Source organism: Caretta caretta, chromosome 3, assembly GCF_965140235.1.
Source record: "Caretta caretta isolate rCarCar2 chromosome 3, rCarCar1.hap1, whole genome shotgun sequence".
Lineage (NCBI taxonomy): Eukaryota > Metazoa > Chordata > Testudines > Cheloniidae > Caretta > Caretta caretta.
In genome coordinates this window covers 155,755,808-156,836,027 of record NC_134208.1, presented here as the reverse complement: position 1 = coordinate 156,836,027, position 1,080,220 = coordinate 155,755,808, and the positions used below count along the sequence as shown (strand labels likewise).

Genomic DNA, 1,080,220 nt, shown 5'->3' with positions numbered 1-1,080,220 from the left:
CCTCTCTTACCCCCGTCACCGCCCGAACAATCCCGTCACCCACATCCCTCTTACCCCGTCACCGCCCGAACACCCCCGTCACCCACACCCCTCTCTTACCCCCGTCACCGCCCAAACAATCCCGTCACCCACATCCCTCTTACCCCCGTCCCCGCCCGAACAATCCCGTCACCCACATCCCTCTTACCCCCGTCACCGCCCGAACACCCCCGTCACCCACACCCCTCTCTTACCCCCGTCCCCGCCCGAACAATCCCGTCACCCACACCCCTCTCTTACCCCCGTCACCGCCCGAACAATCCCGTCACCCACATCCCTCTTACCCCCGTCACCGCCCGAACAATCCCGTCACCCACACCCCTCTCTTACCCCCGTCACCGCCCGAACACCCCCATCACCCACACCCCTCTCTTACCCCCGTCACCGCCCGAACACCCCCATCACCCACACCCCTCTCTTACCCCCGTCACCGCCCGAACACCCCCAGCACCCACACCCCTCTCTTACCCCCGTCACCGCCCGAACAATCCCGTCACCCACATCCCTCTCTTACCCCCGTCACCGCCCGAACACCCCCATCACCCACACCCCTCTCTTACCCCCGTCACCGCCCGAACACCCCCATCACCCACATCCCTCTTACCACCATCACCGCCCGAACACCCCCATCACCCACACCCCTCTCTTACCCCCGTCCCCGCCCGAACAATCCCGTCACCCACACCCCTCTCTTACCCCCGTCCCCGCCCGAACAATCCCGTCACCCACACCCCTCTCTTACCCCCATCACCGCCCGAACACCCCCATCACCCACACCCCTCTCTTACCCCCGTCACCGCCCGAACACCCCCATCACCCACACCCCTCTCTTACCCCCGTCACCGCCCGAACACCCCCATCACCCACATCCCTCTTACCCCCGTCACCGCCCGAACACCCCCGTCACCCACACCCCTCTCTTACCCCCGTCCCCGCCCGAACAATCCCGTCACCCACACCCCTCTCTTACCCCCGTCACCGCCCGAACACCCCCGTCACCCACACCCCTCTCTTACCCCCGTCACCGCCCAAACACCCCCATCACCCACACCCCTCTCTTACCCCCGTCACCGCCCGAACAATCCTGTCACCCACACCCCTCTCTTACTCCCGTCACCGCCCGAACAATCCCATCACCCACATCCCTCTTACCCCCGTCACCGCCCGAACAATCCCGTCACCCACACCCCTCTCTTACCCCCGTCACCGCCCAAACACCCCCATCACCCACACCCCTCTCTTACCCCCGTCACCGCCCGAACACCCCCATCACCCACATCCCTCTTACCCCCGTCACCGCCCGAACACCCCCATCACCCACACCCCTCTCTTACCCCCGTCACCGCCCGAACACCCCCATCACCCACATCCCTCTTACCCCCGTCACCGCCCGAACACCCCCGTCACCGACACCCCTCTCTTACCCCCGTCCCCGCCCGAACAATCCCGTCACCCACACCCCTCTCTTACCCCCGTCACCGCCCGAACACCCCCATCACCCACACCCCTCTCTTACCCCCGTCACCGCCCAAACACCCCCATCACCCACACCCCTCTCTTACCCCCGTCACCGCCCAAACAATCCCGTCACCCACACCCCTCTCTTACCCCCGTCACCGCCCGAACAATCCCGTCACCCACATCCCTCTTACCCCGTCACCGCCCGAACACCCCCGTCACCCACACCCCTCTCTTACCCCCGTCACCGCCCAAACAATCCCGTCACCCACATCCCTCTTACCCCCGTCCCCGCCCGAACAATCCCGTCACCCACATCCCTCTTACCCCCGTCACCGCCCAAACAATCCCGTCACCCACATCCCTCTTACCCCCGTCACCGCCCGAACAATCCCGTCACCCACACCCCTCTCTTACCCCCGTCACCGCCCGAACACCCCCATCACCCACATCCCTCTTACCACCATCACCGCCCAAACACCCCCATCACCCACACCCCTCTCTTACCCCCGTCACCGCCCGAACACCCCCGTCACCCACACCCCTCTCTTACCCCCGTCCCCGCCCGAACAATCCCGTCACCCACACCCCTCTTACCCCCGTCACCGCCCGAACACCCCCGTCACCCACACCCCTCTCTTACCCCCGTCCCCGCCCGAACAGTCCCGTCACCCACACCCCTCTTACCCCCGTCACCGCCCGAACACCCCCGTCACCCACACCCCTCTCTTACCCCCGTCCCCGCCCGAACAATCCCGTCACCCACACCCCTCTCTTACCCCCGTCACCGCCCGAACACCCCCATCACCCACACCCCTCTCTTACCCCCGTCACCGCCCAAACACCCCCATCACCCACACCCCTCTCTTACCCCCGTCCCCGCCCGAACAATCCCGTCACCCACATCCCTCTTACCCCCGTCACCGCCCGAACACCCCCGTCACCCACACCCCTCTCTTACCCCCGTCACCGCCCAAACAATCCCGTCACCCACACCCCTCTCTTACCCCCGTCCCCGCCCGAACAATCCCGTCACCCACATCCCTCTTACCCCCGTCACCGCCCAAACAATCCCGTCACCCACATCCCTCTTACCCCCGTCACCGCCCGAACAATCCCGTCACCCACACCCCTCTTACCCCCGTCACCGCCCGAACAATCCCGTCACCCACACCCCTCTTACCCCCGTCACCGCCCGAACACCCCCGTCACCCACACCCCTCTCTTACCCCCGTCACCGCCCAAACAATCCCGTCACCCACACCCCTCTCTTACCCCCGTCACCGCCCGAACATCCCCATCACCCACATCCCTCTTACCACCGTCACCGCCCAAACAATCCCGTCACCCACACCCCTCTCTTACCCCCGTCACCGCCCGAACACCCCCATCACCCACACCCCTCTCTTACCCCCGTCACCGCCCGAACACCCCATCACCCACATCCCTCTTACCACCGTCACCGCCCAAACAATCCCGTCACCCACACCCCTCTCTTACCCCCGTCACCGCCCAAACAATCCCGTCACCGCCCTAACAACCCGTCACCCACACCCCTCTCTTACCCCCGTCACGGCCCGAACACCCCCATCACCCACATCCCTCTTACCCCCGTCACCGCCCAAACAATCCCGTCACCGCCCTAACAACCCGTCACCCACACCCCTCTCTTACCCCCGTCACCGCCCGAACACCCCCGTCACCCACACCCCTCTGTTACCCCCGTCACCGCCCGAACACCCCCATCACCCACATCCCTCTTACCACCGTGACCGCCCAAACAATCCCGTCACCCACACCCCTCTCTTACCCCCGTCCCCGCCCGAACAATCCCGTCACCCACATCCCTCTTACCCCCGTCACCGCCCAAACAATCCCGTCACCCACATCCCTCTTACCCCCGTCACCGCCCGAACACCCCCATCACCCACATCCCTCTTACCCCCGTCACCGCCCAAACAATCCCGTCACCACCCTAACAACCCGTCACCCACAGCCCTCTTGCCCCCGTCACCGCCCGAACACCCCGTCACCCACACCCCTTTTACCCCCATCACCGCCCAAACACCCCCGTTACCGCCCGTACACCCCTTCACCATATCCCTGTTACACCTGTCACTGCCCAAACACCCCCTTGTCACCCACACCCCTCTAACACCCAACCCCCCATCAGCATGTGAACAGCTCCCCGTCACCCGCATCCCTCTTACACCCAACCTCCCATCACCACGTGTACCCCTCCCCATCACCCACACCCCTCTTACTTCCAACACCACCCAAATGCCTCCTTATCACCCACACCTCTCTTATCCCCATCACGGCCTGAACCCCTCCCTGTCACCCACACCTCTGTTACACCAATCTCCTTTCACTGTCTGAACCCTTTTTCATCACCCACACTCCTCTTGCCCCCAACCCTGTCTGAATCCCTCCTCATAACCCACACCCTTCTTACCCCCGTCACCACCCAAACCCCTCCCTGTCACCCACATCCCTTTTACCCCCAAATCCCCCCATATAGCCCAGATCCCTCTCATCCCCAGTCCTCGTCACCCACACCTCTCTTCCCCTAAATCCCACTGCACCGCCTGAAATCCTCTGATCCAAAATCCCCTCTTGGCTGCAATCCCTCATTGGCCAATATCCCCCATCATCTAAACCTTGACATCTGAAATCTCCCATCATCCAAATTACTTGTATCTGAAAACCCTGGACATCTGAAAATAGGGGTGGTCCCTTCTTTCTCCAGTGGTATCAGTCATCCTAAAAATCCTTTGATCGCCCAAATAAATTGCATGCCTCCCCCACCCAATTTGTTCTCTTTAGATACAGGGGTCTCCACTATACTACAAAAGCTATTTCAGAGTTTTTTAGGGTCAAACTCATGTTTTTAAAATTAAAACATTTTGGATCTAAACTTTGGAACAAATAGAAATAATTTGTCCTGATTGGGGTTGTGAGGGCAGCATGGTCCCCTGGCAGCAGTTAAAGTGCTAGGGCCCAGATTCTCTGAGATATTTAGGTGCCTACATACTTTGGAGGCTCTAGAACTAGGAGTAAGGCAATCTGGGTTCAATTCCCAGCTTTGATTTCTCATGTGACCTTCAGGAAGTGACTTAAACTAGCTGTATCTCAGATCCCTATCTGTAAAGTGAGGATAATAATAATTTCCTACCTCATTGTGGGATGGGGGGGGGGTGTTTGACTCTTAATTAATTAATTAATATTTGTAAAGAACTTTGAAATCCTCCAATGGAAAGAAGCGTAGAAAGACAAATGAAAAATTATTAAAATCATTTTGCATTTATTTAGCTATAATGCTGGAACTTGCTGACACAAATCAGCAGTTACATCATCAGTACAAGAGCTTCTTATTTCTGCAAAGTAGTCAAGGAGAAAATGTGGTGAGAACAGCATTTTAAATAAAGGAATCAAAGTTGGTAACATTGTCGAGTGAAAGGTACATCAATTCATTTGGCACAAACATGGCTCATATCAGTGTTATAAAACCACATATTACTTTTAAACTAAACTACCAAAGAGTTCTAATTAGGGTGGAGACATTGATATAATTGTATTAATCTTCCAAATAACTATCGAAATATGAAAGAACTACAAACAACCTATTGTATATTTGTGGGGGAAAGACGGCTCTCTGAATTAAGTAAGTGCAGAGATTTGGCTGAAGACCAGTGTTTCAGTGTGTTATGTACTGCTCAGAAAGGATGTACAGTTTAGGTGTGAAGTGTCAATTATTTTCAAAGATGATGTAATTTGTTTTAAAATGGTAAATTTAGCAGTAGTTGAATTACTGAATTTAAAATAATGAAATTGAGTTTAGTTTCCCAAGGGATAAGAGCATAAGAACATGAATGGCCATACTGGGTCAGACCAAAGGTCCATCTAACCCAGTATCCTGTCTTCTGACAGTGGCCAATGCCAGGTGCTCCAGAGAGAATAAACAGAACAGATAATCATCAAGTGATCCATCCAGTTGCCCATTCCCAGCTTCTGGCAAACAGAGGCTAGGGACACCATCTCTGCCCATCCTGGCTAATAGCTATTGATGGACCTATCCTCCATGAATTTATCTAGTTCTTTTTTGAATCCTGTTATAGTCTTTGCCTTCACAACATCCTCTGGCAAAGAGCTCCACGGACTGACTGTGCATTGTGTGAAAAAATACTTCCTTTTGTTTGTTTTAAACCTGTTGCCTATTAATTTCATTTGGTGACCCCTAGTTCTTGTGTTATGAGGAGTACATAATACTTCCTTATTTACTTTCTCCACACCAGTCATGATTTTATAGACCTCTATCATATCCTCCCTTAGTCGTCTCTTTTCCAAGCTGAAAAGTCCCAATCTTATTAATCTCTCTTCATACGGAAGCTGCTCCATACCTCTAATAATTTTTGTTGCACTTTTCTAAACCTTTTCCAATTCCAATATAACTTTTGAGATGGGGTGTCCACATCTGCATGCAGTATTCAAGATGTGGGCATATCATGGATTTATATAGCGGCAATATGGTATTTTCTGTCTTATTATCTATCCCTTTCTTAATGATTCTCAACATTCTATTAGCTTTTTTGACTGCTGTTGCACATTGAGTGGATGTTTTCAGAGAACTATCCACAAGGACTCCAAGATCTCTTTCTTGAGTGGTAACAGCTAATGTAAACACCATCATTTTATATGTATAGTTGGGATTGTTTTTTCCAATGTGCATTACTTTGCATTTATCATCATTGAATTTAATCTGCCATTTCGTTGCCCAGTCACCCAGTTTTGAGAGATCCTTTTGTTGCTCTTCACAGTCTGCTTGGGACTTAACTATCTTGAGTAGTTTTGTATCATCTGCAAATTTTGCCACCTCACTGTTTTGCCAGATCACTTATGAATATGTTGAATAGGACTGGTCCCAGTACAAACCTCTGGGGGACACCACTATTTACACCTCTCTTCACTCTGAAAACTGACCATTTATTCCTACCATTTGTTTCCTATCTTTTAACTAGTTACCAATCCATGAGAGGACCTTCCCTGTTATCCCATGACAGCTTACTTTGCTTAAGAGCCTTTGGTGAGGGACCTTGTCAAAGGCTTTCTGAAAATCTAAATACACTATATCCACTGGATCCCCCTTGTCCACATGCTTGTTGACCCCCTCAAAGAATTCTAGTAGATTGGTGAGGCATGATTTCCCTTTACAAAAACCATGTTGACTCTTCCCCAACAAATTATGTTCAGCGATGTGTCTGACAATTTTGTTTTTTATTATAGTTTCAACCAGTTTGCCTGGTACTGAAGTCAGGCTTACCAGCCTGTAATTATCAGGGTCACCTCTGGAGCCCTTTTTAAAAATCAGCATCACATTAGCTATCCTCCAGTCATTTGATACAGAAGCTGATTTAAATGCTAGGTTATAAACTACAGTTAGTAGTTCTGCAATTTCACATTTGAATTCCTTCAGAACTCTTGGGTGAATACCATCTAGTCCTGGTAACTTATTACAGTTTAGTTTATCAATTTGTTCCAAAACCTCCTCTAATGACACCTCAGTCTGAGACAGTTTCTCAGATTTGTCACCTATAAAGAATGGCTCAGGTTTGGGAATCTCCCTCACATCCTCAGCCGTGAAGACCGATGCAAAGAATTCATTTAGTTTCTTCGCAATGACCTTATCGTCCTTGAGTGCTCCTTTAGCATCTCGATCATCCAGTGACCCCACTGGTTGTTTAGCAAGCTTCCTGCTTCTGATGTTGTTAAAATTGTTTTAGGTATTACTTTTTGACTCTTTGGCTAGCTGTTCTTCAGATTCTTTTTTGGCTTTCCTACTTATATTTTTACACTTCATTTGCCACAGTTTATGCTCCTGTCTATTTTCCTCACTAGGATTTAGCTTCCACTTTTTAAAGCAAGGGTGGCCAACCTGTGGCTCCAGAGCCACATGCGGCCCTTCAGAAGTTAATATGCGGCTCCTTGTGTAGACCGACTCCGGGGCTGGAGCTACAGGTGCCAACTTTCCAATGTGCCGGGGGGTGCTCACTGCTCAACCCCCGGCTCTGCCACAGGCTCTTCCCCCACTCCACCCCTTCCTGCCCCCTCCCCTGAGCCTGCAGTGCCCTCGCTCCTCCTTCATCCCTCCCAGAGCCTCCTGCACACCATGAAACAGCTGATTGGGAAGTGTGGGGAGGGAGCGGGAGGCACTGATCGGCGGGGCTGCTGGTGGGTGGGAGGCGCTGGGAGCAGGGTGGGGAAGCTGATGTGGGGCTGCTGACATATTACTGTGGCTCCCTGGCAATGTACATTAGTAAATTCTGGCTCCTTCTCAGGCTCAGGTTGGCCACCCTTGTTTTAAAGGATGCCTTTTTGCCTCTCACTGCTTCTTTTACTTTGTTGTTTAGCCACGGTGGTGCTTTTTTGGTTCTTTAACTATGTTTTTTAATTTGGGGTATACATTTAAGTTGAGCTTCTATTATGATGTCTTTAAAAAGTTTCCATGCAGCTTGCAGGAATTTCATACTTTGCACTGTACCTTTTAATTTCTGTTTAACTAACTTCCTTATTTTTGTGTAGTCCTCCTTTCTGAAATTAAATGCTACAGTATTGGGCTGCTGTGATGTTTTCCCCACCACAGGGATGTTAAATTTAATTATATTATGGTCACTATTACCAAGCGGTTCAGCTATATTCTCCTCTTGGACCAGTTCCTGTGCTCCACTTAGGACTAAATCAAGAATTGCCTCTCCTCTTTTGGGTTCTAGGGTTCTAGCTGCTCCAAGAAGCAGTCATTTAAGGTGTCAAGAAACTTTATTTCTGCATCCCATCCTGAGGTGATGTACCCAGTCAATATGGGGACAGTTGAAATCCCCCATTATTATTGAGTTTTTAATTTTAATAGCCTCTCTAATCTCCCTGAGAATTTCACAGTCACTATCACCATCCTGGTCAGGTGGTCGGTAATATATCCCTACTGCTATATTCTTATTATTGGAGCATGGAATTACTATCCATAGAGATTCTATGGTACAGTTTGGTTCATTTAAGATTTTTATGTCATTTGATTCTACGTTTTCTTTCACATATAGAGCCACTCCCCCATCAGCATGACCTGTTCTGTCCTTGTGATATATTTTGTACCCTAGCATTACTGTGTCCCATTTATTATCCTCATTCCCCCACATTTCTGTGATGCCTATTATATCAATATCCTCATTTAATTTGGGACACTCTAGTTCTCCCATCTTATAATAAGGGATATGAATTGTATTGTGAGATGCATTTCCTGTGTGTTTCCCAACAGGATGTACTGTCTGCAAAATGGCTGATCCTCAGAGCACATCGTCCTGCCAGGCACAGATGAAAAGTGTTGCACATAAATTAAACATCTATGCAACACAAGGCATGCATGGCAATCCAGTCCACATTAATGAGAGCATTGATCACCAGGTTACTCCTGCTGAGTAGCAGAAATGAGGCCTAGGAGGACAGCCTATACAGTGCCTCAGTATAGACAAAGATGATGCTTAAGTCTATGTCTACTCTCATTCTCTCCGGACACCCTACCCCCTTTTACCCGGCACGCTTGCAAATATGGGAGTGGGTGAGTGAGGGGCTTGAAATTTACTATAGTTTGCTGTGGAGGAGAAGGCTTAGTGATGTATTTATGCCCTGCCATAGCCTCTGCTCACAATTCTGCTGGAGCACTATAAACTTGCACTTCTGCTGTGCATTGTGCAGGGACTTGCAGATCAACGGGAGAGAGATGGGGACATCAGCCTCATTCACTGCATATGGAGAGACTGAAACAATGACAGATCTTTGTAATAATGTTTTAGAAAATACAGATTGAGGGGTAATCCATGTTGGGAGTGGGGCAAAGAAGGTTTTTAGCCAGGTAGCCATCTTTGCATTCTCAAAATCCTAGGCTGCTTTGAGGAATGATGCGGCTTCTGGCATAAATTAGGGCATCCTCCAGAGAGCTGCTTATGGGCTGTTCCAGATGTAGGGAACAGAATCTCCCATAGTGTTCCATTCTACAGCATCACCAACTCCCATCCCTGGCTCTGCCCATGGTACAGAGAGGAGGTCAGTATAGTACAGCAGCCTACAGGGGCTAGAGAGGGGGCACTATTTTATAATCACTGGAATAAATCTGGATAGAATCAGAATATGGCATAGATCCTATGCTGTTTACAGCTATCAGAGCTTTTCCTTTACCACACATGGTAGGGACCTGCACTTTTGGAGAAGAAGGACCTAAAAGTCCTAAGGAGCCCTGGGATGCAGCATAGCAGCACCTGTGAAGTCCTAGGTGGCCATGGATTTTTACTCTACTATCGAGGCACTAATAGCAGATCCATAGATAACTTTGCCTAAGGCTTTTGCCTTTGACATGTCCTTAAAACCTCTCTGCAGCCAAAATAGTATGCTTGAAATAAAGAAAAGTGGAAAGTTCCGCTGGAGGAGTCTGACTTTTTGAAAGTATTCACCTGTTCTTGGAAAAAGATCCAAATCATTAAAAATCACACTTTTCAGAAACTGTGTTTGGACTGTGTCACCACACTGTGCATCCTTTTTGCACAAAAAACATAGTACTCGCCAACTTCACAATTCTCCTTTGAAGTCCAAGCCCCTTTTTTATTAGATCTTGTAGTTCTTTTCAAAATTGGACAATTTTTACTTGACAAGAAAAATGCCAAAATGAAGCCACCAATTCTCCCCTCTGCACAGCTGACTGCTGCGTGAACATAAAACATAAAATGTATAATATAGCTAAAAACATTTAAAAGTCAAATAGTGTCCCATAATTCAAAGCAATGGCAAAGAGACAGGGGTGGACATCCACTGGGCAAAAGTGCCAGACCACCAGGCAAAGCCTTGGCTATGCATCAGTGGCATGATGATGACTGATGATTTATTTGTATTACCATTGCCCCTAAAAGCCCTGTACAAACACAAAACAAATACAGTTTAACACCTTTAGATTGTAGCTCCAAGGCTTACAATCTAAATAAAAGACGAGACAATAAATGGATACAGACAGATGGGGAAGTACAAGGAATCAGTGAAACCATACTGGTGATACGCAGAGCTCAGAGGCCATAGCACACCAGCAGCCTAACTGTTGTCAAGTTTTTTCTAGGCCTCATAGCACAGGTGAGTTTTGAGGAGGGGTTTGAAGGTAGATTATGAGTAGCCCTGTGGATGTTTATGGGAAGCGCCTCCAAAGGTGATGATGGCACCATAAAGGCCAGGTGGTATCAACGGACAGTTACCCATCAAGATGTAGTGGAAGGAGGTAATCTTTACACCCTCGTCCCCCGCAGTTAAGGACCTTGAGAAGCCAACAGGTTTGAAAACAAACTGCCACTTTGTTGGTAGATTAAAGAATAACACTATGTTTTTATAGCATCTTTTCATTGGAGGCTGAAAAGTGGGTGAGAAACATTAACCCCATTTTAGAGATGGAAAAGCCAAGGCACTGAGGCTTGTCAGGCAAAATGGGTGTGTGTATATAAGGCCAGAGTAGCTAATTACCCTACACCAACTGTCCAGTGAAAGCGGATGAAGGCTTTGAAGTAGTAATTTGAAGAGAGGAAGTTGGTACCAGAGACAGTCAGTGACTGGGAAAGGGAAGCTGCAGGAAGAACCTTGACCACTGTTCCTTTAATTAAGGGGCCCAGGACCAGGAACCTTGTAGAGTTACGGGAGGGAGCGATAAGGCTCCCCTCTCTCCCAGCCAAGCACAGACAGGTATTGGGGAAAGATTAACAGACTGATTAGAGATAACTGAGCAGGGGCGTCAAAGGGAGGCTCCAAGCCAGTTAGAAGAGGAGCTTCTGAAGCCAGTGGCTGCTGGGAAAGGAAAAGAAGAGAAAAGAATGGAATCAGCACATAGCTCTAGGAAGAAGGGTTGTGCAACCCCTAAGTTTGAGGGGTGAGTTATGGGCCAGGGAGGCCAGACCTTAAAGCCACAGTCCTAGCAAGGAGGACTGTGACACCTTAGATTTGAGGGGTGAGCTATAGGCTCGGGAGGCTAAGACTGAACCTGAAACAAACAGACCTCAGGAGGGATGGCTGTGAAACCACAGGAACCTAAGGAGAAATTCTAAAGGACAGGGAGGCGTGGACGGGGCAAAAAAAGGCCCAAGAGGGAGGGCTGTGCAATCTCTGACACTAAAAGAGGATCTGAACACTCTGAACAAATTAAACACACCCCTTCTACCACCACCCTCCTTCAAAAGGAGGAATATTCTTTTAAAGATTCCAGGTGTATGTGAATTATTTGGGGACTTGAGGCAGGGTGCCTACAGGGCCATCTTAGCCCATGAGGGAGTGCCCTGAGGTTGCACCAGCCTACTGTGTTTTGTTTTAATCTTATATGCTCAATCAAGTTAGCTTAACCCAAATGAAAAGCCCTCTTAACACTAATTAAGATGGGAGCCTAGGCTACTATGGTCAGTTCAAGCATTTCTAAAGGTGTTAAACTGTGTGAGCACTGGATGGGTGGGTGTCTTTTAAAAACTGCATTTTTAAAAGTTTTAAAACATAAATAAAATACATCCACATTAAGGCTAGTGGCGAGGAGGGTTCTCAAAGAAGTTAACTTAACTCAACAGAGCTAACTTGACTGAAAAATATCCCTTTTTTACGCCACAGACAAGGCCTTTAGCCTTAGGCTCCCCTCCTGAGATAAAACATGGCCAGCCAACAGGGCTTCAGATCTGCTAGCCTGCACCTTAATAATCATTGTAAAGTATTTGAATAAAGTTAAGCTAACCCAATACAATAGGTGAATTTTCCGAGTGCACAGCGAGAGCTTGCGGTACAGACTGGGAACAGAACACAAGAGTCCTAACTGCAGTACTTTAACCACTAGACCAGTGTTTTTCAAAGCATGGCACCCAGGGACTCTAGCGACTCTGGTCAGCACCACTGACCGGGATATTAAAAGTCCCATCGGCAGTGCTGCTCAGCTAAGGCAGGCTAGTGTCTACCTGTTTTGACACCGTGCTGTGCCCTGGAAGCGGCCAGCAGTGGGTCTGGCGTCTAGGCAGGGGGCCCACAGGGCTCTGCATGCTGCCCCCTCCCTGAGCACCGGCTCCGCACATGAACCGGCCAATGGGAGCTGGGGGCGGTGCCTGTGGGCGAGAGCCACACAGAGGTGCTTGTGTGCCTCCGCCTAGGAGCCGGACCTGCTGCTGGCTGCTTCTGGGGAGCAGCATGGTCCGCGGTGCTGGGACAGGCAGGAAGTCTGCCTCTGCACCCAGCTGTGCCGCTGACCAGGAGCTGCCGGAGGTAAGTCTGCGCCCCAACTCCGCACCCCAGTCCTCAGCTCCACCCCAGAGCCTGCACCCCCAGCCCAGAGCCCTGACACCCTCCCACACCCCAGCCCCATGCTCCAGCCCAGAGCCCCCTCCCACACCCTGAACCCCTCCTTCCCAGCCCCACCCTGCTGCCCTCACTGCAACCCTCTACCCTGAGCCCCTCCCACACGCCAAACCCCTCATCCCCAGCTCCGTTGGGTCACGGACATCAACAATTTTCTTCAGCTGGGTCCCCAGAAAAAAAGTTTCAAAACCACTGCACTAGACCATGCTGCCTCAGTTACAACACTGTATTTATCACAGACATCATACAGAAGTAGTTCCAAGTCCTTTCCCTCCCCAGCTCTGCTATGAATTTAGGCAAACTATTGCAGCATCTATTATTTCTCTGCCAGTTCTAAGGCCTTGTCTACTCAAAGATTTTGTGCAGGTGTAACTATTTTGGCGAGGGGTGTGATTTTTTAAAACTGAAATCATTATATGAGTACAGTCTCTACTGTGGACAATGTTATAGAGGTACCTTATACAGGTATAGCTTATTTCTCTTCCCACATGGGAAGAAGTTTTAGCAATACAAGCACTCTTATATTGGTATAACTGCTTTCATACTAAGGCAATTGTATCACTTTAACTACACTGGTATAAATAAAGCAGTCCAACTTTTTGTGTAGATAAGACCTAAAAGGTCTCCAACATTCCCAAGCTACTCAAGGGGGAAAGATAATTTTAAATCTTGTGATTTACATTCATCCGTGCTGCCTGGCTCCGCGCTGCCCAGGGCTCCAGCAGTAGCAGCAGCGGCGGCTGGAGCCCCAGGCCCTTTTAAGTCGTGGCCCCTGGGCAGGTGTTCCTCTTGTGCCACTTCGCCCCCCCCGGCTGACGGCAATGACATTAAAGCGCTGCTACAGCAGGGCTTTAAGCAGGGTCCTTTGTCGTGGCAGTGCATTAACGTCGCTGCCCCTTTTGCGCCCCCTCGTTGGTGTCCCTGCTGGGCCCCATTGCCGCCAATGGGGGGGGGGTGCAGCGCTTTACGCAGGGTACTTATAGCGCTGCTGCAGCAGGGCTTTAAAGTCAGCTAGGTACAGGCCGGTACTGGCAGCCACTTTTCCCCAGTACGCCGTACCAGCCCGTACTGCCTTACTTTCACCCCGCGTTTGTTCAAACTTTTAGAGTCTGGACAACTTCTCCCAGATGCTGAAGGGTGTTGAGCATATTCATCTCTGTTTACCTGTCTGTTCTTTGCACTATTTCGATTATATAAGCGGGGTGAGGGAGTGGATCAAGCTGTCAAAATCGGCCAGTTAGTGGCATGGGGACAACAAAAGTGCTGATGCAATTCCTCCCTTCTAATATTTTCTCCCTTTCAGTGTCCCTTTATTAAGAGGCTGCAAGGGATCCCATTTACCTCCTGCAGCTGGAGGAAATAAGTGGTCTAAGCTCCTGTGTTAATTAACAGGCTGGTCTGAGCCTCCTCTATTGTGTATCACAAAATGGATGTGAGCTTTGTATCTGGGGTTTTGTTCCAGATTCTCACAGGGATGGAGCCTGGAGCTATATTAAGTCAAATGCCTTAATCGTAAAAAAGTCTCTCCTTTCTCTGAGCCATAGCTGATGCTGCACAGTCTTGGAAAACTTGCCATGGAAATCAATGTAAACAAAGACAAAAGAAGAGCTGGCATGGCAAAGTGAGAGGCTGTGTGATCTCGTGTTTTAGAGCTGATGACTAAGTTTTTATTCCCAAGCCTCCTGGACTCTATTCCCAGCTCTGCTCCTGACTCACTGTATGTCCTTGGGCAAGTCATTTGATATTGCTGTGCCTCATTTACCCATCTGTAAAATGAGGAAACTAAAGCTAACCTGCCTCACACTTCTGTTATAGGGTTCAATTAATTAATCCTCAGTAAAATTCTTTGACACCTGCAGATGAAAAGCATCTCTGAGAACAATGTAATGTTTATAATTATTACATTATTTTATGAAAATCAAAGTATCAATCCACGAATGGTACCGCAAGTAAATTCCTTGTGTTCCGTAACATAAAGGATTGTTGCATCAATCAGAGATGAGCCAAACTGACCATGAGCTGAGCAGAGGACAGATTAGCGTAGCTTGACAGATGGCACCAGGGACTGGGGTTTTTACATTGCTTTGGAAAGGAGCTTAGAAAGAAGGGTGGATATGGGGAGGGCGGAAGAAGGGAGCATTTATTAGAAGGAAGCTGTGTGCTGCAGTGCAGAGGTGCCGACCTTGATAGTTCCCGAGCGCTGCTCGACCACCCTCTGCCCCAGGCCCCATCCCCACCCCACCCCTGTTCCACCCCGCCCCACTCCACTCTTTCCCCCACGCCCTCACCTCCAGGGCTGTCCTTAGGCATACACAGCATACGCGGCTGCGCAGGGCACCCGAAAATGTGGGGCACTCCTGGGTCTTAGTGTCCACCCTTAGGGTTCTGCTTCTTCCTGTCCCTCTTCTGACCCTTCCTGCAGGCTCCCACTACAGCTGGCTGCTGCAGCCTGGTGAGTCTTCCTCCGGAGGGGATCTAGTACTTAAAAGTGAAAAAGCCTTCCAGCCTGCCAGACTATTAGCACAACATTGAATCTGTTAAAGAGCCATTCAAGTGGTAATGAAGCCATTTAACAGGCATTTGCCAACCCCCAGATATATACTGTCTGTTTCTGAATTTACTGACAAGAACAGTTGTGCATTATTGTAATATTTACTCAGAACGTGTAGTCTACAGGACCTTAGTTTAAAGCTTGCTTTAAAAATATTTCATAAGTGTGTTACTGAAGATGATAAAATCACATCTCTAAAAAAAACCTTGCATAGATTTTTAGATGCACAATCTGAGTATTCATCTTTAGCTCTAAATGCTTGGATCTTCAGCCATATAGTTTTTTAAAATAAATCCTTCAAAAGACTACCCTCATCTAAAATACACATTTTAATTTTAATTACTATAGTACAAAAAACTTGCTTCCCAAGTCTTCCTGTCCTTTCTGTCCATCCCTTTCTCCCTTCACCCCCTGTTGAAGAGAGTCCTTAAAGGAACAAGACCCCTTTCCTGCTGGATAGTTGGACAAACGAGTTTCCCTTTCTTTACTTCTGTTTGATGAACTAGTTTTAAGAGAACCCTCTAGCCAAATCAGTACATTAGTAAGATATAAAATCCTTTGTTATGCCTAAAATCTTTGGAAACATATTTTTTAAAGTTGGTGAAATTTCATAAACATGTCTATTGTTATGGAGATCACACAAAGTAAATTAGTGTTCCCTTTTTCTAAAAGCAATGAACATTGTTATGAACACACTAAACCTCTGTGACTGATTAATTTAAAAAAATGTCTTTGTTTCAGTGAGTTAAATATGTAGTAATCTGGAATGATTACTTTATGAAGGCTTAAGGGTACATATAAAATATAAAATTAGCTTAGAAATACTGATGGAGAAAATGTAAAACAGAGAAGAGCTGTGTCATGTATTCTATAATAGTTAATGTTGTATTCAGCAGGGCAGCTGACTTGCCCTTACCACAAAGTTTTTGCAAATAAATCTCTGACAAACTTCAGAGTATATCAAAAAACCTGTGACTAACATTTTTTATTCCCAAATTTAGTGCTTTTAATTAGGTACCTTCTACATGTCCAGTCTTCACCTTCTGGCAGGAAGTGGAAAACATGCTGCATTTTCTTTAGAAAGAAATTGCAGAAGAGTGTTTTATTCAAATGTCATTTGCTTCATTTGGGTTCAGGGATTTGGCTGGAAGGAGGTGATCAGACAGGGGAAGGGAGACAGTGGGGAGAAGGCAGGGCCTGGGCAGAGTGGGGGCAAGGCCCTGGGGCAGAGCAGGGGTGGAGTATGGGTGGGCTGGGGAGCTATCCTCCCAAATCGGCAGCTTCACCCACTGCCCATGACAGCAGGTAAGAGTGGGTCGGCTCCCGCACACCCAGTGTGCACTGCAGCCTCCTTATGCAGGGGCCGTATTCACAGAGCTGAATGTGCCGGTGCCGCGCATTCTGCGTGAGGGAGAGGGTACGGGGGTCTCTGAGGGGAACTGTGACTCGTGAAGCGGGCCGAGTGGCTTGGTATCCTTTGCTGCCTCATCCCCCTCCGCCCTGCGCCCCGCCCCGGGCTGCGAACCTGGGCTGCCATTGGGCGTAGGCACACCAGTTTAATAATACTGCGTAGGGCCCCATAATTCCTAAGGATGTCCCTGCTCACCTCACCTCTTCCCGCCCTACTCTGGCCCTGCCCCACCTCTTCCTGCCCCGTTCTGTCCCCTCCCGCCCGTTCCTTCTCCTCTCTACCATCACCTCCTAAATATCGCTGAACAGCTTATCACTGGCAGGCAGGAAGTGGTGGCATCTGGGATACATTTACACTGCAAGTGAAGTCTGGGATATGTTTATACTGTGGAAGGTGTGATTGTAACTTTAATCTAGCCAGCATGGGCTACAAGAGCTGTAAAGTAGATGTGGTGGCATGGGGTTCAGTATGCATACCCAGGGTGCATGGTGGGCTTGTCCCTTCCTGTCCTACTTTTCTTTGACTGTATGAAACATTTCTTTTGACTCAAAATGTATTTTAGATGAGGTGAAAAAGTGAAGTTCTAACCACCTTGTGATCATTAAAATCCATGGCACTTTTTGCAAAAACAGAGGTGTTGGGTAAAATTTTAAAAAATACCTAATTGATTTGGGAGGCTAGATCCCATTTTCAAAAGTGATTTAGGCACTTAGTAGGAGCATAAGTCTCATTTACTTTTAATGATTCATTACCTTCTAATTTGATTAATTAACCTGTATATTTAAAATTTCCCTTTTTGTTTTGTATATGGAATCCTTCAGTCCCCATCTTATACTGTTGTGTAGCATTGTGTAGCTAAACTGCTGCTATGTTCCACTGCAGAAGAGGCTGCTTCTCAGTGATGTGTGAGGAAATTTCTCTCTCTAGTTTATAAATTGCTTTGGGAGCCTTCTAGATGGACAGGTGCAGTATAAATATATTTTATTATCATTAACAGTGCAGTACTGATCCAGTTAATATGGAAAATATTCCTGGTAGTAATTTAGAATGATGCTATTAATAGATTCCAACGCCAGAAGGGACCATTGTAATAATCTAGTCTCACCTCCTATATAAAATGAGCCATAGAACTTCCCCAAAGTAATTCCTAGAGCAGGTGTGTTAGAAAAACATCCAATCTTGATTTAAAAATGGCCAGTTATAGAAAATCCATCATGACTCTTGGTAAACTGTTCCAATGAGTAATAATTACTCACCATTACAAATGTATGGCTTATTTCCACTCTGAATTTGTCTAGCTTCAGTTTCCAGCCATTGGATTGTGTTATATCTTTCTCTGCTCGACTGAAGGGCCCATTTTTAAATATTTGTTCCTCTTGTAGGTGTTATAGACACCCATTAGCCTTCTCTTTGTTTAAGCTAAATACATTCAGCTCCTTGAATCTATCATGTTTTCTGATCCTTTTATCATTCTTGTGGCTCTTCTTGACTCTGAACTCTCTCCAATTTATCAACATCCTTCTTTTCCAGAGTCACTGCTTCCCAGGATAGAATTCCCCATCACATAAGTATGGCCTGCATTCTTTGTTCCTAGATGTAAAATACATATTGTTTGTTTGCTCCCAATTTACCAAGCAATCCATATCACTCTGTGAGTGACCTGTCCTCTTCATTATTTACCACTCCACTGATTTTTGTTATCTGAAAACATTATCAGTGATTTTGTTTTCTTCCAGGTCATTAATAAAAATGTTAAATAGCATAGGGCCAAAACTAGTCCCTTTGGGACCCCAATGGAAACACACCTGTGTGATGATGATTACCCATTTACAATTACATGTTGAGACTTATCAGTTAGCTAGCTTTTAATTAATCCATTTAATGCATGCCATGTTAACTGTATATCATTCTAGTTTTTTAATCAAAATGTTGTGCGATACCAAGTGAAATGCCTTACAGTCATTTAAGTATATTACATCACAGTATTACCTTTTCCAACCAAACTTTTTAAATGAGATTGCGAAAGATATCAAGTTAGTTTGACAGGATCTGTTTTCCATAAACCAATATTGATTGGCATTAATTAGATTACCCTCCTTTAGTTCTTTATAAATTGAGTCCTGTATCAGCCACGTCATTATCTTATCTGAGATTGATGTCAGACTGTCTGGCCTATAATTGCCTGAGTCACCCCATTTACCCTTCTTAAATAATGGCCCAACGTTATCTGTTCTGGAACTTTCCTGTTGTTTCAAGACATATTGCAAATCTACAATAACAACAGTCCAGCAAGCTCCTCAACAAGCTCTTTTAAAACTTTGGATGCAAGTTCTCCAGAGTTGCTGATTTAAATGTGTCTAACTTTACAAGGGCGGCAGGTTTGTATAATTTTTGGTGGTGCCCAGAACGGGTCCAGGTCTCCCCGCCACACACACACACCTGCCTAAGGCTCTGAGAGGGAGTTTGGGTATGGGAGGGGGCTTGGGGTGCAGGCTTTGGGAGGAAGTTTGGGTGCAGGAGGGGTGCGGGCTTGGGGATGGAGTTTGGGTGCTGGGTGCAGGCTCTGGCTGGAGCAGGGGGTTGGGATGCAGGAGGGGGTCTGGGCTCTGGGAGGGAGTTTGGGTGTGGGAGTGGTGTGGGCTCTGGGAGAGAGTTTGGGTGCAGGCTCTGGGCTGGTGCAGGGGGTTGGGGTACGGGGGGGGGGGGTGGGTTCTGGGAATGAGTTTGAGTGCAGGAGGGGGTGTGGGGTCCAGGCTCTGTGAGGGAGTTTGGGTGCTGGGTGCGGGCTCTGGGCTGGGGCAGAGGTTAGGGCTGCAGGAGGGTGTGTGGGGTATGGAGCTGGGCCGGGGATGAGGAGTTTGGGGTGCAGCAGGCAGGCTGCCCCAAGATTGGGGCAGGGGGCCAGAAAGGAGGACTCCCCCAGCCCTCTCCCTGATGGCAGCAGTGAGCTCCAAGAGGGGGGGGCACTTAGCATGACACTCACCCAAGGCCCCCCAGGCTGCTGCTCAGGAGGTCCAGCCAGGATAAGCCCCCCCTCGGAGTCGACTCTGAGTCACCTGCTGTGGGGGTGGGGGGGGAGATGGCTGCCGTGCACCTCCTCCCTCCGCAGATGCAGCCGCCGCCTCAGCCTGCCCCCCGTGTCGCTCCCTTGTAGCTGGCAGCGGCTGGTGAGGGAGAGCAGTGCGGAGCTGCAAGGGGCAGCTGCCCGCTGCCCACGGCAGGCAGGGATGCTCGGGGGAGGCGTGCGGGGGCAGCAGGTTGGGCTGGGGGATGCTCCGGGGGAGGCACGTGGGGGCGGAAGGCGGGACTGGGGGAGAGACCCGGTCCCAAACATTGGTGGAGATGAGCCCCCCAGGACCCTGAATTTGCTGAAGCCTGGGCACCATGGGCCCATATAACTCGCCGCCCCTGTAAATTTAGTAGCTGCTTTCTAACATCCGCTGAGATAGTAGTGGCATGGTGGTGAGGTGGTGGCTGTTATGATAGAAGTAAAGAAAGATTATGTGATCTCCTATTGGATCAACATTTAAATACAAAAAGTTGTAGGGACAAAAAAGTCCCTTATTCATGGATTGCATTATAACCGAGACAAGAGAAGGAGGAGGGAAGGAATTTCTAAACAATAGTGACAGAGATATACTGTTCAGAAATTGTTTTGAATCAGGAGGTGTATGAAGTGCTGGATAAAAAGGGATGGACAAATTGCTGTATGACACTGTCCGGACAAGAAGATAACAATTCTGATAAGGACGGAAGACAGAAAATAGAGGAGATGTAATGTTTTCCACTGAACAGTGTTTATGGTGTCTATGCTAGAAATACTGTCATTCAGGGGAGGAATACAATGAAAGGAAAGGATTTTGTTTTAGTAAGTACTGATTATGATTATTTCATTAATAATACTTAACATGTCTATAGATCTTATCATCCTCCAATCTCAATGTATTTTATAAAGAAAGGTACGTATATCCCCATTTGACAGATGGGGGAAACCGAGGCAGAGAGCAGCACCGACTAACGTTTCCAAAAGTCTCACCTAATTCTGGGTGCTTCCAATTTGTAGGGTCCCAACTGACAGACTCTGGGCCCAATTTTCAGAGGTGCTAAGTGCCTACATCTCCAGATTAAATTGGTTGCTAACTGCTAAATAGTTAGTACCACTGAAAATCAGGCCCTAGGGGTGTTGAGTTAAAGCTTGTCAGGCAGAGGTGACCCTACCCAGCAAGGTCCGGATTGCTTGGTTCATTCTGTAGCTAGGTGCAGGGTCAGCTGGCCCTTTAAGGGAGTCCTGGGTTTTCAGCCTCACCTGTGGCTAGTTTACCTTTCAGTCCAGAGGTCAGGTAGTGGATACATGTGACTAGGAACCAAGCCTGCAGGGGACTATATGGGGGCCTGAGCTCAGTCAAGGGCTAGATGTGCACAGAGTGGCTCCTGCAGGAGAGCAAAGGTTAGAACCGGGGAAGGAGCTTGCCATGCTAGCCAGATGGAAAGGTCTGAGTGGAGCTACCTGCTGTGAGGGACACAGAGTATAAAGGCAACAGGGGGAGATTCAGTAGTACTCTGTATGAAGTCCTGCACCCGGCAGACAAAATGGCATGCATGCTGGGGAACATGCATCCAATGAAGTGAGCTGTAGCCCACGAAAGCTTATGCTCAAATAAATTGGTTAGTCTCTAAGGTGCCACAAGTACTCCTTTTCTCATTGCATGAAGGTGAATTTACCTTTATCTGATTAATAATGTCCTCACAGTGCTTTTTCAAGCATTATGGAAGGGAAGACATGGGACTGCTAGTGTCTATAATCAGAATCAATCAATAGAATGAAAAAAGCTCCTTGACAGCTGGAGCCCCCATCGCCCCCTTCCATTCTCTAACCAGGCACAATCAAATCCCAGTGGGACCATCATCTTTACATAATAATTAATTTCAAAATGGAGGCTGTAGAAATCCAGTGAGAAGTCTTAAGCTAGTGATAGAAAATGTTTAACACGCACTTGGTTGCTATGATTTTAAACCTTTTTGCAGGAGGCTATCAGGTCAGAGGCTAGCTGTATGACTGTATGAGCAGCACTAATATTTGTCAGCCTACATGACAAAGTAATAGTGATAATAAACTGCAAAAAGCTGATCACCACAGGGGATCTGGAAGGAATTTTTTCTAGGTATGATAAGCTGAAACCGGACAAACTTCCTCCAACTGAAATTAGTTATAATAATGGTACTTTGCACTTACATAGCACTTTTCATCTGAAGATCTCAAAGCACTTTACAAAGCAGGGTCAGGATTATCCCCACTTTCATGAGGAAATTAGGCAAGTCACGGTGACCCTCTCAGAGTTGACCACTGAGCCAGTGGAAGAGTTAAGATCATATGTTGGGTCAGGGGGTTGATACTGGGCCTTTCATTTATGGAGATCTCCAGGCTCAAATTTGGCAGATGTGCCAAGGGAAATGTGTGTGGTGGGTTCAGTTTAACATCCAGCGTATTCAGGTGTCTGTATCACAAAGAATAGGACATAGCATCATTCAGCATGTGTGATTGGCTATGTTCAGGACAGGCCCAGAGCAGGATGAGCAGGGATGTGGCAGTCCAGGTTTGAGTTACATGATAGCTTGGAGCCAGAATAGCAGGGAGCGTTACAGGTTTAAATTGAGGTGTACAGGTGGGGAGCTTGCACAGCATGAGCTCACGTTAACGGTTGGCTCACTTCTCTTATTTCACAGTGGCTCTGTGCATAGGATGCTCATGTAACCCCCCTTTCTTCCCTGGGTTACTTGGGAGCAGGCAACACTCACCTTTGTGCCTGGGTGCCTGATGTTGTTGACATTAAAGGAGATCCTGAGTATCCCAGTGGTGATGTTGGATAAGTGGAAACTCTATATCCAGCCCTCTGCTGCAGTCCCTTTACTCCTCAAGGAAGTTAAAATTGGCAATGCCTCCACCTGCTGGCCCCTGTACACACTCAATGGCGTGCCTTGGGAACCTCCAGAAATAAACCTATTCTAATAATAATAATATGTGGCATGAGTCTAACTCAAACATATCAATTATAAATACTATTCATCCAAGACACTTAAATTAGAGCCAACCCTCATTTACTTAACAATTTAAAGAAACAGGGTAGGTATAACAGACTAAGATTAAATGTCACTGCTAATTTAAATCCACAGGGGCAGTTGAATAAAATCAATTAACAAATATAATATACAGTAATAAATGAAACTTATGTAACTGCCACCATTTACCCCACCCTGGAGTGGGGTAAATTTTTTATCTCTGAGGTGTCGGGATAGGAAGGAAGACATAAACATTAAAAAAAATCAGCACAAGAATTCCTTTGATCAATATTTCCCTTTAGCTAATCCGTCACTACTGATATTACATCAGTGTTAGTCATTTTCCTGGACATCTGTTGTTGTGACACGTGTAAAAAATTGCTAGTTATTTATTAGTAGTACAGTGTTATGCTAGTGCCTATAGGTCCAAGTCACAATCAGGGCCCCATTGTGCCTAGGCACTCTACACACAGACCTTGTCCAGACTAAGATGTAAACATGATGTTAGATGGAGTTACCTAGCTAGATCTATTTAACACCTTCCAAACCTCTAGTCAGAACAAAGCAATTGTACTTTAGCCCATAATAACTGGTCCACTTAAAATCTAGAGTGGTCTGAAGAGAGTTAATTATCATGAGCTGGATTTAAGGTTATGTCTACACCATGAAATTAGGTCAGTTTTATAGAAGTGGATGTTTAGAAATCGATTTTATACACTCGATTGCATATGTCCACACTAAGCGCATTAAGTCGGTGGAGTGCATCCTCACTACCGTGGCTAGCGTCGATTTACAGAGCGGTGCACTGTGGGTAGCTATCCCACAGTTCCCGCAGTCTCCACTGCCCACTGGAATTCTGGGTTAAGCTCCCAATGCCTGATGGGGCAAAAACATTGTCGTGGGTGGTTTTGGGTACATGTCGTCCGTCGCCCCTCCCTCCATGAAAGCAACAGCAGACAATCATTTCGCGCCTTTTTTCTGTGCAGATGCCAGACCACGGCAACCACTGAGCCGGCTCAGCTCAGCTCACTGTCACCGCGGCTGTTGTGTCCTGGGTGCTGCTGTCAGCAGACGTTGCAGTAGGTCTGCTAACTGTCGTCATCCACCACTTCCGCGGCAACTCTGCTCTCCTGCTCTCCTGCAGATGCCATACCATGGCAAGGATGGAGCCTGCTCTGCTCACTGTCATCACAGCTGTTGTCAGCATTGTAAACACCTCACGCATTATCCTGAAGTATATGCAGAACCGGGCTAAGAGATGCCAGCACGAGGAGAATTTTGATGAGGACATGGACACAGACGTTCCTGAAAGCATGGACTGTGGCAATTGGGACATCATGGCAGCAGTGGGGCTGGTTGATACAGTGGAACGCCGATTCTGGGCCAGGCAAACAAGCACAGACTGGTGGGACCGCACAGCGTTGCAAGTATGGGATGATTCACGGTGGCTGCGAAACTTTCGTATGTGTAAGGCCACTTTCCTGGAACTCTGTGAGTTGCTTTCCCCCACCATGAAGCGCAGGAATACCAAGATGAGAGCTGCCCTGACAGTTGAGAAGTGATTGGCAATAGCCCTGTGGAAGCTTGCAATGCCTGACTGCTACCGATCAGTCGGGAATTAATTTGGAGTGGGCAAGTCTACTGTGGGGGCTGCTGTGATCCAAGTAGCCAATGCAATCATTGACATTCTGTTATCAAGGGTAGTGACTCTGGGAAATGTGCAGGTCATAGTGGATGGCTTTGCTGCAATGGGGTACCCTAATTGTGGTGGGGCGATAGACAGAACGCATATCCCCATCTTGGCACCAGACCACCTTGCCAACCAGTACATAAACTGCAAGGGGTACTTCTCAATGGTGCTGCAAGCACTGGTGGATCACAAGGGATGTTTCACCAACATCAGCGTGGGATGGCCAGGAAAGGTGCATGACGCTCACATATTTAGGAACTTCGGGCTGTTCGAGCAGTTGCAAGAAGGGACTTACTTCCCAGACCACAAAATTACTATTGGGGATGTTGAAATGCCAATAGTTATCCTTGGGGACCCACCCTACCCCTTGCTCCCAGGCATGAAGTCATGAAGCCATACACAGGCAGCCTGGACAGTAGGAAGGAGCAGTTCAACTATAGGCTGAGCAAGTGCAGAATGGTGGTAGAATGTGCCTTTGGGCATTTAAAAGCTTGCTGGTGCTGTTTGCTGTCTAGGTCAGACCTCAGCGCAACTAACATTCCCATTGTTATTGCTGCTTGCTGTGTGCTCCATATTATCTGTGAGAGTAAGGGGGAGATGTTTACAGCGGGGTGGGAGGTTGAGGCAAATTGCCTAGCGTCCGATTTTGAGCAGCCAGACACCAGGGTGATTAGAAGAGCACAGCTAGGCGCGCTATACATCAGAGAGGCTTTGAAAACGAGTTTCATGACTGGCCAGGCTACGCTGTGACCATTGTGTGTGTTTCTCCTTGATGCAAACCCACCCCTCTTGGTTGATTTTAATTCCCTGTAACCAAACCACCCTCCCTCCCCCCTTCGAAATAAAGTAACTATTCTTTTGAAACCATGCATTCTTTCTTTATTAATTTAAAAAAAAAAGTGAGATAACTGATAAGGTAGTCCAGGTGGGGTGGGGTGGGGTGGGGTGGGGTGGGGGAGGAGGGAAGGACAAGGCCACATTGCTTTTTGAAGCTATACTACAAATCAAACTGTTTGAAGGACAGCCTTCTGTTGTTTGGGCCATCCTCCGGAGTGCAGTGGCTGGGTGCCCGGAGCCTCCCCTCCACATCTTGGGCGTCTGGGTGAGGAGGATATGGAATTTGGGGAGAAGGTCAGACAGTTGTACAATGGGTGCTGCAGGGGTCTGTGCTCCTGTTGGCTTTCCTGCAGCTGCACCAGACGCTTCATCATGTCCGGTTTCAGAGTAACAGCCGTGTTAGTCTGTATTCGCAAAAAGAAAAGGAGTACTTGTGGAACCTTAGAGACTAACCAATTTATTTGAGCATGAGCTTTCGTGAGCTACAGCTCACTTCATCGGATGCATACCGTGGAAACTGCAGCAGACTTTAATAGATTTCCGCTCCATACGGTATGCATCCGATGAAGTGAGCTGTAGCTCACGAAAGCTCATGCTCAAATAAATTGGTTAGTCTCTAAGGTGCCACAAGTACTCCTTTTCTTTCATCATGTCCGTTTGCTCTCCCATTAGCCTCAGCTTCGCCTCCTGCCTCCACTCGTCACACTCTTGCCTCCGCTCTTTGCACTCCTGCCTCTGCTCTTCGCGCTCACTTAATGCTTTCCTGGCTTCTAACACTGAATTCCCCCACGCATTAAGCTGTGCCCTGTCAGTGCGGGAGGACTGCATGAGCTTGGAAAACATGTCATCGCAAGTGCATTTTATTCGCCTTCTAATCTGCGAGAACCTCAGGGATGGAGATGATAGGGGGAGTGTAGAAACATTTGCACCTGTGGGGGGGATAAAAAGGGAGAGTAAAATTTAAGATGATATATTTCTGAGAACAAAAGGGATACTCTTTCACAGTGAATCAAGCAATTCACAGCAGACAGCACATGTGCTTTAGGTACACAGTTGCATTTTGCCTTTTATATTGAGCGCCTGCCAGTATGGTGACACATCACATGTGGCTGGGCAACAGAATTCAGTTTCCAGGCAGCCATGGTAAGGTACAGGGTACGTGGGGTTGGTTTCTTCTGCATAACATGTGGGAATGGTTTCAAACTGCAGATCCATCCTTTCCTATAGCAAGCAATGGGTTGGGTTTCACATTTAAAAGGAAGGGCTGCGGTTTTCAGGTGGATGTGCAGCATACACCACCTCCCACCCCACTGTGTGGCTATTCTCTGGGATAAGCCCTTCACCCCTTCTCCTGCCACTTGGCTATTCTCCGGGGTGATCCCTTTTAGCCAAGCAGAAAATAGCCCAGCAGCATATGGTGCGCAGGCTTGGCAGAAGCTACTCAAGCCACTTCACTATCCTTGCCCCCAGTCTCTGAATAATTTACCAGTGCATAGCACTGAAAGAACCTGAGTGCACAGCTCTGGTGCTTGAACTGTGCCCTGCATGCACCAACAGGGGCACAGTATATCAGAATGATCAAGCCACCTGTTGATATTAGCTGCCATTGCACATCACATGAAGAGATCGTGCTAATACTGAGCACATCTGAGGTGCTTTCATGTTCAAAGTGCCATTCAAACTTTGGCCAACTAACCAAGCAGCAACTCAAAGCAAACACCATAAGGATAGATCCCGCCTGTATCTGGAAAGGCTCTAAAGAAATCTTAGTCAACAACCGATAAGAAACAAATCTCACTCAAACCTAGCCTTAAAATGAAGAACTGACTCAGCCATTGGAACCATTTCCCAAGGTCAGGGGAAATAACCATACATGGGCAAGCATGACGTGAAATGACATGGGAGCATCTGGCACTTGTGTTGGGTTCTACCCAGAGCTATTTCTGTGGAGGCAGCTCTTCTGGAACGTCAGACTGACATGGCAAAAAACACGCTGAAGTAATTGGGAGTGCGAGGAAAATTGCACAGTACTTCACAGGGGATGAGCAATGGAGCCTAATTCTTTGGAAACTTGCCCACAGCGGGGACTTAGAGCAAAATAAGGCCAGATCCTACTTGTATATAAGTTAATGCTAAAGCTAATGTCCAGGATTGAATCAAATTTTAGGAAGCAATGTTATAAAAATAGCATCACTATACTAACAGATAGATGAGCTTGGATTGAATGTTTCCCAATGAAGTACTCAAAAAATTGAATATGCCTTTAAACTGAGATTCCTCAATAGTCATTTAATTCCATTTTAAGGGGAGTTCTGTAAGGGGAGCAAATGCATTGGCATGTCAGCTGTAGGAAACCTGGATTCATATCTGAGTTGGCTAATAAGTGAATTTTGTTTGACTGATCTCGTTCAAATCCCTTGTCCCCTAAAAGAGGAAGTAAGCAGGTTAAATCCAGATGTGCACAGCAGAACAGGAGAGTAAAGGAACAAACAGAACAGGCCTGATGTGTTGAACCAACAGATGGCCTGGATTAAAAAATGCCTCCAAACCCAAACCCAAACCTGTCTGAAACCATGTCAAAAAGCCGTGCTAGTGTGCACTGCCCAGCACCACGTCAGTCAGTGAAAGTAGAGACTGGCCATATATAAAGCAGGTGAGTTCCACAGCATCCTTAATTAGCTCCCAGTTACTTGAGGGTGCCATTAAAGCCTACTGATCACACATGAGGCATCACATTACTTCCTACATACCTAACTTTTAGGACAGTGATGCATACATAAGTCATGGAAATTTGCCACAGAGTCCTCCACAAGCAACCCACATGCACAGATCCCTGTTACTAATAGTTGTCATCAGCCTCTCTGCCGAGTTATTAGGGTGGATCTCAAGAGGGGGTTGTGTGCAGTGACTCACTGTACATGCCCGTGAACAAACACAGTTGTGTTATTGCCTGTACGTGTTGCTAGATCAATTCAGGTTATAGGGCTTCCTTAATTATGGTCCCTTATTCTTATTTTTCTTTCGGGTAGCATAACTCTTTCCATTTTGATTATCACACTTTTGAATAAACCATCCCTAGCCACCTATTTTGTGGCCCTGGGCTAATCCTACACAACTTCTTAGTACTATCTATTTCTCTGTTCTTTGGCCTAATGTATGATTCTACCTTTGGATGCAAGCAGTTTTGTGTTCCAAGCTTCAGTTAGTTTAACAGAGCAGGTCCAGGTACTGCAGGGATGCATCTTGGAAATACGTATGCCAATAAAATATAGAGAAACTTTTCTTACACAACGGCTTAAGGGATTGACAATAATTGGTTGCTTAATGAAGGTGGCCTCCTACTAAAGATGAAGCAGAACTGTACTTAGTCCATTTGAGGGTAATTTGGGACACTTTTCTAAGATAGGATGTTGCCTAATAAGAAAGATCTCTTGTACAGATTTCACTGTAAAATAGTATCATAGCCCACTGGCATTGTTCCCTCAAACAAGGTGTGGGAGTTTTTATGCAAGATGAACCCTCACTATATATCCTGATTCTCCAGGGCTTTGCACTTTGTGCAATCACGGTGTGAAATGAGTGTAAAATGCTACCTCTCTGATCCAGTAGCATTTCACACTCATTTTGCATGGGGTAAATGACTGTTCAAGATGCAGCGGTTAGGAGTCTCACCCAGGATGTGGGAAACTGCTGGTTCAAGCCCCCCTCTGCTTGATGAGGAGCAGGGGTTCACACAGGTATTGAAAGTGAGTCCAGCTCTCTCTGGTCAACTAATATTTAATTGTTGAAAGTGAAACAGCTTTGATTGGAGAGACCAAGGAGGCCCTACCTCAGAATATTCTATAGCTTAGTGATTAGGGCACTTATCTAAGAGAGGGTAGATCTTAGTTCTCCTGAAGAGGAGAAAGGACTTGAACTGAGGGGATCTTCCACATCCTGGGTAAGTACCCTAGCCAGTAGACTAAAGGCTATGAGGGAAGTGGGCAGTGGTGCTGGAACCGGGGGGGACCAAGGGGCTGTTGCCCTCCCACTTTTATGAAGTGGATGGGCCTGGTCAGGGGCGGCTCTACCAATTTGGCCGCCCCAAGCAGTTGCTGCCGAATTGGCTGCCGCCGCTGCAACAGCAGTGGAGGTGCCACCGAATTCCCGCTGCGGGACACGGACTGCTGCCCCATTCTCAATGTCGCCCCAAGCACGTGCTTGGAAAGCTGATGCCTGGAGCCAGCCCTGGGCCTGGCCTGTCCACTTTTCCCGAGCAGACCTGGCCCCTTTCCCTCCTGTTCCCCCGCAGGGCCCAATGCCCTATCCAGGCCAGCGTGGAGCCTGGCTGGGGAGCTATGCAGACCCTCCACAGTGTTGGGGAGCTGAGAGCAGCCACTGACCAATGTCCCCGCCCCCAGGCTCCCTGCCCAGCTCAGGGCAGGTGGAGGTGGAGGGTCCGCGACTCCATACCAGCTCCCCACAGTTGCCCGCACAGCTCTCACTGACCCAACTCCAGCCAGGGGTGGGGGCCTCTGAGCCACAGCCCGGCAATGGTAAGAACCACAGGGGCAGGGGTGCAGGGGGCAGGGACTTGGGCTGGGGGCTGCTCGGGACCCCTGCATCATGGGCAGGTTGTGGGTTCACCATGGTGCCCCACAGCTGCCTGCACAGCTCTTACCATGGCCGGGCTGCTGCTCCACGCCCCACCCCTGGCTGAAGCTGGGTCGGGGAGAGCCATGCGGGCAGCTGTGGGGGAGCCTGGATCCCTCCACCTGCCCTGGGTGGGAGGCCTGGGGGTGGGGACACAGGCAGCTCTGACTTGCAGCTTGGCTGGGGACAGGGCCTTTGGTGCAGGACAGGCGTGAGGCTTGGGAGAGGGAGCCCCTACCCCTCCCCACCCCCACTTTTGGGAAGGCTCCAGTGCCCTTGGAAGTGGGCCTCCTCCTCTTTCCCACTCCCAGCTATTTTGTGTGGCATTGGCAGTTCGTGATGGGCCCCTGCATGCAACCTAGGAGGCCAAACATCTATCTTCCTTTGGACTGTGACTCATAAGCAGAGATAGGCGCCTCCCTTGCAGCCTGGATTTAGGGGTGGGACATAGCACACCCCTGTCACTAGCATCTCCCATTGGCTAATTTAGGCGGCTCCCATGCTGGATTTGTGGATGGCATTCTAAGGCCCCATCTCTCCCCATTCCTTGTTCAGGGAGCCTAGATGCCTAATGCAGGCTTTGTGGCTAGCAGTATTGTTCCTGTGATTTTTTTTTTTTCTAGGCACCTAAAAGATAGGTGCTGTAATGCTGAGCATCACAACAGCTAAGTCCCTTTGGTGGGTCTGGACCTAACTGAAAATGTATCCAGTCAGGACAGAGTGCCCCCGCTGATAATGCCTTCACGACGGATGCATATGATAACCTGTGGGTAACAGTTAAGAGCTGGGGGTGGAGTATAGAAGCTTCAAGCTCAGTATAATGCCAGACGCCCTCCCTCCCATCTTGCTTGTGACATTGCTGCAGCAGACAGGTATGCAATTAATGTTCATGCTGCTCTTGCTAACTGGAGAGCAGGCTGTTGCCTGCACAAATTGCTCAGCAGGGGCTCGTGAAAAATAAACACAGTGGCAGATCTCCTTAGCTGGCTACCTATTGTAAAAGCGTTTGCTGACACACAGAGTGATACCCTCCATCACATCTGCCCAGCATGTTGGACGACTAGTAAAAATTAAACTATAATATTTTGTAAGCTAGGGAAGAAAGAGAAGCCTGACTAAGATCTGATAGCAGGGAACAACACAAATTGGGAGTGAATTTCATTTAAACAAAGTGCTAGGGGGTGGGGACCTCCAGTCCCAGAAAACTCTAGGTAGTTTTGTTTTTTGATGCTACCCTGCCTTATAGAACAGATAATAAACACTTTTTGTGGTTGTACAGGAGTCTGGTTCTCAAACAGTTGTGCAACCAGATTAGTCTCTGGCCACTAGTCACACCCATTGTGTGAGTTATTTAGCTCTCAAAAGCTATGCAGGGGACCTCCAAAGACTCCAGTCTGAACTGATGTTGGATGTTAAAGGAAGGCAGAATGGAAGAGGGAAACACTTTGAGGAGCTGGCTGATACACTTTGAGGAGCTGATCAGGTGAGAACTTCCTCATCAGTGAAGTAGTCCGTTCCTTGGGGTTATGATGGACTTTGCATTGCTCCAAGATACAAAGAGTGAAACTCCAGTGAATAATGACTTCTTCCATTTTCAGCTGGTCAGGGGACTCCTCCCTTTCATTTTAGAGGAGGACCTTGCTAGTATCAATACATTCATTGCTTCCAATTAGACTCACTCTACCTGGGGCAATTGAGGTGTCTTCAGTCTGAAGGTACATGTGTTACTACTCATATATTTGTTCTGGAAATGTCAGAGATGAATTGTAGTGACTAGTCCAAGTACAGTCAGTTAATAATCCCTCCAGAGCTTAGGTAGGAAACTTTTGGTGAACAGAGTGCACATTGTATAGAGACAGGAAAGCAGCTGCTCTTAAGGGCTTTTCACAAAGAGAAGGTTTCATTGTATAACACCTCTGCAATTGTTTTTGTGTGGTTACAGTAAAGGAACTATGAACAGATTAAGCTTAAATTTGGGCTCAGATCCACCAGAATTTAAGCCAGTCTGCAACCCGACACAAGCCTCCACCCAAAAAAATGTTCCTGTTCCTTGACAGCCTCTTCTCCTAGCCTTTCTACCCCATCAGTAGACCTGTCCTTCTCCCATTCCTCAGTACTTGATCTTGCTGCCCAAGTGAAACCACTCAGCTGATAGCTGATGAGAAGCAATTGCCCTTATCTGCTATGCTGCCTCTGAGTCACTGATCAGTATGGACTGCTCATAGGGCCAGGATCCTACTGATACAAGAATCCTGCTTTAATCTGCAGAGGAGGGCTAACCAAATTCTCTAACAATTCTCCTCAATTTGTGCTAGAGTCTGAGATGGGCCCAAGCCAAAATCCCAGATAGGAACACCCTGTTCTTTGGAGGGGGCTTCAGAATGCAAACCAGGATATGGAGAGCTCTTTATATTAGGTAAACCAATACCAGACAAATTTGGGGTTGTTTGAAATCCTGGTCTGGATCTGAATGTAGTAGCTTGGGATCATCCCCCACATTGTGCACTGTAGAGTAAGAGGGCCATTCATTTAGATTTGTCTTTCTATCAACTGTAGTTCTGCAGGGTTAATGTGCATCACTATAACAGTCATGGTGCTTGGCACATATATAGCAGCAGCCATCACATAATTCACAGTCTTGGCCCTGGTACAATTAATGTATGTTCTCCCAGCATTTATTTGCTCAGTGTGACTCTGAAGCAGAGTAGAGTGACTGGCTATTCATGGAGGAGGGCAGCTCAGTAACCACTGCTGGCACTGGGCACAGTTCCTGCAATGATTCCTTAGGGCCCAGAGCTTTACTCAATGCCTTCACACATGTTGAGACCAAAATATAGAGACAACAGGCTGTAGAGAACCATTGCTATTACACTTGAGTCTGTAGTTGCTACTCTCACAAAACACAGAAATGTATTAAAAATGAAAGACGTTAGAACAGGATAGTTTTTATCAGGAGGGATCCAGGTTGTCTCCCTTTAAAGAGGCAATCAAGTATTTTTCATAGCTTTTGTCCCAGACAGTGACACTTGATTTTAAGGGCGTGTCTACACCTCAATTAAACACCTGTGACTCTGGCTTGCAGAGCTCAGGATAAGGGGCTGTTCAGTTGCAGTATAAACATTTGGGCTCTGTCTGGAGCCCGGGATCTGGGACCCTCCCCTTTCACAGGGTCCTAGAGCCCAGGGCCAGCCTGAGCCCAAACGTCTACACTGCAGTTAAATAGCCCTGTATCCTGAGCCCTGCAAGCCTGAGCCAGCTGGCATGGCCAACTGTGGGTTTTTAATTGCAGTGTAGACATAACCTAAGAGATGCTGTAGCTCAAATAGAAATGATGGGCTTGATGCAGAAAGTACTGTGTGAGAGTCTATGGGTTGTGTTATGCAGGAGGACAGACTATAGGATCATAATGGTCCCTGTGGCCTTAAAATCTATGACCCATTTCATTAGCACAGCTAAGGATACAGCAATATTCTGAGCACTAATCTTTTCCAAAAAAACATGTGCTTCATACTGTAAGAACACAAGATTGACATACTAGGTCAGACCACTGCCCACATGTACTATTGGCACATAAAAAGGAACATTGCTGTCAGGAAGGAAATCAGTTTGCACCTTCAAAAATGAGATGTGATTATCTTTAGAACTCTAAGGAATCTTCTATCTGAAGAGACAGCTATTTTGTTTTGGGTCACCATCAGTGCCTCCATAATGAGATTTATTTAACCTATTTCCCCTTGTTTTTTCCTACCCACCCCCCCAGACATTCTTGTTAAACCCTGGATTTGTGCTGGAAATGGCCCACCTTGATTATCATACACATTGTAAGGAGAGTGATCACTTTAGATAAGCTATTACCAGCAGGAGAGTGGGGTGTGGGGGGAAAGAAAACCTTTTGTAGTGGTAAACACCCATTTTTTCATGATTTGTGAGTATAAAAAGATCTTCTGTACTTTCCACAGTATGCATCCGATGAAGTGAGCTGTAGCTCACGAAAGCTCATGCTCAAATAAATTGGTTAGTCTCTAAGGTGCCACAAGTACTCCTTTTCTTTTATTTAAATCCTTGTTTTTCTCAAAACTTATATTTTGGCCCCAAACTATTTTAAAGAACTGCTTTAAAAGAATTATTTTAACAAACAAAAAGATTGTGATTGCCAAACAAACATCCTTATCACTTCTTGGATTTGGCATCACATCATCTGATAAATGGGCCTGACAGACAAATGGCTGTGGGGCTGCTATACACCAAGCAACAGTGATGCGTTGCACAAAATGATCTTTTGGCAAATGCACATTAGCATTTTGGAAGTCACTGCTAGCTAATATGTGAGCCTGAAAGGGAGTGACTGTCCTAAGACGGGCAGCATGCAGCTTGCCTGTGCTACTGAGCTGTAAATGATTGAGAAGTTGGCTTCTATAGTGGTTTGCCCCAGGTAGATATGTGTCTGCAAAATGTATGTATGAGTCCACCCTTTACTGAGGTCATTTTATATTCCAACGGCTAATCCCAAATCCTTGCAACTGACTGATAAAAATGCTTTGACTTTAGATGTCATAAGCTATTAACAGGTTTCAGAGTAGCAGCCTTGTTGGTCTGTATCCGCAAAAAGAAAAGGAGTACTCCAACGCATCATCAAGCATCTACATCAAGCATCTGAAGGACGACCCATCACTCTCACAGATCTTGGGAGACAGGCCAGTCCTTGCTTACAGACAGCTCCCCAACCTGAAGCAAATACTCACCAGCAACCACACTCCACACAACAAAAACACTAACCCAGGAACTTATCCTTGCAACAAAGCCCGTTGCCAACTGTGTCCACATATCTATTCAGGGGACACCATCGTAGGGCCTAATCACATCAGCCACACTACCAGAGGCTTGTTCACCTGCACATCTACCAATGTGATATATGCCATCAAGTACCAGCAATGCCCCTCTGCCATGTACATTGGCCAGACTGGACAGTCTTTACGTAAAAGAATAAATGGACACAAATCAGATGTCAAGAATTATAACATTCAAAAACCAGTCAGAGAACACTTCAGTCTCTTTGGTCACTCGATTACAGACCTAAAAGTGGCAATTCTTCAACAAAAAAACTTCAAAAACAGACTCCAACGAGAGACTGCTGAATTGGAATTAATTTGCAAACTGGATACAATTAATTTATGCTTGAATAAAGACTGGGAGTGGATGTGTCATTACACAAAGTAAAACTATTTCCCCATGTTTATTTCCCCCCCCCCACGTTCTTGTCAACTGCTGGATATGGCCCACCTTGATTATCACTACAAAAGGTTCCCTCCCCCCCATCCGCCCCCCGCTCTCCTGCTGGTAATAGCTCACCTTACCTGATCACTCTTGTTACAGTTGTGTATGGTAACACCCATTGTTTCATGTTCTCTGTGTATATAAAATCTCCCCACTGTATTTTCCACTGCATGCATCCGATGAAGTGAGCTGCAGCTCACGAAAGCTTATGCTCAAATAAATTTGTTAGTCTCTAAGGTGCCACAAGTACTCCTTTTCTTTATAAGCTATTAAGATACCCTAAAAAAGATCCAGTTCATTTTTTAATTGACCTGATGATGACACAGGAAGTTTTACTTGAATATATCCCTCTTTTTAAGAGTTATGGGACAAATTCTGCTCTCAGATATTCTGAAGTAAATCCGGAATACCTTCTGGAACTGGTCTGATTAGTTTTAGAGCATCAATGAGTAGGGCTCAGTGAATGTAATGTGCTGGCTAGTATGTATGTGTACTACTGACCTCTGCCAGATAATATGTCTGACTTCCTCAATATGTTTGAATATGTCACTGTCCAGTGGGTCAGTTATTTTTGCTTCCAGGTGATGGTAACTTCTTACATGTTATATGGCAATGGAAAGCAGTGTGGCATAGTTGGCAGGATAAAAAGAAAAAGATTTTGTTCCTGGCTGTGTCACCAAGCTGTTGCATGAACATGGCAGGTTGGCTGGTACAGAAAGTGTTATTATTCTCCATCTCTATTCAGTCCTTGTCCTTTGTACTAAAACAGCCAATGATGGTGCCAATGTAAAGATGTAATCTGGACACTGTCCCTAGCAACTGGATTGAGAACCGTCAACTCACTTCACATAAATCCCCAAACAGCCATCAGATGGGAACACCCACCACAAATGCTAGCCATTGTTGCTTTGTTATATCATTGGGATTGGGATGGCCTTAGCAAATCAATTATTGTCCTCTTAGCAGGTTCTGGAGCCCAAGCAACACTGTAGATACAGCACAGTATTTGGGTGGAAGAGCTGGTTTGTCTGAGCCGTAAGTGCCACTGTATGGTTTTGGTTTGAAAAACAAAATGTGCTTTTCCCATTGCCTGAAAGGTTCTGTGGCCATTCTCAGAACCCCAGCCCAAACAAAGCCAGCTGGTGCTGAATGGCAGCGGGGAGACAGCTGCTCCTTTCACGGCCCCTGGTGTCTGGGCAGACACAGTTTCCAGAGAGACTGGCTCTTTTTAATGCAGCTCATTAAATGAAGCATCTCATTGACACCAGAGTGACACTGCTCTCTACTCAGCATTTGAACAGGAATGATCCAGGCACACTGTTCCAGCAGAACAGGGACGGGCACAGAACAACAGGTGCCTTTGAAATGAACCCCTGATGTCGAAGTGGGGTTCCCACTGTCTCAGACCCCTCTGGGACAGAGTGAACCTCTGCCACCTCAGCCCCTGCCTGCACAGTGTTAACAGACTAGTTGAGTTCCCTGATACTGAGGTGCCCCCTACTGGCCCATTCCTTTTTTTCATAATGAGAGCAAACTCTTTCAGGCCCTGGACTCCGATTGGATTGGAGGTTGGCCCATTGCCTCTGCCCCTTCAATGCCCATACATTTTTATGGTCTGTTCTGTCCTTGTCCTTACTGCTGGTGCTAATTAATGCCAATATATATTGATTCTGGTGGCGGTGTGCTTTTTTTTTTTTTTAATGTGGACCCCTGTCCACTATTGACTGGAGAGAGACCACAGATTCTTTTCACATGGACCATCTGTCAAGATGGGAAGTGAAAACTGTTGCTTTGCACTGGCAGACTGAGCCAACTTCAAACAGTGGTAACCTAGAGATGAAAGACTGTATCCCTTCAACTTCCCAGCAGTCTCCCCATAGATCTTTCTCATAGCCTGAGAATGGAGAGAGGGCACAGGAACTGTTAATAGATGGGAAGGGTAAACATCTTGCTTCAGAATGAACTATTCACAGATTCATAGAAACTTGATATGGAGAATACTTCTTAATCTTCTAGTCCATCCCCATTTCTGCCCTTTCAAGGGCACCATTGTTACCTATGGTTTATCTCACAGTGCTTTGACCAGTCAAGTTTTATATAATTAAAGTGGTTTGGCTTCCATCATTTCCCTTTTGAGATTATTCCATGTTGTCATAAATATAAACGGAAGGGTAAACCCCTTTGAAATCCCTCCTGGCCAGGGGAAAGCTCCTCTCACCTGTAAAGGGTTAAGAAGCTAAAGGTAACCTCGCTGGCACCTGACCAAAATGACCAATGAGGAGACAAGATACTTTCAAAAGCTGGGAGGAGGGAGAGAAACAAAGGGTCTGTGTCTGTCTGTATGCTGCTCTTGCCAGGGACAGAACAGGAATGGAGTCTTAGAACTTTTAGTAAGTAATCTAGCTAGGTATGTGTTAGATTATGATTTCTTTAAATGGCTGAGAAAAGCATTGTGCTGAATAGAATAACTATTTCTGTCTGTGTATCTTTTTTTGTAACTTAAGGTTTTGCCTAGAGGGGTTCTCTATGTTTTTGAATCTAATTACCCTGTAAGATATCTACCATCCTGATTTTACAGGGGGATTTCTTTATTTCTATTTACTTCTATTTTTTATTAAAAGTCTTCTTGTAAAAAACTGAATGCTTTTTCATTGTTCTCAGATCCAAGGGTTTGGGTCTGTGGTCACCTATGCAAATTGGTGAGGCTTTTTATCCAACATTTCCCAGGAAAGGGGGGGTGCAAGTGTTGGGAGGATTGTTCTTAAGATCCAAGGGTCTGGGTCTATAGTCACCTAGGCAAATTGGTGAGGCTTTTTACCAAACCTTGTCCAGGAAGTAGGGTGCAAGGTTTTGGGAAGTATTTTGGGGGGAAGGACGCGTCCAAACAGCTCTTCCCCAGTAACCAGTATTAGTTTGGTGGTGGTAGCGGCCAGTCCAAGGACAACGGGGGGAATATTTTGTACCTTGGGGAAGTTTTGACCTAAGCTGGGTAAGATAAGTTTAGGAGGTTTTTCATGCAGGTCCCCACATCTGTACCCTAGAGTTCAGAGTGGGGAGGAACCTTGACACATGTTCTTGGAGATCACACTGGAAAGAAGTTTTCCTTTGCTCAGTTTCATCACATTATTCCCAGCTGTTAATACAAATGTGCCTCGGTCAGAAAATCTGGGCCTGAAATTTGAACAATTCAGCTTGATGGTTTCTGGCTATGAAGTTTTTATTTGAGCCTAATAACCATGACCATTGTTGAATTTCAGATCTGGATCCACGTTTGGATTTCAGATACCCCAAAGCTCAATGACATTCACATCTGGGGACTTCGGTTTGAGTCTGTCTCTAATATGAATGTGCCATTGCTTCTTATTCTGACTCTTTCATGCTAGCACTGAAAACATTAATAGAAGAGCCACAGGCTTCCACTTTCAGTCCCAACGCTGCTGCCTGGCAAGGGATTAATCAGACACTGCAGGGACATCACGTCCCATTTGCTGGACAGGCAGACACTTCAGAATCTTTTCCAAGAAAATCATCTGCACAGACTTCTGTAAAAAATCAAATTCCACCCTATTAGCCAACAGCTCATAAGCAGCTCAGAAAACAATTCAGCTATAATAGCCCCCCAACAAATGCTCCAGTGCTTAGCCCGTTCATTTAGATATCTAACAAATGGATGCTTTAAATCTGAGGGACTGACTCCTTTAACCTTCCTGGTCGATGTTTCCACACCAAATAGATCCATATTATAAAATCATAATACAATTAGAGATGGGAAGGGGGGGAATCTAATAGGTCACCTTGGTCAAAGTAGAATGGTTCCAGACAGAATAATACTAACAAATCTTCAAGAGCTTTTTAACTTCTTTTCCCTCTCCACTCTACCCAAGCCACATGACTCACTGCCCTCCTTCATTATTATTTGTATTACTGTAGTAGCTGGGAGCCCCAGTTATGGACCAGGAGCCCCAGTCACAGTCCAGGACCCCATTGTGCTAGGCACCGTACAAACAGTGAAAGATGGTTTTTCACCCAAAGAGTTTGCAATCTAAGTATAAAACAAGAGACAACAGATGGATACCGACTGACCAACAGGGTGAACTAGGAGACAGTGAGGGAATATTGGTCAGTGTGACAGGCAGTGGTCTCAGCACACCAGCCGCATAACTGATGTTTGTAGGCATGGTGGCAGAGGCATTTTCAGGAGGGATTTGAAGGCGGCCAGTGGGATGGCTTTGCAGATGTTTATGAGATGCTACTTACATGCGTAAGGGGCAGCATGAGAAAAAGTGAAGGTGCTGGTTGGTAAATTTAAATAACGAGCAATGGAGCCTGGCATCATTTGCAGAGCAGAGACAGGATTTCATGTCCTCTCACACAAGGCTGGTGGATGTAGAGCTTAACAAAGCTATGCCTATTGTTACCGGGACTTTATGGGCTACTCCATTGCCATGGCTACCAATACTTCGTGCCATATGCTATTGCCTAAGATCTGAGAGAATAGCGACCTGCTTTTGTATGCAGATCTCTTCAAACCCTCCCCTGTCCTCCCCCGCCAGCAGCTTGCCTGTCTTCTAGACGCCTTTTATGGTCATTTATGCCACCACAGGACATGATGGTGGAATCTGCTTGGCACAATGAGTGCTCAGTGATGACAGTCGTTAATCACTCTCTCGTCACTGACCAACCATCTGTCCACCAGGTTTTGATCTACCAAGGCACCTGTGGTCATCTCTGAACAGTATCAAACAGGACAGGGCAGCTGTGCAGCCACTCTCTTTAAATGGGGTTTTTCTAATGACCCACAGTGCAGCTGCGGTCAATTTCAGACTGTCACATATCCTTGACCAGTGCCCATTGACTTATTTTGATGGTGGGCTACTGGCTTGCTACCTGGCTGATGATGACATCATCAGCTGGCTGGGCTCATTACACATACAGTGATAATAATGTCTTGATAGCATAGGAGAGAGAGGTTTCATGGAGGTAAGTCAGGAAGGGACTTAAAAAAAAAAAGTGATGCTGTGGAAAAGGGGAGCCAGTAGAGGGATGCAAGGAAGGAGATCAAAGTGCGGAGCCAGGAAAATGGATCCCCCCTTTGTCCTTGTCAACACTCTGGTCTTGGCTCTTTCTGCATGGCCCTGCTATGCCTGAACTCCCCTCATCTGACACGCCTCCACTTTCTCTCCTCCTTTGAGTCCCTCCTTAAAGAGGCTTTTCCCACTGGGTTGATAACTCTGTGTATTTCTCTCAGGCATGTCTTCATAAAACAAGATGACAAAGAATGAGAAACAAAATCCTGACAAAAAGGTGGAAGCAAAAAGACCAGGGCTGACTCCACCATTCTGTCGCTCTGCTGTACCCCGATTGCCATGCTTCATTGGAATGTTGACCAGCTAGGCCCTGATCCTGCAAGCTGTTCTGCACAAATGGACCCACAAACCTGTGTACAGCCTGCATGAGGCCATTTGGAGCGATGCATGGACTCAGGGCTCTGCCTCTACAGAACAGCCTGCAGGATGAGGCCCGCAGGCTGTAGTCTTGAGGCAGTGAACTTTCTTCTTCCTGTTTGTCTTGCCTACTACATTGCTGGCACTCCATCAACAGATAGAAATTAGTAATAAATGGGGCTATAAGTATCCATTTGCATGCTTATTTAGCTGTTTTGTGCATGCAATTGCCTGTTGGCAAGCTTCTGATTTACAGATACAATTTAGACACCAACATTTGCAAACTGAGCCCACTGTATCCAAAGGATAAGTTAACACAATTTTTTTTCTGCATTTCTCCAGGCCACAAGGTCAGGAACTGCCAATGGCTCAGGTGCTATCAGGTGTTCCAATTGGATTATTCTATGAATTTCATTAGAATTATGAATAGTTCCCCAGATAGCGTTGCCTGAGAAGAACAACTTAAACTAATAAGAGCGCTTTAATTCTATCTGATGGCTTTGACTCCTTGCTCTGCTGAACAGCGTTTTCTTTTATGAGTACAGCATGCATCCTTACCTAATGTTATTAATGTGTTGTTGACACAAGATATTTGCATGATTTAGGAGTCACTAGTTTCACAGATGATCTGGCATTTAGTAGACATTCTGTAGCATGACCCATAAAGCACAGAACCTAAAGAGAATTGGAGGATTCTGGAGACTGGTCACAGACCATCAGCACACAACCGAATTCTAGCAAAACTTTCACCGATATCAGTGAGGGCTTTGCCAGAGTAAGGAATGTGACAGGTTCCCACCTGGAACTGGAGTACCACTGAGTCCTCTGACCCACAAGCCTGGGCTCCCTCTCACACTGTGCTGCAGTGACAAGTTGCAAAGCCCTCTCAACCTTGCACTTTCACCAGCATTCACACAGATAGGGGCACACCCAGTTGCAGTTACATGCAGGCTCTCTAACCAGCAGCCTCCCAGCTTAGGATCCCAGAGCAGTACCATCCTACCTGGTCAAATCTGGCCAGTATATGGGTTTAACACCCTGACTGCCCCTCCCTCAATGTGAAGAGGACCATGCACACTTGTGGTAACCAAGCTGAGATTTTCCCCAAAGCTCTTAATCAAATGCACACTGCTTTGGATTAAAACGTAACATAATTTTATTAACTACAAAAATAAATATTTTAAGTGATTATAAGTGAGAGCAAACAGATCAAAGCAGATTACCTAGCAAAGAAACAAAACAGGCAAACTAAGCTTAATATACTACATAGATAGGATATGACTAGCAAACCCTCACCCTAAGTGATGATACAAGCGGGCTGCAGATTCTTAAAGGGCAAGCCGCACTGGTTTACAGCTTGGAATCCCTGGGTGTTCCATTCACAGACTAAATATCCCTTTAGCCTGGGTCCAGCACTTCCCCCAGTTCAGCCTTTGTTCCTCAGATGTTTCCAGGAGTCTCTTTGGGTGGGGAGTCAGGGAAGAATATTGATCATGTCACTCCCCTGCCTTAAATAGCTTTTGCATATGGCAGGAACCATTTGTTTCAAAGCTTGGTTCCCACGCCAGTCAGTGGAAAAACACTGATATCCCAAGATGGAGCCCAGCACCAGGTGACCTGGTCACATGTCCCTGTAGTGTTACAGCAGTCTGTGGTTGTCTGCAGTATGGTGAGGAAGGCCCCCAGGTGGGAGATAAGCTTCTTCTAAAGCCTACTGTTTTCTCTAATGGCCGCTCAGAGTAAATGGGCCCTTCCCAGCCAGCCATCTAGACTGTGATCTTTTTGCCTAGTGGGTGTTCCCCAGGTGTAAACACATTTGTAATACAGATGTATAATCAATATTCCTAACTTCAGATACAAAAATGATACATGCATACAAATAGGATAATCATATCCAGTAAATCATAACCTTTCCAATGACACCTCATATGACTTATCTTGCATAAAATACATCATAATTATGCCATAATCATATCATAATAATATCACTCCGAAGAATATGGGGAGCACTGTCACAAGGAGTTCATGACTGGGCCAGTGGAGTGTTATGTTGTGAAGTTAGTTGGTAGCCTCGGTTCTAGAGGGAAAATTAAAACAGAATATAACCTGTGATGTCCAGCCAATATTTGAAGTAGGGGTTCCCACAAAAATCCCCCTCTCCTCTTTGCTCTGTATACATGTGCTTTCAGAAATTGACTTTCCTGCTGCTGGGCAATCAGGCGGCTCAATGTGAAGCTGGGGCTGTCATGGAAAGAGGCGGGGCTTTGCGGCAGAGATGGGCTGTGTGTATGAGTGGCGGGGTGATTCAGATTTGGGGGAGGGGCTAAGCCCCTCTAGCCCTAGCTACCCACCACCTATGCCCCTCAGATCCTGCCCACCCACAGGATCTCCTAGGGCAACTGTGCAACAGATGATTTGGAGAGGAGCGCAAACCTTGAAGGGATATAGTGAGCTCAGGGAGGGGGAAATTCTGAAGTGCTGGAGCACCACTGTCCTGAATTTCAGGTGCCAGAGTGATGCTCCCGATCTCCCCAGCATCACTACACCTCTGCTAGAGAACTGATTCATTTGTTTAACCAAGTCAAAAAGCCGCATCCCCGGCAAACAAATCTTTATTAAGTGCATTTGCTGGAAATGTGTAGATGGACTTAATTCTTGACAAGTGTCCTGAGTCTATTGATAACAGCACAGTGTTCATCTTGCATATGAAGTTGGGGCAGGCAGGAAAGGTATCCTTGACAGAAAAGCATTTTATTAAATCGCTGCCACTTGATGCAATCTAGTCCATTCCAAAGGAAACAAACTAGCTTTTTGGAAGTATTTTATGAAGTCCCAGAGATAAAAGTTGTCTCTGACAAATATAATTTAGCAATATCCTGATGGTGGATGACTCCAGGCTGAGACTGAGCTCTATTAACTGTGGAATCCTACCTGAAGGAAAGTAGTAGAAGACCCATTGCTTGGGACATTCAATAAGGAACAATCTTTCATTGGCTAGGAGACAGGAATACAGTCTTTTCCAACTCTGAGTTTTAAGGTTCTGTGGACTGAATTGCTAGGGGCTGCTGGAGGAGTGACTCCCGGAAGAAGAAAGAAGATGGATTAGTTTTTGTAAGACTAAGGGTATGTCTACACTACGGAATAAGGTCGAATTTATAGAAGTCGGTTTTTTAGAAATCGGTTTTATAAATTCGAGTGTGTGTGTCCCCACAGAAAATGCTCTAAGTGCATTAAGTGCATTAACTCGGCGGAGCGCTTCCACAGTACCGAGGCAAGCGTCGACTTCCGGAGCGTTGCACTGTGGGTAGCTATCCCACAGTTCCCGCAGTCTCCGCTGCCCATTGGAATTCTGGGTTGAGATCCCAATGCCTGATGGGGCTAAAACATTGTCGCGGGTGGTTCTGGGTACATATCGTCAGCCTCCCGTTCCCTCCCTCCCCCCGTGAAAGCAAGGGCAGACAATCATTTCGCGCCTTTTTTCCTGAGTTACCTGTGCAGACGCCATACCACAGCAAGCATGGAGCCCGCTCAGGTAACCGTCACCCTATGTCTCCTGGGTGCTGGCAGACGCGGTACGGCTTTGCTGCACAGTAGCAGCAACCCCTTGCCTTCTGGCAGCAGACGGTGCAATACGATTGGTAGTCGTCCTCATCGTGTCCGAGGTGCTCCTGGCCGCGTCGGCTGGGAGCGCCTGGGCAGACATGGGCGCAGGGACTAAATTTGGAGTGACTTGACCAGGTCATTCTCTTTAGTCCTGCAGTCAGTCCTATTGAACCGTCTTATGGTGAGCAGGCAGGCGATACGGACTGCTAGCAGTCGTACTGTACCATCTTCTGCCAGGCAGGCAAGAGATGAGGATTGCTAGCAGTCGTATTGCACCATCTTCTGCCAGGCAGGCAAGAGATGGGGATGGCTAGCAGTCGTACTGTACCATCTTCTGCCGAGCAGCCATGAGATGTGGATGGCATGCAGTCCTTCTGCACCGTCTGCTGCCAGCCAAAGATGTAAAAGATAGATGGAGTGGGTCAAAACAAGAAATAGACCAGATTTGTTTTGTACTCATTTGCCTCCTCCCCTGTCTAGGGGACTCATTCCTCTAGGTCACACTGCAGTCACTCACAGAGAAGGTGCAGCGAGGTAAATCTAGCCATGTATCAATCAGAGGCCAGGCTAACCTCCTTGTTCCAATAACAACGATAACTTAGGTGCACCATTTCTTATTGGAACCCTCCGTGCAGTCCTGCCTGAAAGACTCCTTGATGTACAGGCACCCCCTTTGTTGATTTTAGCTCCCTGAAGCCAACCCTGTAAGCCGTGTCGTCAGTCGCCCCTCCCTCCGTCAGAGCAACGGCAGACAATCGTTCCGCGCCTTTTTTCTGTGCGGACGCCATACCACGGCAAGCATGGAGCCCGCTCAGCTCACTTTGGCAATTAGGAGCACATTAACCACCACACGCATTATTCAGCAGTATATGCAGCACCAGAACATGGCAACGCGATACCGGGCGAGGAGGCGACGTCAGCGCGGTCCCGTGAGTGATCAGGACATGGACACAGATTTCTCTGAAAGCATGGGCCCTGACAATGCATGCATCATGGTGCTAATGGGGCAGGTTCATGCTGTGGAACGCCGATTCTGGGCTCGGGAAACAAGCACAGACTGGTGGGACCGCATAGTGTTGCAGGTCTGGGACGATTCCCAGTGGCTACGAAACTTTCGCATGCGTAAGGGCACTTTCATGGAACTTTGTGACTTGCTTTCCCCTGTCCTGAAGCGCATGAATACCAAGATGAGAGCAGCCCTCACAGTTGAGAAGCGAGTGGCGATAGCCCTGTGGAAGCTTGCAACGCCAGACAGCTACCGGTCAGTTGGGAATCAATTTGGAGTGGGCAAATCTACTGTGGGGGCTGCTGTGATGCAAGTAGCCCACGCAATCAAAGATCTGCTGATATCAAGGGTAGTGACCCTGGGAAATGTGCAGGTCATAGTGGATGGCTTTGCTGCAATGGGATTCCCTAACTGTGGTGGGGCTATAGATGGAACCCATATCCCTATCTTGGCACCGGAGCACCAAGCCGCCGAGTACATAAACCGCAAGGGGTACTTTTCGATAGTGCTGCAAGCTCTGGTGGATCACAAGGGACGTTTCACCAACATCAACGTGGGATGGCCGGGAAAGGTGCATGATGCTCGCATCTTCAGGAACTCTGGTCTGTTTCAAAAGCTGCAGGAAGGGACTTTATTCCCAGACCAGAAAATAACTGTTGGGGATGTTGAAATGCCTATATGTATCCTTGGGGACCCAGCCTACCCCTTAATGCCATGGCTCATGAAGCCGTACACAGGCAGCCTGGACAGTGGTCAGGAGCTGTTCAACTACAGGCTGAGCAAGTGCAGAATGGTGGTAGAATGTGCATTTGGACGTTTAAAGGCGCGCTGGCGCAGTTTACTGACTCGCTTAGACCTCAGCGAAACCAATATTCCCACTGTTATTACTGCTTGCTGTGTGCTCCACAATATCTGTGAGAGTAAGGGGGAGACGTTTATGGCGGGGTGGGAGGTTGAGGCAAATCGTCTGGCTGCTGGTTACGCGCAGCCAGACACCAGGGCGGTTAGAAGAGCACAGGAGGGCGCGGTACGCATCAGAGAAGCTTTGAAAACCAGTTTCATGACTGGCCAGGCTACGGTGTGAAAGTTCTGTTTGTTTCTCCTTGATGAACCCCCCCACCCCTTGGTTCACTCTATTTCCCTGTAAGCTAACCACCCTCCCCTCCTCCCTTTAATCATTGCTTGCAGAGCCAATAAAGTCATTGCTGCTTCACAGTCATGCATTCGTTATTCATTCATCACACAAATAGGGGGATGACTACCAAGGTAGCCCAGGAGGGGTGGTGGAGGAGGGAAGGAAAATGCCACACAGCACTTTAAGCACAGCACTTTAAAAGTTTACAACTTTAAAATTTATTGAATGACAGCCTTCTTTTTTTTGGGCAATCCTCTGTGGGGGAGTGGCTGGTTGGCCGGAGGCCCCCCCACCGCGTTCTTGGGCGTCTGGGTGTGGAGGCTATGGAACTTGGGGAGGAGGGCGGTTGGTTACAGAGGGGCTGCAGTGGCAGTCTGTGCTCCAGCTGCCTTTGCTGCAGCTCAACCATACACTGGAGCATACTGGTTTGGTCCTGCAGCAGCCTCAGCATTGAATCCTGCCTCCTCTCATCACGCTGCCGCCACCTTTGAGCTTCAGCCCTGTCTTCAGCCCGCCACTTACTCTCTTCAGCCCGCCACTTACTCTCTTCAGCCCTCCACCTCTCCTCCCGGTCATTTTGTGCTTTCCTGCACTCTGACATTATTTGCCTCCACGCATTCGTCTGTGCTCTGTCAGTGTGGGAGGACAGCATGAGCTCAGAGAACATTTCATCGCGAGTGCGTTTTTTTTTCTTTCTAAGCTTCACTAGCCTCTGGGAAGGAGAAGATCCTGTGATCATTGAAACACATGCAGCTGGTGGAGAAAAAAAAAGGGACAGCGGTATTTAAAAAGACACATTTTATAAAACAGTCGCTACACTCTTTCAGGGTAAACCTTGCTGTTAACATTACATACATAGCACATGTGCTTTCGTTACAAGGTCGCATTTTGCCTCCTCCCACCGCGTGAACGGATTTTGGTTGAATGCCAGCAAACATACACTGCAATGCTTTGTTCTACAGTGATTCCCCAGTACGTGTTGCTGGCCTGGAGTGGTAAAGTGTCCTACCATGAAGGACGAAATAAGGCTGCCCTCCCCAGAAACCTTTTGCAAAGGCAGAACCGCAAATGCCAGGGCAAAGTAATCCTTTCACATGCTTGCTTTTAAACCATGTATAGCATTTTAAAAGGTACACTCACCAGAGGTCCCTTCTCCGCCTGCTGAGTCCAGGAGGCAGCCTTGGGTGGGTTCGGGGGGTACTGGCTCCAGGTCTAGGGTGAGAAACAGTTCCTGGCTGTCGGGAAAACCGGTTTCTCCGCTTGCTTGCTGTGAGCTATCTACAACCTCCTCATCATCATCTTCTTCGTCCCCAAAACCTACTTCTGTATTGCCTCCATCTCCATTGAAGGAGTCAAACAACACGGCTGGGGTAGTGGTGGCTGAACCCCCTAAAATGGCATGCAGCTCATCATAGAAGCGGCATGTTTGGGGCTCTGACCCAGAGCGGCCGTTCGCCTGTCTGGTTTTCTGGTAGGCTTGCCTCAGCTCCTTCAGTTTCACGCGGCACTGCTTCGGGTCCCTGTTATGGCCTCTGTCCTTCATGCCCTGGGAGATTTTCAGAAAGGTTTTGGCATTTCGAAAACTGGAACGGAGTTCTGATAGCACGGATTCCTCTCCCCAAACAGCGATCAGATCCCGTACCTCCCGTTCAGTCCATGCTGGAGCTCTTTTGCGATTCTGGGACTCCATCATGGTCACCTCTGCTGATGAGCTCTGCATGGTCACCTGCAGCTTGCCACGCTGGCCAAACAGGAAATGAGATTCAAAAGTTCGCGGTTCTTTTCCTGTCTACCTGGCCAGTGCATCTGAGTTGAGAGCGCTGTCCAGAGCGGTCAGAATGGAGCACTCTGGGATAGCTCCCGGAGGCCAATACCATCGAATTGTGTCCACAGTACCCCAAATTCGAGCCGGCAACGTCGATTTAAGCGCTAATCCACTTGTCAGGGGTGGAGTAAGGAAATCGATTTTAAGAGCCCTTTAAGTCGAAATAAAGGGCTTCATTGTGTGGACGGGTGCAGGTTTAAATCGATTTAACGCTGCTAAATTCGATCTAAAGTCCTAGTGTAGACCAGGGCTGAAAAGCAAGGTTGGATCTGGTTTGCTGACTACCCTCAAGTCCTGTAAGAGCCTCTGCACCTAAATTTTATTACATAGCACCACCTTGTGGATATTTGGAGGGAGTGACAGCTTTCATACATTCTTCTACAAACATTTACCCACATTTGAATAGTGATGCCATTTGTTTGGGGTTTTTTTACAGAGATAAAGTTGGTTCATTGTTTTTCTTAGCCAGGGATAATGTGATAATCAAGACTTGGAAGTCAGCCCTCTGCATATCCCTTCTGTTAAGTGACAGAAACAGATTTCATGGCTTGATGATTGTTGGGTGTTTGTTTATGTATGTTTATAGGAAAACCATTATACAGAGAGATTTAACAAGCAAATAATTCAAGATCATAGATGACATGGGAAAAATAAACCCATCACATATGTGTTAAGGAAAAAGGCAACTTTGCTTTATGAAGCTTTTTTATTCTTTCTAGATTATATCTCCTCGAGGTGAAATTCCCCTTGATGGCCAGTAGGCTGCCTGGGCACCGCTATGTGTCCTTAACTCATCAAAATAAAGTGTAAATATGTCTTAATTGATGCACAGGCCTTGTTCTGCCATCTGCACAGGAATGAATTTCACCCAAAGGGAAACTTTGGATTTTAGAATTTTTAGAAATTTTAGAAATTAAAACTGACCATAAATAGATGATAAAACTAACCCACCCAGTTTCCCTGTCCATGATGAGGGATTTACTGCAAAGTAAACCAATGGGATAAATGGTGAAAAAGCAAATTAAATTTGTAGGGCCTGATTTTCAAACCGGGCCTCCAGCTTTGAGGGCACAGTGTTGCCTGCGTAGGTTTGTTCATGAATTTTTTTTAGTCATAAAATTACAAACACCGTTCACCGGAGGTGCAAAGTTGGGCCGGTTTGAAAATCTGGGCTTCTAAAATTCTTTTAAATAATCCACGATATGATTGGTAACAGTGGCTTCATGCTTTGTCTTTACTGACTGTCCATGGTTACAGAGTAACGGCTGAAGAGAGTAAACGCCAGTCTTGGTCTTAGAAGTAAATATGAATCGACTTGAGCTTTTATGGGACTTTCTCCTTTTTTCGCATCTTCAGAAGTTATCTTTTACATTGAAGACAGTGGGGCCACTGCTGCTTCCAATAGCAGTGGCAGCCTAAGGGGTGGTTTTCGCTGACACAGTTAATTTTAGTTACTCCACTCAAGTGACCCTAGCTCAAGTAAGAGTGACCACAGTGCAAAAGAACACTGGAGCTACACAGGGGGATTGGATTGGATTAGCAGATGAGGAGTTTTGCTAATTGGAACTGTAGCCTATAGCTGCATCCCCACAGCATTACTAACTCAAGTGTCAGCAGCACTTGAGATTCAACCTGAACTACCCCCTGGGGCCTGAGAGCATGTGTACATTGCAGCTCAGAGCAAGCCTCCCAGCCTGGGCAGACAGACTGGCGCTAGTGGGGCTAAGGTTGCCAGGCGTCCTGTTTTTGACTGGAACGCCCAGGTGACCGGGCGGTTAAAAGTCTGGTCAGCAGCGCAGTGAGGCTAAGGCAGGCTCCCTGCAGGCTCTGCCTGGCTCCTGGAAGCAGTGGCGTGTCCACACTCTGGCTCCTAGGCATTGGGGCAGCCAGGGGGCTCTGCGCACTGCCCAAGAGCCACCTCCGCAGCTCCCATTGGCTGGGAACTGCTGCCAGTGGGAGCTGCAGGAGCAGTGCCTGCAGATGGGGCAGCATGCAGAGCAACCTGGCCGCACCTCCGCATAGGAGCCAGAGAGGGGACATGCCGCTGCTTCTGAGAGCCGCCTGCAGTAAGCACTGCCAAGAGCCTGAACCCCTCACTCCCTCCCATGCCCCGACTTTCTGCCACAGCCCTGATCCCCCTCCCGCCCTCTGAACCCCTCATCCCCAGCCCAGAGCACCCTCCTGCACCCCAAATCCGTCATCCCCAGCCCCACACCAGAGCCTGCACCCCCAGCCAGAGCCCTCACCCCCTCCCATATCCCAACCCACTAGCTCAGCCCAGAGCCCCCTCCTGTACCCTGAACTTCTAATTTCCAGCCCCACCCCAGAGCCCACACCCCCATCCGGACCCCTCACCACTTCCTGCACCCCAAACCCCTGAGCCAGCCCGGTAAAAATAAGCGAGCGAGTGAGGGTGGGGGAGAGTGAGCAACAGAGGGAGGGGGGAATGGAGTGAGCGGGAGTGGGGCCTTGGAGGAGAGATGGGGCAGGGGGTTGGGCAAATGTGTTAGGTTTTGTGTGAGTAGAAAGTTGGCAACCCTAAGTGGGGCTCAAGCTAGCCTGCTAATAATAACAGGGTGGATGTTGTGGCTTGGGCAGAGACTTGACTAGTCACCTGAGCTCAAGCTCATCCAATCCCTCCCAGGCTTGAGATAAGGTGACTAGCCCAAGACTCCGCTGAAGCCACAATGTCCATGCTGCTAAATGCCACTGAACTTAAGCTAGAGATTTTTGTGTGTGGACAGAAATTGGATTAGGGACAGCACTTGAGTTATACCTTGAGCTAACACCACAGTGAAGACAAATCCTAAGAAGACTTGCAGTTTGTGAGGCTATTTGTATTGTTTCTTTCAGGTTGTAGCACGAAGCTAGGTAAGAGAGGAACTGGGGAAAGTTACAGACAGAAGCAGTGCAACAAAGCAGAAAGAGAGCGAGTAGTATTAGTAATAATACAGTTTGTTTTAAATTCTAATCGGGTTCCTTGTTCAGAGTTAGAAGAAAGCGACTCTTTCTGTGATTCTTTACCATTGTCGCGCCACACGGGGGAGAAGGCAGGAACTCCTACTCTCAAAGGGATGAAAGCAGGCTGCTGCAAGGGGAAGAAAGATTGTCCCTGGAAGCTCAGGTCTGGCTGGGCTGAAATAAGCTGCCTCTTCTACTCCCACTGAGGAGTGGATGTGATAGTCACCTGCCTGCCTCCACCCCTTTTGGTTTGTTGCCAGGAGGGAGACGGGGAGATATAATTGGGCAGGATATCCTCCCTGGTTCCCTCTCAAAGAGGGTGATGCAGGGTCCCCCATTCTGGGAAGACTCTGGGGACAGAGACATCCTGTTTCCCCTGCAGTGTGTGTATAAACTCTTCTGGGTGCAGGCTGCCAACAGATACCATGCACACCATGTGAAATGCTTAAAAACCTTTCACCTTAACTCTGGAAAACTGTGTTCTTCACCACATCATTTACTAGGTGTTGGGAAAAGTCATGGTGACACTGATATTTTGTTACCAAAAATGCAACAGATGGGAACTAAATGATGCAACTTTGCATTGGCTGGTCTCAGAAAAGTGATTCAAATGAAGAAAAACTAAATCCATAGCAGATACCATGTCATTTGCTTCCTACCCCCATGCAGAGAGCCAGCAAAGAGACCTATATGCCACTTAAGCCCATGGGGTTAATAGAAATGCTGGGGCATTCTGCTAACCATCTGCAGAGGAGTGAATTTCACATCTGTTTAACTTACTTACTGGCATAAGGCAGAAGGAGGTTTTGTAATTAAGCCAGTGGATGGGGACTCAAGAGGTCCTGGCTCTGACATGAACTTTGTCCTTGGCCAGCAAAGCTGCTCAAAACGGATTGGTAACATTTGGCCCCTTAACTTTTTTTTTTATTTAATTGATTATGAATGTTTGGCCACCTCTAATCTTGGGCAACTCAGTCTCTCTGGCCCAGATCCATTAAGGTACTTAGGCACCGAAGTCTTGGCTTTAGATGCCTAAGTCCCAGTTTTGGCTCTGCTGTGATCCACTGAACTCTGCAGGTGTTTATTCACTCAGCTCCTAAGGTTGCAGACTAAAAATTCCCTTGATGCCTATATTTGTGCCTCTCGGCATAAGCACTGCTGGTTCCCTCTACACACCTAGACACCTATCTCCTCCCTCAAAACGGAGAGCAATTCAAAAGCCCGAGGTAAGGCAGGTGCTCGGCCCACCTAAGTTATGTGTGGGGCCCAGTTCAGTAGGTGCACTCAGAGGCTGCCTATTGTACCGAGTTCCATTCAAAATCTGGCTGGAGAAGGAGGTGGGGCCCACCTTATAACCTTAGCCCAGTAGGTAGAGCGCTTACTTAGTATGTGGGAGAACCAGGTTCAGTTTGTTCCCTCCCTGCTACAGAGGGAGAGGGGATTGGAACTGGGGTCTCTCACCTCTAAGGAGGGTGCTCTGACCACTGAGCTGTGGGATATTATCATGTGGGCCTCCTTTAGTCTCTCCTGTTGAAACTGTGCCACTGTGGATTTAAAAGTGAAAGTGACCCGAGCAGGGAATGGGATCCAGGATCTCCTACCTCCCATGTGGGTTCCCTAAGCACTGGGCTACAAAGTCATTCTCATTTTGTGTGTGTGTATGAGAGTGTGTGTGTGTGTGTGTGAGAGAGAGAGAGACTACTACCTACAAAGTGAGAGACACAGGGTCCAGCTCCCCTGCTCCAATCACTCTCTCTTTCATTATTTTTCCACAGTGGAACAACTTCAACAGGAGAAACTGAGCCCCTCCTCTGCCCAATATCCCATGGCTCTGTGGTTAGAGCACTCTCCTCAGAAGTGGGAGATCCCCATTCAAATCCCTTCTCCCCCTCTAGCATAAAGGAGGGAATTGAACTTGAATCACCCACATCCCAGGGGAGTGCTGTAACCACTGGGCACCCCCACATCACCATTTTGTGAGGAGTGAGGCACATGCCTAACCCATTCCCAAAAGAAAGCACTTAGGCATCAAAGCTGCTGGACTCCAGGTGACAGGTTCTTATTTGTGGATTGCTAAACAGAGATAGGCATCTATCTTCCTGAGAGTAGCAGGGTTTAGCACCCCCCCACATTCTCCAGCATTTCTCATTAGCTAGCTTACAGGGCTCCCTACCTAGCATGCTGACTTTTGTGGACCTCATTCTAAGGTGCCTCTCTCCCCTCAGGCATTGTAGAGGGACCCTGATGCCCAACGGGGGTTTTGTGGATCAATGTTGTTCCTGTGATTTTCTAGCGGCTGAAAATTAGCTGCTGTGACACTCAGTGTTGCAATGCTTAAGTGTCTTTGTGAATCCAGGCTGCTGTGCCTCAGCTCCCTGTCTATAAAATGGGGATAATGGTACTGCTCTACCGCAGGATGGTTTTGTGTGCAACGATCCATGAATGTCTCTGAAGTGCTAATATACTATGGGGCCAGGAGGCCAAATAAGTTCCTAAATAGAATTTGGCCTAAAATATTCTTACATCTAATGTTTGTGTCGTCAGTGTGTCCTGTAATAGTACTTACCTAGCTGCTCAGCTGGATTGATGTACCCTAGCAGAGCTGTGTGGGAAGACAACATGGGTACAGGGCATTCAATCTAGCCTTTGGAGGATCACTGAACTTTGGAAAGAAAGCGTATCTTTGTCCCCTATGAAGAGAAACCCTCATTTTACAGATGAGTAAGATAAACATATGGGTCGCATACAATAGTTAACACTGAATTTTGTGAAGCAACAGTGTGTTAAATATTTCTACCTATTTATGTAATGATTTTCAGGCTGTATTTAACAGGCTAGAACATAAATGTGATTGTGTTCTGGCACACAGATGGCACATTTTTGGCATGGCTTTTACAATGTTTTTCCACAGGGCGTGTTGATGGGTGACTCATGTACATTCAGATTTTACTGTTAACAGATGCAATAGCTCTGTCTAAGCCTGAGAACAGATGGAGGTTTGTCAGGTGTTTGATACAACCACCAAGGCCAACAATTTCAAATCTCAGAGTCTAAAATTAAGTATCTAAATTCATGATAAATGGCCTCATTTTCAGTGGGCCTGAACATTATCAATCCCAATAAACTTCTATTGGAGAAGAGTCAGGCCAATATGGAATGCTTTTGAAAATCCCACCCTAAATCTCCAGCAGAGGTAACCTTCAGAACATAAACTGTTTGTAAACCAATGCAGTGATACTTGCCAGAGTCTGCAGACCATCTGAACCAATAGTTTTGAGAGGTGGGAATGATCCCTATTTGTTTCAGTGGTGTTAACTCTGGAGCCCAGTGATTTAGAATTTAAATTTCAACACTGTTAGCCATTCCACTGCTGATCAAAGCAAGGAGGAGGACAATTATCTAATGAAGATCTGCACAATGGACTGGGAGTGGTATATCATTTTGGTGTCATGAGAGGATGGAACATAGGTCATGGATGGAGAGTGGGGAATACCAGTACTTCTTTTTCCAATCTGTTCCCTGTTTGAAAAGGTATATGGGGAAGGAGGAATCATCTGGAACCATTAATGGTAAGAGAATGAGCAGGGAGAGTCTGAATGCACAGCATTCCTCCCCAACCGAATCAATCACACCTTTATTTTTATACATTCAAGCCACAGGGCAGACTCAGAGAGGAATACACTATGTGCTAATGGAAGAAGGGAGTGCTTTTAGCTTTGGGATATTAATGCAGGGCACGTCCCTTCATTTGTCTGCATTACAGCTGGTGTGGAAGAATGACGCCTAATTGGTTTCCTCTGGCAGGGCTGTATCTGTCCCACTGTGGATTCTCTAATGGTCCATTAAGGAACACAGTCCATACTGATGTTTTGGACTGGTTTCAGCCCCTTGCAGTAAGGTACAGTAACTCACTGTGCTTGGAATGTTTATTAGATTCTCTGAGGAAATGAGACACCCTGAGGAAATGCTCAGAAAAGTGACTGTAAAAATGAATTTCTGGGGTTCCACATTTTGGTTTTCTGTATGGTTCCCATTTCTCTCATTTCAGAAGACCAGTTTAAACTTCTAAATGAAGAAGCTCACGCTTAGAAAGGTTTTTCTAATTGCCAGCCCTGTAAACTCTAAGGGCTCGTCTACACTACAGATGCTATAGCTATGCTGCTTCAGTACCATAGTGTGCTTCCTACAGTGACAGAAGAGGTTTTTCCATCAGTGTAAACTCCACCTCCTTGAGCAATGGGAGCTACTTTAGCTGAAGCTGTCTTACATTCACTTAGCTAACTCTACACTGGGGATTGGGTTGGCATAGTTACTAGGGTTGACAACAGGCCCATATTACAAGGGACGGCCCTTATTTAAATAGAAAATTGCCTGTCCCGCACTAAATCAGTATGGGATGGCTTTTATCCCGTATTTCAACATATTAAAAATGTTTAAAAATCATTATGCAAAGCCAGTTTTATTATTACTTTACCTTCCAAGGATATAAGGTTTGTAAAATTAGACGATTGTAATAATGCAGAATTGGTCCCTGAACCAATGTACCTATATCAAAGAGGTTTCCAAACTATGGGGTGCGATAAGGTTATTGGGGGGCACGAAGACTTGATGGGGCCATGCTGAAAGGCTGGAGTCAGGAGAGCACTCTGCCCAGCACGGGAAGCGGACAGGGCTCTGTGCCAGAGGTCTCAGCTACCAGACCAGGGTCCCTGCCTGCCTCGCTCCCCTGCTGCAGCAGTTGCCACCAACCAGCAGTTATGCTCTTCTGCTGGGGCGGTTGGCAGAGACTCTGTGAGTGGGGAATGGAAGGCTACACAACTGGAGTACTGACTGCCCTGCCAGACAGAGCCTCTTCCTGACTTTCGCCCTTCAGCACAGCTCCAGGGCACATAGCCCCATGCACTTGCCCTGACAGACAGAGCTTGCACAGGGAAAACAGATGGGGCCATGCTCAAGGGCTGGAGTCAGCAGGGGGCCAGTACTCATGGGTGCATCTTTCCATTCCCCTCCTGACCCTGGCCCTTCAGTGCTGCCCTGTTCACTTCCGGAGCTGGATCCCTGCAGCCAAGACTGCCTGACTGCTGCAAGGAGCAGAAGGTTTCCTGAACTGCCACATGGTTAGTACGCCTGCCCCCTGTGGCATTGAGGACCCCACCTCTGTCCCCTGTGGGTACAGGGTACTTCTCCCCTATAGGAGTGCTAAGAAAAGAGTCCTGTATTTTTGAAATACAATGTTGGTGACATTAATAGCTACTGTGCACAGGTGTGGATTTTTCACACCCCATGAGAGATGTAGCTATGTCGATCTTAATTTTAAGCATAGATGAAGCCTAAGATCTGACTCAAGGTGGGTTCTTTCTGCCTTTTTCATCATTTGCCTGTAGAGCTGGTTGAAAGTTTTCTGATGAAATGTGTTGTTGCGGAACAGATGTTTTCTTATACAATAGAAAATGCTATTTTATCTAAACCAAAACTTTCCATGGGAACATGTTGCTTTTGAGAAATTTAGAGGAGAAAAAATGAAAAAGGAAAAAGAAAAAGCATGTAAGCAAGGTTGAAACATTCCTTTTTCAGATTTTGGCAATATAATGTTTCATTTTTACGTTTCAAAACAACTTTTCATTTTGAAAAACGTTTTTTATTTTCTATTATAAATTTTTTTAAAAGGTCAAAATCGAAAACTTGAAAAAATGTGAAAAATTAGTTTTGTGGAAAATTTTGAAATTCCTCATTTTCATTCTGATTCAGAACACAATTTCAAAATAATGGAATTTCCCATGAAATGGACATTCTGGTTCCTACTCAGGTCTAATTGCTAGTAATAGAGATTCTACTATCAAAATGTAGGGAAGATTTGTTCATGATATGCAGTGCCATTTAGTGCCCCAAATAGGGATTCAAAGGTGAATTGGATGATATCCACCATGTCACTGAGGAGGCCTTGAATTGGCTTATGGACCTCCAAATGCAGCTATAGACTGTTACTCTGCAGATGCCATACACGAGAGCGAGAGAGGCATTTTAAAAAAAAAAGCACAACAGTCATTGTCGAAAATCGGACTGTTTACAATAGGGATGCTGCACAGTTTGGGTGATTTACTGCAGAATATTTTGGTTTTTTAGAATACAAAAATAGAATTCAGTTCGCTCTCCCATAGTTGCATTGGCACTGCTGTGCTATCTGCAGTAAAAACATACTTTTGCCAGTAAATATGTGACTCTGAATGTACACTCAGGGACCAAATCTCAAATCTTTGTAATTCAACAGGATTTTGATCAGGCCCCAGATTGGTAATGGCCAAATGTTATTAACATCTGATGGCTGTTTTTTGGCCTCCCTTTTAAATTATGTATAGTCCAGTGGTGCCTAGGGACCCCAGGAGATCTGGATCCCATTGTGTTAGGTGCTGATGCTGTACAAAGAAATAGCGAGACTGTCCTGTCCTTCCCTAAAGAGTATATAATCTAAGCAGAGGCACAAAGAAGGGAAGTGACTTGCCCAAGCTGGGTCTTGCCCACATGCTCAGGGTCCAACTGATCACCATATTTGGGGTCGGGAAGGAATTTTCCCTGAGGTCAGACTAGTAGACACCCGGGGTGGGGGGCGGGGGGAAGGGGGTTCGCCTTCCTCTGCAGCATGGGTCACTTGCTGGTTTAAACTGGAATAAATGGTGGATTCTCTGTAACTAAATTCTCTGAAGTCTCTAAATCAAGCTTTGAGGACTTCAGTAACTCAGCCAGAGGTTAGGGGTCTATTAGAGGACTGGGTGGGTGAGGTTCTGTGGCCTGCAATTTGCAGGTCAGACTAGATAATTACAATGGTCCTTTCAGCTTTAAAGTCTGAGTCACCATGGCAGTCAGGACTAGACCCCTGATTTCCTGACTCCTAGGCCACCCCCTAGCCACGAGAATGAGTTGGAAACAACCTGCCAACTCTCGGATACTTAGCATGTCTGAAACTTCTAAAGGCTTCTCCCTAATACATTTATTTTTCAGCTGCATTTTGAATTCCTTGCTCTTACATCAGCTGGTTCTGCCACTAATGCACCTATTGAGTGAGTTTAACTGCCCAGCTGCAGAAGCACACTAAGCCATAGATAAGAAGGAGCTTGAGATGATCAGCTGTCCGCTAGCAGGCTCTGAACCTATTAAATATTAAATCAGCCGCTGGTAGTAGCAGCAGCAGCAGGTTGTCCTTGTCCCTGGCTAAGGAATGACAAGTGTTCTGCTCAGGGAATGAATTATTATCCCGGCACAGTTCTTTTGGCCCAATGCTGGAGATAATAAAGTCAATCACTTCTGGAAGGATCCTGGACAAGCTTAATTTCTAGGCATTTCTGTCGTTCTTATTGCTGTCTGGGATGTACACTGACCATTTTCTGTACTGACAATTGGAATGAAATTTTTTGCCTTGAGGGAGCCACCTATGGGGTCTGAAACACGGCAATGTTCAAAGTGAGGCATAGGAAACTAGGAATTGCTGCACTGGCTCAGTCCAATAGTCCACTCAGCCTTGTATCCTGTCTCTGACAGTGGCCAGCATCTAGTGCTTGAGAGGATGGTGCAAGAAGATTCTTAATGGGCAATTGTAAAATCATAGCCCTATAGGAGGTTGTGTTTTCTAACGCTCAGCATTTGGTAGTTGCCTTATGTTAACATGGAGAGTTGATTTAGTATTTAAATTGTGGTAGCACTAAAAAGTATCAACCAGGTAGGGCCCCATTGTGATAGGAACTGTACAAACCTATAGTTTAATATTATTACTTTATTTATATTGTTGTAGCATTTAAGAGCCCCAGTCCCAGACCAGGGCCGCTAGGTGCTGTACAAAGACGTAACAAAGACAGTTCTTACCCCCAAAGAGCTTAAAAAGAAAAAGTATCTAATCTGTTTTGAATCCTATAAACTTCCGTCCTTGATATCACATGGCAGTGAGTTCCACAGGGTTAATTATGTTTGTGTGAAGACAAAATGAGTTTGTGTCTTGCTGGATTCTCAATCTTCAGCCTTGGAAGTGGCATGCAGATTAGCAGAGCAAGGGATCTATGCTACTAGTCACCCCATGTTTTATCTTGTTAGATGGGGAGGAGCCCACATCAAAGCAGAGCTGCAGCATGGCCCCTTCCCTTCATGATAGAAAGAGCTACTGGGTGATTTAATTTATTTGTAGTCATAAATCATCAAAGTATTGCCACAACTTAACATTCAGGGTTTTATGCTCTTGGGTTGAGCAGGGTATTCTGGACATTTACACATCATTTGTGGGGAAAGTATCCTCCAGATAGGTTAGGTACCAGGACTGTAAGCAAACAGGCCACCGTGAAGTGGGAGGAAAGTCACCTGATCATAACTTCAGTACATCTTGGGCAGACGCTGTGTAAATCAGGTCTCAAAAGCATTTTAAAAGGCTGTAATAAAATCAGGCTTGTTTTTTGTAGCTGACTGAACCAAGCCGGCATCTCATTCTCCAGATATAGACTGTGACTTGTCTAGACTGTATCTGAGGGATACATGACATGCGTTCATTCAATTAGAGTTAGCAGTGCTTTTAACTCTCCCTTTGGAGTTATTTTAGATATTTATTGGGTGCGTGCCCTTAGCACTGGGCCCTCTCACTGGAGCAACAGACAAAACACATTTAACTCATACTCCTGACAAACGGTTAGGAGAGAAGAGCTCTTTGTGAAAGATTCAGCGTCTCCACCTCACTTCTTTGAGGGCTGGATGCTGTAGCTCAGGTGTCAGCCTATTATGATATCATTCTCCCAGTCTCATTCTCTGACCTCCATACAACACAGGGAATTTGAGATTTGATAGGGAAGAATAAGCAGAAGGAAAAACACCCTGAGAGAAGTGTAAGGGGGCCAGCATTCTACACCACAATGCAGCTGGAACTGTGGTTAAAGGCGGTTGAAAAAGGAGGGGGAAGTCTGACCATACCAAGGAGGAGGGAGAGCTGTGTGGGAGCACTGCTTATCTAAGCCAGGGAGAGAAGGGAGACCCCACTTCGCTTTCAGCAGGTGAGGGGGAGCTGTGCCCTGCCTCCCACGCTTTACTTGAATCCTGGGAAATACAACACAGGCAACAACAACAAAAATCCCATTATTGATGAGTTCTGAAGGAATGGTCCTGACCACTTGTGGTCCTTAAAGGCACCATGACCTTTTAATCAGAGTGGGAGTATTGGCCCCTGTGTCCTGGCCAGATTCCAAACTTTGGCAATGGCATTCTCGCTCCTTTAATTGCCTCTACAGTTACAAGTTGTTTGAAGATTCTTCTTCACCTACTGTCTTGAGCTGTTGTGTGTCATTGTTGTTCACTGTTTGATGGCTACTCTCCTTCCCCCTCACCCCCCACCAAAGGTTGCTGCATTTCAGACAGGTTTGGTGGATGAAGTGATCCCTCTGCATAGCAATTAAAAACCCTGATTCTGCATCATTGCAAAGTTAGTGGGACTCTGTGCAGGTGTAAGGGTCTTCCTATATAGATCCCTTTGTGAGATCAGGGATTATGTTTGTATGGGATCCTTTAGAGTGCAATAAGTGTTTAAGATTATTATTAATAATTTACTGCAACAAAGTCAGCATCATGGCCAATTTTGGAAATATTGATATAGCTCCACGGCATTAAATCTTTGAATAAGCCATGGAGGAGAACTGCTGTGATGTGGTCTGTCACACTGCAGCGCTGCTGGCAACTCTGTTGTGCTAATAACACACGCATGCAGATATGCAAACCAGGCTAGCAGAGGACAGTAGAATTGCGGAGTAGCGGCTCCATGTGGCATGCTCTCATAGAAATCCACCATAACTGATGATACTTACTGCATGCAGCAAAATTTAACACTGAGAGCTTCAGCGTTAACTCTCCCGTTGTAAACCCTTACTATGTCTAGTGAAATTTATGGACCTCAACATTCTGCACAATGTCTCCCAGATCCACTACCCTTCAAAAATTCATGATTTCATGAACATATCAGGGCGGCCTTCCGTGGAGGTATACACAGGGAGGAATAGAGTGAGGTACAGATAGTCATATGTACACGTTGATAGTATGCTATTGTTATAGACACACACATAGGTGCTGGAACTAGGGGTGCTACCGCACCCCCTGGCTTGAAGTATTAATAACAACCCAAATACATGGTTTCTGCCTTCAGCATCTCCACAATTAAACATTGTTCCAGCACCTCATATACACAGGTCAAGAAAGGACAGGAATGGTCCGGCAGTCTTTTTTTACTTCCAGCGCAAGCATAGGGATCTGTCCTGCATTTTATATTGATTAGTCCTAAGGCCAGAAAGACAGTCTAGTGGATAGAGCACTTGACTAGGACTCAGGAAACTTTGTTCAGTTCAGCTGTTTTTTGTATTGGGCCAGGGATCATATATATTATTTTTTTAAACTTGCAGCCATTTTATGCTTTGCCAGCTGAATTTCTCAGCCATTCTCTGCCAAATAATGCGGGACACAACACAGAGATTTAGTATGCTGGCCAGTTCCTGTAATAACAACCAAGATAGCAAGAATTTCCCTGTACTGTATATGTTTTTTCCAAGACAGAGGTTTTCTGTAACTTCACCTTTTTACACAGTGTCTGATAATCCTGCTATGAAATTACAGAAACAGCAGACCCTATTTCAAGCTCATTCCTTCCACTTGTGAAGAAATCCAAATAGCATTGTTTGTCGAAACTGAACAGCTGTAGAGATGCTACAACATTCTCAGTGGACTCGATGTTGTCATCTGCAAGCTGATGATTATACAGTCCTCTGCTTTGATCCTTACAAGGTGGTGGTTGTGTTTTTTTCACTGATGTGCACATTTTCCATATGTGTCCCAATATCTGGAAGTTCATAAAGGACTTGTTCTTGAACCAACCATCTGTATTATGAGACTGTTTCCCACAATGAAAGTCCTTGAGTAGTCTCCTGGTAGTGCTTTCTGTGTGACCCACAGAGCACAGTTTGTGTGTTGCACAGATTGCACAATGCTGTTGCAGCTCCCTGACATTGTTAGTAGCTGTTTCCATTGATGCAGCTTCTAGTGCACGATTTAGGCTCAATTGAGCCTTAGGCCAGGTCTACACGTAAAGATTAGATTGACCTAGCTACATCACTCACACTGTGAAAAAAATTGTGCGTGTGCAATGTAGTTAGATCGACCTAAGCCCCTCCGTAGATACGGCTTCATTTAAAAAAGCAGTTGACACACAGTCCTAGTGGCTGCCTCTTCATCCCCAGTTGTTTTACCTTTTGCTCTTTACACAATAACAATACTATAAAAAAACCACAGAGGCGCAGCTGGGTTCTGCATAACCGTGTTTGGTAACTATACATAGGCACACAAGAACTAGCTACCTACATAAGTTCCTTTTCGTGGCTGAAGATTCCTGACTGTTGGCAGTTCTATTGTGAGATCATGAGTCAGGCTTAATTTTTACTTAGAAATCACGGCTCTCACGATTATTTCCTGAGAGTTGGCATGTCTGCATCATGAAACTGTCTCAGCCGAACAGACTAAACAAAAACACAACCAGACAGAAACACCATAATGGCAGGAAGCAATTTATTCCCGTTGACCCTGTGAATCAATATACACGTGAGCAACGCTCCTGGCCAAGTGAGTAGGTTACTTATGGTCCCAGTGCTTATGGCCTGCAGTTACTCTTTCCGTTTCACTTGGCCTCTTCTGCCACTCTCTGTACCACTGCATTCCTGGATTAAGGAATCTTCACCTGCTGTATCTTTTGGCCTTTACCCAACAATAATAGCACAAAGAAACCACAATGGCATGGTGGGGTCTGTACAACCATGTATACTAATTATATACAACATGCCAGGCCTGGGTATGGACACATGCTGCAGCTCTGGCTGGTTTCTAAAACAGACAAGACAATTTAAAGGATTCTGCCAATTCCTGTACACTACAGTATCCACATATCTCGATGACTATCAGCTTTAATTGGAAGACCATTCTCCTATCTGGAGTTCTCAAGGGTGGCTGCCATGTTCTAACTGAAATCTTAGCTGGCCTTTAGGAGGTGAGGATAAAAAATCTTCCCCTGTCCCCTTCGACATACAGAGGTGCATAAAACTCCTTTCTGCTGCTGCGCCCTCTGTGAAATTGAGTCAGAATGGCCTGGCCTTCTGCTAACCCTGTGGAATACAGCTCAGCCAATCAGGAAACCAGAAACAACACCATGTGACACGTCTTGCTTGATCAACCAATCCCAGCTCAAAAGGCAAAAAACAACTCTACTTCATCCCCGCCACCTCCCTTGAATCTTGTGGTTGGTTTGGTTTGCACTCATGGATAGTAGCCCAAGTAGTGCATGTTTTTGTTTTAGAGATTTACTTCTGTTTTGCAAACATTTTTTATTTTGCAACCTCAAAACAGATGCATTATCAAACAGTCCACCCAGCTCTAGCTCGCATAGACTATTGGATGAGATAGGAGCATGCAACATGCAGAGAGCTTGCCTATAGCAGACAGCAGGATGGCGGGGAAAATAGATGAGCAGCTTAAGGAAGCGCGGAGGTGGGCCCAATATATAATCTCTCTGCTACAGAATTGGCCCCATTTCTCCCCAGTGTTCCTTCCCAGGCCTGCCTATGTCCCCTGGGCATCTCTTCCCTCACCCTGATGGCACAACAGTGTCTATTCATAAGCCACAGAGTTCAGAGACTAATTATTCCTTCTCCTGGTATTTTATATGGGAAGGAACAATACTATTTGCAGAATAGTTTTTGTTTAGATGTTTTTCACCCGGTGAACACATTTGAACACCCTATAATAACCCACATAATAGAAGAGACTACAAACATTGTACTTTGTCTTTAGCTCCAGACTTCTGCCTGAGTTTCAGAGAGGGAGGGTTGTCCAGTGGTCAGAGCATGGAGAAAAGACTCAGGAGTTCATGGCTTTACTCCCAGTTCTGCCACTGGCTTACTGTGTAAACCTGAGCAAGTCATAAAACATTTGTGCACATACCTCTGTTTCCTCCTCTATAAAATGCGGCTGGCAATACTTACCTATCTCACTGAGGTGTTGTAGACATAATGAATTAATGATTGCAAAGTCTTTTGAGATCGTTGAATGAAAGATGCTATAAACATGTAATGTATTAACACTTTAACTTTTAACCAGACCAGTTTGTTACACGGGGCTTGTATGCTAATGGCCTGATTTTTCAGACTGTTTGGGTAAACAACTGGACACACAAAATATGTTTGCTCCATCATGCACCTACGTCCAACATACCATACCAACAGACCCTGGTCATCAGCGGGCAGGATTGCTATATGTTTGCTCCATCATGCACCTACGTCCAACATACCATACCAACAGACCCTGGTCATCAGCGGGCAGGATTGAACCTGGGGTCTCTGGAGCTTAAAGCATGAGCCTCTACCACATAAGCTAAAAGCCAACTGGCTGTGAGCTAAGGCTGTAGAGCAGACTCATTTTCTCTCTCTTTCTAAGTGGTCTCGGTGCCACTAAATGGGACAGAACCCCACACCCAGAAGGTGTGTGGGTGACATACTTCCCCTAGCTGAGGAAGTGTGTCCCGAGCTTCAGAGTCTTCCCAGTTGAAATCCCAGATGAGCCCCCACTTGTAACGCCGACAGACCCTGGATGTCGGCGGGCAGGATTGAACTGGGAACCTCTGGAGCTTAGTGCATGAGCCTCTACCGCATGAGCTAAAAGCCAACTCGTTGTTAGCTACGGGTGTAGAGCAGACTCATTTTCTCTCTCTCTCTAAGTGGTCTCGGTGCCACTAAATGGGACAGAACACCACACCTAGAAGGTGTGTGGGTTACACATACAAACTGGATAATGGCGCATGCAAATATCTAATTAGCTGTATTTGCATGCACAGTCACATTAATTGTGAACACAAACTGGGCATGCAATTGCTCACTCAAAATGTGTAAACCTGACCCAAAACATTAAATGTATACACGGTACAGGAGATGGGCTTGAACCAAACCCCAGGATCTAAATGTCCCTGAATTTTGTGGGCTGGGAGGTTGCAGTCTGTACCCAGATCCAGACCCAAACTTTGCAAATGGACCTAATTTTATCCTATGATGATCCAAACCCCTGGACCTGAACACCTTGCAACTTTGGGCTATTCAAAATCCAGATCTGAACGTTGTGTGTTGAGTCTCCCAATATGGACACAGTGTAGATTGTTGCCCCTTTGCCAAGTTATAACAGAATTCAGGACCTTGCAGGTCAGGTCCTGTTTAAAGCAGAAATCAATGAAGCAGAGTCAGGTATTTTCTCAGTATAATTTGTTTATTTCCAATGCATGCAAATCCTGTTTCCTTGAACACAGGTGGTAACAAACAGCACACAGGTCACACCCTCTTGCAGAAACCTCCGGTCAGGCACCTCTGTCTTGTCCCAGAAGCATCTGCCTTGGGCCTCTGTCTCTTCCCAGGACCTCACCCAAGTCTCACACAGCCCCAAACTCCCCTGCATGGACATCTGGGAAACCCCAAGTGCAAGGATCCCCCTCAGATTAGCTGGTCTAGACAGAAAGGTGGCTTGGACATTAATCCTTTCTTCATGCATCTGCTTTGCAACACAAAGGAACCTCAGAGATTTAACTGCCGGACAAAGGGAAGTGCTTTAACTATCCAATATCCTTCATGACTCTGGATGGGGTTACTGCATGGTGTCTTCAACTCATTCTATGTAGAGTTTCAGCCTATGGGCTTATGCATCATAGAATCATAGAATATCAGGGTTGGAAGGGACCTCAGGAGATCATCTAGTCCAACCCCCTGCTCAAAGCAGGACCAATCCCCAATTTTTGCCCCAGATCCCTAAATGGCCCCCTCAAGGATTGATGACCTCTAATAGACAAACCATTATCAGTGTCCCCTAATGCGTCACCCATAACAGTATTTAGTAAATAGAAGTCACTTTATAACCATATAGCTAGCAATCAGTATATGGAAATTATATATGGTACTCAATATTGATTATATAGTATCAATATACATTTATTATATAAGGAATTGTAGAAGTACGAGGGACAAAGACAAATGAATAAATGCATATTGTGCTTACTGCACTATATCAGCTGATCTGGGTAGGCATCAAACACAGACAGAAAATTGCCTCACCTCTAAAGCTAATTTTAGTCTCTCCTATGTAGCTCTGCATCTATAAAAATCACTGCTAGTCTGACAGCGTTCTAACCTGTGCTGTGCACGGAGCAGAGTGCACTGACTAACCATCTATTGCATGGCATGGGTTAACTGAGCCTGTGGGATTGTGCTTACCTAAACAAAACCACTGCAATGAGGGGAAAAAACAATGAATGGGTGGAGATGTTCAAGCCGAGGCATTCCAGCTAGTGCAGTCTGGGCTGCAATGACAGGCTGAAGGTTGCAGCAGCATCGGGATCTGCATTCAAAGTGAGTGAATCTTACATTCTGGAGCGAGCTTGTGTGCAGGTCTTGTTTATTTGCTGAGACATGGCCAGTAACCAGGCCAGCCTGCAGGATGAGCAGAGCAGGCATTGTAAGTTCTTATCCTATATGTTCTACCAGGCTGTGAGAGACCACAAACCGGTGTGGATGCTGGAAGATATGAGAACTATGGAATATTTTTACTGGGAGGAAAATGCAAGCCTGAGAACATATTCACCTTCGGAAGCCCTTCTCTATGCAGTGGTGCATAATCACCTGCCTTATGCCCAGTATCTGCTGTCTCATTTTCCAGAGGACGCTCTCAAGGTGCCTGGAGAGCATTTCTGCTATTGCCCGTCCTCTGCCCCTCATTTGGCCATGGCAGTCACATACGACAGGAGGGACATTTTGGCGCTGATCATCAAGATTGCACACAAGCTACCCAGCCTAAATTCCTACATCAACAGGACTGGCTGCTTTCATCTGGAAGATGGCAAGACCCCGCTGCACCTTGCCTGCGAACTGCTGAGGTCAGAGACCGTCCTCATCCTCCTAGGAAATGGGGCTTCTCCCAGGATCGAGGACAGCAAGGGGCTCACCCCGTTGGATGTCATCCTGGAGCAGATGTGGGACTCCAAAGTCAACGTGGCATCAAAAAAGCTCTGCCTCGACTACCTCTTGCTCTTCATGCCTAACCCACAGTTTAAGATGCGGAAAGTTCTGCAGGATCATCCAGACCACTGGACAGCTTTGCTCGGGGAAGACAAATTCAACAGCCTGGTGGGGAACACACCTGGTTCTTTATACCTGCAAGCTATGCAAACTATTCTCCAGTCTCTCCCACCTTCACACTTTCCTAAAAGCATCCAGGAACTACCTATACCTCAGGCACTAAAGCCCCTACCTTCCTATGGCAAAAAACTACAGACAAAAAATGTGGTAAATGTTTTTCCTTGACTATATTTTTTTGTGTGCGGGGGGTGGAGGGGAATGGATTTTCAAAGGCTCCTAAGGGAGTTAGGCACCTACCTCCCCTAGAATTTCAATGAGATTTTGGTACCTACCTCCCATAGGCCCCATTTGAAAATCCAATATTTTATGAGAAGATTTTCAGTGTTTTTCTAATCGATTGCAGGCACAGCACTTTTGAAAGCAAAATTCTTCTTTTTTTGTTGTGGTGCATGTGAAGGGTTAAGTTTAATTGAAGCAGTTTTTTTAACGGCCAGCTGAAATCAGTGTATCTGAATTCCCAACATATTAACAGTATCCTGTGTAAATTCTGCCAGTGAAAAAGAATGGCCTGTCCATTGTGATTTGCAAACGATGGAACTGTACTCAACCAGCCCTGTAAAAACCACCAACGGGGTTGAGATGTCAGGTTTCCTTTCTGCTCCAGTGAAGATCAGGAATCCTGTGGCTCACAATACTCTTACTGCAGTGGTGTTGAGTCAGTGCTGCAGAATACTATTGCATTTCCTCGATTAGAGTCAGGGAGTCTGTGTTCTTGCTCAGAGGATAAAGACAGGCAGCATACTGATGAGAAGGCAGCCTTTTTTTTATTTGGGAGTGAGAGGGTTAAAGGCTATCCCCGTGCTGAAGCTTCTATAGAATTGTGCAGTGGGGCGGGATCCGTCTTTCATGCTGTTCAGTGAAAAAATGCAAATCTTGGCAATACCAGTGAGTGGAAGTCCATCTTTAATGCGTGACATTAGTTCCCCAGGACTTTTGTTTTCAGGAGTGATGGTGTCCCCAAGAGAGTTACAGCTGTGCCTTGATTTGGAGATTTATATAAAGCCACCTGCATTTGCTAATTACTTGAAGATGGGAGGTGGTATTTTGCTGCTATAAATCACCAGCGTGGCAGATTAGGTCATTCATCCTCCAAGCCGCAGATATAGGGCCCAGTCGTGCCATGGGAGTTGAAGACAGGTGGTGTTCACAGGATTGGGCCCGGAAGCTGATGTCGGCTGCCTTGAATTCCCAAAAGCACAGACGGGACTCCCCTTATTAATCAGTCAGTATCTTGCTGTCGGTGTGGAATGCTACTCCCCACACCCCTAGCCACAATCAAAGCAGACTAGTGAAATCATGGCCTAGCAGCAGGCCACTCCGACGCCCTTCGCAGCATAGTCCTTAATTAGCTATACAATAACGTTATTTTAGTCAAAGTGGTCTCATTTTCAATTTAACCCTTTGCTCGAGTCCCCAGCCCGCAAAAGGAACACATTCCCACATATTTGTAGGGTGTGATAGAGAGTGCATGGTTGAGCTCTTTAAAATATATGCAGTGGTAAGCAAAGGGCATGATTACACATTACCTCATGATTCATGAGGTTGTGAACAAGAAATGGTGTGCAACAGAGTGTTGTGCCACCTAGCACACTGAATAGACCACTTGTTACGTTTATAGATGACCTACATCTCAGACAGTAAAATGCTGAGCCATGTTCTCTGTTGGCGTCAATGGATGCAGCCCCATTGACACTGGCAGTGAATGTCCTGAGGGCACCACTGCTATATTGCTCTGGGTATCTGGGCAGCCTGATACTGAACGTACTGGCTACGCCCAGGTGAGGTGCCCCTGATGGGCTGCTGACTGTACAGGATATGTTCACATGGAGTGTCCCTGTTGTATGTATCAGGCACATCCGGATAGAATGCTCAGGTTCTGCTACTGAACGTACCATTTCCAGCGCATGGCACCTTCTGCGCTGCTGAGTGTGATACGTGCAGCTTAACACCCCTTTATCGTCACTGGTATGCGGAGAAAATGCCAGCACAGCATTTTCAATGGCAGACCAGCAGTGAAAGGGTTAATCTATTTCCCTGCATCTCTCCTCCTGTTACATTGTGCCTCAATGGCATCTCCAAGGACAAACAGTTCCTTTTGGATGTATTCCTTGCTGGGCAGGGTGACTGGTGGGAGTGGAATTCAGTGTAAACCTCAACCCCCCTTTTTTATTTTTGCAGAGACACTGCCCCTGCAGCACATGCTGGCAGAGTTGAAGGCTGTCACAGCTCCGGGGTATTTTTCCCATGAAGCGGGAGCCAAGCTGAAGGCAGATTAGCATAATAAGCACTTGCCCTGCCAATCCTGCCAGTCCATGGAGAGTGTGCAGGCACCTCCAGCCTTAAGGCGTCATCAGCCCCCAGTGTCACAGGGAGGGAGGGGAGGAGACAAAACTGATGTTCCACCTCCAAGGCTGCTGAACTGACAGAACAATAGCACAGCTGTTAAGAGCCGGCTGTGTCCTGCTGCCTCTGGAGTCAGTGGGAGCCAGATCCATCCTGCTCATCCACGCTGGAGCTGCAGCAGCTAATTTGGATGTCAGTGGGGGAGAGGCGGAGGGTGGGAATATTATTAAGATGCTAATTAAGCTCCAGTAGCAGAAATTCCATATTAAGAACAGTGGAAGGGAATTCATTAGGTATGTTCATGCTCTCTGATAGCGATAGACCTTCCGTGCAGAACAGAGTTTCAGAAAATCCACTCCAGCTGGTGTGGGTGGGTGGGTTGTTTCTACACAAAACACAGATTGTAGGGATTGATGGTGTGCGCAATATGATATTTTCTAGTAACACAGAGGGAAAGTTACCCCTTGGCAGAGGGCTAGAACAAATGCTTTGGGCACATGTGAGCTTTAAATGGTGCACAGGCCCTGTGAACAGGCATCAATTTCACACACTGCAGGGTCAGAGCTTAGGTTCCCCACTGCTCCAGTCTATGCAGATATCTTCAGTTCGCCAAACTGGCCGGGGCAGGAGGTTCAAGGGCATTGTGATGCTTGTGTGTGGCCTGCAGCAAGGAGAAGACGCCTCCTTTCAGCAGAGAAAGGAATTCTCCTGTAGCTCATACTATGGTGTTACAGCAGCCTAGGTCAGTACTGGTTGAAAGTCGCTACCATCTGATGTGTGTTCATTGCCCTGTGTGCAATGAGTTTGGTGTTCTCAGCCCAGTTCTTGATGGGCAGCTATCCACATCAAAGAAATCATTACCGTTGCCTCCAATTTGCCCCTTTGTTGGTAGTCTTAGCAGAGTGATCAAGAACTGGGTGGGCCCTGGAGCCTGATTCACCATTTGACCTCTAGAGGGGGTTTCTTTGGGCCAGGGTTAATGGACACTGACGGGCCAAGGGGAGAAGCTTGTAGTGTTGCTAACTAGGCAGGACATGACAAGGGAACAATCCTGGATGGGATTTCTTTTTGATGGAAGGGCGGGGATTTTTTCCCCCTGCTCGTTCGCCTATCCTTTGCATTGATCTATCTGTTTGATCTCCTGTGTGTCTTTGTTCTCTGTAGGATATTACACCTTACACAGCCAAATCTACCTCAACTTCATCACAATTTTCATTGACATAGGACAGAAAATCAGGTTCCCTATTCATTGTTCTCCTTAAGCCTGCTCACGAGCAAAACTAAATTCTAGATCTGTTAAACAATCCCTCCAACCCATCAGCCCGTAGCCTTGAAGCTTTCCAGAGGAAAAAATCCCTGCACTTGCATGACAAGTACATTAGTGATCGTATTTTTTTTTTTTTTAACAAACAACAACAAAAAGGGCACTTGGTGCCATGTAGCAAAGTTTTCATTTGGCATTAAAAATGCATTGAATGAGTGTAGTTTAAGGTCTTTATTTTTAAACTTTGGCAAAAGAATAAAAGAGACAGAGAAGAGGAGGGGGAGGGGGGAGAAATTTGTACCACGCTCTGGATTATCAGTAGGCTCAACAGGATTTTTAATTTATTTCAGTTTCTATGAATATAGTTGGAAAGGCCTAGCTTGTGTTTGTGTGTGTGTATATAGATCACTGCCCTTTCATGGCCTGAGCTGCTCTTGACAGAGGAGTTTCTGGGATAAATTCATCAGTGTTTGTGAGATAGTTGGATCCTACAGAGATCGATACCTTAAGAAAGCCTATAAATTATTTAAATCAAGAAAACAGTGTCTCGTAAGCCCTGCTAAGTTACTGCTTGCAGCTAAGGAAGTTTCTTCATCAGCTAAAGTGGCCTGTGCTCTTGAAGAGGGAGCTCTGTCTCTGAATACCAAGTGGCAATAGGTTACAGCAGGGGTGGACAAACTTTTTAGCCCAAGGGCCACATCTGGCTATGGAAATTGTATGGCAGGCCATGAATGCTCATGAAATTGGAGGTTGGGGTGCAGGAGCGGGTGAGGGCTCCAGCTGGGGGTGCAGGTTCTGGAGTGGGACCAAAAATGAGGAGTTCAGGGTGCAGGAGGGGGCTCCCAGCTGGGGCAGGAGTTGGGGTGTGGGATGCGGGGGCTCCAGCTGGGGGTGTGGGCTCCCGGCTGGGGCTGGGCATGAGGGGTTGGAGGTGCAGGAAGGTGCTCCAGGCTGGGACCAAGGTGTTTGGCGGGCAGGAGGGGGATCAGAGCTGGGGGTTGGGGCGCTGGAGGGGGTCAGGGGTGCAGGTTCCAGGGGGTTCTTACCTCAAGCAGCTCCCGGAAGCAGCGGCATGTCCCCCCTCCAGCACCTACATGGAGCGTGGCCAGGCGGCTCTGCACGCTGCCCCATCCACAGGTGCCGCTCCTGCAGCTCCCATTGGCCGCACTTTGTGTAGGTGCCGAAGGGGGAACATGCCGCTGTTCAGAGCTGTGCAGAGCCATGGCACACATGGAGCAAGGCAAGCCCTGGACCCCGCTCCGCAGCGGGAGCTCGAGGGCCGAATTAAAGTGTCTGAAGGGCCAGATTGGTCCCCGGGCCATAGTTTGCCTACCCCTGGGTTAGAGCACAGTGACAGGTGTAATTGGGCAGCAATGGATTTGTTATTGCATCACCATCTATTTTTGAATCGATTTTTTACCGAAATAAAATCTTTTAAACAGACATCCCCAGCTTTTATTTCTATTGCTATGTAGCCGAACAAGCAGGCTCCTGTTTCTGTGCTGCCAGAGAAATTCAGTGGCCTGAGAACTCCTGCTTCTAGATACCGTTGTACAGCCACTAACAGCAAAGGGCCAGGTCCCCCGAGGACTTCTTATGTTTTTGTCTAAAAAATATTTTTAATGTCTCTAAATGTTCATTAGCATTGATGGCCATTTGTTTTCCTCTGTCCCTTTTTGGGTTCAGTGTGAAACTGACAAATGCTGATGTTTACTGATTGAACTGAATCCAGCCAAGCTTAAATACAAATGAATGTTCATCATATGAAACAACTTTCTTATAGATTAAAGCCACACTTTGTAATTTAGGTTTCTCTCTTTTGTTTAATTTTATTCCATATGATTGTTTGTATATTACTCTCTGCACGGAAAGATGAAATGATTGCCTGTATTGAAACTAAAATATTTATATTCTCTCTGATATAATTATATCAACTACGAAGATTATTTAATCTGACTGTATTACTGTAATAAACTTGCAGTATAAACTGAATGTGTCTTTTATTGCCTATTAGGTGAGGAATATCTGGCAGGAGCTGTTCCTATTGTTTTAGCTACTTTTGGTCTTTGATTATCTTATGCTGAATATTAGATCCCCTTGAATGTAATCTCAGGAACAAAGTCATTTCTACATGGCCTTGTAACACCTGGATGTGTCATGAGATGATGATCCTGTGTGATGTCATGTAACCACCCATCACAGCATCACCACCAGCTGAAGGCGGATCAACACAAAATGAATGCAGAGGGAAGGTAAGTGGATGACTCAGGGAATTGGCAATGGGATGTGAAATCTTTCACCTTTAGGTCACTGGTTTGAGTTCAGCTCAGCTCGGTTATGACAGTTGTTTTCATCTGATGGGAGTATAATGATGCAGACAGGCTGCTTTCCCAATCTGCAGTCCACAAACTTATCCCCTTCCTGGGATTTGGCTTCACTAACCAAGCAATCAACAATAAGACAATAAATTCAGCTCACATCTCCTTCATAGGCTTGGCTGCTCCTGGAGTTCCTCCTTCGGGACTGCTCAGCCCCCAGCCCATGTCTTCTCTCCCCAAAGAGTCACTCCCACCTTCCTTCTATACAGGGGAAGTAACCAGTATGAGTCCCTAAAATCCACTTAACCCTTTCCCAGCAGGATCAGGACCTGCCGACTGGAGCGTTTTAGGCAAACAGTGTCTGACTTCTACAGGATTGCAAACTGTAAGTTTCTGGTTGCCCCAGGTGGCCTTGCAAAAACCTGTGGTCCCTAGTTCCCTGAGTAGGGGGAAACCAAAATGTAAAGGGGAATTTCAGCTTTTTATTTTTAAATTAAGTTCCTGGTCCTATTCCCTCTGAAACCAAAGACAGTCCCCAGGATTGACAGGAACAAGTACCAGAGCTGGACTTCTTCAGCAGGAGGTACCTGGAGATCCCCGGCACACACAATATTTACATTTGAGGTATATTTCAAATAATCAGTTCCTCAGCTGGCCCTGGGCATAGTGAGTGTGACAGGAACTGTTTATCTGTCGGGGAGAGGTGAGCAAAAAAATTGATTTACTGACCCAAAAAGACTAAGATCAGTGCTCCAGGTGTGGCAGGAGCCATTGTAGAGGAAGATGTAGTCTTGCATGATAGTACTCTGAGAATGGGAATGCAAAAGATGCTCCGACATGGGCTGTAGTGATACAGAAGTTGGTTCACTGGCCACTCTGCTGAGATTGCCATTAATTGGCGTAATTAGTGAGACTGATGATGTGGACCTTTGTCCACCAGAAACTGGACTGACACCACCAACTGATTTTCTGTAGGCCACTCAACAGCCATCGAACTGCAACAACTTCTGAGCACTACTGATCAAGACTAGATTTGAACGTGTGACCTAGAACTGAAAAGCTGCATGCTGTTAACTACTGCCCCTTCTTGATTCTGTTACTTGCATGACCTATCTTTCTGCTGGGATAAAGAATTGGCTGCCAAGGGGAACAGAAACTAGAGAAGCAGGAGAAATGAAGTCAGCATTGTATCACCTTCACTCCGGATTGTCAAAGGGCAGCTCCAACTGGAGTAATCTCTGCAACCGACCATGACACAACCGAGATGTCTGCCTCAGTTTCCCCTCTCATGTAACCCAAGGACTCTATGCCAGGCCCAATAATACCCTCCTGAGGGTTCATTTATGTCAAAAATATTGATCAATTAATCCCCAACAAAAAGTCCCAAACATACTACATTTCACCCCCAATCCATGTAGTCCTTAAAACCCTGCTCTACCGAGAGTGACCCACCTACCCTCCCCAGTCTCTCTGTTGAGACTCCTTCCATACCATATTCTGGTGTCTTCCACCACATCCAGGATCCTTATTGGTCCTTTTCTGTCCTGGGACAGCCACTCCAGCCCTTTCAGCTGGCATGCAACCCTGCTCTTCCCAGCTGGGAAGACCATCCTCACCAGGGAGCATCCTTTACTCCCCCTTGTCCTCTCACTAACCCCCTGGGTCCAGCTGTCTGATGTGGAGACATCAGTGGGTAAGCTTCTCCACTGGTTCTCAACTTCAGCCCTCTCTGGCCCTCGGCTTTGGTTCTCTGGCTTAGAGCCAGCAGGCACTTCCCTCTTCTGCTCCTCTTGCCTTCAGCTGTCTGAAGCCCCTCTGGTTTGGGGAGATCAGCCAGCAAACCCCTCTTGCCGCTCTTCTTGCCTTCAGCCTTCCCCCAGGAACCACCTTCTGGCTCTAGCAGCTCTCATCTCCCGCCAAGCTACTACTCCCAGGCAGCCCTGTCTCCTCAGGTCCCAGACACACAAAGTCTCCTTCCCTCTCTCTCTCAGATTCTCCTTGGTCCTTTATAGCCTCAGAAGCTGCCCTCCTCTCTTATTTGGCCAAACTGGGAGCACCTGTTCTGGCACGAGGGTCTGGACCAGCTTCATTCCCAGAGGCCAGCCACCCTATGACAGAGACACTTGTAACATGGTGAAAATTACCACACAGGCCAGGGTGGATTTGAGTCACGCTTATCTCCTTTAGGCAGGGCTAGTAACATTCTTATATTACTAAGTGAACAGTTATGTCTGAGGGCTAGAGACAAAAAAGATGACTCTTCCAGACAGACCATCTTCCAGAAGGGACTCAGGATTGGACTCTCTCGTGCCTTGCACCTTGAGTAGTCATTCAGAATTGTGCAAAGGGGGTGACACTACCATTCTGATTTGGTTTAGTCCAGGTGCAAATGACAAGATATCAGCTAATGCAGAATCATAGAAATGTAGGGCTAGAAGGGACCTCAAGAGGTCATCCACGCCATCCCTCTATGTTGAGGCAGGGCCAAGTATACCTAGTTCATCCATGACAAGTGTTTGTCTAACCTGTTCTTGAAAACCTCCAATGACTGGGATTCCATGACCTCCCTAGGTAACCAGTTCCACTGCTCAACTATCCTTATAGTAAGAATTTTTCCCCCAGTAGCTAACCTAAATCTTCGTGGTGCAAACTAAGCCAGTTTCTTCTTGTCCTTCCCTCATACATGGAGAACAATTGATCACCATTCTCTTTATAACAACCTGTATACCTATATGAAGATTTATTAGGTATCCCATCAGTCTTCTCTTCCCCAAACTAAACATGTCCATTTTTTTTCAACCTTTCCTCATATATCAGGTTTACTACCGTTTCTCATTTTTGTTGTGCTAGACTCTTTCCAATTTGTTCACATCTTTGTTAAAGTGTGGCACCCAGAACTGGACACCAGCAGCTGAGGCTTCACCAGGGCTGAATAGATCAGGATAATTACCTCCCATGGCTTACATACAACATTCCTGTTAATACATCCCAGAATGGCATTTGCCTTTTTTGCAACAACATCACATTGTTGTCTCATATTCAATTTGTGATCCACTATAATCCCCAGATCCTTTTCTGCAATACTACTGTCTAGCAAGTTAGTTCCCATTCTGAAATTTTGCATTTAATGTTTCCTTCCTAATATGAAGTACTTTGTACTTGTCTTTACTGAATTTCATCTTGTTAGCTTCAGACCAATTCTCCAATTTGTCAAGATCATTTTGAATTCTAATGTCCTCCTCTAATTTGCTTGCAACTTCTCCTAGCTTGGTGTCAGCCAACAGATTTTGTAAGCATACTCTCCGTTCCATTATCCAAGTTGTTAATGATCATATTGAACAGTACTGGAAGCAGGACAGATCCTGCAGGACCCCACATGCCCCAGGACATCCTTTCACTTTGTCAATGAATTGTTGATAACTACTCTTTGAGGACAGTTTTTCAAAAGTTGTGCACCCACCTTTCAGTAATTTCACCTAGACTAGAGGTTCCCAAACTTTTTTTGCTGCACTCCCCCCTTCTCCGTTGGAGCCACATAACAGTCCTATTCCCTGCCCTGCATTACCGCCCCCCATTGCCAACTGTCGCCTGTGTGGGGCAGAAAGTGGCTCATGGAGAAAGTGGGCTGCTCACATCTGGGGTAGTGTCAGGACCAGGCTGGCTCAATCCTACGTGAATCCCATGGAAGTGCAGCACAGTGCGGAGCAGGGCTCTTCACCTTCCCTCCCGACTACCCAGAGCTTCTCGCTCCCACGAGCTCTGGAGAGTTTAAAATATGGGGGGCTGCAGGCAGCCTGGTGTCCAGGCCCCAGCAGGCAGCAGGGTGGGACAGCACACACAGAGGTCGGAGGGAAAGCAGCAGGCTGCTACTGGGGCTGGGCTGGGCAGGGCTGGGCTGGGCAGGGACCCCCCATACCGCTGAGGACTCCCTACGCATTCTCCCTATTGCTGCCCTGCCATGGCCTGGGCACCCAGCCAGCTGCAGCTCCTCCATCCCATCTTGCACTCCCCTGATAACCTTGTTGTGCCCTCCAGTTTAAAAACTTATGATCTAGAAAATACGCTCCTAATTTGCTTATGAGAATGTTATGGGGGACCATTCAAAGTCATACAAAAATCAAGATATATTACATCTTCCCCATTATTCACTAGTTTGGTTATCCTGGCAAAGAAGGGAAATAGACTGGTTTGGCATGATTTATGCTTGACAAATCCATGCTGGCTATTACTTATCACTTTATCTCCTAGGAGCTCACAAGTGGATTGTGTAACAATTTGTTCCAGTATCTTTCTGGATATCAAAGTTAGGCTGACTCGTCTATAATTCTTCAGGGCTGCTAATTAAGACCCTGATTCAGCACAGGATTTAAGGCAAAGCTCAGTTTTAAATATCTGCATAGTCCCATCCCTACTCAGCAAAGCATTTAAACACATGCTTATATCCCATTGAAGTCAATGGAAAGTCACTAATTTCAATGGGACTTAAGAACATACTTAACGTTAAATATGTTCATAAATGCTTTGCGGAATCGGGGCCTATAACAAGGCCAGAAAAGGGTTGCACCTCTCTTATGCATTTGCATTGAACAAAGTGGAGAACAAGGACCAGCCAAATAAAATGGAAACAAAATCTTCAGCAAACCAACCCTGTGCATGGAGTTACAGCTTCCCATTGGCAGAGCACATCCAGAGCGGTTAAAAAAATAGAATAAGAATTCCACATTTCAATTAAAAAGGGGAATAATTTTTGATGAAATCTTGTGGTTCCCCTGCCCCTTTTATTTTTGACCAAATGTACAGCTGGTTGCAATTTTTCATTTCAATGAAACAAGTTGTGGGTTTTTTATTTCTTTATTTTTCTTTTCTTTTTTTACGAGCTCCAGTTTTGTTTAGGCCCTAACATACCTCCTTGGAGCTTCTGCTTCATGGTTTTTATACAGCTTAACCCTGCTCCTGACTCAGTGGCTGATTTAGGGTGACCATATTTCCCAAAGAGAAAACTGGACATCGTGCGGGGCTGGCCCATGCCCTGCCTTCGCCTCCCCGCACAAGGCTGGGCCTGGCATTGCTGCTCGCCTGAGCCCTGCCTGCCCCCCGCCTGAGCCCAGCCTCCCCACTGCCCGGGGCTGGCATTGCCACTCCCCACCCTGCACATTCTTCTGCACCCCATCTTTTTGAAAACAGTGGGCATTTGTCCCACTTACTCTAGCCAATTGATCAAGTTGCCAAGAGCAAATGGGACAAATGCCCAGTTTTGTCAAAAAAGTTGGGGCAGCCATGACAGGGCTTAAAAAAGGGACTTTCCCAGCCAAAATTGGGCACCCTAGGCAGACTGCTACTTTAGCTTTGACTTCCTTTAACTAGACTCTTCTAGGCTAGCTGGGACTAATGGCAGCCTATTAGCACAGAGTCACTGAAAGGAAATTTAGTCTCTGGATCCATCTAGTGAAACAGTCCAATCACGAATTGCTGCCTTTATATAGGAGCCTTTTCCACGACTTTAGCTGAGCTGTAGCTACACTATACTACACCTTCAGCAAGAGAACTCTTGAGAAATGATGAATACAAAGGTTAGATGCCTTTGTGCTCTGGGAAAATGTTGGCAAGATCAAGTGCTTCACTGATAGGAACCATGTGTACGCTACAGTTAGCTAAATTGTATTTTACTCAAGTTAGCTAGCTCCAATGGAGTTGACGTGACTCCATCTTGTTCTTCTAGGCACGTATCCCAGAATTCCTAGCACTGCTTCAAACTGCAGTACACTGTAGATGAATAAGCACACACAGAGATCTCCGGCATGTTCCTGGGGATTGTGGGAGAAGAAGTCAAACTCTCAAAACTCCCACAATCCTACTTTGGGAAATTCTCAAGATTCTCTGCGGGCTATTCCATAATTCCTCCAGGATTCAGAAACCTAGTATAATTCCCCAGAATAGGCCCCAGATGCATCCTGCTTCCACAGTGAGTAACTTCTTTTGGTAAAGCCTGCTCTCCTCTTCTGGCATGGGTCCTTCATGGAGTAGAGATCCGTTTCGGGGTGAACCACCTTTGCTGGATTTCATGTTTAGAGAGAGCAGAGCGTTAAAAATTTCACATTCACACACACAGAATGAGAAGGGTACACCCCTAGGGGATCTCAGAGGCAAAAGAGGGGGGCTCCCATCCTGCTTTCCAGAGCTCTGCCCACAAGGGTCCCAAAACAAAATGTGAAAAAAGGAGAGTATGGCAAGAATCCCTGTGTCATGCAGCTTCCCCAGATAAAGAAAAAATAAAAATAAACTTACCTCTTAGAGCTTGTCTACACACAATACTTGTACCACACAGGTACAGTTAAAGCACCCCCCTCGTGTGGACATAGCTGCACTGGTATAAAGGTTATTCCTGTAAATTTAGGGGAATAAACTATACTGGTACATGGCACCTTTACTCCAGTATAACTGTGTCCATACTAAGTGTGGCCTAGATCAGGCCTTGGAGAGTCAGACCAGCTTGCCAGAATCCACCAACGTGACTGGCCACTGGCACTCAAGGTTGAAAGACTGAACTCTTCTGAATAGCACCAAAGCTGCCTGCAGTGGAGCGATGGATGGAGACGAAACTTCCCTGTCGAGTGCCAGGGAACCCAGATTTACAAACTGAAATTTCAGGGGGAGACTCAACATTGTGCGGTCGCCAGTGCTGAGCAAAGTGCAGCCCGGTCAACTGACTGGAGATTTTATTCAAGCGAGAGCTGATGCCTATCACCAGTCTTAGCAGTTTTTTTGCTAGGCCGGCAAAACATTTTGCCACCGATTAACTCCTCTCCACTCCACTGCCCCCAACATTGTTATTTCAGGTTCCAGCCACCACAAGGTGACTCCTGTACCCCATGCTCACACCTCAGTGGGCATTCATGTGAATAGATAACACAATCTCAGATTTTGTAAAGAATTTGGGTAATAACCGTGTGTCCCTGAAAGTCAGAAATGCCTCTGTTTTCAGGGCAAGTCCCTGTAGGGGTTAAAACAGCCTTGGGAGAACCAATAGTAAAAGCAGCCCCGGAGAGGGCTGCGGCTGGGAAAGGGGATTAAGAACAGCTGGGGGAAGCTGACTATGTAGCTGACCACAGGTGTGGCTGGCTTAATCAGGCCCAGCTGGCCCTCATAAGAGGGCTGTGGGCCAGGAGCTGGAGGAGTCTTATTCTAGCACTGGAGTGGGAAGGCCTAGCTGCCTGCCTGGGAGCAAGGTACCTGAGGTGGAGCAGTGCTGGGGAACTCAGGCTGCAGGCCTTGATAAAGGCCTATGAAAAGGTACTGGGGTTGCAAAGGGACAGGCCAGAGTTAGGCAAAAGCAGTAGGGCCTAAACCCTTGCCAATAAGGAGTGGCCATTATAGACTGCAGTCTGCCCCAGTGAGCGGGGGCTAGATGATGACTGGCAGTAGCCACTGAGGCAAGGTGGGTTTAGAGCATGGGGTTCCCCAGGGAGGGGAGACCCAGAGTGATAGGGCAGCACCTGAGGGTAAAGGGCACTGGGGTCTGGGAGGGGACATGGATGCCAGCGGCAGGTGAGCCTCTGGCCTGCAGAGGGCGCTCTGAAGGCTGGAAAGAGCTAATTCCTGAGATGACCAGCAGGAGAGGCAGTGAGTCTTGCATTGCTACATCCTGGTTTATGTAAACCTCTGCAGTGTGGCCACCTGAAGGAGCTGCCAACCAGCTGAGCTGATGAAATTCACAGCAGATTGTAGGAGCCCATATCTGTCAAGTGACAATCATAGAAATGTGGGGCTGGAAGGACCTCATGAGGTCATCTAGTCCAGCCTCCTGCAGTGAGGCAGAACCATGTATAGCTACATCATCCTGGAGAGGTGATTGTCTAACTTGTACTTAAAAATCTCCAATGAGGAGGATTCCACAGCCTCCCTTGGCAGCCTATTTCAGAGCTTAACTATCCTTACAGTTAGAAAGTTTTTTCCTAAATTTAACCTAAAATCTCCCAAGAATTGGGCATGGTACTCCAGCTGAGGCCTCACCAATGCTGAGTAGATCAAGACCATTACCTACCAAATTGTACATGTGCCACACCTGTTAACACACCCCAGCAGGAATCAACTGCATCACAGTATTGGCTCATATTCAATTTGTGATCCACTATAACCTGCAGATCCTTTTCAGCAGTACAACCACCTAGCCAGTTATTCTTCAATTTGTCAAAGTCCTTTGGAATTCTAATCCTATTCTCCAAAATTCTTGCAACCCTTTCCTGTTCGATGTCCTCCATAAACTATGGAAGCATACCCTCTACTCTATTATCCAAGTCATTAATAAAAATATTGACTAGTACCAGACCCAGGACAGACCTCTGAGACCCTACTAGATAGGCTTCCTAGTCTTACAGCAAATCACTGATAACTACTCTCTGAGTACAGTCTTTCAGTAAGTTGTGCACCCACTTTATAGTAATTTCATCTAGAGCACATTTCCTTAGTTTACTTATGTCATGTGGGACTGCATCAAAAGCTTTACTAAAATCAAGCTATAGCATATCTATAGCTTCCCTGCTACCCACTAGGCCAATATGGTTTAGCAAGATTTGTTCTTGACAAATCTATATTGGCTATTACCGATAGGTGCTTATAAATGGATTTGTAGTGGTGTGGCTAGAGCAGCATCCCCTAGGGGACCTTCTGGGAGCCCAGACATGGCTGTGGTCTTCCTGAGAGGAAAGAAGCTTATATCAGTGGTGTCCACTGAGGCAGGCTCTAACCCATCAGCTAATTGTCCCTTCAGTCTCATTCCCCTTCTGGGCAGGGTTGAGGGGCTCAGCCCCAAAATGTTATATAACAAAAATAAGTAAATAAAGATACTGAAATACTCAATACTGGGTCATATCCCCAGTCTTCCAGGAGAAGGGCATCCCTGCTCTTTTCTTTAGGTTGGTTCTCCAACCAGTCTCTGATTTAAGTGTTACTTGATCCTTGGGATCTGGCAGTTCTTCCCCAATGGCTGCTGTGGCTGGCAGATCTGTCTCCACAATTCTGTAAGGGAAGCTTCCTTGTGCAAAGAGGCAGAGCTCCACCGTCCTTCCTGGCCAGTCAGCCCAGAGCTGAGACAGGCTGTCCCCTTTTATCCTTTCTCCAGAGTCGGCATTGGCTGCAGGCATAGTGGGCTGGGGCTAGCTGGGCCCAAAGGCACTCGCTAATCCCTTCTCTGCTGGTATGTTGCCTCTGTGCTTGTTTAAAAATTTGTTCCTATATCTTTCCAGGTATGGAAGTGAGGCTGGCTGGTCTATAATTCCCTGGGTTCTCTTTGTTCCTCCTTTTTCAGGTTAGGTACTATGTTTGCCTTTCTCCAGACCTCACCTGTCCTTCATGAGTTCTCGAAGATATTCACTAACAGTTCTGAGGTTGCTTCATGCCCTACCAACTTAATTACATCTAACTTACCTAAATATTCTTTAACCTGCTCTTCTCTATTTTGGTTTGTGATCCTTCCCTCTGTTACTATTAATTAATTGTGTTAAGTGTCTGGTCACAATTTACCTTTTTTAGTGAACACTGAAGCAAAATAGGCCTTAAGCATCTCAGTCTTCTTGAGAAAAGGAGTACTTGTGGCACCTTAGAGACTAACCAATTTATTTGAGCATGAGCTTTCGTGAGCTACAGCTACCTACCTACCCCCCTCCCCCCGATGTTCTGGTTTAACTTGGATTTAAACTTGGAGAGTGGTCAGTTTGGATGAGCTATTACCAGCAGGAGAGTGAGTTTGTGTGTGTGGTTTTTGGGAGGGGGGTGAGGGGGTGAGAGAACCTGGATTTGTGCAGGAAATGGCCCAACTTGATTATCATGCACATTGTGTAAAGAGTTGTCACTTTGGATGGGCTATCACCAGCAGGAGAGTGAATTTGTGTGGGGGGGTGGAGGGTGAGAAAACCTGGATTTGTGCTGGAAATGGCCCAACCTGATGATCACTTTAGATAAGCTATTACCAGCAGGACAGTGGGGTGGGAGGAGGTATTGTTTCATATTCTCTGTGTGTATATAAAGTCTGCTGCAGTTTCCACGGTATGCATCCGATGAAGTGAGCTGTAGCTCACGAAAGCTCATGCTCAAATAAATTGGTTAGTCTCTAAGGTGCCACAAGTACTCCTTTTTTTTTTTGCGAATACAGACTAACACGGCTGTTACTCTGAAACCAGTCTTCTTGAGGTCATCAGTTATTAGCTCTGTTTCCCTGCTAAGTAGAGGACCAACACTTTCCTTTGTCTTTCTCTTGCTCCTAATGTATTTAGAGAACTCTTCTTACTGCCTTTTCTGTCCCTTGCTAGGTGAAACTCATTTTGTGGATTACCCTTTCTGATTTTATCCCCACATGCTTGTGCTACTCTTTTATATTCATCCATAGCAATTCATCCATGTTTCTGCTTTTTTGTGGGATTCCTTTTTGATTTTCAGGTCATTAAAGAGCTCCTGATGGAGCCATATTGGCTTCTTACGAGTCTTCCTATCTTTCTTCAGCATTGGGATAGTTTGCAGTTGTGCCTTTAGTAGCATCTGCTTGAGAAATTGCCAGCTCTCTTAAACTAGTTTACCCCTTACAATTTACCTCCCAGGGGCCATTACCTACCTGTTCTGAGTTTGTTAAAGTCTACTTTTTTGAAGTCTATTGTCCTTATTCTGCTGCGTTCACTTCTTCCTTTCCTTAGAATCATGAAATCCCTCATGACATGATTATTGTCATCCCAATTCCTTTCCACCTTCAGATTTACCAGCATATGTTATATTCCATAATAACGTTGCCACTTCCCCTTCCGTGCACTCTCCCAGTAAGCACCCCCCCACCCCTCCCAATCCAGCACAATCCTCCACCACACAAATAGATCCATGTAGAGGCTGCTGAGTCTCTGGGTACTGCTGTGACTGACGAGTCTACAGCCAACTTGGGTGCATTGCCCCACACACAAGCAGCTAATGAATCAGGGTGGGGGATGGTGTCAATTTTTCTGCTCAGCTCCCCTGCACCACAGGTGAGCACTGCCTTGTGCATGGTAATGGAAAGGAGGGAAAACAAAAATGAGAACCCAGGAGCTAGTCCCACTTGCATCCAAACATGTGGGTATTTATCAGTACTGAACCCCAACCTTTCATGTTCCACCCACGACCAACAGAAGGTTGCTTTCCACATGCTGATCCTGTCATCTGACTGGATGTTGCTGTAGTATTGCAGTCCTTACACTGCTGTGACTAGCACCAGCCTTTCTGAGTGGAGCTGGGTTGCCCTAACTTCATGTCAGTTTCGATCCTTAAAGATAAGGAGGTGTCTGTCTTACCTGCCTGTCATGCCCTTCCATCTACATCTTTCCCACCTCTGATCGCATTCAATGGTAATTGCTTTCTGTAAAACAGGCGCAGGTGACCAGACTTATTGGTGTCTTTTGTGTCCATATCAGTCAGAGGAAAAATCTATTGAGTTTTATTCAACAATGATGGAGGAAATTAGGGGCCCAGCCAACCTAGAGAGCCAAAGGCAGTGGTGAGCAGTGGAGTCTGTGTGTTACCCATATCCACCCAGTATGGTGCTCTGCCCCCTCTAGAGGTGGCTGGGCAACATACAGGGGCTGATGAGCCTGCTACAGCCTGGGCCAATTGAGTTGGGCCTTTTAGTTCAGGAGGCTCATGGTTTTTCGGTCCAGAGATAACAGGTTTGATTCCCATTGTGAGGACCCATCCTGGAGAGTGAACACTCAGTATGCAAGAGAAACACTGAACACGGGACAGCATACATCTGGTAGGAATACAGGAGGAAGCCTTTTACAATGAATGAACATAAAGGAGGCAGAAGTATAGTGAGACAAGCGCTAAGAACGGAACTGGTCAGAAAATAGAATTTTCGTTCCATGGCAAATTCCAACATTTCATAATTGGAACAAACATTGAAATTTTCATATTTCCCCCAGAATGAAAACTATAAAAAATTAAAAAATCAGATTCAGACCCATCAAAACATTTCAGGTGTTGCATGTTTGAATTTAATAATACAAAATTGTCAAAAACAGGCTCAAATGGAATTATCGAATAAAAGATTATCTGTCAAAGATTAATATAGCAGTATACAGAATTACAGAAAGGAAACATACTATCCCATTCTTTGTAAAAGTGAAAGGATGGCACCCCAATGCTGGCAGGGTTCATCCCTGTCTAATTCCACAAACCTTTCCTTTTATAGAGTGAAAGAGGGGAAAAATTATTATCCCACAATTAATTTCACTATGTGTTCTGTTTTCAGTATCTCATCTTATCTAGTTACTTATGGCATTTCTTTAAAGTTATTGTTGTTTACATGATTGCTAAGCTAAAGGGATTTCTAACCTAATTATTAAGAACACCCGTTGCAACAAGTACTTCCTAGTGAGTTAAACATCTTTCAATGGGTCATTATTTCATTCGTCACAGAAAACATCTGTAACAAATACCAGTTATCAATCACAGAACATAACTGGATCATAAGGCACCCTTATTGATTACCCAGTCTTTTTTATGATAACATACTTCCATAGACACCTTTCATTCATTTTGAGAGGTCCTTTTTCCTGGACATCTGGATTTAGAGGCATGGGCAATAATTAGCTATAGTCAATATATAATTACATAAATTCCTGAGTGTTGCTCAAGTACTAAGTTCGGGTTAAGGGCAGAACTTTCAGCTTCCTAGGTACAGGGGACTAAATGCACAATATAAAAAGGATTTTGGTTAGCCCATAAAAGAATAACTAATTTTAAGATGTAAGCAGAGTCTGGATGAGCTCTCCCCTGACATCCAGTGGTGAGCTGTGGAAAAAGACTTCAGGAGCTGATCTCATTTACATGGACACACCCACCCTGCCTAGGTGCTCAGCATGATGGGACTGGTTGCCCAAATGATCACTTGTTATTGGGGCAGGAGTAATAAAGGGTGCTGACCTTGTTGTGTGAACTAAGGGCAGCAGAACTGTACCTGGCAGACCCCAATGGAGGGACTCACCCTCAATGGAACAGCACTCTGCTAAGCAGGAGACATGGGTTCCAAAGCCCAGTGAGTTGAAAGAGAGTGGGGACAGGTACTTGTACCTGGTGGTGTGGGCCCTGTGTAAGGGTTCTAGACACCATTTGATCTTTTCTCTCTCCATGATATAATAAAAGAGCTAATTTAGACTCAATTGAGAGTCTTGTTACAGACTGCAGAGCTGAAATTTTTCTTTGGGACAGTGTCTCTATTGCAAGAGACTGCCCAGTGTGCATCAGCAGTGAGGCTCCCCCACTCACAGCTGAAATCACTGAGAGCTGTGTTGTGTTTGTGTGTGTGTGTGTAAGGGAGGGGGGGGAGCTGAAGACACCTTGGTGAGCTGTTGGAGAGGTGTGGCTCACAGGGTGGCTGCTGGAGAGGGCCAGAGCAGAGCCCTGCAAAGGCATAGCAATCGGCAATTGGGGTGATGAGTGAGTGCCTGAGCAGTGCAGCGTATAAGGTGCCTCCTTACCCCCCACCCTACCCCACCCCGCCTTCCACACAGGGTGGGAGGTGAAATTTGTGGATGAACCTATGAATGCTGGGGCTGCACTGGCCAATTACAGCAACTGTGAGCGGGGTGCAGAGAAGGGACAGGCATATTAAAGGGACTTTTGAGTTGCTGGACTTAAGACCCTGAGGGGAAAAGGACACTACCCAACTTACTTGGGGGTGGATCTTTTGCTCATGATTTGTGTTTGTGAACCCTACTTGAGGTATTTTCCCAAATTAATGCTGAGTTAATTCCCTCCTTTTATTAAGTTTTTGCTACACTCAGACTCTTTGCTTGCGAGAGGGGAAGTATTGACTCTTAGAGGTGCCCAGGGGGTGGTGTGTAATTGTCCCAGGTCACTGGGTGGGGGCTCAAGCTGGTTTCATATTGTATTGTTGAAAAGGAACCCCTAGATACTGAATCTGGCCCTTGTTGCTTCTGGCTTCACCTGGCAGAAGGGTTGCAAAATATACAAAATCATAAAAAGTTAATATTTACTAACATGGGGCTAGTTAAGTGGGGCTGTACCGGACTCATACTCTCTGTGGATTCAGCACAGAATGGACTTGTAACACACATTCACCAATGGGTTCCATAATCACTAGGAAGATACAAGCAATTCCAATCACCTCTAGTCATTGAGACACACTGCCTAAAGAAGCAGTGTTGAGGAAGCTTGAGCTACAAATACCTGGGCTCTAATCATCCTGAGGATACACAGAGGCCTTAAGGCTCTAGAGTATTTAATCTGGAACATTTCATGGGTCCCCCAATTTACTTAACATTTTAGAAAAAAAACCCCAAACCTTTAAAGATGACGGAAGCAGAAATGCAGATGCATTAGTTCAGCCTAGAGCATGCAGTGGGACCAACCAAGATAAGAAACATCCTCTATCATACACAGACAAATCAGCATTGTTCTTGTGGATTTTCTTTAGCAACATAGGAAGTACCTCCCTACCTACTTTTAAAGATGCCCTGGAGTTGCTGCAGTTAATTCCAGATAAAAATGTTTTAACAGGGCACAATAGAAAGGTAGCTCAGGCCTCTAACCACCAGGTGTCACTCTTTCCTTTCTATAAACATTGGTAAGGCAAGAAATCTAGCAACCTCAGCGGTTTCCTAGAGAAGTGTGTTGCTTTCTATTCTTCGCTTTCACTCTGTGAGCCCTTAGTTGGGGTGTAGGACAGTCTGAGTACAGCCATCATCTGGCCTCCTGTTTAACCCATACCCCAGATAAAAACATGATCCAGGGGATTCATGCAAACAGCACAATTTCCTTTTTATTGAATGCAGAATTATGTTTTGTGGTGCATCCACTATATTTTTGGGCAGCCTATTGCTTTTACTTTGGAGTCCAGGCACTGACCCATCCCAATCAGCCTGTTCTAGTTCCGAGATGAGTAATCACAGGAAGAAAGACTCTATTCTCTCAAAAGCTGGCAATGGATCTCTTGCTCCATGAGGGGGAAGAGCAGAAGGGTTCTCAGCAAGCCAGTATAATCCAGCCTCACTGGGACAGATTCTCAGATGGTGTAAATTGGAGTAGCTCCACTGAAGACAGTGAAGAAGCACCTAGAAATATGGAAGTTTCTTGCACGGTCACAACTCTTGACTCTTCCTTGTGTGATGTACAGTACTTCCCTTCCACTACATCAATACTGGAGAATTGGCCTGTTTCATGGAATCTCTGCATCCCTGCTTATGGCCCCTGTTGTGAGTTGCACAAAGGTGCACAAAACTGAAAAGTAAGGTTTTTACCTAACTTTTTCTGAACTCCATGAATGTTCCCCTTGAGTTTGGATTTTGGATAAAAGTTTAACAGGATATGTGTGCATTAATTTATCTGTACTGGATCACTCCTCTCTAATTCTGTTATGGTTATTTTTGCCCTGTATGACAAATACACAACATTGGCAGCCTGGGACGGTCACACCGTCTCTTTGAATGGTGTCTGTCTATTTTGGTAACTCTGATGGCATTCATCATCCTCATATCTGAGCATCTCAAACAATGAAGTCATCTCCACAACACCGTTGTGAGGAAAAGAAGCATTCTTTCCATTTTATAGATGGGGAATTGAAGACTAGAGCGATTAAAGCATAGGAAAAGATAGGAGGCCAAAAGTAGGCTGCTAGATAAGAGATTAAAGTCCAGAATGTCCATGGTAGCATTCTCTGAAATGCTTCCAGTTCCACATGCAGGGCCACTTACACAGGCCGAACTGCAGGGTCTTATGGAGTGAATGAGACAATGGTGTCTGGAGGCAGGAGTTAGGTTTATTAGGAACTGGGGAATCTTTTGGGAAAGGAGGACCCTGTACTGGAAGTCTGTACATATTCTATCTAAACCAAACTGGAATCAGATTGCTGGCATGTAAAATTAAAAAAGTCATAGGGGAGTTTTAAACTAAGAGCTGGGGGAAAGCTGATGTGCAGAGGACAGACACATCCCTTAGGGGAGGATTTATTAAAGGTGATACTCTAGATCCTAGTAGAGGTGAGGATTGAAGTTAGTAAAGTACAGGTAAGAACTGAAGAGAAACAGTCAAATGAAAGAGTCCCATAAAGGCAGACAACTAAATATTGACAAATGTTAGTCTAACCACTAAAATTGGTGAACTTGAGCGCCTGGTATTAAATGAGGAGATTGATATAGTAGGCAATACAGAAACTTGGTGGAATGATAATCAATTGGACACAGTAAGTCCAGGGTACAAAATATATAGGAATGACAGACAAGGCCATGCTGATGGGGGCGTGCATGGCACTATACGTGAAAGAAAGCATAGAATCAAATATTGTAAAAATATTAAATGATTCAAAGAGTACCATAGAATCTCTGTGGATAGTCAAGGTGCTAAAATGAGCATTCAAGGAAGACAAGGCTGTTGCGGAGAAGCTAAATGAATTCTTTGCATTGGTCTTCACTGCAAAGGATGTGAGGGAGATTCCCCCACCTGAGCCATTTTTTTAGGTGACAAATCTGAGGAACTGTCCCAGATTGAGGGGTAAATAGAGGAGGTTTTGAAACAAACTGATTAAACAAATAGTAGTAAGTCACCAGGACCAGATGGTATTCAACCAAGAGTTCTGAAGGAACTCAAATATGCAATTGCAGAACTACTAACTGTGACATGTAACATATCGCTTAAATCAGCCTCTGTACCAGATGACTGGCAGATAGCTAACTTAATGCAGGTTTTTTAAAAAGGCTCCAGAGAAGATCCTGGCAAGTACAGGCCAGTAAGCCTAACTTCAGTACCAGGCAAAATGGTTGAAACTATAGTAAAGGACAGAATTATAGACACACAGATGAATATGGTATGTTGCGGGAGAGTGAACATGGGTTTTGTAAAGGGCAGTCATGCCTCACCAATCTATTAGAATTTTTTGAGGGGGTCAACAAACATGTGGACTAAGGTGATCCACAGATCGAGGGACGTGATCGTTCCCCTCTATTCGACATTGGTGAGGCCTCATCTGGAGTACTGTGTCCAGTTTTGGGCCCCACACTACAAGAAGGATGTGGATAAATTGGAGAGAGTCCAGCGAAGGGCAACAAAAATGATTAGGGGTCTAGAACACATGACTTATGAGGAGAGGCTGAGGAGCTGGGATTGTTTAGCCTGCAGAAAAGAAGAACGAGGGGGGATTTGATAGCTGCTTTCAACTACCTGAAAGGGGGTTCCAAAGAGGATGGCTCTAGACTGTTCTCAATGGTAGCAGATGACAGAACGAGGAGTAATGGTCTCAAGTTGCAGTGGGGGAGGTTTAGATTGGATATTAGGAAAAACTTTTTCACTAAGAGGGTGGTGAAACACTGGAATGCGTTACCTAGGGAGGTGGTAGAATCTCCTTCCTTAGAGGTTTTTAAGGTCAGGCTTGACAAAGCCCTGGCTGGGATGATTTAACTGGGAATTGGTCCTGCTTCGAGCAGGGGGTTGGACTAGATGACCTTCAGGGGTCCCTTCCAACCCTGATATTCTATGATTCTATGATCCAGTGGATAATGTGTCAAAGGCTTTCTGAGTACAAGTACAAGCAGGGCCAGCTCTAAGATTTTGGCTGCCCCTGCTTTTTTTTTTTTCCTGCCCCCTGGCTCTGCCCTAACTCTGCCCCTTCCCAACCCCTTCCCCAAATCCCTGGTCCCACCTCCTCCCTGGGCATGCTGCATTTCCCCCCCCACCATTTGCTTCCTGCAGCTCCCCCGCCCCAGCTCACCTCTGCTCTGCCTGCTTCCTTGAACATGCCGCTGCTCCGCTTCCCCCCCTTCCCTCTCAGGCGAGGGAGAGGCAGCGCGTTCAGGGGAGCAGGTGGAGCGGAGGTGAGTGAGGGACGCAGGGAGCGCAGGAAGTAACGGGGGGGGGTGGAGGAACCGCTCCCCACCCCAGCTCACCTCCGCTCCACCACCGCCACCTCCCCCGGGGGCGCCGCTGCTCTGCTTCTCCCTCCCTCCCAGACTTGCCGTGCGAAAGAAGCTGTTTCGTGCGCAGCAAGCCTGGGAGGGAGGGGGAGAAGCGGAGCGGCGGGGGTGCACTCAGAGGAGGAGGCGGAGCGGAGGTGAGCTGGGGTGGCGGGGGCACATTTCTAGGGGCGGCATGGCTGGCGCCGGAATGCCGCCCCTAGAAATGTGCCGTCTCAAGCATTTGCTTGTTTTGCTGGGGCCTAGAGCCGGCTGTGACTACAAGGTCCCTCACCAAAGACTCTTATGCAAAGTAAGCAGTCATGGCATAAGAGGGAAATCATCTCGTGGACTGGTAACTGGTTAAAAATAGGAAACAAAGAGTAGGAATAAATGGTCAGTTTTCACATTGGAGGGAAGTAAATAGTGGGGTTCTCCAAGGATCTCTACTGGGACCTGAGTTGTTCAGCATATTCATAAACGGCCTGGAAAAAAGGGGTATACAGTGAGGTGGCAAAGTTTGCAGACAATACAAATTACTCACAATAGTTAAGTCCAAAGTTGACTGCCCCTGGTTACAAAGAGCTCTCATAAAACTGAGTGACTGGATAAGAAAATGGCAGATGAAATTCAATGTTGATAAATGCAAAGTACTGCACATTAGAAAAAAAAAATCCCAACTCTACAGACAAAATGATGGGATCTAAATTAACTGTTACCTCTCAAGAAAGATCTTGGACTCATCGTGGTAGTTCTCCCTAAATACTGCTTAATGTGCAGCGGCAGTCAAAAAAGCTAACAAAATGTTAGGAGCCATTAGGAATCAGACAGATAAGATGACAGAAAATATCATAATGTCACTATATAAATCTATGGAACGCCCACACTTTAAAAATTGCATGCAGCTCAGGTTGCCACATCTCAACAAAGATAGAATGGGAAAAAGCACAGAGAAGGGAGACAAAAATTAGAGGTATGGAACAGCTTCCACATGAGGAGATATTAAAAAGACTGGGACTGTTAATCTTAGAAAAGGGGCGATGTGATAGAGATCTCTAAAATCACGAATGGTGTGGAGAAAGTGAATAAGGAAGTGTTATTGACACCATCATCTAACACAAGAACCAGGGGCCACCCAATGAAATTATTAGGCAACAGGTGTTAAAAACAAACATAAGAAAGGTTTCAGAGTAGCAGCCGTGTTAGTCTGTATCTGCAAAAAGAAAAGGAGGACTTGTGGCACCAAAGTCCTTCATACAAAACACAGTCAACCTGTGGAACTCGTTACCAGTGGATGTTGTGAAGGTCAAAAATATAAATGGGTTCTAAAAAGAATTACATAAGTTCATGGAGGATAGGTCTGTCAATAGCTATTAGCCAAGATGGTCAGGGACACAATCATATGCTCAGGGTGTCCTTAAACCTCTGACTGCCAGAAGCTCAGACTGGATGACAGGGGATGGATCACTCGATAATTGCCTGTTCTGTTCATTCCCTTGGAAGCATCTGTCATCAACCACTGTCAGAAAAGAGGATGCTGGACTAGACAAACCATTGGTCTGAGCCAGTGTAGCCATTCTTCTGTTCTTAAAGCTTAAAGGAACCTAAGGGTATGTCTACACTACGGAATAAGGTCGAATTTATAGAAGTCGGTTTTTTATAAATCGGTTTTATATATTCGAGTGTGTGTGTCCCCACAGAAAATGCTTTAAGTGCATTAACTCGGCGGAGCGCTTCCACAGTACCGAGGCTAGAGTCGACTTCCGGAGTGTTGCACTGTGGGTAGCTATCCCACAGTTCCTGCAGTCTCCGCTGCCCATTGGAATTCTGGGTTGAGATCCCAATGCCTGATGGGGCTAAAACATTGTCGCGGGTGGTTCTGGGTACATATCGTCAGGCCCCCGTTCCCTCCCTCCCTCCGTGAAAGCAAGGGCAGACAATCGTTTCGCGCCTTTTTTCCTGAGTTACCTGTGCAGACGCCATACCATGGCAAGCATGGAGCCTGCTCAGGTAACCGTCACCCTATGTCTCCTGGGTGCTGGCAGACGCGGTATGGCTTTGCTACACAGAAGCAGCAACCCCTTGCCTTGTGGCAGCAGACGGTACAGTATGACTGGTAGCCGTCATCGTCATGTCCGAGGTGCTCCTGGCCACGTCGGCTGGGAGCGCCTGGGCAGACATGGGTGCAGGGACTAAATTTGGAGTGACTTGACGAGGTCATTCTCTTTAGTCCTGCAGTCAGTCCTATTGAACCGTCTTATGGTGAGCGGGCAGGCGATACGGACTGCTAGCAGTCGTACTGTACCATCTTCTGCCGAGCAGCCATGAGATGTGGATGGCATGCAGTCCTTCTGCACTGTCTGCTGCCAGCCAAAGATGTAAAAGATAGATGGAGTGGCTCAGAACAAGAAATAGACCAGATTTGTTTTGTACTCATTTGCTTCCCCCCCCTCCCCTGTCTAGGGGACTCATTCCTCTAGATCACACTGCAGTCACTCACAGAGAAGGTGCAGCGAGGTAAATCTAGCCATGTATCAATCAGAGGCCAGGCTAACCTCCTTGTTCCAATAAGAACGATAACTTAGGTGCACCATTTCTTATTGGAACCCTCCGTGCAGTCCTGCCTGAAATACTCCTTGATGTACAGGCACCCCCTTTGTTGATTTTAGCTCCCTGAAGCCAACCCTGTAAGCCGTGTCGTCAGTCGCCCCTCCCTCCATCAGAGCAACGGCAGACAATCGTTCCGCGCCTTTTTTCTGTGCGGACGCCATACCAAGGCAATCATGGAGGCCGCTCAGCTCACTTTGGCAATTAGGAGCACATTAAACACCACACGCATTATCCAGCAGTATATGCAGCACCAGAACCTGGCAAAGCGATACCGGGCGAGGAGGCGACGTCAGCGCGGTCACGTGAGTGATCAGGACATGGACACAGATTTCTCTGAAAGCATGGGCCCTGCCAATGCATGCATCATGGTGCTAATGGGGCAGGTTCATGCTGTGGAACGCCGATTCTGGGCTCGGGAAACAAGCACAGACTGGTGGGACCGCATAGTGTTGCAGGTCTGGGACGATTCCCAGTGGCTGCGAAACTTTCGCATGCGTAAGGGCACTTTCATGGAACTTTGTGACTTGCTTTCCCCTGCCCTGAGGCGCATGAATACCAAGATGAGCGCAGCCCTCACAGTTGAGAAGTGAGTGGCGATAGCCCTGTGGAAGCTTGCAACGCCAGACAGCTACCGGTCAGTTGGGAATCAATTTGGAGTGGGCAAATCTACTGTGGGGGCTGCTGTGATGCAAGTAGCCCACGCAATCAAAGATCTGCTGATATCAAGGGTAGTGACCCTGGGAAATGTGCAGGTCATAGTGGATGGCTTTGCTGCAATGGGATTCCCTAACGGTGGTGGGGCCATAGACGGAACCCATATCCCTATCTTGGCACCGGAGCACCAAGCCGCCGAGCACATAAACCGCAAGGGGTACTTTTCGATAGTGCTGCAAGCTCTGGTGGATCACAAGGGACGTTTCACCAACATCAACGTGGGATGGCCGGGAAAGGTGCATGATGCTCGCATCTTCAGGAACTCTGGTCTGTTTCAAAAGCTGCAGGAAGGGACTTTATTCCCAGACCAGAAAATAACTGTTGGGGATGTTGAAATGCCTATATGTATCCTTGGGGACCCAGCCTACCCCTTAATGCCATGGCTCATGAAGCCGTACACAGGCAGCCTGGACAGTAGTCAGGAGCTGTTCAACTACAGGCTGAGCAAGTGCAGAATGGTGGTAGAATGTGCATTTGGACGTTTAAAGGCGCGCTGGCGCAGTTTACTGACTCGCTTAGACCTCAGCAAAACCAATATTCCCACTGTTATTACTGCTTGCTGTGTGCTCCACAATATCTGTGAGAGTAAGGGGGAGATGTTTATGGCGGGGTGGGAGGTTGAGGCAAATCGTCTGGCTGCTGGTTACGCGCAGCCAGACACCAGGGCGGTTAGAAGAGCACAGGAGGGCGCGGTACGCATCAGAGAAGCTTTGAAAACCAGTTTCATGACTGGCCAGGCTACGGTGTGAAAGTTCTGTTTGTTTCTCCTTGATGAAACCCCCCGCCGCTTGGTTCACTCTACTTCCCTGTAAGCTAACCACCCGCCCCTCCTCCCTTCAATCACCGCTTGCAGAGGCAATAAAGTCATTGTTGCTTCACATTCATGCATTCTTTATTCATTCATCACACAAATAGGGGGATGACTACCAAGGTAGCCCAGGAGGGGTGGTGGAGGAGGGAAGGAAAATGCCGCACAGCACTTTAAAAGTTTACAACTTTAAAATTTATTGAATGACAGCCTTCTTTTTTGGGGGCAATCCTCTGTGGTGGAGTGGCTGGTTGGCCGGAGGACCCCCACCGCGTTCTTGGGCGTCTGGGTGTGGAGGCTATGGAACTTGGGGAGGAGGGCGGTTGGTTACAGAGGGGCAGCAGTGGCAGTCTGTGCTCCAGCTGCCTTTGCTGCAGCTCAACCATACACTGGAGCATACTGGTTTGGTCCTGCAGCAGCCTCACCATTGAATCCTGCCTCCTCTCATCACGGTGCCACCACATTTGAGCTTCAGCCCTCTCTTCAGCCCGCCACCTCTCCTCCTGGTCATTTTGTGCTTTCCTACACTCTGACATTATTTGCCTCCACGCATTCGTCTGTGCTCTGTCAGTGTGGGAGGACAGCATAAGCTCGGAGAACATTTCATCGCGAGTGCGTTTTTTTTCTTTCTAAGCTTCACTAGCCTCTGGGAAGGAGAAGATCCTGTGATCATTGAAACACATGCAGCTGGTGGAGCAAAAAAAAAAGGGACAGCGGTATTTAAAAAGACACATTTTATAAAACAGTGGCTACACTCTTTCAGGGTAAACCTTGCTGTTAACATTACATACATAGCACATGTGCTTTCGTTACAAGGTCGCATTTTGCCTCCTCCCACCGTGTGACTACCCCCTCAACCTTCCCCCCTCCTTGTCGCTAACAGCGGGGAACATTTCTGTTTAGCCACAGGCAAACAGTCCAGCAGGAATGGGCTCCTCTGAGTGTCCCCTGAAGAAAAGCACTCTATTTCAACCAGGTGACCATGAATTATATCTCGCTCTCCTGAGGATACCACAGAGAGATAAAGAACGGATGTTGTTTGAATGCCAGCAAACATACACTGCAATGCTTTGTTCTACAATGATTCCCGAGTACGTGTTACTGGCCTGGAGTGGTAAAGTGTCCTACCATGAAGGACGCAATAAGGCTGCCCTCCCCAGAAACCTTTTGCAAAGGCTTTAGGACTACATCTAGGAGAACCGCAAATGCCAGGGCAAAGTAATCCTTTCACATGCTTGCTTTTAAACCATGTATAGTATTTTAAAAGGTACACTCACCAGAGGTCCCTTCTCTGCCTGCTGGGTCCAGGAGGCAGCCTTGGGTGGGTTCGGGGGGTACTGGCTCCAGGTCTAGGGTGAGAAACAGTTCCTGGCTGTCGGGAAAACCGGTTTCTCCGCTTGCTTGCTGTGAGCTATCATCTTCTTCGTCCCCAAAACCTGCTTCCGTGTTGCCTCCATCTCCACTGAAGGAGTCAAACAACACGGCTGGGGTAGTGGTGGCTGAACCCCCTAAAATGGCATGCAGCTCATCATAGAAGCGGCATGTTTGGGGCTCTGACCCAGAGCGGCTGTTCGCCTCTCTGGTTTTCTGGTAGGCTTGCCTCAGCTCCTTCAGTTTCACGCGGCACTGCTTCGGGTCCCTGTTATGGCCTCTGTCCTTCATGCCCTGGGAGATTTTGACAAAGGTTTTGGCATTTCGAAAACTGGAACGGAGTTCTGATAGCACGGATTCCTCTCCCCAAACAGCGATCAGATCCCGTACCTCCTGTTCGGTCCATGCTGGAGCTCTTTTGCAATTCTGGGACTCCATCATGGTCACCTGTGCTGATGAGCTCTGCATGGTCACCTGCAGCTTGCCACGCTGGCCAAACAGGAAATGAGATTCAAAAGTTCGCGGTTCTTTTCCTGTCTACCTGGCCAGTGCATCTGAGTTGAGAGTGCTGTCCAGAGCGGTCATAATGGAGCACTCTGGGATAGCTCCCGGAGGCCAATACCATCGAATTGTGTCCACAGTACCCCAAATTCGAGCCGGCAACGTTGATTTAAGCGCTAATCCACTTGTCAGGGGTGGAGTAAGGAAATAGATTTTAAGAGCCCTTTAAGTCGAAATAAAGGGCTTCATTGTGTGGACGGGTGCAGGTTTACATCAATTTAACGCTGCTAAATTCGACCTAAAGTCCTAGTGTAGACCAGGGCTAAGGGAGTTAGGTGTTAAAAACTACTTGTTAAGAGCTGCCGGGGGAGTGATCTACAATGCATAACATGGTTTTGTGTTGCTCCTACAAAACCCAGGCACTATGCTACATATTTCTGAGTGCCATCTACTGACCCCTTATATATTAACTATTTACATATATACATTAGAGAGAAAGAGAGCGCGCACACGCTTCTGTAACAGTAGGCACTCAAATCCCAGTCTAAATTTTCAAAAATGTCCAGCTGCTCAGCTTCTCTGAAAAGTCAGGCCCTGGCCATCTCGGTCTGGGCAACCCAAATCATTGAACACTATAGGCAATTGAAGTATAAATGACTTGCCCAGGGTCCCACAGGAAATCTGTGAGACAGCTGGGAACCTTACCCCTTGTATCCCAGTTCAGTGCCTTGCCCACCAGACCATCTTCCCTCCTTTACCAACTCTTCCCTTTCTTCTCTTTCAAAGCAGGCTGGGGGGCAGAGGGCACCTTAGTATTTGTCTATCATTCTGCTTCATTGCCAGGAATGCACTTCATTCATTTTGTTTCCCTTCTGAAACATATAAACATTCACTCAGCCCAGCTGCTTCCCTTGTGTTATTACAATAATGCTTTTCCTGTATTCCCTGGAACATGTTAAAAAAAAACAACAACCCTATTTTTAAAATAGAAAAAGAAAATAACTCATATTACAATCTCGGTTCTATTTTCCTTGGAGTTTGACTTATGAAATATTCAAGTCTGTGGCTGGGAGCAGGACAGGATGGCGATTTGGGTCTGAAAACAAGTAGCTAGCAAATCACATGATGAACCTAATGGTTCATTTCACTACTCAAGTTCTCATACTGTTTCTCCTGTTAAATACCCTATGATGTTTTCCCATAGTCATCAATATGGCAGAACCCTAACCTAGAAGGAGAGAGTAGTTCAGTCTCCCTGGCCCATTCATTGGCTCCTCTGCTGAAGCTACTGATAAAGGAACATTTTTTGCTTATTGTGACAGTAGATTTAATGTTGTTGTTATCTGGCCACTAGGATCTGGGTTGAAAAAACACAAACACTCATGCCATCGGCCATCAGACAGTTAAGGCAGGAGGAGAACCCAAGGCATATGAACCACAGTGTGGTGGTCCATGGGCATCCTAGTCACTACGGTAACAAATAATAAGTAATAGTAACAATAGCATAGGACACTTGCTATGCTTAAAGCTAAGCTCAGACTTACGGGTTTTACTGATCAGGGCATTGGTGGCCTTCAGGATAAGCTGCAAGAGTCACCTGTTCTCCCAGGCTTTTCCTGGGGAAGATTTTGGTAGAGATTATTTTGGGGTGGAAGTTAGGGAAAGGATGTATACTATGGCTGAAGATCTGCTGAGGGTTAGGATGGATATGTTATAGATGTGTTTATTTCTTAAAGATAGAAGGGGTTCTGGGATGGCTGTTTTATTTTAAGTCTGGAGGGCTTTTGTGATGGAGATCCTTTGAAATGTGCATTCGACACAACTGGTTGAATTTTAAAATAACCCCCGGTAACCGGCCAGGCCAAAACTCTCGGCGCCTTTAATTTGTAATTTCTAAGTACTCTTCAGCAACAAAAGCCAACACACATGAGATATTAACAACAGGCACACTAGACCAGGGCCTCAGCTGGCATTAATGGATATAGCTCTCTGGAGTTCCATTGATTTACACCAGCTGAGGATCTGTCCCTTTGTTTGCCTCTACACTAATCAACAGACCTTGCAAGCCAACAATAAAACAAGTGTAAAAATCAACAGCATATACGCTACATGAAACATGTATATATCCGTATTCCAGCAGCCTTAGCAAAATCCTGTTTTATTTGTGTACATGAAATAACTTTTCTTCCTAGCCCTGCAAAAAGCTGTTTGTTCTTCATGGTCCATAAAAATTCCTTTTGGTGGCACCATGTCTGAAAACACTGTGTGCCCCCTCTGTGTATGCTCTAAGTAATAAACTGCATAGAGGTGGGTTAATAATTTTGTAGCGTGGCAAAGAGCGTAATGGTGGTTGAGTCAACCTGCCAGGGAACAGGGGTTTTGTTGTTACTGTGCATTTTTTTTTTTAACAAAGAGAAATGAAAGTTAGACAAACAGACACTTATTTTCAAACCAATGTATTTTCTAAAGACAGCCCACACAGTCACTGGTCCTTCCGGAGCTGCACTGAATCATGAGGCATGGCTGTACAGAAAATGAAGACAGTCAAGAAGGGAAAGAAATCCTCGCTCACGTCCGACAAATGACTAGAGGCATGAAATTGCTTTGTTTTTTCCAAACAACTGATCACCTTAATTAGATGAGTCATAGACCATTAAGGGTGGAAGATGCAGGCCAAGCTGCCCACTGGCATCTGATTCAGTCTTAACAAGATTATCCATCTCCATGGGGGAGGATGTTTCTCTGACTCGGCTGTACAGCAGAGTGCTATGGTCAGGTGCATTGTGATGTTTTCACCATACAATAAGTATTGGACACTGCTAGAGGCCAATACTGGACATGAGGGACCAGTGGTCTAATCCAGTCCTGCAAACCCTATTTTCCTTTCCAGAATCTAAGTAGCAAGATGGTGCGCGTGGCGATGTTCTCAGTCACAATAAATGGAGGGAGTGACAGGGGAGGAAGGTTCAGAGGAAAGATTAGGAGACATCCTGAAGGCAGTGCCACTTCTGAGGTGAGGCTGAGGTGAGAGAGGTTTGATTGAGGGACACAGGTCAAGAGCTGATAGGTAGACCTGCAACCCATTGGTATAACACCGGTAGTTGGAGCCATGTGAGCAGTCAGGATGACCCAAGGAAAGGCTGTAAAGGGACAATTTTTCCTGATTTTTTTTTCCTGTCTGGATCCTGGAATTTCATCGAAATATGAAAAATGTCAAACACCCCCAGCCATTTAGAGACCTAAGTGAGAGCACTGTCAATGCAGTGGAGAGAGCAGAAGCCAGGCTGGAGGGGATCTGGTATGGAGCTGGAGGAGGGGAACCCAAGGCAGCAGTTGTATATGGCACTTTCTATAAGACTGGAACTCAAGGGAGATGGGGCAGAGGCTGGTGAGAGGCAGGTGGGAGCAAGGGTTGGGGGGCGGCTTTTTGAGAACGGAGGAAAGCAGATTACTGCTAATGTTGTACAGAGTGACAATGAGCTTGAAAGCTTTGCCTGGATCACAGAATTATTCTTGTGTTCCCACGGACACTAACAACATCTGCGGAGGTGGGCACAAGTTATTCCACTTGATGGCCAGGATAACATTTGCTTCCCTAATAAATTATTTAGGCATGATTCTGAAGTCTTCATATGGAGAGATTAGGTTTTGAACATCCCATTCCCTTTTCCCTGGCTATGTTTCTTTCTCTATTACTATGGGAAGGACCCATGGAAAACCCACAGAATCAAAGCCACCCCTTTGATGGCATTTCAGAATGCAGGGGCAGTTCATGTAGGTGCATAGGAGAGATGCCAGTTCAACATGCATCTTGATCTATTTTTTGCTTATATTCTTGTGCACAACTCAAGCCAGAATTTGGGTCCCGGAGCAGACCTCAAAGGCCTGTGCTTTCCCCTTTATTTTAGTCACAGGAAGGGAATATGCCACAGAAGCACTTTTGCAGTGCTTTGTGACTGGCCATTACAAAAGCAGCAAATAGAAAGATGTTTCCTGACCACACAGAGAAGGAAGGGGAAGAGCACATGAAAGCAGGGACCTACGAACAAGCCAATAGGCAGGCCATGGAAGAGGAGGTGGAGGAAAACAAATGGAATGGAGAGCCATGAATATGAGATGCAGGAAAATCCACCAGGAATGCAGATAAGGATATACAAGGGCGAATGGTCCAGATGCTATGCAATCAAGTTTATCCCAGACAGGGTAAAACAACAGAACCTTTTCCTCCCATAGTAAGGTATGATGATTTGCCTTCCTTTGTGGCTCTACAGTACATGATTAAAGTCCTCAGCCAGGAGGAGTAATAAGGACAATATCAGGATGAGTATGCATATATCTTTAAGTGGATATGACTTTTAGTCAAATGCTAGAAGAGAAAGCAAGCAGACCAATTGCTGAGCAAGGACTATCCCTCAGTCGAGGAGAAGCAGGTAGCTATTGCTCTGCTACTCACTCAAGTTTGCTCAAGATATTCAGATGCTTTTGATTCACAGATGTGGAGCCATTAGGAAAACAATGTGAATCCTTTAATTGTAGGAATGTGATTGATTGGAGACAGGTGACAGAGGATGACAGGGTAATAAATAAGGCTGTTTACTAGAACTCTGGGAACTAAGTTTGTTAAGTTGGGGGGGAAAATCCTCTCTTACTCAGGGAAAACTTCCATTGGAGTTAGGAGATGGGTTACTCTAAGGATCCAACTTATTTTCTTCAGTGGAGAATTTTCCATGAGTAAGGACTAAAGAAGGTGTAAAGGTTCCTCCCCCAATCTGAACTCTAGGGTACAGATGTGGGGACCTGCATGAAAACCTCCTAAGCTTACTTTTACCAGCTTAGGTTAAAACTTCCCCAAGGTACAAATTAATTTTATCCTTTGTCCTTGGAATATCCACTGCCACCACCAAACTCTAACTGGGTTTACTGGGAAATGTAGTTTGGACACGTCTTCCCCCCAAAATCCTCCCAACCCTTGCACCCCACTTCCTGGGAAAGGTTTGGTAAAAATCCTCACCAATTTGCATAGGTGACCACAGACCCAAACCCTTGGATCTGAGAACAATGAAAAAGCATTCAGTTTTCTTACAAGAAAACTTTTCTAATAGAAATAGAAGTAAGTAGAAGTAAAGGAATCACCTCTGTAAAATCAGGATGGTAGATACCTTACAGGGTAATTAGATTCAAAACATAGAGAATCCCTCTAGGCAAAACCTTAGGTTACAAAAAAGACATACGGACAGAAATAGTCATTCTATTCAGCACAATTCTTTTCTCAGCCATTTAAAGAAATCATGATCTAATACTTACCTAGCTAGATTACTTACTAAAAGTCCTAAGACTCCATTCCTGGTCTATCCCGGCAAAAGCAGCATACCGACAGACACAGACCCTTTGTTTCTCTCCCTCCTCACAGCTTTTAAAAGATTCTTGTCTCCTCATTGGTCATTTTGGTCAGGTGCCAGCGAGGTTACCTTTAGCTTCTTAACCCTTTACAGGTGAGAGGATTTTTCCTCTGGCCAGGAGGGATTTTAAAGGGGTTTACCCTTCCCTTTATATCCAACTTATTTTCTTCAGTGGAGAATTTTCCATGAGTAAGGACTAAAGAAGGATTTCAGGATGTGGCCCTTCAGTTGTTTGGGGAATTCCCATCACTAGTCAAGCCGTGAAATATTTAGATGAGAAGATCCATTGTTGCATTGATGGCACCTCAGTCCCCCAGTTCCCTGCCTGTGGCTCATAATAGTTTACTCTCTTGAGGGCTGTCCTACTTTGGGCATGGATGCTGGGTGGTGTTGATGGCCTGTCATATACAGGAGGTCAGACTAGATGATCCGGTGGTCCCTTCTGGTGTTAAATTCCATGAATAACATGTAGAGTAGGATGATGCTGGCCTCTGTTCTATTTCTGATCATGATCACACATTAAAAATCACAGCGAAATAATGGTTTTCCTTTGCTTTCTTTCTAGGAACATCTCGGAACCCTTCCGCTATATGCAAATTGGTCCCCTCCTCTTATGTAGCTCCCCATGAAAAGGGAAGCAGGTTATGAGACACCGACTGCTTCTCATGTTCCTGCCTTAGTGGCTATGATGGCAACATGCTCCTGCACTGCTCTGGAAGCTTGATGGCACACATCTTATTTCATCTACTCCTTAATTCTTCTACCGGGGCACTAGATCTGGACTAATCTGAAATCAGAGGACAATAACTCAATGCGCTGTGGAACACTAACCGAGTGTTAAGACAGCGATTTGCTGTACATTAAGAATGTGGCTGTATTTAGTTTCCCCTCTGGAGTTGCTGATTCACGGATGGAGTGATGTTCTTCCACACTGGAATAGATTAATTGGAGACAACAGACTCAGAAGTAATAAATAAGGTTGTACAACAAAAATTGCCTGATATATTATTTATGAAATGGTATGTAATCATATCATTAAAAATGACATCAACACACACCAGGGGCAGAGTTAAGGTTGCACCTGTAACCTTAATTGTGCCAGTTGCTGATTTTCAGAGATTAAATGTGCATAACATCAGAAGCATGTAGGTTTTTTGTGGGAGAGTCATGGGGTTCTCTACTCACCACTAGAGTGCCTCCTTCTGACCATGTCTGGGGATTAGCTCTGTCAGGCCAACACCCCTTCCTGCAGTTGCACTCTGTCACTTTCTGATTCTCTCCGTCTTGGGACTTAAATGCTCCCTTATCGTCGTTTGGCCCTCCGGCCAGGTCACTGTAGTTTCCCCTTCTTGGGGGTGTGAGTTCTCAAAGTCTCTCTGGACCCACTGTCTTAGGCAGTCTTCTCATTCACTGGGACTACCTCAGTGCCTGGTTGGGGGAACCCAGTCCCACCCATTACTCCGGGTTTAGACACAACAAATCCTGCATCTTGGCAGGGGGCTGGACTAGGTGACCCTTGTGGTCCCTTCTAACCCTATGGTTCTAGGATTCCAGCTCAGGGAGCCTATAACACACAGCCAAGGTCTTCTTAGACTTCAGCCTTACTACTCTCTCCCTGGGCTGTGTCCTACTCCACCTCCCATAGGCTTTTTTCCTCCTCCCTTCTTTCAGGACTAGTCTTCCAGCACCCACTCTTTGCCTCGGTTCTCTCCTTCCCCACTTCTTCACTGCAACCCTCTTTCTTTCTTCCTCCCCTTTTTTTGTGGCAAAGCAGACTTGAATGAATAGTCTATAGCCATCACTAACTATAATTCCTCACTACTCAGCGGTTTATATCTTCTCACTCTGCCTGTGTCTTTCAGGTAATGTAACAGCACCTTTTGATAATACTCCATTTCCCTGATGTTTTAAATCACACAATGTAATGTGTTTTTTTACCTTAAGTCATTTAAATCTCTCAGAAAGCTTTTCCCTTTCTTTACCAAAGCCCTTACATACCCATAGAAGGTGATCAATTGTTTCTTCCACATTAGAGTAGAGTGCACATAGTCCATCTTTGTGTCTAGTTATTCCAAACAGATTTTTCTTTAAACTAGTTAGTACCTTAAACAAAAGCCCTTCATTAGTCCTGGCCAAGCCCTGAAGTATGTCGTCGTCCTCAATTCTAGGGCACAATTAAAAAAAATCGTCCTCTCTCTTTTCATTAATCCAAATTTGCCCTTCCTCTTGTAATTTTTTCTGAACTAAACTTATGAATTCCTGTTTCTTAAGGGTATTTCTATGTTAGTCCTTCCATTTCTTAGAGTTTTTAGCTCCTTTGTCCACACATTTCATTCTGTTATCCCCAATATGCACTGGGATCCAAGCTAATGCTACATGTATGCCCATTTGTACTAACTCTGTTAGTAGACATATGATTTCATTAATTAAATCACTTCTACATATGGAGACACCCTTTTTTTATTGCTATCAGGCCTAGGGTGACCAGATAGCAAGAGTGATAAATCAGGACGGGGTGGGGGGGTAATAGGCACCTATATAAGACAAAGCCCAGAATATCGGGACTGTCCCTATAAAATCATGACATCTGATCACCCCAATCAGGGCTGAGATTGAATCTGAAAAAATGACCGCTCCTGCTGAGCACACATTCCAGCTCCAATCCAATGCTAGCATTATTGCTACTAGTCTGGTTATCATGACACCTAAATAGTCAGATATTCTTTTAGATGTACTAATTCCAATTTTTTGTGTACAATATGCCATCCCCACCTCTTCCTGTTTTTTCTTCTTTGGACCCATGTGTATATATTTAACAAAACTGATTCCACTTCTCCTCCATAGACTGGTACACTTCATATTTAATGCCTATTGTCTCTTTTTTAGCCATAAATTTATAAAATAAATCTAAATCCAAGTTGGGACATGTGACTTTCCATCCATAACTAATTTTCACATAACTAAAAGTTTTGACTTTGTTCAATTTTTCCTTGTCTTTCCACTCCTGCACCCACACTTTACCTCTAATGGCATGTGGAGTTCTAACACCATGTGCTACCGTTTGGCTATCCAATTCCCAACAGCCCACATACATTTGTTTGGTACCTTCATCATTGCAGTTCCCATTAACTTTGGCCCAGAAAGTTAGAGCCAGTAGTTCCATTCATAGTGTAACTGGCATGTCACTAGATGCTATATGTAGGGGAGAGGGATAGCTCAGTGGTTTGAGCATTGGCCTGCTAAACCCAGGGTTGTGAGTTCAATCCTTGAGGGGGCCATCTGGGGCAAAAATTGGGGACTGCTTTGAGCAGGGGGTTGGACTAGATGATCTCCTGAGGTCCCTTCAAACCCTGATATTCTATGTAACAAATACACTACATGCAATTCATAGTGCATGGACTTCTATTAGTTCTGCATTTAATGCTGACCCAAAAGCTTGGCAGCCATACTCAATAACTGATCTGATTAAGGCTCTGTGTACCATCAGCAGTGTTTTCTTATTTCCTCTCCCCCCATTACTCCCAGCAAGACTTTTAAGCAGGTTAATTCTTCCTGTACATTTATCTTTAACACAGTTTATATGATCTTTTAAAAGTAATTTAGTATCAAATAGTACCCCTAAGAATACAAACCTTTTAACTACATCTATTTGTTACTTTGTAACTTTCCTTTTTGTAAAGAGCAATCCTTGGGTATTAGCAATGCAGAACATGAAACCCCATGCATTTCTCTAGTCAGAGGTCTCTCGTAATACATGTTGATTCTCCTTTCTGCCACTTCAATATTCCTGGTCCTAACCCACCAAGCACAATCATTTGCTAATAAAATGACTCCAACCTAGAATGACACTTACTTGTTTGGGGGATCATTTATCATAATATTAAATAATGTTGGGTTGATAACACTTCCTCATGATGAACCATTTTTGATATGATGTATTCAACATAACTTTCCCCACTCTGACCTGCATAATACTTTTACTCAAAACTTCTCTAATCTACCTGCACATTCTTCCCCTTATCCCAGTACACCTACTTTGTACAATAAGCCTTCCCTCCAGAGCGTGTCATACATTTTTTCACTATCTAGAAAGGCAGCTATCATGAAACCCTTGTGTCTCATACTACTTTTGTATTTCAGTTTCTCAGTTAGCAATCTGATCAATGGTACATCTTCCTCTCCTAAAACCATTCTGCACCTTATCTATAATGCCATTGTTTTTTGAATAGGCAGCCAATCTTTCATTCCCCCTGTAATTTTATGCAGACAGGATGTAACAGCAATTGGTCTATAGGCATCCACTTTTGTGGATAGTTTGCCTGATTTTCATATTGGAATCACTACTTTGTGTTTTCACCTATCTGTATCACTCCTTTTTCCCCTATAGTGATAAACAATTCCAGGATAACCCTCAAACTGCTTTCAGAGATATTTAAACATTATGTTACATATATTATCTTTACCTGGGGATGTATTATTGCTGATATCAATAGCTTTCTCAAATTCACACACACAAAATCATTCTTTCAATAGAGTATCTTCGTGTTTACCCCAATTACATATTAAATCATGATTCTCTTCAATGCATTGTCTTTTAATCTGGTAGAAATCCTCACTTAGGTTTCATCATTATTCACCGCTCGGAAAGTTTCTGCTAAAACTTCTACTTTCTCATTATCACAACTTCTATCTGTGTTGTCAGTCCCAATATGTGGCTACTTTTAGTCTGAATTCAGTTCTCTCTTATTTGCCTTTATATTTTTGATGTCTTGATATCTTTGTTTATCCGTCCACAGTATTTTCTCCAATTCTTTCTTTGATCCTTTTCCAATTCTTTGTACTATTGCCTTACTTCTTTTATATGTCATTAAGTCTTCACTATTCATTGTATTTTTTGTGTTTTTATAGACTATTTTGCACTCCTCATTCCACCATGGAAGTGAGCTTTTATTTTTGGGGTACTTCAATATCCTAGGGTATGGCTACAGTAACTCCTGCTATTAATCACTTGTTACATTGTCTTTGAGATTCTCTCTTATCACTCACAATGGTTAAGAAAATTCAGTACATTCACTTGTAAATATCTCCCAATTAGCTTTTGGAAAATTCCAAGTGCGTAATTTTCCATTACCTTCAACCTTACCTTGCCCTTGAAAAGCAATAAGCATAGGGAAATGATTGCTTCCCATTCCTTCTTCCTTATTTATTTCCCAGTTGCATTTACTTGCAATATAGGTTGTTATAATTCCCGGGTCTAAGCAGGAAAATGTAGCATCTGTTGTATTAAATCTAGCTGAAGTGCTATTGTTTAAAACCACTAGATTATTTCCATCTATGAACTTTTCTAAGAATGCATCATTTTTATCAGTTGTCTTACTTCCCCACAATTTATTATGATTATTTAGGTCACAGCATATAATATATGGGGTTTTCATTCTTCACTATTTCTTGTAGCTCTGAGCTTTCTAATTTTCCACATGGGTTATATACATTATAAATCTGTAAAGAAATATTACTCTTCTGCATTGGGATCTCAACAGCATTATAGTCTAGGCTTCTTCTTCCTTCTCTGCTATTTAGTTTAATCTTTCCCTGATGAAAGTGCAAATGCCTCCTCCTTTTCCTAGTTTTCAGTCTTGCCTAAAGGCAATATACCCTGGGAATTTAAAAGCAAGCTTTTCAACCAGCCATGTTTCCTGGATACATAAGATGTCTGGTTTAGTTTTCATTTCCAGGATATTTTCTTTTAGTTCTTGACCATGTGCTATCAGACTGTGCACATTCCAGCAAAAGATTGAGATCCCCATACTAGTCATATTTCTTCATTCATTTAATTCAAACTTGCACAAATGCAGTCCATTGACAAGTTGCTAATTCAAAAGTATTTTCCACCACACTTGCTGTTATTCATTTTTTCCAGTTTGTGATGTATGTTGTATCACTTCTACCATAAATGCAATAAACATTTCTTTTTTCATTACTAGTATAGCTTTTATTCCTTCCACAGTGTTCTTTGTAGAATGAGGCTGTGCTGACAGTTCACCTTTTCCTGTGCCGATTGTCTCTTCCCTCTCCATTTGACGCTTCGAGAATCTCCTTACAGCTTCTGCATAAGACAGGTTATTCACAATTTTTGTATCTCTTTAGCTTGCCTTGCTGCAACTCACCCTCTATACGTTGGGCTGTGATTACCACTCCAGTTACTACATTTGATCTTTGTTGCTTCTCTACAGTTTTCATAGGAATACTCTCCCCCACATTTACTGCATCTTATTTTCCCTTTATAAACAGCTGCTAAATGCCCATACCATGGGCAGGAGGATATATGGCTTGATTCTGAATATCTGAAGCCCTAGTGTTACTCTCTCAGGTAGAGTCCCTCCCTTAAATGTAATCAGTACAGCTGCTGCTGGTTTGGTTTCTCCTCCTCCTTTACTAATTAGTCACTTACTAAACACTTCATCTTCTCCTATGCTATTGGTTATCATTGGTTATCAGCTGTAATGGCACACTACATATTACCCCCTATATTCCAGGAAAATACTTTGGGAGCTGACAATTTATTTTAACTTTTGATATTTTAATTTTTAGGAGTTTATCAGTTTGCTCTTTAGTCAAATGAAAAAAGAAAAGATCACCCTTTCACAGCCTCCTAGCTCTTACAATATCCCCTACGCTTTTTAAAAAAAAAAAAATCCAGTCAGCTATTTTCATAGGGTTAACATAATCTAATCTTATTTCTTTGAATAGGAATCTTACAATTATAACATTTTGGTTTATTTCCTTTCTTGGGTTTTCTTTCTTGCTGATATCATCATCATCATCATCATCTCCTCCTACTCCTTTATCTTCTCCCACCGCCTTTGTATCCATTCTCCTTCTCTAATACATGCTTCTTCAGTTTCTAGAGTGACTTCATTTGGGGTCAAAGAATTCTCCACCAGCCCCCTTTCTGTTGCAAAGTAACTTGCCAGCTTCCTGGCTTTATATTAGCCCAGCTCACACCTGCTCAGGTGAGCTTCACCCTAATCAGGGGTTTCTCCTCCAGCCTAGTCCACTCATGTGGGGCCTACTTTAACTGGCCCTTTCTGAGCTTCCTTAACCCTTTCAGGGCTGGTGTGGGGCAAAAACCCCATCACAGAGCGGCATGTATTTATTTAGCTACAGACACAAACTCTCCTTTTGTTCTTTACTTAATCTATAGATCTCTAAGCATGCTGCAAAGATAAATAAGCACTGTTATCCCATTTTACAGATAGGGAAACTGAGCCAAAGAGGGGCTAAATGACCCAGCCAAGAAGAAGAGCTGGTAAAAGAACACTGGTTTTCTAGCTCTATGCTCTGGCCACGCTGCCTCCCTACTTCTAGCCCACTGCAGTCGTTAGGGTTGCATGGGTGGAACTGTGAGGAGACTTTTGGCTCATGTATTACAGCAGGGCTGTCCAAAGTGCAGCCTCCCTCCCCTTCCCCCCCTCCCCCTGCACACACACAAATAACCACCAGATCTCTGTGTTCAATAAGGAAGTACAGCAGCCAATTCTAGCCTGCTGAGAATCCTCATGGTGTTGGGAGCTCTCGGCTTGTTCACTGCCAGCATACCCAGTCGCTGTTCCACCCTCTTCTAGGCCCTCGCCTAGGGGACAAATTGGGGAAGGGGGGGATCAAGATAGGGAGTAGGCAGGGATTGGCTCACTGTCCTCTGCCTATTCACAGCTAGTGTTCAGTCCCTTAGGGAACGTTTCAAACGGACCTTGGCTTTTGGCTGCTCTAACCTACGCAAGGGCCAAACCAGCCAAAATGAATGATAACCATTAGGGAACTGTTACCAGTTTCCTGACTCGCCACACTCTTTCCTCCGCTTAGTGGATCTAGGTACAGGAAAGAATCTGGCCCTCTTTATTCATTGCAAGAAAACACAACTAACAAGCCACATCTGTCAGAAAGGTAATGGCAAAACGCACAGTTATGCTATGATGGAGTGTGTAAATCCTACCTTGGTAGACAAGGGTTAACAAGAGCCTGAAAGCTCATTTAGCCCACTTGTTGTACCTGGAGGGGTGTCCGATTCAATTCCTTATTAAACCCTTCCTGGGGTGCTTCACAAAGGAAAGAGTGGGCATCTAGAAGGGAGGACTACAGTTATAAGCTAGAGTTCCCTCTCTTTGTGGAAAAACCCATGGGGTAGGCACAGATATGCAGCCCGCCCTTAGGGTTGCCAGTTTTGGTTGAATGTATTCCTGGGGGTTTCATCACATGACATAATCTTTAATTAAAGATTAATCTTTACTTCCTGGAGACTCCAGGGCAATCCTGGAGGGTTTGCAACCCTATCAGCCCTATGTCTTGGTGTTCTGGATGTGGAACAGGCATCCGGGGAGAGCTTGATGAACTATAAGCCCAGAATGTGCAGAAGTGCTTTAAGTTGTGTTTGGGCTGGTTAAACTCTTCTGGGAAGTAACCTGGGGACCCCCTGCTGTGATAGAAGAGTGGGATTAAAGAGCATTTTAGCAGGGGTGGGAGATGTAGTATTGATGACCAGTATTGTATTGGACAGTGTTTTAGACACTGAAACCCTGGAAGGGGTGAGGCTGTATGTGATGCTGTCTGGAGAGCCGAGTCACTAAAAGAACCAGACCAACAAAGGACCTGAACCACTGTTGGAAGTAAGTGACTGAGAGAGAAGGTCCTGCAATGCCAATCCTAGCCAGGAGGGGGTATGCTGAGTTGTGGTCCTACTTATACGTATGTCTATTTAATTCTGATCAAACACATGTAGGTAAATGTATATACAAATACCAGGGCTAGGTTTTTGGCAGGTTGCTAATTGATTTGGGCCTCCCTGAATTATCTGTCTACACAGAATTCCAACAGCCCCCTTTCCAAAGGAGTGATTTGTACCCATTCTCCTAAGCACGTAGGCTTAGATGCACTACAGTGTTTAGGTGCCTAACTCCCAGTTTTGGCTCCCCTGAGATCCACTATACTCCTGCTTAACCTAAACTCACTTGTTGCCTATGTTTTCAGAGTAAAATTTCCTTGATGCCTATGTTTCTGCCTCTTGGCATGTGCACTGCTGCCTCCCTCTAAGTGTCTGAGTGCCTATCCCCTGCCTAAGCTCCAGAGCAAGTCACGAACCAGCACAAGACGTGTTCAGCCACCTAAGTTGCATGCAGGTCCCAATCCACTAGGGGTGTTTAGGGGCCACCTAGTGGATCAGGTCCCATTCAAAATCCTGCCAGAGGAGGAAGTGGTGCCCACCTTATAACTTATAGAGCATTCAGCTGAGCTGTGGAAGACAGAGACCTCCCCCTCTCTGCTAGAAAAGGTAGAGACGATTTAAACAGAGGTCTCCCACCACTCAGGATGGTGTGCTAACCACTGGACTAGGGCTATTCCGATGTGGAGATGCCTCAGTCTCTCCTGCTGAAGATGTTCCACTGTGGATTAAATAATGAAAGAGTGTTTGGAGCAGGGGGACTGGAACCTGGGTCTCACCCATGGGTGACCTAACCACTGGGCTACAGAGTCATTCTCTCTCTCTAATCCAGTGACTACTTAAGTATTTATCTACGGTGGAAGAGTTTCAATAGGAGAGATGGAGGGTGCTCCAGCTCAGTGGTTAGAGCAAGTTCCTGAGAGGTGGAAGCCCTCCCTGCTCAAATCCTTTCTTCCAGCAGGGGAAATTGAACCGGAGTCTCCCACATTCCAGGTGAGTGTTCTAGCCACTGGCTTAAAATTGATAAGGTGGGCACCACCTTTTCAGCGAGCTACCTGGTGTGGAGCAAGGCAGGTGCCTAACTCATTCCCACAAGAGGCACCTAAGTCACCTGACTCCTAGTCCCCAATTGTAGACCGCTATCGAGAGAGAAAAGGAGGACTTGTGGCACCTTAGAGACTAACAAATTTATTTGAGCATAAGCTTTCATGAGTTACAGCTCACTTAATCGGATGCATTCAGATGAAGTGAGCTGTAGCTCACGAAAACTTATGCTCCAATAATTTTGTTAGTCTCTAAGGTGCCACATGTCCTCCTTTTCTTTTTGTGAATACAGACTAACACGGCTGCTACTCTGAAACCTGTCATTATGGAGAGAGAGGCACCTTCCTGAAACCCGGATTTAGGCACCAATCTCCATGAGAGGGCCAGGGCTTAAAACAACCCCATCTCGTTGGCATCTCTCATTGGCTAGCTTAGGCAGCTCCGGGCCTAGCATGGGTGTTTTGGGGATCACATTCTAAGGTGCTTTTCTCTCCCCCACATTCATTGTAGAGGGAGCCTAGGCCTAGGCACCTCATTCAGCTTTGTGGATTGCAGGGTTGTTCCTGTGGTTTTCTAGGCACCTAACGGTGAGGTACTGTAAAGCTCAGTGTCCCAGTGCCTAAGTCCCCCTGTGGATCCCAGCCATTGGCCATCCAACCCATGAGAGAACTTGCCTAGGAAAACCTAAAATGGGGCCTAATCATTCTCCCTAGGCCAAAGGCAGGAAGAGACTGAGTTTTGGGAAGGTGGGAGGCCAGAGCCCCTTTTGGTAGTATATTATGTGGCTATGACAATAAGGCATCAATCCTCAAGCACACGCTCAACAAGAATCCACCCCTCCCCTACTTGAACTCTCGTTGGCCTCTGGAATGTGAGTCTTCTTCACCACCACCCTCTGCCTGAGGGAAGGGGCTGGGTAAATCCTTTTATTTGGCTGTGTTGCTGGTGACCTGATGTTGCTGGTAACCTTGCTGCATTCATTGGGGAAATTCACTATTTTTTTCATCAGGGCTGTATGATGTTCTGGGCATGTTTCTCTCATCTTGTCCCCCAGGCATAGCAATTGATATTCTATAAACTGCTGCCTCATGCTTGGTCAGGCTGTTTTTACAATTCGCTTTTAAGTTTCCCCTAAAATTTGCCTACTAAGAGATTTTGTGTAATTGCTTCTCTGGATTTGGATTTCAACAGAGTATCACTTCTTCCTATCCTATCGTGGACTCTCTTCACCTCCAACATGGTCAATCCATGGAGCCATCTTAATTGGATGATCTGAACTGCTTGAATGGGGTTCCCCTTGTAGCTTAGTAATAATTACAAAACTGGATCTTTACCATTTTATTTTAATTTAACTAACTCCTTCCTCTGTTTCTTTGATAATTTTTCTCCAGAGGCTCCCTCTTAATTGAAGCCATACTTGAGCTGTAGATCTAGCAAAGGGGTTTCTTTAGCACCCCTTACCATATTATCTAAGTGCTCATCTGAGCTCACAAACTAAGTGGGGTTGAGGTAGGCCTGCTTGGCTTGTGGATCTTCAAGAAATAGTTAGGGGTTGCATGAAGTGCTGATGGTGATCAATAAGTGTTGCTTTTTCCTTTGAGCCAGTTGTGACATTGCACCCCACAAGGCTTTATGGAAATATGCTTATGAATGTATATATGACATAACTGGAATATGTTTTATGCTACATATGACATGTAACATATCTCTGTAAAGGTTATGATCTATTGAATCTATTCATCATATTTGTATGCATTTATCATTTTTGTATTTGAAGTTATGAATATTGTCTGTGTACTGGTTTGATTTTAAGTAGCCTTAGTAAAACATTTGTTCAGCTTCTTGAGAAAGGAATGTGCAAATTAAGTGCCCAGTCAAGAAACACTTAACAAACAATGGATCTTGGAGGACTCCAATCCACATAAGAAGTCTATTTGAGGAAGTTCAAGGTAGCATGTGAACCATGGCTGCTACCTGTAAGTTCTGAGTCATGCATGGACATGTGACTTGCCCATGTGACTCCAAAACTCCATCTGGTAGCTGGGGGGAGGGAGGGGCGTCCACCCACAAGAGAAAGTCTATTTAAACCCCTGGGAGACCCCTCCATTTTGTCTTCAGCTGGCTCAAGAGATAGGCTCTCCACCCCCAAAGGATACCTGAAAGAAACTGGAACAAAGGACAGTTACCATGGGGGTGCGATTAATTGCTGGACCCAGACTAGAAGGAGGCTAGTCTGTAAAGCTGTAAGCTTATTGGAACATCTCTGATGGTGAGATTTTATCTGTATTCAGTTTCTTACTGTGTTAGGCATGGACTTGCATGTTTTATTTTATTTTGCTTGGTAATTCACTTTGTTCTATCTGTTACTACTTGGAACCACTTAAATCCTACTTTTTGTATTTAATAATATTACTTTTTACTTATTAATTAATCCAGAGTATGTATTAATACCTGGAGGGGGTGGGGAAACAGCTGTGCATATCTCTCTATCAATGTTATAGAGGAGGAACAATTTATGAGTTTATCCTGTATAAGTTTTATACAGGGTAAAACGGATTTATTTGGGATTTGGACCCCATTGAGAGTTGGGCATCTGAGTGTTGGAGACAGGAATACTTCTTAAGCCATTTTCAGTTAAGCCTGCAGCTTTTGGGGGATGTGGTTCAGACCTGGGTCTGTGTTTGCAGCAGGCAGACATGTCTGGCTCAAACAAGACAAGTTTCTGGAGTTCCAAGCTGGCAGGAAAAATGGGTTAGAAGTAGTCTCAGCACATCAGTTCCCACGGGAGTTTCTGTGATCCAATCTGTCACCAGTACTAATCCAAAAACCCCAGTGTAGCGATGTATTGGAGGGCTTTAGCTGAATGAGTTGTCAGACTGAGGTCCTGACCAGTTATGGTCATGATAGTGATGGCTGATGCCCAAAATAAGTAGTGACCCTCTCTCCTCACACACTTTCATTTCGCATCTCCCAAATAAAATCAACCAACCAGCTGAACAATTTGAGGCTCTTCCTGCCTAAGGAAATAAATTCTGTCCTCCACAATAACTCCTGTGTTGTCTTTCCCACTAATCCACTTATTGGAAATGAGCAGGAAGCCCTTTCTGCTCTGCTCCGATCCCTAAGTCTCCCTTTGCAAGGTTATAGGCCCTGACCTCAAACTTCCTCAACTTTTGAAAAATTACAGAATGGCTAATGGAAAAATAGAGAGAAAGGGCAGGGGGGAGGAAAAGCCGGGGAGGAATCCCAAACCCTGGACATCACTGATTTTATTACCCTCATTGGAAAAATTTGGGGAACATAAGGGGAAAGGAAAATTTAAAAATTGGATTTATTTTGCAAAAAGGCTCTGTTTTGCCTTTGCAGGATGAAAACCACATTGACATTTTTCAAACTGTTTTTGACCATATAATATACTTCAGACCTTGGTTTCTAGTGGTGTATCTACTCAGAGTGAACATGCAAATAGGAAGCACAAATGCCTGAAAACGGACTCAGTGACTCCAAAGTGTTAAAATGTTATACTTCACTGTCTGTTTAGTAAAACACCAAAAACTTGTTTGCTCTGACTTTTCCCAAGAGTTGGAGGGCCCCAGTGCAGCCACTTCTTCACTGCCCTTGATATTCTGGAGATCGGGTTGGATGGTGGGGGGAGACCAAAACCTTGGTTCCAAGCACTCCCAAAGTTTGACTCCAGATTTAAGCTTCAGGGTTAAAATTCACTCAGATTGGCCTTTACTAGAAGCATCTTCACACTGCCAATGTAGAGTTGTTCTCTAGTTTCTCTTGTCTTCAGTCTGATTTTTTTTTAATGAATCATGCAATGGGGCTGTCGTGGGGAAATTGTTCGATAGCCTAACAGACCTCGCTGTCTGGAAATCTTTTCTGAAATTCAGCCTAAATTTTCTCTTTGCTTCAGTTCACCCTTGTGCTCTCCGAGTGATAGCCCACTGGACATACAGTATTCCTCCCATTTCTCTTTGGTGTTTAGACTCTAGTAGACAGTTTTAAGAGCTCTTCCCTCACCCGTACGCTGTAAGTAAGTTCTCTTCATATTTCCTCAAGTCAATCTCCAGCTCCAAATTTCTCTTGTCTTGTTAGCTGATAATGCTTGTCAGGTTCAAGCTCTTTGTGCATTGGTGTTCACCATACACAGGCTCATCAACCGGGGAAGGGGGGAGCAAAGGGGTCATTTGCCCAGGGGCCTGGCAATTTAAAAGAGCCCGGGTGGCATCCGGGTGCAATGTTCCCTCTAATTTTTGGCAGGCTGTGTGCGTAAAAAATTTCTTCTGTGCAAATTTTTGACAGACCGTGTGCTCAAAAAATGTCTTCTTTGCAAATTATTGTGCTTCTATGCAAATTTTGACGTGTGCGGTGTTTTGCCGTGAGCACGGCGTTTAGGATCTGAGTGCGCGCACACATGCGCACAGCTTAGAGGGAACAGTGTCTGGGTGTTACTCCCATGATCCATCAATTGGGTACTAGTTCTGGCTCATGACGTCACATCCTGCCCGTCCTCTGGGCAGCAAGTGCAGGCTGGAGAGGAGCCTGGCTTCCTTGAGGTGCGGGGCCAGGACTGCAGCTCCTTCGCTCTGCCAGGCGCCCACACAGGTTCCTCAGTGGCCAGGGGTTCAATATGCTGCCCTCCTGTTTTTCTGCAGCCTGCACTGGGATCTGAGCCCGGAAGGGGCGTGTGGCTCATGGGGGCACCATGAGCCACACCTCACAGCTGTGCAATGGCCAAGTGTCCTCCAACCGGCCATGCGTTCCGGCTGGGAACAGGTCTGCGGCCGGCCAGGAGATAAAGCCTGGGTCAGAGACATTCGTCCCCTTGGCCTCCTGGAGCATTTTAGGACCCCTTCTGCATTCAGATATTATTAGAGTGTTTTTTAAAAAAATCTTTTTAAATATTTGCTTTATTATTGTATACTTTAACTTTGTTGGCGATATTCAGTTACATCTTGAATAGCAGCTTTTTTCCTTGTCTTTAGATTACACATGAATCACGATTAATTTAAAATTTCATTCTATAATGTGTTTAATTTAAATATATAATTCAAAATTAACAAATTCTACTTCTTATATTTAGGCTCACAATGTGTTTAATACTGTAACTGAAAACAAAAATAGTTAACTAGATCAAGCAACACCACAACTTATGCATAGTGGGTTCTAATGTGTTATCAATAGGTTTGTAAGCAGTGTCAGGATGAGCTCCACCCTGACATCTGGTGGTGAGGTGTGGCAAGTTGTGGAAAAGAACTTCAGGGGCCGATCTCATTTGCATAGGCACACCCACCACGCCTCGAATGAGACCATAGCTGCCCAAATGGTCACTTTGGCTGCTGTGGGATCCCTAGTGTCTCTGTTATTGGGTCAGAAAGAATAAATTGTTATTACCCTGATTATGGGAACTGTGCTTGGAACTGTACGTGGCCTTTTGTTATGATGGAGGGACTCACCATCAACTAAGTGGCACTCGCTAGGCAAGGGTCATGGGTTCCAAAACTGTGTGAAGGGAGAGAGGCTGGGGACAAGTATTAATACTTGGTGGCATGGGCCCCTTGGTGAGGGCCTTACATGCTAATTGCACTTCCTCCTCTCTCCACTGTGGAATAGCAGAGCTAATTTTGATTTCATTAGAAGTCTAGTTATAGGCTGCTGAGCTCACTTTGGGCTGACAGTGCACCAGCACTGGGGCTCCCCTACTACAAGCTGAATTCACCTAAGAGCTGAAATCACTGAGTGTTGTGTTAAGTAGTGGGGGAGCCTGAAGATATATTGTGGAGCAGTTCGACGTGGAGCAGTGTGTGGATGGCAGGAGCTGCTTGTGGGCCGTGGAGCTGAGCGAAGGAGTTCGTGGGGCGGCTGGCGGAGCAGAGCGCAGCTGAGCGAAGGAGTTCGTGGGGCGGCTGGCGGAGCGGAGCGAAGGAGTTCGTGGGGCGGCTGGCGGAGCGGAGTGCAGCTGAGCGAAGGAGTTTGTGGGGTGGCTGGCGGAGCGGAGCGCCGCTATGGGGCGGTCAGCTTCAGATCACGTAAGGTGCCTCTTACCCCCGTCCCATTTCCACCCAGGTTGGGAGGTAAAGCTCCGCAGATAAACTTTCGAACTCTGGGGCTGCCCTGACCAGGGACAGAGACTTTTGGGGCATTGGACTTTTGGGACTTTGGGTGATTTGGGGTTGCTGGACTCAAGAACCAAAGGGAAAAGGGCATGCCCCAATTTGCCTGGGGTGGGTTTTTTTTTTGCTCATGGGTTGTGTTATGAATCCTGTTGGTGGTGTTTCCCCAACATAATGCCACATTGTTTCTCTCTGTTATTAAAAGGCTTTTGCTACACTCAGACTATGTGCTTGCGAGAGGGGAAGTATTGCCTCTTGGAGGCGCCCAGCGGGGGTGGTATATATTTGTCCCAGGTCACTGGGTGGGGGCTCGAGCTGGTTTGCATTGTGTTATTGGAATGGATCCCCTAGATATTGAACCCGGCCCTTGTTGCTGCCAACTCTGACGGGCAGAAGGGTTACAGGATAAAAAGTAGTGTTGTAAATCTCAGCCATCCCTTTCTAGGGAGGCCATTGACTGTTCTGCCCTGGGGCCTGGAATTGCTGTCAGCAGGTCTGACTCCACGCTTACCCTGAAAGGCAAGGCAAGGTAAGCTAAGCAGGGGGCCAATTAACCAGATAGGCCACAGCTGAGGGGACTCAGGTGGTTTAAGTAATCCCTAAACTGAGTGAGGATGCCCAGCTGAGGAGGACAGAGCTGGGCTGGGTTTATAAAGACAAGAAGTTGGCCATAAGGGGAGGTTTCGGGGGAAGTAGTCTGCAGTCACTCTCTGGGAGGTATGTTTGGGGCTGCAGAAGTAAGTAGCCTTAACTACTCCTTGGAGGAGTGGGGAGAGCCAGAAGATAAGGTAAGGCTCAGGGAAAATGCAGCAAGATTCAGGAGGGTGCTGACTTTGGTTGCTGTCTTGTGGGTCTCTGAGCTAGAGCCTGGAGTAGAGGGTGGATCTGAGAGCTGGAGCCTGGAGTAGAGTGGGTCTGGGTTCCCCTACTAGCCACTGAGGAAGTGGCAGACTTCCTGGGACAGCCTCCCTGAAAGACTTTGGTACCATGGAAGGGGCAACATGTATAGTGACCAGGCCAGAGGGTCATGTCACAAAGAAGGGGCACCCAGAGACATGGCAGCAGTAGGATATGAAGTGAGAAGTGTAAGGGGGCCCTGGATCTGGAAGAAGCTAATTCCCAGAGTGGCCAGGAGGAGGCACTCCTAGCAGTGAGTGCACCCTGTGACAGTCTTAGTCACTTCTGCCCCACCTCCCAGCATCACAACCTCTGTATTATAAATGCTTCTCCACACCTTGCCAAGATGTCTTGAGAGAATTAAATGAAAACAAGTAAAGATGTTAAAGTCATTTACTCAGTCCTCTGAGTAATCCAGCAAGTTCCTCACGTTTGTTCTTTGGCAAAATATCCCACTTCATGCTTTGTACTTTCTGGTCTCTACAGCAGAAGTCTGTAGAAAGATGACCTCTGTGCCCCTCACCCCCCCCCCTCACCTTTTGGGAATGCTTTTCTAAGCAGGGAAGTTTGACTTTCACAGCTTGTTCTGTTGGTGGAGAACAGTATCACTAGAGCAATGGATCTCAGTCTGTGGGTCACACCCTCCCAAAGGGGTCACAACTAATTTATGTGATGACGCACTGGCTCCTTTTCTAGCTTTGGCCTGAAGTGTACGTTCTTTTGTTTCTTGCCATCCAGTCCTCAGATGCCAGTGGCACTGATTAGATTCCTGAAGAGTAGGACCTGGAAGGTCCTTTGAAGAACCACACTGGAGGTATGTAGTTGCTACATGCACTCAAACTAAAGGGGCATTTTGCTTGACATTCCTGGCACATACAACAGCAACAAAGTTGTCAGCTCATGTGTCCACTGAAGCTCAAAGGAAGAAGGGAGATACAAAGGCCAACTCCATATACGCACAATGAGGTGACCATGGAGAGCTCCAACCAGGGTGACTAAGGAATATTAGATGACTGTTGTTTCTCAGGCATTTTTAGTTGAGTGTGGAAAGAAAAGCTTAAGATGCCACCTATCCACACCACACTCTGGGCCTGATTCATTGCCCATTGAAGTCCATGGGAGTCCTTGCATTAGCTGCAGTGAGGTTTGGCTCAGGCCCTATATGCAAATATTATAGGTAGAGCTAGTAGCAATGCCTATCAGTTAAAGTTGCATAACACTTTTTCTATTTTAAGAACCTTTGTAGGTTGTTTGTAACTTTGCCAGATTTCAACTGTTTGGGCTGAAATTTGCCAAGCTGGATGTCTGCTTCAGGCTGGCTTGTTCTGGAAAGACTCTAACTGCACTAAGCACACCCTGTCCCCTCACAGATTCTATGTGCCAACCAGATTGAACATGTGCCCTCCCCACAGAACGACTGAGCATGCTCCATCCCCACACAGCTCCTACCCACAGTGCTGACTAGACTGTGCAAGCACCATCTGACAGAGCATGCTTATGCAGGGCTGACTGCCTCTCCTGAGCTCTCCAAGTCTCTGCTGTTGGCTACCATACAGCATGGAGGAGGAGTACACAGTATGACTGGAATTTGGTGGGATGAGAACTGGGGGCGGGGGGAAGGGCAGGAACTGTGGGAAGGGGGGCTGAGGTAGTTGTGTTTGCGGGTGCAGGAGCTAGCTGACAGGACAGGAGCTGAGAAGGGTGACGGGCAGGAGCTGTAGAAAAGGGGAGAAATAAGTGAAGGGCAGGGAGGGGATCTGGGAGATGTGTAGTGAATGAAGCAGAGAACTGAACAAAGAGAAAAGGTGGTCTAATGGGTAAAGCAGTTCAGTGCTGCCCTGGAGAACTGGATTCTGTCTCTCTCCCTGCCACAGAGTTCCTATGTGGTGCTGGGGAAAGTCAAAATGTTTAGTTGGCCACTAACTGAGTTCTTCATCCACCGGGTGCCCAACGTGACCTCCGCAGGGTTTGAAATGTAATTGCTCTCAGCTGCAGCTAAAATCAATAGGAGGTGGGAGCTGTGCTTTGAACATACACAGTGCTATGGAAATACTAAGTTCTCTGAAAAATTCGGCCCTAGGCACCTCAAGCTGGGCACCCAAAGTCAGTGGATACTTTTGACAAAGTTAGCCTTAATCTCTCTGTGCCTCAGTTCCCGCATCTGTTTATAAAATGGGTATTTGCGGGGAAGATCATTAATGTTTGTTTGCACACTCTAGTGATGAGCGCCATCTAAAAGCCTCCAGGGAAATCAATAGTTCTGCATTCCGAGCAGGATTTAGATGTGAGGAAAATAGTCCTGGGGCCACACACTGAATAAGGATTAAAAAGTATTGGACAGCTGCCCATTCACTAAGCCCTGTCCCTCCTGTGCACTGACTGAGGGAGGGGAACCTGTGGAAAAAGAAGTGTGATCAATGTAAGTAAACACCATGTGCATATGGATTATGACAAGGGGCTTGAATTCGGGATGCACCGGCAACTTTAGTTCTGATGTTTCCTAACTTTTGAGTGTTCCATTTGCAACCTTAATGTTCTCTTAATATGGTGGTCTGGATGTACTAGTACATGAAATATACTGATTTGTAAGCTATTAGATAGCATCTTTAATGGGCATGTTGCAGAGTGGGAATCTTGAGAGACTATTTATAACTACTCTTCAAGCTTAGCTAGGGCTAAGAGCAATGCGAGGCTGATCTTAGCCACAGATGTCCGTCCTGAAACATATCCGCTCCCTAATTTGGTTTGCATAGGACCCAGGAAAACAACAAAATTGAAAGTAAAGTCTAAAAATTGAGCAAAACATGTAAAAAAGTCAAGTAGGCAGAAACAAGGAGGCTGCAGAGTATCAGAAAATTGATGCAGCATTAGCCTAAACTGCAGGGAAGAAATTAGCTCTGCACAACTCCTACTTGAAAACAGGCTTAACTCTTTTCCCTCATGTTCTCGCTCTGCTAAGCAGCAGGGGTGGATGTTTAAGCCTTAGTAGGCTGGCAGCTGCACAGTACTTTTTAAAATTCAGGGGATGTGTGGGTGTATAGTAATACAATTGGAGAAAAGGGAGGTGGATTTTTAGGTTAGCCAGTCCATGGCTGGGGTGTCCTTGTTGCCTTCTCTGGAGATAGCTACACAGTTTCAGTGCTTGATACTACTCCCATTGAAGTTTTTGGCAAAATTACCACCAATTTCAATGGTGCGGGATCAGCTAGTAGGATTTCTATCTTGCTATTTATCTTGTTCTTCTCCTCCTGTTCTCTGTAGCACTGCCTAAACAGCTCCTCTCTCCTTGGGGCCAGATCATCCCCATGTGGAGTGCCACGGGAGGAGACTTTTTAGTGAGAAATGTCAGTTATGATTGCTTGGTAGCGATTCCCGCTCATTGTCACACCAGGAGGTAGGGTTTGTCCCTCCCTCCCCACTGAAAAGTAGCCTGCAGACACCAGGAGAGCCCACATGGAGGCTCTCTACCCCAACAGTGGCTCTGGTCCACATGTGGCACCTCTGTTCCCTGGTGGCATGACTCTGTTGGAGCCATAATACCAAGGCCTCTCCCTCTTCCCTGGCTGAAATGGCTCCTGATGTTAGCAGGAGGGTGGGTTTCCTGCAGGGCAGATGTGCAGAAATGTTCATCCGGCCTGGGGCCATATTCATTTGTTTTTGAGGGAGGATAAGGGGCTTCCCTTTGGATCCTTCCCCAACTCTATTCCCCTCCTGCTGCATGGAGTCCATGCCACCCAGAGAGCCCTCCAAAGGGCCAGTGAGGTGATGTATCCCCTCCTACACAGAGGGACTGAGATTCACCCATGAATCTCAGAACTGTCTGGCCCTTGGGATTCACATCTGTCCTTATGCAAATGACTATCATATCCCCTCTTACTCATCATCTGACCAAGCTGTACTTGCTGTATTGGTGTGTGTATTTTTTTTACGAGTTGCCTGTTCAAAGCCCTCAAAGAGTTGACAAACAGAAAATGGGATGATCACACCTATTGCATATGGATATGGAAGAGCAACTTAGATGTTACAGATGGTTTCAGACACAGCCTAATCCCCCAAAACTAACGGAGTATTATAGATAAATTAAAGGAGACAAATGGGAAACAGCTACGTGGATTAGTCAACATGTCACTTTGCTTACTTCAGTTCACATTGAAGGTGTAAGCGAAGTTACACCTTGAAGCTAATGTTCTCCTATGTCAAACAGACACACACAAAGGCTAGACTATATTCCAAACAGGAGGATTTGGCATTCTCCTGCTGTGCCACAAAGGCATTGTAATTTTCAAAATATGCCTCCCCCCCCCCCACTGTTTGCATTTATGATGGCATAGACTGCAGGATCCTTGTAGGTAATAACTCTTAAAGCTTTTCATCTGAGGATCTCAAAACCCTTACCAAACATTGAAGAATTAAGCCTTGTAAACTCCCTTCCATCATGTGGCAGAGCAGTATTAGTTTCCCCATTTTACAAAGGGGAAAACTGAGTCATACAGAAGTTAGCAACTGGCCCGAGATCAATTAATGATTTAGTGGCAGACCTGGGACTAGAACCCAGAAGTTCTGAGTTCATACTCGCTGCAGTAGCCTAAGGATTATAATGTATTTAGGGGCTGATGGCCTCCTTGAGATGTTCTCTGAAGCACCATTCAGTAGAAGTTCAGAGGAGGAAACTCTAAAAGCAAATTCTATTTGGAAATTGTATAAAACATGTTGTGATTTATAAAAGCAATATTTTAAAATCACATTATTCTTTTGGACCAATTTACAGATCAATGAACACAGCACTGTGTACACAGATGAAAACAAATATTGGTCTCCAGCCCAGCAAGCGCATTAGTAGAAAATATTGTTACACATAGCAGTCCAGGAAGGAAAAAAGAATATGAACTTTGCTGTCCTGGGACCCCATGCTCCAACAGGAAGAAGCATCCACACACACATGCTATATGTTTAGGGACTTCTCTTCTCACCTAGCAATACAGAAGAGGCAATAAACACATGGGAGGGTGGGGGAACTATGGCCCCCTGAAACCTGTCTGTGATCCCCCTGGGAATTGCTCCTCCCCCACAGCTTGAGAACCTGCAATGGGGTATGATTGGGTGTGTACCCCACACTGGCTCAGCAAGAGCTAACTGGATGTGGAGCTCTCAGTTATGGCACCTAGTTGCCTCACAGGTTTGGCCAGGCCCACTTAAATATAAGTCACAACTTGGGGAGGAGCTGGCTGGTTATTAGGAATTACTAGGGAGGAGTATAAAAATATTGCTAGAGCATGCAGGGGTGTAATCGGGAAGGCCAAGGCACAACTGGAGTTGCAGCAAGCAAGCTATGTGAAGGGTTTCTACAGGTATGTTAGCAACAAGAAGGTGGTCAGGGAAAGTGTGGGACCCTTACTGAATGGGGGAGGCCACATAGTGACAGATGTGGAAAAAGCTGAAGTAGTCAATGTTTTTTTTTGCCTCTGTCTTCACAGACAAGGTCAGCTCCCAGACTACTGCATTGGACAACACAGTATGGAGAGGAGGTGAGCAGCCTTCAGTGGTGAAAGAACAGGTTAAGGACTATTTAGAAAAGCTGGACATGCACAAGTCCATGGGGCCGGATATAATGCATCTAAGGGTGCTGAGGGAGTTGGCTGATGTGATTGCAGAGCCACTGGCCATTATCTTTGAAAATTCATGATGATCGGGGTTGGTCCTGGATGATTGGAAAAAGGCAAATATAGTGCCCATATTTAAAAAAGGGTCATTTCAGTCCCCAGCAAAATCACGTAGCAGGTCCCCAAGGAATCCATTTTGAAGCACTTGGAGGAGAGGAAGGTGATCAGAAACAGTCAACATGGATTCACCAAGGGCAAGTCATGCCTGACCAATCTGATTGCCTTCTATGATGAGATAACTGACTCTGTGGATATGGGGAAAGCAGTGGATGTGATATATCTTGACTTTATCAAACCTTTTGATACAGTCTCCCACAGTGTTCAGCATGCCCCCCTTCTTGCCAGCAAGTTAAAGTATGGATTAGATGAAAGGACTATAAGGTGGATAGAAAGCTGGCTAGTTTGGGCTCAGCAGGTAGTGATCAACAGCTCAATGTCTAGTTAGCAGCTGGTATCAAGCGGAGTACCCCAGGGGTTGGTCCTGGGGCTGGTTTTGTTCAACATCTTTATTTTTATTAATGATCTGGATGATGGAATTAATTGCACCCTCATCAAGGTCACAGATGACACTAAACTGGAGGGAGAGGTAGGATACACTGGAGGGTAGGGATAGAGTCCAGAGTGACCTAGATAAATTGAAGGATTGGGCCAAAAGAAGTCTGAGGTTCAACAAGAACAAGTGCAGAGCCCTGCACTTAGGAAGGAAGAATCCCATGCACCGCTACAGGCTGGGGACCACCTGGCTAAGCAGCAGATCTGCAGAAAAGGACCTGGGGATTACAGTGGACATGAAGCCCCCCGTGGAAGGAAAAGGCCTAGGTAGGGAGCGTCGAATCGTGGAAGTCAACGAATGGCTACGCAGGTGGTGTTGGAGAGAAGGCTTTGGATTCTTCGACCATGGGATGGTGTTCCAAGAAGGAGTGCTAGGCAGAGACGGGCTCCACTTAACGAAGAGAGGGAAGAGCATCTTCGCGAGCAGGCTGGCTAACCTAGTGAGGAGGGCTTTAAACTAGGTTCACCGGGGGAAGGAGACCAAAGCCCTGAGGTAAGTGGGAAAGCGGGATACCGGGAGGAAGCACAGGCAGGAATGTCTGTGAGGGGAGGGCTCCTGCCTCATACTGGGAATGAGGGGCGATCAACAGGTTACCTCAAGTGCTTATATACAAATGCACAAAGCCTTGGAAACAAGCAGGGAGAACTGGAGGTCCTGGTGATGTCAAAGAACTATGACGTGATCGGAATAACAGAGACTTGGTGGGATAACTCACATGACTGGAGTACTGTCATGGATGGATATAAACTGTTCAGGAAGGACAGGCAGGGCAGAAAAGGTGGGGGAGTAGCACTGTATGTAAGGGAGCAGTATGACTGCTCAGAGCTCCGGTACGAAACTGCAGAAAAACCTGAGTGTCTCTGGATTAAGTTTAGAAGTGTGTGCAACAAGAGTGATGTAGTGGTGGGAGTCTGCTATAGACCACCGGACCAGGGGGATGAGGTAGATGAGGCTTTCTTCCAGCAGCTCACGGAAGCTACTGGATCGCATGCCCTGATTCTCATGGGTGACTTTAATTTTCCTGATATCTGCTGGGAGAGCAATACAGCGGTGCATAGAGAATCCGGGAAGTTTTTGGAAAGCGTAGGGGACAATTTCCTGGCGCAAGTGCTAGAGGAGCCAACTAGGGGGGGCGCTTTTCTTGACCTGCTGCTCACAAACCGGGTAGAATTAGTGGGGGAAGCAAAAGTGGATGGGAATCTGGGAGGCAGTGACCATGAGTTGGTTGAGTTCAGGATCCTGACACAGGGAAGAAAGGTAAGCAGCACGATACGGACCCTGGACTTCAGGAAAGCAGACTTCGACTCCTTCAGGGAACGGATGGCCAGGATCCCCTGGGGGACTAACTTGAAGGGGAAAGGAGTCCAGGAGAGCTGGCTGTATTTCAAGGAATCCCTGTTGAGGTTACAGGGACAAACCATCCCGATGAGTCGAAAGAATAGTAAATATGGCAGGCGACCAGCTTGGCTTAATGGTGAAATCTTAGCGGATCTTAAACATAAAAAAGAAGCTTACAAGAAGTGGAAAGTTGGACATATGACCAGGGAAGAGTATAAAAATATTGCTCGGGCATGTAGGAATGTTATCAGGAGGGCCAAATCGCACCTGGAGCTGCAGCTAGCCAGAGATGTCAAGAGTAACAAGAAGGGTTTCTTCAGGTATGTTGGCAACAAGAAGAAAGCCAAGGAATGTGTGGGCCCCTTACTGAATGAGGGAGGCAAACTAGTGACAGAGGATGTGGAAAAAGCTAATGTACTCAATGCTTTTTTTGCCTCTGTTTTCACTAACAAGGTTAGCTCCCAGACTGCTACGCTGGGCATCACAAAATGGGGAAGAGATGGCCAGCCCTCTGTGGAGATAGAGGTGGTTAGGGACTATTTAGAAAAGCTGGACGTGCACAAGTCCATGGGGCCGGACGAGTTGCATCTGAGAGTGCTGAAGGAACTGGCGGCTGTGATTGCAGAGCCATTGGCCATTATCTTTGAAAACTCGTGGCGAACCGGGGAAGTCCCGGATGACTGGAAAAAGGCTAATGTAGTGCCAATCTTTAAAAAAGGGAAGAAGGAGGATCCTGGGAACTACAGGCCAGTCAGCCTCACTTCAGTCCCTGGAAAAATCATGGAGCAGGTCCTCAAAGAATCAATCCTGAAGCACTTGCATGAGAGGAAAGTGATCGGGAACAGCCAGCATGGATTCACCAAGGGAAGGTCATGCCTGACTAATCTAATCACCTTCTATGATGAGATTACTGGTTCTGTGGATGAAGGGAAAGCAGTGGATGTATTGTTTCTTGACTTTAGCAAAGCTTTTGACACGGTCTCCCACAGTATTCTTGTCAGCAAGTTAAGGAAGTATGGGCTGGATGAATGCACTACAAGGTGGGTAGAAAGCTGGCTAGATTGTCGGGCTCAACGGGTAGTTATCAATGGCTCCATGTCTAATTGGCAGCTGGTATCAAGTGGAGTGCCCCAAGGGTCGGTCCTGGGGCCGGTTTTGTTCAATATCTTCATAAATGATCTGGAGGATGGTGTGGATTGCACTCTCAGCAAATTTGCGGATGATACTAAACTGGGAGGAGTGGTAGATACGCTGGAGGGGAGGGATAGGATACAGAAGGACCTAGACAAATTGGAGGATTGGGCCAAAAGAAATCTGATGAGGTTCAACAAGGATAAGTGCAGGGTCCTGCACTTAGGACGGAAGAACCCAATGCACAGCTACAGACTAGGGACCGAATGGCTAGGCAGCAGTTCTGCGGAAAAGGACCTAGGGGTGACAGTGGACGAGAAGCTGGATATGAGTCAGCAGTGTGCCCTTGTTGCCAAGAAGACCAATGGCATTTTGGGATGTATAAATAGGGGCATAGCGAGCAGATCGAGGGACGTGATCGTTCCCCTCTATTCGACATTGGTGAGGCCTCATCTGGAGTACTGTGTCCAGTTTTGGGCCCCACACTTCAAGAAGGATGTGGATAAATTGGAGAGAGTCCAGCGAAGGGCAACAAAAATGATTAGGGGTCTGGAACACATGACTTATGAGGAGAGGCTGAGGGAGCTGGGATTGTTTAGCCTCCAGAAGAGAAGAATGAGGGGGGATTTGATAGCTGCTTTCAGCTACCTGAAAGGGGGTTCCAAAGAGGATGGCTCTAGACTGTTCTCAATGGTAGCAGATGACAGAACGAGGAGTGATGGTCTCAAGCTGCAGTGGGGGAGGTTTAGATTGGATATTAGGAAAAACTTTTTCACTAAGAGGGTGGTGAAACACTGGAATGCGTTACCTAGGGAGGTGGTAGAATCTCCTTCCTTAGAGGTTTTTAAGGTCAGGCTTGACAAAGCCCTGGCTGGGATGATTTAACTGGGAATTGGTCCTGCTTCAAGCAGGGGGTTGGACTAGATGACCTTCTGGGGTCCCTTCCAACCCTTATATTCTATGATTCTATGATTCTAAGCTGGATCTGAGTCAGCAGTGTGCCCTTGTTGCCAAGAAGGCCAATGGCATATTGGGCTGTATTAGTAGGAGCATTGCCAGCAGATCGAGGGAAGTGATTATTCCCCTCTGTTCGGCACTGGTGAAGCCACACCTGGAGTATGGTGTCCAGCTTTGGTCCTCCCACGACAGAAGGGATGTGGACAAATTGGAGAGAGTCCAGCAGAGGGCAATGAAAATGATCAGGTGGCTGGGGCATATGAGTTACGAGGAGAGGCTGAGGGAACTGGGGTTATTTAGTCTGCAGAAGAGAAGAGTGAGGGGGGGATTTGATAGCAGCTTTCAACTACCTGAAGGGGGGTTCCAAAGAGGATGGAGCTCGGCTGTTCTCAGTGGTGGCAGATGACAGAACAAGAAGCAGTGGTCTCAAGCTGCAGAGGGGGAGGTCTAGAATGGATATTAGGAAAAACTATTTCACCAGGAGGATGGTGAAGCACTGGAATGGGTTACCTAGGGAGGTGGTGGAATCTCCATCCTTAGAGGTTTTTAAGGCCCGGCTTGACAAAGCCCTGGCTGGGATGATTTAGTTGGTGTTGGTCCTGCTTTGAGCATGGGATTGGACTAGATGATCTCCTGAGGTCTCTTCCAACCCTAATCTTCTATGATTCTATTACTATGAGGAGATGAAGCCCAGAGTAGAAGGGGGCTGCAGGGAGAGAACTCTGAAGTCCCTATCTTGGCAGTAGAGTGCGGAGAGAGTGACAGGGTCACAGAGGAATCCCTGGGGGAGTTAGTTCTGGGATCCTCACCTGAGTAGAGAATTCTCACAAGAGGGAATGAGTGAGACAGCAAAGTCACTGGAGGAGCGAGCTCTGACAAGGGCAGGTCCTTTACCTCCAGAGAAGAAGCCCAGGGAAGTATTCAACTGAGAAATAGAGCACAGGGGAAACTTGGAGGACAAAAATTCAAGCTTGAGGAGGGTAGAAGTGGCTTAAGTTTATATTTTCAGATATGATTTGTTGGAGGACTCAAGGCAGAACCCTGTAAGATCTTACCCTGAAAGAAGGATAAACCTAGAGAGGCAGAGAGGTTCTGAAACTCTGACCCAAGGGGTGTAGGACTGCTGGGCTAAGGGTCAGTCTGACACAAGCTCTTGCAACTATTTGTTGGACTCTCCATTACCCTTGAAGCAGGGCCAGCCCTAGACCAAATGGCACCCGAGGCAAGGAGCGTCTTCAGCATGCCCCCCTCCATTTTGAGTACTGTTAGAAGGTTCCATGGGATTTTACAAAGGTCCAGAACATTCTAGGAGATTAGTGAAAAATGAATCCACATACAGAATACCTGAAACATTTTACCTTAGATGTCTTATTTTCCCTTTTGTCACTAACAACAAAAACAGCACTCTGAGCTCAGTGCCCCTCCAAGCCTGGCACCCAAGGTGGTCGCCTGCCCCTATATCTGGCCCTGCCTGGAAGGAGGTGAGGGTGGGGATTGTAAATGACCTGGCTGGGGGGGTTGAGTCACAAGAAGCAGCAGAGGAGAAAAGTGACTGTGGGAAGGGGGGTGTTAGATGAGGAAAGCCTGCTGTGCCACACTCAGCCACAAGGGGGAAAACCAGAGGGGAGCCCACTTGTCTACAGAGGGAGTGACTTTGTAGTGGAGGATTTTTAACAAAGTTAATATTAGGATTTATTAAAATATATGTCCATAATGCAACATACCCCTGGCAAACCTTTTGCTCATGTTTATATTCCAGTGGTTGATGTGTGTGGGACCACTCCTCTTGCTTATACTTATAGGTTCTGATCCCAAACCCTTTATCACCAGAAATACTCCTATTCATATCAACGAACTCTGAATTGGGCCCATAACCAATATAGGCAGAAAACACAGCAAATTATTTTGTATTAAGAATGCTGGAGTCTGTGTCTCAGAAGTACAGGGACCAGCACAGCCAGAAGATGGCAGTGTGAGTCAAGTTTACAGCAGCAGATTCTTTGATTTCCACAAATCTAGTCTTTCTCCTGGGCTGCTAAGCTGCCATTCCCTTCTCCCATTCATACCATTTAGCTGCATCTGACTGCAAACTGTTTGTGGCACCTGCAAAGCCATTAGGAAGATCCCATCCAATTTGAAAAGCCCTCTAGGACATACTTCCTGTTCTCTCTTTTCTCTGCTGCTGACTTTAACACTCTGTAGTTCCATTATAAAATATGCACGAGCTGTTTTTTATCTCAAAGGCTAATCTACCCCTTATGAGACATTCATGATTCTGTGTGTGGTATGTCACTGCTGCATATTGGAGTCAGATGACGTAGGCTTTCACGCACAGCCGCAAATAAATGCAAGTGTATCACTGCAACTGTGCATTTAAATCTCTTGCACATTGGGATTTTTCAAATATTGTGTTTTCCATCCAAGAGGCCGTTGCTGCTTGACACTCTTGGAAGGAACACATTCCCTTAGGAAAAATATACACAGGAATAGCTGCTCTGTGTATGATTATGGAGGATTAGTCAATGTTCATCCCTACTAGGGTTGCTGAATGGTATGAAGATTTCCAGTCAACATCCCTTTGCTGAGCCTGTGAAAGCCATACACTCAGCTGAACAGCATTTCTGTTTGTAATCTTATAGATTTTGGACACTGCATCTGATAAACTCCAAAATGTCAGGGAATGTCCTAGTTATCAGTGGCCAGAATTGTATTGATTTTTTTGAGGAAAACTAGAAAAACAAAAGGAAAAAGCAGGAGGCCTGTGGAGCCTCTGCCATCTGATTAGCAAAGCCACAGTTTCAAACACCTCTGCAATTGTTGGTAGACCAAAAAAACATGGTTGATGTCTCCCATTAATGCCTTCTGGCATAAGAATATTCCATCTCATCTCTGCACAGCTTCCTGATAGGACATCTAGTGTGCCAGCATGTTCAACTGTCTCCCAGACAGAAGAATAATAGTGGGAATGGAAGAAAAATGGGATCGTGCACACAGCCCCAGCATGGGGGAGAAAAGGGGCCCCTGGTATGGAGTAAATGCGGGGTGAACAGTAAGCCCCTGGGAATCAATAGGAGTTGGCTGCCCAAATATCTTTGAGGATCTGGGCAGATGGTAATATTACTAAGTTTCTTTGCACAGAAAATATGGTAGTTATGTCTAATCCTGCATTTTTTGCATACTCCAAATGTCTACAGACTTCAAGAGACAAGGTGGGTGAAGTCATGTCTTTTATTGGGCCAACTTCTGCTCGAAGCTTGTCTCTCTCACCAACAGTAAAGGATATTACCTCACCCACCTTGTCTAATATCCAGTGGTGCAAGAGAAACCCATTTCTTACCGGGGGGGGAAGGCCCATGACCTCTTCACCTGACCCTCCACGGGACTCCACCCCCCTTACCAGAGCTGGGGGAGGGCTCTGTCCTCTTCCTGCTGCACTGGAGACTTCGGAACTGCAACGGTGAAAGAAACAGAACATGGGGATGCCACACCCGCAGCATGTCCAGCATGGCTGTGCTGCCACCAGTCCTTCCGGGAAGGGTCTCTTCTAGCTGTACGGGAGCCAGCCCCGCCGGAGAACAGGGATGGGGGCTGTACAGCAGCCATGCCGGAGGAGCTGCTGGGATGGGGCTGTCTGGTGGCCCCACGTTCTGTTCCTTTCACTGTTGCAATTCCCAGGAGAGCCCTGCAGTTCAGGGCTCTCCTGGGAACCGCAGTGGGGAAAGGAGCAGAACGTGGAAAGCATGCTTTGCTGCTCCTCTTTCCGGTACCCCACACCAACTATAAATATCTTGCTGGTATGGTGTACCGTACTGCCCTACTTGCACTGCTGCTAGTGTCCTGGGACCTATACGGCAACACTTACACTGCATAGAAGCTTCAAGGCAGGAATGCAGGTTCAGAATCAACCCTAACTGGGGAAAACACATCAAAGGCAACAATAAGAGTGACTGCTGAAAAGATCTAAAATATCTTTCTAGCAAACTTGTCTCTTATGAAAGGTGGTGTTAGAAAGAAAAAAATGCACTTTTCTCCCAATTTTTCAAATAATGTGACCAACTAGTTAATAGAAAAATTGGCAGGGCTGAAATCTCGCACAAATTTAACAAAACTTTTTTCAGATTTTTTTCTAGCTCAGCATCTCTGAAAGTTGACGTCTTCTGTTTAGCTATGTTCTATAGCACAGATTGCACCAGAGGCAAACACTGCCCTGCTGAGAGACCTAAGCTTTGCTCTGGAGACAGCTGCAACAGCTGCTTGGATGAGAAAGGAGCTCAGTCTCTATGCCCTGTGAAATTCTTAGCCATTCTACCTATTATCAAACACGTATAGTCTTTGGGGATGGCTGTGCCACCAGAATGACCTCAGTTCATGGCATTACACCAAGCATTGTGTAATGAAATTCCCAAATCTGGCTCAGTCCTGGGAATTCACAAATCTCTGGGGTGGCCCCAGGTAGGATCGGGCATGCAACCCTTTGCATGTTGATTGGAGAGCACAGTATGCTGGGGTGTTTTTGTGCAGCCTAGCAACATAGCTGAAGAACACACTGTTTTTTAATGTAATGAACAATTGAAGGATGGCTAGATCTTGGCAAGACTAACGTTTTGCACAAAGTCAAACCACTTTATGCTCAGGATTTGGCACTGACAGGGCATATGGAGTGCCTTATCCCCTCCAAGTCTTCCTGTAAGAGGATCCAGCTTTCTGACCCACATAGAAATTCTATACACATTCTACCAACTAATGCCAATTACAGAGGTGGTTTCTGGACTGGAGATTCCTTTCCTGGAACAAGACTGGCAAATCAACTAGCTTTTAGGACATCACACAGCCTGCAGATACTTTAGCTTCCTAACATTGCTGGTCCAGGTGAGATTTGAACCAGCGACCTATAAGTCAGTAGCAGTGTATCTGGCAGTCAATCTTCTGAGCCATCCAATCGTCTTTTATAAAAGACTTTCTGAAAAGGCTAGACAAATACTTTAGAAAATGCAGTGTGGACTAGAACTGCTAAGAGGTCATGAACTGCTCTGAACATCCTGGTCCAAACCTCTTATCTAAACAATGGAGTTAAGATCAGAAAATAATGAAATCCTGTTTTCAATTCTCCTATTCTTTCAATTGTCACAGCTTCGAGGATGATGGTTTGGAATAAGTGAAATATTTAAAAGCTCAGCCAAGCGCTACTTGCTGACAGAATAGCAATTTGTATGTGCCCAGTGCTTCTGGCAGTCTTGATGCAGAGTTCACATGCTAAATGAATCCTTTTTCTTTCATCATTCAACATATTAACTTGAGGTCATGCTCCATGGACATTTGAAAGCAGCACCAGTCTTGTGTCAGTCACAGCTATGCACAGAAGGAGCATAGAAGGAATTAGTCAGTATAATAGACATAGCCAGCTTGTGTGTATGTCCCCATAGGACTGAAATGATGGCCTTAGGGATTAACATGATCTCAGGGTGTTTTTAGCATAATTGAAATGAAATTTTTGTGTAATTTCAGGACCAATATTTAAAGAGTGATCTGTCAAACCTACTGATCACGCAAATGTCTTTACGAATTTTGAAAAATATTTTATTTTTTAAAATGGCAGTGACAACATTTTGTAGGGCCTGTGACACCAAACCCAATGACATTGTGCCACTCCAATGGGAAGGAAAACTAGCCAAGCTAGTTTGAAGATCAAAGTTGTGTTGAAGTGCAGAAGGCATCAAAGGTGGTAGGAGAACTTGATTCCTTAAAAAATCTTTCAGCAGCAATAACTGAAGATGCTAGTAGCATAAGGAATTTTATATCATTTCACTAAAAATAAATAACCTATGCTAAAAGACAGTTAGTTATTGAAGTTGCAAAGTCAAGCCCTTACAAATTAGGAAATGCCAGCATTCCAGGTTGCCTGTGCAACCTTAAAATTTCCGCCTCCACCTCTTGTCTGTATGTAGACTTTAATTACAAGATTGCATACTATTTTTGCAAAGAACCCTGGCTCATTCAATGCACATGAACGAAACCTGGGGGGGAGGAGGAATCTATCATAAGCCACTGTAGTGATCACCACCACCCAAGTGGTCAGCAGCATTTGAAATTGGGCCCTTCAGAGCTGCAGCACAGACCTTTGCCACTTGAGCTAAAGGACTATCTCCATTGCAGCTGTTCTCCTCTTCGGGGCAGCATATAACCTACTAAACCAGTGGGTTACATCAGTGGCGGATTAATGATTTTGCAGCCCCTAGGCCCTGAAATAATTGCTGCCCCCCCAGCAGCTCCCAGCCCCCCCGCCGCAGCTCAACTCCGCTCCGCCTCCTCCCCTGAGCGCGCCGCCGGGTCCTGCTTCTCCCCGCTCCCTGCCAGTGCTTGTGCGCGAAACAGCTCCGCGAAGGAGGGGGGAAGGGGTGGAATGCAGTGCGCTCAGGAGAGGAGGCAGGGCCAGGGTGGGGATTTGGAGAAGGGGACCAATGGGGGCGGGGAAGGGGTGGAGTTGGGGCGGGGCCGGGGGCGGAGGGGGCGAACCGGCACTGGGGGAAGCAGCCTCTGGCTGCTATTATAAATTTGCCGCCCCTGCAAATTTGCTGTCCTAGGCCTAGACCTAGGCCTTGTCAGCCTAGGCGTTAATACGCCGCTGGGTTACATACTCTTCCTGTTACGAGGGCTCATTCCCAGCAACTGAGCCTACAGACAGCATTTCTGTCTCTTGTAACATCCCCCTGAATGAGTCTTTAGATGTGATTGGATGCAGGACTTTTAGCACTACCGCCTTACTATCACTTGAACTAAAATATGGGTTTGCAAAATGAGTGTACTTCGCATGCATTATGCAGGTCCTTGCAAACAAATGATGATAAAACCTTTATATCACACCACACCACTCCACACCATCTCATCTTTTGTTTATGGCACATAAGTTCCTGAAAAAACTATTTCACAAATGCTTGAGAGACTTTTAAAAGAACCTCTTGCTCCTGCTCTTTTGTGTCCCTCCCTCTGACACTGGGCTCTGTTAGGGTCTGATATAGTGCATCCAGGACTAGAGATGGTTGAGAACTTTTCAACAAACTTTTTTTTTATTGCAAGGTGCTGATTTGTTGAATCCAAAACTTTTCCCAGGAAAGGGTGACAAACTTCTTGTATTGAAAAAATGTGAAACAGTTTCAAAATGTTCAATGTTTTATTTTTTGCAATGTTGTAGCCATATTGATCCCAGGAATATGCTAATCTTTAAGCTTTTTATTAAGCAAAGGGAAGTGTGGCAATTTTTTTCACAGGCCAGTAAACAAATTATTAGCCCCTAGAGAACTATTTTTGTGTCCAAGAAGATAGGAATATTGAATTATTTTAACATAGCTGTTGTGTGCCAGCTATCCAAACCTCACTAGACAATGATTCAAGCACATGTAGCATTTGCCAGAAGCTGGGAATGGGCAACAGGGGATGGATCACTTGATGATTACCTGTTCTGTTCATTCCCTCTGGGGCACCTGGCATTGGCCACTGTCAGAAGACAGGATATTGGGCTAGATGAACCTTTGGTTTTACCCCCTATGGCTGCTCTTATGTTCTTAAGATTTCAGCTGGCATCGCTCTCATGATTACAAGGTATTTTACAAATGTCTATAAAAGGATGGGTCCTATCAGGAGCTCAGTCAGATAACTTGACCCGCCAGATATATGAGGGTAAGAGGTCACTATACTGGTTACAGGGCAGAGGAGTTCTTCCATAATCTTTATGGGAAGGAGTTCCGTCAGTCTCACCTGGTTCAATTTGGAAAGACCTTTGGATAATAAAGGTTGGACTGTGCTCTGCTGCCTTGTGGAGTTGACCTTAGGCTGTGTGGGACCCCATATGAGAAGGGGATTCTAAGCATCCAGTGTGAGGGAGAGGGTGATCTCCCTCTCAGCTTCTGCTGCCAGTAGGAGCAAGTGCTTCCTCATGCAGTCCCACTTTTGTAGGGGAAAATACAGTGTGAGTGGAACTGGAGAAAAAGGGTCAGTTTTCCAGGAGGGACCAAGTGTGGTGTGACACCAGGGGCTCAGAAAAGCAAGCTGCGCCAGTGTGCTACTAGACAAACACGGGCCTCTTAGTATGTAACATGCTCAATGATGTAACATGCTCAATGAAGATCTGTTTCCTACAATTCTGCCTGCCTGCTTTATTGCTTATTGTTAATCATAGAAACATATGGCTAGAAGGGATCTTGAGAGCTCATCTAGTCCATTCCCCCTGCACAGAGGCAGGACCAAATATATCTAGACCATCCCTGACAGATCTTTGTCTAACCTGTTCTTAAAAATCCCCAGTGATGGGGATTCCACCTCCTTTGGAAGCCTATTCCACAATTTAAGTATCCTTACAGTTAGAAGGGTTTCCTAATATCTAACCTAAATCTCCCTTGCTGCAGATTGCTTCTTGTCCTACCTCCAGGGGACATGGAGAACAGTAGATCACCATCCTCTCTGCAACAGCTCTTGACCTATTTGGAGACTTGTTAGGTCCCTCCCCTTAATCATCTTTTCTCAACTTTAATGAAACCAACTGTCCCAGTCTGTGAGTTGAGAGTCTTCTCAGAGCCTTCCCAAGCAAGGAGCTGTATCAGATAGCTATTGCATGAATAATTCTGAAAGCTGGCCCAGTTTCCTTATGATCTTTGCTATAAGGGTCCTGTCTGCACCTCATCTAAATGTACATAATTGTCTTGGCAGCTGTAGAATGGATGATTAGAGGACTTACTGCTTTAATGTAGATACATATATTATCAATAGTTACCTATTTGTCTTTTTATTCGTCTAAAACTTGCCAAAGTGTAATTAAAAACTGCTCAAACAGCTTTTCAGCTGAAAACAGACATTTATTCAGAGAGCTCACAGCTCACTCTTCAACTTTTGCTTAAATACTTACATTTCATATTTTTATGCGGTGCATTAAAAGTATGTCCATGGGAATGTGTGCTGATGGCAAACTCCATGCGTTCCACCAAAACCTGCTCTCTGATTAGGCTAATTTTGGAAGCATGTTGTAATGATAAAAATTTGCCACTAGGAAGGAGCTAGAGGGTGCTTTGTTGCAAAGCAGATTACAGAAAAGAAGGTAGAGTTGCATAATTAAGAGAGTTAGGGAGCCTTCGGAGATCCTCAGCTGATCTAAATTGAAGTTGGTCCATAGAAAGTGACGAAGTAACTTTGATTTACACAGAAGAGGATCTGGCCCTATAAATTCTCCATATAGAAGAATGTTCAAGAATTGTACTATAATAAGCTTTTAACGTGAATAAGTAGAGATGGGCAATAAACAAAACCTTGGATCTGAACACTGAGGTGTTTGAATCTGAACTTTGATCCAGGTCAGATTTGCCTTTATTATAATGGGTGAAACCAAAATCTGGATCTGAACTTTGAGGTGCTCAGAATCCAGATCCAAGCTTTGTAGCTTAGTTCCCTACATAAAATAAAGCTGTCTCCCCTGTGGACTCCAAGCACTGTCCCATCCTGATTTTACAGGGGCACCCTCTCCTTGTATCTTCACTGTGACCACACCAGGCTCAGGTTTAAACATTAAAAGCCACATTATGAATGGGCCTTGTCAAGGTTCCTCCCCCACCCTGAACGCTAGGGTACAGATGTGGGGACCTGCATGAAAACCTCCTAAGCTTATCTTTACCAGCTTAGGTCAAAAAGTTCCCCAAGGTACAAAATATTCCACCCTTTGTCCTTGGATTGGCCGCTACCACCACCAAACAAATACTGGTTACTGGGGAAGAGCTGTTTGGAAACGTCTTTCCCCCCAAATACTTCCCAAAACCTTGCACCCCACTTCCTGGACAAGGTTTGGTAAAAAGCCTCACCAATTTGCCTAGGTGACTACAGACCCAGACCTTTGGATCTTAAGAACAATGAACAATCCTCCCAACACTTGCACCCCCCCCTTTCCTGGGAAATGTTGGATAAAAAGCCTCACTAATTTGCATAGGTGACCACAGACCCAAACCCTTGGATCTGAGAACAATGAAAAAGCATTCAGTTTTCTTACAAGAAGACTTTTAATAGAAATAGAAGTAAATAGAAGTAAAAAAATCCCCTCTGTAAAATCAGGATAGTAGATACCTTACAGGGTAATTAGATTCAAAACATAGAGAATCCCTCTAGGCAAAAACTTAAGTTACAAAAAAGATACACAGACAGAAATAGTTATTCTATTCAGCATAATTCTTTTCTCAGCCATTTAAAGAAATCATAATCTAACACGTACCCAGCTAGATTACTTACTAAAAGTTCTAAGACTCCATTCCTGGTCTATCCCCAGCAAGGCAGCATAAAGACAGACCCTTTGTTTCTCTCCCTCCTCCCAGCTTTTGAAAGTATCTTGTCTCCTCATTGGTCATTTTGGTCAGGTGCCAGCAAGGTTACCTTTAGCTTCTTAACCCTTTACAGGTGAGAGGATTTTTCCTCTGGCCAGGAGGGATTTTAAAGGGGTTTAACCTTCCCTTTACATTTATGACAGGTCTCCAGAAATGTACATGGAAGGAGTGTGCATGTAGCCATTTGTGCGAGTGTCAGTTTGCTTTTCTGGGTACAAAGGGTCACCAGCAGACGTACCCAGATCGCCATTTGTAGGCACAACAGAAGGTTTTTAGGTGTGATCATGGATGAAGGCCCATTGAAAAGTTCTCTAGGTCCCTGCAGAATTTCATTATTTGAAAATTAAGCTTTTTTTTGGCTCTAGACCAACTGCCAAAGAGCAAGGGCCAGATTCTCAGCTAGTCTAAATCAGTGTAGCTCCATTGAAGATGCTGCTACTGTCAGCCTCTCTGGTTGCCTCTTCAGAAATGTGCCACCAAAACTGCTTTACTCCAAGCTTTGTAAGACTGATGTTAGTATGTGCTTGGGTGCTGTGAAGCTACCTACATTAATGAATGTTTATTATGAGCCTTGTTCAAATCCCCCTGAAGTCAGTCAACATTTGGATCAGGCCCTAGGTGCCTTGAGAGGCTTATATTTAAGGTGCTGTACAATTCCAGTGCAGTATTATTATTGGGCTGTGAAACCAACCACAGTGAGGATCTGCAAATAGAGTAAGAACTTTAAATGTCATTAGCTGTGACCCTAATGAGCAACCATCCCATGGCAAACCCAGAGACCCTTAGTGCTGTATGTCCCATGCAGGTAAGTACCAAGAATTCACCTTATGTGCTGAATCTAACAAAGGAAGAGACACCACATCTCTGCTCCTTTGCAAGTCCTGCAGACCCCTGCAGTCATTTTCTCCCCACAGATCACATGCTGTCAGTACAGCTACTTCTTGCTGTGGCTGCTTCTGTCTCAAGATCGCTGCTGAGGTAGCGATAGCTCACGCCAGCTGCCTTGATCCACACGCGGCAGTGTAACACATAGGAACTATGACCTGATGTGCGAGCCATTGTGCCAGTGAGTGTCTGAGCCAACTTTTCCATTTCTGAGCAGGACCTTGCTTAAGAAATGTTTCTTTTGTTGGTAAAAATGATTTTAATTGGTTTAAATTGAATGACGCACAGTGAGGTGAAATTTGACCCATGACGCAGGAACCCAACAATTGCATTAGCCCATTTTGAATGTATTAATGTAATTCCATAATGCGCTGGACTGAAGAGAAGCAGGTTCAGCGAAGTTAAACTGGTTTCCTTCTGTGCTGATCCGGAAGTATTTACGATATACAGCAAAGCCGAGAAGCACTTAGACTTTGGGGGCCCGATTCTGTCTATGCTAATCTGTCACACTAATGTAAAACTGGCATAACAGAGTGGTGAGTCAGGCTGCTGCTATTAATGTGAACTTTGAGTGAAATTCACCCTTTCGCAGAGGGCCAGCATAAGGCATGTGTGGCACTTCATAGAATACTTAGACTATTTTGATGGCTTAAGTAGGACTTAAATAATGTGTAGCATAGACTGGTGGCTCTCAAACTTTTGTACTGGTGACCCCTTTCAGATAGCAAGCCTCTGAGTGTGACACCTCCCCCACCCCATGGCTGGAGGTAAAGCGGGGTTTGGGGTGGAGGCTGACCGCTCATGATCCCCCCCATGTAATAACCTTGTGACCCCCCTCCCCCCTGTGGGGTCCCAACCCCCAGTTTGAGAACCCCTGCCATAGACCCTGTACTGGATTTTTGCCCAGGAGTGAATTTCACTGTTAGCACTGGTGCAACATGTGTCAGTGACAGCCCTGGAGACTGATGTCTTCTCTTTATGCATAGAGCAGGTACAGCATGAACAGAAGTCTTACAAGATTCCCCTAGCGTTTCTCCTGACCCCAGACATGGAGAGATTCCCTCTAATATAGAGAAGAGAGGCTAAGGGGTGATTAGACTATGGAGACTGAACTTTCTCTTGAAACTGCTAGGAAACATCAATGGTGATTTTTTTGTGTTTGTGAGATTTGGACATGGGTCCATTGGGAACTGGAGAGAAACCTACCAATTCAGTTCACACAACAATGAGATAGTAACAGCTATAGGACCCAGACAGAAAATATCTGATTAATATCTGGCTCACACATACATAAGGTCACTATGTTTATCTAGGGAGTGAACTCCTTCAACACCCCCCCCCCCCCGCCAGTTTAAACCTATTTACATAATCATGAATCACCAGTGGTAGGTGTCTGATTCCATTTATCCCTCAAAAACTAAACCATGGGATCTTTAACAACCCCTTATTTGACATCTCAACCCAAAGAGACCTTCAGCAACCCTGGCACATTCCAGGATAGTGAGTGTGGCAGACAGAAGCACCAACTGTCAAGTCACCCACTGAACTTCTTTGGAAAGTCTCCCATCCATATAGCAACCGAACAACTCCAACCCCACTGAGCAGTTAAGATCTGGCAATAGCACCGCATGTAGTGGGTATAGCTTTGGCAAGATAGTCTAGAAACAAATGTAATATGTGCTGCTGGAGAAAATAGCACCATCCAGGCCAGACTGTTGGAATGGAAACATTCAGAAAATATTTCCATACTAATCACAATCTCTAATCCCAGTAAAAGTTTTTCCTCTATAGTACGTGAGCTGAAAACATAGCTGTTGTAATACATCAAACTCTTGTGCTGAATGACTGAGAAGTTTTGCATTATTTTCTACTCATTAAACTATTTATGGAGAGGTAGGATCTGCACTTGAGCCTACTTACCTACATGCTTCCAGCTTTCATCCAGACCACACCACACGATCCATTGTCTACAGCCAAGCTCTACAATACAACCGCATTTTCTCCAACCCCTCAGACAGAGACAAACAGCTACAAGATCTCTATCAAGCATTCTTACAACTACAATACCCACCTGCTGAAGTGGAGAAAGAGATTGACAGAGCCAGAAGAGTACCCAGAAGTTACCTACTACAGGACAGGCCCCACAAAGAAAATAACAGAACGCCACTAGCCGTCACCCTCAGCCCCCAGCTAAAACCTCTCCAGCGCATCATCAAGGATCTACAACCTATCCTGAAGGACGACCCATCACTCTCACAAATCTTGGGAGACAGGCCCGTCCTTGCTTCCAGACAGCTCCCCAACCTGAAACAAATACTCACCAGCAACCACACAACAAAAACACTAACCTAGGAACCTATCCTTGCAACAAAGCCCGTTGCCAACTGTGTCCACATATCTATTCATGGGACACCATCATAGGCCTAATCACATGAGCCACACTATCAGAGGCTCGTTCGCCTGCACATCTACCATTGTGATATGTGCCAGCAATGCCCCTCTGCCATGTACATTGGCCAAACTGGACAGTCTCTACGTAAAAGAATAAATGGACACAAATCAGACATCAAGAATTATAACATTCAAAAACCAGTCGGAGAACACTTCAGTCTCTTTGGTCACTTGATTACAGACCTAAAAGTGGCAATTTTTCAACAAAAAAACTTCAGAAACAGACTCCAACGAGAGACTGCTGAATTGGAATTAATTTGCAAACTGGACACCATTACATTAGGCTTGAATAAAGACTGGAAGTGGATGGGTCATTACACAAAGTAAAACTATTTCCCCATGTTTATTCTCCCCCCCTACTGTTCCTCACACATTCTTGTAAACTTCTGGAAATGGCCCACCTTGATTATCACTACAAAAGGTTTTTTTTTTTCTCTCCTACTGGTAATAGCTCACCTTACCTGATCACTCTCGTTACAGTGTGTATGGTAACACCCATTGTTTCATGTTCTCTGTATATATAAAATCTCCCCACTGTATTTTCCACTGCATGCATCCGATGAAGTGAGCTGTAGCTCACGAAAGCTTATGCTCAAACAAATTTGTTAGTCTCTAAGGTGCCACAAGTCCTTCTTTTCTTTTTGTGGACACAGACTAACACGGCTGCTACTCTGATACCTTGAGGGTGTAACTGTGTGTTCATAATGTATTGGCTGGAGCTGGTGATCCAAACCGCAGCATATGAAAGGTCAGTATGCAAACTACAAGGTTGCATAGCAACATTGGAGAAAATATGGAGCCCAATTTAAAAGCGCCAGGAAGCAAAAGAAGGGGAAGGGCACTTATTGAGAGAGACTCCAGAACAGGACTTTAAAAGTGGGCTTATATGGCAGTGAAAATAGAGAGAAGCTTTTTTTTTTTTTAAAGATCTCTCATCCATTATATGTTGTTAATAACTTAAACATGAAAATGACAGATATAACACAAAAACAAATTACAGATATGGGGCTAGATCATTAATTGCTTTAAATGGATGCCAATTTCAATAGAGCTGTATCCATTCACACCAGCTGAGGATGAGGCCGATAAATCAGGATAGACAAAGAAATATGTAAGAGGACAAAACATGGCACAGAATTCTTAACCTACAGAGTCAAATTCTGCTCTCAGTTCACACCAGTGAAAATCCAGAATGAGACCACCTATGTCAGTTGAGGTACTCTGGATTTACAATTCGTAAATGAGAGCAGAACTTGGCCCATAACCTTAATGTAAGAATTTATTTATTGACATTTTACTCTGGTGTTTCAAGTGACATATGGATGTGACTCTGGATTCTGCTGCCAAGAAAATTAATGCTAAGCCTTGTGGAGCATTGTTACCAGGATTGTAAAACGATATTGTATCTTAACAAAAACAAATCAGCTCAGATTTTGTACTTTGCAATTGTGTCCTTGGATCCTGTTCACACATTTGTATCACAATGTGAGTAGTGCTCCCCTGACTTTCATGGAAGCAGGCACGCAGATCCTATAATGACGAGGGCCTGATCTATCTATTTACTTATGACCCTCATCCCCACAGATTCTGAGCATCTAGATCAGGCCTAATACTACATAAGGTATTTGATACTAAACTGGGAGGAGTGGTAGATACGCTGGAGGGGAGGGATAGGATACAGAAGGACCTAGACAAATTGGAGGATTGGGCCAAAAGAAATCTGATGAGGTTCAATAAGGATAAGTGCAGGGTCCTGCACTTAGGACGGAAGAACCCAATGCACAGCTACAGACTAGGGACCGAATGGCTAGGCAGCAGTTCTGCGGAAAAGGACCTAGGGGTGACAGTGGACGAGAAGCTGGATATGAGTCAGCAGTGTGCCCTTGTTGCCAAGAAGGCCAATGGCATTTTGGGATGTATAAGTAGGGGCATAGCGAGCAGATCGAGGGACGTGATCGTTCCCCTCTATTTGACATTGGTGAGGCCTCATCTGGAGTACTGTGTCCAGTTTTGGGCCCCACACTTCAAGAAGGATGTGGATAAATTGGAGAGAGTCCAGCGAAGGGCAACAAAAATGATTAGGGGTCTGGAACACATGACTTATGAGGAGAGGCTGAGGGAGCTGGGATTGTTTAGCCTCCAGAAGAGAAGAATGAGGGGGGATTTGATAGCTGCTTTCAGCTACCTGAAAGGGGGTTCCAAAGAGGATGGCTCTAGACTGTTCTCAATGGTAGCAGATGACAGAACGAGGAGTGATGGTCTCAAGCTGCAGTGGGGGAGGTTTAGATTGGATATTAGGAAAAACTTTTTCACTAAGAGGGTGGTGAAACACTGGAATGCGTTACCTAGGGAGGTGGTAGAATCTCCTTCCTTAGAGGTTTTTAAGGTCAGGCTTGACAAAGCCCTGGCTGGGATGATTTAACTGGGAATTGGTCCTGCTTCAAGCAGGGGGTTGGACTAGATGACCTTCTGGGGTCCCTTCCAACCCTTATATTCTATGATTCTATGATTCTAAGGTGATAATAAGAATTTGGAATCTTGCTAAAACTGTATTAGCAAAGGAAAATCTGACTTTTTGCCATAGTTGCTGTTGAATTCTCTATCCTTCCCTTTTCCATTCCTGTTAGTTAAAAAAAATGAAGTATTTTAAAAAAGAAAAATCACCATGAAATAGCATTAATTTGTCTAACCTCACTTTGGAGGGGAAATATACAGCCTCAAATCAGTGTACAAAGTGTGTCATACTGACTAAAGTTAGTTATCCTTGTATTGAGACTGAAAGGAGGGCCCTGAATCTATTACAGTGTCATTAACAGCAAGGAGAACAGAAACTTGGCCATTTTTTTGCTCCTCCAAAGGGTTCATAACAATACAAATTTTAAATCACAAAAAGTTAGAAGCCAATGAAGCTACTCTGATTTATATTAGCTGAGGATCTGGCCCAGTACATTACTATTCTGTTAAAAATTGCCATATTCCACCTCAAGGTGGTTGCGTTTTAGCGGTAGGTGTCTTGCACGGAGTTTGTAGAGTACTTTGGGTTCCTTTGGGATGAAAGTCACACTGGCAATGTAAGATATTACTACATGCATCTGTTCATTGGCATGGAGAAGAGTTATTGCTGTGCCTGGCAGTTATTTAGAAATAAGGACGGAGATAAGATTATGGGCTAAATTCTTAGTTTGGCTGATCTACACTTGGCTCAGGACCCAGGAAGAGCAGGGACAAATGGTGTTTACACCACCTTTATGCCCCACCTACCTCTGATCCTAAGGCTGGCTGCTGCCCAGTTTGGCTGAGAAGTAACTGTTCGACCTTGTACTTAGCTACCAACATCCCCAAAGGGGCATTCCAACAACTATGGATTGCAGGAGCATAGGGCATGCTTCTTTTCTCCTGCCCTGCCAGGGGACCACCTTGAGGATCAGTCATACTGGGGGGATCCTCAGTTGGCCAATTAACCTATTTTATAGCCTCCTTATGGAGCACAGACTGGGGCCCTAACAGGGCTGAGAAACAGGCGCAATGTTCAGGGGATCAGATGGCAAATCTTAACTGACCCACTGCTCTCAGCTATGATACTGTCTATTGCATACATTTGGCAAAAGCATACCGGAGCTCTTCCTATCCTCTTCCTGTACTTTCTTCACAAGAGACATGGTGGAATATGCCTTCCTGCATGAAAGCAGGTTCTGTCCTAAAGAGTGTTCTTTCTATAGTGCATTTTAGAGTCACAGGGAAACTAGTTTTCCCTCCCCACCATGAACCCACATCCTGCATATGCCACTACTAGAGCAGTGCATCATGTGGCCTTCACGGCTGCTTACCTCCCCTTAAAGGCGTTTCCTGAGTTGCATCAAGAGTGCCTTGATGAATCAGAGGCAGCACAGAAATTATTTCAAAACAAACAAAAAAGCTGGCAGTTCTTTTTTCCTTTAATTTGAAGGCTTTCCTCTGAAGGGGTCTCTTGGTCTTACATGACAACACAACACAGGAGCAACACTGCTGAGTGATAAACTGCAACGTGGATCTCTTCTTCCCTTCTTTAACTGTGCTTACTCCATATTTTTTGGTAGCTGTTAGGATATGCAATGGCTTTGTTGAACAACAGCCCTTAGTCATCTGTGCAATGTCACAAGGATAGGGGAGGAAGCAGTGATCGTCACAAACTGGTTACAATGGATGGAAGATGCTCAGTCTGTGCTAACCCATACAAGAATTGCCTCAATGTCAAAGGGCCAAGTCCCCACCCCATCCTCAGCAGAACACCAGATCCTATGCGATGGGCCAAATTTTTCCTTTTCCTGAAGCTTAGCTTTTCTGGTAACTTCACACCATAGTCTTCCAAACCTCCAAGCTTGGCTGCTCTGAACATTTGCCTCTAAGGAAGAGGAGGTCCTGGTTCTCTGTGGTCCAAATGAATATTCACACCCTCTTTTGGTCAGAGTTAATTGGACTCATCAGGACTCAATTACCCCAAATCTCATATGATTCAGCATCAGCAGTAGTTATTCCTGAATGTAGAGTGACTGACAACAAGTTTGCCCCATTCCATTAGGTATCCCCTGTATTAATATATAAACAAACACTCAGGTAATGATCTTTAAGACAAAATTGGGAAGTTTTAAATGCAACCACTGTGCTGCTAGCACTCTGCACACAGCAATCTCAGTGCTAGTGTCCTGTATTTGAGAGGCTCCAGATAGCATGGTGGTGCGCGTGGCAGAGAATACCTATGGCTGGAATTTTCAAAGGAGATTGGAAGTTAGATGCCCAATTCCTAATGGATCTCAATGAGATTTGGGCACTTGCTCCCTTAAGGTCCTTTGAAACTCCCAGCCTAAATGGGCAGAGTAGATCCTTCCCTGTGCAGGTTTGCATTGGGCCAGTGTGCAAAACTTCTGTAAACCCAGTAGCTCCACTCTCTTGAAGATTCCCCCCACCCCCTTGTCTGGTGGTGTGGAGCTGCTGAAGTGAATCTTAGGCCCCCTTCTTCCCAGTTGCTGATGGTTGGGGGGTGTCTAAACTAGGTTTTAATCCCCCTGCTGCTTGAAGGGTGCCTGGGGCCATTGCCAGCCAATGTAGTTTAAAGCAGCCATCAGGCTAATGTAATTTATGCTACGGTATAGCCCAACATTTATGGTACCAGGATCAGAGTAACACAGAGATGCCTTAAGGTGGTCACCTTTGTACTGCACCCCTGACACCCCATTCTCAGTTTCACCAAGCATGCCTCAACCCCAGCTCTGGCTGTGAGCCAAGCTATAAAGTCTAATTGTGTCATGTCATACAATGCAGTGGGGGGTGACATCTTACTGACCCCAGGTGGTGTACATCCCAAACCCATTCATGGCAGGAATCATGTTCACAGGAACCACAAATATTGCGAAAAAGTGAATTTTGACTCCTAAACATGAATTTTTGCACCAGAAAGTTGGTTGTAAGAGTTGCAGTCCTCGAATCAGAGAACAGAAACAATGCCATGTGTCTAGTCCAAGATTAGCTTCAAATACAAAATCAGTTTCAAATATTCACCAAGGCTTGTTCAGCAACAAGCTACAGAGCAAGAATAATTCATAGAAAGTTTTCAGAGAATAATTCTGAACAACAGTCTGAGGAAATCATGACTGACTCAGTGATTCACAAACAGAAAAGGAAGCAGTTTGTTGAATAAATTATTCACTGGGATTTATTCGCTTCGCTCTAGTTTCTCTTAAGTAAATGTAGTGCTGGTGAAAATTGCCAGCCTGACAGCCCTAGGGATTGAAGGAAATGACCTCAGAGCACAAGCAGCATCAGCAGAGGCACTGAAACCTGCCCCATGTACTCCACCCCTATATCAGAAAGGGTTCTCTCTCTTGTTCTAGAGGCCAATTAATTCTCCATGGCCCACGTGGTCCTGGGCCTTTCTACTGACCCAATTGACCATGCAACAAAAGAATGCCAATTGTGATGGTGGGTTTTGTGATGTGGATGCCTACGGTCAGACCCTGGCTGCCACTTAGACTGACCAGATGTCCTGATTTTATAGGGACAGTCCCAATATTTGGGGCTTTTTCTTATATAGGAACCTATTACCCCAATCCCTGTCCCGATTTTTTACACTTTCTATCTGGTCACCCTACTGCCACTCCAGCACCTCTGTGCCACTCTGGCAATGTGAAGCAGGTTGTACGTTTCCCTAAGTGGGCAGATGAGCAGTCCCCTCTGACACAGATGGCTCTAAGCCATGATCTCCCAGCCCTCCCAGTGCAGGAGGCATGCTAGAGGGGATCAGAGACATAGCTGGCATGAGCTGCACTTTTCCACTGGCCTAATGGCCCATTGGGGGTTGTTACAAGCTTGCATAGTTTGAAACAGCCCTAAAGGCTGGGATGGGAATAGCAAAAAAGTCACAGATGTCTCTTTTCCAGCTCCTGCTCCTCAGCTGCTCCCAGTGCTTTCTCTGCATGTATTCAGCTCCAGCCTAAGGCCTCACATTCATTCTACAATACTTAGGCCACATAAGAGCCATCCACACTGAACTGCGCTGATTCAAAATGGTGACCTCTTTGGAAGAGGTTCTGGTTCTCCAGGATCAATCTTCTGGCATGTCCTTAGAATAAGATGTGTATTTGCTTCCACTGTAATAGTGTTTTGAACTTATTTAAACTCCATGTCAGTTGAATATAGAATTCTTCATTTCCTGGCTTAACCTATGCTACAGAGTGGCTGTACAGCTGCCATATGCTACCCCAAAAGTGGCTGCATTTCAGTAGCAGGTGAAGCATCTGCCTGTGTCTCTACATTGCAGAGCACTTTGGGATCCTTCAGGATGAAAGGTATTATACAAATGTAGGCTGATATTATAAATATATTATTACCCAGTCACAGAAAAAGTCGTATTGTTTCACAACTTGTTCAACAGGCATCAACATTTCTAAAAATACGAGACAAATGTCTTTTTAGTTGACTTGTTTAAGGCGATGTCATAGATCATTTGCGTGTTTAACAGTTCTCAAAACATCAGTGTGCGTGTGCTCACAAAATAGATATCTTCTCGCGCCTTTTTCCCCCCCTCTTGAATGCCATGAGAAATTATTTAAGGAAGTTTTAATGAAATGCATCTGTCACTTATGAAGATAAATAGGCGGAGTATAGCTTTCCATTACTGGAAATGGCAGAATTAAATTAGAAAATTACAATCCTCAGCATCTTCCCTGACTTGTTTTTGCATAATGTGTTAGAAAATATGCCCACATCGGCAGAATGCTGCAGTACCAATGGAGCATGTCGTAAAACAAGACTTCTTTTTATAGTTGTTTTGTTAGTTTGCATTGGGGAATTTTCTTACATGGCCAATTTTGATCCCATTTCTGGCTTCATGAAGGCCCACTTAGTAGGGGAGGGTGAACCAGTTTGGGTGAAATTGAGAGCCATCTCAAACTCAGATTTCTGGAAACCAGAACTTCACTTGACACCCCTCCCTTTTAACAGAGCTAGCCTTTTAGTCCTATGTAGGGGATTCTTGGCTAACTTTTTTTTTTTTAAATCAAGGGCTAAACACTGTACTAATGTAAATGGGTGCAACTCTATTGATCTCAGAGATTGGCCAATTTACACCAGCAGTGAATTTGACCACAAGACTCTAGCCCTTTTCCTTCAAAAAGTAAACTGATAAGTCATGCAAACTGATTGGAGCTTCATTTCTAGGGCAGCACACTTGGGTGGGGGGAACCTACTGTACAGATTCTGCCCCTGCCCTATACACACACACACAGTGTGTAACATGAGTCAGTACAATTTGGCAAAGAATAACCTCACTGGCCCACCCCACTATCTTTAGGATGGCCTTGTGCTCAGTGTTGTGATCATCATGGTCAGAAGTGGTTACACATGGGGGGAAAGGAGAAAAATATTACTCCACAGCTTGCACCAAAGTGTTCTGGCTGGCTCTGGTTGTTGAAATACCCAGGCCAGTCCCCTCTGAGGCTTGGTCTACACTACCAACTTGTATCGGTAAAACTATGTCACTCAGGGGTATGATCTAAATAGGTGAGAGAGAGAAAAGGCACTTTATTATCCCTATTTTGCAGATGAGGAATTGACGCACAAAGAGAGATTTAGGGCTTGTCTACAGGAACGTTTAATTTGTGGCAAGCGGGGGTGTGAACCTACCCTGCACTAGCTTGCTGTGGTCTAACCATCCCTGTGGACCTTGCTGATACACATTTACAGTTCATTTGTTCACTTCAGTCCTCTTTGAAACGGGACTAGATCAAAGTACATTAATGAACTGTTAACACCGGTCAGCCTGGTCCCCACGGAAAGTCAGTCCAGGCAGTCTAGTGCATGGTAGTTTCACCCTCCCCTATCTTGTTACAAACTAAATGTTCATGTAGACAAGCCCTAAGTGACTTTCCCAAGGCCATGTAGAGAGTCTGTGGCACAGCCAAGAACTGACCCTCTTTCTTGAGCGCTAGTCCAGTGCCTCAGCCATAAGACTATTGTTGCAAATCTGGGTGTTTGTAGACTAGAGCCGGAGAGGTGATCAGCAACTGGAAGTTTCACTGATGAGGATACTATAATCTGAGGAACAAAATAAATCCATGGAGTGGCAGAGAGAGACAATGACTCTCTCTTGTTCCTTCACAGGAAGATTGTTCTTTTTTCTTTTAAATTTTATTTTTATTCAGTTGGCATTTTCAAATTATTCTGCAGGGAGGGGCCTGTGATGGGACCTATTACTCTGCCGTGTGCAAGGCAAATAGAGTTAAACTTTTGGGGGCTGGTCTACACACAGATTTGTACCAGCATAAGTGTACTGGTTACAGTTTATTGCCCTAGACATACAGTAATAAGCTGCACCAGTATCAGCGCCTTTATCCCTATGTAACGTCCTCCACAGTAGGATGTTGTACCACTTTACACCAGTTTCAAACTGATATAATTATAGCAGTACAAAAATTGTGTGCATTGTTGTTATAATTATTTATTATCATAGAGCCTAGCAGCCCGTCATGGACCAGGACCCCACTGTGAGGCTCTGTACAAACACAGAACAAAAAGACGGTCGAAGAAAGCAAAGCAACCACCATAGGGCTCAAGCCCACAACCCTGAGCTTAGTTTGCAGTGTTGCTGTAGCCATGTTGGTCCCAGAATATTAGGGAGACAAAGTGGGTGAGGTAGTATCTTTTACAGGACTAACTTCTGTAACCCTGAGGTTAGGCATCTCAGGGGCTACCCACTGAACTATCCAGGTGTGGGGCAACCAGTCCTTGGAAGGGAAGAAGCGCCATCCTCTTTCGCACCGCCGCACTCCCCCTCCCCCAAGATACTGTATGAGCGGTGAGTCCTGTAGAGAGGGACTGACAACTGGGCTCTCCACCCTCTTAGACTTTGTCGACACTACACACCTTTCCATGCCGCTACAGCCGTGCTGCTAAAAGGTATGCAGTGTAGCTGCTGTTTGTCAGCAGGAGAGAGATCTCCTGCCAACAAAAAACTTCCACCCCAGCCTGTTCACACCGGCGCTTTTCGTCTGCAAAACTTTTGTCATTCAGGGGTGTGTGTTTTTTTAACACCCCTGAACAACAAAAGGTTTACCGATGAAGTTCCAGTGTAGCCAAAGCCTCAAATCCAGGCCCCTTTAAGGAGTCGCAAGTTGGGCCTGAGGCACTCATTATCACTAGTCACTTTTGGAAATGCAGGCCCATGTCATAGCATCACACACTAGGAAAGGATCTTTTTAATATGGTTTTTAGTTTCATATTCTCCCATTTTACATTTTTGTTTTGCTTCCTTGATGTTGAGAACACAACACTCCAGCAGAATGTTGGACAACTAATGAGCTACCTTCCCTACTGTCTCAAGCATGAAGGTCGTGAACTCAGTACTATGCAGCTACATGTTTATACTTGCTAAAAGTAAGATGTACCATTAATATGCACCACAAAGCAGAGTTATCACAGAAAGAGAATACACAGGAACTATTTTAATCTCCAGACAGGTGGGGGAAAAACAGTAGAAACCCTGTTATATTTCATAATATTATCAAGAAAGATTAAAAATATTTGATTAATTAAAAGTCACTAACAGATGGTTGTGTTGATAGAGTCATAGATTCCAACGCCACAAGGGATCATTGTGATAGTCTAATCTCCTATACAGCACAGGCCATAGAACTTCCCCAAAATAATTCCGACAGCAGAGCTTTTAGAAAACATCCCATCTGGATTTAAAAATGGTCAGTGATGGAGAATCCACCATGACCCTTGGCAAATTGTTTCAGGTAGTTACCCTTCCTCTTAAAAATTTATGTCTATTTGTCTCGCTTCAACTTTCAGCCATTGGATCATGTTACACATTTCTCTACTAGACTGAAGAACCCATTATTAAATATTTGTTCCCCATGTGGGTACTTATAGACTAATCAAGACACCCCTTAATGTTCCCTTTGTTAAGATAAGTAGATTGAGCTCCTTGAATCTATCACTATAAGGCATGTTTTCTAATCTGTTAATAATTCTCATGGCTCTTCTCTGAAAGGTCTCCAATTTATCAACATCCTTCTTGAATTATGGACATCAGAACAGGACACAGTATTCCAGCAGCAGTCACACCAGTGCCAAATACAGAGGTAAAATCACCTCTCCACTCCTACTGGAGTTTCCCCTGTTTATGTATCCAAAGAAGATTTTCCCCTCTAGGTGTTATGAGCTTGCAGTATAGGAATAGTGTATGTACAACATTTATTCATCAAAAATTTCCTTCAGTCAATGTTTGGTCAGAGCTAGGGCTGTGTGAAAGAAACACTTGCATTCATCCTTAGTCAGAGTCAAAGACAGGTGCAAAGTCTGACATGAGTAAAGGATGTTTATGTAGCTGTTTTTTTAAAAGAAGGACATTTTATGAACTTTTTAAAATTTTCCCTCCCATTTTTTTCAAAAATTCAAATTTAAAAATAAAAAAAAGCCAACCCGCAATTTCACTTTGTGAAACTTTCATGGGACACCTGCAAGGAAAAAGGAAGAAGTGGGAGCCACCCACCAGGAACCCTTAAGATATTAAAGATAGGGTGGGTTCCAGGGCTGTTTGAGAGAAAAGAGGAGCTCCAGTAAGCACCACTAGGGAAAGAAATTAAAGGTGGCACTTATCAGACTCCAGACTGCAGTAATTGGCTTCGTGCCTGTCCCAGACAAACTGAGCTGCAGGGCTCAACTCACAAAACCCAGCATGAAATGAACCCTGCATGGTTTGCTCAGCTCTTGGCTTTAGCAACCACATCATTGAGGAGTGCAGCTTTTCCAGTAGGGACCCGGTAACTTCCCTTTCTGACTGTGTACAGGAAGAACTGAACAAATTTGAACAGGGAGGGGAACATTTGGCAAAGAGGAATAGCATCCAAATAAAATATAGATAGGATTTGACACTGGATTAGGCCAATGGTCAGTCCATTCTGGGATCCTGCCTCCAGCAGGGGTCAATATTCAGTTCTTCAGAAGAAGGTGACTAACTCCCATAATGGTCCTAGCTAATTATGGAATCCAAGCAGAGGATTTCTACCATGGGGTGGACATTACTTGCTGACCCCAGCAGATGATAGGTTTATGCTCTGAAGCTTTGAGATTCGATTACTCTTACTTTAGGGGGCATAGCACTGCATGTTAGTAGTAGTCATAACATGATCAAAAACACCCTTATAAAACTCCAGCCTCAGTATTTAACTCCATGACCTTCTCTTCAACATATTCCACAGACTGACTTCATGCTGTGCCGAGAAGTATTTCATTTTATTTTTTCTAAATCTATTTCCCTTTAATTTCATCAAGCGACTGCTTGTTCTCTCTGTCCTGCCACACACTCTGGGATGAGAGCCTTCTCCTCTATGGCTCCTGCCACCTGGAACAGCCTTTCCTGTATCTCTCTGCTTCATTAGTTCTCCATCTCATCTGAAAGCTTCTCCTTTCCCCTTACCTCTATCTCTTCCCCTCTTTCTCTGCTCTTATTTATCTCTGCAGCTGCACCACTGAGTTCTGCTGAGCATTTTGGAGATGACGTTTGCCTGACAGTTGGAATACAAAATAAAGGCCAGTTTCTTTAGCCCTTACTCATGCGAGCATCTCTTTTGAAGTCAATGGGACTACTTGTGCGAGCAAGGGTTGCCAGATCAGCTGTGCTTTCTTAAAATGAAGAGTGATCAGTTTCATTATGGCCTTCCTAATGTTAAATACTCACCTCAAGTCCAAAGCACTTGGGAGCTCCACAGACCCTGAGGGGTGAAATTAGTTTCCATCCCCAGTATGGAGAAATGAGTGTTCAGACAACCGCTAAATATGTATGATGGCACTTCTTGCATTAGAGACTTTGCTTCTGTGCCTGTAGGGAAGCATATGTAACCCATCTGGGTGTGGGCTTCTGTCCCATTTAGTGGCACCGAGACCACTTAGAGAGAGAGAGAAAATGAATCTGCTCTACAGCCTTAGCTAACAGCCAGTTGGCTTTTAGCTCATGCAGTCGAGGCTCATGCACCAAGCGCCAGAGGTCCCCGATTCGATCCCGTGCGCCGACGACTGGGGATCTGTCAGCATTGCACATGCACCCACCCACTTGGCCTGGAGAGACACAGCAAGCAGAGTATTGCCTCCACAAAATGTCCCCCCTTTCCCTGACACCCCTGTCCCCCTCTGAAGCCCTTCCTCTGGGATCCAGATATAAGGTTTGGGTGTGAGGGGTGAGGAGTAAGTTGCACTTGGCAGCAGGTGCAAAAGCCCACAAGGCAAAGAGGATTAAATTACTGCTGGACAAGTCTAAGGTTTCCCCCCTTCATGCTGTGGATCTCCATCCTGGAGAGGCATTCATGCAGCAACTGCCGTAGAGGGGATGCACTGGACTCTCAGTCCCTGCTGTCAAGGTGCCACAGGGAGCTGAGGGAACCAGACAGTAGCACAGAGGCACAGGTTCTCTGTGCGTAAGGCCCATGAATCTCCTATGACCTGCAAGAATTTCAGGTGATCTGTGGTCTGAGGGACTGAATGCCTGGCCTCTTCCATGTTAGAGTATGACAGATATGGCAATTTCCTGCAGTATTGTGGGCAAACCTTATTGAATTAAGTTTAGGTATCTTGGGAGTTCATTGTATTAGAAATACAAAGTTTATGGATTACTGAGGGATTGTATTTTACATCGCTGGGGGAAAAGATGTGGCCAATTGAGACCATGGGAAATGTTAGGAGCTCCCAAGGACTATTTTAAATGATGTGTCAGAAAGAACAAAGCTAAGTGGGGTCCCTAGGAAATACCTGGGGCAAACTGAATGCAAATTACACCCTCTGTCTATGCAAAGATGCAACCTTTTGAAGCTTTGCTCTGGGAAGGGAGCCACTGTCTGGCTGATTACCTGTTCATGGTCTCTGCAGATCAGAGGCCCTAACGGCATAAAGGAATGATTCTCAGATTCATGAGCATGCTTGTTCTGAGATAACAGCTGTTATGAACTTGTGAGCACTGAAAATCTCCTTGGAGGGGTCTGAAGAACAGTTTACTGGTTGGAGCCATTGTTGGAGTTGGGAGTGATCTCTGGTAAGCTTATTCATATGCATTTATGTTCTTCTATTGTTTGGCTGCTTTCTCTGTAATGTTTTTACTTTAAGCATAAATGTGCTTGCTCAGAAAGGGCTGTGTGGTACTTTATACTTATAGGCAATTACACTGTTTATAGCCTCTGAGGAGAAAGCAAAGCAGGCCCCTTTAGGCAGTCTGACTTGCTGGAGAACTCACAGTGTAGGCAGGTGTCATGGGGCAAGCACACCCCATCACCCTGGGGCTGGGATAAAGGCGTGGTAGCCCCATATTTAGTCTATATGGCTGTCCTCCGCCTCAGGGCTACATGGTCCAATGGTCAGCACTAAAAGGCAAATGGCCAGGGTCAGCAGGATGCCCCTCAGCTGCAGGGAAGCACGCCCCAACGGCCAGGGTCAGCAGAACACCCCTCAGCTGCAGGGAAGCACGTCCCAATGGCCAGGGTCAGCAGGGCAGGGATGGGAGGGGAACCCAGGCCCTCCCTGCCCCACCAGGTCCCAGCTCAGGGCCCTGGTAGTGGCGAATGGGTTCACCACTAAGTCGGCAGGGAATCTGCCCACAACACTCCAACTGCTGAAGGGACACTGGCTAGTCCCTTCCTGGGCTACTTCCGACTGTGACTCCTGCAGTTGAAGTCAGGGTTCTGGGCTCCTCAGGCAATGATTACAATTTCCCTGGGTCATCCGCAGGTGCCTGTCTGGGCCTCTGCATCTCCTGCTCCCATGGTCTGGGATCCCAGCTGCTCCTTGGCTGGAGCAAGCAAGGTGAGGCTTTCCTCCTCAGTAGTCTACCTAGACTGACTGAGTTGGGCTGCTCCCTTTTATACTGCAGTGGCAGTTGAAGCATGCCCAGCAGGGTTGAGGGGGCTTGGCTACAGCACCCCCTGGCTTGTAGTGGTTTCCATTAAATACAGGGTTTACAGTTTGGTTCAATGGCTCTCAGCACCCCCCTATAAAAATTGTTCCCGCACCCCTGGATATAACCGGCTTTTACATTGGATATTTAACTCCAATGGCTCCCAGTAACTCAAATGCAAAAGGACTCGGGGGGAGGGGGGAGCGGGTTGTTTTGTTTAAATGTGCTGTTGGGGTAGGGGTGTTAATTAATGATTACTAAAGAAAAAGATGAAACAAAAAGATGTGTGTCTGAAGTAAAGGAAAATTGAAGTAATCTAACAGTTAATCTCTAAGGGCCATTCCTGCCTTCCGGGGAGCGGAGTTTACTCAGCATCTCATAGGATCAGGCCCTGAGTAAACTGCACTGACTTTTTGCTGACTAGGTCAGTGTGTGTGGGGGGGTGAGGGGGTGGAAGGGAGGCTATTTCTTGCCAAAGCACTGAAGGCAACAGCAGCTTAAATTGTTTTTAAATTGGTGAATATAAAAAAGTGGTGAGAGCATTACACTGCATATTAACGGAGATAATCATCTAGTGCTGAAGGTCCCCATTTGTCTTTTGTTAAGGTTGTAAAGCCAGGAAACATTGGAGCAATGCTGTTCAACAAGGGTCTGAAACAAAGCTTCCTATATATATATATATATATATATTTTTTTAAACTGTGGCTATCAGTCCAAGAGCAGAACATACAGTGGAATCCTGCTAACTACTGGGTGTGGTGATTAATAAGCCCCCAAAAGAAGCCACAGTACTCTTGATTAATTGTATGAACATCCTGCTCAGTCTCTCTCCACCTGCTCAGGCTTCTGAAAATACTCTTTTTCACCGCGGATTCACTGAGGCTTAACATGGGCACTAGCATAGTTGCTTCCACACTAGGAACTCGATTAACTGTCCCTATAAGTTATTTTGTGTGTTTTGGAAAGGGAGAATAGGCCTATCCATTACTCTATTCAGGCACTTGGGACAGGAATAGAATCATAGAAGATCAGGGTTGGAAGAGACCTCAGGAGGTCATCTAGTCCAACCCCTGCTCAAAGCAGGACCAACCCCAACTAAATCATCCCAGCCAGGGCTTTGTCAAGCCTGACCTTAAAAACCTCTAAGGATGGAGATTCCACCACCTCCCTAGGTAACCCATTCCAGTGCTTTATCACCCTCCTAGTGAAATAGTTTTTCCTAATATCCAACCTAAACCTCCCCCACTGCAACTTGAGCTGATTGCTTCTTGTTCTGTCATCTGCCACCACTGAACAGCCTCTCAGGTAGTTCCTCTCTGGAACCACCTCTCAGGTAGTTGAAAGCAGCTATCAAATCCCCCCTCATTCTTCTCTTCTGCAGACTAAACAATCCCAGTTCCCTCAGCCTCTCCTCATAAGTCATGTGTTCCAGACCCCTAATAATTTTTGTTGCCCTTCGCTGGACTCTCTCCAATTTATCCACATCCTTCTTGTAGTGTGGGGCCCTAAACTGGACACAGTACTCCAGATGAGGCCTCACCAATGTCGAATAGAGGGGGACGATCACGTCCCTCGATCTGCTCGCTATGCCCCTACTTATACATCTCAAAATGCCATTGGCTTTCTTGGCAACAAGGCACACCGCTGACTCATATCCAGCTTCTCGTCCACAGTCACCCATAGGTCCTTTTCCGCAGAACTGCTGCCTAGCCATTCGGTCCCTAGTCTGTAGTTGTGCATTGGGTTCTTCTGTCTTAAGTGCAGGACCTTGCACTTATCCTTATTGAACCTCATCAGATTTCTTTTGGCCCAATCCTCCAATTTGTCTAGGTCCCTCTGTATCCTATCCCTCCCCTCCAGCGTATCTACCACTCCTCCTAGTTTAGTATCATCCGCAAATTTGCTGAGAGTGCAATCCACACCATCCTCCAGATCATTTATGAAGATATTGAACAAAACTGGCCCCAGGACCGAGCCCTGGGGCACTCCACTTGACACCGGCTGCCAACTAGACATGGAGCCATTGATCACTACCCATTGAGCCTGACAATCTAGCCAACTTTCTACCCACCTTATAGTGCATTCATCCAGCCCATACTTCTTTAAATTGCTGACAAGAATACTGTGGGAGACCGTGTCAAAAGCTTTGCTAAAGTCAAGAAACAATACATCCACTGCTTTCCCTTCATCCACAGAACCAGTAATCTCATCATAGAAGGCGATTAGATTAGTCAGGCATGACCTTCCCTTGGTGAATCCATGCTGACTGTTCCTGATCACTTTCCTCTCATGTAAGTCCTTCAGGATTGATTCTTTGAGGACCTGCTCCATGATTTTTCCGGGGACTGAGGTGAGGCTGACTGGCCTGTAGTTCCCAGGATCCTCCTTCTTCCCTTTTTTAAAGATTGGCACTACATTAGCCTTTTTCCAGTCATCTGGGACTTCCCCCGTTCGCCACGAGTTTTCAAAGATAATGGCCAGTGGCTCTGCAATCACAGCCGTCAATTCCTTTTGCACTCTCGGATGCAACCCGTCCAGCCCCATGGACTTGTGCACGTCCAGCTTTTCTAAATAGTCCCTAACCACCTCTTTCTCCACAGAGGGCTGGCCATCTATTCCCCATGTTGCGATGCCCAGCGCAGCAGCCTGGGAGCTGACCTTGTTTGTGAAGACATAGGCAAAAAAAGCATTGAGTACATTAGCTTTTTCCACATCCTCTGTCACTAGGTTAGCTCCCTCATTCATTAAGGGGCCCACACTTTCCTTGGCTTTCTTCTTGTTGCCAACATACCTGAAGAAACCCTTCTTGTTACTCTTGACATCTCTTGCTAGCTGCAGCTCCAGGTGCAATTTGGCCCTCCTGATTTCATTCCTACATGCCCGAGCAATATTTTTATACTTTTCCCTGGTCATATGTCCAACCTTCCACTTCTTGTAAGCTTCTTTTTTATGTTTAAGATCCACTAGGGATTTCACCGTTAAGCCAAGCTGGTCGCCTGCCATATTTACTATTCTTTCGACTCATCAGGATGGTTTGTCCCTGTAACCTCAACAGGGATTCCTTGAAATACAGCCAGCTCTCCTGGACTCCTTTCCCCTTCATGTTAGTCCCCCAGGGGATCCTACCCATCCGTCCCCTGAGGGAGTCGAAGTCTGCTTTCCTGAAGTCCAGGGTCCGTATCCTGCTGCTTACCTTTCTTCCCTGTGTCAGGATCCTGAACTCAACCAACTCATGGTCACTGCCTCCCAGATTCCCATCCACTTTTGCTTCCCCCACTAATTCTTCCCGGTTTGTGAGCAGCAGGTCAAGAAAAGCTCCCCCCCTAGTTGGCTCCTCTAGCACTTGCACCAGGAAATTGTCCCCTACGCTTTCTGAAAACTTCCTGGATTGTCTATGCACCGCTATATTGCTCTCCCAGCAGATATCAGGAAAATTAAAGTCACCCATGAGAACCAGGGCGTGCGATCTAGTAGCTTCTGCGAGCTGCCGGAAGAAAGCCTCATCCACCTCATCCCCCTGGTCCGGTGGTCTATAGCAGACTCCCACAACTACATCACTCTTGTTGCTCACACTTCTAAACTTAATCCAGAGACACTCAGGTTTTTCTGCAGTTTCGTACCGGAGCTCTGAGCAGTCACACTGCTCCCTTACATACAGTGCTACTCCCCCACCTTTTCTGCCCTGCCTGTCCTTCCTGAACAGTTTATAACCATCCATGACAGTACTCCAGTCATGTGAGTTATCCCACCAAGTCTCTGTTATTCCAATCACGTCATAATTCCTTGACATCACCAGGACCTCCAGTTCTCCCTGCTTGTTTCCAAGGCTTTGTGCATTCGTATATAAACACTTGAGATAACCTGCTGATCGCCCCTCATTCTCAGTATGAGGCAGGAGCCCTCCCCTCACAGACGTTCCTGCCTGTGCTTCCTCCCGATATCCCGCTTTCCCACTTACCTCAGGGCTTTGGTCTCCTTCCCCCGGTGAACCTAGTTTAAAGCCCCCCTCACTAGGTTAGCTAGCCTGCTTGCAAAGATGCTCTTCCCTCTCTTCGTAAGATGGAGCCTGACTCTGCCCAGCACTCCTCCTTCATGGAACACCATCCCATGGTCAAAGAATCCAAAGCCTTCTCTCCGACACCACCTGCGTAGCCATTCATTGACTTCCATGATTCGACGGTCCCTACCCTGGCCTTTTCCTTCCACAGGGAGGATGGACGAGAACACCACTTGCGCCTCAAACTCCTTTATCCTTCTTCCCAGAGCCACGTAGTCCGCAGTGATCCGCTCAAGGTCATTCTTGGCAGTATCTTGGCATTCTTGGTGCCCACATGGAGAAGCAGGAAGGGGTAGCGATCCGAGGGCTTGATGAGTCTCAGCAGTCTCTCCGTCACATCGCGAATCTTAGCCCCTGGCAAGCAGCAGACTTCTCGGTTTTCCCGGTCATGGCGGCAGATAGATGACTCAGTCCCCCGGAGGAGAGAGTCCCCGACCACCACCACCCGCCTCCTTCTCTTGGGAGTGGTGGTCGTGGAACCCCCAATCTCAGGACAGTGCATCTCATGCCTTCTAACCAGCGGAGTCTCCTTCTGCTTTCTCCCCCAAGACATATCATCTGGTCCACTCTCCTCAATGGTACCTGTGGAGAGAAGATGAAAGCGGTTAGTTACCTGTGTCTGCGTTGCTGGAACCCGGACATTCCCCCTTCTTCTTTTGGAGGTCACATGTTGCCAAGCTTCTTCACTTATGGCTTAGGGGCCCAGTGATATGATTCAGAGCCTTCCTGCTCTATTTTACTAGTTTAAATTCAACACAGGTTGTCAGTAGCCCAAAAGTTATTACCTAATGACGGCTGTTCCACAGCCCCTGTGAATAAAGTATGTGTGTATAGGTGGCGGGGAGGAGAGGATATGCTCAGTCCAATTCCCAGTGGACTTGCCTCTTCTAATACATTCCTCATGATATTGGAGAACCAGTCAATTAACCTCTCTCATATTTAACCTTACCCCACTGAGAGATTAGCCGAGCCTCTGCCTCCTTGATGTGAGTTCAGGGTATCAGTGCCAGAAAAGAGGATCATCAACTCGCATTTCATCTCACGGATGACTTGAGGAATGTCAAGAGAGGCTGTACTTATTTTAGGTAACATTTCTCACTGCTCTCAAGCTTCCCCATTGTCTTAGCATCAACAGCCATTTAAATGCACTATAAGCTTTCAATATCTTTCCTAACTCAGTGTAAGCAAATATTGATCATGACAGAGATAGTAATTGCATTCATGATAATAGATGGTCCATTGGCTGCACCCATTAAAACTGGTTTAATGACAGAAAAACAGCTGTAATTGCCTATCTGGAGAGACAAGGTTGATGTTGCAGCGGATTGGACCCTATTAATAATAGTAAAGTCAGTGGTTACATTGGCACATTTATATTTGTGTCTATGCCTTCCACAGAGCCTGAAGGATGTTAGTGAAACCTGCATTGCAGGCTATGGCCGAGTGTAGAATCTTCTGCGTGTAAATAAGATTAAAAGGATGAATTGGTGGTCAAAGTACCAGAGGAATGAGGAGGCTTGCTTCTGTGTCTTGCTCTGTCACAGGTTTCCTGTAGGGCTATAGATAAATAATTGAGAGTCAAAAGTGGCCTCTAATTTTGGTGCTTCAATTTTTAGGTGCCCACTTTTTAATTCATGGGGCCTGATTTTCAGAGACGTTGAGCACCTATTGCAGCTCCCTTTGACTTTGACCAGGAAAGCAGAGTGATCCAGTGGATTTGACACTGGCCTGGAAATCAGGAGGTATTACTAGGTATTACTGCATGACCATCCACCCCTCCCACCGCCGCATCCGGCAGAAGAATTGGCTACATTACATACACCAAGCACTCAAGCAGTATATATCTGAGCAATTTTGATTCTTCCCACTTGAAAGCAGTTTTATACAACATATAATGTTACCTCTTATAGACGTTACATACAGCGACATATACATCTATACAGACAGCACATTGTCTCTGTCAATGTTCTCAACGGGGACTCAGGTAAAACTCAGTATTGATGCTGGGCTGAGTCCCTCTGTGTTGTAGCTCAAACAGGTATCAGATATTAGGTTTTCGGGACTGGAGCTTGGACATGTTCTACCCTGGAGCAGGAGGATCTGGACTCTCTGCCTACTGATGCCATGTAATTCTGAATGGCTCAGCTGTACAGCACAGTGACAAAAATGAAGGGCTAAGTGGCCATGCTTTTCTTACAGTACAATTGGTCCCTTTGTTGGGTGCGGGTATGGAGATGGCTATCAGCAGATTCATACAGATTAAAAGGGAAACCTTGAAAAAGCTTGACATGAGCACCATATTCTTAAGGGAGAGTTTTATTACTGTGTTCACTTAATAAATTATGCATTACCAATATTGTTTGCTATTCTGTTATTAAACACTTCTGGGGGGGGGGGGGAAATAACATGGGGAAAACACAATTTTAGGCACCATTTACTTTTAGTAAAAATAAAAAAGAGGAAATACTAGATCTAATAGTCAAGAATATGTCTGTAGTGTTCTCTGTCTGGTAACTGCTGAGCCTCACACCCCATAGCGAGGTATTTGCGAGGACTTGTGTGTGTATGTTCGTTGATATGTACAAACATTACAAAATCTGACCATAGAAGTTGGCCATTCTGTCTGTCTGTCTGAACAAAGCTGTTTGTCATGGGGCAAATATGGAGGTGGTGGTGTAAAGGTGTAAAAATTATAACACTTGCTTTAAAAATATTTTTCATTTACATAAAGTTTATCGTCACTTAGAAAAATCTGAGTAAATGTGTACTGTTTCTTTAAATCTGTTGTAAACATGCAGACTGAAGATGGCTGGGGAAGTTTTCCTAATGAAACTGAGATAAACAGTAGCTTTAGGCATAATGCTGCATTCATTATTTAAATGAAGTTCCTTGTTTAGAGTTTGTGACCCTTTTATGTAATTCTTTATCATCACATGACGAAGTGGTTTTTAAAAAAAATTATTTAATAATTTGAAAGCAGCACATAACACTAAATACAATATTTGTATAAAACATAACAACCAGTGTCTTGCTTGTTATACATTGCCTGATTACATACTTTTAAAGTTCTCCTGTCATCTCTATGGACATCTTTATACAAAGCAAAGGCACGCTCTGCAGAAGCATAGTTTGCTGGTAAAAAGGCATTTTCATTCAACAGATGAAAGATCTGTAAATCTTAAAATTCAGTTCACACCTCGCCAGCACTGGACTAATGTGAGTTAGTTCGGATAAAGTATGCATGTGGGCTGCAAACACTCCCTGTGCAGGTCTGTTATCTTCAAACACTGAGAACAATTCAAATATATCTCTGTTCCCCACCATAAAAGTTTTGGCTTTCTGTGGATCAAAACCTCCATGAGATTTGGAAAAAAAACAGTTGCAGGGCTGATTAAACATTTCTGGCAGATTCATCCACATCATTAGTGAACTTTTGCTTATTTTTTTTTAATAAGTGTGTATGGGGTGTTTTCAGTTTCTGTGGGTGTACAAGCAGCAAGGTCTTGCAGATAATCAAAGCAAGGTGTGATTGACATTTTAAGGACTTTGTTAAGGTGTCCATAACTTTTCTAACATATAGTTATAGAACTTCACGGTTTTCTCTAAGTTCTTGGTCCCATCCCACCAACGCTCTTGGGAATGTAGAACTGCTGAATTTAGTTTTGTGCTTTTTCAGCACCCTATGGGCCTGATTTTCCACTGCTCTGCATCTTGTGCAGGCATTTATCCCTCTCTAAACTGGCTGTAAACACTACCAAGTCAGAATGTAGAAATGTAGTCACACTTTGTACAGATATAAATGACTGCACAAGGTGCAAGAGAGAATCAACCCCTGTGTTGACTTCAAGGTATTGTCTGTAATGGTCAGGAGTATTGCCTGAAATCAACTGTTCCAGCACACATGGCAAGTGTTGGGAGTACATCTGAGGACACTTCCTGTTTCATCTAGAAACACACAGAACCTTCCCTTTTTTTTTTTGCTAGGCATGCAGTGAAGCAACATATAACAAAAAGAACAGGAGTACTTGTGGCACCTTAGAGACTAACAAATTTATTTGAGCATAAGCTTTTGTGAGCTACAGCTCACTTCATCGGATGCATACCTGTATAATATAATACTTATTCTAGATCACTTGCTTTTGAAAAAATTTTTTTCTCCATTGGTCACCAGCAGGAATGAGTAGCTGTACTGTGTACTTGGCATGGACAGGATTTGGGAGCATAGGGTTCTCATTTTCCAAGCTGCTGAGCAATCAAATCTCTATTTGAAGTCAATGGGAGCAGTGACACATGTTCAGCATTTCTGACAGTCAGGCCCTAGGCTAATAAAATTAGGCAGCTAAATAAGAGTGGCCCAATCGACCAAGGTGCTGATCATTCACAGCTTCCACTGAAATCAGAGGAAGTTTGCTGGTGACAAATCTTGGAAAAATCAGACCATTGACATAAGTGTCTAACTTTAGGCACCTAAGTTTGACAGTGTTGATCACGTTTCAAGTATCTTTGGAATGCTTTAAACAGGTATGTAGCACTGTTAGGAATAAAAACCGGATACATTATCTTGATTACCTGAACTTGCCAAGGGCTTCTATTACAGCTTTACTTACAGGATTAAAATTAACAGGTTCAAGCATCACAGAGTTATGTAAGTTAGTTGGACTCCAAGTAGTTAACAGTCATCACTGCAATCAACACTAAGTACCACAAGCACATTCCACATATATCTGTCCACAACTTCAGTTGTTTTATCACATTGGAAAGAAAGTCCTCTGTAGTCAACCAACCTGTTCTTGCTATCTGAGTTGGCGGGTCTCAAAAAGTGCTGGCAAATACAGAATTTTCATTTGACAAGGTATGGGACTAAACCCAGTTTCTTTTACATTGCTTTCCAGCAGGGCCGGATTAACTCTTCTGTGGGCCCTGGGCTATTAGATTTTGTGGGGCTCCTGTATACAAGTCTTTTTCCTAATTTAAAACAAAATGATGACAATTATGGCATGGAGGCTATTAACACTATACTAAACTTGCCTTTTAATTAACATAAAGCCGTTCTGTGGTTACATTTCAGTCTTAAAACATGTAGAATATAGTTAAGTTAATTCAAAATAGCCTACTTCTTACCTTAGAACAGCTATTATATTAGTTTCTTTCTGGGAGGGAGTTTGGGTCCAGGAGGGGGCTCCAGGCTGGGGCAGAATGTTGGGGTGCAGGAGAGGGTGAGGGGTGTGGGCTCTGGGAGGGAGTCTGGGTGCAGGAGGGAATTCTGACCTGCGGCAGGGGGTTGCGTGCAGGAGGAGGTGTGATGTGCAGGCTCCAGCTGGGAGGCGCTTACCACTGGTGGCTCCTGGCCGGCAGTGCAGCAGGGCTCAGGCAGGCTGTCTGCATGCTGTGGCCCCATGATGCTCCCGGAAGCAGCCAGCTGCTGGCCCGTCTCTACCCCTGGCGGGGAAGAGGATAGCGTGTCTCCATGCGCTGCCTACACCTGCAAGCACTGCCTCTGCAGTGTTCCTAGCCAATGGAAAGCTATGGGGATGGTGCTGGAGGTGGGGGCAGCACACGGAGCTGCCTCCCCACCCCTGCCAGGGGCCACAGAGACATACCAACAGCTGGCTGCTTCCAGGAGCAGCGTGGGGCCATGGCATGCAGACAGCCTGCCTGAGCCCTGCTGCACCACTGCACTTTTAGCGGCCCAGAGATCGCGATTGACTGGCAGAGGCTCCAGGATCGACCAGTCGATCACGATGGACAGGTTGGTGACCACTGAATTGTATATAATTATGGATTTATTTTTTCTGGCCCGCCCCTTAGCCCAAGGCCCCGGGCTGCAGCCCCTAAAGCCCCTGCACTAGTCTGGCCCTGCTTTCCAGATGTTTGGTTGATCTATTAAGTGGACAGCCAATGTCACTACTCCTCCCTGTCAAAGTGCTTGGGAGTGACTCACCGCTCCCTAACGATGCAGGGAAGAGCCTGCAGACACCTTCTCCTGTGGAGTCACTGAGCTGTGGGGGGTGGAGCATAGGCAGTCCAACAGAGAGAAACCAGAGACACCCCCTACATTCAGTGTAGTCATGTTCTGTAGCCAACCTGCTGATTATGCTGCATGCCCCTAGAATGCGCCTCATGGAGATAGGTCACAGCATCTCTATAAGGGGAGCCAGGGCACCGAGAAGCTTACAGTGTCAGCCCTAATGGAGGAGGGAGACATGCCTTCTGACTGGCTGTTTTCCCCTATTGCCCCACCTCTTGGGAGAACAGCAGCCACTAAAAAGCTGCTGCAGGAAGCAGGCAGTATTCCCTGGACCCCATCCCTTCAGGAGCCAACACTGGTTGAGTGGGAGTGAAAGGACCCCAGTTGCTCAGGGCCCCTCCACCCTGTGGTGAGAGCAAAGGGGTGGCTCTTGTCCTCCTCCCCTGTGCCTTGCTGCAAAACCTAGCCTGGGAAGGGGAAGAGGGCCTCCGTTCAGCCCTCTCAGGCTGGGGTGGGGGAGGTGCAAAGCCCCAGGAGTTTCAGGAAAAGCAGAAGTGTGGCTACGGGGCAGAACAGGAAGTGGGATGAGGGCTGGGCAAATGGGATAGATGTCTTGCCTTTTTCAGCCCCACTTAAGCACTAATGCCCCAGCTCTGCACCCCACTCACCAACAGTTTCTAAAGTCTCCTCCCTACATTTGTGGGCCTGAACACTTGCGACTCAGCCTTTCACTGCACTGCTTGACGCAGGAGTACATTAGCTCTGTGGACAGCAGGTGAGACCCCATGACTGGTTTTTGGGTGGAAAGTGGGGAAAAATCATGGATGGGTCTGTGATCGTTTGACCAAAAAAATTGCAGCAGGACGGTCAGATGTGCCTACTTGCCTGAGTTGCGGCTTGTAGTACCCAAAGGTGATTTTCACTCAATTTGCTTTAAGAACAGATGTGATCTCTAACACCAGTATAGAAATTGTTTGTGTCGTCTCAGTGTACTTGTTCCACTCTAAGAGCGTGAGAGGTTTGAGTATCACAGCCTGTATGGAATCCAGAAATTGTTTCATCCACTGCTGACTTGCTTCACAGTCCTGGAAAAAAGAACTGACTTGTCTTATTCATTATGCGCTGTGCTGCTTTACTGTAGAGCAGAAGTAGGTCAAGGATGGACTGATTCTTTAAGCCATTGTTCATGTCAGTAAGGGTAGGATCAGACCCTAATGTTGGACCAAATTCATCCCTGGTGTAACTTCTTTGACTTTCTGGTATAACTCAGTCAAATCTGGATCACTGGGTGCTCTTTAAGAAACAATATCCTCTGATGAATACCTCTCTAGTATCTGTGAAACTGGAATGTTCCTAATTTGACCAGTGGTCTTGATATTTTGGCCAGCTCTGAAAATGCCATGAAATGGCTCCCTTTCCTCCCACACAAACATCTCATTCCAGGTCAGAAGAGCAGGGCAAGTAAATGTTTGTGCCCAGATATTGATCTATGCACACTCAGAGAAACTATCCTACTGATGATGATTTTCCTTATTGATGATGAGACCAAGCCTACAAAAACAAAGTCTGCAACACAGACAAGTGCAGTTTCAATGTGTCTTTAGTTGGGTTACAGAACTCTTCATCCACACCAAATCTGTCCCCTAAATTCACTTCCTATCCATATTCTCTCTACCCTCTCTTGGAGCATGCCTACCTCCAAATAGATCCACACACCTGCTCTGGCTTTAAATCCAACCAACTGCACTATGGCCCACTGAAGGGAGGAGATTTAAGGGCAATTCTACACTTAAAATGCCACTGTTGCACTTTAGTGAAGATGCACTAAGCTGACAGGAGAGAGTGCTCCCCCTGGTACAGTTAGCTTCTGCCTCTCAGGGAGGTGAATTATGTTGGTGGAAGACGCTCTCCTGCCAACAAAGTACTCTCTATGTGGGGAGTTAGGTCAGTATAACTACATCACTCAGGGGTATGGATTTTTCACACCCCTGGGTGATGTAGTTATACTGATATAGGTCTGTTGTGTAGATCAGACCTTACAGAAGAGTTAAAATTATCAAATATTCCTACCCTATTTTACATCACACCAAAGATAAAACAATGAAAGGTTTGAAACACAAACAATGGTGGCATTTTTCAATTCTGAATGGGCTAGTCTCTCTTACTCAGTTTTTTTTTTTTTTTTTTGCCCCAGATCCTGCTGCTAGGCCAGTGTGTCTTGTTTAACAGCCTGAGGCATGTTCATCATTTGTTTGTTTTTCCTTAATGAGCAAACTATTGTGCTGATGCACCCTGCTGCTGGGTGATATTAACAATCAGTGGTTTACTGCTGACACTTGAAAATCTGGGCATTAAGTGGGGGATTAAAATTGTCAATCAAAGGCACCTTCTTACATCTCTGACTGGCTCTGTCCTTGGCAAAGATACCAAACATACAACAAAAGAATGCTTGAGTCATTTAGGAAGAGAAGGGATGAGTCTGGATGAAGGTGAAGCAATCTTTTATACAAAGAATGACCAATCTATTCTTATTTTCCTTGCACTATGCCAGGGATGTATAAAAAACAGTGATTAAATGCAACAGCAGATGAAAGAGCAGCAGCTTGGCTGGAACTGAGCACCCAGTTTGCAGTCATGCTCTTAATTGGAACACAAACGTTGTCAAATAGTAACATTATCACCTATAATTGGTCCAACAGAAAGAAACAGTAATTGTGACATTAGCAGCTGGATTGCTTTCAGGCAGGATCTTTGTTCAAAATGGAAACACACTAATTGCCATAATGAGATAGATGAAAGAATGAATGTAGTGAGAGAGGCTATTATACTTTATCCCAGTGCATGGAAATCTACTGTAGATCCAGTGAAAAGGTAGGTGTTTTATGCAGAGCAGTGAAAGAAATAATGTGCATTGTTAATTCACTGCTTCTGTCTCTGGGAGTTAGAATAGCTACAAAAAACATTGGGAAGCCAGATTCTGCTTTCTATTACAACAGTGTAAATTCGGAGTACCTCCACTGAAATCAATGGAGGTGCATCAGTGTAAATTTCACCCCCAAAGTACAAGACCTTGATAAACAGACTTCTCTCACTCTTCTTCAGAAGTCTCACTCTTCTGAACACTGATAGGGTGACTAATAATAAAATGAGCTGGGCCTGTTATAAATCAAATTTTAGTAGACAGCAAATGCTCTTGAAAGGATGAGAGATTTGCCTGAATAAGAAAATGTAGAATTTGGCCCTTAATTTGTTCCTTCTCAGTCCAACGCACCTGAACAGGCATTTCAGCTTCAGCAACCAGTAAGGACTGAATGTATGCAGTGTTTTACATGCCACATACAGAGGGACTGTTAGCTGTCAGCTCCATGAGGTTATATCTTTGCTTCTATAGCCCCTAGAACAATTCATAATGCCATATCCCATTGTAAGCTCTTGTCCAGTTTGTTGGGTGCTGTTGTCTGCCTACTTGCCCCCTATGCTTGGTACTAAAAAAGGTGATCGCTATGCTGCTTTGAAATGAGCACATTCTCTGATTATTCTAGTGTGTGTGTGTGTGTGTCAGAGGCCAGGGAATCCATGAAGCATCCACCTTATCCTCCTTCAGATCCCTCCGTAAGCCTAACTTCTGCTGTGAGGCCTACAGAAAACTGCCCTCCCGAAATGGCTAAGCTACTGCTTATTACATAAAAAGAAGCTCATTTTACTCTTACCTTTGTCTCCTGGGCTCCTCGTCTTTTCATCCACCTGTTGCATCTTGTCATCATTAGGGCTTGTCCATGCTACAGGTTACATCAGTATAACTTATGTCGCTCAGGGGCGTGAATAAGCCTGACGACATAGCTACCGCCTCTCGCGGAAGTGGTTTTATTATGCTAACGGGAGAGCCCTCTATATGGGTGTAGCTGCACCGCTGTAGCACTTCTATTGTAGACGAGCCCCTAGACCAGTGGTTCTCAAACTACTGTACTGGTGACCCCTTTCACATAGCAAGCCTCTGAGTGCAACCCCCCCTTATAAATTAGAAACACTTGTTTATATATTTAACACCATTATAAATGCTGGAGACAAAGCAGGTTTGGAGTGGAGGCTGACAGCTTGCAACCCCCCATGTAATAACGTTGTGACCCCCTGAGGGGTCCTGACTCTCAGTTTGAGAGCCCCTGCCCTAGACTGTGAACTCTCTGTGGCAGGGACTATTTTTGTATTATGTTGACTGGGGCCCTGAGGTATGACTGTGGCACAAATCATCATGACCTGTCCACAATCTGAGTTGTGAATGCCTTGGGGGGGGGGAGGGGGAACCTCTCTCTCCCTCTATTTTGTACAGCACCGTGCACAGTAATGGCACTCAAATAATACCAATTTCTTCCCTAAACCTAGCTCACAATGACCATTCTTCAACTCTCCTCTGGTCTGGGTTATTTCACCTGAACCGTCTTACACTTTCCAAGGCTGATTTTCATTTTATTACTTCCTGCCCATATTATTAGTCTTTGTCACACTGTCTGGAGTGGCTCATGACTGATGGTGCCTACCTCAGGGCAGGGACACCCCAAACTGGTGGTGTGTTCTGTAATTAGATTTCAGCAAGCCAGTAACAAATGTGAACTTCTGGATCACTATACCAGTCTTACCTATGGAGTCAGACAGTCCCCTTAGACTCTCCTCTATCTTGCCACCCAGACAAACTGGTCTCAGTTATAAATGGTCACTTACATCAAAAAAATCACACTATATTCAGTTTGCTTCCAGTCCCAAGAGACCAGTCACTTACCCCAGATCACTTGGTACACTAGATGTTACACCAAAGACAATGGCTGTAGCCAATCCTGTAATAACTATTTAAAGGTTTAGTAACTAAGAAAAAGGGAGTTATTTACAGGTTAAAGCAGGGAAACATATACACACAAATGAGTTCCCGTCTAAATCCTAAATGTGACAGAGTTGTAGTGATCTGTTAATTCAAACTGTCTTTCAGGGCAGCCCTGGGGATCTCTGGTTTCAGTTTGGTGTCTCTAGCTCTGTCAGAGTTCAAACAGCCAAAAAGATGGAAAATTTTCTAGTGTCTTTGTTTTATTTCCTTTCATTCAGCCTCCAAGCCCACAGGAAGCTTCCTTGCATGTAGAGTTTTCAAGGTGCAAGTCATTAACCAATCCTTTGTATTGCGATGTTCCTTGATGGCCCATCTGATTATTTTTCGGGGTTGATTGGGGAAGGGATGATTCCTGTGCATGGGTTCACAAGTTCAGAGCAAACATTTTCAAAGTTGTAAAGCAAAACATACATACTATCTTGTAGCATGGAATACAGACATTGCAAGTGAGATTAATGCATGGAACAATTTACAAGCTTTTCATAGAGTCTAAACACTAAATACATTCTTATAATACTAATACCCATTTTAAGCAAAACTAACACATAGGTGAACTGGTCTGCTCTCCAGGTATGAATCTGTCCATTCTTACCTAATGCTTTTAGTCTTGGCAAGAGCTGGCACCTGGTTTGCCAGCGTCACAGTCTTGGTATTATTTCTCTGTTCTTACTTGTGTATGTAACCTTTCCCAAGTTAGTACCATCTGTGAATTTAACACTGAACATCACAACATAAGAATGGCCGTACTGGGTCAGACCAAAGGTCCATCTAGCCCGGTATCCTGTCATCCGACAGTGACCAATGCCAGGTGCCCCAGAGGGAATGAACAGAACAGGTAATCATCAGGTGATCCATCCCCTGTAGCTCATTCCCAGCTTCTGGCAAACAGAGGCTAGGGACACCATCCCTGCCCATCCTGGCTAATAGCCACTGATGGACCTATTCTCCATGAATTTTTCTAGTTTTTTTTTAACCCTGTTATAGTCTTGGCCTTCACAAAATCCTCTGGCAGAAAGTTCCACAGGTTGACTGTGCGTTGTGTGAAAAAATCCTGCCTTTTTTTTTTTGTAAACCTGCTGCATATTAATTTCATTTGGTGACCCCTAGTTCTTGTGTTATGCGGCGTAAATTACAATTCCTTATTTACTTTCTCTACACAAGTCATGATTTTATAGCCCTCTATCATATCCCCCTTAGTCTTCTCTTTTCCACACTGAAAGTCCCAGTCCTATTAATCCTGGGCTGAAAGTAACTTAAAGGACTTACTGGTACACAGGGCAGCTGGGCTCCTGGGCAAGGTGGGGAGGGGGCGGCTCTGGGCCCCCAGAAGGGGTGGGGTCTTAGGCAGAAAGGGCGGGGCTGGGGTCAGACTCCCCCAGCCAACCCTTCTGCGCTTCCTGGCCTGCACCGCCCAGAGCTCTGGCGGTGATTTAAAGGGCCTGGGGCTCCTTCCCCATCATGGGTCACAAAGCCCAGTCTCCAGCCCAAGCCTACACTGCTATTTTACAGCCCTGCAGCCCAAGTCAGCTGACATGGGCCAGCTGCAGGTGTTTTATTGCAGTGTAGACATAACTCAATCCTCTCCTCAACACATTACAATTTGCTATGGTCCTGTAGTCAATTTTCAGTCTGCATGACAGGACTCAGATCTAGTAATACTTCTTGCTTTGTTGTGACAAATGTTTACTAAAGTCAAGGTATATTAAAAATCTACTGCATCCCCTCCAACCACTGTACAATAGTCATTTGAGCCTAGAAGAGTAATCATGTTTGTCTGGTACAACCTGATAAAGCCTGTGCTCTTTAGCACCTGTGGTTCCTTTATTCTCTGGACTTGCAGCATATTTGTTCTCAGTGGTCCAGACTCTGGTGTTAACTGGGGTGGTTCCACTGAAGTCATCTCAGGCGTTGGCCCACTGTCTCTTCCATTTTATTCCAGTTTATTAGAGCTAGAATGTAGCCTAACCAAGGTGACTTTTTGCCCCTCTTGATAAAGATCAGCACCACATTTAATTTTTTCTCCATCCTCCAAGATCTCCTAGGTTCCCCTTGACTTTTCAGAACCAACTGCCAGTGATACAGTCAATTCATTAGCTAAATTAAAACCCTGGGATGTGTATCATCCAGCCCTGCTGATATAGATCTCTCATATTTTTTCCAAGTATTTCCAAACATAGCTTTTGTTAGCAGCTGTGGGGACAGGGTCTTCATTACTTCCCAATTGTCCATATCACTTTTTGTGTTAAAGATCAATTTAAAAAAAGAGTAAAAAAGCAGCTCAGACATTGTTGAGCCATCATTGATTGTTGGCTCTCCAATCCTTCAGACAGAGACAAACACCTACAAGATCTCTATCAAGCATTCTTACAACTACAATACTCACCTGCTGAAGTGAAAAAACAGATTGACAGAGCCAGAAGAGTACCCAGAAGTCACCTACTACAGGACAGGCCCAACAAAGAAAATAACAGAATGCCACTAGCCGTCACCCTCAGCCCCCAACTAAAACCTCTCCAACTCATCATCATCAAAGATTTACAACCTATCTGAAAAATGATCCCTCACTCTCACAGATCTTGGGAGACAGGCCAGTCCTTGCTTACAGACAGCCCCCCAACCTGAATCAAATACTTTCAAGCAACCACACACCACACAACAAAAACACTAACCCAGGAACCTTTCCTTGCAACAAAGCCCGATGCCAACTCTGTCCACATATTTATTCAAGTGACACCATCATAGGACCTAATCACATTAGCCATGCCATCAGGGGCTCCTTCACCTGCACATCTATCAATGTGATATATGCCATCATGTGCCAGCAATGCCCCTCTGCCATATACATTGGCCAAACCGGACAGCCTCTATGCAAAAGAATAAATGGACGGAAATCTGATATCAGGAATCATAACATTCAAAAACTGGTAGGAGAACACTTCAACCTCTCTGGCCACTCAGTAATAGATTTAAAGGTGGCAATTTTGCAACAGAAAAACTTCAGAAACAGACTCCAACGAGAAACTGCTGAGCTTGAATTAATATGCAAACTAGATACCATTAACTTGGGTTTAAATAGAGATTGGGAATGGCAGGGTCATTACACATATTGAATCTATTTCCCCATGTTAAGTATCCTCACACCTTCTTGTCAACTGTCTAAATGGGCCATCTTGATTATCACTACAAAAATTTTTTTCTCCTGCTGATAATAGCTCATCTTAATTAATTAGCCTCTTCTTCTACCTTTTCATGTTCTCTGTATATATCTTCTTACTATATGTTCTATTCTATGCATCCAATGAAGTGGGCTGTAGCCCACAAAAGCTTATGCTCAAATAAATTTGTTAGTCTCTAAGGTGCCACAAGTACTCCTGTTCTTTTTGCGGATACAGACTAACATGGCTGCTACTCTGAAACCTGATTATGTTAGTGTAAGGCTTCCCTTAAAATCCTATATGCCAAAGATAAAAGAGAGGAACAAAAAGGATTTATTGAGAGCAAAATTCTCAGGTATATCGTGTCAGAATTTTTGGCTACTTGTTGCCAGAATATTGGACTTAGTGTGGGAAATTCTGGCTCTTCAACTGTAGGTGCAGAAGACCCTACGAGCAGCAGAATTGGTGTGGTTTCACTGTGCTGGGAGGAGGTGGAACTGGCAGGCTTGAAGTTCATATGCAGGGGAGTCAATGTTCCCGGGTGTGCCATAGAGCCAAGATTGGCAAGAAACTCCCAGTCACACAAATCCAATCCAACTCCCTGTGAAGCAGGGACATATAAACATCAAGGACTCTTGTGGTTTTAGGCCTGCACAGTGATGGTAATGAAGACACTCCATATTCTGTTTGAATTCTTCCTCCCAGGAGTTATTTCAGGGAAGTTCTATGGCCTGTGTTATGCAGGAGGTCAGACTAGATGATCACAATGGTCCCTTCTTGCCTTAGAACTTATGAACTCTTTCCTCCTTTATCCTATGCAGAAACTGCTCCCTCCAAACACATGCATGCACAGCATGACTGTCTTGATTTCAAATAGATAGAACTCTCTCTTGGTAATTTTCAGTGAATTCTCAAAGTATAAATACCCCCATTGTGGGGAGGAAGTGAAGGCTGGATGGCTCAGTAAGACGTCGAGATAACAAGTTCAAATCTATCCCAGGGTGGTGTTGACCAGAAGTTTAACAGTTGTTGTCAAGGTTCCTCCCCCACTCTGAACTCTAGGGTACAGATGTGGGGACCTGCATGAAAAACCTCCTAAGCTTATCTTTACCAGCTTAGGTCAAAACTTCCCCAAGGTACAAAATATTACATCCGTTATCCTTGGAATGGCCGCTACCACCACCAAACTAATACTGGTTACTGGGGAAGAGCTGTTTGGACGCGTCTTTCCCCCCAAAATACTTCCCAAAACCTTGCACCCCACTTCCTGGACAAGGTTTGGTAAAAAGCCTCACCAATTTGCCTAGGTGACTACAGACCCAGACCCTTGGATCATAAGAACAATGAACAATCCTCCCAACACTTGCACCCCCCCTTTCCTGGGAAATGTTGGATAAAAAGCCTCACCAATTTGCATAGGTGACCACAGACCCAAACCCTTGGATCTGAGAACAATGAAAAAGCATTCAGTTTTTACAAGAAGACTTTTAATAAAAAATAGAAGTAAATAGAAATAAAGAAATCCCCCCTGTAAAATCAGGATGTAGATATCTTACAGGGTAATTAGATTCAAAAACATAGAGAACCCCTCTAGGCAAAACCTTAAGTTACAAAAAAGATGCACAGACAGAAATAGTTATTCTATTCAGCACAATGCTTTTCTCAGCCATTTAAAGGAATCATAATCTAACACATACCTAGCTAGATTACTTACTAAAAGTTCTAAGACTCCATTCCTGTTCTGTCTCTGGCAAGAGCAGCATACAGACAGACCCTTTGTTCCTCTCCCTCCTCCCAGCTTTTGAAAGTATCTTGTCTCCTCATTGGTCATTTTGGTCAGGTGCCAGCAAGGTTACCTTTAGCTTCTTAACCCTTTACAGGTGAGAGGAGCTTTCCCCTGGCCAGGAGGGATTTCAAAGGGGTTTACCCTTCCCTTTATATTTATGACACGCCCCCCAAATCTCAGCTAGGGTGAAACACTGGCTGGGATTTCTTCCTGGAGCTCTAGGAAAAACAGAGTTAATAAGACACATGCATCTCTAAACATACTACCAAGTACATAAAGACTAACAATATTTTCCACATCTCAAGGACGATTTTAACCAGTTGATTCTGGGAAACTTTCACGGGAGAGTGCATCAGCCACTTTGTTAGAAGCTCCTGAGATGTGTTGGACGTCGAACTCAAAATCTTGGAGAGCTAAACTCCACCGAAGAAGTTTTTTGTTAGTTTCCTTGACGGTGTGAAGCCACTTCAGTGCAGCATGGTCGGTTTGCAGGTGGAAACGCCGTCCCCAAACATATGGGCGTAGCTTTTCCAGAGCGTAGACAATGGCATAACATTCTTTTTCAGTGACTGACCAGTTGCTTTCCCTCTCAGACAGTTTTTTGCTGAGAAACACTACAGGGTGGAATTCTTGATCAGGTCCTTTCTGCATTAAAACTGCTCCCACACCACGCTCGGACGCATCTGTGGTTACTAGGAACGGTTTGTCAAAGTCTGGGGCCCTTAGTACAGGGTCAGACACGAGTGTCGCTTTAAGCTTGTTAAAGGCCTTCTGACACTTTCCGGTCCACTGAACAGCATTTGGCTGTTTCTTTTTGGTTAGGTCTGTCAGTGGGGCAGCGATTTGGCTGTAGTGCGGTACAAATCGTCTGTAATAACCAGCCAAGCCTAAGAAGGATTGAACCTGTTTCTTTGACTTTGGGACAGGCCACTTTTGGATAGCATCCACTTTGGCCTGTAGGGGGCTGATAGTTCCTTGACCCACCTGGTGTCCAAGGTAAGTCACTCTGTTTAGGCCTATTTGACACTTCTTGGCCTTAACAGTTAGTCCTGCCTCCCTTATGCGCTCAAGGACTTTTTGTAGATGTTCCAGGTGGTCTGCCCAGGAATCCGAAAATATGGCCACATCGTCAAGGTAGGCGACTGCATATTCTCCTAATCCTGCTAGGAGACCATCTACAAGTCTTTGGAAAGTGGCGGGTGCATTTCGCAGCCCGAAAGGGAGTACATTAAATTCATACAGCCCGAGATGTGTGATGAAGGCTGACCTTTCCTTGGCAGATTCATCTAGCGGTACCTGCCAGTACCCCTTGGTTAAGTCCAAGGTAGAGATGAACTGGGCCCGTCCCAGTTTCTCTAATAGTTCATCTGTGCATGGCATTGGATAGTTGTCTGGGCGAGTTACAGCATTTAGCTTACGGTAGTCCACGCAAAAACGTATTTCCCCATCTGGTTTGGGAACTAGAACCACTGGAGATGCCCATGCACTTTCAGAGGGGCGGATTACCCCCATCTGTAACATATCCTGGATCTCCCGTTCTATAGCAGTTTTAGCTTGAGGAGACACCCGGTAAGGTTGGACCCTAATTGGGTGAGCATTACCTGTGTCAATGGAGTGGTATGCCCGTTCAGTCAGTCCTGGGGTGGCTGAGAACGTTGGCGCGTAGCTAGTGCACAGCTCCTGGATCTGCTGTCGCTGCATACGCCCAAGGGTCATGGAGAGGTTCACCTCTTCCACACCACCAGCACATTTCCCTTCGTAGTAAACACCTTCAGGCCACTCAGCGTCGTCTCCTCCCTGGGCTGTAAACTGACAAACCTTTAATTCTCTGGAATAAAAGGGCTTTAGAGAATTAATATGGTACACCTTAGGCTTTCGGTTGGAGGTGGGGAATGCTATGAGATAATTAACAGCTCCCAGGCGCTCCTGGACCATGAATGGCCCTTCCCACGATGCTTCCATTTTATGGGCCTGGAGCGCCTTTAAGACCATGACCTGGTCTCCTACTTTGAAGGAACGCTCTCTGGCATGCTTATCATACCAGGCTTTTTGCTCTTTTTGAGCATCCTGTAAGTTTTCTCTAGCAAGGGCTAAAGAGGTTCGGAGGGTGTTTTGTAGGTTGGTTACGAAGTCCAGAATGTTAGTTCCTGGAGAAGGTGTAAATCCCTCCCATTGCTGCTTCACCAACTGCAATGGCCCCTTAACCTCACGGCCATATACAAGTTCAAATGGGGAAAACCCTAAACTGGGATGTGGTACAGCTCTGTAGGCAAAGAGCAACTGCTGCAACACTAGGTCCCAATCATTGGAGTGCTCATTTACAAATTTACGTATCATGGCCCCCAAAGTTCCATTAAACTTCTCCACCATGCCATTTGTTTGATGGTGGTAAGGAGTGGCAACCAAGTGATTTACCCCATGAGCTTCCCAAAGGTTTTTCATAGTTCCTGCCAGGAAATTAGTCCCTGCATCTGTGAGGATGTCGGAGGGCCAACCTACCCTGGCAAAAATGTCTGCTAGTGCCTGGCACACACTTTTAGCCCTGGTGTTGCTTAGAGCTACTGCTTCTGGCCATCGGGTGGCAAAATCCATGAAAGTCAGTATGTACTGCTTTCCTCTGGGTGTCTTTTTCGGAAAAGGACCCAGAATATCCACAGCTACTCGCTGAAATGGAACTTCAATGATGGGGAGGGGTTGTAGAGGGGCTTTGACCTGGTCTTGGGGTTTTCCCACTCTTTGGCACACCTCACAAGACTGGACATAGGTAGAAACATCCTTGCCCATTCCCTCCCAGTGGAATGACCCCCCCAAACGGTCTTTGGTCCTGTTCACCCCAGCATGGCCACTAGGGTGATCATGGGCTAAGCTCAAGAGCTTGGCCCGGTATTTAGTTGGAACTACCAACTGTCTCTGAGGATGCCAGTCTTCCTGGTGTCCACCAGAAAGAGTTTCCTTGTATAAAAGTCCTCTTTCTATAACAAACCTGGATCGATTAGAAGAGCTGAGAGGCGGTGGGTTGCTCCGTGCCGCCGTCCAAGCTCTCTGGAGGCTTTCATCTGCTTCCTGTTCGGTCTGGAACTGTTCCCTTGATGCTGGAGACATCAGTTCCTCATGGGATTGTGGACCTAGGCTTGGTCCCTCTGGAAGCGATATAGGGGATGGAGCTGTTTCTGTTGACTGTGAACCGCTCTCCGCTGGTGCACTATGTTGGGATTCAGGCTCCGGCTGAGCCTCTTGGGTCGGGTTATCGGCTGCTGCCAGTTCAGGTTCGGTGGGGCCCTCTGGTGTTGAGGTTGCAAGTACTGGATTCAGTGCTGACACGGGGTCTGGTGTTGGTTGTTCGGCTGGTTCCGGTTCTAGGACTGGTTCCGTCTGGGTCTCTGGGACTGGATCCACTACTGCTGTTGCAGACATTGGCCTGGGGTCCAGGTCCATCACCTCTGACTGGGTCCTGATAGAAGTTTCCGGAACAGAGCTAGGCCTCACGGCTTGTTTAGCCTGGCTGCGGGTGACCGTTCCCACCCTCTTGGCCTGTTTCACATGATTGGCCAAGTCTTCCCCCAACAGCATGGGGATGGGATAATCATCATAGACTGCAAAAGTCCACATTCCTGACTAGCCCTTGTACTGGACAGGCAACTTGGCTGTAGGCAAATTGAAAGAGTTGGACTTGAAGGGTTGAATCGTCACTTGGATCTCTGGGTTGATTAAATTGGGGTCCACTAAGGAAGCATGGATAGCTGACACTTGTGCTCCGGTGTCCCTCCACGCGGTGACCTTCTTCCCGCCCACACTCACAGTTTCCCTCCGCTCCAAGGGTATCTGGGAGGTATCTGGGCCTGTGGACCTCTGGTGTGATTCCGGTGCAATGAACTGTAATCTGTTGGGGTTCTTGGGGCAGTTGGCCTTTACATGCCCCAGCTCGTTACACTTAAAACATCATCCAGCTGACGGGTCACTGGGGCGAGGAGGGTTGCTGGACAACGGGGTGGTGGGACGATAAGGGGTCTGGAGGGTTCTTTGGGAGGTAGGTGGGGCTTTGGGCGGCCCCCGGTAATAGGGTGTGGTCTGGGGTGGTCCCTTCTGGTCTCCACTCCAACTGCGACCAGTTTTCTTCTTCTCTGCCACCTCCACCCATCTGGCTCCAATCTCTCCTGCCTCAATTACAGTTTTGGGCTTCCCGTCTAGGATGTATCTTTCTATTTCCTCAGGAACACCCTCTAAGAATTGTTCCATTTGCATTAGGAAGGGCAAATTTACTGGAGATTCAACACTTGCTCCTGATATCCAGGCATCCCAATGTTTCACAATGTGGTAGGCATGTCGGGTAAATGACATGTCTGGTTTCCACCTTAGGGCTCTGAACCTCCGACGAGACTGCTCGGGTGTTATCCCCATTCTGACTCTCGCCTTGGATTTAAACAGTTCATACTTGTTCATGTGTTCTTTAGGCATTTCAGCTGCCACCTCAGCTAAGGGTCCACTGAGCTGCGGCCTCAGCTCTACCATGTATTGGTCAGTAGAGATGTTGTACCCAAGGCAGGCCCTTTCAAAGTTTTCTAAGAAGGCCTCAGTATCATCACCTGCCTTGTAGGTGGGGAACTTTCTGGGATGGGAAGTGGTACCTGGAGAAGGATTGCTAGGGTTTGTTGGTATATTCTGCTGGGCCTTTATCCTCTCCACCTCCTCCACATGCTTCCTCTCTTTTTCCTTCTCCTCCTCCACATGCTTCCTCTCTTTTTCCTTCTCCTCCTCCACATGCTTCCTTGCCTCCATTTCCCTCTTGTGGGCAGCCTCCTGTACCTCCTTCTCCAGCCGCATGAGTTCTATCTGTCTTTCATGTTCCCTTTGTCTTTCCTCAGCCTGAAATTTGGCTAATTCCAGCTGTAGTTGAGCTGAGGATTTGGTCATTCTAACCTCTCTGTTTTTAACTAACTTTACCTCTGAGGTTTAGAAATAAACAAACAAAACTTGGCTGTAAAATTTTGCTGTGCTGCAATAGAATACCTATTCTCTGATAGTGATTGTCAGCCTACAGAAAAAGACAATTCCCTTGTCTCTGCTCTGGGCCCAAATTAAAGCAAAAAACCTCCAACTGCTTGGAAACCTGCTTACCCAGCCCAAAGAAAAAGCAAATGGGTAGAACACACACCCCCTATTTACTTTTAGGAAGAAAAGAAAAAAAAAAACCTCTGGATTGGAAGATTTCCCTGCAGGAGTTAAGTACCCTGCCTCCAGGCAAAAAAAAACCTGCAGTTCACAAGATAATCCCCTTTTGTCTCTGCTTGGCCACAAAGCAGAGAGAAACCAAGCTGCTTTCAGTTTCAAAGCTGCTTTCTGGACTTTCTTTCCAAAGAAAAAAAAATTTTCCTTTTTAAAATCTGTATTTCTAGTTCAAAAAATCTCAACTGGATCTCATAGATTCATAGATTCATAGATATTTAGGCCAGAAGGGACCATTATGATCATCTAGTCTGACCTCCTGCACAATGCAGGCCACAGAATTTCACCCACCACTCCTAAAAAAGACCTCACATCTATATCTGTGCTATTGAAGTCCCCAAATTGTAGTTTGAAGACCTCAAGGAGCAGAGAATCCTCCAGCAAGTGACCCGTGCCCCATGCTACAGAGGAAGGCGAAAAACCTCCAGGGCCTTCCAATCTGCCCTGGAGGAAAATTCCTTCCCGACCCCAAATATGGCGATCAGCTAAACCCTGAGCATATGGGCAAGATTCATCAGCCAGATACTACAGAAAATTCCTTCCCGGGTAACTTGGATCTTACCCCATCTAAAAACCCATCACAGGCCATTGGGCCTATTTACCATGAATATTTAATTACCAAAACCATGTTATCCCATCATACCATCTCCTCCATAAACTTATCGAGTTTAATCTTAAAGCAAGATAGATCTTTTGCCCCCACTACTTCCCTCGGAAGGCTATTCCAAAACTTCACTCCTCTGATGGTTAGAAACCTTCGTCTAATTTCTAATCTAAATTTCCTAGTGGCCAGTTTATATCCATTTGTTCTTGTGTCCACATTGGTACTGAGTTTAAATAATTCCTCTCCCTCTCTGGTATTTATCCCTCTGATATATTTATAGAGAGCAATCATATCTCCCCTCAACCTTCTTTTAGTTAGGCTAAACAAGCCAAGCTCCCTGAGTCTCCTTTCATAAGACAAGTTTTCCATTCCTCGGATCAGTTTTCCATTCCTCGGATCTCAAATGATTTCAGGTTAATCCCACCACTGTGCCACCATGTCAAGGTTCCTCCCCCACTCTGAACTCTAGGGTACAGATGTGGGGACCTGCATGAAAAACCTCCTAAGCTTATCTTTACCAGCTTAGGTCAAAACTTCCCCAAGGTACAAAATATTACATCCGTTATCCTTGGAATGGCCGCTACCACCACCAAACTAATACTGGTTACTGGGGAAGAGCTGTTTGGACGCGTCTTTCCCCCCAAAATACTTCCCAAAACCTTGCACCCCACTTCCTGGACAAGGTTTGGTAAAAAGCCTCACCAATTTGCCTAGGTGACTACAGACCCAGACCCTTGGATCATAAGAACAATGAACAATCCTCCCAACACTTGCACCCCCCCTTTCCTGGGAAATGTTGGATAAAAAGCCTCACCAATTTGCATAGGTGACCACAGACCCAAACCCTTGGATCTGAGAACAATGAAAAAGCATTCAGTTTTTACAAGAAGACTTTTAATAAAAAATAGAAGTAAATAGAAATAAAGAAATCCCCCCTGTAAAATCAGGATGTAGATATCTTACAGGGTAATTAGATTCAAAAACATAGAGAACCCCTCTAGGCAAAACCTTAAGTTACAAAAAAGATGCACAGACAGAAATAGTTATTCTATTCAGCACAATGCTTTTCTCAGCCATTTAAAGGAATCATAATCTAACACATACCTAGCTAGATTACTTACTAAAAGTTCTAAGACTCCATTCCTGTTCTGTCTCTGGCAAGAGCAGCATACAGACAGACCCTTTGTTCCTCTCCCTCCTCCCAGCTTTTGAAAGTATCTTGTCTCCTCATTGGTCATTTTGGTCAGGTGCCAGCAAGGTTACCTTTAGCTTCTTAACCCTTTACTGGTGAGAGGAGCTTTCCCCTGGCCAGGAGGGATTTCAAAGGGGTTTACCCTTCCCTTATATTTATGACAGTTGTTCATTGGTCTTGTGTGAAATAAGTGGCTGTTGTCAGTCAAGTTCCAAAAGATAATAGATGGCTGCTGTGAGAGGTCAGAGCTGGAATGGGTAAGAGTGGCGAAAGTTTCCTAAATGTAGGGGAGCCACTGGCACCTGAACCATGGCCTTGCCCTGCCCCCACGCTGAGCCTTCCCCTGAGGCCCTGCTCCCATGCCACCTCTTCCCCCAAGAACTCACTTCTCTCCACCTCCTCCCCCATCACTTGCCCTTACGGCCAGTAAAAAGTGGTGGGGCCATGGCCCCCTTGCCCTTCCCCATTCTGGTGCCCCTGGTATGGTGTCTGAGCTAGCCTCTGAATTCTAGATGTGGTGTCCCCAGAATGAGACTGAGGCAGTGTGGGAGGAAGCTTGGACTGCCACATGCTATACAAATTATGTGGATAAATAGACTGCTGTTTCCAGTGAGGTGAAACTGACACCTTTCACACAACCTTGACTTCCCAGCTGTTGTGGAGATCATTGAATAGTTTGAATATTTTTCAGAGAATAACAGTGTGGCTTGCCTTGTGAGCTACAGAGCCTGGGGCTAAGCCAATTTGATCACAGAATGAGCCCCACCTGAGGGAAATCAGAAAATTCCCCTAAGAGGTGGCTGTAGTAAAGACAGGGAGCCAGCCCTAAGTGATGACAAAGCCTGTGTGGAGGGAGAGCCAGGCAGGAAGTTCCAAGCAGGGAGAGAGTAAGAAATCTTTCTAGGCAGAGAGGCCTGGGAGAGACCCTAACTGACCAGGGAAAAGACCCACAGGGTAAGCAAGAGATGAGGTAGGAAGTGGCTCAGGAAAAACTGCAACAGAGATAAAGGAGCAAACCTAGCTGTGTAGTATAGGGCCCTGGGCTGAACCTGAAGTAGAGGGTGGAACTGGGCTCCCCTACCAGCCCCAAGAAAGGGGAGGGTGGGTACAGGCCCATTGTAAGGGTTGTCCTGCCTGGCAAGGAGACAGCAAACTGAGCCAAAGACTGGCCTAGGATGAGCCCCAAAGAGGGCAGAAGGACTTTTGTGTTTGTTAAAGATGTTTTTGGACACTTTATTTGGGACAACTGGAGTTGCAGAAGGAGTGGAGTGAAGATGGTGGTGGTCTGGCTGGAGGGCTGAGTTCCTGACCAAGAAACTGCCACACTGCTGGAGTGGTGTGGCCAGAATCCCAGGAGAGCCAGCTGAGATCACTCAATTAGGGTGAGCTGCAAAGAATGGGGCAGACAATCCCCAAAGCTGATGGATATTCCAATACTTAGATTTACCAAGCCAGCACAAAGCAGCTTCTATTATACCTCACTGGTTACTCAGAAGTCAAAAACACAGTTCCCTTAAAGTAACCCAGCCTCAGGCCTCCACCTAGACACCCAAGTCAGGTGTGATGAGGATTTCTGAAAATCTTATTTCATCATATAAAAAAGGTTCTACCAATCCCAAATGATTGGACACATTACCTCCCAGGTTAATGATATTACAGACCTTTCCCAAATACATGCTTACAGCCAATTCTTATGAACTAAACTAAAATTTATTAAAAAAGAAGATGGAGAGAGAGTTGGTTAAAAGAACAGTATACATACAGACATGACTCAGTGTTAAGATTCATTCATAGCAGAGATGGTGAGCTTTGTGGATGCAAGAGTTCTTTCAGAAATAGTTCAAAGTAGGGCTGTCGATTAATCACAGTTAACTCACATGATTAACTAAAAAAATTAATTGTGATTAATCGCAGTTTTAATTGCACAGTTAAACAAAAGAATACCAATTGAAATGTATTAAATATTTTGGATGTTTTTCGATCTTTTCATATATTTTCTGTGTTGTAATTGAAATCAAAGTGTGTATTATTTTTGATTATAAATATTTGCACTGTAAAAATGATAAAATAAATAGTATTTTTCAATTCATCTCATACAAGTACTGTAGTGCAAACTCTTTGTCATGAAAGTGCAACTTACAAATGTAGATTTTTTTTTTGTTACATAACTTCACTCAAAAACAAAATGATGTAAAACTTCAGAGCCTGCAAGTCAACTCAGTCCTACTTCTTGTTCAGCCAGTTGCTCAGACAAAGAAGTTTGTTTACATTTGCAGGAGATAATGCTGCCCTATTCTTATTTGCAGTGTCACAAGAAAGTGAGAAAAGGCATTTGCATGGCACTTTTCTAGCCGGGATTGCAAGGTATTTACGTGCCAGATATGCTAAACATCTATATGCCCCTTCATGCTTCAGCCACCATTCCAGAAGACATGCTTCCATGCTGATGGCGCTTGTTAAAAAAATAAGGTGTTAATTAAATTTGTGACTGAACTCCTTGGGGGAGACTTGTATGTCCCCTGCTCTATTTTCCCGCATTCTGCCATATATTTTGTGCTATGGCAGTGTTGTCGGTAGCTACCGGTGTGGTGCTCTGCTCTTGTTCGATGATAACAGTCAGCTGCGTGTGTGTTCCCTCTGTGTGCTGCCCCAGCTCTGCGCAGATAGCTAACACAGCAGACCCCGAGAGAACCCCCCAAAACCACAGACTCTAGTAAGGTACGAAGGAACCTGAGCCAGGTTTATTGTCAAACGAAGCACAGCAATAGTTCCCTATAGACTCTACAGGGCATACTACAAATTTTTGCTCCCTGGCAATGGATACAGCTCAGTCAGTGGTGGGACACTCCACTGCCCCATAGGCTGGACAAAGATGTGCACTCCCGGACCTACTTTTATTACTCATCATAGTTTAAACGAATCTATCCATCATGTTGTCCTTTTGACCCTGTCTTTAAGATGCACCTGCCTGTTTCTTGTTATGTCTGTGGAGTATTCTGATGCCGTCTTGGTGCAAGTTACTCTCATTAGCACTTATGTGTGTATGCACGTGCTTCTAACAACCTTTTCTTGCCAACTTCTGTGAGTGGGACCTACCTTTGGCTCACAGCCCAGCTCTGCTTAACACTGCCTGGAAGTACTTTGGTTCAGGCTTCAGGCCTCAGACTGGGCCTCTGATACAAGAGTTTATGTTTCAGGGCTTCCTCTTACTACAGGCAGTCTCTGATGATGACCCAGGACATGCTGTTCATTTTAAGAACACTTTCACTGCAGATTTGACTAAATGAAAAGAAGGTACTAATGTGAAATTTCTAAGGATGGATACAGCATTCAATCCAAGGTTTAAGAATCTGAAGTGCCTTCCAAAATCTGAGAGGGACGAGGTGTGGAGCATGCTTTCAAAGGTCTTAAAAGAGCAACATTGATGCGGAAACTACAGAACCCAAACCACCAAAAAAGAAAATCAACCTTCTGCTGGTGGCATCTGACTCAGATAATGAAAATGAACGTGCATTGGTCTGCACTGCTCTGGATCGTTACTGAGCAGAACCCATCATCAGCATGGACATGTGTCCTTTGAAATGGTGGTTGAAGCATGAAGGGACATATGAATCTTTAGCACCCTGGCACATAAATATTGTGGCAAATTGCCAGCACTACTATGATGGGCCTCGCACTTTCTCTTCTTGTGTGCGTGTGTGTGTGTGTGGGGGGGGGGGGTTCAGGGCACCGTTTCTTGCCCCTGAACTGGGGTATTAACTACCCCACTCATGTCCTAGAGGAGGGGAGTGGAGAGGGAGGGACCCGGACCCCCCTCTACTCCGGATCCCAGCCCAGGGGCCCTAGGGATAGCGGTAAACCACTAGAACTAGCAGTTCCTTCCCCTGGGCTACTTCCCTCTCCTGCCCTTCAGCTTGTGGGGCTTCCTACCCTCCCTCTGCACAAACCAGGTGTCCCTTTACCTAGGGTCTTGGTCTTAGCCCACCACAGCACTTCTCCAAACTCTCCTCTGCTTCCCTCCAAACTGCTCTCTACTCCAACACCAATCCACTCTGCTTCAACTCCTCCTCTTGTCTGACTGAAGCAGGGGGGTTTTATCATGTGACTGGCTTCAGGTGCTTTAATTAATTTATAGCAAACTTTCTTCCCTCTAAGGCTCCCTTCTAACACTCTCCTGCTGCCCTCTGGCCATGCTGTATCACAATATCTTGTGATGCCAGCTACAACAGTGCCATGCTAATGCCAGTTCTCACTTTCAGATGACATTGTAAACAAGAAGCGGGCAGCATTATCTCCTGCAAATGTAAACAAACTTGTTTGTCTGAGTGATTGGCTGAACAAGAAGTAGGACTGAGTGGACTTGCAGGCTCTAAAATTTTACATTGTTTTATTTTTGAATGCAGGTTTTTTGTATGTAATTCTATATTTGTAAGTTCAACTTCCATGATAAAGAGATTGCACTACAGTACTTATATTAGGTGAATTGAAAAATACTATTTCTTTTGGTTTTTTTACAGTGCAAATACTTGTAATCAAAACTAAATATTAAGTGGACACCGTGCACTTTGTATTCATGTTGTAATTGAAATCAATATATTTGAAAATGTAGAAAACTTCCAAAAATACTTAAATAGTTGGTATTCTATTATTAACAGTGCAATTAATCACAATTAATTTTTTTAATTGCTTGACAGCTCGAGTTCAAAGGTTATAGTCCAATGTTTGTATTCAGGGTGGTCCAATCAGAACTGGGATCTCCGTCCTTGTGGCTTAGGCTTCCCCTGCATGAAACCTCAAGCAGATCTGAGATGACAGGATCAGGACCCAAGCCATTTTTTATACAGTTTCAGGCCTTCTTGTGACCACCACTCGGAGATGAACGTAAGGCAATTGTTTGGTTTTCCATCATTCACAGATGATTTGCTATACATTTCAAGGAGAGAGGAATACACCACTGGCCTATGTTTACAGTTAATTTAAATGCTAAGATGTTCTTTTGATCTCTGAATTAACAGAATACAGCATAGACAGGGACTGTTTGATTACATTGACCTCTAACAATATATGTAAATACACAAAAACATAAACATTATTTCCCCATATGTTTTAAGGGTTGAATTTGAGTCATTTATCCCATAGGATGCTTAACCTTTTCTGGCCATGCATCCCAAGTGGCCACTGGCAAGGGGTGCAGTCCAGCAAGAGAGCTTGGACCACCCAGGGCCGGCTCCAGGCACCAGCTTTCCAGGTAGGTGCTTGGAGCAGCATTGAGAATGGGGCAGCAGTCCGGCAGCTCTGCCGCTGTTGCTGCAGCAATTCGGCGGCAATAGCTTGGGGTGGCAAAATTGGTAGAGCCGCCCCTGCCGACACCACACCTGACCACAAGGCGGTGAGTAGTGATGAATGGTCTCTATGTAACAGAGTAAACAATAGACTTTGGGAGACATGATCTTGCTTAATGGGAAGTTAGAATAATCGAATTAATCCATTTTTTTCTGTAAATACTTATTGGCTGTGTTGAAAATCTGCATTACGGCCCAGATCCTGAACTATTATAACCAATGGGAACTTTGCCATTGACTTCAATGAGCATAGGATCAAGTCCTGTGCTTGATGATCAACAACTGGAAACACTGAGGGGTCATAAAAAGAAAAGGAGTACTTGTGGCACCTTAGAGACTAACCAATTTATTTGATGAATGCATCCGATGAAGTGAGCTGTAGCTCGCGAAAGCTTATGCTCAAATAAATTTTAGTCTCTAAGGTGCCACAAATCCTCCTTTTCTTTTTCTGGATACAGACTAAGACGGCTGCTACTCTGAAACCTGAGGTGTCATAGTTCAGGGCAACTGCACCTGTATTCTCGTTCCATCATCCAGTGAGGGTACCCACTTCTAGGCTCCCAGTCTCTCAGCTGTCATTTTTCTTGGGCAGAGAAGCGAATCTCTCTCCCTCCTGACTGGGATTTTTCCAGGCTGCACAATTCTGAACACATAAGTATTGCAGAGAAAACATTAAAACAATAAAAGAAACTACACGTGTGCTAATAAGCTTACAAGCTATCACCCCCAACTGCAACAAGGGATCTGGTAGGAGTCAGTCCTTCAGACCCTACGCAGGATTTTCGTTTGTGGTTATAAATTCGTTACATCTTTTTCAGAACAAGAACCCTCATGAACCTTAGAGTCCCTCCTTTATATGATTTGGGCCTTTGATCTTGTCCTCTCCTAACAGGCAATCAGCAGACAAAGGTCCCCTCCTCAGGATGATGCTTCAAAAGGCAGAGCTCTTGCATAATTGGATGGGGTACATTTGCATATTCATCCCCCCAGATATTTCCTGGGAACCTATTTAAGTATATAAGTTCATTCTTATCTGGCCCATTGTTTCAAATATTCCTTTTGAGCTCATACCGCTTCCCATGGTTTACATGGGCCATGTAACCCCCTTAGAGATGCTAGATGCAATCCCCCAATAATGCATAAATATTTGCATTTTTTAATATAATCAACTCTTAAGATTAACTTAATTCAATAAGGCTTGTGCAAGACATGACAGGAAATTTCCATATCTGTCACATGCGGAATGAAAGCTATAAAAGTCCCCTAGTGGAATCTTTATTTGATGGAAATCTGATTCACGCAAGCAGGCAAACAGCCTATAATAAACTAGTCAACGAGACTTTTAGAACATTTTCTTCCACTGCATTGTATTTCATTTTCTCCAATTGCCATTTTTGTAAGAAACTTGCTAGTGTATAGCACTCGGTGTGACTAAGATGACAGGTGACTAAAATAATTTGGTGGAATGGGACAAGTTTGAGGATCGATTTTTCAAGTCTCACTAATGCAGACATTAAAGTGATTCTAGCAGCTACTTTATAAGAGGATGCTGAATGGGGGGCGGGGGAGGGGGAAACCCAACCAGAATAGTTTTATGTGCTTGCATCTTTTTGAATGTATTAAGGTACACATTTTTAAAAAAAATCTTTTTATGGCAAAAGCCTGATATGAGCTTTGCTAATTACTCTAATGGATGCATCATCAGGCCCTAAAATACTACAAGCCAAATTCAGAAGTGATGGGTAAGCAATCGTAAGTCACATGTTGGGTGAGTCTAATGAAACCTAAAACAGTGAAAGTTACAAGCTGTGGGGATTGTAGGGCCCACTGAGGTCAATGGAAAGACTGCCATTGTCTTTAATAGGCTTTGGTTAAGGGAGTTTAAAAGCTTAAGACTGGAATATGGCACCAGTATGCTTTTTGTATTAAAAATATTATATAACTGAGTGTTACTATGCTGACTGATCCTAGTTCTTCAGCTCATGTGTAGAAAAGATGCTTATTATATTTTTATAATACTGTGGCTGTAAATTACAGCCTCTATTTGCGCTACAATTATATCATGGTTAATCTGTGATTATGCTTTGCAATACCTGTAACTAACACTTTTTTTTTAAATTGCCAAAAGAACTAACTATGTGACAGAATAATTACACTGTAACTACTATGTAATACCTGGATTATAAAATTACATGCATTAAGTATGAAACACAGGGCAATAAGTAATTCATGCAGACAACTTCCAGTAAAATGAGTAATACTTGGTTATCAAAAAACATAATTACGCTATTTACAGTATAACACTTAGAGCTGGCCAAAAAAAGGAAAATAGCTTCATAAATCTTTGAAATTATTTTAATTCCAAACTGATTCCCCCCCAATTTTTTTCAGTGTTTCCTTCTGAATGCAATGGGAAATGTCTTCAACTTTTGAGGAGTTAGAGTAGGAAAAAGGAGAATGGAAGGTGGGGGAGGGATATTTCACTTTTCTTTCAAACAGCCCTGGACATCATTCATTCTATTGCATTTAATAACATGGTGGGGGAGGGGGGAATAGGAGAGGAAGGGGACAAATAGGAGATGAAGTGTGTGGGGGAATAACTGAAAAGAAAAGAAGCCAAACAATGTCAAATTCTGACTTTTCTAGTTTTGAAAAACACATTTAATAAAAAAACAATGAGGAGTCCTTGTGGCACCTTAGAGACTAACAAGTTTATTTGGGTGTGGGCTAAAACCCACTTCATCAGATGCATGGAGTGAAAATTCAGTAGGCAGGTATAAATATACAGCACATGAAAAGATGGGAGTTGCCTTACCAAGGGGGGGGGGGGTTAGTGCTAATGAGGCCAATTCAATTAGGGTGGATGTGAGTAACTTTTTTTAACTCTTACTTTCAATGTAGGGGTCAACCTACAAAACAAGACCAGTAGCCTCTTTTCAACATTTAAATCTTTCCAGGATCTCAAAGTGCATTACAAATAATCCCTCTTGTTTATAAATCTAAATAACTATCACTGTGAAATTCAGCCCATTGAAGAGGCTATTACTCATCACATGATGCATAGAGGGTCTTACAGGGGGCCCCTCTGCTATGGAGGCATGAATGCTACATTTACAGATGTTTTAAAGACTGAAAAGTAAGAGCTTGCACTCTATTGACAGGTGTGGAAATGGGGACACAGAGGTTAGGCTCCTTTGAAAACACCTGCCTTAAAATCTCAACCTGACACTTGCCTAAAGTCACACAGGAAATTAGTCAGTAGCAGTAGTGAGAAGAGAGCCCAGATCTCCTCCCACCCCCAGTCCCATACTCTCTCCAGTAGACCACATGGCACTGCTTTCTTCACTAGAGCAGTGGTTCCCAAACTGGGGTTCATGAAATGTTACAGGGGGTTCTAGGGAAAAAATTCCCTAATGGTGGACAGAGCTGTCCTAGTGTGTAATAAGCATGTCATAAAAAACAAATTTTATATTTCCAAGATTACTGCTTTTATAATTTATACTCAGGTGAAGAAGAAAATCCCTGGAAATATTCATTTTTAGGAGAGGGTTTGCCAGACTTGACATTTTAGCGGAAGGGGTTCACAGCTTGTTAAAGTTTGGGAACCACTGCACTAGAGGAATCTGTTCACCTCCCACCCCAGTACAATTTCTTGTCATTAAAAGTCATTTCCGCAGATGAAATGCAACGGTGCGGATCACAGAGGTGGTGAACTAAACGCCTCTTCTCGCCGATCTCATCCTTTCGAGTCGTGAACTTGCTGTGCTTGTACTTGATCCGCTCAATCTTTTGATGCATAGGCAGGGAAAGTGCATTATTGCCAATTCCCCGCCAAAGGCCCTCGTTTGCCTCCAACAGCCCGCCAGCAGTCACACGGAGCGGGGGTCGTAGTGCTTTTCTCAATGAAGGCGCTCCCCCGCCCTCCTGAGCCTCCTCCCTCTCTCAGATCATTTGAATAATAATGTCCCCTGGACACGCCATTGGCTGGTGGGAGCAGGACTCCGGCGTGACGTCAGCGGTGGCAGGGTAATACCTGGCTTGTGGCGGGTAGTTGGAGCCTGTAAAAAAGCCTCGCAGCAGCCGCGAGCGGGCCAGGCAGCTGTGAACCAGGGACTGCCAGGAGTGGCGGCGGCGGCGGCGGCTGCCACGCTAGACCGCCGGGCGGCTGCAGCTTGCCGGAGGGGCCTGAAGCTGCTGAGCCCCTCACCCAGCCTCCCGCCCCCTCCCTCCACGGGCGCTCGCAGCGGCTCCACCAATGGGATGGTTCAAGGTGCCCAGAGGAGTGAGACGTAGGGAGCTGGCCGAGGGACCCGGCCGAGGGACCCAGTAGCTGAGCTCGTCCGCCCCACCAGCCGCTACAGCTACTCCAGAAAACCAGCAGGAGCTGGCCAAGGGAGCTGAGGGGAGGCACTGGAGAGCCGGGCTGAGCCTGAGAGGGACCCCCGCAAACTGCGGTCCCGTCTCCCCCCCAGCAGCCAGCCACTCCAGAAAGCCACCAGGAGCCGTCCAAGGCCAGGGACAGCTCCGCCGGGCTGGAGCAGGGTGTCTCCGGCCAGTGACAGGGGAGGGGAACGGGGAACAGGAGCTGGGCAGCTCCTGAAGTTCAGCCTGGGGTTTGCTCCTGCAAAGGGTCGGGCAAGAAGAAGTGTCGCAGCGAGCAGCCGAGGCGCGCGAGAGACTCCCTGCAACTAGCCGGGGATAGGAACAGCTCCGGCCCCAGACACAGCCCTGCCTTCCAGGGGAGCAGCCGAGCTGGGGCTGCCCTCTGGGGAAGGTGTGCGCTGCTGAGGGGGTGGGGAGCGGGCCAGCCCACACGCCTGTCGCCCAGCCGCCCTTGTGAATGGCCGTGTAGTGCAGATGTGCGGAGGAGTGTGAGAAGAGACACCCGTCCCTTCGCGACTGCACATCGGGCTCGGACACACGCATCCGGCCAGCGGCGGGCTCCAGTGAGAGAGGACAGCGGCTCGCCTGGATCTGGCTGGTGATCCACTAGGAGGCATTGCTAGGAATCCAGTGGGTCCCGGGGGTGCCCGAGCGGGAGGGAGCAGTCCCAGCACCTCCTGGAAGGGGAGGCGATCCAGGGATTCCCCTGGCTCCCTGCAGCTCCTGCTGGTGACGGAGTAGAGGGATCCAGTGGCTCCCCTGAGCTCTTGCAAGTGAGAAAGTCGGAGGATCACCCGGGAACCCCCGTGAATCCAGCTGGTGACTGAGTCGGGGGGATCCCCTAGAACCCAGTGACTTCTCCCCCATCACATGCTAACATGAAAGCTGCCAGCCTTTCCCCCTTCTTTGTGGCCACCGTCCTCCTCTCCTTCCCCCCAGCCCTGAGCTTGGAAGAGAGGACCCCTCTCGCCGGCTCCCGGCCTGGGCAGCCGTTGCAGCGAGAACCCCCCAGCTTCTCCCGGCTCCAGAGGAAGAGCCTGGCGGTAGATTTCATCGTCCCTTCCCTGTTCCGGACCTACCTGCGGGACCTGCTGCTGGGCGGAGGGGAAGCAGTGGGCTGGCTCCGGGCGCGCTGCAGCCTGGTGCTGGAGTGCTCGCCCCTGCTTCGGGCGGCGAACTCCTGGCTTCCCGGGGCCGGATCCCCGCAGCAGCCAGCCCGGGCTCGAGCCCTGTCCAAGGTGCTGAAAGGGGGCTCGGTGCGGAAGCTCCGCCGAGCCAAGCAGTTGGTGCTGGAGGTGGGAGAAGGGAGCCTGCGGGATGGCTGCGCCTGGGACCCGGCCCAGGCAGCGGGCGAAGAAGCAGAGCCAGCTGCGGGCGAGCTGGAGTTTAACCTCACGGAGCTGTTCAGCTGGTGGATCCGCTCCGGAGAAGGAAGGCTGAGAATCCGGCTGATGCCCGAGAGGAAGGCGGCATTCCTGGGCAGGGAGACCAGCTTATCCGCGGCGATCAGAGCCTCCCAGCCCCGCCTTCTCTTTCAGATCTCCAGGAGAGGTAAGCAGTTGCGTCGCAGACCCTGGCGTTATGACTTGCACCCGTATAAGCTCAATGTTTCCACCTAGCCCTGAGAACTTCCCCTTGAGCTGGGGGCTGATCGGGCCACAGTTATTCTGCCCATTTAGCGTCTCCCTTACACTGAGGCTAGGGAAAGTTTGGAAAACATGACGGGATCCAAGTCCTTGTTATCTCCCCACAGCCCGTGTTTACACCTTCTGAGTTGGCGGGGGGGGGGGGAGGGGGGCTTCCTTGCGCCTCCAGAGTACCATCCCTCTGGGCACGACTAAACTAGCCCTGCAAAGGGGACCTGTCGCTCTGGTTCCTCAAAGACACATCTGAAGAGCGTGTTGTGTTGGGACCGCACTAGATAGCATCAAATGGCCTTGGTCAAAAATAAATACCTGGGGGATCCTCCCCGGAAGTCTCCCACCACACGCTCTGCTGGCCCCAGAACACCCCGGGAGCCCTACGAGAGGTTTCCTGCTGATTCAATAATATAGCCTTGCTTAAACATCTTCGCTCGAGATTTCCCTGCTCTCCTATCTCCCCCAGCTCCAGTGGGACTAGTGGCCAGAGAATGCCGCCTTCTATTAAGTAAGAGGGGAAAGAAACTAGAGACTTGCTGTGGGGTTAATCCTGGTTTTGACGAATGGGCTGTATCCCTCTAAGAAGCAGTAGGGCGCAAAATGCTACATTCCTCACTTTTCCACCCACCTGATTGTTTGTAAAGAAAAATCAATCCGAGTTGGAGCTTTTTCCTCTTGTCTGATTTTTGGGACGCTTAAGTAGAACAGAATGTGTCAGGGGATGATCGCGGTGGGGAAGATTATGTAGAAAGCATCCAGCTGTTTTGTTAAACAGGTTGAGTTTGTTTATTTCATTCAGACACAAGGACTCGAAGTCCAGCTACTCACCCATAGTGTAGTCCTGATCTCCTGGAAGTCAATGGCAATGCTGCCACTGACCTAAACAGTGCAGGATCCGGGTCTATAAAGTGGAGAAATAGGGTATGTATTTGGTAATAACGGAGGCAAAACTCAATGGAGTGAAACAAGTGGTTTCCAGGTTCTCTTCTATCACCAACCACAACGAAGCAAAAACATTGATACACTTGATACCAACACAACGAGGCATGAATATGATGAAGGGACACAGAGCGATAGCAAATGCCCAGAACAAATATAAGGCATGAGCATGCCGTTGATTCTCCTTCAGTTGGATATAAAGTGGGGCTTAATTAACTTCATCCTTTTGAATCCAAGGAGTCTAAGGTGAACTGGCATTGCAAAGGTCAAAGCAGTAGGGAGGACAACAGCTCTGTCAGCACTCATACTGCTCTAATGAAACAGTGTAGCATAAATTCTTGCGCCCACCTCTCAGTTCTCTGAAAGCAAGCTAGGTAAGGACGACTCGACTCCCGCAGATAAAAGGTCTTTGTTCTGCGTCAGTAAAGGAGATTTCTTCTTATTACCCACAATTATTTAAGCTTTCTTTCTAGCTTTCTTTCATTGTCTTCTACAGAAAGAACATAAGCCCCAAGGGACGGCGCGGCCAAAGGCTCTGTCCCAGGGAGAGCAGCTGGGTAGCTTATTTAATGGACCGCAGAATATACTTGTGTAGAGTCTGAAAAGACAAGTCACTACTGGGACTTGAAGCACAACGCTGAAGCAGCCAGCTCTGAGCTCATAACTGAAAAAATGGGCCAGCAGTTTAAATCTGTTGAAACTAACTTTAGGGGACCCTCTTCAGATTTCCACGGGTATAAGTGAAATCAGACTGGGCTTTCAAAGCCTGGTCTGAACGGACCTGCCAAAAAAAGTGAGCTTTTTCTTACAGCGAGATAACTAAAACAGGTCATTGATCTGGCTGTAAAATCCTAATGGAGACCAAACACAGGTAGCTTTTACTATGATGTAGCTAGGTAGGATTCTCTCCCCCTCCCATTGTGGCTGACCTCACATAGCTACATCATAGTAAAACTCTCTGCTGTCTCCCCTGAGACCTAACAGTGTTACAGCTAGCCCAGATTAGTTATCTTGCTGGTTTTGTTAACTTTTTTCCCCTCAGTGAAGAGATTGCTAAAGGAGTTGTCTTCACTGTTTAAGAAGAAAGCCATGGTTGAGCCTGAGTTAACATGCTCCACATTCATGCAACAAAATGACTGTTTCTGTGCTACATGGTGAGGTACCCACCACTGCCTGAGCTAGAGGGCAAGCCCCGAGATATCTGTTAAGGTACATTCACCCCAAGGTAAGTACAGTGAAGACATGTTGCCAAAGGTAGTCTCAACAATTAAGGCTTGTTGGTCCTTCAATCCATTCCAGTAACCCCTGACCCGAAATAAACTATCAATCTCCCTCTGCTCAACTCCCTCCTCCCCTCTGCCCAGCTTCCTGTTTGCAGTTTCTTACACAGCTCAGTGTTGCTGTGGCCAAGATCCTACCTGAAACTGGGGACATGGTTTCTCCACAATTTTGCTCCACTGATTTGAGCAGTGATGGGAGCTGCAGTGTCTGGGCTTGTCTTCAGTAGGAATAAAGTTATTTTTAACCTGTGTTAAGTGAACCCATGTTAGCTAACTGGTGTTACACTCCTAGTGAAGAAAAGGCAGCTGAAGGTTTAGCCCCTGTTAGATGGCAAACCCTAAGAAGTTTTACAATACAAAAGGCCATAGGAAGGTGTGGGGTTTTTTTTTTTGTTTGTTTTTACTGGAGATCAATATGTATTAGTGATCTCAGTGTGAAAGCCTAGCAAAGAAAAGGCTTTTACCGTGATGTGGCTTGGCAAGGTCCCTGCCAGGTGATGGGAAAGTGTTGACCATGGTTAAAAACTACAGAGCCTTGGCTCCACTTGGATTTTATACCAAGATAGCTCATGTGTTTTCATTACCTCACCGTAATATGGAGATGCCCAGGACTGTAGTTCATATAGGGTATATCTATGCTGCAATTAGACACCCAGTTGGCTCAAGCTTGTGGGGCTCGGGCTAAAGGTGGGGGCACTGGAACACAGGGGGCTAAGAGGCCATGGCCCTCCCACTCCTACCACTACAGGGGTAGGAGCAGCCCAAGAAGCCCGGGGAGCTGCATCAGACCCTCCACCTGCCTGGGGTGGGGCACCCAAGAGCAGTCCCCGACCCATGTCCCCATCCCACAGGACAGATGGAGGATCCCTGGATCTCCAGAGTTGCCTGGGTGGCTTTTTCCATGGTCCAGCTGCAGCTGTTCATCTCCCAGGGCCTCAACCCCAGGCCAGACTGGTAAGAGCTGTGCAGGCAGCTGTAGGGAGCCGAGGACCCTCCATCTGCCCTGGGTGAGGGACCCAGGGGCAGGGCCACAGGCTGGAGGCTTCTCTTGGGCCCCCCAACCTGGCTCTGGCTTCCAGTTGCTCTGGGGGGCATGGCCTTGGGGGAAGAGAAGGGGTAGGGGCATGGTCATGGAAGGGGGGTCCTCGCCCCCCCCCACTTTTAGGAAGAATTTGTCACCCCTGGCTAAAGAGCTGTTTAACTGTGGTGCAGACATTTGGCCTTGGGCTGCAGCCTGAACTCTGGGACCCTCCCATTTTGCAGTGTCCTTGAGCCTGAGCTCCAGCCTGAGTCAAATATCTACACTGCAGCTAAACAGCCCCTTAGCCGGAGCTCTGCAAGCTCGAGTCAGCTGCCATGGGCCAACCACAGGTATAATTGCAGTGTAGACACACCTGTACAGACATAATTAAATATTTTTGCCAAATGGTCGGAGATTAAATTTTGATTAGATGGGGAGGGAGCCAGACGTGGCTAAACTGTGTTTGGCTTTGCTTTATTCTTTAACTGTCCCACCCACTCAAGGCTATTTAGTGAGTTAGCCCTCCCCCTTTTTAACAAGTCTTGCCAAGAGATGTTTCCGCACAGAATTGTGGTGGGGGTGGGAGAGAAAAAAATTAATAAAGGATGGTACTAAGAGAACCATTGTTGTTCAGTAGACAAACCATAAAGTTTACAGGAACTTCCACAAAATATGCCTGCAAAAATTCTCAGGGCTAAATTACTGCCCCACTTCCATGGACATGGAAATTTCACCCTTAATAGAAGGTCTATTTATCACCTATGCACCACTAAAGACCTACTTATGCCTTCTGTAGTCATGATAGGGTATGTGGTCTAGAAGTTAGAGTGGATCTGCATAGCTGTGAATGCATTGGCCATGCTACTAACCCTTCCTTGAATCAACCCTAAAACATCTGCTCTGTGGTGCCATAGAGACTGGCCACAGATTACTTATGCAGGTTGTGTGTAAGATCCATCCATGTCAGTTCCACTGCAATTGGGGTGAATACACACCTGGACATAAGTGGGATTTAAGTAGTGTATAGGCCTTGTGCTGGCTCTCTTTGCAGGGAGTGAATGTCCCCCTACATGCAGTGAATAGACATGAAGACACCATGGTGGCAGCATGGAGCAGGGTAGTTTAGAGGAGGTCTAGTAGCATGACTAATGGATCTACAGCTACACAGGTAATCCACTATGCTCTAATTACTAGAGCAGACATTCTCTCACATATTAACATCACAGGTAGTCAGCACACTTACAGTAGGACACCTGGTCTACAAATGTTAAGTGGGTTTCTTGGGAGTCTAGTCAGAAGATTTAATAAGCTGTGATGCCTGTAAAATAACTTCCTGTGATTAATTACTACTTACATATGCTAAGGTGGGAAATGTTCATTAAAAAGGGGGCACAGTGGGATGAAAATGACTCATGCCTTCCTCAAAAGGCCAAAGTACTTCCATTCATAAAATAGATTTAAATTTCCAATTATATTTTTTTAAATAGCAATGCATAACTTATCCCTCCCTGGCCGGGAGACACATTTCTCCTGCTCTGTGGTCTTCACATGGAATTATACTAACTTGCCACATGTCATGTCTGAAACAACAGCTGTCTTCTCAGCATTCACTACATAGCGGTGTCCCTAGCAGAGCTATTGAAATACTGACACTTTCCAAGCAACTAAACTGTACTGCTGCAGGGTGCTGCTGCCATGGGCCTGATTCTCATTTACACTAAGGCCCTTTACATCATTTTGGCAGAGAGAAAGGGATGCAAAAATATTTTTTTAAATTGGCCTTTGTGTGAATGAAAACTGGACTGTGTGGGTATAATACTGTCCCTATTGAAGTTAATAGGAGTTTTGCCAAGGATTTCAGTGGTGTCAGGAGTTCACTCATATTTGTACCTTTGTCTTTACTTTACTATTTGTTGCTATTTGCTTCCCAACAACAAATCTGGGGTTGGGCAATAGTGAATTCAGCTGCCCTAAGGGCAGGGAGGAGGTAGGGGGGGTTCAATCACCTTCTCATTAGTGTCTGTCAGTCATTCTCCTAAATCCCAGCTAGGTACCTGGGACCTGATTTTGTTCCCACTTAAGTCAATGGTAAAACGCCCATTAACTTCAGTGGATCAACCCCTTGCAGCACAGCTTCTGAAGTGCTTCCTTGTAGAGCAAGTGGTTCGTCCCTAGTTCCTGACTCTTTGTCTAGACTTGGGGTTCAGTAGTCAGTGGCTGGCAGGCATTGTAACTGCACCAGTGCAAACCCCAAGGAAAGCCACAATTTGCACCAGTTGGATTTACCAGTGCTTAAAGCCAAAGTAAGCTCAACCAGTGCAAATTGGGGCTTTTCTTGTCTGCACTTGGGGCAGCACTCATTAAAATCAGTTTCTGATGCAAATATATGTGTTTGATTTCAGTTTTGCTTTCTGCAAATTTCCTTTTGCTATTGCTTAAAACTCACAGCTCCTATGACCATTCCTGCCAGTGAACTTATGCACTAAAATTATGGCAAGCAAACACAAAAGGGGCACAAATATAGATAAAGCACATTCGGTTTTTTATTTGCATGAATATTCACAGCATGCTCTTAATACATTTTCCCTGCTCGCCTTGCTGTGGCTCTATTTCTTCCAGCTGTAAAAATGGGGAATAAATATCTCCTTCACCGGGGTGGTGGGAGACTTGAACACTTTATTCTACAAATGCAAAGACATTGCTCAAAAATCAGAGTCAATTGATAAATCTGTTTTGCATAGTGTGTTTGAATTGTATCTGAACTTAGTCAGGTCACTTGGTTCACAGTGCATCTTGTGTGAACATTATTTGAGAAATCATGATCTGCCTGTGAGCCGTACACATGTGAATCAGCTATAGAAAGAAGAGGTGAGAAAAGACTAATGGTATTTTGCACTTATCCACAGAGTTCATAGGAAGATCAGCATCATTATCTCCATGTTATCTATATCTTGTGTGAAAAAGCTCTGTTCTTGCCTCCGTGGGTCCCACGTTTCCTGGCAGATTTCGCTAGCCTCAGAGGCTCATTGTGACCTTCCACGTAACCCTTCTCTCTAGAGACAAGGGTCACAGTCTACTGAGCCATTTTCATCATAAGCCACCGAGGGAGGTGAGGAGAAGTTATCCTTCCTTGCACAGACTCTGTTGTCTCCCAGTCTCAGTGATTAATCAGGGGGCAAAGGTGGGGGGAGCCCGGGACCACTCTCTACTCTGGGCTCCAGCCCAGGGACCCTAATAGTATCAGCTATGGTAGCTGACCTTTTAGAAACATGACATGTACAATTCCCTGGGCTACTTCCCCCACAGCAGCCCTCACTTCCTCAAGCTCCACTTCACCCTTACCTCAGGGCCTCCTTCCTTGTGCCTGATATGGTGTCTACTACTCAGCCTCTCCAACAGCACAACTTCCTTCCACAGCTCCTGACATGCACACCCACCTGACTGGCTGAGAGGCTTTTAACTAGTTTCAGCCAGCCCCTGATTGGCTTCAGGTGTCCCAATCAACCTAGCATTCTCCCTGCCCTCTGGAAAGTTCTTAATTGGCCCCAGGTGTCTTAATTGACCTGGAGCAGCTGCCATTTCACTTATCCTGGTACCAGGGATTTGTTTAGCCTGGAGCTAATATATCTAGCTCCCACTACTTTTCTATAGCCATCTGGCCTTGCCCCGTCACACTTGGTATAGATAACATCTGTTTGCTTCAGTTGCTAAGATCAATATTTTTCAAAGTGTTGGCTAATGTTGGGTGCCTCCATTGTTGCATGCCCAAATTGAGACACCTTGGGCTTGGTTTCTTTCAGAACTGCTGAGTTGCAACAACTCCAACTGAAGCAAAGAGGCTCAGCATCTCTGATTATCAGGGTCCAACTGCCCCAGGCTGGTCACTCAAAATTTAAGGCACCCAAACTTAGACACTTTTTAAAATTTTTTGGCTTCAGTGACCATGGCACAGTGACCAGGCACATGGCAATTCAATGGTGGAGCTGGAACCCAGGTCTCTTGACTTCCAAATCCTTCTCTATCTCCTGGATCACAGTACTGTCCTTCTGAATCATCTTCAGAGATAAGTGCCTCTGTACAGACTGAAGTGCCTAGCTCAGAAAGGTCCTTTCTGAAATGTGCCACATTTGTCTTGTTTCTCTAATTCAGAAAAATTTGGTTGGAGAAAAATGTCATGGAAGCATAAATGCAGATTTGATAAGTCTGACCTTTCTTCTCTTCCAAACAATAAATGTCAGGAAGCTTAAAATGACAAGTTGGAATGGCTGGAGGTTATTTATGTGTTTAAATATTTAGGCAAGAAACACATTTTGAGAATAAAGTCTCATATACATAAGGATTTTGATTTATGACAGTGTCTGTCTAGAAATTTCATGGCTGTCACTATGCTGCACACCATGGTTGCTCAGAAATTCACTGTGACTGCATGGCCAGACCTTAGATCTTCCTGAAGCTATAACCCCTGTCAACTGTACTAAAAGAGAATCCCCTTTAGCTGCTAGCAATATAGGGCTTCTGACACACTAAGTACTTCTGATTGCATCCAGTAGATGGGAGTGGTATACTAAATTAGCCAATTTATTACCATAGAATAGGCACTGTAAAGAAACAAAGTACTGTACAGAGGTGGTGGCAAGCTTGGGAAAGTCTATTTATTGAAGGTGAAAATGATCCTTGATTTTCAAGAACAGATTACTGAATAATACTTTGCATTGACATAGCACATATTTGCCAGAGAATGTCAAGGTGCTGCACAGAGGGGAAACTAAGAATCAAATTCTGTGCTAACTTACTCTGCATGCAACTATATTAACTGGAGGTGTGGGTCGTCATGGAGTGTGTGACACAGACAGATCATGCTGGAGGCAGTATTGTTTAGTGGCTAGAGCAGTCAACTTGAGTCAGGATAGGTGGGTTTTCTGTATGCAGTTGTGCCATTGACTTGCTGTGTGACACTGGGCAAATCTGTAAGTCCGGCATCTATCTGTGTGTTACCTTCCCCATAAGTAAAGTGGGGATAACTTTTAATCACCTTTTGAAATCCTTAAAGGAAAGCTGCCATCATATTGGCACAAAGCCTTATTGTTCATGAGGCTGTTACAGAGAGAGCATGAATCTTACAGTCTGAACTCCAAGGTTTTTGTAAGTTCTAAGTAGAAAAAACCAGTCAGATGTACAGTCTTCCAGTGCTAATCAGAATACATCTTCCCCACACCTAACTTTTGTGTGATAGGAAACCTCAGAAACTTCAGTGTAATCTCAGTTTTTTTGTCTACCATGCCTGCTGTGGCATAACAAATTCATATTTCTTCTTTTGGGGTGGGGGAAGTCAATCCTCTGAAATTTCACCCTGTTTTAGGACCAAACTGAAGCATTCAGTCCTGGCTCCACAGAGGTATTTCGGCACAACACCCCTGTCATGTTTTTAGGTACCACTGCAATCCCTGAAACTCCCACTGGGCTGCTGCCTCACCCTTTACACATCCGGGCAGTGTTCCACTGCGCAGCATCCGCTGGCTCCCTTGACAGCTTTGAGGAGCAGTGGGCGCTGTCCGGGATTCTCTGCTAGGTGTCCCCAGCCGGTACCCTCGTTTTGGACCTATGACCTTCACCTCAGTCCTTGTTTTTCTCATTAGTCGTCCCCTGCATTCATTTGGTCCCTGGGTCCAGTGGTCCTCCTGCTTGGCTGGGGGAGGGGCCTTTGAAAACATCTCCCGGGTTTTCCAATAAGACCCTGTAGGCACACAATTTTGCTCAGTGCCCAAATTTTTGCAGTAACAGTTCCCTAGGCACCTGTATTTCTACCTCACACTGCTGCCTCACTCTCGGCATCTGGATGCCTATCTCCCACCTAAGCCCCAGAGTGATCCATTAACCAGGCGAATATAGGTGTTCCTCTGCCTAACTCATGTGGAGCCTAATCCAGTGGGTATGCTCAGAGGCCACCTTTTAGCTACACAAATCTGCTGAGGTGGTGTTTGGTGTGATTTTTCTAGGCACTTAACTGTTTGGCTTTGCAGTGGTCACCATTGCCACACCTAAGAGCCTTCTGTGGAGCTGGGACTTGGATATATTGTCTGACTTTGGGACTTTGGCAAATGTTTAATCTTCAGCGCCATGGTTAGAGTGCTCACCTGGGGTATGGGAGACAACTAGTTTAAGTTCTCCTCTGTTTGTTGAGGAGAAGGGATTTGACCAGGGATCTGGCACCACTACAGCTCAGTGGTTAGGTCACCTGAATATCATTCTTTCTCTGGGCCAAGTAATATTTAATTACTGATTTAAACTGGAACAATTTAAATAGGAGAGATTGAGATTGAGATTCCATGGCCCATCTGAGAAGTGGTATTTGAAGGCTTCAAACCATCAGAACCACTTGAGGGCAAAACTGAGCTGGCAATCTTCAGAAAATAGACTTTTTACATGAGACTTCTGGTAATTGCTGGAAACACCATGAGAATAGGTTCCCACTGATATTTCCCGTTCTGGTCCCAGCAAAATCAAGCAACCCATAAGCTGTGAGTAAGGCAAAGTGGGCTGCACTTCCATGCTGGTCCAAGAAGGAGAGGTGTGCTAAGTCTGTTTCAGACTTGGATTTCCCATGCCTTAACATATTGTAGTCAAGTGAACAGCTGCAGCCGCCTCCCGCACACATCTTCCCTGTAACAAGCAGCTCTCAGATTTCACACCTGCAACTTTATGCACCTGGAGAAAACTGCAATCTCATTTTTAACTCATGGGCTGGGCCTGCGGGAAGGATGTGATTCTGCAGCAGGTGACCAGGAAGTAGACCATGGATAGAGAGCTTCTAAACACACTGAGTAGGTGAGGATAGTCTCTTGCTACGGTGATGTGTAGGGCCGGCCTTTGGGGTAGGCTGTATGGGCCCCCCACCCAGGGTGGCTTGCCGAAGGGGGCGCTGTGCGCCGCTTTGGGTTCCTATGGGACCTGCTGCAGAGACGCGTCACTATTGGCAGGTGAGCAGCAGCACGGGGGAGGGGGCAGCTGGACGACCAGCCGCCAGAGCCAGGTGCTCCGGAGTCACTGCTCTTCCTGTCCCCTCCCCCGGGCTCGTCCCTGCAGTTGCCCCTGGCCACTCCGGATTGGGAGCGTCCTCCTGTCTGCTCTGAAAGGGGGGGCTGATGGTGAATTGGCCCCCTCCCCGTGTACCCGATCTCCACTAAGCTGGGGTGACGGGACGGGGGGAATGTGGATGTACTCTCCGGGGCCGGAGCTGCTGGCAGCTGTTTGTGTCTTAACGAGCCTGGCTCAGGCTCCTGACCCTGAGTGCTTCCATAAAGAGAGAGGTTTCAGAGTAACAGCCGTGTTAATCTGTATTCGCAAAAAGAAAAGGATCCGATGCATCTGATGAAGTGAGCTGTAGCTCACGAAAGCTCATGCTCAAATAAATTGGTTAGTCTCTAAGGTGCCACAAGGACTCCTTTTCTTTTTGCATAAAGAGACAGCGCACTCTCACTCACTCAGGCACACACACTCCCCCCAACACCACACCAGGGCTCCCTGCATCCAGGTCACTTCCCCACCTGGGCTGTGTGGAGGCATCAGGAGCTGCTGCTCTCCTGCCCTCCCTTTACACAGCCCGCAGGGAAAGTGACCTGGATACAGGGAGCCCCGACATCGCTCGTTGCTCTCTCCCCCCCTCCCCCCACATCCCCTTAGGGCTGCGTGGGACAGAGGAGCAGTAGTCCAGTGGGCGAGTGAGCAGCAATGCCAGCTACTTTGTGTATCCAGGTCAGTTTCTCCACGTGGGTGCAGGAGGGGGATGCAAGGTTCTGGGCAAAGGGGGCACAGTGCAGGGGTTAGGGGCTCGGGGGGGGGGGAGCAGTCAAGGGGGTGTAGGGATTAGGAGTGAAGGAGGGGGAGCAGGCATTAGGGTGAAGGGACCACCGTGCAGGGGTTAGATGGGAAGGGAGGGTGGGGAGCCCAGGGGGGTGCCATACCTACAGGAGTCAGGGGCAAGTTTGCCCAGGGTACCATTTTCCCTAAGGCCTGCCCCCTGTATAGAACAGATGCATAAGTTGTCATTGCTGAGTGCTATAGGGGGGCCCCATGCACTTGTTCCTTTTGTTTTAATTGTAGAGAGGTAAATCTATACTTCATATATATATATATATTGCAAAGTAGAAGGCAAAGTTCCTGTGGAGTTGTCAATGCCATGTGCATTGGCAAATATAGATCCCCCCCCCCTTCTTTTCACACTATTTTTAGTGCTGTTATGTCTTCAAATGTTTTTTGTCACTTTTTTCCAATCTCTTAGCCGTAAGCACTATAAGGTTTATGACACACTTGAGCATATGGAAGTTCTGACTTTTTTAAAGAACTTAGATTAGAATCCATGCACTTGGGTTCTCTCACTTCTACCAACTCCCATTAAATAAAGGCATAATTGCATGGACCAAAATGCCTTGCATTTTAGAATGCCTTTCATCTGAGAATCTCTAAATGCTTTGCAGGTGCTAATTAAGCCTCAGAAGCCCTGTGACAATACTGAGTATTTATACCCATTTTACAGACTGCTCATAAAATTTAGAGATGGAAAAAACTTTGTTAGATAATTAAACCAGCCTGCAAGTGCAGGATAGTCTTCTCATAGAGAATGTCAAATACTGTTACACTCTACTCTCACCAACCAGCCAAGAAGTGAGAATTAAGCCATAGAATGTCTCTGTAATTTGCCCAGGATTATATAGCAAGTCAGGAATAGAACCCCACCATCTTGTTCTCTAAACACCAAACTATGCCTGCCTAGATCCTACACCCCTCCCCTCAAAAAACCTTGTTTCTCAGCTCCTACCTCTTAGACAAATCTTCTTTTGGGTATGTTCCGCATCAGATTTATTTTTTTGTGATTTAAATTGTGTTCTCAAGAGGAACTAAGATAACTTTGCTCTGTTGGGGGCCTCAAATTCTGTCTTCAGAAACTGCCCTATGGCCTTTGTTAGTAGCACTGTGTATTAAACTATGTAGTCATTAGGGAGCATGATGGTATGGTTATTTCTGAGGGAGGTTTCGTTATTGATGCTAATTAAACTTGAAGCTAATGAGAAAGGATTACTTTTCGGGTCTTAAGACGAGGCCAGAATAGTTATTATAGGTTAATTATTCTTCTAAAAGACTCAATTTCAGCAACAAATCATTTTATCAACTCTTTTCTTTCATACTGAAAAAGACGTGTTTGAAGGGGATATGAAATATAATTGCAGCACTGACCTCATCTAGCTCTTGATCAGCAATCTCTTTCCATCAGCAAAAGGTTAATACAATGTTTAAGAAAAGGAATTCCATGTATCCTCTACATATGGACAGTTCAGAATATGTCTCCTGGCAAATATTTCCTGATAATCCTCTGCTTGATTTCCTTAGTGTACCTTTTTAACTTTGAAAAGTATAGAATTCTTCAAAGCCCAAAGATGTAGTGGTTGCTCTCCAAACTGCCACATCATGGAGAGTCTGATAGTTAGTCCATAGATAAGATTGTTTGGAGACTTGCACTTCAAGATGGTCTCAGCTCCCTCTGCTTTACACAGAGACTGAGTTCAGCCTTAACAATTGGCATGGCTCCCTTTCATATTTACTTACTTGTAGGGGAGAGACACACATGCTCCCACCTCTAGTTTCTCACATGAGAGCTGTTACTCTGAGAAACTATAGGTGGCTTATCAGGGGGCAGCTCTTCTCCCCCTTCAGGGCTCTCCTGCCAGAAACCTCACTTCTCCCCTAGGTTGCCACCCACATGGTCCTGCTTGTCCCTCATGCTTCCCAGGTGTATCACCTAATGAGAGACCTTCTTCATCGCAGTAGACTTTCATGCCCTGCACCACAAGCTATGGTGGTGTGCTACAGGAGGAGGAGGAGCAGCAGCAGCCTGCTTGTGGGGGTAGGGGAAGTCTGAGGAGACTCCCTTAGAGCAACTTTAGGCCCCCAATCCTCTCTCACTCCTGTACAAGCAGAAGAGAGGTGGGAGACCACAGTTGGTTTTAAGCAGACGAAGGGGTAGGCAGCTGGTCTGCTCACAAGAGAAGAGGGCTTTTACGGCTGGGAGGTTCCATCCCTTCCTTCTTGTGGAAGATGTACTGGCTCACCCTGCTCCCTCCAACTTTGCCCCTACTGCTGGAAAACTGCTTTTGGCAGCTAGGCTTCCTCTCTGTTCCTTGAAGAGACCAGCAAGGGCCTAGGACAGCAGCAATGGAACTGTGTAGAGAGGTAGGGCTGGGCCTTAATTCTCCGTGTTGGTGTGGGGTGGCTTAATTCTCTGTATTGGGGGTGGAAGGGCTGAATTAAATGTGTGGGGAAGTGGGAAGACTATCAGTCTTAACTGTAAGGGAGGCAGCCTGGATCCCCAAATATCCTCTCTTGGTATCCCATGAGAATCCCTGGCAGGGGACCCTCTTTGCAACCCCACATCTGTGTGGAGCATCTGCTGTTGTCATGTTATAATTCGGGATGTGACTGCAGAGGTCAAAGGCTATTGTCTATTTGGGAAGGTGGTACTCTGGACTGCAGAGAGACAGTCAGATAGTGGCAGGTGGCAGCTTACAGCAGCCTCTCATTATGGTGTTATGTAACATTTAAATAAAAACAATTTAATGATTTTATATAAGCTTAACAGAAACACATAACCCAGGTTCCTGGACAGGAACAGCCCTCCTGCTCAACTCTCCCACCAGTAGCAGGTCTATTTCTTTCAAAACACAAAACAGGTCTATTTCTTTCACACAGTGAAGAAAGACCCTTGAAAATAGGTTTTAGATTTCCAAAAATAATCCCATTATCTGTAGGTTATGATGTGTGTAATAAAACCCAGCTATCCCACATTTCAGCCATTTGTCATACTTTGAAGTCTTGGCTGACAGATTTGAAGGCTGATGGGTATGCTCCCAAAACACAGCATAGCTCCAGCCCCAAAGGCCTCCTAGAAACCCCATGCTACTCTAACCCTCTTCCCTGCTTCATTCACAGACAACCTCTCACTTTGCTCCTCTCCTTCTCTGCCTGGTATTCCCTAATTTTATTGGAGGACTTGTTTTGGGTTTCATATGTGTATTCCAAGTTGTCTCAGCCCTTAACAGAGAGGCAGGAGTATTCATGTCTTGAGAAAATCCAACTGTTCTCCCAGCTGTTTGAATTAAATCGATATCAACAAAGCCAAACAGGCAAATGAGTTTTGAACAGTCTGAAAAAATTCTCTTGCCTTCCCTTTTAATGAAGTTTAATTTCAGGGTACCTCTGAGGTCATTTGAAAACTCCTCCAGCTGTTTGTACAGTCTTTTGGGAGAAGCAAGATAGGCACGATCCTGTTCTTATCTGATATAAAAGGCAAGCAAAGCTTAAACCAAAAAATCAGGTGTTTATTAGAATACACAAAGGAGCGAACAAACAAAAGCCTAAAACTACAAACCAACTTTTTATTTTCCTTTTGAAGGTTACCTTAAAGGGTTTATATATTTAGCATTCTATCCTACCATCAGTGCTTAATTTGTGCTGCGGCTTGCCAGGCCTGAGTCCCAGCACCTCTGGGCTTGCTGCATCAGTTATTAAAATAAAAATATTACTTGAGCCCTGGCACCTCTTAAGCACAGCCTACCATCAGGTTTTCCACTGAGCTCCTTATTGACTGCAGCGTGGAATACTGTGCTTGGATCAGTGGCAAGGGATGACTCCTGCCACGCTTGTAAGGTTGTAACGCTCTTCAGATTTTTCCTCCTGTTTAGGAATGAGAAGGTGTGGCTTCAGTTGCTGATTTAGAGGTGGGGCTATGGGACAATAGAACTAGGCACTGGGATCTGGAGGCAGGGAGAGATGTGGTGATCTATGCATTAAAGCAACAAGAGCTTGTATTGAACAACTTGGTTATTTATACTGAAAGAACACATAACACAAATACAGCAGAAGGCACCGCTCATTGTTGACTACAAACAGCAGCTCCTTCTCTGTCCCTGCAGGCCAGAACCTCACCTTCAATATGGAAGGTGCCCTTTTGACCTCTGCACCCACATCCTGACATCAACAGTGGCTCCACACAGGCGTCAGGCTTTAGAGCACCCTGGAGGTTGCTGTTTTGCCCTCAGGAACAAGAGTTCCCTCTCTACAGTAGTGTGTGTAATGTATATGTAGGTAGATAGTTGTTGTTAATTGATATCAGGCCTCTCTGCTGCCAAACCTACAGAGATTGAAAGGGCTGTACTTGTGAAAAGCCCTGTTCCAGTCTTGAGTGTGAAAGGAAGCAAAGCTTTTTTGTTGCTGTCAAGGACCTGCAATTTTTGCAAGACTTTGTCTCTTATTAGTGCCTAAAGAATATCTAGGGGATCCATCTGAACAAGGCCCTCCTATTTCCTTTTGAAAAGAGGCTTTTTTTGTGAGGCTGAAGCTGGCATCTTTTGTTGTGTGCATTGTACTATGTTCTTGGAAGCCCCCACGCGTGCAGCAAGCATTATGCAAGGTTGAACTGGGGATGAGCCTCATTAATAGAGCTCTGCGAGAGAGCCTGCGATGCTGTACCTGTTATAAGGCTAGACCTCCCATTTCTCGCTCCATCAATAGGACACCATTCACCAGCACTGAATTCACTTGAAAAGTAGCATCCTATGTCTCACGCTCCTCCTAATGGTGTCCTCTCCAAAAATAATAATAATAAAAAAGGTTCTTTTCAGTTTATAACTGCATCCCCATTCATTCCACTCTGCTGAGTTCAGAGTGAAGTGCAAATGATAACATTTGAAGTGCTAACTTTCCAGGAGTAATTAAGGTTTTAAATCATCTGAGCATTTCTGGATCAGCCACAGGGCATGACTTTTCCTCCCCTGCCTTGCCAATCGAAAATCCTTTCTTATTTCCACACACAAAAGCTGCATAAAGTTTTAAGACCTGATTCAATACTACTTTATGGATAATGAGTATGGCTTATATTAAGTCTTCAAAAAACAGCCTATGCATAAGACTTAATGTATTGAAGTTTATCACCAGTGTAACCTATTTGGAGTGGCAGGTTTTTTGTATTGGCTATAAAACAATATAAAATATACTGACTTGAAGAAAAAGCAATTTAAAGGAACTGGTCTTCTCTAGTTCCCTCTACATCGCTAGTGTTTAAGGAGTTTGTCAAGAATGTCAATTTCTCTTGAGAGAGGCAGATCGGTTGATTCATTTAAACTGGATTGGACAAAGCAGTGCATAAATGAATATGCTACAGGGAACAATCCTGTCCTGGCAAAGGGGATATAATAAATTATCTAATGGCCAAGGGATAGTCCCTGAAGCTAATTTGGTCATACATATCTTTTCTAATGATGGGTGGAGTCAGAGTTTTTAGAGATTCTATATAAAGAAAAATTCAACACTTGAATCTAAAGCTTATCCAAATTATCGGAAGTTCTTGAATCTACAAAACTAGTCAGGATATCCCATGTGCACAAACTTTCTCCAGAGCTTTTCAGTATGGCCTGATTCTGGTCCAGATGGACATAAAGGAAGCACATTGTTCATGGGATTTTGTGAAGATGTGCCTGGATCCAAACATCTCCACCCTCCATTTCTTGCAATTTGGCATGTTTGGGCTCATCTGGGACATGGAAGGGCATGAAAATATGTTTGTGTGAGAACGTAAAGGTGACTTTTTCTAACTTCAGAAAAATTCCAGGCAAAGCTTCAGGGAGTTGAGTTCTTATGCTATGGAAGCCCTACAGCTTAAGGGTAAAATGGTCTAATACAAATCGTGGTGGCTGGAGGGAGGAAACATAACTTAGATTCCATGCATGGGCAATGCACAAAGTTCTCTTCTCATCATCATTAAAACCTCAGATGAAGAATCCAGTTCTAAACCCGACTACTTATTCAAATGGAACCTTTTGATATTCACCCAGCTTTAAACTTATCAGGTTTTCTAGTCAGCTTTTTCTTCCTGCCTGTGCTGGCCCTTTCCATAGCTTTCTGTATTAGGCCTGCCTGAGTGGTAACTATCCTAGTAAGATGCTGCCTGCTTGTCTCTCTTTGCCTTTTTTGGTGTTAACACAGAGTTCTAAAATGCATTGGGAGTTGCGTGGTGGCCTTGCTTTGACATCTTTAAATATGTGAGTAATGGGGACACTTAAAACCGATTTTCCACGTGAAGGGTATTCAGGACTGAGGAATCCCAAATCGTGTGTAGTAGAGCTTGGAGAGGAGAGCTGTTCAGCAAGATTAATGAGAAGGGAGATTTCTAGTGAAATACACAATGCTGACTAGGAAATAAACAATGCAACACTGGATTAAGAGTCCCAGGGACTCAGAGTGGAACCATTTGTGGAAGATGGGTACTAAGCAATCCTGGAGCGCCTTCCCTTTGAGGTCCTTAAAGTGCTTGGAAGACTGTAGGTCTCCTGACAGCCTGGTGAGGTAGCTAAATGATTATTCTTCTGTGACATGGAAACAAACTTAGGTACATAGAGGTTAAGTGACCTCTTCAAGGCCACACATTGACTCAGTGATAGGGCTGAGACTAAAACCCTGGAGTCTTGATGACATATAACTGTTAGAGTATGGGAAAGCAAAACATTTGGAAGCAACAGAACTAGAAACACAACTGATTTCAGACAATGGAGGGCATGAGAAAGCTATAGACAAAAAGAACAAATAGAAAAGGAAATAAAGATGGATTTTTCTAGTAGTTTGCATTTTGTTTGAAAGGCTGTGGCTATCAGAGCAATGAATTGTCAGCTATGTGTTACAATTACGGACAGGGTTACTGAGGGAATGGATGAGTAAGGTTGTAAACATGGAAGGAGTCGTAGCTGCACACTTCAGCATAAAGGGCACTAGAAAAATGACGAAATAGAGGTCACTTTTATAGGCCTTTTAATATAATCATAATTGGAGGACATTTGAACTTGGTTGTGGAGAAGTTGAAGCTGTATGATTATGGCTCTTAGTTTTTGAGTTTAAAACCATGTGGCAATGACTTTCCCTTAGAGCACCTTTTAATCCAGAATGATCTCAAAGAACCTTGCCAACTGCTATACAAATGACATACTTGCAGAAATGCATTCTTCCACCGAGCCGCTTCTAGGGTGAAGCCCAGCAACTGTTCGTCATTGCACAGCAATGCTACGAAAGAATTTAGGGCAGCAAGGAAGTGAAGACTACCACATCTCACTGAGCTACAGGGGGATTTTAATGGCCTGGTGTTGCCAGGACTTTGGCTCAACTAAAATATTCTCTGTTCAACATTCAGCCCCAATACGTAGCCTGCTTAATTCATGTTCTATAAAGAAGGCCTGAATGTCTTATTTTATATTAGCAATTAAGGGGTGAAATCCTGGTCCCACTGAAGTCAATATTAAAACTGCAGTTGACTTCAGTGAGGCCAGGATGTCAGTCTAGATCTTGTCTGGTCATTTTTTTCCCCTTGGAAGTCTCTATGAACAACTGGAAAACTATATGTTCATTACATCGGAGAAGTTATGCAAGTGAAACTTGATTAAATAAGTTTTCAGAGTAGCAGCCGTGTTAGTCTGTATTCGCAAAAAGAAAAGGAGTACTTGTGGCACCTTAGAGACTAACCAATTTATTTGATGAATGCATCCGATGAAGTGAGCTGTAGCTCACGAAAGCTTATGCTCAAATAAATTGGTTAGTCTCTAAGGTGCCACAAGTACTCCTTTTCTTTTTGATTAAATAAAAATCAATTCCCCTCTCAATTAGCTTGAAATTGTCTTTTGTTAACACATATGTAACTCCTCTCTACGGTTAAATAAACAACAATAAAAAGCAAAATAACTAATATTTTGGTAGGGAATAAAAAAATCCAGGTCTTTATATATCCTAACAAAGCAAATAAAAGGCACAATCCAATATTTTTTTCCTTTGCAAATAACTTTTAAGGTTACAGGGTGGTGGTAGCTCTGAAGGGTTTCACCAGGGTGATGGTGGGCAACGGTATTGGTGAAATCTAACTAGTGATGGCTCAGGGATCATTGTTAGGATTCTGTGGCTAGGGTAATTGTGTAGTGGAAGTGAAGTCTGCAAGCAGGTAAAATAATTCTGACTTTAGAGGGGAAAACAGCCAGTAATAAGCAGCAGAGCAGTAATCAGATGCAGAAGGGCTTATCCTAAAGTACAATGACTTGAAAGATGGCAATGATGGTAGATAACCATAAAGAGGGATATGAAACTGAGAATAAATAGAGCAATATCCTCTAAACTGTAAAGAGCTGGAGCATAGTACCTGGAAAGAAATTCAGGAGATATTACTTGAGAAAGTTCCCTAAAGCTATCAGGCAGATGTGCAGCTGGTGACTAGACTACTCACTGGGATCGGGACTGAACTGAGAAAGTGAAATCAAAGGGGATGGCATCATTTCCTCTGATAGGCACTATTTCACTATTTCAATATGATGTGTAGAGTCCTGTGAATAAAGTAGTGGTCATGATACTAGAGGAATGATGGAAGGGACAGAATCAGACAGGACCCAAGTCCCAAATTCAAGCTACATTATGTAAATGGAATTTCTGTTCCCTATATCATCCTTAAAGTAAACTTGAGAATCAGGGCTCCTAAGTGTCTTGAGTTTGTTTGAAGGACCACACTAGGGGCCTGGTCTGAAGCCCACTGAAGTCAACAGAAATTTGTCCATTTACTTCAACAGGTCTTAGATGACTAAGGAATTTATAAAGCTTTTTTATCTTCAAATTACCAGTTAGCATGTGAATGCTGTTTCTCTCTCATGGTTGCTGGGAAGCTTGTGTGAAATGAGTTGATGGGTTTCAGCCAAGTTCCCAGGAAACGGGTATCTGCATAAAATAACTGAGTCTCAGCAGAGAGAGGTGGATGCTTCTTGCGGGAGACAGGGCACACAAGCATTGCCTGGTGTGTTTTCTATCAGACAATAATAATGGCCTTCTCCTGTAAACTGGCCCTGCTGATGCCTCTGAGTGTGTTTTCCCCACCCGTTTTCAGATGTCACCAGCCAAAAGATTGAAGGGAACCATCTTCTGAGCCCTACCGCTAGCCCCCCAGTGAATGAGGGTTTGGGCATATTGTGCGTATCTTTTGCGTGGATAAACTGAGTTCAAGGTGTCAAATCCAGCACCTTTCTCCAGCACTTAGCAAACAGAGAAAACACTGGTGCTGGGTTTGTGTTTGACCCTGTAATGTCCTTGCACTTGTCAAATGTGCATCGGGGATAATGAAAGCCCTTGTTCTTAAATGCTTAGTCACTGACTTGGGGGAAGGGCTTGGGCTTAGTCTGGTTTGCTGCAGTCTAGAGGGTTAGCTTTTGCTGTTCTCCTAAGCTGGTCTTCTGTTGGATCTGAGGCCTCTCATGGCAGAGATTTGGGTCATATGTGAGGGGAGCTGCATTCCCATAAAAAGTTCCCTAAAGGAGAAGGGAGATGATCCTGGCACAAACAAAGGGAGAAGTGCCAGAGCCCTAGGGTCTGGTGTTGGGAGGAAGTAGTTTGTCTAGCAGGGGTGTGGGACAGGATTTACAGTACAATAATAGTAATAAAAAGGAAATGTAGGGGCATTGATAGTCACATAATCCTGTTGATAACATTCTAGCCTCCACTTAAGCTTTATACCTCTGAAGACAGAGGTTCAGATTCTGTCTTCTGGTAAAATAAAAAGATGTGGGTTAACTTTATCCTTGCAAAGTTCCTTAGAGCTTGCAGTACAGACAACCAGAAGAATCTATCACATATTGATATTCTGGGGAAAGATCAAAGCTCATGGACCTATTGGTTAAGGCTTGCGATAATTTAGAGGCGATTTGTTCTGGTTGCTAGAATAAGGGAGATCTTTTACTGAGATCTTAAACTTCTTCACTTTCATCCCATTACTCCTTTGGGTCAGCTTCACATGGAGCTTTCCAGTAACTTTATCAATAGCTTCCATTCAATGTACAATACGGAGTCCTGTGTCTCAGCTGAAGCATGATCTTCATATATAAAGATAGGCAGTATTCATCTGTGCACATGCCTTGAACTTTGCAAGTCTGATCCTCTGAGTAAGCCGAGGGACTTTGGGCTTGTGTACACTTACAGTGCTTCAGCAGCACAGCTGTAGCACTTAGTAAAGACATTCCCTACGCTGGTGGGAGAGCTGCTCCCGTGGGTGGAGTTACTCCACCTCCCTGAGAGGTGGTAGCTATATCAATGGGAGAAGCCATCCAGTCAACAGCGCTGTCTATACCGGAAGTTAGGTCAGTTTGTCTCTCTTTGGGTTGGGGATTTTCCACATCCCGGAGCAACATAGTCATACCAACATGTGTTTGTCGTATATAGACCAGGGCTAAATAATGTGATCTCTAAGGTATCTATTTGTTTCCTTAGGCAAGAAACTAAAGCCTAGTTTACATCTGAATTTGCAAGTGAATTTGGTGCTCTGACACATCTTAAGTCCCATTCCTGAGCAAGCCAATATGCAAGCTCACTAAGGGACGTTGCCAACCCTACATAGCTACTGCCAATATCCTGGAACTATTCCAATCTGGCTCTGGGGCAGGATATAGGACAGATGGAACTGGTGACACTGATGAATGATTTCCTCTTGTTTGTGGACAAGTGCCATCCATCCATTGACTCTCTGCAGCATCTAACAAAGTTAATCTTAGAATTTTGCTGTCTCACCTCAGACAAGTTGCAGGGTTCATCCGATCACACTGAGATTGCTTTAAGTGTTTCTCTCAAACTGCCCTCAGAGAGTCATGATCGGAATGGGGCTTGACTGTGGTGCTAAGAACTCACCAAGATTCAGAAATCTTGGAAGATCTTCTGCTACATCATCCTTTTCTGAACTGGATCCAGAAAAACAGCATCTTTCCAGTTTTGGATTTGACCTGGGACAAAAACCCTAAGGACATGTTTGGATTGAGTGATAAGAATCCAAATTGTGATACACTAACTCTTAGTGAATAGGAATTTATCCCAAAAGTAGCTTCATTGAGTACAGGGTGACTTTAATGAGAGCACTTGTAGCGTAAGGTACTCTTCAGCATGAGAAAGTGGCAGATTCTGGCCCTAAGCAGATCTACCTTGGCAGGAGGAATATGTGGCTTAACTAAGGGCTGTTTCTGTAGGCCTTTTGTGAACATATAACCCCTTTTATAGGAGATACTCAAGGAAAAGCTGCCAGGTAATAGGTATTCTGACTAGTTCTATATCTACGGCAAACCTGAAAGATGATCAATAGCAAGGGGACAAACTACTGGATGAGCAGTGTGTTGGCTATACAGGGAAGTGGCTTGTAATTTTAGAGGGAGGGAGATGAATATTTCAGCACTTGGAAAAGTTGACCTCGAAAAACGACAAAACTACAAAGAAGCCTATTTTCTAACTAACATGCAGAGAAAAATGTCACACTAAAAATATGAACCAATAACTCATTTCCTGTTTTGTGTTTGCCAGTTTATGTGGTGCTGTGTTTTTCAGTAAATGGAGACATATACCAAGATATTTAGTTGCCACCATTCCATCCCAATGAATTTAGATTAAAATATATTTTTATTTTACTTAATATTGCGTGCTCTACTGGAGCTGAAAGGAGAAGGACATAAACCCAAAATGAGGGGCCAAAGAAAACTTTGTGCCAGGAGCTGAGTTCTGGAAGGTGACACTCTTTTGGCAGCACTCGCATTTCCATGCTCTCATGAACCTGCATTTTCATGTGCAATAGTCACATTAATCAAAGTTAAGATCACCCTAAATTTGTGTGGGATGGAGGTAAATGTGGGTCTAACCCAGGGATAGTCAATAAGCGGACCATGGGCCAAATCCAGACTACCTGATGCTTTTGAATGGACTCCGAAATCTTTTTATTTGCTTATTATTTTCTCTGGAGTCTGGACCTTGACTATACCTTGACCAAGAAATTTGGACCTTGACAAAAAATAATTGACTACCCCTGGTCTAGCCTGTAGTGCTATGGATGAACTGAATGAGTTATCTTATCTACATAGCTGGGGAATATCTCTGTGTTGATATTTCGGGTTAGGTAACAAGCTCTGACCTCCTATAGATTTTAATCCTTCCAGTCTTTCATCTCTTAACACTTTACACAGTTTAGTTTGTTCCCTCTCCCTCTTTTTGTACGTGCTGCGATGTATTAGATAGTTTGAATGAATGTGCATGCTGCCCTCGACGTGACAGGATCAGCTGTGTGTCATAGGTCTCATCCCACTAAGAGTTTTTCCTTTGAGACTAGTTATTGGGGGGCCTGTTATCTTGAAGCAGATGCTGCTGAGTTCAGTCCTGCTATCATGTGATGTTTCAAATGGCCATGGTTTGCTGCATAATGACAGGTATGAAGTTCTGAGGTATCCATGAAGCCTGACCCATCCCCTCTCAAACTGGAACAAACGTCACGTGTGATTTTACAAAATCACTTCTGCCTATAGTTGTGGGATTTAATTTGAAGAGGCCACAACCCAATTTCCAGCTCCACTGAAGACAGTAATGAACATCGCCTTTCCACTTACAATAAATTCTTTGGGCTGCTCTTCTGGGGCAGACAAAGTTGTGCTCTGTTTCCCTTCATGGTCTACACTTTCTTAATGTCCCCCTTCTTTTTTTTGTATAGTCCATCTATTTGGAAATCTCTGTAGCTTGGAATGTCATGCTCAGATTTATTGTGTTCCCATATACCTGGCTGCTCACCATGTGGGTCAGCAGAATAAAGCAATGTTCAAAGCAAGGGACTCATTAGGATAGTCTCTGAAGACTTTTGACAAGATCATTGAGTCCTGAGTCACACATGAGTTCTCAAAGTACTTTAAAGAAGAGCTCAGGTGTTTGGTTGCTAAACAAGACTAGTTTAGCACTGACAAGGCCAGCATGTTAACCCTTTAACACTTCTTTGCTGTCATCCTCCATTAACAGCCCAGTGAAATTGTTTAATAATTGTATTGCATTAGCATCTAGAGACTCTAGTTAAGGATTGGGGCTGTATGGTACTAGGCACTTTACATAACTATAACCTGAACATGATTCCAGTGCCATAGAACTTACAATATAAGTATAGAATGAGCCAACAGGTGGATCCAACAGAAAGATCAGGGGAATGCAAGGTAAGTGAGATAATTAGGATGAGAGATGGATAGGCTGTTCATGGGACGTGTTGCAGTTGCATCCTTCTCAGACACCTGTGGAATACATAATGGCAGCCCGACAATTAACAAGTATGGTAGCCCTTTAGAAAAGTATTTATTTAGAAAGCTGAGAAATGTAACATCTGTAGAAAAGAGAACAATGATGGTCCTAACTCGTTCTATTTTCTACTCCACTCCTTACAAACAAACTCAGCCACCTTGAGGTTGCATTTCCTGGGTGTATTTTCCAGAAATTCTTCTTCCAGCTAGCATCAGTTGGACCTGCTTCTAGCCAGCTTGAATTGGCTGGTTAAAAATATTGCTCCTCTTGGGAAGGAGGAGGAAATAATTCTGTTATCTTCTTTGGTGCCAGAAAAATTATGGAGTGAGTTTTGAAAAATATAAATTGCAGGAAAATAAGAAAAGAGGGCCTCCTGGGACATATTGATATTTATAAAGTATCTGCTTCTGTTGGGTTTGCGTGTGTGCATGTTAGAGAGAGTGAGATGAAGCAGGCTAGGAAGCAGTTTGGTTGAAGTATCCTTTGTTATGATTAGCCTAAAGAAACAGACAGAGATTTTTTAAGAGATTTAAACCTTGTCTGTGGGGGAGGGAGCCTTGTTGAGGCTCAGCTTAGTAACATTGGGAACCCTAATGTGACTGGCATTCCAGGTATGGTATAGACCTTCTACTCTAAGGCTATGTCTACACTACACTTCCATCGTTAAAACTTTCATTAGTCAGGGGTGTGAAAAAACCACATCCCTGACCGACAACAGTTTTACCAAGGAAAAGCGCTGGTGTGGACAGCGCTTTGTCGGTGGGAGATTCTCTCCTGCCGACAAAGCTACCACCCCTTGTTGGGGGTGGTTTTATTTTGTCGGCAGGAGAGCTCTCTCCTGCCAACAAAGAGTGACTACCCTGCATACCTTACAGTGGCACTGCTGTGCCGCTGTAAGGTGCGCAGTGGAGACATAGCCTCTGTTATGCCAGGGGACTGGACTGGTGCACTGCCTGCTCAGGATGGTGGAGTGCAAAGACCACATTGGTACTTGCCCTTCTGATCTGTGCTGTTGGCTCCTTGGATGCATCCAAGGATCTATGCCATAATGTTTGTTATACAGTGATGGCCGCAACTGGGAAGCTAAAAATCTCCCGCCCTCCCCCCCCAAATTTCAGGGGGAGGAGTTGTTTCTAATCTCTAGAGTCAAACTAGGTCTTTACAGTTGTGATTTTAAATTGGATTTAAAATCTGCAGGATCCTATTTTCTGCTTCAGATATGGCGATAATCTTGTCAATGGCCTTTTATGTAATTTTGCATGTCAGATCTTACGAGACAAATGATCCTTACAAGATGTTCACCATTTTGTATTGATGTCAGGAAAAGAGTTTACATTCCTTCCATGCTGAACAACCTGTCTCCTGATTCTGCCTTGAGACCTGGCCTTACCCTGATGTCTAATCAAACCCCACCTCCTCAGATGATCTCATGGATACATTTAATTTTCATATCAACGCTTATTGTTACTAGAGTAACATCCCAAATCCTGCTTTCCAGACACCATTACTTTATTAGATCTATTTTAATGAAACTGTTATTGAATTCTAAAGTGTCTCTCAACACTTAACATTGAGCAACTTTCAGAGTCCCTTGATGCACGGAGAGATACCTGGAAAGCAGTGAGCAGTTTTTCAGTCTTTCATCCATCATGTAAGATGAGTTGTGTCTAAAAAAAAGACTTTTCCTCCTGTCATAAGTGGAAGCAAATGGCTTTGAATTGTCACTTTAACAAACTTTGAAGTATTAGTGGTGTTATGGGCTAAGGAACCAGCCATATGAGTCTTCCATATGTCAGTGTCATTATGAGATATCAAAAGGACCAGAGGAATATGTCGTGACCATTTAATAAATTTTGTCTCTGCGGGTGAACTGATTTTTGGATGGTTTCATAACCAACTGAACCCTAATGGATATACTCTGTCTCCAACACAACTGCTGAAATGAGACATTTTATAGAGCTGTTTATTGTTTTTCCATAACCTCAAACCAGTTTTTATACCCCCAAACTGGCATGCTATAGTGGATACCACAACATTGGTTGTTCTGTATGGTGCCTGTATGGTTCATTAATGGGTGATGTAAATAAATTTATTCTAGATGGGTGTACTATCAAACTCTTGTTCTAATATTTCACTTTAGGATATGATACAAAATGTGTATATGGCACCTTGCACATAATCATCCCGGAGTCGGGGAAATTCAAAAGTAAATGAAATCTTACTTGGCATGTAACCAAAGAAAAGATTCTTTTTAGGATTGCATACTGTGCCCATTGCTATGGTATCTGAGCATGTGATAGGGCTACAATTTCAGCTCTGATGTAAAAACAAAGAGGCAATAAGCTTTACAAACCTACATCATTAAGATTTTCAAATTCCAGGAACAAATGAAACACAATTTCCAATTATATTTGACCTTAAAATAGGGGGTTGACAGAGCAGAGGACTCAGAAGGGCAATGAGGGAAATAGTAAAATTTATAGTGTCCAAGCATTCAAAATATTATGCAGGCTTTTAGCCGTGCCATTTCCAATTGACTTTAATAGGAGCTCAGGATGCTTTGAAAATTTGCCCCATAAAGTAAGTGCAATGTGACCCATACAGTTTTGCAGCTAATATGAGATTAATATTCAGCCAGTCAAGGTAGAACTGGTGTCTTATTTTTTTATTATTATTATTTTTTAAAAATCATCTTCTGGGATAGTCATTGGGTCTGACTCTTGTTTCACACGTATACTGGATTGCTGCCTATGGATATCAAGGAGTGAACATTTGCCGAGCACACTGATAAGTCCCAGAACGCTAAAAAGGCATCTGTGAGTAGTGTGAGAACTGCGAGTCAGCAGCGTAACTGGGACTAACTGAATTAATTTCATATGTAAGAGAAATATTCATGTTTAGCTTTCCTGAGAGCCTGAACCAAACCAGGATGAGGTCAGCAGATCAAGCAGTATGTAAGTAACAAACTGGCACAGCACACTTAAGTAAGAAGCAGAATTCTCTGAGGCCCTGAAAGGCGCTGTGCAATGCTAAATCAGCTGATGAGTTCAGCAGAGTGTGGGAAAAACACTATTGTCTGTTTGAAGCTAAAGTACGTTACAGATCTTTACAAGGGTAGTGTTGATGACTTGTTCCTATACAGAACAATATATTTCCAGAAGTGGATATATGCTGAAGTCATTCACTACATCATGTCAGCCTATTCCAGTGGCTGAGGTGGGAAACAATATAGGCTTATGAATGCCACTAAATCAGCAGTAGGGGTGGAGAACAGGCCATACAAATGGCCTCATTGCATTACGAGACTTTCTGATCCCAAACTGTTTTAGGGGATGCTTTAGATTAATGGCTGTGAGGCTGTTAATACATTGTCCCAGCATGTGTAGTTTGCATGATCTTCCTACGTTTACCTACTTCCCTGTCTAGCAACCACCTGCTGGCTGCTTACTTTACTTTCTGGTGTCTGAGTACGTGTATCAAAAAAGTAGGTTTCTGCTCTCTGGCAGATACAATTGCAACCTGCACTGCCCTGCTCCAATCTGGCTCTTCCCTTCACAGAGGAGTACTAGATAGCAGTCAGCAATGCCAGTTACTTATAGTTCATTCCTGAAGAGTCCATAGACAAACACCTGAGGCTTACTGCAGGCTCAGAAGGATGAAGAATCTATGGGTGCAGCTAAATACAGATGATGCAAATCATTGAAGATAGTTGTAGGGATTGTGGAGAGGGATTATGGTAGACATGCATTCCCAAAAGAAGCCAGGGATCACTTCCATGAGCAGAGGAAGTACTTGGAGCCAAAAATAGGAAGCCATTTTTTTTGGCTGGTAGTATTTCAAAATTGCTTAAATAAAGCCAAGAACTGTAGCAAGAGCACACAGCCCTCCCGCCCCCCACACCTGCATAACTCCATTGAATTCAATGGTGCTAAGCCCTCTAAACCCTGGTCTACACTAGGACTTTAGGTCGAATTTAGCAGCGTTAAATCGATGTAAACCTGCACCCGTCCACACAATAAAGCCCTTTATTTCGACTTAAAGGGCTCTTAAAATCGATTTCCTTACTCCACCCCTGACAAGTGGATTAGCGCTTAAATCGACGTTGCCGGCTCGAATTTGGGGTACTGTGGACACAATTCAATGGTATTGGCCTCCGGGAGCTATCCCAGAGTGCTCCATTATGACCGCTCTGGACAGCACTCTCAACTCAGATGCACTGGCCAGGTAGACAGGAAAAGAACCGCGAACTTTTGAATCTCATTTCCTGTTTGGCCAGCGTGGCAAGCTGCAGGTGACCATGCAGAGCTCATCAGCACAGGTGACCATGATGGAGTCCCAGAATTGCAAAAGAGCTCCAGCATAGACCGAACGGGAGGTACGGGATCTGATCGCTGTTTGGGGAGAGGAATCCGTGCTATCAGAACTCCGTTCCAGTTTTCGAAATGCCAAAACCTTTGTGAAAATCTCCCAGGGCATGAAGGACAGAGGCCATAACAGGGACCCGAAGCAGTGCCGCGTGAAACTGAAGGAGCTGAGGCAAGCCTACCAGAAAACCAGAGAGGCGAACGGCCGCTCCGGGTCAGAGCCCCAAACATGCCGCTTCTATGATGAGCTGCATGCCATTTTAGGGGGTTCAGCCACCACTACCCCAGCCGTGTTGTTTGACTCCTTCAATGGAGATGGAGGCAACACGGAAGCAGGTTTTGGGGACGAAGAAGATGATGATGATGAGGAGGTTGTAGATAGCTCACAGCAAGCAAGCGGAGAAACCGGTTTTCCCGACAGCCAGGAACTGTTTCTCACCCTAGACCTGGAGCCAGTACCCCCCGAACCCACCCAAGGCTGCCTCCTGGACCCAGCAGGCAGAGAAGGGACCTCTGGTGAGTGTACCTTTTAAAATGCTATACATGGTTTAAAAGCAAGCATGTGAAAGGATTACTTTGCCCTGGCATTTGCGGTTCTCCTAGATGTAGTCCTAAAGCCTTTGCAAAAGGTTTCTGGGGAGGGCAGCCTTATTGCGTCCTTCATGGTAGGACACTTTACCACTCCAGGCCAGTAACACGTACTCGGGAATCATTGTAGAACAAAGCATTGCAGTGTATGTTTGCTGGCATTCAAACAACATCCGTTCTTTATCTCTCTGTGTTATCCTCAGGAGAGTGAGATATAATTCATGGTCACCTGGTTGAAATAGAGTGCTTTTCTTCAGGGGACACTCGGAGGAGCCCATTCCTGCTGGGCTGTTTGCCTGTGGCTAAACAGAAATGTTCCCCGCTGTTAGCCACAGGGAGGGGGGAAGGTTGAGGGGGTAGTCACGCGGTGGGAGGAGGCAAAATGCGACCTTGTAACGAAAGCACATGTGCTATGTATGTAATGTTAACAGCAAGGTTTACCCTGAAAGAGTGTAGCCACTGTTTTATAAAATGTGTCTTTTTAAATACCGCTGTCCCTTTATTTTTCTCCACCAGCTGCATGTGTTTCAATGATCACAGGATCTTCTCCTTCCCAGAGGCTAGTGAAGCTTAGAAAGAAAAAAAAACGCACTCGCGATGAAATGTTCTCCGAGCTCATGCTGTCCTCCCACACTGACAGAGCACAGACGAATGCGTGGAGGCAAATAATGTCAGAGTGCAGGAAAGCATAAAATGACCGGGAGGAGAGGTGGCGGGCTGAAGAGAGTAAGTGGCGGGCTGAAGAGAGTAAGTGGCGGGCTGAAGACAGGGCTGAAGCTCAAATGTGGCGGCAGCGTGATGAGAGGAGGCAGGATTCAATGCTGAGGCTGCTGCAGGACCAAACCAGTATGCTCCAGTGTATGATTGAGCTGCAGCAAAGGCAGCTGGAGCACAGACTGCCACTGCAGCCCCTCTGTAACGCAACCGCCCTCCTCCCCAAGTTCCATAGCCTCCACACCCAGACGCCCAAGAACGCGGTGGGGGGGCCTCCGGCCAACCAGCCACTCCACCACAGAGGATTGCCCAAAAAAAAGAAGGCTGTCATTCAATAAATTTTAAAGTTGTAAACTTTTAAAGTGCTGTGCTTAAAGTGCTGTGTGGCATTTTCCTTCCCTCCTCCACCACCCCTCCTGGGCTACCTTGGTAGTCATCCCCCTATTTGTGTGATGAATGAATAAAGAATGCATGAATGTGAAGCAACAATGACTTTATTGCCTCTGCAAGCGGTGATTGAAGGGAGGAGGGGCGGGTGGTTAGCTTACAGGGAAGTAGAGTGAACCAAGGGCCGGGAGGGTTCATCAAGGAGAAACAAACAGAACTTTCACACCGTAGCCTGGCCAGTCATGAAACTGGTTTTCAAAGCTTCTCTGATGCGTACCGCGCCCTCCTGTGCTCTTCTAACCGCCCTGGTGTCTGGCTGAGCGTAACCAGCAGCCAGGCGATTTGCCTCAACCTCCCACCCCGCCATAAACGTCTCCCCCTTACTCTCACAGATATTGTGGAGCACACAGCAAGCAGTAATAACAGTGGGAATATTGGTTTTGCTGAGGTCTAAGCGAGTCAGTAAACTGCGCCAGCGCGCCTTTAAACGTCCAAATGCACATTCTACCACCATTCTGCACGTGCTCAGCCTGTAGTTGAACAGCTCCTGACTACTGTCCAGGCTGCCTGTGTACGGCTTCATGAGCCATGGCATTAAGGGGTAGGCTGGGTCCCCAAGGATACATATAGGCATTTCAACATCCCCAACAGTTATTTTCTGGTCTGGGAATAAAGTCCCTTCCTGCAGCTTTTGAAACAGACCAGAGTTCCTGAAGATGCGAGCATCATGCACCTTTCCCGGCCATCCCACGTTGATGTTGGTGAAACGTCCCTTGTGATCCACCAGAGCTTGTAGCACTATTGAAAAGTACCCCTTGCGGTTTATGTACTCGGCGGCTTGGTGCTCCGGTGCCAAGATAGGGATATGGGTTCCGTCTATAGCCCCACCACAGTTAGGGAATCCCATTGCAGCAAAGCCATCCACTATGACCTGCACATTTCCCAGGGTCACTACCCTTGATATCAGCAGATCTTTGATTGCGTGGGCTACTTGCATCACAGCAGCCCCCACAGTAGATTTGCCCACTCCAAATTGATTCCCAACTGACCAGTAGCTGTCTGGCGTTGCAAGCTTCCACAGGGCTATTGCCACTCGCTTCTCAACTGTGAGGGCTGCTCTCATCTTGGTATTCATGCGCCTCAGGGCAGGGGAAAGCAAGTCACAAAGTTCCATGAAAGTGCCCTTACGCATGCGAAAGTTTCACAGCCACTGGGAATCGTCCCAGACCTGCAACACTATGCGGTCCCACCAGTCTGTGCTTGTTTCCCGAGCCCAGAATCGGCGTTCCACAGCATGAACCTGCCCCATTAGCACCATGATGCATGCATTGGCAGGGCCCATGCTTTCAGAGAAATCTGTGTCCATGTCCTGATCACTCACGTGACCGCGCTGACGTCGCCTCCTCGCCCGGTATCGCTTTGCCAGGTTCTGGTGCTGCATATACTGCTGGATAATGCGTGTGGTGTTTAATGTGCTCCTAATTGCCAAAGTGAGCTGAGCGGCCTCCATGCTTGCCTTGGTATGGCGTCCGCACAGAAAAAAGGCGCGGAACGATTGTCTGCTGTTGCTCTGATGGAGGGAGTGGCGACTGACGACACGGCTTACAGGGTTGGCTTCAGGGAGCTAAAATCAACAAAGGGGGTGTCTTTACATCAAGGAGTATTTCAGGCAGGACTTCACGGAGGGTTCCAATAAAAAATGGTGCACCTAAGTTATCGTTCTTATTGGAACAAGGAGGTTAGCCTGGCCTCTGATTGATACATGGCTAGATTTACCTCGCTGCACCTTCTCTGTGAGTGACTGCAGTGTGACCTAGAGGAATGAGTCCCCTAGACAGGGAGGGGGGGAAGCAAATGAGTACAAAACAAATTTGGTCTATTTCTTGTTTTGACCCAGTCCATCTATCTTTTACATCTTTGGCTGGCAGCAGACGGTGCAGAAGGACTGCATGCCATCCACATCTCATGGCTGCTCGGCAGAAGATGGTACAGTACGACTGCTAGCCATCCTCATCTCTTGCCTGCCTGGCAGAAGATGGTACAATACGACTACTAGCAATCCTCATCTCTTGCCTGCCTGGCAGAAGATGGTACAGTACGACTGCTAGCAGTCCATATCGCCTGCCCGCTCACCATAAGACGGTTCAATAGGACTGACTGCAGGACTAAAGAGAATGACCTGGTCAAGTCACTCCAAATTTAGTCCCTGTGCCCATGTCTGCCCAGGCGCTCCCAGCCGACGTGACCAGGAGCACCTCGGACACGACGAGGACGACTACCAGTCGTATTGCACCGTCTGCTGCCAGAAGGCAATGGGTTGCTGCTTCTGTGTAGCAAAGCCGTACTGCATCTGCCAGCACCCAGGAGACATAGGGTGACGGTTACCTGAGCGGGCTCCATGCTTGCCATGGTATGGCGTCTGCACAGGTAACTCAGGAAAAAAGGCGCGAAATGATTGTCTGCCCTTGCTTTCACGGAGGGAGGGAGGGAATGGGGGCCTGACGATATGTACCCAGAACCACCCGCGACAATGTTTTAGCCCCATCAGGCATTGGGATCTCAACCCAGAATTCCAATGGGCAGCGGAGACTGCGGGAACTGTGGGATAGCTACCCACAGTGCAACGCTCCGGAAGTCGACTCTAGCCTCGGTACTGTGGAAGCGCTCCGCCGAGTTAATGCACTTAATGCACTTAGAGCATTTTCTGTGGGGACACACACACTCGAATATATAAAACCGATTTCTAAAAAACCGACTTCTACAAATTTGACCTTATTCCGTAGTGTAGACATACCCTAAGAACCTGGCTGCAAGTCTGCATTACATAGCACTTTGTAAATGCTACAAGCCTCATCTCGGCATGTAGAACCTGGAATGGGCTCTTTAGAACATCTAAAAAGGAGGGGACCTCCACCATCCTGGTCAGAATTCTAATCTCTATCTATTGGGAGACAGTTTGGTCTCTCTCTCTCTCTCCTGCCATCCATCTCCACCCTCTGACAAACAGAGGCTAGGGACACCATTCCTTACCCGTCCTGGCTAATAGCCATTAATGGACTTAACCTCCATGAATTTATCCAGTTCTGTTTTAAACCCTGTTATAGTCCTAGCCTTCACAACCTCCTCAGGCAAGGAGTTCCACAGGTTGACTGTGCACTGAGTGAAGAAGAACTTCCTTTTATTTGTTTTAAACCTGATACCCATTAATTTCATTTGGTGGCCCCTTGTTCTTATATTATGGGAACAAGTAAATAACTTTTCCTTATTCACTTTCTCCACACCACTCATGATTTTATAGACCTCTATCATATCCCCCCTTAGTCTCCTCTTGTCCAAGCTGAAAAGTCCTAGCCTCTTTAATCTCTCCTCATGTGGGACCCATTCCAAACCCCTAATCGTTTTAGTTGCCCTTTCCCGAACCTTTTCTAATGCCAGTATATCTTTTTTGAGATGAGGGGACCACATCTGTTCTCAGAATTCAAGATGGGGGTGTACCATGGATTTATATAAGGGCAATAAGATATTCTCCATCTTATTCTCTATCCCTTTTTTAATGATTCCTAACATCCCGTTTGCTTTTTTGACTGCTGCCGAACACTGCGTGGACGTCTTCAGAGAACTATCCACGATGACTCCAAGATCTTTCTCCCGATTAGTTGTAGCTAAATTAGCCCCCATCATATTGTATGTATAGTTGGGGTTATTTTTTCCAATGTACATTACTTTACATTTATCCACATTAAATTTCATTTGCCATTTTGTTGCCCAATCACTTAGTTTTGTGAGATCCTTTTGAAGTTCTTCACAGTCTGCTTTGGTCTTAACTATCTTAAGCAGTTTAGTATCATCTGCAAACTTTGCTACCTCACTGTTTATCCCTTTCTTCAGATCATTTATGAATAAGTTGAATAAGATTGGTCCTAGGACTGATTCCTTTCCATTCTGAAAATTTACCATTTATTTCTACCCTTTGTTCCCTGTCTTTTAACTAGTTCCTGTGAAGGCAGCACTGGATGGGGAGTCAGGAGACCAGTACATTGGAAAACCTCCTTAGCAAGCTCTGCCATTGGCATCCTGTATGATCTTGAGTAAATAACTTTCCCTTTTTGCTTTGTTTCTCCATCTGTAAAATGGGGATAATGATACCCACCTCCTTTGTAAAGCTTTCGAGATCAGTGGCTAGAAAGCATTCTAGAAGAGCTAAGTATTTATTTATTTATTAAGCACGCTATTAAAACAAGAGCAAGACTCTTTCCAGGCACTGGAGGAATCTGAGGAGGGATGTCTTGAGGACATAACATTATGGATATTAAGATGTATATTTGTACAGGGGAGGATAGGGGGAGAATTTGAAAACAGTCTCTTCAGGTATACCAGCCTTAAGCACATTTGTGACAGGGAAGATTTTCTGCCCAGTTTGTATGGGTAAAGAGAGCATGCCTGAACTGCTATAGGGAAAATTCAACAAGATGTTTGGTCACCCTACTCCTGGACAGGTACTCTGTAAACCAGCTTGTTGAAAAGTTGGACTTCTGGTTGTCTTAATAACAAGCTCTTGTCCCCCAAACACTCAGCTCTTTTCTACACCAGTCAACAGAGCACAAACCACTGCATGGACACTATTTCTGTGTGTGTCTTACTTGGGTTTAGCTTAAATCTTTTCCTAATCAATTTAAGACGAACTGAAATAAACCTGGCTTAAACCAAAATAAGCATGCCCACATAGGTTTTTGCACCAGTTTAAGTAAATTAATATCATACCCTAAGTTTAAATTGGTGCAACTCTGCATGTAGACAAGTCCTTACAGACTATGCTACTCAGTATTGTAGTGAATGAGGGATGTTTATGGAGTACCATAATGAATTGTTAATTAACTTGTGATTTTTGAATATAGTGCAAAAAAAGGATTGACATGAGGGGGAGGGGGAGCATGAAGGTAGATAAATGGCAGTTTGAAAAATGCAAGCGATGAAGACCCTGCATATTTTGTCTGGTAAGGTTGCCTCCTCTCCTGCCTCTCAGCTGAACTGATGGGAATGTTACAGGTCTGACACTTAAGTGACAGTGACAGGTACCAGAGCTCTTGCATTTGGAATGCGATGGCATCTTTCAAAACAGTGATGGTTATGTACATAATTAAAAAGGCATAATTGCAGCAGATTTATGTAAACTATCTTGTGTTTTGATATTCCATTCAGTAAAAAATGCAAGTCAAAGAATCACTGCTCAGTGGGAAATATTAACATATTGTGTGTTAAACCAAAAATGTTGTAATCTGTTTGAGAATGAGAGGAACATGACTTAGGATAAAAAGTAACTGTTCAGGATACTGAATCAGTGCTGTCAATCCAGGACCTTTTATGTGAACTAAAACTCATTTTACATTAATGAATATATATTGTCATTATTCTTTGTCCCTACATTAGCTCTAGATGAAAAGTTATGTAAATGAGGGGGCTTCTGCAAGGCGCTGGGCTGTCGTGCTAATAGAAGTCATTTGATTAGAGTTGATTGAATTATTCATTGTGAATTTAGCCCCTATTTCTGTGTGTGAATGGTGTTTGTGAACTGGCCCTCATTTGGGCAATTTCTTTTTTTATGAGAGGAGTACAAGATTATTATTTCACGCATCATTGCTTTTTGTGCCTCCAGGCTATTGTTGTGGACTTGTCTGAAGTATTGTATTAGCCAAGTATTCGGTGGTTTAAAACAGTGGTCACTCTGTAACAAATTCTTCCAGATGTGATGGCGTGTTCACCCACACTTGCTCTGAAAGGGTTAAGGCAGATTGAGAAGTGGGGCTAATTAACCCAAGAAGCCACAGCTGAGGAGAATCAGGTGGCTAAGCAATCCCATGACTGAGGGAGGGAGCCCAGCTGAGGAGGAATGAGCTGGGCTGGACAGGAAATTGGCAGCTGAGGGGGCTTCTGTAAAAGTCCGCAGTCACCCTCTGGGAGAAGTGAGGATAATTTGGAGGCTACAGGAACAGGTAGCTTACAGTTACTCGGTGGGGAGTTAGGTGGCTGGCAAACCCCACAGAGTGGGGAATGGCAGATGGTAGAGAGAGAGAGCTCAGGGAAAGGCAGTAAGGTCTAAAGGGGAACAGATCTTGACTGCTGGCTAGAGGGTCCCTGAGCCGGAACCCAGAGTAGAGGGTGGACCTGGGTTCCCTTGCCAGCCACTGAGGCAGTGGTATTATGTAGTGGTGAACGGGAAGACTGCCTGGGACCACTGAAGGAACCCTTTGGTACCCCAGAAGGGGAAAATATGTGGATACCTGGCTGGAGGGCTCTGTCACAAAGGGGCAGCAGCAGCTCAGGGAGTGAGAGAGGGGCTGCAGGAAGGGGTGTCGACCTGGTGAACTATTCCCAGAACAGGCAGGGGTTGGTGCCAGCATAGCCTAGTGGTGAGTGAAGCAGCCCGTCACACCAGGTCATTGTCATTTGTTGTTGATAGAAGCTTTAATTCATTAATATTAGCCAAAGAGTTGAACAAATTTCAGCTGATGGATTGTTTGGGAACTGTGTGCATTAGCTATTTGTCACTCTTGATGCATGATTGGTCACCTATGTCACATAGGGTACAATTTTCAAAAGCTCCAAAGTGACTTGGGTGCTTTTGGAAACAGCTGGTAGGTTCCTATCTCCCATTGATTTTCAGTGGTGCCAAGGCTCCTAAATCACTTATTGTTTAGGTAATTTTTTTCTATCACAGTGTGCCTGCTCCTTCTGCGAAACGTCTTAAACAGGAGAGTAGCAAATGGATTATTTAGCTAAATAATCCTGTGTCAAAAGTCCTGAAACTTTTATAATGCATGAAAATATTCACAAATACCCAGCAGCTGTCAACATTTCCTGATACACAGGTAGTATGACCCTACTTTGTGAACCTGTGATAGGAGCAAAAGTTACTGCTTGTATTTATGAATCTTTTCCAACCAAAGTTGGGCGCTACAACCCAGGCACTGGCAATGCATGCTTCCTGACTGTTGTGTGCCACTTTTTCTGTGGAGGGACTATCCTTTGGAGTGAGAAGGAAATTCATTCCCCTTAGCTCATGCACTCTTTGTCCTCTGAGTTGCAGTGCTCATGTTACGGTGTAAATGCTTGTCCGTAAAGCATTTGGCTGAACCCACCATTAAACATTACACAGCCCACTGAACAGCCGCCAGAGGTCAATTGCCTGTCGGTGCTATTGACCTCTGTTAGATTCAAGCTTATGCTCTGTATTCCATTTCCTGTCCACTTTTCCTTTAAAGAGAAGAGCCCATACAGTGTCACTTTCCAACAAAAGATTGTCATGCTGCAACTACACCGCCAGCTGTCAGGCTTCCATGCGGTTTTGTCCCAGAATGTCCTAGCACTATGGAAGAAAGGTGGAGGGCAGCGAAGTGGAAGAACTACTATAAAGCACGAGATGCACTGACTGAGCAGATGTGCTGCATTTTATAATCAAAGCCCTGGAAAAAGTAAAACATCTAGTATTATAAAGCATGACCATTGATTTTTATTTAATTTTTCTCCTACCCTTTCTTGCATAGGGGCAATTGAATTCAAAATATTTACAGTTGGCTGAACAGCTCACTATGGTCCCAGACTGCAGAAATATGGTTTTTCTTTCTTGCTTCTTTCATGCTGCAGTATCCTGAAATACAGGGCTCATGAAATTTCAAGGAATATTTGACAGAGATAAAATGGAAGCAATTGTGTGATCGTGTTAAACCCTGAAGTGAAAGAGTTCCTTTCATGCAGAGCTTAGTGAGTAAACCAGTGCAGTGGTTCCTGGACTTAAGTTTGAAGATCTCCAGTTGTGCTCGAGCACGTCTCTCTGTGGACCACCAAGGACCATTTTTGAGTGGTGGGTAACGGTCCATGAGAGAATCTTATTCTTTTGCATAGTGATCCATAAAATGAAAGAATTGAGCCATTAGTTTAGTGCAGCATGTCTTGTATATAAAGTATGTTACAGTCCAAACCTCAAGCATAGCCCAAGTTGCCAAACTTGCCCAATGAGAAGCAACTTTGTTCACTTAAATGCAGTATATGGTAGTAGTGCTTTAATATATATATTTATAGGAGTTGTGGGCAGCATTGCCCACAGCTGAAGTTGCCCAATGCTTCTCATCATAAGACCCTGTTTTTAGTTTCTTATACTTTGCTAAATTTTAACAGTTTGGGCTGAAATTTCCTATGGTGGGTGTCTGCCTAAGGCTGCCTTTTGGAGAGTTTCAGCTAAAATGGCTGACACTTCCAAGAATGAGATTAGAAAAAAATATAGTCTTGCCAAGATATACATGTATTTTTAACTCTGACTGCCATTTAGTTGAGAAGTTCAAGCTCCTATGCGCTATGGAGCAGGAGGTTGAAATTTGGCAGAGGGGTGGCCTTTGCATCAGGGACATGCCTTTGCCATCCTTGTGAAAACCTACCCTAATCTGTCCATGTTATGAGCCTCTGGACAATCTGTTTGCACACAATTGGTAGAGTCTTGTTAAGAGAACAACATACTGTAAGAAGGTCAAGCTTGACGATTTTCAGAGCATTCTGCAAAATTAGCAAAAAGGTGAAAGACTTCCTGTAGTAACTGCAGAGGAGTAAATGTAAGTGTGCAGTGAAAGAGCCTGTGCTTGCATACACATACAGATACATGCCCACGCAGGTATACACCTCCTCACAACCAGCCAGCAAATATGGGAGAATTGAAGAACAGAATGTACTAAGAAATCTGTTGTATTAACATTGCAGTGCAAATCTTACTTGCCTTTTTCAGTACCTGGAGACTCTGGTAACAGACACTTTAGAAGTACAAGAGATTCAGATAGGATTTAATGTTTATATTTCTAGAAGTATTCAAAGGATGATGGATTTTCCATCAAATACTATATTTAAGCTTTATGCCTGCTTTGTAACAGGAAGTCACTCATGATAAAGTGCTTCCTTTTTTCTTTTGGAGAGACTGATTTCTAGAGCAGTTGAATAACCAGTTCTCTGCACTCTTTCCCAAGACAGGATCCGTGCTATAAGACACTGATGGAAGGATTAATGAGCACTGTCAATTATAGCTGAGTACCCCTGTAATAACAAAGAGCTGAAGCCAACTCAGTGAATGTTAAGGGGTGTGTGGCAGTGTTCGCAGAGCCACAATTGGGATTTCTGAAGGGTTGTCACTGATTCTAAATCAAGCCATTGATTGATTCATTGAACAAGCAATTGTTTCCAGAGCTATACCACTGATCTATAAACCATGTGTGTCAGATTTCTTCATCATTCAGTGATTGCTAAATCATTGCATGCTCATGATTTGTATGTATTTATGGAGAAGTGTGATGGAGACAAAGCCAACAAGTTAGACAGCATCAATTTAATCAATCATCGGAACATGCCTGGCTTTTAGAAAGTTGGAATGAAAGGGAATTGAGAAAACATTTTAGTCAAGGGCATATTCAGTTCACTAAACTTATTGAGAATCAAGTATACAAATACCCTTGCTTTTGGAAATGGGCTGGATTTCAATTTGAAATGGTATTCGATTCCTGCCATAAACTGTTTTGTGCTAATGGAGTGCAGCAGTTGTTTATCTGTGTGCGCACACAAGCCAGAGGTGGATGCATTTCTCTGGAAGAACTGATTATTGCGGTGTCTCTCTTTCTGAATAGTGGTGTGTGCGCACCCGCATGCACAGAGTGTATAGTTTTTCTCTCAAGATCTCAAAAGACTAGGCAATTGTATCTCTTGCCACTTCTGCTATTAAGATGCAAAATGTTTTTTATTCCAACTGCTTTGTTTCAGAAAGTTCTGCCTCTGGGCAGAGGCCGTACCTGGAAAGTGATTTTATTTTATTTTTAAGTTTTGGACAAGCATGGTTCAACCATTTTGGAATGTGAAAGGTGTTTGCTCTATAACCAAAACATCTAGAAGTTGATGTCCATGTGAGACATTAACTTAGGGCCTGATTCTTTAACATATTTAGATGCTAGTCAACTAACCCAGTTTCCACTGTTCTTATGTGCTTTTTAATAATTAATTACTCCAAGAGCTATTCAGGCCTCAAAGTATAATTTATACTTTATAAAGTATATAATTTATTAATCAAATGAATAATTTCTGAATTGGCAACAGAAATACAGCAAGTCTCAAGGGATGTGAGTTGATATGCATATGGACATGGTGTTACAAAATTACCATTCAAATATATTGTTTTGGCATGTATATTTTTGTGAAAATGTTGCAGTGTACAAAGGACTATTCCACTCTGTTCTTCTGCTCTCCTTTTTCTTTGTACTTTAAAATGCTTAAACATGTCCTAAAATAGACTAAAGAGAGTGGGGTACAGGAAAAGCATAACTTAACATTTACTGAGCTTCTGTAAAAGAAGGTTAAAATTCCTGATTCTTTCAGTCTGCCTTTAGGTTTCTTTTCTATCTGTTCTACACATCTGTGGTGGCTATTTTCTGAATCTGTAGAAGTTTCCCTCTTGTACAAGAGCTAATAGCATTTCTGAAAAGCAGGACATTTTCTGCTTAAACTTCCTCGCTTGCCGAAAAGGCTGGCCTGGCCTCTATGGCAGTATCCCACTGTCAATCTAGGTCCTAAGAGTACTTCTCTTGGCGTGTGTCTGTCCATTTATTCCCTTCTCTTTCAGGGCTGAAGGGTAAACCCTGCCAATCAAAGTGGTTAGAATCAATGGTTTTTTTATCTTTTTTTTTTTTTTTTTTTAAAAACTGAATTCTTATTTAAATAAATGAAGTACAGGTTTCCTACTTAAAATTAAATTTGAAATTGACAACCTGTTTTTAAGCATAAACTATTAAAATTTAAATTAAATTAAGCAGTACATGGTTTGCAGCAAAGTTTTAAAGAAAGTCATACTACTGAACTTGTGGAAGTCTCTGGCTAAACACCTATAACTAGAGTTCACTGAAATTCTAAACCTGCTTTTGAAAGCCATAGCTTTTTCCATTTATTTAATTCAGTTCAGTGACTGATTCATTCAAAATTAAGAAACCAATTTGGACTTAAACAAGCTTTCCTGCTTTTTCTCCTCTTCTGATATGTGAACAAAAACTAGGCGTGAGAGGATAAGATCTACTAGTTCCAAAATTATGAAGGACATGGTGACCAGAAACAGTCAGATCAATTCATTAACTAACAAAACTTCTTTATTTAATATATCAGTTTATCAAAACATGTTTTACGTTTAAAACTAAAATTTTTATGTAACCAGCACATTTTAAGATATTTTATTTAATAAAAAACCCAAAACATTGTTTTTGTGCATTTTTAAATGAATTTGATTTTTCCATCCAAATAGAGTTTGGCACACATCACAACAAAAATTATGTAATAAATGAGGCATAATTTACCATTTTCTAACATAATGTAAACATTAAGAATCTCAATAAATGTACACTATATAAATATGTATAGATATTGTGTATCCTCCTGATAAGCAAAAAGAAAAACCAAATATAGAATAAAGGGAAAACAACATGTTTATTATGATAGACAGATTCTTCATGGTTGGCATTCTTTAGAAAAATAGGTAAAAAGTACAAACACAGAACATGATTAAAATCAGTAATTTAATTATTTAAAACAAGCCCCAATCCTGGAAAGGGATGTGCACAGGCAGCCCTCTATGCCTGAATGGAGCCCCACTGACTGTGCCCCCCCCCCCTTTTTTTTTTTTTTTTAGGATCGGGCCATTGTAAGAGACTTCTGATTTTGTATATGCTTGTGTATGTTCTCAGGCATAGAATCAAGCTGCCATCTCATTAAGTGGTACACACAGAATGTGTTTTATCCAGCATCTGGCTAGGGAACCATAGAAATTAGAGGTGAAACAGACCTATTGGAACATGTGATACATCTCCCTGCCTGATAGTGGTATGCTTGAGCCACATCTTGAAGTTTCTTTGACTCTGTGGGAGAATTTTTGCCTGGGGTGTAAGAACTGAGTGAACAATTCTGGGATGTGGCCACCTGATGAGGTAATTCAGGGGCTGTGTTGTCTGTATAGAGCAGAGAATTGGGGATCATGACCCTCTGCCTCACTGTGTGACCTTGAGTAAGCCACTTAGTGTCTCTGTGCCTCACTTATGAAATAGATACAATACAATAACTATGTCACTAAGGTGTTGTGATTAATATTTTTAAAGCATGTTCTGAGGAAAGGAACTATACCACAGGAGGAGGAGTAGTATCCACTACAATATATATTCAATACACTACATGATCTGCATTATCCCTTTTATGTAGAGCTGGTCAGAAAATCAGTTTTGTTTTCACAATGGAAAATTCCAGAAAAATGAGAGGAGAAATTTTGTTCACTAGCATTTTCCAGAAATTTCAAGTTATATGGAGGGGGAAAAAATGCCATGCCACTTCCTTAATTTTTAACACTTGCTCATTGTCTTATTTTCAGGTAATAGTTCAGGTTTTTTAAATTACATTTTGGGCCTATTATAGATTTATGCTAAACTCCATGTTTAAGGGTGCAATGCAGTCTCCTCTGTTCATAAACTCCCCTACTTAGCATTTACAAGTTTATTATCCACCAAGCTTTATCAAGCTCTCGTTTCAAGATAATGAGTTATATTTTATTAGTTACTTCCATAGGTGCTGGAACTGGGGGTGCTGCAGTATCCCCTGGCTTGAAGTAGTTTCCATCATATACAGGGTTTGGAGTTTAGTTCAATGGCTCTCAGCACCCCTGGTTACTTCCAGCTGCTTCTCAACAAGAAAACTGGTACTCGCTGATCCACACACTCTTCAATACCATGCCAAAGTATCTTATAACAGGTTAGGAAATGTCACCCAAGAAAAATGCTTCTATTTCTCAGTTTTGGGTGTTTGCACTAGTAACATTGTCCCACAAATATCTTTCCAGATCTTTTTATTTTTAGCATTATTTTCATGGTTAAGGAAAAACTAAGACTTCAGGTCTTCAGGTAAAAATGCATCTGCAGGTCTACGCCTACATTTGTGCCTGAAAATGTTTAAATTAGGGACCTTGCTAGCCATTTGTATGAGTGCATAATTGTGGTGGCAAATGTAAATATGCAATTGCCAGCACACATTTTTGTATGCAGGTCTCATTGTTTGAAAATTAGGCTTAAAAGGCATTTCTTTAGGGAGTTTACTGTTCTAGTCCCACAGAAGCTTTGAGGAACTGGTGCTTTTCCTAAGGGACTAGGTTTCCTTTATTTCTATTTGTTTGGATGCTGTACAAATGTCTACTAGGTGCCTAAGTGAACAAATAAAGACTGCACTTTTGAAAAATGTGTGCTAGATTCCTGCTCTGAAGAACCTATAATCTAAATTAAAAGTGACATGGAAGAAGTGGGGATTTAAGAAGCATTTAAAGAGGCGAGGATGGTGGATTACTAAACAGAGCGTGGACAGTTTTTCCATGCAGCATGGCAAAAGACAATGATAGAAGGAAATGAATAGGGTATCGAGGCACTATGAGGGGAAGCAATTAACATTCTTCACTAGGTCAAATAACTGTGCATTTGCCACAAAATGATGTTGAGGTTTGACTAGACCAACATATAGTCAATGAATGGATACACTGGGCTCCTTGAACCAAGGTCAGACTTTGGCTAAACAGCATTCTTTGAATATGACAGAATCTGGTGCCCCAGGCATGTTGTGAATCTAAAATTAGAAATGAGATAATCCTCAAGAAATAAGCTTCCTATATACTGATTCCTTGGATTTTCATTCAGGTTCCTGTCCTTAAGTATGGCCTTGGTTTGATCAAAATCCTACATTTGCATCAAATGGATCAACAAATGATATGAAGAATTTCATTAAAATCAGTTCAGAGTGAGAGTGGATCTCCATATAGTGGAAGTTACTTACCTTCCCTTTCACACATCAGTTAGTTCATCCACACTAAACCTAATGTAAGCTCTTTTGAGGTTTGAAACTTGTGACCTTTTTATGTCTCTGCCCTTTCTAATTTTGATCCAGACTGGAATTGGAAATGCAAAAATATTGCAGGAAAGTAATACTTCACTCTTTTATCTGAGGATCTCACAATGCTTTTCAAATTCACAAAGCCTCAGAACGCTCCCATGAGCTAGGTAGGTTGCATAGATGTGGAATGCAGGACAAGACAAGCAGTAGAGAAGAGAACCTGGTGATTCTGACTTCCTATTCAGTCCAAGTCCATGAACACACTGGCTGCTGGTCTCATACGATTTCTGGCTAAGCCAAAACTCAGAATAACAGAAAACTTGCAAGACAGATCCTATTGCCAGATTTACAGACTAATTTCCAGATCAAAGAAGTATGGGTAAGAGTCTCTTGGAACTGAAGTGAACTGCCAAATCAACTGAGATTCAAGCATCTCTAATATTTTGGTTAATTAACCAGAAATCTGAAGGTTGATAGAACCACAACTACTTTTACTTTTTCATAGCCTTTTGCATGGAGTAAAGATTTATGCCTTGTTCCCTCTTACTGACACTTTTTTTTTCTTTCACATATTTGTCTGATTTGATATACAGTAATTAATTTCTAGGAGCTCTTACACTAATTCACCTGAAAGTTCAAGGATGTTATACTGGGATATCTGCTAATTAATCAAAGGTTACATGTTGGCTATTAATCAAGGATTTCTTGTGAAATCCAGCGCCTCAAATACTGTAAGCAATAATATACGTCCGTGATAAGTAGTAACAATATTAGCTTGTTTAAAATAGATCTTAGTGCTTGGTAGGTTGTGTTAACAGACAAAGCCTAAACTAATGTGCATACAATTTATTTGGTCTTCACTGTCAATTGGTAGGCAGTAAGTGCCCTCTCAGACCCTTGGGGAAATGTGGACTTAAAATAATCAAGTGCTCTTGTGCTAATTCTCCTTTCCCTCCCAAATTTCCTTCCCTGCTGTGGGATCTGAGACAGAATGGATATTTCTTCAGAGAGCTAGAGAATGACTGAATGCAGAAGTCCCTCACATTATTAAGTCTGCTTTACAACACATCCGGATCCTCTCTAAGAATAAAAGGGTCAAGAATTCTGAGGTCAAATTAACTTCTCCCCCCCTTCAAACAATAAATTATGATCAATGGTTTCACTGACCATGGATAAAACTCACTGATGTTCACCATGCCACAGCTTAGCTTTAGACTGTGCTGAATGCACGGAGATATCCTTATCTTGAGGGTTCATCAGACCATAACTAAACCCATGTGGCATAAAGTAAAGCTAAGCTAAGGCATTGTGAGCCCTGATGATGTAAGGAGATCTCAGTTCACATGGCATAACCCAAGGGTGAGGTCTTGCATTGTCAGTGTTATGCCTCAGGTTATTCCTCAGGTGCTCCTTAAATCAAAGCACTGAGATGCAACAGTGAAGTATATAAGTAGGAGCTGTATCGATTCTGTCTGTTCACACAACTAGGAAATGAGCCCACAGAAAGCAGACATGACTGACTAATGCTGGTATAACATTGGGTGCTGCTCTTTTGGTGTCACTTTCCATTGGCTGCCTGGTGCTGTGATTATGGCTTTGAAGAGCAAGGCAGTGCTGTGTCCTTTTGAAGAGAGTGCTTGGCATAAAGTAAATATTGATGATTAGGAGCTTCTGTGCTGTTTTCAATATTTTTTCCATAAAATACATAGAACTTTTTAGAACACTGAAGTTTCTTGATGTTTTTGCATTTTTGAGCACCCAAAATTTTGCTAGGCACTTCACAGAAACAAGTAAAGACATGGCCCCTACCCCAAAGAGCTTCTAGTTTAAGGCCTGATCTACACTTAAAAAGATTGATCAGCAGAATGTTGTCTGCAAGGGGTATAGGTGTTTCATTTGGGTGGTAGGGTTATTTTTTGTTTAATTCTTTGTATACTTATGCCAGTAAGCCCTAGTGTCATTGCAGGTATATCCATATATGACACTTTATATCAGTATAACTTATTTTGCTTCACTGAAAGCTTCAGTAAAGCTTAATTAGAGAAGGCCTCACACGACATCAAATGCCCAATCCAATGTCACTGAAGTCAATGGAAGTCTTTTCACTGACTTCATTAAGAGCAGAAGCAGCCCTCAAGTGAGGGTAATAAACAGACAAAGAAGGGGCGAGGAGGGACAACGTATACCGTAAGATCCTTTAAGATACTCAGTAAGGACCCTATAAAGCAAAACACCTAAGTATGTGCTTAAAATCAACACATCTGGTAGTTTTGATCTTATATGCCTTGTATGCATCTTTCTTGCTTCTTATCAAACCTTTAATAAAAAAAAAGAGAGAGAGGTGTGTGTGGGGGGTCTAACCAAACCTTTTTAGCTGACCTATTTCTTCCTTTCTATCAAAAAGAGTGAGAACCAAGGGGAATGCGCACATGAACCATTCCTCAACATGCCATTTGGGGGCTTGGCTTTGCCAAAACCCAGACTGCCCCTCCTTTGCTCATCTCTACTTATTTTATTGTGGCCCAAAGCAAAGACTGTGTGTTATAAATTTGGCTTGTGGGCAGTATTCTGTACGTACATTTCTATTTGTGTCTAACTCTGTATGGAATAACACTTGTCTCTGCTCCTTCATAACGGTCAATAAATTATTTAAATAAAAATAAATTAATTCCAAGGGGAATTTCATATCTCAGAAGAAAAAGTTACATTCCAATAGTCTTTCCCTGTTTGCCCAGTCCTGGTCCCTCCTGAGTAGAAGCTGCCAGATGTATAGAAAGTCATATGGTGTATGGCAGAGATCTCAAACTCAAATCACCACGAGGGCCACATGAGGACTAGTGCATTGGCCAGAGGGCGGCATCACTGACACCCCTCCCCACTCTACCCTTTCCCTGCCCCCCATTCCAACCCCTTCCCCAAATCTCCGCCTCCTTCCCTGAGCGTGTGGGTCCCTGCTCCTCCTCCCTGAAAAGCACTAAGAGCCACCAAACAGTTGTTTGGCAGCAGGAAGTGCCTAGAGGTAGGCAGAGGAGCGGGGATGCAGCACGCTGCGGGGGAGGGGAGGCGGCAGGGGAGGGGAGCTTGGTGGCTGCAGGAAATAACTCGGGGCGGGGGGGCAGCTTGGTGGGCCGCAGCAAATAACTCTGCCGGCCACATGTTTGAGACCCCTGGTGTACGGTATGTTAGTGATGTGGGCAGTTTTCCCGCAAGGAGTCTATATTGAAGGCAGGCTGCAAACTCCATTTCCAGAGAATACAGCAGCATTATACTTGTAATCTAAGTGTAATTTGAAGCCAGGTTATGGAAAAACTTCAGTGTGTGGGCACTGAGCCTTTTGTAGGAACAGAGCCTTTGTATGTTCTTTAGATAGTTTCACTGATTTATTTGTAATGGGGATTAGTCTGTCATGATCCCCATTTCATTATTCCTTGGAAACAAAAAGCTCAAGTCTTTTTTTATTTATTTTTTTAAAATGAAAAATGGAAAACATTATCCAGCCTTTAAAATTGCTTGGTCAGTGGTTCTCAATTTTTCATATTTTGCCACACTGTCATCGTTGTGTAATTAGAACATTAAAACATGTACCTAGATCTAATTATAATCTAGGTTTTGCTTTCTAGCAATCTGAATGTGCTGTACCATTGTGGGGTTTTTTTGTGTGTGTGTTCTGTGAGGTTCTCGGCTCTTCATAATGATTCTGTATACCCATATTTGCTAGCCAAGCTGCATACATATAGCAGTGAGGCTAGAACTTGGGTTTATCCCCTATTACATTTTGTTCTGTAGAGCACTCATTGTCTCAATATTATGATTTAATAGCTTCACTTTATAATGCAGAAAAACAGGATCACCTCTCAGAACGAGGTCCCCAAAGTTATGTTCAAAGTAATGCCTCAAAGTGGCCCTCCCATATCTTTGGAAAGCATGAGGGATGACTTTGGTAAAACCTGAAGGAAGAATCCGCAAAATTTGGGATAGATGATATCTAGAGATGATATCCACAATCCTCCGTTCTCCGAACCCAGGCTTCTCCCACTTGAGTCATCTTCTTTTGTGTACAGTCTCAGTAACTGTAGGGTTTATATGTGCTCTATAACTGAGTCACTAGATGGCAAGATGGTCACATTTGAGCTGGTCTGATACCATCTAGTAGGCATAGGCCTAGTTTGACTTCTATATTTGGGGGTGGGGGAAAGCTCCAGTCAAGACAATGGGGCTGTATATGTGGGGGCAAATTCTGCGCCTGACTGAGGCTTCCAGTCTTGGAGGGCGGGGGGCAATGCCTTCTGCCCCAAAACTATGCCCATGCTAGTAGGTAGCAGCAGCCCAGATACAAGTTAGTACTTGAAGCTTCACCAAGAAGAATAACTTTTAACAGTTACAGGTCACAGTGTTGCCAACTCCTCCAATTTTATTGCAAGTCTTGCATTATTTGGTGGGTTTTATTTTTCTTAAAGCCCCAAGTGCTGGAATCAAGAGATGGCATCAGAATCTCAGCTTTTATTTTAAAACACATAAAATAGTCACTGGCCTTCATGGTTTCAGCAAAATACTTGAAAAAGTGTAATGAGTGCACCTGAAAAGCTCAGAAACCAGGTGTTTTAAAAGAACCCAACATTTATAATTTACAAAATCTCATGATTTTGGGGGTCCCTTGCTCATTCATCATTTTTTAACACTTGTGGTTGGCAATACTGGAGAGAGGTCCCAGCAAAAGAATTCAGATCCAAATTTAGATTTGGAATGCATTTGATGTTTGGGTCAGGAAGCCACATCTACGATTAAAGCAAACTTTCCTTCTCTAAACACAGGAAATATGGGACAAGTATCCACTTCAGATTAAGGCCCCAAAGCCAAAATGTTGATTTTTTTGTTCTGGATTTCCTCATAAGTTAAACAACAAACACACCCTGCCCCCTTGTGGTTTAACTTCCAAGAATCTTGGTCTGTAACTTGACATAGGTGTGGATGTCAATGTGTCCAGTATTCCAGAGCACACAAGTTTATTTTTACTGTTGTATCTTATTAATGCTGGATGTGGGTGTTGTAAGGCAACAGTGATGGATGCTATGTTATTACATACTTAAAGAGCCACCATATACCTTGAGTCTGAAGGACTTCTTATTTTAGATTAACAAGAAACCATGAAGTAGCAAGGGGTCGGGAGGAAAGCTCAGTAAGAGGGCACAGTCTCTCTCCTTTGTCTATCAGGCTGTAGCAGCTCTGAGAACAAAATGTCAGCTGTTGCTGCACAGAGGAGGCATTTGTGAGAAACTTAAAGGTGTGGTACACGGAGAACAAAGTTTGATAACTATACACTGCACTGTGAAACCTACTGTACGTAGCTTATGTGGCATCATCTTACGAAAGGCTTAAACCTCCCAAGGTGACTCTTATGGGTTGCTTTAGCTCAGTATAGGGCTGGTCAAAAATTTTCCATTAAAACTGTTTGTTGATGGAATTTTGTTTAAGTAAACACAATTTTTCACAGGGTCGTCTACTTTGTAGAAAACGTTATTATTTTTCACAGAAAAACCAAATGCCCCGAAACTGAAATATTTTTTGATTTGGAAATTCTGCCATGGTGCCTCATGGATTTGCTAGTTAAGTAGCAACATGTTCCCATTCTTCTCTATGGACGGGGCCCCCTGCCAGATTACATCTCCCATGATGTACTGCCTTCCTTGACTAAAGAGGTGTGATGCGTAATGGGAGATGTAGTCAGACCCTGGAGCCCAATTTACAGAGAAGAATGGGAGCATGACTCATCTGAACTACAACTCCCGTGAGGCACCACAGTAGCTTTTTCAAATTGAAATATTTTGGGTTTTGGAGGGAAAAATATTTGAATTTCTGCCAAAAACTCAAAAGATTCAGTGGGGGATGATAACCTTTTTTTTTTTTTTTTTTTTTTTTTTTTTTGCCAGTTGCTGTGAAAGGGGATGGAAAAATGCATGTTGGGTTTGGTCACTGTTTGTTTGCTTAGAAACTTCCTGCAGCATCCAAAGTACATAAATATTTTTTTGATCAAGATACAGAAAATTCACGAAGGGAAAAAATGTGACATGGAGAGACTTTAATTGGATATTCATGTTTGTTTACGTAGAAGAATGGCTGGATATCTTCACAAACTGTGGATGTCTGGTAAATTTCATCATCATCCACACAAGGGAATGTTTATAGTTTTGCATTGCAGTTCTATTTTTGTCAGCTGCCCTAGCAGCTTAGAGCTTAGCTAGCATACCATTAACAAATAGATTTGTTTGTAAGGAAGTAGTATATATTCATTTATATTTAAAAGTGAAAGAGAAAATATTGCTTTCCAAAGCAAATAGGACAAACTTACCAGTTGAAGAGACTTTATTTTCCAGCTTCTAAAAAGGATAACATATTTACTATTATGATATATTTTATGCTGCTTTAAAATAAAAAAAAAGAGCTTGAAAATAAAATATCTTCCACTGCTGAGTTTGTCCTACTTGATTTGCAAACGCTGATTCATAATTTTCTTATGTTTGAAGGTTAGTTTGAAATTCACATGTTCATGTTTCTAACTTCCTTTCTCAAATGCAAGTACCATGGATATCTATAGGACAGCTCTAACAATGTGTGAGGATATGTATGATGTTTAAAAAAATTGTTGTAGGAATGCAAGCTCTGTGTGTGTGTCTGGGGAAGGGTCTGAGCAGACACCCTTTAGAGATGAGAAAGGAAGCAGAGTGGTGTTAGGGATTATACTGTTTTCCTATAGTATGGTCTCATTACTGAGATCATAGTTGCGATTGCCTCAGAACTCAGTTTTACAGGATCTACACCTTAGTGTCGCCTTTTTTCCACCCCCAACTTTTTTTATCTTTGTCAACATGTCAGGGAGGGTTTGAACCAAATTTCAGCTACTATTAATGCATGTGAAATGGTTTCCAATGTGCATTTTTTGTGTTTGTGAGTGGTTGGTGGTTTTTTGGGGGAACTTGAGAAAACCAGAATTCCAGATCACCTCACCCCTTGCTCCCCATGCACACTTGTTGCCCCCTGCTGCTGCCTAACTAGTAACATTGTGACATCACAGATAAGCAGCCACTCATCACTCCCTCCCTCAGTTGATTTGCAGACCTGGGGGGAGTCACTGTTGCCCTGGCTGTTCTAGCAACAGCTGCCTTTGATAACTGATTTCTCTCACTGTCCTAATATTATTACAGAGAAGGGTCCCCAGGGGGAGCTGTAATGAAAGCAGAATGGGTTTGGGTATGCTCCTGCTGTGCTCCTTTGGAATTGTAATGGGGTAAATTACACAGCTTCCTTCCAAAGGATAATTGTTTGTGACTTTCTTCAAAAAAAGGTTACATGAAACTAAGGCCTCCTTTTCCATGGAGATTGTTTATCTGCTTCTTACAATTGGGGGTGGGGAGGGGCTTTGTCTCTCTGAATATTTATCTTTAAAAAACAGTGGGGAAACGATAGTTGATTCCCTGCTCAGTTTTCTGTTATGTTTTACTGCAGCTTCTAAATGACTTTATTTTAAAAGGTGTATCTATTTTTTCCATACTACTGTGAAGTACTTTTCAAGTACTTCTTACTTTCCATGACATGAAAACTTTCTTCTCTCTCCCCCATCCAATACTGAAACATATATATTGAATGAATGATTACTTGTTTATGTGATATAGATGTGTCAACATTCAATGAACTATATTGCTGTAGTTTAAAGATGTTTTATATTACTTTGTTTTATATATAAATCATAAAATATCTTTCTATTAAAGAAAATTCACGAACAAAACCTACACATAACATTAGTTAAGGTTGCTTTTATCAATGACCAAAACAATAAAAAAAATTAGAAAATACAAAATTAAGGATTAAAAGGTTGCAAAGTCAAGCACTTGCACTTTATGAAATGAACATGCAACCTTAATTTGGCCCCCTTGTGTATATGCATAATGGTAGTCACTAACTACTGCTACTCTGGGGACTTGGTATTATCCCTATCTCTGGCACAGAGTTCCTATGTGATGTTATACAAGTCACTTAAACCAAACTTTTTGTGTGTAGTTAAAAGTTTTATCATAATACATACTCACAAGGGAGGTGAATTAGGGTCGCATGGGCCACCTTCATTCTGTCATTTCCTAACTTGAGTGCTTGGCTTTTCAGCCTTTTAATCCTTAATTTTGTATTCTGTATTTTTTTTTTTATGGTTTAGTTTATTGATGAGAGAGAGCCTTAAATAAGGTTCCATACATTCCAACGCCCAGAAGGGACCATTATGATGATCTAGTCCAGGGGTTCCCAGACTTGGTTCACGGCTTGTTCAGAGTAAGCCCCTGGCGGGCCACGAGACGCTTTGTTTACCTGGGCATCCGCAGGTACGACTGCTCGCAGCTCCCAGTGGCTGCGGTTCACTGTTCCTGGCCAATGGGAGCTGCAGGAAGCCTGCGCCACTTTGCCTCCAGACCTTGTCTACGCTACAGGGAAAAGTCAATCTAAGCTACGCAATTTGAGTAGCTTAGATCTACTTACTGCGGGATCCATACTATGTGATCTCGACGGGAGATGCTCTCCTGTTGACTCCACTTACTCTTCTCGATCCAGTAGAGTACAGGAGTTGATTGCCATGTGTCGATCCCCCAGTAAGTGTAGACAAGCCGAGGCAATATAAATGCATGGATGTTTTAGTTACAAGTATTATAGCACTTTCCTAGGGTTGAATTTAGAGAGACATTAAGGCCTTCTGAATGCCATCCTAGTGATACTGTGTCAAATGCCAATGCCTTGAAGCAACTCATGTTCTTGGAGTGTCATGGGTTGCATCTGTCAGCTGGTGACCAAAAGCTATAGAGTAGATTGGGTGGCACTGCTCTAGCTAGGCTGACAAGTGTCATGAATTTATCATGGGTCTTGCAATATTTGCTCTTTTTCTTAAAGTCCCAGGTCCCTGGTGTGGTGTGACCATGTGAGAGTCCTGACTGTGATTAAAAATAAAAATAAGTTTTTAGTCCTCATACATGCAGAGAAAAGGCTGATGAAAATCCTGAGGGATTGGAAGACACCCAAAACAAGCCCTAACTGTATTAGTTTTAAACTGGATGGATTGACTTTTAAATCAAAGCAATTTAAATGACTGATTTTAATCATGATGTAAATCAGCAAACAGGGAAACCTTGATTTAAATCATCACATTTAATCTTGTATATTTGTCCTTTTTTAGTTATTTTTCGTAAAGAGAGGTAAATTCTCCCTGGTTGGTAACCATTAAAACATGTTGATTTGGGGGGAAAAAAAAAAAAAAAGGGTAGCCTTTACACTAAATTTGGTGCTCCTTTTTGCTAAACAGGTGTACACACTATATCTAGACACATTTATTTTAGCTTAACTTGCATTTATTCAGATTCTTAATTTTTACATATTTCATTATATTAGAAAATGGTGAATGATACATTTTCTACTTACAAAATTAACATTTTACTTATGATTTGTGCCAAGCACAATTTGGATGGAAATTGAATTAAAAATCCAAAGAAAAGCATTTTAATTTTTTGTATTTAGTTTCGTTAAATAAAATGATCTTTTAAATATGGTGGGGAAAATAGTTCATCAAAACGTGCTTTTGCATTTAAAACTGATGTATTCAAAAAAGGAAATAGAGCTTATTCTCACACCTAATTTTTATTCATAGATTGGAAGAGGAAAACAAGTTTTCCTGCTTTTTCAACTCCCAATTGGTTTCTTAACTTTTGAATGAACTATAGTAATAGAACTGAAATAGCTAAACAAACTGAAATGAAGAAAATATTCTCTCTGCTCTTGCAGAAGAGGCTACTGCTGTCAAAAAGAGGTTTGGCATCTTGACAAAAATCTAGTTCCAGGTGCTTAGCCAGTGACTTCCACCAGTTCAGTGGCTTGACTTTCTTTAAAACTTGGCAGCAAACCAGTCCTGTTTAATATTTTTAAATTTTATTTAACATTTGTTGTAATAGATTATAGTAAGTTTTCAGTAGATGTATTTAAAAAAAAAACAAGCTGTATTTTATTTAAATTAAAAATAAGATTTAAATAAAGAAACTGATATTTTGGGGTGGGGAGGTCTTTAAGTAATTTTTTTTTATCCAGTTGGATTTTGAATCTCATGATTGTTGTTCTCATGATGATTGGGGATCTGACTCATTATTTTTGAAAGCTTGAGGTTGTCAATGCTGTGAAAAGCCAGATCATCCTCTGCCACAGTAAAATCAGTGTGTGTGGTGGGGGGGAATGCCCACGAGCACTCCCTCGGAGAGATTCTCTACCATAGCCCATCTCTGGGGGTGAGTGAGGGTTTGCTCCCTGCAGAAAAGTGGTTATAGGCTTCCCCAATGCCTGGTGTATCCCCAGGGATTTACATGAGGTCAGGACCATCCACATGAGATATCCTGTGCCCTCCTGTACCAGCTTTTGGGCTAGCTCAGGGGTTGCCAATCTGTGGCTCCAGAGCCACATGCGGCTCTTCAGAAGTTTAATATGTGGCTCCTTGTATCGGCACCGACTCCGGGGCTGGAGCTACAGGCGCCAACTTTCCAACGTGCCAGTGGGTGTTCACTGCTCAACCTCTGGCTCTGCCACAGGCCCTGCCCCCACGCCCCCCCTTCCTGCTCGCTCCTCCCTCTTCCCCCCCCCCCCAGCCTCTTGCACGCCACAAAACTGCTGATTGGGAGGTGTGGGGAGAGAGGGGGAGGCGCTGGGAGGGCGGGGGGAAGGAGCTGATGGCGGGCTGCTGACGTATTACTGTGGCTCTTTGGCAATGTACATTGGTAAATTCTGGCTCCTTCTCGGGCTCAGGTTGGCCACCCCTGGGCTAGGTGGATCACCTGGTAACATGGTTCCAATCGAAATGTGAATTTTAAGTCTTCATTTACATTCTGTTAATGATCTGGGGACTATAAAATGTGCTTTTTAATAAAAGCATTCTCATTTAATCTAACGCCTTCTACAACTCAAGGCACACAGGATTAAAAGGCATTTTTCGCAGATGGATTAATGGATTGAGTTTATATCTTAAGTTTTTGTGAATCTGGGTTTTATTTTTTTCAGGCATTCTTTATCCCTTAGTACTCTTGAGGCCCAGTATAAAAGAGGGGCTTCATACTCCTTATTTTATCTTGCATGTGCTACTCACAAATAATAATTTTGGACTATTAAATTGTGGATGCTGAATAAGGCTGAGTTGAACAGGACTATCTAATGAGTCAAATATAAAGAAACAGAAAAGTAAACATTTTGAGGTCTGAAGACAGCATGGTATTTCTAATGATTTTTAATCATCTGTGGAAAATTTAAATAAGGTTGCAATATACCTAGAACCAGTGAAAAACCATTGCTGGATTTCTGTAACTGTTCTCTTCTGTTTGTTGGGCTGAATGACCCAGGAATGTTGCATATTGTCTTGTCATGTATTTCATTCTTTCCTTTTGTGGAATCTTTTGCTTTCAAACCAGAGCTGGGTGAATGACTTCTCAGTCTGTAGGCTGTTCCAAAAATCATTGGTGGAGGGAGGAGGAGGAAGGAGTATTGTCATTGCTTTGGCTTAAACTTAATCCAAAAATTGCTCCCAAAAAAAGAGAACTTCAGTGAATCAAAACACCTGTCTGGTTGTTCATTATAATTTGCCACTATTCATTGTCACTGGGCAAGGAAAAGAGTGTGAGAGACTCGATAGTCTGGTAGTTAGGGCACTTTTATATGTGGGAAACCCACATTCAGGTGCCTGCTCCACTGACTATTTGTACACAGCGGAACAGTTTCAACAAGAGAGATTGAGCCCTGCCCCGAAAATATCTTTGGGCCTACTGGTTAGTGTACTCTCCTGCGTCATGGGATGCCCAAATCCCTTTGCCGCATCAGGCAGAGGGGGAATTGAACCTGTGTCTTCCACATCGCAGGTGAGTGCTCTAACTGGACTAATAATTATAATGAAGCTGCCTCCTCCTTTGCCTTGCTTTTTTATTTTTTGCTGAAACTATTTGGCAAATTTGTATCAAATTCACGTACAGATTTTTGGGTCAAACGCAACTGCATTTTTCAGTCAAATTATTCGTTTGAAAAAATTCACTGCTGCCCTTTCCTGGATGGAATTAATACTGCACAAATGTGCATCTGGCCCTGTATTGCTGCCTAGCCTGGGAGATTTTGTTAGCACACGTGAAGGAGTCTTTGCTTAGAACTCAGAGCCTGCTGTTTTAAAACTATCTCCAATGTCATCATGAAGTTCCACATGGCCAATAGGGGGCAGCACAATGACAAGAGCAAAGACCTAAGGGGCTGCTGATTTGTTACGTATGGTTATTAAAATCAAAGATACCCACGTTTTTCTTAATAGATTTTTTTAAACAAGAATTACATTGTTTGGGTGCTCAGCAACCCAAATATTCTAAAACATTAACAAGGACCCTAGCATTGTGTTTCTTTTTATAGATTTTGAAAATAATATAAGAGGTATCTTCTAGGAAAGTTACCTATTATTTTGGACTGGTATGGGGGGAGCAGGTTAACTAGTTTGAGAGTGTCTTTTTAAAAAGTGTTCTCTTGCATTAATGTTAGACACAGAGATATCTGAAGGGCATCCGCTAAGGGTATACTCTGCATAATGCTTATGTGCCTTACCTCTGTTCAAGCACACAAGTAGTTGCATAAAGAAAAGGAGTACTTGTGGAACCTTAGAGACTAACCAATTTATTTGAGCATAAGCTTTTGTTTCAAATGCCCACTATATAATGTTTAGCTTGGTTTTATTTGTGATTTAAATCTTTAGCGCATGACAAGAACATAAGAATGGCCATACTGGGTCAGACCAGTGGTCTGTCTAGCCCAGGATCCTATTCCAACAGTGGTCAGTGACAGATGCTTCAGAAGGAATGAAGAGAACAGAAACTTTTTTTTAGTGATCCATACTCTGTCATCCAGTCACAGCTTCTGGCAGTCAGAGGTTTAGAGACACCTGGAGCATGCGTCCCTCACCATCTTAGCTAACAACCATTGATGGATCTGTCTGTGACAGTATCTAATTCTTTTCTGAACCCACTTACAGTTTTGGCCTTCACAACATCCGCTGGCAATCAGTTCCACAGGTTGACCATGCATTCTGTGAAGTACTTCCTTATGTTTGTTTTTAAACCTGCTGCCTATTAATTTCATTGGTTGGCCCCTGGGTCCTGTGTCATGGGAAGGAGTAAATAACTCTCTCTCTCTCTCCCTCCACACCATTCATGATTTTATAGATCTCTATCATATCACCCCTCAGTTGTCTCTCTTTAATCTCTCCTCATATGGAAACTGTTCCACACCTCTATTTTTGTTGCCCTTTTCTGTACTTTTTCCACTGCTAATACCTTTTTTGAGATGGAGTGCCCAGTACTGCGCAAACTATTCAAGGTGCGGACAAACCAAGGATTTATATAGTGGTGTTGTGATATTTACTGTCTTATCTATCCCTTTTCTAATGGTTCCTAACATTTTTTGGCTGCTGCTGCATAGTGAGCAGATGTTTTCAGAGAACTATCCACGATGACCCCAAGATCTTTCGTGAGTGGTAACAGTTAATTGACCCCATCATTTTGTATGTATAGTTGGGATTGTTTCCCACTGTGCATTACTTTGCATTTATCAACATGGCATTTCATCTGCTATTTTGTTGCCAGTCACCCAGTTTTGTGAGATCCCTTTGCAAGTCTTCAGTCAGATTTGGATTTAACTATTTTGAGTAATTTTGTATAATCTACAAACTTTGCCACCTCACTGTTTACCACCTTTTTCAAATAATTTATGAATATGTTGAACAACACAGGTCCCAGTAGAGATCCTTTGGGTATCCCACTATTTGCCACTTTCCATTGGGAAAGCTGACCATTTATTCCTACCCTTTGTTTCCTGTCTTTTAATCAGTTGCTGATCCCATGACTTCCCTCTTCTCCCATGACTTCTTACTTTGCTTAAAAGCCTTTGGTTTGGAACCTTGTCAAAGGCTTTCTGAAAGTCCAAGTACATTATATCAAGTGGATCACCCTTGTCCACATGTTTGTGGATGACCCCACCACCCAAGTATTCTAATAGATTAGTGAGGCATGATTCCCCTTTACAAAAGTTATGCTGACTCTTCCCCAACATATCATGTTCATCTAGGTGTTTGGTAATTCTGGTCTTTACTATAGTTTCAACCAATTTGCCTAGCACTGAAGTTAGGCTTACTGGCTTGTAATTGCCAGGACCACTTCTGGAAACTTTTTTATTAAATTTGCTAGCCTCCAGTCTTCTGATACTGAGGCCCATTTAAGCAATCAGTTACAAACCGCAGTTGGTAGTTCTGCCATTTCATATTTGAATTCCTTCAACACTCTTGGGTGAATAGTAAGTTACCATGATCAGATGGTACTGTTAAATTTATCAATTTGTTCAAAACCTCCTCTACTGCCACCTCAATGTAGGGCAGATGACAAATCTGAGGAACTGTCCCAGATTGAGGTGTCAGTAGAGGAGGTTTTGAACAAATTGATAAATTTAACAGTAATAAGTGACCAGAACCAGACAGTATTCCCCCAAGAATGCTGAAGGAACTCAAATATGAAATGGCAGAACTACTAACTGTGGTATCAAGTATCAGGGGGTAGCTGTGTTAGTCTGCATCCACAAAAACAACAAGGAGTCTAATGGCACCTTAAAGACTAACAGATTTATTTGGGCATAAGCTCTCATGGGTAAAAAACCCACTTCTGTATCTGAAGAAGTGGGCTTTTTACCCACGAAAGCTTATGCCCAAATAAATCAGTTCGTCTTCAAGGTGCCACCGGACTCCTTGTTGTAATTGTGGAATGTAACTGATCACTTAAATGGGCCTCTCTATCAGATGACTGCAAGATATCAGTGTTAAACTTGCTTTTTTTTTAAAGAAAACAAAAACATTTAGACGTTGAATTAAATAGTTAATGACAAAACACCACATGAAAATAATTGACAAAGAGAGAGAATTTCCTGTGAATCCCAGTTAGTCACTTAGGTGGAGCACCTCTACTGTCCAGAGCAACGTGTGGATGTCATTTTGCTGGGCAGATTAATTATGGAGCTAATCGATATGCAACTGCACGGAGCTAGCAAGTTGGTAGTGGGGCCATGTGGTTTTTTTTATGGGCTCAGTCCTGAATCCTTTACTCCTGAAAAACTCCCACTGACTTCAATAAGTAAGGAATAGAAGCTTGAGCCTTTAACACAATGGAAATGCTACATTTCTGCATTTATAGGGGGCTACGAAGTGGCCCACTAAGGCAGACTGGATCTCTCTGCATGTGCCGTGGAACAGAGCTCTGTTTCTCTTATTCTTTGTGCCAGAATGCCGGCAGGACTGGGGTAACGTCAGGGGGAAGTAGGTGTCCAGTGGCTATGCAAACAGCACAGATTCACTGGCTTGAAACCCATATAAGGGATGCAGTGGGCCACAGCAGCCACTCCTCTCCATGCTTCTACATGTCCCCTAGTTGCCTCCCATATCTATGCATCTCAGAAGCAACCCCAGTCCAGTGGCATATCTAGCATGGTTGGGGCTGAAGATCATCTTTCTTCATCATGGCCCAGTTACACTTTACGGCAGACTCGACCCTTGTTTACCTGTAAGCACATTAGCAAAGCTAAGCTAACATGCAATGAAGTGGAGTTCATGTCTAGATCCTCATCCAAAGGCTGGCTGCGTATAAGACTGGGATTTCATGAAGTATCAAGAGGCTCTGTAAAGCTCTGCTTCTGTCCAAAAGGCATGCTTCTTCAGTCACATGCCTTTCTTAACCTTGGTCTTGCAATATGCAGATGAATCCTGTTGTTTTAGGAATAGGATGCATTAAAAGATACTTTTTTGAAATATAAAAGCACAGTCTCTGCTTTTATTGATGCATCAGTGTGCTAAACAAGCTTCAAAATGCAGCTGCAAAGGGCAGGAATGGTGCAATGTGACCAGTATGAACCACTACAGAATTTATTGCTCTGAACTGTGGGATGGTTTGGAGACCATTGTTCGACTGGGGTGCAGTTTTCTCCTGAGACTCAGAACCTTATTTTTCTCATTCATTGCACACTGGAACGGTGTTGCTGCTGCTGCTTCAAGTGCAGAAAGGAGTAGCATAAACATTTTAATATTGCATGAGGTTTGTGTAAGCCTGAATGATCGTGTGAATGCTAAAATTGTAACATAAAAGCACAAGTGAGAACAACTAGCTGAGATTGTCCAGTGTTCTCAACTGGATAAACCGTTGTGTGTGGCTTGTTAGTATAACTGTTTGTTCCCCCTCCCTGGGCTATTTCACAAACTTAACATTAAAAACAAATATACTGCTTCCCATTTTTAAAGTCGCCTTATAACTTACCCCTTGTCAGTAGGCACTTATGGATCATTACATCCAGCTAACTATTCCACCATAGGGAATGATCTCAGATTCATCGTGTGAGGGGGGTCTTCCATTTGGATAAATTTGTAGAGCACCTCCAGACTTTATTAGCGACCTCTAAACACAGTGCTGAAGAGTCACTTCACCTATCATTGTTGCTGTGGTCCTAATATACAACAGTAGCCTCTGTTAAGGGAAATGGCAGAACCACACCGTAGAAACTGCTGAAGAGCAAAGCTAGAAAAATTATTCCAGCATCTGACGGTGCAAATTTTTAACCATGAGGGTAATTAACCATTTGAACAACTTATGTAGGGACATGGTGGATTCTCCACCACTTGCAACCTTGAAATCAAGATAGGAGGTCTTAAGTTGCTATAGTTCAAACAAAATTTCCGGAGTGACTTTATGGCCTGGGCTATGCAGGAGGTCAGATTAGATGATCATAATGGTCCTTTCTAGCCTTTAAAATCTATTAAGTCATTTGCCCTAGTCTGATCAAAAAGTCTGAAATGAGACTGAGAAACCTTTCAGCTTTATTTTACTTCCTAAAAAGGCTTAATATTTGGTGTTTGACCAATGAACTAATGGAAACACTCTGCTTTTGGTTTGTGTCTGTCCAGAGAACTTATCTGGCTCATCACCTTAGTACCTGAGTGCCTACAGTCTTTATTCCTCCCCATGTAACCTCCTGTACTCTGCAGCAGTTGCGATAAAGATAAATTTAGGAATGGTGTAGATGAGTGATCTTGTCTATTTTCTGGAGTTATAGCTGGTTTAGTTAGAGGGGATTTGCAGTGGGAAGAGTGGAGGGTTGCTAGAGAATTAGGAATAATTGAGGAACCTTAGTATGGTTCAATTAGGCAAATGTTTTCAGATTAGTTTCATCCTCATTCAGAAATGAAGTGTAAACAAATCCTGAGCTACTTACAAATAATCAAGACCATGGGGAAGAAAATAAGCAATTTTTTTCTATCTAAGGTACTTATATGGCTCCCAATTACCATAGTATCTAAGTACTTCACAATGTACTTATCCTCACAACACCCATGTAAGTTAAGGAAGTACTATTATCCCTATGAAAGACATAAGGACCTGAGGAATGGCAGAGTATGGAACTGAACCTGGGTGTCTCAGAGCTTAGGATGAGATCCTAACCTCTAGATTATCCTGCCTCTCTAGCAATTTCTTGTTAAGTGGCACTATCCTTACCTGGTCTTTGTGAAAATAAAGTGTTTGTAAAAGGTTCCAGATCTCCTAATTATCCACAGATGGACTAGTACAGGCACAAGAAGGGCAAATTTCCCACGTACCACCATTGTGCCTCAGCCCTGCCCTGGAGGTGCCACCCCTAAGGAGTGAGATGTGAGTAATGGCTCTGTGCCCTGTTCAAAATTTGCAGATGGCCAATTATGGTATTGGGCTCTTCTGATGTGGATACTTGATCCATCCAAGAACAGGACTGGGACCCGCCAGTTTATTTTACATAGGGCACTGAACAGTCCTCAGGTGGCAACCGTTTTCAGTCATTGCTGTCATGCACTGGATTCAAACTGGTGATTTGCAGGTGAAAAGCCTCCATCTCCCTTTAGCAGTTTTCTTATCTGGAGAGTCACGGCGTTGGAGGGAGCAGGCCTTAAACACAAACGTCAGTAAAATAACATCCATCACCTGCCACTTTATTTTTTGCCTTTTCTTTTCTCCAGCTAATCCTGCATTTCTTGCTTGCTAGTGTAAAGACAAGGTCAGGCTTTGGAAAAGTCCCCTCATGAGCAGATATAGAGGAATAGTGCTATAATGAGTCACTAATATTCATCTGAATTCTGAGTAACTGATTTGGTTCTATTCTATACAGATTCTTATTCCATGCTCATCACCATAGTACTATGTGAGTGTCTTCCAGAAGTGAATTAAGCAGCGTGACTATGCATCTCACATTTGTTCTCTTATCCTCTCCCCAGGGGGAAAAGTGTGTGCAGTCAAGTTATTTGTTTTAGGTGTGTTTATTTTTTAAAATATACAGGGTGTGTGTGTGTATGTGTTAGAAAAGGCAAGGTCAAAGAAATGTGCCTTGCACATAGATTGGAAGGTGGAGAGGATTATGATAGTCCTTACTACTTGTGGGAGTTCATTCAACAGTTTCAGGCCAGCCCTTGAGACAGTTCTGTCTCCTGCACACAAGAGTTTTACCCTTACTGTGGAGAGTTCCATTGTGCTTGAGAAGCAAAGTTGTCAGCCATGGTCTTCAACATATTTGTAGCCTTTACTTGTGCAAAGTGTTTGTGTGCAGATGGTGGTGGGCTAAGCGGCCACGCAGAGATGCCTCTGCACACTTTGAACGTAAACTCTGAGCGGACTCTGAAGTGGAATTTCTCTGGATTGACAAGTGTAACTAAGATCAGAATGTGGGGTATGGTGTCTGTAACAATTTCCATATTTGCTTAGGGAAAATGTTTTTCCCCTTAGGTCGAAATAATTATCTTGCCATTTAATAAGATGAATATCGCCACAATTTTATACAAACAGTTTAATGAGACGAATAATAATTCGTGAACTTTCTTGGTTGCTTAGTTTTTGGGTTTGGTTCCCCTCCCCCCCCCCTTTTTTGTCTCCCAGCCGACAGTGGGCTCAGAAACAGATATCACTGCAACAGTATTCATGTACTAAGGTCAGGAATTATATCATTTTAGCAGTAGCGTCTCTTTCTGTGAATATCTCCTTGGCTGTTGGATCCCAGTCTGTGTGAATTATTTCACACTGGTCTAAAAACTATAAAGCAAGGTTAGGCACTTTAAAACAGGAAATAAAGAAAAATTGCCCATTGATAAAATTGTTTGAGCAGCTCCATATTTGTCAGGTGTTAATGATGCATGTTGTTGCTCTTCTTTGGAAGACACGCACAGTACGTTGTTTAAGGCACCTGTAAGTCAGTCATATTTCAAAATGCTGAGTACCTTGCCTCTCATTGGGAAGGTTGAGGGTGTTGAGCATCTCACAGATTAGACACACTTGTGATTCTTTTGTGAACAATATTGTCTCAGCCCAGCACAAAGTTGCTACCATCACTGTTTAGTTTTCATAGTTTCTATGGTCCCTCATGGCAGAGACAAGACAGGAGTAGGCTCTAATGAGTATAGAAGGGGCTCTTAAGTGAGGTCACTGACCAATCCTGTCATTCTCACTCAGGCCAACAGTGAAACAGCCTGCTCTGCCTAATGTATTCACTGTTGTAAGTGTGTTGTTCCCAGACCTGTGATATTAGAGAGACAAGGTGTGTGAGGTAATATCTTTTTGCTGAATGTGGTCCAATAAAAGATATTACCTCACCCATCTGCTCAGCCTAACGACGTTAGTAGAACTGTTAGCAAAATGGCCTCACAAATTTCAATGAAAACAAAACAAAAATCATTTTCATTAATATTTGGGGTGAAAATTTTGGTTTTTATCTATGTTTTCACTTTTCTGCCAAAAAGTGTGTTTTCCTTAGATCCTGGCTTGGATTAAGCAATGATAGGAAGGAACTGCTGTCCACCTTACACTTTCCCCTCAATCTCACGTTGCACAACATCTCTTTATCTGCATTCTGCCTAATTGCAATGCACTCAGGAAACATGGTTAAAATGGACAAATTATTCTAATGGCACTCAAAGCAAAGATGGGTAAATCTATCCATCGAGGTTTTGCTCTTCTCCCCACCCCGGTAGTATCTGTCACACCAGACATACATTTAAATAAACTTTATTCTAATTACAAGAAGCTATTTTAAAAATAGTAGCTGCTATTAAACACCCAACACTTAGCCATAGCTGCCACAGTTACTTTCTATACTATATATAGAGGGGACGCCTGCTATCTCAGATAATCTCTGTAGTGTAATGGCTTGCAAATGCTGACTTCTTGAAACTTGTTTCTTTAAAATATAAAAAGTAGAGCAACTATTTGTGAATGTAAATATTAGAGATGGGAACCTAACTGATGGCTATGGAAGCTGATGGTGCTCAGCATCTCTGAAAATCAGGTCATTTTTTTAGGTGCCTAAATAGGACTTAGGATTCTAAGTTTAGGTGCCCATTTTTGAAAACCTAGGCTTATGCTTTAATTCTTTACTAATAGGGTAACTCACTTGCATGTTTATAGCACCTTTCATCCAGCAAAACATAAATAAAGCACTTTATAACATTCACAAACTGTAGAGGTTCTCCTGCTGCTGCTGCAGATGGTTTGGAAGAGAGGGTGCCTGGGGGGTGCCAGCTACTTCTCTGCAGCCACAGAGAACAGAGGGAGAATAAAGTGTGTGTGTTACAGGTTGAACTAGGTGAAACTTTTTCACAAAACTTTGTGGGACGGCAAAAATACAGATTACAAGTTCATGTAAATTTTCACTCAATTGTTTGTCAAATAACTAACAATCCTCAAAACAAAACCCTGAAAGATCGGAACACTTTGTTTTCTCTGTTTTTAGACAGAATGTTTTGTTGCATTTTCAGAGTGGTCACCTGCAGAGGTCAGGAAGGGCCTTTTTCTTCCCCATTGTATTCTGAGGGGTGTGTGTGTGGGGCTGTCTTTCCTCTGAAGCATCACAGATGGCTGCAGCTGGAGATGGGACACTGGATGGGGAAGGTCGGCTTCTGAGGTGATACCAAGCACAAACGCTTGGGTTCTTGGCTGGCTGGTTCTTGCTCACATCGTCAGGTTCTAACTGATCACTATATTTAGGGACAGGAAGGAATTTTTCTCCTGATCAAATTGCCAGGGACTGCAGGAGGGGTGTGTTCCCTTCCTGTGCAACATGTGGCGTGGGTATATCTCACTTAATCAATTCTGTGCTATTGTGAGCTTTAGTGTGTGGTTGCTAAGTGGTGGTGGCCCATGATCTATAGCAGGTCAGACTAGATGATCCAGTGATCCCTCTGGCCTTCAATTCTCTGACTTCATTTCAAAATTTCCTTAACCATTTTTAAATATCTGATTTAAAAAAAATTAGATTATCTAAACAAAATTTTATTTTGGTTTGAACAAGACGTTTTGTTTGATCCACAACAAATCTTTTTTTGGACTTTCTTCGGAATTGTCAGTGACCTGAAAAACATGTAATTTGCACAGCTCTAGCTATGGGTCCCCTTCTATGTCCTATCTGCGGGGGATCTGAGTCTGTTACAATGCCAGCTAGAATGTCTGTGTTGGCCAAGAGGGCAGCTATCACGTACGCCCCTGAGTAGTTTACCCATAGCTTTACATTTACTCGTCATAAAAGCAGTGTGTAAATTAAGTGGAACTAATTGACATCCACATTTGAGACAAGCTTCTTCTGATCTGGGTATTTGGTGGAACTCGCCTAAATAAATAATGTGCTTGCCACTGCCTTAGGGCTTGTCTGCACAAATGTTTAGTTCACTGCATGCTGGGGTGTGAATCTGCTGCACACTAACTGTCCACGTGGACCTTGCTGACAGGCACTAACAGTTTGTTAGTGTGCTTTGATCTACTCCCAAAGATCAAAGTGCCCTAATGAACTGTTAATGTTTGTCAGCACGTCCACAGGGACAAGCTAGTGTGGCGTAGATTCATATCCCAGGTTTCTGTGAACTAAATGTTTGTGTAGAAAAGTCTTTAAATTGATTGTGTTTACAATTGTAAATATTGTATTAAATATTGTATTAAAACCCTACAATTGTATTAAAACTGGGTTTCAGGGTTCTAAGACCCCTCTACACTAAGAATTGAAACCATGTTTGCACCTTTCAAACAAGAAGTATGTTTAGCCATAGCTTTCTGGATAGATGCTAACATGGCTTCAAATACCCTCTGTAGTTAAGGCAGCATCCAAATGCTTATGAAGTGCAAGAGAACTGTTGAAGGCTGTTCAGATACAACAAAAAGAAAAGGAGGACTTGTGGTACCTTAGAGACTAACACATTTTTTTGAGCATAAGCTTTCGTGAGCTACAGCTCACTTCGTCGGATGCATGTAGTGGAAAATACAGTGGGGAGATTTTATATACACAGAGAACATGAAACAATGGTTGTTACCGTGTGAGCTGTAGCTCACGAAAGCTTATGCTCAAATAAATTTGTTAGTCTCTAAGGTGCCACAAGCACTCCTTTTCTTTTTGCGGATACAGACTAACACGGCTGCTACTCTGAAACCAGATACAACTAGAGTATAGTGGGTAGACCTGCTTGTTACAACAGATGAGGCATTAACTGCATTCAGGTGATGGTATGAGAGAATTTCTCACATTTTATCAGTGATTGACAAAGGATGCCTTACACCCTGGCTAATTAAAAATGGATTATACCATCAGAAAAGGTGGTACTAAAGTGCTTTAATGAATAATTGGGAGAATTTTTAAAAAAAACCTGTTTTCTTTAGTTTGCAGCAATTCATTTAACATTGCATCTCTCAGTGACAGGCACAGAAGAAGATTTGGTACTTACAGAAGGAAAAGGAACAAGGAATGAAGGAAAAGGTTTACATTTAAGGCTTACAGCTTTGGGAAGAAAAATCATGAATAAGTATTTTTGAGGATATGTTTTTAGCTAAGCCTTTCTCCTTTGGATAATTTTTGATCTGTTCCACAGACTTCTTTTTATCCAGCTTCCGTGTCCCCTATTCTTAAGTAATGGTTGGGTGAAGATATCTCTGGCGCTGATCTTGCTTAAGGTTCTCCTGCTGAAGGCTTTGGCAATCACCACGCCAATGCATTTTGGTGAGAGTCCGTGGTTCTTTAATCATGCCTGTTACCTTCTGAGGTTATCACCAAAGTTTGAACTTGTGAAGGAGCTTGCATCCCTGAGGTCATCCCATGGGTTTAATGCTAGATCTACTGCCTTTGGGGATGCGGGAAGTGGTCCACAGTCCAGTCAATGTGTGGTTAATTTGTACCAGGATTTATGGGAACTTTGTCTACAGTGCAACATGAAACAAACAAACAAAAAACCCATGGCAGTGAGCCTCAGAGCCGAGGTTGTACAGACTTGGGCTCATGCTAAGGCACTAAAAATAGCTTGTAAATGTTCTGGATGAGGCTGAATCTTGGCCTCTGAATACTAGGCAGGCAGAGGGGTGGGTTTCAGAGCCCAGGCTTCTGCCTGTGCCAGAACATCTACACAGCTATTTTTAGCGTCCTAGCACAACCCCATGAGCCTGCAGAGCTGGGCTCTAAGACTCTCGGCCACAGATTTGGTTTTTGGGTTTTTTTGCAGTGTAGGACATACTGCAAGTGTGTTGACACTAAGAGTAATACTGTAACGAACTGTTTACCAGGCCTGTGTACCTTACCACAGCTCCAGTATCTTTGTTCAATAGGTTTGCAACAGAGAAAGGAGTTTGGCCCAATATCGCCACAATTTTATACAAACAGTTTCATTTGTCTGTATTTATTCAGGCTTTCATTATTCATGTGAGTCAGTCTTGAGGGATGGTATTCAATTCACTAAAATTCTATTAGCTCAAACTATGAATTATAGAGGTGAATTTAAGATTAAGTGATTTGTGAGGAATGACAGCATAATAGCTATTAAAAATAGACTATTATAGATTAGATAGCTACAAAAGAAAAAAAGACACATTTTCAATGCTTGGGAAGAGACACTGCATCTGAGTCTCTCACTTACACTGAAGCTGATTAACAATGCTATAATAATATAAATTGTACGTAAATATAGCTTACTTTCTCCTTAAGGCTCCTTTACACTGGCAGAGTGATCTAAAGTAGCCTTAGAAAATCTTCCCACTAGGCGGAGTGGTATATGTATGTATAGGTCTGCTACATATATGGATTCAAGTTCACTTTATTAAAAATGTCTTCTATTGTAAGACCCATATTTGGTATCTGATCTTTTGAAGAGTTAAAAGGCCACTTCACCTTGAATGGTCCCTGGAAATGTGTGTTAACTACTTATGCTAACTAGTCTTTTCCTCCTTGTATTTTGCTGTGACACTGACAGGCCTGGTCTACACTTACATTTTATAGCGCTCTAACTTGCTGGCTCAGGGGTGTGAAAAATCATCCCTCTGAGCACAGTAAGTCTGAGTGCTCTAAAGCTGTAGTGTGGACAGGCTCCGAGTGCTGGGAGCTGCGCTATTCCCCTCATGGAGGTGGATTACCAGGAGTGCTGGGAGACCACACGCACACTTCAAAGTGCCGTTGTCATAAATATAAAGGGAAGGGTAACCACCTTTCTGTATAAAGTGCTATAAAATCCCTCCTGGCCAGAGGCAAAACCCTTAAGGGTTAAGAAGCTAAGGTAACCTCGCTTGCACCTGACCCAAAATGACCAATGCGGGGACAAGATACTTTCAAATCTGGAGTGGGGGGGGGGAACAAAGGGTTCTATCTGTCTGTGTGGTGCTTTTGCCAGGAACAGATCAGAAATGCAAGCCTTCCGACTCCTGTTAAGTTAGTAAGTAATCTAGCTAGAAAATGCATTAGATTTTCTTTTTGTTTAATGGCTGGTAAAATAAGCTGTGCTGGAGGAAATGTATATTCCTGTTTTTGTGTCTTTTTGTAACTTAAGGTTTTGCCTAGAGGGATTCTCTGTTTTGAATCTGATTACCCTGTAAGATATTTACCATCCTGATTTTACAGAGGTGATTCTTTTACCTTTTCTTTAATTAAAATTCTTCTTTTAAGCACCTGATTGATTTTTCATTATTCTTAAGATCCAAGGGTTTGGGTCTGTGTTCACCTGTACCAGTTGGTGAGGATTATTATTAAGCCTTCCCCAGGAAAGGGGGTGTAGGGCTTGGGGGGATATTTTGGGGGAAGATGTCTCCCAGTGGTCTCTTTCCCTATTCTTTGTTTAAAACGCTTGGTGGTGGCAGCATACTGTTCAAGGACAAGGCAAAGTTTGTACCTTGGGGAAGTTTTTATCCTAAGCTGGTAAGAATAAGCTTAGGGAGTCTTGCATGCAGGTCCCCACATCTGTACCCTAGAATTCAGAGTGGGGAAGGAACCTTAACAGCTGTCGTGGGAGCGCTCCCGCACCAGCGCTTTTGAAGTTTCTAGTGTAGACGTAGCCTGAGTACATTTCCCAGACCTGAAGAGCAGTTCTGTGTAAGCTTGAAAGCCTCTCTCGTATCATCAGAAAGTGGCCCAATAAAGGATATTAGCTCATCCACCTTGTCCCTCTCATATTCTGGGACCAACATCGCTACAACAACACTGCATACAGTAATCTTCTTTGTCTAAAGAGAGCTGCTGAAGTACTCAGTGGTATGTCCTCTCTAATGTGATCCATCAAAAAGATATGGTAACTTGGGGAAGGATAGAGAAAATGGTCCAAATGGGACTGCAGCGATGCTTCTACTAATTCTTGTATGTAATGCCTAGATACTTAGGTGGATGGGCAAATCAGAAGCAGATTGTCTCTTACTTGAAATTGGATATGTAATCAGAGTTTGGAAGGACAGGCAAGTTCCCTGTCAAGAATCTTAGTGCTGTGTTGAAAAGAATGTATTCTATAACAACTTGGAACTCTATATCAATTTCTCAGTCAGTGACTTATCAAATTTGTTCAGCATAGCAAGTCAAAACAAGAAATGTTTTTCTAATTGCCAGCATGGTGAACTCATGCTGTTGGAAAATCAAATTGTTGTTTTTTTTCCTGTTTCACACATAATTGCCCATGGTAAAGAACTTAAAATGTGAACTTGACAATTTTATTAGTGCTGCATGAGGCAAAACAGCACTCAGCTCACTCATCCACACCTGTGCTGAGTTTGAAAGGCTGAAAATGGTAAGTCACTTTATATAAAAAATAAAATGTGGTCAGAATGTTAAGATGACCCAGAAGATGCACGGGGATCCGATAAGGGATGTAGTAAAGTTCCAAAGGTTCTTTCACAATTGATTTTTTTTAATTTCTGGTGATAGCTGCCGTGAACAATAGACAAAACTCAGAAGCTGTCAGAAATCATCCATAAATTCTGATGCTCATCTGAATTATTTCCATATAATCAGGATTAAATTTGGGCTTAACTGTTCACAGCAAACACTTATTTGTGGAATCCAATCTCTTTTGATGTCCACTACTTATCCTCAAGCAGTTGGAACTACCATAAACTTGTTCTTTCAAAATTATTTGTTGACTGTTTTATCCAAATATGTTTCAGACTGAGCTCTTCACTGCATGTATTGGTGAAATATTTGATGTTGTGAAGGTATAGTTCTGTTTTGACTGCAAACACAGGTCACATGGTATTTTCCCAGCAGGTTCAGGTTTCCAGTGTGCAAATGTTTGTGATTACAAATTAGTTTTACCTCAATTTTCCATCCCACTATTCACTTAAAAATTATTGTTCCAGTGACCATTCCTGCCAGTAAATGTGCATGCTAGAATAGTCACAGAAAGAGACCACAAAAAGGGAAGTGAATCTGCAGTGAACGTGAATTTGTCACAAATGATTTTTGGAAGTATTTTCCCAGCACTAATCAGAGATGCTCATTTGTGCCAGATCAGACTGAAAATCTCAGGAAAAAAGGCTTTGCATGAGACTCGTTAGTTTCTGCTTCTGAGCAGGTCAGAAATACATAAATCTTCGCAGGGCTATTTGAACGCTTACTTTTTTTTTTTTATCATGCTCCCTACTGAGGCCAGGAAGTATGGAGGCTCATGAAATTGAAAAAACAACTAACCGAACCTTTTTTTAATCCTCAGCATCTATTTGTTTGATGTTTGGATCAAGGGATGGGCAGAGTTTTGAGTCAAATTGTGGGTGCCATTAAAACCTCCACATTCACCACTGCAGATAGAGTATCTGCCTGCAGAACATGTGGTCTCTTCCTATCTTTAGAAAATGAGATCTTGTTGTATTTCAGTCAGTGCGGAGCAGCAAATATTGAGTTTTCATGGGCACCTTCTGTATGTAGCCCATCCTTCATAGCCGCACTTTAAAGAATGTGCAGTGGAAAAATACCTGCTTATTATTTTTACAATTTATGTGGCCATTAAAATGCAATTTTACCCGGTAGAAATAGCACTGTGGGGCTCCTTATTCGTAGCGTCTCACTACTTTTTCCATCTTAAATAAGCTCACTTTTTGTAAATAAGATGGCAATTCTCCTTTCTTTCGCATCTGCCAGCTCCACATACTTTACCCTGGGATCCCAACAGTCAAACTGGCTTTTTTCCTTTGCGTGGATCAGCTTCAGTTTTAGACGCACGCTAAGCACTCCGTTATACCTGTGCAACTCCATTGTCTTGTATTATGCCCTCAGTGACACCTGCATACATCCACGTAAGGCTAATGGAGATACACAGTTATCACACTGAAGGCAAAATTTGAAGATAACTATGCAACCCTGTTAACCAGTACTGGATTTGTGACTGTGTCACAGAGGGCATAATGTAAAGACTTTAGGTTGCACAGAAACAGGTGAGGGTCTAATATGGGCAGCAGAACCCCAGTTAGTGATTGTGGTGTGCAAGATGAAAAGAACCCAGAATTAGCTTGTGGAGCTGACAGGTAAGGCTTAAAGCCCCTGCAAACATTTATCTGCAAAATGAGCAAATGAGACCTGAAAATGAATGAGGCACAATTAATATGAAACCCCATGGTGTCACTTCTTCTTCAGAGTCACTTTTTTAAGTGTTGAAATTACACTGTAAGTAGTTTTGAAGAATGTTTGTTTGAATTTTCAGACGAGAGGGCTTGTCCCTTAATCCAATGATACTCAGACCTCAGTGGTTCAGGAGCCAAATTAGTGATCAAACATTACCCAAAAGAGCCACAGTAGTGTGAATTCATTTTCATTTACTATAGTGCTATATATTCATATTTAAACAGTATGATGGGGAAATATTTAGTTATATATAAAATAAATATCTCTCAGTATCTGACCAAACATTATTTTATCAACTACAATTGGCTAATAACATACTAAAAGCATCTTGATTGATTTAATAAGTTAGATTGGTTAATAATTAAATCACACAGTGTTTTAATATCCATGTGCTGCAAAGAGCTGCAGGAGACACATTAAAGAGTCACTTGTAGCTTAAGAGCCTCAGTCTGAGTATCACTGCCTTAACCCAATTAACTTGTGCTTGGCTTAGGAAGGATTTGTCCTTTTTGGGCTTGTGTTTGTCACTTCTGTGGCCAGACTGCTTGGTGAATAGTCACCTAAAGTGCCTCAAGGCACTTGTGTTAATAACTATGGGTCACCCTTGCAATAAGTAATAATAGTATCAATTGGAATACTCAGAGTACATTAAATGAGAGTAAGGGTGGCAGGACTGAGTCCTTAGTTTCTAACCCAGTGGTTGTCAACCTATTTACCATTGTGGGCCGCATATGTGGCTCACAATGTATTATATGGGCTGCATCCAATACTACCTGTATGGCCCTGAGGATGTCACATGGGCTACAGCTCTGTGCTGATTGGGTTGCAAGCGGCCCATGGGCCACAGGTTGAGAACCACTACCCCATGTGTAAAACAGAGGCAATGCTCCTATGAACCTGCCTTATTAGCTCATGTTGGTTCTGCTGGCTAACTGCAGAAAGTGGCTCATTAATGCCACCTTATATATAAGGGGGGCGGGGGGGAAGAAAGGGTGTGGATCTGAGGCAGGGAGAAACCTATTGTCTGGACTGAGCAGTCCTGAGGGAGCAACCGTAGGAGATCCTAAGATGAATGTTGTTGCCTTTGGGGGAAAAAATTAACAATAAATACTAGGAAGGGGGTAAGTTTAGACTAAATGCAATGTGTGGATCATGTTTTAGAGCAGGTTGGGAAAGACACTTGTTTATACCACCATTAGGTATTTCCTAGTATGTGGTGATGGTGTTAATAATCTGACACTGACCTCCAGCACAGTGTCCTCTGTTATAATCTGTTGACTTTATTTGGAGATGACGTTACTCGCAATTCTTGACACATGCTGGGAATCTACTTTTTTCTCTGTTTGCTCCCTAGTATGTTTGTCTCATCAGTCCTGAGGTTATCTAAATCATGACTCTATAGCCAGAACACATACAGCTAATATCCTCCTTGAAAATGCCTTTGAGTAACGCTGCATATATTTTACAGATTTTATTTCCATTCTGTAATATTCTAACAGCCTTCTTCGTTGATATACAACCTCTAGATATGGTCCTGTGGTAATGGGAAAAATACTATATTTTTCCTGGCTTTCCTCTCCTTACTCTCTAATTCTCCTTCCCCTTGAAATATGATCCACTTTGTTCTTTCTATTTCTGCTACATGTGCTTATTATGCATCTTGATCCATTTATGTATTTGCCATTACTGCTTATTACTTAACCTAGGCTAATTTCACTTCCCTGGAGTTACCGCTCATTGTTTGTGCCTAGCTCATTTGTAGTATTAATGAGAGACTGTCAAGCTCGAAGTAATATATTTGAAAAATGAAAATTTTCAGTTTCAATAATTTACTATATTATTTTAGTAAGTGAAAGCACTTTAAAAAGTTTATTTTGATTTTTTTTTAAAGGTAGGATGCTATAAAAATACAATAACTTTTATTTCCACTATCTCTGTTTACTTTTTTATATTTCTTTCAGTGTACTATGAAAATAAACTGGTCAGTTTCATTTTGATTCTTGTGCACTAGGAACTAGATTGCATGTCTGGGTCTCCAGTGCTGCTGTGGATTATTTGAATTATTTGCATTTTTTTCCCCCATTGGAAGAAAAAGGGGTAAAATCTTAAACAGATGAAACTGCAAATTTGGGAAGCAGCCTGTTACACTACAGAATATTGTCATGTTCCTCCATTCTTTGGTTCCCCTGTTTATAACTGGAATGCAAGAAAAATCTTTTAATAAACTGTTACAGAGCTCAGTCACTGCAGGAGCACCTCCTCCTGGCCAGGTGTGGGGTAGCAGTTGTTTTTCATTCTCTTTCCCCGTGCTGACAGTTGCTCCTTTGCTGTGGTGGCCTCTCTTCCGTAACTCTTCCTTCTGGCTAGCTCGCAATATTAATGTCCACCCCTTCTGAGGTAACAGCCCAATGCAAAACAGTTCAATGTCTTCACAAGAGGGTCTTTGGCCCCAATTCCAGGTCTCTGTTCTCACACACTTGCCTCAGGGCTTTCTAATGTCCTTGTCCACTTCTCTGGACTCCTGCCAGTGGCTGGGAGGGAAACCTGGGCCCTCCCGCTACAATGGGTTCCAGCCTAGGGACCCTATAACCAGCAGCCAAGGGCTTCACTGTCCCACTCCTTGTTGCTGTTTCCCTGGGCTTCTTCCTTTCTGGCCTTTGTCAGGCTCTCTTCCCTGTAATTTCTCTGGGTTGACCCTTCTTTCAGGGCTAGGAGCCAAGTGCTTATTCTCCTGCTCCTCCCCCAGGTTTTCTTCCTCCACACCTCTCTGTTCTCATAGTGACTGCAGACTCTTTTCCTGCAGCCCCTTTCTTCTTCCTTTTTTGGCTTAGCTGTCTCGCTTCCTGATTCTAAGACCGCCATCCACTGTACATTTTCATGATTTAGAGTCTCACCTTCCTGGTGTTTTTAAAAAGCCTTTTGTTGGGGGTAGGGCTCATTTTCCTTTTTTTTTTTTTTTTTTTGATACATATAATAAAGAAAATTCGGTTACTTTAAGGCCTCTGAGTTTTCTGTAGAAACACCTCCTTTCACAGGTACAGCCTTTACAATATCAAAGGATATGATCTATCATTTCCTGGACCTTATGTGTTGCTCATAATACATTTTTGTGCATGTTAATTACATAAGAGAACATAAGAATGGCCGTACTAGGTCAGAACAAAGGTCCATCTAGCCCAGTATCCTGTCTTCCAACAGTGGTCAGTACCAGGTGCCCCAGAGGGAATGAACAGAACAGGTAATCATCAAGTGATCCATCCCCTGTTGCTCATTCCCAGCCTCTGGCAAACAGAGGCTAGGGACACCATTCCTGCCCATCCTGGCTAATAGCCATTGATGGACCTATCCTCCATGAATTTATTTAGTTCTTTTTTGAACCATGTTATGGTCTTGGCCTTCACAACATCCCTTGGCAAGGAGTTCCACAGGTTAACTGTGCATTGTGTGAAGAAATACTTCCTTTTATTTGTTTTAAATCTGCTGTCTATTAATTTCATTTGGTGACCCCCAGTTCTTGTGTTATGAGAAATAAAGTAAGAATAAATTACTATTTAATCCACAGTACCCTATTAGAATTCTAACTAGCCACTTCACTCTTGTTTTCAGGGCCTTTGATTATATTAATTTTGTCAATTGTTGGGCATATTTCTTGGATTTTTTTCCCATTTGTTTCATTTGCCCACAGTTCTTTCCATTCCTTCCTTAGCTCATTTTTTATTAGGTGTTTAAATTCCAGTTTACTTGTTCATATTAATTGCCTATTTGTCCACCAATTTGTTGCCTGCTATCCCTACATACACTGGGATTCATGCCATTACTATGGTTATATCTAATTGTGCAAATTCAGTTGTTAGCAGCAATACTTCATTAAGAATATCATTTCTGCTGTCAGACTTACCACTGTAAATTGCCCACAGCCCTGATAAGGAGTCCATCAGGATGGTCATGGCAGTTGGCCACACAGCTAAAGCCCAATTTAGTGCTAGCATAAGCCCTATTAGCTCATCTGTAAAGAACAAAAGAAAATAAGAATAGCCATACTGGGCCTTCCAGCAGGGGCTGGTGCCAGATGCTTTGGAGGGAATGAACAGTGGTCCCAGCTTCTGGCAGTCAGAGGCCTAGTGACATCTAAAGCATGGTGTTGCATCTGTGACCATCTTGGCTAATAGCCATTGATGGACCTATCCTCCATGAGTTTATCTAATACTTTTCTGAACCCATTTGTACTTTTGGCCTTCACAACATCCCCTCACAGTGAGTTCTACAGGTTGACTGTGCATTGTGTGAAGAAGTACTTCCTTATGTTTGTTTTAAACGTGCTGCCTGTTATGTTTATTGAGTGACCCCGGTTTCCTGTGTTATGGGTAAATAACCCTTCCTTATTCACGCTCTCCACGCCATTCATGATTTTATAGACCTCTATCATATTGCCCCACAGTCATCTCTTTTTAATCTCTCTCTCCATATAGAAGGTGTTCCATACCCTTAATCATTTTTGTTGCCCTTCTCTGCATCTTTTCCAATTCTAATCCAATTTCCAATCTTTTTTTTTTTTAAGATGGGGGTGAGCAGAACTGTGCACAGTATTCAAGGTGTGGGCATACTATAGCTTTATATAATGGCGTTGTGATATTTATTGTCTTATTATCTATCCCTTTTCTAATGGTTCCTAACTTTCTGTTAGCTTTTTTTTTACTGCTGCTGCACATTGAGCGGATATTTTCAGAGAACTATCCACAATGACTCCAACATCTTTCTTGAGTGGTAACAGCTTATTTAGATCCCATCATTTTGTATGTTTTCCAAGGTGCATTACTTTACATTTATCAACATTAAATTTCATCTGCCATTTTGTTACCCAGTTCTTTGAGATCCTTTTGTAAGTCTTCAGTCAGCTGTGGACTTAGTGGATGATACAAAATTACTCAAGATAATTAACTTTGCTACCTCACTGTTTACCATTTTTTCCAGATCATTTATGAATATGTTGAACAGCACTGAACAGGTCCCATTCTTTGGGGGTCCCCACCATTTACCTCTTTCCACTATGAAAACTGATTGTTTATTCCTACCCTTTGTTTCCTGTCTTTTTAACCAGTTGCTAATCCTATGATTACTTACTTTGCTTAAGAGCTTTTGGTATAGGACCATGTCAAAGGCTTTCTGAAAGTCCATATTCATTATGTCCCCTGGACCACATGCTTGTTGACACCCTCAAAGAATTCTAATAGTTTTGTTAGGCGTGATTTCTATTTACAAAAGCTGTGTTGACTTGTTCCCAACATCAGGGCCGTCCCTACCCATACACAAAGTAAGTAGCTGCATAGGGCACCAGGAAATTCGCTGCCCTGCGCAGTGGTGTGCCGCTCCAGCCTCTGCCCTGCCTCTTCCGCATGGCCCCTGCCCCTGCTCCATTCCCGCCCCTCCTCCGCCCCAACCCTGCCCCCTCTCCCGTGAGGCCTGCAGCAGGGCCGGGCCTGCACTCACCGGCGGCAGGAAGTGCAGCGACCCAGCCCCAGCCGTGCTGCCGGTGAGTGCTGGGGCCAGTTTCCCCTGCCCCCCAAGCCAGCCCCCCCGCGGAGGCGTGGAGCCAGCCCTCCCCACCCCCCCATTGAGGCTCGCCCCCCGCAGAGGGGCTGCGGAGGGCCCCAGAATAGCTCAGAACAGCCCTGCCCAACATGTTGTGTTCATCTAGGTGTCTGATAATTCTGTTCTTTCCTGTAGTTTCAATCAGTTTGCCTGGTACTGAAGTTAGGCTTACTGGCCTGTGATTGGCAGGATCACCTCTGGAGCCTTTTTTAAAAAAAAATCAACATCACATTATCTGTCCTCCAGTCATCTGGTAGAGTCTGATTTAAGTGATAAGTTACTGATAGTAGTTTTGCTATTTCATATTTGAGTTCTTTCAGAACTCTTGCCACACATGGTCAGGACTGAGGTACCTTAGCAGGATAGCTGCCTATATGGACCAGTGGATAAGGCACTCAAGTTGGCAACCAGAAGTCCTGCATTCTGTTCCCATCTCTGCTACTAACTCAAGTTACTTTATTTCTGTAGGCCTCAGTTTCCCTCTTTTTTGTAAAATGGTGATACTGGTTTAGAAGCAGTATAAGAACAGGTTGGGGAAGGGGAGGAAGCTTGCACTGCTGCTTCCCATTGTCTAACTTTTATGTGGTTCAATAGATAATTTCTACTTCCAGAGATGTAAATTCAACGCTAACAATTCACATCTTTAGGCTGTCTTTTTTTTTTTTTTTTTAATTGTCAGGAAAATTACATAAATGACAGGTTAGGTTCATCTGAAAGTGTATTTTTGACCTGATTTTGCAGTCTCTGTCCACTGAAATATCCCATTGAGTACAACATAGGTGAAACTTTAAACTTAAATGCTGGCTGGTGCAGCCAAGCTGTTAGTCTGATAGACTGGTACAATTGCTTAAAAATGCTGAGAATCACTTCTGTGGACTGTATTCTAAGTATGATTGGTTCTTTATGAAAGATTATGGTATTGTGCTAGGGATACATTGTATTTGCTATATTTTTCATCAAAATTCTGTCATCTTTTTCCAATCTGTGCTACAGAGTTCTCCCTGAATTGTTACATCTGATGAGTTCTGCAGGCTGTGATCCAATATCCTGACTTTATTTGCAATTTGATAACAGCATGATAACTTCCCACCAGTAAATGCACAGGGAGGATGGAAATAAAACAATACCAATTGTTGAATAAATCAAGAAGAATATTCGAATCCAAAGTAGAAATATGCATTTAGGAAGGCTGGATGCCTCAGTCTATTGGTAATAAAATCCAGATACTTTCACTTCTAAGTTGTTAGTATGCTAGGAAACCACACCAGGCCAATAGTGAATGGAAATCATTACTGTCTGGTGGCTGTTCAGTAGCCTGTGTAAAAAGAGCTGCCACTCAGTCTAGTGGCTAGTGGACATGCCACACCTAAAATATTAGGCATTCAAGTACAGTGTGGTTGGGCTTGGTATGTTCCTATTTTACAGGTGGAACCCAAGAGAAATGAGGCACAGAGAGGTTAAAGGCCCAATTCAACTCCTGCTGAAGTTAATTGGGAGCCTTTCTGCTGACTTCACTGGAAGATAGATCAGTTAGTAAGGCCACGTGTACACTACAACTGCTACAACAGGACAGCCACTGCACTGCAGCTGTGCTGCCGTGGCACATAGTGTTTTTTCCATCGGTGTAGTTAATCCACCATGCCTGAGAGGTGGGAGCTAGGATGATGCAAGAATTCCTTCATTGACCAAGCCTCATCTATCCCAGTAGTTATGTCAATCTAACTGTGGTGCTCAGGGTGCAATTATTTTCACAGCCCTGAGTGATGTAGCTTGGTCAATCTAATTTTTAAGTGTAAACCAGACCTAAGGTCTTGATCCAAAGCCCGTTGAAGTCTTTTCATGTCTCCCATTGACTTTGGACTTTGAATCAGGCCCTAAATAATCTGTTTGTGGCAGAATTGGGATGATAACATAGGTCTTTCCATGCCTAGTTTTGTGTCGTAATCATCCCATAAGCTATCACAACAGCTGGCACTATAATACTCTTCTTAGCAGTCTCCAAAAAAGGGGTAAAAAATCTAACATGTGAAGAGAGAATGGTTAGTTCGCATCACAAGGTGCAACTGCCACAACAAAGCTGAATTACATCACTGGTGTTTCAAAGCGCTCTGCTGCTGTCATTACACTACCTGTTCTGTGGACAAATAGTGCATTTAAATCTCCATGTCTGCCACTTGGTATATTGTGTAAGTGCTCAAGGGCCTGATCTGACTGCTATTGAAGTCATAGAATATCAGGGTTGGAAGGGACCTCAGGAGGTCATCTAGTCCAACCCCCTGCTCAAAGCAGGACCAATCCCCAATTTTTGCCCCAGATCCCAAATGGCTCCCTCAAGGATTGAACTCACAACCCTGGGTTTAGCAGGCCAATGCTCAAACCACTAAGCTATCCCTTCTCCGCAATGGAGTCCTTCATTTCACTTCACCAGGATTTGGACTGAGTCCTAACATGCCTAAATTTTGTATATAGCAGTTTGTAGGGGCCTCATCCTGCAAGCCATTAACTCAGGCAAATGGTTCCACTGACCTCAGTGGGTCAGCTCATGTGAGTACTCATGCAGGGCCTGGCTTTAGATTTACAACGCTACCCACTTCTATGGAATCTCAAGCAATATCACATCATCCCTCCTCACCAGTGCACAGAGCATCACTTGTTTTTTACAATGCCTCAGAATATCGTAGTCCACAATAGCTGCTTCCTTTCTTTTCTTACATCCGGACTGAATTGTGAAAAGACAGAGGTGAATATGAATATTGAAAATCAAGGTCTGCAGCTTGGTTTCTTCACACAGCGTTGAGGCAATGCATGTGAAGAGTAAATGTGTCCACTCCTGAAACTTAATTCTTATGACAACCAAAAAAAAAAAAAAAAAGTACGGCTAAAAAGAAAATGGTGCTAAATGAACCCATTCTTTTGTTGTAGGTCATAGTGAAACCCAGGGAGGCACAATCAATTCATTCTTACTATAATTTTAGGACTGCAATCTTGTCATTTGCTTGGCTGATAGGCTCTAAATTGGCTCTTGGTATATTCAGTGAGCTTTTTGCTTAATATTGGCTTGTCTATTCTAGTAATTTTTTTCCACCCTGAATGAAATTGGCAGCTGAAACTGATGAAATCTGCACTGGTTGCATGGGTGTTCTTAGTTTTGCTTGATCATTTCCTAGTAGATGGTGGTAAATTTGTTTCATGATCCTGTTAGGAAAGAGCCTACTACACTGAGTTGTTTATCCTTATGTTAGTCACAAGTAGAGATTTACATTGTTAATCTTATTTGATATAGAAGTGCTTGAATTCTGTATTTAGAGCAGATTTCCTTAGTTGATTGGGTGCATAAACAAATAAGTGTGGGATTTTTTCAAAAGCCCCTGAGTGATTTAGGAATGTAAGTACCACTGAATATCCATTAGCCTTGCACTACTAAATCACTTAGGAACTTCTGAAAAATCTCACACTATGCTACTAGTTGTGGTTCAGTACTTCAACAGATCAGTAGGTACTGATGGTAATATAATTAATGCCAGTCAATATGGTTTTATGGTAAGTAGGTCTCTTCAATCAAACTTGATATCACTTTTTGATTATGAATTTAGACTTCTGAAAGGCATTTGGTCTAGTCCAACAAGCCATTCTGAGGTGTGTGTAATATTAACACTATACAAAATCAGTATAACCCATATTAAAAAGCTGGGAACTGATAAATGTCAAAAAGTAATTGTCCATGGGGCATAATCATCTTGTGGGGTTTCTTGTGGGGTTCCACAGAGATCTGTTCTCTGCCTAATTCTATTCAATATTTCTATCAATGATCTGGTCTGGAAGAAAATATAAAACCATTGCTGGTAAAATTTGCAGATGACACACCAATTTGTGGAGTGGGAAATAACAATGCGGACTGGCCAATTACACAGACCAACCTGGATTGCTTGGTAGGGAGGACTCATCTGAACAATCTGAATTTTAATACAGCCAAATACAAGATCATGCATTTAGCAACAAAGAATGTTGGTCACACTGACATGATGGGAGACAATATCCTGGAATGAGGTGACACTGAAAAAGATTCGGGGATCATGGTAAATAATCATTGTAACATAAGCTTCCAATTTAATGCTGTAAATTGGAGAGTGAATGCTATCTTTGGATGCATAAGCAGGGGAATACCAAGTAGGAATAAGAAGGTGGTATTACCCCTATATAAGGTATTAGTGAGAAGGTTACTTAGTGACCAGATGTCCCTGTTTTATAGGGACAGTCCCGATATTTGGGGCTTTTTCTTCTATAGGCGCCTATTACTCCCCATCCCGATTTTTCACACCTGCAGTCTGGTCACCCTAAGGTTACTGCAACACTGTGTCCAGTTCCGGCATCCACACTTCAAGAAGAATGTAGAAAACTAGGAAAGGGTTCAGAAAACTGCTGCAAGAAAGATGTGCTATCTGGAAAAGATATCTTATAGTGACAGAAGTAAGTAGCTCAAAAATTTATCTGAGATGGGGTGTAGCGGTGACTTGATCACATCTACATGAGAAGGATTTCTTGTAGTAGTTGGATCTTAAACCTAATAAGAAAAGGCATGATGAAATCCCAGGTGTTAGAAGCTGAAGCTAGACATATTTAGAGTAGAAAAAAGGTACATGGTTTTTAACGGGGTAATTAGGTAAATTGTTCCAATAGTTAGAGATGTGGTGGATTTTCCAGCACTTTGCCTGTAAATGAAGACTGGATGTCTTTCTAAAATATATGCTTTAGCTTAAAGAAGTTTATGGGCTTGATGCTGAAATGACTGGGTAATGTTCTATGGTGTTTTGAAGGAATTAAACTTGATAGTCATCATGGTACTACCAGGCATTAAAATAAAAATCTCTGAAACATGGCTTCTGTACGGAATTCCATTGAGTTCAGTGGGATTCTGCAAGAGAGTCAGGATCCTTGAGCTCTGATCTGTTTGCTGGATCTTGCATTTGCTTTCTGACTTGCTGGTGTTTACTTGGCCAGATTATAACAGTGTTGCCAACCTCAAACATTCAAAAAATCTTGGTCAGGCCCCCATAATCATGAGATCTAAACCAAAAATGGGGGCTATTTCTATTCCCTGCTAGCTTCTGAACCGTTAACGTGGAACTGGGTCACACTTCCATGATTTTTCTCTACAATCATGAGCTAGAAACTTTTTTTAAGTGAAAGTTGAGATTTTTGTGTAATCACATGACTCAAGGTCCAGGGGCTTTAATTAAATATCAAGAAACTCAAGATAAAACAAGAAGAACTGGCAACAGAGCATGTGGCAACACTGTGTGTACATGTAACTTGGATTGTAAACTCTCTGAGTGAGACACAGCCTTTTCATGGTGTCGGGGTGTGTGTGTACAATGGCTAACATGACAGGTCCCTGATTGGAGGCCTATAGGTCCTGCCACCTGTGTGTGTTTGTGTTTGTATGTCTTTACCTAAGAGATAGGGAAAGAAGGTTTGAAGAGAAGTATGGAGGGAAAATCTGTTCTGTACCAGTATTTTATTTACTGTTATGTTGAGAGCCTTTACCATATCCTATATACACGGACTAGTAATTATTGTGACTATGGCTTTGTGGCTTTGTTTTTTCCATTCCCTTGCAAATATTTTCATGTGGGAGGAGATTGTGTGGCTCGAAGTTGGCAAACTTGAAAGGTTCAGATAGTTTTGTTAGGCTGATGATCCAGTCTATTGATTTGTTAGCTAGTTTGGTTTGGAACTTGAACTACATCAGATCTACACTTACTACTATATAGTAGTACTATTGTGACACTGCCTCCAAAATTTTCAAACTTGGGTACCCAACCTTAGACACCTAAATAACGCCTGATCATGCAACACTTACACACATGCTTAACTTGACAGCTGTGAATGCTCCCCTTGAATTTAATGAGACTACTTACAGTAGTAAGAGTTAAGCACATGCACATATGTTTGTAGGACTGGGGACTAAGTGGCCTGATTTTTTTCAGAAGCACTGAGCACCCACAATTCCTATTGATATTAGTGAAAGCTATGGGTGCTTAGCACTTCTAGAAAAAAATTAGTGGGTGCTTTAGCACCCACCGGCAGCCAGCGCCTCCTGCCTGCCAGCGGCCCTGCCGATCAACACTTCCCCCTCCCTCCCAGCACCTCCTGCCTGCTATGATCAGCTATTTCGCAGTGTGCAGGAGGTGGGGGGAGTGGGAGGAGCAGGGAGGGGGCGGAACTGGGTGGGAAGAGGTGGGGCTTTGGGCAGAGCACAGGGGTGGGAAGAGGCCAAGCAGGGATGGGGCGGGGTGGGGGTTGATCACCTCCAAGGCAAGGAGGAAACTGGCACCTGTGATCAGGCCATTTATTTAGGCATCTAGATATTAATTTAGATGCCTGTTTTAGGCACCCAGTTTTGAACCCCATGGCCTTTGTCTTTCCAAGGACAACAAATCACTATGTTCAACCTAATCTAAGAAATGCTTCTTGCTGGCATTGCTTCTGTAGACCATAGGAGTCTGGCAGAGTATGAATTGCATATTATTTCCGCTTGTTAAAAAAAATGCAGCAAATCATTTAAATGAATTATAAGTGGTACACTTTAATGGCAAATCAATGAATGACTAAATGACAATAGATTTCCCCTATACATATTGTATTTGTATTAATGCCACATTAGATCATCTGACTTTAATGAGTTAATGTAATATCCATCACAATTAAACAGGAGAGCTAGCAATTTCTTAGCGAGTTTCTCATTGTTGCTGTCTGATGCCCCAATTCAGAAAGCGTCCCTGTTCAAGATAGCACTTGAGCATGTGCTTAAGTGTCTTGAATAGGGATGAATTCACAGATGCTTAAGGGCTTTCCAGGATGGGATCCAGAGAACTGTGCAAAAGTGGTGAAAATGAATCCCTGAAATCTCTCTCTGAAATGTCCCTTGTTTTATTTTGGGCAATTCTATCCCATTCATATGCAAGTTTCCCCTGATTTCATGGAATGGCTAACTTTATATTCACAATCATTGAAAACTCCAATTTTTTAAAAAATTGGAAGTTACCTTTTATTTGTAGATAGGCTCATTTCATACACAACCAAGCTACATTTTCCAGTGAAAACAATCCTATTTTCAAGTTTGTGTCAAATACGGAGAGGAAAAACATTATATTGAGCAACCGAATGGGGAAGCTTTGCAACCTTCTACCTCGGTCTAAAGAAGCCAAGTCCATTATTCCTTCCATGTTTCTTATAGAGCTGGTTGAAATTTTTTCACAGAAAAATTTTCCCACCAGAAAATTGGCGTAATTGAAATCAGCATTTCCAGAATCAGTCTAGTTTCCTACTACAAAGAATGTGTCATACTGATGATGTGTTTTGCTTGGAGTTATCTTTCATTTGTAATACACCATGGCCCCATTCGTATTCAGACACCATGCTTGCCAGTGAGGCTTGAGGCTAAGAGCACAAAAAAGACGGGAGGTACCACTTGAGCTAAAAGAGAACTACTTTAGCTATGAATAAGTAGTAAGGTGTTACAGTTGCTGGTACGAGTGGAAAACATGGTCACATGCATAAAACTGTATTACTAGCCATACAAAACTGACTCTAAGAAGCAAGAATTATTGGAATTATTTCCTACCTAATGGGTACGTTTTGAAGTCCACCTTGCTTTCTACTGGATTGGCCATAACTGGCATCATCATCTGAAAAGATCCCACAAGTCCTCTAATATTTTTATTTAAATGACCTAAACTGTTCCTTTATTTTTGTCCTTCCTATTTGTCCATAAATCATAATAGATTGCAGCACTACATCACTCTCTGTATTTCAGTGGGGAAATACAATATCTCTAGGTAAAAAGAAAAGGAGTACTTGTGGGCACCGTAGAGACTAACCAATGTAGCTCACGAAAGCTTATGCTCAAATAAATTGGTTAGTTTCTAAGGTGCCACAAGTACTCCTTTTCTTTTTGCGAATACAGACTAACACGGCTGCTAATCTGAAAAATATCTCTAGGTGTGCCCCTGACTTTATGTGAGCCCTTGAGCAACTGCTTAATCGCTGTTTTAATCTCCACACCTGTAAAGTGAAGTGAACACCTACCACATAGGGATATTGTGGGGATCAATTAATATTTCTGTAGCACTTTGAAAAACTAAAGCATTTTATGAATGCTAAGCCTTGTGGCCACTGACTAAACACTCAGACATCATAGCAATGAACTTGTTGCATGCCTGCACAGATTAAATACTTCTCAAAGAATGATGACTATGTATCTCTCAGCTTGGGCCAAATAGGAAACCATGATGAAGGGAAGAAATAATTACAAGTTCCCTGAGTCACTTAGTTCCCCTAACCAGGGCCCTGAACCAAAGCCCGCTGAAGTTGATAGAATGACTAACAATGATTTCAGTGAATTTTGGGTTAGCCTATATGTCCCTCCTGAAGCCTTCATGTTTGGGATCATTTTTTCTTTTTAACAAAACAGTGTGTTTATCACAGATCTTGAGTAAATCAGGAAATACAAATGCTGTTTGTTTGGGATAGCTGAATTGAACTTAAATTTATTGAGAAAATTTCTTTGAAAGAGTTATTGTTGTGTATATAGTAGTATAAGGACACTTGACTGCATGAAAAGTCCTATGTGAAATTATTCAATGCAGACAGTCGAACACAAATTTAAAAAGAATGTAATTTTGTATGTGTCTGACTCCTTAAAAGATAGATGTATTTCTAGTGCAAGAGAGGTTGATGTTTGTTGAACTTGCTTTTGATTTGAGTGCAACATTTTGTCCGCTAAATGGGTTGCATCCTTTTCTTTTCTGAGTAATGTAGTAAATGCTGTGGTTTCATGCACAATTGAAGATCATAGCTCAGGACCACTGTTCCCTCTAAGCTGTTCCCTCTAAGCACAGATCCTAAACCCCACGCACATGGCAAAACACTGCATGCACAACAATTTGCACAGAAGAAATTTTTTGCACACACGGCCTGTCAAAAATTAGAGGGAACATTGCTCAGGACCTTATAATATAGCAGATAAAAATGTTTTGGAGGCATGTGCCTTTTCATTGAGAGCAATATTGTCAAAAGTGTCAAGGAGGGCAGCAGGGAGTGACATGATTGCAAGCAAATGAAGAAAGTGAAATCTTTGTGCTTAGGCAAAAACTTCTGAATAATTTGCTTTTTTTAAAACTCACTTTGCATGTTTCAAAGGTAAAACAAATACAAGGTTCATAAGCTTTTGGCTTTCTGAAACAAACAGCAAACTGTGAGGATCTTTACTGACTAATGATTAATCCCTGGCCTTGGATTCAAATATTCATGTCAGTTGCACTGGAAAAACTGTCTCTGCTGCATAACTCACTTTCATGTGATATTTGCCATCATTGGTTTGTCCTTGCACAGCAGGTTGAAGAACAGGGACAGAATGAGAACAAAGGGGGTGAGTTAGCATGAACATGGAGATTTATCATTTATCTGTTCACCATAAAATAGATGTTAGGTGAGAGGGACTGGATAGCAGAGGGGACTGATAATGATACATAGAACTTTTTACCAATAAGGCACTGTTACACTCATGAAGGCCAGATTTGAAACAGCTCCACTCTATGGGTCATCAACTGGTACGGAACCCTGGGCATTCAGTGCTAAAGCATGTCTCTACCACTTGAAAGAAAGAAATAATTCAATTTGGTGGTACTGGTAGGAGGCTCTTATCCTCGATGCAGACTAGTCATTAGTGGAGAGCACAAAACATTTATTCAGTCAGTTACAGTAGAAATGTTCAAAAGTCTTTATTACCCTTTGACTTTTGCGGTCTATGTAAAATGAATTGGTGGTCTTAGCCTAGTTCCTATTATCAAATAGATACTAATTGACCCTCTTGTTTAGTCTTGAAAGACAGGCCAAGGACTTAAGAGAGTGACTTCTATGGGCTCTGGATCAATAAGGATTGTTACATTGATTTCACTGGGCTTTGGGTCAAGGCCTGAATGAACCATGAAGACTGAAGTCCCCTCATCACCTCTCAACTTCTGTAGTGGCCCCTAAAAACAGAGTTGAAGCTCTTTTGGCAGAGCAGACGGGGTGATGTTTGCACTGTCACTGATGGGATCAGCAATCTGAGTTCAGAATCAAATCCCGTAAAATTATCACTTAAGAGCGGTTTTAAAGTTACAGGAAACCCATTTCTTCAGCTTTGCATTAAATGATTGGTCATTTTCACTTACAATTAGGCCTTGTCTTAATTTGGGAAATGCCCTGATTCAGCAATTGGTGTAACCACACCAGTATAGACCCCCCAAGTGTACATACAGACAAGCTGGGGTTTGCTGACTGCTGAATTAGGGTTGTTCCCTAGTATAGTCCTTCAGAATCAGATGAGATTACATGCAGTGCTCTGGTGTTTGGATTTACAATAAAACAAGGTTGTTTGTAGTGGTGGTGTAGCCATGTTGGTCCCAGGATATTAGGGAGACAAGGTAGGTGAGGTAATCTCTTTTATTGGACCAACTTCTGTTGGTGAAAGAGACCAGCTTTCGAGCTACAGAGAGATAAAGAGCTCTTTGTAGTTCAAAAGCTTGTCTCTTTCATTAACAGAAGTTGGTCTAATAAAACAAGGTACGTTCAAAAAACTGTCGCCATTCCAAAAAACTGTGTGCATTAAAACAAATGTGTAAGCATTTTTATTCATTTTCTGAATAGTCATGTAAAATACAGCACTGTACAAATGTTTTTAAAGTGATTCCTATTAGAGTTGGTAAATCCCTGCATTTGGGCTTGAACAAAGCTGATATCTCTTGAAGGCACTAGTAAACACATCTGTAGTTTCATCTTGACTTGTCTTTGTAGTTTCAGGTTTTAGTTTTACATACATACGAGATGGGTAAGCCAAATTCTTGCTTAAGAGATGCTAAATTATTACCATAAATCTTATATTGTTTGCTGTTAAATTATTATGAGTTGTGCTTCCAGGCACTAAAGACTGCACAAAACAATCAAATGTGTTCATATTTTCTGTTATGAATTTAAATTATGGTAGAGTGTTCTTTTCCTCTACCGTTTCTCATAATTCTCTGTGGGTATCCACAGATGGAAGCTGCTAGTAACTAAGGCTGGTCTTTTCCCCTACACTGTCATGGATTGTGAGATTCCTTTAGTTTTGCAATTCAAATAAAAAGTCATGGCTGTTCAACAATCCTCTACAACACTTTTAGCTTTCATGGGGGGACGAGGACAGGTGGGGAGAGAAATTAGGTTTTTATAACCATAAGAGCTAGAACACTTCCAACCATGACTCAAGTGTAACTGATACAGGACTGTCTTCCTAAGCCATAGCAACATACAGCACTTCTACAAAGTATTCCTTTTCTTTATATGTAGATATAATTAAAGATGACAAGAAAGATCTAAAATCATGTAATTTAAGAAATGAATAACAAGCTTAATCAAAACGACGTACTATCATTTTTACAATTTATTAATATCATAAACATATATTACTGATTTTTTCCTATTTGAGTTTAACATTGTTTTTTAAAACCCCACTAATATATAGGTATTATCTCTCTATTTTAAAATGTACACCATTGGTGAGGAGTGATTCAATTTAACTCAAGAGTTTTTTGCATTCTTTTGGCAACCTTTAATTTTTTCCCCATTTTTCCCCATTTCTTTCCTATGACAAACCACATACCTTAATAGCAATATAGCTTGCATTTCTAAGCAACATCTAAGCTCCTTACAAACTATGCATAATCAAGAATCCTTTTTCCCCCACCACCATTGAAAAGCAGCCACCTGTGGAGTGGAATGCAGCAGCTGCTAAGTCTCTGTCTACACTTCAGGTTAGGTCGGCATTACTTATGTCTCTCAGGGGTATGAATACCCCCTATCCCCCGACTGATGCAAGTTACACTGACAGAAGCACTGGTGTGGACAGCGCTGTTGGCTGGAGAGCTTATGTCGGTGGGAGAAGTAGTCTACGCTACAGACCTTACAGTGGTACAGCTGTACCGCCGCAGCTGCACTGCTATAAGGTCTTCTGTGTAGCCACTCTATACGAACGGGAGAGAGCTCTCCTGCCAGCATAATTAAACCATCCCCCATGAGCAGCGGTAGCTATACTGGAGGGAGACGCTCTCCTGCTGTCACAGCGCTTTCCACACTAGCACTTTTTTGTTGGTGTAACTTGTCGGCAGGGGGTGTTTTTTTCACATCCCTGACCGACAAAAGTTTTGCCAACAAAAGTGCTAGTGTAGACAAATCCATAGCTACCGCCATTCGGGGGAGCTGGAGTAATTAAGCGAACAGAAGAGTTCTCCTATCAGCTTAGAGTGGCTCTCTAGTGTAGCCATTGCCATACGTTATTAGGCTATGATACACAATGATCGGAGATAGTAGATAATTACTGAAAGTGGAATTTGGCTGGGGGACTAGGGTTAATACTACAGTTTTGAAAATAAGTGCTGTGGCATTTCTTTAATGGTCAGGAACTCAGTTTATCTTCTCCTCTGAAAGGTGACATTTCCTACATCACACTACCCCTTATGCCATGCTGGGATTTTAGTTAGGCAGCAATACAGAGAAAAAAATGCCACCTAGTGAACCACCAAAACGACTACTGCCTGTGGTACTTTGGATGTATCCCCTCCCATTCCCTGCATGTTGCTTCTCTTAGATTGTAAACCATTTAGGGCAGGGGCCATGTGACTTACATGTGTGTATAGTGCTTGACACAATGGAGCCTGAGTCCTGAAAGGAGCACTCTCGATAGGTCACTCTCCTAATAGAAATGATACATAATTATAACAAGTCATCTAATTTTCCTTCAAGGTTGTACGACATCATAGAGAATGGTACAGCTTCCCCGCAGCTATGTCTGACTAGGACTATAATAACTTGTGTGCAAGCTCAGCAATATTAGTACTCTCATATATACTGTCCCTCTTGGCTGTTTTGTATACAAAATGAATCTCCTTTTGGAGAGTGGCTGCTAATGGCAGAGCTGGGGGAAAACTAAACTAAATTGACAAGATACCTGAGCCACTTGCCTGTATGACTTGGTGAACTGCTAAGCTTCAGTACTAAGCGCGCATATTGCGCTGGTTTCTCATTTCTGTAATAGGATTTCTAAGCTAGCTACTAAGGCTGTTGTTGTAAAATAGAAGTAGAGGCAACAAAGACCCCCCATCTCCACCCTGTGCGGCTGATCACACATTGGAATAAATATACACAGACAATTCATCAGGGCTGCAGCCTTTTTACCAACCTTCTTTCAGGTGCACTCTGATTTCACCAGCTGGTTTTCGGGGCACGACGCACTAGTAGCAGAAATGTTAGTATTTGCATGGGAAAGCAGACAGCACTTTCATAATTGGCACAAGGAGAGACCAAGTAGAACTCTTTTGGAAAGAATAAGTGTCTGTCAGATTTACGTTATGAGTGAACATCACAGCAGAGAGCCTGGTCCTCAGTCATGTGTGGGAAACATGATAAATGGAAGACTTGACTTATTTCAGAGTTTAATGATTTCATCAGTTTCATCCTGTTTAATTAATATGTGAATAGGTAGCAGCTTTTTTTTTTTTTTTTTTTTTGCAAGTGGCAAGGCTTAAAACCCTTCTTGACTTTACTGTAGCAAGGTCATATGGTCTAATAGTTATAACGGGCACTAGACATTAAGACTTCTGTTTTTTATTTGCAGCTCTGCCCTTTACTCTTGTGTGACCTTGGACAAACCACATTATCCATCAATAAAACAGGAATGATTATATTTATTTGTCTCACAAAAGTGTTGTGAGGATCAACTAATGTCCGTAAAGTGTTTTGAGACCCTTGGGTGGGAGGAGCTATGGAATTGAAAAATATGGTTAATAATTAGAGTTAATGACATAAACCATAAAGTCGAAAGACAAGACCAGTGTCATTTGTTTAGTGTTTTCAACATCTTGTGCAGCTGTCAGAGAATGGAGCATTCCCATTACACTGTTATCTCAAGCCATCTCCACTTCAGCTTCTGTTCCATGGTGCTGGAACAGTTTGGATGAAGCAAGCAAGAGCAGCTGCATACAGTCCTTTTGAATTTTCCTTTCCTTAGAAAAGGGCAGTTTGCAGATGGTGGCTCAGCATCCATTGGAACTATTGGTCCCACATGAGTTGGGGAGCTTTAGTTTGAATCAAGGCCTTGGCTTTGGGGCTTTTCAGAGGTACTATGCAGCTGCAGCTCCCATTGACTTTCGTTGGCGTTGTAGGCGTTCAGCAGCTCTGAAAAATAGAGACATCTGGTGTTTTCAGGACCAAATATCCATGTCAGTGGTTGTGGTGGTCAGTCATATACCATCCCATTGCATATACTTTGTCTCGTTGTAATCAACAGGGATTATTATTTTTTAGAAAATAACAGCAGAAATGGATGGGCACATAACACTATCAAAATTGTTTCCATCAAATGGCTTATTTTCAGGTATGTGACTAAGAATAATGCAGGACTAACCCCTACTACTGTCATGAGACAATATTCCCTTCATAAATTTAAGAGCAAAGATAGCTGAGCTCCGAGTTCCAGAGTATATCTTACACTTTGTATTTTCAAAATCCTTTTACCCTTTTCTTGAGGGAGAGTGCACATGTACTACTACTTTCTCATCTGTCCCTTCCTTTTTTATCCACAAGGCCGCTTCTACCACACCTTTCCTCATTTGCTAAATGTTATCCTGTTAAAAACAATGCAATTCTTTAATGACATTCCCTTCCCCTTGCCTGCACATTGTGGACCCAGTGGGGACTTGTCTGTATGCTCTGGGATTCCCGATGAGCATACATTATTTATTATTAATATTTATATTAAAATAGGGGAGATGTATTCTTATCAGTGGAACTGGAGTAAGGAAATTAGGCTGAAAGCAATTCAGTCAGATGGACAGAGCAGTGCACAGGGAAATATCACTTTTTCAACTTGACTTGCAATGAGCTTCATTCTTTGTGAATGAAACAGGCTAGTGGGAGAGGTGCTAATTGTCCCCTCTCTGGCCCCTTAGAAATTACCCAAGAAAGATAAACTACCATTGGGCTGTATTAGCTCTTCCTCAGAATCCCCCACCCTCTAACCTAGCATCTCTCCCCATGATCTACTGGAGCAGAGTTGCCATGGAGACAGGCTGGGGGTGTCACTGGGGTCCAGAGCTAGTACGAAGGCAAGGGACTTCCATGCAGATCCTTGGAGACCTGCAAGGCTGGAGGGGCTGGGGGCACTGCTTATTGCACTTGAGTTAGTAACTTTGAATGTTGAGCTGAAGATCAATAAACCGTGCTGCTCAGTTTCTTATCACCCTCCTACCCATTGTACCTTCCCCTTTGACAAGATACATGAACAACTCCCCAAAAGTGTCCCAACTCCTCTCTTCACTCCACAGGCGAGCCAAATAGTAACTTCAGTGGGCTTAGTCTCTATGATAAGATTCCAGGAATGTCACAATAAAGCCTAAACTGTCTGCACAGTCAGTGTGAAACCATGGAAACAGCTACAAGCATGGATGGGGGCTCTCTTTGTTCACGTTTCCAGGTTCAATCACCACTGGGTTTCAGTCTGCTACCATTTTGACTTCACAAATTCCACCCATGCGGTGTAAATCTGCAGTAAGGCATGTAGCTATGTCATGCCAAATGTGTTCAGCTGTTATCAGACATAACTCATCCAATTGTCACTCTCCCTCTACAGATAATTTGTATGCAACAGTTTAATTTGATGTATGAGGGAGACTGCACAGATGGTGAGTTGCTTGGCATATCCATGCACCCACCTGCACACATCTCACATTTTCCAGCACAAACCTCCAAGAAACAAATCAACACAACTATGCATGCAACTACACAACCAGCATACACAAAACCCCCAAACATACATAGCCCTTCACTGCAATACACAACCCCTGATTTGCCACCCCCACAAATCAATGCACATCTTGCAATGTTCTCATTCTGTCTGCATGTCACTCTGAAGCTTAGAATATCTATTGAGTCAGTGACACGTGCTGGAAGCAGCTCGGAGCATAGCTGAGAGCTCTCTGTTCAGAACATCACCAGGTTCAACCATCGATGGGACCTGTGGGAACCACATGGAATGTTGGCACACAAAGGTTCTGTGGCAGTTGGAATGTGACAGTTGTTCAGAGGGGGTGGGAGTAACAGCTACTAGGGGGGACAAAGAGGTGGTGGTGCCTGCAGTCAGGGGGCTGCTCTGTGCATCAACAATGGTGAACATGTTAACACAGCAACATGGAAATAAGAGCCCCCATTTCTGGCTTTTTAAACACATTGCACCCTTGTGACAACACAAGCTTTCAGCCACTAGTAATTTCATAATTCCACAGAGCCTGTTAATTTTGTAAAGGTTGTAGCCTACACTGGAAATGTGCATGATGTAGGGATGGTTGGCTTCTGTTGCAAGAGAGTGAGGATGGATGGATGGAGTTTATATATAATGTCTTACATTTGTACATTAATTTGCAAAACTGTAACTGTGCCCGTAGTTTTTAAATGCATAGGGGTTTTGTTTGTTTAAAGAAGACGTATTTTGGCTTTGTTTCAGCAGGGTTCTCAACGTGTGTTTCAAGGGAAGTGCCAAATGTGAGTCACTTATTGGTACATGGCTGCTCTTCAAACCCCATTCAGTAGGAATGAGACACATTTTCTTGAGTCATTCTAAAACTGTGTGCCCTTATGGCATAAGTAGAAAAGAAATGCCTGCATCATGCTGTTAAACTAAACTTCCAGGTTGATGAATTAGCTGTTTCAGCAACAGGGCTCATTGAAGGGAGATCAGAAGATAAATGACTGTCCAACGGTTGAGCAATGTTAAGGTCAATTGTTGCTGAGGTCAGTTTTATTGAACAATAGGCCTATTTCTGAAGGGTCACATAATGCTAATAATAATTTTTGCTTTTATGAAAGTACTCAGCATGGTGAAAGGAGAATTAACTTTTAAGTGTTAGAATTAAATATTTTTTTAAACTGGAGATTTTCAGACCATCTGATGGATTTTTATCCCAATGAAAGTGAAATATCTGTACAGGGAAAATATGCTTTGGAAAATAATTTGACTGAATGCCAAAAGCAATTGAAAAGGAGTACTTGTGGCACCTTAGACTAACCAATTTATTTGAGCATGAGCTTTCGTGAGCTGCAGCTCACTTCATCGGATGCATACCGTGGAAACTGCAGCAGACTTTATATACACACAGAGATCATAAAACAATAAAACAATACCTCCTCCCACCCCACTGTCCTGCTGGTAATAGCTTATCTAAAGTGATCATCAAGTTGGTCAAACTGGACAGTCTCTACGTAAAAGAATAAATGGACACAAATCAGATGTCAAGAATTATAACATTCATAAACCAACTGTCCTGCTGTCAGGGTGCCAATGCCTGAGATGATGGGGCGCCCAGGATTTCTTACCAGCAGGAGAGTGAGTTTGTGTGTGTGGGGGGGTGGAGGGTGAGAAAACCTGGATTTGTGCTGGAAATGGCCCAACTTGATGATCACTTTAGATAAGCTATTACCAGCAGGACAGTGGGGTGGGAGGAGGTATTGTTTTATGATCTCTGTGTGTATATAAAGTCTGCTGCAGTTTCCACGGTATGCATCCGATGAAGTGAGCTGTAGCTCACGAAAGCTCATGCTCAAATAAATTGGTTAGTCTCTAAGGTGCCCCAAGTACTCCTTTTCTTTTTGCGAATACAGACTAACACGGCTGTTACTCTAAAAGCAATTGACTTTTTCCCTTTACCAATTGACTTTGAATTGCTAGTGTATATACAGTGAATAGTTAACGTATAATTAAGGGTTCAAATTTGCTAGGGCTTGAAAAACCTACTAAATGAAGGCGAATAGAAAATTAACCCGGGCAAATAGGATTAGTGGGAACTGCTAATGTAGAGTGAGTGTGTGTGTGTGTGTGTGTGTACACATACACCTTTTGGGAAAAGAGAAGTCTATAGAGGATGGGCTCCACTTGAATCAAAATGGAACCAGATTGCTGGCATGTAAAATTAAAAAGGTCATAGAGGCGTTTTTAAACTAATAGCTGGGGAAAGCTGACAGGTGCAGCGGAACACACAGTTTGGACAGATACATCCCTTAGGGGAGAATTTAATAAATGGGATACTTTATATACTAATAGAGAGGAGAGGCTAGAAGTTGATCAAGTACAGGTAGGAACTGAAGAGAAACAGTCAAAAGAGTCTCCATCCCTCCTTTAACAGGAGGAGAGAGGGAATGAGAACAGCTGCCCCCATAAGTTGCTAGTAAGTGCCCACCGGCTAAGCTCTGCTGGTAGGTATGTCTACACTGCTTCAGGAATTGCAATTGCATCTCATAGAGGCGAGCCTGAGCTGATTGTGATCTAGAGTGCAATATAGACATACTCAATAGGCATTTTGAAGATTTAATGTTTCTGTCCTCTCATCACTGAATTTGGAGTTAGGGGAACTATGCAGGTAGAGGTCTGGAATCAGCCTGAATGTTTCTTGCTTCAGCCTTCCTGCTCATGTCATTGAATTTAACTCCTAACAAAAGCCATTAATTATTCTGTTTCACTGCTAGGCTCTTAACTACAGTTGTTTCAAACACAGCAAGAAGTGGAAATAGTTTGATTTATCTTGCTGGTCCATTGTGGCCTCTTACACCCACTTTATGCACGCATAACTGACTATAGAAAGTGGAAGGCAATGGAGAATCAGACCCTTAATTTTGTATACTCCACAGCAGGTGTGGTTTTTTTGGATGATACAATGCTGATTCTTTTCTAGGACTTGTATCAAGGATTTTATTAGTAAATATACCTGTTTTTCAGGCTGCTTAGTCCTCTCACACTCTATCTCCCTCCCAGAGTCTCTTCTTTCCTCCTTTCCCTTCATTTCTTATTCCTTTTCCTCCTTGGCCCTTCGAAGGCACTAGAAAGAGTTCAGAACCCCACTATTTGGGGCAGCTACCTCCCCCTGCCCACCCCAAATGTTGGAGAGCATTGGTCTGATTTTCAGAATTGCTGAGTCCCTGCACCTTCCCTTGGCTCCTGGGGAATACTGTGCTGTACTTCCATAAAATCAGGCCATACATTTTTCTCTCTCATTCTCTTTAAAGTGTGTGTGCATGTGGGTGTTTCACAGCAGCCTAAGAGAACTGTATTTTTCTCTCTAGTCTCATCTATTTTCAGTTCCTTGTCTCTCCCTTTCTTGCACATAGCCTTCCTCGTCTGCAAGAATTACTTTCTCTTCATACATTATTAGTATATTTTGTTGGAGGGCTCGGTTGGCTGCTCCACAGATCTGACGTGCACTCCACGGAGAGCCAACAGCAGCATACTTCTTGGAGGTGTGCAGGCAGCTGTAGCTCATGTTAAGGATGCCAAATGTTCTTAGCTCATATAATCCTTTGTCTGCTTTAGCTTCAGTCAGAGCCTCACAAAAGAAGGCTAGACACTAAAGCACAATGAAAAATCACCTAAAAAGCCTTTGTTCTTTACTTTCCACTCCTGTTGTGGATGGGGTTGGAAACACCATGAAGGTTTGAATATGTTTCAGGATGGGGTCTATGATCTGTGACTGGCACCGGGACGTACAAGAGATGGGCTCCGTATTTGAGTCTCTTCAACGGATCTTGTCAGGTTTAAAAATAATGTAGTTAAAGAAGGGGCCTTATTTATCATTATCGTAATGATAGTAGGTGCAAAGGGGCTGTAGGGCAGATGTAAAGCCCCCTTTTCCTAATGAATATCATCCATGCAGGGGACACTGTGCTGCCTCCTCAAGAGTCCCCCTGCCATGAAGAGGGCACAGCAGGGATGGGAGGAGAATGGTCTGAGGAGAATCACCATCTGGTGATTCAGTACCTGTGCAATGGCCCATAGGATTTATCTACACTGCAGCCTTAAGTGAGCCTCCCAGCCCATGTAGATAGACTCGCGCTAGCTCTGCTCAAGCTTGCATACTAAAAATAGCATTGTGGACCTTGCCACTCGGGCAATGGCTTGGGCTAGCCACCCCATCTTGGACCCACGGGGTCAGGCAAGCCGGACTTGTGTGCCTCTAACCTGAGCTGCTGCCTGTGCCACAACATCCACACTGCTATTTTTAACACACTAACTCAAGTGGATCTAGCACAAGTATATATAACAGCACTGGGAGCCATGCTCCTAGCTACAAGGTAGACCTATCCATAGAGGCCACTGAACAGGGATTCAAATAAGGGCAGCTTTCAGGGATGTCTGAGCCTGCACTGGGGCCTGCGTCAGCTCCCAATTTCCCCTTAATAGATGAAGCCCAATCTGCCTAGCCTCCATCTCCTCACTTGATGGATCCACCTAATTCCTTACCTGTAGGGCACATCGCAGTTTAGATTATTCCATCTGAAACATGTCTTAAAAATCTCATTTAGTTTTCACTCTTTATGCTATTTGTTTACTTTTTGCGCTCTATTCAGCTTGGACTGTGGAACTACACAAGTTTCACTTTCAGGCTCTCATGCACTAGCATACTGCTGCAGCGTTTGGGTTGCACACAGTGTAAGGTAAATTTTACTCACAGGGCCAATTTAGACTTGTTGGAAATTACCTAGCAACATTGGGCACAAATTTCCATTCTCATTCTGCAGCTGGACTCTGTATGTCCATAAGGAGCTTGGTGACTCTACAAGGGGTTCAGCTGTGCAAATTGGATTGCAGAATCAATGCTAAAATGTTCAAGTACTGTTATTTATTTAACCCTAATCTGAATAACCCAGAATAGTTTGGTCTGGAAAACTGGGCTGGTGTCTGAAACAGCCTACTACTCTATTTGCGTCAAGCTGGTTGAATAATTGGATGGAACTACCCTCCTCCTCTCCCCCCACACCCAAAATTGCTGAAAAATAGAAAAAGCCATGGATAATTGATGTGATAATATCGTTAGATTAACTGTAGAGCTGGTCAAATGCTAAAAAATCATAATAATTAATAGTATAGGTCACCTGGGTACAGGGAATTCAGTGGCATGTGGGAACCTCATTTCTGTAGTGTCCTTTGGAAATCCAAGCCTTGTTTGTCAATTGATTGGAAAAAAGGTCACATGGTTTGCGTATATTATTCATCCAGCTCTGTTTATGAGATTCTGGCCCAGCTGGAACCAGGAACCAGCACAGAGGTGTATGACAATGTGTTTGTGTGTTTTGCAGATGAAGGAAGACGACGGGAAATCAGTTGCATACTTACTAATCTATAAATAAAGGTGGGGCATTGTTTGTGGCTGGGCTGAGTCCTTTATTAGCCCTAGTTAATCTATCCCTGCATAGTGCCATTAGTAGTAGTAGTGTTTAAAAAAAATGCCTTTCATTTGATGATCGTAACCGCTTCACAGTGCCCCTGTGAGCTTGGATGTTTAACTTTTACAGATGGCTAAATGCATTTTGGGTCCACACATTATGTGGTCACTTACACCCTCTGTGCATGAGCTTTGCATTGGTGTAAAATGCTCCCAAATCGGAATGGTAGCATTTTACACCCATTGTATACTTGTTTGCATTGGTTTAAATATCTACACAAGATGCTGAACCAGAAAGAATCTGGTTAAATGACTTGTAAAACATCACAGAGGTGGAACTAGAGATGGTGGGCAGCAGAACTGGCAGTAAAATAGAACCCTGGAGTCCTATGTCCTAGTTCACTTAGTTGTGTCTTGAGTATAGTCAAGATACATATCTTGCAATATGTAAGGTTTTTTTGTTCTTGCTTTTTGTGTAGAAGAAAGTGCTGTTGATAACAGCTGTTACTATTTTTTTATTAGTTTGGCAAACTTTTTATTTGCACCCTTAGGAGCAATGGACATCTTGTGCAGAGAGACAAATGTATGGATGTAACAATGGCTTCTTAGTCACAAAGCAGTAAAATATTACGATCTTCATTTGTAATGTTATACAAATATATGGGTCTGTTCATCATGTCATCCAACTGTAATGTGTTTATACAACTACAGATTCCATTGCCTCATGCAATCAAAAAGGGAGAGCTTTGCCAAATAAGAGAGTGATCCTAGAACACTCTTATTAGGAATCTGATACAAAAGCAAAAAGGGATTATCTCTTAAAGAAAAAAGATGCAGGACATAAATTTGTCTTGGGGTTGGAGAGGAATATTTCCCCCCATGTACAGCATTCTGGCCTGGTAAATTCTTATTTTATTTTTCCCCAGATTCCTCAGGAGTGGCCTCTCTTGGGGAAAGGGATATCAGAATTGATGCAGCATGGATCTGATCTGCAAATCCAATAGTCCTGAATATGTTAACTGCTTGGCAGAACCTGGTTTAAAAAAATAAAATTATATTAAAAAAATCCATCAGGTAAAACTCAAGAGTATTTTCTGTCCAACATCAGAACAAGATGAGGTTTTCTGTGTTGTGGGATGGTCATCCAGGGTATAGTTTACTGGAGTTTAAAATTCAAGATATCACCATATTGTAACAAAAGACATGATAGTGAAATTGGGGTCTCAAGTAGCTAGTGTTGTGGTTGTTTCAGAACATTTCCAAAATTGGAGGGCGTATCTTCATTGCTGTTCAACTTTTATAGGGTCAAATTTTTAGCTATGCTCAGTATCTGTTGGGTGCAGCTGAAAAATGGGCTTCAAATAAGCTTATAACTGTGTCCTAATCCTAATGAGCAGAGCCCTGTAAAGATACAAAATTTGTATCTGCATCCAATCCATGATCCGCAAAAATGGGCTGCAGATATCTCGCACCCGCAGAAGAGAGATCTGCAAATTTGCAGAGCTCTACTAATGTATAGTTGCTTCTGTAGTGCATGTTAGAAAAGCCTCTGGGCTGCTCTAAGCTACACTGATTGGCTATGGCCCCTCAGGGTCTGGTCACCAGCTCAGGATCAGTGAACTGCTGTAATACTCAGGCCATGCCTTCTCCTGCACCCAGTACCAGTGGCTGTGGAGGAACCATCTTTGTCATCTAAGTCAGCAGGAGATTTCCTTCCCAAAACACTGGGGATTCCCCAATTTGGGAGATGTGGCTGTTTCTGGCCTCTGCGCACCACTGAAGTGGTGCACAGGGGCAGGGTCACAGATGAGAATCAGTCTTCTTGGGTAAAATTTTCAAAGCTGCCACCAAAGTGATTTAAGAGATGAGGGTCAGATTTACAAAGGTATTTAGGCACCTGAAGATGCAGATAGGCACCTACTGGAAATTTCAAAAGGCCTAAGCAAGTTAGGCACCTAACTCACTTAGGCACCTAGTGGGATATTCTAAAGGTGCTGTCTGCATCTTCAGATACCTAAATACCTTTGTAAATCTGAACGTTAGGTGCTTAAGTCCCATTGACTTTCAATGTGACTATAGTTCTGAGAGCCTAAATCCCTTTTGAAAATCAGGTGTGGGCTCCTGTGCCACTTAAGCACTTTTGAAAATTTTACACCTTGTTTCTAAACTAAGCATACACTTTTGCAGAGTGTAATTTCGGCTTTGTAAGCTGTCTTTTTATTTTCACAGTTGGTAACACTGAGGCCTTGAAAGAGGCTCAGGAGTGAAGTAGGATAATCAAGCAACTCATTGATCCAAACGTAATCTGCTGCAACAGCCCTCAGCAAATGCTAACAGTGATCTTTTTTTCTTCTTTCTATAATTCAGGGAACAGCCTCTGCCAATATCCCAATAATGCCTGAGGCCCTGACGCTTTCCTCGAACACACTGCAGGCTTGCACAGATCAAATGAAACTCATTTATTATTATTATTTGAGTTTAAGCTCCAGGTGTAGAATTACTTTTGATTTTTTGGGACCAACCTAATAATGCCAAAGTAGTAAAAACAAACGAGAAATTCAGCTTATTGTGGTTTTAAGGTTGTTTTAGGATTCAGGTTTTGCTCTCTTCAGGAGTGACTATGGAGTATTGTATTTCTCTAAGGTTAATTGAATGCTTGCTTAAAAAGAACATAATATCTTACACTTGTAACACCCAAAGAGCTTAAGGTGTTTTTCCAAAGCTATGAGAAGTCTGACTGGGGCATCGTTCTGAGAAACAGGAAATCTTGCATTCTAGTGCTGGCTCTGATACTGACTCTGTTTGAACTTGGGCACATCATTTAAATTGTTTTCCCCACCTGTAAATAGGAATATTATGTATCCCAAAGTACCCAGCCAAACATCTATTCCCCGAGATATGCTAGCACTGCAGATACATTCATTACTGAGAGAAGGAAAAGTTATTCTATCCATTAAAAGCAAATGCATCTAGGCAGTTCAGACTGGTCTTTGTACCTTGGTGTTTAACAACTGGGACTCTTTTTAAAATTTTTTTAATTTTTAATTTTTTGCTATTAAGTTTATAATTTTGTTTTGAATTGTATGATAATACTTTACACTTTCACAGTGCTTTATACCCAGTAACCCTCCCAACACTCCTGTGTGGTAAATCAAAATAATTATCCTTACTTTACAGATGAGGAAGTGACTTGACCAAGGCCACACGGGACGGTAGCAGAGCTGGGAATAAAACACGGGAATTTGGCTACTAGCTTTGTTCTCAGTTGACTAAACACTGACTTTTTAAATCTTACTATAGAATGTATAAAGTGTCATGTTTTTAAAATTTTTGCTTCAAAAAAACCCAAACACTCTCCTGCTACCATCTGGCCACGCTGTATCACAACAGTCAATTTTTTTCCACAATTAGCCAACCTTCATGTTACTAAAGAGGATAATCCCTATTTAGATAACTAAATTACTGCTATTAATTTATACATTGGGGCCCCAAGATAAAATATTTAAATACAATTTTAATTTTAAGCATGCGAACCATCCCCTGAGGGGCTACTCAGGGGCTTAAGTACTTTGCTGGGTCAGGACTTAAGCTACATCATTCATGAGTACACAGGTGCTAAACAAACAAAAAATAATAGATGCCACACATAGGAGTGTACTCAGCAAAAGGGTCTGTGGTCACAGGACGCAGAAGGCAGCAAACTGAAATTTGCTGATACTCCCTCCTCCTGCAACCTGGCTCTAGACAGCAGTTGGCTGTAAAGAGACCAAAATCCTGGCTGCCACATGTTTTTAAGCCCCCAGGTCTGGGTAGTGGCTGATCACTCTTCCTAGCTTTGGGTCTCTTAGGCATGCTCGAGGATGGGTGCAAACCCCCTGTCTGGTACTCTTCTTGGACAGTGGGATACCAGAGTCTGGCTGCCTTTGACCCTAGAATCAGTGCCACAGCCCTAGGTATCTAAGACGCATTTCTCCAGAGTTCCCTATGGCTCTGGGAGCGTTGGGTTCCCAATTAATCCCTTCGGGGACAACGTGCAGGCAGGCAAGGAACATACAAGAATTTAGGACAGAGTTGCTTAACTACAAACACCTTTTATTCTTAAACAGCACTGTAGTATTACAGATCTTTGGAAAACAACACAACAGTCCTGAACATAATTCCCCTGGTCTCGGCTCACCAATCGTTTGAGTCCAGGGTCTGGTCAGGGTCCTTCGAGCCAGGAGCCCGGGCTTTCTTCTGGTGCTAGTCATCTTGCATCTGGTATTGGTCAGACCTATATGACAGAACTCAGCCCTTAAATAGGGTGTGTGTCTCTCTATGCCATGTGCTCCACTCAGAGGCACCACATCCCATTCCACGCAGGCTTCACTTTCAGAGACCCATTGTATCATAAAGGGTGGGCCAGCAGTTGAGTCATTCTTAAATCAGTGGCCCTCCATCTGGGTATCTCTTTTTTTTCCTAATAGCTCTCAAGGAGTGTCAAGTACCCCACGTAGGTAGGAAAGGTTTCCCAATTGGCTGTGCATATACAAGATCAAACTGGTTTTCAACACAGAATACCAAAATGGAAACAGGCATACAAAATGGAGGACAGGCCTGTCCCCACTCATGCTCACCAGAAATGAATTTGATTTGATTCCATTGCTCTCAGAATAGAGAGAGTCACTATGTCTCAGTGACTAGTGCATTGGACTGGGATAATAGGGCTGATGACACTTGCCCACCTTTATAAAGCATTTTAAGATGTCAAGATAAAAGGCACTACTTATTATCATCTGTCTTTTGTCTAACTGTATGGGTTTCATCAATTCCTTGTGCGAGTGGTTTCCATTTAATTTACCATTACTTCAGTTACTAATGTTTTCCTGTAAATATGATCCAAATAAGAAATTAACGAGCAAATGGTATTGATTGTATTAAGTTACGTTTTATGGTTGGTAGTATTAGGGTATTGCTTTCAGCGTCCAACTGAAATTTTTGTTCCCAAAATAACTTTGTGATTTTTGCTGTTTTAATATAAAACAATTTTTTAAATGCAAAAACATAATTCTTCCCATATCACCCTGATTCACAAGTTCACAAATCTTTTAATGAACATAGTCTGAGCTGAAAAAATAAATTCAAGTTCATCCACTGTGTAACTCCATGGGCTTGGTGGTAGTCACTGCAGGAATGAATTTAGCCTGGTATATCCTTGTGAAAATTTCACAGTTAGAGTTGTCCTTGGAATTAGAGAAATCCACCACCCTGACTGTCCTTATCCTTCTCAATGGCTGAGGGTAGACAACCTCTTGAGATCTTGAATGCATCCTTGTTTCAGTCTAAAGAAAAGAAAGAGGAGGACACTGGATTAAATATGAAGTTGAGTAAGTTTTGAGGTTCATACATTTTGAAATTTTAGCCAGTGAAGTTGTAACATCAGGGAATAAAAGTTAACATTGTGGGTTTTTTGTTTGTGTGTTTTTGTTGTTTATGTTTTATATGATGAGATCTAGGCCAAAACCCACATATTGATTTTTCCAGACTTTGGAACAAGGAAAGTGTGGTGTTTTTTTTCTGAATCTGTTGGAGGGTGCAAGCATTGGAGTATGTCCCAGTAGTACTGGGTTTTATACTAAATCTTTATTGCCTGGAGCTGAGCCATTAGTGTGATACTGGCAGAGATATTGCTTATATTACAAAGAGGATTTTTTTTTATTTAGTAAAGTATCTCCTTGATGTTTTGCCAATACATTAAGGGCTATATTCATTAGAAAAATCTGGCTTTCTCCCCCGTGGTAGCTATAGGTAGTGGTGAACTCAGCTTCTGCTCCAGGCCAGCCTACTTGCCCTAACATTGCTGGGAATGTGGAATGCTTTGTTTTTGCTGCACAGGTTTAGGACACAATGGGCATAATATTTTTGTTTCCCTGTTTACCTGCCAAACATTGTAGAAGGCTAATAAATTCTGATTTTTGACTCCCGAACTCAATGTAGTTTACTAATGATGTTAAAATGCTGTTCAGCTCTCAAGAGTGACTATCCAAAAATGGTACTTTCTTAGCCAATAGATCTGCTTTGTGTGTGCAATCAGACTAATTTCTGCTAATGTTAGTCGCAATATAATATATTTTTATTTCTTTTGACTTCAACTATGGGAGAGTGAGCTGGATGCTTTTCCTTCTTACACAACATAAGTAGAATTTTGTTCAAGTTCCAGTCATTTATGTACCTGTGCAACCCCATGGTTTCACTAAAAGCATAATTTGGCCTGCAGAATCTTTTTTATTGGTTATGGTGTACAAGATAGTAACAGCCCAGTTTGACTCTAGAATCCTGGGTTAAGTTTGCAGGGTTGACAGTTAAAGAAAAAAATGTTGATTTGCAAACTGTGCACATCTCATCTGGAAATCATTAAGAGCATAAATAGATAACCCCATCATGCCCCATTTTTTGGAGCTCCTTTTCAGAGTGGAACTGCTTTTAAAAGGTTTGGAGATTTCATTCAATTTGGCTACGGAAGTGATCATTTGGCGACTGCTCTGAACTGCTAATATCTGCAAAATTGGACTAGAAATGTTAACATTTCTTTCTGTGTTCTGGCACTTCTGCTTTTGTTACTGATCAAAATCTGAATGTACATCGGTGCAGCACAAACGAAAAGCAATGCGGCGTGGGGGAGAAAAGGGGGGATAATTAAACAAGCTTTTTTCAGATCTCATTAAAAGTTAAGATTGTTTCTTATTTTATCCCAAATACATCTGATTGTCCATTCATAAGGCCTCACAAAAATGGACTTGAAAATGACAGGTTGGGTTTTGATTACTGCATTGTGAATGACCTGCCAGCAGTGGTAGATTTGTGGCAAACCCATTTCTGACTAAAATAAGAATGACATTGTGCCATATAACAATTGGCTCTGAAACACTACAGAGCCATCCAAACTACAGGGTTCCATCCTGGATTTTAATTGTACATACCTCAAAAATCAAGGGTGTTCAGAGCTAGGGTTGCGGTTCAGGCCCACCTCTAGTAAATGTAGAAGGTTCCAAACTCCAGCTGCTTTTGACATAAACAACAAGTTAAATCAGGTTGGCGACAGTAAAGAGACCAACACACTGATGCCTTGTCTATACTTAGAAGCTTACAGCAGCACAATTGTACTAATACAGCTGCACTGCTGTAAGAGCTCTTGTGTAACCGCATTATGCTGATGGGAGAGAGCTCTCCTGTCGACATAATAAAAGCAGCTCAATGAGCGGCAGCATCTGTGTCAATGGGAGAGCATCTCCCACTGACATAGTGCTGTGCACATAAATTTTGCTGGCATAAGCACTCATGCTCGGGCATGCTTTTGCATACCTCAGAGTAACAAAAGTTTTGCCAACTGAAGTGCTAGTGTAGACATGGCCTGAGAAGCAGGGTCAGTTGCATTTCAGAATAGTGGAGAGTGAAGAGGGTAGAATCCTTGGAGGGTAAATTTCCAACCCCCCTCCCCCCCCCCGAACAAAATGGTCAGAAAGCAAAAGAACTGCTGGAAGCTTGAAGCCCAAAGTAGAGAAACTGAATTTGCAATTCATGCAGTCTGTGCTGGAAGATAATCATGTGAATTCCTGAGACAAGTGAGATGGATTTCTGATCAACCTATCTGTGTGAACAGGTGTGCTACTGAGATAGTGACCAACAGAAGACCAGGTCCAATTTTTTTTTTGCAACTTGATGACAGGAGAAGACATTGGAAATTGTGCACTAGTTCTCTTGATAACTAAATTGTGGGTGTTGGGGGTGAGAACAGGAAGATTCTTATGAGCAAGGACAGAGTATGCTTTTCCTTCCTTGAAAAGCAGAAATCTGCTGCTGTCTTGCTTGCTCAGCAATGTAGAACTTCAGATTAGTAATTTCCACCTCTGATGTTCACCCTTCTCAAAACCACAGTTATTTCCCTTAGATATTCTAAAGTAAATTTAGTTCTGGTGAAAGGTACCTGGCTGATTATTCTCTGAAGAATGAAATCCTCCCTCCTTCCCTGGAACAGCTATAGCACGGGCAGTGGTGGTGCAAGCTTCCCCATCTGCGTGCTTCAGTCCTGACCTGGAAGGACTTCATTTCTAGGGGGAAAAGAGTAAGCCATTCTCCATGGCTCGTTCAATCCTTGGCTTCTCTGCTGAGACTAATAACAGATCTTCCAATTATGAAGGTGGTTTATGTGATGGGGACAGTGGTCCACAGAGATCACCAAATGCTATTAGCTTGCAATTATGTTCTGGTTGTTCCCTTGTGAAGCTGCATTAAACTAGTGACCAAGAAGTGAAAAGCTCCAGAATCTGTTACATTCCCTTGAGCCATCTGATCTTCCTGTAGCTGTGATTTTAAAAAGTTTCCCAAATTGCTTGTCTCTCTCTCTCTCTTTACAAGCCACAATGCATCAGTGTGGTGGTTATATGCTTCAATTTTTGTCAAAGGCTTTTGTAAGACACCTTGGCTGAAAAACAGATTCTTTTTCTTGAGATGGTAAGGAAAAAAATATACTGCCTTTTTTTTTTTAACCTTGCCTGGATCTCATTTTATCAATGTCCTTAAAAATGTCCAAGTTACTTATTTGCAGCAAAGTACTTTTGCTTGAGTGCAAGTCTGAGGGGCTGTTTCTAAGAACTGCAGTACCTTATATTAGTGTTTTTAAGTTTCGGAGGGATTTTTGTGCAAAACCCAACACTTTCAAAATGTATCTGGGAGCCAATAGGATTTTCTCTACTGCAGGTAAATTAGGGGGAGAAAGGATGCTATGATACTATTATAGGGTGACCAGGTGTCCTGATTTTATAGGGACAGTCCCGATTTTTGGGTGTTTTTCTTGTATTGCCTCCTATTACCCCCCGCCACCTGTCCCGATTTTTCACATTTGCTGCCTGGTCACCCTATACCATTATGTGGGGTTTACTGTGCTGTAATCCAATATGGCAGGTTTGAATTGGGTGACCGGGCAACAAAATAAAATTATGTTGGAAAACATAATTCCAACTATACATATAAAATGATGGGGTCTAAATTGGCTGTTATGTCAAGAAAGAGATCTTGGAGTCCTTGTGGATAGTTCTCTGAAAACATCCACTCAATGTGCAGTGGCAGTCAAAAAAGCAAACAGAATGTTGGGAATCATTAAGAAAGGGATAGATGAGAAGACAGAAAATATCATGTTGCCGCTATATAAATCCATGGTATTCCCACATCTTGAATACTGCGTGCAGATGTGGTCATCCCATCTCAAAAATGGTACTGGAATTGGAAAAGGTTCAGAAAAGGGCAACAAAAATGATTAGGGGTATGGAACGGCTGCCCTATGAGGAGAGATTAATAAGACTGGGACTTTTCAGCTTGGAAAAGAGATGACTAAGGGGAGATAGGATAGAGGTCTATAAAATCATGACTGGAGAAAGTAAATAAGTAAGTGTTATTTATGCCTTCTCATAACACAGGAACTAGGGGTCACCAAATGAAATGAATAGGCAGCAGGTTTAAAGCAAACAAAAGGAAGTGTTTTTTTTTTTCAAACAACACACAGTCAAAAGGGGGATAAAATAATGTTATGTTCCTCGAATGCCTTTCATTCAAAGGTATCAGTGGATTCTACAGACATGGGAGTTAGTAGCCCCTTTGTAGATGTAGGTGGAAACTTTCAAATATAAGCCCAATTGTTTTTATTATTAGTAGGGCTGTCAAGCAACAAAAAATTAAGCACTCTGTTAAAAACAGAATGCTATTGATATCAATATTTTTGATGTATTCCACATTTTCAAAAATATTGATTTCAATTACAACACAGAATACAAAGTGTACAGTGCTCACTTTATATTTATTTTTATTATAAATATTTGCACTGTAAAACAAAAGAAATAGTATTTTTCAGTTCACTTAATACAAGTATTGTAGTGCAATCTCTTTATCATGAAAGTTGAACTTACAAATGTAGAATTATATACAAAAAGTAAATGCATTCAAAAATAAAACAATGTAAAACTTTAGAGCCTACAAGTCTACTCAGTCCTACTTCTTGTTCAGCCAATTGCTCAAACAAGTTTTACATTTGCAGGAGATACTGCTGCCCTCTTCTTGTTTACATCACCCTAATGTGAGAACAGGCATTTGCATGGCACTGTTGTAGCTGGCGTTGTAAGATATTTGTGCCAGATGCACTAAAGATTCATGTGTCCCTTCATGTTGCAACCACCATTCCAGAGGACAAGCATCCATGCTGATGACTGGTTCTGCTCGATAACAGTCCAAACAGTGCAGACCAACACATGTTCATTTTCATCATCTGAGTCAGATGCCCCCAGCAGAAGGCTGATTTTCTTTTTCTTTTTTTTTTTGGTGGTTCGGGTTCTATTGTTTCTGCATCAGTGTGTTGCTCTTTTAAGACTTCTGAAAGCATGCTTCACACTCCATCCCTCTCAGATTTTGGAAGACACTTCAGATTCTTAAACCTTGGGTCAAATGCTGTAGCTATCTTTAGAAATCTCATATTGGTACCATCTTTGCCTTTTGTCAAATCTGCAGTGAAAGTGTTCTTAAAATGAACAACATGCTGGGTCATCATCTGAGACTGCTATAAACATGAAATATATGGCAGAATGCAGGTAAAACACAGAGCGGGGACATACAATTCTCCTCCAAGGAGTTCGGGCACAAATTTAATTAATGCATTATTTTTTTAACAAGCGTCATCAGAATGGAAGCATGTCCTCTGGAATGGTGGCCAAAACGTGAAGGGGCATATGAATGTTTAGCATATCTGGCATGTAAATACCTTGCAATGCTGGCCACAAAAGTGCCATGCAAATGTCTGTTCTCACTCTCAGGTGACATTGTAAATAAGGAGCAGGCAACAGTATCACCCATAAATGTAAACAAACTTGTTTGTTTTAGCTGTTGGCTGAATAAGACGTAGGACTGAGTGGACTTCTAGGCTCTATAGTTTTAAATTGTTTCGTTTCCGAGTGCAGTTCCGTAACAAAAAAAATCTAGATTTGTAAATTGCGCTTTCACTATAAAGAGATTGCACAACAGTACTTGTATGAGGTGGATTGAAAAATACTATTTCTTTTTTTTATCATTTTTACAGTGCAAATATTTGTAATAAAAATAATATAAAGTGGGCACTGTACACTTTGTATTCTGTGTTGTAACTGAAATCAATATATTTGAAAATGTAGAAAAACATCCAAAAATATTTAACAAATTTAAACTGGTATTCTATTGTTCAACAGTGCAATTAATCGTGATTTTTTAAAATTGCAATTAATTTTTTTGAGTTTAATCAACAGCCCTAATTATTAGTACTAGTATTAAATATTTTATGTGGTAGTGCCAGGATATATTATGGATGGTTCCTCTCATCCTCTAAAATAATCAAAAACATAATTTTCATTTCAAATTTGTTCATGTGTAGTCTGTGGCCAACAGTGTAGTTTTCATCTGAATTTTCAAGTGAATTCACTGGCTGTGTTTGCTTTCCTTTTGGTGTTCACTTTTGCTAATTACTCTAGGGGAGCAAATTTATTGATAGGGATGTTCTCCAAAACAGCTAATGCTAAGCGACTATTGGAGAATACAGTATTCATAGGAAGTGCTAGTTTTGACTAAGTATTCAGACTGGAAACACGATCCCAAAAGTCATGTTTAGGCAATTGTGGAACAGAGACATACCATTAGAACTGGTCAACATTTTTCTGATGGACCATTTCATCAAGATTGAAATTTTCCACAGGAATGCATAAATTTTAACAAAATTTCATTTTCCAAAATGAAGCATTTAGACCTTACTCTAATGCAATGTTTAAACTGTTATGAAATTTGTTTTATATTCTAAATTTAATATATAAGTTTAAAAAGTCAAAATCAGAATGAAATGTTTTGATGTTTATTGAAACAGAATGTTTTAATTGACCTAAAATGAATTTTTTGTTGAAAATCTTGTCTTACGGGAAATTCTGAAATTCTTTGGTTTCCTTCTGATTCCCAACAGAAACAAATTTAGAATCACAGAATTTCCCACAAAATGGAAATTCCGGTTCCCACACGGCTCTAGTAACCGTTCCAAACAGTGTGCATTTCAAAGACCAGGAGATTGTCTATGCTACCAGGGCTACAGAGGCACAGTTGCAGAGCTATCGCAGCTTAGCTATAGATGTTTGCTACAGCAACAGAAGAGGTTTTTCTGTTGATTTGTGTAATCCACCTCCGCCGATGTAGATACGTCCCCACCAGGGTAAGTTTAGCTTAACTACAGTGATCAGAGCTGTGAATTTTTCACCTTCTAAGAAATGTGGTTAATTTAATCTAAATTTTAAGTGTAACCCAGGGCCAGATGGTGAATAGCTGAAGCAATACTTAGTCACAACCTCCCCCCGCCCCACTGGCTATGTTCGTGTAAAATGTGTGGTGAGTAATTTCAAAAAACGAATATGTTAATCAAAATTGTGATCTGTCCATGGACAATTCACAAACGGAAAACAAGGACTGAGTCTGACAAACTGTTTGTTCTGTTCTACCATAGGGATAGGATCTATGGCATTAGAAAGGCAGTTGCTCTTCTTGCAAAGTTAAAATATTTGGCTTTTTTTCTTATTGCTGAAATCAGTGAAGGAAGGGTGAAAGTAGATGGCTTAGTGAGAATGAGATTTTGAATTTTCTCCTCTGTCATTCCTTCAGATAAACATTTAGTTCTTTTCATCCTAGGATCTCAATGCACAGTAAATGTCGTCATTCCCATTTTACAGGTAGGAAAACTGAGGCACAGAATGATGATGTAACTTGTCCAAGATCCCACTGGAGATAAGTGGCAGAGCTGGGAATAGAATTGAGGTATCCTGAGTCCCAGTCCCTTGACCTACCAATTGAACCATGAACAAGTTGGCATTTATTTATTAATAGACGATTCTCTGGTGCTCATGTCTATAGTTTGTGCAACTCACAAACATTAATGAACCAATCCTCACAACACCCTCGTGAGGTAGATCCATATTATCTTTGTTTTACACAGTTCATTCTCATTGCTCTTATCTGGGTACCTTTAATCGGCACTGAATTCATCTTAAAAGCTAAAGCACTTTGCAAGACATACATGTAAATAAAAACACTCCAAGAATCCAAAATAAGGTACCACTAAAGAAAACAACTAACCAACTCACTCGTGACAGCTAGCAATGATTCCTCCCTGATTATTCCTTAAGAGCCTTTATTTGCAAGCACCTTATGCCTGGAGGGTTTGCTAGATGGAAAAACCAAGGGAGGAAGTCTCCTTAAAGAGGTGTCATCTGTCATGACAAGTTGCTGGTCCTGACGAGAGTTGTGCTGAGACCACATTATGATGACTGATGAGGCCGTCCAGAGCAGTTAACTCAACCATTTGTAATCATTTCTCTTTCAGAACTTTAGGTAATCACTTTGGGAAATTCTTTTCAAACAGTGCAGGATCTAAGGGGAAAAAGGAGCTAAGATATTTCACTTATGCAGGAAAGGATTTAGACAGTCATAAACTCAGGGGAAAAAAACAGCTCAGAATAAAATACCATATTGCCCTTCTGGATATTCCTGCAAGGCCATTTATTTTTTGAATAGTGAAAGCACTTTCCGTGTTCTGCCTCTATTCCAGATTAACAGCATTTTCTTCTCGGTAAGGCACATTAAAGTCACCCGTCATGTCTGGATGGATGGCCAGAGCAGGAGACTTGGGGAGGGGGGCAAGAATACTTGCATCTATTCTCAGCTCTGCTACTGGCTTGCTGTGAGAACTTGAGCAAATCTCTTTGTGGCTCAGTTTCCCTATCATCTGTAAAATGTATCCAATACTATAACAATTTCCCCTCACAAGCTGTTTCATCCCATCAAGTTCAGGTTCTCACCCATAAAGCTCTTCACAACTCTACCCTTCCTTACTTATGTGCTCTTGTCACTTAAATTCTCCCCCACCTCTTCTTCCAGCCAGCGCTGCTAGCTTTGACCTAACTAATAAAAGTTGGGACAAGTCAGGGATATTCACTAAAGAACACACCCCTCACCCCATTTAAACAATGTATATATTTTGACCACCACCCTCTCACATCTTGTGTAGTTTGTCTTCTTGGGTGCATGGACAGCTCTTAGCACATTCTGGGCTCTACCAGAATACAGATGATGATAATAATTGACAATTTAGGTGTAACTTCTGCTGCTTGAGCTAAAGCATGACCTCCATGAGCTGGTACCAATATAGCATGTCACAGAAGTGAGCAGTTCTGATTCCATGCAGTAGAGGGCAGTGGTAGCTGTTCATTATAACACTCACTAGTTTTTCAGAATTGCTGAGGATTAGTTAGAGCTTAAAATCTTGTGATAAAAGGTGTTGTACGGAGCAAAACTATATCATACTACAAAAATGCATATCTCCTATATACTTTAGAGTGCCTCTCTTTTTTTTTTCTTTTCCAATTGAAAAACAAAATGATGAGGTACTTTTCCCTTCTACAACTGCCATTTGTAGTCAATTCGAAGATGCCTATCTGAGTAAAGATAAGAGCTTTTCATGTTTTACTCAGGTGTTTTATGGCCTTCATTTCAGTAGCACTTGCAAAACTTTTTCCTGAGAAATGCTTCCACATATTTAAATACCCCACAGATGTAGCCAGAGATGATATCCTTTACCTCAAGAAACATAAAATATTGCAGTGAAAATAGACAATATAAGCACATTGGCATCCTTCCCGGTAAATGGAATATGAATGAGATTTTATTGTTACTGCCGAGACAGCTGGATTTTAGATTGAAATAGTCTTTTCAGCCTTTTGCTATTTCTAGAGATAAAGCAACTTTCCTACCAATAACAAATGGCCTGTATTTTCTCTGCTGCAGAAACATCTTGTAAGTTCATTGTCTCTTTGCAACGGTACTTCTCAACAGAAAAGTCTAATGCTGCAAATAAATTATATTAAATACACACAAGGCAGGAAATTCATAATTCTGCTTCCTTCCAGCAATCATAATTTGTTTCCATTGTGTATATGTAGTGCTTCATATAATTCTATAGAGCATTACCATTAGTGCCTTCACACAGTGGGTACGTTTTAAAAGTGCATTCCAGTTTTAGAGAGATGACAGGTTTCGGAGATATTCCTGTACTTAAAATGGGCAATATTTCTAGAGCCAGGATGTCTTTTTAAGCATATGGACTGTATATGCAGTATGGCTAAGTCACAGTTTCTATTGGAGACGCTCCAAGTTTGGTAGCTCTTGTGTAATTTGACAACTCCACCTTAATGCTGCTTTTTGCATTTTATTTCCCGTGTGTGGGGGGGTGGGGTGGGGCAGGGGGTGTTTTAAGAAAATAAAGAATTTCAAATGTGAGCTTTAAAAAAAAAAAAGCCACTGAATTCTCACCTGTATCTTTAGTACCAAAAAATACAATATTAAGATTTTGCAGGTCAGATATTCTGCCTGTGTTATCATAGAATCATGGAACTGGAAGGGACCTCGAGAGGTCATCTAGTCCAGTCCCCTGCACTCAAGGCAGGACTAAGTATTATCTAGACCGTCCCTGACAGGTGTTTGTCCAAACTGCTCTTAAAAATCCCCAGTGATGGAGATTCCACCACCTCCCTAGGCAATTTATTCCAGTGCTTAACCACCTTGACAGTTAGGAAGTTTTTCCTAATTTCCTAATAGTTTTTCCAACCTATACTGCCCTTGCTGCAATTTAAGCCCATTGCTTCTTGTTCTATCCCCAGAGGTTAAGAACAACAATTTTTCTCCCTCCTCCTCCTAGTAACAACATTTCATGTACTTGAAAACTGTTATCATGTCCCCTCTGTCTTCTCTTCTCCAGACTAAACAAACCCAATTTTTTCAATCTTCCCTTATAGGTCATGTTTTCTAGATCTTTAATCATTTTTGTTGCTCTTCTCTGGACTTTTTCCAATTTGTCCACATATTTCCTGAAATGTGGCACCCATACCTGGACACAATACTCCAGTTGAGGCCTAATCAGCGCAGAGTACAGCAGAAGAATTACTTCTCGTATCTTGCTTACAATACTCCTGCTAATACATTCCCAGAACGATGTTTGCTTTTTTTACAACAGTGTTACATTGTTGACTCATATTTAGCTTGTGGTCCACTATGACCCCCAGATCCCTTTCCACAGTACTCCTTCCTAGGCAGTCATTTCTCATTTTGAATGTGTGCAACTGATTGTTCCTTCCTCAGTGGAGTACTTTACATCTGTCCTTATTGAATTTCATCCTATTTACTTCAGACCATTTCTCCAGTTTGTCTAGATCATTTTGAATTTTAATCCTATCCTTCAAAGCACTTGCAACCCCTCCCAGCTTGGTATCGTCCACAAACTTTATAAGTGTACTCTCTATGCCATTATCTAAATCATTTATGAAGATATTGAACAGAACTGGACTCAGAACCAATCCCTGTGGGACCACACTCATTATGCCCTTCCAGCATGACTGTGAACCAGTGATAAGTACTCTCTGGAAACTATTTTCCAACCAGTTATACACCCACCTTTATAGTAGCTCCATCTAGGTTGTATTTCCCTAGTTTGTTTATGAGAAGGTCATCCGAGACAGTATCAAAAGTCTTACTGAAGTCAAGATATACCACATCTACCACTTCCCCCTATCCACAAGGCTTGTTACCCTGTCAAAGAAAGCTATCAGGTTAGTTTGACATGATTTGTTCTTGACAAGTCCATGCTGACTGTTATTTATCACCTTATTATCTTTTAGGTGTTTGCAAATTGATTGCTTAATTATTTGCCCCATTATCTTTCCGGGTACAGAAGTTAAGCTGACTGGTCTGTAATTCCCTGGGTTGTCCTTATTTCCCTTTTTATAGATGGGCACTATATTTGCCCCTTTTCCCGTCTTCTGGAATGTCTCCTGTCTTCCATGAGTTTTCAAAGATAATTGCTAATGGGTTAGATATCTTCTGAGTCAGCTCCATAAGTATTCTGGGATGCATTTCATCAGGCCCTGAAGACATGAAGACATTTAAGTTGTCTAAGTAATTTTTGATTTGTTCTTTCCCTATTTTAGACTCTGATCCTACCTCATTTTCACTGGCATTCACTATGTTAGATGTCCAATCGCCACCAACCTTCTTGGTGAAAACTGAAACAAAGAAGTCGTTAAGCACCTCTGCCATTTCCACACTTTCTGTTGTTGTCTTTTCCCCCCCTCATTGAGTAATGGACCTACTCTGTCCTAGGTCTTCCTCTTGCTTCTAATGTACTTGTAGAATGTTTTTTTGTTTCCTTTTATGTTCTTAGCTAGTTTGATATCGTTTTGTGCCTTGGCTTTTCTAATTTTGTCCCTACATACTTGTGTAATTTGTTTATATTCATCTTTTGTAATTTAACCGCATTTCCACTTTTTGTAGGACTCCTTTTTTGAGTTTTAGATCATTGAAGATCTCCTGGTTAAGCCAGGGTGGTCTCTTGCCATACTTTCCTATGCAGTGGGATAGTTTGCTCTTGTGCCCTTAATAATGTCTCTTTGAAAAACTGCCAACTGTCGTAAATTGTTTTTCCCCTTAGACTTGCTTCCCATGGGATTTTACCTACCAACTCCCTGAGTTTGCTAAAGTCTGCCTTCTTGAAATCCATTATCTTTATTGTGCTGTTCTCCCTCTTACCATTCCTTAGAATCATGAACTCTACCATTTCATGATCACTTTCACCCAAGTTGCCTTTGACTTTCAAATTCTCAACCAGTTCTTCCCTATTTGTCGAAATCAAATCTAGAACAGCCTCTCCCCTAGTAGCTTTCTCCACCTTCTGAAATAAAATAAAATAAAATAAAAATATCTGTAGCTTGAGCATGTGTTATAAGCATAGATTCCACCTCCTGTCTCAGTAGTAGTAGAAGTAATTAAGGATGGTGTATACAAGTGGGAGAGTTTGTTTTTTTTAAAAAAATCACTATATTTATGCACCTGGCCTCCTTTAGGAGCCATGATTGGTGGAGCACAGTTGCAGGTATGGTAAATATGAGGGCTTTAGTTCATTGAAAAATACCTGGTGTCTCATACATTACTGTTCTGATTATTATCCTACACTCTGTGAGTAAGAAGGATTGTGTGCATTGTAAAAAGGTACATTTTCCACATACTGTAGAAGAAGAAGAAAGGGGTAGGGGAGAGAATGCTGTTACTTTGCTTAAGAGAGAAAAATACATAGCAGTAACATGGAATATGCTGAAAATGAGTTTAGGAAGGAAAATAATGAAGAGACAAAGTAATCTTTTAGTCTGCCTTTGCACAGGTACTGAATGAATCACCTGGGATGAAGTAAAGACTCTTCTCAGACATTCATTCAGGCCAAACCTGAACCTTTTAAAGTCTCTCAAGTTCTGTATTAGAACTAGTAGAATTTTTTTTTCTAAAATATGTATTGGAAAATGAGAACTTCTTTTTCTTTTAAGCTAAGCTTAATGTAGTACTAGAGGGGGAGAGAGAAACTTTAAAAGGTCAGGTTTGGTCCAAATAAATGTAGAGAGATGGGGGGGAGGGGATGACAGAATGTGCATCTATATCAGTTTAGATGGATACATGATAAAATGTGTTTGTTTCAACCCTTCCTGATTTAGACCAAACCAGAAGTGATGAAATTCCATGGGAAAGGCAATACTTGCTGTTTTGTTGCCGATCAGGATAAAAATATAAGTACTAAAAAGGTCCCATAGAGACTGCTCTCATGGAATTTGAACTTTTTTTTTTGCAGACCAGAAAGATTCAGATGAACATCTGTATTTGTTGGTGATCATCCTCACTGAACCTTTGAAACTTTTGAGATTCTTTCACGCTCAGCTTGTCAGGAAATGTTCATCAAAACTTTTTTTTCTTTTGACCAAAAATCAGTGTGAGGAGGTAAATTTTTTGGAAGTTTTTCCTGAAAAATTTTTTTTTGAATAGCTGTGCTCTTGTATCACTCAACTTCAGATCTGCCATTTTTTTTCCTTTGTATTATAAGTACTGGTTAACAAGATCCTTGTTCTAAGGAAAATTCATAAATGTGGAAGGGGGTCAACAGGAATTGGTGTGCTGGTAAAAAGGAGTTGCATTAGCATTGAGAGGAAATCATCTGAGCACTATAGCCCCCACTTCCCCCGATCCAAGAATATAAATGTCTATTACTATTTGCATGGTCAGAAACTGTGATATTGCATAGAATCATAGAATATCAGGGTTGGAAGGGACCTCAGGAGGTCATCTAGTCCAACCCCCTGCTCAAAGCAGGACCAATCCCCAATTAAATCATCCCAGCCAGGGCTTTGTCAAGCCTGACCTTAAAAACTTCTAAGGAAGGAGATTCTACCACCTCCCTAGGTAACGCATTCCAGTGTTTCACCACCCTCCTAGTGAAAAAGTTTTTCCTAATATCCAACCTAAACCTCCCCCACTGCAACTTGAGACCATTACTCCTTGTCCTGTCCTCATCTACCACTGAGAATAGTCTAGAACCATCCTCCCTGGAACCACCTCTCAGGTAGTTGAAAGCAGCTATCAAATCTCCCCTCATTCTTCTCTTCTGCAGACTAAACAATCCCAGTTCCCTCAGCCTCTCCTCATAAGTCATTTGTTCCAGACCCCTAATCATTTTTGTTGCCTTCGTGGGACTTTCTCCAATTTATCCATATCCTTCTTGTAGTGTGGGGCCCAAAACTGGACACACTACTCCAGATGAGGCCTCACCAATGTCGAATAGAGGGGACGATCACGTCCCTCGATCTGCTCGCTATGCCCCTACTTATACATCCCAAAATGCCATTGGCCTTCTTGGCAACAAGGACACACTGCTGACTCATATCCAGCTTCTCGTCCACTGTCACCCCTAGGTCCTTTTCTGCAGAACTGCTGCCTAGCCATTCGGTCCCTAGTCTGTAGCTGTGTATTGGGTTCTTCCGTCCTAAGTGCTGGACCCTGCACTTATCCTTATTGAACCTCATCAGATTTCTTTTGGCCCAATCCTCCAATTTGTCTAGGTCCCTCTGTATCCTATCCCTGCCCTCCAGCGTATCTACCACTCCTCCTAGTTTAGTATCGTCCGCAAATTTGCTGAGGGTGCAATCCACACCATCCTCCAGATCATTTATGCAAATGGCATGCAAATGGCCATTAAACTATCTGTCCATTTCAGTGTACAAATACCCCACGTGCATAAGCACTCATGGTAACTGCACCCACAAGTGTGGGCGTGTGTTCATTCTAGCAAGTCTTTGCTTTGAATATAAAAGGTGGCCCTAAATGTTGGGGGCAGGCGGGGGAAAGAGTTGTTTGGTTTTTTTGGTAGACATACCGTCTTGATCCCATTTTTAGAAACGGATGAAACAAGGATAAAAGTCTTTTTTTGAGATAGACTCCAGAAAGGAGTAAGCTTTAATCATGGAAATAGCTGTGCTTAATTCAAAGATGCAGACACTGTGTAGTTTGAAGTTAGCAAGCATAACAAATTATTAAGCCTATGTCAAGATGCCTGCTATTGTGGTTTTTTGAAAGTCCCAGCCTTGTAAAATGGGTAGATTTTTATTTGCTCTTTCTAGAGGTCACATAGCTGGATCTCCATCTAGCAAACATCCTCACACATGAGTAACTTTATGCATGTAAATAGGTGAGCAAATGCAGGATTGGGATCCTAGTGTGTGTGATTTAGAGAACAATTCACTAGCTAATATTGGAAAAGTGCTTTGAGATCCTCAGATGAAAGACATAAATGCCAAGTCTTTTAGGGCCTTATCCAGTGCCCACTGTGAAGTTGGTTGGAAGGACTCCCATTGATATCTGTGGGTTGTAGATTAAGCTCTTAATGAATAATAACATAGTTGGGGTTAAAATACTTGCCTGCATTGAGCAGGTATACACGTGTCCAAAGGGATATGGTCTGTTGGCTACAGATTGTTTAGGTCTCTATTATATTATTATTTAATCCTTCTGTGATTCTATAATTCTTCGAGTGCTTGCTCATGTCCATTCTATTCTAGGTGTGTGAGCGCCCATGTGCATCATTGTCGGAATTTTTTGCCTTAGCGGTATCTGAAGGGCTGGCCTTGGCACCCGTTGGAGTCCCGTGCTCATGCACTGATATGAGGTGCTGCCGGCCCTCCGCCCTCAGTTCCTTCTTATTGTCCATGACAGTTTGTCAGAGCCTTTCTTCTTGCATCTGCAAGTGCAGTAGCGGTTCTGTTCTGTGCTTTGCTGTACAGACACTCCCCAGATTACGCAAGACCCGACTTATGCAAATTCTCGCTTATAGAAAAAGCTCCGTAAGCCAAAAATAGGATTTTTGAGTTGTGGAAATTTTTGTGTAACGTTTGGGTATACATTTCCAACTTACGCAAAATTCGAGTTATGCAAAGCTTTCCAGAATGGAACGATTGCGTAAGTCGGGGACTGTCTGTATGTAGTTCTCATTAGTTAGCTAGCCTTGTATAGTGTTGTATAGTGTTTAGTAGTTAGAGTCCCTGTTAGCGATCTTTTCCCAGGGATGGGGCATACCCCAATCCCCCAGCTTCAAACCGTGCTTAGTTTGCAACAAGCCCATGCCTGTTAATGATCCCCATAGCAGCTGCCTAAAGTGTTTGGGGGAGTTGCACGTGACGGAGAAGGGCAGGATTTGTAAAAGCCAAGGACCCAAAAAGAACCTCCTCATGGAGGCTGCACTTTGCCTGGTGTTGGAGCTATCCTCCTCCAATTCAACTTCAAGCGCATCAGCGTCAATGTGGAGCATTCCTCCTGTCACCATTCCCCCTCACCAGTGCCTGAAAAGTGCCAGAAGAAACAGTGTGGCCACTCCCCGACACCCAGTAAAGAGGGGAAAAGGGTGTCGAGTAAAGGACCATGTTCGGGCTGCCTGCCCACCCCGGAGCTCCAAGGGGGCACCTCCCTGGCAGGACCCGTCAGCCCGACTCCAGGGAGCGGCAGGGGTCCCCAGTACTTGTTAGTGCCTTTGATGCCCAAGGCCTTTCAGGCGGCTAGGGACCTTATGGCCCTCCAGGCATCGCCTGCGGCGCGTCTGGCAGCAGACACTGCTAAGGCTCCCTCATCCAAGGGTAAGCCAGCCAGGGGTCTGCCTCAAAGGGCAATAGAGCGGTCACCAGTTTCCAGAGCAGAGGCACCGTTCCCTTACACTGCAACCTTGATCTCTGGCTCCGCAGCCGTGGTCTCCGGCCAGACAACCCATGTCTCCAGTACTGCGATTACAGTCTCCGCTGATGTGGTGGGGATCACTTGCCTCTAGATACTGCTCTCTGCTCTCCCAGTACCGACCTTCCTCTTGGCAACCAATACCCCAGCACAAGTCACCATCCCACAAGAGGTCTTCAGTGCACCAGTGACCAACTCTCCAGGGCCACTCCCCACCATTGCGCCATCAATCCCTATTGACCTGGCACTGCTCTCCGGAGTGGCATCAGTCACCGCCTGTTCAGCACTGGTCTCCTGCTCCTGGCATCAGCTGCCAGATTCACGCTTCCATGGCTCCTCTGTGCATGGAGCCCCTCTTTTGGAGAGGCTAGCCACTGGCTTTGCCCCTTCCACCTGCGGCCAAAGCAATGAGCCCGCCCCCCACCCGGAGGAGCTCTGGGCGCCCTGCCCCCCTGCACCTGCCCAGAGAAGCCCCGGCCGAACACCTCCCCCCCACTTGCCTGGAGGAGCCCTGGGCCAGCCACAGCCATGTGGCACCTCCCCGTCCTTTCCTCCCCTTCTCGGACACCAAGCCGCCTGGGGAAAACTATAGCATGATAGCATCTCTTTCCGAAGAAGAACCTGAGCTTTAGATATGCCCCGTGCAGATTCTGGGGTGGTTGAGGAGGCAGTATGTACTACTCAGCTTCCTGGGTTCATTAGTAATCTCTCTGGAGTCCCGGGAAATTACTGATGAACCCAGGAAGCTGAATAGCACATGCCATCTCCTCAGCCACCCCGGAACCTGCATGGGACATAAAGCAAAAACTTCCTCCACCAAACCCGCAACTGGGTGTCTGGCGCAGCAGTTCCAGGGGAGGCAGAGCTACCCGCCACCCATGCCTCCATGGTCCCTGAGGGGAGACTCATCTAAGTTGGATCAGGAATTCAGCCCTTCGCTGTGCAAGCAGCGATTACCCTAGGTACTGGAGATCAGCATGGAACCTGTGGTGGCCGTGTGGCAACAGGGCCACTGACCAGCTTGATGGCGCAATTGAAACCCGTGGGGTCTTCCAATTATGCCGGTGCCATACTCACACCACTCCTCTCTGACCACCTTGGAGAAACAACCCACCGCAATGCAGGCGCAGAGTTCAGATCATAGCACAGATCTGATGCCGGGGCAGAGAAACGGTGCCAACACCACGAGAATCCGCCCCAATGTGGGGAGAGTGCCCCAGCCCCATCTCTGATGGTGCCATCCTCATCCCCAGATCAGGCTGTGATGGGCCCCTCACACTCGGCCCCTCCAGATGACTTTAGGGCACACCATGCTCTACTTAAGAGGGTGGCATCCATCTTGGGCTTGGAGGCTGAGGAGCTGGCAGAGCCAGCCGACACCCTATTTGATGTTTTAACAGCAGCAGCCATAATGAGGGTCGCACTGCCGGTGCATGAAGGGGTCTTGAATATAGCTCAGGCCCTTTGGCAAACCCCTTCCTCTATTCTGCCAACACCAAAACAGGAGGAAAAGAAGTACTATGTCCCTGCCAAAGGATTCAACTATCTATACACCCATCCACCCCTTGGGTCACTAGTGGTATCTGCAGCTAATGAAAGGGATAGGCAAGGTCAGGCAAGCGCCATGCCTAAAAATAAGAAAGCAAAGAGATTGGACCTTTTTGGAAGAAAAGTTTATTCAACAGCCAGTTTCCAGCCCCAGGTTTCTATTCACCAAGCCCTGTTGGGGAAATACAAGGTGATTGTGAGGGGCTCTCTCATGATGGTATGGGATGTGGCTGATTCGGCAGCCAGGGTGTAGCCATGGCCATGGTCATGAGGTGCAGTTCGTGGCTGCAATCCTCCAGTCTCTCCTAGGTAATGCAGTTGTCCAATCAGGATCTTCCATTCAAAAGGAATGTTCTTTTCGGAGCAGGACTGATGTGAGGCTGCATGGCCTGAAGGACTCTTGGGTTACCTTCTGTCAAGGTTCCTTACCCACTCTGAACTCTAGGGTACAGATGTGGGGACCTGCATGAAAACCTCCTAAACTTACTTTTACCAGCTTAGGTTAAAACTTCCCCAAGGTACAAACTATTTTACCCTTTGCCCTTGGACTTCCACTGCCACCACCAAACATTTATCTGGGTTTATTTTTATTAGGAAAGCGTTGTTTGGAAACGTCTTTCCCCCCCAAAATCCTCCCAATCCTTGCACCCCACTTCCTGGGGAAGGTTTGGTAAAAATTCTCACCAATTTGCATAGGTGACCACAGACCCAAACCCTTGGATCTTAAGAACAATGAAAAAAATTCAGTTTCTGAAAAGGAGTATTTTAATAGAAGTAAAAAGAATCACCTCTGTAAAATCAGGATGGTAAATACCTTACAGGGTAATTAGATTCAAAACACAGAGAATCCCTCTAGGCAAAATCTTAAGTTACAAAAAGGCACACAGACAGGAATATCCATTCTATTCAGCACAACTTAATTTCTCAGCCATTTAAAGAAATCATAATCTAACGCATATCTAGCTAGATTACTTACTAAATTCTAAGACTCCATTCCTGTTCTGTCCCCAGCAAAAGCATCACACAGACAGACACAGACCCTTTGTTTTTCTCCCTCCTCCCAGCTTTTGAAAGTATCTTGTCTCCTCATTGGTCATTTTGGTCAGGTGCCAGCGAGGTTATCCTAGCTTCTTAACCCTTTACAGGTGAAAGGATTTTCCTCTGTCCAGGAGGGATTTTAAAGGTGTTTACCCTTCCCTTTATATTTATGACACCTTCCACTTTCTGGGCCTTTACACACTGCAGGCTGCAAGGAAGCAGTTCTGGCTGCTTCCACCATCAAAGTCTTTGGGGCCTCCACGGTAAGGCGCTGCAAGGGAAAAGATAGTGATGTCGTCCCTCTTCCTCTCACTCGCCTTCCCAGTCTGGTCCTGCAAGGCATCAGGGAGGATCATGGCAGACATTTTGATGGTGCTCATGAGGACGGTGTCCCGGTTGAGTTCCAGGATCCACCCCGCAATTTATTTTTGAACCGATTACATCCCTATTTGCATGGGCTCGAGTAACCTCGGACCACTGGGTGTTCAACATGATATCTTTGGGCTACGCCTTGACGTTTTCAACCATCCCACCCTTCCTTCCCTATCCCTCTTCCGGGACCCTTCTCACGAGCGACTCCTCATTCAGCAGGTAGGAACTCTTCTCCGACTAGGGTCAGTAGAGGAGGTCCCTCAAGACATGAGGGGGAAAGGGTTCTATTCCTGACACTTCCTAATCCCAAAGGCCAAAGGGAGCCTCAGACCCATTCTGGACCTGCGTTGCCTCAAGAAATATCTCAAGAAGTTGAAGTTTCGCACGGTCTCCCTGGCCTCCATCATCCCCTCCCTGGATCCAGGAGATTGGTATGCCACCCTCGACTTGAAGGACACATTTTCATATTTCCATTTTCCAGGGGCACAGATAGTTTCTCTGTTTCATGGTGGACCAACGCCATTTCCAATTCATGGTGCTACTCTTCAGCCTCTCATCTGCCCCGAGATTATTCATGAAGTGCCTGGCTCCAGTGGCTGCTTACCTGAGGTGTTGAGGAGTACTGCTTTATCGTTATCTCGATGACTGGCTCATCAAGGGAAGGTTGCAGGCCCAGGTGCAAAGAGCCTTGACTTGGTGCACTCCACCAGTCGTGACCTGGGTCTGCTAATAAACTAGAAGAAATCAACTCTGACCCCCATTCAGCGTATTGAGTTCACAGGAGCAATATTCAATTACACAGGCCAGTGCCTTTCTGACAGAGACCCATTTCCAGACCATGTCAGACCTGATCTCCCACGTGAGAGCCCACCCTCTCTCAACTGTCCGCATGTGCCTCAAGCTGTTGGGCCACATGGTGGCTTGTAATTACATGGTCTGGCACGCGTGGCTTCATCTCAGACCCCTTCAAGAGTCACTGGCATCAGTCTACATCCCCAACAGACATGATCTGGACCAGATGGTCATGGTACCGGAACACATCAGGTCATCCCTGGAATGGTGGTCAGACCCCAGCTTAGTGTTGGAAGGAATTCCTTTTGTGGTCCTGTCCCTTTCAGTGACTCTGGTCTCCAGTGCTTCAGACCTGGGTTAGGGAGCTCATGTTTGCAACCTCATCATGTAAGGTTGCAGGTCACTGGAAGATCGCTCTCTTCAGATAAACATCATGCATTCATATCCTATTATGCCAGCACCCAGGAGGCCCAGAACAATGCCAGCTTCAGTAGAGCAGTATTGCAAGCCACATGACCGTGAACTCTGAGCCCACCTCCAGGGATACTGCTTGTGAGTGACCTAGAATGGAATCTGCATGAGCAAGCACTCGCAGAAGAAAAAACAGTTACCTACCTCTTGTAACTGTTGTTCTTTGAGATGTGTTGCACATGTTCATTCCATTATCTGCCTCCTCTGTCGGAGTTGCCAGCAAGAAGGAACCAAAGGGCATAGGGCTGGCGGAGCCTCATATACCTGTGCATGAGTGCAGTACTCCAGAGGGTGCCAGAGCCGGCCCTACAGATACCGCTAAGGCAAAAAATTCAAACAAATGTGTACGTGAGCGTGCACAAACCTAGCATGTAATGAACACGAGCAATGCATCTTAAAGAACAACCATTTCCAAAGGTAAGTAACTGTTTTTTCTCCAACCCCTTGGGTGACAGCATTTGTTAGGGAGAGTGCACAAAGATTCATTTGAAAGGTACAGTACAGAACTTGTTCTCCACCAGGCTCCTGGAGTCCTCCATCCCTGTGCTGACAGAATGGCTCAGGAACCCTCAAAGCTGCCACACTCTTTTTTCCTCTGTGCACTTTTCCCCTGAGAACGTAGTGTAGTAAAAATCATGCCTAGCATGAATAAATGATATGGCTGTATATGCTTAAAGGGATGTTGTCATGTCAAACTTCATCTAGATTTTGTAAAATCTCTAGGTTAAAAAAAGTTAGAGACTAACAGATGTGTTTTGAGAAGTCTTACAAATCCCAGTGGGAAAAAAAGTTTAAAAATAAAACAAAAAATTCTCTGCACTACTTGTAACCCAAACACTGCTGCCTTGTACAGCTGCTAGAGACCTGAAAATGAAGCTGACTGCAGACAAAAGTAAATGAACATTATAAGTAATGAAGCTTGAACATTTCTTTCAGTATTTGCCTGCAACAGTATTAGTAACAGAGGAAAGAAAGTATAGTTTTATGGCTAAGACACTGAACTGGGACTTCGGAGATCTGGTTTTATTCCCAGCTCCGCTACAGACTTCTTGTGTGATGGGTTAATCTCCAGTTTGTTTCCCCATCTGTAAAACTGATATATTAACACTATCTTTACTCACAGGGATGTGTGTGGTGCTCAGTTTATATAGTGGTGGGTGATAAATGAATAGACTAAACTCTAATAAAGTCTCCTTTTAAAAAAAAAATAAAAGGAGGGGGCGGTGATAGTGGCACAACATTTAATTTTTTTAATCACGTAAAACTGGAAGAAAGTGCTTTGATTACAATTTTAAGTCCCATTGGCATGACATGGGATATGAATCCTAAGATCTTGGGCAGTTTTGTTAAGAAACCAAAAGCACAGATGCTTATGGGAAGCTTTTTCTCTGGCCTATGTATCAGGTTACAAGTTTATGGGTGAAAACCCAGCTCCATTGAAGTCAAGGGCAAAACTCCCTTTGACTTCAATGGAGCCAAGATTTCACCTTTATGTGTTTAAAGGTTGGGTCTGGTTCATTTTTTAGTTAATAAGGCCATTCCCCCCCCCCCTCATTTTTTAAATAACCCCTTACCAATTTGCCCATGCAGAATAACAGCCTAACCCAAACTGTAGAACTACTTTTGCTCAATATGACCTAGTAAATCCTTTCTATCTTTAATTATGATTCTATAACATCTAAAAGCTGATGCTAAGTGCTCCTCCTCCAAATTTAGAAATGTTAAACTTGGCTCTCACAGGCTTTCTCCCCTCAAATAATTCAGTGCTGGTGAAAAGGTGCCAGATCAATGAATCCGTAGATTGAGCTGGTACAGAATAGTCAACAGGAGTGCAAGTTTCCCACATTGCCATGCCAGTATATCTCAACATCCACCTGGAGGATAATCTTTAGTTGAGAGAGGTCTTCAATCTTCATCATTTAGTGCTTGGCCTCTTTGCTGAGATCACCAACACGGGTGTTAGATGTGGGCCTTTGTCCACTAGGAAGTGTATAGAGATTATCGGTTTATTTAAAAAGGCCATTCATCAAACATGGAATGGTAACAATTTTCAGCCACTGCTAACTTGGGCTGGATCTGACTCACTGATGTAAGGATATACATCCCATGACCACTTCCCAGACACACTATGGAACAAATTCTCAGCTAGCAAAAATGAATGAAGTTACTGGAGCTATGCTGATTTGGACCAGTTGAGGATCTGGTACTATATTTTTAAGCCCTTAGACTGAGCTGGGTAGGATACGTGTTCACTACTTTATTTTGGTAGCAACTACAGTGTACTAGATGCTTTCCATTCAGAAAAAGACATGATCCCCCATTCCAAATAATTCATAATCTAGAGACAGTTAAGTAGAACTGGCTGAGGAGGAAAAAAAATCCACAATTTTTTTTTTCAAACAAACAAAATTTCTTTCCATCTAAATTTTCTTTGGGGAGGGGGGAGCAGAAATAAAAAAAATATCTGACAAATCCCAAAACCTTTTAATTTGGAAACATTGCCACAATTCTTCATGAGCATTACAGTTCAGGTGCCTTGTGCTCACATTCTCCTCTGTAGGCCTGGCTTCCTGGTTGGACTATAACCTCCCACAATGCACCATGGTCTCCCTTCTTGGAGAGAGGAGCCAGTGCATCATGGGAGTCTCTGGCAATGCATCAGGAGAGATATAGATTAGATGGGAAGCCTGGGCCATACAGGATAATGGGGATATGAGACAACTAAAACTATAATTCCCATGAGACACCATGGCAGCATTTCCAAATCAAAATATTTCAGTTTTGGGGTATTTTGGTTTTTCAATAAAGAAAACCCAAATGCTCTATGTAAAGCAGACACCTTGTTTTATGAAAACCTAAATTTTCAGTTAAAATTTTTTTTGACAGAAAAGTTTCATCAGCCTTACAAATAAGTGGGGGAATAAAACCAACAAAAATCAACATTTAAGGGGAGAGAGTTACAATATATTTGTAGTGTTACAAGCAGTTAATTTAACAGAATATATTTTAAATAAGACATGTAAACTATTCCCAGGTTTCTCATCAGTTTATGGTTGTCAGTCAGTATTGTCTGTGCTTCATTCAGTGTGTTCCAGTGAACTCCCAAAATCTGTATACATCTGCTATCGCCCACCAAATGCTACCTGCACATTCCTTCTTTTAAACAACAATCCAGCACAGATTATCTGACACACTGTTTGTTTGTGCATGTCAGTCTTGTAGAGTGTGACACAAAATCATTATAACATAATACATTATTAAACATGTTTTCCAACTGAACAAGATGAGCTGACAGGCTGTCACTGAAAATTTTTTTCACTTTAGAAAGGTTTGTAAAATTAAGGAATACATGCTGACTGGTGTTATACCCATCCGTGGGTGTAAGTAGAGCTGGCCAACTATTCAGAGCAAATCATTTATCTTAAGAATTTTGTGCCTTTCCTTGTTTTGTGATTTAACCACAAACAGATCGTGAGTTTAGTGATTTTGTTTGCCGTTCAAAAGGGTTTGACAGATAATTTATATTAATATATTTCAATCTGTGGTTTATTCGTGATCTCACTCTGACTATTCACTATTGTTCACAGTGTGTGATTGATTGGTCACCTTGGTCACATGATATTCTCTCTCTACTTTTATGGACGACTGAAATGTTTATCAACAGGAGGAGAAAAATTGGAGATTTCAAGATGGCAGCGTGAACATTAGGATGAATTAGGCTCTATTTACATATTTGCGAACACACAATTATAAGTTTCAGAGTAGCAGCTGTGTTAGTCTGTATTCGCAAAAAGAAAAGGAGTACTTGTGGCACCTTAGAGACTAACCAATTTATTTGAGCATAAGCTTTCGTGAGCTACAGCTCACTTCATTTTCTTTTTACACAATTATAAGACCTCCACTTTCTACAAACATTATTGTGATCAATCATATGGAAAACAGAGTTATGTATGCCACCAAAGTCATCCTCTGCTTCATTTAAACATGTGAATAATTTTGTAATATTCCCCCAGGGCGTATTTTGGGAAATTAAGGGAATTAAAGAAGTCAACTGAACAGGAAAACTCAAGGATTTAAATGTGGAGGAGGCTTGCAATTTCTTCCAATCAACAATATAAAAACTGCCTGAAATTTTCATCCCAAGAAAAGGTAAAAACGTATGGGGAAAAGCTCCAGACCCAGATGCCTGAATAATGACCTCAAAAAGATGATTAGGAGTAAGCACAGAACCTATGGGGACTGGAAAAAGGATTGATCAGCAAAGAAAGCCATAACTTGGAAATTAGAAAATGTAGGAATAAAGTGAGAATTGCCAAAAGTCCAGTTAAATTAGCTCTTGCCAAGGAAATTAAAATAAACAGGGTTTTCAGTTATAGAAATAAAAAGAGACTAAGGAAGGATGAGGGTAGACAGCTATGCAGGGTGAATGGCAAGGAGATTGAAGATAATCTAGTTAAGGCTCAAATACTAACTAATACTTTGTCTTGGTTTTCTATAAGGATGATGATATGGAACATGGGCATGAAGTCGGGAAGGCTGATGGAACTGAGTGTATGGAAAGGGAAATTACCTCATCAAAAGAGTTGGGGGTGAGAGAATAACTTCCTTCCCAGAATACTGAAATAACTGGCACATGAGATTGCTCGTCTGGCAAGAAGGATTTTTATTCTATCTCTTCAGGGGTAGTTCCATATAACTGGAGAATAGCTAATTTTGTATTTATATTTAAAAAAGAGGGGGACTGATCAAGCAATTGTAGATCTGTTACTCTGACCTCAGTAGTATGCAAGGCTTTAGAATGAATTGTGAAGGAAAGAATAATTACATACGTTACTTCACCTTTACTTCCATGAAACATGGTTTTAGCAAAGGTAGATCATGCCGATTAACTTGTTTTCCGTCTTTGAAAAAAATAACCGATGATCTTTAAATAAGGAATATGCATTAGATCTAATATACTTCAGTAAAGCATTTGACATGGGAAATTATTAGTTAAATTAGAAAAGTGGGGATTACTACAAGAATTGCAAAGTGGGTAAGGAACTGGCTAAACAGGAGAAGGCAATGGGTTGTGCTGGAAAATTAATTATCAGATGAGTGGGAGGTTGCGAGTGAAGTTGCTCAACGATCAGTCTTAACACCAATCTTACTCAATATTTTTATTAATGACCTTGGCAGAAAAAGTAGGAGTGTGCTAATGAAATTTGCTGATTATACAAGGTTGGGAGGCATCATCAATACCGTGGAGGGTGGGAATATTACATAAGAAGATCTAGATGGCCTGGAAGACTGGTGTGACAGAAATGGATGAAATCCAGGAGTACAAAATGCAAGGTCATGCACTTAGGATCTAATAATAAGAGTTTCTGCTACAGGTTAAGGGCTCATAGTTGGAAGCGACACAGGAGACTAGGTGTACGGGTTGATCACAGGATGACTAAGAGCCACCAATGTGATGTAACTGTGGTGGGTGGGGAAGGCAAATGTGATCCCAGCATGCATTAGCAAAGGAATATCCAGTAGAGACAGAGAAGTACTCATGCCATTGTAAAAGACACTGGTGAGACCTTATTTGGAATACTGTGTACAGTGCTGGCCACCCATGTTCAAGAAAGATTATTTCAAACTAGAACAGGTGCAGAGAAGAGCTACTTGAATGATAAAGGGAACAGAGGGCCTATCTTATGAGAGAAGACTAGAAGAGCTTGGCTTGCTGAGTCTAGCAAGAAGGCTGAGAGGGGATATAATTTTTTTCTATAAATACATCAGGAGGGTAAACATCAGGGAGGGTAAAGAGCTATTTAAGGTGAAGAAAAATGGTGGACAAGAACAAATGGGTGTAAACTGGCCATGAACAAATTCAGGATGGAATTTAGAAGAAGGTTTCTAACCATCAAAGGAGTCAGGTTCTGCAAAAGCCTCCCAAAAGGAGTTGGGGTGGGGGTGCATAAACAACTTTAGTTTTAAGAGAGTGATGGACAAATTTGAGTGTGATTATATGATGGGGTTGCTTGTGATGGCAGGGGACACTGGGGATCACTTCTGGTTTTTGTGTTAGGTTCCTAAAAGCTCATGCTTCAGGGTTTCTGCCAGCCACCTGTTGCAGTCAGGAAGGGGATTTTCCCCCAGTATAGTTTTTGAGGGGAAGGGGTTGTTGGGGTCACCCTGCAAGTGGTGACCAAGGCTGGTGGAAGCCAGAGTGTGACTGAACTGTTGCTGGCTGGCTGCAGCTATATGCAGATACTCAAGGCGAGACCTTTGTGCTGTTTGTGAGAGGCCCAAGTTGGGAGCTACAGCTGCAGAGCATTGTGAGGCACCCTAGGTTGCAGGACAGGTGGTGATACAATCCCTTATTAGTATGAATTGCACCCTTGAATGTGATAGCTGCCTCCTTCTGACACATCAAATATGGTTATGGCTGGAGATGGGACATGGGGCAGGGTGGCTGTTGGTCTTGTGTGGCACTGTGCATTCTCTCTGTTAGGTGCTTGGTTGACTACTATTTGCTCACGTGCCTGGGTCTAACTGATCACCATATATGGGGTTTGGAAAGAATTTTCCCCCCAGGTCAGATTGGCAGTGACCTTTGAGAAGATTTCACCTTTGTTTGCAGCTTGACGGTTCAGGGATTGCCAGGACTATCTGCGTATATGCCATTTAATCATTTCCCTGCAGCTGTAGGAGACTCGGGCATTGGTGCACCTCGGTACCTCCTACTCTCTCCCTGTAGCACATAATAGTCTAGAGTCCTGTGGGCTGTAATACTTCGGTCTAATTTGTAATATTGGGTTTAGTGGGTGGGTGTTCGTGGCCTGTGATTTATAGGAAGTCAGACTAAAGGGCCTTAAAATCTATTACTCTAAGTTGTAGGTGTAGCTAAGAGGGGAATTTGACCCAGAGCATTTAAAATATGATTGGTACACCCCTCCAGAAGCCTAAAAAAACAGCTGCTTACTAGTATGTCAGCTGGAACTAGCCAGTAACTTAAGGGTGAATACAATATGTAAGTTAGAATTAAGGTGAGACCTAGCTCTTGTCAAATTTGTGTAGCAGGAAACACGATAGTACCTGTCTATTCCAAGGCCGAGAGATATTTTGATACCTTCATTTTTTCTCAGTATGTTTTCCACAACATCCTTGAAACATTCTAAATGTGGAGTTTGGCTGATTCTAGAATCTAAGTTTTATAAGAGTCATCACTGTAAATATGTTTTAGCAATCTGAGATAACTACAATCACAGGTAGAGTAATAAGGCAGTATCAACAGGTAGCACTAAGCAGGTATTTCTATGGAGACTTTTACTAATTGTGTGTGTGAAAGAGAGAGAGTGCACTGGTCAAAAAATAGGCAGGGTGTTTTGTTAAAAATTCAAGATTTTAATATTGTTAAACATTAAAGAAATATTCTAAACTTTTCAACTTTCAATGGCAGATTTAGAGTTAGTGGGGCCCTGTGCTCAGCTTCATTTTTGGGGCCGCCCCCATGGGACACAAGAGAAAATGTTCTTTTTCTTGGCTATCTCCCCCGCCCCCTGTTTTTCATTCTTTTTTTTCTTCATCCTCCTCCTATATTATAAGTAATAGGAAGTAATTGAAAATAAAGTGAGGTACCTTGACTGTTTTTGTAGTATAACTTTTTTTTCCACAGACCGCTCGAAAAGTGCTGAGGGTCTTGGCGGACCACTTAATGATCTTTCCAAATATTGTTCATACCATTAGCTAACTATTGTAAAGTGCTTTGGATAAGAGCGCTTTATTAAAAAAAAATCATAACCTTTCCTCGATCCTCCTGAATGGAGTTCTCGGACCACAGTTTGAGAACATCTGGTCTAGATGAAAGCTTGTATTTGAATTATGCTAACATGAAAAATGTGTAAAATAGAAAGTATAGATGACGCATGAATGGAAAAATAAAAGTTAACTTCCTCTGAAGAAACTTATTCAATCTGAAAAAAAATATTTATTCAGATAGCTTTTTTTCTACACTTTTTCTTTACAAAATCATCAATTACGTCGTTATAAGTAATATTTTGTAAAGAGGCACTTTCAATTGCCAATATTGCTGAACTTGTCAAATAATTTTTAACTCGTTTCAATACAGAAAAAGAATGTTCGCCAGAAGCTTTTGTGACAGGTATTGTTAAAAATATGTTCAGAATGGTTTCTACATTTGGAAAGGTTGCCTGCAAACAGTCATGTACAGGTCTATACAAATCAACTGGTGATCTCGAAGCACAGACCTCATCATTTTTGATAAAATGAATGGAATGTTTCACTTCATCTTCAAAAAGATTTATGTCTATATCCTCTCAGTAGAATTCACTTAATTTCTTACTGTAGTGGCTTATAGCATTTTCGTCCATACTTCTGTCAAAAAACACACAAAATAAATCAACAGTTTTCTTTAGAACTCACCTCTACTCTGCAATTACACTATTACTGTGTCACAAATAACACTGACTGTCTCAATGATGATCTTCTCTTTACCTTCTAAATTGATTTCATTGTCTCTAGTTTCATCAAAAAATAACTTCCTGGTTTTTTTACACCTCTCATCAGATATATCAGAGGAACCTATATTTTCTGTTAATGTTAGTGCCTCTGCTTCCACCGCGCTATAGTCATTTCGAACTTCCATGACAAAACTTGCCTCTGAGGCTAACAATTGTGCAGCATTCAATAAATTTGTATCAACCTTTTGCAGCGATTTGCTGACAGCATTAATTCTTTGAAGTAAATGGTTCCACAAAAGAGTAAAAGCAGCAATATCATACTTTTCAAACTTTTCTGCTAAGGATTTTGCTTCAGTTTTCGCATGTGGTTTTGTAGAATTTGATGTGGCTATGTATAAGGTTTTCTTTATAACATCATAGCTCATTTTCAAAGCCAAACAGCATCTAACGAGCAGACCACCTGGTGTCACAAATTCTTTTGACTGTCAAATCTGTTCCATTTGCCTGCTCCAAGCCTGATTGTAGACTACATCGATGAGTGGAAACAGGTTAAAAAAATGCATACGTGTTTTGAATGAAGTAAAAAAAATGGGTAACTCCCTCACAAGATTTGGCTACAGCACCACAGATTAAATTTAAGGAATGGCTGGAACATGGTATAAATAAAGCAGAGAGATTTGCGTTGTTCAGTCTTGCCTGTAGACCTGAATATTTTCCTGCCATATTTGCGGCGCTATCAAAACTCTGCCCATGACAATTTTTGATGTCCAAACCTAAATTTGCAATGATTTCCAAAGCAGTTGTCACTAGACATTCAGAAGTGTGTGATTTTAGTGGGACAAAACAAAGAAATCGCTCTACAACTTCACCATTGCCAGTCACATATCTTAAAATTAATGTTAATTGGTCTACATGACTCACATCTGGTGTTGAATCGACTATTATGGAATAGTACTTGCCATCCTTTACTTCATCAGTGAATTGGTTTCTGAGCTGCTCTGCCATTATGGTGATGAATTCATTGTAAGTTTGATGCGTTAAAAAGTTGGTCTTCCCTGAGCCACAATTCTGATAATTTTTCAAATGTTCATTGAGAAAATTGTCAAATTCACTAAGATATTCAAGGCAGGTTAAAAAAATTACCTTTTCGATTTGACAGTGATGACTCATCATGTCGTCTTAGAGGTAGTCCCAAAGAAGACAGCAGTTTGACCGTGGCAACAACAGATCTCAGCACTTTCCTCCAATAAGAACACTCCTTTTCAAACTGAGCCGATAACACAGAATCAATTCTTCCAGATACTTTACACCTTTGAACAAACTTACACGTAGCATTAATATGAGTTTTGGAAGTTTCATGATCAGCAATATGTCTTGCAATGTTTCTCCAATTAGAGTGCCTGTTGACAAATGTTTGTTTCCCTTTACTATGGTCAGGGAATAATTTGCAAACATAACAATAGACTGCCTTGGTGGTTTCCAAAAAAATCAACCAATTTCTCATTTCTGTCGTCTCCTTTTTCTTCTTCCTCAGAAAATGGGACTCATGAAGACCTCTAAATTGCTTTTGTCCTCCAACCTCATACTCTTTTCTCAAATTTTCCATATTACCTATGTTTTTCGGTTTATTTACTAAGAAAAATTCTATCCTATCCAATTAAACAGATTTTGGCCATAATGCAAAGTCTTCAGGGTAGGTTTCTTCCCTTACTTCGACAAAATTACCAATATTTTGTAGTTTCATTGACACGTCAGAGTCCACTTGTTCAACTTTTGCAGACGTCGTGGTATCCCCACAACTCGGCAAGTGATCAGACAATTCAGATGTTTCCTCGCCCATACTTTTTGATGAATATCCGCTATTCAATACGTCAAGCTTTTTAAAATAAGATGACAAACTGTCTTTTTGCTTAGATTTGTCATCTTGCCTCGCCTTCATTTTTTTTGCATTTTTGATTGCCAGACTCATCGTGTCACTTCATTATCGCTTAAAAAACTGATCTTGATTTTAGGCAGATTTAAAAATGTCTGAAAGAGCAGGGGCGTAGCTACAGGTGGGCCTGGGTGGGCCATGGACCACCCAATTAGGTTTAACGCCAATGGCGCAAGAACACTTTTAATAGTGGGGTGCTGAAAGCCAGCCCCCACCATGGAGCAGGCTTCCTGAGTGCCCGGCCCTGGGGCCCCCTGTCATTGGGGGGGGTCCTATGCCAGGGCACAGTACGTTTCATGGTAAATCCGCCCCTGCCAACTTTGACAACTCCCCTCAATTTTTTAAAATGTATTTACTGGTTTTGTCCCCCCACTTTCTTTCTAAAAGTGGGGGTGGGGGGGGGAGAGTGTCTGTGCGTTAAAGGGGGAAGAAAAACAAAAATGGAAAACAATTTTAATTTTTCATTTTATTGAATTGGAAAATTAGAAAATTTATATTAAAAAGCCATTTTTAATAAAAAAAAAGCATTGAATGAATAATTTTGAACAGCTGTCTCGCTCCCTGTATATATGTATGTTTAAAATATAATGTACATATCCTTGCATATAGACTTACATGATCAAGTCCTGACTTCAGCAAATGTAAACTACAACCCTTTTAAATCCAAACTCTCAGTTAGCTGAATGAAATTCAAATTCCCTTCAAGTGTCCAAAGTCAGAATTTGGCCCTGAAAGCTCCTTTAGGCAGACATGTTAAAGATAGCCAAAGATGCAAACGAAGAATTTGAATGTTAAACCTCTGTATTGAAATGTGCCTCCTCTCTATAGTTGATTATATCCTGCCAAGCTTCTGGCTACTAAAAATGGTGCTGTCAGCTTCCAGTTGCTAATTCATTTATTTATTTAAAAGCTTAGTGTTGGTGCTATAGAAAAGTGGTAAAGCACCATGGCACAATGAACCAGAAAGGATAGTTGGCATGTTCTGTAAGAGTTAGAGGAAGATTCCTCAAATCATTTTGGCTCAGATTCTGCTCCCTTAAGGAAGCAAAAACATTTTATTCTTTAAAATGACAGCAAAATAATTTATTTGTGGATTATTCTCGAGAGACTCATAAAAGCATGAGAAATTTGTTTATTTGATTTGTAGGTCTTATTGTAATTACCTTTCAGGACATGAAATACCTTGGAGATGCAATAAAGTAGAAGAGGAAAGGCCTTTCTTTCTCCTGACCTGTGACTCTTACCTGAAATCAAATCATTAATTCCTCATTGAGGAGCATGGCCTCTTGTCTATACAAAAACCTTTTACCTATCATCTTTCTCTGAAGATGACTTAATTGGGAAGGATTCATAACTTCTGATAGAATCTTCTTGCCTTTGTACTAAGGCCTATAATCCAAGCAAAGACTTTGAGATAAAGTTGTATAAAGGATTATAAAGGGTACAGGGAAACAAAAAGATCATTAGGGTAAGATGAGTTGAACTGAATCTCAAGGCTGTGTCTACACTATATAATTTTGTATAAAATCCTGAATTATTGTACTACCATTGGCATAACTCTCTTCAGTTTTGCAATAGTAGAAGAGCTAGTGTAGAAGGGCTCAGGTATCTTTAGGCTTAAAAATTTTATTAAGATGATGTTTAAAAAAAATGTGAATGGTACAGAGTTTAAGCATAGAAGTTTCTGGTTATCTGGGAATAACGTACAGATTATCAAGGGGTGCGAAGTTCAGTTTAAGATTGGATGGCATAAGGAATACATAATCTGCAATATCCCCAATTGGGGGTGAAAGGTTAATGGGTCAAAGTACCCTCCTATCTCAATGTCTGTATGTTGTTCATATAATAGCTATGTTCAGGTGTGGAATGGATACGATGATGAGGATGGATCGACCCTCATTTGGTGGGATTTAACGTTCAGTGAGTTTATGGTTCCAGTTCATATGGTCCAATGGAAAAAGTCTCTCGGTCCCTTTTAGTCGATGCACGATGTCGATCCAGCTCACGCCTCCTGGTACTGTCATCTAGCCCTGCTCAGAGACCATTTTAATTCTGACTCCAGAATTTGGATAGGGAAAAAACTCATTACACACTTTTACAGTAAAAGTAAGTGCATTAGTAAGATATATTTCAATCGAGGTGAGGTTGGAGTTAGAGGGGCATGAATCTGAAGAAGGGGATATGTGCAGTGGTGGGTTATAACTGACAGGGAGGTTGTTGTGAAGGTGAGGAGTCTGGGGGAATGTTTGGGTGTTATGATTTTGGGTTGGTAAAGTATAGTATGCCAAATGAGTTTGGTCAGGATGTTAACAGTGACTTAACTCTGCTGGTAGGAAATGCAGCTGAATGATATTCACTGTAAGAGGGAGGGGTGTGTGTGTGTGTGTGTATGAGAGAGAGAGAGAGAAATGGAGGCCTGCTACAAATTTCAGATCAACATCTGATCTTTTTGAGAATTCAGAGGGATTCACAACCACTGTTCTATCTATCATGAACATGTATACAAAAATTGCACTCATTTAAGGCTTTTAGAGATCAAGAGGCCTCAAAGATCTTGTCCTTATGAAGCAGATGATTTGGAAGTAGGATGCTAAATCTCTCCACATTTTTTAGCATCGATGGTTGCTTACCCTATTATGTGACAGGGAGTATAGTTATTGATCACCCAGTCCCAGATCAAGTGACACACTCTTATTACGTTTATTTGTTTGGCTGTTTGTTTAGTGGAGTCAGCCACTTCAAGAACTTAATTTGTTCAATATATTATACTCTTAAATTCAGCAATACTAGTCTAATGACAGTAAAATTGTTGAAATAGTCAGACCCTGGCAACAAACAGGCCTGTTGTCAGATTTCAGGGATTTCATTACATTACCACCAAGATAAAGTCTCAATGAAGGGCATAAGTCAACCACTAACCACCTGGGGTTAGATAGAGACACAAGCCCCCTTATCCTGAGCTAAGTCATTGCATAGTTGTGTATTATGTTTGTATGTAGGGAGATTACTCCTTTATTTACAGTTAAATATGGGATACTAGACTTGATGGTCCACGGGTCTGATCTACTCTGGCAATATCTATGTTGCTAAATTCCACCCAATAATATATAGTATTCAGTTATTTTACCATAAATTCGCAAAGGGTCAAGATATAATTCAGCCATCAAGGAAACTAAACTTTTGTCTACAATTCCAGGATGAGTGACAAAAAAATACTGTGTTGAAGCCAGTTTATATCCTAAAGGTTATTGTTGCAATCAATAGAGTTAAAGTTAGCACACACTGTGTCTTTATATGAAAGGTTAGCACTTGATTCTCCTCTTGCTTATGCCATTGTTACTCCCAATTTATACCAGTGTGAGTGAGATCAAATCAAGTCCTTGCAATCTTCAGAAAACATAAAAATTGTGACAGGGAAACTCTGAATCCCTTGAATTGACACATTTCCATACCCCTGGAATTCTGTTGCACCTGTCAGGCTTGCCTTATAATTCAGGCACCATTTCTCACATGCGTAGAGTCATCCTGGTCTTGCAGAGTACTATGGATAAAATTGACCATCGTAACCTGTTCTTGTTCATTTTAAGAGTCTAAATCCCTGAAGACTTGTTTCAAACATTTTAATTTATGCAGCAAAAACTCAATAGAACATGAATTCACCTGCTTTATGTGCAAGATTCCAGGTACCAAATACACATGCACACACAAAGCTTAAAGCACTCTGAGGTAAAAACAAAGCTTGGAAATATAGAGGGGTAGTGTTGACAATTCTGCTGAGCAACAATTCTCATTTTCCATATGTAAAACAAACAATTTATCCTGACTCTCCCTGTGCACATAAATGGGTAAAAGATATCCTTTCAGCCACTGAAACGGTATTCTTTATGTCCTGTGCATATCAGCACTTATTACATATAGTCTCTAAAACACTTTAGGATCCTTCAGCCTGTTGTTTATTTTGTATTTATTTGCATTTATTCTTTTATTTAAAGGTCTGAGCACTTTGGAATCTCCCATGAATATTCCTTTTCTCCCCCCTGATTTCTCTGCCTGGAATTTAACTTGGGTCATGAAAGATGCTTCCCCTTTCTTCCCTCACAGAGGACAGCATGGTAAGTAGGCTTATTTTCTATTCCCATGCAACTTTACATAAATACTGTATCAGTAGTTCAAAACATTTAAAGTAAGACTCTTCATGTTAAAATAGCCATGGTCCCCCTGCTATCAGAGAGGCTCTGCATGAACTGAAGGATCCACACTAGCAGGTCAGATTGCTTGGTCATAACCACTACACTTTTAATTGACTTGGCAGGATTGGAATGGGACAGATCTGGGATTATGGTTCAGACTGTTCTCTCATATGACCTAATTAACGATGATGTAAAACCACAGTCGTCATACAATAGAATGATATGCCAGTGTTTTCCTAGTCAGGGCAGGACTGAGTAAAGATATATCCAGCATGCAATTTAGTAAAGGGACTGAAGGAGGATATATCCACCAGCAGTTTCTCATGAGAAGAGATAAGGTGGAGAGAGGCTAATAAGATTTACTCACCATAAGCCTGTAATTATCTGCTTGAGGGAAAAGTTTGACCGACCTATATGAAGGAGTTCCATATATCTTCAAATTTATGTTGCAGCCTTTTATGCTGTGCAATATATATTATTTGTACTGGCATACAATATCTGCTTCTAGCTGTTGTATCTGCGTGACTGATGAGGACGCACCAATTTCATTTTAGAAGGGACAGTAGCAAATTTTCCCCACCTTGGCTTTCACAGAGGCTTCAAGGAGGATTTCTCATTTATCCTTTATTACTTCATCCTAACCTCTTTAAATTTCTCAGAAATATCATTCCAAGAGAAGGGTTTGTTCTAAGAACCTAAAATCATGTGGATTGGTTCCATCTAATGGAATCACATGTAGATAAATGTACTGTATCTAAGTTTAAAATGGCTTAAAATGGCTTTTGGCTGATTATATAATCTGTCTGGATGAAGTTCTATCAATGCCCAACCCACCATTCTGCAATGAATGGCAGGAAATCAATTGTATATGTTACACAAAGATGATTCCTCCTCAGTGCTCCAGAATTGGCAGAGAACAATATTTTCGTATATAACCCTTCTGCCAGGTGGAGCCAGCAGCAACAAGGGCCGGCTTCGGTATCTAGGGGTTCCTTTTCAACAGTAGAACACAAAACCAGTTTGAGCCCCAACCCCAGGGACCTGGGACAATTACACACCACACCCTGGGTGCCTCTAAGAGGCAATACTTCCCCTCTCACAAGCACAGAGTCTGAATGTAGCAAAAAACTTTTAATAAAAGGAGGGAAGTAACTCAGCATTAATTTGGGAAAACCCCACAACTAGGGTTCATAAATATAAACCGTAAGCAAAAGACCCATTCCCAAGTAAGTTGGGCAGTGTCCTTTTCCCCTCAGGGTCTTACGTCCAGCAACTCCAAAGTCCTTTTAATGTGCCCGTCCCACCCCACTCACAGTTACCGTCCTTGGCCAGTACAGCCCCAGAGTTCAGAGGTTCATCTGCACAGTTCACTTCCCACCCCGTGTGGAAGGGGGGACAAGGAGGCACCTTATATGTGTTGCCCTGCCGGCCGATTGCCACTGTGATCTGGCCCTCCCCGCCAGCTGTCCTGATGGCTTTGCACCTCCCTTCCAGCTGGCCACTGGCTGTGCCTCTCTGCCAGCCACCCTGCTGACTGCACCTCTCCACCAGCTGCCCGCCTGGCCACTTGCCAAGATGTCTTCAGGGCACCCCACTTAACACAGCTCTCAGTGATTTCAGCTCTGTGATTTCAGCTGTTAGTGGGAAACCTCATTGCTGGTGCACACTAGGCAGTCTCTTGTAATAGTAGGTCTAATATTTAGACTTAAGTATCGGTGATTTCAGCTTTGTAGCATGTAACAGGACTCTCAATTGAGTCTAAATTAGCTCTTTTATTATACAGTGCAGAGGAGAAGGGTCTAATGGGGTCTAGGACCCTTAAACAGGGCCTGCACCATCGGGTACAAATCCTATCCCCACCCTATCTCAATTTATTGGGCTTTGGAACCTGCCTTGCAAGTGCTATTTTCAGTTGAGGGTGAGTCCCTCATCGGGGTATGCCAAATACAGTTCTGCTGCCCTCGGTTCACACAACAAGGATAACAACTCTTTATCATTCCTATCCCAATAACAAGGAGACTGGGGATCCAACACCAGCCACAAGTGGTCATTTGGGCGAGCAATCCCATCATGCTGAGCACCTAGCCAGGGTGGGTGTGTTAATGCAAATGAGATCAGCTCCTGAAGTCCTTTTCCATAGCTCACCACTAGAGGTCAGGGGAGAGCTTATTCAGACTCTGCTTACATTTATAATGCTTTATATTTTCAAAGCTCTTAAAAATCTCAACTAATTTACTGATAGTATTTGAAGATAGTTCTGAATTTGGGTCAAGTATTTCCTATCACTTTCAGGATGTGCAGTTCAGAAGAGTGGGAGGAGTCTTGAAGAGGGGCCGATCGCTTTTTGTCACCATTGCACCTGGGGAGCTCTGGAATTTCCAGAGGTTGCTCTGTCCTATGGGTCTGCTTTAATTTACACCTGGACTGCAGTGGACCCCAAGGCACTATCTAGCAACCTGGAATACCTATAGGACAGTTTGCTTTGGCCACACCCATGTAACCCAGGATCACTATATTTTGGGGACTGGGTGGTCCATGTTTCTGTGTGAAGTTGAGCCACGACACCAGCCCCCGGGGAACAAAACAAGAGGAATTGAGGTGTAAAGGGACTGAAAGCAGCCTAGTCAGGGCCCTATTTATTGTTCATCTGAATCTCCCTGGCTGGAGACTTTGGTATAGTTTCTCCCTGCCAGAGGGAGAGGGAAGCCTTTGGTATTCTGTGTTATGACCCACACACCCCTCTCTATTTGTCTAAAGGGCACCAAGTCACAAAGGAAATCATTATCAAAGATGGGAACAGAACCCAGCTCTTCACAGTCCCAGTTCCTTTGCTCTCTGAAATGGCAAAGTGTCACTGAGTCCAGACGTGAGGAGGTGGTCTCAGCCAAATCTCCATTTTGACAGAGCCAATCCATCCATCTATCCAAACTTGAAGGTTGTTTTTTTTAAATGTAAAGAGAAAATGTTGAATATCACCAGGTCCTTCTTGCCCCCAACTCTGTCTCCTTTGGAAGTTACCCCAAATCTCAGTATGCTGGTGTCCTTCACTGGCTCCCTTTGATTAGCTGTTTGCTCAGGATGGGTTTGCACAATAACACCTAGTGGTTTATTCAGATAGCATTCAAAGGGAGAAATACTTTGACCTTCTATGATTTCAAAGCACTTTGCAAATCATTAAGTCTCACCTCACTCATATGAAATGAGTAAGCACCTCCATTTTACAGGTGGGAAAACTGAGGGACAGAGTGGTTAATCTGCTTCATATGCTCTGCATCACTGTGCGGTGTTCAGATACTACAATCTTCAATATATGTATCCTCAGAACACCCCTGTGAGTGAGGGAAGTGTTATCCCCATTTTAAAGATGAGGAGCTCAGGCACAGAGCTCCTCAAAGGACTGGCTTCACAAAGGTACTTAAGTGCCTAACTCTGAGACTCAAGCACCTGAGTCCCGTTTTTAGACAGCACTGTGATCCACAAAACTGCTCGGCTGCTGCCTAAGCTGCTAAACTCACTCAGTGCCCGAATGTTTGAAGTAAAAGTTTCCTACGTGCCTATGTTTCTGCCTCCCTGGGCATGTACACTGCTGCCTCACTCTAGGTCCTAGGATGCCTAAGCCCCAGTGCAATCCACGAACTGGGGGAAGACAGGCGTTCCCCCACCTAAGTCATGTGCAGGGCCTGATCTAGTCGGTGAACTCAGGGGCTGCCTAGATCTACATAGAGCACCTTTGTAGGTGAGGGAGAAAGAGAATTTTCCTTATAACTGTTAGTTCAGTGGTTGAGTACTCACCGGAGAAGTGGGAGACCACCAGTGCAATCCCCTACTCTGTCTGATGAGGAGATAGGATTTGAACGGGGTTCGTCCCCTCTCAGGTGAGTGCCTAAACTGCTGGGCTATGTGATATTCTGAGGTAGTGCTCCCTCAATCTCTGCTGTTGAAGTTGTTCTCTTTTCTAACTGAGTTCCCTAACCACAGGGCTAATGATTAAAGGGAGGGCCTCCCCTCCCCCAGTTGTTTTATGTAAATCTAAGTGGACTCTAACCACACCAATCAGATCAAGCCCCGCACATGACTTAGTCAGAGCAGCTATGTCCCCCCAGTTGTGTGGATTGCTAGCAGAGATAGGTGCCACCCTGAAGCCCGGACTTAGGTGCCTATCTCTGTGAGAAGTGTGGGGCTTAAGACACACCGATCTCTTCCCATGCATTGTGTAGGGAATTTAGTGTATCTCTACACTGCAATTAAACACCTGTGGCTGTAACTTGCTTGGGCTAGGGGGTCCTAGAACCTGGGCTCCAGCCTGAGCCTAAACATCTACACTGCAATTAAATAGCCGCTTAGCCTGAGCCCAGGTCAGCTGGCATGGGCCTGCCGCGGATGTTTAAGTGCAATGTAGAAGTACCCTTGGGCACCTAACTCAGGTGTTGTGGATTGCAATATTGTTCCTGTGATTTTTCTAGGTGCCGCAATGTCTAAATGACTTAGAGAAGGTCACATAAGATGGCTGGGGCAGGGCAAGGAATTCAACTCAAATCTCCTGAGTGCTAGTGTAGTGGCCTAACCACTGACACATCCTTCCTCCTAGGTTAAGTGAGCCATCCCAGGTCACATAGTAAATTACTGAGTGTGAAATAAAACCTAACCGTCCTCTTTCACTAGTGGCTAGAGCATTGTCCTTCCCTCTCCTAGAAAAAAGTGCCACTGTTTGCAGCATTGTGGCACAATTAAGATTACTAGTGAATGTTTAATAAAACTTCTATTAAAATTTTGTTTGTCTAATAGTCTGATGGGATCCATCTAATTAAGTGACTGGCATTGCTGCGGTGGAGAAATATTAGTTTTCTTAATTACTTTTTTCCTGTTGCTCCTGTTAATGGATCAATTTCTTAGATTGAAAGACTGAGTAAATTAGTTTTGTTTAGGGGTTTTTTGTGTGGTAAAAAAATTAAACTCCCCTCCCCTCAAAAAACAAAACAAAAAACACTGTTGAATTGGCTGCAATAGTTCTTGCAAGCAAATGTTTCATCACATTTGTGAAATTACATTCAACTGTCCCTAGAGGTGGTCATCCACTCAGGCTGTTGGAGAGGTTACTTCAATAGGAAGCTTTTACAATACTCTTCCTTCTGTGTCTCATCAGTACTAGCAGTTTTCCAGATTTGCTGCTGTATGTGAGCATTGATTATTCACCTACCACCCTGGAGATACAAAATTTCACCTGTCCTACAGAGAAGTGAGATTTTTTTTCTTAATTTTATTTTATAGGAGCCCAATGTTGTTTAAGGGACAGGAATAATTTTTAAGCGTCTAGATTTTTAGGCTTTCCTTTATTCTTTCTCCTTGTCAAGATGCTCTCTCTCCCTCCCACATGGCAGGGACTGAAGAATATGGGATCAGCAAGCATTCTTAAGCATATGTTGTCTAGCATATTAAGCTCCCCAGAGGTACACAAATTGGCTGGCACCTTGCTAGCACCTGTCCTTAACATGCAGCAACCTTGTCTGAGCCTGCTGTGATCAGCTCCCTGAAACCACTAGCCTCTGGCAGCAGAAGCACTATCTTCCAGGCCCTTGCAGGCCTTGCTCTCTCTGTACAGGTGGCAATGGGCACACACCAAATGAAAGTACTCAGAGAACTCTGTGAAGTGTTCAGCTCCTTATCCACCGAACACTCATAGTATTACCAGATCTGCTGTTCCCAAAGGTACAAACTAGCCTGTAACATTCAACTCCAGACCAGCACTTTTCTTAATACCACAGCACTTATACTAAATCTTGTTTTCACTATAAATATATTTATTCGTAAAGAATAGATGCAAGTGATAGTGAGTAAGAATATTGGAAACTAATATTACATATAGAAAAAATCAAATATGCTTTCTAGAGACTAGACTTAACTAACAAGTTACTCTCTTATCTAAAGAAGTTTATCTTACTCAACATTCTCTTCAGTGTTTTCAACCAAGCCCGGTTGAGACCCTTTTTGTATATACCAGAATCAGGAGATTCTGGTAACCCCTCTGCACTCCCTTGCCAATTGTCATTAAGAGGCTCTTTGGTCACACACTGGGATTAGATGTTCCTTTTGTTCAGGATAGGAGGACCAAAATCCAGGAAAACAATCTTTCTCTCCTTGTCCCTTTGTTCTCCTTCATCTGCAGACAATATTCCAATGACAATATGCAATTTATGCAATGACTTATATAAGTATGAAGTACTATACAGTAAGATAACAAATTGCCTTTTTCTTTTTTCCTTTGGTATTCATTTTCCCTAGAGACCACCCTAATTTTTTTGGCAAGGAATCCTCTTTTAGGGCTTGTCAAAATATGACAGTTCACATCTTGCTACTTTGTTGAGTCAACTGGAATATAAGTTTCCTAACAAACCTCTTTAGCATCAGTTCTTTAGACATTTATACGGAACGTGCATTAGAAATTCCCTTTCATAGAGATGTTTGTCTTGTATGCATGAGAGATTTGGTGGACAAATATTTCCAGTTCTGAGCACATGCACCATAGCTGGACATACCTAATCTGTCACTTTCTTATGGCTGGAGGAATAGAAATGAGATCTGTGTTGGCTGTTTCATTCCCCCATGAGATGTCTTGACAGACTGTGCTTATAGCTGATTGATGAAGGAATCCTGATTCCTTTTCTTTGTAGTCTGATTTTGAATGAACAAAGTAGCTGTCACAGATTTTGGTGACTGAGTCTCCAATGCACGTAAAGGAATAGGGAAGAGATAAAGTGACTGCTGTCAGTTTAGAGATCGTCGTAACAAACAAATTAGTGGGTGTGTTGTTTAATCTAAGAAGTGGGCACTCATGTTATTTGCTACTGTTGGATTAATTTAAAGACTTTTTTGCAGAGTTGAGTTCTCTATCTTTACTTCTCCAAAGATAGAGGCAACATGTCCTAGTGATTAGTGCACAGGCTTAAAGTCAGGACTTCTGAATTTTATTGCCAGCAGTTTACAGTGTTTTTGTAGAACAGAAAAGGAGTACTACTGGCACCTTAGAGACTAACCAATTTATTTGAGCATTATGTGTTGCATCCGATGAAGTGAGCTGTAGCTCACGAAAGCTTATACTCAAATAAATTGGTTAGTCTCTAAGGTGCCACTAGTACTCCTTTTCTTTTTGCGAATACAGACTAACACGGCTGCTACTCTGAAATTTGTAGAACAGATGGATGTTATTATTCTAAACTCATATGGCATTTTAGATCTAGCACTTAACATGTTCAGAGTGTGTTCAAATCCATTGAGGTAGGGGATAAGAGTTTCTCTCATTTTAAAAATGGGGAGGGGGGTTGTGAGGGTGGATGATGTCACAAGGTAGCTGGCCCTTTATGGGGTCTACCTGTGACTGAGGCTATGTCTACGCTACAGATATTACAGCAACACAACTATGTTGCTGCAGGCTAGGAAGGAGAAGGGAATAGAGAGGCTCACCTTGACTCTGTTTTTTGAGTATCCTTCGTTTATGGGATGGCTTTCCCATAACCCTAAAGGTATGTCTACCCTGCAGTTAGACACCCACAGCTGGCCCATTCCAGCTGACTCAGGGTCGTGGCGCTCAAGCGAGGAGACTAATTGCTGTGTAGATATTTGGGCTCAGGCTGCAGCCCAAGTTCTGAGACCCTCCCTGTCACAGGGATTGGAGTCCAGGCTCCAGGCCAAGCAGGAGTACCTACACTGCAATTAAACATCCCCATGAGCCCAAATCAGCTGGCATGGTCCAGCCACCATTTTTTAATTGCAGTGCAGACATACCCCAAGACAATGCTAACTTTTTTTCAAGACATTTGCAATACCAGCCCTCCCTAAGATGTGGAGATGGGACTTTGGCTAGAGGGGGTTTGCCATCCATCCCAACACATTTATGGGACAGGCCTAATTCCCATGGGTCTGTCCTACAACCAATGCTGTTTTTTCCTGTAAGGCGTAAGGTTAATTCTGAAGGCGTAATGTTAATTCTGAGTGCATCTAGTGCTCCTACAAGCTGTCAAATTGATAGCCATGGAGAACAAAGTGTAGCATTTTCTCAGCAAATGGGCAGTAATCATGGAAGTTCCTTCACCCTAGGCCCACTACACAGCCCACTGCCACACACCACTGTCTTAACCTGACATCTCCCTGCACTGTGACAACATGACTGAAGAATCATGGGGTGATTCTTCTTCTTCTGGTGTAGATGAGTGAAAATGGGATTCAAGACTAACCTTATAGGAGGCCCCCAGACTCCTAAAACTGGCTGAACCATGCCATCTATACCTAGAGGAACTGGGAAAGCTTTAGGAACTTCCTTTTTCTCTTAGATTAGTAACTGAAAACTCAATTGTTTGTTTCCCTATCATGAATTAAAAGCTTTATAGGCCTTAGATACTGAGAATATAGAGGTTAGTGGGTGTTAATGGAGGTCCCAGAGCTCACTCAGCAGAGCGTTTCTCCACTATACAATTTAAATTGCATCTCTTCCCCAATGAATAAATGTCAATACAGTATTTATTTTAAAAGAAACCTACCGTGGTAAGAATGTTTGATCCCTATCCATTCTCTAGCTTCTGCCATTACTACAACTAATAGAGCCACACTTGTTGGGTGTTGGACATGAATTAGTCAAATTTTTGCCAGTATAGGCAAGATCTTTGATTTAGATGCCTATATCTGAAAGTATGATGTATGGGACAGCTGTTTAAATACCCAGTTGATATGTTTGTGCATAAGCATAGGGCTGAGTGTGCATGGCATTCACACTTATTGATTACCCTAGTCAGAGAAGGGATAAACCAATCCTTGATCATACCATTTCAAAACATGGTGATCCAAGGGGGGGCTCTGATCCTGAAAGTCAGAAAGAGAGGAGATGGAAAAAGACCTTTCTTCGGGGGAGTTGGAACATGAAAACTTATTTATATAAATCCTTGTTCTTTCCAAAGAGCCAACTCTGGTTTCCCTTACACTAGCTGCCCCATAACGAACGTGTGTGTGTGCTGGATAGTGAAGGAAAGGGAGCTGCCATATAGAAGGATATATATTTTCCAGTAGATCTTACTTTTAAGGTGGTGGTCTTGAGATCTGGTTTATATTTTCTTTTTACTAGGCTTTTTTTGTTTAATAGAAAACTTTCACTAGCATAACTAAAATGGCGGTAGTTGCCATTCATATTGGAAAATGTACACCAACATAACTAACATATAACATAGATATAACACTAACACATAACACTAACATAGATATAGTTATGCCAGTGCAAATCCCTAATTATTTTTATTTATTTATTTCTGTTCATCATGCATAGTTAACAGGAGCTCCAGAAGCTTTGCAATAACTTTGTGTTAGTTTGTAATGATACTGGACTAACTACCAGTTTAAAGAAGACAATGATTATAGCAAACATAAGTTGACTATACCAGAAGTTTTAATAGTTGGCAGTATGCTACAAGTTATGCACAAATTCTATTTTGAAGCAACTATATTGGTTAACCTATCTCTAGGAGAAAAGTTTAATGCTCACTTCAGAAAGGCAGCCACCACATTTAGTCAATGAACCAAGCACATGTGGGATAACAGGAAATTGAAATTGAACACTAAAATATGAGTTTACCAGACGTGTGTCCTGAAAACACTTCAATATGGTCCTGAGCACGCTGCTGTATAGCAGGCATGAGAGAAGGCTAAACACATTTCACACCCGCTGTCATTTTCATATTTTAAATATCAAGTGAGAAACTTAAGTTCCTGATACCGTAGTATTTGAGAAAGCAAAATTGCCAAACCTAATTACTGTTCTTAAACACAGGTGTCTTCATTGGTTTAGTTATCTGTACTGGATGGATGATGGACATGTTCTAAAGGACCTACTGCATGGAGAAAGTGTGGCTGATCTAAGGCCACTGGGCTGTTGTAGGCTCAGGTTCAAAGATGTTTTGCAATAGTGATTTGAAAACTTCCAACATCAACATTACAAGCTCCAAAGAGGCAGCTAGCAACAGGCTACACTGGAGGGTGGTGCTGGAGGGCTGTACTATACAAGGGCTGGAAGGAGTCAGAGGCTGAAGAGAGATGGTCAAGAAAGAGAAACGTGAAAAGAACAAAGAGGAAATTACAGCAGGTGTCCTAGCCGCAGTAGTGCACCAGATTCATCTTCTGGCCCTGCACCATCTGTGACAAGGACTGCCACTCAAGAACTGGACTTTTTAATAACTTGTGATGCTGCAGCATGACACGTAGCAACAAAACTGCTTTGGCATTTTCACCATCATCTTTTGAGATGAACAGGTGACATCTATCTGCTGTGTATTTATTTGTATTAACGTAGAACCTAGGAGCCCCAGTCATGGACCAGGGCCCCATTTGCTAGGTACTGTTCAAATATAAAACATATACACAAGGTCTTAACATCACTTCTCAATTACAATTTCCTACCTTCTCAATCAGGTAGTGACTTGCTTTATCTTCTTAGCCAGATTTGGTAAGTTGGCATTTCCTTATATAGCCAGCAAGTTGTGATATACACACTGATGGCTACAACCAAAACCTTAAACAGGTGGGTGTTTACCTTTATTTGATTGTAAGCAACCAAGGTTATTTATTTTCCATTTTAAAACTATAATGATATAACAGATTTATTATAAACTGCCTGGGCATTCAAGAAACTGGAAGATATAATGAGCCTTCAACTTATACGCTATATTTTAAAAGTGGCTTTGTGATTTACTGGACTTAGCACCTCCTTTAGAGCCTTTATGATCCATAGTATCCATATAACTACTGCATGGATAAACCGATACCTGTGAATATAAATCTTTGTGAAAGTCTCATTGCAAAAAAACCTGAGTATGCACAATTGCCACCTTCTAAAGCTCAATATCTAGTCTTATTTGGGGAGTGGCTGGAGGAGGAGATGGAAGGGGAGTTTGGAAAAAAAAATCTTTGTAGGTTCTACTAAATTTAATTACTTCCTACAGTGTGTGTTTGTTTGAAAACGGGAAATGATGGCTTATTTAATCAAATAAACTCCAAAAACAAACAATTTGTTTCCTACACTGCTCAACACACACACAGCATTGTGTAGGATTTAAACATAAGACAAAGATCAGAAAAGAGAGGTGAAAGACCTGTTGTGGGTGCATTAAAAATTGACCAGTAATTTGTATTTGTGGAAGGAAGTAATTTGTGGAAGGAACAGATTCTTAGATGTTATAAGGAACGCTATGCTTGTAGATGTGGTATAGTCCTGCAGCAGCTACCAAAGAAGGTTCCTTACAACTCAAGAACAGTTTGTAAATGAGCTTACATATAGTCTATATGAAAAGCATTTACTCTACATTGTGGACTGATCATTAACTTGGTTTGAGAGGAAGAATGGTCCTGTGATTAGGTTGTTGGCCTGGGACTTGGGAGATTTGGTTTCAATTTCCTCAGTACTCAGGTTTTAATTTCAATACCACTGTCTTCCTGTGTGAAGACAAATCACTTAATCCCTGTGTGCCTCATTTCCTAACCTGCAGAAGAGTTAGTACTTCCCTAGGGCACAAGAGCATTGTGAGAAGAAATTCATTAAAGCTTGTGAAATGGTCGGATACTATCGTGATAATGCGTGTATAAGTCCCCTAAATAGATATGAATGCTTAATCAAATCAGACACTTTTTAAAGGTGCATATGAGTCAAACACAGCATCTTACTATGCAAAATGATCTATTTTAAATCTTGTTCTGAGCTGCATTCAGCCAGGCTGATCCAAGGAGGTATATGTTACACACATCCCTGCGCCCCATGGGATTCCACACAAGGGAAGACCGATGTGATTGTCATCCCCAGCCCTTCCTCTGGGTTCCCATTGCTGACAGGCAGCTTTAATTGCCATGAGGGGGCACACTACTGGGGAGATGATTGATTGATTGTTGAATTGTATTACTGGAGCGCTTGGATACCCCAGTCATAGACCAGGGTTTCACTGTGCTAGGTACTTTACCATCACAAAGCAAAGGCAGTTTCGGTCCTGAGGCATTTACAGTCTAATTATAAAACAGAAGGCAACAGATGATTACAAACCGAAGGGGAGCATAAGGAAACAGTGAGATAAAACTGAACAGCATAAGCAGAGGTCTCAGCACACCAGCAGCCTAGCTGCTGTCCAGTTTCTGTAGGCATCCCAGTAGGGGAGGGTTTGAAGGAGGACAATGAGGTGGCTTTGTGGATATTTACAGGGAGCAGCTTCTATGCTTAAGGGGTGGCATGAGAGAAAACACAGAGGTCCTGTTTGAAAATTGTAGCAAATGAGAGATGAAGGGTGGCATCACTAGCACAGTGGAAGCAGGTGGTGATGTCTTGATAGTGTGTAAGAGAAGATGGGTGAGGGGGCATGGGCCAGTTAATTTAATGGCTGTCCTTTCATAGAATATCAGGGTTGGAAGGGACTTCAGGAGGTCATCTAGTCCAACCCCCTGCTCAAAGCAGGACCAATCCCCAACTAAATCAGTCCAGCCAGGGCTTTGTCAAACCTGACCTCAAAAACCTCTAAGGAAACCTCTTAAAAACCACCCCCCCTTCATGTTATTCTCCCAGGGGATCCTGCACATCAGTTCCCTGAGGGAGTCAAAGTCTGCTTTTCTGAAGTCCAGGGTCTGTATTCTGCTGCTCTCCTTTCTTCCTTGTGTCAGGATCCTTTCCATGCATCCTTTCTGGCCTGGGCCACCCAAGGGGGTCAGTTTTGACCTTCTAACATTAAAAAGCCAAAGTTTTTTTTCATTTCATGATGAGTTTCAGTCATGGGTCAGCTCTTTACTCCTTTTCTTTACAGTTGTTGGCCAAGCTGTGCATGCTGATAAAGGGAGATTTATAATGTAAATGCTGGGAAGTGGGGAATGGAAAAAGCAGATATTACACAAAATATGCAAGACACACAAAATCCATATGTAATAGTGTCATCCATGTCCTCCTTCCGCCTATTGTTTCCTGTGCTTATACCTTGTATTTTGTCTCAAATTTGGCACTGAGCCTGGAAACATTTAGACAGGAGGGTAACTTCTCACACATGTGAGAAGTCCCATTAAAGTTCAATGGGACTGTTTATATGTACAGTTAATACTTATGTATGTGCTTTTCATGATTGGAGCCTTACTGTAAACTCTAAAGAGCAGGACTCTTGCAATGTTTTGTACAGCACTTAGCACAATAGGGCCTTGATTCTGGTTGGGGCTTTTGAAGATGCCATAATACAAATTTATAAATGTATATGGTATCGCAAATAAGTATGGTGCCCCCAGAAACTATGGTGTGGGGCATATATAAATGTTGGTAGTGATAAATAGTTTAGATTGATGGAAAAGGACAGGAGTTCAGAACCAACTCACCAAAAAAGTCACATGCTTTTAAATCTCTCTCCTTTCATTCGTGTTGGCATAGGCAGGACTAATATTAAATCAAAGCTGTTTGGCTCTTCTCATGTCTTTTTGTGTGTTGGCACAAAACTGAAGATACTCTTGCATTTTATAGATTGTTTTCCATTCTCCAGGATTTACTAAAAATGTCAGGAAATTAAGGAAGTTTGGTAGCAGTGATGTAAAAACTGGGTCGCATGTGTTAGGATATAGATATTCAGGCCTGTCTGTAAAGGCCTATACTCTAATTTAGGTGTATTCTTATCACTTAGCTAGTTACAGAGGTATAAAAGAAAGAATCAAATCACTGTCTTCTGGTGTAAGGGCCTTCTCTTACTGTGACAGTCTGAGGCCCTGTTCTTAGGCTAAGGCCTTTGGCTAAGCAGCAGAGGCAGCCATAAGCTCAGAAGCAAACAGTCACATCCTCACATTCCAAACTAGTCACATTGAAATAAGGTGCTATTGGGCTGTTAGGAATACAATCCTGTCTTGATAATGCCTATCACCTCCAGAGAAAGGGAAGTGCCTAGAAGATGTAAAAGGAAACCTAGTTGGATAGCATCCTGTCTGGCAATAACTCACTTATCAATAGCTGGGATGTGAAATCCTCATTTCTCTGTTGTTCTGTCACTGTAGTCCCCATTTCCCTGTTGTTTGTCTGTATAATCTCTGTCTGGTTCTGTGATTGTTTCTGTCTGCTGTATAATTAATTTTGCTGGGTGTAAACTAATTAAGGTGGTGGGATATAATTGGTTAAATAATCATGTTACAATATGTTAGGACTGGTTAGTTAAATTTCAGTAAAATGATTGGTTAAGGTATAGCTAAGCAGAACTCAAGTTTTACTATATAGTCTGCAGTCAATCAGGAAGTGGGGGGTGGGGGAATTGGAATCATGTTTTGCTAAGGGGGGGGGGAATGGGCAGAGGGACACAAGTAAGGCTCTATGGTGTCAGAGCTGGGAAGGGGGATACTAATGAAGGAAACTGTAATCACGCTTGCTGGAAGTTCACCCCAATAAACATCAAATTGTTTGCACCTTTGGACTTCAGGTATTGTTGCTCTATGTTCATGCGAGAAGGACCAGGGAAGTAAGTGGGTGAAGGAATAAGCCCCCTAACAGCATGCATGTACAACAGCATCCCCTGCTGGATGGAATCAAATCTGCTCTACTATATCATAACTAAGGCTAAGATTTTGTCATGGATATTTTTAGGAAAAGTCATGGACAGGTCCTGGGCAAAAAAGAAAAATTATCAGAAGTGATGACCTAGCCGTGACTTTTACTAAAAATATCCGTGATGAAATGTGGATCTGCGGGTCCCCACACTGTCTGAAGTGGGCAGCTGCGCAGGGGTTAGGAGCCGCCTGCAGCAGCTGGAGGCTGTGGAGTTCCCTGCAGCCTGTGGCTGCCAGGAGCTCTGGGGGTTCCCCCACCACTGGCAGCTCTGGGGGCCCCCGCCACCTGTTGCAGATGGGAGCTCGGGGGTACCCCACAGTGGCTTGGAGCTCTGGGGGATGCCAGAGGCAGTGGGGGTTCACTTTGACAGATTTATGTTACCAATCTGCCTGGGGCTTCAGGTGATCAGGCTGAGGCCACAGGATCTTTAGGGAAGGAGATGAAGGAGCACACCAAGTGACTAAGTTTAAAGCTTTATTAACCAAATAACAGCGGTGAGTGCTGGGTGTGCCCCATGTCACTCAGAGAGAGGAAGAAAGCGTTAGTGCCTGAGCCCTAACCCACTTTCATACTTACACATGCACAACCCAAGGCTGGCCAAGCCTGGGTGTAATGTAAGAAGAAGAGGGGGAAGGGTAGACGAGAGTTCTGCCCTGTGCACAGGTCATCGAGGGTTCGCTGTAAATCTCTGACTTGCTTCAGCTCTCGGGAGGGTTTTAAGCCCTGGGTTCTTCAGGGGGCATTTTCGTCCAGGGACCTTCACCCCACCCATGCTCTCGGTACCAGTCTGAACCGGTCTTCCGTGGCTCCCTTAGTTTCCCCAAAACACACCGGTTTCAGGGTTGCGAGGCGGTTGTTTTTTAACTCACTGGCCTTCGCAATCTTACTGGTTTTGCAACCCCTTCAGTTCTGTCTGGCTCAGGTCTCCTTGCTCACAGCTGGCCGGGGTTGAGACAAAGGCTTCTGGCGGTTTGGCAGCAGAGAGCTTGTTTGTGTGTGCTGGCCTTGGGCTGCAGTTTCGTTCCTTATCTTTGGGCCTAGCTGGATCATCGAGTTAACCCTTTCCTTCCTTCCACGCATATGAAGGTGTTAGCAATATACAGTGCTGTTGCTTACCCAGGGGACCCCACAGGGGGGCATTTTATTGTGAAACTTCTCAGCTCCCTGTCCCCGTGGGTAGTGGGGGACCCTGCAGATCCCGACCACCGCAGGCTGAAGTCACGGAGGTCACTGGAAGTCACATATTCCGTGACTTCCGCGATCTCCGTGACTAAATTGTAGCCTTAATCATAACCTTTATATTGCTAAAATGTTATCGTCTAACTCTAGAGATAGAGCCAACACATTTGGAACAGAAGGACTTGAGTTCTATTCTTGCGGCTATTGTGTGTTGTGCATGTCCATGGATTTGTTACATTTATTATCTCAGTGGTGTGACAAAGGAATTGACAAAACACATGATTCAGAAAGAAGAATGTAAAAAAACAAAAAAACAAACACTAGACCTCACTGATTCCATTTCCTCATTAAAGAGGTGGATTATCTGAAAGTATAGAGAAAAGACAATACTATTAACTTTAGGATTAAAAGATGTTATACCAGCAGGAGAATTGTCTGAACTGCATAAATATATGCAGTCTGGGAAGAAATTAGATGCTTAATAGAGAACATAATTGAAGTCTAAAAAAATCTTAGTTTGACTAATGTCAATTTAAATGATTTGTTTTAATCTCACAATAGTGGCATGAGAGTGGATACTAAAGAAAATCTCCAGAGAACAGCATTTTCCTCCTAAAGGGCCTTAAGAGTAGGCTTTTCAAAAATATCTAAGGGCCAGTTTTTAAAGGTATTTAGGCATCTAAACATGCAGATAAGTGCCTCATGGGATTTTTCAAAAGGGAGTTAGGTGCTTAGATGCTTGGAAAATCCCATTAGGTGCTTGTCTCTATCTTTAGGCACATACACATCTTTACAAATCTGGTGCTGAGTTATTTAGAAGCACAAGTCTCACCCAAAATCTTGGACTGTTAACTGCAGACCAAGTCTGGGGAAGTCAACATACGAGGGACTTTCAAAAAATAAAGGAGGAAAAATCATTGGACATAGTACTTGGAGATGAATTCCACACTTTACGGTATGTTGTCTTGGACAACTTTACTCCATAATGTGATGGTGAAAATACTGTATTCAGAGAAAGGAATCTTAATTGCACCAACAGTTTTAAGCATCCTTAGAAAAGTCTGTTCTTAAAAGAGAGCTTAGTGCTGGTGAAAGGTGTGGGTAGCGAGCTTTGGTGGTTAAGTCCCAAAGGACACTCAGCAGCAAATCAAGCCTCCACTGCTGCACAAATGTGCCTCACCTGGAAGGACCACTTTTGTGAGTGAAAGGTCACTTCAGACATTCATGAATCATTTAACCACAGACTGCCATACAATATACCAGTTGTGCTCACGGTTGGTGTGTTGCAGAACCCCGGTCCTCCAGGAGCTGGTCTGAGACCAGCAATTCATAGACCACTGAACAATCTTCAGATTGTAATGAGTTTCTCTTGAGTTGGGTGGAATTTGAACTGACATCCTATAATAGAAAAGCTCTATATCCAATTTTCCTCAATCTCTGAGATATCCAGTCACCGTTCTCTAATCAGGGGTAGTCCAATTATTTTTTTCGAAGTCCAAATTTCTTGGTCAAGGTATAGTCAAGGTCCAGACTCCAGAGCAAATAATAAAATATAACAACAATAATAAGTAAATAATCTTGGGGTCTCTTCAAAAGTATCTGGTGGTCTGGATTTGGCCCACAGTCAGTCTGTTGACTACCCCGCTGTAGATAATTTTTTTTCCTGCTTGAAAATTTTTGCTGGCCCTCTTTTCCCCCTAAGAGATGTGGTGGCCTCTGGCCCTTCCTCTTGGTTTGCTTCTGCTCTGTTCACCCCACAAGGCACCTTTAGAGTTTGGTTCATTCGGAACTCCTCTCCTATCTATCATTTGATCTGATCTGTCCTTTCCTGTGTCCTTTTTTACTTGGAAAGGGAGAAAATACAAGGAGAAACATGAAAAAAAATAAGTCCTAACTCATGTAAGAAATATGACTGATTAGGAGGGGAGAAGTTAGGTTTATTAACCCTGTATATACTGTCTGTTTTCCTGTAACAGTATTTGACTGCAATTTTGAATTGCCTTGTGAGCTGGAATATTCTCCTCCACTGAAGGACGAAGAAAACCACAACAGGACCTGGCACAGAGTGAGTGCAGAGGAGTTAAACCTTTTGCGTGGACCAGAGAGAGATCACTCCGAGGATTCACCAAGAGGTAGGATGAGCAAGTATATTTAGTCTCCTTAAAATAATGGTGGTGTGCTTCTAGATACCACACCCTATACAATGTACAATTCTGTTCCTTTCTCTGTGGCAAGCAACACGTGAACTTAAGGGAATTGCTCTGTCTACAGGAAGCAAAATAAGACTGGATTGAAATCTGCTTTGGGATTGTAAAAATCTGAACCAGACTGGACTCAGGACATTGCACTTGGAGTTGAATAATAATATTTTACACGTCTATAGCACCTTTCCTCTGAGGTTATTGATGGGGATGGGGGAGAAAGATGAATTCTACTTCACATCACTCGGGGTACACTGGGGCACATGGAGTTCGACGTGCTCAAAGTCATTCTGTGAGTCAGTGGAAGAGCAGAGAATAAAATCCATGTGTCCTGCATTATTGTCTTTCTTGCAAGCCAGTGCAGACAATTTTCTTGTTAGGATTTAAGCTTTTTCCATTGAAGCTATTTAGAGAGAAAATAAATACTAAGCATTTGACATTATCATCAATAAAGCAATGTACATTTAAATAAAGAGATCTAGAAGTAGGAAAAGTAAAAAGTGTATAAATTTTCTTTTCTCGCTCTTTTGAATCAAAGATGGCTTCTTTGACCTTTCTTGGGTATTTTTTTTAATTTTGCTTTTAATCAAACCTGACACCAGCAGCATATTTCATTCCGATTATAAATGACAAAAGGATCAGCAAGATGCACTTTGCCTTCTTAATCCTAAAAGAGTAGAGGAAAATCCCACCCCCCTTCAACCTGTTGTGGGTACCTGCTTGAAAACTGCCACTGCTAAAAGTCAGGGTGTCATTTAAGTGGCTGGAACTACAAATGGGAGAGGAAAGTAGGGACACATCCAAACAAATGTTGGGGAAAGTTTTTCCTCTGAAACCTTCCTTTGTATTAGTCTCAGAAAGACATGTTTGTTTGTTTGTTTGTTCTATCTTCACCGTGTACTATGCTTTCCCATGTGCTTCCCAAAAAGTATTCTTTATGCATCAGCTTTTAGTGCCCATTCCTTCAACCTTACTCGTGTTGAGTTATCAGATTGATTTAAGAGATTTATCTTGGATGGGTAGAAAGACTGGACTGATGAAAGAAATGTCAGGATCGGGACCCTATTGTGCTAGAGACTATACAAACACATAGGATGATGAAGCTTATATTCATTGCATCTTGTCTTAAATTGGATTGTAACAAACAATAGGAAGGAAGGGGGGGGAGAAGAGAAGGAAGAATAGCAGTAATGAGAGGAATTTAAGTAGCCTAGCTAAGTGCAATGCACAAAATAGAGTCCTGCATCAAAGAGAGATACACAGAAAGCAGGATGCATTGGGTAAACCAGACATGGGATGCTTTAGATGAAGGTGTTAAATATTTAAAGTCTTCTCCTTTAACTTCTAATGGAAATTCTGGCTGAATGGGACTTTAAGGAGGATTAGTATGAGAAGGGTGGTTGCTCAGTGAACTGCTTTGAGAGGAGGTTCCACACCAAACAGGCAGTGGGGAGGAACACATGGAGACAGAAATGGGAGGTGTGATGAGGCTGGAATAGTTGGTGGAGTAGAGAGAGAATGAAGGAACCCAATAGGATAAGAAGCTCAAGATATAGAGAGGGCCTTGAAGGCATGGAAAAAGAGTTTAACTCCGTGGGTGAAATCCTGGCCTTTTTAGGGTATGTCTGCACTGCAATTAAAAACTCTTGGCTGGCCTGTGCCAGCTGACTTGGGCTAAAGGTCTGCTTAATTGCAGCGTAGACTTAATTGCAGTTCGGGCTTGGGCTGCAGCCTGGGCTCCAGGACCCTGCGAGATGGGAGGGTACCAGAGCTCAGGACCCGAGCTTCAACGTCTGTACCACAGTTGAGCAGCCCCTTAGTCCAAGCCCCAGAAGCCTAAGCTAGCTGGCGCAGGCCAGCCACAGGTGTCTAATTGCAACGTAGACGTACCCATAGACGTACACTTGGGTGAAATCCTGGCCCTCGTGTCATCGGTGTAGTTTTCAAGGGAGTAAATTCTCTATCTATGAATGTGTTCTGGATCCTGCTTCTGTGATTATTAAGTTTTGAATAATTAGACATTTGTCTTTGAAGGATTTGTTTTCATGTTGGTGTAAATGTTTCAGAGTTGGACTGAGATTTAAAGTCCAACCCGTGCTAGAGGGGGAATTAAGTCATGTGGTTGATTTGGGGAGGGGACTAGAGTAAGAGCCTGTGCAGTCGATGGAGTCAGACTTGGATTTGTTTGGGGTTTTTAAACAAATAGACAAATTGAGGATAGTCAATCATTCATTTTGTGGTGACTCGAGCCCTTGCAGAACCTCCTGAAAAGCCTTGCAGTTCCCAAATGACTGTAACTTCTTTTGCATATGAAGATGGATTTGAAAATTCTACACTCCCAGCTTTCTATTTTATATCACTTTAATTACAGCTGCTTGGCACAGAGACATTTTGTGTGGTCTGTTTCAATCTGAAATAACTAAGCACAGTAATTCCAACCCCCACTGTTTGTTTTCTGCACAACATACTTCCAATTATGTGAGTCCCATTTCATCTCCATTCATGAGCTGTAATGAACAGAAGTAAATAAGCAGATAGCATAACCCAATTTTGAGTCATTTTAACTCATCCTTGTCACTTGACTATCAAGTCATGTCAAGTGAATTTCCTGTTAATCAAGACAAATATCCCAAGCCTGCTTCCATTATCCTCCCTTTATGTATAAAGATTAGTAGAAATTCACTGATAATATTTGACACTGAGAAGCAATATTCCCAGCTGTGACTTAGACTCAATGTATGAATTTGGACAAACTTCTGTCAACCCTAGTATCCCCTTTTGAAAAATGGAGGTAATAGCATTTATATACATTTTTAAAACACTTTTGAGATTCACAGAAGAAAGGTGCTAGTAATTATTGTGTTATTAATTATTACATTATTAAAACCTTCTGAATGGTACACTCTTGCTACAGAAAATTAGTGGATATTTGTAAACGAGGCACCTTTCAGTGTATGTATTAGGGAATACCAGTGGTTCATTGCTTTGTATTTACAGTTATACAGCAAGCTTTTCACTAAAGGATTTTCCCCCCAGTTAGTGGATCAGCCAGCCATGTCCAAGACCATGCAATCAGTTGTGAATCTACAAGCTTAGGTCCCGATCCTGCAAAGAGTTTTATATATATATGCTTAATTTCTCGCAAGCAGATAGCTCCATTGAAGTCAATGGGATGTTCACATTCTTAAAGCTTATGTGTAAGTCTTTGCAGGTTCAGAGCCTTATTATATTTAAATTTCAGTAGGAGCCTGATTCAAGTCCACTGAAGGCAATGGGAAAGACTTGCACTGACTTTGTAGGGCTCAGGATCAGGCCCATATGCATATTAGTGACTAGGTAACCCTTTGTGGGTTACCACATTTTTTGTAATTCATGAATAAGCAAATGCCATAAAATATTCAGGAATACTGTATCACAGAAAGTATTCATTTATTTTGACAAGTATGATTAATATTTATTTATGATACTTCATAATATACTCTACCAGCAAATGTACAGCAATATATTTTGCAGTGAAATATTAGTAGATCTTGCTGCAGTGCTATCCATGCTGTTAAATCCTTGCTAAGAAGGCACATGAGACAACTAGATTTTTGGTTAAAATGACTGGGTTTGCAGATCAGTGAAGTTCTACTGTATCTGTTTGTTATATCCCAAGTAAGACAGAGAGATTTCTCTCTCCATCAAAAATCAAGTTGTGGCCAGACCAGAACCTCTGTGTCTGAACTCTGGATCCAGATCCAAGCTTCCTATGCCTGAGAATGCCATTCAGAGACAGCCCTGAGGTGTGTATATGTGGGAGGGTTGATTGGGGAGGGGGATTGGTACTGGGCCACCACATCAAGAGCTCCAGGAAACACTGTGCCTCAGGAATGTACAGTGCCTCCCAGAAAGGCAGAATCTTTCTGTGTGCCATTGGTACCACCTCATAAGAAGATGCTGCATGCGCTCTCCAGATCCAGAAGGGATCAAGGCTCTGCCTTTTTCCAACACTATTTGAAGAGAGGGAGGGTGTATATCCTGGTGCACTTGCAGGGAGCAATAACTGTGTGCTCAGAGTTCAAAGACTACAATTATGGCTGGCCCATGAGCCGGGTGTACAAGGAGAAAGCAAAGATTCCTTGCACTCCCGGTATCACCCCTGAGCCTTCCCTCCTGCTCATCTACCTGTGGAAGAAGGATCAACAGTTAAATTCAAACAGACAGAATGCAAACTGGATCCAAATCTGTACTTTTTCAAATCTCCAGGTCTTCAGATTCAGATCTTTAACAGGCTTAAGCCACAGAACTCGGAGATCTGTATTTTATATGAATAGATTTGGGGGAGACAACCCCTTTTAGATGAGTGTTTCATATCAAGGTTATACCATATTGGAAGACTGAACAGTACTTGAAAAAGTTCTTCCATGGAAATGTGATTATACTTCTATCAGAGGAAGACAAATGAGGGTAATACCCTAACTTATGGCTGATAGCTTGAGGCTACCTTGAATTAGAGGTAAAATAAGAATTAAACACACACACATTTTATTAGTTGAATGATCTTCTTTGTCAATGTTGTCGAAAAAATGGAGAGCAAAGGATCTAGAAGGTGTGGAATGAGACCCAGGCAGTGAGAATATTAGCAATCAAAGATAATGAACTACTGGAGTATAAATGCCTACTGCCTTTAATTTATTGCCCCTAGGGGAGAGAAAAATGAGGAAGATGCTATGAGATGAAAAAGTGATGATATGGAACAAAATATTATATATTAACCAAACGGGATGGTATACATCAAAGTATGTGTTAGCAAGAAATTAGTTTTCCCCCCCTTTGCAGGGTTTTTAAGTAGTACAACATTTTTCCAGTGTAAATACAATCAGAAATATCAGCACATTCATCAATGGGAAAAAAATAAAGGATGAATACCCAAGGAACCAGGTGGACTTGTGCCAGATAGACAAATGAAGAAGAGATATTAATGGGTGAAGTAACAACTGACTTTGGTTCACAACCTCCTGCTTTGACATGAGGCTTGAACTGATAGAAATGGACTGTATGAGTAATCTTTTTAGTGCTGAAAAAACATTTTTTCATTTTTGAGAACCAACATGAAATATTTTATTTGTAAATGCAATACAATTGATTTATGTCAAAAATAGAAAAACTTTGACAGAATCAAAATTTTGGATTTTGTTGAAAAGCCATTTTTCATCAGAGAAAGGCTTTGCTTTAAAAACCAAACAAAAGACCTTTTACCTCTGAGTGCATATTGCACCACCCTTCCTAACTGAAGGGAAAAACGAAGGTCAACTTTGTTTGTTAGGACTTAATCCAGATGGTCAAACAGTTTTAAAAAATGGTTTATGAATATTTTTGTGAATAAGTGCTACATTTGATCTGTGAGGTCAGTGTTAGTTATTTGTAAACATTAGGATGGCATCAGGTATTCATGAAAACGTATGCAAATCCTAATCTTTAACAAATGTGAGCCCAAATGGTGATCCAGCCAGGAGTGAATTTTTCACTATTAAGTATTCTTCTGCTTAAAAGATTTAGTCATTCAATCAGGAAGCAGAAATATTATTGTATGACTTAAATGGATCAACCACACACCACAAATAGTGAATGGATGAGGCAAACTGTTTGCAAACAACCCATAGTTTGAAAATCAGTCATCCATACTATTGCAAAGAAAAGATATTCACCGGGTTGATGCACAAGCTCCTTATAAACAGAAGAGGTTAGATTTTTATAATGGATATTGCTTGTAATGAATAGCTCCACCAGCTCTACATCAGATCAGTTTTTGTTCGGAGACTGAACATGACAGCATATACATATCAAATACTATCTGACAGCCCCATAGGAACATATGCAATATTAAAATACTAAAATGCATCTGATTTTAAAAACACAAACTCCTGATGCCAAACCCCCAAAGTGCAATGAAGAAAAGATGCCACTTTTCATAACTGTCAGATCCCCAGCTCATGCTCCCTCTTCACAGACAAAATGGACTGGATATTCTTGGCATTCTGCAGCCTACCCTCCTAGTTAGTGATACACTTGTGCTTTGTTATTGCAACATTATTTCACTTTAATGAGCCTGCTTTAAAGAGGCTAAATTATCTCATTGTAGAGCTATGTGTTTGTTTCTAAATGTGAGTATTATATAATAGGTATATATATTTATACTGAATATGAATGGGGGTGTGGGTTTGTTGGCTTGGAAATCTTATTTGTTTGCTCATTTATTGCTTAATTCAGTTAAGGTTTACAAGGAATTCATCTGAAATGAAGCATCTTCTACTGCCAAAACTGAAGAGAAAAATTACAGGATATATTAATTTCTGATGCACAGTAAAATTAATGATTTGCTCATTACCTGTGACTACACAACAATTTACAAAGTAGCTATAGAAATTACTTAGCAGATTTGAATGGATGGAAATAGTACTTGACCACTGCTGGATTTGGCATTGTTGTGGGCAGTCTCGGAAGAGAATGAGGGTTGAATGGGTATGAAAAGTTAACTCCTCTCTCTCTCTCTCTCTCTCTCTCTCTCTCTCATCTAGAGGTGGACCCGCATGGTCAAGGTTGACAGAGACATTAGAGGGGCAGCATAGAGCAAGCTTGCCTTACTGCCGTCCGTGCTTTCTTTTTCTAAATAGAGATTATGGGCTTGATCTCACACCACTGAAGCTAATGAGATTTTAGCAATTGGCTTCGATGGTGTAGGATTCATTCTGCATAGCTATCAAATCAGTCCCTTTTATCCAACACTGCATTTGCACACATGCACACTTTTTTCTTTACGTAATACACTATTTATAAGCAAAAAGAACACCCATACATTACATAAGGAAGCAGAACACTGAGTAAATGAATTAATGATCATTGAATTATTAGCAATTGCTTTACTACTATTCCAAGTACTTATTTTAGATTGTTTTGCTGTGCTGACACCAGCTACTACATATCAAAGTGTCAACAAAATGCAACATTTAATAAAGTACATAATTAAATATGACAAAGCAGAGAGTAGAGCTTGCATCTCCTATGCCGTAGCTATAAAATCATGAGGGGTTTAACACCTAGAACTTCTGTGACCATGGAGTATTTTAGCATCATATTGCACCCTTGATGGTCTTAGCATGTACAGAATATCAAAGGGATTTTCTCCAGCCCTGTTTTTTTGAGGCTAGTAAAAACATTAGTAAATTGACAAGGGAGGTTGGATTAGAATCTATTCTTTATTGCTTTTAATGGCAAGTGAAAACAGATTCTTTTCTATTGTGTTATACCAAGTACATTTAAATGTCCATTCAGGCATAGGCATAAGGGTAAGGCAGAGTCCCAGAACTCCAAAAGGTAAGATGCATGTGATAGCAGGCCAGACTCCCACCTAGGGTGAACTTGACCTGATAAATTCAGGCAAAGGGTGTTAACCTGCGTCTACAGTAGGGAAAAGGTTGTGATTAGGTCAGTGTGTGTTAGCTAACTTCAATTTAATCTCTTTCCCTAATCTAAAGAAGCCCACTGGGGTAAAGGAAGACTGTGCATTTGACATATTCTGAATGTTTCTACATATGGTATCATACCAGATGCTTTCTGGGCAAATTATTGCTCTTTCCATTAATGCATCCATAAAGCAAAAGCCAATATAGATGCTTCATAATATATCTTTCCAATTGGAGTTCACATACTTCAGTGCCTCTGGGAAGCAGTGCATCACCAAAAATATTACCCAAGACATCATGTATATGCCTTTTGAGGTTAAATCTTCCTTGGGGAAATTGTTAATGTGGTTATAGCTAATATCTCCAGTTTCATGTATTTTAAGTAATGAGCAGGGGGTGAGGGAACCACCAAAGTAATTATTTGGTCCTTGGGTTTTTGCCTTAAAATATATATTCGTTTTACACTGTAGACCAATTATGTTTATTTTGATCCAGTTAAAGTGACTAATGAAGACTGCAATGTAAAGGTAAGATGCTGAGGTTAGTGTAATTGGGACATCTGTATTCTGTCTTTTGAGATGTCTTTTTATATTTTTCTTAATACTGTGAGAGGCATGCACTGCATCACTCTGAGCCATTTCCATGGGTGCAAGAATAAGTACATTGTAAGTTATGATTTATAAACTATTCCTAAAGTTTGGTCTCATCTTGTTGTATAAAATGCTAGTTGAATGGAGAATATATAGGCATCGGGCCAAATCCTGTTTACTTTATTCATGTGAGTAATCCCATTCTTTAAATTGATTTGTAACTAATGGACCAAATTCATCCAGAATGCTAACTCCACTGAAATCAGTCAATGAATCTGGCTTCACATGAGCGGGATTTGGCCCTTCAGATGAGTCTGTTCTTCTTTTACTTATTTATTTTGAGAGTAACTGTGATAGAATAAGATCCACTGACCAACTTTTTCCCAACAGCAGCCATCTTTACATGTATCAGTGCGTCAGCTACATTCCAAGGGTTCCAGAGTGGATTAAGGGTAGTGCCTTGGGGGTCTTGGACTCAGGCTGCGATCTAGGAAGGGGATCTTCTCCTTCCATGTAGTGACACAAATGTTGCAATGTCCTGTTACTGACGCACGGATATTTAAAGGTTTACCCCATCCCTAGGTTGGGCCATGTTGCCCTTTATTTAGCATATTGTGTTAGGCACCCAGCTCTCCATAAGGAACTCAAAACCCCTTTGGCCTCTAAGTTCCATTGTCAGCCCTATTCCCTACATACACATCTGTACAGGAACCATCAAAGAAAACTGTTGTAAACTACTACAGAACAAGACATCAACTCACCTCTCCTTATAGCATGGGGAGTTAAGTAGTTCTAGGTCTCTTCCCACCACTGTGTATTTGTAGGTCTTCTGTGGGATCTCTGACGGGCCATGGTACACCAAACTTTGTTCTGGAATGCCGACCACTGCCTAGGAAAGAGGTCATTATTTGATCAATATCCAGTCCAGCCCACACATGCTCAAAAAAACAAAATAGCAGGACCTTATTTTTATGCTGATCAGTGCAAAATCTGTAGTCATTGAGATCTTTACCACTATCTTATTGCAAATGAGTCACTCAGCCTGGTCTTCCTCACGGAAATGTAGGTCAATCGACATCGTAGAGCTGGTGTTGACTCATCTTGTCCTCAAGGCTCCTCTCTGAACCACAGACACAGAGAATAAATCTTGAGGCTAAGTCGCCATTCTGTCCCCTTTCTGGCTGAAATAAAGAAAAGACACTCAAAACAAAATCCTTTGATATGTTAATCCAGAAACAGTCATTTTTCTGATTTACAAACATTCAGGCATCAAAGGAAGGATGAGTGAGCCAGGAACCCATGAATTCAAACTGTACCCAAAATGACATTTCTCTTGTGATTTTCAAAAAGTTCAGTTACCCTTTTGTTCTCATTGTTTCACATCTTTGCTCTTTCCATGTCTGGTTGGAAGCAGAAATCTCCAACATCCTATGAAAAGCTGTTCTCGTAGGATCTTTGGCTCAACCACAAGTAAGACAGCTAGCCCAACTTTGCAGACTCAGAAGTATACAAACGGACCCTCTGAAACCTCTGGTGTTTGCCATTAGTTGTGATCAAGTGCTGGACAAGCAACTACAATAACTTCCTCTATATGGTTCTTGTAGCACCGGCCAACTTGCTTTCATTGTTCTTCCAGCAAGGAAGTGGAAAAGTCAGGAAAATGAAGTGAAGCATTTTGCTATATACCACAGATTCCAATCTCTTGAGGTTTGGAGCCTTGCAAGGTGTGTTAAAAGTATAATGGAGGTCAGTTTGCAAATCCTTGTCACGTGTATCACAGTAATTTCATTTATCAAAGAGACGGGCCTGAGCTGACCTGGAATTCTGATCTGGGTCTTAAACACCCCAAAGTTCAAGGATGTTCCAAGTTGAGATTTTTGGTTCAGCTCACTGTAAAGATAATTGGCCTTATTTTAAAAATCTGATTCAGATCCAATTCCAGGTTTGGGTGTCACTCAAAGTTTAGCTGTGAATGGAACTGGAGTTTTGTTTCTGACTCCTCCTAAGAGGTGACAGCTTTTGATACTGCAAGGTCAGGCTCTGCCTGAACAAATTCATGTGCTGCCGTAAGGTCATTTCATCACAGATGGAAGTTGCTATGACATACACAATTTGGAATTTTCCATACTGAACTCTGTACATTTGGGAACAACAGGCCATGTTGTCAGACTCTGGTATCTAGCTACAAAATAAAACAGAAGCACTTCAACCCTGAAGACACTGTTCCATTTTTCAGATGGACAGACAGACATGTGTCTTCCTAAACTAAGCTCAAAGCTTCCAAAGAGGTGATGATTTAGATAATTTAATTCCTCTTCAATTTATTCTGTGACAAACTAATGATTAAAGGAAAGAGCCTTGGAACAAATACAATGAGATATTCTATGTCTTTATTTAGAAACTGTAGATTCTATTAAATTTATTGACTTTCTCCTTTGGCTTGTGTAGTAAAAGGAGTATCTGTTAAACAAGGACAGATCCTATTAAATACTGCTTAGTACACGTGCATCATAAATGAGGTTGTTTACTAATCAATGGCAGCATCTGAATGAATAATACTTGGCACTCTTCATATCAAGTTTCTTTATGGACACTTATTTATTAAGCTTCATAATACTGCTTTGAGATAGGTAGGTCTTATGCCCACTTTACAGTTAAGTAAACTGAGGTACAAATTAAGCAATCCCATAGTGAGTCAGTGGTAGAAATGAGAATAGACTCCAGAATGCCTGGCTCCCTGTCATATACTTGAACCACATCCTAATCATTAAGATATACAGTACTTTAAAACTCTGAGGCAAGGTGAGACCAAAGAATAAGCCAAAGTGTAATTGTGGCTCACAGAGTCTGAAAATGCATCCCACAACTAGCATTTATTTTGCAGGCAGGGTGTAGGACAAAGCTGGTTAACAGTTGCTTTTTCCTGCCAAAAAGCTCAAGCAATTTCAGTTTCTATATCAAATTGAGATGAGTCTGACTCACTGTGGAATTTGAATATGAACTTCCTCAGAGTTCATGATTGTTCAAATCCAGGATTTTGGTTCAAGTTTATCTCTAGGATCAAAGCAGATTCAGGAATAAGAAATACATTGAGGGTGTGGGTTTACTTATTTATTTATCTTAAACACTGGAGGGCGTGGGGGACTGTGGCTATGTGTGTGTATAATTGGATTTGGATTCCTGGCAAATTTCTAATGTAGTCCTTAGTGTTACAAAGAATGAGCTCTAGGGGTAAGGGAAGGGGGACCAACTTGCTTCCCAGCTCTGCCACGGACTCCAGGTATGTCTTCAGTGAAGAGTTAACTCAGATGATCAGTGCCTGGGTGTGTACAAGCATCCAAACTCAAATTAGTGTGTCCTTACTGGTACTGCACTCCCCTGAGTATGCCACTATGACTTCTGGGGGCATTACGTTGAGTGGGGGTGACTAGAAAGAGAACATATCCCAAGTGTTCAGTTAATGGAAACAAATGCTCAATATGGCGAGAATGACTTGATGAGAAGGGGACTGGCAAAAATAAATTAACTTGCTGTGTAATTGATATGCCATTTTTATCACTGTAGCCAAATGTTTTTTGTGCTGAGTTATTGAACACTCCTTTATAGCCAGAAGAACCTCATTAGTCACAATACAAACTTTGGAAAGAGCAGTGGACAACAAATCACTCCTTTTCTTCTTTCCAGTGAAAATGACCAAAATCTTCATTTTCCTTTACTTTCCAAAAAAGCACCATCCCATTTTCTTTTCCCCTCTGTGGCACTGAACTCTAACTCTAACTGAACTCTGTGGCACTGAACTTTAACAGTCTCCTCTCTCCTTTAAGAGCAGCCATGTTGAGCACACTGGCTGAACCAAAGTGGTTGGCAGGAAGTCATTCTGCTAATCACACTGAAGTAACCTACCCCCTCCAAAATGGGCCTGTTTGTTAGCTTAGTTCAGTGATTCCCAATTTTGGAGGTGGGGGAAGGCAGCTGCTTCAAGTCATCAGACTAAGGAGGATGAGGTTATAGCTTTCAGGTAGATAGTATGGTGGGATACTATGGAGGGGCACTGCTCCACTGTGTCTGCCTACACTGGGTTAATAACAAGAGTGGCCCTTGCTTCATCTTTCTGCTGGGTGTGTCGGGCACTTCCCTCTCCACAAAGTAGAGCCAGCTCAGATGGCTGGCTGTGGAGGAATTGTCATGATACCATAGCCTCTCCTCTCTTCAGTTTGGGAAGATTAACTCCACTGTCTGTTTAAGCATGAATCAGCCCTTTGCGGGGTGGAGCAGCAAAAATACTGGACTATGTCTGGTGCCTGCACAGAGACTTACTGGGTGTGAGCCTCTTAACGTCTCTGACTCTCTCGTGCAAGCCAGACATAATATGGGCCAAAGGCTTCAGTTGTCCACCACCTCTCATTTAGATATGCTCACTCCTACCACGGTAAAGCATGGGCTGCTCCAAATCCCAGTCTCCTAATTCAAGCATTATAGAGATTCAGAGAGTGTCCAGGTAAATAGGAGGCAGGCCTGGCAGAGCATCTGTTATTGACTAGGTCTGGCCAAATGCTTGACTACACTAGTGGTTCAATATCAAAAATACCTGAGACACCAAATAGCCAAGTGTATTCAGTTTATTGAAGACAAAGGAGTGCAGCACGAAAAGGAGATACACATAGCAGGGAAGCAATCTCACAATATTCACCTTACGTAGTCTTGAGAGCACACTTTCAAAGCAGACCACCTGTGTTTGTTTATCCTGTATTTATAAGATAAAAGCTTTCTATATGTCAGCCAAGACTCAACCTGCCAGTATGTAATAGTTTCTTATCTTGTTTTCTTGTACCTTCCTTACCTTTGTTTTCAATACCACATTCCACGTGTCGGGGAGCCTTGGAGGTACCTCCTAGCTGTACATTCATACACTTTATTTCTGACATGTTTTTATTTGTCTGTTCCAAGGAACATAACACCGTCCACAGTTATACTACTTACGTTAACTACTTAATCTTCATATATGATGTGTACAATATTAATATTGTGCATGTAATATAGAACAGTGTGATGTGCCATGCACATTACAAATATATACTGTGTATTTGGCTAATGCTGCACAACAGGCACTCATCATTGAGAGTGAGCTACAAAGTTGGGAGAGAGGGGGAAACAACAGGTTTAGTGCTCTCTTTGCTTCTTTAAGATGTATGAATGTGGTCTGAAAGGCTGCTTGCTGCTTATGTTCATAACATACAAATGGAAGTTAGACAAACATAAAATACTCTTGATGGAGGGTTGCAATGTAACTACTTTTTTTCTTTGAATTCAGAGAACACACAGTACCCCAAAACTGAGAGAGATAAAGCAGTCTGCTCCCTAAAATGGAGAGAGACAACTCACCTCACCTTACTCTGAGCTACCTGCCTACAATCACGCTCTTCCCTACAGAGCCCCCTGCCTGCAAGCAGGACCAGGAAAATCCCTGAGAATTTAAAGTGATCACAATTTTAATACTTTTCAATACACCACAGTTATATTAGAAATTCAGGTCTTGTCTAAACATTTTTCCCTCGGAGAGGATTCTGTGGGTGACCAGAGACCTAGCAGGTCTATTACATCTTAGGTACCAAGCAAGTAATTGAAAGTAATTGCCAAGAGTAATTGAAAAGGGAAATATTTTTTGTCCAGAGTGTCTAAAAGTCTGGTTTCTTTTTTGTTAATAACTATTCAACTCAAATGCCGGACAAAGAGTTGGGCGGAAAGTTTTCCCATTAAAGATAAAATATCAATATCCCTTCCCTTGACAGCTGAAAGAGCTCTTAGTCCACATATCTGATTCCCTTAGAGTGATCTCAGCAAAACAGGGAAGTCCATAAATTTCTTTCTGAAAGTAAAAAAAAACTAATTCAGGCCTTGGATTTTTGTGATGTAAAAACAAAAAAGGGCCCAAGTGTACTTTTTTTTCATTTCCTCTTCGGATAGGCCATATTTAAGCATGTCTTTAAACTTTAAGCATGCGAGTAGGCCCATTGAATTTGGTGGGGCCATTTTCTATGTTTATCATTAAGAATGTGCTTTAGAGTTTTGCTGGTTTGGAGCGGAGTGCTCAGCAGCTTCAATGGTTAAGCCCTTAGAGCACATTTCATCTGTTAAGTTGTGTCTTTTTAGCTCCTGTGCTCTGCAGTTTGAATCCTATCCTTCTCTGGACACTGTTCCTGGAGGCTAGTGACGTGTTCCCAGCGATTAGACAGGATGGAGTTTTTCTGCTTGAAAAGTGACAAAAGACCCCATAAAGATTTTTTCCCCTCTTCATTGGCTTAAAGGCTAGCAGTGAGAGAAGTGAGCAGTTTGTCATCTTTCTCTTACCAGATGTCACTTTAATTGATGATTTTTTTTTTTTTACCACCACTATTTTAAAAATAAAATTGAGCAATGTACTTTTTTGGCCAATTGACAGCAACTTAATGAGTGGTTGTGACTTTGTAATCAATTTTCATTATCATTGTGTTGCTAATAGTGCCAAAAATAACTCCAGATTTGCTGTTGGGTGATTGATTACTGGAACCATTTAAGAATAATTGATGCTTTATTGCCTAAAGATACTTTTTATTTACTCTTTATTTTTAAAGGAATAAAATGAAGACTTTCTGGAAAATATTTCTTTGGCTTACCATACAGAATATAGTATAATTTTATTTATACTACTATGATCATAAATGGACATAGGAACTATTACTAAGACAGTATTTCTTGTGGTTAGAGCAGGAGACTGAAATTCAGAATTTCTAGGTTGTCTTCCTATCTCTGCCACTGATTCGGGATGATTGTGGAATCTTTGTGTGTGTGTTAACTCATCTTTGTGTGTTTACCCATGAGTAAAACTGTGATCATGTTTAGCAAGCTCAGGGCTTAAAAGGCTGAAGTGATGTGGCTGCAGTGCTTCAGGGACAACGCTATCTATGCCCACAGGAGGGCTTCTCCCATTTGAGTAGGTACTCCATCTGCCCGAGAAGCCCTCCTGATGACATAGTGCTGTTCACATGGGGAGTCAGGTTAGTATAACTGTGTCACTCAGGGCCCCTGGGTTTGCATTTTCCACACCCCTGAGCAGCATAGTTATACTGACATAAGTTGCTAGTGTAGATCAAGCCTCAGTCAGATACTGTGAAACTAAAGGGTTTCACTCAGAAAAATAACTTTTGTTAAAGGAGGGTGGCCAAATGTGTTGTCAGCTTACATGATTATTGTGTGTCAATGATTCAAGAGTAAATCTGCTCAGTTTACAAGTGAAAAGATGGTTTTCTTAACTGCTAGCCCTGCAACCTTAATGTGGAATCTAAAAGCTAAGTCAAGTTTTCTGGTTTTTGCATCATCAACACTAATGAATATTCTGTGACTGGAACTTCTGCAGTCATCAATTCTATTGCTAATTGTAACTTAACAATTCTACAGGTAATTCATGAGCTAAATGGAATCTAGCTACTCTCTCAAAAGCTAGGAGTTAAAAAATTGTTAGTTAACAAAGCAGACGGACTTGGTTGGATGCACACCTCATTGCAATCAGTTGAAAGTAAAGGCCATGTTTACATTGTTTTTACAGCAGAACCTCACTTGAATATTGGAAAGTGCTTTGAGTTCCTCCAAAGGGAAGGTGCTATAAGTGAATAGTATACTATCCCATCTGAAAATGATACTGGACCATTCTGTTCCTTGCCCGGAATTGGGTAGTGAGGATAGATTCATATTAATGTCATCAAATACATTTTTAACAATGTTAAATCCATATCTTCATGAAACTAAATGAGATTTCTCCAAACATAGCTACCTATTTATATGCAGTGTGTACTGTGCAGACCACCTCACTATTTTTAAAGTAACTACCAATCAGCACAAGGAGTCTAGTAGACTCTGCATTCTCCATAATTACACCCAATTTTCCAATTGAATTATCCCATGATTTAATTCCTTTGCCTGCATCTGGAGAGCATCAGCAATGTGCAGCTGTTGGGGCTTTGAGAGCTAATTGTTGGTAAATGCATTAGAGTAGCCCTGTTACAATGATTTCAGAAAGTAATTAAAACCCAGCTCACTTCTGGACTAAACTTTCGCTTCTCGTTTCCAAGTCTGTTGAATCTTGTTGTGAAAGAGCCTGTGGACTAGTAGCATTTGGCACCTGCTGTCGCAGACCAATCTCATTCACAGTAAATAGGTTTACAGTAATAGAACTGAAAGATAGGCATGTTCAAATGCAAAGATTAACGGAGACATGCCAGGGTCTGTTAAGCCTGATGGCTATGGCTTGGAGACTGAGGATAAATAGGGTTAGTTGTGTTATAATTATGATTGTAAGTCACAAGCTTTTTTGTAGCTATACAAACAATGGGACAATGGAAATAGCTACACAGATGCCCCTGTTTTTCCATACAGAATGAAAAATAAGTATGCATTGGGCATGATTCTTTACAGTGCAAGGTCCTATGTACAGAGCAAGTCCTAGGTTCATGTGAATGTGGCACCCCTTGACATGGGGGTTGCCAAGCATTACAGCTGAGAACAAGTCGTATTTTCTCATTGGAATAGAAGATGGAAGGGGTAAGAGCATTGAGGGTCTCATGGGGTTAGGATTAGTAGGGCCCTCCTGGAGGAGGAAGATCATTAGGAAACTGAAGAAACTAAAGCCACCCTGAATGTACTTACAACTTTTTTTCATCTCAGCAAGCAGCTGAAGTCTGTGGGTCCAGAAAGTTCACATTGGCAGTGGGCATGGGCAGGCTGGGAAGTCAGCAGGCTGGCAATGGATCTTTCCAGTAGATGCCAGAATGCTGCTAATGCACAATTTTGAATGCCACTCAGCATCTTCCTGTGTTACTGAAGAACTGTGCTACAATGTTAATATACAATTAATATGTGTGAGGGAGTTTTTGCTCTAATTTTGGTCCTATTTAAAGATGGTCTTGTACCAAAATCCTGGAGCTGAATCTCCTGGAACTTTTGGGAGATCTGAACTTTGTAAGTTGGCCCCATCTTAAATTCTGTTGTTCTCAGCAGAAATTGATTAGCCAGCCATCAGGGTATTGGTTTACATTATCAAGGCTATCTCTGTGAGGTGGTGGAGAGAGAAATTCTGGGTTTCCTTTTCTTTTTAGATGGATGATTAGATTCTAATGAGAATAGTACAGTCTGTGCAGAGGCCCCAGTTCCACGTTTTCCATGGAAGCAAAGTATTATGGTCAGAGATGCCCAAAACACAATCCATGATATTCTAAAATGCTTTCTCTGTTCGTGTAGTGTGAAACCAAAGCCGACCAACTGAGAGGCAGTTTTAGAACTTGATATAGGGGTAGGAATAGGACATGAGGCTCACAAAACATGGATTCTATTCCCAGCTTTGCCAGTGACTTGCTGTATAACCTTTGGGCCAGTTACCTAACCTCTCTGACCTTCAATTACTCCATCTGTAGATTGGGGATAATAATATCTTCCTTTGTAAAGTGCTTTGAGACATCTATAAATTTGAAGTGTTAATCATTATTTCATGGTTTTACTACTTCTCTAATTCAAATGTCAAGCAATTTCTGTTTCTCTACCAAGGAAAGTACAAGCAAATGCTATTGTTAAATATATTTTTGCTTTTAAAAAATGGCCAGATAACATAGGTGCATAGTGTAAAGCTGCTGAATTCATATTTAGGCACCAAAATAGAAGTGGACTGAGTGCTGAGATCCATAAATCCCACTGAAGTCAATGGGTGCTTCTGGTGCTCAGCATCTCTGAGCATCAAGACATTTCTATCCTTTTGCCATTATAAATACACAGCCAAATAAAGTTGTAGTCCTTGGCTTGTAGCAAATTCATTGACTGATCATGTGTGCTAAACATTTTAAATGTAGCTGAGACCCGATCCTCAACTGGTGTAAGTCAAATTAGCCCCATAGAAGTTCACGGAGTTGTGATTATTTCTGAGGATCAAAAGAACAAAACAGCAGTTGGATATTTTGATCCTAATCTATTAAATAAACTGTGGAGGTTCCAAATATCTGTGTTGGTGAATTTATGTGAACTTGGAATTGAAACAGACTGCTGATTACCCAGTGTTTATATCTTTAATGCATTTGGAAGGCTTTAGGTTTGTGTGCTGTGTGTGTGACACAGTGTATGCAAGAACCAGCACAATCCTCTAAAGTAGCTTGTGGTTTTTGTACTGTATATTTATTATCATGTTGTTACTTGTTTATGATGTAGTACAGGAATTTCCGTTCTGCTAAACTGAGCCTTCTGCAGAAGTGAGGAGTTCAGTATTTATCTTTCTAGTCTCACAAAAAGATGGAAAAACTGTATCTTTTGAACTACTATTATTCAAACATTAGTTTGAGGAGGACAAATAGACTCTGATTATATCTGAACAATATAAACATGACTGCTTTTGCCTAATGATTATGTCTGGCTCAGGGTTTCTTCTTCTTCCAGAGGGAATCATATTGTGCAAGTTTAATGTACCCAGAACACTAAGGCAACAAGCAATTGAATTAGTTTCTCCTTGTGAAAGTTCCCTTTGTTTGTTCTGCCCAGCCAAAGAGGGAAGCAGATTTCTGCAGTGCTTGTTTGTTAAAGGATTTAAAAATCATTATTTTGTCCCCAAATTTGACTGCCTTCCAGGGACATGGACAAGCCCCAACTTTATAGTTTTAATTAAAAAAAAAAAAAAAAAAAGAGGGGGAGGGCTTTACCCACCCCTAGTCTCCTCTGTTCCAGAGGCAGAGAGGGTGCCCCACAGAAATTATCCATTGTACTTCCACTACAAGTGGCAGGATCTAGGGAGCCCATGCAGACAGACGCACATCCATAACATGTTACAGAGCCCAGCTACAAAGGGTCTCCTCACTAGACAGGGCTTTGGGAGCGGGGGTCATAAAAGAAACAGAGCAGGACCATAGGATCTACTGCTACTTGGATTTACCAGCAATTGCCCCAGTGAGCAGGCCCAGAAGCTATGATGTAAACATAGTCATAGTCTTCTTCCTATCCTATCACATTGGATATTGGGCCAGTTTCCAGTTGAATAGTATCCAGCAACAGGCCCTTCAAATTTTTAAGAGGGTGAGTTGGATTAAGGAGACTTTTTGACAGATGGGGCACCGCTCGGTAGTCTTGCCTGGAGAACTTTCTGACTAGCATTATGTGAAATTCAGTAGGCCTGATTCTTCTCTCATCCTTGTGTAAATCAAGAGCAATTCCATTGGTGTCAGTAGAATTCTACTTGTGTAAAACCCATGTAAAGTCAGAATCAGACCCACTGTGTTTAGCATGCAGAGGGACTGGTTTTTCAGAGGTGCAGAGCATCTGCTGCTCTCGTTAACTTCATCTGTATTTGGGAGCGCACAGTACTCCTGAAAATAAGGTTGTCACAGGTTCTTATGAACATTTTCTTTGGTTTGATAGGAATGGAAACAAGCTGTAAAGCTTGGATCTAGAGGTCGATTTCAAATGACAGAAGTTTAGAGTTGTTCACATCCAGGGTTCATCCTGATTCAGAGAGAGGGTTAAAATGAAGACAAATTTTAAAAATTCTCTCAGTAGCATGCAGTAATCAGTGTTAAACTGTGATCCACAAAAAAAGCAGTAGCCAAATGACATGAAAAGGAAAAGTTCAACTTGAGTAATGCCAGCAGAGAGAGTGTAAGGCAGTTAGCTTGGCAGAACAAAAGATAATGTTCCATTGACAGAAAACCTTTCATCCAGATGAATAATAATTTGTACTAGAATAGTGCTTCTCATCCAAAGATCTTCATGCTTTACAAGCATGAATTAATCTTCATTATGCTCCAGTGAGATGTGCAAATGTATTAGACTCATTCCTCATACAAGAAACTTGAGACAGAAAGGCCAAGTGACTTGTCCAAAGGCACACAGTGAGCTGTGGACAGAGCTGAGGATAGGAGTCTTGGCTTTCAGTTCCCTGCTCTAACCACTGACCTACAGTGATAACAAATGGCCTTAACATGTGGTTTCCAAACTACATATAAATGAGTTGCTTCACTCACCACACTTCTTGGGTGAAGAGAAACCTTACTGCTGTAGAACAGGTGACTAACTGTGATGTGTAGTGTTTTCCCCCCTTCCACTAGGTGGATATTATTTTTGATTCTGGTTGAATGCTGTTCTGTTTGGGATCCCAAGGCTCCCTCTAATTATTTACTTTCTGTATAGTGATCACAGTATGCTGGTTTCTGTACAGATAGGTCTGAAGACATGGGAAGGGAAGAAACAAAAACAGCATGACTGAATAGTGCAATTTAGTAGGCAATTTGTTGGTTTCATGACTTTTGGTTGCTGCCTGTTCTTGCTGCAATTCCTTACATGAACAGTAGATTGTCATCAACCCCACATGTGGCCTCTTCCCTGTAGAGGATAATTGCTGTGGCTCTTAATCTTTCTCCAGGCCACGGGAAGAGAGAGGCAGATGAATAGTCTCTACTGACATTGCTTCATTGTAGATTGAGGGCTTGTCTACACTTACAGCACTGCAGTGGTGCTTAGTGGAGATGTCACCTATGCTGATGAGAGAGCTTCTCCTGTCAGTGTAGGTACTTGACCTCCCCAAGAGGTGGAGCTATGTCAACAGAAGAGGCTGTCCCATAGATACAGCATTGTCTACAACAGGGGTTAGGTCGGTATAACTACATTGCACAGGGGGGTGGAAGAGTTTGTAATATAGACTAAGGCTTGCTCTTTAGAAGAACATAAGAACAGACATACTGAGTCAGATCAATGCTCTGTCTACCCCAGTATTCTGACTTTGGACAACAGCCAGTGCAAGATGCTTCAGAGAGAATGAACAGAACAGGGCAATTTCAAGAGATCCATCCCTTATCGTCCAGTCCCAGTTTCTGGCAGGTGGAAGTTTAGGGACACCCGGCATATGAGGTTGCATCCCTGACCATCTTGGCTAATAGCCATTGATGGACCTATCCCCATGAACTTATCTAGTTCTTTTTTGAACCCAGATATACTTTGCTTTCACAAGATCCACTGGCAACAAGTTGCACAGGTTGACTGTGCCTTGTGTGAAAAAGCACTTCCTTTTGTTTGTTTTAAACCTGATACCTATTAATTTAATCGGCTGACCCCTAGATCTTGTGTTCTGTGAAGGGACAAACAGTACTTTCTTATTCACTTTCTCCACGCCATTCATGATTTTATAGACCTCTCTCAGATCCACCCCTTAGTTGTCTCTTTTCTAAGCTGAATAGACCTCGTCTTTTTAACCTCTCCTCATATGGAAGCTGTTCCATAACCCTAATCATTTTTGTTGCCCTCTTCTGCGCCTTTTCCAATTCTAATACTGTATATCTTTGTTTTTTGAGATGAGGTGACCAGAACGGCACACAGTATTCAAGGTGTGTACTGTGGATTTATATAGCGGCATTATGATACTTTCTGGCTTATTATTGATCCCTTTCCTGATGGTTTCTACATTCTGTTAGCTTTTTTGACTGCCACTGCACATTGGTATATAGATCTCCTCAGTATTTCTCGTGCATCCATCACTCTAGTATCTAAACTGATGAGTTGGGAGGCCTGTGTTCAGACAGCCTCCTTCCCTTTTCCTTTAAGACAGTGGGGTGGGAGGAGGTATTGTTTCATATTCTCTGTGTATATATAAAGTCTGCTGCAGTTTCCACGGTATGCATCTGATGAAGTGAGCTGTAGCTCACGAAAGCTCATGCTCAAATAAATTGGTTAGTCTCTAAGGTGCCACAAGTACTCCTTTTCTTTTTGCGAACACAGACTAACACGGCTGTTACTCTGAAACCTTTAAGATTGAGTGCTTTAATTTGTATTATTGTGATTATTATTTTACAATGTGTCTAACTCCTCCTCTGGTCTGGGGTATGCTCAACCTGCCGTCGCTTCCCAACCTGAGCTTGATGAGCCAGAGCCTCAGCTTTCTGTAAATCCGTGTAGCTCCATTGAATTCAGTGGAGCACTGCTGATTGACACCAACTGAGGCTCTGGCCCTCTGTGTTGCTGGCAGGCTGCTGGGCTCTTTTCACTTTCCAAAATCCTTTTACGGGGATTGGCTTCTTTTTTAATGGATTTTAATGTCCTGAAGTCTGTGCAATTCTCCTGAATATATTTTTACAAGCTAGAATGAAGGGAGCTGTGGTTTGTGTTCAGTAATCTCACAGCAGAATGCAGTGGCAGCAAGCCACTTGTAGTATTTATTTAAATATGTTGTGATGAGGTGAAAACAGGCACTCAGCAGCCTGGCTTGTTTCCCCCTGCTCCTCCCAACAATCTTGTGTTGTGAGCTATGCAGTTTGCTTTTGGTAATTGTGCAATTAAGGATGTTGTATTCTAATTACCTGGCCAATTACATGAAATGCAAAATTCCCTGTCAACACTGCCACAGTGTTCTGAACTGCAGACACTCATGATTAAGACTGTCCGTTGATGATGAAGCTGATAATTAATAAGAGAGATTTTATTACATTGCACAGAAAATTGAAGGGAGAACAGACTTGGGTTCTGAGTTTATTTGTGATAGGAGGATACTTTCTAACAGCTATTGTGTTTAATGGTTGTTAACAGCGTCAGGGAGAAAAGCTGGCTTTTTTCCCTTTGTTTGTTTGTTAAAATTTTCATATGTATATCTGGAAGCCATTTTCTGGGCTGTTTTTTTCCAGTGCAAACCTCAGTTATAACCAAGAAAAAAGTTCTCCCACCAATTCTCAGACCTAACCACTGGGCTATAGGCTATTCTGAGGGGGACATTCACCCCATGAGCCAGCTCCCCAAATTCTTGCCATTGACTGTCTTTTGTGCAGGTTAAGTGTGCTCTGAGTGAAGACTACCAGATTGGATGCCCATAGGTGAAATGGCCAGGATAAGGCCTATTCTGAGAATCCCACTGGGGTTTAGGAGTGACTTACAGTGCCAAGCAACTCTGCAGTGTCAGAGTTTAGGCTGCTTTGTGCATGCCCGCTGGCGGAAACTTAGATGCCATGGGGATTTTACTAGCTGAAACTTAAGTGTCTACAGGGTTAGGCAGCAGCTGAGCAGTGGTTTTGTAAATGCCAGTGGTGCCTAAATCCCTTTGTGAGTCTAGACTTGGCACCTTTCACATAAAATTAATTACAATAGCAAAGTCCTTAGTGGACTTTATGATGGTGATAACAGTTATATGCTCAGATGTTCTGCTAATCAGAAGCAAATGGTACCAACCCCTCATTATTAGTACCTCTAAAGATCTGGTGCGTTGTACATACCTGACCTTGACACATTTCTGAACTTTCCATCCCTCTTGAGGCTTCAGAATTGGGCTGAAAATCTCTGACAAGGTAAAAAGAAAAGGAGTACTTGTGGCACCTTAGAGACTAACAAATTTATTTGAGCATAAGCATAAGCCAAGCTTTACGACACAACCGCATTTGCTCCAACCGCTCAGACAGAGACAAACACCTACAAGATCTCTATCAAGCATTCTTACAACTACAATACCCCCCTGCTGAAGTGAAGAAACAGATTGACAGAGCCAGAAGACTACCCAGAAGTTACTTACTACAGGAGAGGTCCAACAAAGAAAATTACAGAACGCCACTAGCCATCACCTTCAGCCCCCAACTAAAACCTCTCCAATGCATCATCAAGGATCTACAACCTATCCTGAAGGACGACCCATCATTCTCACAGATCTTGGGAGACAGGCCAATCCTTGCTTACAGACAGCCCCCCAACCTGAAGCAAATACTTGCCAGCAACCACACACCACACAACAAAAACACTAACCCAGGAACCTATCCTTGCGACAAAGCCCTTTGCTAACTGTGTCCACATATCGATTCAGGGGACACCATCATAGGGCCTAATCACATCAGCCACACTATCAGAGGCTCGTTCACCTGCACATCTACCAATGTGATATATGCCATCGTGTGCCCCTCTGCCATGTACATTGGCCAAACTGGACAGTCTCTACATAAAAGAATAAATGGACACAAATCAGACATCAAGAATTTTAACATTCAAAAGCCAGTCAGAGAACACTTCAATCTCTCTGGTCACTCGTTTACAGACCTAAAAGTGGCAATTCTTCTTCAACAAAAAAACTTCCAAAACAGACTCCAATGAGAGACAGCTGAATTGGAATTAATTTGCAAACTGGACACCATTACATTAGGTTTGAATAAAGACTGGGAGTGGATGGGTCATTACACAAAGTAAAACTATTTCCCCATGTTTATGTTCCCCTCCCCCCCTCCTCCTCCACCCCCCCACCCCCCCCCCGCCTCTGTTCCTCAGACGTTCTTGTCAACTGCTGGAAATGGCCCACCTTGATTATCACTACAAATGTTTTTTTTTTCTCCTGCTGGTAATAGCTCACCTTACCTGATCACTCTACTTACACTGTGTATGGTAACACCCATTGTTTCATGTTCTGTGTGTATATAACATCTCCCCACTGTATTTTCCACTGAATGCATCCGATGAAGTGAGCTCTAGCTCACGAAAGCTTATGCTCAAATAAATTTGTTAGTCTCTAGGGTGCCACAAGTACTCCTTTTTCTTTTTGTAGATACAGACTAACACAGCCGCTACTCTGAAATCAGACAATCAAGGTAATCTCTTTTGTTGGACCAACTTCTATGGCTGGAAGGTACAAGCTTTCGAGTGACACAGAGCTCTTCTTCAGCTTGGGGGAAAGAAGCAAGCAGAGTTTCTGAGCTAAATACAAGTTGGAACAAATTGTTAAGCAAAAAGGAGTAAGGAGCATTCAGTGAAGTCACTTGACCTGAAGTGGGCAGGTGGGGATTAGATTGTTATGCATGAAGGATTTGAAGTGGGCAATTAAGGGTAGCAGGCAGTGTGGTGTGTTACAAATTGTTGTAATGAGCCGTAAAATCAGCGTCCCTGCTAGATGCCAAAACCCACCAACTTAACAGAAAGAAAAGGAGTACTTGTGGCACCTTAGAGACTAACCAATTTATTTGAGCATGAGCTTTCGTGAGCTACAGCTCACTTCATCAGATGTTTACCGTGGAAACTGCAGCAGACTTTATATACACACAGAGAATATGAAACAATACCTCCTCCCACCCCACTGTCCTGCTGGTAATAGCTTATCTAAGTTATGAGTTTTTAAGTTCCCAGGCTTGCCTTTTGAAGGTGTTGTGCAGGTTTCCTTTAAGGAAAAGTATTGAAAGATACAATATGGAATGATTGCTTTGTGAAAAGTGTTCAACTACAGATGATATGGTATCTTTTTGTCTTATCATTTTTTCTGTGTGGATTCATTCCAGAGCATAGTGATTGTCTGGTTTCACCCACATAGTTGTTGATGGGGCATTTGATCCCCTGCATGGGGTACACAACATCTTGTGGTAAGCATGTGTAGAACCCACAAATCTTGAAACTTGTGTTGTGGGGTTTTTTTTGTAATCACTTGCAGACAGGCTGCAAATACCATGAGGATTTTTTTTATGATGTCTATAGTAGTAGCAGATCCTTGGGACTCTGCTTCACCCTTCCCTTTACATGTCCGTTCCCCACTTTCTGAAGCACACAGCAAAACTGCCTATCAGGTATGCGGGGCAACGCTCTCTACATGTCACCACTCAGTCCTGCCTCTCCGCGCCCCCCCCCCTCCCCCCACCTTACTCTGCAGAACAAAGTTAGATCCATTGCCAGGGGATTCTCCACCATTGCACATTCAAGAGCATGTTTTACCCTTTATATTTAAAACTATTTGACAGTGTCCTTTTAGATGCAGCTTCCTGTTCCTCTTGCCCCTTCATTCTAGGTCCAATCTGGAATAGTGAGAAGCTACCAGTTTCTCTTGCAGTAATCTCCAAATCTCTGTGAGGTGTGGGATAAATTCTGTAACTGAAAGAAGCCTTTCATTTGCATCCCAGTTTTATTAATTACAGTGATGTTTTATGTACTTGTTAGAACTATATTTAAGTACAACAGCTTTCATTATGGCACACATTACTCAAAGGTTGACACCTTTTATAATGGCATACATATCACTATTAGACTTTCCGAACAAGAAATCTGAAGCTGTGTCTACACTACAGCTTACGTTGGCATAACTTATGTTGCTCAGGGGTGTGAATACCCCCCCCCCCAGTGACATAAGTTACACCGACATAAGTGCTGGTGTGAACAATGTTATATCAGTGGGAGATGTTCTCTTGCCAACATAACTACCGCTGCTCGCGGAGGTGGTTTTATTATGCTGATGGGAGAACTCTCTCCCATTGTCATAGAGCATCTTTACCAGACACCCTGCAATGCAGTATGTGTAGACAAGCCCTAAGGTTTCTGGAGAACAAAACAGTTAAAGGTTTTTATTGCCCCACTTTCAGGGAACACAGATAAAAGGGATCAAACAGGAGTAGTACATTATTTCAACTGAAAAGTGAATCTAACTACCCCATATATAATACTTTCATAAACAGATACATAGTTTATGCTACAAAATGCCTATACCCATATTTGAGTAACATTGAGTTACATCACATTAGTTAATCTTTCCTCAGAAGAAAAGCACAATGTATACTGCAATTGTGTAACACTCCATTCAAGTTAGAGAAAAGCTTTAACTTGAATGTTGTAAGAGAACATTCTGCTAAATATTTTATACTGCAGTCTGGTAGGTTTGAAAAACAAGATCAAGTTATAGCACAGACTTCTGCTATAGACTAGGAACCAGACATTTAATGGTACTTAGGCATCTAAATATACAGATAGATGGCTAGTGGGATTTTCAAAGGCACCTACACACCTCTAAAAACCTGGCCCTAGACCTTAATTAAATGGAGTGAAATTCTGGCCCCACTGGCATCAGTGAGAGTTTTGCCATTGTCTTCAAGGGGGCCAGAATTTCACCTGGGTGTTTACTCAGAGCCATGGAGCTGCTCAGTAAGATGGGGCTTATAGAAAGGAAAGAGTCTACACTCCAGGTTTACAAGAAATAAGCAACTGAGTTACTAGGGAAGGAGGGAAATTACTTCTGATAATTTTGTTTTCTAGTAAATGTTGTAGACTGCTAAAGTAAAACCATTTGTTTTTCCAATACAGATGCACTAGTTTGCAATATATAATGTTGATATAAAGCCAAAGTCATTGCTGGTAAACTTTATTTTGGAAAGAAATCATGCCAGTATACAGAGCCTGATTCCCAGAAAGCTCACTTTCTCCAGTGCAGAGGTTGCTTTGTCTTTATTTTAACATACAAACAGATCTGTGCTCAAAAATTAGGTTTTGTAGGAGAATTGATGGGGCTCAGTTCCAAGCCCTAATATAGGACCAGACATTCCTCCTGAAGTATGTGCATCAAGGGGGTGGAGCCTCAGAGAGCCAAGGGAGAAATGAGTGGGGTGGGGCTGGGGGATGCACATTATCTCATCTGCTATCCCAATGGAGTCAGGCTGCAAGGGAGCTGGGAAGGGGATTCTGGTGACAAGAGCAAGTACAGAGGCACTAGTTTTTCACATGGCATCCATAGATACCTGTGGATCTGCCAGGTTTAGGGGCATTACTTGGCTACCAAGTGCAAGCCCTTCCCACAGTAGGATAAAATGGTGGGGGATTAGTACAGCAGGGGTGATGTAGGTCATGTGTAGGTATGAGAACATATTTTATATATGAGAGAGAGAGTGTCTGTATCTAAAATTTTTTTAATTCAACAAACATTTTTAAATAATTGAAACATGACTCTGCAAAGCTTGGGAACCCACGTACAGTATCATTTTACTAGGGCAAAAAGAACTAAAAGATGAAACACATTATTAATGGGAAAGTGAAACTGATTAGTCTACATTCACTGACTCTGGGGAAAGAAGTGCAAAGATTAAGTGGCATAAATGATGAAAAATTATCTCGATTCTAGTTTTTCTTTAAATTAATAAAAGTGTTGGGAAAAAAATCTATGCCTGTGTAACTATTAACATGTAGCTTTCATCTTGTCAGTGTCTCTTTTTAAAAAGTTTGATTCCTTCCTGTTTGTGGTTTTGGTTGTTTTTTTTAAATCCTTTTCTTACTGGATACAGCAAGATAGAGATTCTAAATGACTTTATATAAAATCAATATAGAGTGGCAGCAACTTCTAAAAAATTCTTCAATGGAGTCACAAAAACAGCACAGTCAGCAAGATTGATTTATTTTTGGTGCAAGTGAAATACATTGAAGTAGCACAATCTGCATGTGGCTAGTTCGATACTTTAAACAGAATCTTCTTTTATTTATTTACCTTATGAAAATCTTCTAGAGTTTAACAAAGAATGATCATCTTTCTTCTGTATGGGATTGTATGCAATTCTACAGCAGAGAGATCATTCCCTATGAAATCCCACAGGGTTAGGTTGGCACCTTGTAATTTACCTTGGGCAATGGGTACAGCAGTAGTTGCACTGTCCCAGGAGCAGAGCAGGGTGTCTCTCTCTCTCTCTTTGGTTTTGACCAGAAATCATATCCTGGATCTGAGAAACCTTCCCAATGAAATTTTCATTGAAACCTATACATTTGTGCAAAACATTTTGATTTTGACAAACTGGCATTTTTCAAGGGAAAGGGGTTTTTGTCAAAAAATGTTTCAATCAGCTCTAGCACTAACCCAGAAAACCCACACTCTGGGATCACATCCCTGGACTATTGTGAGCTAGACACACAGGGAAGTAACCAACAAAGATTCTCCAAACCAATCACTGCAGCAGAGCAAGAAGGTTGCCCGTGTCTCCATACACCCAGCCCTCTTCTATCAGCAGCACTTCCTCCTTAAATGATATACTTTCATGGGCTGCCATCTGTTTTAGAGATGGTCAGACTGTGCATCTTAACTGCAAAGTGAAAGTTTTCAGGCTTGCTCACCCATTCTGTGGAGGCCGAAGGGATATTTTCTCCCCCAGTGAACTGTGTCCTTATTTATTCTTTTGTCATCATTTCCCTCCCTAAGAACAATAAAGTCTGAAACTTAAATGCTTACAAAATAAGCATAATCTAAAGACTTAATTTTCTCTAATACTTGCACAATACAATTTTCTGTTTATAAAACCAAAATTCTTTGACTCTGTTTGCTGTAAGAAAGGCTTTTTCCGAAACAAATGCTAAACTGGTTTAGAAGAAAGATATCACACTACTTAAAAATAGTGTCCACCATATCGTATAGTTCTCTTTACTTAGCACCCTGTTTATGATTCAATTATTGTACACAGAAAGCAATATGGCAGAGGAAGGGCTGGTCAGAAATGTCTAAATTCTAACCCCAGTTCTGCTTGGTGTGCCACAGACTGAACTTTGGCAAGTCATTTTAACTTTGCTGTGCCTCAGTTTCCTCATCGTTAAAAGGAAATAATACTCTATATACTCGGTGAGGCTAAATTAAATGCTTGTTAAGAACATTGAGGTTCTCAGCTGGAAAGTGCTGTATGTGTGCATATGGCAGTAGTCTGTGCACCCTTAATTTGGCCCCTGGTGTATATACATAATGATACAGTCTTTAATTACAAAAAGAAAAGGAGTACTTGTGGCACCTTAGAGACTAACCAATTTATTTGAGCATGAGCTTTCGTGAGCTACAGCTCACTTCATCAGATGTTTACCGTGGAAACTGCAGCAGACTTTATATACACACAGAGAATATGAAACAATACCTCCTCCCACCCCACTGTCCTGCTGGTAATAGCTTATCTAAAGTGATCAACAGGTGGGCCATTTCCAGCACAAATCCAGGTTTTCTCACCCTCCACCCCCCCACACAAATTCACTCTCCTGCTGGTGGTAGCCCATCCAAAGTGACAACTCTTTACATAATCAAGTCGGGCTATTTCCTGCATAGATCCAGGTTTTCTCACATCCCCCCCACCCCCATACACACACAAACTCACTCTCCTGCTGGTAATAGCTCATCTAAACTGACCACTCTCCAAGTTTAAATCCAAGTTAAACCAGAACATCCGGGGGGGGGGGGTAGGAAAAAACAAGAGGAAACAGGCTACCTTGCATAATGACTTAGCCACTCCCAGTCTCTATTTAAGCCTAAATTAATAGTATCCAATTTGCAAATGAATTCCAATTCAGCAGTTTCTCGCTGGAGTCTGGATTTGAAGTTTTTTTGTTTTAAGATAGCGACCTTCATGTCTGTGATTGCGTGACCAGAGAGATTGAAGTGTTCTCCGACTGGTTTATGAATGTTATAATTCTTGACATCTGATTTGTGTCCATTTATTCTTTTACGTAGAGACTGTCCAGTTTGACCAATGTACATGGCAGAGGGGCATTGCTGGCACATGATGGCATATATCACATTGGTGGATGTGCAGGTGAACGAGCCTCTGATAGTGTGGCTGATGTTATTAGGCCCTGTGATGGTGTCCCCTGAATAGATATGTGGGCACAATTGGCAACGGGCTTTGTTGCAAGGATAAGTTCCTGGGTTAGTGGTTCTGTTGTGTGGTATGTGGTTGTTGGTGAGTATTTGCTTCAGGTTGCGGGGCTGTCTGTAGGCAAGGACTGGCCTGTCTCCCAAGATTTGTGAGAGTGTTGGGTCATCCTTTAGGATAGGTTGTAGATCCTTAATAATGCGTTGGAGGGGTTTTAGTTGGGGGCTGAAGGTGACCGCTAGTGGCGTTCTGTTATTTTCTTTGTTAGGCCTGTCCTGTAGTAGGTAACTTCTGGGAACTCTTCTGGCTCTATCAATCTGTTTCTTTACTTCTGCAGGTGGGTATTGTAGTTGTAAGAAAGCTTGACAGAGATCTTGTAGGTGTTTGTCTCTGTCTGAGGGGTTGGAGCAAATGCGGTTGTATCGCAGAGCTTGGCTGTAGACGATGGATTGTGTGGTGTGGTCAGGGTGAAAGCTGGAGGCATGCAGGTAGGAATAGCGGTCAGTAGGTTTCCGGTATAGGGTGGTGTTTATGTGGCCATTGTTTATTAGCACTGTAGTATCCAGGAAGTGGATCTCTTGTGTGGACTGGACCAGGCTGAGGTTGGTGGTGGGATGGAAATTGTTGAAATCATGGTGGAATTCCTCAAGGGCTTCTTTTCCATGGGTCCAGATGATGATGTCATCAATATAGCGCAAGTAGAGTAGGGGCTTTAGGGGACGAGAGCTGAGGAAGCGTTGTTCTAAATCAGCCATAAAAATGTTGGCATACTGTGGGGCCATGCGGGTACCCATAGCAGTGCCGCTGATCTGAAGGTATACATTGTCCCCAATTGTGAAATAGTTATGGGTAAGGACAAAGTCACAAAGTGAACAAAGTGGTCACAAAGTCACAAAGTGGTCAGTTTAGATGAGCTATTACCAGCAGGAGAGTGAGTTTGTGTGTGTATGGGGGTGGGGGGGATGTGAGAAAACCTGGATCTATGCAGGAAATAGCCCGACTTGATTACGTAAAGAGTTGTCACTTTGGATGGGCTAGCACCAGCAGGAGAGTGAATTTGTGTGGGGGGGTGGAGGGTGAGAAAACCTGGATTTGTGCTGGAAATGGCCCACCTGTTGATCACTTTAGATAAGCTATTACCAGCAGGACAGTGGGGTGGGAGGAGGTATTGTTTCATATTCTCTGTGTGTATATAAAGTCTGCTGCAGTTTCCATGGTAAACATCTGATGAAGTGAGCTGTAGCTCATGAAAGCTCATGCTCAAATAAATTGGTTAGTCTCTAAGGTGCCACAAGTACTCCTTTTCTTTTTGCGAATACAGACTAACACGGCTGTTCCTCTGAAACCTGTCTTTAATTACATAATCCCATACTATTTTCCCCACCATTTTTGTCCCCTTCAGGTTAGATAACTGCTGTCCTCTGCACCTTAAAAACATCTTGAAATTGCAGCTAGTGCAGAATTTGGTGGAGTACTCATAAAATGCCATTTCACCCAGAGAGCACATTGCACTTCTGCTCTGGTTGCCAGTTGATTTCCATGTTAACTTTATTGGATCATTGTTGACCTATAAAATCTCAAGTGATTCAGTTTCTGTCTATTGGAGAGATTGTGTCTTTCCCACATTTGACACTGCAGCAGCTGTGACCATAAGAGGACTGTGCTAACCCCTGGGTTTGAAAGGAAGGGGTATTTTTGGCAGGGTGTTCTGCGTACGATGTCCTTCACTCTAACATTCCCTTCTTTTCTTGGTTTGCCAGAGCTCAGATTCACTGACCACCTAGGCATACCATAGCATGCTGCACTAGCTTCCTGTTCTCCAGAGGCAAGGAACTTGTTGGGGGTTAATCTAGACTGGATGTGTTGGAGGGGAGTTCTTGTTCTACAGCTGGGCAGAGTATATTCTTGACATATTGTAAATGTTTCATTTTGATGCCTTGCTTTAAGGTTGGGAAGGGCCTGTGAGTGAGATCATTCTAACTGTCTTGATATATTTGATTTAGTGTATAAAATTTTAGAAACAGTTGTAAGAGCTTAAAGATTGATAGGCACAATAAATCTAAATAAATCCCTTTATGTATAGTAGCAGCAGGGCAGTTTATGTAGGGACTAAATGCAACGAATGGGTGAACTCACTCAGATAAAGGACTAGACCTTGCCCCTGTGCCTTCAACATTCCCATTGGTGTCTGTGGGTGTTTTGCTGAATAAGAAGTCCAGGATCAGATCCAATATGCAAGATGACTTTTTTTTTTTTTTTTTTTGGACAGTCGTATCAGGGCAAGTCAGTCTCAAACTTTGTGGCAATAGGTGTACATTAAGATCAGGAAGGAATTCTTTCCCCATGATCAATATTCTATTGCTGGGTTATATGTGGTGGTGGTGTCTGGCCTTCCTGTGAAGCATCTTGTATTATTGGCTACTGCCAAAGGCAAGACATCAAAAGTGCTGGACCTATGATCAGATCATGTATTGTAATTTCACATTCCTGTGTTGATTGGTTCCCCTCCCTGCCTTCTCCCCCAAATTTTTAACATATCTTTATTCTTTCTGGTTCCAGACAGCACCAGTAGTGGAAGTGCTGAAATGATTAAGCCTTAGAGCATTTCTGAGTGTTTCTGACCCAGTATTGTAGATTATGAAGGGTCAGATGGTTTATATAAGTACCACACCTTTTGAGTGCTTGTCTGAAATGCACTTCCGTACTGTGTTACTGCAATATCCAATAGAGTACTGCATTACTGATCTCTTAAAAAACATGATGGATACCCTTGCAAAGATATCCATCATGTTTTTTAAGAGATCAGTAATGCAGTACTCTATTGGATATTGCCTATCATACCCAGGGTTTTTCTTACAAACTGCTCCTGTGAATGGAGTTGGTATTCAATGTACTCTAGCGATCAATGCTGCCCTGGCAGGGAGTAAATAGGTCTTTTCTCTCCCAAACCATGTTGGTAGTGGTTGAACATCAGAGGACAATGAGTTCTGCTTGGTGGCTGTATAATATGAATTAGTTCATAGATTTTAAGGCCAGAAGGAACCATTAGATCATCTAGTCTGACCTTCTGTATAACACAGGCCACTGAAGTTCATCCAGTTACCTTTGCATTGAGCCCCATAACTTGTTTGACAAAAGCATATCTTCCAAAAAGGTAACCACCTTTCTGTATACAGTGCTATAAAATCCCTCCTGGCCAGAGGCAAAACCCTTTCACTTGTAAAGGGTTAAGAAGCTAAAATAACCTTGCTGGCACTTGACCAAAATGACCAATGAGGAGACAAGATACTTTCAAATCGGGAGGGGGTGAACAAAGGGTCTGTCTGTCTGTGTGATGCTCTTGCCAGTCTCAGAACTTGTGTTAGTAAGTAATCTAGTTAGAAATGCGTTAGATTTCCTTTTGTTTAATGGCTGGTAAAATAGCTGTGCTGGATGGAATGTATATTCCTGTTTTTGTGTCTTTTTGTAACTTAAGGTTTTGCCTAGAGGGATTCTCTATGTTTTGAATCTGATTACCCTGTAACGTATTTACCATCCTGGTTTTACAGAGGTGATCCTCTTACCTTTTCTTTAATTAAAATTCTTCTTTTCAGAACCTGATTGATTTTTCATTGTTCTTAAGATCCAAGGGTTTGGGTCTGTGTTCACCTGTACAAATTGGTGAGGATTTGAAAGTATCTTGTCTCCTCATTGGTCATTTTGGTCAGGTGCCAGCGAGGTTGTCTTAACTTCTTAACCCTTTACAGGTGAAAGGGTTTTGCCTCTGGCCAAGAGGGATTTTATAGCACTGTATACAGAAAGGCGGTTACCCTTCCCTTTATTTTTATGACAGCATCCGTCTTTGGTCTCTTTACAATTGTTAGTGAGGGATGGTGTCCAGAACAGCAACACCATTGCCATAATTGTTGCTGTTTGCCATCCATGTAGGCAGCGACAGTAGTGAGGTCAAGGATTTGAATGGGCAGAGAGAATGACTTCCACTCCTGTCCCCAGAAGTTGGCCAAGATCAGTGTTGAGACACATTGGTGGGACAGCATGGGGGGAGATTGTAATGGTGCTGTCCAGTGCCAACACGAGATATTTTCAGTGGGCAGAGAATTCTGTTACCTGGACTTGTCCACCCAGACCCTTTCACTAACACTAATTTTTATTTTTTGTTGGGGAAATGGAGTATTTTCTATTGCTTGAAAAGCACTCCCTATGAAGAGAACAATGCCTGAGATCCACAATTTATCCAGTCAGTTAAACAGAGATAGGACTAAAATGTGTGGCAATTACATTACTTACAAATACTTTGCACATAAATTTGTTATTTCATCCAGGGCTCAAAGCATGATATGGCAGGTATAAAAGCTCTTAAAGCCTACCCATTGTATCAGTTAGTCTGAAAAGACATGTTACATAAACAAAAAAAACAGCCGTTATTGACATACAGTCAATTGAGCTACACCAAATGGAATACTCCTACTCTTTAAAAAAAAAAATCCTCTTAGCCAGTCACAGGCAACTTTCCCCAAATTATCTTTCCCTTTGGTACCCGGCCATTGAACAAAATAGCATTTCTTGGATTTGCCACCACATAACCAACCTTTGAGACTGTTCTGTCTGCTTTTGCAGAAACAAAATTCAGGTGCCAAAATCAAAGTGCAAAGGTTGATTGTAGAGTTTACTTTTAGCACATCACCAAATTATAACAATGTCAGTGCTTCCTGTTTCAAGAACCAGACAGACAATTAGCCCCATTCCTGTGTCTCTTAATGGGAGATTTGCAGCACTTCCTATCAGAGAGGCTGGTCTGCTCCCCTGGTGTAATTTTGAAAGGACATCAGGAAAACTAACTTTTACCCACAGATCTCTTGATACCAACTGGCAGAGGGCATAAGAGATGTTTAAGGGTTCTGGGAATCCCATGGGTCTGGTATTTATAGTCTGTTTCACCAAAGGGTGTCATGTGAGGTCTCTAATAAAAGCCTGTGTCACTGGTCATCAATATCATTGTGAAATGTAAAAAGAACGAGGAGTACTTGTGGCACCTTAGAGACTAACAAATTTATTTGAGCATAAGCTTTCGTGGGCTAAAACCCACTTCATCGGATGCATGCAGTGGAAAATACAGTAGGAAGATATATATATATATATATATATATATATATATATATATAATATACACATACACACATGCACACAACATGAAAAAATGGGTGTTGCCATACACACGAAATGAGAGTGATCAATTAAGGTGAGCTAAGGTTTTTCTTTCCTGCTGATAATAGCTCACCTCAATTGATCACTCTCATTATAGTGTGTACGGCAACACCCATTTTCCTACTGTATTTTCCACTGCATGCATCCGATGAAACTGGGTTTTAGCCCATGAAAGCTTATGCTCAAATAAATTTGTTAGTCTCTAAGGTGCCACAAGTACTCCTTTTCTTTTTGCTGATACAGACTAACATGGCTACCACTCTGAAACCTGTCAGATGGTGAAATGTATGTCTGTATAGATACTGGGTAAGGAGTTATGTGTATATATACTGAGAATTATATTCTGGAGATATGCAACTGTGGGGGTTGGTAACCAGGAGAGGTGAATAGCAGGTTTTTCTCTAGGCAAGAGATGTTTATCCATTTATCTGTTTACAAGTAAATCGAGTATTGTCTGGTTCACAATGGGCAACAATTAACATTCTAATTCAAATGCTAATGTAGAGCTGGAGGGAACTTCAGAACAGGCAGAGGTAAGCAGTGAGGGAGAGGAGATCTCTACGGTAAGGTATACATCAAATGTTTGTTCTGATATATTTGAGGAGCAAAGTAGACATGGTGGCATCCTTCACCTAGGAAGTAAATGAATTGCAAGTTTACTTCATGGAAAAGTTTCAGAGGAACAGCCGTGTTAGTCTGTATTCGCAAAAAGAAAAGGAGTACTTGTGGCACCTTAGAGACTAACCAATTTAAATTGGTTAGTCTCTAAGGTGCCACAAGTACTCCTTTTCTTTTTTCATGGAAAAGGGATCTCAGCTAATCTTGGTTGAAAACACTGGAGAGAACTTCGTGTTATGTAAGCTTCTTTAGACAGGAGAATAATTTATTAGTTAAGTTTAGTCTCTAGAAAGTGTTATGATTTTGTTTTATATGTATTCTTAGTCAAAATCTCTTTAATCTCTTTCTTTGATAATAAACTTATTCTTGTTTTCCCTATAAATATATCTAAGTTTTGTTTGTACAGCAAAGCTGCATTCTAAGGTATAACTAGTAAGCTGGTGTGTACTGTTCCTTTGGGAACAGCAGGCCTGGTAATTCTGAGCATTTGGTAGATAAGGGGCTGGACAGTACATGAAATGCTCGGAGGACTCATTAACTTGTAGAGAGGAGGTGAGGCCTGCCGTGGCCTGAATGTGGGGGAGGAATGCTTGCATTGCCAGATGCTGGTGTAGTCAGGGAGCTGATACATGGCAGGCATGGACAAGATTTCTTCATGCTAAGGGCAGGGAATAGCAAAGTGGGGTGCCTCACAACCCTGGGTACCATGGGAAGCATCACAGTCATGTCTACCGTAGACTTGCTCTTCTACTATTACTATTTAATTCTGGTAGTACCTGTGATGCGCTAGAGCTTTCGAAGAGAAGAAGAAGCCCCAAGTCCTGAGGAGTTCACAGTGTAAACACAGATGGAAGGTACTAGATGGAAGGGAAGCAACAAATACACAACTGTGATAATGTACATATATAAGTAGGATATATAAAATGTGCCCTAGTTACACCGCAAGGATGACACTGTCATTAAGTTTCTTATAGACATCACAACAGAGATGGGTCTTCAGGAGGGACTTGAACATGAAAATGGGGATGAGGGCCTTGCATAGAAGCTCAGGAAGCTCTTTCCCTGCATACAACAGAGGAGCAGCTCTAAGTTATGCCACTGGCATAAAGTCCCTCAAAGACCATTCGCCAGGGGATGATTGTGCACAGCAGAGCTCTGCTCTGCCACATCCTTGGAACACCCCCACCTCACCATTAGCACACACTTTCCCTCCACCTATACCAGAGGGGCTGCTGGACTAGGAACTGCCTCTGCCACCACCTTTAGCCTTATACTAGCAGAAAGCTCCCCTATGTAGGGGGAATTCTTTGGCCATTTGTGGCCCATTTCCATTGACTTGACATTATTTAAGTATCACAAAGTGGACTTGGAGGATTGATGAAACTAACGCTTAGTGTTTTAGTTAGTTATGGATGTGTAGAATCTTGGATTTGTATTCAGTTTGTGGGGAAAGAAACCTATTTGAATTAGGTTAATACTGATCTGCCCCAAACTGTACCCCTATTGTCTAACCGCCTCACCCCCACTGTTTATAAAGTCCTGTACAGTGGTTAGCACTGCAATGTTAATATTTGATCACAGTTACCAAACAATGATTTTTGTTACCACACTATTTCCCTATAATATAAGAAAATAAATGTTGTATCTCAGATACCAGAGTGTAGTTATCGTTGTAGCAGTAAGACAGTCATGGCATGTTTCTGAATGCATTGACTGGCCTGTCAGCATTCAAATAAGTCAGTCACACAGCATTCGGCAAGTGGCCTCCATTTTCAATTTGTGCAGGAGGTTATGAGTGGGTTTAATTGAAAATAGATTTTGTAATTAGGCTACAATAAATTTTACGATGGCTTGCATACTATCTCCTTACCTAAGGCATTGATAGAGTGCCGGCCTGAGTTGTTTCTAGTTACTAGTATTGTTGTATTGATGATGTGTATTGTTTGGTCAGACACCAAAAAGGTAGGTTCTTCACCTCCTTGGTTTAGAGTTGAAGGGTTTAAAAAGAAATTTTAATAATAAATATACAGTATATAGAATAAGTGATGGTCAAATTATGTTCTCAATTACATCAAATTTACACTGGTGTATCTCCATTAAATTGAATGGTGTTACTCTGGATTTACACCTGTTTAGCTGTAAGAGCAGAACTTGGCCTTCAATATTTATATAGCACCTTTTCAACCAGTAAGATCCCAAAGCAATTTTAAAATCTCTATTTTGCATAATGTACTTTTATCAAGCATTAATAAAACATCTACATCACAAAATATTACTATTAAAAATTCTTGTCATCTACTTACTTGTCTAGAGGTTTCACACTCCATATTTAACAGATGTCAGGTTTAAGACAGGTGCTGTTCCTATATTTAGTACAGTAATATTCTCTTTTCTTCTTCCTCTGGCTGCAGCCAGAACCCTAGTATGCATTAGACAGTTCAGTATTTCATCTGGTGAAGTGAAATGAACATTCTCTGGGAGCTTTCAGGGTTTTAATTAAACATGTAGATTGCTGTGGAGCAGTATATATTAAAACTTTTATTAAAAACATGGATAAGATATGACGTTAATCAGCAAGAGAGATCTTGGCCTTGCTTTCCTTAATGGACGATATTAGTCATTAGATCATTAGAACCAGTTCAGAGCCCTCTCTCATGCTGTCATTTTGTTAACGTCACTCTCTTATGAGTCACCTTCCCTTTTAGGCAGTAATAAATTTTGTACCCTCCCCCCCAAGACACACACTTATTTGATTTGTTGTGTAACTTTCAAGGAAAGGCCATGTTACCTGGCTGAGGAGATTGAGAAAGGCACAACTGAAATGAAACAGCTAGTCACTGAATTAACTTTGTCAGTTCATATTCTGTGTTGATTGATATTCTTTCAAATGCTTCTGGACCACAAAAGATGTGCTGGGCTCTGGGAATGAACACTTAATTTTGTATCCCCTCTTTCTCCTCCCTCCCACCAGTCGTGGTGGACATTAACTACTTAAGTGAAGTCTGATTTATGTGATCAGCCAGTGCTTCCATTTGATACCTCCATCGTTTCCCAAATAGGGTTCATAAAAGAAAACAAAGCCCTTAGAGAATGCACCCCTCTTATTCCTCCCCGCCCCCTCAGAAAAAGGATGTGCACTTGAGAATGGAATGACAAACTGATCAGAGAAGCATTCGGTCTTCCTAGCAGTAAAAGCATTTGCAAGACAAGAGATAGGTAATGGGATTTGGAATCTTTCAGCTCAAGGTCGCTGGTTCAAATCTAGCCAGTCATTAGCGGCTGAGTGTCATTACCATTGGTAGGATGTTTGATAGCCAATGTGGAATGAGTTGGAGGGCTCAGTCTAGTTTCCAATGGACATTTGTCCACATCCTAAGTTGGTATTAATTGGCTGCCATATTGGCAGTCTGAGCAGAGAGGCCAAGGATTTGGATGGGTCGTGTACTTCGAGCTACCCTGTCATCCCTCTACCACAAACTCCATTTGCAATGGCTGGCAAAGCAGTGGGTGGGAAGGCTTTGTTAAGCATTGTTGCTACCTCTGCCATGTGTGTGTTCTGAGGAATAGGAGTGAATTTCAATCTTCAGGACTGGCAATTGGGCATCTTTTATGTATGCTACATTCACTCCAGAATGCCTCCTAGCAGCTAGATATAGGTGACCACCCTTCAAGATTTTCAGTCCTTTTCCGAAAATTTTAAAAACAATTGAGAGAGTTGGCTCCTGCCATCACCACCCCTACCCCACCTCCCCAGCTACTATCAGTCAATGAAATTAAATCAATGCTTGCTTATGCTATGTTATTAACTAGGGACACAGTGAAGATGGGTTTTAAAAGGAACCTTATAGTCTTAGGCCTGGTCTACACTTGGGGGGTGGGATCAATCCAAGTTACGCAACTTCAGCTACGTGAATAATGTAGCTGAAGTCAACGTACTTAGATTGACTTACTGTGGTGTCTTCACCATGGTGAGTCGACTCCTGCTGCTCCCCCGTCGACTCCACCTGTGCTTCTCGTGGCAGTGGAGTACAGGAGTCGACGGGAGAGCGCTTGGGGGTCAATTTATTGCGTCTAGTCTAGACGTCATAAATCGACCCCCGCTGGATTGATCGCTGCCCGCCAATCCGGCAGGTAGTGTAGGCATACCCTTAGTCCCGATGGATTGTAGGGGTGTCTGTGCGGAGAACAAAAGGGAAAGCCACACCTAATAAATAGAAATCCTCACATACAGGCTGAGTGATCTGTCTTGCACCTGGGCTGTATAGTCAGGGTGCTGCTGCAAAATGTACCCTCAGACTGCTGGCTGCTCACTTACTTATTTCTAACTAAAACTGTTTAGTAAAGTGGTGCAAAATTTCTCCTGCTCTTGTTGCCTCCTGTTGTTCACGCCCAACTCCTCTTTAGAGCGAGTTGCCGTCTTTATTTTTCTCTTGGTCAGCAGAAAACAGTGCTGGCTTCATTTGTTTGCTCCTGGCACAGAAGTGCTTCCTTCCAAGAGTTAATACTCCCTCCAGTCATGGTGCAGATATGCAGTAAAGTCCAAACATCACAGCTCAAACAGTGAATTAAGAATACTGAGTTCTCTAAGCCGTACTCTATCCAAACAACTGAGGAGTAATCTATATGTTCACACAAAACACTCTTCAAATAATTTCCAACATTGAATATACTTGTAAAATCTTCCATCTGTTTGCAGACAATTCGTGGCTAAATTAATGGAATAAATTGTTATGCATTATTCATTCCATCCCCGTGATGTGCACCTTAGAAATACATGAAAAACAGAGGCCGCAGAGCAGGTTGCTGGCAGAGCCAGAAATATTTATTCATATTTATATTACAGTAGTGTCCAGGAGGCACAATTGGGGTCTGGGGATCCATAGTACTGAGCACTGTACAAGCACATTGAAGCACAGCCCTTCACATAGAGATACTATTGGAAGGGCCTGATCCAAAGCCTCTTGACTTCAATATTGGACCCCAGAGGGTAATGTTTGAACTAACTTTGAAATGAGTGAGTTCTTAGAGGGCTTTCAAAGGGGGGCAAACAGAGGCAGGGTGCTGTAGAGTGACTTCAGGAAATGAGGGGGTGCATGTGTGTTAGACTCCCACTGACTTCAGTAGACTTTGGGTCAGGCCTTGAACCTAATTTTAAACATTGGAGCATGTTTCTTCTATAACCTCCTTGTGTCCTACAGTGATGATTGCTATTAAAAAAATTAATTAAGCAATTTACCCTGTTCAAACATTCTGCAGATCAGAGGATGGGGAGAAATTCCCTGGAGACTTTTATTGTCCCTGTTTGTGCGCAATCATGAAAACTGCTTTAGAACTGAGTCTCAAGGATGGCTCACTGGAATATTGTTTTGTTTAGTACTCTTCCGTCTCTTCACTTTCCATCCCCTGTACCTCTGTTCTGTTAAGTGCACCTTTATATTCCTGTTCTTACATCCCTTCTGCATTAGCGTTCCATGATTTTGAGGTGTTGCTGAAGGAGCTTTCAATTCCCAACTTGTCTGACTCTAATAATCTGTTTTTATTGTGTTGTCTTTTGTCAACCTTAATGTCTGTATGTTTTGTTCTTGAGGGCTGGAGTTCACGTGTAACTCTAACCCTGTGTTGGGATTGATTGTTTCAATTTAATGGCCTTCTCGCTGGAAATGTAATTGCTGGCTTTATCTATAGTTTACCTTCCTGCTAAGCTTTTTAAAAAATTACTATAGGGTTCTACAATAATTTGTATACCATTTTAACACACAATAATTTGACTACAGGACATGAGACCATTTCTGTAGAAGGAAACAAACTGAAATTAGAGATATTTGTAGGAACCATTATTTCCAAATTGCTTTCTCTTGTTTTTGCTGCCACTGTCCCCCAACGTTTGTTTTTAGGAAAAATATTGAAAATGCCTGCAAAAATGTGTGAAATAGCAGAATTGCACAGTGTGAATAATTTTTGTTTCGAAATAGTGCTATTTTAGCATGTGAAGAGAATAGTGTTGATTTCACAATGAAATATGGGAAAATGCCCAGATTTTGAACATTTTTGGGTTTGTTGTGAGCATTATATCTTTCCAACTCTGCGGTCATCTTCTGTAGTAAAGATGTCTCCTCTTTCTTGTTGCTTCAGCATGTAAGATGTTTTTAGATATCTGGGGAGAGAGCCTCAACTACTGTAATCAGTGTAACTCCATCAATGAAACATCACAGATTTACACCAAGTGAACATCTGCCCCTCAAATTCCAAGAGTCACATAAATTGTGGAGGGTTTCTTCCTCTTGATCTTAGAGTGAGGGACTCATTCGAGGACCAAGTGGTCTGGAATATCTATTTACATAAGAACGGCCACACTGGGTCAGACCAATGGTCCATCTAGCCCAGTATGCTGTCTTCAGACAGTGGTTCATGCCAGATAAACATCAGGTGATCCGTTCCATGTCGCCCTTTGCCAGTTTCTGGCAAACAGAGGCTAGGGACATTTCAGAAGTGTAAGGTACAGTCTTTGCCTAAGCAGTTTTCTCAATTACATCTAGTTACCAGTGTTTTTAGTCCTCAAGGCCAGGAGATCCAATTTTCACAGGAATCCGAGGGTGCTGTCCCCTTGGTTCCCTATGTAAGGTGACCATATTTCCAAAAAGGGAAAACAGGACACAAAGTGGGACTAATCCAAGTGCCCCTGCCCTGCCCTGTGGGGCTGGCCCCAGCTGTTCGCCCAAGGCCCCACCCTGTGCAGGGCTGGCCCAGGCCCTCTCCCCACTCCCTCCCCGCGAGGCTGGGGCTGGCGTCACTGCTCCCCCCCCCACGTTTTTCTGCATCCTAATTTTTTGACAAAGTGAGCATTTTGTCCCATTTGCTCTTGCCAACTGATCAAATCAGCAACAGTAAATGGGACAAATGCCCGCTTTTGCCAAAAATGTTGAGATGGCTGGGACAGGGCTCAAAAACGGGACGACCCTGGCCAAAACGGGACATATGGGGGCCCTATCCCTAAGGAACAGATAACTACAATGTCTTTTTGCTTCCCTTCTATTTTCCAAAACCCATTGCCTTTGCTTAAGAGCCAAGAAATCTTCCATGAGGTGCAGAATCTGTATCCTGGTGTGCTCGCTAAACTGTTTCCTCCTCTACCTGTTAGCTTGAGTGTTTTGTTTGACTTATATGTAAATGTACTTTCATTGTCCTCTCAACTTACAAAGCTTGACCCAGACAGGTAAACCCACATTCTTTTCTCTAAGACAAGCTTCTTTTATTCACTGCTTCTGAAACCTATTTTAAGACCATATTTCCAGCACACATACATAATTCTTCACACACCCACTGTACATACATCATGCAATAATATTAATGACCAGTGTGTCGCCGGTTTTTATATGATACCTCAGAAGATGCTGTTTGGCTAAATACTCTAACAGTATGTGCAGAGTGTGCCCTTTGCTATTAGGGTCGCAGAAGGTCAGGAAGCAGGAATGAAAAGAGAGGATAGATGGGGAAAATAGCAACAGGAGGGAGAACGGATGTATGAAGGAATTTGAGCAGTTGGATGTAATGAGGAAATAGCAGCATCAGTAGATAGAGAAATAGCAACAGGGAAACCAGGTCAGATGGAGGCTGGGAAAATCTCATGGTGGAGATAGAGGAATTGTAAGATGGTAGATGAGCAGTGTGGGAGAGTGTAGATGCAGCAAGAGAAGCAGATGGGCAGTAATGGCTAGAATAGAGGGTGAGATCAATGTAGTAACGGCATCCACTATAAGAACTCCCCAATGTACCCAACAGAGCCAGGCCTGCAAGGTTCATCCATCATCCCCTTTTACCTCTGGTTGGAGTACACGTGCCTTTGTGACTGATGATATCGATGAACATGGAATAAATAAATTGGTTCTTTACTTATTTATTTAACATATATTTAATTTCATTTATTTAGTAAACAGAATTTAGAAGGATAATGAGATTTTTACTGGCAGCAGTATGGTGCCCTAGAGGCATGCTGCTGTTTACCTGTTAATAATCTCAGTTTTGCTTCATAAAGATTAATTTCAGGTTACTTATTTGTTTAAGCTTCTTTAAACAATTAGGGTTGTTTAGGATTTGTTGAATGGGGAGCTCAGCAACAGGCAAACTTCAGTTTTCTGTGATTAGGTTCAGATTATATTTAAATTTAGTGATGTTCATTCTCCTTTGTTCTGCTCAGGTACTTACATTGCACTGCATCACCACAGTGTCTGAGCTCCTTCCGAAGCTAAACTACACAAAGTGAAAAGAAAAGGAGTACTTGTGGCACCTTAGAGACTAACCAATTTATTTGAGCATGAGCTTTCGTGAGCTACAGCTCACTTCATCGGATGCATACCGATGAAGTGAGCTGTAGCTCACGAAAGCTCATGCTCAAATAAATTGGTTAGTCTCTAAGGTGCCACAAGTACTCCTTTTCTTTTTGCGAATACAGACTAACACGGCTGTTACTCTGAAACCTACACAAAGTGGTGAGCATCTGTTGTGGTTTGTTCTCTAATCCTCTCCATAGAGGGAAAGATGCATATGTGTAAAGCTAGAGTAATACATGTTATTTGTGGAGGCACAGTACAAGAGGTGGGCTTTGCATTTGGAGTGTAGAGTGATGAAGTACGATGTCATTCTTAGTTTCTGAGTATTTGATTTCCAATCATGGACCAGCCCCCAAGAAGGCTCTATCTCTCATGCAGACAAACTTTCCCTGTGCAGTAGATTATTCCGTCATGCCAGAAGCAAGAAGTTAAGATCCTGGAGTGGGAGCCAGTTTTATTCCCCCATCTCCAGTAAATCCTCTATTTCAGTTCGAGACAAAATTCTTCTTCTCTTCACATCCTAAACTATTGTGTAGTGTTACTGAGGACTATTAATTAGCTACTGCTTTCCACTTCAGAGATGGCTGCCTTTTAGTGCTAGGTGAAGTAAATCCCTATATAACACTCACCTGCATCACAGAGGTATTGAGGAATTAATGTTTTATAAAGCACTCCTTAAGATTCTTGGATGTAGGGTGCTACAGAAGTGCAAAATGTTAATTCTTATGTTATATATTACCCAATTTTCTCAGGTTTATGCTGTCATTGGTCCAGTTGAATGCTCCCTCTTGGTCACTTATGAGTAGGGTCTGACTAAATTCACAGTCCATTTTGGTAAATTTCACAATCATAGGATTTTTAAAATCTTAAATTTCACAGTTTCAGATATTTAAATCTGAAATTTCATGGTGGTGTAACTGTGGGGGGTGGTCACAAGGCTGCTGCAGTGGGGATGTGATATTGCTACCCTACTTCTGTGCTGCTGCTGGCAGCAGTGCGGCCTTCAGAGTAGGCTTCCAGACAGCCTCCGTGGAGTTTCCTGCAGCCGGGGGAAGTTCCCAGAGGTGGGTCTGACCTGTTTCCAGGATCAGCCAATGCAGGGAAAGTGGAAGTTCCATCCCTCCCCAGTCCAGCCAGGACTAGCAGCTGGAGCCCGGCGCACAGTAGAAGCCCCTGACTGGGGCACCTCTGGCTCTGGGCCCAGCACTTGGAGGTTAAAGGGGCCTTGGGCTGGCTGTATGTGTGTGTGTGTGGGGAGGGTTGCCCATGGTGCCCTGGGTGGGTGCCCATGTCACCCACCCATAAGGCTGGCCCCTTGGTATGACAACTCCACCTCCATGCCGTGCCACCCTCTCTTCTGTGCTGCTGCTCGCACTGTCTTCAGCACTGGGCACCCAGCCAGCAGCCACTGCTGTCCACTTTCTGGCTGCCCAGCTCTGAAGGCAGCTCAGAAGTACGGGTGGCAATCCTGCAACCCCCTTCAATAGCCAGATTTCACAGGGGAGACCAGATTTCACGGTCCATGATGCATTTTTCAAGGCTGTGAATTTGATTGAGCCCTACTGATGAGGCTGTGGTGAGTGGATCCAACTGCTGAATCCCCAGATTTTTTAAGCCTCCAGAGTCTGAACAGAGCTATTTTGGGACTTCTAAGCACACTCTTGGGGTGCAGATTCTCTGTTTAGTACCTCCTCCTGAGAGCTGCAACCACACAGCCCATTGCTCAGCTCTGAGAACCAGTGGAGTACCCTCAGACTTCCTTACCCCTCATAGCTTAAACACACTGTCCTACACCTCCAGCTACATGGCTATTCTGGGCCCACAGTTTACTTCTTCAAGGGGCACGTGAATAGTGTAACATAATACACAGAGATGTTGCACAGTATTCTAAACTCATTGCTCTTTACTGAATCATATGATACACACACACACCCTACATGCATGTCCCTGCCTGTAGCATCCTTTGGACTGGGACAGGATCATCTGGGGCTGTCCACAGTCCTGCTGCTTCAGTGTCTGACTTGTATTCTGAAACATGGAGTCTTCAGTCCCTCACCATCTCTGACCTTGACTGATCTCGCCTTTCTCCCTCCGTTGCCCAAAACTTCCTGTGTATTATTGTCTTCTCTCTGTAAGCCTTTCTTAAAGGCTAGCATCACCACATTGATGTCTTAGTTTTGTTCTGCTGCTGCTAACTTTCCACTCTTCAATCCCCAACCCCTCCTCTTGAGGGAAGTTGGAGAGAAGTGTTTTCTCCTAGGATGCAGTTACTCTCTTGTTCGCCCCAGGTAAGGCATACCCAGGGGCTGATAGTCCTTAACAATGGGCTATTGTCCCTGGTCTGGTTGTGATGTACTTAAATCTTGTCAACGATGGTGGACACACATAGAAACGGGGGCTTTCCATGATGCAGCAATTTCATAATAGCTTTACAATGTCAACCAGAATTCCTAAACTGTACAGATTCCCCAAATCATCGGACATCTTGTGTAAATAATTGCTGCTGTCCAAAATCATAGGCTTGACTTTAGTTTAGTCTAAATTTAAAAAGGTTTTGTTTGTTTTTGCCACAATTTGGGTATTCTGTTCATGACCACCTCTCTGTGGTTTTTTCCCCCTTTAATTTAATTTAGAAATTACAAAGTCTTTGCACCTACACAAACAGCCATATGTTATTCATCTTTCTTATTATCCCCAATTAGGGTTTTGTCTGGTGCATGTGTTTTTGTATTTTTTCCTGCAGTGATTAAAGTAAGAGTTATAATCTCAATTACAATCAAACTTTGAGGAAAGCTTATTGGATTTGAGGTGACTTCTATGTGAGTAATTTCCCAACAGCCAAAGAAGACACTCATAATTTCTGGGACTTCAATCCTTTTAATTTCACAGTAGTAGCCAGATACCAGCCAGATAGCAGCGCATGCCTGATAACCAGGTTTCTGTATTCTTTTTCCTTTAAGGGAAGCATCTGTTCTTCATTAGCTGCAATGTAATTTTACAGAAGGCCATTTTTTCAGATGTTTGGATAATCAGCTTGTTATCAAGGTAGCACAAAGTAATCGCCTGTTGACGTGAGTGTACCAAGCAAAGTAAGATAACAGGAGCTGACTGGCAAGACAGTAGCTTGCTTGAAAAACCTGAGGGTGTTTTTAATATAGACCATCTGTATATGCTTGCATAGAATAAGATACATTGACAAATAGCTTGGTAAAGTAATGCCTTTGCCTAAGGCCTAAAATGCAGTGTTTGTGTAAGATCCATAGACTGGAGGAGAACTAAACGAAGATGCATATGACTGAGAAGGTTTAACCCTTAGAAAACTGGCTAGTTGTCAGGGGAATACCTGGGAATTATCTTATTTAAGGGTTTGGAATTATGGCCCCAGGAGGTGCTATTCTGGAAGTAGGAGGGTCAGGTCTGTGGTCTAGAGGGAGTTTTTTCCTATCCCCAACTTGTCTGTGTGCTGCTGAAAACTCTTCCTTTTACTAGACTCCCCATCTGAACCTGCTTCAGTTAGTCTCTTGCTACTGGGTGTTGTGTTGTGGGAGTGGAAGGCCAAGAGGAGAACTAACTGAGAGGCAGGTAGGGAGTGGTGTGTGTGTGTGTGAGAGTGAGAGAGAGAGAGAGAAATTGTGTGTTAGAAGAGAGGGAGGGAGCCGTCTAGATAGTTCTTTTACTGATGGAAAAGCAGGGATCCATATTCATGTTGGAAGGAGAGTGGTGTGTTCATTGTAGAGAGTGAGAAGGGGGGCCGATAGGGATTGAAGGGGTCTTTTATTTTTTCAAATTGTCTAAGAGATTTCTATGTGGAATCCTGGGTAAATGTCCCATTAAGGAAGAGTGGTAAAATGGTAATGGCAATTTTCCCTTTACATTTTGATGGCACCTCGTGATTGTTCTCTGTACCTGGCAGAATTAGAGAAGTGTCCACTGGCACCTGGGCAGAGACATTTCTTGCTGCTTGTGTTCCTGAAGCAGCAGCATCAAGCTAAAAGTCATGGGCTTTTGCAGCCTGGTTATAAAGGAAAGGTGGGTAGGATATGAAGCAACAGGGGAGAAAGAGACAGATTAAATGAAGAGAACCTGAATTACAAGGACCAAAATCTGCCAGCTGCTGGCTTTAAAATGGTGTGAAATAAATTGTGGTTGCAACCCAGTTGCTAATGGATAAGTGTCCACATGATAAAAACACACTACCATAATTGACACCCTTAACAGAAGTCTCAAGAGGCCAAGGACTGAATTGTGGCATTATTTGTATAGTACCAACAGTATTGCAGGCACTATAGTGAGGACATAACCAAGCAAGTGACCCATTGCTAGAGCTGTTCTGTTTTTTTTTTTCATAGAAAATGTTGACTCTTGAATGAAAAATCTAAATCCTAAATACAAAATATTTTTATTCCAGAATGCACTGTGGTGTCCATGGGATTTGTAGCTCAAGTGTTTCATTTGCCCATTCTCCCCTATAGACTAGGCTCCCTAGTCAAACTACATCTCTTCTCAAATACATGGTCTCCTCTCTTGGCGAGAAAAGGCTTTGTATCACGGGAGTTGCATCACAGTCATCACAGCCACTGTTTTGATTTTGGCTGTTCAGTTTTTCAAACATATATAGACAAACTTTCCATGGAAAGGAAACACCTTTCAGGAAAAAAAAATCACCTCACTTTCCCTTGAGAAAGTTTTGACAGTTTTTGACCAGCCCCACCCATTGCATTACACTGACTATATCATCTTGTCTCCTTAACACTAAGAAAAGGAGTACTAGTGGCACCTTAGAGACTAACCCATTTATTTAAGCATAAGCTTTCGTGAGCTTCATGCATCTGATGAAGTGAGCTGTAGCTCATGAAAGCTTATGCTTAAATAAATGGGTTAGTCTCTAAGGTGCCACTAGTACGCCTTTTCTTTTTGCGAATACAGACTAAATGGCTGCTACTCTGAAACCTCTCCTTAACACTGTTTCACAGTGGTGCTTTATTTTGAGAAGCTGCAGGGAGACACTGGGATCGGGATTGGGGAGGGCGTGTTTATAGTATGAAAAAGTTTGAGAACCATAGGCTGAATACAATCCTAAGTGCGGTGACCACTATCAAGAGCTGATCCTACTTTTATTGACGAGAACTGGAAGTTTGCCACTGACACCTCAGCAGGTGCTGGAGTATGCCCTTAAATGCTGGGAAATGCTTTTCTTGGCTAAAGAATCAAAGGGACAGCTTCTCTGATTAAAGCAACTCTGTTTGAAGGCAGCAGAGAAAATAAATGATCAAAAGAAGCCAACATCTGTTATGGATTTCATATTTTAGTTACATACAATCATGTAGAGAACCATTAGATTTTAATTGAACTAGATTAATTCATTAGATTTTAATTAGGCTGAGATACATTTTGACAAGATGAAATACAGAATATTTGAATGAATTGTGCTTGATATTAACTGTGAATGAATTTACAATACTTCCACTATTGTCATCTTTGTGGTTTATTTTACATTCCACCTTTTCCCTGCCCCAATTTTACAAACTTTGTGTTCTACAAGAGCTTAGTCAAACTGGGGTTCCACTGCATTTGTTACTTTCTGTGCGTGTGGTTGAGCGCAAAAATACTTATCCCTTACTCAATGTTTGATCATGCAGTGTTAGAATTTTACTTTGTGTTGGACTGCTCAATCTTGACAAAAAGTGTCCCTTCAGATTTCTCAGAACTTTACATTGTGACAAGCTAAGCCCAGTCCCTTAACTGCATAGTTATTAGTTGTTGTTTGCCTTCGCTGTCCAGATATAATTCGGCATCATAAAGCAAACAAAATATTTAGTCCACCTTGTTCCTGCTGGTGAATCCCTCTTCACCTCCCACTATTCTCTCGCTCTTGTCTTACACCTTGAACTCTCTTCCTGTCTCAGGTAGCCCAGTCACTCAGATCCCTCCTCAAAACTCATTTCTTCCCCCCTCAAAAAGAGGGTCCAAGATAGCTTTTTTTTCCTGTGGGTTTCCTGGCACACTTTGTGTTGGGTGTCTACATTGTAAGTACTTCAGGACAAGATTCCCATCTTCTATCTTTGGCTTCCTCTGTTATGCAGCATCACTGCATCTGAAGCACTGCCTGTATTCTGTACAATGCCAAGCAGGCAGTTGATACTTATATAGAATAGTCATTCCAGTGTGTCATTGCTTCTGTGTGAAATGAGAACTATCCTGTGATCAGATTTCCATCCAGCTGTATGTGGCTGGCTCACAGTATTTCCTTAGAGAGCAAGGAACACAATTTTCTTGGCCTGTCATGCTGGATGGTGACGAAAGACAGTTACCACATTATAGCTGTTTACTATTCCAAACTAAGGGAAATCATTCACTCATTTCAGAGCTTTCCATGGTTTCTGTGATTCATTTGCAAAGGACTATAAAATTCATTTTTTAAGATTAAAAGAATGTACTAATATGAAAAAAAATGAGCATATACACCATTGCCTTACCTTCTGGGTGGTGCTGAGAGTATTTGGTGCTGTTATTCCTTTGGTGTGTGCATGCATGACTTGGGCTCGGGAGTCCAAACTGACAGCTCTGCAAACCAAAGTCATCTGTTTGTGCACCAGACAGATACAAAATAGGAAGCAACAGTGCATGCTTCCCTACACTGTCCTGCCATTGTGCCTCAAACCTGATCTGGAGGTCCCACCTCTAGGAGTGAGACGGTCATTCCATCTCTATACTACATTCAGGTCTTGGTCTTTCTACTGACATTGGCAACAAGGCTTCCAGTTAGTGAAGAGAACTCTGAGGACTTACTCATTTTAAACAATGTGCCCATGTCCCTTCCGAGTATTTGGTTAAAAGCCCCTGCTTGTCTCAATACAATCTCCTGTGCATGCTTATTAAAATGACTGTAGAGTAGACATATATAAAACATACTTCTTTTTGCTTACAGTCTCAGAAATCCCAGTGTTGTAACAGTATAGGATATCAAGAGTTAGTCACTCTGCATCAGGGCCAGAATCTTTGGCTTGGCATTCAGGAGTGCTTGAATTTTTGCCTCAGTCAGTTTTTCAGTGGGGGTTATTAGGATCTCAGCCAGATTTCTCCATCCTCCATGGCATCTATAAAAATCCTGGTCTCGCCTCCAATTCCAAATAGAATTCTGAAGAGATGGAAACCAGCTAATAGAACGTGCCTTTTATGTTCTATCAGTGCTTAGGTTGTCTCCATCTGCCACTATCCTTCTCTGCTGCCCATTCAGCTGATTCTCTTGTAAGAATGCCAGGAATCAAGGATAACTATGTTGTTTTACTTGTGGGAACCGTATCCATTCTCGCTGTTCAATGCCTAATGCTGCTAGAAGAGGAAGGCTGTTTCCCTTCAAGGCAAGCGTTTAAAGGGAAACTGCCCGAGCTGTGGAAAGGGAATAAAGTCTATCAACTGTCCAAAATGAGGGCTGCAGCAATATTTAGATGCCAGCCGATTGGGTTGACCAAATTTATGGGCCTGATAGTTCCATCTGATTTATGGAGATGGAAAAGGTTTGCCCATGGGATGCTGAAATGCAGAACTAGTTCTGCAGTGTAGCTACCAATCAGAAAAGTGTACCCTCGCTCGTAGTGCATCCTTAAAGACCAAGGGTCAGCATGACAAATGCTTGCTTGTATATTTTATGTAGTATTTATTTATTGTAAGGAAGGACTGAGACCTTGAGCTTTGCTAATAACCGACTGTGACAGGTGTCGGTCCTCCGAGCCCCTAGGGGCGATGGAGAGCTATGGTCTCTGTGGCAGGCCTCAGCCACACCTTCCAGGCGTTGGGGAATTAGCGGGGAAGGTGTGCTGGCCGGAGTCAGTAGCGCGCCCCTCCGGCAGGGGAGCACCGGCACGAGTCAGTAGCGTGCCCCTCCGGCAGGGGAGCACCGGGCTAGGGGAACGCAGGCCCACCCAACTCCACTGCGTTCCAGCCCAGGGCCCTGGCAGTGGCGGGAGGCGAAAGTCCCGCCGCTGGGTCAGCAGGGCCGTCCGCGCCCGCTGACCAAACACACCCACCCCATGGTGTAGTTCAGCCCCTGGGCTACTTCCTACCCGGTCTCTCAGGCGGGCAGCTCCGGTCCCTCCGTCTCCTCCGGGTACTCCACTGCGGGCAGCTCCGGTCCCTCCATCTCTTCCGAGTATTCCGCTGCGGGCCGCTCCGGTCCCTCCATCTCCTCCGGGTACTCCACTGCGGGCCACTCCCGCTCCCCCTTGGTATCAGACTCACGCTGGCCTGGGCTGCCGTCAGGCCCCTCCAGGTCCTCTGGGTATTCAGCAGCTGGCAGCCCTGGTTGCCACAGGCCTTCCTCCCGGTCAGGCTCCTCCTTGACCAGGGCTTCGCCTGGGTCAGCAGCAGGATCGCGAGGGAGCCACCAGCAGCCTGTGTCTGTCTCCCTCCCTGGTTCTCTCCTCACTGGGCAGAGGGCCCCGCCCTTTGTACTTCCTGTCCCACCCTTCCCCTTCCGGGGATTGGCGGAAGCTTGGCCTGGCCCCTCCCACTCAGGCTGCAAGGGTGGCTCTTTACCCTCTGGTTCGGAGGGGAGACACCCTGGCTCCCTACATACCCCACCCCTCAAATCCAGCTCCCGCTCTTCGGAGCTGGCGTCCTCACCTTCTCCGAGGCGGGATAGGAAATCCGCATTGGCATCTCATCCCGCCCGATGGTGAATCGTGAAGGCATAGGGCTGCAGAGCGAGATACCATCGCATCAGCCTGGCATTATTGTCCTTCATCTTATTAAGCCACTTCAGGGGTTTGTGGTCCGTAACCAGTATGAAGGGGGCCCTGAGGAGGTAGTAGTGGAGAGCATTGACTGCCTACTTAACGGCTAGGGCCTCTTTCTCCACGATGGAGTAGTTCCGTTCTCTGGGGAACAGCTTTCGACTGAGGTAAACAATCAGGTGTTCCTCCCCGTCCACCTCCTGCGAGAGGACCGCCCCAAGCCCAATGCCTGAGGCATCTGTCTGGACAATAAAGTCACGATGAAAGTCGGGGCTGAAGAGTATTGGATCGCTACACAGCCGGTCTTTGATAGTTCGAAAGGCCGTCTCGCACTCGTTGGACCAATGCACCCGGCAGGGACTGTCCTTGGTCAAGAGCTCCGTTAGCGGGGCCGTAATGCTTGCGAAGTGGGGTACAAACCACCGGTAATAACCAGCTAAGCCCAAAAATTGACGTACTTGCCTCTTCGTGGTCGGCACCAGACATTCCTGGAGTGCTTGGACCTTCCCGATGAGGGGGAGGACCTGTCCCCGGCCCAAGGTGTACCCCAGGTAGTGGTTTCCTCCCACCTGATTCAGCATTTTTTCGGGTTGGCCGTCAGCCCAGCTGCGCGGAGGTCCCAGAGGACTGCTGCTACTTGGTTAAGATGTTCTTCCCAGTTATTGCCATAGATGACCACATCGTCCATGTAGGGCGCCGCGTATTTCATGTGTGGTTGCAACACCCGGTCCATCAAACGCTGGAAGGTTGCCGGGGCCCCATGTAGGCCGAAAGGCATCCGGGTGAAATGATATAACCCTGAAGGGGTGGCAAACACTGTCTTCTCCTTGGACCTGGGATCCAAGGGGATCTGCCAGTACCCTTTGGTGAGATCTAAAGCGGTGATATAACAGGCCTCCCCGAGCCGGTCGAGGAGCTCATCGACATGGGGCATCGGATAGGCATCAAATTTTGAGATGGCGTTGACCCTCCGGAAGTCAATGCAAAACCGCCGGCTCCCATCAGGCTTCGGTACGAGGATGACGGGGCTCCGCCACTCGCTCTGGGAGGGCTCAATAACACCCAGCTCCAACATCGCCTGGACTTCCTCCTCTACGGCCTCCCGCATTCGCCTAGGCAATGGCCGGGTTGTCTCTCTGACCACCACCCCAGGTTCCGTCTGGATCACGTGGTAGGTGAGCGTAGTCCGCCCGGGTTTCGTGGTGAATGTCTTGGGGAATGCCCTCACTACGCAGAGTGCCTGTTCTCGCTGCTCGACTGTGAGTGTCTCTGCTAGGTGGGGTTCACCATTATCCGACTCCTCGGGTGGTTGGGGCCCCAGTTCCGGTTCGGGGGATATGGGGCCACTAGGAGCCCTTCCCGGTCCCACCAAGGTTTTAAGAGGTTTACATGATAAATCTGCTTTTCCTTACGGCGACCAGGTTGCCGAATCTCATAAGTTACTGGCCCAACCTGGCAGAGGACCTCATACAGACCCTGCCAGCGGGCAAAAAGCTTTGATTCCTCCAAGGGGAGCAGGAGGAGTACTTGGTCCCCTGGCCCGAAGGATTGAGCCTGGGCGCCCCGATTGTAGTGTTGCTCCTGGGCTCTTTGGGCGGTGTTTAAGTTCTCCCTCCCAAGCTCGCCCGCCCGCGCCAGCCGCCCCTGCAGTTGTAAGACATATTGCAAGAGACCCTGTGTTGCGGACGGGTTGTGTTCCCAAGTCTCCCTCAAGAGGCCCAACACCCCGCGGGGTCACCGTCCATAGAGGAGCTCGAACGGGGAGAACTTTGTGGACGCCTGTGGGACTTCTCGAATCGCCAGTAGTAAAGGAGGGAGCAGCTGGTCCCACTGGTGGAGGTCCTGGGTGGGGAAATGCCGCAACATCCCCTTCAGGGTCCGGTTGAACCGTTCGGCCAACCTGTCAGTCTGGGGATGGTAGACCAAGGTCTGCAATTTCTTAATCCCCAATAGGGCACATACCTGGCGGAACAGCTTAGACGTGAAGTTGGTCCCTTAATCAGCGAGTATCTCCCGTGGGAGGCCCACCCTTGCAAAGATCTTCACGAGCTCCGCAGCGATAGTGCGGGCGGTGATACTTCTTAAGGGGATGGCCTCCGGGAAGCGGTTGGCGTAGTCCATCAGGACGAGGATGTATTGATGGTCTGCCTTGCTTTTTGGGAACGGCCCGACCAGGTCCATTGCTACCCACTCAAATGGCACACCTACAACTGGTAACGGGACCAGGGGGACCTTCCGTACCCCGGCCGGGGCTGCATGTTGGCAGTCTGGGCACGACGCACAATACTCCTTCACCTCACGGTGGATGCCGGGCCAGAAGAACCTGGCCAGGACCCTGGCCGCAGTTTTTTCCTGCCCTAAATGGCCGGCAGCCGGGATGTCATGTGCAAGCTTCAGGACAGCCCGATGATGGATGCAGGGGACCACGAACTGGGTCCGGACCTCTTGGGTCTGGGGGTCTCGGTCAAGGCGGTAGAGCCGCTCGTGGTTGAGTTCAAACCTGGGCCACTGGGTGATGCGCTGTGCCTCCACGACCTCACCATCCACCCGGGCCAGCTGCTCATAGGCAAACCGGAGCGTAGGATCCTCCCTTTGATCTCGGCTAAAGTCCACCAGGTCAGGAGGGGGACCCGCCATTTCCCGGCCATCCTGCCCGGGGGTGGGGCCTGGTTCAGCTCCAGGGTCGGAGCTCGAGTCAGGTCCTGTCTTCTTCTCAGGCGGAGCTCCCTCGAACGCCTCTTTGGTGGGTAGGGATTGGAGCACCTCGACGAAGTCTGGCCAGTCACGGCCCAGGATCACTGGATAGGCGAGGGATGACGCCACCACCACATTCCTCAACTGAGTCACTCCGTGCACCGTGATGGGGACCCACACCGTGGGGTACGATTTTACATCTCTGTGGATGCACTGAATCCGTACTTCCCCGATGGTCCGCTTGGTGTCAGAGAAGAGCGCCTGGCAGACAAGGGTCTGCCCACAGCCCGAATCGACTAGACCCACCACAGGGACCCCGGCGACTTCCATGGGAGCTGTCAGTTTGGCCACGGAGGGCAGACGGGCCCGTCGCTCCCCGGCGCACACCAGGCCAAAGTTGCAGTCCATTGCAGGACAGCCCCGTTGCAGATGCCCATACTCGCCACATCGGAAACAAGGTCCTACCTCTGGGCATGCCGGCCGCGTGGGGGCACCAGTGGGGCCGCAGAGTGGGCCGGGGCCTGGTGGTTGGGTTAAGCATCCAGGGCCGGAGAGTGGTGTTGACTCGGGCCGTCGGGAAAACTCGGTCCTGCTGCCTTCTGGTCGTCAGGTACGGTGGGGTGCGTTGGTTTGGGAGGTGGGCCCCCTCCTTTAAGTTTCTGTGCATTGGGTACCGGGTTTGGGGGGGCGGGCGGCCGGTCCTATCGGGGCCTCAGCCTCAAGAAAGTCCTCCATAAGCACGACGGCTGAGCTTAGACTTTGTGGCCAGTGCCGTAACACCCAAGCCCTCCCCTGGGGTGGGAGGATGTGCACGAATTGTTCGAGGATGACCTGTTCCGTCACCTCAGCTGCGGTTCGACGCTCGGGTTGGAGCCATCGGGTACCCGCGTCCTTCAGTTCCTGGGCCACCGCCCAGGGTCTGGCGCCCCGTGGGTAGACCTTTTCCCGAAACCGTCGCCGAAAGGTTTCCGGGGTAATGTCGAAGGCATCCAAGATAGCCGCTTTCACTCGAGCATAAATGCGGGCCTCATCATCTGGGAGCCCACGGTAAGCCTTCTGGGCTAGCCCCATCAGATATGGGGCGAGGAGTGTCGTCCATTGGTCAGGCGCCCAACCAGCCACTGAGGCAACCCGCTCGAAGGTCACTAGGTAGGCTTCCGGGTCATCCTCCGGCCCCATCTTGGCCAGACGGATCGGTGGGGCGGGAGGGGTCGGGGTGGCTGCCCCCTCTGGTTGAGCACCACCATGGCCGGACCACAGGGTTGCAAGCTGCTAGAAGCACTGGGTTAGCTGTTCCTGGTGCTGGGCCCCCAGGGTTTGAAGCAACTGCTGCTGGTGGGCGCCCAGCTGCTGCACGAGTTGGTGCTGCTGCTGTTGCTGGCTCTCAGCCAGGAACTTGATAAGCCTTTCCATCTCCATCTTTCCAGTAGGGGAGCTTCAGAGGCGCCCTCGCACTAACCCCTTTCGGCAGGGGTTAGGATCGCCTGCCCGCATTCTCCACCACTTGTGACAGGTGTCGGTCCTCTGAGCCCCTAGGGGCAATGGAGAGCTATGGTCTCCGTGGCAGGCCTCAGCCACACCTTCCGGGCATTGGGGAATTAGCGGGGAAGGTGTGCCGGCACGAGTCAGTAGCGCACCCCTCCAGCAGGGGAGCGCCGGCACGAGTCAGTAGCGCGCCCCTCCGGCAGGGGAGCGCTGGCACGAGTCAGTAGCGCGCCCCTCCGGCAGGGGAGCGCCGGCACGAGTCAGTAGCGCGCCCCTCCGGCAGGGGAGCGCCGGGGTAGGGGAACGCAGGCACACCCAACTCCACTGCGTTCCAGCCCAGGGCCCTGGCAGTGGCGAGAGGCGAAAGTCCCGCCGCTGGGTCAGCGGGGCCGTCCGCGCCCGCTGACCAAACACACCCACCCCACGGTGTAGTTCGGCCCCTGGGCTACTTCCTACCCGGTCTCTCAGGTGGGTCGCTCCGGTCCCTCCATCTCCTCTGGGTATTCCACTGCAGGCAGCTCCGGTCCCTCCATCTTGTCCGGGTATTCCGCTGCGGGCCACTCCCGCTCCCCCCCGGTATCGGACTCACGCTGGCCTGGGCTGCCGTCAGGCCCCTCCAGGTCCTCTGGGTATTCAGCGGCTGGCAGCCCTGGTTGCCACAGGCCTTCCTCCCGGTCAGGCTCCTCCTTGACCAGGGCTTCGCCTGGGTCAGCAGCAGGATCATGAGGGAGCCACCAGCAGCCTGTGTCTGTCTCCCTCCCTGGTGCTCTCCTCGCTGGGCAGAGGGCCCCGCCCTTTGTACTTCCTGTCCCACCCTTCCCCTTCCGGGGATTGGCGGAAGCTTGGCCTGGCCCCGCCCACTCAGGCTGCAAGGGTGGCTCTTTACCCTCTGGTTCGGAGGGGAGACACCCTGGCTCCCTACACCCACTATTATTTATTTAGCATTCATTCATGTCCATTAAGGATTCTGGCCTATATTCTGGTCAAATTGGCCTTTCCTGTTTGAAATAGTACGAATAACACATAAATAAGCAATGGAGAGCACTCGAGAGATAATAGGTGCACCTAATACTACACTGCAGCACACATGAACACTAATACAGCAGTTGTAGTTAGCCAGCAAGATCTGTCCTTATGCTGTTAAAAAAGGACTTATGGAGTATCTCGAAAAGCTTCCAGTTGCCATAAGAAATGTTGTCCACAGGAACTGTAAAACGTGCACACTGACATGCATGGCATATGTGCGCTGATGTAAACCTGTTCATAGATTCTAAGGCCAGAAGAGACAATTGTGATAATCTAGTCTCACCTCCTGTATAGCACAGGCCATAAACTTCCCCAATATAATTCCAATTGATCAATGTCTTTCTTGAGTTTTGAGTGCCTTAGTGGTGACATGGTGTCAGCACTGAGTTACTACTGCATAAGACCTTGTAACATTTACATTGAAAGCAAAAAAGGGGCAGAGATGAAACAGGTTGCGGGAGACATCCTTTCTGGAATCACTACCAGTAATTGCATAACAGCCTATAGCATGTGACTCTGCGGAGTGGAGTTTATCGAGGAGCAACTGTGGTAAATCCCACAGGGTTAGATATCGTAAGAAATAGGAGAACTCAGTATTTACTCTTCATTGCTGTGTTTTAAGTTTACATCACTGCTGCCGCTACTTGCTTATTCCTATGGCAGTTTATTCTTCCACCCTCAAAGGGAGACTGTCAGATTGATTTAGCCCCAGAAATGAGGCTTTGTATAAACAAGGTTTTAGCAAATGTACGATTGATAGAAATGTTGCCATGAAGTTTTTTGTTTGAAAGCCAATAAAAATAGCATTTTGTTTGGATCTAAATGTCCTCATTATGCTCCAAGTCTTTGTAGTCTTGTGCTAGTGCATCAGAACAGGAAAGTGAATTGGGCTAGAGAGACAAAGGAAATACATCTTCTGAATGAAATGCAAAAAGTAAACAAACAGCATACATGGTGTAAAAGTAAATTAGATTGTAAAATCCCTTCTATTTTAATAATCGATCATGCTAGTAACAACATTATTTAAAAAAATAAAGACACTGGGTAACATTTTCAAAAGCTCCTAGGTGATTTAGGAGCTTAATTCTCATTGTCATTCAGAGAGACTTAAACTCCTTAGGTACTGTAAATCAGTGGGATTTAGGTTCCTAAGTGACTTTGCTTTTGAAAATTTTACCCTGTGTCTCTTTAAATTTCCAAGGAGTCACTCTTCAGGTTTGTGTTCCTTATGTACAAGGACAGGAGTTGGCAAGTTTAATCCTGGGGAAAGGTGCTAATCTGGCGGTCAAGTTGTGTGTGTATCTACAGAACAACAGCACAACAGTAGTAGTGCAAGCTTCACTTATGCTGCCTTGCCAATGCATCTTGCTCCTGTACCAACAGTGGTAATGGAGGTGGCATGGGACCACTAACTGAAAATAATTTTCAGATAGAAACAACTTTCAAACTCTACCAGGTACTGGCCTGGATTTGAAACAGTAGCGAAAGGTTTCATCTCCTATGTCTAAGCCACTCTGTCATCCAGTCACCTTGTGTCAGTCCTCTTATCTGCTGGTTACAATTACTGAGTTGGGGTATAGAACTACCATTTGGTAAGAGTCTGTCACAGGGGTGTCAGATGCCCAGCCTACCTATGAACAGGCTTCACTGAAGGGAATGAGCCAACCCAGGTCCACCTGGGGATAGTTAACTGCCTACACAGCTGGAAGGAAGGCAGTTAATTAAGTAAGGAGCTTAATAAAAGGCTTAGAAGCTCAGTTGAAAAAGGCACTTGAGGAGAAAAGAATCTCCAGAGGAGGGGAGCTCCTAGGGAGTGGCCTGCACTAGGCAAAAGCTCTCTGGTCTTGAGAGACCCTGAACAAGCAAGGGAAAGCCTGCAAAATGTTCTCCAGGCAGGGAGACGGAGAGACCCTGAACAAGTGGGGGAAAGATTACAGAGCTCTCCAGCAGGGGAGAAGCCTGAGGCCTTACAGCTGAAAGAGCTGCTGCTGGAACTTAAAAGACTTTTGTTGTGGGACTTTTTTTCTCTGGTTCTCTGAGGTAAGAGTCTTTAAACCCTTGTACAAGTGCTCCATTCAGAAGGCTTAATTAAAGGGAGAGATACCCCTGTAAAGTAGAGTGCTTGGCTTCTTGTCTGGCTGCTCAAGTGGCATCACTGTTACCTACTTGAGGAGGGGGTGGAACTGAGGCAGGCCACAGCAGACCCACACTTAGGTGTAAGGGGGTGCTCGGGAGGTGGCAATGCCCCTTCTAAAGGGGCCCTTTGAATAAGACAGCAGTTCTTGTTATCTTGAATCACCTGAGGCCAAACTTAGAATGTCAGTGAGCGAAAGATACTCTAGCAGAATGAAGAGTCTGGACACATGAATGTATCTCCTTAGATAATTTCAGTAAGAATGGAAAGTGACTAAGTATAGTTAGAAGAGTCAGTATCTTTAAAACAAACATAATGTCCACAGCTTTCTAGTTTTGACTCTTAGTGGTCTTTTCTACTTTGGTGTGGGGAGACTTCCTGTGTGTCTCCTTTTTCATATTCTTTTTATAGATTTAAAGGAAGAAGGGGAGGGGGAAAAAAAGTTTGGACTGACTACAATCAATTCTACTTAATTGGATTCTAGGGGAAGGTTGTCCTTTCATTCAGGGCTGCATGACCCCCAAGTTCATTATTGGGAAAAAAATCACTTTGTAAAAGTGGAATTGATTTAAAGAGCATCCTAAAGGCACGATTATAGCAGATACAAATGAACAGCATGTCCCATTTGGTGGCCAAATCTCCCCAAGGCTAAATTTTTATGTTTCAGAGTGAAAGAGATAGTCTTTAATCCAGAGTGTTCATCAAAGGTCTGAGCAACTGCAGTCCTTACTCATGCAAAACCCACGTTGAACCCCAGGGGTTTGCCTGTGTCAAGAGAGCAGGATGTGGTGTCCTGTGATGGAAGAGTAGTGGCCTTGATATTTTAGTGAGGTTATTAGTTTTACTCAGAGTTCAAAAGTGTGCTAGGAATTTTAAAGTGGTCCCTTCCCCAATGATTTTATTTTCTAATTTAGTCATGATATATCCCAAATAAGGGTAACGAACAATGACAAGATAGGCTCAGGCTTCTCAGTCTGATGGGCAGGAAATACAGCTTTGTATTACAGGGCAAACATTTTGATTTGTGGAACTGATTCCTCTTGCTGTAAAATTCAGTATTGATATGGCCAATATTGTCTGGTTGTGCCTTGTACTCCCTCATCTGTCTGTATCACCTCTCATCTTATATTTACATTGCAAGTTCTTTGGAACAGGGACTGTCTTTTTGTTCTGTTTGTACAGTGCCTAGAACAAAGGGGTCTTGGTCCATAACTAGGGCTCCTACAGTATGGAAATGTAAATTGGATGTCTTTTTCAACCCCTCCTTCATATGTGCCATTTCTGTAGGGTTTTCCAACCCCAGTCCACTACATAGAGAATTAAAACACATATTAATTAGCTAGCCAACAAGAACTATGTGAAACTAATCAACTCAAATGATGTACATTGTGTGAATGAATAACCACAATATTGGGAGCCAGGTTTGTTACTAATCCTGGCTGTGCCACTGTTACTGCATGACTTTAGGCAGTCACTGCACTTGTGTGTCTGTGGTCCCCTCTGTAAAATGGATTTGGTATGTTCTGAGGATTAATCTGTCAATGATTGTATAACATTTTGACTGTTAAAAAGGCTAAGTGCCTCAGTGAGTTAGGCACCTAAGGTCTTTTGAAAGTCTGGTCTTAGGATCCTATGGCACTTTGAGGCTTTTGAAAATTTTTCCTATACGGTTCTTCTACCCAACACTTGCAAGTGTCCTTCTCCGCATTCTTCCCTTCACCAATGCTCCATGATCACATTGTTCTTTTTGCAGTTATCTTGGTCTAATTTTGGTTCCTTAAGGTTAAATGTTGATGAGTTAAGTGAAACTGAAAAACTTTCCCCTTCACACCTACCCAGTATTTCATATTTAGTTCAAACAGTTTCTCAGAAAAATTAAGTTGAAAATCCTAAGAGAACTTGGTGTCATGTGGGTTTCTGATACTTCCAAATTCTGGTAGGTGAATCTAGAAAACATTCAAAGGGCAAGGTCTTTCATTTTCAGCATTGGCCTAGTCCATTGTGATTATCTGTTTGTGATTATTCCCAAATTTTAAAGCCAGAATGTACTCTTATGATCATCTAGTCCGGGGTGGACAAACTGCGGGCTGCTTCTGGCCTGTTAAACGTTTTTGTCTGGCCCTCGAGCTCCCACCGGGGAGCAGGGTAGGGGGCTTGCTCCACCCGTCCGGCAGTCCCCAGCACCCGACTCACAATTCCCTTGATGAGCCCCATCTTCCGGCATGCAGAGCCACACTGCGCAGGTGTGACTTCCCTGTGTTGTTTCTGGGATTGGAACCCTGCCCCTATGCGGCAACCCCCATCCCCCGCATGCGGCAGGATGACCAATCCCCTCCCGGTATCCTATGGCTCCACACTCGAGAACCTCAAAACCACCCGGGGCCACACCCGTCCCAGCTAGGCTGCCTCCACCCGTGGCAGTACTGGTATGGCTGCCTTGGTGTCACTGCTGGTAGGGCCCCTAAGAGTTCCCAGTATCCCCCCTGTAGAGCCCCCCTTCCCCTCCCCTGTGTCACACCCATGAGTCCCTCCTCCCCCCACCTCGATAACATCCCTTATAGAGCCTCCCATGCTACACCCTGTAGAGTCCTCCTCCCCCACCGGGCATTCATGGCCCACCATACAATTTTCATACCCATGTAAGCAGAGTCAGGATGAGCTCCACCCTGACATCTGGTGGGGAGGTGTGGCAAGTTGTGGAAAAGAACTTCAGGGGCTGATCTCATTTGCATAGGCACACCCACCCTGCCTAGAATAAGGCCATAGCTGCCCAAATGGTCACTTTGGCTGCTGTGGGATCCCCAGTGTCTCTGTTATTGGGGCAGGAAGAATAAATTGTTATTACCCTGATTATGGGAATCAAGGACAGGGAACTGGCCTTTTATGATGGAGGGACTCGCCATCAACTAAGTAGCACTCGCTAGGCAAGGGACATGGGTTCCAAAACTCTGTGAATTGAGAGAGGCTGGGAACAGGTGTTAATACCTGGTGGCATGGGCCCCCTGGTGAGGGCCTTACATGCTAATTGCACTTCCTCCTCTCTCCACTCTGGAATATCAGAGCTAATTTTGATTCCATTAGGAGTCTAGTTACAGGATGCTGAGCTGAAGTCACTTTGGACTAATGGTGCAGCAGCACTGTGGCTCCCCTACTACAAGCTGAAATCACTGAGTGTTGTGTTAAGTAGTGGGGGAGCCTGAAGCTATACGGTAGAGCCGTTTGCAGCACGGTGAGTGGAGCGGCTGGCGGAGCAGTTTGCGGGACAGCAAGCGGAGCGGCTGGCGGAGCAGAGCAGTTTGCGGGACAGCGAGCAGAGCAGAGCGGCTGATGGAGCAGAGCCCCATGGAGAGGTGGGGCCATCAGTGTTGGACCACGTAAGGTGCCCTTTAACACCTCCCCACCCCCAATCTCCACCCAGGTTGGGAGGTAAAAACTCTGCAGATAAACGTTTGAACTCTGGGGCTGTCCTGACCAAGGACAGAGACTTTTGGGTTGTTGGACTTTTGGGACTTTGGGTGATTTTTGGGTTGCTGGACTCAAGAACCAAAGGGAAAGGACATGCCCCAATTTGCTTGGGGTGGGTTTTGCTCGTGGGTTGTGTTATGAATCCTGTTGGTGGTGTTTCCCCAACTTAATACCACATTGTTTCTCTCTGTTATTAAAAGGCTTTTTGCTACACTCAGACTACGTGCTTGCGAGAGGGGAAGTATTGCCTCTTGGAGGTGCCCAGCAGGAATGGTATATATTTGTCCCAGGTCCCTGGGTGGGGGCTCGAGCCGGTTTTGCATTGTGTTATTGGAATGGAACCCCTAGATACTGAACCCGGCCCTTGTTGCTGCCAACTCTGACAGGCAGAAGGGTTACATCCAGATGCAGCCTTGAGGCCAAAAAGTCTCACCCACCCCTGATCTAGTCTGACCTCCTACATACCATTGGCCATAGAACCTCACCTAGTAATTTCTGCATCAAGCCTATAATTTCTGTTTGCGCTAGAGCAGTAGTTCCCAAGCTTGTGCAGGAAAAGCCCCTGGTGGGCCAGGCCGGTTTGTTTACCTACCGCATCTGCAGGTTTGGCCGATCGCAGCTCCAGGCCAATGGGAGCTGCTGGACGTACTGGCCGCCACTTCTAGCAGCTTCCATTGGCCAGGAGCAGCGAACCACAGCCACTGGGAGCCGCAATTGGCCAAACCTACAGACGCGGCAGGTAAACAAACCGGCCCGACCTGCCAGGGGCTTTCCCTGCATAAGCGGCTGAACAAGTTTGGGAACCACTGCGCTAGAGTGGATCTTTTGGAAAGAGATCCACTCTTGATTTAAAGACCACAAATAACGGATAATCCACCACACCCTGTGTAAATTGTTCCAATGGTTAATTACCCTCACTGTTAAAAAGTTCCTTTTTTTCTACTCTTAATATGTCAAACAGCAGCTTCCAACACTGGATCTCATTGTGCCTTTTTCTGCTAGTAGACATCACTTTAACCTATCAGAAATCTCTTCCCTATGTAGATACTTGTAGACTATGATCAACTCCTCTCTGAAATCTCTTGGATAAACTGAAGAGATTATTATAGAGACACTAGATATCTATTTATGCTGTATAGGGTGACCAACAGGACATGGACCCTGGTAAATTAAGGAAACAAACCTGGAAAGAAAGCTGTGTGGGGCCTACTTACTTGTCTATAGAAGTAGTTGTTTTCTTTAATGAACAACTCCTGGTTAAGAAGAACTATGATTCCATATATCATGGCATGAAAAAAACCAGTGGGGTGTGGATTTTTCTAATATCCAGAAAAGTATGGATGTTTAATTTGAGAAGAGGGTTTGGGTCATGTCTTCTCTAAAGATAAGCACATCCTGTAAAATTCAGATATAGATTTAGAAGTCCCCACAGTCTCAGGTATGTTTTGACCCATTGTTTTTGTTCTGCTCACTGCAAAGATTCATTTCAGAATCACTGCTTTGAACACCCCCAAAGTTTGGAAGGGGACTTGCATCAGGCACATCCTACTATATCTGAAAGTGGACACCCAACCCCAGTGTTGCCAACCCTCCCAAGCGTAACACAATTTTGGTCGGGGCCGGAGGCTGGCTCGCAACAATGGGAAAAGCTTCATGAATTTCAGCCCTGCTGAAGAAAATCACTCTGGCTGCTCTCCCTGCATCCTGGAGAAGAGCAACCAATTGGAGCATCTGCAGAAAGCAGTGAGAGTTCTCTGGGGGGTTTTGGGTAGGAGAGGGTGGATATGGAGTTGCCAGCTAGAGCTGAGTGAATAATTGTTTTTTCAGTTTGATAGCCAAACTGAAAAATTCCCTAAACATTTGGTTCATTTCAAACCCAAATTGATTTTTTTGTTTGTTTGTGTGTTTCTCTCTGAAACAAATGAAAAACAACTTTTGTTTGGGTTAAATTAAATGTTTAGAATATCAATTTGAGTTGACACACTCAGCCCCCATGGACAATGGGTCAATCTGCCAGTGCTGCCCAGAGGATTCAGGGGGCCTGGGGCAAAGCAATTTCGGGGAGCCCTTCCATTTTAAAAAAAAGTTAGTTTTGCCGTCCCAAGTGGCGAAGAAAAAAAAAAAAGAAAAATCCAAGTCATGCCGCCGAAGAAAGAAGATTGCTGCAGAAGACTGAAGCGAAGCAATTGAGCTGCTGCCGAAGTGCCGCCGATGAGGAAGAGAGGGACTGAAAGACCCTCCGCTGAAATTGCCCCCCACCCTGTATGGGGGGCCTCAAGCAAATTGCCCCACTTGGCCCCCCCTCTGGGCGGCCCTGCAATCTGCTATTTGCTCCTCTCCCTCCCTGTAACACTAGGCCTGGGGAAGGGCGTGATGAACCCCCTGGAAGTGCCCTCATCAGGCCTGGGAAGGGGGAGAAGGGGACCCTGCAGTGGCTGACCCCTAGGGATGGAAGAGGGTAGCGAAGTGTGCCTGCAGTAGAGTACAGAATCACCTCACTGTACACATCTTGGGAACTTGGTAATTGTAACTGAGAGAGAGGCATACATGTGCACATGCTCTGGAGGTAGATAGGGCAGTTCAAAAAACAAGGAGAGGCCAAAAAAGGAATTTTTTTTAAAACCTGAATTTTAGGGCCAACCTCATGATTATTTAAGGAGGTCTGACTCATGATTTTTTAATTCTTGGGGTTGACAATACTGCAGCCTTTACTTGTACAGCCAAATCCTAACACAAAATAGGAGGCTATGCGGATGAGTATATGGTATTGATTTTTACTCCTCTCCTGCTGCACGTCTCATTCTCCAAGGGAATAACTCACAATAACGGCTCCTTATTAGATGAGGAGGATAGTGACATTGCTGCACAGTCTGACTTGTTGCAATGCTCAGTCTGTTCCAGCAATGAGTCAGTTCAGAAACTGTGTGTTGGTTTGCCATCAGCCTCCTTAATTTTAAAGCTCTTAGCCTGCTGAGCATAATGACTAACCACTCTCAAAGGAAAAGTGATAACTAGAGGTACAGCGTTAGACTTCCTTTCTTATTCTCCCATTAACATGCACACAGGGACGGTGAAGCCTTTAAAACAGGTTCTCAAAGTGGGGGTTGGGATCCATCAGGGGGTCGCAAGGTTATTACATGGGTGTGTGTGTGTGTCTCGAGCTGTCAGCCTCCACCCCAAACCCTGCTTTGCCTCCAGCATTTATAATAGTGTTAAATATATTTAAAAGTGTTTTTAATTTTAAGGAGGGTCACACTCAGAAGCTTGCAATGTGAAAAAGGGGTCACCAGGACAAAAGTTTGAGAACCACTGCTTTAGGAAATGTATTTGCTGCCTCTTTGTTTGTATTGACAGAACATACACATACTACTTAGCTTTCTCTGTTGCCTCTTCTTCCCAATGCAAGATGAAGCAACCTCTCCTCTCATCTGTTCTCTGAAAGGCGGACCTGAGAGTGACTTGGTGTTTACCTTTGTCCATAACAAAGCAGAAAATGCATGATAGCTGATCTGCTGTGCAAGACTGAACTCTTTAAATTCTTTTTTATCAGTCTCTAGGAAGGTTTAATTTCAGTGTTGAATTTTAAGTTTTTAATTAACTGACTACTTTTTTCAGTTCACTGCTTCTCAGCTGGGAGCAAACTCGCTACTGAATTATTTAGGAATTGGGCCACAACAGCATCTGGTTCTAGTTCCTATTACTGAAGGCAATAGCTGGAAATTTAAATTTTGCCCTTTTCTTTCTCTCTGCTTTAGAAATCTCAGTCTCAAAGTCCGTTTTTCAGATTGTAAGCTCTTTGGGGCAAGGGTGGTCTTTCTTTTATGTATGTACAGCACCTCAGTCTCTGACTCTAGGTACTACTGCAATACAAACCATAAATGCATAAATAGTAAGGATGTAAAAACAGGCTTTTATTATTGAGTTCATATTCAGTTCATGCACTACTCTTTAACTGCATGGCAACACGGGAAAGCTGTGAATGAAGCTGTGTGTGTGTCTGAGTTTTGATGCTTCTCACTTATGTATACAAGCTTTAGGCTCACTTTTGGGGGATAGGTGGGGGCCTTAATAGAGATTGGAGTGTATTTTCTTCCCCCACCCCTCACTTTTTCAAGCTGATGTTCCTGGAGCACTGCCAAAGTTTGCAAGGGTCATGGCAAATAGGTTGTCAAATGCATGAAGGGATTTATATGAGTAGCTGCCTTGTACACAAAAGGAATGTTACCTAGGGAAATTTCCCTGCAAGGTCAATGGGAGAAGAGAACCCTCCTTGATTTTATATCTTCATTTTGCTTCAAATAATTCCTGAATCTTTATCTTTAGATAATTAGAAATGACTCACTGAGAGTCAGCGTGAGATCTAGTAAAAGCCCCTAACAGTTGGGGCTCTAGGATTTCATTTCCACTTTTAGTCTCAGGCTCATTTGAATCATACAACACCTTACTGAACCTCTCAGTGCCTCACGATACCTATTTGTAAAATGGGTATAATACTACACCTGGTATGAATTTGTGATGGCATTCATTAATTGCTCTGACATTATGTGAAACATGGTAAATGCCTACAAAGCACTGTATTATGGGTAACATCAGGCCTCATTGACTTCATTAGGTTCAGGATTTCACCATTACTCAAAGAATAGGAATAGCTCTGCTCAGTGGTTTGTAGTAATTCATAGCAAGCTTTCATCATGTGTTTTAGGCCCTAATGCAGCAAAACATGTAGGCACATGCATATCTTTTAGTATTGTGATGGGGCAAGGCCAGATGGCTATAGAAAAGTAGTGGGAGATATATTAGCTCCAGGCTAAACAAATCCCTGGTACCAGGTTAAGTGAAATGGAAGCTGCTCCAGGTCAATTAAGACACCTGGGGCCAATTAAGAACTTTCCAGAAGGCAGGGAGAATGCTAGGTTGATTGGGACACCTGAAGCCAATCAGGGGCTGGCTGAAACTAGTTAAAAGCCTCCCAGCCAGTCAGGTGGGTGTGCATGTCAGGAGCTGTGGGAGGAAGTTGTGCTGTTGGAGAGGCTGAGTAGTAGACACCATTATCAGGCACAAGGAAGGAGGCCCTGAGGTAAGGGTGAAGTGGAGCTTGAGGAAGTGAGGGCTGCTGTGGGGGAAGTAGCCCAGGGAATTGTACCTGTCAAGTTTCTAAAAAGTCAGCTACCATAGCTGATACTGTTAGGGTCCCTGGGCTGGAGCCCGGAGTAGAGGGTGGGCCTGGGCTCCCCCCTGCACCTTTGCCCCCTGATTAATCACTGAGACTGGGAGACAACAGAGACTGTGCAAGGAAGGATAACTTCTCCTCACCTCCCTTGCTAGCTTATGATGAAAATGGCTCAGTAGACTGTGACCCTTGTCTCTAGAGAAAGAAGGGTTACGTGCAGGGTCACAGTGAACCTCTGAGGCTAGCGAAATCCACCAGGAAATGCGGGACCCATGGAGGCAAGGACAGAGCTTTGTCACAGTATGTGGAATCACACTGATGTTGGTGGGGATATTCACATACTTATAGTTAAGCACATTTCAGTGGTTTGCTTTAGTGACTGAAATATCCCACAGCTAACCTTAGACAATCAAGAACTACAGAGATCCATACCGATGCCTTTTCTCAATGGTGCAACCCAGATTTTTTTTGCCTCCACCTCTTCCATGTCTGTTGCCTGCTCCCATGTCCCTGCTTTTCAAAGCTGTTGTTTTATAGAGCTCCATTCATTGGCTTGACATTTTTTTTTCTGTACAGCCCCCAATAAACATTGACTGTTAATAGTTTTTAAGGCTTTAATTTAATCTGGTGTAGTATTGCACTAATATGCGAAAGGTAATAAAATCCTTTTAGCAGTAAGGTGGAGTTTGTTCAGAATAAAAATCTATCAATTTTGCAAAAGGTTATAAAACTGCTGCTTTATAATGGTGATCAGATTAAGTTAGTCTCTTTGTTTTGGGCTTTGCTTTTCCAGACGATAAGTTAAACTAACAAAACTCTGGCTTCTGGTAATTAGAGAGGAAATGTCTCTGAATTGCTACTTGGGACACTTTAATGTAACTTGAGTCTAAGGAGACTCACTGGGTGTATATATAATTTGGCTTTGGTGTATTGGTTTAGTTATTTTCTTCAAGTAACGCAATCTGCCCACTTCATTATAAATTCTCATGCTTGCCATTATTTTTTACTTTTGCCCTTGAGCTCACTGGCCTGATTAGTAGCTATCACTGTATGATAATAGACTCATAGATTTTAAGGCCACAGGGGACCATCATGATCATCTAGTCTGACCTCTTGCGCATTGCTGGCCATAGAAACTCGCCCACCCACTCCTGTAGCAGATCCATAACCCCTGCCTGCATTAGTGAATTCCTCAAATCTTGATTTAACGACCTCAAGTAGCAGAGAATCCACCACTTACTCTAGTTTAAACCTGCAAGTGACCCATGCCTCATGCTGAAGAGGAAGGCAAAAACCCAGGGTCTCTGCCAGTCTGACCCAGGGGAGAATTCCTTCCCGACCCCAAATATGGTGATCATTTGAACTCTAAGCATTTTGGCAAGACCCAACAACTAGACACCTGGGAAAGAATTCTCTTTAGTAACTCAGAGCCTTCCCCATTTAGTGTCCTATCACTGGTGGTTGGGGTTGTTTACAACTAGCAGTCACAGATTGGCTACATGCCATTGTAGGCAGTCTCATCATACCTTCCTCCCCGTAAACTTATCAAGTTCAGTCTTTAAGTCAGTTAGGTTTTTTTGCCCCCACTGCTCCCCTTGGAAGGCTGTTCCAGTTCTTCACTTCTCTGATGGTTAAAAACCTTCACCTAATTTGAGCCTAAACTTGTTGATGGCGTTTATATCCATTTGTTCTCGTGTCCACGTTGGTGCTGAACTTAAATAACTTCTTTCCCTTGCTGATATTTATCCCTCTGATGCATTTATAGAGAGCAATCCTATCTCTCCTCTGCCTTCTTTAGCTTAAGTAAACAAGTCAAGCTCCTTGAGTCTCTCTTCATAGGGTATGTTCTCCATTCCTCTGATCATTTGAGTAGCTCTTCTCCGCACCTGTTCCAGTTTGAATTCATCTTTCTTAAACATAGGACTCCAGAATTGTACATAATATTCCAGATAAGGTCTCACCCCATTCCCTTGCATAATGGTACTAACGCTTCCCTACCTCTACTTGAAATACCTTGCCTGATGAATCCTAGGACTGCATTAACCTTTTTCACAGCCACATCACATTGACAGCTCATAGTCATCCTGTGATCCACCAATACACCCAACTCTTTCGTCTCTAGGGTGACCAGATGTCCTGATTTTATAGGGACAGTCCCAATATTTGGGGCTTTCTTATATAGTTACCTATTACCCCAGCCCCCATCCCAATTTTTCACACTTGCTATCTGGTCACCCTATTCTCCTCCCCTGTCTCTTCCAACTAAGTCCCCATCTTATATCAAAAATTCTTGTTTTTAGTCCCCTAAGTACATAACTAAAAATGTAAATTTAGTATAACCCCCTTCATCCTGAAGAATTTTAAAACATCATGGAGTATTGACTTCAGTGAAGCCATATCTGTTTACACCAGCTGAGGATCTGGCCCCACAGATACATTGTAAGGAGAACTCGCATCCCCTATGGTAACGCTTCTCATTATAACCCCCTTGTTTTCCACTGTAACTTTTTCTGTTTGGGCTGAAATCTTCCATGCTTGGTGTCTGCTTCAGAGAGGTCCCTCAGAGAAGGTATGGATATATTTCCCTTGTTTATGGACATGAGATCATTCACCAGAGCAACCAGTATGCCTCTACTATATCCTGGTTTGAAGAGTGACTGGGAGGAATCCAGGATACAAGCAACTGAGAGGACGGATTGATGACTGGTTTTTGTTAGTTTTTTCAATTAGCTTGCTTTAAAAAAGGTTGAAGACTAAGTGGCAGCTGGCAAAGTGTGTAGTGATGGTTACTTTAGTCCACCCACAGTGCTTTTTTTTACAATGGATGGTAATTCTCCTCATCAAAGGTGGTGTTAACAATTAGAAGGGGTACTAAACGTTCTCTACACTCTTCTACCAGCCAGAAAGGGCAGGGGTCAGAGTTGCAGGAGGTGATTCTGATGTCAATGCTTCCATCTACATGTGCACACGTTGAACAGAAGATGTCTTTCTAACTTCAAACCTTGCAGATGTCTTCTGTCCAACCTGTGCACATTTGATACAGAAATCACCGAGGGGGAGCTCTGCAATGCCTTTTGGAAAAATTTACTTTTCCAACTAAGATTTCACTTTCAATGGGGTGGGATTAATGTCTCTAGCACAAATAAAGTTGTCTGTAACTTCGCTTCATTGATGTTGCCTCTTTTAGTGGCAAAGATGAAGTACTGCGAAATACCTGAAGGTTAGCATGGGGTCTAGGTAAATTTCGGTTGTACAATGAGCAATATGCCTTCAAAATAGTGAGCAAAACGGAGCTCCAAACAGTAATTTGCCTGTGAGTCTGCTCGGCTCTCCTGAGCCTGTGCACTCTTCAGACTTCATGGATAAAAATGAATTTCGTGCTCACTGTTAGATTCCCAATGCCCAGCCCTGGAGTGTTCATTCTCTCTCTCTCTCTCTCGCATATTTACAGATTAAAAAAAAAAATCTCACGGTGTATACTTATCTACCAATGTGCCTCAATCCTGTTCTGAAGGGACCAGTTTTGAGAAATGAATTCACACTCCTTGCACAATCACTCATTGGTATCTCTAAAGGAAAAGTGGAATTTCTGTCCGGTAGATTCGGTCTGTTCCAACAGTTCAGTTCACACAGGCCATCAAACAACTGCCAGGTGGTAACGATTTGGTCTGTATCTTCTAGTGCATTCTTGTCTAATCGGTGTAAGTCTTTTCATTTGTATGCTCCTGGGGATAAGTACTGTGGTTTATACAACGTTTGTGTCCTATATTGCACTGAACACTCCGACGGTGATGATTCTTAACAAATAAATATTACTTTCAGTCCCAAATAATCCTGGCTGAATTTGAACCAGTGAAGACAACAATATGCCATTACTAATCCCTTGAGCTGTCATTTCCTTCTCACAATATGAATTTTAAAATGCTGAAAACAAACCTCCAACCATTAGGCAGTAATTCTTAGTGCAAGATTTATTCCTCTATTGAATGTTGCAATCATTAGGGTGCTATAAATACACTTTAATGTCAGTTGCAATAATTCTCTTGTGCTTATTCTTAAATATCTTTTTCTTGCAAGGTGTGGAGTGACAGACAATTAATACAGACACTGTAAAAGGAAATAACCAACAAAGATGGAGAAACCCATTATGGGTTGACTGCAAATATTAGAAAGATGGAGAAATAGTGCAGATACAAATCAGAAGCCTGAGCAAATTGATATTTAGGACTTTCCCATAATGTGTCTCAGGGGGAGGGACATGCTGGAGATGGGGAAGTTTAGGAGCTGGTATTACAATGCAGACCCCTCACTATTTAAAACAAAAGAAAGAAAACCGGCTGAGTAATGTTACTAGCATATAATCATTCTAACTCAAAAATTGCACTGTTTCAGCAGTGGGTGTGTGATTGTAGGATATAGGCTGTGAAGCACTTTGGAATTTGTCTGGATGAAAGGCACAATTAAATAATAAAGTATTGTAGTGAAAGTGTGTGAGAGATATGTCTACTACTGCCCTCTGCTGGATAGAATTAGAATGGCTCAACCAAGTGTCAAAATCCTTAAATTGCAACAGCTAGAGGAGATTTTCGGTTAGCTCGAGTGGTTGTGGCTCATTCTTTTGGTGCAGGAGACTTTCTGTCCCCACTGCCCCCAGGTAGTTCTGAGTGATCCTAGTGACTGAGCAGCATGGTGAGAGTCATGCAGAGCTAAGTGGCCCTGAATTTGAGACACTGTATTTGCTATATTTCTTTAGGGGATTACATCTATTCAATCCCAGCACTCAGCTGGCATGATAACTAGTGTCAACTCTAGTTTAAGTGGTGACTAGTTATGCATGCTTCTGCAATGTTTCACTAGTGAGTATACCGTATCCTAAGATTCTGAAGCATTAGTGTTTTAATCATCTTCACCAGTTGCAAACTCTTCACATCACCCCCTGAGTATTAAATATGGGTTACTGCAATATACCATGCTTTATTAATTTTTTAAAATCCTACAAGTGGTAGACCATGATACTGACAACTTGTTCTATGAAGGGGCCTTTCATCTCAGTTTATATTCCCTAGGTGCCCAACTGTCAGTAGAAGTTTGTTTGAAGCTGCAGTGCTCTTTCTTAGTAATTCCCCCTGCAAGATCCCCGAGAGCCTCATTAGAGCTGTAAGCTGATAAAGGAAAATAGCAGTCCAAGAAAATTACTGATGAAATCTTACAACCCTAAAGACCTACACGATGATCTGAGATACAGCTTGCCACATGGACTTCCTCTTACTGGAAAACTGATAAACAGATTAGAACCCAGTTTTGCCTGGGAACCCACCAGGTGGAAAACAGTATATTTCCCTCTCATTCCCAATTAATAGGAAAACATCACTGCTATATAATGGCTCCTCAGAAAAGTTATAATCCGTAACCTAAGAAGGATTTTAGACACATTCCTACTGATTTACTGAATTTACCTGGAATCGTACTGGTCTGAACTTTTGGACCTATCCTTCATGTGTGTTAATGTGGCTTTGAAAAGGATCTGCATAATATTAATAAAATTGTGAAGTCTAAGGGCTGGTATATGCTACAAAGTTAGGTTGGCTTGACTGCATTGCTTAGGGCTTTGAAAAATTTCACTCCCTGTGTGGTGTAATTAAGTTGACCTAAGCCCCAGTGTAGACTCTGCTAGCTCTATGGAAGAATTCTTCAGTTGGCCTAGCTACTGTCTCTCAGAGCTGGATTTACTAAAGTGATGGAAGAACCTCTTTCATTGTAGTAGTAAGTGTCTACGCTACAGTTGTGTTTCTAGTGTAGACATAACCTTAGCAAGGGGTAGACTTAATTGGCTAGATGTATTATGGAGAGATGGGGTCTTCCTCTGAGACATTGGGTATTAGTCACTGCAGGAAGTGGGAGCTGATGGACCAAATGCTTTGTTCCGAATGGAGAAATCTTATGTATAGTCTGTTATCAGGGATCTTTAAAATCTACAGTGGGATACACGTTTTGCTTCCAGAATCTGCTATGTGTTCACTGCAAATCCATCACTTCTCACCTTCTGGAAATTCCAAAAGCACCACAGCCAAACAGAATTCTGAGAGTGCTTCTCTGAGTGTTTATGGAGTAGAATAGCAGTAAGAGCAGCACTAAAGTAAGTGCAGCAGACACTGTTGTTTCCCTTGAGGGAATTGTGCTTTCGGAAACCAAGATATGTTTACATCCTCTAAAAATGGTACATTACAGCTCCTGTACTCTGTTTGTTGGGTAGCCTCCACAAAAGCACATTAAGAGGCTTTCCGTAGTGCGTTTATGTACTGGTCAGAAGAGCACTGCTTTGGGGAGGATGGGGAGGTCCTCCAGCATGACTCTCAAGCCCTCACTTGGGAACAGTGCAGCATGGGATCATTCAGTGCAGTCGCCGCATAGTGCTGTGTATGGACTGCTCCATCGGTACGGCTCTGTAACCTTCATGTCAACAGAACTGCACACTTCAGTTCATAGGTAGAATTGAGCATAGGTGAAACAATAAGCAAGTGCTTTGGGGGAGAAACTCCTGTTGTTAACAGCCCAAACGAAGGAGAGTAGTGACTGCCTAACATCTACCTCAGAGCAACCAGTAAGTATCTTTTCCTATTTGAGAGTCTCACTGACATTCTAAGTCTAGCCTTGAGCCTGGGCACAAGAGTGATGCTTGCTTGGAAGAACTTTTCCCATACCTACTGCAAGTAGGCAGTGAGGGAACCAAAATTGCCTTCTAATTTGTGATAGCTTTAAAATCCTACTCCCCATCCCAAGGCAATAAGATTAGCAAATGGCTCCCTGAATTTGGCAAGTTATCAGCAATTATTGCAGGGTTTAGTGTCTTTCTGCCATGAGTAGAAATCTCTGCTCTCTTTCATGTCACTGTGATCCCAGTGTTCTTGTGGGGGTGGAAAAATAAAGCTATGAGATTTAATGCTGTAATTCTTGTTGTTCTCAACTATAGAGAGAGATGGGGAAGCACAAGGATGATATATACAGTTACCATCTCTTTACTGATCAGCCAAATAAACTCCCTTAAACTTTAGGAAATGTATTTGGTCTAGGTAGTGAGAAGACTTGAACCTCCTTAGACAACACTATCTGACACTAAAGGAATAACAGTAATTCACGGATTCACTCTCTCTCTACTTGCTGCCCATGGAATCTTCTGTCATGAGGAAACTATTTCTGACATTTTACTGCCCAATGCTGCTTTCAAGACAGATATTTGCTAGCTAAAATTGATGTCAAGTATATGCTAGCTAATCTACCTCTGGAGACAGTGTTGTCTAGTTGTCAGAGCAATGAACTGGGAGTCAGGACAGCTGGGTTCTATTCCCAACTCTTCCATTGATGTACTGTGTCACCTTAGGCAAGTTGTTCAGTTGAAAATTTTCAGAAGTGCTCACTGATATTAGGTGCCTAACTTTAGATAGTTAGGATCTGATTTTCAGAGGTACTTACCTGTATTATGGGTGGTTAGCATTTGGAAAATCATGCCCTTGTCACACTCTGGGCATCTGAGAAAGTAAAGCACCTAACATTAGTGAGCACTTTCGATAGGACTTCAGCCTCTTTGTGCCTCAGTTTCTTCCATCTGTTAAATGGGAATACAGAACTTGCAGAGTTATTGTGAACATTAATGCCTACTTTAGAAAGCTTTTTGATGTCTGTGATGTAAAGCCTTATGGGAATGCAAAGCAGAGGCAATGCAGGGGGAACATGTGAGGTCATGTGCCCACCCCCATATTCGCTGCTTGGCTTGTACTGAGTATGCTCACATGGACTGAGCATGCTCAGTTACATCTGCTGAAGCTGCTGCCCTTGCTCTGCCCCACCACTGCCAGGAGATACGAGTCTTCTCTAGTGCAAAGTAGAATTTCCATGTTATCTCACAGGATAATGAGTGCATATGGTAAATCAGAAAATATTCTATGTCAAAGACTGGCACCCTTTTCTATTTGACTAGTGCTTGTTCTATGGAATATTTGGTAACTTGGTATCTGCCAAAAGAGGGTAATTTTGCTTACTCAAGGTGAGCTTTAATCTGCAGAGAGTTCATTTAGCTCTGTCCCCCTGGGTAAGTCTGAGATGTTATTGAAATAGGATTAAATGAAGGTAGTTGATGTACCAGATAATAATCAAACCTTTCATGTGGATTAAGTGCATATAAAGTTAATATGTCAGAATAAATGGCTGAAGCAATAAAAATACCAAGCATTTATCCTGACATGAATAGCTTTGAATATACTGTATGGTTTATAAGAGAGCACAGCTGATGAATTTGTGCTTTCTATTTATACAGGAAACATAATCACTGTAAGCTTTGTTTAGGGTGTGAATACAAATGGGGCCACTGACAGAGCTCTAATATAACCGAGCCTGTCAAGTTGGGACCCTATTCTAGAAAGATCAGAGCCACAAACTTTGGATCTAAATCACATGCATGAGAAATTTGAAGGGGGGAAGTCCACAAGAGAGTCTCTCTATTAGGAAAACTCTCAAATGTTTGATAAATCCTAATCTAGTCCAATTACCTGCAAATGTAGTGTTTTCCCTGCAAAATTTTCTATGGTGTTGTCCACTCTACATACATTTTAAATGTCAAGCAATGGGTCAATCATTGCTTCAATTCAGTACTGATTCTCAGAGGAAGCAGAGTAGCAGCCGTGTTAGTCTGTATCCACAAAAAGAAAAGAAGTACTTGTGGCACCTTAGAGACTGACAAATTTATTTGAGCATAAGCTTTCATGAGCTACAGCTCACTTCATCGGATGCATGCCATCTGATGAAGTGAGCTGTAGCTCACAAAAGCTTATGCTCAAATAAATTTGTCAGTCTCTAAGGTGCCACAAGTACTCCTTTTCTTTTTTCAGAGGAAGCAGTTTGTAAGATGCTGTGTGGACTATCGTGGGGTGTGAAAGGCACTGTTTTTTTTAAACTCTTCTTCCCTTTTTTTCCCCCTAGGTTCATTCCTGTTCCTCAATACATCAGAAAACATGAGCCCCATCATCTTGAGCCCCTGGCTGAGGAGCAACAGTGAGCAATGCACTATGCAGGTGTCTGTGTACAGGCATCTCCAACAAAGCGGGAACTATATTGCTCGGCTTCTCCCTGCTGACGAAAGTAGCCGTGAAATCCTGTTGGCCCCAAGTCAAGAGAAACATGGGTAGGTCCCCTTTCTAAACTGGAATATTGCTTTTGCTGGTTTTGATACTACATTATTAAAAGAACGTTGTATTGCAGTACAAGGTCTATGCACTTAATTGGTACTTATGTCACACCATGCTCCAACATAAAAACTGTTAATGTGCTTGGATCGCCTCCTATTTCAAAGAGGACTAAATCGCCTTCAGCCTGATGCACAGGAACAGTTGGTCTGCGGCAGGCTACTGTAGGGTAGATTCACACCCCAGCTTATGACGAACTAAATGTTCCTGCAGACAAGCCCTACATTTTGTTTAGTAGAACCATTATACAGTTTGTGTCAATAAATGCTTATTTATGGTAACATTCAGTTGTTACGCAATTTTTCGTTGTCATGACCGTAGCCTGAAATTTATCTATTTGTTGTCATGAATTATGCATAATTTTACCATGACACAATCGTATCCATGCTGATTAGCCCCTGTAGATGGCTCAACCACCACTAGAGCGGGACAGAGCACCACGCTCAGTGGTTGTGGGTCACACAAAGGCCTAGTGCCGGTTCTCTGTATGGGGTGAATTTCACCCATTGTGCCGTAGTTCCAGGTAATAGTAGGCCTATGCAGAGACACAAGGAGACTCCCTCACTCCAAGGTTCAAAGCTACCTGCACAATCATTCTCCCATACCTATTCCCTTCTTTCCCCGTTCCCTTCACTACTGTGCTTAGACTGTGCAGAGGGCCTTCCATAGACTGCTTTCACTTTTGGTCCCTTGATTGTGTGCACGTGCATATTTTTTATACACCCGTTAATTCTCTTTAAAAAAAAAAAGGTGAGCTCTTGCGACACCAGGGATTTCAGTGCCATTTGTCAAGGAGAGCTTTAGATCTTTCTGGACTACAATTGGCTGAAATATTTCCTCCTGGTGTAATTAAGATTAATTGTCAGTGACATCTCAATTTGTCAGACTTTGTATATGCATTTTCTTAGGCTGCGGCTAGCACCAAAACAGCAGGACCGTAGCTGAACAAATGTATTCTGAATGGTTAAATGCGCTGGTGATTGTTTAATTTAGAATGTAATCGGAATATATATGAAGCTAACATTCCCTCTGTTCTAGTTATTGATTTTCACCTCTGTGCCCCAGAACGTGCATTAAGAAACATAATTTGTACCAAGCATCTTAAACTATCTTTGTTTAATCTAATAGATTAGAGAGAGTGATTATTATATCCAGTCCTGCTGGCTTATGCCAGTAACAAGACATGGTGGTTGCCTGATTACTGGGTAAAAGAAACTCAATGCTTTTCCGTAAGAAAAGGAGAATTTGCAATAAAAAATCTAACCGGAGACAGCCTGACTCTCAGGAGTGGGCTGAATGGTTGTATTTCTACTATTATACATGGTCTTTAAAACTGAGGAGGAGAGCTAGTGTGCAGATCTAGATCGTGCTTAGTTCCAGCAATATTATCCAACTTCTAAATTACTCCTGATGTCTGGGGAAATGTAACTAGGGGAGCTGCAGCAGCTGTCTTCTTCCCCGGCTCTTTGAAGATGCTTTTATTCTGCGTCATGGCTAATAAACATGCTTTGTGCAGAAGTACAGCCTGTGTTGGCAATGCCGCTAGTGCTTCCCGTCTGTAAGGTATACTATTGTGTTACGGTGCTTTGCGGTACTGCACGTAGGCTCTTTAACTTTCAATTTTCACTGTTTAAATTAAGAAAATGTTGAGAATAATTAAATTTGGGGGTGGTAGGAAAAGCATGTCTGAACTAGTGAAACAAACCATATGTGTGTGTGTCACTGGCATCTACTGGAGACTATCAGAACTGCTCAACTACGTACCCTAGGCACTATACTGCTAACAGCTAATGGAACATCATCTTGCTGAAGTGGTGGGGAACTGTCCCTTTAGAGCAGGAGGATCTGAATAGTATCTTGGCTGTTGCTGAGAAGTTCCAAATTGCCAAGTTATGCATCCTAGATGGCTACCAATTTGTTAAACTGTTTTAGCATAATATACTTGTCTGTGCTAGCAGTACAGCAATTCTTCACTCAAACCTCTCTTCATGAGCTGAAGCCAGCCCAGCGCGGCCCCGCAGATAGCTTTCCCAAGGTGTGTGTATCTGACCGTCCACTCCCTTTTCCCGAGTGTCAGGCAGAGCAAATTCCCACTCTTCCTAATACAGCTATCAAATAACCTACCTTTCATGTTTGTGAAGTACCTATTGCCTTGGTATCAAATGGAGCAAGGAGCACTGAGTAATTAGGACAGGCTCTATTAAGATTTTCTGTTCTGTGTAGGTTCTTATACCATGCTCATCACTAAGGTTAAGATTTTGTCGCAGGGATTTTTATTAAAATTCACAGGCTGGACACAAACAATAAACCACAAGTCATGGAAGCCGGAGCCCTGCAGTGCAAGGCTGAAACCAAAGCCCATGGTGGGGCGGGAAGAGAAGCTGGCTGTCTGAGCTCTGGGGGGCTGAAGCTGGGTCACAGAGGTCTGTTAAAGTCATGGAATCCATGACCAAATCATATCCTTACTCATCACCATTGTATGTGAGCACTGATTTCCCCTCTGCTTTCCTCAAGGGTAGAAAGGAGATGAGCTGCCAGGATCTCAGCTCTATAAGTGACCGTGAATCCTCCAGCACCAGTGGAAAAAGCTCACTTACTTCCAGTAGTCAACCTCCAGTTTTTTTCACCCACAGATAACCACCAAATGATGGTAATTAGGTGTCTGTCTACCTGTCTGCACCCCCAGATTACCTGAAAATCGGTCCCCATAATAGGTAGAGAAAACAAGTTTTAATGCACTTGAAGGGCAGCCTGATGATAGATTAATTTCAAGTCAGATTTTCTCATCTCTCAAGCAACTCATAATGTCAGCTAGTTTCTTTTTTCCCCCCTGTAGCCTGAATTACACACATTAATATCTGATAAAGTCTTCACAGTTCATGTAAATTTACAGGAGGGAGAAGAAAGTACTGTCAGATACTACTCTTTGATTAGGGGGCGAGCCAACCAACCAAAGCTGCTTGTTGGCAGGTTGTGGAGTAGGCATTAAACAGTAGAAGTGTTAAACCATGAAACCTTTTTAATGCTATATGGGAGGAACTGCCCTCTTCACTGCATCCAATGTGCAGTTTGCAAACAAGATCCCAGCCTTGCAGTCCTCATGCACAATGCTCCCATTGAATTTGATGGGTATTCTGTGTGCATGAAGACTGCTGGACAGGGTAAATGATGCTCTTCTCACCTCCTTTCACTGCCTTTAGCGTGGATTGTGTACTTCCGGGGACTGCGGAGTCATACAAACTGCTGGATCACAGAATAAGAGTCACTACATTACACCGATTATCATGCGTGTTGCCTGTTGTATTTCTTGCTTATTTGTTTTGTTTGACTGAAGTTGTCATCCTTTTCATAGGAAGAAAACTAAACAGATTTGTATAGCAATGCATTTTGATGGGACGAGGAGGGTGGAAGAGCCCCTGTGGGAAGAATGGGTCAAGAATGATAGACACTTTGAACAGTGCATGGATAATGGAGCTTGGCTTCTGAGGCTGGGAATAGGCTGAGAATAAGGAAGCCTCTTCACCTTTTATGCAAAAGCCTTATGCAATATAATAGTAGATAACTTCACTATAGAATGTTTGTAACATCCTTTATAAATTAATGGAGATTACGTCCCTGTTCCATAACTCTAGGATGTGTGTGTTTATGCCATATAGTGAAAGGCTCTCATTCTCCACTAAATTCTGTAGGTTTTTGAAGTAACTTTAGTAGAACAGTATTGGCTGAATTCTATAGGAAGTTTCTATGGGAGTGATACATTACTGTACACTGTTGGAATTGGATTTGTTGTGCAGTAAGAGAGCTAGTTGATTTGACTTTGTGGATTCATTTTTTGATGTCAGTCTATTCTGTCTTCTGTTGTACTGCTCTGTTGGCTCTCAGCTGGTAAAGAAGCAGCTTCAAAAGGTAAGGGAAGGAGAATCTGTGCAGTACTTATTGATCCTTTGTAATAAAGAAATCCATTATTCCATCTTGCTGATGCAATTCCTCCCCAGGGTACCCTGCGGCTTCTGATTGTATCAAATGCCACTAGCCATAGGTACTGTATTCTTTTTCTGCTTGCATAATGCTATAGGCAATCCTTTCTCATTAACTTTTTCAAAGAGGGATTTCTTCTCTTAAATACTGCAGGTGAGAAGATGGCATTTATGCTTTCAAAGCATATTAGCATATTTAGCGAAGCAGTATATTCTAGCAATGCGAGAATCTCCTGCAAGTGAAGAACTTCTGGGTTCTAATTCTGGCTTTGTCTGCCGACTCACTCTGCGGATTTAGACAAGTCATTTGATCTCTCTATCTGTGTACCCATGATAAAAAGCACAGAATTTAATAAAATACATTAAACAGACTTGCACAAACACACGGAAAACTGCTGCATAAATCTCCCCAACAGTCACCTCCCATCTCTCACTTAACTTCATTTAACCGTCCTTTCCTCCCCTCTCTTCTCATCTTGCCTGAAAAAGCCTAGGACAGGGATCGGCAACCTGCGTCACGCATGCCAAAGGCGGCACACGAGCAGATTTTTACTGGCACGCTGCTGCCAGCCGGGGTCCCGGCCACTGCCCCCACTCAGCCCACTGCCGGCCTGGGTGAACGGAACCCCAGGCCAGCAGTGGGCTGAGCAGGGACGGCAGATGGAACCCCAGACCAGCAGCGGGCTGAGCCACTCAGCCCTCCGCCGGTCTGGGGGTTCTGTCTGCCAGTCTAGTGTGTAAAATTTCTCCCCATAGGAATGTGCTACTTGCAGAGCACCAGGACTGGCAGCTGTAAGTAGTGCACTGTAAGTAGCACATTCCTACGGGGAGAAATGTAATACACACACCAGGGTAGGGAAGGCTGTGCCTCCCCAAACAGCCAGCCCACTTCCTGCCCCCCTCATAACCCCTGACCCATACAACCCCCTCCCCCCCCTCCTTGTCCACTGACCACCCCCTCCCGAGATCCCCTGCCCCCTGACTGCCCCTCTCAGAACCCTCCATCCATCCAACCCCCCTCCCCCCCCGCTCCTTGTCTCCTGACTGCCCTCTCCTGGGACCCCACCCCTGTTTCCTGTCCCCTTACCATGTTGCTCAGAGCATCAGGACTGGCAGCTGTAAGTAGTACACGGTAAGTAGCACATTCCTCTGGAGAGCAATTTAACACACTACACCTGGGCCTGCTCAGCCTGCTCACAGTCTGGAGTTCTCAAAATATGTTCTCACCCCTTATCAAAAATTACACTACAATTAACTTAAAAACTTAGCTTAAAAACATGGTTTGTATATTACAGTAATCGTTATAGTATAATGTTAATAAATACATAGGTTTGATGAAACAAAGTAGTTGTACTTATGTGCCTGTGCTTAATTTGTGTTTTTGATGATTTACCTTCTAAAAAAAAAAATCTCGCATGTCTCTCACCCCCAGAAAGGGCACCTCGCAAGAACCACTGCACTAAACTGATAAGATCTGTATTTTAATTTAATTTTAAATGAAACTTCTTAAACATTTTTAAAACCTTGTTTACTTTACATACAACAATAGTTTAGTTACGTAATATAGATTTAGAGAGAGAGAGACCTTATAAAAACTTTAAAATGTATTACTGGCATGCGAAACCTTAAATTAGAGTGAATAAATGAAGGCTCGGCACACCATTTCTGAAAGGTTGCCGACCCCTGTTCCCTTTCTGGTGCATATAACTTCACTTGAAATGGATTTCACTGATGTCAAGAGCAATAAATGAAGGAACCACCAGCATCTGCCAGATTTGACCTTAGAGCCTTGAAGTCTGAAGGTTATTTCTTGTAGTAGTTTTTTTGCTTTTTTTAAAAAAAAGCTGTACTGGTCTCTTTGATAGCTCCACAAGCTGAGAAGAAAGAAATTTACATTCTTGAAGCCCTTCAGCTTAAAAGAAACGTCCCCTTGCTAGTTCCTTTTTTTATTGGTGGTAATATGAACCTATTTGGTGTCTCACCCTCTCTCTTCCCACAAATATCTCAAACCACTTTACAGCCACACACTAAGGGCTTGTCTACACTAATGTATTGTGCATTTATTGGCCCATGGAGACTGTGCTTTAGAACATTAGTGTGCTTTAGAAATCACACCCCTGTAGTGCTCATTGCTGCACCTTGTATACAAGCACTGAGCCTTACAGCACTCCGTGAAGAAGGAAGGTAGCATTTTCTGTATTTTGCAGATGATTAAACTGAGCCACAGAGAGGTTAAGATCAAATTTTTCACACTTAGGTGCCCATTTTAGCACCCAAATCTGTATTTTGACCCCAAAATAAGTGACGTGATTTTCAGAGCCCCCAATCGAATCTGTTTTAAAGTCTGGGATTTTAAAGCTCAGCTCAATTTTGCCAAACCAAGAGGTTCAGATAAGAATCCAGATATTTGGGTGTTTGTTGAATTTAACCTGTTTACCCACTACTAATTTGTGATTTAAAAAGGGATGGGTGAATTCCAATCAATTGCAGACAGAAAACTGGAAGTCCTGTAACTTTTCCAGTTCTAGTCTCCTCCCACCAGCTATGCAGAGACTCAGCCAATCTCTCAGAAATGAAATGCCAAGGAAAATCATGAGACTTTGTTCTCCTTCCAGGAGAAACAATCCTTGGCATTGTTAGGGAATCCACCCTCTTTATAACCTATTCTTAGATTTGGAAACTCTGTTCATCTCCATCTAACAACATTTTTTTTATCAAAATCCCAGCCTTAGTAAAGGAAAAGACACAACTATGTCTAATGAGGCACCTGGAAGTATTACCTGCTTGCTTATTTTAGTGGCTAAAGTGATTGAATTCATAGTCCTGTGAGAGCTGCTAGGTTGAAATGCACTCCTTCAAAGCTTTGTGTGAAACCATAAACCTCATGTGCAAATGCCTCAAGCCATGAAAGAATTAAATTCCAATGAGACTCAAGCACTAGATTGTGTAGATTAAGTTGTCACTTCAGTATTGGAACTATGTCTTTAAATATGTTTCTTTTACTGCTGGTGAAGTAAAATGCTGGATTGCCATTCCTGCAGGCAGAATCCCAGTTTATTCCTCGAACTGGTACAGCATGGGACTGCTCATGAAGGTCCTCACCTCCTACCTGGTCAATTAACCTTAACTAGAACTCAGCATATACCTCAGTGTTCCAAAATGATTCGTTTGCATAAAAAAGAATTTGTGCTGGTTGTATTTGCACTGTTTGTTTTAGTTTTCTGTGGATTTTTTTAGCTAATGAGTCTGCTGGCAGGAATGCTTGTGGAAACAGCAAATTTTAAATGAATAATATTAGTGGAAAATAAGTTTTTGAACTCATTAATTTGAGGATTTGCTCTGGAAACATGATTCTGAGAATCTGTCTGCATAGGTATGGCATTCATCACTATGGTATCTCGTCCAATGAGGCAACAGAAACTATAGCATATGATCTATTTGTCCAGTCAAACCAAACATGATTGATCTATTTGTCCAGTCTGGAAAGGTTGAGAGCCCCTGTGCTATAGCATACTCTAATGGATCTGACCACTAGGAAATTGTCCTTTCTGTTCAGCCCCAAAATTTCTTTGCTTAATTTTATCCTGTTACTCCTAATGATACCTCCTTAGATCACTCTAAACGATTTCTTTCCCACTTTCAAATACTATGCATGAAAATGTTCCCCTCATTAACATTTTAAAAATGTTTGTGTCCATCAAAATTATTTGCAGAGTTCTGTTTGACTGCAATATTTCTGACTTTCCAGTATCTTTTTTTCTTCTAAGATTATTTTTTAAACTCAATTCTTCCTGTTGTATAGATCTCCCTTTCTATCTGAGGGTTATATTTTGGTTTAAAAAAAAAAACACCAAAAAAACCCTCCTCCTTTCATCCTGTACTAATCTTTACATCCCTGCACTGGCCCCTTTTGTGCTTATATCTGTTTAGACAAGCTAGGATTATTTTCAGTTGCATTTTCTTTAATGGTTCCTGCATTAAATGTTCCTTTGCCATATAAAATTCCAATCAGTAACTCTAGGACACTGCCTGGTTTCCTACAGCCAAACAACTTCCAGCATTTCGTTCTGCAGATTAGGCAACATTCCTCATTAATACTGCCAATCTTTTCCCACATTATTTTTCCTGTCTTTTTAAGTAAGCTCTTTCTTATTCTACCATTAGCAAAGTTTTATAATCAGCTGTAGTATAATTGCTCTCTATATCTCCTAGCTAAACTTTTCTTTAAGAATATGCTCCCGGGTTCTCTGGAATCAACTCTGCAGCTGTGCAACCCTGGGTTCTGGTTTTGACAGCGCTCTCAATCTTAGCAGGGCCAAGGCTGCTGAATGCATAGAAATCTCCTACATATCCTAGGTAAACCAGGAATGCTGCAAGGAGTACAGTACAGGATTTACCAAGTACCACTCTTCCCTGTGAGTCAGCCAAGAAATTATAATCCAGTTAATGCTGCCTGCTGGACAATAGACAAACATGAAGTCCTGCACCCCTTGCAGTGGCTCTGAAAGAATTAGTGTGCTGTTAATTCAGTGTTTTTGTTTTATACATACTTTATGCTCTAGGTGCTCCTGACATGACTCAGAAAGGGGCTTTGAGATCTTTTGTAATGAAAGCACTAAATATACTTAAGAGGTCAGAATTCAATTTCAATCCTTAAAAGAATAAAAAATGAAGCAGGGAGTTTGCAACAGAGACTTGCAAAAGTTTCAAAGTTCTGACCTGGAAGTGGAACAGCCCAAAGTTCAGGAATATTTGAATCCAGGGATTTGATTCAGCCTATTATGAAAGAGACCTGGAGTTCCATTTCAGACTCTCCTACTGGTTTGTTTTATGATGTTGGGCAAGTTGTTAACCTCTGTGACTCTTTCGCCATCTATGAATGCAGACAATGATACTTAACACCTTTTTATAAGGTGTTTTCAGAGCTAAGCATGAAAAACTATGTGTACGGTGCTTGCAAATCAATATTATTGTCGTTAACAGACTTTCTAACATTTTGTCAAATGACTGTTTTTTTGTTTGCCATGAAGAGTCATAAAACTGTGTAGGGCTACTGCACAGGAGTTTCTTTTTTGCTGATAAAATCCCAGCAACCTCTGACTCTATACACTAGCTTTTTTCCCCTGTGAGTTGAGTTTCTGAGCCCTGCACCATTTATAGAAGCATTTCTGCTCCGTAAATTGCATTATGCTTATTCAAAGAATAGATCGGTATGGCAAAAGCATAGTAGCATTTATGATGCATTATCTAAATAGGAACAACGTAAGAGATTGTGAAGTCCATCCCCTTAGCATTCTGAAGTATATGCCTCTGTACTAGCTGTTTGCACGGATCACATAGGATCTCTAAGGGTCGTTTCTCTATGGGTATCTAGTTTTCTGAATCCTAACTCTAGTTGCCATTATTTACAAGAAGCAATTAGTATTCTGACTTTTTTCTCAGCAGAGAGCCCTTGAATGTAGCTGTTTTAGTCCCCTTCAGTAATAGCTTGATTAAACCTAATTTTCCATCTGAGAAAGAAGCAATAAATGTTTAGCTGATTGAGAATAACTGGAGCTCTTTCTGATCATCCTTGAATTTATCATGTGTCAGTCATGCTAGTGGATTGAGATCACAAAGAGACTAAACTTGACTTTTTGGAACTAGAAAAAAACAATTCTTATCCAGCATTTGAACCAGTTGCGTACCATCATGTGGTCCTTGCTGAGTTCTGCATGAGGGAGAGCCTACAGGATATCAGCCCCAAACCTAAACATTGACTGAGATTGTAAAAAGTTTCTACATCTTTGTTGAGTCTAGTAAGAAACACAGTAGAAAAGCATAGCATAGTGTTGCAGATGGTCTATTTTAAATGATACAACCACTCACAGATCACAGTGACCAGTTTTAACTTACCTCTTTGGTGGAGTAAAATTATACTAAAAGAGAGAAATGATTTTTAAGAACTTTTTTTTTAATGAACTGACCTGAATAATACAATTTTCATCCTTTTCACTGGAGAAAAAGATGGAAAAATCCAAAAACTCAGTGCAAGGTGATTGTTGGCTGATTTTATAAGATTATTTCAATTATACGATTGCTACCTGTATTCAAAGTGAATTGGATGAGTGATTACTATTTTAAGGGACTGATTATCCTAAGGGTCTCTAGCCAAATGTACAGTTTATAAGGAATATATAACATTCATGTGAGATGATCCATCTGGACATAAGCTTAATGCGGCAGGACTATGAGGAACAGAAGGACAGTCCTCTCACATCTAACAACTTTCTACAGTGTCCCCTTTAAGTTACTTACTTTAGGAGACTAAAGGGGTCAGTGGATTGATGATAGGCTCCACTAATGTCATCCATGTGTCAGGAGTTCAAAACCATCCAAAGGCAGTGATGACCAAAAGTTATCATTTAACATCCAGTGTCAAGCAAGATGGTAGGAGTCTCAGTTCTTAACCGACCAGTATCCACCTTAAACTGGCATTAACTGGCCTCCTTGTTGGCCTGCTCACAAAGGATGCCAAAGACTCAATGGGCCGTAGAGTCTGAAGTCCCTTTTCATTCCTACCCTGTGCGTCAGTGTTAAGGTGCACGGCTGGGCAGTATGAGGGGAAGCTGACACTGTCCCTGCTATACCTGCTCATGGGTAAAGAGAAGATTTCAGTTTCCAGGGTTAAGCCAGTATCAACACTAAAGATGAAATCTTGACCCTGTTGAATTCAATGGGAGATTTGGGGCCAGGATTTCACCCTATATCACTTTGAAATGGTTTGCTTGTGGGGCATCTTCTTTTCCCTTTCCTTGTCCCCACAGTGTTCTATTATCAGAGAAGTCTAGATAAGTTCATCTTTTTTCCTAGGGCATTTGAAAGTGGGGAGAGGGGAATGGTCAGAGTGGGGAATTGTTCAAGAGGGAGAGGGAATTGACTTTTTCAGTTGGGTGGCTCAGTGGTGAAGCTTATCTTGAGTTGTACTGCTACTTTTAGGGTGTATTTCTGAGTCATGTCAGGAGTACCTAGAGCATATAAACAGGTAGCCTTTTTAGCATTCTTGTATGTCTAAAGCACTATCTATGAGAGTTAGGTGTTGTTATTTTGTTAAATAAATTGATGTGGTTCTTCCCTCTGGAAGCAGTTTGTGTACTTAAATGTCTATACTTTGGTCTGTCCTTGTCGTTTTTCTCCCCTGAATATCATAGATGCTGCTAAAGGTGGTATCATTTGGATATTTAGCTTTAAGCCAAGAATTTATGTATCCAAATATTACTAGCAGCCAGGTGTGTGGTTGTTGAGCTAGATCTCCAACATTAGTGTTATAACGTATGGGGAATCCTTTTAATGGAAAAAAAAATCACAAACCACCTTATCTGAGAATCCAGTAGATTTTATACTGAGTGGTTACCATTTTTAAAACTTCACATAATAAATATACAGGTAGTAAAAGGTTGACTTAACACAAATGGGTCTACTAAAGGTAACTGGGACAGATTATGAATAAGATTTGTTAATATTTGTGTGGAAAGCTCTGAGGACCAGCACCTGAAGATGAACGGGACACTTTCACAGGTATTTTCTGACAGCAGAGGACTGGTGAGGGCTTGGGAAACTTGGGTTCTATTTCAGGCTCCGGAGAGGCGTGTTCTGTAATGGGCACAAGACTCTTCTGCCTGTTCCCTCCAAGGGTGACCCCTTTTCCCACAACCCTTCCAAACTGGCCCTGTCCCAGTCCTGCCTCTTCCCCACTCCTGGCTCCTTATTCCAATCGCATTCTTCTCACCTATCCAGTCCCAATCTCCACACCTCAGGCATCTCATCCCAGTCCTCGTCTCCTTGCCCAGCAAGTCCTAGTGTCACCTTTCCAGACTCACTTTTCCATGCCCAGTCTTTCCCCCGACTCCCAGTCATTCTCAGGTTTCCCCTCCCTCCCACAGATTGTCCCAAGTCTGCTTGCCCAGCCAATCCTAGTTCCACATCTTCCATCTGCTTATCTGTTCTGTCTCTCTCATCCACCCTGGCCTCCAGTTGCCCCAATCCCAATCTCCTTTTTCAAGTTCCTCATCCCATCTCTGACCTCTGCTTCCCCACTAATTCCTTGTCTCTCTCTCTTTGCTCAGCCAGTCCCACTCCCCTCTATACCACACCTCAGCTCCTCTTCAGCCCTGGCACAAATTAAGCCCTGCTAGATGCTGAGAGAGGATGGAGGATGCTCAATGAGCATAGAATCTTTGGAGATTTTTAGCTGCTAAAAGCTGAGAAGTTTCTACTGTGTATGTGCAAACTGCAATTTCCTCTTTTCCCCAAGGCTTGTAAATTGGCCACATTTGAGCAGACTTTCACAGGGACATAAAAGGCACTTCCCTGATACAAAGGCCACCCCTCTGCTACATTTCAAGTTCCTACTCTGAAACACGGAGGGGAAACTTTTCAAAGAAAAGGTTGCCAGCATTTTTTTTTTAACCTGGATAAACCAATGCATATTTTCCTTAGCCTCACTCTCAGAAACTGCTGAAGCATTTAGGCTGACATTTTCCACAAAAAATCACCCTAAGGCAGGCAACTAGCATGGAAAATGTCAACCCAAATGGTTAAAGTTTGCCAATATTATAAGCAACTGAAAGCAGGGTCTCATAATAGGAAGTGTTGGGCAATCTTACCAGGCAGTGTTATTTGCCCTGCCTGTAATATGCAGTAGCAGCTTTCATCGAATGATCTCAAAGTCTTTTAGAAACATGAATACCCTACTGAGATAGACAGGTGTTATACAGATATCACAGAAGGATAAATCAAGACATACAGAGATAAAGTGACTTGCCCAAGTTCACTGCGAATCATTGGCAAAGTCAGCAATAGAACTCATTAGTTCTTAATTCTGTTTCTTGTTCTAACCACTAGATAGCGCTCCCTTCCTCACAGGTTGGTCAGCCTTGCACTTGCCCTTTTTCCCCAAAAAATGCTCTCTGAAGGATTTATCCCTCCCCACTCCAGACATCAGCCTTTAAATGAATTGGGGAATGCCTCTCTTCTCAAATTAATCACACACACATCCCCCACCACCAATTTCATCTGCTTTTTGATGCCTGCATGTAATTGCTTTAAAACAGGAAGCTTCAGTGAGCAGGGAAATTAGAAGTTACAAAACCCTACTGCCTTTTTTACTTATTTTCATCTGTACTCAATTTAATCATTTTTTTAAGTTGGTGAATATCTGATTAGTTTTTCTTGCTACAAGCTTAGACTGTGAATATCAAATGTATAGATCTCCTCCTGCACTTAGCCAGTGTGGTTTTTTTATCTACAGTAGAACAAATTCTTCCCTTGTTTTGGAAGCTCTCTTCCTGTAGGGATTCAATCACAAGCTATGACTGAATTGCAAATTGGAAAGGTTGAAAACTCCAATGGATTATGAACTACAGCAACACCATGGGACAGTTTGAAAGGAAGTGAGGAATACTGTATCTAATTGAAAACTTGACCAGTTTCAGTACTGGGATTAGTGTTCCATAAGAGCCATAAAGTGCAGTTAGTTGTTTAGCCACACTCCAGACCAGACCCTTCTCCCACCCTCATTTCCCCTGGCTTGTGCAGCATGGCTCAGTGCAGGAGAGTCCAGACACCAGAGATAGTGATGGTTTTTGGGGGGGAAGGGACAAAGGACTGCTGTGACTAACTTTTCCTCAAACAACTAAAATGTTCACTTCCCAGACCTACCCACATCCCTGTTCTGTGCAGCTCCCATTTGTTAGGGTATGGAGGGTGGAGTGGGGGGAGGGAGAGAAGCACTGAAACTGTGTAATCTTCCAAGGGACAAAAGACAGCTCTTAGTAACTTTAGACAAACTACAAGTTTTCTACAACTGTCCCATTCCCAGCCAGGACTTTTTTCTAAACTCCCTACCTACCTTCCCTGAGACTGTGTGGTGCTGGGCCTGTGCTGCCTGACTGCTGGCCAAGAAATGCACAGACACACGGGAACAATGATTGTTCATTAATAATCTGTTTTTAAGACATAGATTCAGCCAGGGTCATCAGAATAGTTAACTGGAACTCAATAAAATCATTGATTTTTTTTTTTATTTATTTTTTTTATATCTGTATCTAGCTTTGGGACCATTTCAGGCTGGAGCAGAGCAGGGCCTGGGCTTAAAATCTGTAATGAGAGGATATTGGCAGAAAGGATGGAGATCCATTGTAATTTACCAGCCTCAGGCTCTTGCTCCTGCTGAGGCTCAGGGCCCTCCTTGGGTTCGTTTTGGGTATAGGTGCAAAATCTCATGCTCCAGGTCGGGGCATCACCCATGGTCCTTGCTGCTGCTTCACCCTCATTTGCATCCTGTCAGACAACCAGATGGCAGGGTTAAGGGTGGTGGTTGTGAGCTACTTCAGGCTCTGTACTGGGAGCCCTTGAGAGCATCTGTTCCAGCTTGCTGTAGAAAGGGCGTGTATGATGAGTCCTCCTGGACTGATTGTTCAAGTCTTTTGCCCTCCAGGAACCTTAGGTGCTTTGTGTTCCTGGTACTGGACCAGAGTCTGCTCAGCGCTCACCTGCTGCAGCCTCAGTGAAATTTCCTGGTGCAGGTGTATGTTCTTGTCACTCTAGACATAGTCATGGAGGATGGGGCACTCCAACCACCCATTGATCAGCATCCCGGAATGATTGGCAGCCCAGGAAGCTGCTTTCCAAGCAGGATCCGTGTTCACCTGTATTAATCAAGACAGTACAGTGGAAAGCTATTCTGAGGTGGTTTGTGCAGTTCATTGCTACTCAGTAAAAATGGTGTAACAGGGACTGTGATGGGTTCTGTCACAGGGACCCCCTTGGGATGTCAGCCGATGTGCTGAAATTACCTCAGAGCCTGTTTTCCCTGCTAGCTTGGGACTTTCAGAACCCTGTCTTGTTGAGCCAGACACACTAGCCTGCTGCAACACAGACCCAGGGTCCGGGCCACGCTCCCAAAGCTGCAGGCTTCAAGTGAAAACAGCTCTGCAGGTTACCTGACTCCAGCACCCAGACACCCAGCTCCCAATGAGATCCAAACCCCAAATAAGTCCATTTTCTTGTGTGTAACGCTTACACAAGGTAAGCTCATAAATTGTCTGCTCTCTATAACACTGATAGAGAGAGATGCACAGCTGTTTGCTCCCCCGGTATTAATCACTTACTCTGGGTTCATTAATAAACAAAAAGTGATTTTATTAAGTATAAAAAGTAGGGTTTAAGTGGTTTCAAGTAATAACAGACAGAACAAAATAAGTCACCAAGCAAAATAAAACAAAACACGCAAGTCTTAGCCTAATACATTAAGAAACTGATTACAGGTAATGTCTCACTCTCAGATGTTCCCATAAGCTTCTTTCACAGACTAGACTCCTTTTTAGTCTGGGCCCAATCCTTTCCCCTGATACAGTCCTTGTTAGTTCCAGCAGCCATCTCAGGTGGTGACTAAGGGTTTTCTCATGACTGGCAGCCCCTTTGTCCTGCTCCACCCCCTCTTTATGGCTTTTGCACAAGGCAGGGATCTTTTGTCTCTCTGCATCCCCACCCCTCCTTCTAAATGGAAAAGTACCAGATTTAAGATGGATTTCATTATCAGGTAGCATGGTCACATGTCCCTGTGAGACCTCATTCTTCATTACCCACTGTCTGGCCCACATGTACACAGGAAGGCTTGCAGGTAAATAAACAATTTACAACCAATTTTCCTAGTCCATGGGAGCCATCAAGATTCTAAGCCACCATTAATGGCCCCCACTTTGCATAGTTACAGTAGGACCTCAGAGTTATACTTCATATTTCTAGCTTCAGATACAAGAATGATACATGCATACGAATAGGATGAACACACTCGGTAGACTATAAACTTCATAATGATACCTTACAAGAGACCTTTTGTATAAAGCATATTCCAGTTACATTATATTCACATTCATAAGCATATTTTCATAAAGCATATGTAGTGCAACATCACAGGGTCCTTTATAGTTTGGGTAAGTGTCAGGAAGAAAAGGGTTGAGTGCTTTGTAGGATGGTGGGGGTGGGAGGTGAGGACTACTGAAACTAGAGGGTTGGAGCTCTTTTGCCTCCGTCTGCACTGCAAACTAACATGAGTATTGGGCTGTGCCAGAGCCTGAGGCATGTACTTACCGACACCCCACAGCATGCTATCTTACTGACCCTCTGCTCACCTTCAGGCATGTGCTTCTGCAGTTTAGATGTGGACAATAGGGGGTTATGACACAGCCATGAGCATGCATACATGTAAAGTGACCTTTAAGCAGTATGTTCCATAGACATTAGCAATGGTCTGTGTACGTCTCCTGTACTTAGGGATAGAATATGTTGGAAAATTGGGGTATATCTGCTGTATGATTAATTTGCCTGGCATTGATATTACTTTGCAAATTGCTTATTTTAATTAACTTGGATACAGTGAAACACTATGGGAAAGAATGAAAGTCCCAGGTTGTTTCAGATCTTGCAAAGTTACTCTGTGGGGTGGGGGGGAAGACGACTGATTTTGCTATAAAAGGACCTCATTATATTTTCTGATGAGTCAAACAAAAGCTGTCCATAAAATATCCTGGTTTCAAGAATTAAATTTACTGCATCTCCTAATGTTGTTTGTTTCTAGGACTAATGCAATTGCTTTCACACAGAACTGACTTTTTTTAATGGCTTTTGTCCTTTGTCTTTTATAACAATAATTTACCCTATGGTTATGCTTGAATAAGGAGCCTCTGACTCATAATATAATGTGCTTTACAAGCTGTATTCATTTTAACATAAGAGTACTGTACAGGCATGGCCTGCCACACTAATGACCTCTGCAGGTTAATGTCATTCTTTACTGTGGTGTTTCTTAATTACTTATAATAAAGAATGTTGTGTTAGCTGCTCCATTGTTGCCACATGCATGAGTTCACTGCTGGGAGATTTCCTTGCTTTGTTTTTGGTGTGACTAAGCCTTGTATTTCAAAACAGATTTTGATGGATTGCTAGAGTTTGGAAGAGTTTTACACACTCTAAATTCCCAGAATGTTTTCTCAATGGCACATTATTAATGATGATTATTCATAGATTCCAAGGATAGAAGGGACCATTGTGATCATGTACTCTGACCTCCTGTTAACACAAGCCATGGAGCTTCCCCAAAATAATTCCTAGAGCAGAGCTTTTAGACAAACATCCAATCTTGATTTAAAATTTGTCAGTGATGGAGAAACCACCATGACTCTCGTTAAATTGTTCCAAGGGTTAATTACTCTCAACATGAAGAATGTGCACCTTATTTCCACTCTCAATTTGTTTAGCTTCAACTTCTAGCCGTTGGATTGTATTAGACCTTCTTCTGCTAGATTGAGGAGCCCAGTATTAAATATTTGTTCCCCAAGTAGGTACTTACAGACTGTAATCAAGTCATGCCTTAAACATCTCTTTAAGATAGGCTCAAGGAGCTCAATCTATATATCACTAGAAGACATGTTTTTATCTAATCATTCTAGTGGCTCTTCTCTTGAACCCTGTTCAATTTATGATTATACTTCTTGGATTGTGGCTATCCAAACTGGTCACTGTAGTCCAGCAGTGGTCGTGCCAGTGCCAAATAAAGAGGTAAAATAACCTTTCTAATCCTACTCAACATTCCCTTGTTTATGCATCCTAGGATCTCATGGGGGGAGCTCCTGTTCAACTGATTATCCATCACAATTCCTAAATCTTTTTCAGAGTCTCCCATCATGTAAATATGACCTGCATTCTTTGTTCCTAGATGTAAACATTTTACATTTAGCAATATTAAAATGCATATTGTTTGCTTGAACCTAGTTTACCAACTGGTCCTGGATAGGACTCTATGACAATGACCTATCCTCTTCATTATTTATCACTCCCAATCTTTGTTTCATCTGTAAACTTTGTCAGTGATGATTTTGTTTTCTTCCGGGTCATTAACAAAAATGTGAAATAGCATAGCATGAACTGATGAATGCAAGACCCCACTGGAAACACACCCACTCAACAATTCCCCATTTACAATGACATTTGAGACCTATCAGTTAGCCAACTTTTAGTCCATTTAAAGTATTCCATGTTAATTTTATATTCTTGTAGTTTTTAATAAAAATGCTATGCAGTACCAAGTGAAAAATACTTCAACTTCTGTAAGGCATTACATCAACACTATTGACTTTATAAATCAAACTTGATCAAAGAAAAAGTTTCAAGTTAGTTTGACAGGATCTGTTTTCCATAAACCTTGTGTTTATTGGCTTAAATTTATATTATGCTCCTTTAATTCTTTATTAATCAAGTCCCGTATCAGCTGCTCCATTATCTTGCTGCGGATCGATGTCAGACTGAGAGGTCTGTAATTACCTGGGTCATCCTGTTTACCCTTTTTAAAAATTGGCACAATATTCACTTTATTCCAGTCTCCTGGAACTTCCTCAATGCTCCAAGACTTATAGAAAATCAACATTAACAGTTCAGTGAGCTTTTCAGACAGTTCTTTTACAACTCTTACATGCAAGTTGTCTGGACCTGCTGATTTTAAAAACGTCTAGCTTTAGTAGCTTCTGTATAACATCCTCCAGAAATACTAGTGGAATGGAAAGAGTGTCATCATCACCATATGATGAGATATTTTTTTCCCCAAAATACAGAACAGAAATATTTATTGAACACTTCTGTCTTTTCTGCATTATTATTAACAATTCTACCATTTCCATCTAGTAACAGACCAATACCATTGTTAGGATTCTATTTGTTCCAAATATATTTAAAAATCTCCTTCGTGTTCTTTACTCTGCTGGTCATAGATGTTGCCTTGTGTCCCTTGGCTTCCCTTACCAATTTTTTACAGTTCCTAACTTCTGATTTTATATTCATTACTATCAACTTCCCCTTTCTCCATTTGTGTATTGTATTTTTATTTTTATAGCTGCTTTCATGTCCCCTTTAAATCAGATCTTTTTTTAACCTGCATGGCCGCCTTCCTTGATGTGGCTTTTTGGGCATTTAGTAAGGGGTCCTTAAATGATTTCCAATTACCATTCACATTTTCTGATTAAAGTCTATCACCACCACCACCCCCCCCACACACACAAGTTGATTTTGCTTTCAATTATTTTCAGCTTTGAAATTGGCCCTATAAAAGTGCTGTGTGTGCAGATATAGAGACAGACACACACACACAACTGGTCTGGAATTTATTCCGCTTGCACGTTATAAATGTGATAAAGTCATGATTAAGGCTACATTTTAGTCACAGGTATTTTTAGTAAAAGTCATGGACAGGTTACAGGCAGTAAACAAAAATTCACGGCAGAGGCTTCGCATCTCCCATTGGCCAGGAAACGCAGGGGCAGTGCCTGCGACAGTGCGCAGAGCTGCCTGGACACGCCTCTGCCTAGCAGCTGAGCGAGGGGGATGTCACCACTTCTGGGGAGCTCCCCAGGTAAGTGCCACCCAGAGCCCACCTCACCCTGTCCCGTGCCCCAGCTCCCTCCCACGCTCAAACTCTGCTGAGGTGGGTACAGGGGTGCAGTGGTCCGAGACTGCCGCAGCAGCGGCCGGTGCACCTGATGCAGGGGCTGTCTGAGCTGCCCTGAGCCAGGCACAGTGACCGCTGCAGAAGTCATGGAGGGCACGGAATCCATGACATCTGTGACAAACTCGTAGCCTTAGTCATGACCACTTGTACCTAAGCTACCATTAATTTATAATTTCTCTTTATCTGTTAGGATGTAGTCTAACAAAGAATTATCCTGTGTTGGCTGCAGCACTTTTTGAGTTAGGAAATTGTTTTCTATAATGTTTAGAAATTCTAAGAATTTTTACTACTGGTAGCATGAGACCTCTGGCATGCGTCACTTAAATTGAATTCCCCCACGATCATGCAGCTTTTTTCCCTACACATTATAGATAAGTGTGTAAGGAGGCAGTCATCCTGTTTCCTAGTGTGATTTGGTGGTCTGTAACAGACATGGACTACTACCCCATCTTGTGCTTTAACTGTTAGGACATTGATACCTAAACGTTCAAGATCACTTTCTTTCAAGTTATCATTTTTGACACTGTCATTCTCCCTCCTCTTTTGCCCACTTGATCCTTCCTAAATAGGTTATAACCACGGATTTTTTTGACATTCCAGTCACACAAATCATTCCACCAGGTTTCAGTAATAGCAACGAGATCAAATTTATGCTAATAAATAAGCAATTCCCATTCCTTTTTGTTACCCTGGCTCCTAGCATTGGTGTATAGGCAATTCAAAAAATTTTCTTCTGTCTTTTGGTTCCTTGATTAATTTTGTTCTCAACATCTTGATTTTGTGCTGAATGCTCATACCTTCATGCTTTTTCATCCTCCCCTAATGCTATTAGTTTAATCTTCTCCTGACTACTCTAGCCTACCTGCCCAATAGAAGGGGGACCAATCTCCTCATGAAATGGAGACTATCCAAACTGTCCAGTCTGGTCTCCCCATAAAGGTGGACCAATGTTCTATAAACCAAAATCCTACACCACTTACCTTGTCAGCAGTTCACTTCCAGTATCTTTTGACTTCTGTCTTCCATTGCTTGTGGGACAGGAAGGATATCAGAGAGGATTTCTTTTATATTCTTCTTCACCATGCTTCCGAGTTCCCTGAAGTCATCTACTTTCTGCAAGATAACCTAAAATGCACGGTCATTAGTGCCAGTATAAATGATCACCTATGGATCTTTGCCTATCTAATCTTAGAATGAAGTCTCATATCTTGGCTCTGGGAAGGCACCACACTGTCCTGTTGTTTACCTGTCTCTTGCAGAATGTTCTCACAATTCTGAATATTGGATCTTCAGCAAGGATCATCTCTCTTCCTGGGTGGCTGGAGAACTCTTTATGGGCAAGCTTGATTTTCATATAGATTGGTCTGAAATGCCATCCACATGTGTCTAGGGTTGCCAGCTGTCTAATCACACACAACCGCTCGCCCCATCCCCACTCCCTCCATTGCTCGCTCTTCCCCACCCTCACTCGCTCACTCACTTTCATTGGGTTGAGGCAGGAGGTTGGGGTGCAGGAGGGAGTATGGGTTCTGGGCTGAGGACACAGGCTCTGGGGTGGGGCCAAGGATGAGGGGTTTGGGGTGCAGGAGGGGACTCTGGGCTGAGACCAAGGGGTTTGGAGTGCAGGAAGGGGGGGTGGGCTCCAGCTGGGGGTGTGGGCTCTGGGGTGGGGCTGGGAATGAAAGGTTTGGGGTGCAGGAGGGGGCTCTGGGCACGGGGTTGAGGTGGGGGGGGGCTGAGGGCTCCAGGCTGGGCCAGGGGGTTGGGGTGCAGAAGGAGACTCTGGGCTGTGGGAGGGGGTGCGGGATCCCTGTGGCGCTTACCAATGCTCCGAAGAAGCGACCCACCAGGTCTCTATGGCCCCTAGGTGCATGAGCTGCCAGGTGGCTCTGTGCGGTGCATGTTGCCTTTCTGCCTGCAGGTGCTGCCCCTCACAGCTCCCATTGGTTGCGGTTCTCAGCCAATGGAAGCTGTGGAGACAGCACTCAGGATGGGGACAGTGCACAGTCCTCCCTGGCCATCCCAGCACCTAGGGGCCGTAGGGACCCGGTAGTCACTTCTGGGAGAAGCACAGAGCCAGGGCATTTAGGGAGCCTGCCTTAACCCTGGGCTCCCGCTGCGCCTCCGACCGGACTTTCAACGGCCCGCTCACTGGTGCCGACCGGCGCTGCCAGGGTCCCTTTTCGACTGGGCGTTCCAGTCAAAAACTGGACGCCTGGCAACCCTACATGTGTCCCGGACATCTCTCTATTCCCTTGCACCTACTGCATTTTGTGAGGTATCTTCCAGCATTTTCACACTGTGGATCTGGTATTGATTTGAAACTTCTAGCTGTGTGGAATTCCTCCCAGTCATCTTCCCCCTGGTGGCCACAGCCTGCCCATCCTCATCTATCTCCAGCTATGTAGAATGTTGTTTAGTAGTTTTATCATAGTGCCCGTCAGCCCTAGTCTGGGACCCCCACTGTGCCAGGCACTGTACAAAGAACAGGAAGACAGGGTCTGGCCCAGAGAGTCACAGAATTATTTTAAAATGGTGTTTACATATACAGGATAGTAGCATTAAGGATCGAGTGGCTTTAAAAAAGGATAAAATTCTTCCTTCTAACTGCCTGACACACTCAAAACCTCAGTAATTTTCAGGCTCTAATTAAAACTTTTTAAGCAGAGATGGATGCAAGTTGTAAAGTTTTCATTCAGATCTGGGTTTTGAAGAGCCCATGTTTTGCAGTTCATTAGATTTAGGGTGAGGGCCTCACTCATGCTCCAGCTCCTTTTTAAGCCGAGTAAAAGAATTGGAGTGGTGTAAATGGGATCTAAAAGTTCTTTATCCAACCAGATAGCTCTTCCTGCCCCCCCCCCCCCCAAACCACAGGCACTGTGGAAGACACCTGTAAGGTTGCCCTCAGAGGACTCCTTTGCAAACTCTGGCATAGGAGGTGTCCCAGGGCAAGAGGGGACAGGGACATGAAACATAGCACTGAAGAGATTCTGGGCAGTGCTGCAGCCCATACATCAACCTCCTGGTCCTGGTGTATGTTAGAGAGGCTCCCAGGACTATCTAAGCTATGCCTGGGGCCTTCTCCAGCCCCCGAAAAGCAGCCATGGATCCGGAGAGTACGAAGGTGGCTTAAAGCCACTTAAGACACTTCCTTCCCTGGGCTGTGGGTTCTGTGCTATTCCTCTTAGTCAGAGCACAGAGTCTTACCTCTGGATTTTTAACTCTGGCTCAGAAGTAGCCTTTCTTGCAGTATTTTGATGATCCTGATAGAGACTACAGGAAGTGGAGGTGGACAAGAGAATGTAGAGACACCAACTGTGTTAAAATCCACAAAAGGTTCAGGCTGCATTTTGTGGAAAGATTGCAGATTGGTGCAGCTGTGGTCTGGTGGACAAAGTACAAGGTGGGCTAACAGGAGCCTGACTCTATGACCACTGACTTGCAGTGTGACCTTGAGAAGGTCACTTCACTTCTCTGTGCATCAGTATTGGAAGAATAATGCTTTGTAAAGTTTTTTTTTTTTTTTAAGCACTACATAAATGCAAAAAAATTGTACTGCTTATTGGGCCTTGTTCTGTTAGGGTACACCAATCTAAATCAGGAACAACTCCAATAAATTAGTGGAGTTACATCAGTGTAGAAATGGAGTAAGGTCAGCATCTGGTCCAGTACCTCAGAGCTGGGGTTCACAACTTTTAATATTCCCTTGCCAATCCTGAAGTGCTGATTTGGCAAAACTCCCACTGAAGGCAGTGGCGGTTTTGCTCAAATAAAGGACATCAGGAATTAGATCTTTCTCTCTCATCCTCACCCCCCTTCACAACTCTGTTACAGTCTCTTCTCTTGAGTTTACTACTTTTGCTTTCAGATTCTTTATAAGCAGAGAATTTGGTGCTGTATCTGAGAGCCCTTATACCTCCTCCATGCTGAAATCACTGCTGAAAGATGGCTTTGTTGATCCGTGTTCCACTTTGAAAAAGCCATCAATGGTACGGGGGTCCATCCATCTATTAGAGAGTGGAATTTTAAAATAATCTTTAACAGAGTGGAAGAAGCATAAACTCAATATGTTTTCAACCACAGAAGAAGGGGGAGTGGCGGGGAGACTGTGTCTCAGTTTCAGTAATCAAAATGAGAAATGGGAACAGCTTCCCAGTCATCTACTATTCGCTGCAAAGTAAATCTGTCTTAATATCAGTGCACTGATTTAAAAAAAAAAAAGTCCATGTCATTAACCTGCCACACTGAATGGCAATGTGCATCGGGGATATGTGCTATTGCATTTCTTTAATGAAAACTTGAGTAATAAAAGTACTTTTTACTGTATTTTAAAAAACTAGGGCTCTCAAAGGAAGAGCATTAACAATATTTCAAGTTACAAATTAGTATTACATATTTAGCTAATATTCCAAATGATAATTGTATATATAATGGGGGGAAATGATGTATTTAGTATTTCTTCTGTAACCATAATTAAGATTTTATGTGTCTGGATATTTCAGTTCTACCCTATAAATTTAAATGCATACTTTTACAGATGGAGGAGTCTATTGTCCTTGGGATACATAGGGGATTTACATGTGTAATTACCATTAACTCTAACAGCAGTCAAATGCATAAATCTTTCTCCTTTCCCGTCTGTGTGGGGATGGAAGAATACATCCCTATGTCTGAAATTCAAATAGCAGGTTTGCCGGGCATCTCTGTTTAAGATTCTACTTGGATGTGTTTGATTTATAGCCCTGATGGTATAGAAGTGGGAGACTATCAAATATAAAAATCACTGTGTGTGTGTGTGTATGTACATGTACGTACACATACAGGTGAGGCATACTGTGTGTGTATTACTAACTTAGATTACTGAAACTGTTTTAAACACTTTTCATTTTATTATTATTATTCTGTTTTTTATTTCTCAGCTTGGACAGTGAATCAAGACTGGTTAGTTTCACTTCCTGTTTATGCTCTAGTAATTTTTATTTTCTTGTTCTCTAGCACTAGCAATGTCTACCATTTATGCTCACAACAATACAAGCGAATGTTTATATTAAAATGTTAATGTCATGGAAACCTTTCTGAATTTACTGGGATTTATAACCTTCTCCTCTTTCTACCATTTGCCCCCTCTTCTCTTTGTTGTTTTTGGTTTTTTCATATAATTTGGGGCTCAAAAAGGTTTGAAATATCCCCTTAATAATCCTCAGTAGAGCTGGGTGAAACTTATTAGCTGAAAAATGTAGTTTTTAGCCAAAACTATTCACAAATCTGGTACGCATTCACCAAATTGTTTTGGCCAAAAAAAAACAAACAAACCCCAAAAACCCTGTTCTGGAGTAGGGATTTGAATATAGGGCTGGTTTAGCTTTCAGGTGCAGGCCTAAGTTAAGACAAGACAAGCCCAAACAAATAATTGCTGAAACTACCTATTGTGAATGTTTACACAACAAGGGCTTACAAATAATAGAAAGAAGAGAAATACTTTGGCAACTATATTGAGTAGAACAGGAATTGGGGTCTCCTTATGGAATTCTGCAGACACTGAGGGATTAAACTTTAAAATTAACTCGTGAACTGATGGATTTGGGAAAACCATTAAAAAAGGAGAAGGAATTAGTACTTTAACCTTTCAGCCGAAGGTATTGACTATTAGTAATATGCACTCCATTGCACAAATTTTGAAATGGATTAATATATCTGTAATTACTATTATTGATTCATTGACTAATAATGTTTCTCAAGCAATTGCTTGCATCATATTTGGTACTAAACGTGTTATGCATTTAACTCAAGGAATAGAAAAATAAAGCGTGTGTGTGGGGGTGCGAGTGGTCAAGATTGTTAAACGGCACACTGATCTGTACCACACTAGTAGAAAAGGGAATGTATAATATTTGTGAAGAGCACTTGCAATTTGTAAGGCTAGAAGGGTCCTGGTCCTTGAGCAACATGAAAAATTAATAATGGCACTGTGCCATTGCTATTCCCAGATGACTAGGGAGTCTTAGAGAATTAGTATAGTACCCAGAAGTCACCTACTACAGGACAGGCCCAACAAAGAAAATAACAGAACGCCACTAGCTGTCACCTTCAGCCCCCAACGAAAACCTCTCCAGTGCATCATCAAAGATTTACAACCTATCCTGAAAAATGATCCCTCACTCTCACAGATCTTGGGAGACAGACCAGTCCTCGCTTACTAGACAGCCCCCCAACCTGAAGGAAATACTCACCAGCAACCACACAACAAAAACACTTAACCAGGAACCTATCCTTGCAACAAAGTCCGATACCAACTCTGTCCACGTATTTATTCAAGTGACACCATCATAGGACCTAATTACATTGGCCACACCATCAGGGGCTCATTCACCTGCACATCTGCCAATGTCATATATGCCATCATGTGCCAGCAATGCCCCTCTGCCATTTACATTGGCCAAACCGGACAGTCTCAACACAAAAGAATAAATGGACACAAATCTGACATCAGGAATCATAACATTCAAAAACCAGTAGGAGAACACTTCAGCCTCTCTGGCCACTCAGTAAAAGATTTAAGGGTGGCAATTTTGCAAGAGAAGAACTTCAAAAACAGACTCCAGAGAGAAACTGCTGAGCTTGAATTAATATACAAGCTAGATACCATTAACTTGGGTTTGAATAGAGACTGGGAGTGGCTGGGTCATTACACATATTGAATCTATTTCCTTAAGTTAAGTATCCTCACATCTTCTTGTCAACTGTCTAAATGGGCCATCTTGAGTATCACTACAAAAGTTTTTTTTCTCCTGCTGATAATAGCTCATCTTAACTAATTAGCCTCTCACAGTTTCTATGGTAACTTCCAGTTTATCTGTATGTGTATGTATTTTACTATATGTTCCATTCTATGCATCCAGTGAAGTGGGCTGTAGCCCACTAAAGCTTATGCTCTAATAAATTTGTTAGTCTCTAAGGTGCCACAAGTACTCCTGTTCTTTTTGCAGATACAGACTAACATGGCTGCTACTCTGAAACCTATATGATAACAGTATGGGTACTATTGAGAATGGACCATATAGACAGCACTATCCTAATGTTAAGTTGGCGACCAGGGACAGTGGAGAGATAAACACTGCATGTTGTCAAAGAATCTAGCATAGATAGTTCTGTGAATGTTCAATACAAGATAATACATCTACCTCAGAGGGAGGTTGGGCTCAACTGGTCACCAAGGAGAGAATGAAAGAGGTGGTATGACTCGGTATCCCAATGCACATATGGTATCACTACCACTTTTCAGTTGGGACAGAGCCATGCCATGGTAAACTGGATGGGTTTTGTCTAAACCTCACCTTTCTGACTCAGATTGGGACCCATGCCCTATGGCCAAGCATATGGATTGAGGAGAACATGATGGAGAAAGTGATGGCCAACACTGAATGGGAATCATTAGTGACTAATCTCTTTGTACCCATATCTCCCTTGTCCATTAACACAACCGGTTTAGTAAAGAGAAACATACAGCCATTGGTGCCCATTACCTGATTGATAGCCGAGCAACAACAAATTGGGCATGATGCTGTATAGGCTGTGGAAACACCCTGGTGGGCCACACCAGAGGGGGTGAGCTAGCACCCCCTTGTGTATACCTCAAGTTTAGTCTTAATGGGAGTTCAGATAATAACTGTTGTGATCATGGGAATGTGTTGCTGGATAATAAAATGAAAAAAACAAGCACAGAAAGAGAACTATGATGGAAATGAAATAAATGCTAACATAAAAGAAAATGAAAAGAAGTGGAATATGGGGCTGGCTTAGCTGACAGGAGCAGGCCCAAGTTAAGACAAGACAAGCCTGAACAAGTAATTGCTGAAAGAACTACCTGTTCTTCTTCGAGAGATGTCCCTGTGGGTGCTCCACTCCACGTGTTGGTGAGTCCCTGTGCCTTTGCTCGGAGATTTTTACAGCAGTACTTGTACCGGTCATGCACGCGCAGCGCCTGTGCCTCCCCCTCCCCGCCCCCCCCCCCCCCGAGTGTACCTTAATAGTAGGAGTGCACGACCAGTATGAGTACTGCTGAACTCAGTTCCTTCTCTACCGTCCCCGGCCTGAGACGGAGTGCAGCAGACTCGTTAGAGAATTTCTTCTCTCCCTTGTTCAACATTTTTCCCTCTTAATTTAGCTTACCAGTAATAGTTAGATACCCTTTTTCCCTTCTCTTCTCTTCAGTTTAAAAAAAAAAAAACACCTTTTTGTTCCTGTCAGCGCAGCCGCTTCCGACATGCCTGGCTTTCCAGGTTTTAAGCACTGCTCTAACTGTAATGATGCCATCCCTCTTTCAGATGGCCATTCTAAATGTAGTAAATGTGTGGGGGAATCCCACATCCCCCAAAAATGCACCCACTGCAGCAAGTTGAAATCCAGGGCACACAAAGACAGGGAGCTGCAGCTAAAACTACTCCTGCTGCAAAAATCTCTCAGACCAGCCTCAGACCGAGGCTCTGACTCTGCTGTACACCACAGCCCCCCGCTTCAAAGAGACAAAGGAAAACCTCAAAAAACCATCAATCTCTCTCATCCGCAAAGGCTATTCGCAGGGAGAAGCCTTCTCCGGGTACTGCTTCGCCCCCTTGGCTGAGTACCTTTGATGCACTGGGCTCAACCTGCCTGCGGCTGCGGTGGCCCCACTAACCTCCGGTACCGAGGCTTCAGGCTTTCAGTGGCCTGCCTCTCTCACTTCACCGTTCGGCACCGCAATGGAAGTGGTGCCAATGCATACTAGCTTGTCTGACCCCATGCAGGCTCCTCTCACTCTCCCGGCACCGTCAGCCTTTGAACTAGCCGGCAGTGACAGAACGCTCAGGACACTGGTGCAGAGGAATCCCTCCTCACAACAAATTCCTCTCGCTCAGCCTTCCCCTCACAGAGGCACTGCAGCACTGCAATTCACACACTCAAGGGACCTCCTGGTGTCCCCTATCTTGCAATCACCCCTACTTAACACCTACTTCTCTCTGGACACTCAGGCAAGGTCAGCACAACTTTCCTCCAGTGATGAGGAATCTGGGCTGCAGGGAGAATTTTCATCTTATCAGATCTCCCGTCCACAGACCCCAATCAAGAGAGGTCATAGAAAAGCTGCCTTGTCCTACCCTGAGGGTCCTGCCCCATGGTGCATGAACCCCTGGATGGCACCATCTATGCCCTTCCTGCCACAGGGCAGTATTGGGCTCCTTATACTCAGGACCACACTCATTATACCACTGCAGCTAGGAGTGAGACCTGCTTGGTACCACCAGCTGACGATCCTGCCATTGACTCCAGACACCAGGCAGCCCTGTCACAACTGCAAGAGCAAGCACGGCCTGCCTCTAACTCAGTAGAACCAGTTTTTTTCCACCTGATGAAGCATTGCTTCCTCCTCCCGTGACATGTTCGGATGACTTCTCAAAATTTCAAGACCTGTTTAAAAGAGTTGCCAATGAGTTACGAATTAACTTGGAGGAAGTCCCTAAACAGCAGCATGAGCTAACTGACATCCTGCAGCCCTCTTCTTCTTCTAGAATTGCATTATCTATCAATGCAGCCCTTTTAGAATCTCCCAAGTCCAGTTGGCAAACCCTGGCTGCAAGCCTGCCTACCTGTAAGAGAGCAGACTGAAAATACTTTATTCCATCCAAGGGCTCGGAATTCCTTTTTACTCACCCAGCGCCAAACTCGCTGGTAGTAGATGCTGTTAACCAAAAGAACAAATATCAGTTTCCCCACTCCACTCCTTCCAACAAGGACAGTAAGTGATTAGATCTGCTCGGAAGTAAGATCAGCTGCTTCCATGTTGCAGTTTCACATTGCTAATTATACAGCCATTCTAGCAAAATACGACCACAAAAATTACAGTAAATTCATGGACTTTATTGATCACGTTCCAGAAGAAAAGAAACAACAATTTACAGCCATAGTTTCAGAGGGACAAATCATCTCCCACACTGCTCTTCAAGCTGTCCTTGATATGGCCAATACTGCAGCACGGTCCACTGCCACAGCAGTCATGGTGCGCCGAGAATCATGGCTCTCATCCTCTTCCTTTCCCCGAGAGGTCCAGAGTAACATTGAGGATCTCCCCTTCAATGGTGACAAACTATATGCCTCCATCACAAATGACATACTCCACTCCATGAAGAACTCCAGGGCAACTCTCCGGTCTCTAGAAATTCAAACCCCCTCTGACCAGAAGGCGACAATATAGATTCCGGCCTTACCAGTGACCATGCTAGCCCACATACACCCAGCAATTCCATAATCTCATAAGCAACAGCAACACTAGAGACCCAGATACCAATGCCGCCATCCCAACTCCTCAGCAGCGTCTCAACCCACTCCGACCAATAAGTAAATTTGAAGTCTTGGTTGAGGGTATAGAAAACAATATTCCCACTTCAGGGCTTACACCGCCTGCCCCTATTTTTGGTCACCGCCTATGCCCATTCTCCCATCAATGGCAAAATATTACGACCGACAGTGGGCTTTAGAGGTCGTCGCTGTTGGCTATTCCTCTCCCTCCTCCCACCCACCCACCCTCCCTATCCCTCTTCAGGGACCCCTCTCTCGAGCAACTGCTTCTCCAGGAAGTACATCATCTCCTTCATTTGGGGGCAGTGGAAATCATGCCCAAACAACACAAAGGGAAAGGTTTCTACTCCCATTACTACTTAACAGAAAAAAAAAATCGGGGGATGGCGATCAATCCTTGACCTCAGGCAGCTAAACAAATTTATCAAAAAGCAAAAGTTCAAAATGGTGACCATCACCACCATAATCCCAGCGCTGGAGCAGGGCAATTGGTTTTCAGCCCTCGACCTAGAGGCCTATTTTCATGTGACTATGCATCTGTCCCACAGACGTTTTCTTCGTTTTACCCTTGGTTCGACACATTTTCAATACAGGGTGTTGCCCTTTGGCCTATATACTGCCCCCAGACTTTTTTCCAAACTCCTAGCCATGGTTACTGCCCACCTCAGGAAATGGGCAATTACAATATTTCCTTACCTCGATGATTGTCTCCTCAAAGCCTCAACACTCGACGAAGCTCTTCGATCCATGCATCTTACCCTCGCTTGCTTCCTTTCCCTTGGCCTACAAATAAACAAAAACAAATCCACCTTATCTCCTATCCAACAGCTGGAGTTCATAGGAGCGCACCTCAATTCCCAAACGGGAGTAGTGTCTCTCCCGTTCGATCGTTTCAACACCATAAAACTCCTGGTTACAAAACTTCTCAACAGTCCCCAGGTCACTGCACAAGACTGCCTGCAACTATTAGGCCACATGGCCTTGTGAACTTTCGTAGTCAAACACACGCCTATACGTGAGGTGCTTCCAAGCTTAGTTGGCCACAGTTTACAGACCCGAGTATACACGCTCTAAACAAACCTCTATCCAGACCCGTCATAGTCAAAGACTCCCTCCGATGGTGGACAGTTCCCTCCAACCTCTGCTCAGGATTCCCCATCACTCATAATGACTACCGATGCGTCCCTCACGGGATGGGGAGCACACATGTCCCACCGCACAGCCCAGGGCCTATGGTCTTCCACCAAAGCCTCCCTGCACATAAACGTCCTAGAACTGCGAGCCATATGCAATGCCTGCCATCACTTCCTCCCATTCATTCAGAACCAACATGTTCAGATAATAACAGACAACACTGCATGCATGTACGTCAACAGGCAGGGAGGTGCTCAATCTCAGTCGCTTTGCACAGAAGCCATGAAGCTCTGGAACTGGTGCCTCGCGAACAACATCCAGATATCAGCCACCTATCTTCCTGGAGCCCTGAATACCATTGCGAATGAACTAAGCAGATGTTTTCCCTGGGATCATGAATGGGAGATAAATGACATGATCGTACGCAATATAGTCCATGTTTGGGGCTATCCAACCCTGGACCTCTTCGCAACTGTGAAGAACAAGAAATGTCCCGAATTTTGCTGCAGAGCAGGATTGGGCAAACATTCCCTAGAAGATGAGTTCCAGATCTCATGGGCTTAACACTTAATGTATGCTTTTTCCCCAATACCGGTTCTCCATAGAGTTTTGACAAAGATACGAACAGATCATGCCATGGTAATTATGATTGCCCTGTTATGGCCCATACAACCATGCTATGAGTACTGCTGTAAAAATCTCTGGGTGAAGGTGCAGGGTTGCACCAACACCTGGAGTGGAGCACCCACAGGGACACTCATCTCGAAGAACGTCAGTTACTGCACAGGGTGAGTAACCTCCTCTTGTGAATATGTTTTAGTAAAGAAGGGAAGCAGAAACTAACTAAACTAAGTATTGTGGCATGTTTATAGTAAACAAAGTAGGCAGAAATACCTTGAACTGATAACCTTGTTTTATGCAATGGGCAAAGTGAGTGAGCTTTACATTCAAGTAGTACAGGTACCAGTAGCTAGGAAAGATGTATGTAAACTATGTGGAGTGTGAAATGGTTTGGAATTGTGGTATCACCCTTTGCCTAAACCCCCTACCTCTGAGCACGGCCAGTGTGGGCAAAGAGTTGTTACATGCTTAATAAAATAATCTGAGTGACAAGCTGTGATCAAACTGAGCTTGACCAGAGAACTGTATTGAGGGTTCTCCCAGAACTGGACAAAGTGTTGTGGGTAAGCCAAGTGAAAAAGGTTTCAGAGGGAATCACAGCTTTGAATCTGGGACTACCTCATTCTAGGGGAATGTCCTAACCACCCACAGGGCTAGAGTCATTCTTGCTCTTTTTCACAGGCCTGATGACTATGCGTTGTCATTTATCGAATCATAGAAATGTAGGGTGGAAAATGGACCTTGAGAGGTCATCTAGTCCACACCCCTATGCTGAAGCAGAATCAAGTATACCTACACTATCCCTGAGAGGTGTTTTGTGGCTGCAACCACAGCTTGGTGTCATTTACAAATTTTATAAGCATACTTTCTACCCTATCAGCCAAGTCATTAATGAAAATACTGAATAGTACCAGACCCAGGATAGACCTCTGTGGGACCCCTCTGGATATGCCCTGTTGATAGCAAGTCATTAAGAGCTACTCTCTGAGTACAGTTTTTCAATCCATTGTGCACTCATCTTTAATTATTTTAATCTTGACTACGTTTTCCTAGTTTGCTTATGAGAATGTCGTGTGGAACAGTGTGAAAAGCTTTACTAAAATCAAGATATATCATTTGTACTGCTTCCTCCCTATACACTAGGCTAGTCATCCTGTCAAAGAAGGAAATTAGATTGGTTTGGTATCATTTGTTCTTGACAGATCTATACTAGTTATCACTCTATTGTCCTCTGGTGTTGTAAGAACAGTGGGCTTGTTCTTCATAGTGGCAATAAAATCATTTGTAATGTTTTGTTTGACCCCAAACAGATTTCTTTGATTCACTGAATTTTTTTTTGAAATTTTAAAATTTGTTTTGACCCCAACCAATTGTTTTTCTATTGGAACTGCAGAGAACTGAAGAATCAGTTATTTGCTCAGCTCTGGTCTTCAGCCAATCATGCTGGCTATGTGAATAGCCCCTTTTACAATACAGGAGGTAGTGTATTTTCAAAAAAATACTCTTTTCCTCACGGTATATTTGCCATTACTTACGATTAGCTAAGAACTATTCAAATGTAAATCTTGTTGACCAAATGGCAGTTTTACAGTAATTATGGACTTACAAGCTGAAGAGGAACCCACATTTCTGTAGGATTCCTTACTGGAGAAGAAGAGTTGAGTTGAAAAAGTAGGAAGCAAAAATGCTGAGAGACCTTCTCAGAGTCTCTCTGTGGGAGATTTGAAGCCCAATTTTGCCTGGGGTTCAGTGAGCTTTGGCAAGCATCTTCTCTCTTGGGTGATTATCTAAACTGAATTTCCAGCCATTTGGAGTGCTGATAGTCAACCTTGACTAACTGATGTAAGGGACCGGGGCAGCGGTTAGAGGCTGGCTGGGGTCCACGCGTCAAGGATAGTAGTCAGTGAGCAGGGGTTGAAGAAACTGCTAGAGCTCAGCTTAATAAACAAGAGTGAGGGTCGGGCCCGGGTTCAGACTGGAGATGAGAGGTAGTACCAGGCTGGAATCAGGAGGCAAGAGTCAGGATCAGATTTAGGCTGGAATTGGAGACCACAGATCAGAAGACAAGGTGAGGTCTGGAGTCTGGAAGTCTGAGTGGTTTCCCAGACAGCTTCCAGGGCTAAATAGTGTTCTTGGCCAATCAGAGAGCCTTAGGATACTGTCACTGTGCTGGAAGAAGGAGGCAGCACTGGCAGCATTCCCACCCACTTTACCCTTCTCCTGGCTGCTTTGAAGGAACAGGAGTGTTATATTGTTCATGCCTCTCTCCATGCCCCTGTGAATCAACAGTGGGCTTGTTCTTCAAGCCGGATTTGTTTGAATTTTATTGGACACCTAATTTGCGTGGTATGTTTCTGTTTCGAGACTGGATGAGGATAATTCTTAAAATCAGATTACGAATAGTATCACTTGCATTTAGAAATTTGGCCTTAAATTTTTAAAAGTGGCTATTAATTTTGCTGCATCTCAGTTGAGTGCCCAACTTCCGAGCCCCTAAGGGGGCCCAGTTTTCAAAAAGTACAGAGAATCTGTCCTCCGAAATTCAGAACCCTTTAAGGTGTCTCACATTGGGCACCCAAAACTTCAGGCACTTGAAATAGCTAGTAAAGCTGGTTGGGGATTTTTTGTAAAATAGACATTTTGATTTTTGATTTATTTATTTTTTGCTAAAATTGTTTTTTTTCTTCCAGGGGAAACTGAACCAAAATGTTCAGCTTCAGGTTGCTTTCTCACTTAACTTTGTTAGCCTAAGGTGCTGTAGTGTCTCCTGGGTATGGTAATTTGGATGTTTCATACCCCCATTCTTTCCTATGGGCTGGGCTGGGCTCCTTAGATGGACTTCACCTCTCATGACTGGTGGTGTTGGTGTTCTAACCTACCTGCCATCCACATGCACAAACCTCTGACCCATGTTTTGTGATGTTTTTGACCTGGCCTAGCCAGCTTATCTGGGGCTATAGGCTTAAAACAGTGCTGTTCTCAATCAGGCTGGTAACACTCAACTTTGCAGTGAGGATGCAGGCTAAATCATTTGAGTGCTAATAGTCCTCCAGTGCCTTCCCACAATTCCCTTGTGTTCCCACAAGCGCAGACAAGTTCTCCCACAATTGACCAGGAAAGAGTCATAGAGCAGCTCAACTTACTGTAGCACTAAGAAGCATGGGATATGACTCCAGAAGTCCTCAAGTTACGCATAGCTGCACACAACACCAGTGCGGACTCAGTAACTTGAGTATGGCTTTACTGTGTGGTCATTCACACACAAGCTAGGCTAATGTGAGTGTTCAGACCCAGGTGTCAATTACCAGGGTTAACTCTGAATGAAGACATACAGCTCGATCAGGTTATCGTAGGAGTCTTGTGGCTGAGGTGCATCATGAGATGTAGTCCAGCCCTGGGGCCAGTCCCACAGGAGAGAGCTGGGGCATGACATATGAACTACAACTCCCCTAAGACACTTCAGCTTCTTAGGCAGATGGAGTTTTATGTCAGACTCTAAACAAAATGTTTGGATTTGATTCAACAAACCAAAAAGAAATGCTTTGACTTTTCCAAATCAAAAATTTTCAGAACTTTTTATTCATGAAAACATTCAATATTTTGATCTTTCATCCCAAATCAGGATGAAAATTAATGTCAAAATATTGGATTTTCCCACGGGACTAGTCAGTCTTGAAAATATAGGCCTTAAAATTCACTTTCCATGTATGTGCTCCAACGTTTGCTTTAAAATTATTTCCATGAACATTCCTGCCACTTAACTAATTTGCCAGAAAATTCTGAGAAAGCAAATGCAAAGAGTGTGCAAACAGAGTCAAAACAAATGAATGTATCCACCCAGTACTAGATAATACTTAAGTTATTAATATGGGTGTTGTGAGGTTGAGTCAGAAATGTTTATGAAGCACTTAGAGGTGCCGAGAAGAGTGGTGCAACGGACATAAAGCCCATAAATTACTAATATATAGAAATAAATGGTCTATTATCTGATTTTCTTCCTGCTTTTTCAGGACTCAATCCAAAACCTGTTTAATTTGATAGTCTTTCCATTGACTTGAGTAGCTTTGGAATTAGGCCCCAAGTCATCAGCTAGAAGAGCAGTCCTCTTTTTTTATATTTCATTTTTCTAATGTGCTGTGAAATATGTGGAATGAGGGACTATGTGAAGCCAGTATTGTAATATCCTTACATCCCCTGATGTAAACAGCATATGGCAGATGGAGGTTCAGGGGGAGATGAATATAGAGATATTTCACCTAAATATGAACCCTTCCTTCCCCTGTCCCCATTTTTAAGAGAAACATGAAACTGTGCCCAGGCTTACTGCAGTTTCTATCAGGTTTTTCTAAATGAAACCACCAGAAAGTACATTTTATCATGTACATTTTCAACAGCTATGGTAAAATCACTAAATCATGGACTTAATAAAATAAAATTGTATGTGTTAATTTCAGAGGCACGCCTGCTGACAGAAGTTGTCTTGGGGGCAATAGCAGAGATAGAGGAAGTTTGTGTGCATTGAAAGTGTAAAATTAGAGCAGTAGAAAAGTTATTAGTGGCAGAGGGTTTAATTCATACATAATTAGTGCTTTAAGGTACTTCAGTAGGACTTTTCAGCTCTAACCCATAGGTAACTCCCTCAGTTTACAGTTACATTAGCTGGATGTTTGTTCTGTGGAACTTTTCTGGACCCTGAGGTGGTTCTTTTTTTTGGGGGGGGGGTGTTGTACCATTACGTTGTTTCTTTACACCAGATTTCATTGTGATCACCACACCTGAATCAGATTTATATGATCAAAGACCAGATATTTCAGCTTCCTGACAGCTGCTCTGCCCTTGAATACCAAGACTAAACTTGGTAGTTCTATTTTTTGTGTTAGCTGTAAACGAATACTTTAAGCAGATAAGATGCAGTTGCTCCAACACTCCCAAAAGTATGAAACAGGATTCTGAAATTCATAATTTGTAAGGCCAGAAGGGACTGCTGTGATCACTAATCTGACCTCCTCCATAACACAGGCTATAGAACTTGCCCAGAATAATTCCTGTTTGAACTGTAGTAGCAGATCTTTCAGAAAAACATCCAAAGTGGATTTAAAAGTTGCCAGTGATGGAGAGTCCACCAGGTAAGTTGACCCAATGATTAATTACCCTTGCTATTAAATTAAGCCTTATTTCCAGTCTGAATTTGTCTGGCTTCAGCTTCCCGCCACTGGATATTGTAATACCTTTATCTGCTAGACAGAAGAGCCCATTCTCTAAAAGATATTACCTCACCACCTTATCTCTCTAATATCCTGGGACTGACACAGCTACAACTACAGAGTCCATTACCAGATATTTATTTCCCACATAGATACTTACAGACTGGAATCAAGTCACCCCATAACCTCTCTTTGTTAAGCTAAATAGATTCAGCTTCTTGAGTCTATCACAATAAGTCATGGTTTCTAATCCTTTAATCATTCTTATGGCTCTTCCCTGAACTTTCTCCAGTTTATCAATATTCTTCTTGAATTGAGGACACCAAAACTGTACTCCAGCAGTGGTCACATCAGTGCCAAATACAGGGGTAATATAACCTTTCTACTCCTACTCAGTATTCCCCTGTTCAGAGAGACAAGGTGGGTGAGGTAATATCTTTTACTGGAGTAACTTCTGTTGGTGAGAGAAGTTCTCAAGCTCTGTGTAAGCTTGAGAACTTGGTCCAATCAAAGATTTTACCCCATCCACCTTGTCTCGCTAATATCTTGGGACAGGCAAGGCTACAGCAACACAGCATATTCATCTGTATATGCATCCAAGAATCTCATTAGCCCTTTTGGCCACAGTTTTGCACTGAAAGCTCACGTGCAACTAATTATCTACTATGACCCCCAAGTCTTTTTCAGAGTCTCTGCTTCCCAGGATAAAGTCTCCCATCCTGTAAGTATGGTCTACGTTCTTTGTTCCCAGATGTATACATTTACATTGAGCCATATTGAAACATTGTTTGCTTGCACTCAGCTTACCAAGCACTCCAGATCACTCTGTATCAGTGGCCTATCTTCTGCATTATTTACCAGTCTTCCAGTCTTTGGGTCATCTGCAAACTTTATCAGTGATGATTTTGTTTTCTTCCAAGTCACTGATAAAAATGTTAAATAGCCTAGGGTCAAGTAATGATCCGTATGGGATCCCATTAGAAGCACACCCACTCTATGATGATTCCCTGTTTACAGTTACATTTTGAAACCTCTCCGTTATCCAGTTTTTAATCAGTGTGCCTTGGTAAGCTTGCGTCATCCTTTTTAATCAAAATGTCATGCAATACCAAGTCAAATGCCTTACAGAAGTTTAAATAATAATGCATCAACACTATTATTTTTTATCAACCAAACTTGTAATCTCATTTAAATAAAAGAAGTTAATGTCAAGTTTGTTTGACAGGACCTATTTTCCATAAACCAATATTGATTAGCATTACTTATATTAACCTCTTTAATTCTTTATTAATGGGGTGGCTTATATGGGACTCCATTATTTTGCCCACGATCAATGTCAGGCTGACAGGTCTATAATTATCCTGGTCATGTTATGATTATTGGGCTTAAAATTTTTATCTTTAACTGTAAGCTCAACAGTAAAAAGTATATGAAATGTCACAATAGCCTATGTTTTGCCTGTTTGGGAATTAAGCATGGAAAATAGGTCAAATTATTTTCAATTAAGAATGTAAAGAAGTAGTACAAGAAAATCAGACCGAGAGGCTCAATTATTCCAAACGAAGACCTACTCATATGATTCAAGGACTGTGATGAGATTGGAATTAATAAACAAGAAGATGTGGGGCAAGAAATTAATGGACTAAAATTGGTGTGGCGGATATTAGGCCTAATTGGTGGACAAAATAATGAGGTAATGAACTATGCCACCCATTTTTTCCCCTTTTTGGGGTTCTTGAAAAGAGTCTTTGAAAAATCTTGGCAGCTCATCTCCGCTCCCAGATTATTTTGCATAATCGCTCAATTTCAGTTTCAGAATAAATACTTGTTTTGATTTTTGTTTTTGTTCATTCTTGTGTTGGATCAATATTCTTTCCATGTTAGAATGACTGCTTTTTGGTGTAGAAAATCCCTCAAACGTTTGTATCCCTGTTATAATGTTCGACATTGAAAAAGTGTATAACACCTTTAACTCTTTTGGCCCTTGGGATCTGTACAACCGTAATAACATTTATCCTTTTCAAATATTGGCACAGCATTAGCTTTCTTCCTGCCTTATGGAACTTTCTTAGTGTCTCAAAATTACTGAAAGTCAGCATTAACAGTCCAGCAAGCTCCTTGGCCAGCTCTATCAAATGCAAGTTATGTAGACCTGATTTTAAAATATGTAACTTTAGTAGTTGCTATTTAATATTCTCTTGTGTTACTGTTGGAAAGGAAAGTGTTTCATACTTACCATGATGCTACAACTACATCATCATATTCCCTCCCCCACATACAGAAGTATGTACTGAACAATTTTGCCTTTTCTGCATTATTGTTGACATTATTGTTAACAGTTCTACCATTTCCATCTAGCAATAGACCAAAACCATTTTTACGATTTTTTGTTCCTAATAAACTTAAAAGAAACCCTCCTCCTTATTGTCCTTAACTCTGCTGGCCATAGATTTCTCTCGTGTCCTTTTGTTTCCCTGATCAATTTTCTACAATGCCTAGCATGTGATTTAACATTACTATTAACCTCGTCTTTCTTCCATTAGTTATATTTTGTTTTTTTAATTATGTTTTAGCTGTGTTCACTTCCCCTTTAAGCCTGGTTGTTTTTTAATAAGTGCAGCCTTATTCGATTGTGTTTTTTGGGGCACTTAATATATATTTTTTTAAATAATACCCAGTGATCATTAACACTTTTCTATTTAATGTCTTCATCCCAGCTGATTTAACTCATTATTGTTTTCAGCTTTGTGAAATGGCTCTCTTAAAGTCCCCAGTGTAAATATTTCTGGGTTAAACTTAATTATGTTTGCCCATTTGAAATGTGATCAAGTCACATTACTTATACCTTAGCTACCACTAATTTTTAGTTTGTGATCAATTTCTTTTAATCTGTCAAGAAAAGATCCAGTATAGAATTTTCCCATGTTGGATGCAACTCTTTTTGAGTTCAGAAATTGTCATATATAATATTTAAAAATTCTGTGAATGTTTTAGCATTCCAGCATGTATCATTCAGATTGAAGTCCTCCATGATCACTTCTTTTTTTTTCCCTACACTATATGGTAGGTAGATGCTTAGAAGCCAGCCATCCTGTTCCTAGTGTGATTTGGTGGTCTATAGCTGATATTGTTAGGATATTGATCCTTAAGCATTTCAACATAATTTTCTTCCAAGTTGTCAGTGACTGTGAAACAGGTAATGTTATTTTTGTTACTGAGTGCAAATCTCCCTCTTTGCTTACTCAGTCCTTCCTAATTAAGTTAAAACAATTGTTTTTTAACATTCCAGTCATGTGAATCATCCCACCAAGCTTCAGTTATGTCAACTAGATTGAATTTATGCTCATAAATGAGCACTTCCAATTCCTCTTGTTTGTTACCCAGGCTCCTTGGTATATAGGTAACTAAAGACTTTCTTCCCTTCATGTCCTTTGGTTACTTGATTAATTTTGTTCTCAATATCTTGATTTTGTTCTAAATGAGGGCTGATGTCTTCCTTCTGTTCATCCTTTCCTTTTATTATTAACTTAACACCTCCCTGACTACTCCAGCCAATCTGTCCCCATCCTACTGAGATGGCTGCCATCCAAACTGTACAACCCTCTTTTCCCATAAAAGGTGGACCAATGCTCTACAAAACTAAAACCCTCTACCTTATACCTCTACCTAGCCAACAGTTCACTTTTAGAATCTTCTCACTTTTTTTTTTTGTTCTTCATTCGCAGAAAGGGTGATAAACTCTTAACCAAAGCAGACATGCTTCTTTCAGATTCCTTTTGGAGTTCATTGGAAAACAAACAGATAAACCTGTTCACAGAAAACGAAACCTGACCTATGCATGTACCTCAGCTGAAAACTGAACTGATACTTTACTGAGATTCAGAAAAGTTTGGATTAGATTATTTCCTCAAATATTATTTTCATTCATGGGTTCTGAACAGAGGTGAAGATTTGAGGTGGTGACATACTACAAGAATGGTTATGCATGGCCTCTGACCAAGCCAGAAAGGACTGGAAATCTCATTGATTTTTCCATGTTAGTTCTGCAAATTCAGATTCTCCTAAATACCTTAGCAAAAGTCCCACAATGAATCCATGGCAAATCTGAAAACAGAATCCAGACCTCTTGAATTCTAGATCTTTGGCTTTAACCACAACTATACTGTGAGTCCTTTTTGTAAAGAGACTGCTCAGTGTGCAAGAAACACTACTTATAGTACTGCAGGCAAGGAACATGTTGCTTTATTAAACTACATAACTGAGGGCTTGTCTACACTGGCACTTTACAGCGCTGCAACTTTCTCGCTCAGCAGTGTGAAAAAACACGTTCCTGAGTGCAGCAAGTTTCAGTGCTGTAAAGCTCCAGTGTAGACAGTGCACCAGCTCTCTCCCAGCGCTCTGCCGTGACGACACAAACCACGTTCTGCCACAGCAGCGCTTTAACATTACCAGTGTAGACTAGCCCAAACTGTGGGGTTAGGGGAGTCAAGTGCCCTCCAAACTACACAGGAAGTAAGGGAGGAGTGAAGCGTAGCTCTCACACAAAATACTCTGAGTAACCCAGCTAATCCCTTGATGACAACTTCACTACATCCCCCTCCACCTTTTTTTAGCACAGTGTTCTTCTGTTAGGTGGTATTTTATTTTATATTGATGATGGGTCCAAACCAACATTCTAGAGCCAAACTCCCCTGAACTTTGGATAAGTTTCATCCAGATCGGAATCCCAGTTTTGTAGTTTGCATCAATCTCTATTTTATAACATTATACTTAATAAATCACCATCCATAAATGTGATCCCCCTGAAGTCAAGAAATTCAGAATTTAGGTTCTCAAGGCACCGTGAAGGGGATAGATATAGTGATATATAAACATCATGTTTGAAGGTATAAACTCATACCCTACAGGTGTCAGGAAGGATTTTTTCTTATCCAATTACAGTAATGCACAAATTGCCTAGTGCATTGTAAGATTTGGGTTTTTTCCCTCACTTTGAAGCATCATGTATTAGTCAGTGCTACAGGCAAAATACTGGACTAATTGAATGAATGACCTGGCAAAATCTATGTCTATTTGATATGTTAGTTATTTCCAAAAGAGCTGTAAGTTAAAACACATACACTGGCAGCTCAATACAGAGGGCAAGCTCACTTCACACCCTGAGACAGAGGAACATGGTGGGTTTAATGTTGTCAATTTCATGTAACAATTCAATATTCCAATGTATCCTTAGACTCTTGTTGTTGTGCAATGGAGAAGGGTTTCCTAGTTTAATTAAGGATGGTGGTTTTTCCCCTTTATTATACACTTTGGGTTAATCATAAGATATAGGTGTTTAGTCTGATTATACTTTCATCTGATTATACAGGAGATTTTAATAGACTGCAATTTGCAAATATTAGTACTAGTGTTTTATGTAAATGATCCTAGACTGTGAAATTCACCTTTAAGGTAATTAAATTAAATGTGATTAGTTCAGAGCACTAACCTGTCATGAATATTCTCTCTCTCAAGTTTAGTTTCTTTCATTCAATAGATTAAGAAAATGAGTGCTTTCACATTCCAGTTCCCCAGCTCCCTTTCTTACACTCCCTGCGTGTCTTTCTCCCCCAGAACCGTAGGTATATCATCATGGAGTGATGGAAGTCATTGTGGAAAGCTCTGGTCGCGGCACCTACTCTGTTAGCTCGGGGAGAGTGTGGCATAGAAGCTGCTACAGTAGCTCTTGGATGCTCTGCCCGTACCCTGTACACTGACTCTCTGCCACCAGAGAATCCCCCTGCACTGGGGATTAACCAGACTCTATAGATCTTGAAACAAATATGATGTAGGAGAAGCAAAGACCTGTTTCTTTACCTCCTGCAAAGCTATGGCATAAGGGTGTAAAAACTCTGTTGTGACTGATCAGCTTCAGCACAAGACATCTGCCCCTAGCAGTGTATTTATCTTCTCTTCTGCCTCATTTATTGAGCCCCATTCATAAACCACCGTGATCTGTGAGGGTAAACCTGAGGAGGAGAATGCCTGGGGGTCCACTCATCAATGGTGGTAAAATGAGCCATATAAAGATGCTGGCATGCCAGCAAATATGGTTGAGCAACTGCTAACCTCACCGTGTTCTCATTGACCAAAGGGACAAGATGCCAGCCTGATCAGCCATGGCTTCAGGAAATATCTGACTTGATTTACTAATGCTCTTTCTCTTCCTTGTTCTTTGTTGATTAAAATGCTTTGGGGAGATGTTAAAAGTTACCCATCTGTTCCAGAGGTGTAGGTCAGTGGATTCCCCCAGCACTGAGTACTGGCTAACCGTCTAACAGATCATTTCAAAGCTGTTTTGTGTCATGCAAGAAATGCTGCAGAATGGGAAAGCCCAACCAACAAGAAGTAAAATCAAGCGCACCATTAATCCCCACACACAAAGTCCCACACGTGTGTTAAAACTCAAAGTGAACTTGATGAAAACTAGGTAGCTCAGGAAAAAGGAAAAAAAATCTATCTGAATACCGGTAACTATTGCTCAATGTGTACAATTGAACTGGAGGTTAATTGTCAGGTTGCTTCCTTAGTCAAAATGGTTTGAAAAGTTTCAGTTCTTTAAAGTAGGTATAAATAGGAAATTGACTTTGTAAAAAAGGGCTCCTTGCAATAGCTGGTATCTGCACCTTTTGTTCCTGTGCCAAATTCTGTAATGACTAACAACCTAACCATTAATAATAATTAGATTGTAAGCTGTACAGGACAGGGACTTTCTCATTATGGATTAGCACAGCAGTGTCTCTTAGTTTTAAAAAACTCATTTTAGCAATGCGGCCAATCCTAGGCATTAAAAAAATCATGAATCAAACCCTTAGAATCATGATGTTGGCTTAAAAATATTGACTAGTTAAAAATAACAAATGTTGGGTTCTTCAAGTAGTGTCCCTATAGATGCTTCACTTCGCTGCGCCTGCACCTTTGATCGGAGATTTTAAGTAGCAGTGCCCATTCAGCCCACACATGCGCTATGCACTATGGCTAGATAGAGCTGCACGGGTGAACCACCCTCAGTTCTTTCTTAACTGCTTCTATCCAAGATGGAGCTGCAACAGTGTCTGAGTTGAGCTTATCTCAACTGTAGTTTTTTTCTTAGTTTTTCTTAGCTTAGTCAGTTTGAGTAGTAGTTAACAGTAGTTAAATCATTTAAAAAATTGTTGTAAAGACTGTTGTCTTTTCGTTTTTTGCCCTGTGCCTTTTCATGCAGGGAGGCTATCCTAGTGAGTGATGGGCACTCCCAGTGTGTCTGTTACCTTGGGGAGTCGCACATTCCCCAGAAGTGTAACTTTTGCCTGGCCTTCCTATCGAGCACCAGAAAAGAATCAGGAGACTAAGTTGCACCTCCTACCCTTCATCTAGCTTCTGACCCAGGCCAGTGGGATCCCTCCCATATACTGGTCTATGAGCAAGTTGACCACCTCAACCTCTTCAGTGCAGCATTCCCCTAGAGCTTCTAAGTGGAAGACTCAAGAATCCTTTCAAAATGACTGTAGGAAATGGAGCTCAGGTTCCCCAGGTAGGTAATCTACTTCAAAGAAACCCTCATCACTGATTGAGAGAAATACTTCGGCACCCGTCAGTTCCCAACTCGGTACCCATGAGGCTACAGGTTCCTTAGGTACTGCAAGCACCATTTTACCGAAAGAATTTAAGGGTTCTGGCTTCATAAGATCATTGGTATCATCAGGGGATTGAGGTGGCAAGGAGAAGACTACCTCTTCTAAGCTGGTACTGGTAGAATCAGCCAGGCCCTTGGTACCTACCATTTTGGTACTACGGAAGACCAGACTATCATTTAGCAGACACACATAAAGAGCACATAAAGCCTACAGTACCATCCACTCTCTCTGCCTCAGTAACCTCTGCTCAGGCTGCTGCCTTGCTACCAACCACCAAGTCAGTACTACAGGAGTTCAGATTTTCATGAGACCTTGTTGTGACAGAGATGTCTGACTCCTCTTTAAGTAACAATCCGTTCTTGGTACCATGCACCTCCAGGTCTTCAGACATAGAACCATTACCGACAGAATCACTACCTTTTTTCTACAAAGTGACATTGAAGATGATGGGGCTTTCTCATCGGTCTCTTAAATTTCTGTTCAGGGCTCCCCTCCTCACAATCAGGAGTATTTTTCCAATCACTTTTAGGGAGATGGAACATATTTTAGAGAGACACCTTCAAGCTCCATCCCAGGTGTATGAGCACTCTTGGATGCCCTCACCTATTCTATATGGGCCCCCTCATTGGCTGTACTGGGATCCATGGGCGGGCTACCATCAACAATTCTCTAGAACCCTTAGCATCACTCATTGCCATGATGGGGTAGACATTTCCTCCCTCCCGCGTCCTGTCTCTAAAAAGCCTGAACCACAAGAAGAGATTTTTGAGGAGCAGGAGCCTCGTGTTCCTCAAAAATCTTTCTCTGCCAACCAAATGAAGCAATCATGTCTCTCCCATCATACCTGACTGATGACAACAAGCAGTTCCAGGATCTTATTAAAAAGATACCAGACTCCTTACAAATACCACTTGAGGAGCTTAAGGAATCCTAACATAAACTGCTAGATATTTTGCATAGAGAGTCATCTGCCTGAATTGTCTTATCTATTAAAGAGGCTCTGCTGGATCCTGAAAAAGTAAACTGGTATACTCCAGCAACAATACTGCCCACCATTAAAAGGGCTGATGAAAAACATTAAGGGTATGTCTACACTACAAAATTAGGTTGAATTTATAGAAGTCGAATTTTTAGAAAGCGATTTTATACAGTTGATTGTGTGTGTGTCCCCACTTAAGACCATTTAGTTGGCAGAGTGCGTCCACAGTTCTGAGGCTAGCGTCGACTTCTGGAGCGCTGCTCTGTGGGTAGCTATGCCACAGTTCCCGCAGTCTCCGCTGCCCATTGGAATTCTGGGTTGAGATCCCAATGCCTGATGGGGCAAAAAACATTGTCACGGGTGGTTCTGGTACATGTCATCAGGCCCCCATTCCCTCCCTCCCTCCATGAAAGGAACGGCAGACAATCATTTTGCACCTTTTTTCATGGGTTACCCGTGCAAACACCATACCACAGCAAGCATGGAGCCTGCTCAGCTCACCGTCACCGTACGTCTGCTGGGTGATGGCAGACGTGGGACTGCATTGCTACACAGCAGCAGCTCATTGCCTTGTGGCAGCAGATAGTGCAGTACGACTAGTAGCCATCCTTGTCGTCTCCTGGGTGCTCTTGGCTGGCCTTGGTCAGGTCAGTCGGGGCATCTGGGCAGACATGGGTGCTCCTGGTGGACCTCGGTGAAGTCTGTCAGGGGTGCCTGGGTTGACGTGCGTGCTCCTGGCAGACCTCGGTAAAGTCTGTCAGGGGCACCTGCACATAGATGGGAGTGACTCAGGTCATTCTCTTCTTTAAGTTTTGTCTAATGGAGAGTCAGTCTTGCCTGGAATATTGGCAGAGGGATAGTTCAGTGGTTTGAGCATTGACCTTCTAAACCCAGGGTTGTGAGCTCAATCCTTGAGGGGGCCATTCTGCCTCAGGCTGCTCTCCCAGGCAGCAGCACTGTCTGCTGCCAGCCTACCCCTTGCTCCCCCCTCCCTCCCTCTGTGAAAGCAACGGCCGACAATTGTTTTTCTTCTTTTTCCGTGCGGGCACCATATTGCTGTCAGCATTGTCATCCACCCGCCGCTTCCACTGCCACTGTGTTTTCCTGCTCACGCCATACCACGGCAAGCATGGAGCCCGCTCAGATCACCGCAGCAGTTGTGATTGCCCTAAACACCATGCGCATTATCATGCACTATATGCAGAACCAGAACCTGCAAAAGCAGGCGAGTAGGCGACAGCAGCGCAGTGAGGAGAGTGATGAGGACATGGACACAGACTTATCTCAAAGTACGGGCCCCGACAATTTGGCCATCCTGGTGGCAATGGGGCAGGCTCATGCTGTGGAACGCCAATTCTGGGCCTGGAAAACAAGCACAGACTGGTGGGACCGCATAGTGTTGCAGGTCTGGGATGATTCCCAATGGCTGCGAAACTTTCACATGCGTAAGGGCACTTTCATGGAACTTAGTGACTTGCTTTCCCCTTCCCTGAAGCACCAGAATACCAAGATGAGAGCAGCCCTCACAGTTCACAAGCGAGTGGCCATAGCCCTGTGGAAGCTTGCAACGCCAGACAGCTACCGGTCAGTCGGGAATCAATTTGGAGTGGGCAAATCTACTGTTGGGGCTGCTGTGATACAAGTAACCAACGCGATCACTGAGCTGCTGCTATCAAGGGTAGTGACTCTAGAAAATGTGCAGGTCATAGTGGATGGCTTTGCTGCAATGGGATTCCCTAACTGTGGTGGGGCAGTAGACGGAACGCATATCCCTGTCTTGGGACTGGACCACCAAGGCAGCCAGTACATAAACCGAAAGGGGTACTTTTCCATGCTGCTGCAAGCACTGCACAATCACAAGGGACATTTCACCAGCATCAACATGGGATGGCCGGGAAAGGTACATGACGCTCACATCTTCAGGAACTCTGGTCTGTGGGAACAGCTGCAGCAAGGGACTTACTTTCCAGACCAGAAAATAACCATTGGGGATGTTGAAATGCCTATAGTTATCCTTGGGGACCCAGCCTACCCCTTAATGCCATGGCTCATGAAGCCGTACACAGGCAGCCTGGACAGTAGTCAGGAGCTGTTCAACTACAGGCTGAGCAAGTGCAGAATGGTGGTAGAATGTGCATTTGGATGTTTAAAAGCTCGCTGGTACAGTTTACTGACTCGGTTAGACCTCAGTGAAACCAATATTCCCATTGTTACTATTGCTTGCTGTGTTCTCGACAATATCTGTGAGAGTAAAGGGGAGACGTTTATGGAGGGGTGGGAGGTTGAGGCAAATCGCCTGGCTGCTGGTTACGCGCAGCCAGACACCAGGGCGGTTAGAAGAGCACAGCAGGGCACGCTGCGCATCAGGGAAGCTTTGAAAACCAGTTTCATGGCTGACCAGGCTTCGGTGTGAAAGTTCTCTTTGTTTCTTGATGAAAACCCATCCCCTTGGTTCACTCTACTTCCCTGTAAGCAAGCCGCCCTCCACTCCCCTCTTTGATCACCACTTGCAGAGGCAATAAAGTCATTGTTGTTTCAAATTCATGCATTCTTTATTAATTTGTCACACAAATGGGGAGATAACTGCCAAGGTAGCCCAGGAGGGGTGGGGGAGGAGGGAAGCACCGGGTGGGGTGCGGGAGGAGGGAAGGACAAGGCCACACTGCACTTCAAAACTTATTGAATGCCAGCTTTCTGTTCCTTGGGCAGTCCTCTGGGGTGGAGTGGTTGTGTGCCTGGAGGCCCCCCAAACCGTGTTCTTGGGTGTCTGGGTGAGAGGCTATGGAACTTGGGGAGGAGGGTGGTTGATTACACAGGGGCTGCAGCGGTGGTTGCATCCAGCTTCAGTTAAAAATTCAGAAGTCCACCTTGGCCCCAGTGCAAAGATTGGCATTCATAGGAGCGTGGCTTGATGTGGTAATGGCCAAAGCCTACCTCCCAGTGCACAGGTTTACAATCCGATTGAATTTAATCACTATGGTCCAAATCAGCCCCCAGACATTGGTCAAAAGCTATCTTCAGTTGTTGGGACATATGGCAGTTGGTATGTAAGTGATAAACCGCAAAAGGTTGCACATGCACTGCCTCCAGGAGTGGCTCAAAACTGTTTATTCGCCAAGCAAAGAAAGTTTGAACAAACTACTGTCAGTTCCTACTGTTGTGAAGAAGTCCCTCAACTGGTGGAAAGATCCTCACAACATTTGCATAGGAGTCCCCTTTGCTCAACCATCTCCAATGGTAGTAATGACAGATGCATCTCTGTTGGGATGGGGAGCACATCTTGACATTCACATTCATGGTCATCTCACAAAAGCACTCTACACATCAACTTGCTGAAACTCATGGCAGTCAGAAATGCCTCTCTCCATTTGATGCCATTGGGCAGGGGCAATTGTGAAGATCATGACAGACAATATGTCATGCATGTTTTATATCAACCATCAAAGGGAAGCGAAATCACCCTCCCCCTGCACCAAAGCCATGAGACTCTGGAATCGTGCATACAAAATCATTTCAGTGTCTCAGTATCATCGTGATAGCTTATCTTTTGGGCATTCAAAACATCACCGCAGACACCCTCAGCTGACACTTCTCTTAGGATCACAAATAGGAGATAAATATGCATTGGAGTATAATGGAATTTTAGTGTTGGGGCATCCTGCAGATAGACCTGTTCACCAAAACAAGAAGTGCTTCCAGTTGTGCTAAGAGGTGGACTGGGATGCCATCCTTTGGGAGATGCCTTTTTCCTTTGTTGGATGTTGGGTCTGTTTTATGCATTTCTGCCAACTCCTCTAATATCTATGGTGTTGATCAAGATAATAAGGAAAGTCAAGGCCAGAGTTATTCTGCTGGTTCCACTATGGCCGAGATAGACATGGTTTCCTTATCTCATCTAGTTGGCTGCTCATCAGCCAATCATCCTCCAGACTCTCCATCTTCTTTCTCAGGATGCCAGTCAAATTCTTCACCCCAACCATAGGGTTCTTTGCCTCAAAGCATGGCTGATCAATGGTTCGTGGGATTAGAAACAACCTATTTTGAGGAAGTGAGAAGAGTAATATTACATAGCACAAAGCAGTCTACTCATAATACTTACCTACAAAAAATGGACAAGATCAGCCATTGGTGTGACCTGAGACAACTTTCATCTGCATCCTTTTCACTATCAAATATACTAGAGTATATCCTAAAACTGAAAAAGACAGGTTTGTCTTTGAGTTACATTAAGGTACATTTGGCAGCCCTTACGGCCTTCCATTTCCCAGCGGAGGATTTTTCATTGTTCACACATCCAATGACTGTGTGGTTTCTCAAGGTGTTGGGGAATTTTTTCCATGAATCAAACATTCTAGCCCATTTTTGGAACTTCAACTTGGAGCTTCGATGCCTTATGAGAGATCTCTTTGAGCCAATGGCAACCTGTTCCTTTCTTGACTTATCTATGAAAACGGCCTTCTTGGTAGCCATTACTTCTGCTCAAAGAGTTGGGGAGATGGGGGCTCTGATGGCATATTCCTCCTTCACCGTATTTTTCAAGGACAAGGTTACATTGTGATAACTTTCCAAATTCTTACTGAAGGTGGTGTTGGATTTCCACGTTAACCAGTCTATTCACCTTCCAGTTTTCTTTCCTAAACTACACCTGAATAAGGAAGATCAGGGGTTACGTAGACTTCATGTCAGAAAGACTAAGCCTTTTGGGGTATGTCTACACTTCAATTAAAAACCCATTGCTGACCCGTGCCAACTGACTGGGGCTCGTGGGGTTCAGGCGAAGGGGTGGTTTAATTGCAGTGTAGATGTTTGGGCTTGGGCTGGAGCCTGGGTTCTAGGACCCTGTGTGGTGGGAGTTCCCAGAGCTTGGGCTGCAGCCTGAGCCCAAATGTCTACAATGCAGTTAGGCTTGTGGGGTTCAGGCTAAGGGGCTGTTTGAGTCAGCTGGAACAGGCCAGCTGTGGCTTTTTAATTGCAGAGCAGACATGCCCTTCGAAAATCTTCCAGGTTGTTTGTGTCTATTGAGGACAGGTCTAAGGGATCTCCAATGCCATACAAAGTAGATGGAAATCCAGCTGTTAGTTTTTGTTATCAGTCTCATGATCTCCAACCCCTTCTAGAGTACTAACCCATTCAATGAGCTCTCTTTCTACTTCAGTAGCTCTTCTTAAGAACATTCCCATTGCTGAGATATGCGAAGCTGCAAGTTGGACCTCCAGACATGCCTTTTTGAACATTATGCAGTGATTCATGACTTGGCTTCTGATTCTGTGTTTGGCTCTACCTTAATGTCTTAAGTTTTGGACTTGACTCCGAAGGCCCCCCCCCCATCTTTGAGGATAGTGCTCAGGAGCACCTGAAGTGGAGCATCCATAGGGACACTACTCAAAGAACAAGAAGGTATTCACCATGTACAGTAACTGTAGTTCTTTGAGGCATGTGTCTGTCTGTGTGTTCCGCTTCCTGTCCTATTTCTGCTCTGCTTTGGAGTTAATTGTTATGGAACTTTCCAGCAGAGAAGGAACTGAGGGCAGTTCACCTATGCAGTTCTATCTAGCCACGGTGCAGAGAATGAGGCAGTGCAGAGTGCATGTGTGGGTTGAATGCCACTGCTACCTAAAATCTCCGACTGAAGGCACGAGGCACATGTGCACCTACAGTGGAGCACCCACAGGGACACACATCTAAAATAACTATAGTCAGAGGTGAATAACCTCTCCTTTTTATTTGTCTCTGGTTTCTGAGCTCTGGTCACATTTTCAAGCTTTTCTCCATGACTCTGAGGACTGGACACATACTACTTTAAGTGAAAGCTGAGATTCTGACATAATTACTTGGAAGATGGAGCTTGGAGAAAAACACCAAATACTGCAAGACTCGTGATAAAATCACAAGAGGTGGCAGCAAATACAATTTTAAGACCTGGATAACTATGTTATGCCTATTAAACCTACTTTGTAAATGCATAATAAACAAGTAGTCATACACATGAGCATCTGTTTGCCATTCATTTGCATATGCAAATTTAAATTTTGAATGTGGTCCTTGGGATCTGGTGCAGGCACAATTTAGGCATCCAAGTTTGCAATTATGGCTGAAATCCATTCATATGAAATCCTGAGCAATCTGTATTACTTATGATAAATACAGATAACTGCCATTGACGTTAACAGAAGTTATCTGTACCTTTAGGGTAGAAAACTGGCCTCATTAAACAATCACCAAAGCAATGGTTATACCCTCATGTGCAGTAGCTGAACAGTATTCTCAAAAACACTGGTTTTTATTTAACTGCTATATAGAGCAGCAGTGGATATGCACTTTAGTTCCATCATTCTCAATACATGGATATACCTGAAAGATTTTGTACAGGGCAGCACTGACGGTGCATTTTGCTTCCTCATGTGTAATGTAACAATGGAAGGTGGGGCATCCCTGAAGCTGTTGATACTACTGGTTCTCAACCCCTTAACTCCAGCACCTAGCACAAAGCGGGTCCTGCTCCATGACTGGAGCTCATAGGCACTAGTACAATACAAATAATAATTTTTTAATAATCACACATGTATCAGACTGACCCTTGAAGCATTTTCATCTAGCTAACTTTGGGTTCATCTGCTTTGTAAGAGGCTTAAATTTAGGAACAATCTGAACATTGCTTGTCAATGAATGGTAAGTTTCCATAGTTCTAAATTCTAAATGGAAATAGTAGAATTATACAAATAATAATACCAAAAAAGCAGATCTGTTCAATAAATATTTCTGTTCTGTATGTAGGTAAAAAACAGATGATGAAGCCATCTGAACACTTTCCATTCCACTAATATTTCAGAATGATGTTAAACAGCAGCTCTTAATGTTGGACATTTTTAAATCAGCAGGTCCATATAACTTGCCATCAAGAGCTGGCTGAGGAGTTCGCTGGACTGTTAATTTGCAATGTCTTGGAACAATGGAGAAGTTCCAGAAGACTGGAAGAAACCTAATTTTGTGCCAGTATTTAAAAAGGGTAAATGGGATAACCCAGGTAATTGTAGGCCTTTCAATCTGACATCAATCCCGGGCAAGACAGTGGAGCATCTGATACAGGACTATATTAATAAAGAACTAAAAGAGGGTAATATAATTAATGCCAATCAACATGTGTTTTTTGAAAATAGATCCTGTCAAACTAACTTGATTTTTTTATGAGATTACAAGTTCAGTTGATAAAGGTAATAGTGTTAAGGTAATATACTTTGCCTTCTGCAGGGCATTTGACTTGGTACCACATGACATTTTGATTAAAAAACTAGAAAGATATAAAATGAACATGGCACACATGAAATTAATCAAAATCTGACAAACCTAATAGGTCTCAAAATAGAATTGTAAACGGGGAATCATCATCGAATGGGTGTGTTTCTTGTGGCGTCCTGCAAGGATCAGTTCTTGGCTCTACACTATTCCACATTTTTATCAATGATCTGGAAGAAGAAAATATAAAAGCATCACTGATAAAGTTTGCAGATGACCCAAAAATTGGGGGAGTGGTAAATAATAAAGAGGACAAGTCATTGATACGGAGCAATCTGGAATGTTTAGTAAGCTGGGTGGAACCAGCAATGTGTTCTAATATGGCTAAATGTAAATGTGCACATCTCAGAATAAAGAATGTAGGCGAAATTAACACAATGGGGAATTCTATTTTTGAAAGTAGTGAATCTGAAAAAGATTTGGGGGTGGCAGTGAATAATCAGATGAACATGATGAGCTCCTACTGCAACACTGGTTAATGCAATTTATAGATTCTTAAACGGGAATCTCAAGCAGGAATAAAGAAGTTATTTTACATCTCTATATTTGGCAGTAGTGTGGTGGCTACTAGAATGTTGTTTCCAGTTCTGATGTTCACAGTTGAAGAATGATATTTATAATTGGGAGATAGTTTAGAGAATTGCCAAGAGAATGATTAAAGGATTAGAGAATATGCATTATAGTGATAGACACAAGGAGCTCCATCTATTTTGCTTAAGAAAGAGAAGGTTGAAGTGGTGAATGTATTACAGTCTACAAGTACCTATAGGGGAACCAATATTTAATAATGGGCTCTTCTATCTAGCAGAGAAAGGTATAACACAATTCAATGGTTGGAAATTGAAGCTAGACAAACCCAGGCTAGATATAAGGCATCAAATTTTAATGGTGAGAGTAATTAAACATTGGAACAGTCACCAAAGCTCATGGTGGATTTTCCATCACTGACCATTCTTAAATCAAAATTGGAGGCTTTTCTAAAAGGTATGCTCTAAAATTATTTTGGGTAAAGTCTATGCCTTGTATTATAGAGGAGGTTAGAATAGATGATCACAATGGTCCCTTCTGGCTTTGGAATCTAAGAATTGTCAGAGTTGTTTCTCGCAGCATCGCTGTAGTATGGAAATGAATCAGTCTATACATATGAGGTGGGGAGAGGTTGTTTTTTTTCAGTTTAAGTTTAAATAAAAATCTGTTGCCCTTAGTTTCTGTTAACATTATATAACCCTGCCCCCTCCTGTTCACCATCCCAGTTTGTGGTTGTTCAAGATAGGGTAGGTCTCCCTTTGCGACTTTTTACACAGCTTGAGGGGACCAGGCCAAAGGTTCCTCAATGTGCTCTGCGTCGTGTGCCAGAGCGTGTTCACCTCGTACCAGACGCACTCAGACAAACCACCAGGAACAAAGTGTTATTTTGTAAGGAAACACAGAACAAGATTACAGTCCAGCAGCTTCCTTTCTGCTTGCCTCATCCTCCCAGCTTCAGTGCTAAAACTTCCTGCTGGCCTGGGAGGGCAAAGAACAATAAAAAATCTCGTTTGGCTTGCGGGGGGAGGGGAAGAAGCAGCAGTTTGTAGTCCACAACTTTTAGCTCCCACCATGGCTGCTGACGCACACTGGACCTTGGGCTACAATGAAATGGAAATAAAATTTAAGCTCATTATTATATTATTTGGATTTCAGTTGCAGCACTTATATTTTAATTAAATGTCCATTATTCCCCACTATATATTGTTTTTAATATACAATGTATAATTGTGGCTAGTAAGTTGCTGTCCTGTATTAGACAAAGTAATTATCCACTGTAAAGAATATCCGTGTACAAGAGAAATGTTCTATGAAAGCCATTTATTCTGAATGAAACATTTAGAGATCTTTGCTTATTGGTTTTAATATGGTATTTGGATAGTTCAACAGAGAAATGTCTGCATTTTCATTCTGTGAGCTAAACTTATCTCTGCAGTATCTCTTTCAAACAGCTCAAACTGCTTTGCGCTCTAATGGTTTGTTTTAGGATGCCATCTAAAAATGTGCTGACTTCGGTTACGAATGCAAAAGGTGTGTGATTTAAGAGTACTAGTTGAAGTCACATACATTGGTGTCCTAGGGCACTAGCTGGGAATAGACAATCAGCCATGCCAAGGTTAGTTTTCTGTCCCTTTCTTCAGGGCTCTATCTACTCTATTCACAAACGAGAGAGAAAAGTATTCAAAAAGTAACATAAACACCACTCTGGTTAGGGGTTCAGACTGGAGTCCTCTGGCAGCTACTGGGGACACTCCTCTCTGACCCTGTGCAGGGGCCTCACAGGGTCTGCCTGCATGCAGCCTCCTGCTCTGGTTACCAACCCCCCTTTCCTGTTTTCCCCCTTTGTGTAGCCCAGCTGAGTGTGGGCCAATTATGCAGTGCTGATCAGCTGATTCTCAGCACCTGCCTGCTGGGCTTCTCTCTAGGGCAAGGTGGGCAGCTTCTTGTCTCCCCACTCCCCAAACCTTAGGCAATTAAAGGGGCAGATCTCCCTGTCACAAGTCCAAGTTTAACTTTCTTCAAATAATCACTGAAGTGCTCCTAAAACTTTTCTATAGCACTTTTCATCCTTGGATCCCAAAGCAGTTTGACTATGGTACATAAGCATTTTAATCCCATTTTAAAGATGGGGAAACTGAAGCACAAACGTGAAATACCTTGCTTGAGGTCACATAACGAGCAAGTGGCAGAGCTGGGGGCAGAGCCCAGGTTCCCTGCCCTTTCTATTGGACTATACTGGATCTCTTTGTAGTTATTTTTCCTTTTGACCGAAAATGTCACAGCAGTTTATTTATGCAGAAGTAATTTGCTGAACGCAGAGATGGACTCAGAGCAAAACCCTGGGATCCAAACACATCTGTACTTTGAGCAAGTTTGGATGAAGATACAGACTTTCTCACTTTAGCAGCTGGAAGCAGCAAACTGGATCTAAACATGCCCAAACTTTTACCCTGCATCCGGATCTGATTTGTGGTTTGAGTCCATCTTCAGTTGAAGTTGATCTGAAAGGGAAGTAGAGTACCTAAATGTATTACTGGAGTGGGCGGCAGGGGCGGGGGAACGTATTCAGCATATAGTAACTAGCCACAATGTTTTGAGCATCCGTAAAGTCATCTAGTAATCCTAATTCTCTTGACAACCTCCCCCTCTCCCCTTGTATGCATCATTTTGAGATATAACTGGTACCAGAAATCAGTGCAACTCTCTACTCTTCTGGTTTCAAAGTAACAGCCGTGTTAGTCTGTATTCGCAAAAAGAAAAGGAGTACTTGTGGCACTTTAGGGTATGTCTACACTACGGAATAAGGTCGAATTTATAGAAGTCGTTTTTTTAGAAATCGGTTTTATATATTCGAGTGTGTGTGTCCCCACAGAAAATGCTCTAAGTGCATTAAGTGCATTAACTCGGCGGAGCGCTTCCACAGTACCGAGGCTAGAGTCGACTTCCGGAGCGTTGCACTGTGGGTAGCTATCCCACAGTTCCCGCAGTCTCCGCTGCCCATTGGAATTCTGGGTTGAGATCCCAATGCCTGATGGGGCTAAAACATTGTCGCGGGTGGTTCTGGGTACATATCGTCAGGCCCCCCGTTCCCTCCCTCCCTCCGTGAAAGCAAGGGCAGACAATCGTTTCGCGCCTTTTTTCCTGAGTTACCTGTGCAGACGCCATACCACGGTAAGCATGGAGCCCGCTCAGGTAACCGTCACCCTATGTCTCCTGGGTGCTGGCAGATGCAGTACGTCATTGCTACACAGTAGCAGCAACCCCTTGCCTTGTGGCAGCAGACGGTACAGTACGACTGGTAGCCGTCATCGTCATGTCTGAGGTGCTCCTGGCCACGTCGGCTGGGAGCGCCTGGGCAGACATGGGCGCAGGGACTAAATTTGGAGTGACTTGACCAGGTCATTCTCTTTAGTCCTGCAGTCAGTCCTATTGAACCGTCTTATGGTGAGCGGGCAGGCGATACGGACTGCTAGCAGTCATACTGTACCATCTTCTGCCAGGCAGGCAAGAGATGAGGATTGCTAGTAGTCGTATTGTACCATCTTCTGCCAGGCAGGCAAGAGATGGGGATGGCTAGCAGTCGTACTGTACCATCTTCTGCCGAGCAGCCATGAGATGTGGATGGCATGCAGTCCTTCTGCACCGTCTGCTGCCAGCCAAAGATGTAAAAGATAGATGGAGTGGGTCAAAACAAGAAATAGACCAGATTTGTTTTGTACTCATTTGCCTCCTCCCCTGTCTAGGGGACTCATTCCTCTAGGTCACACTGCAGTCACTCACAGAGAAGGTGCAGCGAGGTAAATCTAGCCATGTATCAATCAGAGGCCAGGCTAACCTCCTTGTTCCAATAAGAACGATAACTTAGGTGCACCATTTCTTATTGGAACCCTCTGTGAAGTCCTGCCTGAAATACTCCTTGATGTACAGGCACCCCCTTTGTTGATTTTAGCTCCCTGAAGCCAACCCTGTAAGCCATGTCGTCAGTCACCCCTCCCTCCGTCAGAGCAACGGCAGACAATCGTTCCGCGCCTTTTTTCTGTGTGGACGCCATACCAAGGCAAGCATGGAGGCCGCTCAGCTCACTTTGGCAATTAGGAGCACATTAAACAACTCACGCATTATCCAGCAGTATATGCAGCACCAGAACCTGGCAAAGCGATACCGGGCGAGGAGGCGATGTCAGCGCGGTCACGTGAGTGATCAGGACATGGACACAAATTTCTCTGAAAGCATAGGCCCTGCCAGTGCATGCATCATGGTGCTAATGGGGCAGATCCATGCTGTGGAACGCCGATTCTGGGCTCGGGAAACAAGCACAGACTGGTGGGACCGCATAGTGTTGCAGGTCTGGGACGATTCCCAGTGGCTGCGAAACATTCGCATGCGTAAGGGCACTTTCATGGAACTTTGTGACTTGCTTTCCCCTGCCCTGAGGCGCATGAATACCAAGATGAGAGCAGCCCTCACAGTTGAGAAGCGAGTGGTGATAGCCCTGTGGAAGCTTGCAACGCCAGACAGCTACAGGTCAGTTGGGAATCAATTTGGAGTGGGCAAATCTACTGTGGGGGCTGCTGTGATGCAAGTAGCCCACGCAATCAAAGATCTGCTGATATCAAGGGTAGTGACCCTGGGAAATGTGCAGGTCATAGTGGATGGCTTTGCTGCAATGGGATTCCCTAACTGTGGTGGGGCTATAGACGGAACCCATATCCCTATCTTGGCACCGGAGCACCAAGCCGCCGAGTACATAAACAGCAAGGGGTACTTTTCGATAGTGCTGCAAGCTCTGGTGGATCACAAGGGACGTTTCACCAACATCAACGTGGGATGGCCGGGAAAGGTGCATGATGCTCGCATCTTCAGGAACTCTGGTCTGTTTCAAAAGCTGCAGGAAGGGACTTTATTCCCAGACCAGAAAATAACTGTTGGGGATGTTGAAATGCCTATATGTATCCTTGGGGACCCAGCCTACCCCTTAATGCCATGGCTCATGAAGCCGTACACAGGCAGCCTGGACAGTAGTCAGGAGCTGTTCAACTACAGGCTGAGCAAGTGCAGAATGGTGGTAGAATGTGCATTTGGACGTTTAAAGGCGCGCTGGCGCAGTTTACTGACTCGCTTAGACCTCAGCGAAACCAATATTCCCACTGTTATTACTGCTTGCTGTGTGCTCCACAATATCTGTGAGAGTAAGGGGGAGACGTTTATGGCTGGGTGGGAGGTTGAGGCAAATCGCCTGGCTGCTGGTTACGCGCAGCCAGACACCAGGGCGGTTAGAAGAGCACAGGAGGGCGCGGTACGCATCAGAGAAGCTTTGAAAACCAGTTTCATGACTGGCCAGGCTACGGTGTGAAAGTTCTGTTTGTTTCTCCTTGATGAAACCCCCCGCCCCTTGGTTCACTCTACTTCCCTGTAAGCTAACCACCCGCCCCTCCTCCCTTCAATCACCGCTTGCAGAGGCAATAAAGTCATTGTTGCTTCACATTCATGCATTCTTTATTCATTCATCACACAAATAGGGGGATGACTACCAAGGTAGCCCAGGAGGGGTGGTGGAGGAGGGAAGGAAAATGCCACACAGCACTTTAAGCACAGCACTTTAAAAGTTGACAACTTTAAAATTTATTGAATGACAGCCTTCTTTTTTTTGGGCAATCCTCTGTGGTGGAGTGGCTGGTTGGCCGGAGGCCCTCCCACCGCGTTCTTGGGCGTCTGGGTGTGGAGGCTATGGAACTTGGGGAGGAGGGCGGTTGGTTACAGAGGGGCTGCAGTGGCAGTCTGTGCTCCAGCTGCCTTTGCTGCAGCTCAACCATACACTGGAGCATACTGGTTTGGTCCTGCAGCAGCCTCAGCATTGAATCCTGCCTCCTCTCATCATGCTGCCGCCACATTTGAGCTTCAGCCCTGTCTTCAGCCCGCCACTTACTCTCTTCAGCCCGCCACCTCTCCTCCCGGTCATTTTGTGCTTTCCTGCACTCTGACATTATTTGCCTCCACGCATTCGTCTGTGCTCTGTCAGTGTGGGAGGACAGCATGAGCTCGGAGAACATTTCATCGCGAGTGCGTTTTTTTTTCTTTCTAAGCTTCACTAGCCTCTGAGAAGGAGAAGATCCTGTGATCATTGAAACACATGCAGCTGGTGGAGAAAAAAAAAGGGACAGCGGTATTTAAAAAGACACATTTTATAAAACAGTGGCTACACTCTTTCAGGGTAAACCTTGCTGTTAACATTACATACATAGCACATGTGCTTTCGTTACAAGGTCGCATTTTGCCTCCTCCCACCGCGTGACTACCCCCTCAACCTTCCCCCCTCCCTGTGGCTAATAGCGGGGAACATTTCTGTTTCGCCACAGGCAAACAGCCCAGCAGGAATGGGCTCCTCTGAGTGTCCCCTGAAGAAAAGCACTCTATTTCAACCAGGTGACCATGAATTATATCTCACTCTCCTGAGGATAACACAGAGAGATAAAGAACGGATGTTGTTTGAATGCCAGCAAACATACACTGCAATGTTTTGTTCTACAATGATTCCCGAGTACGTGTTACTGGCCTGGAGTGGTAAAGTGTTCTACCATGAAGGACGCAATAAGGCTGCCCTCCCCAGAAACCTTTTGCAAAGGCTTTGGGAGTACATCCAGGAGAGCCGCGAATGCCAGGGCAAAGTAATCCTTTCACATGCTTGCTTTTAAACCATGTATAGTATTTTAAAAGGTACACTCACCGGAGGTCCCTTCTCCGCCTGCTGGGTCCAGGAGGCAGCCTTGGGTGGGTTCGGGGGGTACTGGCTCCAGGTCTAGGGTGAGAAACAGTTCCTGGCTGTCGGGAAAACCGGTTTCTCCGCTTGCTTGCTGTGAGCTATCTACAACCTCCTCCTCATCATCATCTTCTTCGTCCCCAAAACCTGCTTCCGTATTGCCTCCATCTCCATTGAAGGAGTCAAACAACACGGCTGGGGTAGTGGTGGCTGAACCCCCTAAAATGGCATGCAGCTCATCATAGAAGCGGCATGTTTGGGGCTCTGACCCAGAGCGGCCGTTCGCCTCTCTGGTTTTCTGGTAGGCTTGCCTCAGCTCCTTCAGTTTCACGCGGCACTGCTTTGGGTCCCTGTTATGGCCTCTGTCCTTCATGCCCTGGGAGATTTTGACAAAGGTTTTGGCATTTCGAAAACTGGAACGGAGTTCTGATAGCACGGATTCCTCTCCCCATATAGCGATCAGATCCTGTACCTCCCGTTCGGTCCATGCTGGAGCTCTTTTGCGATTCTGGAACTCCATCATGGTCACCTCTGCTGATGAGCTCTGCATGGTCACCTGCAGCTTGCCACGCTGGCCAAACAGGAAATGAGATTCAAAAGTTCGCGGTTCTTTTCCTGTCTACCTGGCCAGTACATCTGAGTTGAGAGTGCTGTCCAGAGCGGTCATAATGGAGCACTTTGGGATAGCTCCCGGAGGCCAATACCATTGAATTGTGTCCACAGTACCCCAAATTTGAGCCGGCAACGTCGATTTAAGCGCTAATCCACTTGTCGGGGTGGAGTAAGGAAATCGATTTTAAGAGCCCTTTAAGTAGAAATAAAGGGCTTCATTGTGTGGACGGGTGCAGGTTTACATCGATTTAACGCTGCTAAATTCGACCTAAAGTCCTAGTGTAGACCAGGGCTTAGAGACTAACCAATTTATTTGAGCATAAGCTTTCGTGAGCTACAGTTCACTTCATCGGATGCATACTGTGGAAGCTGCAGAAGACATTATATACACAGAGACCATGAAACAATACCTCCTCCCACCCCACTCTCCTGCTGGTAATAGCTTATTTAAAGTGATCACTCTCCTTACAATGTGTATGATAATGAAGTTGGGCCATTTCCAGCACAAATCCAGGTTTTCTCACCCTCCGCCCCCCCCCCCCCAACTCACTCTCCTGCTGGTAATAGCTTATCTGAGAGTGAGTTTGGATAGTTGGACTTGTGACAGGGAGATCTGCCCCTTTAATTGCCTAAGGTTTGGGGAGGGGGGAGACAAGGAGTGGAGGTGAAGTAGACGCAGTTCCTAATTGACTCTGCCTTTTCAGCAGCTTCTTTCTGCTACTTTGCTGTGTTATCAATTGTTCATTCACCTACCAGCTTTTCTTAAAGGTAAGCTGTGAACCAAATAAAGAGAAAAGTCATACTGGCCATAGCTGGAAGTCAGAATAAAAGTCCATCTTCCTATCAAGTGGATTGGTAGTTTAGAGAAGGAGTGTAGCAAGAGCAAAGGGCTAAAAGTCATGATTCTTGTGGTCTATTCCCAGTTCTGCCACTGATTTGTGGTGTGAGCAACTCACTGTATCTCAGATTTGTCTTTCCAGAAAATGGGGACAACAACGCCCATCTCAAAAGGGGTGTTGAGAATTAATTGATGGTTGTAAAGAGCTCTGTGATCTTTGAATGAAAGGTTCTGGTTACAAAAATGCCTGAGTTTGTTGTAATTTCTTTAAACAGTAACTTAAAGAAAGGGGAAAATAAAAATGGAAGTGGGCACTTTAGCCGTGTTTAAATTTTTCATGGGGACCAATTTTTTTTGAGGCTGAGGAATATGTAAACTGCCTTCTAATTAAACTAAAGCAATATACAAAGGCTTCCTGGTGCTGTAACTTTAGGATACAATATTCATTTGATTTTCTAGGCAGAAATGGCACAAATTCTCAGCACAAAAATAATGTTTTACTGAACTGGACCAGGCTGTAACAAGGTTTGGAACAGCAATAATTTTTAATGGTTCCTTAGAGATTGTGGGTAAACTTTTCAAAATATTGTCTATAGAAGGTGCACTAGTAACAAACCAGGTTATTGTGGCCCAAAAATGTAAAATGGGTCTTCACCAAATTTGGGGCCCAATCCTGCTATGCGATATGCACCCTCTGCTGCCATCGAAGTCAATGGGAGTTGAAAATGCCCCATTTCAGCATCTCTGTGGAGGCTTTTAAGCCCCTTCAGAGCAGGATCTTGATGATTTACTTTGTATGTAATAAATAATTAAGACAAGCTTGACCAACCGGGCTCACTGTTTGTAAAAGTTCCTCCTGTCTTGTGAGGTTGCCCCAAGCAAATGCGATTGTAAATCACACAATAAAAACTGCAAGAGATCCACTGGTTACTCTTTTATAAGGTCTTGATCCAACTTCCATTGAAGTCAATGGAATTTCTCATGTGCTTAATTCTAAACACGTATCCAAGTCTTTGCGAGAATAGGACCTAAATTGTTTCAGAGTCATAGGACCAGATTTTGAGTTTGCACCCAGAGAAGTCCATACAAAATGTTTGTTTCTGGAAACTCCATTTGTGCCCACAAAGCACATGAACTTTTTCAGGCACAGCATTAAAATTTGTGGCTGAAAATTTGGCTCTTCTATATTGCTGATCTTCTCCTTCTAGTATGCATCCGATGAAGTGAGCTGTAGCTCACGAAAGCTCATGCTCAAATACATTGGTTAGTCTCTACGGTGCCACAAGTCCTACTTTTCTTTTTCCCTTCTATGAAGTGACACAAAAAGCCTCGGTGACTGAAAATCTACAGAGCCTGGAGGCAATGAAATGCATTTTTGTGTATGATTGTACTAAGATATATCAAAGTGCCAAAAAGGATTTATGGGGGGACATCAAAATGTTCCACATCCCATATTCCTCATCTACGCTCTTCAATTTAGTTGAGAGAGAAAGGGGATTTCTAGAGCAACAACTCCCCAAGGCTTTAGGAAGATGGAATATTTAGTTACTTTCAAAATCACTAACAAAGTAAAGCGTTTTAAGCCTGAATCTTCATATGTCCCTTATGCCCAGTTGTTCTCTAACAATGGTAGTAAGGGAGATGGTCTTGCACAAGAGAGATCAACTTGGTAACTGGAGAAGTAAGCACCGGGTGATTTAACTAATCTCTTTTTCTATTCTTGACAAGTGTATTGAGAGCAATTATGATCCATGATTGGGAGGAATGATTGAACAGTTTTGAGTAAAATAAGAACTGACTTGAAACTTAACTCCAAACTCAAACCACAATATGGAGGTTTGAGAATATTTTGTTAAATTTTTTTAAAGAAGTTACTTTTTTCATTTTTGGACACCTGGGTCCCTCTGTGACATGAAGTTGAAATTGTTAGAACTGTACTTGGGGATATTTTGGGTCCTTTCAGAAACAGGGTCCCATTAGAGAGCCTCTTCTCATAAAATTCCATCTCAGTTTTGCAGACTCTAGTGGTTCAGATGGTTTGGATCCTTCTCAGAAGCCCCCATTATGAAAACTGTAGGCCATAATGTGGCTTTAAGCCACTGGCGATAGTAAGGGGCAACTTGAAGGTTAAGCTTCCCCATGGAGAGTTCCTATAATCGCTGAGAACTGAATGAAGCTTGGTTTTGAGTGCACTGTCTCCAGGAACACTGCAGGACAGAATGGGGAACAGACGAGTGATTCTTGCAACACACTTTGCAAAAGGCACTTCTGCTGATAAGTGAGAAAGAGGTGGCACTGGGGTATGGCCCCACCCTTGCCTCTTCCAGCTTCCTTTGGGGAGGTAAGTGCTACTCGTGGAGCTAGCCTGGAGTTGAATGTTTGTTCCAGGAGAAAAAGAACTGGAATTGTGAATAGCCCCTGCAAAGATTGAGAGGGAGAAATATTGCTGCAGCTTTTCTTCCTTATGGATGCAGCCTTTGAGTTTAAGTATGTCATGAAAAACGGGTAATAGGAGCTGTCCAAATACTGGTAAAATTAATTAGTAGAAGAATCTCGGAGCTCCCTGGGCATACTAACTAATGAGATTACTCTTCTATTTGTGGGGTAATTGTGATGCTTTAGAACAAGGACTACAGGAGCTGAACTGAATGAGAATTTCTCTCTTCAGTCTTTGACATTTCATCGTGTAATAATATATACGTTATTACAGTAGTTCCAGAGGCACCACCTGAGACTGGGTCTTATTGTGCCAGGTGCTGACCATCCACATAATAAGACAGGCCCTGACCCAGAGAATTCACAATATAAATAAACAAGTTAGGCAAAGGAAGGGGAAAGGGAGGTATCTTACAGTCAAGGAACTGAGACATACAGAGATGAAGTGACTTGCCCAAGGTCACATAGGAAGTCTGTATCAGAGCTGGGAAGTGAACCTAGTTCTCCTCAGTCCCAGTCCAGTGCCTTAATCACAAGACCATCCTTCTTGAAAGAAAAATGAATAAACCTGTTCATTTTTCCTTGGATAAAGGTAAGCGGGGAGGTCTTCTCATGGATCAGTAACTGGTTAAAAGATAGGAAACAAAGGCTACGAATAAATGGTCAGTTTTCACCATTTAAAGATGTAAGTAGTGGGACCCCCAAAGCATCTGTACAAGGCCTTGTGCTGTTCAATGTATTCATCAATGATCTGGAAATGGAGAGTAAACCGTGAGGTGGCAAAATTTGCAGACAATACAAAATTGCTCAAGATAGTTAAGACCAAAGTTGACTGTGAGGAGTTACAAAGGGATCTCACAAAACTGGATAACTTGACAACAAAACAGCATATGAAAATCCATGTTGATATATGCAAAGTAATACACACTGGAAAACCTAATCCCAACAGTACTTACACAATGATTTGGTCTAAATGAGCTGTTACTACTCAAGAAAGAGATCTTGGAGTCATCACGGATTGTTCTCTGAAAACATCCACTCAGTGTGCAGTGGCAGTCAAAAAATAAAAACCCTAACAATGTTAGGAACCATGAACCAAGGGATAGGTATTAAAACAGAAAATATCATAATGCCACGATATCCATCCATGGTATGCCCAGAGCTTGAATACCGTGTGCAGTTTTGGTCACCCCCTCTCAAAAAAGACACATTAGAATTGGAAAAGGTGCAGAGAAGGGCAACGAAAATGATAAGGGGTATGGAACAGCTTCCATAAAAGACTGGGTGCCAGGGAATGTGGTGAAGGCCAAAGGTATAACTAGATTCGAAAAAGAATTTAGATAAGTTCATGGAGGAAAGCTCCATCAATGGCTATTAGCCAAGATGGTTAGGAATACACCAGCTCCAGGTGCCCCTAAATCTCCAACTGCCAGAAGCTGTGGCTGGATGACAGGGTATAGATCACTTGAAATTTCCCTGTTCTGTTCATTCCCTCTGAAGCATCTGGCACTGGCTACTGTCAGAGACAGGATACTGGGCTAGATAGATCATTTGTCTGGCATTTTTATGTTCTGTGTTCTTATATGATATTAAATTGACAACGAGGGTTTATGCAACTTGTGTAGCCACATATCTATCTGGGAAAGAGCTTTATAATGTAAAATGTCTTGTGACTCACTTATTTACACATTTTAAATTTTCTAGGGAAAGATTGTGGATTTTCACAATTAATCTTTTAAATTGGAGGACAATTAATCATCAAGTGCAGAGAATATTTCCATATCATCGTCCATTAGTGCCTAGTCTTGCTTGGTGTTGTATTCTTAAATAAACTTGGATCAAAAGCAAAGCACCATTTCCCCCCTATTTCAAGGATAAATATGTCCCAGGCAAAATACAAATATGAAGAAAAAATGTTATTTTTTTCAAGTCAATTTTTAGCCTTGTTTAGAATTATTCTGTGAAGTGTAGAGATATAAAGAGAAAAAAAGTGTGACATGGGCCAGATTCCATAGGTGCTGGAACTAGGGGTGCTGCGGGTGCTGCTGCACCCCTGACTTGAAGTGGATTCCATTATATACAGGGTTTACAGTTTGTCTCAATGGCTCTGAGCACCCCCACTACACAAATTGTTCCGGCGTCCCTGCCAGATTCTGTTCTCAGTTATGCTGGTATAAATCCAGAGTGATTTCATTCAACTAAATGGAGTCCCCTTGGGTTTACACCAGAGTAATTGAGATCTGAATCTGTCCCATTCTGTCTTGTGATTAATTTCCCTTGCTGCATGTGATGTCTATTAGATTCTTGACATAGTTGATAATGTTACCAGCCTGATGGAAAGAGACAAATGTTTGACTTGGGAATACAGCTAATGAGCTCGTCTGTCTTTTCCAGCAGCTGAAAACAACACTGTAGTTTTTCAGTAGCCTCTGCAAATTAAATGTCAGTTCTTTATCTGTCTCTCACCCAACCCCCGCCTTCCACACACAAACCTTTCAGTCTTTTCAATTCTTTTTACCAGCAGTTCACCCCAACCAAAACTTCTTGGTATTTTTGGAAGATGGTATTCTCCAACTGTATACACAACACATGTCCATGAAATTAAAAGTGCTTTGCTGGTATTGGAGTTGAATGAAGCACAATCAAGAAGGCCTGCCTTTTAAGTGTTAGAAAATGAGGGCTGATTTATTGATCTGAGACCTTCACTCTGAAGGGACTTCCAGAGCATGAAGTTGCTAGCATGCAAGTGGCACAACATTGTGATACGGCATCAAAACATCACATTGTTCTGGGATATATTGGCTTAACTTGTTCCTGCCTCTCACCATTGACAAATAATAGAAAAAAGCTGGAAATATAAGCTGTTTCCTATGTTGCTTCCATATCCTGTCTGAGGGGGTTTATGTGTGTACCTCAGATGTGCACAATTTATTCAACTATCAAACAACACAAAGGAAGTACTCCTAGCTCTCACCAACCCAGTGCTCTTGGTCTCTGGAAGATTGCCTGTATTGGCATTCCCCAAAGATACCATGGTACCTATATTCCATGTTTATGGGACACATTTAAATATTGAACTATTCATCTAGATATACAGTACATCATTCATAAAGGAGTGAGGAGGTCTGTTGGCAGCATCTTGTTAACCATTTGGAGACTCTGGAAATACGCCTTCTGTTCAGAGATAGCAATGAGGAAAAGGTCAGCGTTTCAAGGGTTAATATCCGTTTACACTATTTATTCTTCAGATCATGAACCAAACCCTTGAAGGGATTTCCACAAGGTTGTACAAGAACCAGAGTTATTGAATCTCCTACTTCTTCCCTTCACCCCAAACACCTACTTTGCAACGTAAGCTAGCCACAACCTGTCCAGTCATAATATATTATTTGGTTTAGGCCTGATCCTGTAAGGTGCTGAGCAGCCACAGCTCCCACTGACTTCAGCTCCTCTCAGGGGATCGCTCAGATACCTCATACCATATGCTGTTAAATACCTCAATGAGCAGAGAATTGAAGACATCAGAAATGTTATGCTCATTAAGAAAAACAGGGAGTTCTTTGGAATGTTTTGTCTAAGACTCTGGTCTTTTGTTCCTGCTATCTGCTTTTGAATCTTGCTTTATTTATTTATTTAAGAGGGTGACAAACTTGTTTTGCCCAGAGTTTTAGTTTTTACTGGAGCTGGTAAAAAAAAAAAAGAAAGAAAGAAAAAAAATGTAATTAACAATTTCAGTGAAATCTTGAATTTTATCAGAATAAAGGAATACATATCTCATGAATATTTTCTTAGAAATTGCTCCTATTTTCTAGTTTTCATTGTCTGATACATCTTTATTTAACTTAGTATCGTCTATATTCCAAACTATTTCACAGCATTAAGTGATGCAGTAACAAAAGGGTTATGTGAAGGAAAAAGGATGCCAGTTCAAATGAGAAGCAGAGTTAATGAGGTCCTGGAATATGAAAGCCGTTCCAGATGGCAGGAACTGCACAGGAGAAGGCTCTTGTACCACTATTGGTGGAGGGATAGAGAATTGGGAGGTTCTAGGTTGATGGGGGAAGCAAGAAAAGGAGTAGAGAAAAACAAAGCCTGAGAGGTGGGCTGTGGCAAGTCTGCATGGGATTTGAAGAACAAGGAGGAGGATTTGAACGAGATCCTAAATGACCAGGGATCCTGCAGAGTTGCCTGATGATGAGGGTCTTATGGTTCTATTTCCTTCAATTAAATTTGAGAACGACTGTCTTTCACCTGAATTTGAGAACATCCTCTGACCATCTTCTAAGGATTAAGGAAACACTTTCTAAAAGCAGGCTTTGGTTAGTGCAATCATAGCAAGTGCTTCTGAGATTTTAGTTGATAGGTAGACATTTGAGTTATTTTTATAAAGCACATCTTAGTTATGCAATGGGTCCTTTATTTCCACTGGAAAGCTGTGGTGTTTGCTGTGACAGATGGTTCACAACGCTTGTGGTGGAAGCTTCTCAGTGAAGGAATGATCTGTTTCTCAGATGAGTCATGAAATTGAGGCCTTTAGCATATGTGAGGGTAAGAGATCCCATGATGCCCTTCTCAAGAGTAGGCATGCTCCAAGGAGGCTCTTGGTCCCTGATGACCTGGTTAAATTCCAAACTCAATTACATTCTGACCTACCTAAAATCCACTCTGTGATTTCAGTTGAATAAATTATCTTTCGCTTTCTTTGAAGCTGTGTAGTGTTTCTGGAGCAGAATGGCTGCTGCTTCACTCAGGGTGGCTGTATTTCACTGGCGAGTGAAGTGATCCATGTAGATAGACTGTAAGGCACTTTGTGATCATTTGGGATGACAGGTGAAATATAAATATGTCAACCTTACAGTTTCCCTTATGGTCTGGTGCCCTATTTAGAACAGATAGTTCTTTGTTATAAGCTAACAGAGTTTCTTCTCTAACTGGATGGTATTAGAATCACTAAATCCAACCCAGCTCTACAATTCTGGTTCTGAATCGGATCCAAACGCAGAAGGGGGATACTTTCCACTTTTAGATATAGCCAGAATCTTATGAGAACAGTAGATCTCATTAGAATTCAACCCAAGGTGGCAAGTATTTCATGCAGTCACCCAGTCTTATGAGATTTTCATCATTTTGGGCCAAAATCTCATGAGATTTCATAACCACTTAATCCAAACTTGAAACCTATTATCTTGAGTCAGCCCCAAACCTCTGAACCCTCCTCTCTTTATCTGTGATTTCATTACACTCTCTCACTCCCACTCACCTCCGTGACTAAGGTTGCAAAGTCAAGCACTTAACCATTAGGAAATGTCAGAATTAAGAGTGGCTGTGCAATGTACATTTAGCCCCCTTGTGTAATTGCCTTATGACACAGTCTGTAATTACATGCAACACTGTGCAACAGTTTGAAAGGAAGTGAAGAAAATGGTATCCATTTAAACTACACAAGTAATTTTGAAGGATCAGAATGTAATTAATAAAGGTGATCAGAAATTTTCCACCAAAAATGCAATTTCTGCAAAATCAAAATTTTCCATGAGGAAAATCTGCTCTGGAGATGTGTACACTCCACTTTGAATGGAATCTCACTTTGGCATCTCAAATGGATACAGCTTTGACTAGCTTGGGCCATGACAAGCACTACCTTTCCTGTGTGTGAACCCACTGAGGCTGTTTCAGTGAGTTGCCCGCTCTGTAGTTTAGGCCATGGGTGCCGACTCCATGGGTACTCCAGGGCTGGAGCACCCACAGAAAAAAATTAGCGGGTGCTTAGCACTCACTGGCAGCCAAGCTCCCCTCCATGGCCTCCCAGCGCCTCCCAACTACCATGATCAGCTGTTCCACAGCATGCAGAGAGGTGCTGGGAGGGAGGGGGAAGAGCAGGGATGGGGTGCGCTTGGGGAGGGGGCAGAAAGAGGCGGGAAGAGGCGGGGTGAGAGTGGGGTCTGGGGGAAGAGGTGGAGTGGGGGTGGGGCCTGGGACAGGGCGGGGGATTGAGCACCCCCCAGGTAGAGAGGAAGTCAGTGCCTATGGTTCAGGCAGTATAGCCAGTGCTGTGACCAAATGAAAACAGGTGTTGGTAATGGAAGTGCTTCGCTAACTTCAACTACTGCTGTGGAAGTTGCTAACATTCTAGTTGTAATAGCACTAAAAATACCCCAGCCTAATCCAGTGTATTCTGATTTTTAAAAAACCACCAAAAGTCAAGAAATAGCTAAAAAGAAGGAACATTCATTACTACCTTGGCTTTTGGTATAAGCTAAGAATGTCAGTCTTGAAAATTAAATGGATTTGCTTTATTATTTCTGGCACTGCTACCGGCCATGCAAATGGATTTTGACCTTTTATTCCATAATGTCACAGGCAACAAGGGTTTTCCCTTAGGCTGCCTGGAAAGCAATGTTCTTTTTCCATTTCTATATCATTATGGGCCAAATCCTGCAGTTCCTACTCAGGCAAAACTCCCACGTAAGCCCTGTGGAATCCTACTGAGATGAACTGGTATTCTACTGGAGTAAGGAATGCAAAGTCTGGATCTCATATCTTCTCATTTGAGATAAATGACCTGTTTGTTTTGTAAAGTGAGAGATACAGAATTAAAATATTAAATCATAAGGACAGAGGCAGACAATTTAGCAATTTTATTTATTGCACAATGTAATTTTAACTTCGGCAAGTGTGTACTCTCAAGCAAAACTATATAGAAACTGGGCCCAATTCTGCTCTTGTTTACACAAGCTTATATCTGGAGTAAAACTACTGCCTTAATTTTATTGACTCTGTATTTACACCAGAAAAACTGAGAGCAGAATCTGCCGCAGTATGGGAAGAAGTGTTATGCTACAATTAAGACCTGATCTGCATACAGATTTTGTATTGATATAATTTAGACATACGATTTTATACTGAAATAATTATACCAGATCAACATCCCTAGTGAGGACACAGCTGTATCAGTATATTAGATACAACTCCCCTTCCCATTTATACCTGTCTAACTGCATCCACAGTAGGGGGGGATGTATGGCTTTAACTATATGGGAATACTTACATTGGTATAATGTCTGTGTGTAGACATGCCCTTAATCTCTACTGTGAATTCCATGTAGAATTTGAAGTCCCCTCCTATAGCTTTCCACATAGGGGAGAACACTCGTTCAAATTGTGGTCCAGATTGACCAAGAACACAGAGGTCTCCTTATTTCCATACCAGTCCTCTGAGTCTGCTAGTCCTGCCAACAGAACCTTTTTTAAGTGATCAATTAACAAGTTGATTAGCCTAGTTGGTTTAGATTGAATCAGAGCGTCATTGTGAATTATTGCTCTGTTTTTGAATTTCTTATATAATGTATGAATGACTTGATCAGAGTATTATATCCTTTATCTTCACAGAAAGATCATCAGTAATACTGCACACATTTGCACACTTGGCCACTGTTCTATTGTTCGTAGTAAATGGTTCCCTGGATGTCCTCCCTCTTATCTTACACGGGCTCAGACATTGTCTTCTTAGCCTACTGACCTATTTACTTTCTTATTTAGCACAAATGTTCTGTTTTCAGCTTAATTCATTTCTCCCCATCATCCTACCTTCCAAGAATAAGGCCTCCCTGCATGTGTTTAATTACTGCTGTTAGGCCAGGCCTACCTACACAGACCTGCCTCAGCATTATCAAAATCTGTCTTGACATCCAAAAATTACTAACTACTCTTAAGAACACAGAGTTTTGATGATTAATCTTTATGCCTCCTGGCCCTGATTTGGTGAGGTTTTGAGCATCCTTAGTGGGAGTGGAAGACACAGCTCCTTGCAGGATCAGATCCTATAATTTGTATCTGTACCAGAGGGCCAAATCCAGAGGTAAGGTGTAAAATGGTAACTTAGACTATCTTAGATCAACTTAGACTCTCTTACACATTGGTAACTGGGTGTAAATTTGTATGACTTACATGTTAAGGAGCAGTACATGTAATAAGGTGTAAATTGAGATAGGGTGTGGCTACTTTGATTGACACATCCTTATAACCTCTTGTTAGTTGCTTTCCTTGCTACGCTCCTCTCCTCTTGCTCTTTGTTATAGGAGTTTTACCAGCTTACTCAGTTGGTCAAATTCAGTGATAATGAGTATCAGAGTATGTAAGTTACACATCAGTAAGAGTCCAAGGGAATCGGAGTTGGGATAATGTGCAGATTGAGGGGGTGAGAGGATGGTGTAAATTACTCTGATTTAGATTCCCTTTAGATTTTCTTAAAATCATTTACATCAACTTCTTAACTTGCCTCTGCTCCCCCCAAAGACCATCCTTTCTTGGAACTCAGTCTTTTTGTGCAAACGAAACCTAAACAATTAAAGATCATCCATTCAAGAGGAACCCATTTGCACCTTCCAACCATCTATAACCCCCAGATAATCTGGCAATCGGCACTTAAAGACAAGATGACACTATTTTCTTTTTGTTGAGCTAGAAGCAGAGTTGAAAAGTTCAGAAAGAGAATGAAATAGGATCACTTTCTCTGTACATATAAAAGCACATAACATAGGATGGATCCTCTTGCTCTTGCATTATTATGTACAGAAAAAATTAGAATCCCATTGAGCTAATGCTTTAGGCATGTTAGATTGTGTCAAGACTCCAAAAAAATGAGTGCCTGAATTTGCCCTGCAGAGCTCTCAGTAAGAAAACAAGAAAAACTAACAAACAAGAAATCAATATAAACTTGAGGAAATGCCAAAGTGAGTGTCACTGAAGGTATAAAAGCCTTGAAGTAGATCAAAGCAGAAACTGTAATGGCTTCACAGACATCATCCATATTGTCTTCTCATTCTCACTCAGACATTAGAGAAGACATTAGAAACGTTAGAGAAGACATTAGAGAAGAAAATAAAGATTGTACAATGAAACATGGGGCAGAATCTGTGCTGTCCTTCCTGAGTGGCACGGCATAGAAGGTGCTATCTGGACCGTTTGGGGGAGGGCTTTTAGCCATTTTTGCAACACCAAGATTCTGGATTATTGCATGGACAAAACCAAGACTAATGCAAGCTAGGGCTGTCTTGTGGGGGCTGCTCTAATTTACAGTAGCCTACCCATGGCTGTCTACAGGCTGTGCTGATAGAGGCATGCCCCTCTCTTGCTCAGTCGGTCTCTCTCCTTACCTTGACCTTTCACTACTACTGCACGAGAGAACCCACTCCTAGCCTGTTATGGCTCTTTTAAATCCCTTATTCTCCATTAGAGAAACACATAAACACCTGGGTAGGGGCTAAGGTTGTGCAAATAATGGATTTTGCAGGTCACTGGCAATTTCAGAACATTGGAGGGGAGATGTAGTTTTGGGTTGCACCAAAACCAAAATATTTGGTAAAATGAATAGGTAAACACAAAAATCACTTTAGGTTGAACGAAACATTTTGATTTGATTGTGACCATTTTTAATGTCTTTGAATTTTTTAATATAAAATTTAAGGAAATCTTGAAATGAAAAGTAATTTCAAACCAAACAATCAAAATGTTTCCTTTTGAAACTCATGAAACACAACATTTTGTGCATTTTTTTCAGAATTTTGGGGGACTTTTCCAACATGAATAATTCTGCAAAACTGATATGAATTTGTGTAATGTTTCTGTGTTGCCAAATCTAATATTTTTGCCAAAAAAAAGTTTCAGATGAAAAATTTCACTTAGATCTAGTAGGAGCCAGAATATGGGAACTGTAATAAAGGGAAGCATGGATTTGTATGTGTCACTTACTGTTCCCTTAAACACAGCCTCAAAGTTGTCCTCCACCCCAGGATTTTTTTTTTTAAACAAAGAAGCTGAGAATAGTGGTTCTCAACCAGGGGTACGCGTAGAGTTGCCAACTCTCTAACTACACAAAACTCAACTCCCTTGCCCCGCCCCTTCCCCAAGGCCCCACCCCTGACCAGTCCCTTCTCTGAGGCCCCACCCCCACTCACTCCAGCTCCCCTCTGTCACTTGCTCTCCCCAACCCTCACTTTCACTGGGCTGGGGCAGGGGGTTGGGGCCCAGGTGGGGGTGAGGGCTTCAGCTGGGGGTACAGGCTCTGGGATGGGGCCAGAAATGAGGGGTTAAGGGTGTGGGAGAAGGCTCTGGGCTGGGGCAGAGGTTGCGGTGTGGGAGGGGGTGAGGGCTCCGGTTATGGGTGTGGGCTGGGAATGGGGATGAATGGTTTGGGATGCATCAGGGGGCTCTGGGCTGGGGCCAAGGGGTACGGGAGCTGAGTCAGAGGGTTGGGGTGCAGGAGGGGGTTAGGGATGTGGGCTCTGAGAGGGAGTTTGGGTGCGGGAGGGGGCTTAGGGCTGGGGTTGGGGTGTGGGAGGGGGTGAGGCCTCTGAGAGGGAGTTTGGGCATGGGAGAGGGGCAGGGGGTTGGGGTTGACCTGGGGCAGGGGGTTGGAATGCGGGATCTGGGAGGGAGTTAGGGTGCAGGAGGGGGATCTGACCTGGGTGTAGGCTCCAGCCGGGAGGCCCTTATGTCAAGCAGCTTCCGGTTGGGAGGCTCCCTGCCTGCCCTGGCTCTGCACTGTTCCCAGAAGCAGCCGGTATGTCCGACCCCTAGGCAGAGGTGTAGTCAGGTGGCTCCACATGGTGCACACTGCCCCCACCTGCAGGCACTGCCCCTGGAGCTCCTATTGGCTGCAGTTCCTGGCCAATGGGAGCAACAGGGCCGGTGCTCAGGACGGGGTAGCACGCAGAGCTTCTCTGGCCATCCCTGCGCTTACAGCCCTCAGGGACATGCCTGCCACTTCCAGGAGCTGCCTGGAGCCAGCGCAGGCAGGAAGCCTGCCTTAGCCCTGCTGTGCCGCCGACTGGACTTTTTGCAGCCTGTCCAGTGATGCTGATCAGAGCTGCCAGGGTCCCTTTTCGTCTGGGCATTCTGGGAAAAAAATGAATGCCTGGCAACACTAGGTATGCGCATCCATGTAGTACATCAGCTCCTCTAGATATTTGTCTAATTCTACAACAGGCTATATAAAAACACTACAAACAGACAATGACTTGTTTATACTGCTGTATATACTATATAATATTTATATTCCAATTGATTTATTTTATAATTGTATTGTAAAAATGAGAAAGTAAGTAATTTTTCAGTATTAGTGTGTTGTGACACTTTTGTATTTTTGTCTGATTTTGTAAGCAAGTAGTTTTTAAGTGAGATGAAACTTGGGGATACACAAGACAAATCAGACTCCTGAAAGGGGTGCAGTAGTCTGGAAAGGTTGAGAACCACTGCCTTAGAAAAATAATTCCCTTATTTCCCTCCCTCTATTTTTTGGCTAGAGGACCTTCCAATATCTCAGTAGTCACCTGAACTGTAGCTTCCTCAGCCTTTAAATGAGTCGGGGTGGGGCCCTAAATCTCATACCAAGAGCTTTCTCCCCACTGCTATTTGCCAGGAGTTTAAAATAAATGGGGTTTGCTAAAAGCAAACAAAAAGTGTACCTGACTAAATATCCCTTCCCCACTCAGCTGTGGGCTTGAAAACCTATCGCTCTGGTCTCTTGTGATGTCATAACATACTAGGCTGCCAATATTCCATCAAAAGCTGGGACCTAATATTTCTGGAATAAAAGAGGTTTCTATTGTTCTTCCTGTTAGTTTATTGAAAACAGTTTGTGGCCTCTTTATGCCTAACAAAGAGGCAGGAAAGTTCATAAACTTTTCTTTTTTCTTTTGCTCTTGACCTTTATGCTACCACTCAAGAGTCCGACAAAATCAGCATCTTAATGGTTTTTTAATAACCGAGGCGCTGGATTTGCATTTAGTGCTTGGGGGTATTTTAGGATGTAACTTAAACAATACACCTACCCAGTAACTTTAAATTAAAGTTAATCCACTCAATGCTCTGCTCCTAGACCATTGGCAGTGAGAGAGGAGGAAGGAATGAAGAAGAGAGAGAAAATGGGGAGAGGGAGGAGAAAATGCAGTTCCAATTCCACCAATCTGTGACACTTTCATAAGTGCAAGGCAGTCTAGTGTCTTCCCCATCAGAACTTTACAGTCAAAGCACCTAGGTGGCATTGCGAAGCCACATAAATCAAACTGAGAGTGGGACCATGAATTGGAGTGCATTAGTCCTACAGCAGCATTGAGGGGGATAAACAGGATAGTGAAAACTGGGGAGGGGGAGAGAGCTGTCCCCTATGATTTAATCAGTCAATGGGTATTGCAGGTGCTTCTGTGCAAATCAGACCCAAGGTATCTCATGCTGAACCCCAAAATGGAGGTTCACACATTTCAGTTTTGAAAAGGTTGACTTTTGCTGAGTTAGCATGGAAATTTTCATTTTGTAGTGGTGGTGTTTGAATGTTTAAATCATCTGAGAATCACCCCTTTTTTCCTCAGGCTCTCAAACACACCTTCTCCATGTGCATCCCTCTGCAATTTTCAAGTCCGCTAAGAAAACAGAATGGTAAATTAACACTAATTGCAAACTGCGCTAAACCTGCCTTTCCTCTGAATTATTTTTTCACCAAAAATTGACACGTTAAATCCACAGGCAGTAGGATTCTCTTCATCCAGTAACTTCATAATCCAATAAGTTACTTTTGAAACCAGCAGCTTTTTCCCAGGGCATTCTCTTTGTTAGATATTTGATTCATGCTTTGTATTTTCCCTGCCGCTTCACAGTGAAACACAAAACACAATTCAGTATCCATCTGGCTTTGCAATTTTTAGGAGGCATAGGAAAAGATAATAAACATTAAATCAGAGCAACTGGTCCCCAAAATCTAAAAAGCCAATAATAACCTGTTTAATTTTTCTGCATTATGTTCCTATTTGTGTGTGTGTTAGGGAAGCTGTCATTAAAAAGAAAAGATGTTTTCTTTACATTGCATATTTCAGCATTTTATTTTTCCTGTTTTAATTTTTTTAAATGAAAATAAAGATAAAGGCACATTTTCTCCCTTAAGAAATCCAAAATTATTTTTAAAAATTACTTTAATTTATTCTGTTTACATCAAGAAAAAATATATAAATATAAATTCTACACAGTATTCAAAATTCTAACGTATATAGAAAAAAGATCCTTTTGCTTACTCTCTGTCTACACTGGGAAAATCCACCATGTTAGAAAACCTATTAACTAACATGTTTTAGATGACATAGGCTTTGTCTATACTGAAGGCTTTTCTACCTGGAGAAATTGACCAGAACAGTGTTGATTTGCTTTAGACTTCATACCTCTTTAGAGCGCATTCCTGCACTCTAGGTAACACCTTAAGTGCATAGGTCTTGTGCTGGCTCTCTGAACGGGGGCTGTCATAAATATAAAGAACTCATGCGGCTGAAGAAGGAGGAGAAGGAACAAGAAAGGGAGGCAGCGAAAGAGGCAGAACAACACCAAGCGGCTGCTCAGAGGAGAGCTATGGAGGCAAGGGCCAAAGAACTGGAGGAGAAGGAAAAAGAGAGGAAGCATGTGGAGGAGATGGAGAAGATAAAGGCTCAGCAGAATATCCCAACAAACCCTAGCAATCCTTCTCCAAGTACCACTTCCCATCCCAGAAAGTTCCCCACCTACAAGGCAGGTGATGATACTGAGGCCTTCCTAGAAAACTTCGAAAGGGCCTGCCTTGGGTACAACATCTCTACTGACCAATACATGGTAGAGCTGAGGCCGCAGCTCAGTGGACCCTTAGCTGAGGTGGCAGCTGAAATGCCTAAAGAACACATGAACAAGTATGAACTGTTTAAATCCAAGGCCAGAAACAGAATGGGGATAACACCCGAGCATTCTCGTCGGAGGTTCAGAGCCCTAAGGTGGAAACCAGACTTGTCATTTACCCGACATGCCTACCACATTGTGAAACATTGGGATGCCTGGATATCAGGAGCAAGTGTTGAATCTCCAGTAAATTTGCCCTTCCTAATGCAAATGGAACAATTCTTAGAGGGGGTTCCTGAGGAAATAGAAAGATACATCCTAGATGGGAAGCCCAAAACTGTAATCGAGGCAGGAGAGATTGGAGCCAGATGGGTGGAGGTGGCAGAGAAGAAGAAAACCGGTCACAGTTGGAGCGGAAACCAGAAGGGACAACCCCAGACCACACCCTATTACCGGGGGCCACCCAAGGCCCCACCTACCTCCCAAAGAACCCTCCAGACACCTTATCGTCCCACCACCCCATACTCCAGCAACCCACCTCGCCCCAGTGACCCATCAGCTGGACGATGTTTTAAATGTAACGAGCTGGGGCATGTAAAGACCAACTGCCCCAAGAACCCCAACAGATTACAGTTCATTGCACCGGAATCACACCAGAGATCTGCAGGCCCAGATACCCTTGGAGCGGAGGGAAACTGTGAGTGTGGGTGGGAAGAAGGTCACCGCGTGGAGGGACACCGGAGCACAAGTGTCAGCTATCCATGCTTCCTTAGTGGGCTCCAATTTAATCAACCCAGAGATCCAAGTGACGATTCAACCCTTCAAGTCCAACTCTTTCAATTTACCTACAGCCAAGTTGCCTGTCCAGTACAAGGGCTGGTCAGGAATGTGGACTTTTGCAGTCTATGATGATTATTCCATCCCCATGCTGTTGGGGGAGGACTTGGCCAATCATGTGAAGCAGGCCAAGAGGGTGGGAACGGTCACCCGCAGCCAGGCTAAGCAAGCCGTGAGGCCTAGCTCTGCTCCGGAAACTTCTATCAGGACCCGGTCAGAGGTGATGGACCCGGACCCCAGGCCAATGTCTGCAACAGCAGTAGTGGATCCAGTCCCAGAGACCCAGATGGAACCAGTCCCAGAACCGGAACCAGCCAAACAACCAACACCAGACCCATTGCCAGCACTGAATCCAGTACTTGCAACCTCAACGCCAGAGGGCCTCACCGAACCTGAACTGGCAGCAGCCGATAACCCTACACAAGAGGCTCAGCCGGAGCCTGAATCCCAACATAGTGCACCCGTGGAAAGCGGTTCACCGTCAACAGAAACAGCTCCATCCCCTACATCGCTTCCAGAGGGACCAAGCCTAGGTCCACAATCCCATGAGGAACTGATGTCTCCAACATCAAGGGAACAGTTCCAGACCGAACAGGAAGCAGATGAAAGCCTCCAGAGAGCTTGGACAGCGACACGGAGCAACCCACCGCCTCTCAGCTCTTCTAATCGATCCAGGTTTGTTGTAGAAAGAGGACTTTTATACAAGGAAACTCTTTCTGGTGGACACCAGGAAGACTGGCATCCTCAGAGACAGTTGGTAGTTCCAACTAAATACCGGACCAAGCTCTTGAGCTTAGCCCATGATCACCCTAGTGACCATGCTGGGGTGAACAGGACCAAAGACCGTTTCGGGGGGTCATTCCACTGGGAGGGAATGGGCAAGGATGTTTCTACCTATGTCCGGTCTTGTGAGGTGTGCCAAAGAGTGGGAAAACCCCAAGACCAGGTCAAAGCCCCTCTCCAGCCACTCCCCATCATTGAAGTTCCATTTCAGCGAGTAGCTGTGGATATTCTGGGTCCTTTTCCGAAAAAGACACCCAGAGGAAAGCAGTACAGACTGACTTTCATGGATTTTGCCACCCGATGGCCGGAAGCAGTAGCTCTAAGCAACACCAGGGCTAAAAGTGTGTGCCAGGCACTAGCAGACATTTTTGCCAGGGTAGGTTGGCCCTCCGACATCCTCACAGATGCAGGGACTAATTTCCTGGCAGGAACTATGGAAAACCTTTGGGAAGCTCATGGGGTAAATCACTTGGTTGCCATTCCTTACCACCATCAAACAAATGGCATGGTGGAGAAGTTTAATGGGACTTTGGGGGCCATGATACGTAAATTCGTAAATGAGCACTCCAATGATTGGGACCTAGTGTTGCAGCAGTTACTCTTTGCCTACAGAGCTGTACCACACCCCAGTTTAGGGTTTTCCCCATTTGAACTTGTATATGGCCGTGAGGTTAAGGGGCCATTGCAGTTGGTGAAGCAGCAGTGGGAGGGATTTACACCTTCTCCAGGAAGAAATCCCAGCCAGTGTTTCACCTTAGCTGAGATTTGGGGGGCGTGTCATAAATATAAAGGGAAGGGTAAATCCCTTTAAAATCCCTCCTGGCCAGAGGAAAAATCCTCTCACCTGTAAAGGGTTAAGAAGCTAAAGGTAACCTCGCTGGCACCTGACCAAAATGACCAATGAGGAGACAAGATACTTTCAAAAGCTGGGAGGAGGGAGAGAAACAAAGGGTCTGTGGGTCTGTCTTTATGCTGCCTTTGCCGGGGATAGACCAGGAATGGAGTCTTAGAACTTTTAGTAAGTAATCTAGCTGGGTACGTGTTAGATTATGCTTTCTTTAAATGGCTGAGAAAAGAATTGTGCTGAATAGAATAACTATTTCTGTCTGTGTATCTTTTTTGTAACTTAAGTTTTTGCCTAGAGGGGTTCTCTATGTTTTGAATCTAAATACCCTGTAAGGTATCTACTATCCTGATTTTACAGAGGGGATTTTTTTACTTCTATTTACTCCTATTTCTATTAAATATTTTCTTGTAAGAAAACTGAATGCTTTTCATTGTTCTCAGATCCAAGGGTTTGGGTCTGTGGTCACCTATGCAAATTGGTGAGGCTTTTTATCCAACATTTCCCAGGAAAGGGGGGGGGGTGCAAGTGTTGGGAGGATTGTTCATTGTTCTTAAGATCCAAAGGTCTGGGTCTGTAGTCACCTAGGCAAATTGGTGAGGCTTTTTACCAAACCTTGTCCAGGAAGTGGGGTGCAAGGTTTTGGGAAGTATTTGGGGGGAAAGACGTTTCCAAACAGCTCTTCCCCAGTAACCAGTATTTGTTTGGTGGTGGTAGCGGCCAATCCAAGGACAAAGGGTGGAATATTTTGTACCTTGGGGAACTTTTTGACCTAAGCTGGTAAAGATAAGCTTAGGAGGTTTTCATGCAGGTCCCCACATCTGTACCCTAGCGTTCAGAGTGGGGGAGGAACCTTGACAGGGACAAACTTCACTTTCATGATGTGAAAGTCCACAGTATCCCTTGTTGCTAGATGGGCCGTTCCTATGTTCTGGTGGGGCATCTTCTATGTTTCTATTTTATGAAGCTTAATAGTACCAATATACAGCCTCTTCATTTATCCTAGGGAAATAAGTTAACAAAAGATTTGCTAATTAATACTGATTAGCAACCTAGAGCTCACAAGAGGACAGAATTTTACTATTTGAAGCACTCTCCCAACAGGTGACCACCTTCATGCAAAAGATAAATTATGAAGGTTTTAATGGGATGTATTTGCTTTATTCCTCACTTGACAGCGCAATATACCAGGCTAGTTCTAGAGTCCTTATAAGTGAGTCTGTCCTGGTGATTTTCATGATTAAAAGAATTAGTGTACACCAGCTCCAGACCAAGGATTGGACATCTGCTGCTCAATTAGAACTAATTTAGTTTGTTTAGAAATGATTTGTGCTGGTGCAATGCAGCATAACTGAAAGTTGTTGATTTTTTTTTCTCTCTCTACCATAACTTTTTACTGTTAGCTGAAGGGGCCAGATGAAGTCATTTAAGGGAGATGTATTCATTATAACTCATATATTTTAATAAAGAGTTTTGATCAAAAGAATATAAAAACACACACTAGTGTCCAGGTCCAAAAAACACCATCAGTGTTGGTGTTGGTTGGCACCTTTGTTGGCAATCTGAGCAGAGGGGTCATGCTCTGAAGGGGTCTTGGAAATTGACCTACCTTCTCACCCTAGAATAGTTCCCTCCAGGGTTACGGTTGAGGCAGCTTAATGGGGTAACATGGGAACACTTGCAGTAGTGCTGCTCGTGCTATACTTGCTTTGTAGATGATTAGAGTGTCAGGCTCCAGAGTTCTCAGTCTGACACCAAATTGAACTAAAAATGTTAGCAGAAATGGGCCAGAACCCTAGAACCAAACCCCCTGGTACTTTGTTGAGGTTTGGACCAGAATTTAGCAGCTTTGAGTGTATTGGCACAAGAGGCTGAAGTGGAACCTGTATTGTGAAGACTACTGACAATTGAGAAAATTCCAATTTCAGTAGAAAATCTGTAATGTGGCCCCATCTTTAATTAAAAATTAAGAAAAATAGAACAACAAGCTTAATGGATTTAAAGATTAAAGGAGGGAGAAATGCTGAGAAAAATGTGACAAGAAATGGCAGATTAATGCTGATAAATACTGTTGAGAAATACTGGATTGAAAGAGAGCAGACTTTGATTCTATTCCCAGTTCTCCCATTGACCTGCTGTGTGCCTTTTGGCAAGACACTCCCCCTCCCAATATCTCTGTTTCCCAACCTTTGTCTTGTCTGTCTGATTGTAAATTCTTTAGGGGCATGGACTGTCTCTTGCTATGATTTTACATGTCTGTCACAATGGAGCCCCAGTCTTGATCATGGCAGTTCTATGAACAATAAATAATAATGATGACAGTATTTTTATCTATTCCACTCTATTTTAGCTCTGAACTCCATGTAAAATATCTCTTGCTGTATGTTCGGTAGCTTTGACCTCTGGGTGCATTGCATGTGACTGGACCCAACCAATGCATTTCCTGTGTATTCTAAGTGGTGCTTTGATAAATATTCGTTTTATATTTTTAAATATTCTTTTCTGCCAGTACTTTGCAAACTTTAACGATCTAAACCTCTTGTAACTTCCTGACTGATTTAGAACCAGGCCAAAAAGACAGGTCATGAACATTGATGCTTGAAATATTTATGTTGCATCTGTACTGCTTTCAACCCCTGCACACTTATACACATGAGGCAAGAAATGAAAAACATTAAAAACCAGGTTTAAATTATGAGCATTCTATGATTTCATTCAATTAAATCATGAAACACAAATATAATCAATATTAATTTCATTTTCAGTAGAGAAATATGAGATCTCTGATCTAAACACATTTTCCTGCATGATGAGCTGAGAATTGTAATTTCTCCCATTCTTTACCAGGCACGATTACAGTTACCATCAACTTTTTCTATACCCTTTTTATTACAAGTGGAATTGCATCTGTTTCCATGATACATAAAATTAGATATTTTTTTAAACAACCTTCAATTAATGAAACAATCATATTTCCTCTTCTGAAATGATGAGCAGCTGTGTCAAACTTTGAGCACCTCTAAACATGGCGAGCATGCACAGATAAATACACAGCTTGCAAGTGAGACATAAACAAGATCCCCAATTCTGCAATGAATTCCACAGGGGTGGACCCATACACCCATATGAAACCCCATTGAAGATAATGAGTCTGTGTGAATAAACACGTTTGCTCATAGAGCTCATTGGAAGGTCAGGGTCAAATTCAAGTGTAAGGCTTATCTGAAGAGTTACTTCTGCTGTCCTGACTAAATTCCAAACCAGATAATTATAGTCTCCCTCTCTAACTGTATCTAGTCTATACCCTACAGTTTTCTTGGCTTCCTGTTCATACATTCATAGATTCCAAAGCAAAGGGACCATTGTGGTCATCTAGTCTGGTCTCCTGTATAACACAGGCTGGAGAACTTCCCCAAAATAATTCCTACAGCAGTGCTTTTAGGAAAAAACATCCAATCTTGATTTTAAAATTGCCTGTGATGGAGAATACACCATGATTCTTGGTAAATTGGTCCAGTGGTTAATTACCCTCACTACAAATTCATGCTTTATTTCCAGTCTGAATTTGTCTAGCTTCCACTTCTAGCCATTGGATCATGTTGTTGCTTTCTCTGCTAGATTGAAGAGCCCATTATCAAATATTTGTTCCCCATGCAAGTACATATATCCTGTAATTCAGTCACCCCTTAACCTTCTCTTTCTTAAACTAAATAGATTGAGCACCTTAAGTCTGTGACTATAAGGCATGTTTTCTAATCCTTTAATCTGTCTCATGGCTCTTCTCTGAACCCTCTTCAATTTATCAGCATCATTCTTAAATTGTGGACACCAGAACTGGATACTGTATTTCACAGCACTTGCATGAGTGCCAAATATAGAGGTAAAAACCCCTCTCTGTTCCTACTTCAGATTCCCATTTGTGCATCCAACGATTGCATTAGCCCTTTTGGCCACAGCTTTGCACTAGTTGCTCATGTTTAGCTGATTATCCACCACAACACCCAAATCCTTTTCAGAACCACTGCTTCCCGGGATAGAGTCCCCCCAATCCTGTAAGTACGGCCTATGTTCTTTGTTCCCAGATGTATACATGTACACTGAGCCATATTAAAATGCATATTTTTTGCTTGTGCCCAGTTCACCAAGCTATCCGGATTACTCTGTGTCGGTGACCTATCCTCTTCATTATTTACCACTCCCCCAATTTTTGTATCATCTGCAAATTTTATCAGTGATGATTTTGTTTTCTTCCAAGTCATTAATAAAAATGTTAAATTGTGTAGGGGGGAGAACTGATTTCTGAAGGACCCCACTAGAAACAACCCACTCAGTGACGATTCCCTGTTTACAATTACACTTTGGGACCTATTGACCTAGTTTTAACCCATTTAATGTGTGTCATATTAATTTTATATTAATTTTAATTAAAATGTGCTGTACCAAATAAAATATGAATGGTGGGCAGCAGCAAAATTAACAAAATCATGTCAATTTCAGTCAGAGGCTGCCAGGGCTTTCATTCCTCAGCTCTGTAGCAACGCCATCCCCAGGCTTTCAGGCTTTTGGTTCCACAGCAGAGAGCCTGGAGTCCCCAACCACAGTGTCGTCCACATGTAGGGCTTGTCCCTGAAGCAGCAGACCCTGGAAGCCTGATCTCCCCAGCAGCCCACCAAGTGAGCTGTCAGGAAGCTAGGAAGGTTTCATAGGGAAACTTGCTGGTGATTCATCAACCCTGATATGGTGCCACAAATCATTTCAGTTTTGGCAAATTGGCATTTTCTGACAAAATTCTGTTTTAGGGAAAATTCCCAGCCAGCTCTAGTCATAACTAGGTATCCAGGTATTTCTAAAGTGCTGGGCACCATATTTAATTTGTATTTTATTATTTATTTTAATGTATTTATTTATTTCTGTTAGAACAGTTGGGAATCAGCTTACACACAGTTCCTGCCCCAGGGAGCTTTACGACCTATACATGTAATTGTATCTAGTTGCCGACAGTAAAGATTAAAAAAAAAAAGTAGGAAATATATTGAGAAATTGACATGTCCTCTGTGTATTTCTCATTCAATTGATTGTCTCCTTAAATTCATAGATTCATAGATATTAAGGTCAGAAGGGACCATTATGATCATCTAGTCTGAACTCCTGCACAACGCAGGCCACAGAATCTCACCCACCCACTCCTGCGAAAAACCTCTCACCTATGTCTGAGCTATTGAAGTCCTCAAATCGTGGTTTAAAGACTTCAAGGAGCAGAGAATCCTCCAGCAAGTGAACCGTGCCCCATGATACAGAGGAAAGCGAAAAACCTCCAGGGCCTCTTCCAATCTGCCCTGGAGGAAAATTCCTTCCCAACCCCAACTATGGCGATCAGCTAAACCCTGAGCGTATGGGCAAGATTCACCAGCCAGATACCCAGGAAAGAATATTCTGTAGTAATTCAGATCCCACCCCATCCAACATCCCATCACAGGCCATTGGGCCTATTTACCATGAATATTTAAAGATCAATTAATTGACAAAATCATGTTATCCCATCATACCATCTCCTCCATAAACTTATCGAGTTTAATCTTAAAGCCAGATAGGTCTTTTGCCCCCACTGCTTCCCTTGGAAGGCTATTCCAAAACTTCACTCCTCTGATGGTTAGAAACCTTCATCTAATTTCAAGTCTAAACTTCCCGATGACCAGTTTATATCCATTTGTTCTTGGGTCCACATTGGTACTGAGCTTAAATAATTTCTCTTCCTCTCTGGTATTTATCCCTCAGATATATTTATAGAGAGCAATCGTATCTCCCCTCAACTTTCTTTTAGTTAGGCTAAACAAGCCAAGCTCCTTGAGTCTCCTTTCATAAGGCAGGTTTTCCATTCCTCGGATCATCCTAGTAGCCCTTCTCTGTACCTGTTCCAGTTTGAATTCATCCTTCTTAAACATGGGAGACCAGAACTGCACACAGTATTCCAGGTGAGGTCTGACCAGTGCCTTGTATAATGGTACTAAAACTTCCTTATCTCTACTGGAAATACCTCGCCTGATGCATCCCAAGACCGCGTTAGCTTTTTTCACAGCCATATAACATTGGCGGCTTATAGTCATCCTATGATCAACCAATACTCCAAGGTCCTTCTCCTCCTCCGTTACTTCTAATTGATGTGTCCCCAGCTTATAACTAAAATTCTTGTTATTAATCCCTAAATGCATGACCTTACACTTCTCATTATTAAATTTCATCCTATTACTATTACTCCAGTTTACAAGGTTATCCAAATCTTCTCTCTAAATTGGCAATACCTCCCAGCTTTGTATCATCCACAAACTTTATTAGCACACTCCCACTTTTTGTGCTGAGGTCAGTAATAATAAGATTGGTCCCAAAACTGATCCCTGATGAACTCCCCTGGTAACCTCCCTCCAGCCTGACAGTTCACCTTTCAGTAGGACCCGCTGTAGTCTCGCTGACCATTTCCTTATCCACCTTTCAATTTTCATATTTGATCCCCATCTTTTCCAATTTAACTAATAATTCCCCATGTAGCATGGTATCAAACGCCTTGCTGAAATCTAGGTAAATTAGATCCACTGCGTTTCCTTTGTCTAAAAAATCTGTTACTTTCTCAAAGGAGGAGATCAGGTTGGTTTGGCACAATCTACCTTTTGTAAAACCATGTTGTATTTTGTCCCAATTACCATTGACCTCAATGTCCTTAACTACTTTCTCCTTCAAAATTTTTGCCAAGATCTTGCATACTCCAGATATCAAATTAACAGGCCTGTAAATGAGCAAGGATCTTTAGCCATCTTTCTCAAACTCTAAGGTCCCCATTGTTACATTCTGTTTCATACATACATATTTAAGGCCCAGTATCATTTCATAAGTGAACATCATTTTTTCCCATAATTGACTTGAAATTGGCAACAGAGCCAACTTTTTCTTAATTAAAAACTGAATTAAAACTCCTGTGTTCTCGCTCATTTTACTAATCACGTCACCAGTTGCCACTCTGCCCCAGAAAGATATCTTAAACCTCTTGGCTTTAAGAAAGTTTAATATTTTTGTATTACTTGGAATATTTCTATTTTTGTGTGAGTAACCTTATCCTTTTCTATTTTCATTTCAGTCTATTTCCTGTGCTCTTGTGGCCCTTTGTATACTAATATCTTAATGAATCATTTTAAATTAATTTTTTACCCTTTTGGTTAGTTCTCTGTAACATTCTTTTTACCTTCTATACAGAATACATTTTATAATTGCAAGGCTCATATCTGCTTACTGCTCCCTTGTATTCTGGATCATATAATCTTGGTTCATGGAACTAATTATGTTTTGAAGCATCTTTAATCTACTACACCCAAAGAAGCAGCCTTGATAGAGTTCAATTCTTACATTTTGTTCTTTTAGTTGTTGGCTATTGTTTGCCCTGAAGTAGCATCTAGAATCCCATTGTGCTAGATGCTGCTGTACAAAAACATAGGGTATGTCTACACCGCAAAAATTGAGATTTTTTTAACTCAAATTAGCTAACCCTGGTTAAAATATCAATGGAGACATGACGGTTCTGCTTTTAACTCAGATTAGCAGCTTGAGTTAATTCCTATATGGGAGCTCAAACTGCTAAAGTGAGTAAGAGCAGATCTACATGACTGCTTATGTCAATATAACTGACATCATTCAGGGGTGTGAAAAAGCCAGCCCCCTGAGTGACGCAAGTTACGCTGACCTAAGTGCCGATGTGGACTGCGCTGTGTCAGCAGGAGATGCTCTCCCTCTGACAAAGCTAATGCCTCTTGTGGAGGTTGGAGTAATTATGCCAACAGGAGAGCTCTCTCCCATTGGCATAGAGCGTCTTCACCAGATGTGCTACAGCTGCGCAACTGCATCGGTGCAGCTGTGCCAACGTAGCACTTTTAGTGTAGACTGGCCATCAGAGACCTTCCCTATTTGCCATAATTAATATTAATTATATATGTAGCTCCTTTTCAGTTAGCTTTCATTGGCTATTCCTAAATATTTGCTGACAAGTTGGACAGATAATTTTCACATTGGCTTGTTTGCAAACTGTTTTCTTTGACTAATGACCGTTTGTGTCATTGTTTTGGTCACCTAAGTCACTGACATATTGTTTCTTTTCTCTTATTTAATGACTGACCCATTTTAAAACAGGAAACAGCAAATAATTTTCAGCCAGATCATTTGTGCTAAGATGTGTGAAACCCCTGGGATGTGCTAACCCTTTCACTAATACCCAGCAGTCATCCAAATACTAAGAAATAACAAATAATTATATATTTCTTCATTTTAATTTATACTGCTAAACCAAAGAGAAAGTGCTCATCCCAAGCTCTGGTTGCCATGGCCAATTATTTAAAATGTATAAATGAAGATTCCCCAAAACAGTTCCCTCATGAAACATAGTGAACAGATCTCAGTGCTTTGATTTGCAAAAATATTCACAACTCAACAGGGGATTTGGGAACTATTAAACAACTGTATTGTAAACCATCTTCTCTGCTCTATGGACATTCAATGAACAGCTGCCGGATTGGTCCACCTTTGGGTCCTGTACTAGTATATCTGAATTCTGTAAAGTAGTTGCACAGTGAAGTTTGGAGTGTGAGAAAATTCACCCTTCAGCTCCTGTGTGCGCTTCTGTGGTGTCCTAGGAGTGTTTATTTCATCTGAATTTCCCTCCATTTTTTTTTTCTTTCCCTGAAAGGAAAACCTGTTTCTAACATGTAACTAAATATATATATATTTTTTTCCTTGAAAGCTTAAAGACTATTAGTAATGATGACTTAAAGTCTTTATTCCACATCAGAGTGTAAAGGTTAATGGTGCCTCTGAAGACTTTTCCCTCACTGACTGGCCAATGGAAACTCCAGTGGCTCATTGGTGGCATTTTAGAGGAAGCCTTTAAGTGTTTATCACATTAAGATCTGCCAGCAGCTGTAGTTGTCAACTAAGCCAAATGTTTTGGTGTGCACTATCAACTTGCACTTATTATTTCTTTTAACAGGCTTAACTGAAAGAATTTGCCAAAGCCCTGGAAAAACATTTTTGGCTGCCTGTTGCTTTCATGTGTTGTTCCCACAAAAACCCACCTCTTGTGAATGTGAATGAATCAGCTACTTTTCCATGCTCTCTGTAATGGAAGAGATAGGAATTGAATCTCCGTAGAGAGAATGCTGTAGGAGAAAGCATTGTAGATCACAGGAGTAAGAGGCCCCATCAAGAATCTACTTTTCTGGGTCTGGACTAGGAGGGAGGAATTGGTTCAAATATGAGAAGGGTCCACTCAAGGCTTGGAAATTTGAAAAAAAAAATTGGAAATTTGAAAAATTATTAATACTTGTTTAATAATTTGTCATGGTCATATGGCTCTGCACTTCCTGGTTGCAGCTGTCAGTGAAAGGGCCAACCCAACACAGTATTTCTCGCCAGAAGCAACACTTTGTTCTCATTACTTTTCAAGTACAGTTCTGTAGGTTTCAGAGCTTCCAATACACATCTGAAGCTTTAGCTGCTGCTTTATTTTTTTTTATGTATTATTAGTGTGGTTGAAATATCATGGAATTGATTGCTTTAGAGACTGAAGTCTTCTACTTTTATTGGCAAGAAAGTGGGTTAGTCAATTCAGCCATTCAGACCTCTGTTGAGACTGCCTATGAGGTTGCCAATATGGCTCCACCCTGATTTGGGGGGAAAATATTTAGTGGGGAGAATCTGAACCATAGGTACTGGAACTAAGGGTATGTCTACACTACGGAATTAGGTCGAATTTATAGATGTCAGTTTTTTAGAAATCGGTTTTATACATTCGAGTGTGTGTGTCCCCACAGAAAATGCTCTAAGTGCATTAAGTTCATTAACTCGGCGGAGTGCTTCCACAGTACCGAGAGGCAAGCGTCGACTTCCGGAGTGTTGCACTGTGGGTAGCTATCCCACAGTTCCCTCAGTCTCCGCTGCCCATTGGAATTCTGGGTCGAGATCCCAATGCCTGATGGGGCTAAAACATTGTCGCGGGTGGTTCTGGGTACATATCGTCAGGCCCCCGTTCCCTCCCTCCGTGAAAGCAAGGGCAGACAATCGTTTCGCGCCTTTTTTTCTGAGTTACCTGTGCAGACGCCATACCACGGTAAGCATGGAGCCCGCTCAGGTAACCGTCACCCTATGTCTCCTAGGTGCTGGCAGATGTGGTACTGCATTGCTACACAGTAGCAGCAACCCATTGCCTTCTGGCAGCAGACGGTGCAATACGACTGGTAGCCATCATCGTCATGTCCGAGGTGCTCCTGGCCACGTCGGCTGGGAGCGCCTGGGCAGACATGGGCGCAGGGACTAAATTTGGAGTGACTTGACCAGGTCATTCTCTTTAGTCCTGCGGTCAGTCCTATTGAACCGTCCTGTGGTGAACAGGCAGGTGATACGGATTGCTAGCAGTCGTACCATCTTCTGCCGAGCAGCCATGAGATGTGGATGGCATGCAGTCCTTCTGCACCGTCTGCTGCCAGCCAAAGATGTAAGAGATAGATGGAGTGGATCAAAACAAAAAATAGACCAGATTTGTTTTGTACTCGTTTGCTTCCCCCGCTCCCCTGTCTAGGGGACTCATTCCTCCAGGTCACACTGCAGTCACTCACAGAGAAGGTGCAGCGAGGTAAATCTAGCCATGTATCAATCAGAGGCCAGACTAACCTCCTTGTTCCAATAAGAACAATAACTTAGGTGCACCATTTCTTATTGGAACCCTCCATGAAGTCCTGCCTGAAATACTCCTTGATGTAAAGCCACCCCCTTTGTTGATTTTAGCTCCCTGAAGCCAACTCTGTAAGCCATGTCGTCAGTCGCCCCTCCCTCCGTCAGAGCAATGGCAGACAATCGTTCCGCGCCTTTTTTCTGTGCGGATGCCATACCAAGGCAAGCATGGAGGCCGCTCAGCTCACTTTGGCAATTAGGAGCACATTAAACACCACACTCATTATCCAGCAGTATATACAGCACCAGAACCTGGCAGAGCAATACCGGGCGAGGAGGCGACGACAGCGCTGTCACGTGAGTGATCAGGACATGGACACAGATTTCTCTGAAAGCATGGGCCCTGCCAATGCATGCATCATGGTGCTAATGGGGCAGGTTCATGCTGTGGAACGCCGATTCTGGGCTCAGGAAACAAGCACAGACTGGTGGGACCGCATAGTGTTGCAGGTCTGGAACGATTCCCAGTGGCTGCGAAACTTTCGCATGCGTAAGGGCACTTTCATGGAACTTTGTGACTTGCTTTCCCCTGCCCTGAAGCGCATGAATACCAAGATGAGAGCAGCCCTCACAGTTGAGAAGCGAATGGCGATAGCCCTGTGGAAGCTTGCAACGCCAGACAACTACCGGTCAGTTGGGAATCAATTTGGAGTGGGCAAATCTACTGTGGGGGCTGCTGTGATGCAAGTAGCCCACGCAATCAAAGATCTGCTGATATCAAGGGTAGTGACCCTGGGAAATGTGCAGGTCATAGTGGATGGCTTTGCTGCAATGGGATTCCCTAACTGTGGTGGGGCCATAGACGGAACCCATATCCCTATCTTGGCACCGGAGCACCAAGCCACCGAGTACATAAACCGCAAGGGGTACTTTCAATAGTGCTGCAAGCTCTGGTGGATTACAAGGGACGTTTCACCAATGTGGGATGGCCGGGAAAGGTACATGATGCTCGCATCTTCAGGAACTCTGGTCTGTTTCAAAAGCTGCAGGAAGGGACTTTATTCCCAGACCAGAAAATAACTGTTGGGGATGTTGAAATGCCTATATGTATCCTTGGGGACTCAGCCTACCCCTTAATGCCATGGCTCATGAAGCCATACAGAGGCAGCCTGGACAGTAGTCAGGAGCTGTTCAACTACAGGCTGAGCAAGTGCAGAATGGTGGTAGAATGTGCATTTGGACGTTTAAAGGCGCGCTGGCGCAGTTTACTGACTCGCTTAGACCTCGCTTAGACCTCAGCGAAACCAATATTCCCACTGTTATTACTGCTTGCTGTGTGCTCCACAATATCTGTGAGAGTAAGGGGGAGACGTTTATGGCGGGGTGGGTGGTTGAGGCAAATCGCCTGGCTGCTGGTTACACGCAGCCAGACACCAGGGCGGTTAGAAGAGCACAGGAGGGCGCGGTACGCATCAGAGAAGCTTTGAAAACCAGTTTCATGACTGGCCAGGCTACGGTGTGAAAGTTCTGTTTGTTTCTCCTTGATGAAACCCCCCGCCCCTTGGTTCACTCTACTTCCCTGCAAGCTAACCACCCTCCCCTCCTCCCTTTAATCATTGCTTGCAGAAGCAATAGAATCATTGTTGCTTCACATTCATGCATTCTTTATTCATTCATCACACAAATAGAGGGACGACTACCAAGGTAGCCCAGGAGGGGTGGTGGAGGAGGGAAGGAAAATGCCACACAGCACTTTAAAAGTTTACAACTTTAAAATTTATTGAATGCCAGCCTTCTTTTTTGGGGGCAATCCTCTGTGGCGGAGTGGCTGGTTGGCCAGTGGCCCCCCACTGCGTTCTTGGGCATCTGGGTGTGGAAGCTATGGAACTTGGGGAGGAAGGCGGTTGGTTACACAGGGGCTGTAGTGGCAGTCTGTGCTCCAGCTGCCTTTGCTGCAGCTCAACCATACACTGGAGCATACTGGTTTGGTCCTCCAGCAGCCTCAGCATTGAATCCTGCCTCCTCTCATCATGCTGCCACCACATTTGAGCTTCAGCCCTCTCTTCAGCCCGCCACCTCTCCTCCCGGTCATTTTATGCTTTCCTGCACTCTGACATTATTTGCCTCCACGCATTCGTCTGTGCTCTGTCAGTGTGGGAGGACTGCATGAGCTCAGAGAACATTTCATCACAAGTGCGTTTTTTTTCCTTTCTAATCTTCACTAGCCTCTGGGAAGGAGAAGATCCTGTGATCATTGAAACACATGCAGCTGGTGGAGAAAAAAAAAGGGACAGCGGTATTTAAAAAGACACATTTTATAAAACAGTGGCTACACTCTTTCAGGGTAAACCTTGCTGTTAACATTACATACATAGCACATGTGCTTTTGTTACAAGGTCGCATTTTGCCTCCCCCCACCACGTGGCTAACAGCGGGGAACATTTCTGTTCTGCCACAGACAAACAGCTCAGCAGGAACGGGCTCCTCTGAATGTCCCCTGAAGAAAAGCACCCTATTTCAACCAGGAGACCATGAATGATAGCTCACTCTCCTGAGGATAACACAGAGAGATAAAGAACGGATGTTGTTTGAATGCCAGAAACATACACTGCAATGCTTTGTTGTACAATGATTCCCAAGTACGTGTTACTGGCCTGGATTGGTAAAGTGTCCTACCATGAAGGACGCAATAAGGCTGCCCTCCCCAGAAACCTTTTGCAAAGGCTTTGGGAGTACATCCAGGAGAGCTGCGAATGCCAGGGCAAAGTAATCCTTTCACATGCTTGCTTTTAAACCATGTATAGTATTTTAAAAGGTACACTCACCGGAGGTCCCTTCTCCACCTGCTGGGTCCAGGAGGCAGCCTTGGGTGGGTTCGGGGGGTACTGGCTCCAGGTCCAGGGTGAGAAACAGTTCCTGGCTGTCGGGAAAACCGGTTTCTCCACTTGCTTGCTGTGAGCTATCTACAACCTCATCATCATCATCATCTTCTTCGTCCCCAAAACCTGCTTCCGTATTGCCTCCATCTCCATTGAAGGAGTCAAACAACACGGCTGGGGTAGTGGTGGCTGAACCCCCTAAAATGGCATGCAGCTCATCATAGAAGCGGCATGTTTGGGGCTCTGACCCGGAGCGGCCGTTCGCCCCTCTGGTTTTCTAGTAGGCTTGCCTCAGCTCCTTAAGTTTCACGCAGCACTGCTTCGGATCCCTGTTATGGCCTCTGTCCTTCATGCCCTGGGAGATTTTGACAAAGGTTTTGGCATTTCGAAAACTGGAACGGAGTTCTGATAGCACGGATTCCTCTCCCCATATAGCGATCAGATCCTGTACCTCCCGTTCAGTCCATGCTGGAGCTCTTTTGCGATTCAGGGGCTCCATCATGGTCACCTCTGCTGATGAGCTCTGCATGGTCATCTGCAGCTTGCCATGCTGGCCAAACAGGAAATGAGATTCAAAAGTTCGCAGTTCTTTTCCTGTCTACCTGGCCAGTGCATCTGAGTTGAGAGTGCTGTCCAGAGCGGTCACAATGGAGCACTCTGGGATAGCTCCCGGAGGCCAATACCGTCAAATTGTGTCCACAGTACCCCAAATTCGACCCGGCAAGGCCGATTTAAGCGCTAATCCACTTGTCAGGGGTGGAGTACGGAAATCGATTTTAAGAGCCCTTTAAGTCGAAATAAAGGGCTTCATTGTGTGGACGGATGCAGGTTTACATCGATTTAATGCTGCTAAATTCGACCTAAAGTCCTAGTGTAGACCAGGGCTAAGTGTTGTAGGAGCAGCAGTGATCTGTATGCTATGTATAACCTGTATGCTCAAAGGGTCTGTTACACCTCCTTCTCCCCCTCCCCCAGCTTTTGTCTCCTCTCCCTCTTTAAATACCTGTAAAGTGGGTTTCCCCCTCCCCCTCCCTCCTGGAATGCTTGTGGGATGAATGGGCTGCTTAAGCAGCTGGAAGATCAGAAGAGCTCCCAGGTAGACAAGGTGTCTGGCACTCTGATTGGGCAGCGATCACACACCCAATGCATGGACACTGTCCGAGGTGGAGTGTGACCAACCAGACATTGGCCAAGTCATCTCTAGTCGCAGGCCATAAGGAGCAGGTCCTTAAAAGGGGAAGGGGCCGTGTGCTCAGGAGTGCACTCACAAGATTGTACCTCCCATGAAGGCCCTTCACCCAGACCGCCTGGCCAGTGGTTCACCGCGTTGCATTCCATCGTGCCTCGGGAAAACTTACCTTCATCGCACCGTCCATCGCTGTGCTGTGGGACACTTACCTTGAAGGATCCTGACATCTCCAGTGCCGTGTCTGTCCTGGGAGCATGAGTGTGTGCAGTGTGACCCCTACCCCCTTCTTTTGAGCTTAGCTATCAGTATAATAAATGTGCTGCTTTCTGCCAAACTCTGGTGGGTCATTAGTCCTCCCTAAGCTTACTAGCTGGCCCAATTTCAGGTAACACAGGAGGTGCTGGGGGTGCTGCTGCACCCCCTCACTTGAAGTGGCTTCTATTATATACAGGGTTTACAGCTTGATTCAATGGCTCTCAGCACCATCACTATAAAAATTGTTCCAGCACCCCTGATCTGAACCTCAATCCTTCGTGTGCTTTCAGATGGTGTGTAGGGCACCAACAAAGCCCAAACCCACTTGCACTCAGTCTATCCTGGGCCTCTCTTCACATGTTCTGTATGTTAAGTCCCATATGTTTTCTGTATCAGAATAATGTTCAGTTCTTTCAGGTGGACCTTTCTGTATGTTCGTCCAGCTATCCGTGCCTGCTATGGTAGAAACACCGGCTTCATTCTTCACCTATGTCCCAATATTTCCACATTCTTTTCTGGATAACTTTAGAGATAAGGGGTGGTTGGATTAGCCGATGAATCTCGGCAAGTGTTATACTTTCATTTCATTCAATGTTTAGTAGTTTTCTAAGGCATTTGCTTTTGAAAGCATTTAAACACTTGTCTATAGGGGGGAGAGCATAGTTCAACCTTCATGGCCATTCACTGCTCAAAGAGGGTGAAAACTAATGCTAGTTTTAATAATGTGGAGATCTGGCCGTAACAGGCTCTGACCACTGCTCTTTCCATCAAAGAGCTATCATATGTGAACAATTTTTGTTCAATACCAACTCTTCGTGGGATTAAAACAAGGGATCTAGAAGTAAGGCACCTCCCTATCCTCTAGCTGTCTGGTCTCTCAACTACAGGGTGCTTTAACCAAATGAATGAAAGCTTTTGCAGTTCTGCCCACTCCTAGACATGCATTATATTTCAGGACAAGATCTCCTGCTTGCTCATTCGATTTTTGCCAGAAATTTCTGTACTGGATCCACAGAGTCACTGATGATGTTGAATTATTAAAAGTCCTGTTTGTTTAGTGTTTGCTTTCCCATAGGTTTTTATATTGGATTTCTGGCTCGGACCTTGAAAATCTGTGGTTATTTTCTCTTTCTGGTATAAAACAAGAGATGTTTCCATGAAGGTCACAAGTAAGTGTAAGGCTGCTCATAAAGAGTGACTAGGCAGAAGAAGAATAGCTGCAGTCTCCTCTGGCTGCTAATTCGCTCAGTTTGATTATTCACCCACATAGAAGGGTCACCATGCCTTTTTCTAAATGGCTTTATTCATGATGATCGACTTCATAGGTTCTCTAGTGCCCTTCACAGAATGTGAAGTATCACAGGAGTTTTCCCTGCTTTGGGCTCACCTTGCTGCAATGCTGAACCCAATGCTCAAGAGTTGAGGGAGTGGGGGTGGGGAATGTAGGGATGAGTGAACGAGTTTGGATGAAGAGAGAGCCAGCCCAGACTGAACCTCAGACCATTTCAGAAGTTCAAAAATATTTGGTTTAATTTGCCTGCGTCTTTTCACTTTCCCAGATCTTTGCAATTCATAGTTTCATCTGGTAGTGGAAGTATTCAAATACAGTAAGTGAGGTACATGGGGTATTTTTGACCCAGACGGAACACTGCCATGTCTTTTGCTGGCTTATGAGCACGTTGTACAGTTCACAAGTGCACTCGTGCTGTCACACTCTGACTCACTTCCTCTGGTGTACTCTGACCCATTGGCTCTGTGGTGTGCTCTCTGGCCTCCTACTCTCATTTGTATTCTCCCACACAAGCTCTCTCTGGCTCACTTGCTCTCCTGTGCCTTTGCTCTTGCTTTCTCCCTGGTTCATGTTCTTTCACTCACTTGCTATCTCACACACTTTCTGGCTTGTGTGTGATCTGCCATTCTACTCTCTGATGTCCCAGTCACAGACAAATTTCAGATAAGCAACATCCAAACACTGGGATGTTTAACCAAAGCTTTGAAAAACATTTTGAGTTTTGTCCTTCATTAGTGGCTATAAAAAAAATCTGCAAAATTCTAGCCTAAATCCATAAAATCTCTGAGATAAACCATGCACATAGTAGTAGGCTGAGTCTGAAGGGTATGTCTCTGGGGAGATTCCAAAGGCTGCAAGAAACTTCATTACAAACTTGGCACATTTAACAATGAAAGTGGTTCTTCCATTTTGAGATTAATTTGAGAGAGAGGAGCAAGGATTGAATCATTTAGACTGAAATTTTAATAACAGTCCATAGCCCTTTGCATTTTCAAAGGGCTGCACAAATAGGATTGATTATGGAGAAGGGGCAAAGAATAGATTATTATAATAAATTGTTCAAATATTCTGCATTTGTATTACTGTGTCAGCTTCCCAGTGTACAGGGGGTTGATTTTATTTGGAGTAGCGAGTACATAGCTCAAGAATAAAGATTCAAGAGGTGGATACTGCAGAACCTTCAGTACCATTGATCCAGAAATATCCATAATTCAACAAGGTGCATGAAAGAATGAAGCAGTGGAGGTGAAAGTGCTTTGACCAAAGGAGTTACCTCTAATAATGATATTGTACTTTTCATCTTCAGAGTGCTGTGTAGTCATTAACTAATTAAGCTATTGATCTAGCATGTACTCAGCAGGGTACCTGGCAGCTGTTCCTCATGGCACCGCTGCAGGGAATCAGAGGGTCCCTCTAAGCGGGAAATTCTCATCCCTCGTGTGGAGCCAGAGTAAGTGGGATTTGCATGGAGGTACAATGCAGGGGCATTGTGTGAATATGGGATCTGCCCCTCCCATTCCAGAGACAAGGCAACTGCACAGACAAATCGCTACACTTACTACATCCGCCCCAGCCTGTAATAGCTGTGACCCCTTAAGCATGTTTTTTGGCGAGAGCACCTGTGATGTTCATAGACTCCACTGCTCGCCCTTCTGAACCCCCACCTTCTTTGCAGACAATCACTGTGGAGTTTGGATGTGCTGTGTGTTGAGGGCTTCAAACAGTCATCCCAAAAATGGGATGACAACATCCATCAGAAGAGGCATAAAACTAGATCCTCCCTATGATATGATAAGTTATGAGAATTAAAGATCCCGTGCCAGTTTTAGGAGAGCTAAGGCCTTTTTTCTGGCCAAATTATAGGTTGGGGAATCAAAGTCTCCCTCCCTGAATTTCCCCACTTCTGTTTCACTACTTGACCTTAAGTGCTGTGTAGTGTTGCTGTGCCCTGTTAATAGGGTTACGACCTATCTAGGTTTTTCCAGGCTCTGTTAATAGGGTTAGCACCTATCCAGGTTTTCCCAGGATCATCCTTTTTTTGAGAGAGCTGTGCCAGAAAATCCGTAAGGGTGCTCAGCACACACTGCCAGCTGTCCAGTTTTATGAGCTCTGGATCATCCTGGATGATGCCTTTTTTTGTACCTCAGAGATGGTAACCCTATCTGTTAATAGCTGTTACATTTCATCCCAGAGATGGCTGACTGGTAAGTTAAGTTTTATCAGTGCAACCTGATGAAGGTAACCAAACTTCATTGAACCAAAGTTTAGTAAACTGAGGTTGACCTATCTACTTACTCTGTATATAATGTATATTTTGTGCTTTGATTTAGCCAGAATCCCTCAATGGAATAATTTCCCTGTATCTCAGTACAGCCAGCTTCATTATTCTCTGTATAATTTTTCCTATTAAGGAGCTTAGATGTCTGACTGAACCAAAATTTCCAAGGCCACTTTTTGAATTGACATGGTCTACATTGGTAAGCATGAAATGTAATATTTCATAAGTTACAGAGGTTCATGATTGCTCTAGATGTGATGATGGGACTATTAACACCGGACATTGCCTGCTGGAGACAGCTATTTCACATCCACTAACCCCTTCAAGTTACCAACTCTTATGAGGAAGCAGAGAAGGTCATGTTTAAAATCATATTTGCTAAGCAGGAAGTCAAAATCTTCTTAGGAACAGCCAAACGCAGTACTAGGGTGGCTGATTTCTTTTGCAATCCACAGAAAGAGGGTTTGCTCATCTTTGCAAAGCAGAAATAAAACTCTGGAAGCTTGAATTAGAAAACAACCCACTGCCACCAAAGCATTTGCTATCTGTTTGCTTTGAATATATGCTCTTTTCATTATTATCCATAAAGATAGCTCTCTTCCCCACAGCTCATGGGCTTTTAGCAGTACTGAATGCCCAGGGCTTGTGCTCCCAATGCCATAATTGAAACAACTGTTCTAGTTCCTAAATCCTTTATCCATTCACCTTTCAAAAATGTTGATGGATCTGTTGTGTGCTGTGTGGTCTTTCTATAGATGTGATTCTCAAACACAGCCACTTGCTGCACGATAGACCTGACCAGGGGAATTTGGCTCTGGTTTTAAATGTGTTATACGTTTTGTTTGTTTTTTAAACAAAATGCTGTTCTTAAACCAGAAAGTTCTTCTTTATGCACTTTGGGAGAAACTCACTTCACCTGCAAAACCTGAAGGCCTGATTCTCCATTGCCCTGCATCATCTGCTGTCATCTACACTAGTGCAAAGTGGGTGTAAAATGGTACTAGATTGGATGAGTAGTGTTTGACTCTCACTTTGCATGAATGTAAGTGATTGCACAAGGTTCAGCGCTGGATGTAGGTGGAGCAGAATAGTTGAGGAGGTAAAATCTACCTAACACAGGGTCAGGCTGTGTGGCAGTCGTGCAGGCTCCCTTGGTCCCCTGCCAGCTTCTATAGCTTAGGAGTGGAAACAGAGGCTATACCTCTCACTGCTATTTGCACAGGGGTTGGGATTGTCAAAGAGGCTACAATCCATGGCAGGTACCCTGATGATAACTTACAGAGGTAAATCATCAATTGACTGAGTGCCAGTGTGGACGTATCCCACTGGCATAATTGGAGCAGTCAATTCCTTCAGCTGGTGAACATCAGTCTCAGAAGTCCTCAGCCAGTCAACTGCCCTCCCTACCCCCATAACCCTTACCACTAAATCCACCCTAGCCATTGTTCACCCTGCCAGCTGTGGATTGCTGGCTGCAAATAACAATTTGACCATCATGATGATAGCTACATGCACTTTAATCAGTGTAAGGCAGCCCTGGCATGGACACAAGGCAAAATCCTAATCCAGTTAGAGGTGGCTGATGGGGATGCACTCAGTTTGTGGTGCGTCTATGAGTGCAAAACAATCAGTCCAGTGCTCTGATGTTGATATGGCCTAAGGGTCTTTTTGTTCCTGGCCCTTTCCTCAAACCACCACACCCTTCAGACTCAGTCAGCATAAAGCTCCTTATGATTGTGGCTCAGGCTCTGAAGCCAAGGTGCAGCAGGGGGGCTGAAACTTCAAAGTGCTGTCTATATAGCTAGAGGTATTTCTCAGCACAGAGTAGCCATCCAAAATGTATTCAGATTGGTGCAGAGGCTGCTGAACTTTCCATCATCTAGAAATTGCTAACGAGCTGAAAATGCATGAAACCTTTGAGTTGGGCAGAGGCAAGGGCTACTGTGAGCCATAGGTGAATTTTTATTCAGCAGTATTGATTGTTCTTCCTGGCAGAACCTGAGCGCTTTGTGGTTATGTTTGTTAAGGAAAACTAGAGGTCAGCGTGAGACTTTTAGAGTCAATATAAATTTTAATATTGATGAAAAAGGCAAAACCCCTCTATGTACTGAGCAAGCAATGTGTGGGAGATAAGGTGGGGGAGCTGCAGAGATTAATGTGTTAGATTAAATTAGATGTGTTTCACTTCAGACTAGATCATCCAGGGTATGGTAGCTTTATGCTGGAGGGGAGCAATAAGTTAGAGAATCTTACCTGCAAGGAAACAATTCTGGGAAATAGTAAACAAAAGTATCCTAGTGATAACATGAAGGGGCTGATAAAATGTTAGGAAATTCACAGTTGAAGCTATTACTCTGTCTTTATATCATCCTTAGTTAAGCCAGTAGTACATGCTGCATGATGTTTTGTAGTGATGCAAGTAGAATTCATTTCTTACTGGTATGCTGCACGAGCTAAAGAGGGGGGCACGTGACCTCCCACGTGACCCCAGCCCGGGAGCCTGCACTCTCCGTCTTCCCTCCCCATGATCCATCCCATGTTACTTGGGGTGGGGGGGTGCTCTGTCCTCCTCCTGCTGCACCAGACTTCTGAACCACAAGGCTCTCCAGAACCGCAGTGGCGAAAGGAACAGAACATGGGGCCACTGGGTGGCCCTACGCTGGCAGCTCCTTCGGCGCGGCTGTACCACACCCAGTCCTGTCCTCCTGCAGGGCTGCTGTACAGACCCCAAGCAGGACTCAGAAGATGCAGCTGCATGGAAAGGCTGGGGGTGGGGCTGGGGGTAATACAGCAGCGCTGGAGGGGGACATTCTGCTCCTCCTGTGTCTTTCCAGTATAAATATCTTACTGGTACAGCGTACCAGAGCATACTGCCCTACTTGCACCACTGATGTTCTGGATCTCTGTGACATCTTCCATCCTAGGAGCTTGAAGCACTTCATCGCTATGCAGACAAACCATTCCACTGAAGCACTCAAAATAGGGTTTGAGTGGGAATTAAATGTTGCCTAGCCCTTTTGCTGGCCCTCTGCACAGGGGTGAATTTTACCCATCGGTGAATAACCTTTAGGATATGTCTACATTTTAGAGAGAGCCTCCCAGTCCAGGTCAACAGACTTGGGCTAGCAGGGCTCACACTAGTACTCTAAAAAGAGTTGTATAGATGGGGCTTTGAAGTTGCATCTTGGTTTCAGTCTGAAACCAAGGGATATGGGGGCTGAAACTTCAACGTGCTGTCTATAGAGCTATTGTTTAGAGCATTAGTGTGAGCCTTGCTAACCTATCTCTGTTGACCTGGGCTGGGAGGCTCACTCCAAATGTTGTATAGACAAACCCTTACAATACCCATGTACGGTAAGTAGTTAGTATTATCCCCATTTTACAGATGGTATAGCAAGCCGAGGTACAGAGAGGTGATATGATTTGTTCAAATTTCACGCAGGCTGGCAGTGGCAGAGCCTCCTTTTTCCACCTCTCCCTGCACCCTGAGTAAGGGGCAGAGGATGGGTATCTCCATCCCTTCTACCTGCTGGCTAGTGCTGCTGAACTGGCATAAGGTATGCTGTGTTCTACTTTGCTGCTGATATAGGCTAGCTTGCCATCCCTCCCAGCTGCAGGTAGCAGAAAGTAGAGGAGGTACCAGGAATCAGAAGTATCTCTGTAATCACAGTGCCTTCTGGGGATACTCCTGGGATAGCGTAACTTATTCACCATCCCTTCTCAGGGCTGTGCTTAAAGACACAAACTATCCCAATCAGTGTGTTCAGTTGTGTGTTGTAAGTACTGCAGTAATAATAAATGATTTATTATAACTGAAAAAGTACTAGATGTAATACTGAGGAGGAAATAGTGTTGATGGAATGACTACATTGGGGGTATGCATGAATGGAAATGGTTTGGTTTAGCATTAAACACTAAGGACAATCGTAACCTTTTCATGTTGTTTTAAAATCACCATCCAAACAACCTTAAATTTCAGCTGCAATATTAACCTGAGGAAATGAGTCTCTCAGTTCAGACATCTTTATATCTGACTTTCATTGGCCAATAAATGGCACTTTCACATCTTTGAATCTGTTTTCAGGGCATAGTACTAGTTAGAGGTTATATTGTTTACTCTGAAAACAGTGTGCAGAGCAAGTATCAACTAAAAAATATGGGGCCAAACCAAAACCCCAGATCCAAACGTTCTCAAACTCAGGAGAAAGCCAGATCTCAGATTTGTGGCTTGGACACATCTCAAAAATTTGGCCCACATTTTCAAAAGTGGCCCCTGATTTTGTCTGCCTTCTGTTTTTTGGATATGCACCTTGAGGTTCCTTGAAACTGCATTTTAGAAGCATCCAGAATTCCAAATGAAGTCAACACAACAGGAACAATGCATCTGAACAATCAAACCCATCACGTCTCATATTAAGAACTCAGAAATTGAGGCACTGAAAACCAATAGCCATTTTTCAATTTGGGCCTAAAATATTTAGTCTTGTCATCACAAATATTCTCACTGCCAGTTACAAGAACATTCTCTCCCGTGAAGAATGGATGATACAGAGAGCCTTGCATGCACTCTCTCTCTCTCTCTCTCTCTGCATTTAATTTGGAATCTGAGTCCAATTTTCACTTTTTCTGGGTGGCCCTGTCTAATCTCCAGTGTGCCAATTGCTATGGTTAGTAGGTGTTGACTTCCCTAGCTCTACCTCTTAGAATGAGTCACTTGGACATTTTATACAATCATCTCTCTCATTTCCTCTTTTTCTTTCCCCAAGAATTTTTATTGAAGTTTTGTTCCTATAAGATATGTAACACGAACAAAAGTCATCTATAACAACAGGATAGATAACATGGTTTCTACATAAGTAAGAAGATGTACAGCTTTCTAAGCCATAACCCTCACTTCATTCAAAGCCATGCTAAAGACTAAATTCTGCCCCAAAGCCTGCAAAAACTAAATAAATTCAATTAAAAAAAGAAAACTGTTTGTTCATACTAAATATACATCCTCCACCCACCACCAGGTCTCTCTTGTTGGTGCTTACTCTCACTTTGCATCATATCTACATTCTCAATTGTGAGGGACTTTGTCTAACTTATTTATTCTTTGTACCACACCTAGCATATCTCTGAGCATGATACAAATAATAATTGGCAGAAGGTGCTTCTTCAGATCATAAGAAGAGCCAATGTGTTGTAACTATGCATTGGGAGATATCTAAAGTAATGGGTTGGGGAGGGATGGCATCAGACGGTAATGGCTTTGTCAAGAGTTCTTTACAGATCTGGGCTGGATTTCAGTGAGTCATCTGGAGATGAACGACTCTCTATCCTCTTACTCATTCTCTGGGCCAAGCAGTTCTCCACTTCATCACTGATCCAATTCATTGATATACTGTTCTGAAATCTATATTATTAAAACCACTAACCTCTGCACACTGATGTATCCAAAGGGATACCCAAAGTAGGTATGTGCAATATCTATTCTCTGAAGAAAAACCTTTGCTCTCATTCATTCAGCTTTCCAGCATTAAAATATTTTATTATAGTGTTTGGCCCATAAACTCTGAGCTAATGTGACATTTAAACTCCACTTTAGCCCCAGTCTGAAATTTCACCTCTGCACTCAGTAATGACAATTTCCTTTTAATTGGTCATCCAGATGCTGCGCGAGTTCAATTATTTCAAAATAGCCCTGCCATTGGTCTTCTCTTCTGGAGTCTGACTCATGTTACTCCATTCTGAAGCCTTGATATTGGCTTTTGGTCCATGTCTGTAATGAAAGCAAGATTGTTTTTTACATCAATGGAAATAAGACTCTGTTAGATTCTTGGACAGCATGAGATCGCCCTGAACAGTAGGACACTCTCCGAAATACACCCTTCAATATCTGTCCAGACTAACTGCTCATGGGGAAAAATGGTTTGTATGTGAACATAGTCCCATTTCCTTGTTCTGTCTAGGAAGATAGGGAAGGCTGTTCTGCTCATACTTTGCATAACCTTGGTTCTAAATTATTCTTTGTAGAGGAACATAGGAATTTATAGACTGGATAAGGTCAGTAGCCCATCTAGTCCACGGTCCTGCTAGTGTCTAATGTATGTTGAATCAGAGGAAAGTGTAACTCCTGCCAAAAATGCTCCTAGAAAATTATGCAATGCTGTCCATTAGTTTGAGGGGATGGAATTTTTTTCTGACACCACAAGGGCAATTAAATTATTTCCTGAAGCATGAAATGTAATTAGTCTTATCCAAGGCATAGGACTAGGAATTGTGAATTCCTGAATACTCATCCCATCTTTGCCATCAACCTTCTATGCCTCATTTTCTTACATGTAAAATGAGGATAATACTTGCTTCCTTCCATAGAGGAGTTGTCAGGAATCATTGGCTGATGTCTGTACAGGACTCTGAAGATGTAAGAGGTTATAGAAATGAAGTGAGGCTCTAGTAGTCTTGGCTTACATACCGCCAGCAATTTGTTGCGGTCTGTTTACAGAATTCAGTTTGATCTCTGTGTTTGTTTCATTAAAGCAAATATAACCAGTAAATGGGAGGAAGAGTGCAAGAGGAGGTGGAGCTGAAGAGCCCTCATGCATTAGAGAAACACACTAAAATCTCATGAATTTGAAAAAAATATTTTCTCATAACCAAAGAAGGAGGCAATCACACTTGGCCAACATAACACATTTGCTAGACATGTATGTACTCTGCTTAGTGCAGCACAATATTGAATTTGTATAAACTGGAATGCTCATAGACAAAGACCTTGTATGGGAGTCTTGAAATATTCCTCAAGGACATTTTCTAGAAATACCTTCCCTTTAGTGAAATCTGTTCCATTCCAATGGCACCAAACTATTTTCTTGAAAATCAGTTTGTTCCTCATCTGAACAACCACTATTATCTTCACCCGTATCCCTCTGGCCTCTCATTCTCTCCCTGATTTCTCTTTTCTTGTTGTTCTCATCTTAACTCCAGATCTGATCCACGCCCATTGAAGTCCATTAAAATATTCCTAATTACTTCAATGAGAGTTAAACTCTGAGGCTCTATTTCTTCAGTTACTCATGTGATTAAGTCTCTGCAGTAGTGAGGCCATAGTTTGTAAACTCTCCAGAGCAAGGAGACTGTTTTGTAGAGTTCCAGGTGCTGTGTAGGTAATTTTAATAAAAATAATTAGTGTAATCTCTCTGGCAGGGATTCTTCATCAGCCTCTCAAGAAAGGGGTAAACTCCATGAAAAAAGGAGTGAAAAAAGGCCCTATACAATTGAATAGAGAAGGATAGTTCTCCTACAGGTGAACTTTGTTTGTTTTGTGTCATCATATAGAATTTATAGAATTTTTTTTGTATTTACTATATAATCATTTGGGATGGTTCACAAACCCTATGGAAGGGATGTCATTCTCTATTAAATTCTGTGGGCTTAACTGTGAGCCCTGCTCCCTAGCCATGCAAAGCTGGGGTGTAAGGATCCCCCACAACATGAGAGCATACATGGGGAAGGAAAGCAGCTACTGCCAGACTGCTGAACCCCTTTCCTTGCATGTAGGTGACTATAGGCAATAGTCTAATGTGACAACTCCAAAGGGATGGTTCAGATTATTTCCTCCTTGCCACAAGCAAGGAAATATTAGATTGCAACTCAGTCACAATCTTGTTCATGCCCAGTTTCTAAAGCAAAGGAGCTATGCACTAGGCCTGGATTGTAAACCAGGAGCAAAGAGTATAGAGTAATTTCTGTCGGGCCCTATTATATTTCTGTAGAACCCTAGTAGTTTAATCTCTATAAAAATAATATAGGACTTCTCCTTGAAGGAACAAAAGCAAGGATATCTCTGCAGCCATCCCTTCAGTTTTGTGGCAGAATTTTAACAGAGGTCTCCTAGAAGGTTCCAAGAACCCCTTCCAGCACATCCCTTAGCAAAAAGTCCTGTAGAATTTAATAGGGCTAACAAAAGATTCCTATGGAAACTAATGGTCTGAACCAATGCCTGTTAAAGTCAGTGGGAATCTTTCCATTGACTTCTATGGGCTTTGGATCAGGGCCTAAGCAGGGCTCTATAGATAATATTCTAAAAATTATGGTATCTAGAAGACAGCAGGATTCCTGCTATAGAATCCTATAGGATGGCTTAAATTCTCTACAAAATGTTTTCACCTGCTATTAAATCCTATATTAAATTGGTATCACTATCCATTATGACTTTTTTTTAAATGTAAAAGGTTGATGGAACAGGGGCTAGTGAGACAAGTCGTTTTAACTGAAACATAGTGAAATAAATGCCCATTTTCCTCCTTTCCTTATCCAAGTGTTCTCCAAATGGAAGAGTTCGATACACTATTTCTTATTTGCATAGGAGGGAGTCCTTCTGTGTTAATGCTGCATCTGTAGGCAGCAATATATTACTAACTGCCTCTTTAGAAAATAGCTCTTTTCCAAAAATAGCTAACCAATGTACAAGTTCTTGTATTTTAAGTAGTTTTAAGATCAATTCATTGAAATAAATGTAATGTGGATCATTTAAAATAATCTCAGGGCAATGCAGGGTAACATTAGCATACAGTTTGAGCTAATGGGAAAAATGTCTACAGAATTTTCTGTGGTTCATTCATATTATTTTTTCTTTCCTGGAATTTTAAGAGGAATCACTTGCAAATATTTTTCATTTTCTTTCAGCTGCAGCCCAAATAGATCTAATTTGTTCATACCTAATGCAGTATCTGTTGGCAGACACAGCTTGACTTGAGTCTGGAGGATTATTGACTGCTATAAACCACTTTTGTTCATGGAACCATGTGTTGGAAGGGCATAGTTAATCTCTTTCCCAAATTCCCCTAGTAGAAGGTGGGAAGAAAAATCTCTTTAGTGATCCTGGTGAGAATTTTGTCTTTTTAATCCTCTCCTTAACAAGATATCATTTTTAAGTAGCAAGTTTTAACTTTTTCAAAGTACCTTCATGATGCTGTATGTGTGTTTTGATTTGAAATACTCTAACTGCAGGTATTGTTGTTGCGTTTAATTTTACAGCTCTCAAAAGTGTGCAGAACAGTTTAACAAAACAAAACCAAAGAAAAAGAAATGGGTGAAGTCCCTGTCCTGAAAATCATAGGTTCTATTAATAGGCATGACATAATAGGCTAAAAAACAAGAGTGGGGGTTGAGGTGAGGAAGGACATGGGTTTCAGAAATAAGATTCTGCTGATATTCAGTTTAGCTGTGGAGATTTTTATTTTTTTTAGAAATTTTTGTTTATTTTGTGGTCAAGGTAGAAGAGTTGAGCCATAAGCAGAGATCTGAGGCCTTGATTCAGGGAGGCACTTAAACTTGTGCTTCTCACTTAAACATTTAAGCACATGCTTAAGTGCTTTCCTCAATAGGGATGCTATCCTGGATAATGACAAAGTTGTGACTTGCCAGACCCAAACTGGAAGGGCATTCTGGGTGAAACTCATCCACTTCAAACGGCCAGTACAAGGACGATGCAACACTTAAGCCCCTTTTTTGAGGGCATAAGTAGTGACATGGGCTATGTGCTGGCTTTCTGAAAAAGAGTGAATTTCACCCTTCATGCACAGAAGTTTTGGGAAGAGTCATGAAGTGATTGTGCAAGAAGAGCAGATATATGCGGGATTGAGGATAAAATCATTGATAGAGTTCAGTATTTTATTACACCTCCAAACTGAGGGACAGATACCCCAACAAACCAGTGTGTGCACATACATCTGGGGCAGGGATTATCAAAATTCTCTAACCATGCAGTCAGCCTGGCATATGTAGGGCATGCATTTTTTAGCTTGAGATTCCATTTCTGGCTCTAGCTGATCATTTTTTCAGAACACTCTGCCTCCCAGAAAGTATCGTGACTGCTTGCCCTCAAACAGCCTGATGCTGATGTTATCCAAAGAAGCAAGCAAAATGACATTTAATGCACTAGTCATAATTAATGAGTAATGTACCTCCCCAAATTAAATACTTTGTGAACCAATTGTAGGGAGTCTAAAATTATAAATATCTCCCAAAAGTCAAGTTCTTACCAAAAAAAAAAAAAATCTTACTATGTCCACTGAAACTGATGCTGTGTATAAGCAAAACTAGTGCTTGGGAGCTAAAAAAGAGCTGGATTGTAAGTGTGAGGTTTGGGGACAGTTGGGATTGTGGGAATGCTTAGGATAGTTTGGGGGGTGACCATAAAGACTTAACGCTGTGGTTGGTGCTGTGCAACCAATGCCATGAAAGTGCCCAGCATTCTTTTCCCAGGCCTGTTCTCTTCTTCCTAAAGAGTGTAGAGGAGGCAATGTGTTTGGCTCATGTGGAGGACTGAGGTTCTCTTTTAGTCCTGCAGTGATCCTTCTGGCTATGGAAAACCGGCACTAATGAACTCTAAGGGAGTGGAGTCCAGTCCAGCCCTTCTACAAGTACTTGCTCCTCTCAAACTGTGACATGGGCCTAGGTGGCAGAGTTTGGATCTGGGTCTGAAGTTTTCCAAAGTTTGAGAATATTTGGATCAAGGGTTTTGCTCTACTCAAATTCTTGGACAATGTCAGAAAATCATGACACTCTTAATCTGCATGTTGAGCTCTTGTGTATATTCTAAATATTAAAACCATTGAAGCAAATTCATCCCTGGTGTAACTCTAATGACTCTACTGGAATTACAAAAATGTTGAATTTGGCCCCACTGTGTCTAAGGAGGGATAGCAGTCATTGCTCAATGTCAGTCTTGCTTGGCCATCTTTGAGCAACAATGTTCAGAGCCCAAGCCTGGACCAGGACTTGGGATTGTTCCCAATGCAATAGCGGGACAGGGAGAGGGAGCCACTGTCCTGTGAACAGTGCCGTCATTCAGATTAGAAGACATTAAATTGTGGTCTCTTCTGCTATTTGATATGTGTCAAGGTAGACGCTAAAGAGCTCATAGGATAAAGATTAGGGAGATACTCCTGGTGTCCTCTCTTGATAAAACAGGTTTTAATATTCGTTGCTGCATGTGAGTTATTGCTGTGTGCCCAGCAGCTGAGGCCTTTGTCCATACAGCTGTAGACTTGCCAGTATTGAATTCATTGTTTTGTAAAGCACTTCAGAGGATATCCTTCAAATAAAAGGTGTAATGTGAATCTGCATCTTGTTTTACTGTATCCTGTTTGTAGGAGCGGAGAGATTTACATGTCCAACAGTTATTGAGCATGACTCCACCTTGGATATTTCCCCTCTTCTTGCCTAAATAATAGTTTAAGCCCCTTACTGCTACCTTGATAAAATGATTTCTAAAGTGTCACAAAAATATAGGCTGCTGTAATAGAAATGCAAATAGTTAACCTACCAGCGGATATAAATTACCCTACAGCATAGCCTGCTGCAGGTTAAGGGTGGGGGTGAAGGTTATTTGTTTGGGTTTTGTTTTTTTTTAGATTTTAGAGCGAATGTAGTGCTGTAAAAACATACCAGTGTGATAGATCTGGAGCCTGATGTCTCGCCTGTATTTATAGAACAACTACCCTGTGGACAGTGAATCTTCTCCCATTCTGATCCGCCAACGTTCCTTTATAACGATCCACTTCTAGGCATGAGGACAACTTCTTTCCATTGGGTCATTCACTCCTTGTTTGATGTCTCTGATAAATCTGCTAGTTACTCTCATATTTATAGTGTTTTTTGTGATGTGCCCACCTCTCTACTAGGAAGTGGACTGAGAATTACCCATTTTTTCACACAGATTACTTGAACCTCAAAAAATCCATTTCTAGGAAGTTGCACTACAAACTCTGAAGCAGTTTGTAATGAATCTGGCTTCAAGTGAGCCTGCCCTTCCCCTGTCTTGAATTCCAGTGACATAAAATACCTGCTTGGCCACGGCTCTGAAAGTTAATAAAGTTTCAGTGGTAAACTATGGGAGGCCTGAGAATTTCAAACTGAAGTTATTGCACCAGTAACTCAGAAAAGCAATTCCTAAAACTCTTGACACATTTATCCGGAGGGTTAGCAGTAGCCCAGAAATGGAAATCATTGTTGAAGGCCACTGTGTACTTGGAATTAAAATCCATCAGTCTTTTGAAATGGTGAGGAATGTTTTTCATGACATACAGATGTTCCTGCATTTTTCAGAGTAAATTATGTCCAAAGCTGGTTCATCCTGCTTGTAGAGAAATTAGTTATCTTTTAGAGATTAAAGGGACACCGGTGAGATGGCTTTAGTCTCCATATTTTTTTTAAAAAGGGATGGGTGGGAAAAGAGGTGGTTTAAAAAACTGCATATGAATAAAAATGCTTCCATTATTTGATTTGATTTTCTTTAATTTCAGTGAACACAGGATTCATTTTGCAGGCAATAGTAGGAGGAAGGATAAGATGTATATAGCTTTTATTGATTTAAAAGCTGCCTTTGACTCTTTTGATTGTCACTCCTTTGGCTGTGCCTGAAAAGCTATTGGTGTACCTGGAAAGCTCCTCAATCTTCTTGTAGAAATGCATTGCCAAAGTGAGAGCTGTGACTGCTTAGATTGTAGAATGTCCAATTGGTTTGAGCACAGCAGTAGCATCTGTCCAATGTGCGTGGCTGCCCCCAAATGATCTGTTCAACCCCATTATTGACCAAACGATGGAAGCCATCACTAGCTACATACCCGGGTGGTACTGCATGACTTCTGCATAATAGACCTGGAATATGAGAATGACATGGCTATATTTGCATCCTCATGAACTAATCTGATCAATGCCCTGAATTTATATGTGGAAGAAGCAAGTAAGCTTGGTCTTCAAGTCAACTGGTCTTCTACAATAAACTGATGAAGGTGGCTGATGGACCTCTATCCTACCCGTCGTAATTGATGGACAAGAAGTTGAATTAATCAATTCATTTGAACATCTTGGCTCTGTTGACACCAAGGAGGGAAGTTGCCTTGCTGACATGAAACATCAAATCAGCAAGGCTATGGGTGTTATGCACACTTTTGGGAGCCTGTGTAGTGTCAACACCACATATCAGCTCAGACTAAGATGTGTATCTATCAAGCAGCAGTGGCTTTTGTCCTTTTGTATGGCTCTGGGCCACCATAGGGATGCAAATGCACCAGCTGGGCACTTTCAAAATGAAGCAGCAATGATGTATTGAAGGCATATGGTGGTTTCATCACATTATAAACGAGGAGGTCAGGCATCAGACCAACCAGTCTCCAGCGTCTCCCAAAGTGATGGTGTTGGCTCAGGTAGTTTGGCCATCTGCTCCATATGTCGGAGTCCATACAAATTCTCTAGCTTTATGTTTGATCCAACAAAAGCTGGATGGAGAAAACTTGCACACAGCCTTGCTGGACGGATGTCATGGCTTCCAACTTTGCCCCCCTCAGCCTTAATATAGAGCAGGACGCAATCCTGGCAGGAGACTGGGCTCTCTGGAAATGGGTGATCCGAAGTGTGTACTCTACATTCCAGAAGCAGGAGAATAAATGAAGATTAATTTGATGTAAATGTCATCTTATAGTAGAAGCCTCAAAACAAAACTATTGGGCTGGAGCATGATAACCAGAAAGTGAAACTGATCATAAACAAGAAATATAAGTGACCAGTCTAGTGTCACTATTCATGCTGCGACGAGCAAAAAAGGACTTAAATGGCATTAATGCTTAAAAATAGATTTTTCTTATTTAAAAAAAAATCAGAGTTCAGTAATCTAAAGTGGTGTTAGTAAAAAGGGAAAAGAATTTAAGATGTTCTAGCAGACCCAGCACCTCCTGAGAACTTTGCAGTTGTCGTTGTGCAGCTTTCCATGGCCATCTGGAACCTTATAGTGACAATGGGGGATAGAACTCATATCTTCTTGCTCCAAAAGCACTGGCTATAACTATTGGAATTAAAGGCAAATTTATTTTAGTTATTAACAATGTAGGACCTGTGATACACAGTTAATCCATTAATCTGATTCTACACAACATGGGGCAGTGCTGCACACATGCATTATTATGAGTTCATTAAAATAAAGACTGTATCAGAGAGAGAGAGAGAGAGATGGTTTTATTTCCTTTTAGGGATACTGTCAAGCTGGTAATGTCTCTTGAAAAGTACATCAGCATTTGGGCAAGTTCTTATCTGGTTGCAGAATGCATGTAAATTGCGTTGTTTCTTTTCTCAAAAACATCTGCTCTGATTCTCTTTTTACTAAAGATAGATAAATTCCTGTGTCCAGCCCACTTGACAACACCATAATAACAAACCAACATGCAATGGAGCAATTCGGGATCTTGATAAGGAAACTTCTCTGTTTCAAGAGGCAGTTAGAAAAGAGCAACTGCTTCTAAACTTTCTTGCCACTGACCCCATTAAGTTAATCTGAAATAGTTATAATGTTCCTCAAAAATGCCTAATATTGCTGTTTCAAAGTGATCTAAAGAAGCACAATATTTTAAAAAAACAAAAACAATTGCAGCTGCAGTGTATTGGGAATTTTCTAACAGGCTTTATGGGACACCTGTTCTGATTGTCTCCAGATGACCAATTACAATAAGCTTAAAAGAAAATCTTATATGCTTTTATCCATTTTTTGTTTTGGTATCCTGGAATAATCTGTGAAAGGAGATTTAAGGAACCAGGGAAACTGGATGGCTTAGAGGCCTAAACAGCAGGGCTACAAAGTTTCTCATCTGTATTAATGGTCTGAATATGGCCAAATGGGTAGTGACCAAAAGTTACCATCATCGAGGGCACTGAACAGACTCACATGAAATGAGTTGGTGGGTCCAATCTAGCTCCTAGAGTATGGATATTCATGTCACAAAACATCCTTTGCAACTGGTATTAATTGGTGTCTTTATTGGCAACCTCTACACCAGGGGTGGGCAAACTACAGGCTGCATCCGGCCTGCCAGTCATTTTAATCCAGCCCTTGAGCTCCCACTGGGGAGCAGGATCTGGGGCTTGCCCGACTCCGGTGCTCCTGCCAGGGAGCAGGGTCAGGGGCCGATCTGCAAGGCTCCCGGAAGGAGTGGCATGTCTCCCCTATGGCTCCTACGCGTAGGGGCAGCCGGGGGCTCTACTCCGCACGCTGCCCCTGCCCCGAGCGCCGCCTCCGCAGCTCCCATTGGCTGTGGTTCTCAGCCTGTGGACAGGGCAGCATGCAGAAGAGCTGCCTGGCTGCACCTTCGTGTAGGAGCCGGAACGAGGACATGCTGCTGCTGCTGGGAGTCACTTGAGTTAAGCACCACCCAGAGCTTGCACCCTGACCCCCCTCCCACCCTCCAAACCCCTCAGTCCCAGCCTGAAGCACCCTCCCGCACCCAAAACCCCTCATCCCCAGCTCAACCCAGAGGCCGCACCCCTGCTGCTGCTGCCCCATCCCAGAGCCCCCTCCCACACCCTGAACTCCTCATTCTGGCCCCACCTCAGAGCCTTCACCCCCAGCCAGAACCCTCCCGCACCCCAACCCCAATTTCGTGAGCATTCATCGTCGTCCATACAATTTCCATACCCAGATGTGGCCCTCGGTCCAAAACGTTTGCCCACCCCTGCTCTACACAGTGACCAAGGGTGTTTATACCTGTCCTGTAGACATACAATGTCAGGACCAAATATGGGGTCATGTGCTAAGATGCTGAAAGTTACATGTTAAGTAAGTGCCACGGTATCTAAGTAAGTGTAACTTTGATGCTGAGTGGCTGGGAAAGTGGGGTGCAGGAGCAAAAACAACAAGTAGAAGGGTGAGAGGTATGCATGTAAGGGGTTGGTCTTTAATTTTCTTCCAGCCTTTCAGTGAATACATTATGCCAAGATAGACTCAGACTCCACTGTTCCCACTTACACTTGCTTAGCAACATGTAACTTACATTGTCTTACACATAGACTATTTGACCCATAGTCTCCAGGGCCATAGTCTAGTTAAAAGAACAAACTAAGGGAACAGTACAGACAGGGAAATGGGCCATTTTAATTTTAAAACTCATACACATTTGGAGTTCCAACCAGCCACACAGAAGCAAAATGCATTACATCAAACAGATATAAAGTCTGGGAAATACAGCTATTCAGCAAGCCCCTGAGAATAACTTATTGCCTGAATCTGTATAACAGACTTTGTTGGTGGAAGGCAGGAAGAAGTGGTATTTAGAGAAGGCGTGCATGTGTGTGACAGATTTCACAGCTCACTTTGCAAAGGAAGTTGGGCTCCTTTTAAACAGCCGCAAGACATCTGCAAGTGATGTCAGAGCTGCGAAGTGTGGCAGATGAGAGAGAGAGAGAACCCATCATTAGCAGATGATGTTCATATGTCATGACATCTCCGCTTTGTGGAAATTTTTTTCTTAGAGGTTTATTTTTGCAGTTGAAGGAAGCAAAGGCCAGTGGTGGGGCATCATAGGGGGACAGTATGATAAGGCATGGGTGGACCTGCTATGTTTGGACATGTGCTTCTTGTAAAATAGCCTCCTTTCTTACCACTCTTGTCCTGTGTTGTTTCCTTTTGCTTTGTGACGAGATCAGATGGGTGCTTCTGCAGAAGAGAGTTGGACACCTTAAGAAACCTTTTCGAATCTCTCTGGAATATGTTGCTAGTGGGAACAGGAGCGTAGCAGCCATGGACTCCTTTGCAATGAGGAACTGCAGTGCAGGTAATGTAGAGTATTCCATTCTTTCTAACTCATGTCTTGTTACCTTTTTAGGCAAAAAAGTTTTTGTCAGTAATACAAATCTTCTTCATATAGTAGAAAGTTCTATTGCAGCTAACTAAGTCACCCCTAAGCGTTCAGTGCAGTACAAGATATTTTAGTTTTCTGGAAAGTTTAATGATAGCACTTCCATTAAATACGTATCATTAATTCAAGCCCTTCACTTCAGTGTTTCACCCCAGAGGTGGCCACATTTCAATTTAGCTGTATGTATGCGGTTTGTGAGTCATGTTGGAATCCTCAGGCATTCTATGTAAATGAGGAGTATTATTAGTGGTAGTACTTAGCCTATTGGTCTTTGTGGATTTTATTAAAATATGTCTAGAAAATAAGTATTAGGAAAATTGGTGAAAGTTGATTTAAACATCTTCCTTTTTCAAACTCTCCAGGACAGAGAAATCTATTTATGACTGTACATAATTTTTGTTATTATTTGTATGGCCATGCCCAAAAGCGCAGTTATAATTAGAGCCTTGTTGTGTTAGCGCTGTACAAATACATAGTAAACTGCTATCAGTTCCAGGCAGAGCGAACCTGTGGTGCTGAACATGCAAGGTACATCCGGGCGGAATGGTCCTGCTGTGCTGCTGAATGTGTAGTACTGTATAGACTCTATATCCCAATGAAGATAATGGAGAACCGCAGCACAGCTGGTTCAAGTAGAGGACTGTGCTCAGCAGTGTCAAGGTTAAAAAGAATGTATTTTTAGGCACCGAAGAAAAAATAAGAGGGGGATGATGCTCATTCAAACACCTAGGTGCTTCAATAATTAGTTTCAACAAGAAAAGCTACCCCATGATTTCATGACACGAAGGTAAACTGTGGTGAAGTCCTTAACACAATTAATATTAACAACAAGGGGGGAGAAACACAAGCCAAAATAGGGAAAGAACAAGTTAAAGAATATTTAGATATGGTAGATGTATTGAAGTAGGTAGGGCTTGATGAAATTCATCCTAGGGTACTTTAGGAACTAGCTAAAGCAATCTTGGACCCATTAGTGGTCATCTTTTGAGAACTCCTAGATGACGGGTGAGACTGGAGAAGGGCAAACATAGTACCTATCTTTAAAAAAGGGAAATTATGGTGACCAGCTGTCTAACTTCAATACCTGGAAAGATACTGGAACAAATTATTAAATAATCTGTTTGTAAGCAGCAAGAGGGTAATAGGGTTGTTAGTAATAGCCAACATGGATTTGTCAAGTATAAATCATGGCAAACCAACCTAATTTTCCCCTTTGACAGGTTTACTAGCCTAGTGGATGGGGGCAGCTGTAAATGTGATATATCTTGATTTTAATAATGCTTTAGACACAGTCCCCCCTGACATTCCCATAAGCAAACTAGAGAAATATGGTTTAGATTAAATTACTGTAAGATTGGTGCAAAACTGGTTGAAAGATTGTGCTCCAAGAAGAAAAGGAGTACTTGTGGCACCTTAGAGACTAACAAATTTATTTGAGCATAAGCTTTCGTGCGTGAGCTGTAGGTCACAAAAGCTTATGCTCAAATAAATTTGTTAGTCTCTAAGGTACCACAAATACTCCTTTTCTTTTTGCGAATACAGACTAACATGGCTGCTACTCTGAAACCTGTGCTCCAAGAGTCATTATCAGTAGTTCACTGTCAAACTGGGAGCATGCATCTAGTGAAGTCCTGCAAGGATCAGTCCTGGGTCTGATACTGTTCAATGTGTTTATTAATGACTTCAATAATAGAGTGGAGAATATACTTCTAAAATTTATGAATGATGCCAAGCTGGGAGGAGTTGAAAGCACTTTGGAGGTCATGTTTAGAATTCAAAATGAGCTTGGTCTGAAATAAACAAGATGAAATTCAACAAAGACAAGTGCAAAGTATTACATTTAAGAAGGAAAAATCAAATGCAAAACTACAAAATTGGGAATAACTGGCTAGGCAGTAGTACTGCAGAAAAGGATCTGGGGGTTATAATGGATCACAAATTGAATATCAGTCAACAATGTGATGCAGCTACAAAAAATGCTAATATAATTCTGGGGGATTGTGACCTCCCCAGGATACAAACTGGACTTTTGAACAGTGGTGCCCTCTTAATTCTCCAGACTAAGGTGTCTCTCACACTGCTTTGCTAGTGAAAAGCAGCCTCTCCAGGCTTTGCTCCCATACAGCCGTCAGCATGTAAAGGCACACCCAAAGTTACATGAATGCTTTCTCAGCCAATCATGAACAGATACATGGCAACACATGCATATCCCTCAGCCCCAGCCTTGCAAGCCAGAAATGTGCTGCTTACACTGCTCAAGACCCCCTTGGACAGTGTAAGCTCATAAGTCTATCATTTTATCAAAGAAAATGAATATGCACCAGCCCTTTTTAAACTGAGCAGAGGTTCCCCCAATCACTTCAATCAAAACACACTGGTTTAGATGAAAGAATAAAGCAAGTTTATTAACTGAAGCAAGCTAGCTAGATTTTAAGTGAGGATAAGTGGTACAGCCATAAAAGGTCAGAACTGGTTACAAAAGAAATAGTCTTATTCCTAAACCTTTACCAAGCTAAGAAAAATTTTAAGTGAATAGCTTTTTTCACCACTTTGAATGTTGCAAGCAGTTCTTGGTTATTAGTACACAGGCTGGATTCGCTTCCCTGCCTGGAACCAATCTCCCCAGTTCAAAGTCTTTCACCCATTCTTGTTGCATTAGAGATGGCGGGGGGGGGGGAGGGAGGAGGAGAGAGAGAGGTGGCCAGAGGCCTTTGTTCCCCCTTTTTGTATCCTGACACTTTTTACTGGAAAAGTCCTTGCTGGGTTATGTGGTCAGGCAGTTCCATAGCATGCGTGACCTGCCGGCTGTCCTTCAGGTGAACTGTACATTTCTTGTTTACAACTCTCCTGCTGATGAATGACAAGTTAAGCAGTCAATGGTCTCTTAGCACCTGGCTGGGTGATGGCCACCCCTTTGTTGTCTCTGAAGAGCTAGACTGTGGGTGTTCCCCAGAATTACAACCTGCTCCAGTTACAAACATATAGCAAAATCTAATATCATAGAATCATAGAATATAAGGGTTGGAAGGGACCCCAGAAGGTCATCTAGTCCAACCCCCTGCTCGAAGCAGGACCAATTCCCAGTTAAATCATCCCAGCCAGGGCTTTGTCAAGCCTGACCTTAAAAACCTCTAAGGAAGGAGATTCTACCACCTCCCTAGGTAACGCATTCCAGTGTTTCACCACCCTCTTAGTGAAAAAGTTTTTCCTAATATCCAATCTAAACCTCCCCCACTGCAGCTTGAGACCATTACTCCTCGTTCTGTCATCTGATACCATTGAGAACAGTCTAGAGCCATCCTCTTTGGAACCCCCTTTCAGGTAGTTGAAAGCAGCTATCAAATCCCCCCTCATTCTTCTCTTCTGCAGGCTAAACAATCCCAGCTCCCTCAGCCTCTCCTCATAACTCATGTGTTCCAGACCCCTAATCATTTTTGTTGCCCTTCGCTGGACTCTCTCCAATTTATCCACATCCTTCTTGAAGTGTGGGGCCCAAAACTGGACACAGTACTCCAGATGAGGCCTCACCAATGTCGAATAGAGGGGAACGATCACGTCCCTCGATCTGCTCGCTATGCCCCTACTTATACATCCCAAAATGCCATTGGCCTTCTTGGCAACAAGGGCACACTGCTGACTCATATCCAGCTTCTCGTCCACTGTCACCCCTAGGTCCTTTTCCGCAGAACTGCTGCCTAGCCATTCGGTCCCTAGTCTGTAGCTGTGCATTGGGTTCTTCCGTCCTAAGTGCAGGACCCTGCACTTATCCTTATTGAACCTCATCAGATTTCTTTTGGCCCAATCCTCCAATTTGTCTAGGTCCTTCTGTATCCTATCCCTCCCCTTTAGCGTATCTACCACTCCTCCCAGTTTAGTATCATCCGCAAATTTGCTGAGAGTGCAATCCACACCATCCTCCAGATCATTTATGAAGATATTGAACAAAACCGGCCCCAGGACCGACCCTTGGGGCACTCCACTTGATACCGGCTGCCAACTAGACATGGAGCCATTGATAACTACCCGTTGAGCCCGACAATCTAGCCAGCTTTCTACCCACCTTGTAGTGCATTCATCCAGCCCATACTTCCATACAACATATACAATGTTGATACACACATTTTAACAGGAAAATGATGCTCAATTGATACTCAGAAGGCATATTTTGTACAAGGTTTATCATAATTTTGTAAAAGTGGTGACCAGAGTAATGTAGACTGTCACAGGTATATTAACGGGCGTGACGTATGCAAGACATGGGAGGTAATTGTTCCACTGTACTCAGCATTGGTGAGGCCTCAGCCATAATACTGTGTCCAGTTCTGGGCACCATCCTTTTGGAAAGATGTAGATGAACTGGAGAGATTCTACAGGAGAGCAACAAAAATGATAAAAGGTTTACAAAACCTGTCCTATGAGGAAGGGCATATTTAGTTGTGAGAAAAGAAGTCTGAGGGGGGACCTGATAAGTCTTCAAATATAGTAAGGGCTGTTAAACAGAGGACAGTGATCAACTGTTCTTCATGTCTACTGACAGTAGGACAAGAAGTAATGGGCTTAATCTGCAGCAAGGGAGATTTAGGTTAGCTACTAGGGAAAACTTTCTAATTATAAAGATAGTTGAGCACTGGAATAGGCTTCCAAGAGAGGTTGTGGAATCCCCATCACTGGGTTTTTGAACAGCCCACATAACATGTTGCTGCCCACAATTGTAAATAGGTTGAGAACCACTGGGTTAGACAAACCCCTATCAGGGATGGTCTAGGAGGTTTACTTGATCTGGCCTCAGCATTGGGGGCTGGACTTGATGACCTCTCAAAGTCCCTTCTAGTCCTATCTGTCTATGATTCTATGATAACCTGCTGGTACTGATTCAGATTATATTTTCACAAGCTGTCCTTTTCTGGAGCTAACAGTCCATGCAACAACTGCAAAGTAGCCTTAGCTTAGCCCTAATCAGGCAATAGAAGGCATTGTGACCCTCTGAATTATTAATATCAGTGGCAGTGGACATACAGTATTACCCAAAGGAAACATTTTCAATTGCTTTGATGGGGGATTGATACCTTTCTTAAGGTGACTGATTTCTACCATTGGGGCTATCAATATATATTGTGAGCCAGAAGGGGAATGAATCTGCAATTATATGCATGGATTTTGAATGGCTGACTACAACCCTACTCATTAAACATACACTGTGTACTGTATACAATCCACCAGGAATAAGACCACTTGTTCTTTTTCATTTGCTTGTAATTAAGTCTTTCATAGGCAGCTTAACATTTGCTACCATATCCTCTTACTAGAGAGAAAACAGCAATGAACAGTAGAGGGTGATGACGTTGGGGCAAGGGGGAAATGGGAAAAGCAATAAGAAAGGATGAACCTAAATATAATCTTTCTGCAGCTGTTTGGATCCTATCAGTAGCTTAGGTGCTTAGATGCCTCAATGACCAGTGTAGTGTGCTTTATAGATAGAAGTGTTTCGAAAATAACATTCTGAGAAAAACTATTAACAAGCAATTGTCCAATGACTTAAATGAGTCTCTTTTTCCCTAAAGAATAATTTTTTTAATTGCATATATTTAAACATAAAGAAACAAAAACCATTTTTAAGAAACAGTACTGAGGAAGATAAAGATCTGGATCTGAATTAGACTTAAGGTGAGGTTTGACTCAAGGTAGGGGTTTGGGTTTAATGGTAGAGAGATCTCTCAACAATTTGATCCACAAAATAAGTGATATTTTGAGAGAGATGCTTCTCCTGAGAAGTTTCTGTCATTTTGAATGTCAAATCTCAACTCACGAGACTAACACAATGGGGTCCTGGTCTATGACTAGGACTCCAAGGTGCTCTGATAATATAAATAATAATTTCTCCAGTCTTGGACAAAAACATCACTAGACCTGAGATTTTGGTTGCACCTGAATTGGAAAATATCCCTTCCCATTTGAGAGCCAAATCTTCAGAACTGAAGCTGGATCTCTGAAATCTGAAGAGGTTTTGGATAGACCTGTCTGGCTCAGTCCCATCTCTGCAAATTGATGACATGGCAAGTACTTTTAAAAATAGCTTGTCTATCTCTTGTCCTAGGGATACTTTTGGTATGGAGAGCTGAAAATAAATCATAGAATCATAGAATATCAGGGTTGGAAGGGACCTCAGGAGGTCATCTAGTCCAACCCCCTGCTCAAAAGCAGGACCTATACCCAATTAAATCATCCCAGCCAGGGCTTTGTCAAGCCTGACCTTAAAAACTTCTAAGGAAGGAGATTCCACCACCTCCTAGGCAACGCATTCCAGTGTTTCACCACCCTCCTAGTGAAAAAATTTTCCTAATATCCAACCTAAACCTCCCCCCCTGCAACTTGAGACCATTACTCCTTGTCCTGTCCTCTTCCACCACTGAGAATAGTCTAGAACCATCCTCCCTGGAACTACCTCTCAGGTAGTTGAAAGCAGCTATCAAATACCCCCTCATTCTTCTCTTCTGCAGACTAAACAATCCTAGTTCCGTCAGCCTCTCCTCATAACTCATGTGTTCCAGACCCCTAATCATTTTTGTTGCCCTTCGCTGGACTCTCTCCAATTTATCCACATCCTTCTTGTAGTGTGGGGCCCAAAACTGGACACAGTACTCCAGATGAGGCCTCACCAATGTCAAATAGAGGGGGACGATCACGTCCCTCGATCTGCTCACTATGCCCCTACTTATACATCCCAAAATACCATTGGCCTTCTTGGCAACAAGGGCACACTGCTGGCTCATATCCAGCTTCTCGTCCACTGTCACCCCTAGGTCCTTTTCCGCAGAACTGCTGCCTAGCCATTCGGTCCCTAGTCTGTAGCTGTGCATTGGGTTCTTCCGTCCTAAGTGCAGGACCCTGCACTTATCCTTATTGAACCTCATCAGATTTCTTTTGGCCCAATCCTCCAATTTGTCTAGGTCCCTCTGTATCCTATCCCTGCCCTCCAGCATATCTACCACTCCTCCCAGTTTAGTATCATCCGCAAATTTGCTGAGAGTGCAATCCACACCATCCTCCAGGTCATTTATGAAGATATTGAACAAAACTGGCCCCAGGACCGACCCCTGGGGCACTCCACTTGACACCGGCTGCCAACTAGACATGGAGCCATTGATCACTACCCGCTGAGCCCGACAATCTAGCCAACTTTCTACCCACCTTATAGTGCATTCATCCAGCCCATACTTCCTTAACTTGCTGACAAGAATACTGTGGGAGACCGTGTCAAAAGCTTTGCTAAAGTCAAGATACAATACATCCACTGCTTTCCCTTCATCCACAGAACCAGTAATCTCATCATAGAAGGCGATTAGATTAGTCAGGCATGACCTTCCCTTGGTGAATCCATGCTGACCGTTCCTGATCACTTTCCTCTCATGTAAGTGCTTCAGGATTGATTCTTTGAGGACCTGCTCCATGATTTTTCCGGGGACTGAAGTGAGGCTTACTGGCCTGTAGTTCCCAGGATCCTCCTCCTTCCCTTTTTTAAAGATTGGCACTACATTAGCCTTTTTCCAGTCATCCGGGACTTCCCCCGTTCGCCACGAGTTTTCAAAGATAATGGCCAATGGCTCTGCAATCACAGCCGCCAGTTCCTTTAGCACTCTCGGATGCAATTCATCCGGCCCCATGGACTTGTGCACGTCCAGTTTTTCTAAATAGTCCCTAACCACCTCTTTCTCCACCGAGGGCTGGCCATCTATTCCCCATGTTGTGATGCCCAGCACAGCAGTCTGGGAGTTGACCTTGTTAGTGAAGACAGAGGCAAAAAAAGCATTGAGTACATTAGCTTTTTCCACATCCTCCGTCACTAGGTTGCCTCCCTCATTCATTAAGGGGCCCACACTTTCCTTGGCTTTCTTCTTGTTGCCAACATACCTGAAGAAACCCTTCTTGTTACTCTTAACATCTCTCGCTAGCTGCAGCTCCAGGTGCGATTTGGCCCTCCTAATTTCATTCCTACATGCCCGAGCAATATTTTTATACTCTTCCCTGGTCATATGTCCAACCTTCCACTTCTTGTAAGCTTCTTTTTTATGCTTAAGATCTGCTAGGATTTCACCGTTAAGCCAAGCTGGTCGCCTGCCATACTTACTATTCTTTCGACACATCGGGATGGTTTGTCCCTGTAACCTCAACAGGGATTCCTTGAAATACAGCCAGCTCTCCTGGACTCCTTTCCCCTTCATGTTAGTCCCCCAGGGGATCCTACCCATCCGTTCCCTGAGGGAGTCGAAGTCTGCTTTCCTGAAGTCCAGGGTCCATATCCTGCTGCTTACCTTTCTTCCCTGTGTCAGGATCCTGAACTCAACCAACTCATGGTCACTGCCTCCCAGATTCCCATCCACTTTTGCTTCCCCTACTAATTCTTCCCGGTTTGTGAGCAGCAGGTCAAGAAAAGCTCCCCCCCCCCCCGGTTGGCTCCTCTAGCACTTGCACCAGGAAATTGTCCCCTACGCTTTCCAAAAACTTCCTGGATTGTCTATGCACCGCTGTACTGCTCTCCCAGCAGATATCAGGAAAATTAAAGTCACCCATGAGAACCAGGGCATGCGATCTAGTAGCTTCCGCGAGCTGCCGGAAGAAAGCCTCATCCACCTCATCCCCCTGGTCCGGTGGATAAATAAGATGATAAAGGGCAGAAAAAGAATTGAAGAAAAGAGAAACACAGACCAAATTCTGATCTGTGTTCCACTGGTGAAAAGATGGCGCAAGCCAAAAGAGTTACTCCAGCTTTGCACTAGCAGAACAGAGAACAACATTTTTACCATTGATGGGGAGAGGCAAGCAATGCAATAGTAGGTTATTAGAGTACAACCCCAGTTTTCTAAACTGATCAACTAAAACTCCTGTTTAACTAGGGTTACCAGATAGCAACTGTGAAAAAACGGGACGGGGGTGGGGAGTAATAGGTGCCTATTTAAGAAAAAGTCCCCAAAACCGGGACTGTCCCTTTAAAAACGCAACATCTGGTCACCCTATGTTTAACTCAAGTTTAATGATGTCCCACAGGATCATATTGTGTTAGTACTATGTCTTCACTGTGCTCTGGATCTCCCTACCCTCCTTCTCCTCCAGTCCTAGAACGCATTAGAAAACCACAAGCATTTTCACTTAACTGCATTTGAGGTCCTTCAAGCCTCAGAATGCAGATACTTAACTGGCTTTGTTCAAGTCACAATAACAAGGGAGAGGATAAATCTAACAGTTTGGGGGCTTTTTAAGTTTGCTATGTCATACCATCCAGAAGTGCACATAACAAATCTATGTCACTATGTCATCTTGTTGTTCTAACCTGTATTTATTACTACCACCACCACTTCTCTCATGTATCACTTCAGTCCCATTGACTTCAATTCATGAAGAGCTCTGAAGCAAGTTTAAGTCTCATTGACTATAGTGAGATTTAAGCACGTGGTTAAGTACTATTCCTGATTACGGATGCTTTCCTGAATCAGGGCGTCAGGTTCTGATCTAAAGCCCATAGACATCAATGGAAAGACAATGCCCATTGCTTCAGTGGCTTTTGGATCAGGTCCTGAAACTGGTAGCATTCTCCATAATAATGAATGGCTGCCATATCCTGTATTAAATATGAAGCAGATTGTGGTAGTGTGTAGAGCAAAATAAGCAGTCCCTTAATCTTAAAAAAGTAACATTTACTATTTAGAACAGTAGATGCCTCCAAAGCACGCACGCATGAACAAATAAATAAAAATTACTTACCTATTACAATTGCAGAAAAGTAGCAGCTGACATTAAATCTACTAAAAGAACTTGTCCGTTCTCTGAGTACAGTGTACTGTAATTGGTATAGCAATATTTTGTAATTAATGGCAATTTCTAGTAATAAAAAAAAGTTAATTTCCTGAGTAATGTATTGATGTATTAATGGTATTTAATGATTTTCTACTAATATTTTATTGCATTTGTTAAGTAATTAATTTGGTAAGTTAAAAACTTAATGAATTTAAAGTACTTAATTGTAAGTAAATGAGAAGACATTTTTCTTAATCAGGGAAACTGAACATTATTAATTATTTTTATTTAAGAATAGAAGGAGATAAAATGCTTATGAAACATGTGCAATGTTTAGTTCTATTCAGTGTCAGTTAAAAGTAGTTCCTCAGATACATGGCATGTCTGAGAGGAGGAAACACTTAGCTTTCCAGTTTTCATGCTTAGAAATCAACCTGGAAAAATATATTAATATATTTTTGTTGTTGCGCGGGGGAAAGAGAGTGGTTCAGTTAACATCTTCAGCCGCTTAGCAAATAGGGATCTCCAGGTTAAATTAAATAAAACTTTCTAAAAATTAAGCTGAAAGTTGTTATATATCTAAAAAAATCAGTGTAGAAAACCTTAAGATGAGAGAGGAAGGAGAAAAAGCATTTGACCCCAGAGAATGACATTCCTGTGGGGAAAAAAGGATGGCAAAATAAAGAACCTAGAGAACAATTTTGAAATCAATATGAAAAACTACAAGCAGCCAGTGAAGGGACTATCCATGCTTCCTCTGATAAGTAATCTGACAGCTGGGTTTCTGAATAAACTGTAATTGGCAAATGGATTTTGCTGGATGTCTAGCACAAAGGGAAGTAACAATAATCTTATAATGGCTGGATCCAATCAGGATTGAGTACAGATCTGAGTTATTAAGTCAATGTATATTCCATGAATATTCACTCAAATAAAAACTGAGTTTGTTTCACTTGCGTTTATGCCCTGTTTGCATTCACTTTCTACAAATTTTCTAGCAAATGAATATGTTGGCAGGGGTGTTTGTGGAGTCAGTGAATTGAAGCGAATGACGGTGAGCATTTTTTCAAAAGTTAATTCTAACTCATACATGGGAGTATGCCTACCGGAAAAATCTGCTTGTAAGAGTTACCCTTATCCAGTCAGGAACTGAAGCAATACCATGTGACAAATGTGTCTGATCAGAACTTACACTGTGTGAATTGTAAATATTAAAGCCTCACAACAAAATGCTGGCAACAAATCTAGGGGTCAATAATTATTCATAGAAAGTGTCTAATGAATTGTTTTCTAGTAACAATTTCACTTGAGAGTATTATAAGTTGCTTGCAGAAAATTTATGGAGAGAGGCTAAATTAATCAAATTATGCACTGTGAATGATTTCCTCAACTCTAATTATATGACAGAGAGAGAAGATTCCTGCTTCCAGTGGAAGCAGACACACCCTTTTGGTATGGTCTGTAGATCCATTGCTCAAGGCCCATCTGACAGGAGAATTGATAAGGAACAGAGCAATGAGCACAGACCATATTGTGAGCCTGTTATACAAACTGCTGAGTGAAGAAAGGGGGAATCCTGCGTCTGAGAACAGCATCTCTGTCCATGTATTATTACAGATCCAAAATCAAATTCTGCCTTCATATTTACAGCCATGCAGCTCCACTGAAACAAGAAGGACTGCATGGGTGTGAAGATGGGAAGAATTGGCCTTGCCCAGTGTCATCCAGTTGCCCTAAATCTTGAAGTGAGAAAGTGGCATCCCTTTTGTAATAAGGGATTTTCAGAGCAAAGAATTAACTGGATGTTCACCCTTACTACTGAGGTACTATCAAGTTAAGGGCTTGACCCAAAGCTTAGTGAAGTCAGTGGGAGTCTTTCTGTGGCATTCAATGGACTTTGGTTTGAGTTGTAGGTCTCCTGCATTTAAAACAGAAATTTGGCAGATTGGCTGTTTTTTCCTTATAGTGGGCTGAGCTATTCTTATAGTTCTATTGAGTGGATCTCCTGTGGATCTAATTTGCCTAAGTACATCTTTGGAAAGTCTTTGCTGTTTGTTTGCTTTCTAAAGCATTGGCAGTCAACTTCTTCTCTGCTCACCTTCACTCCCAAGTATAGCAGTACTGATTATTCTGATTCTATGTCCTGTGCCGGTAATAATTTCGAGCACTCTAGAATTTTGATCCATTAGGGATGTCATGCTGTGGACAGAGCTACTCTGTCAGATGAAGTGAGCTGTAGCTCACGAAAGCTCATGCTCAAATAAATTGGTTAGTCTCTAAGGTGCCACAAGTACTCCTTTTCTTTTTGCGAATACAGACTAACACGGCTGTTCCTCTGAAATCTGTAGTTGTGAGAATGCAGTGGCCATTTGGAATGAAGCTGCAACTGTTGAATAGTTTCCACTGTGGTTTCTGAGTCTCTTTAGGCTAAATAAAGTAAATCCACAACACTGGTGGTCCTTTCCTTTTTCTTTTTTGTTTCCATATTGTTAAATTTTAATGACCAGAACAATAAAAAACGTAAGTTCAGTCTTAAAACATTTTTCCATGGACTGCCAGAGGAAACACAATAGCTCAATTAGGGGTCCATCATTTCATATAATAACCATTGTAAAGATTCTGCAGCCCTATAAATCAACTAGTGGCTGCAGTGATGGTTATGTAATATAATTATCTATTGACCAGAAAAAAATAAAACATTTCTGAGCTCACTGGAGAGGGGAAGTTTTATGAATGTGTATATAAAAGGCATCTATTTTTCAGGTTTCAGAGTAGTAGCCATGTTAGTCTGTATTCGCAAAAAGAAAAGGAGTACTTGTGGCACCTTAGAGACTAACAAATTTATTTGAGCATAAGCTTTCATGAGCTACAGCTCACTTCATCGGATGCATTCAGTAGAAAATACAGTGGGGAGATTTATATACATAGAGAACATGAAACAATGGGTGTTCAGGCACCTATCACTACAGTATGTGGGGAACTCTATGCTGGTGTAACCCTCCTATGCCAAATGCTTTCCTTATCCACAGCATATACGGGGAAGGCTGAGAGTCGGGTATTCTGGGGGCAGAAGCCAGGTATGGTGTAGCTGGTGTAAGGTTTCTCATCTGACATGCACTGGGGTCAGTTGGCTTGGGATCAGGGAAACACAACTGGATCCTTGGCTTCCCCCCTCTTGAGAATCTGACCCTAAACATTCTGTTTCAATGACCTAAGAAGATAGTTCCTGATCTTGGGAGGTACTGAAAGCTCCCTGAGAAGCACTGAGTGACCCTCCGCTCCCACTGTGTATTTGATGGCAGTTGTTAGTGCTCAGTACTTATTAGCATGTTAAACAATTGGCTCTTACACTACTTTTTAACAGTTTATATGATTTTATCTTGACCTTTCGCCCTTAAGTAAAGCTTACTCTAACAGAGAAGCTGTTGATTCAGTGAAAGAAAATTAACTCTGTAATTTGCTTTCCCCACATTGAACTTATTTTTATTGCTATTAATTGCTGCCACTTAGTTCCTGTGATGTTTTAACTGTTCAGATTTATTAACATGGTCGTAGGATTCTCCATTCTCACTTGGGAAATGGGGAAGCAGAGAGATGCCTTGCTGATGAAGCCCTTATTTCAAGCTGATGTTGCCCCAGATTCAAAAGAAGAATTATATGATCTGCTCTGTGGCACAAATATATGACAATCTAGTTCACTTTTTTATTCTTTTATTCTTTTTAACCATTACGTTTGCAGAAAAGTCTACTAGTTTTAAACAGAGAGTGGGACAAGAAGCCTGATTTTAGACTTTGCAAAACCAAAATCAGGGATAGATTTCAGCTGTTTCATTTCATCCAAATCTCCAAAGTGCTCAATGGGCTGGATAAAAGGATTAGTTCAAGCAAGCCTTGGTTTTTAAAATGATATCTACCCTGGCCCTGCACTCTGGTCCAAGCAGATGGACCCTGTTTCTTATGGACCCCCATTGGCTTCAGTGGGGCTGAATGTGGGCATTGAGTGGGCTTGCATGCGTCAGTGGAGAAAGGTGAAGTTACTGAGGAAGAGGGTGGTGACTGTGATGCTAGGAAGGGGGAGAGCCAGGAGTCCAAGTCAGAATGGAAGTTGGATGGTGATCAAATAAACAGTTGATGACAGCAACATGAAAAAGGGAAAGGAGGGAACTGACTCAAGTAAGAGGACAGGTGAGATAGAGAAGGAGAAAGAGGATAATAAAACCAGAGGCATAGAGGTAGATAATGGGGAGTGAATGTGAATCTTGGGGCATGAGTAATAGGTTTGGAGGGGGGAGTGTGTGACGTTGCACCCCATAATGCTTTATGGAAATATGCTTATGAATGTAAATATGACATAACTGGAATATGTTTTATGCTACATATGCCATGTAACACATCTCTACAAAGGTTAGGATCTACTGAATATATTCATCCTATTTGTATGCATGTATCATTTTTGTATTCAAAGTTATGAATATTGGCTGTGTGCTTCTTTGATTTTAAGTAGCCTTAGTAAGGGATTTGGTCAGCTTCTTTAGAAAGGAATTTGCAAGTTAAGTGCCCAGTCAAGAGACACTTAATGGACAATGGATCTTGGAAGACTCCAATCCACATAAGAAGTCTACCTGAAGATGTTCAAGGTAGCATGTGAACAATGGCTGCCACCTGTAAAATTCTGAGTTATGCGTGGACATGTGACTTGCCCATGTGACTCCAAAACTCCATCTTGTAGCTGGGATTCTACACAGGGGGAGGGAGGGAGACCACTCACAAGAGAGAGTCTATTTAAGCCCCTGGAAACCCCTCCATTTTGTCTTCAGCTGGCTCAAGAGTTAGCCTCTCCACCCCAAAAGGATACCTGAAAGAAAATGGAACAAAGGACAGTAACCAAAGGGGTGTGCGTGATTGCCGGACCCAGACTAGAAGGAGATTAGTCTGTAAAAGAAGCTTATTGGAACGTCTCTGAGGGTGAGGTTTTGTCTGTAATCACTTTCTTACTGTATTAGGTTTAGACTTTCATGTTTTGTTTTATTTTGCTTGGGAATTCACTTTGTTCTGCCTGTTATTACTTGGAACCACTTGAATCCTACTTTTTGTATTTAATAAAATCTCTTTTTACTTATTAATTAACCCAGAGTATGTATTAATACCTCGGAGTGGGGGGGGGGGAAGCTGTGCATACCTCTCTATTAGCGTTATAGAGGGCGAACAATTTGAGTTTATCCTGTATAAGCTTTATACAGGGTAAAAAGAATTTATTTGGGTTTGGACCCCATTGAGAACTGGGCATCTGAGTGTTGGAGACAGGAACACTTCTTAAGCTGTTTTCAGATAAACCTGCAGCTTTTAGGGGATGTGGTTCAGACCTGTGTCTGTGTTTGCAGCAGGCAAACATGTCTGGCTCAAACAGGCAAGGTTCTGGAGTCCCAAGATGTCAGGGAAAGCAGGCTCAGAAGTAGTCCCAGAGCATCAGTTGGCACTCCCAACGGGGTTTCTGTGATCCAACCGGTCATAGAGTGATTAGATAGTTGATGGTTGACAAGTTAGGAGGTGATTGGGATGGGGCAGTGATTGGGTGCATACACCACACAGGCTGCAAAAGTGTAATTTGGACTTGAGAGGCCAGTTGTGTTACCTGGCTGCACCTGGAGAGTGGGTCAGGCTTAACTGATGAAGCGCTGCAGAGGTGAGACTGGTAGTTAGGATAAAGAAAGGAAGTCTGAAGCAGAAAAGGACTTCAGGTAGAGAGTAATGAGCTCTGCAGTCACTCTATGGGACTAAAGAGAGGAGAAAACCCAGAGGCAAGTAAGCCATGGGACCTCACCTGGGTGGAGAAGGCTGGCAAGCAGCCAAGGAAGGCATAGAACAGCCACTGTGGTGGAGCAGACTCTAGTGATGTCTCCTGAAAGAAGGGCAGGATTTGGACTTCCAGGGAGAGAGCCCTGGGAGGTGCTTAGCTAAGGAACAATGTAAAGGAAGCTATAGGGGGATGAAAAGTCAAGCCTAAGGAGGGCAGAAGATGGATTTGTGTCTGTACATTTCGTTTCAGATTTGGTTGAGGGACTCAAGGGGAGACCCCTTGAGAGTCCTGGATGAACCTAGAGAGGTTGTGGAGGAGAAGGCCTGAGAGAGGCCATGGTAGGAAGAAGCTGGGAAGCAGCAGCAACTAGTCAGAAGGAACAGTCTTGGCTGCTGGTTACAGGATCCCTGGGCTGGAATCCAGTGCGGGGGGGCGGGCGGGGCGCTAGTTTCTCCTACCAGCCACTGACTAGTTAGAGTGAGGCTAGAGAAGGGGACAAGAAATGCTGAGAGCCCTGAGAAAATGGAGTGAGAACCCTGGGGTACAGAATCAGGGTTGAAAACCTGAAACAAGGTCTTGGACTTGGGTTTGTTGGACTCCATTACCATAGAAGGTTAGGGTTAGGTTGGTTGGTTGGTTGGTTAGTTCTCATGCTGTCAATTGGACAGCTTAGAGGCCAGCAAACATATTATGCACCTCCACAAATATTCTATCCTGAGCAAAATCTGGCACATTATAGTGTACTATGCTGGTGAGGGACAGGTGCCTGACACCATCCAGCCATCATGTTTTAAATCTTCAAGGGGTCTTTTACATCCTGCTTTCATTGGGTCCAAGTGGAAGATGATTTTTCTCTGGTAAGTTGATAGGCATTCAGAGCAGATTACAGTACCACCTTAGAGAGCACTGAGTGAGTGAGAGAGTGGGACCTATGTAGAAAATAGAGCTCTTCTTTCAACTTCAGTTTGTATCATTTGATGTTTTTGATCATTCAGAGATGCTTCATCTGAATGGCGTCCAACTTCTTTTCAATCTTGACAGTGAGGGGCCATGTTTCAGTCCCATACGTCAGAATACTGACCACTGAAACATTCTATGTCCTCAGTGTTGTTTCTTGACTTATCAGGGTGTTGGGTTTGTACAAAACGTTACTGATGTCACTTTTCCAGTGCGGATTTCAAATGCTTTCTTGTTGCCACCCATGTTATTGACAACAGAGCTGAAGTAGGTGGAATCACCAACAATCTTGACTGGATGGTCTCTCACTAAGATACTAGAACCAACAACATATTTGAAGTGACTGATGGGAAGACTTTTGGTTTTATCCAAATTTTCAGGCCCATTTTTGCCACTGAGCTTTCCAGGGCTTTAAGTGCCACAATTAGCTCATCCATTGATTTGATGACTAGAGGTGTGTCATCAGCAAAATTGACATCAGTGAGGTTTTTATCATCAACTTTCCCTAGGGCCATTAGAAGAGTAATACTGCAATTAATAGTTAACAACAGTCTTATTTACTGCCTTTGAGTTCCCAACAAGGTAAAATAATGCCTGTTTGCCAGTTGGACGGGATCAACTCCATTCTCCAGATAATATTGAACAGTATCTGCAGCCACAGAAAAATAGCTGGTCCAGTTCTGCAGGATTTCCACAGATTCCTGTTGCCTTATTTCCCTGAAGCTTCCTTACATCTCTGTGGATTTTGTTGACTGTGAATTTTCCAGGATCATTATGTGCAGAATGGGTCAACTTTGCAGCAGCCTTAATGTCAGGATCCACAGAAATTGGGGGTGCATTTAGCAGCTGGCTGAAATGTTCACTCCAGTTTGCTGTGCACTCCCCCTCTGTATTGATTACCTGAGCAGAACTGAAGTACACTGCACAGAGCGAATGAGTTTTCTGTCAGTGAGGTCGCACAAGTGTTTGTCAGGAGCCGACATCATTCCTAGCAGAAGCTTCCTCGAGTGCAATGGCTTTGGTTTCCATAAAAGCCTTGCTGTCAATGTGTATTGCTTTATTACAAGCAACTTATGGCTTATGATGTGTTGTCATATCGCCTTCCTAATGAGCCACACAATGATGTTCAATGATGGTTATCTGATTGCCCTAGAAGGGGAGAACTTAAATCGTGACCTGTGACTCAGCCTTCCGGCCAGGAAGAGAACCAAAGTGGCACTGGTAGATATGGAGAGCAACACTCAGCCACAAGGAGGCACTCCAGTGGCAAGTCCCCCTTCACAGGCAGCAATAATTCTTTTTAAATGCACTTAATTAAGCAAATTGATCAGGACTAATCAGTGAGAGACATGGTGAATAAGCAGCTTATTGGTTAAATAGTAGTTGGTCAGGGATTTTTTGACAATTTTTTTAAAATGTCTATTTTTCAAAATCTAATTTTTTTTTGGACTCATGCATTGGCTTCAATGAAATTTTCTCAGGTCCAGATGGAGTTTTGGGTGGCAGGGAAAGAAAGACACACTAGAATAGCCAGTAGCCTAGTGGCTAGGGCTCTCACCCGGCATGAGAGAGAACAAGGTTGAAGTCCCTGCACTGCCTGATTTTGGAAAACATATTTGAACCCTCAAAAATTTTAGTGAAATGGAATTGTTGTTTTCCATTCAGCCATATTAAAAATGCAGAGGAAAGCACGTACATAACAATGGGAAGTTAATTAAGCAAAATGATTACGCACACAAGGGATAATCAGTCAGTTTGTAAGATGATCAAGGGCAACGATAAATGAGGTGTTTGGATGAAAGTTAGTCCCTAATGCCAGGAATGTTTCAGTTAGATACAAGATGAATCAGTGAAGAAAGTTACTAAACCAGGTTGGCAGGCTGGCAAACAAACATGAAAGGGGGTATGTGTCAGAAGAGAGAGTTATTAGGCACAATTCAGGTGTCAGGGGATGATGCAGAAATAGAGCAATGTCAGCAGCTGAGATTAAAAAAAGCTGCCAGAGTGGCCTTATGCCCTTTTTCTCCTTGAATCTGAGAATGATGCTGTCCCTTACAAACAGGCACTGAAAATGGATGAGGATAACTCAGTGAATGAAACAACTCTTGGAAAATGTCAGTATCCAAATGTTCAAGCAATCAAATGATCACATTGGCCAAAGAATCTTAGCTCCTTAATAGTAATGTATGGGTAAATAGAAATGTAATAGTATCTGACAGAAATTTCTTCCTGTTTAGTTCTTAAACTTTAGTATATAATAATCACCTCAGTTTGGGGGAGTTGGGCTTAGTGCATAAATTTCAATTTGGTTTTGCAAACTCTTAGCTCATCTTCAGCTCAAATAAGGTTTATACTAATCAAGCTTAAGAGAGCACTTTTGCTTCATCCCATCAGCCTAGATAAAATTCTGGTTTCCCAATTCTATTACCAGTTAAAAACAAAATAAAACATATTTTTAAATGTGCTGAATGATATTAAATGTAGGATTAGAAGTACGGATAATGTATAAGTAACCATAAATGATCACTAGGTTATTGTAGACATTCAAAATGTGTGGGAGACCAGAAGGACTTGACCATCTGTACTGCTCCCCCACCCCAACACACACACACACACAAGAAGAGGGGTCTGAAAATCGCATCCATGAAGTAATCTTCTGTAGATCCTATGTTTTTGGAGCACATCTTTTCTTAAGGTTGGTGACATGTATTGCTCAGAAGATCTCCAGGGAGGTGCCACTGGATAAAGCAAATTGGAATTGCAACCTTAAAAATCCAGGTACATGCAGAAGAAGGTGTGATCCTTCCAGGCCACCACAACACCAACGAGGGCTGCAGTCCTACTTCCCACAGAAAGGATGAAACCCAAGTGCTTGAGGAAGCCCAAGAGCCAATGTAAGGTACCCAGGCTAGCAATGACATCACCTGATCCCTGAACTGCGGTCTTGCTTTGAAGACCAGGCAAGCTAAAGAGACAGTGTTTTTGTCTAAGCAACTTTCTACATTTTTGTGTCCCCCCACCCCCGTTTTTTTTTTTTTAAAAGATTGCCTGGCAAGATCTCTCCCCATCACTTTTTAAGGTGTGAATGAGACAGAGGGCACGTGCATGTGCATATGCATGTCAAAGAAACAGCAAGTGCTTATCCTAATTCTCGTAAATCCTAGCTGTATCACTTTGTGTAACCCTGAGGTGTCAAAAGTGGTTTGCACAAACCACTGTACTGACAGGAGAAATTATGGGTTGTTGCATCGTAGGGTACGTCTACACTGTGCGATGTGCATACGCAGGCACGCATCTATGCTAGTTTTAATTTAGCTAGCACAAGTACTGCTAGGAGTGAAGCTGCGGCAGCACTGGCTTCAGCACGGACTGTACAGCCCTGCCAAGGGCCCTGGGCAGTGATGAGCTGCCAAAATCTTAACAACTGGTTCCCTCCTCACCCCACAAGGGGGTCGTTGCCCCTCCCCCGGGACTCCTGCCCCATCCAACGCCTCATGTTCCTTGACGCCCCGCTCCCAGGACCCCTGCCCCATCCACTCCCCTCCCTTGTCCCCTGACTGCCCCCAGAACTGAGCAGGAGGGTCTTGTGGGCCACCGTAGTGGGTGCCCACCCCACCCCTAAGAGCCAGAGGGACCTGCCGGGGGGCAAGGTGGGGAATCCCAGCAGTGCTTACCTGGGAGCAGCTCCCAGGAAGCTTCTAGCAGGTCCCTTTGGCTCCTAGGGGCAGGGGAGCATAGCTGGGGGGAAGCAGGGGGAGCAGCCGCTCCCCCCACTGATCACATCAGAAGTGGTGCCTTAGGTGCTGACTCCGTGGGTGCTCCAGGGCTGGGAAAATTTGGTGGGTGCAGAGCACCCACTGGCAGCTCCCCACCCCGTGCCCAGCCCCAGATCACCTCGGCTCTGCCGCCTCCCCTGAACGCACTGCCCCGCTCTGCTCCCCCCCCACACTTCCCACGAATCAGCTGTTTGGCGGGAAGCCTGGGAGGGCTGAGAAGCAGGCGGCCGCTTCACACTCAGGCCAAGTGTGGTGGAGGTGAGCTGGGGTGGGGAGCGGTTCCCCTGTGCCCCCCCCCACAGTTACCTGCTGTGGTGCTGGCGGCCCTCCTCGCACCCCCCGCCCCCCCCACACTCCGCCTCCCTGGGCCTGAGTGCGAAGCTACCGCCTGCTTCTCAGCCCACCCCAGCTTCCCGCACAAACAGCTGATTTGTAGGAAGCCTGGGGGAGGGGCGGGGGGGGCGGAGAAGCAGAGTAGGGCGGCGCGTTCAGGGGACGAGGTGGAGCGGAGTTGGGCTGGGGGTGGGGCGGGGCGGGGCGGGGTGGGTAGCTGCCGGTGGGTGCTCTGCACCCACCAAATTTTCCCCTTGCATGCTCCAGCCCTGGAGCACCCATGGAGTCGGCGCCTAAGGCGCCCCTTTTGGCCAGTTAAATTTAGAAGCCCTTTTACAACTGGTTGTTCCTCACAGAACAACCAGTTCTAAAAGGGCTTCTAAATTTAACCACCGGTTCTAGCGAACTGTTGGGAACCGGCTCCAGCTCACCATTGGCCCTGGTGCTTCCTCAGGTGGCCTGGCCCATGCTGAAGCCCATGCTTCTGCAGCCTCACCGCTCCTGGCACTCACACTAGCTAGATTAAATCTAGCACAGGTATGCCTGCATGTGCTGCAATGACACATACTGACTGCAGTGTAGACATACGATCAGAGAGACAGAGAGATGAGGTGGGGAAAAAAATAACTGTAGAAATTAGGGCTATCAAGTGATTAAAAGAATTAATTGAGGTTAATCGCATGATTAAACAATAATAGAATACCATTTAAATAAATATTTTGGATGTTTTTCACATTTTCAAATATATTGATTTAAATTACAACACAGAATACAAAGCGTACAGTGCCCACTTTATATTTGTTTTTATTATAAATATTTGCACTATAAAAATAAAAGAAATTGTACTTTTCAGTTCACTCAATACAAGTACTGTAGTGCAATCTCTTTAACATGAAAGTTGAACTTACAAATGTTGAGTCATGTACAAATAACTGCATTCAAAAAGAAAACAATATAAAACTTTAAAGCCTGCAAGTCCACTCAGTCCTACTTCTTGTGCAGCCCATCGCTAAAAGAAACAAGTTTGTTTACATTTATGGGAAATAATGCTGTACGCTTCTTATTTACCATATCACCTGAAAGTGAGAACAGATGTTCACATGGCACTTTTGTAGCCGTCATTGCAATGTATTTACATGCCAGATGTGTTAAAGATTCGTATGCCAGTTCATGCTTTGGCCACCATTCCAGAGGACATACTTCCATGCTGATGACACTCATAAAAAAAAAAGAAAAAAAGTGTTAATTAAATTTGTGCCTGAACTCCTTGGGGGAGAACTTTATGTCTCCTGCTCTGTGTTTTACTTGCATTCTGCCATCTATTGCATGTTTATAGCGGTCTCAGATGATGACCCAGCATGTTCATTTTAAGAACACTTTCACAGCAGATTTGACAAAGCACAAAGAAGGTACCAATGTGAGATTTCTAAAGATAGCTACAGCACTCAACCCAAGTTTTAAGAATCTGAAGTGCCTTCCAAAATCTGAGTGGGACGGGGTGTGGGGCAGGCTTTTAAAAGTCTTAAAAGACTAACACTCCGATGCAGAAACTACAGAACTTGAACCACCAAAAAAGAAAATCAACCTTCTGCTGGTGACATCTGACTCAGATGACGAAAATGAACATGCGTTGGTCTGCACTGCTTTGAATCATTATCGAGCAGAACCCGTCATCAGCATGGATACATGTCCTCTGGAATAGTGGTTGAAGCATAAACAGACATATGACAGCCCTAGTAGAAATCATTCAGAAAGTGGCAACTTTGAAGAAGTCTAGGTACTGCTTTAAAGGGCTACAAAGCAGACCATGTCTCTTTAAGTTTCCAGGCTTAAGTATGTACAATAATTGGCTATATGCTATGTTAACTTCATAATTCAAATCTCAGTTGTGTTCATTCAGTGATCTGGTCCATTGGTGACTCCATTCCATATTATCAGTTTGTTGATTTATTAATTGAGTGTCAGTTATAACTTAGATATAATTGTGTTTAACAATTAGTAAACACAATTAGTATTTAGAATTAGAATTAGTAGGATTTATAGCTATCTTTAGTGAAGTTTGTTTAATTTTTAAGTTCGCTTTATTAAGTTGTAACAAAACCCATTGAAATTGTACATCTTGTTTTTCTTTCAAAAAGAGCAAGAAGGGCCACAATACCCTTACCCGGGGTCATAGGTCAAAAAGGTAATTTCATAAGGTATCTCAGAGCCCTTTGGTTCTGTTCCTAAATTAATACCTTTATCCCTGACAGCCCTTAGAAGTAACAAGATGACCCTTATGAAAATTACCATCTTTAAAATACTAAAAAGATACTAAAGGCCAGAGTCCACTACCTGTATTTAGGCTGAATAGTACCTTACTCTGCATAGTAGCCTTGTTGGTTCAGTCCGATTACTTGTGAAATAAGGCGCTAGTCAGCCGGAGTATGGATGGCTAAATCTGGACCTGAGTCATAAGGTTCATAATCAACCTTAAGCCTGTATGGCACTTTTCATCAATAAATCACACATGGTTTTACAAAAGAGGGGTAAAGATAACTATTCCCATATGACAGACAGATAGAAACTGAGGCCCAAATTGGTGGCATGACTCACCCAATGTACCTCAGTAAATCTGGAACAGAGTCAGGAATAGAACCTAGGTTATCTGCCTTCCAGTGTTGTATGCTACCTGCTGGACCATTATACCCAGAAATTTCTCTGATGTTCAGGAGCATTCAGCGCTAATTTCTGATATAGGCCCATCTTTAATACTAATTTTACTAAAAATCCAGTCCACTGCTTTTACAACCGAAGCGTTGTTACCTGTGATTACCATCATTACTTATTTCCAAGTGTAAGCAGAGTCAGGATGAGCTCCACCCTGACATCTGGTGGTGAGTTGTGGCAAGTTGTGGAAAAGACCTTCAGGGTCTGATCTCATTTGCATAGGCACACCCACCCCGCCTAGCATGAGCCCATAGCTGCCCAAGTGGTCACTTTGGCTGCTGTGAGATCCCTAGTTTCTCTGTTATTGGGTCAGAAAGAATAAATTGTTGTTATTCTGATTATGTGAATTGGAACTGTACTTGGCATTTTGTTATGATGGAGGGACTCGCCTTCAACTAAGTAGCATTGGCTAGGCAAGGGACATGGGTTTCAAAACTCAGTGAATTGAGAGAGGCTGGGGACAGGTATTAATAACTGTTTGTATGGGCCCCTGGTGAGGGCCCTACATGCTAATTACACCCCCTCCTCTCTTCACTGTGGAATATCAGAGCTAATTTTGATTCCATTAGGAGTCTAGTTACAGGCTGCTGAGCTGAATTCACTTTGGGCCAATGGTGCACCAGCACTGAAGCTCCCCTACTACAAACTGAAATCACAAAAGAGCTAAACTTACTAAGAGCTGAAATCGCTGAGTGTTGTGTTAAGTAGTGAGGGGGCCTGAAGATATATTGAGGAGCAGCTCGTGGGACAGCTGGAGCAGCTCATGGGATGGTTAGCAGAGCAGAGAGGCTGGTGGAGCGGAGCAGTTTGCGGGATGGCTGGAACAGCTCATGGGGTGGCTGGCAGAGCAGAGCGATTTGTGGGACGGCTGGCAGAGCAGAGTGGAGCCCCATGGAGAGGTGGAGCAATTGGCTTTGGACCACGTAAGGTGTTCCTTACCCCTCCCCCACCCCCATATCCACCCAGGTTGGGAGGTAAAACTCTGCAGATAAACTTTCGAACTCTGGGGCTGCACTGACCAGGGACAGAGACTTTTGGGTTGTTGGACTTTTGGGACTTAAAAACCAAAGGGAAAGGACATGGCCCAATTTCCTTGGGGTGGGTTTTTTGCTCATGGGTTGTGTTATGAATCCTGTTGGTGGTGTTTCCCCAACATAATGCCACATTGTTTCTCTCTGTTATTAAAAGGCTTTTGCTACTCTCAGACTCTGTGCTTGCGAGAGGAGAAGTATTGCCTCTTGGAAGCACCCAGCGGGCGTGGTATATAATTGTCCAAGGTCACTCACTGGGTGGGGGCTTGAGCCGGTTTTGCATTGTGTTATTGGAATGGAACCCCTAGATACTGAACCCGGCCCTTGTTGCTGCCAACTCTGACGGGAAGAAGGGTTACACAAGTAGCATATATGTACACAGATATTTACAAAATGTTTTCAAAAAATCCTCACAATATCCTTTCCCCAAAGACTGTCAAGTTAATCTAGGACATGCAATTACAGTGAGCTACAATTCAGGCACAACATCATTTGTGGCGCTATATGTAAAATTGCCTGAAATAATATGAATTCAGTGCCAGTACAAATAATGAGTAAAAATCCATGTCCATTTTTTCTATGTAGAATTTGAGCTCTTTAAACCCCCCCCCCCCCCCCCACACACACACACATACACTTTCATTGTTTTCAATGAATATGTTCATTTTGCACTCTGAAATTAGGGAGATAGCCAAGATTTTCAAAAGTGACTGACAGGATGCCTAGATTTTGGGGTGATGAACCTGAGACTTTCAGAGGGTGAGTGCTCAGTGCTTTCTGCAAATCAAACCCCTTTAAGGTGTCATAAGTTGGTCACCCAAAATCACTTGTTAATTTTGAAAATCTTGGTTAGTATCAGAGATGTATTGTGCTATGGGTTTGTTTTGGTTTTAGAGATGGCTGCCCAAAGGAAGAGCAACCAACCTGCACAAGAGATAAAAAATTTAGGGGTGCAGTGGATCTCTGAAAGCTCCTAATTGACTAAGAAGCTTTTAAAAATTCCATCATTACTGAATAGCAATATGACACACACCTTTTTGTGGAGGTAAGAAGGGAGAAATGTGTATGCTATACTTTCTTGAAGCACTGTGACAGAGCACCTCCATAAATGATGTGTACAGTGCTTTTATGTATTCAACCTTTGAAAGCCCCAACTAGTGTTGCATATTGATCCAAAACTCACACTTGGGTGGAAAGATCTTTACTTTACCAGTCAGCTATTATTACATGAAAGAGCTCTTAAGAATCCTTTTTTAAATTCCAGTGGAAACACCCAAATTTTTCCACAATCAGGAGGTCTTGTGCAATTGAATGACTCAGCTGGAGTAAGAGTCCAATTCATTAGGCATTTCTAATGTAAGTGGATTGTGCACAGGGACGTAACTGGTGGTGCATCATCATCTTCATAACAAGAATAAAAGGATGAGAGTCTTGCTAGGCTACATTAGTTAACACTTGTGGAGATGATTATCTGCCTTAAGAAATTATGAGGTGTAGTGGACACTAGTTTATACAGATGAAGCTGCTAGGGGTGGACAAATCAGTTATCTTGTAAAGGTTGTAGTTGAGGTAGTCACATTCTTGGAGAGTGGAGGTGCATAAACATACATACAGGATAAATGCTATTTGTTTGCAGCATGGTTGCATTTGGGAGGTGATGGCTGATACTTCAGCTTTGTCATATTTCTGAAGAGGTTTGAGCTGCCCTTGTTGGGTTTTTTGTTTGTTTTTTTTGTGTATGCCACAACCTGGAGTAACCATTTTCACAGAGGTCACAACCATGACTACACATGCACTCAGGCACAAATTGTGTACTGAAATGTTCAGATGTCATTTACAGCTGCAAGCAATAATTCCACAAGCCCAGAGGTCGTAACATACAGTAAATAATAGAGGATGAAATATTAAAGTTCAGTAGTTCGGTAGTATTATCACTGTTAGTTATATTGATTGATATAGAGCCACTGGCAAAGCCTTGAAGCCTTTATTGCATAAGTCTGTGGGGTGGGGGGGAGAGGGGGAGATATATGTATACTAGCATTAATGAAACATGAAGGTTGAGAAAGCAAGCACTGAAAGATCAGGAAAATCAAGATTAAATTTTTTCCCAATGTTAACTCATCTGATGTTTTTATTATATGCAGTGGTAATAAACAGTGATACCATAGCCAAACCCATTTAGAAACTAGCCAAATGGCTTAGATAGCGAAGTGACTTAACCCCAGTATTTACAGTATGCAAACTATTCCCCACAGTAATTTTAGGGGAGTGTAGGTAATATTGAACTTAAAGTAACTTTATTTAGTTGAGGCAAAAACTCGAAGTTTTGAAGAGTGACCAGATTGCCACGGTTTTGATCATTGAAGGTGTTTGAGCTGCAGCACCCTCTATAAAAGAGAGGGCGCTACATGCAGAGCATTCTCTATAAAGGGACTTCAGCTTTGGAGCTTACTGTCTTTTGTTTTGAAAGAGCTTGAACTGGTTAACCTTGAGGACATACTGTAAAGCTGATTGGGTAGATCTTCTGTGGGTGAAAACAGTCATAACTCCATTTAAAGAAAAGGAGTACTTGTGGCACCTTAGAGACTAACCAATTTATTTGAGCATGAGCTTTCGTGAGCTACAGCTCACTTCATCAGATGTATACCGTGGAAACTGCAGCAGACTTTATATACACACAGAGAATATGAAACAATACCTCCTCCCACCCCACTGTCCTGCTGGTAATAGCTTATCTAAAGTGATCAACAGGTGGGCCATTTCCAGCACAAATCCAGGTTTTCTCACCCTCCACCCCCCCACACAAATTCACTCTCCTGCTGGTGCTAGCCCATCCAAAGTGACAACTCTTTACATAATCAAGTCGGGCTATTTCCTGCATAGATCCAGGTTTTCTCACATCCCCCCCACCCCCATACACACACAAACTCACTCTCCTGCTGGTAATAGCTCATCTAAACTGACCACTCTCCAAGTTTAAATCCAAGTTAAACCAGAACATCTGGGGGGGGGGGGGTAGGAAAAAACAAGAGGAAACAGGCTACCTTGCATAATGACTTAGCCACTCCCAGTCTCTATTTAAGCCTAAATTAATAGTATCCAATTTGCAAATGAATTCCAATTCAGCAGTTTCTCGCTGGAGTCTGGATTTGAAGTTTTTTTGTTTTAAGATAGCGACCTTCATGTCTGTGATTGCGTGACCAGAGAGATTGAAGTGTTCTCCGACTGGTTTATGAATGTTATAATTCTTGACATCTGATTTGTGTCCATTTATTCTTTTACGTAGAGACTGTCCAGTTTGACCAATGTACATGGCAGAGGGGCATTGCTGGCACATGATGGCATATATCACATTGGTGGATGTGCAGGTGAACGAGCCTCTGATAGTGTGGCTGATGTTATTAGGCCCTGTGATGGTGTCCCCTGAATAGATATGTGGGCACAATTGGCAACGGGCTTTGTTGCAAGGATAAGTTCCTGGGTTAGTGGTTCTGTTGTGTGGTATGGGAAATAAATTGGTTAGTCTCTAAGGTGCCACAAGTACTCCTTTTCTTTTTGCGAATACAGACTAACACGGCTGTTCCTCTGAAACTCCATTTAAGTCACTGGAACTCTAACTATTCACATCACCAAGGATCTGCAGAGAATCTTTACAGAAGTAAAATAACCTCTCTTCTCCTACTCAAGAATCCCCTGTTTATGCATCCCAAGATCACATTAGCTCTTTTGATGACAGCGGCACACGGGGAGCTTGTGTTCAGCTGATTATCCGCCACAACCTCCAAATCTTATTCAGAGTCATTGCTTCCAAGAATAGAGTCCTCCATCCTGTAAGCATGGTCTGTATTCTTTGTTCCTAGATGTATACATTTACGTTTAGCTGTATTAGCAAGCAAATTGTTTGCTTGTGCCCAGTTTACCAACTGGTTCAGATTGCTCTGAATCAGTGACCTGTCGTCTTCGTTATTTACCACTCCCCCAATTTTTGTGTCATCTGTAAACTTTCTCAGTGATTTTATGCTTTCTTCCAGGTCATTGATAAAAATGTTGAATAGCATAGGGCCAAGAATGGATCCCCACTGGAAACACACCTGCTCGATGATGATTCCGCATTTACACTTATATTTTTGAGACCTATCACTTAGCCAGTTTTTAACTCATTTAATGTGAGCCATGTTAATTTTACATTCTAGTTTTTAATCGAAATGCTGTGAGCTTCCAAGTCAAATGCCTTACAGATATCTAAGTCTGTTATGTGAACACTATTACCTTTATCAACCAAATTGGTAATCTCACCAAAAAAAGCTACTGAGTTAGCTTAACGGGCTCTATTTTCCATACATCCATGTTGATTTGCGCTAATTACATTACCCTCTTTTAGTTCTTTATTAATTGAGTTCTGTATCAGCTACTCTATTATCTTCCCGAGTATCGATGTCAGACTGGCAGGCCTATAATTACTCAGGTCATCCCATTTACCCGTTTAAAAATTTGCACAACAATAACTTTCTTCCAATCTTCTGGAACTTCTCCAGTGCTCCAACAGTTATTGAAAATCAACATTAACAGTCCAGTGAGCTTCTTAGTCAGCTCTTTTAAAAGTCTTGGATGCAAGTTATCTGGACATACTGATTTAAAAATGTCTAACTTCAGTATCTGATCCATTCAGATACTAGTGGAATGGAAAGAGTATTATCATCACCATATGGTATTATATCATGTTTTCCCCCAAATACAGAATAGAAATATTTATTGAACATTTCTGCCTTTTCTGCATTATTATTGATAATTATATCATTTCCATCTAATAATGGATCAATAACATAGTCAGGATTCTTTTTGTCCCTAATATATTTTAAAATCTTCTTCTTATCCTTAACTCTGCAGGCCATAGATATCTGCTTGTGTCCCTTGGCTTCCCTTATCAGTTTTCTACAGTTTCTAACTTCTGATTTATATTCATTACGATCAACTTCTCCTTTCTTCCATTTTATATATATTATAGCTACCTTCACTTCCCCATGTAAATGAGATTGTGATCAAGTCATGATTACTTGTACCTAAGCTACCGTTAACTTTTAGTTCTGTCATCAGTTCTTCTATATCTGTTAGGACATGGTCTAATACAGGGGTTCTCACAACAAATGTGGTGGTGGTGGCCGTGCTTACACATTTCCTAAAATTATTTATTTTTCCTAAAGTTAATAAAGTAATATGCACATATATACATCCAAATCATTGTAATTTATTTATGTAAGGTTTTGGGGGTTTTTTTTGTAGACTCAGTAATAAAAGTCATGCACAGTTATCTCTATTCTGAAACTAATGGAATAGAAACACAAATAAGATGCTTTGCACTTTCTTGTCTTTTTTTATTTTTATTTCTTTTGCTTTTCTGGTAAAAGTGGTCGTCTGTATAACGATTCTGAAGTAAGTTTAAAAATGCTTTCACATAATAGAAGTCCAAATAATAATGAAAAACATATCTGGGAGGCTTGAGTCTGGGGAGGGGAGGGGAAAGGAGTCACGGCTGCGGCTGGCCCAGGGCTCCTCTGGGCAGGTGGCGGGGGGGCTTGGGGCTTTGGCCAGCCCAGAGTTCCTCTGGATGAGGGGTGCTTCGGCCAACCTGGGGCTCCTCCGGAGAGGTGGCGGGGGGCAGGTCTCAGGGCTTCAGCCAGCCCAGGGATCCTCTGGCTGTGGGGGGCACTCTGGGCTTTCCCAGGCAGGGGGCTTCTGGCTCCGGGCACGGGGTTGTCTCAGGGCTCCAGCTGCCAAGGGTGAGAGCACAGGCAGAAGGGTGCAGTCAGGGACTAGCCTCCCCAAAGGGGGGCTCCACTCACTGCCCATGCGCCCACCGCTCACCTCTTCACCCCCTGATCTCCTCCTGTGTCCCTCCTCGCTCCCCCACCCACTACTTGCCTCCTCACTCCCTTGCCACAGACACCCCATCACAAGAACTCCCACTCGCTGGTGGTTCACCGCTCACCTCCTCACTCCCCTGCTCGCAGCCAGACCCCCACTTGCCCTTCTCACCCTGCTGCTGGCTCACCGCTTGCCTCCTTACTCCTCCGCCAGGGGCCCCCCTCGCCTTCTTACACCCCCGTCCACCTCCTTGTTCCTCCCATGCCTGCCACTCGCCTCACCGCTCGCCTCCTTATTCCTCTGCCAGGGCCCACTTGCCTCCTAAATGGTTAGGGGACTGGAACACATGAGTTATGAGGAGAGGCTGAGGGAACTGGGATGTTTAGTCTACGGAAGAGAAGAATGAGGGGGGATTTGATAGCTGCTTTCAACTACCTGAAAGGGGGTTCCAAAGAGGATGGCTCTAGACTGTTCTCAGTGGTATCAGATGACAGAACAAGGAGTAATGGTCTCAAGTTGCAGTGGGGGAGATTTAGGTTGGATATTAGGAAAAACTTTTTCACTAGGAGGGTGGTGAAGCACTGGAATGGGTTACCTAGGGAGGTGTTGGAATCTCCTTCCTTAGAGGTTTTTAAGGTCAGGCTTGACAAAGCCCTGACTGGGATGGTTTAATTGGGGATCAGTCCTGCTTTGAGCAAGGGATTGGACTAGATGACCTCCTGAGGTCCCTTCCAACCTTGATATTCTATGATTCTCGCAGCTCGTCTCCTCAACACCCTCTCACCTCACCATTCGCCTCCTCGCTCCCCCATTTGCCCCCGCCACGCCTGCCGCTCGCCTCACTGCTCGCGTCCTTACTCCTCCGCCACACACCTCTTGCCTCCTCATCCCTCCCGCCCGCTGTTCTCACCCCATCCTCGCCGCCTCACCTTGCTCCTTAAGCGTTGTGTGTCCCACCTATGTCTCCAGAGAGGCAGGAAGGAAGGTGAGGGGCTGATGCTGCACAGGAAACTGCCCTGGCTGCAGGAAAACCCCCTGGTGGCCACATTTGAGAAACACTGGTCTAATATACCATTTCCCTGTGTTGGCTGCAATACTTCTTGAGTTAGGAAATTGTCATCTATTAGGTTTAGAAATTCCAAAGATTATTTAGTACTGGCACACTCTATAGACTATTCCTCTAGAAGCAGGAGTCATTTAAGGGGACTGCATGTGTGCGTGCATGCATACTAGGGTCATGGATAGCCAGAATGTGGGTGCAAATTTATCCTGGCTTTCCACACTGATTTGCATCTGTTTTGGGGACTGAATGAAACAAGTACAGAACTGAGCCTTTTCTCAGCAGTAAAAATGAATGACACCTTAATAAGGAATAGGTAGCAAGTATGAGTTGAGGGATTTGACTCAAGTAATGGGAAAGAATAGTTTGAGTCTTAGGTTAATACTAAACGTTGGCTAAGCTAAGAGTGTGTTTAAGTATAATCGGATGCCTCACCTCTGGGACTCATCACACATCATTTGAAAATTGCTCTCTTTCAGATTTGCTCACCAAAGCAGTAAAGCTGGTCACAGCAGCAGCTACATCATCCAGTGAAGGCATCTTCCCTCAGACCTGTGTGGGTTTCATTGCTGCAGGTGTTCATATAATGTGCATGTGAGAGTTAATAAATGAAACAAGGACAATCTCTTCTCCAGCTAACACAGCCAGGCAACAGAGATGTCTCTTTCTCCTTATTTATTCATCTTTACCTCATGCAGAGGCTTCCTCATTTTGATCAGCTCAGGGACAAATTCTGCTGACACAATGAGTTGGGTTTTGTTTGTTTGCACTTGAGCAAAGATCAGTGTCAAATTATAGCCTGATGGACACCCGTGGATCTAACTCTCAGAGAAGCTAACACAGTCCATAGGGCTTAGTGTCACCACAAGTGTTCGCCTGGACTAAACTACCAAGGAATAAACCCCAAACTGCATAGAAGGACATTTATCTCATTTACACTTATGGCTTTTGAGCTCCTTAGATTAGATCTATCTCATCTTAGATACTTATAGGCCCCCTAATTAAGCACCTCACAGTCTTTACTATATTTACTCTTCCAAAACTACAAGGTTTGGAAATACTATTTTGAAAATGCAGAACTGAGGCACAGAGAGACTAAGGACCAGATTTTAAAGGTATTTAGGCACCTAACACCCATTTAAATGATTGAGAATTAAGCACCTAAACACCCTTGAACATCCATCAAAAGGAGAGCCAGGAGGAGTAGGAGAATTGTGCTGAAGAACTGTAGAGTGGAATTTCGAATAGTGTTCAGGGATGGTTTAATTCTGCTCCCTGGGTGGTAGGTGGAGCTTCCTCTTGGGAAGGCTAGCCCCCTGCCCCACCTCTTCTGGCTGAAGCAATTCCTCCGCTCGCTTCTCTCAGCCCCCTGTTCTGGGGTGGGGTGGGGGAGTCAGAGCTTGGTCCAGCCCACAGAGGGGGGCTGAGAGCCCGAAGCCCCTCCCCCATTCTGCCCCTTCCCCCGTGGCGCTGCCCCCATCCCATCCCCACAGCGCCTCTTCCTCCCAAGGCCCTGTCCCTCTTCTCACTCTTTTCCAGCCCCCCACCCCCAAAGCTTTGTGGCCACAGCAGGGAGCAAGAGCTCTTCCAGCCCTGGGGCCATGGCTGGGGGAGATTTTTACAGAGCCCTGGGCACGGGTCCTGTGTGCTTGTGCAGTAGTCAATCCATCACACGCCCCCCCCCCTCCCCCCCGCAGCAGCCCAAGGTTTGGGGAGGCTTAGCCACCCCCAGCCTCCATTACCCGCTGCCCATGTTCTGCTGTTATTGAAGTCAATGGTGTTTTATACTCAGAATGTATAAAAAACCTGCCCATCACTTCTCTGCTTTTAATAGACAACATCAGGCACCAAGTTTTGAACAAAGTGATTGTGCCCCATGTTGGGTGCTACATACGTAATTTATAGTAATAAACCTTGCAGGAGGTGTTCAGAGCCTCTGAGGGTAAGGCCATAAAATCTTTGTGAATGATTTTTTAGTACAGGACTAATAGTGCTGGTTTAGAACACCATATAGTAATGGCAGGATCTGTGCAAGGTTGTCCCACACACCTCTGGCAGATCACCTCTGTTGTGCCCTGCAACGCACCCTTCAGTTCCAGTCTGTAACCTTTCCTGAGTTAAACATCACTACCTATGCGCCATGATGTGGTGGTTTGGCAATGTGTGCAAATGGGGTCTAAGAACTAGACCTGTTGAACTCATTTCAGCTGCTATCCAGAAACTGAATCCCGATCTCCAGCTGGGGTATCCACTCACAAAATCAGAGATGAAAGGGGCCTACAAGTGAGGAGGGTGACTTCAGTGGAATTTAAGCATGTGCATAAGTGTTTTACTGAGCTGGCAACATTCCCATTTCACAGATGAGACTGCTCAGGCATAAATAGCTTAGTGTAAGGCCCCAAGGGTTTAGAACCCAGGCCTGAAAACCTGCCTGGCAGCTGGCATCTCCATGCTGCCATCCAGCAGCAGGTGTAACCAGCTTGTGCTCCCCTGCACAGGACCTGCTGCAGACAAAGGCCATGGGAAGCCCCACCTCAAGGCGTCTCACAGGCAGCAGTTTCATAACTCCTGATTAGCTCCATGCCCTATATAAACCCAAGGGATGTTCCAGGATGTGTCCTGGCAACAGCGCGGCTTTCCTGTAACTGCCACATCATTCCTGCTCCTGAACTTCTGGCTTCGACCTCCGCTTGATTTGGATTTTGCCTCCTGACCCAGACCCTGACTTGGACTCTGACACTTGGTATGGCTCTGGTTTGGAACCTCACTACAAACTGTTCAGCTACTCCCAGCCTCAGGCTGGACCCTGCTCTGACCGTTGGTCCTGACTGCCTGTGTCAGAATCCTGACAGGTGACTTGCCCAAGGCCACCAAGGGACTCAGGCATGTCTGACACCGAGTCTCATAGCTTATGCTGCCTCTCGAAAGCCCTAAAAGCACTAAGCTCCTAAAAAGCTTTGGTTTCTGTTAACTATATTCCCTTATGGGAGCCTTTGTCAGTCTTTTTGAAAAATCTACATAAATTGAATTACACTTTGGATATCCAATCCCTTGCTCCTTTTCAAAGAACATTGAGAAGAGCTGTATCACTTTCCAATTACTCCATTACCGGGAGGTGCAGTTCACTCACTCCCATTATCGTGCTTATTTTTATACCCCTGTGAATGACCCTGTCATTTTTGTTTAAGTGGGGACTGTAACTTCATCCCCTAATACAGCCTTTAATAACATTGTCTCTAAGTGATGTTAAGACCTATATTATTATACGCAGCCTTTGCTGAGGACATTAATTGGTGCTCCTTCTGCGTGGATATCTGATTACATTCAGGAGTTAGTCATTTCAAATCCAGTTGTTTAAGATCATTTAGTTCTAGCCTAAATTTCAACTGGCAGGACATTTTAGTTATAATATGCCATTAAGAGTCAGACAGGGAAATTATATTATACTACATTGTGGCAGTTGATGTGGCATCTTTATTAGTAGTAGTTAAAGCAGGACATTGTTTATCTAAATATAAAATTGTCACAAGTTTATTTATAGGCTCAGTCACACTTTAATAATTTTAAATACTTCTCTGCAGAAAAGCTGCCACCCTTTGCTTCATACAACTGGGCTCTTTTCTTATCTCTAGCTTTAATCAGAGATGGGCCTCAGTTGTGAAGTTCTGATTCACTATCAGAATTTCCCCAAAGCTTAAGGGCATTTGGGTTAGATATTCCAGTTCTGCCCATTTTAGAGGGAGACTCAAGATACATAGTTCAGGTCCAGAGTTGGCTCTGCTTACAAATATTCCCAAAGCCTGAGGGAATGGGGGAGGGGGGGTTTCGGGTCTGATCTATGCCCATCTCAAGTAAGGGGTTGGGGGAGACCTTGAACCACTGCTGTGCTAGTTACTTTGGAGAAGTAATTAATATGGAATCAGACATGTAAAAGTGATAGTTTAAGAAACAGAGCACAAATGCTAGCTTGCTGCTATGCTCCAACTCTGTAAAGATTGCTGCACATTTCCCCATATAAATATATAATGGAACCATCTGTGCTACAGCTATAACCAAGTCAGGGATTCAGTTACAATCTGGTTAAAATTTGTAGTGCTAACTAAAGCAAATTGTGACCTTATAACCTGACTAAGGTCTTGAGCTGCCCAGTTTGTAACCAGCTTACAGAAACACATTATGTCCCATCGAGAATACAACTTTTAACTGTGCTGTAACAGACCATGGGGCACCTGTACTGTAATCAGTTTCCCTGACAAAGTTATAGTTGTAACATAGGTGGGGCCAACAACTAAATGCTTCTCCTTCTTAAAGCCTAATTATACTTAGATTTCAGTGTAATTAACTCGTGACTAGGAAATGTGAACCAATTTACATAAAAGAGCCAACCCAGATTTTGGGCCCAAAGTCAAATCCAAGCAAAACCTTGTGGACCTTTTTTAATGCAAAAAAATAAGATCTGTTAATTTGTTTAAAATTAGTTTTGTTTTGTTTTTTTTTCATGAGGAAGCAGAAGTCCTGAGCTATAGAAATCTCCAAGGGGGAAACCTTACATTGCAGGGTATCTAGTCACAGTTTGAAGAGCATTCAGACATTACGATGAAACCTCTGGACCCTTTTTGAGGGTCACCTGTTACTAATTTGTACCCTACAATGCTAAGTTTTACTCACAAAGATATTTAGAATGTTAAGCAAAAGGACTGTCGCCATCTGATCCCTCCTCACTTAAGGCCTGATCCAGTGCTTACTGAAGTCAGTGGGAGTCTTTCCATTGACTTCAATGAGCTTTAGATCTGGCCCTTAATTTGTAAACCATGATGATCGCTGTTTCTGCATGGGTGGTGTGTTAACAAGAGATAAACATGCTAGAAGCGTGCATTAATGATGGATGATCACATTCCTGCCTTCATTTAGCCTCCTGTCCTTCACTGCCTGTTGTTTGCCATTGATTTCAGGAAAAGGAGAAATTGTAACCAAGTACAGAAGGTGGGTGGCAGCAGATTGTCTGTTACAGGTGGGAGAAGATTTTGCCAAATTGTTATGGTTTACTATACTGCCACCTAGTGTATGCTTTAGGCCATCGCTGATACTGTGTGCTGCTTACCAGAGGCAAGCAAAACTCAGTAGTTTTGGTTCTCAGGGATTTGTATCAAACTCAATTCATGTGTATTTAGACCCTTTGAGGTTCTTTTTTGAGTTCTGGGTTTGAATTAAACCAATAACCATGTTTATGGGTGAAACCAGAGGTTTGCACCTGGTTTGGAGTTTCAAAACTGTGAGTTCCAGTGTGAAAACTAAATCCGACCAGGTTCTCCTGAAAGGTAAATGAACATTATCAGATCTTTGGATGACGCCTGGCGGAATTTGTAATATGACCTCTGAACAGGGCGAGCATTGCATAATTTCAGCTTTGTCATGCAACTTTTGTACAGCTCTTGTGTTTATAACAGATATAGCCATGTACATTGCAGGGAACAAGTGTGAAAATACATGAGATCTGCAGCTGCACTGAGGGAGACATCCAAAGGATGGCAAAAGGCTGGGGAAATATGTCCCTCTTAGTTCTCCTAGTGTTTGTGCTGATGATTTATAAAAGCTTTTAGCCTACATCTGCAGTGTTCCTTCTTGCTTTTGCGAGCTGACCTGTATTGTACTGTGCATCAAAGTGATCACAGAGAGGGACACTTTTGTTACATGAACTTTCTAGATGAAATAACTTTTTTCTAGAGATAATCCCAAAGCAAATATCTGGATACAAACACACAATCTTGGGAGAAGCTTGTTTCCAGATTTGACCTTGGTGGTCCCACAGCACTACATTTTCCTGTTATGAAAAGCAATTTTCACTGAAAATTTGAGCAGAACTCAGCAATTGTCATATCACCATGTGCTCCAATGACAAAGTCTAGGGATAATTCTGATCACATATCAAGGGCTCTGTCCATTATTCCATAGAAAGGCTCTGATGTTTGATTCCAGTTTTGATGTTGTACAAGTCATTGTCTCTTTGATGCACAAACAAGAAGTTTGACACAGTATACATTGCTGATGGCAGTGATTTATATAATCACACATGGGATTTGTAAGCCTCTAATTTATTGCATTAATCAGTGAGCACCAAATCAGTTTACAAAATGCATGTAAATCAATTTAATCTGTCAAATAATTGTCAATGTAATTTTTAATGTAAACTTGACATTAACTCTAATTTCCATACCATTGCTTGCTGAGAAAGCAATAACTCAGCACTTACATAGCACTGTACAAATAATAATCAGTGTTTTGCTCTGCCATGGAAGCCTGGGGGTGCCATCGGTTGAACTAGTGGTTTGTGAATATTTACACTTTTGAGACATTTGTGTAATTTGGAGAATGACATCATAGTCATGCTGGTGGCTGACACGTACACCAATTGCATTTTTGGTGCAGTGTTTGAGTCAGTGTGTGTGGGAGTGATTTTGGGAGGAAGGGTGTTTCTTACAAACAAAAGACGCAATAACAAGAAGGACCCAGAGACTTAATCAAACAGATGCTGTGTAAGCATGTGGCAAGGATTCAGGTGACAATGTCATACTGAGCACTGATTGTTTGCATTTGCAGTCTTTAGAAGAACACCTTTCATCTGAGTGTCTCTCTGTGTTACAAACAATAATGAAACCTCACAACAACACCCCCGCCCTTCCCCCCCCATCCCCCCCCCGTGAGGTGATATCATCTCCCTTTTACAGACAAAGAAATGGAGGCACAGAGAGAGGCAAACTGATTTACTCAAGGTCACAAAGCAAGTAAGTGACTGAACTTAGGACTTCTGACTCTCAGATGCCCTAACCGGTAGTTATGCCTCTTGGTGACAATTCAAGAACCAGACCTATTACAAGCTGAGAAATATATGGTGGCTAATTTGGTGAAGTGCTTAAGAGAAGCGATGGAGACTTGCTGCAGTTGACTCCCTTTCACTGTCTCTCTTCTTTTCATATTTAATGCTTTAGTTTTACCAAAGAACGAAAATGGATTGCTTAAGGGACTGGAAGTGGGATGCTAAGTCTTTCACTTCCCCATTTCCAGCATGCATCTCACCGACTGTAAAACGGGTGGTGACTGAAAGCCATGACTTATCTGCAGGCTGTTGAGTGGCCTTCATGAAATAAGTTTATACATTTCAATCCAGTTTCTAAGAGTAGTTTACAGAAACTGCTGTCAAAACTGGCACTAAAACTGGACTGAATGGGCATGGGCATTGCATCTGTGCTTTTGCATTCATTAAAAGCAGAGTCGAGGAGTTCAGTGCAGAGAAAGCTTGCACTGCTGCTGCCTGTACTGTAGTTGCCTTGTAGACAGGGATTTGGTCAGCAGGACTGTAAGTCCGGTGCTTTTTGCAAGCTCTAAATTTGCTGGTTTTGTACAGGTCCATTGGAAGCTTGTCTCTTTAGTGAATGTAATGACCATTACCCATTAAGAACTTGCTGGCACTGAGCTCAGTGGGCTTTGTGATGTGTTAATGCTTTGGGACTGTGGCTCACTGATTTTGTCCCTACTAGATGCTAGGAGGAGGCACTTCTATCTTCTTTGGGACACCGCAGTGACCGGATGTTTAAACTATATTGCTCACGAAAAAGGAACAGTAATTACACTGGGGTTGGAGTGGGAGGGTTTAGTTGACACACAGCTGAGGGCTTTTAATACAACTCCACCTTCATAAGAATCCTGCTGCTGCTCATAAAGTAATCTCACAAAGTGGGATGATGAGGCCAGTGTCATTTCTTTGGTTAAGTACAAAATTCAGGGCAGTTAATTTTCTTGCCAATATTTCACTGAACTTTCTGAATGTAAAATCTCTATGAATTATAGATAAAGTTCCAAGTCTTTGAGATATTGCAGGTGTGTGAATACTTATCTTTAGACCTTCATTATAGCTAGTGAACTGCATCTCCATCCTATTAAATTAACACCACAGGAGAGCTAGAAGTCAGGTATTTTAACTACTGTCTTTATAGAATATATAACAGGTATTTGCTGCTGTTGGACACAGCATAAGTGAACTACGCCAGAGGAGGGAACATGGGCAGTTTAAGAAGGGATGTCATTTAGGGATCAGATTTTAAACCAGGAAAGACCTGTGTTCCCCAAGATGGCTGATCTCACAAGATTTCTATTATTCAGGGCTGGAATCCCAAACAACTCATGAGATCTTTGTGCCAATGAACCCTAGCCCTGACTTGGTCTTGAACTGAATAAATACATTGAAAAGACCTATGAGATCATATCTGGTCCACTTCCTGCCCAAGGCAGGGATGTTCCTTACAGTGTTTTCTTCCCTGACTTTCCCCAGTCTAGTTCTCAATGTTCTAAGCAATGAGGTTTCCACCACAGCTTTGGGAATCCATTGCACAGCCTAATAGAGGTCTGTATCAGGGAGTACTTTTTGAAACTCAGCCTAAATGCTCTCTCTCTTAGCTTCATCCTAGTTCTCCCAGATACTCTTGGCGATAGGTACTTTATAAATATAGGTAGGTAGATCCCTCTCCCTCTTTGATGATCCTTCAAATATTTGCAGGCTTCATCTCATGTCACTTAATGCTGTCTCTTAGCCAAACTAGACCTAATTAGCTCCTTTAGTCTTTTCTCCAAACCTCAGCATAAAACTACACAGACCTGATTGCCACTTTGTTAGCCAATAACTTTGTTTTTTTCTGTAAACATTCCAGATCTGTGTCCTTCAGGGGTGTTCGAGGTTTAATGTAGAGCATATGTGCAGGAAAGGGCCCTTCTTCTTGACTTTGTTTGATGTCTGAGGTCACCAACCCATCAGTGGTTTTGCCTCTGGAATTTCGTTCGGGCAAAGCAAGCCCCAGCTGCACAGCATGACACAGAAGAATGAAGAGCTGCTCCCACCATGGGTTGGCTTTGGATTGTAGAGGCACAGGTAGTGTAACTAGTGAGCGATAGCATCCACCCACAGCATCAATATTCTCCAGTGCAGAGAAGCAGGGGCATGTGCTACAATGATTTCCTTTTTCATTAACGGAGCTGAAAGCTGAACAGCCTGCAAGAACAGACAGACATCCTTCCAGCCGCAAACCTACCATCTGTGACCAAAGACATTCCTCTTCCCTAATAGCAAATGGTCATATGTGATTTCATTTCACTCATGCCTGAGTCTCTAACTGTTGTCACTCCATTTTAGAGAGAGGTGGAAATTGGGTCCATGAAGGTGGTTTATACAGACATAGAGGAAGGAAACTTCCTTTCCACAGTTTTATATGGTGCACATCAGTCCTTACCAGTAACACCCTCTGGTATTCCATTCCAGGGCCAATCCCTTGCATGCTGTGTAAATACACCACTCCTGTCTGTTGCATGGAATTGCATATGCTTTAGCTTCTGTGATTACGTTGCTCCCTAGGGGCTGATCTGCACAAAGGGCATACCTTAATGCAGTACTATTGAGAGCTAATGGAGAGCTGGTGCTTTTAATTATGCTAGAAGAAGGTTGCATTTTATGAGCAAAAGATGCTGAGTTCTATCTATGAAGATGCTTGTGTTCAATGTAGCTAGTTATGGAGATGCTTCTCTGTGTCTGTAGACTTTGTTACATCATGTCTTAAAATGCACCTCAGTCCCAATATGGGAAACCACTAAGAACATGATTGAGGGAGGTGGCTGAGGAGCCATTATTACAAGGTTCAGAAAAAGGTGGGAAAGACATTAATAGAGGGAATAATACAGGGGTAGGACTGTGAGAGACAAGCAATCTTAGCTGACCTTTGCTATCTATGAATTTATTTTATTTCCGGGACAGCTGCGATCCAGTGCATGGATCACTGGAATAGGAGTCAAGGGACCTGGCAACTGTTAAACCACTGTCTTGGTGTGTTGTCTGAAGTAAGTTATTTAACCAATTCATGCCTCCATTTCCCCAACTGTAAAATTAGAATATCTTTCTACAATGCTTTGAGACCCATGGATGATACTTCTACTTAGCACTTACATAGCTTTTAGTGTTGTTGCTGTTTGCATTATGATGCCCCAGTCAACCAGGATAAGATCGACAAAACTCACTTTCATTAATGATCTGAGCAGGACTTGAACAAGGTCTCTTGGAGTCAAAGGCAACTGCAGTCAGACTGTTCATTCAGCTCCTTACTAGTTCCAGTTGTAGGTTAGCCTGTATTATTCTTTTCTGAAGCGTTCGCTTCATGCTTTCTTTCTTCATGGCTCTATTTTATTTTGTGTGCAATTCCATATCTTTGGTTGACATTGAGACAAAACCAGTGTTCAAGCCTGTCACTGCTTTCTATAAATAAATCTGGAGATCTTAGTTGGCCACTTCATGCTTCTGTAAGCATCAGCCCCACACTGCAAGCAGCATTTATCTTCCAGTGATTATTAACCACTTCAATTAGAGCTAACCCCATGCTAAATTAACAGCTGTGTAAAATAGATTGGAGAACTGGAGAGGTCTGAGAGGATGGCAGGGGTGTTAATGAAAGTTGGACCAATCTTTTGGAGTTTCTATTTTGGAAAAGTAAAGGGGGAAAAGTATGCTTTACCAACTTTTTTTAGGATATTCCTTTGTTATATAATATGGAGCTCTGTGATTTGTTTTGGTTAGTACTGAGTTGCCTGGTGGCATTCAAGGTGTTTAGTGTTAGCTAATTGGGTTCCAGTGGTCCTACAGAGAAGAGGGAATCAGACAACTGTTTCCCTCTGAAATGAGAAACAACCTGTAGGAAGGTGATCTGGGCATTTGAACCTGAACACCAAAGTTCACAGTTCCAGGTGGGTCATATTCAAGACTCCAGTTTGTTCTTTTCCATAATTTCCGTTCTTTTCCTGTTCCATAATTAGAATTCCATAATTCCAAACTGTTTGTTATGGGGTTCTTTCACTTTCTTCTAAAAGATCTACACACACCATATTTCACCAGGAGTGTGGGTGTGAGCAGCATTCATTTCTCCACAGCTGTAAACTGTGTAGGTGCCAGTGAGTAAATGGTTATACATGCTAGAGGGGGACATTGCTTTCTTTGCAGAACTCTCTGTTGCAGTTGCTGTTGTTTGCTGCTGATTACTATTAATTCTCCAATGTGGTGTTTGAGTTCAGTGATTAGTAAGCAAATGACAGAAGAAAATGAAGTATTTTATGGGGAGCCCTAAGAAAAATAATAAAACCACTTAGTTTTTGTGCAAGATTAAAAGGAAAGTATGCTCTGAAGTGGTTTTAGATTCAATTATTTGTTTTCTCAAGAACAATGAAGATAAATTTAGCCTGTCAGCCAAATTTCCTAATTGAAAAAGGGAAAAGTGTAAAGTATAGGTACTTATATGTTATAGTTCCTTATTTAATTATAATTTTAAGAAAGCTACGTGTTATTACATCCAGAAAAACTTCATCTAAAGAACTTTAATGGTGCTCTCATTGTAGTTTCTTACTTCATTCTTTACAAACATTAATGAATTGATTTTTCACAACACCCCTCTGAGTTGATATGGTATTGCTTTCCCCATTTTACTCTGAACTGAGACTCACAAATTCATGCCAAATCGTCAGATTTTGTATGCCCAGTTCTAGAGACCGAAAGCCTGATTTTTTGAAAGCATTTGTATAGCACTTTATATGTTCAAAGCCCAGCCCTCATTGATCTCAGTTGCAGCTGTGAGTGCTCAGCACTTCTGCAAATCAGCCCCGGGGTCTCCAGTTGGGCACCCAGAAAATGAAGAACACAGAATTAGTAATCACCTGGGAAGAGTTTGGCTTAGGTGACTTGCCCAGTAGCACACAGGAACTCTTTGGCAGAGGAAGGGGATAGAATCCAGTTCTTCAGGGTATCAATCAATTGCCTTCACCATGAAATTGCCCTTTCTCTTCCTGCAGTTCCCTGCCTCATTAACTATACACCTTCCAACTCTGCAACAAAAAAAGCAGGAGTCCTACAGACAACAGTCTCCTTTACTGCACAGCCTTGTTCTACCCCAAGAGTAGGTCCAGCCTGTTCACTGAATGAGGCAGGGGTCCTGTGGGGAAAAAAATGTGTAATTTAAAACTCTGTCACAATACATATGCTCAAAGGGGCCAACTTAAGATTGCACAGGCATCCTTAATTCTGGCATTTCCTAACTTCTGAGTGCTTGACTTTGCAAATTTAATGATCTTTTAACCTGGTTTTGGGTGGGGCGTTTTGTTTGTATGGTGTGGGAGGGGTTGGGGTATAATTTCCTCGTCTTTTTAAAAACTTAAAAATTGCATGAACAAAAATTGAATCATAGATCATCAGCGGGGTTAGGAGTTTCATATCCACAGCACAGTCCTCTATTTCTTTAGCTAATTTAACAACTGGTAGCAGTAGGAAGTTATCTTCTGTGTGGACCTTCCACTAGAGGATGAGGGAGACGCACTCTCTAACAGTGGTCTTCACAGATAATTACTATACAGCAAAGGAAGGCTGAGACTCAGCAATGATGGGTTCAATTCCAAGTTCTGGAGAGTTGTGTTCTTTAGTGGTTATAGACTCTTGTACCTATGTATTCCCTGGCCTGTTCCTATACCTCTCATCACAGCTCCTGCCCCCGTCCTTCCCTTTTCCCATCCCACTTTCTGCCATTTGATTTGATGACATTGCTTAGTGTGTGTGTGTGTGGGGCGGGGTGTTATAATTATTTCCCTAATCCATTCTTTCCTCTACACTCTCTATTACTTTCCTCACTTTCCTTTTCTTTTCTTTGAGACATTGCCAGGTCATTCTTCTCTCTTGTCATTGGGTGTTTGTACCAAGGTGTGTCTTGTATTCTGCCTTGACCATAGTTTAAGTAGGGCTCCTCCTGATCTCTTCAGTTAGGGCTTCCCAGCGTTTGGAGCCTGCCATTGCAAATGTGCTGTCTCCAGCCACCAGACTTTACTAATTATCTTTAATTTTTAGAGGTTGAGAATTGGAGGCCCAGAGTGATAAAGTGACAGGTCCAAGGTCACCCAAGGTATTTCTACACAGTAGTTGAGAGTACCCAGTTCAGGTACAGGTACACAGGCTAGCTCTGCTTGAGCTAGTGTACTAAACTTAGCTGTGTTGGCTGCAGCAGCACGGGTGACTGGCTGCCAGAGTACAGTTCTGCTCAACCCCTAGGTATGTGCTCAGATGGCTAGCTCGAGCCACGGTTATCATGGCCAAACTGCTATTTTTAGGTGATAGCTCAAGCAGAATCATGCATGAATGTCTACCCATGCTGGGAATCATACCACCCAGCTGCATTGTAGACATCCCCACAGTGAGTCTGTGGCAGAACTGGATAAGAGAAAAGAGTCCTGACACCATATTTAATCAAAGCACTAGACAGTACACTCTCTCCATGTCTAATGCCAACATTAAATCCCTATATGCTCTGTTTTTAAACACCTCTGATTCAGAGATCTCTGAACTGCCAAAGAAAGAAGCAAATGAAATTGAAAAGCCAGTGATGAATTCTCCTAAGACACAAGGAGAATCGAGGAGGGCTTCAGTTTTACTTACCAGAGTAGGGGCTTCAAAATCCAGAAATCTTTTTAAGTGGCATGTCTTAGCTGAGGAGAAGTAAATTAGAGAGCAGAGCTAGCCTGTTAAAATATTTTTGAAGACACGTTAATTAAATATCATACAAATCTCTCTTTTTATTTGGGAAGAGTGTGGGGAAAGCTAATCAAGGAAAGCTTCACATGTAGGTAGTTTCAGAAGCCACTTACACATACAAATAAAATTTAAAACTTTTACCCGGGACACATTAATGCACAATGGAATTGGTTGATACAGAACTGTGCTCCTGCCTCTTAGAATGGAAGCAGTAACAAGTGCTGGGCCCATTCCTGCTTCCACTGAAACCAATGGTTATGTTCCCACTGCCTTAAATGGATAGTATGGGGCTCCCGCTGAGGAGTATCTTAGCAAGTGTAACGCCGACAGACCCTGGGCGTCAGTGGGCGGGATTGAACCAGGGACCTCTGGAGTTTAGTGCATGAGCCAAAAGACAAGTGGCTGGCTTTTAGCTCATGCGGTAGAGGCTCCTGCAGTAAGCTCTAGAGGTCCCTGGTTCGATCCTGCCTGCCGACAACCAGAATCTGTTGGCGTTACAAGTGGGAGCTCATCTGGGATTTCAACTGGGAAGTCTCTGAAGCTTGGGACGTGCTCCCTCAGCTAGGGGAAGTATGTAACCCACACACCTTCTGGGTGTGGTATTCTGTCCCATCTAGTGGCACTGAGACCACTTAAAGAGAGAGCAATTAATGAGTCTGCTTTTAGTTGGCTTTTAGCTCATGCAGTAGAGGCTCATGCACTAAGCTCCAGAGGCCCCAGGTTCAATCCTGCCTGACGACGACCGGGGTTTGTCGGCGTTACACAAGCACTTGGTCATCCATAAAAGTTCAGCAGTGTGTTCCTTCACTTTGGGTTCTTGCACACTTTACTCATGTTTGCAGAGAAGTAAGGGCCTGCTTTTCAGAAGGACTGAATATCTGCAGGTCCCATTGGCTGATAGTTATTACTCTGTGCACTCATCCAGACTCTTCTGCATTTAATCCTTTCCCTACTGCATATGGATGTGCTGGTCCAAAAAGAGATTGGCAGCAATGGGAACTGATGGTTCAAGAGTTTCTGTTGGTGTTACATCCACATGTTATATGACTCTGCTGCCCTTGGATTTATCCTGCAGCAGCACCATGGTAGATATATAAACTTCAGGGCATCTTCATAAATGTCTGGATACATTTCAGCATCTCCCTTTTTACTCCCATGACCAAGATGGCAAGGAAATTCTCACTTGCCCAGCTTCACAGAGATTAGGTCAAATTTGTATGATCAGGGATGAGTTCAAATCATGTCATTCATGTCCAGAGCCTGGCAGTGGATTCCAATATTTACCAAATTAGGGAGTGATTGGAAGCAGGACCTGTGAGGTTCTAAGTCTGTGCAGGGCCCCCAAGCCATTGTTTGTTTTCTCCTTTCCTTGAAATGTGCCATTTTTTTAATGTTGCTGATTAAATAATAATTTATAAGGCACCAAGCCGGCTCTGGTACAGCTTAATGACTAGTAGAATTTATGGATACCAACAGCTACATAAACATTGCTGTATAATATAAAGGATGTCTCCCACAAATTTTACTTTGATGCCTATTTGATATCATTCATTTTTCTTCCCCCAGTCATCTTTTGTATGTTAGTCGGGGTCTGCACAAGACTCAGCAATCCTTGTCTCGAAGGCTCTCCTGGGATGAAGCGACTGGGGCTGGAAAATGAAAAGCCAAATTAATGTCTTTTTTAATATCAAATAGACATTTTAATTAAAAGTTAGTTAACCCCCCTTAACATAAATAAAAATGCCTCCATTTAAAAAAACAAACAAAAAGATCATTTAAGGTATAATTTTGGGAGGGATGCTTTTCGGTACATATTTTTCTAGGTACCTAAATCTTCTCCTCCTTCGTCCAATCATCCCTTGTGCGTGTAGACACTGAATATGCAAATAGCAGAAGGGAATAATTCATGCAGTGCCACTGAACTGAGTCTAATAACTCACCCCGCTGTGATCATGCTATTTCTGTTCTGTGACCTATGCTACAAGCCCAGGTATCTGCACATAATGCAAATCTGAGCTAATTCAAATCTCATGTGAACAGATAATATTAATGCTGCTGCAAGTGCTGAGGGCCTGGTGTTTCATCTTACGTGTTAGTTAGATAGCAACACAATGCTCTATAACACCATCCTGGGACATTGATTTAATATTTACTTGACAGGAAGAACCACCTACTGAGTCACCAAAGTCACTTCCTGCAACACCTTGGTTTTCCCCTAGAGATCTCCATACTGACCTAGTCCAACACTTGGGGCTTGTCTACGCTAGCAAGTTTCTGCGCAGTAAAGCAGCTTTTTGTGCTCAAACTGCAGACTTGTACACACTGCCAAGCCCCTTTGTGCGCAGAAACTCCTCAGGTGCAGTGCTGCAAAAAAATCCACCTCGATGAGAGTCATAAGGCTATTTGCGCCGAGGCTCCAGCACTCTACTGCCAGTGTAGACACTTGATTGCTTTCTGCGCTGCCTTTGGCCTCTGGAGCTGTCCCATAATGCCTCAAGTGGCTGCTCTGCTCATTGTTTTGATCTCAGCTGCCCTGGAAACATGTGCCCCTCTGCTTTCGAAGTACAGTTTCTGTCAGCCTTTGCGTGCTGTGCTGATCTGCTCCGGGACACAAAGCAAACCATGAATGTGGAATGCTCGTGCTGTTGAACATAGAGACATGTGTGTGTGTTGTCAGAGTTTTCCCCTCCCCCTGCCTCAGGACTGGTTGCTTCCTGTCTCTGTCTGAACTTACAAGACAGCATGCGAACACGCTCTCTGTCCCCCAAAACACACTCTCTCTCTCCCTGGCTCCATACTCTCTCTCACACACACACACACACACCTTCAGTTGAAAAGCAGCTGGTAATGTAGTAGGATGCCCATGGAACACTGGGATTGAGAAACCTGCATCATGTGATGCTGTGCCTGCCCCAGGAGGCATTGCAAACCCTTTCCCAAAGCACCCGGCAGCCAGCTGCACAGTGGGATGGATAGCTACCACAATGCACTGCTGTCTTTGCCGTTGCAAGAGCTGCTAATGTGGATGCGCTCCAGCGTCACAAGGAGCACAGTGTGGACACACAACAGCGGTTTAATTCCAGCATTTTAATAAAAGTGGTATAACTTGTGGTGCAGAAACTTGCCAGTGTAGCCTGTGAAATCTGATGGGGTTCGATTCAGACATGGGAAAGGCTCTAAGCTGTGTCTGTAGGAACTTCCAAACTGTAGATTCTGCAGGGGATAGCATGTTGCAAAAAGGAAGATGCACTGTAGAAATGGAGTCCTTGCTGATAGACCCGCAGGGCTGTCCAGTTCCACCCACTTGTCTTGTTCCTGTATGTACAGTTCTGGTCTGTAGGAATGTCTTGATTCTGACAGACATACAAGTGCAGTGCATAGCTTGCGTGCTGCAAGCCGGAATTGCTGTAAGGCAATCAAAAACTATGAGCTGTCAATAACACAGAGCACCCTGTTTAGGAGCTGGGACCCTTTATTAAAAAGGTTTGGCATTTGTTTGTTTTCCCCTTCTGAATTTATTTGCACCATAAAATGAGCTTGACAAGAAGTAGGGGTTGTTTTTCTACATGCTTCATTAATTTTTAGTTTTGGCAGGCAATATAAATAGAAGTATCAAGCGCACATCTAATTGAATCACCAGCGACTCTCAACTCCCTGTAGTATCCAGGAACATGATGTAGCTTTGTTGTTTAGCAAGCGTGGATGAGTCAGGCAAACAATGGCTCATTCTGCCAAGGGGCTTTGGGTTCAGTCTCTGATTTTATGTTTGTTATATAAAAGTGGGTAGGAATTGTAATAGGGAATTTGCAACAATGGCCTGCTTTGGATGTGACATTCTTGAAAGGCAGGTCCATGATGCATGGTATTACAGGGGAGGGAGGGTCTCTGGTTGTAAGTAGGAAGCAGAGACGCTGGAGAGCAGGTGCATTCTTCTATAAATCTATCCACTTTCATAGATTCAGACATTTTAAGACCAGAAGGGACCATTGTGAACATCCAGTTTGACCCCCTGCATAACACAGGCCATAGGACTTCCTTGAATTGATTATTGCTTCAGGCCCACAAGCTGTGGTTGAACTAAAGTGTATCTTCCGAAAAACATCCAGCCTTGATCCAAGGCAGAATCCAAGAGGCTAGCTCCCCAGAAGAGTTACAGTATGCAAAGTCAGGCTTATCATGCTGCATAACTTATGGCCACTTAGCTGTCAAAGAGATCAAAGGGGACTCCAACAAGGGACTCTGCCAAGAAATGAGAGACTCCAGTTCACCCCTCCGTGGACGGCTTCTGATATCTTAAAACCACTCAAAGAGAGGGAGAACCTGCAAAAGGCCTGGCTCTGGGTTTAGCTGCAATATTTGGTAATCTAATTAGAGCTGGGCAAAACTTTTTCCACCAAAAATCCAGATTCAGGTCAACCAAAACATTTAGAATGTGTCAAATTCACCAAATGGTTTTAATCAGAAAAAAATCTTTGAATAATTTAGTTTCAACATTTTTGAAAAACAGCTTTTTGTTTTTTCTATTTGGAATGATGATTCATTTTGAAATTTCTGCAATTTCCTTAAAAAATAGAGTAAAAAGTTTTTTAAAATGAAATGAAATGAAATGTTTCATTTTAGGTCTGTAAAGGGGTGGCCTGCCCCTTATGGGCCTGAGGGCTGCAGCTGGCCAGCCCTGCCCCAATCCATTAGCCCTGCCCACCACACCTGAGAGGGTGGTGTGGGACTTAATTAGCTGGCTAAAGAGGGCTGATTCCCTATTACCAAAAAAAAAACAAAAACAAAAACCCAACACAGGAAGCTGTAAGGAGAGGGAGAGGGACTGCAAAGCTCTCCAGGCAGCAGAGAAGCCTGGGACCTTACAGCTGAATGAGCCACTGGTAGAGGAAGCTGAAAGCCAGTAAAGACAAGCAGGGTGGGCTGGGAAGAAGCTGCACAACTGGCAAGGGAGAATCCTGGCCCCAGCTCCTGAGGATTGATCTGTCCAGACTCAGAGACTGTGGTTTTGGGACATTTAAGTTTTGTCTGGGCTCCAAGGTAAGAGCTTAACCCACAGTTCAAGTGCTCTTTTCAGAGTGGTTTATTAAATGGAGATGCAATTAAGTTAATTAGACTTTGGCTTCTCCTTGACTGGGCTGTTAAAGTAACATCATTGTGATCCTTATAGAAGGGGAAACTGAGGTAAGTTTCAGTAGAGCCATAACTGGCCAGAGAGGTTCTCCAAAATAGGCATGTCCATTTACAGGGTCAAACAAAACATTTTGTTCAACACCAAACTACTTTTTAAAAAACGTTTGGATTCAATTGAAACACTGAAAAACTTTTGTTTGGGGTTGACCTGAAACTAACTTTTTTCCCTGATCATTTTAATTTTTTGACCAGCCAGCGAACCAAAAAAGCCAGTTATGTGCATCACTCTATTCCTAACCCCATTCATTGTTAATGCCATTGCATTGTGATAGGAGCCTAGTAAATTCCATGCTCTGGGGCTGGAATCCACGTAGCAGGAGAGAGTTAACCTCTTGGGAAAGCAGCCAGCCCTCCTATGCTCTGGAAGCAACTGCCCATCATAGTGCTTCTGGAGAGTAGGCTCTTTCGAGGTGACCTCTCACTGTAACAATTGTGGTGAGATGTTCGAGCCTGCTAAACTCATACATGGCTGCTTCAAGCTGGTTTTTCATTTTTGGGGGTACAGCTCCAGTTTACGTAATTGTTAAATACTGTAGTTTAACTAGAATAGGACTTTCCCCAGGCAGGATCAGGGCTTACTTTCCACACAGCTCTTTTCGAAGGCAGGATAGGTTGTGCAGAGACAGGAGGAGCAGGGGTAAAGAAGGCAGAGCTGAAGCAAAAAGCAAATGGCCCAGGTCCAGCCATTTTTAGAGTGTGTCTATATTGCAATCAGAGGTGAGATTGCAGCTCGGGTAGGCATACCCATGTTAGCTTTAATCCGCCTAGCACAGCTAAAAATACCAGTGAAGATGCATGGGCATAGACCCTGGCACAGGCAAGCAATGTCTGTCTGATAGGATTCTGGGTGGGTGTGTACAGCCCATGCTAAAGCCTGTGCTACCACATCTTCACTGCTGGGTTTTTTTTTTTAGTGATTTATTTAGGAAGTTTTAACAAGTTTACAAATCCTTGTCAAGTCAAAATCAGAAACAATATAATCATTACAACAGTTAGCTTTTGTTTAGAGACATTATACAGGAATATAGTCCTCGTTCAGGATTGAGAGCCCTGGAGACTGAAGTCTCTTTATCCACAGAATAGGAGAGGCACAGAAAGCAGCAGTGTGAGCTTCCTGTAACCACTGCCCCAACCCTGATGTGCAGAGCAACTGCAAGAGTGAGACGGTAAATCAGATGGGCACTTGTCCACCAGGAACTAGACTGAGACCCACCAGTCCATGTCACAGAAGATAGCAACATCTGTCAGATGTAAGAACTGTTGGTGACTGAGCTGTAATTGTTGGCTACATAGCACAACTGCCGATAACATTGGTAGGAAATTAATTGATGCTTCAACACAGTATAAGGCCTTTTCCTTGGGAGTGTAAGGGAGTCACAAACATTTGAACAGTCCTTGTTTTATAGAAGCTTCTCAAATTCATAGCCTTCCACATCACATGCTTGTACATTGAATTACATATGCTGCCCCTTTCTCCGTACCTAAGACTGACAGTGCAGTACAAGCAGAGATCTGTTCCACTTTAACATATAACAGCTTATTCTATCCCTTCTCATTAAACCCAAGAATGGCTATGCTGGGTCAGACCAGTGGTGCATTTAAACCAGTATTCTGTCTTTTGACAGTGGCCAGTGACAGATGCTTCAGAGGGAACGAACAGAACAGGGCAATTACTGAATGATTCATCTTCTATCATCCAGTCTGAGTTTCTGGCAGTCAGAGGTTTAGCGACACCCAGAGCATGGGGTTGCGTCCCTGACCATGTTGGTTAATAGCCATTGATGGACCTATCCTCCATGAATTTATCTAATTCTTTTTGGAACCCACTTTCACTTTTGGTCTTCACAACATCCCCTGGCAACAAGTTCCAGAGGCTAACTGTGTTGTGTGAAGAAGTACTTATTTTCGTTTGTTAATAAACCTGCTGTCTATTAATTTCATTGGGTGACCCTGGCTCTTGTGTTATGTGAAGGGGTAAATAATACTTCCCTATTCACTTTGTCCACACCATTCATGATTTTATAAACCTCTATCATATCACCCCTTAGTCATGTCTTTTCTAAGCTGAAAAGTCAGTCTTTTTAATCTCTCCTCGCATGGAAGTGATTCTATACCCCTAATCAGTTTTGTTGCCCTTTTCTGTACTTTTTTCCAATTCTAAAATATCTTTTGAGATAGGACAACCAGAACTGCATGCAGTATTCGAGGTGTGGGCCTTCCATGGATTTATATGTGGCATTATGATATTTTATGTCTTATCTTTCCATTTCTTAATGGATGCTAACATACCGTTCGCTATTTTGACACGGCTGCACATTGAGTGGATGTTTTCAGAGAAATATCCACAATGAGATCTTTCTTGAGTGGTAATAGCTAATTTAGATCCCGTCATTTTACCTGTATAGTTGGGATTATTTTTTCCAGTGTGCATTACTTTGCATTTATCAACATTGAATTTCATCTGCCATTTTCTTGTCTCATCACTCAGTTTTGTGAGATCCCTTTGTAACTCTTCACAGTCAGCTTTGGACATAACTATCTTGAATAATTTTGGGTAATCTGTAAACTTTGCCACCTTTTCCAGATCATTTACGAATATGTTGAACTGCATTATTCCCAGGACAGACCCCTTGGGAACACCATTATTTACTTCTCTCCTTTCTGAAAACTGACCATTTATTCCTACACTTCATTTCCTATCTTTTAACCAGTTACTAATCCATAAGAGGACCTTCCCTCTTGCTTTGCTTTGCTTAGGAGACTTTCATGAGGGATCTTGTCAAAGGCTTTCTGAAAATCTAAGTACACTATATCCACTGGATCACCATTGTCCACATGTTTATTTACACCCTCAAAAAATTCTAATAGATTGGTGAGGCATGATTTCCCTTTATAAAAGCCATGTTAACTCTTCCCCAATATATCATGTTCATTTATGTGTAGGATAATTCTGTTCTTTTCTATCGTTTCAACCAACTTGCCTAGTACTGAAGTTAGGCTTACTGGCCTGCAATTGCCTTTTAAAAAAAAAATTGCCTAGAGCCTTTTTTAAAAAAAAAAAAAATCGATGTTACATTAGCTATCCACCAGTCATCTGCTACAGATGCTGATTTAAGCAATAGGTTACATACCACAGTTAGTAGTTCTGCAATTTCATATTTGAGTTCCTTCAGAACTCTTGGGTGAATACCATCTGGTCCTGGTGATTACTGTTTAATTTATCAATTTGTTCCAAAACCACATCTACTGACACCTCAGTCTAGGACAGTTCCTCAGAAGGTGTCATCCAAAAAGAATGACTAATGTACAGGAATCTCCCTGACATCTTCTTCAGGGAAGACCAATGCAAAGAATTCATTTAGCTTCTCCACAATGGCCTTATCTTCCTTGAGTGCTCCGTTAGCACCTCAATCATCCAGTGACCCTGCTGATCATTAGACAGGCTTCCTGGTTCTGATGTACTTAAAAAAATTTGTTAGTTTTTGTCTGTTGTTAATTCTTCTTCAAAGTCTTTTTTGGCCTGCCTAATTATACTTTTATGCTTGACTTGCCAGAGTTTATACTCCTTTCTCTTTTCCTCAGTGGGATTTGACTTCCAGTTTTTCCACGTTGCTTTTTGCCTTTAACCACCTCTTTTAATTTGCTATTATAGCCATGGTGGCATTTTTTTGGTTCCTCTTACTCTTTTTTTTTTTAAATTTTGGGTGCACATTTAGTTTGAGCCTCTATTATGGTATATTAAAATAGTTTCCATACAGCTTGCAGGCATTTCATCTTGTGATCATTCCTTTTACATAGGATTGTGTTTGTAGTGCTTCAGACTTTATATTCAGACTGGGTGTTGCAGTCAGAAGATAGCTAATAAGAGAGCTGACTTGATGGATGACCCCAGGGTGGTAAAGACATTAAAGCAGCAGTAGTCCTTACTCTTGGTTAGATAGATGAAGAGACCTGAGTTCTCTTTTTGACTCTGCTGTTGATTCATTGTATTGAACTAACTCGGTGAAGTTACTTCAATTCTATATGCCTCAATGTCCCCATCTGTAAAATGTAAATAATAGTAGGTAACCATTTTTTTAAAGCTCTTTGAGGTCCTTGTAAAAAATGTATGATACAAGTGTCTAGGTGTATCCCTTTACAGAAAGAAGCACCAGTATGTTTTGAGCTACTAGTATTTGAAGTTGGCAAATGGGTTGCACGTTTCACTCATAGAGAGCACAAACTGCAGACTTGTATTTCTTTAGGAGGTAGGAGATCTGGGCTTCAGATTTAGATTCCAAAAAAGATGCACAGAAATGGTATCTGAAGCTTCTTTTAAAAGGGCCACAGGAGGACAAGGTGGTGTGTGTGGTATACTGTATAATAATGAGCAATAAATTGACTTGTTAAACAGCCATGATAAGCATACTGTGTTTTTAGCCAGATCACCCAGATGAGGTAGCCAGCTCTCAAATGCCAAGAAGCTTAAGGTTAGACAGTTCTTGGGTAGAAATTCCCAACCCCGCACCAAAAAAACAAAAACAAAAAACCAACAACCAAATGCAAGTGCTACAAGAACTAACTCAGTAGGTTGTTTTTCCCCTCTGAGCTTGAACTAATAGGGGCACAATAGGTTATGGTCACTTCTAGTCCATTAAAGAACTCACTGCATGTTTGCAACAGTTGAGGTATTGATCTTGGTGTCCTGGCCAGATTTTCACTTTGGTAAATAAATGTCCTGCCAACATCCATTCCCCTTGTAGTTGCAGAAGAAGTTATTCAGTCCTCTGAAAGCTGTTGTTTTACAGCATAGCAGTACATACAGCTGCTTCATTACAATACAGAATAATACTACTTTGTTCTTATATACCTTATTTCATAGTAATGAAGGGCTGGAAGGGACCTGGAGATGTCATCAAGTCCAGCCCCCTGCACTGAAGCAGGACCAAGTGGTCTCAACTATCCCTGACAGGTATTTGTCCAGCCTGTTCTTAAAAGCCTCCAAGGATGGAGATTCCACAGCCTCCCTTGGAAACCTGTTCCAGAACTTAACTATCCTTATGGTTAGAAAGTTTTCCCTAATATCTAACCTAAATCTCCCTTGGTGCAGATTAAGCCCATTACTACTTGTTCTCCTTTCAGTGGAAATGGAGAACAATTGATCACGGTCCTCTTTATAACAGTTCTTAACATATTTGAAGGCTATTATCAGGTCACTTCTCAATCTTTTTTTCTGAAAATTAAACATGCCCAGCATTTCTGAATTTTTGCTCATAAGATATTTAGAAAATCTGTCCTAACATTTTTTGCTCTCCTCTGGGCTCTTCCCAGTTTATCCACTTATTTCCTGAAACGCTGTGCCCAGAATTGGACACAGTATTCCAACTGAGGCCTCAACATTGCCAAGTAGCATGGGACAGTTACCTCCTGTGTCTTACGTATGGCACTTCTGTTAAAACATGCCAGAATGATATTAGCCATTTTTGCAACTGCATCACATTGTTGACACGCAGTCAGTTTGTGATCCACTATAACCCCCAGGTCCTTTTCAGCAGTACTACCACCTAGCCTGTTTGTTCCTATTTTGTAGTTTTGCATTTGATTTTTCTTTCCTAAGTAAAGTATTTTGCACTTGTTTTTATTGACTTTCATCTTGTTGATTTCTGACCAATTCCCTAATTTGTCAAAGTTGTTTTGAATTCTGATCCTGTCCTCCACAGTGCTTGCAAACCCCCAACCCCCAGCTTGGTGTCATCTGCAAATTTTATAAGCATACTCTCCACTCCATTATCCAAGCCATTAATGAAAATAGTGAATTGCATTAGACCCAGGATTGTCCTATTCAAGATCCCACTAGGTATGCCCTACCAGTTTGACAGCAAGCCATTGCACTGATAACTACTCTTTGAATATAGTTTTTCAACCAGTTGTGCAACCATTTTATAGTAATTCCATCTACAATATATTTCCCTAGGTGACTCATGAGAATGTCATGTGGGACTGTGTCAAAAGCTTTACTTAAATCAAGATATCACATCTACTGCTTCCCAATCCACTAGGCCAGTAAGGAAATTAAGTTGGTTTGACATGATTTATTCTTGACACATCTGTGCTGGCTATTCCTTATAACCCTATTATCCTCTACATTCTTACACATTCAGTGTTTAATAATTTAATCCAGTATTTTTCCACATATCAAAGTTAGGCTGACTGGTCTATAATTCCCTAGCCCTCTTCATTCCCCTTTTTAAAGATAGGTGATATGTTTGCTCTTTCCCAGTACTCTGCAACCTCTCCCATGCTCCATGAGTTCTCACAGATAATTGCTAGCAGTTCTGAGATTGCTTCAGCTAGTTTCGTAAGTACCCAAGGCTGCATGTCACCAGGCCATACTGACTTAAATATGTGTAACTTATCTAAATATTCTTTAGTCTATTCTTCCCTATTTTTGCTTACGTTCATTTGCCCTTGTTGTTAATATTAATTGTGTTGAGTTTCTGGTCACCATTCATCTTTTTAGTGAGGACGGAAGCACAATAGGCATTGGCCACATCAGCCTTTTTTATTTGTCATCACTTATTAGCTCTCCTTCCCCTCTGAGTAGAGAACCTACAGTTTCCTTCATCTTTTTCTTCGTCCTAATGTATTTAACAAACCTCCTCTTCTTGCCTGTTATGTCCCTTGCTAGCTGTAACTCATTTTGTGCCTTAGCCTTTCTGATTTCATCTCTAGATCTCAAAGCACTTTACAAAGGAGGTCAGTATACCCTCATTTTACAGATGGTGAAACTGAAGCACAGAGATGGGAAATGACTTTCTTAAAGTCACAAAGCAAATTAGCAACAGATACAGGAATGGCACCCTGGTCTTCTGACTCCCAGTCCGTTGCCCCAGGCCCATCCATGCTATGTTCCTGCTTTGCAGCAATGAGTGAAGTGAATCCAATAGACAGCAGGCCAAGTTCTGCTCTCACCCACCTGTGTAAATCAGGATTATCTCCATGGAAGTTAATAGAATGTAACTGCAGGTGTAGTTCTGGATTTACTAGTAATATTTTGGAGGTACTCACTAGTATAAATGAGAGCAAAATTTGACCCACAGTCTGGCCTTCTCTTTGAGCCCTTCTGCTTGCAAGGTGTTATAACTGATACAGTAAAGTAAGGGTACTTAAAGCAGGCTAGAAGATTGATATATGTTTCTTTAGAATAATTTGACATGCTTGCTGACTAGGATGTAGGGTATACGGTAACTAAAGTCTTAAACAAGGAATGTACGTTAATACGCAACTCCAGTTCCACCATTACTATCAGTTCTACCTTGTGGTGGCCAAGTTGCCTACATCAGAACATACATTGTCTAGATGTCTGAAGGAGAATTATCATTAGGCTATAAAATCTTGCAGCTTAGCTCAGCACTAACTAAAAGCCATTACTGTCTAAACACTGTTTAGCTTATATGAAATGAGCTGATGATTTTCACATCCCAGTAAATGGTGGTTCACATCACAGCTGGCCTCCTTGTTGGTACTCTCTGCTGTCGGGGGGAGGGAAGAGAGAGGCAAGGATTGATCAGGACAACAGATGCTAAATTATCTTCTAACTCCTAGAAGTATGATGCCTCCATGTCATAGGTTAGGCATACTGGCAGGATGGTGTAGAAGAAGCTCGCACTGTTTACAACCCTTTGCTGTTCCTGAGCTTCAGAGAAAGCACCTCAATCTTCAGGGCTGTCAGGCTAGCAGGAAATTTTCACACAATTAAAAATCCATGACATGTATTGTTTGACATACCACGTTCTTCAGAAGTACAGCAACACAGACAGTAGGAATTCAACCGTTTTTCTAAAGTATCAGCTCTGCCCCCCCACATAAAAACACTGAAAATGCCTTGAGAACTGTACCTATCTTAACTTAACACGGACTTAGTACTTAACATGGACTGTTGGGCATAAGGAGAAAAGAGAAGCTGCTCTAACATAATGAACACACTATGGTGACCAAGACTGAGAAGGTAAGAAAGGGCAGAACTGCTAATCCTCTGTCATGATGATATGCACTGCTGGGAACGTTTTTGTATTTGCAGAGGGGTGGAGTGGGTAATCCATTAAGTCTTCTGCATCTCTAACTTTCATGATTCTGTGGCCATGTGGTTGGGATCCCAGCAGACACTGCAGTAGGGATATGGAAAAGAGGGTACTCTGGAAAAGAGGGTGCAGCAATCTTAATTGACTAATTTTACTTCTCTCTAGGATCTCCTTCTGGCTCCAAAATGGCCCTACAGGGTTCCTTCAACTGCTGGAATGGAACAGTAATCAAACTGGGACAGGCATGTGATTTCATCAGAGACTGCGCAGAGGGAGAGGACGAGGGAGATATGTGCAGTGAGTAAATTCTGACCCCCAGTTTACATCCTTTCACCTCCATTCTGGAAAATGGGAGCTAGATGTTGCTTCCCAAATCACAGGAGCTTTGAATGAACACATGACGGCTAATAGGCAGAGAAACAACAGTCTTGTAGGACACATCTAGATGTCTACCTAGAATTGACTATCCGCATTCAAAGTAAAAACAACAAGGAGTACTTGTGGCACCTTAGAGACTAACAAATTTATTTGGGCAAGTGTCTCTTCACTGGCATGCACAAGGTCTCATGTAAAAGCTGAGATGGATTCCTCAGGCACTCTCACTACTTTGGCAGTCCCAAAATCCTGATTAGAAATACAGGGTAATTCTGGTTTTTATACCAGTTGCCCACAGAATCATAAAGCTGCTCTCTGATAGCACCTGCCATCCAAGGATCTCAAAGTCTATCACAAAACTGGGGGTGGGAAATAGCTATACAGGCGTGAAAAGTGCATATTAACCCCACTTTATAACTGAGGAAGTGACCTGTCTGAGGTCACAGAGTGAGTCTGGGAAAGAACCTACCTTTCCTGACTCCTAGTCCTATGCTTTGACCACTAGTCAATCCTTCCTCCCCATTCCTGGGCAGTCTGTAGTCTAAGGCTATGTCTATGCTACAACCTAAGGGTGGGATTCCCCTGCTCCTGTCCACATACTCGCAGTGGCGCTCCTCGAGCGAACACAATAGAAATAGCAGTGTAGTCACGGTAGCACGGGTAGAGGCAGCAGAGGCATAGCTGAGCCATGCCAAGTAGAAACCAACTTGAAAACCAGCGGTTATGTACTTGGCACAGCTTAGCCATGCCTCCCTTGCTCCTACCTAGGCTGCTGTGTCTGTGCTGCTATTTATACTTGTGCTAGCTCAATGAGAGCCAGTGCAAGAATGTGTATGTGAGATGGGGAATCACACCCTTAGCTCACAGTATAGTCATAGCCTTTGATGACAATTTCTGCACTCCTGCATATTTCATCAATGGTTGTACTGTTCCAGAGACATCTATATAATGGGCTTTGCCATACATGGTCTTTTTTTTAGTTGTTACTGTAGTAAGACAAGTCCTAGATAAATATGTGACCTCATGCATTGTATCTACTTCACACTGACTCTTCTCAACCTTTTAAAGTGAATTCAGTGCTAATGAAAGGTGCTGGATTGACAGTCGTGGAGACTGAATTCTTCTGTTTCTCCACAAAACAGGTACATCAAGGACAGCAACCTGGGGAAGCTTCTCCTGTGCTGCCCTCTGTGTACCTCAATCCTGACTTGGTGGGACCAGCTCTAGGGCCAGGTTGAACTACAGACTTTTGCTGGCATAACTAGGTCAGTCAGGGTGTGATGAGGTGTGATCCCTGACCAATATAGCTGTGTTGGTCGAAGTCTCTAGTGTAGTTGCAGATATAGTGATGAAACTGCACGTTTGCCAGTATAGCTCACTTCTCTTCTGGAGAACTAGACTAAGTTATGCTGGCAAAAGTGAAACTTTGCCCATATAAACTCTGTCCACACTTGGCATGCTTTGCCGGTATAGTATACTGGTATTCCTACACTGGCAAAGTGATCCTACTGTATATCTAGCCTAGGAGTAACATGGGAGACCATGGAGAATTCCACCCTCTTTACTGCTAGCAAGTGTGCCAGTCAAATCAATGGTATCATAAGTTTTATGCAATGGATAACTGGCATCTGAACTAGGATCACCAACATAGCTCTTATAGGCTACCAAACAGCTTTTAAATGGTTAACTTTTGACATGACCACTAGAGTTTTTACCATGTGAGGTGGAATTTGTTAGTGAGCGTACCAGCCTTGCACTAGTTCAGTTCAGGCTAGGGCCCTAAAAATAGCAGTGTATAGATATTATAGATCCAGCGGAGACCTGGGCTAGCCACCCGAGCTCTGACCTAGGGGGTCAGGTGGGCTTGAGAGCCTGAGCTGCCATCCAAACTGCAACATCCACACAATTTTTAGCATGCTAGCTTGAGTCTGTCTTCCCGGGTTGGGAGGCTCACGCCCAGCTGCACTGTTCACATACCCACTGGTTCACAGCAAACAGGTCTTCATGATAACATTGTATGTAGCATCACTGCTGACCTCAAGCAGATTTGAACTGGCAACCTAAATAAAGCTGTGTTTCACATTACCAGTCTCCTGAGCCATCCAGTCCCTTCTCTGAAACACTGCATTAAAATTAAAATGCACCTAAAAATTTCTCACAGATCTCAAAAAATCCCCCTTTTGTCTAAAAACCTTCAAGTGTAGCTTTAAAAAAAATGTAATGGGATTTTTATTGTATTTTAATATTTAATTAAAAACAATAAATGGTGCCTACTAGAATTCTTTTTACCATTGACTATATTTCACTTCATTTCTAGCAGGATGTTACATTACTTACCCAGCCCAATAAATGGATCATCTATGTATGTGTTTTATGTCTTGTATCTGCTGTGCATGAAATCCTGTCTGTACTGTTAGGAGCATTGTAGTATGGGAAGTAGAGCTGTACCGACTGTTATTCCGACCCAAGAACCATCCTTCTGGAATAGGACAGACCTATGGGAACATGTTTATTGTTTCTCTGGCAAGGAGGATGCACCTCTGGCTAGCGACTCTGGCCAGCCACAGCATGCACACACTAACTGGCTAGGGGGTGGGTTGTGCCTCTAGCTGCCAGATCCCAGACCATGGTGGGTCAGCTGGCCAAGCAGCCAATGCCCCTCTCCCAGTGACATGAAATGCATACACCATATATGGCTCATTTCACCCACCATTGAAATGTCGACATCTATAGTCAATGGGGTTATGCAGGTGGAGAATTTGGCCCACTATGACCAGCTGAAAATACCATGAGAGTAAAACCTGAGCAGAATATAATTAACTACCTTAGACTTTAGCCAAGATGTCTGAGTTCCCATTTCCAGCTCTTGGGAAGGGAATAATAGACAACTTTGGGTTTGACCACAACAACATAACACAGGTATTCTCCTCTGAAAGACAGCATCCTCAATAATACTGTGACCCTTCATTCTAGGGTGTGAGAAGAGTGCCACCTCTAGAGTCACTTCCTCCAGTACCTAGGTTTCCATTGGTGTGATAGGCTGCCCGGCCTTCCGAAAAACCTAGTGGTTAGCGCAATTGACTTCCAGCTCTTTGCCCTCTCTAAAAGAGCACTAGATGTGCCTGTCCCTGACCGTAAGCTGGGAATCTTTGGCCTTTCACCTGTAGCTTGGCCTTGACCCCCAAAAGGGTTGTGGTATGGGGAATGATGCCTTCCCTCTCCACCAGGTCCCAGTCCAGGGCCAGGTGGGAACCAACACTGGAAGGGTCCTCCAAGCAGCGAGTCTGATTGCTGCTCTGGGCTACTGCCTACTTATATGACCCTTCAGTTTGGGGCATGGCCCCTGAAGTCCAGTCAGTCACTTAGAGTCAAAAGGACCAAGGATTTGCTGGTTCTCAAAGCGGGCGATGGTTGGAGAAGGTACTGCCTGTGGGCCTTACCCACTCTGTGGTTCCCTTCGAGACTCAGCCTGCTGTCTGGCTTCCTGAAGAAGGATTTCTCTCTCCTGCTACCTGTCCGCCCCCTGTGCCTGGGCTTCTCGGTGCCTTTTAACCCACTCCTCCAGTTAAAGCATGTTCAGGAGGCTACCTGAGCCCCCTATTGCCTTTTAGCCCCTTCAGGCCAAATGTAGGCTTTGTATACCCCATCACAACTGGGTTCTCCAATCTAAGTACTGACTCACTGCTTAGCTCATGAGTACTAGCCCATTCAGTTCTATTATTAAATTCTCTGCTGTTGCAGAGCTGCCCTGACCATATGGGACATTGCCTATTGTTGGCATAAGGTTCTTTTGCAGAACAAAAAACGATCAAACATTTTACACATCAATTACATCGGTTTATCAGACCAACACACAAAGTACCAAATCTTTTTCATCATTAAGGTTGTCATTTAGTCCTGACAACTTAAACATTTTCATCAATGTTTTCAAGCATGGAAAAAAATGAATCGTTGTAGGTTGTTGGGGTTTTTGTTTTATGTTTTCCCTGGGCATTGCTGCCACATACACAAAAGAACTGTCAGAAAGGGTCAAGCCAAATTATTAACTGATGGTGTCTCTCTTTATGAAGTTCAAGGTTTTGTGATTTTCTACCGTTTCTTTTGGTTTTGAAGATACTCATTTTGCCTTTTCTTGTTTTTCTTTTGTGTTTTGTTTTGCTCTTTGCTTTTTTCAAAATGAGCCCTAAAGCCTGCTGTCTGTTAACACCTCTTTACTTATTAATGGCCAAAGAAAATGTCATGGTGGTTCTGCTGCATACAGCCAATTAGTCTTTGTAGTGTAAGTAGAATTAGGGACCCCTGGAGAAAAGAAATGTTGGTGTTTGATTTTTAATCAAACAGTCTTTCGGGGAAAAGAGACCCACCCCACCCCCTCAAAGAATCAAAATGGAATCAGATGCCAAACCATGGTGGTTTGGGGTCATATGTATAGATGTAACAGATTGGCAACAGTGTGCTTGTAAAGGAATTTCCCCTACTGAATATGGGCAGGAAACTTGGTTTCTCCCCCAGTCATCCTGTGATCATGTTAGGATCACTTGAGCCAGAGGGATCCTGCAAGACCAACTTCCTGTGATTACAGGGAACCTGGAGGCATCTAATCAAGCTGGTTTATGTCTTTTGTTCTCTCTATTTTGATAGTATTGTGGGGGGGGGGGCTGAAGCTCTGCATTTGTGGTCATCACAGGGATCATGATGGGGGAGTGAAAGAAGTAGAACAAATTAAGATTTCAGGGAGTGGATCATCCTATGTCTTCTCTGACAAATTCATACACAAGGATTGGAAATTGCTGTAAAGGCAGCCACTGGCCCCCTGATGTAATACAGCCAGTTAGGTGATGTGGCTGCTATGATGCAAGACAGAGATGAAAGGCCAGATTCTCTTCTGGCATAAATTGGCACAACTTTGTTTTACGAAAGCAAAGAATTTACCCCCAGTAGTTTAGATCTGTACTTTTCTGGTGCAGGAGGTGTTGGGGTTTTGGTTCAAGAGCATCCCTCATCTCAGAGTGCTGTCTGTGCGTGGTTCCATGGGTGAGGGAATAGCAAATCAAAGGCTGAAGATTCTCTGATGCCAGATGAGCTAACCCAGTTACGTGTGCTATGGATTATGATGTATGGACTGCAGTTACACACCTGAAAACCCTGGGGTGGGGGAAACAACTCCCAAGGGTAACATCACCCCTGTGACTGATCAAAACTCTCCCCCATTCACAATGTAGCCCTCATACCTAAAGAGGGAGTCACTCTGAAGTTTGAAAAGCAGCTGTTCTAGGAGAAGCAGGAGAGGAGTTGGAGATAAGGGAAAGACATTCTTTTAAATTCACATTCCTGTGTTGCCAAATAAAAGAATAGGGAAAGTTTGTTATAGGGCTCAAGTCCCATTTCAGGCTCTGGTGACTCAAACTCCACTCTGTGTGTGGGTGGAGAAATGTGCATTTATGTCTGTGGGGGAATGAGTGTTCCTGGCATCTAGACTAGAAATGTGTATTTCAGGTTTCAGTCAGAGTGACCAAATGACTGCAAAGCATAGGTAATTCTACTGGGCCCCATATGCTATCCAACTGAAATTCTGTGAGGAAAACCAGCTGATTTATCTGTGCATTGGTGATGGATATGACTCAACAGAAGCTATCCAGAGAAGAAATGGTGAGTTGGCATGTTGCCATGCAATGCTCTCTGTAAAAGTGCCCTGCCTTCTCCTGTCTTGCATAAACCTTTGCTAAGTTACAAACCTTTCTCCCCCTCTTTACATTGAAAGGGTTGCATCTGACAGAATTCCGATCTCCACCAAAAAAGCCATTTGGCATTACAAGAAAATCTTTTTTTTTCTTTATTGTGGTGAAATGGATAGTCCCTTTTTGCACTTCATTTCTGATGGAACTTGGCAGACCAAGTAGTAATGGGGAAAAAATATGTAGGCGACAGTGTTAAAGATCTATTGGATGCTTTAAGTGTTATCACATTTAGAGGCTTCTTTGACCCAGATCTGAAACTTCCTTCCATAGCCAGTAAAGATTCATAAATTTTATTGAGGGCCAGAAGGGACAATAATGATCATCTAGTCTGACCTTGTGCATAGCACGTGATATAAGATTTCACCAGTAATTCCTGTATGGGTGGAGTGGGCTAGTCAGCTATAGAGGAAGGCCTGGAAAATATGCCCTTCCCTACAGTGTGGCTGACGATCTGGAGTTCCAGCTTCAGGAAAAGTTTGCAGCTATCCGCAACCACGATTGTGTCAGAATCCATGAGGGAATTAACAGGATGCTCTGTTAGCTTCCACATGCCTAGCTTGTTATTGCTGCATGCAAACACTCCAAACTCTATAGCTTGCCTCCTCTTCACACCCAGCACAGTTCTGGACAAAAACAGACACCCCACTCACACTTGGGAGAAGTGATTTTGTGACCTGCAGACTTCATGGACTACCTCTAACTGAAATGGACTAGATTAGGAAGTAGAAAACGGTTTCCCAAATGCACACACTGAGTTCACTGTTTCCAGGCTGCTCCACAGACTGTGGACTGATTACAAAGCTGCCAATTTCAAGCCCTTACTACTGCAAGGAAAACATGAATGACCCTAGCAAACATCTGTGACTCTGCAGTGAAAATACTCTTTAACGCTGTTTTTTAATGTTTCAAATTCCCAGGTGCCATTTTGAACTCTATATGGTAGAGGGGAGGTGGGGGAAGAGGGTGCTAAGGTGGTGTGATATAATCCACCTTTAGCGGATACATGCTGGTAGCCAGGGCTTCTCATAACTATTGCAGTGCTTCTTAGAGCAGAAATCTCTCACATTACTGTAGTAATAAACTATATTGGAGTCAGAAAGTTACCGGGCTCTGGAGCAGCTTCTGTCTCCACTGGGTTTGCTGCAGGCTCACTAGCAGAGTGTTCTTCAGGATGAGATGCGTCAAACAGCTCTTCCAAGTAGGGACCTAGAATTTACTATTGGTCCTGATCCACAGCCTACTCTGGGACTGGTTTCATAAACAGAGTCACTTCATATTCCTCACTGGAGCCTGCTGCTGGCTCCCATCAGTCTCCTGGCTGGATTCAGGGGCTAGCCCAGCACCATCCAGACTGACTAGGTCGTCATGAATGGTTGGGTGCAGTGCCTAGGACCTGGTCAACTCCTCATAAAATGGGCATGATGATCGCAAATTGCCCGGGGTGCGGTTCTTGTCCCTGGTTGTCTGGTACTCGCTTTTCAGCTTCTTAATACACTCCCTGCACTGATCACCAGACTGGAAAAACTGCCAGCTTCTTAGCTATCTGCTGGTACACATGATCATTCCTGGTGCTTTTGCTGAAGGCCACAGTTTTATTGGCCTTGCACCAGAGATTCACCAAAATCTGGCTGTGTGCCCAAGACCATGAAGCAGCATGCTTTGCAAAAGGCTTGTTCAGTCTGGTCTCCACGGCAAACCCAGGAGGTTCTCCAGTGGTGTGCTTGCAGCTCGCTGATCAGAAGACAGTGGATTAATGCTGACTCACTGAGCTGCTGCTGTACGCCAAGGGACATAGGTGGTGCATGAACCCCCCCTGTGGGGAGGCTAGCCCCTGGCCTTGCCCTCCTCTCCCCACTCACAGCCAGAGGAGCCCCACCCCTGCTGCCCCGAGTTCCAGGCCATCCTGCCCGGGCTGGCTAGTCAGAGCACTGGGCAGCCCCGGGCCAGCCAGATGGCCCACTCTCGCCCCAACCCTCTTCGGGGGAGAATCTTAGCAAAGATGGGAAGAGGAGCAGTCTGGGCTAGGGCTACAGGGAAAGAGCAAGATGCAGGAGGCGGACTCAGGTTGGTGCATAGGCGGGGCCACACCTTGCTGTTTGGGAAGACTTGGCCTCCCCTGGCCTACGATACCCCCCCACCCATGCCAAGGGCGGTGGCTTCTGTTTTCAGTTGTCAAGTGGAGATTGTTGGGATAGAGAGAACTAAGGAAGTCAGTCCATGAAATTGTGGGATACTTCTGGTGGACTCCCGGGACATGAGTCAAGTGGGGTGTGTCTACACTGTAAAGCAATAGGGCTTGAACCCTGGGTCCTGGCTTGACTCGTGCTTGAACCCTGCACGTCCTGAGACACTGGGACCAAGCCCTGAGTTAGCACAATTTCAGTGTAGAAACAAGGGGGGTTAGGTTTGCGCCCGAGGTTAAGCTCAAGTTTACGTTGCGATGTAGACATACCCACTGTGGTTTGAACCTTTTGAGGTTTGCCTGTCTCTAATGCTATCAAATACAGTAGGTTTCACCAACCCTCATAAAACTCCTGTACTCCTTAATCAAGCAGAACTCTCACTGAAGACAATGTGAGTTATGCCTAGCTAAGGACTTCAGAAACATGCAATGTGTATGTGGATATTACCTTTTCAATCCAGAAGGTTTTTTTTTCCCTCTGCGCAGTGCATATAGCCCTCACTAATCTGTGTAATGCTAACGAGAGCCTGCTGTGTGTAAATCCCAAGAATCAGGGTAACGTGTTTAGAATGGCTCTATCCTGAAAGGTTTCAGAGTAGCAGCATCCGATGAAGTGAGCTGTAGCTCACGAAAGCTCATGCTCAAATAAATTGGTTAGTCTCTAAGGTGCCACAAGTACTCCTTTTCTATCCTGAAAGCTTTCCTTGGAATGGCAATAAATGGGTGCCATCGCTTTTCTACATATACCAAGCATTAAACAATAGTAGTTGAGAATGCAGCACATCTAGAGTGCAGGACATTCAGCAATTCATAATGACATATTTGAGGAGGAGGACAGAGATGCACTGTGGTAGTAATAGCTTTTATTACACATCTCTATTGCTATTGTGCATCACGAGCTGAGCTACAGCTTTTTCTAGCCTCTAGGCAGGGTTTGTTGCTTAGATGTCTCCCCCGCTGCTTGGGCTTGTTTACAGCCTCCCAGACAGGAAAATGCATTCAATCAGACACCACACTGAGCTGTTACAATAGGAATTCAGGGCACACCTGGTTCTGTCATGTTATCTAGATCCCAGCCTGAGGCCGAGATGGTGAAATAATCAAGTGAAGCTTCTGTCGTCTTAGTTAGAGAGTGTAGGGAAGGCTGCACAAATCTGGAGACTTTAAAAGGCAAAACCAAAAATGTACTTTTAAAGGTTTGATTTATGGTAGATTGGATGGCTATGGGATAAGGAGATTTTCACTTCCACCGTAGGTCCCAAGTTCAAAGCTAGCCCGAGCAGTCCCTCTTGAAAGCCATGGACATGAGATGACTGTTGGTGGCCAACGTGGAATGAGTTGGTGATTCTCAGTCCAATTCCTACCTAGAAAATCAGATGTTCACATCACAGACACAATCATCACAGCATTGACTAACTGGCCTCCTGAAGAGAGACCAAAAACTGAATAGGCCATGGACTCTGAACTACCCTCTTAACATATCTATGTCAGCAGTGAGGCACTTTGGGAGAGCAGAGAAGTTTACGGCCTAATCCTGTGAGGAGCTGTGTCCTGTGATCCTTATGGAGTGAATGGGTATTGATAGTGCTCAGCATCTTGATGATAGGCCTCTTGTACAGTTTCTGACAAGATGATACTTCTTGTATAAACAGAAAACTTCGGGGGTGGATTGAGGAAATGATCTTTTAAACTACTCCTGCAAATGAAGAAGTGGGGGAAGGAAGCATTTTATTAAATCTTGTGGAACTCAGATACTGCAGTGATGAGGGCCATAGATACTTTAAATAAATATACATGAGAAGATAGGTAGTTTTGGTTTCAGGGCTGTCAGTCACCACTGCATTCACTTTTGGTTTTTTCAATTGCCCTTCACAGCTCCCCAGTCGCTAGCAGGATTATGTGAGCTATATTGAAATCACATTTTCAAACAACATAATGGAGAATCCATCCTTCCTTCACTTTCTGGCCAAGATACATGTTCAGGATCCTGTGTTTCTCCTGCAAGAGTTAATGGCACTGCCAGTGACCTTTACCAAATCACTTCCCTCTGACTCCTTGCTCCGCATTCAGTGTCTGTGGGTGTGTCTTCCTAGCACAATTGGCTGGAGTTGTAACTCGAGTATTACCCCTAATTCGTCTCCACACACAAAAATCACAAGTTGTAATTTCAGACCTAATGGTCCCAGTGGGAGCAGTAAAGGAACAACCCAAGACACAGGTCCCAGATCTCAAAGCTATGCAATGATAATGGATGATAAAATGAACTAATTGGCTACGCAAAGTGGTGCTTTAAGATTGAGCTAGCTGGCCTATCCAGGGGCTGGGCTGAAGTAAAGAAGTGGAGGTGCAACAGCTTGAGTCACAGCAACTTGTCAGCAGCTAATTCAATCACTCAACTAATCCGGTCATTCTGTGCCGCTAATCAAACCACCCTGTGTAACCCCAGTGCTGTTTTGAAGTGTAGTTGCTATTCACTCTCACTCCTGCTAAAAGGGGTTATTACTCTGCTTTACTCACCTTTGTGTGTGTGTGTGTGGTCTAATATCTTGTCTACCCTGCAATTAGACACCCCTCGCTGGCCGGTGCCAACTGACTCGGACTCACAAGGCATGGGCTAAGGGACTGTCTGTCCTCTCACCAGGAGTGCTTGTACCAATTATACTGTCAATGTGGGGTATTGTGGACTGCTCCTGAAAGCCAGTAACTGTTGACATAAGTAAGGCAGTGTCTACACTGACACTGCATTGACCTAACTACATCAACCTTGATTCTATGCCGCTCATGGAGGTAGAGGTATTAGGTCAGCGTACCGGGGAAGATACAGTGGCAGGTGCGAAATTTAAGTGTAGACACTACTACAGTTAGGTCAACGTAAGCTACCTTGCATCGATCTAACTCTGTAGCGTAGACCAGACCATAGAGACAGGCAGCCAGTGACTAATAAAACATTGGGACTTACAATGCAGAACTCTGTTAAAAAGCACAAGCCAGTAAAAAAATGAAAGAGGGAGCTTCAAAACTGCAAATAGGGTTGCAAACAAAATGTTCACATTTCATCCCTAAGTGCATTCCAAAGTCGGGGAGGTATTACTATCCCCCTTTCACAGATGCGGAACCTGAGGCACAAAGAAGTGCAATGACTTGCTTGAGATCAGAGCAGAATAAGGGGTGGAGTTGAAACTAGAACCTGAGTGTCCAGACTCTCAGGGATTTACCCCTCTCTTTCAGCCAACAGTCACACCTTGAAGTGTTGTCACCTTGTCACCCATGGCATGATGGGCAACAGCAAATGGCCACTTGGAGATGGGAAGAGTCAGCCTGCTCCAAAATAACCCTGGGAGAACATTCACTGCTTTCCTTCTGCTGTGCCCAGGAATCCACTCATCAGCTCTCCTGTGTTTTTTTGGATTCTCCCTCTTGCAGAAAAGCTCCCCCCTGGCTTTTACTGTTCTTTTGAAGAAGGGGATTGCGGCTGGACCCAGGGCTCTCTCACCTCTCTCACTCCTTCATGGCAGATCGGAAACCTGGAGTACAGCCACTTCCCTTCACTAGAAGGTATGAGGGTGTACCAGGAGATTCAGGGAATGAATGGCAGGTAACAAAGAGGGTGGAGATATGCTAAAGACAGAGAGGGAGGGTTTTTTCGGTGCAGAACACAGGATTTGCACTTGTCTTGTTTTCATAAGTCCTTTATATTCAGCTTTCAGTGAAACAAAACCTATCTTTCCACCTTAAACACTGAGCATGAGACCACTGGGGCTGTCATTGTCCTGTCTGTCTTGTCACTAGAGATTGGTGTCCCAAGCTTCTGTACTTTACTTCAGATAAGTCCTTATTCCTTTTTATCCTCTTCACATCCTCCTGCCTCCACCCTGCCAAGCCAGCCAGATCCTTCACCCTTCCACAATTCCTTATTTACTTTCTCTTAATCCTGCCTCTGCTTCCTTCCTCCCCACCATCCCTTGCTTTCCTTTTCATCCCGTGTCCTCTTTGCCCCATCATCTCTCAATCCCCCCCCAATACACACACACACAAACACTCCCCTCCACTCCCCCTACAATTTCAACATTGCTCTCATAAACCCACAGTATTCAGTGGTTTATATCCTGGGCATTGAACTATGACCAGGCTGAAATGTGGCATACAAACTACCTGCCTCCATGAACATTTTCCCTCATACAATAGTATAAATCAGAGGAGACATTTATTGCTTAGATGCAGAGCCACTAAAGGAAAACAGTAATAAGACAGAGTAGTGTCTGCCGTACACACTATCCCAAAAACACTGTTCAGAGTTAAATAATACACCGACAAAGTGAAATGTTAAGGGCCAGCTCTTTTGCTGGGGTAGAGTCATTGACTGCAGTGGTGCTATGCCAGTTCATTACCAGTGGATGACCTGCCCCACAATATTGCAGAGAACAAAGAAATTAAGAGGCATGGCTAAGTAAGATAATTGAGAGCTAGAGAGGGCACCCTGGGGAGCGAACAGTAAAGTGTTGCTGCTTCATGATTTCTCTATTCTGCAATGGTGAAATTCAACCCAAGCCACATAACTAGGTTTCTTTGTAGGGGAAGCATATAGGAGTTGGGAGGGTGAGGACAGAACTGGAATCCTCTCCACACCATATAGGCAGGGTTCAGTGCAGCCTAATCTCTCGTCTTTCACAAGTACTCCTGCCCCAAGGCAGGGGGAGCAAAGCTTATGTGGAAGCTTGCAGCCGCTGCATTGTCCGCATTTTTGACCCACTGATCGTTCCCACAGACTCAGCCCTCTCTGGCTCTGTGTAGAGAGAGAGCAAAGAATTTCCCTTTGCGTTTTCCTCCACTCCCTATGCCCTCTGCAAGAAAGTATCTGTGTTTCCAGTTCCTCCTGCAGTCCTTGTTACGATGAGTGACCTTTAGCCTAAAGGAACAGACAGGACTCCAACTGCATTGCTATTAATCTGGTATATTTCACCAACATGAAGATTCACTTAAAATTAATTTTTTTAACATGCATTTTGTTGTGGATCCAGCAAAGAAAATTAATCCCAAATTACGCATAAGCAGAAAAATAATGTGTGTGAAGAAGATAGCCAGATCACTTAAATATGTTTCCCGAATAGGGCCCTAGAGTATGGGAAGCTGTATTGACTGCATCCAAACTAAATTGAAAAATGCCTTTTGTCATATGTTATCCCCCTGAAACAGGGACCAGTTAACACAATTGGAACCAGACTAGATAAGGTTCTTAGAGGAATGTTCTGATGGGCCTTTTACAAACCTTGCATCCAGAAGTTAGTGGCAACAGCATGTCTGCTCTTCTCTTTTGTTTTTTATCTAGGTTGTGCATTCTTGCTAAACACCAGTGAGGTCCCAGTGGCAGAAACAACCATCATGACCAGCGCTGTGTTTCCAGCTCCAATTAGGAATTCTCCCTGTGAGGCAAGTCCTAAAGTCTCTTCTTTCTCCCACAATGTTTTCCAAACTTGGTTTTCAAACACCACTACTGGCAGATCATCCAAATCTCCCATTTGGAGGCTCAGATTGGTGCACAGACATGCAAATGCCCATTTTGTGGATCTGTGTGCACCGTTGAGATCTGGATGCTCTCTTAAAGCACCCACAAACTGGACTCTATGAAAAATGAAGCCTGACTAGCTTACATTGTGGATGTAACCCAGTATAATGTATTTACACTAATGCATTGATCAGCCAGTGTTTTGTTAATACAGAGATGAAGGGCTATATTGTGGCTTAAGCAGCCAAAGTAACAACGAGAAGGGGGATCGAGAGGTGCACTGTGCCAGCAACACCACCCAAAGACATTCTGTCTTCAGAAATCAGAGGCAGCTGTAGTGATGCATATGCATTAGGAGTGTGTTCAAGACTGGCTCCTAATCTATTCAGAAGGTGCAGAATGCACTTTCCTAATCGCCATCCAGTATTCAGGCAACCGGGGCTTTATCGTGCCCCACCGCAATCCCACTACTCCTTGCTTAGAATCATAGAATCATAGAATATCAGGGTTGGAAGGGACCCCAGAAGGTCATCTAGTCCAACCCCCTGCTCAAAGCAGGACCAATTCCCAGTTAAATCATCCCAGCCAGGGCTTTGTCAAGCCTGACCTTAAAAACCTCTAAGGAAGGAGATTCTACCACCTCCCTTAGGCCCTGTTCTTGCAAGTGCTAAGTTAACAGAAGCTGAGGTTGCTCTGCACTTCAGAGCTGAGCCCTCACTCGGTGAAAGTGACATTAATGTCGGTGGGAGACTTTCCTGAGCCAGGAGTGAGTGAGAACTGCAGGATTTGGTCACACAGAGTAACTAGCATTGCTGAGTAAATCGTGTATAACCTCAAATTGTGGTTTAGATAATGATACGTCCAAGGGATGCGTGTAGATTGGAGACATCACATGTCCAGTGGTCTGCACTCATATAGTGCATGATAGTAGCAGTGATATTTATTTATTGTTCTACATTTTTAACAGTAGTTAGTGATTTAGGGTGCCTGGCACAACGAGACACCACAAAAGGTTCTGATTTTCCAAGGGTTTGACACTCTACTTTTGGAAAATCAGACTCCTTTAAAGTATCTCAGGCCGGTCACCCAAAAATCTGGGACACCCAAAATCATTTGTCATGTTTGAAAATATAGATCATTCTGTATTTAAGCACTAATAATGTACTAAGTATTGTGTAAGACATGAAACAAAGACTGTGTGTGCTCCAGTCCCTATACAGGAAGGAAGAAGATGGGATGTTCTGGGACACCCAGAGGAAGGGGTTTTCTTTGATTTAATGTTTGATTTGGTTCACTTCTTGAAGGCATCTTACTTCATGCAGAGAAATGAACGCTAGTTCGTTCCCTGCATGCTCTTGCACTCTTGCTTTTGTAGGAGACTCCTTCTGCCTTTTCTTCCCCCATTCCAAAGGCATGTACGGGATCTGAATATTTAAAGGCCTCCTTTTGTCATAAACCAGCAAGAGTGAATATTTTTCATAACCTGCCTGCTGCAGGAAGCTGGGGGAAATCATTTCCCCATATATATAATTTTTTTCTTGAGCCTACGATAGTGCAAATAATTAAACTTGCTGCTGAGGGGAAGCTACCATCTATTGTATCTGCTCACATGCTGTCCCACCTCCATTACTCCCCTTGGCACTTACAAGGCATCCGGACACATGCAGCATTGCAGCTGTTGGTAATAAAGAGTGAAGGAGTTTGGCGAGGGGTTTTGTCTCTTGCCTTTTTAAATCGTGTAAAAGCCTCTGTTCTCAACACGTCCCTGGGAGCTTCAAATTCTATTTTAGTGGAACAATCTTTCTGCGATCAGAATAATTTAGTGCCACTTCTCAGCCTAACATAAGGAGAGGAAGGAGACCTTCCCTCCTATTTATCCCGCCAATAGGTGCAAATGATCTTTCTCATAATGGAGTTTTAGTCAGAAAAGTGGCTGTGAAATAACATAATGCATTTCCTATTTTTTCCCTCTCAGTCACTTCCCAATGGGGCTGGCTCAAGTTCAGGCATTAGATATAATTGTTCTACGGGTCAGTGCTGACAGCTCAACCTGGCATGTCACAACCAGGTTGGGTTCTTTCGCAACCAGAATTTCTCTGACAAATTTATTCATGATACATGAGGGACAATAGATCCCAGAAAACTCCCATAGAGTCCTGCTTGCTCCCATAGGTGGAGCTCTTGCTCACTGTCCCATTGTCAGTGCAGCTCACATTCCAGAGTCCTGCTTGCTCTCCCTTTGCTGTGCTCACTGCGTCATCCTGTGCAGTACGAAAAATGTATTCCAGTCCCATAAAGAGATCTGACTTTCTCTTACAGGAAGCTGAGGCTGAGTAAGTGGGGCCAGTCTCTTCAGATAAGCACCCACTAATTTAGTTGTTCATTTGATTTTGAGCTAAACCTTTTGAAGTAGCAAAATTGTGCTGTGGGACAGTGAGAACAGATTCCTGCATGTCTGTAATGTAGTGAGAACCCTTTTCTGAGGCTGTTTTGGTACCTTCCCTGGAGGTGGAAGCTGGAAGCCAATTTTAGGTGCCAGAGTTAACCAAACTTGTTTTAGAAAGTCTCAACTTTCCTCTTACACCCAAATGTGGACTGTCCAGAGAAGAACTGTGGCACATTGGTGAAGAAGTTTGTGCTGATTTTATCCATCCTCCCTGGCTACAAAGAAGGCTCCATCCTCCAATGCCATTGATCCAGCTTCTTTCACCAGCACTAAATTCATTTTCAGCCTGTTTCTTTGATATGTAAATAAATAATGGGAGCTCCTATTGAATTTCCCAGAGCAGCTGTATTGGAAGCACCAATCGTGCATTTTTCTCTTTTTCCCTTGCTTCTGGAGTTTTAAATAAGTCAGGACACGTGTTAATAACATTGACTCCGAACACTTGAGTGTGAAAAATGCTACAGGGAGATGTCTCCAGCACTTCTGGCTTTCCTTTAACATGTTTCATTTTGCAGAACGTTGCCCAAGTCCTTTCTAATCTTGAGGGTGTTATTTTTAAATACCTGGAAGTGGTGAATACACGCTTCATTTTCCTTCTTTTGTTGCTTCCATCGCTGCCTGTTCCCTGTTTCATCAGGTGATCTCCAGTATCTCTGGGATTTCCAAAGGACAAGATGGGTGCCCTGTGATCTGGTAGAGGAATTGTTCCCCCTGTTCATTTTGGTTTTCAGTGGAATGAGGCCCCTTTCTCTCTCCCAAGGACAAATGCAACTTGTGCTTTCATTTTTGCCATTATGAAACCAGAGCATGGAGATGAAATGATGAAAGTTGAGGAGTATTTTAAACAATGATGATGATCGAGATAAAATGAAGGGGGGGGGGGACCCACTCAACCCCACTAGAATTGAACAATCAAAGCAGGTGGATTATCATTTTGTCATTTCCATGAGCCTCTTTGCTTGCACATCCAATCTAAGACTGAAAGCAGAAGTGCCAACATGTTGCAAAAGAAACTACTCTCACAGAGTCACTGGCCTGACCAGAAGCATGATAGTCCAGGAATTTCATGATACTTGCATGATACTCACAAGAGGCCCAGCAGAATTTGTGCTGAGGTCCAAATAGTTATCTTTCTAAAGCTCATAGCTTGAAATGTGCTTCTTTCTATATGTTCCATTTCTAGTATGCAAAAAAGTGTTGTCATTGCCAATGCTAGCAATGTGATGCTTCTAAAATGCTTCACATTCACGGACAAAAATTGCTCAGATTTTATAGAGCTGTGTCTGCCACATGGGATTATACTCATCTATAGCTGTGTTAAATGTGTTCAGCCTGTAGCTTCAATTTTTGCTTCAGTAAGTCCACTCCACCCTGAGCATGATAAAATTTCTTCTGAGCTTCCTTAATACCTAGATTCCAGTTAGTGAGCTAGTACATTCACATCTGAAGGCAACTTTCATGGTTCCCTGCCCACAAAAGAAGAGCCATGGCAACACAGAGTTGAAATGCAAGAATCGGCAGTTGATTTGTGCAGGATAGCTAACATTCAAAGATACCTGCACTAAACATTGTAGGCAGCAAAAAACCCTGCCAGCAACTGTCAAAGTCATGCTGCTTTTTCACAATATGTCAACCTCTAGCATGTATGTGCTGGTTGAGGTTAGAGGGGGTGGCATCCAATGGGATTAAACTCCTGCAGTTCCAAGGGGAGGCATGGGTAGATTCCTTTCGGTCTGCCTTTGAGCTACTTTTGTTGCTAGCTATCTTTGTATATCCCTCTTTTCTCCCATTCTTCAACAATCTTTGCTGATGCCAGGCCTTGCCTCCCTGATTGGTGGAGCCATAATGCTGATATTGAAGGTCATTGCAAGTTAGAATGAAAAAAGGGGCTGCAACACTCCAGATTGCCATTGAGCCATCTTCCCTTTAGAAGCCTGGTGCTGTGAGCATGTAGCATTGTCTCTCATGGTCTTCCAGAAGTTTGTCTGGGAAGTAGTTTGTACCAGAGTCTCGCAGATGTAAGCAGACACAGTCTTGGTGAGGACCCAAGTGACTCTCAATATGTTTGTTTCTTCTGCATTTAAGAAGCTAATACATTGCACATGCCTCATGATCAGTAATTCCTGGTTGGCCTGGACTGATTAACCATCTGGTTTTACAAAACCTACCGTCAATGTTTCTTTTTGTCTTCCTACGTAATGGCCCAGGACATGTTAGTATCAACAGGAATAAATCTTGCGCAATTGCTCAGGTGAAATGAGTGTCTACCGTGACCATTTTGAAGGTCCCCCTTGTCTCTAACGAAACTTGTGGACTATCCGATGACATCCTTTTGCCTGGTGGCCTGTTGTCTGCAATGCAGCATAGTTATTTTGCCTCAATATACTAAATTTTAACCTCAGACTTGTTCTTTTAATTCCTCCTAATCATTTCAGAGCTTTCCATTTACTGAGTCAGTGAGGTTGCATATGAGCAGCTAATCTGCATCTGAAGCAGGGCTCCAAAATCCAGAATACAAGACACTGATGAGCCAGCGTCGACCGGAGATGGTTAATTAGTTCCTTAATGGTGTTTCTGGCTTCAGCATATTTTGCTGCCAGTCCAGGACCCAAGGAGCCATTTGATGAATAATGCAGGGATATGCCACCAAGAGCACGGATTCAGCTCTTTCAAAATGTGCCACCATTCTGTTGTCAGGACTCATCTGCCATCATTGATGCCTTACTCCATAAAATGATTGCCAGCCTCATTCAGAAGTCTTAACTAGGGCATCCATCTGATCATCTGCTCCATTTCATTTCAGCAGGTGTGAAAGTACCTGGAATATCCTGCTGTGAAGCTTAGAAACCATAAAAATCACAGCCAAAGTTTCTCATTTGAGCACCATGCCAGTCAATTCATTCAGAGCCAGTCCATTACAGTCTGCATGATGCACTTCGACAATGAGTTTCTCTCACATCTGATTCCAACTACTCCTTTCGTTCAAACAGCTGACATGTGCATCCATTCCAATTCACTGACTGCTTCAGCTTTCAGTTTTGCTATAGCCAAAGGTGCTCTCTTTCATCACTTCAGATTCTACTGACTCTTGTTGCCGGGCTGGTCCTCAGAGAATGTGGAAGCTAGAAGGCTCCTGTGGTAGTATATTGGGCTACTCAAGACTTTGTGTATGAGCCTGAAACTGTTGTAGTCAGAATGGCACAATGAAGTGGCTTCACAAGTCCATATTTGAAGTCTCAAGGTATTTTGCAGAGGAACTGGTCTTTGCATCACAAAGATACACTCTTTTCCCCATTATAGATTAAAATCATTGGCTTGGAAAGGTTGATCAATTCAGTTTCAAATTCACCTCTTTCATTTAATATGCAAAAATATCAACACAGAAGTTTTACTTCTGATGAGCCAAGAAGGAAGTGGTTTACATCACCGCCAAACTCCAATCCAATGGGCTGCAAGAGAAAGCTATCATTACAATTTCGTAGTATAATAATCTGATGTTTCTAATCACCTGAAGGAATGTTAAGTACTTCACAGCAGCAGGATCATTTCACCTGACACTAAGATGCAGCAGAAGAGAGATGATTGTATTTCACTGGAATGGCAGCAGGGCTTCTACAACAGGACACCAACATAAAGCCCTTCTCTCCTGCAGCATCCCTCCCTGAAACAGGCATTACATCTCCAGCAACAGTACAGCCACCACACCAGGAAGTGTTACATCCTGCCTTGCTCTAGAGAGCTAAAAGTATCTGGGCAGGTGGCAAGCTGGAAGCCACTACATCCTATGCAGAGATGTTTGATTTATGCTACCTTGTCTTCATGCTCCTCCCTTCATCCCCACTTGTCTGTTTCATCTGGAACTGGGCAAATAATGGATACGTAGTTCACTGGTTTCCCACACCTGAAGAAGAGCGCAGTGTAAGTTCAAAAGCTTGTCTTTCTCACCAACAGAAGTTGGTCCAATAAAAGATATTACCTCACCCACCCTGTCTCTTTAACATCCTGCGACCAATATGACTACAAAAACACTGCGTCCCTTTTGGTTCACTGGCATTTAAAAAAAACTTAAATTGTTTTGGGTTGAATGAAAATGACATTTTGCAAAATTTCAGCGAATAGAAGAGTTTTAAAAAAAATCTGAGTTGAAACATTTTGTTATGCCTAAAAAACATTTGGTTTCATTTAGCAAAAAAATATTTTCGATATTATTGAAACATTTTTACATTTTCTGTTTGGTCAAAACTAATTGGCAAACTTGACACACATTCGTGAATAGCTTTGGCCAACTCCAAACTTCATTTTTGGGTGAATAAACTATTCATCCAAAATATTTCTCCCAGCTCTAGTTTAATCCACCTATCACATCTTGTCACGCTTCTAAGTTGTGAACTCTCTGGGGACAGGGACTCTGTTCTTGCTTCTTTGTCCTACACACTGTACAACAATGAGTTCCTGATCTTGACTGTACCTCTGGGCATTACTGTAGTACAAACTATGAATAAAAATTAATAATGGTATCTAGCCCGGTGGTGTGTGCTGCCACTGGCAGTGGCCTATACCCATGACTCAGATCACTTTGTGATGCCAACCCATTGGAATCATCACAGAATAGGAAATAGCCACAACATCCCCTGAGATGGATGCACAGGGTCTAACTGATCACTGTATGCGGGATCAAGAAGGAATTTCCCCCCAGGTCAGATTGGCAGTGACCTTGTATGTGAAGTCCAAGGTTTGGCACTGGTGTAAAATTGGCATGAAAGAAGAACAGGGCCTTGGGGCTTTGGTCCTTACAGTTGCAAACAGAAGTCTTCTCAGTGTGGTCCTCTTCCTAAGTGTGGAGACAAGAGGCCTGAAACGGTAGCTGTAAAAGAAATGAGCTGCCCCCATTCATTTAAATGAGGTGTTAATTTTGAAGCCAAACACAAAGTTATTGGGGTAACTGAGTGAAATTTAAGGACCTGGGATATGCAGGAAGCCAGACTAGGTGATCGCTGGAGGGTAGCCATAGGATACAGAAGGACCTAGACAAATTAGAGGATTGGGCCAAAAGAAATCTGATGAGGTTCAACAAAGACAAGTGCAGAGTCCTGCACTTAGGACAGAAGAATCCCATGCATTGCTACAGAGTAGGGACAGAATGGCTCGGCAGCAGTTCTGCAGAAAAGGACCTAGGGGTGACAGTGGATGAGAAGCTAGATATGAGTCAACAGTGTGCCCTTGTTGCCAAGAAGGCTAACGGCATTTTGGGCTGTATAAGTAGGGGCGTTGCCAGCAGATCAAGGGACGTGATCATTCCCTTCTATTCGACTTTGGTGAGGCCTCATCTGGAGTACTGTGGCCAGTTTTGGGCCCCACACTACAAGAAGGATGTGGAAAAACTGGAAAGCGTCCAGCAGAGGGCAACAAAAATGATTAGGGCACTGGAACACATGACTTATGAGGAGAGGCTGAGGGAGCTGGGATTGTTTAGTCTGCAGAAGAGAAGAATGAGGGGGGGATTTGATAGCTGCTTTCAACTACCTAAAGGGGGTTCCAAAGAGGATGGCTCTAGACTGTTCTCAGTGGTAACAGATGACAGAACAAGGAGTAATGGTCTCAAGTTGCAGTGGGGGAGGTTTAGGTTGGATATTAGGAAAAACATTTTCACTAGGAAGGTGGTGAAGCACTGGAATGCATTACCTAGGGAGGTGGTGGAATCTCCTTCCTTTGAGGTTTTTAAGGTCAGGCTTGATAAAGCCCTGGCTGGGATGATTTAGTTGGGGATTGGTCCTGCTTTGAGCAGGGCGTTGGACTAGATGACCTCCTGAGGTCCCTTCCAACCCTGATATTCTATGATTCTGTGATCTCATGGTCCCTTGGGATGATCAGCAGTGAAATACCTCACGCTCTGGGACTGTGGCCAGAGGTTCAATTCAGCATCATCAGCATCACCACTTCATCCTCCCCATGCCCAAATCTGACCTCTGCATAGACTTGATGCCTCAGGCAAAGATGCTCTCATAATGCACACATACAAACCCCATCTTAGCTAATTGTACAGTGTCAAGTCATGGGGAGGGGTAAAACAACTACTGACCAGCTTTTTCCCTGAAGCATGATAACTGCTAGCCTTTCTAATTCTGTAACCTAGCTAAATAGAGAATGGAGAAAATGTATATTATCAAGACAACAAATAGTATTACCATATAAAAATATAGGTGCAATTACCTAACCTCCCTAGTTAGGTTCTGTGCTGGATTTGAAGCATTACAAAATTATGAAGGGTTTTTTTTATGAGAGTTGAATCAGGATTCAGTGCTGTGAATACTCTCTTGTGTCTAGAAATCCATCATTAACGTAGCCTCAGTAAACTCATTCCTTGGGCAGCCTCACATTTGTTGATTATTGTGATGGCTGCATAAATCCAGCCCCTGCATGCAGTATTTTTTTTTCTTATTAAGCTCTTTATAAGCAGAGAGTTTGAGGGGGTTATTTCAAAGAAAATTAGACAGCAGTGTTCATGTTAGAGATTTTGAGACCAGACCAAATTGCAAAGATTTATATTTCATTCCTGACAATGAGAGAAAATGAGTCCTAAAACGAGAAAATGCCAGGAAATAATTTTATCTACAGAGATAAAGAGCCACTAAGGGACTTTGTTACATTAGATGTAACCAAAATGCTTGAGACTGTTCTCCATACAGTACTTTAATTAATAAAAAGCAAAATATCACTGGATCATAATTGGAAAGTCCATAAAAACCTGAAGAGAAGGAGGGAAAAACTAATTTTTGAAAGGAATATCTAGGGGACAAGCATGTAATTGCTAGCGACACCCTCTTATTGCAGTCATTCTGCACTTGTTTCTGCTGCTGCCTGAATATAGGAGAGTTCATCACTGAAAAAGCTGTCAGGTTTAACTTGTATCTATTAGATCATGTCTAAAGGGAGATTTCAGAGTAACAGCCGTGTTAGTCTGTATTCGCAAAAAGAAAAGGAGTACTTGTAGCACCTTAGAGACTAACCAATTTATTTGAGCATGAGCTTTCGTGAGCTACAGCTCACTTCATCATCAAACTGCAGTTTCCACGGTATGCATCTGATGAAGTGAGCTGTAGCTCACGAAAGCTCATGCTCAAATAAATTGGTTAGTCTCTAAGGTGCTACAAGTACTCCTTTTCTAAAGGGAGAGTGAGCCTTAGAGTTATGGATCACACAAGTATTAAAGTCGTCCTTTTATAATAAAGTACATGTGCACTGAACATAAAAGTGATAAGAAAACGGTCCATGTTTTAAACTTATCTGTTGTTTTGGGTTGTTTTTTTTAAAAAGGCACTGCTCCAATGGCATATATGAGGTACTGGGGGTTTCCACATACATACACTCATAGATTAAGGTCAGAAGGGACCATCATGATTAAGGGCAGAAGAGCAAACTATCCCACTGTGTAGAAGAGATAGGAAGTATGGCAAGAGACCACCCTGGCTTAAACAAGAGATCTTCAATGATCTGAAACTCAAAAAAAGAGTCCTACACAAAGTGGAAACTAGGTCAAATGACAAAGGATGAATATAAACAAATAGCACACGTATGTAGGGACAAAATTAGAAAGGCCAAGACGCAAAATGAGATTAAACTAGCAAAAAACATAAAAGATAACGAGAAAACATTCTACAAATACATTAGAAGCAAAAGGAAGGACAAGGACAAGGTAGACCCATCACTCAATGAGGGGGGGAAACAATAACAGAAAATGTGGAAATGGCAGAAGTGCTAAATGACTTTTTTGTTTTGGTTTTCACCAAAAAGGTTAGTAGTGATTGGTCATCTAACATAGTGAATGCCAGTGAAAATGAGGTAGGATCAGAGTCGAAAATAAGGAAAGACTAAGTTAAAAATTACTTAGACAAGTTAGATGTCTTCGGGTCACCAGCGTCTGATGAAATGCATCCTAGAATACTCAAGGAGCTGACTGAGGAGACATCTGAGCCATTAGCGATTATCTTTGAAAAGTTATGGAAGACAGCAGAGATTCCAGAGCATTGGAAAAGGGAAAATATAGTGTCAATCTATAAAAGGGGGAATAAGGACAACCCAGGGAATTACAGACCAGTCAGCTTAATTTCTGCACCCGGCAAGATGGAGTAAATAATTAAGCAATCAATTTACAAACACCTAGAAGATAATAAGGTGATAAGTAACAGTCAGCATGGATTTGTCAAAAACAAGTCAAGTCGAACCAACCTAATTGCTTTCTTTGACAGGGTAACAAGCCTTATGGATAAGGGAAAAGCAGTAGATGTAGCATATCTTAACTTTAGTAAGGCTTTTGATACTCTCTCGCATGACCTTCTCAGAAACAAGCTAGGAAAATACAACCTAAATGGAGTTACTATAAGATAGGTGCATAACTGATTGGAAAACTGTTCCCAGAGAGTAGTTATCAGTGGTTCACAGTCATGCTGGAAGGGCATATCGAATAGGGTCCCACAGGGATCAATTCTGGTTCCAGTTCTGTTCAATGTCTTCATCAATGATTTAAATAATGGCATAGAGAGTACACTTATAAAGTTTGCAGATGATACCAGTTCAGTAAAGATGAATGCAAAGTACTCCAATTAGGAAGGAACAATCAGTTGTGCACATACAAAATGGGAACTGACTGCCTAGGAAAGAATACTGCAGAAAGGGATCTGGGGTCATAGTGGATCACAAAGTAAATATGAGTCAGCAATGTAAGACTAGGAGTACTTGTGGCACCTTAGAGACTAACCAATTTATTTGAGCATAAGCTTTCATGAGCTACAGCTCACATGAAGTGAGCTGTAGCTCACGAAAGCTTATGCTCAAATAAATTGGTTAGTCTCTAAGGTGCCACAAGTACTCCTTTTCTTTTTGTGAATACAGACTAACACGGCAGTTACTCTGAAACCAATGTAAGACTGTTGCAAGAAAAGTAAACATCATTCTGGGATGTATTAGCAGGAGTGTTGTAAGCAAAACACGAGACATAATTCTTCCACTCTACTCTGCGCTGATACAGCCTCAACTGGAGTATTGTGTCCAGTTCTAGGTGCCACATTTCAGGAAGGATGTGGACAAATTGGAGAAAGTCCAGAGAAAAGCAACAAAAATGATGAAAGTTCTAGAAAACACAACCTATGAGGGAAGATTGAAAAAAGTTGGGTTTGTTTAGTCTGAAGAAGAGAAGACAGAGGGGGGACATAACAATTTTCAAGTACATACAAAGTTGTTGCAAGGAGAAGGAAGAAAAATTGTTCTCCTTAACATCTTCTGAGGGTAGGACAAGAAGCAATGGGGTTAAATTGCAACAAGGGAGGTTTAGGTTGGACATTAGGAAAAAATTCCTGACTGTCAGGGTGGTTAAGCACTGGAATAAATTGCCTAGGGAGGTTGGGGAATTTCCATTGTTGGAGATTTTTAATAGCAGGTTAGACAAACACCTGTCGGGATGGTCTAGATAATACTTAGTCCTGTCATGAGTGCAGCAGACTGCACTCCTCTTGAGGTCCCTTCCAGTCCTATGATTCTGTGATCATCTAGACTGACCTCCTGCACATTGCAGGCCACAGAACCTCACCCACCCACTCCTGGAATAGACCCCTGACCCGTGCCGTGGCTGAGTTACTGAAGTCCTCAAATTATGGTTTAAAGACTTCAAATTACAGAGAATCCACCATTTACACTAGTTTAAACCTGCAAATAACCTATGGCCCAGGCTGCAGAGGAAGGGGAAAAACTCTCAGGCCAATCTGACCCGGTGGAAAATTCCTTCCCAATCCCAAATATGGTGATCAGTTAGACCCTGGGCATGTGGACAAGATGCACCGGCCAGATACCTGGGAAATAATTCTCTGTAGCAATTCGGAACCCTCCCCATTTAGTGCCCCGTCACCAGCCGTCGATGTGGTGAAAACTGGCCCCCATTAAAGTGAATGGGAGTTTTGCAATTGACTTTGGTGAGGCCAGGCTTTCACCCATCGGCTCCAGTTAACCACTAAATTTTACCATAGTTCATAAGCCAAAACATGGGACAAAGAGCCAGACTGGAGGAGATAAGAGAAATAACCATGTAAAGAGCCAAATGTGGTTTGAGAATTACTGAGCTCTAATTTTTTAACTGAATATAAAACACCTGAATACTTACCTGAGTGTAAGAATCCTGCACCAAGTACCCATGTATTCTAAGATATATAGATGGGTATAAAGGGCCTGACTTTCATTTAAACTATCGCTATTTATACCACGCACTGTAAAGGGACCTTAAAACGGGTATAAATTACATGTGAACCCACTTTTTAGACCCCTTTGCACTATCAGAATGGTGTACAAGGGGCCTTAGTGTAAATGCGAATCAGGCCCACAAATTTTCCATTAACTTCTTGTATCTTTACTAGCATATTGCACCAAATACCTCTGCACAACAATATTTCCCCAAATATATATACCCCTTTGCCGAGAGGGGGAGAAGAACATCAGGGAAGAAGGATTGAGGATTTGGAGGGAGGGAAAGAAGGAACTGAAAGAGAAGAATTGGGGATTTAGTTTATTTATGGATAACTAACGTATCTTGCTTGCTTTCTTATATGTTCTCTTCCTTGCAGCTCCGAATGTCATGGCTCATCCACGGCTTCTTGTTTGGAAATATTTCCCTGGTCCTTGTCGAGAACAAAACGGGGAAGGAACAGAGCAGGACGTTCTGGCACTTCACTAACAGTGAAGGTTTGGGAGCCTGGCAGTGGATGGTTTTATCTCTTCCTGACGTGTCAGACAGGTGGGAGCCTCTCCTCTTTCTTCTCATCCTTTGCTTCCCTCCCAATGAGAAGGCACTTCAGCAGCAGCTGGTTAGCATCCAAAATTGCCTGACAACTCTTAGAAACAGAGTATTCAGCTCTGAGAGGGAGAGAGGTGCTTTGCCTCCCATTGGGACATTCTGTTATGGGTAGGGAGTATGCATCAGTGAGAGATTAGAGCAGAGCACTCTGCATAAGCTCAAAAGTTGGTCTCTCTCACCAACAGAAGTTAGTCCAGTAAAAGATATTGTCTCTTCAATTTCCTGGGACCGACATGACTACAACACCACTGCATACAGAGTCCTAGGTGTCGGCACTCCTGGGTTCCATTCCTGGCTCTGCCACTGAATCAGTGTGTGGCCCTGAGCAAGCCACTTAAATTGTGCCTTGGTTTCCCTGACCGGATGTAATATTTCACGTTCATTACTGTTTGCAAAGCATGTTTAGATCCTCAGACGAAAGACCCTATTGACATTGTACTAGAGTTGGGCCTGGGCTGTATAATTCAGTTCTAGTTCCAGATTTCAAACTCCCCAAATTTCAGGGCATGTTTGGATCTGGGATTTAATTCAGTCCAACGTGGAAGGGCCAGTCACAAAACTAGAACCTGGATGTGACTGAGAATTCTACCCCCCTGCACCAAACAATAGCAGTCCACTTCTAATAAGGCGTCATCTCATTCCTGGCAGTGGTGTTAGTTCTGCTTAACTTTCACGTATTGGTTCTCTCACCAATAGGACTTTTATACCGTAAAATGTCCACATGACAACCTGTGCTAAATTGCAGAGTGTCATGTGACTAGGACACAGGCGGGTTGTGACAAGTGGTTGGAGTCAGGCCTAGTGGCTGGAGCCGAGGGTGAGACCCAGAGGTCAGGAATCGGAGCTGAGGGTCAGAGCTGAATTAGCTGGAATGAGACAAGGCAGAAGCAGGACTGGGTCTGAGGCAATATTTGCAAACGCTTTCAGCAGCCAGTGCCCTGTTGCTGATCTTAAGAGCAGGTCTCCTTATCGTCTCAGCCTATTGAGCAGATGGGTCATTCAGGTGGCTCAGTTGGGGCCCAGTTACACTTGTTAGACTGTCTGAGGCTTAAGCTAGCAGGTAAGCAGGCTAGTTGCAGGCCCTGACACAGAGTATTGTTTTATCAGTCGACTGCAGATCTCCTTCAAAGGGATGCTGTCTGATTTGTTTACTTTTATTTCAAATGCACTGGAACGTGTGCTGTTCATAGAGGAGACACCTATATAGTCACCTTCCATTGCTCTGATCTTTAGGACACAATATAGATCTCTTTTTTATGTGGTAAGGATCAAAGTCTTTGATCTTTCTGGAACCCTCTGCCCTTTCTGAAGCTCTCTGCCCTAGGAAAAATAGATTTCATTAAAGGGTTAGCTTGAAAAACATGATGCAGTTGTGTCTTTTTATCTAGCTGGGTCTTGGGAATGTGTGTAGGGTGCCAGTACAAAAGTGCGCAGCCATTACTTTATCATCAAATGCATAATTAATATGGATGCATTAAAGATTTTTAAAACATCAACATTAGCCTTATTGTGCAGCCACCACTGGTGGCACACCTGGCTGCTTCCTTCCCTTAAGCTATGTTTTCCTTTGAAGAAGGAATGTATTTTCCCATTATTATTCCTGTGAATTATTATTTACTTAAGTGCTGCCATGGAAATGCCTCCCACTTGAGTTAATCTGTACCTCTACCCTCCTGTTATGTCTATGTGCGCTTTAAACTTTCTCTCATGGCAGATGGAATAAGATAGGATATTTTGATCTTGGGAACCAGGTCCAGTGGTAAGTCAATAAGTCCTTGCAAAATTCTGAGCTTTTCCTGTGAGGTGCTGAGCACCCTCAAATCCCAGTGTTCAGATGGAAACACTGTTGAGTCCATTGAAGGGATGGGAGGGGAGGGGTTAGAAGAGGAAGATCAAGGGCTCTGAGGAGGCTTCAGAGTTTTGATGCATCTTAGAAAGTCTTAGGCCTTGTATACACCCAGAAGTTATACTGTGCTAATTAAAATCAATTTTTAAAATGGATTTAGTATAAATCAGTGCAAGTCTTGTTTGGGAAGGATGCAAGGTTCCTGTGAGGCTTGGAAAGACTGCAGAAATTCCTTCAGGCCTCTTCTTTCCCAGCACCTGAGACCTGCTTCTTAGGAAGTCTGAAGTGCTTAGAGACTCACAGTTTAGGAAGTGCACAGCTGAAGATACAGATGTGCTGCTAAAGGAAACTGTAGTATATAGTATTTTAATGGTGACTGAGGAAGGTTTTAGTATAACTTATGTATTTAATGAACCAGAAGAAGTACCTGATGAAACAAACCCATAACTGATGCTGAAATCTAACCTGTCTGCATCCTCTGCCTGATGGTATGTCAAAGTCAACACTCTGATCTGGAGGTTTAATTTCCAGCTCAAGAAGATAAATCTGTGCTACTTCTGATACAGCAAATAGAGTCTAACTGCAGCAGCACCAGTTGCAGGAGGGGTTAGCTGCCCAAGTACGTACTAGCGTCTCAGACGGGATTGTACTCGGGGTAGTTAGCCCTCCCATCACTTGTGCTGCCATGGCTACACTTCTGGCTTTTTAGCGTGCTAGCTTGATCAGCTGTAGCAAAAGTATATCTCCTTGAGCTGGGAATCACACCTCCCACCACGAAGTGTAAACATATCTTCAGTCTCTTTAACTGGTTTCTCTCTATGAGGGAGTCTGTATTGAATACCTGAAAATGTGACACCCTATAGTATCGTTCAGGAGGTGCAGCACCTTTAAACATCCAACTGAAGCTTACTTCTTTAATAGCACACACCAGGCCAGTATACCTCTTCTACAGGAGACATGAGCGAGCATGCTGTGTGTGGAAACCTGCATGGAAATTTCTACTGATAACTAAACAATACCTACCTAAAACTGCTCAGAGGCATGAATTCTCACCAGGGACAACATGTTTACTCAAAAATTGCTTAGTCAAGAAACTCAAAGTTAGGCTTATGGTGTTTCAAAGAAGCATTAAGAAAGTGTCCAAGAAGTTAGATCACCTCCGTCTTTGGATCCAGGCATCTACTAAATGCCTGATCTGTCTCACACTGCCTCGGAAAAAATATATACTTTGGCACAGGACCATAACTGTGACATTTCAGTGGTTTGGTTGGGCTAGGAAGAGTGGTTTTACAGAGAAGACACTGAATTGGGACTCAAGAGATTTAGTTTACATTCCCAGACTGCCACAGCTTGTGTGACCCTGGACAAAACATTTAATCTCTGGAGTAAAATGGGAATATAGTACTTCCTTTCTCCCATCCTTTGTTTGTCTTATCTTTTTAGATTCTAAGGAATCATCCAGTTGAGGCCTTCACAGCTGAAGTCCTATCTATTCCATGTGGACATTAAAAATCCTGGAACTCTATCCATAAGAGTAGGAGATTGGACAAGGACATAAAGCCAAAGTTTGCCCTCCCCACTCATGCTGCAAAGCGCTGTGGCAGAGGAATGTCAGGCACATCAAGGCCAAACAGTATAAGAAGTAGCTAAAATGGTATTGGGACTAGAGGGACTGAAATGCATTTCCACAGCCTGTGATACTTCTGTTGGGTGTGAGAAAAGGAAATAAAGGTCCTAGTGAAGTACATGCTACCAAGCTAGCTATGATAAAAATAAAAGAAACAGGTTGTGGCAAAAACCTCTTGTTGTATGGGGGAAATGTCTGAATTTCCTTCTCTCCATTGTCCAAATATCAACCATCCTCTTCAGTTTCCCTTGCAAGGAGGCAAACCCTACTAACTTTCACATGTGCTGTCCCACTATTTAAAGGGTGACGGTCAGGTTAAAAATAATTATATAATCTCTTATGTTACAAATTTCACTTTTTCATAAGAAGTGAAATAATGTTTAAAATCCAATCTACTTTTCAGTGCTTATGATTTTTGTTTGCCTTTTGCATTTCATTTGACTGTGACAGTGGCCTGGATCTACAAAGGGACAGAGCATAGTAACTCCTAACTTTTAGGCACCTAGAAAATCACAGGAACAATACTAACAAGGAGTCTGGTGACACCTTAAAGACTAACAGATTTATTTGAGCATAAGCTTTCGTGGGTAAAAACCCCACTTCTTCAGATGCATGGAGTGAAAATTACAGATGCAGACATAAATATACTGACACATGAAGAGAAGGGAGTTACATTACAAGTGGAGAACCAGTGTTGACAGGGCCAGTTCAATCAGGGTGGATGTAGTCCACTCCGAACAATAGATAAGTAGGTGTCAAAATGAGGAACAATACTGCAACCCAAAAAGCCTGAGTTTGGCACCTATGCTCCCTATTCAATGAATGGGGAGAGATGGCCACTTAGAATGCAATCTACAAAACCCAGCACATTAGGTATGCAAGGAGCAGCCCAAGCCAGCCAATGGGAGATGCCAAAAATGTTCTAAGTCCTGCTCCTCTCTGAGATAGATTCCTAAGTGTGGGCTGCAGAGAGGTGCCTATCTCTGCTTGCAATCCATAAACTGGGGAAGAGAGGAGTTCAGCTGCCTAACTCACGTGTAGGGCCCAGTCCAGTGGGTGCACTCAGCAACTATCTAGCTCCACGCAAAACAGCTAGGAAGGGGGACAACCAACCTCCCTTATAACTGTTTGTCCAGTAGTTAAGGATACTCACCTGGAATATGGGAGATCCTCGGTTCAAGTGCCCCCTCTGCCTGAGGAGGAGAAGGGATTTGAACAGGGATCTGTCACCTCGCAGGTGAGTGCCTTAATCATGGGGCTATTGGATATTCTGATGTGCAGCTTCTTCAGTCTTTCTAGTTTAAGTTGTTCCACTTTATTAATTAGGTCAGAGAGAATGAGAATCACTCTGTCACCCAGTGGTTAGGGCACTCACTTGAGAGGTGGCAGATCCCTGTTCAAATCCCTTCTCCTCCTCGTGCAGAGCGGGGACTTGAACTGAGGATCTTCCACATGAATATACCCTAACCACTGGGCTAACAATTATAAGGGTGGTGGTCCTCCTTGCTCCAGCTGTCATGTCTGGAGTTAGGTGGCATCTACGCACTCCTACTAGATTGAACTCCAAATGTGACTTAGGCTCCCCTCCACCTATCTTCCCATAATTAGTGTATCACTCTGGGTCTTAAGCAGGAGGTAAGCAGGCAGACGCCTAGAGAGAGATAGAAATGCTCAGAGGTAGAAAAGTAGGTACCCTGGGAATTTTTACTGCAAAAACATAAGTGCTGAGTAGGTTTAGTCACCTACAAATTCAGGCAGCAGCCAAGCAGGAGTTTTGTGGATTACAGTGGTGCCAAAAAAAGGGTGGGGATTTAGGCACCTAAATATCTTTGTGGATCCAGCCAATCAGACAAGACTAGTCATTTAAGGTTTTGGTTTTTTGTGAGTTTCAAGTCATTTCCACATTCTGGCTCTTATGCATTAACACAGTCTAAAACATTTGGGTTACAAGCAGTGCTGGGAAATGTTTTATTTAAATTATTTCCATTGGCAATAGGAAAAATAAAAAATAGGAACATATCTTGGTATGGGGCTTTTTTTTCTTTGAATCCTTTCATCAGGTTTCAGAGTAGCAGCCGTGTTAGTCTGTATCCGCAAAAAGAAAAGGAGGACTTGTGGTACCTTAGAGACTAACAAATTTATTTGAGCCTAAGCTTTCGTGAGCTACAGCTCACTTCATCGGATGCATGCAGTGAAAAACACAGTGGGGAGATTTTATATACACAGAGAACATGAAACAATGGGTGTTACCATACACACTGTAACGAGAGTGATCAGGTAAGGTGAGCTATTACCAGCAGGAGAGCGGAGGGGGAAATCCTTTTGTAGTGATAATCAAGGTGGGCCATTTCCAGCAGTTGACAAGAACCTCTGAGCAACAGTAGGGGGTGGAAATAAACATGGGGAAATAGTTTTACTTTGTGTAATGACCCATCCACTCCCAGTCTTTATTTAAGCCTAATGTAATGGTATCCGTTTGCAAATTAATTCCAATTCAGCAGTCTCTTGTCGGAGTCTGTTTCTGAAGTTTTTTTGTTGAAGAATTACCACTTTTAGGTCTGTAATTGAGTGACCAGAGAGATTGAAGTGTTCTCCAACTGGTTTTTGAATGTTATAATTCTTGATGTCTGATTTGTGTCCATTTATTATGTACATGGCAGAGGGGCATTGCTGGCACATGATGACATATATCACATTGGTAGATGTGCAGGTGAAGGAGCCCCTGATGGTGTTGCTGATGTGATGGTGTCCCCTGAATAGATATGTGGACACAGTTGTCAGTGGGCTTTGATGCAAGGATAGGTTCCTGGGTTAGTGTTTTTGTTGTGTGGTGTGTGGTTGCTGGTGAGTATTAGCTTCAGGTTGGGGGGCTGTCTGTATCAAGGACTGGCCTGTCTCCCAAGATCCGTGAGAGTGATGGGTTGTCCTTCAGGATAGGTTGTAGATCCTTGATGATGTGCTGGAGAGGTTTTAGTTGGGGCCTGAAGGTGATGGTTAGTGGCGTTCTGTTATTTTCTTTGTTGGGCCTGTCCTGTAGTAGGTGACTTCTGGGTACTCTTCTGGCTCTGTCAATCTGTTTCTTCACTTCAGCAGGTGGGTATTGTACTTATAAAAACGCTTGGTAGAGATCTTGTCGGTGTTTGTCTCTGTCTGAGGGGTTGGAGCAAATGCGGGTGTATCGTAGAGCTTGGCTGTAGGCAATGGATCGTGTGGTGTGATCTGGATGAAAGCTGGAGGCATGTAGGTAAGTATAGCAGTCAGTAGGTTTCCAGTATAGGGTGGTGTTTATGTGACCATCGCTTATTATTTAGGGTTACAAAACCTACATTTGGGGTCAGTTTTAAGTGGCTGTGACTCTGGAAAGGAGGGGTTCATTTCTGATTCCCCAGCAGCAAAGCTGCAGAGCTATCAGTAATAATAGTAGCACTCTCCTTGTTACAGATAGAAGCACCCTACATCCCAAATCAATCTATCACCTTTCATTAAACTGGGTTATTTACCACTCCAGTGCCACCAGCCCAGATGGATTTAATTAAACTACACTGAAGCATATCATCTAACTGGTGCTTTGTCTTCCCTTCCTAGAGAAGATCAGTGCCACAGCCTATCCCTTAACTCCACATCGAAGGCTAGGAAGTGATTGGGAATGGGGGAAGGCGGAATAACTGTTTTCCATTAAAGGCCTAATGTAGCATGAAACTATCAGGGGCTGAGACATATCCCCATTCTTATTACCCTTAAGGCAAATAAAATGTGCTTTTTTTCATTGGAGTTAAAGGTAATTTGTCAGAATTAGACATGGGTTCAAGCCACAGAATTGTCATCTAGATTTAACCATCTAATATTTAGTGTCAGGATCCAGGCTTACGGTTCAGTTTATTACAAAGAGATAAAAGCCATTAGCAAGGCTGGTAAGTTTAACATTGGGTGTTGGATAGGGCTGTCTGTCAGAAATCAATCTGCGAGCAACAGCTTTGGAAGGGATGTCTTTCCAGCCGGGGGCAACAGAAGGTCCCTAAAAGTCGGGGAACTACAGGTGCCCAAACCGTGGCCCCACCCCCTGTGCGGCCCCTTCTCCCCAAGGCCCTGCCCCCATGCTGCCTCTTTCCCCCAAGACTCCATCCTCTGCTCGCTTCTTTCTGCCCCCTGCCCCTGTTGCTTGCCCTTACTGCCAGTAATGGGGCCATCACCCCCTGCCCTGCCCCCCCACACATTCCAGCGCCCCTGTTTCCAGCAGCTGAGCAGGGATATTGTGGCATTTTGGAGCACCAATGACAGTGTTGCCAACTCTTGTGATTTTATCAACAGTTTCACAATATTTGGTGTTTTATTTACAGCTTCCACTTCTGGAGACAAGTGATCAAATGAGAATCTCTACTTTCTTTCTTTCTTTTCTTATTTTAAGTTTCTAGACCTCAGAGTTACTGAGAGAAGCTGTAAAATATAACTAGAGTGCATCTTGGAGTCTCGGAAGCCAGATGGCAAATAAAAAACCCCAAAATGTAGGGGGTTTAATCTCATGATTTTTAAGTCAATCCCATGATTTTGGGGGGGGTCTGATTAATGATTTTGAATATTTAGGGTTGGCAATACTGGGATTATCTCAAAGCTCCTGTTAGCTCACCCAGCTATTCTATTATGTTTCACACTGATTCTTGCTGTCCAGATTTTCCTGAGTCTAGTAGGTATTCCCTCAATTTAATTCAGCCTCTTCAAGAGGGTTTAGAAAATGGTCGGGGGGGAAGCCCAAACAACACAAGGAAAGCTCATAATTTCTTTTTTGTGGCAAGCTCATGTCACTCTGTCTGACTGGGTCGTTCAGCTTCTCATGCCAATCACAGGCCTTGTCTACACTAAAAAGTTAGGTTAGTCAAGCTACATCACTCAGGTGTCAAAAATCCACACACCCCCCTCAGCAACATAATTAAGCTGACTTAACAGTGTAAACAGCATGAGGTAGACAGAAGACTCCTCTCAGGGAGGTGGATTACCTAAACTAGTGGTGAGCAACCTGTGGCCCATGGGCCGCAAGCGGCCCATCAGGGTAATCTGCTTGTGGGCGAGAGACATTTTGCTGACGTTGACTGTCCACAGGCACAGCCCCCTGCAGCCAATGGGAGATGCGGGAAGCGGCCCACTGCTTCCCGCAGCTCCCATTAGCCAGGAACAGCAAACCACGACCACTGAGAGTGGCGGGGGGGGGCGTGCCTGCAGACCATCAACATCAGCAAAATGTCTTGCGGCTCGCAAGCCGATTACCGTGATGGGCCACAGGTTGCCAACCACTGACCTAAACTGATGGGAGAGCCCCTCCTGGCAGCATAGGTTGTGTGTACACCGATGCGCTACAGCTGTTCAATTTGCAGCGCTGCAGCATTTCAAGTGTAGACAAGCCCACATCCGTTGTTCCATACAGCCTCTTAGATGCCTAACACATTCAGCCTCTCCTCAGCGTCAAATTTAGATGATGAGGAAGAGAGCTCTACAGTAAAAGAACCATTCATGCAGGTAGGTGTTCAGCATATCCTGCTGGCATGTCAGTTCATTCGATGAGGTCACAATCTACATATATGGCTCTCCTTAAAAATGTCCCAGTTTCTGAGATCTGCAGGGCTGCTTATGTGGTCTTCGGAACATACCTTCTCCAGACACTATGCCTTAGTTAATGCCTCTTTATCTGAGGCAGCAGTTGGCAATGCAGTTCTTTCCTCTGTAATGGACTCAACTCCAAAGCGCTCTCTTCCTTATGGGAGCACCAACACGGATGTTACTCAAAAAAGAAAGAGAGGTTACTCACCCTGTGCAGTAACTGCAGTTCTTTGAGACGTGTGTCCGTATGGGTGCTCCACGACACACCCTCCTTCCCCTCTGCTTCGAAGCTTCCTTCTGAGACAACTGAGGGCAGAGACAACTGAGGGCAGGTTACCCACACAGCCTGATATAACCTCAGCGAGGGGCATGAGGATCTCAACAGCACATGTGCAGGCCAAACGGACGCTGCTAATGAAGATCTCCGATCAGAGGCACATGGTGGTGCGCATGCCCCTGAAGTAACCAAAGTGGAGCACCCATAGAGGACACATCTCCAAGAACTGCAGTTATTGCACAGGGTGTGAAACATCTTTCTTTTTTCCTCAATATAGAACAGTATATTTTGTGGCAGGAAGGACAGTCTCTAATGCCCACCCACTGCTGTTTTGTAATGTTCTTCACTCATCCTAATGCCCTACTTTTGAAACACAGTTGGTAATAGGTGTATTAACAATGCCTGTGATAGAAATGGTGCATGTATGTTTATTCCCTACAGCACCTTCCCCTTTAATAACAACTTTGAATCCCAGCTGCCCTTTTATTGTTGGCTCATAGGTAACTTTCTGAATGAAAGTTCTTTTTAGCTTTGCTTTACTGAGATGCCTCTATTTCTCCAAACAAGTTCATTCCAACCAGGGGGTATCTCTTTCCTCATTTTCCCAGTATTTCTCTCTGTGGTAAGTGCTACCAGTGTGACATTTGTGCTATGGAAGCTATTAAGGCAACTGGGGTCAGTGGTAAGAAAGTTTGCTATTCCATTGGTACTTCAGTCCTGTGCAGGACAAACAATAATTATTCTACTTAGAGAGAGACCTTGGCCTTCAGAGAAATACCATTCTTAAGTAAGAAACATTATCTGTACGTTCTGACTCTCTGTGTCTCTATCTCTGAATGTATGTTTGTACGTGTAGTGACTTTCATGTGTTCCTTTTCTCGGACATCCTTGACTGGAATGGATTTTTGGTAGTAATGATTATGAACCATTCCAGGCTATAGCATGAAGAGAGCTGCAGGAGACTGGCTGTTGGTTACCTGTACTGTATCTGTGAGCTGACATTAAAAGCACTGTTGGGATTCTGAGTTGTTATTAAAAGGAGGGAGCTGTGGGGACTTAATATAAACGCAGGCTTTCTGAGCTCTCCACTCCAGATAAAATGTTCTCTGCTTCTCCCCAAAGAGGAGCAGAACTACTATACACAAAAAATAACAAACCTATGGAATATGATCTCAATTTAGATGATGGAAGCAAAAGAGAATTAGGGCTATTCTGTACAGGGAAATTTACCAGCGTGGCTATACCAGTATAATTATACGTGCATAGCTGTGCTGATAAACTTCCCTGTATAAATAAGGTCTAAATGATTTCAACAGAATCCTTAAACTACTCAGTCAGGGTTGGAGGAAGTAAGAAGGTAAGATTAAGATCAAATACTGATGGGTCTGAAGTGAAACCCCTGATTTAAAGATCCTGAGTTTGGGAGGAATTGGGATCCAGATCATAGATGGGTGCCTGTTTCTATAATAGGCTCAGCCAAACTCAGATCCAAACTCTCCTACTATTTGGGGAAATATTCTCTGAATCCATACTTTCTGACTCAGGCCAACGAAACCAACCAAAGAAAATGAATTCAGCTTGGTCTTGGATCGCCTTTCTCATCTCTTACCCTCAAGTATTTGAGCTATCACCATCGTCTCCTGTGAGTGTGGTTTAAGTTTAAATAAAGCGTTACCCTACAGTCAGATCAACTGATGTTGCTCAAAAGCATGGATGGCCAACCTGTGGCTCCAGAGCCGCATGCAGCTCTTCATAGGTTAATATGCGGCTCCTTGCATAGGCACTGGCTCCAGGGCTGGAGCTATAGATGCTAACTTTCCAGTGTGCCGGGGAATGCTCAGTGCTCAACCCCCTGCTCTGCCCCGGGCCCTGCCCCCACTCCACCCCTTCCCCCTAGCTTGCTTTGCCCTCACTTTTCCCCCCTCTCCACCGGAGCCTCCTGCGCACTGTGAAACAGCTGATCATGGCAGGCAGAAGGCGTGGGGAGAGAGTGGGAGGCACTGATTGGTGGGGCTGCCGGCAGACAGGAGGCGCTGCAGGCTGGAGTGGGGGAAGCTGATGGGGGGCTGCTGACATATTAGTGTGACTCTTTGGCAATATACACTGGTAAATTCTGGCTCCTTCTCAGGCTCAGGGTGGCTGCCCGTGCCCAAAAGGGAGATTTGAACTAGTCTTCCTGTCCACCTAGTGAAACATTTCCCATCTGCTTCAGAAAGAAAGCAAATCCCATGGAATATCATCAGATATTCCCATAAATCAGCTAAGATTAATTTATCTTTATCCAACACTCCACCACCTGCCATGCATCAGAGGAACCATTTTAAACATAGCCTTAGGGTTGAACAGGACAAAAGCAGTGACAAGAAGGACACCAGCACTTTAATGAAACGAAGAAGTTCCTCTTGTTCTCAAGCTAAGATTTTCCAGGACTCAAGCCATTAAAACCACTATCGACCATCATGTTGTTCCTGTAATGGAACTCAGCATGCAAACATAAAACTGTCTGACTAGCATTTGCAATTCATGTGCAGATGCTGCCAAGGCAGGTTTAATAAGCAGCAAACTCATGGCACAATTGTCAGCATTGATTTTTTTGTTCTTAGTTTTTTTTTTTCAAATATCATCTGCAATCTCTGTTCAAAAGCATCTCTGTTTGTAAGGCACAATGTGAACATTAATTCACTTACAGTCTCTACATAAAAGAATAAATGGACACAAATCAGACTTCAAGAATTATAACATTCAAAAACCAGTCAGAGAACACTTCAATCTCTTTGGTCACTCGATTACAGACCTAAAAGTGGCAATTCTTCAACAAAAAAACTTCAAAAACAGACTCCAACGAGAGACTGGCGAATTGGAATTAATTTGCAAACTGGATACAATTAACTTAGGCTTGAATAAAGACTGGGAGTGGATGGGTCATTACACAAAGTAAAACTATTTCCCCATGTTTATTCCCCCATTTCCCCCCCCCCCACCCGCACCCCCCCCGCTGTTCCTCAGACTTTCTTGTCAACTGCTGGAAATGGCCCACTTTGATTATCACTACAAAAGGCTTTTTCCCCCCCGCTCTCCTGCTGGTAATAGCTCACCTTACCTGATCACTCTCCTTACAGTGTGTATGGTAACACCCATTGTTTCATGTTCTCTGTGTATATAAATCTCCCCACTGTATTTTCCACTGAATGCATCTGATGAAGTGAGCTGTAGCTCACAAAAGCTTATGCTCAAATACATTTGTTAGTCTCTAAGGTGCCACAAGTTCTCCTTTTCTTTTTACAAGTCCATGTTAATCCACAACCTTTGAGCATGCCAACAGTCACTGCCTTTAGGACTTAATCCCAATGCCTATTAAAGTTAATGGGAGCCTTACCGTTGAGTTCAATGGACATTGGATCGGGCTCAGAGTGTATTACATTAGTGACAATGTTCCTGTGCAGAAAGGGGAGAGAAAAGTCATCCATATTTTTTTCTCACTAATATGACATCTCCGTCTTCAGTTTTGATTACATTTCTCTTAATTAGCCCACTAAACTAAAACCACTGAAGCTAATGATTGAAATGTTGGTTGACTAATGAACGGGTTTCAATGGAATTTGAGAGACATCATATTTCTAAATGAATAGTGACATTAAATCAGAGAGAAAAAAAGATGAACTATTTGTTGCAGACATGCTGGTCTCAGGGGACAAAGTTTTCACTGAAGCTCCATTTGTTTTAGAAAAGAAATAAATGAGATTAACATAATCCCACAGTAATCATGGTGGATCTGAAGGTGTCTGACATTTGCATGGTTCTTCCATTTGGGACCCTATACACTCACACTCCTTGCATCTGGATCTGGGAATCATCTCTTGCTTGGTCTAGCACCCCTTCCACAGGACTCACCACCTTCTCTAGAAGTTGCTGTTGCCCTTTGGGCTTGATTTCTCATAATGTCCTGCAGATTTTTTTGCTATTCTGCCTGCAAACAAGGCCTGGCTCTCTATGTAGTGGGATTGTTGGAAGCTTTACAGAGTCTTCTGCAGCACTTCTTGCAGTTTCCCAGCCACTGCAGTCTTCTCCTGGTCAAGGCTTCAAAACCCTCAAGCCAGCTATAGATCCTGGACAAGCTCCTAAATGTGAAAGTGTGGGGTCCCATTCTTGTCTCTTTTCAAGCTACAAACTGCTTGGAGATCACCTTCTGGTCAAACACTGCATGTGTTTTTCCATTGTGTTTGCCCAGCAATCTGTACAAACTCAAGCAGCTCTGTATTGACCGTATCCTACAATCCTTAGCTCACCTTCATTTCCCCCCCTCCTTGGCCAAGTATCTTCCCCCCTGAGACATCTGTCCTGCTCTGCCTTTCAAAAGCCTGCCAGTCTCTGTCTTCCCCACAAGCACTTCCCTTCCTGTGTCTTTTTTATCTCGTGGGTAATGGGCTAATTAGCCTTTTGGGCTCTCCTCAGCCCCTCCCCATCCAGCAGTTAGGCACAGCTCTTCCTAATCAGGGCTACTTCCAAGCAACTCCTTGTTGTTGCAGTGACCAGAGTACTATATCGATTACTGTTTCCCAGCTATCTGTCACAGACCCCCTTTGAATTGAGACAAATTCCGGTCTTGTTCATATCTCCTTATGTAGTTAAGAAAATAAGAGTTCTGGGCCTAGAACAGGTGAATAAAAGAAGTTCAGTGTTTCTATCACTGACAAATAGAGACAAGACGATCAACCTATTTACAGGAACATACAGGAAGTCTGGTGAACACAATGGGACAAATTCTGCCATCTGTTAAATCTATGAAGCCCAAGTTCTAGCAATGATGGTTAGCATTAACTCCAGTGAAGTGTAACAAAAGACAGACATTAACTTATTGCATTTACCGGACTTCTGATGTGGCCAGCTTAGATGATCGTTCTCTCTCCATAATCAGAACAATTCTGTACTGCCAGGAGAAACTGATGAGACATGACTATAACAGGCAGTGAAGAGCAGACTTCAAAGGATGAAGAACTTGGATTCAGCCCTGCCAATCACCCAAAACTCCAGAAACAGTAAGGGTCAGAATTCAAAGGTGCCTAAAGAAGGAGAGAGGCTCTCAGTGGGATTTTCAGTTTCCCTCTTTAGGGATCTAAATACCTTTGAAATGTGGCCCTAAGGGCCTATCTGAATATTCTTGAGTCTGCAAAAGTTGGCTTGAAAACTGGCATGAAGAGCCTTTCTGTCTCCTCTGTGAAATGAAAAGTCACCTCTCTAACTGGCATTCATTTGGCAGGCTGAGAAGAAAGGTGAAGGGCCACAGCGACTGAATTCCAGATAGTCCTCTAGTTTAGTACCAAGGCATGTTGGGGTGCTGTGGAGGAGGATTGTACTGCCATTTCCTAAGCGATATCTATTCTGTAGACAAGCAGAACACCTCACAACTGTCAATATAACATCTTTCACCTGCATTCAGTTCATGCCAAAATGTTTTTAAACGTTTGTGAAAACTCCACACAAACTGCAGACCATATTAACACACACATTTTCCTGATAGAAATACATATAGGGTGGGTAGCCCAGATATTTCCTGTAGGACTGAGTGAAAAGAGTTCAGTTCTTCTTCGAGTGATTGCATATGCCCGTTACACTGTAGGTGTGTGCATGTCCCGGGCACTGGTGCCAGAGATATTTTTCCTAGTGATACCTGAAGGGGCAGCCCGAACTATTGTCAAACTCCTCATGCTCTGAAGTGAGTATATAAAGATCAGAGCCTTCCCACCCACACCTTTAGTTCCTTTGTACCATCCAAGGTCGGAGCAATTGTGTTCTCTTTGAACAAAAGCTTTTCAACTCCGTCAGTGACCCTTGTTTGCACTGTCTCAAATGCTTGGGTGAGGGTCATGTTAGAGATAGGGCACTCTATTTGTTTTGGTTTTGAGACCAAGAGAAAGAAGCTGAGGGAGGAATGTGTCTATTACATCCTGATGGAGACCACTCTTAGATGGGCATCAGACCCCACTTGGTCATTCAAGGGAAGTTCTTAAATGACTCCTTCTCAAAGTGTTCGCCCAGCTTTGCCTGCAGGAGGGAGCTGCAGTAGAGCCCCTTCACCGGGACAGTCTTCTTCAAGGCCCAAGACTTCAGAGCTGTCCCAGCTTCGGAAACACAAGGAGACGTCGGCCTCAGCTTTTTTGAAGTCCAGAGATCAGACTCCTCTGCAGAATGTCATGCCGATACTCACAGTGTGCCTTTTGTCTTGCCACTTCCTGGTACCAGTGCATACAGAGAGATCTGAACCGTCAACTGCAGTGCCCTTCTTGGGACTGTCAAGACCTCTTTGGCGGCAATGGAGTAATCATTCCTGATCACTGTGGGTCAGCACCCTGTGTTTGTATGACTACGCCAGAGGCTTATGCCATGGCCAGGGATTTGTTATGCCTGTCAGTACCACCATCCCCATTCCTTCAGAGTGAAGTCCCTCTTCCAACACCAGCACAGCTGCCAAGACCATTGGCACCTGAATGCTTTGTTGTGGGGCCACCAGCTTCAGGCTTGGTACCAGCTCCTTTCACCTCTTGTGGTCCGGTACCAGCTCCCACACAGCGTATGTTACCAGCAGCCAGGAAGCCAGATCCAGATCTTGGTCACCTAGGACCCCTTTTAGTACTGTGCCACCATGGGTCTTGGAATACTCAGAGTGTCCATTGGACCCCAAGGTAGGCTCTCAGGTATCTCAATGCTGAGAGTCCAGAACTTCCTCCTGATCCCATTCTCGTAAGCCCTGGTATGGGTTTCAGAAGATTTCAGCCACGGGTTGTGATGCTAGGGCCAGATATGCCTGGGGCCTGATACCGCACCAGCCCCCTCAGTGGCCCTATTGTAGATCTGGATGCTGGAGGTGTCATACATCACCCATACAGACAGTACTGAGGAGTGAAAGTCTGTACAGAACAGCCTTTGGACTCTCAAGCTCAGGACTTACTTCAACCTACTTTGGAGCTGCAGCCTGCCACGGTAGCACAGGAACAGCCTCAGGAGCTCTTTCTTTTGTCTTCCCTTCAGATATCCTCCTCATTGCCTGATGAGGCTCTGGTACTAGATGACTTCAAGGTATATCAGGGGCTCCTCAGGAGAATGGCAGCTTATCTGGGTATTCTAGTGGAGGCGAATACCCACAAACTGATCAACATTTTCCACCCCACTTCAGAAGGAAAGATAGTCCTTACCTATCAATGAGGCTATTATGCAGCCAGCCAGAACACTCTGGCAAACCCCATCCTCCATTCCCCATGTGGCCAAACAAATGAAACATAAATACCAAGTTCCATCTCAGGGATTTGAATAGTTTTATTACATCTAGAGTTCTGTGTTTTCAGTTTTTATTTGTAAAATAATAATAATCCAGGAATTTTTCAGTGTTTATTTTCCAAATTAAAACCAGGATGAAATCAGGTTAAAAATAAAAATATTGGGAAAAATTAGGGTGAAAAAAGAACCAAAAAAACTTTTATAATATACAATATAATTGAAACTTTTTTTATGTACAAAAGTATTTTTTTTGTCTCTCAGAGGTAGTCATTTTTCCAGAAATCCACATGAATTTCTTCACAGTATCCTCACTCATGTTGAGCCTCTTGCTGTCTTGGAGGTAGTCCAAGTTGGAAATTATGCGCTCTGCATCTATAGATCCAGGGGGTTCACTCAAAGCTCACCATGCCACTTTGCTGAAGTTGGGAAGTGTGTCTTGATGGCTGTTCCAAAAAGCCAGCACATCCAGTTTCATATTGTCAGTGTTAGGCATGTTCATGTAAGTAGTAAATGTGCCTTTCAGATTTGAAATTTCATCTTTAGTGGCAAATGGTTGAAATCCTCTGGCATAACAGTCATAGTCTATTGCAAAATTCACTTTGAGAAAGGGGTGCAACACCTGGATGACATTCCAAAAATAATCTTTGGCACCAAACACTTCAGGGTTCAGACTGTGGGTCACAGTCATCTCCCATTGCTTGTTGAGCATTGGGTTGAAGGTTTTGAATGCTTTTTTGGTTTTCTTGTGTTCTGGGGTCAGAAGGATTGCCAGAAACAGCTGGGTTTTCTCGCCATATATTTCTCCTGCAGCTTTTGTGCTCAATTCAGCTGAGATTCTGATTGTCAGGATCCGGTAAATATCTGTATTGGAAACCTGTTGGCAGTGGTCAGAGAAAACTATGTTTTCTGTGCAACACACAGTTATTCCAAATTTTCAACAATGAACATTAGCTTGGTGCACAGAAGCTGGCAGTCATTTTGGTTATTTGCCAGTCTCTTCAGAATTTCTGCTTTAGAACCAATAAACTCAGGATGATTTATGAGATGCATTAGCACTGTCCACGTGTTATTTACATGACAGGTAGCGAAGTACAAGCTCATGCACCGTTGTGGCACAACAGGGGTAGGTAATTGGCAGTCGGCTCTGTGCTTGTCTCACACTGTGTAAAACAAAGCCTTCAACTTGTCTGAGTGCTTGAAAATGGCTCTGAATCCAGTTAGTCAAGATTTCACATCTTTCATTTCTTCCGTAGCAGTAGCTGCTGACTGCTCAACGTTAATCAGATGAGCTGGACAGGTAATATGTGGCAGCTCCAATTTCTGATTGAGTTTAATCTCCCTTGCAAATTTAGCCATGTAGGAAGCAGAATCTGTGTTAGTTGTGGCCACGTTTTCCCAAGTTAGCTGGTACATCTCAAACATATCAGTTATTACATTGATGAAACAGGTATCAACAGAGGAAATGAATGTCACATCAGCACAAAACAATGCAGGGTTTATTCTCTTTTAAATCAAAAAGCAAAAGGAAAAAAAAAAGGCCAAGAATTGGCAGTCCAAAGCTTCAAGAGACTCGTCAAAAATCTGAGTAGACACCATATTTCCATCAAATTGTTCCATCAGTTTAGATATTAAAGCATCATTTTCTTTCAGATACTTACGAGTGAGGTTGTCTGCATTAGCACGGGTTTTTGTTGCTGGACAGTATTGTCGCACAAAGTTACCAGTAGGCCCCTCAGCTATTAACAGTGGTTGTCCAGTGAAACAAAGAGTACGTGCAAATTCATTGACACAGTTGTGCTGTGTCCTCTCTTTCCTTAAAGCCCTGGTGAAAGCTCCTGATATTGATTGTTTATCCCGAAGCTCACTCGCTTCTTTAAGCTTCCTGTGTTGCTTGCGTTCAACATGCTCCTTTAGTCTGTCAACGTGAGCACTGACCTCAATGCTACCGTACTTGCAGCGCAAGGCATCCTCTTCACTCTCGGCTTTACTTTTCTTGAAAATTTCTAAGCACTGATTTTCCTGATCGTATTCAGGCACAGATTTGCGGTTTTGCCCCATGTTTACCTTTTCTATCTGTAACCCCCAAGGAGCTTAGCTAGTTTCCTGGGACTCTGTGTGGTGGCAGTTCAGGGAAAGGCACACTGTCCCAGGTAGGTAGGGGAAGCCAAGGGCAAATCCCGAGTCTGCTAAGCAACCAAGAGGGAGAGAGGAGAGGCACCATATAGAACAACAGGGGCCCCTGTTGATTGGGGAAGGATTGCAGGTATGCGTGCTTGGGGGAGGGGGTAGAGTCAAATGATTGACAAGGGAAAGCCTGAGAAGAAGAGCTAATCATAGAATCATAGAATCTCAGGGTTGGAAGGGACCTCAGGAGGTCATCTAGTCCAACCCCCTGCTCAAAGCAGGACCAATCCCCAACTAAATCATCCCAGCCAGGGCTTTGTCAAGCCTGACCTTAAAAATATCTAAGGAAGGAGATTCCACCAGCTCCCTAGGTAACGCATTCCAGTGTTTTACCACCCTCCTAGTGAAAAAGTTTTTCCTAATATCCAACCTAAACCTCCCCCACTGCAACTTGAGACCATTACTCCTTGTTCTGTCATCAGCTACCACTGAGAACAGTCTAGAGCCATCCTCTTTGGAACCCCCTTTCAGGTAGTTGAAAGCAGCTATCAAATCCCCCCTCATTCTTCTCTTCCGCAGACTGGACTCTTTCCAATTTTTCCACATCCTCCTTGTAGTGTGGGGCCCAAAACTGGACACAGTACTCCAGATGAGGCCTCACCAAAGTCGAATAGAGGGGAACGATCACGCCGCTCCATCTGCTGGCAATGCCCCTACATATACATCCCAAAATGGCATTGGCCTTCTTGACAACAAGGGTACACTGCTGACTCATATCCAGCTTCTCGTCCACCGTAACTCCTAGGTCCTTTTCTGCAGAACTGCTGCCGAGCCATTCGGTCCCTAGTCTGTAGCGGTGCATGGGATTCTTCCGTCCTAAGTGCAGGATTCTGCATTTGTCCTTGTTGAACCTCATCAGATTTCTTTTGGCCCAATCCTCTAAATTGTCTAGGGCCCTCTGTATCCTATCCCTACCCTCCAGCGTATCTACCACTCCTCCCAGTTTAGTGTCATCTGCAAACTTGCTGAGGGTGCAATCCACACCATCCTCCAGATCATTTATGAAGATATTGAACAAAACTGGCCCGAGGACCAACCCTTGGGGCACTCCACTTGATACCGGCTGCCAACTAGACATGGAGCCATTGATCACTACCCGTTGAGCCCAACAATCTAGCCAACTTTCTATCCACCTTATAGTCCATTCATCCAGCCCATACTTCTTTAACTTGCTGGCAAGAATACTGTGGGAGACCATGTCAAAAGCTTTGCTAAAATCAAGGAACAACACGTCCACCGCTTTCCCCTCATCTACAGAGCCAGTTATCTCAACATAGAAGGCAATTAGATTAGTCAGGCATGACTTGCCCTTGGTGAATCCATGCTGACTATTCCTGATCACTTTCCTCTCCTCTAAGTGCTTCAGAATTGATTCCTTGAGGACCTGCTCCATGATTTTTCCAGGGACTGAGGTGAGGCTGACTGGCCTGTAGTTCCCAGGATCCTCCTTCTTCCCTTTTTTAAAGATGGGCACTACATTAGCCTTTTTCCAGTCGTCCGGGACTTCCCCCAATCTCCATGAGTTTTCAAAGATAATGGCCAATGGCTCTGCAATCACATCCGCCAACTCCTTTAGCACTCTCGGGTGCAGCGCATCCGGCCCCATGGACTTGTGCTCGTCCAGCTTTTCTATATAGTCCCGAACCACTTCTTTCTCCACAAAGGGCTGGTCACCTCCTTCCCATGCTGTGCTGCCCAGTGCAGTAGTCTGGGAGCTGACCTTGTTCATGAAGACAGGCAAAAAAAGCATTGAGTACATTAGCTTTTTCCACATCCTCTGTCACTAGGTTGCCTCTCTCATTCAGTAAGGGGCCCACACTTTCCTTGACTTTCTTCCTGTTGCTAACATACCTGAAGAAACCATTCTTGTTACGCTTAACATCTCTTGCTAGCTGCAACACCAGGTGTGATTTGGTCTTCCTGATTTCACTCCTGAATCCCCGAGCAATATTTTTATACTCTTCCCTGGTCATTTGTCCAATCTTCCACTTCTTGTAAGATTCTTTTTTGTGTTCAAGATCAGCAAGGATTTCACTGTTAAGCCAAGCTGGTCACCTGCCATATTTACTATTCTTTCTACACATCGGGATGGTTTGTCCCTGTAACCTCAATAAGGATTCTTTAAAATACAGCCAGCTCTCCTGGACTCCTTTCCCCCTCATGTTATTCTCCCAGGGGATCCTGCCCATCAGTTCCCTGAGGGAGTCGAAGTCTGCTTTTCTGAAGTCCAGGGTCCGTATCCTGCTGCTCTCCTTTTTTCCCTGTGTCAGGATCCTGAACTCGACCACTAGTCTGACCACTAGGGAGTGCGCGACCCTCCCCTGGGAACCCTGCAGTGGGGAGAAGCCATTTTGGGGTAGTCTGGAGCCAGCCACAGAGAGGGCAGAACTAGCTGTGTGGGGATACAGAAGAACCCAGGCCTGTCCATCCAAACCTGTAAGGAGACTGGCACTAAAGGAGGTAACTAGGTGGATATGGGGCATTAGAATTATTTCTCTGGGGAGGATTGTTTCAATTCAGTGCCGCACTAAATGGACTCAAGAGAAATAGGTGGGCAGCATCTCCTTGTGAGCAAATCATAGCACAATATTCATGTTGTTTGATTTGCCGACCTCTCCTGTGTGGGTGTTCTGCGTTTTACACTGTGGAACTGCTTCAATCCTAGCACTGCAGGAAACAACAGTCGCGTAAAGCACTAGTGTTTAACAAAAATAAGTACCCACAAAAATACCAAGTGGATTGATAAACGGGTGTAAATCAGTAAAAACCAAACTCCTTTTAATAAAGAAATTGGTAATTTATCAGTGGAAATTGGTAAAAACTGAAAATACGGAAAACTATTTCCGTCTACCCCTGACTCTTTGGTAGTGGCCGTGGTGAATGAAGAGAGCCAGCAGGGCTGGGCTAAGGCTAACTCAGAGACAAAGGTGCCCAAAAGCTTGACTGTTTTGGTAGAAAGACTTTTATTCTTCAGCAAATGTACAACTTCACATTGCAATTACCATCCATTGTCAAGGTAGGACTTCTGTAGCTAGGTGGCAATATCTCAGTTTGTGAGCAAGCTACCAGAAGGTTCCAGAGAACAAGGTTACTCACTCATCACAGAGAGCTGCCTCATTTCTCAATCAGCTTTGCAGGCTTCTTTGGGTGCAGCAGATTCTGCAGCCAAGGCAACAGTAATGGTGGTGAGTATGCTCCATTCCTCCTGATTGTAGTCCTCGCAGATTCCTGTGGCTGTGCAACAGACAGCTAAGGACTTCCCCCTTTGAGAGATGTGCAGTGTTCTTATCTAAAACTGAGGATGATTTGTACATGATAAAGGACTTGTCTATGTGATGCAGCAAAGTGCTCTAGAGAGGTGTGATTTACAAAATGCTCTAACCCGTTGTGCTTTAGTTGTCCCCATGTAGACCCTGCTGGTGGGCTCATTAATGCAGACTAGATACCTTTTAGAGCACAACACATTAAAGTGCTTTCCAAATCACACCCCTTTAGAACATTTTACCATGCCATTTAGATCAGCTCTAAGTGACTTTCCCAAGGACACATAGTGAGTCAATGCTGCAGCCTGTAATATAACCCAAGTCTCCAGCCACTCAGTCCTGTGCCCTAAATGCTATATGTGTTGTGCCAAGTATTGAGTGAGGGGAATGTGAGCCATTTGGGATGCCTAGTGTCACTGTGTTCATTTTTACACCAGTACCTGGAATACTTTGATTATTTTATTCAAAGCATGTTGGGGTTTCAGCTTTGGAACAAACAGAAAGATATGGATGGATGGGCAGAGAGAGGCCTGTGTGTGTGTGTGTGTGTCTATGTGTGTGTGCTTGCATCACTGTGGACTGCAAAAGCAAAACATGTTGGGCAAGGCTTTCCCTTGATTTACCCCCGTGCCCGTATTAATTAGGGCTTCAGGAGATTGACTAAAAACCTCCAGAGCTTCTGGCAGTACCAGGTTGTTGCAGCACAGAAGATGGGGAGGGAAAGGAATATGCTTCTGTGATTTCTCTCAGGAGTTATTTAGGTCGAGCGGTTGCTTCCTAGGTGATAAAGGTAGTTCAGTTCAGAAAACATGTTTGTGTTTTGACATCTGATTGAGTTCCCTCTGATTGTTAGCAATGTTTTTCCTTCAGAATATATGCCATTCCCAGCGTCAATCAGCCTCTTCTAAACAGCTGCTGCTTCTGGTTTTTCAGAACATTTTAAAAATAAGTCTATTTTTGATACATTCTCTGTATAGCTCATATCGCCCCCTTCATGCTGAGGGGAGAAACTTCAGCATTACAGTTTTTGCATTTGCAGAAATAAAGAGTAAAGGAATAAATAGACTCTTCTCTGATCAGGGCATTTGCCTGGAGATAAGGGGGCTGATATTTCTACTCTGTTTCACTCCCTTTGTGTCACTCGGGTGGTGCAAAGAGACCACCGGCAACTTTGCTGCTTGTGGATTCCTGGCTGTGCCAGATCCTTTGCCTCTGTCCCCAGGGTCCCTAGCACAGGAAGGATGACAGCGGTGGGGACTGGAAGTAGGTGGAGTGGGCTTCACCCCAGCTTGGCAAATAGTCTCTTTGAGTATGTCTACACTGCAATTAAAAACCCGCAGCTGGCCCATGTCAGATGACTCATGCTCGCAGGGCTTGAGTTAAGGGGCTGTTTAATTACAGTGTCGAAGTTTGGGCTCAGGCTGGAGCCTGCGCTCTAGTGCCCTGCAAGGTGGGAGGGTCCTAGAGCTCTGACTGCAGCCCAAGCCCAAACATCTACACTGTGGTTACACAGCCCCTTGGGCTGAGCCCCATGAGCCAGAGTCAATTGGCTCTGGCCAGCTATGGGGTTTTAATTGCAATGTACATATACCCTCGGAGACCATAGACAAGTGGCACAAGGTAGACCAGCCCTATGACTGTTCTACCCTGGGCTAGGGATAAGGCAGAGAATCAGGAAGTGGCAGAGAATTTGGCTCAAGAGCTTTCCTGTTTTTCAGATTTCATATTCTCTTGCTACTCGGTCTTCACCTGAAGGTATCATTTTTTGTGGCCTTGATACAACCTTTGAGACCAACATCTTGTCCCAGTGTCATGGTTGGTTACCGTTAGAAATTATTCTTGTGTCCTAAGGAAAGGCTTATGACTCCAGGTGGCAGATAAGCAGCAGGAACAGATGAAATTGCACAGCTTAGATTCTAAGAGTCCGTTTAAGCCCATGAGTACCCTATATTATTACACTGGCTATATATTATAGAACTGGAAATATTTATTGTAAATTAATATTTTTGCTATATCAGTTGGCTTGAAAAATAATTGAAAATGAATTTGCCATGATATTTCTTCCTATCTCCCCTCTGAAGGCCAGCTGGGAGCATGAAAGGATTTAATGCAAATGTATGCTCAGTCTCTTTTGCACTAAAATAAACAGTTCTACGGTTCCTATAGTCTGCAAGTGGCAAATTCTTCTGTCATTTGTCTTGCAAGATCTGAGTTAGAGATTCTGAATTTCCTTTTGTGATGAATCAGTGGTAAATGTATATTCCAGTGTAGAGGACAGCCCAAGTCTTGACGCCCAGTGGCTAACTCATGTTTAAGCCCCGGCATGTTCCTCAAAGTAGACCTCCTCCTGCCTGTCATACCTATGGGGCCCAAAGCAGAAGGCTTTCTCAGAAGTCCCCTACTGGATGGGGCCTCTCACAAAACATGGTCAGAGGGAGTGGTGGTGGGGGTTCTCCTTTTATACCCGTTAGCGCTGTGGTTAGAGCACTCACCCAGGTTTAGAAATGATGATTTTTTTTTCAGTGAATAGTTAAGTTGCTGAAAAATGCATTTCTTAGGGAACCAAAACTCCTTGTGAATTTGGGTCAGATATAACAAATATGGATTGGGCCAGAGAGAGAATGGAAGTCACTGTACATAAGCCCAGCAGTTAGGGCACACCCCTCGGAGGTGGGAGACCTGGGTTTAAATCCCTCATCTGGCAGAGGAGGGGTTTGGATCACATCCTCCTTGGTTTCTTTGAACGAAAGGCCTGACCTGGCTTAGGCACCTATCTCCAGGAAAGGGTTCACAGCTGTGAATCCCGAATAGAGGGATAAGCCTCCCTCTGGCCTGAAGTTAGACATCTAACTGCCTTTGAAGGGTGGGATTTATACCACACTCCTCTCCTCAGCATTACCTATTTACTAGCGTGGGCAGCTCCCCACATGGCATGCTGGCTTTTGTGAATCCCCTTCTTGGGCACCTAACTCTCCACATGTATTGAATAGGGAGCCTAACTTAGGGCTGTGAATCCCAGTAGGCAGCAGGGCCCCTAAACATTAGGCAGTTCATTGCTGAGCCTAAGTCATCATGGTGGATCCAGCCCAAAGTGCCTAAGTCACTTTTGAAAAGGGAACCTATGCTCTGAAGTCACTCCAGTGCTTTTGAAAATTTTACACTGCGAATCAAGAGAACTGGGTTCTGTTCATGGTTCTTCCCCAACTTGCTGTCTGAGCTTGGACAAGACACTTATTCTCCTTGTGCCTCAGTTTTGCCTTCTGCAACAAAAGTATAAGCATACTCCCCTTTGTATCTATCTAGGTATTTCTACAGTCGCCATCAGCATAGTACCCAATTGACCTTTGCAAGGCAGGGTTCAGTATTCTTTCTCCATTACTATAAGATTGCATGATCCTATGTCAAAGGAGAAGTTTTCTCTTTTCTAAAACTTATCCTTTTATTTTTGGATAACTCTGGAATCGCATCTCCTTAACTTAACTAGATCCCTTTTCTTTACCCCCATCTGTACAGGTTTTGGCTTCAGATCATCACTTCATGGGAAGAAGAATCCGATGCCATTATTGCTTTTGACAATGTGTCTCTTAGCCTGGACTGTTATCTAACAAGTAAGTGTGCCTCTTGTTAGCCTTTATTTGTGATCGGGTGAAGGGGTACAGTTGTTTTCTAAATCTTTCCAGAAATATCAGGGTAAATCCCTGAAATTGTACCTGTGTGCAGATGAAGGAGACTCTTTCACTACGTTTTATCAGTTTTCTTGAGCGTTGACTTTGCATTTGAATTGATAATGAGACATACGGTGGAGAAGTGTCCATTACAAATCCAGATGGTGGCATCATCTGTCTACACAATATGGCTCAAATGCCAATTTCTGGTTGCAAAACATTCCTCCTTAGCTGGTTTGTTATCTGTGACAATAAACTGACTAAATGAATAGAAATTGGATGCTGCCTGGGAAAAGAGGTAAACCTAGGTATTCTGTGATTGACCCTAATTTCGTAAGACCATCAAGTGAAGTGTTCTTATTGGAATAGGGCAGTTTCATTTGACTCACACAAAGATAGGTCTGAATCAAAACCCAGGATCTAAGCTGTCCTCCAAACTTCAAAGAAAGTTTGGATCTAGACCCAAACTTCATGGCTGGCCCAATATCTATAGCTTGCCCAGCCAAAACACCAGGTTACAGAATCACCCCATGCTCTGGGTAAGTTCAGATTTGGATTCAGCATTTATGACTGGCCCATCTCTAGCCTCATATGTGGCTAATTATTTAATATGAAAGTGTGTTAAATTATCCCAGTATCTTCCTGCAATCTAGAACAGGAACTGATGTGACGATGAGATTGCCAGACTTTAAATAGCAAATATATATTGTTACCTATCTACCATTTTAGCACCTAAATCTTGGTAAGACCCACTCTGTTAGACTGTGTCCCTTTCAGTTCTCTATTTCAGCTTATTAGCTTCATTTGCTTTGCTTTTTTGTTCAGCATGCTTTCCTCCCACTTCCTTTTCTCCTTCGTTTGTTTCAACTCCCACAGCAGCAATAAAATGCCCTTCTGCCCTCCCTTTAATATTGTTTTGCCCTGTGGCTGGCAGACTCTTGACCCAGGCAGAGTGGCCACCAGCTGTATCTTACCTCCATTTGCTGAGATATGGAGTGCAGTCATAAACCAGAGTGTGGCTTTTTTGTGCAGTCATAAACCAGACTGTGGCTTTTTTGTGTTCTAGTCGATGGAGAGAAGACATCTCGAGATGCGGCTCCAGACTCGAGCAATCTATTCACCAAAGGAGACAGCCAGAAAAGGATCAGATTGGAACAAAAGATTCTGGAGAGCCTCCAACTCAGCACTGTTCCCATCTCTGGTCCTGCAGGTAGGGAATTTCTCTGGCTGACAATCATTCCAGGGCACTCAGCTTTCACAGTAGTGCAGATTTCAGCTAAATGTCAGCAAGTTAAAGAAGTACAGGCTGGATGAATGCACTATAAGGTGGGTAGAAAGTTGGCTAGATTGTCGGGCTCAATGGGTAGTGATCAATGGCTCCATGTCTAGTTGGCAGCCGGTGTCAAGTGGAGTGCCCCAGAGGTCGGTCCTGGGGCCAGTTTTGTTCAATATCTTCATAAATGATCTGGAGGATGGTGTGGATTGCACTCTCAGCAAATTTGCGGATGATACTAAACTGGGAGGAGTGGTTGATGGACAGGGATAGGATACAGAGGGACCTAGACAAATTGGAGGATTGGGCCAAAAGAAATCTGATGAGGTTCAATAAGGATAAGTGCAGGGTCCTGCACTTAGGACAGAAGAACCCAATGCACAGCTACAGACTAGGGACCGAATGGCTAGGCAGCAGTTCTGCGGAAAAGGACCTAGGGGTGACAGTGGACGAGAAGCTGGATATGAGTCAGCAGTGTGCCCTTGTTGCCAAGAAGGCTAATGGTATTTTGGGATGTATAAGTAGGGGCATAGCGAGCAGATCGAGGGACGTGATCATTCCCCTCTATGCGACATTGGTGAGGCCTCATCTGGAGTACTGTGTCCAGTTTTGGGCCCCGCACTACAAGAAGGATGTGGATAAATTGGAGAGAGTCCAGCGAAGGGCAACAAAAATGATTAGGGGTCTGGAACACATGACTTATGAGGAGAGGCTGAGGGAACTGGGATTGTTTAGGCTGCAGAAGAGAAGAATGAGAGGGGATTTGATAGCTGCTTTCAACTACCTGAGAGGTGGTTCCAGAGAGGATGGTTCTAGACTATTCTCAGTGGTAGAAGAGGACAGGACAAGGAGTAATGGTCTCAAGTTGCAGTGGGGGAGGTTTAGGTTGGATATTAGGAAAAACTTCTTCACTAGGAGGGTGGTGAAACACTGGAATGCATTACCTAGGGAGGTGGTAGAATCTGCTTCCTTAAAGTTTTTAAGGTCAGGCTTGACAAAGCCCTGGCTGGGATGATTTAATTGGGGATTGGTCCTGCTTTAAGCAGGGCGTTGGACTAGATGACCTCCTGAGGTCCCTTCCAACCCTGAGATTCTATGATTCTATGATTCTATACACAATGGAATCCAGTATAGTTTATTATCAAAGAAAACAATAAAGCCTTTTATAAGCCCCTGGCAAATCGAACAGATCAGAGGAAATCAAGCATCATTAGGTTGTTAATTATAATTAATTTGGTTTGTGAGCTGCAAAAGAAAGGAACATGGGTGGGGGGAGGTTCTTCTCAAACTCGAATAATGGTCACTTTGAAACTGTACATTTGTCTGGACTCTTGATCGTTTGGGGAAAAAAGCCATACTCAAAGCAAAATATACAGCGAAGTCCACATCACTAGTCCAATCCATCCTGGTCTAGTCACACACCTCGCTAGTTAATGTATCTGCATCAGCTCGTTTCACTTCCCCTCTTTTTGGCACTAGATTAAAATAAAAGTGAGAGATTTTTTAAAGACATCATCTCAGGCTAGTTTTAAGATGCAGCAGTTCTCATGGTTGGTTAGGTATGTTGGGTCCAAATTCTTCTCATCTACTTGGCTATGTTGTGTGGGGGAGAAAAATGTACAATGAATGGGAAACGTATCTTACTCATGAGACACTGTAACTGAAATTGCACAGGCAACCTTAATTCTGGCATTTCCTAACTTCTGAGTTCTTGATTTTGCAACCAGAACAATATTCTTTTATGGTAATTTTTTTTTCGACGTAATTTGCTAGTTTTTTTAAAAAAACAAACTGGAAGAAAATTAATTCCTTTATGTGGCATCACCTTGACATGCACGTGGACCCTCAGTAGGTCTGGAACCTTTAAGTCCACCACACTGACCTCTGTCATTTGAGCTAACCAAGTACTGATACCAGCACCAGAGAGGGATGAGATGCACTTTGCCAGTGGGGTTCCCCGATATTTGCTGATAGCAGAGGCATGGTGAGTCTCAGGAATCTCTGGCTCAATTTTAGATTCTGGAAGGGAGTGTAGTCTCCTGCTAATTTCTCTTGCCTTGTCCCCTCCAACCTGTCCCTGTCCCGTCTCTTCTCTGCCCCTGTCCCTTGGTCCCAGTCCCATTTTCATTACATACCCAGTCCCAGTCTCCACTCCTCAGGCTTCTTCTCCCAGACTCCTTGCCCAGCAAGTCCTAGTCTCCTTCTCCAGGCTCACTGAGGCCCCGTCTCTCCCTCCTACTCTTAGTCTCTCCCATTCCCCAAACCCAGTCCCAGTCTCCTGGTCCCTCCCATCTCTCCATTCAAACACCATCTGTCCTTCCCACCCCCTTCCCGGCTCCATGTTCCAATCTCTTTGCCCAGTTCTCCCTCCACACCCCAGCTGCTTGTGAGATCTATCTCCCTTCCCCCCACTCCTGTTCCCCCCAAGACCTGTTCCTAGTGCCAGTTTCCTTACTCAGCCAGACCTAGTCTTTCCCTTTCTCCACAGTTCCTTGTCCAATCTCAGTGTCCCCCCCACCACACCCCACCAACTTACTTCTATTCCCCCACATTTCCATCACTGACTTCCAATCCCAGTCTCCACTCCTCCCAGTTCCCATTCCCAGTCTCTTTATAACCCAGCCTGTTATAGTCACAGTTTCTCTCCTCCTCTATCTCCATTCTCAGTCTCAGCAGACTCCTTTTCCCCTCTCACCATCTTTTGTCCCCTCTGCATTCAAATCAGACAGATCCCTGCTCTTCCTGAGCACTGGCAGAGGGGTCATGGAGATCCCAGGAGAGACAAGCTCTCAGGGATTCATTTGAGTTTCTATAGTCCATTGCATGGGCAGCTGACTTCCCTGACTATCAGAGTTATTAACAAGTTATTTATCTGCCAACTTGAAATGCCATCCTTTCTGCTGCCAGATACCCTTCCCCATGCAGGTTGGGGAACACAGGGCCCTAGCTGGTACACGATTCATAAACCCTGTTAACAAGCCCTGGGATTTGTTCACACCTCCTCCTTCCCAGCAGGCAGCTCATGTACGCTAGAGTAGTATCAACAGAAGGAATGTGTTGCTATTCTCTATAGCAAGCACTGTACAGCAGCAGAATGCAAGAACAAAGGCTGAGAGTTAAGGAATTGGACTAGGACTCAAGATCTAAGTTCAGTTTCTGGGGCTGGCACAGACTTCCTGTGTGATCTTGGGCAAGTCACTAAGGGGAACATTTTCAGCAGCTCCTAAGCAATTTAGGAGCCTAAGCTGCATTTCCAAAGTGACTTAATCACTTATTAAACGAAGTCTTATGGAAATCAATGGCACTTAGGAGCCTAAAATGAACTTTTGAAAAGGTGACTTAGATTCTTAATCCACTTAGGTGCTTTGAAAATTTTACCTTTAATTTCTCTGTGCCTCAGTTTCCCATGTATAAGTGGGGATAATTCTACTATCCTACAGCACAGAGGTGTTGTGAGAATAACTTACTAATGTTTGTGAGGTGTTCAGATTCTATGCTGATAGAAACCATATAAGAATCAACAGGGTTGACTGTCCATAGGAATATCAGTGCTTGCATGGTAATATAGCTGGCACATGGTGCTGCATTTTGTCCCCAGGTACCCAGTGCTTTAGGTAAGACTGAAACTATTCGATGTTATGGTACAGAAGAATTTCAAGTATTATAATCACTTTGTTCTTTCCTCTCACTTCCCTTTGTAATGAGCCACATCAAGATCTCATCTGTAAAGCCCAAGTACCCTACTGTTAAAAACTCATTCCATTCTGAATGGAGCCATTTCAGCCACCGTATCGCCACTCTCTTACCAATCTCCCTTTTGGGGAGAGTCAAGCTTGCCCTCAAAGAGCTGCTTCATAAAGAACCAATTCCACAAATACAACAATAAGGCCTGTTGTTCTTTTTATTAGCAATGGATGAACCTCAGAACGTTTGGCGCTCGGGTTCAGTTAGGTAAGTGTCCAAAATTTGCATCCAGAGTTAATCTGAGCCTCTTGAGTCTGGAAAATAGAGCTGGGAATCTCATGACAACAGGCTTCCCTATAAAAATTCCATTACTTCCAGCTTCTTTCTGGGCTGAAGATACTGTGAGAATAGGACCTTCTTACTCTTCAACTTCTTGATCCATCTGATATCTTGAAATTCAGAGAGGTACCTGGAAACTCAAAATAATGGGAGAAAGCCTGGGGGAGGGTGGGGGAAGGGTACCCATGCTGCTTTGAACCTCAGAAAAGGTTTGTTTTGAGTCTTGGCTGCAGGTTCAGGTCACTTATGTTATCCAAGCCAGTTTGCCTGTCCCTACTTTTTACCAACATTGCTATTCCTGGCCCTTTTTACAATGGCTTCTGGCACCTGGACCTTGAATAGCTCCTATGTGCAGAGAGGTGGCAATCTTCACCTCTTTGCACCTGTGGGAACAGCTATCCCAGAGCTGGAATTCATACCCAGGAGAGGGTAGACAGTGGTACTACCCCCTTCTTCTATAAGGGCTCCTCCAGGAAAGAACAGAAATAACTTCTTGAAGGAACTTCACAGGAACCATTTTTACACAGATGCACTAAGTCAGTACATCTCCCAGGTGCCCCAACATCAGCCACTTTGAGCTTCTTGTGTTACAGAGCCTCTGCTCTGGGTGAACTTTCCAGTGTCTGTGTCCCATTGTTCAATAAGAGAAGCAGGTCCCTGACCTCTACATTTTACCTGGCTTTTATCTCTTGCTTCCTGCATCCCAGTAATACATTTAAGAAACGTCAGGTTGAGCCTGTCAGGGGCCATTAGTTTGATGACTGCATGTTTACAGTTGTGCAAGTGAACCCACAGCATCAGCACCACCGTGACGTCCCTAAGAGTGCATTGATCAAGATGAGCCCAGCCAAAAGTAGTTAAAGCTAATGTGATCTTTGGCTTGTATGGTGGATCACAGACTGTAATATTTCCTTTTTAACCAGTCAGATTAAAACAAAGAACTATGTTTCTGTAGCTAGAGAGACAATAAAACTACAGTCTCAACTCCCTGAACTGACCCAGCTCATATAGCAGGAAGCTCAGTGTAAGAGGTGCTGCTACTCAGTTACATGAATATAAATCCGGAGTAACTCCATTGACTTCACCAACGCTATTCTGGATTACACCTGGGTAACTCAGAGCGGCCTCTAGCCCACACTCTTTGCTGATTCTGATCTTGTTCAGGAAAACCTGTTCCAGCAGAATTAGTGAATGTTCATCACCACAAACCATCCCTATCCATTCTCAGACCAGTACACAGCAAAAGACCTTCTCAATTCCTACTCCTGTTCAGCATGGCTGGAGCCTCTCCATGCCTTAGACCCTGTGGGTTGGCAAGGGTGTGATGGTAGTAGCACAGAATTACTATAAATGATATTGAAGCACCCAGTCATTGTCTATGACAGCAATATCATGTGAACACACTGACTAAGTGCATTGCATCCTACCCTAGCATCTGGTTCACATAAATGATGAGAACCCAGTACTGCTACCAGCTAGTGCAGTTACTCCTCTTCCTCAAGTGTTGAAGGGCTGTGTTTTGGTGCTGAAAGTCCCAGAGTTCTGTGATGGCTGATGATCCTGGGGGAGGCAGGTTTATGACACAAAGTTCATAGAGAACTTGTCAGAGTTGTTGCTTCATCTCCCTCAGGTACTTCTGAGGTGGTTATTAGATGAATGCTGATTGTCTGCTCAGAGCTCTATATAACGGAGACATAATCCCTATCACTAAGATCACATAGTCTACACAGGCAAACAGTCCAGTCCAGACACAAAGCACCAGATAAGGTTGGTTGATCACACAGCAGTGTAGATCCTTTTATTTTTAATTTAAGAAGTGGCCACTGTTTGTGTGGCAGATTCTTGTTGAAAGGCTTTGTGGCAGAAGCTTTTTTGAGAAGGAATTCTCAGGAGGAGAGGGTGGTGCCAAGAGCAAGCTTGACTACATGAGAAGGTTGCACTGATTTAACTAAAAGTGTCATTTTAAACAAATTTAATTCAACTTGTGTCAGTGTGGACACTTATTTTTGTTTAAAACAGATTTATTCTGGATTGCTTTAAAATCAGTTAGGTACCAGTTTAAGCAAAATTGAAATATATCACTCTTAAACTGTAATCGGTGTCCAGCTAAAAGCCAATTTAAATTAAACCATTGCAACTTTATTGTGTAGACAAGGCCAGATTGTGGGAATTTCAGGCATAGGAGGAGACAAAAAGTTGAAAGTGGCAGAAGGTTGCAAAAGGCCAGTGATGAATTATTAGCACAGTAAACAAATGACCAGAAACAGGAAGAAAACAGAGATGGGCCTCTGGGTAGGCAAAAAGAGACAGAAGGAAAAGGGCTTGATGGCAGTACTGACAGTGGTTAGGTTTTCATCACGAGATTTCTGGTGCTCCTGGACAGGTTGCAAATACCATACAAATAGCCTCTCTTCCAATATTTCAGCCTCTCTTTTGGTCCCAATCACAGTTCAGAAGTGCCATGGCACAAAGACACAAATAACAGATCACTGAACAACAAAAAAGTGAACTTTTTTTCAAGTCACACTACTTGTGTGTCCATCAGCAACTGCATGATCCAATTTTCGCCCCTGGCTAATGTCAATGGGTTGTATTGTGATTTGAGCTGGATTGTCTTTTTCCTTCAGCTTCAGTCTTTCCCATGACAGCTGATGTTTACAGGGATTTTGCAGTTTGCATCAGAGGAAAGTTCTGCATAGGATACTGCTCTGGTGTTTCTCGGAAGAACTCTGAGTCATATTAGTTAATCAGATGAAGGAGCTGAAAGGAGCAACGGAGCAAGTATTAAGCAGAAGAAAATTACATTTGTTGGCTCTTCACATGCAATTATACCAACTGCACCATTGGTATAATGCAATAAAGATGTCTGCAGAATTGCATTTCCATATTAAGCAGAAGTAAACTCAGTGAACAAGCAGCCTCCCCCCGCCCCGAAAATAGTAGCAAAGTAGTGATGGAAAGTGTGTTGAAAGTAATAGTGGGGGTGGTGGTCCGACCCTCTGTAGACACAAAACTTTTACACTATCTCGTCCTTCACATTTGCTTTCCCCCAGGGGTTAAACTGAGGAGAAACAGTAGAGGCACTGTACTCAGACAACACCCACAATGCCAGTTCAGCAGGATGCCTCTGCTGAAAAGATCAAAACATATCGCTGTGCAGTTAAATTGGAATTACTACTCTCCAGAGTTACCCACGCAGCTGAAATGAATTGGGCAGTTCACACTTTTTAGACCTATGACTTAACGCTGTCCACTCTGTTGATTTGAGAAGTATTTTCAGGTCTTCCTCTGCCTTGTTCTCCTTCCTCAGAGGACTGATAAACTGAAGAGGAGTGGTTGGTGAGGGTGGATGGATGGATGGATGGATGGATAGAGATTGATGCTATATAAATAGTTGAGAGAGAGTCTAAGAAGAGGGCTGTCTAGACTTTCCTGTACTGATACCAACATCACTCGCAAGATTTGCTTACTTCCCCGTAATGCAAAACACAGTATTCGCTTGTCTTTTTATGTCCCAATAATGTATCACTACTTAGGCTCTGTTGGCACTACAGAACTTATAGCGGCTCAGCTTTGGCTTTCGGCTGTAAGGTCTTCCCCGTAGCCGCTCTATGCTAACGGGAGAGAGCTCTCCTGCCAACATAATTAAACCACCCCCAATGAGCGGCGGTAACTGTGTCGGTGGGACAGCTTCTCCTGCTGACATAGTGCTGTCCACGCCGGCACTCTTGTCAGCGAAACTTATGTTGGTCAGAGGGGTGGTTTTTTCACACCCCGATCAACAAAAGTCTTACCGACAAACGTGCTAGTAGACAGACATACTTAATGATACAGGAACCTAAAAATGTGAGCAAAGCCAACACTGCTCTTTAACACCATTTTTTCACGTCTTGCCGCCAATGTTAACTGTGTCACTCTTAATGCTAGAAAAGGTAATGGCCGCAGGTCTCACATTACCAGTCACCAAGTCACTATTAAACCACTTAATGTAAAGCAAAATTGAAAAGCTTCCTCTTTTCACAGTATTAAATATGTTTCTTATGAATTGATGCAGTATATTTTATCTGGATGCTTTCAGTGCAGAATGACCACTGGAATTAATGGGAGTGAGTAGCAAAAATCTCTCATGCACTGAGGTGAGGATGTATCGCTCCATGTTTTATGGTATGTCACTGGCTGCAAAATGTTAGTTAAGATTGAGATAGGCAATCCAGCTCCGCTGTAAGTCCCTCCTTCAGTTGCTTGGTGAAATATCAGAGGGGATTTGTGAATGTTTTCACAAATACTTGGGGCATTTGTTGAGCAACAGCTGTTTCAGAGGAAGATGCAAGAAGATCTCTGAAAGACAATTACAAAATTACCTGTCCACAGGTGAAATTCTTTTCTAGTCCTTCTCAGTTAGGGTATATCTACACTGCATTTAAAAACCCACGGCTGGCCCATACCAGCTGATGCAGGGTAGGGGGCTGTTTAATTGCAGTGTAGACGTTCAGGCTGGTGCTGGAGCCTGGGCTCAAGGACCCTGCAAGGTGGGAGGATCTGAGTGTCTACACTGCAATTAAACAACCGTGGAGCCGCACAAGCCCGTCAGCTGGCACTGGCCAGCCGCAAATGTCTCATTGCAATGTAGACGTGCCCTGAAGCATGAGAGCTTATACTCCTTATATGTGTTTATTCTATCTAACATTAAGTGTGGATGGTCTCTTGGCCTTGATATGTTGTAACAGTGAGTTCCATGGACTGCTTATGCACTGTGTGAAAAGAATTGAAATCTTTCAGTAATGCATTACACCTGAATTCTGAAATACAGATAATGTAAGCGGGGGAATAGTCCTGCTATTGTGGGGAACTTTCCTGGCTTCTGCACTACCTCAGTGAAGTAGGCTAGCGAAAGGATCTGAGTCCTCGCTCCCACTTCCTTTACCCAGAGGCCTCCCTGCCCTTGAGGACTCCCCTTCCGCTCTCCTGTCTGGCAAAGTCCTCGTAACCCCAACAAGGCTGGGCCCAGGATTCCTGGGGGGCTCGACCCCCAACCCTGCTGTGGTCACCTAGGACAGGGGCTAGGGTGTCCCCACTCTGGGATACTCTCTCTGCACTAGGCACTTCTCTGACCCACTGATCATTACATACAATTTAAAGCAAATGTAAGTTATTTAATCAACAATTAATTTTAAAAAGAGTAAGAAAAAATGGGGAAGATTAAAGGAAACACATCACCCTGCTCTGTGGCAGGGAACATCACAAACAGTGTCTCTGGCATGTCCGGGCAGTTCACAGTCTGCTCCTTGTAAGTCCCAGGCCTCCTTCTCAGGCCCTGGCTGTGCTGCAGGGATGCTGTGGGTTGGACACTTGCTCTGGTGGTGGCCACACGCTCTCAGGCTCTAAGTGGTAGGACCCTTCTTCCCAGTGTCGCCCCCGCCCTGTCGGGGTTACGATACAAGCCTAGCCTGCAGACCCTCTTGGCTGAGGCATTTCCCTGTGCTGGGCCCGCTGCCCAGGGTCTCCCTCACTCTCCCCAGCTGCTCACCACACCCAGCTCCGGACTGCTCCAGCCCCAGCTCTACCACTCCGCCTCAGCGCTGCTGCTGCTCTGCCTCCAGCTCCCTGGGCTGTTTCTTTGGCCCCTCTGCCTCTGGTTGCTACAGCTCTGCTCCCAGGGCAAGTCAGCTCTGCAGGCTGCTTCTGTGACTCTGCTCCCAGTACTGACCTGCTTCCTGGGCTGCTTTTCTGGCCCCTCTGGCTCTGGTTGCTGCTCTCTCTGGACTGTGCCTCTGGTTTTGGGGCTGCAGCTCTGCTCCCAGGACAGGGTCTGCTCTCTCTGGGCTGCTTTTCTGGTCCCTCTGGATCTGGCACAGCTCTGCTCCCCAGCTTAGCTGGGGTACCTGCTTTCTCATTAGCTCGGCCCTGGTCTGTCTGACCCAGGCAAATCCAGCTCACACGGAGGATGGGACCTTCCTGGCCTCCTGACTCCCTGATTAGCTTGCCCGCCCTGTCATTCAGGCTGACCTGGAGCATTGGCCTCTTCCCATTGTTCCTGGGGACTATCAGTCTCAGGATCCTGATTTCCCACAGACCCTTCCCCTTTTAGTACTGGGAGCTAGCCAACCAAAACACCCCACTGAATGTTAGTAAGGGGGCAACAGTCCCCTTACAATAAGGATATGGAGCATGTGGGAACAGTGAGTTTGTGATCATCTCAAGGCTGAATAAATCTATTTACCCTTAACTTTAGCTGGTTTGAGCCAACAGATGCCAGTTAATGTATTTATGCCTTTGAGGAATGGCTAAGATGCTTATTGCCATTTTTGTTACACTTGTTTGGCATATTTGTGAGCAGTGAAATTGCTTTCCACTCCAGCAGAGCAAATATGCCTTGTTCTTTCTTCCTCTGAGTCCCGTTCTTTGATAAAGTTACTCTTTAGAATGCCTGTGTCTGTGCTACCTTGAGCTGTGATTGTGCCCGACCTACAAATTCTGAACATTGAAAATCCCATCACATTTTCTGCCAGCGTCAGGGGTGCTACCCTCCACAGCCTGGCTGAATTCCAGTTTGGTTAATTACAGTACATTACCTATTAGAGTTGTGTGGGAACCAGAATTTCCCTCCTGTGGAAAATTTTGCATTCCCCTACTTGCTCCCCCAAAAAAGTTTTAAATTTGGACAAATCAGATATGTGAAATTGTCCATGGGAAGGACATTTTCAAAAAAAAAAATCCATTTCCAAAGAACCAAACAGGAATTTTTCAAAACTTTCCGGTCCTAGCTCCCCAGCAGCTCACCAAGTGGGCTCTTGAGGAGCCTGGAAACCCAGGGACCCTAGGTCCACAGTAGCCCATCAGGCAGGTTCCTGGAGAGGTCGGGGAGCTGTCAGGAAACTAGGCAGGCCTGCCAGGTTTCCATTGAAAGTTTCAAGTCCTACGGAATATGGGGATTCTGTCAAACCAGCGTTTTCTGTCCAAAACCTGTTCAGTTGGAAAATTTTCTACCAGCTCTAGTACCTAGACATTCCCTGCGCAGTTTCAATTTATTTTCAATATTCTTCTTCACTTCTTGTACTAAACAGTTGCATGGATTTGCTGTGAGCCTTTAACCAGCTGCAGTGTTTCATTTCTGGAATGGCTGCATTTCATTGGTTCATGTTTGATTTCTGTGCATATAACATATAATAACTGGTACAATATTCGGGGGTCCTGGTGGATGAAAAGCACTATAGACTTGGAATATATCATTATTGTTAGGGATGTTGCTGACTCAAACACCAATGGAAACATAAGTGAGCACTCGGGAATTGTTAGAGACAGAAAATGGGATTATAAATGCTATATTTGTTGCCATGTAAAATTAAAAATATTGAAACAAATATACCTATGGATGTTGAAATGTTTTCCTCACCTTGTGAGCGCACTTTCTGCACATGTATGCACATATGCACATACAGGTCCGCATTTAGGGGCAGGTGACCCAGGCAACTGATTTTTGTTGTTAGTGACAAAAGGGAAAATAGAATGTTTGAAGTAACATATTTCAGGGTTAGGGGATTCATTTTTCATTAACTTCCTAAAATGTTCTGGACCTTTGTAGAATCTCTTGGAACCTTCCATACTTTCTGAGAACTGTATTTTCCTTGAATCTCCTAGAACTTTGTCAGCCATGCCCACACACGTATATAAGGGGCGCGGCTTCACCAGTCAGTCAGTGAGATATAAAAACCAAGTGAGAGCCCAGCTGGGATATTGTGAACCTTGTTTTATTGTGTAATTGTGAAAGTGTACTTGTGTTTTAATACTTGAAGAGTGTAAGTTGCGACTAATAAAGGACATATTTAATGAAATACCAGAGATCTATCGAACGCAACAATATAAAAGAAATACTGTTACTTTTCTTATCATGCTTAACATGTAATGTATGATGACTTTCTAAGGCTACGGAACATAGACTTTTGCTCTCCCTAATGCTGTCTGTTTCTCCCAGAGAAAATAAAAGATGCCCGTGAAGAAGCCTTCAGGAGCTCAGTATAGGAAGCAAAAATCTCAATTGTAATCTACTTTGCAGCAAGGGGCAAAACTGATGGGAAAGTATCTGAAACAGAACAACGTAGACCGGGCTTTAGGCAGTAGCGATCATCCCAGTGCAGAAGAAATTGAGGAGCGAAGCGTAAATGATGGAAGTCCTATTACTAAGGAATTAGCAGATTTACTGGACGATAAGGAATGGGAATGAGAGGAAAGTGATGGAGAATCATCCAGTTCTCCTGGCAGCATAAAGAAGAGTGATGATAAAGAAGAATGTGGCTCACAGGAAAAGGAGAGTAATGACAAAGAAAAACCTGGTTTACATGAAAAGGAGAGAAACGATAAGAATCAGCCTTGCATGATGACAGAAACAGCAATGAGAAAAATTGCACACCACAAATTGATATATCAGATCCTGCTTTATGGCCAGCAATCCTAAACTCTGCCAGTATTGATTGTACAGTTTTGAACAGGCCAGGCAAAACTGAGAATATGATGTTTCCAGTAAATGAGCGGAATTGACACTTCTCAAAGTCACACTGCAAAAGAGTGCTCAAAAATGGTGAGAAACTGAATCAGCATTGGCTAGTTTACTCAAAATCAACTGACAAAGTGTTCAGTTTTTTGTTGCTAAGTATTTGACAAGAATACCAAATCGTTGCTTGCATTTTCTGGGTACAATTACTGGCATAACTTAACTGGTGTTCTGAAGCAACATGAAAAGTCACCTGGCCATTTTATGGCCTACTCCAAATGGATGGAGGTCGAGTCCAGGCTCAAGCTGAATAAATACATAGAAGCAGAAAGCCAGAGCATTGTTAATGTAGAAACCCAGCACTGGAGGAATGTGCTTGAATGTCTGATCTCAATTTTCCTCTTTCTCGCAAAGAATAATTTGGTTTTCCGGGCTCGTTGGATAAGTTGTTCACTGAACATAATGGTAATTTCCTTGGGAGATATGATGAAGTCACACGTGAGCACCTACGTCAAGCAGTTCATAAGGAAGCTATGGACCATTCCTGGAGCAAAGCAATTCAAAACAAATTGATTGATCTTATGGCAAGGAAGGTGCTTGATAACATATTGATATGGCTTGGCAAAGCAAAGGACTATGCTGTAATAATGGACTGAAATCCCGACATGAGTCACAGTGAAAAGATGTCATTTACAATAAGATTTATTGATGACGAGGATGACTGTATCCAAGTACAGGAACATTTTATCTGTTTCCAGTCTGTGGACAACTCTACTGGAAAAGGCCTAACAGAACTGTTTATGAATGTTTCGAATGAGAGTAAAATAAAGCTTCAGGATGGCCGCAACCAAGGCTACGACAATGGTGCAAACATGAAAGGAAGAAACTGTGGCATCCCGGCAAAGATTCTGATGCTGAATCCATGAGTTTTCTTCATGCCATGTGGCTGCCATTCCCTCAGCCTAGTTATGTCAGATGCAGAGTTGTCATCTTTAGATTCAGTACCTCTCTTCGGAGTACTGCAAAGGACATACGTCATATTTTCAGCATCAGCTATCAGGTGGAAGATCCTCATGGACAATGTTATAAATCTGACTGTGAAGCCGCTAAGCGACACTCGCTGGCAGAGCCACATTGACAGAGTAAGGCCAGGGAGGTACCAAGTGACTGAGGTTCACGACGCCCTGAGGGAACTGGAGCAATTGAATAAAGCTGAGACTGGAATCTGACACGAGGTGCAAAGCCTGACAAACTAGATCACTGACTTGAGTTGGCAAGGTCAAAGGCAGGAAAAGCAACCTTTTGAACTAAAGGACTAGGTTTAACATTCTAAGGCTGTCACCTACAGTAACACTCACTATTTAATACTGGTCCACCCAGTGTTGGTGCACAGTTCAATTTCTTGATGTTAGTATATTTCAGTTATTCTTAAAATTTAAAAAGTTTCTATCAGCTTAGAGGAAATGAATGTTTTTATTTGCTTATATATGGCATGAACAAATACAGATTTACAGATCCTAGCTTGCAAATTTATTGTCTTGTATTAATTATTGTCTTATATGTCTTTTATAAATCATGCATGCAAATCGTACGTCAAAGTTGTGAAATGGGCTACAAATGCAATAAAAAATAAGGTATTCAAAGATTTAACAAATATAGGGGGCCGCGGAAGACATACCTTGCCTGGAACGCCATTTGGTCTAGGGACTGCCCTGCACACACATGTGCATCTACTTGGGAGCATTAGCCCTGGTATATGCAAGTCATAGACTGTCACCCCTCCATTTGCAGGTGACAGAAGCTTCATACCCAAGGCCCATTTGGATAAATAGTTCTTGGCCTGTGAAAATTCTATTGCCTGCACATGCTAGGATTAGAATGGTTCAACTGTGTATGCAGGCTTTAGCGCAGAGGTGGGCAAACTACGGCCCACGGGCCTCATCCGGCCTGCGGGACCCTCCTGCCTGGCCCCTGAGCTCCTGGCCCGGGAGGCTAGCCCACGGACCCTCCCCAACTATTCCCCACTCCCCCGCAGCCTCCACTCACCGTGCCACCAGGGTCCCGGGGGGAGCAGTCAGGAATGAGAGGAGGGGTTGGATGGGGTGGCTGGGGGAAGTCAGGGGCGGGGAGTCTGGTGGCAGACAGGGAGTGGGGTGTGTGTGGATGAGGCGGGGTCCCGGGAGGGCCTTCAGGGGAAAGGGAACTGGGGGGGTTGGATGGGGCAGGAGTCCCGGGGGGGCCGTCAGGAGGCGAGAAGCGGGGGGGTCGGATAAGGGGTGGGGACCTGGCACAGCCTCCCGTAACCGGCCCTCCATAGAATTTCAGAAACCCGATGTGGGCCTCAAGACAAAAAGTTTGCCCACCCCTGCTTTAGCGCACCAAAAGTGTATATGCACACCAAGCTGGTGAGAGACTAAGACCCCACTGTAAAATCAGGTCAAGAATCTTTTTAGCCTCTTCCCCCAGCCATCTGTTTATATCAGGGGTTCCTAAACTTCTTCCTGGCACAATCCCTTTTTAATAAAATTTCCTCCCAGGAGTCCAGAGAGCATGGAGGATGCCATTTTGTAGAGCAAAATCGTGTTCTCCAGAAAAAGATTTTTTAATTTGTAATCATGATTAATCATAATGGAAACCTGATTCAAAGAGTTAATGCTCATCCAATCAAAAAACAAGTATACCAAAAAACATACCACGTGGCCTTTGCATGCAATCAAAAAATTCATTTTAATGCTAGCAAACAAGCTACAGGCCAAGAATTATTCCCAGAAACTACTTGGCAAATAATTTTGAACAATAAATAAGTCTGAGAAATGACAAGTCCAGTCTCAGACAGGAAAAAGAGATTAATGATTGTATAAATTATTCATTATAATTTATTAGCTTGGCTCTGATTCTCAGTGCAGTTTTTTATTTCATTTTTTTCTTAAATTGAAAGTTTCAGATTATTAACCCAATTAGCGGTCTGATCCAAGATTTTTGAATCAGGTCCAGAGGGTACAACAGAAGGTCCTAAAAATATAGGCCTAAATCTTCCAAAGTGACTAGTGATTTTGCATGCCTCTGTTATTGGGTGTCCTGACTTTCAGCATATTGGTACTCAGCACCTTCTGGACATCAGGCCTCTTTAAAGTATCCAAAGTGGGACCCAAAATCCTTAGTCACTTTGGAAAATTTAGACCAGAATATGTTACTTTTTGGCAGCCACAGACTGGAAAATTATGGTGTGCTGAAGGAATTACCCCATCATGCACTGCAGAACAAAAGAGAACTATACTGTATGTTACATGACCGCATTATGGTTGCATGCAGGTAGAAAATGTTACGCTGTTATCCCAGTTGCTTAAAGGGTTGTGTTTCAGTGTTGCTGTTTCATCTGTGGAGATCAAAGTTGTGCTCAAAATTGAATTACTCTAAATTGCCATGACATGCAGCAACCTGTGGAAATAGGTTTCTGAGAGTTTTTAATGGCTCGTGTAGTATGTTGCAGTTGTTTCTGGTACTGGAGGAAATCAGTAACACACAGGGAGGAAATAGCCACTTTTACTGGAAAAAGACCATTTCTGAGGTTGTATAGACATTGAGAGAACCTTGGGTGCTTGTTTTGTTATTTAAGACTTCGGGCAAGTGCTATATTTAATAAATTTTTAGATCAGTGTGGGTTTCCTGGGGAAAAAGTCTGAGTTTAGGCTAGATCCAAACTTTCTGAGACCCATCATCTTTTTAATTCTTTTTAAACCATGATCGACTCTTCCCTCCCTCCCACCCGGCTATATTCTGTTCCTGTTTGATCCAGCAGTAAAGTTGTAATATATTGGACTGGCCTTCAGTATCAAACACGAAGGAGATTCTGAACTAGGAGGAAGCATGTGGTTCGTAAGTCACGACGGTAGTGATTAAGAGGGAATACTGAAAACACCTGGCAGTGAATATTAGGAGAAACCCGGGCCCCTTTGAAGTTAATGGTAAAAAGCCTCCACTGACTTCAAGGGAGCCAGGATGCCACCCATTATGTTTGATGTGCAACTCATCTTCATATGTGTAGGTTTCTTCAGAAAGAGAAAAGATTCATAGAAATTAGAGATGCAAAAAGACCTATACTGTCCCAAGCAGCCTACCCTCAGGGGCCAGTGCAGGCTTGGTGCCTCCACTGTATCTTCTTGGGCTTCATCCATATTCGTCCAAACTATGGAAGAGAAGAGAGGAACTTCCACTCAGTTCAGAGAAGCCACCAGACCTTTGGCTTCTTATCGGAAATCCAAACTTTTGAGTCTCTGGTTATTAAAAATTCATCGGGTTTGTAAAACAAACTTCTTGTGATCTAGCATTCCCCAGTCCACCAGCTTTTTGGAGACTGATATAATAGGAGGCTCACAGGAGAGAAAACACAACGCTTAGTTAACTGCACAAGTGCTCAGTTCCATCTGAAAAAAGAAAAGGAGTACTTGTGGCACCTTAGAGACTAACCAATTTATTTGAGCATGAGCTTTCGTGAGCTACAGCTCACTTCAATTGGTTAGTCTCTAAGGTGCCACAAGTACTCCTTTTCTTTTTGCGAATACAGACTAGCACGGCTGTTCCTCTGAGTTCCATCTGAGTTTGCTCAGGGCTCTGGTAACCTCTAGTCCATACTGAACACAGGTATTACCAGAGTCACTCCCATAATAGCATTAATCACCACCTTTAGGGCTTGTCTACCCTGTTCCTGAATAATTCCATGTGCAGACAGATTTTCACCAGCGAGATAAGAGCTGTTTCTTATTATTCCAAACTAAGATGCTCACCTACCCATTTTCCTAAGCATATGCTTCAGTGCAGCTGGCTTAGCCCACTGGGATATTATAATGTTAAGTCACTACGATACTTGGAAGGAGAGGCCTCAGCTTTCTTTCTGGCAATGAAGCAAATGAACATAACAAATTTCTGGTGTAAGACTGTCAGTATTTGAAGGATCAGATCCACAGAAACATTGTGTGAAAATTCTGATAAACATTCTGTTTAGAAACCATTAGTCCCTGAGATCATATTTTCTGAGGTTCTCTTCCCCAGTTTTTGTTTTTTGTTTTCCCCCCATTATCCATATAATCTTCTGATCTATCTAATCTATTTAAAGTGTTTTATGCTGCTTCCCATAGCTGTAGTATCTTTGCTATTGACTTTGCATGGAAGGTGCTAAGTCCCCAGCAGACTTCGTGGTGTCTCTGGCACTTCTCCCTTTCCAGGGTCAAAACTTCTTGAGATAGGGATTTTTTGGGAGGAGGTTGGGAATAGAAGGGGATGTTTATATTGTGAGCATCACATATGGTGGAAAGGCTTTCTCAAAGAGATGGCTTTGCAATGTTTCCTGAAGATGCTCAGGCTCTGGATTAAGAAAGTCATCAAGAAAAAGGATACTTTATTCTTAAGGCCCTGGTCCAAAGCCTATTGAAGTCAATGGAAAACTTCCATTTGACTTCAATGTGTTTGGAACAGGTCTTAAGCCTAGAAAAGATAGTCAGGTGGATAGACCACTGGAGCTCAAGAGACCTGGATTCACTTCCAGATTTTGTCACAGACTTCCTGTGAGAGCATGGGCAAGTCACTTAATCTATCCTGTGCCTCAGTTCCCCATCTGTAAAATGGGGATAATACCTCCCTATCTCATATGGGTGGTGTGAGGATAAATTCTGTTAATTGTGATGTGCTCCTGAAAAAAGCCATATTTGTAGATAGCTCTTCTGCGCTATATATCTTGATCCTTTCTATGTCAAATCCCAAACAGTTGTTGTGATAAGAAATAATTGTTGCTCTATTTCACTGAGGGAATCTCACAGCTTTACAAACGTTAATCAATTTAGCCTCACCATAGTATTATTATTATCCTCATTTTACAAGGGGGAAGTCGAGGCACTTATGCCTTGTCTATGCTGGCATTTTCTTCAAACACCCCCCTCCCCAAGCCCCCAGTGAAACTCCACCAGTAATAGCAAGAGTGAAATGGCTGGCATAAACCACCTAATGGTGTTTTGACTATCCTATCTAGACCAGCTCTGACTTAGATCCAGAGTGGTTAAAATGCCAGCAGCCGGTCTAAGCTAACACTTCCTCTGTTGCTACCACCAGTGCAGCTGCATATGTTGTAATGAATTGGTGGAAATGTTGAAAAGTAATGACACTGCAGACACAGTAGAAGGGTGAATTGGCTTGCCCAAAGTCACAGTTGCAGATATTTTGAAAAAATATTTTAAATCTTTCATTTTAATGACAGTAGAATCTTACTAATGGAATTTACTGAATTTTGTGAATTAGCATATATGTAAAGACACCCCACCCCCGAGAAACCAAAGATACATGCATCAAATGCAGTTTGTCCACTTAGTTTTGATTATATATAATGCTTTGGAGTACATTAGCGAATGTTGCATGTATAATTTGCAAAACTAATGAGGTCTTAATAATATGAGGCCGCATAACAGTGCTGGCTCTGGTGGTGAAACTTTGCAGAGAAATGGGGAGGTACTGCAATTTCATCTGCGTGAATTATGAGATGTGAAGATTAGCAAGATTCTACTGTACAAATCTATGCACAAAACTATTCACACAGGGCCAAATCCCCAGCTGGTGAAAATAATTACTGTGGAGCTATGTTGATTTGTGCCTGAGGGTCTGGTTATATAAATCTCAGTTATCTCAAACTCTCTGTTAGCTGAAACTGAGTTATGATTGCTTTTGTATTAATTACAGTGAAAATTCCCCAATTATCCAAAATCTCAGTTATCCAGAATTATTCAGTCTTCTCATTCAGGTCCCAGTAACTGAGTACTGTATACTCTTATTTAGTAAACTACAGTAGGGTAGCAGGGGGTAAATTGCAATGGTCTAGTTATTTATGGGTCACACATTATTCATGGTCCAGGGGACAGTGCACTAGACTTGGGTTCTGTTCCTCATTCTGCTGTTGACTTGTAGTGTGACTTCGAACAAATTACTTTACCTTCCTGTGCCTCTGTAAAACAGAGGTAATAATCCTCATTATGAGGCTGAGGTCTACAGAAGAAAATCACTGCATAAGTGCTAAGTATTGTTATGATGTACTAGATTATGAGGAGCCTTGTGAATGACTATCCTTTCTCCCTTAAAAACAGATTCCGCAGATTCTCCTCTTGGTCCCAGTCCAAGCAGGAGCAAGTAAAGGGAACGACAGTGAGACTGTCATATATTCAAAGTGTATTTTACATGTATCTTTATTTTAGATCAGTGGTTGTTCACCACATGTGGTGCCAGTGGACCGCAGGGACCCACTCAGACCCAGTGCAATGACGCCTACAGGAACTCCAATCTCAGTGTTATAGTGGGGGCTGAAGGAATTCTTCAAGGTGTGCAGATCTGGAGAGTGCCAGCAACCAATACCTACAGGTGAGAGACTCTGTCATTTTCATGACATGTCACTGACAAGATTGAAATTTTCTCCCAGCTCCAAATATGTCCTGAGCACATCAGATGACTATTCTCAGAATAGTAGAACTTGGCCAAATGTGGATGGATTTTCATGGGTATAGCAAAAGGCACATCTCTGACCCAAGGGGTACTTCCCTGCCAAGTTTCAAGTTTGTGATCCAAAGAATGGAGACACAAGAGTGCTTCAAATAAATGGTTGGAAAAAAAATAATAATGGCAAAATTGTCTGTTTTCCCTGCTTTGTTCTGAGGAAGAGCTGAACTGTTTTGCTGAAACTTAAAAATCAGCCTGAGGCAGAGACCAAGCATGGGAAATTTCAGCTCAAATTATTACAGTCTGGCAAAGTTATAAGCAACTGACAACAGGGGCTTTATATGGGAAGTGATGAGCAACCTTAGATATAAGATGAAGTGAGCTGTAATTCACGAAAGCTTATGCTCAAATAAATTTGTTAGTCTCTAAGGTGCCACAAGTCCTCCTTTCCCTTAGCTATATGGATCACTGTCTGTTCTACCTTTAATTTAATAGAATCATCGAGATGTGCACATACCAAAATTAAATAAACTCTTTAGGGCAGGAAACATATGTTTGTTTGTCTGTTGATCTGCGAAGTGTCTGTCCACCTCTGAGTCCTGTAAAAACAATGATGATAAAAAAGAAAATGAGAAAGCGAGATTGACAGCTCAAGCATTTGACATACATGTGCTCTAACCACATATGCAAACTCCGCCATTGCCAGCTAAATGACATTAATTTCACATTGATTTCTGTAGCACTTCCTGAAGTAACGGAACTGCTCCATTAGTTCAGTGAGTAGAGCAGACCTATAAACCCTGGATTAGGTCTGACATCCCATCCACTTGAGAGCAGTAATGTGTGTGCAGAGGTCAGGAGCCCATAACTAGCCTCCACCAAACCTGAACTGCTGCTCAATAACCCAAAGCACATGCACATCCCACTAATTTCAGTGGAATGATGGGCAGCACAACAGGTACATCGATACACTAACTGATGAAATTTGGCCCTGAATTTTTTGATTGCTAGAAACAAGTTTTTATGAAATGTACAATTTAAGAAATGTTTCCACACATTTTTTAACAAGTAATAATTCTCCTGCAGTGTGTGCAATGGCAGGTTTGTGCTAGTGGATGAGATCCCAAAAGTGACATTGAGTAGAAACAAAAGTGAAACTGACTTATCTAGTTTCCTTCTTTCATTGCGAGAGCTGAGAGAAGTGCAAACTGGTAAATAAACATATCCAATGGTGTGGGGCCAGAAACATAATTTTTTTCATTTTAATAATCTACGACGTAGCTTATAATGTAAAGACAATTTTTTTAAACTTAAATGACTTACTACCAGATACTTTTAATAACTGGGTCCCCTTCTTTTTCTTCAGTGAATTTTTATTGATATGGGTATTTGCTATCCTGAACGAATTGTGCTTGTTAGCGTGACCTTTCCAGGCTTATCCAACAGGCAATTCTGCTACAGAAGTGCTAAAATTAGCAGTTTAAATTTAACAGAGGCCTGTTTAATTTGCGACACTCTAGTCAACAAATAGAGATAGTCAGACATGGTTCAAAATAATTTAATCAGGCTGCTGCGACTGGAAAAAAAAAAGTTGTTGGCCCTTGATAAAAGGGCACAGTCAAAATTGAACCTACTGTAACTAAACAGGTTTCAGAGGAACAGCCGTGTTAGTCTGTATTCGCAAAAAGAAAAGGAGTACTTGTGGCACCTTAGAGACTAACCAATTTATTTGAGCATGAGCTTTCGTGAGCTACAGCTCACTTCATCAGCTGTAGCTCACGAAAGCTCATGCTCAAATAAATTGGTTAGTCTCTAAGGTGCCACAAGTACTCCTTTTCTTTTTGTAACTAAACAATAACATTGGGCCATATTGTGCTGTCGATTTTTTTTTTTTAAGCAGAACTCTCCATTCAAATCAATTATTCTGCAGTGGATTTTTAAGCAGAACTCCCCTCTGAAGACAAGGGTAGAGTTCTGCTTGACACTCATTGACACATTCAGATCTTTTATTATTTTTTAAACTTCTTTGTTTTTATTGAAAAGGAATTTCAGTATTGGGGACGCATCTCAATCCTCAATGTCAGGGGACACCAACAAAATAACAAGAGGGCAGCCTTGTGAAATTGACTGGGCCAGGCACAAAATCTGTTTGCACACCTATTACCCTGAGGATTGATGACAAAGGGGAAAAAAAAAAACTAATGATGTTTTACTCACCCATCAAAAAAAATGACTTGCCTTGAGTGCGTGGGTGAGTAGAATTTTTCAAGGCTGGCATACAGTGAATATGCATATAAAATATAACCCCAAAGAGGTGAGGCAATAAATTAAACACATAAACCTGACATTTCTTTAATATCACACAGCCCAAGGAAGATCCAAAAGTCTGCAGCAACTACAGGCTGATTTTGCCGCATAGTACAGATTGCAAGTAAAGCTAAAATTCCAACTCTTCAGTGTAGGTACCTGTCTTCTTCCATGTCTGTAAAACCCCTGGCACACTTTTAGGGTCTGTGTAAGTAATTAATGGCTAACAGACTAGCTTAGTTCCTGATCTACAACTGGAGTCAGATGTTGTTCCGCACCCCTTAAAGATGCAGCACAGAACTCGCAGCCAGTTGGATTGGTGGGGTGGGGGGTGCGATTGTGGTTCAAACCATCTTTGTGCCCTTCTGATCCTGGACTTCTGCAGGAGCTGGACAGGCCCCCAGCATAACCTAGACAGCCCTGGGGACATGTCAAGTTACAACAGCTTCCCAAGGCTGCCCAGAATAGCACTGCATGCTACATCCCTGCCCCTGATTTATCCCTCCTACTCCTAGCCCCCAGCATGCCCGCTGTGCAAGGAGGATCTGTAGAAGTTAGCCTTACAGCTGTCTGCACACAGCCTGCACCAAGGGAGAAAAGGCTGCTGGATTTGGGGCTTTTACAGCCACTTTCTGTCACTCCAGCCCTTTCACCCAGTGTGAAGGAGCCGGAGCAGGGTTGAGGCCCTCAATCCTGATATTGATCTATCTAATAGATATTAAAAAGGGTGTATCTAATCCGCTCGGCACTTTGGACACAAGTTAAAATATACTTTTGTGACATTCTGTTCTCAAGACACCCAGACCTAAACAACTGTGTTTCCTCTCAGCACCAACAAGAGTGAACTTTGCTGGAGTTTAGACTCTGAGACAGCTCCCTGCCACATCAGTCTGTCTGCTTCACGAGCCAATTCTCAACACTCTGCCAGTCTAAACCTTGCCTTGCAGGGAATAGTCACTGTCACTGAACCCCAGTTCCTGTGTTCCCCAGAGACGTCTCCCTGCCGTGTCCAGTCCCTCTCACAGGACGCTTGCAGAAGTTAAGTTCGCTGCCTACAAAGAGACAGTGTATACACCTGTCTGTTAAGCTAGCTGAAAACGCGAACTCAGTTCATTATAGCAGCACTAAGATAAATTAATAATAAAACAAAAATAAGTTCATTAACAAAGAACAGAGATTTAAGTGATATTAAGCAAGAGAAGAAGAGACAGGTATAGTTACAAACAAAGCACACTTTCTAGTGACAGGTTTCAGAGTAACAGCCGTGTTAGTCTGTATTTGCAAAAAGAAAAGGAGTACTTGTGGCACCTTAGAGACTAACCAAATAAATTGGTTAGCCTCTAAGGTGCCACAAGTACTCCTTTTCTTTCTAGTGACAAACTTAGCTTTAGCAAGTTACAATCTTTTCCTAAGCATTTTTCTCACTTACATCAAGTTCCCAGGATCTCTAGCCCTCAGACTAGGGGATCCAACTTTCACAGGCTCAGAGGTTCCCTGCATGATAGATAACTAGAATGTCTTTTTGGTCTCCTTATATTACCCAAAGTCCATTGTCTCTGCCTCAAGAGCCAGGAAGGCGTCCTGCAGAGCAGACTCTATCCCCTGCTGGGCTTACTAAGTTGTCTCCTTCCTCGCTCATTGGCTTGATAGCTTTGTTTACCTTATATGTAAACATACTTTTGTTGTCCTCTGCCTGTAATCAAGCCAGCCAGATAAGTAAACCCACATTCCTTTGGCTAGGGCAGGTTGGCTGTACGCATTGCCTCCCAAACCACATTTTAAGACCATATTTCCAACAAAGATATAATTCTTTGCACACAACCTGTACTTACGTCACAAAATGATTTTCAAGGACCAGCGTGTCACCAGTTGACATATGATAGTTTCCATGACATATTTTGGATACATATTACGATAACTGTGTTGGGAGTGGTGAGTGTGTCAGGCCTGATGTGAGTTACAGTATAGTGGGCCCTCTGCCCTTTGGCATTGAGGCATTTCCAGGGTCACAACTTACCAGAATAAAAACAGTAGCAGAAGGATAGTTCATTCCCCAGCAAAACTCCCCTCTGACATGAACAGCAGCCCCCAGCAAAACCCACCCTCACCAAAGTTCTGAATAGACAGCTAAGCCTTGCAGCCTGCCCTGAAGGTCAACAGACCTGAGCTATTTCAGTTCAAGGCCCTAATGGGCTGCCCATGTGAGCAAGGAGAGCTGGATTTGGCCCCTGTTGGATTTTACACTGCAAAGACCAGCAGCATCAGGCAAAACAAGACAATATGTATTTTATCATCCAATTTCCTTCTGGAGCTTACTATGAAATCTTCCATCCCTTCACACCCAGGGCTATGATCAAAGATGGGGGAGTGGATGAGGAAAAAATAAGACCCACTCCCATCCTCCATGCATGTTCACCCATTTTTAGAACCACACCCTAAAAGATCCTTTCAGTCAGGTTCACTGTATTTCCCACTCTGTCATTTTAACTGGTGCCTGGCACTTCCAAGTCCCATGTGGGACTGGAATCCTATGACAGAGGCTATTCTTGATCATGCAGTGGTCCAGCCTTGACATCCTGATCATTTTTCCTCTCCCCAAATCATCTCCATTTCTTTCTCCACGCTGCTGCTTTTGTGTGGAATGGCATCTCCATCCCCAGTTTGCTTATCCACTGTCCTGTCCTTTCATGCAGATCCCCCTAAAGACTCACATCTTCCTCAATGTGCACAAGTCATGATATAATAAAAGCCAAAAGAAAGGAAGGCAGGAAGGAAATGTAAATTATTCCCTCCTCTGGATTTCCTGGGCTGTTGTCTGTCTCTTTTCGGCCTCTATACTGCAAGCCAACACCCACCCCGTCATGCGCCTGTGATCTCTGTATTGGTGCAGGGATCCATACCATAAAGACTAAACATTCTGTTTATTTAAATAAAAAGAAAAGGAGTACCAGTGGCACCTTAGAGACTAACCAATTTATTTGAGCATGAGCTTTCGTGAGCTACAGCTCACTTCATCGGATGCATTCAGTGGAAAATACAGTGAGGAGATTTATATACACACAGAACATGAAAAAATGGGTGTTATCATACACACTGTAAGGAGAGTGATCACTTAAGATGAGCTATTACCAGCAGGAGAGCGGGGTGGGGGTGGGGGGGAGAGAAAACCTTTTGTAGTAATAATCAAAGTGCCCCCCCCCCCCGCTCTCCTTCTGGTAATAGCTCATCTTAAGTGATCAGTCTCCTTACAGTGTGTATGATAACACCCATTTTTTCATTGTCTGTGTGTATATAAATCTCTTCACTGTATTTTCCACTGAATGCATCCGATGAAGTGAGCTGTAGCTCACGAAAGCTTATGCTCAAATAAATTGGTTAGTCTCTAAGGTGCCACTAGTACGCCTTTTCTTTTTGCGAATACAGACTAACAGGGCTGCTACTCTGAAACCTGTTTATTTGAATAGCAATTGGCTCCTTTGATGAATGGGGAGCAGCCGTGGTGATGCATCTGCTGCTCACATTCGCCTGCAGCCTGTGGATGAGCCACTAATGGGGTCTCTCGCACTTCCTGACTTTATTGCTTGTATGCAAAATCTATTCAGATGTAGAAAAATATGGCTCCTAATTGCAGCTGATTAGTCCTGCCAGTCTGCCTTGCTTCATGGTGCATCTCATTAGCCATTACAATGTCCTGCTGCAAATCAGCTCAGTAATCTCCTGGTCTGTGCAGCATCTGTTCAGGGGACCCCAGGGAGTGTCCCTCACTTTCTCTCCTGGCCTTGTTGAGGAATGGTTGGTTTGGTTACAAAAAGTGGCACCAATATAATTATGTCACATTCCAAGGATCTCATCTTCTTTCTGAGGCACTTGGCGCACCACAGTTGCTGCAGCATCATGCTCACTTCATGCTGGCTGCCTCGGAGCAGAATCTCAAAGCCTCATTTTTTCACACTAGTAACTAGCACGTGAAGCTTGGCTGCACAAGCTGCTTAAGGCCCTTTGGGGAAGCAGTCCTAGTACAGAGCAGTCCTGTGCCATGTATGGTGCTGTTTGTACTCCATTTACATGTGGTGCCATGTCAGGCAAAGTTCAGAGCCCAAATTGAAGGAATGGGGATTAAAGGAAAGCCGGTTCTCCTTCTTAAATAAAGTAATTAGATTAGTTTTATTAGAAGAAGATACATCTAGTGGTTGGAGTAGGGAATGAGCTCCCCCTGGGTTGCATTCCTGACTCTGCTTGAGGATCAGCTGTCACTCTGGACAGTTGACTTATCCTCGCTGGGCCAAATTCCACCCTGATGTAAGTGGTTGTAATGCCACTAAAGTCCGTGGAGACTCTTCTGCTTACACTGGGTTGAAATTTGGCTCTCTGTGTCCCAATCTCCCCACTGGTAAAATGAGGATAATAATTCATATCTGTCTCACAGTGGAAGTTGCCTGACTTAGTTCAATGTTTCTGAAGTACTTTGAGGTCCTTGGATGAATGCTGCTCTGGAGGAGCATATTTATTATTATTATTTTGCATAAAAGAGGGAGGATTTGAGGGATATAATTGTAATGTGACATTTTTGGGTGGGCTGTCTGCAGTGGGGATTGTATCTGGAACATCTGGTTTTCAAAATGTGAGGCTCTACTCATTGAGTTAAAAGCCCAAGGCTGTAGCAGGCTCTTCCCTAGGACTGGGTGGGAAATAGGTTTCCTCTAATGGGAAAATTCAATATTTTTTCCCATTTTGAATTGGGACAAAAAGCCAGAATCTCAAAAAAAATTGCCATCTGATCATCCAAACTGTCAATATTCCTTCCCCACTCTGAACTCTAGGGTACAGATGTGGGGACCTGCATGAAAACCTCCTAAGCTTACTTTTACCAGCTTAGGTTAAAACTTCCCCAAGGTACAAACTATTTTACCCTTTGCCCATGGACTTCCACTGCCACCACCAAACGTTTATCCAGGTTTATTTTATTAGGAAAGAGCCCGTTTGGAAACGTCTTTCCCCCCCAACAGCCTCCCAACCCTTGCACCCCACTTCCTGGGGAAGGTTTGGTAAAAATCCTCACCAATTTGCATAGGTGACCACAGACCCAAACTCTTGGATCTTAAGAACAAAGAAAAAAAGCATTCAGTTCTTGAAAAGAAGAATTTTAATAGAAGTAACAATAAAAAGAATCACCTCTGTAAAATCAGGATGGTAAATACCTTACAGGGTAATTAGATTCAAAACATAGAGAATCCCTCTAGGCAAAACCTTAAGTTACAAAAAGACACACAGACAGGAATATCCATTCAATTCAGCACAGTTTATTTTCTCAGCCATTTAAAGAAATCATAATCTAACGCAGATCTAGCTAGATTACCTACTAAATTCTAAGACTCCATTCCTGTTCTGTCCCCGGCAAAAGCATCACACAGACAGACGGAGAGAGCTTTGTTTTCTCTTTCCCCCCAGCTTTTGAAAGTATCTTGTCTCCTCATTGGTCATTTTGGTCAGGTGCCAGCGAGGTTATCCTAGTTTTTTAACCCTTTACAGGTGAAAGGATTTTTACTCTGTCCAGGAGGGATTTTAAAGGTGTTTACCCTTCCCTTTATATTTATGACACAAACAAAACCAACCCTGGTTTGGGTCAATCAAAACATTTTGTTTTAATCATTTTGAAACATTTAATTTCAGTTTCAATCCTTTTTTGTGTAAAAAAAATATATTTTTACATAAATTAATTTTAATTTCATAATGAAAAGCCTTTTCTTACAGTCAAAAAAGGGACATTTCATTGTGGAAATGCCAATCAGGGTGTGATTGATGATTTTGAAACTTTTTCTGAAAAAAAATTCGAAACAGGAAATTCTTTGACACCAACCCTTTCCCATGAAAAATTTTCACTTTCAATGAATGGCCAAAAATATACTATCAAAAAATTCCTGACCAACTCTACTCCTTACCCTTTATACGTGGAGCAGACACCACTCAAGGGGGACAGAGCACCACCTTGAGAAGGTGCATTACAAACTAAATATAAAGGTCAGATGACTCTGCCTGCCTTGTTTGTCAAAATACACTTGAACTTGCTCCAGCCACAGTCTCTCTCTATGCTCCTTCAGTCCCTTCACACAGTCTTGCCACTGTTGGTGCAAGAACCTTCTCCCTTGCAGCCCCTGCCATCTGGAACAGTTTCTTTGTCTGCTTCCTCGAGACTCCTCCTGTTGAATCTCATATTTATAGCCCCTCGTCGCCCTCTCTCTCCCTGTGTTCAACTCTAAAGCTAGCAAGGAGTGTGCAGTCCAGAGAGGACTCTCTCTACACAGCGAAGTTGTGTTTTCGAGCCCTTGCTCGGCATCAGTTGTTCTTACTGTGGAGTAGAAGTGAGAGACGCTTGCACTGCTGTTGCTCTGGCTGGACTTGTTCTGTGGATACGCAGAGAACATGAATCTTCAGAGTTCACAATCCAGCTTTTCCAAGGAGGTTTTGGATCTTGATTTACTTGGACTGTAAGCTCTCTGGAGCAGACTCCATCTTTTTGTTATGTGTTCGTATAGTGCCTACCACGATGAAGCCCTGATTCCCTGACTGAGGCTCCTAAGTGCTACAGCAGTACAAATAAATAATAATAATTGGCTGATGTTCTTTACAAGTGTAATCACAGAGTCTGCTATTGACTGGGGAAGGGATCAATTCTGTTCCATCTGTAGTTCCTGTGATTCTTCTTAGAAGCTGCTTGTCATGTATTTCTTGTACACAGTAGGTTGCAGGGCTGCTACTAGCAGCTCAGGCTTCTGTACCCAATATGGACGGCCACAGAGCTTTCCTAGGGTTGCCAGGCATCCGGTTTTTGACCGGAAAGCCCAGTCGAAAAGGGACCCTGGCGGCTACAGTTGGCACTGCCGACTAGGCCATTAAAAGTCTGGTGGGCACCACAACAGGGGCCCGGAGCTAAGACAGGCTTCCTGCCTGCCCTAGCACCGCGTGGCTCCTGGAAGCGGCCGCCAAGTCCCTGCAACCCCTAGATGAATGAGTGGTCAGGGAGGCTCCACGTGCTGTCCCCGCCCTGCGGCCGGCTCCGCAGCTCCCATTAGCCAAGAACCATGACCAATGGGAGCTTTAGGGGCGGTGCCTGCAGGTACTAGGGCAGCGCGTGGAGCTTCCCTGGCCACTCATGAATCTAGGGGCTGCAGGGACCTGCGGCTGCTTCCTGGGAGCCTCGGTACGCACTGCTGGGACCCCACACCCCGAACCCTCTCCAGCACCCAAACCCCCTGCCCAGCCCAGAGTCCCCTCCCACACCCAAACTCCCTCCTGGAGCCCATACCCCCCCATACCCAAACACCCTGCCCCATCCTCTCCTGCATCCCAAGCCCCTCATCCCCAACCCACCGCAGATCCCACACCCCCAGCCAGAGCCCTCATCCCTGCCTGGAGTCCCCTCCTGCACCCCAAACTCCTCATCCCCTCCCCAGAGCCTGTACCCCCAGACAGAATCCTCACCCCTCCACACACCCCAACCCCCTGCCCCAGTCCAGAACCCTCTCCCAAATCCTGAACCCCTAATTTCTGGCCCTGCCTGGAGCTTGCTACCCCAGCCCAGACCTCATACCCCTCCTGCCCCAGCCTGGAGCCCTCTCCCGCACCCCAAGCCCCTCATCCCCAGCCCCACCCCGGAGCTCTCACCCTCCTCCAGCACCCCAAATCCCTGTCCCAGCCCAGTGAGGGTGGGGGAGAGTGAGCGACAGAGGGAGGTGGGATGGAGTAAGTGAGAGAGGGGCCTCAGAGAAGGGACAGGGTAGGGGAGAGGCCTCGGGGAAGGGGTGTTCAGTTTTGTGTGATTAGAAAGTTGGCAACCCTAAGCTTTCTTCTCCTAGAGAGAGAGAGACACCAGATGTGTTCACTATAAATGCCTTTAATGTTCTGCCATGTAAATCAGAGGTTAGTTTAAATAAAGTATGTTACACACAGCACCATCTAGTGGCTTAACAGTATAATACAGTTTAGCATTCCCTTACTTCTCCCCCTTTAAGTTCTAGATTCCTACCATTTACCAAATTTACAGTGTCTTTGAAGTTCAGATCCGATCAGTCTGTTAAGTGTCTGTGAATCTCACTGGTTTTCTAATTACGTGATTCTGGTTGTGCATTAGTTGCAATGACTGGCTGTAGTTGGTCTGGAATCCTTGAGTCACCATCTTGTTCTGCATTTGCCATCTATAGAGTTTGCTCTGTTGATTGTTTTTTGTTGATTGTTTTGAATTCTTCTCTTTTTGACAGCTGGAGTTGTCCATCCTTTTTCTAACTGAGTGTCTGTCATCTGATGAAAAATTGTCACTTTTAAAGTCAACAGTCTTTACTGGACTATTCAGTTTCACTCTCCAGGAAGGCTCTATGTTATCACAAGGGATAGATCCCAGAAATAATGGCTTTTGATTGTAATACGAGTGAATTCCCTAACTCCTTTGATGCAGCAAACAACTGCAGAATGTCCATAATTTTGTGCATTTATCACACCTTATGCCTTTGGCTGGACATGCATCATCTGTAGAGATGTGAATTTTTCCACATCTTGTGCATTAAGGCTGTCAGACTTTGGTGTTTGGCGGTAATTTGTGCCTCTTAGCTGGGAATTCTCTCTTTGTCTCAGCAGTCTTATGGTAAAGACTTGTAGCACTCAGGCTGCATCTGTTAACTGCTTCAAAGCTAGTTTCTTGTTTTTCAAGTCTGGCAAGTTGCTCTTGGTTTTGCTGTCTCACTGCTCAGACTGCTTTGCTATCTGGATAGTTGTGCTTAGGGTTAATTCTCTTAACTTTTGGCTGCTATGAACGGTTTTTATCTGTTAATAACCATCCTGTCTGTGAGGGCAGGTCTACACTACGGGGCTAAGTTGACCTAAATTATGCAACTCCAGCTATGTGAATAACATAGCTGGATTTGACATACCTTAGGTCGACTTATTGCAGGGTCTATACAACACTGGGTCGATGGGAGAAACTCTCCCATCAGCTTACCTTATGCTTCTCGTTTCGCTGGAGTACCAGAGTTGACGAGAGAGCAATCAGGGGTCGATTTAGTGGGTCTTCAGTAGACGTCCTAAATTGACCCCCCAGTGGATCGATTGCTATGCATCGATCCCCCCAGTAAGTGGAGACAAGCCCTGATATTTTCATGTTTTGCAGTTCCAAAATTGCAGTTTTCAGCCAATGCATGCAGAGTTCTTATAAAACATTCAATGCTTTCCCTGGACCTTGAATTCTCTGGTGAAAACATGTTCTTTTATAAACCACATATCTCTGGGGTATAAAGTATGCATCAAATATAGCCAGAATCCTTTCATAGTCTTCTTTGTGACTGTCTTTAGTAAAATCAAAGGACTTAAAGATATGCTCTGCCTGCTTTCCCATAGGATAAATTAAAGAGCATATTCGTAGTCTTCGGTTTCCTTGTGGGGTTTGGTAGCAATTCCAAACCTTGCAAAATACTGCTTCCAGTCTGTCAGTTGTGAAGGTTTCTCAAAGCTGAAGTTCTCTTGGGCATCGAAGAGCAGGATGTAGATGAGATCCTGCAATCTTTGGTGCTTTGTTCCTTCTGTTTGCAACTTTTGTTGCTGCTTTCCTTCTGTTTCTATTCTCCTCTGGCACTAGTTTACTCCTGACACCATGCCATGCACACCTGGTACACAGTACGTTTACAGGGCTGCTAATATCTGCACCAGATACAGTCTAGCCACAGAGCCTTTCCTTTCCCAGAAAGATACATGCCAGATGTGTTCACTGTAAGCTCTAATATACTGACATTAGCTTAAATAAGGTATGTTACACACATCACCACCTCCTGGCTGAACAGTGTAATATGGTTTAGCATTCCATTACACTGCTTTCACCCATTTGGAGCAATTTGGTATCAGGCTTTTATCTTTTCTTTTCATTGCAGCATCTCAGGCTATGGAGCAGCCGGTGGGAAAGGAGGGAAGAATACTATGGTGAGGTCCCATGGTGTGTCCGTATTGGGGATTTTTGACCTCCAGAAGGATGATGCCTTATACATTTTGGTGGGCCAGCAAGGAGAAGATGCCTGCCCTAGTGTAAGTGATTGCCATTTCTGCCTGTGTTGAATTTTTTCCAGCACTGGGATCTTTAATATTACCACTGTCTGAAGTTAGGGATTTTGGTTTGAGTAGTTCAAACTACAGATACAAGATTTCTGGTAGTGACTTTAATATTAATGGTATATCTATACTGCAGTTAAACACCTGTAGCTGGCCCATGTCAGGCTCATGAGGCTCGGGCTATGGGGCCTGAGCCCTGGGTCTCTGTGGGGGGAGAGGGTCTCAGAGCCCAGGGTCCATCCCAAGCCCGAACATCTACATTACAACTGTACAGCCCTGTAGCCTGAGTCCAAGTCAGCTGACCTGGGCCAGCTGTGGGTGTTTCATTGTTGTGTAGACATACCCGTAAGGGCCTGATGTTGCAGTCCTACCATGAAACAGTGGGGCCCCCAGTGGATCTGCATGCATCTCAGGTAATCTTTGGTTTTAAGTACCAAATCCCTTTCTCATTCTATAGAAGGGATGGGACAACCTCACCCGTGCTTTCCCCAACAGACTAATCTGGGAGAAACTCTGCAAGTTTGGCCTCATGGGGTTTTCCCTTCCTTCCAAACTCATCTCCATCTTTGATATGGGCCCCTCAAATCCTACACGGATCACCACACAAACCCCATTTGCTCAGGCTTTGTTTGTGCATGGGGGGGGGGCTGAATGCATTACTACTGAATCAATCCAACTTCCACTGTTACTACGAATCACTACAAATTGCTTACAAGATGATCACTTTCCATTACTACTGCTAAGAGCTGCAGTAGCGAAGATACTTTTGAGAATTCTTTTCTTTAGATGGAAGCCCTGATGGAGGAAAATTAAGCATTATCCTGTGAAATTTCACCACAGCTTTTGATCTGGGCATTTAGTAGTCTGCAGGATTCTTGGCGATGGCACTTGTTATGCGGCTGGGGTTCACGAAACCAAAGCATTGCTGCCCATTACAAACTTTGAGCAGGGAAGGGAAGGAAGATACAGGCAGGAAAGTGAAAGGGTCTGGGGGCCCCAAAGCCAAATATTGCAGAAAATGCTAAAACTGGAATAATGTTCCCACACACACATGCACTTACATACACACACGGTTAATGTAAGAGCCCTTTAGAATCAGATGTGTCCTAACTCAGACTTTCATTTAGCATGTATAATCAGATCATTCCAGTGCAATATAATATATGGAGTCATTAAATTACAGGCCACTGTAATCTTAGCGAGGATTTATTGAGTGCTAATGTAATTCTTTCATCGAAGCAAAGATATTGCATTGACTTGTGGAAGGGACTTTTACTTGATTGGATTGTAATCAGTTATGTCTTTGCAATGAAGGTGTGTTTTTTTTTAATCCAATTGTAATTTACTGGTCTCTCTGGATCATTGCACTTTGTCATTTTATTAATCATCCCCTTCCAAACTCTGAATCAAATTCTTGCCTGCAGTGGATTTTTAATTGTGCCTATGGTACTCGGCAGCCAAGTTTTGCGTCCACTTTATGGTAAACAAAACACTTCAGTTCTAAATTGGAAAGATGCATGCATCAAGTTCTTCTCCCGCAATAAAATACTTGTGTGCGAGAGTTGGAAGATACAGAGGGAGGATTATATTTAGACAAATATTATCTGTAAATATTTCCATTAAGGATCATTACCCCAGTGTTGAGCCCAGTATAAATAACAAGATTGAAATTGAGAGACAGATACTTACATGACAACCAGAAAGTAAAATAACTAATGGCTGAGCTCCAGCCAGTGTAAATCCCCAGAGCTAAGTCATGCTCACTGGACACACACAACAGTGTTCTGATTGACTTTAGCGGGACAACAGGTGTGAACCACAGATGCATAATTAGTCACCAAATTACTGTTCTTTCTCCTACCTTAAGGATGGTCATTATGGCTCTCAGTTGGTCTGTATGAAATGAGTTGGTGTGGACTCAGCTGATTGCCTAATGAACAAGTGTCCACCACAAAACTTGTCATGGCATTTGGCACTGATTGGTAGCTGGTCCCTCAAAGGACTGAAACATGTTGGCAGTCGGGCTCAGTGGCTAGGGCACTGGACTTTAGAGTCAGGAGACCTGGGTTCTATTCCTGGTTGCCACTGACTTGCTGCGTCACTTGGAGCAAGTCATGTCATTGCTAAGTGCCTCGGTTTCCCCATTTGTAAAATGCAGATAGTAATAATATTTACCTGCCTTTGTAAAGCCTATGGAAATCTGTGGGTTAAAAGTGCTCGGCAAAAACCAAGTTATTATTGTTACGCGTAGGAGGAAGTGGGAGGGGTTCGCACTGGCTACATCTTCACTATGTTACACGCTAGGGGTGTGATTCCCCTCCTTGTGTACACGTACTTGAGCTAGCATGAGTAGCATTGTGTGGCTATGGTAGCAGCAGCAGTGGAAGGGTGGCTGAGCTGTGCCGAATACATACCCACAGGTCTCCGGCAGGTTTCTTCTCTGCACAGCTCAGCCGCTTCCCATGCTAGCACAGCTATGCTGCCATTTAGACTTAGGCTAGCTCGATGGGAGCTGGCATGCATCGGTGCTGGAAGCAGGGGTGCTAAGGGTGCTACCGCACCCCCTGGCTTGAAGTGGCTTCCATCCTATACAGGGTTTGCAGTGTGGTTCAAGGGCTCTTAGCACCCCCCACTGTACAAATTGTTCCAGCATCCCTGAGTACGTGCACACGAGTAGAGAAATCATACCCCCTAGCACTAGAGTAGAGTCGCCCTTAGGTTATGCCATACCTCTCCTGTGGATAAATATAGGACACCAGTTTCTAGGGATGTCTATTTGCCTCTTTTGATCAGCACTCATAGGCGCCGACTCCATGGGAGCTCCGGGGCTGGAGCACCCACAAGGGAAAAATGGTGGGTGCTGAGCACCACTGGCAGCCCCCCCGATCAGCACCGCCCCTTCCCCCCAGCACCTCCCACCCGCTGGTGGGCCCTGCAGATCAGCGCCTCCTCCTCCCTCCCCGCACCTCCCGCCCACCGCGAACAGCTCTTTCGTGGCGTGCAGGAGGCTAGGAGAGGGGAGTGAAGATGCCACATATTCAGGGGAGGGGGTGGAACTGGGTGGGAAGAGGCGGGGCAAAGCAGGGGCAGGAAGTGGAGCGGGGGCCTTGGGAGAAAGGATGGAGTGGGGGCAGGACCTGGGATAGCGCCGGGGGTTGAGCACCCCCCAGCATTTTGGAAGGTTGGTGCCTGTGACAGCACTGGATTCATTTTAAAAGGACTCAATTTTAAAAAGCCACAGATTCCTCTGGCCAGTAGCAGAGCAAAAGGCAACACTCTTGTAGGAGACTGTGAGCCTGCTTCTGCTCCCTTTGGAGTCAGTAGCAAAATTCCCTTTGGTTTTGGTGGAAGCACATTTAGGCCATTGGTTTGCAAATGCAGGGGAGGGAAGAATATGAGGCCTTTGTAGCTGGTGAGCTTACTTTGTGTGTGTAGCGGGGCTACTTGTCTGAACTCAGACTTGCTGTTCTATCTGCAGACTAACCATGTTATACAGAAAGTATGCATTGGAGAGAATAATGTGATTGAAGAGGAGATTCGAGTGAACAGGAGTGTCCATGAATGGGCAGGAGGAGGTGGTGGAGGGGGAGGAGCAACGTATATATTTAAGGTACGGGAACTTAGCCATTATATCCTATTACATAAAAATGCTGCACACTGCCTAGACTTTTACGTGAATGCCATCCTTTGTTTAGTAAGTGCCCCCTACAACGTACCTGGAGCACCAAGAACTCTCTGGGCCTGATTCTTACTTACACTAAGAACCCTTTAAATCGTTCCGACAGTGTAAACAAGCCTTAAAGTGAGCTTAAATATAACTTATATTTACAAGGTATGGCTGTATATGCACAGAGGTCCTGAGCCCTGATTGAACTGAATGACCCTGTTCATACCTCTTCGAGCTTTTGCTAAGGCTGTCTGCTGACTCAGGCAGGGTCTCTGCATCAGTTTACATTCTGTTCCCATTTTAAGGTTTACCTTGCACCCACGAGGATTAAAAATATAATTTTCTTAACGTGACCTGAGATTCTGGAGCACAGTTCCGACCAAGGGGTAAATTCCACGGCAGTTTCTTGAGCTGTGGAATTACAAAATACACAAGGCCCTGTAGCCTTTGACTTCTGCTGTGCTATGGCATATGAACAACTGGGATCAGCCTTTATGCTCTGCTGTAGATGTAGCTTTTCAGTCAAAGGCCATTGATCTCCACTACAGATCATTTACATTTTATCAAAAGTTGGCTACAATCAGCATTCATTCCAAATCCCAATTTTGTGTGTTCTCAATATGCTTCAAATCAATAGACTTGCACTATATCATAGTAACTCTGCATACTCAAGTAACTCCCAAAGTGGTAATCCCCTGCAAAGTGGAGCCGCTGTACTGCACTACAAGAGCAGCGTACCTTAGAGCTCTCGTAATTGATATACTACATCATACAGGGTAACATTACGTGCTTTACAAGAGCCGTGAGTACTGGCGTGCACAATACATATAGCCATCGGAGCAGCTGTTCTCCACTGAACATGGTACGATTAGTAGTATCCGTTTATCTTTGGATGCAGGTACGTGAATAATGCAATTGTAATTTGGACTGCTCAGCAGTCCTAGGGGCTTGCTTAGTGCAACATAAAGTAACTAGCGTGTGAGATGAACTTGTATTTGCATGTCTGACACAACATGAACCCCAGCTTCATTTCTCAATTCACCCTGTTAAGATGGAGAATGGAGAGCCAGTCCCCTTGATAATTGCAGCAGGAGGTGGTGGCAGGGCCTACAGGGCCAAAACAGATACTTTTCATCCAGAAAGGCTGGAGAATGATTCATCTGTTCCAGGGCTGAATGGAAATTCAGGAGCTGCAGGTAAGGAACATTTACTCCGTTCAGAAAATCTTTCCCAGATCTGAAGAAGAGCTCTGTGTAAACTCCAAAGCTTGTTTCTCTCACCAACAGAAGTTGCTCCAGGAAAAGATATTACCTCACCCACCTTGTCTCAGGAAATCATTGAGGGACAGAACATAAGTTGCGAAAATGTGAGACTTGTCACCACAGGGAAGACATCCCTGTAGACATGGAAATCATGTAGAATTTCTACAGCATAGCTGCTAATACAGATTCCCAGGCTAGTGCAGACAAGGCTATATTGCAGCCTGGATAGCAGTCCCTGCAAAAAGAGCTGAATGAGCCACAGAGGTGGGGACCACCATCTCACGTCAGGGCAAGTGCATTCTCTGTCTATGAGTAGTTTGTGCTTCTATGGTCTCTGCTTACAGAATCATAAAAAACAGAGATAGACAGGACCTATTGTCATCCAGTACATCTCCCTGCCAAGGCCGGATTGTTCCCTACAGAGCATTGTCTAGTTTTGTTCTTGGATTGTACTATTCTGTGGTTAGTGGACTTCAGTCTTACAGACTATCAGTCTGGCACCTTTCCCAAGCATGAAATTCACTTTAATTTACATATGTTTGTTTGTTTTGTTTCCTGAGACTGAAAAGCCTCTTCCATAGCTCTGTAATGTCCAGCACTTTGAATCTTGAACCTTCAATCATCATGAACCCTGCAAAAATAAACAAAATCACAATTAACAATATTGAGTGCTTACGGATGTGGTAGTTTGTACAATTTCAAACTAACTCACCCCAATCCTTGTCTGAAAGAGAGAAGTATTAGTATCCCCAATTTACAGATGGGGAATTGAGGCACTGAAATGCGTTTTTTAATGTTCCAAACTGAATGCTATATAGTGGGGACTGCTTAGAGAGCAGAGGGCTGGAAGTCAGGACTCTTAATTCTCTTCTTGACATCCACTTACTTTGTGGCCTGTGGCAAGTCACTTAACCTCTCTAGGCCTCAGTTTGGCCACCTATAAAATGGGGATAATGCTTCTCTACCTCCAGGGCTGTTGTGAGCTTTAACTATTTACTATTTGTTAAGTACATTGAGCTCCTCAAATGAAAGGCACCAGTAGCGCTAGTAAGAATCGCTGTAGTATTTTAGACTATTAAAGAGTATAAGCACAAACTCTTTGATATCAGAAAATTAGATATCTCAAGGTAGTAGAAATGTGAGTCAGAATTTGATTTCAAGAAAAATGGTTTGTGTTGGGTGGCCCATTCATTTAAAAGATAATTAAATGTTTGTTTTAAAAACATATTTCAGATCCCAGGTTGGTGACGGAGTAATAGAAAGTTAGTTCCTTCTTCATCCACTCTACTTCCCATAGCCTGAGCTCAGGTTTCTGCGTATAACTTCTCAGTGTTGAGGAAGCTATTCACCCCCACCACTACACAAACTCAAGTTATTCCGGCTTTGTATAGCGAACTAAAGAGTTGTAGTGGTGTCAGTCCAACTTCCCCATTTTCACTGTGCTGCACACTCTGGCCACCAGGAACTTTACAACAACAGCAAGGATATGCTTACATGATTTCCTCCAGCTTCAAAAAGTGCTAGCAACTAGAGTCAAGCAAAAGGAGATTCTGTGTTAGCTGTCACCAATATGAGACCAAAGACACACACTTGAGAATATCTGATTTCATCCTGTAGAGGGCAATAGAGCACTTACACAGTAGTGAGCTGTAGCTCACGAAAGCTTATGCTCTAATAAATGGGTTAGTCTCTAAGGTGCCACAAGTCCTCCTTTTCTTTTTACGGATACAGACTAACACAGCTGCTACTCTGAAAATGGCCCATTACAGTTAGAGCTAGTCAAAAAAAGTGGTGAAGAAAAATTGCATTTTTAATTAATTTATTTGCAGAAAAATGTTTCTTTTAACATTTTCGGGGGGGGGGGGGGTTAGTGAAAAAATTATTTCAGTATTTTTTGAAAACCAATAGCCTTTTGAAAACCAAAAAATTTTTGGGTTCATTTTTCATGAAAAAACTGGAAAATTTCCTCCAAAAAAATTTTTAAAAATCCTATGTCCCCCTACACCCCCCATCTCAAATTTTTCATCTCTTTAAATTTTTCATGGAAAAATACCATTTCCTGACCAGATCTCATTACAGTATTGCACTTCTTTTATAGATGAATGAAAAGAGGCACAGAGAGTTTGTGGCCACAAGTCATACACAGCCAGTTAGTGGCAGACTGGGATTAGTACCCAGCAGTCCTGACTCCCGTCCCATTCTCTAACCACTATATGGTGATCTCCCTTGCAGCTGACGTGTTTGGAATGAGCATTCATTCTGCTGATATATATATTTTGGATGTAACAGAAACTTACGTGGGATGCTTTCTCTTTTCTTAACTGCAGGTGGTGGAGGTGGCTGGAATGATAACACTTCCTTCCTGTGGTCAGGAAAGTCCTTGCTGGAAGGTGCTACTGGAGGAAAATCCTGCCCCCAGGCCATGAAGAAGTGGGGGTGGGAGACAAGAGGGGGTTTCGGAGGGGGTGGAGGGGGGTGCTCCTCAGGTGGAGGAGGCGGAGGATATATAGGTAAAGTGGCTTCATGTTCAAGGTGTCCCTTCCCCTCCTTTAGTGCTAACAGTCAGCAAAACACTGATCAGAAATTCTCCTATAGCTAGCATATATGATTGTTATGTAATAGGATGTCTGTGTGTTGCCTTTTTAGCTCTGGATGAACTTATGTTGTTTAGCCTTTAAGCAAATAGCCGGATGTCAGTTCTTCAGCTGGAATCCTGGCTTTGCATTGTGGAAAACTATGCCATCAAGATCCTGCTGTGATTCTTGACTCATAACTGAATATTGAGCTTTTCATTTCTTGGCCATGATGCTGAAGAAGCAGGAGCCATAAGCTTTGCATTCCTGTGGTCAAAACCAGCATCTGAGGGCTTTTGCCATGGAGTCTGATGGCCAGTGTTTACACTTAGGGTATGTCTACATTGCCGAGTTAACCCGGGTTTTAGTCTTCACCCCACTTACTATCCATGTAGGGGGGAAAAACACCCTTTATCCAGGTCTGGAGGTGCTTTAAGCCCAGGCTAGCTGACCCAGCTTGAGGGGTGGTGAGAGCCATGACTCCACTTTAACTCAGGCTGAAACCCACATACTGTTCAGTGAGGACACAGGCTAAATCATTTGAGTCCTCTAATGCCCTTCTCACCATTCCCTGTGAGGGAGAGACAGATTCTCCCACAATTGGCTGGGAAAGAAATCCTAGAGTGTCTCAGCATGAAAAACCATGGGGTATTCCCCCAGACACACACAGACAAGTGTGGAAATAGCCAGATATGGCTTTTCTGTGGAGGTGCTCTCACCCAAGCAGGGCTAACCCAGACGCTCAGACCCTGGTGCCAATTACCGGGTTAACAGTGCAGTGTAGACATAGCCTTAACGGAGATTCAGCATGAGCAGTGGCAATCCAAACTTCCTCCACACTGCCCTAAGACCAGCATGCCTCAACCCTAGAGGAATCACCTCGAAGGGCAAGGCAGGTGTTTCGGTCTCCATAGTCCAATCCTTGGCTCTTGTGCTAAGCCTGCCACAAGGGAGGCCGATTAATGACAGCTATGATGGTGGCTTTCGTCAACAAGGAACTGAACGGAGGCCCCTAATTCCTTTCCAGTAGGCTCCAGATCAGCCACCAGATGGTAACGACACAGAATTACTACCGATATGGGCCAGACTGAAAGCCATCATCAGAGGGTGAACAGCTCCACAACCCATAATCGGTCCCTGTGGCCACCCATCTCTTCAGTGGTGGTGGACTTCTTACTCCTGGTTATCCACCACTGTGGTGTGAAATCAGGGCCGCGGTAGAGTCAAAATACTGCAAGGAAGTAATTAGCCTGAATTTCTGGCTTGACCACCTGGATTGTGATGATATTATGTGTAACGATTTTTTCAACAGAATGCCTCGAGTAAGATACTTTTGTTTGCAGTGTGCTATTTTCTCCCCTGCCAAAGGTGATGAAAGTGGAAAAACAACCATCTCTTTTTGGGGTGGAGGAAGGGCATCTGTGCATGTTAACAGATCAAAATATTGGTCTACCGCTCCACTTCTGAGACCCTCTGCTTGTCCAAGGCACACTTGAACATTTCCCATGCAAGCTCCTTCTGTCCCCCATCGCTGGTGGACCACCCTGGCCCGAGGGTGTAGAGGAGAGAGAGCAGATCAGATGATTGTTACTCCCAGTGCTGGTGGAGTACACAGCCTGATCAGCAACTGCGATGAATTAACCCTTATGCACTGGCATAGTCCAGGCTGCTAGCCCAATGAATGCATAGGACGATCTGTTTGTATGTTTTTCACAGCATCCGAATGATTAAAGGTGATGTTTGGGCTTAGTGGGCAATGGTCTCCTTGGGACTGAGGTGAAAGATTAATTTGCTTAATTAAGATCCACAAACGTTATTAAGCTGAAATCCTAGAAGTGAAAGGCCAGTAGTCCATACCACTATCCGCTAAACCTTTCCACCATCCATTAAACATCCCAGCTGGATATTTTGACTGATTAATTGCCCTTTTTCATTTGGATGCTTCGTACTGTGAATTTTGTTGCATGTTGCAATTCTTAACTGTATTTTAGATCTAATGAACCACTGTATGTTAAGGTACCTTCTGATTTGACATAGGTGGCAATGCTGCAGCGGACAATGACCCAGAGATGGATGGGGAGGATGGTGTGTCCTTTATTAGTTCACTGGGTACTTTATACACCCCCGCACTAAAAGGTATTGATATCAATCAGGAGTCAGTTCTCGTGAGTTTCCTTCCTGTTTGGAGTAGGCTGTGTCTGGAAAAGCTTTGAGATCCTTAGATAGAAAATGTAGATTAGTGTGGTTGTGAACACCAAGGAAGGAGAGAAGTTGTTTAGTGTAGTCCAATGAGGAATAAGGAGATGAAAGGGAGTGAAGAAAAAAATGGAGGCTGTTGGGGAAACATTTCCTCATAGTGAGAAGTGGTGGAAGCTTCGTTTCTTAAGTCGTTTAAAACTGGACTGGACAATGAACCCAAGAAATACTGTAGGGAACAAATTGTTATAAGGTGTGTAATAAGGCAGCCAGTAGGGGGAGTAGGCAGAAAGTTAAACAAGGACACTTGTTGGCGTTCCAGTGTTGCGTTGTATGCTGTTGGCAAGTGTGGGTCTGTGGAGCTACTGCCAGGATAGGTGTGCTGCCTGAAATAAAAGAGTGTTATTCAAAGAAGTTGGAGTACGTCTGGTGTACAACAATCTACAACCACATTCGTCCTGGATGGAGCACGGACGAGATGATCCAGCAGGCCCCTCTCCCCCAGCCGTCAGCCTGTGATTTATATGTTGTGCTTCTGCTAGTGCTGGAAGCTGAGAGCGAGCTTATGAGAAATGTTTCGGTGCTCAGCTCTTCCCTCACTAAAGCTTCTCCTAGGTCAGACTGAGAGAGTTGCTGGAGAGGGCAGTGAGGCACTTCCCCCAGTTCCTGCAGATGGAGTGTGCTACCGTGGCAGCTTTCCCAGACTGTGCTGGCCCCAAGAGTTGAGATGTGAACTTGATTTCCCCAGTGGGTCAATAGGGGATGCTGTGGATGGTTAAGCCCCAGCACAGACTAGAAAACTCTGAGGACTGACCTAACTTGTATCTCCTCCCCCCACTCCCATAACCCCAGTGGGGCTTGCTGTAGCATGGAGAGCACAGGACTGCTCCAGCAACACTTCCTCCTGGCCTCAGCATGCCCTGGGCCTGCCCCCACAATGCCCCTTGTGCTCTGTAGAGGCAATACAAAGCTGGCGGGACGCCTTGCTGCATTGCAGGATTCACTGAAGGGGGTGGGGCTGTGTGGCCACATTGCACCAGCATAGCTGCCTCAACATGGCTACAGTGCAGGTGTCCAAGACAGCTTAGCGGAGGGATTTTTTCTGTAAATGAAAACTATTAGCTGAGATTCCTTCAGTCTCCTCTCCCCTAATGCAGGTACCAGTGAGAAGTGGGAATACAGTCAGCGGAGAGGGGTGAATGGCAGTCAGGAAAGGTTTTTCACACAGGGCCCATTCCACCCGATATGGGGCACGTGGGCACCATACACTTGTGCATTTCCCATCCCATAATGCGGCAGTTCTCCTGTCGCTGTCTGCAGAAAGCTCTTGGGTCATCTCTACAATAACAACTCAGCCTCTTTCATCTGTTCCCTAGTGACAGAGGGGCATGGAGAGGTGGCTATTAAGCTGCACCTCAACTGCAGCCACTGTGAGCTTGATGAGTGCCGTGTTGATCTGGAGACTCAAAAGGTCATTTGCTTCTGTGAGCCTGGGACAGACCTGGCTGACGATGGCGTCTCTTGTGTAGGTAAGAAGGTGCAGGGAGGAAGGGGCTCCTTTGGGATGGGTAGGTCTATGAGTGAATACATAGTGAAAGTCTCTTTAATGACCTGGACTGCAAGGCAACCTGGTTAATTATCCCCTTTGTTGCTGGCATTTGCAGTGAAAATGCAGTGCACTTCAGTGGCGAGGAAGCTGGCACATGGGGCAGCACTGCTGATGTGTTTTGCCTTATATACCTGGGTCACTGGGCAGCGCTCAAAGCAGTTAAGTGATATTTTGCACTGAAGGGGCAAGATATGTGATCTGGGGGTGTGAGTGCCCCTTAAAGAGCCTTTGGTTACATTGACACTGTGTCTGGCACAGATCAGAGAAAGAAGCCCTGATCTGAAATTAACTCTCACTCACTGACCCCAAACAAAGAAGGAATTTTCCCAAGGTTGCAATTTAGGGGTGTATGGGGGTGGGGGGAGAGTTGCTCTTTTTCCCCACCTATGCTTCATGCCACGTGTTAATTTCAAGGTGCTGCCCATGGCCCAGGAGGAAGGCAAGTACCTGCAGGGGGCTGGAGCCCCCTAGGGCCCGTCCTGTGGGCTGCACCTGGGGCTGCCCTGGAGAGTAGCTCGGGCTCCAGGCCCAGAGACCTGCTCTGTTCCCTGAAACCTTCAGCAGCCAGAGACCCATAGGCAGCTTAGAGCTTGCTCCCTGACCTACCCAACCCAGCTCCAGGGACCCACCTGTCCCCTGGGCTGAAGCAACTGCAGCTCTGCTCCAACCTCATGTGGTGCTACACGCCCTCACTGCTGATTGGCCCCAGTGCTTGGGCTAGATGCTGTGATTGGTGAAGGTGGCCAGAACATCGGCTCCTAGAGGGGTGTTGAAGTGCCCCTGGCCCAACGGTGCATTGGGGGCTGCTGTCTTGTGCTTCAGAGTCTCAGCTTTTCCTAGGAAAAGAATAGTGAGGTCTCTCCCCTTGCAACTGTGAAGGGAACTTACTGATTTTGGATTTTTATCCTTCAAAAATCCCAAGAACTTCCAGGGGTCTAAGTGGCCCCATGGCCTCTGCTGAAAGTTGCCCCGTCGCCATTGAAATCTGCAATGGCACTCCTGAATTTTCCAGTCAAACTCAACCCTAAGCTTTGGTTTCCCAAGAGCCAAAGATGACATGTCACAGGCATGAGGCAGAGGGAGGAGCAAACATCATGGGAGAGGGGAAAGCAATGAGGAGAGTCCCAGTCAGTACTTCATTTGAGAGCTGAATGCAAAGCATAGGTAAGCAGAGTGGAGTATATTTGCCCTGCTTACACTCAGAGCTCCAGTTCTGGGCTTTCCCCACATATGTACGTTCAGAAGAGGTACTGAGTCCAGCAGGTAGAGCGAGGAACTCTTAGCCAGGGTTCTTGGTCCTATTCCTAGTTCTGCCACTGAGTTGGGGAAATTGTTCATCCTCTTTATGTTGCAGCCTCCTTTATGTTGCAGTTGTAAAATGGGGATAGTCAGATGTATTTATATGGGTGTGGTGATGGTCATCGTTTGCCTTGTGATCCCTGATTGGAAAGTGCTCCATAAGTATTATTAAATGGTAGATATTGCGGGGGGATGTTACAAACCATCTAACACTGCATCCATGTAGTAGGATTTTCCCCACCAATAGTCAGCTGTTCTTTCTGCCTAAGAGTGGGTGCATTTAGCAGATGATATACTGCACTCGTCCTCATCCTGCTTTCCCTATGACTTCGCATTGATGGTGGCACTCAGGCCGCTTGACAATTTAACTTTACCCCCGCACCCCTACCCCGGCCCTATTTTTATGGCCTTGCTTTCATATCCAGTGAGTGTGTGTGTTAATTTCCTGATAGGAAACCATCTGTTTTTATGGTTCAAACTTAATTGAGGAAAGTGAAACAATGAGCCATTGGAAGTCAGAGATCTGGAATTTGATTGCAGCAGAGGTTCTCCTCTGTTTCCCACAGTGCAAGAGCGACAGATGGAGTGAATGGGAGGAGGGACAGAAAAAAATATTACATTAAAAAATGACAATAGGAGGCCCACTGACGGGGCGGGGGGGCAAAGGGGGCAATTGCCCAGGGGCCTGGGCGATTTAAAAGGGCCCAGAGGCCCCCAGCCGCGGCCAGCAGTTCAGCACAGCGGAGCTAAGGCAGGCTTTCTGCCCGCCCTCACTCTGCACCACTCCCGGAAGCAGATGGAACGGCCCTACGGCCCCTGGGGGGACAGGGGGTCTCCGCGCGCTGCCCCCGCCCTGAGCGCTGATTCCGCAGCTCGCATTGGCCGGGAACTGCAGGCAGCAGCACACAGAGACCCCCCTGACCCCCCAGTCTAGGAGCCACTGCCAGAGGGGTGTGCAGGTCACTTTTGGGAGCCACCCGAGGTAAGCACCAACCCCCTGACCCCCTCCTGCACCCCAACCCCCTGTCCCAGCCCAGAGCCAGCACCCTGTACCCAAACTCCCTCCCAGAGCCCGCACCCCACATCCCCTCCCACACGCAAACTCCCTCCCAGAACCTGTACCCCCTCTCGCACTCAAACTCCCTCTCGGAGCCTGGCCCCTCACCTCCTCCTGCACTCAAACTCCCTCTCAGAGCCCTTACCCCAGCCCCCTGCCTGGTGAAAGTGAGTGAGGATGTGGGAGAGCGAGCGACAGAGAGAGGGGGGATGCAGTGAGCAGGTGGTGGGCCTTCAGAAGGGGCAGGACAGGAGCGTGGCCTCAGGGAAGGGGCGGGCTAGGGGGTGGGGCAAGGTTCTTTGGGTTTGCGCAATTAGACAGTTGGCGGCCCTACCAGGCAGGCATGTGCAATCCCTGGCCGTGCCGGAAGAGCGCGCATAGCAGTGTTTGCGGCAGCTTGCTGGGCACCAGCCAGCGCAGGAGCAGCACCGCCCAAATGTCAGGCGGACCGCATCTGGGGCTTGTGCGTCCATGGGGGCCCATTGACTGTCCTGCCCTGAGGCCCGGAACTGCTGTCGGCTGGCCTGACCATAGGGAGATCAGTTAAAACAAGTAACTCCCCCTTCCTTATGCATCTCTTTCAGCTGACCCCGTGGCTCATCTCCCCCTCTCCTTGGTTTTGTCTGTCGTGACTTCAGCACTGGTTGCTGCCCTCATTCTGGCTTTTTCCGGGATCATGATAGGTGAGTTTCTCATAAAGCGAAATGTGCATAGAGAAGCAAAAGTTGCAGCATATTGTGCTTCTCACCTGAGCCATTTCTAGCAGAGCCAAGAACATTGGCATGAGGACTCAGGCTTTAAGCTGTGTTGGGTTTTTTTTTAATGAAAACTCATCTGTTTTCTTTTTTGATAAATGTTTTTAAGCAAAACAACCAATTTAGGGACATTTTTCCTTGTGAAGGGAAAGTTGAAAAAGTGGGGGGGGGGATTTAGTTTGAGCAATAGTTTTACACTTTATATTTCACCAGGCAGCAAATGGATATCCAGGTATAATTAAAATACCATCTTTGTCTTCCTTTTCTTTACTAGCTAGTGGCAAGGTCCTTCCATGACTGACTGCAGCATTGTAATACTTCTCATGATTGCATCCTTAAAGAGAGACTGTTGTGTGGTTTGGGGTGTAAAAATGTCAGACCACAATATCCAATTTTCACTAATTTTAAAGGGAGCTGTGAGTGCTCAGCACTTTCAAAAAAAATCAGTCCTCTTTTAGTTTAGGGAATTGACAATATGTATTTAGGTACTTACATTTAGTTACCCAAGTTTGAAAACCTTGGCCTAGATTCCAATTTTACAAATTATGGTTTAGTAAGACATGGATGTTCATGGCCTTTGTCAGAATTTTGATTACATCTTTTTTTAAATTTTTATTTAAACAATCCCATGCCTATATTCCTACTCTAAACATACCAGGATTATTGTGCTAATGCATGAGAACCAGTTATTCAAACTAGCCAGTCTTTCCATTGTCCACACTGAGGGAAATGCTTTTTAAAAATACACACACACAGAAGGTCAGATGGTCACTAGTAAATTAGATTTGTGTAGTTATTTCAGTTTAAGAATTTCAGATGTTGCTATTAATACATACACATGGTTTCAGATGTACAATTTCTGTTCTGACAGTATCCCCTTAAGGATCTAATTACTTTTCAATGAATAGAAGAATAACCAAATTCTTTCTGGCCATTCCTATCATTCTCATGAGCAGAATGAGAGCACAAGCAATCAAAGCAAAAGCAATGATAAAGTGAAAGGAGAACTAGGAGGGCTTGATAATAAGTCATTAAACCCATCCCCCTTTGTTAGTGGATGTTTTCCCCTTAAACTCTTCCTCTCAGTGACTTATCTATCAGAGCCGACATAGGACCAGTACAGCCACAGTCTTTGGGCCCAGTCTCGCTCCCATTGAAGTCAGTGGCAAAATTACTATTGGGCCTGTCCATGCTTGGGCCCTACTTTGTAAACTTACATGTGCAACTTCAATTACTTTCACAGCAAGACTAGCTTTGGTCTGTGATTTCCTAAGAAATGCTGTCTTTCACAGGCATGGAAAGCTAACGTAACAGCTAAGTGAGTTGATTCTGAGACTATAAGAACTGATTTCAGCTTTCCCCCAAATTTGAACCATGCCTGAGGTTTAGAAACATTTGGTCAAGTGGATGGATGTCTTTAAAAACTTTACACTTACACGCTAGATTCTCTTCATGCTTATGGGAATCAAGAGGGAGTTTCATAAACTGAAGTCATTTTATTTACATAACTTCATTGTGAGGGGAGAAATTTTACTTCTAAAGAGATTTCAGTGTGAACATTGTGATACGACGCAACTAAGCATGGACTTTTATTCAACTTCCTCATAAGCTAGGCTCTTAACCAAAACCCTGCATCCAAATGCCCTTGAACTTTGGGAAAGTTGGATCTGGATACTTTGAAGCCCAGACAATCTCTAACAAAACAGATTTGTTACTTCAGAGTTCACTGTTTGTGGATTTCACCCTATTCTTCAAATCAAGAAATACTGGAAGACTCATAAGTGAGTTTGTTCTTAGCCTAATTTCTAAACTGAACAAGTTGGATAAATTCAGCCTGAGCTTTGGAGAAGCACCTAGACTTCTGCATGCACGCGAAGTACAGATGGTTGACAATGCCCCCATTTATTTTGATTTATTGGAGTCTGAACACTAGACCAGTTCCTCAGCACATATGTTCTGTATTGGTTGCCTTCATGTTCACAGGGCAGTCTGCCTCTCTGATTCACTGTGCTCTATTTCTAGTGTATCGCCGGAAACATCAAGAGCTGCAAGCTATGCAGTTGGAATTACAGAGCCCTGAGTACAAACTGAGCAGGCTGCGCACCTCCACTATTATGACGGACTACAATCCTAACTACTGCTTTGCAGGAAAGACCACCTCCATCAGTGATCTCAAAGAGGTGTCTCGGAAAAATATCTCCCTCATAAGGTAAGCTCATCTGTTTGCCTTCCCCATACTTCACCCCATACACTCGTATACACTCTGTCTCTTACACACACACACACACACACACACAATCTCTCTCTCACATTCTCATTCTTTCTATACATTCACACACCTGTCCCTACTCTTGGACACACAAAAGAGCTATGGCGGGTAGGGTATTCCATGACCATTGTGGGGACTGGTCTCCTTAGCCTTTCATAGGCTCATTGTTCATCTTCTGTCTTTTAGAAGGAACTGAAGAGCTATAACCATGAAGCCCAGTAATTCAGACCCCAGACATCTTTCTTCCAGGCTCTCAAACACTTTGTGGCATACCCCTGGTGTTTAGACCAAATATTAACTGATGTAATATGGGGAGCATGAGGTTTGGAGGAGGTTCGTTAGAAGTCTGTGACTGTATTCCTGGCAGTGAGTGATGAGAATCTAGATGCTACCTGACAGTGGCATTTGGACTATAAAAGCCAGAGATGGGGAAGTCTATCCATGGGCGTGAGCCACATTAAGATCTGGAACAGAACTTTTAAAAAGATTAGGGGGACTTGGGTTGGGGATCATCTCTAGGAAAGACCTGCAGAATCATCGAGTCCAACCCCGCTGCTATTGCAGGATAGTCCTCCCCCATAGAGGATATGATGTGACTCTGATATTACATGATCCTAGACACAAAGCCAAAAGACAGGATTAAGAAGCAGGAGGGTGTGGGAGATTCAGGAGCTTGTATTTCCAAAATCCTCCCTGAGATACAACAGATGAAGCCCACAACATCCACTACCACCCTCACTGTGTTGTCAGGTACTGCAGGGCTCTTCTGTCATATCTAATACCTCACTGTTCACAAGTTAGGACTTCCCAGTGCACTGTGTGCTGCCAAATGCTTTTGTCACACAGGCTGTGATGGGATCACTGAGTTTGTATCAAGCCACAGAGGGTAAAGGAAGCAGCTGGGAATTGATGGGAGAGGAGGGATAGGTTTATGAGCCATAGAGCTCGGTTTTATATCCCCATTTTACAAAGGGTGAGTAAGTGTTGCAGAGAACAATGTTTCAGGCTGACACTTATTGGGAATAATTGATATTTTCAGTCAAGCCACAGGCAATTTGACTCTGCAGTGTGGGTGAGCTGCCAGGGCTGACACCTGACAGTCAGAGAATGTAATGTTCTTTATCCTGGCAAAGAGTAAAGCCACTCTAAGTTGAACTGTATCTACAGAACAGGTACAGCATGGACAACAATAGCATAAGCTTCCCACCCTCGCCCACAAGGCATGTACCTTCACCTTATCTAGGAGGGACCATGATCTGGGGAGTTCACTCTCTATGATCTGCTGAGACCATCCACAGAGGTGTCATTTAGAACTGGAATGAGGCCACCTGCTTAATGGAAAGCAGACCACCCAGCAGCCATTCGAACTGGCCATCAGTCTGGGCCTGGTTCAAGCCAGTGCCATATAAGTGAATGACTCGGCATCCCACTGCAAGACAGCACCCCTAGAAAGCCCCCTCCATGTCAGCTTTGAGGAACAGGAGTATCGGGGGAGGGCTTGCACTGCCTCTGCCAAAGCTGAACCCCTCCGTGGTTGAAGAGGGGATTCCAGCGCTGTCAGTCCAGCAGCTTCCATCTCCGCTACATTCACCGTGGTGTTGTTATGCTGTGTAGCTGAGCCCATAATGCCCATGTGATGTGGCGGCTGTTGCACTTAATGCTTTAAGACAGGTTTCAGAGGAACAGCCGTGTTAGTCTGTATTCGCAAAAAGAAAAGGAGTACTTGTGGCACCTTAGAGACTAACCAATCTCTAAGGTGCCACAAGTACTCCTTTTCTTAATGCTTTAACTTTCATTAACTGAAAACCAGAATAAGTGGTGACACAAAACTTCTATAATGAGCACAATGGAGAAAATGTGCATGCGTGGAGTGTAATATTTATTTATTTGCTTTTTTCTCTATCTTGTTTCATAATTAAACTTCAAACCTTCTTCATAATTTGTTAACATCTATAGTAATCGTTTTTAGCACTTACATAGCGCGCTGTACTACACAGCTTCTCCTTTGATGCTTTCTTTAAGTGAGATATATAATTGTATGAGGAGTTGTTAGCAAATTTAGAGTATGACTATCAAATGAACAGTGTATCCATGATAGGCCCATCTTTTCTAGCTCACTTTTGAGATACACAGCAAGTAAACTGAAATTAAAAACCGTTCTTGTACTAGCGTAAGAGGACAATGCTATGTACTACTGTGCCAACCCTTTAACTCCAGTAGATTGGCTTCATTGGGCATCGTTCGTAGTTTCCAAGGCCAGAAGGGGACTATTGTGCTCATCTAGTCTGACCGCCTGTATAGCATAAGCCATAGAACTGCCCCCAAAGTAATTCCTAGAGCAGAGCTTTCAGAAAAACATCCAATCTTGATTTTAACATGGTCAGTGATGGAGATGACCCTTGGTAACTTGTTCCAGTGGTTAATTACCCTCACTGTCAAAAATGTATGCCTTATTTCCAGATTGAATTTGTCTAGCTTCAACTTCCACCCACTGTATCATGTCATACCTTTCTCTGCTAGATTGAGGAGCCCAGTATTAAATATTTGTTCCCCAGGTAGGTACTTATAGACTGTAATCAAGTCAACCTTTAACTTTCTCTTTGTTTGAGAGAGCTCTCTGAGTCTATCACTAGAAAACCTGTCTTATAACCCTTTTAATTAGTCTCGTGGCTCTTCTCTGAATCCTCTCAAATTTATCAACATCCTTCTTGAACTGTGGCCACCAGAACCAGACACACTATTCCAGCAGTGGTTGCACCAGTGCCAAATACAGAGGTAAAACACACCTCTTGAGATTTCCCTATTTATGCATCCCAGAATTGTATTAGCTCTTTTGGCCACAGTGTGACACTGGCAGTTTGTGTTCAGCTGATTACCCACCATGACCCCCTAAATCTTTTTCAGAGTCACTGCTTCCCAGGATAGAGTTCCCCAGCTTACATTCTTTGTTCATAGATGTGCACATTTACATACTGTATAGCCATGTTAAAATGCATATTGTTTGCTTGCGCCCAGTTTCCCAACTGAGCTGGATTGCTCTGAATCAGTGACCTGTCCTCTTCATCATCTACCACTCCCGCAATTTTTGTGTCATCTGCAAACTTTATCGGTGATGATTTTATTTTTTTTTCCCCCAGGTTCTTGATAAAAATGTTAAATAGTATAGGGCCAAAAAACAAGCCCTGTGGTACCCCACTGGAAACAAACCCTTTCAATTATGATGTCCCTTTTACAGTTATATTTTGAGACCTCTCAGTTAGCCAGTGTTTAATCCCTTTAATGTATGCCATGTTAATTTTACATCATTCTAATTTTTAATCAAAAGGTTGTGCGGTACCAGGTCAAAAACGTCACAGAAGTCTAAGTATATTACATCAGAATTATTACCTTTATCAACCAACTTGTAATCTGATTTAAAAAAAAGAAAGAGGAGTACTTATGGCACCTTTGAGACTAACAAATTTATTTGAGCATAACAAATTTAAAAAAAAAGATATCAAGTGAGTTGGACAGGATCTATTTTCCATAAACCAATGTTGATTTGCATTAATTACATTACCTCCCTTTAATTTTTTAATTCTTTATTAATCAAGTCCTGCATCAGCCACTCCATTATCTTGCCCAGGATCAATGTCAGGCTGACAGACCTATCCTTTTTAACCTTTTTAAAAATTGGTGCAACATTAGCTTTCTTCCAGTCTTCTGGAACTTCCGCAGTGTTCCAAGACTTCTTGAAAATCAATGTTAATGGTCCAGGAAGCTCTTCAGCCAGCTCTTTTAAAACTCTTGGATGCAAGTTATCCAGAGCTGCTGACTTTAAAATGTCCAACTTTAGTAGCTTCTGTTCAATGATCTTCTCAGACACTAGTAGAATAGAAAGAGTGTTATCATCACTATATGATGAGACTATATCATCTGTTTTTTCTCCAAATACAGAACAGAAATATTTATTAAACACTTCTGCCTTTTCTGAATTATTATTGGTAATTGTACCATTTCCATCTAGTAATGGACCAATATCATTGTCAGGATTCTTTTTATTCCTAATATTTTTTTAAATCCTTATTGTCCTTAACTCTGCAGGCCACAGATTTCACCTTGTGTCCCTTGGCTTCCCTTGTCAATTTTCTACAATTTCTAACTTCAGATGTATATTCATTACTACCAACTTCCTCCTTCTTCCATTTGTAATTATATATATTATATTTATTTTTTTATAGCTGCCTTCACTTCCTTTCTAAACCAGGTCAAAATTTTTACCAGTACAGCTTTCTTCCTCAATTGTGTGATTTTGGCTGTTTTGGCATCTAGTGTAAGGTGTTCTTTATTATAATTCATGTTTTTCAAATTAAATTCTTCCTCCCAGCTAATTTGATTTAGTATTCTTTTCACCTTTATGAAACTGATCCTATTAAAGAGCACATGCGCCCGTGTGCACACACACACATAGATAGTGTTTGTAGGTGTGTGTGTAGATATATATATTATATTACTAGTCTGGACTTTATTCTGCTTGTACATGATAAATGCGATCAAGTCATGATCACTTGTACCTAAGCTATCATTAATTTTAATTTTGTGATCAGTTCTTCTTTATCTGTTAAGACAAAGTCTAATAAAGAATTCCTCCAGCATATGTCACTCACATTGAAATCTCTCGTGATCATGTAGAATTTTTTCCTACACAATGTAGATAGGTATATAAGAAGCCCTGGTGTGATTTGGTGCTCAGTAGCAGACACTTACTAATACCCCATCTTGTGCTTTATCTTTTAGGACATTGATCCATAATCATTCAACATTATTTTCCTCTGAGTTATAAGTGACTTGGAAATGGGTTATTATACATTAAGGATCCACAAGCTGTTACTTCTGAGGGCCACCTCCCCTAGCAGTTTTTACAGTGTAGGTCAAAGATAGACAAAATCGAGAGTGGAAATCAAGCCATGTTCCCACAAATGGCTGTGCAGAGTGCTACCAGTAGCATGGCCAAGAATGAAGTTTCAGTTCTTCATATTTTACTGTCATAGAAGCTATACCCATGTTCTGTTTCCTGTGATCAGAACATTACAGTGTGCATGCTCTGCATTAAAACCTCCTTATCTTTTCTGGTTTATCCAGGGGTTTGGGCCATGGAGCCTTTGGCGAAGTATATGAAGGTCAGGTGGTGGGGATCCCGAGTGACCCCAGTCCCTTACAGGTGGCTGTGAAGGTAAGCGACAATATGTGAGTAATCACAATAATAACACTTTGTGCACCTTTCATCCAGGGGCCCCAAAGCATTATAAAAACATTGATAAATTAAGCCTTACAACACCTCTAGAAGATAGGTGTGTATTGTCCCTGTTTTGCAGATGGGGACACTAAGGCACAGAACAGGTGAGATGATTTCTGTTGGGTCACTTGGGCAGAGTAATAATACCTAGCTTTTACATAGCGTTTTTCATCCATACATCTCAAAGCCCTTTACAAAGGACAGTAGGTATCACTGTGCCTGTTGTACATGATCTACTGACTCCCTTGTCCAGTGCCCTATCTTTGCCTTGGGCCATGTTGCATCGTTCACAATCCCCTGCCCCGACCACTAGCCATGCTCATCATGTCCATCAACAAGATTGTTTATTTTAGAATCTCAGAGAAATTAATCCAGCTGATTCAACCTTATCCAAATGAGAAATTGCATTACAGAGAACTTTATTTCCAAGCTGTCAGCTTGCATCTATTACCATCTGACCATGTTCTGTGTGATGTCTGACATTGCTGTAAATGAAGCTAACACATAGCTGGTAATAATGAGCTCCAGCAGCGGGGTTACTAGAGCCCAGTGCACTTTGCTGGGGTGGCGTGTAACTTTGGCCTCACTGTCAGAGAACGAAAAGCAAAGTTATATACTAGCCAGCTCCTCAACAACCTTACCACGCCCCATCAGTGATCTTGGAAGGTGCCACACTCCAAGCCATCAAGCAGTTTACTTATCTCGCTAGCATGACTACAGATAAAAATCAAAGTCTATAATGCTGTTGTCCTCAAAACTTTGTGCTACGATTGAAAAACATGGACCTGTTATCAATGGCACATAAAAATCTTGACAGTTTCCATTTATGACACCAGTGAGGATTGCTAGGCATCAAATGGCAGGACTGGGTTTCCAATATAGAATTCCTGGCAAAAGCTGGTTCGGTTGGTATTGAGCTCATTTGATCTGCACACACTTGAGATGGACTGTCCATGTAATTCATATGCCTGAGACCCATTTATTATAACAAGTTGCATATCCCCAATTAAGCTCCAGGAATTGTAAGCATGGAGGGCAGATGAAACGCTTCAAAGTCACCCTCAAACCAAATCTGCCCCAAAACAAACATTTCTGACTCAACCTTTGAGCAACTGGCAATTGATCATATTGCATGGTGCCACAGCCATAAGGGTGGGTGTTCACAATTTTGAGAAGAATCACTTTGCGTAGCTGGAAGCATAGTGCCAAGCACGGAAACAGCAAGCAGCACAACTAGGCAAATGGCTCTGTGGCCAGTGTGGTAAATGTTGTTCTTCCCAAATTGGTCTGTGGAGTCACCCGAAGACCCGTTAGTACAAACTATGATTGTTGACGTCATCCTTGAAATCAAGGTGACTAGCATCAGATGCAGATTTCCAGTACAGCAGAAGCTGATTGTAGTGGTCGGGAAAGAATCTGTTTAGGCATTATATCACACTCAACACAATAGAGTCCCCAATATATACAACATTGTGCAATTAACTGTTTGCATTATGCGGTGTTTCTTCTTCATCTGAAGTATCTGGCTATAGGCCACTGCCAGGAGGAGGATACTGGGCTTGATGGACCAGTGTTCTGATCTGATGGCCAATCCCCCATGCCTGCCAACAGGGCTTCACAACCCAGTCTGAAAATGGCATGTTAGTTAGCTTGGTGTGAGAGTTTGTTGTGGGGAGAAGGGCATCGCTGCAGACTGTGTATGTTCTGGGATTCTACAATCATGAGACTAAAACCTCTCTCTCCCTTCTTGTCCGGTCTTTTCCAGACATTGCCAGAGATGTGTTCAGAGCAAGATGAGCTGGATTTCCTCATGGAAGCTCTTATTATCAGGTGTGTTAATAAAAGGTAACCAAGGGCTTATGTGGGCTATGCATGGCAAAGCACAGGTCCTATAAGATGAAAAGTGTTCTGTGATGTATAATGATGTTAAAACATTCATACTGCACTTTTCACCCAAAGCTATCAAAGTGCTTGACAATGGCAGGTGGGCACTATTCTCTCTTTTTTAAAAATCAGATTGTGAAACTGAGGCTCAGAAAGGTTGACGCTAATGTTCTTAAAACGGTCCATTGAATTTAGATGCTTTAAGGTCTGGGTGCCCAACCTGGAACACCGAGGCCCTAGTTTTCAAGCATAATTACCTCCCCCATTCACCTGGAGCTCAGCACACGAGAAGATCCAGCCCTGTTTGTCTTAGGTTGGGCCACACAGAGTCAGTGGCAGAGTCACAGATCCCAGACAGCCAATTTTCCATTCCACTAAGAGCTGGGGACACAAAGCGGCATTGAAAACGGTGGTATTAGGACCCTGGGTAATACCCCCTACATAACTGACTCCCATGTCTGTGTATTGCTGCTGGAACAACCCTACTCCCAGTCCAGGCATAGGGAAGTCAGCGGGGAGGTAGAAGACGTGGGTGAGGAGGGCGCATGCCCACAGCACAGTGAATTGTGGCTGTTCTCTGCTTCCCAGGGCCCATAGGCTGTGCCAGACCCAGAATATAGGGAGTGCAAAGGGGACTGAAAGGGGGCATCCTTCCCATCCTCCGTTCCCACTCCAAGAACAGAGGCAGGCTAACAGAGAACTGGGGCCAGTGTCTTCAAACCAGTAGCGTTGCTAATTAGGTCTACCAACGGTGATAGCTTAGACTTGGCAGCATCACAGACCATACCTGCATTTGACTGGCTCAGCACCCCTTCAGCTACATTGTTTCCTCTGGATAACCAGCTTCTCTGTGGGAGGGCAAGTCGACTCTCCCCATCAAGGTGCCTTTTGGTTCAAAGCTGCCCTTCCGTTGAGTCTCGCTTTCTCCGCAGCAAGTTCAACCACCAGAACATTGTGCGCTGTGTTGGGGTCAGCTTACAGGCACTGCCACGCTTCATCCTCCTGGAGCTTATGGCTGGAGGGGACCTGAAATCCTTCCTGAGGGAAACGCGGCCTCGACCGGTAAGGCGGGATGGGGGAAATTATCTTTCTCCACTAGTTTTGCAACCTGTGCCTTGCTCTCCCTGCCATTTCTTCCTTGTTTAACTGCACTGGTGTTCTTCCTGGCTCCTCTCCTAAGAGCTCTCCAAGCATTACAAGTAGCTAAACTAAAGCACGCTCACACCACTGATCTATTAATAATTGGGAATGGCCACCAGTAATTTTTCCCTAATAACATGCTGTGTCCACATAATTAGAACCTGTTTATTTTCTGAGAGACTGGATGCTTTAGAGCAGCAGTTCCCAAACTGTATTCCAGGGACATGTGTGATCCACAGAGCACTTGCTGGTGGCCTGCAGAGAGCTGGCTGGTCACATCGTGCTGAATCCTTCTCCTAGTTTCCAGTCACTTCTACAGGTCTCCAGGCTCTCTGAGTACTAGGAGGCAGAGCCAGTCTAGCTAGCCTTTGATAAAGCCCATTGCTCTATGAAAGGAGGAGAAAGAGAAGCCACCCTGAGTCAGGAACCTGAGCCACCAGTGGGTCTGAAGCTGCCAGACAACTCCAGGAGAGGAACATGTAAGGAAGAGGGGGACACAAGGCAGCCAGATAATATACCCATGGGACCGGGGAGATGGGCCAATTGGTGAAGGAGCAGCATGTCCGTGGAGGAGGGGGAGGAAGAGGAACAGATCAGATGGGACGGGGGAAGAAAAGCAGAGAGTAGGGTTTACTGTTTTTTTAAAATATGTAACATTTATCACACCAGAGTCCCTTAAATCACATAAATCCTTCCCCAATGGCACTTTGCCATGTCCGCAATTGCCACAAGGCTACAATGTGACAGCAAATGGGAGGCGAGGTGTTCACCAGATAATCTCGCTAAAAAGTCTCCAACCCTCTTGTGTAGAGGGTTTGTTAAGGGAGCAGAGCCTTTCATCGCTGGATCACTAGTTCAAATACCGCTTAGTAGGGACTAAAAGCTGTTGTTGTTGTTTTATTTATTTGAACTGCAGTAGCCCCTCGGAGCACCAGTCATGGACCAGGCCCCCACTGTTCTACGTGCTGTATAAACACAGAACAAAAAGATGGTCCTGCCCCAATAAGCTGACAAATTTAAGCAGAGTTCAGTGGCTGAGGTGGAAAGAGTCAGTAGTTTCACTTGTGAGCTTTCCTCAGTGTTTACCCCCTTTAAAAATGTGGTGGCTTTTTCATTGCCTATGGCAACTGTTTCTAAAATCCCAGCACCCATAAAATCTGGAGGTCTTTATCAGACCACTGGTAACATTAGTAAAAAAAAAAAAGAACTAAAGACAGTTTGGATGAAAGAGTATGAATAGGTCCCAAAGCCCTCAGCCCCTTTCTGGAAAAGGAGGGGATTAAGCGGTGTGCTGAAAAGGGGGAGGAGAAATTTAGGCCTGCGCTCACTCCAAAAAGAAGACATTGGTGAGCTGGAGCTGATTTGTTTGCACTGGTGTAAATCAGGAGTAGCTCCATTTAAGTCAGTGGAGTTACACAAGCATAAAACTGATGTAAGCTAGAGGAGACTCATTCCTTGAATTGGTGGGTTCAAGAAGCTGCTATGTTATTTAAAATGTCCTGTGTTCTTAGAGCCTTTCCCGGTGAAACCAGAACCACCAGGAAATGTTGTATAACGATAACTAGAAAGTGTCTGCCAAAGTTTACTGATGCTAAGCAAAATAGATTCGAGTCCAGCCAAACCACTGGATCAGCAAAGGTCTAGATGTTGGGGAAGCTTAGCACCAAACTTGTCAGATTGTCTGTCTCTTTCTTTGAGCCCAGAGCAAAACTCTGGATCTTGTAGGACCCTTGCAGTAGAGAAGAGAGAGGAGTTGGCTGTAATGCATACAAAGGGGATTCCTTATGGAGACTGCTGGACTCAAACAGACTCTGTGGTGACTAAAAACAGCCTGTGCTGTTTAATCTCACTAGAAGGGGTCTCTCTAAACCATGGCCTGGATTAAGCGCTCATGAAAGTCTCTGCTGACCACACTATGGGGCCAAACACCCAGAACTGTGCGGGTTTGAAATACACATCTCGACAGACAATTTCTAGGATAGAATCGAGTTTGGTTCTTTGCAACACCTTGTGTTGTGGTCCTGTCAGACATCACAATGAAGCGGCGTCTGGCTGGAGGTGAGCCCACACTGGAGCACTCGACTCAAAGAAGAGCCGGGCGCAGGGGTAATTCAGAACCAAGGCCAGGTATCTTAGACTTTACAACCTGGGCTCTGCTCTTGATATGGTGCCACAGGAAGCAGCATAGTGGAGCAGCAGGTTGTGGTTTCCCGCTGAGTCGGTACAGATCCACAGCCCTAATGCCAGAGCAAGCCGGGCTGCTGGAGGTGCTGACTGTCAGAGGAAACTGAGGAATGGTGTGTGGCCGGGCCCACCATCGCTCCACAATGTAGTGCTTGTTTCAGCTCATTAAATGAGAGAGAGAAGCCAAGACTGCAATGCCCTGGGCCCTAGTGGAGAAGCACCCAGGATATTCATTGTGAACTGCAGGCATTTTGACCTATTTCTTACAGGAAAATAAACCAGACACTTTTGAGGATAAAAGGCCCTTTATGTTCATAGAATGAAATCACTGACATTGCTTGAGCTGAGGGTTTTCTCTTTTTTTTTTTTGCCCTTCTACTGTTTGTAAGTACCACCCCATGCATCAGTGCTTTCATCTCCCCATGTCAGCAGCTGTTCTGCTCAGTCTCTCTGACAGCTAGTGGCAAACACAGAGTTAAGAGTGATGTACACACAAATGAGGAAATGTGGAAAGCTTCTGTATGCCTGTGCTCTATGTAACAAGTATTCTTTCCTAGTTACTTCTCCCTTTACCCCTCTCCTTCCTTCCCAATCTCTTCCTTGACCTTCCTTCTGCCCTTCCTGGGCTCCATTAGGTGGTTCAGGAATAACATCATCAGATATTATGTAGGGGACTATTGTTTTGAGAGGGTAGCCCAGCTGGCAACTTCAGGAGCTCCCATGTCCCCCTGAACTAGAGACCCTCCACTAATACTGCATCTCACCCCCCACCAAACTCTGAGAAAGAGGAGGCTCAAACACTGACTTGAACTTGGTGGCTTGGGCCGAACCAGAACTCCAGTTCTCAACATCCCTAAACTTTGGGCAAGTTCCAAACGTTGGATCCAAACATTCCAGCTCCACTTTGAACCCATCCTCACCCTTGGGGCCATGTATCACTGTCACCATCCTGTTTGAGGACTGCCAGGCAAGAGTCCCAGTGCAGCTCATTCTTTAGCTGTCAGAATGGTTTTCGGGTGACCAGAGGCACCCGCTGGGTCTGAGAATGCTGCCTCCGTTGTTCACCCTGCACTTGCTGGCTCGGGAAGTACAAAGCCAGGGATTGCACTCATTGGTGTGATATCAGAGATGAGCAGTGTGCTGTGCTCAAATGGCTAACAGTTATCATGCTAAAGTTGGGAATATTGGGCTGGACATATGGATGCTCACTTATTTGGCTGGTAGGTTCCCTCCCATATGCTGGAGTTTGACCAATCCTGTGCACAACTGCTCTGGCCTGCAGCTATGCAGCTTGTATCTACTCAATCCTGCTCCTCGTGACCCCAAACTGAAGTTCAAAGTAGACAATCTGAGGGTATGTCCTCACTTAAAGGCTGCAGTGGCATGGCTGCAGCACTTCAATGTAGACACTCACTACAGCGACTGCAGAGGTTCTCCCGTTGCTGTAGTTAATCCACCTCCCCAAAAGGCAAGAGCTAGGTCAACAGAGGAATTCTTCCGTAAACCTAGCACTATCTACACCAGGAGTTAGGTCGTCTTAACTATCTCTCTCAGGGTGTGATTTTTCAGTGTAGACCAGCCCTCAGAGGGCAGGCTGTAGCAAAGTGACTTTCCCTTTGATCACGCAGATTTCTAGTCTCACCAACCATGTCGTACCCAGCCAGACAATGATGTTTTTTTAAAAAAACACTGACGGAGAAAAGGGAGTTTAGCTTCCTAGGTAAAATTAAGTACAAAGAGAAATCAGCTTTGGCAGGTACAGTGGTAATGCTTTACTGCCTACTGCATAACTACCCCTTTTGTTTCAGAGGAACAGCCGTGTTAGTCTCTCCCTTCTTGCTTTTCCTCCTCACTCTTTCTCTCCATTCTTCACCTTTTTTCCTACTTTCCCTGTCCGTCCCTTATTGTTATCATTTACAATTTGCCTGTCACTATCGCATCAAGGTACCACATACAATAAAAGAAACATTCAACTGGGCTGAACAAAAGAAGCATTCCATTGGACTCTAAACAAGAAATGTAACATTTATACACATAGGCCAAATCCTCAGCTGGTAAAAAATAGCCTATAATAAATAAGAATAAATCCATTGACTTCTGTGGAGCGTTACCAATTTATCCTAGCTGAGGGTTATCAAGATCAGAGGTGAGCCCAAGCCAGAAAGTTCAGATCCAAATTCTCCCAAATTTCAGGGATTCATGGACCCAAGGATGTCCGTGATGTCCCAGGGATGTTCTGTCCCACCTCTAATGAAGATCAGTGTCTATTTAGGGGCTGTACTTCCCTGCTTCTCAGCAGTAAGATAAGCTCAATAGATTTGGGTGGTACTTAGCTGCTCAAGTGCCAGGAAAACACTGAGAACATTGCCAGGTTTCAGAGTAGCAGCCATGTTAGTCTGTATCTGCAAAAAGAAAAGGAGTACTTGTGACACCTTAGAGACTAACAAATTTATTTGAGCATAAGCTTTCGTGAGCTACAGCTCACTTCATCGGATGCATGCAGTGGAAAATACAGTGGGGTCTACCAATGTGATATATGCCATCATGTGCCAGCAATGCCCCTCTGCCATGTAAATTGGCCAAACTGAACAGTCTTTACGTAAAAGAATAAATGGACACAAATCAGACGTCAAGAATTATTACATTCAAAAACTAGTCAGAGAACACTTCAGTGTCTCTGGTCACTTTGATTACAGACCTAAAAGTGCAAAAAGAAAAGGAGGACTTGTGGCACCTTAGCGACTAACCAATTTATTTGAGCATAAGCTTTCGTGAGCTACAGCTTAAATTGGTTAGTCTCTAAGGTGCCACAAGTACTCCTTTTCTTTTTGCGAATACAGACTAACACGGCTGTTACTCTGAGACCTAAAAGTAGCAATTCTTCAACAAAAAAACTTCAAAAACAGACTCCAACGAGAGACTGCTGAATTGGAATTAATTTGCAAACTGGATACAATTAACTTAGGCTGGAATAAAGACTGGGAGTTGATGGGTCATTACACAGAGTAAAACTATTTCCCCATGTTTATTTCCCCCCCACACACACATACACACACACAAACACACACACTGTTCCTCAGACGTTCCTGTCAACAGCTGGAAATGGCCCACCTTGATTATCACTACAAAAGGTTCCCCGCCACCCACCCCACTCTCCTGCGGGTAATAGCTCACCTTACTTGATCACTCTCCTTACAGTGTGTATGGTAACACCCATTGTTTCATGTTCTCTGTGTATATAAAATCTCCCCACTGTATTTTCCACTGAATGCATCCGATGAAGTGAGCTGTAGCTCATGAAAGCTTATGCTCAAATAAATTTGTTAGTCTCTAAGGTGCCACAAGTATTCCTTTTCTTTTTTTGAGAACATTGCAAAATTCTCCTTTCTGTGGAGTTCAAAGCCCTATCTGTTTGGTCCTTTTCTCACGTGGCAAAGCAATCAGAGGATGGCTTTAGAAGATAAGCAGTAATTTCCTTTCCTTTGTATCCTGAAGCTTGTTGTTCAGAGTAGTGATTATACTGAACAATAGTCAGAGTTTGTTTTGCGGTCACCTTCACCTTTAGAGAGGTTGGACTTAAAGGGGAGGGGCGGGGGGACAGAAGATGTCGCTTTAGCGCTTCCAATGCACCCCTCGCTCTAAAGGCTGATCGTGAGCTACAGTTTCCAGCTGGTTTCTTTCTCTCCTCTGGGGAGCAAAAGTGGTAAACAGCTGTAAAGCGGATTCTCTAGTGTGTCAAGATTGCTCACTGCACAAAACGGTCTGAAAACTCTGTCTTTCAGACAAATTGCTCAGATAAATTGTCATTGGCTGATAAGTCACATCTGCTTTACAATTTCAATTTAGCCAAAAGTTGACCAAGGAAGGAAAAGCGTCACAATTAGAATCAGCTTGTGGCTTCATCCCTCGTCCTTCATCCTTCATCCCTTTGCCTTGTGTCTTAGCTCAATTCAGCCCAGGGGTCAGTTTCTGCACCCTGAAGAACTGGACTTTTTATTCACTGTGTAGCCATTGAGTTGGCTACTGGCTCCTGAACCGTGATCACAGGAGAAAGGCCATTAAATGGGTTGAAAGGTTTGAAGCAGCCCCTGCTCAAACCCCTAAGAAAAGACACCAGCACCCTTTTGTTGATCATTTTAGCCATATATTCAATGCTGATGAATCACTCAGTAATAGGCAGTGTAAGACTAAAAGAGATCCTCCATCAAAAAGCAAGGCTTCAGGGAACAACACTATGCACAAATAAATAAATAAAAGCCCAGCCCTTTTCTCCTATGTATTAGGGCACTTCAGTAATCCCTGTGCATGTTAAACAAACCATGTGTATAGTAAAACACAGGCAGGATAGATGAGTCTACACTGTCCCTTTTGCTTAACTGTGTGCGTGATGCTGTGCAGGTAAGCCTCTGCTCAGACAATGTATAATGCCGGGTGCTTTACAGTTCTTTGGTGCTGCCTTCATTAGACTCAGGTACCTTGGGGCTGGGTTTACCCCAACCCTTTCAGCCAAGACTAAGACCTCTGTTATAACAGCCAGTGCTCGCTGTTTCTTGTTCAATTGTGCATTCTGCAAACTGCAGGGAGGCTAGGAGCTGGTTAGGCTAAAGAGCTGGAAGGTGGCAGGAAGCAGCATACCAGGACCCTAGTGACCTTTCCTCATTAAGGGAGTGGGGCGTTTAGAGTCCTAGGTGCTGATGAACCAGTACTGCTGTGTGTATCAGTGAGTGGGGTATACAGCATTAAAAGATGCTGCTCTTTAATAGGTGCCATGAAGATGAACTGCTTGATTGGTGTGGAGAGTGCTGGCATGCCCGCCTATCAGTCATGTCACTTAAAGGCAATTCTTCCTCTCCAAAGTACATCATGTTGTTCTGCATGAATGTATGCTCCCTTTCCTATCACAGGACATCAGCTCCCTGCACTGATGAGCTCCTGGAGATTAAGTTAAATAACTAAAGGGGCAATTGATAAAAATCTACACATATGTGAAGGATGCAAATACCAAGATGGGACTCAGAAACTCAGATAATATGTGGGGGCAGTAGAAGAGGATGGGCTGATTGTTTAGGGTGATTTAAGGGGGTATGAATAATGGGATGAAACTGAGCAAAGATAAATTCAGGTTAAATATCACCCAAATACTTATAAGACTGAGACCATGGAATAGTCTCCCACGAGAGGAAGTATAAGCGCATTTAAAGCTAAACTGCATAAAGCAGTGGAGAATACACTGTAAGAAAAAATCCTACCGCAGCTGTGAGGGGAATTAGGTGACCTACTACAGTAAGGCATCAGAGTTAGTGATTCTGATTCTATTAGTGCAATTTGTGCGTATGATTAAGTGCCAGCACCATATATGAATCATTTATGCTAGTTGGAAAGCCATGTATGAAGTAATTTACATCCCCTTGTGTATTTGTGTTAGCATTTGATTCACGTCCCTCATTTGAGATCTCCCTAACTCAGTGGTGACTCATAGCTCTGAAGATGAACCATGCAGCATTTCTGCTTTAACTCCACTTTGTACCTTGTCTTTTGGTAGAGCCAACCCTCTTCCCTTTGCATGCTGGACTTGCTCCATGTGGCTCACGACATTGCATGTGGCTGTCAGTATTTGGAAGAAAACCACTTCATTCACAGGTGAGTAAGACCATTTGCTATTAAGGACTATTTACCATTGCCCTTTGTATGTGTGGGTGTGTATTGTATTGTAATATATTGGCTAGCATGTACGGGTAATTCTTGTAGTGAATATGTTTGTGTACCACTGCCCTCTAGTGGTTGGATGTTTTTAGAATATAAGAGCCAAAAGCCCAACAAATAGTAATTATTCACAGGGACTCTACTTTATCTCAAGTGAGGAAGGCCTGTATTCCTGGTGCCAAAGAACCTGAGCTCTATCCCCAGGGCCACAACATGCATGCAGTTTATTTGTCATCTGCACAAAAGCAACCTGGAATTTGTTACAGTAGGTTGCAGGCCTTCCCTCCAGCAAGCTTTGATTATTGCCCTTCTGTTCATTCTTGCATTCTGTACTTCCTCGCTGTTCTCATCCTGGCCCTGGACACACACACGTTAAAGTTCAGACCTGGAATGAAAAATGGCACCATATGACTGACTGCTCCCAGTGTGTAAGATGTTTGAGATGGGCCTGATTCTAGCCACAAAGTCAAGCAAGGCTAGAGAGCCACTCACCTGTCCCCTTTTCAGTAGGGGTTGTTCCCATCCAGGCCTCAGATATGTGGTTAAGACAGCAATACTCTCTCCACATTTTCCAAACATCAATAATTTAATGATGACCTGAAGGCCCAGAGCTTCTCTTTCCAGGAGTATTTCTTAAATCCCCTCTGTTATGGTTCCAGGGTCAGCTGTACCTTTGACCCTTTGCTCAGTTTCCCCCTGGGTACCTTTCCAAGAGACAGACCCAGCAGCTGCACTTCTCTCAGGATGAAATTCCACCATTCACCCCACTATTACACTGGGTCCCCTATTCACCAACTGGGAATCGTCAGCAGCTCCAGCTGTGTTTTGCCCGCTGCTGTAGATTTCTCTTTGGCACTTGTGACCAGTATGAAAGTGTAGTGACAGAGAACAGCTTGTTCCAAACAAAGTATTATTTATTTAACCGAAGGAACACAACAAACAGTGAGGGAAAGGATGTTGTGATGGCCAAGACTAGAACAAGACTAGGGTTCAAAAAAGAACTAGATAAGTTCATGGAGGATAGATCATCAATATCTATTGGACAGGCAGGGATGGTGTCCCTAGCCTCTGTTTGCCAGAAGCTGAGAATGGACGACAGGAGATGGATCACTTGGTGAATACCTGTTCTGTTTATTTCCTCTGGGGCACCTGGCATTGGCCGCTGTCGGAAGACAGGATACTGGGCTAGATGGACCTTTGGTCTGACCCAGTATGGTCGCTCTTATGTTCTAAAAGGGTTACAACAATAAAAGGCCTGTACGCATGTTATCATACCTATGCCTTAATCTTTCCTTGTCAGTTTAGATAGGTCCCACTTTTCCCAGGCTCCGCTGGCATTGGGCCTGGATGAGATAGACTGCAGCATCTGCCTCTGTGTCAGTCTGACCTTCAGTCTCCTCCTAGAGCTCACAGGCACTCTTTTATTCATTTAAAAGTCCCTTTGTTTGTCCTGGGACACCTGAACCTGGTCGGTCTGGTTTATGCATCTCGCCAGAGGGGTTGGAAGTAGAATTCCAGCACTGTACTGTCCATTAGGCACCAGTAGCTGAGTTAGAGTCATTGCCTGGTTCCTGTGTATGTGTTGAGAGGTACATTAAGAATTAACCCATAGTGTTCTATACAGCAAGCCCCACCACAATACTCAAACATATAGAGGTACACAAAATATTCATAAAAATAATGCAAATCTAGTCCACATTCTTCAGACCTTTTCAATATCTTCAGTAGTTCTAGTTTTAAGGAAATAATTTGAGAGTTTTGTAGCATCCAGCATGATTAAGAATAGCCAAATCTGTGGTCCTTCTGGCTGAAAAGTCCGAGGTGCTAACCATCAGTGCTTTCCCATTATCTCAGGTTTCAGAGTAACAGCCATGTTAGTCCCTTATCTCTCCCCACTGTCATGAACGGTCATTGGAAAAGTTCAGCAGCCACATGGAGCAGAGTTGCATGGCTTTGCAGGGGAGCCACAAACTTATTGCTGCAATTTTTTAGTTCACTTCTCTGAGGTGATTTTTCCAGGCTTGTGCTCTCGGTTTTCATTCTAGTAATTCAAGTGTCTGTCTAGTTTCTGAAATCCAAGTATGAGCATTTTCCTTGTAGCACTGACTGTTCTGCCTGCCTCTGGCATAGAAGTGACTACGCATGACAAAGATGTACTAGATATAGGGGCAGTACTCATGATTGGGACGGTGTGTTGTTGGAAGAGGTGGATTGTCCAACTCAGATCTTTTACTGCCAACTTTCTAGAGTCTCAACAACACTTGCGAGGATGGGGTGTTAGCAGGCGGCTCCTGCCATACTGAGTAATGTGTGTGTGGTGATAAAAGGCATTAAAGAATTATTACAAGTAGCAAATGGAATGTTTAAATGCAAAAGATTTTTTCTAAAACAGTGGGACATAGCTTGTTATCTGCAGATATTGACTTTACTGGGATTTGAAGGGTCTCAGCCCTTCAGAAAAGCAGGCCATGTTTTCTTGTCATTTCCTTGGGCTTTTGCAAAACTGTTGAAAGGTTAAATGATTTTTTTCTTTTCTCTCTCCCTCTCTTTCTGCTGCTTTCCTTCTCTCTTTCTCAGGGACATTGCTGCCAGGAACTGTCTCCTTACTTGTCAAGGGTCTGGGAGAGTAGCTAAAATTGGAGACTTTGGAATGGCCCGGGACATATACAGGTAATAGAACGCAGTCTATGGCGTCACTAAGCAGAAATTTACCAGAACGGGAGATTATGTGCCTAGTTAAGTGTCATCATGTGCTGCTCTGTTTAACCCCAGTAAAGGGATATTTCTGAAATCCTTCCCATATGACTCCCTGTCTGATGCAATTTTTGCTTTCAAGCTGTGGATTGACAGGCTGCTCACTGCTTTCTCAGAGCCTTCTCCTGGGAGGAGTTTTCCATATGGCCAGAGAACATTTTCCCCTTCTCTTGGATTCCATCCCTAGTTGTTTTCCTTTCACTTTCTCAGCACTAACTGGCATAAGTCATTGGTGTGCCCTTTTGTTCTGTGGCTCCAAATCACTTTGAGTTTAATCTCCCTCCTCCTTGGTATTGACCCTGTTCCCTTCCGTTTTTTTGTCATTAGTAAATCTACTCAACTGACTGCATATAAAGCAGGAAAGATCAGGAGACTGTAATTACCCAAACTGGAATTTAGCCAGGCCACTAGGGTTAATGATGCTGCGCTTGCAAGAAGTGCCAGGAAATCTTTAATGATCACAAGTGGTCAGGACATCAGTTTACAGCTCATCTGCAACTCAGAACCTTAGCGCCCCCTAACACAGTGCTGGGGAATTGATTCACTCCTGACTCAGTGGAAAGAAAGCCACTTACTGAATCATCAACACAATTTCTTATAGTACCTTGGGGTTTTTCTGTTAAGAGGTCACCCATGCAAGTACTGAGCAGGGCTGACCCTATTTATCTTGAGTTCTGGGAATCTCACAGCCTGAGGTGATGGGACTGTAGCACTCCCTTAGAGATGTGAGTGCATTTGAGCTCTTAGGTTTTTGTTACCAAACAAGACCCTACTACCATGAAGCCCTGCAATACAAGAGGACTCTGATATGGCAAAACAGCCTCTGTCACACATGCACACTTGGCACAACTAACTGCTAGTACTCTTTACTCCTCTTCAAAGGAGCCTATGAAATTTACACACTTTTCCATGCACAGACATTCACTTTGTGTGCACACTGTAGTTTGCATGCACCAGCTCCCATTTGTGACTGCCAGTACAAGGGTTTGATCTTGATGGATTTAATTTTAAATGATATTGACACAAAGGGCCTGATATCTAGCTAAGATTGTTAGGATTTTATGCTGGCAGCCATCACCGCAGTGTCTGGGTACCATCTACATAAAATTGATGGTAATAGCAAAATTCCTAGTGGATTTCATGTGCACTCTGGCTTTTCTCCCTTACCATGCTAAGAATGCTGCCTGGGGTATTCTCATAGACTCATAAACTTTAAGGCCAGAAGGGACCACCATGGTCTGACCTCCTGCACATTTCAGGCCACAGAACCTCACCCACCCACTCCTGTAATAGACCCTTAATCTCTGGCTGAGTTACTGAAGTCCTCAAATCATGGTTTAAAGACTTCCAGTGACAGAGACTCCACCATTTACACTAGTTTAAACCTGCAAGTGACCCAGGCCCCATGCTGCAGAGGAAGGTGAAAAACTCCAGGGTCTCTGCCAATCTGACCTAGCAGAGTTGTTTTCTGGTGGTTGATTTGTTTGTTATAGGTTTTTATTATTTTTGAGGGGGGTGCTTAATTGGATGTGGGTATCAATGCTGTGAAATGTCATTCCTGCTACAGTGAAAAAGCTTTTCCAAAGAGGAAGGTTTTGTTCTGAGACACTTACGCGTGTGAGTAATTCCAGTGGAACTATCCACAGGATTACTCACAAGTTGCGGGATCAGGCACAAAGTGAGGGACAGCACAGAACTGTCCCTACATTAAATGCCTGTTCCCACTGTTACTATGAATAGAAAAAGATCTTGTCAGTATAATCTCTGCCATGCTCCTTTGTCTATAAGAAAAGCCCCGATTTAAGCTCTTTACTAAACGAGCCAGTCCCCAGGCTGGTAACTGTAATCCTTTAATTAGAAAAGTACTATAGTAATGCCACTTTCTTTCTGAATCCTGGGCCGACTGTTCACTTTGTTTTTCCTCTGCAGGGCCAGCTATTATCGAAAGGGAGGGTGTGCAATGCTGCCAGTCAAATGGATGCCACCCGAGGCCTTTATGGAAGGAATATTTACATCAAAAACTGATACATGGTGGGCTTCTTTTTCTCGTAATTTGTTTTTACAAATGACTCACTCTCTACTTCCCACTGTAAAAGGAACACTTTCCCGTCCTTCCCCCCCCCCCAAAAAAAAAAAAAAAAAAAGAAGAGATGGAGATTTGAAACCCAGGGATCTAGTGGAGGGGAGGAGGGAGCGAATAGCCGGATCCTTGCAACATGAAGACTTTCTCCTGAGAGCAATGGAACTGGCTTAGATGCTGTATTGGTTATGAACAGGTGATCTAGGAAGGAAGGTGTCAGCTGTATGCTATTGAAAGGAGTCTAGCCTCTTTGTAGGAGCAAACCATCTTTCAGTGGCAGGGACAGACACAGCCAGTGTCAGAGGAGCAAGTGGAAATGCCCTGAATTGCCACCTCCCCGTGGCCCAATGCAGCACATTAAGCCATGTGTTTCCAGGTCCCAGGGGAAGGTGGGAGGGAGATTGGGCTGGCCAAGTCAATGAAGGGCTGTGGATACCCCCAAAAGTGCAGGGTCTTGAGCAGTCACTTGAACTGTTTGTGTCTGAGCCTAGCCCTGCTCACTCTGCTGTGGCTGGCAGTCTCTCGTGTCAGGAAGCAGAGGGCCAGTGTTGACAGAGCAGGGGTACTGCTGATTGGGAAAGAAACGCTCAGGCGAAGCTGGGTCAGGAAGCCCGGAGTGCAGGAGAATGTTTGGGGAGAGGAGGCGACTGTGAAGCCACCAGTACTAATGTTCACCAGCTGCCTTCCCAGGATGTGGAGTGAGAGTATAAAGCCTGTTTCTCAGCTGATGGAACAAGTTAAATCCTCCCAAGGACACAGTAGCCTTGTATGCTGTCCATCAGCACCAATGTGGTGATCCTTGGGCTGTTTTATTCTGTTCCCAACCACACTGCAGTGTTTAACCCATAAAATGTTGGCATTTTCCAAGCTGCCAGTCAAATGAACGCTGAGGAGGTTGTATTTTCAATCTTCAGAGTGTTCCATGCCCAGCCACAAAGACCAAAGCTTGTGATGTAACCCAGGGAATATTCTAATTTTAATTCCCTGAAACATATGGGGCTAGGACTCTGCAGCTAGGGGTCACTTGTATCATCTGTACAAGAGCAAAGTACATTGTTGTTTATTCAGGAACACAGGATTTCCCATAAAGGATCAAACCACAGTCCTGCCTCCGGCAGCGGCTAATACCCAATGCCTCAAAAGAATGTAAGTCCTCTCACAATAATCCACCTGTTGTATCAAATTATGACATGCTAGACACAAAGTATGTATGATTATTTCCTGACCCTGCTGGGCAAACAGTGTAGTTGTACTCTGAAGCATGACATTTAATTACCCACATCACAGTCTTGGCTTGCTTAATAACTGTTGTTACTGATGCCCATAAAATCATCCAGCCCTTCTTTTACATCAGCCACTTTGTCTTCATGTTCTCCTGCAGCTGAGAATTCTGCAGGTTGACTGACTGTAGGGTGCACAAAGCAAATACTGTTTTTAATGGCTCTAAGTGCATAGCCGTTGAATTGCAATACTATTTTGTGCTTGTGTCCTTGACCTTCTTTCCTTCTGTTCTGTGTCCAGGTCCTTTGGTGTGTTGCTGTGGGAGATATTCTCTCTTGGATACATGCCTTATCCTAGCAAAAGTAACCAGGAAGTTCTGGAGTTCGTAACTAATGGAGGAAGGATGGATCCACCCAAAAACTGCCCTGGCCCTGTGTATGAGACTAACTCATTTTGTGCATGAACACTCTGCTCTGGCCAGAAGATTATTAGCTTTATTACCATATATTTAATGACCTTCCTTAATGAACTCAAGTTCCAAAGACTTTTTCCCTACTGGTAATGTTATCTGTCAGCCCTTTTAGGTTAGTAGTCGATGCCTTCTTGGGAAGTATTGACCATTGGCTAGTGTATTAACAAATATTGGTCAATAGCTCTGTCCTTCAGATTAGATGTAAAACTGCAAGTTCTGACCACCTGTGGCCATGAAAGATCCCTGGTGTTGCTCACAAGTAGCAAAACCTTGGCTCAGTTAATTATGTTCTAACCTGCCTACAGTGAATTCCTTGTATGGTTTCAGTTGGGGCAGGTCATTTTTCTGAAGTGTCACTAGATTCCACCCCACAGGTGGTGGGTGAAGCAGTACATCTACCTGGATGGCCTGATTTTCAAATATGCTGTAGGGGCTCGGTGCCTTTGAAAATCAGTTCAATGGTGTTGGGACCCTTTGGAATAAAAGGTAGCACACAATTATCACTAGATCTCCTGCAGTACAGCATGGCTTCCAATTTAGTTTCTCAAGGCGATACTTCCCTGACTAGCCACCAAGGGCAGTGTATGACATCGAGTAACATCCTGTCTTCATCTGAATGGCCCACCTAAGGCTGTGTGGAAAAGGAACATCATGGTTTGGCAGGAATATTTTCAAAGGATGTATGGTAGAAGAGACTCCTGACAAGGCACCTCTGTGGGAATTCCCAAACCACTTCTTTGAATCCATACCCCCATTCGTATCAGTTTGATTTCTAAATGGCAGTTGGAGCAGCTTCCCTCTCCATAGAGGTGTTTTTCCCCCCAGTACCAGACATAATGTTTCGAGTTTGTGGGAAGTGAGGAGGGGATTGGATGGAAATAGCCACTTTGTTAGGTCTTCCCCATATGTAGCAAAGGCCTGATTTTTTCACCAGTGGTGTCAATTTCACGACACGTTCCTACCAGCAGCATTTAAGGGTCTATTTGGCCCTTGAGGTGCACTATCTGCGTGCAGATGGAGAGTGGTATAGGCCCCTACACTTGAAGCCACAGCAGGATGGACTTTTTCAATTTTCGTGGAAGGTGACAATGAACACTTGGTGGGCGGGTGGGTACTGATGGACCATGGTGAACTGAAGTTCATTAACTACCAAACAAATCTTCCTTTTGCCTTCCTGCTTGTCATGATTTTCTCTCCTTCTGCTGTTGTAGGTATCGTATAATGACCCAGTGCTGGCAGCACCAGCCTGAAGACAGGCCAAACTTTGCCATAATACTGGAGAGGATTGAATACTGCACGCAGGTATTTGCTTTATCATCTTGCAGCATAAGACAACCAGTGGGCAGTACTGCACTACCTCAGTGAGCTCTAAACATGTATGTTGTGTTAGCCCGAAATCAGTGTCATGTAGTAAACGGAGGTGATGGATTCTCTCTGCCCTTCAGAAACACATGCTTCCATCTCACTGCCCAAAGAGCGGGGTGCCCCTCACTGCCCATGCACACACCCCACAGGAGGAGAGGCTGTACACAGGCATAGCAACTCTGTGACTGCTGTTTCTACATCAAGGTACAGTTCCTCAGCAAGCCAAAGGCCTGAGCCAGTCCACCAGGTTGCACTCGAGCACTTTCACTCCTTTCTTCCCTAGCTGTGCTGCAAGGGGATTGCCAGGTAACAGCCACTTTGCACATTTTAATTCTTAAGACGTTGACCAGTACTGAGCTGGGATGGATCTGACCCAGGGCACCAGTTCCAGTAGACCCCTTGAACTGCGGAGAGATTTGGATCCAGACCGAAATTTCTTGGTTAGAGCCAAGATGGATCTGAACTGGAACACTGGAGGCAGTGATGAACTCTGGGGCAGTCTGGATCTAGATTCAGATTACATTTCTTGGGGACTGCAGTGCTATAGGAGCTCTAAGGTCAAGCAGAGGGATTGGGTCTCCTGACTTGAACCTGATTTCCCTTTTTAGTACACAGCTCATTAACCCAGCTCTTCCAGTCTAGTGGTCTCGCAAATGAAGCCGTCAAGAAACTGTTGGCTTGCAAGCTTTGGCACAGACCTGCACAAGGCCAGGCAGCATGTCATTTCACCACTCTGAGCTTCAGTTTCCCCATGTGTAAAATAGGGCTGGTACTGATCCACCCGCTGGGGTGTTGTGAGCTATGTTCCCTCGAAGGTGCACTCCTTCGCGGCTGTGCAAGAGGCCATCAAAGGCCGCACACTTAATTAGCAGAGCCACACAGGTGTGCACACTGCACACAGGTGGGCCTGGAAGATGGCAGTGGGGTGAGGTGCGGGCAGTGAGGTGAGGTGTGGGATGGAAGATGGCAGTGGGGTGAGGTGGGGAATAGGGGGTAGGTGGGGGCAGTGGAGTGAGGTGTGGGATGGTGATAGGGAAGCTTGGGGCATGTGGGGCTGTGGCATGGCCAATAGCGACATCTCTGCCCCCCAGCCCGGGGGCTGTGGTGGGGAGAGACGCCTCTCCCCCGGCCCGAGACGCTTCTCCCTCCCAGCTCCAGGGCTGTGACGGGCTGAGACACATCTTCCCCAGCCCGAGACGCCTCTCCCTCCCTACCCAGGGGCTGTGGCGGGGCGAGGTGCCTCTCTCTCCCAACCCTGGGGCTGCAGCGGGGCGAGGTGCCTCCCCCTCCCAACTCCGGGGCTGTGGTGGGGTGAGACGCCTCTCCTCCAGCTCCGGCCATGGAGCTGCTGCAGCAAGAGAGGGCTGGGAGAAGTCCTCCCTCCTCATCGCAGCTCTAGGGCAACCTGCACCCCAAACCTCTCATTTCCAGCCCCACCCCAGAGCCCGCACCCCCAGCCAGAACCCTCACCCCCTCCCACCCCCCCTGCCCCAGCCTGGAGCTCCCTCCCACACCCTGAATCCTTCATCCCCCCCGGCCCCACCCCAGAGCCCTCACCCCCCGTACTCCAACCCTCTGCCCTAGCCCTGAGCCTCCTCCCACACTGCAAACCCCTTGGCCCCACCCCCGCCACACATCACCTTCATATTGGTGCACATAACAAAATTCATTCTGCACATGGATGGGAAAAATTAGAGGGATCATTGTGAGGTTTAATCCATTAATTTTTGAAAGGTGCTTTTAGATCATTAGGTGGAGATGTTAACTCGTTTTTGTTTTTTGGTTGTCTGTTAATAGTAAGCAGTTGACCCAGCTTCTCACACTTTTACAGCTTTCTGGGGAACATTTTCAAAAGTGCCTAAGTCCCATTGAAATGCCTGAATTACTTAGAGGCCCGACTCCATGGAGGCTTAGGCTCCTAAGTGGCTTAGGTCCTTTTGAAAATGTTACCCTGCATGCCTAGAGTCCCCACCTTCCTCCACATTGCTGCTACATTTTCACAGCTGTAACTGCTTCTGCATTACAAGCGAATGGTATGAATTCTGTGTTCCAATCTGTGTCATCCCAACATTCTCCTTGCAGTTTCAGTTGCACCTGGGAATCCTCCTTCACTAAAGTCCATGTGCCATGTTTCTCTGTGCTGGTAAAAAAGCTATCACGTTCCACCCCAGTGGTAGTTGCATTTCCCTGAGATTCCTTTTATAAAGTTTGCGCTCCTCTGTGGCAAAAGATGCTCTATGGATACAGGACAATTCTTATAAACAGGAGGCAATTGGCGACAATGCCTGAATATCAGCAGTGGCAAAAGAGTTTGAAAGAATCTCATTGTTCTCCCCTGTAGGATCCCGATGTTATCACCACCGCTTTACCTGTGGAATATGGACCATCCATTGAGGAGGAGGAGAAGGTTCCAATGCGCCCAGAAGACCCCAAAGCAATCCCTCCTCTGGTGGTCTCCCCACACCAAAAGAGAGAGGGTGACAAGCAGGCCCTGCCTTCTCCACCCCCTCTGCCCTCAGCCGTCACAGCTGGAAAACCTTTGGCAAAAGTGGCAGCCCCCGAGCCTCCGGTCCCTGTTAATGTGCGCCCAGCCCTGGAAGGGGGACACATCAACATGGCGTATGCGCAATCCACCCTAGCTTCTGAGCTTCAGAAAGGCAGGGGGTCCAGAAATAAGCCCACCAATCTCTGGAATCCAACATACGGCTCCTGGTTTGCAGAGAAGCCTGTCGTCAAAAACAATTCTCTGCTGGAGAAAGAGGTGTCCGAGAGGGAGAATTTGGGGCACGAAGGAAACTGTACTGTGGGGCCCAGTGTTGTGACTAGCAGGCTCCCAGGCTCCTCTCTGCTCTTAGAACCGTCTTCACTAACAGCCAGCGTGAAGGAAGTGCCTCTCTTCAGGCTCCGCCACTTCCCCTGTGGGAACGTCAACTATGGATACCAACAGCAGGGCTTACCCCTGGAAGCCTCTGCCCCACCTTGCGCTAGCAATTATGAGGACTCTGTCCTTAGAAACAAGAGCCACGTAGCCCATCAGGGGCCTTGAGAGCCCTCTGCACTCTGACTCTCATTCTGTGTGGCTCTTGAGCTTGGAGAGTATTGTCCTTGTCATCCAAGAGAGAGCAGGCAGCGCTAACTTTCATTATGTGCCAACTAGCTCTGAAGTGCCACCCTTTGAAGCTGTGTTTTCAGATAACCCAGAAGCTTCAACTCATCGGAGCCTCTACTACTACTAAGAAAAAGGGGGGATATTAACGTTAACTATAAGGCCCAGCTTTTGGTTGCATAAACTTATATGCATGGTCATTGTCGTGTCGTGCCCTTCCGTGTGCGCTTCTTCTCAATTGTGTACACTCCGCTTAAATGTAAGGTCAGGATTCACTGCCTGAGTGTTTCATGTTTGGGGTTTTCCTTGCCAAGCTGCCGGTTGCTGTGGAATGGGACACTTGAAATCCCCTACGGATGGCAATGGTAGGGAAAGAACCATTTATTCAAAACAAAAAGGATAAAACGTCTTTGAATGAAGACACTGGGGAACATTCCCAAGTTGCATTACAGCTGTAACATAGTCTGCAGCAGCCCTTGAATATGCGGTAATTACAGTATCATTGGCAGAGCAATGGAAAGATGCCAGTCACACTGTCTGGTTTGTGAGTAAGATGGGAAGTTAACTAACTGTAGAGGAAGAGAATGAACTGCAAAAGGAGGATGGTTTATATTTTTTTCAGACCCAAAGCCAAGGACGGTACTGGCCCTTTAAAATTCTTTCTGTGCTACAGAAAGGAAGCATTGTGTTCTACAGGAACTTCTTGTTGTTCAGTGGAATTCAGGTGGAATTTTACAGGGCCAGGCTTGTGTGAGAGAGAAGTTGAAAAGGCCTTTGCAGTGAGAAGTCACCAGTAGATGGAAATACAAAGGTCTGAAATGCCCTTTGACGTGCCCTTTACTAACGACTCCAACCAGAAGGCTTGACTTTGTACCCCCATCGGGATTCTAGGCAGTGTCTGCATTTCACGGGTTCATTACCCTTGTTCCTTAAACAGAATTCTTGTCTGCTAGTCCGTTAAAAGCCCAAAGCTGCACTGACGCATTCTGTACACCTTGTGCATGAAACGTGTGTGGTTACAAGATACACATAAGAATTGAATTCATTTGTAAAGATGTACATTAACAATTTACAATATACTCCGATGGGGCTGCTGAAGCAGCCGTGCTGCCTAAAATACATGGTGCCTATTTCCATAGAAATAGGTCTATGGGAGCAGCAGCAAAGGAATATAGAAGAGATGGATCTCGATCCAAGACCTTTAACTTTGGGGGAGTGGTTCAGCATCCAATCTTGGATCCACACTTTGCAGTAAATTCTCTAACAAAAGAAACCAGAGCCCCAGATCAAAACACCCCAGTCTTTGGGGTGTCAGAAAAGGATCCAAATCTGAGGACTGTGACCTGAGACACACCCCCCCCTTTAAAGTATGGGTGCAGTGAAGTTCTTGTCCCTGCTCTGCCTTCCCCCACCCCTCTGGTAAATAATGCTGAAGTCTTAGTAGTGTAATGTTGAAATTGTGCATCAATTTTTTTTTAAATGAAGCTTATGTTAGCAGGTTTGAGTTGTGAACTGTAATGATTCTGTGGGTGCTTTGGACTTCACTCATCTGCTACTGGTCTGTCGCATGTCATGGCTGCATGGATTTCATGGCTGTAGTGGGGGCCAGAACTCAGGACCGTCGGTGGCAAATACAGAGGCCTCTTCCACTTGAACTAAAAGGATGTTTCTGAGCTATAAGAGTATTGGGGTTTCTAATCCTTTCTGTGGACCAGCCACTAGAGGAGTGACTTGCTTACAGACACTGGAACATCTAGCTTAGCACTGTTGCATTCACACTACTCTTGCTACTACAAGAAGTGAAGAATTCTTCTACTGTCTCAGGAAAGACCATGTGTTCCAATGACTGAGCTTTACTTTGTACCATCAAGGCTGTTTGCACTGCAATATTATCCACATGGAACTGAAATTTTCTTTAGACATGTCAGCTTTCTTTTCCTTTTTCAAAAAGGGTCCAGATGAATTTTTTTCAAGCAGACCCCAAGGGAAAGCTATATGATCTTACTGCTTTCTTTCACTCCTTTCAAGACAAGAAACCGCTCTGAGTTTTTACTGCTCTACCAGCGTGTATAGATGAGGGAAGAACCTAGTCTGCGTAGTTGTATGGCCTTAAAGGAGCGTTGCTGAAATTTTAATAAACTGTGACTGTCCGTTTCAAGCATATTGATCTACAGGCCTGGGACTGCCTGACCCTGCAACTCCAGTTATTGACAGTTTTCCAATTGCTTCTGTTAAAAGTAGCATTTTTTTTAAAGATGCTTTAGAACATCAGCAAAGGAGGATGAACAGATGCCTGACTAGCCTTTTTCCCTCCTCCCCATTCAGGGGAAGAGCAAGGAGACATACTGATTTCTTTTCTGCCTCTCGCTTGTGGTGTGCATCTATAATTTTATTGCGGGAGGGGCATCACCTTATATGTGTGAGTCTCACAATGAGAGCTAAAACCATTACTACCATTTACAGCTGGCCCACATGAACAGCATGTTTTGGTCAGTGGAAAATGGGGAATTGTAATTTAAAGTTCCTGACAATATTTTCTTCTACCATTCTTGGAGAGACTGTAGGGTAGGATGAGATCTTCAAAGACGCACAAACCTCAAAGGAAATCTTCCTCTTGATAGTCTCTGTGCAAAGTGCTTTGGGCTAGAACAGTGATGTTCAGATTGGCACTGGGCTTAGGCGGAGGAGGTTGGGATCTGTTGAATCAAGGCTAGGGTTAGGGCTGAGGCTGAATGGGGTGGAGCAAGATTTTAGCATGAGATTTTGGCCCAAACGTCAGAAATCTGAGTCGGCATTTCTCATGCAGTTTCCATCATCTTGCATAAGCGGTTTCAGCCACATCCAAAACATGACCAGAAATGAGCTGCTTTTGGAGCCAATGAAGACATGGAACCACAGAGGTAGGTCTGAATTCAGCTCCTGACATACTTCTCCTGGAATTCAGAGTTCAGAACATGGAGTTGTGGCTTATTGCTAATACAAAATGTAACCCATCTGAGCCCCCCGCCCACTCCTATTATGATTGTTACACCAGCAGACCCCATTTCAGTGTGTCTGTGCTCACTTCCCACCCCCTTGCTGGGTTAGTGAAAACTCTGGGCATTGCTCTATTTCTCTGTTCCAGTGTGTATAAAGGCATTTACCAAATCATCATCTTTGGGAGCCCTCTGATGCACTGCAGTATTCTGCATGGAGCAGTGCCTGTTACCAGTTATAGTGACCTCCAGCTTAGTACTGTGTGGACCACATTCTGCCCTCTGCTACACATATACTACCCCCACCCCATCAAAGGCAGAGAGTCATACGCATGCTTTTTAGCCTGTTGCTTAATTGTAAGCGTCTGAGTAGTCCCGCTGACAATGTCCTTGCAGGATCAGGGCCTTAATAAGAGGCTTTTTTCCCTGCACACTAACCCCAGTAGTGGGGTAACGAAAGGAAACTTCTCCCTGCTGCTGCCTGTTTGTGCTGTGGCTAAAATAGCATTTCACACTCCCAGTATTGCACAGTGCCTGGTCACTTTAAATGTTTAATGATAATAGTCTTGTCTAAAGGGGTTGAGAGATGCTGTGGTAAGAGCGCTGCTTCACTTGGATTATCACTGCTATGCTTTGTGAAATGCTCTGCAGAAATCAGTTCAGACAAGGAATTAAAAATGCGATGGATCAAGAGATGCATAACAAGTTTTTCCTAAAAGCGGGTGGGAAGGGCAACTTAACAGCTGCTTGGTTTGTTGCCTTTGTCACCACATAGCACTACAAGGGAGCAGGGATGAAGTTAGCAGAACAAGTGAATGGGATGAAAAACAGGTGGAGAGCTCCGTATCTGCATGGTCATACAGTGATTGATATTCAGGTTTTTTAAAAAGTCTTTTATTTTAGCTATTTGCACCCCCAGTCTCCCTTGGAGGATCTGAAACTATTCAGTGTTCATAAGCCTAATGCAGTAGGATCAGTGTAATTCCACAGTATTTTCACTGAAGTTCCTCCAGCTGTATACCAATAACAAAAGCACTAGTGTGTGTAGAAGAGGGGCTTGTATGTAGAGGGGGAAATTGAGGGCTTGCTTCAAACAGGCTCAGTTTTAAATGCCTGATCATGTGAGCCTACATAACACTTTGACACATCATGTCTCCAGCGAGTCCTAACTAAAACACTAGATGCTATTTTAAGCTTGTAACAAACTTTTGTCCAGAACTGGTATTTTAAAAGTCAGTGTGTCTTGGAGTAAGTTTTATATAAAATGTTCATGTACATAGTATTCCCCCCATTGTGGGCCTTGTGATTCTACTATAAACTATCTCATTGTAGATGTCTTCATATGTAGCTACCTTTATGCTACAATGAAATGTGGGTAGCATGAGGGCCTGTAAGACACCCAGTCTAATGGAAAAATAACTATGGCATAGCTGTAAATCATTTAACACTGAAACTGGCTAATTCCCATGTGGACTAGACCTAGGAAGGAGTGGTTCCTTGTTGAATTTCAGTAGGTTCTAGGTGGGTGCTAAGCTGTGTGTGTAAGGGGGAATGAGAGGATACCTGCTCAGCCTTACCCCTGCCCACCCCCGCCCATGTACCTCATCAGTGTTGTAGGTTCAGGCAGCTATAAGGTGAATTACAACAGAGAAAGGAAGTGGCTATGGCTGTGTGAGAGGGGGACACGGGCCAGGAAGCATAAGGCAATGGCCTCCATCTGAGTTTAGGTTGTTCCACTTCCTGCTGGGACTGGCCCGGAGCTCATTGGTAGGTTTACTTGAAGGTAGCTGTCTTCAGTTTAAAAATGGTGATGTGTTCAGCCTGTAATGAACCAGTCAAGTGGCGCATCCAACTGTAGCACCACCTGCTTCCCTTGCTGCATCTGGGCACAGGCGCTGCCTTGCCACAGAAGCCTCTGTGGCCTCTTTCTACAGTGCACGCCAGGATTAGTCGATTGTACGCTAAGAAGAGTTTAATTTTGCAAACTGGGCCCTCGAGCTGCCACCATCATCTTGGTAAAAGAACCTTGAAAAACTAATCGTATAAAAATCCTTTTATCCCTGTAAAGACATCACATGTTGCCTACCCCATATTCCCCAAAGGAAAGTATCTGCATCCAGCTTTTCTGGTCTGTAACAATGCTTCATTAGACTGTCTATCACAGGTACAGCAGCTTATGCAACATTATGTATAAAGGAAGGGCCTATGCACTTCAGGGATATTAAAAACATAATATATGGTCATTGAGTATTTTGTATTGAATAGTGTACTTGTATTGTAAACAAGTGTAGTGAATCAAAAGGCATGAAGATAAATAAAATGACTGACTAATTCCAGCTGTTGGGTTATATATTGAAATCTTTGCAATAATTATCTCACCATCAATTCCTTTGCAGGACATCACACCTGGCCTGTAGTCTGAGGCGAACTATTACATCACTCAGCTGTAGAAGTAATTTCATATAATATTTCAACTCCTACCTAAAAATAAGAGCAAGTCCTGTTAATCTCCTTTCAGATGAGCTGCAGTAGCTATTTAGCAAAGTAAGTGTGTTTTAAAGTTCATGGTGTTTCTTTTCTAATGGCAACAGGACTGACAAAATCACAGAGCCAGGTTCAATCTCAGTCATCAATGAGCTGTGGAAAAAGCTATACAAGCCAAACAGATAGTGAGGTTAAATGACTCACCCAAGGTCATATTGGAAGATCTTGAGAGCCTTGGCTGAAGATCACCTATTGCTTTAGAAAAGGTTAAACATCATCCCCTGATTGTAGAGCCTGGGAACTAGAGCAAGACAGGGAACGTGACATGCCTAAAAATCACAGAGCCAGGTTCGATCTCAGTCTTCCTGTCATCACTGTTCTTTAATCTCACTGCAGTGTCAAGGTTAACTATCACCACTGCTGATCATTTTTGGCATAAAGAACAGGAAAGCGAGGCCCTCCAACAGTGGGAACCAGGAGTAGTTGTGCCTTTACCTCAGGTGCCATAGTTCAGCTGTGCAAAGAACATTATCCTCATTAGCCATGAAAAGAGTGGACAGATAACTCATTAAGTGTGCTCCGGCAGGTTAAGGCAGATCTTGAATTAAAAAGCAGGAATGTCTCTGGTCTCAGCAGTGGCCTAGGCCCTAAAGTTATTACAGACATTGCACTACCCAAAATTGGGGGAGGAGAAAAACAAGACCAGTTGTATACACTTTGTTTACCAGCTTGCAATTCTATACCATACAGCATTATGATAAACTACATGAAGATATAAAACCTGTTTATATATTAGAGCTGCCATTTCCCTGTTCTATTTACATAATTTGTAAGGGGAAAAAAAGGACAATTGTTTTGTGACACACTCCCCCCAAAAGCAAATTATCTTTAAAAGAATGGGTATTAATAGATCAAGGATCAGTGAATATTGTTAATTATAGAAAAAAGATATCTATAGATATAAAACATGGAAGATACAGATGTTCAGAACCTTGCTAACTTCAAATACAAAGCTATAATTTAGACAGTTTACAATAAAATGTGTACATTCAAAATTTACAATTTTTGTCTTCAGTTAAAAACTTCCATAGATGAGAATACACTATGCAGCCTTTTTTAATAGTCCAGAAAAAATAGCCATATTTAAAATACATTGTAAAAGCTGCACAAAGTCAGTCTAAAAACAGGATACTACAAATGTAATTTAAAGCACTGTACACTTCTCAACTAAGTGAAACAGCTAATTCAGAAGTGGCAAACCATTTTACTGTGAGATATTCTGAAACCTGTATACTTGCACTAAGAAAGGTATTGTTAATACATGCTAAACATGTTCTGCATTTTAGCTGTTCAAGATGTACATGGAAAATTCTGAAAGCACTGCGTTTATTTTAAAAGACTGAGATAAATCATGTTGCATCTAAATAAGTGTTACCATGCTACATCTAAGAAGATTCACAGGCAATTTACGAATTTTATAAATGGCAAATGTAGCAAAGAAGAAACTGTGCTCTGAAGGACAATGAAGAAATATATAAAATGCAAAGTAAAAACCTTTGCTTAAAAAATATATATATACTGCATTGTACCTCCTGCAGACCATACGTAATAAGGTCACCAATATCTATGTGTGGTGCCACCTAAGTTCTATATGCATTGGAACATGATGCTTGTAGCCTGCAACAACAGCAAACAAAAGAATGTCTTCAAACAGTGGGGGAAAGCTCTCCAGAGGAGAGAGATGAAAGTGCATTATATTTTGAAAAGTGCATGCGGCTGTCTTTTTACAAATCCACACAGAGAAAAGTGCAAACCAGAAACAGTGTATTTGTGCTTTTTACAGTCTTTTTTCTGTTTCATTTATGCTGTTCACAGGCATAGCACTGTAGCAGCAAATTCTTCCAATTTGGGGGATGGGTTTTTTTTCTGAATGATAAAATTCTTAATTGTTTCACAACTGATTTGAAAAAAAAAAAGTCATTTCTCCTGCTTATTACTACTAGCTCACAGGGAGATGGACAAAGTGTCTAGTAAACAGACTAATGTGAAAAACAAGGTGGAGGAGGAATACCTTTCACGCTATACAGCGTTCTTCTTCAGGTCTGAGAAGAAGAAGAAGAAAAAAAAAAAGAGCTCTGCATACTCAAAAGCTTGTTTCCCTCACCAACAGAAGTTGGTCCAATAAAAGATATATTCAGGCATTCACCCTTGTCTCTAATATCCTGGGACCAATACTGCATAGACTAATGTGTCTCATTTAACAATCTCCTTTGTTATGAAAAGGCAGCAGCATGATTTATCAGTTCATTAGTACAGGGAAGAAAATCTTCCAAATACTTTGAATCACAAAGCAACTTAAAAGAATGTCAGATATACTGGCCTTCTGGGAGTGGGACATTATTCAAATAATGCAGTATCAAACCCAGAATGCTTTTACAAGAAACTCACAGGCAGGGACTGTGTCAAAATAGGAGTATATGATTTCCACTCCTGAATATGACTTTGAGGTGGTTAGAGCCTAGAGAGAGAGATTACCAAAAAAAGCAGGTTTCATAGTTCAGATAAAATTTAAGTCAGCATTCCGTGCAGATGATGTTGGGGTTATTGGATGTGGTTTAATGCTTATAGATCATTGCACTCGCGCTTGATGCACAGGTTGTAAGCATTCTGGTTCAACAAATATCATCCACAAGTTTTGCTCCATTAATCCCACGATAGGTTACTCTACTAGGCCGAACTAAGACTCCATGGTTTGTCTTACAGGTGAAGTAGCGCTTGTCACCCACAGATCCATCATTCTTTCCCTTGGCACTTCTGAGTTCAAGTCCAAGCCATATTCCAGGTGCAAAGTCAGCAGGGCCAATGTACCTAATTGTGCCCATCTCATTAGAGCTGGTCAGAAGGACCTGAGACCCCTCATGTAGTTTCACAGATCCCTCCGTGTTAGTCGTAGTGGTGTTGCTCCAACTACGCCGCAGCAGCGAGCTTCTAGATCTAGTTAGAGAAAGAAATTGGGCTTCTTTCAGTGAGCACACAAGGGCATTTTTTTCCTACGATTATATTGTGCACTGTTTCTGAAAGGCATTTTAATTTACCTTTTTAATAGACTATGTCAGTAGTAGGATGTGTATGTGGTTATTTACAAATAGAACCAGCACATCATAACATCAGCTAAGTGAAAGGGGAACTGATTTTCAATATGTTAAGATCAACCTTTTCTTTATAGTAGACAATCGTATCACTAACAGAGAGCGGCATAAACAAATTGCTGTGCTTATGAACAGGTTAAGCCAAATCAAGTTGTGACACAGCAAGGCCAGCCAGTATTAACAGGTACATGCTGGCGATAGAAACACATTAATATTGAATTGTGTAAAACACCATAAATACTTGGAATAATGAATGAACTACTCGAACAGAACACAAATTCTCCACTGAATCCAGTGAGGTACCGTACCTGAAGAGAATTCTCCTTCTCAAACGGAAATGTTCCCATATTCTTTTTTCCTTATGTAAGTCTAAGTATAATATGGCAACAGAGATCAGAAAGCTCAGTGTGCAAAAACTGAACAAATAGTTAATACACTGAGAAATTTGGCTCTGTCCAATGAATTTAAGTGGTACAGGGCCATAGTGCTTTGCAATGCAGAACTAGGACTTAAGTGCTGAAACTCCCTGAAAACTGTTTCAACAAAAGCTACGTGATCAAATGTGCAAAATGACAGCCCACTCTGCATTTATACCTCTACATGAGAAATAGAACATTTTCATTTAGATGCTGGGAGACTCATACAATGAAAGATAATAAAACCCACTGCAAAAATCCATAATCTAAGTGTCAATGAATCTAATTATATACAGCCAAGAAGAAAATAGATTTCATTTTTAAAATATCAGATTAGATTAACATGGTATATTTGAAGCAAAGTAACAAGACAAGCAAAAAATGTGAAAAGCCACCTCAGAAACAGGACAGAATGCAATTTTTTTCCATGATAGATATATTTCTTTTAAGCTATAGTTTGTCAACTGGAGTTGGAAGAGTTCACAGTTGAAAATTTCACTCCCTGTTCTATTTTGGTGGTACGAGATCCAAGGACAAGCAAAAGTGGCTCACTTCTCCTAGGACTGGTCCTGCAGTCGTTCCCTCTCAGCCAGAACTCAGTGGGAGTTTTGTCTGAAAGAAGACTGAAAGAACTGGTCCTGTGCATTAATGGAAATTACACATGTGAATCAAAAGGAACCCACACCATTCAGTGCAATTACATGCACATGTCAAGAGAAGAAAGTTCTGAGCTTTCTTCCTGTGATTCTAAACTACAGCTTGCCAGTTTTGCACAGTTACTACATATTTAAACAAACACTCACTTGACAAAGGAGTTTTTCCTGTTTATCTCCTTCTGTGAAGATGCAGAAGTTGTACTTAAACTTCGTCTAAAACCTACATGAGAAAGTGAATAAATAAGGTTACTAAGCTGCTTGATTTAAAAATAAAACTTGCACAACCATTTGCTTTGCTCCCATCTCATTTGCTAAGTACCCTCCCCACCACACCTAACTACAGGTGCTTGGGAAATGGTAAGTATTTTCTTGTGAAAAATTCCATAAGAACAAAAAAATCTTCGAGAATTTTGAGGAGGAAGAGGAACAAGGGGTAGGTAAAAATAAATAAATCAAAAATTTGAAACAAACATCCTTGAAAAAAATGCCAAAATAATTCACTAGCTCTTGTATCAAATCCAAATTATCTGTGAATCATCCCTATTCTGATCTCCTCAACAATCCCTTCTGTGTCTGAACCACTGCCCTCTGTTTTGTTTTCTTTTTGTATTAGATGGTAAAATTTTGGGCAAGAACTTTAATCATCATCAGTAAAAAGAGTACTATGGTAGCAATTGAGCACAGGGCCCTATCGTACCAAGCACTGTAAAAATACATATTAAGGCACAGTTCCTGCCCCAAAGAGCTTACAGCTTAAACAGATGCAGAAAGAGGGGAAGTTCACTTGCTCAAGGGCACACAGCAGGTCCGGGGCCATGACAGGAAAATAACTCCTGGCTCTTGAGTCCCAGCCTAGAACCCTATCCGATGGGCCAAAATGCCTTGTATTTTATATAATAAAACTGAGTGCATAAAGAGTACACAGAGCTTTACAAAACACCTTTTTAAGTCAACAGTAGACAAAGGGGGAAATATCCATTTATTGCAGTAAGTCCATTCTGAAGCCAGGGTTGGGGGGGGGGCTGTTGTTTTGTTTAAGTACAAGCAAAAACCCCAGTATATATCAATAGGGATCAAAGGAACTGTTCAAGGAAGTGAATTCATTTTTATTCACTGGATTGATGGGTTGCATTCCGACACCTGAGGCAATTATTTCCTCCATTTCTGCAACTGAAGGAACTGCTACCATATCAGTCTCCTAACTCCAATCCTGCTTGCAGACAGTGACTGCTGGCTGCTTTGTAAAGGAGGGAGAAGTCAAGTAGCAATGCATCTTGGGGCATCTGGGTTGCTCTAAAAGTCTGTTTTGCTTTGGCCATTCAAAGAACCTGGGTGGCATGTCCAGGAAGCTGCAATTTCTCGAAATGTTCTACAGGCTATCCAAACAAAACCAGACCCACATCGCAGATTCTTACCTGGGAAAGGATGATTCATTTTACCTGATGAAACTTCTGTGAGGGAGTCTAAGGAACCTGTTAATCTAAAGTGAGATAATAGGTTAAGTCTCACAAATTAAAATTGTTCAATTTCAACTTTAAGAAATATATTGCTGGGCTATTTTGGCTGAAGAGCCGTTGCAAGGTTTTTCAAAAGACTTAATATGTTGGATTAATTTAGGGTTGAATCCTCCCCACCATGCTGGTTAAATTTTCAATCCCAAATAGATTGAGCTTTTAGTTGCCCACAAGTCAGTAAATGCAGAGTTCAGAGTCCCACAGAGGCCTTACCTCTGCCTTGTATACATAACTACAGAAAGTCTTTTGTCAACAGACAGCTAGTATTATAAAATTTTACGTGTGTATCTAAGGATACAGAAATAGGTACAGTATGCTCAAGATCAAGAAAACTCAGAGGAGACATCTTAAGTCTTACTGAGGTGCAGGATGAAAGTTTGCCTGAGAGCATATGCAGCAACAGAAATGCTATATATATATACATACACACACACACACACACACACATATATCTAAAGGCTACAGATAGAGAGCTGATTCCTCTGCGTGCTATAACTCAACAGTAGAAAGGGGGAAACTGTATATCATCTTGTTATGCTGTGTGGCATCGCACTGTGATGGTCTGCCATACTAGAAGACTGGAAGAGAAGAAAAAGGGGAAGTGGAGAAGAGAATGGGTATGTCAGTCGTGGTAACTAGACACAGGCATTGTGCTCATCCACTGGTCACAAGCACACATGGCTAGAGAGCACAGGTTTATCTCTGGTATTCCTTCCCCCAAGCCCAATGGTAGTGGCTGCGATCCAACTGTGTGGGTGTTCTGGCTCCTGTTTGCCGTTTGAGAGATCTATACCCACCAGGAAGCTATGTAGCATCCACAGGCAGAATCCTTGTATTTGAATTCTGCTCACAGTATCAGGATTTGGCCCTAAAAATGAGAACTTTCAAAAGCACCTACTTAATTAGTTATGTCCTTAAATTTAATCACTTACATACAGAGGCAATGGGATGGAATGAAATGTTTTTAAATTTGTGAGGTTGCTGGAACAGCCACCTGGGTATGCTTCCTGTTTATGTAGCACTGGTGATGTGACATACTAGTGCTCTTTCAATAAGCTAGTCTCAGACCCAAGGGGATCTACTACCTCCCCAGCAGCAGGAATAATTGTTTTTCCTCTTTGGTTCGTTCAGAATTTTGTTTCCCGTTGGAGAGGAAGTGAGAAAACGTTTTGTGACAGACATAAAACGATATCATTACTCACCTCTGCACTCTGGTTGGTGGGGCAAATATGCCATATCTGGGGAGACAACTGAAGTACTGGACCCCTCCAACTGAACCATCATTCTTGCCCTGAGGTTTGTTCAGTTCAATGCCACACCAAAAGCCTACAGTTGGGATTTGGAATTTCAATATTACTTTTACCCGGGGTAACATTAAAATTTTGTACTTGGAATAGTTAACAGATGCTCAAGTTGTTGCGCATATGACTAATTTATTACATAACCATCTGTGTATTTAACCAAATCCAGGACAGGTTTTCCCTTACCCAGAAGTGATCTCATTAAGTCAAATCAAAATGTATGCCACCACCAAAATACAGAAGAAAAATAAGAACAGTTAACTAAATTATATTAAAATACACTGAGATACGAGTGCTATATTAAAAATAGCCCTAGAAATACTGTTGATTACTCAAAACTTTTAAACCTATTTTAAGAAAAATGGCCTATTTAGATACAAACAGAAAAGAAAAAAAGCTTTGCATCTTATTTAAGTGAATTTAAGGCTGCTGAAAGCAGCAGATTGACAAAGCTGTACTGGCCATTCCTCTGCACTTATGCCTTAATCCTGAGCTCAAATGACCACTACTAAGATTCGAATGTCACTCAATGCTCATTCAGTCCTTTTCCCTCTCTAAAATCAGAAGTAATTATTACCAATTGCAAGGCAGATTTTGTGATGCAAATACAAGTGTATAAGGAACTAGGACTGGCCAGCAATTCATTTCACACAGGCTACTGAACAGCCATCAGATGGTAATAAGTTTGATCACTACCGACCTGTGAAAAGTGTCAGCTAATTATGTAAAGGTGACTCCTCATTGGGCATAAAAATACAAAAAACGGTCCTGACAAGTAACTGAATTCAAACAAAAACTCTGAAAAAGCTCAATATACCACCATGACACATCTAAAAAGGGAAGAGCACTTTGAAAATGTTAGAAAAATGTTCTAGCAGAGCGTCAGTAACGCAAGACATCAATGTGGTCAAAAACAGCGGCATATAAAAGCCCAGGGGGAAAAAAGGTGTGCAGCCTTAAGAAAATGAATGTCAGAAAGTATAGTAAGAATACTAAAGACTGCAATGCCAAGTGACAGTCACAATTTAAAGTACCATCTTCTCCATTTCGCTAGGCAGCTCCATGTCAAAGTCAAATATTCCATTATAATGAAGTGAAATTGAGATAAAACACTTAAATTGCTGGATTTCTATTTTAAATATTAAGCTCCAAACATTTATATTGTTCCTAGGACATTTCGCTGATTCTACAATGTAGTTTAAGAACAGATAAAATACCTGGTGCAAACTTTGTTGTCCCATAGAATCTAACAGTGCCAGTTCTCTGCCCTACCACTAACACTTTGTCTCCAAGCTGAATTTCTCCTTCATCAAAAGGGTTTTTTCTTGTAGACGGAGAAGCATTATTCAGTCCTGTTTAATGAAGGGGAAAAACTGAAATAAGCAGAGCAGCAGTTCTGAAATGCAAAGAGGCGTACATCATGAGGTCTCAGCAGGGAGTCAGCCAACCGACCGGTCAAATATTCATATATGCTCTTAACAAAAGGTCCTGTTCCACACACGCTGCTTAGAGAAAACATTCCTTTGCTTCAGTGGGTATTCAGTCTAATTAAAAAATGCTGGATTTAAGGTTTACTTAGTTGTTAGAAGTTGCAGTAATAGTCTGAAGTGCAGTTCATCTGTAAGTGAAACTAAGAACAGCACCTTCTTCTGCAAATTTTCTAATAGTAAAATGTTACAAAAATACAAAACTTAAATTTAAGGACTAACTATCTGACAAGTGCCTCCTTTAAGTTATCACCCCAAATAGTGACAAAGTAAAAGCAAATACATTTATACGAATATTTGACCAAACAGTTAACTGACCTGCCATCCCTATTCCCAGCCTGTGAAGGTGTTCTTTAATAATACAACAGATACAGTACCCGCACTGCTTTTAGTTGAGGTAGGAGCTACTTTAGGCACTGCCTTTTTATTGCTGTTAGTTGAGTTCCATTTCTTGGGATGATTCTGTTTGCTCTCTAAAGAGGTAGTAGAAGAGGAAGAACTGCTGGATCCAAGGAAAGCTGACAGAGGTAATGCAAATAATTATCCAGAGATGGTATGCAGGAAAGGACAAGTCAACTAAAGCAAACAAGCATGCATGATACAGAAGAACCTCATTAATATACAAAGCAAGCAAGGGAGCAACCAATTAAAAGGCAAAGTTGATACTTCACAGCATGAACTTTAGCCATTTATTTTCACACCGGTAGATTATTTTTAGATCTTTATAATACTTCTTGATGTGCTGGTAAACGTTCTAGTGTACATTTGTTAAACGAATGAAGGATTAGTAACATAAGCCCTCATCACCTCACACTCAGTATCCAGTTTATTAAACAGTTGATGAGAAGTAGGGAAAGTGACATTTTTGTGGGTGAGTAATGGTGTTTGAACTAGCGCCTAATGTATGCATTATATACTGTATTAATATTCAAATCCTTAAAATAAAATAAGAATGGGAGATAAATCACTTTTATCCCCATTTGTGAACATATTTAATAAGATTTATCTGGTTTTAACTTTTTCTTTTAGCTCTCTCTCTCTTTTTCAGCTCTTCTTTTCTGCCCAAAAGAAACACCAGGTATGTCTACACCTCAAGCTGGAGATATAATTCCCAGCTCATGGAGGCATACCCATGCTAGCTCTGATCATACACGGGGCAGCTCCTGACACTGAGGGTACACACTATTTTTAATATGTTAGCTTGATCAGAGCTAGCATGGGTATGTCTCCTCAAGCTGGAAATGATCCCACCAGCTCGAAGTATAGATGTACCAACTGAATGTGAAGAAAAAATTTACCCTCTTTGTGCCTCAGTTTTCCTATCTATGAAGTTAGAGATAATACTGCTTATCTGACTCACAGGAATGTTGTGAGGCTCTATTCATTCAGTGTTTGAGATCTATGCATGGTTGGAGCTAGGACACATTCAGTATTCATATAATTAAATTCTCTATCTTGGGGAAGGGGGGGTGTCAAAAAATATGAAGTGCAACTGTTGAGAGCCAGAGCACAGATTAAAGAATGGGGTACCTAAGGAAAGCGTACAAGAAACCAAAGGCTCCGAAGTTAAGATACTGGCGGACTCAATATGAACTAAAAATAGTAAGTCCTAAAAAAGTATAAAAATAGTGGTTCTGAGTGTGCAAAGGTAACATTCCAAGCTCAAGATTTTAAAAGGTGGATGCCTAAAGTCCGTATTTAGGCACCCAATTAGGTAGCCCAATTTTCGAAAGTGCTGAGCACCAAGCACCTCCCACTGAAGTCAGAAGTGGCTGGGTTTTCAGCACTTTTTGAAAATTAAGCCAATTATTTAGGTGCCTCATTAGGAATACGGATGCCTAAAGTTAGGCTCCTACATCTTGAAACCCTGTCTCAAACTAGTAACTGTTCATGAACTGAAACGTTTGGGAGGAAAAAAAAAAGGATGTTTTTTTCTCAAGAAAAAATATACTCAGTCAGATGAAGGGTAGGTTTCTGTTTTGTTTTAAATAATTGCATATACTCAAAATCTTCAAAGGCAAATAGTAATAGAATACGTGTTCAACTTGTGAAACCTTAGATGGGGGCTGGATTTTTATAAAGTGCTGAGCATCCACCCTCTGATAATCAGACCCCTTTGCGTTGTCAGGTTGAGCACCCAAAAACGGAAGCATCAGAAGTCACTAGCCAATTATAAACCTACAGATCATTAGAGACTGGATTCCAATTTTAAAAGAAAAAATAATATTTTTACAGACTTAACATGGTTTTGAAATGATTACATTACAGAAGACAAATCTAAAAATGCTGTTACACCATTATAATTTGTTACTCAACACTCAAACGTACAAGTAATAAAAGGGTCAAAATTCTGATACTTGTTGAACACAGTTCCCACTGGAATACATGCAACCAGCAGCAGGAACACAGGGGAAAAAGATCCACCAAAACCAACAGAAAGGTTGTTCTACAGACGATCTGCAACATGATGTGGTTTTCTTAGACAGAACCTCAGGCATAGGGGGCTGGGCTCCAGGGTTATACATGCATCTGCCATGCCATGCTGCCCTGGCAGTGGACCATATCACTCAGACTAAGACCTGAAGGGACCATCATGATTAAAGCTACGGTTTAGTCATGGCTATTTTTAGTAAAAGTCATGGACAGGTCACGGGCAGTAAACAAAAATTCATGGCCCGTGACCTGTCCATGACTTGTACTGTATACCCCTAACTAAAATTTGAGCCAGGGGGCCACGGGGCACTGCGCAGCCCAGGACTCCTGCTGGTGCTGGGGGTGAGGGTTGGCGGGGCTGGCGGGCTCCCTACTCAGCTCCGCATGGCTCCCCAGAAGCAGCCGGCATGTCCCTGCAGCTCCTTGAGGGAGGGAAAGCCAGGGAGGCTCTGTGCGCTGCTCCTGCCACGAGGTCCAACTCTGCAGCTCCCATTGGCCGAGAACAACAGCCAGTGGGAGCTGCGGGGGTGGTGCCTGCCACGCTGAGCCCCCTCCCACACCCAAACTACTGCTGCTGCTGGGGCATGGGGGGTAGTGGCCCGAGACTGCCCCAGCAGCGGCCAGTGCAGCTGGCCCACGGAATCCGTGACTTCCGTGACAGACACACAGCCTTAATCATGATCTAGCCTGACCTCATGTACATCACAGGCCACAGCCTCACCCACACACCCCAGTAATAGGCCCACAGCCTCTGACTGAGTTACTGAAGGCCTCAAATCTTGATCTGAAGAGTTCAAGTTATAGAAAATCCACCGTTCACTCTAGTTCAAACAAGCAAATGACCCAGACACCACACTGCAGAGGTAGACCAAAAAAAAAAAAATGAACCAACCAACCCAAGGTCTCTGACAATCTGACCGGGGGGCGGGGACGACTCAAATCCTTCCCAACCCTCAAAATGGCGATTAGATCCCAAGCATATGCGCAAGAGCCAACAGCCAGACACCTGGGAGAGAATTCTCTGCAGTAACTCAGAACACTCCCCATCTAGTGTCCAATCTCAAGCAACTGGAGATATTTGCTACTAGCAGTCACAATGGGCCATATGCCATTGTAAGCAAACTTATCAAGCTCAGCCTCCGAAAACATTAGTTTTTTTGCCCCCAGTACTCCCTTTGAAAGACTGTTCCAGAACTTCACTCCTCTGCTGGTTAGAAACCTTTGTTTAATTTTAAGCCTAAGCTTACTGATTGCCAGTTTATGTCCATTTGTTCTTGTGTCAGTATCAGCCCTCTACTTGAAACAACTCCTCCCCTTGCTAGTGTTATCCCCTTGGTGTACTTACAGAGAGGAATCATATCTCCCTTCAGCCTTTGTTTTGTTACGCCTAACAAGCCAACCTCCTTGTCTCTTCTCGTAAGGTAGGTTCTCCATTCCACTGATGACCCTACTAGTCCTTCTCTGCACCTGTTCCAGTTTGAATTCATCTTTCTTGAACATGGGAGATCAGAACTGCACTCACTATTCCAGATGAGGTCTCACCAGGGCCTTGTATAATGGTAATAACTCTTCCCTAACTCTACTGGGAATACCTCGCTTGACTCATCCTTGGACTGCATTAGCCTTTTTCACAACGGCATCACATTGGTCCCACTCAGATTAATCCTGCTCCTAGCGGACTGGTGTACAGGGCTGCTTGGAACTAGAATGCAGGTATACATTAGCACTGCTTTTGCAGCATATCTGAGTAACTATAAAGAGGGGTAGGGGAAGGGAAGAGACGTGATACTTCCTTTGCCCTTCCCAGAATTGGCTCAAAATGAATCAACAAGGGGAATTTAGTTACCTTCTTTACCAGGCATAGTTTTCATTCCTTCTTCAGTAGCCAAAAAGGTGGATTCAGCACTACTATCTTTTTTTAATGTAGCTAAGCCTAGGAGACAAAAAAAGACAAAAAAACAAATAGGGTCAACAAATACCCTGCCAATTACCTATAAATAATTTTACAAAAAAAACCACATATGCAAACAGATACAGTACTGGGTTTGTAGACCCCTGAACCAACCATGATACCTCCAAGTCCATCATTTCAATCTACATACATACTATAGACACTAGTAATCTTTACAGAAGGGTATGATATCTAGTATTCAGAACACGGTACAGTACTGGCAAAATGTCCTAATCCTGACTGATACTAGTTTCCTGTGTGACCACTGGCAAGCCGCAACTTCTCTGTGCTCTCTCCCGTCCCTCTCTTCACCAATCTGTGAAATGGGGCCAAGGTCTGCCCAGGATGCTTATTTAGTACTCGTAAAATGCGTTGGATTCTTCAAATACAAGTACTACAAAACCACAGTATTTTTATATAAAACTTCTAGTTGTAAAATAATTTACCAATCATGTTAAACCACTGACACTTAAAAAACGCTCCAAAGCAATCAAGCAATATTATAAACAAATTGCTTGCCAAATGTTTATATTGAAGCAATCTGAGTTAACACAAGTGAACAAAAAAATCCTTTAAAATCACAAACATCTGATTTCCTAAAACACACTCAAAACCAAACCTTTTTGCTTTTACTATTGGAATAAGAGTACCAACTGTTAAATCTATAATTTCAATGTATGTATGTATTTATACAAATCTGAGTTTCAACCTCATAACTTTTGTTTTCAAGCCTATGAAAACGGATTGAATATGCCAATATTAATCTAATTAAAGAGCCTATTACACTACATAGCAACAATGTAATAACATATGTATGAACTAATATTGCTGCTTAAATACATGCTTCATGGACAAGCTATTTTGTATTCATAAGTGGTTGTCTGCCACTAGGCTAGGCAAAGAGAACAGAACCTTCCGAACAATTTTGCTGGTACTAGTGATGAGGGCAAAGTGGACTTTTTATTTAATTATATTTATTGGCTTAGCCCAGATGATATATTATTTTGGTATTATTTATTACTGTATTCTATTTTAAGGTGTTTTATATTTCAGCGTTAAGAGTCAGACACGTGAGAACATTGTTCATGGCTGGAGATACGTTTTAGAACAGAAAATCCTTGATGATCACAATAAGTACCAGGACTAATGTGACCATTACTAATGAAATCTAATGGACTATTTAAAGAGGAAATATTTTTATCACAAATATAAATATCAAAAAGTACAAATAAAAAAAAAGCATTAAAATATCTATATACAATATTAAAGGTAAGGTTTGACAGAACTCTGCAGTCTATCTACAATATTTATAGAAGATGTACTAATTATTTTGCACGGCCTATAACGCAAATAATTTATTGGTGGTTAAGGCAATGAAGAAATTTACTCCAGTAATGTAAGGAAACGTTTCAGAAGAAAGCTCTGTATTTGCAACTTTATCCTCCCACCCTACCAAATGACTCCACCAGGCACATTAAGATAAATGGCCCTTTGGCATAAGAATATCTTACAATGGCAGCTCACTACATACTGCTTACACATGTAAGCCCTAGCGGTGCACCAGGTGTAACTTACTCTGATTTTGTCTTAAAGCAAATGTCAAATTTTTGGATTTATATAGACGGCTAGGCACAGCTGTGTCAAAAAACAGATTAATCACAAACTGCTGTCACGAATGCATCGCCTCAGAGGAAAACAATCCTTTTCCATTTTAGTCAAGATCTTTTGAAAATAAATCAGAGCTCAATCTTAACAAACAACTGTCTTATGGCTCACAATACTATGAGTGGACCAAACAGCCAAAGTGAAGACTGTTTTATAGAAAGAGATAGCAAAACTGTAAAGTGGGTGGCCTAAGCTAACAAATGCAATTATTTTACTGAAGTGTAGCATTTTATGCAAAGTGTCAGTTTTTCCACATCATGTTAAACTGCCTGGATGTTAAGTTAATTGTCTAAGTTGATATGATTAGGACAAGGCATTTCAAAAAAAGATGAGCTCCGTGGAACATATCCTTTTTCAGATCAAGTCATAACCATGCAACTTATACTATACAAATGCCCCATTTCTAGCAAAGGTCAGACAGAGAACTTCAAACTTTCTGAAGTATGTCAGTGTGTAGAAAATTCTGGCTGTTCAATTATTTTTAATGGTCACAGAGCAGCAAGTCTACCACATGGACATGACAGCAAGAGTCAAATGACTTTTGCAGGTCATCCCAAATCACTGCCAAAAAAATTTATTCCACCATCCCATCATGTTGTCTGTATATGCTGCATATTTTACAGTTAAAAAAGGAATGTTTTAGAGGATTTTAATAATTTTGTAGGAATATATTTATACCCCTCCACCTGTAAAGTCATGCTGCTTTACTATTAAGGGTCCAACTGGGCAGGACTGAGAGAGAGAGGAAATTATAGAACAATCCATTTAATAGCATTATTTTTACATCATTTAATCAAGATCAGGGCCCATTTGTATATGCTAGGCACTGTACAAACACATAAGAGAGTCCCTGCCCCAAGAGCTTAGAAGCTAAATTGACAAGAAAGGCAAAGGGTGGAGGAAAAGGAATATTATCTTGACTTTACAGATGGGGACCTGAAGCACAGAGAGAGTAAGTTATTTGCCTAAACTAAGGTCACACAGGAAGTCTGCGGCAGAGCCAGGAATTAAACCCAGATCTCCTAAGCCCCCACCCATGGACTTAAACACAAGAATATCTCTCCCCTCCAGATGTGTTCTTCGTTTCTCAGGTGAACGAATTCATTGCCTTGACACATAATGTAGTTATTAAAATAGCTTCTAATTATTTTTGCCAGAAGGGTTTTCATTGAAGAAATTGTGTTAATACTTTTTACAATATTTTAATACTTATATACAGCTGTATATACACTAGCATATAAATGTGTTTTCCTTGACAGTTTGACAGCCTGCTGGTCAAGTCAAATAAAATCCACATAATTAAAGCAAAGCAATTTTAGACATTTACAGAGATCATCTCCAATCAGAAACAGCTTTAAAAGCTTCAGAGCGTGTGCTATGGTAAGCCTTTCCCAAACAGTATGTCAATATGTAATGTTAGATCCCCTTAGTATATTATACCACCAAAGTGACCATTAACTGAGAACAGAACCTTTAGTCACTTTACAGCTTCCCCTGGCTCAGCCCTAGAAAAAGACATAGCAATTGTCTTACCAGAATTGGGCAACGGTGTAACTAGTCCCATATCTTACCTTCCAGCAATCAATGTTACATAATGCTGCAGGGGACTGTAAAAAGGCATAACACACCAGTGCTATAGTACAATGACAAACCAAATGGTAGAACATTAATTTTTACTGTGATTGAGCCACAGGGCCTGATCCTGAGCAATAAGCACCTGCAGTTTAAACTACTTCAATGCGAGTGACAGATGCTCAACACCTCTCAGCACCAACAACTTCAGTTAATGAGAAGGCATAATTAATAAATGTCATACTACTTTCTTATCCCAAGAGGATGAATTAACTACAAGCTAGGATTTTAACATAAAGATATGCAAAATTACTGTCTGATTTTTGGAGATACTAGCTTTATAAAAAAAATTATTTACCAGTATTCACTTTTGAAGTTATATGCGTTACATCGATTTTCTTGGACTTGACCAAAGTAGATCGTGTGGAAGGACTTCTGACAAAATTCTTCTTGTGATCTGAAGCCTTACTTATTTTAGAAAGAGGTGCAAAGATACCTAGAGAATTAAAAAAAAAAGACATGCATCTCTTTCTGTATGCAGTATGTAAACCAAGAGAAGCAGTAGTGCAAAAAAAAAAAAAAATCTAGCTATTCTCTCTTAGATTACTCTGTTTAACATAGTACCTCAGTGCCTCAATCATTAATGGATTGTTATACTCACACCTGGTGAGGTAGGGAAGTACTATTCCTATTTTATAGATGGGAAAATCATTTGCTCTATCCTGTACCTCAGTGCTCTGCCCAGCATCACACAGAATGCTTGTGGCTGATCTGGAAACTGAGACAGATCATCCCTCAGCACAAGCTCCTGCATCATCCCACAGGTGGAAATGAAATGCCAAGCAAATTTACAACACACACACACCTCAATTTGACAAAGAAAAGAGACTACATCACATTCCTTTGAGGGTTATGCTGGAGAGAAATTTTAAGAAGGGCATATCTGTATGAATGCTCAAACAAATCTCTTTCAAAGTGGAAAGCCAGGTAAGCTATGAGAGAAAATGTCAAATAGAAACGAAACAATTACAATATGGCTGTGAGAAAAGCAAATAACCAATGAAGATGGCAAAACTGGAAAGATACTACATTGCAGTTTCAAGGAAGTAATCAGAAGTGACTTCTTTTGCAACACTTAGAACTGATAAAGTTAGGACCAATTAAAGGAATTTACAAAATAGAAAAATCTGGGACAAATAATTTGTATTTTTCGACCCAAAGATGCCTCATCTAATCAAACCAATGTTTTTCTTTTTTTTTAATTAAGGTTTCAAAGTATCTCTAAAACATCTAGAAAATAAAGTTATACCACATCTTGGTGCACACTTGAAGTACTGGACTTTTCCAACACTTCCGTCATTCTTTCCTTCTGGTTCATCCAGTTCTACACCAGCCCATTGCCCGCTGGCAAATTCTGTTGTGCCACAAAACCTTAATGTACCAACCTAAAGAAAAGAATTAACACAGAATGACTTTGTGAATAATAAATAAATACCATTTCCATTAGATACTATGTAAGATAGTAAGTCATCTCCAGATCCATTATCACTATACACACTGACTGATTTAGTTGGGGATTGGTCCTGCTTTGAGCAGGGGGTTGGACTAGATGACCTCCTGAGGTCCCTTCCAATCCTGATATTCTATGATTGCCACTTTCACATTCCTTTGCGTTCCTTGAGGGCAGAGATCCTTTTCCTTCAAGAATGCCAGCCAGTGAGTGTTGTAAGATATAAGAGACAGGACTAAGTCACCTCAGATTGAACAAAAGCAGTATTTATTGGCAGTTATCACAACAGAAATGAGTCACAGACAACATGTACCATTAGACAATGACATCACTTCAGCAAAATACTGCAGTGCACGTCTTACTAAGCAGGGTTCATTCATTTTGACTTCAAAGGGTAACCCACCTGCTTAAAGTTAGGCACATGCTTAAGTATCCTGAAGAATACAGAACTCTACCGAATGAGGGAGGGAGATTATAAAATAAAACAAAACACCACATTCAGACTACCCCTAAAATTTAAAGATAAGCTGCAAAGGAATTTATTTTCAAAGAGTCCATGACCTTTATTCCTTCTTGCTGATGCAAAAAAAAAAAAAAAAAAAAAAAAAGCCTAAAAAATTGTTTTGGTTTTGGTTTTGAATCTAGATCCTGCTTTTTTAAAAAAAGGATCAGGAGCATTGAGACCGTCTTCTTTGATTTTGCCAGTGGACTTCTTCTGGTCTCAGCAGATGTGTATTACAAGCTCACAAGCCTTAATTTAAGGGGCAGGGTGCTGAATCATTAACAAAGATGTCCTTTCTCCCAACAGTTTTAGATGGTGGATTTAAATCAGTTTTAAAACTTACGGTTTTTTAATTAGTCTTACTAAAAATAAAAAAATCTCCCTCTTTCAATTACTCAGCTTTCAATCTTTTGTGTTGCTAGTTTATCACTATCATTTCAAGGGCAGATAAGGCATTGGGGTGGAGGGGAAGGGAGTGTTAACATTAGAAATTCAGCAAACAGAAGCCTCCCCACTCCCCCTTTTAAAAAATGTATTTAAACAGAACTGTTCAGACTAACCTTCTTTATATATCAGAAAGCAGCAAGAAAGGGGGAGAGCCTCCTTCCTCTCTCCCCCCATTTTACCTGTCCCCTTTAAGTTTGACTATTATAGGATTACTTAATCCAGAGGTCCCCAAACTGTGGGGCATGCTCCCCAAGAGGGATGTGGAGGAACGCTTGGGGGAGCGTGACTGAGGCCCAGGCCCACCCTCACGGGGAGGCGGGGAGGGAGCGACACACAGCAGCTGCCCCCCCTCCACACCTGCCCCCAGCTGTGGCCCCAGCCCCCTTACTCTTGTCCATGTCCCCCTCTCCCGGAGCCACAACCCCGCTCCCGGCCCCGGCTGCAAGCCTGACAGGGGCAAATGGGGGGTGTCATAAATATAAAGGGAAGGGTAAACCCCTTTAAAATCCCTCCTGGCCAGAGGAAAAATCCTCTCACCTGTAAAGGGTTAAGAAGCTAAAGGTAACCTTGCTGGCACCTGACCAAAATGACCAATGAGGAGACAAGATACTTACTTTCAAAAGCTGAGAGGAGGGAGAGAAACAAGGGGTCTGTGTCTGTTCGTATGCTGCTTTTGCCAGGGACAGAACAGGAATGGAGTCTTAGAACTTTTAGTAAGTAATCTAGCTAGGTATGTGTTAGATTATGATTTCTTTAAATGGCTCAGAAAAGAACTGTGCTGAATAGAATTTAACTGGGAATTGGTCCTGCTTTGAGCAGGGGGTTGGACTAGATGACCTTCTGGGGTCCCTTCCAACCCTTATATTCTATGATTCTATGAATGACTATTCCTGTCTGTGTGTCTTTTTTGTAATTTAAGGTTTTGTCTAGAGGGGATTCTCTATGTTTTGAATCTAATTACCCTGTAAGGTATTTACCATCCTGATTTTACAGAGGTGATTCTTTTTTACTTCTATTAAAAGTCTTCTTGTAAGGAAACTGAATGCTTTTTCATTGTTCTAAGATCTAAGGGTTTGGGTCTGTGGTCACCTATGCAAATTGGTGAGGATTTTTACCAAACCTTCCCCAGGAAGTGGGGTGCAAGAGTTGGGAGGATTTTGGGGGGAAAGACATGTCCAAACTACGTTTCCCAGTAAACCCAGTTAAAGTTTGGTGGTGGCAGTGGAAATTCCAAGGGCAAAGGGTAAAATTAATTTGTACCTTGGGAAAGTTTTAACCTAAGCTGGTAAAAGTAAGCTTAGGAGGTTTTCATGCAGGTCCCCACATCTGTACCCTAGAGTTAAGAGTGGGGAAGGAACCTTGACAGGGGGTGTGAGGTAGAAAGTTTGGGGACCACTGACAATCTATATCCACAAACTCTGGCCTCTGACAGCCTACTGGAGGTGCAGCACTTTAGTCGCATCTTTTCAGACTAAAGGGCTCCAAGTCTAGAAAACTCCATCCATATAGACAGTGAAAGTGTTACAGTTTACAGAACCATTGAATATCAGGGTTGGAAGGGACCTCAGGAGGTCATCTAGTCCAACCCCCTGCTCAAAGCAGGACCAATCCCCAACTAAATCATCCCAGACAGGGCTTTGTCAAGCCTGACCTTAAAAACTTCTAAGGAAGGAGATTCCACCCCCTCCCTAGGTAACGCATTCCAGTGTTTCACCACCCTCCTAGTGAAAAAGTTTTTCCTAATATCCAACCTAAACCTCCCCCACTGCAACTTGAGACCATTACTCCTTGTTCTGTCATCTGCTACCACTGAGAACAGTCTAGAGCCATCCTCTTTGGAACCCCCTTTCAGACAGTTGAAAGCAGCTATCAAATCCCCCCTCATTCTTCTCTTCTGCAGACTAAACAATCCCAGCTCCCTCAGCCTCTCCTCATAAGTCATGTGTTCCAGTCCCCTAATCATTTTTGTTGCCCTCCGCTGGACGTTTTCCAATTTTTCCACATCCTTCTTCTAGTGTGGGGCCCAAAACTGGACACAGTACTCCAGATGAGGCCTCACCAGTGTCTAATAGAGGGGAACGATCACGTCCCTCGATCTGCTGGCAGTGCCCCTACTTATACATCCCAAAATGCCATTGGCCTTCTTGGCAACAACAGCACACCATTGACTCACATCCAACTTCTCATGCATTGTAACCCCTAGGTCCTGTTCTGCAGAAGATGTTCAGTGCTCTGGTGCAATGTCAAAATAAAAACTAGCATTCTATGTATGTAACTGAAATAAGTACAAACTTCTTTCTTCTTGTTCTGAAGCTTTTACTGACTTGCAGCTCGAGCATTTTTGGTGGCTGTTATTTTCTTCTTCGCTTTCATTGTGTAATAGTTTCTGGCTAAACAACTTTCATATGTTAATTCTCTTGTCAGAACAAGCAGTTTCTTGTATATATTTCAGTTACCATACCTTTTGTATAGCTAATGATTGTGTCACCTTTCCTGACCCAATTTCAGTAACATGTCAAATGCAAATTCAAAATGGAAGCTGCTTCATACATTGCGAGGGAAAGATTTTGAATTTAAAAGAACAAATTATAAATCTAAAGTTAATATCAGAAAAATCAAATATGCAAGTACTGTTGTCACAGGTGCATGAAAACCCAAATGCTGAATTCTGCTCTTATAAATAGATGTTTCAGCAAACTTTGCATGTGTGCTTATGGCAATCTTTAAAAACATCCTATTGCTTTTAAATCATTTCTAAGTCCTTGCTACCTACAAGAAGAGGAAAAAGTATATGACTTCATATATACCAATATAGCTACCAGTAGAACAACAAGTTTCCAAACTTACCTAGTTTAAAGCAATTAAAATTTGAGCTGCAGTTATTTAACTAAAGTACTACTCATTGCTCCTTAGATTATATTCCTACCTCTATAACACGGCAGTGTTTCATCAAAGGAGATGTTAGCTGCATTGCACCAATGAAATTAAACAACTAACCTGCTAAGCAGAATTAAATGTACCTTTTACCAGTTTCTGGAAATGGAAACTAGATTAATTCTAAGCAATATAAATTCCTGTCACAAGATCAGGATGGTATTTGTGAGCCCTGGCAACATTTTGGATCCATACCCCATAAAGACTAAGACCCACTTATTTATTATGATGGACTGTTAAGGAAGGGTTTGCAGGTAAAAAAAAAAAAAGATTTTGCCTGCCAAAACCTGCTTTTCACAACAGTGAAAAAGTTTCACTACTACATAAGCTTTCAGCTTCTCATGAGGGGATTTTCCTTTCCACCTATTTTCCAGCAATGGAAATATTTTCGCATCTCTACTGTCATCCACATCTCATACCTTCCAGAAGTTATTTTACATTTACAAATAAGAAATCAGTTTCAAACATACGACAAATGCCCCATTCACAGGAGATTACTTGTGCAGTTTCAAATTTGCTCACGTACCTTTTGTCCTGCAATAACAACACGATCTCCTAGTTTCAAGCCAAGTGACATAAGCATGGCCTTGCCAGTGACATGATCATAGTTTGGAAGCATGGCCTTTGAGATGTCACATGACAGAGGCACTGCATCCAACAGCATCTGCTTGATTTCTTTTGCACTTGCTGCAGCATCTGCCATCTCCAATGGCATGTCTACCGGATCAGGAACCACGTCTGCTGGAATCTGTCCTTTATCATTCTATATAAACAAGGTAGAATAATTAAAAGACTTAACATAAAGACAGGCCAAAACTTGGCTGTGCAGAAGTAGAGTCCACGTATAAGATTTAAAATCCCCTTGCTACCATTTTTGTTGTTGTTGTTAGTAACCAGCAGGTAAAATTTTCAAACATGCATATATAAAAATATTAAATAGGCATTTGACTGAGACAAAATACAGCATTTTAAAGTGCATGTTATGAAGGACTAAGAAAATAGACTGCAATGATGTTCTGAAAGTTTCCACACCATCGCTGGCACACGAACTAAGGATTCTCCAGGTGGCCTTAATACAATTGATATTTGCTCGTTAAAAAAGTAGTATATCGTATACAGTCCCTGGAACTAGTTGACCAAAAGCAGCCCACTAAAAAGCTACTAGCTGGCAATGGCTTTCCATCATTACCAACTTGCACCAAATCTGACATGGTGAGCCAAACCATGGTCTATGCTACAATGTTTGACGAGGTTTTTAACTAGGTTGTGATATGCTTGGCTCGAACATGGCTTGTGTCTCCTCACAACATCGGATGCCTAGTATTTGGTTCGTAACTAAGGAGGTAACAAGGCTTCATTCTCAGTGGTTAAGTTGCCCACATAGTTGTAGCCCAGTTACCTGGTCCTCCTGTCTCTCAGTTATGTGCTGGTGCATCCCAAAGCACACTGTCCACGTGCTGCATGCATGCAGCCTGGAAACTTTATTTCAAAGCAATATGAAAAGGCTACCTAGACTTTGTTTGGTAGCTACAGCAGACACCAACAAGGTAGCCATGGCTGTATGTGAAAACAGTTGCCCCATGGACAATTTAGCTATGCTTGTTGTAATCCAGGTCAGATTATTATTTAGCATTTATATTATGAGAGCATCTAAAGGATACCAGGTTGAGATCCAGGTTGAGACTCACTGTAAAAAACATGATAAATGACAGTCCCTGCCCCAAAGTGCAAATGAGAGCATCATGAACTGGCTTCAAATACATGGCTGTACTTTAGTATTGACAGGCCTTAGAATACAGACGTTCTATGCATGGAAAAACATTGATGCTCTTAGTCTAGTTCCAAATGGACAATGAAATCTAAGGGCTGGGCTACATTTGTAGCTGTAGAGCGCTTTGAGTTAAACCAGCCTTTGGAGAGCGCAGTAAGGAAAGCGCTGCCGTCTGTCCACACTGACAGCTACAAGTGCACTGCCGTGGCCACATTCGCGGCACTTGCAGCAGCATTAGGAGCGGTGCATGATGGGCAGCTATCCCACAGAGCACCTCTTCCCATTCTGGCGCTGTGGCTTGTGGGAAGGGGGTGGGGGTGCGGGGCATTCTGGATCCTGCCCCAACGCCCCGTGATGCATCGCTTCGCATCCCAACAATCCCTGTGTTTCCGTCCACATTTGGCGCCATCTTTCAACGGTTTCTGTGCGCTGCACTCTGTCTTCCCTTTCAGTCTGTGGGAATGGAGCCCGAACTGCTGAGGAGGATGCTGACGAGTCTCACCAGCACGTCACGTTTGGCAGTCGAGTTATTCCTTATGATCCAAAGTGACAGTGAGGAGTCGGACGAGGATACTGAGTCATGTAACACATATGACATAAAATTGCTTGTCTCATTCACGGACATGCTCTCCACCGTGGAACGCCGCTTTTGGGCTCGGGAAACAAGCACTGAGTGGTGGGATCACATCGTTCTGCAAGTCTGGGATGATGAGCAGTGGCTGCAGAACTTTCGGATGAGAAAAGCCACTTTCATGGGACTGTGTGATGAGCTCGCCCCCACCCTGCAGCGCAAGGACACAAGATTGAGAGCTGCCCTGACGGTGGAGAAGTGGGTGGCTATTGCAATCTGGAAGCTGGCAACTCCAGACAGCTACCGATTGGTCACTAACCATTTTGGAGTGGGAAAGTCAACCGCTGGAATTGTGTTGATGCAAGTTTGCAGGGCCATTAATCTCATCCTGCTCAGAAGAACCGTGACTCCGGGTAACGTGCATGACCTTGTGGCTGGCTTTCAACAAATGGGTTTCCCTAACTGCGGAGGGGCGATAGATGGGACGCATGTTCCTATTCTGGCACCAGACCACCTAGCCTCCGAGTAGGTTAATTGGAAGGGGTATTTCTCCATGGTTCTCCAGGAGCTTGTGGATCACCCTAGGCGTTTCACTGACATTAACGCAGGCTGGCCCGGAAAGGTGCATGACACACGCATCTTTCGGAACACTGGACTGTTCAGGAAGCTGCAAGCCGGGACTTTTTTCCCAGACCAGAGGATCACCATAGGGGAAGTCGAAATGCCCACTGTGATCCTTGGAGACCCCGCTTACCCCTTAATGCCGTGGCTCATGAAACCCTACACAGGGATCCTGGTCAGCAGCCAGGAAAGGTTCAACTACAGGCTCAGCCAGTGCCGAATGACTGTCGAGCACGCTTTTGGCCGTTTGAAGGGCCACTGGCGCTCTCTTTATGGAAAGCTGGACTTGGCCAAAGGTAGCATCCCCACGGTTATATCCACGTGCTGTACCTTCCAAAATATTTGTGAAGGGAAGGGTGAAAGCTTCACTCAGGCATGGGCCTCGGAGGTTCAACACCTGGAGGCTGAATTTGTACAGCCAGAGAGCAGGGCTATTAGAGGGGCCCAGAGTGGGGCTGCAAAAATTAGGGATGCCTTGAGGGAGCAATTTGAGGCTGAAAGCCACCAGTTATGTCTGTTGCTCTGCACGGGAGTTAAGTGCAGTGGCTGTGTTTGGTACACTGAATTGTAGTGCTTTTTGCTTTCCTGGGCTAAGGTATATTTTGCTTTATGCACTAATAAAGTATGTTTTCAAAGTGAAAAACTCCATTTATTGCAAAGAAAATTCATTTCTTGAAATAAAAACAAAGTAACACAGCAATACCACAATGGCAAGGGGGTAGGGTGGGGACCGGTTCACCCACAGACTTGAGTATGTCCTGATTTCATACTCTGGAATCCTGTCTGGAGTGCTGTGCACCGAGTGCTGCACTTCAGGATGGCTATAAGGCATGTTGAGGGGGGTTGAGTGCGGTGGATAAGGGTCGTAGTTTTCATGGGTGGATGGTGAAGCTAGGGGTGTAGGAGGCAGCTGGGAGCAGTAAGAACCCAGATGTGGGGCAAAGTGGGTTGGAGGGGATATGGGGGCACAAGGGAAAGAGTTTTGGGACAAGGGCTGCAGGGGGTGGCGAGCGTAGTTGTGCTCTGCCTGCATGGCGACGAGCGCTTGGATAGAGTCCGCTCGGCGCTCCATTATGCTGATCAGCCAATCTGTGCTTTGCTGCCGGAGCACCGCGTTTTGCTGCTGGCAATCCTCATTCTTCTGGCGGATCCTCCTTTCACTCTCCCTCCACTTCTGTGCCTTTCGATTCTCTTCCACAGACTGCTGCATCACTTCCTGCAGCATGTCTTCTTTGCTTTTACGGGGCCTCTTCCTGAGTGCTCTCAGTCTGTCGGCCAGTGATAACACCAGTGGCTGAGATCTCAAGGTTGCACCTACACAGGCAAAATGCAACACTTAACAGAGGAAGCATTGTACACACCAGACAGAGCAATGATTCCCCTGCACTTATGGAGGGCAATCACAGTCCATACAAAACCATACTTTGCCTGTCCCAAAGCGAGCGTACAGTGTGGCACAATAGCCTGACTGGGACAGGAACCACGCTGGCTCTCCCAATAAACCTGTGCAGGTGCATTGCCCACGTTCTGTCTGAGACTTTTGAAGAGATCACTGATGCCGATTACCGTGATGTGACAGACCACATCAATGCGCTATTCTGCATCTAGGCATGCATACATCCCAAACCCTCCTCGCCCAAAGAGCTTCCTTCCCAGAAAAAAAAGCCGCTTACCAGGAACCTCCTCTGGTGTTTGTCCTTCCCCAAGCACCGGCCGCCGTGATTGGCTGCCTTCCTCCTGGCTCGAGAAGAGCTCCTGGCTGCATGCATCTAGGGATTCCGGGGTGTCTCTCCCCGCCTCAGCACCCTTACTAGCATTTCCCTCATCCTCCTCCTCCTCCTCCTCCTCCACCTCCTCCTCCCCCCCCCTTGCTGTGCTGGGCTCGGAAGTGTCCATGGTGGTCATTGGAGTAGAGGTGGGGTCGCCCCCAAGTATCGCGTCCAGCTCTTTGTCGAAACGGCAGGTCGCGGGGGCAGCACCGGAGCAGCCGTTTGCCTCATGGGCTTTGCGGTAGGCATTCCACAGCTCCTTCACTTTAACCCTGCACTGCACTGCGTCCCGGTCATGGCCCCTTTCCATCAGGGCCCTTGATATCTGCCCAAAGGTATCGTAATTCCTATGGCTGGAGCGCAGCTGGGACTGCACAGCTTCCTCCCCCCAAACACTGATGAGGTCCAGCACCTCGCCATTGCTCCATACTGGGGATCGCCTGATGCGTGGAGGCATGGTTGCCTGGAAGGACGCGATGAGAGCACTCCACGCCTGGCTGAGAAAACAGGAAGGGGATTTTCAAAATTCCCAGGAAATGTAAAGGGCAGGTCTGACAGTTGCTCACCTGAGGACAGGGCAGCAGAGTTCAAAAGTGATGACCAGAGTGGCTAGAACAGGCATTGTGGGACACTTCCGGAGGCCAATCAGAGCGCATTAGGAGTCCACGCTGGCGCCGTTGCGCTCCAGCAAGAGCGCAACAAACGTTATTCCTCCTGGGGAGGTGGAGTACCAGGAGCGCTCCAGCCGCGGAGTCAGAGCACTCTACGTGCCTTGCCAGCGTGGACGGGTCGGAAGGTGGAGAGCTCTTGGCAGCTTTATTGCGCTATAACGCTCAAGCTTAGCCAAGGCTTAAGTATACACACTATCAACTGACGGGGTATGAAGATTGACCCACTATGCAATTCTTAAGATGAGCAAATCAAAGAGCTTATGGAATTATTTTAAAATAATACAGCAGCTCTTTCATTTTCTCTCTTTAGTAACGTGGTCCAGGCACACCCATAATTTGCCACAGACCTATTGTTTTTAGCAGAACAGCTGTAGAAGGAAAACACGCAAGAGCTTGTGGTAGACCATTAACTATGATAGGTGTGGCCAAAATCTCTCCTTTTTTCCAGGGATCACGAGTTGAGGAGGTACCCATTAAACTGTTTTAAAGCCATACAATTGGAAGTATAAGGGCAAACAAGGCACTATTCTTAATGTACACCTTGATAAATATATCAAATATACCAAAATCCCACACTAATATTTCCATAACTCTAAATCTTTTCTTTCTTAGGAGCCGCTGTAGCAGAAGCCACTCTGGTTTCCTTCAGGACAAAGTCAGAGTTACTAATCTGCAATATGGGAGATTCAGGTTCAGCAGCCACCACAAGACTCTTTCCCCATACACGAGCGGCATTCAGATCTGTCAGAGAGACTGTGTTTGGGCTCATGTGATTAGGGCAAGACGATTAATACACAGCATTTGTGATGATCTTAGGTTGCATTCCTGTGTTTCTGAACAGAGGTACAGCTGTGTGATAATGGCTACTTTAGGGGACAAAGGAGCACTAAACAATAAAAAGACAGGCATACATACAGTAATGAGAAAATCTGAGGAATGTGACTAAACTGACCTTTAGACAGAACTGGATCTTGACAGAAATCTAAGGTTGGATACATAACAGATCACAGCTGCCCAAAAAGGAAAATCTTCCAAAATTAATTACCAACGATTTTCAGGCAGTACCACTCAAGATAATACATTTTCAACTGACCAAAATCCAGGACTGGTTGTTACTTTTGTGTGTGTGTGTTTGGCTATTTTTCTTAAGTGTAACGAGACAAGGTAGGTCTGCTGGTGAGAGAGACAAACTTTTGAGCTTACACAGAGCTCTTCTTCAGGTCTGGTAAATGTATTCAGTGGGTATGTCTATGCTGCAATTACAAACCAATGGCTGGCCCGTGTCAGTTGACTCAGGCTCATGGGGCGCAGGCTAAGGGACTGTTCAATTATGGTGTAGTGTAGACATTGGGGCTCACAGTTACTCAAGCCCTGCAAGCCGAGTCAGGTGATACAGGCCAGCCATGGGTTTTTAATTGCTGTGTAGGCATATGCAGAGTGTCACCTTGTATTTAGCTGTGAAAGAGATTATTTAGCATAAGCAGTTATACACATCTCACAAATGACAGAGTAGCAGCCGTGTTAGTCTGTATCCGCAAAAAGAACAGGAGTACTTGTGGCACCTTTTTCCATCCCACCATCAACCTCAGCCTAGACCAGTCCACACAAGCAGTCCATTTCCTGGACACTACTGTGCTAATACGTGATGGTCACATAAACACCACCCTATACCGGAAACCTACTGACCACTATACTTACCTACATGCCTCCAGCTTTCATCCAGATCACACCACACGATCCATTGTCTACAGCCAAACTCTAAGATACAACCGCATTTGCTCCAACCCCTCAGACAGAGACAAACACCTACAAGATCTCTATCAAGCATTCTTAAAACTGCAATACCCACCTGATGAAGTGAAAAAACAGATTGACAGAGCCAGAACAGTACCCAGAAGTCACCTACTAGATGATCATAATGGTCCCTTCTGACCTAAATATCTATGAATCTATGAATCTACTACAGGACAGGCCCAACAAAGAAAATAACAGAACACCACTAGCCGTCACCTTCAGCCCCCAACTAAAACCTCTTCAGATCTACAACCTACCCTGAAAGATGATCCCTCACTCTCACAGATCTTGGGAGACAGACCAGTCCTCGCTTACAGACAGCCCCTGCAACCTGAAGCAAATACTCTCCAGCAACCACACAACAAAAACACTAACCCAGGAACCTATCCTTCAAACAAAGCCCGATGCCAACTCTGTCCACATATCTATTCAAGTGACACCATCGTAGTACCTAATCACATCAGCCACGACATCAGGGGCTCGTTCACCTTCACATCTACCAATGTGATATATGCCATCATGTGCCAGCAATGCCTCTCTGCCATGTACATTGGCCAAACCGGACAGTCTCTACGCAAAAGAATAAATGGACACAAATCTGACATCAGGAATCATAACATTTAAAAACCAGTAGGAGAACACTTCAGCCTCTCTGGTCACTCAGTAAAAGACTTAAAGGTGGCAATTTTGCAACAGAAAAGCTTCAAAAACAGACTCCAATGAGAAACTGCTGAACTGAAATTAATTTGCAAACTAGATACCATTAACTTGGGCTTGAATAGAGACTGGGAGTGGCTGGGTCATTACACAAATTGAATCTATTTCCCCATGTTAAGTATCCTCACACATTCAACTATCTGAAATGGGCTAACCTGATTATCACTACAGAAGTTTTTTTTCTCCTGCTGATAATAGATCATCTTAATTAATTAGCCTCTTAGAGATGGTATGGCAACTTCCACCTTTTCATGTTCTCTGTATGTATATATATATCTTCTTACTATATATGTTCCATTCTGTGCATCTGATGAAGTGGGCTGTAGCACACGAAAGCTTATGCTCAAATAAATTTGTTAGTCTCTAAGGTGCCACATTTCAGAGTAACAGCCGTGTTAGTCTGTATTCGCAAAAAGAAAAGGAGTACTTGTGGCACCTTAGAGACTAACCAATTTATTTGAGCATGAGCTTTCGTGAGCTACAGTACACAAGTACTCCTGTTCTTTTTACATCTTACAAAGAACCTTTCAAGGGACCATTCAAGGTGAAGTGACCAGCTAACACCTCTCAAATCGTAGTGGGAAAGGAAGAAAAAGAAAAGCTGGGAGGAGAGGAGGTCATTATAGATTGTTGTAAAAAGCCATGAATTCAATGTATGTGTTTAGTTCATGATTTTTAGTATCTAGCAAAATTACAAATGTAAGCTCCCAGACTCATCCTTTGAAGGTGTTATGCAGGTTTCCAATGAGGACAGAGAATTCAGATAACCACACTCTCCAGCTTCCTCCCCCCCCTTTGTTCCCTCCCTATGACTGGAGAGGTGTTAACTGGACACTTCACCTTGAATGGTCCCTTGAAATATGTGTTAACTACTTATGCTAAACAATCTGTTCAGCCTTGTATTGAGAGTGTCACGCTAAATACACTTCCCAGACCTAAAGGAGAGCTCTGTGTAAGCTTGTCTCTCTCACCAACCACCTTGTCTTTCTTACATTCTGGGACCAACACGGCTACAACACCACTGCATACAAGTTTTCTTAAATGACAATCAAATTAATCACTACACTCTCGAATGAACTCACACAGGAAAATCATAAAAGACAAAAAATCCCTAACACCTATGGACCACTTTTCACAAGCGATCACTGCATATCTGATCTTTCAGCACTATATCCTTGAAGAAAACTTGACAAATTTGCACCTTCAAAAGGCAAGCCAGGAAACCTAAATTCGTAACACTGCTAGGCACTAAAACCAAGGACATGGCTAATTACAACAACCTAACACACACCAGCCTGCTAACCCTCAATGGCCCACATCAAACCCCTTTTGCATAAACAATCTATCCCTTATTGCCCACTTTATTTCAAGGGACCTCCTAAAGTTACCCATTATGCTTAACTGTGTCCCAATTTGTATTTAGCACAGAAACGCTGATTTCTTTCCCCAGACATGAAGAACTCTGGGTAGTTTGAAAGCTTGAACCTATCACCAACAGAAGTTGGTCCAATAAAAGATACCCCACCTACTTTGTCTCTCATATCCTGAGACCAACCTGGCTACAGCAACATTAAACAGTCAAAATAATTACTTTTCATCCTTTTGGTTCATCTGAAATCTTACACCTTACCCTAAAGGCAGGATTCGCTCCATGTTCCAGTAAACACTTCACTGCTGCAGTACACAAGTTAAACGCAGCAATATGCAAAGCTGTTCCAAAATCGAAGTCACTGCAGGTGGCATCCACATCTGCAATTAAACATCATGAGTGAGAATGGAAGAGGTGTTACTTGAAACATTTCAACATATAAATAAGCACTATTTTCTGTAACCCAGATGCTGATGCATGGTGATTTTATGTAGCACTCCTCCTTAACCATATATATACACACACACATATATATATATTCTTTACAAACTACTGTCTTCTAACTTAGTTAACTCCTGTCATTGCATAACGCTAACTGCTAATAGCTAAATAGCAGATAGCACATAAGACTGAGCATTCTGGGTAAGTAAAAAAATGCTTGTACATTTATATTTCTATTCATTGTTTAAACAGGTAGAAACTTGGAAAAAGCTGTATTTTCCAGCCAACTGTGTTCTTTTTTATTGGACAAACACTGATTGCACCCCCACTTCCCTTATTTACTTCATAAAAAGCAAATGAATTAGTGATAGTAAAGGGTCTTAGATTGACAGATTACAGAATGAAATGTTATAATCCAATCAAGAACAGGTACAGTATAATACAAATTCCCCTAGATTACCCCAATGTGCCTCAACCTCCTTTTGGAGCAATTACTTTTAGCTAATAGAAAAGAGTTCAGTCTCAATATCCAATCTATCTTTGGCATCAACACTGAGGCTAACAAAATGGGTGCCAGTTCAGGATGTGGACATTTGTCCACAACTCCAATTCATTTCACATATGGTACCAAGCAACCTTCATATGACTTTCAGATATTACTAATCTAGTTCAAATTTGAATCAGTAGCCATGAAAATGGACACAGAACCTTTCAACTCTGAGCTATCTAACTTCAAAAAGGTTGTGTACATGGCACACCAAAGCACACCAGTGACTAAATTATAATATTCAAAAACCTGTCAGAGAACACTTCAATCTCTTTGGTCACTCGATTACAGACCTAAAAGTGGCAATTCTTCAACAAAAAAATTTCAGAAACAGACTCCAATGAGAGACTGCTGAATTGGAATTAATTTGCAAACTGGATGCAATTAACTTAGGCTTGAATAAAGACTGGGAGTGGATGTGTCGTTACACAAAATAAAACTATTTTTCCATGTTTATCCCCCCACCCTCCTACCGTTCCTCACACGTTCTTGTCAACTGCTGGAAATGGCCTACCTTGATTATCACTACAAAAGGTTCCTCTGACCCCCGCCCCGCTCTCCTGCTGGTAATAGCTCGCCTTACCTGATCACTCTTGTTCTATCAACTTCATGAAAATCTCATACAGATACAGACAGACATAATCTTCCTTTCCAAATGCAAACAGATGGACATCATACCAAAAGGACTGAAGGTAAAAAATCCATTACAATCTACATACCACACAGACTATGCTGACAGCTTGTGCCACACACTCTCAAAGAAACTGTGGAAACACCTGATCAACATCCTCTACAGCAAACAGGGAAAGATTAAGACTGAGCTCTCAAAACTGGATACTCTCATAAACAACCAACCTTCCACACAAACTTCCTCGTGGCTGGACTTTACAAAAACTAGACAAGCCATTTACAACACACACTTTGCTTCTCTACAAAAGAAAAAGGACACTAAACTATCTAAACTACTACATGCCACAAGGGGCCACAACAGTAGGTCCCTTAACCCACCCAGCAATATTGTTAATCTATCCAACTATACTCTTAGACCAGCAGAAGAATCTGTCCTATCTCGGGGCCTCTCCTTCTGCCCCTCCACTCCCACAAACATGGTACAGTTCTGTGGTGACCTAGAATCCTATTTTCGACATCTCTGACTCAAGGAGTATTTCCAACACACCTCTGAACAACATACTAACTCACAGAGACCTTCCTACCAACACTACAAAAAGAAGGATTCTGGGTGGATTCCTCCTGAAGGTCGAAACAACAGACTGGACTTCTACATAGAGTGCTTCCGCTGATGTGCACAGGCTGAAATTGTGGAAAAGCAGCATCACTTGCCCCATAACCTCAGCCGTGCAGAACACAATGCCATCCGCTGCCTCAGAAACAACTCTCACATCATAATCAAAAAGGCTGACAAAGGAGGTGCTGTCGTCATCATGAATAGGTCAGAATATGAACAAGAAGCTGCTAGGCAGTTCTCCAACACCACTTTCTACAAGCCATTACCCTCTGATCCCACTGAGGGTTTCCAAAAGAAACTACACCATCTGCTCAAGAAACTCCCTGAAAAAGCACAAGAACAAATCCGCACAGACACACCACTAGAACCCCGACCAGCGGTTTTCTATCTGCTACCCAAGATCCATAAACCTGGAAATCCTGGACTCCCCATCATCTCAGGCATTGGCACCCTGACAGCAGAATTGTCTGGCTATATAGACTCCCTCCTCAGGCCCTACGTTACCAGCACTCCCAGCTATCTTCGAGACACCACTGACTTCCTGAGGAAACTACAATCCATCGGTGATCTTCCTGAAAACACCATCCTAGCCACTATGAATGTAGAAGCCCTCTACACCAACATTCCACACAAAGATGGACTACAAGCCGTCAGGAACAGTATCCCCAGTAATGTCATGGCAAACCTGGTGCCTGAACTTTGTGACTTTGTCCTCACCCATAACTATTTCACATTTGGGGACAATGTATACCTTCAAGTCAGCGGCACTGCTATGGGTACCCGCACGGCCCCACAGTATGCCAACGTTTTTATGGCTGACTTAGAACAACGCTTCCTCAGCTCTCGTCCCCTAATGCCCCTATTCTACTTGCACTACATTGATGACATCTTCATCATCTGGACCCGTGGAAAAGAAGCCCTTAAGGAATTCCACCAGGATTTCAACAATTTTCCACCATCAACCTCAGCCTGGACCAGTCCACACAAGAGATCCACTTCCTGGACACTACGGCGCTAATAAGCAATGGCCACATAAACACCACCTTATACTGGAAACCTACTGACCGCTATGCTTACCTACATGCCTCCAGCTTTCATCCAGACCACACCACACGACCCATTGCCTACAGCCAAGCTCTACGATACAACCGCATTTGCTCCAACCCCTCAGACAGAGACAAACACCTACAAGATCTCTATGAAGCGTTCTTACAACTACAATATCCACCTGCTGAAGTGAAAAAACAGACTGACAGAACCAGAAGAGTACCCAGAAGTCACCTACTACAGGACAGGCCCAACAAAGAAAATAACAGAACGCCACTAGCCATCACCTTCAGCCCCCAACTAAAACCTCTCCAATGCATCATCAAGGATCTACAACCTATTCTGAAGGACGATCCCTCACTCTCACAGATCTTGGGAGACAAACCAGTCCTTGTTTACAGACAGCCCCCCAACCTGAAGCAAATACTCACCAGCAACCACACACCACACAACAAAAACACTAACCCAGGAACCTATCCTTCAAACAAAGCCCGTTGCCAACTGTGTCCACATATCTATTCAGGGGACACCATCATAGGGCCTAATCACATCAGCCACATGATCAGAGGCTCGTTCACCTGCACATCTACCAATGTGATATATACCATCATGTGCCAGCAATGCTCCTCTGCCATGTACATTGGCCAAACCGGACAGTCTCTACGTAAAAGAATAAATGGACACAAATCAGACGTCAAGAATAGTAACATTCAAAAACCAGTCGGAGAACACTTCAACCTCCCTGGTCACTTAAGTACAGACCTAAAAGTCGCAATTCTTCAAAAAAAAAAAAAACTTCAAAAAGAGACTCCAAAGAGAGACTGATGAATTGGAATTAATTTGCAAACTGGATACAATGAACTTAGGCTTGAATAGAGACTGGGAGTGGATGGGTCATTACATAAAGTAAAACTATTCGCCACCCCCACCCCCATTCCTCAGACGTTCTTGTCAACTTCTGGAAATGGCCCACCTTGATTATCACTACAAAAGTTTTTCCCGCCCCCTCCTCCCCGCTCTCCTGCTGGTAATAGCTCACCTTACCTGATCACTCTTGTTACAGTGTGTATGTAACACCCATTGTTTCATGTTCTCTGTGTATATAAAATCTCCCCATTGTATTTTCTACTACATGCATCCAATGATGTGAGCTGTAGCTCAAGAAAGCTTATGCTCAAATAACTTTGTTAGTCTCTAAGGTGCCACACATACTCCTTTTCTTTTTGCGGATACAGACTAACAAGGCTGCTACTCTGAAACCTGTCACAACATATATGAAAACAAAAGTACATAGACAAAACCTGAAGGCATGTTTAAACACATTTCCAGCTTAACTGGGTGCCCTGTATCATTACTTGGGAACTATCTGAAGGGAAAGAAATATGTAGCAATACAGTTTGTTGTGAATGACGTATATGGGATTATATACCAGAAGCATGACACATAAAAACATTATTTCATTCCCAAGGAATGAAACAGTTCTCATATCTGAATACATTTGTCAATTTGAGGATAAACCAGTTCTCTATATAGGTTCACTCTAAAATTCTTAGAATTGAGAATGTTACATGGAGGCATGCAGGGCATTTTACTGCTGCAGTAAATCAAGCTCATGTGGTAACTGGCTCTTCTTTGGAAGAGTGTCTCTAAATTCATGCCATACTCATTACACCTTTTGCTTGAAAGGTTACATATATCTTGTGACTTTTTTTTCCAGAACAGGTAAAGTAGGGACCCCTCCAAGGTACACTTGGGTCCCTCCATACAGCTCACGGCAAACCCAAAAAAAATATATGTTTTGTTTGTACATGCACACTTTTTTCTCTGCAAGATCTGAAATGAAAGAGCAACCACATTCTTATGGAACAGTCTGCCCAATTAAGTCTTGTTCCCAAAATGTTAAGAGTATCTCTTACACTAATCCAAACCTCCTGACACATCACGTCAACTAATATAAACTGTATCAGACAGGTTGTTTTATAAACATCTTAGGGCAATCACATTATTCTTAGGTTGTGGGTGTTACGCATGTGGGAGCTGATGAGGTGCAAGTTATTTATTTGTTTATATGTTTTCTTTATTTGGACAAAACCCTGACCTTCCTTGGAACCGCTGTGCAGGAGAACTGAACAAGTATGAGGCCAGGTGTTTGGCACAAGAGCCATTCTGATGCTGCAGGTCATGAAGAGACAGGGGGAGGGTGGCTGTTGCAACATGATGCTGACTGCTCTTCTGAACATGAGCAATAGTGGTTTGTCTCTTGTTGCTGGCTACAGTTTGTGGCCCTTACACTCTCAGGAGATATGGCACATTAGAAGGGAGACCTCTGGCTAGTGTTCGAGCACTGTGGAAAGATCCAGGCTTTCCTCAAGCAGCAACAGGGATTCAGCGAGAAAGGAGCTCCCTACACCAACAGAAGTCAGGATTTTGCCTTTTAATTGCACCCCTAGATATGAGTGCCTGCCCACCCTCCATTTGTTTTTGAGAGATGCTAAAGCAGTCACTAGCAGCTATGCTTATGGATTAATACTCTGACAATTCCTTATACAAGATCGGGTAAACAAACCCTGTGTGTCTACATGACGTTTTAAGAGATGAAATGGGGTACTGAGTCGTCAATATTTATAAAAGGATACCTTTTCAGTGTTTAAAATGAAGTCTTTTTAATTACAGCTAGTTAAAAAGAGGCATCTGACAATTCCACAAGACAGCACAACCAGAAGGATGTTTATTTAGTACAATGCGCAAACTGTTTATTGGTGTAGATACTCACGCAGATTAGGAACACAGTAATATTGGCTTCTGCTTCAGAAACCAGTGTCAGTTACCTTTTGCATTAATATAATGGGTTAGACTTTAATTATTAATTTATACTATTATTTGCAGAACTTTAAATGCATTTATAACTACCAGTGGGGTCTCCCATCCCAATCTGTACCCACTCTACTATCTCAGATATGACACTTTAGTTGCTTCGTTTTTAAATGGGCAGTAGAGGTGAGACATATGAACACGTCAATAGTGGCTCCAATTGCTAGCAGCATGCATCTTTTTCACCTTCTGTTATGTTCGCCAGAACTGATCTACCCCATAGCCTGCTTCTTCCTTTCTGAATCTTGATCACAAGGGCACCTCAGAAAGCCTCAGATTTCACAAATAGAACAGTTGTGCTCGTTTCTCCACATCTGCGCTTTCACTCTGCCAGCAAATGTTTAGAGCTGAGTAAACTGACGCTCTATTACCCTTTCTCCGCCTCCGCCCCCCCCCCCCCCCCCCCGGCCATTCCCTCACTTCCCATTCACTATTTACGAAGTCTGATCCCATCATACTCTCTCTTCTTTAAAAACAACCTGGCCTATGCACTACAGCACAAACTCAGTTCAGAGAAAATGGACCGAAAAAGCAAACTAAAGAGAATGAGAAATAACTTTAAAAAAAAAATTATGGGAAAGTGCAGCTTTCATCTATGCCTACACAACCCCATTTACTGGATGGATCAGTGGGGTTAACGGAAGGACAGAATGGCATATTATCTAAGAAAACTGATACTTGATAATACCTACCTTTGGGCTTTGCATTTTTCAAAATAACTCTAATAAGTTCTGGAACATCAAAGTAGGCAGCGTAATGCAAAGCATTCATATTTGTCCAGCGACTACGCAAACTAGTATCTGCACCCAGATCAATAAGGTGAGAGGCGAATTTGGCAGCAGTCTCAACATCACCTGCAAAGCAGCTTTTTTTAAAAGTTGTTTTAAATGTTAGGTAAGAGTTTAATAGTGTGGTATAAATATACCAGCCTAGATATCACATATAATGCATTAGAAAACATTTGTATTCCAAATTATGGCTACACAGAGCAAAGCCTAGAGAAAGACATTTTGCTACAAAAAGGCTCTCTTGCGGATTTGGCAAGAAAGGAATCATGGGCATCAGAGGCAGGCCAGGGAGGTGGTGGAGTGAGGCTCCACAATGCCTAATTTTCAAACCTTCTGCCAGCAAAGTTAAAGCTCCATCAGCCACCCCACACCCTTTTGCTGGAGCAGAGTGGAGAACTGGGTTCAGTATCAGTGTAAAAAGGTACTTTGATAGAAGCCAATAGGAGTCATCAAGAAAGAGAGGGCTAAAGGCACTCTTATTTCCTATAAACATGCATGAAATGCAACCGAAGATTCCTTTTCTCTCCCAAGGAGCCTGAGATTTCAATATTACCAAGGGAGAAACCTCTCAGTTACGTTTAGGTTTTTTAATTGGTATTAATACATACCATAATTACTGCATCATCCCTTCTAATAGCCATTAAGGCACTATACAAATAAAATGTTTACAAAAGTTAAGGCCAAGCACTAGCAAATTTACTATAAGGAACAATTTTGAAACGGAAGAGGGGTAGACTCTGATTTATCGAGGCAAACAGTTCCATTTCTAATTTCTGTTTTTCTTTACTCACCAATACCATGAGCCCCTGACTTGCAGGTGTAATGTAAGAGAGTCATATCAGTCAGTCCATCTCTATCATTCACACTGCAGCCTCTATTAATGATCTGCAGAAAAACAGCACGACTGGTGTAATTATTGAATAAATTCTGCTTTCACACATGGACTTATGCATTTGTTGTGTGGAGACTAGCAAAGCAGTTTGCTAAAGTGGACTACCAGTGCAATGTACAGTAGAACCTCAGAGTAACAAACACCAGAGTTACAAATTGACCAGTCAACCACACATCTCATTTGGAACAGCAAGTACACAATCAGGCAGCAGAGACCCACCCCACCCACTCCCCCCAAAAAGTGCAAATACTATACAGCACAGTACTATGTTAAATGTAAACTACTAAAAAAAAAAATACAAGGAAAGTTTAAAAAAGATTTAACAAGGTAAGGAAAGTGTTTCTGTGATTGTTTGATTTAAATTAAGATGGTTAAAAGCAGCATTTTTCTTCTGCATAGTAAAGTTTCAAAGTTCTACTAAGTCAATGTTCAGTTGTAAACTTTTGAAAGAACAACCATGACGTTTTGTTCAAAGTTACAAACAACCTCCATTCCCAAGGTGTTTGTAACTCTGAGGTTCTACTGTGGCTATACATAACTCAGCAAAATGGATAGAAACAAATGACTAAATATCATTATTAACCTTTAGTGCTTACAGGTTTTAAATAATTTTTCCATCATTAGCACCAGCTTGGCTTTAATGTGTTGAAGAGTTAACTTTTCCAGTTCAGATGCAATGCAGCCCAGGAAAACTAAATCTATTTAAAACACTAATTTCACTTCCTCGCCCACACTTTAATCCTTTGGTCCCCCAGTACCCTGGTAAAACCTGTAGTTATAATGTTGTAAGAAGAATGCAGTCGGGAATATTTGGAAAAGCCTACAAAACCTGATGAAATAAGAAAAAAGGCTTCAGCTTCCAAGTGACTTAGATGCTTTTGGAAGTCCCACCTTTAACTTCTGACTTAGTTTTAATTTAGTTTGTCAGAATTTTAAAAGTTACTGGAAACAGAAAAGTGGAAGATGGGAAATCCCAATCATTTTAGTTCCAAAAAGAACTTCTCTATTTGTTTCTTCAACCCACCCTTGCTTCCTTCTCACAATTTTCTTGAATAGTTATATACTGATCTTCCTTCTCTTTTGCAAAGATAGCTGAACTTCGCCTCTACTGTGATTGGTGCCTGTATCACTGGTATGCTGATCAGTAGCTACGTGCTATAAGGCAAAAACAATCTCTTGAACCTATTATTTCGGCTGTTGAATAAGATCAGTTCTGAACATTATCAACACTATACCATTTTTCTTTAACCCTGAAACTGTTCAGGAATCCTCCTTCATTCCTCACCTCATTTCCAATTATATCAATGTTCTGCTGGACCTGTGGGACCCATTGCCGTAAGATGGCGAACAATTCAGAAACTGATGTTTTAGGGTTGAAAAGAATTTCTTGGCATGCTGCATCATTAGGATCGAAGAAGGAGAACTCTGTTTTTTAAGAAAAGATATGAAGTATTATATGCACATTTGGGTATTAAAATGCTTCAACAATGCATCTACTTTTCAAAACTTTTTTGAGGCAAGAAGTAGGGAGGAGATGCGCAGATTTGAAATTCAGAATCACAAGCAAATTCAGCCTCTTCCCTTAACTTTTTATCTTTTCTTCTCATGGAGGCCTTGTCTACACTTTGTGAAAGCCACGATTCAGCAATCAGTATAGCTGTGTTGGTGCTCTGGGGCCGAGTTTTAAGTTTAGTCAAGGACATGCAAGTGTTTGCAACAATTATGCTAACAAAAATTTACCCATGCTTCAGGCTGGTCACAGACTGCTGAATCAAAGCTATTTTTGGGTGCAGACAAGCCCTTAGTAGAGTCAACTACAGTGATGGAACTTGCACCTGCTTATTCAATGTTATGAATCTTCCCCGCCCCTCCCTCTTCCTCCTCAAAAAAAAATAAATCACAGAAAAACCATGCATACATATACATGACATCCAGGAGCACAGAAATAAAGAATAATCAGGATAATAAGGGAAAGGCATTCATTACATGATGTTCAGAAATTCTACTGAAATCAATGGGGGCTGCAGGTACCCGAACCTTTGAAAAATCTGGCCATCAACCACCAACTTCAGAAAGAATTCTCTTTTGTAAACTTGAAACTCACTTATAATACAACCCAAAATGCAGGCATCAAAGATACAGCCTTCCAGATTAAAAACCTATGCATGGTAGTGTATGTCCTCCACTCACACAAGGTAGTAATATGCTGTGTATTAGGGAAAAATTTTAAACCCTGAAAAGAAGAATTTGGATAGCTATGATTATTTGCAGGAGGAATGGAAGCGAGATGTGTCTTACTCAGCCAGTGATTGGAAACTGGAAATCACTGAACTTTTATCACCCCAAAGGCTACTATGGTGCTGCCTTCTAAAAGGTTTATAATGAAAGCACCAAATGTCAACTTGTCTTCCATCAGTTGCAGATATAGGGCTAGCTGGACATAGATATTACTCCTAGTAAATATAGGTCTCACACTTCTGAGACAGGGCTGACAGCGTGACACTGGAGGAGTTGAAATGGTATAAACTACCTCTGGATGCATTGCCACAACTTTTCCCCACAAAACGAGAATCACAACTTCAATTGGGTCAAGAGATCAAGCAAATGAGGCGCGCACACATCAATATTCTAAAGCTTCTTTCATCACATGTCCCCTTGACTCCAAAGGGAAGAAAATAGAGTAGAGCTTCAAAGCTGTTTATCACTTAGGAATTCTAATTCAAACCCAAATTCTGTCAAAAATCTCAACTCTCAGCACCACTCAAGCCTTGCTTCTTAACACAAGCCACCCTGCACCAACAAATCAGATAGCTTTGGGAATAAATAGAATGTACGCATTATATTTATCCTCTTTCTAGGCCCAAGAAAATCTCATGCTGAAAGCTACCACAGCAAGTCACAAGCAGGAAGTGGGTTAGCCATGATTATCTCCCATGCATCTCCTCCAGATCTCTAAACTGCAAGAAAGCAAATACTCACCAGCAACCACACACCACACAACAAAAACACTAACCCAGGAACCTATCCTTCAAACAAAGCCTGTTGCCAACTGTGTCCACATATCTATTCAGGGGACACCATCATAGGGCCTAATCACATCAGCCACACGATCAGAGGCTCGTTCACCTGCACATCTACCAATGTGATATATGCCATCATGTGCCAGCAATGCCCCTCTGCCGTGTACATTGGCCAAACCGGACAATCTCTACGTAAAAGAATAAATGGACACAAATCAGACGTCAAGAATAGTAACATTCAAAAACCAGTCGGAGAACACTTCAACCTCCCTGGTCACTCAAGTACAGACCTAAAAGTCTCAATTCTTCAACAAAAAAACTTCAAAAACAGACTCCAACGAGAGACTGTTGAATTGGAATTAATTTGCAAACTGGACACCATTAAATTAGGCTTGAATAAAGACTGGGAGTGGATGTGTCATTACACAAAGTAAAACTATTTCCCCATGTTTATTCCCCCCCCCCCCCCCAGACTGTTCCTCACACGTTCTTGTCACCTTCTGGAAATGGCCCATCTTGATTATCACTACAAAAGGTTTGGTTTTTTTTCCCCTCCTGCTGGTAATAGCTCACCTTAACTGATCACTCTCGTTATAGTGTGTATGATAACACCCATTGTTTCATGTTCTCTGTGTACATATATATCTTTCTTCCGTATTTTCCACTGCATGCATCCGGTGAAGTGGGTTTTTGCCCACAAAAGCTTATGCTCAAATAAATGTGTTAGTCTCTAAGGTGCCACAAGTACTCCTGTTCTTTTTGCGGATACAGACTAACACGGCTGCTACTCTGAAACCTGCTACGAAGTTGTTTCTCTATTATGTACTGGAAGGCAACTTTTTAATATAACGTAATAACCATTTGGGTAAAAAAAAGCTATAGTATTCTAAACAAATACTGAGGAGAGAAACTAATAAAAAGCGTATACCAGTTCACCAACTATGATATCCATGCCAGTAAACAGTAAAAGGTTTTATAATCCTGACAGATAAACAGCACAACCACCACCATATTCAGGAAGAAAGGATCTGATAGGAGGCTAAAAAAGCAAATCCAATACCCTTGGTTCTTACCCAATACCTGCTCTCTCAAGGCACACACACATTGCTGAAGCTAAGATCTAGATACCATAAAGAGGTAATCAGAGAGAGTACCCAAGCTGAGCAGCAATAACTACCATTTTGGTATGGTTATGGTTAAACAGGTGACTGTAAAATGGTATCATTGTACTCATCACAGAGGCTACATAATCTAATGGCTAAAGCATGGGACTGCAAGTCAACAGGGCTGGGTTTTTACTACTAATGCCCTGTGAGACTTTTTGAAAGTCTCTTCACATTCAATGAAAAGAGGATAATGCCCTTCATCGTCCCCTGCCTCAGTTTCCCCAAAATCTAAAATGAAAATACCACATGCCACACTTAAATCTCCAATAGAATTGAGGAATAAATAAATATTTGTTAAATGCTTTGAGATCCTCTGACAGAAGAAGTTATAACTATATTATTGACAGATCTGCTCACTGGTCCTGATTCTCTTCATTACAGTTTTATAATAGGTTAAAAACAGTGTTTCAGAGTGAAGCTGGAATAAAGGTGGTACGGTAGAGTTCAGACTCACTGTGTGTATTCAAATCTGTTTATTATTTTGATACAAATAAGTTATTACTTTTTATTCCTGATAGCTTCATACAGCTCTGGAAGCACGATGAAATTGTTATCTGAATGAAGAAGCATTAGAGTTAAATAATGTACAAACCAGAAAGGGTACAAGTTAAACTTTCAGATCCCAGACTGAGTTTGTGGTGCTGGTAGTAAAAAGAAATTATCTTTTTGCCGGTAAACTGAGCAACTTGTCTATGGAAAGTTAGAGAACAAACATGAACCCCACGACTCAATTTTTACAGAGTCCTTTCAGCATGTAACTGCACTTTAAATAACAAAAAAACAAAACTTTGAACACCAAGTCGTATATAGGGATCTATAAATAACAGAGCAAACCTCCATATTGTTTACATTAGGGAATTGCCTAGAACCCCAAACATGGATCCAGCCTCATTGTGCAAAGTAACAAAGAAGACAGTTCCTGACCCAGAGAGCTCACAATTTGGGTTTGACAGACAGACTTCAACAGGTGGACACAACAGAAACAAGGTGGTATGGGAGATCAGATGAGGTTACATTTAAACAAAGTTCAGCAGAACAACAGAAGTCCCGCTTCTGACCACTTGCCTAACTAGTGCCAGATGGTGGTGACTTGTGTCCCTTCCCTGCTCTGCCTGCCTCCATATCACAAGAAGATTCTAAGGAAAGATGTAGGATAGGGTGGTGCCTGCCTTTACATATTCAGATGGGAAGTTTTTCCCCCCACATACCGGGTGCAGAATGGGAGAGACCAGGGAGGTACTTGAGGGAGAAGTGGAAAAACAGGCAATCTAGGCCAGCATCACTTGCACAAATGATTGGCTCATTGAGTAAGTAAATCTATCAAAAAGGGTGGGACTAAGTAGTGAAAGATACATATTCACATATTAAAATACAGCACGTTCAATCCTTCAAACCTTAAATCCCAGATCCTCACACCAGCAACAGAGGTTGGTCTCAAGAACATTAATTCTCCTGAACATAGAATACTACAGTGTTCAGCAGCATGGAAGTAAAATAAAGATGTTAAATGGAATCAATGTCTGGGGAAACCAGAATTGAAAGATAGCTTTTTACACCTCCCAAGCACCCTTGATATCTGAAGGGAGGGTAGAGATTTTCTTAAATATTTCCAATTAATCACTAAATCAAATGGGATGATATTTATTTAACCTGTTTCAAATATATAACTCTATTTTCAAAGGATGAATATAAAGACAATTTAATAGTGGAATTTGCCTTTTTGAGATACTATCTTGATGTAAGTGATACTGTTCTCCTTAGTAATGAGCACAATATTTCCAACGGAAGTTTTCTTTCCCCCAAAGTCCCACTGTGTGTTTCAAAAATGGAGTACTTATGGGGCCTCATTCACTAGAAAACTGGTCAATTCTTAAAAGTGATTTTAAGATATTTTCAGGCACTGCACCCGAGTCAACCTGCCAATTTTTGTGGATTTACAGCACTTTTTTTTTTTTAAATTTTGACAACTTTCACTTCCGTGTTGAAGGGTGAGGAGCCTACAAAAACCAGGGGTAGGTCACGCTGACTGAATGTACAGAAGAAATAGCAAAACCAACTGAAAACAAAGTGCTTTGAAATGCACAAACTAGAAAATAATTTTTTCCACTAATTTAACTTGTAGAAATTTCAGGTATTACTTGTAATAAACTGTAGATACATTTTCAAAGAGAAGTATAATTTTTAAATTGATAGGTTTCAGAGTAACAGCCGTGTTAGTCTGTATTCGCAAAAAGAAAAGGAGTACTTGTGGCACCTTAGAGACTAACCAATTTATTTGAGCATGAGCTTTCGTGAGCTACAGCTCACTTCAGATGAAGTGAGCTGTAGCTCACGAAAGCTCATGCTCAAATAAATTGGTTAGTCTCTAAGGTGCCACAAGTACTCCTTTTCTTTTTTAAATTGATGGTATTCTTTTTATCTCACTTCCCTCTCTTAAACTCAGGCACTGCACATGATCTCAAAGTAGTTCCACAAACTCTTGCCTTCTATAAATATACATACCACAGTCCGAAGGCATTGGTGCTGCTGCAACTGAAAAAGTAACTGATGTTTCAGAGCCTGGGAATAAAAACTGATATCTTTCAATCAATGAATCTCCTTCTTGGGAAGGTTCTGGGAGATCCTCTATGGTCATCTTCTAGAAAGCCACCTTAAACAAGGAGAAAAAACCCACTCCAAATACTGTAGGCTACATTCTATTACAATACACAACTATAAACAGTGATTTACACTGAAGTTCATCTCTTTCCTTTTTGAAACATGCAAAAGATTGTAATTATTAAAGTTTTGTGATAATAAGTACAAACTAGTAGCTTGAGCATGCTCCTGGGAACACCACACCCAAGTTGTAATCCTGTCTGTCATGGATTGGCTTTATTGTTTTAGGGAAGTCATTTAAAATCCTTGTCTCAGTTTCTCCATCTGTGAAATGGTCAAAGAGATACTGCCATAGTTCACAGGCATGCTGTAATGTGTAATGTCTGTACACCCTTATGAAAATGTGAAGAGCTAATTATTACTCATCTTCAGCATTCTCATCTCAAGCTTCACCTCCCTTTCCTGCCCCCACAAACAAGAAACCAGTCAATCTACCTGCTCCCTTTCCCAAATATGGGAAGTGTTCTCACCATGTTAATCTTCCCACGGACAGCGCCAACTCTCATGGACTGATTCATTCCTGAGCCTTGCCTAAATTTCCCTGTGCCCCTCCCTGCCCTGCCTGCCTCCATATCAGTTCCCTTCCCAACTTGCCTGCCCCAAATTTTAAAACAGTGTACTTACCGTGCTGTAACCTCCAGTACTTCCAGCCAACTTTCTAAGCCCAGAATAACCTAGTAAAAATAATAATTAAAATCAAATGGCCATACAGAAATAGTCAACAGCATGATTAATTACATTTTCTATTAGCCAGGCTGCAATCTAGTCCAATCTTATAAACTGAACAGGATCAAATGAGACTTGGTCAGTAAATGTAGAAGAGAATACCCACCTTAGCAAGCACCATAGGAGCTGGCACTAATTCTCCGAACTGAGTCAAAACAACCATCATTCTGCTAGGGTAACTGTGCTACTGGAAATACTATCTTTTGGATGAGAAACTGAAAACCTAGGTCCTGGGCACTCACACTTAAAGGTACCATAACACTTTTTACAAGAATTCAGGTGCCATAATACAAGGGTTACTACTTTCTGCTTCCCTAAACTTCTTATGCAAATGAAATGGTTTCCAATCATGTTTACTTCCTGAAAAGTTAGATATATTACTAAAATACCACAATTTCAAAGTGTTTTCTCCAAAAACAAAAAACCCACAGAGACATCCCATCCCTATGGATCACTACACTTACTTCTGGCTATTGAGTAAAAACATCTAGCTAGTGACTCTGTAAACTTCTATTCACAGAAAGAGTAACATAATCATCAGTTATATAGTTCTGTCACATATACCAATCAAAAGAACACTAAGACCTAAATAGTTAGGTGTGAAGTTTAAACAGGGTAGATTCTACATAAAGTTAGTAGATCACAATCACAGAATCATAGAATTGTAAGACTGGAAGGGACCTTGAGAGGTCTTCTAGTCTAGTCCCCTGCACTCATGGCAAGACTAAGTATTATCTAGACCATCCCTGACAGGTGTTTGTCCAACCTCCTCTTTAAAATCTCCAATAATGAAGATTCCAAAACTTCCCTAGGCAACTTATTCTAGTGCTTAATCACCCTGACAGTTAGGACGTTTTTCCTAATGTCCAACCTAAACCGCCCTTGCTGCAATTTAAGCTCACTGCTTCTTGTCCTATGCTCAGAGGTTAAGGAGAACAATTTTTCATCCTCCTCCTTGTAACAAACTTTTATGTACTTGAAAACGATCACGTCCAGTGGTGAGCTGGAGCCGGTTCGCACCGGTTCACTGGAACTGGGTGTTAAATTTAGAAGCCCTTTTAGAATCGGTTGTCCCGCGAGGGTTCTAAAAGGGCTTCTAAATTTAACAACCGGCCAAAAGTGGCGCCTTAGGCGCCAGCTCCATGGGTGCTCCGGGGCTGGAGCACCCACGGGGAAAATTTGGTGGGTGTAGAGCACCCAGCGGCAGCTCCCCGCCCAGCCCCAGCTCACCTCACCTCTGCTCCACCTCCTCCTCTGAACGCACTGCCCCGCTCTGCTTCTCCGCGCCCCCTCCCAGGTTTCCTGCGAATCAGCTGTTTGCGCAGGCAGCCTGGGAGGGCTGAGAAGCAGGCGGCGGCTTAGTGCTCAGGCCCAGGGAGGCGGACAGGAGGTGAGCTGGGGCGGGGGGAGGGGGGAGGCGCGAGGTGGGCCGCTCGCACCACAGCAGGTAACTCGGGGGGCGCGCAGGGGAACCACTCCCCGCCCCAGCTTGCCTCCGCCTCCCTGGGCCTGAGCGCGAAGCCACTGCTTGCTTCTCAGCCTTCCCCAGCTTCCCACGAGAACAGCTAATTCGCGGGAAGCCAGGAAGGGTGGAGAAGCAGAGTGGGGCAGCGCGTTCAGGGGAGGAGGCAGAGGTGAGCTGGGGCGAGGAGCTGCTGGTGGGTGCTCTGCACCCACCAAATTTTCCCCGTGGGGACTCCAGCCCCGGAGCACCCAGCAAGTCGGTGCCTAAGGCACCACTTTTGATGTGATCAATGGGGTAGTGGCCGCTCCCCCCACTCCCCCGCAGCTATGCTACCCGGCCTCTAGGAGCAAGAGGGACCTGCCGGATGCTTCCTGGGAGCCGCCTCAGGTAAGCACTGCCAGGGCTCCCCACCTCGCCTCCCCGCAGGTCCCTCTGGCTCTTAGAGGCGGGGCGTGGTGGGCACCCACTACGGTGGCCCACGAGACCCTTCTGCCCAGTTCTGGGGGCAGTCAGGGGACAGGGGAGGGAGGTGAATGGAACAGGAGTCCCGGGGAGGGGGGAGCGTCAAGGAATGCAGGGGGTTGGATGGGGCAGGAGTCCCGGGGGGGCGGGAGTGGGCAACGACCCCCTCGTGGGGAGAGGAGGGAACCAGTTGTTAAGATTTTGGCAGCTCCTCACTGATTATGTCCCCTCTCAATCTTCTCTTCTCCAGATTAAACAAACCCAATTTTTTAAATCTTCCGTCATAGCTCATGTCTTCTAGACCTTTAATCATTTTTGTTGCTCTTCTCTGGACTTTCTCCAATTTGTCTATATCTTTCCTGACATGTGGTGCCTGGAACTGGGCACAATACTCCAGTTGAGATTGTATCAGTGCACAGTAGAGTGGAAGAATTACTTCTCATGTATTCGCAAAAAGAAAAGGAGTACTTGTGGCACCTTAGAGACTAACCAATTTATTTGACCATAAGCTTTCGTGAGCTACAGCTCACTTCATCGGATGCATACCGTGGAAACTGCAGAAGACATTATATACACACAGAGACCATGAAACAATACCTCCTCCCACCCCACTGTCCTGCTGGTAATAGCTTATCTAAAGTGATCATCAAGTTGGGCCATTTCCAGCACAAATCCAGGTTTTCTCACCCTCCACCCCCCCACACAAATTCACTCTCCTGCTGGTAATAGCCCATCCAAAGTGACCACTCTCTTCACAATGTGTATGATAATCAAGGTGGGCCGTTTCCTGCACAAATCCAGGTTCTCTCACCCCCCTCCAAAAACCACACACACAAACTCACTCTCCTGCTGGTAATAGCTTATCCAAAGTTACCACTCTCCCTACAATGTGCATGATAATCAAGGTGGGCCATTTCCAGCACGAATCCAGGTTTTCTCACCCCCCCACCCCCATACACACACACACACACACAAACTCACTCTCCTGCTGGCAATAGCTCATCTAAACTGACCACTCTCCAAGTTTAAATCCAAGTTTAACCAGAATGTCGGGGGGGGGGGGGGGGTTAGGAAAAAACAAGGGGAAATAGGCTACCTTGCAAAATGACTTAGCCACTCCCAGTCTCTATTTAAGCCTAAATTAATAGTATCCAATTTGCAAATGAATTCCAATTCAGCAGTTTCTCGCTGGAGTCTGGATTTGAAGTTTTTTTGTTGTAAGATAGCGACCTTCACGTCTGTGATTGCGTGACCAGAGAGATTGAAGTGTTCTCCAACTGGTTTATGAATGTTATAATTCTTGACATCTGATTTGTGTCCATTTATTCTTTTACGTAGAGACTGTCCAGTTTGACCAATGTAAATGGCAGAGGGGCATTGCTGGCACATGATGGCATATATCACATTGGTGGATGTGCAGGTGAACGAGCCTCTGATAGTGTGGCTGATGTTATTAGGCCCTGTGATGGTGTCCCCTGAATAGATATGTGGACACAGTTGGCAACGGGCTTTGTTGCAAGGATAGGTTCCTGGGTTAGTGGTTCTGTTGTGTGGTATGTGATTGTTGGTGAGTATTTGCTTCAGGTTGCGGGGCTGTCTGTAGGCAAGGACTGGCCTGTCTCCCAAGATTTGTGAGAGTGTTGGGTCATCCTTCAGGATAGGTTGTAGATCCTTAATAATGCGCTGGAGGGGTTTTAGTTGGGGGCTGAAGGTGACGGCTAGTGGCGTTCTGTTATTTTGTTAGGCCTGTCCTGTAGTAGGTGACTTCTGGGAACTCTTCTGGCTCTATCAATCTGTTTCTTCACTTCCGCAGGTGAAGAGAGTGGTCACTTTGGATGGGCTATTACCAGCAGGAGAGTGAGTTTGGGGGGGGGGGGGGGGGGCGGAGGGTGAGAAAACCTGGATTTGTGCTGGAAATGGCCCAACTTGATGATCACTTTAGATAAGCTATTACCAGCAGGAGAGTGAGTTTGTGTGTGTATGGGGGTGGGGGGGTGAGAAAACCTGGATTTGTGCTGGAAATGGCCCACCTTGATTATCATGCACATTGTAGGGAGAGTGGTCACTTTGGATGGGCTATTACCAGCAGGAGAGTGAGTTTGGGGGGGGGGGGGGTGGAGGGTGAGAAAACCTGGATTTGTGCTGGAAATGGCCCAACTTGATGATCACTTTAGATAAGCTATTACCAGCAGGACAGTGGGGTGGGAGGAGGTATTGTTTCATGGTCTCTGTGTGTATATAATGTCTTCTGCAATTTCCACGGTATGCATCCGATGAAGTGAGCTGTAGCTCAAGAAAGCTCATGCTCAAATAAATTGGTTAGTCTCTAAGGTGCCACAAGTACTCCTTTTCTTTTTGCGAATACAGACTAACACGGCTGTTACTCTGAAACTTCTCATGTCTTGCTTACAAAACTGCAAATACATCCCAGAATGACGTTTGCTTTTTTTGCAACAGTGTTACACTATTCACTCATATTTAGCTTGTGATCCACTATGACCCCTAGATCCCTTTCTCCAGCACTCCTTCATAGGCAGTCATTTCCCATTTTGTGTGTGTGCGCGCAACTGACTGTTCCTTCCGAAGTGGAGTAGTTTGCATTTGTCCTTACTGAATTGCATCCTATTTACTTCAAACCATTTATCCAATTTGTCCAGATCATTTTGACTTTTAATCCTATCCGCCAAAGCACTTGCAACCCCTCCCAGCTTGGTATCATCCGCAAACTTTATAAGTGTTCTCTCTATGACATTATCTAAATCACTGATGAAAATCTGAACAGAACTGGACCCAGAACTGAGCCCGGTGGGACCCCACTTTATATGCCCTTCCAGCTTGACTGTGAACCACTGATAACTACTCTCTGCGAACTGTTTTCCAACGAGTTATGCACCCCCTTATAGTAGCTCCATCTAAGTTGTATTTCCCTAGTTTGTTTATGAGGTCATGCGAGACAGTATCAAAAGCTTTACTAAAGTCAAGATATACCACATCTACTGCTTCCCCCGCATCCACAAGGCTTGTTACCCTCCCAAAGAAAGCTATTAGGTTGGTTTGACATGATTTGTTCTTGACAAATCCACACTGACTGTTACTTATCACCTTATTATCTTACAGGTGTTTGCAAACTGATTGCTTAATTATTTGTTCCATTATCTTTCCAGGTACTGAAGTTAAGTTCACCAGTATGTAATTCCCCAGGTTGTCCTTATTTCCCTTTATATAGACTGGAAGTATATTTGCCCTTTTCCAGTCCTCTAAAATCTCTCCCGTCTTCCATGCTTTTTGAAGATAATCACTAATGGCTCAGATATCTCCTCAGTCAGCTCCGTGAGTATTCTATGCATTTTTGGAAGTCCATGTGTATACCTCTTACGCAGGAATTTATGATAAGGGCTCCATATTTGTCACAGAGGTCGAGGAAGTCATGGATTCTGTGACTTCCTGTGACCTCCGTAACTTCTTCAGTGGCCAGTGTGGCTGGCCCCAGGGCCAGCTGTACTGGCCACTGCTCTGGCAGCCCCAGGCAGCTGGCCCCGGAGACTACCTAAGCAGCAGCCTGTGCAGCTTGCCCCGGGAAACACCTGAGCAGCAGTCCCGGGGTAGCAGGAGCAACTCGGTGGCTCCCAGCAGCAATCCTGGGGCGGCCAGGGCAGTGATCCCAGAGCAGGAGTCCTGGGGTGGCCGGGGCTCCCGCCTCTGCTGCAGCCAGAGTGGCAGCAGGGCCTCCGGAGCTTCCCCCCACTGCCGCTGGTGCTGTGGGCCCCCCACAATTCAATCAGGGGTATTTATGGTATAAGTCGTGGACAGGTCATGGGATTTTTTGTTTCTAGCCCCTGACCTGTCCATGACTTTTGCTAAAAATACCCGTGATTAAATCATAGCCTTATTTATAATGTATTCATCACTGATGTTTGTGCACCTTCTAATGCAATCTCTACTATGAAGACTGGTTGTAGGGCACTGGACTCAGAAATTCACTTATTCAGTTTGTCTGACAGAGCTAGAATTTGTTGAGCTTCCGGGCCCATTTGTTATTATTAAGATTCATCTATTTATCTAGGCTTTTTCCTGAATGAATGGAGAAGGAACAAGTGGGGGTCACTTTTGACAATGTATTATTTATTAATTTATCTATTGTTGTTTTATGTATACCACACATGCATCAGGCTAGTCGGGCTCCTTTTGATGACTCCCTAAATAAAGTCACTGCCTTGTTTGAGAGGCCCACACTGCCAGAATGTTCTCAGACCAATCCACCTTCTAAAATATTAAATTGTAAGTTTTTAAAATGGATTGAAGATGTTGACCTTAAACCAAGTAAAAACCTTTTCTCCTTCAGCACCAAGCACAGTTCATTGCTGGCTGCCATGTTATCAACTTAGATCTGAAGTGGACTCACCATTAAAGACATTTATCAGCAGCCAATAAGGGCAAATAAGTCAGAACACATTTTAAAAGGGAGGCTGCTTTATAACCATCAAGAACATGATAGAAAAGCAAATCTCATATTTACATCATCATGATGGCCTATAAAGTCTGGAGTGAAAGATGTTGGTAGGATCAGAAAGTTGGGGGTCTGTAGAATCGTAGACTTTAAGGTCAGAAGGGACCATTATGATCATCTAGTCTGACCTCCTGCACAACGCAGGACACAGAATCTCACCCACCCACTCCGGTAACAAACCTCTAACCTACGTCTGAGCTACTGAAGTCCTCAAATCGTGGTTTAAAGACTTTGAGGGACAGTTGAGGAAATGAGGAAAGAACTGCTGTCACAATGTAAGTTGTGGCTGAAGAAAGTTTTCAAAGGACAATGGGAAATATCATTGCATATGATAGGAAGAATTAAGGAGTCATCAGGTGGCTACAGGAGAGCCCTGAACGTTGAAAAGCAAGCATGGATTTCCTAACCTTTGCAGGTTAAGAACAAGAACAGTGTCTTTGCAAATCAAAGGAGGGTCAGGTAGAAGACCTAGTCTTTACACTGAAGAGTGAGATTTTTGGTGCACCAGTGCTTCTGTAGTTGACAATCTTTTATCCTAAAGGTTCAAAAGTACCTGTTGGATGTGGGCCTCTGGAAAGGTGGGGAACTGAAAGCATTTATAAGGGGGAAATTGGTTAGGAGATACATTAGAATGGTGCTAGAGATTTTTCAGGCAAAACTTACTACATGTGCTTTTATTTGTGATGGCAAGTGTACACAATGAACCATCCCTTTGCCTAAGAATTCTTCTATTGTGAGCAGGCAGGATATCCAAGCACTTCAGAGAGCAAGATTCTTGAAAATCCTGCCTGCTCTCTGAAGAATAGAGGGAAAAGTACAGTGCAGAAAGCCATCATGTGAAAACTCAACACCTTGGATGTTAACTGGTTTCCAGGCCAAGAAGCTGGGCCTTCTTGCAATGTAGTACCTCATATCTCAATGTCTGTACTTTGACCCGTTAACCTTTTACCCCCAATCGGGGTATTGGAGATTATGTATTCCTTACACCATCCACTTTTAAACAGAACTTCTCACCTCTTGATAATCTTTATATTATTCCCTGATAATCAGAAACTTCTACACTTAAACTCTGTACCATTCACTTTTTTAAAAAAATCTTAATAAAATATTTCATTTTGGGTAGCTGAGAAGTTCAGAAAAATTTTGTAAGCTTTGGGCCTGCCAACCTTAACAATGTTGCTTTAAACTGCCGTTCATCTCCTCCTCTCAAAAATCCAACAGAAATCAGTTGGGCAAAGAAAATGCACACAAGTAATATTTAAATGCTGCTACACATAGGTCTCTAGAGTTAGATAACAGTATTGTACACAGCAAATATTTTAAGTAACAGCAGCCAGCAGTTTCTACGTAGCAGAGGTCAGACACATGATAATGTTTCAAGAGCCAAGTGCATATCAAATCCAATAAAGTATAAGAATTACATAGTAGTATCTTCAAAAAGAAAAGGAGTACTTGTGGCACCTTAGAGACTAACCAATTTATTTGAGCATAAGCTTTCGTGAGTTACAGCCATCGTCATCGGAACATCCGATGAAGTGAGCTGTAACTCACGAAAGCTTATGCTCAAATAAATTGGTTCGTTTCTAAGGTGCCACAAGTACTCCTTTTCTTTTTGCAAATACAGACTAACACGGCTGTTACTCTGAAACCTGTCATAGTAGTATCTTATGTTACATTACTACATACTCAATGTAAACATGGGAAGGCGAAATCTATGCAGCCTGAAAGGGTTTATAAAGTAGCAAGGAATAATACTTTCTCAAATTTAAAAAGTGTCCTCTTCAATATGAAATCTAGCCTGATGCTTTAAACCTACTACTTTACCTACAGTATGACATGTTCCCTGAAACTCCCCCAATCCCTTCACTTTAGCAATTTGTAAAATTTGTATAAATTGGGGGAAGCTACGCAAAGATCTCAAAATGCATACACTGACGTAAACAGAGCACATTGTAATATATTTACCCCAAAATGCAAGCCACATTATATAAGGGAAACAATATTCCTTAGGTCGAAAGTTATTGGCCATTTAGAGCTAGAGAAGAGATTAATTATAAAGGAAGAGAGGTTTCAGAGTAGCAACCGTGTTAATCTGTATTCGCAAAAAGAAAAGGAGTACTTGTGGCACATTAGAGACTAACCATCCAATGAAGTGAGCTGTAGCTCACAAAAGCTTATGCTCAAATAAATTGGCTAGTCTCTAAGGTGCCACTAGTACTCCTTTTCTTTTTACAGATGAAGAGAGTTTGCCTGCTTTGTTTCCTAGAAATAAGTCACTGTTTCTTGGATGGTCTCTAAAGTGAGCTGAAATACAGACCACCAAGTAATAAAACCCTGATCACTCTAATACCACACTTTCTGCCTTAGTAAATTCCCACCAACCTCTCCCACACACATGTATGTGTCCCTTCATAAATGGCAACTCTACAATCAAATTAGAATAAGTTCAGCTATTCTTAACCTGTTTTACAGCCTGCAACCAAAGGAAAATGAGACCACAGGAGGCAGGGTTGCCCACACATAATCTGCTGCTCTAACAATATGATTAGACACACTGTATAAAACCTCATTATCAGAGTGAGTCCTGTCTTAGAAAGATACTTAGTGGAATTTAATATATTAATACTTGTATGTCTCACTATTAAAGCTAAACAAATAACTGATTTTTTGTTTTTGTTTGTTTGTTTGTGTTTAGTGGCAGCTCCAAAAACAAAAAAAAGTTTCGTTTGGGTCATACCAAATCTGAATTTTTTCAGAATTTTCAATTTATTGGTTTTGGGCCTGTTCCAGAACTGATATTTGAACCTGGGTCTCCAACATCCCAGATGTGTGCCCTAACTTCTCGACTAAAAGGTCAGAATGTTAGAAAGGGACTGCAGCATCACCACCACCACCACCACTTCCTTCTCCCCTGGCTGCTTTTAACAGCCAAGACTGTGCGTGTGGAATTCATGAACAATTAGTTTCACATTGACCAAAACGTCGTTTTTCATTCAATAAACAATTTTCCCAAAACCTTTCCCCCAGCTCTACCCAGCACGCCCGTAAAATTACGGAAACCGAAGTGCACGGGGACTCCGGGGCTGTGACCCGACACACGCCGGGTAGCCCATTTCACGGCCCAGTCTCTTGCATAGGGTGGGAGGACAAAGAGAGGAGAGAGTGTTCGTGGGGTGTTCATTTTTTAAAAAACGTGGCTCAGCAATTCATCAATAAACCTAACTGGAGAGACAGCCCAGCAGCAGAATGCAGAGGAGGCGAGCCCACCGCAGCGTCAGGGAAATCCACCTTGCCCCGCTTTGACCCAGCCAGAGACCAGGCATGTCCAGCGCCTGTCCCCTCCTGTTCCGCACCTGCTGTGAGCTACGCGGGCAAGGAATTACTGCGACCAGGGAAACTGGACCTACCTCTGCCTGCCCCCACCCCCCGCTTTGGGGACACTTGTCCAGCTGGTCACTGAACTGCTGCCACGAGGAGCAGTAAACTCCCCCCACCACCCGCAGGACCGACCCGGAGGGACCCGACCTCTCACACCTCAGGCCCTGCCACACGCAACCCCGCCGCCCCCCAGCGCGTCTACACACGCGCTCTCTGCGGCCACACGCACCAGTCCCCGCGCTACGCGAGGGGGCCACGCACCAGCCCGCCGCCGCCCGCCCCGTCTCCCTGCTCCCACTCGCAGCCCGGGGCTCACCCCGCCGCGCGCAGGCAGCGGCCCGCACCCTCGCCACCGGGAGAGGGGAGCACCCCGGCCGGCTCGCTCGGCTCCAGCCCGCTCGGCGCGCCCCCGCACCGCCCCCGGCCGCCCGACGCCGGCGCCACAGGCTCCGCCCCCCCGAACGTGCCCTCGCCCCGCCCCCTGCGCCACGACGCTCAGCCCCGCCCGCCAACGTGCCCTCGCCCCGCCCCATCTCCGTCCCTGAGGTGGGGCTGTGGAGGGGGGAGTAGCTGGGCACCCCCAAGGGGGGCGCGGGCGGAGAGCTAGGTGCCTCTGACGGGGGGGGCTGCGGGGGGAGAGCTGGGCGCCTCCAACGGGGGGGGCGGCTATGTAGGGGGCTGGGGGGATAGCTGGGTGCCCCTGAGTCTTGGGGGAGTGATAGTGGGGTACGGCGGAGGCAGGAGCGGCAGCTGGCGTTACTGAACTCCAGCGTTAAGGATTTGTGCTGGCTGGAGCCTGCTGGACCATTGGCGCAGTGCGCTGCATACTCAGCGGGGAGACTCTGCCCTGGCTCTAGTTTTTGAAATGCCCATCACATACATGTGTTTTCCAAGTGCTGCCTTCCTCCTCCTCGCTGAATGACAAGAAGTCATGGAAACTCTACACAACAAGACCCTGCTTTCACGCACACACAAAGTTGATGTTAAGACCAAGTAACTACGGGACACCTTTCCGAAGCCTGAACTAGCTGCCGTGCATGGGGCAAGCGTTTTCATCCCAGGCTGATTTTAAAATCATTGGCCCAGCTGGAATTTTATCTGCAGCTGACAGAGGCTAGAAGAAAATCATAAACGTGCTAGAGCTGCGAGTGTAGTGTGGCACGTCAAAGATTTGTATGGGGGGGGGGGCATGACGAGCCTGGTGATTCACATAGTTAAGAAACACAGATAAGATGCAGGCTTGTACTGTGAGATCTCACATTTTAGAAAGCACTGTCTTTGTAATATAAACACTGCTAAACCAAAGTCACACCTGGCTTATGATCCTTCCAGGTTTGGGGAGGAAGCAAGAGGTTAACTCAGACAAGATTGGTGGCACTGTATGAAAGGAAAGATATTAAAAAAGGAAGAGGTGGATATTGCCACCTGTGGTCCAGTGTATACACAAAGACTTACTTGGAGGTTTCCTTGATAGCAAAACTAAGGGCCAGTTTTTCAAGTGCTCAGTACACACAACTGAGATAAGATTTTTTTTTTAAAGTACCCAGCATCTCCCATTATGCTGAGCTCTTTTAAAACCTAGCCCTAAGAAGTCAAACATCAGTAGGAAGATTGTTAGGTCCTAAGGCCAACACCAGTGTGGTTGTGTTGATGCAAAGAGGAATGACTTACATCACAGCACTAGACCCAGGAAATAGGCTACAATTTTTGGTTGTGACATATACCTAGGAAGCCTGTTATCTTGGTCAAGAAACAACTTTTTGTGTTTGTTTCTCCATCTGTAAAGAAAGGTATAATACCTCTCATCTCACCCTTCTTTCCTCCCAAGTGCATGACTCAATATTTGTAAAAGTGCCTTGACATACATGGGTGGAAGTCAGTATAAATGTAAAATATTAAATTTGTGGGCTCAGGAGGATATTGTTTGGCACCACAAACTGCTTATGTTCTTTATTATGGACTAAATCTTGCTTTTTGCAGTAACAATGCCAAAATTGTTCTTTAAACCTGACTCCCTTTTATATTAACAGGCAACACTGTTAGTATTACAAAAATTGCTACAGCTCCTTTGTCAACATGTCCTGTGAGCCATGATGATTCAGATAATTATAGACTAGAGATATAGCTAGAAGGGGGGAAAGAAGTTACAAAATACAGTTGATTTTCTTGTTATGCATAATCTACATTAAAATTAAGTCTTTGATTTATTACTAAGTGAAAAAAGCACCATACTTTATGTTAGAACAGGTAAATGGAGTTGCTTTCTTCCTCTGCTGTCCTAAATTCAAGCCTGGTTTACAAGCAGTCACAAGTTAAATTAGTTTGCTGATATCTTGAATCAACCTATAATGTACATTTGTTCACATTACACAACTTCTGCACTGTTAGCATCCTTTTTAATCTGCAGCTACTAAAAGACAAGTGTTGCTAACTAGAACTGATGTGCACTAACCTAGAATACATGGCATGAGGACATGCTGTATACAGTGTCTTCAGCCTGTATCTTTCAACAGTATTAACATTTGCAAAATATACCCATGTGTATTTTTTAAAAGGAAAGATATTTATAGACAACTCTTCATATCACTGTGTGTTGGAAGTCACATCTGCAAATATGCTCTCCTGAATATGACGTGAGATACTGTTTCATCTACTGCGTTTGCGTGAGCCTGCACTAGAATGTTGTTGGCCTGTTCCACACGCAGACAGATTATGTCTCTTGTTTACACTAGACATGGATTGGTTGGAAACCATCCAAAATTGCTTCGAGGACATTTCAGTCAGTTTAATCAACTGCACCTGCCTGGGTTCACCCAGTACTTTGGCACCAAGGAGCTTACTGTATACGGCAGTGATCTGGTGCTGAGAAGTAAAGCCAGTGGAAAATTACAAGCCACTAAATAACTACATATTAGACAGCTTGGAGCTGTGGACAAGTCGGGAATTGATACCAATGTTCTATATTTAAAGACCTAAAAAAATAAATATCAAGAGTCAGAAAAAGACATGGACGGATGGATAATAGGGGCAAGCAGGAAGTAAAGAGACAGGAAAAGGGAAGGGAGAAGAGAGAATGCACTTAGATCATACTTTAAAAGCAAGGATCTCAAGCACTTTACACACATAAATGAATTAAGCTTCAACATCCTGGTGAGGTACATAAACATTATTATAACCACTTTTAAATGGGTAAGATGAAGCACAGGGAAGTAAAGTGATTTGCCCAAGATTGCTCAGGAATTAGTGGCAGAGATGAGAGTAGAAGGCAGGAATCCTGACTCCACATCATTTGCTAATCACTACAGCTGGAAGAGAGAAAGTAGGAGAATAAGGGTGCTTACCCAGCACTGTAAACCTACTCAGTCTAAATCCTGGGTCATCTCTAAATTACATATGCAACAAGAAACCTACTTTCTTAGCTCTTGATCCTGCACCATTCAAGTCAATGGGAATCTTTCCATAGACCTGAAGAGGAGCAGGATAAAGTCCTTACAGAATCCACGCTTAACTTGGGCCAGCACTATATATATATTGTTTACAACATCACAATTCACCAAGTGGTAAACAATTATGATGCTCCAAGCATCAGGCCATAGCATCACTATATGAGCCAGGCAAAAAGAAGCAAGATTTTAAATAATTTTAAAAATATTATTTAGCTATATGTACCTTTTCAGGATATCTTTTCCAGTCACTGCTTATCAAGATGTGTAGTCAAATAAAAGCCCTCTCAATCTTGCCTCCTCCTGCCTCGCTCATTTAGTGATGTTATGGACTGATGCTTGGAGCATCATAATTGCTTACCACTTGGTGAATTGTGATGTTGTAAACAATGGAGTGCAGAATCATTGATCATCAGAGAGGAGAAGGAACAGGCTGGGAATATAAAGGAGAGATTCTGTTTACCACTGCATTTTGTTAATTAAAATATTACTTTACTTCTCACAGTGCAGAATCTGGGTATTTCTACCCCGAACTCCTTGCTCCCATGAATGCTAGTATCTACGTGAAAGAAAAACTTAAATTACAGAAACATACCTTTATATGGGGTAAAATGTGGTAACTTTAACCAAGCACAGCCACTCTCCATAGAAGTTTAGGATAGGAAATGAAGAACAACATTGAACTTATTTGAAACTCCAGGGGAACTTAGGGAAGCAATAGGTAATTGTTCATACTGGAATTTGGTGAAGACATAAGAGTAAACAGACCTCTGGGATCCTTCACAGCCACATGAAGTCAGGACCTTATTTTTACACCATATTCAAAAGATGGCACCATCACCAGAACTGTGTTCCCTAACTTCATGCTAGGACACTGGTTTAGTACTTAGAAGAATGCTGTTTGTTGAATCACCAATATCTCTTCCTACAGAATCTGGGTTTTCCTTGGAAATCTTCCGCCTTACATTCTGATTCCCAAACCTGCTTAGGTTTGTGAGAGCTGATGCAATCACAACCAAAGGTGATATGGATGTGCCCTTTTATTTATTTATTTTTTAATTTGCATGAACATGGGAGTCTATCTGTAAAGCTAATCTCTTCTTGCAATTCCATGCAATTAATACCTGAAACTTCCATTTCTGCCACCATCATCATTTACTGTTTTAACTATTGGAACAAGCAGAAAGCGTAGATTAGTTATGATAGACGGGAGATTTTAAATACACAGAGGTGGCTTAGCAACAAGAAGCTCTGAGAAAGAAAACAGAATGAACAATCCAAAGGTAATAAAGATACATGTAAATTATTTTCAATTTTGATGTTTAACTCACCTTCCACAGAACGTGATACCTTTGCTGTACTGCAGCTCTCTAACTGCCCGAGCTTGCAATTCTACCTCCTAGGTAGCAAAGTGCAAAGCTGGATTCTGAGTGGAGGTTATCGTCCTGCAATTCCACGTGATGACGATAGGATATATGCGTGCTCGATACCTCCTATGATCAGGCCCCACATTTACATTGCTACAAAAGTTGAAGAGCAAAAGGGAAAGAAGCAACAGTTCTGTAGATTTACCAAATAAATTTGGAGTATGCTTACTAATTTTGTTAACCTATTATTTTAATAAAGATGTATTTGATGTAGTCTTTAAGTTTCTGCAAGCAAATCACATAAGCTCCAGTATATACCACTGTCTTTCCTTTGCAATTAATTCCCTAAAAAGGTCATAAAACATTACTGATGAGAGAGAGAAAGATTTCTTAAAAGTTTTCTGATGCCCTTCTCTTAACTTTTTAAAGTTGGGTTCTACTCTGAAGAGCAGATCTGTTAAAATGCCATTCTCTATAGAAGAGTGGGTGCTTTTTTATGGTCTCTAAATGGTACCTGATCAAATTTCCTCAGCTTAAAAGTAAAAAAGATAGAGGTGGGTTTCAGGCTGCCAACCTGGAAAATTCACCCTAGGATCTGAGAGTCAAGATGAATTATTTCTTTGTCATGCACCATCACCAGTAGTAAAGATTCTGTACAGACAAGCTGTCTTCAGTTAAACTTGTGCAACTCCATTTTCTTCATATAATGCCCTCAATGGTACCTCTACTATCCTATTGCTTTAACTGGGTTTGCACAGGTGGAATGGATTGGAACTTAATAAACAATGCTGATGATGATGTGCAAGAAAGAATAGAATCTATTTCCATCTCCCAGAGCTGTGTTGGCTCTACAGGACTTTTAGAAATAAAAACCAGTGAACACTTGTCACCAAAGTCAGCAGATATGAGTGAGCTGCTCTGTTGAGTAAGGAGTTGTTTTACATAGATACATTTCAGAGTAAAATCACATTTAAGCTTCTCGTCTTCATCTTCAAGGTGTTACATAATCTCTCTTCTGCCAACATTTCTATTCTCATTTCTGTCCACACCCCCTCTCTTCAGCACTGCAGCACTAGCTGTCAGAAGGTCAAAGACTATTGGCCCCCAGCATCTCATTCCCTGTACTGGGATACGCTCTGGAAGGCCATCGGGGCAGCCTGGCTCAGTTCACTCTCTTTCTTCCCTCTCTGGTAGGTGGCTAGAGTTCCTTCTCCATGTGGTGCTCCTCCAGTGGAGGATGGGCAACTGCAACCAGGTGAAGGGTTTGGAGAGAGCTTATTGAGGGGTAACCTGGCTGAATTCCTACTGCCCCACTACTGGAGAAGCTGTCAGCTCCTGGGTGTTACCCAGTGGTGCAAGCAGAAATCATTTCTTGATGGTACTGCACTCATGGGAGGGACACAAGCACGGCAGTGCTTTAACGTGGCTGTATAGTCACGGCACCAGTGGTGGGAGACTGCTCTCCCAGCACTGTAAAAAACCACCCCCATGAGGGGACTAGCTACCCTCACCCGAGCGAGGAAGTTTCAGTGCTGTAAAGTGGCAGCATAGACAAGGCCTAAGTATTGCTCTCCACCAGGCACTAGGAAAGCAAAGATGCTGCGCCATCTGGGTTTGATGGAAAAGAGGCATAGAACTGTGTGTGCCATGTGCATCTTGATAGAACTACAGCCCAAAGTGTTTTATTATTTTCCTCAGCATAACATACAGGAGGGGCAATCAAAATCAGCCTGGCAGAACGTGCCTGAGAACTGTCTCTGGATAGATAAGCAATTGACCAAAATCACATGCTGTGATCTCTTGGGGCCAAATCCTGTTCCCATTGAAATCAAATGAAGTTTTGCTATTGAGTTCAATGGGAACAGGCTTTGACATTTGGTGAGGAAAGAACAAAACCACTCAAGCAAGGGCTACACTGCTTATATCACAGATATCAAAGGCTGCTGACTCTTGTGAGAAAGTCAGCAGACATCTGATCTTTGTCCATTGCAAGGGAGAAATGAGCAATCAATGAGGCTAGAACAGTCTTTGTACCATATCCAACTCATAAGTCCATCTGCAAAGGATCAAGAAAATATGAAGGCTCCAGATTACCTTAAAGTCCTCAGTCCCTTGGTTGGAATGCTGCCATCAGCATATGTTCATAGTTCAGAGGCTAGAGCAGGAATCAAAAACACTGTATAAACACCTTCTGTCCCCCCTCTCCCTCTTGAGGGCTCCTGATCAACTTAACAGCACAATATATATGCTAACAAACATAAACAAAGCCTTTGTTTAAGTTTGTTAGCCTACGTATTGTGCTGTTAAACCCATATAAAGAACGAATGCCCTCCCTAGGCACGTTCTGCTCCTTTAAGGAGCAGAGTGCAGCTCCACCCCAGCTCGGGCCAGGGGTGGGGGGAGACAATTAGCCTCCCCCCAAGTCTTTCCAGTACTCCGTACCTGCTAAAAATCTCTTGCTGGTACTGTGTACTGGAGAGTACCACCCTACTTGCACTCCTGGTGTTACCTTACTAAGAAGTGTGTGTTGCTGTGACAGCAGTCACGGTTTCAGCGTGAGCCCAGATTAGAATGTCCACCTTCAGCTCTTATTTTAGCATGCTGCTAAAATTATCATGAAAGTAAGCAACGGAAGGGAAATAGTAATTTTTAAAAGTTTATATCTTGGCCAAACCTGAATGGAATTTCACCGGATTAAGAAAAGGTTCTTTTCTGGCCCCAGGGCTTTCTCCTTGCCAAATATCAAATGCCTGCTGCAAACAATGGCGCCATTACTGCTTCTCAAAGAAAGGTTACAAGCAGATTTTATAACTGAAAGTGTTAGGCACCTAAATATAGATGTTGTGGTCACAGTTCAGGGCAACGGCGCCTGTATTTCCCCTCTGTGGTTCAGCAAGGGCACCCACCCTTGGCTCCCAGCAGTCACCTGTCCTGGGTGGAAACCTGCTTCTCTCTCCACACAGACCAGGGTTTTTCAAGGCTGCCTGGAAGGCAGAGGGTGGATAGAGGGTGGCCTAATCCCAGCTTCTCTGGGGGAAGAAGAGTATTGATCACCCACCCCACTGTGGTGGCCTTTTGCTCCACACACACAGAGTCAAGGTGTGTGGCTTGACTCGGATTAGGGTCTTTTACATTTTTGCAGGCTATCAGGCAGTCAGAGACTGTGGGAAGTCGTCCCCCCTCCTTCCTGGCTGTGGTTACCTTAGTCATCTCCCAGGCAGCAGTTGTACCCTTTACTAGGGCATTTCCCACCTTGGGGTGGGTGTCATAGATTTGGCAGGTTTCAGAGGAACAGCCGTGTTAGTCTGTATTCGCAAAAAGAAAAGGAGTACTTGTGGCACCTTAGAGACTAACCAATTTATTTGAGCATGAGCTTTCGTGAGCTACAGCTCACTTCATCAGATGCATACCGTGGAAACTGCAGCAGACTTTATATACACACAGAGAATATGAAACAATACCTCCTCCCACCCCACTGTCCTGCTGGTAATAGCTTATCTAAAGTGATCAACAGGTGGGCCATTTCCAGCACAAATCCAGGTTTTCTCACCCTCCACCCCCCCACACAAATTCACTCTCCTGCTGGTGCTAGCCCATCCAAAGTGACAACTCTTTACATAATCAAGTTGGGCTATTTCCTGCATAGATCCAGGTTTTCTCACATCCCCCCCCACCCCCATACACACACAAACTCACTCTCCTGCTGGTAATAGCTCATCTAAATTGACCACTCTCCAAGTTTAAATCCAAGTTAAACCAGAACATCTGGGGGGGGGGGGTAGGAAAAAACAAGAGGAAACAGGCTACCTTGCATAATGACTTAGCCACTCCCAGTCTCTATTTAAGCCTAAATTAATAGTATCCAATTTGCAAATGAATTCCAATTCAGCAGTTTCTCGCTGGAGTCTGGATTTGAAGTTTTTTTGTTTTAAGATAGCGACCTTCATGTCTGTGATTGTGTGACCAGAGAGATTGAAGTGTTCTCCGACTGGTTTATGAATGTTATAATTCTTGACATCTGATTTGTGTCCATTTATTCTTTTACGTAGAGACTGTCCAGTTTGACCAATGTACATGGCAGAGGGGCATTGCTGGCACATGATGGCATATATCACATTGGTGGATGTGCAGGTGAACGAGCCTCTGATAGTGTGGCTGATGTTATTAGGCCCTGTGATGGTGTCCCCTGAATAGATATGTGGGCACAATTGGCAACGGGCTTTGTTGCAAGGATAAGTTCCTGGGTTAGTGGTTCTGTTGTGTGGTATGTGGTTGTTGGTGAGTATTTGCTTCAGGTTGCGGGGCTGTCTGTAGGCAAGGACTGGCCTGTCTCCCAAGACTTGTGAGAGTGTTGGGTCATCCTTTAGGATAGGTTGTAGATCCTTAATAATGCGTTGGAGGGGTTTTAGTTGGGGGCTGAAGGTGACCACTAGTGGCGTTCTGTTGTTTTCTTTGTTAGGCCTGTCCTGTAGTAGGTAACTTCTGGGAACTCTTCTGGCTCTATCAATCTGTTTCTTTACTTCTGCAGGTGGGTATTGTAGTTGTAAGAAAGCTTGACAGAGATCTTGTAGGTGTTTGTCTCTGTCTGAGGGGTTGGAGCAAATGCGGTTGTATCGCAGAGCTTGGCTGTAGACGATGGATCGTGTGGTGTGGTCAGGGTGAAAGCTGGAGGCATGCAGGTAGGAATAGCAGTCAGTAGGTTTCCGGTATAGGGTGGTGTTTATGTGGCCATTGTTTATTAGCACTGTAGTGTCCAGGAAGTGGATCTCTTGTGTGGACTGGACCAGGCTGAGGTTGGTGGTGGGATGGAAATTGTTGAAATCATGGTGGAATTCCTCAAGGGCTTCTTTTCCATGGGTCCAGATGATGAAGATGTCATCAATATAGCGCAAGTAGAGTAGGGGCTTTAGGGGACGAGAGCTGAGGAAGCGTTGTTCTAAATCAGCCATAAAAATGTTGGCATACTGTGGGGCCATGCGGGTACCCATAGCAGTGCCGCTGATCTGAAGGTATACATTGTCCCCAAATGTGAAATAGTTATGGGTAAGGACAAAGTCACAAAGTTCAGCCACCAGGTTAGCCGTGACATTATCGGGGATAGTGTTCTTGACGGCTTGTAGTCCATCTTTGTGTGGAATGTTGGTGTAGAGGGCTTCTACATCCATAGTAGCCAGGATGGTGTTATCAGGAAGATCACCGATGGATTGAAGTTTCCTCAGGAAGTCAGTGGTGTCTCGAAGGTAGCTGGGAGTGCTGGTAGCGTAGGGCCTGAGGAGGGAGTCTACATAGCCAGACAATCCTGCTGTCAGGGTGCCAATGCCTGAGATGATGGGGCGCCCAGGATTTCCAGGTTTATGGATCTTGGGTAGTAGATAGAATATCCCAGGTCGGGGTTCCAGGGGTGTGTCTGTGCGGATTTGATCTTGTGCTTTTTCAGGAAGTTTCTTGAGCAAATGCTGTAGTTGCTTTTGGTAACTCTCAGTGGGATCATAGGGTAATGGCTTGTAGAAACTCGTGTTGGAGAGCTGCCGAGCAGCCTCTTGTTCATATTCCAACCTATTCATGATGACAACATGTCATCCTTTGTCAGCCTTTTTGATTATGATGTCAGAGTTGTTTCTGAGGCTGTGGATGGCGTTGCGTTCCGCATGGCTGAGGTTATGGGGCAAGTGATGCTGCTTTTCCACAATTTCAGCCTGTGCACGTCGGCGGAAGCACTCTATGTAGAAGTCCAGTCTGCTGTTTCGACCTTCAGGAGGAGTCCATCTAGAATCCCTCTTTCTGTAGTGTTGGCAGGGAGATCTCTGTGGATTAGTATGTTGTTCAGAGGTATTTTGGAAATATTCCTTGAGACGGAGACGTCAAAAATAGGATTCTAGGTCACCACAGAACTGTATCATGTTCGTGGGGGTGGAGGGGCAGAAGGAGAGGCCCCAAGATAGAACAGCTGCTTCTTAATTTAGGCTTAAATAGAGACTGGGAGTGGCTAAGTCATTATGCAAGGTAGCCTGTTTCCTCTTGTTTTTTCCTACCCCCCCCCCCAGATGTTCTGGTTTAACTTGGATTTAAACTTGGAGAGTGGTCAGTTTAGATGAGCTATTACCAGCAGGAGAGTGAGTTTGTGTGTGTATGGGGGTGGGAGGGATGTGAGAAAACCTGGATCTATGCAGGAAATAGCCCGACTTGATTATGTAAAGAGTTGTCACTTTGGATGGGCTTGCACCAGCAGGAGAGTGAATTTGTGTGGGGGGGTGGAGGGTGAGAAAACCTGGATTTGTGCTGGAAATGGCCCACCTGTTGATCACTTTAGATAAGCTATTACCAGCAGGACAGTGGGGTGGGAGGAGGTATTGTTTCATATTCTCTGTGTGTATATAAAGTCTGCTGCAGTTTCCATGGTATACATCTGATGAAGTGAGCTGTAGCTCACAAAAGCTCATGCTCAAATAAATTGGTTAGTCTCTAAGGTGCCACAAGTACTCCTTTTCTTTTTATAGATTTGGCAGTGCAACGCAGCTTCCTCAGTATCTCTACTTTTGGCTGGAGATGTTGTCCTCACCATGCTCTATACTGCCTTTAGTTCTCTGGGAAGGGTAGACACTGGCAGCGAACTTACACCCCTGGCCCGTGCTTCAGGATTCAAGAGAATTTCCCTTTAAGTCAGTAGCTCTTGGCACTTCCCAGGAGAAGGAGGCAGTCTCATCCCCTCTCTCCTCATGTATTTGTCTGCATACTCTTCCTTTTGGATACTGGCAGGGGAATCTACCCCAGCCTCCCACCCCCTCCTCCCTGTCAGCTACTCCATCTGCATTTTGGCTGACACAGTCCCTTGCCGGTCTGGAGCGAAGGGGTATTGATTCACCCATTCTGCTTTTAAAGCCATAATAGCAAATAATATGGAAATCTGACAATACACCTACAGCCAGCACCTCTGACCCTTCCTGTGTCTGTATAGAAAGTGCTACTGTAGGTAAAGTGAAGGCTTTTACACAAGGAACTATAACCCAGATTTCACATACAGAGCATTTGATGGGTATTACAACATGGGGCTTAACCATAGTCTTAGCAGTGCCAGTATCCCTCCATCCAATAAACATTTCCCCACTGACCACCACCTTCCACTCTCATTGGCCATCTGAGGGATCAGTACCCAGGAGGGTGCAGCATGGCATGTGGGCAGTGGTTTGGGGTGTGAATGTGTCAGCAGGAACATTATATGCCCTGGGTGCACTGGGCAGGTGCACTGGGTGGGTGGCTCCCTCCCTCCAGAGGTTTAATCACACAGGTAACTCTTTGAGGTCGGGGGAAGCTGGCCTTTCCAGCACTGCATTGGGCCTCAAGGCCTGGACAGGGCAATCTCAAGCAAAGTAACCCCACCGGCCACATATGGAACACCGCTTTCTCCCCCCCATCAAAAAAAGCTTCTTAGAGGTGTTTTCCCTCCCTCTAGTCATGGGTTTCTGCATGGGCCTGATCCCTGTCCTCGGATTCCATTTCATCCCTATTTAGTTTTCTATCAAACCCTGGCTGACTATGCACATATCAGTCTGCCAATTACCCTGTTATCGTTAAATGCCTAGGATCTTTGTCTGCTCACCCTGATTTTAGGTAAGGGTGGCAGTTTATAAAATTGTTCTAAATTCATTAATTCATAGGCCTCATCAACCATGGTAACCCCCAGCCAGTTTCCAGTTTTCTTACATAACCCCTAATTTGAAGTGAAACCTTAGCATAAGTCATGCCCTCATTTTTCCGAACTCCCTGAACCTTTCTCCTATGCCCTTTAGGGGTCAGCTTAGACTTTTGCAACAAAGCTTGTTTACACAGCTCATGCTCTTTAAAGTCTTCTCTGTCCATAAGGATACAAACGTTGAAAGCATTTGTCCTTAACAGTAGTGAATCCTATACAACTCATTCATTAAAGTCTGAGAGCATTACATGCACCTGGCAACTTGAAGAGTTTTATTAGAAATCAGATAGATTAGATAGCTGCATCCAGACGGTTAGCGATCACACTGCTAGAGGGAGATGATTGGCTCTGTCAGCATAAAGCAGCCTAATGCTACACAGTAATTAGAGTGGGTGGCAAGTGCCTTTTCCATTCCTTATTACACTGGGAGATGGCTGCCTTCTCTAGGAAAGCTGTGTTTGGAAGGTAAAAACAAAAAAATAATCTTAATCCATTTAGCCTTAGTCTTAACATAAGGTTGGGGAGAATTTTCTTTCTAAATTATGCTTTACAGAGCACCCTTGAGAAACCATCTTTAAAAAATTAAACAATCTGCTGTTTTATGATGGAGTTTTAATTCCTTCTTTCTTGGTTTGATTTCTCTTTAAGAAATGGATTGTTGGTGTTTGTCTGATGGTGGTGGCGGTGGTTGGCTGTTAGTTTGAGGAGTTTTTTATATTTTATTTTATTTTATTTGTAATTGTATCAACAAATGAAAAGGGAACAGTCCGGGGAGATGGTTTGATCAATAGTTCTCAAATGGGTTGCAGAATTGGGCCTCATGTTTCTAGACCAGTATTGAAATTTGGTTTTGCTTGTTTGTTTTCCTTAAATCCTTGTCTCCTGAAGTAATGTGATTATGAGAATCTCAGGCTTCACTTAAAAAAAAAAAAAAAAAAAAGTAAGTTTCTAGCCATCATGATTGCAAAGAAAAGTTTGAAAATTTGATCCCTAAACACTCAGACACTGGAAGGTAAATTAAAAGGTCCCCACATTTCTTAATTTTTCAAGATCTCATAATTTTTAAGCCAACCTCCTGATTGTTTGGGCCTGACTCATAATTTTTGAATGCTTGAAGTTAGCCATGCTGCTAGCTTGTGGGGTCATCACTGTGAATACTGAGTATTGTGGCATGTACAATTCTGTAAGAACATACAAATTATACTTCTGAACATATGTCTTGGGGCTTGCAGGTAGAAGAATGTTGAGAATTTCTGGATGAGATAACCTAATAGGCATCTCAACTCTAACCTCTTTGATTCTATGTCTTGTGCCTCCCAGCTCTTCTGTATTCTGTCAAAGTCACCCTTCCTCCTGGCAAAGGTCTGTGCATTGGCATTTTCCCCCGTTAAAGTGTGTTTCTTCTAGAAATTATCTGAAACAGTCTCTTCCTTTGGATTTCAAAGTTCCAGTTGTAGAGGGTTTGGGGGGTGGGGGGTGAACATTTGAGAGGGGAGAAAGCTTCTTTCCCTCCACTCTATCTATTGCAGTACGTCAATACAAATTTGCCTACCAATACAGTATTTTTAAAAAGTCTTCCGTTACAAATGCAGCATGTGTGCTGATGCCGGATTAACCTAATGAGCTTAAAATCTTATTTATACATGACATCTGTCAAGACAGAAACAAGGTACGCACGTCCCCTTAATCCACTAGCACTAACCCAACACAGCTTTCACATGGTTTGTTTCCAATAGAAGAACGCTTTAAAGGAAACAAAATACAACGGGACAGTGTGTAGGTCTTTTAAGACAGGATCCTGGGAAGTAGGAAAAGTTCATTGTAATTAACCAGGCTATCTACAAAACTGGGAGAATTCTTGATGAAACCTTGGGAGAAAAATGACATGTTCCAGTACAGGATGAAACAGTAAGTTTTATTGTCTTCTATTCTTTACCTGATCATCTGGATATCTTTAACAGAAAATAAATCCAGACAGAGACACAGGATGGGCTGTACACCTTCCCACAGTGAGATTGCTAACCATGTTGCAAAAACCGGAACTAATCCTTTGAATAAACCCAAAAGTATCCTGCCTGTTGATCCTGGAGACCAAGCATTCTCAATTCCATTGCTGGTCAAAGGCTCCACTTGTTATGATATTGACAAGTTCCCTCAGAGAGGGTCTCCGGGGAAAGATCACCAGCTGGAAAAGGAGGAGAAAACATCAGAGCTGATCAAAAATGTTAACTTCCATTTATCATCTGAGGATCTCTCTCTTTGCAAGATTTATGAGGAAGAGAAGAAAATTGAGAGGACAGCCACAGAGGCTGAAATAGCCATGTCTGAACTGATTGAGTCTCAAAAACATATAGCAGAAGACATACAGATCAAAAAGCAAAGCTCCTGCAAATCAGAGGCAACAGCTTTCACTTGGGATGACAAGAATGAAAGCAATGCAAAGCAAACCCCAAAGAAAAGGAGGAAGCAAAAAAGCCATAAACCAGTGAAACAGGGTCATCTTTGCAAACCCAAAGAAAAATCCACTCCACCTATATGCAAGCCTGAGAAAAAGGTAGATTTCCCAGATCAGCTTGTTAAGGCTCATCAAAATGCTTATGCCTACCTAAATCCCAACCTCTCCAAATATGAAGCTATCCTATGTATGGCCAATCAGGCTACCGAAACTCAGCTGCTTTTACAGCAGCTGGTGAGCTTTCTAGTGTTCCACTTTGATAAAATCAACCAGCTCTTGGAAGAAATTGCCAATGATGGGGAAGAGCTCCTCAAAGAGGTGGGAGGAAACCTGGCCTGGCCAGCTGGAAAAGGGGATCCAAAAGAGCAGCCAGACCTGTTGCAGCAGTTACTGCAGTATACAGTCAACAAAATGCAGCTGCTAAATGGAACAGTGGCTTCCCTTACCTCCAGTGCCCTGCAGGAGACATGGAGCTACTTACAGTCTGCGGCCAGCAACTTGGAAGAAAAACTGAAAGCAAAACAAGGCTTTGATGAACGCCTGCTAAAGGCAATAAAATTGCTTGAAGCCTCTGCCGTGGTCTCCCCTCAGGCCCATGATGATGATAGGACTCTGTATTCAGAAGACAGTGGCATTGGTGCAGACAATGAATCTATCAAAGAGTTCAATTCCCTTGATAAACTTGGAAGGCAAACAAGCTGCGATTCTTGTGCACATGATCATCCATCTCAGAAACACACTAGAATACCAGGAGAACATCTGTGTAATGGCACATTGTTGTCTGTTACAACTAGATCCCATGACTGTGCACTTGAAAGGCATTTTAAGGATATATTTTACCCATCTGTACACAGCAAAGAAGCAACTTCTTCCCTGGGGGCAACACCAGAAAGTGTTTCTACCAGGCTCCAATGTTCAAATGTGACCAAAAGTCCTCCTTTTAATTCCCTCCAGTCTGATGCTACCCAGGAAGGTGAAAATTTCAAAGACTGTGAATCAATAGATTCTCCTTCTGCAAATGAACAGGAAGAGAGTACACCAGAGGAGGATGACAGTGATAATATAAGTCTATCAGAAATGGGGAAGGATACCCTGCCTAGAAGGCCAATGTCTTCACCTGCAGTAACAGATAAAACAAGGAGGCCATCCGTCAAAAGGATAGAAAATCCAGAGACTGAAGAGATGATACTTAAGATGAAAGATGCAATCAGTGAAAAAATCAAGTTTGTCCCAGCTAAATGTGGACGAAAGGAGTGGACAGAAGATGAAGGTGGAAAAGCAGCCCTAACAGCAAGACCCAGTACAGCAAGTGGTAGCCGGAAAACCTCAGTTAAACAAAGAAGGTCCAGGTCAGAGGAATCCCTCAGGAGCCGTGCAGAAGACCCAACCCTTTTAGAACTTCAAAGGACCCAAAAAGATCTCAACAAAAGATTAGAAACATTTTATAAGCTTAATGGGAACAAAGAAACAGATGGCAAGCAGGAGATCCTGAAGCCAAGAGCAGCAGCTTACTTGCAGGGCACTGAACATGCTACACCCAGATTGTCTACCAACAAACTGAAGGCATCCCTCTCTAAAAATTTCAGCATATTGCCTAATCAGGATAAGGTCCCTTTACGTAAGTCCGAGCAAAACACTGTCAGTCATCCAGATGAGAGAAGGGGACGGAAGCCTATAAAAGCCTCTGTATCCACACAGGATTTATCGTACAGGAAAGAAAATGAGCCACCTGGGATAGAGAAATTGAATAGTGGTGGCTGTGCCCCTCGGAAATCTGTCAAGACACTTATTGAAACTTTTAGTCCTTCCGAAGGCCTTGTGAAACCTACACATTTAAGAACTTTAGGACCAATAAAATGCATCAGAAAGTTTGGACTTCCAGTGATTCCTCCCACCATTCCCCTTCAGAGAGTACTGGCACCTTTAATTCACAAGCCTCGTGTTTCACCAGTAGGAGACATAACCCTTCCAAACACAAGTGCATCCCACTGTAACTTTCCAACTGTCTTTCCACCTGTTGCAGAATTAAGCAGAACTGACACAAATGAAGAAACGGATGAAGACTTGGAGAACCTACCACCACCACCTCCTGAAATGTTAATGGACAGTTCTTTTGACTTCTCTGAGTCTGAAGAAAGTACAATAATGGAAGGGAACTCTTCAGAGGTTGCCAAAAAGCCTGCTAAAACAGAGCTTCATGCTACAAAGAGAATGCACATTTCTCCAAAGATAAAAGCCTCTCTACATTCCATTGACTTATTACCAAGTAAAAATATCAACAGCCCCAACATGACTGCCAGTAAAGTACTAAGAAACACTGGGGTGGACTCCCCCAAATTTAGAAAATATTCATTGGAGCTAAATCCTACCAACATGTTCATCCACAGCCAAGAGGGTAAATTAGCATCCCAAAGGGACCATGAAATGAAAGAGGCTGCAGATCTGTATAAGCAATCGCATAAAATAATACCTCTTCAAAATCCCAGTGGAGTTTCAACACAGAACAGAAACTGCTCAGAAAGTAAAGAGCCTGGCACAAATTTAGCATCAGTGCAAAACCAAAATCAAATTTATCCTGATTCACTCGGGAGAAATGAGAAAAGTCTAGCTTTTGTCAGAAGAATCTCCCCAACAAGAACACCCCCTTCTTCTCCACCCACCGAGAAACGACTCTCAAGTCCACCTGCATATCCCAGACACATCGTGCAGACTTTTAACCACGTAAAACCAAGCTTTCCTCCTTCTCACAGGCAACCTAGTCCCACAGCTAACCCCAGAGTATCAAGCCCTCCAATGCAAAAGAAGCTGCCTTCTTCACCAAACCAACGAAAACTGCCTAGCCCTCCAGTGGGGCGCAAACAAAGCCCACCAGCTCAGCGAAAGTTGTCAAGCCCACCTGCTCAGCGCAGAGAGGCAAGTCCACCTCCATTCTGCACTACCCCTTCTCCACCAGCCTCTCCATTGCGGTCCCACAAAGGACGACAAAACAGTTTGGATTCTGGTGATGAGCAACAGCTTCCTCCATCAAAGATTGCTAGTAATGCACGTTCAATATTTTGCCCAGCAACTCCTTCTTTATTTGAAGCCAAGCCTCCATCACCACCTAGCAACTGCACTACAGAGGTCGCAGGCCAGCCTGAAGTTTCAGCTTTTGTCCAGAAAAGCAGTGTGCTGCTCAGGCAGTGTGGGGATCAGCAGAGGAGGATGGCTATGAGTGCTGCCAACCCTCAGCCTTTCATAAAGAGAAGTTTCTCTGACCGCAGACCAGGAGTTTACCTTCGACTTCCAGCTCCTGTCTCAGCTGGCAGTGAACCTCTACTTAACCAAGCAAGGTGAGAAACATTCTACTTTAAGTCAAGCACTTTGGGTTGTATTTTATGCTTTGGTTTTTTCAGTTTTTGATGAGCGCTCAATACAGTCAAAACTGTCCTATTTATGTGCAGAATAGCAATGCATCCACCATCCCCACCAATATTGCTTTAACCAAGACCTAAATAGACCATCTGTCAGGGTGGAGAAGATAGGTCACTCTCCACAGCTCATTCAAGACTGTTTGTCCTGCCTGCTGAGACTGGCAAGCAGGGTAATAATGAATGCCATTTGGAAGGGTACTGCAGATCACCATATTCAATTCACAAAAGATATGAAATAACGCTCAAAGGGTACCAGCTTTAGATTACTAAGGATTTAGGTTGGATTTGAATTGGCAACCTATTATCAATCCCTGAACTAGCCAGTTCCGCAGTTGAATTCTATGTTTAAATATTTCAAAGCAGTAAGCACAGGTGATTTGCAGGCGGGGACCTCTTAAATTGTAAAGATCTATTTATAAAATTGTTACTTGAAGCCTTGAGCTAGTTATGTACATCTAATTTTTCAAAACTGGTCACGGATTGTGGGTGACTCAGTTGATGGATGCACCATTTGAGCTTGGTTTTCAAAGGCACAAGGCACCTGTGGCTACCAAGGACTTGGAGCTCTGATTGCTCAGCTGTTCTGAAAAACATCAGGCCCTAAAGGTCACATGATGGGCACGCAACAATTGAGTCACCCATAATCGGTGGCAACTTTTGAAAAATTTGGCCTTTAACCTCCCTACTCTTTAATTTACTCAACCACAAAGTGGGTAAACCTCTATCTGAAATCACAAGAGAGCCTATGACACTAAATATATTCTTGGCAAAATATTTTGCAATCATTAAATGGCATGTAAGTGCAAAATGTTGTTCTAATTTTCCCCATCTTAGTACCTTTAAGCTAATTAAGCTTTAAGATACACAAAAGAATTGAGCCTCTCATGCAAGTAGTTTTTACTCATGCAAGCAGTCCTCCTGAAGTCAGTTGGACTACTCATTTGAATAAATATTTGCAAGACCAGCTCTGCATTTTGTGTGTGTGTACGCAACTGTGTCATCAGCACAGGAATGAGCTTGGCAACTGAATCCAGATAGATCCCAGAAAAACAGAGTCAGCTCCCAACTTCTCTCCTGTACTGTGAATGATATCACAGGTTATCATTACCAAAATAAAACAATGACGAAGTCTTCCACAAATGCTAATAGTTTTGCATCCTACACTCTGTTTTATTATACATTCTACTCTGACATTCTAAGCAAATTTCATCTCCTAAAGGACACCTTTTTTTTTTTTATGTACAGTTTGAAATCAGCATGGTATATTCCAATGTCTGTTAGCTGGAATAAATGTTTTCAAAAAGGCTTTATGTCAAACCTCATGAGAAGAAAGTGCTGGCAGTTTTATAGATGAATTTTAAAAACAGCCTATTATAAATTGTTAGTTAATTTCTGCTTCAGCACTGCATATTATCTATGTGTTCCAGTTTGCCACAGCACAAATGATAATATAAAAAGACACTGCAATAAACCATTAAAAGAATCATCCTTTTCATGAAATATTTTATATTTTGTGACTCTGAACTATCTATCAATTTCTTTAGTCATTTTGGGAGAATGAAATATTTATTGAGCCCAGTTCAGCTCTCCGTTTACATCAATGTATATCCAGAGTAATTCCACTGAGTTACTACAGATATATACCAGGGTGAGGTAGCCCATTATTTACAGCTTGGACTGATTTAAGATGCAATGTTTTTTCTAGGTTTAAAATAAATAAAATAAATTGCCCAGCCCCAGCTTTATAGACACTGCTTTGAATTTCATAATATACATATCAGAGCCATAATAGCATGCATGGTGACACAGACAGATGCCAGATGTTTTAGGAATCTGCCCACTGAATATTACCCACCGCTGAAGTACCCAGTATCACTGCCCACCACTTCATGCTCTAGGATACTGAAATATAATGGGTTCCACTGATCAGAGCCTCGGCATGCTGAGGCACAGGTACTGACTCATAGCCCTCACATTTTCATCAACAGTACAGTATGCTCTGATTCATCACTCTCCTCAGAGCTCATTAGCCATACAAGGCTGCCTCAGCTTCTCATTTCATTCCCCAAACAGAAGAAAAAATTCAAAAAACTTCACCCTTCAAATGTCAGTACTAGGCATCTGCCTGCACCATACCCTGGATCCCAACACCCTCAAATTCTGGGGAAGTTCATATTGCAGGCCCAGCTGCGGGTAAATTTCTTTTAACCCTCTCCTTTCCATTCCCTCCACCTTCCATTTCCTCTCCTCACCAAGCCTAACAAGGGCCCTTCCACACCCCTGGCCACCCTCTCCCTGATGAGAACCAGCAGTGGCCTTCTCCCAGCAGGCTGACTTGTTTTCGCTGCCAGCCTCCTTCTCTGCATAGACTTATTCTGGGATCTGCCAGCTCCTCTCCACACCTGGATGGCCTCCTGATGTGCACAGCTACCTCCTGTGATGGCTGCCAGCCTCTGAGAAGGGACAGGAAGTGGCAGCAGAGGGAGGCAGGGCACATTGGGAGTGCAGACCAGAACAGGGGTTACTTTCCAGGGGGAAGTGGAGCCACCAAGGGCTCACTGTAGGCAAGAGACCTGACCCAGCCTGCCTCTCAGCAAGTAGAAACTCTGTCTTCTTCAGTACAGCACCCCCTACCAGCTTGTTATTAACCAAAAAAAACTGACTGCACTGAATTTAGGAAACTGATCAAACCTCAGGTATTTTACAAGGGCCTAAGGGTTAATCATTCAACCATTAGACATTTCAGTGGATATATAATACTGTATTCTCACATTCCAAAGCCTTAAGGCAGCTACATATTGCCAGGTTCTATAGTGAAACATGCCACAAAAATGTTCCTCCTTTCCCTCCTCCAGAGCAATGTGGTTTTTTTTTTCCTCCCCAGAATTACATTGTCCTGATTCCCAGACAGACAGTAAAGTGCTGGACCAGCAACAGGTTTAACATGTGAAATCTTGAGATCGTAGAGAGACAGAAATGGGGGAACTTTTACTGTCGAAAGGAGAGAGCCTCAGTTTTCTAATAAGAGCATGCCTCTTGTCCTGGAGAGCCCGTAGGACATTAAAATCACAATGTTATTATGTTGGGAAGAGATATTTTACATTATTAGAGGTTGCTATCACTAATTAGTTGGTGAACTAGGTAGGAGAGGGGGAGATGGATCCACAAGATTTCTCTCTTATTAAGTAATCCACACAAAAGCGTTGGAAAATCAATGATTTACCCCATTTCTGAGACCTCTATGCATTTTTGGGGATTTTTCCTTCCATTTCTCCGCACTTTGGTAATTTTCCTTTTGCTGTAGTTAGGCTGCCAGGCTTGGCCCTAGGCAGAAGCAAATACAAACAACCACATGGGATCCTGTGGTGACCCAGCAATTCATCTCGACAGCCCAGTTTCCCTGTTCAGCAGCAGGACCAGAGGGAGAGGTAACTTTCATCACATTCTGCCAGTCATATAGATGAGGATGAGGGTTAATACACGTAAATGGAGTGTACTCACTTTTCATTTAGGGAATGGGGAGTTTAGCTTCGATTAGTTTACTCACTTCTTTTTTTACCTCTACACCATTGCATTCTGAGCATCAATAGCTTTGGGCCCTGTAAATTGTAGGCCACTCTTATATGAAACTCTGCTAGTCTTCCTGCATTCCCAGTGTTGCATTAGAAAACCGTGAATGCCTTCCCTCCAAGTGTATAAACCTCCCATTTAAAGCTCTGCAGGGTATCAAGATAAAATCTTAAACATGTCACTAGCCCCAGTTACAGCTGCAGCTAGAGCTCTGCACAGCTACTGTTACTTTATAAGTACCAAGAGTCATGGGTTTAGGTTTCAGTATCCAAGCCACGACAACTCAATGTGATTTGGACAGGTAGATGTACAGAGCTACTTTGGTCTTTTCTAAGCCTGACCTTTGGGTAACAATCAACCCTGGTGGGCATGTTTTCAAGGCATACCTTGCATGACACTTTGCTCGGGCAAATCCTGTTAATCCTTAGCAGGATTTGTCTGCATGTGTGTATAGTAAAAAATAGTATTTCGGTTGTACTGTTGCTCTCAGATTAAAACCCTCCCCCATGGGAACAGCTGAGATGGAAGGAAGCTTAAAATAAAAGCTATTTGGATTTCATTCAATTCAGAGAAAAGAAGAGGAACTGATTCAGTGACACAGGACCAAAAGCAAAACTTTGGATATGAATCCTCCCAGACTTTGGGGAAGTTTGGATCTGGATAAGAACTTCATGCGTAATCCTCTATTTATACACTTGGCTAAATCTATTCATCCAGTACCAATCTAGCACTAGTTCCACCACAACAGAGAGGCAGGACAATCCAGTGGTTAGAGCATTAGCCTAGGACACAGGAGTCCTGGGTCTAAGTCCCTGCTTCACCACAGACTTCCTATGTGACCTTGGGCAAATCACTTAGCCTCCCTGTGCCTCAGTTCCCCCTATGTAAATCGGGATAGTAATTCCAGCTGCATAGAGGTTAAACACCATTAAAGATCATGAGGCAATCAGTTACTACAATAATGGTGGGGGGGAGGTCTAATAAGTATCTATGATAAGATATCTATAGAAACTTCCCTTTTGGGGATCTGGATCCCAGCTTTGTAGCTCAGACCCTTCTCTCATTGTAAGTGACTCTGTTTGTCCATCTGTACATTCAAACACATCACAGTAGCTTTCATGCGGTCACATATTACAATGTTTGGCTCCCAACAGATTTTCAGTGGGAGAAGATTACAATGTACTTGGCATCAGGAAACAGGGACCAGAAAGAAAACCTGTACTGTACTAAACAGCTGAATTGGAGGAAGGTCTTTGCAGAATGCCTTGCTGCATTTCGTTTTAATGGGTTAACATGCTCTCCTTAGCGTTTTAAAAAAGGACATGGTTCATTAGCCTCTTTTCTTAATCCTCTTTTCTATCTGCAGCATGGAGGAGAGTCCTAGAAAGGAGAGTGATTCCTGGAACAGTACATGCTTCTCTGAATTCAAGGGATCCAGCAGGTCTGCTTCTCATCCTGAACTCTACATTGTGGGCCAGGGGCTCCACAGCGAGTGACAATACAATCTGCTTGGAAGATGGACGGTATGGCTCAAGGCAGAGGATCCTCGTGTGATTAAATATCTTAGTCCCAGGCTCCAAAGTATGGCTTCAGACCATATCAAAGAGGAATAAGTACAATATAATTGCACCTGCAAACCCAAACTGGCCATGACTTCCTAATTAAATATCAGCAAGGTGCTTGGCAGCTACTTCTCTCTTTCATGGTGTTTTACAATTTTACTAAAATACTTAAATTTAGTACCAGAAACAATAAAATATTGGAAAGACACAGGTCAGATTAGTACTATTTTAGAAAGACAGGGTCCTGCTGCCAAATCTTTTGTTGCACTATTTAACTAAAATGGTCCCAGAGGTGCAGAAATTAACATTAGGTGACATGACATTTATTCAAAGCTTCTGTTTTAAATCAAACCTGACGCCATTGGAATCAATGACAAAACTCCCGCTGACTAAGTGTAGCCAGGACTTTACCCTCTGTGTTCCATGGGCATGCAGGGAATAAAATCAAGTCCAGTTAATAAAAAATAAAGTTGTTGTTTTTTTAAAATAGAAGAAGATACATTCCTCCTGCAGAGAGGTTTTGATCTTATTACATACGTTTAACCATTGTGTAATCTCATCACTTCTAGTTCCCAGAACAAGAACCTTAATCCTTCTTAGAGAAACATTGTAATACCTAATCAGCCAAGAGCACCTACATGACTGCACATTTTACATATCCTATTCTCCCACAGGAAGGTCTGTTCTCCTTTTGATCCATGAATTAAGATGGAATTTATCCCACTTCCACTGAAGATTCTGGAAGGACCCCTGTTGACTTAAATGGCAGCTGGATTGGGCACCGTCAAGCAGCTAGAGGATATTGGTAGGCAGCGCCAACATCTAAGTATGAGAATTCCCTTTCTTAGATCAAGTGAAATAGCAACTCTTTTTGGATCCAAGACTCCACGGCTTTCGTCCAAAATCCTTCACAATATGTATATTTTTTAAAACAATTGGGTATTTTCAGACTATTGGACCTCTAGGTTTTGACACAAAAGCTCGTTCATGTTTTGTAACACATTCTGTATTTACTCATCTTTGATCAAAGGATTAGGGTCCCCTTTATAACTAGTATGCAGCTTTTTAACTAATACTGGACCTCTTTCCAACTGTGATTTGGACAATGTAATATCTGGGGGGGAGGAGGGGGAGAGAACCCTGTAAAATTCTACCCCTTATTTATAGATTTTTCTCTGGCTCTCAACACTATGGTATCTGAGCATTTCACATACACAAATGATTTTTATCCTCACCCACCAGTTTTACAGAGGAGGAACTGAGGCACAGAGAGATTAAATGACTTGTAGAAGATCACATAGGAAGTCGGTGGCAAAGCTGAGAATGGGACCTTGACCTATTGAGTCCTAATCAAGTGCCTTAACCACAAGACATCCTTCCTCTGTCTTCTTTTTAATACACTGAAACCGTGCCATTCTCCACCAATGACAAGGCAAAAGACCTCAATAATAGCATTTATTCCATTCAGTTATTACTAAGTAATTTCATTTCCTCTCTCACTTAAGGCCTTATGTTAAAATTTCCTGTCATCGATATTCTACAAATGGCGGGTTTATCAAAAAGTGTTTACTTATGTTTTCCAAGGACCATGTCCTGCCCTGGCCCAAGATTAATAGCACTACAAGGAGGAGAAAAGTTGCTGGTAGATATATCCTCTGCAAAAAGATTTCTGCTGGCAGAGAATGTCCAGGAATCCAATGATCTGGAAGAGCACTTTGCTAGTCCACTCACCAGGAGCAATGCATGTCCTGCTAGAGGCAGTATAGTGTATGTGCTAACTGGCTAGGAAGACCAATAAGGCCTTTTGTCTTGAAAACCACTTACCCTTGAGGATGTGATGCATGTGCTGACATGTTAACTCAGGGGCTTTCCTAGCACTGTCTTGGACATTAGGGAGGAAACTCCCTGGCAAATGAAAACACACACAACTTATGCAGAATTTTGGAGCTGGCCTGAATGTGTTGTCATGAACTGACTAGTGTGTATTTATACTACTGCCCTCTCTTGGATAGAATCTGATGGCTCAAGTGTGTGTCATAGAACCTATACTACTTATAGCTAAGAGATTATCTTTTAGCTTACGTAGGGGGGTAATGAGCATTTGGAGAAGAAGAGTCTATGTTCTCATCAAGGGGTAAGAGGGAAGGTCCTCTCATGGATCAGTAACTAATTAAAAGACCAGAAACAAAGGGTAGGAATAAACAGTCAGTTTTCACAATAGAGAGAGGTAAATAGCGGAGTCCCCAAGGATCTGTATTGGGGCCACTGCTGTTCAACATATTCATAAATGATCTGGAAAAAAGGGTGAGCAATGAGGTGGTAAAGTTGCAGATGATACAAAATTACTCAAGATAGTTAAGTCCAAAGCAAAGAATCACAAAAGGATCTCACTAAACTGGGTGAATGGACAAAATGGCAGATAAAATTCAGTGTTGATAAATGCAAAATAATGCACATTGGAAAACATAATCCCAACTATACATATAAAATGATGGGGTCAAAATTAGCTCAAGATGATGTTGGAGTCATTGTGGCTAGTTCTCTGAAAACATCTGCAGCTGTAGTCAAAAAAGCTAACAATGTTAGGAACCATTTGGAAAGGGATAGGTAATATGACATAAAATATGTAATGCCAATATATAAATCCATGGTACGCCCACATCTTGAATATTGCATGCAGTTCTGGTCACCTCATCTCAAATAAAGATGAATTAGAATTGGAAAAAGTACAAAGAAGGGCAAACATGATTAGGAGTATGGAACAGCTTCCATATGAGGAGAGATTAAAAAGAATGGGACTGTTCTTCTAAGAAAAGACATGACGAATGGGGATATGATAGAGGTCTATAAAATCATGACTGATATGGAGAAAGTGATAAGGAAATGTTATTTATCTCTTCACATAAGATGAGAACCAGGGGTCACCCAATGAAATTAATAGGCAGAAGGTTTTAAACAAACATAAGGAAGTACTCCTTCACACAACACAGTCAACCTGTGGAACTCACTGGCAGGGGATGTTGTGAAGGCCAAAATATAACTGGGTTAAAAAAGTTAGATAAGGTCATGGAAGATAGGTCCATCAATGGCTCTTCAGCCAAGATGGTCAGGGAAGCAATCCTATGCTCTGGGTGTCCCTAAGCCACTGACTGCCAGAAGTTGGGACTGGACAATTCGATAATTGCCCTGTCTGTTCACTCCAGCTGAAGCATCACTCCCTCTGGCACCATCCACAGTTGGAAGACAGGATACTGGGCGACACGGACCATTGATCTGACCCAGTATGGCCATTCTAATGTTCTTAGTCTTGTTGCTGCATGAGGTTCTGAGTGGCCATGACGTGCAGTGTAGTAACAGTGTTGACAGCCTACCTGGCTATTGTTTTGCACATAAATCCAACATTCCTGGCACCAAAGAGTTTTATAACATTGTATTAGCTTTTGTAAGATTTTTTTACTGCTGTAAAGTAACCCAGAGTTTATATGTATATAGGTGTGAATATACGCTCTCTCTCTCTGTATATATGTGTATACTAAGAGTGTAAATATTTATTCAAAATGGTTTTTGCTGATTTCTTACCCAGAGTGTTAAACATGTACTCTGTGCTATAAAAATAAAGGAAATGTTTTGAAGTGCAGTGAGTTAATATTGGTTTCTTTTTAAGTGGAAAAGGCCCTTATACCAATTATTTTACATTGAACCTTCATTAACAAAAAATATGTTCCCCTAGGTTAAAAGATCCCGAGTGGAGAGGATTGGCATAGCTAATAACTGTTCCGGCCTATTAGCCCCCTTTGCTCTCTAATTTAAGCTTAGTTTAGCACCAGCTGACAACATTGTATTAATTTCAGTTGAGATTCTATGTAAAGTTACTGCAAACACAACCACCTTGTGGAGGCAGCAGCCAAAGCGTTAACACCGGAATGTGTTCAGTGAAGCGGCTCCTCATTGCAGAAGAAGCCATATTAACTCTAGACACACGCCATGCCCTCCTGTACACTCTGTGAAGCTAAATGCAAGGTAAAGTTGCACCTGTGCTTCTCATCACAAGTGAAATGTGATGAGAAGCACAGAATATATACATATTTATTTTACCGCTTTGTCAATACGGGGCCTGTATGCTAAAATATAGGCAACACTGCCTGCAGACAAGGTGCTTTCTAAAAGTTTTCTATGAGGCCTGAGTTGCTCTTTAATCAATTGTATAAATAACGGCTTTGGACACTGTAGATGTCATCAGTTCTATCATTTTTTATTCTTAATTACTACTATTGGACCTGGAGCCCCAGTTGAAGCAAAGGGCAGCTAATAATGATCCTAGCCTTCCCCAAAGCAATCATTACGAAGCTATGAACCAAACTTTCCTGACTTTCCCCCAGCAATGCAAAAGATCCTACATACAACAGGGCTGAGATATACTGTATAGCCTGCAACTAAAAAATGTTACCAGCTGCACAGCTTTTAAATCTGAGGTAAAGAAGTTAATCTAACTGGACCGTTTCCATCTTGCAGCCTCACTTCCTCCCAAGCATAATATCACTTTAATACCTTGTCTATCCTCTACTGGGAATTAAATCCTACAATGGCAGAGGGCTGGACACAATGATCAAATAGGTTTTCCGTCTCTACCCCCGAAGAGTCTGTTGAAAGTTTCTTTCTTTTGGTGTATGCCTGGAAATATAGTTAGTATAAGGATGGGGAATCCAGGCAAGAGGTGAATGCATCTCTCCTAACTATTTTGAATATAAAACTTTAATAATATTTTGGCTCTAACATATACAAAAGGTCGGAGCTCTGTCACAGCGTATATACGCACGCACACACACACACACACACACACACTGTGGCAGAGCTCCGACCTTGTCCCTGTGGGTCCTGCACTTCCAGGCAGTTTATGCTAGCCTCGGAGGCTCACGGCAACCCTCCACATAGCCCTCCTTTCTCTAGGTCCAGGATACAGTCTACTGAGCCTTTTTCATCATAAGCCAGCAAGGAGTTGGTGAGAGAACTCCCACAGTCTCTGTTGTCCCTACGGTCTTATTCCAGAACAGTTTAGCCTCCTGTCCTGACAGGGGCCTGTCGCCCCCTCCCAGGAGGTGTTTCTGTAGTGGCAGGTTGGGGGGAACCCGGGCCCACCCTCTACTCTGGGTTCCAGCTCAGGGACCCTAATGGCAGCAGCTGTTGGCAGCCGACCTTTTACTGCCAGAGTTGCTACATTTCCCTGGACCACTTCCCCACAGCTCTCCTGCTTCGCTCTCTTAATGTCTTCTTCACCCTTACCTTAGGGCTCCCTTTCCAGTGGCTTGAGGGCGTCTTCATTACTCAGCCCTTCAGCCGCACTGCCTCTCCTGTAGCTCTCCTCGGCCTGACTGGAGTGAGCCCTTTTATAGTATCAGAGGGGCCTTAATTAGAGTCAGGTGTTCACATTAGCTTAACAGCCTCACCTGACTCTTTGCAGGTTAATTGGAGTCAGGTGTTCTCATTAGCCTAATGGCTTCAACTAACTCCTTGCAGGCTATTTGGAGGCATGTGTCCACCCTAGCCTGGAGCAGCCCCTGCTCTGGTCAGTCAGGGAACAGAAAACTTTGCTTATCCAGTGGCCAGCATATCTGCCTTCTACTACTCTGCTGTACCCAACTGGCCTGGGGTCTATCACAATACACACATACTAAACTTCACAAAAATGATGGGGTGCAAGTAAGCATTATCCCCAATTTAAAGAGGGGATACACAAAAGCACAGAAAAGTTCTCTACTCTGATCATTAAACCATTCTGCTAGGACAACAATCCACATAGCAAATAAATTGCCACCTGTTACAGAGGATCTAGTAGAGGCAAACTAAAATAATCCAGAAAAGAATATGGCAAATAAAAAATTGGATAATACAGTCTTCTTATTGAAAAACTTCAGTATTTTTCCTGGAAATTGTCTTCTCTTATGAGATCTGGTAAGTGATCTGCTCCTGTAACAGTTTCCCCTACATTAGTGGAATCTCAGTTTTCACTGCAAGGATGTCTTCTGAAGTACAATGACTCATACAAACATTTTGTGTGCCACATATAAAAATACAAGATATTTTTGGCAGGTCTGAACAGCTGTGCTCTCATGTAAATACCAATTAAAAGCATGGGCTTGTGTCTCCAGGGAACAATGCAACGCACATGGTACTGAAATGGTCTCCCAGGATCACCTGATATTTTAAGTAAATTCCAGTATTAAGGATGGTGGTTATAATTTTAAAGACTTCTTGGTTTAGGTCCTAACCTAGAGTCCTACTCGAAATAGGTTTGCTGAACCCATCCTCATTGCTTTGTCTCCTACCCAGCAGCAGTCTCACTTCACAGAAACCATTCTGCAAAAGGGAGTAATCTGCAGGTTACCACCTCAGCAGAGGGTCTCTGAACAAGGAGGAAGGATGAAAAGTCTGTGCTGTCGACTATTGGCAAGAGAGAGTGGAAAAAGATCAGATTGCATCTGCCTGAACTGTACTGGCTCTGCTGAGAAACAGCGGATTTTCAGTTTCCAACCCTGCCACGTTGTCTCGACCTTCACAAGGTCAAAATAGTTGGATTGGGCTTTGACATACAAGAAGATTGGAAATCTCAGGCACCGTGGAAGCCAGGAAGCACATCTAGGCAGTTGCTGTAATTCCCAATCCCCTTGACTGAGTAGTTGTGCCCCGATACCCTGTGTCCCTCCAGTACACAGTAAAACCTGTTTTAAGGGACCTCTCCAAGGGGCCAGCAAAAATCAGCTCCCTGATCTTTAACTAAATGTTAGATAACAATATCCTGGAGACATTCAGGATCCCTTTGTGGTCTCCATTTAGATCCCTTTCTGCATAGGGGTGCTGCTCCTAATGCAGGCTGCACTGTTCCTCGGCCTACCTGGGGTGATGGTGACATCCCTATAGCATGGGGCTACAGCTCTGTGGCTTACTATTTAAGAGGACTTAAAACAAGTGCTGCCAAGAGATAACAGTCCTGAAGACTAGAGACTGGCCACCGGAACCATTCCTCCCAAGCCCTCTTTTTCTCCCCATTCCTCATAAAATAGGACCCAGGTCCAAACCATCCCAGCTTTCAGTTTTGCATCTCTAAAGCCCAACCCATGTTGCTATTTCCACAAACACTACTCATGATGCTATCGATGGAGGGGGTCCATGCACCATGAATGCCTTTCACTTTCCCCTTTGAAAACTAAAAGCCATATCCCCAGCGAGAGGAAAAAAGCCTTGAAGTCAACGGACTTACGCTCATTTATACCAGTTGAGAATCTAGTCCTTAAATGTTCATTTTTGTTTTACTCTGATGCATTAAATAAAGACCTGAAGGGGCTTTTTCCTGCTTAGTTTGTTTTTTTTTAAGGGCAGGTGTTGTCTACTCCCGTTTTTCCTGGAAGACTCGGAGGGCTGTAGTGAAGATAAATTCCCAGCTTGGTGATGTTGACCATGTCAGTACCGGTGTGGATTTGGGATGGGGGATTCCATTCTTCTCTGCCACCTATGAACGATCCCTGCTTGGGCTGTGTGCAGCTGTCAGGATTAGGCCCATAACTGATGGGAGATACAACAGGTTTCAACAGAGCAATTCAAAAAACCTAATTTATAAACATCACACGCACACTCCTGCCTGTAACATCAGAAACTGGCTGCCATGATTTTAGCATTAAGATGTTATTGTTCACACTGGGTTATGAACTGGTTTTTCCAAGGTATACGGATAACAATAGCTACCAATTAAACTAATGGTTTAAAAGGCCCCGCTTAAACTAATATGAAACCAAATACAATTTTTTAAAAATAAGGAACTAGACTAGAGGTCCCCAAACTGTCAGGCGCACACCCTGAGGGGGGCATGACGGGTCTGGGCCAGTCCCCATGGGGGAGCAAGGAGGGAGCACCACCCAGCTCTGCTCTGGCCCCACTCACAGCTGCAGCCCTGGCTCCTGGCCCCGTGCCTGGCCCCATCCCCTGCCTCGGTGCTGTTCTGCATCCGGCCGTGCATCTGGCTGCTGGCCCCCACAGCAGTCCGGCTGTGGTTCCACTCCTGCCCCCATCCCCATTCTTGGCCCTGGGCCATGGCTCTGTCCCCAGCCCAGGGACGAGGCTGGGGATGGGATCAGAGACACACCCAGCCACTGGCCCAGCTGCTTCCCTCCACTACGGCCCAGCTGACCTTGGCTTGGTAAAGGCTGCCACCACCCAAATGCAAAACCCCCTTGAAGCCCAGGAAGGCGCACTTGGGAATTCCTCCCTGTGGGGTACCCTCAAGCATTTTCACCCCCACCCCCACCACTCCGGGGAAGAGCTGAGAAAGAAAACAAAGGAAATTAGCTGTTGCCACCAGCTAATTAAACAACATGCACAAACTTCCTAGGAAATTAAAAATCCAATCCTATTCTTTAAAAAGGTAAATTTTATTAAAAACAAAAAGAAAGAAAATACATCTGGAACTTAGGCTTTTGCTAGATTTTAAAAGAGCAATTCCAAAAATTAAGCACCCAAAATAGCTTTCTTGGGGGTTCAGCTTAAAGGTTACAAGCAAACAAAGCATCTGGGGTTTGCACAGAGGAGTTCACTAGCCATAAGAAATAAACAGAAATAAACCTAATCGCGTCTTTCTAAATGTTCATGATCTACTCACACATTTGGGGGTTCCAAATAGTAGTTCTAGGTATGATCTGATGCTCTATGATCATACCTGGCTTAAAGCTTCTCATAGCGTAACTGCTCCCAGTTCCCCTCTTTCCCAGAGAGCCACAACAGACAGACAAAGGGAAGTTTTTTTCCCCAATTATAAAAAGAGCCTCCCATTGGCTCTTTTGGTCAGGTGCCCATTCCTTTCCTTTCACCTGTGGGCTTGTTAACCCTTTACAGGTAAAGCAAATAGAGAACAGCTACTAAGAGGAATTTTATAGCTAACTGGCTGGCTGGGTGTCCATAAAAGGGAGCTCCCCCCGCCCCTTTATGTATCACACATATAGATGATATACTCTTTTACCTTTGATGTATGTTTAATGTTTATTATTGTGTATGTACACATCAGAGGTAGTCCCAAAGTACAAGATTCAAATAGGAGTAGGCTGTGATCCGGAACTGGGTGAAGGACACCCAATGTTATGGGATTCAGATCTGAATATTTTGTTTGGGTACCTAGTACACATGCCGGTATTTTAAATATCTATCTTTATCTATATTTATAGTTTTACTCAGTGCACGATCTTTCATGTACACTTTTTCCAAGACACAAATAAATAATGCAGTCAGAGGGTTAAATAATGAATAATAGCAGAGAGAGACATAAATTCATAGATTCGAAGGCCAGAAGGGACCAATGTGATCATCTAGTCTGATCTCTTGTATGACTCAGGCTATAGAACGTCTCTAAAATAATTCCTAGAGGATAGAAATAAAGAAGCATAGGCAAAACAAGAGAGAGATAGAGAGTTTAAGATGGAGAGTCAATGAGTCGAAGAGATAGTGGGTCAGATTAATTGACCTCACTGGAGTTACATCAGGGATGAATTTGGCAAATTATTTATTGATAAAAGACCAATTTAGTAATTTGCACTGAAACATCCTCAGCTAAAGCATCATCAGAAGGGCACAAACTTCAAAAGTCAAGCATAAAAGTATAATTAGGCAGGGCCAAAAAAAGAATTTGAAGAGCAACTAGCAGAAGACACAAACTCACTGCAATTTTTGTAAGCACATTGGAAGCAGCAAGCCAACCAACCAATCAGTGGGGACAATGGAAGATTGAGGAGCACTCAAGGAGCACTCAAGGAAGACAAGGAGCACTCAAGGAAGACAAGGCTGTTGCAGAGAAGCTAAATGAATTCTTTGCATAGATCTTCACTGCAGAGGATGAGAGGGAGATTTCCATACCTGAGCCATTCTTTTTAGGTGACAAATCTGAGGAACTGTCCTAGATTTGGTGTGTCAATAGAGGAGGTTTTGGAACAAACTGATAAATTAAATAGTAGTAAGTCCCCAGGACCCAAGAGTTCTGAAAGAGCTCAGATATGAAACTGTAGCACTACTACTAACTGTGATATGCAACTCAGCCTCTGTACCAGATGACTGGCAGATAGATTTTTTTAAAAAAAGCTCTAGAGGCAATTCTAGCAATTACAGGCCAGTAAGCCTAACTTAGTACTGGGCAAATTGATTAAAAGTGGACTAAAGAACAGAATTATCAGACACACAAATGGACATGATATGTTGAGGAAGAGTCAGGATGGCTTACTTAAAGGGAAATCATGCCTCGACAATCTATTAGAATGATTTGAGGCATTAAACAAATATGTGGACAAGGGTGATTCTAGTGACTATAGTATTCTTGGACTTTCAGTACGCCTTTGACAACGTCCCTCACCAAAGACTCAAAAGCAAAATAGATAGTCGTGGAATAACAGGGATGGTCCTCTCATGGATCAGTAACTGCTTAAAAGATAGGCAAGAAAGGGTAGGAATAAATGGTCAGTTTTCACAGGGGAGAGAGGTAAACATTGGGGTCCCTTAAGGTTCTCTACTGTGACCAGTGCTGTTCAATATATTCATAAATGATCGGTAAAAAGGGGTAAACAGTCAGGGGGCAAAGTTTTCAGAAGATACAAAATTATTTAAGACAGTTATGTACAAAGCTGTCTGTGAAGAGTTATAAAGGGATTTCACAAAACTGCATGATTGGGCCACGAAATGGCAGATAAAATTCAGCATTGATAAATGCATAGTAATGCACTTTGGAAAACATAATTCCAACTATACATACAAAATAATGGGATCTAAATAAGCTGTTACCACTCAAGAAAGATGTTGGAGTCATCGTGGATAGTTCTCTGAAAACTTCTGCTGAATGTGCAGCAGCAGTCAAAAAAAGCTAACAGAAAGTTAGGAACCATTAGGAAAGGGATCGATAATAAAACAAAATATCATAATGCCACCATATAAATCCATGGTATGCCCACACCTTTAATACTGCGTGCAGGTCAAATACGGTGCCAAATACAAAGATAAAATAATCTTTCTGCTCCTACTTTAGATTCCACCATTTATGCATCCCAGGATCGCGTTATTTCTTTTGGCCACAGTGTCACACTGGGATCACACACCTTAGGGATTCATTTTTATGAGGTGTCAATAGATTGTCAAAAGCCTGATTTTATTTTTTCCTTAGCAGAGAGACGTTTCCAGCTTGGCTGTAGTAAGGTAAATTGTGGGAAGATGATAATAATGGAGCTGTCATTGCTGAGCTGCAATTACTCGAATGTTAGGGCTTTGAACACAAAGTGCCCCACAAACTGGCTGGCATGCACTTCCTGAAGGGGATGGCAGGTAGTAACAAAAATAGATGGCCTGCAGATTCACAGCTGTTTCAAATACGGGCAAAACCCAGGGAAGTGTTTTTCTTTTCTTCACTAAAAAGTGAAAGGTGCTGCCTGACTGGAGCAGGGGGACTGAAGGCCTCCATTTATCCACAGAAAAGGTATTACCACAGGCAATGCAGGCTCCTCCCATAACCCACTTCCCCCTTTTGTGGCTCAAACACTGTTCCTTGGGCACTACTTTGGAGGATGAGGTGAGGGAGCTCATGCTCCAAACCCACTGAGTTACTGGCTTCTCAGCTGAGGCTCCGAACACAGGGGCACCGTTCAACTATGCGGCAAACGTTTCCAAGATTCCAGTCAGCTCTAATTTTATCTGTCACTATTTTCCTACCTCTGCTTAAATCAAGTGACATCAAAGGCTTTATTGCAGTACCAGAATTCAATGTCAACTGGCAGGAATTTGGTAGAGACAACAGCACCTTCATTTCCAGCCATTATATAACAAGGATGAAAATAGCTCGCTCAATGCAGTCTCTCCCCCAAGTGGAGAGACAAGTTTCTAACAGCTGGTTTTCAGTCAGATCCAGTACATTCTATATACATACCCCATTCCACAGATACTGCATGTTCAGCCACTTGCAACCAGTCCCATTCCGATGCACCCCAGAATCATTTGCTCCAGCTCTCGCAGCATTTCAGAGAGGCAGCACAGGGGGTTGTTTACAGGGTGCTACTTCACCTTCAGCAGCAGAGTTGGAAGATAAGTCCACTTCCCAGGTCTTGCCCGTCTGTGCTCCTCTCACTGCACTCTAGACGTCATTTGGATTGAATAAGCCATGAAAATGTTCTGTCTGAGGTCACCAGCCTCCATTCCGCTCATTTCCCACCTACCATTTCTCTCCTTTCAACACTTTCAAAATTTTCCTCTTTTTCCCAGCGTTCTCACAAGTCCCCAAACCACATCCTCAATATTTACTCCCCTCTCAAGTGCGTGTCTCTGCCCCACCATCCTTCCCAGCCTGGACACATTATTCTCATTTCCCTCCCCCTATCAATTCTTCACTTTGCTCTCTATCTGCCTTCTCCTCCGCTCCCCAAAGGTCCCCTTGGCTCTGGCAGGTTCTACTGTTGAAATCTCACATGCACTGAGGATTCTGCAGTTGCATGTGCAAATCAGGTAACGGGGCTCATAAGCAGTTAGATGGATTTGGGCACCACTACCTTAATTGCATAGTACAAGCTTCACTGTAACTGTGCACACAAACTGGACATGTGACTGCATACCCTAAGCTGTCTGAAAATCAGGCCCTAAATAGCTGCTGTTTGCTAAGGAGAGAGTAGCAATTTCTGGGAGGAATGATGAGGTTTGCAGTGGATTAGCAATGTACTACTATATTGTGCATCCCTTGATCCCAGTCTTCAATTCATTCACCTTTGTCTTTCAAATCCCTATTACAGAGTAAAATACTCCCCCAAACAAGAAAACAAACAAAATAAAGAGTCAAGACAACTCTATCCCCACCCTGGCATCTAAACATTAGCCTGCCCCTCCCTGTGCTTGGTCCCAACCCAAAGGGGAGTACTGGAGTTTTCCTCACCCTATTTTTTAGAGCCATTTTACTCCCTTATCATGACAACAGCTCTTACCTTTGGCTAGCAGGATGGCATGTAAGTTGCTATCTGTGGCCACTGTCAATGCATCACTCCATTGCTGAACTAGCAGGGTGGTGAAAGTGGGGCATTCAGTCTGCATCTAGCCTCCAGGAGCCACAGTGGATTACATCTGTGATGTACCTCAGTGAAATAGACTGGGAGAGCCTCAAGGTTGGCCCTAAAGCCCAGGGAGGGTTCTGTAAATTGGTGTAACGACTCAGCAGAAAAAGCACTTGCTATCAGCAGGATCTTCTCCTCAAGGATTAATGTTCTAACAAGAAAGGTAGGGTGGGTTAGTGAATTGGCCCCTGGCCACTGAATCAGGCGATCCCAGTTCTGTTACCAGTTTGGCCACTGATCTGATGTTTGACCTCTAGCAAGTCACTTCACCTCTTTGTACCTCCTACTCCCCCACCCTTGGTCTTGATTATGTAGATTGTGAGCCAGGGATGTCACATGTTCATGCTGTACCTAGCACAATAGGCCTCTGATGTTAGTTGGGGTGCTACTGTAATAAAATTACAATAAGCATAAATTGACAAATGCAGAAAGGAAACAGGAAACACATCGTTTAGCTTTGTGCCAGTCCTAGTATCCTGGGTGGGGATCCCATTCCCAACTTTCCCAAAAGCATTTTGTCTCTTCTGTTTCCCAAGCAACCACTTCAGTTGTATTCCACGTGTTCTCCTGTTCAAGAGGAGGGAGAAGCGGAGCTGCAGTTAGCCCACTGTTCACCAGGGAGCACCCCTGCTCCATCTTCTGTAAGGCACAGAGCCCCCTTGTCAGCAGGGGCAAAACTGGGTCATTCTGTGTTCTCAGTTCCCATCATATGGTGAAACAGCTGACACAAAAACCCTACCAGACAGAACCAACATACCGACAGGAAACACTTTATTCCCATCAACCCTGTGAAACAATATACACATAAGCAACACTCTAGGCCAGTAGCAAATTAAGAGTTGGTTACATAAATTATCTTTTAATTTGACTCCATGAACCCTACAACTGAACAAATAAAACTGACTGGGGGGGGGGGAAGGGGTTCTTTTGCTATACACAAAAGCTTCTTTTCTCTTAAGTACAAAAACTTCCCACTATATCCACAGGGGCTAGAGAGAAGCTGAAGAAGAAGCTAAAACAAAGAACATGTATTCAGCAGTGAAGGGCTCTAGAGGGAGGTGTGCCTAAAGGGAGGGGAACTGTGAGGAGAGAGCACTTTGAGTTTGAAGGAGGGAGAAACAGGGGATCTCAGAAGATGCTACCCCTAAAAAACCCCCAAAACTTTAAAATAAGCTCTGCGTAGTGAACAAGCTCAAGTTGCTTGAAGGAGTAAATGTAATGCAGGCTTTGCTTATTTAACTCAGGTCATTCTTTAACAGTATCCCTCCCCCACAGAAGCCTCTGTTCAACATTTTGGCATTTGGTGTTCTCTGCAGTGCCTTGCTCCTTCTCTAAAGAACAATTACACACCACACTAAGCCTATGCCATTTTCACCTGACTTTTTGAACAATCTTCCAAAATTCCAAGGCGCTGTAGAACACCTCAGAAGATACTAAATTCCTGGATGCTGTTAGAAGATTTCTGAAGGTGGTCAGTTCCAGGGCACTCCGTAATGTTTCAGAACTAGGTTCCTGGCTCAGAGAGTGCACTAGAATGTTCCAGAAGATTCTGAATTCCTGGTGCTCTAGAACATTACATTTACACTACATTTCATATGCAGTTCTAAGTTAATCTAAAACACTTCAGAAGGTTTGAATCATTTCACCCATTCTTTACTGTAATAAAAGACCACGGTGATGGGGGATGAAGGGTAATTCACAGAAAGATAATACAGAATACAACAACAAGTTAGACAACTTGTATGAAAAAAATAAAGAAATTTAAAATTCTCAGACTCATGGACCTCATTGGCTGGGTCCTTCTGTGCTGCTCTTTGGCCTTCTGACTTAATGGGCCAGGCCCCATTTTCAAGGTCCTTCTATTTATCTGCTCTCATGGGCCCCATGTGCCTCACTCTGCCTGTGTTCAGGGTCCCATATATCTCCTTCTTTCTTTCCCTCTGCCTTTCAAGGTTGTGTGAATGTGTGTAGGAGTGCTCAATTTTTCAGATCTGGATATACACCCGGGTCACTTTCTGCTTCCAGAGCCCCACCTCTCTCTCTCTTTCTCTCTCCTTTACCCCCTTTCCACAAGCTTATTGGTATGTCTATACTATGGCTAAGAGCGAGCCTCTCAGCCCAGGTAGGCAAACTCATGCTAGTGACACTCTAACAAGTGTGTTAAAAATAGAAGTGTTGACATTGTGGCTTGGGTAGCAGCTTGGACTCTCAAGCCTAGAGGGACAGGTAGGCTTCAGATCCCAAGCTCCAGCCTGAGCTGCAGGGTCCACACTGTTATTTTTAGCATGCTAGCTTGAGCCCCACTAGTGCAAATCTCCCAGCTCCAATGTAGACATACCCTTTGTGTCCTAGGGGCAGCATAGTTCTCTCTTCCTCACTCAATTTATTTTCTCAGCCTGGAGTATTTGCCTCTCACTCTTGCTTCTGAGGCCCACTCATCCACCCCCCCCCCCCCCCGTGTCTAAGGCCCATCTCTGCCTTCCTAAATGTGCCTGTGTTTAAATACATTATTTTCTTTTTTACACAATTACAAATCACAACATTTATACATAATTCTTGTTTTTAAAAAATCTATGTAAAACCTCTCAGGAACAAAAGTTCAGGAAATAAAACCTTATAAAAATACATGATTTGTTTAATTCTACTGCAAAATATACTATATACATCTGGATCTATAAACTTATTCCTTTCTCCAAAAACACATAGAATAAAATCATTGCCAGTATAATGTCCACCACTTCATTTATCCACCCCATCAAGTGCCACACTGTAAACTGTCCTGAAGGCTACTGGGCCTCCTTCACTGGAGTTCTAAAAGGTCCCGGAGGGATTTTATTGCATGTTGTGGTTGGCTGGAAGCATGATCCTCTAGGCTGCGTCCCATCTCTTTGTACAGGCTTTTAGCAAGCTTGCAGACCACAGTCCTGACATTCCCGCTCCTACCAGGTAACACCCCATTTCCGATCATGTTGTTCAAGAAATACCAGAGAACAGGCAGGGTGTGACGTTCCACAGCCTGGGGTTTCCGAGGGTATACAGAAGCTACAAGCGCTGCAGGACAGAAGATAAAGCATCTTAACAATCAAGGTGGAAGCCCATCTTTATTTTTAGTTCCTCAAATCTATTTCTGAGTTCTGTCTGGAATCTGAATGCAAACGGTAAAATTCTCTATAAGCAAACTGAAATGATATTATCCATTAAATAGAACTATTGACCTCAAATTACCTTAATTTCTCCAAATCAGAGGCCTCATTCTTAACATGACAGCCCTAAAGAAGTAATTAATATAATTCTTGTAAACTGTTGGACAGATGAACCTTTGATAACATATGATAGAAGTGTCAAATTTCTATTTCCAGTAATCAGCTGTCTAAAATAGCTGTACCAAATTTCAAGATTATAGTTCAAAAGGGCACTTGTATGGTTGAACTCCAATAAGAGACACTGTTGACCTTTTGGTGAACTCTGATGAAAAAACAAAGGTCTAATTTGGAGTTTCCTTGTGCTCAGTGGCCCATAATGAATGTCTGCTCTAAACTTCAAAATTCTAGCCTACAGGGGACTAAAATCTGATCAGAAAGATGGATGATCTATTGGTGCTTCTGATGGGAAGGTCTAATTTGAGATTTTTCTTGTACTTAGTGACTCATAATGAATGACTGTTCCAAGTTTCAAGATGTTTAGCTATCTAAGGTACTAATATAGCCACCATGATCACAGTGTCTGGGTGCCTGATAATCTTTAATAGGTTTATCCCCACAACACACCTGTGATGTAGGAAAGTACTATTATACCCATTTTACAGAGAGGAAACTGAGGCACAGATAGAGCATAAGTGACTTGCCCCAGATCACACAAAGGTTGTAGTGGAACAGGGAATTAAACCCAGGTCTTCCAAATGCAAGGATAAAGCCCTAACCACTAGACAATTTTCTTTTAACCCTTCCTGAGATGAGATTTCAATTTACTTTCCGAATTGGATAGATGGCAACATTAAAAACAAACAAAAACCTGACACTACCTGGCATCTTTGCTGGCAGTTTCCACAGAGAGGCCAAGAACTGATATGACCTGGAGACTGAATTCTCATCAGTCTGATAGAGGTAAATTGAGGCACATTATCTGGTGATAGTGTGAGGGAAGCATACATTGCTATTCTGTGGTTAAAGCGATTTCATATTCCCAGCATCATAAGTCTGGCACCTTTCACCAGCATAAAAATTCACTTTTTAAAAAAATCAGCCTTAAATAATACTTAAACAACTGTAATAAATCAGCAAAGGGTTACAGTCCCTCATTAAACAAGAGATAATTAGAGCACAGATGCTATTAAATATAGTGGCCACCATGGAGTTTAGAAAAGAGAACTGCCTGTTCCCAATAAATCCCAGAGGGAACATCTGCTCTTTCTAACCTGGCCCCAATTTATGTTTAAATGCTTTATTTGCAAAAAGAGATTAAATTGCTGTAGAATTCAATTCTGTGTGTAGAGAGATTTACTTTATGCAAATTACCTTTAAAGGCCCTGTTAGGTTTGCCATGGATATGGATGCCCTTAAGAGAGCCGTAATGAACAAGCAAACCGTATTAAACCTTGGATTAAAAGAAGCTGGAATAATTAACAGTAGCTTGAGCCCTAATTAAAGCAAGGCTATAATTAGGCTGCTTTCAGTGTATGTTGAGAAGATCAATTTTACCATTTCTTGGCTGCCACTGGACATAAACTGTGACTATAGGTCAAGAAATAGCAGCATTATTAGCTTGTAGGATTCAGCTGATGTGGAAATAAAACTATACTTACACACATTGAAATAATGGAAATGCAATGTCATGCTTCTGGGTAGAAGCCGATAGCCTGCAGGGTCAGGAAGGAATTGCCTGCTCACACCTCCAGCAAGGTACATCCTTGCAACAACCATTATTCACATGAACAGTCTGCACTCATGCTGGTAGTCCCAGCTTTTGTGGGATCTAGCCCAAAATGTTTGCCACAAGAGAACTCCTCCCCCAGAGCTCTTTGTGAGAAAGGCAAAACAGACTCCGAGAATAGCAAAATATCAGTGACTACAAAATGTTCCATAGCTGGGTGTGGGTGTTCGTAGACTGTCAGGGATAGACATTTGCCTAAGGAAGCAGCAGCTGTGGGCCTAGCTGTGATCTGACACTGCTGCCCTTTCAAAAACATTCAGGAGGCAGCCGGAATATTTTTAGTTTCTCTTTCTTAGGAGAGAATTTTGAGACCTCCCATCAATGATTCATAACTAGACTCTGAAAGCCCAATGCTCCACTGCCTTGCATCTTGTAGTCATTTACACCTGTGCAAAGCATATGTAATACATGACCAGATCAGAGCAGGAGCATTTTACAAGCACTTTACACAGGTGTAATTGACTGCACAGGAACAGACCCAGTGCCCCCTGCTGTTCCACGGGCTATAGCTTTGTTAATGCATAGGGATTTCCTCACATCTGTCATTTCCCAAGAGTCTTTTTTGAGTTTAATCCAAATGAACCATGAAAAGTCCAGTTCAGCTGAGCGGTTTGTTACCTGACAGGTGTTCCGTGATGTCCTGCATGGCTCGACCACTGATGAAATGCACTCTGCTGGCAAATACTTGTAAAAGCAATGCATTATCTGAAAGGGACAGAGAGACATTCATGATCCTTGTTTCCTCTTTCTTGTAAGCAAAGAAAATATTTGCACCTTCTAAAATACAGCAAATTTAAGAGAATATGGGGGACATTTAATCTTCTCTTGATGTTAACGTGGGATGGTTTCAAATTCAGAACAAAAGATCCTGATCCCACATCAGCATGTGTGAAATTCACCAGGGTGTAGAGTGCTAGCACAACTCCAAGCCCCTACAGCTAAATCAGTCCCTCACAGTTTAAATGGGATGTAAGTGGCACATAGGCCTCGTGTTGTATTTCTGCAGAGAGGTAACTTTTACACTCAGTGAACATCTGTGCAAATTTAAAATCAGTTCCTCCTTCACTTACCTGCCAAGAGCTCATCACAAGATTCTGTGTTGTCTCTGCAAGAACAAATTATCTGATCACCACCGACACCTGCAACTGTCTCAGGTGCTTGTGATATCAAGAGCCATTGCAGAAAGAGAGAAAAAAAGACCCCATAACTCAGATCTTGGCAGGGAGGTTAAAAGAACTGATTTCCCAATATTTGGTTGTCAAATGTGTTTTTAATTCTTTATCCACAGCTTGTGATTGATGTAGACTCCTGGCTGTTGTCTTAAAACTATTGCACAAAGTGACCGACAATAGTTAGTTCTGCCAAGCTAGGCAGAATTGTTTTTGAATGGTAGTATTTGGATGAGCTACCTCGATGGAATATCTAGATGCCATAGAAAGTGAGGCTGATAGGTCGGTAGGTAACATGTTTCCTTCTGTATCAGCACTGAGTAGGGTGACCAGACATCAAGTGTGAAAAATCGGGACGGGGGTGCGGGGTAATAGGAGCTTATTTAAGAAAAAGACCCCAAAATCGGGACAGCCCCTATAAAATCGGGAAAGCTGGTCACCCTAGCACTGAGTAGGGTGATCAGATGTCCCAATTTTATAGGGACAGTCCCGATTTTTTGGGGCCTTGTCTTATATAGGTGCCTATTACTCCCCACCCTGTCCCGATTTTTCACACTTGCTGTCTGGCCACCCTAGCACTGAGCCAAAGCCCCAACACAGTTTTAAGGGCACAGTATTGTTTAGGTGCCATCTTTTGTATGAGACATAACACCGCGGTCATTAATGATCACACTGTACTTTTTGCAAGCAGACAGTTGGGGTAATTGGCACTGCAGCTCTGGCTAAATTCCAACACTGGTAATTATATTTTGTCCATCAAAAATTCCAAATAGATGCTTCACTTCCAGCCCTAAACTGTTGTGTGGTATTGATATGTGCTGTTAAATAGTTGCGGCGTTCCACTCAGAGACGTTTACATGTCAGTTGCTGCTTTGAAACAATTGCTTTGAAATCCTGATGTGAAAGGTGTTCTAGCATTGCAAACTATTAGTTATTAGTTTTGATCTCAATAAAGCTTTTCCATTCACCATTAAAACTATTGTTGGGACCCCTTCATTTTGTAAGGTGCTCAGTATACAGGCAATGCTCTCTTTTGAATTAAAAATTTGGAACAGGCTGTATATTTTGAAACAGTGCAAGCTTGCAAGAGTCAACAACCAATTTATACAAGCTTTACCTCAGAACTGTCTGCAGCACAGGGCACCTTTAAATGGAGGCTGGGAGTGAGAAAGCAATGCAGTAGGTGATGCTATTTTCAGTAACTCAGCTTTGACTCTGTCCAATAAATACTAGATTGGTTTACTGGTTGCAAGACCGGCAGCTCAGTGTTAGCCACAGTAGTAAACACAATGAGATGAATCCTTTGCATTCTCATGTCATTTTCAGTACAGCAGTGCCAGCCTCCTTAGAAGGAATCTCCCTTGGACACCTGATGTTATATCATTAACACGATGCTTATTAGTACTCTTTGGTATAATGAGGAGTCCTTCCCTGTGATTTATCCTGGCAGAAGGGCTCAAGGCGCTATATAAAGCATAGTAAAAATGACTTAAAACGCATTTACAAATATAAAAGCCTCCCTGTAAAAGCTTAACAAGTAAAACCAGCCAAGGGGGTTAAAAAAAATCATAGGTATATACTGGACTTTCCACACCAGATCAGACCAGTGGTCCATCTAGAATGAGGTTTTCAAAGGCACAGAGAAGAGTTAGGCTCCCAACTCCCATTGACCTCCTTTGGGAGGGCAATTCCTATGGGAATTAGTCACCTGTCATTTGTGCCTTTGAAATTCTCCCCCAGTTCAATGTCCTGTAACAAAGTGAAATAAGCCCAAATCAATGTTAGCCACTCAAACCGATTTAAGTGTCCACACCAAGGAATTGTCCCAGTTTGACTCCATCGATTTAGAACCCGATTTAGTTAAATCAGGGCATTCTGGTGTGTAGAAAGGCCCTCGGTTGCCCACCTGTAAAATGAAGATAATGATACTCCCTTTCTCTCACCGTTTGTCTGTCTTGTCTATTTATACTGTAAGCTTTTTGGGACAGGGACTGTCTCTAGCTATGTTTGCACAGCACCTAATACAACGGGGCCCTGAGTTCATCTGGAGCATATCTAAGCACTATCGGAATGCATGTATAAGGAAAAACAGTCTCTTGGTTACAGGACAAAGTGGGGATCAAATTAAAAAACAAACACACAAAAAAATCCTCTGGAATAGAAAGGTTTAAAGTGTTGTAAAAGTGGGGAGAGATGGACGCCAGGGAAGATCAAATTCCATTTTCTAGGCCCCATCACCATAAAGGCCTGATTAGCCCCCAACCTATCATGCTGGGTCTTTAAATGGTGATGAATGTTGTGTTCTGTTCACTGATAATAGACAGGAAAAGGTACAGGGCCATTTATGGCCTTCAGACAAAAACTGGGGACTCTCCAAGCTAGATGTCAAAGTAAAGGTAGATAAATGGTGCTGGGGATTATTCAGAGCCAATTCAGTTTGTTTCCAGGTGGATTTTTGGTCTCAAGAGCAATGATTTTACGATAGGCAACTGAGCAATTTTGTAAGCACTTTGCATTGCTACCAGGATCATCAAAGGTGATAGATGGGAAAATTCTGTCTAAAATTCATATTTTGATGCCTGTGAACAACCAGAGTTTCCCAACTGCATCTAGGGTCCAAGATATAGGAGTTAGCAGCGTGATTGGGGCATGCACACAACTTACCTCCTGTAAGCTACGAAAGTTGTAAAGCACGATTTTTTAACTGTGAAGATGACAATATTTAAAGACAAGGGGCCTGATTCACCCTACAGGGTTTGCCACCACAATCCCAATTAGGGCTGTCGATTAATTGCAGTTAACTCACGCGATTAACTAAAAAAAATTAATTGCGATTAAAAATATTAATTGCAATTAATCACTGTTTTAATTGCCCTGTTAAACACTAGAATACCAATTGAAATGTATTAATATTTTGGATGTTTTTCTACATTTTCATATATATTGTATTCTGTGTTATAATTGAAATCAAAGTGTATATTATTTTTTATTGGTTTCAGAGTAACAGCCGTGTTAGTCTGTATTCGCAAAAAGAAAAGGAGTACTTGTGGCACCTTAGAGACTAACCAATTTATTTGAGCATAAGCTTTCCTGAGCTACAGCTCACTTCATCGGATCTTCAATGGAGCTTCATCCGATGAAGTGAGCTGTAGCTCACGAAAGCTTATGCTCAAATAAATTGGTTAGTCTCTAAGGTGCCACAAGTACTCCTTTTATTTTTGATTATCATTTTTACAGTGCAAATATTTGTAATCAAAAACACATTTTTCAATTCAGCTCATACAAATACTGTAGTGCAATCTCTTTGTCGTGAAAGTGCAACCTACAAATGTAGATTTTTTTTGTTACATAAATGCACTCAAGAAACAAAATAATGTAAAACTTTTGAGCCAAGTCCATTCAGTCCTACTTCTTGTTCAGCCAATTGCTAAGATAAACAAGTTTGTTTACATTTACAGGCGATAATGCTGCTCGTTTCTTGTTTACAATGTCACCTGAAAGTGAGAACAGGCATTTGCATGGCACTTTTGTAGCTGGCACTTAAAGGTATGTAGGTGACAGCTATGCTAATCATTCGTATGCCCCTCATGCTTCGGCCACCATTCCAGAGGACATGTTTCCATGCTAATGATGCTCGTTAAAAAATAATGCATTAAATTAAATTTGTGACTGAACTCCTTGGGAGAGAATTATATGTCCCCTGCTCTGTTATACCTGCATTCTGCCATATATTTCATATTATAGCAGTCTCGGATTATGGTCCACTACATGTTGTTCATTTTAAGAACACTTTCATTGCAGATTTCACAAAACGCAAAGAAGGTACCAATGTGAGATTTCTAAAGATAGCTCCAGCACTCGACCCAAGGTTTAAGACTCTGAAGTGCCTTCCAATATCTAAAGGGATGAGGTGTGGAGCATGCTTTCAGAAGTCTTAAGAGACCAACACTCTGATGCAGAAACTACAGAACCTGAACCACCAAAAAAGAAAATCAACCTTCTGCTGGTGGCATCTGACTCAGATAATGAAAATGAACATGTGTCGGTCCACACTGCTTTGGATTGTTATAGAGCAGAACCCATCACCAGCATGGACGCATGTAGCCTGGAATGGTGGTTGAAGCATGAAGTGACATATGAATCTTTAGCACATCTGGCATGTAAATATCTTGCAACGCTGGCTACAACAGTGCCATGTGAACGCCTGTTCTCGCTTTCAGGTGACATGGTAAACAAGAAGCGGGCAGCATTATCTCCTGCAAATGTAAACAAACTTCTTTGTCTGAGCGACTGGCTGAACAAGAAGTAGGATTGAGTGGACTTGCAGGCTCTAAAATTTTACATTATTTTATTTTTGAATGCAGGTTTTTTGTAAATAATTCTAAATTTGTAAGTTCAACTTTTGTGATAAAGAGATTGCGCTACTGTACTTGTATTAGGTGAATTGAAAAATACTATTTCTTTTGTTTTTTTACAATACAAATACTTGTAATTAAAAATATATATAAAGTGAACATTGTACGCTTTGTATTCTGTATCGTAGTTGAAATCAATACATTTTCAAATGTAAATTAAAAAAATTAATCACAATTAATTTTTTTAATTGTTTGACAGCCCTAATCCCAATCAAAACCCCGATCCTTGAATTTTGGGGTGTATAAGATTCAGTTCCGGATCTGAATTTTGCAAATAGCTCATATCTTTATGATGGGCAGAACCGAAACCCTGGATCTAAAATACTAAAAACTTTGCAGCTTGAACCCATCTCTAGTTGAAACCTACATGAACATAGACAAATGTGTATTGCACAGCTCCAGTACTGACACTTGCCAGTGCTTACAGGTTATAGTGTTGCATTTAAGACATAGCCTGGGGTGCGCGGGGGGAGAGGAGAAGCTCCTAGAGACAACATGCTTAAACTTGACACAAGACCAACAGGGATCATGGCTGCTGGATACCGCAAGACAAGAGTGAGGTATATGCTCACCTCAATTCTGCTGGCTGGTGTGGAGAGGGGGTCTAGGTCCACCACCTACTGTGGAGAGCCCAGAACACAGTGGTGCTGACCTCACACAATTCTCTCTGCTTTACACTCAGACACAATCTTGTCCTTATGGTTTAAAAACAATTTCCATGCACAAAGGAACAGCGACAGGCAAGCAGTGAGCAAATCCTAATAGCTATACAAGAGCTCTGGATCGCTGGTGCAAAGAGAGTTAATAATTCCATTCTAAGGCCTGCCTCTTGAACATGCTAAATATTTCAGGCATATTCACCCAGTGCAGTATTTCTATAGCTGAAATAAATCTGTATGGCAAGGGAATTTACAACAGGCCTTGGTTATGTAGTTATTGGCAATAGTAATCTCGCCCTATACAGAACAACATTTGGAACAAGCCATCATTTAGGTCTGAATTTATACTTGTTTGTTCTAGTAAGGAACTTGGCAAATCATAAATTTCAGATTAAAAAAAGAAGAGAAAGGGTTGAAGATATTTATGAACTGAAGAGAGGAGAAGGAACCAGTCAAGGCCCATAATTTAGGGCTTCCTAGGAGGCGGTGCAGCAGAATCTCTGCTGGGTCAAGGTCCCCTTCACATCAACATCAAAGCAACTTGCCTGGGAAGCCAAGATGGGCCAGAAATAACCTCAAAATCCATGCACCCCTTTGTCCCTACACTCTAGGGATGTTCAGTACCAGGTTTTACTGCTCAACCCCATTTTTATAACAAACCAAACTAAGAGTCCAGATCCAATTAATTCTAACATGTTGGGGAAATTTGGATGCAGATTCAAACTTTGCCACTCTGACCTTTTTCCTTCTAGGAAGCTGGTGACTAAATACCTTTGAGGATCTGTGCCTAAGGGCCTCATTTTTAGAAGAGCTGAGCACCCATAACTCCAGTTGAAGTCAATGGAAAATATGGGTGCTTAGCACCTCTGAACATCACCTAGTGAGTGATTTGCAAACCTAGCTCACTCAAACTGCAGTCCACCAAGGTGTGAAGATGAGTCCTGTACAGGGTATAAGACTGTGCCTCTGCAGAAGGAAAACAGCTTGATTTTTAATGTATAAAACTCTTAGTGACCCTCATTACAAGGGGCATCCCTCAGTTCAGACCCAAACTCGTCTCTTATCACACACACATCTGCTCTGATCTCATATTTTATTTATTTTCATGTGAGAATTTAGTGCTGGTAATAATATGCCATAGTGACAAACTTGGAGACTGAAAGCCTCTGTTGACAGAACAGGCACAACAAAAACAGTGCTAGCACAAACGTCATCCCAACCCACCCCCATCCACTGGCAAGGTGTCTCAACCCTAACTCAGACGGTTGAGAGGGTAATTCAGTCTCTATGGCCCATTCAGTCTATGAGGGGTACTCTTATTGTAGTAAATCCTCCTGCTTCAGAGAGGGTAGCTCAAGTCAATGGAAGAATTCTTCTGTTGACCTAGCACGGTTTACATGGGGATTCAGGTCTGCTTAACTACAGGCAGGTCTGCTCTACACTTGACAAGATCCACGTCCATAACAGGCAGTAGCTATGTCAGTAGGAGAAACTCTTCTGTCGACCTAGCACTGTCTACACCAGGGGTTAGGTCAGTATAACTGCGTTGCTCAGGGGTGTGGATTTTTCACATCCCTGAGCGACAAAGCTGGGTCAATCTAATTTTCTAGTGTACACCAGCTCTCAGTCTTAACCCTCCCTAATGAAATTACCAGCAGTGAAGCCAAATGTGATGTAAACACCTATCCACTGGCAAATGGGTAAGACTGGCCAAATCAGTCCAGACAATCAGGCAGCCATCTGACAGTAACAACTTTCACTCACTACTGACTCAGGCTTGACTTGAACTAGTATCCTAGAGGCAAAAACTCCATATCCCATCCCCAACAGATATCCAGACCTCCATGCTCACATTTATTGTTGTGAATAATTAATATCAGGAAACACTGACTTATAAAACCGAGATGAGAGAAAATATTAGCTGAGAGGGTGAAAAGTTAATCTTACAGCATTTTAAAACATTATTCCATATTACTGTTTTTCCTTTTGTTCCTCCTTCATTTTGGGTTTTCATCCCAAAATTAGGACCATGGCAGATTGAGAACTGTGGTGGGTGGGAGACAGCATGAGATGGATGTTTGTCTTTGTCTAAGATGAACATACTGGCTGCGCATCTGAGATCAGTTGTGAGAGGGAGAGTGCAAGAGAATGAGTCCCAATGCATGGCCCAAAAACTCAACACTCAGAGGTTAATATGTAGAACAACAACGACACCAATTTACATGTATATAGGGTGAGGGCTTTATTCGTGTACAGGGATCTCACAGCACTTTCCAAGCTACGGGGCACGTTGTGGCTTTAAGAGTGCTGTAAGGGGCAGTGTGGAGGTGCACCACCCCAGCAGGAGCACCTGGAGGAAATGAAAGTGAGGCAGGTGCAATATCGCTGGGAATGCTAGAGCAACTTCGGAAGTTGTAAAGTGCACTCTGCATCCCCGTGCAATAGGCCAGCTTAACTAACTGGTGGGGAAGGGGCTTGTGTCATGGCCTCACGTCCTGCCCATCCCGTTTTGGGTTTCTAGCACTGCTGATTACACTAGAGACCTCTGGTCTTTGCACTTGAAGAGGGGGCTTGTGCTTGGACCCTGTACAGATGCACAAAAGATGCACCCCACTCTTGTACACACATGCAGGACCAGACACAATCTGTGCCAGGCATCCATCTCTGTGTACTGTGCTGGCTTGCTGCAAAATACAGTAACATGTCAAACTCAAGATCTCAGTCCTGATCTTTAACTCAATGGTGTGGGCCTAGGACACCTTAAAAGAGCATATAAAATTCTGGGAGGAGGACCCCACTCCAGGACTCCCACCCTCAGGTACAGCTGAACTGTCCACTGCAAGGGGAAAGCTCACCAGTACAGAGGATGGAGCTTTCCCAGGGCCTGCTCCAAGACAGTGGAACAAAGTCAGGCAGAAACTAAGAATCACCACAAACCACACCGTCTTCCACTCCAAGCACAAGACATACTTCTCTGATCTTGCCTGAGGTAATATAGACATAGCACAGCAGACATGTAATACATTACATGAAATAAAAATAAAAATCCCTATACAGTTTCTCACTGGGGAGAAGGAAAGAAGCAGACATGATAGATGTTAGTCATATCACTTCATGCACTTCTGGAAAGAGCTCAGATGTTATGATTGTGAGTGTGGTTTATGGTTGTGAGTGTGAGTATGGTTAAGAACATAAACAGAAGAGAGAAGAATCACTGAAATGCAGCCAGATGCATGTTTTTGGTGAAAAACAGCATCCATCTATAGAGCCATTTAGAAGAATTCAGTCAGGACACGTAAGCTGCTAGGCTAACGGACAGCCCTACAGCCGCTGTGCATTCTCTCAAACCAGAGTGGAGTTCATCAGCCAAGTGAGGTAATTAAGGGACTACTCTGAAATGTTTGATCTGAGGCCCAGAAGTGGCTTACTGACTCCAAGATGGAGCAACAGCAATTGTACACGTATCACACAATGGGATACCCACGGTAGGAACAGGAAGTAGTAAATATTACCTAGATTAGCGATCATTGTGTCCAACACCTTCACTGCTGCAGTATAAATCCCAGAATTCTTAGAGTTCAAGTTATCCGTGACAACCGTCACCATGGAGACCACGACTGAGTGTAAGCCCTCTTTGAGGATAGGGATCATGGTGGCAGCTGACTCTAGCGCATGCTGGTTCACTTTCTTGTTGGAGTCCTGAAGTCTCAGGGAAAAAGTATCAAAAATCTGTTCAAAAATAAAAAAGCAAAATCAGGATGTACAGCACTGTTGGGGCTGGCAGGGAATGTAGAAACAGAGGCTTCCAGCAAGCAGAAAAAATGGGCCAGATCCTGCCAACACTTCATTCCAAGTCAGCACTTACTACTGCGAGAAGTCTCACGGACTTCCATGCACTGCTCACAATAGTAAGCACTTATGCACAGTACTGTTTGCAGAATCAGGTTCTACTTTCTTTAATAGCTTCTCATTTTCCAATGTGTTAGGGAAAGGGGATTTGAGTTGGGGTTGGCTGGGAGGGATAAAAATACTTATCTCTCCTCAATAAAGTTCAGAAATCCTTTTACTGAAGGGAGCCAGCCAACCTCTTTAAGGTCCCCACATATGCCTTTCTTTGAGTCATTTCAGTGCTTGGGTAGAAGAATCACAATTACCAGTTAACAACAGCGTTTGGGAAGACAGCTGAGGCAAATTGGGGGTAGCTTTGGCTTTACCAAACTAGGATTGGTTCTGATCCAAGTCTCGTTTTATCCAACCCTCACAAAACCTGGGGTTGGTGGAGTGCAGGGGTCTGAGAAGTGGTTCAGGGTCTGATCAGTCTCTCTAACAGGCTGGCCTCCCAGGTGTAATGCATCATGCACTCCTCATTAGAGCAGATTCTGACTCCCTGTCCTGCTGCCACCACATGCTCAGGCAGTGATCCCTGGGACAGAGAGCAGCAGCAGCTCCCTGTGGGGGTGGCAGAAGAGGAGAGGAGACCCTCCTCTTCCAGCTCTGAGCCCCGTGCCCCTTCCCTTCAAGAGGCAGAGAGAGGGTCCCAGTATGGGAGCCCAGGAGCTGACTGTTTTTTTCAGGTAGAGGAGAGGTGAGGAGGAAGTGATCAGGCTGAGCCACTACATTATCCACCGAAGAGGAAGGGAGGGCACAAAGCTGGAGGTGGGCTCTTCATGGCTAGGAGGTCCCACACCCATCTCCCAGCCCTCTCTTACGAAAAAATGTAGCAGCCCACCCTACTCCTTCCAACCTCCCCACTCGGCTCCTGGAAAACAGTGAGCAGCTCTGGACAGCTGGGCTCCCTCTCACTGGCTCTTTGGAGGGGAGGAGAAGGCAGAAAGCAGCAGGGCCATAAGCAGCAGCAGCTGCAAAGACCTTCTTGGGGGCAGCAGCAGTGGAACCTTGCAGAAAGATAGGGCCAGGCTTAAATTAACTGTATTGGAGGCAGGGGCTGAATTAACTGTATTGAGTAAGGGTGTGCCAGCCTTGCCTGAATTAATTGGATGGAGAGTGAATTGGATTGGAATTGATTGTACTGGGGGCAGCCTGGGCAGGGTACATGGGGAAAGGGAACAAGAGAAAAGGCTCTTGAGACCTGGACGATGTTTGCGGAGACAAACTGGGGGTTGTTCCTGCAGTGCTCCACCAGCAGCGTCACTCCCTCCATTCGTGTCTGAAACTCCTTGGCCATCAGGAGTTTGTTCAACTCCTTGAGTTGCTCCATCGCTTCCACACTACGGAGAGATGAGCGACGAACCACTGGTTGTGCTGGTGCTAGGGTGTCTGATCTGGACCTGGTGTTGGGACAGAAAAACTAAATGTCACCTTTGGGTAACAACGTTTTCAGTATAACAATGACAAACACAGTCTCAGGGTGCTTCCTGCTCTAATAACTCAGCCTCAGAGCTTATTGTTGTTACAGGAAGCAACATCTAGTTAACATTACCTCCAGTTTATAATTAGGAAAGTGAAGCAAAGGGGGGTTAAAGTGATCTACCCAAGGCCACCCAGAGAATCAGTAGCAAAGCTGGGAACAGAAGCCAGCAGTGCTGGCTCCCAGTCCTGTGCTCAGACCATTCCTCGCTCAGGGCTTGATACAAAGTCCACCGAGTTAATGGAAAGATTCCTATTGATTTTAATGGGCTGGGGACTAGGCCCTTATAAGTCGGGCTCATTAATTCCAGCACGTACCTGGGAAAAATTCTAAACACAATGGTGAGGCTTATGCTCTCTTTCTTCTTACCATCGTTGAACCCAGTGGAACAAATCCATTGGGTTATCAAAAGAAAAAAAAACACTGGTGGCTCCACTGCCAGCCCTGGGCACAAAGGACCAAGTTCCTGTCTTGAACACTGATCCCCAGTACAGCAGGTGCAGCATTGCCACAGGACTAGCAGCAGCCACCTGACTCCGGAATGTTCTCTTTGGATCTGATCCTTATAAATAGCTACAAAAAATTCAGACTAGACTAGAGATAGTTTATTGATGAATAAGGCTGAAAACTCCATCATGCACATCATCCTCAAAGATAATGAAATGGTAACAAAGAAATGTTCAGTACCCTTCATTGGAAGGCAGACTGTCCTGGGAAGTAGTCAAGCTGCTGTTCCTAGACTCCCTGCGGCCTTTGGCAGAAGGATGTTCAGATACATTGTCTTCCATCCCCTATATATATATATATAAAAAATGCATCTATAAAAAGCGAGAGAAGATGGGAAATGATTTCTTATGACAGTCAGTGTAAACCACAGCTTAGAACCAGGATCCGTGTTCTTCAGATGGGAGTGTAGAGAATTTTATAGCCCAAACAGGGAGAAGAGCCAGAGATGCCCTGAAATCCACTGGAGACTTCACCATTGCCATCCTAATCAAGCTGAGAGACATTCAGCTGCTACAGTGATGGGCAGCAGTATAAAACCCTATGACAGTCAGTTAGATCTGGTCACATGCAAAACTAGTCACAAACTGATGCCTGCTGAAGAGCAGGAAACTCTGGAAACTGCTGGACCCCCTTAGTAGTTCTAAAGGTACCGTTGGCCTACAGAATACTGGGAGAATACCACCTGAGGCATTCTTCCAACTCCTCGACAAACCCATGTTCTTCTCTAGAAGAGAAATGAATACAAAGCCCATGCTCATCAGGATGATTTTCTACTGGCTATAGGGATTCTTGGAGCACTTTCTCGTTCCACAGCACATGAGTGCAGAGCTAGTATTTTTTGACTGGAGTAGGTATGTGCTCCGATTAAGACAGCGACACATCTCTCTTATTCTAGGAAATCTTCCAGGGACATCTCCTTCCCTATCTATTAAAGAGGTTTGACACTTTCAAGAGAACTACTCCCACCCCTGCCCTCTTTTTCTTTCTGACTGTGAGGGAGACCATTTTCTTCTACTTTCTTTTCTTATTTGTGTCCATAATTCCACCTACTTTACCTCCCTCACTGCCAGCTGATAAACTGGGTCAGGATCTGCAGTTCCTTTCCATGAACCAGAAGAGCCAGAGAGAGAGAGAGAGGTTGTACATGATCATGTATAGGCTCTTTCAGTACATATAAACAGGAGATATACCTCCTACTAAGCACTTACTTTCTGCTTTATTGTTGCCATAACATCCCGCAAATTATGTGATGGGAGAGACTGTTTCAAATACCCATCGAATTTCGGATGAGGCATCAGCACATTCAGCATCTTCCGGCCGTAAAACCTAGCATGGGGAGGGGGTGAAATTAATGAAGGAACATTTTATCTCAAAATATCACCATTTCATTTATCTATCCAGGAGGCAGATAGGGATTACAAAAAGAAACTGAAATTTTATGCTCTCCATGTTCAGTACAAGCTGGTGGCACTTTGTAAGGACTTTTAATCCCCTCGGAAGAGATATAAATAAAGAATAAGATTTACCTCAAATTGTCATGACTATACAATATGGCCTGCTGCATACAATAGGTCATGGAGCAGCAGAGCAATGAGGAAATATCCTCTCACTCTATGGAGATCTACTAAATAATTAAGGAATCTATTTTCCTTTGATGAGGATGTGTAATGGTCATAACAAGTTAGTTCCTTAAAAAGGCTTTCATTTTGCAAGAGTCTAACCTGCTTTAACAAATTATTGCAGAGGAGGGTTTTTCATGACCAAAGAGCAGCTACCATTGTGGTAGAACATGGAAACTGTTCAACAGCACACAATAGTTTAGGGTGGAAGGTGATAAATATCACAGCCAATAGAAACTGCAAGGGGACTTTAGGGAGGCAATATGCATTGATTCAATACCACCAGAATTTGACCAGGATAGTGGGTGCTAGCACTCCTAATCTTACAAAAATGCTCTGGGATCTTTCAATGACCATAAGTGGCCAGGGATTCAGTTTTACATAACACCCAAAAGATACCCAAGAAAGTCATACGTGCATATTGGAGCCAAATGAAACTGATTGGTGGACTAGTCCTATTGCATTCCTTTCGAATAAAGGATGCCTCATGCAATGTAAATGCTTGAATGGATCTTTATTACTTGATAACCCCCATACGAGCTGGATCCTGCACCTTTCCTTAGCCAACAATATACACGCTGGGAAGGATGCTTTCCTTATGCTTATTTTACATTGTTTTCCTTATGTTTGTTTTACTTTAGTTTGTATTGTCATGGTTTGTTATTTGCCAGCTACTGATCACAAAAGGTTACTGCATCTTGGCGGTGAACGGAACATCATTACCTAGTGTCTTGATTGCAGTCCTGAGCAAGCTTCACCAGAGTCTGGACCAGTAGTTCTGTGTTGTCTCTGGTACCTGACAGAAGTTTCTCGGCCCCAATCTGTTCCATGACAGTCAATAAGTGTTCAGCGGCGCACTTTCGAACGGGGGGGTTACGATGGCTGAAGACAAGACATCAAACCAGTACATGTCTATGTGGCCCTTCATCTCCAAAACCACAGGCCTCTGCCACTTGACCAAGAGAGAGCTCCTTAATTGTTGGTAGTAGCAGGTCTCTTATCCTCTCTTTGGACCCTGCTATTAGTGATCACAGTATCCATTTATAAACACAGAACCACTATGTTACAGAGGGACCACCTATAAGGATGAGAGGGGAATTAAGTCTCCATGGCACATTTGGTCCTTGGGGTTCCTGCTGAGATTACTAACCCAGAAAGGGAGAGGAGGGGCAATTATGCCTTTCTGACACAGATATTGGTGCACTAGCATTTAGACTTAGTTCACTAATTTTTTCATATCCAGAAGCCCATTGAATGGTCAGAGACATAAAACCACAATGAGGGACAGTGCTATAGTATATTCATCAACACAGCCTCTGCCTGGATATGCCTAGAGCATTTGGTGTTTTAATGTTTTCAGGGCTGCAGAAGGTATACAGACATGTATCTCACCAACAGTTTTAGCCAGACCTTCATTTACTGGAATGAATAGCACCTGTTTGAAAGCACCAGGTATGGTACCATCACCTTGAAGTGGTGCCAGCTTAGTGGTTCCCACAAAAGTCTGTATCTCAAGACCAAGAAAATATGCCACACTGAACTGAAGCTGGCATTTTGGTGATGTTCAGCTGTGCATTTTGAACTGAAAGTGAAGTTTTTAAAGGCAATGATGGGAGACTCTCAGGAATTGACCCTGTGTGGCAGGTCCCTGCCAAACCATGCAGTTTCTCCTGTGGGTACACTCTAGCCATACATATGTCTGGTCCCTGCTTCTCTTGTTAATAATGCCCTGATGATGTGTGGTTTGTCCCAGTGGCCCCATGATTAGTGCTCTATGGTCATTAAGCAGGAGACTTGGTTTTGGCCACACACCAGAACTGCTGTGGTCCCACCACCTGGAGAGTGGAGGGAGCACATCACAGGGCTCTGCACTGATCTATCACATCCCCATCACCACAGCATCTGGGCAATGTTGATGGACTGTGCTAGAAGGTAGGTCATCACAATGTGGTGACCTGATAATTGGAGATGTAAATGGGTAGCGGCAGTGAAATACCACAGAGCAGAAGGAATTCCTTCTTCACCATTCTCGTTCCCCACAAAGCAAGTAGTCAGATTGCAGAGCTCAGACAAGGGAAGAGTCACATACTTTACTCCACCAGCCATGAGGGCAGCCATTGCTCGCATGGGAGTCACACTCCGCACCATGATGCCCAGGGATTGATCAGCTGCTTTCTGAATGAACTCGCTGGAATCCCCTGTCTTGTGGAGCAGGACCCGGGCAATCTCCTCAACCTCCTGGTCCATCTGCTTCTTCATGGTCCTGAAGAGCTCGCCAAGGGTGCTAATAGCAAAGCGAGACACCTTTGAGCGGAGGTTGCTAACCTGGAGGAGGAAGAGTTATGAGTAGGACACAGGAGTCAGCTTAGAAAGAAGATCCACCTGCATGTATCTAGGGGGCCAAGGGGAAACCAGATTTTTATACCACATCAAAGGTGAAATGTAGTCTATTGGTCTAAGCATATGACTGGAAGCAAAGAACTACCCCTGGCTCTGACACCAGCTCCTTCTGTGGGTTTGAGCAAATCACTTAAGGCCTGATTCAATGGAACTGCTTGTGGAGTAAGGAACATTCAGCACAACAGAAGGCAGTATTGAGCCCTTAACGTCTCTGCTTTGGTTTCTCAATCTGCATAATGGAGAAAATAATCCCTCCCTCTCTCCACCCCTTTTTCCCTCAGGCGTGTTTTGAGGATTCATTAGGATTGGTAAAGCACTTTGGAGAAATGAGCTTCATAAAGTTCTGATCTTGCAAGATGCTGAGCACCCTTAATTCCCTCTGAAGTCAGTGGGCATCCAGGTGCTCAGCATTATTGTGCATTGGGCCCCAATGACAAAGCCTTATCCCATAGACTGGAATGGATCAGCTGCTGAGAGTTCACAGCATTGTTTTTGAAAGATAGATTGGTGCTGCCCAAAGGCAGGGGATGGTCCAATGGTTCTAGCCATCTTAATAGCCTATGTTATTTCTATAAAGCAGGGGTGGCCAAACTGCGACTTGTGAGCTGCATGGGACTCTTTTATAGTTAAAGTGCGGCTCCCAGAGGCCCCTCCCCCCTCATTCTCCACCTACTAGACTTGGGCGGGGAGCCGGGGGGGGGGGAGCTCAAAGCTTCTGCCAAAGACAACTGGTGCCAGCTGAGAGTGGGTTGGCACAATGTAAAGGTTTGCCCCCCCCCCCCAACAGCTTGAGTTACAGCCCCAAGGCACACACCCCTTCTTTCCTTCAACAGCCTCATCCCTTGAGCTCCCAGGTGTTAGCTCTGCACGGTGAGGCAGCGGCAAACAGTTGGGAGTTGCAGGGCAGGGCCTCTGGCTTTAGCTCCTTAGGGAGAGGCAGCAGCAAAAGCAGCAGTTCTCCCTGCAGGTCCCAGCTGTTTGTTACTGCCTCCAGCCAAGGCACAGATCCCAGCTTTCCAGCTGCAGCAGCCACCGTGCATGGAGGGGCCCTGGTGGCACCATGTGACCAAATGAGGCCAGCAAACCCTGCCAAAAATTTGGGGGTGGGGGGAACATGACCCCTATGTGTCCTCCTCACACACCTCTGGCTTCTGCCCAGCAGGAAGGGGGGATCTCGGACTTCAGCCCTATGGAAGGCATCTGCTGGGGCTTCTGCCCCACGGGGCATGCGTGCCAGGGCCCGGGGCTTTACCAGGAGCAGGGCTGAAACCCCAAGCCTGGGCAGGCGCCTCCTGCGGGGCTGAAGCTCCAAGACCCAGTAGCATGCCTCAGCTTTCAAACTTCTGAAGATTGTTGTATGCAGCTCGGAGGGTCCATTAGTTTGGGCACACCTGCTATAAAGGGTTCAATGCAAGCCCCAGAAAATGCAATTTCTGGACTGTGAAAGTAAAATCTGGGACAGGAGAGAAATGAAAGATGAACCCATATCTCTGCATATGAGCTTCTGCAAGGAAGAGAGAAAGGTACCTCTTCCTAAAGATAACAGTGAGGTAAGAATCAGAGAAGAGCCTGAGCTGCAAAGTACAGTCTGAACATCTGCCTCCCACATCCCTGAATTTCAAGGAGGGGGGGGGGTTTGAATCCTGCGGATCTGAACGCAGTGACCTATAAGCTCTGTAGCCCTCTAACCCCCTATTATTCAAGCCTGCTAGATCTTTGTATTGCAGACAGAAGATGGAGACTGGAGTTTACAGAAGTGAACCAACTCTCATTGTTTGTTGCAGATGGAAGAAGGTTTAGTGTGCTTGGCAAACCATACCTAGTAATAGGACAATCAGCTGTGCAGGCCACAAACAAGTGCTGAATTGGAACTTGCAGCTGCTGTTAACTCATTGAAGAGTCTAGCACAATAAAATCTCTCAATTAACTGATCAAATAAAAAGTAAAGATGTTCAGAGCAGTCATGGATGACTGCCCTGGAATCCCAAGGCTGGCTGGCTCATAGAGTCCAACACACATGCTCCAGAGCTCTAGATATGCAAGGAGATATTTGTGTCTTAAGCAGGAGGGGAAACATTTCTATGGAGCAAGGCACTAAAAACAGGCACTGGAAGGAAGAGGGAGAAAAGGTCAGCAGGGACCCCTGAGAAATAGAGAGAGAGAGAGAGAGAGAAACATGGTCTAGTGGATTGAGCATAAACCTGGGAGCCAAAATGCCAGAGTTTAATAATCCTGACTGACAATGATGCAGCCTGGTTTTGGCAAATCAGCTTTTCCATGCCTCAGTTTCCCCATTTGTACAATACATAATGGTAATACCTAACTCAAAGAGGCGACAGAGAGAGAGAGAGAGAGACACTGCATTCTGTTGTAGGCATAGAGATAGATAGATGTTGTATATATAGATGTAGATATCTGACAGAGATCTAAAGACGTAGATATAAAAATAGCTAGAGAGAGACACAGAGCAAATCATAGAACTGGAAGGGAGCTCAAGAGGACATCTAGTCCAGTTTCCTGCAAATTTATAAATAAAGATAAAACACACACACATTTATTCTATACACTGTGTGGACATACATTTAAAACAAATTTCTTACCTCTCTGGTAACTGCCAAGGAAACATCATGAAGTTGACAAAAGAGGACTTCTGAATGGCAGATAGCCAGGCATTTGATGCTGAAAAGTCCTTTCTCCTTCAGTGACCTGAGAAGCAATTACAAAACAGACAGACACAGAAGAGACAAATCATTGGTCTCGCATAGCACTGTGCTAAACACACTTTCACACACCTGCAACCTGGGGATAGACCCTTGAACCCACACAAGTAGGACACTAAAAGCAAAGGTGCTGGATTTTTGAGAAACTCCCTATTAATTTTTTAAACTACTAATTAAAAAATGCTTTCAGAAGCCTGTGTGTGCAATTCCCCAGTGACCTAAGCCGGAGGAAGGTGTACGATTGATTTACTAGTTCCACATGATAGACTCAATCCTGGAGAAAACTAGAGATTTTCATGGCAGACTATGGATTTTCCATCTCCCTTTAGACTCAGGAGACATAACTTGCATTTTTCTTCTATAACCCCTATTAATGTTGCCAGTTTGTTTCAGGACTCAGCTCACTGAATTAACAGTGCCACCTATTGGTGAATGACAAGAAGCACAGCCTCCTCCGACAGCCGCAGCAGAAACGGGGTACATGGATTTAACTTAATAGAGAAAGCCTTCATTTTTTCTGTGTGTGGATAGGGGGGAATTGTTAAAGAAAAGAAGAAGAAAGTAGTGGAGGATTAGAGGTGAGAAGGAAAGAGAAGCAGATGAGAAAGAGAAAGTTTAAAGTAAAGGGGTTTAAAATAAAATCAAATAACTGTGTTTATACAAGCATATGCAGGGTGGCAGATTTTGACCTCAGTTACACTATTGTTAATCTGGAGTAATTCCGCTGAACTGAATGGATTCACTCTGGATTTACACTGGCGTAGCTGAGATCAGAATCTGGTTCTATAGCTTCTGAATCCATGAATGTTCTCTTAGAATCATAGAATATCAAAGTTGGAAGGGACCTCAGGAGGTCATCTAGTCCAACCCCCTGCTCAAAGCAGTCCCCAATGTTTGCCCCAGCTCCCTAAATGGCCCCCTCAAGGATTGAACTCACAACCCTGGGTTTAGCAGGCCAATGCTCAAACCACTGAGCTATCCCTCCCCTCTTCCCTCTCTATGGCTAATTCCAGTATAGTGTGATCATCAGTTAAATATCATTGTTTGTGCCCCTGTTAGTCAGTGAGGAAAGTTCTTATTCTGATGATCCTGGCTTCCTAATAAATGACTCCTCTCACCCCATGCTCCTCTCCCCAAAAATCTTGCCTTAGAGAGACTATAGGCAGAGCAATTCCCTTCTCAGTATGCATTGCAATCCTAGAGTTTACCTTAATCACAAGCAATGCAACTGATTGCTTGGGCCCTACTCACAGATCTATAACTTGCAGAGCTAGGGGAGGATGCAGTTTTTGAAATGAACACCCTCCCACCCTGCTACCAGTAGCAAGGCTAAGGGGAAGAGTCCCAGTTCTCTTCCCTATGCTTCCAGCAATGAGACCAGAGTGGAAGGCAACTCATGATGACTCAATCCCACCTCCCCCAGCAGCTTGAGGCCCTGCAAATTGTAGGGCCAACCCTACTTCTGCCTTTATGACTGCTGAAGTGGTCTCCATCTCCTATGGCTGGGAGTCAATGCAGGGATATGATACATAGGGAACACAGGCTTCTGGCAGGAGTATCTTCTGATTATCCTATAATTTTAATCTCTTCTCTGTAATTACTATTTGTGGCTACACAAATGGCCAAAGGAGAAGGTTAATGAATGAAGTTAACCTGCTGTTAGCCATAGCAGCATTACAGCCTGGGCAGGAGAACCAGGCTGGAGAGCTTTCCCTTGCTTATATCTACTGGAAAGCAATTGCATTGTGAAGATTGGCTTTACTTGGTTCCCTCCAAGCTCCTGATCCTGAAAGAGAAACTGAGCATAGCTCTGGAGGAGGCAACCACTCACACCTTTATGTTGAGGGGAAGGAGGGAGTTGACGGTGGAGTGTTTCCCTACCAGTCATTGCTATTGAGCCACTTGAGAGCATCAACCAGCCCTTGCTCTGGGTGAGAGAAGGGTCTCATCTCCAAGGCTTCCCCACTTTCAGACTCCTCCTCCCCCTCTGGAGGATCCAGAGTGTTTGCTGGCAGGGAGTTAGCTGTATGGAAAAATCAAACACACAGATATCAATATGGCAGGTGCTGGTCACAAGTCCACAGTTAAGGTCGCAACCAAGGTTCCATTGTGGGGCTTATTTTGTCTTCTGCCTCTTCTAACTTCTTAGCTGAAATTGCTATTGGTCTGAATTTTTCTACCATAAAAATGGGCAGTCTCATTTTTAATGAGTTTCAGAAGCTTAGGATCATAACTGTTTTAATGACAAGGAGACCAAAAAATATGAGCCACATCCTAAACTGGTATAAATCAGCATAGCTTCATTGATTTCAATGGAGGACCTGGCCCATGGTTTTTCACAGTATTTTGTTTAGCCCCTAGCACAGTGGGATTCTGGTCCATCACTAGAGCTCTTGGGTGCTATAGTAATACAAATAAATTAAATAATACTATCCTAATGATTTTTCAACAACTTATCACTGGACAGCAGCTTGTTATGGAAGTCTGATAATTCACATATATGTATATTTTAACATACCATTGGGAATGTGATTATTCAGGGATTTTCATAAATGTCTGAGTCTTGTACATATTTCTGTTCTTTAGGAGCTATCCACTGACTGTACATCAGGGATTGTGGGGTAGAATACATTTGTCTTATCAAATATATTTGTTCATAGACTCTGCAGAATCTAAGCTTTCTTTTAATAGGAAACAATTTCTAACCCTTACGGTTTCAAAGAAAACCTTCCAAATGTGAACTGTAGGTAAAAAGATTCAGTGTTAGCAAATGTGGTTGATGATGAATATACTAGTCATCTTAAATTTTACATGATAAATGTATTTTGTCACAAAGCCCATTTGTCATCCGAAGTGCTAGAAGTAAAAAAATTTCACGCCTAAAGATCTTTAGGCCAAAATTTTCTCTTCTAAATTGTATATGAGAAAACTTTTGACTTCTAAAAGTGCAAATGTTGTGTCGAGGTTAGGTGGAATGTAGATTCTGAAGGGGATATCTATATATGAAATATAGGATCTCATAGTTTATATGTAGTCCTTAGGGTTTGTAGGATATATATGGTACAAAAACTAAAGTTGAGAATTTCAAAAGCACTCTGTGCCTAACTCTGCTCCCACTGGTCAACGGTAAAAACCCCATTAACTTTAATGCCAACCATTTTAAAAAATCCCCTCCTACATAGAAAGGTGTTCTATAAAAGATTCCCTTCCAAGTACCAACCCAGCCTATCCCTTCTTAGCTTGCAAGATTTAATAGAATCACAATAGAGTCCTATGGTTGTAGGCTAAATAAAATAAAAGCTTCCTATCAAACAAAGAAAGAACAGAGTCACTATGTACCCCCACTGTCTGTTATCCATTAATTGCAGGGGGAAAAAACAATTTCAGTATCACCCTGCAGCATCCCACATACATCACCTGTTATATTTAAGCTATAGGACATAATAATACTGTGCAGTTTGTGGTGCGTGAGGCATGACGCCAAAGCTGGGTGTCTCCAACCACCTCTGGCTGCAATGGTATTAGGCAGTATTGCCACCGCTGAGAGTGATTGGATAATGATTGGTTGAAAAGTCATGCAGTGTGATAGGCAGCTGCTCAGAGGTCAATGACAATGAGCAACCAATCAGATCACATATGCAAATGAGTTCATCCTGACTGGCTGCAGTTGAGCTCAGTGATTTCGGAGGAAGTGAACAGCTTTTCTGGATTTATACATTCATCTCCCTTTTATGATGTCATCTTACAACCAAAAACAATGTTACACTTTAGAAATTCAAAATGGGTAAAGTGCCATATCCTGAGGCCCCTATTAAATTTGTTTTCACGCAAAACTCCCACTGGCTACATAAGTAATGCCCACTTCAGTTTCACTCAGTCTGGAGTGACTAGACTGCGGTTACTATGGATTTATACCAATGAAACAGAGCAGAATTCAGTCCATTTGTGCTTTAAACTGTATCCAGTCCTCACTCCCAGGGGAACAGAACACCTGAGATTGTGATGACAGCTTTGTGACCCCACTGACACAGCAAGTCTCACCTGATGAGTGCCGCATGAAGCTGCTGTCATGATTGATGATGGGGATGCTAGGCAGAGATGGCCTGTTGACCCGTTTCTTTAAGGCCATGCCAACGCTGGCTCTGCATGGGTTGCTCACATTGGGTGCAATGGAGATGATCCCATTGGTGTTAAGTGGGCCAAAACCTGTGGGGACTGAAAGAGCACTTGGGGTGTCAGCATTTTTCTAGAGTGATGCACTGGATGGCTCCAGGGATTGGTAATGGGGGAAGGCGCATTGGTGAAGGGGTGTCCCTTATTTAAAAGTACTACAGCGCTGTTCTTAATTGCCCCCCCACGCAGAAACAACATGATTGAAAACTGCATTACTAGGAACAATGACTAAAATACAGCAGTACCTTCTACCAGAGCTGAGGGAAGTTAAGCTTTCCATTTCTTCTCCTCCACTTGTTTTGGGGATGAATAGAGGATTTATGCCGCTGGGGCTGTCATTCTAGCACTTCTCACCAGCATTAAATTCACTCCACCAAATAGTAATAATAAAAAGTAAACATAACCTTTATAATGCCCTTATGCTCAGTGCTGACTTGCAACTTTCTCTGCTGCTGCACTCTTTAGAGTTTGTGCCGCAGCACAAACAGAGCCTATCAGATACAATTAAATCAGAGTCAGTAAGCCATGCTCTAGTACATTTTTTTAAAAACGTGAACTACTTTTGTAACAGCTTCAGTGCTCCTCTAAAACATAAGCTTCTCAGGAGTGCGTGTAGGGGGTGATTTGTGTTACTGCGTGAGCAGGATCTTTCTTCGTATTTTAATTAGAAACAATTCTATTAAAACTCCTCCGGATCAGAACATGATTAAAAGCATTTTTGGACACAATTAGTTTGTCTTCATTATGGCAGGCTGTGCTACAATGATAGGCATAGGTTTGATCTGTAAGGCAGCATTGGATAGACCTTGGGGCTGTGGAGACAGGAACTCCACATTCTGTTCCTGACTCTGCCACTGACTCACTGTGTGGCTTTGGGCAAGTCACCTCATGCATCAGTTTATCCATCTGCAAAAGAATAATAATAATATTCCCCCTTCCTTTGTAAAATGATCTGAAGTCTTGGATGAAAGGCACTACAGAAGTGCTTAGTAGTATCATTGTCATTATTGTTAGAAAGGAAGAATAGTCCAGTAGTTAGGACACTAGTCTGGGTCTTGGGAGATCAGGATTCAATGCCTGGCCCTGCTACAGGCTTCTTATATGACCATAGGCAAGTCACTTAGTTTTTCTGTGCCTCAGTCTCTCCCATATATCAAATGGGGCTAATAACTCCTTATAGGAGTGCTGTGAAAATAAAAACAAGGAGTACTTGTGACATCTTAGAGACTAACAAATTTTTTGGGCATAAGCTTTCATGGGCTAAAACCCACTTCATCAGATGCATGAAGTGGAAAATACAGGAGAGAGAGAGACAGAGATAGTACATGAAAAGATGGGGGTTGCCTTACCAATTCTAACAAAAAAATTCAATTGAAGTGGGCTATTATCAACTTTTGTAGTGGTAATCAGAGTGGCCCATTTCAAACAGTTGACAGGGTATGAGTAATAGTAGGGGGAAATTAGCATGGGGAAATTAGTTTTTAGTTTGTGTAATGACCCATCCACTCCCAGTCTTTATTCAGACTGTTAAAGACTGTGAAGCGCTCAAATACTACAATGATGAGGTATGTAAGTACCTGAGATCATCGTGTCTAAGCTGGCTCAGGCAGCAAGACTGGGAGCACTTTGTCAGGAAAATAGTCAGCCACACCTTGGTAGAGAGACAGTCTCCCATATCTTTAGAGTGATGTGTCCAGCTGACTGAGCCAGCAGTCCTGACAGGATCTGACCGGAGTTTCATCCAGCCTCCTCAGCAATAGGGAAATTTGCAATGATGTCTAGAGGGAGGGGTAATTGTGTGGGATTTCTCTATAGAAAATCCCTGTGGAAATTATGGTTATTTCTCTAAAGCAGGGGTGGGCAAACTATGGCTCAGGGGCCACATCTGGCCCTTCAGACATTTTAATCTGGCCCATGAGCTCCCGCTGGGGAGCGGGGTGCAGGGCTTGTCCTGCTCCAAGCATGCCGTGGCTCTGCATGGCTCCCGGAAGCAGTGGCATGTCCCCCCTCTGGCTCCTACGCGTAGGGGAAGCCAGGGGGCTCCGCACATTGCCCCCGCCCCAAGCGCTGCCCCCACCGCTCCCATTGGCCCAGAACTGCAGCCAATAGGAGCTGCAGGGGCGGCGCCTGCGAACGGGGCAGTGTGCAGAGTTGCCTGGCTGTGCTCCGCATAGGTGCTGGAGGGGGCACATCCTGCTGCTTCCTGGAGCTGCGTGAGGTAAAAGCCATCTGGAGCCTGCACCCCTGACCCCCTCCCACTCCCCAACCCCCAGCCCTGAACCCACTCCCACCCTCCGAACCCCTCGGTCCCAGCCCAGAGCACCCTCCTGCACCCTGAACTCCTCATTTCTGGCCCCACCCCAGAGCCCGCACCCCCAGCTGGAGCCCTCACCCCCTCCAGCACTCCAACCGCCAATTTCATGAGCATTCATGGCCCGCCATACAATTTCCATACCCAGATGTGGCCCTCCAGCCAAAAAGTTTGCCTACCCCTGCTCTAAAGGGATCTTCTTGCCCTGCAGCTCAGGTTATAAGCATGGAATATAGTGACCCTAATTCATAGGGTCAGACACACCAGTGCCTCACACACTATTCATTTACACCTGTGAACAGTAGGTTTAACATGCTACCAGTTGGAGTGAGCAGAATTTTTCACTCACTTTGCACAGGTGTCAATGCCCAAACAAGGTGTGAGGCAGTGGAGAACCAGGTCTATAGCCATTAGCAGCCACTTACCTTCCTGAGCAATAACACCTGGGTCAACGTTCTGCAGTTGCTCATGGAGCTGCAGGGACCTTTCCTTCTCTCTCTCTTTTTCCTTCTCCCTCTCGCTGTGCAAAAGCTCCATCTCTTTCTTTTGCTTCTGGCGCATTTTCTCCTGAGCTGACTTCGATATTGTGACATGGATCTGGACACAACACAAACACACCAAGGTACACAAATGATACAGAAAGCAGGAAACACTGTGGTACATCACAAACACTGATACACTTCAATATACACCCCAATAGTTTCAGAAGCAATTGCCCTCCCCACATATAATTAAACAGAAAAGGTACTTGGCCAGATTCATAGGCGGTGTAATTTTCATGTTTTTAAGTTACTGCGAGTGGATGGAAAGCAAGTGGGTGGGACGGTTAGGGGTCACAGGAAGACAAGCAGCTAACAGGAAGATGTCAGGAAAAGCAAGCTCCTCTGTTTTAATTTACATCCTCGCTGGCCCTCAAAGGGCTGTTGGGCCTAGCATCACCTGGAACAGGTGAAGTCAGCTACCTCTCAGCTCAGACTGATAAGCTAGAGATTAGGTGATTATAAAAGCCAGCAAGTAGCTGCGTTCGGGTGGAGAGCTGCAAGGAGCAGGGAGATTCTGGCAGGAAGCCCATGAGTAAAGAGGAGAGAGCTGTAGGAAGCAGGTTGGTTCCTGTTGCAAGCCCGGGAGCAGGGTGACTCTCAGACAAGGTGGCTGGTAGAGTGGGAATCTGCGGAGAATGGATAGGCCCCTGCATTAGAAGGGAAGGGACAACTGAGATGCTGAATTTATGTTATTTGGAGGAAATAAAGCTGAAGCCCTGAGAAAAGGACCTGACCCAGACTCCGGGGAGCCACTCCTTCCTGGACTGGGTAGACAGGCCAGTATCCTACACACCCTCTCGGTTCCTTCCGATATTACAATCCAATATCATTTTGGATTGTTGAAATTGCCTCCACCTTCTCAACATGTAATTCACACTCAACAGTGGGTAACTTGCACCACCTCTGAATTCACGTAAGAAACAGAGAACTCATCCTACTTAACCTTATCACTATTTCCCAGACAATTTCTGCTTCTCCTTTGTTCAGAGAAAATACACTGTGAATGCCTGACTCTTTAACCTAATCAAACTGGGAAGAGGGTCCCTGACAGAGGAAGTTCATTATTTTTATTGTTAGTTATTATTTGTATCACAGTAGCACCTAGGACCCCATTGTAGGAGGTACTGTACAATCACCAAACAAAAAAGGCCATCCCTGCTCCAATGATCTTAACACATACATACCCTTCCATTGCTCTCCTTCCAATCATCACCCTTTAAAAGGTGAGGGCTCGATAGGGGTCCTGTCTCCTTGGCCTGGCTGAGGGAGAGGGTTGTTAATGGCAGTAAATATTCAGCAGGCTTCATGCTACTGGTCAAGCCATTTTTGGGAGCAGGCAAAATGGGTTCCAGAGTTCTGAATTCTGATAAGCCAAAGACACATACCATATATTAGTGCAGCAAGCAGCACACCAGTGCCAACAGGTTGATGGGACTCTGGCTTTTTGCATCTGCTGTAGAAATGACATTTCTTGAAATACAGATCTACTGAGTGAGGGAAAAGGCTCAATCTACAGCCATTGGTGAGAAGCTGTGATTGCTAAAGAAGGATGAAAATTAAGATTTTCCCTGTGAAAAAGGAAACATTTTCCTATATCTTCCCAGCTATTCAGACGTGAGTAAATCATCCTCCTTCCCCGAGTTTACAGAGTTTGTGTTCATGTGACCCTTCCACCTTCTGACACCCATGTATTAGGTAAAATCAATTATTCCTCCTCTCTACTGGCAAATTAAAAGCTTTCAGAGAAAAGTTTTGGATTGTTGAAATATGAACAATAAAACAATGGTTACTGCAATGAATTTCCCGCAAGTGGATTCATTATCAAAACTAGCAGCTCAACCCCTGAAATTAGTACCTCTGTCCAGATACACACTGTAGGGGACTGGGTGTGAAAGTTTCCTTTTCAGAGTAACAGCCGTGTTAGTCTGTATTCGCAAAAAGAAAAGGAGTACTTGTGGCACCTTAGAGACTAACCAATTTATTTGAGCATAAGCTTTCGTGAGCTACAGCTCACTTCATCGGATGCATACTGTGGAAAGTGTAGAAGATCTTTTTATACTCACAAAGCATGAAAAAATACCTCCCCCCACCCCACTCTCCTGCTGGTAATAGCTTATCTAAAGTGATCACTCTCCTTACAATGTATATGATAATCACGTTGGGCCATTTCCAGCACAAAGGAGAGTGATCACTTTAGATAAGCTATAACCAGCAGGAGAGTGGGGTGGGGGAAGGTATTTTTTCATGCTTTGTGTGTATAAAAAGATCTTCTACACTTTCCACAGTATGCATCCGATGAAGTGAGCTGTAGCTCACGAAAGCTTATGCTCAAATAAATTGGTTAGTCTCTAAGGTGCCACAAGTACTCCTTTTCTTTTTGCAAAGTGTCCTTTGATATGTATAGCACAGGGCACCTGATGTTGAATTACTCTCCTACAGAGCTGCTAAGGCTCATAGAACTAATAATTCCATGCACTGCTTCACAAGTCATCAAATCATACCATAAACTAAACTAAAAAAAAAAAGATATCTTTTAAAATCAGGACTTTTTTTCACTAACTGGTCAGGCCAAAGTCTTATCAACTAAACAGATGGATTAACTTCAAAGGGCAGTTCTTCTCTGAAAAACAGTTGTGTAAAAACATCACCTTCGTATCTCAGCAAATCTGCTCCCTGGTTACATTTATAGTCATAGCTGCATGTCAGCAACCAAATTAAGCGTTTACTATGTTTTACTCCTGACACCACTGGAGAGTCCACACAGCTCTGGGAGAGGTAAGCTGGATTCTATTATTTTTCAAACATTATCAACAGAATTATTTACTAAGTGCCAGTAGTTATATCTGTGTAAATCCACTGAAGGCAATGGGGTAGCAAAGGTGTCACTCAGGCCTCAACCTAAAAATACTGGGGTTGCACACTTGTAACTGAGGCCCTAATTTAACTCGCAGAATATTCTCAGTGATGATGCATGAGAAAGAAAGAACTCAGCAGGACTCTCGACCAAGGTTGAGTTTGCAGGGCTGGTAGTTAGGTGAACAAAACATTTTTAAGAGTCAACTGATCTCATTTGATCTGAAGTAACTGAGAGGTGACTTAATAAATGCCTTTGATAAAATAAACAATAAATGCCTCTTTTACAGATGAAATTTTTAGAACTATACTTTAGGAGGTTGAAAAGTTCAGTTCAGATTATCACTCCACAGTGTGAATCCATATCTGAACCTCTTGGTCTAGTAAAACTGGGCTGGAAAGATTGCAAGAACAACCTCTGTCATGGGGTTTTGGAATTACCAGTGCAAAAATAAACAAAGTGGCTCAGACTAGTATAGATCTCACAAAAGGTTCAGTCTGGGTTCAGTTCAAGTTTAGAGTGGAGGTTTAGAGGGCATTTCTTATTTTGTATGAAATGGTTCATGTGTCTGTAACCTTCAGTGGCACTAACAGCCAGTGCTTAATTTGTAATTAAAGAGGTAACAGCGCTCACGCAATTAGGTGCCAGGGCTCAAGCAATATTTTACTTTCATAACTGATGCAGCAAGCCCAGAGGTGCCGGGGTTATGAACTGCCAAAGGTGCTGGGGCTTAGCATTAAGGCACAAATTAAGCACTGCTAATGGTCATATAGAGAGGCAAGTTCACATCTAGTAAAGTGTATGAGATGAAGGAGCTGAGGAAATGCTTTCTATTTTATTTATGAGATGTTGGGGGTGAACTTTTCAATCCGTGCCATCAAACATGTGATGTCATCTATTGGATCCATTCACATTTGGCAAGGACACCTCACTGCTTCCTCCTGAGTGTCTGGACTCTGGGTTAGTTTTCTAAAGTATCTCCCTCTAATAATGAAGGATTGTGGAATGTTTTTCCAGTAAGACATTTATATAATTTCACCTATGGGGGAGTGAGGGGGAGAACTCACTGTGTTCATTTTATGACAAAATAAATACATGCCCTGTACATACCCAGAGATTTAAGGATCTTCTCCTCAGCATTGCTGTCTAGCCTTGACCTTAAAACAATTGAGGAGAAAAGAATTTATGAGGAAATATAGAGGAAGAGAGAGCACTTTAATGGAGGAGGAGTTCCTTGTCAGAATCACCATCACAGAGCAGGAAATGTAACCCACAGGTCTCAGTCTGCTGGCAACTGCTTTACAATGGTCATTAGGTCCATCAGTAAGTAAAGCCACATGAAGGGCAAATCCTGCTCCGACTGAAAGCAATGTGTCCCCCAATGCAGCTCAGGAGGGAGGGGCACATTAGTGACTTTCAGACATCTTTATGGTCCATGGTCTTGGTTCCACTAGATGTTAGGCTGGTCCTACAGCTCAAATTAGAGCAGCCACATTTATACTAGTGTGAGAGAGAAAAGAATCAAGCTTTGTCTGTTCCAGTTTTAGATCAGATTGTGATTCACAGATTCATGGATTCATAGATTATAAACAAGGACCATTGTGATCATCTAGTTTGACCTCCTGTATAACACAGGTCATAGAACTTCCTTGAATTAATTCCTGTTTGAACCAGGGCATATCTTTTTAAAAAACAACCAATCTTGATTTAAAAATTGCCAGTGACAGAGAATCCACCTGATTCTCAGTTCCACTGATGTAACTTCCCCTCAGGAAAGAATTAGGCCCGTCTGCTCTTAAATAAATAAATAAATAATTTATCTTCAAATAAATTTGTGAGTAAGAACCTAATAAGTATATTCTGATGCAACTAGACAGGTATATACAATATCTTAGTGAAGTATATAAATTGCAATTGTAGCTTAACACTATTTATTATTATATCAAACATAAGGCTGACAGCTAGTTTTTCACAAGCACAGAAGTTAAACTAATAAATGGGGATAATACTTATAATGTATATTAATTTTATAATCATCCCATAGTGCCTTAATAGAATCATAGAATCACAGGATTGAAAGGGACTTCGAGAGGTCATCTAGTCCAGTCACCTGCATTCATGGTAGGGCTAAGTATTATCTAAACCAGGGGTCCACAACGCAGTGCCTCCAGGCACAATGGCGCCTGCCGAGGCAGTTGTGTGCGCCCGCAGGATACCACACCGCTGAAATGTCGCCACCGACAAGCTGCTGAGAAGCGTTGCCGTTTCTCTACAGCATTTTGGCAGCGGGGTGTCTTGTCGCTGCCGCTTCTCGGTGGTGGGGTGTCTGGCACCCGCCACATTCTTCTGGGAATAGGAATATGCTATTCCCACAGAAAGGTTGGGAACCATTGATCTAAACCATCCTTGACAGATGTTTGTTTAACCTGCTCTTAAAAATCTCCAATGACAGAGATTCCACAACCTCCCTAGGCAATTTATTCCAATGCTTAACCACCCTGACAGTTAGAAAGTTTTTCCTAATGTCCAACCTAAATCTCCCTTGCTGCAATTTAAGCCCATTGCTTCTATCCTCAGAGGTTAAGAACAACATTTTTTCTCCCTCCTTGTAAGAATTTTTTATGTACTTGAAAACTTTTATCATGTCTTCTCTTTTCCAGACTAAACAAACCCAATTTTTTCAATCATCCCTCGTAGGTCATGTTTTCTAGACCTTTAATCATTTTTGTTGCTCTTCTCTGGACTTTCTCCAGTTTGTCCACTTCTTCCCTGAAATGTGGCGCCCAGAACTGGACACGATACTCCAGTTGAGGCCTAATCAGCATGGAGTAGAGTAGAAGAATTACTTCTTGCGTCTTGTTTACAACACTCCTGCTAATACAACCAAGAATGATGCTCGCTTTTTTTGCAACAGTGTTACATTGTTGACTCATATTTAGCTTGTGGTCCACTATGACCCTCAGATCCCTTTCCACAGTACTCCCTTTTTGGCAGTCATTTCCCATTTTCTGTGTGTGCAGCGGATTGTTTCTCTTAAGTGGAATACTTTGCATTTGTCCTTATTGAATTTCATCCTATTTAGTTGAGACCTTTTCTCTAGGTTGTTCAGATCATTTTGAAGTATAATCCTATCCTCCAAAGCACTTGCAACCCCTCCCAGCTTGGTATCGCCTGCAAAATTTATAAGCGTACTCTCTATGTCATTATCTAAATCATTGATGAAGCTATTGAACAGAACTGATCCCTGCAGGACCCCACTCATTATGCCTTTCCAGTATGACTGTGAGCCACTGATATCTACTCTCTGGGAACCGTTTTCCAATCAGTTATGCACCCACCTTATAGTAGCTCCATCTAGGTTTCATTTCCCTAGTTTGTTTATGAGAAGGTCATAAGAACGGCCATACTGGGTCAGACCAAAGGTCCATCAAGCCCAGTATCGTGTCCTCTGACAGTGGCCAGTGGCAGGTATCCCAAAGGGAATGAACAGACAGGTTATCATCAAGTGATCTGTGCCCTGTCACCCAATCCCAGCTTCTGGCAAACAGAGGCTAGGAACACCATTCCTGCCCATCCTGGCTAATAGCCATTGTTGGACATATCCTCCAGGAATCTATCTAGCTCCCTTTTGAACCCCATTATAGTATTGGCCTTCACAACACCCTCTGGCAAGGAGTTCCAGAGGTTGACAGTGCATTGCATGAAAAAATACTTTCTTGTGTTTTAAACCTGCTACCTATTAATTTCATTTGGTGGCCCCTTGTTCTTGTATTATGAGAAGGAGTAAATAACACTTCCTTCTTTAATTTCTCTATACCACTCATGATTTTATAGACATCTATCATATCCCTCCTTAGTCACCTGTTTTCCAAGCTGAGAAGTCCCAGTTTTATTAATCGCTCCTCATACGGAAGCTGTTCTATACCCCTAATCATTTTTGTTGCCCTTTTCTGAACCTTTTCCAATTCCAATATATCGTTTTTGAGATGGGGCAACCACATCTGCACGCAGTATTCAAGGTGTGGGCGTACCATGGATTTATATAGAGGCAATATGATATTTTCTGTCTTATTATCTATCCCTTTCTTGATGATTCCAAACATTCTGTTCACTTTTTTGACTGCCGCTGTACATTGAGTGGATGATTTCAGAGAACTATCCACAATGACTCCAAGATCTCTTTCTTGAGTGGTAACAGCTAATTTAGACCCCATCACTTTATATGTATAGTTAGGATTATGTTTTCCAATGTGCATTACTTTGCATTTATCAACATTAAATTTCGTCTGCCATTTTGTTGCCCAGTCACCCAGTTTTGTGAGATTCTTTTGTAGCTCTTCAGTGTCTGCCTGGGACTTAACTATCTTGAGTAGTTTTGTATTGTCTGCAAATTTTGCCACCTCACTGTTTACCCCTTTTTCCAGATCATTTATGAATATGTTAAATAGGACTGGGCCCAGTACAGATCCCTGGGGGACACCACCTCTCTCCATTCTGAAAACTGACCATTTATTCCTACCCTTTGGTAACTGGTTAAAAGATAGGAAACAATCTAAGAGAGTCTTCCCTCTTATCCCATGACTTCTTATTTTGCTTAAGAGCCTTTGGTGAGGGACCTTGTCAAAGGCTTTCTGAAAATCTAAATACACTATATCCACTGGATCTCCTTGTCTGCATGCTTGTTGACCCCTCAAAGAATTCTAATAGATTGGTGAGGCATGATTTCCCTTTTCAAAAACCATGTTGACTATTTCCCAACAAATTATGTTCATCAATGCATCTGACACTTTTGTTCTTTACTATCGTTTCAACCAATTTGCCCGGTACTGAAGTGAGGCTTACTGGCCTGTAGTTGCCAGGGTCACCTCTGGAGCCCTTTTTAAAAATTGGTGTCACATTAGCTATCCTCCAGTCATTTGGTACAGAAGCTGATTTAAATGATAGGTTACAGATGACAGTTAGTAGTCCTGCAATTTCACATCTGAGTTCCTTCAGAACTCTTGGGAGAATACCATCAGGTCCTGGAGACTTATTACTGTTTAGTTTATCAATTTCTTCCAAAACGTCCTCTAATGACACCTCAATTTGGGACAGTTCCTCAGATCTGTCACCCAAAAAGAATGGCTCAGGTTTGAAAATCTCCCTCACATCCTCAACAGTGAAGGCCGATGCAAAGAATTCATTTAGTTTCTCCGCAGTGGCCTTATCTTTCAGTGCTCCTTTAGCATCTTGATCATCCAGTGGCCCCGCTGGTTGTTTAGCAGGCTTTCTGCTTCTGATGTATTTAAAAAAATGTTTGCTATTACTTTTGGAGTCTTTGGCTAGCTGTTCTTCAAATTCTTTTTTGGTCTTTCTAATTATATTTTTACACTTAATATGCCAGAGTTTATGCTCTTTTCTATTTTCCTCATTAGGATTTATCTTCCACTTTTTAAAGGATGCCTTTTTGCCTCTCACTGCTTCTTTTACTTTGTTGTTTAGCCACAGTGGCTCTTTTTTGGTTCTCTTCCTATGTTTTTTAAATTGGGGTATACATTTAAGTTGAGCCTCTATAATGGTGTCTTTAAAAAGTTTCCACACAGCTTGCAGGGATTTTACTTGTGGTACTGTACCTTTTAATTTCTGTTTCATTAATTGCCTCATTTTTGTGTAGTTCCCCTTTCTGAAATTAAATGCTACAGTGTTGGGCCGCTATGGAGTTTTCCCCGGCCACAGGGATGTTTAAATTTAATTATATTATGGTCACTATTTACCAAGCGGTCCAGCTATATTCACCTCTTAGACCTGATCCTGTGCTCCACTTAGGACTAAATCAAGAATTGCCTCTCCTTTTGTGGGTTCCAGGACCAGCTGCTCCAAGAAGCAGTCATTTAAGGTATCAAGAAACTTTATCTCAGCATCCCTTCCTGAGGTGATATTTACCCAGTCAATATGGGGATAGTTGAAATCCCCCATTATTAATTATTATTATTGAGTTTTTTTATTTTAATAGCCTCTCTAATCCCCCTGAGCATTTCAGAGTCACAAACACCATCCTGGTCAGGTGGTCCATAATATAGCCCTACTGCTATATTCTTATTTTTCAAGCATGGAATTACTATCCATAGAGATTCTATAGTTCAATTTAGTTCATTTAAGATTTTTACTTCATTTGATTCTATGCTTTCTTTCACATATAGTGCCACTCCCCCACCAGCACGACCTGTTCTGTCCTTCCGATATATTTTGTACCCTGGTATTATTGTGTCCCATTGATTATCCTCATTCCACCAGCTTTCTGTGATGCCTATTATATCAATATCCTCAGTTAATACTAGGCACTCTAGTTCATCCATCTTATTATTTAGACTTCTAGCATTGGTATATAAGCATTTTAAAAACTTGTCATTTTTTGGCTGTCCCCTACTGCATGACGTAATTGAATGGAACTTTTTTTCATTTGACTAAGGAGATGTCATTTGACTGAGGTCATGCAAGACAGTATCAAAAGCTTTACTAAAGTCAAGATATAACACATCTACCACTTCCCCCCCTATCCACAAAGCTTGTTAACCTGTCAAAGAAAGCTATCAGATTGGTTTGACACAATTTGTTCTTGACAAATCCATGCTGACTGTTACTTTTCACCTTATTATCTTCTAGATGTTTGCAAATTGATTGCATTATTATTTGCTCCATTATCTTTCCGGGTACAGAAGTTAAGCTGACTAGTCTGTAATTCCCTGGGTTGTCCTTAGTTCCCCTTTTATAGATTGGCACTATATTTTTCCTTTTCCATCTCCCCCATCGTCCATGACTTTTCAAAGATAATCGCTAATGGCTCAGATATCTCCTCAGTCAGCTCCTTGAGTATTCTAGGATGCATTTCATCAGGCCCTGGTAACTTGAAGACATTTAAACTTATCTAAGTAATTTTTAACTTGTTCTTTCCCTATTTTAACCTCTGAGCCTACCTCATTTTCACTGGCATTCACTAGGTTAGACATTCAATCACCACTAACCTTCTTGGTAAAAACCGGAACAAAGAAGTCATTAAGCACCTCTGCCATTTCCACATTTTCTGTTATTGTTTTCCCCCCTCCGCACTGAATAATGGGTCTAGCCTGTCTTTGGTCTTCCTCTTGCTTTAATGTATTTGTAGAATGTTTTCTTGTGACCCTTTATGTCTCTAGCTAGTTTGATTTCATTTTGTGTCTTTGCCTTTCTAATTTTGTCCCTACATACTTGTGTTATTTTTTTATATTCATCCTTTGTAATTTGACCTAGTTTCTACTTTTTGTAGGACTCTTTTTTGAGTTTCAGATCATTTAAGATCTCCTGGTTAAGCCAAGGTGGTCTCTTGCCATACTTCCTATCTTTCCCACGCAGTGGGATAGTTTGCTCTTGTGCCCTTAATAATGTCTCTTTGAAAAACTGCCAACTGTCTTCAATTGTTTTTCCCCTTAGACTTGCTTCCTGTGGGATCTTACCTACCAACTCTCTGAGTTTGCTAAAGTCTGCCTTCTTGAAATCCATTGTCTTTATTTTGCTGTTTTCCCTCCTACCATTCTTTAAAATCATGAACTCTACCATTTCATGGTCACTTTCACCCAAAGCTGCCTCCCACTTTCAAAATTTCAAAACCAGTTCCTCCCTATTTGTCAAAATCAAATCTAGAGCAGTCTCTCCCCTAGTACCATTCTCCACCTTCTGAAATAAAAAATTGTCTCCAGTACATTCCAAGAACTTGTTGAATAATCTGAGCCCTGCTGTGTTATTTTCCCAATAGATGTCTTGATAGTTGAAGTCCCCCATTTACCACCAAGTCCTGTGCTTTGGATGAGTTTGTTAGTTGCTTTAAAAAAGTCTCATCCATCTCTTCTTCCTGGTTAGGTGGTCTGTAGTAGACCCCTACCATGACATCACCCTTGTTTTTTACCCCTTTTATCCTTACCCAGAGACTTTCAACAAGTCTGTCTCCTATTTCCATCTCAACCTCAGTCCAAGCATATACATTTTTAATATATAAGTCAACACCTCCTCCCTGTTTTCTCTGCCTGTCCTTCCTGAGCAAGCTGTACTCTTCTATATCAATACTACTTGTTGTCTTTCACCTAAGATCTCAAAGCATTTTACAGATATTAGTGAATTAAGCCTCACAACCTCCTGAGAAGTTGGTAGGTATCTGGGGTCTCATTTTGTGATGGGAAGACCAAGGCACAGAAGGGATTAAGGCCTACATTTACAGAAATGGCTTCTAACTTTGGTAACTAGATACCCAGTTGATAATTTGTGCACCAGCAAATTGTCACAGAAACAAGTATTTGCAGATACAAACTTCTGTCCTCACAATGAGGGGCCAGACTCAGGTCCCGCTGAAGAGCGGGTCTTAAATGATTTGCCAAAAATTACATAGTGAATCAGTCTGCAGTATACTTGTAGCCATGCTGGTCCCAGGATAGTAGAGAGACAAGGTGGGTGAGGTAATAGGTTTTATTGGACCAACTTCTGTTGGTCAAAAAGGCAAGCTTTCAAGCTACAAAGAGCTCTTCTTCAGGTCTCGTGAGTCAGTGGCAGTCAGGAATAGACATAAGAACATGAGAACGGCCACACTGTGTCAGACCAAAGATCCCTTTAGCCCAGTATCCTGTCTTCTGACATTGGCCAACGCCAGGTGTCCCAGAGGGAATGAACAGAACAGGTAATCATCAAGTGATCCATCCCCTGTTGCCCATTCCCAGCTTCTGGCAAACAGAGGCTAGGGACACCATTCCTGCCCATCCTGGCTAATAGCCATTGTTGGACATATCCTCCAGGAATCTATCTAGCTCCCTTTTGAACCCCGTTATAGTACTGGCCTTCACAACACCCTCTGGCAAGGAGTTCCAGAGGTTGACAGTGCATTGCATGAAAAAATACTTTGTGTTTTAAACCTGCTACCTATTAATTTCATTTGGTGGCCCCTTGTTCTTGTATTATGAGAAGGAGTAAATAACACTTCCTTCTTTAATTTCTCTATACCACTCATGATTTTATAGACGTCTATCATATCCTTCCTTAGTTGCCTCTTTTCCAAGCTGAGAAGTCCCAGTTTTATTAATCGCTCCTCATACGGAAGCTGTTCTATAGCCTTAATCATTTTTGTTGCCCTTTTCTGAACCTTTTCCAATTCTAATATATCTTTTTGGAGATGGTGCAGTATCTGCACGTGACCACATCTGCATACACTCAAGAATCCTGGCTCCTATTCCTAAACCGTAACCACTAGAACATACTCCCATATATCTGGAGTGATTTTGGTTCATATCAGGCACACAATCTATAGTATACACATAACTCAGTAGAAATATCTATGAGATCTGTAAGGATGAGGCTACAATGGAAGGGAAGAAGATGCCAGGAAGAAGTTTACCTTATCTCAGCAGACTCCTGCATAGTGAGAGCAGCCTGGTCCAATTGCTGAGAGCTTGAAAGAGGCATTGGAGCATTGCCAGAGTCTCTGTCAGGTGGTCTCACTGATTTGGGAATAGGTGGAATCAAAGCAGAACCTAATGACTTCCTCATCTTCTCATCATTGCAATGCAAGTACTGCCGGGAAGTCTGGAATTGGAAGAGTCCAGGGCCCACAGGGTTAAAGTTCAAACTGAAACAAGTAACCTTCACCCTAACTTTACAAAGCAGTTCAATCCAGCTCAGTGATTATGCAGAGGCAAGTGAGGTTTAGAAGGGAAGGCTGGTAACATGGGTTAGCACAGGCAGGAATTCATTGTTAGGCTACAGAGCAGAAGATCTCTGCAGAGATAGGGATTAGAGAGAGTGTATCTGGAAGGCTAACAGCCAGCATTCCACTCTAATCACAAAAGAAAGTGCACCTTCTTCCATGCTCTGTATAGTGGACTAGCACTGTCAAACTCCCCTCTCTCACACTCCACTGAAGCCCCAGTCAAGAGGAAGAAGCTATCTGAGGGAGGGAGAATTGATGGCACCCCTATGCTCCCGAGCTGGGAGAGGGGAAATGAAGGCCCCTTTCTTACTGCTTTCCCTTCATTTCTCCTCTTGACTGGGGCTTCAGTGGAGTGTGAGAGAAGAGAGTTTGACATCTATCTAGGTATATTATTGTGCTCATCACTGCAGAAGCTATGCACCCTCCGCCTATCCTTCCTGTCATCCCCCTGCTTTGCCAATGTAGTTTCTGGGAAGCTGTTGCTCTTTCAGACTTTCTGATTGTACTGGGATGAGTTTGGTTTACAGTCCCATGGCTGTACCTAAACCACCTACCATACACCACTGAACTCCAGTCAATTTTCTACTGCTTATTTCACATTCTGTCAAAATATACTTCTCTAAAGTCCATTTTTTTCCTGTTATTGCCCTTTCTACAGAGCCTCATCAGCCTTTCAGCCCTGACAATAATATGATCACCGGATCTTAGGTGCGCTCCGATTTTCATCTAATTTATCATATCTGGCTCATTGTCAGCTATCAACTCCAGTACAACAGCCTACCTTGATGACAGTGCAATGTGTTGTGTATGAAACCATCCTGTACTATCTCCATAACAGACATACATTTCTATTGGAATGGGTCCCCTTCTGGGTCATCGATATTGTGACTGGGAGAGTGGAGGAATGGAGAGCAAACATTAATCCTTTCTTAGTTCTCCCATTATCTTCTTCACTGCCAATGAGCCAAATTAATTCCTGATGACAATCCAGTGAAACCAGTAGAATTACTCTAGGCATGAATCTGGCCCAGTATCTCGATAACTGAAATCCAATGCACTGGCCTTTTGATAGGCTTCCTTTGTTTGCAAAAGCATTTCCTAATCATCTTCCTTCTCCTGTGTAGTGAGGTCTAATAGCTATAACTCCTGTCACCCTTGCAGAGTCAACACAGTTAATGGAAAGGTTGCGGGATTGCATCCCTTCTAGGGTATCCTTAGTAGAATTGTTTGCAAAGTTCCAGTCAGTTACCTCTGTGCAATCCCACTGAAGGCAATGCAGCTACTGAGGGTCTTACTTGAATTCTAGAAACTTTATTAGAGTTGATGATGGACTTTTGGATTCCAGGTTGAGTTTGCAGGGCAGGCAGCTACAGCAAACACCTTCATACTTCTAAATTTAGCAGCTTTGCTATGAAAATCATTGAGACACGATTGCATCTTTTGCTCTTTACACAATATTAACCATAAGAAACCACAGAAGCACAGTTGGGTCACAAATGTCCATGTTTACTAACTATATGGAAACATGCAAGACATTACTACATACATATGGTGCCTCTGATTGGTTTCTGGTGGCTTCTCCTCAAACACAGAACATGATAAGCACTATTTAAAGAGATACAACCCAATTCCTATACAGTACAGACACTAAAACCACAGTACCTCCATGATGCCACCTTTGCAGAGTAACTTTTCATAGTACAACCACCCTTCAAATAGGATCCTAGACTTTACCCACATCAGAGGAATCTCTTAGAGCTCTGCCAGGCACTAAATAAACTGCAAAGGAACTATATTTGGTTTGGTTCAGTTTTCTTATTCTATGCCCATTTACCTCTTGGGAAGTTGGAGTCAGCTCAGCGTAGGTCTCACCAGAGCCCCAGCTGACCAAGGTCGTCTTCTCCCTTTCATCTGTGCCATTGACCTCTGGGAAGGTAGGGATGCTCTGAATGGGAGGCATGGGCTTGGAAGTTATCAGCAGCCTTTGAGAGGCAGATCTGGAAACAGCTGGCTTCAAGGCAACCTCCTTGGGGTCACTGGAGTCAAGCAAGCCTGCAAATCAGAAACATGTAGAACTAGGGATACTACCTTTTAGATCCAAGATAACAGAGATGTGACTCCAAATCAGGTAACTTTCTTCTAAACATGTAGTTAACCAAATGGTGAGAACTGTTCCCATAGACACACATTAATACAGAGAGGCTGCAGCCATCTGCAGTTGAGTGGGCCAGTCACATCCATCCAATTCCACAGAAATACCCCAGATAACATGATGGTTTTCTATGCTCCTCTTTACTGTTTGAAAACTGACATCTGGATTCATATGGATTAGGAAAACAAACTTTTAAACCCCTGTGAAAGAAAGATTAAAGCAGGTACAGGAAGGCGGGGAAAGGAAATATAGACAAGATGAATATATAAACCAAGCAAAAATAGTGGCTCCAGATAGTTAAGCTCTATTACAAAAATCAGTAACATAAACAAGGATGAAATTTGTCATTTTTTCTCCACAGGAAAGGAAAGTCTCCTCATTTTTGTCCTTGAAGAATGTTTTGACGCCTGCATCCACATACAGATCCCCTTATAAAATGGGATCTGTGTCCAGCCAAGCCACATATGTCCTCCCAACACTCTGGGTGAAACCTGGACATTGCTGGCAATTGAACTCAGTATTTGTCAGTGTCACAGTCTAACCCCTCTATTCTTGGAAGGGTTTTGTTTCATCAGGGACAGGAGGTAGGCACCCAGCTTTACCTCTGTGTGATGCAAATAAGCCCTCAGAGATCCTCCTCTTCTTGAGCTTGTCCTTGATCTGAGCAGTTTCCATGGCCACACTGCTCACCTCCAGTTCTTTGAGATCCTGTTTCAAGGTGGGGCTGTCCAAGCCCTCCAGAGAGGAAATAGCTCTGGGATAAGGTGGGCCACCATCTCCACTCCACAAGCATGACTGTTTCTTCATCTGGACTTTCAGTACAGAGTGAAGAGAGGCTGCAGGCCAATTTAAAGGCAAGAGTCAAATAGGTCAACCTCACTCATCAAGAATCCATTAGTCAATTTGAGACATTTATTTCTCTCTGGTTTTAGAGATAAATTTAATTTTATTTTCATTTTGGATCAAAATAATATGACCCTAGTGCTTGTGAAGAGTGCTGCATTGACTGACCAGGAGAGTGAAGCTGAGGGCCCCATCTCTAGTAATGAGAAGGGAGCATCGTATCCTAGTAATCATCTCTAGTAATGAGAAGGGAGCATCATGGCCTCTCTGCTGGGACTGCCCTCAAGGATCCCAATGGCAGTGGTTTTTATTCAAAGGACTATGGACCATATTGGCCATTAGAAACAGGACTGTGCAACATGCACCAACAAACAGTCCTCAGATGGTCACAAGCAGCTGAATTCTATTAGCAAGAGGTCAAAGCCCGGCTACTAATCAGTGACCTTCAGATCTACTTAATGGCGGAAATTCCACAGGAGGAAGGGATCAGGACTCTACCAACAGCATTCTCTGACTTGTAACTAGTTCCTGGAATCATCACTCACAGTAAATGAAAAACAAAAGGGTAGATCTGGACACCAAGCTCAGACAGTGCCTCCCATTCCGTTTCTATGCAGCCTAGGCCACAGGTCATAGTCATTCTGTCCCCATCCTTACCTTCATCTGCTGTCGTCCATCTGCTTCCATACAGCTGCAAGTTTGAATCAATGCTTCCCCCTCGCAGTGATCTGTATCCGGGTTTGACTTTGGGGACACTCCCACAATACACTGCAACAGGGGCTCGGTACTTAGCTTTAAATTAAGAACAGTACAAATGACCCAAGTGTGTGGTGCTTGAAAAGAAGAAAAAAAAGAACAGCTGTCCCCTTTCACACATTACACATCAGATAATGTGGGTTAAACCCTGCACTCCAGGCTCAGGCAAAAACTTCATTGTCTGCAGCCTCTCTAATCTGACACTCATTACTCGGGTATCTGACTGCCTTGCAAAATTACACAATTCCTTGTTAGTGATCTACCCCGTATTTCCTCTCCCTGCCTGCCTAAGGTTGCTGAACGTCAAGGAGGTTGAGCTTTTGCAAAACTCAAACCATCTGGAAGGTTCACAAAACTAGATCAAAATTCCTTCTTTCCTTGTAATTCAAATCCCAGCTTTTTTCCTCCAAGAGAAACAATTAAAAAAAAAAAAAGGAAAAGCACAAGACCAATTAATAACTTCTGTGTTTCTAGCTAGAGGGGGCCTGTGTTCCAGGTTAGCAGTCCCCAAAACTCATCTAACACATATGGGTACCCTATCTACCAAATGCAGACCTATTTCTTGATTCAAATGTCCTCCTTTGCCCCTCTTTGCTCCAACTCCACCCTATATTTTCACTGGATTTGGTTCTCCTTTCTCCTCTCTGTTCCTTCTTCCACAGAGACTCCTAAAGACTACATAAACCCATAATATTTGAGTTAAACTTTCTAATCCATGATACTCACGCAGATTCAAAATTAGGTAAGGCAGTTTTTCCCCTCCCTCATCCAGGCCAGCCTCCGCTACCTTTGCGCATCAAAGACAGACCATAAACTCTTGCAGAGTGCAAAAGAGCGGCCACACTTGCGAGCACAGTCAACGCCCCCTGGTATCTGGCTCACTGTACAGTGTTTGGAACACAGCACTCGCACACATGGTGCCTGTCCTAGAGCATGACAGCATTACCGGCACAGTCACAAGACTCCGGTTAATTTCCTCTGGGTAACCAGTGAGTGGATGGGATTGCAGCAATCCCCAGTTGTGGAGCTGCGAAAGGCAAAGAGTGCTAGCATCTAATCCAGTCCTTTACCTGCTGTGAAATCATCATGTGTTGCCATGCGTATGAGCTAAAGGGCTCCTTTCAGCTGAGAGGCTACTTCCTGTTTCGATTTTCACTCGACCTGCTGCGACTGGTGGTACCTTCTCCTTGTAATGTCCAGAGGCCTGCATGGAAAAACAGCAGCATTAACATGGGTGACAAACGGTCTTTCCCTCACATTTCCCTGTCTAAGGGTGTTCTTGCCTGGAACATATCAGAAAACTGGTAAAGTCAAGGGAGAGCTTAAAAGTACTAACCCAGTGGCTCAATGCCAAATTCAAATGCCACAATCTCCACCTGTTGCAAACCTGCCAATTTTATTTAGCCTTGCTCCAGGCTGTTCCCTTACTTTTCTGGTCCCTATCACTTCAGTAATCCAGAACATTTAATGCTTCTAAACAAAGGGTAGCCAGCACACAGGTGGGAGTACAATTCCTCCAGCAGCCATTCTCTCCAAAGGTGTGCAGGCAAGGGGGCACAGAGGTAGGGCACTGTCTCTGAAAGGGTTGCCACTGAAGCATCCAGGCAGCAGACTGTGTAGCAGAAATTACATTTTCAAACTCTTGATGGCAAAGGGCCAAATTTATGCTTGGTGTAACTCCATTGTAGAGTTACACCAGGAATGACTGTGACCCAATATAAGGTAGGGCAGAAGGGGCAGATTTTCTTTTCTTTTTCTTTAATTCAACTGAATTTGAACATTAATGAAAGGTGCCTGATTAACAGCTGAAGGCTGGAGTCTTCTGTATATCCACAGCCTAGTTATAGTGTGAGCAGCATCAGTGCTAGCTGCCCGTATCCTGCCCTCCCCCACCAATCTGCTTCAATCCTGATCTGCCTCTGGGGTTAGATCAGCCTTCTTGGCCCATTCGTGCTGAACTTTGCAGCTAGATCCCAAACCAGAACCTGAATTCTTCTGAATCCATCAATCCTGACTACAGCAGACAGAAAAACAGACCAACACACACTTGGTCCCACCCAGCATTTGCTGCGCCACTGGTATTTGTGGTATTTACTTCGGAGTAGGAAATAGCATGGTGAAGCCAACCACCACTGCACAGTCCATGTTGAATTTTAGTGGTGACCTCTGTGTGCACATTCACCAAAACCATACTCACACTCTCTCTCTATATATATAGAGAGAGAGAGATAGATAGAGAGATAGATACACACACACACACACCAATACATACACACACTTGCCAAGGGCTAATGCGCCTTGGGGCCAATATTATAGTGTTCAAAGTCTAGCAGGGTGAAGGGTAGTTTGTGTAGAAGCAGGAAGAGTGGTGTAATTTAAAGGATTTACTTTCCAATTTTATTTAGCCTTGCTCCAGTCTTTTTCCTTACTTATTTGGTCCCTATCGCTTCAGTAATCCAGACAGTACTCTCCAGTTTATAACAGAGAGACTTTGTCATCTCTCAGAACTTTTTACTGCCTCTTCTTTAGACATTTTGGCCAATATATTGCAGTGTGAAATGAAGATAAATTGGCCTAAATTTTATCCACTGAAGTTGATGGTAAAACTCCCATTGACTTCAATGGGAGCAGAATTTTGCCAATGTCGAATGCTTTTGAAAATGTCATCCTTAGATGATATTAAAAAAAAAAAGCATTGAGAAAAGATCTTTGCTCATAGTAAGCCGACTGCAGCAAGGAGCCAAAGAAACCGATTCATTAAAAGAACTAAATGCATATAGCTTGGTTGAACTCTGACTAAAGGAGGAGTGTGGGGGATAGCCAAAGTAATTTATTTATTAACGTATTCTTTCAATTGAAAACATAGCACAAAGAATGCCTGTACATGAGGTCCAGGAGCCCTACCATCAATTAAACTTGCAATCAATTAAAATAGCACCCTGCAGCCCAATACAATAGAAAATAAACAGACCAGCCAATAAACACAGGAGCAAAGGCTCTGCCCCTCTCCCGCCCAGACACTGAGCTCTCTCTAAGTGCACTATTGAAGCACTTGTGTACACTAGAAAAAGTGCCTGAGTTTAAGTCAGAGTTAACAAACATGTTTAACTAACTCTGGCTTAACCTCCACCACTTTTCCTATTCTAGACAAACCCAAATGCATGGCTTTTGCAGCTTGCCCATGAGATCAAAGAATTCAGGCTATTTTGGACCAACATGTGTAGGCAATGTGTGTAAGGAATGAGAGCAATCATTTCTAGTGGTGCAAAGGGCATAAACTAGGGGTTGTGGGCGGAAATGGAACATAAGAAAATGTAGGGTGAATATGAGAGAAATGTCCCAGTGGTAAGTTCTGCTAGACTGTAATTATCTCCCAAAGGAAGTAGAAGATGCCCCATAGCTTGAGGCATTTAAAAATGGGACTGAAAAATATCCTGGAAAGGAGTGTGGTCCTGGCTTGTATACCCAACTCTGCCACTGCCTTGTTGTGTAACCTTGGGCCAGTCACTTAATCTCTCTGTGCCCCAGTTTACCAGTGTGCAAGACTGGTTCAGTAAATGCAAACCACTTTGTTAGTGTAATGTGAAAGTTACACAGGCAATGCACAATTACACAGATCCACCCCTCCCTTCAGAGTGAAGGTGAGGTTAGGTAATTGCAACAGAAGCCAGGGTAACCCAGAGCGGTAACTATGGTGAGACTCCACTGCTGCCCTGCAGCCTTTAGAAAGGACTCGGGGAGTAGGATTCTGCCCTTACCTGTCCAATGTGAAAAAACCTCCCACACCTCAAATCCATTCAAACTGGACTCATTGCAGGGACCAGGATTTGGGTCTATGATATTATAAAACCAATCCCAGCAGGACGAAGAAAATGAACACAAAGCAACTTCATGGCATTCTCCATCGCACAACCAGCAACAGCACTGCATGACGTCAAAACAATAATGCTAAAAAATCCCTTTTCTAAAGAGATAAGGAAAATTCAGCATTTGAACATTTCTAGGCCCTGCTAACATTTGGACAAACAGGAATTTATACTCCTTTCTAACTATGTACAACCTAAAAGAAGTTCATCCTCCTGGGATTCTTGTTTCCTTGGGATGATTAGCAGACAGGAAATGAAAATGGAGATGTTTTCGTTATTATTTTTATTTAAATCTCTCTCAGCCCACCAGCCATTTCTGTGATGGTTTTTCAGTGTTGCAAGTCTACAGGATCAGTTTCAAAATACACTTGACTTTTAACCTCCCTATAAAGCTCTCTATGAACTGGAATTGGCTTGAATTGGGCCCCAAAGGTTAATGGCCGTAGGATTAGGATAGCTCTGAGGATCTGATGAAAACTCAGCTGCTGACATTCCCCTGACAGGGAAGCCCATCTTAAACAGAAATAATGCAGCTATAGCAATGCTGCTCATTGTAATGTAGACAGTCACAGCTCTGGCTGACAACAAACCAACAGGGACAGATGACTCAAAGGTTCTCAAACCTAGTTGCTGTTGCTAAATCAGGGCAAATTCACAGCTGCCAGCCAGCCACTGATTTATCTGTATGGGGGCAAAGACCATGGGGACACAAGCAAACCCACAATTTGAAGCTTACTCTGGATTCAAGCAGGGATAAGCAAAAAGCATTCCCTAGCTACACTGCAGAGTTGAACCAGTGCAGTTGCTTAAGCGGTTGGCCATCGATTACTGGAATCAGGGCCAACTCCCAATGTAGAAAAGAAAAGAAAAAGAAAAAGATCGCTGAGCTGCTAGTTTTACCATTTTTTTCTGTTTGCTAATTATCCATAAGCAGCTTGTGTTTTTTTCAAACTCATTCACCCTTCCAGTTTATCTGCAGAATCATTTCTGCCCACGGGCTTTGTCATTGTTAGTAAGCAGATCATTGCAAGTTGTCAATATCTGAGCAGCTTTGATTAGATGCACAGAATATATGACATGTTCCTGTTCCCTGACTGGATGAGCACTACCTTTAAGATAATGTTTCTAGAACAAATTCTTGAAATTACATGTTTGAAATTTGCTCTCCACAGATATCAAATTCCCTGTTTGCAGGAGTTTTTCTGCTAGCAAACTTGTTTGCTAGAATATCCACAGATCACAAGCACAGCAAGGAGCACAAGCAAAGAAAATGCAATTTAAAATGTAACCGGCTTTCTTGAAGTTCTGGTACCCCAGTTACATGCCCAGAAGGGGTCCCGAGGAATTCTTTCAGCCCAAAAGACTGAAGAGTACAGTACCCCCATCAAAAGACATGGCAAAAAAGACTCCTTGCAAGGGCTGTGCTCACTTCAGCAGAACTGTTTGCTCATCTCTGAAACAAGAGTGATTGCAAGCAGGAGTTTGGTCAGGGCAACAAATGAAGAGTTAGGAGCAGCCTGGTTTGCAAGCCAAACCTTGTCCGCTACTTCAGTGGTAATCAAACATCAGTTAGAACAGTACTGACTGCCAGCCCTAATGAGGTATGATGTTGAACACCAGAGCTATTTGAGTATTGTACACGATGTATTCATAACACATACTGTAACTGTTTCCACTAAGAGCTGTGGCCAAGTACATTCATTTCTCAAAGGTGGCTGACAGATTGTTCTGCAACCTTTTGTGACTGCAAGAAACAAAGAGGCAACAGAGACAAGCACACAGATTACATTTTACCTTTTCTTTCCGTAGGGCCTGATCCAAGCTCCATTGATATCAATGGAAAGTCTCTCAGAGACATCAGTGGGCTTTGGATTGGGCCCCTAAATTGTAGTTTCTTGTACATTGTGAGCTCTTTGTGGGAGAGACAGTACCCTGATCCTGACTGGGGCCTCTGGCTGCTACTCTGCTATGAACATTAAATAATAATACAAAATAATAGTGCAGCCACAACGGAAGGTGTTCTAGAAATATCTGCACAGACAATGAACGTGTGAAATCTTGGGTGGGGGGGGAGGTTGGGTCATTTACATGCCAAAAGGGGACAAGGTTACGTTTGGTTTTAAAGGATTCGCACAATGGTTGAGTGCAGGAGGAGAGCCTCGGTGGGTATGTACTCAAGTGTAAGGGAATGGATTGCAGTGTGAAAGAAAGGCCAGGGTCAGTATCAGACACTTTGCTGGTATCAAACCAACACCCTGTGCCTGAAGACCCCATGGCCAGGTTGTGCAGCCTGCTCAGCTCCCCTTGTGCAAAGGGGACAAAGATTGGCCATAACTCCCTAGCTGGGGATTCCCCTGGCATGGAAGAGTGGTGCGAGTGAGAGCAGCAGCACCAATCTCTTAGGGAATCCTGCTGCTTGGGGCCACCCCATCAACTGCTACTCATGCAAAACACTCATTGATCTGAAGAGAATGTGTCCTTTTCCATATCCTTTTGCCTGAAACCATTTTGTTGCAGTGCTAATATCAAGTACTTTAACATATATACTTTCATGTGTATTTTTCCCTGGCGGGTGGAATCACACACAATGCTCTGTGCCTCTTTCCTGAAAGTTAAGCCATTTCTGTATGTTGGGTCAGATTCTGATTTAAGTTATACTCATAGAATCACAAACATGTAGGATTGGAACGGCAGGGCCGTCCCTAGCCATTTTGGTACCCTATGCAGCACCCCTCGCAGGGGGGCTGTGTGTGGCCCCAAGCCTCTGTGGGGGAAAGGAGGCTGGCCCCAGGCCTCCATGGAGTGGGAGGAGCAGGCTTGGGGGGCAAGGGGGAAATCGCCCCCCAGCACGAGCCACCGGAGCGGAGCGGGTTGGGACCGGGTCGCTCCACTTCCTGCCGCCCAGTGAGTGCAGGATGCCCAACCCTGCACTCACAGGGTGGCGGGAAGTGAAGCGACCCAGCCCCAGCCTGTTCTGCTCTGTTCCCCTAGCTCCCAGCCTTGGGGGATAGGGGGAACCGCCCCCCAGCACTCACCTGAGGCGCGGCTGGGAGCCGGCGGCGCGGAGTGGGCTGGGGCCAAGTCACTCCACTTACCTCCACCCGGTGAGTGCAGGACGCCCGACCCCTGCTGCAGTCCTCAGGGGAAGGGGTGGAGTGGGGGCAGGGCTGGGGCGGAGCAGGGGCTGGAGCAGCACACAGCTGTGTAGGGCACCAGGAAATTTGGTGCCGCAAATTTCCTGGTACCCTATGCAGCTGTGTACTTTGCTTATGGGTAGGCACGGCCTTGTGGAAGGGACCTCAATAGCTCATCTAGTCCAGTCCCCTGCACTGAGGCAAGCCTAAGTACTATCTAGACCATCTCTGACAGGTGTTTGTCTAACCTGTTCTTAAAAACTTCCAGTGATGGAGATTCCACAACCTCGCTCGGCAATTTATTCCCATGCTTAACCACCTGCATAGTTAGGAAGTTTTTCCTAGTTTCTAACCTAAATCTCTCTTGCTGCAAGTTAAGCCCGTTATTTTTTGTCCTGTCCTCAGTGGCTAAATAGAACAATTTATTATCCTCCTCTTTATTAACACCCTTTTATGTACTTGAAGATGGTTACCATGTCCCCTCTCAGTCTTCTCTTCTCCAGACTAAACAAACCCAGTTTTTTCAATCTTGCCTTGTAGTTCATGTTTTCTAGAACTTTAATCATTTTTGTTGCTCTCCTCTGGACTTTCTCCAATTTATCCACATCTTTCCTGAAGTGTGGTGCCCAGAACTGGACATTTGTGACGTTATTAGTGCTGAGTAGAGTGGAAAAATTACTTCTTGTGTCTTGCTTATAACACTCCTACTAATACATCCCAGAATGATCTTTGGGTTTTTGTTTTTTGTTTTGTTTTTTTTTGCAACAATAGTACATTGTTGACCCATATTTAGTTTGTGAGCCACTAAAACCCCCAGATCCTTTTCTGCAATACTCCTTCCTAGGAAGTCAGTTCCCATTTTTATTTATGCAATTGCTTATTATTCTTTAAGTGTAGTACTTTGCATTTGTCCTTAATGAATTTTATCCTATTTAATTCAGACCATTTCTCCAGTTTAAGATCATTTTGATTTTTAATCCTGTCCTCCAAAGCACTTGCACCCCTTCCAGCTTGGTATCATCCGCAAACTTTATAAGTGTACTCTTTATGCCATTATCCAAATCATTTATGAAGATAATAGAACTGGATACAGGACAGATCCCTGTGGCATCCCACTCAATATGCCTTTCCAGTTTGATTGTGAACCATTGATAACTACTCTCTGAGTATGGTTTTCCAGCCAGTTGTGCACCCATCTTACAGTAGCTTCATCTAGGTTATATTTCTCTAGTTTGTTTACGAGATGGTCATGTGAGAATATCAAAAGCCTTACTAAAGTCAAAATACATGACATCTACTGGTTCCCCTCCATCCACAAGGCTTGTTACTCTGTCAAAGAAGGATATTAGGTTAGTTTGATATGATTTGTTCTTAACAAATCCATATTTATTGTTACTTATTATCCGATTATCTTCTAGATGCTTACAAATTGATTGTTTGATTATTTGCTCCATTATCTTTCTGGGCACCAAAGTTAAGCTGACTTGTCTACAATTCCCTGGGTTCTCCTTATTCCCCTTTTTATAGATAGGTAGGTACTACATTTGCCCTTTTCCAGTCCTCAGTTCTCTCTCCCATCCTCCATGAGTTCTCAGAGAGTCGCTAATATTTGCTCAGAGATCTCGTCAGTCAGTCCCTAAATGTATTTTCTCAAGCTCTGACTACTCATGTAAATTCAAGATAACTTCAAGTGACTTCCCAAAGCGCTCTCCACCTTCCTAAACAATAATCAAGTATGGGAAATCCCCATGATCCCCATGAAGAGATTTCATTCAGTTAGAAAGAACCAAGTGAAATTTTAGTTTCATAACAGAGATTCCTTATTACAAACAATATGTTAACAGGTGTGAAGCATGGGGCCTGATTCTCCTCTCTCTTACACCATTGTAAAATCAGCAGCCAAGAGTTACACTCACTGGTGTAAGCGAGAGGTCTATCAGACCTCATGTTACTGTAATTAGGAAGGTGCAGTAGCCCTTCTTACTATTATATGATTTGTTCATCCCAACACTGTGCTTAGTGGTGCACAAATCAGAAAAGAAAACAGTTCCTTCCCTTAGGAAATTACAGTCTAAGGGTCTGGTCCTACAAGCCTTGCTCACACAAGCAGTCCTTACTGACTAGTGGCTAGTCGTATTGATTGGCCTCTGAAAAGATACACAAAATGAATAAAGACACAGAACTTCCAGCGCAGCCAAACTGCACTCAGTAAAAGTTTGGAGGGCAGGGGGAGGACACAAAGGTAACTTTTCTTCACCTTAGTGACCAGCTGGCCACTGAAATTCAGCAACACAGATCACACAGGGTACGAGCAGTTCATGCGATGATAGGAATCAAGGTTCCCAAAAATTCCAGGAGAAAGTTAAACACTCAAGTGAACCTTGCAAAGTCTGGTGTCCAGGACTCCATGGAAACCTCTGTTAGGTGGACTTAGGAGGGGAGGTTTGACAACATGGAGGGAGAGTTTGGTCACTTGTCACTGGGGGTGGTGGTGAGGAATAGGGAAGGTTTGACGGCTAGGGTAGACCATTTCCGTCCCACGCTCTGAGGATGGGGGTCCTGGAAAGTCAGAGTCCCAAAAGCACGGAACCTTGCACCCTATGTGCTCTGTACATTCCTAGGGTCATCCCTGAACTCTGTCTCAGCTTACATCAGGAGCTAATGCAGGGGAAAGGCCCAGTGGCAGAAGTTAGGGATCAGGCTGTTGCTTCAAATGCTGGACTTTTCAACAATTCAACTTACAGACTTTGCAGGAAAAAAAGACATTCAAACTATTGTCATTTGAAACTGCACAGCATCAAAACTAACAAATGATAAGGCAAAGGAAGCAACATTGTCTAGTGCTAACAGCACAGGCCTGGGAGACAGCAGAAGTGGGTTCTAATTTCCACTCTGTCACGGGACACACCATGGTCTCCTAGATTCATAGATCTTAAGACCAGAAGGGACCTTTATGATCATCTAGTCTGATCTCCTGTATAACATTGACCATAGAATTTGGGTAAGCCACTTCATCCCTGTGACTCGTTTCCCCATCTGTATAATGGAAATGGTACTCACGCACCTTTGCAAAATGCTTTTAGATCCTTGGATGAAAGATTCTGGATAAGTACTAAGTAATACTGTCATCATCCCAGCAACACTGCCTAGCTCAGAGCTGCAGTTTGCAGGAAAGGGGCATAGACACTATCAAAGAAGGAAAGGAAAGAAACATGAAGCAAAGATTTCTCTCTGGAGAGGGAGGGAGGGAGAGAGAGAGAAACTGGCAAACATCTCTAATAATGAGCAGAGGGAGTCCTGCATCTTATCCCTTAGAGAGGTTGAGTGGCTCTTCATTTGCTATCTCTGACAGGCTGACATCTCTGGATTCCAAATGGAAAAGAAGCTGCTTTTGAGCAAGTCTCTTCCCTTCTTCTATTTGCTGAAGCTTTCCCAGCTCTGGTTTCTACAGATCCTTATTTCCTTGATTATACACTCATTTGCAAACAAAGGCTGAACGTGAGCTGGGCTAGTTCCTACACAGAGCTTGTGCCTTGGAGTGGGCACCTATATACCAGAGATGCTGCAAGCTTACCTAGATTTTCTATCATCTATTTATTCAGAGGAAAAACAAAATGCTTCCTCTTTCCTGCCCCACTCCCCTCCAGCTTCTCACTGGGGGTATGAAGGTTACTGTTACTGAAACCTAGCAAGTTATACTATTGGCCAGGTAGGATTTTAATACTGTCTTCCTGGGATTGACCAGAAATACACTGAGCCCTGATCTTGATCCAAATATCTCTGAAGTTCAGCCAGGGTCTGATTTGGGGGAGGATTTGGCTTGAGCCTGGCTCAGTTCTATTGAGAAAACAGCAGCGTGCTTCTATCAAATGTCTGAAATGCAGTTGATGCTCCATGGCCCCACAAAGACCAATCAAGTTGGGTCAGAAGCGGAGACACAAGCTCTCCTATTTGCCTACACACAATAATGACCTAACACCACCGAAAAAGCTCTTAGTCAAGAGACCTGACTCTGCAGCTTGTGAATGGAAGAGGGCATTCTCCTGCTTCTAATGGCGTTTCCCTACCCCTCTCTGGATAGTGCTAGACTCTGCCTGCCAGGAGCCACAACTATGCCAAGCTATGAAGAGCCTGTTCTCATTCAGCAGGTTGCATGAAATATCCTGGCTTATCAGACAGTAGTTCCTGCTGCAAAGTGATCCAAGCTCTGATCTTCTTCCACTCATCTCAGGACTCCCTCTCCTAAAAAGTGTCCTAGCTTCACCCACTCTCAGCTAAACCAAAAGGATTCGCCCACCAGAAATTTCCATGACACTCATTTTTTCCTGTTACATTAATAAGCTATTGGGAAAAATCATCAACCAAACTTTTCCCCCAAATTCTCTTTCACTTTTCAGAGCACCTGCTGCTTTCGGGGAAAAGAACCCTCACACCAAGCAAGCTCCCCCACCCCACCCCACCCCACCCCCCGACCCCAGGTCACAATGCAACAGATCATCAGCATGGTCCATCCCATCCCCCACACGAGTGCAGCAAAGCATTAGTCAGGGCAGTTCACTAACCTCTTTCACAAACAGGGTTGCCTTTTCACTTTGGATGCCTAGTTTCCATGTTGTTAAATTTGTGATCCCTCAGGGAGCTACAAACCCCAACTGCCTCCGACAATGAATCCCAGCTCCCCGCCAGCTCCAGACTCTGGGATTTTGAAAGTTGTGGGTATGGATGGCAGCTCTGTAGCCCAGCCCTCTTCTGTGTGAGGATAACAGGCTCTCACTTACAGGTTACACACACAGCAGGCAAACAGTGTTACATACCGTGAACAAACAAGGCTGCATAGCAACGACTTCTCTAAAGTAGTCTTGAGCAGGAGGTGTGAGGGAAAGGCTTTGCCTGCAGGGCTTGTCGGCCGTCTCCCAGGGTGCTGGAATGGAGAGTACCTGAGTGACCTTGACAGCACCCAAACTCTGGAACAGGGACACGCTCTGAATAGCCACGTGTGCTCAGAGTCCTGGCCTGCCTGTGATTGATTCCCAAAAACACACACACAAAGGCTGTGTTATACCCAGTCAAGCAGTGGAGTCTTCAGAATTCATGAATGAGAGGGAAAGGTTTAGACCCCCACTTACTACAGAATACAATTTGCAAGTGACTTATCTAGGTTGTAAATTCTTTAGAACAAGGCTTGTGAGCTTGATTCTCCTCTCACTTACATCTGTGTAAATCAGGAATGTCTCCACTGAATGGAAGAGTGGAACTAACTAATCACTGTGTGCTGGATTCCCCCATGGTTTGCACCTTGGACAGTTACTGACACCTCTGCAAAGTGCTACTAAATCAGACTCCTCCATTTGCCCTGCGATGGCACTTTACACCCAGTTGCAGGATTGTCAGTAGCTACACAAGGTATAAAGCAGAATCAGAGTTGGGGTCTTTATTCTTTCTGTGCAATGCCAGGCACATCTGTGCTGCCAAGTACTAATGCTAAAGAATAATGATTTTTTCATTCATGCACAACGCATCAGTGTCTAGCTTTGAAATGTTTTCAAAATAGCTTCTGTCAAGGTTCCTCCCCCACTCTGAACTCTAGGGTACAGATGTGGGGACCTGCATGAAAAAAACCCCCTAAGCTTATCTTTACCAGCTTAGGTCAAAACTTCCCCAAGGTACAAAATATTACACCCGTTATCCTTGGAATGGCCGCTACCACCACCAAACTAATACTGGTTACTGGGGAAGAGCTGTTTGGACGCGTCTTTCCCCCCAAAATACTTCCCCAAAACCTTGCACCCCACTTCCTGGACAAGGTTTGGTAAAAAGCCTCACCAATTTGCCTAGGTGACTACAGACCCAGACCCTTGGATCTTAAGAACAATGAACAATCCTCCCAACACTTGCACCCCCCCCTCTCCTGGGAAATGTTGGATAAAAAGCCTCACCAATTTGCATAGGTGACCACAGACCCAAACCCTTGGATCTGAGAACAATGAAAAAGCATTCAGTTTTTTAAAAGAAGACTTTTAATAAAAAATAGCAGTAAATAGAAATAAAGAAATCCCCCCTGTAAAATCAGGATGGTAGATATCTTACAGGGTAATTAGATTCAAAACATAGAGAACCCCTCTAGGCAAAACCTTAAGTTACAAAAAAAGTACACAGACAGAAATAGTTATTCTATTCAGCACAATTCTTTTCTCAGCCATTTAAAGAAATCATAATCTAACACATACCTAGCTAGATTACTTACTAAAAGTTCTAAGACTCCATTCCTGTTCTGTCTCTGGCAAGAGCAGCATACAGAGAGACACAGACCCTTTGTCCCTCTCCCTCCTCCCAGCTTTTGAAAGTATCTTGTCTCCTCATTGGTCATTTTGGTCAGGTGCCAGCGAGGTTACCTTTAGCTTCTTAACCCTTTACAGGTGAGAGGAGCTTTCCCCTGGCCAGGAGGGATTTCAAAGGGGTTTACCCTTCCCTTTATATTTATGACAGCTTCTCTGCTGGGTTTTTACACACACACATGCATGCACACACACACTTATGTGTAGCTGAATTTAGTGCTCTTGAAAGGTACCTGATTGGCCACCCCTGGACACTGAAACCCTCTATCCACAGACCAGGTATAAATACATGCAACATCAGTACAAGCTTCTCCCACCGTGTCTGGGACCAGGAGGGACTACACCAAGAGTCAGAGGGGAATTCAGGCTCCATAGCTCATTCAGTCCCTAGCCTCTCTGCTCAGACTGCCAGCAAGGGGGTGAATAGTGGTAGTGATTTCTGTGATGTGCAATAATTCACACCACAAGGAGAACAGAGGAAACCAACACAGTTAATTTGTCCCTTGGGGCTACCAGCCCTTCTCCGATCACATACAGCAACAGGAGAACCCATCTATTACAACACTTACCTATTATGCTTTGGAGAGACAACCCCCAACTCATTTGATATAGGACATGGAACAGACACCAAATAATATCTTCCTCTCACTGCTAAACTTGTTTGAACCAGTGATCTAGAGGTAAAAAGTTCCATCTCACATTACCACCCTAAACCATCCAAGTCCCACAGTTTCTCTATTGTTTGATATCCAGCTATATTTAAAAAAAAAAAATCTTATATTGTAGAATGCCAGAAAATTAGATGATCCCCCCAGACTAACCTCAAAACGTATTTTGTTAGGTACATCACCCAGCTAAGTAAGTGCCCCGATAAGATTCACACTGTTTGAAATAGAACAGAAAGGAAGGATCATTCTGTGGTTAAGACACTACAGTAAGCCTCACAAGACCTAAATTCAGTTCCCAGTTTTGCCAGACTTGTTGTGTGACCTTGGGCAAGTCATTTAATCTCACAGTGTGCCTCAGTTCCCCAACTATAAAATGGGCAAAGCAATACTTCCTCTATCCCATCCTTTGACTGTGTGTTCTATTTAGACTATAAACTCATCAGGGCAGGACATGTCTCTTGCTATATGTATGTGCAGTGCTTTGTACCCCGTGGCTTTGATCTTGGTTAGGGGTGGTACCGTAATACTATTAAAATGATAGCAACAGCCAATCTTCAAAGGACCAATGCTTTTCATGGGTATACTCCCTCAAAACAAAGGAATCAACAAGGTGAATTAAAATAATTCTTAATATTTTGTGCCAATCCCACATATACTCAGTGATAAGAAGTCTTTTGGCCTACTTTCATCTGCTAACCTTGGCAGAATCCATGCTGGTTAGACCTTAGCATATCATGAGCTTTTGGCGGGGGGATGGGGGGAGGGTGTTAATGATCATTTTAATCAATTTACCTGGTACAGATGAAAAACTTACTTCTCTTTTCCCCATCTCACTTGCACTTGTCACATATAGGTACAACAACTGCTACCCTCTAGTCCTGTGGAACAGAGGCTGTTTTGAGTGAGATATTGTGCCTCCAGAACTCTCGGATGCACCATCTGGCCTGGTGATTTACTACTATTTAAGTTACCAGTTTGTGGTGTCAGAAAATGAGGTTCTGAAGCAATCTCTGATAGTACCTCATCTTCATTAGCAGAAAAGAACGGGTCCAGGGTAAGAATCTCCCTGACATTTTAAGCAGTGAAGACTGATTGTTAAACTTCTCAGCAGTGTCCTTTTGTGCCTTAATTTCTCTCTTGAATTCCTGGTGATCCAGAAGATCCACGGATTCTTTCACAGGCTTCCTGCTTCTGATAGACTTAAAGAATCTCTTGTTGTTTGCTTTTATACCGTTAGCTATTTGTTCTTTGAATTCCACTGCAGCCCTTCTAATTTCCTTCTTACACACTGTCTACTGCAATTTATGCTCCTGTTTATTGATTTCACCAGGGTCAGATTTTGAAGGATTTGCATTGACTCAAATAGCCTCTCGAACCTTGCCATTTAGCCATATTGATTTACTCCTTGTCTTCCTGACTCCCTTTTTGCTCACAGGCACAAATGCCTTCTGAGTCTCCAATATTGTTTAAGTAGCACCCATGCCACTTCCAAGGATTTTACTTCCCTTTCTGTTAACATTAAGGCTTTTTGACTAATGTCATTTTATTGAAATCTTCCTTTTTAAAGTTTACTGTCACTTTTAAGTACCTGCCTTGTCCCTTGAACCTAATTATATTGCAGTCACGATTACTTAGTGGCTCAGCAACTAGCACTTCTTGTATTAGCTCTTGTGTGTTACTTAAGACTAAGGGCGTGTCTACATGAAGGTTTTAAACCAGATCAAATCAAGCTAATCCAGTTTTAAAACAGTTGTGTATGTACCATGCAACCCATCACTGCACACTAACTCTGGAGTCCTCTTGCAAAGTGGACTAAGTTTTCTTCTAATTGAAATAGTTGGGTCTATTTTTCATGTGCACACAATTGCAGCCCACCACTTTTGCATGTTTCTAACAGCTATCCCACAGCACTTTGCAGGTCAATCTTTACCAACCTGTCCGTTTACTTGTGTCCCCCCCCGTCCTGATGTCAAGTTTCCAGAATGACCCTTAGGTAGTGCAGAGCCAGATTTTGCTCCTGGATCCCAGTGTATCACTATTCTGGTTATACAACCATGATAGCACCCCAGAAGCCCCACAACATGTCTCAGATAGCTGCTTGGAGCTGTGCCGAGACCCTGGATCTCGTTGCCATCTGGGGAGAAGCGTTGGTTCAGGAAAAAGCTCTTGTGGCCAGCCACAGGAATAGGGACATACTGTGGACATTGCAAAGCAGACGTCTGCGAGGGGTCAAGACTGGAATGCAGATCAGTGCCAGATAAAGAGAAAACAGCTCAGGAGAAAGTATATTGAAACGAGGAATAAAAGGAGACATGTGACTTGTCAATGTTTTGATGAACTGGACAGGATTCTACACAATTACAGTACAACCCCTCAGACACTATTCGCAGCCTGCTGACCTGCACTCCACACCACTTAGAAAGAGTAGCATGACCCATCAGGGGAGAAGCAGGAGGATGCTGGAAAACAGCTACTCCCTAAAGCCCAGGATTTTTTTGTGACTCAAGACCCTGACAACAGCCAGTTGGAAAGCCATCTCCAGTCCTGCCCAGCTACAACACACCCTGATTCCTGCTCTGCCTCAGCTGTGCCCAGGTCACAGCCAGAAACCCAGGTCAGGACCAAAGATTCCCTGGAAGGATCTTTAGTATGTAAGTATCTATCTTTACAATTTATTCTTTATTATTAATTATTATTATTGGCTGATGTGAGCTGGGAGCCACCAACTCCACCCCACCCCACCTTGTGATGCTTCAAAATGGCGCCTGCCAGCATGGCACAGTCCGTGCTTGCCCCCCTCCAGTAGTAGATTCAAACGAGGAAAGCATTCATTTCTGCAAAACTCAGCAGTGTATTGAGACAGCGCTTACAGGAAAAGAAACTTGGTTAGTTTTCGTAGTTTGCATCAGATATCAGTGCACACACTACACACCCGGTCAAGGCACAGACTCTACTGCTCCTCACTGAGGTGCAAATGCCCTGTGACATGCATCATAGCTGACAATCATTGCAGGACCTTATCTGTTTTTCTCTGCACTTTCTCCACGTCTGCAGGGGAGACAGAACTTAAAACTGAGAAATAGCTTGATTTTGTTTCAGACGTTATAAGGAACAGCCACATGCCCATGCGCGCCAGCATAGCTTGAGAGCCCCTTCCACTCCTGCAGCACTGCTGGAGGGACAACCTGGTGAATAACTGCACAGCATATCTTGCTGATCTGCCTTTGTCTTTTGGAATAAGGCCATTCTCTGCCTCCTAGACACCTGCCTCAGCATAATGTCATCAAGAGAGGACAGCCTAAAGGGGACGTAGAGGGAATTACTATCCAGCTTGCCCCCAAAGCCCACAACTTTACAATGCCAATGTGATCGTAGCACCTCCAGCATACAAAAATAACTGCAAAAACCAACCTGGAATATAGCTCCAAACACCCCGCCTCACTCTTAACATCATGAAAGCAGATACAGTGGACTGAAATCCAAACGTACCCAGCACCCTCCATAAATGCAGACCACTCACCAGCTCTGAGGTTCTCCCAAGAATAGAAAGAGTTTAAGGGAGGTAAAGTCATATATACACAGTAAAAAAAAACAAACGATAATGACTTGTCTGTGATACAAACAATAAGCAAATTTTATTCCCTACTTCCCAAGCCACAGCACCTGCAACAGCAAGATCTTCAAGCACGGGGCATCTATGTACTGCTGGCAGGCTGGCCAACCTGAGGGGAGAAAAAGGAAGACTTGGGACCAGATGTTTGCAGAGCTCTTGGCAGAGTCACACAGAGGGAAAACAAAGCTGCTGAGAGGTGGATGCTGGACATGAGGACCAGAGAGAGAAAGATCTCCCAGGAGATCGTGGCAGTGGCCCAGGACAGCAACACAATGACCAGAGAAAACATGGCTGGCGCCGTGGACAGCATCACCATGGCAAAGGAGAGCATGGAAAAAGACAGAGATGCAAAGGCAACTTATGGACGCTATCCTGAACCAGAATGCCCTCCTGGCTAGGCCAGCTGGCCCTGCAGTCCTGTAATTTAGGATGCAGACATGTCCTTCAGCCTCTGGACAATGCTGGCTTCTGGGATCAGCAGCAACTCCTAACCTCCACATCCCCACAACAGGGCTCCCAGCAGCTCCCATTTACCTCTCCGGTCCAACCTCTGGGCACCAAGAACCCTTCACCTGGGAGGCCAGTTCTATAGAGTCCTACAGTGTCCCTGAGAATTTTGAGCCAAGGCACTCGACCCCAGAACCCACGTGGACAAGAAGAGCCAGAAGCAAGGCATATACTCACCTTGAACTTTATGCATGCACACACACACACCCCAAATTGCTGTATTTGAAATGTTCTTACAGTTGCACTTTGCGATTTGTTTGCACTGTTGCAGTAATTAAAGGTCCGTGTACAGCTGGTTGCTTAAGAAGATTGGTTTGTTAAATGTGTTTCCAAATTCAAAGATATTATTTTTCTATTGGTTTCATTAAAACTTTTTTTTTAATTGTTCTTTCATAGTAAAACCTTTATGGGTCATCATTGCATTTAACACAGAAAATCCGTTAAATAAAGTGGAAATAATGCACAGACTTTTACAAAAGCATGTAGAGAATGTTAAACCTCAACCACCCACACACAATAACCCCAGCTTTCACAATGTCTACATACCAATACACCCCCACAGGCTAACCTGTTCAGGCATGTGACTCAAAATACGAACAGTAGGCAGTCCTGACAGGATGCCCATGGGTGTTTGTGTTCTCTGTGGAATGCCTTACTGGATGACTGAACCTTTGAGCAAGTCCTCACACCTCAGCTTCCCACCCACCAGTAAGGCTTTTCCCCTTGCTCTCAAAAATATTATGCAAAACACAACATGCTGCTATAACAGTTGGAACTTTTTTCCTGCTGCTTCCAACTGTCAAGGTTCCTCCCCCACTCTGAACTCTAGGGTACAGATGTGGGGACCTGCATGAAAACCTCCTAAGCTTACTTTTACCAGCTTAGGTTAAAACTTCCCCAAGGTACAAATTAATTTTATCCTTTGTCCTTGGAATAACCACTGCCACCACCAAACTAACTGGGTTTACTAGGAAACGTAGTTTGGACACGTCTTTCCCCCCAAAATCCTCCCAACCCTTGCACCTCACTTCCTGGGAAAGGTTTGGTAAAAATCCTCACCAATTTGCATAGGTGACCACAGACCCAAACCCTTGGATCTGAGAACAATGAAAAAGTATTCAGTTTTCTTACAAGAAGACTTTTAATAGAAATAGAAGTAAATAGGAGTAAAGGAATCACCCCTGTAAAATCAGGATGGTAGGTACCTTACAGGGTAATTAGATTCAAAACATAGAGAATCCCTCTAGGCAAAACCTTAAGTTACAAAAAAGACACACAGACAGAAATAGTCATTCTATTCAGCACAATTCTTTTCTCAGCCATTTAAAGAAATCATAATCTAACGCATACCTAGCTAGATTACTTACTAAAAGTTCTAAGACTCCATTCCTGTTCTATCCCCGGCAAAGCAGCATACCAACAGACAGACCCTTTTTTTTCTCTCCCTCCTCCCAGCTTTTGAAATTATCTTGTCTCCTCATTGGTCATTTTGGTCGGGTGCCAGCGAGTTTACCTTTAGCTTCTTAACCCTTTACAGGTGAGAGGATTTTTCCTCTGGCCAGGAGGGATTTTAAAGGGGTTTACCCTTCCCTTTACATTTATGACACCAACCTATTCCATAAACAGTGCCACCTGCTTTCCAAAGGCCAAATGCACACTCAACCACCATTCTGCAACTATTCAGGTGATAGTTAAAATGTTCCTTCCTTCTGTTCAAGCAGCAGCCTGTGTATGGCTTCATTAGCCTGGGCATCAGGGGATAAGCCGAGTGTCCCAGAATTACCAGACAAACCTCCACACCAGTAACGTCCACAGTGCTCATAAGAACGTAAGAGTGGCCATACTGGGTCAGATGTCCCAGAGGGGATGAACAGAACAGGTAATCATCAAGTGATCCATCCCGTCTCCCATTCCCAGCTTCTGACAAACAGAGGCTAGGGACACCATCCCTGCCCATCCTGGCTAATAGTCATTGATGAATCTATCCTCCATGAACTTATCTAATTCTTTTTTGAACCTTGTTATAGTCTTGGCCTTCACAACATCCTCTGGCAAAGAGTTCCACAGACTGACTGTGCGTTGTGTGAAAAAATACTTCCTTTTGTTTGGTTCAAATCTGCTGCCTATTAATTGAATTTGGTGAGCCCTAGTTCTTGCATTATGAGAAGGAGTAAATAACACTTCCTTATTTACTTTCTCCACAACAGTCATGATTTTATAGACCTTTATCATATCCCTCCTTAGTTGTCTCTTTTCTAAGTTGAAAAGTCCCAGTTTTATTAATCTCTCCTCATACAGAAGCCGTTCCATACCCCTAATAGTTTTTGTTGCCCTTTTCTGAATCTTTTCCAATTCCAATATATCTTTTTTGAGATGGGGCAACCACATCTGCACTCAGTATTCAAGATGTGGGCGTACCATAGATTTATATAGAGGCAATATGATATTTTCTGTCTTATTATCTATCCCTTTCTTAATGATTCCTAACGTTCTGTTCACTTTTTTGACTGCCACTGCACATTGGGTGGATTTTTTTTTCAGAGAACTATCCACAATGACTTCAATATCTCTTTATTGAGTGGTAATAGCTAGTTTAGACTCCAGCATTTTATATGTATAGTTGGGATTATGTTTTCCAATGTGCATTTCTTTGCATTTATCAACATGGAATTTCATCTGCCATTTTGTTGCCCAGTTACCCAGTTTTGTGAGATCCTTTTGTAGGTCTTTGCAGTCTGCTTGGGACTTAACTATCTCTTTGTATCATCTGCAAATTTTTCCATCTCACTGTTTACCCCTTTTTCCAGATCATTTATGAATATGTTGAATAGGACTGGTCCCAGTACAAACCCCAGGGGGCAAACAGTCCTTTCGCCATTCATTTAAATAGCACTGAGTTCTGAACAATCATAGCATCGTGGGCCCTCCCAAACCACCCTGCATTTATGTCTGTTAGCCTACTGCAGTGATCCACCAGTCCTTGGAGCACCATGGAGAGATAACCCTTTCTATTTATAAGTTCTGCACCCTGGTGAAGGGCTTGAGGGAGGGAAGAGCAAATGACAGGCATATGAATTCCATCAACTGCTCCCATACAGCCTGGTAACCCCATGTATACAAAGGCATCAATAGCCTCCTGGGCATTATCCAGCTTCATCACCGCATTAGACAGCGCCTTATCAAAGGCATAGCAGACCTGCATGAGAGTTGCCCCAGCAGTTGATCTCCCCATGCTGAATTGGTTGGCTAAAGAATGGAAACATTCTGGGTTGTCCACCTTCCAGATAGCAATGGCGACCCATTTCTCCATGGGTATGGGGCACGCACATTGGTCTGCTGTTGCTGAATCTTCAGGGGTCACTTCTCCACAGATCTCCAGAAAGGTAGCCCTTCCCAACACGAAGTTCTTTCACACTGCTGGTCATCCCCACTTTGTAGGATGATCCTCTCTCACCAACCCATGCTGGTTTCCTGGGCCCAGAAATGGCGCTGCATGCTCTGCTAGTGAGCCAGGAACCCGTCTTCTTGTTCCAAGAACTCAGCGTCCTCCTGTTCTTCTGCCTCATCGTGCTGCCACCGCTTCAGAGTAACCTCCTGCTGCCAGAGGAGCTGCTGCTGTAGAATATTCTCCTGCTCCTGCATCATCTGTTTGTTGATGCAACAATCAAATGCCAGTGAAGAAGTCATCAGTTTCAAATGTGGTAATATAGCCCAAGATGCCTGTGAGTATTCACACTTGTCACCATAGCATTGTGGAGCATCGTTGGGTCAATGCTGGCCAACAGCAACTTGAAAATGGTGTGACCCACCCAGAAAGAAAGTATGGGGCAGACAGCAGAATCATGGGATTTTAAAAAAAATATTTGACCCCAACTGGCTTCCCACAATTCACAGTGAAAACAGTCCCAAGATGGACACTGCTCAACAGCAAAGCAAAGGACCATTGGATACCCCGGGAGAATGTTATGCTCTCAGTTTGTAGGAAACTGCTATTGTGTCTCCACACAAGGCGAATTGAAAACAGAACAGGTGTTGTGTGTACACACTGTTGGTATGACTTGTGTGATGTGAGATACCTGATGTGCATCAAAAAGATTTGTATTAAATCCCCCATATAGATACACCCTAACAAAGGAGATCCCATAGATGCTGAATTTAAGTTCCACATGGAAGGTCCTGCGTCCATAGCCCTTTGGCACATCGAGGGAAGGAAAATGGATGAGAGCTACTCATGAGTCTGTCCTGTGATATCTGCAGCCACAGAAAGGGTTCATAATAAGATGAACAAATAGTGTTAGGAGATCAAAAGTAATCTCAAATCTGTCCACCTAGCTCTACCACTTGTACAGCCTCCATCGACCTCAGCCCAACCCGACAGAAAAATCAAACTGAACATCCCTCTGCTGTTTAAGGAGATCAGCTACATTTACATTCCCTGATCCAGATTCCAGTGATGGATGAACACTGCTTCCGCCTCATGGTGGGCAATGTGGACAAGTGCCACTGAACATTTGACAGGTTTCAGAGTAACAGCCGTGTTAGTCTGTATTTGCAAAAAGAAAAGAGTACTTGTGGCACCTTGGAGACTAACCAATTTATTTGAGCATAAGCTTTCGTGATGCATCCAATGAAGTGAGCTGTAGCTCACGAAAGCTTATGCTCAAATAAATTGGTTAGTCTCTAAGGTGCCACAAGTACTCCTTTTCTTTTTACTGAACATTTGAACGTTCTCGTCAGGTAGTCCCTGAGCTACATTTTCACAGGCAGAAGGGGGAGCTGTTAGGAAACAGGCCTGCTCTGGGTCAGAGGCACTGTGTGAGGGGTCTTTTCCAGTTGTGAAGGAGACAGACCACCTTCTCCACACCCGCTTCCATGGCTGTAACCCGACACCTGCTTAGCTATTGCTGTACTGTATTGTTTGCATTTGCATTCGTATTGTTTTCATCCTACACACATACACAAAAGGCACATTTGGCAGCAGAACCATTCGCTGCTGGAGCAGCCACCTCCTGGCACTCGAACAGGCATCTTTTGTTCACAAGAAGCTCTGCTGAATTGGGAACCCTTGGGCTTTCCCCATAGCAACTTCTGCTATGCATTGGACAGGCGCCTGGGTGATCAAAATGCCGCTGCAACTGAGTCCATGAGGAATGGGAGTATGCACAACATCTGCATTAATTAGAGCCCAGTGGACACATCCAGAGCAGGTTAGCTTATGCAGACACCCCTTCCCCTTCCCCCTCTCCCCCGGTTATATAATCAAGAGTAACAGAATGATATTATTAATTCAGCATCGTAGGTGTGAATGGGCTTTGCAGACATATAGGAAAGAGCTCACAATCTCTGTAATAAGTAGGAGCAGAGGTCCAAAGCAGCCTCCAGTGCTAAAACAGAATAAGAGAGAAAAATATTGATGGAAATAATAATAAAAGGAAAACTGATTAAAGAAACCTTATATTATTTTTAAAATATTTCCACTATTATCATCCTAGTGATCACTTCTATGCAATGAGAGGGAATTTGGCAGTGATTGGAGAGAGTGAGCAAAAGGCTGCTGGCTCACAACACTGTCCATGTCTCCCCTATGCTCTGCTCCCCAGCTCAGCCCTGCCCTGAAGGTTTATAGCTGAATTCCACCATCTATTTATTCCCTCTCTGAACCCTACCCTCAAGAACAAACCAAAATAATCCAATAATCTGTAAGAGTGGCTTTCAGTAATCCTGAGGCGGGGCTTAAATTCAGCCAGAGCTGTCCAGAGTGGCGCTCCGGTAAATATTTTAAATCCCACAGGGCAGAAGCCCCAAACCCCAGCACCTCCCGTGGGGCTGAAGCACTTTACAAACATTATCATGAAGCACTTCACAAACATCATCATAATTAACAATCACCATACCTGCATGAGATATCATGCACGGTATGCATTATATGGATGGGAAACTGAGGCATGGAGCAGTTAAGTGACCTGCCTTAAGTCACAAAGCAAGTTAGTTTTAATAGATCCTAGGCATCCCGCACCCTATTCCTCTTCGTCCAACCACTAGACAACACTCCCTCTCTGTAGAATGTCCACAAACTGACAGATTGGGAGGGTGAGAAGCTGCAGAGATGCTAACATGCTGTGATTAAGGTAAAACAGATTTTATAGATACTGCTCTTATTTAAAGGAGTACTGGGATAAAAGGCCCAGAGTCTGCACTATCTATTCTATGCTACAAAGATTGGGACAATTGTAGGAGCATCCCATTCAGTATGCTCAGTGGAGCGGATTGATATTGTCCATCAGGAAAATTTCAATTTCACAAAATTGTCATCTTCTGCAGACAGTGTTGGCTTATTTGAATTTTTTGATGAAAAAATATTGAAATATTGTGATAAGGTCAAAATATTCAATTTGGGTTTTTATGTTTAATAAAAATATTTATTATAATTTATAATATATTATAGTTGAAATGTTTCAATAAGGTTGAAATGAAATGTCATTTTGATTTTTTTCCCTAAACAAAATCTCAGAGTTCATTCTGCAGGAAGTTTCAATTTTTCATTCTGATTTAGAATGAAAAAGATCCAAAATTGTGTAATTTCCTGTAGAATGGGAATTCTGGGTTCTGACCAGCTCTAATCCTGAATGGTGAACAATGTAAAAGACTAATTTGGCCACATGAAGCAATAGTGCCTAGCACTAGTGATACTGAGGGCTGGTTTAGCAAATGCAAAGAACTTGGTGGCCTGCACTTAATTTGTCTCATAAAGCTACACCATTTTGCTCTCTGCCAAAATAAGGGTCTGATCCTGAGAAAGGCTGAGTGCCCCTCATGCCCTCTGAAGCCAATGGGCGCTGCAGGCCCTAGACACTCTGCAAGATCTGGCACTGAAGGCACATAAGCCTATTTCCTTGTGCTTCTCTCCTCTTCATGCAGCAGATGAACAGAAAATGGTGCTTGTTTGAGTTCCTGAAGTTAATGAGCTTTGCCTGATCATATAGGGCAGCCATGGCACACATTTTAAAATGCTCCTTTGGGCTGTAATAGGCCTTCAGGCCATACTTTGGACACCATGGTGTAAAGGGGAAGGGAAGTCAAGTAGGAATACAGCTTTGAGCTGTGTGTGTGTTTCAAATGGCAACCACGTGAGCATCCATCACACCCAAGGAGAGGTCACTCACCACTAAACAGACCAGATGCAATAGTGAGGCAGCGAGAGGAGAGTGAATCCAGGATAGATGTGAGCCCCGCTGAACGTGGCCATCCATCACAGACTTAGTGGTTCAGTGCACTCTATCTAGCTGCTCAGTGCTTTGCTACCTAATCCACTTACATACATGAAAATCACATGGTCTTGAGCAAACCCCATTTGGTTGCCTGGGCTGCTAATCCAATTAACTGCATATTAGCTAATTGTATACTTCAGCTGTCTGTCAACTGCATTGAGATCCAAATGCTGCTACTCATGGTTTATTCACTCTGGATAACAGAATAGTTATATTCCACATGAGATTTTGTGTTTATCTGGTTTGGGGAACACAGGAATGCTGGTTAGCATAAGTGGGAAGTATCAGTGGGTCTCAAAGCAACTGGTTTTCATGTTGAAAACCATCATAGTGGGCGTGATTTTAATGGACGTATAGAACAAATCCCAGGACATCTTATACAAGGGTCTGAGGTCTGATCACAATTGAAACATGTGGCCGTCTAGGAGCAAAAGCAGAGGAGACCTTCATAAGTGGGGGAACATGGGCATGTCCAGAGCCAGGGCCAGCTCCACATTTTTTGCTGCCCCAAGCAGCCAAACAAAAAAAACCCCTGCCAAATACGCCGCCGCTGCAGAGAACAGGAACATCGGAGAGGAGCTGCTGCCGAATTGCAGCCGTGGCTGCTGCAGGAGTGCCGCCCCAAGAACAGCCAGAGTGCCGCCCCTTCAGCAGCACTGCCCCAGACACGAGCTTGCTTAGCTGGTGCCTAGAGCCGGCCCTGTCCAGAGCCTCGCCAGTGCATGTATACACAGCACAGATCCAGTAGGCCAACACCTCATGCGGAAGGGAGGAACAGTAGTCTCTCACACACTCTCTCACTTCCCTCTGGTAGCCACAGCTCATTCTGAGGACTATGGAGGCCAAAGCTTGGCTCTTTTGTTTCCCAAGATTTGGTTCCAAATAATTTCTAAAACAGAATTTAGTTCTTTTGGTTTTCATTTGATGCATATGAATGTTCAGTCCCCTAAATGCCAAGCTTGGGTTGATTGCATACTCTTCTGACCAGCAGATTCAGGGCTGGTGCCATAGCTACAAGCACAGGACTAACCAAGGCACTGCCTATGTGCATGGGCCTATTTAGCCTGGTTATGGAACACTGTTATAGTGCAATGTACCCTACAAATTGTAACTGCCTTGTACCCAGCTCCCCTGCCTAGGCAGCTCTGTAGTGTAGATGGGCCATTGGAGACTGTCCTTTGAGGTGGCTGGGCAAGCTGCTGTCCAGCAGTACAAGTGCTGAATGCAGAGGAACTTGCTCAGAGTGAAGTCAGTTATTTTTCTGTAGAACTGCACTGAAGCCCAGGTGAGAGTCACCAGTGAGCATTAACATGAATTACAGTTCTGGGGCTTTAAAATCCCACCTCTCCTGCAGGAAGTGAGGTTTTGTTGTTGTTTTGCAAGAGCCCATGTTCTTCAGTTGCATTTACCCTTTCAGAGCAGGAAATCCTCATGTAGGACTCTGGAGCTATATTAATGCTTTGAAGAGGCCATGTAGATTAACAACAATCGCATCATAAGTAGCTGGCAAGGAAAAGGCAGTATGCAATGGGAATTGGTCATTCAACAGTGTGCTGTTTTATTAAACTATCTGTCTCATGTGGCTTAGATAGATTAGGTTTGCTCCAAAAAAAAGGCAAAGGATAAACAGGTAGGGGCTGCTGTCTACCCTGGCTAATTTATCTAGTCCATTTTAACTTCACCTATTCTGGGATGAATCAACATTATCATGCATAAAATCTACCCCCTTTAAAGAACAAGTCTATCTAATCAGGTAGAAATGTGTTGTAAACTTCAAGTTAAACTCAAATGTTAAAAGGCAAAAAACCCAAAAACAAATAAAAAACAAAAAACCCACACCCATATACAAGAGGACAAATGGTCTTAGAATGATGGGACTAAACTGAGATGCAAGAAAGCTGGGTTCTGTTTCCAGCTCTTCCAGTGACTTTCTGTGTAACCTTGGGAATGTCACTGAGGCTCTCTGTGCCTCAGTTCCCCATCTGTAAAATAGTATAATAATATATACTTCCTTTCTCTCCACCCTGCTGCTCCAGCACCCAGCTATCCCCAATAAATCTCTGGCTCAGCCAGAAGCTGAAGTTCAGTTTATATTTGTAAATGATTGTTCTATAAGCTTTGCTCTTTATAACTCTTAATATTGTTATCTCCCACAAATACTAAGAGGTACCTCCTGCCAGCAAAACAAAAACATTAGAGTTCATGGATCAAATTATTTGGGAGCGATGATGAGCTAAGAAGAATTAGAAAAATATTCAAAATTCAACTAGAGGTGAATTTTCAACACCCCATGGATGAAATCCCAGACCCATTCAAGTCAACAGGAGTTTTGCCATTGACTTCAATAGAGCCAGGATTTAACCACATAACTTTAAAAGCTTTGTCTAGTAGTTACCAAACTTCTTGACAAGATCAAGCAAAGTTTCAGGAAAATCAGTTTTGTCTGAGTCAAGTCAGGGATCGTAATGGGGCAGCTGCTGTTCTGTAGCACTGAAAGTGTTTTTCAGCACATCCCTCACTGCGTCCATCAGCAGTCAAATCAAGTAGATCCTGGCCAGTCAGTGAGATATGGCTGAGGTTAGTATAGGTCTGCAATTTTATGTCTAGGAGCAATAGCTAGTTCATCCAAACAAAACAGAATTTATATCTGGGAATCCCAAATAATATGACAACAAGCTAACTATGGCAGCACTGGCTCTCACAACAGCTCATGCACAGCCTCAGATATTACACCCAGAGGAGGAAATATTGGCCAAGACATGATCAGACCCAGCGCTCTGCATGGGCACTGAAATCAATGGCAAAGCTTCCACTACCATCAGTGGTGGATGATGGTGGCCTTTACCATTTTGTCTGAAAGACAGTGAACAAAATTAATCCCTGGTGCAGTTCCAATGAAAGTGAAGTGACAACAGGGAGGAATTTAGCCCTAGAAATTTAGAAAACTTATTGTCAAAACTTTTTTTGATGACAAAGGGCCTTTCAATCAAAATGAAAACATTTTCTATCAACATTTTCATTTTGGAGTAAGTTTTAAATTTTTTCTATAAAAACAAATTGAAAACCAAACAATATTTGGTAACAGAAAATTCAAGATTTGGTTTTAGAAAAGTTGCACTGCAAATTTAATTTTGTAAAGAAAAGCTGTTTTTGAAAACCAAACATTTTTCAGTTTCAGATTCAGATCAGAAAATAAAAATATTTGCAGGAGATATAGAAAAAAATCCCCACTAAAAATAATTGCCATTTTCCAAGTGTCTCTAACATGGCAGTGATAAGTGCTTGTAGTTAAGGCTAAGATTTTGTCACAAAGGTCATGGAAGTCACTGAATCCACTTCAGCCCCGGAAGGATGGGGCTGGAGCTGTCAGCCAGTGGGCCCCCCCTGCAACTCCTAGCCATTGCTGGAGGCAGGAGCCCCTCCATAGGCCCCAGCTGGCACTGCGGGTAGCAGGGGTATCACCACAGCTCTGAGCCACTGCCAGGGGCGGTGGGTGGGGGGACCCTGCAGCTCCCAACTTGCCAGGGCAGACCTCAAAGCTCCAAGCTGCTGCCAGCAGACAGGCGGGGGGACCCTGTGCTTTCAGTCACCATGGGTGGGGGGAACCCTGGAGCCCCAGTAGCAGTGGGTGCTGGATCCTCCTCCTTCCCCATTTTGTCATAGTTATTTTTAATAAAAGTCAGAGACAGGTCAGGGGCTTCGGTGAATTTTTGGTTATTGTCCGTGACCTATCGGTGACTTTTACTAAAAATAACCATGACAAAATCTCAGCCTCACTTATAGTTTTAAAACATACCGAGACCTTGACTGTACAGTAGAGATGAAGGGCATGGCAAATTAATTTATTTTAAATAAAGCTCTTTTCGCCTATTGGAACATAAAAAAGCTCTAAAAAGAAACCCCTAACACTCTTAGCAGGTTTTACCCTACAAGTCTTACATAGGTGTCTGCTATCCATGTTTGCGCAGCATCCAACAGGTAAGCCCTGCTTATAGTACATTTCAGTCCATCCTAGGTTCAGTCAAGCCAGCAGAAATGAAATCAGTATTACTTCCTGAACCAGTCTATCCTTACCACTGCCAGCAGAACCACAAAAGGATCCATTGATATGCCGAAACCTGGCCATATGGCAACTGCTTCTGTTCCAGATTCCAACAACATGGTCCTCTCCTAGTGACGGAGAGCCATAGCAAATTAGTTCACACAGGATCAGCGCTATTGCTTAGCGCTAGCTTTGTTCAGGGATGCAATCGCACCTTCCAATCTTCGATCACACAAAACCTAATCTGCTACAAAGTTAGCATGGAAATAAGTACCTTTAATTTAGGCATTTCTAATGCGCCGTCCCCACAGTATTTAGGCACCACCATAGCACATAGTGAATTGCTGTGACTCAAGTGCACTCTGCGTGAAGTAACAGTTTACTCCAGCTCCTTCCTCCTTAAAGGATCCCTTTAAAAATGGTTGAAACCACAGTTCAATAAAGCCCAGTAGTAAATAAAACCTATTCAAGTTCAGCTTGACAAACAGTTCCAGGCCATCTGGCAAAATGCATGAACCACAAAGCAAATAACTTTGCTGCAACTATCACAAGGGAAACCTACCTTCATCCTTATTTACATGGTTCCATTAACACTTGGGGAAGATTTTCACAGGGCTTGGTTATGGCTTTTACTGTAGCATAGTAATGATTCCAGGTTTCTGCGGTCCCCTAGCCATCCATCACCCCTCTGCAGTCATTGCCCAGGTGTTAAACTGTCACAGCTCGCTAAGAAATTAGACCTGATGGCACCTAAGGAGATTCATAAATCCATTAGGCGAATGTGATCTGATTGGTTCCTTTTTTTAGGCATTTGACAAACAGAAGGCAAACTGATCTGCGGGACCAGGGGAGACCAGGCGACCTGCCAATGTACTTGCTTAAAAGGGTGGAAAGAAAGTTCCAGTTCCCTAAGGCTGAGCCAAAAGAATTTACAACCCACTCATTGTTTCAATACAGTAAAGCCAGAAGCTGCCTTTGCCATATGGAAAAATTATGTTTTTTCGACGTTATGTTTCACAAAGTGTAGAAGGTTTATACTACAAAGGGAAAGTGACATGATTAGCAGGCCTAAAATCTGACCACCCTTCTGGCAATTTGCTTCTAGCGCTTCTGCTTTGGGCTGTGACTTCACAAACGAAGCAAGGTCAAGCTGGGTCAATACTTGGCTGGGAATCCTCCAAGGAAAAACCAGAGTACTGCAGAAAGCAGTGCTGGTGATTCAGTAGGCAGCACTCTTCTGGGAGTCAACGCTTAATCAATAAGCCCAGCAGAATGTTTTGAGGGGCCTGTGGTGCTGAAAGTGTCCCCTCTTAGGTGAGGAAGTAGAACTAAGGTACTAACTTGCTGTGACCATTAAAGAGCCCATGGCCTTTCCCCAAGTATAAATAAAGATGTTAGCCCCAGAATCTGGTCAAACAGAAATATGTTTCTTTACATTCTGCTGGCCTACATACCCCCAACAGTTTCCACTGGAAGCACTATTGTATTATCCTTCATTTTCTGTTTCTGTGCTGAACAGTTGTGATATGTTGCTGGATAATGATTACAACCGCCATGTTCCACCTAAAAAGTGGCCACATTTATGTGGAATGTGCAGCAATTTTCCATATAGCACAGATCATTTGTGAAGCTCTTTGGGGTTCTTCAAAATGACAACCTTTTATATATAAATCAACTATTTTGTATTTTTTCATTTATATTTTGTACAAAATTCATTTCTTTATGTTGGGGCTTTGGTTGTGTTTAAATTCTCAAAATAACCCCCATCAATGCCAATCACACAGTTCCATGAAACCCAACAACAAACCAGTGTGCACTCCCCTTAGCTGACATTTAACTCTCCAATACAAAATAAGCATGCACAGCTTAATACATGAGCAATCTCACCACAAATAATAAATGTGCCTAGTTCTCACATGACATGAGGTCAATATTGTATCCTTATTGGATTGGGGAAACTGAGGCAGAGGGAAGAGAGATGGACAGCCCTCTGTGGAGATAGAGGTGGTTAGGGACTATTTAGAAAAGCTGGACGTGCACAAGTCCATGGGGCCGGACGAGTTGCATCCGAGAGTGCTGAAGGAACTGGCGGCTGTGATTGCAGAGCCATTGGCCATTATCTTTGAAAACTCGTGGCGAACCGGGGAAGTCCCGGATGACTGGAAAAAGGCTAATGTAGTGCCAATCTTTAAAAAAGGGAAGAAGGAGGATCCTGGGAACTACAGGCCAGTCAGCCTCACTTCAGTCCCTGGAAAAATCATGGAGCAGGTCCTCAAAGAATCAATCCTGAAGCACTTGCATGAGAGGAAAGTGATCAGGAACAGTCAGCATGGATTCACCAAGGGAAGGTCATGCCTGACTAATCTAATCGCCTTCTATGATGAGATTACTGGTTCTGTGGATGAAGGGAAAGCAGTGGATGTATTGTTTCTTGACTTTAGCAAAGCTTTTGACACGGTCTCCCACAGTATTCTTGTCAGCAAGTTAAGGAAGTATGGGCTGGATGAATGCACTACAAGGTGGGTAGAAAGCTGGCTAGATTGTCGGGCTCAACGGGTAGTTATCAATGGCTCCATGTCTAGTTGGCAGCCGGTATCAAGTGGAGTGCCCCAAGGGTCGGTCCTGGGGCCGGTTTTGTTCAATATCTTCATAAATGATCTGGAGGATGGTGTGGATTGCACTCTCAGCAAATTTGCGGATGATACTAAACTGGGAGGAGTGGTAGATACGCTAGAGGGGAGGGATAGGATACAGAAGGACCTAGACAAATTGGAGGATTGGGCCAAAAGAAATCTTATGAGGTTCAATAAGGATAAGTGCAGGGTCCTGCACTTAGGATGGAAGAACCCAATGCACAGCTACAGACTAGGGACCGAATGGCTAGGCAGCAGTTCTGCGGAAAAGGACCTAGGGGTGACAGTGGACGAGAAGCTGGATATGAGTCAGCAGTGTGCCCTTGTTGCCAAGAAGGCCAATGGCATTTTGGGATGTATAAGTAGGGGCATAGCGAGCAGATCGAGGGACGTGATCATTCCCCTCTATTCGACATTGGTGAGGCCTCATCTGGAGTACTGTGTCCAGTTTTGGGCCCCACACTTCAAGAAGGATGTGGATAAATTGGAGAGAGTCCAGCGAAGGGCAACAAAAATGATTAGGGGTCTGGAACACATGAGTTATGAGGAGAGGCTGAGGGAGCTGGGATTGTTTAGCCTGCAGAAGAGAAGAATGAGGGGGGATTTGATAGCTGCTTTCAACTACCTGAAAGGGGGTTCCAAAGAGGATGGCTCTAGACTGTTCTCAATGGTATCAGATGACAGAACGAGGAGTAATGGTCTCAAGCTGCAGTGGGGGAGGTTTAGATTGGATATTAGGAAAAACTTTTTCACTAAGAGGGTGATGAAACACTGGAATGCGTTACCTAGGGAGGTGGTAGAATCTCCTTCCTTAGAGGTTTTTAAGGTCAGGCTTGACAAAGCCCTGGCTGGGATGATTTAACTGGGAATTGGTCCTGCTTCGAGCAGGGGGTTGGACTAGATGACCTTCTGGGGTCCCTTCCAACCCTTATATTCTATGATTCTATGAGTGACTTGCCCAAGATCATCCAGCAAAGCAGTGGCAGACGCAAGAATAAAACCCAGGTCCTCCTGCTTGCTAATCCAGTGCTCTAGCCACTAGCCCACACTGCCTCACAAACAACCCTAATTAAACCTAGTTGACACTGCCCATCTCTCATAAGCAATTCTACAACAATAAACCAGTTTACAAGGCCTTACACTTACTAGCAACCAAACCATAACAAGCCAGCAGAGCTGGCTGAACAGTACCAAGAGAGATCAGTTTATATTTTGTGAATAAACAGGGTGAGCTCACTTTGATGTCATTGCTGGAGAAGGGCTATGTTCTGTCATTCCTTGTTTGCAAGTATTTGGATAACCATTGGTATGTTCATGAAAACGCTGGCGAAGCCTAAAGTTTCAAGAAGTTTAGTGCAAAATAGAGGATGAAAGCCCGTGCTGTTACACAGGTGTGGTAGTTGGGCCAAGTAATCCATCATCTGTGCGCTGTATCGGATTTATTTTTCCTTAATGTTCTTCTTCTTGTAGCTTCTCTCTGGCCAGTGTGGGGAGCTTTCTTTCTTGGCATGGTGGGTGGTCAAAGCTTAGAGTGATATTGGTAATGGTGCCACCCTATACCAGTAGCTATGGGAAGGGTTTTCACTTGTGCCCATTTTGGTACGGCATGGAGTCAGATTATTTTGTGGCAGGCCTTCACCCCAGTGCGCCTGTGTACTATTTCATCAAACGCGGTCACAAAGCACCGCAGCAGTAACCACGCTAACACAATAACAAAGCGGTGTGTGCTAGAGACCAGGAAATGATAGAAGCAGTACAGCCACATAGGTAGGTAGCGTTTCGGGGCTCATTTCCGTGTGCTGCGTTGCATTGACCAATGTTGCTGAGTTAGCATGTTCCCCATGGTTTGTGACAGAGCTGCCCTCTGGCTGCAGGCACCACCACCTCTTTGTCCCTCCCCAATAGCTGTTACTCCCACCCCCTCTGATCAACTGTCACATTCCAACTGCCACAGAACCTGTGTGTGCCAACATTCCATCTGGTTCCATAGGGCCCAGCTGGTGATGTTCTGAACAGAGAGAGCTCTCAGCCATGCTCCCAGCTATTTCTGTTGTGACACACTGGAAGAGTTGTGTTGGTTTGTGCAGGTGGTGAATGAAGGGCATGCGCTACAGTGAGAGGCTCTGTGTGTTTTGGGGTTGCTTGTGCTGGCTGTGTTGTGTGGGTGCTTTTGAAGAACTGTGGCAAACGGGCTAAGTAATCCACTACTCTCCCTCATTTAACCAATGTAATTGTTGCACACAACTTAGCTGTAGAGTAAGCGTGGCAATTGGTTGAGTTACCTCTGATGTAACTATGACCTAAAACCCTTTGCATGGCACAGATATATGCCTTACTGTAATTATACACCACATGGGTATAATTCATAAAGTCAAATATCTGGGAACTTACAAACTGGAGAGTAACAGACTGTGAATCCCAGTGATAAGTCAACCTGGTAACATTCTTAACAAAAAGAGCTCTTAATCATGCTCATAGCAGTTTCTGTCACTTCAAACTGACTGTACAGACAGACTAGGCTTCAGGGTTACACAGTGTGACAATACTGGAATCTTATTCTATAGATAATTACTTGCTCAAAAAATTCTACCCACAAGTATGATATTTAATTGTTTGTTATTCTTCCGTTGCAGAAGTTTCAGTCAGTCGGTTAGGAAGCAGAAACATCATTCATGGGACCAATCATACACCATGAACAACAAACAGGCAGTTGTAGTGAACCTGAGAATAATTCACAGGCTGAAAATCATCTAAAATATCAGGTGCCTATTTGTGAATAATCAATCCATTCACTAAAGTTGGAATTGGTTTGTGGACAGCAAAATGAGCTACATTTGTCAGATAAGTTATTCACAAATAAGCCAATCAACTCCCCAAACCAGCAGGTACTCCACAGCACCCAAGAGGAGCCCCTAAAGGGTAGTGAAATGTTCACATGCTAGTCAGTTCATAAAAGAGGGTGTAATTAAACTGAGTTATCATTCATTGTTGCTTTGGTTGGCTTTCATACAATACGAGAGTTGCACGGAGACGAGATGGATTCTGAATAGGGTAGCACCATCAGATCACTTGTATTTTTCCTTCTTTGGGATTTGGCTTCAGAGGCAGTTTGACCTGTATAGAACCCTTGGAGAAACCTAACCCACACTTTGAGTCCTTCTCTCAGATGTTCATGAAACTTCCAGATTTTTGCCTGGAACCGTGTCATTCAATACATGGTATGATGGGATAACATGGTTTTGGTAATTAAATATTCATGGTAAATAGGCCCAATGGCCTGTGATGGGTTTTTAGATGGGGTAAGATCCAAGTTACCCGGGAAGGAATTTTCTGTAGTATCTGGCTGATGAATCTTGCCCATATGCTCAGGGTTTAGCTGATCGCCATATTTGGGGTCGGGAAGGAATTTTCCTCCAGGGCAGATTGGAAGGCCCTGGAGGTTTTTCGCCTTCCTCTGTAGCATGGGGCACGGGTCACTTGCTGGAGGATTCTCTGCTCCTTGAGGTCTTCAAACTACAATTTGGGGACTTCAATAGCACAGATATAGATGTGAGGTCTTTTTTAGGAGTGGTGGGTGAAATTCTGTGGCCTGCATTGTGCAGGAGGTCAGACTAGATGATCATAATGGTCCCTTCTGGCCTAAATATCTATGAATCTATGAATCTATGAATCTATGTGTGTACATTTTAATATACAATCTCCTTCTACCTCTCCTTGAGCTGAGCCCAGCAGCTAGCTCTGTTCTCACACCTGGCCCTTTCTTCATTTTTATAAGCTTTGTAATTAAAAGCTTATATAGTTGATTTTTTAAAAGCCTGCCCTTTGGATGACCCAACCGAGAATAAGGCAAATGGGCAGCATCTGGTCAGGATTTGGGTTTGTTTCCTTTAAGCATCTGACACTCCAAGCAGGAGTTCTAAAAAGCATAAAAAAAAGACTTGAACCAAAGCATCAACTGGACACCAAATTTCTTGGGGATTTTTTTCCCTCCATGTATATAAGTACATGGATTTTCCTAGGACTGGGCAAATGGGTTTGGATGAAAAGAACAGAATCTTCTCCTCTTGTGCCCCCACCCCCCCACACACACCAAAAAAGTCTCAAACCTGAACCTTTTAGAGGTTTGGAAAATACCTTGGTTAACTAGAAAAAAAGTCACACCTCTGCCCTTCTTGATCTCCATGAGAAATACCACAAAAAGGCCAATACCTGCTATTTTCAGTTTTGTACCTGAGGCAGATGAAATAGAACTGGAGAGAGAAGGTGCAGCATGTGCTTCAGAACAGTAGAGGGACCTTCCATGAGGAAAGGGAGCAAAGGACCGTGGTGAAAGCTGTTAAAATGTGTGAGTTAGCAGAAATAAAGAATCTAGTTTCAGACTTCTTACTGACCACAGTCAAATTCAGCATTCAGAACAACCATAACTGGGAGATACAACCTGTTGCGTTTCATGTACAAAGGGTGAAACATATACTCTCATCTAAAATCATTATTTTAGAAAGCCAACAAGCAAAACTCCTGTCATCTTCAGGAGAGATAGCACAGTGTGATGGGCTCCTTGCAAAGAGCAGAGAACAAAAGAGCCATTTTCTGTGCAGTCAGAGAGTTCTTCAAAGTATAAAGATACAGTACTCAGAGAACAAAGGCAGTCTCCAGCTACTATACAACAAAACTAGACCCATGCCCAGTGGGGTGCCTTAATCACATGACTAATTTTCCTCTAGCCAGTTTCTATGGTGAAAACAAGTCCTTGTTTGACTCTCAAAAATTATAATAGCTAATACTCCTTTAATAATTATTCCTTTGAGGATGAGGATGGATAGGTCAGATACAGTGATCACTTTGAAAAAGACAAAAACACTATCACCGGAGGGTGAACACTTTTCACATTTTCCTGTGAGAGTTCATTCCAGAGCATAGTGATTGCCTGGTTTCACCCACAGTTGTTGTTAAGGTATCTGGTGCAAGGGATGAGATACACCACATGTTGTGATAGGCATGTGTAGGACCCATGGATCTTGAAAGGTGTGTTGTGGGGGGGTTGTTGATCATTGTAGCAGTGGAGATATGCCTGCAGGCTTTGCTTATGTTGTTCTGGCAGGGTCTGGTGCTGCTTTGAGTTGGTATGTCCTGTTCTGTGGGCATGTGTAGGACCCATGGATCTTGAAAGGTGTGTTGTGGGGGGGTTGTTGATCATTGTAGCAGTGGAGATATGCCTGCAGGCTTTGCTTATGTTGTTCTGGCAGGGTCTGGTGCTGCTTTGAGTTGGTATGTCCTGTTCTGTGGGGAGCTTGCTTCTGGTGATGAGCTCAGAGGGGTTGGGGGGTTGTTTGAAGTCCAGAAGAGGGGGGTCAGGAAAGACTTCTTTCAGGATTGGGGTTCCCATCAAGTATGGGTTCTAGTTTGATGATACCCTGTAGGGGTATCAGAGTGGGGTGGTAGGTGACAACTAGGGGTGTGTGGCCAGAACAATCACTCTATATCTGACCTCATCCTCAAAGGAAACATGCACAATACTTCCAAAAGATGAACTAGGAGCTTAAATTCATTATTCTGCTAGACACTAAAAACCAGTCTTCAGAAAGACACTGGATTTATGGCTTAGTACAACAATCTGAACCCCACTAACCCCCTCTTTTTGTCCTATGACTACAGAGGTGTTAACGGGCCACTTCACCTTGGTTCCTTAGAATATGTGCTAACTTCTTCTGCTAAACTATTTGATCTTGTATTTAAGTGTGACACCCTGTGTACCTTTCCCATACCTAAAGAAGAGTTCTGTGTAGGTCAAAAGCTTGTCTCTCTCACTAACAGAAGTTGGTCCAATAAAAGATATTACCTCACCCACCTTGGTCTCCCTAATATCCTGGGACTGACATGGCTACAACAACACTGCCTACAATAGTTAATACTAACAGGTTTTGGAAGGGATTTTAAACTTTATGCTTCAGGGCTTAAGCCAGTCTCAGAGGTCAGGATGAGATGTAATATGGGAGCAGATTATCCCATATCTGCCTACTGCAGTGTTCTTACACTTTCCTCTGAAGTATCTGGTGCTGGCCACTGTCAGAAATGAGATACTGGACTAAATGGACCTCAGGTCTGATCCGGATTGGCAAGTCCTATATTCCTAATTCAGCACACCTAATGTCTGGTCTTTGTGGGACAGATCCATCACCTAACCAATTAAGTGCAACTTTAGCAGCACTTCATTCCTTTGAAGAATTTTTATCGAAAAGTCAACTTGCTGATTTCACAGTCACTCATGGCCTTGTAAACAATAAGGTGTTCCTTCAGGCTTCATAAACAATACTGACATGTAACAGCAGTGACTCCAAGATCAGATAAACACCCCAAATACAGAGATGGATAGATATACATTCCAGCCTATGCTGCAATCAGTAATACACAGCATGTTACAACAAGCTCAACAGTATATTACCAGGAATTAGACAGGGGTGTTTCAGTATGGTCAACAAATCACTACGGGCCCAGAGTGTAGAACACCAGGTGTCAGGCAGAGACTATTCAAGGACTAATTGGAAGGGAAGGAGTGAGAGGGGAACCACAAATATTGGAGTATTAAATGACAAGGATATGTACTATGGACTTACAATTGAATATTGTTTGTCCAGAGGATTGGATGGCTCAGGGGGTTAATGGTAGCATGCAGAGCCTTCCTTCTCCAGATTTCTTCACTACTGTCATGGGATTTAGCAAAGTCATCATCATCTGATGGCTGTTCATTGGCCTGCATGAAAAGAGTTTTTAGCCTCAAACTGCTGGTGAACCAGTATCCCTATCACAAAATCACCAGCACCACTGGGTCTCTTGTTGTCAGGCAGGTTAAGCTCAGATGGGCCATGGAGTCTGCATTCTCCTCTTGCTCCTAGCAGTTGTTCCTCCCAGTCACAGATCGTGCATCTGAGCAGGGACACATGGATGAATCTTTCACTGCCTTCCCTGTTCTGCAGCTCTTCAGTGGATAGAGGACCTCAGACTCCAAAATTGTCAAACCTGACACCTTTCACTAGCATTAATGGTCACTTACAAAAGCGAAAGAAGGAGATATCTCCTGTTCTACATCTATCCCTCTCACTTTGGATCTGGTAACCAGCTTTATGGCATATCTCTTGCCACTGTAGCATGGATTCATTTGCTGCTGGGAGTGAGATCTTCCAAGTGTTCCTTTTAATGCTGGTATTGGGGGCATGATGGAAGCATTACATCACAGGAAGCAGGAAACTAGTCTGAAGTAAATTTAGCCTGTAAACTACTTTTAGAGATGGGGCTGAGCTGCCGAGTTCAGATCTGGAAAGGAAAGGTTACTTACTTGTACACTAATTGGAGTTCTCTGAGATGTTTTATCCCTATGGATGCTCCACTCCAGGTGTGCACACACACCACTGTGCCTTCAATTAGAGATTTTTGATAGCAATGTCTCCAATCCATGCTGGCATGTTACACATTGTCCAATACTAGAGCATACAGAGAAGTGCGGACCCACCGTGAAATCCAACCATTAGTGGAATTTCTTCCATTTTTGCAAAGAAGTCTTTCTTGTGGACTATTTCGTACTATTCAGCAATATGTTCAGTACCTTGGATAAGCAGTCCATTGCTAAACTTGAGCCATCCAGGAGCCAGACCTTGAGGTGTAGCTGGGAAAGGTTGGGATGCCGCAGTTTCCCCAGTTCCTGTGTCAGAGGATCCAGAGTTAGAGGCAGGTGAAGAGCTGGCTTCAGGGACAGGCAAATCAGGTCTGGGAACCATATCTTCCTCAGTCAAGCTGGTGCATGAGGATTATTTTGACTCTCTCATTTTACTCTACTCAGGATCTTGAAAAGTTACGTTGTCAGTGTAGAGCAGCGCTCATGGTTGAGGGGTGGTCAGAGCATCTCCCAGTGAATCACAGCCAAATACCCTCAAACAAAATTTGTAGTATTTCATGTTAGATGGGGTTGTGCAAAGGTCTATGCCAGGGAAGCCCCAGCTACCCTAAGCTGAAGAGTAACTTTTGTGTCCAAGGTAGCCCAACTGTTTGAGCGCCTTCTCATGTGGCATAGACTTGGAGCGATGTTGTCTGTGTTTCTTGTTTACTTCATCCACCATGAGAGAATTCGGTGGGGGATGGGAGAAGAGAACTTAGGAGGGACACAGTACTTTGTGTCAGCCCTTTTGTAGGTGGGAGGAATAATGGCTGGTGTTTGCCATGCTGTCTTGGCTGGTGTCAATAGGGCTTTATTTATCAGTAAGGCAACCCTGCCTTGAGAAGAAGTATGGAGGATACCCACCAAGCTGTGTTGTATTTCATCTACTTCCTCCAAGGGATTTATAAGGACTCAGCTACCCTCTTCATAGGATGTGGGAGAGGGCATCACCACCTTACCCAGGGAGGAAGAGGACTTATTAGAAGTTGCCATCTCTTCCTCAATTCCCAGATGTTGTTCCTCCAGAGGGTTGTAGTGGTGGGGCTGGCAGGATATTGGTGTGTTCAAAGATGCCCCTTCATGCAGATCTTCTTACTAGAATGTGCTCTGTAAAACTGGCATCTATACAGGCTCCAAGGATTCCAGAGGGACCTTGTTCCTGTCAAGGCTGTTGGTGGATTCATCTCCAACTGATTCCTGGAAGCTCCTCCTCCACATAGATGTCAGGGGAGGGAGGTCTAAACGGGAGGGTGAAGAAACCTTGGACAGAGACCTCATGTCTCCCCGTTTCTAGTGGGGGGGGCCTAGTAGTGAAAGTTCCCTCCATATGGAGTGTGCCTAGATTATAAACTCTTCAGGGCAGGGAGCAGATCTTCCTGTCTGGCACAATCGAGGCCCACTCCTGACTGGAGCCTCTGAGCGCTATGGCGATTCAAATATGAAATAAGAAGTTCACATTCTCCCAGCAGGAAGCATAAATGTTTGTCTTGTACAGAGGTTCATGGGCACAGCAGTCTTTCCCTCATGCGAACCCCTCATGGCTACTCAGTGCTAAAGACACCCTTCTTCTGGTCAGTGAACTTGGAGTCCTGCAAAGTGAGGCATCTTCATTCTTAATTAAAAGAGAAGGCAGAGCTAGGACTGCACACAGAAAGTTATCGGTGATTGCCCATTCATTACATAAGTAACAATCAAGACACTGTTTGCTAAGAGTACACAATATGTTTGGCCCATTAAAAAGCAACAGCCTCTGCCCTGAGGAGTTTACAATCAGAGAGACAACTGTCCCCTCTGTTTCTTACCAAGTACAAAAACACAGGGATGTCTTCCCCATCCTTGGGCAGGATAATTGTAGTGTCCACTTCGTGCAATGAACCAGAGCTGTCCTGGGGATTTACTGACTGGCAGCTGCCATATCTAACACCAACACAATCTCCAGGTGCAAAGCCATAAGGGTGAATAAACCTCTAGGAGTCAGGATTAAGCACTGGCTGGAAAGGACTAATGAATTACCCCAAGTGCATGGAGTCCGCCAAAGGCCGGACAGGTAAAAAAAATGTTACTAGCGGGACTGCACTTGGGACAGTAACGGAAATCCCAGCATGGGTGAAATTGCTGGGAGCTATCTGTACTGTAATCTTCAAAGGGAGAAGAGCAAGACTCCAGGAAATCTGCTAGGAACTTCAGCTATTGCCAAACTAGTTGCCTTGAGATATGCTCATCTAGGGTGATGGGCGGCAGCACAAGACGCTTAGCTAGACAGTTATAATTCCTTAGACTGCCCAGAAGTGGACCAGGTGACTCTCAGTACAGATCCCAAGATCCCTGACCTAAGAATGTACAATCGACATTTCACACCCGACATAAACGAAGGAGCAACCGAAACAACAGAGCGGGGGCAGGGCTGAAAAGAGGAGAATGGTCCTATGGTCACACTCTGAAGAAAGAAGTGGGAGGGGCAGCTTGCTTCTCCAGGCTTCGGAGGGCTGCTGCTATCACAGGGCCACTGAGCCAATTGTTAGCTTCACTCTGTGGTCTCTAATGGGGGGAGGAGGAAGTCACAGGGTAACTAGAGCAGAATATGGCCCATACTCTATGCACTTGGTAGCGTGAAAAAAGAAAGAGTAGGCGAGGGTCCAGAGTCAGAACTTTAATCGCTGCTGAGGGGAACCAGTCTGCCCTGCACAGAGCATGTCACCAGAATCCTATTAGGGCTGGTGTAGATGAGCTAGGGTGCATGAGGAAGTCCTAGTAAATAAATAATCATGCTCACAGGCAGGTGTCCCTACACCAAAGTGAAATAAGGTGCTGTTGACAAGAGCTTGAAATTATGGGCAGGTAGCTGCAGCTGCTTAAGACTTCTCATCAGCTCCAGCAATATTTACAGTCCTGCTGAAAGGAAGGGAAGAACAGGGCTACATGTGGGGAGCACGTCCTCTGAGGCATTCAGTGGAGCTGGAGCTAAGCTATTTCTCGTCTCTGCTTTCCCCACCATCCAAGGTAATTTGTCTTATACAGCTTACATCTCCCCTTCACTCTGCCAGCCAGCTCTGCTCTCAGGTATTGAGCTGAAATGGTTCCCAACAAAACCACAGAGCTAACCTCCCCCCAGCCCCAACTCTGGAAATCTGGATTTAGATCTGAATTTCATGGCTCTGACACTTGGAACTGAGCAGAATCCAAATCTCTTCCCCCTTCCCAATAGATTAGCTCTTAAGTTATTACTTTGTAAAGCACCTTAGAGTACAAAGTGCTGCTAAAAGCTAGCTTCTAGTCTGTGCCATTTATCTGCCTCCCCAAGCCAGCAGCTTGGCTACTGGCACTGAAGCCATAAATAAAGCAAGGACTGACAAAGGAAGTGATGCCAAGAGAAATGAGAGCATCCTTAAGAGAGGCTAATCTGGCAACAGAGAGTCAAGCTAACTGGGGAAGTTAATGGAAGGAAGATTTGTACAGGTGGATCTACTCTAATCTAATCCTTCAACGGGTATAATGTAACAACACTTGGAACCCAAGCCAATGAGCCCTATTTCTGATGATCAGTGCATCTCTCATCAACTGTAATTAGGGCTCTAATCTTAAATCCTTGAGAGAGAAAAAACCTTAGCCTCAAAGTTAAATGAGCTCACTGCCTAATCTGCCATTTCCCCCTCTTTTCTGTGTCACTCGCTCATGATTGTTTCTGTCTCTGGGCAGATCCTCAGCTTTTGTGAATCAGCACCCCTCCAGCGACTCCATTGCCTTCAATGGAGTACAGCTGATTTCCAGCAGCCATTGATGATGCAGATCAGTTGGATTTCATTCTTTTGTCTGCCTCTGTTTTCTCTCTCCGCTACTTGCAGTGGAATTAAGATTAGCCATGCAAGTCACAGGAGCACCCTACAGCAGGAGTGTCGAACTCATTTAAAGGGCAGGCTGAATTCCATGTTTAATTAGGAGGCCAGGGTATAAGCTCTGTGATACACACTCCCCCCAGTGCACAGCAGAATGCTCACTGATGGCAGTGGTAGACTTGTGCAGAGATTGGGGGATGGGGAAATATTGCCTTTATGTAATAACTAGATGTAGTTATTTGTCCCATGCTTTACTGATACTTTCACTCATTGAGAACACACGCCCTTTTTTAGGTCCACTGCTCTTCCTGCCCCTTGTTTGTTTCTTCCTCATCCTCCTTTCACTGTTTCGTTCCCCCAGCCCTATTTAACAGTCACATCTGTTCTTTCCTCTGCATTGCCCTCACTGCAGCAACTCCCAGTTCCCAAGAGCTTCACCCCCCTGCTAAAACACACTTACCTAGTTCATTGCTGTTTGTGTCATCACTGGGCTTTAGAGCTGACACTCCGCATCCCCTCCAAGGCTGACTGAAGTCCACTCCCTGAGTCTCTGTTTCAGGCTGTCTGCAGACTCAAGCAAAACTTGGTTCATGTGTGGAAAGTGCTCTCTGCAGCCAGGAAGAGTTTTTGTTTGTTTTAAAATGAAAACAGTGAGATTCTGCTCAGTCTGGATATGTCCTGTGGACCACATAAATATGACTTATGGTCTGGATCCAGCTACCAGTCCATACATTTGTCACCCCTGCCCTACCTACTCTTGTGGGAAGTTGATTAGCTTCCTCCTGGGCTCCAGAATGCACGTAAATATCCACAAAACTGCTTTCATTTTTGAACACTCTTGTTATGTTCCCTTTTTTGTTTTTCTAACATTCCAGGCTTCTGAGAACATAGCAACATCCTCCCCCCAGAGGAGAAAGATTTATGTTGCACAAGAGTGGGAGCCAAAGCCACATTGGAAGGGGTTTAACTGTGCAGAGCACCCTGAAGTTCTGGGGGGGCAGATCCTCAGCTGGTGTAACTGACATGGATGTATGGCAATTTACATCAGCTAAGGATCTTTGAAAGCCTGATGACTGCAGAGCTAGGCTCAAAATCTACAGAACATACTTTGATGGTTATTTTGGCACTTTTCCTTCCAGCCCCTGGTGGAACCAGAAAACAAAGACCCCTGGAAGAGAGCTGAAAACATCAACTGAACTTCCAGCTTAAAAACTGGTTCAATTCCACTTTTGGGTGGCAGAGGGAAACCAGATGCCAATTCCCGCTGCTGAAGAACAACTTCTGAATGTCGGTCTCTTCTCCTTAAACTGTAGGGTGGGAAGAAGTCATCATCGGTCATCAGCATTTGGACTTTTATACTACTTACCTTTTGGCTTCTGGGTGCATGTGGAGGGAAACAGCTCTGCTAGGCTTTGTTCAGATCTCACTGCCAGTCAGACTTTTTTTTGCTGGGCAAGAATTACATAGGGGTCCCTGGGCCCACTCCAAACTGTTGAACCCTGTTCTGCCCCTTCTCCACTGTCCCTCCTCAGCCCCAAGATATAGATTATCCAGCCACTTTACCACTGCCATCTTCCAGCTCTGTCACCCCCCACTCCTGGGGTCCCTTCCACTCTGAAGCAAAAAGGTGAAAGGGAAGATGGACACTGTCTGCTAAGACATGCCAGAATCTTCATTTCCTGCCCCCTACAGGTGAGGCAGCAGCACCAAGGACCTTCTGTTCCCTATGGGAGTGGGCTGCTGGGCCACCACTGCTAGTGCTGATGGTATATCCAAGTCTTGCTGCAAAGCCTTGCACACACACTGTATTGCAGTGGTTCTCAACCTGTTTATCATTGTGGCCTGCATATACGGCCCACCATGTGTTATGTGGGCTGCAGGTTGAAAACCACTGTGCCCCCTCCTCAAAACCGCCCACAGTCCCCTATGCCCAACATGAACATCCAAAGCAGAGCCAGGAGCTGAGCCCTGGGCATGGGCCGGGCAGCCGGGACCCGGATGCACTGCGTGGGGCTGAACCGTGGGACCCCGCCACACAGGGTTGGGCAGCAGCCTGCAGTCAGACCGCGGAACCACTTTACATCAGTAGATCTTGAAGCTCTTGGAGATCAGTATCGTTATCCCCATGATACAGATGGGGAAACTGAGGCACACAAACATGAAGTGACTTGCCCAAAGTCACCCAGCAGGCCAGTAACAGAGGTGGGTTCTGAAGAGGAGGAATTTTCAAGCCAGAACCAGTCAGCAGGGATTAACCCCATGCCCATGGCAATTTATCAGCCCACAAACACATTCAGATAAAAACTAACAATAAGCTGGCACTGGAGGTAGTCATGGTTCTGTCAGAGACCCATCCATGAAGAATGGGTTAGAGATAATGAGATCAGCCCTGCCATTACACAGGAGAATGGTATAAATCAGCCCCTTTTGTTAGCAGGCCAATCTCCCAGCATTAGGAAAAACCTAGGAGCCACCTAGTCCTTTCCATAACCATCAAGGCTCTTAATTGCATAGAAGTGCAAGCAGTGCAGTTTTCCTGATCTGTTATTGTTTCAATGAATCGCGTATCAAGGCTGGCCTCCTATTTCTGTAGCAAAATCCCACTAGAAAAGCCACAAGAATTTAGCACAAAAACCTGTTCTTCCTCCTGACAGTGTTTGCTCATGAGCACATAGCACCTGGAGGAAAAGCCAGCTGATGGACTTGAACAGCTCTTGCCTGTCTTTTTCCTTTATGTTCTCTAGAACAGGGGTTCTCAACCTTTTTCTTTCTGAGGCTCCCCCCAACATGCTATAAAAACTCCACGGCCCACCTGTGTCACAATAACTGGCTTTCTGCACATAAAAGTCGGGCCCGGCATTAGGGGGTAGCAAGCAGGGCAACTGCCTGGGGCCCCTGTGAAGCTACATTGCTCAGGCTTCAGCTTTGCCCCCGGGTGGTGGAGCTCAGAGGCCCAGGCTTCAGCCCCATGCGGATGAGCTTTGGCTTTCTGCCCTGGACCCTACTGAGTCTATCACCCTAGCGGCCCCCCTGAAACCTGCTCGTGACCCCCTAGGGGGCCCTAGACCCCTGGTTGAGAACCACTGCTGTAGAAGGAAGTATCAGAATGCAGAATCTATGTTCCAATCCATAAGGACAGTTTGATCAAGCAGACAAGAGGTGGACACAACCAGGTCGGAATGAACAGATCTGTGTAAGCAAAATCATCACCCCAGCACTCAGGGAGGGGTGAGCATCAGCTGTGCTATGGAACCCCCATCTCCACAGAAAACTCCTTCCAGAAGCTGCAGCACCTCCGGCTTTCAGCTCCTTACACAGGGAAACCACAGTGTAGTGACCTCCTTTAAATGGTTACAAATATTGACAGCTAAAAAGAGAAAATTGTCCACCACCTAAAACAGAATTTAATTGAAATTGAGAATTTTGCATAAGAGTCACAAGTTGACTTAAAAGGTCTCTCTCCATAGGGATGAAAATCTGTTTTGGGGCCTCCTCAGGAATTTGGTCTCATCAATTCTTTTCAAACTGGCCTCCCCTCACTCCTCGCAGTTCTCTTTTCCAAACTTTTGATCTGTCTCTTTCCGATGCCTTTCATCCAATGTATAAAATTCCCAATTGATTCTCTAATTATATCATTAACCATACATTGCTCTGAGAAACTTGTATGTAAGACAATTATAAAACTTCACATATGCACAAGTTTGGATGATCACCAAACTTTTTTTCTTTTAAACCCGCAAACACTGGAAACCCCATCAACTGAAACAGCTACTACAAATACCAACCAAGTTCATACAGCTTGTATTCAAGAGTTCAATCAAAAGCATTTTGCATTACAGAAATCACTGAACACACAAATTGAGTAAAACAAGGAACAGCAGAATCCTACCAGTTCTAGCTGACATCATCCATCAGACACATTCACTTTGGGGTAGGAAGGTTGGGGGGGGAAGGGGGGTTAGGTTCTGATAACAAGTAGCTCCATTTCAGGAAGACTTAGGGTGCCATCAGTCCCACACCTAGACATTTTGCTTGATATGATTTCAATTTCACTTACCTCTATAAATTTTTTTTTTAAAGTGTCACAAATGGTCTCGTTCGACTCAGAGTAGGAGGATTTTTAATACACTCTGACATGGACATGAAAGATTCTTGTTGATCCCAGTTTCCTACAGCAACTGTTGCCATGGTTATAAATCATTTCTTATTGCCCCCCATGGGTCAGCAGCTGAATATAACCCGTGAGTTTACTATGTGAGAGAGCGTGACACACACACACACACGAATACTCCTCCAGAAACGTGCCACTGGATGCTGAGGTACTATAGATAACTTTATTGCCAAGACTTTGGGAAGTCAATAAAATAATGAAGAGAAAAGTGCTCTCTGTTGATGCCAGTAAACAATTCCTGCTTTCATGAGCGCACGTATTAAGAAAAGAGGGAAAGACTGAGTGTGCGTGTTCACACAGAAGCCAATGTGTCAACATGCAAGCATATTGGAAGTGCAGAGAAAATAAGGAGGACATGTACAGACACATGAAAATATATCAAGCCTATAGGGACCAATGTATCTCCAATTCCTAAGAACTTTAGAAGGCACCACTAAGGCTGCTTAAGGTGAGCTAATTAATTCCATCTCCATGATTACGAGAGCCCTGGAAAGTTTGAATCTGACCATGACTTCCTTTCCACTCCCAGCTTCTATGAGAGTCATGTACACGTGCAAATGTTAGCACTGTAGCGAGAAGCACTAAATCACTGTCAATGCAGATGCAGCGATGGGGGCACATGGACCTCTTATTATACAGCCTCAGGCTCCATTCTAAATAGAGAGTTTTTGGAGGCTTTGGGAATTCTAGATGTTGTGGCAAAAAGTGGGTGCAACCAGATAGGCTGCTCAAGGGATGGACCAGGTGTTCCAAATAATTCAGAAGGTTATGCTTTGGACAGCAGCTGAGCCATTAAAACCCCTCAGGCAGGGTGAAAAGGACAAACTTTGGTGGCTATATGCTCCGTTTGAGAGAGGGGCTGTTTTTCATAGTTTCCATTATTTCTGGAACTAACCCACCCTAAATTGGAAGCCAATTTCTCTCTCTGGCTTAAAAACCTCTTGATCTTTAAAGTAAGCTGCCAAAACCTGAGCACAGGGGTCTGGTATCTCTGCTGCAGTAAAACAGGAGAGATACCATTATTTGTATTATGGTAGTGCCCAGAGGCAGTGGCTCTGAAAATCAGAACTGTACTACATGCTGTATGTACACAGACAGTCAAGACAGCTCCTGTCCTAGAGAGCTTAAGGTCTATTCAGGAGCTTACAAGCTATATAACGGTCAGAGAGCCGGCACTAGGCATAAGCAGACTAAGCAATTACTTAGGGCCCCAAGCAGCAAAAAGGGGCCCCCTACTTGCTTTTTATTGTGTTGTTGGTGGGGGGGAGGGGGAGAAATGGGCTAGCACTGCCTCTGGTCAACTACATCATTAACAGAACAGGAGGCTGCCTTCTGCACACTGTTCTGGGGTTATCAACTGTTGCAGGGGATGCACAAGACCCCTGAACTCAGGACTCGGCAAGAGGAACTAATTTTCAACTGATTCTACAGCAGAATATTCATTTTCCTACAGTACTTAATATTTGTAACATGCTGTGAACATATACATTAACCTGCATGCTGCCAACAAGGCGGTTATTGCCCTATTTGGCTGATTGGGGTGGTAGGAAGAAATTATTTCCTTGCCAACATTATACAATCTGGTTCATAGTGAAGAACTGCAGATTCACAACACACCCACTGCACGTTCATTCACAAAATGCTTAACTGTGACACAACAATGAACAAAATCTCCAAGTCAACCAGCTTCTAGGCAGCTTTCGAGTCACTGATCCAGGTTTTCTGCATAGTTTCTCCAAGCTCACATGGGCAAGCTAGAACATCCATTACGAAAGCCTCTCTCTCTGCCCCCTTCCTTCCCGTTGCTCCTAGAGAATAGGGAAACCACTAACACATCGGCTCTAGATGAGTCTGTATGCATAACCCAACACCAACATAGAACTGTGCAGAGACAAGGAGAGCGGTTTTCTGACATCACAAAACCGTGCCATCCCAGAGAAAACGTAATGAAAGAAATGAAGGTAAAAAGATGGAGATTGCACAACGCCAGCATTCCCTCACACCCCAGCGCAGCCTAGAGCTCGGGTGCTGGGGCACACGCCATATCTCAACATTGTTCATATTCAGTTTTCAAACATTTTACTGAGAACAGCAGCAATAATAGGTTTGCTACACTGTTTTTTCAGGGCTAACAAGCATGTGTACAGACACTTCTCCCAAACTTTTCCCACTCCCCTTCTGGTCTCCCCAACCCCTCCCCAATGCCCCCATCAGGCATTTTCTTCTCCCCCATCTCTTATCTGCACATTCTGCTAACGATTTCGGGTCCTTGTGTTTAATGTTGGATGAAAATAAGCCCTGAACAGGGAAATGTAAAGGTGAACTGAAAAGCTTTATAAAAAACATCTCAGATCTGTCACTTCACAGAGCACAGGGGGGCTAAGAATGAAGCTTCAATGCTTCCAGTCCTTGAAGAGCGGCAGGACAGCAACTGCAGACTGTAATCAGTGAGCGGCCTGCTTAAGTAGTAATTCCCCAGCAGAGCTTTCCAAGGTCACAAAGCATTTGAAAGACCTGGCAGCACACAGCGGAAGAAATGACACGCGCTGAGATTTGCGTACCTGGCAAAACTAAGCGTAAGCACAGCCATGACAGCCGACATGAATTGCAGAGCCACACTGCCCAACAGCACGCCTCAGCGGCAGCGGGGTTATGCCAGCCTGAAGTTCATCAGCTCCTTTCATAGCTTTGTGCCCGCCTAACCCAGGGTATTTTCATAGAGCAATTTTGACACCTACTGGCCATCTTTGGTACTGACTGTTACAGCATTCAAAGATCACACGGAGGAAGGGGGTGCACACAAAGCTGATGGCATGGGAGAATGAGCACAAGGAGACCCTGGTAGGGAAGAGATTGGGGGGAATTGCAGGGCATCCCTGAAAGAGAGGGGGATGGGAAGGAGGTACACAAGGCCCTTGTGGAGTAGGGGAGGGAAAGTGGAGGGATGCAAGGAACTCCTGGTGTGTGCAATAAACAGCTTACACAAGCTATGAAGGGTCCGACCCTCTCGCAAGCCCTCATCTTGGCAGTTCTATCAGACACCTGCACAAACTGTCAGCCAAATCCCCCATTCAGATAAGGCCTATTTTAGGATTAGCATTTGATCTCCCCCACCCCAGACAAACTAGTGCCAGCACTTGGGGGAATAGGAGTCCAGACACTGCAGCAACAGCAAGTGGGGAGAGCCGAGTCAGCTGGATACATTCAGTCTGATATTTCCCCCACCCCTTCACTGGGATGCCATAGCTCCTCCTCCAGAAACAGGGCAGCTTATAAATTCAGCAGCAAAACAGGAGTGAGGCTTTGGAGGCAGATTCAAGTAGTGACTGGTTACGTTTTGTAAAACTAGCTGCTTTGTTCTGGATGCCGGTGGGTCATACTGAGAGCACCTTTTCACATTTGAAAACAAAAGCAGGTGCAGGCTCTATGATTTTTCCTGCTGAAGTCAGTAATCCCAAATCCAAGTTAGGTGACCCCTGCATTTTTAAAATCAGACTATTCGGATTAGTCCCATACTCTCCACAACTTCAATTCTAGCATTATAAAAGTCAATTAAATAGGTTTTTTTTTTTTAAAGTAATGTATCCTAGTGGATAGAGCCCTGGAATGGCATTCAGCACCCCTCGGATCTATTCAAGGCTCTGCCACTAGTATGGTGGGTGACCATGGGCAAGTCACTGCACCTCTGTGCCTCAGTTTCCCCAATGAGAACTGACCTTCTTTGGAAAGCACTTTGAGATGTACTGATGAATAATGTGTAAGAGCTAAGCATTATTGGTGGTTGAAACAGGGAATCGGAAAGTCTAGGCTCTATTCTAGTGCCTTGCTCAATCATGGCAAATCTGGGGCAGGCACTTAAAAACACTTTGTGCGCCTTGGTTTCCTCCGTTTTTTATGGTGGACAGTACAACTTGTCAGGATATGAGGCTTAATTAATGTTTGTAAAGCACTGAGATTGTCAAATGGTGGGTGTTCTAAAAACGCAAAGTATTAGTTCTGTGTGTTTCAGGAAAGCTTGGAACCATAGGACAGGTCTACACTCGAGAGTGTTTTGTTTTTGTTTTGATTTGGTTTGTTTTTTTGCCAGCATAGCTATGTTAGTTAAGGATATGATTTTTTAGGACACAGGTTGGTCCATAATAACCCAAATCTGGAGACTTTGAGAAGGCTGCAAAAGGCATCTCTTTGACCGGGTCTCTGAAGAATGCTCAGGGTGCACCACTTCCTAGAGGCTGAAGTGGATAGCTGGAGGGTGATGGAATCCCTGTAGAACTGATTTAAATGCTGCTGAGGTTTAATTTAGTTACGTAAGGCACCTAGAGCCTGGAACAGGTGTTTATTTTTATAGCTAAGTAAATAGCTATAACAGTAAAGCACTCTAGTGTAGATAATTGTCCTGGCATAAACGTGTTTTGGCAGTATAGCTTATTTTGTTCCCTGAACCAGTATAATCTACACTGCAAAAAAAAACAAAAAAACCCCAAAACATTCTCGTCAGTATAACTATGTCTACACTACAGGGTTTGCCGGCATAGGTATAGCAGTTATCTTTTCCCGTGTAGACCAGGCCTTACTTTTACAGTTGTTTACAGCAGTGTTCTCAGCCTTTTCCATACCAGGACCCCTTTTTCTATTCAGGACCCTCCTTCCATCTAGAAAGGAATGGTCATCCCTCTGGATCTGTGTCCCCCGCCAGGTTGAGACTCTATGGTTTACAGCCTTTGTTTCTAGCTGTGGCAGATCACAAGGTATTAGCCCTTTAATTATTTGGGCAAGCAATTTTTTTTTGGCACTCATTCAAAAATTACAGCAAGGTACTGCAGACAAGCAGAGTTTTCCTGTCCCTGTATCAAACTCAGGACTCCCACAGAGGGTCCCTAAAGCTACACAAGTAAGAGACAGATATATCACAATGCAGGAAAACCAATTACATGCAATCCAACTTTGCAAAGCTTAAATATGGGATGCTCGTGAAGGCACCCAGCCAATGAACTCATTAAGACTGAACTCCTATGATATATGTCATAGGTCCAATCTGAGACAACAGTACATCTCAGGAAAATTACCTTTCATGTAAGTTATGGCAGCACATTCAGTTCCTAGGAGCCTGGATGGGGTTCATACATTCAGAATCCCATATTACACAAAGAGCATAAATCAGATTTGATCACGGAGCCAGTCAATTTGCTCAGTTGGCAGATCACCACCTGAGTTACCGCCAGCACCACAAACAGCAGCGATAGTGAAATGGTCCCATTATTGGGGGTAGGAAAGGGAAGGAGGGAGAGACTTCACATTTAGTTTTAAAAGCCACCTGTGGGCAGTTGTCATGTATTAAGCATGCACCACTCTTGGAAGTGTCTCTCCATAAGCATTCTGCTACTACCTTTTTTGCTTTAAATACAAACTGCTCATTCAATGCAACAGATATGAAGAAAAGCTAACAGTAAAAGTGCCATTATGCTCTGAAATGGGACTGGATTTTCTGAGTTTGGATTTACCAACCCTCAAAAGTTGCAATGGTTTCACTAAAATCTGTTTTAAATTGATTTAAAACGGCACAGACCTCTCCACAGGAACACACATTGGTTAACAATGGTCATATCAATTTAGCTTAGTTTGGTAATGGAGCGTGTGGAGGCAAGCCTCGGGGCTTCTGTATTTACCCTCTCTCCATGGCACAGGTATCACATGCGCCTAGTTTACACTACCAAAGAGACTTTTCCAATTGACAATACTTGCAAACTCCACCTAGGATTGGGAAAACCAAGCCATGCTTCTTGTGCTTTCCATCTTCACCTATAAGATTTTGAAGTGAACTTGGCGGACAATGCCATGCAGCACACGAGAGAATCCAACTTGCTCTCCCTCTGAGCACCTGGAAGCCAAGCTTAGTGAAAGCCTGTTTGTGTCACTGAAGCCAGCAGACACAGCTAAAGACATAGGGAGCTGAGAATCTGAGTTACCACTGGATGTGCTTCAAGCCCAGAACATGGTCATCATTTTCCCCTGGATACCTGCTTATGAGACAACTCCCTCAGGCACACCACCTCTTCTATCCCCACATACATTACAGAACAAGTACTTGGTAAAGGAGATGTATATTTATTCACTTTACAAAGAGGGCAGTATTTAGTTGCAACAGCTCCATTTATAGACAAATATACTGTACATTATACTGGTGAATGGCTCAAACCTTTACCATATCTTGCTCTTAAAAATGTGTTTATACCACTTCAGCTTCCATTAGCTGAGCAAATAGCAATCCTTGCTCTGCCACTGAGAGGTTAAAAATCAGTAATAAATGTATACACTTTGCGTTACATATTCACAAGCATTCCCCCTCCCTCTCCCCTAATTTTTTTCCATTCCCCCTTCCCTTCAAGATGAAGCCTCTCCACGGGTCAGTGTTAAACTTATATACAGGATCAATTAAAACAAATTAGAAACCACTGATAGTTCTAATGTCCTTCTGAAGCACAAAAAAAGCCATAGATTTATACATACATATAAAAGTCGAGTCCAATATTGTTTAAAAAAGAAAAAGCTGTTTTAAACCAGGTTGGCATTCAGACATTGCCAAGGCATGGGTGAACCTATGAGGAGAAAATGAAGAAATTCAATAGTGAATTTAAATATTACAAAAATATTTTTTATTTTATTTTATTTTTTTTTTTTTTTGAAAAAATGCAGCAGGATGCCCACTTGCTATCGCTAACTGAAGTGAGAAGAGAAGGTATAGACTATCTTTGATCTGTTATATTTTAAACAAATTCAATGTAAAGCTGCAACAAGTTTACCACACAAATGGCGGTGGCAGGTTTATTTCACTTGAATACAAATATGCTTGTCCATGAGATGGGCGCAATCTGATCATGAGATGGCAGAAATGTTATATATAAGCTCAGGGATATGGGGCAAGAGAAGGCTGGCATGGTTAAACATTCTGGATTCGGTAATGCACACAGTGCCCAGAAGTGCCTCTGCACATGGCGAGTGCAGACTCATGCCTGGCTATGTGACTACAGCAACTTTTAGCAAGGTGATCCAGAATTTTAGAGTTCTGGCAGCCCACTTCTTTTAATAGGGGTTTCACTTTTGTTTAAAACCATCTGTTATTCTTCTTCACTTTCATTTTCTGGGTCCAAATCAGATTCCCCATTGATTTCTTTTTCAACAGCCATTTCTCGTTCATCTGATTGCTCCCCTTTCTCTTCATCTGATTGCTCCCCTTTCTCTTCATCTGATTGCTCCCCTTTCTCTTCATCTGATTGCTCCCCTTTCTCTTCATCTTCATCCCAGTTCTCCTGGAACCAAAAAAAAAACCAGGAACAGCTTAATATTTGGTGCAAGCATTTCTACAATCCTATACTCCTGAAATCAGTCAAGTGAAGGACAGAAGTCCCGGACAGAGAATTTTACTTACATCAGAATCTTTATCTGCAATCATCTCATCTTCAGAACCATCCTCAGAGGATTCTGTAAATGGAAAATGCTGCATAAATCAGGAGAACACAACAGGTTTGATGCAGTCTTTGCTCAAATGAAATCCAAGATCATGTGCCACTACATATTAACTGGCTTTGACATTTAAGACATCTACCAGAACTGAACTTTAGGTTATTTTGATCAGTATAAATCAAGCACTGTTCCTCAATCATCATCCTATGGACATTTCAGTCTACATAAGACCCAAACCTCAGGTGTACAGATATTTTAAATCCTCTGGATTCTGGACAGATTTGGAAGTTTCTTTTAGTGACTTCATCTTCAGGAAAGGTGCATTCTGCACTAGAGACATGGGCCAACAAATCTGGATTGCTGGCACTAGAGTTAAGCGGTATGCCGGACTTGCAGTTACCACCAGGGTTTTCATAACTAGAGAGGAAAAAATCCAACCAACCAAAATGCTACTTGACAACTCCTTACCACCTTCTCCCCTCCACTGACTTCGAGCAAATCCTCCATGGCAGATCACACAGCGAGAGGCACAGAATTGGAATGTGGATGGCTGGCAAAAGTTAGCTGTAACCTTAGTGAACGAGCTGAGCTACACCAAGTGTACAATGGTTTGATCGGTTCCTAAGGTAACCCTACAGGAAGTCTTCTGCTTACCTTCCTCATACACTAGTTTTGCAGTCTGATTAATATCAGTTGCATCCTGAATTTTTTCCAGTGCTGCAACCTGAAAGAGATTTGCAAATCACAACAAACTGCAGTCATGCAATACAACCTTAAAACCTACCAAGTGTTTACAAAACTCATCACAATTTAAGTGAAATCTCCATTAGGCCTGGATTTTATTCTTCCATCCATATCTGTAGTTTTAAAATAGCTGAGTATTTAGGATGGGCAGAAAAGTTACAATACTAAAGAGAAGAGAGATGCACCTTAAGTGGTTTAAAATTCTCCTGCTTATTTCCAGTCTAAAAAGATAGAGGGTCAGCATATAAATCAGAAGGAAAAATGTGACTGACCCTTCAATGAAAACACATCCCCAATTAATATTAAGTCAGTTTAGAAGAATATGGTCAGTAGCAATATGCTTGTTAATCAACTGTGCTGCCTTCAGCATTATCAGTGTGACCATTCAGCAACTGTACTGAGCTGTCGATGGCAGGTTTGGTCGCATCAAATTTGAAGACAACCACCATTTCCAACAACATTTCCATCTTATACCTCAATGTTTATAGCTTGAACTCACCTGGGTGATGATAAGATAGAGTTTTCCATGGAGGCGAGAGAGCTTCTGCAATGTTTTTACTCTGCTCTCCATTAACTGATATAGCATACCCAACTGGGGAACCAGGTCTGGCAACTTGAGAGAAAAAGCACAAGAATGAGGCTGTTTTGTTGTCATCCTCCATTTCATAAGAAGATTCTAAACTGCATTTTAGGCTGCGTAGAGGGTCCTTGTTCACGTTGCTTGAAGTAATAATCGTTCATACATAGTGAAATCTCAGTTCTCATTTTGTCCGAGAGGCAATCTGTTAAACCAATGCCTGTCTAGGCAAAAGGCATGAACTCTCATCCACTTTCAGCTCATGCAGATCTAGTTTTCCTTCTTCACTTGATTGTGGTTTACAGCATTAAGAGTACTAATGGGAAGGGCCAGTTTGAATTTGAACTGCACAAGTATCAGCCAAGAGTCTGGGAATGTCAATGCACATCAATCCTAATCCACAAACTCCCACACTGTAGACCTGGTCCTTTCCGGAACAGAAAACCAACTGTGCCAAACTAGTGGTTTCTATCATTAGGTCAAGACCAAATTCATCCTTCACTTGTGAATGATGGTAGGCTTTGAAGTCAGAAGCCAAGAGGCTAAATGCTCCTGCATTAGCTTATCCATGACACCCAGCTAATACTCCACTTCCAGCATACTTTTATGCAGTAACCTCAGGTCAGTCTGCAGTAGGAAAGTACTTGGGCAATTTCTGTTTAGGAAGTTCACCCAAAAAGGCTAGATCATCATATATTCAGCCAGCTCTGTGCATGGGTCCTTAACTAACAGAGGCATGCTAATCAACTTCAGTTTGAATTAGTACCAATGGTTGTACTAGATAATGCCCACTACCAGGTAATTTATAGCATGTTGTGGCAAAAAAAAGTGTTGCACAGGACATGAAACATCCTTTTGGGGAGATTCATTTAGACAGTAGTAGCACCATATTAGGATGTTAGGACGGTTGACTTAATGGGAGAGCAATAGCAAAACAAAAACAGAGGTAAATTTTAGTTAGCTACAAGCATCAACTGTAGAGCAAGATACTTACTGTGGAAAGGTAGGATGCATGTATAGTGAAAACAGACTTTAACCACCGGACCATCTGAGAGGCACTGGAGGAGAGAAGAACACAATAAATCAAAGATGAGCATAGCCAAGAGAACACCTTGTGTTTTTACCACTAAAATGGTTTAAATCAAAATGCTTCAGTGTTTTGTTTTAGAAAAGAGAAGCCAAGCTAGAAATAAAAACAATTCATCTACACAGATAGGAGACTTAAACAGTTCCATTAGAACTGGAATAGTCATTTAAGTGTCTGAGTTATACTAAATTTGTTCTTTGTGGTTGCTTCCAATATCTTCCCTGCCAAGTTTAGATTGATCAAAGATCTAACAGCGGGGTCTCAAACACGCGGTCCGCATATTTGCTGCGGCCCACCAAGCTCCCTGCAAACCCCACCCCCCCAAGTTATTTCCTGCGGTCACCAAGCTCCCCTCCCCCGCCACCAAGCCTTGGCAGTTTCCAGGAGGGAGGGGGGAGGAGCAGGGAGCTGCTTGCTCAGGGGAGGAGTGGGAGAAGAGGTGGGGCAGGAAAGAGGCAGGGCCAGGGGCAGCGCCAGGGGCAGCATGGGGAGGCGAACAGTGTCAGTGTTGCAGCCCTCAGGCCAATGTATTAGTCTTCATGCGGCCCTCCTGGTAATATGAGTTTGAGATCCCTGATCTAAAGCATTCTCTTTTTTTTTTCCTTCAAATTATGGAGTAAACTTGTCTCCCAACATAAGAACAAGGTAGATAGCCCTGGGAGTCCTAAAATGGTCCCAGTACTGATAGAACAGGTTCTACACAGTGCTGAGATGACTAATGTAGTAAATATATAACAATTATTTTCTCAATATGAACAAGTTTTACTATTTTGCGATTTATGGGTTAATATACAATTCAGATTAGATTATCCTCTATGATATTTATCTTTGTAAACCATACATAGTAAGTCCCAATATGACAACTATACAAATATTCACACTGTATATATGATTTTAATTCTGAAATCAGAAACTAAATCTGAGATAACTTAACCCCCCACACACACACACTTCTGCCCCCCTCTCCGCCCCCACTCCAGGTTATAAGTGGAAGTTCTATTTGGGAAAGCCAGTGAACAAGTATATTCTAACTGCAGCTTGTTTAACCCAACTATTAAGAGCAGCTTCATAATTCAGATATATATAAAAAAAAGACATCTTTCTTAATGGCTGACCTATTCATTTAAGCATTTTAACTGAGTCTCTGAAACATTAAAAGGCCACTGGGTTACAAACATTTTTGGTCAACTCAACTGAGATTTTTAGAAGCCGTCCACTGGGCAAAATGTCTCTTCTATTAATGCAATAAAAATGCACAATCAAAAAAATTTCAGTATAAAGTTTATTCAGAGATACTACTCTATTATATTCATTCAAAAATCTCACTGCGTTTACCATATATTTTGCTTCTTTAACAAAAATGAGAGTGCCTACGTTTTAGCCATTTCTCTCTAAGGCAATAAAGGCACCTACTGAAGTTGTTTTAATTATAAACTGCTGATACGGCCAGAGGTCCAGTGGGTAATGAGTTATGGGAATACTGTTTCCATACTCAGATGTCCTTTTCCGTTTCTCTTACATTTTGATGTATGCAATGATTTCTCAACAGAATAAGTTCAGACAGAAACACCCGCAAACAGCTGGAACCTTCATCAGTCAAGTCAGATATTTCCTTTCATGAAGCTATATAGTTTTGTTTTTTTTTAACCACTACCGTGGGCCTCCTCCAAACAAATGAAAAAACACCATTCCTTTAAAAGTCAGCGAAACTTGCTTGTGAATCATTTCTCTTACCTGTACGGGTGGCCTTGCAACCTCTTTGTAATCTGAAGAAAGAAAGATCAGGTCACTTAGAAGTATGGTATACATGATAGTTCTCATCCTGACATTACATCTGTGTATCAGCCCAGAAATCGGAGCACAAAAATCTTCAGGTATTTAAAGTCTGCTAGAAATCACCAGCGATAAATAAAATGTACACTCTGAAGCTCATATTGGTTGCACTATGTCCTTGTTCAGCACACTGACTGCTTTTGGGGAAGCAGAGCTTCATTACAGTAACAGTACTGAAGCTAACAGGAGTCAAACTATATGTTACAAGTGCACATGGAAACCAGGTCATAGATGGCAGCAAGAACCAGAACCGAATCCCTCTGTTACTGTGCATGCAAAATCTCACTCTATTTAGTATCTATTACAGCACCTGCTGCACAGGTGATACGTTGATAAGACAAGCCACTGTTGCAGGAAAAGGGTGCTGAGCACCAAGTAAAAAGTCTCAAGTACTGGAAAGGATATACTTGTTAAGTGAAGGTCTTTTCCTCTCGCTGATTAATACTGTCAAATGAACCTGCACATATCAGAAAGTGTGATCACTCAAATAAAGAGGCGTCTATATTAGAAACACTGCATCTCCGTACCTACTTAGAATCAACGTATCAGCATGTATGCTTGGTGCAAGTTTAACATTCAAAACAAGGCAGTCAGCATTCCTCATTCAGGGTTACCATCAAGCCAAATGACAGGTTTCAGAGTAACAGCCGTGTTAGTCTGTATTCGCAAAAAGAAAAGGAGTACTTGTGGCACCTTAGAGACTAACCAATTTATTTGAGCATAAGCTTTCGTGAGCTACAGCTCACTTCATCGGATGCATCGGATGAAGTGAGCTGTAGCTCACGAAAGCTCATGCTCAAATAAATTGGTTAGTCTCTAAGGTGCCACAAGTACTCCTTTTCTTTCATCAAGCCAAAGTCATTTGTATTAAAAAGCAGACAACACGCCTTAATTTTAAATAAAATGGACTTATTTCACATTCAGGTAACTCGAGTGATTGAATGGGTTATCAGTTCAAAACAGAAATCCACTTCTGGGTAAAGCTACACATGAGAAGTTTCAGTCCAAATACAAGGTGTTTTTTTTTTCAAATCTAGTTGAATACATGTAGAGAATTAAGCGTGTTACATTTTTTATCCTAACTGATTTAGGCTCTAAGACCCATTTTCAAAAGTGACTCAAGGTACTTAGGAACCCAAGTATCATTGGAACTCAATGGGACTTGGGCTCCTAAGTCACTTCTGACAATGGGGACTTAAGCACTGCAAACAAAATTTTCACCCTCAACTGGAAGTAGAAGTTCAATGTAACACTGTTGCTACCATGCCAACTAGGTACATTTAAGGTCCCCATCATTGTAGTATCGCTGAGTGCCTCTGAAGTACGAATGGAGTTATTCTCACACCACCCTCTTAGGTAGGATCATTATCCCCATTTTATACATGAGGATCTGAGGTGCAGATATTCATTAAGTCACCAATAGTCTCAAAGGAAGTCACAGAAGGGACAGGAGATCAGAGTTCAGTTCCTGGTTGTGCTGAGTCCTAGGCCAGTGTCTTCACAAAACCATCTTCCAGTTTTTATTGTGAAAAAACACCAGTTAATCCCTAGCAGGACTGACAGTGAGACAAGTCCAATGAATGTGCAGTTATTTTGCATGGTTTCAGAGTAACGCAGAACCTGACTCAGCTCTCCTGAATTAAACGTTTCAGTAACAAGTCAGACTAGTCAAAGCTGGCCTCTGCTAAGTGCCCACACTAGTATGAGGTCAATACCTCGTTAACACAACCAGGAGGCTAAGCCCAACTCTGGGAATGACATGGTTTCCATATGTTTGCCTCAGGAGACAACTGTCAGAGTCAAGACAAAAACTGCTTCAATACTGGATAACCTCCACACCGATTCTATGGAGTAAAAGCAGGTGTATATTTGGACTTCCCAGAGTTAACTTGTTCTACAACAGCAGAAGTTCTACAGCAGTAATTCTCCTACCTCATGCAGCAATGGAATGACAGCATGTACAGGTATTTTAGCTATTGTGTTCTTTATTAAAGCGTCCTTCCTTGTTTGAAGCACTTTCTGTGAAGAGGGGGAAAATATGAGATCAGAGAAACATTCATCAATAAATACATATGTATACAATCAAGGACACCAAAGACATATCTACAGGGCACAGAACAACAGGAGACAGAAAAAGATGAGGTTTGTAGCTCTGACACTCACATCTCAACCTTGTATGTAAAGTCTGAGGACATGTGTGCTAGAGAGAAGATGAGCACAGAGTCATCTTTTATGAGGCACTTCCTAAAGAGACAAGCAAGTTCTTTGAGGGATATGCAAAAAAGCTGCTAGCATGTTTGCACGTTACAGAGCTGTTCTGTTTTTTTCAGTAAATTTAGTGCTCGTGAAAAAAAATACTGAAATGATTGGGTCATGGACACAACTTCATTTCATCCATCATGTAGCCTCTCCATGTTAAGGTTGAGGCACATTAGAGGAGGCAGGAACTTTTCCTTGCTACTGTCGGTGTTCCATCTGTCCTGTGGATAAAGGACTTCAGATTCAGGACTCCCAGGACTGCTAATGCAGCACCAAGTTCTCTTAAATATTTAACCCTTCTATTCCTACACATCCCCAACAGCAGGTTTATTACATCAACTGACTTGTGGGCCCTCCAATACTTATTTATCCAAAGCATATCCACTCAGAAGATCTCAAGTCGGGTCTAAACAGAAACCATGCTCTAATCAAACCCAAAAGGAAAAAGTGACACATTATTAATATTAATGGAAGAACAGGTGAACTGTGACACTACAGAATTTATACAGTTAGATAACCATTTTTAACCTGACCTGTGAGGAAAGGTTATGTTTATTTTTGAGAAAAGAAGACTGATGGGGACCTGATAACAGTCTTCAAATATATTACAAAGAGGATGGTAATCAATTGTTCTCCATGTTCACTGAAGGTAGGACAAGAAGCAATCAGCTTAATCTGTAGCAAGGGAAATTTAAGTTACATATTAGGAAAAACTATCCTTATAGTTAGAAAGTTAAGTACTGAAACATGTTACCTAGAGAGGCTGTGGAATACACATCACTGGAGGTTTTTAAGTATATTTTAGACAAACACCTGCTGGGGATGGTCTAGGTATACCATATGTGGTCCTGCCTCAATGTGAGATGAACTAAAAAGACGTTCCAAAGTCCCTTCCAGCCCTACATTTCTATGTTATATACAACAAACCGATTAGCTTTGAAATCCAGGGGTTCAGTTAGGGGGATGATCCAGAAGACATCTTGCAAAGCAGATCAAATAGAAAAAAATATAGCAAATGTCATCAATTAAAGCAATGTATATGACAGATAAACATAATGGAACTACTGTTTCTATGCTGCAAGGCAGTGGGATAATGCAAAAAGCAGGAGAGAGGAAGTGGCAAATTTAAACACTAGTCATCCAGCCTAGCATGCACAAGAAGCCACTTCACAAGTCTAAGCAGAATAACTTGAGCATCACGTGGTGCTCGTATAACACTTACATTTAAGATATCAGGATCATTGCTTTCCAAGCCCTGAACCAAAAGCACTGCAAAGCTGTCAGTTTGTGGAAGGCCACCTTTTGTTTTTATTTTCACAGTGTCAATATCCATTGCACCAAGACGGTCTTCAATACTATCCTGCAGAAGAAATAAATATGGGCAGTGTCACTTAAACCAACTTGTAACCAAATATATAAGGCTTGGACTATCAGTTATGTTTTCTCAGAGGTGTTTTTTGAGCCACCAGCTGAACCAGGGTACTGAACCCTCTGCAACAGTTCTCGATGTTGAGTCCTATCTTGCTATATTTTTTAAGAAGGACAAGTTCTTATCTCTCATGGCATAGCAGAGACATTCAGGAAGGAAGGAGCAAGCAGACCTGGAGAAGGGGAATATGGCATCTGTGTTGAGACGAAGTGGGGTTCAAAGCCCAGCAACGTGCTCTAGCAGAGAGAGGGCAAGAATACAAAGTTCTTCAACATGGTAGATTTGTGGGCAACATCTAGAACTTGGATGCAAGACTGCTATCATTCACAGCTGCAGGGGAGCTCATCCCAGATGAAGCCAATTCATACCAAGTGATAGTACAACAGTTAGCTCTGGATGATTATTTTGGCCAAAAAGGGAAAACAGTCCAATCTGGCATGCTTATTACTGTTTGGTAAGAGCTCTTTGATTACCTCTTTATCTCCAGGTTTTCTTTTGCTTTCCATTTTCTGCATTCCAGAGGACTGAGATTTGATGGTTGCACTATGTCCAGGAATTCCAGGCACTAAAACTTTGGCTCCTTTGTTCACAATGGGCGTTTTTACCTAGTGACAAAGAGACAGCCACATACACAAAAATAGGAAACATGTTCATGTTTGTTTTCTGTAGTCCAAAACACTGGTTTATTGTTTCAGACCCACACACGGTAAAACCATTCCCTGCTACGTGTGAATATCTCTTCTCAGAATCCATGTCTAGTATTAAGACAGGAAAGCCCTATAATGAAGTTTAAGGTTGATCTCAGTAGACCATTTGCTGAACTAACTCAGTTAATATTTGTAACTGGGCAAATTACACACCAAGTGAGATTCATTTATTTATATTCCAGGGTGTTCAACTAGACGAAGTGTTTCCTAATTACACTTGACAACAGAAACACTTGCATCTTTGCTGGAAATATATATAGTAAGTGTAGAAAATCTAACACCTTCAAAAAGGGATTGCCTTATCTACCACTGAAAGATAGCAACCATTTAACAGCAGCACAATACAACAGTTTAGGGAAATTAGTGGATCTCTAGGGCAAAGGTTCTCCAACTTGGGGGGCAGGACCCCTTGGGGAGGTGCATGTATTCTGGGGGGAAGGAGTGCGGGGGGGGGGCTGATAAGCTTTAGAGGAAAAAATTTTTAAAGACTTCCTGCACACATTTTACCCACAGCAATACATAACTAGCGACACCGATTCCTCCAGACACATCAGGGCCTAGATGGCGCTGTTCATTTGACTCTAGAGGGCAGTGTGCATTTTGATGGGTTTCTGTTAAGCTTGCAAAGCATTATACAAAGTCGTTGCCATCTGTATGTTAATATGTTTGCTACGATGTGGTGTGCACATTTAATTGTAAGCATCAACCACAGCTGCAGTTTTGCTTTTGCTCTTATTACAATGGATCATTCGTTGGCTCTGTTTGAATCAATAATTTACTGTTTTTAATATTTAGTGAGAGTTGCATGTTGATTTATTTTTATTGGTACAGTAATTCCTCACTCAATGAAACAAGGTGAACCGGGACAACATTGTAACATTGCTGATCTATTAGAGAACATGCTTGTTTAAAGTTGCGCAATGCTCCCTTATAACATTGTTTGGCAGCTACCTGCTTTGTCCACTGCTTGCCTGAAGAGTAGCCCATTGGAGCTAGCTGGTGGGGGCTTGGAACCAGGGTTGGTCGGCAGCTCCCCATCAGCTCCCTTACATTCCCTGTGCAGCACCCTCCCAGCAGGCTATTAATTGTTGGGCAGTTCAGGCATCCCTCCCCACACTGCTATGTGCTGCTCCTATCCTCTACCTTGGAGCTGCTCCCAGGAGCCTCCTGCTTGCTGTGCAGGGGGTGGGGGAAGAGGGGTGTTGATGTCAGGGTGTCCCCCTCCTCCTGCACCCCATCTCCACAGAGCAGGGTGGGGACATGACGGCACTCAGGACTAGGATGGAGGGAGCTTGCTGACAGCAGCAGCTGATCTACTTAAAAAGGCAGTGTACTTAGAGTGGGGTCAGCGTACTTAAATGGGCAACGTGCGTCTCTCTCTCTCTCACACACTCACCACCCCCCCAGCACTTTCGAAAGTGGAGGGAGTGGTGTGTTCCAGTGGGATAGTGTGGGTTCATTATTATTATGTTCAGTTTCTGCAGGGAATGTTTGTAGCCACTGCCATGCATCTATTGTGTCTCCTCCCTTCATTCGGGCTGCCTTGTAGAGTGTCAGGCTACATTAACAACAATGTGTTAGCCCTTGAGGGCTCAGCCAAGTGCAAGCTCATCATTTAGCAGCAAAACATTCCCTGGGATATATCACACCCTCTGACTCCACCACCTCAACCAAGCTTCACAATCATCATTGCCGTGTACAGTATTAAATTGTTTAAAACTTATACTGCGTGTGTGTGTAGTATAGGTTTATATAAGTATGTACACTTACACACGTCTTTTGTCCAGTGAAAAAAATTCCCCTGGAACCTAACCCCCCCCCCCCATTTACATTAATGCTTATGGGGAAATTGGATTCGCTTAACATCGCGTTTTTCAGGAACATAATTACAACGTTAAGCGAGGAGCTATTGTATATGTACTTGTGCAGCAGGAGAGAGGGCATAAATTATAACAGACAAAAGGGGGGGAGGGGAGGAGGAGGAGTGTGTGCAATCAAGTAAGTTTGCACTCTAGAGCAGTGGTTCTCATTTAGGGAGGCAGAATACAAGTAATTAAATCAGACCAGGATGCTTGAATAAGCAACCCTTTATCACACAAAGAAAAGCCATGGGATCTTTAATGAACACAAGGAAGCTAAGTTGTAAGTCTCAATTGGAAGTCAGCACCTCCAGCAGCACAGTGATCACGCTGGATCAGTGCGGATGCAAGGAAGTGTGACACCTACAAAACTCCAATAATCACTTATTGCAGAAACCTGTTTACTTAGAGATCATCCATTCCAGCACTGACCCGACCTAATCCTTCTTGCTTCGAGATATGACCGGTTCCCAGTAAGCAGCAGCACTAGCTGTCAGTACACCAATACAGACTACTATAATGACTGTAGCAAATTCCATTTATCACCTCACTTCTAGTAAGGTTTAGATGTAGTAGGCAAAATGTGATACTCCAATTTCACATTGTTACAGTACAGCAGATGTGGTTTTGAAACCTACTCTAGCTACAGATATTTGCAGGGCAGTGCCAAGTGCATGACACATGGAACTCTTCTCCAGAAGGCATGCTCAGACAGCCAAGAGAAATGTGTCTTCACGGAATTCAGCAAGAAGCGAAACCAAGACGAAGGTCATCACAGCAAGCCCAAGATTCCCTATAGCTTTCACTTTGGTGCATCTATCATTGGCTTCATGACTACAAAAGAACACAAGCCCACATCTGGCTCACAGAAACCCAGAGATGATGTAGTAGTCCGAAACCCAATAAGCCAACTCACACACCAAAATTAAGTGTGCCAACTCAGAGTTATCAGTAAGTGTAGTCTGAGAAAATGCCGCCTCTATACATTTAGACTTGTGGGATAAGTGCACTGAGTCTGCAAGCCAGGAATCTTCTGAGCAGAGCGTCAACTGGGCCAACTCATACCATAATACAGGGTTCCCAGGGTACAAAATGGGGAGCAGCCTCAACTGCCTTTTTGTTCTTTCCACTAATTCAGAAATTCTTAACCTGAAGAAAGATGAGATTCCAAAGTTGCAAAGGCAGTGGCAGGGATTATACAGCGACAACACCCTTCACCAAAAGCCACTTACTGATAAGTATCTCAAGGTAGCCTCCCCTTTTAATACCCTGGGAACCCTGCACATGGGCCAGAGGTGGAAAATGGTCTCAACAGACATTGTTGTGTAAGATTTCAAGTTCATATTCCCAGGTGCTGTATCTCTGGGGAATTGGAACATATGAAGGCCACCGCAGAGAAAAGCCAGGACACCAGATTTAAGAATCTACAAAAAAAGCAGGATTAATTTTACAGAAATGCTAAAACAAGAGCACCCAAACCTTGCCCAACTGAGAGCTGCAAGAGCAACTTCTCATGACCCAAGGATCTGCACCTAACTGGCAAAAATTGGAGATACCTCCTCTTAAATACAGAGATGAAGGCAGTAGTAGTCCTAGTCCTAGTCTGCAATACCCTATCTCCATCTAAGCACTGTGTGCTAGGACCAGTAAAAAGCCAATGAGATGCATTTTGTTCAAGGAATGCTATTTGCTATTGAATTTCTCCTCAGAAGTAACCAGTGTAGAACCCTATCTTCCCTGCTAAAGTGAAAGGTTTAGTATTGATAAATATAAAACCGGAACAGGGACTAGGATGATGTTTCATAGACCACTCACCTTTGTTACAGACATTTCTGTTTGAAGTGCCATGGTCTTTTGAACGTCCCTTATCAAGCATACGTGAGATTCAGCAGTGTTCAAGGACTAACATGGGAAGAAAAGAAACAGTCCACATCATTTTAACACACCACTGTGACTCATGAAACTACTTCAACAGGTTAGAAATAACTCAGCAGGCATTATCAGTAAAGTGAAATTTCGGTTACTTCAGGAAAGCAGCTGCTTTGCTTTTCCCCAAGTCACCAGATTCCTATGCCTTTCAAGGGAACTTGTTCAGGTAATGGAGGACCTTCAACTGAAGCTTAAATGACAAACACCAGTTTTCACGTTGCTGAAATGGAGTGCTCAACAATGCCTGTTGGAACAACAGCAGGAAATACCCCCAACATTAGCTATATTGTATTTAATAAAAGAAAGCAGGATCAAAATTTCCTTTCAGACAGCTGTACTGAGGGCACTGAACACACCACAGAAAAGAGTGGCTTTACCTCGCTACGCAAGTCCAAATTAAAAATTCCTCCAGTCAGAGAATAGTTGGGAGTTTGTGTTACATGCTTACAAAACATTAGGTTCCAAATCAAGTAGGCTTTACATACCACTCTCTCAATGATGGGTTGTAAGGTGTTTCCATACACAAGCAGTAACGACTGCTTGTCGGAGCAAAATGCAGCTGCTAGAATAGGGACTGGTTTTGGTGTGGCATCACTGTCCTTTCCAGACGTTGCTATCTGGATCGTACAATTTGATGTTAAGGGCTTTTTGCAGTATCTGAAAAGAAATGATTTAATCAAAACAGATTTAGCTAAAAACAATAATACTTTGCATTTCTAGAGCACCTTCTGTCAGCTCTCCAATCAACTCAATCTCAACAGTTTATAATTTTAAAGGTGGGTTAAGTGAGGCTCAAGGAGGTTAAGCAACTTGTCTAATGTGATAGTCAATAGCAGAGCTAAGTGTAGAATGCAAGAAACTAATTTTCACAGTCCTCTGCTCTAACCACTAGATAACAGTCTCCCACAGTTACATATGCAAGGTACCAACTTTATAGAACACAATTTCTGAGAAACAAGCATCGTGTATTTTTTAAATACCAACTTACCCATTTAAGATGTGTTCAAATAAATGCAACTGTCCATCTCTGCATACAACTGCTAACTTCACCGGCTGAAAGTCACAACATATGATTTTTATTAGATCAGAGAACAAACTTCCAGTCATTGATACATCATGAGAAATTAACATATGCTACTATGGTAGGAACTTAAAGTGAAGCTACTGAAGTACCACGGATATGGGCAATCCTAATAAAATGGCTTGGGCCCAAGTGGAGAGGCATAGGTTTGGTACCTGTTTAATAAAGCAAGATTTTCAGCATATATACATGGAGGCTGTTTCTATAGAAGAACATGTATGCGAGGCAGCAAGTCAGCCATACATGCCTCTTTGGCCAATTAACGGGTATACATATAATATATCATATTCTATCTGAGATCTCTACAGTAATGGGTGAAAAAGTAGAAAACTTGGCTTGACGTAGTGCATTTTAAGAAGGAAAGTGAATGATGTAGGAAAGAGCATTGTGGCTTAAATAGAGACTGAAATGTTATTGAACTTGCTTCAGATGTGTCATCTGTGAATAAGATGTGTTTCAATTCCCCGATTCTTTTATGTAGAAGTTTCCCGCAGAACATCGTAATGTGCTAAAAATCTGACTTATGGAATGCATATCTGATACAACATATTAAATTGTAATTCATTCAAAATTCAGTGGGATTGTCCTTGCCTCCTCATTTCAGGAAAACCATGGCAATACCTGAACTCTATTTCGGAAAGAAACATGCTTATTTTGTACTACAGATGTGGCAAGTAACTGATTGATAATAAATTGTTTCAATTTTATAAGTCAGTTAACATTTTCACATTATTAACAAGAATGCTGAAAAACATTTAAGGGAGGGAAGTCTGAATGCTGTTACTGTGTAGCTCCCTAGTCTGTAACATCAGTTCTCAAACAAACCCATTAATTCGCATTCAACATTCATCCTTGCTTACCACACACCGAAGTGTTTTCTTCCAACATTAACAAGAAATCAGCACTGAAAACTTGAAACCAAAACGTACAAGTGCAAACTACTTCTCTTACCTCCTCTTTGCTTTCTGACACTGTTAGGTCAATAAAGACTGGCTCATCTGTAACAGTAAAAGACATCACAGCATTCTTGTCTTTCCTATCTGATCTGATCTGCCTGGAGACACAAATAGCACATATTTAGCGTAGTAAGAAAAAACATTAATTACTCTGCTACCCTCTGCATCATCACTGAAGGAGAGCACAATATTATAAATTCCCTAAACAGTGACCATCTACAACCCAGCTCTATGTGGATTAATTTAACTATTAAAAAGTGTTTTAACTATTCAAAGCTGACCATGCCAATGATATTAAGTTCTCTTAAACTCCTAAGTGTTCTAGCCCCAAACCGTAAACTACTTAAAAAAAAAAAAACACCAAACACTTAGGCAAGATTCTTGTACAAAACTATCCAAGTGCAAAGAAAATGTGAATTTTTAAACACACACTTTTTTAAAAAGACACTAAGAGCAAAGAAGTCGGTCATGTAACATGCTCATAGCATGTATTATAGTCCTGAGTAGGGTCTACAGGTAGCATGCTCAGACACAGCCAAGGAAATTCACATCCTCATTTGATTGTCAGTGAATTGAAACCACAGTTGAATCATCATTGCATCAAGCCAGAATAACCCTCTGTTTATCTATGAGCAACAGAATACAGTTAATACTTTTGTGAAAAGTTTATGCTCAAACTGAGTATCAGATTGTCACAAGAAAAGCCTACATACCATACACTGAGTAACCGGTCACGTGCTGCTCCAGACAAAAAATAGAGTCCTGTAATTCCATCAAAGGGCTGACTTTCATTCGGAGGTCGTACCGTGGTGAACATTAATGATGAAACTGCTGTTGCATGGCCTGTGAAATTCTAGAGGAAATGAAATTTTACTTGTGATGGGATGGTGAGGAGCAGTCATATAGTAAAATTTTGATGTTTAAGCTGCGACGAGGAACATTATGCAAGCTGCACAGGTCAAATCCAAGTATTACAGAATAAGTCAAGACGTTTCTGCAGTGTTTTCAGTTAGAACTAGAATCCAGCTGCCTTGAGTTTATAAATCTCCATGAAGGGTTTCTTGAACCTCATGATATTCATGAGGAGAGAAATGAAAGAGGTTACACAAGGAAAAGAGACAGACTAATAGGTGGAATTTCAGGTTGGGGAAAAAAATTGAGAGAAAGAAAGAAGTCATCCTCCCCAACAACCTTCTGTATTTTACAAAGTCCCCTGCGGGACTACCCAGTGAGGCAGTGTTACACAGGCAGTGCTGTTACTGCCCAAAGTTACTTCCCCGTCTGTTCATCTTCTCATGGGGCTTACAAGAAAACAGACTCCTGTTTTCATTTTCTGCCTACAGTTGAGCATTCTGGTCAGTCAATGCACCTACTATTTTTAATTGGAGATTACCAGCGAATAATTAAGTTCCATGTGTTTAGACCAGGTTTTTGTCTGTGTACCAAACAGGATGTTTGCTACTATGCCTCCCAACCTGTTTAGGTAACAGATTAATAATGTAGCCGGTTACATTAAGATTGGAAAGATGCTGTCTGAAGTCTAATAGCACTGGGTCTCTGCTGAATGCTGCTGGCAGAGTCCACTGTCACATCTGAAAGGAGCTGGTTTGGTCTATTTTTACATCTCTATAGTCAGAATTAGGAGGACATGCAAAAAATGCATCCAGTGTAAAGGAACGATATGAAGCTTATGTTAATATTGGCTTGCACAGGGGCTACTGACAGCACACTAAAACACAGCCAAGGAATTTAGTGTCCTCATTCAACTGTCAGCAAGTCAAACCACAGTGTGAAGGTATCATCATAGCAGCAACTTCCAGTAGCCCCTGGACTGACAATTATTTCTTTATACTCAACACAACTGGGACATGCTGCATCAGGAAATACTAGCCACACGAGGTCAGTTTAATCAGGGAAGGATTTTTTTAGGTCCAGTATTAAAAAAATTCACTTACTCTGTAGACTTCTTTGGTCTCCAGGTCCCACAATTTGATAGTTCGACCAGCTGAAAGTAACATCTTTCCATCTGGGCTGATGCACAGGCAGCTAACACTGCTGTTGTCACCTTTCCATTTGCTAGATTTTTGTTTGCAAGGGAACAGAGGAAGGTGAGAAAGGAAAGGGGCACCAGTTAATACATCTCAAACTCAGAGCAGCAATGTTGAAGAGGCTAAGAAAAATGCAACAGATTTAAGAAGCTACAAGTTGTGTCACAGCAATTAGTTGTTTCTCCCCCCACAACCAAAGCCGTTTACACACAAAATTATTAATGTGCATCAACTGACTGCCCCAAAGTCCTCTACACCCAAAACAGATGTAGCATGGGGCACAGTAGTACATGATTCCTACTGCATTAGACCCCAGAAAGTGTGCTCAACTTGTTCTGGACAGACTCTCCCAACAGTGTAATTCTGCTGTGTGCCATTATTGAGGCTTAGTTCATTAAAGGACTTTTGTTAACATTTTCACATTAAGGTGAATAAAGGTGTTATAAAAGCGTCAAACGTTGCCATGTACACTTGTCTCCACCAGGAACTAGTTAGTGACCAACACGCTTCACACAGGCCACTAAATTGCAAGAGGAGTTCATTCAGTGTAAGAAGTGACCCATGCAACCCATCATAAACATTTGGTTCAGTGTTACAATTTTAAGACCGTTTTTTCTGAAATGCTTCAATGCAATATTCACAAGATCTTCAAAACCAAGCTAGTTTATTCTACACTATCCTTGACAATCCAACAGAAAAGTCTAAATGGAACAGGTTTCATTGCCTGTATATTTCACAGGTAATGATATGTTCAACAGAGTTCTTTGGTTTCATATGCTCTTCCAAAGAGGAAAAGGACAAGACTAAGCAAACAGCATCCAAACTGACACTTATCTATTTAAATATTCTGCTCTGGGCTCATGTAAAAAAATTTTAAACCAATAAATATAAAATATGTCTAAAAATCATAAGTTACTATTTAAAGATTCCTGCCATATAAAATATTTAGATATGAAACTATACAGCAAGGAAGAGCTATATTGTGATACTGATGACACATAGCAAAGATGCAGTCAGACAATAAGCAGCTACAGCAGGTGAGACAGAAGAGCAGAAGTTTTCCACTGCTCTTTTGCGTAGGTTTGGTATTTAACCCCCTTCTCTAACACTGCTTCCTCCCCCTCCCCCTCCCTCTCCTTCCCCCCCCCAAAAAAGCATTTCAGTGTATATACCCATTCAATGCTTTAATTTCTTACCAAAAGAAGTGTGGAAGTTTCCTGCTGTTCTGTGTCTGATCTTTCTGATTTTGAAACATGTGTTATTGGGCAGTGTTTCCCCTTGGAATTAGTAAAATGGATACCCACCGGGATCACAGAGTCAACATTCATGTGGAGATTTCAAAACATATTTCAAGTGGGTTGTTTTAATACAGTTTCACAATCTTTGTTTAAAAGGACGAAATTTGAACTCCATTTTAAGAAGTTTAAAGTAGTTTCAAGTGCCATACCTGTCCCTAGATCATTCTAGGAGGACCCTTGACAGTTTGACAATCACCTTTTTCTAGGTCTTGAAAAAAAATGTTTCTCTGCCCCGTTACTGTGTGAAATACTCCAAAAAACCAGGGGAAACAGGGAAAATTCTTGTACCTTAGAGCTATCAACTACACAAAGTAAATACGACAGGATAAAGAAAAATAATTTTTTCCAGTTTTCAATCACAGTAACATTAAGCGTGACTTGTAACAACTGCAGGTAAGGGATTTTCAGACAGAACTGTGATTTTTATGTGGTTGGTGTGCCTTCAGTTTATATATTCTAATTAAGTAAATTTCTTCTGTAGTTATCTACAAAGGCAGATAACTGCAGCGAACATGGTTTCTTTCAAACATTAAAGGCAACCATTGTTAAATGCTTTGAGCAGCTACTGAGACACTGAATACAGGTCACATGATAAACCCCACCTATGAACAATCCGGCCCCTAGCGGTGATTTTTCAAGGCATCTCCAAATCCACAGGTTGCATTGATCAAAGTACTGTGTTGGTTCCAGCGATGAAGCTACAAAAACAAGACTTTAGCTAATATTGCTTCCATGCAAGTCATCTAAATCAAACATCCTGTGGTAATTTTGGCTTAGTGAGCTACTGAGAACTCAGTGACAAACAGACTCAGGGCAATCCACTGAGATCAATGCTACCATAAGGAAATTCTTTAAGGAACAAATACACGAATACAAATCAGTTCCCACTGAGCATGAGCAACCCAGCCCCTTCTGGGGGAGCCAAAAAGTCATCCAGGGAAGAGAAAGACAACTTCCTCTTCTGACAAGATTTTTTAAATTTAGCATTAAACCAAGCAGAGACCTATCTGCACAGTACTAATCAATCATTAGATGGCGGTGCTTTCGCAGATTCCCAAAAACAATAGTTGTGGATTCCAGTGAAAGAATTAGGAGAAACATACAGGCTTACTGCTGCATTAACAACTGAACTATCTGAGAAGAGATGGGCTGAGAGACTTACTGAGAACAAAAAATCTTCTATAACCACCTACTTTTACTTATAACTGTTAAGTTCTTTCACCACAACACTGATGGTTTTTAATTATGTCTACTCAGAACTCTCTTTTAATCTTTTGTAAGAAGTGAACTATTCTGTTTAAACTATTAAAGACAATTATTTCAGGGAAATGGCACAGAAGAATAAAATTTACAGGTCACCATATTTGAGTGTACATCTATACTGCAGTGAGGGATGTGAATGGCAGCTTATGTTGACATACCCACACCAGCTGTACTCTAGCTAGCTTGCTAAAAATAGAAGAGAGGACACAGTGGTGAGAGCTTCAATGCAAGCTGCAGAGGCAAATACGTACTCAGGGGAGTCAGGCAGGCTTGTGAAGCCCACACCACGGCATCCTCCCTTCTAGTTTCAGTGAGCTAGCTCGAATACAGCTAGTGCCAGTAGATCTACAGAAGCTGGCACTCACTGTCCTGGCTGCAATGCAGACATACCCTGAGAATTTCCTTTCAAAACACACCTGGCTAGATTCTGTGCAGTACCACCCACGAGGCGCACACCAGGGAAAAGGAAGGCAAAGGTTGCTTTATGCTACTTTTGTCTCTTTCAGATTCTGGGCTGCTGCAGGACTGAAATGGCTCAAGCAGCCCTGGGTGGTTCTGTAACTTATGGCAGCCTCCCCAGTGCTAAATAAGTGCTATGCAGCAGCTTAGAATCTGTGCAGCACCTAGCACTATGGGAACACCTCCTCCTCCCACCCCTATACACTAGGATATGTAGTACAGAGCTACCTGCACCGATGCCATGTTGTCAGAGCGGCATATAGCAGCAAAAGGAGAGAGGCCAAATCAGTCCCACCCTCTCTTACTAAGATCACTTCACAGAGACTCACTCCCCATTCCAGATAAGTTTCATAATTCCCAACACACACCAGCACATTGGCAAAGCCTTTATATCATTTTCTGTACTCTAAACACATTGTGAGCTAGATATTGAAAGAATGACCGTACCAGCTGACAAGACGACAACAGTGGTCAAACAAAGGAACCAGAGCGATTTTAAAGACAATACAGCACTACACTGACTGAGATACAGAATCTGAGACATCCTGTCACGACCTAAGGCTGTGTCCACACAAGCATTTTTCTTCCAATTCCCACTGGTGGTAACGCTAGAATAGTCTGCTGCTGGCAAGTCTGCACTAGCACTTCTACCCTTGCCACCACCAGTGGAGCTCCACCAACGATAATGCAATGTTACAAGTGTCCTACTGAGTGCTAGCTTTATCAAAGACGGCACTTCGAAGTCAAGAGGATATGGTTTGTGTTTTAATTTTCAAAGCAGATTTTGCAAAATTAAAAAAAAGAAACAAATGGCTACTCTGGCCCTCTAGCAATTGCTGCCTTCAGCTTTTGTTTTACACTATTACAATCAGCACCAGCCTGCTCAGACAGCCAAGAGGAAGTTGTCCCCACTGCACATCAGTAGTGAGCGAAACCAAGTGGGTATCATCACAGCAAGGCATTCTGCTTAATGAATGGGCAAAGACTACTGATTTAACGAACGCTACAGTGTCGGGATATCAGTTCCTGACTTTACACCATGGTGCGAGAACGCCCTTTGGATTCCGAAGGTAAAATTTTCAAAAGTGCGTAAGTGACATAGCAGTTTAAACGTCACACTCACTTTTCCAAAGATTCTAGACTTAGCATGTCAAAAAAGCAAGTAGTAAAAGAGTGCTTGGGAAAAAAAAAAAAAAAAATCCACAGGCCATGCCCATGAAACACAACAAACCAACAGTGGTGAGGACTGCATAGCTGTCGGCATCATTTGCACATTCTTGTGCCTGATAAGATTTTCAAATCAGCCAGCCACAAACAGCAGTGGTAGGAAAGCCATGGACAATGATGAACCCAGCACAACAATGGCAGGTCATAGGGCAGGAGCCCACTCATCTGTAGCTGAGCATGGTTCCAGTGGTCACATACCTCCTGTGCTGTAACAGGAGAATAGATGTGGTCCTTAGAAGATAGATACTGATGTTGAACAAAATGAAATACAAACACAACAATAGGCGGGGTTGATCCAATAGATAAGTACCTGGGATATGCTGGAGTGCATGTGATGATGATGATGTTGTGATTCATATGATGTCTTATTGTGCTACTTTTGGTCAATGTGAACTACCACTTCAACCAGAAAATGCCATCTGCAGAACGAGTCATTCCAAAAAGAACTTCACTTGGAGAGAATTCACAAGATGGCCAGCTCACCACTCCCTCCCTGCTCTGTACCGAATCGCAGCAGCGATAGTGGAATGGGGGGAAAGAAGTGGTGCCTGAGAAACTACAGGAGGGCAAATGAGGGTGTCTGAAGCATGTAGGTAATTGGATACCAGGTCATGTTAAATAGGTCATTTTTCCCCAGCCATACAACCACTCATCCCTGTCAGGGGTCTGGAATGGCAGGGTGTTTGTGGATGGCTCAGCATCTAAGAACACAATAGCCTTCAAGTAATATCACCTGCAGCAGAGGACTGCACAATACAGCTCAGGAAGGAATGGCAAATGTGGATTTAAACCACCTTTGCATTCCCTGATCTGCTCTGGCTGTGCAAAAGGCTTGGTCAGTCCCCCTGGTGTATGGTTAGAACTGTCTGAAGACTTCTCTAATCTTTAATGACTGCTAACTTCCGTAAGAGGCTCATGAAGCTGCTCAGGTTCATGCATGTATTCTACCTTACCCAAACCCATATCCCACTATGCTGGCTCTAGAGGATTCCCATAAACTGATGTGACTCTCCAATGGCTAGTCAGTCATTTTCAGACTGCTTTCTTCTGGTGCTGATGTGCAAAGCTGCTTCACCACAAAAGAAAATGTGGCCCAATCTATGGGTTTTAGCCAATGCCCACTGAAGTGAACAGAACTCTTTCCATTCACTTCAGCGGGATGTGCATCAGCATCCAACCATAGCACAAGAATATCATCTTGACTGTCTCATGATCACATGAGCCTGAAACTCAATCAGTTTTGGATATTAAGTTTTACTGCAAATAATTTATTGCAAACAGGACTATTGTATTTCAAAGAGTATCAGGTTTGTTTGGGGTTAAGGGCAAGACACATTCTTGATTTAGGAGTTCAAGTCCTATTTTCAAAATGAGGTAGCAGCTTAAGTGCCCAAGTCACTTCTGAAAACAGTATTTGAGCTCCTAAATCATTTAGGGCACTTGAAAATTTTACCCTAAATAGCTATTGTAGAGACATCTCACAAGTGTCTACTATTCTGCTGCTGAAAGCCAACAGACATTTCTATGGACTCAGAAAAATTAGAAAAAGAAAAGGAGTACTTGTAGCACCTTAGAGACTAACCAATTTATTTGAGCATGAGCTTTCGTGAGCTACAGCTCACTTCATCAGATGTATACCGTGGAAACTGCAGCAGACTTTATATACACAAAGAGATCATGAAACAATACCTACTCCCACCTCTGTGTGTATATAAAGTCTGCTGCAGTTTCCACGGTATACATCTGATGAAGTGAGCTGTAGCTCACGAAAGCTCATGCTCAAATAAATTGGTTAGTCTCTAAGGTGCCACAAGTACTCCTTTTCTTTCTGCTGGTAATAGCTTATCTAAAGTGATCATCAGGTGGGCCATTTCCAGCACAAATCCAGGTTTTCTCACCCTCCACCCCCCCACACAAATTCACTCTCCTGCTGGTGCTAGCCCATCCAAAGTGACAACTCTTTACATAATCAAGTCGGGCTATTTCCTGCATAAATCCAGGTTTTCTCACATCCCCCCCACCCCCATACACACACAAACTCACTCTCCTGCTGGTAATAGCTCATCTAAACTGACCACTCTCCAAGTTTAAATCCAAGTTAAACCAGAACATCGGGGGGGGGGGGGGGGAGGAAAAAACAAGAGGAAACAGGCTACCTTGCATAATGACTTAGCCACTCCCAGTCTCTATTTAAGCCTAAATTAATAGTATCCAATTTGCAAATGAATTCCAATTCAGCAGTTTCTCGCTGGAGTCTGGATTTGAAGTTTTTTTGTTTTAAGATAGCGACCTTCATGTCTGTGATTGCGTGACCAGAGAGATTGAAGTGTTCTCCGACTGGTTTATGAATGTTATAATTCTTGACATCTGATTTGTGTCCATTTATTCTTTTACGTAGAGACTGTCCAGTTTGACCAATGTACATGGCAGAGGGGCATTGCTGGCACATGATGGCATATATTAGTGAACTCCATCGGTTTTGTAGCAGCCGTAAACCGAGGCACTGTGTACACACAGTTGAGATGTTTGGTCAAATCTATGCAAATCACCTTTGATGAACACTTGTTAATCCATTTAAGAGTGACTGATGTTGATTTAATATAAGTCAATTCCTTACTGACGTATCAATTTAAGTTTACATTGGTGAGGAATATTCTTAAGTTAAATTAATATAATTCACTCAAACCAATTTAAGAGTATACACTCAAGGGGATTTATCAGTAAGTACAACTTTCACAATTAGACAAGGCTTGAGACAGACAACGCAAGACAGATAAAAACAAGAGTTTTAACAATGGTCAAGCTTTTATACAGAAAGTTTCAGCAGCAGATAAAAAGCCTTCTCATGCACCTGAACTCACCCTCTCAATCTTACATTGCGTGGTGGCTGAGTTACAACAGTGCAACAGGAAACAGAAACAAACACACATGAGGCTATTAAACCAAGAGGATGCTGGAGTATAGAAAGTAGTTGTCCCATGGACTGAGGAATTCCATCAAATTTAGTTCTGAGAATGTTTTCAGCAGTAGTCAGGCTAAAAGGGCATTTTTGTGCATTACTTAAAAGAAAGGCTTACACAACCTTTCACATTTTGTGATGTCTGTCTCCCACAACCAGATTCCACACCAATGTAGCAATCCTACCATACATACTGCTGAAGTCAGAGTAGCCAATGAACTATTGAACACTATGTCAATAGTGAAGTTCCATGATGTTCTGTAAAACCGTGTAATATACTTACTGTTTCATCAGAGAGGAAAAAGCCTCCTTTTAAGATTTCCTACTTTTTAAAGCTGGTTCTGTTTCAAAGGTTTCAGTTCTTGCAAGAAATGAGGTTAACTTGTCTTGTCTATATTACCTGGGGTGACCACTAGCTGCAGTGTAAGCCATTTTACAAATCTGCCATGGACTGCCACAGTTGCATACAGTCTACACTAGCTAGAACAGACATTCAGCATCATTTCCCTCACTAGCGTGAACAAAAGCACCAACTCCTTATGTATACTACAGACAGGTTATGCACTAGCATGGTTGCCTGACAGTTAGTGATATCCATAATCTAACATCGACAATCTTAACTGTGGCATGCAACTGTACAAGCATATGGTTGTGTATAATGCAGACAATCTGACAGGCTGCCAGCTACTGTACCTTACTGGAAATGATCTGTGACAATATTGCTACCCCAGCTGCTTTCCACACAGCATACAATAGAACAAGAGCCAATTAAGATTGCTGTCATGGGCATATTTCAGAGATGTTTAAATATTTAGCCCTTTTATACTAGAACATATGTGTTTTGTTGTGGTTACTTACATATTAGCAATTTAATCTATGAATTTTCTGCAATGGTCTTACCACTTCAATAGTTTTCAGTTCAGACCTTCAAAAAAATGGGTGCCAAATGGGTGCCTGAGGTTATGCTCTGAATCTGTATTTAAACATCCAAACAAGTGGTCTGACTTTCAGAAGCAATGAGCGCACACCCAATGAAGTCAGCAGGAGATGCTGGGCATTCAATATTTTTGAAAATCTTGGCCTGCATTTCAAAAGGCTGACACGGATTTACATAACTACGTGACTGTGAAATACTAGATGAAGACAGTGTACTGCACAGCACATTTTAGAGTTTCAACAGACCTACTTTAGAATACAAGAACATGTTCTAAATTAAATGCTTGTGAAATCTGGTTTTGTGAAGACAGCCTAAACACAGTTCTGAATAAAAGACAGTTACCTTTTCCGTAACTGGTGTTCACCAAATGTGGAATGGACATGAGCAAGCACTTGAAGAATTCAAATGTATATTTTTGCTGAGACTTGTGATAAGAATGTCTGATATTTTTTATAATTGATTTTGTAGAAATGCCAGACCCAATCATTTTCTTGGCACAGAGCATCCTTTATGCCCTTAACAGAGCCACAACAGCCCCCCTTCGAAGCCCAGCAGAGTGACAGTTTTCCCTTCAGCACAGAAGACTGGCTACCAGCCCCTACTGGCATGAAGCTCAGTGTCCAAACGCCTTGCACAGCAAAATATGGCACCTCCAACTAGACCTGACCAAAATGCTTTGATGAGGGGAAAAAGGGCATGTGTAAAAGAAATGCTGACACTACTGACTGCAGACCAGTCTCACTCACCACTTCACTTTGCAGGTCTGTGTGTTCCATTCCACAATGTGTTTGTCTTCTGAACAACTATATAAACAACCATTGTCCTGGTGCCACCGTACACAGTTTATTCTATTGTCGTGACCACCATCCTACAAGAGAAACAAAGGTTTAATTGTTAATGGGCAAATGAAGAGGGCCTTGGCTAATGAGTTTTTGTGCAATTAGCATACAGAACAGGCCACTTTTGGGAAGCTAAATCAGGTTATGGAAAATATGAAAAGGGTTATTCACTCAAACAGAGAGACGGGACTATACTGCAGTTTTAAGCTGGTCTCACAAACATACATCTAGATGCTAGAAATGTAAGTGGTTACACCTTTAAAAGTCTTTAAGTAATGAAAGGTTTAGTGAGAGAATTCAAGCTGGCTAGCACTTTAAAGTCACAGATAAAGAAAACCATCCCCCTCCTCATCACATCAACATAAATACAGCCCAAACAGCCTTCTGAATAAACTATGCATCTTGCTTGCCTGCTTCCCTGACCATACAGATATCTCTCAGATGGACACCTCAGAGCCTGCCTGTCCAAACAAGCTGCTAAATAAGTGCCATTTCCTTGTATTGAGCACTTCAGAAGGAGCCATCACCAGACCAGACCCGACCCGACCCAAGGACTCAGCAAGAAACATCAGCCACCTCTCTTGTCCGTCAAGTGATCAAAATGGCTGCAAGCTCACAGGCCTAGAAAACAACTGGATGGGCATAACTAAACACTCTAATGAATATCTCAACATTAAATAGAGTCTAGACCAAACAAGGAAGAAAATGGGGACTGTCACAATGTAATCTTTAAAGGCAGCTAAATCTGATACTCTACACAAGGAGTTTTTTGATCAGAGGCAGAAAAGAAAGAGAAAAGGCAGGAGGATGAAAACCAGAGGCACTAGCAGAAGGGTTTCCAGCTCTGAGATTTTAGAGAAGGTTGGGGTTGTGACATTCTATACCTTAGGAGAGCGTCCTGTAACCCCCCCATATTCATTTTTATATAATTGTGATCTTACATATAAAGCATGTATTGTAAGGTTATGATCAGTTGAAAGTAATTTCTCTATCCATATATGTATATCATTAATGCATATGAAATTATGAGAATTGTATGGTATGGTTGTCACTGAAACCTGGTTGCTTCAGTGACAACCATACAACACAATTCTCATAACTTCATATGTAAGAGAATGTAAGTTGGGAAATCAGCCAGATATTAGCTCCCCAGAGACAACAGCAAGGAAAGTAGTCAACACCCGGGCAGGAGTCAATCAACCCATCAACAACCATTGTCCAGCAAGGGAGCTACAATGCAATGACTCACCTGCATGAGGCCACACCAGGGGAATTGCTCAGACCCTTGCCTGGAGACTCAGGCTCATAGGACTCAGGGTATAAAACAGACCCAGGCCCAGCATGTGGCCCCTTTCTCCTTCACCCAACCATGCTGCAAGCAACAAGGACACTCTGAAGACTCCAACTGAGAGGACTTGCCCAGATTTCAAGGGTGAAATCTGTGTACTATGAACTGCAATATCCAGTGGGGGTGAGAAAAACTACTTAGTCTAGCTGTTGCTCAGTCTAATAGGGGTGAGAATTTAGACTGTGTGTTTATATTTTATTTCTTTTGGTAACTAAATCTAATTTTTTGCCTATGACTTAAAATCAATCTTTTATAGTCAATAAATCTGTTTTACTGTTTATCTTTACCAATGAGTTTGTATAAAGTGTGTGGCAAATCTGCTCAGGTTTTGCAAATGCACATTCCATTGATGAATCATAGAATATCAGGGTTGGAAGGGACCTCAGGAGGTCATCTAGTCCAACCCCCTGCTCAAAGCAGGACCAATCCCAATTAAATCATCTCAGCCAGGGCTTTGTCAAGCCTGACCTTAAAAACTTCTAAGGAAAGAGATTCTACCACCTCCCTAGGTAACGCATTCCAGTGTTTCACCATCCTCCTAGTGAAAAAGTTTTTCCTAATATCCAACCTAAACCTCCCCCCACTGCAACTTGAGACCATTACTCCTTGTCCTGTCCTCTTCTACCACTGAGAATAGTCTAGAACCATCCTCTCTGGAACCACCTCTCAGGTAGTTGAAAGCAGCTATCAAATCCCCCCTCATTCTTCTCTTCTGCAGACTAAACAATCCCAGTTCCCTCAGCCTCTCCTCATAAGTTACGTGTTCCAGACCCCTAATCATTTTTGTTGCCCTTCGCTGGACTCTCTCCAATTTATCCACATCCTTCTTGTAGTGTGGGGCCCAAAACTGGACACAGTACTCCAGATGAGGCCTCACCAATGTCGAATAGAGGGGGACGATCACGTCCCTCCATCTGCTCGCTATGCCCCTACTTATACATCCCAAAATGCCATTGGCCTTCTTGGCAACAAGGGCACACTGCTGACTCATATCCAGCTTCTCGTCCACTGTCACCCCATGAAGTAGTGAACCGATTAATAAATTTGCACTGCTCATCTTGAGCAGTGCAAGACGGTATATTCCTAAGATGCAGTGCTGGGAGCTGAGGGAATTTGGCTCTGGTGCCTTTCTCTGTGTGATTCGTGAGTGGCTCTGGGAGCATTCATGCAATATAGCTGGGTGTGGGGCTCCACATGCTGTTGTGCTGAACGATAACAGCAACTGGAGGTGTTTGCTGCTGGTCACTAGCAAGGCACTGTGAGAGGCAGCCCAGGCTGGAGAGAGCTCACGGGGCACAGTGGTCCCACAGTCCCAGGCTGCACCCCAGAGATCCCATCACAGGGCTCATTAGTCAAGTCATTGAATAATCCTGGCATCATGTGTCCCAAACATGGGAGTTTATCAGTGTGGGGAAAAAATGCACTGGATTATACTTAATCTGAGACCTCGTATTAGAACTCAAGTGGCTACCAAAGGAGCAACAACAGCATCTAACTAAGACTGTTCTAACCAGAATGAGGGGATGAAACACATGCCTAGAAAAGTTATTGGATCTTCTTCCAAAAGATTAAAGCAGTTTTGTAAGAGCATCGCTAATCCACTTGTAGTCATAATTTGAGTTTCTTGTAAATTTACCGAATTTTACTATTTAATTCAGCACCAGCCTGCTCAGACAGCCAAGAGGAAAATGTCTTCACTGCAAGTCAGCAGTGAGCGAAACCAAGTAAGTATCATCACAGCAAGACATTATGCTTAAATATGGGCAGAGAAAATTTTTAATTTGATATATTTCAAAACCAAAAATAACTTTTCAGTTATGAAAGAGTGAGGAATGTTCTTGCAACTCTAAATATCTTTTTTTTAAAATAATGACACCCCAAATACAAGCCACTATTCTGTTACTAACAAAAGAAAAATGGTGAACATTTCTGTGGACCCATCAAAAAACATGAACTTTGTGGCTAAAATAAAGACATGCCACCAGCAAAGTTTCAGCATTCACCATATCAATTTTAAGCTAATGTTGTTAAACCAGTACCCAACTTAACAAGGCACACAGATGCTTTCCCATATGTAATACATACACACAGTGCATCAATGCCACATGACTAATAGTCTAGAACCAGGAGCAGGAAATCAGTCTTGTATGTCTATTCCAAAATATTAACACTGATATCAACCATTATATTCCTTTCTTTTGTTACAAATCAAGGCTAAATGAAAAGGAAGAGAAGAGGTGATGTTAATAAGAAGGAAAAATGACAGCAGGATGGAACCATCACTTGATGGGTTTGGGAAAACCATATGCTGAGAATATAAGGACTCACATAAGACTTTATATGGAAAGCTAAGTCTGTGATTCACGCTTTTATACAAAAGCCAACATGCCAGTACAAGTAGCATCTCCATGCTAGCCAAAGCAATTTTTTTTTAATTCTCAGACACAGAATATTGTCTAATTGTTGAAGACGCAATACACCCAAGACGAATTTCATGGTGTCTAAATCCTTACTATTCTCTTGAGTTAAAAGGAACTCAAGAATTACAAATGTACATGTAATCGTATGATGTTGCGCTAGCCTAGAAAAAGTAATTCCTCAGCCTATACATACTAGCAACACTAGAAGTAGAGTCATTCTGACATTCTTGTGGATACTACATGCCCATTCATATGTGTAACTACATAACCATGCAGAATTTAAAACTTTGTTAAACTAGCTTAGCCCACCCCTTTGAGCAACAGATATGACCTTACAAATATGCAGAAAGATTGATGTGATGCTTACTAGTTTGCTCTGTAATTCTCCTTTAACTGTGCTGTATAATAAAATACTGCCAACCGCTGTACCAATAGCCAACAGGTCAAACTGTTCACCAGCTTCTGCAGCTTCAGATTTCCTTTTTTTCCTCTGAGGACCCTCCTGAAAAGAGATTGGGAGCGGGGTTAAAAAAAAAGGTAACAAGTTAGTCTGGTCAGCTTCCCCAAATAAGGGTTCCGTAACCCTAGAGTTCAAACACAATTGGGAACAAATGTGTGTAAATTCTAGTGTAGACAGGACACGATCATGTTTTAATATGTCAACTAAAAGGGTTACAAATCTTAGTGTAGACAAACCCAAAGATAGTGTGTTGCTCCATGAAGAAAACCCCAAGGTCATTTTCTAGTCTTTGCTTTATTCCCAGAGCCAGGCTGAAAGGTAGAACACGGAGTATGCTTCATCCCCAAAGGGGAAGATCAAAACCATAACAGAATTTAGCATTTCTATAGTACTTTTCATTTTTAAAAGCACTTTACAAACATTAAATAAATCTTCAACTCTCCTGAGAGGAAAGTGCTATTCCCACTTTACAGTTGGGGAAAATTAGGACAACACAGTGATTTGCCCAAGGCCACAAAGGAACACAGTATCCGAACAGGCATTATATCTCATAGTTCCTGGCTCCCACGCTCAGACCATTCTTTAATCCTTGCGCTCTCAGTTTGAGAGCCACTGACAATCTCTACACAGTTTCAGCCTGTCCTCTTTGGCCAGAAGTGTGGTGGGATGGCCAGGTTAGGTAAATGAAATCAGTTTTTCAGGATGCCAAACCATAAAGAACAGAGGAGGAAAGGCCGCCACCACCACCACACTTCTGCTCACAAGGGTTTAATGTCAGACTGTGTTCATACTCACCTCTTTAAGGGCTTCAGAAGAACAAAGCAGCCCCAACCGCAAGCAAAAGGAAAACATTTTTCTGCCGAGTTTGTTGTACCTTATGTAGACACTCGGTCATCTCAGATTTCATTTTTAAAAACTTTCTATCCACAGACACAAAATGATGTTTCCTCTACAGAACAGGGTATCTGCACTAATGCACTGCCAGGAAGCGCAAAAAGGACTCCTTGTGGGCTTAAAAGAAGAGCAGCCAACTCTGTGACAGCCTTGCTGCTCCACCTACATAGGTGTGTATCTTACATTACAATAGGTGACATGCAGCATGTAATTAGTTTGTGCCCAAGCCCGAAGATATGAGAGCCGCAGGGCATCTGGAAGCTTACACATTTAAGTTTTGAATTTTAAACAATGCAACCCCCAAAAAAAAAAAAAGAGAGAGAGAGACAGACTTTGGATCCTTGAAGATACAGTACTTTAAAAACTTTTGATGCAGGGCTAAATGTAGGATATTTGGCAAGCAAAAATAGAATAATTTTAGCTGAAGTTAACTCTATGCCAGTTTAAAAAATATCTAACTCCATTCCAAAAGCTTTCAAATAAAGCCAAACCTAAGTAGAAAGCTGAGGTCTTTGCTTGTCAGGAACATACTTTCAGGCTTCATTTTCAGAGACAAAGGAAGAGTTTTTAAAAAAAATGCATCAAAAACATGAGTGCAGCAAAAACTATAACACACCTCCCAAAGCACGTTCATACCTGGAACTAAACATTTCAAACTAGGTCTAATGCATGTTAATCTAGGTTTAAAGTCATGATCAATACTAGGTCTGAACATTAAACCAACTAACTAAACTTGTTTGGAGACAGTCACATTAAAGCTGTGTTTAAACACAGTTCTTTGGTCAGTGAAGATCAGGCCTATGTTCGCACTGGATGCCCAGATAGTACCAGAAGACCCTAAACACTATCTGCATTTACTAATACTCTTTCATACTAAAGATGAACTGCAAAGGAAAAATGAAACCAGTTAAACACAGATGGGTGCTGAAAACCCTTTCCCCTTGAAATAGCAAGCAACCAGCCATCAGCACAGAAGCACCTACTAATCTATCCTCCCTCCCATCACCTCTTCCCCCCTCCCCCACCATTCCAGACCACATTACAAATACAAGCAAGTCTTACCGAAGTCCATCCAACTCATAGCATTTCTGATGTCACAGAATGAGCAAGCCAGGTAGTAGCAGAGATTCTCCAAAGGGAACTTGTTTTTAAGTTACCTTATATCTTTCCTGAAATGCTCCCAAAAGCCTGGCTAATGAGGGCATTTGGGTATGGCGACTTTGGAATAAAAGGTGCTATACAAACATGAGAATTAGATATTGATCTAGAAAGTGCCTCACTCACACCCTTCCAAAAAAAATCCATAGAACTAAAATACAAACCAGTCTTAGGTCCTGGTCCTGCAATGATCACCACATGGCAATATCTCTTATTAACTTCACTGCAACCCAACACGGAGCTCACTGCAGAATCAGGGACTTAAGATACCAGACAACATCTAGGCTTTCACGTGCAAGACACAGAACTTGATCCTGCCACGTACGAGTGCCTTACTGTTTTTTCAGATGCTAGGGATTGAAGAAATATTTAGAATTAATTTATGATTTTGACTGAGGAATATTAGTATTTTAATTAAAGCAGTTATGGTAAAATAATTTGATTTGTTTCTTTTAAGAGGGCATGCTTTTCCCTAATATCCTCACATAAAAAGTAGGTTTCAGAGGAACAGCCGTGTTAGTCTGTATTCGCAAAAAGAAAAGGAGTACTTGTGGCACCTTAGAGACTAACCAATTTATTTGAGCATGAGCTTTCGTGAGCTACAGCTCACTTCATCTGAAGTGAGCTGTAGCTCACGAAAGCTCATGCTCAAATAAATTGGTTAGTCTCTAAGGTGCCACAAGTACTCCTTTTCTTTTCACATAAAAAGTAGATTTTTATAAGGGTCTGTTTCAGGGAGACTTTCTACTGACCAGCACTTTAAGAAAATAGTGCTGGTCACCATAACAAAAAAAACACCATAACAAAAGCTAAAATACCTCCCACACTACAAGCACATATACAGAGATTAGGGAGATGTGTGCTCCAAGCAGCTATCACAGAGCTAGGAATTCCCAGGATTAGAGTTCAAGATCCTACCAATTTCTATAACTCATCCCCATACTGGCCAAAAAACGTGTGGTCATCATTGAAGTGGCAAGAGTCCAGAACATACTCTGCCTTTGTGTAAGTGGAACCTGGCCAAACACCACCTAGAGGCATCTACTGGCATATGGAAAAGGAGTACTTGTGGCACCTTAGAGACTAACCAATTTATTTGAACATAAGCTGTCGTGAGCTACAGCTCACTTCATCGGATGCATACTGTGGAAACTGCAGAAGACATTATATACACAGAGACCATGAAACAATACCTCCTCCCACCCCACTCTCCTGCTGGTAATAGCTTATCTAAAGTGATCACTCTCCTTACAATGCGTGTGATAATCAAGTTGGGCATATGATTGTTCTTAAAGCATATGACACATGAGCAGAAAACAGCAAGCTTTCCAGTGCAAAAAAACCAAAACTTATGTTACAAGCATCCTTTAGTTGGTTCACCTACCAGAGCTTTAAGCTTTTTTTTATTTCCCTGCTCATTCAATCTGAGCCAAACCAACAAGTTGCAAAGCTACACAGAATAAATACTGCAAGATATGAAAAGTTACCAATTCCACAAGAGAACATGCTGAAATCTAAGTAATGCTCAGAGTTTAACATGTTAAGAGATAATTAGCACTAAGATGTGACCCAGTGTTCGACAAAGTTCCTCACAGATCTTGCTAGAAAGCTGCTTAAGAAGCTCATGTACACATTGTATCATGCCAGGACACCATGTTATAACAATGTTTGAAAGCTATATTACAGGTTATAACATACTTTGGGTCCATCCACACAGGCAAAACCAAATCTGTGCTACGAAATGGTGTCCCAACATACAATATACTAGGTGAGAGAGCCCTGCAGTTTCTTCAGTCAGCACAGATACCAAATTATAAATATGGTTTTCAAAAGTGTGTTATAATTGAGCAAATTAAAGTACAGGACAATAAGTTAGGAGATCTGAACTACTTCTCTCTGCCACAGAAATCCTGTGTCCTTGGGCAATTCACAATCTCTCCGATTTCCCAAGCAGTAACATGGGATAATACTCAGGAGCACTCTCAGAATAAATTAAACAAGTATGTAAAGCACTTTGAAATCCTTATACAGATGTTATAGAAATACACACTATAATATTGTTACGCCCTGTCTATACTACTAGCCAGGGGAAACTGTACTTTCTGAACAAGAACAAGGTTCAAATACTGTTTTTATCCTTTAAAAAAAAAAAATGGCTGAGGTGGTGCCTTCAAATCTCAGTATAGATAGGCCCTAACTGAGCTAGTGCCTTGTTGTTTGAATTCTGATCACACCTTTGGTTTGGTAATGAACTGTAAAAAATAGACAAATGCTCTGAAATTCAACACTGGAATTTCCAAGTTCCAGAATGACTGCTCTGAGTGAAATCACTGAATGTTACTCATACCTATTTAAAGCATTCCTGAATCCTGGAAAAATTTCCCTCCACAAACGACTTGCAAAGAGCAAAAATGGTGAGGCAGATATTATCCGAAAAGGAAAGACTGAATTCTACATAAATTAATAGTGTATGAATTCCTAATGCCATTACTCTTTCCTTAAGAGTATCTTACCAATAGAGCGGATACGAAGGACAGCATGTTGCAAATATGATTCATTCTTTGAGCAAGGCATACTTACAGCTATTACACATACACACAGTCCAAATTAATTTACTTGGCTAATACAAACCTATTTCAGAAGAACTACCTGTCAGCCAAATCATTCTGTCACAGCCACAGATGAGAATGGCTTACCCAAATGCTTCCCTCCACCCCCAATTATCTGGATCAGATATTTCTGATTACACAAGCATTTTGGATAAATGGGTCTGTACTAGGTATATGTCAAAAGTGTCCCGCAGATACAATAAATCATTGTTCCTGAGTTCTTTTCCTAGCTTTGGACACTGGGTGACCTTGGGCAAGACACATACTCCCTTCATCAGTTTCCCCAACCTGTAAAAGTAGAAAATGCTTACCTACATCACAAAGGGGCTGGAAGTCTTAGTGCAATAATGACACGTTTCAGAGTAGCAGCCATGTTAGTCTGTATTCGCAAAAAGAAAAGGAGTACTTGTGGCACCTTAGAGACTAACCAATTTATTTGAGCATAAGCTTTCCGATGAAGTGAGCTGTAGCTCACGAAAGCTTATGCTCAAATAAATTGGTTAGTCTCTAAGGTGCCACAAGTCCTCCTTTTCTTTTAGTGCAATAACACCTCTAAAGTGCTTATTGGCTCGCTACTGAAAGACACCACAGGTGTTATTGTGGCATATATAAAGTACCCACAGGCACAGACAAAGCACCATACACATAGCGACTGTAAACTCTGTGTAAAGAGGACACACAACACCAGCTTGGGCCACCCAAGGACTACCTCACCACTAGGTGCACACACGATGGGAGGTAAGATTCCCCCATCCCATGCTTTCCCCACCCGCAAGCCTAGGACTAGGCTCATCAGTAATTCTTCCCTTCCCCCACGGGCTTGCCCGCACTAGCCCCCCTCGCTGGAGCGGTCCACCGGAAGGGGACGCTGTCGGCCCCACCACCCCTAGCCTCGGCCCGAGCGGGGTGGGTGCCCCACGTGCGCTGCCGGGGGCCCGTCTGCCGTCGCGCTGCCCGGCAGGGTGCTGCGGGCAGGAGGCGGGAGGCCTGCAGGAAATGGGGGGAGGGGGCTGTGACCGCGTCCCCGTCACACGGGGGCTGTTCCCGGCTGTAGGGGGGGCTCCTCCTCCCCCCCGCACTCGGGGCCTGCTGGCTGCTCTCCCGGGGAAGCCACATGGTGCCGGGGCGGCGCAGGCCCGGCCCCGCACTGGGCGAGCGGGCCATGCGGTGCGGGCGGCGGCCCCCCCGGCCCGGCCCGGCCCGGCGCGGCCCCACGTTCCCTCCCGCCCCGGTACCTTGCTCGGGGGCTGGCGGCCCCCCGGTGGGGCCCAGGCCAGGCAGGTGCAGGAGGCGCTGAGGTGGGCGGAGGGCACGTACTCGTGCTGCAGGCGGCTGCTCGGTGTGTCCCACACTCGCAGGCGCCCGTCGGGGCCGCACAGCGCCAGGGAGCGGCGGCCGCGCGGGGAGAAGGCGCAGGGGGCCCGCGGGGCGTCCCCGCCACACGCTGCTCCGGCCGCCGCCATGGCGCTCTGGGCCCGGCCTCTGCTCCAGGCCAGCGGCGCCGCGGCCACGTGTTTCCGCCCCGCGCAGGCGCACTGGCCGGGGACGGGCTCCCCCTGCGCCGCTCCTCCCCTCCGCTGCACGGCGCGCGGTGGGGTGGGGAGGGCTGAGTGCAGGAGGAGAGGGAGTCTGGGGGCGGGAGGTGAGCGTGGCAGGAGAGGGAGTGTTGCGGGGGAGGCTGAGTGTGGCAGGAGAGGGGGTGTGATGTGTGTTCAAATAGTATTTTGAGGCTGGTGGGGGGAGGGTTATGAGAGTATCAAGGGTGAAAGATGGTGTCCTGGGGGCTGAATATGTGACAGCTTGGGGAGATACTTTCTGTGTGCTGGGTTTTTGTTTTTGTTTTTTTTGGGGGGGGGTGTCAAGAGATGTATAACAAGCTTTTTTTAAAAAGGTTTTTTAAGGCTTCTAATTTTGCAGGCCTGTCAAATGTAGGATATAATGTGACTGTACCAAGCAATGCCTGGGACATCGTTGTTGCATATTAATTTTATTAAGATTCATCTCGTTGTTAGATACTGGGAACGAGTAAATACTGCAGAAACATCTGCTTTCTCTCTGCCAGAACTGATCAAAGGATTCATAGATTCCAAGGCCAGAAGGTATCCGTGTGATCATCTAGTGCAGGGATCGGCAGCCTTTGGCATGCGGCCCACCAGAGAAAGCCCCTGGCGGGCCAGGCCAGTTTGTTTGGCCGATCGTGGCTCCCACTGGCATCCCAGGCCAATGGGGGCTGTGGGAAGGGCAGCCAGCACATCCCTCGACCCGCACCGCTTCCCGCAGCCCCCATCGGCCTGGAGCGGTGAACCGCAGCCAGTGGGACCTGTGATTAGCCAAAACTGCAGATGCTGCAGGTAAACAAACCGGCTGGCCTGGCAGCACACTTGGGGCTTTTCCTGGTGGGCCACATGCCAAAGGTTGCCAATCCCTGATCTAGTGCGACTTCTTGTGTAACACAGGCCATAGAAAGTCTCCAAAGTAATTCTTAGAGCGGAGCTTTTAGAAAAACATCCAATCTTGAGCCAAGTATTAAATATTTGTTCCTAGACATATACATTCCCATTTAGTTAAATCAAAACACATATTGTTTTCTTGCACATAGCTTACCAAACAATCCAGTGACCTGTCCTCTTCGTTATTTAACACTCCCCCAACTTTTGTGTCATCACCAAACTTTCGGTGATGTTTTTATGTTTTCGTTCAGGTCATTAGTAAAAATGTTAAATAGCATAAGGCAAAGAACTGGTCCCTGTGGGAGCCCACTAGAAACACACCTGTCTATGATGTTTCCCTGTTTTTAATTACATTTTGAGACCAATCTGCCATTTTTTAATCCATTTAATGTGTGCCATGCTAATTTTATATTGTTCTAGTTTTTTAATCAAAATGTCATGCAGTACTAAGTCAAATGCCTTACAGAAGTTGAGAGAGACAAAGTCTTTTATTTTGGATCAACTTATGTTGGTGGAAGGTACAAAGCTTTCGAGCTTCAGGTCTGGGGAAGGTACAGAAGTCTAAGTATATTACATCAACAGCAAACTTGTAATCTTATCAAAAAAAGATACCAAGTTAGTTTGACAGGATCTGTTTTCCATAAACCCATGTAGATTGGCATTAATTATATTACTCTCCTGCATTAATTGAGTTCTGTATTAGCTGCTCCATTATCCTGTGGGAGTGATAGGAAATAGAAAGTACAGCCTGGATATCAGAAAAAAAGTCTTGGGCAGTGGGGTCTATTAAAATGCAACGTAGTTTCCCATGGGTAGTGGTGGAAGTCCCGGTGGTTAAGATATTTTAAGCAAGAATGGAAAAAGCACTAGAAAGTGTAATCTAGAGATCAATCCTTTACTTACAGGGAGGCAGACTAGATGATTTGAGTGATTTTTCTTCTGTAATTTCTATAATTAGCTTATTTCCCCTGATTATTAGGGCAGTGCATTGCAAATTGTTGTATCAGGCCAGGTCTACATATAAACAGGGGTGTGAAAAGGTGTGATTCCTGACCAACATAGCTGTGCTGGCAGAAGCCTCCTAATGTAGACACAGTTATAACTGTAAAACTATGCTTTTGCTAGTCTAATTTATTTCACCTGGTGTTGTTTTGGAGGGGGTGGGGGGAATGCATAGTGGTGGTGCTAGAATAAACTATGCTTGCAAAAGTACAATGCTGCTGATTCAAGCTGAAAACACACTAGGAGCACTTCGCTCGTACAGTTAAGCTTTCCAAATGTAAACCTGATTAATTTTCATTTATGATTATCATAATTCAGTACACTGTAAATAATTATTTTTTAGAAGTACATTTCAGATGCATCACCAGATTTTCAGGATGCATATTAAATATATACATAGTCCTTTCTATACTGTACCCATTACATATCTTCTATATTCCCCTTGTGGCACATACAGTCAGAAGAAGCATAAGAGAAGTACTTCCTTGCAAATGTAAATTTTTTCATACCCTCTCATTTAATAATTCTTGTCTACTTCCTTTAACTTAGGGAAAATTAATACGATGAAAAAAAATGAAAATATTGCTAATGACTAATGTGTCTCTATCATAAATAGTTTTCCACAGAAGAGGGGAGCAGGAAAAGCCCAGAAACCTGTTCTGAATGTAAACATATTTATAGTCTGTAAGTATAAATGTATAATGACTTATGTTCAGCATTAAAAGCATGCATATCTCACAGCCAGAAGATCTTCAAGAGCTATTAACATGATTATCTGTTTGATTTACAGCAATGGAAATATGGTAGTCACTTTACAGAAACATGAGAAAAGACAACCAGTAACATTTTCAAAAGTGCCTTTAAAAACAGGACTTGGGCTCATAAGTCACATAGGTGCTTTTGAAAATTTTACTCAAGGTCTGTGTCCCATAGGGATGATGGCAAGGGATGAGAAAGTACATAATAGTTTACAGTAACAATATAAGAATTCACTCTGGGCCTGTGTACATCTTATGATTCTGATGCAAATAATGAAGCTTTGAATTTTTTTCCTCAGTGAAGTAACTGACTTCTAAACAACACAGCAGAAATTAATTTTATGGAAGGATTTAGAGGATGGGAGGAGGAGGGAGGATGGATTGTTAAACGAGTTTCTCTTAGTTTTAGGTTTTCAGCTATTGTTTTTTGAAATAGACACATGCCATCAGTGGATTCCCATTGTCTTCCCTCTTTTAGGCTCTAGTCCTGCAGTGAGCTCCCTGTGGTCCCACGGTCCATCCACACTGAGCTCATTGCAGATGGGGGCCTTATAATTCATTCTGAAAAATAAAGACAATGTTCCAGCATAAACAAAAACCTTAAATCTTCAGAAAACGTAGTCACTCCCTGACTTCCAGCCTAGTGATTTTGCAGTTGTTCCTTCTTCACCATTATGCATTGTAAATGAAAACAAGCTTCTAGACAAAGTTATATTCAAATTTACAACATATTGTAATTTTCTTTTGATTGTATGTTTTTGAAAAATATTAAATTGCAGCAGCATATCTGCCTTACCTATGTTTTGTGCCAAACTGTTTTGCTAAAATAAACTTAAATTACAGTATAATTTGTTTAAATCAAAATGTTATGTTTCATGTTTTTGTCTGGCTGAACAAGAAGCCAGATTTTAACTATATTCATTCAAATTAGTTGTTACTTCCAAGGTATGTTTTTTGTTTTCTTGTTTTGGGGGGGGAAGGGGTGTGTGGCAGCAACTATAAGAGGGTAAAATAAATAATAATCTTAGCATTCATATAGCAATTTTTTATCAAAATACTTTAACTGGATTTTGATTAATGTTTGTAATCTTCAGGACAGATTTGAGAGTCAGTTATTCCCCCTTTTTATAGATGGGAATGTTTATGGGATTGTATTTCAAATCCTTCCAAATCTCGTTTACTTAAGAACATAAGAACTGACATACTGGGTCAGACCAAAGGTCCATCTAGCCCAGTGTCCTATCTTCAGACAAAAAGAAAAGGAGTACTTGTGGCACCTTAGAGACTAACAAATTTATTTGAGCATAAGCTTTCGTGAACTACAGCTCACTTCATCGGATGCGCATCCAATGAAGTGGGCTGTAGCTCAGGAAAGCTTATGCTCAAATAAATGTGTTAGTCTCTAAGGTGCCACAAGTCCTCCTTTTCTTTTTGCGGATACAGACTAACACAGCTACTACTCTGAAACCTGAGTCTTCAGACAGTGGCCAATGCCAGGTGCCCCAGAGGGAATGAACAGAACAGGTAATCCTCAGGTGATCCGCTCCTTGTCGCCCACTTGTTCCTACTTGGAAGGAACCATCTTTGCAGTCTGTATCCATTTTAAAGCAGTTTTAAAATCTTTCCCCTACATGGTTAAAGGTTTTCATGGGTCATTTTCAAAAGCTCACGCTATTAGGGTGAGGGAGTCCAAGGAACACAGGGCTGTCTGTGAACAGAACAGCAGCTGCTGGACCCCAATCCGATCGGCGCTGCCTGGGCCATGTGGGCAAACACGTGGATCCGGACGGTCGCAGGCTTAATACAGACGTGAGTCGCTCTGTTGGCTCTCGTGGTTCCTGCAGGGGGAAGGCAAAGGCGAGTCCGCCTGCGCGGGAGCCCAGCCCCGGGCGGCCAGCCAGCAGGACAGGCTGGGCCGGCAGGCAGCGCCTGGGCCTCTCCCGGCCGCGGCAGCTTTGCGTGCAGCGCCCCCGGCGCCGTGCGGAGGGCGCAGCCATGCTGCAGTGTGCCAGGCGGCGGCTGAGCCTGCAAGTGCTGGGAAGGGAGAGTCGGGCGCAGCAGCCCGCGCGTGCGGGCCCGGAGAAGACCGCGCTGGTGCCGCAGGGCGGGAGGAGGCGGGCGCTGCTGGGCAGGGGAGGGTTTGTGCCTTGCAGGTGTGGGGCTAGCGATCGCGCCGGGGCAGGGGGTGCGCCGCCCCTGCCTTCGGCCCATCGCCCCCGGGCGGTCAGAGCGCTGTGTTCCGGCTCGCCCCGGCAGGGAGATGGGGCCGAGTCGGAAGAGCAGGTCGCTGCCGCCGTGTCGCGGGTCGCGGACTCCCCCCCGGCGGCTGCCTCGCCGGCGGACCCGGGTCAGGTGCTGAGGAGCCGGAGGAGGCGAGCTTGGGAAAGGGCCCTGTCTCCCCTGGAAAGAGTGAGCCGACTGCTGCCGGAGGAGTTGCTCTCGGAAGAGATCCGGGACATACGGCGCGCAGACCAGGGGGAATCGAGGCAGGAGGACGGCAGTGAAAACAGCGACTCTCACCCGCTCCAGCGGCCGGCTGCCCGTAGGGCTCCCCCAGCACAGCCGCAGAGGGATGAAGACAATACGCCTGTTGACACCCATAACACGGCGGCGAAAGATGGGACTTTCCAAGTCGGGGACTTGATCTTAGCAGAGTTTCGCAGAAAAACCTACATGGAGTTTAAACATATGCGTAACCTGACAGCTGTCGGGAAATTGAATAGCAATTGGGGAGCTATTAGCCACCTGGATATCATAGGCAAGCTACCGGGCCAAATGTTTAGGACTTCTAGTGGGTTTCAGTTCCTGATCAGGAGACCAGCCTTAGAAGATTTTGTGCTGTTGATGAAGAGAGGACCTACTATTTCATATCCAAAGGTAAGTCACGGTTGCGTGGGTTGTCAGTTGTTGCAATGGATGTTTCCACAACTGAACAATTTTAACTTAAAAACCGGTTTAAACAGCAGCCGGTGGTGATTATTGGTTTTAAAAAGGCAGGACCGCCCCCGGTTCACCCAGCTACAAGATGGGTGCCCGAGCCATTGGGTTAAGGTGGTGAAGGGTCCGATGAGCCATGGGTTTAGGGAACTTTGATTAGGGTACAGTTCCAGGCTCTGGAGATGTTTTGGATGTCTGTTAAGCAGCCCTTCACATATAAAAGTGAGGGTAGTCCTAATTGAAAACCTTGTTAGAGATGCAGTCTCTAAGGGAGAGTCTTCTGATGTTAATTTGCATATACAAGCATTTTCAGTTTAGGGAAACAGCAATACAATTTAGACAGCTTCCTCACTACTAAAAAGTCAGTGTTTTACAGTGGGATATTTTAGCTTTCACAATCATGATTTGCCTCTTGTGTTTTAATATATTAAGGAATCCTGTCATTCCTGTATTAGTGAATTACTTCTTCCTATTAATATTTGCTCTGTTGATCTGAATAGCTGCAGGAGCTTCAGGTGGTTTATGCGATTGCATAGTGATTTTCAGAGACACCACATACTCACACCTCCTATTGATTTCAATGGAACCTAAGAGTACTCGGCACCACTGAAAATCAGGCCATCCATTTAAGCAGTATTCCAACATATTACTGTTTGAATATACAGTATAGAAAGTATTGGTTTTTTACTTCTCTTTTAACCCTTAGGATATTAATGCAATGCTGATGATGATGGATATCAACCAAGGAGACACTGTGGTGGAAACTGGTACTGGGTCTGGTGGTATGAGCTTGTTTCTATCAAGAGCAGGTAATTTAGATTTAACAAATTTAGGAGTTTATTTGAGAAGGAACACAGATAATACTAGTATAACAAGTGTTCCTTTTCCATTAATAAAAGAAACTTGAAGTCACTCTCTATGTCCACTTTCAGGATTTGCTGTGACTTTTCAGATTTATATATACTGTTTACCTAGAGTGAAATTTAGCACTGTGCAGAGGGCCAGCACATAGCCTATAAGCCATTTAAGCTGCATTTTGATGTCATGAGGTGTACAGGCCTTGTGCTGATGCTTATATGGGGCTGAATTTCACTCCATGTTTTTATCATTGCTTCATTGGTATCCTTGTATTGCCTTTCTAGCCTCTTTCTTGCTATTCTTGGGTTACTCTTTCCTCACTCCTCTTTGATTGTGTGTAGGTAAGTAGACGGCATCGCTGAAGTCGTGATCGTAGGGGAGGAGTAGCTCTGCTATTAAGGTTAAGGCTTGCTTAGGCCACGTCTACACTGCAGTGGTACAGCTATTGCACTGCAGCCATGGTGCTGTAGCATAGATGCTTCCTGCATTGATGAGAAGGGGTTTTTCCATCGATGTAGTTAATCTACCTCTTCGAGAGGCACTAGCTAGGTCCATGGAAGAATTCCTCCAGCAACCTAGCTGCATCAACAGTGGGGGTTAGGTTGACCGAACTATGTCATGCAGGGCAGGACCATGAAGCCAAAATGGCAGTGGTGGGGCCAGGATGATATGGGAAGAACTAGTTGCCACGTTGCGAATGGCATCAGAGCCAGCACAAGAGTCCCAGCCAGAACAGATCATTTATTTTCTGGGATAGGCTTGATGAATTCTCCTGCATTAGAAATGATAAACCGAGTCTGCGCCAGGCACTGAGGACAGGTATGCGGGGTACAGAAACTCACTGAGATCAGGGTGAGGCATAGTCAGTGCATGGCATGGTACACAATACTGAGACTGTACTGGGGAGCTGAGAACAGGAATGCTTGGTGCTTACAATGCTGAGGCCAGGGCGAGGAGCTGAGAACCAGCAAGCTTGACAGAGGCCCACAGGAGCTGCCAGATAAGGAGGGCAGGATAAGAACAAGCTTTGAGAGGAATGGACCAATAAACACCTATTGTTTCAGGCTGTATCATCTCCACCATGGGGTGTTCTCATTCAGCTGAGAACATTTCTTGAATGGGCTACTTCACAACTCCATGAGCTTCCTCTGAGGAAGAGGGAAATGTAGAACCTCTTCCCTATACACTGGACCCAGATGTAAGGTACAGATTCTGGACCTCCACTCTCTTCCCACTTCTGTCTGCATTCCTCACAACTTTCTGTCCTCCCTTTGGCCTCAAAATTTACCAGGGGCATGTAGGTTTTTTTTCTACAATTTCAATGAATAAGGGATCATCTTCAAAGTGGTCTTTGCTCTTTGGGAACTCAGACACGCTGACAGAATAGAACCATAAGGGGGGGAAGGTTGGGCACCTTCCCGTCCAGTGACATATCTGGTAACGGCCAGAGAGTGGAACCATCGATGCTTTCCGCCCTTCCTGCCCCCTTCCCTACAAATATCCCCATATTCCTCCCAAATTCTTCTCTATGGCTGCTCCACCAGGCTGGGAGAAGGAGCTCCTTTACTCCCCATTCTTCACTTGAGGAAGGAACCTAGAACTCCCCACCTCCCCTCTTCTGCTTCCAGTAGTAGAAAATGGGCTCCCCAGGTTCCCCTTCCCCCACAATTGCTGCTGCTCCTATGGAAAAGGGGATGTCAGAGTTGTGCAGAGGAGTGGGGAGAGAAGGGGATCCAAGTTGTGCAATGTTGGCACAAGGCTTAAGTAGTCCACAGACACCTTGTGTTGACCTTCTGCACAGAGGTGAATTTCAGCAAGAGAGCCATGCTTCTGTTACTGTGAATGTAAAACCAACCCTGACTTAGACACACCTTCATTTCCAGTGCCTATGTTTATCTTTCCTGAACTCCTGTATCCGCTACAGAGCGAGTTAACTGAAGGACGGAGTGTCTGGGTGAGGCTGCTGTTTCACTCCTGGAGACTTGCACTCTGATGTGGGTTACAAGTGAAAATTAGTGCATTGGGTTTCATTGTAGTCTCTCTTTGGCCACTGCTTTAATCTTGCCCCAATGTTAGGCATAACTGAGGCTATGCCCTGCAGTTGCTGTGGGCATAAACTAAAAGGTTCCTAGTTCTCATTAATGTTCTCTTGTCTGAAGAGGGCTACATTAATGTGCATTAGAAACCTTTTAGTTTGTGCCTGCAGCATCTGCCCTGGAGAGATACAGTGCATAACTTTATTGCAGCAGTGTAGACGAGCTCATACCATTGTTGGCAGCTTTAGCAGAGAGATCAGAGACCGAAAGGACCATAGATATTGAGTTCCTCTCTCTTCACTAGAGATGCTCTCTCCAGGTCAGGGTTGAGACAAATGGTTCTGCCAGCCTCTGCTGTACCTGTTCATAGAGTAGACAAATCTCTGCCTCCAAAATATTAATTTGGCACTTTTTACATGCACAGGATCTCTTAAATTTAAACCAAAATAAATTGTAGTTGACACTTTTATATAATTTGCTAGGGTGAGGAAAGGGAGACATTTTAGACTAACCCGTGCTGTTGTTTACTTTGATGTTTTTAACCTGTTAACTTGAATCAGGAAAAAAAAAATAGTAAATTTAGTGTGTTTTTCATTTGCTTTAAGTTGGGCCTCGAGGACGTGTTATAAGTTATGAAATCAGAAAAGATCACCATGCGGTAGCTAAGAAGAATTACAGGCGCTGGCGTGATGCATGGGAAATAGGACATGCAGAAGAGTGGCCAGATAACGTGGATTTCATTAATAAAGATATTTTAACAGCTGCTGAGGATATGAAATCTATAACATTCGATGCAGTAAGTCTTTAGTAGAAAACTCCCTACCTTAAAGAGATTGGCATCTGATATTTTTTTTCTGATTAAATAAAAAGCAATTTTCTTATCCTCTCCATTGAGGGATTTCCCACATCTAGCCTAAGCATAAAGAAACAGCCAAGCCTCCATTAGTGGGGATGGACAAATCCCATTGTCAGTAAGTGTCTTTGAAGGTCTGATGGTGCATCACGCTCAAAAGAAACACTGATCTGTCTATACATTTACTCCTGTCTTATAGGAGAAAGCACACTTTGTCAGTCTCCATTTGCACAGTTGAGAGGGAAAATAGATTTTTCCACTGCTGAACTAGGCACATGCTTTGTATGTATTAAGTTCAAGAAAAATTGGAGACTTATTTGTACTTTTAATGTGTTGTTTAAAAAAAAAAAAAAAAAACCCTTTTATATCACCTGTGCTCCTGAATGTTACTACAGTCTAAACTGAAGTAATGAAGGGTATTGTCAATTCCTCTGTCTTAAGGCTGTAACTTTTAATATTTTCATGCAAAGTATGTAAACAAAATACAGTTTTGGTTTTTATATCCTTATTCTTTTAAATTGATGTGTTTTACAAGAATTGTTTGAATGCATATTGTTCCAACATAAACAGTGGGAAGCTAGTTAATGCAGTATTTTATTATATCAGTCTTATTGGCTCAACATAAATCTTTAGATTAAACAAATGAAATTTTGTTGACAAGTTTATGTGCACAGATACAAAATGGCTAGCACCTAAAAATATAATCTGACTCAGAATCTTGGATATAACAGTTTTAGTCCACAAAATAGGTATTCTTACATACTCATTCTTTATTTGAAGTTTAAATAGGTTCTTGAAGAGGGGTTGTCAGAGAGTTTGCTGAGATAGAAGTCTCATGAGTTAAACATCTGAATTTTAATATTTAATAGTATGATTATTTCATTGCAAAATATGGTTTGAATATTAATTTTTTAAAGCAGATATGCAAAAATCAATTACATGCAATCTGTTTCAGGCATTAGTTTTTTTTATTTTGCCAGCATGATATAGCTTAACTGCTGGACGGTTTGACATTAACCCAAGACTACTGTATGTTAGTTAAATATGAATAGTTCATTTAGTAAAAACTACCAGATCTCATCAACACTTCATTTGGAATGCAGTAAAACTGAAAAATCTAAGAGTTCAGGGTTTTATTTATTTATTTATTTTTAAACACATGGATTTTAGGCCTGCATAATCTGTTCAGAGGCTGGAATAAAATTAATTTTCCATGAACTAATTCATTGTTTTCTGCTTTTGTTGACTTAGAGAAACTGATTTTTGTCTATTCAGTTTGGTTAATAATTATCTTGTTCTTCTATAGGTAGCTTTAGATATGCTTAACCCTCAGATTGCTTTGCCTGTTGTGTATCCAAATCTTAAGCAGGGTGGTGTATGTGCTGTATACCTAGCCAAGTAAGTATTAAAACCTGGCATTTATAAATTTGTTTGATACAGACATCAGATAACTCTAGTTTTAAGCATGTCTTTATGCATAATAGATTTTTAAATATAAAATGTTTATTTTTTGTAACAGTTTTCTATATTTGTTTTTCCTGTAATACTTTGAGATGCACTCAGTACAAGTCCTGCAGTCTTTACCTTAGGCAAAATTCCCATTCGGGTCAGGGAGAGTTTTACCTAAATAATGTCTGCAAGATAATTGCCCATGTTCTTCAATGCAGTTTCTGGGTTATACTAAAGCTGATGGCTTTGTGTTCACCAAGAAGTAAAGACCACAGTGCAGTGCACAGGTCCAGGACTAGCAGTTGTATAAAAGGATCTCAAAGAAAAATGTAACACTATCTCTCTTGCATTTCTCTGAAAGTATCACACAGGTTATTGATCTGTTGGAAGGAATACGGACCTGCAATCTCTCTCTTTTATGTGAAAGGATCATTGAGGTGACTCACAAAGATTGGTTGGTACTCCCTGCTAAGCAGAAGGATGGCAGATTAGCCCTAAGAGTGGAACCTCAACCAAAAGAAGGTGAAGAACTTCCTATTCAGGATCAAGCAGTAGTTGGAGAAAGTGACGATATTGGTAAGGAGCTACCCTGAATTAGATATGTATTGCACTAGGAGACTAATGTAAATTTCCCGCCCTTTGAAGAGAGATTCTCCCTCACCACATCTGTTTTGAACAAGACATAATTGAGAAGTCTGTCACCATTTCACATACCCATCCTCTCCCACTCCCAAATAATCTCCTTACATCACTTCAGAAGTACAAATATCATCCACGTTTATGAGCCAAAGTTATCAGCTTGTGATATATGCAAGCTCCATTGGTCCATACCAGCATCTGCTGGTTTTCTAACACCTTTCCAGAAGCATTGCTGTTGCATGATGCAAAAGTATTAGCCCATGTTTAACAGACAGAGACTTGCTATTGGTGTGGTTGGCTTGCAGTATAACTTCTTTCTGTAGTCTGAAAGCTGCAAATCTCGGTCTCTATGCATGAAATATAAACAGACACTTTTTTGTTACTTTTATCGCATAAACATGAGGGTTTTTTGAGAGCTAAAATCTAATCCTGTAAAATACCATTTTCTGTTTTTCAGACACTTCCTGATCTACTCACCCCTAGCTCTTTTACTACTTCCTATGAAAAGTACTAGGAGTAGTGAAGCTGAAAGTCTGGGTTGTGGAGAACAGGCTTAGCACCCAAGTCCTCTTCTCCTACAAATTAATTTTTTCTGGCTAAAATCAATATTTTTTGGGAAGCTCTTTCCTAAATTTTGATTGGCAGCTATATTAATGGTAAATATAAATGTAAACGAGATGGCCTTTTAATAAATCCAGTTGCAAATTAAATACATAAAAAATAAATTCTAATTGGCAGCTCTAGCATGCTAGTCAGTGAAACTTTTTAAACTTGAATTCAGGAACTATTGTCTTAGGGTCCCATGTCCCGACTATTGCTGCTTTTTGATTATGGTGTGTTTTTAGGACTGTGTATAGCAGACATTAACCAAAACAGGATACTATTTCTGCAAGCTGCAGCTCTGGCAAATTCAGACAGTACAGCTCATTCTAGCTATAGATTTGTGAATATAGCAAAAGAGGTTGTCTGTACTGATGGATGGCTGCAGAGCAGCCTGACAGGAGTAGATGAACAAAAGAGAGAAAGGCAAGATATTAGGGAAATCAGTATTTAGACCTAAAACACTCATCTGATGTATGTAAATTTATTTATTTTTTACCCGTCAGGAAATAAATATATTTTTATTTTAATTCAACAGAATCACTTTCCGATTATGTCGAACCATATGGTTCAGTGCCTTACATTGCGAGACCTTACCCTTGGCAAGCTGGTCACACAGGTAAGAAATGTTTGGGAAACTTTTTTATAATCTAAGACTTGTTAAATAGTATTGTATTTTTCACAAACACTCGCTCTTTGTAAACTAGTATTTTATCATTGACATAATGAAATGATATAACTAATAGTAGTTATCTATTAAATGCACACTGAGGTTGCTGTGGCAATATATATATATATATATATTTTTTTTCCCCTCCAACTAGCATTTCTCATCAAGATGAGGAAATATAAAGTGGCATATCCAGACACTACTCCAGATGGCAGCTGCTAATTTGAGTTACTGTACTTTGCCAGAATAAAATTAAATGTTGTAAATGGCTGTTGAATTTTGTAGACTTGTGAATTTTTTTTAAATTACTACTTTGATTTATAGTGAATGTACATTTTTATATTCAATCTACAATCTAAAGAAGGGATGCTAATGAAATAGTGAACTATGGTACAGCTACACAATACTGTTAGAAACAAACATTTTCTAATTGATCTGGCACTGAGTTTGGTATTCTGAGCTACGTCTAATAACTCTGGTCAAACATTTCATTCTTCATTTCCTGTAAACCAGTCCATGGATTTGTCTTGATTCATGCAGCTATTCGTTCTCCCTTTGGTGGATAGGCTGTTGCAATCTACCGGAAATTTAGAAAAAGAAAAGAGGAATTTGTTTACATAAGGTAAGAATACAGTAGACCAAATTCTGCCCTCTGCTACATGTGCAATTCCTGTTTGCATTGTTATGTACCAATCAATACTGATAGCCTTTTTTCGGAGCAAAATGTTTGCACAGCTCTACATTGAGTCAATAGAAATGCAAGTAATGGAATTTTGGCCCTATTATATATACTTATTTACTACAAGGCACTGTTTACACAAAGAAAAAGACCAGTTATTGACAAGATTTTCCTTGCTATACCTCTGTCAATCAGGGCTGAAGATGGATTGTTTGGCTGATAGTGGTCAGATCATTTTCAACATCATTACAGAAAGCACGTCTACTATTTGTTAGAGGGAGAAGTGGAGGGATGGTACTGTGGACAAAGCATAGGACAGAAGAGTCAGGAGTTCTAGTTTTAATCCCATGCCTGAAACGGACTTCTTTTATAGTTTTGGAAAAATCAGTGCCTGGGTTTCTCCCTATTTAAAATGGATATGCTAAAACTTCTCTACCCTATGGGGTATTGTGAGGTTGAAAGGAAAACCATCCACTGGGTCTGGACCACTTAAAATACATTAGAAATAGTTTCAAGTATTACCACCTTCCTCAGTTCTTCTGTCAGTTGTGGGTATATAAATAATTTCTTTTAAAACGTTTTTCTCATTTGAAGCTGTGTGGAAAACCCACACAAGCAGAGCAAAAGGACTACTTGTTCCAGGGACACCGTGAACCTGACTGTATACAAAGTGCTATCAAATGCATGAAGTAAATAAACTAAATTTTTTCCTAATCTCTTTCAGATATAGTAATCTTACCTCTTATCTGTAACAGTAGTAAGTTTAAAAAAATTGGGACAAGTGTGATTATAGTCTCAGATTGAAGGCTCTGTGTAAGTGCAAATTATTTTAATAGTGAGCTGAACCTGTGATATGTCCTACTGGACTCGTTTGCCTAATTCCTTTTCTGTTACAAATATCACACAATTGAAAAATTTTCCAGGTTTAAAGAGCCCCTTAGAATTGGAGCAATTTACGGACAATATCAAAACAGTAAGTATAAAACTCTTAGGAGTCCTAATGCCAACATTTCAATCCTATTTGCACTAATGGAAAAATGGATATTAAAAAGAATTATTATGTCTCCAATTTTTATTTAGATAAATTAATTCCACTCCTTCAAAGATATATGCATGTATTTAATGTTTCACACTATGAGTAGTGCCCAGTGGTTAAGCGCATGTGTAAATCTTGGTAGATTTGGGCCTTATACATTTTTATAAAATGAATCTACCAAAAGATAACCATCTAAAGCATGATCCAGTCTTAATACTTAATTTAAAAATGAACAAATACCTACTTTATGTTGGAGACTTCTCAGATACAATAAAAGCTATCCAATATTTTGGGGTGGGAGGTGGGTTAGAAAACACACCACAATTGATTTCACAAGTGATCAAGTTCAGAATATATATATGATAGAGGGCTGCGCTGTTTTGTTTTTTAAACCCTGAACTTGTGTTGCTCACAACAGTAATCTTAAAACTCAGATAAGCATAATTTATTCTTATTGTTGCTTCTAACAAACAGGAAATGTTAGAAAGGAATTTTCAGAATTAATTTGAGAAATTAATAGTTGACAGCTTCTTGCTCATCGTAGTATATATTCATCAACAGTATGCTGAAGTCAGTGAGTAGTTATGAATAAAAGTTAACAGGATTTGTCAACTGCCAGAAGAGTTAGAATTGAGAACCGTTCAACATCTAGTTAAGTAGACAAGGATAATTTCAATAAACCTAGAACATCTTTAGTTCATTCAACCACAGAGTGTTTAGATTAGTACTAACAAGAAAGGGTAATTTGCAACAAAAATCATAAAAATAGTGTTATTGTGATAGTAAATTTGTCTAACACGACTTCAGAATAATTTGGTGAAACAAAACATACTGCTCTTTATTGCAAGTATGTAAAGAACCATGGAAGGAACTCAATACTTTTGCAAAAGATGCCTTAAGATAAAACATTAGTTGTTCAAACAGACAGATGCGCTTTCTGATAGTAAAACGTCTGAGAGCTGTCTCCTAACAAGGGTTTACTCAAAATACACTCATTTATTTTACTAAGAATAGCACACAATCTGGACAGAGTTCTGGTTACAAATGGGATTGTTCACTGGCTGCACAACACTGCTAAATCCTTGGACGTCAAGAAAATTGATTTAATAAATGTTCATAACTAAAACATACTTGGCACTAATTAGCACTTTTGTTGGCAGTCTCTGCCTAGATGCCTATATAGCCCCCATTCCCATAAATTTGAGTCTTAATAGAGAGTCCAAGGATTTAATAGGCATGAAGACTACTCTGTGGTCTTACTACTAGAAAAGCTTCACCACACTGCTCTGCCAGCATTTTTCCAGGTTAGAGATAAGTAACCTTGGCAGGGCAGATAAAAGCTTTTATTGCTGCTATCTGTGCTATCCCAGTTCTGTAGATAAATAAAGCGATTGAGATTCTAGTCTCCTTTCACAAGCACTACATTCATACTTTCCAAAACTGACATGCAAGTGGAATATGAAGTGGTTTGTTTCTCACTTTATGTCAAGTTGTTGGTTAAGTGATAGATCTCTTACATACAGAAGAAGGGAAAAGCAGAGGAATTTAGTCCCACTTTGTACAGAACTCTGCAGCAGAGGTGTGTGCTTTATAAATGCTGATATATTAAATGTGCTATACCAGTGGTTCTCAAACTTTTGTACGGTGACCCCTTTCACATAGCAAGCCCCTGAGTGCAACCCCCCCCCCCCTTATAAATTAAAAACACTTAAATATATTTAACACCATTATAAATGCTGGAGGCAAAGCAGGGTTTGGGGTGGCGGCTGACAGCTTGCGACCCCCCCCCCCCATGTAATAACGTCAGGACCCCCTGAGGGGTCACAACCCCCAGTTTGAGGCCCCTTATACTATACAGATAAAGCAGATTCCAAGGTAATAATATATACCTAAACCAACTAAATGAAAGTGACTTACAAAACTAAACTCTACCTTGGGAATAACAGCAAGGAGAAGGATCAACTAGCATTTTTTCAACTGGGAAAATGCCCTTCAATTCCTGAGATCCATGTTGCTCCATCATCGCCAAAGTCCCAGTGGACGAAGATGATGAGGATGATAATCCCAGTCCTACAAATCTTCCTTTCTTACCACAAAGCGAACAATCTGCTGGTGTGGCGCTTGGTCCCCGGGGCAGCTGCACTTCATCTCTGCCGTAATTTCTGACAGCCCCACTGTGATGGATGGAACGGTCTCGCTGCCATATATAATGTGATGGAGCAATAGCCATTACCTAGATTAGAAAATCTTACTTATGTATGGAACCAGTGTCAGAAAAACCAACAAGCAAATACTATACAACTGAAACTGAGAAAAACCTATTTCTGTTTCTAAGTACATGTTTATCCTGGAAGATGGTACCTCTGTATGAAACTGAACATTACAGTGGAAAGAACAAGTTTGAAAATAGCTCCTCTGTGCAAAAAAATTTTTGGTGACCGAATAATCACTAATTTCTAATTGATGTAGGGATTCAGGGAAGAAAAGCCACATTCAGTTTCCATCATATCTGTGTCTGAGAAATACACATCATTGGTTTAGAGTGGTAGGGAAGTCAGAAGTGCACTTTGCTGGCTGAACCGCTCTGGATGACAATTAAAATTCCCTTAACTTTACAGTTTAACAGTCTTCTGCCGTTCCACTTATCCAGTGTGACTTGTATCATGCTTTCCAACAATTGATGATGCCATAGTTTCAATACGGAGCTTCCTAACAGAAAAAGTAGGTAGTTTGGGGAATTGTTTTGTTTCCTCAGTCTTAAATCTGGTATCATTTCTCGTTGTGCTAGGGTGTAACTGTGCAGTTTCACAAAACTTAGTGGAAATAGATAAGCTCCCATCTTTTCCAGATCCAAACAAAATGTATTTCACTGCTTTCTACAGTTCAGTCCCCCATGTCATAACAGGGCCCTTCCTGGCAGTAGGAATACATCCAAACAGAATACTAAGAAACAGTATTTTTCAGGGTGACTTTTTTTTTTCTCTGTTAAACTCAGGTTTGGAAAACAGGATGAAATAATGCAAAAGCAATTAAGCAGTTGTTAAACAGCTTTAATTTTTAGAAATAAAAGGTAAAATCCTGGCCTCACTGAAGTCAAATGGAGTTTTGCTGTTGAGCTCACCTGGGCCCGGATTTCACCCAAAGTATTGGATTTTTATCGAATAATGAAAATTGACAATTTTCCAAGTAGTTTGAAAAATGAAATAATTCTAAACTGAATGAGGTGACTTCCATAATCAGTTTCTTCTTTGCTGCAAATTCCTTCATTCAGGACCAATAGTAAATAGGGTATTTATATAAAACACAAGCACTCTGGTCAGCAAAAACTCATGCAGCAACTTTGGTAGTGAATGCTCAATGGCACAACGTAAAACTTTCCTAGTGCAAGGTGGACTGCCTATGTGGGCAAATTTTTAAAAATTTGGATATGGAGTTTGAAACAGGAGTTTACCCTAACAGAGGCCTAGATCCACAAAGATAGCAAAAAGAAAAGGAGTACTTGTGGCACCTTAGAGACTAACCAATTTATTTGAGCATAAGTTTTCGTGAGCTACAGCTCACTTCATCGGATGCATACCGTGGAAAGTATGTGGAAAGTGTAGAAGATCTTTTTATATACACACAAAGCATATATAAAAAGATCTTCTATACTTTCCACAGTATGCATCTGATGAAGTGAGCTGTAGCTCACGAAAGCTTATGCTCAAATAAATTGGTTAGTCTCTAAGGTGCCACAAGTACTCCTTTTCTTTTTGCGAATACAGACTAACACGGCTGTTACTCTGAAACCTGAAAGGTAGTTAGGCACAAAACCGCCGACTTAGGCACCTAATGGCTTCAGTCCCAGTTTTTGGCTCTGCTGCGATCCACAAAACTCCCACCAAGCCCTGTAGGAGCCTAAACTCATTCAGCATCTAAGTTTTCAGGGTAAAAGTTCCCGAGGTGCCTAAGTTTCTGTCTCTGGGCATGCACATTGCTGTCTCACACTAGGTATCCAGGCACCTGTTTCCTACCTAAGTGCCAGAGCAATTCGCAAGCTAGGGGAAAATATGCATTCATCCCCCTAAATCATGTGAGGGGCCCAGTCTAGAAGGTGTGCTCATAGGCCACCTACCAGAGGAGGTGGTAGTGGTGCCTGGCTTATAACATTTATCTCAGTGGTAAGAGCACCCAGTGGGAGACTCAGGTTCAATTCTTCCCTCTGCCAGAGTGGGAGAAAAGATGTGGGAGAGCCCTGTTCAAATCCTCTCTTCCCTTCTTGCGGGGGAGGGAGGGGGGATTGAACCTGGGTTTCCCACATCCCAGGTGAGTGATGTAACCACTGCGATAAAAGTTATAAGGTGAGCAGCACCATCTCCTCCTCTGGCCATTTTGTGTAGAGTGAGGCAGGTGCCTAACTCATTCCTCCCAAAAACTATTTAGGCACCTAAGCCACCTGACTCCAAGGAGACAGGTTCCTACATGTGGATTGCTAGGAAGAGATAGGCGCTTCCCTGAAGCCCAGATTTAGGCACTTATCTCCATGACACCATTTTGCATACCCCTCTCATTGGCTAGCTTAGGCAGCTCCCCATCTAACATGTTAGCTTTGTCGATTGTATTTTAAGGTATCTATCTCTTCCTATTCATTATATAGGGACCCTAGTCACCTAATTTAGGTTTTGTGGATTATGGTGTTATTCCTGTGATTTTACAGGCACCTAGAAGTTAGGTGCCATGATATTCATAGTTGCAAGCCTAAGTCCCTTTCTGAAGCCAGGCCAGAGTTCCTAAGAATGCATATTAAATGCAAAGGAAAATAATCAGTTTCAAAACAGAATAGGCAAATCATTAAATTTCAACTGCTTTGTTCTCCTTAATCCCTGGTTTATCAATACATTTCTGTTAAAGAAAATGTATTTAATATATATCAGACCAGATCCTCAACTGGCATAAATAGCTCAAGAATCGAATGCATGAAAAGCCTACCTACCTCTTCACAGCAACGTCTGCTTACAATAGCCCTGTAGTCAATTCTACCCCAGAGCTGGTCTCTTAACTTTAAGAAATTAGGGAAAAGCTTCCGCCAGGTTTTTCCCAAAGCCCATGGAAAAATTTCATACTTTGACTCTTCATCATCTTCTTCAACTGTATTTGCGAGATACCTACAAAAATATATATTAAGGATCTCCAACCTTGAGTCATCACATCACACGATTTTAACTTTATACACCTTTAAAATAATTCCTTACTTCCACTAGTTTGGGGAAATTTGCTACCAAAGTTTAGACTTCTCCCAGGATGAGAGGAATTTTCTGGTTTACTTCAATCTATATAATACAAACGCATGTGAAAGTCATAAAAATTGGCTTTGTACTAACGTCCACTAGATGGGCACATACATGAAATATAATCCAGTTTCGCTGCTTTTGCCAAATCAACAGGGCATCCTCACATTAAAATGAATAGTTTTTGATTGACTCCTTAGGATATGAGGCACAAATACATTGTCTGAGGTTTAAAAGTTTAAAGAAAATGTCAGTGATAGATCTGCTTCAAAACTAAGGCCTTACAGGCCTCGTCTACATGTAAAAGTTGTACTTCCTAAACCACATCTGTTTAGAAACCAGGCAGCAAAAAATATTAAACATTAAGAAAGCAGCAAAATAAATAAAAACATACAATAGGTACAACACCATTTGTAAGGGGAACCCACTTTTTTAACATCCACATTTCTCCATTCTTTCAGAAAATTATATATCTTGTTACTTGGTTTTCTCCCTCCTATCCCCTCCAGACCATAGGCAAATATTGTTACCTCCTATCTAGAGCCACAAAACCACCACAATCAGCTATCAGTACAGCTTGCTAAAGGGTCATGAATGTTTAGCAGTCCAGACATAGAAATCCAGGTCCACAAAAGGACCGAAGCACTTAACTCCTCACTTTAGGTGCTTAAGTTGAAAATTTAGGCACCAATGAGGTCCTCAAAACCCCTGGTTCAGCAGCCGCTTAACCCAATAAGCACCTAAATTCACTCAGCATGTAAATTTTCACTGTAAAAGTCCTCTATATATGCCTAAGTTTCTGCCTCTGGACATGCACACTGCTGCCTCACTCTAGGTGTCCGGACACCTATCTCATGCCTAAGTCCCAGTGACATCCTCTAACCAGGTGAAGATAAGTGTTCCCCTGCCTATTTCACTGCAGGGCCAGTGGGATTAGAGCACTCACTCTGGATGTGAGAGTTGGGTTCAATTCTCCCCTCTGCCTGATCAGGTGAAAGGATTTAAATAGGAATTTCCCATCTCTCAGAAGAGTGTCTTAGCCACTAGCCTAGGGGATATTCTGATGTGGGTTGCTTGCAGTTTCTCCTGTTGAAGCTGTCCATTTTGGATAAATATTTAAATAGTCATTAGGCCAGAAAGAGAGTGAGAATGATTCTATATCCTGGAGGATAAGGCACTATTGTGGGAGACCCAGAATTGAGTCCCCCTGCTCCAGTAACTGTTGCCATCTTTGCCACTTGGTTTCACACGTTTGCTGACAGCAGAGTCATGGAGAGACACAGGAATCATGGGTTCCATTCCAGGCTCTGGAAGGGAGTGTGCTCCAGAAGATACAGACTGTTCTGCCCATTTCCCTGAAATTTGACCCCTTCTGCCCTGTCTGTCTCTTCCCCACCACTGGATCCTTGTTGCAGTGCCATTCACCCTGTCTACCCAATCCAGTCACCACTCCTCAGGCTTCTTACCCTAGTCTCCTTACCCAGACAGTCCCAGCTCTTCCCCCATCCAGCCCCAACTCCTTACCCCCAACCCCCATGCCCTGGCAATACAAGTTCCCCCTTCCAGCTCCTCATCCAGTCTGTCCCTCCTCCCCGCTGTATCCAAGTTATAGTCTCCCTCCCAAGGATCCTCATCTAATCTTGGTCTCCCTCTCTGCCTGTCCCTGATTCCTTTTTCCAGTTTCTTTGCCCAGCAAGTCCTAATGCTCCTTCCACACCCCAGCTCCTTGTCAGATCTGTCTCTCTTCCACCTCCTGCTCCCACTTCTCCAACTAGTTCCTAGTCCCAGTCTCCTTGTCCAGCCAGTCCCAGTCTCCCGCTTTCCCTAGTTCCTCTCAGCGTTTTCCCCAGCCAACTGGCTCCGAGTCCCCCAGCATTTCCCCCAAAGGCTCCTGTTCCCAGTCCGCTTGCCCAATCCATCCCAGCCTCCTAGTTCAACCAGTCCTAGCCTGCTCTCTCCTCTTCGGTTCCCAATCTCCTTGCCCAGCCAGTCCTCGCTGCCCACCTTCAACTCTCAGTCACAGTTTCTCTCCCCGTTCCAATCCCAGTCTCACGCATTCCTTGTCCCAATCTATTCCTTCCCTCTCCCAGGTCTGGTTTGTCTCCTCTGCATTTGAATCAGACATCTTTCTCCATGCTGCCTGGGTCCCAACAGATTGAATGGCACTGTGATAAAGACGCAGTGGTGGGGAAGAGCACGCTAAGAGCACAGGAGCGAGACAGACTCCCTTCCTCTCAGTTCCATCACCCAGTCCTACCCCCAAGCCAGGAGGAGCCATTATAGGGAAAGGTTTCAGAGTAGCAGCCGTGTTAATCTGTATTCGCAAAAAGAAAAGGAGTACTTGTGGTACCTTAGAGACTAACAAATTTATTTGAACATAAGCTTTCATGAGTTACAGCTCACTTCATCGGATGAAGTGAGCTGTAGCTCACGAAAGCTTATGCTCAAATAAATTGGTTAGTCTCTAAGGTGCCACAAGTACTCCTTTTCATTATAGGGAAAGTTGTTCTGAGGCTCTGTAGCCCTATGCTGCACCATGCTCAGTTGCTCTGTGGGGAAGATGCAGGTGCAGTCTTGTCAGCTAGGAGCTGTGAGAATCTTGAGCTTGCTTCATGAGAGCAGAATTTTTGGAGATTACAGCTGCTAACATTGATGTGTCTACTGAACAACATGTATGAACTCTAATTTTTAAAGGCTTATAATTTGGCCATATTTGGGCAGATTTTCACAGGGATGGCAAAAGGCACTCCCTTAATACAAAGGCAATCCCCCTGCCAAATTTCAAGTCCCTGCTCCAAAGCCTGGGGGTGCTATTCAAAGAAAAGATTTCAAGAAGTTTTTAACCTGGGGAAATTAATGTATTTTTCTCTAGCCCGCTCATATGGGGAGGGGTTGTGATATGAAACCTATCCCCTATAGAATCCTAATTTATAAATCAAAATCATTAATGGAATAAACACAGAACTAAATAAATGAAAAAATATTTAAAGAATACTTACAGAGCAACAAAGAAATTAAGTCTGGTGTGCTCATTTATACTGAAGCTAGCCCTCTTGAAATAAACAAAAGTCATTGCCAAAAGATACTGTTAGAAAAACAAAATATTAAAATAGAACATTAGTATTCTTTTGTTTTCTATATAAAATTTCCTAAAAGGACGTAGCATCTTTTAAATCTGTTTCTGACATCACCATAAGATTATATTTTATTAATTTCCCACCCTCAGAAAAGTGTAAATCGTTTCCTGTATTACTTTGCCAGAAGCTATGTGAATACATTAGAAAGCAGAATATGGTTTATGTTCATATTACAATATCAAGTGATTAAAAGTAAAAGGCGCAAAAAGTGGCCTACGAACCAAAACAATACCAAATTTACCTTATCTGCAATTTTACAGCAGCAGTCCATCCATAGGAAATCTTGAATGAGATCATCATCTGTAACAAAAAACAGCGGTGATATTTCAATAGAAAAAATGATTTTTTTATTGGGGGGGAGGGGAGGAAGCATTTGTTTCTACAGATATAGATACAGATGGGCATTTTATCAAGCCAAAGAAAAGGATATCGGCTGGACTGATCAGTAGGAAGCAGAGCAGCTGACAGAAGAGATACATTAGGCTTAGAAAAAAATCTGAACAAAAGCAAAAAGAGAAGCCATAACAAAGGCAAAGTGGAGAACACAAAGAACCAAATTCTGTGTTAACATTAGTGAGTGCAACTCAACTGAAAGCCACTGTACAGTGTTTTTCCCTGTTTATTTTATTCCCTGCACTCTTAATGGGTTGTATATAATTTACATTATAATTTACAATTATTTCTGATTAACCATACAGTTTTGAGAATCTCTGCACTCTGACAACCATTAGTAAGCAAAACAAGTTTGATTGTTTGCCCGATCAGTGTACCACTTTTAATAACCATTCTACAAATATGAAAATTTACTGTAATTGGCTACTATAAATTCTCTGCTCTGACTCCTATACTCAACATTTTCAAGTCAGCAACAAAACAGCTTTCCTCTATTTCTCACTCTTTTCAGATGAAGCAGAAAAAACAACAAAAATTATATGGAAGAGAGAAAAATACTAACTTCTCCAAACTCCTTTCTTCCTTCTACCTTCATTCCACTTTCCACCATACATAACTACAAGACTTTTCTTCCCACAATAATGTATTTGCTTACAGTGGTGGGAAATCTAGCCTCTTTCAAATCTGTTTTGAAACATAATGTAAAACAAATGTATATTGGCAAAAAGAGCTTTGCTGACCTGCAGGGTGGGATCAGGATGAAGGAAGAAATAAAAGGAAAAGGAAGGAGATGTGTAGGAAGGGTCAAATGATTTTTGTTTTATCTTTAAGCAACGTATTTTTCAGCAGTTTGACAATCCTTTTGTAGTTATATTTTATTTAAAATGTAAATATTTATACATTGAAATATATTACAGTTGTGGTGGAGGAATGGAAGTGTTTTCAGTTAACTGAGGAATAATATTCAGCCATTTCAGTATAGTGGTCTGAGTACTCACTCTGGCCTTAGATTTTATTCAGACCAAGATGTGGCTGTTAACGTATGCATGAGAAGCACTCTCAAGTTATTATATTTAGAAAACATAGTTGCTTATAAAAAGTATTTTAGTGTTCAACACATTTTACTCAAAATGTATAACTGTTAACCTACCAAATAGTTTAAAGAAAGCGGTCATTTCCTGACGCTGAATAACTAGACATGCACCTTTTGGACGTTTAGACTTATGACTGTGCACATCTTTTTCACAATTTTCCTGGCTGTCTTTAAAAATAGGACGTTTTAGACTAATCGATTTTTTTTGCTGGTGTGATCTAGATGCACTCGACTTTATATGAACAGTGACAGTGCGAGGTGTCTGACAGACCAGATTATGTCTCATTTTTGTAATTGAAGATTCCTGTTAAAATTAAAAAAGACAATATTAACAATACAGATGATATAGAATAGTTGCAAAATAAAAGGCATCAATAAATCTTTTTTCTATATCCATTTTGGTGTCATGAGAAACCATAGATATAACAAAAAATTCATACACAGTTGCTTTGCAGACTCCCTCTCTGTAACTGTATTATTTAGCCTAAGCATTTTCATGTATAGTTTGTATGGAAGATGAAATACAAAATAGTTGTATTTTAATAACATAAGTGCCAATCCTGCAAACACTAATGTAAACCATTTTACATATGAGTAGTCCCACTGAACTCAATGTGGCAATTCACATGCATAACGTTACTCGGGTGTAAGCATTCGCATGATTGGGGCCACAATGTGGTATAGTGAGCAATATAATGCACGTTCTATTTTTGCTTTTCTGTACCACGCAGATTGTGTGGTCATCTTGTGAAAATAAAATAATAGTTGGCATTAAAGTGCCCATAGTCAAAGATTCTCTCAACTTTATATGAAGTTTTATAATAAATATTTTCCCTGTAAGTCATCTGTATTAAACTGCACAATATGTGATTGTACTAGATAAGTATTGTGTGTATTAAAGATTGGAATTGGAAACTTGAGTTTTTACGTGTAAATATAAATATGTGCTCATGAATGCTAGAGATATATTAAGTTGTATACAGATTTGTCAATACATTTTGCAACTAGAATTTGGACTGAGATCAGCAATTTAACTTGTATGGACTAACAAACATTTCAGCTGGATGCTACCTACCAGTACCAATTCAAATTAATGATGTAGGGGTGAAATTCTAACATAACCCATTACTAACCTTCTGAGCCATCTAGCACCTCGTATTAATAAATAAATAATAAAACAAAACCGTCAGAACATTATCGTCCCCAAAATGGTACAAGACCTTATAAGCCACCCAAGCACCATGCTATCCAAGCACCCATGCTATAACACTAGTACTTTGAATTTCTATAGTATCTTTCATTCCATCATCTCAAATAACTTTATATCTTCTGAGATAAGGAATGGAAATAATTACCTAAGACTAAGGCCCTATCTTATATCAGTGTGAATTGCGGACAGGGGCCTTACTTGAGGTGAAACTCTCCCACAGAGGAAGAGACTTCATCCTGCTTTTCTCATTCAGAATTTCCAGTGAAATATCCCTTATTAAAAAGGTTGTGTGATCAGACTTACATGCTCCCATTTTTTCATTAAAGCCTATAGTAATCAAAGACATCTTCATTCTTACCTTATTTGCAATTAGTGACATAGGACTGGAAGGGGCCTCCTGAATCACTGAGTCCAGTCTCCTGCTACTGCAGACAACCCATTTATATAATCCCAGTCATAAATGTATGAAGCTCCATCTAAACCTAGTTAAATCGTTTGCTCCCACAATTCCTATTGGAAGACTATTGTTCCCGAACCTCACTCCTCTGACAGTTAAAAACATTCTTCTAATTTCCAACCTAAATTTATTCACTGCCAGTTTATATCCATTTGTTCTTTTCCCAACATTGTTCTTTAGCTTAACTGTGTGCTCATAAATAATACCAATGGAATTAAATTATTGGCAATTTTAACAAACTATTATTAAATTCAAGCACAACATAATATTACAGTAACAGTAAGGTCCTGAACTATTTTATAACATTTGTTTCTGAAGTGTTGCAAGTACAGCTTGGACAGAGAAAACTCCCCCTTAAACAGATTATCAAGAAAGTCAAGCTTTTCAATAAAGTGAGGTTGCATACAATTTCAGCTTCAAGAAGATACCAGAGTGAAGGTGAGCAGAATATTCTTGGGTGGAGGGTTGGAGGGAAAGAGAAGTGTAATAACCTGGCAAAGAAAAAAAAATTGGGGTTGGGAGAGGTGAAATGGTCTGTTAATCACCGCAATAGGAGGAAGAAGGGACTGCTAATCTATAGGAAAAGAAAGGAGCAATCTTTGGTAGCAAACACAAGGGGAGGGAAGTGTTCTTTAGAGAGGGTGTTAATACCCAAGAGAAATTATCCATCTCTCCCTTACCCCCAACATAATCCTCTTCTCTCAGATTTATCCCTGCACAAAATACAGAGATTTCTTAGAAGAGCAGTTTGTGCAGAACCAAAATAAGACACAGGCAGGGCCTCAGCTCCTGGAGTCATGGGATTACATCAGAATATGAGTGTTTTTTTTTTAAAGTAACTTTCTAGCCTGGTGGTTATGAAATTAAGTTGGAGCCTGGGGCCCAGGTCTCACTGATGTGATGACGTATGTCCGAGGCTACAGAGGGCCTGAGACAGTAGCTCAGAAGGGTGCGAATGTCCCTGTGCGGCTCAGTGGGACGTAGCCACCAAGACCCAGTGCTCTGCCGGGCCCTGCCAAAGCCACTCCAGCAGCAGGAGGAGAAAAGTGCAGCAGGCCCAGCCCAGCTGCCCTCGCCAACATACACGCTAAAGGAGCCCCATGCCCCTGCTGCTCTCGGGAGAAAGGGGCCCCGCGAGAGCCCCAGGACCCTGTGCAGGGTGAGCTGCAGGCCTGGCCGTGTGCTGTGCCCGAGGCCCCAGACTGCCTGACTCCAGGGCTGAGTTTGCCTGCTGGAGGGGCAGGAGGCGGGGGTGACCCTCCCCCTCCCGGGGGTACTGTGGGGTGGGGGCATTGTTCCGAGTGGGGACAGGGCGGAGATTGCTGAAACAGTTACCTCAGGCTGGGCACCCCAAGCGGGAGGGGGAGGTGGGGAACCCAGCTGCCTCCCAGCCTCCCTCCAACCCTCACCGCAGAGACCAGCCCGAGGATGTTCTGGCTGGAGGCTGCCCAGCCCACCCCTTGTATAGCCAATCCAGGCAAGGATAGGAGCAGCCTCGGCCAATCAGAACACGAGGGACTCGGCCTCATGCCATCCCGAGGCGCCAGGCGGTTTGGTTTCCCCTCAGGCCCTTTCCTGGGGGGGCAGAGGCTAGTGTCACCCAATCAAAAAAGGGAGAGCCCTGTTGCTAGGCAGGATTGCAGATGGAAAGGCCACAGTCAAGTCCCGCCCCACCTTGCCAGTCTCCCAGGCCCTGGCTGTAGACAGAGTTAGGGACCCCCACACCAGAGTGCCCGCCCCAGGGGCTTCTGGGCAACTCTCTGCAGCTCCTCCTCCTAGTAGACAGGGGGCATCATGACACTCCCTTTTCCTGCGGTTAGCCTGCAGCAGCTGCTGCTCTGCCCCTGCCCAGCTCAGCCTCTCCAGCCCAAGGCAGCTCATGGGCGCCGGGGCGTGGAGAATGGGCCAGCCACGAGGATCCTGTGCAGGGAGGTTGGGTGACAGCAGAGGATACGCGGATGAGAGGCTGGGGCAGAGCAGGGGGATGGGAGGTCGAGGGTGTAATACTTAGGGACCTTTGGGAGAACAGGTGGCTGGTGCTTAGGGGTTGCAAGGAGCAATAGGTGAAAATGGCTAAGATGGGGGTTTATAGAGTTTAAGGCCAGAAGGGATCATTAGATCATCTAGTCTGGGTTACTGGGGTGCCACTGGTTAGGGGTGCAAGGGGGAATGAGGAGGTGCTAGAGGCAGAATAGGTTGGAGGCTGGGTGTTAAGGACTAAGACAGAGATGGTGCAGCATAGTGGGGCAGAACAGGGAAGTGACTAAGTGCCAGTGACAGAAGGGGCGAGTTAGAGGCTGGGATACAAGGGGCAGAAGCTGCTGTTCAATAAGGTTTGGGCGGGGCGGAGGGGAGGTGCTGGGACAGAGGATTTGATGTAAAAGGGAGCAGGGCACTATTGAGATTTGAGTGAGGTTGAGAGTCCAAACAGAGTAAAGTAGGGAACTGCAGTGTGGGGAAAACACAAAGGATGTGTGGGAACTGAGACTTAATAGGAGGGGTGAGAGAGGGAGACCTTTTGTTATGTGGGGGAAAAGGAAAGAGATCTAAGAATGGAAATCTGTGTAGAGAGGGGTTGGAAGAAGGAACCCACTGAAAAGATGAAGAGAGAGAGCATACAGGGGAAAAGCAAAAAAGGCTAAAGAGCATCTAGGACAGCAGTTTTCAACCTTTTTTCATTTGCAGACCCCTACAAAATTTCAAATGGAGGAGTGGACCCCTATGGAAATCTTAGACAGTCTGCTGAACCCCAGGGGTCCACGGACTACAGGTTGAAAACCACTGATCTAAGAGAATGAAGGGGACAAGAAATCTGAGGGATAGCAGATCCAAGGTGGGGAGGTACAGAAATTTGACAGGGGGTTGGAGCAAGACAGGGAGAGAAAGATGGTCATTGAGTAGAATCCTCCCAAGCACCCCCTGGTGACCTCAGAGCAGACCTGTAAGTGGACCCTCACTTCAGTTTCTCCTCTTGGTTCTTCAAATAAACTTCACATACCTGTTTTGTCTATTCACAACACTGCTTCTTGGGGTCTGGATTTATTCAGAAAGTAAACTTAAAATGAAACTCAAAGTCCATCTGTTTACCTTCTTATTGAGGCACTCCCAAGCCTTTTCTGCCTGTAGTCTCACTTCCCAGTCTCCCTGTGCAACACTCCAACCCCTTCTCTGTAACTTCCTGTCGATCTCATAGGGGAATCACTTGATTCCTGCTCAGGTATGCCAACTTGGAAATAAGAGTTGGCTGATCCCAGATCTCTAGCCTTTAAGGGGCAAGCCACTCTATTAGAGGGATCAAGGAAACATTTAGAGGAAGGTTGGCTGTAAAAAAAATAAAAGTTAAATCAGAAGGATATCAGACACTGGAAAAATGATGAGAAAGACAAGCAACTACACTCAAGAAAGAAACAGAGGAGAGAGCCCAGGATAAAAAAGGAGCAGGTACTTGCATAGTAACTGGAGTTCAAGATGTTTTGTTCCTCTGGCTGCTCCATATTAGAAGCGCCCATGTGTTTTAGCTTTCAATCAGATTTTTTTCATCAGCAGTGTCCACAGGTCTGTGCCGTACACACCCTCATGCTCCAGAACGAGAGTATATAGGGAGGGTGGAACCACCACTGCTCCAGTTCCTTCTTAAACACAGTCTGAAGAAGAGAACTCCGAAGCAGAGGAGAAAGAAGGGCAGTTAGTGGCTCACCCATAGGGAGAAAACATCTCCAAGAACTCCAGTGTCCGTATAAATAGTCTCCTTTTTCGAGCTATTGTCCCTGTGAGTGCTCTATGTTAGATGACTCCTGAGCAATATCTCAATTACGGAGGAGGGTGCTGAGAAATTGAGTTTAGAATAGTTTGGAGAATGGCCTCACCAAAGGCCACATCTGATCTGGCGGCATGAACGACAGCATAATGTTGGGAAAAGGTGTGTACAGATGACAGGTTTGCAAATGTCTGTAATGGGGATGTTTATAAGCAGGGCTACAGAAGTGGATTAAGCTGTCATCTTAGGTGGAAGGTGCACCTCAGAAGCTTTGTAACAGGCTAAGTTGCATCCTGAAGACCCATTTAGACAGTCTTTGCGTGGAAAGAAGCTCCTTCATTCTCTCTGCAATGGAGACAAAGAGCCTAGGAGAGGATGTGAAGGATTTGGTCCTGTTGAGATCGAAAGCAAGTGGTCTTCTCACACCTAGAGTATGTAGATTGGTTTCTTCCATTGAAGTATGTGGTCTGGGGTAAAAATAATAGTAGATGAATGTCCTGATTCTTGTTTATTTTTCACATAATTTTGGATAGAAAATGAGGATGAGGAACAAGAGTCACCTTGTCTTGATAGAATACTATGTCCAGTGGATCAGCTACAAAAGCCCTGTGACAGGGTCCCCTGCTGGAGGCCCTGCAGTCCTGCTAAACCCTGCTCCAGGAGGGAGCAGCAGAGGTGGGTCCTCCAGGCCTGCCTAGAGAGGCCTGATAGAAACAGCCAATCAGAGCCCAGCAGGTTCAGATAAAAAGCTGCAGGCCTTTTACAAGGCAGTCCTGGCTGGGAACAGAAAGACTAGGAAGGGTTCTACTCCCTGGCCAAAGGAGCTTGACTGACTGCATACCCTTGATCTGGGAGGGGACTTGAGAACTATAACCCAGGTAATGGACTAAGGCAAAGGGACCAGGTAGGAAGAGGCCTAGGGATCACAGCAGCAACCAATTGATGGAAGCAGTATGTGGCTGCTGTTTATAGGGTCCCTGGGCTGGAACCTGGAGTAGTGAGCAGGTCCAGGTTCCCTCCACTGGCAGAGTGGACTAAGCCCAGAGAAGAGGACAAGGCTTCTTTACAAACCTGAGCAAAGGGCTGGTTAAACGGCCCAGAGATGGGACTGAAGGCCCTGGTGAGGGCAGACAGGTGAGCTCTTTGCTGTCCTTGAAGGGTCCATTCTTGACTGTCTGACTTGGCCAGAGGGCTGAGTCACTGAAGACCCACCTAGTGAGATTGGTAACCTACAGGAGGTGCCAGTAGCAGGAAAAAGATTGCAATTCCACAACCCCATCACTAGCTCCCAATTCACGAATCCTTCTGGCTGAAATAATGGCTACCAGGAACATGGTTTTGTAGGATAAGTGCAGAAGGAAACAACTCCAAGGGTTCAAGGTGGATGGGGGCTCTCTTGGCATTAAGAGCTAAATGAAGATCCCAAGGTGAAGTGGGCTGTCCTACATGAGGAAGAGGTTGATCAGTCTCTTCATGAATCTTGTAGTAGGATGCACAAAAACTGAAAACCCTTCAACTGGTTGGTAAAAGGCTGAAATGGCAGCTAGGTGGACTTTGATAGAGCTGAATGATAACCCAAGGGTTTTTAAGTTTAACATGTAGCCAAGTATGACAGAGGTGAGCTTCACATAGAGATGACTGCTGTGCACACCAAAGCTGGAAATGCTTCCACTTTGGCAGGTAGGTTTCCTTGTGGTGGGTTTTCTACTCTTCAGCAGCACAGACTGCATCTCAAGAGAACAATCCTGCTGTAGGCCTGAAAGCCACGCATGGAGATGTAACAAGAAGAGAATGGGCTGAGTTACATGGCCAGATTCCTGGGTCAGGAGGTCTGTGACCAAAGAGAAGAGGTGGCCTTTGACCTAGACAAATCAGGTCCGGGAACCCAACCTGTCTGTTATGTTGGGGCTATGAGTTTACCACTTTCTCCTGTTTCAGTGTCTTCAAGACTCTGAGGAAGAGTGGTGTTGGAACACAGGCATAAAACAGAATCCAAGGCCAAGATGTGAGGAAGGCATCTCCCCAGAGAGTTGCAGCTGAGTCCTCCCCTTGAGGCAGCAGGCTGGCATTTCATGTTGGATGGTGTCAAAGATTTCTATCTGTAGGGAGGCACAGATCTTGCAAGAGTTCTGATTGCCCAGCTCCCACTTGTGATCCTGGTAAAAATGCCTGTCCAGAGCGTCTGCTAAGGTGTTCTGCAGACCCAATAGGTAGGCAGCTAAGATATTGATTTGGTGGGTCAGACACCAATTCCAGAGCTTCATCGCTTCTGTGTATGAAGATTGAGATCTTGCTCTTCCTTGGCAGTTGATCTAGTACATCATTGCACTGTTGTCAGTTGTGACACTTGATCCTGGGCAGGAAGTGGAGGCATGTGTATCAGACTGCCCTGAGGGCAAGAATGTTGATGTGGAGCAGCAATTCTTAGAGGGATCCATTTACCCTGCCCTAGGGAGTCCTTAAGGTGAGCTCCCCAAGCTAGTAAGGATGCGTTTGTTGTGATGATCCTTGAGGGAGGTGGACATGAAAATGGGATCCCAACACAAACCTTGTGTGAGTTGTATTAGTTTAAATATAATACATAGGCCAAAGGTGTTAACATAATCCAGTCACTGTCTAATATTAAACAGTGTTAAACAAGGTCCAGGGTTTGATAGGGAGACCTCAGCCTACTTAATAACATGTTAAACACATTATAAAATTCAGACTAGCTACTGGGATTCTTTTCCATCAACTAACACTATTACCTCAATATCCCATTAAAAACATTTTAAAAAACCCTTTCATGACTGCACTAGCAAGTTAATCCCAACACAGAGCGTGCTGCTGACCAATGGTATATGCAGAATTTATCCCCTATTTCCCAATAAGGATGCCGTTATCCCAGTCTATACATGAAGCTCATGTAACTGCAAGAAGAAGAGGCAGTGTGGTTTGGGGATGAATTTTGCTCCTTCCCTCTCGCCATTGACCTGGATCCTCTCAGTAATGCTCCACTGATCCTAAGGGAGGGGGAGGATCTGAGACAGGTCTGGCAGGGTTTGAAGCCTGGAATTTTGAGCAGAAGAAAGGCTAAGATTGCAAATGCCCTAGCTAGCTGTAGCAAACCAAGGAGTGAGGCGTGGAGACCCCATGGCATGAAACTGCCAGGAAAAGAAATAAACAAATGTAAAAATAAAGAACATTAAATAGAAATGTAAAGGGTCAGATAGCAGGCTTTGCTAATGGATGCTGCAGTGCTCCAACTCTAGCCACAGCCAGCTGAGAAGGAACTAGAGCAGCAGCAGGTCTTCCCTCCCTATATCCTCGGTCCAGAGCAAAAGGGTGTAGACATGGCCTCTCAGACGCTTCTGATGAAAAAATCTCTGATCAAAGGCAGACAGGAGTGCACACACCTTACTGAGAGCACCCATTGGGACAGTAACTCTCCTGACTCCCCATTGTGTAGATTCTGTTCTTCGACTTGGGTTCTACTGACATCTTACTTCTCTGTGCTTGTGTGTTCCCATCTGTAAAAACAATTTCAAACTCTAATAGTGAGTTTCACAATATTTGGTGTTTTTTTTTTTTTCCCTAAAAGCCCAAGCTCCTGGTGCCATGTGATTACATAAGACACTCAGCAGTTGTTTTGTTTTCAAGTCCGTAGTTTTCAGGGTTGCAGGGAAAAGCTTGAAAACACAAACCTAGAAGGAAAATAAAATAATCCTGAATTGGCTTAAAAATAGTGAGATTTTGAAAATAAATCTAATAACTTTTTGAGGTGCCCAATTCACGTCTTTTGAACACTTGGGGTTGACAATATTGTCAGTAGGGTGGCCCAGTGGAACAGGAGTGCTAGCCATGAGGGGTGTGTCTACACTGGGAAAATGTGTATTTTTCTATAGTGGTGCAAGTTCCACCAATCCTAACAGAAGCAGTAGTGTAGACAGGGCAAAGACTTTTAAGCACTGCCTCTTCAAGGAGAAAAATAACAGATGGGAGAGGGAGGTGAAAAGAAGAAAGACAATGTGCACTTTAAAAAAAAAGTTAAAATACATAAACAATATCCTAATGTTACTGTTCCATGCATGCAATTACCTTAGTTACCCCAAAAATATTGATTGCAAATGAGAGGGAAGCAGGTCCATAAGACACTCTATTGAGTTGTGGTCCACACTATACAAGAGTGTGAACCCCTGATAAAGCTGAATCTCACTAGTTCAATTTTTTTCTTCACAGATTAAATCCCACAAGAAATATTGAGCAATAAAACTCTGGTTTAAATTCTTGTCTTGTCTGTTTTATAGCAAAACTTAAGATTTATTGCAGTATGGAAAGAAACACTTGGCATCATTGTTTTCCACTGTACAGACCAATAGAGGCAGTGGTGGTGTCAGGCATGCCTTCAGGGACATCATTTCTTATGGCAACAAGGAGGAGTTTTGTCCTTTTCTCCCCATGTCTTATTAATACTTTAATAGATATTTTTGGTGAAGTGTAGAGAAACAAATACCACTGTACATAGCCTTCATCGATCTGAGGAAGGCCTTCGATATGGTCAACAGACATTGCCTTTTTATTCTGAAGAAACTGGGTTGTTGAACATCATTTGTTCATTACATCAAGGTATGAGGGCAACTATAGTGCATGAGAACGTAGAATCAAATGCCTTTAATATCAACAATGGGGTGAAACGGGTGTTTTAGCCCCTGTGCTTTAACACCTGCTTTTCATTCTTGCTTTTTCATGCATTTAAGGGCAACAATGATAGCATTTATCTTTGAACTGGACTAGATGGAAGCTTGTTTAACATTGCAAGGATTAGAGCGAAAAACAGTGAAAGAGCAGCTTTTGAGAGATTTCCTGTTTGTGGATACCATGGCCCTGATTGCCCACAGTGAATCTTCCCTGCAAAATCTCTTGGGTAAATTTTCTGCAGCATTCAAGAACTTTGGATTGATGATTAGTTTCAAGAAGATTGTAATCATGTACCAAGGGGTGGAATAACCAACGTTTGACATTCCTCTGCAAGGTAAATCTCTTGGCATCATTGATAGCTTTTGTTACTTGGGTTCTATGATCAGATTGCCCTTCAGATTTAATTAACTAACAGAACTGGAAAAGCAGCTAAGAATTTTGAACTATTACAGAAACATGCCTGGAATAAACAGCAAATGATCGACTAAGGTGACTATGCAAATTTGTGAGACTTGCATGCAGTCATCCATGCTTTATGGTTCAGAAATGCGGGCTACATATGCTAGACATCAGGAGATTGAACAGGAGATGCCTGCACAAGATCCTGAAAATAAAGTGGGAAGACAAATTACCGAACACAGAGGAACTGGAGTACACTTGATTGACACACTTAGAAACGGAGACAGTGATCACATTGTGAGAAAGGGCATGTGGGCTTCTGGAGATCATATGTATACTGTAGGCAGGGGGCAAATGGGTCAGTCAGTGTGCAAATTGCTAGCTATAAACCTGCATAGAAGAGGCTGAAATGGGGAATACTGGCAGTATAAGCCTAAGTCAACCGGGCAGAAGTTTACTCTTGTACATTTTTCATGCCTGTATTTGAGTTGAATCAATCTGCATCGGTTCCTGCCTGCAGTTTGTGTGGCCCAGAAAAGTGTTTAAAATGTACAGTATACTTTGCACTTATGGCACCTTTCATCCAAGGACCTTGAAGCACTTTACAAAACAATTAATTCATCCTCACACATACATTGGCAGCTAAAAATTACCCTTAAAAAAACTACCCTTGGAAACTCAGGCACAGAGAGGTTAAGTAATTTATCTAATCTCATACCTTAATCCATGCAGAAGACATAATTCCTTTCTAGTATTTACAGTGCTTTTTAAAAGTTTAATACATACATATTGATATTTGTAAATTAAGGCACCATTTATTTTGCAGCTTCAAATTTACAGCTCTCACCTATAAAAATCAACTTAAGAGGGCTGGGGTACAGAACAAGTAGCAGTTCCTTGTTCCCACATATATCCCAAATGGACCACTCCTGTTTTTGTCTTTTACCCACTGTAGGGGATGATGGTTCTGCAACAAGATGTTACAGGATTTTTTTTCTTCCCATTCTCAGCTATAAGTCAAAGGTCTGTTACACTCAAGTTACCCCATAGTAACAAAAACACGAATCAAGTTACATGCCCTGCACACAATACAATGCAACTGGTCCTTTAAACATATTGTAAAATACAATTTAAAAAATAGTCCAAATAATTTCAAGTTTTCTTGTTTGTTCACCATGTGTTTGACTGAGAGACCAGGGGGCACTGTTGCACTCCTTTCAATTTAAATTGAGCATGAGCAGGAAACCAGTTTCTACTAAATGTCAAACACTGGATTTAGCATTGCATGTAATCCTTATTCAGCGTCTATTAAAACAAGTTGAATAAATATGGTTATTTTGTTTGTTCTAAAAAAAGGGAGGCAAATTATGCAGGAACTATTTCTGTATTGTCTGTAAGCTTTTCCATAATAAATGAGTCCCAGATGATTTTAAACCAAGCACTTGTATCCAAATAGGTGGCTAGGGAGAAGTTTGCTACTTCTAAGAGTTGAAAAATAAGCTTAGAACTTAATTAATTATTTCCTTGCAGTTAGACCCAGAAATATCACTGAAGTATCCAAGGGCAATCTGGATTGAGTGGTTTTAAAGATTAAATCCAAGATACAAATTGAAAATTTGGCCACTTCCAAAATTTCCACTAGTTGTGCAAGGCAGTATCTCTCTCAGTCTGTACATTTACATTTTTGAATATTTTTGATTCGAGACGGGCAAAGTGGAACTGGAACAGTACCTTGTAATGATTCTCTATCATGGAAAGGCATACAGAGGAAGCACGAGAGGGATCCGGTCAGAAAGATGCAGTAGATCAGCAAATGGTTGGAAAAGCACAAGAAAGATAGATGTTATGCCTGAAAATATTTAATATCGCCAGGCCTAAGTATGTAACACAGATTATACAAAGTGATGGATTTTCAGAAACTCTTGGAATCCGAATCTAGATAATTTAAGAACATTGACAAAATGAGCCACTAAAAAGGTGTGTACTCTTTATAAAAAGCCCTATATTTTAAGTATCTCCTTTAAAAATATGATTTCCTTCTTAAAACCATGATGTTGCACTCACTGCTGCACCAAAGCAAGCATAACAATGCTATCTATCTGTTTTTCAAAAAGGCTGTGTCTATAGTGAAAAACTGAATCATTGGTAGTTGAACTGATTGGTTAGCACAGTTGAGTATCGACAATACAGCATATCCGTGTTTAAGTTTTGCCCCACATCGACACATGGATTGAATTACAGTACTGCAGTTGCATTGCCCTGTGGGTACCTATCAGAGAGACTTCTGGAAACTTTTGAGGAGGCCGACAGAATTATGGAAGGAGAGAAACTCCCATGAATCCTCGGGTACCAGCACCATTTCCTCTAGGACTTTTCTCAAAATGGAGGTCAAGGTGAATGTTCAGAAAGAAAGGTTTCTGCCAGAGCTTGAGAAAAGCAGTTGCATGGTGACTGCAGCAATACGGGGCAGCTGTTCTTGATCTTGCAGGCAGGCAGAGACAGAGCAATAGTAGGAGGTGTTCCTGCAATGATTGTATATCCCTTACCCCAAAGAAACTGGGTCTTTGTGGAACTTGAGGATGAAGGAGCACAACTTTTGGGTCTGAACCATGAGCAGCTTGGAAGAACAAAATTGTTTTTAAGTTCTAGGATGAGCAGCAACGGCTGCTGAACTTCAGAGTTACAGAAAAGCTCCTTCCTAATTCTGTAGTGAGCTAGCCCCAACACCACACCACCGGAAAGAAAGTTCCACTCTCCATGAATTACCCTATGGAACCTAGTTATCCCACATAACTGTTGGTCAGTAGAGCACCAGTTCAGGTCAGGAAAGTCCATTTTGTTGTGGAGGTTTATGTGGCAATTTGAGTTCCAGTTTTAAATTGGAAGGGACCATTAGATCATCTAGTCTGACCTGTATATAACAGGCCATTAACTTTCACCCTGTTATCCAGCCCAATAAATTGGGTTAGACTAAAACATTTTAACTCCATGGGGAATCAACTGTTGTGTGTCACTGGCAGAGAACAGAAGAGCCTGACTTGCCACCAATGTTTGAGGCCCCTGCAGTGGCAGGGAACTGATTAGGTGAGATGTGCCCAAACACTTCTTCATATGTTGCAGGGACTTGAGAACTAGCTGGCAGAGATCACTGAGAACTTTAAACAATTGGGATTCATTTCCTGTGCTGTAGCAGCGGAAGGAACCCATATGCCCATTCTCTCTCTCCTTCCCCAAGCCAGCCGTGTCCGCCAGCCCCCCCACCCCCCACACTACAAAAACAGCAGTCTAGGATTACATTAGCAGAGAAAGGTACTACTCAGTGGTGATCTAGGCATAGTAGCAGACTATTGGACATAGGGTGGTGGCCAGGCTTTGACTTTCAAGAGTGGACATTGGGGTCCTATGTTACCACTGTGCAATATTGACATTCATCATAGCTTATTGGCATGATCTACCCCAAGGTTCTGCGCTGGCACCAATTCTTTTAACCTGCACATAAATGACCTTCCACTTACCCACTCCTGCAGGTTCATGTACACAGATAACGTTTGCTTAGGCATCCAAGCAAGGTCATTCCCAGAACTTGAAGACACTCTAAATGCTCACTTGTTTAAGATGGCCAAATACTATAGTGGGTCACATTTAGTTGTAAATTCCACCAAGACAGTTTTGAGTGTGTTCCATCTTTACAAGGCCAGAGCAGCCCAATAACAATATTTTTCTCAGTGGTCATCGCTTGAACACACAAATCCCACCTAGTCTACCTCAGGGTAACGCTAGATAGATCTCTCTCATATCTTAACCACCTGAGGAAAACTGCTGCTAAGGTGAGGTCATGTAACAACCTTCTAAGCAAACATGGGGAGCAAACTCTCCAATAATCTGGTTTAGCCCTCAGTTACTTTGTAGCAATACGGTGCTCGAACAGAGCCAGATCAGTCTCATGTCAATTTGATTAATACACAACTACACTCAACCATGAGCATTATAACTGGGATGATTTGACCCACACTAGTACCTTGGCTCCCTGTGTTAAGCAAAATCATTTCTCCAGACTTCCATCGTGAGGATGTTACATCCAGAATGATTGAGACGATCAGGGCAAACCTAAGCCTACCACTATACACTGATCTCTCTGACACCCACGGGCACGCTTGTCGAGGCACCTGTTGTGAGGCCACTTGTCCAGCTCAGATTTCTCTGTGATGTCGTGGTGTGAAGAATGGTCTGCAGCTGATGTCAGAAACCAGTCTCCTGTAACTGACCCGACCATGGATGGACCCAGCTTTGATTTGCCACACCACTCATTGGCCCTTCTGAACCAACTTAGAACAGGCCAGGGTCAACGTGCAGTCAGCCTTCACTCCTGGGGCCAAGAAGAGAATCCCACATGCTACTGTGGCCAAAGACAGACATCACACGTCATTGACAACCATCCTCGGACCAGATTTGATGGTGGTCTGAGGACTCTACACTTCACTGATGAAGCTGCCACAAATTGGCTAGGCAAGCTCTGCACCTGATAAGCAGCAGCAGCTCCAAAACCACAGCCAAGACCTGGTGTTATCACTTATCTTGAATAGTTCTGTGGGAGTACAAGATATTGACAGGGGAACGCTGCCTGATGCAATGCAACTGCTTCCCTAGGCTCTTCACATTTGAAGTCATTCCTTTGCTTTCACTTGGTCATATATCATCACTAGTTTTTGCCATTTCAGCATTCACTTGATTTCGAATACACCAGTGTTTTCATTTGAGGTCAGTGCCTGGAGGGAGGAGTTCCGAAGGAACCAGGTTCTTCAAGATCATCAGCATTTCCCTCCATTTTGTTCTCTGTAGCCTTTTGCTTTAGTATTTTGGGGTAAGGGATTTTCTGAGGCAGAGCTCTATCCCAGTGATTCTCAACCAGGGATCTGAGCACCTGTGGGGGGCCGCAAGCAGGTTTCAGGGGGCTGGCAAGCATGGCCTGTGTTAGACTTGCTAGGGCCCAGGACAGAAAGCCAAAACCCCACCGTGTAGGACAGCAGCCCAGAACCCCAAGCCCCAACACTTGGGGATGAAGCGGAAGCCTGAGCAACTTAGCTTTGTGGGGCCCCGGACAATTGCCCTGCTTGCTACCCCTTAATGCTGGACTGGCTTTTATATGGAGAAAAACAGTTGCGACATAGCTAGGCTGTCGAGTTTTTATAGCACGTTTGGGGGTGGGGTGCCTCAGAGAAAAAGGTGAGAACTCCTGCTTTATCCAGACTTCAGCCTTTTGGGTGCTGGAATGTGTCCAAGCAGTAGATGCCTTGAATCATTGTGTGCCTGCTTTTTTGAACTACTACTACATGTCAGGACAAGAGCACAGAAGTTGCTGCTTGACAAATTCTTGTATGGAGATAAAGTAGATACCCAGGTTGTGAAGACAGCCTAAAACGGTTGTACTACCAAACCACATAAAAACCCTAACTCCGAAAAAAGTTACTGACTAGTATCATTGCTTTGCTCAACCTCCAAAGTTATGTGAGCAGATAATGGGTAGAATAGTACCAAGAGGGGAAGGGCAGCTGACTGATGACCATGTTGGTTTCTGCCCAGGATGTTCATCCTGTGGTCCAGTTGCAAGCCTAACTCAATATTGACATTAAGTGTGTCACCCTGATTCTGGGAAACCCTGCCTACCCCCTTTTACCACTGTTAATGAAATCATTCCCTGATTACACAAAACCTAGAATACACAGATTTATCTATATACACAAACAGATGAAGGGCAGCAATTGGGGGGAGACAAAGCAAAAACGTGGAAATATTTGCCAGTTTCATAGACTTTAAAGGTACCTTTTTGAACCTTTTGAACCTTAAATTGCTGCTAAATAAAACTGATCAGAAGACATATGACCTTATTAAACCAATCTACCAATCAAACATTGGATAAAAACTTTGCTAATTATAAGCCTGTCAGCATGACATCACTCCCAGCCAAGTTAATGGAGCAGCTGATTAATAAAGAATTAGAGGGTAATGTTAGTTTAACTATTTTCCATAAACCCATGTTGATTTGCATGAATTATGACTTTTTCTTTATAAGATTACAGGTTTGGTTGATAAAAGTAATAGTGTTGATGTGAAAGACTTCTCTAAGGCATTTGACTTGGTACCATAAGTTTCTACTACAAAATTAGAATGATATAAAATAATGTATGTCATTTTGCTGTAGCTATGTTGATCCCAGGATATTTGAGACAAGGTGGGTGAGGTATTATCTTTTAGTGGACCAACAGAAGTTGGTGACAAAGACAAGCTTTCAAGCTTCAGGTCCTGAAGAAGAGCTCTGTGGAAGCTCGAATGCTTGTCTCTGTCACCAACAGATGTTGATCCAGTAAGAGATTAGTTCACTCACCTTGTCTCCATAAAATTAACCTGACAAGAAATGTCATCGAGTGGGTGTGTTTCCAGACGGGTTCCACAGAGATCGGTTCTTGCCCCTACACCATTTAACATTTTTATCAATGACCTGCACGAAAACAAAATCACTGATAAAGTTTGCAGATGACAAACATTGGGAGAGTGATAAATAGTAGAGGACAGGTCACCGATTTAGAGCAATCTGGATTGCTTAGTAAACTGGGTGCAAGCAAACCATGTGTTTTAATATAGCTAAATATAAAGCAATACATTGAGGAACAAAGAATGCAGGTCATACTGACAGGATGGGTGACTCTCCTGGGAAGCATGCTTCTGAGAAAGATCAGGGGGTTGCAGTGGATAATCAGCTGAACACGAGCTCCCAGTTTGGCACTGTAGTCAAAAGAGCTAACATGATCCTATGATGTATAAAAAGGGGAATCTTGAGTAGGAGTAGAAAGCTTATTTTACCTCTGTATTTGGCACTGGTGAGACCACTGCTGGAATACTATGTCCATTTCTGGTGTACACCATTCAAAAAGGATCTTGATCAATTGGAGAGGGTTCAAAGAAGAGCCACAAGAATGACTGAAGAACTGAAAAACATGCTTTATAGTGATTGAGCTCTTTGAGTCTCTTTAGTTTAACAAAAAGGTGACTTGATTACACAAAGTGTCTACAAGGGGAACAAAAATTTAATACTGGGCTCTTCAGTCTAGCAGAGAGATATATTAATCCAATGGCTGAAAGTTGAAACTAGGCAAATTCAGACTGGCAATAAGACATACTGTTAAATAAATAAATAAAATAGCGAGTAATTAATAGCTAGAATAATTTACCAAGGGTTGTGGTGGATTCTTCATTACCAACAACTTTTAAAATAAGATTTGATATTTTTCTAAACGCTATACTCTAGGAACTATTTTGGGGAAGTTCTATAGCCTTTGTTGTACCAGATGATCATAATGATCCCTTCTGGCCTTGGAAACTATGATCTTAAAAAAAAAAAAATCATATGCAGAAGAGGATAGAAAGAATATTCAAGAAAGAGCAAAACAGGGATGGCAATCTCTACCAGATCTTGTTCAACCTGTGTTTCAGTGAACTACCATCCCTACTGCAGCAATCCTCAAGCCCAGGACACCACTAAATGACTTAGATTAAAATACCTGCTGTACATAGTGTGACAGGGTCAGGCCAGATGGCTATAGGAGAGTAATAGGAGGCAGATATTAGCCCCAGGCTAAGTAGGTCCCAGAACAATCAGGAACCTTCTGGAGACCATTAAGACAGGCTGATTAGAACACCTGCAGCCAATCAAGAAGCTGCTAGAATCAATTAAGACAGGCTAATCAGGGCACCTGGGTTTTAAAAAGGAGCTCACTTCAGTTTGTGGTGTGCATGTGATGAGCTGGGAGCAAGAGGCACTAGGAGCTGAGAGTGAGAACGCGGACTGTTGGAGGTCTGAGGAGTACAAGCATTATCAGACACGAGGATAAAGAAGGTGTTGGGAGGAGGCCAAGGGGAAGTAGCCCAGGGAGTTGTAGCTGTTGCACAGCTGTTCCACGAGGCACTCTAAACAGCTGCATTCCCTGGGCTGGAACCCGGCGTAGAGGGCGGGCCCGGGTTCCCCCAAACCTCCCAACTCCTGGTCGGGCACAGGAGGAGTTGTCCTGGACTGTGGGTTCATGAAAATGGCCAAACTGTGGGCTGCTGTGAAGCTCCAAGGCGAGCAAATCCGCCAATAAGCGCAAGACCCACCAAGGTAGAGGAGGAACTTTGTCACAATAGATGATAGACATACGATCACCCATGCAAGATGGTCTCCAGGTAAACCTACTCCAGTACATGGACTCTAAAGGTCAACTGGGGAACTAGGGGGAAGGAATCAAATCAAAACCAAAATATTACAAAGACAGAGCCTAAACACACCCTAAAATTACACACACCTAGTCCTCACAAAACATGCATCAGAGCTTCAGATCAGTTATTAAACCATTACAAATCAAAAGCTTTACAGACCTTCCACACCATAAAATAAAGCCACTAGAGATACACAACCCAGTAGGTAAGCTTCTGCTTGAACTATTCAACCCAGCAATAGTCCAACCCATTCTAATATAGGTGTGTGAAATCTGGGGTCAAAATTTAACAACTGACTTCACACTATTGGGCTAAAACCCCAACAGAATTCTCCACATCTGCAATACTGCAAACAAATCATCCACATACACTAGTAGCAACAGCTGAAGAGCAGAACCAGGCAGATTCCTCTGGCTAATCAACAAAATGTTCAACTTCTGAGGGGATCTCAACCAAAGCCACTAACATTTCCAACACCGCAACAGTCTTTGGGACAGAGACTATCATTTATATACCTAGCACAATAGGGCCACCCTAGCTGAAGTGTTTAGGTGTTACTATGATACACATTAAACAACAAGTACTAGAAAATCAAAAACTAAATCCAAACAAAAGGAGCCACATATCATCACTCCAGGGGCTCAGCAACCTTCTCTTCCTTATCAGTGGTGCAACCAATCCCATGCAAACTGAAAATTACAAGTCACCGGAAGAACAAACCAAAAACAATAAGACTACTATGGATCCTTGCACAGAACTATCATATTAACTCACTACAGTGAAAGTGTGCAAAATTAAAGACTCAAAGGATTGGGGACAAATAAGGATAGGAAACGGGGAGGCAAAAAGCAGTCTAGTCTAAGGGCAGGTCTACACTTAAGTCGCAGCTTTTTAAGTTACTCAGGGATGTGGATTTGTCATGCCTCTGAGCAATGCAGCTGGGTCAATCTAGTTTTCTAGTGCAGCAGTTCCAAACTGTGGGTCAAGACCCCAAAGTGGGTTGCCACCCCATTTTAATGGGGGTGCCAGGGCTGGCCTTAAGACTTGCTCCGGCCCAGGGCCAAAGCTGAAGCCTGAGCTCCACTGTCCAGTGCCAAAGCCCAAGGACTTCAGCCTGGGGTGGAAGGTCTCAGGTTACAGGCCCCCCCATGTGGGGCTGAAGCCCTTGGGCCCTCTCCCCAGCTGGAGAAGCGGGGCTCTGACTTTCATTCCCCCATCCAGGGTGATGGGGCTTGGGCAGACTCAGGCTTCAGTCCCCCCTCCTAGAGTAGTGTAGTAATTTTTGTTGTCAGAAGGGATCACAGTGCAATGAAGTTTGAAACCCCTGTTGTATTGTATACCAGCCTTCAGTCTTAACCCTCCCTAATGAAACCACCAGCAGGGAAGCTAAATGTGATAAACACCTGTCCACTGGAAAGTGAGTTAGACCAATAAAATCAGTGCATGCAGACAATCGGGTGTCCATCAGATAGTAAGAATTTTCACTCACTACTGACTTGGAGCTGAAACTTGAATTGGTGTCCTAAAGCTCAAAAGCTTCTCTCTCACTAACAGAAGATGGTCCAATAAAAGATATTAACTCACCCATCTTGTTGCACTCGTAGAAAGATGGTAGAGATGGCATGTGGTATATAGCAATCTACCAACAAAATCAGAAATGGCCACAATCCAACCCTGAAGGAGTGTGTAGTCTTTACTGTGGAGGAATCTCACCTACCTTTTGCAGATACTGGGAGATCTGTCTCTCCTGTTCGTATCTATATCCTCCTCATCCCTTACCAATACAATCCATAATGCCTCCATGCTATCCAAAAACACTTCGGGCTAGATAGAAATGCAAGTCCTGAGAACTCGGGCCAGCTCTTTGCAAAAGGGGTGAATTTTCCACTGTAAATCTGACTAGTTTATTGTCCCAGGGCTTACTATACAAGACCCATCTCTTAATTTTCTTGCTTTACTGCTTGACACCCCAAGTAATGCCTACACACACACAAAAAGAGCATCTAAAATCTTTTCTAGTGTAGGCCGTATTTTAGAATTAACCTGTGAACCACCTTGCTTCATTTGCAATTGCGAATATCCTTGTGCCACCAACGTAAGTTGTTTATATGGAAGAAATATTTCTAGCGGTTTTATGCAATTTAGCAGCTAGAAACAAGGAAAGCTAGCACTATAGGATAAGCCAGAGCTCTGCAAGCCACGAGCACATTCTCTTTGAACCAGATTGAGAACCAATGCATTAAAGCAGCAGTTTACAAACTTGCAGCCCTTGAGGGTAACTTAAGAAAATTTGTAATGATTATGTATTGAAAAATGTGCTCCTGGAATGGCACTCAGTAGTTCAGTTGAAGTGTCAATCAGCCCTGTGACCACAAGAAGGCAGAGGGGACACTGCCTCTTACTGCTTCCTCTGCAAAGCCTGGAGGACTGAGAAGCTGCTCTCTTGCTTGCTGCAGTTGATCAGCAGCTCCCCTGCTGCTTTGCTGGGGAGGGAGGAGAAGATGGTTCTGGCTGCTCCATCACCTGCAAAGCTGTAAGAACCCCAGGAGAGAAGGACAGATGCTTGAGTGGCTCTGCCTGAGTTCAGGGGGATCCCCTAGCAATTGGCAGCTTCCCCTCCTCCCTGCACTCAAGAGGAACAAAAAACTGTAGGCAAAAAACCAGTTACAACTGGCTGATTCTCTGCCCAGCTGGAAATGGTTACCAAGATCCATATACCAGCTGTGGATAGCCAGAGGGTAGTACACATTAGCCACTCACCTTTCCTGCCCTCAACATGATCCCTGCACCAAACACTGTGGGGAGGAGGATAAAAGGGGCTGAATATTCTGCCAAGGCCTCATTCACATTGATGGAATCCCCTGAGGGGGATTTGGGGATGGTTTCTGCTTCTTCTTGTATTACCTGAATATGACAAATGGAGCAGAGCAGGCCAAAAGTATCTCCCCTAATGTATGACTAGCCCTTTAGCTGAACACCACTGCACTAAAATACTGCAGAGAATTCAGTTGATCCTAAATCACCTCTCTTCAGCTACCAGTGTCCACATGTCTGCCTTTGGCCAACTGGAAGAATGCTTGAAAGCACCTTTTTGGAGACATGCAGGTGATCTGAATCAAATTAATCACTGCAGTTTTCCCAGCACAAGCTTCATGCAGCTTTGCTCCACAGTGAATATTTTTTTGTATAGTTGGTGGCTGCTGCCAGCTTGATGCCTGGAAAGTGAAACGCAGAAAGTAGACCAGACTGGCCACCTAAGTACTGCATGGCACTCTATAGGCCAATTATGGGGAAGTTACACCAGCAATCTGTCCATACCAACATTGCACCAGTGGAGACTGACAATGGCGGACCACACTGTGGTAAAAGTTTATTATAAACCTAAAAGTTTATTATAGGATCATGAGCACTTGTGTGGACAAAATATACATTAGAAGTGTGCTATAACCACCATGGTAACGTGCCAAATTTCTGTAGTGTAGACACTGCTTTAGTGACTTATTTTTCAAAGACACTTAAAAAAAATAAGTCTTTCCACTTCTCCCCCTTTTTTTAAACTTGAGAATTCTGTGCTTCAATCTGCCCATCTGTAAAATGGAGATTATTTCCATTCCTTTGTAAAGTGCTTTGAGATCTAAAAATATATAGATATAAAAAGTGAGCAACCATAATAAACTCCCCAAATTCAATACTTAGTAGGTTAACTCAAATGTCACATTATAGCAATGTTTAGAAGCCCCCTAATGTAGGCCCCAGAAACTTTAATTCCCTCAAATCTCACCATGAGTCAGGACAGTGCTTTTATCTTCAGATCTTCCAAGAAAATTGGGATCCCACTCATTCTCCACACCTGTAAACCACCCAAAGCATTTCTAAGCAAGTGAAATTATGAGACATTGATGTATGGACTAAATCTGAAAGCTCTTTTGCATCAGTAAATTTTGCCCTTCAGTGCAGTAAAAGGTTAAGCGTTCTATTTTCACTATAACTTTTTGCATAAGAGGGGGGGAAATCTATGATAAATTTCATTTGTTACACATCACCCCATTCATGTCAAGATAAAAAAAGACTGACAAGTAGTATTCAACATTGGTAAGCACACGATTGCATCATCATAGAATGCATTAAGATTAATTAATTGCTCGTTTTAAAACTAATGCCTGTATTCACCACTTTTTTTTAAGTTAGGTTTGTATTTGCCCTTAAAGTATCGAGAGTATCAATACTGGTCTTTCCTTGTTTTGCTGAATGTTTTAGATGTGGAAGAGGAGTTGTCAGCCCTGGACTGGGCAGGGTATTCAGGTCTAACAGACAATTTACTCTGGCATTTTAGTTACAGATGTTAAGTCCATCCCCTACCCAGTCTAAAAATCACTTCCTCTCAGTCAGATTTCACTTGTATGGTATTGCCAGTGTACGATGATAGTTCTCCAGGAAAAACATTACCTCAATTTCTATTATAAAAGGAAATAGGAATTTTTAAAAATTCCTAAGCCAGACACACTCTGAAGACACTTGAATTCTCTTCTGAAGATCACCTTGAGGAAACATTTGCAATGCAAGTGAGCACACAATGTATACTATCCAACTCTAGACACTGGTATTCTAAAATACCTAAAGCATTTCCTAATTTTGCTTAGATTCTGAAAGTATTAATCTCACTACTTGATATTGTGATTTCCCCCCTTTTTGGGGGGGGTGGGAGGGGGAGGAGGAAATTTTGGAGACCAATGCCTGGACAGAAATTCAGCCTTTCCAAACGTGAACTGATACAGTCATCACTGATCAACTCAGAAAAGCATGGTATGGCTGTCCTGATGTTACAATACCGTAACATTATGAACCAAGTAATCAGCGCTCGCCTCAGAAAAGGCTAAGCCACTGTCCAAATAGCAGCTGATCCAGTCTGCCCCAAGGACCGAAAGATAAGTATTAACAAAATAAATTGCTAAGTAGCAACTGAAAAGTTTTATAATAACCAGACAGACTTCTAAAATCAATTAGACAACTTTTACTAAATGAAAAACTACATTTAAAATATGCATTTAAAACAAAATGGAATTAGAAAAAAGACTTAAATCCATTTTAAAGAACTTTTCCCACTGTGTCAGAAATCATTTTGCATTATATACTGTGCCGGTTCATAGAATGTAAGTTGCCAGAATCCTCAATTTAACATTTTCAAAGACAATATTAAAGTCAAGAGTTTTACATCTACTGTTGCACATTTAGAATGGTATAAATCTGAAGCTTTCCCCCCCAAAGAATCTTGGCAAATTTGCCATGTTCAATAAAAACTTTTATAATCATATGCAATAGTGTTACATCCTAACATCAAATCTGTGTCTTACAATTTTTACTCTACTAACAACTTTATAACTTCCCCTACACCTTGCCATTTGTCAGTATGAACCTTTTTAAGAAAGGAGAGAACAGGAAAAGAAATACTGCATAACTCTTGATCATGTACAGAAATTATTGCTACTATAGTACACTACAAAGCAAAAGTCTATACAATATATGAACTTTGATCATGAAAATCCAGGATATACTCTTTAGTGACATAAGCCTTACAATCATGTAGAACATTCACATGGCAATATTAGACAGTTCGACCATCACTAGTCAGTTGATCAGTGAACAGTAGGTTAACATCCATTTAAATACACCCTCTTACGAAAAAAAACTTCAGCTTTCCAAGGCTTATCAAATAAGGATCTTCATGTTTTGTGGAGCTACGCAAGATGCATTTTGATGCAAATAGTATGTTACTGGGAAGCTAAGCATGCCAAAGGTGTTTTGTGCTAATAAGACCTAAAGCCAAGGTACCACATAATCACGTTACCAACTAATAGGCAATACCGTTTTAGTTCTAAGTGAAGTGCCACTGCACAGTGTAATGTCAATAATTTAAAACAGTGTAGTGCGCAAATCCATTCTGTGGCAATTTAAGTTAAAAACCAAGACAGTTTTCTGTCCCTCAAACAATGCTGACCGTCAGGGTGGGCAGTCAGGGCGCTTTATTAGGTCACTAGTTTAGACAGTTTGCCTTTTTTATTCACAACCATCCTATCACCTTTTTGTTACAATGGGGCACACATTTAAATAGCAAGATTAGAAAGAATGGGGAAAAAAGAAAAAAAATCAGTGGCTGTCCTAAAAAGCCCCTTCCGTATTTTGTTAAAAATAAAAAAAAAGCCAGGGAACATGACTAGATACCATACTTGCATCATTCTAGCTACAAAATAACCAAAGTAAAAGCAATCAAGCAACTATAAGACCACATTACACAAACAGAACATCATGCTCTCATCTGGTCTAACTATTACATCAAGTTTTAACTGGGATGTTGGTCAACTTTAAAAACCGTGATAAGTGAATATGTAATTCAATAGATATTTTTGAAATCTGGATTTTACTCTACGTTGGATATTAGAACTTGGAGCTATACTTGTTACAATACAGTGTTGCACATCTTTCTACTAGAAAAAATTAGTAAAGATCCTTTACCCGTCTCTTTAAGTTAAACGTGTGACATCATAAAGGGTGTCAAATGGCTGGATGGTTTTACAGTGCACACTTATTATATACTGTAATATGGAGTTTTGTCCTTGATAGATCTGATGGTGTTTTGACATTGTTCCTTTCTTCACCTCTTCTTCGGTGGATTAGCTGTACGAGGTGGAGTGACTGGACGTCCAGAATTCAATCCACCATACTGGTACTTGGCTTTCTTTTCAGATGGTTTCAATATCTTTGAAAAAACAAGGAAACATTTTTAGTAAGTCCATGACAATTGAGATATGTTTCATATATTATGAATCAATGTGACAATTCAAATTTGACTGTAGTTTGGTTACTTTTGATGAGCAAAAAATATAAACCTCACCACCCTGTTTATTTCCTTATCCCACTCATGTCTCCACATATTACTCTTTAGACTGACTTAATTTCCAACCGCTTTTGTGTCCATTCTAGCTGGGTAAAAAACAGGATCTGCTAGTATGTGACTCATCTGAAGCACAAAGAAAACACTAGTTGAGTAGAGGAGTCACAGTACAGGATCCCATCATCTTTGAATAAGGATTTGTTCTGCTGCCCACAATTGGACTCAGAAGGAAGATTAAATCCAGTTCTAAATGTGCACTGAGAATGCAGACAAGAATCTAGCATATGGCAGCTATGGAATACGGCAAGTTTATTTACAGGAATTCCAGGCCTCTTGAAGAGCTCCCTGTGGCAAAGTTGGTTTGATGCCAGCCTGCTGTGTAGTACTATCTTCCGCAGCTTATTTTCCCTTAGTGGTGCATGTTCAGTGCCAATTTATAGTTTCTATAAACCTATCTACTAAAAAAAGAACACTGACTAAACTTTAATCTAGCAGCATAGTATACCTGAAAGGAACACATCAAAGTTTCATCAACACTCATCATGCCTCCAGCATTATCAAACTCTCCACAGTAATTTGGAGCTGAAAATAGGGTGACCAACTGTCGTTTCGCAAAGAATTCATATCCATCTTCAACCACCTGTCAACGGGAGGGGGGGAAAAATTTTAAGTCAATACAGCTATTTACTGAGACGATAAACCCTGTAGGAATTAGATTCATACTACCACCTAAACTCGAGTTCTTAGGCAGGCACCAATTGCTTATCTTATGGTGGTGAAAAGTAGGCAGTGAAAGGAACAACGTTTAATGATTGAGAGGTGACTACACGGAACACTGGGCTGTGGTGCCAAATCAGAAAAAAATTTAATATCTGAAATGAAATAGCTTAAAAACAACTATTGCTAACATGCGGATACATTTGATTAAGATTTTCAAACTTGAAGTTTGGTGACGATGCTTTCAATTGATAAATATTTGGAAACCTTATGCTGAGTACAAAAGTAGTTTTATAATTCAAAAGTTTAATATTTTTAAAAGGTACCACATTACTACTGCATCTCATTCTCTTACTATACTCCGGTGCCATTCATACAAACTCCTGTAACATGTTACAATTCCCATTTTCTAAAGAGAGGTTTCATGAAAATGATTCTACTGTACTTAGAAGAATTAGCATCTGCCAGAGATATCGATGATTCTCTTTACTAAAGAGAAAGCAGTAATTCAGCTCAAACTATAGTGCAAGAATGACCAGTTCCCAGGTAAGGCAGATCTCCATGCTGCATCCCACCACCACCACATACATACCATGGGGCAATGGAAGACAACGTAATACACGCCTAAAATAAAAGAGCTTCCATGGGCAGCTAATCCTCATTGTCTGGGTAACAGTTACATTAACACCTTTCATAATGACAGGTTTCAGAGTAGCAGCCGTGTTAGTCTGTATCCACAAAAAGAAAAGGAGTGCTTGTGGCACCTTACAGACTAACAAATTTGAGCATAAGCTTTCGTGAGCTACAGCTCACTTCATCGGATGCATTCAGTGGAAAATACAGTGGGGAGATTTTATATACACAGAGAACATGAAAGGTATTACCATTACTATTGTTACAGTGTGTATGGTAACACCCATTGTTTCATGTTCTCTGTGTATATAAAATCTTCCCACTGTATTTCCCACTGAATGCATCCGATGAAGTGAGCTGTAGCTCATGAAAGTTTATGCTCAAATAAATTTGTTAGTCTCTAAGGTGCCACAAGTACTCTTTCTTATTAACATCATTGTTTGTCTAAAATCTATAAAAATAGTCCAGACATAAAACTGTGAAGTTATTTTGCAACAATAATGCCTAGAAGGATGTTGTTAAGGAGATATGGTAGGTGAGGTAATATCTTTTATTGGACCAAGTTCTGTTTGGGGGGGGGGGGGGGGGAGACTTTTGAACACCACAGAGCTCTTCTTCACATCTGGGAAAGGTACTCCCAGCATCACAGCAAAATGTAAGGTGGAACAGATAGTTTAGCATAAGTAGTTAGCACATACTCCAAAAGAGCCATTCAAGGTAGAGTGACCCATTAACACCTCTGCAGTCATAGGACAAAAAAAGGGGGTTAGTGGGTTACAGATTGTTATAAGCAGCCATAAATCCAGGGTCTGTTCAGTCCATGGGTTTTTAGTGTATAGAAGAATAATAAATTCAAGCTACTACACTTGAATTTCAAAAATGTTGTGTAGGTTTCCTTTGAGGATGAGGACTGATAGGTCAGATATAGAGTGACTCCTTTGTGATAAGTGTTCACCCACAGGTGATGATATTATTTGTCTTATTTTTCCTATGACAGTTTATTCGAGAGCCCAGAGATAGTCTGGTTTCACCCACAGAGTTATTGGGGCATTTAGTGCACTGGATGAGATATACCATATGTTGCGATAGGCATGTGTAGGATCCATGGATCATGAAAGAGGTGTTGGGGGCGAGGGGGGTGTTGATCATTGCAGCAGTGGAGATATATCTGCAAGATTTTGCATCTCTTCTGGCAGGGTCTGGTGCAGCTTTGAGTTAGTGTTTCCTGGTCTGTGTGGAGCTTGCTTTTGATGAAGAGCTTGGGGGATGGTTTGAAGAGAAGTGGGGGTTCCTGAAAGATCTTTCAGGATGGGGTCCCCCTTCAAGTATGGGTTGTAGTCTGATGAGACCCTCTATGGGCGTGGCGAGCTAGGTGATAACTACGGGAGTGTGGTCAGAAGGGGGTTTATTTCTGTATCGAAGCAGTACTTGAGGTTATTCTTAGAGTACTTGGGTTGCCTGTTCCATGATGCAATCTACTTCTCTGGTGGAGTGTCCGTCTTTGGTGAAGGCGGTTTTAAATGTGTTAAGGTGTATATCCTAGACTTTTCCCTTGGAGCATATACTGTGGTATCTGAATGTCTCGCTGTATTTAACAGATTTCTTGGTATGTTTGCGGTGGTTACTGGATCTATGAAGGTAGGTGTAGTGATCTGTAGGGCTGAAGTGGATGCTACTGTGGGAGTGTTCCAGATATAGAGTTTAATGGACGGGTGGTGGTTGTTGAAGTTGTGGTGGAACTATGAGGGAGTTTAAGCGGTCTGTCCAGAGGATGGAAATCTCACTGATGTATCTCAGGTATCATTTGTTTTGTGGTGCATTTGTCCAAAAATTCTGCTTCAAGGTGGCCCATAAAGAGGTTGGCATATTGGGAAGCCATCCTAGGACCCCTGGCTGTTCCCATGGTTTGGACAAAGTTTGTTGAACATAAAATCGTTATGGGTGAGGATGAAATGGATGAGTTTGGTGACGTGTTTGGGGTGGGCATCTGAGGGTCGTCCATTGTCTTGTAAATATTTGAGGCAGGAAGCCATACCATCATTGTAAGAGATTCTGTGTACCGAGAAGTGATATCCATCATGGTGCGGATGGTGTTCTGAGGGAGGCTTTTAATATTGCAGCGTCCTGGAGGAAGGTGGCCCTTTGTGTGGGGAATGTTTTGAGGATAGTTTCTATGGGTCCCAGTATTTCTTCATATCTAGCCATGGGATGTTTACTGATGGCTCTGCCTGGGTTCCCTTGTTTGTGTATCTTGGGAAGCATGTAGAAGGTCCCTGGGATGGGTTCATGGGGGGTGAATTTGTAGTTTCTCTTGGAATTGTTTGGGGAAGGATTTGAGGATATGCTTATGTTTCTGGATAAACTGTGGAGTGGGATCTTCGAGTTCTTTATAATAAGTGGTATCAGAAAGTTGTCAGTGAGCCTAATTAACACAATCATGGTTGAGGACTACAAAGGCACCTCTTTGTCTGATGGTTTGATCACTAACTGGAAAACTACTCAACATTTTCAGACGACAAGCCTGGGAGCTTAAATTCATTACTCTGCTAGACACTAAAAATCATGGGCTGAACAGAGTCACTGGATTTATGGATCATTACAACAGTTTAATACACCTTTTTGTCCTATGACTGCATGTGTTAACTGACTACTTTACTTTGAATGGTCCCTTCCAGCATGTGCCAGCTACTTATACTAAACTATCTGTTCTACCTTGCATCTTGCTGTTATGCTGGGAGTATCCTTCCCAGACCTAAAGAGCTCTGTGTGGCTCAAAAGCTTCTCTCTCTTACCAACAGAAGTTAGTCTAATAAAAGATACTACCTTATCCATCTTGCGTCTAACATCCTAGGATCAACAAAGCTATAACTACACTGCAGGTTTTTTAAGAGACTGCCTTAATAACCGATACATTGGCAGCAGTGTCATCTGAAGGTACAGATCTTAAAACACCTACTGTCCATCACAATTATTGCTGCAGGAGAAAAGATCTGTGACTTGCATCAGTGGGGACACATCCATGAGTGTCCAATCAAAGTGCCTGTGCAAAATGTTGTTAGTGCAAGACATACAGTAAAAACTTGCATCCTTTTATTTTCCAGAAGTAGAAAAAGTTAATTAAAAAAACCAGTACAAGTAGTGAAACCTAAACTCCAAGATGGGAACCACTCTCGAGAGGTTAATTCTTAGTCTACGAAGCTTAATGAAATGTTTCTATTCAAAAGGAATATAACATTAAAGTCATCTGCATACTTAAGCATTACATTAGGCAGTTTCAGAATCTTTAACAAATCACACAAATAGATTCTTCCATGGGAAAATTTATCTATGTACTGGAACCAGAATAAAGTTAGCAACTCTGGAATGCGGATTTCAACACATTACATTTGTTTATATTTCCACAATTTAAAGGGGCTTACATCTCTGAAAATGTAGGTGTTAAGTTGGAGACCCAAAAACGTAGACCACCCAAATCAGTGTCACTTAAATTTTGGCTTAAGCTGTATTGCTCAGTGCCTCCGATTCCATGTCCTGTTTTTAAGCCACTAGTCTACACCATTCTTGAAGCCTAGGCACCTAAACTGTTCTTGTAAAATATTCACATGTTCCACTGAACAAGAGAGTCACAGCAATTACATAATGTGGGGGTGCGGAGTAGGCATGACTTCATGGTTGTTGAAACTGAAATAAGTATTTACAAAATATTGGTGACAGGAATTAGATATTGTTTTTGAGGAACACCCCTGTATTTGATGCTTCTAGAAGTACCAAGACAACTACATCTGGTCAAACTGTAAATGCTAGATTGGGAAATGGATTCTGCAGATTAAGGTACCTGCAAGTGATATTCTAAATATAAATGAAGATAATTCTTTCAATCCCTAATACCTCAAAGTAAGACTAGAAGTGGAGATTTAAATTAGCAAAGATAGTAGAGTTTGTACCTGATGAGCTCGACAGATCAAATCCAGATCATGACGGTTGAGAAATTTACTGACCACATCAGCACCAAAAGTGAACGAGACCCCACGATCATTTTCGCCCCATCCTTGCACATCTTTGTCTGGATCCGACCACAGCAAGTCACACAGCAAGCCTTTGAAAGACAGTAATCTTAGAAAGTGTCCTAATATTCCCTTTTAAAAAAAACCCTATAATTGTGGGGATCAATAGTCAGTGATTACTTATGCAAATATGATGAAAAGCTCTCCTCAAAACAGGGTGGATAAAAAAATATTTTGAGGGAGAGGGAAAAAAGGATTGTAGTAAGTCTCTTTCTAAAAATAAACCTGTTTAAAGTGAAATCTGAATTTAACACAAAATATGTTAAGGCCTAAACTTATTCTGATCTCTATCCACATTTACATTAAAAAAGTTCGCTGCATCTATGAGCCCCTATCGAAAACTTTGAGTTAAAGGCGGCTTTTTTATATAAAGAAATTCAGGGTAAAAAATTTACTTTTGAGGTCAAGCTTAATTACTACAGCACAAGGAGGTCAGCCTAAGTAACTTAGGAAACTCTTTTTCAAGAGAGATATAGGCAAGTGGGAACTTAAGTTCCAGTCAGTTTCACTTAGGCATATTTAAAAATTTATCCAGTTTGAGCTGAAATAATCAGCTTGATTCACTGACTACAGTTAATCTGTTTAATAAATCATTTAGTTGTAGATATGAAACATGTTTTGATAAGAGACGCGAACGTATGCTATTGTGTTTAATTAAACAGCAGCTTGACACAAATCATGAGCAAAAACTATATACAGTAAAGAAATATAACATTTTCTAACATACTAAAAATGTACAATTAAGAATCTGAAAACACTATGCTATAATCGCTTAAATAAATGTATGTATTTATAGTGTACCCTCCTACACATCAAAAAGATGTAACCAAATCTAGAATAAAGGCTCTATTTAGTTGTAAACAAACATGTTTTAATGGTTATATCAATGAGACTGCATCACGGGTTTCTGCTTGGTGATTTAAATGGCTGATTTGAGTTTGTTTATTTATTTAAATAATTAAATCAGCCAACCAACCTTGCCTCAACAGATCCACAATTGCTATCACCCAAACCAGCAAGATTGTAGAACTGGGGCCAGGCCGTGACCTTTTGCAGCTAAAGGCCTGTGGGATCTGGTAAGCTGTAGTATCATAGAATAGGATTAGTAAGAAGCTTATGGAGGTTTTTGGGTGGAACATGATTGAAAAACATTTAGATGAACTACATAGTAAGATCTAGCACATTTACTGTGATTATCTGAGCAGTTCTTGAGTACTGCTATACATCCATAATTGCAGAGCAGCAACCAACTCTGATTGGGGTCCACAGATCAATGTTCAGTCTCTGAACTAGAGTCTCAGATGGCTCTCCACAATACTGTAGTACAGCAGTCATGCTGGCAAGTACGTTCTTTGATATGAAGTGTCAAAAAGATTTCATCTTTGTGAATCATTGACTCAAAACCTCTAAAAATCAAGAAATGTATCTAATTACGCTGTATAGTATCTAGTCAAGACCACCACTTTAGTACTCCTAGTTACAAATTGCTGCAGTCAAATGGGTTACATCCAGGCCCCAATTAGTTTTTCAGAGAGTTCCACAACAGCCATGACATTTGACTTTAGATGTATAATTTCAATTTACATGTTTAACTTCTTAAACCTTCTCCATTTATAGTCAGGCTTCAAGTGTAGTTACAGTAAAACTACATAGTAGGATTAAGTGAATCAGGTATTCTAGGTAGGTACTCAATTACAAATATGAAAATGCGCTAGTCTTCTGTTATAGAAAAACACACTATTAAGTAAAATAAATCTAGCTATTGACAGTATTAAAATGATCAGTTACTGCTCACTGTCTTATCTAGATTGAAGCAAGTGATGCTACTGTACACTTTAAAGCTGAAATTTTGCCATATGAGCTTATTTGTGTGGATGTTACTTCATAAATCTACTAATCAAATACCAAAAAACATTGTATTTATAAAGAAAACAGTTCACACTTCTTCCTTTTGTTCTGCATTCAGCACTCCAGTTTGGTGCCCATAATAGTTATTCACTCTGCCAAAATAAAGTTACTTCATTTCTTCCCAGACAAAACCCTTTTCAGGTATGCAACTTTGCCATAAAATGTTATGAGGCAAAATTTTGGTATACTGATTCAGTCAATTTGTTCCCCCCCCCCCCCCCCCCAACACTAGTTTTGTGGTGTACTACTTTTCATAGAACCCATTTACCATTTTGAAATCTGAGGTTGTCTACACTAGAGCTGGAAAATGTCAATTCTTATTTGAGGAGCCATACAGGTCTCAGATAGGACTATATGCAGGGTGATTAGCCTCTCCCATCACTCATGCTACCACAGACACACTTCTATTTTTTTAGAGCACTAGCATCAATCAGATATCTCCTCAAGCTGTAATTTATACCTTCCGGCTCTTGTGTAGACACACAGTGTGTGTAAGCCATTCGCTTTTCATTCTGTACTTCTAAACAGTGGCTTTGTTTTAACAATTCTTGCCTGCTTGAAATGTAACTAAATAGACAAATCTGAAAGTCTAACATTTGTCATTTTAACTAGAGCTTTTAGGGTACATCTACACAGAAATTAAACATCTGTGGCTGGCCTGACTTGGGATCACAGGGCTGTAAAATTGCTGTATAGATTTTCAGACTCAGGCTGGAGCCCAAGCTCTGGGACTCTGTGAGGGGGGAGGGTTCCAGAGCCAGGTTCCAGACCAAGCCCGAACATCTACAAAACAATTTTTAGTCCTCAGCCCAAGCCCAAGTCAGCTGACCCAGGCCAAAGCAGCCATGCCATGGGTCTTTTATTCCAGTGTAGATGTACCCTTAGATAGATAACAGCTGTATGAAGAAAACACAACAAAACTGTTTTACAGTACAAACGAACCAGAAAAAGGAGGAGGAGTCTGAAAGAGTTTCTGGTAAGTGTTTAATAATCTTCCATGAAGGTGTCTTCAATTTCTTTTCACAGTCACTGTGCTCTGTCCTAACTTGTCCCATCCCCACCAAATAAAGTACAGACATTAAAGTTTACTTGTCTATTTTGACAGGTCATCCAAAACACCAGGTACAGCTAGAGACTGCATGGAAACATCTAGTCCACCTGAAATACTAAAATGTACTGCCTGCATTCAGCAATTTGTATCTACCAGGAAAGCTTGCTTTTTGGTTAGTACTCTATTTCAAAATATTAAAGAACCTGCAAGAGATAGAGACCCTCAATTCTAGGTTTGGACGTACCTTGAGAGGGGGTAGAAGGTGGCATCACTGCCCTCCCTGATGGTTCTCTCTACCAAGATTTCTATAGGAACATGCTGACAGAAAGTACTCTGGAGCTCTCACTTTTTGGGCTGCACTTGTCCCCTGATGAAGGGGATCATATGACCTTTCCTTTATGACTCCACACAAGTGTCATGAATACGTTAGATGAATATGGCCCATGATATTTACAGTGCTATAACAAAACTCCACAACATATTTTGGTTTCATCTATACAATTAAGACTAAATCGTACTACCGCACTGTATGTTTAATGGTATGCTAACATGATCTCCCAACACCATGAAAACAGCATATAGACTGAATCTTAGTATACTCATTAATAAAATTAATGCATGTAATTCTGAAGACATTGGAATAGGAAAGCACAGTGGTAATTTTCCGATGACCATTCTGATTACCAAACACTCAATTCATAGTCAGACTACACCAGCCACTTCAGTTTTATCACATCAAGTGTATGAAGGTGAAAATACTATTTAAAATTACTGAAGACAGGAGTATAGAGGTAGGCCGCAGGGAAAAAAGACTTAACAGCCAGAGCCCCACAATATTGCCAACTTAAAGGTGTGCAACTTTATGTTAAAATTCAATTTCATAGGCTTTTGTGAAGAAAATTTAATGCTAGAAGGGACTATAATAATCTAGTCCAACCTCCTACCAACAGACTACAGAATCTTTCCCAATGATTCCTGCATCAAGCCCAATAATTTGTGACTGAACTAGATTGGAGAAACAGCCGGTCATGATTTAAAGAAGTTATTAGGAATCTACCACACTTTTCAGAGATATCTTGAAATAATTTTTTTTTTTTTTTTTTTTTTTGGAGGCAAGGGGGGAATTTAAGTAGATTTTCCCTGTTGATGCTTAGAAGACCAACCCTCCTTTTTCTCGCTCTCTACTCACATATTTTTTCTTCAACCTCCTCAGTTTCAGCTTTGATTTTACTGTTGCTGGTCAACACTGTCTTATAGCTTGGCAAGGGCAGCCCCAGCAACAGAACAGTGAAACTGAACAAGTGCTGTCAAATGCACCAAGTAAACTGAAAAGAAAAAAGTGTTTCTTTAATCTTCCACTTACAGTAGTTTTGGGGGTTGTTTGCAAAAGAGCAGGTACAAGATTTTCAGAAGAAAGTGTCCTTGTGAACTAGAATCAAATAATTCTGCAGGCAGTCTTAAGATGGATTGGCTCTAGCAATGACACCAGACACGTTGGTTAAAAACCCCTCCTTTTTTAAGCCTCTTTCTGATGGAAGCCAAGTACTGAAGTTTAAATTTCTTCTTTTCATGTTTTTTTAAAAATCCAGTTAAAGAATACAATGTAAGGAGACATTTTAGGTATGAATTAGTGTTGTAATTTACACTTGTGTTGTGAAAGTTCTTCACTACTTGCCTCATGCTGCATCTGGATGCAAATTACATAGGTATTAACTTGCACCCTAATATATTTTGCTTATGGTGATGGACAGGACACTACCCACTCCTAAATCGACACAATAAAATTAATACATACTGACATTTGAAGTCAGCTGTGAAAAAGGAGCTTTATAATAAAATCTTGGACTTAAAGGAGATGGTGTACTGATAGAAAAAGATAACCCTCTCATAAGACCTCCCTTAACACGCAAATTGACTTCAAACCAACTACTCAAAGCAAGATCATACATTACTAGACACCACCTATGCAGGGTTAAGGATCTTCTTTGATACTAGGGAACAAAATACTAATTCCATCTCCTACAGTTCTGGGGAAGGGGGTAGTTTTCAATAAAAATGATACAGAAGTGGCTATTGTAGTGGTAAAAAGGACAGATCAATTTGCTCCCCCCATAAAATGTATTTATGCAATATTAATAGGATAGTGGAAAAGTGAACTTTAGGGCTACAACATTAATACAAACAAGCTCAACATCTGGCAGCAGAAAAGTAGCAGTAGAGGTTATAAAAAACTGACAAGCCTGCACAGCATGGAGATAACTACTAACCCGAGATTAATTTAAACTCTGATGCTATGATGAGAAGCAGAGGCCTGAGAAACCAAGAGAACTCTAGAAATGTGGGTTATTTTCAAAAGATTTTGAATAATTGTAAATGTTTGGGCCCTATTTAACCAAGGTTAGGGAGAGAGAACCTGTATTTTCAGTTTAGTTTCTCATTTCACTTTCATATTCTATTGATTTTCTAGAAAGCCTTGTTTTATTTATTTGGGATAATTCACTACAGTCCAGTCTCTTAAACAAGGAATACAAACTTCGTAATTCTGCCAAGCAGCAGTCAAAGGGTGCAAAACACCCAGGTGCTCTGTCAAAACAAGTACTCAGTTAACAAAAAGCACAATTCACAGTATGCACCAGGAAAGCCTTGGGATCTTAGGTAGGAACAGGAATAGGGTACTGAAGATTACAATTAAAGCACAATTAGACTGTTTCAGGACTCTGAACTGCATAAATAGAAATTGGTTCTGATATTCTAATGCCACTGGTAAGTTTGCTTTGGCATCACAACAAGATACATATAAAGATACAATAAATTGTGTATGGCTTACCTGTGTCAGGAACATCTGTGGGTCTCATAATTCTCCGAATCTGCTCCATTGACTGGAGATCTGGTGACAGTCCTGTAAATATATAAAATAGATAAACTAAGCTTCCTGTATTTTTACTTTTAAAAGGGTACCAGGAAATGCGTAACTGGAGGCTCAAGGTGATAGAGCATGCATCATTTTCACTGTAATATAAAGTGAAAAAATCAGGAGGTTTCTAGACACCACTTAAAAGACAACTGGTTTGTGCATTAGGACTGTAACAGCACTTAATGGGCTGACTACAGTAGAACCTCAGAGTTACAAACACCCCAGGAACGGAGGTTGTTCGTAACTCTGAAATGTTTGTAAGTCTGAACAAACCGTTAGTTGTTGTTCTAAAAGTTTAGAACTGAACACTGACAGAGGTTTGAAACTTTATGCAGAAGAAAAATGCTGCTTTTAAGCCATCTTAATTTAAATGAAATAAGCACAGAAACATTTCCTTACCGTGTCTAATTTTTTTTAAACTCTTTATTTTAATAGTTTACATTTAACACAGTACTGTACTACGCAGTATTTTCTTTTTTCTGTCTCTGCTACCTGATTGCGTACTTGTGGTTCAAATGAGGTGTGTGGTTGACTGGTCAGTTTGTAACTCAGATGTTTGTAACTCTGAGGTTATGCTGTAGTACTTATTTATTTGTATGCCACCTTCTCATTCAAGGAATTTTGAACTGCAAAATAAGTCCGTCTCATACCCATTACACAAACAGGTAAACTTAGGCAGGTGAACTTTATTTCATCTGCATAAGGCACAAGTAACTGGTGAAGCAAAGTTCATTGAGAAAACTAACTTAAACAGCATACTCCATGCTATAGTCAGGATGCAAAGCTGCAGCACACCACTTGTGCAGAATATGAAGGCTAGTCTCCACTAGAAACACTACAGCAGCATTGCTGTAGTGTGTCTGGTGAAGATGCTCTACGCCAACAGGCGAGAGCTCTCCCATAATAAAACCACTTCTGAGAGAGGCAATAACTGTCCATACCAGCGCTTAGGTCAGCGTAATTTACAAATGTTTGAGGAAAAAACTTATCTAAAGATGGTTTTAATTAAGATATCTTTGAGCTATAATGTATCTCATCATGGAATAGGGATTATAAATTCTAATTCTATAGTATGAGACAATATATTCATGTAATGTTTAAGAAAAGTTTTGTAAATGAATTCTAATAGTTCATGGATTAGGAACCCAATCTTATGGGGTTCCACAGGCTTCTGTATAGATTATTTAGATTAATCTTTCTATCTACCCTGGGACTCAGTGCTCAGTCTAGAAGATCCCATCAGAGATGCTTAGTTTTGCAGTTCTCAAACTGTGGATTTGTGTCTCCAGAGATATTTTTGCTGTTAACAAGCATGTTGTTTATAAATAAAATAAATAAAGATGTGAGAAAAAACAGGCCTCAACCCTATTGTCCCTCTGCAAATTTGTGTACAGAGAGTCAATCCCTTACCTCTCTAAAAGCCCAAAGTTTCAAAAATGTCAGTGAATAGAAGATTGTTGGGGGCAGAATAGATCTGAACAAGAAGTCTAGAGATAAATGTGAGAAGGGAGGCACAGGCAGTAGAAACAAAAGTGAAACTGTCTGAGCAGCATATTCCAGAAGTCTTGAGGTCTTTGAGTGTAGCCTTCATTGATTTGAAATCTACCATATCATTCTCACTAGAAGGGAAAACCTATAATGGCAGTAGGTCATAAGAGACCCAGTTTGGGAATAAGAACCATTCAAGAAATATATGTTTGCTGATGTTTTAAAGAAAGTCACACCAGTGAACTGGTAGAAATCACTTAAGCACTTGGATTCAGACACCGCTGAAGAGATTATCTCACTTTGAACAGCAGTAGCTTCTTCTGCCAGTGTAGAAAGAATATTTTCTTCCTTTGGACTAATTCATTCCAAATTGAGAAATTATTTGGGACCTGAAAAAGCAGGAAAGCTTGTTTTTCTTTTCCAGATTATGAACGAACAGAAAAATGAAGGTGAAGACGACTGAGTTAGCTGCAGAAGTCAATATTTTAAGTTTCTCATGTTGACCTGGTTGACAGTTTTTTTTTTTCGTTTTTTTAACCCAAAAATTAAATCATTTTAGTTAACAAAAACAAACCCGATTTTAAAAAATTTGAATGTTTAACTAAATTCAAAAATTCATATGCTTGTTTTGTTAAAATATTATGTGTTTGTTGTTGAAGAAAAAAATCCAGAATACATAATGTTGTTGTTTTAGTTAAATAAAACAATTTAAATGTCTGGTGATATTCTCCTCCCTAATACAGCATGGCAAGAAAATCCTCCAAATATTAATGATTAACCTGTTGAATTGGAAATAGTTCACCTCCCAATGTCTTCATAAATATCTGCTTCAATCACCTTTGGTAAATGAAATAACCAATCATTTGTTTTCTGATATAGCTGTAAAACCAATCTGAAAAGTTTTCAAAATAAATCACTTAAAACATGTATAGTGTACCTTCTAAAAATGAAACCTACATCTATCTCTGAGTTGTGAAGAATATGTATTACGGTTATAACAACCAACAAGAATGCACTTTTATGTAGAAATCCATGATTAAATCAAATCTTCCTGAATAGTGATTTAACTCAATTTGATTTAAATCAATCCACCCTACTTACACCACTCAGGGGGTTCCTTATTCACACACCTGAGTAACACAACTTATACGGACATAAGTGGTAGTGTGTACAAGCCCTTAGGGTCACTACAGCCACAGTTTGTGATTCCCACTGTCCCTCTCCACACTAGCCTAAGCAGTGCAGACATGGAAGCATTCTCCTTGACATGCAGGGATTTAGAAGAGTACCTACAAGGCTGCTTTACTTTAACACAGCCCCACAGCAAGGCTTAAGATGGATGAAAGGGCCTTGAAAAACCCTCAAAGGATTGTTTCATCTACAGAAGTTAAGTGATTTGTCCAAAACCACATAAATCAGTCACAAAGCTGAGAACAGAACCTAGGAGCTGTAACAGAATAAAACTCCTTTCCCTTACATAGGCTTAACATTAAAAGAAAGTCTATTTTGCTCAGTCCAATGTTCTAAAGAGTTCACATGGCAGGAAGAATCTTTCACTATAAAAGTCACTTAAATTTTGACTTCACATGAAATTTCAGAGTTGACAGATGGTGGCAGCTGTATTATTCAAGAACACCCCTTTATGTCAGTAAGAGCCTTCTATTATGAATACTAATTTTCAATCTATTTTAAGACTGATTATTTTTGTTCAATATTCCAAGCATTTAATAAGACAGTTTTATCTTTTGTTATTTAAGAAAAACTGGTTCTTTGGCTTAATATAAAGAAAGAGGTATATGTAAACTGGTGCAAATTACACCTTCGAAATTGGGTCCAAACAAGTTTAAATTTCTGTTAGCTACACATCAAGAAGGAAGTAGTAATGTAAAAGTAGGCCCTAGTCAGCTTTAATTGACATCCTCCTGTCAGTTACTTATCCTTCCACAATCCTCTTTTGACCTACTGACATGCAAGTTACAATTTAAAATCTCTTCTGGATTTGTCTCGTAAATCTTATCCAGCAAAATCATTGTGCGATATGGTACAAGGCAGGGTCACGTGCAGAGGTTAGTCAATGTGGACTCCTAGGAAAAAAAGAGATTCAAAGCATCCAAAGCTACTCAAAACACCATCAACAAATACAAATTGCCTTTAAAACGAAGTGTGCTACCTGGATCAGCAGAGTGTTGTAAGTCCAGTGGATGCAGGGTTGAAGATTGTGCAAGATAGCAGCGTATAGCAGCACAAGGATTTTTTTAAATGCTGAAATACAATTTGAACATCTGCAAATAAAGATCACTTTTGCAAGAAGCTGAGATTGCCTCTTATCCCACCTCCTCCTATTCTGAGCAATAGAGTGGTCAAGGGTTAAGATCCATAGACTATCTGGATTTAATACAAATTAGAAAAGCTACTGTCAAACTGCCCCACTACAATGATAACTTGTAAACTTCAATACCTTGTGCATTAAGAGTTTACCATCTTTATCCAACAGTGTAGTTTCCAGACTGCAACCTGTGACATGGCAACAGTTACAAGCCTGGTCCTCTGATGCAGCCATTTGCTGGTAACAAGATACAGACAAGTGTTTTTATAAATTTAAATGCACTAAAAGGATTATACAGGTGCATGTTCAGTCTAAGCCAAAGCAAGATCAAAACATGGAACTTAAGGGGCCTGATTGTCCTCATCAAATCCAAGCACTGGTGAATCAAAAAGGGAAGAACATTATAAATAGTAAGAAGAGCACTGAGAAAGCCCTGCTGGCTGTCTCAGATTTTTACTCAAGAAAAAAGTGCATCCCATATAGAATCATACGATAAAGAGGGCACAAGGGGTACTCTGCAAATTAGGAATTTAACCCATGGCTCTCCACAGGTATTCTCAAGTCATCTTTTACCATTTCCATATTGATGCTTCCCCTCACAGGAAGCCCCAACGCTATGCTGAGCAGTATCACACCAATCACAGAATTCCCACCATTGAAACACCACTTCTATGCTTTTTGTTGCACATGAAGATCTTGCTTCCTCCCTCAAGAGATGAAAATCTAATTCAGGCAGACAAACTATTCTGGCAGTAGACATGGTGACCATATGAAATTACCAGTGCAGAAGGTGAACAGCAGTTATCACTGGAAGGCCTCCTGAAAGAGTGGCTTTAAGGAAGACTCTGAAGCAGCAAAGCCCTTTCACTCATGAGGAGAAGAGTGAAGCAACGAGCAGCATGGAAGAGGACCCAAAGAAAAAAGAGTGAAAGGAGGAAACTGGGGATGGTTAAGAGCTAGGCTAAATTTAAGCAAAAAGACAGGGTAAAATGAAGAAGTGAGTACAGAGCTATGGAAGACCCTAAAAGCAAGGATGAGACACTTGAATTTCATGTGCAGTCAAAAAGCCAGTGAAGGGATTCAAAGAGGGGAACATCTGAGTCAGTGACAGAAGATAATTTCAGCAGCAACATATTGGAGAGACTGTAGCAGAGGAGATTTGGTTTATATAATCAGATGTGGGCGGGGCAAAGAGAAGAGGACTGCAGAAGTCTAAGCAGAAAAGGAACAAGGGTGTGAAATCAGGATTTCAGCATGCTGCCTAATTGGAGAAGTCTGAGGTGCCTTTTGTTTACTATGTCATGCGGTTTTGCAAAGTTTTTATTGTATATCCCAGAGGGCAAGGTTTTAAAAATAAACTATGCAAAAATACGCAATATAGTAAAAAAGGCACATACCATACTCCTATAAGCTGGCTCCGAGTTCCAGCAGGTTTGTGTTATTACCAGTACAGTACACACAGACTCAAACATCATGAGTAGGTGCTGACAATCCATAGCTTTGGGGACCTGAAAAGCAGTTTGGAGGGGATGGGGAGGAGAAGAGAGGGCAAGGTTTACCATTCAAATGTGCTAAGTGCCACCCTGAGCTGCTTGTTATTTTGAAGTATTCAGGACATTTTGCTAAGCTTTTCATATCTGCAAATCAGCTTTAATAGTGTAATACTTTTGCTTCTCTCTGGAAGCGTTACAAGTCTTAAAGGGGCCCCCTTAAGGGGCATTTGTTTTTAAAGTTATTGGATTAGTCAAGTTTCTTAGAATACCCTTTAAACAGTACACAGAATTTGGGGTCGTCTTACTTTTTAAAGAGAAAATAGATGTGTTTTTAAATCCGCAATTATGTTTATAAGGGAAGCATCTTTACACCTTATATTTGTTTTCCAGAAGTAAATCACCTTCCAGGATTCTCTCATGGGCCCCTGTTCCCAAGTACAATACATGCAGAACTTCAAGCTCTTAAGTTTTTTTTTTTTTTTTTTTTTTTAGTCTAAGGTCAACAGTAACAGGGTCTGCACAAGCCACATACCCCTACCACCACCTCACTGGTTACTGCCTATTACCTGAGTTTAACTGCTATCTGTGTCATGATTTGGGAAATATTTCTGCACATCTTATGAATTCTAGTTCACAGAGAAATTATGATATTTCTGTATCAATGCAATTTATAAAGTATTTCTATGGAGAGTAAATCTTGTCATCTGGAGTAGCTATCTCCCCTAAAGGGATTAGCAAAAACCTTCAATTATATGCTGTTTTAAGAAGCTTTTAAGTATCATACCTAAACTATTTGGAAGAGATTCCATACCTGTAAATCAAGGTTCTTTGACAATGCATTCAACAATCTGAACCAATGGTTTTCCTTCTGTTGTTCAAACTTGCTAGGCAGAGTCTTAAGCGACCAGCTTCCAAATTTATCACTCTGCCCAGATGCACTCCCTCTACAGCAGAGGTGGGCAAAGTACAGCCCATGGGCCACATCTGGCCTGCGGGACAGCCCTGCCTGGCCCTTGAGCCCCTGACTGGGGAGGCTAGCCCCTGGCCCCTCCCCTGCTGTTCCCCCCTCCCTCGCAGCCTCAGCTCACTGCGCCGCCAGCACTCTGGGTGGCGTGGCTGGCTCCATACAGACCGCACACCTGCAAGCTCCTGCCACTCTGAGCAGCATGGTATGGGGGTGGGGGTTGGATAAGGGGCAGGGGATCCCAATAGTCAGGGGACACTTGGTCAGGGGATGGGGAATAGGGGGGTTAGATAGAGGGTGGAGTCCTGGGGGGCCTGTCAGGGGGCAAGGGGTATGGATAGGGGTCAGGGCAGTCAGGGGACATAGGAGATGGATGGAGGTGGAGTCCGGGGGGGTGGGGGTGGGGTCCCTGGAAGGTGGCGGTCAGGGGACAAGGAGCAGTGGGGGTTGGATGGGTCAGGGGTTCTGAGGGGCAGTCAGGGGGTGGGGACCAGACTGTTTGGGAAGGCACAGCCTTCCCTACCTGGCCCTCCATATAGTTTTGCAACCCCGATGTGGCCCTCAGGCCAAAAAAGTTTGTCCACCCCTGCTCTACAGGTTTGCTTCTACTCTTTCATTTGGATTCACTGTTGGCATACACACTTATGAAAAATTAGACGATCCCAGAGAGTAGCTTTTTAAAAAGCTAGTAATTCTCAGGATCAAAATAAAATGCTGGGAGAACCTGAAGATTTCACTGAAAAAAAATCTGTATTATAGGTAGTGAAATCTGCTTCTACTCATTTAACAACCTGGACCAATGCCAAGTAGCAGTGTGCAAGGGCTCCCCAACTCGGGAGAGAGAGCCCAGTATTTCAGCATATAAAGCTGCTGAGTTGTCTTACCCTAGCAAGACTCAGCCACTCTACTACTAAAGCAATGGATGCTTCATGAGCTAAAAAAGGAAAAAGGGCTTTAATTGAAAGTTATGCAAGTCTTTAGCAGATTCCACTTTGGGCTGACAGAAGCTGAACACCTGCGGTTGATAAAGGAACACATACTCACACTCTACCTTGGAAGACATATGCCTATTCCGTGTGCGATAAGCACTGACATCTGTAAGAGAGTAACACCTTCTCTTTGCTAAGGCAAAAAACTTGTTTTCAGGCAAGCGGTACTGAACAGGTACTGTTCTACACCCAAACACTGAACCCACATACTAGAAACAAACCGCTCATTACATTTTATAAATCCTTCACCATTACCCATACAGATGCTCTCATATCCCACCTCATTGCTAACAATCAGCACCACGAGATGACCCCTGTGCACTGCTATGGACAACCTACACAACTTAGCACTGAAATTATGCATACTGGATCCCTCAAGGTACACATGCATCTCTTTCATTTGATCTTTTTCACATACGTGCGGGGGCGGGGAAAGAGGGGGAATTCAGATCTCATATCATAATCATCCCTCTACCAAGCTGTTCCAACTAATGCCCCCACCATTCCGCACAGCTATAGCGAACACTGAATGCAGCTGGAGTGCATGCAGGTAATTCCCAATGGCTACTGTGAGGTTGAGGGGGCCTTTATCCATCTAGCTAGGATGATCTGGAAATGAACTTTTGAGAACCTTTTAGGCCATAACTACAGAATTCTCTTCTTGTTTTTTGTTGAAAAGCTATGCACGCGGCCTTAACGGCAATCGGAGAAAGTATGCTTCTGGTGGCTTTTTATTGGGAGATCGACAGGAGAATGTGAAGATAAGAAGGGACTGAGCCAGATGAAGTGGAGAAAATTAATATATAGCTATTATGGACAGGACCCACTGCAGACTGAAGCACTTTCCTCTCGTTCCCTCTAACAAAGGAGCCTCTAGAGCAAGATGGGTACTGGCTCAGCAGCCCTTTGAGATCTGTGGATCCTATTAGCTTAAAAGTTAATATGGGGCATCTGGAATATTGAAACCTGAATGAAATCCTTCAGGGGACCTTCAAGAGGACACTCCATTCCTAGCAGACTTCAGTAAGGTGCTGTCAGGGGCTAGTCTCGGGGAAGCAACATCTTGAAATCAGCCAGGACTTTCAAGGTTTGGTCCACACTTTTTCTGAAGAGGTGATGCCCCTACCAGGATAGGGTCATAAGTCACGTTCCTCTGGCTAAGGCCATGGGTAACAGTCAGTGTTGCCTTGTCATTACCAGGACATGTATCCCAAGTTGGTTGGCAAGGAGAAAGAGGTCTAATTTAACTTTCTAGGCAGGCAAAAAATGAGCTTCCAAGAGTCTTATTAGACAACAGATAATCAGCAGTGAGGAACACACAGAAACACTAAGATTTATTAGAGCCAACTACAAGGCCATACATCTAGGAACAAGGATTTCACGTTATACCTACAGAATGGAGGACTGTATTCAGGAAGGCAGTGAATCTGAAGAAGATTATGGGGACACAAAAGACAGGCACAAGACCACATGATCTCCCAGTATGATGCTATGGCAAGGGCTAATGTGATCCTTGGATGTATTATCAGTACTGAGTAGAAACAGTGAGGTGATTTCACCTCCACATGTCACTGAGGAGACATCCTGGATTACTGTGTACAGTTCTGGTATCCACTTTAAAAAAAAAAAAAGATGTTTAACTGGATGGGGTACAGAGAAGCACCACAAAAAATTATTAGAAGACTGGGAAAATGGCCTTACAGTGAGCCTTAAGGCGCTCAAGTCTATTAAACTTATCAAAAAGATCAAGAGGTGACTTGTTTATGGTATTAAGTACCTTTATGGGGGAAAAAAACACCAGTTACTATTTTAAAGAATCCTTATTGAGGTTAAGGGACAAGCCATCCCAACGTATAGAAAGAATAGTAAATATGGTAGGCGACCAGCTTGGCTTAACAGTGAAATCCTTGCTGATCTTAAACACAAAAAAGAAGCTTACAAGAAGTGGAAGATTGGACAAATGACCAGGGAAGAGTATAAAAATATTGCTCGGGCATGCAGGAGTGAAATCAGGAAGGCCAAATCACACCTGGAGTTGCAGCTAGCAAGAGATATTAAGAGTAACAAGAAGGGTTTCTTCAGGTATGTTAGCAACAAGAAGAAAGTCAAGGAAAGTGTGGGCCCCTTACTGAATGGGGGAGGCAACCTAGTGACAGAGGATGTGGAAAAAGCAAATGTACTCAATGCTTTTTTTGCCTATGTCTTCACGAACAAGGTCAGCTCCCAGACTGCTACACTGGGCAGCACAGCATGGGGAGGAGGTGACCAGCCCTCTGTGGAGAAAGAAGTGGTTCAGGACTATTTAGAAAAGCTGGACGTGCACAAGTCCATGGGGCCAGATGCGTTGCATCCGAGAGTGCTAAAGGAGTTGGCGGATGTGGTTGCAGAGCCATTGGACATTTAAAACTCATGGCGATCGGGGGAAGTCCCGGACGACTGGAAAAAGGCTAATGTAGTGCCCATCTTTAAAAAAGGGAAGAAGGAGGATCCTGGGAACTACAGGCCAGTCAGCCTCACCTCAGTCCCTGGAAAAGTCATGGAGCAGGTCCTCAAGGAATCAATTCTGAAGCACTTAGAGGAGAGGAAAGTGATCAGGAACAGTCAGCATGGATTCACCAAGGGCAAGTCATGCTTGACTCATCTAATTGCCTTCTATGACGAGATAACTGGCTCTGTGGATGAAGGGAAAGCAGTGGACGTGTTGTTCCTTGACTTTAGCAAAGCTTTTGACACTGTTTCCCACAGTATTCTTGCCAGCAAGTTAAAGAAGTATGGGCTGGATGAATGGACTATAAGGTGGATAGAAAGCTGGTTAGATTGTTGGGCTCAACAGGTAGTGATCAATGGCTCCATGTCTAGTTGGCAACCGGTTTCAAGTGGAGCATGCCAAGGGTCGGTCCTGGGGCCAGTTTTGTTCAATATCTTCATAAATGATCTGGAGGATGGTGTTGATTGCACCCTCAGCAAGTTTGCAGATGACACTAAACTGGGAGGAGAGGTAGATACGCTGGAGGGTAGGGATAGGATACAGAGGGCCCTAGACAAATTGGAGGATTGGGCCAAAAGAAATTTGATGAGGTTCAACAAGGACAAGTGCAGAGTCCTGCACTTAGGACGGAAGAATCCAGTGCACCGCTATAGACTAGGGACCGAATGGCTCGGCAGCAGTTCTGTAGAAAAGGACATAGGGGTTACAGTGGACGAGAAGCTGGATATGAGTCAACAGTGTGCCCTTGTTGCTAAGACGACCAATGGCATTTTGGGATGTATAAGTAGGGGCATTGCCAGCAGATCGAGGGATGTGATCGTTCCCCTCTATTCAACACTGGTGAGGCCTCATCCGGAGTACCGTGTCCAGTTTTGGGCCCCACACTAGAAGGATGTGGAAAAATTGGAAAACGTCCAGCGGAGGGCAACAAAAATGATTAGGGGACTGGAACACGAGTTATGAGGAGAGGCTGAGGGAACTGGGATTGTTTAGTCTGCGGAAGAGAAGAATGAAGGGGGATTTGATAGCTGCATTCAACTGTTTAAACGGGGTTTCAAAGAGGATGGCTCTAGACTGTTCTCAGTGGTAGCTGATGACAGAACAAGGAGTAATGGTCTCAAGTTGCAGTGGGGGAGATTTAGGTTGGATATTAGGAAAAAAATTTTCACTAGGAGGGTGGAGAAACACTGGAATGCGGTACCTAGGGAGCTGGTGGAATCTCCTTCCTTAGAAGTTTTTAAGGTCAGGTTTGACAAAGCCCTGGCTGGGATGATTTAATTGGGGATCAGTCCTGCTTTGAGCAGGGGGCTGGACTAGATGACCTCCTGTGGTCCCTTCCAACCCTGATATTCTATGATTCTATACTACTGGGATCTTTGAGCTAACAGAAAAAGGCATAAGAGGAACCAATGTCTGGAAGCTGAAGTCAGACAAAATCAAGTTAAAAATTTTGTCTCGTTTCTAACAATGAGGGTGACTAGCCATTGAAACAAACCACCGAGTGGTGGAATCCCCATTTTTGAGTCTTTAAGCATCTTTTAGAAAGGAATACCTTAGTCAAACAAGTTATCAGGCTGTATACTGGGTCAAGTACTGTAGTCTGTCTTATAAACATAAGACAGATGATTTAATAGTCCCTTCTGGACTTATAGATGTCCTAATTCATGATATTTCCTCAAGATGGAGTCCAGATTCTGTCTTCCATATCCATGATAGGGGTAAGTTAAAAGGCTAATGGGACGGAAGACTCTCCACAGACTCTGTGACCACTTGGCCAATCTTTGAGAGGACCATCACTTTTCTGCAGTACCAGTGGGAGACTGAAATGTACAGCCTGGAGTTGTGGAGAACAGACAATTCTGGATTTCTCCAAGTATATCTTGGCCAACTTCTTGGAGAAGGGAAATGTTTGCAGGACTTGTCTATATGGGGGATTTGTCCCTATACTTAGTATAAACTCCAAGTGCAGAGACAAGTAGCATTATCTACCTCAGTTTCAAGTAGAAGCAAAACTGCAACTTATGAGTGCTGCTTGCCTGTCTACACCAGATATTTACTCTAGTGCAGTTACCCTGCTGGCTGAAATCTCCAATGGAGACAAAGCCACATCCTTTCAAACCCCTAGGAATCTTTGTCCTGACAATCCCCTTCAAGGGCAAATCATACTAAGGCATTGGACTCTACTAATTTGCTTATTAATCAGGTCATCAGAATTAAAAAAATCCACGTTCTTTTCCTTATCAAATGCCTTTGGCTTTCTCTTAGGGGCAGACCCTGGACCTTTCAGAGTTTTTGCCTTTTCAACCCTGATTTACATTTACTGTCTGGTTCTGGAAAGAATAATCACAGGACGAAGGAGGGGAGCAGCAGAGGGAAGGTAAAGCATATGGAGCTGATCCACTAAGGACAGTAGTTAGAGTGAACTCCCACAGAAAGCATTCCTTACTACCCTTTTGGCATATTTTTGAGTTAGGGCCCTGTCATAAATATAAAGGGAAGGGTAAATCCCTTTAAAATCCCTCCTGGCCAGAGGAAAAATCCTTTCACCTGTAAAGGGTTAAGAAGCTAAAAGTAACTTCACTGGCACCTGACCAAAATGACCAATGAGGAGACAAGATACTTACTTTCAAAAGCTGGGAGGAGGGAGAAAAACAAAGGGTCTGCATCTGTCTGTGATGCTTTTGCTGGGGACAGAACAGGAATGGAGTCTTAGAACTTAGTAAGTAATCTAGCTAGGTATGTGTTAGATTATGATTTCTTTAAATGGCTGAGAAAATAGCTGTGCTGAATAGAATGAATATTCCTGTCTGTGTGTCTTTTTTGTAACTTAAGGTTTTGCCTAGAGGGATTCTCTATGTTTTGAATCTAATTACCCTGTAAGATATTTACCATCCTGATTTTACAGAGGTGATTCTTTTTTACTTCTATTAAAAGTCTTCTTGTAAGGAAACTGAATGCTTTTTCATTGTTCTAAGATCCAAGGGTTTGGGTCTGTGGTCACCTATGCAAATTGGTGAGGATTTTTACCAAACCTTCCCCAGGAAGTGGGGTGCAAGGGTTGGGAGGATTTTGGGGGGAAAGATGTTTCCAAACAACGGTTTCTCAGGAACCCAGATAAAGTTTGGTGGTGGCAGTGGAAGTCCAAGGGCAAAGGGTAAAATAGTTTGTACCTTGGGAAAGTTTTAACCTAAGCTGGTAAAAGTAAGCTTAGGAGGTTTTCAGGCAGGTCCCCACATCTGTACCCTAGAGTTCAGAGTGGGGAAGGAACCTTGACATGGTGGCAGAGCGGTGGGATTAACTTGAAATCAATCTGAGATTTTTTGATCCAGAAAACAAGATTTTAAAAGGAAATTTTTAAAATCCTTTGTGCTGCTAGAAAGCAGGTCTCCAACTGGCAATAGTTGGAAGTTTTTTTTATTTTGCTTTGCTTTGGGGCCAGAGCAGAGACAAAAGGGAATTGTCTTTGGGAGCTGCAGTTTCTCTTCCTAAAGGTAGAGTAGTTAACCTCCTGCAGGGAAATTCACAAGTCTTCACAGACCGAAGAGCAACTAGAGGAGATTTCTACCTAGCTGCATGAAGACAAAAGTGTTAGTTTTTGGGGTTTTTAGGATTTTGATTTTTTTTTTTTGAAGATGACTACTTTTAATAGAAGTAAAAAAGAATCACCTGTAAAGTCAGGATGGTAAATACCTTACAGGGTTATTAGATTCAAAACACAGAGAATCCCTCTAGGCAAAACCTTAAGTTACAAAAAAAAAGACACACAGACAGGAATATTCATTCTATTCAGCACAGCTATTTTCTCAGCCATTTAAAGAAATCATAATCTAACACATACCTAGCTAGATTACTTACTAAATTCTAAGACTCCATTCCTGTTCTGTCCCCAGCAAAAGCATCACACAGACAGACGCAGACCCTTTGTTTTTCTCCCTCCTCCCAGCTTTTGAAAGTAAGTATCTTGTCTCCTCATTGGTCATTTTGGTCAGGTATCAGCGAGGTTACCTTTAGCTTCTTAACCCTTTACAGGTGAGAGGATTTTTCCTCTGGCCAGGAGGGATTTTAAAGGGGTTTACCCTTCCCTTTATATTTATGACAGACCCATATTTTTGAGTTAGGGTCTATAAGTAATATCCCCCTACTGCTCTTGTGAGGGGAAACAAAAGTTATGGAGGTTGCCAGAGTCTTCAGCTTCTGCAAAGAGAAGATAATCCTTATTAGAAGAGGGCTGGAGCACCAACAGCTGTGATGTGCCATGGCTGCAGTCCTGCAGCATTTTATTATTCTGCACCATCGGGGGAAGAAGGGTAGAGACTTGAAGTAAGCAAAGGCATTAGAAGCCAGGTGGGAGTAGAGCGATGGCTCTTTTGAGATGCTACTGACCCAAGAAGGGGAGGGGAAGTGCTTAAGAAACAGGATTGGACAACTGCTCAGCAGCTCTTGCAAAAGGCTGCGGGTCCCATGCCCCACATTGGATTGGGAAAATGGAAGTCTGAGCTCCAATTTAGGCAGCCTCCAGTTGCTGGGCAAAACAGGGGCTACCCTCACTCCCTGAATCTTGAGGCAAAACTGAGCCAAAGCCTCCTACTTTGTTACCACTGCCTTGCTGTAAGAAGCATTCCTGTTCACCAAGAAAGCAGAAGGAAATTTAGAGCCCAGGCCTGCTCCAGTCAGTCTTGAGGGAGGTACAGGAGGCATAACTGCAGCACCATGACGCCCATAGCTGGAGCAGTTTGGGCACAAAACACTACAGGCGTGGCTGTGCTCACTTGGATGGCTGATCATTCTACAAGGAGGTAAATATGTTACATTCTGCCTAGGATCCAGTGAGAAAAAGTGAAGAAAGCAAAGAAGCTAGCTGTGGAGGGAATGGATATGAGCAGGGAGAAAAAGCCTTGTAAGCCATCGAATGTTCACATAGGTGAGAAAAATACACTGGTCCGTACGACTGGACACAGGAGCAGGGGGGAAAACAAAAAACTGTACAAACTTGTCAAATACAGAGGCAAACAAGTTGCTTATCCCACAATTGGACAATTTATTATGCAATTCTTTGGGGGTGGGAGGAGGGAATCAGCATGTAAGTCAATTCTTTAAAGCTGACCTCACATTAAATTTCAGACGATTCTGAAGAAGAAACGGGCAATTTTTGGTCCGTCTTTTCTGTTATTTTGCACAAGGACTTAGGCATATTGGAAGATAAATGCAAAGATCCTGTTCCTGAGCACAACAATAAGGGAGAACACAGAGTGAGGATGATAAGATCCGAACAGGAATAAGCCACAGTTATCTTAATGGTGCCATTAAAGTTACTCTCAATAATAATTTAATTGCTATTGTATGAAACATAGGACAATGTTTTAGTCTGATCCTGGGCTGGAAATTTATGCTAATTATGCAATGGATAGGAAAAATATAACTACATTCACCGTCAGATTGAAGTAATTATCTTACCTCCATGACAGCAGAAGATCTTCTCATCCACAATGGCTGCAATAGGCAGACAGTTAAAGCAGTCTGTGAATGTCTTCCAAAGTTTAATATTAAATCGCCGTTTGCCTGCAGGAACAGAATAGTCTATTAGGAAAGGAATTATACAGCCAACCTACAATGTGTATTATACCCTGCACAAAGATGTAGGTGAAGTCTGAAAGCTGAACTATTCAAGTTTCACAAAACCTGTGAAGATGATCACCTGTTAAGGCATTTCACAGTAAGTTTACCTCAAGTAAAAACACACATGTAAAACTAAGTATTAAGAGACATAAGGTATGTTTCAAAATAATTTATGGAAAGCTTTTCCTACAGACTGCTTTGATAAATTCTTGCAAGGAAGAACAGTCATTATTTGGTTAAAAATAATCTTTCTACTCCTACAATATATTGTTAAATAGAAGCAACTTTTGAGAACTAGAAGGTTTTCTTACATTCATCATAGAATCCATAGATACGATTAATGCTAGCACACTCATGGTTTCCTCTTAGGAGAAAGAAGTTTTCTGGATACTTGATTTTGTATGCCAGTAATAAGCAGATGGTTTCCAGAGACTGCTTGCCTCTGTCTACGTAATCTCCCAGGAAAAGATAGTTGGCTTCTGGTGGGAATCCTCCATACTCAAACAATCGAAGTAAATCTGTATATTGCCCATGAATGTCACCTGAGTAAGGTAAATTTAAAGAAATAAAGATTAGTACAATATTATAAATATCTTACTGAAACCAAGACATTGAATTAGTACTCATTTTAGAGGGTCAGTTAAGAATTGAGAGGCAGTTGACGGACTGATATTCTGGCAAGATCTTTCAGATGATCTGTTGAGAAAGGATAAAGAAAGCCAAAATGGAAGCACTCAATCTATGGAAATTGCCCACAAGATTTACAGAGAATTGCAGCATCAGTTCTGGAAACATTCTGAAGGGTACAGAATCTTCCTTTCAATTTACCTAAGTAGTCCCCAGAAAAGATGGGAAATTCCAGTTTATTTGTACAAATTTAAAAACTTAAATTCAGAAGAAAGCTGGCTTGATGCAACTAATACACAGTAGAAGGTGGCAAGTCTAACTATTTTTAAAAAGCAAAGCAACTTGTAGGTTTGTATGCCAACTACCACACACTCTGCTCTCCTCCCAAAAGCAATCACTAAAGAAACTGGACAAATCAATAGAGGCAGGTGCTGCATTAAGCTATTCTAAATTTGTTTTATACCCTACAAAGTCATAACAGTTGACCTGCTGGTCACCCCGGCAATATTACAGCTATTATACAATGTCATTGGACAAGGTAGCTTGGCTAAGTGCCTTCTTTCATGGAATTGTGTGCGCGCGTGTAATTTGCTATACCACATGGTGCAGAACTCTTGAAAATCATATCCTATACAAAAGATATCCAGCAAACTTGCAAGTCGTTAATTAAAAACTGCTACAATAAGTATTATTTGACAAATTATTCAGCCAGATTCACGTACCACTTACCATATATTCCACAACGGGCCACTTCCAAAAAAATAGGCAGGCTGCATGGTGCAACAGTTCTATGGTTACTGGTTGGCACAGAATACTGTATCACACAGAGGCTGGCTAACTATAACTGTGTAGATGGGTGTGATGGAAGAATAGAAACTTAAATACTAAAGAATTCTCTAAAATTACTTGTGTATAGGAAGGCAGTGTGGCTTACAAGATAGATCACTGGACCGAGGTTCTATTCCTGGCTTTGCCACTGGTCTACTGGGTGACCTTGGGTAAGTCTCTTCACCTTGCTATGCTTCAGTTTCCCCATCTGTAAAATGGGAATATGATACTCCCATTGTAAAGTCCTTTGAGACCTACTGTTAAAATAGCTATGTACCCTTGCTATTTGCAGCATTCATCACATAAGCACACTACGGACTGATTTAAAGAGTGTAAGTTTATACTTCTTGATCCATTTATGTTTCAACTGATTTGTAGAACACTTCGATGTGATCTAGTTCGACTGCTGGCAAAATGGTGAAGTACCTCCTACAGAGGTCAAGCGAAGATGCTTCTTGCTAACTGCAATCCAGTCTCAGTTTCCAGAGGCTTTTTGAACAAACAAGCCCAAGCTCCTCTCCATACTCTAACATGCTTAGGTCCATGTCTTTTTGCCTTCTCTGTTTTAAGTTATAGAATCATAGAATATCAGGGTTGGAAGGGACCTCAGGAGGTCATCTAGTCCAAGCCCCTGCTCAAAGCAGGACCAATCCCCAATTTTTGCCCCCGATTCCTAAATGGCCTCCTCAAGGATTGAACTCACAACCCTGGGTTTAGCAGGCCAATGCTCAAACCACTGAGCTATCCCTCCCCCCAAAAAGTGCAGAAGCTAACAGGACTTCAGAACCACACCCATCTCTTTAGAATCTTCCTTTTTCATGCATCAGAACACTAATTGCAACAGAGAAGGTGGATAATGTAAGAGGTAGAGAATATAATATTTTATGGAGTGATCCACAACATGATCAGATAGGTATGGGAATCATGATGGGATATCTCACTGCTGCAGTGAGAGAGCTGGGGGGAGTCCTCTCTTCCCGCCACAACCTAGGGCAGCCTGCACCCCAAACCCCTTATCCCCACCACAGAGACTGCACCCCAATGCCCTATCCCAGCCCTGATCCCCCTCCCACACCCAAACTCCCTCCCACAGCCCGCCCACCCCCTCCCGACCCAAACTCTCTACCCCTGCCCAGAGCTCTCTCCTGTACCCTGAACCCCTCATATCTGGCTCCACCCCAGAACCTGCATCCCCACCCCGAGCCGCCTCATACTCCAAACCCCTTGGGTCCACCCCCACACACCCAAGAGCCACCTCCTGCACCCCAAAACCCTCATCCCTGTTCCCCCCAAGCCCTCACCCCATCCCTCTGCCCTAGCCCCGGGCCCCCTCCTACACTCCAAACCCCTCTGACCTACCCCCACCACACATCACCTCCATAGTGATGCACATAATAAAATTCATTCTGCACATGGATATTAAAAAAAGGAAACATTGTCCCAGAATTATAATTTTTCTTTAAAGGGACATTAAACCTTATGCTTCAGGGTTTAAGCCAGTCTCTAACAACAACAGATAAGAATGAGACCTAATGCAGGACGCAGATTATCCCACACCTTCAGAGATCTTTGTGAAATGTAGAATCTGGTACTGGTCATTGTCAGACAGGCTAGATGGACCTCAAATGAGTTCCAGTCTGGCTATTCCTCTTAAAGTGTTCAAGAAGCACTACAAGAAAGATAGTCATTTATATTTTTATTTCATGCCATGTCCCTCGTCCACTGAAGAAAAAAATGTAATAGAATACAAGCTTATTAGCTTGGTGTATGGCAGTGGTTTTCAACCTTTTTTCATTTGCGGACACCTAAAAAAATTCAAATGGAGGAAATCTTAGTCTGTGGACCCTGCGGAGTCCGTGGATCACTGGTTTAAAACAACTAGCGTATGGAGTTAAAGCTATTGCTGTACACAATTCACTAGGTTAAACAGTTATGCTGCTTATTCCAGAGAAAGTTACGTAGCTTGTATGAAGAGGGGCCCAGAAGCCAATTTGGTGTTTGAGGACACTTGCTATCCTGGATCTGTCATAATACTAGACAAACTCTATTATTTGACTTTGTGTCTAGTGTATTTACTGATTCCTTTAAAGAGAAAGATGGTTAAGCCCAAGTAAGCAAATTCCTACAGTGCATACTGATACAGTTAGTCTTTCCCTTAGATATACAAGGCAATGGTCACAGAAGAAGAGAGGGATTTTGTTTGTTTAAGTTTTCCTTTACAGCCTGGTACCTTGTAGACAAATACCTGGATGCACATTGAACTAGAACTAGCATCTGACAAAGATCACAAAGATGACAACGTTTGTAGGCCACTAGGGCATAAACTGGAGCAGAACGCTCCTTAAGACCAATATTTAGGGCAGAGTAGTATTAGGTGAATGGGTATACATATTCTATCCATACTTTCAATAAGCCTAATTTAACAACGTAACTAAGGATATGGAACTTAACTGTCAGCCACCAACTAAGCATATTACATGGATAATCAATAAAATATTTGCGTAACGTTTCATCATATTTTGTTTGGAATTAGACCCAGTGGTGAGCTGGAGCCGGTTAAATTTGTTAAATTGTTAAATTTTGAAGCCGGTTTAGAACCGGTTGTTAAAGGTGTGGGCAAATTCCGGCCCACGGGACCATCCTGTCCAGCCCACCTGAGCTCTCGGCTGGCGAGGCTCCCCTGAGAATCCCTTTTTAATTTTTACTCCCCCGGCAGCGCTCTGGGTCTTCGGCGACACTTCAGCGGCGGGTCCTTCACTCGCTCTGGGTCTTCGGCAGCATGTCCTTCAGTGCCACTGAAGACCCAGAGTGACTGAAGGAACCGGTTCTTCAGCTGTTGGCAGCTCATCACTGATTAGACCCACAGTCAAGTGTTGAAAGAGGATAACTGGACAATATTTTGCAGAAACCATTTTGTAAGTAGGCCATGACTCCACATTTAGTAATCTGTTCAAGATGCTTGATAGATACAAGTTTTGAGCTAAACTGCAAGTCAAATCTGAAGCCTGCCAGAACAAGAACTACATTGTTTTTAAAGAGAAAACTGGCATAAAATGAAAGTGTGTTATATGAAAGGTATTGGCTTATGTAACCCACATAAATCCCAAACGTATGAGTTAATTTAGCTCTACATTTTAATCTGATTTGACAGTATAAAATCTCATCCCATAGTAGCTCCTTTGATTTGTCTTGAGATAAAATTAAATTACTAGGCCAGATCATTAGTGTAGCTGCACATTGTTTTATTTAAGACTAGTTTAAAAATTATTTCTACTTGTACAAGAGCTTCTCTTAGTCCCCATACATAGGGCTCAAGCTCCCTAAACATCAGAAACATCCTAATGCTTATTTCATGTTCTCCTGCAAGTTACTACTAAAGTTTAGCTTCAGATTTGTTGCCTCATCATTTTCTACATGGAACATCCTCTGAAAAATCAGATCCAAAATTTAGTTTAAAGGGGCATGGGTGCAGATTTGCCTAGTATAATGTGTCTTCTGTTTCAATTAAAATCAGTTTGGATTTAAAATATTCCCGTACATAATTTCATTAGTTTCACATTGGCTTTTTTTTAAACTCAGTTTATTGTTCATACCAAGTGAAGTACAGAGGGTTAACAGCAAAACTAGATTAAGCTTCAGTTTTAAGATCTGTATAACAGGAAATGCTTTGAAAAAAAACCTAGCCATTTAAGATGAGTTTGCCATTAATATTAGGATATTGGTAATTAGAAAAACCCCTGTAATCATATAGCACAAATTACGAAAGTTGATGGTTTCTGCATGACTGGTCTAATCTAAGGGATGGGATGGCCCATGAAAGTCTTTGGGCACACACATGAGCAAGTTTGAACCATGACACTTCAGTATTGAATACCTAATTCAAGAAATTCAGGATCTGAACAATACTATGATGCTGCCTTTTCATTACATGCAATGCTTCCGCCCTATGTAAAAGGCTGACAAAAACTGTGGAGTGTTTACTAACCAGCATTGGGAACGATATTGTGCTTGTACAACAATTACTGCAAGACTCCCATTTAAAAAAATAATTACTGAAGTATTGTTTTTGAAAATATCCAGCATTAATTTTATAAAGAGTTAAATAAGGAATTACGTGGATTCTAGGTTTACCAATATTTATCTGAAAGGACCTGCCAAAGTCTTCTACAAAGCTTGAAGAGTTCATTACGTAGAACAAAATCAAACTGGTTTAAAAACACACATCCAGTGTAATTACATAAGACAGGGAATTTTAAAATTTCACTTAAATTGCTTGAAGTGAATGGGAATCCATTCTGAGAATACAACTGAATTAATTAAATGTGGCAATGAATGTTGGTTAAAAGACTTTGCATTTTGCATATATTTTGAAATGAACATGTTCTAGTATTATGATATAAGTGTTTATTCTGTGTTTTAATGTGACTCACAATTTACAGAAATACACTTGAAATTAGATCAACACCTCAGCCTAGTGGCTCTCCTCCTCTAGGTGTGGAGCCACACAATTTTCACTACAGACGGTTAGATTTAACCACACTCCACCCTAAATGCTGACAGTCTTTCAGAGTAAATGCTCTACCAACTGTCAATAAGCTCTTCAGTATTCAATCAACGTAATTTCTTATCTAGCTAGTGAAGACAGCCGTTTTTGCAATCCATATTACCCAAGGCCATTTGGCATGTCACTCAGACAAAGATGCAAAACCACCACAAAACCATCTTCAATTTATTATGTTTCCACCATCCCCAATAAAATGCCAATTTTGAAGTATACAACTAGAGATATAAGACAAGATATACCTAATTTACATACCACAAATTTTCAGGGGTGCCTCCAGTTCCAGGAGAATAGGCTGGCTAAGAAAGATTTCTCGCGATTTTATGCACAAGCCCCGAACTTCTGCTTCTGTCATCTGCACAATCTTGCCAGGACGACATCCTCGCACTGAAACAAAACAATTTTTGCATGTAAATATCACCAAAACATACTTTTGTTTAGGAGGATTGCACAGTGGGCGCCTAGCTGCCATATGACTGGCCTTTTATCCACACATTTATACTACTTTCATCACTACAGTGTATTACAGGAATAAAATGTATTATATGTTTAGACTATTGTGGTGGTGGGGGGGGACATAGTATTTAGAGTACACACATCCTTACTGTATCAAGAACTTTAACAATTTAGTTTTCATTTTAACCTTGATCTGAAACAAATTATGTTCTAGCATGGTTTGTGTTAAAGCAACATTAGAAAGATTAATTGGAGGAACTTCTATAAAGAGCCCAAGACTCACCTTTAAAAAAAAAAATGTAAGTGTACCACACAAACATGTCTGACTAGTCTCCACTTCCTATTGAAGAGCTGGCTTATTTCCTGCTATTATGAAATAATATCTACTGGGGAGAAGTCTAACACTTAACTTCTTTCCTGTACACATCAGGGCTCCTTGCATCCCGCCATCCTCCTTGGAGTGCCATCCTCCCATTTCTCTCTATCTCACAAGTCCCTGCAACTCCCATGTTCTCTCCCTGATGCCTGGGAACTATTGTGAACCCCATTCTCCCCTCACCATGTGTTGTGCCCACCAACACGCCCCCCAATTCTCAATACCCATGCCAGCAATTGGGTGTGCAGCACCATTGCCCCTTCCCCATATAGTCAGCTCTTGGGAGAACGGGCAGAGGTGAGATAGCAGAAGGCAATAAGGAGTTCTATCAACCAGTTCTTTGATCTGCAGACAATTGCAGAGGAGCTTGAAGCTGTGGCTTTACTAAACAGAGAAAAGGCACTCATGTCCCCTACTTCCCCTCTTTTGGGGTTTTGATTTCCCCAGAAATCAATAGAGTTCTATCTACTGATGCCTAGAACATTCCATACATTTTGGGATTGATCACATGCCCAATTAAGAGTTATCACATTAGCCAGAAAAATATCAAGACATTATGGCCTCGCAAGTTCAACCAACTAACCAGACAGGTTACAGAGCGTTCCATATGTAGTTTAGAACAAGGAATATTTCACCCTATCTTCAAGGGCAGGATCCAGAAACCAGAGGAAACTGATAGCTGTTCTAGTAAGGTAGGGTAAGAGTACTCAATGGTAGATCAAAAGTGGATGCAAACAAGGCTAAAGGATATTCCTATAGTTGATGAAGAATATGGAATACAAAGATAGGGGCTGAAAGCCCCTTAATATCTGGTGGTCAATACTGATGGGGTTATTTTTAAGTGGAATCAAAGGGGCTGGAAGGGACAAAGTTGAAGGCCTCTTTCTCTAACAGCTCAGGGAGGAAGGTGACAAAAGACTATCACTTGCTGGAAGGGATAGTGGAAGAGCAACACCGGCTTTCTGAGGGCATGTCTTCACTAAAGTTTGCCCAGGTTCAGCCTCTGCCCCAGGTTCAGAGGTGCTTTAAGCTGAGGGTATAGATTAGAGCCCACCTCCAGTTTAAACTAGGGCTGGAATGCACCCACTTTGCAGTGAAGCCATAGGCCCAAAAAACAAAAACAAAACACCCCACACAAAACAAAACAAACCCTGAATGCCAAAATTCCTCCAAAGCCCTGTTTCTGTGATTGTTTCATTTAAATTACGATGGTTAAAAGCAGCATTCTTCTTCTGCATAGTAAAGTTTCAAAGCTGTATTATTTCAATGGTTATAAACTTTAGAAAGAACCACCATGACGTTCTGTTCAGACATGACGTTCTGTTCAGAGTTATGAACAACCTCCATTCCCAAGTTGTTCATAACTCTGAGGTTCTACTCTAACAGTTTTACTAGCATATGTCTACGTTTCAGAGGTGCCTAACCTACAGCCTGTCAGAGCATTTCATAAGGCCCATGACTTGCTTCAGCACAATACACTAATGGCAGATTCATTAGAGTTTTGTTGTCATGTTATATCATTTTAGTTTACACGTGTATAGATAATACTGCATATAGAAATAACCTAATACATATGAAACAAGATGAATATAAAATATCAATAGTTAACTTTAAATCTTATTAAAATATGTAGAATCTGTCTGGATCGAACAAGGTCGTGCTGAGGTTTGTGTGGTCCTCTGTGTAATAAGGTCAGGCATGACTGTCTAGTTAATGGATTCCCAAGTTAAAGTAGCCAGAAATAAGTGTTTGGGAGACAGTCTACATTAACCTTCACAAGTGTTCCCTCCTCAGGAACGGTCTACACTAGGAAATAAGGTGCTTTAAAAAAAAAAAAAGTTAATTTATAGCAAAATTCATAGATTCATAGATTCATAGATATTTAGGCCAGAAGGGACCATTATGATCATCTAGTCTGACCTCCTGCACAATGCAGGCCACAGAATTTCACCCACCACTCCTAAAAAAGACCTCACACCTATATCTGTGCTATTGAAGTCCTCAAATTGTAGTTTGAAGACCTCAAGGAGCAGAGAATCCTCCAGCAAGTGACCCGTGCCCCATGCTACAGAGGAAGGCGAAAAACCTCCAGGGCCTTCCAATCTGCCCTGGAGGAAAATTCCTTCCCGACCCCAAATATGGCGATCAGCTAAACCCTGAGCATATGGGCAAGATTCATCAGCCAGATACTACAGAAATGCTAGTGGAAACAAGACACTGGTAGTTTTACTTTGATGTAGCTAGATGAGGTGAATCCTAGACACCCCTTGCCCCCAACACACACACACTCCAAATATCAGTTTTCACTTCTACTAGTTTCATCAAGGTAAAACTAGTCTGTACCTTGTTTCCACTAGCATTTTACACTTTAGCTAACATTTAGCTAAAAACCATACCTTTGCCCCACTGAAGCTACAGTCTTGGCATTCTTTAATGGGACTTAATTTTCTGATTTGCTGAGAGCCCTTCCCTTACAGGATCACACCTAAAGACTTCAGGCCATGAATGACTCACTGTCCCTTTATGTTACACAGAGCTATATGTATATAAACTTACACATAAGAATACAGATACAGAAGCAAGCTATTAAAGAATACCAATTCACCAAGTCTTATAAGATTAGTTAGGCCAGTGTTAAACCAAGGCTGTTATTCTTCAAGTAAGTACCAAAAGGAATTCATTCTTTTCAAAACAGGTTTTTAGTTTGATTTCAAAAATTTCCTGAAGTATAGTTGGGAGAACAGTATTCCTATGTTGTACATTTAGTGAAGTCCAGTGCTTCCATGAACACCAAAACACTAATTTTCACTGCACTTGTTTTCTATTATGTTCCTATAATAGACATACGCATATTTTTAAGTTGCAATATTTAAGTATATAATACTTGGTTAAAAAGAACAGATTTTTCCTATTTGGCTGCTGTTTTGAAAATCATCAAAAGGTATGTCTATACAACAGAAAGAAATCCCAGGAAGCAAATCTCAGAGCCCAGATCAGCTGACATGGACTCAGCTACAAGGCTAAAAATAGCAGAGTAGACATTCCCACTTGGCCTGAGCCCAGGCTCTAAGAACCTCACTCCTCTTGGTGGATTTCAGAGCCGGGCTCCAGCCCGAGCAGGAATGTCTACACTGCTATTCAGTCTTGTAATGCAAGGCCCAGACACTTGAGCCAGGTTCTGAGTGTCACTGCCATGGGGGTGGCTGGGTATTGGAGCTGTGTAGATGTAACCATAGTATTATACTGCTGATAGTTCAGACCTCAGGACTGGGAGTAGGATAACTGGACTGTTAAGTTTACAACAATAGGCTCCTGGGTCAAAAAAACCTGCTGAATAAACTGATTAAATATGCTATGGCCCAAACACAAGCTAGAAATTGCTTTGTTCTATGGACGCACGACAGCTGTTATACTAATCGACAAGAACAATGCCAACATGTCACACATCTTGTTAGTTAGAATTTTTAGTCACATAACCATACTAAGATTAGAAATAAAATATAAACAGGCAACTCAGATCTTGCATTCACTAGGAATAAGTGTTTTAGCACATGACCCAATCTGTTAGTTTATGTGCTAACACCACCTTTTCCTAGTAACGACAAGGCCAGAGGCGAAACACAAGAGGTGGGTCAAGAGCCACAGGGGTGTATGGGCTTCCAGTTCTGAACATATTAAGAATGCTTGCTGAATAGTATTCTTTGGTATGTTTGCCTTTAGCATTTTATGTAAACACACATTCTGCAAGTATTCCCGCCAAAGGAAGCGATGAATAATGGTAAAGGTCTCGCAGTTAACAGCCCTTGCACTTGTGTTGCTTGCTCAGTTTGCAAGAAGTTTTAGTAGTTTGTATTATGTGGTAGCACATAGGACCCCAAGTCATGGGCCAGTATTGACCTGTACTAAGGAATTACTGTATAAACACAGCGAAAAGAGTTCCTGTCCTGAAGAATTTACAAAGTTATAAAGCTTCAATAAAGTATGGTTGGCTTTAAATAGAAAAGCTATTAAGAATTAATTTTGAAGCTCTACCTACAAGGCTCTTGTCCAAGAATGAGATCAATGACTATAGTTTGAGTCATAGGCTGCATACAGCTTGAACTGCACTTTCCTTCAACAAACTGTTTCTCTTGATTTAATTTGCCTGGTCAAGAATGTTGAAGTCTAATTTTCCTTTCCTTTTCTAGTTTGGGAGTAAAATGAGTTTTGGCATGTTCTTATCTCATTTTCAATGTATACTGCTTCATCTACTGATGATGCTGATGATCCTACAGATAACACTGAAAGAGCAGATATGTAGCAAAAACACATGAGACTATATCCTAACCAGAAAAATATGCTCCTCTGTAGATTAAGCACATCTACTGCCCATTTCTTTGGGCACTTATTACATCCACAAAAAGGAGTTTTTTAAATATGTAAACACAGTAAGCTTTTATGTAATTCACAGTATCAAACCAGATACAATGTCAAACTTCTTAACTCATTAATTACCTGCCCAGCAGACCAATGCCTATCAGTTTTACAAGGTCTGGGCTTCTTGAAGACTGGAAAGGGGAAAAAGCAAACTTCAGAACCACAGGGTTTTTCATGAAGAATATGCTGCCAGCAGCCTCCATGGATTTACAGTTGAGAAAAACTTTAGTTTGAGACCAAGTGAGGCAATACAAGCATGGATAGATGTAATCTGAGGTCATCTGGTACCAAATCACTCAGGCATTGGCTCTACAAAAAAAAAGATGCATTCTTAACTTAAGTTAGCAAACTAGTTAATTAACTGAAATTAAATCCTAGTGAAGATAAGGCAGCTTTGTAGGTTCAACTCAAGTTAGCAGGTTGAAGTAAACTACCTTCCACCAGTGATAAAAGCTAACTGGGAAAAAGGCACTCTTATACTGCAGTGTGTCCCCACATGGAGAGTTATATTGGTATAACAGTTTGAATTCATACCTTATACCAGTATAAAACTTCCCTACATACAAGCTCAAAGACACAGATATCGGTAGCAAAGTCCACTCCCAAAAAAGTGGCTGCATATGCTCCCAAAGTCCACTCCCTTACCAGATGCAGATGAAAAGGGGTACTGCCATCCATGTTACCTTAACATCTAACAGCAATCTTGGATCTAATACCCCTAAACTGCACATCTGTTATAAATGGTTGGTTTAGAGTAACACCCGCGTTAGTCTGTATCCGCAAAAAGAACAGGAGTACTTGTGGCACCTTAGAGACTAACACATTTATTAGAGCATAAGCTTTCGTGGGCTATAGCGCACTTCATTGGATGCATAAAATGGAATGGATCGATAGATACAGAGAAGGCAGAAGATGCCATAAAAGCTGTAAGAGGCTAATTAATTAAGATGAGCTATTATCAGCAAGAGAAAAAAAACTTTTGTAGTGATAATCAAGATGGCCCATTTAGACAGTTATAAATGACACACTAATCTATCCAACTGGGTACCAGCATGACTCTCACCATTTCTTGTTGCTTCTCAGAGCCTACCAATATTAACACAGTTTTTAGCAGGATTGGGCTTCAACCATCTGGCAACCTTCCAAACATACAGACCTCATATGGGCACTGCACTATCTGTTTCACTGTATAGATGCAGAGTCAGACATGAGGGGGAGACGGAGCTGAGCATCTTCAGCACACTGAAGACTCCTCCTTTTATCTCCTTACCTAGGCTAGTTTTGTCACAGAAATCATGAATTTGAATAAAGTCTGGTGACATCTGTAAAACACTTTTGATTAGGCCCCAAACTGAGTGGCACTGCAACCTGAAGCACAGGGTCAACGCCTGGAATGGTGATCTGTACCCAGCCTTAAAAGACAGGAGCTGCCACTGCAAGACGGGTGGGGGATAGGCTCGTTCTCCAAAACTCTGCCCGCCTGCCTTCCCCTGGCCTCACCTTTCAGCACTCCCACTACAATCTCGTGTAAGCTAATGTTGTGAAGCTACATCATTTGGTGACCTTTCAATTACTTATCTTTTTATCTGGCACTCCTGCTGTGAAATTTACTAAAATTTCCATGACAAAATTTTAGCCTTACTTCAGAGCAGCTTCTAGTGCTAGAGGATAGACTGAAACTCTGCACAAGGGCTCTCGGACAGACTTATCACTGTTCTTTCTTTGGAAGAAGTAGGACTCAGAGAATAAAGGATGAGACTTTTTCAGAGACCAATCTACCCGGGACCACAATTGCATCAACACCTCATAAGCAGTGGCATTTAAAGCAGATGACACATCCAAGAGTGGTCTTCACTGCAGAGTTAACTCCGGCTGTATCTACAGTACAATTGCTACAGTCATCCACACACAAAACCTCACCCAAGACTGTGGTGCTGTATAGTCAAAGTAGCTGGCCAATCCTGGAATACAGGCTAAAGCTTGAGCACTACTTATACTCAGGCTGGTAACCTTCTTTTACACTGTGAGCATAGCCTAAACCACTCAAATGCTGACTGGTAAGGACAGCCCTAACTATTATGGTGCCCTATGCAGCCCAAACACCTGCTCTTCTCTCCCCCCTTCCCTCCCCTGCAGGGGGTCTGGGCTGTGCTCAAGGCCTGCAGGGCCGCAGAGGCAGAAGCTGTGGGGGGGTCACTTTGGGGCCCAGAGGCCAGAGGATTAGCGGGGATCCTGGAACCAGCAGCAGGAAACAGAACGACCCGAGCCCAGACCGCTACGCTCCCCCTGCCCCAGCAGTGTTGCTCAGGGGAAGAGGTCCGCCTCCTGCCGCACTCACCAGCAGTGGGAAGCGGAACGACACAGTGGGGAGCCAGCAGAGTGGAGCGCGGGGAACCAGCAGAGCGAGCTGGGTTTCTCTGCTTTCCGCCACCGCCAGTGAGTGTGTGGGTAGCCATGACCCCAGCTGCCAGTGCCAGGCCAGCCCTGGGGGAGGGGGCTTAGGAGAAGGGGTGGAAAATGGGCAGGGGAGGGAGAGAAGAGGTGGGGGAGAGAGAAGAGGAGGGGCAGGGGCGGAGGGAGTTGTCCCTGGGCCCACACTCCCGTAGGAACACATAGGTGGGTCAGCTGGGGAATGGGGATGGTTGCCGGCGCTGCCGCATACACAGAATACGCAGCTGTGTAGGGCACCATGAAATTTGGGGCAATTTGGTGCCCCAAATTTCATGGTGCCCTACACAGCTGCATATTCTGTGTATGCCTAAGGATGGCCCTGCTGACAGTACTCCAATGCCATCCCACAATTCCCTTCATGTGCCTGGAAAGACTGACAAGCTCTCCCACAATTCACCGAGGGAAAAAAAAAAATCAAAGTGGCACAGCTCACTGCAGAACTAAGAATCATGAATAGGACCCCAGAAGTCCTAGCACCTCACACAAGTACAGCACCACTGTGGAAGCTGCCACTCACACCCAAGTTAGGCCAATGCAGGGTAAGCCCCAGCGTACTGATTACCACAGTTAACTCTGCAGTGAAGGCCTACCGTTAGTCTATCAGGACAGGGACACTAGCCTCATCTTTCACTAGGAAATGGAACTATGTGACTAGTGCAGTGGTTCTCAAACTTTTTTACTGGTGACCCCTTTCACACAGCAAACCTCTGAGTGTGACCCCCCCCCTTATAAATTAAAAATGTTTTTATATATTTAACACCTTTATAAATGTTTGAGGCAAAGCAGGCTTTGGGGTGGAGGCTGACAGCTCACAACCCCCCATGTAATAGCCTTGTGACCTCTTGAGGGATCCTGACCCCCAGTTTGAGAACCCCTGTACTAGTGCAATTTCAATTCAATATCACACTGACAGGATTCAAGGAAATTCAAGAATTCCAGATATGACCACAAAAGCTTTTATCCAGTTTTAATGTTTGGTTGGTTTTTTTTTGCTAACCTCAAAAAGTGCCCAAAAACAACCAAATCAAGAGTATAAGCTTCATTATACTTAAACACAAGTTTCAAACTTATTCAAAAAATAGTTAACTATGTAATCATTCTCAAAGAGCCATACGAAACTAGAATTGCTCTACATACTATAAATCTTGAAGAGGCCTTCTAAATTGGAAAAAAAAAAAAAAACACAAGAAACCTCCAACTACACTAGGAAAGTAATCCACAACAGTAATCCACCATTGCCATTTTCCCAGGTGTACTGTAATACAAAGCTTTATGATTAAGCAAACATTTTTCAACATGGTTTTGAATCAGAAAAAGGTGTTATTTTATACATAATGACCAGTGCAGTATCAAGGCACTGATTATATTTCAGAAGTTCCTAGGTAAGGATAGGGACTCAGATTACTATTTATGTAATGCTATGCATGTGCATGGTGTTTAGACAACTAAGAATAGATCCCTGCCCCCAAGGAGATTCATCTGCATTAAACAGCAAAAAACTACAGTAAACAAAGGTCACTGGGAGGAGGGTTAAAACGGATTATATTATGCTTGCATCCTCTAGTTTTAGAAGAATATAAAGTGGTGCAGTGTTGGGAAATCAGGCTTGGGATGGAGACCAACACTAGATTAGTTTCAGCATCTACAGTGGCTTTACACCTCACTACTCAGGACTTGACACTTGAGAACATGAGTTTTTCCCTACTGCATGACAGCTTCTCCTCCAAACATCAGTATTTTTATGTTATTTTAACAAATTGTACAATTGTCATCCTAAGTGTCCTCGGCCTATATTAATGTAACTTTTAATAAAGGGTCAAAACTGCAAAGTCAAGCAGTTAAAAATTAGGATTGCCAGAAATATGGTAACCTGAGCAACCTTAACTTGGCCGTCTTTCATGTAGGCATGACAGAGTCTTTAATTACATGATCACATACCACTTTCTCTTCCCTCCACCTCACCTCTCACAAAATTCTTGGCTCATTCAGAGCACAGGACTGACAACTGTCAACCAGCATTTGTTTATATACCATGTGACCCCATGCCTTATTTACTGCACACCATCCATACCCTACACTGAATGCAGATTAATGTTCTTATGGCTTTATTTATGAAACACCACAATATAGTATCCAAGTACTCTAAACATCAATCTTTACAAGAGATTTGTGAGGTGATAGCATTATCCCCATTTTACTGAAAAACCAAGTGGCCACTGTTGGACAAAGGTGATTTAAATAGATTTGTGGCAGAGGTAGGGATGGAATCCAAGCCTACAGTAAACTCACAATCAAAAAGAAAAGGAAGGCATTCAGAGCAAGATTGTTTTACTGAAAGAATGCAAGATGTTCTTTATGAGTAGAATTTAAGTCTGTAATTTTAAGAAAATGGATCTGTCTGTCAGAACTCATTTATTCCTACAAAGAACAATCATTTAAAGCCAATTTAGGATGCTTAAGGAATCACACACCCAAGCAAACCCATAAAAGCAGAGAAATGTCCAGCTAGATATCCTTTAACATACCGCAACCCCTCCACACCATATTAACCACTTTGACTGACTCTGTCCTTATACAAATCCTGTACACCAACATGGACAGTCAAAACATACACTAAATTCTTCACAATTACACAACAACAATTTTAACCCCAACCTCAGCAACATACATGTGTTAGACAGCATGAGTACACTAAGTATTCTTATCCTATGGAAAGGAGTACTCTTTGTGACTATGCCAACATGCTGAGGAGTGGGGGATCTGTTTTGGCATTTTAGTTTTCAAAAAAGAAGAAATTCTTAAAGGGAAGGAGTATTATAATTTTTTTTTTTTTTTTGGTTTAAAAAAAAGGGGGGGTGGGTTCTATAGTTCAACAAGTATGTTATCTGTGGGACTTCTGATGGGTGCTACCATTTTAGTGCAAGGGGATACAAATTCTGGAGACATCAGGCAAAGCTCCGAAGACTGATTTTGACCATTTCTTTTCTAGGATTACTGGCTAGTAAACAATGCATCAAAAATTCTCACCCATGCCCCAAGTCCACTTAACTTGTTAGAATACATCTGCATCAAAACATTTTTATAACTATATCTCCAACTTTGGAGTCAAGCTAATGCAGTTATACTGCAAATGGACCCTGGCCCTTACACATACACACCACAGCCTTTTAGCGTAAAAGCAATGATGTGCCACTCCCAATTCTGCAGTCTATAGTTTGACAGTTTCTAAAACTAAACTGGAGACAGGTATGCAATAATCAAGATTTTAGCGATCAAAACAAAAATCTTAATTCACCAGATGGGAGAAGTTCATCACATTCAAGGCCAACCCCACACAAACTCAATTATGAAGTCTAACTTTCTAATCTAGTGCTTGCTCTATGATTGCATTTACTCTATTTTCTTAATTGTATTACTATTGGCTTTGGCTTACTTCCCTCCCCATTACCTTACTGCATGAAAAGCTCACCAAGTAAAGTAATATGTAAATTCAAAGCTTAAAAAAAAAAATAATTGCAGCTCCATTTTTAGAGAATGGCGAGAGTACAATGCCTACAAAACAGAAAGACAGCAATTAAAGTTATTAATCTTTTAGAAGGTAGAAAGTAAGGGAAAAAATTCTTGACACCTTTTAAATACAAGCTAAGGTTTGTTAGTTAAACTTTCTCCTGTGGCTCTTTGACTTAGTTGTCTGTAACCTGCTAGTTTGATATGTAGCTTGCAAGTCAGCTAAGCATACATACTATGTGCAGAGCTAACTATTTAATGTTAAGATTTCATGGAATCATAGAATGTCAGGTTGGAAGGGACCTCAGGAGGTCCAACCCCCTGCTCAAAGCAGGACTAATCCCCAACTAAATCATCCCAGACAGGGCTTTGTCAAGCCTGACCTTAAAAACCTCTAAGGAAGGAGATTCCACCACCTCCCTAGGTAACCCATTCCAATGCTTTACCACCCTTCTAGTGAAAAAGTTTTTCCTAATATCCAACCTAAACCTCCCCCACTGCAACTTGAGACCATTACTCCTTGTTCTGTCATCTGCTACCACAGAGAACAGCATAGATCCATCCTCTTTGGAACCCCCTTTCAGACAGTTGAAAGCAGCTATCAAAACCCCCCTTCTCTTCTGCAGACAAACAATCCCAGTTCCCTCAGCCTCTCCTCGTAAGTCATTTGCTCCAGCCCCCTAAACATTTTTGTTGCCCTCCACTGAACTCTTTCCAATTTTTCCACATCCTTCTTGTAGCGTGGGGCCCAAAACTGGACACAGTACTCCAGATGAGGCCTCACCAATGCTGAATAGAGGGGAATGATCACGTCCCTTGATCTGCTGACAATGCTCCTACTTGTACAGACCAAAATTGCTGTTAGCCTTCTTGGCAACAATGGCACATTGTTGACGCATGTCCAACTTCTCTTCCATGGTAACCCCTAGGTCCTTTTCTGTAGAACTGCTGTCTAACCACTCAGTCCCTAGTCCAGGGGTCTCAAACACATTGCCCACGGGATTATTTTCTGCGGCCTGCCAGCTCCCCGCACCCCCCCCCCCGCGCTTACTTAGAGCAGTTTCAGCCCAGCACTCACTGGCGGCGCCTTGCTTCCAGACACCATCCCCTGCAGCTCCCATTGGCCGGGAACAGGGAACCGTGGCCATTGGGAGCTTCGGGGGAGGTACCTGGGAGGAGCAGCCAGGGCAACACAGATAGCCCTCTGCCCTCCCTCCCCCAGGTTTCAGCCATTTCCCGGAGTGGCCCAGGGGCAGGGAACCTGCCCTGCCCCCGGTGTGTGCCGGGCCGGAGCCCGCCCCCCGCACCCTTCCTGCACCCCCAACCCCCTGCCCTGAGCCCCCTGCCGCACCCCGCACCCTGTCCTGAGCCCCCTGCCACACCCTGCACACCTCCTGCACCCCCTGGGGGCAGGGAGGGGGAGGAGTTGGGGGTGGGGATTTTGGGGAAGGGGTGGAAGAGGTGGGGCCTCATGGAAGGAGTGGAGTGGGGGCTGGGCCTGGGGCAGCAGGGGGGTGGGTGTCAGTGGTGCAGCCCTCGAGCCAATGTACTCGTCCTCATGTGGCCCTTGTGGTCATTTGAGTTTGAGACCCCCTGCCTAGTCTGTAGCAGTGCATGGGATTCTTCCATCCTAAGTGCAGGACTCTGCACTTGTCCTTGTTGAACCTCATCAGATTTCTTTTGGCCCAATCCTCCAATTTGTCTAGGTCCCTCTGTATCCTGTCCCTACCCTCCAGCACATCTACCACTACTGCCAGATTAGTGTCATCTGCAAACTTGCTGAGGGTGCAATCCACATCATCCTCCAGATCATTAATGAAGACAGATATTGAACAAAACCGGCCCCAGGACTTACCCTTGCGGCACTCCACTTGATACCAGCTACCAACTAGACATGGAGCCATTGATCACTACCTGTAGAACCCAATGATCTAGCCAGCTTTCTTTCCACCTTGTAGTCCATTCATCCAGCCCATACTTCTTTAACTTGCTATTTATTTATTTTTAGGAGTTGTGGGGTTTGTTGAAATACTAAAAGGAACTAGTCTACATTAGGAAAGCATGAAATTGTACTACAAAAGTAAAAAACACAAAAAAAATCCCCTATGCTTTGGAGACAAGCTTAAGATGAAGTTTTTCAAACACCCTAAAAATTCTGAAGGAACATGTTACACATTACATTGTTAATCAGTAAGATCTGATGTTCTTCCATGAGGTCAGTTTCATATGAAACTTGACCTCCCTAATTGCCAAATATAGTATGCTTCACATTAGATAGAACACACAGTACTAACTGCATTGATTGAATTTTTCTAAAATCCACAACCACATCCCAGGTCACTGACTTAAATAAAAAAATTCAGCTCAATTGTCCACTTAAAAAGCACATTCTATTAAAATTAAATAATTACTTTTTCCTCACCTCTATTAAAATGTAGCTATACTCTGAATGCAAGAAAGTTGAGGGATTCAGGCTAAAATTTATTTACATGCCATAGAATATATAAACAGAAAGATATGTTAAATGATCAATACTTTGTTACAACCTTAATGAGATACAAAACCAGCAAACTGAAATTTTCCTTAATTTTACAATAATGAGGTCATCCAAATGGACAAGCTTTTTAGCATGCTCTCTCTCCCCCAATTCAACGTTTCCAGGATTTACAGACTGCTAAAAATAGGCTAGTTTATGATTTTAATGCCCTTCAGGACTGATGTTTAAAATGCAATATGATTCCCACCTTTTTGTTACCCTCCACACCCAATATTAATTTCAAGATACGCCTGCCCTCCCAATATTATCAGTTGAAACTGAATACACTATTACAATTGTCTCTGAAGTTTTCTTTTTCAGGGGGAGAAGATAAAACAAACTGGTATCTTGCTTCTTTTTTCCTTGTTATACTCTCCCTCCCTCCCTCGGCTGTATCTATGATACTTTATGTCTGAATCAAAAATGACAGTTTGTTCCTTGCAGTCTATTTTTCATAATTTGTTTGTGTATCCTTGTGATAGAACTTTTCTAGTTCTATTTTTCTTTTCTGAGAATGTCCCTCATTTCCCACACCTATGACGATCCACTCTGTGATATGGCATACAACAGCATTATCCCAGACTGCCAAATTATTTTCCCCACAAGCCAAGTATAAAACATTTTTGGAGCAATAATGTACGAGAGAAGAGAGTGAAAAAGCATGGCGGCTCCTTTATGCTTAAGTGCTTTGTGAAAAGGAAGAAAAGTGATCTTTCAAAACCACCAAAACAGTTTGTCATTTTCTTCCATAATACTGAATGGTTTGAATTTAGCTTAGTTTTCATTTTGGAACTATTCCAATCTCAGCCTTTAGTTTGAGTTTTGCACGAAAACCTGACCCTGCAAGGTGCCAGGTGTCTACCTCCTATTGAAATCAACAAGAATTAAAGATGTTTAGTACCTTGTAGGGTTAGGTCCCAACATTGCATAGTACAAATATTGCACAATGCACACTATTTTACTATGACAAATATAAAAGACAAAAATGTAACAACTTCAGAGTATGACAGCTTAGGTGTAAATCTAGACAAGCAAGAGGTTTTTTTTTCAAGTTACTGGTACTGTGTAGCAAGGGCTGACTAGACAAGAATGACTAAGAATCTGAAGACTGCCTGTATTTTTTTTTCTTCTTTTTTTAAATCTAGTCAGAGGAACCAGTGATTTTAAGTAAATTACCTCACGCCACCAGGGATGGAAACTAACAGCAGCAATTAGAAAGTTTGGAGTTGCATCTTTCCAAGGATTAATTTCAGCTTTGGGGGTTTGTAATGTACAGCTTAAAAATCTCTCCCTTACATATTTACAATTCCTAACTGATTTTAGTGACCTCTACCTCAAAAATTGTTTGAACTAGAACCAATGTTGTATAGTGTATAAAAACTTGTATTCTGTCAATAGTGAAACATTTGTGTCTCTCTCTATTCTTGTGTCTTCATGAACTCCTAGAGTCTTGATGAAACTGCTGTTAAAGGACGGAGTAGTCTAAATGACATGATTTTAAAGCCATGTGTAACCTAGTTTGTTTTTTCAATATTTGTTATTGAACCTTAATTACACAAAATGTTAACAGTTCCACAAAACAAATGGACATCACTAACTAGATTTTCACCTATTTCAAAGAATTTGAAACTACTGCTACATGGCATAAGGGGTTGGGAGGTAAGTGCTTTTACATGCAATTTATTATTTTAAAAAAATGTTTCTTTCCATTGCTGCTCTGGAAGCTGGCTATGCTTGGAGCGTTGCAAATGCACCAAGTAAAGCCGAAGAGACCTTCGACCACCAATCTTATAGTAACCTTTAGATAAACAGACAATTGTAATTTTTTGCTGAAAAGGACACTGTTTCTAAAGAATGTACCTTGGCTGCAATTCTCTCTCAGAACTATATGAGAGGCTGTTTGAGTTTCATGTTACTGGCAGACTTTCTTGCTTCTACATTCAAGTAGCTACAACTGTCCAATGAAGTCAAATTCCCAAAAAATCAATTTTTAAAATAGGAGACTAAAGTAAGTTCTCTCCACTTGATTGGGCACTTGCAGTTTTTCTTGAATATGGAAACAAGTCTTATATCAGCAAACGTCTCAGATTTTACCAGAGAGGGAACCAGCTGAGACCATTACCTTTCTTTAAACTGTAAGCTTCTGAAATGTTACATAAATTTTGAACAAAGGTAATAAGTTAAGACACACTCAGACTTTACGGAATAAGGTTTCACAACTTATCAGGTGACCAACAGTTTGATGAATTAGTATTAACAGAACTAGTAAACTTTCTTATGCCTAGTCTAAAAATCAGTTTAGAAAGAAAAATTGTCACACAGAGTATGTCTTTACCAGGGAACAGTCTTATTTTTTCGGTCAAGGTCCAAATTTCTTGGCCAAGTTATAGTTAAGGTCCAGACTCCAGAAAAACATTTTTCACACCACAGTATCAATAATGGTAATAATAAGTATACAAAAAGACTTCATGGTCCACTCAAAAGCACCTGGCAGTTTGGATTTGGCCTGCAATCCGCCTCTTGATTACCTATGATCTACATTATGGGTTCTACAGTTTCACAGCTACAGCACTGCAGCTGTGTCACTGTAAACGCCACACTGTAGATGCTTTCTACAGCAACAAAGGGTTTTCTTCCACCGCTGTAGTTAATCTGCCTTCCTGAGCAACATTAGCTAGATCAACAGAGGAATTCTTCCACTGACCTAGCCGTGTCTAGACCAGGGTTCGGTCAGCTTCACTCCAGAGCTCAAGGGTGTAATTTTTCACACCCTGACCAATATAGCTATTCCAGCAAACCTAAGTGTAGATCAGGCCTCATATTGATTTAAGCCTGTTTGGTGATGCTCTGGCCAAAAGGCCTAACGCAATCCTTGGATACATAAACAGGGAAATATCGAACAGGAGTAGGAAGTTACAATTCATCTGTATTTGGCACCGAGGCAACCACTGCTGTAGTACTATGCCCAGTACTTGTGTCCACAATTCAAGAAGGATGTTGAAAATTGAAGAGGGTCTAGAAGAGAGCCATAAGAATGATTAAAGCAGCGGTTCTCAAACTTTACTGCACCGCGACCCCCTTCCAGTCGTATTGTAATTTTTGTTGTCAGGAGGAGGGACTGAAGCCTCAGCCTGCCCAAGCTCTGCCACTCCTGAAGGGATGGGGGAGAGAAAGCTGAAGCCTAAGGGCTTCAGCCCTGGGCGGTGGGGCTCATGCATCTATTTCAGCCTCAGGACCCAGGAAGTCTAACGCTAGCCTTGGTAACCCCATTAAAATGGGGTCCCGACCCACACTCTGAGAACCACTGGATTAAAGGATTGGAAAGCATACCTTAGTGATGTACTCAATGCTCCAGTTTGAACAGAAATTAATCTAGGGAAGTCCTATACTCTGTTACACAGGATGGCAGACAACGTGATTACAATGTTCTTCTGGCTTTATGATCTATGAAACTCTTATGTTTAGTTTACTTCAGTAAATTTACTGGCTGAAGCAGAAGCTAAACAGAGCTCTGTGAAGCAGGGAACAGTCTTTATTTTGTGTTTGTACAGTATCTAACACAAAGGGGATCTGTTCTATGATGAGGGCTCCTAAGTGCTACTACAATACAAACAATCAATTTCAAACAGGTGTGTCCACAGAGAGGTTTGTACTGGCTTAAGTTTTAAACTGCTTTAAGTTAGACCAACACAACTTCTGTGTCTAGACCAGCCCTGATTCTCAGCAGCCCCCTAATCAACACACAACCTGTATCTAGTCACTGTAACTCAATATCAGCCACCAGGTTCAAAGACCAGGCTTATGGCACATGTCTGCAAGCATTAAGTGAAAAAGCAGAGGGTCTCTCTCCCCATCTCAGTGCAAGAAGAATAGGGGTGTACGTCTGCCAGCTCTTAGGAGCTGGAGGGCAGGGAAACAAGACAAAGGACAAGGCATGCCTGCTATGTTCTGTGCTAGCAGCATAATTTGTAAACCAGTCAGTTTACTCATAGCATGCACGTTTCAGAGTAGCAGCCGTGTTAGTCTGTATTTGCAAAAAAAAAAAAAAAAAGGAGTACTTGTGGCACCTTAGAGACTAACAAGTTTATTTGAGCATAAGCTTTCGTGAGCTACAGCTCACTTCATCGGATGCAGAATTCATTCTCCTTGTTTTCTTTATATAATAGGTACTTCTAAGGCAGTGGTTCTCAACCTTTCTAGACTATTGTACCCCTTTCAGGGGTCTGATTGGTCTTGCATACCCCAAGTTACATGTCACTTACAAACTACTTGCTTATAAAAAAAGACAAAAATGCAAAAAGTATCAGCACACTACTGCTGAAAAATTGCTTACTTTCTCATTTTTACCATACAATTATAAAATAAATCAATTGTAACAAATATTGTACTTACATTTCAGCGTATAGAGCAGTATAAAGTCGTCTGTATGAAATTTTAGTTCGTACTGACTTCACTAGTGCTTTTTATGTACCTGTTGTAAAACTAGGCAAATATCTAGATGAGTTGATATACCTTCAAGACGACCTCTGCATATCCCCAGTGGTACACATACCCCTGGTTGAGAACCACCGTTTTAAGGCACCAACAACCGTAGCATTTATATTCTGGACAAGTTACAAATAAAGAAAGTGAATTCAAAATAGGCTCTTCTTTGCATCCTGGAGTTCACCACTTAAAAGGGGAGGGAAGAATCTAAGTTCTCTAGCATGTATGGGAATCTAATGCTATGAAAAGGTGGGTTTTGCAATGGTCGCTGACAAGCCAATCTAAGAATTGCTCTGATCTCTTCAAGAGGAGTGTTTAGTCTAGAATCCAGCATTAAGAAGCTTGCCTTCCAGATCTCAAGAGTTTCCATTCTCTGAAATGAGCGTGTGTGTGGTCATGAGTGCAGGTGTCCATGAGCTTCAGATGGTAAGGCATTCTCAGAGGTAGTATGCTTCTGATCTTTGAGAACTAGGACCTAGCAACAAAAGGGAGGCAAGTGGAGGGTGGAATCAACTGATGTGCTCTCAGCAGCTAGTTCTGATCAAGAGAGACAGGTTGCTCTGTGTTGTACAAGACAGAGTTTAATTGGCCTTGATTGACTAAGGCACAGGCAATTATAGTACTGTAATCCAGTCTTAAAGTGCATGGATCATCACTGCTAGGTTAATGTTCAAAAACAGGTGTAGTCATCCAGCAACCTAAAGAGGGCAGAAGTTTCTTGCTACTGCTGCTATTTTTATAAGTACCGGTAGTTAGTACAGTAGTTCTCAAACTGTGGGTCACGGCCCCGTTTTAATGGGGTCACCAGGGCTGGCTTAGATTTGCTGAGGCCTGGGGCCATACCCCGAGCCCCACTGCCCAGGGACGAATCTGAAGCCTGAGCCAAACTGTCCAGGGCCAAAGCCGAAGCCCAACGACTTTAGCCCTGGGCAGCGGGATTCAGGTTACATGGCCCCTGCCTGGGGCTGAAGCCTTTGGGTTTCAGCTTTGCCCCTCCCCCCCTCCCGTGGCAGTAGGGCTCGGGCTTTGGCCCCCTCACCCCAGGGCAACAGGGCTTGGGCGAGCTCAGTCCCTCTTCCTAGGATCATGTAGTAATTTTTGTTGTCAGAAGGAGGACGCAATGCAATGAAGTTTAAGAAACCCTGAAAAAAAACAACAAGGAGTCCGGTGGCACCTTAAAGACTAAGATGTATATGAGCATAAGCTTTTGTGGGTAAAAACTCCCTTCTCTTCATGTGTCAGTATATTTATGTCTACATCTGTAATTTTCACTCCATGCATCTGAATAAGTGGGGTTTTTACCCACAAAAGCTTATGCTCATATAAATCTGTTAGTCTTTAAGGTGCCACTGGACTCTGTTGTTTTTTTGAAAACAGACTAACACGGCTACCCCCGGATACTTGTGAAACCCTGAGTTAGTATATTGCAAAATGAGCTGTAAGCAGCAGCTATTGAAAGACTACTGTAACTGCTGTTCAGAGTTAAAACCATCCATTTCATTTAAAGGGAGCAGAAGGCCCTAGAACATGCTATGGACCAACACACTGCAATAAGGTTCTCTTAAAGCTTTTAATAACATTTTTACACTATAAAACCACTATTTCTGGCCATCTAAGTGGAAATGGCAAAAACAATTGACAATATGTAACATACTGCTCCTAGATTGAGAATTAACAGGCTTACTTTTTGCTTGAAACACATTCTACACTGCAACTTTACCAAAGCAGAAGCAATGCCATAACAAATTATAAATTGCTAAGTATCTGATTGCATATAAGAAACTTTAAAGTTAAAACTGGAGTACTCAAGCTTTTATTCATCCTATGGTACATTCATAGTGCAGAAACTGGAAGATGTGAAATATAAGCAAAAATTTAAATTAAAGCAAAAAACCCCACACCTGTTTGGAGACACCTACAAACACACACACAAGAACAATGCAGTGATAGAGGGATCTATTTTCCCTCTGATGCAGAGAGAAGTTATACAAGCTCTCTGTTAAACTTAGTGGGAGGTAAGTGAAGAAAAAAAATCTTTCTGGTTCAAAGTTAAGGAAAATCTGTTTTGTTTACACTCAAGTCAAACAAAAAGTAAACCAAATCTTAGATTTTAAAGATGGTTTAGAAAAAGTTGTCTGTACAAAGACTTGCACAAATTTGAACAGTTAAGTCTAAAATTTGCCTTTATCATACACATTTTAATATTGTGAAAAGATTTAAGCACGAATTTCCCCAATACAGTCTTGACTGTGAATCTAAGTAACCTACAAGGTGGCTGTGACCTGTGACTAACAGTCACATACACCCTTGAAACACTTCATATTATTTTATAAACTACTTTAATATGGATATGCACTTCAGATAAAAAACAAAACAATTACTGGACATATACACAAGATTTTAGCTTTATTGTCTTAATAGGCTAATATTTTAAGATAAATGGTAACAGGCAAGCTTAGACACTAACAGCAACTTTTTAAAAACACAAGTCTATAACTTATAGATGAATAAAGTGAAAACAATTAAAACATATTAGAAAGTGCTATCCCAGACAAAGATCTGAGCCAGAGCATTTTCCCCACACACCCCACCCTCACAATTGAGCTTATGGTAGGAAGTGAATGCTGACTAGGTCACAAATGGGCCTATCTGTAATTATAGGAGTAAAAACAAAACAGAATACGGCCTTCACTGGTAAAACTGACTTGTTAAAACTTGTTAGCAGTGTTTCAAGCTTCAAGTCACTCACAGAAATGAACTCTTGCCTAATGCCGAACAGACAACAATATCTACCTACATTTCATTATAAATACAGGTGCCTGCAAGTTCTCATTATACACTCGATAACATCCTAGTAATGCATTACCACTCCATTTCACCCTCAGAAGGATGGAAGAATGACTACAATAGGATATTCACAAACCTATATATTACATTACATTACCAATGTAGTTAAACAAGATACCACCCAAAAATTAGAGGATATACAAAATTCAAACAGATTTATTAAACTTCTGTTTCTCTCTTCCAGGCCAAGAATCCCCACTCCAAAACAAAACCTGTATGAATGTCACATTGGTAGCCTTCCAAATCCAGAAGTTACATCCATTTTAAAAAGGAACCACACACATCCGTACCCCCCGTTCTCTTCCCTGACCAGATATTTGTCGGGGGCAAGAGAAGGAGGCTGGGAAGACTGGATAGTCCCAATCCAAGAACATCAAATGATGATGCTAAGGATAGAAGTAGTATCCTGCTCCTTGGCAAATGGGAAGTTAGTCAACTGTTTTCCCTTACCTTAACAAAAAATATATTTGGTAATACTGAAAAAAGGCATATTGACCCCTTCACCGATTATTCTCACACTATAGCCACATTAGAAATAGCCCCAGAGCTAGGCAGAGGAACTGCATTAGACAAAATTCCTTCTGCCTCCCCTTACACACACCCCCCCCCCCCCAAAAACCCATCCCTAACATTTGTCAATTTCTGTAAGCCATGAAAAAGTGCTACTAACCTGATGGGAAAGAGGGAGAGACCTCCCACTAGCTAGGCTTTTCTATCTCACCCATCACCCTGGCAGCTTTAGCAGGACAATCCTGGGGTTTAAACACTGATACGAGCCAGGCATTCGCATTACAGAGACCCCGCCAAGAGGGCGCGTGTACATACACACACACACGCACACACCCCCCTCCTGCATACTGGTGCAAATATAATGTTTCAAAGCACTAGCCCTTGATGGCCCCTCTAACAGAACAGCACACGCTGATGGCGAAGGGGCCAGTGCACGCAGGACATCACCTACCTACCTCCCCCACCCCTCTCAGTCTCAGCAGCGAAGTATGTAGCAGTACGAGGTGTCCCCTCAGCCCATCACTGAAATAGCTTAGCGCACCTAGCTCCGCGGGAGTGACCCCCCCTCCCCATCCTTCCTTCGCCGCTGCTCTCCCTTCCCCCACGGGGCCAAGAGCCTCAGCCCCATCTCCCGCTGCGCGCGCATAGGGTTGAGAAGGGTCCCGCCTTGCGCCCCCCTCCCCCTCGTGTGGTTGGGAAGGGTCCCGCCTTGCCCCCTAACCCCCTTCTTCTCCCCCCCCCCCGGGTGTGGGGCTGGGAAGGATGCCGGCCCCCGGTGTGTGTGTGCTCGCCTGTGGGGGGGGGGGGGGAATCTCCTGCCTCGTCCCCCCCCCCGCCGTGTGTACGTGCTGGGGGGTGGGGCTCGCTCACCTTCCAGCAGCCGGGTGATGAGGCTATCCACATTCAGCTCCCCGTCCGCCATTTTGTGTGCACCGGACTCAGTAGTCCCGGGCGGGGATAGGCGGGGTGGAGAGGGCTTCACGGACTAGAGGAGGTGGCGACTCGCCCCAAGAAACCCGCCGGGCGCTTCGCTTCTCCAGCGCTGGCACCCAAAAGCGCCGGCCTCGGTCCCGCTCCGTTAAATGGGGGAGATCAACCCCCGCGCCTCCTCCCCGCCTCAGAGATCAGGCTACCCCCACTGCGCATGCGCCAACCCCGCTCCCCCGGCCGTGGCTGCTTCGCTTCGGAACTTCAGCAAGTGCGCAGGCGCGAAGGACTCCTCTAGGCCAATATTACTGCGCAGGCGCAACGGGGTGGTCTTGCTGCACTTCAGGCCCTCCCGTAGGTGGGCATAGGTTTGAGATGATCTTCCTTCCCCCCCAACACTCCCGCCCCGGGTCTAGTAACCAACTGGGCCTCCCAGTGCTGGAAGCGGGGCCGGGCCGAGCTGGAGTCCGGTGGGGGCAGGGACGGGTTCTGCCATGTACATTGGCCAAACCGGATAGTCTTTATGTAAAAGACTAAATGGACACAAATCAGACGTCAAAAATTATAACATTCAAAAACCAGTCGGAGAACACTTCAGTCTCTCTGGTCACCTTGATTACAGACCTAAAAGTCGCAATATTACAACAAAAATACTTCAAAAACAGACTCCAACGAGAGACTGCTGAATTGGAATTAATTTGCAAACTGGACACCATTACATTAGGCTTGAATAAAGACTGGGAATGGATGGGTCATTACACAAAGTAAAACGATTTCCTCTTGTTTATTTCCCCCTCTGCTGTTCCTCACATGTTCTTGTCAACTGCTGGAAATGGCCCACCTTGGTTATCACTACAAAAGACTTTTTTTCTCTCCTGCTGGTAATAGCTCACCTTACCTGATCACTCTCCTTACAGTGTGTATGGTAACACCCATTGTTTCACATTCTTTGTGTATATGAAATCGCCCTACTGTATTTTCCACTACATGCATCCGATGAAGTGAGCTGTAGCTCACGAAAACTTATGATCAAACAAATTTTTTAGTTTCTAAGGTGCCATAAGTACTCCTTTTCTTTTTGTGGATACAGACTAATACAGCTGCTACTCTGAATCCAGAATATTGAGTGTCATGTAGTCAGAGAGGCACCTACCGGCAGTCAGGTCCTGGGCAGGGAATCTGTCAGGCATCCCCAGGCTTTCCCAGCTGTAACTCACGTGCTCACACTTGCCCTTAGCAGCTCTTGTGATCTGATCTGGCATCACACTCGTTTATGCTTGTCTGAAAGGCCCAGCTCCTGGGACCACGTTTGAGAAGCTCAGTTTTCATTAGAAGTATGTTTCAAATAGGCTGACCCAGCCTCCCACCAGACATCCACCCAATGATGAGCTGCCAAAATCTTAACAACGGGTTCCCTCCTCAACCCACGAGGGGGTCGTTGCCCACCCCCACCCCCCAGAACTCCTGCCCCATCCAACCCCCCTGCATTCCTTGATGCCCCCCCAGAACCCCTGCCCCATCCATGCCCCTCCCCTGTGCCCTGACTGCCCCCAGAACCGGGCAGGAGGGTCTCGTGGGCCACCGTAGTGAGTGCCCACCCCACCCCTAAGAGCCAGAGGCACCTGCCAGGGTGCAAGGTGGGGAGTCCCAGCGGTGCTTACCTGGGGCAGCTCCCAGGAAGCATCCGGCAGGTCCCTCTGGCTCCTAGGGGCGGGGGGGCGTAACTGGGGGGGAAGCAGGGGGAGCAGCCGCTCTCCCACTGATCACATCAAAAGTGGCACCTTAGGCGCCGACTCTGTGGGTGCTCTGGGGCTGGAGCACCCATGGGGAAAATTGGTGGGTGCAGAGCACCCACCAGCAGCTCCCCGCCCCACACCCAGCCCCAGCTCACCTCCTCTCCGCCTCCGCCTCCTCCCCTGAACGGACTGCCCCGCTCTGCTTCTCCGCCCCCAACCCCGCTTCCCGCGAATCAGCTGTTCGTTGGGAAGCCGGGGAGGGCTGAGAAGCAGGCGGTGGCTTCCCGCTCAGGCCGAGGGTGGCGGAAGTGAGCTGGGGTGGGGAGCGATTCCCCTGCGCCCCCCAGCCCCCGGGTTACCTGCTGCAGTGCGGGCAGCCCTCCTAGTGCCCCCCACCCGCCCGAGCTCACCTCCGCTCTGCCTCCCTGGGCCTGAGCAGGAAGCCGCCGCTTGTGTCTCAGCCTGCTCTGGCTTCCCGCGTGAACAGCTGATTCACGGGAAGCTGGGGTGGGGGGCAGAGAAGCAGAGTGGGGCAGTGCGTTCAGGGGAGGAGGCAGAGCGGAGGTGAGCTGGGGCTGGGCGTGGGGCGGGGAGCTGCTGGTTTTCCTCTTGGGTGCTCCAGGGCTGGAGCACCCATGGAGTCGGCGCCTAAGGCGCCACTTTGGGCCGGTTAAATTTAGAAGCCCTTTTAGAACCGGTTGTCCCTCGCAGAACAACCAGTTCTAAAAGAGCTTCTAAATTTAACAACCGGTTCTAGTGAACCGGTGCAAACTGGATCCAGCTCACCACTGCATCCACCTGCTGAAACCACACCGGTCTTAGGTCCCAATTTATTTAAACAAACTGTCCACACTGAAATACCAAGTTGTGTTCACTACACCCATGTTCTAATGCAGGTGTCAGGAATGATTTTCTAGCTCAGCTAGTCTATGCTCCAGTGTGGATGGGATCTTTAACACTATTATTTTTCTCATTCCTGAAATATTTTTCAGCATTACTTCCTGACCATTTCAATGTATGTGCTTTTGCCAACTGATGCTTTACCTGAATGGACATAAAATACTTTTGAAAGCAACAGTTAAAAATTCTCAAGAGTAGGGCCAATATGTTCAATTGTATGTAGGATGCTAAAATGTAGCTGATTGTCACTGGTGCTGTGCAAACTGCAGCTGCTCTAGAAAAATCAGGCCACATAAATACCTAAATATAGATGCAGATTTAGATTCCTAGCTCTAGGAGCCCAAGTCTAAATTTTTGCCTAGGTCCACACAGCCCATGTAATCTTACATGATTTTCAAGAACTCATTTTCATGTCACGATCAAGGAAAAACTAGTATGAACAAAGCTTTAAAAGTTCTTGAATGATTCAATGAATATGTGGGAATCTATGTT

General features: G+C 43.3%; 9 protein-coding genes, 1 long non-coding RNA gene and 4 other non-coding genes across 20 annotated transcripts; 4 read left to right on the top strand and 10 right to left on the bottom strand.

Moving 5' to 3' along the window:
- The first annotated feature begins 66,453 nt into the window (after positions 1 to 66,453).
- Positions 66,454 to 103,749, top strand: LOC125633718 (ankyrin repeat domain-containing protein 9-like). Of its 2 annotated transcripts, none has more exons than XM_048843408.2 (2): positions 66,454 to 67,687; positions 103,349 to 103,749. In XM_048843408.2, exons 1-2 carry the CDS (start codon positions 66,815 to 66,817, stop codon positions 103,400 to 103,402), a joined length of 927 nt encoding a protein of 308 aa, XP_048699365.1. In that variant the 5' UTR covers positions 66,454 to 66,814; the 3' UTR covers positions 103,403 to 103,749. The 2 variants fall into 2 exon arrangements, with proteins under 2 accessions (XP_048699365.1, XP_048699366.1); XM_048843409.2 differs by lacking the exon at positions 103,349 to 103,749 and adding an exon at positions 69,719 to 73,139.
- Positions 103,750 to 193,601: 89,852 nt separating this feature from the next.
- Positions 193,602 to 741,170, top strand: ALK (ALK receptor tyrosine kinase). 2 transcript variants are annotated; one of them, XM_075127046.1, is made up of 29 exons: positions 193,602 to 195,436; positions 335,476 to 335,595; positions 353,401 to 353,556; positions 431,854 to 432,055; positions 547,168 to 547,295; positions 605,703 to 605,834; positions 617,256 to 617,387; positions 619,159 to 619,259; positions 632,389 to 632,558; positions 658,190 to 658,284; positions 659,408 to 659,551; positions 679,358 to 679,520; positions 691,814 to 691,964; positions 695,467 to 695,598; positions 696,707 to 696,851; positions 699,245 to 699,307; positions 701,528 to 701,626; positions 703,063 to 703,215; positions 706,236 to 706,334; positions 708,429 to 708,615; positions 713,797 to 713,887; positions 715,716 to 715,780; positions 716,767 to 716,896; positions 724,701 to 724,798; positions 727,439 to 727,531; positions 729,545 to 729,646; positions 731,217 to 731,351; positions 732,600 to 732,690; positions 735,095 to 741,170. In XM_075127046.1, exons 1-29 carry the CDS (start codon positions 194,764 to 194,766, stop codon positions 735,797 to 735,799), a joined length of 4,755 nt encoding a protein of 1,584 aa, XP_074983147.1. In that variant the 5' UTR covers positions 193,602 to 194,763; the 3' UTR covers positions 735,800 to 741,170. The 2 variants fall into 2 exon arrangements, with proteins under 2 accessions (XP_074983147.1, XP_074983146.1); XM_075127045.1 differs by having other exon boundaries at positions 715,716 to 715,795.
- A 1,246-nt stretch (positions 741,171 to 742,416) lies between these two features.
- On the bottom strand, positions 742,417 to 797,777 carry CLIP4 (CAP-Gly domain containing linker protein family member 4). Of its 4 annotated transcripts, none has more exons than XM_048843414.2 (17): positions 797,669 to 797,777; positions 787,439 to 787,488; positions 786,659 to 786,806; positions 781,256 to 781,395; positions 779,870 to 779,963; positions 778,983 to 779,144; positions 772,400 to 772,518; positions 763,382 to 763,618; positions 758,772 to 758,907; positions 757,821 to 757,958; positions 754,121 to 754,207; positions 750,219 to 750,359; positions 749,572 to 749,706; positions 748,256 to 748,379; positions 746,955 to 747,019; positions 745,687 to 745,759; positions 742,417 to 744,312 (listed from the first exon to the last, which is right to left on the bottom strand). In XM_048843414.2, exons 3-17 carry the CDS (start codon positions 786,789 to 786,791, stop codon positions 743,991 to 743,993), a joined length of 2,106 nt encoding a protein of 701 aa, XP_048699371.1. In that variant the 5' UTR covers positions 786,792 to 786,806; positions 787,439 to 787,488; positions 797,669 to 797,777; the 3' UTR covers positions 742,417 to 743,990. The 4 variants fall into 4 exon arrangements, with proteins under 4 accessions (XP_048699371.1, XP_048699372.1, XP_048699373.1 ...); XM_048843415.2 differs by lacking the exon at positions 797,669 to 797,777 and adding an exon at positions 797,614 to 797,631; XM_048843416.2 differs by lacking the exon at positions 750,219 to 750,359.
- Positions 766,446 to 767,649, bottom strand: LOC142071622 (uncharacterized). The gene is made up of 2 exons (XR_012667748.1): positions 767,492 to 767,649; positions 766,446 to 767,132 (listed from the first exon to the last, which is right to left on the bottom strand). It is a non-coding gene; the product is annotated as an uncharacterized LOC142071622 (long non-coding RNA).
- A 13,811-nt stretch (positions 797,778 to 811,588) lies between the features above and the next one.
- Positions 811,589 to 824,425, top strand: PCARE (photoreceptor cilium actin regulator). The gene is made up of 2 exons (XM_048843420.2): positions 811,589 to 815,639; positions 820,651 to 824,425. The coding sequence occupies exons 1-2, from the start codon at positions 811,840 to 811,842 to the stop codon at positions 820,784 to 820,786; spliced, it is 3,936 nt and encodes a 1,311-aa protein (XP_048699377.2). The 5' UTR covers positions 811,589 to 811,839; the 3' UTR covers positions 820,787 to 824,425.
- A 10,282-nt stretch (positions 824,426 to 834,707) lies between these two features.
- On the bottom strand, positions 834,708 to 911,167 carry TOGARAM2 (TOG array regulator of axonemal microtubules 2). Its single transcript, XM_048843421.2, is given in 21 exon segments — positions 834,708 to 837,009; positions 839,506 to 839,592; positions 848,643 to 848,859; positions 850,220 to 850,418; positions 851,186 to 851,289; positions 852,214 to 852,331; positions 853,348 to 853,506; positions 854,714 to 854,949; positions 857,625 to 857,730; positions 859,626 to 859,767; positions 861,786 to 861,959; positions 864,654 to 864,825; positions 865,955 to 866,133; positions 868,735 to 868,781; positions 877,016 to 877,203; positions 879,162 to 879,379; positions 880,082 to 880,315; positions 880,980 to 881,114; positions 882,149 to 882,182; positions 882,184 to 882,282; positions 911,074 to 911,167. Coding segments are annotated over 21 exon segments (3,105 nt in total). The 5' UTR covers positions 911,080 to 911,167; the 3' UTR covers positions 834,708 to 836,758.
- A 23,499-nt stretch (positions 911,168 to 934,666) lies between these two features.
- Positions 934,667 to 971,916, bottom strand: WDR43 (WD repeat domain 43). Its single transcript, XM_048843422.2, has 18 exons — positions 971,654 to 971,916; positions 965,665 to 965,799; positions 961,437 to 961,558; positions 952,455 to 952,575; positions 951,213 to 951,352; positions 950,495 to 950,597; positions 949,451 to 949,515; positions 948,948 to 949,119; positions 948,349 to 948,435; positions 944,441 to 944,572; positions 943,761 to 943,898; positions 942,212 to 942,298; positions 940,181 to 940,212; positions 938,354 to 938,417; positions 937,282 to 937,395; positions 936,693 to 936,762; positions 936,004 to 936,056; positions 934,667 to 935,884 (listed from the first exon to the last, which is right to left on the bottom strand). Exons 1-18 carry the CDS (start codon positions 971,879 to 971,881, stop codon positions 935,693 to 935,695), a joined length of 2,055 nt encoding a protein of 684 aa, XP_048699379.1. The 5' UTR covers positions 971,882 to 971,916; the 3' UTR covers positions 934,667 to 935,692.
- On the bottom strand, positions 947,237 to 947,314 carry LOC125635038 (small nucleolar RNA SNORD53/SNORD92). Its single transcript, XR_007356134.1, has one exon. It is a non-coding gene; the product is annotated as a small nucleolar RNA SNORD53/SNORD92 (small nucleolar RNA).
- On the bottom strand, positions 951,021 to 951,100 carry LOC125635041 (small nucleolar RNA SNORD53/SNORD92). Its single transcript, XR_007356136.1, has one exon. It is a non-coding gene; the product is annotated as a small nucleolar RNA SNORD53/SNORD92 (small nucleolar RNA).
- LOC125635039 (small nucleolar RNA SNORD53/SNORD92) lies at positions 956,447 to 956,524 on the bottom strand. The gene has a single exon (XR_007356135.1). It is a non-coding gene; the product is annotated as a small nucleolar RNA SNORD53/SNORD92 (small nucleolar RNA).
- LOC125635037 (small nucleolar RNA SNORD53/SNORD92) lies at positions 964,543 to 964,620 on the bottom strand. The gene has a single exon (XR_007356133.2). It is a non-coding gene; the product is annotated as a small nucleolar RNA SNORD53/SNORD92 (small nucleolar RNA).
- A 4,476-nt stretch (positions 971,917 to 976,392) lies between the features above and the next one.
- On the top strand, positions 976,393 to 984,947 carry TRMT61B (tRNA methyltransferase 61B). Its single transcript, XM_048843423.2, has 7 exons — positions 976,393 to 977,505; positions 978,272 to 978,374; positions 981,065 to 981,255; positions 982,619 to 982,710; positions 983,123 to 983,337; positions 984,539 to 984,619; positions 984,825 to 984,947. Exons 1-7 carry the CDS (start codon positions 976,624 to 976,626, stop codon positions 984,890 to 984,892), a joined length of 1,632 nt encoding a protein of 543 aa, XP_048699380.2. The 5' UTR covers positions 976,393 to 976,623; the 3' UTR covers positions 984,893 to 984,947.
- An 89-nt stretch (positions 984,948 to 985,036) lies between these two features.
- On the bottom strand, positions 985,037 to 996,603 carry SPDYA (speedy/RINGO cell cycle regulator family member A). The gene is made up of 6 exons (XM_048843424.2): positions 996,333 to 996,603; positions 995,031 to 995,089; positions 994,652 to 994,737; positions 991,358 to 991,529; positions 988,318 to 988,618; positions 985,037 to 985,247 (listed from the first exon to the last, which is right to left on the bottom strand). The coding sequence occupies exons 1-6, from the start codon at positions 996,559 to 996,561 to the stop codon at positions 985,159 to 985,161; spliced, it is 936 nt and encodes a 311-aa protein (XP_048699381.2). The 5' UTR covers positions 996,562 to 996,603; the 3' UTR covers positions 985,037 to 985,158.
- Positions 996,604 to 1,020,021: 23,418 nt separating this feature from the next.
- On the bottom strand, positions 1,020,022 to 1,077,319 carry PPP1CB (protein phosphatase 1 catalytic subunit beta). Of its 2 annotated transcripts, none has more exons than XM_048843425.2 (8): positions 1,077,036 to 1,077,319; positions 1,054,837 to 1,054,968; positions 1,048,877 to 1,049,107; positions 1,048,404 to 1,048,508; positions 1,033,115 to 1,033,186; positions 1,027,209 to 1,027,360; positions 1,022,420 to 1,022,554; positions 1,020,022 to 1,021,779 (listed from the first exon to the last, which is right to left on the bottom strand). In XM_048843425.2, exons 1-8 carry the CDS (start codon positions 1,077,085 to 1,077,087, stop codon positions 1,021,675 to 1,021,677), a joined length of 984 nt encoding a protein of 327 aa, XP_048699382.1. In that variant the 5' UTR covers positions 1,077,088 to 1,077,319; the 3' UTR covers positions 1,020,022 to 1,021,674. The 2 variants fall into 2 exon arrangements, with proteins under 2 accessions (XP_048699382.1, XP_048699383.1); XM_048843426.2 differs by lacking the exon at positions 1,077,036 to 1,077,319 and adding an exon at positions 1,059,908 to 1,059,929.
- Positions 1,077,320 to 1,080,220: the final 2,901 nt, after the last annotated feature.

What these genes read in the sequence shown, in the direction of transcription:
- LOC125633718 (XM_048843408.2), top strand. Translation starts at nt 66,815, where the DNA reads ATGGCCAGTAACCAGGCCAGCCTGCAGGATGAGCAGAGCAGGCATTGT. An exon ending in AACTACAGACAAAAAATGTG is followed by an intron (nt 67,688 to 103,348) that starts GTAAATGTTTTT and finishes CTTTCTTTCTAG; the next exon opens with GAACATCTCGGAACCCTTCC.
- PPP1CB (XM_048843425.2), bottom strand. Translation starts at nt 1,077,087, where the DNA reads ATGGCGGACGGGGAGCTGAATGTGGATAGCCTCATCACCCGGCTGCTG. An exon ending in GGCACCCCTGAAAATTTGTG is followed by an intron (nt 1,049,108 to 1,054,836) that starts GTATGTAAATTA and finishes TACCTTACTCAG; the next exon opens with GTGACATTCATGGGCAATAT. An exon ending in GATCTTCTGCTGTCATGGAG is followed by an intron (nt 1,033,187 to 1,048,403) that starts GTAAGATAATTA and finishes ATATATTTACAG; the next exon opens with GACTGTCACCAGATCTCCAG.
- SPDYA (XM_048843424.2), bottom strand. Translation starts at nt 996,561, where the DNA reads ATGAGACATAATCTGGTCTGTCAGACACCTCGCACTGTCACTGTTCAT. An exon ending in GCTGTAAAATTGCAGATAAG is followed by an intron (nt 994,738 to 995,030) that starts GTAAATTTGGTA and finishes TTTTTCTAACAG; the next exon opens with TATCTTTTGGCAATGACTTT. An exon ending in GCAGACGTTGCTGTGAAGAG is followed by an intron (nt 988,619 to 991,357) that starts GTAGGTAGGCTT and finishes TTTCTAATCTAG; the next exon opens with GTAATGGCTATTGCTCCATC.
- CLIP4 (XM_048843414.2), bottom strand. Translation starts at nt 786,791, where the DNA reads ATGACCATAGAGGATCTCCCAGAACCTTCCCAAGAAGGAGATTCATTG. An exon ending in GAAAAATGCAAAGCCCAAAG is followed by an intron (nt 772,519 to 778,982) that starts GTAGGTATTATC and finishes GTTTAATTGCAG; the next exon opens with ATGTGGATGCCACCTGCAGT. An exon ending in GACAACAAAGTTTGCACCAG is followed by an intron (nt 748,380 to 749,571) that starts GTATTTTATCTG and finishes TCCCAACTGTAG; the next exon opens with GCTTTTGGTGTGGCATTGAA.
- WDR43 (XM_048843422.2), bottom strand. Translation starts at nt 971,881, where the DNA reads ATGGCGGCGGCCGGAGCAGCGTGTGGCGGGGACGCCCCGCGGGCCCCC. An exon ending in CAGACCTGCAAAGTGAAGTG is followed by an intron (nt 952,576 to 961,436) that starts GTGAGTGAGACT and finishes ACAAAAATCTAG; the next exon opens with CAAATGGAAAGGTGACAACA. An exon ending in ATGATCCTGATATCTTAAAT is followed by an intron (nt 942,299 to 943,760) that starts GTAAGTGTTATA and finishes CCCTCTTCACAG; the next exon opens with AAAGTGCTTCAAACAAGGAA.
- TRMT61B (XM_048843423.2), top strand. Translation starts at nt 976,624, where the DNA reads ATGCTGCAGTGTGCCAGGCGGCGGCTGAGCCTGCAAGTGCTGGGAAGG. An exon ending in CTACTATTTCATATCCAAAG is followed by an intron (nt 977,506 to 978,271) that starts GTAAGTCACGGT and finishes TTTAACCCTTAG; the next exon opens with GATATTAATGCAATGCTGAT. An exon ending in CTTGTTTCTATCAAGAGCAG is followed by an intron (nt 978,375 to 981,064) that starts GTAATTTAGATT and finishes ATTTGCTTTAAG; the next exon opens with TTGGGCCTCGAGGACGTGTT.
- PCARE (XM_048843420.2), top strand. Translation starts at nt 811,840, where the DNA reads ATGGGCTGTACACCTTCCCACAGTGAGATTGCTAACCATGTTGCAAAA. An exon ending in CCTCTACTTAACCAAGCAAG is followed by an intron (nt 815,640 to 820,650) that starts GTGAGAAACATT and finishes CCTCTTTTCTAT; the next exon opens with CTGCAGCATGGAGGAGAGTC.
- ALK (XM_075127045.1), top strand. Translation starts at nt 194,764, where the DNA reads ATGAAAGCTGCCAGCCTTTCCCCCTTCTTTGTGGCCACCGTCCTCCTC. An exon ending in GAGCAACGTATATATTTAAG is followed by an intron (nt 695,599 to 696,706) that starts GTACGGGAACTT and finishes CACCCTGTTAAG; the next exon opens with ATGGAGAATGGAGAGCCAGT. An exon ending in AAAAACTGCCCTGGCCCTGT is followed by an intron (nt 731,352 to 732,599) that starts GTATGAGACTAA and finishes CTGCTGTTGTAG; the next exon opens with GTATCGTATAATGACCCAGT.